The sequence below is a fragment of the Meriones unguiculatus genome, chromosome 8 (assembly GCF_030254825.1).
Source record: "Meriones unguiculatus strain TT.TT164.6M chromosome 8, Bangor_MerUng_6.1, whole genome shotgun sequence".
NCBI classification, from domain to species: Eukaryota; Metazoa; Chordata; class Mammalia; order Rodentia; family Muridae; genus Meriones; species Meriones unguiculatus.
The window spans coordinates 78,870,164-80,023,232 of NC_083356.1; the positions used below are offsets into that span (position 1 = coordinate 78,870,164).

A 1,153,069-nucleotide genomic window follows, 5' to 3' on the forward strand; every position below is an offset into this window, starting at 1 on the left:
AATTTTAACTTTTTGCTGGGCAGTGATGACACACGTCTTTAATCCCAGCACTTGGGAGGCAGAGGCAGGTAGATCTCTTGAGTTTGAGGCTAGCCTGATCTACAGAGCAAGTGCCAGCACAGCCAGGGCTATACAGAGAAACCCTGTCTCAATAAACCAAAAAATATATAATAATAATAATAATAATAATAATAATAATAATAATAATAATAACTTGTCTGTAAAAGTTTCCCAATCACTTCTTCCTCATGATGTTTTTTTAATTATTAAGTTATTTATTTTCTTTACATCCCAATTGCAACTTCTTCTTCCTCATCTCTTTCCAGTCCCTCCCTCTCACCTCTCTCCCCCTCCATTCATCTCACCTTCCCTTCTCCTCAGAAATGGAGAACCCTCCCATGAATATCAACCAGCCTTGGGATATTAAGTTGCAGTAAGACTAGGAGCATCTTCTTCTATTGAGGCGAGACAAAGCAGCCCAGTTAGGGGAAACGGACCCAAAGTCAGGCAATGTGGTCAGAGGCAGGACCTGCTCCCACTTCGGGAGTCCCACATGAAGACCCAGATGCACAACTGTTACATATATGCAGAGGGCCAAGGTTCATCCCATGCATGTTCTCTGGTTGGCCCTATGGGCTCAGCATAGTAGATTATGTAGGTTTACTTTTGGTGTCATCAACCCCTCTGACATAGAAAAGCTTTGCTTTATTTAGTTCTTCACATTAAAAGTTTTAAATAAACATTCAACAAACCAGTAAACTTCATTCTTGTGACTTCTGCCAATATAAAACATTTCTGGAGCTGGAGAAATGGGGTTAAGAGCACATGTTGCTGTAGCAGAGGACCCAGGTTGAGTTTCAGCATGCACACACCATCTGCAAATCCAGTTCCGGGGAATCTGACACTCTCTTCTGGCCTCCGCAGGCACCAGCCACACCCATAAAGACACCAATACATGCAGGCAAAACACTAACACCCATGAAATAAATAAGTTTTTTTTTTTAAAAAAAAAAAACTCTACGGTATTTCTAACTCCTAAGAAAATGGAAAAATACCATCCTGCCAAAAGCAATCTACAGATTCAATGCAGTTCCCATCAAAGTACCAACACAATTCTTTACAGACCTTGAAAGAAAAATTCTCAACTTTATATGGAAAAACAAAAAAACCCAGAATTTCCAAAACGATTCTGTACAACAAAAGATCCTCTGGAGGTATCTCCATCCCTGATCTCAAGCTGTACTACAGAGCAATAGTAATAAAAACAGCATGGTATTGGCATACAAACAGAATGGTGTATCAATGGAACCAAATAGAAGACCTAGAAATAAACCCACACACCTATGGATACTTGATTTTTGACAAAGAAGCCAAAACCATTCAATGGAAAAAAGATAGCATTTTCAACAAATGGTGCTGGTCCATCTGGATGTCTACATGCAGAAAAATGCAAATAGATCCATATTTATAACCCTGCACAGAACTAAAGTCCAAGTGGATCAAAGACCTCAACATAAAACCAGACACACTAAATCTGTTGGAAGAAAAAGTGGGGAAGAGCCTAGAACTCATTGGCACAGGAGACAACTTCCTGAACAGAACACCAACAGCCCAGGCTCTAAGAGCAACAATCAATAAATGGGACCTCATGAAACTGAAAAGCTTCTGTAAAGCAAAGGACACGGGAAAAGACCTTCACCAACCCTATATCTGACAGAAGGCTAATAGCCAGAATATATAAAGAACTAAAGAAGTTAATAAGCAACAAATCAAGTAATCCAATTAAAAATGGGATACAGAGCTAAACAAAGAATTCTCAATAGAGGAATATTAAATGGCAGAGAAACCCTTAAAGAAATGGTCAGCGTCCTTAGTTATCAGGGAAATGCAAATCAAAACGACCCTGAGATTTCACCTTACACCCATCACCATGGCTAAGATCAAAAACTCAAGTGACGAAAGAAGTGGGAAACAGTAAAATCTGGAGAGGACAGGAGCTCCCCCAGGAGAGCAACAGAACCAAAAAATCTGAGCACAGGGGTTCTTTCCTGAGACTGATACTCCAACCAAGGACCTTGCATGGAGATAACCTAAGACCCCTGCACAGATGTAGGCCATGGCAGTTCAGTGTCCAGGTGGGTTCCATAGTAATGGGAACAGGGACTGTCTCTGACATGAACTGATTGGCCTGCTCTTTAATTACCTCCCCCTGAGGGGGGAGCAGCCTTACACAGAAGAAGACAATGCAGCCACTTCTGATGAGACCTAATAGACTAGGATCAGAAGGAAGGAAAAGAAGACCACCCCTATCAGTGGACTTGGGGAGGGGCATGCATGCAGAAGGGGGAGGAAGAAAGAGATTGGGAGGGGAGGAGGGAGGGAACCACAGGGGAGATACAAAGTGAATAAAGTGTAATTAATAAAGAATTTTAAAAAACTCAAGTGACAACCCATGCTGGAGAGGTTATGGAGAAAGGGGAACCCTCCTCTTTTTTTTTTCCCATCAACAAGGACATTTGGTTGAGCAAATGTTGTATACTTGAACATCCTCTGGATGTATGCCTAGGAGTGGTATAGCTGGATCTTGAGGAAACACTATTCCTAAATGTCTGAGAAAGCACCAGAATGATTTCCAAACTGGTTGTACAAGTTCACATTCCCATCAGCAATGAAGGAGGGCTCCCCTTTCTCCACATCCTCTCCAGCATGTATTATCACTTGAGTTTTTGATCTTAGCCATTCTGATAGGTGTGGTGAAATCTCAGGGTCGTTTTGATTTGCATTTCCCTCATGACTAAGGACGTTGAGCATTTCTTTAAGAGTTTCTCTGCCATTCAATATTCCTCTATTGAGAATTCTCTGTTTAGCTCTGTATCCCATTTTTAATTGGATTACTTGGTTTGCTGCTTTTCAGCTTCTTTAATTCTTTATATATACTGGATATTAGCCCTCTGTCAGATAGAGGGTTGGTGAAGATTCTTTCCCAATCTGTAGGCAGTCGTTTTGTTCTGACAACAGTGTCCTTTGCTTTACAAAAGCTTTTCAGTTTCATGAGGTCCCATTTATTGATTGTTGCTCATAGAGCCTGTGCTGTTGGTGTTCTGTTCAGGAAGTTGTCTCCTGTGCCAATGAATTCAAGACTCTTCCCCACTTTTTCTTCCAACAGATTTAGTGTGTCTGGTTTTATGTCTTTGATCCACTTGGACTTTAGTTTTGTGCAGGGTGGTAAGGGTGGATCTATTTGCATTTTTCTATCATGTCCCTCTTTCAACAAGAGTTATTACTCTTTTCTAAAGAGTTATTTATTGGCGTGTTAGTGCGTGTGTGTGTGCGTGTGTGTGTGTGTGTGTATATGTGTGTGTGTGTGTGTGTGTGTGTGTGTGTGTGTAAGTTTATGTGCACTGTGTGCCCACTAAGACCAGAAAAACGCACTGGATCCCTGGAACTGGAGTTTCAGGTGTTGTGAGTTGCCCTGTGAGTGCTAGGAACTGAACACAGGACCTCTGCAAATGCAGTAAGCCCTCCTAAGCCCAGAGCTGTCTCCAGGCCCCCGCTCCCTTTTCATGGCACATATAGAATGCAGACGACAGTGAACTGTCACCCACTCACAGCTACATATGTATACCCCTCAAGTCTTTCTTCTGATGCTGTTTCTCCCTCTAACAGTTCCCCCCTTAGATCTCACCCACATTAAATTTCTAATCTGCATCAAGTGGCCTCTCACCTCAGCCTGCTGGGTCAGTCACCTGGACATAATCAGCTTCTCCACTGAGGACATCTTTTCACCTACTCCTACGCCTCCTAGGATTTTAAAAGAAGAAGAATACACCAGTTGTGTTTGCACACACTTGTACTCCGAGTACCCAAGGGGTGAAGGCAGAAAAAGGGAATGTGAGTTCCAGGCTAGTGAGATATGTAACAGGACCTGACTTAAATAAATAAACAAACAGAATACAAGCCAGAACAAGGGAAGGAAGCAGGCACACCTTAGAGTTAATTCTCAAACTCTCCCATTCGCTGTGAAGAGTTTGACAGCAGCTTTGGGCAGGTACCTTGAGTGCTCAGTTACCTTCAAGTAGTCGCATCTTCTTTCCTCCCGATCTTCCTGGCTGCTCTGTGGTGTTCTGTTGCCGCTCCAGTCTGCCTCACCTATAGTGATGCATGAACCTAACAGGAATAGAGGGTCCCCTCTCGTTTTGTTCTTCCCATGACTTTTTCCTTTTGAGGGAAAAACCAAAGCCTCAGCCAAGTTCTCAGGTCTTGTTTCCACACTCCCTTTTCTAAGGTGTCTTCAAATATCACCTTCTCAGTGAGGCCTTTCTTCTGCTTAGTGAAAATAAGTAATTTTTCCAGAAACACTTAATAAAGAAATGTAAGATAACCACTGAAGGCCACGGGAATGGCCGTGATCTCCGCTGAGGCCTGAATCCATGTTGATGTTATTGAAGTGAGTGGTCTGCCCTGCCACCTGAGGTGATGGTGCTGCCCCTAGTCCAGGCTGTCTCTGAGGACCTCGTCTGATGGATCCATGGTCTTACTACAGCCCAGGGCAGTGTTTGTGGTCTGTGCTGTTGCCAAAGATCATGTGGAAACCATGGGACTAGGAAGAGAAGAGGGAGGGGCCTATGACCAAGATGTAAATTGAATTAAAGAAAGAAAATACATGGAAAAAACAAACAAACAAACAAAAACACTAAATTAAATGTATTAGTTCTCCAACTAAAACACACATACTAGCTGTTTGAATTTTAAAAACTAGTGTGGGGAGATGAGAAATGACTCAGTGGTTAGGAGTACTGTTCTTGCAGAGAACTTAAGTGCAGTTTCCATCACCCTTTTGGGTGGCTCACAACTTGCTGTAACTCCAGCTTCCTGGGAATTCTGTATCTCTGGCTTCCATGGTCACCTGCACTCACATGTACACCTCTGTCCACAGATGAACACACACGCACATAATTAAAGATACAACAAAATCTTTATTAAAAAAAAGATTTAGTTGCTTGTTGTAGGTAAGAAATACATCTCACTAGCAAAGACATAGACTGAGAGTATAAGAATGGAAGTCAGTATACCAAGCAATGAAAGTCTAAAACAAACATGAGTAGGTATTTACTAGTCTGATAAAGCAGACCAAGCCAAAATTAGTCAGCAGAGATCAAGAATGTTACTATATATTAATAAGTGAATAATCTATCAAATAGATATAACAATTATAAACATATGTGTGCCAAATGTTGGCACACTCAACCTCATAAAACAAACACTTGGATATAAAGGGACAGATAAATTAGGTAACAAGAGCAGTGGGTTATTTAAATATCCAACTCTCGTAAGTAGACAGATTATCTAGACAAAACTTAACAATAAACTTTAGAATTAAACTAGATCAAATATCTCAGCAAGCATCTAGAGACTATTCCAGCCAACAGTTTTGGAATCCATAAGTCTTCTCAGTAGCTCAATGAACTTTTACTAAAGTAAATCACATTTTAGGCCATAAAGTAAGTCTGGGCAATACAAAGAATCAGAATAACTATTGGTATCTTTTATAATAACTACAGAATAAAATAGAGATCAACAACACAGGAAACCACAGAAATTATAAAAAAAAAATACATAGACATTGAACAATACTCTTTTATTTTGAGACAGAGTGTCTATCCTAGAATAGCCTTGAACTTCATATATAGCTGTGTGACCTCCCATTTTCAATCTTCCTTCCTCCTCTACAAACTAGCTATAATCTTTGCTCTTAGAACTTCAAGAAAGGTTCATCATCTCTAAATTTTTAAAAGCCAAACTATTTCACAAAATACTTTACAAAACATAAAGGGAAGGAACACTACCAAACTCATTCCTTAGGATCAATATAACTCTGCTGCAAAAAGCAAGACATTTAAAAAGCTATTATTGGCCAATTTAACTGATATAAATGCAAATATTCATAGAAAAACATTTGCAAACTTAATTCAATTAGACATAAAAAGGATCATACGTCAGGATCAAGTTGGTTTCATTGTAGAAACCAGTTTCCCACTGTAGAAACAGTTCAGCATATGCAAATCAATAAATAGAATAAAGCACATAAATAAATTCCTGGACAGAAATCACATGATCGTTTTAATAGATACAAAAAAGACTTTTAACAGCATTCAACGTTCCTGTATGAGGAAAGGCCTAACAATGAAAGAAATACACTTCAGCATAATAAAGGTATATATGACAAGATTAATAGCTGATGTTGTATTAAATGGGAAAATCTCAAATCATTCCATCAAAATCAGGGAGAGTATTCTGTCCACTCTGGTCTATGTAATGTTTGAATTTTTAGAAATCAATAAATAGATAAAAAGAAATAAAATTATTTTCAAATATGAAAAGAAAGGTCAAATTATTACCATATATTGGTATCATTAAGGGCTGCTAATGACTTCATACCAAAAAGAAAATGTTTAGATATGATAAAAATTTTTATTAAAATAGCAGAATACAAAACTCAGCATATAAAACTGGTAGCTTTTTTATATATAAATAATAAACTTTCTGAGAAAGAATTCAGTTTTAAAGATATATTCCTAAGAGCTTCAAAACAACTAATTAGATATCCTGAAACATACCTAACAAAAGCAGGAAGAGACCATAGCAAGAACCTCAGAGCTCTGGAGGAAGAGATTAGATAAGACACTAGTAAGAATATGAAAAGATCTCCCCTTCACACGGATTAGCAGAATCAACACTGTGAAATGGCCACCTTACCAACAAATCTCCAAAATTCCAGTGACATTCTTTGTGGAACTGGGAGGAAAATCTTAAAACTCATCCAGAGAGAGACACATAAAACACCCTGATAGCAAGAGAGAGAGGCAGGAAGCATCACAGTAGCTGATTTTAAATTATATTTTGGAGTCAGAGTTAGAAAAACAGCATGGTATTGTCACAAAAATATATACATAGACCAATGAAATAGAACAAAGAACCAAGAAATAAACCCACACATGCAAAGCCATCTGACTTTTAACCAAGGTGTCAAAAAAACCTTCACAATGAAGGAAGAAATGGTCTTCTCACAACAGCTGAAAAACAGATACCTACATCATGATATGAATGGAACTAGAAACCTACCTCTCACCCCGCAAAACTCAATTCAAAATTGATCAGAGACCTTGTCATAAATCTTGAAGTCTAAAACTGCTAGAGAAAAAGACAGTGAAAACACTTCAAAATGCAAGAATAGGCAAGCACTTTCTGAAAACACCCCCGATGACCCATGAAATAATAGGAAGAGTCAACAAATGAGGTTGCATGATATTAAAAACTTCTGCCTGGCAAAGGAACCAGTCAGCACAGTGAAAATAACCTACACGATGGAAGAAAAATCTTATCCAACTATACATCTGACCTATACACGTATATCTAGAACCTAGAAAGAAATCCACAAATTCTGCTTTGAAAAATAATCCAGTCAATAAGTAAACAGATAAACAGATAAACGGAATAGATAGTTCTCAGAAAGAAGTGCTAATGTGCAGGTTCAATATGCTTAACCATCAGAAAAAATGGAAAATAAAACTGCCTTAAGATAGTGTCACACTTTAGGCAGAATGGGACACATAGAAAGATCCTGCCTCCAAGGAGACTCTACAGAGGGAAGGAATAACTGTGCTTCAGAGGCAAAAAGCCTTCCTGCAGGTGACATTGGAACCTGCTCTGCAACAAAAATACTGAGTGTAACAGAATGTGGTGGGCATCACAAACATGAGGAACAGTGTAATTTATTAGAACTACAAAAACTGAGCTTGTGTAGAAGCTTAAGCTTTTTAAAGGATAATAACAACTATTAATAACACATTAAATGAATGTATATTGGGTGGATACGTAAAAGTGAGCTAAAGGGACCCAATCAAAGCCTGGGGACCCACTCAACCAAACTTTGACAATATCCCCAGGAGTAAAATAAAGAGTGAGTCATCCCTAGGAGTCCCTAGCCACCGGCTGTCACAGAGTCCCCAAAGGGCATGGAGACACGGGTCTCCAAGGACTCTGGGACCGTGGTGTGGAACAGAGAAAGCAGGAAGAAGACAAAAACAGTCCATTTCCTTGGGGCCAGGAAGATTTTAAGCCCCCCTGTCTTCTGTGGACTTAACCCTGTCACCTTCCTCTGTCACTGTCACCTCAAAGGCTGGGCTGAAGCTTCTCTACTACAAAACTCTCGGAACGTCTCTGCTTCTTGGTATGTTCTTAACCCATAGCCATGTATGGTATGTGAGACAAGATGTCTAATACGTAATATATATGTGTAAAACATAAACATAACATAAAATAATACTAAATGTGTGTATGCTGGGGAGGAATAAGCTAAAGCTTCAAACGACAGGACAAGCTACATATTGAGAAATGCCAGCCTGTCTTCACCAGACAAATGTATTTGTCAGTACCCTGGGGCCCTAGGTAAAGGAGTTTCACAGAAAGAAAGAAACTCACAGGAAAGAATTAAAAGATCCCTCCAGGAAATAGGAATCCTGAGGTGTCACTGTGAACTACAGCCCCTTATCTCCTGGGGAACTACTGTGCCCAAGCCAGCAGCAGCGGCAGCAGCAGCATCTGGGGCTTTGCTGAAAATGCAGAATCTCAGGTTGCAGGTCTTCTGAGGTAGACACTGCATTCCATGAGACCTCCAATTGTTTCTCCCACATGTTCATAGCTGAGAAGAGCTACCAGGGAGGTCCAAGTCAGCTCCGTCTCAGAATCAGTACCTTTTTTTTTTTCAGTTACAGACTTCTGAGCCTCACTCTAAAAAAATTGTTGAGAATCTTTTTTTTAAAAATTTTTATTAATTACAGTTTATTCACTTCACTTTGTATCCCACCTGTAGCCCCCTCCCTCATCTGCTCCCAATTCCACCTTCCCTCTCCTCATCTCCTCCCATGCCCCTCCCCAAGTCCACTGATAGGGAAGGTCCTCCTCCCCTTCCATCTGACCCTAGCTTATCAGGTCTCATCAGGACTGGCTGCAATCAGGTCCTCTATGACCTGGTAAAGCTGCTCTCCCCTCAGGGGGAGGTGATCAAAAAGCCAGCCACGGAGTTCATGTCAGAGACAGTCCCTGTTCCCATTACTAGGGAATTCACTTGGAGACTGAGCTGCCATGGGCTACATCTGTGCAAGGGTTTTAGGTTATCTCCATGCATGGTCCATGGTTGGAATATCAGTCTCAGAAAAGACCCCTGGGCCCAGATATTTTGGTTCTGTTGTTCCCCTTGTGGAGCTCCTGTCCCCTCCAGGTCTTTTTGTCTCCCCCTTCTTTCATAAGATTCCTTGCACTCTGCCCAGAGTTTGGCTATGAGTCTCAGCATCTGCTTTGGTATCCTGCTGGGTAGAGTCTTTCAGAGGCCCTCTGTGGAAGGTTCCTGTCCTGTTCCCTGTTTTCTCCATCTTCTGATGTCCATCACGTTTTGCCTTTCTGAATGAGGAAAGAGCATCTTACCCAGGGTCCTCCTTCTTGTTTATCTTCTTTAGGTGTACAGATTTTAGTATGATTATCCTGTATTATATATCTAATATCCACCTATAGGTGAGTATATGCCATGTGTGTCTTTCTGCTTCTGGGATACCTCACTCACTACGATCTTTTCTAGTTCCCACCATTTGCCTGCAAATTTCATGATTTCCTTGTTTGTAATTGCTGTGTAGTATTCCATTGTGTAGATGTACCAGAATTTCTGTATCCATTCCTCAGTTGAGGGACATTTGGGAGAATCTTTGAGCACTGTCTGCAGCAAAATGCTTTTCATAAAGTTTCACCATAAATCTTAATGACACCAGGTTAGAACCATTAACCTAGACCAAAATACTCAATCTGAATATGAGAGACTAAAGAAAGGCACCTAGAGACAGCATTAAGGGATAGACAATGAGATCATAGTTCATATCCCAACTCTGTCCTCCTTGTAGGTATGAGTCTTCCTCCTTTCCCTTCTTTCGAATGCAATGTTCTTACCTTTCAGGTAAGATTGTTCTAAACAGAGGAAGGAAACGGCTTGAGGCAGTGGCAGCAGAGATGAGAAAAGCCAGATGAGAATTCCTGCCGTGCCACCCACAGCCACCACAAATAAAGGAAACCCTTAAGGAATATTAGGAGAAAGGAAAGCTAGAAGCCAAGAGACATTGATCCAGACGGCCAGGCCGTTCTCAGTGAGTGCTGCAGGAGGTAGAGAGGCAGATGCATCGAGTCAGGACCTCTCTTCAGCTGAAGTACACCCCGCGTGAGCCTTCCTCGGTGTGTTCTTCCTCTCCCGGGAGAATGAACTATATTTTGCTAAATGTGGGTGATAGCCATTCTGGTCTGCCTGAAACTGAGAAGTTACACGGGGAGAGGCGTTCCGGGGTGAAGGTGGGGAATACCAAAGCAACTGTGAAGTTCTGTCCCTACTTTTCCCACCTTACAGATGGAGAAATGGAGAGATATCCGAAGCAGATTCTCCCCTCAGTCTGTAAAGGTGAGTGATATCTGCTTTTCATGTGGAAAGACCTAAATTCACAAGGGGTTGGCCATCAGCAGCGAGCGGACTTCACTCGTGGACATGCTGCGTCTGGGTGGGGCTGGAGCCACACAGCCATTTTGCTAAATATAATGTCCACGGTTTCTTCCATTTTCCTGCAAATGACAGAAAGTTGTTTTTTGTTTTTTGTTTTCTTCATGGCTGAATAAAATATATCAGTTAGATTTTGTTTTCATTATTTATTCATCTGTTGGGCCTCTGGGCTGTTTCTACATCTTAGCGATTCTGAAAACCAGCAATGAACACGGATGTGCAAGCACAGCAGGTGTGGATCTGTGTCTAGAGGGCAGAAGCTGGGGTTTCCCGGTTCTTGTGTATTTACCCTTCACTGTGCAGAGACACACGGGTAGGTACAGGGAACGTGGCAGTTTAAGGGCAGACACAAAGGAGCAATAGCTCACCTGTGGGCTGGCACTCAGAGAGCATACGGTGGCGAAAGAGCTGAGTTCTGCCGTGACCCACAGACACCAGCCTTTCAGAGCATGCACCCTGGGCTGACTGGAGCTCAGGTAGGGCCTGCCAATCTTTCGGCTACAGCTGCCTCTCACGTGATCATCTCTGGACCCTCCTCCTCCACCTCACCTCATCTCCTGCCTCACAAGCATTTCTGCGATAGGCTGTGGAGTCTTTTGAGTGTCCAAGAGTGGTACCGTTGGGTATCGTAGCAGTCTTGCTTTCGTTTTTTGAGAAGCCTCCACCTTGCTTTCCATAATGACTGTAGTTCGCAACCCCTACCAATAATGGATAACGGTTTCTCTCTGCCTACATCTTGCCAACATTCACTGTCCTTCATTTTGTTGGTAGTGGCCATTCAGACTAGAATGAGATAAAAATCTCAAAGTCATTTTACTCTGCATTTCTTTGATGGCTAAATATACTGAACATGTTAACTGTTTCATGTCTCTTTGTATACCTTATTTTGAGATCTGTCTGTTCAGATCACTGGCCCATTTACTGATGGGCAGTTTTTTTCCTCATGTTTAATTTTGCAGTTCTTTATATGTTCTAGATATTAACCCTTGTCTGGAGCTGGTCCCATTCTGCAGGCTGTCTATCCGTGCTGTTGAATTATTTTCTGGTGGAGAAGCTTTTCAGTTTCATGAGACTTCATTTGTCAATTCTTAGGGCTGTTTCCTGTGCTATTGTAGTTAGATTCAGAAATTTGTTGGCCATTCCTAGGTCTTAAAATGGTTTCCTTACGTGTGCCTTTAGTAGTCACAGTATTTCCGGTTTTAGAGGAAGGTCTTTGATCCACCTTAGATTAATTTTTTTTGCAAGAGAGATTGAGATCTAATTCCATTCTTATGAGGATGGATCTAGTTCTGTCAGCACCATTTGTTGATAAGACTCTTTTTCCAGTGCACAGTTTCATACATTTGTCAGAATTTAAGTGTCCAGCTGCATGGGTATCCCTGCATCTCCTATTATGTTCCATTGTTGACTGACTTTCTAATGCATAGACCATAACATTACATTCCATCCCTTAATATACACAGTTATTTATCCATTAATTTTTTAGCAGGGGCTTTAAAGATGGCTCAGCCATTAAGAACAAGCACAGCTTTCCAGAGGCCTGGAATTTAATTCCAGACAGGTTCAATTCCCAGCACCCACATCAGGTGGATTACAGCCACTTTTAACCTCTTTTCCAGAGAATCTGTGCCTCTTGCCTCTTTGACAGCCCACACACATGTGGAAGCCCAAACATGGATTCACATGTATACACATATTACAAATAAAATAATTCTAAAAGTTACTTTAATTTTAAAATCCTTTTAGGCCACATGTAGTAGTGCCCACCTTTAACCTCAGCACTCAGGAGGCAGTGACAGGCGGATCTCTGTGAGACAGAGGTCATTCTGGCTACATAGCAGGTTCTGGGGCAGCCAGGGCTCCATAGAGAGATCCAGATGGATGGATGGATGGATGGATGGATGGATGGATGGATGGATGGACAGATAGATAGACAGACAGATAGATCAAAAGGGTGAGATATTCTGGTGATGCATGCTGCATCAGGCACAGGTGAGACAGCTGCTTTGTTTCCTTGGGGTGGATCGTTTAGGGCCTCATACTGGAGATACACAAAGAAGTGAGTCCTAGATAAGGAGATAAATGAAAAACACAGGAGTGTGAAGCAACATTGCCTGGGGAGAACTTTGCTATTTTTGATTGCTTTAGAGTTGTTTCATCCTGTATTGAGCCAATGCGTCTGCTTCTGTTCACCGAACCTTCACTGAAAGCCCGTTATGAAAGCCTAGCGAGATGCCTCATATGCATTATCTTACTCCGTCCTTGCCACTCTCCCCTCTATACAGAGAATCAAAAAAAGGTCAACACTCATCCCCGTCCCTTCCACACCTGGTTGTCTTCCCAAGACACCTCCCAGCTCACATCCAATGAAAAGAAGTTCTCCCAACAACCCTCCAGGGCCATTCCAGGGAGACCTCTGCCCTTGTGCAGATGAAACTGCAGGGACTTCTCAGTCACAGGAACGGGGTATGACAGTTATGCAGCTTGTCAAAGGTTGCACGAGCACATCCAGTTAAAACTGGCCCCCAGAACACAGTACTCTGTTCTGTGGTGGGCATAGCCTTTCTCTCATCCCCCCCCCTTTCTTTCCCTCTTCTCAGGCCCCACCCGACAGGATGAGTTCAGAGAACTTCACCTGGTCCAGAGTTGTGCCTGCTGAATTCATCCTCCTGGGCATCACAGATCGTTGGGACCTACGTGTGACCCTCTTCCTGGTATTCCTGCCCATCTACCTCGTCAGCCTGCTGGGAAATGTGGGCATGGTGCTCCTCATCCGTGTGGACACCAGGCTCCACACGCCCATGTACTTCTTCCTGGCCAACCTTTCCCTGCTGGATGCCTTCTATTCCTCTGCCATTGGCCCCAAGATGCTAGTTGACCTCCTAATGTCCCGTGCCACCATCCCTTATGTAGCCTGTGCCCTCCAGATGTTTGTCTTTGCAGGGTTGGCTGATGCCGAGTGTTGCCTGCTAGCAGTCATGGCGTATGATCGCTACGTGGCCATCGGGAGCCCTCTCCTCTATACCACGGTTATGTCACCCCGTCTCCGCCTGGCCTTACTAGGGGTATCAAGCCTGGGTGGAGTGGTGAGTGCCTTTGTACATACAACCTTCACCTTCAGCCTGAGTTTCTGTGGCTCGCTGGAGGTCAACAGCTTCTTCTGCGATATTCCTCCCCTGCTGGCCATCTCCTGCAACGACACCAGTCTCAACGAACTCCTCCTTTTCGCCGTCTGTGGCTTCATCCAGACATCCACAGTGTTGGCTATTGCCGTGTCCTACGGCTTCATCGCTGGGGCCGTGATCCGCATGCAGTCAGCTGACGGCCGGCGCCGGGCAGCTTCCACTTGCGGCTCTCACCTCACAGCGGTGGCCATACTGTATGGGACCCTCATTTTCATGTACCTGCGTCCCAGCTCCAGCTACGCCCTGGATACTGACAAGATGGCATCTGTGTTCTACACTCTCGTCATTCCAGCTCTCAACCCGCTCATCTACAGCCTTAGAAACAAGGAAGTGAAGGAAGCCTTCCGGCGCACCTGGCGCCGATTCTGCTTCCCGGGGCGGGGCACCAGGGACTGGCCACAGGAAGCCGGTTAAAGAGGGAGAGACTCTTTCCGTCACTGTGGGTAAAGGCAGGTGCTCCTCTGACTTGGATGTTCTCCTGTCATTATTGAAGGGACTATGAAAGGGGAGGGAAATTTGAACGCACAGAGGGAGGCAGAAACCTGGGGTATTCTAGAGCAAGACCCAGAGAAAGCACCAAACCCAGGTAATGTTGCCGTCGAGCTGCCTTGGGTTCCTTGATGTTCAAAACACCTAAGTTGCTAGATGCCGCCTGGTGAGACGTCAGAGGTTCGGTTCCACCCGTGCATGTAAGATGCTGATCCCTAGAGTCCCTAGAGTCCCTCTATTCCTGTCCCGTTAGATTTTTTTCACTGCCAGTGAGTATGATCTTTGCTCCTTAGAACTTCAGGAAGACATCTTCAGAAGCGGTTCATGCCAGAATGGGAATGAATATGGTGAAACAAATACCCGCCCTGGCAGGCTGTGTCTCTTCAGCTATCTTGGGAGGTTGAAGAGATTGTTGGGGGGGCCATAGGCAGACAAGACATACTTTATTCAGCAGCACACAGGCGGCCACAAGCAGGCACACATTGAAGCACACAGGCCAGCACTGGGCCTGCAGACACACACACACACAAGCTGGCAAAGCCTAGAGCAGAGGGTAAGAGCTCGCAGCCCCTGATCTCAAGGCCACATTTATACAGAAGTCCACACTAGTGGCCTTCTGCCAGGTGTAGTTACATAACACATTGCATCACTACTTACTTTGAGGGTTCTCAGACTTGTGGTGTCAGCTATTTTGTGCTGACTCATAGCCCCCTGAATGTCCAGTGTCGGCCATATTTTAGCTGACTCATCAGATACGCACATGAGCAACATACCTAAACATAAGCTGTCCCTGTGGCCTTCTGTTTCTACACTGAGATACACATGAAAACATTTTAGGTGTCCGATTGACATTTAAGTCACTTTAAACTTTTGAGTTACGGATGGTGGTTAAGTTTTTCTTTAAGATTAACAGTAGGACTTGGTTTGTTGGGTAAGTTTAGCTAAATTTTGTTAAGGGTTACAAACATCCTCAGATTAACATACGGAGGCACAGGATTGCCATCATGAGTGGTTTGTGGTATGATATACTACCCAAAGACAACGTTGGGGTCAGGAAAAGAAATACTATAACTCTGACCACTTAGGCAATGGTCACAACCATGCTCCAAGTCCTGAGGCTTCAGATGGACCTTTGAAGTAGAGTTCTGTGTGTTTATCCACACAGAGTTCACAGTTTTTATGGATTTCCTTGGGTTTCTTGACTCAGCTGCATCTACCTAGGAAGCCCTTCCTTGCATGGTCAGGATGGAAATGAATGTAGAAGCTGCAGACAGGTGGAAGGCAGCCAATGCTAAGTGGCCAATTCTGCCTGACCCCCTTTCCAGTTCCTTGAGTGAGTATGGCTGATGGAGGACAGCGTGGTAAGGTGTGGGATTCAGTGTTCCATTATGAGTCCCAACAGACTTCCCTTGGAATCACTTCTGCAGGCTTTAACCAGGGGCTGGGCTGACCTTTCACACTCCCCTTCAGGAAGAAACCAGCCATTCCTCTAGCACTTAGATTGAAGAAACAGTAAAAGCTTCAGCTACAAGGTTGTCTATATCTATATATATATATATCTATAGAATATAAATATAGCCACATATATCCCCATCTATCTCTTCATATATACCTATGGCATCCTTGGCGGTCACAGGCTAATGGAGAAAAGAATGCAGCTAAGACATTTACTCAAATCTTAGAGAACATCATGGGTATCCTAACATCTTATCTTAGTACTGTTTGCTCAGAATTATTTCTGCCTTAAACTCTAAAGGGCTGTATTCTAAGATTATACTCAGTCTTGGGCAGGATGTTTCATTGCCATATTTCCTCCTGAGCTAGAATCTTTTTTGGGAGGGGTGTTGAACCCAGGAAAGCATACACACTAAGCAAGCAGCTGAGCTAGATTCTCAGCCCTCTTTGTTTTTTTATTTGAAGATGTAGTCTGGTGGCCTTGAACTTATTCTATAGCCCAAGCAGGCCCTGAATCTGTGATCCTCTTGCCTGAACCTCCCAAATAGCTAGAATCACAGACCTATCTGCTACTTAGACCTATCTAAATTGACATGTTGAGAGTGTACACACAATATCCCAAAGGGGTTTGTCCAGAAAAGGTCAGGGTAAGGCCTTCTAACACCCGAGTACTTCCCAGCTCCCCTATGAAGACTCATCTTGATTAGAAAAAGCTTCCAAAGGTAGATAATGCTATCCATCCTCACAGTCCTAAAGGATGGACATGGGTCCTTCACATGATTAGCAGTGGTAGAAAAGCCAGATACATAATTTTGTAGGTCCTAAAAATCAACTAGAAGGAACGTGAAGCCATAGTTATTATGTTGAGCCTATCTTATGGACAAGAAAACAAATTATTGCAAAGAGGGAAAGACAGAAGGACAGTAACAGAACCCAACCTGGAGGATAAAGAAGAAACAGACATACTCCTGTGCAAAAAATGAGACACCTCCACTCCCCTCACCTTACTATCTAATCTAAGTCAGATGAGTTATTTCCTTCCTAAATGCCTTTTGACATCATTTAGGAAGGAGTGTTAGGATAACCACAGATTTGGAATAGCAGTGACCAACGGAATTCTTAGGGGATGCTCATGGCACAAAGTCAGTCAGTTCCAGCAACATGGGAGAGAACTGAGTCCAAAGAGTTGCTGCTGGGAGTGGGAGCCGATGAGGCAGAGAAGGGAACTGAGCTCAGGGAGCCAATGACTTCTCGTGTAGGTTAACTGTCTTCCTGTCAAAGCAGTGAAGACAAACATGAAGAGTAAGGATCTGGGAAAGACAAGGGAACTCTGTGGTTGGATATTAAGCAAGGGGCTTCCATCTTTGATCAACAGGGAGTAGGGAATCGGTGGAAGTTTTTAAAATGAAAATGTTTCCTTTACGGTTGCTCTGACACTGTCATGAAAAGTCATTCCCACCCAAAATGCTGCATGTAGGCATAATTCCTTCATATGGCAAACACACATGCCCTCAACATACATCAGATTCCGTACTGAAAACATTCATGCACAAAGAAACATTCTTGTGTGTGTATCTGTCATACATATACACATATGCAATTGTACACATACGTACATACACACAAACATATAGAGAGCCACATGTTTCTGTAGCTGCCTGAGGCGGCACAGTCCTTACACACACTCCTGCAGCCTAGAAACACTCAGCCATGGTGCACCTGGCAGGAGGGCTGAACCCAAAAGCTCCCTGTTAAATCCCTGGACTCTGGTTGTTTGGCTTGTATTCCACAGGCCAGCCTGACTTTTTTTTTTTTTTTTCCTTTACAAGTCAGGAACTAAGGAAGAGCACCAACCCCATGCACAAGGCTCCTTCCTGAATGTGTTCTGAATCAAGGACAGCACCAATCACCCCAACCCTCATCAAACTGGGCCCTAAAGAGAAAAGGTAATTAGTCCCAGAGAAAAGCAGCCTCTTGCTCTAGGGATATAGGCCTGGGGAAGGGGGATTTGCCTTCAAATAAAAGTTAAGGTGCTCCTAAGGTCCCAAGCTCAAAGTGTGGTCAGTCACTCCCTCTGTAGAGCCTCCCATGGCAAGTTCTATGTGACCCCTGCTGCCATTCCCTCCTGTGATTCCAGGAGGACAGAGGGTACACTCGGGGGACAGGGAGTTTCAGTTCCTGCTACTCTGTCTTCCTTCGCGTGGCTGCATGTCCTTTGCATGAGCCCAAGGGTGTCCATTGCTTACAAAGCTGTGGTTATTCATCAGCAAGACCACACTGTGGCATCATTAGGAGCAAAAGGCAGTGCAGTGACACATCTCTGCTGTGCTCTACTCTATGTGATATACTGTGAATGGAGTGTGTGCAAGAAGAGGCAAAACTGTGGGAGCCATGGGTGTGATCGAAGAAGGGATTGGTTACTCTTGTGTGTGCAGGAACAGGCCCACATAGAGGGCTCGTGAGGAACAGGCAGCCAATGAAACATGAATATACATCATGGCTCGTAGTCACTGTGCATGATCTTGTGTGCCACTGTGAGCAGAAACGTGTGAGGGACTGGCGCTATCGAAAATTCAGATTCTCAATGCTGCTATGTGATTGCCTGTGACCACGCGTTTGTGTGCACCATTATGGACATGGGAGCTTGTATCTCTGCTTGTCTGCTAAGTGGGATGTGAGTGCACACCCTGGATCCATATTTCATGCCTGTGTACTCGTAGAAACCAGGCAGAAACTATGCATAGCTGCAGGACTGCATGTAAGCACATGTGGGCTTGCAATCACCTACAAATGCTTCTGTATACAAGTTGATATATCTGAATGTTAACCAGGGCCAACTTGAACCCCAGCAAGAGCTGGTCCAGTTTCCAAAGCTATTTTACAAGCAAGCTTCACCTTCATCCTACCCAGTCACCTTCATCCGTTTGCCTTCTTGGAAGGTAAGGTTGAGAATTCAAGAAGAGCTCTAGAGGGAGCCAAAGCCAGAGGATTCTTTTTAACTAATGTGGGAGAAGAGGAAGACGATCAGTAGAGCAGGTTTGCTGATTTGACACAAGCTGGGGTTATCTGGAAAGAGAAATCGTTAGTTGAGAAAATGCCTCTCTTACGTTAGCCCGTGGGCAAGCCTGTGGGGTGTTTTCTTGATTAATCATTGATGTGGGAGGGCCCAGCCCACTGTAGGTAGTGCAGTCCCTGGCCAAGTAGACGTGAGTGGTAGAAGAAAGCTGGCTGAGCAAACCATGGAGAGCAAGCAGCCATAACTGCTTGCTTCCTGCCTCCTGGTCCCTGGGTTGAGTTCCTGTCCTGACCTCCCTTCCTGGTGAACTGCAACTGTAAACTAACATAAACCACTTCCTCCCCAAGTTGCTTTCAGTCGTGGGGTTTATTGCAGCAATAGAAACCTAATTAGGATGGGCACTTCATTGGATTTTCTTTCTTACTTTGTTTTTTTTCTTTTTAGAGACTAAGAAGAAAAAAAATGTTAGAAGTCACTCATTCTTTTGCAGAGTAGTCTCAGCTTCACCTTCATACCCTATGACTTAGCTCCTCTCCTTTTAAGACCTCACAGAACTGAGCAGATTTCCTAACATGAGACTTAGACATGGAAAAAAGAATCACTGAATCATGTTGCCTCTATTCTTAGCATTAAGTCTCTGGAACCAGTGAGTCTGAGGCCAGCCTAGTCTACAAAGCAAGTCAAGGACAGCCAAGGCTGCACATACAAACCATGTCTCAAAAACAAAACAAAACAAACCAAACAAACAAACAAAAAAGCAGTTGGGACAATATCACTCAGAAATTGTTGTGAGAAGTATCTAATATAGTTCATATGAAGTTCTCACCCTCTGGCCGGACAAATAGTCTCAGTGCATTTACGCACACTCACTGATTCAGGCTAATGACTCATTGGACTGAAGTTCAGCTAAGTATTGTGGTGCTCTCATCTAGGGAGCTACATGTCTGCCCAGGGTCAGATGGCACTGCCTTTGGGACATCTCTTCCTTCTTCTCCCCTTGCTTCTCCTACTGGCCCTTCACCTCGACCGGAAGCTGAAGTTAAGAGGATGCCCGTTGTACTCATCAAATAACATTCTACTTTCGCCCATCATTGAAAGTGTGGGCGCTCAGGGTTTGCTTGCTCTTGTTTTATAGAACAGATTCTCTGATGTTAACTCACGCATCTTACCAAGCACCCCATTCATGCAGCCGCTGAACTGTGTATTCCTCACTCCTCTGCTGCCACCACGTGGCTATACCAGTCATCACCAGCATTTCCATGTGACTTGGCAAGATTTGAGGTGTTTTTTTTTTCTTTAAAATTTTTAAACATGTGTACAACAGGGGCTGGAGAGATGGCTCAGTGGTTAAGAGCACTATTTGCTCTTCCTAAGGACCTGAGTTCAATTCCCATTACCCACATAGCAGTTCACAACTGTCTGTATCTCCAGGCCTGACACTCTCAAACCAATGCACATAAATTAAATAAAATAATAATAATAATAAAAACATGTGTACAATGTATCTTTAACATAGCCATCCCAAACCCCTCCTCCAACTCCTCTCATTTTTTTGAGAACTTCACTCATCTGTACTGCATCTACAGCGTGTCCACCTCTCGTACCCTCCAACTCCCTGTCATCCTGTTCCCCGACCCCCGCTCCCAAGTTCATGACCTCTCCTTAGTGTTATTATTACACACTGACACAGATATAGCATGTGTGTACACAGGTATATACAACCTTGGAGTGCATTTAGCATTTCTTATATGTACCTGTGTCCAGGGCTGACCGTATCTGGTTAGACAACCTATACAGGATCTTGTCCCTGGAGAAAACTGATTCTCCATCTCTCCCCAGCCATTGGCCAACTGGAGCTCTTTATCCAGGGGTGGGACCTTGTGGAATTTCCCCATCCATGTTGGTGTTGTCATTAAGCAGCTCCTGCTCACAATATTCTTGAGATTTCACAGGTATGGTTTCTCTGTCACGTCTAGGACACCGCTGGCCTGATACTCCAGCTCTTACATTCTTCCTGCTTTTTCTTCCGATCCTTAAATGTACAGTTTTATTGAGGATGTATATGTTGGCATTGGGCACCCAGTAGTCATATTTTCTCTGCATTTGACAAATTGTGAATCTCTGTAATAGTCTCTATCTACTGAAACAAACAAACAAACAAAGCAGCTTCTTTGATGAAGAGTGGGAACTACATTTGTCTGTGGTTATAAGGATAATTATTTAGAATATCATTAGAAATTATGTTAATTTAGGAAAACAGAAAAAAATTAGGTTCTCTTTTAGGGTCTATGACCTCTCCATGACAGCTGTCTAGGTTTCCAGTGACAGTATGAATTCCTTCCCAGTGAGCTGGCCTGAAGAATACCAGGCAGCTGTTGTTTAGCCCCGAGAAAAAAGTGCCACCATTTAGCTATTGGAGGTATCTTGCTGACTGGTCACTGTTGTGGTTTCGTAGGCTTTACATCTGGGTAAAAATGAATAGTGTATGTGTCTCTCTCTCTTGGCAGCTTCCAGTATGGTGAAAGCCAGTCCTTAGGGAAGAGGCTTCAAGATCAGTTTAATTCTTCAAACTCCTGTATCTAAAGTGTGCAGTGTCTTCAGCAATAGGGTTTTACCTTCAAGTTCTGGAAGGCAACCAAAGGGCAAGGGCAAAAGCCTATGTTGTTTTCAGAGTCTCTTATGAATCCAAATCCAGGGGAAATTTCCCATGCCCATGGCTCTTCAGGGAAGCACCATCACCTTGTGAGATGTGAGAATGTGTGTTTGTTCATCTCTGTGTCTATGCATATGAAGGTCAGATGACAAACTACAGGAGTTGATTCTCTGCTTCCACATGGGTTCCAGGGATGAAATGCAGGTCCTCAGGCATGTAGTGTAAAGTGCCATACTGAGCCATTTCAGAAACCCTGTTCTTGTTTTTGTTTTAAGGCAGTCTTACTCTGTAGCCTATGCTGTCCTTCAACTCAAGGCCATGCTTGTACTTTAGTCATGGGATTACTAAATTACTGGGATGTCATAGGCCCCACTACTGTTGCTTTGCTAAATAATTGTGCTGCCAAACTATTTGTTTATACGAATAGGTTGCTGCTTTCAGCCTTCATCAGAGAAGCTCCTGTCTACTGTAAACAATTCTTAATGCACTCATAACGAGTCAGAATGCTGAAGATAAATGACTGCTGAAATGTTTACCCTAAATAGGACATCCATATTAACCCCTTCAAGGCTCAAGAAACATTGCAGGGGAAAAAAAATATGTTAGAAGATGGAAAGGAGTGCTGGGAAGTGTCATCTTCTGGACACGATTGGGCCCATGAAATCACAGTAGCTGACTACCAGAACAAAACTGAGCCCATCAACAACCCATACTAGGGAAGGGAGGGGCTGGTGAGGTCCTACCCATCTCTCTGGAGATATACACAGTTAACACTTTCTAGGTGAAGGAGATTAGCCACTAAGTTGCCGTGCTCAAGTAAATAGCCCACTCCATGGTCATGTAAGCAATTATAAGCAGAGCCCACACACACAAAGAATGTGAAAGGAGGTTCACTGCAAAGAAGTTCAGTGGGTGAAAAGAATAAGACAAGATAATGGGAGAGTATGGTCAAAATATATTGTATTTACATACTATATATATGAAATTATGGTAGAATAATTAGATCATAGATGGAAGAGGAGCTCATGTGGCCCCACTCCACCCTAAGGACCTATTGGCAGTTAATGGTTGCTGAGAGAAAGGGAGACATTTTCTTCAGTAGTGTAGCTGCTGGTAAGATGCCCAGGATCCAGTCAATAACCCCTTACTTACATCCATGTAAGCAACCCCAACTAAACTCAGTGGACCATCAAAACCCAAAAGAACAGCAAATTAAAACAGGAACTATTTGGGAAGAGGAAAGAGATCAGCAGGAAAGGGAGGAAGACAAGAAAGGGTAGTCTGGGTGAACATAATCAAAATGCATTACATTTGTATATGAAATTATCAAAATTATTTTCTGCCAATTTTCTCAGTGTCTCTTCTAGACATCTGAACTATGAGTGATCCAAGACACAGCTGAAATCACAAAGATGTTATGTGTTTTAGCAAAATGCTGGGAATTTAAATAGCTAATATACAGTGGCTGGGTCAACATGGCATGGTTTATTTAAATGGTGAATTATAAAGCCACTGACTTATTCAGAAGTTTTACATTATACCAAAGTGTTTTAGTACGTACTATTGCATAAGGTAGAACACAGAATTCAGTAACTATCAATTGTATTAAAATTTTTTTTAAAAAATGGAAATAAACTAGAACATTAACATCAGTTATCTCTGCTCATAATGATTTTCTTTACTTCTACAATGAGCTCCTTAGTCAGAAAATGACACACTGCTCTTGTTGATTAAATCCAAGTTTCAAGACTCCTTTTCAGTTAGTTTCTGAGCAACCGAAGATTTCAAGTGTGAATACTAAAGCTAATATTTACTTCCAGGTTACATTTCATTTCCCCTGATAGCAGGACATACAATTTAAGGAACAATCAAAAGAGAACAGAAAAAACAAAAAAACAAAAAAACAAAAAAACAAAAAAAACCTTCAATGACAAATTTTATAAATACACACAAATACATAAATCTAGAAAAAGTTATAAAAATGGTAACAGGAATTATTAGTAGTAAAATTTTATGGCTTTTAAATATCTTTTTAGCTTAATTTTATCATATGTTCTCTGATGAACATGTTTCATAATAAAAGGTGTTATCATAAAAAAAAGTTTGCCATCTTTCTAAAAACCAGCCACCAAGAAAATTACAGTATCTCTACCAATGGAATATCAACAGCTTTTAAAATGTTACAGAAGAGTAATAATATGAAAAAATTCTGATCAGACTGTAGCTCAGTGTGATCCCAATGTCATTTAAAAACAAAAGCCTACAAATACACAAAAACACCTAAATATGAAATATGCCAAAACATAGTGTTTAGGTGGTAGAATTATATTTTTTAAACCATCTGTGCATCTGTTTTTTGGCCAATTTTCCTCTACTAAGTAAAATTTTTGCATAATATGCAAAAAAAAAAGCTTTTAAAAAAAAATCTAGGTTAAACAAGACGTTACCTTGTTAAATAAGAGAGGAATAGACACTGATGAACAGGAGTACAGGAAGGTCCTCCTGAGGCTTTCAAGCTCTATACCAGTGTCAGTCAAAGAGATGCTTTCCGCCCAGCCGTCTACAAAATCCATTCTTTCCTGTTCATACTTCATCACGGTGGACTGAACCACTGACTCCCGCAGCAGGCCACTGATAACGACAGCACCAGGCATCTGGAACCTTTCGCTTTGTTTAGTTTTGACAGTGCTGGGCATCAGATATCTTGGGGCCATGTACATGCTAGCTAAGCACTCACCCCTGAGCTACATTCTCAACCTTGTATGGATCCTCTTAAGTCAGACCCTGGTGGGGAAGCATCCAGAGAAAACAAGTACAGCCATGAGTCTGATTGCAAGTAAACATGATTTGCAATCAAGTGATTATGGAAATGCACTATTTATGTTGCACAGAACATACATTCACTAGGGAATTCTACTCTCAGACCTGGTAGAACTCTGAGGTCATCAGAAGATAATTTTTAAGACATTGCCTTCAAGAGTGGCATGTCAATATTGACTAGAAACAATATCAGAAATGTCATGCTGGAGAAGTAAACAGCTCAAGAGCCTGGCTTCCTGTTTATATAATTTGAAGTCACTTTACTGCTAGCCACAAAATGAGTCAGCATTCTGATTTAATCTAAGAATTTCTTGACTTTCCACATACTAAATGAGACTACAAAGAACAGCTGTAAAGCCAGAATACACAGGAAGGACAGAAATAAATACAGACATGTGTCCTCCAGCCCAAACAATGAGATAGCTATGGAACTAGATTATCAGTTCAATCTATTTCCAGATCGCTGTCTTCACTGTGACAGGTGGCAGAGTTTCGCACAGATGTCAGCACCAAGACTTCCTTTTCTGGGAGTAATCCAAATTCCTGTAGGAAAGCTTCAAGGTCTACAGCAAAGAAATCTTCCCCCAGCTGGTCAGTGACACGAACAAAATTGCCAATCAATTCACCCGCCTTGTAGATGAGCAGAGCAGGAAGGGCATTCCGGGTAAAATGACTGCTGGCCCCAATAACTGAGCTCCTCACTCGGCAGAATTTGACAGCTGGGTACTCTGTGGCAAGGCAGATCATGCAGCCATTCATGGCTTCGGTCCCAGGGACTCCATCTTCATAAATATGAACCATGATAAGGGTGCTTTTCTGTTCTTTATCGACCATGTCTAAAAACCCTTCTCCGCTGGAGATCTCAAAAACTTGCTTGAATTGGGGCCCTTTATGAAACTGCTGCCGCATCTCTTCCATCCTCTGCTTCCGATACTGCTGCAGAAACTCTTCATCATCCAAGTTCTTGTCCACTGTACTCAGCTCCTTCAGAGTCATCTGCAGGAAGATCAGCAGAACAAAGACAGACAATGGACATGGTTGATCAATGTGGCTATGCCCCTGTACTTAAGAATGCATGATGCTCCACGCTAGTGTCTTACGCGCATTACATCTCTCTCTCTCAGAAGTGTCTATGTATAGAGGTGTTCTGTACATGCATCACATGCGTGCTGGTGCCTGTGGAGGCCACAAGAGGCCACTGGAGCTCTGGGATCTGAGGCTAGAGAGTTTGTCAGCCACCACGTGGCCTCTGGAAACCAACCCTTGGTCCTCTGAAAAACAAGATTTTACTTTATTTGCACAAATTCACACAAGTCTAAAGTGCAAGACTAGGATTCAAACTGGATCTTTAAAGAGATTTGTTTATTTATTATTTATACAGTATTCTGCCTGCATGTAGGCCTGCACACCAGAAGACTGGACTTTGTAAGATCTATTTTCATCATTTTAAATTATGTGTACATACGTGTCTGAGTGAGGGCATGTGCATGTAAGTGCAGGTGCCTGCATAGTTCAGAAGAGGGTGCCACTTCCTAGGAGCTGGCTTAACACACAGCTGGAAGTCACCATGCAAGAACAGTACCTATCCTTATCCACTGAGCCATCTCTCTAGCCCCTTAAACTAGACTTCAGAAACTCCAGTTTTTAGCTACAATACCATATTGCCTCTCATTCCAAAAAGGCAGCTTCACATAGTATCACTTCTCTGATGAACAGTCTTTCTGTCAGTCTTGACAAAGTATTACCTTAGTCACTCTTATCCTTTTCTGAAAAGACATCACTTCCAAAGGAACACACCTCATTGCTGCTTTGAACGTACATCCACACGACACAAACTCTGAAACTCTTTTAAGATTTACTCATTTTATGTGTGTTTTGTCTTCACATATTTATGTGCACCATAAATATATAAAGGTGCGAGGCACCTTTGGAGGTCAGAAGACCTGGATCTCCTGAAACTGGAGTTCTGGATGGTTGTGAACCACCATGTGGGTGCTAGGAATCAAACCCAGGTCCTCTGCAAGGACAACATGTGCTCCTAACCACTGAGCCAGCTCTCCAGCCCCAGTTTTTTGTTTTTTTTTTTTTTTTTCAGTTTTGAAACAGTTTTAGAACAGGCTGGCCTGGTACTCACTATATACACCAGGCTGGCTTCACACTAACAACCCTCCTGTCAGCCTCCCATGCAGGTGAATCACAGGCATGACTGCCAGACCCAGCATCTTTGTTAGTCACTGACTGTAGTTGTCTGGCTTCAGCAGCAGCAGCTGTGAGCCTCTCATAACCTGCTTTTCTCTCTAGGTAATTTTGACAAATAATAACCGGCCACGGTGGCTCACATCTTTAATCCCAGCAGTCAGGAGGTAGAGGCAGACAGTTCTCTATGATCTACAGCCTGGTCTACACAGTGAGTTCTAGGCCAGCGCAGTGAGACTCTGTCTCAAAAGAAAAAAATAATAATAATTTATAAATATTTCCTCAGGTTTCTAAGCATTTTTTACAAATTGATATACATATGACATACTAACCTTCCCCCCAGCCTCATTTCTGCCAGGCAAGCAGTTCTGGTCTACAGGACAGGGGCAGAATCTCTCAAATCTGACCTCTGTGGTCACATTTTGGTTTCTCTGTTTAATGGCTGTGAGCAGCAGACACACTGTGCTGCAGTAAGCTTCCTGACAGACACCTTCCTCCTCTTGGCCTGGTATAGCAAGAGCTCTCTGCCTAATCTTGCATAGACTAGAGGTGGTAATCAGGAACCACACTAGCCCTGGGACACTGGGATGGTGTGGTGTCATATCTAACCAGCACCCTTCCGAATTCTGTCTTCTTCCCATCACTCTAACGTAAGAGTCTCTTGCTTGGCTAAAACTGACAGGGCCTCCTTGCTGACACAGCCTTTGTCTAGGTTTGATGCCCTGAAATCATTTCCTGCCAAAAGTGATCAACTTTTGGCTTAATACTCTATCTGTACACTCATGTTGGCTGATATGCTTAAATGTCTATTTGCTATTACCATGTGTGTGCATGCTCTATAGCGCTATAGAGCATGCACGTGGAGGTCAGAGGACAGCTCTCTGTGGAGCTGGTTCTCTCCTCATACCTTTACATGGGTTCTGGGGATCGAATTCAGGTTACCAGGCTGGCAGAGCAAGCACCTTTCCCCACTGAGCCATTTCACTGGCCCCAGTACCTGGAGTTTTTAGCCTCAGGCCACAGCTAACTGATCTTAGGCACTCCTGGACACTTCTTCCTTGGTCAGAAAAAACAGACCTTTAATGAGGAGTTGTCAGGGACCTGGACTCAATTACCTCTCAGAGTGTCTGTCCTACTTACTGCCTCCATGAAATAAATAGTCATGAATACGATTAAGAAACGAAAATATACGCCACACTTTCAAGTGAGTATTTGAGCTGCACAACCCAGGGGAAGTTAATGACCTCATTTAGCCAACGAAAACACAGACTCAGGAAGAGATTTTTGTCGTAACCATGTATAGCTGAGCTGAGACTAAATTCAGATGCACCTGAGTTGTGACAGGGCTCCTGATTTGCCCTGCACTTCTGTGCTTCCTGAATCACCATGCCCACTTCTGGCAGCCAGGGAAGTCTTGAAGAAGCCATTACCTTCCCACTGATTTTCTCCTGGAGGTCTTTCTGTCTCTGTTGCTCCTCTTCATCGTCCAGATGGGACCTGCAGGTCACAGACAGCTTTTTGATCAGCCGCTCCATCTCCCGGCACTGTTCCTCCCTCTGCTCTGTCTCCAACTGCTTGAAGCGGCGCCAGTCATTGATCACACCTTTTGGACCTGAGTAGTGCAAGCATGACCAAAAACAGACAAGGGGCTTTGGACCAGCTGGTATCTGCAAATAGGAATTTACGTCTGCATGAAGCTTGCTCTATCTATGACACAGTTAGCAGGAGCCTCTATGTACCCTTACACAAGACAGAATGTTCTGTATACAATGAGGTCTATCACAGAATAATTTCAAGAATTAAATGGCTAACCTCATGGCCAACATGGTACAAATTATGATCCATCTACTCAAAGGTAAACAAAGAAACACTTAGGAAGAGCAAGGGAATTCCAGAGAGAGAATTCTTGGTAGCCCACAGCTACAATGTAAGCACTCCACAGCCAGGAAGACCACATGTTCACAGTCAGCCTGAGCCATAAGGTCCTTACTCCAAAATCCAAGGGCTAGGAATACAGTTCAGGTGCAGAGTACCAACTAAGCATTCACAAGGCCCTGGATTTGATCCCCAGCATAAAAGGCAAGAGGGGCAGGATCAGACAGTTCTATATTTCTTGACATAAAAGATACTCTAAAATTATTAGGAAAAAGAAGAGGAAAAAAAAAAAAACAGTGACAAACTAGGCATAGTGGTGCATGACTGGAGTATGTCAGGAATCCCTACTGGAGAAGCTGAGGACGGAGGATCATTTGGGATCAGGAGTTCAGAGCCAGCCTTGAACAACGTAAACATAGGAAGACACTATCTCTAAAAAGAAAACAAAAATGACCATTTCTTATTCAATAATATGTCAAAAATTTTAAAGTTGTTAACACAGTAAGAGGAAAAGTGTAAGGAAAAATACTGCACTGCTGGCTGAACTACAAGCACCGCCTCAAAATCTGACAATATTATCATGAAGTGGGCTGGGCTGTAGCTCAGTGGTGGAGCACTAGCATAGCATGAGCAAAGTCCTCCGTTAAACTCCCAGAAAAAGAAAGTTACAAACTTAAAACGATACACAACAGTACAAGAGCCACTGAGATGACTCAGCAGGTGAAGACCCTGCAGTCCAAGCCTGGAGATCTTGGTTAATTTCTGGAATTTAACTGTAAAGGTAAGAGGACCAACTCCAAAAAGTTCTCTTATCTCCATACTGGTATCTTGAAATATGTGACCACACATATACACACAATAACAATAGATTTTCACTTAAAAACTAATAGTGTGAATATGCCATTTCTAGGAATTAATCCCACCTGTATACTCACATATGATTTATGGATTGTCAAAACCCAGTCCAGCTTGTTCCCTGCCGTGCTGATATGCATACAGATTTGCATTGCAGAGAAAGCAAGCACAATGAATGACTACACTGGTTATCTCTGGAAGTAACGTGGCACTGGAGTTGGAGAAAGAAGAGCAGGACTTCTAGCTGATACACACTTTAAAGGCCACCTTGAGTCAGTTTCCAGAGCTCAGGGCCTTCCAGTACCTGTATTGATTGAAATGCCTTCACCTGCCAGCTCAGCCTCCGCAGGCATGGAACTGCTGGCTGGGGCTCCCCTGTCTCTGTCTTTGTCTTCATGGTCACTGTCCTCATCCTCGCTGGTGCTGTAGTAGTACTGTAGTTTCTCCCCCAGCAACTTATCATCCAAGGTTGTCATGGTGTCTGGAAGAGGGCAATGTAGCAGATTTTTTTGTTTTATTTTGTTATGTTTTGCTGGCTTGAGAAAGACAGACATGAATCTGAACCATACAAGGTGCCCTTGGGCTGACTTCTGACAAGTTACAGGAATCAAAAATGTTTTTAACAAACCTCAACCATGGATCTATGCCATAGTTTACAAGGCTTGTTACAGAAGGCAAAACCAAGGCTTAGATAAGGGATGTTCCTTTGCCAAGCTCTAAAAACAAACGCTGTAGCTGTAACAGAACCACAGATGTCTGACTGCAGGAGCCTGAAAGCGTCTTTACTAATTGTGTGCACTGGCTAAGAGGAAATCTACTGGCTGGTGGTTTTTATTCATACACTCTTAGTTTTAAGCCAGCGATCTACCAAAGTGGGGTAAAGTCCTCTGAGGTCGGAGGGACTTCAAAAGGGACCACCAAGGGTATACTGTTGAAACTAAGTCATTCAGTCCTCTGCTTAAGAGCCTAGATTCCTGGTCTCAAGCTGGATCAACTCTGACCAGCTAAAGCAGGTCTCCAGAACAAAACTTAATAACCCCATGTTTAAAGAACACCTAGGACCCAGCTATTTTGGCGAAAGGTACAGTTCAGCTCTTTAGAAGTTTAAGGATCCAGCAGGAATGACTAGGGAAAAAAGCCCTTCCTCCAGGCACACCAACACCACGCCACTTTCAGGAGATACTTAACACGTGGCATTTACACCATTACAGTGTTCCTCTCTCCCACACAGCAGAACCCCAACAGCAATCAAGAGGAAAGTGCCAGCACCAGGGAAGGGAAGATAACTTTACAAAGATCCTTGTCAGGGATGTGGCAGAGGGACACAGCGCGGTCCGAGAGAATCAGAGATGTGCAATCGGTGAAGACGGGGCCAGAGGAGGAGTGTACTGAGGAGGCTGGGTTGCTGAGACAGGAAGCCAGCACTCCAGCAGACAGAGGTGGCATGGACAGAGCAGAAGGTAAACCTTAGGTGTGTGCGGTGGGGAGCAGGATAGTAAACTTGAAGAAGGCGAGACCAAGGAGGGGCACAGAGGAGAAGAAGCAGTGAGATGGGCAGGGAAAGGCTGGCAACAGAGGCCGGACGGAGGACTGCAGGGCGGGAAGGTGTGTTCAAAGGAAGCAGGGCACTGAAGAGGGCAGGGCTGAGGAGACGGAGCAGAGAAGGGCGGGACTGAGCTTCCAGGAATACGGAGCTTTTAGGAGACGGGAGGGCAGGGAGCAGACGCGGGGCAAGCCGAGCCTTCAGGGACAGACTGAGAAGGCGGAGCCAGAGGGAGGGCGGAGCTGAGGAGGCGGAGCACACGGTGGAGTACGGGGCTGGAGAGGGGCGCGGTAAGGAGGGCGGTACCGATGCGGGCACAGAGCCCCAGGGGATTTGGGGGGAGCACCAGAGAAGCGGGAATGCAGGCACCTAGAGGCGAGGTGATCCGCCCAAGGCGCGCAAGCCCCTGCCTCCGCCCCACCCACGTCTAGGCCCGCCGCTCCCTCCCGCCGACGCCTGTGCAGTTAGTTACCTCGCCTCGCTCAGCCAGTTCCTTGTGGGCTAGCTAGCAGCTCCAGTCACCGACAAAGAGTGCTCGCTTAGAGAAAGTGCCCGAAGGTCTTGAGCGAGAGAGAAAAGCCACGGAAAGTGGATTATGCGGACCAATCAGGCGGCCTTCCGGCGTCATGGCGGACGCGTGCTGCCCAATCACAAGAACCGGCGTCCGAGGAGGCGCTACCGGTCCCATCATAGGACAAAATACCTCGACATCAGGTGTTTCGCCATCTGAACTGTGCACTTCTGGTTTTAAATAATACGAAAATTTTATTAACTTCCCTTCCAAATTTCGAAAGGAGTTACAAATGCATTGTCTCGGTTCTTCATCAGGTTTATTAAAACGAAAAAACTGACTCGAAAACATTAACTTCTTCAAGAATAAGTAATTCAAAGAACAGAAGTTAAAACTTAAAAAAATACAAATCCAGGCCAGGCTTGACAACCAAAACTTGTATGACAACCTGAATTGGATTACTGGATAGGAAAAAGGTATGGACAACTGAAAAACTGAATAGCTTATCAACTAATACTAGTTAATTAGCTGGCTCAATAGTTCACACAGTCTACTGCAGCTATAATTGGTGATAACCTTTGAAAATTCTAGAGAAAGAGGTAAAGGAAACTACCGTAATTTTGCAAAGTTTTGTTAAACCTCAAGAAGATTTCAGCTGGGTGGCGCACGCCTGTAATCCCAGCACTCAGGGAGGCAGAGGCAGACTGATCTCTGTGAGTTTGAGTTTGAGGCCAGCCTGGTCTACAAAACAAAACAAGTCTAGGACAGCCAAGGCTACACAGAGAATCCCTGTCTCGAAAAAGCAATTACATACATACATACATACATACATACATACATACCTAAGATGATTTCAAACTGCTTAGTTTTAGAGTCCAACACACAACTGTGAAATTGCTCGTTAAAAACTGTGTGCAAATGAAATCATATAAAAGATGCTCAATTTATATAAAATAGTTTAAAATAGGGTTCTTAATTTGAAGAAAGAGGTTTTTGATTTAAGCTTCTAAGATCACCCATATGTTACTGCGAATTTGTCTCCACGCATATTCGAAACTATTCAGACTATCAGAGACAGCACCCTCTAGTCATCGGTTCCGGGCCCCGCCACACCCCACTCACCATCACACACACCTTTAAAACCATGCATTTTAAGCTGGCTGTGGTGGCGCACGCCTGCAATCCTAGCACTCAGGGAGGCAGAGACAGGCTGATCTCTGGTCTACAAAGTGAGTCCAGGACAGCCAAGGCTACACAAAGAAATCCTGTCTTGAAAACCCAGGATAAATACCTTGCTGGATAAATACCTTACCTTATTCAGCTCTACTGCACAGTAATTTTGTTTATGATCCTCTTTAAATGGCACAGCCGGCACTCAGAAAGGGTATCTCTGCAAAAGAGATCCCTATAAATATTTTTAATGAATATTTGAGGGTCTGTGAGATGGCCCAGCCAGCAAAGGTGACTGGGGACCTGAATTCAATCGCTGGGACATGGTGGAAGGGAAGAAGTGACGCTGAAAGATGTGCTCTGACTGCTACATAGGGGCGTGCCCCACCCCCATGTAAATAAGTAAGTTAAAAATGTTTTACATATATGTTTAGGAAATGCTCTGGCTTTACTTTTACTTTGATTCAGTTCTCCCTAGTAAGGCAATCTTAAAGTTCACTTCAGTGCCACCCAACAATCCTCCATTTCCTTGGGCAATTCCTTCTCTCACTTTACGAGAAACAGTATATTTTCTCTCAAATTTCAATATTTCAAATTTCAATTTTCCTCTCCCCTCACTCTAATAACCTTGACTCTTTTTTTCACCTGAAAAAATAAAAACAACCAGAAGATACCTGCATTTGATTCAACACTCAAAAGGCATCCAACATTCTCCTATATCCACTCACTACATGAGTCACTGGTACAAAGGTTCCCCTTTCCATGAGCTAATGACACCGTTCCTCTTTCTCCCCTGCTTTACCAGGCTTCCTTTCTACAACATATTAAAATACTTTCTCATCCTTTTTATTAATATTTGTTTGGATGTGCATTGATGTTTGTCTGCAAGTGTGTCTGTGTGAGGGTGCCAGATCCCCTGGAACTGGAGGTACAGTTGTGAGCTGCCATGTGAGTGCTGGGAACTGAATTTGTGTCCTCTGGAAAAGCATCGAGTACAATCCCTCCAGCCCCAACTTTCTCATTCTTAAAAGATATAAGACAGTGGGGGCTGGAGAGATGGCTCAGTGGTTAAGAGCAATGGCCATTCTTCCAGAAGTCCCGAGTTCAATTCCCAGCAACCACAATGATCTGTAATGGAATCTGATTCCTTCTTCTGGTGTTTGTGAAATCAATGCACTCATATACACAAAATAAATAAGTAAAATTTAAATATATATGACACTGTGTTTTTACCTTTCTGATTATTAAAAGTCTAAAATTGAGGAATAGCTATCAATTTTACAAAAATGTATATCTTTTAGCCTAATCATTCCACTTACTGAGGTTCATCCTATAGATAGGGTTGCAGGTAAATATTGTTACATTTAATGATGGAGTTATTATTTTATTAATAAGTAATTAATAAGAAGTGTGGAGACCCATATCTGCAGAAGTTCCAGCACTCAAGATGTTGAAACAGAAGAGTCACTGATACCCAAGACCAAGTAGGGCAAAAGAGACCCTACCTCAAAATTATAAAATAAATAGATCCATATATATCAGCCCAATTTCTAAATAAAAAACATGCAAACAACATTTATTATACACATACACATAAAGACAAAGCTAGAAACCAGTGGCAAATATATAAGAAGTAAAAGTTATCTTTGCAGAGCAAATGAGAATCAGAAATAGAAGGAACACTTTTTTACAGTTTTTATATGTAATTTTTAATCATCTAATAAGCATTAGCTATTGTCTTTCTCAGAAGCCAGTGAAGTCATGTGAGGAATCAAGTTCAAATTCTGAATCAACTATAAGCTCCTAAACCAGCAGTTCTCAACCTTCCTAATGCTGTGACTCTTTAATACAGTTATGCTGTGGTGTTCCCCAACCATAAAATTATTTCATTACTACTACTACTACTAATAATAATAATAACAATAATAATAATGTCTTCGTTATTGTTCTATTGCTGAAGAGACACCATGACCAAGGCAACTCTTACAAAAAGAAGCATTTAATTGGAGACTAGCTTACAGTTTGGAGCAGTGGTCATCAACTATAGGTCACAACCCCTTTGGGGATCAAATGATCCTTTCATAGGGGTTGCATATCAGATACTCACATTAAAATTCATCCCTCTCCATCCCTCTGACCAGATCTGTTTTCTTACTCTTCTTATGAAACCCCAAAAGTTCTAGATATCCCTTCTTCCATTTCTTATTTGTCACACACACACAAAGTTAAGGCTTATTCCCACTAGTCCACTGAAGCTATGCTCATCACAAGAACCACAGATTTCACTAGGCAACCTTTGACAAGTCATCACTTTTCCTCTTGTAGATCCTTCTCTGGTTTTCTTTTTGTTGTTGTTGTAGAAATTTATTTCATTTTTATTTAAATGATTTGCCTACATTTACGTAAGTGTACATGTGTTCAGTGCTTGTGGAGGCCAGAACACTGTCATATCCCCTGGAACTGGAATTATATTACAATTGAAAGCTGTTATGTGAGCACTGGTAACCAAATCCAGGTTCTCTTAAGAGCAGCCAGTGCTCTTAACCACTAAGCCATTTCTGTAGCCTCGTTCTCTGGTTTTCTAAACACCACTTTCTCCCATTTTCACCACGTCCACTGAGTTTCTTGGTGACCTGTTTCTTTGCCTCTAAATATGCTGTGCCCCAGGATGAACACACACACGAACACACACACACACACAAACACACACAGTTTTTTAACCATTTATGAAGAAGAGAGCCTAAAACTAAGAATGGAGGCACTGGACAGGTAGCACAGAGATTTTAAGAGCACATACTTAAAAGAACCTGAATTATATTCCCAGGACCATGTCACTAAACTTACAGCTGCCTGTAATTCCAGCTCCACGGGATCTGATGCCCTCTTCTGGGCCCATAGGCACTGCATCCAACACTCACAAACCCACACTTAGGCATACACTTACACACATAGTTAAAATTAGAATGAAAAACTAAGGCGAGAGCCATGCTTTTATCATCCAGCCTTGTAATCTACTACTATTTGCCTGGGTTGCTTGAGCAATGAGGTTGGGAAAGTGAGCCAATAAGTCCAGGCCACAATCAGTGGATGGAGACTACTTAGGTAAAAAATTTTTAGATGATTGTGAGGTTAGGTAACAAAGCCAGAGAGGTTGGTTGTCATAATTATTTGAAAAGGGCAACTTAAAAGCATGAGGGAATTTATATGAAAGAAAGCAGTTAACACAAAAGACAAAACCCAGAAGGGAAACAGAAAATAAATGTAAATGTAATAGTATTATGTATGCACATGTCTGAATATGGATTCGTGCGTGTTAGTGTAGTGCTGATGGTGCCCCATCTCTGGGAGCTAGAGTTAGAAGCAGTTGTGAGCTGTCTAATATGAATGCTGGAAACCAAATCTGGGTCCGCTACAAGCTCAGTATGCCATCTCTCCAGGCTCTCTCCTTATACATTTTTATTAGTTTCTGTTACTGTGATCAAAATACCTACTAGAAGTAATTTAGGGAGAGGAACTGTTTTGGTTCAGTTTCAGAAGGTCCTGGACATCACATCAGGGCACACCTGGCCATCTGATGTCCAAGGAAATAGAAAAGTCAGTACTTGAATGAGTCTCTTTGTATTTTGTATTCCAGCACTTTGTGTTCCATCTGGGCCTCCTTAGCCCATGGGATGGTGGCACTCTGTTCAGAGCATGTCTTTCGTTTCAGTTAATTCTCTCTGGAGAAAGCCTCCCAGTTCGACCAAGAGATGTGCTTCAGTTTCCTGAGTGCTTGTAGGTTCATTCAAACTGACAAAGAAGATTTACCATGACTTCGTTGAAAAGATGTTGCTTACACCTCCTTTTATTTTTTCTTATTTCTTTCAGATGATTTTAGATTTACAAGTTTTTAAAATAGGACCCCTTCTATCAGGTATGGCTTCAGTTACCTGCCTTCCCCATGGCTGGACACTTTAGAATTTCACCTGCTTGCTCTAATTGGGTGATGGCAGTGACAGATCAGGAGGGCTGAATGGACCGTTGGACCTAAGTTTCCAAAGTCCCAGGATCGGGCTAGAGGTTGGGCCAGGCTCAGAAATGCAAGGTTGCTCCCCTTGCCACCCTATTCCCACTGCTACCCCATGCGATGTGAATTCTATGGAAGGATGACATACTGTGGACCTCAGGTTGTAGTGAGCCTAGTGCCGCATGCCCACTGGAGACCTCCAGCCTGAGGGCTGGGCAGTAGCTGGAGTAGAGAGGACCTGGGGCTCATCCTGGATGGTCTCATTAGAAAGATGTTAACTGAGAAGACCATCTGCTGCTTGGAAGACTGTAGCTTAGCTTCAAGAACATGTGTAAGCTGCAATCTCTGCTAAAGTGGGTGGAAGAAGTGGAGATGAACTTTTTGGAAAGGAGCTGATGAGATGGCTCAGGATTTAGGAGCACTATAATGTTCTTCCGAAAGACCGGGGTTCAGTTCCCTGGTGCAGGCCCACAAGAGCAAGCAAACGAGAACCTTGCTGCCAATTTCTTCTGCCAGCTGTGTACTTCACCTTTGGCCTTGAGAATGGTCTTCTGCTGGCTAACAACTACTTTGGGCCTGAACAAACCAGCAGTATTTTACTTAATAGGCTGAGTATAGGTTCTCCAATGAGGTCTGAAACCCAGCCTTGAAAAGTAGCCTTTCTCCAGGCAGTGGTGTTGCATGCCTTTAATCACAGCACTTGGGAGGCAGAGGCAGGTCCGTCTCTGAGTTTGAGGCCAGCCTGGTCTACAGAGTTCCAGGTCCGTCTCTGAGTTTGAGGCCAGCCTGGTCTACAGAGTTCTGCGACAGCCAGAGCTACACAGAGAAAAACGAAGGAAAGGAAGGGGAAGAAGGGGAAGGGGAAGGGGAAGGGGAAGAAGGGGAAGGGGAAGAAGGGGAAGGGGAAGGGGAAGAAGGGGAAGGGGAAGGGGAAGAAGGGGAAGGGGAAGTGAGGGAGAAGGGAGGGGAAGGGAGGGAGGAGGGAGGGGAAGGAAGGGAGGGAGCTGGAAAAAATCCAGCTGCCAAAACACAGACAAAAACCTGTCTCTGGGATTCATGTTGTTGCATAAATCTTGCCTCAAGTGTGGACTTGATCTAGGGCCTTGCTTCTAGAGGACTAAAATATCACAAAAGTAGTGCAATGCCACTTCCAAGACAAGGGTTTAAGACCAACTTTTCAGCTCTTCCTTTTCTCGCCACTTAGATGAGCCAATCTCATCCAATTTCCTACCGAGGCACATCTGGCAAAGAACTGACAAACTGGGCTCCAAAGAAGAGGCAGCAACGAGGCCTTCATTCCAAAGTCCATAAGGACAGAGATCCTGCCAACCATCATAGGCACAAACCTGGAAGCTTATCTCCCACACTGGAGCAGTGAGATGGTGGCAACTAACTTCTAGACTGCAGTTCTGAAAAGACTCAGAGGACCCATTTAAGTCACATTCACCCTGACCTAGAGAATCTGTGAGATAGTAAATGCTGTTGTGTTACACTGCTATTTGGGGGATAATTTCTGTGATTAAAAAAAAAAAAAAAAACTAATGCAGGGAAATGCTAATTTTCTTTATCCTCATGTATACATTTTTAAAAACTCAGTTTTCTAAAATTTTATTTTTTGTGTGTATAGGTGTTCTGCTTGCATGTTTATCTTTGCACTGTGAGTGTCTGATGCCTGTGGCAGCCAGAAGACTACCAGACTCCCTGGGACTGGAGTTAAGATTGTTGTGAGCTGTTATGTGGGGGGTGGAAATTGAACCCAGGTCCTCCAGAGAGCAGCCTGTGCTCTACCTACTGAACCACCTTAGCAGCCCTGGCAAACTAAAATTTTAAGGAATTCATCTAAGTTGAGCTTCATAGTATAAATGATCCTTTTCAGAGGTAGACAAACAATACAAGCTTATTTGCTCAATATTTCTGAAATAAAACTATATCCACACAAAAGTACGTATATAAATGTTTGTAGCAGCTTTATTTGTAATAGTAAAAAAAAAAAAATCGAAACAACTCAAATGCCTTTTAATGGATGATGGGTAAACAAACCATGGTACATTTATACCATAGTATACTACTCAGCAATATAAAGGAACACGCTATCAATACATGCAACAACTTGGAGAGAGTTCAAGGTACTTGTGCTGAATTGGGGGGAAAAAGCCAATTTCAAAAGGTTACATATGGTATAATTTCATTTATATAACATTGTCACCAAGAAAAAATTACAAAGATGAAGAACAGGGTTCAGAGAGTATGGGAAGAAAAACAATGTGAATCTAAAGGGCTAAAAGAATGAATGAGAGGAAACAGATGTTATCATAGCAATGGCCTTTCTGCAAACTTACACTTGAAAAAACTGCGTTAAGAACCATCTATATACCACACCGCGTGGGTGGGCATACACAGGTGAACAGATGTGAAACTAAAGTGTAAATAAGATCTATGGATTGCACATGATGTCAGTTTTTCTGGTTCTGATACTGTACTAGTTATGCAAGATAGTATCATGGGACAAACTATGTTAAGGGTAAATGGTAATGTCTGTACTTTCTGTAACTTCCTATGAATCTATAACTATTTCAAAATACAGATAAAAAAAATACTCCATTCTCTTAGATATCTATCTTAAACTTCACCTTTTATTACTGTCCATCTGACAATCACTGAGGTTGGATTCTGAGAAAAGACCTGAAGAAAGACCTGGTCATATGGGTATCCAAGCTATTCTGCATTTTGCTGTTTTGGTTTTCTTGTTTCTTGTTTTCTGTGTAATTCTGGCTGTCCTGTCTGTAGACCAGGCTGGCCTCAAACTCAGAGGTCCACCTGCCTCTGCTTCCCAAGTGCTGGGATTAAAGGTGTGCGCCACCCCCCACCCCTGAGCCAAGTATGAAATTATTTCAACAGGTATTAACCATAAAACTCTCTGAAATTTCATTTCTTTCATGAATGCTCCCTTTTCTTGCTGGATGTAAAGGTGTACACCTATGATCTCAACACTCAGTAGGATTCTAAGTTTGAGGCCAAGCTGGGCTACAGAAGACTCTACTCCTGAAATAACTCCTATCCTCTGCCTAGTTCACCTCTGCATGTCTTTTCTTCCTTCTTATTCTCTGAAGTCACTCTGTGGCTTATTCAAGACTGCATGTAACAATTATGTCTATTCTCGCAAAACAGGGTTTGTGATCTTTAAATTTCAATCCCCTAATACTGTGGAGATGTCTAATGCACTTTTTTTTTTTTTTTTTTTTTTTTTTGCACAGCCAATCTGGTCAGTTAGTTGTTCTCCTCCATCCCTAATCTTCAAGCTCATTTCTTCCTTCACCCCTGCTTGGTCAGAGAGTTAACACTTCTTACCTACAGTGATGACCTGGTCTATCTCCAGTTACATCTTTTATATCACTGCCGAAGTATCCTTTCTAAAATCTCAAAGCATTCAGCTTACGTAACTTCCAAGATTCTCTTATAGTCTCCTTAGTATGTTATTCAATGTTCATCTATCTCTTCCAGAAATGTAAATTTGGGCATATTCTCAAAAGTATCTGAATCCCTTTTCTTCTCTGAAAATAATGAGAATGATGATCTACATTATAACACTTAAACACTATCTGGAGCATATTAAGTGCTCTGAGAATTGGCTGTTTATATTAGTACTCAGTGAAGATGGTGAAGTCCCATTTCTATTTCTTTTTGTTTGTTTTTTGAGACAAGGTTTCTCTATGTAGTCTTAGCTGTCCTGGACTAGCCTTGTGGACCAGGGTGGCCTTAAACTCAGAGCAATCAACCTGCCTCTGCCCTCCTGAGTGCTGGGAAGAAAGGTATGTGCAGCCACAAAGCCCCATTTCTTAATCACACTTTCCATTTAGGTGAAAATGAATCCAACTACCATCACCATTATCTGTTTGAGAGACAGAAAAACAGAACTCTATTACCTTCTGGTTATGAGATCTTGGAAAATTATATAACATCTTAAATATACAACAATTAAAATACAAAATAAGTGCAAAGGTAAAGTAGGTCAGGAAGATAATCTGCTACTAGTTTAAAAAGTTATGCAGGATTTAAAAGCCTAGCCAGATGTTGTCTCAAGGGAAGCACCTCATCTTTGCTCAACACAACTACAATCCATCCCTTTGTGTGTAGCTCCCTGAGCTATTCAATCTGTTTTTGTTTTTTTTTTATTTTTATTTTTTTCCATTTCTACACTATGAGACTCTAGGGAAGTGGCTTATATACAGTCTTAAAGACCAGCACAGACAGGGACTTATGACATTTTCAGCTGGGTGAATACATAAAGGTACCATGGGGTCAATAAAAATGGTGCTGAGATTTAGGCCATCTTTTAGAGTTTCTTCTGAAGCCTACAAAACAACTTTCGTAACTATGACTTTGTCCTATTTATGCATCTGTCCTATCTATCCCATCTGTAAGTTCAATATTTTCTATTTTATACTACCTCCCATTTAGAAAGTGAATGAAATGTCAGACACAACTAAGAAATATTTCAACCTCTTTAAGGTGATCAATTGAGTCCCTACTTAGGGAGTGTCCTTCCAGCTTTATTAAGATATATCAGGAAAATCAAGACAACTAAAACATATCATAAACTTAACATTGACACTAAGCAAACAACTTTTAAGGTGGACAAATAATTTTATTTTGTGCATGCAAATACATGTCAAGTACTGCAAACTTTTTCCATCAATTTTCTCTCAAACACTGAAAATCATGATGCTCTATTTTGTGAACAGCCAAAGCTAATATCTCTTCACTTCAGTGCTACAGCAAAAACACACAGAATTCACTCTTTGCTATTCACTATCATCACAGCCCTCATTGTTCCATCTCTGCCCCCCATATACAGGCCTTACAAATCCTAGCCTCCCCCCTTAATCTATTCCTATAGCACAAAGGGAAACATTACAATTTGGAAATTCAAATTGAAATAAATGGAATAGAATTTATATTCCCATATATATTCCCCATTTCATTGTACAGAATTATTTTATAGTTTTAAATAGAAGCTGAGTATATGCCTTAAAAATGAGCATTAAATCCATCTTAGAGATGGTGCCTGCTTTTTACATGATGGGTGTACACCATCTTTAATTTCATTTACATTTCAATCGAACAATAGATTTGCAAAGAAAATGTCTAATACAGACGTAAAAATATTCACACTAAGCTTCACAATCGGTTGTACAATTGACAAACAGGCCTCTTTTCCCAAACTTTCCAGCTAAGCAAATTTATAAAATGTAATCAATGCAACAAGAAAAAACATTTCTCTTTCACTTCCAGGGAAAAGAATATGCAATAAACAGTATAAATGCAGACGGCAGTTGCTGCAAGCTAACCACGATACTCCCAAGTGGCTGTACAGTGGGTATGTGCAGTACAAATAAAAGCCACATGTGTTGTATCACAACTACAGTATAATTGTTTGCCCAGCTAAGAGAATGCATGCACTTCCATGCCTTGGGTTATAAAGTGAGGCCTAATTCTTGACAGGTTGATGGAATATGTGCAAATGACCTTGGCTTTTGGCAGTACTAAGTGCAGCCAGTGTCTGGTTTCCACTGGTTTGGGGGATATTTATTAAATTTTTATGTAAGAGAAAAAAAATAATTGCCAGTTTCAGACTTGGGGGCATAATTCCCCTAGAATTAAAAATAAGTCTCCACTCAAATGTGGGGTGTTCTGATCTGTGGTTTGACTCCTTGTACTCCCTTGCCAGCAAAGGGATACAAAGAAACAGCTAGTGTAAAGGAGTTACTAGCAAACTTAATCTGTAGAAAAGGGGATGCTCCTTGAGCATGCTCATCTGTGTTCTGCTTGCAGAAGGGCCCTTCTGTAGAAGGGGTTACCGTAGGTGATCCCATCAGTACTCTTGATTATAAAATCATGAGAACAGTTCTAAGACACTAAGACATAGCTGCAATGCAACTTTTCTCTTTAATGATTAGTTACCAATATTGGTGACAGTCTGCTCAGAAAACGACTCAAAGAAGCAAGGGAAGAAATACTCAGATTCACAACTGAGATCACACACTGAATCTGATTGTTACAAGTTCTATACCTGGCTAAAAAAGACAACATGGGCTTTACCACATCTAATTTTCAGAAATAGGGTAGACAGTTTTTAGACAAATTTTTCAAATGGTTAAATGATCCCACTCAAAAGTCCTAATAAATTACTGCATTCTGTAATCTTCTGTACATAAAATCAGAATGTGCTTTGTAACTTAGCCTCAATTTGAAATCTGGGTCAAAGTGATTAGGATCCATACAAATGGGAAATTTTAGTTTTTGCATGAGGTTTCATTTAATTCTCTTACTATAAGAGTAAGTAGCTATGAAAGCAGAGAATCAGTGTCACTGGCCTAAAGAAGCAGAGAATAAGTGTCACTGGCCTAAAGAGCTACCTTTTCTTGAAAAATTACAATGTACAACTGTCTCCACATACACTGACTCGGTGCATGGCACTGAAGTAAGTCATGGTAGCAAAGGCAAGAGACTCTGATTTGTGTAGGTACCAACTTGAAGGAATAAACACAGAACTCTTAGAATTCGTAAAATGCAATGAGCCCACACAAGACTAATGATGTTATAATTCACAGCATCTGAATGCCACTCAGAATAGAAACTGGACTCAGAAAACTGGCAGGAAAAAAAAAAAAGGAAACCCACACCATTTTCCCGCTTTTCAGACTTCCGACTGCCTTTTTCTCATTAGACCATAGGCGACACAAGCAGTTTAGATACCAACATTCCAGATTTTCTCTTCTATTGTGTTGTAGCCTCTGATCCCAAATGTGTTCATCATAACGTCATTTTGATAAAAGGTCAAAGTAATGTTTGCCCCTAATTTAAAAAAAGCCACATTCCAAGTCTGTTTGTACTATTTTCCTCTATGATATCAATAGGTACCATTTTGAAGAAAGGTCAGATGAACTGTTCTTTCTTCTAAAGTGGCAGAGATCCAATAGCCTTATTTCAAATTAAACTCACCAAAACAGACAGGAGGTTGTCACCACACAAAAGATGCAATATAGAATCTTGTCAACACAGAAACAATTCCTCTGTTGTTAGTGAGAAAGAGTAAACATTTGAGAATAGGAAGTTACTGTTTTATGGGATCATCTGCTGCAAGACAAGCATTGTTTAGCTATAAATGTTTGAGACACACCAATAAGGTGGGCAGGTGTACACATACACTGATGAAATGTGGTTTACTGAACAAGTAGGCAAACACCTAAGCATCCCAACCCCTCCAGCAGAGCACAGCCACGTTCAAAATTTCAATTTTAAAATTAAAAAGATAAGGTTAAATACACAAGATCAATTTATGTAGTATATAATCACCCTCAGAAAGTGCTGAAGATGTTCGTGTAGTTCTGTTGCACGGAGGGTTCTTTCCCTGAGGGCACATAAGGAGCTCTCAACTGTTAATAGGTCTCTATTTTGTAACAAAATAGCAATTTTAAAATCTTAAAAAAAAATACATTACCTTCAACATGGAAGATCTCACTATTAAATATCCATGAAATAGACAGACTGTTTTACATAACCTTTTTGGAATTACAAACAGAAAAAAGAAGTACATTGGAAGCATTTCAAATGTAATAAGCTCATATTTATAGAAAGGTTCTGATATAAATTATAACAATCATGTTCCTGTAATATCCTAGGCTAATTTATAATGTCAGAAATAAGTTAATGTAACATGGTTTAAAACTCTTGTTCCTCTTCATTTCAGGCTACAGAGTGAAATAAATAAAATGTCTTTGTAGGGATGGGGAGCACTGGCCATGGCAAAAAGGTACAGTACTAACCAAAGGAAACTAAGTCAAGGCTACTGTGCTGTTATGCTACAAACAAACATCTTCATACACTTAAGTATTAAATAAATGTGTAAGATCTTCCATACTGACACCAGAATATCAAAACTACCCCTTTGTTTCTCAGGTATTATTTACAACGTATCAGTCACCTTATGAGCATGTTCATTAAGACAGGTATCAAACACCAGTATTTACTCATTCCAATCAAGAAATTTCAGGGAAATGTCAACCCTCCCACCCCTGGAAATGTGCACAAAACTTTTATCAAAATCTTCTCTGATACAATGCTGTGGTTTTGTAAAATAACTAAATAGCTCAGACGACCAATAACATGATCCTGTTTAAGCATCTTGCTAGCAGGAGAAGCCCTTACATACAGTACACCTGGTGAAAGATCAGCTTGGCTTAAAATATTCCAGTACAATTTTCAGAGTAAACAACTTCACAGAAGTTAATTAAAAAATAATAAAAGTCAAACTAATCTTAAAGAAACAGAGAAAGAACAAAAAGACAAACTATAAGATTACTACCAGGAAGGAATGCCAGCTTTTGTTTTCAAATGTTGACTGAAATTTAAGCTTCAAAAAATACCACCCACAGAATCTGGGGCATGGCTGGTTGAGCATACTGCATACTTTCAGACGCCCAGCGAACATTTCAGTCACATTATGGCAGGGCAAAAATTATTCATGTTCTTAAGAATGGGTAAATGTTAGCCAATGTTCTACTACTACATGGTTCAAAGTCTTATCAACCTAACAGTCAGAAAACAAAGAAAATTAAACCCAACATGAAGTAACAATAAACAACACCTAACTAAAATAATGTAATGAACACCCAAATTAATTACTTTAAATTAAAGACCCAGCAATACCACCTTGTTAGTCAGTGCAAACGCTACATACAGGGTTTTCTCAAGAAAGCTGAAAGCACCTGATTCTTTTGCCAAGTCATCAGATTCAATAATGTACAGGCTTAAATCTGCATTTTAAAAAATTGCCATTACATTAGTGCATAATTTATCAAAATTGTAAAAACGATTCTGCATAACTTAGGAGAATTTAATATCTAGTACATCAGCTGAAAGACTTAGGCACTTGGTTATATTTTTAATTAATTACTTCAACAAGTAGCCTGTGTATAAATATTAACAAAGCAGAAACTATTCTTGAAAATGGAAAATTAAAAAAATTAAATGCTACAGATAAAAGCACTGCACCACACTTCTACATATAATGCAGTAAAGAAAGCTATTATATAACCCTGTAAAACTCTATGGTAAGAACATCTAACTCCACTCTTCAAAAAGAAAAGAAAAAAAAAAGAAAAAGAAAAAGCACAAAAAGAAAAAGAAAAATCCATGCAAAGTCCAATGAAAAAGATAAATAAAGCAGCTGGAATGAGATGGAAATTTCTTTCAGTGAAACATAAAATAGAAATAAGTTAGTTAATTAACTCTACTTTCACTAGATGTATCATTGTAGGATCCTGCTAGTTTAATAACTGAGTTGTTAATTTACTGTAGAAGCCATTTAAAATAGGAAATGGCTCAGTTACTGCACCGGATTGCTACAAACTCATAAAAAGCTGCTTGAAGCTTAAGTTAAATGTTGTCCAAATTCCAATAATTTCTGGAAAGTGAACGTTACCCTAGTAAAGTAAATTTTCTTTTTTTTTTTCATAATGCTAATGCAAGAGGGCTTGAAGTATCAAAGAGTCCACAGGAAATGGATGCCCCCAGTAATATCTTTTTTTTTTTAAAAAAAATATACATTATATAATATATATTATATATATAAAAAGCTAGTGTAAATGCTTCCATGGTGTGGTCACAAATTTGAAAGATGAGCCTCCTTTCAGCTGTTAACCATCTTCCCATTTGCAATAGGTTTTAAAAAGTCGTTTTTATCTTCAGACATAACGTGAGTTTTCAGAATGAGGTTGCCAACACTGACAGATGTGGTGATAGGGAGGCAGCTTGCACTGCTAATAGACACTGGGAGTGGCTGGCTAAAGCAAGATGTTACCGGTAGAATTGTTTTTTGCTCCTCCCTGCGAGAAAATAAATGATATTGAAAGTAAATTAACTTTAAGTGCAAATATATATATATATATATATATGTTACCATACATGTTTTCTAAATGCTATTTCAAACTCTAAGCCCACAGAAAAAGCCTATCTTCTTTATGAAGATATGTATTAAATGAGGGATAGATGGCTAGGTGGGTAAGAGCACTAGCTGCTTTCCCAGAGGACCTGGATTCAATTCCCAGCACCACATAGCAGTTCACAATGGTCTGTAACTCCAATCCCAGGAGACACAAAGCTCTCTGGTCTCCACGGGCATAAGGCTCGCACATGGTGCACAGACATACACGCAGGTAAAACACCCATAAACATAAAAATTAAATAACTTTTTCAAGTATTAGAAGTCACTAAAAAGGTCATATTTTCCAAATTTATGATACATATACCGATTTGATGACATATAAATTATCAAGTTTAAGACCAGGACCAAACCTTTGGCAGAAATTATACAAAATGGCAATATAATAGCCAAGAAAACCGTATCATTATTTTTAAAACAAGAAACATTTAGCCTAGGTTTTCTTTTATGTGTATCACATGTGTTCAATGTCCTTGGAGGTCACAAGAGGGAATAGGATCCCCTGAAACAAAAGTTACAGATGATTGTGAGCCACCATGTGGGTGCTGGGAACTAAACCTGGGTCCTTGGCAAAAGCAACAAGTGATCTTAACTGCTAAGCCATCTCTCCAGGCCCTTAAGAGTTTATTTTTGAGATATGGTCTTTCTATGGACTCTGTGACAGCCTAAAATGAACAAGGAACAGATTCTATCCATGCCTCCCAAGTGTTAAAATTATAGTTATGTTAATGTAGGATTTAATTTTCCATCATGTGATCTACAAGTTTGGACATACTAAAGATATATAATCTGATGCTAGAGACAAGAGAACTTTCATCCCAACAAATAGTTAAGTTTTGGTTTTAAAATAAACTGCTTTACTAGTTCAATTTTCCAAAAATACAGACTGACCAAATCATTACTTTATTATATATGGTTTCTCCCTAATAGTAAAAAGGCAAATCTAACACTACATCTAGCTAAGTATTTACACCCTATGGCCCCTGATTATGAAGGTCTGTCTAACACTCACAGAATCACATGGTCTTCACCTAAACTCTGTCTCTTCTGCTTTACTGAGTCCTTTTGGTGCTGCTGGACTGCATGACCATTTTCCACTGCTGTTCCATTCAGCAACTGATCGTTTTGAGAACCGATACCAAGTTGTATGTCTAGGATTTCCTGAGAAAATAAAATGTTAATTCTTCAATATGACAGTATTTTATGCGTTTAAATTTGCAACAGAACAAAGCCATCTGATTATCTAATTGTGGCACCTACTTCAATTTGTTCACTTTGTCCATCAGGTTCATCAGTATCAAGTGCTGAAAGCTCTAACTCAATATCTCTATCAGGCTTCGTATCTACTGTGTCTTCTGTATAATCATTCTGTAATGAAAAATATTAAATTTATATCTGCAGAACCTCTTTTAAATTAAAATGGAACCCATAATGAAACAGCTAAAAATTTCTAGCTATATCAGTTCAGAAGTCCGAGATTATACATTTATTTCTATTCAAAGTTTTAAAACGTAATCAATAATTCATTAGAACAAAGCATTAAGAAACCATAAACTCCAACACACAACTGCAGAAAGCCAAGACACTGAGCATGAACCCAAGAGGTTCAGTTTCCTTACCTCTCCATTTCTCAGTTCGATTTCCTTGCTGAGAAGATTTAAAGTAAGGTGACGGCCTTCATCCAGGGAATTCCACTTCTGCTGCATGGCCAGAGCATTAGCCTCCCTCTGAAGAAGTAATGAGTTACTCTTGGCCTCCAAGAAGAGAGAGAAAAACATATGCTTAGCTTTCAATTTTTATTATACTTTTAAAAAATCAAAGATAAATAAACAGAGCTTACCTGCTGAAGCTCAATGCTCAAAAGGTCTCCAGTACTGGAATGCTTTCTATGACCAGATAAATCTGTAACAATGAATCTGTCCCTTTAAAAAAAAATTATGTTTACTGAAGTTAAAGTGAGATATAAATCAATTAAAGCATTAATAACTACATGTTTTATAACTATCAACAATGAATGTTGTTTTAGTTATTATTCCAAATATAAAATTTGCTTCAGATATTTTTAACACAGCTCAAACTAGCAAGGCTTATTCCATAGACAACTGATAGTGATTTCAGTATTTTAAGATGCATGTAAGTTTGAGAGTAAAGCAGCTTAAGGAAATGAGAGCAGAGTTACCTTTCAATATAGTGTGCTGATGATGTGGCTTCACTGCCATATGAACTCCACCTTGAATCGACAGCATTGACATAAGGGACATAATCTGTAGGGAACACAAAGAAACAATCAGAGAAAAAGAAAATAAGACAGACATGGTGGTACACATCTGTAACCCCAGCACTAAGGAGGCTGAGGCAGGAAGACTGCCACAAGTTTGAGGCCAGCTGGGATATAGAATGAAACCCCATCTTAAAAAAATAAAAAGACAAAAGAAATTTTTGTTTTTGTTTTTTGAGACAGAATTTCTCTGTGTAGCCATGGCTGTCTTGGACTCACTTTGTAGACCAGGCTGGCCTTGTACTCACAGAGATCTGCCTGCCTCTGCCTCCCCAAGTGCTAAGATTACAGGCATGCACCTTTGCCTGTTGAAATTTTAAAAATCAGTACATATATAAAAATATATATTTGGAAAACGGCTGCACATTTTCCCCACTAGCCAAAGGTTCTGTCTAAGCCACTGCATTCTCAGTTTAGTATGTGGAATTCTCATGTTATTGCAGTTATTAAATGGAACGCCTTCCATCTCACAGGAGTAAGGCAGGAGTAAGAAGAACGTGACAAAAACATTCTTTGGTATTAATAAAATGGATTACCTGATACACTGATGGGCTTAGTTGCACTTCCTTGGGAAGCAGTGGCCTGGACTGGATCTGTTGTATGGTAACCTGTTCGAGAGGATCGGGAAATTGCACCCCACTTTGAGATAATGGGTCCATCACTAAAGGGAATAATAGGGTCTTCTTCTTTTGTCCTTCTCTGAGTTTCAAATAAATGCACTCTTCTCTTCACATCCCCACTGTCCAGGTCCTGAATAAACCAAAAAATACTAGTGAAAAAGCTGCTGGTGATTACTGTAGCTAACATAAAGTATGTTCTAAAAGGACACATGATTAGAATTAGGCATTTCTGTCAATTGCATACTAACTTTAGATCTCAATGGTATATAACAACTATATTAAACTACCAAACTATGATAAATAACTGAAATGTTACATAATATTTACTTTGTTTAAAAAAAATTTCCCTACTACTTATAGGTAAGTTATAGAACCAGAATATAAAAGGCTAAAAGCATTCACTCTAAAATTTAAGACATCAACATTATCTTTCATACCTCCAAAGCCCCCCTTTCCCCAATCAAGCAAAATCATACCATTAGCACAGCATTTGAATTAGCAATTACGTCTTTGGGCTCTGAATCAATGGCATTAATACAAGAGCCTATGGTGCCACAAGACCAGGGAGAATAATGGGAAAGATGGTCTTCCTCAAATTTTGTGCCACTCACACTCTCAGAGAACTGTTTTAAAAAAGGAAAGAAGGAAAAATTAGTATGAAACCTAACTTTACAAGCTTGTAACTAACATGGAGTAATTATTATACAAGTAAAGTATCATATAGTTAATAATTAAACTCTTTCCCATAAGTAATGTAATAGCTGGGCATGCTGGCTCTCTTCTATAATAACCATCATTTGGTAGTCTAAGAACTGCATGGAGCTCAAGGTCAACTGGGCAATATACTGAGTTCCACTCCAGCCTGGCTGTGTGGAGCAAAACTCCTTGCAAAAAGAATGAAACAAATAAATAACAGATTGGCTCTAAGCAAATTCATTTATAGAAAACAGCATACTTTCCCCCTTTTTCTTATCAGTTATTTATTCTACACCTTCTTTCACTTTTCCCTTGTAAGTGATCTTTAATTTTTTTTAAATGCTTAAATTTCATTTTAGTTATTTAGTGTGTATGCACACATGTGTGTGATGTGTGGGTAGAAGCCACAAGATAACCTGTGGGAGCTGCTTCTCTTCCTCTACCACGTGGGTCCCAGGAATCAAGCTAAAGGTATCAGGCTCTGCAGCAAGCACCCCTACTTCCTAAGCTGCCTTACTGTCCTGTAAGTGCTCTTATAAAATTCCTGACCAATACTATAAAAATCAATTAACAATGACACATCATCATAGTATGTCATGTTTTAAAAAGAATGAGGAAAAATTAACTTAAGACAGCACAATTCATGTCTTAAAGCAGTCTGTAAATCTCAAGAAAAAAATGTAGCATATAAAGAAATATAATTAATAAATCATACAGTATTAAATAACAAATGGAATTCAAAGGCAGCTCTGAAGAAAGAAAAAAAAACAGATATGAAAGGAAATACAAGGTAATTAGTAATATTACCAAGACACTAAAGTTTTAAGGACCATTAAATTTAGTTTATTTATTATAGAGATAGGAAAACCAAGGAACAAAAAAATCAAATATTTTGTCCTCAGTAATGCTATTTGTCAATGGCAGACCTTATTTCTTAAAGTATATTCTATAAAATAATAAAAATATATCACCCTATAAAAATGGTATCTCTCAATCATTGTCACACAAAATGGTATGTCTCACTCATTCTTTTGAGGCAGTCTCAGTTTAGTAAGGTGAATATGAATAGGTTAAAAATGCAATGTTTTATAACATACTCATGAACAGAAATATGTATCTAATATGGGTGTTCTAGCTTACATCTGCACATCTTACATTACTATAAATCTGAGATTATCCTGAACTACTTAGCAAAACACTGTCTAAACAAACAAGATTAGGGGATGTAGAAATGGCTCAGCAGTTGAGTGTGCATGCTGTTATTCTAGAGTACTTGAGCTTGGTTCTAGCATGCACATTGCACAGCTGACAACCTCCTCTAACTCCAGTTCCAGGGAATCCAATACCCTCTTCTGGCCTCTTGTGGGCACATGTATACATGGTATATACTCACGTAAACACAAAGATACACATTGATATAAAAGTAAAAGTAAATCATAAAAACAAACAGAAAACCAAACAGAACAAAACAAAACCCATCAAATTAAATTAAAAATAAATGTGTATGTATGTATAGCTAAAACTATGCCAAAACAATCCAGTGGCAAAAAGTACAAAGGAAACAAATTTGACCAAGCTGATAATTAGGGAAGTGATATAATTATATGCAACTTATTATGAGTCTTTAAATTTTGTATGTCTGACGCTTTTCATAATAAGAAAGATTTTAAAAACTGTTTTGTTTTTTGTACCAGAAACACTAAGGGCCAGGAATAAATCAGAGAGAGTATGTGTGTTAAAATATTTTTCTCCAGACAGGTCACCGTGGCATACACCTTTAATCCCGGCACTTGGGAGGCAAAGGTGGATCTCTATGAGTTCTAGACCAGCCTGGTCTACAAAGAGAGTTCCAGGACAGCCAGGGCTACACCGAAAAACCCTGTCTCAAAAACAAAACAAAACCAACCCAAAAACAAAAATCATTTTTCCCCCATAAATATATTGTATTTAGAGAATAAAATATATACACACACAAAACATACAATAAAAGAGGAAGAACAGAAATCATCTTGTCATAGACTTGTTTTGTATTAACAAACAATAATTAACAAGAATATTAATAGCAGAAATAATGCTGCAGGCATTTCTACACTTTTTGAGAAACAGAAAAAAATTATTAGGATTCAAATTCCAGGTATTTATAAGCTGAAAAATCCTGGGCAAATTACAACCGCCTTGGGTATTAACCTATAAAATAGGGACAATACTTGCCCTCTACAGTTTCTGTGAGAATAAAATAAAAATACCATTTTAAAAAAGTAGCTGCTAGATATATGGTAGGTATCTTATTTTGAAGTATGCACCAACTGGATGTTAGGGTGAAGCTCAGTGGTAGAGGATGTGAAAGGCTCTGGGTTTAGACCTAGCCCAAAACCAAACAGCCAAGAAACATAACAATGAAAATATAAAGTTTTAAGTCTACTGCTGCAAAGCTTTAGTAATCCTGTAAAGGATTCTTGTCTTGAGACTCTCCTAACACCTAGCCATAGTTTACACACGAACTGTTTACTGAACTAAATTCAACTCCATACAAAACCATTACAAACTATCCAAAATAGTTAGCATTAGTGAAAGTCAGCTGTTTGACCACTCATGATCAATAAGTGGTTAGAACCTTTCTTACATCGGTTCGGAAGTCTACACTGAACAGAGGAGAAGGTGGTGTTGGTGACTGTGCTGCCACAGGAAGAGTTGAAGAGACAGGTGCTTTCTGGGTATGGTACTGTGCCCACTGATCTGGCTTTCTTCTTAACTGTTCCTCACAACTAGTCTTCAAATGACCACAAGGTTCCTAAAAGGGATAAAAGAAAGATATCTTGTTCACCTGTACGGTGACAAATAAATTTAACATTATTATTCTATGAGAATAATGTAAAAAGTTTAATCTTGTACACACACACACACATATAAACAGAGAGAGAGAGAGAGAGAGAGAGAGAGAGAGAGAGAAAGAGCAGAGACACTGCCTTAGCATCTAGTGTTTTCTCCATATACTCAAAGAAAAAGGTTAACATACTCAGCTAAAGTGAAAGTTTTGGTTTCTTTAAAAACTCAGTTATGTAAATATATTTTTGTTGTAATCCCAAATGTGGGATGTAGGAATGTCTTTAGTTTATCCACAGCTGGTAACAGCCTAGTGAGAGGGCGCATGATACTTGTCAGCTGAAAACTGCCTCCTAGTGTGTGTGTGTGTGTGTGAGGGGGGAGCACAGTTTCTGCCAGTTGGAAAACATCCTTATTCAGACTCTGATAGGGTATAAATAGGAGAGAGAGACAGAGACAGAGAATGCTGTCCAAATGCTCCTAGAGAAAAACAGTCCAGAGAATGCTTTGAGGAGGCTGCTGCTGCTTGGTTCTGCTGCTGCTGTTTGGCAGAACTGCTGGAATCCTGAGTGGAATCATCCCAAGGAACTAAGTCTAAAGAGGTGTATATCCCCTGTCCCTATTAACCATCTTTCTCCTACCTAGGGTCAGGGGATTGAAGGGAGATAGAGGTGTTTAAGAACCCCCAATAAAGTAGGTTTAAAAAAAAAAAATCAAAACCTACACTCAGCTGATATCAAATAAAATGTGAGCACTCACTTTTCTAGTTTAGAAGTCTGTATACATGTGAAGCTACTGAAAAGAGGCCTTGCTTATCCTTGTATCTTCAGGCTTGTTTTTAAACTTTTGCATCAGTTCCTAATTGAACATAACAATGTTTGAACATTGCTATGTGTACCAAATCTAGTTCCCAGAGCTTTTGTGGGTTTTGTTTTTTGTTTTCTTAATCTCATCAAACAGTCTTAAAAGTAGGCACTACTTTTATTTCACTCAAATAGATGAAAGAAAAGAACAAAAAACAAAAAGAACAACAAAAATATGAGCCATACAAAGGTCAAGTAACTTCTCCAAATCACACAGTTAATAAGAAGCTGTCTGGTTTGACTCAAGACACAAAGATCTCAACTAACACATGATAGCAACATTTCTATTTTCAACATCACTTACCCTTGGTAAAGGCACAGTTGTCCTTGGCTCATTTGGTGGCTGACAAGCCACTGAATAATATCCATCTAATGAGTTATATCTTTCCCGTAAAGATGTCTGATAGACAGACGAGTGCATAACATCCATTGGAGGTAAAGAATTGCTTCTAATAATGTCATCTCGTTGGTACATAGCTGGGCGCCAGATACGCCTGCTGTCATACACAGGAGCATACATTCCAGAGGGTACTGGGGGAACTGGTCCATACTGCTGCGGAGGAGGAGGTTGGTAAGGAGAAGAATTCATTCGATCTCGAGGGGAAAATGTACTGTAATGATCAGCATATGGCATGGAGGCAGGTGGGAGGGAGGACTCTGGAACATTACTGGACCTCACAAATCGAGGAACACAGGGAGTCACACCAGCTGGTACCGTTGGAGGTGGTGGGTAGTATCCTTGAAAATTGGAAAGAGAAATATTCAATATAACATCTTAGTAAAAACCAACATTTTATAATGGTTTTAAATCCAAAGCAGCCATGAATGTAAGCAAAATATAATTAGCACTGATCTTTACAAACTGTATTATTGTCAAGACACCATTATATTAATATCAACATTCAACACTGTTAAAACTATTCTTTAAAATCAAACTACAGAGCTGCTGGTAGATGGCAGACTAATTTCTATTTAGTGAATCTTTTGCATGTTTCTAAATAAGTAATTAGTTGTATCACTGACTCTAACGAAGCACTTTGGGTTCAGAGTTGAAAGATCTCTTTCAGAATTTATTTTATTCATTTTCATTTCAAATCGTACAAAACAAAACATAACCCCAAAAAAACAGGTGGCACTCTCCCTTAATCCCATAATTGCAAGGCAGATCTTTTAAGTTTTTTAGGACATCCTGATTTATGAATTTCAAACCAGCCAGGTCTAGCTATATATGTATTTTAAGACCCTGTCTCAAAATAGGTAAATAAAAAAAATATAAGAGCAAGGTTATAGAGATGGCTCAGTGGTTAAGAGCACTTGTTGGCCAGGCATGGTGGTACATGCTTGAAATCCCAGCACTTTAGGAAGGCAGAGTCAGGTGGATCTCTGTGAGTTCGAGGCCACCCTGGTCTTTCTTTAAAGTGAATCCAAGACTGCCAAAGCTATACAGAGAAATCCTGCCTCAAAACACCTACCCACCCCGACACACACACCACTTTCCGGCACACACAGAGCAGCTCACAGCCATTGATAGCCCCAGTTCCAAGAACACTGCAAACATGTGTTACACACACGCACATATGAATACTCACATACATAAGAATAAAAATATTTTTAAACAATGCACAAAACCATGAAATATCATTTCATCAAGGTAATTTATGGAATTTATATTTGATTCTTACAAATGACAACTATTAGCATCTAAGTAAAAGAATGAAAGAGATGTATCTCTAACCACTTATAAAAATTAATTCAGTATGGATTAAAGATCTCTATGTATGAGCTGGAACTATAAACCTACTAGAAGAAAACATGAGAAATGCTTCGAAGTATTAGGAACAAGAGAGTTTTTTGGAAGAAACAAAAGCACAAACACAAAGGCAAATCAGGTACACAGAACTATATCAAATCAAAAAACTCATTAGAAAAAACTCATTAGACTGTAGAGACAGTCAACAGAATGAAACAAAATATTTACAAGCTACATGTGATAAATGCAATTAAAAACAAATCAACTTGATAAATATAAGTACTAGAACTAAATAAACATTTGTCAAAAGAAAACATTCATATGGCCAACTAGTATAATGAAAATATTTAACATTAGTAATATTTTAGAATACACAAATAAAAAAAATTACCTCATTCCATGGCTGTTATTAAAAAAAAAAAAAAAAAAGGGCCAGCCAACAATATGGCTCAGTTGGTAAAAAGCACCCATCATGTGGACTTAAGTTCACCCCAAGTTCAATACCAAAACCCACATGAGGGAAACAAGAGAACTGGCACAGAAATTAGCCCAACACAAACACACACAAAAATCCAAAGATATTAAGCACTGACCAGGTTGTATAGCAATACAAATTCCTACACACCACGGATGACAATATAAAAATCCTATGCACATAGGTATATGAATGGTACAAATGTTAATGAAAATATACCAGTACTAAAATAATAGCCTTTACTGTTTTGTTTTGAGACATGTAGTAAAGCTGGCCTTGAACTCACTATGTAGGCTTTGACTTCTTGATCCTCCCTGCCACAATCTACCAAGTGGGAGAATTACAAACTAAAAGAAAAGATCTCTTAGGGTAGGAAGAAACTTACGGTTCACAGAGTGAAATTAATTTATTAATGTAAATAGTCTAGATGTTCATTTATTTACTCACTCATTTGCTTCTTTGTTCTTAAAATTGACTAAAATTACTTACCTGTTTGTGGGTATTGTGGGACTTCAAAAGGTATCTGAGTCCTTGGATCTTGAAAATACTGAATGCTTTCAGAATGCTGAGGATATACTGGAACTCTAGTTAGAAATGGGCTTGATTTGGGAGGCACGGAATTCAGCTCTGTTCCAAAATTAGAGGGCCCAGAAGAGGTAGCTGCTGCATTACTTACAGGAGTCTTGGGTGGAGAACCAATTTTACTAGAAAGAATATAATAAAGAGCAAAAGACAACTCACTATGATCACTAAGTCTTCCTTGGAATTTTTTTTTTTCATAAAAGTGTAAGGTAAAACTATCAATAGAAAACATATCAGGTATTTCAACAGGGGAAAATATCTGGCAAAAAAATGTAATGCTTCCTCACACTATAATGTCCAAGATCATGTATTAAAGGATTTCATATTCTGGTGAGGTTGACAAGATATAAAAATGAACTCCAGTCACTAAACTGACTTTTCAGCTGATTCTGACTCATTCTTTGAAGATTTTTCTGTTGTAAAAATCAAAAGCCAACAACAAAAGAACAACAATCTCACTCAGCGAGTTTAAAAAGTAAATAACACAGTCTATAAGTAAGTCTATAAGAAGTCTCTGAGGTGAAAATAGTAAAAAACAATTTGATTAGCTAAAATCTAATCCAAGAAAAGCCCACTTTTGTCTATTCTGTTATCTCTATTTTGTCTGGCACCTAGAAAACAGTTCCTGGCTTGGAGTAGGCACTAAGTGAACATTTGTTGAATAAATAAAATATATCCTGGCACCAAGTGATTACTTAATAAATACCTACTGAGCGAATGTAATGCCAATTAATTTTTATTGTTTTAATATAAAAGGATTTTCTTGGTTGAATAAGAGAATCTTATTAGGACATTCTTGCTCCCTTTCAAAGGCTTTAAAAACTCTTCAGAGCTTTTTCCCCCCCCTCTTTTTCGAGACAAGGGTTCTCTGGGTAGCCTTGGCTGTCCTGGACTCAATGGCCTCACAGAGACCCGCCTGCATCTGCCTCCCCAAGTGCTGGGATTAAAGGTGTGTGCCACCACCCCCAACTTAACTCTTGAGAGCTTTAAAGATAAGCATTAAGTTAGGGACTTAGAAAAGTCCTTGTAAGACTAGAGTATAAAATAGTAAAGGAATATGGGCTGCCTTTGAATATAGCACAAGAGATTTGTCTAGAGGAAGTTTACTTCTGTGGTAGACTGTATCAAAACTAAAGAAGGGCGGATAACTAGGTAGTTGTGCACTAATGTCTTGGCTTAGAGTTTAAAAATATTCTTTTAATAAACACTAACAACAAGAAAAATAATTTTTTCCTTATAAAAAACAAACTTGTAGCCAAGCATGGTGGCACTCATCTGTGATCCCAGCACTTGGGAGGCAGTAGTAGTCAGATCTCTGTGAGTCTGAGGCCAGCCTGGTCTACAAAGAGAGACCAGGGCAGCCAGGGCTAAATATAGAGAAACCCTGCCTTGAAAACAACAACAAAACAAAACAACAAACATTTATGGCGCTCTTACTGAGTACCTAATGCACTAGGCTAAATGTTTTACACATAGTATCAAGTGCTTTCTATGCCACAATGTTATGCACTATAAAACAAAACAAACAAACAAACAAACAAAAACCTGAGGTTAGCACTTTGAAATGGAAGATTCTTAAGACTTACAGAAAATAGGTATTAAAATTAGTGACAAAGTAAATTAACTCACTGGCTCATGACATCATCGTGCGAGCCTTCCTACACACTTGGTTAAGGGCAAAACAAATCTTCTGTCTTACCCTCAACAAGGAACCAGATACCTCTGGTTTTATTACCCCACATGACTTCTGATTCCAGTCCCTTTTCCCAGGCAATTCCCCTCACATCTCCATGGTTTTGTCTGCTTCATCTATCCATAAGGATCTCCCTGCTACTATTATCTACACGTTGGGAGATAACAACAGGTATCACAACTTCATCTCTAAAAGCCTCTCAAGCTCTTCTCCCAAAAGACTCAAGTACAGATATTCCCTTGTTCCAATACCATAAAACCAGTCAAAACATATCATTTGGCATCTATCTACTTCTAGATCTGATGCCACAATTGCACTAGAAAACTGTCAAAGGCAGAGACTATCTGGCTCATTTTCATTAAGGACATCAGTTGGTCTCATGTACTAGGTGATCCATATTAACATGAATAAGCAGTTTTTCTCTATCTTTCAGTTTTAAATTGTTTTGTTACCTTTCCTCATGTGTGCATGCAAATGTCTAAGTCAGAACAACCTGTAGACATTCCTTACAACACTTACAACATTCCTTACAACAGGTTGTTAGGCCTGGCAGCAAGAGACTATTTCCCTGACAATCCATCTTGCCAGCCCTTACAAACACTTTTCTTTTTATACCTAATCACTTATGTGTGTTTATGTGTATTTACTGGCATGCACATGCCAAAGAGTACATATGAAGAACAAGAGGATAACTTCTGGGAGTCCATTCTCTCCTTCCCCCATATGGTTTCAGGGAACTAAACTTAGGTCATCAGGCTAGGTGGCAAGAGCCTTTATCAAAGCATTGAATCATTTCACCAGCCCTGTCCATTGCCTAAGTTATAGAGCAAGTGCCTAAAATATAAAAAGACCTGGGCTTTATTCCCAGACCAAAGGAAAAAAAGAAAGTTAAAAACTCGAACTATAACTCATGGTTTAAGGTACGTATCATCAACTTCTGATAAATTCCTAAGATTTTCCATCTACCATCAGAAAACCTGTACTCATTTCCTTCCTCTTTCACTCCCTATTTCTACTCCATCCTTAGCTCCCACCAGTGACTATTGGACTTCTATCTCTACAAATTTGCCAATTTTGGACATTTTTGTTATATTGAACTGCAAATTGCATTTTGTAACTAGCTTCTTTCATTAAGCACAAATTTTTCTCTCTTGGAAGTGGATACTGAAACTGGAGCCTTGTGGGAGTTGGCAAGCATGCCACTACTGACCTATATATCCATGGCCTATTTTTAACATTCTCTTTCCATTTTTTTTTTTTGGAGGGGTGGTGGTGGTGGCAAGTTCTTAATAATTTGTCCATGCTGGCCTTAAATTTCCTCTGTATCCAAGGCTAGCATTAATCTTGGGATCCTAATAATTCAACCTACCAAGTGCCTGAGACTATGCAAACATGCACCACCAGGCCTGGTATAGTATATATCCAGGGTTAATCAACATGTGACACTTAAAGGTACTTTGGCGATTTTTACGGCTGAATAACAAAACCCACTGTATAGATATGATAGTTTTATAATGTTACTTTGCCAAAACCTTCAGAATTCTATTTTCTAAACATATAGCAAAAAGTTTTTATAGACTCATAAGGTTTTCATAGCCTGATAACAGCCAGTATATATCAGTCAGTAACATAAACCTTCAGATATATAAATGAGTTGTCTGGTATGAGGGACAAACTGAGGGCATTGCACATGCTTGTCCACTGAGATAATCTCCACCACAAACATTCAGTTTTCAGTTTTCTAAGGCTAGCCCTAATACTTTATAAATCTACCAACAAACTTAAACCACACTGTTCCCCCCCAAACGTGCTATACTACACTAGAAATGTGAAATACTCCTATCTTTTTAGCTAATGTGCTTTATTTGTATAAATGTTATATCCACATCCTATAGCATTATGAGTCCTTTAAAGGCTGAGATATCTAGTTTTCAGATATTTCTAACAATGCCAGTGACAAAGCATGGAATGGGTACACAGTAACATTTGTGAAGTAGTCAATATTTTTAATGTATCTTTTCCCAAATACATCTAGTGAAGATCATTTTAAAAAATTTCTATTACATGCTGAACTACACAAGTTGAAAAGATTATCTTTAACTTTTAATTATCTTTATGACATTAAGTCATTAGAAGTTTACTATGTGCCAAGCATGATGCTTTTTCTCCAGTAGGCATATACTAGTACTGACAAACTTCAAGGACAATGAAATCTGAAAATGCTTTTAACTTCAATTTCTAAACCTCAAAATGTAAGACTGGAGTAACTTCCAATTATCTGAAAGTTTCAGCACTTTTTATGAGGTTAAAAAAATTAATTTAAAAAATTCATTTGGAGCTCCACAAGGAGAACAACAGAACCAAAAAATCTAGACACAGGGATGTCTTCTGAGATACCAAGGACCATTCATGGAGATAACCTAGAACCCCTGGCACAAATGGAGCTCATGGTAGTTCACTGTCCAAGTGGGTTCCCTAGTAATGGGAACAGGGGCTGTCTCTGGCATGAACTGATTGGTCTGCTCTTTGATCACCTCCCCCTCAGGGGGGTGCAGCCTTACCAGGCCACTGAGGAAGACAATGCACCAAAACTGCAGAGACCTGATAGGCTAGGGTCAGATGGAATGGGAAGACGACCTCCCCTATCAGTGGACTGGGGGAGGGGCATGGGAGGGAGGTTGGGACTGGGAGGGGGAAAAGGAGGGAGTTACAGGTAGGATACAAAGTGAATAAACTGTAATTAATAAAAAATAAAAATTCATTTGTCAAATGAAGTCTAATGTTGTCAGTCAACAACAACAACAACGGTGGTAAAAATGAGGCAGAGTGGCTGCTAATGGGCAGGCACTGTTCAAAAAAAGTACAGCACTAACTCAAATTTCACCATCAGGAAATGAAGTACTTGACCACTGAGCTACACACCTAGCCCATGAAGAAGATATTGTAATTTTGTGAGTATTTCAAGGTAGACAGATAAAATAACTGGTTTGGCATACAATTAACAGTAGGAAAAAGCAAGGCACAATTTGAGCCCAAGGATCTTGGCTCCCAAGAGTTTACCCTTAATTATACACCATTACAAAGAATGCAGTAGAATCTGACTGAAACAGTTAGCTATATATTCAAGCTTCTCACCTGTTTAGGTTTCTACTTAGCTCCTTTTGATCTTCTCTATGAACTTAATACTGGAACTCAAGAAAATAAAATATGGAAACCCCAATTCTGGCCCAATATAATATAGTTGAAAAAAAACAAAACTCACGAGTTGAAGCAACTTTTCAAGTTTGCAGAGCTATTTAGTCACATAGTGAGGATTAGAACTCAAATTTCTTTGTATTTAGTATTTTCCTCTATTACATGAATAACTGCATAAAAATTTCAATTTACTATTGTACCCTAGGATGAAAAAAAGAGGTTACTTCTAACAGGGAAAAAGAATGCTATTATCCTCACTCAATACCTACTTTTCGGACACAGACTCTGCAGAGGACCCAGCAGCGTTCTGGCCATTAGTGCCAACCTTCCCAACTTTCTTCACAGTCTCCAGAGTCCTTACTCCACTGTCAGCACTTCGTGGGATTAGCTGGGAAACACTGCTTTCTGCATTTGAAATTCCATTTGTGCTTGGAACAATTTTCCCAGTTGTTTCAGTACTTCCTATGACAGAAATGACATTTCCGGCTGTGGTTGTGACAGTGCTGTTTACACCAACTTTATTCAGAAGAGGAAACGTTCTTACAGTCGCACTCATCTTTTTGTTCCTTAATCGGTACCTGTTAAAATAATTAACATGTTTGTACTGCTTTCGATTTTAATCTGAAAACACAGAAAGAAAAATGTTTAAAAAAGAAAACAGCTCTGAAAATTCTTCAACTAAGTATCAGATACTCAATGTCACATATGCATGTAACATACATGCAAATACAGGCACATAACTGATATAGCAAGCAAGGTATGCATGCACTCAAAGCTTTCTGAAAGAGTGGGGTTTGAAAATCTATTTTTATGTGGTACCCAAAGCACCAAATTCTGAAAGTAACACAGAACTAACAGGAAAGAATACAAGAGTTAAAATCATTCTCTGCTGTGATTAAATTATACAAGCAGAGCATAATTTTAAAGAAACACTAAAAAACTCAAAACCTCCTTTTTAAACTTTATATCAAAACACAGATCTTTTAAACTCTTCCTAAATGAGTTTAAGTCTAAAGAAATATTTCTATCACAGATATTTCTGATATTACATTTATTTATGAAGTCTGGATAGAACAGTGATATAAGTCTTGGTCCTGTTCTCTCAATATTTCTAAGTGGTCAACACAACAAAAAACACTTGGGGTTACTATGCTTAAATTACTCAATTACTGTTACACTCCAACATGATGATCATGATGAATAATGCTTGTGTAATAGTTTCTGCTTTAGCTCTTAAGCATCTTATAGATGCTTATAACAAATGTTTATAACAAATCTATCATTCAGTCCTTTCACTGTCTCTGTCTCTTATATATAACACTGGAAGAAAATTTCAATAAAAGATGAGTACCCACAGATAAGACTGGATAGTGGAGGAATAAAATAAAATAGCAAAACCAAAAATCAACAACCCTTAGAGTGACTAGATCACACACCACATAGGCACAGGGGTTGGAAACCCAGTGAATACTTCCTAAAGGAGAAGGAAGAGCATGAGCAGATTTATACTTTAGAAAGGCAAACTGTTACCACCAAAGGGGAAGGAATCCCATTTTCTTCAATGTGTTCTCTGAAATGTCTTCATTCTACTCTTCAAAGTTCTTAAGGAAAATGGCTAGTTAATTCAAATACATATCCTTTTTTCTCTCTCTATAAAATTAAATGAGCGTGCTGTGCTCGTGTCCCAGCTAGACTGTTAGTCAGCAAACCTGAGCCATAATCCTATTGCCTCCGACACCCATTAAAGCTGGCGTACAGGCAGCTGTGAGGGATACCTAGCTTGTTACACTAGTGCTGGGATCTAAACAATGGTCCTCATAATTGTGGAACAAGCATTTTTAAACAGTAGTCCATTCTTCCAGCCCTGTAAGTCCATATTCTTAAGTTTGGTCAATGAACAAAATTTTCTTTGGGAAAAGTAAAACATAAGAAATTGCGTCAAATGAGTGAAGAGAGGGTATATGCACAGGGCTCCTGGTCACCAAAGCCATGGATTTAGAATCTAACCCTCACATCTGAAATGACCAATTCTTTTCAAATCATGAGCACCTTCAAGTACTGCCTCACTCATGTCACAACCCACTACCAATCACTAATACCTCCCCTGTATCTTTGACTCCTTAGTCATAGAGTATACAAGGAATGGTCCACAATTACACAACTTATCTGACAAAATCTAGTACTTACTCTGTACTTGTTCACAAACTAGCTAAACGTTACTGTTTTGGGTGGGGCGAGACAATCATGTGGTAAAGACCAAAATTTGAATATTTATATAAAATCACCAAGCAATTCATTGATGTATGTCTTTCCTAACTTTACTTTCTTATCTTTAACATTCCTTTTTCCTCCTCAGCTCCTCCAAACCTGACAATACTGCTTCCTTGTTAATAGAGAAAACACAAAGAACTCTCTATCACCAGTTCCATTAATTTCCTGCACCTGTAACACCACAGTCTTTGTAAGACAAAGAAGCAGAATTCCAGTTCCTAAGGTTAATTTATATTCCAGGGCTCAGTCTTATCTGCCTTCTCATGGACTTCACTCCTGTAATTATTTTTATTTCTTCCTTGTGCTGTTACTTTAGGCAGGGGTCTGTTTAAATGTCAGATGCTCTGATAACTGCTCCTGGAATACCCTACTAAAATGTCTGTCTAGGGCTGGAGAGATGGCTCAGCGGTTAAGAGCACTGGCTGCTCTTCCAGAGGTCCTGAGTTCAATACGCAGCAACCACATGGTGTTTCACAACCATCTGCAATGGAATCTGATTTTCTCTTCTGGTGTGCATGAAAACAGAGTGTTTATATACATAAATTAAATAAATAAATCTTTAAAAAAATGTCTATCTATCGCTGGGAAGTGGGGGCGTATGCCTTTAATCCCAGCACTAGGGAGGCAGAGTAAGTGGATCTCTATGAGTCTGAGACCAGCCTGGTCTACAGACTGAGTTCCAGATGGCCAGAGGCACACAGAGAAACCTTGTCTCAAATACAGTAACAAGTCTATCTACTTGATATGTTTTCTATTTATTTGCTGCATGTCAGTCTCTAACCATATCCAGGACAGGGATTTTTGTCTTTCCTACATACCACTCTAAATATGAGTGCCTGTGCATACCAGATATTTCAAGATACCTTTGCTACCCTGAATGAGTACTCAGCTTCTTTTTTGTTTGTTTGGTTTTTTTGAGACAGGGCTTCTCTGTGTAGCCCTAGCTCTCCTGAAACTTGCACTGTAGACCAGGCTGTCCTTGAACACATAGAGATCTGCCTCCCTCTGCCTCCCTGAGTGCTGGGATTAAACGCATGCACCATTGCCTGGCAAGCTTCAAATTTTGTATGGCCAAGACACTACAAAGTTCTCTGCCCTAATACCTGCTCCATTTAAGAAAAAGATAAATTCAGTTATGTAGGGTAAACAACTTGGGAGTCACTGTTGATTACTTTTTTTAAAAAAATAGTGGCTTCTGTTTTAAAAACAATTATTTTTTTTCTTTGTGTGTCTCTGTGCCTTTTGTCTATACATATGCGTACAGATGCTTGCAAAAGTCAAAAGATGGTGTTGAATCCCCTAAAGCTGGAGTTATAGGTGGTTGTGACTTCAGTGCTGAACTCAAGTCCTTTGGAAGTGTGGTGGATTTTGTTGTTGTTGCTGCTGTTGTTGTTTTTTTGGGTTTTTTGAGACAGAGTTTCTCTGTGTAGTCCTGGCTGTCCTGGACTCACTTTATAGACCAGGCTGGCCTCCAACTTTGCCTGCCTTTGTCACCTAGAGTGCTGGGATTACAGACTATATCTATGCCGCCACACCCAGCTATATCAAGCGTTCTTAACTGCTGAGCCTTGTTTGTTTAAGACAGGGTTTCTCTGTGAAGTCCAGGCTGTTCTAGAACTCACTCTGTACACTAGGCTGGCCTCAAACTCAAACAGATCTACCTGCCTCTGCCTCCCAAATTCTGGGATGAAAGTTGTGAGCCACCACTGCCTGGCTCAAGGTTGGAATCTTCATCTTCAATAAAAGTTTTAAGAGGTGAGACACCCTAAATGATTTGTTCAAGATATCCAATATGGTAGGAACATTTTCTCAAATGAGGTTTTCTCTTTTCAAATGACTCTAGTTTGTATCAAATTGACAAAAACCTAATGTCATTACCATGAGAATGGGCTCCTGAAAAAGGGGAGAGTTCAGTTTCACTTTCTCTTTTCTTCTCTTTCACACATTTTTTTTTTGCCCTTCTACCTAGGGTAATGCTATAAGGCGGCTCTCACCAGATATGGCCCTTCATTCTTAAACTTCCCAATCTATAGAACACCCAACCAAATATATTTTATATATTAAAAAATATCCACTGCAATCAATTATGTTTATATAACTGAATTATAACTTTTACTTAAATGGAGCAGGCATTAAGGCAGAGAACTTTGTAGTTCTATTAGCCATAAAAATTTGTGTGCATTTTTTCTTTACTTTTTCTTCTTGTACATCTTCTCTTCTATCTGAGTTTAAGCATGCTCAGGTGTCAACTTGCTTCTCTAGCCTTCTCTGACTTGCCTGGGCAGATGTCTGTCAGCATATAGCCAAGGCACCTGTCTTACTTTTTCTGTTTGCTGTGGGTAGTTTATAATATAGAAAATGCCTTTGGTTCAATGTTCTACAGACTGGGAAGTCTAAGAACGAAGGGCCACATGTGATGACAGCCTTCTGACAGCATTACAGTAGATAGAAGGGTGATGGTTAGTATTAATTGTCAACCTTACATAACCTAGAATCACCAAGGAGACAAGATCCAGACACAAACAGTGATACATTTTCTAGATAAACTTGGGTGAAAAGACAAACCCAACTGTTGGTAGCATCATCACATAGTCTAGGGTCTAGGACTGAATAAAAGGAGAAAATGAAATTCACTGCTGACTGTACCCTGCCACTATGACCCCCCATCATGATGAACTGCACCCTCAAAATGTGAGCCAAAATACTCTCTTCTTCTCAAAACTGTATTTATAGCATTTCATTATAGCACCTAGAAAAAACAGAAAATGAAGATGACTGGTATGATAAGCCTGATTATGTGTTTTGAAACCAGTTTGTAGGAAGAATATAGAAAAGCTTGTACTCTTGGGCTAGGAAAGTCCTAGAAATTGTAAACAGAGATTAACAGGCTATTTTGGTAGAAATTTAGAAGATCACAATACTATGATAAATTTCAACAATGAAGGCTCAGCTTACAAGTTTCAAAGGGGAATAAGGACTCTACTGATAATTAGGCTAGAGGCCCTGTATATCATATTCTGGCAAGAATCCAGCTATATTCTGAACCTGCCAGTATCACAGAATTCAATGAGCCATTAAGGCCAGGCAATGAACAGCAGGGATGAATTTCCTGCAGAGAAGTCCTGCAGGGCCATTATATGAAGCCAAGTAAATGTAATCAAAGTTGAGATGCAGACTCCAGGATTTTGGAGTTGCCAGTATGACGGGATATCCATTGCTGGGTGTCTAACTTTGTTTGGTTAGCCAGATTGGTAATTGAGCTGCAGGTACTGCGGAGCTGGCCCAAGACACAGGCTATGTGCACTGGAGCTAGACAGATAGGACTACACAAATTCTTGGGAGTCCTGGGGGCTTCTGTATAAACCCCAAATGCACACTATATAGCTCTAGGTTTTGAAGTTTAACTTGCTTTGGTTTTTACTTTTCTTTGTAGTACCCCAGTTCCCTTTTTGGAGTAGGAATGCTTACTCTGTGCTTCTTTAGGTTGAAACTATGTGACACATTTTTTGATTGTGTAAGACTCACAGTTAAGAAATTGCCTAAGGCGCTGAAGAGGTGGCTCTGCAGCAAAGAGCACTTTGTAACAAAGAGTACTTGCTGCTCTTGAAGAGGGCATGAGTTTAGTTCCCTGTACCCACCCGGTGGCCTAGCTACTTTAAACTCCAGTTCCTGGGAATCCAACTTCTCCACAGACACTGCACAAATATGGTGCACATACATACACACAAGTAAAACATTCATATACAAAAAGTAAATACATTTAAAAATTTTAATCAGTGAGACTTTGCAATTTTGAACAGTTGTTGGAGCTGCTGAAGACTTATGGGGCCTTTTGAAGTTGCACTGAATATACTTTGCAGTATGAAACAGCCATGAGCCTCTAAAAACAACAAGTAGTTTAAGGCCTAAAAATGATCTGTTTCATCACCAAACTGATAAAGGTGGGGCTCCTGATGGTTAACACTGATTGTAAGCTTGACAGAATCCAGACTCATTTCTAAATGTCTATGAAGGATTTTATTGATTAGACTAACTGGGTGGGAAAAGCCACCATAACAGCAGGTGGCATATAACATGGGACGGAGTCCCAGACAGAACAGCTCTGCTTCCTGACTGTGGGTGCAATGTGACCAACTGCCTTTGCTCCGTGACTGCTCCATGATGGTGAGTTGTACCTCTGAATTGTAAGGCTTCTATCCTCCAGCTGCATTTGTCAGATAAACGTATTACATAAACAAGAAAGGTAATTAAGACAAATAGTACTTAGTACTTTATTGGCACATTATCTAAAAGATGAAAGGAAGGTTTGAACCAAATTCTGTAATATAGTGAGGCATCAACTAACAATTTTAAACAGAAGATGGAAATGGTTAGACAGGTACCTTAGAAAGTAATTTCAGTAGAAATGGAAAAGCTCAGTTAAAGTGTAAATAGACAATGAAGAGGTAAAACAGATAAACTGAGTTAAGGTGTAGTTGAAAAGTAAAAATGGTATCTGGCACAAAGTATAACCAATTAATTGGGTATTATAATTATTATCATCTTTATGACTGTTACATAAGATCAGAGGACAAACTAGTATGAAGAGAAGAGGTATAACTAATTCATATATGTATTTTTATATATGGGTTCTACGTTCTTTCTTAGGACACTTGCAGACTTTCTATATGCTTTAAATGGGGGAGGGTGATCAGAAAAAGAAACACGTTCCTAGTCACACAGCTTTTCTTATGGTGCAGCTACCGCTAAGGAGGTCATAACATGCTGGCCACAGATGAAAGGAAAGAACAATAAATTACACACACACGCACACACACACACACACACACACACACACACACACACGTATAAATGTATAAAGCTAACACTATGTAAGACAGACAATAAACATATTAGGAACAGGTAACTACAATACATGAATCAAACCTGCTTATCTTTCTAAGTAAAGTTTACAGCTATGCTCACTTTACACATTGTCTATGGCTACGTGTAATTTATAAAAGAAACTGTTTAGCCTACAAAGCCAAAAATATTTTCTATATGGACTTCGCAGAAAAACAGAGCTTTCACAACATTGTAATAAATAAATGCGACTAAGGTTCTGGCTCAGATGAAGTAGTAAAGGGATCCTACTGAAATACATGAATGAGGAACAGGGCAAGGAAAAGCCCCAAAGGCAAGTCTAGAAGGAGCAGCACGTGGATGATCCGAGGGTTAAAGGTGCACAGCGCACTCCAAAAACCAATAGGAAATCATGGTGGCTTGAAGGTAAGAGTGCAAATCAGAGCCAGGTGGTGGTGGAGCACACCTTTAATCCCAGCACTTGAGAGACAGAGGCAGATGGATCTCTGAGTTAATAGAGGCCAGCATTATCTATGAAGTGAGTTCCAGGACAGCCAGGGCTATACAGAAAGACCCTAAAAAAACACAGAAAAAAAAAGTGATCAAAACTTGTTATGACAGCTCAAGACAAAGGAAGCTGGAATGGCAGAACTTGGTGAATGATTACGAAGGAAAAAGGTGAAGGGAAGAGCGCTGACAAAGATTTCCAAAATATGCCCTGCATAACTAGTTTAATAGGCAGAAAAGAATGGCGCAAAGACAAGGTGACATCAAGGTAGGGAATTAGCTTACCAAGTGTGAAAGAGCTACAAACAAATTACAGATATACACTAAGAGCCAGTAAAATGCCAGTTACTTAACAGAAAGCCTGAGATCATTCTTGGGTGAGTTTTGATGAAAATCATATATTTACTTTCACATCCCTAAACAAAGGTCATACACCCAGGACAAATGGCTGAAATAAAACTTAACATATCAAAGCAGACCTGGCCTCCAGGTTCTCCTGGCATTCTTCAGTTTCTGTTAAAGGGTATGGCTGGTATATCCATCACCCAGTTATCTTTCCCTAGATAATCCAACCATTTTGTCTACCCTGTACTTTCCTGGCCTCTGGGTCTCTTGGTTTCCTGGCTCTCCCCTCTCCCCTCCCCTCACATGGCCAGGCTCAGGGTCTTGTTCACTCTGGAGTCTTCCAAATGTTTCTGTCTCTGGCTACTGCACTCCCTTTTATCTACAATAAACCTTCTCCTTCACCATACCTAGGAGCAGTCATGTCCTTCTTTTTTCTTTCTTCTTTTTTTATTCAGTAACTTCTAGAAAAATGTTAAAAAGAGGAAAAGCCAGAAAAAGAAAAATTATCTACATTAACATTTTGCCTGAGATTTTGCTGATATGTTCAACTGAACCTGAGCAAATAAAACAGAGGCAAACAGTAGTACTTTCATTCTACAAAGGTAAAAGAAGGGTTTGGAAAGATAAATCAGTGGTTAAGAGCACAGAGGTCCTGAGTTCAATTCCCAGCAACCACATGGTAGCTCACAACCATCTACAATGAGATCTAGTACCCTCTTCTGACATGCAGGCAGAACACTGTATACATAATAAATAAATCTTCAAAAAAGTAAGTAAAAAAGGTGAAAGAAAAAGCGATTTCAGCTATTAGTTTCTAAATGACCCTTTTATTCAAACATGACCTTTTAATATTAATCTTATACCTAGTTAAATCTCATGGGTTCAAAATAGCTAATATGCGATTCATATTACTTATAGCTTTGAAACATCACAGAAGTTAATACTGAATATACCACTCCCTGAATAACACTGTATGAAAGACATTTCTTCAGACTTACTTTTCAAGTTCTTCCTGAGAATGGGCAAATGTACAATTTGTTCCTCGTGGACAACCCCCTTGTTGTCGCAAATCTCGGCACATGCTAGTTTTGTACTTGCTGTTTGGCTGAGGCTACACAAACAAAACATCCAGCAAATGGAAAAGATGTCAGTTGTTATTTACTCTTCTAATTTCAGAACTTAATGAGTATACCACCATTAAGTCTTTTTCACATCAGACAAGTAATTCTCATGCTGAAACAAGTTCCACCCATTATTTCCTATAAGAGTAGTAGTAAATAGGCCTGAGTGAGCCTTCAAGCCTTCTTTCTGAAGGTTATCTGAACTTGATTCACATTTATATCTTTATTTATTTTTCAGACAATGTAATTTTCAAGGGAAATACTTAATTTATTGCTATCTTAAATTGGGATAACAAAATGAAACAATTTTTAAAAGCATGTAAAATGGCAAGATATTATTTTTACCCATTTAAAACCTTCCCAAGCTGGGTACAGTGGCACACTCCTGTAATCCCAGTACTTGGGAGGCAGAGGCAGGCAGAACTCTTGAGTTCAAGGCCAGAATGGTCTACAAAGTGAGGTCCAAGACAGCCAGTGCTATGTAGAGAAGCCATGTCTAGAAAAAGGGGGGGAAAAAAGAAGAAGAAGAAGAAGAAGAAGAAAAAGAAAGAAAGAAAGAAAAAAAAAAGAAAGAAAGAAAGAAAGAGTAAAACATTGTACACACAGGAAATGGCCCAAAACAACTCAACAAATGAAAAGTCATTTGAATAAGGGATTATATTTTAAACCCCCCCTTTCTTTTCCCTCTTTTTATTTTACAGAGACAGGGTTTCTCTGTGTAGCTGTTCTTGACTCGCTTTGTAGACCAGGCTGTCCTGGGACCCAGAGAACCACCTGCCTCTGCCTCCCTGAGTGCTGGAATTACAGGCATGTGGCACAGTGCCTGGATTACCTTCCCTTTCTAAATTACACTAAAAATATTAAGGAATTTCAAATTTTATATATATTACAAAACAAATTCATTTGAGAAATAGCAAAGGACAAAAAAAACTTTCAGCTACAAAAAGAACTGGACAAAATGTTTGGAAAAAACTAATGAACTATACTTAGTAAAAAACATAATGTAACTCAGTGAATTTATGTCCAAAATACCCTCTAACCTCATTATACAATGAAATGTGAACCAAATACAGTAAGAAGTGAGTTTCTCCCAGAAGCACAGAGTAGAAATGTGCAAGAAGGGCGTGTGTGTCCCTCGGCGTCCGGGGTGGAAGCCCTGAGTCCAATGCCTGCGCAGCTGCACATGCACTTGCACACGGACATCCCCTCTGCACACGCACCTCAAGAGGACAGGGTGACAGAAGGAGTCCAATAGCCAATCAAATTGTTAGTATTCACGGTGAAGCTGTGGTAGACACAGCAGTAATCAGAAGTGTAATAAATAAACTTACCTGGGGTGTCTCGTGGCTTTTTCTACTATAATTTTGTATGAAGTCCACAAGACCATGAACCACTGTTTTAACAGCTACCATTGCATTTTCCAGCTGCTCCCAAGTTGGTGAAACAGCATCTAAATTAAAAGCCAAAGGGATGGGGTGGAAGTGAAGGAGACAATGTATCAACAGTCATTTCCTTTTTCTTTTTACTTCAAAGTTCCATAAAGTTTAAGCACTGACACATTTTCCCACATACCTGGGTTAGGGTCTATGTTTGCAAGAAGCTCTAAATGAGGCCTCAGTCTATTTAAATTAGCTGGATCACCTGTTCGTTGCAAAACAATTGTCAATTCCTGGACACTCTTTGCAAATGATTCTGGAGACTGTAGCTAACAAACAGAAAAAAAGAATGATTTTTACTATATACCTATATTCAAGTATTTTCCAATAGATCACCTTACTTAAAAGTTTTCAAGCGTCTTCAGATTTCATAATAGGACAATCAATGATGAATTAAGTTTTCACCTCAGAATCTGCCCTATGAAATTCATCATTAGACACTTAGAAAACATTTATCAGTTCTCTAGGGTCAGAATGCAGATGAAAGTTTTCAACTTTACAATGCTTCAAAAGCATTTTACATTTAATTGCTCCCAGGTGAGTGATATGAAGTACAGTATTCACATCATGAGACAACAGCACTGAGCTACAGCTCTCAGAGAGCTACATAAGCATGACTGTAAAAGCCAATATCCACAAAGCCCAGAGTGTACAATGCTGCTAAGTTACCATGTTCACTAGGTCAGATACATGAATTTTCAGCTCAGAAGAGCATAATAGGTAATAAACAGACAAGAGTCTCTGCTACAGTATTCTGTGAAACAGAAGGGGTATAAAATCAATCAGTGCCTCTAATCTTACAAACCTTATCAATGATAGACTGCATGTGTGATTTATGAGCCAAGTCCCCATAGAGCAGAGAAGACCACTGCTCAGGTGAAATACGAAGTCCTGCTTCCATGGCAATATGAACAATTTGGGCATCATGTTCTCTGCGTAGTGCCTCATAACTCCGAAATTCCTCCTTTAGCTGCATCAGGGAAGAGTCTTCATCCCTTTTAGTAACCTTAAAAAAAAAAATATCACTAGAATTGGTCTGCTCTTCCTCTGATCTAATTCATTTATTCTGGGTGTAGGGATGGGGTGACACCTCACCCCACCTCCTCACAAAGTAGAAATGTCAACATTAATCCTTTTTGGAATAAACCAGAAACTACACAACTGCGTACTCAGTCATTTTCTTCAATGAGTTCATCAGCATTTGGCAGAGAAGAAGACAGAAACGAAAAAAAAATTATAGTAAGGATACTGTATAGGATCTATGGCAACATAAACAAAAAGCAATTAAATATGACAAGTAAACAGAGGAAAATTTTCAGTAATGTTTTCACTTGACTAAAGATTATGTGAGCTGAATCTTGAAATACATCCTATTTCTTTAGGAAAAGGGAAAAAAATAAAATTTTAAAAGTGGTAATGCTAGGCATCCTTTTGATCCGAGTAATTGGGGGGCAGAGGCAGGCGAATCTCTGTGCATTCAAGGCTAACCTGGTCTAGAGTGAGTTTCAGGACAGCAACACACACAAAAAAACCCTATTTTCAAAGAAGCAAAAAGAAAAGAAAAAATGCTGTGGAGAAAGGGGGGGTGGCTGGAGAGATGGCTTAGAGGTTAAGAGCATTGTCTGTTCTTCCAAGGTCCTGAGTTCAATTCCCAGCAACCACATGGTGGCTCACAACCATCTATAATGAGATCTGGTATGCTCTTCTGGTGTATAGGCATACATGCAGGCAGAATGCTGTATACATAATAAATTAATTTAAAAAAAAAAACAGGAAAAGAAAACATGAATGGGCAGAGAACACAGAGTTAAAAGTTCTAATATAGGTAAGAGAAGAGTCACAGATGGCTTTACATACTATAGTAAATTGGACATTAAAGCCTGAAGGGAATGAAAAATGACTGAGAATTTTTACAAAACACTATGATCAGTTACAGGTCTTAAAGAAACATCATTTTCCTTGCTTGGAAAGGGCTTTTTTAGTGAAAACAAAAAACAAAAAAAAGAGTCTCACATTCTTGTTTGAGGGGGTGCACAGGCTGAGTACATGACATCTTTCTAAGAGGATTGGGGTAGATTAGTAGGAACATTATTTCCTGCGATTCTTTGAGAAATGAGATACAATAGTTTCAGAAAGTAGAAACTTGTTTCTAAGGTTTGAGGTTGTCTTTGTACCTAAAAGAGTGCTATACACAGCGACCGCATTTTCCCCTCTTTTTTTAATTCTCATAAAATCTTCGTGTGTGCGTGTGTGTGTGTGTGTATGTGTGTGTGTGTAGGTCAGAGGACAATCTTGGGAGTGAGTCCTCCTCTTCCATCTTGTTTGTATTGACCACAAGCTTCTGGGAATCTCCTTTCACCTTCTATCCATCTCACTGTATGAACTCTGAGACCTAAGACTCAAAGGACATAAAACCACAACAAATTCTGAGACTCAGACTGGACAAATCATGCATCCATTCAAAACTTAAAATTTCTTGCTGAGCACAACGATGCATGCCTAAAATACCAGCACTCAAGAAGCTGACACAGAACCTGCGTGGTGGTGCACACCTGTAATCACAGTATTCAAGGAGGCAGAGGCAGGAGGATTGATGTGAGTTCAAGGACAGCTTGGTCTACAAATTGAGTCCAAGACAATCAAGACTGCACAGAAAAACCCTGCCTCAAAAAACAAAACAAAACAAAACAAAAAAACCAAACAACAAACAGAAAAGAAGGAGCTGAAACAGAAGGATCATGAGCACAAAGTTTGGCTTGCACTAACAAGACTCTGTCACACACACATACAACTTTGTTTTTCTCATTGGTAAACACAAAACAAAACAAAAGCAAGACAAAAACAAAAAAACCTTTCCAGATTACCTCAGCAGTCATATATTGGGAGGGTCTCACTCTGTAGCCTAGCCTAGTCTCAAAATCCCCTTGCCCCTTGCTGCAATCCCCTTGCCTGAACCTTCTCAGGTGCTAGTATTACAGGGTGTGGACACTATACCCTGCTTTAGTAACATTTTTAAATTTCTGCTGTTGGTGCATCAGACAGTGGTAATAGACAACCAAAAACATAAACTTGAGGAAATCAGTCATCACTTCAGAATTAATAGACCATATATACTCTGGAAATCTGTAAATAGGTAAGAGTTTGAGACACTCAAAATTTTGATTTACTTTTTTATTTATGTGTATGAGTATTCACCTTCATGTGTGTGTGTCTGTGTATGTGTGTAAACCACGGGTGTGCTTTGTGTCCATGGAGGTCAGAAGAGGGTGTCAGATTCCCTGGAACCATGTAAATGGTGAGAACCAAACCCAGATCTTCAAGAGCAGCAAGTATTCTTAAGCACTGAGCCATTTATCGCTCCAGCCCCAATCAATACAATAAGGATTTAATAATGAATGGGGTATGGGTGTAACTTAAACGTTTATATTCTTCAATAACCTACTTATAAAAGAACATCAGAGAAATAAAAGGGAGAATTATTAACCTAAATTAGACTAAAGACCTAAAAAAGAAAAAGAAAACTAAAGGAAAAAAACTAAAGATCTAGATGATTCTAGCACACACCTTAGCACCATACATAGTGCATACATGTATGGTGCACCATAGTGTGTACATGCCGTATGAACAGCAAAAGCACATAAGCAGCTGAAGAAAGACTTAGGTAACAGAGCCGGATCCAATTAAAGCACTAGTAGATACTGAAATCATCTGTCAAGGGCTAAAGTTGTAGCTCAGTTGGTGGAGTGCTTGCCTAGCATGCATGAAGCTAGGCGTGAACCCCAGCACCACATAAAACTAGACACTGCAGTGTTGCACACCCATGATCTAGTAGCTGGAAGATAAAAGGAAGAGGATCAGAAGTTTAAAGTCATCCTTAACTACCTACAAGTTCAAGGTCAGCCTAGGATACAGGAGAATCTGTCTTTCAAAAACAACCACCACCACCACCACCACCACCACCACCACCACCACCACCACCACCACACACACACACACACACACACACACACACACACGCCCCAAAACTTATTTATGAAGCTCTGAAAGACATACTCTCAAATCAGACTGAGAATTTCCTGGTCCCAGAGCCCAGGAATATATACACAAATTACTCCAATGCTGTACTTTCAGTTGGGAACCACTACACTAACCATGAGAATCATTACTTCCTGTTCTGATTCCATGCTCTGTATCTGGACTTTGTTACTCTGTGGGTTCTTCTTTTTTCCAACCTTTATCCCCCAGTTTTAGCCCCTAACACTAGACTGTAGAGAAACAAGGACAGATTAGAAAGAGGAATTAGGAAAATTCCTGAATCTGCTTTGTTTCTTTTTATTTCTTCTTTGACCACGGTTACTAACAAACTAGAACCAATTCCCCTAAATGAACAACAACTACCCACACCACCTATCAGGACTCTAGCATTTATATACTCTCTGAAATGTTCCCAGAATTCCAAATATCACACAATCACAGAAACTATATGCAGTTGGAAAAACCATGTCTCTGTTAGAGTGCAAGGCAAATCATCATCAGCTGCTGTGGATAGTCCAAAGCAGCCCATATCCCCACACCTGGAATTAAAATGAAAGCACAGTCTTAGAATTTTTGTTTTTAAAGAAGCCAAAATTCCAGAATTCTCACTCCAGTGTTCAGTAAGGAAAGAATCTCTGTAGAAAAATATCTACCAATATATGAATATTATTTATTTGGTGTGTATGTATGTGGGCAAGTACATGTCATGCATGCACGTGAAGGTGAGAGGACAAGTGGCAGGAACAGCCTTCTCCTTCCACCATATGGGGTCCAGAAATCAAATCTGTCATCAGGCTCAGGAGCCAGCATCTTTATCCACAGAGTCATCTCATATGATATGAATTACAATTCTTAGTAGAAATTATTTAAACTGGTAATCTGTTGTATGTGACTATGATTATAATAATCTTAATCTTGAGGAAAGATCATACACAAAAAAACCCCACGAAAATTTGGTTGCTGAGCTGGCAAAGGCAATTAAAAGACACTCAAAGTAATCACTGGACTGTGATTACTAAAATTAAGTATCTCTTAAGTGAGACCTGGCATTTAAGTTTGTGTATCTTCAGCATTTCAAATTACATGGCAGTAAGGACAAAATGAGAAAAATGAAATATATCCTAAACTAGTGTGGTGCAAATGCCAGGCAACATTGGGAACAATCATAGACCAAACAGCAGATTGATACCTATTTAAAAAAAAAAAAAAAAAAAAAAAGAGTTGGCTATTTCAGTGAAACTCATCGGGAAAGCTTAGTCAGTTACATGTGAGTGATAAATGAGCTTTGTAACTTGGCTCCTTAGCTGAAAACATGATGTTTGAGGAAGCAGAATGTCACTTAAGTTGTTATCTCCTTTACAGACAGAAACCATTTGAACATAATCACTCACCTGTTCTCTAAACTAGAGTACTTCCAAGAAAACCTTTTTTAATCTTAGAGCCTTAAAATGAGCAAAGAAAAGTTAAGATGTGTGATTTACTTTCACCAAAGCAATGAGGTCTGTTTATAAACCTGTTTATAAGCCAGGTGCTAGCTAACAAGCAACAGTCGGGTAACAGAAAATAAGGACTCAGGTAGCTTTTCTCATCTTTCATTGGCCTAAAATAAAATTCCATTTTAAAATAGTATTCACATTCCATCAAACAAAATAGCAACACAGCATGGCAATCTTCTCAACTTGAATTTCTTGTGGACTATTTTCACATTAAACACTTTAATCACTACACAAAAGATAAAGAAAACAATGGATTGCAAAGATTTCCTACTCTTGTGAAGTCTACAATATGATTTGGGACTCCTTATTAAAGCAATTGATACAAGAAAGTGAGGTGTCTTTAGTATTTATACAAGTTCCTCTAAGAGTCTAAAGTTAGGATTTTATAAATGTTCAATTCAGTATTTCTGAAATCAACAGGTAGAAACAAGCACTTGGTGACAAAGATGAATTAATGCAAAAGGAAAAGTAAAAACAATTACTCTGAACTATGGAAGTGTTCTGTATTTCTGGGGTTACTAGACTGGTAACATGGATTCTCAGAAGACTCTGTCTCGGGTACAAACCTGCAGTCTTCATACAGCTTTATAGCACTTACCTTAAAACAAGAAGCTCGGTACAGTAGCTGTACAACATGACCAATACTTGTTTTTGATGCCTGAGGAAATCTTGGTTCCAGTCTTTGCACAACAAAAAGTACCAGAACTTTCCTTGAGAGGGCAGAACCATCTTCTAATGCCAGCAATACCAACTTCAAGGCTTCTTCTTGCATAGCTAGAAACAGTAAAGAACAAATATTATACCGAAGATGTCTGACAAAAATCTATTTGGGTATCAACTTATGGAGGTACAATCTATACCTAATTAACATGGAAAGAGTAATTCACAACATACAAAAACAATTCGTTTTTAAATCTATCAAGGGCTGGCAAAACAACTCATAAGGTAGAAGAGTTTGCTGATCAAAGCTAGCAACCTAAATTCAATCTCTAGAGCCCAGGTAAAGGTAGAAGACAACTACAAAATTGACCTCTGATCTCCACACGTCATGTTAAATAGATCTAACACATACACATAAAATGTTAAATCTATCTGGTTTTGTTTTTTCAAGACACTGTTTCTCTGTGCAGCCCTGGCTGCCTTGAAACTCACTCTGTAGATCAGGTTAGCCTCAATTTCAGAGATCTGCCTGCCTCTGCATCCCAAGTGCTGGGAGTAAAAGCATACACCACCATGGTTAGCTCACAATATTGAAAAATTTTTAAATATTTAGACTTAAGTGTATGAAAGTTTTTCCTACATGTGTATGCATGTTCCATATATGTGCCTGGTGCCCATGGAAGTTATAAAAAGATATAGCACCCCTAGAACTGGAGTTTAATGATAGTAAGCCACTATTTGGGTAGTGGAAACTGAACCTGGGTTCTCTGCAAGAGCAAAAAGTGATCTTAGCCACTGAGTCACCTCTACAGCCCCATAAATAGAAAATTTTAAAGTTACCAAACAAAAGAAGACACTTTGTACTAAATAACCAATCAAAACACAGGTGTGAACAGACCTTTATGTTTTTATTATTTTTTACTTGTGGATGCCTGAGTATGAGTCTATGCATCTAAGCGCAGATACCTTCTAAAGCCAGAGAAGTCTGATTACTTAGAGACTGGATTACAAGTGAGTCACCTGATGCAGATGCTACGAATCAAACTCTATAATGCAATAACTGCAGTTAACCACTGAGTCATCTTTCTGACCCAGTGAACAAAACCTTAGGCATAGAACAGTCAATTAGATATTGATTTTAATAGAAAAGTAATTCATAAAACAAAGAGCTACTTTTGCAATGATAATTCTTTAGGACATACACATTTGGCATATGTACAAAACAGATCCTGTGCCTGTCAGAAACTATTTTGTCCACAATTTTAAATAATTTTGCCTTTGGATAGAATACCTAAAGAAGGCATTAACTTTACTTATGCTGTTCTGTAGACCAGGCTGGCCTCAAACTCAAAAATCCACTTGACTCTGCTTCCCAAGTGGTGGTACTAAAGGCATGCATCACCACTGCATGGCTACTTAGGTTGTTCTATAACTAGAGAAATACAGAATATTCTGGGTCAAATCACAAGGGAACATCAGGCAAACCTAAAACAACAAATAGTCTATAAAATAAATATTCTGTATTCTTCAAAAATATCAACACCAAGAAAGACTGATAATGGTTCAAGATAAAAGAATACTGATGGCTGGGCATGGTAGCACAGGGCTGTAATACTTAGAAGGCGAAGGTAAGAAAAGAAGCCCTTGAGTTCCAGGTTAGCCTGAGCTTCTACAGTGAAACTCTAAATATAAATAAACAAGTAACAGTAAAAAGAGACACAAGCTGGGTGGTACACCCTTAGAAAACAATGTCATAAAATACATTTTGGGAAGAATGGACACTATTAAATATATATTACAGACTGTAGTATTACACTGTCACCAATTTTTTAACTTAATGACTACAGTCTTATCACAAAGCAGTAATACTGCTTTTAGTAAACATGCTAAAGTTCTGAATAAAGACAGGGAAATACAATATGCAACCTAGTCTAAAACACATCACAAAAGAAAAAATAATTACCAAATGTGGAAAAATATAAAAACTGATATATATGGCTAAGGAATATACAAGTAATTCTCTATACTATTTTTGTTATGTTTTCAGTGAATTTAAAGTTATTTCAAACTAAAAAGTTAAAAATACATTGTAATCTATCAAAACAATGGAACTTTAAAACTGCAAAATCAAGAATATAGATTCAAAATCAAATCCCCCTTTTCAAAGTGAGGCTATTATGACTCAAATTAGAGATAATATCATAGCACCATCATTAGTTAAGAACAAAACTGGAGTTAACTGAGGACATTACAAAATTTTGTTTATTTATTTATTTATTTATTTATTTATTACGTATACAATAGTCTGTCTGCACGTATACCTCATGCCAGAAGAGGGTATCAGATCTAGATGGTTATTAGCCACCATGTGGTTGCTGGGAACTGAACTCAGGACCTCTGGAAGAGCAGCCAGTAGAAGCACTCTTAACCTCTGAGCCATCAGCCCAGTATCCAAGTGGGTTCCCTAGTAAGGGGAACAGGGACTGTCTCTGACATGAACTCAGTGGCTGGCTCTTTGACTACACCCATCCCCGGGAGGTGCAGCCTTACCAGGCCACAGAGGAAGACAATGCAGCCAGTCCTGATGAGAACCCATGAGCTAGAGTCAGATGGAAGGAGAGGAGGACCTCCCCTACTAGTGGACTTGGACAGAGGCACGGGAGTAGATGAAGGGGGGCGGGTTGGAGAGAATGAGGGAGGGGGCTACAGCTGGGATGCAAAATGAATAAACTGTGATTAATATAAAAAATAAAATTTTAATTAAAAAAATTGGAGATAGAATTTTAATAAAATTAACCTCTTCAAGAAACAGGTCTGGGAGCTGAGTGTGGTAGCCTATGCCTTTAATCCTAGCATTTTAGGAGGCAAAAGGAGGTAGATCTCTGAGTTTGAAGGCAGCTTGATCTATAAATCAAGTTCCAGGGCAGCCAAGTCTACAAAGAGAAACCCTGTCTCACAAAAAACAAAAAGAACAAACAGGCCTGGGAACAGAACTTAGGCTGTACAGTTCTTTTTTGCCTAGTATATACAAGACCCTTGATTCCATCCCAGCACAGTAAACAAAAAGCTGGTTTGCAATATCCAGTGGCATTTAGTATATTTTCAAGGTTGAACAATCATTAAATGTTCAAAGACATTTCACTGCTCCAAAGGAAAACTCGTAGACATTAAGAAACAATTTCTAGTAATCTTTTCTCCTTGGCAATCACTCATTTCGTCCAAGTACCACAGTATTTTTAAACATTATCTACAAGCAGCATTTATCACTCTATGGGTATATCAAATTTTGTGTTACTTCATTCTTTATATGGTCAGTACTTTATGAAAACATATTTTGATTATGCCTTTATTAGTTGATTGATAAAATTTATACTATAATAGTCTATATTCAAGACATATCAATCAAGATATATGTTCAAGATATCCCTATCAAGATAATGTAAGGAATGATTCCAGATAAAAGAACACTAACGAGAAGACAACTGTGGTAGCATACACCTTTGATACCATCACAAAAAGAGGCAGAGGCAGGCAGATTGCTGTTGAGTTTGAGGCCAGCCTAATCTACAAATTGAGCTCAGGACAGCCAAGGTTACAGAGAGAAACCTTATCTCGAAAATAAAAAAGGCGATTAATTAATTAATAACAATAAAAATAAAGCACACAAAAGACAAAGCATGGTGGCACATTTATGAAATTAACTGAGGGCCTTTGAGGCAGGGTTTTCATCCCAGGCTGGCCTCCAACTCACCTTTCTACTTGATCCTCCCAAGTGCTAAGATTACAGGCATGCATGGTCATGACTTGCTTGTGCTCAACTTTTAATTATAAATATTACTACTATAAACATTTGTGTCCAAGTATCAGTTTGAGTATCTGATCTCTATTATTTTATTAAAGGCCCAGTAAACTCCTGGGTCATATTTAACTTTAGAGGAATTGCCAAAATTATACCTCAGAAAGACAAAAACCTGATTCAAAAGTGCATCAAAAACTTAACATTCAAATAAGAGACGGGTAGAGAACAAGCCTATATAGCAGAGGTTCTCAACCTTCCTAATGCCATAACCCTTTAATACAGTTCCTCACGTTGTGGAGACCCCCAACCTTAAAAGTTATTTCATTGAGACTTCATAACTGCAATTTTGCTACTGTTATGAACTGTAATATAAATATGTAATATGCAAGATTTCTGATATTTGATCCCAAGGGAGTCACAATCCATATAGGTTGAGAACCACTGCTACATATGATACTGAAATTTTTTAGTTAGTACAGAAATATAAATCAAAACCTGCAAGAGGATACAGAGTGGAGCTTTGTTTTAATTATTTTTGTTTTGTTTATTTTTTCTGTTTTTTTGAGACAGGGTTTCCCTATGTAGCCCTGGCAATCCTGCAACTCATCTGTCAATCAAGCTGGCCTCAAACTCAGAGATCCACCTGACTCTGCCTCCCGAGTGCTAGGATTAAAATCATATACCATCACATCTAGCACCTGACATAAGTCCCCAATAACATAATATTTTACCCTTAAATACTTCAGTATGTATTTCTAACAGGTGTTGCTCTTTAAATTTTTAACATATGATCATTATCACATCTAACAAAAGTAATATATTTCCTTAATCAATATCTAGTCCACATTTTATTTTTCCAATTGTCTCAAGAACATTTACTTATAACTGGTTCAAGTTTTCAAAGATATTAAAAAGCACTTAATTCTTTTGCCACATTTCAGTCTGGCTGTGCCAATGTCTCTCATTAAAAATGTTTCCTAATACTCTTGTCTCAAAAAACTAAACACAAAACAAAAAGTGTCCTCAGAGCTGAAGTTATGGCTCAGTGGTTAACAGAACTTGCTACTTTTCTAGAGGTCTTGAGTTTAGTTGTGAGCACCCTAGTCAGTCCCAACCACCCATAACTCCAGTTCCAGGGTATCTGACACCCTCTTCTGGCCTTCTTGGGTACCTGCATACATGTGATACATACTCACACAGACAAATAAACTTAAATAAAAATAAATCTTTAAAGAAAAAATGTTTTCCAGCTGGATGTAATTCCAGCTCAGGCAGAAGGACTACAGAGTTGGAGGCTAGACTATACTATTCACAAAGTAGTCTAGGCCGGCTTTGGCTACACACGAAACTATTTAAAATAAAACAAACAAAAACCCAAAACCTTTCAAGTAAAATTTGTTTCCTATACACATTCTACCCAAATTACAGATCTAAATCAAAAGATAACGAACTTGCAATAATCAAAGTACGTCATAACTTGGTATAAAGATTGTTTGAAACAGGACATACATAGTATTGATCATAAAGGAATTTCATGCTGGTTTAATACTTTTTATGTTTTCCAAATATTAACAATCAATCAGAAGTTTATTGTTTATATCACATGCCTTCCCCCAATAGTTTACCTTCCTTGACATACTACCTGTGCAGTTATAGGACCCTTCTTAAATTAGTTTTCTAATTTGCAAACTGCAGATGAGCCCTCTATCTCACTGATGCCTGAGAATTAAAAGAGAAAAAAATTTCCAAAGTACCGACTATAAGAATAGACTATGACTTACACTTATCCTATGTCAGGATACATAGGATTTTTACTTAGCCCTAAAAACTTGCATCCTCCAGGCCTGATGACCAATAAAAACACTAAGATGGCGATTTATTTTACCTGGCCCTAGAAACTGGCATCCTCGAGCCCTGACAGCAGCCCACAGGTTGGCAGACAGCTGCTGAGGGTTTTGGTGCTGCAGTATCAGTTCTGTCACAGTTCTTTCTCCTAGTGAACGGGCCGCTCTCATGGCTCTGACACGACCTTCTTCCTCCACCAGTTGACAGTTTACAAGTGTAACTAGTTTCCTTTGCATTGGACGGCTCAGGGCACTCTGGTTCAAGCTAGCTACGCCTTTAACAAACAGAGACAAAAAGACACTCAACATTTTTCAATTTAAAAAAGATAATTTTCATCATCTGTATTTAATTATGAAATAATAGTTCTTTGTAAGTCCCTTGTCTGATAATTTTATTTTTTTAACTGAATATTCTGTCCCTGTTTGTTACCATTCTCTAAAAATAAAGAGCCTAATTTTTAAATACTTCACATTTCATTTAGGTGTCTTGTTCTATAGGCTGGATCTGTCCAAAAAGCATATTGGGATTTACTTTACTCTCCATCTTTAATAAAGGAATTGGAGGTAAATTTACAGACAAATGAATACAAATTTTAACCTTAAAAAGTAACAATTACTAGTGGTTATTTTAAAAAATGAAATTGTACAGAAGAAATGTGTAACACTACTTAATTGTAGTTCTTATATTCTTTTCCTGTGAACCTATTACTCAGGGCCCTGCATAATACATTTTCCCCCTCTGCTTAATCATTTCTACCAACAAAATAGTAAGAACAAGTATGCCACTGTTTGACCCACCTGAAAAACATAAACAGAATGTTTTTAAGTGATCCTTCTTCCTTGTTGTCTTATTTCTTTACTCCCTTGTATAGTAAAGAAGGGATCTTGTGATGATCTGCCTCTCTCTCAGTGTTCTCTATTTTCGAGACAGTCTCATTATATAGCCCACACTGCCCTCAAACTTCTGATTCTCCTGCCTTTTGCCTGGCTATCTTGTACATTTTCTATATAAACTATTTCCAACCTCTTGCTTTACAATCTGGAAAACCTATTCCAATTAAGGTTTTGCCACAATACCTCTTATACCAAACTGTCCATCAAGACAGTTATATCTTTGATAAATCTATACTTAATCTTCAACCTTTATTCTGACTTTCCAATAACTTTTAATATGAGTGACTTTACTCTTTAAAGCACTTTATTTTACTTTCCAGAACACTTTCTTAGTTTTCTTCCATCTAGTATCCTTTGACACCAGTTTTTAAGCCTCTACCCTGATCTACCTGCTTAAAGAGACTTTCTTAGATGATCTCATCCAGTCTCATTGCTCTAAAAATTATTTATGTCATAATAATCTCCAAAGTTTACAGACCATGAACCTCATGCTTAATTTAAAACTCATATATGCCTGGCCACTCAGTAATATCTAAGTCAGCGGTTCTCAACCTGTGGGTCAAAACTCCTTGGGGGGGGGGTGTCAAATGACCCTTTCACAGTGGTGACATATCAGAGATCCTATGTTTACCAGCAAAATAGTAAGTTAAATGTTAAATTTAACCAGTTAAATGTTTACATTATGATTCATAATGGTAGCACAATTACAGTTATGAAGTAGCAACTTTGTAATTGGGGGTCTTCACAACTACAAAGGAACGGAATTAAAGGGTCGCAGCATTAGGAAGATTGAGAACCACTGCTCTAAGTGCATCTTAAGATATCTCAAAATTCCTATAACCAAAACAGAACTTGAGCTTCTCACACAAACCAGCCCATAAGCTGCAGCAACCTTCTTTGCAGGTGGTCAAGCAAAACACTTTAGAAGTTACACTGGCCTCTTCTACTCTGCCTCTCAAGGCAAATTGAGTTAATATTTTGAGGGAAATAGTCTTGTCTTAGCTTCAAAATGTATCGAAACTTGATAACAAGCTCCACTTTTACTAACCTTGCCTCAATTGCCTGTTTGTTTTTACTTTTGTCCCTCTATATAGTCTCAAGAACAATCAAAACGATCCTTTTAACATTAGTCAAATTATGTAACCACTTTGTTTCAAACTACTCCCCAACTTTACTCAGAGCAAAAGCTCAAGTCTTAAATGGTCTGAGTCGGTCTATCTCCCTGCTTTATCTATATATATTTCATATTTTTCTTGTGACCCTCTCCTCACTCACATTACTCTAAGCACATTGTCTTCTTGCCACAGGGACAATACGCTGGATGGCTATTCCCTCTGCCTAAAGAACACTTTTCCAGGATCTACATGGGTACCTAGCTCACCTCTTTTATCTCAATTCAATTTCAAGTCACATTCTAAAGCAGGACTTCATTAGACATTCTTAAAATCTACAGATCTTTAAGTCTTTATCCTTTCCCATTTTTTAATCCTTGTGTATTTTTATATCAATTATCATTTACATTATGTAGCCTAACTCATCACACTGTTTCTTATAGGTTTTTTTTTTGTTGTTGTTGTTGTTACTGAAATACAAGTACTACATATAGGTGACAGTTGTATTTTCCAAAGTATCTCAAGCATTCTAAGTCCATGTTTTATTAACAGGCATAAAATAAATATTTGATTCATTCAGTAACTATTACATTTATAAGGAATAGCTAGCTAATCACTAGAAAAGTGGTGATAAACTAAAATTCTGCTTTTGTCAAAGCAATTAAAATAACTTATTATATGTGTATACCCATCCAATAGACAGTGGACTTTATGACAGGTAGTGACTCTAGCCACTGTTAAAGAGCTCAACACTAACACTTGACCAAGTATTACATACTAATAAAATGCTTAGGAACTTACCTTTGCCTCCACTTAGTGGTTTTAAGTAGAGTGCCAAATCTTCAACACATTTTTTTGCCACTTCATAGTGTTTATTCTCACCTAGATTACTTAACTTTATTGATTGATGATCTGGTACCTAAAAAAAAAAAAAAAAAAAAAGGTTTCATTCATTCAGCTCATGTAAGATCTCTCCTTATATATCTGCTAACAATCTTAGTGAATATAGAGATACTACATCAAAGCCATTTAAGTGAACTTAAAATGAAACTGAAAAGTTAGCAGTATTTTATAAATGTTACTCTTTTAGAGTGCATAACAGTGCCATGATTATGAAAGATGTTAACATGACGTGGCTGGAGACATGGATTAGAGGTAAGAGCATGCGTTGCTTTTCCAGAGGATCCAAGTTAATTCTCATCATCCACATTGGGCAGCTTACCATTACCTGTAAATCTAGCTCCAAAGGCTCCAACACCTTGGCCTCTGCAGGTACCTCACTCACATGCACATATATACACACATACACAACACAGAAATTTTTTTTAAATTTTTTTGAGACAGGGTTTCTCCTTGGCCTTGGCTGTTCTGGACTTGCTTTGTACCCTAGGCTGGCCTCAAACTCACAGCAATCTGCCTGACTCTGCCTCCTTAAGCGCTGGGATTAAAGCCATGAAAAAATTTTAAAAGATACTAATATGAGGGAAGTTCTACAGGTGTCCTTGGTACTACTTTACTTCAACTTCTAAGTATAAAAGTATTTCAAAACAAAATTAAGAAAGAGAGTCAGGGATTCTGTCTGCATCCCATACCATTTACTACTGCTTCAACATGACTTACCTATTAAATTTAAAATTTATAATCTATACCCCCTTGGATAGAGATGTAACCAGAGTTGTAACTCACTGAAGAGAATTCCCAACTAGCACATGTGAAGACCTCCATTTAATTCCTAGCACCAGAAGAAGAAAAAATAGTGTAGGTAAACTTAGGGTTCTGTACACCTATGTCTGACCTTGAGAAAAATTAAGTTTATATCAAATTCCGTATCTACAAAATGAATATGACTATACATGTTTCAAAATGTTATTATGAAAGTTCAATTCAGTCCAACATACACTGACATTTATAGAGTATTTCTCATGTGTCCATACTATCAATAATTCAAAGAGAAAAATGTCTTGCCTCAAAGAGTTTAAATTCTATAGACATTAAGAGACAGTCAATAAATAAACAAATATATAAACAAATACTAGGTTAGAAGGTGATCAATGAAAATATAGCACATTCATAAATGGAATGAGAAACAGGGAGAGGACTGGAGAGATGGCTCGGTGATTAAGAGCCACTGTTCATCTTCTAGATGAGGCAGGTTCAATTCTATCACCCATCTTGGGTAACTCAGTAATTGGACTGTGCACATCCCTACAATACATGAATAGACACACTCACACAGCTAAAGGTAGACACACATACACGAATAGACACACTCACACAGTTAAAGGTAGACACACACGAATAGACACACTCACACAGTTAAGAAAAAAAGTAAATTAAAAAAAAAGAAAGAACTGGAGAAGAGTTGCAGTTTACTGGTATAGTCAGGATGAACTTCCTGGAGAACTGCAACATTTGTAAATACTTGAAAGTAGAGAGTAAGAACTCATTGTAGGCAAAAACATTTTCAAAATCCCCATGCATTAATATACACAGCATATCTGAGAACTGGTTAGGAGACCAATATAAATAGAGACAGTAACAAGATGAGAATGAAAAGATGTATGATAAAATACACAGATCCATAGGTTATTTTAAGTACTAAAGTAACATATATTTAGAAGGAACACTAAGACTACTAGAGCTATAGGAGACAGAAAGTAGCTAGTATTGGATTTTAAAGTGCAACTGTTGGCAAGAGACAGCATAATTTATGATACATTAGGAAAAGTATGCTACCAAATAAACCATGACAGTATTGATTACGGAATCACTGTCTTGATTTTAAAACAGTGAAAATAGATTTTGAGCATTAAAAGAACTTTACCTATCAAGACATGAATGTAGTAAATTATTAAATTTTGTAAATAAACCGGGAAATTTTCTTATAAAACTGTAAACTCTGTGCTTTAGTTAGTTTTGGGTTTGCATATTCTTGTGGGTGTTTCTTGTCTCACTTGAGACAGGGTTTCCCTGTGTAGGCTAGAACGGAACCGAACTATATCTTGATGCCTGGAACACTGAGTTTATAGGCATGTGCCACTAAACTAGACCACTGCTTTCTTCTTTCTTCCTTTAACATATACTATGCTCTTTGTGAAATTCCACCTTCTCCTCTTCTGTAAGTAGGGGTAATGGGTACCTAAAGAGCTAAAGTAAGAATTAGAAATGGCATTCAGAGTATTTATTTTCATATGTAACATAGAACAGACCCTCATCAAATAAAAGTTGTTTATCAAATCTAGATTCTTTTTACAATTCAGTGAAATTATATGAAATAATCATTGTACAACATATAGAGGCATAAAATGTTATGCAAAATTTCTTATTGATAATTTATTTTCTCATTTACAACCAAAGTCATAAATAACACCAACAAATTCTCCACCCGAGAGCTTTAGTTGGTTTGTTTTTACCTAAATTTCTGATTTTCTTTTCATATGACTTAAAAAAGAAATGCTGATATATTCAAGTACACACTGTTTCTCAACCAAAGCACTTATATACATAAATTCAAGCCTTGGTATGGAGAAAGCAAAGAAATATATAATTGCAACGGGATTCATTATTATGCTTAAGAATTTATAGCATTAAGAAAAATCTTTTAGCCAGCAAGGTTGTACACACCTGTGATTTGTAATCCCAGCCCTTGGAGAGGCAGAGGCAGGTGGATCTCTGTGAATTCCAGGCCAGCCTGGTCTACAAAGTGAGTTTAGGACACCTAGGTCTACACAGAAAAACCCTGTCTCAAAAAAAACAAAAACCAGAAAAAAAAAAAACTTTTTAGAGCACCTCACAAAAAGTAAACAAACTGATACCTTGTAGGTTTCAATTACAAGTCAACATACTCAGTACCAGCTAGTGAACTAATTTTGACAACTGATATATTAAATCAGTAAAACTACTGAACACTTACCTGGGCTCCAACTAACTGAAGAAGTGCAAAGTTGACAGGGAGCACATCAATGTCTGTGTTTATGGCAGTCTGGTCAAAAGGACACGCTTTTCGGTGAAGTTTATTTAAGCAGGTCTTGCAAACTGTGTGTGAACAACCTAAACTGATGGGTTTGTGCACATTCTCATCAAATTCATTATAGCAGATTGGACAGGACAGAAATTCTGTCCATTGCGCTGCCTGCACAGGCATTGTGGAAGCTGATGCTCGGGTTAGCAGTCTAGCAGATCATTATTTTGCTGTGTAGTGTTTTGTAAGCTGCAAATGGACAAAAGGAAGAATTAACGATATATTTATTAGTCATTCAGTTAACTGTTAAAATCACCACCATCACTCCAGAATCAAAACCTTTCTAAATACAGGCTTCAGGTGTCTCCATAAAAATAAACAACAAAACTATATGTTGCAATTTTTAAAACATCTTTTACTTTTTAGATTTTTTAAGACAAGGTTTTTCTGTGTAGCCCTGGCTGTCCTGGAACTCACTCTGCAGACCAGGATGGCCTCGAACTTAGAGATCCACCTGTTTCCCAAGTGCTGGGATTAAAGGCATGTGCCACCTTCGCATAGTATAATCTAAATTGCACTAATTTAGATTTACTACAATCTAAATTATACTACTTAACTTTAAAATCTTCAATATTTTCCAGTTTAAAACTTAGGTAAGTCTGACAGTTAAAAACAAATCTAGGTATTTAGGATAATTAAACAGCCAGTAAGTACTTTATTTCATACAAATGTTTATCAACCAAATACATTAGACATACAGAATATTAGATGCTTAAAAGAGTAGTCAGCATCAGGAGAGAAACATGTAACAGCAAGCACTCCTCAGCACCCCAAGAGACAAGCAAAAACTCTAGTGACCCTTACTGTGCTTTAACCTTTAAAAAAAAAAAAATTCAGCTTGGAGGTGGTGGTAAATGCCTTTAATGCCAGCACTCAGGAGGCAGAGGCAGGCAGATCTCTGTGAATTTAAGGCCAACTTGGTCTACAGAGCAAGTTCCAGGACAGCCAGGGCTAGAGGGAGAAACCTTGTCTTAAAACACACACACACACACACACACACACACACACACACACAAAGTAAAAAATGTTTAAAAATTGTAAAAGTTTTTTGTTGTAGTTTTGCTTTTTGGAGACAGGGTTTCTCTGTATATCCTTGGCTGTCCTAAAACTTTTTTTGTAGACTAGGTTGGCCTCAAACTCATAGAGGGCCTCCCAAGTGCAGTGATTAAAAGTATGTGTCACCACCACCTAGTTGTAAAAAGAATTTTAAAAATTACTTGGTAAACATGAGTTACAGGTCTTACTATATAAAAACACATTCACACAATGTACAAATTTTTACTAAGCAGCTCTAATGCAGAAAAAAAATTACACATTAATATCAATATATTTACTTCTGAGCAACTAAAATTTGTCAAGTTATAAATTATTTTTACAGTTATCCTCAAACTGTTTAGAGCCACTACTCTAAACCAGCTGGTCTGCTTCCAACTGTACAGGTCCACAATAAACAGGTGAGCAAATCCTTCCTGAAACTAACATACTTGATGTTCTCTTTTCTGGCTGCAGAATGATAAATCCAAGCAAAAGAAGAATTTCATTTTGAATCTATGACTGGAACTCTATTTTTCTAGAAATTTGTGTAGAAACACTAACTCTGCTAAGTTAGGGTATCATAAGCTGCTTGGCAGCAGCAAACAAGAACTGACAGCTTTTTCCTTAGTTCTCCAAGACCATTGGGACAGTGCTCCAGATACACCAGATAGCTCTATAATATATGTATATATATGTATGCACATATATATAAACAGATCAGAGCTTTTAATACTGCTGACAAATTTAATTCATATTAGAAATCAGATAAATGACTCGAAAATGTAAATAGCTCTAAATCAAACGTTGACAGTATCTGTCAAATTCTTCCCCTCCTGTATGCCAGACTCTTGACAGGAAACTTATGAACTAAACTTTCCTTAGATATGATTTGATTCCTAAAAATGTTTTTCTTCAGCACTATATTCAACAAATTCTATGTTACTCAAAAAGAAATTAACATTTTACCCAAAACATAGAAACTTGCATAGCGTATTAAAATATTTCATTAGTGACATCACTGGAATTTCAACTCTCTATTTAAAAGGTACTTTTTAAGCTTATCTACAAAATACTTTTACAACTACCCAAAAATGATACATTATCTTGCTCCTCTAAAGGTCCTGAGTTCAATTCCCAGCAACCACATAGTGGCTCACAACTATCTATCTGATGTCTTCTTCTGTCATGCATGCATACATGCAAATAAACAAATACTTTGAAAAAAATTATATAAATGAACAATGGAAAGCTCATCATGTTAATTTATAAAACTTTTAGGCTTACAGTGATCTATTTTAACAACGACTTACTTGGTTCAGTGGATATCGTAGCTGCTGCTAACACTTATAGTGACTAATGACGTACCTCTCCCTAAATATACTTCCCAAACATTTCAGTTGTGATAAAAAATTAAGAAGCTCAAAAGCCTAGGTGCCTACAGAGCTTAAGAAAACATTCTCATTTTGTATTAATTTTAGTAACTACTTTTTAAAACTGAAAAAGCCTAAGATAAAGCAAAGGAGGAAAAGGCTAATTTAGAGGCAGAACCTTAAAACAGTCTTAGATCACCAAGCTATAAGTTCCTTGCTATGAGCCCAAACTCAGGATATATAAAGACTAACAGACTTGTCTTATAGATGCAAATTAGAAACTTCCTTACCAAAATAAATGGCATATACCAGCTACACAGTTTCATTTTCTGTTACTAACATTACACAGCCAGTTCAGGACCATGATATTTACTTTTAAAAAGTCAGAATAGAGTGTATGTCTTTTTCACTGCTTTATGTGTAACACATAATAGTATAGCACAGTATTTTTATAATTCTGTTTACAAAATATACACTTAGATGTCGGTTCTGTTACTTAAACAATCATTATTTACATTTGGGAAAAGCTACTGAAATGGACTAGACCAGTACTTCTCCATATAAAACGTATCAATATAATTAGCTTTGTTCAAGGATGTGGCTCAGTGGTAAAACACTTGCCTAATGTTTGTGAAGCTTTAAATTCAATCCCCGGTACTGCAAAACAAAACAAAACAAAACACTGCTTTAGATTTAAAATCATACTGAAAGCATCAGAAACAATGTTAAGACTTAACCTAAAAAACATGCAAACAAAAGCTCAGGAAAATTACTGCAACCTCTACAGCTCAGTACTCAAGTATAACAGAGTTTGGAGGAAAAAAAGATGCTGTACCACAATGTTAAAAACTGTTATTTAGTTTTAAGCTGTAAGATCAAGTTTTACTCTTCAAATTAGGGGGTTGAACCCAGTATTTAAAATAAGACAGAACTTTCAATGCATTCTAATAGGGAAATAACTTCCAATTGTAAGTAACAAAGGTTCTACTTCTTTAGTGATGGCTAAACTTGAAAAACTTTGAGACAGAACTTACTGTTTTGCTTCTATAAAACCATATCTATCTATCTATCTATCTATCTATCTATCTTTTTTCTTTCTTTCTTTTTTGTTTTTCAAGACAGGGTTTCTCTGTGTATACCGGTGGCTGTCCTGGAACTCACTCTGTACCCAGGCTGCCTATCTCTGTCTACCAATGCTGTGATTAAAGGCATGTGGCACCCAGCTAACCTTATCTTTCTTATTACTACAGTTCTTAGCACTCAAAGAACTTTGACTCTAAAAAGATATCATTGGGAAAGTTTTGGGTTCCACATCTATTTATTTATTTATTGTGTCACTACTTGGCAGTTAATTCCTATAAATACTCAAGAAGTTCAGGGCAAAAGGATGGCTGAGAAGTTAAAGGCTAGCCTAGGCTACAGAGTGAGTTCCAGGTCAGGCTAGGTTAGACTGAGACCCTAAATAAAAAAACTGCTAAGCTATCATGGCACATGCCTTTAATCCCAGCACCCAGGAGGCAGAGGCTGGTGGAGCTCTGTAAGTTCGAGGCCAGCCTGGTCTACAGTGTGAGTTCCATAACAGCCAGGGCTACACAAAGAAATCTTGTCTGGGGTCGGGGATGGGACATGGACGGAAACCGGACTACACATACCAAAAACACAACAATTTCTGGCTGTCAAATTTTTAAAAAAGGAAAAAGAACATAGATGGATGAATTTTAGTGGTATTTTTATACAACATAAGTAAAATATCATTGTAACAAGTTATCATGTAAAAACTTAAAATATTAAAATGTTATAGAGTTTCCCATTAAGTCTTTGGGGCCTGGTGGCAAAGACAGCACTCGGGAGGCAGAAGCATGTGGATCTCTTTGGGTTCCAGGGAAGCTGGGTCTACAAAAGGAGTCCAGGACACCCAAGGCTACACACAGAAACCTGTCTCCAAAAACCAAAACAAGAAAACAATAACAACAAAAACACAAATAACCCATTTCAAATTACACTAGCCCCATTTCAAGTCCTTCACTGTCACATGTGGCTATCAGGTAGTACAGGTAAATCTAGACTACAAATGATAGTAACACTCAAAATCTGATTTTTATTAGAAATTTTGAGGTAAGTCACACATTTAAGGTTTTAATGGAATTAGAACACTCGATCACAAAGATGTAGTTAACAAGATTCATGAGACTGAATACAATTCATTTTTAATTTCCAATTAGCTTTATTTTATTTTTTTACCAGACTTCCGTTTTCCATCACTAGGAAGTGAAACTTCAACCCAGTTGAACCAAAAATAAGCAAGTACTTATGTCAACTTTATTAGAGCCAGGAATGGTGAGGGACACCGTTAGCCCCGGCATTCATGAGGTGGAGGCAAGCAATCTCTGTGAGTTTAAGGCCAGCCTGGTCTACAAAGTGAGTTCCAGGACAGTCATGGCTATGTAGAGAACTTTGTCTCAAAAAACAAAACAAACAATCAAAAACACTTTTTTATGAATTTATAGCATTCTTACCCACCATACACTATGAAGAAGTCCTACTTTTAAATATAAAATCCTGAGTGTAGGAAAAAATGCCTTTGCCTACTGGAAAGCAGTAAATTACAAACACAGAAACTGAATTAATGAAAACATGAATAAGAATATTAAGTCTTCTTGCATGTCAGACTAACAAAACGACAGATCAGAGTTAATTCAAATGATCAACTAATAAACTAGACTACAATTAGATTCTCAAATAATAAAAAGCTGTTTTCACTATGATACCTGCCTTTTCTAAACAAGACTAGAAAATGTATTTAAGGTTTTATCCTTCTAGCAATTTTCCAAACTCTGAAATTCTGGAAAACATGAATCACCAAAAGTGGCAATACTGGAAAATAGCCTTTAATAGGATGTGATAGAGTCGATTTTTTCAAGAGCTGTGTTAGCAAACAACTTAAGACACAAATGTTGAGGTCAAAACAGTGATGCAGTTTTTTAACCAGATGAAAGGTGGAACTAAGAATCTAAAAGCTATTCTTAATGATTTCAAGTCTTTGGCTGTGTATACACTTAATCATAAAAGACTGAACCTACCAACTAAAACACGTGTTTCTTTCCTACTTGGTCAAATAATATCACTTATTCGCTCCTCAGATTAACCAAAAGTTTTTACTAGAACTTTAAATGTGATTAATAAAGATAATGGCAGTAAGATACTTAAACACTTCATTTGGGATATAAAGTCACTCTAATCATAGTGGGTCAAGGTGAGAAATTTCTAAGGGTCCTAGGTAAGACAGCGGAATTAAAAATAACTGAGGAAGAGCTTAAGCAAAAAATATAAACAGGCTGAGAATCACTGAATTAGATTACTTTGTGTTCTTGATTTCTTGAGACTATTTTGGTGTGAAAGATGTGTCTGGCAGTATCTTAAAACTCCAGTGCTTTCAAGGATGGAAATGACAGCTACCCTTATCTCCTTCCTTCTTGAAAGCTAAGGACAGAGAAAAGTACAGCTGTTTCTCTTGGAAACAAAGATGCTTTCTACCATTCTCCTAAGATGGTGGAAGAGTCTCCTCAAGAGGCTCCCCCAAGGAAAATAAGACGAAAGAGGGAAAGAAAGCTATAGCACAATTCCCTGGCTGTGCTTCATGCCATTGCTCCTAGTCACATCCCTTGCGTACCCTCTCTGGTCCAGCCATCTCCCTCCAGAGAGGTTAAGACCTCCGTGGGCATTGTTTGGCCAGAGTCCCCTATTTACACCACTCAGATCGCCTCCACCATCCCAGCGCTGGGGTCTCGGTAAGCCCCGGAACTGAAAAGGAAACCCTAAAGACAGGACCTGATCTGGGGGACCTCTTCGAAAGCCCCTATTCCTAACTGGGGTAAGCAAAGAAGGAAGCCGGCCTCTGCTCAGGTGGGCTCCTCAGTGGTCAGAGGCGTCCCTTCAGCCGGTGTCGGAGGAAGGTGGCCATTTGAGCGTTTCGCTTCGCATCAAAAAGCCCTACCGGAGCGAGGGGCCTCCTCGGGGCCCGGGTTCCGCCGAGTGTCAGGTGCGGCCCGCGGCTCCCAACCCTCGGGGCACCGGCGGCCACCGTGCACAGGCCGCCGGGCAGAGACAGCTCCCCGCCCCACCTCTGGGGACCGGGCAGCGGGGCCAGGGCCCCAGCCGCATCGTGCCCGCCCCCGCCCTACCTGAGGGGCCCGGGCGGGGTCGCTAAGGGCCGCTCCCGGGGGCCCCGCGACGGCGCGGCTCGGCGACGGAGGCGCCTCGTCTCGCCGGGGCAGAGCTCGGCGGCGGTTTCAGGGCCTCAAACTCCATCGGGAGCTACAGGGACAGCCCCGTTGGCGGCGGCAAAGGCCGCGACGGGGCCTCCTCCTCCTCCCTCCCTCCGCCTCCTCCTCCTTCTCCTCCTCCTCCTCACCACGGAGGCGGACCTGGAGGGATCCCGACTTAGCTCTCGCGAGAAGATACTGTTCGCTTCACGCGAGATTACGCAAGCCCGGGAGTGGGGGTGGAAGGGAAGCGTAGTGGCCCCCGCCACCCAAACTGCGCATCAGTTTCCCTCTGGAGAGAGCCACCCTAGTCACATGACAAGGGAGCCCCAGAGTACTGTGGGAGATGCTGTGAGGACTAGGCAAGCCTAAAGGATTTACGGGAAACTCCCTGCCTAGAGCCAGGCGGCTTGCGGTAGGTATGGAGCCAGCATTAAACTTAGACGGTGAAAAACTTATCGTCCATTGAACAGAACTTCATATATCCATGTTGCATCCTACTTTACTCTATCGTAATGAGATACTGACCAGAATAGCGAATAATTCTGCACTTTATAAAAACCAGGACCAAAGTGAAAACGTTTGGCAACCCTCCCCTACCTCATCTAAAATCCCAAAGACTTCAAAGGGGAAGGATCAAAATTTTACAAGTTTCGGAACTGTGTAACCCAGTATTTGTTAGAGGACTTACGGCAAACTGTAAGGTAGGCATTATCCTTTTATGCTCTTATAAACGAAAAACTGGGAATAAGGACGAGAGAAGCAACAATTATGAACTACTATATAGCAGGCTGTATAACTGGTATTTTAGTTTTACTTAAAATTGTCAAAGTAATCCTAAAAGGCTGATACTTTGTATCCTTTGTTAGTGACACACAACTGAAAGAAAAACGAGATGTTCAACAACAAAAACCCATAATAGTAGTTTAGAATATGGAAAAATAACTTCTGTGAGGCTTTAAAATATCTGAGTTTTAACTAGATGTGATGGTGCATGCCTGTGAGCACAGCAACTAAAAGGTTGAGGCAGAATCAGACTAGGTAGCACTGCAAAAATTCACCCTATTCCCCAATATTTGTGTACACACAGACACACACACACACACACACGCCACAGCAGCTAACAACTGCAGCTCCAAGGGGGACTCAAAGCTTCTGGAAAGCATGATAAGAAAAGATCAAGGTTTTTTGTTTTGTGAAAGATCCACTGCCGCCCCCCCCCCCCCCAGTAGTGTGTGTGCATGTGTGTAACCCTGGCTGTACTGGAACTAGCTCTGTAGGACAAGCTGGCCTCGAACTCAAGAGTTCCTACCGCCTCTCCTGGGCTTAAAAGCTTGCACAACTGCCTGGCAGCTCCACCGGTCTTACATTCCTATTTTCACTCAATTATGCTAACCAAAAAAGAAAATTTCCCAACAATTAGGTGCACAGTACTGGTTGGTTGGTTTATTTATCAAGGCAGGATTTCTTGTATAGTTCCAGGATGCCCTGGAACTCCCTCTGCAGAGAGATCCAACTGCCCCTGGCGTGCTGGGACTAAAGGTGTGCGCCATCACCACTTAGCACATTTCTATATTTTCAAATGGACAGTGATGAGTAATTTTATATGTTTCCTAACCTACTGTGTATCTAAGTATATGTTTGTGAATTTTCCATTCAATATACTTTTCCATTTCACAGAGGAAAGATTCCCCAAATGTGGAAAGCCACATTAAAAGAAACAATCCCATCTGCTTTTCCCTATCATTTTTTATTGCTGGCATTTTTCCAAACTGATTTCAAAATCTTACATACACTCTTTGTCTACCTCAACTAAAATACAATCCCTAAGATGGCTGGTGTTCTTTGTTTACCTAACTTTTAGTATCTATATAAGAAAAACCCTCTAGGTAGTTTTAAAATGATTAAACAGCCAGGGGAAACTGGACGGATGTCGGGTGGTTAATGTAGCCAACTACTCTTACACAGCAACTGAGTATGGTTTCCAGCTCACAACTGTAACTGCTTTCCTGTAACTGCAGCTCCAAAAGGGGTCCACAGCTTCTGGCAAGCACATGCCCACCCACATAATTAAACAAGCAAACAAAACAAAACAAAACAAAAACCAACCAAACAAAAAACCCCCACATACCAGAAATCCCAGCACTTGGGGAAGCATAGGCAGGTGGATCTCTGAGTTCGAGGCCAGCATGGTCTACAACATATAGGACAGCCAAGGCTGTCAAATGTACAAATATCCCTCTACATACATTCATAATTTTAAAAATACCTTCTTAGGAAACAGAAATTGAATCCTTTTAAATTCATAGAAATACGCAGCCCAGAGTTCTCCATCCCCACTTCCAGTTTATTGTTTTATACAAACATAATTACATCCAATGAAAAGAGGAAAGGATTTTCTCTATAATAAAGTAACAACTACCTTCTCAAGACCTTTTACATATATAAATGCATTAAATAGAGGCACAACCTAAACATACTGCTTTTCTGTCATAAACAGCTAAAAATGTTTAAAAAGGAATAAATGCTACTTTCCTTTGTCATCCCTGCATATTTTAACAGATTCCACTTTGCTGCATTTCTCAGACACGTCATGCAAACAGATAATCGCCCAGGAATGTGTTTTGTTTGTTTACTTTTAGTTTTTCTAAAACAAAGTCTCTGGTAGCTGAGGCTGGCCTCAAACTTAGCTATGTAAAGAAGGCTGGCACTGAATTCATTCTCTTGCCTCTCTCTCAAGTGCTGGAAAACAGATAGGCATGTGCACTTCGCAGATCTCCAGGGAATGTTTTGAAGTTAATCTGTGCATGTAACAGAAATAGTGTAAATGACAAATCACTTTATAAAACACCCTCTCACAAGCAAAACTTTCAAAGTGCTCACAATTTTCTTTTTTACAACAATCTTACAAGGCACACATCAAACTTAAACACCTTCAAAACAACCAATATAGTAAGATACCACCCTCTTAAAAAAAAAATCTGTTGTTCACTGTAGGTTACCCTCCTCACCCATCCCTAGCCCTCCCCTCCAAAATTCAGCTTAGGAAGCAAAAATAAGAGAAGCACTTCAGTCACAAGTAATCTGTTTCTCAGAAGGAAATGTGCTCACACTGTAACTGGCCATTCTTAAGTCACACGGGAAAGGAGATTAGCCACTGAAGCAGTGGAACAAAGCCTTTACCTTAGAAAAGTTCTGTTTTTAACAGAGTACTCAAATAGTAATGTTTCCAAAGACATAAATGTCTCCTTTGTTCACATGTGGAATATAAATTTGTAGAAATTTAGACCTAGAACTAATTCTACAAATTATGAAGGTCAAAGCTATTTAATATAAAATTAAGAAAAGTCGAAAGACAGGTTACCTGCTCAATGTCATTAAATGGTGACTTGGGTTATGAAGTCAACTGTGAGACTTAGATTCATTAAAGTCACTCCCAGAGTTAAAATTCCGTGTAGAGCATTATTCTCACAAAAGGATCACAAAAATTGTATTTAACAACTACATGATTTTCACAAAACTCTTATATAGTACAAAGTATATTACATGTTAAAATACAGAGAGTGCCAGCAGAATATAGTATACAGTAGAAACTCTACATAGAGCTATGTTATGAAGAGAAATAGGACAGCTTGAAATTGAATACTTCCTATGGTCAGGGAAGGTGATTTGTCCTGCAATAAATTTTGCTCTTCATTATAGAGGCAAAAAAAAATTTTTTTAATTCAGAGGTATTCATACAAATGAGATATTATAACTAATTCTAGTAGCTTTCAAAACTTAAACTATGCACCTGGTTACTCTTCGAAAAGATATAGATAATTCAAAACAGAAAAAAGGAGTCAGGTGTAATCCCAGTGCTCAAGAAGTGAGGCAAACTTGAAGGCAGCCTGGACTACACAAATCGAAAGTAAAATAAGAGATAAAATATTTATTAAAAAGTAATGATTTGCTAATATACACAGAAATGAAGTTCAATTAAATAATGTTGGGTTAAAAAAAATCAAAAGGAAACATACTGTAAAATTCCAGTTTTATATCACCACAGATTGTAGCAAATTATAGTCATGAAGAACTCAGTAGAATTTAAAGCTAGAATGGGTGACTACAAAGGAGAAACATTAGGGAATTTGGGAAGGAAATGGAACTGTTTGTGTCCCAACTATAGAAAATCATGTGTTAAATTCACTGAATTATGAATTGACCCAGAGAAGGGTCAATTTTAGTGCATGTTAACCAAAATAAAAGAAGAAACCCTAAGTAAACTGTAGAACAAATGTCTTTGATGAAACTGGACTATTCCCAATCTATGCCAAGAAAATACTTGCATTGGCCACAGAGTTCTTAATCCAGCTGTGTTATGTGTAACCAGGAAAAGGGTCTAATTACATATTCTCTTGGACATTTCATTTAAATGAAATTCTAAGGACATTCTGCTGGTCCCATGTGAATCTGAATTGTGTTCCTTTAGTTTAAGACAATACCTAGGTGTTCTGGTTATAATTCAAGGACACTGGTTAAACATTAAAAAGAAAATCTTTTTAAAAGTCCCATCTGCTTTCAAAATTAATAATGACTGGCAACATTATGCTTTCAAATCTATTTTGTCATTCTAACCAACTGAAGTTACTACATAGTTAGAGTCAACATTAAATCACTTATCTAAACACTACAAATCAGAATCTGCAATTACTGCTGAACACAGGACTAATACATAATGACTGAGATAACGTAGAATCTCATAAAGATTTTGAAGCCACTCACAACTTTGGAACTATTAGAGATTTATAATGAGTAACATATAAGAAGAAAAGAAAAATTAACACTAAAGATTGGGGGAGGCACACAACAAATGCTGCATCTTGAGTGCCTAACAAAGTGATTCCGTTTATTTCACAAGTTTCCGATTTGATTACAGCAGATTCTGCCTTTTGAGGTCAGGCCTAGACAGTTTTTCACCACCACTCCTGCCGTGCACAGAGGTTAGGTGTTTTTTGAGAGCAGATTTGTGTTTGAAATCCATATCACAACAATGGCATTTATATGGCCGGTCACCGCTGTGTATGTTCAAGTGGTCCTGAAGTGTGCTCTTAGCGGTAAAGGTCTTCAGGCACACGGTACACTGAAAGGGCCGTATGCCCATGTGTCCTCGGATGTGCCGGTTGAGGTTTTTCTTCTGTGTAAATGTTTTCCCGCACTGCAAGCACAAGAACAGTTTGTGCATCTTAAGGTGGCGCAGATAGTTTTCTACGTGAAGAAAGCCCCTCGGACACCTGGGGCACTGGTGCCTCAAGGAAAAATTCTCATCCAGGTTCTGAATCTCACTTACTGTCCCATGACTTCCATCGGTATTCTCAGAAAATAAGCCTTGATTTTGACTTCCAGGGACTTCTGCCACTCTGCTCTCAACGGTAGAATTGATCAGTGAGTGCTGTGTTTCAGGGAAGTACATGCCTGCTTTGGATGAGGTGCAGGGCTGTGAAAACTGCCCATTGTCTACACTGTCTGTACTGATCGATTCTACATGGAGGATACAAATTTCATTCTCTTTAAAGCCACTGTCTACTGTAGAGAGCTCTGGTGATGTCATTCCCGTTTGCTCTGATGTCAACCTCTCCACAGCAGACTGCAGACTGCTTTCCTCTTCTTTAACGTGGAAATCTAGGTTTACAGGGCTATCTTCTGAAATTTCAATTATCTCACAGTCTTTGTCAGAATTTTCGTCTTCATTCTTTACATCTGTATCTGAAGACTGACACAAGTCAGTGTGTTGGTTATTTTTCATAGAAAGATCAATTTCCAGATACTTCGACAAAGCTTCTGTGCATTTTTCTACAATGTGAACCATCTGAAGGTAACTGGCAGCAGTCAGGTATTTCAAAAGCTCTTTTCTTTTCACTTCAAGTGCTCCAGTATAGCAGGACAGCAACAACTTCCTGCCAACTTCTGCACTCTGCAGAATGGTGATTCTGATGTGTTTTGACTGTGTGAGTAAAAACTGATCTCTCATGAAAGTGGAGCAAGCAGCCAAAATCACTTTGTGCCCCTGGAATTCAGTATCGTTAATAAAAATCGATACATCACAGAATAAATTCTGCTGTCTTAAGAGATTCATTTTCTGTAGGACCACATCTCCTTGTTGTTCAAACTGGAAATGTAGAACATCAGACTCAGCAGCCATGGTCACAATCTATGCAAAACAGAGCACAAGCGTTGGGATAGAATAAGCAATGCTTTTCCATGTTATTATCGTATTATTACCTGACTTTCCAATGTGTATTGGGAAAAATGAAGACCCAAACTCTACTTTGGGTGCTAGGTGTGAATCTGTTCCCAAATCACCATCTGTAAATCTAGAAAATCATAATGCATTCCTGTAACATCTCATGGCATGTAATTTTTTAAGTAACAGTAATGGGTACAGTGACATCAAAAAGTATACTTAACACCTTAAATTAGAAAATGTACCCTTTAAATTGGCTATTAGCCACCACTACCAAAAGTCCCCAGTCCTGACAGCCTTGGCCATTGCTCAAGCAACAGGTCCTGGTCATCAACAGGTCTTCCGAGAAGACACTCTTTAAATACCATCCTGAATTCCCACCAGAATTAACATTATGATTAAAAATGAGGAGGAAAGAAAAAAGAGAAATGCTCTTATGCTTTAAGTCCACCATCTCCCCCACTTCTTAGACAGCCTTTCAAAGGCTTTCAGGATTTCAGCCAAACTCACCTTTTACAGATTGATCTTGGTCCATCTTTCATACACCCAGCTCCTTACACTGTACTGACAAAACCAAGCGAACACCCCATTTGCCTATCTATTGCATTCGCTTCCAGCTCCATTTCCCAACTCGTGCTTTAGCTTCATTGAGCACAAACCAATGATTAACGTGACTCCTCCTCTCCCCGTGCATCTTTTCCTCCTTATTGTGTTCACCCAGTGGGCACAGGAGCGCACACCGCAGGAAGAGCTGACATGAATCCTAGATCGCCTGCCTGACAACTCCCTCCTGCGAGGCACACGGTTCCCACGCCGAGCCTTCCACTTCGACCGGCCAGGCGGGCGCGCGCCAGGGTGGAGCTGAGGCCGCACCGGGCTGCACTCCCGCGCAGCATAGTCTTTCTGCCTCACCCCCGGCATGCCTGCTTCACTTTCACTTACCGACTAGCAAAACTGGCTTTAAGGCTTCCGCGGCAACCGCAGCACAGGCCGGAAAGTGGACTTCGCCTGGAAGAAAACGCTTCCGGAGTCAACCAGCTTTATTCTTTGCGGAGATTGTCTGGACGCCCCGGAAGGACATCCTGTGACGCTCTTTCTTCCTCACTTTTCCCGCTCCTGGAATACAGAGAAATGTCTGAATACCGGCAGCCGAGCCTTTTCTGGCCGTTCCCGCCGTGAAGCTGTTTTCAGCGAGTGAAGAGCGCTCACGGCCGGAAACGCCGATGAACTGAAGGGCGGGGCCGAAGGAAAGGCCATTGCGCTTCTGAATTGGAGCAGGGCCTCTTAAAGACCTGGACCCAATCTCTGGACCGCAGCTCCACCACTGTCTGCCCTCCCCTTCATTCCTTGTCGTTTCTTTTCCATTGACATCCTTCTCACTCTCCTTTAGACAGCCCGTCACTATGACAAGACCACTATGCGCCCTGCTCCGAGAGGATTTTTCTCTCTGGGTGATGGGAATTAAAAACAGGACCTTGTGAATGCAAATCACTGTTCTCTCTCCTACTTGCCCTTTAAAACCGGTTTATACTGGATACACATTATCTCTAACCTGCTCCTCAAAAAGTTTGGACCCAGTTGGAAATGATTCATTTTTAAAACTGCATTTACATAACCACATGGAAAAGCATGCCACATCAAGGAAAGGAGATTATGTAGGACAATATTTACCGTTCTTTACATTCGCAGAGCCTAGCATTCAGAAAGTTCCTAATCGCGGAGTGAAGGGATGGGGGACCTTTTGTGTTTTATTTCTCACAGGGTTTCTCTTGTGTAGCCTTGGCTGCCCTGGACTCACTTTGTAGACCAGGCTGGCCTCGAACTCACAGAGATCCTCGAGTGTGGGGACTAAAGGTGTGCACCACAGTGCCGGCTTGTGTGTGGTGTGTGTATGGCCCTGTTACCAGAAACAAGGCCCGGGCCTCCAAAATGCTAGGCAAGCACCCTTCCACTGATTCACACACACCAACCTGAAACTGGGGTTCTTTATTCTCAGCAGATTCATAAAGAAATATCTGGTTCTACTAATAACTAATTTCTGGTCAACCCATGTTTTCTTCAAAAGGCAAACTCAAATTTTCCCCCTATCGCCGAGAATCTAGCCCAGGTGTTTGCATGCTGGGTAAACACTACTAACTGAGCTGCATTTTCAGCCCTCACCATCCTTATGACAAGTTTTAAAGAATTTAAATTCAAATAACTGAGAAAGGAGGGAGGGAAGGAAGAGAGTAGGAAAATAAGTCAAGGACACCAGTTTAATTGTCAAATTTTATTAAGGAAACTTCCCCATTTTAAGTAAAGAGGTAGTTGAAAGTATGTCTAACATACAACAGATTTAGAACAGCCATTCATGAGCTGAAATAAAATGTTCTAAGTTGTTTGTTTAGGACAGTATTTCAGAAATGGTGTCACTAGTCACCATTCACTTACACATTTTCTAAACTAATGCAAAACCACACCTGATTTACCTCAGAGCCACTTCAGTTTGGAGCTTGTTTTAATATTAAATAATAAATAAATAACTAAATAAAAAAACTACAGTAAAAAGAGTCCTCTTCCTTTCAAAGTTTTCCTAGAATCCATACAACACAAATACTGAGCCTGGCATGGTGGCACACACCTTTAATCCCAGCACTCGGGAGGCTGAGGCAGCAAAGGGTACACAGTAAGATCCCGCCTCAAAACAAAAACCAAAACCTAATGATGAGTTCACCCCCCCCAATATAATCACTAGTGTTAAAAGCCTTCTTCCACTATAAAATATAAATCCCTTCAATAACTTGACCTCTTTGCTATAAAATCTGAGAAACATGTAAGCAAAGAACCCAAGTCCCAACAAAATTAAATGTCTCACAGAATTAAGACTTCTTCAGCCAAGAAAAGGAAGGGACCACAAACTAGGTAAGTGGTTTGCACTTGAAAACAGAACAAAATATTTTAATAACAGAAAATCCTAAGAAAGCTGACTTTGTCAGTGGTTCTCAACCTTCCTAATGCTGTGACCCTTTAATACAGTTTCTCATGATGTGGTGACCCCAACCATAAAATTACTTCCATTGCTACTTCATAACTGCAATTTTGCTACTGTTATAAATCATAATGTAAATATCTGTGTTTTCCTATGGTCTTGGGCAACTCCAGTGAAAACCGCAGCCCTAAAAGGGGTCATGACCCACAGGTTGAGAACTACTGCTTTAAACAATTAACCAAAACAAAGCAATTTTATTCTTAGGAAGTAAATCTGAGACCTCTTCTCACTAAAATTACTTGACACTGTAAGCCCTGTAAGGGCAGAGAAGATATCAATCCTACTTTCCTAACCTCATACTATAACACAGCACCTGGAAATACCAGTTGCTTACTAACGCTCCTTGAGGATGAGGGAGTAGCTCAGTGGTAGAGTACGTGTGTACCATGCATGAGGCCTTAGGTTCAAATTCCCCCGCATTAAAAAAAAGAAAAGAAAAGGCTTCTTAGGGAGTGAAATAAATCAAGAAATAGCCTCTAGCCAGAGAAACCAGTACTATTTGAACCCATGTTGGTTTTAGTTTTCAAACTACTAACAGGAACTGGACAAGAATATGAGCAAGTGGAGCCCCACCATCTTGAAAATTTCCTATGAAAAAAATGATGTTCAGAGAAAATATTGAAAACACTGGATGAGCAGAGTGCCATTGTTGCATAGAATCAGTGCTCTTTGGACGAATCATGCAAAATTCAGAATGCTAGGAAGCATTGTTAGACCATACACTGAGAGATGTTGACCATAAGTGCCTGCCAGTCTAATTAGCCAACTGTTCTCATATTTAAATAGTTAGCATTAGAGAAATTATTCCTCAAATCGAGCCATGTGTAAATATAGCAAATTATAAGAAATTAAGACTTCTTGGCATCTATATAGAAATTAAGTTTAATTTTTGGATTATCTATCCATGTACTAGCATAGCTTGAAAACAGAAACAACAGTCTAGTGGAAATAAAGTTTCTTAGACAAAATCAGTTTCATATTTGGTTCCTTCTCACATTATTCTAACTTGTCTTTCCCTTCGTAGCCAGGCCAATCACTCACTTAGAAATGATGCAATTTTCATCTAGCTAAAAAAAGCCAATCACCAGGCCAGGGCTGTACCTCAGCGGCACAGTGCTTGCCCAGCACATGTGAAGCGCTGGATTTGGCTTCCAGCACTACAGTAAAATAACTGTATTTAATCAGTCTTTTGAAATAGGGCCTCACTCTGTAGCCCAGACAGGCCTCTAAGTTAGAGCATCCCTCCTACAACTTAATCAATTCTGAGATTACAGGCACAAGTCACTAAAATACATTTTGAAAAGTAATTATCACAAGTCCTTTTGTGACATTTTGTTGGCAAATTCTTGGCTGTCTACGAAAGCCAAGACAGATGTACAATAGTGAAACAAAACTGGAAACTTTCTGGTAATGTATTACTATTGACCATTTTTTAAAGCCAAGGTATAGTGGTAGAGATGTATGGGGACAGTCATTCATATTTAATCAGGTATATTTTGGCCAATGGTGGCCAGGCTACCAGAGGCCTTCTGTGGTAGGCTCCTGTCCTTATCCGTTTTCTCCCTCTTCTGATGTCCATCCTCTTTGCCTTTTCTGAATGAGGATTGAGCATCTTACCCAGGGTCCTCCTTCTTGCTTAGCTTCTTTAGGTGTACAGATTTTAGTATGTTTATCCTGTATTATTTGTCTAATATCCACTTATAAGTGAGTATACACCATGTGTGTCTTTCTGCTTCTGGGATACCTCACTCAGGTTGATCTTTTCTAGTTCCCACCATTTGCCTGAAAATTTCATGATTTCCTTGTTTGTAATTGCTGTGTAGTATTCCATTGTGTAAATTTACCATAACTTCTAGATCCATTCCTCAGTTGAGGGACATCTGGGTTGTATCCAGGTTCTGTCTATTATGAATAAAGCTGCTACTGACGAGACCTGATAGGCTAAGGTCAGATGGAAGGGGAGGAAGACCTCCCCTATCAGTAAACTGGGAGAGGAGCAAAGGAGAAGAGGAAGGGAATCTGGGATTGGGACAAGAGAGGAGGCTCCAGCTAGGATACAAAGTGAATAAATTGTAATAAATAAAAAATTAAATTTAAAAAATGAGATAGTATAAGCAACCTTTCGAGAGTTTCAAGTTCTCTAAGCAATTCCATTACCTCACTGTAACCCTTGGGTCAGAAACAGACTCAAAATTGTGTCTGAAATTTACTTAAGAATAAAGACTTTTCCCCCCATCCTTTAAAGTCAACTATCAATGGGAGCAAAGTGGACAGTGTATTGTGTACCTCTAAGACCATCAAAATGCAAAAATTCTGGTTGTTCTTCTGTATCTCACTAATTTTTTTTTCATCTGTTTCCAAGATGAAGGTACATGTGAAAAGGAAAACCTGGAGACAATGTATACCGGACAAAAGTTATGGCCAAATGTACCTTTAAGCATAAACGGTTACAAAGTATAACTCCAACATAGTCCATTATTCTTTAGCTCACTTAAGTATGCTTAAAGAACTTCCAATTACAAAAGTATCAGCAGAGTACATACATAAGCAGCTGGCCTCTTCTTGGGACAGAATATTTAGGAAGCTATCCATGTACCCCTGTTGTTCTATTATATTTCTATCATTTACTGATTATCTTCCTCATGATGGTCCCTATTTGTCTGTAGATGTTGCTGAAAGGATTGTATTCTGGGTTATAAGGAAAATTTGATGGGCTGTGTTAGTGTTTGAAGTACAAACCAACATACTTCTTCGTAGCAGCTCCAAAAAAAAGTACAAATGACAGGAAGCAGATTCACTCATCAGCCTTGGATGAATCACAGTAGACAAACAGAGGCTCTATCACATATTTAGGTCAACAGCAGTATCACCTCATATCCCATCCTCATTTTTTCCCCAAAGGAAAAATATTTACTTTCCTAAGCACAGCATCTATTAGTAGGAAGGAGGTAAGGTTATTTGTTGGTACCTTCAGTATGTGCTTTGTAAAAAGATTAAAATAGTGTCAGTCTAAGACATACATCGACACTAGGTAGACAAATGGAATTACTCCTTAGGAAAGGAAAACAGACATCACAGGATAAATAACTCAAAAAAGAACCAGGAAAGGACCAAAGGAATGCAAAGCCACTGCAGGTGGGAGTTGCCTGGTCTGTTAGAGCTTCCACTCACCCACTACCACCTGCTTGGAGGCTTGGGAGAAGAAACTATCAAATCACTCGGAAAAAGACTCAGCAACCATTGCCACACTCACATCAACTCTGGCTGTGAGCACTAGGCCCTATTCAATTTACACATGTACTATCACTCCTTAAGCTGAGGACAGCTTGGGTCAGTTTACCTGCATCCAGGACCTGTGTTGCATCAGGTTGTGGCTGACAACCTTTAGAGTCTGTGACTGTTGTACATGCAAAAGAATCAAAATCCACTGTGAGGTCTTGTACATTCCTTTCATTGGCATTATCAAAGCTGTTTTTGCCATGCAGCTGTTTAAGGTGTTTCCTCAAAACTGGCTTATGTGCAAAAACCATGTCACAATAGTTACATTTATGGGGCTTATCTCCACTGTGAAGGTTAAGATGGTCCTGTAAGGAACACTTCTGAGAAAAGGTTTTCCCACAGATTTTACACTGGAAAGGTTTAATTCCGGCATGTACACGCATGTGTCGATGAAGATTGCCTTTCTGAGTGAAAGTCTTGCCGCAGAGTAGACACATAAAGAGTTTGTGCATTTTTAAATGGTTGGCGTAGTTCTCCAGGTGACGGAACACCCTGGTACACTTTGGGCACTGGTGATGCCACTGTAAGCCTTTGTCTACACCTCGAATATTAGGCCCAAAGACATCTTTTGAGGTCATGATGATGTCATCATTGCCTGTGTAAGAGAGGGCGTAATTGTGGAGATGACTCTGGTCTAGTTCATTTACTCTGTTTTCCACAGTTGAGTTTATCAGGGAGTGCTGGGGCTCTGATGAATGTAAAGCAGTGGGCTCAGAAGACATGTACTGGTTCTGATCTTTTTTACTTCTAACCTCTGATACATCCCCAATAGATTCTACCTTAACAATCTGAATGTCACTGTCCTCCATATCCATACTGTCTTCAGATGGGTGAATACAAGGTAAGTCCTGTTTTGGAGAGCCTCTGGCATCTCCCTGCTGTTCTTTCGACTGGGGAGAAGCACTCTGTGGTTCACATCCCTCTTTACTATCCATTGCTTGTTTTGGCTTTATAAACTTCCACAGCGCCTGTGTGCACCGTTCTACAATGTGGCTCATCTGAAGAAAGCTCGCAGCAGTCAGGTAATTTACCAGTTCCATCTCAGGGAATTCCAGCACACCACTATAACAGGACAAGAGCAATTGTCTCCCCACGTCAGAACTCTGTAATATGGAGATTTTCACCTCTCGGGAATCATTCAGTAAAAACTGGTCTCTTAAGAAGGGGGAACCTGCAGCAAAAACAATTTTATGCCCCTGCACCTCAACATCATCTATGAGAACTGTAACATCACAGAATTTATTCTCTTCTCTTAATTTGTTCATTTTTTGTAACATTGAATCTCCATAATTTTCAAACTTGAAGTGAAGGAGATCTGATCTTTCAGACATTTTGGCAGACCTAAAGAACAGAAATGTAAAAAAGGCGGAATTTAAGAAAATTTAAACAATTTAGAGACCTGAGTTTACCTTTCAAAGCCACGTGTTGTCATGCCTGTTTTGTATGTATCCAAAAAGCTATAATAGCTTTCAAAGGGCGTTAGAAGTTATTCCTTACCATTCTTAGGTGTCAACTAATACTCAAAGAGTAGTCACATAGAAGTGTAAGTAACTGGACATTCATTCAACTTTTTAAGACATTTAACACAAGAACAATGCTCGAGTTAGTACAAGAAGTTTATTTTTCACTTCTCAAATAAGAATTCTAGTCAAATGAAAACATAACTCAAGTAACAATAGAGACATTATTTTCCTTTTCATGAAAGGTGTACCTGCTTTTTACCAAAACAAAATGTCCTTTTCTTTGACTTACTATTATTATTGTTATTGTTGTTTGCTTTGCTTTGGTTCTATTTTACATGTATGGCTGTTTTGTCTACATGTATATCTGTGGGCCATATGTGCCCTTGATTCTCACAGAGGCCAGAAGAGGGTGTCAGATCCCCTAGAACTGGAGTTATAAATGGCGTGAGTTGCCATGTGGATGCCAGGAATCGAACTAGAGTCCTCTAGAAAAACAGCAAGTGCTCTTAAACATTAAGCTCTCTCTCCAGCCCTTTGTTTCCATCTTTTTCAAGAGTCTACAGGGATACTGCCTGCTGAGACTCCTCTCCACTTTTTGTTTTAACTGGTATGAATTTAACCATATGACTATTTCTGTAATAAAAGTCACAGATTTAAAGAGTTTTTGGTTATTGACAAAAGCACAATTCTTCTTTATCCTATGTACTATGGATAAATCTAAACTCTTCTGTAAGGAACATTGTTTTATATATGGAGAATAAAACACTATCAGATGAATGACTCCATGGGGGTATGAGTGGGAACAGTATTACTAGATTGTTCTTTCCTTCTTATCCCTATGTGTCCATCATTTTCATCATGTGGACTACTAGAACTGATTCCTAAATATTCTCCTTAGCATACAGCTCCTCTCAAACTCAATACATAGGGCACATTTAAAAAATGCAAGGTAGCCTTTTGGTTATAAGTCAATTAACTAAAACTAATAAAAGTAAATAATGGTATAAGTTATTTATGGAATCAGTTAATACAGAGAAGGTTTTTCTGCATAGGGTTGAGAACATATATAGCTCAGTAGGAGATAATTTGCCTTGCCATATGTGAAGCCCCGGGTTCAATCCATAACACTGTTAAGAAAATAACACTGCTTAAAAAAAAAGAAAAGAAAGAAAGAAAAAAGAAAAGAAAATGAAAATCTTAATTCTGCACATTGTTATGTTTATATGGCAAAATTTTTTTTTGAGAAAGTCCTGATGTTCTGATCGCATTCTTTCCAGGTTTTCTCATAACTTAGGTTCTCATGTGTTTTTCTAAACAGGAAGAATAAATTAGCCACACCAAACCCATAATTCTAGTCTACTAACCACTAAAGATAACTGGTATTCTCTTTATATAAACCAGTCTTCCATCAGATTAATAGGCATGTCAGTTCTGTCTTTGAGAAATAGTTTTATAGCCTCAGTGTAAGAAAGCTAGCTTAATTTTTTTGTACTCAAACGTCACTTATTTCATAGTCAAGTGAGACTATCACCTTTCTCTAGCCAATCTATGTTTATTCATCCATCCATCCATCAGAACCAGGTCTCTTTATGTTTATTTAGACTCGGTCTCTCTATGTAGCCCCAGCTGTCCTAGAACTCACTCTGTAGACCAGGCTGGTCTAGAACTCACAGAGATCCCCCTGCCTCTGCTTCCTTAAGGCTGGAATTAAAGGTGTACACCTCTATGCCTGGTATCACATCTAGATTCCGAAGTCCAAAATTCATAATCTCCATTTTTCACAGAGTATCAGCTCCGGATGACAGAACCACGTGTTATTCTTGTTCCTCAGTGCTGGCACATAATGTAGCTACTTGCTCTAAGCTTGTCACACATTACACTACTCTAGAACAATGCATTCCGGCCAGTCTACCTCTCTACTTCCTAAGAGGCCCCTGTTGGACACTTAGAGCAAAAGAGTTGTCTCCAGGGCCCACAGCACAGCACTTATGCATAACACTCAAACTGCTTCATTAAATACTTCCTTCTACCCAAACTACAAATTCCTGGGCATTAGATGGCAACATACGCATCCTATTCTCTTCTGTTCAAACTGGTGCAGGCTGTTACCACCTAACACCACACTAAACACAAGGGAAGGCTCAGTGTGCAGTAGTTGAACCTACAGAATTAGGCTCACAATTAAAACAAAAAATCCTGTTAAGTAGAACAGATTAATATCTATGGAGGCATTATATGTCTGAGGCTACAAGGGAACAGGAAGGAATGAAAATTAAGTAAGAAACAAGCAAAAAAATAGTAAAGGTATTTCAGAGAACTTGAAAACTGATGAGAAGAAAATGAACGAAACAAAGACATAAAGGCTAAGCTGGGCATAAAGGCATAAACCTATGCACACAGCACCCAGAGGCTGAGGGAGACAGAATGAAGCTCCAGGCCAGCCTGAGCTACAGAGTGAGATCCTACCTCAAAAATAATTTTAAATCTCATAGTTCAGCTGAATGTCACAGAAAGAAGAAAGACTTAGGAGAGTGTGGCACATGCATATTAATAAGCACAAAACAAAATGTTTTCTCCTATGTGGCATTCTGAATATGGGGATCACAATAAAGATTAGGAATTGGATTGAGAGAGTAGGAATGCAGAAAAGCAATCATGGCAGAGAAATCAGTGATTTTCAAACAAGGGAAATCTAGAAAACATCAGGAATATTATCAGTATTTTGAAGCAGCCAAACTATATTATCACTGGCTAGTTTTAGTGGCACTAGCTTAAAAATATTCATTCTGTAACTAGAACAGTGAATGTTTCAACTTAACCAGAAGGTATAAAAATGACCATTATTTCAAGTGGCATTTTTTTAAAAAGGGTGTTGAGCTGATCTTGAATACTCTAAAGCTGACCAGTATTTTCCTAGTTATAGTCAAAAATGACCATTTTTCCAGCTGGAGTAGGGCAGCATCCAGAATGTTTGAAGACACACATGTTGGGGGAAACGTGTCCTCTGTTTCTCTACAGATGAGCTGGAGTTCAGTCTCACATCTGACTCATGAGTTCTCAAGAGACTTAGCAACAGGAATGGCCAAACAGGGATCTCAAGAAAAAGCATGCTTTGATGTTTCTGCTGCTGTTAAGGAAAGTTACTTGTTTACTTTAGGAAGTTTTTCCTAATATCCATTAGGCCAATTATCCCTTTAATAGTTTATCCCCGGTCACACATGTTAGCCAGTAGTCATTTCCTGTCATTTGTCTCCTTTGCAAAGAAGTCATTAGTTATTTGCGCACATGGATGAACTGTTTATTACAGTTTTTGTAGCTCATTTAAAAAAATGACATCACAGTGACTCCTTGATATCACGGTGAAATTATTAATGGCCGATAACAGAGATGATTTTCAGTATCATTCATTCTCTGTTGAGGACCCTGAGAACTCTTTAGATCATGTAGGACCAAATTTGAAATACTTTCCTTTAAAAAAAAAAAGGAAAAAATTCTTTTATATAATTAACTGCTCAGTAGTAGAGTATGTACCAGCATGTGTAGAATCCTAGGGTAATCCCAGTATCATGTGTATATGCACAAATAGGTAATATAAAAGTAAATGTATGCAATACACATCCAAACAAGTAATATAAACATACATTAATCATCTAACTAGATTAATTCCTTTTACAAAAATGATACCCAATGTCTTCTGAATTCCTGTCATATTCCAAATACACTGCTAAATGCTTTACCTAAATTAATTCATTTAGTCCTGAAAACCTCTACTCTTAGGTTATTATTGTCCACGCTTTACCTTAGGAAAATGGAGCTGAGGACATAAACAATATGCTGAGACAGAAAACACTGTTAGCCAGGCAGTAGACGTGCATGCCATTAATCCCAGCACTCAGGAGGCAGAGGCAGGTGGATTGCTTTGAGTTGGAGGGCAGCCTGGTATACAAAGTGAGTCCAGGACAGCCAGGGCTGTGACACAGAAAAACCCTGTCTGGAAAAAACAAAGGCGGGGGGGTAGGGGACAGAGAGATGGCTCAGTGGTTAAGAACACCATCTGCTCTTCCAGAGGTCATGAGTTCAATTCCCACCAACCACATGGTGACTCACAACCATCTATAATGAGATCTGATGCCCTCTTCTGGTGTGCAGGTGTACCTGCAGATAGAGCACTCATATACATAAAGTAAAATAAATCTTAAAAAAAAAATAAGAAAACGCTAATTGTTAGAGCTCAAACTTGTGCCCAAGCTATGAAACAATATAGAAAATCTTTGGAGCATTACATTATGATGTGTAGACTTTTGTACATTTTAGTTATACTTCAGTAAAAGAGTTATATCCACAAGCAAAAAGTACAAATTAAAACCAAATTTTTGTCAAGTACAGGGGACTATTAATGACAAGCTGCTTCTGTCCTAACACTATTAGTCCTTTATTCTTGACTTTATCTCATGTCTTTATCCTACTTTATTCATCTCAGGGGTGCTGTTTTTTAAAGACTCGTTTTATTTTTATTAATATGTCTGTATGTCTATATGTATGTGCATGTGCATGCAAGTGCCAATGGAGACCAAAAGGATGCCCTGGAGCTGAAGTTATAGGTGACTGTAAACCACAAAATGTAGGTGCTGGCAACTAAACGCCAGGACTCAGTAAAAGGAGCAAGTATTCTTCACCACTGAGCTGTCCCCTCAGCTTTACTCTTAGTTTAATTTTTTAAAACTATTATTTTACTAGTCTGTTTTTGATGCTTCACTAAATTGTGCAAAGGTAAATGTAGACTTAAGAGCTCTGGTTTTGGTTTCTTATTATGCTTTTTCAAGATTTAATTTCACAAAGCCTGTCTGTTTTCTCAATGTCATTCCTTCCCTATGGGAAGAATTCCTAAGTCTCTATCCTCATTACTAAATTTAATCAAATTTAATCTCAACCTAATATACTTCAAAATACCTGTGCTAGGAATTTAATATTTTAATATTTAAAAATGATGATGCCTATACTCTTGCATTACCCGAGATTTTGTAATTTGAAGATAAAGATATAAAGGGAAAGGCTTAGTGAACAGCCTTTTACAAGGCTGTCGTTTTAACAGAGCGAGACAGGGATTGTGACTACACAGAGAAATTTTAAAATAATTCAAAACAATCCCCAAGCCAATGATCTTGCTCATCAAGATAGAGAACAAGAGATAACCAAAATAAGTCTAAAATATTTGGCCTAATGCCTGGATATCTTCGAGTGCCATTACATAATCTAGAGAATACTAGAGGGTATGATCACAAAGCTGGTCATTAAAATGTGTCAAGAGAGCCCTTGTGGCTCCAGAGTAGCTGGTTGATAATACATCTGAAGCTTTAGAAGAAACCTCATTGAAAATGTTAAGTAAATTGAAAATGAAAACATTAGAGTAGAAGAAGTGCACGCAAGTTGGCATACAATAGAAGAGGACCTTAGGACAAAAGGAAAAGAACATACATACAATACAACATAAACTCATCACTTACCTCTTCTCAACCTTGCTATCCTTGCAGGTCTCTTTGTTTTAGTCTAGAAGCCTATCTTGATTAAATGTTCCCACTCCTTGACTCCTATCTAGTCACAACATAATTGTGAGCTGCCATGTGGGTGCTGGGAATTGAACCTGAGTCCTCTGGAGGAGCAGCCAGGGCTCTTAACCACTGAGCCGTGTCTCCAGCCCCTAGTCACAACATACTACAGTGAGTAAAGCATGGACTCTGGGATCGTAGCCCTAAGGTTAACACTCTACGCAGCCACTTACTCAGAGTTAAGACCATGGGTGAATTACTTATCCAATGTGTTTCAGCTTTTTTGTCAACCAATAATAATTGGGTTGCTAAGGGAAACTAAATAAGTTCAATATTATAGAAGATTCAGTTATTTCATATTATGAGTGACTGCCCGCATGCATGTATGTGTATCACTTGCAAGGCTACTGTCTGTGGAGGTCAGAAGGTATCAGGTTCCCTGAAATCAGAGTTATGATGGTTGTGAGGCACTATGTGGGTGCTGAGAACTGAACCCACATTTTCTGCAAGAGCTATAACCACTAAGCCATCTCTCCAGCCCATTAGTTCATTTTCAAAAGTTTAGAATGGTGCTTGTTATATGCTCTTTAAACGTGTTATGTAAATAAACAAATAAAGCCTTCACATTTTTTTCCCATTTACCATCAAACCAATTGAGGCCTCTGGTATTTTATATTACCTCATCTACTAAGCTTGCTTTTTCCAGCTTGTTAATACAGAAGATGCTTCTTTCTCCTTCCCCAGCAGCTGGGAATGACTCAATGGACTCTTCAAAATCTCTCCTTCTGCTATACGGTCACCTTGGAAGCTTCGACCCTGTATCTGAGACTTTCTTTTCTGCCTCTTCTTGCAGGCTCCAATCTGCTTTCCTGCTTCATTAATGTAGCCATCATCCTTCGAATCACCTTCCTTTCAGTGCTCTCTTCTTGATGCCAACTATTTTCATGGCACTGCCCACATGCCAAATTCAAATGTTTTACCTGTAGCCACAATGCTGAGGCTGATCTCCACATTTGTGTTCCCAACTCTTAAGCTGGACAGCTACATGTGGCTTTAGACAAGAATTCAGCACCAAAACTGAATTTGTAATTCTCACTAGCCTTGTGGTTTTATTCCTGATTATGGCATCACTATTCAAATGTCAACTGCCTAAATTCTAAGACTTAGGTTTTTTTGTTCTCTCCTTCGGTGTATAAGTATCTATGACACATTAGCACTTGCCTCCTTTCTAGTAACGATATCATAACGCTTTGAGATTTTATTGCAGCTCACCAAAATTATCTCTCTCTCTTTTTTTTTTTCAAAATAATCTTCAAGATAAGTACTTAGAATTTAGCCCAGATTCAACTGTTTCTATTCTCTTGGCTTCACAAAGTTTAAACAAAATTACTTTCTGCAGTACAAAACTGACCGTATCAGTTTCCTGCTCAAAGAGCTTCAAAAAGATAACCCGTGTTGAGTCTGCTACTTCTCGGTAGCGGCACAACTTTTCCTTTTACCTAAGAGGTACTTCCACACTTTGTTCTGACCGAGTAGGACTCAGAGGCCACGCTCTTCCTACAGGCTTCCGGGCAACCGTCCCTAGAGCAGATGATGAAAGCAACCAACTGCAAACCCCCACCCTCACAGGAGCCATCAATTTATCCATATACCGCTTCCAAACTTGACCACGAACACTGGATATTTGACGAACCTCCAGTGCTTGGCACAGCACCGGTAATACAAAAGGTGCAGTAGCCGGCAGCTGGGCAGGGGTAAAACCCTTCAAAACCTGACACTTACAGTAGTCTCGCGGTTGGCACTGAAGGCCTTGGCCTTGGCTAGCTCCCGCCGTTCAGTGTTCTGCCGGCCTCAACTCCAGCACTTTTTACAAAATGCCAGGGTCTTGCGTCCTGGCCAGCCACAGGGCCCTAGGTAGAGGGTCCCAGGAGGCGGTCCTTGGGGCATCCTGAGATTCCCTACTGCAGATTCGGGAAGGGGAAGAGGGTAAGATGCAGCATGGGCCGGTCCAATGGCTCACGTCCCCGGGGGCCTAGACCAGCTCTTCGACCCCCATCCCAGGGCAGGCTGTGGCCGATCCAGGTCCCCACGGGGGCTCCATTTTCAGGGACCCCGTACCCCAGTCCGGCTCTCCGGTTGCCTCCGAACTTACAGACCCGGGGGCAAGGCCACCATCTAGATCTGGCAATGCTAGGAGCTCCGGCCCCTCGGGGCTCCGGGAAGGGGGAGGGGCAGGCAACCCGAGCCAAAGGGGGACCCAACGGAACCGGAAGGGCAGCCCTGGCTGGACAAAGACAACTTCCAGGTCCCATGGTCATCTCCGCCAATCGGAATGCTCGGAGGACGACGGGCCCCCGAGAGGGACTTTCCGCGTTGTGGGCGGGGCGTGGGCCGAGGCCGGGAAGTCGGGCCGGCAGGGACGGCTCGGTGTGGTGCGCTCCGCGGCTGCCGCTCTTCGGTGGGAGGCGGGCCCCCGCGCTGTTCTCCGCGGCCGCGGTCACGCAGGGCTCCGGCCGGCCGCTACCTGCATGAGCCTGAACAGCCTGGCTGCGAGCAAGCCGTGGTAAGTCCCTCCCGCCCAGGGATGTGGACTCGCTGCGTGGGAGCCCGAAACGCAGAAAGCTGTTGGTCCCCCACCCCTGTGGATGTTGGTGTTTCCGAGGGATTCTTTCTTCTGTGTTTCCCCGAGCAGTCTCTTGCCTTCTGTAGCTTCGGGTACCCTGGCCGTTCACAAACTGTCCTGAGCCCGAATGCCTTTCTGGAGCACCAGAGCCAGCCACTCAGACGAAATTTCCTGTTGTCCAGTGTTTAGCGTGCTTTTTTGGATGAAGTTCATGCCCAGTCCCAACTATAGTTCTTGGTTGGCGAACGAATCATCCAGGTCCTCTTCCCGAAGAAAAAACCTGGATATCTTTCGGAATCCCCTTCGCTTTGCCAGTCCACTTCTTTATTGCGTTCTCTCCGTTTATTTCATTTACCCTTTGGGGGCGTTATTATTACGAAACATCCAAATAATCACCATTTTAATCATTTACCAAGCTTTAAGCTAAGTGCCTTTGTATTCCTGCTTTAACTCCCTATATTCTTTTGTGGATATACATTTTCCCCAACATCTGTTGAAAAGGTGGACCTTTTGCCCATTGAGGGGACTTGTTGAAAAATCAATTCCCTTTTTAAGAGTTTTTTTGCTGGGCTGTCTGCATTACGGTGATATATGTTTATCCATGTGTTAGTACCATACTGCTTTAATTACCGTGACTTTGCAGGCAGCTTTGCATTTATCAGGTGTGAATATTCCATCTTTATTCAAGACTGTTTTGGCTTTTCAAGATATTTTTCACTTCCATTTGAATTTGGTACCGGGAATTGAACCTCGGGCTTTCTTCGCGCTACGTTAATACTTTACTACCGAGCTACGTTCTGCAGCCCTACTTTCGTATTTATTTGAGGATTGACTTTTACCATTTCTTGGAAAAAGGCTTTTGGAAAGGGGGTTTTTATGGAATCTTTTGGTTGTTTTGGATTTCATTAAAATTTTTATGTTTTCCTGACCATAAACACAAGATGCCTCTTTCCTTAGGTCTGTATTAATTGCTTTCAGAAATGCTTTTTTTTTTTTTTTTAAGATTTATTCTTTCATTATGTATACCATGCTCTGCTTGCACAAACACCTGCACACCAGAAGAGGGCACTAGATCTCATCATAGATGGTTGTGAGCCACCGTGTGGGAATTGAATTGCTAGGAATTGAACTCAGGACGTTTGGAAGAACAGCCCAGTGCTCTTAGCCTCTGAGCCATCTCTGTTTTCTTTATTCTTGGTTCATTCACACATTTTTATCAAGGTTTGCTTCCTTAATTTTCTTTTCATACTACTTATTGCTGGTGCCTAAAAATTATTTTTTAAGAACACTGATTTTTCATGTGTTTGTATAACCGTTGCAGTTGATATATTAGTTCAGGTAGCCCTAGTGTGGCCTCATTTGGTTTTCTATAGGTCGACGTAGTCAATGAGCAAAAGTTACTTACTTCTTTATCAACAGGGTGCTTTTCCTTGCCTTGTTTACCAGTTCTGGCAATTAGTCCATTGTTGAACAGGGGTAGTAACTGTAAAGTGAAAGTGGACATCCTTGTTTTACTCCTGATTTTAAGAGGACATTTTTTTCTGCCTTAGGTTATTGAGTGTATGTTTCGCCAGTTTCTCACTTTCTGAGGCATGCTGTCATGAACAAATGCTGTCTCTGCATCAGTTGAGCTGCTCCTATGCCCCACTTGTATCCGTGTCTTCTTTTGATTGATTTTGTTGAACCACCTTCTATCCAGGAGTAGGCTCAATCCTATTTGGTCATGCTGAAATTATTTCAATATGCTTTTGGACTTAGTATGCTTATATTTTGTTGATTATTATTTTTATATCTAGTCTTCAGTGATATTTATCTCTATTTTGATTTACCTAGAATGCATTTGTCCGGTGTTGGTGTCAGCAATTGCTGGATGCACAGAATGTGTTAGGAAGCATTCATTCCTCAAATTTTCGCAAACATTTCAGGGAAAAAAAGTACTATTACTTCTTTCTTTACACATTTAGTAGACTTCACTGATTAGATTGTATGATGTGGGAACTTCCTGGCTGGGAAATTTTGATTGCTAAGTCAATAGCTGTACTTTATTGATTTTCCTGTTGAGCCAGTTTAGGTGAGTTGTGTGTTTCAAGGAACATGCCTGTTTCTTTTTTGCTAATTTTTTGATATATAATTATAATACTCTCATTTAAAAAAAAACCTCTATAATGTTGATAGTAATTTATCCCTAGTCTCATTTATCATACTTATTTGTATGTTATCTCTTTTCTTCATTAGTCTGACTAAAGGTTTGTTCGTTTTTGTTGGTCTTTTTTCAGAATTTTTGTTGATTTCTCTCTTGCTCTTTTCAACCTTTTAAAAATTTCTTGTTTAACTTTTCTTTGTTTTTTAAATTTTTGTGTTAGCTATGCTTCTGTGTTTTGTTTGTTTTGTTTTGAGACAGGGTCTCTTACTATAGCCTGGCTGGCCTCAGATTCACAGAGATTTAAGGCCAATCACCACAATGCCTACTTTACTTTGCGGCATATATAATATAATATAATATAAGTTATATAATAATATATAGTATCTATATTTTATAGATCCTTGAAGTGGAAGGATTAGGTTTTTTTGTTTTGTTTTGTTTTTTCATGACAGGGTTTTGTAGCCTTGGCTGTCCTGGACTTGATTTGTAGACCAGGCTGGCCTTGAACTCACAGAGATCCACCTGCCTCTGCCTCTGCTTCCCCTAATTCCTAGTGCTGGGACTAAAGGTATGTGCCACTACACCTGGCTAAGGTTTACGTTACTGATCTGAGTGCTTTGTTATTGTTGGTTCATTTCTTTCATTGTGTTTTTGTATTTTGAAAAGGAGTCTAGTCCAGATTAGCCTGATCTCACTATTTAGCCAAAGCTTTGTCTTGAATTTGTAATCCTCCAGCTTCTACTTTTGAAGTACTGGGATTACAAATATGTACCATCTACTTCACCACACCCACCTTTGATGTCTTGACTTAAAACTAAATTTCCTGATGACTGTCATAACTATAGCTCATAAATTTTAGTATGTATATCATATTTGTTTATTTCTAAGTATTTTATAATGCCTTTTGGCTTTCTTCTCTCACCAGATGGTTTTGTTTCTACATGTTTGTGAAGTTTTCAGTTTTCCTCTTTTTGTTCTAACTTCATCCTATTGAGAGAAGAGCCTTTATGTGGACTTAAATATATTGAGTCTTGTTTTGTGGTCTAAAATGTTGTCTCCTATTGACTCTCATATGTGCTTGCGAAGAATATGTATGTATTCTGTGGTTACTGTATGGGATAGTCCATACATGTATGTTAAATATAGTTATTTTTGTGATGTCCAATTCTCCACTTTGCTCTTCTTCCATATGGCTATTCTACCCACTGCTGAAAATATAATACTGTAATTGTTTGCTCTTAATTCTTCCTTCTTTCTTTCTTTTCCTTCCTTATTTATGTATTTATTTATTTTTGTTTAACGTGCGTTGGTGTGAGGGTATTAGTCCCCTTGGAACTGGAATTACAAATAGTTGCGAGCTGCTTTGTGGGTGCTGGGAATCAAACCCAGGTTCTTTGGAAGAGCAGACAATGCTCTTAACCACTGAGCCACCTCTCCAGCCCTTGCTTGTAATTCTTATTTTGGAAAGACTTATCTTGACTCATGGTTTCAGAGTTTTCAGTGCATCATGGCCACAAGGATGTGACAAAGCAGAGCAGCTAAGTAAAATGAATGCTTGATGTTTCTTCTTTTATCTCTTTCTCTCTTTTCCCCAGTATTGGGGATTGAACCCGGGGCCTTGTGCATGCCCCCTCTTTTTTTTTTTTTTTTTTTTTTTTGATCACTGGGGTGTAAGCACAGGCTACCTACCATTGTTTGACTCTCCATTTTTAACAGAACTTTTGGGAGTTTTAAGGGAATAGCATCTGTATTGTTTCCCTTTTACTCTATTTGGAACCTAAGATCAGGACATTCAAAAGCAACTGTATGGAGCAAAGTAGACAGCTACTGTGCATAAGCAGAGAGGATACAGGCGCACAGAAGATCCAGGAAAAAGTCTTACCTTAAGTTTATCCTGAAATCCAGCACAGAGAGAACTAAAATGTCAACCAGTCATCTAAAGATTAAAACTAGGCTGGAGAGGTGGCTCAGTGGTTAAGAGCACTGGCTCCTCTTCCAAAGGACTCAGGTTCAGTTGCCAGCAAAGAAGCTCCCAGCCATCTGTAGCTCAAGTTCCAGAATGTCTGACACCTTCTAGCCTATTAGGCTAACTAGGCACGAACAAGGTACATAGACAAACAATGCTGGTGAAAATAGCTATATACATTAAAACTAAAACCTCAGCAAGTAAGGGGAACGAGGGAGATTTTTATTTTTTTATAATCACTACATATGATTCAAATGTCTTAATTTTCAGTAACTTCGAAAGTCACAAAGCAGGGCTGGAGAAATCGCCCAGTTGTTAATTTAAGAGCACTTGCTGCTCTTGGAGAGGGCCCAGGGTCATGTCTCAGCACCTACATGGCAACTTATACAACTGTCTATAACTCTATGTGCTGGTTTCATGTCAACTTGACACAAGCTGGAGAGACTGGAGAGGAGGGAGCCTCAGTTGAGAAAATGCCTCCATAAGACTTGGGCTGTAGGCAAGCTTGTAGGGCATTTTCTTAATGAATGATTGCTATGAGAGGACCTGGCTCATTGTGGTGGGGGCCACTCTTGGGCTGGTAGCCTTGGGTTCTATAAGAAAGCAGGCCAAGCAAGCCATGGAAAACAAACCAGTAAGCAGTACCCCTCCATGGTCTCTGCCTCCAGGTTCCTGCCCTGTTGGGTTCCTGAGCTGACTTCCTTCGGTGATGGACAGTGAGGTGGAAGCATAAGGCAAATGAAGCCTTTGCTCCCCCATTGCTTTGGCCATGGTGTTCATTAGAGCAATAGTAACCCTAACTAGGACACTCCAGTTCCAGGGATCTGAGACCCTCTTCTTCCCTCTGCAGACACCACAGACACACATGCTGCACTCAACATTCATGCAGGCAAAACAAAAATACATAAAATAAAAGTAAGTAAATCTTTTCTTAGAAATATAAAAAAGTCATGAGGCATATAAAGAAACAGGAAAGTGTGACCCATTCAAAAGAAAAAAACTAAGTCCACAAATTCTCCCTAAGGAATCTCAGATATCTGATTTAATATTTAACTAAAAATATTATGGGGTGTTGTTGATCAAACTCAAAGACCCATGCATTTTAGCCACATCTGACAAAATCTTTGAAGCAACTATTTTGTGATTATTCAAAAAGTTGGAATCATGAATGAAGTCAAGAAAACAGTATATGTACAAAATGAGATTATCATGAGTGAGAAAGAAAGTATGAAAAGGAGCCAAAATAAAAATCTGGCTTTGAAAAGTACAACAATGGAAGTAAAATATTGGTTGATGGTGTTGGGTAGATGGCACACTCATTTGGTCAAGTGTTTACTGTTTGAGCAGAAGGACCCAAGTTCAATCCCAAGACCCCACACAAATAAGCCAGCCTTGGAGTGAATACCTGTAGTCCCAGTGCTGAGGAGGTAGAATCTGCTGGTCTGCTGAGTGCCAGTTTGATGGCCAACCTGTATCCTCAGGAAACTCCAGGCCAAAGAGACTCTGTCTCAAAAAAAAAAAAAAAAAAAAAAAAAAGGCAAGCTGTACATACATGTACTCTAGTACACACATGTACACTCCACACACACACAAATGATTGGAGGACTCTGAGACCGACTTGAGCAAGCCACAGAAAGTAATCAGGAAGCAGGAAAGTTTGGATGGGTGTATTTTAAATATCATAGTTCCTGCTTCCTCACAGTTAACTTTTTTGACCTTCTGCAGCCTCCAGACTCTTGCCTCCTGCTTTGCCTGAGTTTTCTCTTTCAAAAAACCCAAATATGATATTGTTACTGTCCTTTCAAATAATCAGCAGGACCTTTATGTTTCTATAGACTGAATTGCATTTTCCTTGTTTTAGCATTCCGAGATCTTACTATTCTGGCTCTTGCCTACCAAAGTTCTTTATAACAGCCCCAAATTCTCCTCATACACTCTACTCATACAATCTAAGGTTTCAAAGCCACCCACTGGTGAAAAAAAAAAAAAAGCATATTTAAAACCCCTAATTGGTTTTCTGTGAAGGATATAAGCTATTAAACGACATTAGTAGGCACTAAAATAGACTATATAAAGTCTATTTTTAGAAAAAGACTAGTTACATGATGAGACCTTGTCTCAAAACAGCAACAAAAAAACTGAAGGGACTGAGGATTTAGTTGAGGTGTAGAGAGCTTGCCTAGCAGACAAAAGCACCCTCTGTTTGATCCCTCACATGTAACACTGGGTATGTTGGTGGATGCCTGTAATCCAAAGCACTGGGAGGTAAAGTTAAAGGGACCCGAGGTCCACGGTCGCCTTCTGCTATATTGACAGGGGCTAGCTGGGAATGCACGAGACACAGAGAGCCTATACACAAGCTACTAATTTAATGCCGGCCTCCCATGCTGTGCCAAGTCAATACTGTATGCTAAACAATTTCCAAGGCACCTAATATCAGGGAATAAGAAGTGTAACACAACATCCTAATGCGATATGCATTAGTCCAGAATGTTTGACTCAAATCCATTGAACCTGCTGATTCAGCTTCTAGTTTGCAAAAATGTAGGGTGTAGAAGACAAACCCAATGACTTTTTGCAGACTTCTTGAAGCAAACATTCACATCCAGGAATTTTGTACTTTGGTTTTTAGTACAATCTGCAAAGAGCCATTCATCTTCAAATTGCACATTTTAAAAACACTCAAAGGGCATAACTAGATGCAACTAAAGATCTAATTTTAGAAGTAATAATAAATAAGGTAGGTATTGTTAATTGAAAAAAGATTATTAGACCGTATGTTATTCTAGTATTTGGGAGATGAAGGCAGGAGGATCAGGAATTTGAAGACAGCTTGGGTTACATGAGAGCCTGTGTCAAAAAAGACATCGGATTACTAAACTTGTCAACTGAAATGTTAACATTGGCAGTGAAAATGTGACATTCCTAATTTGTTTTAACTTGTTTTCTATTTTTTCTCCAAACATTCTACTGATTATGTAATAAAGTTTTATTTAAGAAAACTTAATTTACACATGTTTTTTGACTAATGAATCAAGAAACATATGAAAGTTGATCACCAAACTAGCAAACATTTTGTTAGGAGTGAATGAGGTTATACTCTCTTATATTATTTACATATATTAAAAATAGGTGTGTATAAGGAAAAAGGAAACATCACTCTTGTCTAACAGGAGTGGTAAGTGTTTTGTAAAGGATAAGACACAAAGGGAAACTGTAGCAGCAAAGCTGCAAAGCTTTTTTTTTTTTTTTAATTGCTTTTCTGGTACACGTTGTAAATGTGACTCACTAGGAAAAGAATGTACGTCATTCGAATGAAGAGTAAGTGGCTTTAGAGGTATGCTACTAAGGCTTGTGTAGTAGCAGAGCCTGGCCTAGTGGCAAAGACCTGCAATCCCAGCTACTCACGGGGGTCAAGACAGGAGAATGAACGGTTCAAATTTGGCTTGACTGCTCTACAAAGTGAGTTTAAGGCAGCTGAGAATAATTTAGTGAGACCCTATCTCAAAATGAATAATAAGCAAGTCTGGGATATAGCTGCGTGGTAAGTGCATGAGGTCCTAGATTCAGTCCTTAGTAACAAGAACTTTTAAAAACTTGCACAACACCCGTTTTCTTCTCAGCTACAGTGTGTGTGTGTGTATTCATTCCGGACAGGAACTTTAAACTTTGCTTTATTGCTGTTGCTTTGTATTAAACTTGTAACGCCTTTTCAAATAAAATTCTCATCTTCGAGTCACAGACTGAAACAATCTCATTCATTAGTTTCGTCAGTACCGGAAACCGGGTACCTGTAGGGAGTGTGATTTGTAGATCGGATTCTGTCCCGTAATCTGCACAAGTTTGGGGTGAAGCTGAACTGAGAGACATGTTTTTATTTTCTCTCACAATTCCCGGCTCTGTGCGCCTCAGTAATGTTGGGGGAGTTTAGTCGGCGTTACGAGCTGCCGTGCGAACTGGACTTGCTCCAGAAAAGTAGAGACATAGTTGCCTCCGCGCCCTCCGGCCCTAGTTGGGCCGCTGTCGCAGAGGGGCCGAGGCTGAGCCCTGTGCGCAAGCGCACATCCTCCGGCAGGCTCCCGGCCGGGGTGGGGCTGCGGGAAGGAAGCTCCGCCTCGCGGGAGGACGCGCGGCCTATGAGGTGGGGCGGGAGGCGGGCCGGAGGGCGGAAGGAGCCGCTTCACGTGAGCAGGGGGCGGGGAGGCGGGGGTAGGGCGGCGGGGAGGCCCAGGCGGCGGAGCCTCCCGGACGGCGCTCGGCGGCAGCAGGTCGGGTACGGTCGCCGTTCCCCTCCTCGCCCTGGTCTCCCCACCCCCGGGGGCGGGGTATCCTCTCGCCACCCCGGCTGGACTCCAGCTGCCTTCTCTTCCCGCCGGGTGGGGTCAGGCCGGGGGTGGCTGGGGGCTCTCTCGACGGGCCGAGTTCTGAGGGGAGCAAAGATTGGGTGTGGGGGAGCGGCCACAGAGGGGCAGGTGGCGCATGCGCGGGCCCTAACTCCCCCCCCCTCCCTGCCCCCAGGAGCCCCTGCCCAAACCGGTTCCCCCTGTCTGGGTGGGTGTCTCTCTTCAAGCCCTGCAACTGCTGCCTTGTGCTAGGTCTTTCCCTCCCAGCAAAGCCGGTTTCTCTTCACTTTTGTGTTTTTGTCTCGGTCTTGTGGAGATCTGCCGATGTCCGCTGCCTCAGTTTCTCCCGTTGTCCACTAGGCCGTTGTGTGTGTGACTGAGGTTGGCTTGGGCCTCGGGTTGGCTTCCTTGGCTGATCCTAATTTGAAAGACTTACTCTCAGTGTCGCTTCGCTTTCTCTTACGGGTGTTTTCTGCCTGGTTCTCTTAACCTGCAATTAAAGTGTCTGTCTTTGGCATCGCACCTTTCTGTCTACATGAAACCCCTGCCTGCTCCTGCCTTGTATCTTTATTTTCAGCACCATTCAGGGTTATGTGAGTCCGCCCAAAGGCTTTCCCCAGCCTTCAGTGGGGTGCGCTGTCCATTCCCTGGTAGTAGTCAGGTCCACAGTCTCCTAAAACCCAGATTTGTAGTCTGCACCTGCTCTTGCAAGCATATCTGTGGTGCCCTCAGGATCCACTTATCCTGGAAGCAAATGTCCTACACAGACTGTTAAAACTGGCCATGCTCGCCGGGCTCCTTTTAAAACTGTGCTTGTATTTAAGATTTGGGGTCGGGTTTCAGTGTATTTGATATTTTCATTTAGATCAACACCTGTACTTACAGTCTTGTGAATAGAAAGTGATGTAAGAATGTGGTCTTCCAGCTGCTTTGTTTGTTTAGGCAGAGAAACAATGGAAGGTAGTGAAACTGTCAAACTGAAAAGTCTTTCGGAAAAAAGCTTGGTGCCAAGGAAGTGCAAATATAACTTTTTTAATGTAAGTGAAGGACCTGTTGTCTTAATCTGTATCTACATATAGTACTATAGATTATATTGTATATTGAAGGTTTAACCAACCTTGCTTAGGGAATGAAAGTGAACACAGAATGGAATTATTTATGATCTTCCTTTAAAGGTCAGAATTTGAATTAAAATTTGAATGCATGGTTGATTTGTATGTATGTAAATTTTAGTTCACACGTCATGCTTTGGCTGACGTAGGATCATAAGTTCAACGCCAGCCTGGGCTATATAGCAAGACCCTGTCTCAAAGAACAACAAACAGAAACTAAAATTTACATGTTTAATATAAACATATAGATCAGTTTCATGAATAAAGTTGTCATATTGCTATGTTGTGGTATATTTTTCCAGTTTCTTCAACTGTGTTGTGTGTGTGTGTGTGTGTGTGTGTCTGTATCTATGTCTATGTCTACATGGCATAGAGATATGCCATGTAATTCTGTGATCTACCACCAAGGCACATTGCACTGCCAACCTTGCTTTGCTTTTTAAACTCAGTTTACAGTTAACTTAGTGGTCTTAATAAGCTATGTCTTTGGGAACTTAATTTATCAAGTATGTGAATTTTACAAGTAATTAGCAACATAGCACGACTCAACATAGGATTTTTCCCTTTTCTTCTGTGTACTGAAATGTATGGTACACATTAGCCACATAACAGGCATGATTTTCCAAAATAACTGAAGTTTCAGTCATTTTCTTTTATTTAGTAAATATCCAGCTAGATAAATCCTACTATGAAAATTAATTTCATAGTAATTGTTTTAACAAGTCACTTTCAAGGATTTAGTTTGTTTGAATCATAGCCAATGTTGAGTTTCTTCATGAAAACACTGTTGTCCTAATGCTCTGACATAGGCTGCCTATAATTATCTTTGCAACTTCCAAGGTTGTCAGATATCATTAGACTTCTTTAGCAAGTGAATAAATAAATAAACATTCAATATTTTCTTAGAACTAGAACTCTTATGTACTTTCAGGTCCTTGTTTAACCATGTATCTAAATCATTTTGGTATCTTATATGTATTTTTAAAACCAGTTTTTTTATAGTAAGATCCTAAGAAAAGAAGGTCCAAAGATAAGGAATATCCTGCCTTACCTACAGTTGCTTAGGAATATTTTCTTGTTTTTGTTTCTTCACAACTGGTTACTTGGCCATTCTTCTCCACTTTCATCCTTTCCTGGTATTGTTAGTGTTTAAAAGACATGTAAGCAAACAATATTGGATGGGTATTTACACTTAAGACTGCAGCTATTGTTATTGTCTCTTAACAGTCTTGTTTCTCTTCATGTGCCAAAATTGACCAAATTTGTGCAAGTAATGAACATGTGTTTTTATAGAGTTTGGCCTGGAAGTTTCCCATCTCTTTCTAAGTTGACCATAATACTCTGAATATTGTACTCTGAGTTTTGTAAGGCCTGTGTAACCCACCCTTTCTTTTAGTCACTAAAAAGTAAAATAAAACCCTAATTCTGCCTTTAAATTCATGATTGATGCTAAATAGTATTATCTTGGCAGAAAAATATGAAAATATATTTTAATTGTTTGGCTATATTGCAAAACTTAGAGGTTTGAACTTCCCCAAGAACCCAATGCATAATTGTTAAGAGTTTCTGGTTAAGACCATATCAGCTCAGCATCTACATCATAAGCCAGTATATAGGTTCTAGGAATCTTTGTGGCAGTAATTTTTTTTCTCTATAGCTCTACAGCAAAATATTTTTGAGGTTAGGTTAGCCTGGGCTAGTCATCCTACTGTTGCCTGCTGGAAGTATGGAAACACAGTTCATTGGTAGCTTGTGTTGGACTTTTTATGGTCTATTAACTGAGTTTCTGTGAGAAATTTAATGTACTGTTACTCAAAGTTTAACAGTCACTTGGTTTTGAACTTTCTCTTCCCATTTTTCATTGTCCATTTCAGTAATTATACCCATACTGTACAGTCTTGATCTGTTTCTTCTAAGGGTGCATCTTGTACCACTTAAAAGAAGTGTTATGCAGACTGAGAATGGGGTTTTGTTGTTGCTATTGTTTTGAGAGAATGGGGTTCTGTTGTTGCTATTGTTTTTAGACATGGTCTCCCTTTGTAGCCCTGGCTGTCCTGGAACCCAGCTATCCACCTGCCTCTACCTCCCAAAGTGCTGAGATTTAAGAGTGTGAGCCACTCTGCCCTACTCAACTCTGAGAATGTTTGAAGTATAGTAAGTAGAGTGAATTAAATGTACAGTGTTGATGAAAATAGCCAATGATTTTAATATTTTGAAATGAGCTCTGTGCCTGTAAAGGTATCCTGGTGAGTAAACTGTTTCTGGCAATAGGAAGTTCGGACATGTGATGCAAATCTTTTGCTATGACAGGATCTTCTGTGTCTAGACTTCTCATTACTTGCAAAAGCAACATTTTACTGTAGTGAGTTACCTGTTGCATCCTCTGTGTATTCAGGTAAAAGCTGTTATCTGTCTAACCTCAAAAAGGTAATGCTTAACCAGTCTTCTGTTTGCAATATTCTGATTTTGGCTTTAAGAAATGGTCTTTTTCAGATAGATTTAAAACATGTATGGAACTTAAATATTTGTAAATTTTGTATCTTCTTGCATAAATGCTGATAGAGTGTGAGATACTAATGAACCGCCTCCCCTGAACTTGGTACACTTCCTTAATGTTCCTCTATCCCTTGTCAGTATTGACCAGGCCTCTAGCAAACATTTTTTGTCTGCTCTCAACATTTTCCTCTGAAAAAAACAAGTTACAAAAAAGAGAAAATACTACTGCATTTCTCTTCGGTTTTAGTTTTTTACTGAATATTTGTTTGCTTGACATTAAGTTTATGAAGAGTGAAAAGGGGTGAATAATCACACTTTCCAGATCTCAAGTATAGTAGGTGGATATTCTAAATGGAACAGATTCATTTTTCCAAACTATGTATGAGGAGGGTTTATGGTCACTAATTTCTTAAAAAGATGAAAAAAATCTTTGAAAGACCTTACAATACTTTATAGCATTCATTTTTTTAATTATGTAATGCTAATGTAAGTTATGTGTCCAAGATCTGCTCAGAAAAGAAAAAAAAATTAAAAAGTATGCTATCAGGGTTTGGAAGAATAAAATGAATGACCTTGACAATAAGCAGTAGTAATTCATTGATAGTAAGCTAATTTTCCTATTGTTTCTGGTAGTTTCTATTGTGAAATGGCTTTTAGATAGCTATTTAAATATTTTGTTTTAGAGATACTGCTTTGAAGTGGCATGAAGCCAGCATAAAGAGTTTTATAGGGAAGAAAAATAGTTCACCGAAGTAGCCATAGGAACATAAGACCATTTTCAGCCTTTTATGTTTTCGGTATCAGCATTTTACATTCAGTTAATCAACACTGGTAAAAGAATTGTTTCATGACGCTTCTCTTCTTACTCCTGTTTGTATCAACCTATCCTGGAAGGAGTATTAACTTTGTGACCAGAAAGACATGGACACCCCAAGGTCTTAGACTCAATTTACTATTTGATTGGAGATAAAGCTACTCAATAAATTTAAGGTTTGGTTTCTTCATTGATTAAAATGAACCTACTTACTAGCTCATGGGTTATTGCACTTGATGTTTTTCTCCTTTCTTAGAAAAGTAATAAAATAGTAGGAGCCAATTTCCTCATTATACATAACTGAGTATGTAAAATTTAAATTTTTTAAACCTATTACTACATTATTACCTTTAGGTAAATAAAAAGCTTGATTACCCATGAGAAAATGAAAAATAACTGAAAACATTTACTTTCTGTAGACATTTTACTATACTCATTTTGTAAGGGCTTTGCTTGAATCCCTGCCTGGTCCCTACAGAGGCTGGAAGAGGGTGTCACAGCCCGTGAAACAGGAGTTACAGGGAATGTGAGTGTTCATGTGATGCTGGGATCCGAAACCAAGTCCTCTGTAAGAACAAGTGCTCTTAGCTGCTGAGCCTTTTCTCCAGCCCCTCATTTATTAATTTTCAGGGTTTTAACCTGGGTGATATGGATAAACATGTATTTATACGAATATATATGTATATATGTGACTTGTGATTGAGCCTTTAAACAAAATCCTTTTTTAAAAAAAAAAAGTGATCCATGCCTTCTACAACACTGATCAGCCTTGACGTTATCCTGCATAAATGAAGCCATATTGAAAATGACAGATATTCTGTAATCTTGTTGCTTAAAAGGTATCCAAGAGTACAACAGTCCTGGTGACAGAAGGTAGAATGATGGCTTCAAAAGACAGGAGATGGGAGAAATCCTAGATGGTGGTGGTGTGGAAGCTTAGTGCCACAGAACCTAACACTTAACCATGTCTAAAGGGGTGAAGTTTTGTCCCAACTGCTTGACTGTGAGGTAGAAAGATTGCAACTTGTGGAACGTTTGAAAGAAAGCTTTCTCATAATTTGTTGAAGAGTGACTTACATAAGCTAGCTTTTCTAAATTTTTTTGTTGTTGTTTTGGTTTTTTTTTTTTTTTTTTTTTTGCTTTTCTGATTTTTAATTTCAAGTATAACCACAATAATTTTCTTTTGTTGTTTTGGCTTTAAAAGTTAAGCTGCAATTAATCAGAAGGCTTACTTTCACATGATTCCATTACCTCACTAATACAATTCAAATCAGCAGCCCAAGTTAAGAGTAAGATTTAAAAACAAAGCCATGTCTATTGTTTAGAAATTACTGGTGGAAAATAATCTATATTTTTAAAGACATGGTGGGATTCATTGAATTTATAAATCTGTCCCATCCTCTTCAGGGTGTAGGCTATGAGAAATTCATGTGAAAACTAGTGCAGGGAAAAAAAGTTTAAAATTGACAGAAGAGAAGCTCTGAAACTAATCTGTATTCCCATATTCTCCTTTAATTTTAGCAGTGAGGATCAAACACAGAGCTTCACACATGTGAAGCTTGTGCTCTGCCACTGAGCCCCACCATAGAGCCTTATTTTTTTCTTTGGTGGCGGGGGAAGGATCGCACATGTACCTGTGGAAGCTGGAGGTGGACGCTGGGGGTTGTCCTCAGTTGCTTTCTGCATTCATTTTTTGAGGTAGGTTCTTTTGCTGAATCTGAAGCTCATCAGTTTAGTTACCTGGTCAGTGAGCTTTAGTGTTCTTCCTGACCTACACCCTAGTGCTGGATTTATGGGCACATGCTACATTGCCTGGCTTCTTTTCTTTAAAGTGGGTCCTAAGGATCTGAACTCAGGTCCTCTTGACTGTCATGGCAATAGTGACTTTTGCTGCTGATCCAACTCCTCCGTACTCAATTTACTTTAAAAGATGCTAACCCTGTGGAAATTGGCCTGCTGTTGCATCTTTGAGTCTTGTTCTGTTACTTCCTGTTCTTGTTCCTTAACTGAAAGTAATATTAACCAGAGCTGAATTTTAGGACACAACTGAGCAGCACAGAGGACAGGATGGAATAAGCAAAGAATGGAGCTAGGGATACCAAGGAGTGAGACACAGCTCAGAAAAGAGCAGAAGCACCTTGATGCTTGGGTTAACAGTTTCATAATTTCTCTGTGAAGTAAAGCAAGTTACCCAGCCTTTCTTAGCTTGGGTTGTCATACAAATTTAATACTCTTCTGGCAAGGTTAATGTGGCACACTGGCAATAATGTGTTCAAATCTTCCACATTGGCCCTAAAACTGACACTCAGCAATTAATACATATTTCTTTTTAGATATGATTTTTAAAGCATCCTCCTCCTTAAGATTCCAAAACACTATATTCATTTGCTTACTGAGAAACACAGTTTACTTAGTGAGCAGTGCAAAATGGTGGGGAGTAGAAAGCAAGTGATGAGTGTATTTGGTCCAAAGGAATTGCTTGGTAGGTTTTGAGACTCAGTGTTGTTTAGTTTTCTTGGCCATGACACTTGGAGTTTGGATGGAGTTAGAGATGTTCAAGGGTAATAGCTGGTGTAATTGTCATATTTCATTAATCCCTCAGCCTGGAGGCTGAGACAAGAGAACTAAGATTTTAAGGCCAGGTAGTGCTGGCTATAAAATGAGATTTTTTTTTTTTCCTCAAAAGAATGTGCTGTTATTAGATTTGGGTTCTTATTAGTTTTCTTAACTATGTTTCCAAGTACTAGCATATAGTGTAGCACATTGGTCACTTGTCTTTCTATTACTGTACGTTACCATTACATTCATGCTATTGCATGAATTGTCCCCCGTGTCTTTGCAGGGCAGGGGAGTAGTTCAAAGACCCTACCAATGCTAAAATGGTGTATTTGCATATAATCTGGACACCCTTGCATATCTCACATACTTTAACTCATCTCTTAGAATACGTGATACTGTGTAACTTTTTGTTTGTTGTGCTATACTGTTTAGGTTCTCTGAGGGAAAGTACATGTTGCGTGTAGATGTAATTTATATATATAAACACACACATATTTTGATACTCAGTTGATTGCATAGGTAAGGAATTAGGAACACATGTGTGTGGAGACCTGTATATGCTGTATATCAACCATTCAACTTTACTGAGCACTTACAGTAAGCAAGCATATGAAGAAAATATTAATAAAACATAGAATCCTTGACCACAAATAGTTCTCAGTATACTAAGTTGTGACCATGTATTTCCAGTTTATAGCATGGTGGTTTATAGTTAATATTTACTTATTACATAATATATACCATAATTATTCTGATAAACTTAAAAGCAAAAAAAAAGTTAGAAAGCCTAGCATTAGTGAACATTTCAGAAGGAGGATGGAAGTACTGCTTAACTATGTCACTAATTTTATTGGAGGGGAAAAAACTTGCTGAGGGAATAGAAGCACATTTCTCACTTAGGAATCACCATATACAAAGGCTTAAAAGCCTAAAAGTGAACTATTTGGAGGATTATGTGGTATGATTTGATAAGATTAAAAATGATAGCTGGGCTCAAGATTTTGAAGACTTAAGTGATTCAAAGAATTAGGGTTTCATTTGATATTCTTTCCATTTAAAATTTCTTTGTAATTTTTAAAATCATTTTTATGTATATGGATGTTTGGCCTGCATGTATGCTTGTGTAGGTGACGTTTAAAAAACTATTTTAATGGGGTTCTTATATCTCTTCCTTCTCCACCCAGAACACTTCCAACACCCCATCACCAGATAGGAGAGAAAGGTTAGTGGGGAGTGGGGTCATAGTTCTCTTTAGCTACTTCCTGCTGGTTGGGGTTGTTGGGTTCTTTGGGGCAAGTCCAATCTTTGTTTCAGGATATCTCCAACTTCTCTTCAAACTACAACAGGAGCAACAGTGGGGAATAGCAACAGCTGCTTTCTTTCTTGGAGCACCCCTCTTTCTCCTGGCTCTGACATTTATTCCGTCTCCAGAGTCCTCAGAATTAAACTCTCTGAAGCTAGCAAAGATCACGCCCTTCTCAGCAGCAAATAGCCTGCTGCTATGGACATTCTAAAGCAGTGCCATATCCAACACGTGGGATTAAAACAAAAATATGTTTATGAACATAACCGAGTTTTTTTTTTAAGACACCAAAAGTTCCACTACATACATATGTGCTACATACATGCCATAGAAGCCAGAAGAGGGTATCAGATCCTCTAAAACTACAGTTATAAACAGTTGTGAGTCATCAGATTAGTACTGGGAATTGATACTGGGGTCCCCTGAAAGAACAGTTAATATTCTTAACCACTGAGCTGTCTCTCCAGCCCCCTTTTAATTATAATCTATTTTTCATTAGAGAATTTAAGTATCATCTTAAACTCCAGGGTGTCTTTTTGCATCACAATTAAACATGTCAAAGGAGAAGCCATTATTTTATTTTGTGTGTATTGGTGTTTTGTTTCCATGCAAGATGGGTGCCTGCAGAAGCCAGAAGAGGGCATCAGATTCCTTAGAACTGGAGTTGAAGATGGTTGTGAGCCACCCAGTGGGTGATAGGAACCAAATCCAGTTCCTCTGGAATAGCAGTCAGTGCTCTTAACTACTGAGCCATTTCTCCAGCCTCCAACCAACTCTGATTGATTGATTCATCTGCTTATTTTATGCATGCATGAGAAGGCCAGAGGACTTGTTTGTAGGGTCTGTTCTCTGATTCTACCTTGTAGGTTCCTGAAATTAAACCCAAGTCCTTAGTGTTGGCAGTAAGTACCTTAAACGCTGACCCATCTCGCCAGTCCTCATTCTGTTTTCATTCAGTCATTAACAGAGACCTTGAGGAAGGTGGATAAGAATTGGCTATAGAATCATGTATAATATTTAGAAATTCTGTAAGGAATTAGTAGAATTTACAGCAACAGTTTTCAACCTGTGACCCCTTTAGAGGTTGGACAACCCTTTCACAGAGGACACCTAAGACCGTCAGAAAACGCAGGTATTTATATTACAATTCATAACAATAGCAAGATTACAGTTATGAAGTAGCAACATATTTTATGGCTGGTCGTTACCACCGCATGAGGAACTATATTAAAGGGTCACAGCATTAGCAGGGTTGAGAACCATTGCCGAAGAGAGTGACTTTGAAGAAGGATAGATGGAGGAGGATATAGTTACTGCTAAAATTCATTAGAACTCCAAGGAATAGTAAGAAAATAATAAAGTTTTGTTTCTCTTGGATCTGTGGTTAATTAGAATAGAGAAAAATAGGAGGAATATCTTGTTTGAGACATGGAGGTTGAATGACTTGGTTTGAAATGATATAGGGCATTATAGTAGAGGCCTGCCAGGTAATAACCCCTGTCAGATATACCAAGCAGTATACGGCAGTACAATTGTTTGTTTACCAGTCCATTTTCTTTGTATCTACCTGGCAAATTTAAATGCTATGTCTTGTTTCTTCCTGTAGGCACATGGCACAAATCAGATACTTGATATTGAATAGAAAAAAACTAGGCAGGCTACAGAGATGGCTCAGGGGTTAAGAGCAGGGGCTGCTCTTCCAGATGAGTTTAGTTCCCAGCAACCACATCTAAAATGAAATCTGGTGCCCTCTTCTGTCATGCAGGTGTACAGGCAAACACCACACATTGTATACATAATAAATAAATAAATCTAAAAAAAAAAAGACAAGAAAAACTATAACAGAAATGTGTATGTGAAACTCGGAGAAAAGATAGTGCTAGGATAGTATTAGTGTAGAAAGGTATAGCCTTGTTAGCTGATGAAATAGCCAAGGGAAAGAGGGAGAGGGTGGACTGTCCAGTACAGGCAGAAAGAAAGCAATATAAATGGGTGAATAATAGGCAGGTAGGAAGCAAAGCTGAAGTAATAGTCAGAACAAGTAAATATTTATTTCCTTTGGGCTTTGAAATTTTGCATTATGGATAGGTTTTTTTGTTTGGTTGGTTGGCTTTTTGGCTTGGTTTGATTTTGTGTATTTGGTTTTTGGTTTTTCCAGACAAGGTTTCTCTATGTAGCCCTGGATGTCCTGGAACTCACTCTGTAGAACAGGCTGGTCTTGAGCACAGAAATCTGCCTGCCTCTGTTTCCTGAGTGCTGGGATTAAAGGCATCCACCACCACCACTTAGAGCATTATGGATACTCTTGTTTTATGATTTTTTTAAAAGATTTATTGTTAGTGTATGTGTATGGTTGTTTTGTTTATATGTATGTCTGTGTACCTTGTGAGTGCCTGAGGCCCTGGAGGCCAAAAGAGGGCATCAGATACCCTGGAACTGAAGTTATAGATGATTGTTGGCTACCATATGAGTGTTGGAAGCTGAACCTGGGACCTCTGCAGGAGGAGAAAATGCCCTTAACCTCTGAGCCATCTCTCCTGCCCCTTGGGATAGTTTTTGTTTGTTTGTGTAGCCCTGGCTATCCTGGAACTTGCTTTGTAGTCCAGGCTGGCCTTGCCTCTGCCTCCCAAGTGCAGGGTTTAAAGGTATGCACCAGAATTCCTGACATCTGTGCATAGTTTTTTTGTTTTGTTTTGTTTGTTTGTTTGTTTTAAGTGGGAATTTAATGAGAGTTAGCACAAGGGAAAAAAGTTAGGGAGTGTTGCCTTTTAATTTTTGTTGTTGCGTGTTTGGGGAGGTGGAATCTTGATATGTTATCCATGTTGGTTCATACCCTGCACTTAGGCTGTCCTCTGCCTAGGCCTCCTGAGTAACTGGGATTTTTGCATGTGCCATCATGCCTAGCTAAGAAGTCAGGGTTTTGTTTGATTTTTATGACAGGGTCTTACTGTGTAGCACTGGCTGTACACTTACTGTGTAGCACTGGCTCATTATGTAGACCAGGCTGGCTTCAAAGTTACAGAGATCCACTTGCATCTGCCTCCCGAGTGCAGGGATTAAAGGTATGTACCTCCATCCCTGGCTACAAATATGTTCACTGTTAATGGATTATATTAAATTTAGTAACTAGAAACAATACAAATATTTAATAGTACTACTTTCCATTTCAGTACACATTAATGGGTTCTATAAGAGATTGAGAATGCATATGCATCTTCATTCAGCATGAATCAGATACATTTAAAATAATTTTGTTTGTGAGTGGAGGGAAGACATGGGGTGGTTATGCACACATGTTGCATGCACAGGCATGCATGCATGCATGCTACAATGCATGTTGAAGTCAGAGGACAACTCCTGGGAGTTGATTGGTTTCTTCCACTGTTTGGGTTCTGAGAATAGAACTCAGGAATTCAGGTAACTAGGCTTAATGTCAAATGCCTTTACCCATTGAACCATTTCACTTGCCCTGTGGTGCTGCTTTTTTTTTTTTTTTTTTTTTTCGGTGATCTTTGCAGAAGCTCATACTTAAATATAAAATTGTCACTTAATATCACATAGCACTGTATTTAGGCAAAAAGTTTATGAAGAGTTTTGATGTTGTTCCCCTCCCAATTTTTTTTTCTTTTTTTTTGTAAGACAAAAGACTCAACATGTAGCCCAGGCTGTCCTTGAATTTGCCAGTGTTCCTATTTCAACCTCTGAGTGCTAGAACTAGATAGATAAATCTACCTGTCTGCCTGCTTTCCTTCCTTTCTTCCATCCTTTCCTTCCTTCCTTCTATTTTTTTTTAAACTTTTGTAAGACAGAGTCCTACATTCCCCACCAAATTTGAACTTTTAATAATCCTGCTTTAGTCTTCTAAGTGCTGGGAATACTGGCATGTACCATCATACCTGGCCTGGTGGAGACTATTTCAGTCAAAAACCTCTGGTGGCCTTTTTTCTGTTAGTAAGATAAAATTAATGAAAAGTTAGATGATATTAAAAAAAAACAAAATTTGGACTTTGAAATATGTAGAAGTGTGCATAAGTGTTAGAAATTACCTTTCACCTCAGGTGACTTTATCTTGTATTTATTATCTTTTTAGCTTTTTGGTTTTGTTTTGAAACAGTCTCACAATGTAGCCTTAGCTGGCTGGCCTTGAGCTCACTAATGTAGACCAGATTGGCTTTGAACTCATAGAGATCCAACTGCTTATGCCTTCCCAGTACTGGGATTAAAGGAATGCACCACCATACCTGGCCTGATTTCATTAAATGTAAAAACGGAAACATCCAGAGTTCTTTTTACCAACATGGGGCTCTGGGTAACATGTTTGAATTTCATCACTCTTGTGAAAGAAAGAGACAGTCTTTTTGTATCTACCAAACACCAAGGTGTTCGTGTGTATATTACATAAAGATGGGAGGCCTGGGCCTGTGGTTCTGTTCATAATGTGCTTGTGTGGCATGTGTGCAGACCAGGATTTGATCCCCAACACTTCATAAGCTAGGTGTGCTAACACCACCTGTAATCCTAAGAGGTCACAGTTATTCTCAGCTACAAAGTGAGTTAGAGGCCATCCTGAGCAACATAGGACTCTCTTACTGTCCTCACCCCCAAAGTGCTGACATTCTTTCCTCTGTAAGTAGGATACATTTTACTCTGTTCTATAAAAACAGAATTTTTCTCTTCAAAGTATTCCTTTATATTTGCTTTATTTAGATTAAGATATATTACAACGTGTAATTAGGAAATTATGTATTTTGCTCTTGTAATATGTTTCCTAAATTGAATTCAGTTAGCTAATATCTAAGTGTTTTTTTTATTTTAAAAAGCCTTACTATTTGAGTGCATATAACATTCTGTATGTATTAAGTATTTTGAGTGTATATATCCACATAAAGCCCATAGTAAGTTTATAGTAGCTCTATGAAAACAAGTATTGTATCATTTTCTGTTACAGAAACTGTATAACTGGCCTGAACAATTAAGTAATAGTATAACCAGTGTACTAGCACATAGTATAACTGGTGTGGGATAAGGTTTTTCTATTTGTTTTGGTGCTAGGGGATCAGATTCTGCACCTCTCACCTGCTATGAATGTGATGTTCCTCTAAGCCAAAACCCTAACCCTAGGTTTAGTATCCTAATTTGGTTTGTTTCCTAACTTCAAATTGCATGCTTCACTGTCACAAATAAGAACAGTATTCAGAAGGTCATAGGTTTTAGGCAAGCCTGGATTATATAACAAGACCTATCTCCATCCTTCCTACATATCCCCAAATAAAATTTAAATGGCCTTCTCTTCTCACCAGGCATCCTTGTCTTTTCCATCTTTATCTGATGTTGCTCCTGCTTCTTTAATAAACATTTGAACATTTGCTATCAGACATTGCCTGAGGATCTAAAGATAACAGCCATTAACAAAACAGAAAAAGGAATTTGAATTTTTAGTTTATGTGATATTTAAAAGCAAAAGAATAAAATTTATTAAGTGGTGGAGATGTGCCATGGAGACTTGTAGAAATAGATGAAGACAAATCAACTCTTTTCACAGGGAAGTTGGTACTTTAGTTTCTATGGAGATTGGCATTAGATACTGAAGGGTGGAGAATCTAGAGTAAGTGGCTTGTGGTAACTGATAAAAATAGAATTTTAAAACAAAGCAACATTAGTCCTTAGTGTCTTGAGACAAAGGCTGTAAGTCTCTAAGAGTATTATGAGAGGTATATTTCAATTTCTGTGCTGCTTATTCATGATGGAAGCTGGGGAGGGCTCTTGATCCTATCCATGGAGATTCCTTCCTATAGAGAAGGACTTTTACTGTGTAGTGTTTTGTAGTGTTTCCTGCTTAGTGACTCATTTTCAGTTAAAAAAAAAAAAAAAGGTGGGAGAGGTGGGGGCTGCCATGGTGGCCCACACATGCACTTAGTCCCTGCACTTGGGAGGCAAAGGCAAGTCGATTTCTATAAGTTTGAGGCCAGCATGGTCTACAGAGTGAGTCCAGGACAGCTAGGGCTCTGTTACACAGAGAAACCCTTTCTCAAAGAAGAAGAAGAAGAAGAAGAAAAAAAAAAAAATCGAACAACAACACAGTACATTATAAAGTGTATTTTCCTATCACCTCCTCAAAGAAAACAGGTGAGACCCTGAGCCTCCTAAGTCTTTCTGATCCCAGAGTATTACTAAAAGTTGTTAGACTCTGGAGTCATATTTTGGACAGTTTTCCCAGGCCTTCTGCAGTTGTTGGCTTATTAACTTCAGTTCAGAATAGGTTGATTCAGCATGAGAAATTAACTTAAAATACAAGCTTTAAAAGAGACTTCTCAGCACTGAGACGTTAGACATTCAACAGGCATGTTTGTCTTAATAGAATTCTACTTTGGGACTCACAGATAACAGTACAATTTTTGTCTTGATTTCTGTCAGTTACAGTACTCTGACCAAGTCACATCATCTCACTCGATAATTTTGTTATCTGTAAAAGAGCACTGTGAAGATTAAATTAGGACACATTCACCATAACATTAAAAAGCAACATACTGTTATTTTAAAAGAAAAAGAAATCTTGGCTGCAATGGGAACATCCTTTGACTCAAGTAAAAATGGACAAGTGGACTAAGAAGTTTCCTGAAAGTAGAATGGATAGACCAAACTGGAGCTGATCATGTACAGAAGACAGGAAACCACTGTAGGGTGCTGTTACTAAGTCTAATCCTGAAAGAGCTCAAGTCTGTCCTCAGCAAAGGTCTAAGTTAATGCTTACCTCAATGTGTCTCTTATTTTGGTACCCTAAGTCAGCATGTATTAGCCTGTTTAAATTTGCCTCTCTGCTATTTTACTAACATTATTATTTATTTTACGAACATTACCTTTAGCAAATGTTTAATGTGTATTCATTCAGTGGATGAAGGAAAATCTTTTGGCTTTTCAGAAAACCATTTTTAGTCTTTTTTTTTTTTAAGACAGTTTTTCTGTTGTAGCCCTGGCTGTCCTAGAACTTGTACTGTAGACCAGGCTGGTCTCCAACTCAGAGATCTGCCTGCCTCTGCCTCTCCTGAGTGCTGGGTATTTTTCAATCTTGTACTATATATTCACTGAATTTTTAAATTTTATTTTATGTTTATGAGAATTTTGCCTGCATGTATTATATATGTGCACCACATATGCCACCCATAGGGGCCAAAAGACACTGGGTTCCCTGGAACTGGAATTACAGGTGGTTATGAGCCATGACGTGCATGCTAGGAAAAGAACCTGGGTCCTCTGCAGGAACTGAAAGTACTGCTGAGCCATGTTCCTACCGGTTTGATCATTTTTTAAAAATAACTTACTTTTTATTTTATGTGCGTTGGTGTTTTGCCTTCATGTCTGTGTGAGGGTGTCAGATCTTGAAGTTATAGACAATTGTGAACTGCCGTGTAGGTGCTGGGAATTGAACCCAGGTGCTTTGGAAGAGCATCAGTGCTGTTAACCACTGAGCCATTGCTGCAGCCCCTATTTTACCATTTTTTGAAACAGGAATTTACTGTGTACCCAAGGCTGCCTCCAAACATGCAGCAGTCCTCCTTCCTCTAGCGAGCACACTGTACCCTTCCTTACTGTGTGTCTATAGTTGGTCTTGTAAAATATATTTTATTTGTTCGTTTTCTTGACACAGTCTACCAGTGTAGCTCTGGCTGGCCTAAAACTCAGCTACTTAGACCAGGCTGTCCTGGAACACACAGAGATCTGTTTGCTTGCACCTCTAGTGTGTTGGTTAAATGCATGAGTTCATAATATTTTTTGTTTCTCCATGGACCTCACTTTGTAGATCAGGCTAGCCTTAAACTCACAGATATCATCCTGTTTCTGCCTCTTGGGAGTGCTGGGATTAAAGGCATTCACCACCACCCAGTTCTGACTCCATAACTTTTAAGCAAGATACAAATAAGTAAAAGGGGCTGTAGAGATGGCTCAGGGATTAAGAGCACTGTCTGCTCTTCCAGAAGTCCTGAGTTCAATTCCCAGCAATCACACGGGGGTTCACAACCATCCAGAATGAGGTCTGGTGCCCTCTTCTGGTGTGCAGGTGTTCGTGCAGGAAGGGCACTGTAGAGAATCTTAGAAGAGAAAATTATATTTGGCATATGATGTGTGCTCAGTATATGTTCAGTTTAAAATTCAAAGCACAGGCTCTGGAGAGATGGCTCAGAGGTTAAGAGCACTGGCTCTTCCAAAGGACCTGAGTTCAACTCCCAGCAACCCCATGGTGGCTCACAACCATCTATGATAAGATCTGGTGCCCTCTTCTGGCGTGCAGGTGTTTGTGCAGGCAGAGCACGGTATACATAATGAATAAAAGCACAGGGCCTGGAGCGATGTCTCAGCGGTCAAAAGCGCTTGCTGCTCTTGCAGAGGCTCTTGGTTCAGTTCCCAGTGCCCACATGGGGACTGAACCATCATTAACTGCAGTTGCAGGGGATCTGGCGCTCTCTTCTGGCCTCGTTAGGTATTGCACGCGTGTACATACATACATTCAGGGAAAACACTCACACACACAGGTAAAATGATCTTTTAACAATTCCAAAGTATAAGTCAACACTTGAGTTGGAGAGATTAAACACTTACCTTTATTGATGTGATAAAAATAGAGCTGTAGCTGTTTTGTTTTGTTTTTTTTTATAATATTGATTTGAGTTATCAGAAATTTAAGGTGTGGGAAGATTCAGTCTTTAATGGAAGATTTTTCCCAGCTGTAGAATTTCTGCTTCCCCTGCCTTGAATTTATCTCTGTTGTTTATTAATGTGAAATTTTGTTTTCTATAACCATCCTAATATTTTAAATTTTAGTATTGATGACGCTAGGAAAATATAGTTATTACACTTTCACAATAACCAAGTGTTTAAACTTCATTTATACTTAAAGTAAGGTTGAGTTTCTCTTTGCTTTTGGAAGCCAGGACCTAGTTGCAATATGTGCAAAGGCAGCCCTGTACGTAGGTGGGTTATTGTGAAGGGAGTGTTTTGTTTATTTGGAGTCTGAAACATCTTGACCTACATAGCACAGAATGCCCTTATCATAATGAAAGCCTAAATTACAAGTAACAAGTATCCTGGGAAAATACTTTACAAGCTTAAAAAAATACCAATATCTATTGATATAAGAATATATATTAATATTCTTATATCAATATACTTTAAAGGATACTGAATAACTAAATATCTGACAGACATTTTATATGAATCTTTATGGTTTTTGTTTTTCAGGCACTTAGAAAATATTTAAGCATTCATGAGTTGAGCGTCATTCCTGAGTTATGGATGACAAGGCTTCTGTTGGAAAAATCAGTGTCTCCTCAGACTCCGTGTCTACTCTTAATAGTGAAGACTTTGTCTTGGTGTCCAGGCAAGGCGATGAGACGCCATCCACAAACAACGGAAGTGACGACGAGAAGACAGGACTCAAGGTGAAGCCTGGCAGCACAGGCGTGCCGTGTTAGACCATGGGTACCACTTGGGGTTAATTAAAAAAAAAGGAGTGGAAGAGAACACAGAATTGACAGACACTTTTCAGTGGTGTTGAGGAGTTTTATGTATGCTTAATGAGTTATTTTTTTAAGGATTTTTATCTTGATTAGCTTTTAATTTTTGTTTTGTTTTGTTTTTTGAAACAGGGTTTCTCTGTGTAGACCTTGCTGTCCAGGACTCCCTTTGTAGACGAGACTAGATTCAAACTCACATAGATCCACCTGCCTCTGCCTCCTGAGTGCTGGGATTAAAGGCATGTGTTACTATGCCCAACCTTCTTTAAAATTAAAAATTTTTAAAACCCCTGTCAAAACTTACATTATAAACGTTTTTAACTTTAGGATTGTTTTTCAGAGGATTGTTTTTCAGAGCATTCGGAGACAGAGGCAGGTATAGCTCTGAGTTCGAGACCAGCCTCATCTACAAAGCGAGTTCCAAGACATCCAGGGCTATTGCACAGAGAAACCCTGCTTCAAAAAGACATAAATAGATAGGTAGGTAGATAGGAAAAAAAATTATATTGGACGTGAGCCCTAAATGAAATGAACTTTCCAAACAGACATGAAGAGGGTGGAGGCTCCAGCAGAGCACAGTGGAGCAGTGTGATCTGAGGGCCAGTAGGGCCACTGCATGCCTGCTTCTGTTGGAGCTTAGTAGCAAACTTGAACTCTGTTCTAAACGTGAGGAGAATTTTTGAAAGTTTTGAATGGGAACATGATCTAATTTACATTTTAAAAAGCTAACTTGCCGAGAGCAATTTCCAGCATAACAGCATGACCTACTCCCAGAAACACTGGTGACAATTATTACAACAAAAATATAAAATAGCATTTAAAGTCTGGAGATCTTTGAAAAGCAAATGAAAAGTCTTAATCATGAAACTATGGTAAGAATCTCATACTTAAGCATCTCCATCTTGTTCTTTCACTCTTACCTGATTGAAACAATACATTATCTGCTCTACAAACTGCCATAATCAACAAGGTGGCTTGGAAGGAACAGGGAATGTTATCAAAAAATGTGATCAAAACATACCATATGAAAAGAATAAGATAAAAAGAACGAAAATGGGGTTGGGGAAGGCCTTTGTTTCCTTCCTAGAGTCTAGAGCAGTGACTCACATTTTTGTTTGTAGGGAACTTCCAAGTGATAAAACAGCTCTCAGTGTTTTCATTGTCAACAAGTGTAAACAATAAGTTCTAAAGTGGGGTCATCAGTATCCTGAGTCAGTACAACATTTTGTCTGTAGTGTCTGGTTTCCAACAACAACAATAAAAAAGTTAGACATACAAAATATTATCCATACACAGAGAAGAAAAAAAGTGGGCAACAAAATTCTAGTCAGTGACCATTGAATTTAACACAGCATTTCCAGGACAGCCAGAGCTACAGACAAACCTTGTCTTTGGAAAACAACAACAAAAATAAAACAAAGTAGTCTTTTTTGCCAAGTCCAGCATATTATATACAATATCCTGCTTACAGAACAGATATTTGCAGGACAGTGACATCTATATACAGTATCAGTAAAGATGGTTGGAGAGATGGACTAGCAGTTAAGAGCACTGGCTGCTCTTCTAGAGGTTCCAGGTTAGATTCCCAGCACTCACATGGTGGCTCACATCTGTCTGAAGCTTTAATTCCAGGGATTCTGCCAACCTCTTTGGCCTCTATGGACACCAGACAGGCAATCAGGTAAAACCAGTCATAAGGAGATAGATTATTTTTAAAATGCTAGCTGAAAATTCCAGAACTAAAATGTACAATGAGCATAAAGGTTTGGTGACTTTTAGTCTTCAGAATTTCCGCTAGTGTAGCTCTCTCATTTAACTTTTTCTGAAATTAGTTATTTTAGTATTAGTTTAAGTCTTAGTATTTCTTTTTTTAATAATTCATTTAATATTATTATATGTGCATTAGTATGAAAGTGAGATATCCCTTGAAATTGTTGTTACAGACACTTGTGAGCTGCCATGTGGATGCTGGGAATTGAACTCGGGTCCTTTGGAAGAGCAGACAGTGCTCTTAACCACTGAGCCATCACTCCCGTCCCTATTGTTAGTATTTTTCTTGAGTAAACAGTAACAATACTTTGTCTTATTACCTGTATGGTTTTTTAACAATGAGCAGTCTTACTTGATTTTTTTAATTCTTCGCTTCCTTTCATGAGCAACTAATGATACACTATTATAGTCCAGGGTATAACTTAGTACAAAACAAAACAAGCATCATTGGAACACAGTGCTGTTATTTCTCAGGGCTGACTGATTTACTATGTTGTAGATTTATTCACATGTCTCAGCACTTTAAAGACCAGTTAATATAAAAAAGTCTTGCCCAGAATAAAGGAGACTTACTTATAGGAGGAGTCATAAACTATATGTGAAATTTTACTGTAGTACATATTTCTTTTACCTTTCGGGAGCAAACACATTTCCTTAAGACAAGCTATTAAACAGAAAATGTTAATATTGTTATGTTACCTATTTCCTGAATATTAGTTTTGGATTCATTGTGTACTTTTTTATGGAAAACTGAAGGCAGAGAACAGCTATAGCCTTTATTTGTTGCAGATCGCCCATTTAAGAGAAATCAGAAGATATCCTTATAATAAAAGAGATGGTGATACTTTGCTTTAGAACATGGACCCACTTTAATCAGTGCTGGCCTCATTTTGCTGATTCCATGTATTTGTGACCCTTAGATTGTAGGGAATGGAAGTGAGCAGCAGCTGCAGAAAGAGCTAGCAGATGTGCTGATGGATCCTCCCATGGACGACCAGCCAGGGGAAAGGTCACAACTGGATGGTGAAGGAGATGGGCCTCTTTCTAATCAGCTCTCAGCTTCGTCCACCATTAACCCTGTGTCTCTAGTAGGGCTGCAGAAACCAGAGATGAGCCTGCCAGTGAAACCTGGACAAGGAGGTTAGGATTACTACATTGTTGTATAACTAAAGCTTATTGTTTTTAATACTTGAGTGTCTTCTCTCCTGGACTAGATTCAAGAACAACATGAAAACCATTATAAGTCCTCTAAAAGCTCCCAAATTCTAGATTTGAGAAGTTGTCAGATACGTTCGCCATTCTGATTTTCCTTCAACTGTATTTTTGTTAACACTAAAGAATGAAAAATAGTAGTTAAAGGATGCTGAGAAAGAAGTCTGTCTTCAGGTGGCTTAACAAGTTTTCCAGGAAATCAGAAACAACCAAAGTCTTCCAGGAAGGAAGAAATTTGTTTACAGTGTTAGAAAATAGATGTGTGTGCAGGCCCGTGTAACCTGTCAGAGACAAAGTTAGAAATGGGAGAGAAGCACAGGGAAGACAGGCCAGAGCACTTAGGAGAGCTTATCTCCAAGAGCAACTTATTAGAGTCTGGGTGTTAAAAGAGGTAGTGGAGGAGCTAGCTAGGGACAGGAAGCATTGTAGCCGTAACCAGGAGACATCAGTGTTTTCAGAGTAGTTGGATACTAAATGTATATTTGGCTTGAATGTAAATTATAAAATCAAAACAAATTAGGAGAATCATGAGTTAGATCTGAATCTCAGATCACATTTTGGGTTTAACATCAATCCATAAAAATCTTGGTATTATAGTTATAGTGTAAGTTGCCTAGGTCCCGTGGACTCCTCTCCCACCCTCCCCCTTCCCCCCCCCCGAATATGGTGTACTGTTGTAATTAGTACTTAATTTTTTAACCTAAATGTGTCTTTTAGATGTTTATTTGCTGTTCATGTCAACACTATTTAAAAGAAGTAGAAGCATATACTTATTTTTGTTTCTTTCAGATTCTGAAGTATCAAGTCCTTTCACACCAGTGGCTGATGAGGATAGTGTGGTTTTCAGCAAACTGACTTACTTAGGCTGTGCCTCGGTAAATGCCCCCCGGAGCGAAGTGGAAGCCTTGAGGATGATGTCCATCTTGAGAAGTCAGTGTCAGAATTCTCTGGATGTGACCCTCTCAGTGCCGAATGTATCTGAAGGAACTGTGAGGTAAGACTGGCCTGTGAAGTGCTGTTGCACAAGGAAGTACTAGTAGGTGATATATGCCATGCTCACATCTTCTTGAAATGCAGCCCTCATGAAAAGCAGATGCTCATTTGTACATGCTGCACATCCCAATCATGGATGGGATATTAGAGATTTAAATGCCTTGGGGATAGTTGAAACATAATGACCATGTATGATTTCTCCTTTTATTTAAAATGAGAAATGAAATCAGAGAAGTCCTAGAGATGGGTGTTGCTTATACTATTTCAAAGAAATAAAGATAACCAAGTCAGAGGATTATTATCAACCACTTAAATACAGAATTGCTAAATAATTACAGAAAATGTGCTTATTTCAGAAAAAAATAACATGAATTAAAGACTAATTTTTTCTTTCCTGTTGATAAACAGTTAAAATCTTGGCTCATCAATACTCTTTATACAGACTGAGGAAATAGCTGTGCTATCACAGGGATATGAATTCAGAGCATTGCAGTTCTTGCTTATAATCCCAGTGCTGCAGAAGCAGAGACAGGTGGATCCCTAGGGCTCACTGACCATCCATCCTAGCCTGTTTGGGAAGTTCCAAGCCAGTGATTCAGTCAGTGTCAGTGTATATCTCTGACTCTCTCTGTCTCTGTCTCTCTCTTTCTCTCAAACACATGCACACACACACACAATCTCTCACTTGTTCACTCGCACTTAGGCTTGTGTGCACGTACATGGTATAGATGTCTCCTTAGCAACAGCACTGAGGTCTTATCTCCATATTTAATCACTTACGCAAAACTAAATGCTATGTATATATATGTGCTCACTTCTCTGTTGCTGTAATAGAACCCTATTATTAAAAAGACGAACTATTCATTTTGGCAAGTGGTTTCCGAAGTTTCAGTCTAAGGCCAGGGTCTCTAGGCCTGGTGAGGCAGTATATCACAGCAGAAGGCCTTAGTAGAGGACAGCTTCTTAACTCATGGGAGCCATTAAATAGAGAAAAACCAAAAGATGGAAAAGAAGGTATGGGCATGACCCAGTGACCTATTTCCTCTAGCTATGTCTTGCTGTCTAAAGGGTCTACACCTCCTAAAGTAGCACCAACAGCTTTCAATGCATTAGAAGATAGTTTATACTAAAGTCGTACAGTAATTATGGCTGTGTGTCTGTGTGTTTATAAATCTATATATACATGCATACATAATTATATCAGTCAATGTTTACTGACAGTGGAATTACATGTGATGTATACTATAATTCCTTCATTTAATTTTATATTGTGAACCTTTTACTGTATCAGTAGATATGCCTATGATGGTATATAAGCATATTAGTAACCATTTCTAATGTTAGACATTTTAAAAGGTTTTTCTTTTAATGAGAAAAATGTTAATAATAGTATTGGTTATTATATAGGTGTTTGAGTGCTTTATAAGTAATTTACTTGATCTTTATTTCCTTAGGATACATTCTAGATTACTAGATTAAAAGCTTCCCTATTACTGCTTTTGTTGGGTTTAGAAATAACTGATCCAGTTTATACTTTGATCATGGGTTTTGTGTCTTTTCAGCATCCTTAGAAAGTTGTTGGATTTTCATAGTAGTGGTGTAGAAGCTAATTATAAAAGTAGGAAGTTACGTAGTTAACCTGAACATGTAATTTGTCTTTGGTTTTAGAATCTCAAATTCTGATTTCAATTCTAGTTACTTTTAATGTACATTTTAAAGAGAATTCTTATTCTAATAACTGAAATTATACTTTGTTCTAATAGATTTTCCTTCTGTAAGGAAATGAGAAAACATATCTGTCACGTCCCACATTTTCAGAGCTTTTGTGAAAGTGTCTTTAACCTGGGTTAGAGTGCCTTTGGGGTTCTACTTTGAACAGGGTTCCCTGGACATTTCCCCATGGATGACTTTGCCCTGCAGTATGGAAATTACATAGTTTTTTTGTGGCCTTTCATAATTATGTCTTTAGTGCCCTGAACAGAGTCTAGAATATTGTAGCTGTCACATAAATACTTGTGGCGTGAATAGATTTGATTGGTTTCCATTTAATTTTTACTGCTTGGCATTCTTTGGAATTTTATGTGTTGGTTTTTAAACATTAGTTTTTGTGCTTAGTCGTGCACTGTAATTTTTTTTACTTTTACAAACAACATTCTTTTAAGAAAATCAGATGTGAAGGTCTCAGTCTGTTTTAGTAGTCTTATAATTTATGTGCTGATCTTGTGTTTATTTAGTTGCAGGTTATAAGAATTATATTTGCTGCTGGGCAGTGGTGGCACACGCCTTTAAGCCATGCACTTGGGAGGCAGAGGCAGGTGGATCTCTGAGTTCGAGGCCAGCCTGGTCTACAGAGTGAGTTCCAGGACAGCCAGGGCTATACAGAGAAACCTTGTCTCAAAATAACTAAAACAAAAAGAATCATATTTGTTGATATTAATACCTCTCCCAAACATAAAATTGTCTAGATTTGGTACCATGGAATTATGTGATCAGTACCTTCAACATTCATGAGTGACTTATATATCACAATTCCACATTAACATGGCTAGCATACTAAAAGTGACTTACATGATTTTCTGGGCAAGATCTCTTGAATCTTAATATAAATGCAGTACAAGTTGCTCATAACTAATCTCCTTTTTTTTCTCTGAACAGACTTTTAGATCCTCAAACCAATACGGAAATAGCAAACTACCCTATCTACAAAATCCTCTTCTGTGTCAGAGGGCATGATGGAACTCCTGAGAGTGACTGTTTTGCATTCACTGAAAGTCACTATAATGCAGAGCTCTTCAGGATACATGTCTTTCGCTGTGAAATACAAGAAGCTGTAAGTCATTAGGAGAGAACTGCGAATGAGATTTTGCCGCTGTCTTGTTGCTGCAAGTGCCACAGGGAGACAGCTCAGTGACTAAAATGATTGTTATACAAGCATGGGACTTGAATCTTGTCCCCAGCGCCCACATAGAAAAGCTAGGCATGGTAGTGCGTTTCAATACCCAGGCATAGGTGGATTCAGGAGCTTGATGGCAGCCATTCTAGCCTAACCAGAGAGTCTCAGGTTCAGTGAGAAACCCTATCCCCCAAAATAGAGACTAATAGGTAAAGACACCCAACTGCAACCTCTGACCTCCATGTGTACACACTGCACACACACCAGTGAACACACTTGTGCATGTGAACATACTCGGCAGTTGCACGTGCAGCTGTAAGAGGCCTGTTGGTGATCTGTTGGTTGGATTAGATCCACATTCTTATCCTAACAGTGACACATTTGCAAGCTGTTCTGGTCTGAGTAGATCCTAATCTTGTTAGAGCCTTGCTTGTTATTAAAAGTGTATTTACACAGAGTCTAGCATTCCAAAAGTGTTTTTGTTAATCATGTAATTTTTTTAACTATTTATTTAATTTTTAAATCCCTCTTTGATGATTTTGTTTTAGAAACTTAACAAATAGTTAAGTAACTGAAAAAATCCATAAGGGAAAGAGAAGTGATTACCTTCTCCCAAGTAAATAAACATTTAACCTTAATAAAGTACTTTCTTTTTATTTTCTGTATTTCTTATGATTGCATGTTTGTGCACATGATGCAGGGGTTGCAGGAGGAATTGAGGTGACAGTTTTGACAGTGGTCCTTTCCTTCCACCCTTATGGAGAGTCAGGGATCCTGCTCCAGTCACCAGGCTTTCAGGAAAAGTGCCTTCACCTGCTGCATCATCTAATTCACCCCAAAAGGACTTTGTAGGAAGCGCATACCTCCTCAGTGGCAACCTGATGAGTTTCTACCACTGCCCAGCTCAAGATACAGAGTACAGCCAGAATTCAGGAATGATCCCTTTCAGACCCTTTTCCCCACCCCACCTATGAAAAAACATTCCGAGCTGTATCCCCAAAAGTTGGTTTTTCTTGTTTCATGTAAGGGAAATTATGCAGCAAATGCTTTCATGAGTCACTGGCGGTAGAGTGTTTTCTGTCTTAATGATAACAGCCAGTTTCCTGCCATGTCTGCTTATAGGTAAGCCGGATACTTTACAGTTTTGCCACCGCCTTCCGCCGCTCTGCCAAGCAGACCCCACTCTCAGCCACAGCTGCACCGCATACTCCTGACAGTGACATCTTTACTTTCTCTGTGTCTTTAGAAATAAAAGAAGATGATGGTAAAGGTTATTTTAGGTAGAGTATCTTGCATTATTTAATTTGTTGAATTTATTTAGTACACTTTTATTGTGGTACAGAGGACACTAGGTCAGAATAGATACCTTTCATACTTGAAATGATTACTTTTGTGGGGTAAGTCGATAACAGTGATAAAGGGAGAAAAGATATTATTTTTTTCTTTTCTCTCTCTGGTTTTTTTTTTTTTTTTTTTTTTTTTTTTCTTATCAATATAGGGTTTCTGTTGTAGCCCTTGCTGTCCTGCAACTTGCTCTGTAGACCAGGCTGGCCTTGAACTCAAAGAGATACATCTGCCTTTGCCTCCATATGCAGGAGTTAAAGGCTTCCATACACTAGAGTCTCTACAACTGCTCAGCCACAGTGTCATTGTTTAAAGCATTAAAACATAATTATGTAGTATCAGTTACTATATTATTTTAGTCAGAATGGCTGGCTGACAGTTGATAAAAATTATGGCCAACATTAAATAGACTACATTTATAGCTGTATTTGTGTCTTAGTATTGCTATTGCTGTGGTGACCAAAGCAACCTGAGGAGGAAACAATTTATTCCACTTACCCTTCCACATCACAGTTTATCATTGTAAGGAAGTCAGAACAGGAACTGAAGCAGGGCAGGAACCTGGAGGCAGGAGCTGATGCAGAGGCCATGGAGAAGTGCTGCTTACTGGCTTGCTCCACGTGCTTACTCAGCCTGCTTTCTTAAACAACCCAGAACCAGCAGTCCAACGATGCCATCACCCGCAGTGGACTGTAGCCTCTCCCATAAATCAGTAATTAAGAAAATGGCCTACAGACTTGCTTACAGCTACATTTTTATTAAGGCATTTTCTTAATTGAGTTTCCCTTATCATGTAACTTTAGCTTGTATCAAGTTGACATAAAATTATTCAGCACAGTTTGTCTTGCTTTTTGTGTTGTTTCGTTAATTTGGTTGACTGCTTTTTAAAGATCTTATAGTTTCTGACATCCAGTTTTACCATTAAAGTTTATGTAAGCATACTATGGGAGAAGTATAGGCTTTGTTACAAGTTTAGCCTTGTATATATAGTTAAAAATAACTAAGTTTGGTGTTCATCTCATTATTTTGTTTCTTTCATTTATTCTTTGAGATAAGATATCATTGTATAGCCCAGGGTGGCCTAGAACTCAGTGTCAGCTAGACATGGTGATCCTTTACCATTCTGGGAGGCAGAAACAGGCAGATCTCTGAGTTCAAGGCCAGCTTGACAGCCTGGTCTACTGATCGAGTTTCAGGGCAGCCATGACTAATCAGAGAAAGCCTGTATTGAAAAACTAAAGGAAAAAAAAAAGAAAGACTGGATCACGAAATGCAGCTGAGGCCTCAAATTCACAGTTGCCCTCCAGTTTCAGCCTCCAGGGACCAGATTATAGGTGTAAGCCACCATGCCTGGCTAATTTAATTTTTAAAGAAAATATTTCCTTGAGTAGTAGCAAGGACCCTAAAATAAAAATCAAATTTGTGTTTAATTGTTGCAACTTTTAACAGTGTGGCCATTTTAAAGATCCTTTACCTCTCCAGTTTATAGTTTAGTTATTCTTAAAATGCAGTGGATAGATGCAAATCCTTTGTGTCTAAAGTTAAGTTATGATTGCAAAGCGACTCTTTTTTTTCCAAGTCATATATCATAAAATGATGGTCATAATAATTACATGTACAAATCCCTTCATAAAACAGGTAAAATAAAATTATGAGAAAATATAAATTATCTCTAATTATCACTTTTCAGTGAAAAGCACAATAGCTGACTGACTGGTTTTGTGTGAAACTGCTCTCTCTTTGGCCTTGTCATGCCATCTGAGTGGCCAGTTTCATTACGAGAAAAAAAGAAGTAAATCTTACATTGTTATAATTATAAAGCAGCATATAAAAAACTTTAAAAACTTAAAAACTTTAAAACTTTAGAAACTTTAAAAACGGTTGGTTGGTTGGTTGGTTGGTTGCCTGGCTAGGTACTTGCTTGCTTGATTTGCTCTCATTTAACCTTCGAAGCAACTCAACCAGATAAAATTGTGCCTCAGACTCCTACTGTTAAGTCTTGATCATTTCTTTTTTAAGTTAAACTATGAGGAGTAAATGTAAAGTTACTCTTTTAGGTAACATAGATATAGGACAAGGAATATGAATTGGCCCCGAATGTTCAATAAAGTGACTTCCCACTGATAATACTTTCCATTCTGCTCTTATTAGTACAATAATCTTGTTGGTGTATTTTTTAAAAACTCTTATTTACACTTTTAATATCTCTTTTGCCCTACTCCACCCCAGTCTCTTCCAACACCCCAACACCAGGTAGGAGAGAGGAAGGATTAGTGGAAGTGGGGACGCAGTTCTCCTAGCTGCTTCCTGCTGCTTAGGGTTGTTGTGTTCCTTGTTGGAAGTCCAATCCTCATTTCAGGAGATCTCCAACTTCTTGTCTCACAACAGCACACAGAAGCTACAGTGGGAAGCAGCAGCAGCCTTGTTCTTTCTCGGAGTTCTCCAACATTCTCTGGGCTCTGGCATATATTCTCTTTCTAGAGTTTTCAGATTTAAACTATCTGGCAAAGAGCTCCTCTCAGAGCCCACATGAGGCAAATAGTCTGCTGCTGTGGACCATCTGAATCAGTCCCACATTAAAACAAAAGCATGTTTATATCCACAACACAATCCTCTTAGGTCCATGGCATCAGAGATGACTTTATACTGAGTTGAATTGTTCTGTGGCACCAAAGATTGAATCCAGGGCATTTTCAGCAAGCACTGTGCTGCTGAGCTGCATCTCACTCAGCCTGGTTAGTGTTCCAAATAGCTGAGAGAGGTTATGTTTACTTGTACTTAGTTAGCCTTCGCGCATAAGAGACTAAGGCACATAAGGACACTTGAAAATTGAGACCTGTCTACCAGAAATTGGAGCACAGATTTTTTCTTTGAACGTGTTTGTCATTTCTAAATGCCTTTGCAAGAATTCTTTGCTTTATAATGAAAGTCTTACAGAATATTAGATTGGCAAGTAACACAAATGTACATGTACTTCAAGGTATTATCTAAGTAATGAATGTTACCAGTTTTCACCTACTCATGTATTTATCTACCAATAGTTCCACTGCCATTAAGTTAGTATGTTAAAGCAGTAAGACTTGCTATGCAAAGCTAGTCACCTGTGGCACTGTTACCTTTGAGAGTAGTGCAGCTAGAGCTAGAGAGTACGTGGGAGATTAGGTACAGTGGCTTTTTAAGAATATTTTAATCTTTCTTAAATCTTATTAGCTACTCATTTTAATAATAACATTAGTATTAATACCATATGGGTTATCAGTACCTAAGAACAGTAACTGGTCATGGCTAGGCAATAAATAAATTGGTTATATTTTTTTATCCTGTTATTCGTATTCAATTCTGTCTTCTTTTTTGCTATTACTTGTAAACCAGAGGAAAGAATCAGAAATGTAAGCTTTTTAAAAATAATTGTTATCATCATGTCTGACAAGAAAACTGTTTGCAACATTAATGAAATGTGTTGGCCTTACAGTGCTGTTCCCAAAGACAAGGACAGGCAATGCTTTAAACTTCGCCAAGGAATCGATAAGAAGATTGTCATCTGTGTGCAGCAAACAGCTAATAAAGAACTTGCCATTGAAAGGTAAACATTTCTTTTTATATTTAGTTTAAATATGACTTTTGGTTTCTATCTCACTGTATAAAAAATTTACTTGCAAACTATTTTGACCTCTTGATAATTGTGCTTATTGTAGAGAGTGTTTGATTACTCTGAAATCACTCTCATAAATCTTCAGTTAATACTGCTAGTCTCCAGTATGTGATAATACAAGACAAAGTTTGCTTAGCCCAGGTACAGATGATGATTGTGACCTACTGATTTATTTCAATGCCATGTTCCTACCCATAAGCAAACAGTTTTTAAGTGACATAACTTAAAATGTACCAGCATGTTATAAGTTATCACAAGTTTATGTTAGTTTTTTTGTTTTTTTGTTTGTTTTTTTGTGCAGGTGCTTTGGTCTTCTCCTTAGCCCAGGAAAAGATGTCCGCAATAGTGATATGCACTTGTTGGATTTGGTGAGAGTTTTTGCTGTTGTTGTGGGTTCTTTTGGTTGTGGTTGGTTCTTATTAGAAGGTTATAACTATTTCTGTTTTGTTAGTGTATTGTTTACTTTATCACATGGGATTCAAAACATGTTTGTGTAAGTGTCTATGTACACTACAAAGCAGTGCATAAAGATAAGGGAATTTTCTTATTTCTGACATGGATTTGAAGTCGAACTTTGAATGAGTGGCTCAGCTTTGGTGTCTTGACCTGTGTAATGGTTAGAATAACTGTTGTTTACTCAGCAGGTAAGATTGCACGAGAATCAAACTGTTGTGTCCTTTATTTACAAGTAGGAGTAATTGTACATGGTAGCATATGCTTCTAATTCCAGCCCTTGGGAGTCTGAGGTAGTCACACAGTAAGACCTTATCTTAAAAAAAAAAAAAAAAAAAAAAAATTAAAAACAAACAAACAAAAGTTAATGCAAGAAGTTGGAGTTATCCATATTATTACTAGAATATGAAAATCGTTATGTGCAAACTAGAAATTATATGCTGATCATTCTGTTGACAGAATTTTAACATAGCATTTTGAGAGGTAAATTTCACCAGTTTTTTCTGTTTGATGTGATTTATATACATTGACCTTACACATAATTTTAGGAACGTTTATACAAATAATTGATGTAGCTTTAATCTTACTGTAAGTATTCACATGCATCCCTGCTTTTAAACAAATCACTGAGAGTTGAACAGCTTTACTCAAGGCCTTCTTTGTTTTACAACACTGTTCAGTAGAAGGCTGTTTTATTGTCTTTTGAATTTGGTCATACAATGAAAAGCAAGATGCCAGAGAAAAGCTGCCTGCACTGTGGATTGTGCATGTAGTAGCATATGATGCCTTTGATACTGTGGAGTCAATAAATCTAACTGAATATAGTGGCTGTGCTTATTTGGCTATTGACATTGTACATCTCAGGAGGAAGAAATGGAAAGAATTGAGTCCTAAACACTATAAATTATTAAATCTTAGAGTCATCATTGATAGCATAGGAATCCAAAAACGAGACATGAATCATTTCTTCCACTAATCAAATTTTGTACTTCAGCTGCTAATATGAAAATTAGGTTTATTTATTTCAGATCATCAAGATAAAAATGAATATAAGGTTTTAGAGGGCCATTCAGATTTCATTAATGGTTTGCTGTTTCATCCCAGAGAAGGCCAAGCAATTGCAAGTGTGAGTAATTACTATACGTGCAGTGGTGAACTTGGAAGGAAGGCAGACAGCTCACTTACTCGTTTCCTCTGGAGTGCGTGTGCTGGCACCCTGAGGGCGATTTTAAGTTGATGGTTGTGGAGGCAGCCGTCTGGCTTAATGCCTTTGGTGCATTTGTCCCTTGAATCAAAACAGGTACCATTAATGTCAGCACACTCTTGCTTCATAAACACCTTCAAAGTTGAAGCTATTACAGGAAGTGGTTGGTTTGTTTGGGATATAACTTGGTTAGTTAGCATTTTTCATATGGGCCCAGCCTGCTTAGTCATTAGTCAGGTGGTTTGCAATTACTAAAACTAGTTTGCAACCACTGGCAAATCAGTTTCAAATCACTCCATCCTTGTTGGTTGAGACATTGGGATTTCCCTCTTTCCTATCATAGATCTCTCCAACAGTGTAGAATGTGGAAGAGACCACAAGCAGTTCAATATAGTTTGAGGTGTAAAATTTTTCCTGTACTTCATTTTCTTGTATGCTTTTTTTTTGGAAACTTCTGTGTTGTAAATCCAATATACTATAAATTCTTCTTAAAAATCACTACAATCCTTATTAATAAGGATTATATATTTTGAACTCCTCTATTTTTTAAAAGCCTCAAGATAAGGATTAGCTCACTTTGGCATTAAGGTTTATCCTTACTCTTTTCTTTAGGAGTCTATGGGCAAAAGTTCAGATGGAAAGTCATATGTTATTACTGGAAGCTGGAATCCAAAATCTCCACATTTTCAAGTTGTGAATGAAGAAACTCCTAAAGGTAGTAAAGAGGTTTTTTGGGTTTTTGTTTGTTTGTTTGTTTGTTTGTTTTTTTAAGATTTATTTATTATGTTACATGTATGGGTGTTTTAGCTACACGTACGTCTGTGTAACACATTCATGCCTGATGTTAACAGAGGCTAGAAGAGAGTGTTAAGTCTCTTGAAACTGGAGTTACAGATAATTGAGCTACAGTGTGGGTGCTGGGAATTAAACTTGATTCCCCCAAAAGAGTAGCAAGTCCTGTTAACCACTGAGCACCACTCCAGCCCCCAGATGATACTGGTTTTTTTTTTTTGAGTTTTTGGTTTTTCAGACATGGACTCTGTGTAGTTTTGGATGGCCTGTAACTTACCATGTAGACCAGGCTTACCTCGAACTCACAGAGATCCTCTTGCCTTCCCTCTCAGTGCTGAGAATAATGATGTTCACCACCATACCTGGCCTGGTGATCAAGATTTTTTTTTTATGTACACATTCTATTATTAGGAAATCTTCTTGTTTGTTTGTTGTTGTTTGAGACAGGGTTTGTCTGTGTAGACTTACTTTGTAGACCAGGCTGGCCTTGAACTCACAGATCTCCACCTGCCTCTTCCTCCCCAAGTGCTGGGATTACAGGAGTGCCACCACACCCAGCTTATTAGGAAATCTTAATGAAATAAATAATTTGAATAATCCTTGAATTTCTTACATTTTATTCTTGAATTTTCTTAAATTTTTAAATTTAACCTAAAAAAATGGTATCATTTTTGTTATTTTCCTTTTTTTCTCTTTCCCTTTTTTTCATTATATTTATGTATTTGTGTGTGTGGATATATGTGCTGGGAAGGAGAGTGTTAGCCAGGGTACAAGTGGAGTTCAATGGAAATTGGTCCTCTTCTTCCACCATCAATAATTTGGGGATTGAACATAGATCATCGGGATTGGTGGCAAGCACCTTTTCCTCCTGAGCCATAATTGCTTGGCTTCTCTTATTTCTTTTAAGTAGACTTCTAAAATTTGGTTTTGTAGAGATAATCCCTGCATATATAGTTTTAAAAAAATCAAACATTATATATAGAGAGAAAAGACAGTCTTCCACTGTCCGTTCCCACAGAGAGACTCAAAGCTATTTCTTAGGCTGCTTCAAAGATAGTTTCTGTAGGAATATTTTCTGAAGTCGACCTACTGAGTAATGCATAAACAAGTTTTCTCATCCGGGCATGGTGGCGCACACATTTAATCCTAGCACTTGGGAGGCAGAAGCAGGTGGATCTCTGGGGGTTGATGCCAGCCTGGGCTACAGAGCGAGTTCCAGGATAGCTAGGCTTCCACAGAGAAACCCTGTTTTAAAACAAACAAACAAAAACACCTCAAAACAAAACAGGCTATCTTAAATACTTAAAAGCAATTACTTAAGTGATTAAATGGGCAAATATATTTCCGTCTTTTCTTTCTCATTTCTATTCCTCTCTAGATAAAGTGTTGTTCATGACAACAGCTGTGGATTTGGTGATAACAGAAGTACAGGAGCCTGTTCGATTTCTCCTGGAGACAAAAGTCCGAGTTTGCTCACCTAATGAAAGGCTGTTCTGGCCCTTCAGCAAACGAAGCACTACTGAAAGCTTCTTTCTGAAACTGAAGCAGGTACTTCGTCTCCAGGGCGTAAAGGGAACACAAGAAAGGAGGGTGGCACCTGAGGCTGGTTGGTCATTGATTGTTAGACCTTTCAAGCGGTCATATACCTTTTAAGTATATTAAGAAAACTCATTTATTAACTCTTGCTCACATTGTAATTCAATACTCTTCACCATTTCTGAAGCTCCAGGGTTCCTGTGTCCTCATTTGGACCTCATCCTGAAGAATATTTAGCATTCTTCAAATCGTGGAGCTGATGAAAGTGTGTTTCTCCTAAATCTTTATTTCACCTCATTCAATATGGTGTTTCTCTGAATGTAAGGTTCTTTTTACCTTCCGCAGCTCACTACTATATCTGTTGAAGAAGAGTTGTTTGTTTGTTTGTTTGTTTGTTTTTATACTTCTGGAATGTCTAGCTAGTTTTTTAGTGTGTTTTTTCTTTTGTTTTAATGGTTTTTGTTTTCTCTTGAGATTTTGTTGCTCTTTTTTGAACAGATTTTCTTTGACAGCTTGAGTGTTATATTATTATAGATCCTTCAGAAATTACTGAATGATCTTTAAAGGAATGATGAATAATATCTTCCTTTTTATTTGTGTTGTGATTTCAGATGAGTTATTTATGACGGTTTAGATTGTATTGTGTTCTCTTGAAAAAGATCATTTTCCTTCTTGCTTTTTTTAGATAGCAGTTAACTTTGACAGGAGTCAATTGCTCTACATTTTCTGTAATGGCAGAGGTGAAATATGGTGTACTCTTTAGCCTTTCTTGGCTCTCAATTTTCCCACCACATACTAGTTCTTATTTTTTGTCTCTTCATGGCTGCTGCTGCCATTGCTGTTGCCTCTTTGTTCTCTTCCCTTCCTTCATCACCCTTCTTCTCTTCCTTGTTTTTCTTCCTTCATCCTCCTTTATTCTTCTTGTTGAGCAAATATTTTACCACTGATGTACACTGTGTAGTCAAATTTCTTGAAACAAGTCAGGGTCCCTTTTGACTTAAATCGCTAATCTGAGTTCTTATCTCCCTTTACCGTTCTGCAGCATTTGACATAGATGATCTCTTCTTTCTCCTTAAATACCTATTCCTTATTTTATTTTTAGGACATCTCAGACTTACCCCACCCACAGATGCCTTTAGTGTTGCAGTTTATGCCATTATCTAATAGTTTTGTAGGCCAAGAATTTTACTCTTTTTATTCTTTCTGCCTCCCTATCCATTGTTTGAGCAGATCCTAAATAGGACCTAAACACGACCTTTCAAGACCTGTCTTGTCTGATGTTGTAGTAAATGAAAAAATTGTTGGGCTATATAATCTTTATTATTATTATTATTATTATTATTATTATTATTATTATCATCCCTAAGATTATCCAACCTTTATGGTTCAGTAAGGACATAGCATCCACTATTAAAAAAAAGAACTTACATAGTAACCTCAAATCCTGGACTGTTTTTGCACTTGGCTTTGAATCCTGGACTGTTTTTGCAGTTGGCTTTAATAGCAGGAGTTCCCACTCTGATTTGTTATGCAAATTAAGTTGATCAGGACCAATCTGCTTGTTTTGTTTCCTATGTGCTGGGATTAAAGGCATGTGCCATCACCGTTTTGTTTAAAATATTTTATTTTAAATCCATATCATTCTAACGCAAAGCCTTTAAATAAGCAAAGAAACAAGAAATTTTAAAGTTTTGGTCTCTAACAAGCAAAGCCCAGTTAATCATATTTTGAAACTTAGTTGTTGCAAAAGTGTATCAGACGACCCTTCTCAGAAAGAGCTTGCATCTTGTAGCCAGAGAGCTTTGAATTTCAGCCATTATCAATCTAGTTTGTATAAGGAAGAGTACCCTTTCTATAGTCCAAAACTGTCATCTTTATGTGGTATATATCATATAACATATTTATTCTTATGTTTCTTAGCCATTTTATAATCTCTGCTAAGGCAATATTCACTGATTTATCATAAGGACTTAGAATATCCTACTTAGATAACAGTAATTATTTTTATTCCTTTCAAGAAGAATTGAGATTATGTACTTTCAGCTTTGACTTTCTATTATACAAAATTCAAATTAAAATATTATGTGTGGATTTGCTTCAGTGTATGTTGCCCTATCAATATAAATTTTGAATCCATTGTATCCAGATTAGTTCTAATGACTCAGTTTAGGCAAAAACAAGCAGAGTTGGAATAAGGGTTTCTTTTCTCAGGAGACAGAGTCACCCTACATCTCCACAGGAGCAAGGGATTAACATAAGATCAGCATCATCAGTTTAACTGATGACCAGCTTTGTTACTTTGAGCACCTTTTTTCAACTGTCTCTCAGTTTACTGAATTCTCCATTGGCAACAATCAAATCTCCCTCATTCCGTTACTGTGACATTAATGAGAAGTTCTGTAAAGTTTAGATTGGAAATTCTCTATACATTTTAGTTGAGAAATACTGTGGAGCCTCTTGAGATGTGACAAAACCAGAAAACTCTTTAAGTTGTAAAATGAGAACATTGTTTTAACACTTAATTATTTACCCATTTAGAAAGCCTTATGCAGTCAAGGTCAGGCTCAAAGCCAGAATTTCTTCTACCTCAGTTTCCTGAGCGTTAAGAATTACAGGCTGTGCCACACCCAGCAGCAGCTGTTGTTTTGATGAGAGAACAGCACTGAGGGGGAAGAACACTGCAGAAATCAAACAGTTTGGGAACATTACTCCATGTTTAGGGAGAAAAGGAAAATACTTGTTTTTCTTTTCTTTTTTTGTTTTTTGAGACAGTGTTTCTCCGTGTAACAGAGCCCTGACTGTTCTGGACTCACTTTGTAGACAAGATTGGCCTAGAACTCAGAGATCCTCCTGCCTCTGCCTCCCAAGTGCTGGGGTTAGAAGCATGTGCTACCATACTTGTCAGAATAATACTGTGACTCTAGTTTCTGAGACTGTCTTGGCCTCCAGTTTCCAAATACTGACACAGAGACTATTATTATTCATTATAGTTGAGGCCTTAGCTTGGGCTACTTCACAGCTAGTGTGGCTAAATTAATTAACCCAATATTCTAGTCCACATCTTGCCTTTGGCCCATTAGCTCTCTCAGTCCCGAGACATGTTCTTTTGACCTCCCTGTTGTGCTAGTGAATCTCTAGTGCCTGATTCTTCCCACAGTTCCCATCTCTGCCCAGAAGTCCTGCCTTTTCTCTCCTGACTCACTGTCGTCTCTTTACTATACCAATCAGGAGGTGATGGTGGTCCATGTTTACAAAATACTGAAGCAGGTGATGCTTCATAAAAATAACAGTACCAAAGTCTGACAGTATACAGCTCTCTGCTGGTACAGAAATCAACATGTGAATGTTACAAAGACAACCTTTACATTATACACAAAAGATTACTCCGACATCTCCCCCTTTTAGTCCAATAAAAGGCTCTTTCTATAAAATCAATAAACTATATACAATAAAAAACAATTACGAGAACTATCAGGTAAGAATTACATTCAAAATGTCCAGTCCATATATATTTGGCAACCTTGGAGAAAGCACTTTACTATCTATACTGTTTAGTTCAGTTATGTACATAAATCATTTTTTATCATAATTTACATTACCAATGTAAAAATATCTTTTTAGACTTTAAAACATTTCTTAAATCCTAAACAACTTAAGCTTATATGTGAGACTACAACTATCTAGTCTTTAATCCCATCAGAGACCTGAGAAGGATAAATATTACCTGAGTAAACAAGAAGGTCATAACGAGCAGCTTCTAAAACTGTAAAAATGACAGAGACTGATAGCTGCCTGGACAGTCACCTAAGATTCCTCTGTAACATTTGGGCATCCATCTTTGGCCTGTAGGCCCAGAATATCTGACAGACTTTCTGTGAAGCAGGAATTATTTAGAACTGTCCTATCTTTTCCCTACAAAGTTGGTCAGTCGACTTTCCAGTGTCCTGCTTGTCCAGTTTGGACAAGCTGCTGCCAAGTCTTAGTAAGGGCTGTTTTTCCCCCAGTGGTAGCTTTGCCACACTTGAAGCAGGCTCCATGTGGAGGTTTTTTGTGCCCATCATCTTCTTTGAAGGATAATGGTGGCACTGCCAGGAGTTGACACATATCTGTCAGAAAAGCCTTTTTGTTTGTTGGTTGGTGGTTTGGCTTTTTGAGAAAGGCTTTCTCTGTGTAGCCTTGGCTATTCTGGAATAGCTTTGTAGACCAAGCTGGCTTTAAATTCACAGAGATCACCTGCCTCTGCCTCCCCAGGTGCTAGATTACAGGTGTGTGCCATCGCCCCCAGCTAGAAAAGCCTTTTGTTAATAATATATCTTAAATGTCATATTCTGCAGGTCTCTGAAGGGTTTGAAAACTGTCTATCTATCTAAAATAAATCTAAATAGGTAAACGTTGCTTGTTCTAGCTATTTACTATCTGCTTAAATTTAAAAAACATCTACAGGAGGCTAAATTAAGCTTACTTCTGTAATTAACTAAATTAGTACCTAACAAGACTACAAGTTTTATTATAGGTGACTAACTTGCAGTCCTTAATTATCCTTAAGTTTGTAGTAGCTTTCAAACGACTAGAGCTTTATGTTAAATTTTTAAATGAGTTTCATAGATAAAATACCTTAAACAAGAGTTACACATATATGCAGTGCATTATAGCAAATATAACCTTAAATTTTTATCACTATAAAAAATCCATACCAGTGTTTTATTTGAGAATTATAGTTGCTTTCTAGTCTAAAAGTAGATTAAGTAATCAACTTCTTTTCTGTCTTTTCATCCCTATATCTTCCCCTTTTGTTTATTCACCCTCCTCCCTTCTTTCCCCCCTAACACTAGAGAGGAGAGAAGGAAAGCTAGAGGAGAGAAAGAAAAAAGTGATCCCTGACTCAAATCTCCTTACCTTTGTTTTGTTCTTGACCATGACCATTAACTCCTTGTAGCCAACCCTCCCAAATGACAACAAGCATCCATCATATACCAACCGATCAAAAACCACCCACCCCACCTCTTGGGAATGGGTTTGTTGTGTTCTTAAAATTGCTTCCAGCAGTCTGGGGTCAATGGCATCTTTTGGGGACCCTAAGAAAATTGGGATATATAGTTTTAGGAGAGCTAGCTGTATCATTTGCTGTCCAGACTCTGTGATAGGAAAGTATATGGCTTAATTGAAGTCCCAGCTAAAGCAGTTTGTGAGGCTGAACCATCTGAGCTAGCCACTTTGGAGTTTTGCTAGAGTCAGAATTTTGAGGCAATAGCTACTGACGCAGTGTGTGAGTGAGGCTGGATTACCTGGGCTAGTTTTCTTGTCTTCAATGATGTCTGGTTCTTTTGTTCTGAAGACACATTTTTAATGGTAATATACATTTCTGCATTCACGTATGGAATGTGTGGCATGCGCAAATCAGCTAAAGATGATTCTCTGCTCTCTGTTTAACCTCTCTGTTTAAGTTATAGTTTGATGAAAGACATCAAACTATATAACCAAACTGTAATATAAATTTCCATCCATGCCATGTGAAAGGATGGCATGTAATATTAAGTCATGAGGACTCCGAGCCAACAAGATTTATGGGCTACACAGAGACATTCATGTCTCAGCCAGCCTCAGAGCTGTTCCCATGTTGAGGGATCAGCACATATGCCACTTATTTTATTGTTTTTCTGGGTCTCTTCCTTCATGTCTATAGCCATGATTTTCAGGAGGTTCCCCCTGGTCAGATCTGATATTTATTTACTTTGAAGGAATTCACAGCTTTTCATTTCCTGTTGAAACAAAGATATACCTCTCCCCAACATAGTACATTTCCTGATTTCCATTCTGAAGTTAACCATAACATGAAATTAATAAAGCAACAATTTTCTTCAACCCAGCTGGCTCCCAAATAATTGACACAGAGAGACTATGATTTATTTTATTAGATTAAATGCACAATAACTGGTCATTATTTTTCTATTCTAATCTAACCTAGGACCTCCCAGCCAAAATCCCCTTAATACCTGTATCTATGGTTATCTGTGTTTTTTTTCCCTCTCTCCTCCTTGTGGCTGAATCCCTCTCATCTATTTGTCTCCTTCCCTTGCTGGAATCGGAAGTCCCATCCTATTCTATTGCCCAGTTACTGGCTGGCTAGCTTTTTATTGACAAGACAGAGACTCAATGGTAAGCAGGGTTTACACAAACTTAAGACAGGAAATTCTTAGAGTAAGCATTCCAGTGCCATGTCCGGATTGAAACCAAATAGTAGGATAGAGAAATCAGCATTTGAGTAATACAGGGGTAAACATTGCACCACATATAATAACATGCCAACAGTTAACACATCCTTATAATATATGGGCTATTTTAATTCAGCAGCCCTTTCTAAAATCCAGTGTTTGTCAGCAGCTGTGCTGCCTGCCTTGTTGACATTTAAAAAAATTTAAGGCCAATAAAGCATTATTTATCTTTCTCAAATCCCTTATCCCCCTTCTATTTTATGATTGTGTCCTTCAAAGAATAGCTAGATCCTTTTACAATTGCTTGATCTGTAGGATTGTAATATATATCAGTTATGTTGTAATATTTAAAGAATTACTGTATGTTACTGGATACATATGCCAGACCATTATCAGTTTTAATTTGTAAAGATATTCCTAATACAGGCATACCTTCTATTAAATGTGTGATTATATAACCAGCCTTTTCATAACTCAAGGCAGAGACCCATTGGAATACTGAATGGGTGTCAGTTGTTTGATGTACATACTTTAATTTTTCAGACTCTGCAAGTTGAAACACATCCGTCTGGCAAATTTTATTTCTTTGCTTACATTTAGGGTCACTTCCAGCAGGCATGGAGCTTAGTTACACACAGAACATGTAGGACAAATGTATGATTTCCTTGGCTTGTCTCCAAGTAACAGAAAATTGTTTTCTGTAAACTTCTATTTACATGATGTCTTTTATGAAATTTTGAAGTCTTTAATACATTTCTTATTAATGGGCTTATGTCTTCCTAATACCCATGGTCCTGGCAAACCTGTATGAGACTGGATTACTTATTATGGTTGTGTAAATAAAAAGGTTAATTCTGAATCATCTGGAGTAAATTCAGCAGTTTCTATGTGCAAACGACTCTCTGCATCTTGAGAGTCAGTAATTCTATGAAGAGATTCTGTAAAATCTAATAGAGCCATGACAATAACATGTAAATCTGCACTGAAGCATATGGAGTTTGGATTATTTTACTTATTTTTTCTGACGTGTAGCCTGCTATCCTGATTTATTGGCATCTGTGTAAAAGCTTAAAAAATTGTTGTTCTCACTATGCGAAGAAAACTCCAATTAGTTTTTTATGTATATAAACTGAAGTCACTGCCTTTGTAGTTATTAATTTCTTATTAATTTGTTGTTGATCTCTCCTAAAACAACCACTGCAAACTGTTCGCCAGTCCTCACTTATTACCCATAATGTGATTTCAGCATTAGTGCGCGGCATTTCAATCTCTACTGTGTCTGTCCCTGCTAATTGAGGAAGTCTTTTTCTCCTTTTCACGATCAAATCAGAAACCTTTTTTATGTAGGTTTTAAATTTTTTACTGTTTATGTGCTAAAAATAGTCCTTCAAAGATATCTTCTCTCTGCATAAGAATTCCAATGAGAGAATGAGGGCAAGGTAAAATAACTTAAATGCTATCCAGCTTTAGATACAGTTTTGGGCCTTAGCCATTTAATATCTCCCAACAGTTTTAGAAAATCAAGAGTTTGTAATTGGTCTCTTCTGATCTGTACCTTCTGTGGCTGGATATTCTACAGACCTATCTTATATTTTAGGTAATTAATAGAGCCTTTTTCTTTGTTATTTTTTCTGGAGTAATTTATGATCTCCAACAAGGCAAAATTCTCTTTACCTTATCAAATATTTTTCTAAGGTATCTGCATCAGAATCAGCCAGCAAGATATCATCCATATAATGATAACTTATAGATTGAAGAATTTGTTTACAAGTCATTTCTAATGGCTGATGCACAAAATATTGGCACAAGGTGGAACTGCTAACATTTCTTGTGGCAAGACTTTCTACTGCTATCTCTTAGTTGGCACAGTTAAATGTGAGTTATTGAGAAAATGTAATCTTTTAAAGCAATCATTATAACAGGCCATGCCTCAGCTAACAAAAAAGTCAAAGGGAGTCCAGGTGGTAAGGAACTCACAGGCTAAATTACTTTATGGATTGCTCTCAGATCTGTCATCATCTTCCATTTTCCGGATTGCTTTTTAAGGACAAATATAGGAGAATCGTAAGGGCTGGTTGACTCTTCTATATGTTGAGCTTTCACCTGCTTTTGGATCAGCTGTTCTTGTGCCTGCAACTTTTCTTTATTTAAGGGCTGTTGCTCTACCCAAACAGGCTTATCAGTTAACCATTTTAGTGGTGGAACAATTGGTACTCTATTAGCGATGGCCCTCCTTATAAATTTGGAGAGCTAACCTCTTCTCTGTCCTGCTTATGGACAGCTTTGACAGTTTGTTTTGTTTTGGTTTTGCTTCTGCTTTTTTGAGACAGGGTTTTTCTGTATAGCTATAGCTGTCCTGGACTCACTTTGTAGACAAGGCTGGCCTCAAACTCATAGCAATGCACCTGCCTCTGCCTCCCCTAGTACTGGGATTAAAAGCTTGCGCCACCATGCCTAGCTAGCTTGGACAGTCTTTAACTGTCATTGATGACATTTTTCACTATCTTTTTCAGGAATATCTCCTCTTTTACAGCTTGTCTCTGAACTGGATTCAAGCTAATCTGTGCTTGCCTGTGTTGCAATAGATCCCTTCCCTATAAATTCATGCCTGTATCTGCCACATACGGCTTCAATTTTTCTACCTGACCTTCTGGTCTTAATCATTTAGTCTATTTTATACTTTGTTTTACCTGAGACAATGTCCTAATTTCTAGGAGCTATGTAAATGTCTTTTGAAGTGGCCAAGCCGAATTCCAGGAGTCTTGTGAAATTATTGTTACATCTGCTCTTCAATTAGGCCTTCAATCTCAGTTCCATCTCATGCTAATTTTAATCTTTGTCTCTTATCATTTATAACAGTATGCCAAAATACCTGTTTTCTGGTATCTTTAGAATCTGCTGTTCTTTCTGTAGGAGCTGCTCTATCTCTTATTAAATAGTTTATTTAAGTTTAGAGCAGCACTGTTTGCTCTACCAGGCTTTAATTTTTCTATTTGCTTTCTAGAATATTTTTTTCTCAGCTGGTAGGGAACAAATGTCTCATGTTGTTTTTTGCCTGGCCCTAAGCAAGGCTCCTTATCCAGTTTTCCTACAGTAAGGAATTGCCTCAAATATCTCTGGATGGCCTACATTCATAAGCCCTTCCACATCTACATAGCCCAGGAAACTTTCTCCTTGAATTATCATTAGAGAAAAATTAATGCTTTGGAACTGTTTCTCTACAGTCTTTAGGAAATGACCTGATCTTTCACAGACATAACAGTGGACATTTTGAGTTCTTATAGCTTTTATATTTGTCTATCCAAACATAATTGAATTGTGAGCATTAGGTTTAATACCCAAAGTAGTTTTAATCCATTCATAAATAGGTGTGGATCTAGCCCTTAAAGGTCTAATAGCCTTTTGCATTCAGCATTAGCATTCTCAGAAAGCTAAAGGTTCAATTATAATTTCTCTAGCATTTGGGTCTGATACTACTTTATTTGGAGCTGTAGTTCATCTTTGTAAAATATCAGTGAAAGATTAATTTGAACCTTGGCCTATATCTGTAATTGATTCAGGTCATCCTTGTTGTTCAACCTTGTCTTAAGCATTTAAAGCCATTGTAGGACATTGTTCTACAATGCCATCATCAAACTTAATCTGTACTCTCTTAATTCGAAATATGGACCTTCACCTAGTAACAGATTCTTTGACAATATCAATGCCTCTAGTTCAGTTTCATTGCTCCATAATTGAAGACTCATTTTTTTCCAGCATGTTAGCTGTTGTAGTTGAGGGCCAGGTTCTAAGGAAACTGTCATCAAATCTTTTGCAATTATACAATTTTGTGTGGCCCAATTATTAAGTATTTGTCTTACAGGTTGTTACTGCTTTTTAAATCTCTTTAAATCTAGTGCCTCTATGGGCTACCATCCAAATTCTTGATAACTTTGTGGATTTATTTCCTCTGGGTCTCATTTTCTTATTATTGTATCTGGAAAAATCTGTAGGTTTTCTAATGGACTTGGACGGCCATTTCCAGTGTTATCACAAGATGTATGCTTTCGATTAGATTCATCTGAAGAGGATTTTGATTTAAAGGACTGTTTAATTTTTTTGTTCTATTGCTTATAACTTAGCATGGATTTTTTTTCTCTCTGTCTCCTTTTCTAAGTCTGCTTTAATCTAATATTTTTTAAGGAGAGCATATAAAAGTGTAATCATTACTGAAAATATAATTATTTCTATGCTGATAATAGAAACAAAATTATACAGGGTCCAAGTGCCCTTTGTCATTACATTCTCCACTTTTTAAACACAGGAAGTATTTTTCTTTTAGTCTCTCTAACTCTCTTCTTCCTTTGGAGACTTCACTTTTTTATTTTCAACTGAGTAGTCTTTTTCTATGACTGTGTCTATATCCAGTTTCTTTTCTTTCGTCATCACATACATTAACGAATCAGAGGGTTTTTTCAGTCTGGAATGGCTTTCTCCTGCCTGCAATTGCTGTTGTGCTTTTCAAGCTGCTGTGGACTGGCTGTCAGCTGAATTCTGCTTCAGCTGCTTTACTCATAGAGAAGGGGCAGTTCCACACGTTGGTGCTTGCTGCTGCTGACTGTAGTGCTTCTGTGCATTGGGTCCGTGAGCTCATGGGCTCTTCCACCCAACTCTGGCTGCAGCCACCGTCTGCTCGCCCTTGTAGCAGTAGGCCTTCCTTGGCTGGTGTTCTTTCCCACTCTCTGTCACCACCTGTTCTGGGACCATATGCCCAGCCATGCTGGGCTGTGTCCATGCCTGTTACCTTTGCCCACTGTGGGCCCACAGCAGCCTTCCTGCCTGAGCAGCAAGGTTCAGAAGGGTCAGTCACCACTACCCACCACCTCTTTCCCCTCTCACCTCCCCCTCCCCAAACACACAGTGCACATGCATGTAGCTTCTTGCCTGTGCAGTAGTCTAGACCTGTCAGAGAGACTGCAGTCTCTCCTTCCTGCTCGCTGACGTGCTCGGTTGGTAGGAAACTACATCTAACTCCTGTATCTAGAAATTTTTCTCATCTTTTTCAGGCTGTATGCTTGAATTACCTGCCTCTATGTTAGATGCCAAATATCACCATACTGACTATGACCCTCCAACTCCTGAATAATGACAGAGACTTTTCTATAGCTTAGTCCTTAGCTTAGGTTACCTCGAAGCTATCTTGACTAAACTAATTAACCTGCTATTCTAGTCTACCTCTTACCATGTAGCCTGTTAGCTCTCACTCAGTCATGGCACCTTGTTGTTTCATCCACCTTCGTGTTGCACTGACAAATCTCCATCTCCTGCTACCAATTCTTCCTTCAGTTCCTGTCTCCACCTGGAAGTCCCACCTTTCTTCTCCTGCCTCAGCTATTGGTTATCAACCCTTTATTATACCAATCAGAAGGTTATGGAGGTGTATGTTTACAAAATACTGAGGCAGGTGATACTTTATCAAAACAACAGTACCAAAGTCTGGACAGTATCAGCTCTACAAAGACAACCTTTACATAGTGCTCAAAAAGATTATCCCAAACTTCCAGAGCAGTGTTTCAGTGCTAAAGTGGTGTCTGCACTCCAGAGGACCTGGGTTCAATTCCTACTATTCACATGGTGGCTTACAGCCATCTGGAACTTCAGTTCCAGGGGATCCAACATCCTCTCCTGGCCTCTCAGTCCCTTCATATGCATTGTATACAGACATCAGTGCAGACAAAATACTGATAACCATACCCATGCTCATACACATAAAATGAAAACAAATCTTTTGAAAGTGTCTAGAGCAAGAGGCAATGAATAAAAACTAAATTGTATAATGTTTTTAGTACAGACTTATAAGTTTGTTTAAAAGTTTCTGGTTTGTTAGTCTTGTGTTAGTGGACATAAAAGAGCTCCCCTGTTACTACATTTCTTGGGAGTATCCAGTTATATTTGTCTTAAGGTCTACATGGCCTACTGGGATGAAAAGATGGCTCAGTGGTTAAGAATACTTGTTCTTGCAGAGGACCTGGGTTTATCCCTTAATGCCCATATATTAGCTCCAACCATACAATAATACATAACTCTGGTTCTGGGGGATCCAGCACCCCTTTCTGGCTTCTGTGGTCATCAGGCACACATATGTGGTACACATACATACATGTAGGCAAAAGAATAAAATATACAAATAAATAAAAATTTTTAGACCGTGTGGGTTTGCAGGAATATTATATTTCTGGTTGAGTGTAGTACTCGAGGGATTTTTTTTTAATTCCATGAAGAGATTAAAATATATACTGTATATTTTCTAGTACTTTTAGTTTAATTTTTTAAAGTTAGTCCGTAAAGGATGAATTGTTAGGATAAACTAGCTACAATGATACCTATGAGGTAGTTTACTGGATTGTTCTACACTCCTCTGTTAAGGTTTTAAGCTAAACAGAAGCTGAATTTCTACCATTTTCTTTGTGAAAAAGCTGTATTTACATTTGAAAGCTGAGAGGTGGGCAGAAACTTCTAATAATTTCAATTTTACCCTTTTTGGATAAGCCTCTCTGATTTTTGTGGGGGAGGTTTTGGGGCAGAATAGGGAGTGGGAAAATATAGGTAGTGTGTGAAGAATTGGGACATTTTTTTTTGCTTTATAATCCTTATACCACATTGTTAATTTTATGTAAAGTATGAGAAGTATTTAAACACATTTTTATAGTTTTAGATAGTTGAAAAGTCTTAATCTCACTCCTTTTAATTTAATAGCCTGCATTTATTCCAGTTACTTTATTGGCCAGTATCTGATACGTATAACTTTCATAGCAATCCAGTGAGTACATGTACTGTTCTCATGGATGAGGAAATTGATATCTAGGGATAGATGCAAATAATACATTTTGCAGAATGGTTGGGAACACAATATTGTTTTAGACTTTTGAGTGGCAGCCAGGATTCTTCTTTAGAGACATGCTAGTTTTATTTTTCTAATGAAAAGATTTTTTTTTAAATTTACTTAAACAGTTAATTTTTAGCTCTTTTGATTTCTGATCAGACTGAAAATAGAACTACTAAAATGCTTTTTAAAATACATGTATAGTCTTTCTTTGGGTTTTTTGTTTTGCTTTTGCTTTTGCTTTTTGTGAGTTTTTTACACCATAAATAATGAGAAAACAGTTATAGAGATGTCGTTGGGGTTTTTGTTTTTTCTTTCACTAAAATTATCTGGTGACTCAGTAATTCCTTCTTAGGTTGGAAACTTTCCCGTCTGGGTTTGTTTTATTAAGATGAAATCATATTAGAAAAGAAACTTAAAATTAGCAAGGAAAGAAGGGCTACATTCTTTGAACTAAATGTTTAGCATTTACTAAAAAGGATCTAAATACTAAATATTTCAATAGTGGCATAAATGCAAAACCAACCAGGTATTTTTAGCACTATAAAAGTGGGGGGTCAAATACTGATACACACATGCTCATCACATACAAAAGAATAAATGTAATTTTTAAAAAGACAGAGGAGGTGAAGAGGTAGATCAGAGGTTAGAAGCACTGGCTACTTTGACAGAACATACCGGGTTGAGTTCCCAACCTTCATGTGATGATTCACCAATATCTGGAACTCCATTCCAGAGGATTCCAGAGGATCCTCTTCTGACCTTTGCAGGTACTATGCACACATAGAGGTAAAAGTCTCCTGCACTTAAGATAAAATTTTAAAAAGTGCGAAGGATAAAGAAATATCAAATTATAAAATTTGGGGGCTTCAGTGGGTGAAAGGGCTTGCTACACAAGCCTGAAGACCTGTATTTGTTTCCCGACTGTCAGATAAAAAGCTGAATATGGTCATGTACATATAAGCCCACAGCTCCTACAGCCAGAGCGGAGAGAGACAGGAGAATAGTCCAGAAGCTATAGGGCCAGCTAGTAGTGTGGTACAAACAACCAGATACTAGAAGAAAACTGACTGTTCAAAGTTATCCTCTGGCTTCCACATGGATGCCATGGTTCACGCACCTCTGCACTTACACATAAGAATAATAATAAACCATAGGAAATTTAATCTATATAATTGTTATTTTGCAAATGAAGTCAGTATCCGCTGAAAAACTTAAATGATGTCACCAAAGTCACAGAGATAAGTCATTAATAAAACTATAACTGATAACCTGGGCTTCTTGGTCCCATATGTTCTGTGTGTGTTATGCATGCATTTACAGAAAACTAGTATACATCTGCCAAATTTGGGAACTATGGAAATGGCTTAGTGGCTAAGACTGCCTGCTGAACAATCACAGAGATCTCAGTTTGAATTCCCAGTGCCCACATAAAAATGTGGTCATGGCTCCACGTGCCTCTAACCCCATTTTTGAGGGGTCAAGGCTGAAATGGTCAAGATTCAGGTTCAGTGAGAGATCCTATTTAAAGGAAATAAGGTGGAGAGTGATAGAGCAGAAAAACTAAAGTCCTTTTCTTATGTCTCTGTCTCTTTTTCTCTCACCCTCTCTTACCACACACATTCACCACAGACATGACATATGTACCATACACATACACCACAGACACACATACACACACACAGGTACACATGCACCACAGACATGACACACATACATCACACACACTATAAAAATACTACCCCAACATTTTAAAGAATCTGTTTTTAAAATGTTCATTTTCTGTGTGTGAGTGTTTGCCCGTATAAAATGTCTCTATACCGTTTATGTGACTGGTGCCAGAGGAGGCCAGAAGAAGACATCTGATCTTCTGGAACTGAAGTTACAGATAGTTAAAAGCCACCATGTGGGTGCTGAAGAACAAAGCCATGTCCTCTGGATGAGCAGCCAGCCAATGCTCTCACGCCTGAGCCATCTCTCCAGCCCCCAAGTTTCAGAATGTTTCAATATACTAGAGAGTGCTTTCACTGCTAACTTAGGAAGTGCATGATCCCAGGTTTTTTTTCTACAGCTCTTAGTGGGAGTGTGATCACTTAAGGTGGGGTTCACTTTCTCTTTTCTTTCTCTTGTATTTAGCAAGTAGTTCTTGGTATAATAGTTTTGGCAGCTTCCAGATACAGTGGGTTTTTCTTTTTTCTTTATCCTCCTCCTCCCTCTTTTTTTCTTTTCCTTTTGTATGTATAGGTAATTTGCCTACATCTGTGTACCATGTGTATACCTTGGACCCACAGGAGACAGAAAGAGGTCTTCAGATCACCTGCGTGTCCATCTGCTGGCAGACAGTTAGGAAACATCATGTGTGTGCTAGGAACCAAACCTGAGGCCTGTGGAAAAGCAGCCAGTGCTCATCATCACTGAGCCATCTCTCCAGCCCCAGGGACATTGATTTTATGACTAAAGGAGGGTGGCCTGTGGCTTGTGTGCTGACAAAGGGGAAGATCTGTGTCCTAGGCAGTTTGGAGTGAGATGGCCTTAAATTATGCTACCCAGATCAACATATAATTTAAAGCTTGTCAATTGCTTACTTCTGTGGTTTTCCATTTCATATTTTAGACTTTACTGGATGACAAGCAGCTGAAAAGGATATACTGGAAAGTATAAACACAGATAAGAGGATTCAACTGTGTCCATGCTTTAGCATTCATTGATTATACATGCCCCAATTCATTGAGTTTATTTACATATTTACTATAGTAACTTAGCGTTACAAAGCTTTCTCTTTTTTGCATTATGAATATTGTTTTAATTAAAGGACCAGTGATATACTTAATAATTTTCATCTTCAAAATTCAAAATAGCAGTTTTACAAGATTAAAACTATCCAGTGAAATTTAAGATTTGTGTGGCACTTTTTTTTTGTCCTTTAAATATGTTTCATTAACATAAATTTGGTACTTGGAATAATTTTGGTTGTGTGACAGATTTGAACACAGAGCTTTGACCTAGACAAGTGCCCAAGTCTGAATTATACTCTAGCCCAGAAGAATTTTTTCATTGTGGTCCTGTTATCATTTGACATATACTTAGGCTTATTTGTTTCTATTTATTTTCAGTTTGGGGGCTTAGGTAATTTGTGTTCTTCTCAGTTTATTATTATTATTATTATTTAATATATAAAATGTTTATATGGAACATGCTGTTTAACAACAGGCATAATAATACAAAACACATTATCAAAGCAGTGTCTCCATTTGTATCTCCTGACCCCATTCCACATATAACAATTACTTATTAGTTTCTAATTTTCTTTTTTGAAGATAATAAAATATTTTATATGTATTTTAACATGTTTTAAAAATATAAATTAGTATGTTGTAGATATTTTTCTGTACCTTGCTATAACCTGAAAATACTCTACATCCATAGGAGTTCTTCAGTCTTCCTTATTGCCTTGTGCTATTGTGCAGTTCAGACAAATCATGTTTTTTTTTTTTTTTAATTAGTTCCCTACTGATGGGTGTATTGATTTTTTCCAGTTATTTGCTATTCTAAATAATGTAGCAATCTAAAATCCTGTACACTTGTTTTGATTATTTGAAAGTGCATGCTAGGGGCTAGAGAGACGGGTCATCAGTTCAGAGTGCTTATTCCTTAAGCTTTGCCTGTCACTTCAGCTGCTGAAAATCGGGCACTCTTTTGGCCTGCAAGTGTACCTGCACATTAGTGCACATGCGCTCATCAATTAAAAAATGATTTTTTTTTTTTAAGAAAGAGAAAGTGCCTCTTAAAATGTTTCCTTTTAGTGGAATCACTGATACATATGAGATTTTGTTACATTTGCCACATTTGACATTGTCAGGATAAAGATAAGCTGAGTCTGAAGTCGGAGGACCTATTTTTCTAAAATCTTGTCAGGAGAATGTTGCCATACTTAAGGTTCTGTTCTGTGGACAGTTTTATCTTTTGATAAATAATGGCAAACATTTTTTTCATGCCTAATGGTAACTCTCCCTTTTTGTATATTTCCTAGTAACATCATTTAATTTTATTTTTTTCTTTTAGATTGTGTGTGTGTGTGTGTGTGTGTGTGTGTGTGTGTGTGTGTGTGTGTTGATAGGGTCTCAAACCAGAGTGAACTCTGAGCTCCTCTGCCTCCAAAGTGCTGGGATTATAGGTTCTTAATGTTATTCATTAGGTTAACCCCTTTGGATACAGTGTTTTCCCTAGTTTTTTACTCATCTTTTCTCTTTAGTTTTAGTGATTCTCTTTGAGTTTGCTACAGTTTCTTTTTATGTACTTGAATTTGTCAAGTTCTCCTTTTAAGCTTCTGAACTTGGCATCAAAGTAAAAATTATTTTCGCATTTTTCTATTACTGTCGTGTTTCTAAATCTCAGATTCATTGATGTGGTGTTCCTCTGTATAGTAAAATGTAGATCTGACTTTACCTCCCAAGGGCTATGCAGTTTTCCAGGTGAAATTCATTAACCATCATAAAGTTCAATCGTTTGTGATGCCCCTTTATCCAGCTTTCGAGTGTGTGTGCATTTTGTAGAGATTTTAACTTCCTGGCCCATCGATAATGGGTTGATGTCAAAGACTTTATGTCTCTCTGTCTGGTGGGGCCACATTCTTTCAGCAGATATTCCTGTGTTTATGGGCTTTCCTAAATACTCTTGCTTATTTTTAAGATAAACATCAAAATCTACTAGTTTACTCTAGTTTAGTTGCTATTGCTTTTATTAAGGAGATGTCATCTTAACCCAGAAATAGGGCTTCATTGGTTCATCTCTGTTCTTCCTTTGATTACAGTTTAAAAATTTACATATGTAAATTATCTAATATTTGTAGAAGATATATATTGCAACATGTAAATTTCAAAGCTTTTCACTATAGAAAATTCGAACAGATAGGTTTTTAAAATAGTTTAATGAAGCCACGTGTGGTGGAACACCTCTGTAATCCAGCACTTGGGAGGCAGAGGTATGTGGATCGCTGTGAGTTCGAGGCCAGCCTGGACTACAAAGCTAGTCCAGGACAGCCAAGGCTACACAGAGAAACCCTGTCTCAAAAAAACAAAACAAAACAAAAAAACAAAAAAGTAGAGTCATGTGAATTCCATGTGCTTGAACAGTGAATATTTTTACATGTGGAGTTACTAACTTACGAGCTTGGTCCCATTCTCAACTCTATATAAGTGATAAGGTGTATTGTTGTTGCTGTGATCAAGGAAGACTTTCTAAGTGAATGACGTTGGTTACGTTATCCTTGTAGTCTTGGAGAAATGCTTACTTTTTTCATACTTTTTCGCCTGAAGAGCTTTGAGGTGTTTCAGATAGCAGCAACTAGGTGATGTTTCAAAGCACAGTATAGGCCAGGCACAAGTGGTACACACCTTTCATCCCAGCACTCAGAAGGCAGCACCGAGTGGATGGATCCCTGTTGACTCTGAGGCGAGCCAGGGGTGCTGCACATTTAGTTCTTGTTTTGTTTTAAAGCAATTTAACAAACTTACACCAAAAGATTTAAATACTATTTTCCTATCAGTATGATTCTCAAAACCATACTGTTTATAATTTAGGGATGAATATATATCAAGGATTTTAATTTACTTCATTAATGAATCAACGAGAAATATGATAAAACTATTTAAGAACTTGGGCCTAGTCAGGTACAGTGGGGCACACCTGTGATCCCATCCAGGGAGGTAGAGTTAGTCAGGTTTCTGAGTTCCAGGCCAGCCTGGTCTACAAAGTGAGACCTGGACAGACAAAGCTACACAGGAAAATCCTGTCTTGGAGGAATATAAAAAACAAAAACAAAACAAAACAAAAAAACCAACTTGGGCCTTTTTGAGAGGGGGAGGGGAGAAGAAAAGAAACAGAGACTAAAATCACTGTTGGACAGTCTTAGCACGCGCCTTTAATTCAGTAATTCAGAGGCAGACGCAGAGATAGGTAGAGGTAGATCTCTGAGTTCAAGGACAGCCTCATCTACAGAGTAAGTTCCAGGACAGCCAGAACCCTGTCCAGAAAAAAAAAGAATAATAAGGTTACTCTTCTATGGGTAACCCTTGGGTTGTCTTTTCTATTGGACAGAAGTTATTTGTGTATCTCCTAGACATAAACCTGCAGGCTACTATGTAGCCACATAGAGACAGAGTCCTATATTAATAATAAGCAGCTAAGTTAGAGACAAATATATTTGTCTGGAAAACAGTAATCCTAGAAGGAGTTGCTAAACTAATTAGAGCACCTTTAGTCGGTCTGGCTTGGCAAGGTTTTGTTGTGCTTAACTGTGCTTATGTTTGACCTCTACCAGCAGAGGTGCTTAATGCAACAGGGCCTCCTGGCCTTCAGGCTAAGGCTCCTATATTAAATTGTGCTTCAGAATGATATGAAAGGACACATTGCCAGCATTTTGGCCTTACTTCCAAGATCGGGATAATTTTTGTTTGTTTTGTTTTGTTTTGTTTTTAAGATTTATTTATTTACTATATATACAATGTTCTGTCTGCATGTACACCTGCAGGCCAGAAGAGGGCACCAGATCACATTATAGATGGTTGTGAGCCACCATGTGGTTGTTGGGAACTGAAATCAGGATCTCTGGAAGAGCAGCTGGTGCTCTTAACCTCTGAGCCATCTCTCCAGCCTCAGAGTAATGTTTTTAATGAAAAGCCAAGTGGTGATTGGGATGGTAAAGTCTAACTCTTGAAATTCCTGTACATTATGGACATCCTTGTCCTCCACCATCCATATAGCATTCTGTGTATCTTTCTGTGTTTCATCATCCTTTCTTGTACCTCTTGGAGCCTCCCTCTCCCCTGTGCTCCACAGGGGAGCACAGTTAATCTTTCAAGTTAACCTCCAACTGGCAATAACAGGAATGTTAAGGTGCTTAAAACATGTATTATATTGACAAAATTGTATATGTTTGTCTTACTTTTTTATTTAGGCCCATGTAGATTGTTTATAATGCTTGCCTAAAAGTAAAAACCAGAGTGTAGGTTTATTTTGTTTGTCAAAAATTTTGAGTTTTTGTTTGTTTGTTTGGTTTGGTTTGGTTTGATTTGGTTTTCTGAGAGGGTTATTCTTTGTAGCCTTGGCTGTCCTGAACTTACTTTTTAAACCAGGCTGGCCTCAAACTCATAGAAATACACCTGCTTTTCCCTTCCCGAGTGCTGGGATTACAGGTGTGCTCTGTCACGCCCAGCTAATTACTGAGATTTTACTGATGTCTTTCCTGCTGTTCATCCCTACCCACCACTGTCTTTTCTGGCCCTGCTTTGGAGTTAAGATCTCCTGTATACTGTTTGAGCTAAGCAAAAGAAGTAAAGGATTTTCTTAGTGTTAAACTTTTAGGATGTGTGAATTGTTTTGATATGTAGTTTTAAGTAGGAAACCTGCAAAGGCACCTTAAATTTATTGGAAAGACACAGGACAGTTAGCATTCACACTGGCTAAATTTGGTGATTAAATATTTGATAATTTATTTTAATGACAGATAAAACTTTAAAACTGGAGTCTTAGTTAAAATGTTCAGTTTTCTTAACAGTTCTTTTTAATTTATTTACCTTTATTTTATGTGCATTAGTGTTTTGCCTACATGTATGTCTATGTGATAGTATCAGATTTTGGAATTTCAAACAGTTGTGAGCTGCCATATGGTGCTGGGACTTAAACCCTGGTCCCTTGGAAGAGCAATCAGTACCCTCAAATGATGAGCACTCTCTCTCTCTCTCTCTCTCTGAGACAGGGTTTCTATGTAGCCCTGGCTGGCGTTAAACTCACAGAGATCCAACCTGCTTCTGATTCTCACATGCTGTAATTAATGGTGTGTGCCATCATGCCAGCTGCAAGAGGTTTAAGTCTTTTTTTTTTTTAAGATTTATTTATATTATGTATATGAGTGCTCTATCTGCATGTATGCCTGTGTAGCAGAAGAGGGTAACAGATCCCAGTATAGATGGTTGTGAGCCGCCATGTGGTTACTGGCAGTTGAATTCCTCTGGGAGAGTAGGCAGTGTTCTTAATCATCAAGCCATCTCTAGCCTGAGGTTTAAGTGTTAACATAAACTTTTCTACTTGATAAAGGTTACATTTTGTGTACATTTATTCTTGCATCCAATACAAAATCAAAAGTGAAAATTAAAACGAAGTTTGCTACATAATACATTCTCTTTTTTGTCATCAAGATAAAGCAGAAGGAGAGAAAGAATAATTCTGACACTTTATATGAGGTTGTGTGTTTGGAAAGTGAGTCAGAGAGAGAGAGGAGGAAAACTACAGCCAGTCCTTCAGTCCGCCTGCCACAGTCTGGATCCCAGAGCTCCATGATCCCCTCTCCTCCAGAAGATGATGAAGAAGAAGGTAAGTTTAGAAAGGTTGGTTTGAGTATAGGGATGGAGGGATGTGGTGTTGGAACTCTTAATTTTCATTATTTAAATTTTAAGTTATTCATTTTGTCCTTTTAAATATTTTTTCTCTTATAACTTAATGTTATTCTGTGGAACATTAGAAAGTCATGTCATCAAAGATCAGAAAAAAATATTCATGATAATTCCCTCACTCAGGGAGTGATTATTAATGACTTCATATGCTTCATTCCCGTGTCTTTGGTGTTTTTAACAATCATACTGATGATTAACTCTGCATATTTTATTATCATTATGTAAATACAAATACCTGTATCCAGTTACATGTCATAATTCATTATTTTAAAATTTAGTATACAGAATATTAGGTGTCATTATAGTATTTTCAAACATGTAAGGTAAAAGTGGGGAAAGTGGGCTAGGGAGATACGCCTACATACCAGAAGAGGGCACCAGATCCCATTATAGATGATTATTAGCCACCATGTGGTTGCTGGGAATTGAACTCATGACCTCGAGAAGGCTAGCCAGTGCTCTTAACCTCTGAGCCATCTCTCCAGCCCCTCACTACTACTTCTGTATTAGACTCTTAGGTGACTAAGTTTGTTGTTTACTATTTTAAATAAACTTAAATATCTTTGTCTATAAAGCTACTTACTTTGGAAGAGGAGAAAGAACATTCCACGTATTGAGTTCCATATTTTATAGATAAGTGACTCCTATCACTGATATAATAAAGACCTATATTAAAAGCCTATATCGAAAGTAAAGGAGAATTAAATAGGTTATAAAAGCATATCTGTGACAGGATTATTCCCATTTGTACTTAAATACTAAGAACATATGGCTTTATGTTCCCAATAAATGTTTACATTTGCCTTTTGTATTTTTATGTGGTTCTTTTTCATAAGCCTAACTTTTACTTATTACAGATAATGATGAACCTCTCTTGAGTGGATTTGGTGATGTATCCAAAGAATGTGCAGAAAAAATTCTTGAAACATGGGGAGAACTGCTGTCAAAATGGTGAGTTGTAGATTCACACTGCTGCTCACCTGTGACTCTCATGTCTTACCTAATTCTCATCCTAGAACCAACAAGAAAGATCTGCAAATAAGATCTCACTCTATGATCTATTAGACATTTATAAGGATAATAGCAGAATGAATCAGTCTGAGACCATCAGAAGCCTAATAAAATCTTAGTGATAGGAAAAATGTCCAGACATGGAATCCATAAACACACAGAGAGAAAGGGGGTGGAGAGGGAGAGAACGAGTGAATGAATGAATGAGTTGGTCCTTACATTGGAGAAGACAGGAATGGTTGCCTAGTTAATTATAACCAAAAGAACTGTATTGCCACTGCCACTATCACTCTGATGCCAGACCGAAGGAGTATAACTCTACAATGGCTTGCACAAAAGAGACTACCCCACAAATCTACTTGTAGCTACAAAATCTATTTGCAAAAGTGTGCCCTCTACTAGAGGAAACATAATGATTACAGGCCTGGTTCTATAGCACTCTGAAATTAGATGCTATCAGAAGTCCATTGAACTTTACATTTTAGATATCCCTTACAGCCACTAGTGCAAGAAATTCCTTTAAGTTTCAAAACAGATACGTCCTTACAAAATGTAGCTTTTGGTGCTGCATAGGAGGCAGGTGAGGCCTGGCTTGCTTGCCTTTGTGATGATTCCAACCTGCATGTTACCCAGGCCAAATATTTAACAGTTGTAACAGTGGCCCATTAGCAGGCCACACATGTGGTGAACTGCCTTAAGAATCTACGATGATAGGGCACAGTTCATCTTCATAGTTGGTTTTCATCTATTCCAATTATTAGTAATTCTCAATGTTATCTAATTTTCCCAATAGAGTTTAAAGATATCTAAATGCACTGGCAAGTAGAAAAATAGGGGACAGAAATCAGTTACTGGCAGATTTTCCATTGCCATTTGTGTGGGAAAATTTTAATAGAAAGTTGAGGCAAAAGAGCATTAATGTAATGTCAGAGTGCTTCAGTAAACAAAACACAGCTCACTTTTTACAACAATTCTAAATAAATCTGTTAAATTGGTATGAAGAAAGAAATATAGGTGTGTCTGTGTCTGTCTGTCTGTCTTCTTAGGTTAGGTATTTTCCTTTTCTGTGACACATACGATACCTGGAATGGCAAAGTAGGATATCCCAAGCATGATATGTGTGCCTTGCTGTCTCCATTATTTTTACTACTAACGTGTGTATATTCCCCGTTTAGTCTTAGGGTGGGAATATATCTCTAATGAATCACTTGTCCAGCATGTTTGTTGCCCTCAGTTTAATCCTCAAAACTGCAAATAAAACATGGCTGATTCCTACAAACTAGGCATGGTGGAGCATGTCTATTATCTCAGCATTGGGATGTGAAAGATTAAGACTTCAAGTTCAGCCTGGGCTATATAGCACAATTGTGTCTCAAAAACAAGAATTTGAAAAAAAAAACAAAAAACAAGAATTTGGCTGAGCATCATGATTCATGCCTTAAACACCAGCACTGAGGAGGCAGATGTAGAGGATCTCTATGAGCTTGAGGCCAACCTGGTCTACATAATAAATTCTAGGCCAGCCAGGGCTACACAGTGAGACCTTGTCTAAAAACAAAGAGTTTGACAGCAGTATTAGGAAGCACTATTCTTTACCTTGTTTATAAAAAGTATATTACCTTAGCTTGTTGATTAGTATAACTAGAGATAATCTGGTGAGACATATATGTAGTATCTTTTCCTTGATAGGATGTCTTGGAGGAAAAATCTAAATTTGAAAGTGATCTGATCTTGTCTCCATTGCTGATGTTCTGGTTAAGATTGTCATAGAGTTTCCTATGGGCCTCATATACTAAGGTTTTTTTTTTCTCCCTCTTATAAGTTTTGACTATTAAGCTTTCATTGTATTTTTAGTAAAGCTGTGTCTCAGCAGATGTCAGTACCCCTAAGGGCTAGCACTACACATTGGCATCATCTGCTGTGACATTCTCACAGTGTTTTACATTTCGGACAAAACACTGTCTTCATTGGGAAATGTCAAATATGTACAAAAGGAAATGGCAAACCAAAGCATGGGTTGTCTATAGACATGTAACTATGTAACTATAGTTCATGAACTGTGAAAAGCCCTCAGGAATGTCTCTTCTTAAATTTTGATGTTTCTTTACTATCAGGAGACAGGATTGCAGATACTTCTTCAATTTCATTTTCAGCTCAGTGGGTTTGGAAAGCATGGACTGTTGCTGCAGGGATTTTGTATGTATGAAGTGTTTCTAAACCAACCTTGTAATTCAGTGTTAACAGGACTTCATGATAGCGTAGTTAACACCATCTCCACACTGTTACCAGTCCAGAGCTCATTTTCTGTCCCGGGGCTTACTCTGTAGACTAGGCTGACCTCTAGTGCACTGAGGTCCACCTGCCTCTGCCTGGGACTTAAGTCAGTGTGCTACCACCCAGTGAGACTTCAGTTTACTTCTATGAATCCAGCACACATTTTGTATAATGCTTTAGTTTGTTTTGTTGTCAAACTTTGTCACTCATCATCAACTGTGTCCTCCCATTCTCTTAAATATTTTAACTGAATTCCCATCTGTTTCTGCTGTGATAAGATTGTTTCAACTGCTTTTGCTTGTTTGAGTTATGTTTTCAGATCTATCTAGTTTGTTTCTTCCATCTTAACATTTCTGTCCATCCTGTTTGTTCTAGAATGGTAATCATTGAGCTGGTGTGGTGGAGTACACTTCTAACCCCAGCACTCAGGGAGACAGAGGCAGGTGGATCTCTCTGAGTTCAAGGCCAGCCTGGTATACAAAATGAGTCCAGGACAACCAGAGCTACACAGAGAAACCCTGTTTTAAAAAAACCAAAGTAAAAAGAATAGTAAGCATTGAAATACCATGGAACTTAGAAGTTTGTAAAACTACTAGTAGCCCTATTGATTAAAATTTATGGATGTTAGGGTTGTAGTGATGGTAGTTTAAACATTTATCATATTACTAGCACAGCCCCAAATTGTACGCTCTCTCAACTATAATAATATTACAGACTTTTGCATTTTCACACACAGGTTAGATATTCTAATAAGTAATCGGCAAACCCAGAAATTCTTGACATAGCCAGTCTGATCCTGAAGCTAATTTATTTAGTGAAAGTAGATTTTAATAACTATATTTGTGTGTCATTCTCCAGGTTCATTTGAATATGACTCTTGGAAGATAGGAGCACTGATGCCCTTAGTATAAAATAGTATGCTGGTTATATGTAGGGTTAATATTGTCAATGGCTAAAGTCATTCTGAAAGAAATTTTACCAGTATAAGTTAGGGTTAGCAAGTTTTCTTTGATGGGCCAAAGAGTAAATATTCAGTATAAGTTAGGGTTAGCAAGTTTTCTTTGACGGGCCAAAGAGTAAATATTTAAGACTTTTGTGGGCCAATGATAGTCTATCACAACCATTCATCCCTACCATTAAAAATCAAAACAATCATAAACAATAGCTTGAAATGTACACATAATTGTGCCAGTGGTAGTTTATTTACTCGAGGCCGTAATGTTTCAAACCTTTAAATAGCAGAAGGATTAATATTGTTTCTTGTTGATAACTCTCCATATGTATACACATGCAAGGAAAAATTTATATGAAATTGCCCTTATCTCTCAAATCAGGGTACAAAATTATAGAACAATTAAGAACAATTAACAAGCAACTTTTTAATACACTGTGCATAATTCTCATAGAATTTGGGTGATGTGAAAAGTATCAGACGTTTTGCGTCAGTGACTTGTGCTCCAGTCTGATAGTCACAGGAGCATTTCTGTGTTTAGATCTTGCCTTAGTGACTCATTAATGGTGGCTCTCCAGTCACAGAGCAGCTGTGATATAATAGATGGAACACTCATCGGTCTGAAGTCTCAGGACTGCCCACCTTTAGTGAACAGACCAGCCACTTTGACCTCTCTGCATCTGTAAACTAGAAACAACTTCTGCCTTTATGATAGGGTCAGTTTAAGACACAAAGCACTGAGATCATGCCAGTGTTTGAAGACAGGCTTTATTTTGCTCATCTCATATATGAAGCCCAAAATTTTGTAACTTGCATTATTGTTGCACTAAGAATGTTCTTAGCAGCCTGGTGTGGTTGTGCGTGCCTTTAATCCCAGCACTCGGGGAGGAAGGGGAATCATTGCAAGTTCGAGGCCAGTCTGGTCTATAAAAAGTGAGTCCAGGACAGCCAAGGCTACACAGAGAAACCCTGTCCTGAAAATGTTCTTAGCAACCACAGATATTTAAGCTGTTTCTTGAAGGAAGAGACATAATATCTGTTGAAAACGTACTAAAATATTTTAACTGAGAATATATAAATATTCATTTCATAGGTGCAGTTAGAGGGCTAAGCCTTTGTTTTTTGTGCCCATTCTTTTCAAAGATTCATTTTTTTCGTGTGTGTGTGTTTTTGCCATTTGTGTACAGGGCAGAGGTGAGCAGAAGAACTGGAATCACAGATATTTGTGAACCAGCTACAAGAGCAGCAAAGCATTTCTCTAGCATCTACTTGTAGTTTTGCTCTAAGTTGTACATAAACCACATCCAAGTGTCCTTGTAGTTTCTAGTTACTGGTTGGTTGGTTGGTAGGTTGGTTGGTTGGTTGGTTGGTTGGTTGGTTGGTTGGTTGGTTTTCTGAGACAGGGTTTCTCTGTGTAACCCTGGATGTCCTGGATGTCGTTCTTTTAGACCAGGCTGGCCTTGAGCTCAGTCATTCATGTGCCTCTGCCTCCTGAGTGATGGGACTAAAGGCATGTGCTACCACCTTTCTCTTCCAATTCTACTTTTTAGATAATGATTTAAAGTGGTTTGCAAGTACCATGTTAATGCTTAATCTTTCATTATTATGATTATTACCTTTTCAATGTCTTTGTAAACCATTTTATTTTCATTAAAGAATCTTTCAGAGCAGCTTCCTTTGCTAAAGTAATGAATTACGGCTTTATTTTTAGGCATCTCAACTTGAGTGTGAGACCGAAGCAGTTGCCATCCTTAGTGAGAAGTGGTGTCCCAGAAGCTCTTCGTGGAGAAGTCTGGCAGTTGCTCGCCGGCTGCCACAACAATGATCACTTAGTAGAAAAGTACCGAATTCTCATCACAAAGGTCAGAGAGTTTATAAGGCTCAGAGTGAATGGTGGAATGTTTTTTAATTTATCTTAAATAAGTATAGCCCAAAGATGTTTTCTCTCTTGGCACAAAGACGAATGTACAAACTTTCCTTTCTCAGTTGAGTTTTTCTCTGTGGTAAGAAGTGTCCTTTAATGCACTGTGAATCTCAGTCCTTCCTGTCTGGATTAGTGTTTTAAGCCAGATCATTTGTGTTTACAAATGTTTCATTTTTTTGGTGTTGGGTTTTTGTTTGTTTGCTTTTCGGTTTTTGAGCCCTGGCTTTCCTGGAACTTGCTCAAACTTATAGATTAACCTGCTTCTTCTGCCTTGCAAATGCTAGGTTTATGGGTGTTCACCACCACACCTGACTGTTTGTTTGTTTGTTTGTTTGTTTGTTTGTTTGTTTGGCTTTTTAAGTGGTCTTGTATAGAGCTCACAGTGAAGGCAAAACTGGTCTTGAACTTGTGGCAGTTCTACCTAAGGTCCAAAGTGCTGGCCTTATAAGCATGAGCCACAACACCCAACTATAGTTCTGTAGCCTTAGTTAATATGCTATAGTTCATTTCTCTAAAGCGAAACCGTCATTTTTATTTACAGTATCACTATCTCTGTCCCTATCTCTCTGTCTCCTTCAGTCTCTCTCCCTCGCTCATCACTACTCTCTCTGCCTCTCCTTCTCTTGTTCTTTCTCCCTCTTTGCTCAAGTTAAGGCATTCTTCAAAGTTTTACAAACAAAGCAAGAAAAAAAATAGTTCATATTACAGCATACAAATGTAAAGTATTTTCCTACAAAGTTAGGCAGCATTTGTGCCTTTTGTACCCATATTACTGGGTTTGGCTTTAGTTTTCTTAAAATTGTGGAAGTTTATGTACTAGAAAGCAGCTTCTCTAATAGGTGATAGGTAAATTTGAAACCTGGGTTATGAAGATACAGATTCCCTCACAGCATTTGAAATTATTTAAATTTTTGTTTACATTTTATTTATTTTGTGTGAGTATGTGAGTGTGTGTTTGGGTACCGTAGTACCCTAGTACATGTATGGGTGAGGATCAGAGAAAAACTGTTAAGAATCCATTCTCTTTATCTTTACCTGGGGCCCAGGGATCAGACTTAGTCTCTTTAACTACTCTGCCCAAACCTGAGAATTTTTGATATAACAAAAGGTAGAGTCTTTGTATAGAAAATATATAAATTTTATTACAAGTGTATATTACATTTTTAAAATAATCTTCTAGGAAAAGAACATACAGAAAGGACCTACGATCTTCAAAAGAAAATGAATTTCGTACATGAAGAGTTGTAGGCTTCAGAAGCCAAAGTCAAGGACCTTTTGGCGTGTGCCTGACAAAACACAGTGGGCGTCATAAAGGAGTGGTTTATTTTCCCAGGAGAACCTCAGAGTGTCTTTTTATCAGGTGTACAGCTTCTGAGACAGGTTCCAGAAAAGAGTTTACTTGTCTTACCCCCTTCATGGTTTAGGAGACACTGCAGAACAGTAGGGTGGAAAGGATCTAGGAGCCAGAGGGAAGGAGTGGAGGACTGTCTTCCAGGCACAGTGTGGCCATTACACTCTTGAATTCTCAGCAGCTGAGAACACCTGCCCAAGACTTGCAAGTAATCGTGCCATTGAGTATTCATTCCATCATGTAGGGAAGAGGTCTGGCTGGGTCTTACCCCTCCTTGTAGATATAGCAGTTAAATACCACAGTGTCATAGACACATTTTCTTCAGTGGGGTAGCCATTGGTAAGTGGCCTAGCTCCTGAAAATAAGCCTTTACTTGTGCTGCTGAAAGTAATCCTAACTAAACTTGTTGCAGTTACAAACTCATAGCCAGACCCTATAAGTTCTATGCCAGTATTTTATCTCTTAATTGCTTGTACAGTGGGAGTGGTGGAGGCCCAGCCACATCTTACAAGTCTAGGAATAGAATGCACCAATGACAGTGTCATCACTGAGCAGATTGTTTCCTTCTGAAATAAAAATATCTCTCTGGAATTTAATAGGCAAGGACTGAAATCACAAGAATGTAGCTCTGGGCACCCAGCAGTGAAAGGCTGTCTGTTTAGCAGGAAGCACATGGAGTTAGCAGGCCTCAGCACTGGCTCAGAGCTCTCACTCTTCCATTTATAAACTCACATGAGGTTTCTGCACCTTGGACCAGTCACTGGGATGTCAGATGAGGGTGGTTTCTATACTACTGGATTATATGCACAGATTTAACCATCAGTGATAGAAAAGATTTTTTTGAAAATTTGCTTCAATATCAGAATAGGTCTCTTTAAATTACTTGTGAAAATAAAATTTTAAAAAATCTGCATACCTTTGTGAAAACATTTCTACTCCATAGAGTGTCTGTCAAATCTGTCTAAGAAGGTTTCCTGAATTCCAACAATGTGACTATATTGGCTTGACCATTTTGAAATTGTTAGTATTTAGGATTTTGTTTTTACCCACAGAAGTTTAATATCATTTAGCCTGATACAGATTGACTATCCCTATCTAAAAGCTTGGGGTAGAACTGTTTCAGATGTGGGGTTTTCTGTTTGTTTGTGGTGGTGGTGGTTATGGTTTTTGGTTTGGTTTATGTAGACTATCAGTTAAACCCTTATGATACGAGAACTGGAGTGCTCTGACACCTTAGGTTAGGACAGCAAGTCTTTCAGTGCTTGGTTTTAGGTCCTGGACTTTAAGAACAGGAATGCATACCCTGTATTATGGGTGCACCAGCAGTTACTCCAGCCTTATTTGAAAGCTCTTTTAGCCTAAAACCAGAATTTCTATTGTATTTGGCTTGTATTGTTTATTTAGTTTTGGGTGTTTTTTTTTTTTTTAAGGATATCTCTCTTCAAGTCCTGAGAAAACTCAGCAGTTAACTATACACAAAGCAAGTAGGGGCTCAGTCTTAGAAAGTGACATATTAATGATCTTGTGTAGCAAGGAAAAAATTGAATCATTTTATTATGATTATTTTATAGTATTTTGTTTTTCCAGTGTTGGCTTTGTACATACAAAGCAGTGCTAAACTATTTAACTGTTTCCAATCCCAACTGAAGCCATACATTTAGGTTTAAAGCAGTATTACAGGCCATGATAGTGCAGAGACAGGCCAGTTCTATGAGTTTGAGTACAGCCTGCCCTATAAAGTGAGACCCTGCCTCAAGGGAAGCAAATAAGTGAAATCAAGAAATAAAAACAGTATGTAATATGATTGCGTATACCTGACAAAAGGCAGGTTGTCTTCCTTCAAATCCTAGCTCCACTGTTTTCTAGTTGTTGTTGGGCATTTAATAACCCTAGGCATAAAATGTGATGATAATAGAATCTTTCTTATATGATTGTTAGTATTAAAAGGGATAGTAAGTGAAAACACTTAGTAAAGTTCTCAGTCACATTAAATGTTAGCAACCGCCTAGTTACTGTTATTTATTATTTATCATTTTAGTTTTAGAATATTATTTTGGGTCTAGTGAAACCTGGCAAAAGATAATTGTGGCTTGGATTGGGGTGATAGCAAAGGAGTTTCTCTTATTTGCTGGGGACACTTTCTGTGACCTTCAATGGGTGCTTAAAGCATTAGATAGTTCCAGACCTGTAACTAGTTTATCCATTCCATACTTTTATTTTTAAAGATTTATTTATTATATACAATGTTCTGCCTACATGTATGCCTGCACATCAGAAGAGGGCACCAGATCACAATATAGATGGTTGTGGGCCACCATGTGGTTGATGGGAATCAAAATCAGGACCTTTGGAAGATCATCTAGTGCTCTTAATCTCCAGCCCCCATTCCATACTTTCAATAAAGAATAACTTACAAAGTATGCAAAGTAAGACAGTAAAGATAATAAGTAATAATAAAAATAATAGATAATTAAATAATATAATAATAAAATAACAGTCTGTTGTTATTTGAATGTGGGCTGCCTCAAATTAGGATTTTTCCAGTCAGTGTTTTCAGACTATAACTGAGCTTAGATAATGGAATATAAAACTGCAGATTGGGACTACTGTTCTGTGTAAGAGATGCTCAGAGGTAGACCCCTTAGCATACCGTGTGCTGGTGAATTAGTGTAGAAAGGGACTGGGAGAGGTAGGATCAGGAATCAGGCTACCTCAGATAATCTGAGTGACAGTGACTTAAATACAAAAAGCTCTGAGCCAGGAGGCTGACCCTCCTGTGAGGCTGTTCTCTGCTGAGGCCTGTCACATCCTGCTGAGCATGTTTCTCAGGTCTTCACTTTCCTGAAGTAAACAGCATCCACACTTCACTGAACTGTGATTGCAGGCATCCTTTTGCCCATAGTAATAAAGCATGTATAAAATAAGCAAAAATTAAAAAAAAAAAAGTAAAAATACAAGTTGGATCACATAGTACTCTGTTCAAATATGTAGATCTCCTGGGATTATTATAGATGCCAGCGTTTATTTTCTTCTACTCTGCTGGGGGTGTGGGGCTTTATTTAGGCAAAGTTATCCCATTCCCACAGCACCCAGTTATGACAATATAATATGTGATGATAATAGAATCTTTCTTATATGATTGTTAGTATTAAAAGGGATAGTAAGTGAAAACACTTAGTAAAGTTCTCAGTCACATTAAATGTTAGCAACCGCCTAGTTACTGTTATTTATTATTTATCATTTTAGTTTTAGAATATTATTTTGGGTCTAGTGAAACCTGGCAAAAGATAATTGTGGCTTGGATTGGGGTGATAGCAAAGGATAGCAAAGGTTGGAAAGCACCATTTATGACAATATCCAAGAAAAATACTGTATGATTTCAATTTGCATTGTTTTAGATAAGTAGAAACAAGACTGAATTGTAACGTGTAAAGACTTGTACCTAAATATTGGTGTGCTGCTTCAGGCTTGTCACTCCCATGGAGCACCTAATTAGACTGAGGGAGAGGCAAAAGAGAGAGCAACACGGCACCTTTTTTTTTTTTTAAATATTGGCCAATAAATGATCAAAGAAAATTAAGACTGAATTTTGTCGTTCAGCTCTAATTTCTTGTGCAGCTGAATTAGAATTCCTCGGTTGCCATGTACCGTTAACATGCTTCCTTTCTTTCACACTATTCTTTGTTCTTGGAGAAATGGTATACAAAAATAGGACTTTCCCCCTCACCCCTCTTGTAGTATGCTTCAGCCCAACTCCTAACTCCTCCCTCTTTTCCCATCCCCCGCTCCTCCTTTCTTTTCCTGACTCCCACCTCCCCACCTCCTATGGTTACTGCCCATTTTTCTTGCTGGCAGTCTGAATTCTGCTCATTTACCTAAGAGGAGGATTCCAAACTGACGAGGAAACACTGCACTGCGGGCACACAAGTCAGTGCCCACTGTGCCGTCGGCAAACTCGGAGCTCCTCTCTGGCGATGAATTCTAATGAGTTGCCCAAGATGCTAGAGCGTGTGCGAGCACGTGTTTTCCTTCCCTGCCCTTTTTCTCCCTTTTCCCAAGCCCCTTCTCCCTGCTTCTCCTCCTACTCCTTTATCCCCTCCCTCTGTGCCTTAGTTCTGCAGTAGGGCAAGCTGAAGCACATCCCTGCATTGCAAGGCTTTCTGTTAAGGATGGATTGTGGCTTTTGTTTGGATTTCAGCATGCAGAATTACAGGTAACACTCTGGAATTGAGCTAAGCAGAGAAATTATATTAAGGTGTTTGCAAAGGTAAAATAGTACATTGGATTTAATGGAGAAAATTGATCTTAGTTAATTTTTATCAATGGTAATGTAACCAAATGTTTTCAGGACTAACATAAGAAAAGGCTTGCTCTTACTGCAGATTAAATAAAAGAAAATGAGGGTAAATGGATCTGTAATTTCTTTGTTTTTATGTTGGTCTTGGAAACATGGTATAGCTGCTCCTCTGGAGTAAGGGCCCTTTTTGGAGGGTGCTGCTGAGGGTGAAGTGGGAGGGGTGGTAGCAGTCAGAGACAGCTAGGTTCTTTGACTAGGATGTGGAATGCAAAATGTAAAATGCTTTCTCCTTTTCTTCTATCAGCTGTTCAGAGGAGACTCATTACAACTCCTGCTGAAGCTTCTAATCTTCCTCCCTCTGCCCCTCCCCCACCCTCACTTGGCCTGAAGACACTATCCCCACTTTGCCTTACTCCCTTTGGTGCTATGTGCATGGTGAACCTGGCAGTATGGCCGCGTCTGGGACTGTCCAGACAACTGCTTTTGGTTCTCCCTATTCCAGGAAGAATTTAAAGGGAAATTACACAGCAGGCAATGTACGACAGCAGCAGCACCAGGAACCTGGTGACTAGGGCTTCCTGGCGTTGTCACACACATACAGAGCTGACTGCGGTGACAGTGGCTGCTCCTGGGAACTGTGACAGCAGCCAGGTGGCAGCATGAACTGAGAGCCAGTTCCTGAGCACGAGATGAACTCCACCTTGGATGGTAATCAGAGCAGCCATACTTTCTGTCTCCTGGCACTGGGCTACTTGGAAACTGTCAGGTTCTGTCTTTTGGAAGTGCTGATTATTGTCTTTCTAACTGTATTGATTATTTCTGGCAACATCATTGTGATTTTTGTGTTTCACTGTGCACCTCTGTTGAACCATCATACTACAAGTTATTTTATCCAGACAATGGCATATGCTGACCTCTTGGTTGGGGTAAGCTGTCTGGTCCCTTCCTTATCGCTCCTTCACTACCCCCTTCCGATGGAGGAGGCCATGACTTGCCGAGTATTTGGTTTTGTAGTGTCAGTTCTGAAGAGCGTCTCTATGACTTCTCTGGCCTGTATCAGCATTGATAGATATATTGCCATCACTAAGCCTTTAACCTATAATACCCTGGTTACTCCCTGGAGACTACGCCTTTGTATTTTTCTGATTTGGCTATATTCAACCCTGGTTTTCCTGCCCTCCTTCTTCCACTGGGGCAAACCTGGATATCATGGAGATGTATTCCAGTGGTGTGCAGAGTCCTGGCACACCAACCCCTACTTCACATTGTTCATCGTGATGATGCTGTATGCCCCAGCTGCCCTCATTGTCTGCTTCACGTATTTCAACATCTTCCGCATCTGCCAGCAGCATACAAAAGAAATCAGCGAAAGGCAAGCCCGATTCAGCAGCCAGAATGGGGAGACTGGGGAAGCTCAGAGCTGTCCAGATAAGCGCTATGCCATGGTCCTATTCAGAATCACAAGTGTGTTTTATGTCCTCTGGTTGCCGTACATCATCTACTTCTTGCTGGAGAGCTCCACAGGCTGCAGCAGCCGCCTTGCATCCTTCCTGACTACCTGGCTTGCTATTAGTAACAGTTTCTGCAACTGTATCATTTACAGTCTCTCCAACAGCGTTTTTCAACGAGGACTAAAGGGCCTCTCTGGGTCTATGTGTACTTCTTGTGCAAGTCACACCACAGCCAAGGACCCTTACACAGTTAGAAGCAAAGGAGCCCCTAATGGATGTCATATCTGAGGGGCTTCATAGATTCAGTCGCTCTGTTTGCAAGGAGAAAGGGTGGCTTTGCTTCTGCTTTTCCCTTCCGTCTTTGTGCTCCCAGGTCACTAGAGGTCTAGGACAGAATAATTTGATTCTGAGCAGCTGCAGACTATCCAGATACCTTCTAAGTTTGCAGAAGTTGTTTTCTAAACGAGATTTAAAATTAGAAGAATCAGAATCATGAAAAAAAAAAATCACTGGATCCAGTTTTTGAAATGTCATGGAAGTGACTACAGTTCTCAGATTCAAAAGGAATAAAGCTACAGCTGACACCTCTCCCAGCTGCTGTGGCTGAACCTGGGTGTGAAAAGTGTCAGCACTTAAAAAAAAATCACCATTTTCTTGTCCCTTTCTGGATATCTTTTAACAGGGAATATTAAAATATACTGATGAACTAACGAGGATTTTCTTTATCTGTGCCAAAATATAACTGTTTTAGCAAGTTTTAGCTCATTTAGATAGTAAGATGTTTTGTTTTCTCATTTCTTGAGAGGAATCTCCATAGGATAAATAATGTGAACACTGAACATTACTTTTGAGAGTGTTGAAATGAACCATGAAACAACTGTGCAATGAAGTCAAACAGTTGTGAAAACGGCTGCTTTTACTTCGTGCTTCTGTGCATTGTGAACATGTGCAGAGAACTGACATTACCGTGCTTTTCCTATGCCCCTGTGTTTGTGAACACTGAGAATATTTACACTGAATTAGATTTTTTATAACAATGTGTTTAATCTAAATAAATAATAGATAGCTGTCCATTTGTAAAGTGAAAAAATATATATATAAACATAACTTTTAGTGTTTTCTCTTCTTACCCAAAATCTTCAATAAGAACTGAGTCCTAGAAGTGTCCGCTGACACACTCAGTCTAGGGCCTTCTAGACAGCATCAGCCAGCATCACAGTCACCAGTTCATTGCGGAAAACATTCTTTGGGGTCCTATTAAGGATTCACCTTTGAAGGGAAGGAAGGATTTAGTTGAGCCCAGTCTCCTTCTTGCTATCTTCTTTTTGGAAAAAAAAAAAAAATCCTTTGTCATATAGTTCTCATTTCATCCTCCTGTTTTACTTTTGTTTTTCTAAAGCACTAGCAAATGTATAGAATTGTATTGCTTCTAATTAGAATATTGTGTGATATATAGCATTAACCTTTGTTTTAAAAGTGACTGTCTTGAAAGCAAGAGAGTTGTTTGTCTAAAAGAAAAGAGGGCTGTTGGCATCTCACATCAGAATCTCCTCTACTTTGTGCCAGTTTTCATCTTTTTTTTTTTTAACTTTGTGCTACTTTTCATTAAGTGTCAGGGAAATTAATTGGTCTTTGCCTTTGGCTAGAGATTGTAGTATGGAGGCAACAGTGATATTCAGTGAAATGGACAATGGAGGAAGCCAAGGGGATGCTGGCAAAAATGGATTTCCAAATCCAAGAAGGACACAGATGTTTATAAAACAGGCAGATATGTTTTCCATCCTGATGTTAGAAGACTGTTCCCCTTTGAAAAAGAAGATATCATATCTCTTTCCTTACACACACACACACACACACACACACACACACACCATTCTGGTATTGCATTCTTAGAAACAAGGCAAGTAAATTTTACTTTTATATCCATAGCTGAACTTATTTGTTCTATTTTGCTTTTAAAGCCAATGTCTCACTCTGTAGCCCTGGCTGTCCTAGAACTCAATATCAAGACTGGACTGGCCTTGAACTCAGAGATCCACCTGTGTCTGCTGGGATTAAAGATCCACTATGCCCAGCTCCTAGCCAATTCTGATTTTATGTTTTAGACATTTATTTCATTTTAACCTCAAATGTCCCCTGCTTTAAACTTTTTAAGTGACTGAGAATCATATACTTCAGATTCCAAGTTCAAGAGGCAGGCCAATCTCTGAGTTCAAGGTCAGCTGCTCTACACAGTGAATTCCAGAGCACCCAGAGCTGTATAGTGAGATCCTGTCTCAAAAAACAAAACCAGATTCTGAATTCTCCCCCAAGTCTTGTTTGTTCTTTATATGTAGTATTAACAAGTTTGACTCTGCTGTTTTGGAATTTAGAACTCATGCTGAAAATGCAGGGTTAGAAATAGCTTTGTTGGGTTTCTGTTTCAAGAAGAAAATGCTTTCTCCTGGATTCTGAAAAAGTTAGTAGTGTACATTTCTCCTTGCATTGCACAGCTGAAAGGTTAGCTGTGGCTGTTTGGATGTGTTTCCCTTCGTTGAATTATACTCTTGTAGCCCAGGCTGGCCTCCCCTAGTTCCTTCTTCCTCCTCCCAAGTGCTAGAATTACAGCTGTGCCACCACACCAGCTTCTTTTTCACACATGCTAGGAATTTTAATCTTTTCATATCAGCATTGTGCTTATGGATTTTTAGTTCAGCAAACATGGGAATCTTAGAGACAGTCTTTATAAAAATGCATTAAGGCAGTAGTAAGAGAACAGACTTTACTCTTAAAAGTTGTTAAGCCTTTTTTTTTTTTTTCTGGGGTTTTTATAACAGTGGGAAAGAAAATTGTTCTGGTAATGCCTAACCAAGCTGATATGTTAATAAATTCAAACATAGCTTTTAAAATAAGATCTTTGTTAAGCAATAGCTTGGTTTTGCTAGTACTAAGTTTTGGTTTTATTTAAGGCAATTTTTCAAAGTAAAATCTATATTGCTATTTGAGGCACAGACTGAACACACTGAGTAGTTGCAGTAATTGTAAAGGAAAATGGGTAGACCCTTTACCTTTATTACCCTTGGTAATAGCAGATATCTTCACAGTTCATCTTGTCTTCATTGTGTTGCATAAACTTTTAAGGCTTACGATATCAATTCTGTTGCTCTTTGATTTATTGCATGCACTGCCCTTTCATTTTTAATGTGCTGGGTAAGAAGAGATGAGGGGCATAGTTACAGACTTCAGGGGCGGGAGAATTCTCTGCATGATAGACTTGAGAAGTTGGTGTTTAATCTTTTTATTCTGGCACATTTAATGCAACATTTGATGACATTTTGTTTAAATACCAATCTGACTAGTTCAGAGTGAGGAAAAAAAAATATGTATTTTTAGACTCAGATACCTCAGATGGCTCATTTTAACTCTGGTGTGTCCCTAGTATCAGAATGCACATAAGCTTTTAGAGGTGGTATGAAGTTACTTCGTGTAAAGTTTAAAGTAAGGTAAACTAGTGGCTTAACTTGTAAGTGAACTGTGCTTTTATGCAGTGATTTCTGTGATATGTTTGTGCGTCTTAGACGTGAGGAAGTCATCCATCGCATGTGAGCCAGTGCCTGCCTCACAGAGACTGAACAGGCCAAGAGGGTACTAGGACTGTTCACAGGCCTGCTGCTTCTTACTTAAAAGCCTATTTTGGACAGATTTTCTTGTAGCATTATTGCTGGATGAGTTCTTTTTGAGCCTTTTATAAAGTGGCTTTTTCTTTGTACTTAAATAGTTTATTTAATATTTTTAGATTTGGAGAAGCTTGAACTTCCATGCTGTGAATGAACTGTCCATCTCCTTGAGTGTGAAATGGCAGACTTACGTGCTCAGATGGTGAAATGATTTGAGGAGGATTTCCTCGGCTTTTCAAAGGTTCATTTGAAAAATGTACACAGTTACTTTGTAGGAAATGTCTTAATTTCATTGACCATGTGCTTCTGTATTTAAAAGATTTGTGAAGTAAGTTATTGGCAAACTAGAGTTTTGTTATGATCAGTTTGAGAGACATGTAAAGATGGGAGAATTGTAGCATTGTGAGATTTTTAAGCCCATAAGTCATGGTATATTGTGGTTTTGCATAATTTTCCTATTTCAGGTTGAAGAAAAACCAAATGTAAATATATTAAACTGCACATATTGTTAATACATATTGTTGTTATTATAGATTCTAGAAATGAAGTAGCTATATTATAAGATTAGAAATGAGTCGCTGGCATTTCTTTAAAATTTGGGTGATAAAAGAACATCTAACATAATAACAGTGAACTTAACTGAGAATGTGAAATCCTGATTAGCTAGTTAGTAAAGTAGGGAGAGAAAAGATACTAGAGGTCCTTTCATGTTTTGTGGGGTTCAGTAGGACTGAATCAGATAACAGATGTAGACATATCTTGAAAACCATGAAGTGTTTAATGAATAAAAATGATCACTCTTGTTTTGTATCTGTCATTGCTTCACATGTAAGCTATGTGTTACGGTGTGCTTCCATACATTTCAATCATGGATGTAAAAGTAACTTTTTTTTTTTTTTTTTTGCCAGATTTAATTGTCATCTTGGAGGCTTACTGCCTCTGCTTGTTAACCTAAGGCCTAGTCCTGGAAGCTTCTAGCCTCCATATAAATCTAATGTAGGCCTAGAATGTTTTCAGCCTCTGAGACTTACTGCTGAATAAGCTCACCTTTTTACGTCTTTCTGAACTCTGGCTGGTTGGTTCAACTCAGTTGTTCTGGCTCAAACTCCCCTCCAAGCTAATTGATTCAAGCTGGCTTCTCTCTGCTTCTGACTGAATTGCTCTGCTTGGCCTCAAACTAACTCTAGCAATCTGTTCTAATCTTCTGGCACCTTCTAATTCTCTGGCTCATTCTGTCTTCACCTGTGTATAGTTTGTTCTCTCTTCAAACTGTCTCTACAAAACTCTCAGTAAAACTGCCTCTGAATTCCATTGAACTGAAATGCTACAAACTCAACTCCATTGCACTGCCCCTCAACTTCTACTCAACCTAACTGACTGAACAGCACAGACTAGAACTCAGAGATCTGCATGCCTTTGTCTCCTGAGTGCTGGGAGTAAGGGCATGTACCACAACGCCTGAACTTAAGCTTTTCTTTACCTGAAACTTTTTCTATACCTGGCTGGTCTTGAACTCAGAGATCTGCTTGGCTCTGTCTCCAAAGGCGTGTCTGTATTCCAGCCAGATCACACAGACCTAGAAAGTCTTTGGATGTGATCTCTTGCCAGAGCAGCCATGTTCTGCATTAAAATTCCTCTACACGTGGAGAGGGGCTCAATGCTAGGTCACTGCTCTGTGCTATTTAGCAGTCCCAGACCTGAGACGACGTGACTATTTGTTTACTTCGTTTTATTGTCTGAAAACTTAGTGAGGATAAGGGGCAGTACCCCGGCTAGCTGCATCCCAAGTCTAACGCAGAACTGTTGTAGAGCGGGAGTAGTAAACAACAGAATGATTAAATGACTTTTATTAGTCACTTGCCTTTCTCCCTTTTGTCCTTCTGTGACTGACAGTAGGAGTGTTTTAAATGCAATCACAAGCCGTGTAAACAACGTTCCATATGATCTGGGCTACTCTAGGCTCCTTAGAAATGATATTACTATTTTCTCTCTCTTTTTTTTTTTTTTAATGAGAAGACTGCCCTATGCCTGCCATTGTTACCAAACTGCAGTTTCCCATAGCATAGATGAGATGCACATAGACTGAACACACCTTGGCTCTAGATCCAAACAAGAGAAGCTGTCTCTTTGTTAGTTTTCTAGCTCTGTCTTTTCCTGGCATTGATGGTTGTGTTTCGGAAGGGGGCATTTCCAATTAAGTGTCATCTCTGTTTTATAGAACATTCTAGCTTGAGATGTTTCATATGGAAAGTTCTATAATCAGGTTTTCAATGAGCCACATAGAGGGTAAACTTGAGGGAGGAATTTACAAAGATATCCTTCCAAGACACACACTAGGTCTTTTATTTGTGGTAACTTCACATGGTGGCAGTCTTTTTCTGGGAGTATATCATTATCCACAGGTGGTTGTGTGGTGGGGTTGGAAGCGCATAACACCATTATGTGATGTGAGGGATCAACTGTGGTTGCAAAGCTTTGCCATCCAGACACAGGAAGAATTGAAATCATCTTTGCGGCCAGTGCTGACCTGCCTACGTTTTATTGAGCACCTATTGCTTTCCTCTAAGTCCTCTTGTCGCTTGTCTTTTTATCAGATCCTTTGCAAGTATTACTGGTCCTAGAAACTAGTCTTTTAAGGTGATTTTATGTCACTGATTTACATTTTATCATATTACAGCTTTCTGTTTTGTGGGGATCCAGAGAGCAGCAGGTTTCATTTAGTTTGTTTTTGGGGCAGCTTGTTTTAGTCTTGACGTAGTGCCTACTTGGAAAATTACTTGGGTAATTTATAGTATTATTTAGGCACTGGTGTCAAAATAGCAGACAGATATGACGTCAGGTCATGTGTAACAAAGAAAAGAGAGGCAGTAAAGTATTAGAAATATTTGTTCTTATTCTGACATTTCAATGGGAACTGAGCCTAACTGCCCCCATGTGTTAGGATAAGAACTCAGACATCTGCTTCTGGTTTCTTGCCCTCTGCTAGTACTCTGTGTCACTTTTGCAAAGAGTTGGAATTTAGTTTGAATGTGCCATCACCTGGACATGTAAGTGCCTAAATCTAGGTAAGGAGTATAAACAGCAATGTACATGTAAGTCTTAGGCTATTAGGTTTTAGGATCTGCCCATCTGCCCAACACTTAAGGTTATATGAGTGATTATTTTTAACCTTACTTAGAACAACTTAGGAAGCAGAAACTTAAATGCACATAGCTTCTAAGTAGAGGATCTCGATCATAACCCAGGCCTTTCTGACAGCATTGCCCAGGTGGCTACCTCATTTACTTCCCAGAGGAACCTTTCAGCTATTTATTTTTTAATTTCCTTCTTTTATTGGTCAGGATTGTTTAGGCTTAGGCAGGTTAGGAACTTTTAGAGTGTAAGTGAGAGCGCTTTGCCCAGTAAGCCATCTTTCTTGTCCTCTATATACTTTTTGAGAATAGATTGCCCTGTGTTGCCTGGACTGCCCTTGAATTCCTGCCTCAGTCTCCTGAGTAACCAGGACTGTAGGCATGCACCCTGTGCCTGGCTGCTTCTCTTTTAAGATTTCAACAACCACGGAAGCTTCTTAGAAAGCAGTCAGAGCCCTAAACAAGCAAAGATGTGGGTTTCCTAAGGAACTGCCAAAACTGAACTCCCATCTGATACAACCTGAAAAGAATTTGTATTCATTATTGGAGAACACGATGCTATTAAAAAAAAAAAGCTGAAGCAGAACAAGAAAGGGATCTGAAATTCAAGTGTAAAAGACATTTTTAAACATCAGACAAGCTAGAAAATAAAGCTTAAGCAGGGGCAGATAGTAAAATAAAAGACAGAGATAGGGGGATGGTAGGTGAAGAAGAAAACAGGCTCAGTTAAGGATAACTGGACAACAAGGAGTCAGGCCCAGTGCAGATGTAAGAGAAGATATGGCGCCTTCTCTTTAGAACGTTTCAGAACACCAGGGATGAAGAAAAGTCCTGAAAGCTTGCTATGAGGAAGAAGTCCATAATTTTATGTCGTGGTATATTTGAATATATTCACCAGCTTTATATACTTTCTTAGAGAGCTGCTGAACAATATATTTCCTCAGAATGAGCAAGGAGAAATAAGCAAGATCTAGGAAACTGTGTCTCCAGGGGAGTAGAATTCCCACAGAAGGAGAAAACCTAGGGTAAGAGGGCTATTAAGGTGAATTAGACAATTGGTTAAAAATAAGTAGGGAAAAGCCATATCAGTAGGAGGTCTGTTTTTGTTGTTTTAAACAACAAAATGGCCTTTCAAGTGGGAAAGGCTTTATTTATTTTATTTTATTTTTGTTTGACTTTTATGTAAATTTGGTGTTTGGGTTACATGTATGTCTGTGTGAGGGTGTTGGATCCTGTGGAACTAGAATTACAGACAGTTGTGAGCTGCCATATAGGTGCTGGGAATTGAACTCGGGTCTTCTCAAAGAGCAGCCAATGCTCACTGAGCCATCTCTCCAGCCCCAGGAGGTCTATTCTTAAGGAGTGGGTGTTGGAGTTGGTTTGTCTGGTATGGGGATACAAGGAAGCCTCAGACATGCTAAAGAGAGTTATATATTGTCACTAATCTGTACATTATCACTGAGCTATATATATCATCACAAAACTATACATTATCACAGTTATACATACCTGGCACTATGACCCTTTCAGACTTTTAAAGAAATTATACACTGATATATGCATAGTATAGTTAGATACAACGAAAACCAGGGAAAAGAAAAATAGAACAGTTGATGAGAAGAAAAAATAGAAAGTCAAAGAAGAAATGAATCATATATGTACTCTGACTCATTATAAATTATATTGACTTAGCCAAAAAATGGTAGCAGAAGTGTTGAAAATTAAGGGGAAAGAATTGTGAGTAGACAGGGCTGCAGGACCTTCTCCCATACCATAGAAATGTAAAGGTAAGGTCAATAACAGAATAGTGGAGGAAACATTCCATTCAGAATTAAGAAAAAGCTGTGAAAGTGTTGGTTCTTAAGGAGCAGGATCTAACTCAAGCCCTCCCTTTAAAAAAGAAAATGTTTGTTTGTTTTTTATTGAGTGTGTGTAGTTATACTTTTTAAAAACTTTTATTTATCTTTCTTTTATCTTTTTCACCCTACTCCACCCCAATCCCTTCCAACACCCCAACACCAAATAGAGAGAAAGAGTTAGTGGGAGAGGGGGCACAGTTCTCTTAGCTGCTTCCTGCTGGTCAGGGTCATCGGGTTCCTTAGAGCCAGTCCAATCCTCATTTCAGGAGACCTCTAGCTTCTTGTCTCACAACAGCAACCAGGAGCAGCAAGGAGGAAGCAGCAGCATTGTTCTTTCTATGAGCTCCACACTCTCTAGGCTCTGGCATTTATTCTCTCTCCAGAGTCCTCAGATTTAAACTATCTGCAGTTGGCAAAGAGCTTCTCTCTGAGCCCTCATGAAGCAAATAGTCTGCTGCTGTGGAGCATCAGAATCAGCCCCATATCCCACACTTGGAACCAAAACAAAAACATGTTTATATCCACAACATGTTTGTGTGCACGTGTGCATGCACATATATTTGTATATGTGTACACACAGATGCCATAGCACAAGTATAGAGGTCAGAGGAGAACTTGGAATAATTGGTTCTTTCCACCGTTTGTGCCCCAGGGATCCATTTCAGGTTGTCTGGGTTGGCAACAAGCATGTTTACCAGAGCAAGGAGATAGCATGGAGTTATAACAGTCCATGAAATAATATAGCTGCTTCACAGCTGCATAGCTCTGTGGCACTCTGAAATCTATGACATTGTTTCCAAAAGAAGAGAACTTTTGAAATAAAATTGAATATTAAAAAGAAACATTTTAGTACTTGTAATTTAATGGATTAGGTTATATAAAAATATAACGAGTATAATACTTAGACTCAAGTTTTATATTATGTACTATGCACTGTATATTAATTGTGTTTTTATTTATTTTGTGTGTGTTTGTAGGGTGTGGCAGGAATGTAGAGGTCAGAGAACACCCTGGAGGAGTCAGTTTTCCTTTTATACTATGTGGGACCCAAGAATTGAACTGGCATCAGGCTTGGTAGCAAGTTTTTGCTGAGCCATCTCACAGCACCCAAGCTTTTTAATTATTTTGTTGGTGTTGATGGCCGGTTGATTGAGACGGGGTCTCACTTTATAACTCTTTATCTCCTAGCTTACCTGACACTCACTGCATAGACCATGAAAACCTGGAACTCATAAAGGTCCACCTGCCTCTGACTTCTGAGTACTGACTGGAGTTAAAGGTCTGCATCACCATACCAGGCCAAGGATGTTATTTTATTTTTTATGTACATTGGTGTTTTGTCTGCATATATAAGGGAGCCCGGTCCTCTGGAACAAGAGTTGTAGGTAGTTTTGAGCTGCCATGTGGGTGCTGGAATTGAACCCAGGTCCTTTAGAAGAACAGGCAGTGCTCTTAACCACTGAGCCATCTCTCCAGTCCCAAGGATGTTATTCTTAACATGTGGTGCTCTGTAAAAGTTTTAAGCACACACATCTAACAGTGTTAGCTAAGCTGTTAACGTTACTAGGAGAGTACCTATTTGATGTGCAGTTTAATTGGTGATAGAAATAAAATTGAAATAAATGTTTAGAGGTACCAGAAACATTTTGTAGAATATGACTTTGTACATAAAATTTAGTGCCTTCTAATTTAACTCGTAACTTGCCACCCAAATGCTCACCACCACTTTTTTATTTAGAATGATTCTCTGCCTGTTCACTTTTATTAGTAACAAAAGTTTTTAGCATGTCTGCTCTGAGGGCTCCCCAGATGTATTGCTATGCAGGAAAATCAACATAGCCAAGCAGGAAAAGGTTGACCATGCTGTTATCATTTATGTCTTATCTATGCATGATTTGGGGCAGTTTGGCCAAACATTGGCCAGTTTTCCTGTGGGAAACGTGAGCCCTAAAAGGAAATGGACATTGCTAAAGGGCTACATGTCACATGGGACTTAGATTTATTTTTAGAAAGGCATTATAATGCCATATTTGGTTTGAAACAATATGACAGTGCTCCATTCTATTAAATATAGAGCTGTCTTTTCTGAACTCGGCCACTTTCCTATTACATTGCCTACCGTAGGTAGAACCAGAGTGTCAGAATAATCCTTATGCCCATCCAGTTGATGCAGTTTTAACTATTCGTAAGGGTTAGAAGTGCTTGTTGCACAGATTTTCTAGAACAGGCTTGCTGAGTTTAGTTTTTATAGTTAAGACTCTGGTCACATAACAAGCTTGTGTTTTGATTTCCATGTTTGGGGTGAGTTGTTTGTTTTATTGGATGTTGGGGATGGGAGTGAAGAGGAAGAGGCATTTGAAGTTACTCTAACTATTGTGTCACCAAATGAGACAGTGATAATAGAAAACCTGAGATGGAGCTCTACCTTAAAGACTGGTTTAAAACAAAATAAATCTAACCAATACAAAGTTCTTTCTGAGCTCCGCAATGTTTTAGTATGATTCATAGTCTAAAAGGAAAAAAATCTTATTTAAGTGTCAGTGTTTCTAATTTCTTTATAAATTAAATTAATTTGATTACAGTAAAGTATGATATTAGAGCATAAAATAAATTTCTGAATTGCTTACTGTCTGAATACTGACCTGCCTCTCCCCAGACCAGGCATAAGTCCTGAACAGGAAAACATGCCAAATACATAAATACACATTTTGACTTCTCTGCCAAGATTGTTAATATGCCAACAACATTAGCCTCAAATTTGGTGGGAAGGGTTACCACTGATGTGCAAGGTGTTATGCCCCCCACTTTCTTCCACATAGTGTTTCATTACTTGTTATAAACCCAAGCAAAGAGGCTAGTGTGGGGGATCAGACACCAAGGGGAGGGGTTGGTTAGCAACAGAGCCCACATAGAGTCCCAGGAGTCAGACTCCAGAGACCAGAAACAAAGGTGCAGATCTAACTTTATTGTCCAGTGTAACAGCCTGTAAATGACTAAAAGGCCAATCAGACCATCCCATGCTAGCCTCAAGCACCAGTAACAGTCAATGTGGGAGATGTGGGGGACAAGGTTACCTTAGACTTTGTAAAAAAGGGGAATGCAGTCACTGCCCTAGCCTTGGATCCATTTTGGGACTTCACTGTGTGCTTGAGTCCCTAGTGTGCTTGAGTCCACTGTGTGCACTGGATCAGGACCTTTCGAGGAGTGGTAGGAGTTGCTGATGTTTCATTCGCCATTCCTGTGGGCCTCCAAAGGGCTTACCTCAACATTCCCCACAGGCTAGGCTTATAATCAGATGTTGGCTCTACATACCGCAGGGTCTAGCTTAGTTAAGAGGTCTGCCCAGGGTTGTGAAAACTAAATGAGGATAAGTGATGCATATACAGAAACAGAACTGCTTAGTGCAGAGTTTTAAGTCTTGTCTGTTGCACTGTTGTCTAAGTAAAATAACTCCAGAAGCCAACCAACCAATTTTAGTGCCTCTAGTTACCTATATGTTCTGTGTTCATGGAAATGTATTTCCATGCTGCTCCGTGTTTTATGTAATGGAACTTTGGAAGGGAAACTTTAAAAGTTTAACTACTGAGTGCCTTTATACAAAGGAAGTTGTATAGAACAACTTCCTGTCTCTCTTTGGTTTAAAGTTTAAATTCTGCTGTTAACTTTAAATTGGTAGCAGTTTTATTGTCATTATGGGTTCCTCCCAGCCCCCTCTGAGAGCAGTTCTCCTCAATATATGTGAAAAGCAATCTACCAACAGATTTGATTTCTGCTAAAATCCAACAAGTTTGATTTCTACCAAAATCCCTAATCTTGCATTGGCATGGAAGATAGTACCTTAGGACGGAAATCCCATGGTTTCTAGTTGAAAGGCATGTAAGGATTGCATAGCAGTAGTGCCAGCCATGAAGGGACCACTAAAACAGTAAGCTTGTGCTTGCAGCTGCATAACCTGTGTGCTGAGTTCTTGAAAGCTCAAGTCAACCATGCAGGTGTGTGTTTTTGTTTTTTAGTTTTTTACTGTTATTAAATAAGCCCATTATCTGCATTTATTTTTAGGATTCTTGTTTTGACAACAAAAAGGATTATAGATACTGGCTCACTTTCCATGCAATGGAAAACGCTTACAATTCTTAGAAGAAAGTTTCAACAAGGACACTCAGTAGGGTGGTAGTTAGTGTCCCTCCCCACCAAAAAGCTCATTATTTTATAATTTTTAAAAAGTGATTTGGTAGCCAGGCATGGTGTTGCATGCCTTTAATCACAGCACTCATGGATGCAAGAGGCAGGCGGTTTGCTCTGAGTTCGAGGCCAGCCTGGTCTACAAAGTGAGTCCAGGATAGCCAAGGCTACACAGATAAACCTTGTCTTGAAAAAAAATTTTTTTTTAATTTATTTATTTAATGTGCATAGGTGTTTTGTCTACATGTATGTCTGTATGAAGGTGTTAGATACCCTGGGACTGGAGTTATAGACAGTTATGTTGGGGCTTGGAATTGAACCTAGGTCCTGGAAGAGCAGCCAGTGTACTTAACTGCTGAACCATCTCTCCCAACCCCTATTTTATCCTTTTTAGTGTGTTTTCATCAAATAAAAATTTTGTGCATATTTTGCAGTTTTAAAATAAATAAAAATACATCTGCCTATAGTCAGGCAGAACTAAGAACAAAATCCAAAATGTTTAAAATAATACTGTTTTTTTCGGGGGAGGGGGCTTTCTGAGAAAGGGTTTCTCCGTAGCCCCGGCTACAGAGATAGAAGGCAAGTAGCATAGGGCTACACAGAGAACCCCTGTGTTCAAAACAAAACAAAACAAAACAAAAAGCATTATACTTGCTGTGCTGGTAGTTTGGGTTTGTTTTTTTTCAACTTGACCCACTAGAGTTATTTGGGAAGAGGAAACCGCGATGGAGAATGTGCCTCCATGTAAATCTAGGTAAATCTGTAGGGGTAGTTTTTCATTGATGATTGGTGTAGGAGGGCCCAGCCCACTGCAGGCAGTGCCACCCCTTGGGCTGTTGGTCCTTGGTCCTCGATACTATAAGAGAGCAGGTTAAGTAGGAGCAAGCCAGTCAGCAGTATTCCATGGGCCCTGCTTCAGCTCCTGCGTCCAGGCTCCTGTCCTGTCTTCCCCTCAGTGGTGGCCTGTGGCTGGGATGTGTAACCCTTCTCTCCAGATTGCTGTTGGTCATGGTGTTCATCCAGCAGTGGGAGAGCACATGTTGCTAGGAGAAGGCCTAAGGGGTTCTCCTACTTTTCATAAATCCTGATAACTTTTCTTGAAGTAAGTACTTTATTTGATTACTATACATAGCTTGTTTTTATTTTACTAGGATTCTTGTGATACATCTCTTAACATCTGTATAGTATTCAGATGTTAACAGACAAAGCTGTTAAAAGTATTAGTTTTTCTTTATGATTTTTTTAACTATCAAATTTAAAAAGCTATTAGATATGATATATAAAATTGAAATACAATTTTAAGATATTTCAGATTTTTTTTATATTGCCCAAATACCACAACTTTTTTATTTTTCCTTGTTACTGTGTTCTCGCAGTCAATCTTCCTACCATTATTTTCAGTGATAGGGACTGCACCAGGGCTCGCTCATGCTCTACTGCTAAGCTGTAGCCCCAGCTGGCCAGCCCTTACCTGTAAACTCACAACAAAACTACAAATGACAAGATTCACAGAGTGATGCTGTCTGTCTTCAGTACCACCTAAATTTAATTTTGTTTTTTCCTCTCTTTGGGCTTTTATCCAACCAGTTTAAAGGACATATATATCCTCTCTATATGAATATATATATATATATATGTATTTTTTTTTCCAGACAGCGTTTCTCTGTGTAGTCTTGGCTGTCCTGGACTCACTTTGTAGACCAGGCTGTCCTCGAACTAACAGAGATCCAACTGCCTCTGCCTCCCCGAGTGCTGGGATTGCAGACGTGCACTGTTGCACCCAGAGTATAGCACACAACCTGGAAGCCTAGGTTTTATATTGCCCAAATACCACAACTTTTTTTATTATTCCTTGTTATTGTGTTCTCGCAGTCAATCTTCAGGAACTGCTTTCAGAGCTGGGTGTGATTGTCTGTAATCCTAGCACTCCTGTGGTGAGGTGGGAGGAAGGTAAAGACAGGAGGACCAGCACACAGCTCTCAGTGCATTTGGGCTAAAGTTCACAGTGGTGACAGAAATGAATGATGCTGCCTCAACAATGTACAAAGCAAGAAGGATATGCAAGAAGATTTTATTCATGAAAATACACTTTAAAGCTAGGACATGTGCTAGGTATGATGACACACACCTGTAGTCTCAGCACACAGAAGACTGAGGACAGCCTGACTATATTGTGAGACCCTATTTCATGGATAAATATTAATGTATTTGAGTGGGGTGCTTTTGTTTTATTAAGTGTTATATACAGTCTTGTGGCATTTATAGCATTTGGAGTTATTCTTGAGAACTTTTCATTTGGGCAACAAACTAGTACTCGTTATTTTTCATGGCAGCTTTCCACTGCATTTTCTTTGTTTGGGTACTTTCTTTTTTTTCCTGCCATTCTTAGCTTTCTATTTTCCAACTTGAGTTTACAAAGAGTATGTATCCAAAGGACTTCCTCTAGTTCCCAGTACCTCTTTATCTTGAGAAGTTACCCGGTCGCCCAGTTCTCACAGTGAGTTATAAAAACAGACAGCTAGAGAGATTACAAAGTGTGGCACCACTGTGAGTTGAACTAATGCACAGTTTTGATCTGGGAACAAGGAGATACCATGTGCTATAATTCCCTTAAATTTTAATCTACAAACTGTTTTTAAGAACTTAACTGCCACTCCCAGCCCCACACATGAAGCATCATGGTTGGAGCTAAGGAAGAAGACACCATAAATTAGCAACACCTGGCATCTAGATTTTGGTTGATAATGACATCTGCTAATGAAAGGAACAAGGATCTATGTGGTGATTTTAGGGGATACTGATCAGGCATTTTGTATAATGTACTTCAAGAAGTTGTCTACTGTTTTTCTCATGAAGTTATGAAATTAAAAGAGGAAGAAATAAGGTCAAAGCCATTTTTCTAACATGAAGAGTGCCTGCTAGCAGAATGCTTACCACCGTTACTACTGATCTCACCTGTGTGAGACCACAGTTCTGGGTTTCTCTGCTACATGATTACTCTTCACCCCCACTCATCTGTGCTGTACTTCAGTCCTCCAGAGGAAGACTGCCCATGCTTGAGTAGTGGAGGATAGCACACTCCTTCCTTGCCGACATAATGTGCACATAAGCTAGTTAAAATTCGCCTGCCTGAGTGATTTATCTCTTTACCTCATTTGTTTACTCTATTATTTCTTTTTATGTGTACCAACTCATGGGTATTCCTCTCATACTCAAGGCTATAACTCAACATTATTGTGTCCCTTTATTGCTTAAACTACTCTGCTTAAGTCATTGGGAACATTTTTCATTGGCTGTCAGTATACTTCTGACATACTTCCATCAATATAGGCATTCTGTTGATCATAGCATTATTGATATTGGTTGGTTGACATGGTATGTGGTAGTAATAAAAGAAGTTTGTTTGTTTGTTTGTTTGTTTTTGTCTTTTCTGGCAATACAAAATACTTCAGGGTTGTCTTCTGTGTTGTGTGCCTCAGTCTTAGAGTCACTCATTTCTCCACGTAGTGCTTTTTTTTTTTTTTTTAATTAGCCAGTGGTAAATATGTAGATGCTGCGAATGCTGTGTAATTTACCAAAGTGGTTGCATGGTGGCATAGACTAGCCACTGTTTGTAAGGCATCCAGGTGTTTCATTCCCTCCCCAATGCTTGGTATTTTAATTTTAGCCAGCCTAATGTGTCATTGTGTATGTGTGTAGTTTCTGAGCTACTTATGCTGTCTTATTTAGTTGCTTAAAATGCAAGTATCAAAATACAACTATTTACAGTTATTTCATTCAAACTGTTACTACATTTGAACATACAGAAGCATAGAGATTTCTTGAGAATTGACTTTTGTAAACTGCAGCAGGTGTTTTTAACATTCACTACTGTGTGAAGATCCAGGTATTCAAAAGAACATAAAAGTTACAGCAGTCTCTGACAGTGTTTCTGGGGGCTGAACATGTATAAACTTGAGTTGACAGCAGCAGGTAGGTCCATTTAAAATCATTATCCAGAACTTCTCTCAAGTCACAGTATCAAGGACAAGGATTTGTGTTTAGAACTTTGTAAGATTTAATATCTTTTTCTGATAAGAACTTATTAAACTCGTCATTATTAGAATTTCTTGAGGTGGGTTGTGGGTTTTGAGGGTTGGCCTGTGGCAAATCAAATAGATGTTTGAAGTTTTTCAGCATATCTTGTAAGACCAATATTTTAAACCAGTGGTTCCCATGGGAGTCCAGTTATCATTTTTCAAGTTTCAGAAGTTCATCATGAGTTCTTATTGTCTGGTCCCATGGTCAATGAAAGGGGGCAGATGAGTGGAATCTGCTGGGGGAGGTTAGAACCAGCAGAGTTCTGGTATGCCTCATGGATAACTGCTAGCTTCATTGGCATCTGTTTACTTTTCTCTGTCAGAAGAAATGGGAGGTTTCTTATAGAGTGTTTGAACCCTGAGAATTTGGTGGTCGTATTCTTCATTCTTGTGCCATTTGTCCCTAGAAAACTCTGGTTAAAAGGCATACCTTTTCTGTTTGAGAATGGGCCCATGAGCTTTGTTCCAGAGAGTTAGATTAAGCATTACTTTCTCTACTCGGTTTTTCTATCCAAAGTATGTTCAAAGTAGAAAGGTCACTAGCCTCACTTGTTTGCAATCCATAGGAAGTGTAGCATGAGGTGCAATGAAATGGCACTTTTATTCCATTCTGTCTACCCACATTACCCTTACTTAAGTGACTAGTCCCTGAAAGGAGTACATGCAGAATATGTACTTATGCAGAATATGACCTCATAGCACTTAAAAGTACGTAAATAATGGGACCCTTTTCTACAAATCCAAATAGATATTTATCTTATTAATGCTCCTGGTCCCCTCTTCCTCTGTGTCCACAGGAATCTCCCCAAGACAGTGCTATCACCAGAGATATTAACCGCACATTTCCAGCTCATGACTACTTCAAGGACACAGGAGGAGATGGACAAGATTCCTTATATAAAATATGCAAGGTATTCATATTAAAATGTAAAAGCATTGGTTCTGAATGATGGTTCTGTTTCTTCAAAATTATATAAAAGACTACAAAATGTAATTTGGGGGCTTGTTTCTTTGAGGAGTTTTGTTTTGAGGTCTTTTGTTTCTTTTTGAAATAAGGTCGTTTGTCTAGACTGTCTTCAATCTCACTGTGTGTTCAGGGGCTGCCCTTAAATTCATGTTTTTCTTACCTCCAGTTCCCAAATCCTGGATTACAGATGCATTCTATCATGCTGTCTACAAAGTATGATTTCTATTTGATGTTCAGAATTGGAAAAGAAAGATAGGCAGCAAAAGAGAGAATCTGAAAGCCAAAGATAACACAATTTTAGACTCACCAAAACTCAGGAAGTAATGAGGCTGGAGAGCTGACTCAGTATAACAGCATGCACTGCTCTTCTGGAGGACCTGAGTTCAGTTCCTAGCACTCACACCTAGTGCCTCACAACTTCAGGAACTCTAGCTCCAGGGAATCCAGTGTGTATGGACTCTGCGAGCACCCACATTCATGTAGCTCATGCTGTTACACTGAAAGTAGCTCTCAGCCAGTTAGCTTTTTAAGATATAATAAGGAAATAAATAGAAAACAGGACATAAGAGAATGTAAGAGACAGAGGCTAAGATGAAAACCCTCACAGTAGGATCTTCTGGTGAGCGAAGCCATTGTATTACAGACCCATAACCACAGGCCCTGCCCGGGGCTGTCCCTGTCAACAGCCAGTCATGGATAGGGCAAGGACCCGTGGGACTCTACTTTTCCCCACTCAACTGTTGACTACTACTGAAAGATTCTCGGAAGAGTCCTCTTCAGTTGTGTACCCACTAGTGAGCCCCCATTGGTGAGTCCAATGGAGAGTTGGAAATCCCTGGTCATACAGAATCCTAAGTTAAGTTCAAGTCAGTGGGTCAGAAAACCAAAAAGATAAATGTGGGAAAGAGATATGTCACAATGCTGTTAACAGGTGTAGAGAGAGGTAAGAGGGGTGGGGTGAAAGTAATTAGAGTGTATTATATATGTTCATGAGACTGTCAGAAAACATATTTGATAAAAATTATGTTTAAAAACCATAAGGAGACATAGAAAAATTAAAGCCAGTGTAACTAAATGTGAAGCTTAGGAAGACAAAGACCATGAGCTTTCCTTATCTCAGTTTTTCCCCAATCCTTTATAGTACATATTTAGACTTCAAACTTGGTTTGTAAAACACCTGGGGAGCCATGGAATGTCTATATACATTGTTAGTGTTGAAGTAGACTCTCTGAATATGGCCCAACAGTAGGAAGTGACAATGACCATTAAGGAGGGTTTGTAGCATTGTGGTGTAATAAGTAAGTGGTGGTAAATACTCATTTCTGTCAAAAGACCTGTATCTGAGCACTGTAAAAGGAATAGCCTATTCAGCTGTAATCCATTTTAAAATAGATTTATTCTCATCTTAAAGATACAGAGTATAAACCTCGTACATCAGAGCTATAGTGCTAAAAGAGGTTGGGACTAGAACTCTTCAGTCTTGTCCTAACTTCAACTGATCTTTGATCTTTTCCTTCTCAGAATTAGGTAGTTTTTTATATCCAGGCAGGCCACAGGATGTGTTCTTAAAGAACCTCTGCTCATGATTGAAAAGAGAGAGCTATCAGCTAGATTTAAGACAGTCTTTCTGGTGACACAGTATATGAGTTGACCTGTTAAAGACAGATTTCAGAGAAGTTGTTCTTGAGTTTACAGTTTTAATTTCTCTAAGACACTCAAAGCTGTGATTCTGTTGTAATTTTCTTAGGTCCTTTAACGACTTCTTGATTGTGTTTTCCACCTGTTGCCTCCATCATTCCTTACCATGTTACAGAGTTCTCAGAAAGTGTCCCTGTGTTCACTGTCTCTGCCTCACACTCCTGTGTCTAGTTCCCATCTCTTGATCTCCCTGACCCTTTGACTCAGCCCTCTTGGTTATCCTCCTACCTTTCAGCCTCATCAGTAACTCCATTTTCTCTTCCTGCCTGCCCTACCACAGAGACTGTCCTCAGGTACTCAGATGGCAATTCTCCAGCTCTACATAGTCCCCTTGAGGTCCCCTCACTCTCAATACTAGACTGATGCACACAAATCTACATTAACTTGAGGTCCAAATTCCTAGGTGCCAGTTAGCCTCTGTCAGAATCATAGAACAAAGTTGGTCTTTCCAGTTCATTTAAGAAACATGTTTATTCCACATCATACTATATTGGCTGGCTCTTTGACCTCCCCACCCTCCAAGGGAGGAGCAGTCCTCTTAGGCCACAGAGGAGGACTTTACAGCCAGTCCTGAAGATACCTGATAAAACAGGGTCAGATGAAAGGGGAGGAGGTCCTCCCCTATCAGTGGACTTGGAAAGGGGCAGGGAGGAGATGAGGGAGAGAGGGTGGGATTGGGAGGGAATGAGGGAGTGGGATACAGCTGGGATACAGAGTTAAGAAAATGTAACTAATAAGGAAAAAAGAAAGAGAGAGAGAGAAAGAAAGGAAAGAAAGAAAGAAAGAAAGAAAGAAAGAAAGAAAGAAAGAAAGAAAGAAAGAAAGAAAGATAAATGTTTATTGACAGGCAGTGGTGGCACACACTTTAATTCCAGTGCTCGGGAGGCACAGAGGCAGGTGGATCTCCATGGGTTTGAGGCCAGCCTGGTCTGCAAAGTGAGTTCCAGGACAGCCAGGGCTGCACAGAGAACCCTATCTCAAAACCAAAAAAAAAAAAAAAAGTTTGATTATTATGATGAACTTCTGTGTATTCACTTCATATCAGCCTCTTTCTACATTGCTTCCTCTGTCCTTTAATATTTCAAAATAAAACTGAGAAATTTTTCTTTTTAATTTGGAAATCTTTATCCAAAATTGGATTATTGTCCTTCTCATCCAGTAATAGCTTTATATCCAGACTTCCCTAAATGCCTTTAACCAGCTGGCAAGGTCAGGACCAATCAGGACCATCCTCTCAGTTGCTGTATCTTTTGATTGAAGTCATCCTTTCCACGATTTCATGTTCCCAGGTTGTTTGATATGATTGATGACCCTCTGCTCACTCGCTCATTGCTGGCAATCATAAAAACTGCTTTGAATTTCTAGCCCAGCCTCTGGGGTCTAGCCTCCTTTCATGCTACCCCAAAATTTGCTTCTTGTCTACCACAGAATTAGCTCATTTGTGCAGCTTCCACAGAAATCTTGAGTACTGCAGTCATAACACAGTAGAATGCAATAAAAACCCCTTCATTCATTGGTGATGTTTTGTAATCTACCCCTGACTCCTGACTCAGTGTTGCTGCCTCACATGAGCTCTCGCTTTTACGGCGTGATTGACTAATCGGAATTCCCTCACTGAGTGAAGTTCTCAAGGACAGTAGCATCTTTGGCACACTGCTGAGCCCCTAACTATCAGTGAACCCATGAAATGACTTCTCCCTTTCTTTATTATAGACCCTTAAGCTTTATGCTCCAATTGTTTTTAAAAGAACACCATGTATCCTCAATACCTGTGTGCATTCATTTTTGTCCCTCATCAGCCTGAATAGCATGCTCCCTTCTGTTCTCTATATGGAGATTCCATGTGTATATTTCATCCTTCTACATAAAGTTGCTTAAGCTGTGCTAAACCCTTTGCCTGAGAAGGCTGAGTGAGGATAGTGAGAAGTCAACACTATGATATTAGTAGTGTGTATAAATATTGTGCATACAATTCAACAAAAGTGAGAAACAGGCCTCTGACTCTGTAACTGATAAACTATTGATAATACCTACAAAGACATTACCAAATGCTTTCCAGAGAACTGTGCTAGTTGTTATTAGCCATGACCGTTTTCAGCACTTAGCAATATTGTCCCTAACATTAATTTTTATTAACTTAAGGGATAGGAAGTAATATGCCTCCTGATATTATAAACAGATGCTTTCTAAAGCCCTCTTTTTGTATCTTGTCTTTGGAAAAAGTATACATGCTTTTCATCTTGTAGTCCTCTCATCAGACAAGCTGTGATAAGCCAGTATAATAAAATTACAGTGAATCCTATCCTAGTTCATAAAGATAGGATTGTATCTGTTTGTAAAGTTATGTTGTCTCTAAGCTAATGATAAAGCTTGCTTATTATTAACCTATCATCTGATAAACACTGGTGTCTCATTTGCCTAAAAAACAAATTCTAACACACCTAATTTTCAATTCCTTTCTTAGGACATAGGAACTTCGGGACACAGAAGTGGGAAAATAAAGGAAGTCTCATCAGAAATAAGTTTGTCATACAGGAGATAGAAATCATAGGATCATACATGGCAGTGGCTCTCAGCCTTCCTAATACTGCAACCCTTTAGTACAGATCCTCATGTTGTAGCGACCTCCCAACCATAAAATTATTTTGTTGCTACTTCATAACTGTAATCTTGCTACTGTTGTGAATCATAATACAGAAAGTATCCAGAGGAAGCCACAGATTATTTTAGAGCCATCACTCTTACCAGAAAGTCTCATTGTCTTCACCAAAAGTCTTTTTATCCAGATACGTGATTGAGTAACACGAATAGCCCAGCATCCCATCCCGAAGAATTTTAGAGTTCTAGAGAAGATGAACATTTAAAATGTGGCCTACTACAAATGCTATAATAGCTATGTATGTTTGCCAAGTACCAAAGAGTTACAAAGAGAGGGGGTTAGTTCTAATTGAAGTGGGGTGCTTTAGGACCTTTAGAACCCAATTTAATGCTCAACTTATTTCTGATAGATTTTCTGCTTGGCCACAAGAGTAGTATGTTGACAGCACCTTTTACTGTGAATATGACACTGGGATTGGAGAGCTGTATTAGCATCATTCTTTGGGTACAGAGTGTTTCAGTGAGCCTTGGGTAGCACCATTCATCTTGGCTCCTGTCATCAAGGTCTGAGAGGAGAGGCAGAGCCCGTGAATATGTCACTTTCATTTAAGTACTGTTTTTGTCTCCCTGTGCAGGCATATTCTGTGTATGATGAAGAGATTGGTTACTGCCAGGGCCAGTCTTTCCTTGCAGCTGTGCTTCTCCTCCACGTGAGTAGCTGGATCTGTGTCACCACTACAAGCACCTGCTGGTCTTATGCACAGATTATGGTTGTGCTTGGCCAGATTCTTAGACAGACTCTTTAACTTGTATACTTACAAGCTTTTAACTTAATTTAATGGCACTATGAAAAGAAGCTTGATGAGGATAAATGGCAGTGTTGAAAACTAGTACAAGGTTAGATTTCCTTTTTATTTTTCAGAAGAGTAGATAGACTTCAGTATTGGTTGGCCCTTAGGGACTTTTTTTGTCTGTGAAGTAGCCACTGTCATTAATAGCTGTTGGGAAATGTATATGCTGGGAAGAGAGCAAGGCTTTTATTTAATGTTACTGTATTCGTGCATACATTTAATAAAGACCTTTACTCCCCAACTTTATTTTTTTTAAATACATAGTCAGCTGAACAGCTATATTTAATAGTCTACATTTGACCTCAGTTATTGATTTATCACTTTGTCTTCATTTTTTCATTTCCACAAAAACAACTTAGTATCTTTTAAAAGAACATTGCAAACATTTGAGCCTATCTTGAAGAACAGGGTGTTCTGCATTCTAACTGTAATGTGATCACACCCCACACTGATGTGTCGGTACAAGCCACACTCAGTGCTCCTCCCAGCGGATGTGCACTTTGTTGTGCTCCATGCCGGATGAGTGTTTTACTAGTGAGCTGTGTCTCCTGCCTGTATGTGATTCCTTTATGGCTGCTCTGACCATGATCCAGTAACAAATCAGACACTCTATTTGCTTGTCTTCTGACCTTACACTTTTGATCTAAACCACCCTACTGTCTTTGTTGCAAGCCATTGACATTGTTTTTAATTTAAGCACTTTGTCTCAAAAAATGTCACAGTCTTAATTTGATTAAGTGAGCAAAGCTACTGGCGCCACCATCTGTAAGCAGACGGCTACACAAGCATGCCTTTAGGGATTTTAATGGCTCCATACACATAAAATGCAATGAGCAGAAGGAAAGCACTGGCAGTATTTTTTAAGGCTTCAAGTTACCTTAAATGGGTATATTGGTTATTTGACTGGAACTACTATAAACAAATAAATAAATGAAGCCCACAGCAAGAGATATAATGAGATATAAAGTCTGGCTGAAACAACAAATCATAAAGAAAACCAGAACTTGACCTGTCTGTTAATGATATAATGTTAGCATATTTCAGTCTCCCCAGAACTAGCCTTGCTCTTCTCTAACTCTGCTGTACTGGACAGATACCACCAAGCTGAGTTTACAGTAGAAAACAGAGTGTTTTTTTCTCACCTGTAAAGCCATCTTTACAAAAAGCTTAAAATCCTCCAAGAGATTCCTGCCCTCTCAGAGCAAACACGTAAGCTTTATTTTGGCTCTGTCTCTTTCTTCTCTACCCACCTCCCAATCCTGTTACACTATGTCTCCTTTAATTCCACACATTTGAAATTCTTCAGTTTCTATTACCTCTTTGAATGCAGTGCTTTCGTGCCTTTAAATATTTCCATAGCAATGTTACAAGGAAAAATGACACTGAGAAGTACACGGTTTTCAGGGTCTACTGCACTGTAATGGTTTGTCTGCCAAGAGGAGCCTAAACAAGGTGTCCGCTACAGTCTTGCAGTCTGCTTTGAATAGACATCTCTCCATGTTCTTTATTCTGCAAAGCCATGGAAGTAGACATTTGCAGACAGAAATGCAGGAGGGCTTTGAGTGGCACCACTGCCACCACTACTGTTGTACTTTGAGTAATGACATTGACCTGAGAATGTAGAAGGCCTCTTCTAGAATTAGCTGCTGTTTTGTTTTGTGTTTTTGAGACAAGCTGCTTTTTAAGATCTTTTGTTAATGTATGTGTATTTGTGAATGCCTGCTTGAGCTTATATACTTGACGTGCATGTAGGTGCTTACAGAACCTGGAAGAGTACACTGGATGCCCAGAAACTAGAGTTACAGATGTTTATGAGCCACCGTTTGGGTGGTAGGAACCAAACCCAGGTCCTCTGCAAGAGTAGTAAGTGTTCTTAACCACTGAAGCCATCTTCCAGTCCCACAGCTGTTTGTTTTTTTGTTTTGTTTTGTTTTAACAATGATAGGAAAGGAAAAAATTTGGTAGAATGATATAGCAGCAACAGAAGGAAAAATGACTGAACAAAGGCCTTGTGATTTCAGAAAGCTCAAATATAGTATATGTACCAGCAAGTTTGTACCCACCTCTAATCCTGTTCTCCCAGAGGGGCAGTTCCTTTTGTTTTGTTTTGTTTTGTTGTTTTTTTGAAGTCAGGGTTTCTCTGTCTTAGTCCTGGCTGTCCTGGAACTCGCTCTGTACACCAGGCTGGACTCAAACTCACAGAGATCTGCCTGCCTCTGCTTCCTGAGTGCTGGGATTAAAGGCATGGGGCTACCACCTCCTCGTTGAGGGACCTGTTCTTGACTGTATGGGTGGTACAAGCTTCGCTGTCCTGTGTACTCATCAGTCCTTCTGTAGGTTCATAATTCATTACACTCTTGCTGTTGGGAGAGGCAGTGGGAAGCAAACAGTAGGCCCCATTAAACATTCCTTGCCTAAGTGATTAATGCTAGTAAATAAAACTGAGAACTGGGTTTCTGTGCATCACTCCATTTTGTGATAAGACAATGGAGGGACAAGCTAAAAATACTAAAATAGTTGTTTTGTCTCCCACCCTCCATCTGTTATAGATGCCCGAAGAACAGGCATTCAGTGTTCTAGTTAAGATCATGTTTGACTATGGTCTCAGGGAACTTTTCAAGCAAAATTTTGAAGATCTACATTGCAAGTTCTACCAGTTGGAGCGCCTCATGCAGGTAAAGGGAACTCAGACTGGGTTGGATGAATAGGTGCAAACTAATGGCAGGTAGGCGGGAAACAGTGGCATTTATTCCTGTTGTTTCTCACTATGTGATGAGGATGCAGAGATCACAATGCTGGGAATGTGCTGTCATTAAGTCAGTCTTAGAAACAATCTAAAGATCAAATTCCTTAGTCAGACCTTTCCTGTATCACATTCAGGGAGGAAATGTTCAGCAAGGCTACAAGGGTGTCTGTTTATAGGCGTCCCCACCAAAGTGAAACTTTTTCCCAAAACATTTCACAACTTGGAAATAAAAACTGGCTTTCCAAATACTTGCCACTGTTCTAGGGAATTCCTCTTTCTTTAATTAGTTTGTTATCTGGAAAAGAACTGGTAAGTATTATAATGTTTTTCTAAATATCTAGAAAAACACATGTATATGACTTTTTTGGCTACTGCTGGCATATTTATGAGTCTCCTGAGAATTAATAGGTTAACTGCATATGTGCCCGGAACTAATGAGTTTGCTGTTTCAGGAATACATTCCTGACCTGTACAACCACTTCCTGGACATCAGCCTTGAAGCACACATGTATGCCTCCCAGTGGTTCCTTACACTTTTCACTGCAAAATTCCCTCTCTACATGGTCTTCCATATCATTGACCTGCTCTTATGTGAGGTATGTATCATAGGTCACAGTACTTAGACTTGTGTGGGCAGTGTACTTCACTATAAGCTCTGTCAAAATCTCGTCCTCTGTTCTGTTTTGGTATTGCCTAATCTGAGCTGAGATGGTTCTGCCTGAGGCCACTGTTCTGCTCACCCTGTCCCAGAGGTTCTCTGCTAAGAAAAGACATATTAGATATTTAGGCTAGTTAGTATTCGGTTTGGCTCTATCACACTCAATAAGTGAAATAGAGGTTTCTTTCTTGTGTAAAGACAGAGGTTGACAGAGTCTTATCCTTAGAACTAAGCTGTAGCTCTTATAGCTGTGTTTGTGTTGGGAAGCTGGTACTTCTTTTTGAGAGGGAGTTTGTTTAGGATTTCCTGGATGCAGAGAGTACAGGCATGTGACTCTGCTCTTAGCTCTGCTGGAGTGTGTATCACAGCTCCTAGGTCTTGCTGGTGGTCTCACCCAGAATTTCCATGGGTGGGCTGAATTACAAGACCAACCTGCTAAAAGGCATTGTCTTGAGGCTGGGAAGGAATTTGCTAAAAGTAGAGCATTGTCACTAAAAAGAAACAAGGCAGTGTGGAAAATGCCCTTAGCCATGACATAGTTTGAGATTTGAGAAGTGTGTATGTGGAAAGAAAGAAAGAAAGAGAGAGAACCAACTAATTATAAAATAATGTGCTTATGACAGAAACATTGGAAAATTTGATTAGAAATTATTGAATACTTTAATCTCTACAGTTTAATAAAATTTTGGTGTATACTCTTTCACCTTCTTTGCTCTTATATGTATGTACGTCATTTCTAAATGGAATATTACACTTTTCCACTGTAATATTATAATAACATATTATGGTTCTTTTTATATCTTGAAACAAACCTTTAATCCTTGGGAGGCAGGGGCAAGTGGATCTGTGAGTTCAAGGTCTACAGAGAGAGTTCCAGGACAGCCAGGACTACACAGAAAAACCCTGTCTCAAAAAAAAAAAAAAAAAGGAGAGAAAAATATTAGTTATAAGAACGACGAAGTCCCAGACACTGTTTGAGTTTAGTTTGAAGACAGTTGTTAGCATCTTCCCTCACCTGTTTTTTACCCACAATTCCCATGTTGGTGAGACAAGGAAGGCAGATTAGAGACCTCACACCAGATTCAGTTCTGGGGTACGTGGGATTGCCATCTTGATAACTCACTATTTTGTGAGTATAATATTTGGGTTTAAGATCATGGACTATTTGGGGAAAGTATTCATTCTTTTTGAGTGTGAGGATAGGGCTGGAATCTTCTCTGAGGAAAACTGGAGCTTGAGTCTTCTTTAAGTACGTTTCCAGGATAGCCCTAAAGCTAACAGAACAGCAAGGATACAGATACTTAATACTGTCTTATCTCTTTTCTTTCAGGGAATCAGTGTAATTTTTAATGTCGCCCTTGGATTACTAAAGGTAAGTGTTTGTTGTCCTGCCTTGTTCCATTGTGTCTTTAGTTTTCATTTCATGCTAGGTGGTCAATGTGCTCTGCTGTTTTCATTGATGGAATGTGTGACAGTTACTCTGCAAAACCTAAGAAATATTTTAAAGGTTGCTGGGATTGTAAAATGTTTGTTGTGTAGCTTCATAATAAACTTTTTTTTTCATACATGTGGTTCGTTTTTCTTACTTTATTCAAGACTTCCAAGGATGACTTGCTGTTAACAGACTTTGAGGGTGCCTTGAAGTTCTTCAGGGTTCAGCTTCCTAAAAGGTACCGCTCAGAAGAAAACGCAAAGAGGCTCATGGAACTAGCCTGCAACACGAAGGTAAAGCAACGTTTGTAGTAACTTATTCTTCAGTTTTCAGTTAATATCTTAGATTTTCTGATAAAATCATTTATGTTTGTAATATATAATTGATAGTTCACATTGAGTCCTCTTTATTTTAAATGTTTGCTGCCAGAGTGTTGGAGAAACTGTTAAGGGCTTTCTATTTATTGGTGGGAGTGGCATTGCTGCTATTTTTATTTTGACTGAACTATCCCAAGGTGAGAACCTATAGTAGCCAAATTCATGTTCATTTATATAGCTCATATACACAGCTTGAAAATAATTACAGTACATTGTAGCTGTATAAGTATACTTGTGTTTTGGCTGTGATGTCACATGGAGTCAGGTGTAGTGTTATCAGTAATTGAAAACAATTCAGATTTACTGAGCTTATATATATCTATAGTCTCAGCATTTAGGAGGCTGAGACAGGAGATTCATTAGTTTGAGGCCTGCCTGGACTACATAGTGAGCTACAAGCAAACCTCATCCACATAGCAAGACTAACTCATAAAACCAAAATAAACAAAAACAAAGTAGTGTCACTTCTGAAAGCATGAAGGATCGCCCATTTCAGATAAGACTCGCACCCCATAGTCAGGGGTGCTGTGCTGCGTACCTTGCGCCTTTCTGTTTTCAGAACAGCTTCATATACACTTGGTTTCTGTATCTGTGGGTTCAGCCAATTGTGAATTGAAGATATTTGGAGAAAAATACATGTGTGCAAAAAAACACATTTTTTTCATTGTCATTGTTCCCTAAATAGTACAGCGATTAATCTGCAGCATTTTAGTTATTATTAGTAGCATAGAAATCACATACTACTCTCTACATGTTGCTGCCACTTTGATTCCTTTTGTTTACAGCCTGTATCTTCACACTCCACACCGTGTCCTTAAAGTGTCCCCTGACTCTGACCACTTTAATACCACTTCCTCTCTACAGTGGCCTCTATCTGTCTTTTCCCATTCCTTATTTCTTTGCTTAAAACTCTTATCTTACCACATGACTCAATTCCTGCTGAGGCTCCCCAGATCCCACAGTTCATGTACAAGGCCTCGGTGGACTCTGATTCTATTTCCTGCTCCTTTTTACTTACTTTCTGCCTCAGACCCCTGGCTCCCTTGTGTTTGGAGACATACATGGAGCATGTTCACCCCTCCATACTGTGCACCGGCTAGTCTGTGTCCTTCTAACTCTTGTGCTAGCTGTGTGCAAGGGTCCTTCACTGCAGTGTCTTCACTTCAGACATCAGACATGTCTGCTCCAGTCACAGCATCTACCAGCTTCCTCAGCACTTCTGACCTCACTGAAGTGGACAGTACAGAAGAGACTAGTTCTTGCTGAGTCCTTAACGTGAAGAATAGTGTCTGACATAGAAATACTGTTTGGCTGGCTGACTGGTTAAATATGCTGTGTTGAGTTTCCATTTATTCTTTTACAAAGATTTGAACATGTCTTAAAAAGAGTTCCCAAGCTGGGCTCGGGGCACATGTCTGTAATCCCAGCACTCGGGAGGCAAAGGCAGGTGGAGCAATGTGAGTTCAAGGCCAGCTTGGTCTACAAAGTGAGTCCAGGACAGCCTAGGCTATGCAGAGAAACCCTGCCCCAGAAAAGAAAAGAAAAAAAAGAGGTCTAAGTACCATCAGTTGAAAACAGATTGATGCTTTATTTTCATAGTTCAAATAAGAGCTGTTCACAGAAGATACGTAGAGAAAATTAAAGCTCATGGGGCCTATCCTTCCAATGAAGTATCCAAATATACCTTTGGTATATTTGCATACAATGTCTGTTTCGTTTTGGACATGAAATTCCTTTCAGACCTAGAGAACTTTGTGTGTTTGGGGTATATTTTGGGTGGTTACCATATTTGTACTTACTCTAGGTGAGGCTGATTTTTCTTGAAATTCATTCAGCACAGGAAGCCTACACTTCACCGGGCTATAGGACATAAGACTTTTCTGCTAAAAAGACAAAGAAAAGCATGCACCAGGGGTATTTCAGTCTTGCTGCTGTACTAAACACCAACACGCCCGAAGGAAAACAGACAGAGTGCTTAAGTTGTTGGCATAGTGGAACTGTGTGGTGCAGATTTCATCATTGGAATGCCTCATGAGCCCTGTGTCCTGTCCTCTGCATGTGGGAGGAGGCCTGAAGGCAGTACAGAAAATTAGACATAATCATCTGTGGGTTTGGAGTCCTCTTTAGATTTGAAAAGGAGTTTTTTGATAAGGGACTGGTGAGATATGGAAACTAGCTTGCAAACTTTTTGGTGTAGAATTTTAAATGTTTGGCTGTGCCATTCATTGGTACATTATTCTGTTATTTTTAAAATTTAAATTGTGGTTTGTTTACTAGGCTGTGCCTCCTGATTAATGTGAGACTTGAGAACACTTTGCTTCACGTGGCTAGAAACAAATACTTGTGTGTCACTGTGTTTCAGTACTGTAATAATGCTGTGGTTTTTTGGTATCTGTATAGCTAATTCTTACAAATATCTTATTCTTCACAGTTCAGTGTCAGGTAGGGAGGGCACAGCAGGCATGGATCTGAGGTTCATGGAAGTCACACGACTTATTCAAGTGGTATTGGTGGGAGGGGCAGGAAGCTCTGACCCTGTACTCCTGGTACTCTGTGTCTTATGCTTCCTGTTCTTCCTGCAAAAGTGCACTAAGGACTTAGTTTAATGTGACAGTATCTAAAATGGCCACAAGATGGGTGTGTTGCTTTAAAAGCACCAGATTCTCTGGGCCCCAAGAGCCCTAATTTTCTCTGTATTTTGGTTCCTGGGGCCTGTTATGTCTTATCTTTTTTTTTTTTTTTTTTTTTTTTTGGTCCTTGGATGAGCTAACTATGGGACTGAAGTGTTTTGTCTCTTGAGGAGTTAAGAGTCCATGTTCTAAATGTAAAGCTCAGCGTGTATCAAGGCTCACCATCTAGTTTACCAGTCCATTCAGTTTGTTTACTGCTATGCAGCATCTTAATAATACATAAGGATAACCCCATTGTGCATTTCCTAGGAGCTCCATGACACTTTCATACTCGTAAGTGTACCATGCACAATTGTTAAGAGTAAGGAAACTGGATTAAAAAAAAAAGTTTCCTGGCCTTTTAATTTTTGATTCAAGAAATGTGTAAAGATTGGGCATCTTCTCAGAATCTCAGAACTTGGTAGGCTAGAGGCAGGAGGACCCCTAGTTCCTGGCCAGCCTTGGCTAAGCTGCATAGATATTGTATGTTGTCAAGAGAGAGGAGTCAGGTCCAATAAGTGTGAGGTGTAAATTTAGATGAAGAGGCATGTCATGAAGTGGGTCAGTTAGTCCCTGAGGTGAAGCCTGAGTTCTCTGCTCCTTCATAACAGTCCTGCTAAGGCAAAGTGGAGCCTCTGAGCCATGCCTCCTTGAAGCTGACATTTCAAACATGAAAAGAACGTGCAGGACTAAAGGCTACCTGTGAGAAAACAGTGATGATGATCAGCATCTCCATACCACTGAAGTCTTAACCATTTGCTGTTGGGGAGACAGAAAACCCTGTGGCATTCACAATTTACTCAGAAGCTGAAAGCAACACTAGTTTAAGCTTCATTCTCCATCCTGTTCATCTGTGTGGTTACCAAGTAATGGAATTTTAAGTGTTGTGTGGTAGTGCCTGCAAAGCCCTTTGGGGTTTGTTTTTGTTTTTTGTTGTTTTTGTTTTTTATGTGCTTACAGATTCAAAACACAATGCTTCATAGAGTGAAGTGCATCCTCTTGGTGGCCTGTGGGGTCTGTTTGGAGATGTCTAGATCATAGACCAAGGATGTCACTAGGTGAGGGATTTGAGATTGGAACTCAGGAGATCTGGGTTTTAAAAAGTGTTTCTGCTTTGCTGTAAATGAGGGACTGACCTCTGTCAGAGTAGAAACTCTGTGAACATTGTACCCAAAGTCACACTAAAGCTAGTTAAGACCACAGTGTTTTTGTTCACTAATTCATATATTTTAGAACTGGATTCTTGTGAGGAAGCATGTGAGCCTCTTTTCTCTGTAGTGAGCCCTACAACTCTGCTAGCTAGTGCCTGGGCAGGGGCAGGCTTGCCTCCTTCTTTAACAAGATAGGTTCCCTTGACTGTCCATTCTTGGAGCCTTGGATACGAAGTTTTTCTTGTACTGCAGAGAAACATTCAGGTCCCATACAAATGCCTGATTCTGCATCATGATCTTTAAAGGACTCTTGAGTATGAACTATTTGAACAAATAGAAAGTTAAGAACTTTAAAATAATGTTTAATTACATCAGATATTTTAGAGTGCCAGCCTTAAGGCCTCTGTCTCCTGTGTAATGCAGGATAAATAAGAAAGACAGCAGTGCTGTAGACAGAAAGATAATGAGGCCTTAAGCAGCTGCTGCTCACGCACTCTTATGGCCTGATCAGGTCTCCTTCAACTGAGGTGTTTAAGAACACTCCTGATGTTAGTTCAGGAGTGAACAATTACTGATGTTCTGAGTGATGAAGAACTATGTTCAGTAGCGAGCATGCTACAGACATGGCAGGGAACAAGAGTCACCCAGACTTTTCTTGTGTTGCCAGTGAATGCTAGTTATTTATATGTGTCGCAGTTGATAGTAAAAGGAGGTGATAACCTTTGACCTATCTATCTCAGAAATTGTTTTGAGGCATAAATTAGTAGGTTTAGAGGCATCTCACCATCTGGGGAGCCCTGTAAGCCTTGGTAACTGAAAAGCACAGCTGTGTCCCAAGCATTCTTGAGCTGGAAGGTGGACCAGTGTCCAGTTTCTTGAGTTGGTTTCATCAGTCTTACTCTGCATCAGGATCCCTCCTTCAGCAGACCTCTTGTTTGTTCCCCTCAACCCACCCAATCACCCAGAAACTAGGCTTCCACCTGCCCATGCCTGCAAAACTTTCTGGATATATGTGTGTACAACAAAGTAAAGACATAAATGTAAACAATTAAAAAAAAAAAAAGTTGGCATGCGCTAGGTCTCCACTGTCTTCCCTAAGGTGAAAATTCTTACCTGAGGACCACAGACAGTCTCAGCGGCCCCAGGACCCTTTGGAAGGATTTGCAGTTTCCCTAAGGAGACGAGTCAGGGTTCTGCCCATAAGCCTGTGCTCAGGAAACTCTCAGTAATGCTACACCTCAGAGTCACTGTGCTATGGCAGCAGGCACAAACTTTGCTTCACTTAACTTACTACCCACAGTTAGTCCAGCTATTTGGTTTCTGTTTGTTTTTTTTTAAAAGAAACTTTAAACCAAGCAATGGTTCTATTTCAACTTCCATCTTGTTGAAAGGTAACAGTATTTCTATGTGTGAGGCTGTGATTTTTATAGGAGTCAGCTAACAGGGCCTTCTGAGCTCAGGAGCAGAATGTGTAACTGATACTTCCTCCTGAATTTAACTACAAGAAAAAGTGAGTCTGGGTGTTTGAATGGAGACTGTGTCTCTGTTGGTTAATTCATGCTTACTGTGAGACAGAAATTTTATAATGAATAGTGCTCTGTCTTAGCAGAATTTGGATATTGGTATCTAGATATTCCTTGTGTCAGTAATCTAAGAACATGGTCCATAGCAGACTTTGAAGGGAGACCTGATTGATCCTGTCCAATAATTGATTAGGCACTCCAGCTACAATGGCAAACAGGACACAAAGCTGTAAGGAGGCAGCACCTAAATGACTATGGACTTGGGTAGGTTCCATGAAGAACTTGAGTTGGTACATTAAGGCTATATAGAAGAATTGTCCTGACATGTTTGCACTGCCACCACAACCACTGGTCTTGATACTAGTGCCTCTAACATCTCAGTTAGTGGGGATCCAGCTCTCTTTCCCGGGATCTGAGCTGCAGGGCAACATAAACTAGCTAGTTCTAGTATGCAGACACCCAAGCTTCTAAAATTGGCATCGGGGAGAGCTGGAAGAGAGCATTTGTGTTATTGATGGAGGCAGTCAGGGTGAGATGAGAGTTTGTGGGAGAAACAACAACTGAGGCTGCAAGGTGGGAAAGACTGAGTTGGTAGACAGATTGGAAGTTTGGACCTACAAAACTGAGGAGAGGCTTTTTGTGCATCTAGTTCTGAGAAGGGACACCTTGGTGACAGGCTGAAAACAAGGGTGGACCATCATTTAGAGAAGAAACAACCCAAAATAATTCTGACTATAGTTTTTTTTAATTATAAAAATAATAAAGCTAAATCACATCTATGTAGAAAATATTGAAGAGCAAAAGGTGGTAAGCATATGAGGCAGGCCCAGCACTCACCAGGCACTCAACTGGACACCAAGGGTACCAGTCAGGCAGTTCCAACCAAAGATAATAAATAAAATTGTTTTGAAATTAGTCTTTCAAAATGTATGGTTGTGATGAAAGTGTTCATTCTTTTTTAGCCTTACATGAAAGTGAAACTTTGAAATATCCTGAAGGCCCGTTGAGAGTGTAGATGGTGTCTACTCTTTTTTAGAAGGCGATCAAGGGAGCCTTATCTTTGCTGCCCTCACCTCTCTTTCGCCCAGACTGCAAAGAACACTGGGTAGGAGAATGTGCTGCCCACAAGCCTCAATTATTTTCTATTCTACCACTATCTGATAGAATTGGTTTATAAATGTACTGACCACACAGATGTTTTATGTAGGTGTAATATTTTTTTTATGTGTGTTTGTTTTGTTTTTAGTGAATCACTTAGGAGCACAGTAAAAGTTTCCCCCCAAATTGGGGAACACAGAGATCTTTGGTAAAGATATCCCTTTCCAACTTGTGTTCTCATGTGTTTAATGGGCATCTTTGTGGAGACCGTAGCCAGAGCTAAATGTTGTGCCCTGGCCACTGGCTTTAGGATAGCAATACCAGACTCCAGAAGCATAGCTCCAGTTGAGGCGCATCTGCTCCAGAGCCATTGAGAGAGGATCCACAGGGTGCTCGAGCTGGATCAAAGGGTGACCAGAAAGAATGCAGTCACTAGCATGTTGCAGACGTGCGCCCAGCCCACCTCTTCTGCTTAGGTTTCTTTGTCTGTAGTTATCTGGACCTGTAGGCCAGACATTGATTGGAAATGGGTAATTTAATTCTGGTAATTGAATCTTGAGAACAAATAAGCACAAGGTTTATAGTCATTTTCTAAACTGAACATGCCTGTTTTATCATAGCTCATATTTAAAAAACAAAAACAAACAAACAAAAAAACAGAACACAGAGAATGAGTTAGCTGTTTAAAAGGAATAAAACAAAGGAGAGTTGCACCCTGAATGAAAGTTCACGCTTAACCGTGGTTAGGATTGCCTCAAGAGAAGTACACAGGGCACTCCTGATAGGCTTGGGAAGAAAGCCAGAAGGGAGAGAATGAAAAGATTCCCTAGAAGAAAGAGAAATGGTTGGTCATGGTGGAGCATGAGAATTTAGGGGACAAGTAGGATCTCTGATGGAGTGGGAAGGAAGCACGGTGTCTCAAGGAACATCCTTTGTCTAGATAGAGCAGTGAAGGAGGGGCTTTGAGCAGTTGGGGTAGAAGGTTCAGCCTATGGCTCACAGGAAGAAGAGGCTTGAGGAAGAACAGATTTGTTTCTGAGGGCAAAGAGAACTGTGCCTGTTGGAGACAGGACACAAGGAGCTAGGAGAGTGAAAGAGGCTTCAGGAGTTTTAGAAATGTGACAAGCTTGGGTTTTGAATGGGATTTAGTGGCCAGGCCTTTAGGTCCAGATTTTATAATTATCACTTCTCCTCTTTCCCATCCCCCCCTTCTTCCTTCTCTCTCTTCTTTCTTCTCCTTTTTCTTTCTTCCTCTTTTTCCTCCTCCTCTTCTTCCTCTTCTTCTTTCTCCTCCTTTTTATGTTTGTTTGGTTTTTGTTTTTTTTTTTTTAATTTGGTTGATTGTTTTTTGTTTGTTTTCTGAGACAGGGTTTTCCTGGCTGTTCTGGCCTCAGATCCATCTGGCTTTTCCTCCTAAGTGCTGAAACCAAAGGTTTACACACCACCACCACCCGGCACTAATCCCTTCTTGATGACTGTAGTCGTAGAGCAGAGCCTCTTGATCCCTCAGATGAGTGTGCCTGGGGGTAGGGTGGCGCTTAGATGTTTAACAACACTGCTGCTCTGTGCTACAGAAAATGGTGGCTTATTATTATTACTAGAGCCCTGAAGCCATCTGTAAGGTGTTCCAGAGAATACTGTCAGTAAAACTTTGGGAACCAAATATCCCTTACAGAGTCTTAGGCCTATATTTGTTTATGAAGATTTCCATCCCAAAGACGTAAACGCCATGTCCACATTAATCGGGTCTGCCCAGGTCAGCGGCAGTAAGCGCCACCATCATCAGGTTCTTCATCTGTGCTGTGACTTCCTCGGCAGATTAGCCAGAAGAAGCTAAAGAAGTTTGAAAAAGAGTATCATACCATGAGGGAGCAGCAGGCCCAGCAGGAAGACCCCATCGAGCGATTTGAGGTTTGTTTTACAGCCTTTTATTTCATAGACTTGTGCCTGTAGCTGTCTTTATTGAATTTTTTTAAAAATCAGTTCCACTGTTTCAAGACTGGTTTTCAGATTGAGTTTACAAATGAGAAAGTAAGAGCTGTTTTTCTCCCATCCAACTGCCCAGGTTGGATGCTCTTTCCTTAGGCAGTCAGAGATAGCAGCTTGACAAAGGACATTTCAGTCAGTTACGTACTTGTTTGTGGAGATAGAAAATCAGAAATTGTTTAGAAACACCATCAGACCAGCCATGTCTCTTTATTTCACAGGACTTGAAGACTCATTTTGAAGCTAAGCTCTTGAGGAACTGTCATTACCGTTCCATTTGTTTTTATGTCCATAACCAACTTCTTTCCCTCCTACAGCGGGAGAACAGGCGGCTCCAAGAAGCTAACATGAGATTGGAACAGGAAAACGATGACTTGGCTCATGAGCTGGTCACCAGCAAGATCGCGTTGCGGAAGGACCTGGATAATGTAAGTGTGATAGCTGAGAAGAGAAGGGACACCAGGGACACTTGATCCCTCCCTTAAATTTAGTGTTGACTGCCATAGTTTCTGTCAGCCATTTCCATAGGAGCCAGCTCGCTTGTCAGCCATCCTTTAAAGGGGCCTCCACTGTGCTAGTGCGCTGCCCTCTTCTCTGCGTTCTCTTATTGTGCTCATGTAACCTGCCTACTTCCCCGACGTTGAGAGGTTGGCGGGGGTTCGGAGAGGAGGGGTTATTTTTACTGTTCCTCTGCTCTGGTTAGCAGCAGTTGTTAGCACGCCCTCATCCATAGGAAGAGGTGCAGAGGTCCCTTCCTCTGCCTGCGGTGAGCCTGTGAGCACCGCTGCTCAAGGGGCTCCCATTCAGTGCTGAGCGACCCGGCTGCTGGCACATGTTCTGTTTGTTTTTCTCTTCCCTTAGAGGAAGTAGTCTCACTCATGGCTTAGGACTGGATAACTTATTCTGTGGCAAGATAGGGAATGTTTAAGGTTTTGAGGGCCTGTGGTCTCTGTTGCTGCTACTTGATTCTTCCATTGGCACAAAAGTAGTTCATAGATAAATGAATGAATGGCTGCTTCCTAATAATTTATTCATAAAAATTAGTGTCAAGTTGTATATGACGGCTGAACTACAGTTTTGCAAGCCCCTGGACTTAACCTCCCAGGGTCCTGAGATGACTTCTTGTTGATTTGCCAAAATTCTAGCTATTATACTCAGGCTTTCCAAGGGCTTGCTGGCTTCTTAGATTGGTGTGTACGTTACATCCCTAGGAAGAGTATAAAGTTCAGAAAGTCTTTGTCATCCACTGAAGTATACAAATAGTATTTATATAGTATATTTTCTTGAAAACACGTTTGTTTGTTTGTTTCTCAGAGCCTTAAAACATTAAAACTATGGCAGTATCTGCCCTTTTCATTTTCTCAGAAATTAAAATTTTCAGATAGGCCTGGTCTGTAATCACCTAGTCTGCTTTCCTAAGCGCCTTGGACACTGAAATCTTGATCCAAAGAATAATGACTGTGGCACAGGTAGAGTTGGGATTGCATAATTTGGCATGCTGTAGCAAAAAGAAAAAAAAAAAAGCCTACAAAGAACGAAAGGATCACACTTCCACGTGCTCATCAGACGTGACCAAGAAGTCTCCTTTCTCCAGCTGTAGCGAGAACAGCAAGGCCATTAGCTCTCCATGACCAACACTTGGGCTCTCACGGTCTTTCTGCCATAGGCCTGCTTGTTTGTCAGGGATAAGCCTCCTCCCTCTGTAGAAACCTGCACACTTTGTTCGCATTGCTCAGGCATTTCTGCCTGCAGAGTGGAGAGAGCTGGTGTAAATGGAGCAGGGAATGTTTGAACAAGGCTACAGAGTTCATCTCACACTTCCCACCAGCTGTGGATGGCACAGAAAGGAAGTGATCAGAAAGAAAGAGTCCTAAATGTACAGAAGTAGCAGGTTGGCCAGAGCCTGAGGTGAATGTTCAGCTTGAGCTATTACCTTTTCTAATCTGTGAGACCCTGTGGTAGAAGTCATCAGTGGTTTGAGATACACTGTAGACTTACATTCTTGTTTTGTTTTCCGTTTATTTTTCATGACAGGGTTTCCCAGCTGTCCTGGAACTCACAGAGATCCACCTGCCTCTGCCTCCCAAGAGCTGGGATTAAAGGCGTGTGCCACCACTTAGACTTACATTCTTAAAGCCTGTCCCTGAGAGCAGCTGTAAACCTTCTTTTTAGATTGGCTCATCCTGACACTAGTCAGAAAACTAGGCTACATTCCTGAGACCTGAAGTAGAAACACTGCAACCCGTAATGGTCTCTCCTGTTTACTCATGTCCTGTGACACCAGGCAGTTTACAGGCACTTCATAGACCTGTTCGTCTCTCATGCTTACCTCTGCCCTGTAAGGAGGAAATGAGTTTTGTTATTGTTTGTTTCTTTTGAGACAGGAAGGATCTTACTATGGAACTCTCCTGTAGACTTAGACTGGGCTGGCTAGAACTCACACACACCTCTACACCAGGCTGAGACTTTTGTTTTTAACAGTTATGAGGTGTAGAGGGATGAAGATATCCAGAAAACTAGAGAGCTTCAGACCTCACTGGAATGCCTGAAATCTGTGATACCAAACAGTCTCCATTATAGATACAGAATTAGCCAAGGGAGCTATGATTAGATGTCTAAACTACATTGCAAGCACAAGTTAAGGAAGGTTAGTGGGTCTGATCTGTCAGAGCTAGCAATCTCTTTAGCATTGTTAGGTGCTAGGCACTGTTTTAGGTACTCTGTAACACCATTTTTGTAAACCTTCAGAACAGCCTGGTATACAGGCCTGTGATCCCCTTTCATTGGTCACGAAATGGAAGCAAAGCAAGTTGACGATCTTACACAGGTTGCCCAGCTAGTCACAGAGCACAACCCTTCCTAGTGGAACCCAGGCAGCCTGAATCCAGTGCTTACACTCTAAGCAGACTGACTACAGAAGCTCCTGCCAGCACCCAGGGTTCTGAGCAGACACCCTTTCAAGCTCATCTTCTCTGATGAGCTCCAAACCCTGATTGAATGTGATATGAAGAAGGTGGAGTGCTCTCACATTCTTTTGACTTCAGAGGCTCAGTTTTTAAAAGAAGTTTATTCCTTTTGATTCTTTCCTCACATCTGAACCCTTTCTATTGATTCTGTTGTCATCTGCCTCTTTGTAGTATTGTTTACACAGCTGTGGAGAATTTTCCAGTCATTTAACTCTTTGATGACCCCAGAAAAGCTTCTCCTCTGTGCAGTGAGGTGATAACTCTGAGTGAACATTTGGACTGTGAGGAAGAAGGTCCCTGACATGGGGCTGACAGGACTGTGACTCAGTCCCTGTAGCACGGTTGCTCCTCTGCCTTGAGACAGTTTGTCACTAGAGTAAAAATCAACACAGTGAGTCCCAGGTTACTAGACTTCTGCAACACATCAGCTCCTTTCCCCAAGGATCAGCCAACTCTGCATGGGTTGGTGTGACTGAGATTCTAGCTGCTCCAGCCTTATGACGGGATCACACTGTCTTGATTATAGGACCTTTATAATTCTTAACATGAGCTCAGTTAAGTCAGCTGGCTTTATTCTTTTTAGAACTCACTTAATAGAGACTTTTACCGAAATACAAAGGGTTCTAGAAATAGATGCCTTCTGGAATTTTAAGTGAGGTTTCTTGGAATCTGTCAGTTTGTGGAGACTTGACATATGAGCAACAACTGAGCCCCCGCCCGTGGTGCGCCACCTTTGTATTAGCGTGCCTTCAGCCCCTGCCAGCACTGCCTTGTGGTTTGCCGCACACAGCCATGCCCCTGCCTGTTACAGTGGTGTGTTCTTAACTTCCAGTTGTTGATTGCTAATCTTTGCAGAGTGGTTTTGTGCCATACTTTGTAGCCTTTGACTTTGCCAAAATTTGCGATTAGTATAGTCAGGGTTTTTTGGTTGGTTGGTTGGTTGGTTGGTTGGTTGGTTGGTTGGTTTCGGTTTTACTTTGTTTTTTTCTTTCCACATACACACACTATTATATTTCTGAACGAAGACTGTAACTTTGGGTTCTTCTGCCTTTTCCACTGCCTTCCACACTTGCTAAGGTCTTCAGAGCAGCCCAGGGTAGAGAGCAGGTAGGATGGCATCATTGTTAGTTCTTGGGGCCATTTTGAGGAGTGGAGAAACTTTTACTGTGTTCTCTGCTGAGTTTTATCATAACCACATACTTTCCTTGCATCTGTTATAATGGCTAAGTGTGCTTTCTTAGTTTTGTTAATTTGTTACATTACAGTGTAAACTAGTTGTGTTACTATAATAAATCCCAGTAGGGTTTTACACTTGTTTTAGGGTATTGTTTTATAATAGTGAGGCTTGAACTTGAGGCTTCACACATGCCAGGCTGACATTCCACTCCTGAGCTGCAGCTGAGCCTTCTTTTCCTTATTTTGAGATAGAGGCCTTACTAAATTGCTCAGACAGACCTTGAACTTGTCATCTGGTGAACTTAGTCCCGAAGCTTACAACTCACTTTCCAGGAAATTGTGAGTTGACTTCCTAGATAATGGAGTGATACAAATTAGAAAATGTCTCTAACTCGCATGACCACTTTTAGAATTGGTTAAATTTGTTTTTAATCTCAATGTGTAGCCCTGGCTGACTTAGTACTTGCTAAATAGCCAGTGCTAACCTGGAGTTCAGGGTGGTTCCCATGTTTGTTCCCCCAAATGCTGGGATTAGAGGGGTGCACCACCTGGCTGGTCTTTGTTTTTAGCACCTTGTCCTTAATGACCAAGTGTGGGGATCTGAAGCTGAGGTTCTCTGCTGTTTATACATCTGTAGCAATGCCCCCTCTGTACTCCTGATACTGGGTTATGTCCACCCCCACCCCACCCCATTTCTGCCCCCTAAGTAGATGTTTATCAGTAAGGTTCATCTTTTGAAAAGCCAGCTTTTGTTTTCCTCATTTTTCTGTAGTGTTTGTTTTGTTGGTATTCGTTTTAAGTTATTTCTATTTGGGAAGATTTAATTTATACATTTTATATCATCTTAAAGGTTTTAAAATTTTTACTGCAAACCTTTTTAAAAATCATTTGAAATTCTGAAATTCTGGGTAAGCACTGTTTCTATAAGAATAGATAGCCCTGTTATTTACATATTTTACTCACAACTTTATGGAGTTGGTTTCACATAGTGGGAGCATCTGCATGTATTTCCATTGTGCTTGCTTCCTTGTGAAAAGACCCGAGTAGTACTCGTTGTGTGTGTGCTGCATGGCATGCATATTTTCTGCCCTCTCAACACAGCTTTTGTTTGTTATATCCAGGTAGGAACTAGTTTTCTGTCCTGTTTGCTTTTTTTCTCTTTTGCTGCATTCTTGGGTGTTTGCTTGGTCTTTGGTCACCTTAGACTTGCCCTGACTTCCTTCTCTCCCCCACAGCTTCTGCCACCTGAATCACCCAGAACCCTAGCCTTTTCAGACATTCTGTTTGCCTCTCTTATGGAAGCCCCAATGATAGAATGTGTATGGTTTCCTTTTTCTTCCCAGGGATCAGTTGTTTCCTAGATATTGTCCAGAATTCTGATTACAGTGGAAGAGTAAATGCTTTGTTTTCACCCTTCATGATTGGAAGTAGAAGCCTGTATTTATGTATCTTATCCCTAGATGTTTTCATCTGAGTCGCTTGTGTCAGTAGACTGACTGGAGCCCACTATGGCTGAGACACTCCTGTAGGCTCTGTGCACCTTTCTTTGACACAGTGCTGAACCAGCCAGAGTACAGCTGGAGCAGGTTCTGTGGCCACCTGGCTTGTGAGAGGTCAGGAGAGACTACCTCACCTAGATCCTGTGGAAGCCAAGTCTCCAGCTGGACTAGCTTTCCCCCAGCTGACCCACGCTTGGTATCAGTCTCTTATGAGCCACATAATTGGGTGCAGGTCATAGCTATGCTCTACCAGCTGTCTACCAGCTGCGTTCTCTTACTGTTTCCTTGTGGCCTGCTGTCTTCATTTTGCTTGTGACTGCCTCTTGGATTTGCAATGACAGAGTAAGTAGTAAGCTATCCAACTAGTCCTACATGTAAGGGCAGCATTCACCTCTCTTTTGTGCCTGCACAGTCTGCAAGTACTCAGCAGTTTGCTCATGGCTGAGTTTGCTCATGTTATGCCTGTCTCAGGTTTGCTTGTAAAGGCCCAAGAATGGAATAGACAGCTCCAGCCCAGCTACAGTAACTTGTCTAAGTGCTTAACGTCAGAGGAGACAGGCAAAGTTGTCTAGGAAGGGACCTAGCTTCCTTGATTCTTGTCCAGCGTGATAGTACTCTTCAGTTATCTGTAAAGGAATATGTGTCGTTAACCACAGGGATTTTCCCCTAAGATTCAGATCTCTATTCACCAGACATTTGTGTGTGCTAGAAAAAAAGACTAGGGTGATATGGCCGCTCAAAATTACACAAAGTCCATACCAGAGGAAAGCAGCCCTCTCTGCTTAATAACTTTAGAGAGAACACATGCAGGACTAGTTGGATGCCCGGAAGACTAGCCAACCATTTGGAAGAGAAAACTGTTTATTAAAATTCACAGCTACCATTCTGTTGTTCACACTAGTGTAGGTATTGCACTGTGAATGCATGTTTGGCTGGAGAACCTGGAGCTTAGAAAGGTTCTCTGTAACTTTTCAGGTGGCATGAGTCAGTAGCGCAGCCCCTGACCACTGCCTTGCACCACCACACACTGCTAGCAGCCTAGCTGTGCCCTTGGTACTGCCATTCCACTGTGTGGGCTGACTCGCAGTGTTGCAGACGTTTCACGCTCTGAGCTCACAGTGAGGGCTTAGTGATGGCATCTCCTTGATGTTGCAGGCTGAAGAAAAGGCAGATGCACTGAATAAGGAGTTGCTGATGACCAAGCAGAAGCTGATTGATGCAGAAGACGAAAAGAGGCGGTTAGAGGAGGAGTCTGCACAGGTGAGGGGATCCTTGCTCCATCCCATACACCCGAATTTTGCTAATAGAGGTACTCTCTTGGCACCAGGGAACCTGGAGGCAGGGGCTTCAGTTACTTTTCAGTTTTAAGTTCCTCCTTAAAATGTAACGGTTCTGAAAAACTAAAGCATGAGTTAGTACATCATTAAGGTGGGAGAAGCTCCTGTGTATCATTGTGGAACACAACGAAAGCATGCTAGCATGTGCAGGAGAAGGCTCATCTCAAAATGTCCAGTCCTTGTCCTCTGATGCCTCTTTCATAGACTATACTATGAGAGCAAGTGGGTGACATGGGACCCAGTACAAGCTCCCAACCCTCTCCTCGGTACTTGCACATGACCTTCACAACTACTCATCTCAGGCAGGCCTAGCCGGGATGAGCCTGACCACACACTGCCTGTAACACTGCCATCTTTTCCTGGGCTCTTGTCTGTTTGGCCTGCACTGTCCTCACATAGTGGCTGGATGGAACAGCTTCAGTAGAAGCCCCATTGGAACTGAGCACTGGCATTTTGGGAAATGTTAAAGCTAGTACAGAGGATTAGTATTTCATTGGGAGGAGGAAGGAGGTCGCTGTGAGGGGTACCAAGTCCAGCCAGGGTAAGGGGAGGCACTTTTTGGAAAGCTTGTCACTATGGAGTTAACAACCGGGCTTCCTTTTTTTTTTTTTTTAAATGTGTACAGTTAAAGGAAATGTGCCGCCGGGAACTTGACAAAGCAGAATCAGAGATCAAAAAAAACAGCTCTATCATTGGTGACTATAAGCAGGTGAGTTCCTGCACAAGGGCCTACCTGGGCACATGGTGGGTAGAGTATGCACTCTAGCCTCAGTGCTGAAGCACACTGGCTTTCAATCCCTGTTCTGACCTTCGTCTCACTTGTAAACTATGTTGTAAGGAGGCACGCTTGCAGAGTGCCCAGCATACGGGTGGTACACAAAAGCCCGCATTTCAAGAGCATTTCAGCCGTCAGGAGACGGGAGTATCTCTGAATGTTGGCAATCCCCTTAGTCCAAGTCTGGTAGAATTTCTGCCAACACAGAACCAGATTGAACTCCCTTCTTCTGTAACTGGGATCTCACAGTGGCCTATACAAAACGTCGCAGATTGGTCCCCATCTACGCTACTGCAACCTCACCTATGCAGTCACAGCATATTCCAGCTTTCCAGCTGCTGTCCAACAGAATTTATTCAAAGTCCAACTTACACAAATGACATTAAACCAAGTCTGTGGTTTTATGTTTTAGATTTGTTCTCAACTAAGTGAAAGACTGGAAAAGCAGCAGACAGCCAATAAAGTGGAAATTGAGAAAATCCGGGTAAGATTTCTTGACTAAAAAGATTTCATAACCCTCCATCTAGTTAGTTGGTGGCATGGCCTATCCTTGACATAGTAGGTCCAAGTGAGCAGGGCTGAGCAATCCAGATAAAGTGCCTGCCACGGGCTCAGCTTGGTGCTCGACAGCTTATGCCTGTTTCTCTGGAAGGACCTGAGAATGAGACCAAATGTGCTGTGGCTTTAGAGCTCACACTTGGGTGCCTGGATTTTGAGCATCAGTGGGAAAGCCACAGTGTCACTTGAGGTTATGCAGACTCCCCACTGCACTCACGCCTTCTGCTGTAGAGTGTTTTTAATGTTTAGAGATTGGGGTCTTCTATAACTCAGGACTTTCTTTAAACTCTGTAAAGCACTTCTCCAACCTTACAGAGGCCGCTGGCATACTGACAGGATCCCTACTAACCTGCTTGCAGAGTGGTGCCAAGTTTGCACAAAGCAGTGACATCTGGCTAAAGATCTCACCAGCAGCAGACTCCATCATGACCAGAAGCACCTGTATTTTAAATATGCCCTCTGTGCTTCTAAACCTTGCCACAAATTTGAGAAATAAGAGGAAAAACCTTATAATCCAATGACTCAAAAGCAGATAAATTCTTTTTTCCTCTCTTGGATATTGAACTCAGGCCTTTCTCCACACACTAAAGTAGGTTCTCTCTGGCTGTTGACCCCCTCACACCACAGTTAACACTGTGTTTGTATACTCTTCAAGCCTTTCCTGATCCTAGATTAATATATAAAATTGCATTCATCCCAAGTTAGGCTTTCTTTTAACATTTACATTTCTAAATTTGGGATATGGATTTGTGTGATATAATTATCAGAATTTTCTTCCCAGTAGCATCCTGTTTTGGTGAAACTTTTGAAGATTTATTTTTTTATTATGTGTATGGAGTAAGTAATTCTAGAGCTCGAGTTACAAGCAGTTATGAGCAACTGATGTAGTGTTAGGAATCAAAGTCAGGTCCTCTGGAAGAGCATCACATACTCTTAGCTGCTGAGGCATTTCTTCAGCATCTATATCCAGTTTTGTATGCCAGTTCTTTATGTCAGCATTAGTATTTACCCATTTTCCCATCTTGGGAAATGTTTCAAGTTTTTAGAACCTGCAAGCTCCCCTGAACAAGCACAAAGCAACATAACTCATTGCTCCCAACTGGACATTTTCTCTCTATGCCAATTAGTGACAGTCCTTGCATATGATCCTTTGAGTGCATGCAGCTTTGTCTTCTTAGCCTAGAATTCCTCATGGTGTACAGCGGATCAAGAGGGTTTGTTGTTGTTTGTTTGTTTTTAATTGCTTTTGGTACAGAACACCAACCAGGTAGTCTTCAAAGTAGGTTGCCTGACACTTTTCCAAGATAACCAAACTTTTCTAGTACTCATAAGAGACACTGAGGCACATGCAGTATCTGACAGTATGCCATCTTCTGTTTTCTTTACTTCGGTGTTCACTTCAGCAAAAGGTAGATGACTGTGACCGCTGTCGAGACTTCTTCAACAAAGAAGGGCGAGTGAAGGCTGCCAGCTCAGCCAAAGGGGTTTCAGATGAGGACACAGATGAAGAAAAAGAGACACTCAAGAACCAACTGCGGGAGATGGAGCTAGAACTGGCACAAACCAAACTGCAGCTGGTAGAAGCCGAGTGCAAGATCCAGGTAACAGCTGTGCCATGAGTGCATACAAACTCCACAGCAATCAGATTCCTGGGCTGGACTAGGAACCCCAGAAATGACTTGTAGATTGGGATGTCACGTCCCTCACCATCATTTAAACTTTGACCATAGCCCTCCTGGGTAGAGTGCAATCCTTATTACTTACCAGAGTAAGTTTAACCATTTCAACTGACCTGAGGATCTAGACTTTATCATACTAATAATTACCAACAGAACTTAAGTGTTTTTAGTGGGACATTGGGCAAGTATTTAAAAACTACTAATCTCTCTGCACCTCACACTCCTTGTGTCCATATAGAAATAAGACTCAGAGCCCAGCAGTGGTGGTGCACACCTGTAATCCCAGCACTCCAGAGGCAGAGGCAGGTGGATCTTTTTGAGTTTTGAGGCCAGCCTGGTCTACAAAACGAGTCTCAAAAAGAGAGACAGAGAGAGATATGGGGAGTCCTAATCTTTGTCAGGCCCTATCAAGTACTAAAAATATTACATATACATAAGGATGATGGCTTAACAAATGAAACACCCATCACCTAACTGTGACCTTGGGCATATTACCTAATGGATATGAGCCTCCAGCCATCCTTATCACTGGGGCACCATGAGTGGTAGGAAGCTGGTTCAGGTCTAAAACTGCAGATCAGCTTTCCCATGCCACAAGCTGTTACTGGACACATCCTCTTTTGTCAGGTTCTGCCCTGGATACTGGGAGAGGGTTTGTGGCACTGCCCAGGACAACTTAGGCAACCCAAAAATCTAAGCTGTGGTCAGAGAATGGACAGAGAGTAGCTGCAGAAGATCAAGAGCAATGAGCATTTTGGACTGAAGGAGCAGCTCAGTACACAACCAAAGGGAGGAGAGGCCTGCCTGGTGAGGAATCTCAGGAAAAAGATGAAAACAGGTCCAGCCTGTAAAGCATCTCAAAGGCCACACTAAGTGCATTGGACTTACAGGAGTTTTAACTAGATGATGACAGTTGCAGGCGACAGTGATTTAGGAGGCTGTAATTTCAGACCAGGGGAGCTCCCAAATTCGGCACTGCAAACCTATCTTAGAGGAGCATACAGAGCTCTTGGCTTGGCTCTGCAAAGGCTGTGACTGGAGTTAGCATGATCCTCATGCTCACTGTTGTCTCTACAGGATTTGGAACACCACTTGGGCCTTGCCCTCAGTGAGGTGCAGGCAGCCAAGAAGACCTGGTTTAACCGCACACTGAGCTCCATAAAGACAGCAACTGGGGTTCAAGGGAAAGAGACATGCTGAGAAGAGCTGCTGCCTCCAGACACCTCCAGAAAATACACCACCTTTTGTTGCCTTCTTTGGCCAGATGTGTGACTCTGTGACATGTTCCAGGACCAGAATGTACCTAGGTCAGAGCTGTATCGCGTGTTGGTAGGTCAGTGGACCAGGGCTCCTGCAGCAGGCTGCCAACCCCAAATGATGCTGGACATGCACCAGAGTCCTGCCTCCGAGTGCCATCCGGGCCTCTTTTCAGTGTAAGAACACTTCACCCAGCCAGAGTTGGGTCATCTTCCAATGTGTTGATTTTCTTTTTATTTTCTAAACCCTTTATTAAAAAGAAATATATGTATATATAAACATATGTGTGTATTCACACATACACACACTCTGTCTCCTCTCTCTCTCTCTCTCTCTCTCTCTCTCTCTCTCTCTCTCTCTCTCTCTCTCTCTCTCCTTGGGTCGGGGAAAGTAATTCTTATCTGTCAGTGCCAGCAGAAGCTCCCAGAAAGATGAGACGCACTTTGAGTAGAAGAAGGGTCTTGTGGTCACGGCTCAAGTCACCTAATTTTGTTAACCAATACAGCGCACTGATTTTAATTTGGCATTATTCACATTTCTAAGCAATTCTATGCAACTCTCATAGTCCTGTCTTTTTTTTTTTTTTTAAGCATTAGCTGCCAAAACTACTTCAAAAGGCTAGAGTGGGCCACATGACTGTGAGACTGAATCAATCATGACATGGACAGCTCTTTGTTTAATGTGTCATGTGTACATATATATGTGTATATATGTGTGTGTATGTATATAAATCTTTCCCAGTACCCTGCACTACAGCGTTTAAATCCCAGACAACCTGCTAATTCTGTACACTGCCATCCGTGGCTGTGGGGCACTTCCTTTCATTTGAGGTTTGCTAGGCTCTGTCCTTCCTGCCATTGTAGGAGCTGGCAAGCGCTCCTTCACCCCTCACATTTGCACAGCAGGTTGTACAAGTGAGAAAAACTGAATACATGAGAGTCTGCACACTGAGAGGTCCCACCTTCTTGACTGAGTCCCTGTCAGGCTCTCAGAGTGGCCAGGTGCGTATCTCACTGGTCAAGATGGGCTGCGGATTCTTACTTTAAAGCTATGAAATAGCAGTTTTAGCACCTTTTTTTTTTTTTTTAATTAAAAACAAAACCTTTTGGCTTAATTTATATGCTGACAAATGGTCTCACAAGTGGCTCATCCTCTCTGCTCTGTGGAGGTGGCTTGGGTTTGTATATAATAACGAGTCGTTTTCCCTTTTTTGGCTCTACTAATAATGCTTGATGAGGTCATCTACGGTGGGGAGATAACAAGTGGCCAACCCTTCCCCCAGACCACTCCTACCACTTCCTGTGTCTGTCTTGTTCAGTTATCCAAACAGCTGTAAAGCCCATCTAAAACTAGGTGTGTGGACATTGTGCTAGGGTAGTTTGTGCGTCAACTTTATGAACTGAAATATAAACCAGTAAAATTGTATTACTATTTCTTTTGTTTGTTTTAACAGCATATTCATTAAATATTTTGGTACAAACAGCATTGCTTCGTACAAAAGCAGTTTCATGATTGTGGGTCCCTTTCCCATCCATCTCCCAGCAGCAGTTGGGACCAGCACATGCACATCGGAAAGAGCTGAGATGTGCCAAGCACATGGGGGAAGAATATATCATTAGGCACAGGCTGTGTTGTGCAAGAGATGAGTGTGTGTAGCCTTCCCTGAGAAGTGTGGTGCAGTGGCTGACAGGCGAGATGCTCCAGTGCTTAAAATCTAAGGTTTTCACAAGATAGGATTAGGCTTGGAAAGACATCATCTCACCACTCGGAGATGAGAGATGGGTGGCAGTACCCGAGGGGAAGCAACTGAAGAGCACCTTTTGCTCAGGGAGACTTGCTTAGCCACAGAGAAAGCAGTGTATAGCTGAGGTTCCTTTCTCTCCCTGCTAGGATCCACATTTGCAGACTGACTAGCTCCATGCTTTTCTAGGCCCAAGAGTCCCATGTTTGGGAGTGTTATCTTGACAGAAATCTCCAACCTGGAGCTATACACCAGCATTCGAGAAAGGAGCCCACACACCAGTCAGCCTTAGCATGTGGGCTGAAACAGAGTCAAACAAGGATCCTGAATTGGGGAGATACTTTACAGGTGTATGGGACACGCTGCTTTAGGTACAGGGTTTTTGCAAGGGAGACAAAGTATATGAGGGATACAACTCTGCAGTGACAGGATTTGCTGGGCAGAAGCAAGAGGACAATATAGGAAAGAGGGGGGAAAAGGTGGTCAGGGAGAGGCCCATTTCAAAGCCTTGAAAGGTGTGGGGAAGGACCTGCTGAAGAGTTTAAAGATAGTTTGTATTTGGGGAGTTTTCTGCTGATCCTTTGAAGGTCAAGAAATTGGAAAAAAAAAAAAGGGGGGGGTGAACAGAGGTAACAGGATATAAAAAGGAGAAAGGGAGTCCGCGAAACTTCATTCCACAGAAACACTAGACAGAGAAATTTAGTTTTCAGTGTTTGGGCCATAGATGGTCTTGGACAGGAGGGCTGGAGATGTATAGAGTGCATATTTGCTAATGAGTGGGTCACCTGTAGCACAAAGATGCTCAATTTCAACTGCTGACAGCTTTGGCAGCTGCTGCTGTGCTAGTGTCCTGTGTGGCTGTCTCTACCTACTGGATGCCAAAAGCACACATCCCAAAATATCTTTAGTTATTGCTTAACATTGCCTGGAAGGCACAGCCCCCGTTAGTGGATAAGCACTGCTTTCACTTGTAGCTTGATTGGGGAGGGGTGCACAGGCACATACATGCAGGGAACGTGGGGCGTGAGCAGGCAGCGGACAAAGATCGAAGAAGAGCCTCTTTGGGAAGAGTGGGTTGGGTGTCACAGGTGAAGGCTGGCTAGTGAGGTATGGAAACAGTTCGTTCAACTGTTGGTAAGGCAGGTCCAGAAAAGGGATGTTGCAGGGGCAGTGTGGCAGGGGCAGCAGGAGGCAGGGAGTTAAGAGCTGGAAGTCCTAGCCTGCTCTCTGTTCAAATAAGAAAGAAACAGCCTTCAGGCTGAAGACAATTAAGTCCAGAACACCACAGTTGCCTAGGTCTGAATGGCCCAAAATTAACAAACACCAGAGCCTTTGTGAAGAGGCAGTGAGCTAAGTGACACAGGTGGTTTGGGAGAGTCAGTCAGAGTACCAGATGCTAAAACACTGATTTTTTTTTTTTCCCCTCCTCAGATTCTCTGAGACAGGGACATGATCTAAAGCAGAGAGGATTAAAACCATACAAAATGACTGGGATGATGGCTCAAAGAATTAAAGGGCACAAGCACTAGGCTCTCCACCCTCTTACAGATGAAGAAATTAGGGTTCACAGAAGGGCCTAGAACAAGGCTACACAGCAGCTGTGTTGCCCTGCAGTTCTAATTCCCAGTGGGTAGGGAATTGGGGGGTGTGGGCTACCCCACATCCTGCCTGTTACGCAGGTGATCTCTTTACCATATGAAGATTATGTGGAAATTTGGGGGCATGACATGGCCCTGACTTCACACCTTATCCAACCTTTCTCTTTGTGGCTGCCCACCTCATAGGGGTTGTTGAGCTACTCACTACAGTAGGTTGTTAACGCCTGTCAAACAGTTCTCATGCTCTGCTCCCTCCCCTTCACTAGTTCCCCAATAAACTTTGCTGTAGTCTAGAGGCAAGACTGTTCCCTCAGGCCCTGAGAATACAGTTGCAGTAGAGACAGGCTGGCTCTTGAGTCCCCAACAGCAAGTCTGCAAGTCCAAGCTGATGGTGTGCAGAGAAGACACCGAGTTATAAGGCGCTTCTCTTAAGACCCAGTGCCACTGTCTACTTACCCAGCGGGCCAGGTGTCACACTGTTCTTCAACAGATTCCTCAGAGCTGCTGGAAGGAAGGCTTTCATCACCTTTGGAATCAAACTGCTTCCTGCTGCTCTGTAGACGTGCTATTCCTGTTTCTGGTAAAGCCCAAGTCTTGCTAACACATGGGACAGTTGTAAGGGTTAGAAATGCAGGGTGTAAAATGGTTTAGATTGAGCACTCATGCAACATGATTCAGAGCCAGCTGCAAGCTTCAGAAAACTACACAGGCCCTGGGCCCACATCCCAAATCACTACACCAGGATGCAAGCAGGCACACACACATGCACTCCCTTCTGTGAAATGAGAAACCTGTAATGACCTGAGTTTGTCTCACAGACCAGGAAAGGGAGTGAGGCTTATACTTGATTCTATTTTATTGATATGTCTGTGTATTTGGGTACATATGTATGTGCAGGTGCCCACAGAGGCCAGAAGGCACTGGATCCACTAGGTGGGTAGGTGGGTGGGTGGGTGGGTGGGTGCTGGAAGCTGAACCTAGGCCTTCCTAGGTTCCTGAGCCGTCTCTGCAGCTGACAATGTAACTTTTCTTTTTAGCAGAATGAGTTCTGCACAGAATAGTCCAGCCCATTCCTAATTTACACATAGCGTTTATTTTTATTCATTCAAATGGAAAAGAAATGCAACATGTCAAGGCATTACAAACTTCAGCAGCCAGACAAGGGGGCCAGTCTATGGCAGAGTCCAACATAGTCAACACACAGGAGCCGCAGTGTGGGTGTGCTGCTCGCAGGGCTCGGAGCAGAGCAGGGTCCCTTTGGATGAAGGCCAGGCATCTGTGGGCGAGGCACTGATGATAGTCCACACATGCAGGCTGCTGCTTCAAGCACGCTGACACTTGGGAAGTCCAGAGTCTGCATGTCACCACAGGCCCAGAGGTATGGGACAGTCCATGGTGCCGTGGTTTCCAATACTTAACATAGTATACACATCATGAGGTTATTGCCAAAGACTTTGCACTGCAAATTATACTATTTACATTGTACTTCAGAAAACAGCAAATACAAAGGGGTTTTTAAACAGACTCCTAAACACTAACTTGACCCACATCAGACCCGAGTGTGCTAAAGCCTGGAGAAAAATGCCACCTGTAACTCTGCAATAGACAGGTTTCCTCCTCCTGGACCAACAAAATGTTTGCCTGAGCCTTGGTGTGCTTCTTGAAGCCAGCAGTACTCCTAATTCCGGGGATGCAAAGCGAGGGCTCTTGGAGAGGATGAGGATGTTGGCAGTTTCTACAACTGAGCATCCTTTCCAGAAAACATTCAGGGTCAGTAAGCCCCGCCACACCCCCACAATGCGGCCTGCCAACCAAAATGCTGTCATGTTAAGTGAGGAAAATGACATTCCGCATCCTACACTTGGATGTCTTGTGGGGCGTGAGAGCTAACGGGTGGCACCAGGCTAGCTTGAACTTCAACGATGAATGTTAGAAAAGGGACTGCATGCATCTGGAAGCAGCAACACTTCTGTCCTTACTTAGTTCATGTCACAGTTTTTTTGTACTTGTGGAATGTGGGCTTACCTGGCTCCCATCCAAATCCTTCTTCACAGATGGGTACACCATCGCTATCTTGAGGGTCAGCTGGGACGTGACTGTGTCCAGGGGGCAGGTTTCCTGTGTCCTGTTACTGATTCACTAAACCAGAATGCGTATGCCCACAAGAACCAAGTTCCTTGGCCAGAGCGAGAAGGTATGCTCAACCAGGAAGGGTAGACTGTACCAGCCACTCAGAGAAAGGCAAGGAGCCAGAAACTGGAAATGAAACTTTCTAAGTTACAGGAAGAAACTTTAACTACCAGAGCTAAGGGACAGTATTTGTTTGTTTGTTTATTTTATTTTGAACATAGACATCTGTTACCTAACTTAGGAAATAAGCAGATGGCATTAAGCCTATAACTGAAGGCTATGACATAGTCACAGGCATGGCTCTATCATTGACTAACCTCGACAAATGACAAGAACTACCCTATTGTGGTTAGAGCACAACACAGGACTTGGCTGCCACCTATATGAATATTCTTGAGGCAGGTAGTAGTGGCACACACACTTTAATACCAGCACTCGGGAGGCAGAAGTAGGCATGAGTTCGAGGCCAGCTTGGTCTACAGAGTGAGTTCCAGGACAACTAGGACTACGCAGAGAAACTCTTAAAAAGCATCAGCTATCGCCAGATTGCACACTCTTTATATCTTTATATCTAAGACAGAGCCAGTCTCTACTTACTCCATCCTTCCCCTCCACAAACCCAGAAACTTCTCTAGAAAAATGTGAGAAATGCCCCTTCTACTATCAGCACCAGAGCTATCCCACATCACTAAGACATGACCAGGCAGCAAAATCCACGGCAGCAATCCCTATAGATTAGTGGTTCTCAATCTGTGGGTCACAACCCCTCTGGCAAACCTATCTAAAAATATTTACATTATGATTCCTAACAGTAGCAAAATTACACTTATGAACTAACAACAAAAATAATTCTATGGTCAGCACAACATGAGGAGCTGTATTAAAGGGCCACAGCATTGGGAAGGTTGAGAACCAATGGAGCAGAGGGACCTAAACAAGACTGAAGAAGATAGCTAGCATGTCTCCCAGGCATACCACCTTGAAGAATCTCTGCAGATCACAAAACCTCACCAAGAGCAAGCAGCTGTTGCTGGAACTTAATAGATGAAAGCTGCTTTTAATTGGCTAAAAACTGCCCCGAGGCTTAAGTACCTGGAAGAGAGAAGAATGATTCCAAGAAGTACCCTCCAGGCCCAGGATGCACCTGTTCATAGAAGGCTGCAAGGCTTGGCTTGAAGTGAGTCTGTGCTCCATACAGCTTCCTTACCCTATGATTTAGTTCTGAAGGGGTGGGGTGAGGGGGGTAGATAGAGACTTCTGTTTACCATTTTACACTCAACACACCAAGACCCCAAGCCAAAATTGGCCTGGACACAAAAAAGGCCAAGGAAGAGCAGTGAAACTGTCATGTGCTACTACTCTTTCATCACTGATAATGACAAGCAAGAAAACTCTCTAGCGGCGCTTCTCACCCTAATCCCAAGAGTACCTCACCCCTTAGAGTCTAGTTCACACTAAACCGAAAGGTACAACTTGTGGTTATAAGCATGGTCTAGCATAATCAGAGTGGCATTACTGAATGGAATACATCTATGGCCATTTTACCCTCCTAAACTTGTCTGTCGACTGTCCACCACCTAGAGAATACCCTGTGCCCTCAGCCTATCACTCAACCTGTCCTAATCTAGCCCAAGTATATCTGAGCAACAAAAAGCTGTGGCTAGACAACTGGCCCCATCTACCATCTGGGCCCAGTCTCTTCTTGGAGCAACCACGCCATCCTCCAGGTCTAACCCTATAACTGCTGCCTCCCTTGGGCTCTCCTCACTCAAAAGTCTTCACTCCTCTGGGAGATGACCATAGACCTTCCTGAACCCTGCTGTTTCACTCTCTGGCCAGCAGTTATGTACCTGTCACTTCCTGCTGACAGGATCTATACCTTCCTTACCCCCAGTAAATATACAGGACAGCTTAGGAAGCTGCCACAGGATAGATCTCTACCAGCTAAGGCCAGGGCTGGCTTCTGCCTGGTATCTACTTAGATACTTACTGTGACTGGACACAGCCACACTCACCAGTGCCTACACCATCTGTTTGCGTGCTGCAGTGGCAGAGTTGAGAGTGTGGCAGCAACTGTGTGCCCACAATGCTCACTGCATCCATCCAGCTCCTTACCATTCTCGAATGTGGTAAGCAGATTCTGGAAGGATGCTGGAAAGGAAAGGTTGTTGGCACAGAGTAGGAGGAGGGCTCCTAACAGATCTTCCCCGTTAGGAAGATGTCACAGATGGGAAGGTGACATTTATGTGGCCCTAGAGTTGTCACTGCTCAAAGACTGATAGGCTTGGTATCACAGATTACTTTAATACTTCCAAATAACTTGGAAGTATTATACTGACTTGAGGCCTCCAAATAACAGCTACCTCCAGTTTAGTCCAGAGCAAAGCTACACAAATTCAATGGTGTAGAAACCCATCCTGATTTGCTCACTGGTTGAGTATCCGCCTCCTATGTCTAAGGCCCTTAGTTTTTAAACACACACACACACACACACATACACACACACACGAGCACTGAAAGAAATATAACACCTTGCGGTTCCCACACGGCTTCCACGACACGCAGGAGACGTGGCTAGAGAAGCCCAGAGCAAATCCTTCAATAACCACATAGCTTTTCCCTCCTTAAAGACCAGTGTAAAGAAAATATACCTTCCCACTGGCAAAAGACTATACACATGCCGAATCCAAAAAAGCACTAGCCCTCACACAGGATAAATTTTAAAAAAAGAAAAAAAAAATTTCTAAATGAAAGCAAAAGACAGACCCCAGTATAAGGGAATATCCAGTGCCTATCACGACTGTGATGGGCAGGTCCAGCCTTGTAAATAACAAAATGGCAAAGAGGCCAACTGGCTGGCTTCAAACTTGTCTGCCCGATGCCAACAAAGGTGCTTCTTTCCACAGCCCCATCTGCACCCCTGCTCCACTCCTGGCTCTAAACTTATCAGTACCTTCCTGATGAGAGGCAGCATCACTCACTCCCAATAGTGGTCTATCAGATCTGCTTACGCAGAGCAAACTGAGGCCCTGTTCACTGCAACCAATAAGCCAGGACCCTGGGCAGAAACTTAACTGCTCCCCCATTTTGGACCCAGCTCTAGCAACTCCCTCCAATCCTTATCTAGGCATGGCAACAACCTCTTCCTTATCAGCCATGATGACAAGTTCTTGGCTGTCCAGACATCCTTCCATAATTTTTTTACACTATTGAAGCACGGTAATCACAAAAGGCATAGAACCCAGGGCTCTTCACAAAGTGGCTCTGGAAAATACCTCCCCCACCTACTCTCTGACCCTGGTAACTATTCCAGGACCCACACCAAGGCATTTCACAAAGCGTGGCGGATCGCACCTTTCTCTGCCCTCGGGTGTCTCTGCCTAGGCCCCCTCCAGATTCCCCCACTGTTCTGTGCTGTCCCAACCAAAGGCCTGGGTCACTTGGGCTAGGGCTACTGCAACTGTGATTCAGCTCTATGCCCTTCTTATGCTATTAGTCAACTCACAGGCCTGGCTCCTCTCCCAGCGGCCTACAAAACTGAAAATGGGCATGCTAGACGTGAGCCCTAACACCAGGAATAGCATCCCTATGAAGGGATAGAACAGAGCTGCTGGCAGTGATAACTCCACTAAAGAAGACAGCTCTGATTCTACTCACACCTCCTGACATGTACCTCCCTTACCTGCACCTCATATCTAACCAGTGGTCTTCTGTCCTTCCTCAGTTCTCCTAAACTGGAAACCTTGCCATGTGACACTACCCCCAACACTGGACCCAGCCAAAGTAGAGGATTACAAGGTAACATACAGAGGTTTTTCTCAGTACGTTCATGTGCTCAAGAGAGACCAGCTATTCCCTGCAACATCACCCAGTCCTGTCACAGGGAGTGAAAACAGACATCCCACGGCACAACTTCTTTTACTCTACTATCGGGGGTGGTGTTTCTCATGGGATCTCACTGCATAGCTCAGGCTGTCCATGAACTCATAGTCCTCCTCATGCACCACCAAAAGCAGCTACATAGCTTCAACATATGCCATCACCACACCATAGTCCTCATTCTTACCTTGTCATCTTCCAAAGCACACCGCCTGGCCCATGTGGTACCTTCATGTCAAACTGCCCACCTGGTTTGTTCATCGTTGTCTTTACCCTTGTGGAACCACATACAATAAATAAAATCCTTTAAAATAACTGAGAAGAGTATCCATGTTTGCCTAAGGCCAGCCCTTCACTAGCCTTGACATCCTGGTCCTTTGGTCTTGTTTCTGGGTGACTTCAGCCTTCCTCAACTGACATCCTCCATACATACTTCCCAGAGGAGGACATCCCTAATTTTTCTTTTTTGGCCTCAAACTCAAAGATCTGCCTGCCTCTGCCTCCCTGAGTGCTGGGATTACAGGCGTGCACCTCACCCTGCCCCTAATTTTTCTTAAAGTAGCCTCAAATGCATATGAGAGGTTTTACAAAGCAGAGACTGCTCTAGAAAGTGCCTCTGAGAGGATGAGCCTTTTGGTTAATTAAGCACATGCCAAATAACACACCCTCTCGGAAAAAAAAAAAAATCACATTTCCAAAAGCCTAGGATCTCTCCAAGCAGCATCCACTAAATCTGTACTTCATTATATAGAGTTTTGCTAACAGCACAAGACTAATGATATTCCAACGCACAGCTAGCAAAAACCAGGCTTCCTGGCTCAGAGATAATTATCAATCCATTTCCACAGGAACCAGGGAGAACATGAGCTAGGACAGGAAAGGGAAGAGGAGAGCTGGATTATTTCTGTTTGTTCCATTTTGTAAGGCACACACAGTAGTCCCAAAGACTAGAAGAAAGGTAAGTAGAATGTACCAGCAACAGAGGAAGGACACTGTGTCAAGTGGTGATGGGACGTGGCAGCGTGCACAGTAGCAGCTGAGCAGAGCACGGTCCAGACCATGCAGGCTCTGCTGCTAAGCACTATGTAACCATGTCACTTTACCTACGTCCTTTCTAATGAGAGCAAACTTCCAGGTCCTTCAGTTGCAGGATTCAAAACCAACCCCTAGGAGAGTATCTCTTAACCCTCAGAGCAGCACAGAAATCTGAATTCCTCTGTGTGGCTCAACACTCACTAATTAGAAGCCACAATGTTTTGCCACAAACAAGCAGGCTGGTTTGTAAAGACCTCTGGGGTTTTGGTTCTGTGTAGAACAACCATCCCTGCATCGCTCCTTCTCTAGGAGTCGGAGCTCGAAATGGACTACAAAATGGGAGAGGGTTCAGCAGTGCTCTGTTTCCCATTAAAACCGGGGGGGTGGGGGAGGCTCTCATTCCTTCACGCACTTTGATGCTCTGGAACTTGGTCAGAATAAGACTCTTCCTTCCAGTTCCCCAAAGGAGGACAGCATGCTTCCCAGAAAAAGGTGTCAGTTGTCAAAGATGAAAGGAGCTTGGGCAAGGTAGGATTCTGTATTCCATCGCCACATCTTCTTGCCCCTAAGCAATTGGTGATTAAGTTGGGAAGTGGCCTACAAGCAGCGAGGTGAGAAGCAGATATATCCAGAGATCCTACAACCCTCAAACCAGGTTCACTGAACTCTGGGCCCAAGATGGAGGGAAGACTCACATTCCAAAATGGCAAATGCTTAGCACTCAGCATGGGTCCAGAAAGGTGATATGTCGCCTCATTACACCTGACCAGGTATACTGCTCTACACCAAACCCCTTCCTCTACCCCATAAGCAAAACCCTCATCAAACCCCATCACCTTTCTCAGAAAGACAATGTGTTCACAAAAATGAAGAGCTAATGAAAATAGATATCCCAGCCTCTTGCTATTTCATCCAAACAGAACAAGCTTTTGACACAAAAGCTTCCTGTTTATACAGTCCACTGTGTTCTTTCTCTTCATCCCCTTTTGTTAGCTATCCTTTTATCATCAGTCATTCCCCTACCCCACAAAAAGGAAATATCCCTGTTTTTTTTTTTTTTCAGAGTATTCTGTCTGCCCAGAAATACGCTTAAGACAGGAAGCCTAGAATTCAGCTCAGCATTCATCTCTGCTTTATAATTTGCAGTGTGCTAAGCAGAAAGAAGCTTTGGCACCAAACATAGATGGTATTATTTCCTGTCTCTAGCACTTAACCCTGAACATCAGATTTATGTCTAGATCAGAAATAACAAGAGGGCTGCCTTAGAATTAAGAATGTCCCGGTACCATACATGCCCTCATACCAATTCTAACATTGTTCCTTCCTCATTCCCATTCTGGCTTCTTAAATCTGCTACTCACAACCCAAAATAGCTCTTCCTGACCCCAAAATCATTCCTGTCAAAAAAAATTTTTTTGGTATTTTATATAGTTGTTACATGAACATTGTAGGTGACAACATGTTATGATGTCAAAATGTTGGCCAAGCCTAAGTCTGACACACAAAGGCTGCCATTAACTGAAACTAGGAATAATTAGTTGTTCAAAGGGAACTGAGAAGAAGAATCTCCAAGAAAGAAAAGGGACAGCAATGTCCAAACTGCAACTGTGCAGACTCCGTGCAGCAGCAAGAGATGACTGTGCACCCACTCCTCTCCAGCCAGGACGTGTTAACTCACACACCCAACCACTGCCCAGGCATTGGAATGGTGGCAATCTTCACACTACCCCCTTGCAAGGCAATACAGCCACTTGCACAAATGGTAAAGTTCTAGGAAGAAAGGTCATGATCCTCCTCTGATAACTGGTAACTGGTCAGGGTTGTTTTGGTTGGCTGTTTGGTTTGGTTTTTTTGTTTTTTATGGAAGGGGATGTTTGTTGGTGTGTGTGTGTGTGTGTGTGTGTGTGTGTGTGTGTATTAAGAGCCTTTCTTCACTGTACACACTGGTGCACACCAGTAATCCCAGGACTCAGGGAGGTAGAGGCAGGCAGATCTCTGTGAGTTTGAGGCCAGCCTGGTCTACAAAGAGAGTCCAGGACAGACAAGGCTACACAGAGAAATCCTGTCTCGAAAACCTAAAAACAAAAACCAAAAAAGAAAAAGAGCCTTTTTTCAATGCTGGCCAAATGAGATGAAAAACCTACCAACAGTTTCAGTTCAGAGAACTTTTACTAGGTAACACAAGTTTAACTAGCCTCCTTTAAAGGTAATTCTTGTCCACACAGTTTTTTCTAAAAGTACAGCATTTCAGAATTCAATCTGTGTTTCCACTTAACTCACCTCCTACCAGCCGGAACTCAACCTGTCCTCCCTCTGAAGCTCAGATCTTTGCGGGTGTGAGCTAGCACGTGCATTGTGGACTCTAGCCCTTTATTCAGCAACTTGACCATCAACCCACTTGTCCTTATCTCAAACAGAAATTTCCAGTTGTGTCCAAATCAGTAATCAAAAGGATAGAGATACAAAAAGACTAATAATGCCCTAAGAGTTATCAGACAGAAAGGAGGCCTCATGTGGTGACTAGCGCAGATGTTTTCCACTGACCAGCCACGCATGAACCAAGAATCAAGCACCACAGGAGAGTCTGAGTCAACAGCATTCTAACTATGCTTCCTAGGACCCCTCCTTTCCTTCTGAGGTTTATAATAACTTGTTCTCTACCACCAAACACCATAGTTTTAAAGACTATCTTCTGGCCATTGTAGGTTTTTTTTTTTTTTTTTTATTACTGAAGTGTGAATAGGAAACTTGAATCAGCAGGTAGATGGATGGACTAAGTTCAGCCCTTGTGAAATTCTAAGCACCCATAAATCCTAAACAAGTATTTACAAACTCTGGGCTACAAGCCGGCTGGTGATCGAACTGCTGCAGCAGAAATGAGCAAATCTGGCCCACTGAGTCTGGCCTCTGCCTAGGAGCTGCCCAAGCCTATGAATAAGCACAAAGAGTAAGTGAACTCTACCCTGAGCAGGCCATGCAGCTGCTGTTTAAGCCAGCAGAGCCCCACCTCCCTGGTGTCCTTCGTTCCCCCTCAAACAGAACAGCAGACTCAGCATTCACAGAGCACTTCCTATGTAGCAGGTACCATGAAAAGCTTTGAATATATGAACTCATCAGATTTCCAAGCTCCTCAGGAACAGGCTGGAGTAAGAGAAATGCTTTGGCCCAGATTCTCATAGTTTCTATTCTGTATCTCTAGCTGTGCTGTAAAGCTTATATAACCCAAATTTGCATTATGGTTCTATTTTTAAATACTTCCAAGGATCAGTTAACGGAAGCTGTTAGCTCCTAACTGAAACGATGGTATGTGGGAAAGAATATCTATTTGTACAACTAATCCAACATGAATTCCTTACTTAAAACAGTCTTTCTGTAAGATACTATTAGGAAAAGTGGAACTCACTCTTAAGCAGACTGCACTGTGCTCTGTAAATTAGGCGCTACAGAAAACACACACCAGTATTGAAGCTCCTCTTGACTGGAGGTGCTTGGGTCTGCTGTTGTCACTGATACCCCAAACATCTCCCTCCTTCAGCCTCCTAGTCATGCTAAGGAACCCATGGTCACTGGCTGCATGGTATCAGATGTTGCAGAGAACAAGCCTAAATGCCATGGCATCTTTCCAGTTCCGGGTGACTTGAGGAGGTACTGGCATTAAGAGGAGACATGAAAGGCAGACCATTCACAGAGCGAACTGCTTTCAGATATCACTCTGCTCACAATGCCTCTGGTTTACAGGCTTCAGACAGCTTGGGGAAAAAAAAAAACAAAACATCTCTAGCTCATTTTAACTTAGTACTGACTATTCTCCTCTGCTCCTATCATTTGTGAAAAATAAGAATCAGAAAAATTACAGCAAGTGACTTCTTGTAACTCTAACACTCACCTGCCATTTAAAGAATGTAGTCAGTGCTTATATTTCCCACTGTATTCTTTGCAGGACTATAGCAAGTGCTGCCAAGCAGGGCTGCAGTGGGCTGACGCCCCATTTTCTGACCATACACTTGGACAGAGGATGAGTAGCATAACCAGAGCAGATCTTAGGCCCCCAAGAGTGCCAGAGAAATATGCTACTTGAGGATATCCTCAAGTAACACCAATTTGTGGTGTTGAAAAGCCTACAATATCCAATATTTTATAATTAAACTACTAAATAAATTAATAACTTTTGCCACTGTTAATACACTATCTCCGAAAGTAGGGTATTTATTTACAACAAGGCCAATTCTGTCAGCAAGGAAACTTTCATACTTAAGATGTTTCCATTGGTCGGAGCCTCTGTTCCCTGGTTCCAGAAAAAGACCTGCATCAGCAGGCACAGGACTGAGCTGCACTGCACCTACTCTGCTTTGTACAGCCTTTAGCAGAAGCCAAACTCATGAACTGCAGGTTCCGTCTGGGAACAAAGTTCCAGCAGCCTCAATGCTAGAGATAAACAGAAACTGCTACAGAAAGAAATGTAAAACATAAAAATTTATTTACACACAAACATACAGCTAAGCATCTAACATAATGAGGTGTATTTGTGGGATATACTAACTTAAGCAAATCCTTATTAAAGCATTTGATCTAACCCTCATGTCCTTTACATGAACCCTGTTCATGACTGAATACAGTGAGAAATGATATTCTAGGTACCTAACTTGATAAAGACAGACAGATTCCTTAAGTCGATTTGGTTTCCACAGACTCAGTATTCACCTTTCTGAGTCTTGCTCAAGTTGATTTAGCAAATAATTAGCTTAACTCAGCCAATTACACATATTCCCCATAGTTCACTCTTTTGTCTTTTGTGTTTCTCTATTGCTTTTTGTTTTTAATGGCTTCTTGCTGTTGCTGTATTAGGGCATGCAACACAGGTCAGAGAAGGTTCTCTTCTTGAGAGATTGGCACTTGTACCCTCAGCCTGTGCAGCAAATGCACACATGAATCCTACAGCACTGTCACCAGCATTACTGCTTCTGATATCCCAGCTTCTTGGCCAAGACAGTGCCCTGTCACTTTAACTCTCCTTAGATAGTACTGCTACAGCTGAATTATTACATTAAAACAGGTGCTGCTGTATGTATAACTTACATATACACTATATCCTAAGTTTCTCCCCACAAAATACACTTGACTCAGTAAATGTGAAATGGTTCTCTTGAATAAAAAGCATTTACAAGAGTATTAAAACAAATGCTGAAAATTACTATTTTACATTCAGACCATAAAAATTTTAAATTATGCAGTGACATAAGACCTAAGAGATCAAATACATCATATGATTGTCATATATGCAGGTTGTGTTAATTGGTTATTTTTTCTTTAATCAGAAAATAAAAGAGCTTACCTTTGTATACTGAGATCACAGCTTACAGTCACTATATCTCAGCCTATTTTATACAAGTGATATGGCTACGGAGGTCCGAGGAGAACGAGAATAAAGTGAGATAAACGTGCTGAAAACTGCTTAAAAGTATTAACCTGAAATACACAGAGGGTCCAACACCAGTTTTAAAAATACATTAACGAGGTATTCCCAGCTCTTCAATTAATTACGGTGACTGATTCATGATTTTCAAACATTCACCCAATTTTTCAAAAAAGAAAAAAAAAAAGAGGCTAATCCAAGCAAAACCTATCAGGAATTCATTCCCACTGGTAACAATTTGAGAGATCACAAACAATTTCAGAAGCTACTTAAAACCCAACCCCTGACTTCACCATACTATGCACCGAACCTCATTAGCATGAGGTAAGTTGGAAATCTATGGAGCCATTAAGGGGCACAAGAGATGGGGCACTCCTGCAGCCTTAAGGGATACAGGTTGCCAGCCACAACCCTGGTGAATTCAGCACTGGCCCCCACCAAAAGATATGGCTTAAGGAAGACACCTGTCTCAGATAAATTATAATACTGCTAGCTGACACAGTCAGAAATGTAAGTGCTGGAGTTATGTGCTAAAAACGATTAAAAAAGTATCAGAGGGTAGCACAGCTCACACACAGTCTAAGGTCTACGCTGATCTGTGAACTCCCTGGCAACAGCTACACTGAAGGGCTTACATCTAGGTATTGCTACATTTCCAAAAAGGAGAGCTTTAAAACAGACATCGTGGTTTTGGACAAAGTATTGCTCTTCTTTAAAATTCTCAGTCATTGTTTTCAAAAAGGGTTAAAGTGGTGGATCTGAAAGCTGGAAAGCCTCAGGGGTCACATTGCTGTTAAGACCAAGATATAGAAAATTGCCATTCAAGCCAGACAACCTGATGGTTCTAGAAGTCAGAGAAGAAATCTTGAGGGCCCAAGTGAATAATAAATGGTGCGACGCTCAGAGGCTGGCAATAGGGGCTGTCAATGAAAAAACCACCTACAGTGGAGAAAAGAGCAGAGAAGCAGAGCTTTCCGTTAATCTCACACAACTGGCCGAAGCTAAGAGCTTCATTTATATTTCTCTGCTCTTTCAGCTGTAAGTGGAATTTTCATTACAAAATGAAGGGTGGGAAGGGAAAAAGGTGGGAGGACACTTAATTCATTACAGAATTTAAAGACTTCAACTTGCATGGTTACCACTTCTAACACAGGGTGGACAGCTCCATTGTTTTAAGTAAAGCAGAGAAATGTCAAAGTTTGCAGCAACTGGGCAGGTTTACAACATGGTTAGTAACTTCCAACAAACAACAAAAGTAAGAAGAAAGGGGGAAGACTTGGTAGGAACCATTTGAAATGACGGCCATCATGTTGGAGAACAGCACAGCTCCTCCTCGATCAGAGAGGGGTTGAGTTATGAAGCAGAGTCAGAGACTGCAAAAGTATTTTCTAAAGAAAATTCTCCAGGGAGATTCCAGCCTGGAGTCCAAATTTGATGATCAATTTCAAATAACAAAACAACTGCAACTGCCAATTAATAGTATTTCCAAAAACAGAGAACCCTTGTAAATATTTGATTAATAAAAACTGGACACTGCAGCCATGCTTTTTCTTCTCAGTGATGGCTCTGTTTCATCCATAGGTCAGCAAAACAAATCAATGAACATGAAAATTCCCAGCTGAAAGGGGACCTGCTCAGTTATGTCTTGCCACTAACACACATGATGAGAATGACAAGTTAAAGCTATTTCCAGCAAGTGACAAGGTTTTATTAAAGTATCACCCACCAACAGTCGAAAACAAAGGTCTGGGAAGAAACAAATGACTGCGTAATACACATCTGAGCAGCGCTGCGGCACTTGTGCCTCCATGCCCATCTCATCTTCACTTCCAAAGGAGCCTGGCACATAAGTTTAGTAAAGATCACTTTCAAGTGATGGGCACTGCTTGGTTTTAAAAAGGAAATTCAACATAAAAGTAGTTATTTTTTAATAGTGACATAAATTTCTGCAGAAGACTCCACTGTTGCCTGAGTCGGGGTGAGTACCTTAATGAAACCATTACCTTCTAGTAACATCATTTAGCTTTCCAAACAAGGTGAGAATGCAAGTGAAGACTTGGGTCTGCACCCTTCACAGAACAGCACAATGTTACCAACTCCCAGTTTCCACCAGTGTATACAGGTGTCTTAAAAGTAAATGCTGACCCATGGCTGAAACCTGTCACTTTTCACAGCAGCACTCAACGAGAACTGGGACAATCGGAGAGCGAGTTTTTATGGGGATCCTGTTGCTGCTTTAGATTCTGATATGATTGAAGAGGAAAGGAGAACCTTTAAGGAATTCCAGAAAAACTGCTAATCCTCTATCTTCATGAAAAAAGTCAAGGAGTGAACACAGAGTCTTACAGAGTGAAGAAGGCCACAAGAACAAAAGAGGGTGATTGATTAATTTATTTTTCTTTAACTTGGAAATTCGTAAACTAAAATAATTTACAATCTTCCTTCCCCATCTTTGGGTGGTGCCATCATTTTAATAAGCAATGCTGGGATAACAGAATGTAAGTAACCTTGTCATGGGGACGCCCTTGTACAACTGGAGTACAAAGAGCTTACAAAGTAGACTGAGTCAAACTGACAATCATCTTTGCTTTGTTTTAGCAGCTTGCTTACAAATGAATGGGTTTCTAGGGCTAAGTTATTATTAGTTTTCGATTCCTTGAAATTTGATACCAAAACATATCAAAAATAATAAGCTAAAACAATATTCAAACCCATATTTTATTGGCTTTAATTACACAATCCATTATTTACAAAGTTAAGGTTTAAATGAAAAGTTTCTACTGTGTTTAAAAAAAAAAAATTAACTACAGCCCAAATTAAAGTGCCCTGGGGCAAGCACATATCAATCAGCTACGAATCAGTGACTGCATCAGGAACCAGGCAGTACTCTGTGTTACAACAAAGCAGTTTATTTGTGATCAGTGTTGAGACTCTATACATCCTTCACAAATTTAACTTTACATAATCTGATACTCTCTTAAAACGTCAACTTTGAGCTGCTAGATTTACTTCCCTACAACAAAGGGGCTGGTATAAATTATTTCCAGGAATGAGGTACCATTTCACAGAACTGGTTTCTTTTTGTTTGTTTTCAAGTTTTAGAGAACTGATTTTGCATTTGTTAAAATCAAAAAGTAGGAAAGATGTTCTTTACAAATAATTTTGATCAAGTATGTGTTCAAAGAAAGCAGGATAAAAAGGCTTTTTTCTCTAGCATTCTGCATTGTACTGCATTGTTCAATAGGAATGAGCTTCCATCATTTGCTAAAAGAATGAGTAGTGGGGAACAGGATATGTTGGGAATTTCATAACGGGTAACAGAACCATTCTCTTGGGCAAACCTACAGAGAAAAGAAACGGAGAGGACTCTAATAAAAATTTCAGGTTAAAAATTTCTTACAATTATCATTAACCATTTCCAGATTAGTCAGTCCACTTCATAACATTTTGGAAGGGGCCCACAAATCTCTCACAAATCGATTGCTCTCCCGTATTGATATATAATGTTTTCTGCTCAGAAGTAAAAAGCCCCATATCATAGAATGATACTCAGAATGACATCTGAGTAAACAGGCATGAATTCAAATGATCAAAAGCAATGCTAGTGATTTAACATTTTTGTCCTACAGTGATTCTGGAAATGCATATGGCACATGACATATTAAAGGAAAAATATGTCAAGATATAAGGCTTTCTGTGCAGGCCTCAACTCCCAGAACAACAGCTCCAACCAGAGCCACTACCAGGTGTTTGTCTTCTCAGTGGTTGCCACTGATTTTGGCATGGCAAATCTGGAAAGATTAATTGTTTTCTTAATTTGTAATTAATACGTTCTTGTGGCCTCACAAACTCCTGCATACTAAGGAGGATTTGAAATCTGGCTCTGTCCTTATGCTGATGTTTACCCTAGGAGAAATCACAAAGCAGCAACAGCAGGTATTCAAGAGCACCAGATGATCAGAGGGAGATAACCCCACATGCAACAGCTTTACAAAGGCCAAAAGACATATTTACCTTACAGCCAAAAATAAAGCACTGTTTTAGTAGATTTGCATCACAGTAACATTTAAAAACCAAATCTTTTATGTGAAAAATGGGGCATCAAATTACACCAGCTTTGGAAGTCAGTTATATGGCACATGAAAGAGAGGAGCCTTCTGAGGCTCAGAGGCCACAGGGTGAAAGAATGTTAAGGACCAGAAAAGAAAAATTAAAAAGACTGAGGAAAAACATGGATGTAACTGAAAAGTCTAAAATCAAAACTTTTTAAAGAAAAACTCTCTAGCAACGCTCTGATAGAATTCATCTTGTTATTATATGACTGACACACAGACTCAGATATAGCAAATTAAGTCATGAGTACTGTGTCTAGGTTAACCAACTGGCCCCAATCTGGCAGGATGAGGTGTTCAGGACATTGAGAAGCTAGAGAAAGGGCAAACACCAATGGTCAAACAAAAAAGAGCCAGTCTGAATTCAGAAGGAAACATAGGTCCATATATTTGGACTAGTCCTGAACCCCCATAGCCGGGATTAACTCTAGCTCAGAATATGGGAAAGCCTGGGCCACATGAGTGTGCCAGAGAACACAACCAGGCAAAGTCTAGGCTCTGTATTGTGCCCAAACAAAACTTCCCGCACACGTTTGACCCTTGACAAGCTATTCAGAATCTACACTTCAATACAGCAATGTCTTAAGGACCTATAATTGTCATCAAAACAAAAATGGTAAAGCTGATATGTGAAGAGAAAAGGCACAATGTGAAGGGCTGAGCCCATGTGGAGGATTCATGCCACAGACAGCGATGCATGGAGGACCTTTACCTTCTGTGTGCATGCACACCTCATTTGGGGCATGTGGAGACACAGACTCACTCTCCTCTCTCTCTCTCTCTCTCTCTCTCTCTCTCTCTCAATCTCTCTCTCTCCCCACCTCTCACTAGCAAGCATCCTATAAATGGTGGTTGATTCCGTAACATATAGCACCTGAGTTACGAAAGATGTCTAAGAGCATATCACTGACTCCAAACCTACTGCCTCCATTGCCACATAAACCTCATTCAAAAGTTATCCAAAGGGCCATTAGGGTTCATTCATGTATCTGCTGGTATTTTTTATTTTGAAAAGACGCAATATGCCTAGGATTTTCTAGCATCAGCTACCGACTTTCTGCAAAAGGAACAGGTAACATTGGCAACAAACCCATCATCTTTGTAGGACCAATGACATCTATCTATTCCCAAAGCAAAATGTATAGCAAACACTAATGGGTACAAATTTGAAGTGATGACTTCCTTTTCTTAATTCAGATCACCCACATTCATAAAGTTCCATACAGAAATGAACAATGTGGCCTCATAACTGGCAGGCAGCCGGGCTAGAAAATAGGTGTGGCCCTTCAGTAGCCTTTGAATGGAGTATAGGCTGGCTGTAAGAAGAATTACTTCAAATATTTAATTCCAATATGGTCAGAAACAGGCAATAAGAACAAGCAGTTCTCCAGTCAGGCAAAGCAGAGAGAAGAGCAACTTCAACCAAACCAAGAACCACAAGGTTGTGGCATTTTCAGAGGGAATTTAAGTTGGGCCACTAGAATGCTTAGATCTGAGATCCTCCAACTTGTTTACTGAAACCCTGGTTACAAACTATGTTTTGGGTTGCCATAAAAAAATTTGCTAAGAAGAAGAATCAGTAGGAAGGCATACATACCATATGCAGGAGCAGCTGTGCTGTAACCATATGGTGTTCCGTAACCTGGCAGGAAGAAGACGACAGCAATTAATCCAGGCCCAGTTTTCAAACACCACCTGCAGCACCCCAGACTCTGGAAAGCCAAGAGCACTCTACAGGGTAATCCCAGTTCTGCTTAGTTGCAGAAGCCTCACACTATGGCCGACAAGAGATCTCCTTAACTTACATCTTTCTCCTCCCCTCTTGTTCTGTTTATTTGCACTTTCTGCTCCCCTTTCCTCCCTTCTTCCTTCCCTCCCTCTTTCTTCTCTTTCCCACTACCTCCACCCGTAATTCTACACTGTACTCTAACTTATACTTGTCTCTATGGCCCACTAAAGTAGAAGAGATCAAATCATATCTTTGTATCACCTAAACCTAGCAGAATAAACAGCATTTGCTAACCAAATACTTAGAACCACAGCAATTACCAATTTCACAAAGATGGAACACACAACTTTCCATGGGTTCTTTTAGAAAATAGTGACAGAGCATGCTGCAGCCTCAAATTCCTTGAAGTACATGTATGGGTCAGGTCATGAGCCCAATGATAAGATCCATGACTTAAAGGGATCTGAGTGCCTAGCCCCAGGATACAGAGTCTCCCCAGACAAGTTAGTAACCTGATATACTAGTGTCTCTTGCCAATTAAAAAAAAAAAAAAAATAAGTAACAGCTACTAAGAACATAAATGTTTCTGAGCGATATTAATCCTGGCACTAACTACTAACACATCCTTAAACAAAGGAGCACCTAATTTGACCTATTCCTATATTTTATTTTAAAGATTTATTATTTATTATATGTATAAGAGTGCTCCATCTGCATGCACACTTGCATACCAAAAGAGGGCATCATGTCTCAGTATAGATGATTGTGAGCCACCATGTGGCTGACAGAGCAGACAGTGTCTTAACCACTGGGCCATCTCTCCAGCCACATATATTCCCATCTTTTAAATGGGAAAACTCAAGCTTCTTATAGCATTGTTGTAAGCACCATATTAACAAAAACTGCAATTTCTCATCTTTCTGGGAAAAAAAAAAACTTAAAAGTATAAATATGAAATGGTTTGGCCAAGACCCAGAGGACCTGCTCTTGACTTGGTGGTGCACACTAGTAACCCAGCACCACAGATGCTGATGCACATGGGTTCAAGTTTGAGACCAGCCTAAGCCGCACAAAGTAAGGTTCCAGGGCATCCTCAACTATGAATCAAGATCCTGTCTCAAAATAATACATAGAAGGGGCACGGTGGAGATGAGGGAGGGAGGGAGGGACGGGGAGGGAATGAGGGATCGGGACACAGCTGGGATACAGAGTTAATAAAATGTAACTGATAAAAAAAAATAAAAAAAATAATACATAGAAATAAAGCAAACTGGGCATAGAAACAAAGCAAGGTGGTATACACTTTTAATCTCAGAGTTGGGAGGCAGAGGCAGGGGATCTCTGTAATTCAAGGCCAGCCAGGACTATGGTGAAACCCTATATGGAGGTATACCGCATGCACCTTATATCAATCCCTACTGAAATTTACATTTTTCGCTTTCTATCACAACTATTTGTTCTCTAAGGATGCATGCTTACTCTGCTCAGAATGACTCATCATGATTAGCATCAAGTATCAACTCTCCGGGACCCACTAGGCCACAAGCTAGATCTTAATCACCTTTGCTCAGTTTATATAAAGCACTCTAGGATATGCCAGAAAGATGACCCCTCTTCACTTTGTGGTCTAATATAGACTCTATTAAACTGGGGACAGTATACTCAATCACAGTACGCACTAAACTGTAGATTTCAATAGTACACAATACAGCTAAGAGAAACAAAGAAAAGCTAAGTAGCACAGGCCAAAACAAAAATTAATGATTTTTAAGTCTGTATCTTCTTTCATATTTCATAAATGTATTCCAGGGAATGAGAGCTATTTCCTTAAGCTACAATGTCAAAGGTTTTATTAAAACCTATTAGTTACCAGTTACTACTAGTTACTACCAGTTAAGTTGGCCATTAGGATTCTAATCCTGAGCTTTAACTAGCAAGGTATCTCTGAGTTAAACTTAGATTCTCTGAGCCTGTGTTACATCCAGCAGCTAAGTGGGCAGGGGTAGGTAAAGTACATGTAAAAACACCTATTGCAACCCCCCGGTGAACATAAGATACTCCACAAATGATAGAAATTCATTCAAGATGAGATTAACCTAAAACTAATCCTTTCTTGCAGTTTTGTTTTAGTCTGGTTTTTTCAGCTTCAGAAGACAGGCCTTGTAGAGCGGTCACAGTAACAGCGTACGACAAACAAAAGAGGCGCAACACGCAGGGCACAGACATCATCCCTCTCCATCACCACTGTACTAAACACGGCGGCAGAACCTTCAAGCAGAAAGCAAGGACTAGACCTGACAATGACAGATGCTATGAGCCCCAAAGGAACACACCACCAAAAAACAGACTCATCTCAGTAAGTACCCATTACTGAATAAGCCTAAAGCTATTAATTTTTAATAAAGAAAGAGATACACAGAAATGTACCTTAATGTTGGACATAAACTGAACTGATGTACATGTCTATTTCCTTTAACATATAGTTTAGCATTCATCGCATGCAAAGGCACAATTACCCCCCTCACCTGGTTCATCTGGCTAATAACCTTGCCAGGGCCCTATGAAACTTCCTTCTTCAGTCTAAGTATGTCACGTATGAACTATGTTGCTTCCTATAATTTGTTCACATCTTGTCACCCATCTATATTCTCCCCTCATTTCCCAGTTTCCATCTACTGTCTGCTATATGGGCAACACATCTACAATAGCCTTCCAGCTTGTGCCATGATGCTCACATCTGTCGTTATCTACTCTTTACACTATAGAAGGAGTAATATTTATAAGTAACATCTAATTTTTCCCTTCTCACCTTCAAACCCTTGATGGCTTCCCACTATACTTAAAGATTCGAAGACAAAATCCAAGCCATAAATCAGAATGTAAGTCATCCCATGTGGGAAATAAAGAAGCCAAAACTATATAAAGTACTCTTTTCTGAGAGAGTTAAGGCTCCCTGCCTTTTGGGAAAATCTCCAATAACTACCGCCCTGAGAAGAGCCTCATCTCACTAACCAGCGAGCCTACAATAGTAGTGTGTCTGTACACACGGAATTTGTTCCTCATCCCAGTCTTCTCAGTTAACACGTCCTAACTCTCCACATTGCATTCCAGTGCCACTGCTTCAGGGAAGCCTTCATGGACCTGCCAACTACATCAGGTTACAGACTAGATCTGTTACAGCCTCATGACATGATATCCATCTCCTCACCTTCCACACTGTAAACAGAACAAGAGGAAAATCTATGGTATGTTTCAAAGCAAGAAAACTCTTCATTAGACATTTCATCCAGAGATGTAACCAGAATGAACTCGGAATTCCAAAGAGACATTGTTCATAAAACTTCCTAAATATGCATATTGAAACAACTCTAAGGAGCTTTAGAATTAAGACTTGAGTAAAACCAAATCTTCATATAAACTTCATTTTAGTCAACAAATACAAATGATTTTGTCAAGTGAAATTTTTCACTGCTCCACCACTACAAAAAACGTCACTTTAACAAGGCAGCTCAGCCTGACCAAGTGGAACACACCTTTAATCCTAGTACTCAGGAGGAAGAAGTAGGTAGATCTCTTGAGTTGGAGGCCAGCCTAGTCTACAGAACGAGTTCCAGCACAGCCAGGGCTACACAGGGGGGGAAAAAAAAAGAAAGAAAGGAAAAGAAAAGAAAAACAAGCCGGCTGGACATTCATGGCTAAAACAACATATGGATTTAAACAGAAGGCAGAGAAGGGGGCAGCTTTCTGGATCTTCCTAAGCCATGTGGTAAAACAAAAGGCCAACAACGTCAAGAATGCTAGTATCTGTATCGAAGTCATTACTATGCTGCTTACTTCACCCAGACCTGGCTACCTTACCTGAAAATTAACTTGTACCCAACAAAACACTAAGGATTAAGAACAAGTAAAATAACTTACATGGAAATATTTGGCTCTGGATAAATAAGCTGTATTGACCCGAAATTCCCTAATAAACACACACACACACACACACACACACACACACACTTTTCTCTTTTTTGTATTGCATATCTTTTCTTTGGCTGTTCTCAAATACTGAATTTCACAAATGCTAATTAATCCAGGATTCACCTCTATTAAGCTCCACAGCAATTCTGGTAAACCAAGAATGATTGTGATATCTTCCACAGACTACACCCTGCTATGCTGCCCAAGCACCATAACTTATGCATTCCTTATAACTTATAGATTCCTGTCAAAGTATGTTCCTCCATAGGCTAGCCTTTCTTCTCCCTGCAGAAAGGCTATGATTACTCTGCCGAGCCCTGCTGAAGTTGAGTATGTTCCTCTCACACAGGGACAGTATATCCAAAGACTTTCACATAAAACTTTAGACAATGAGGAAAAGGTGTTCTTGAGGCCTGGAATCAAAGAGGCTATTTGACCTTTAGCAAGTGACACTAACCTGGAGCTATATAGCCGGGAGCTGCTGTAGTCCCCACGAAGGCTCCCCTTGTCAGAGCTCCTCTTCCTCTGCCCCGAACTGCCTGGACTGCTGCAGATACTGCCGTATTCACAACACCCTTTGCCTGTAATAACATCAATAATAATTTCATCATAGAGAGAAAGAACTCTCAGCCTCTCACCTCCTTATGGCACTTTAGCTGAGACAGTATGCCATCTATGGTTAAACTCTTCAATCGATCATCTGCAAAAAAAGAAATGACACTTACCTTAAAGAACTTTTCTGAAGAATGTGCTGAACACATGAAATTATTTGAGTAACTATGTTTCACTGGTGGATTACCCGGGATATAGTTAACATTTGATACACAAATATGAGTGGTCAAATTACACACAAAGTCATTTTAGGTCTGACTAAAGTAATTATAGGCACCTGAAAACACTGTTATAAAAATTTCCACCCAGAAGCAGAAAATACTCCAGCAATAAACTACCTAGAATGACCTCTGAACTTGAATGTGGTTTAAGGAAAGAAAAATAAACAAAAACAAAAGAACAGACTAAGACAGGAAGACCAAAGATGCAGGTGCCAGTCCCTAATCTATGACTTTATGTGGTCCTGGGATTTCTTTGAACCTGTTTCTTCTGCCCTATGAATACATGTGCTTATGTCTGTGAGTATTAATCATTAAGTAAAACGGTACTTGGAACCCCAACTTGCTTCAAATGCCAGGCAACACTGATGACATCACATCATCGCTCTCAGTCAATCTCCACTATTAATTATAAAATAAGGATAAGACCTACTTTGCTTCTCTTATAGTAGAAGCAGCAATGGGTAAACAGACACCAACATGCTCTTTCCCCACATGAAACATTTCAGAAAATCAAGTTCTGTCTAGTTTCAAATACTACATATACTTTTTCAGTACAAAAATGCAATAAAAACTCAAGCTTAGGAGAAAGGGGGGAACACAAAGTATCACCTAGAGACTACTAGGATCCCCCAAAGGCAAAGCACACAGCAGGTGACACCAAGCTTTAAGCACGCCATCTGGTAAGCTCCTCTCACATGCAAGAACCACACCTCAGCTCGGACCAGCCATAAGAAACTTCCAAGGTAAAATGGATGTACACACAGCCACTTCTCTTTTTGCTGAAATTAGCCAAGCCATACATAAAACATTGCTTCTTGGCTACTAAGCACATGAATTTTATGGCTTCTAGTATGGCAATTCTCCAAAAATGAGTTTAAAAAAAATTTTTTTTTAAACACACAGTCTAGCTCAACATAATCATATTTGACTGCAGGGTCAGATCTAGTTTATGTTACCACCAACAAACTTCATTATCTAATAAATAAATACTTTAAAGATTAATTTATTTTATTTTGAAAGAACAGCATGTGTGCATGTGTGTTTGTGTGCACACTACATATACACTACTGGTGCCTGTGGAGGTCAAAAAACAGCATCAGGTTCCCTGGAACTGGAACCACCAAGAAGGTGCAGGGAACCAAATACAAGTTGTCTTCAAGAACAAGTGCTTTTAACTACTGAGCAGTCACTGCTCCAGCCTCTCAATACAGGCTTTATAAATACTAAAATATGGGATGCCTCACATGGGAAAAACAAAACAAGCTGATAATGATATTTCTACTTAATCCAGAACTGAAAAAATCTTATTTTGTATATGTAGACCTCTATAATTAAATACTATTCAATCATAAATTCTACTTATTTTTGTTAGTTTTCTCTGCTTCCATGCTGAATCCTTAAATATGAGTAGTGTTAATTATAACTGATGAAAGAAATTTAAGTGAATACAAATGTCCAAATGTCGAGGTGGATGAAACATGCAACAAAATGTCTATGGCCTTTTGCGACAGAACCCCTGGTTTAAAATGGGATTCTGTCCTTGCTCTCTGCTTCCTGATGTGGCTACACTGAGCCAGCCTGCCACCATGCCTTCCCCACCCTAATGAGACAGACCCCTGATGAGTCAGTGTCACATGGAAAGCCCTCCACTGCCATCTGGAAAGTTTATGGAGAAGTTACCACACTTGAATAAAAAAGGCACCAGCAGCAGTTACCCTCTGGCCCCTGGATTAATCAGTTGCTAACTAGATGATCTCACCTTAAACAACCATGAATTAAAATCACTGCTGTTTTTACTTTGTGCCTGTTTACGGATTCATGAGGCCCTAAGTTTGTTAAGCCCCCACCAACAGAGTCATTGCTGGACAATTGCAGAGCACCCTCTCCCTCTCTAAGACAATGCCTGGAAAACTTAGGCAGCCAATCTCACTGTACGACAGTTTCAAATTAGATCCCAAACCAAGGAAAATACATTTTCTACTGCCTAATAGGAATTACCTACTCTTCCATTTTCAAAGCAGGAGACTTCTAAAAATAGTTACAATCAAGGAAATTAATGTGTATTCTAACATAAGAACATATAGCTTTGCAGAGTACAGAGGGAAGCTGTGGGGTCGGGGGATGGCTGCAATGACAGAAGAACAAGTCCAACTGTTTCTTTGACTCAAAAACTAAACTTTTCCCCTATTATTTAGGGAACCCTGTAAATAATAAACCCAGTAAATACAGGGTTCCATTTAATAAGTGTATAACACTGGGGAGCTGGAGAGATGACTCAGAGGTTAAGAGCATTGGCTACTCCTCCAGAGGTCCTGAATTCAATTCCCAGCAACCACATGGTGGCTCACAACCATCCATAATGAGATCTGGTGCCCTCTTCTGGCATGCAGGTGTACATAATAAATAAATCTTTTTTTTTTTTTAATGTGTAACACTGGTATCACTGTAGTTTACATAGTTCAACCAGAAAAGCTTTCTTTAAAAAAAAAAAAAAAAAAAAAAGCCTATCCTGTATTATACAAGGTGGCTGTGGGGTTATGGGAACCATGCTAACCCTGCTTGTGTTGCAACTGGGTTGGATGGATGGCAGCAGACTAGGAGGAACTCTACCTACTGAGAAATCCATTTGCCATGTGGCAGCAATCTCACTTTAACTACAATTATTGTTAAGGCCAGGGGGTTAAAAAGAAACTAGTGATTGTCCCACTTCTGGAAGGCTAGAGTAGAGGACCATCTATAATCTCAGAAAAAGAAACAGAAACACAGTTCGGTTAATCTGTCTTCCACAACCTCTACACTTTCTCATCAGCCAAAAATAGTTACAGAGGAAATAAATAATGACTGACATCTACGAAAAATAGAATAGAGCTGAGCATGGTGGTGTGTACCCAGAATCCCAATACTTGGAGGCCGAGGCAATAGAATCCTAAGTTAAAGATAGGCCTGTTAAGTTAAATCCTGGCATGTTCTATGGAAAGAGAATTTGTCTCAAAAATCCAACCTACCAGTCAACCAACCAACCCAGCTACCTTCCCAAAGCAAAGCTAAATGAAAAAAAAAAAAAGTAGAAGAAATATTTAACAGTGAGGAACTGAAGGAACATGTTGTTCTCTCTGTTTATGTTAAATTTCAGAGCACAGGAACAGAGATGGCAATGGGTTGGGAGAAAAACAAAGTACACTGACAAACATGTATAAAAATGTCACAATGAAACCCATTACCTTATATATCAACTGAAAACATGGGAGGGGGAGGGAAATGGCTCAGCAGTTAAAGAGTGCTTACTGCTCTGAGTTTGGTTACCTGTATCTACTTCTGGTGGCTACCAACTGCCTATATCACCTGCAACTCTCCCTTCAGAGGATCCCACACCTTCATCTGGGCTCTGTAGCATGTGGCATGCATTCAGAGAGACGCAAATAAATATGTAGCCCTGTTTGGTTTATAATTTGATACACAGACTAGGCTGACCTGAAATTCACAGGGATCTATCTGCCTGCCTTACTTCCCAAGTGCTGGGTTTAAAAAAATTAAAATTAAAACAGCGAATAAGCAGGAAATTTGAGAGTATTACAAAGGTTGCTTAACTCATACCTGAGGAATGATCTTCTTTTTTTTGTTATTTGCTGCATTGGGTCCAGAAAAGAGCTTCTCCAGGGCAGCTAGTGCAGCACTTGCCTTGGCCACTTTCTTGTTTGGGCCTGCACCTCTGAATTTCTGTCCATCTACCTCTACCTGAGATTAAAGAAAGCATGTATGTTATCTCAGACAACTCCCTCCGTGTGCTTTTAATTCCAAGACATCACAGGGCTGGAGAGACAGCTTAACTGTAAGAGCACTTGATGCTCTTGCAAAGGACCAACATTCAACTCTCAGCACTCACACTGTGGCTCACAACCATCTGTAATTCCAGTTTCAGAGGATCCAACAGGCAAACCAATGATATACATACACATACACACATGCAGGCAAAACAGAAAATAAACAAATCTAAAAAAAAAATAAAAAATAAAGGTTTTTTTTAAAAAAATACATGAAGAAAATACTGAATAGTGTTCTTACAATAATAAAAGCTAATGGAAGTCTAGAATGCTTTTTACTGTCTGATGTCTGTGAGAAAAGAAAAAAAAAAAGGTGGGCATATATCTAGGTACACACCTCCATTACAAAGCGCTTGTCATGGCTTCCACCAGTCTCTGAGATGAGTTCATACTTGAGACCTCTTCTTTTTTCATTGAGCTCCATCACAGGATTTTTGCCACTTGCTGTGAGGATAGGACCCTGAGTTCTTACCTGAAAGGAACAGAGAAGAAAGACTGAATTAAGACTTCAAAACACTGAATTTCCTTTTGATATAAATATGCTAAAAGGTAAGCTCATGAATTCATTTAAAACATTAATTAATTTAAAACTTTAAAACATTTAAGGGCTAAAATGAATCTCCTGGTGGCAAAACATTATCAAAGGTGGGGAAACTCTGTAAGCAGTAATACTGTAGTCAACTCAACAACCTGCTTTTGAAGCAGGACTGCTGCATTCAAAACTCCAGGGTCTGAGCTATACTGTTCGTGTTCTAACACTGCCAGTAACTAACAAAGCAGAGACTGGAATTTGCTTGATGACTTGAAGGCTCACCATTTTTTAACTTTAGATATGCAGTCCCTCTAAACTAAAGACCTACTATAAAAACAATAGACTACAGACTATGGATTGTAATTTTAGAAATAACAATAAAGGCAGTTATTCCCTGGTCTCATCACTGTAAAACTGTGTTACAGAGCAGATGCCTGCTGTAGAAACACAAGAAAAGGGATTACCTTCTGTTTTGAGCTGCTGAGATGAAATCTCACTTTGTAGAGAGCCTTTTTCTCTGTATGTCTGCTATGTGTATGTGCTTCCTTAATACCCAATAAATACCTTTCTTCAAATACATAAAATGTGAGTTCTCGCTATTATTTCAAAGCCAATTCTTTAGAGAGAACACAATTAACAGAAGCTCCTCTTGACATACTGTACATACTCAGTACTTAGACTCATCCTATTCTATTTTCTGGGGCGACTAATTAACAGTCCAGGAATGACTATTATGAAATACACAGTGGGCATGCTATACCCTCCTGTGGGATTCACACATTAAATAGTGAACTTATGCACATCCTCATGTACCTCAGTTTAGCAAACACCTCAAAAAAAAAAAAAAAAAAAAGAAAAGTTTATTCCAGTAGATCTTTTAGGTTTTTATCCTTTGGTTATTACTGAGAGTTTTGACACATTATAATTATGACATTCTAGAAGTAATTTCCATGGCCAGTACGCTATTAAATTAAGGTGTATCTACTTTTCACATAGGTGTGGTGACATTCTTTTTAGTTCATTAAAGAAGATCAAGATGTAAAGCTACATGTAAATGCCTTCATGAATATACTCAGAAATAAATCTGGGCACAATAAAGGTCAAAGAGCCAAATGTTGTGGTAATGCTCCTGTAATCCCAGCATTTAGAAGGTAGAAGCAGGAGAGTTACAAGTTCAATGTCAACCTCAGCTATACAGGGTGTTGGAGGAAGCCAGCCCCAGACTACTAGAAGTCCAGTCTCAAAAATACACAAAACAAAAAAGCAAATAGAGAACTCCAGCTGTGGCAGAGTGATGAAGTGTTTGCCTACTGTGCAAAAGATCTAGCACCACTCAAAGAAATAAAGCAGAGTATTAGTAATACATGCCTCTATGAGACATAGCTCTAAGGTTTTCCACAGTACTCATACTACTTTATTCTAAGGAAGAAAAGGACTCAAGTATACCTCTAAGGTACTGGAGGTCTCAGTTGTAGAATTTCCAGTATTATTGCTTGAGTTTGAAGACACTGTTTCATTTTTGCTTTCATTATCTGATTTTTCATCGGAACTCATACATTCAATATCTGCATCAAAACCTGTTGGGTATCCCATTGCCTGTAAAACCTGTACAAATTCCATTAAAACACATTTTTACTGTTACCAAAGATGAAAAAGAACAGCTGAAATTCTGATCAGAAACTTTTAAAATCTGTAACACTTAGTTTCCTGAAACACCTGTGAAGAACAAGAATGGTGCTACATATGTAAGTGCTTGGTCCAGTCCAGTCCACGATCCAGGAGAGCACTGCATGAAAACAGGAACAAGTCCTCAGAGTACCTAGCTTAAAGACTTCAGAAATTCAAGCCTAAAGCTGTTGTTAGTTCATTTAATTCGAAGGTGAACAGTAAAGAGAACATACAGCACAGTCAAACTCAAACAAGGAAAAATGAGGAGAATCAAATAGCACCTAAAAAAAAAAAGTAAACTAGAAAGAAGACTTAAAAGTTTAATCCTATCACTCTCCTCTGGTCTTCAATTTCTCTATCTGCAAAAGAGGAAGACTGGATCAGCAGACTTCTAAATTCTATGACACAACCATGAAGAAAAATTGGCCAAGGGATGGAACTAAGAGTTTTTTGCTATTGCTTTGTCCTGTTGTATTTGGTTGCCTTTGTGTTTTACCTTTAAATCAGTTTGCCCGAAGAACCACAATTTCCAGCTGTGTTCCACTCTATACATCTCTCTCAAGGTTTCATAGTCTTATAGTTCTAGGGTTTCTCGGTTTTCTGAAACAAAGCTTTTACAATGCCTATATGTATTTGTATGCAAATATGTATGTGCACAAACATGTAAATCAATCTTTTACCCCTCCCCTTCCAGATTATACTGCTTTTCCAATAAACAAGAGAATGAATTCACTAGTATCTTTTAAAATAGGTTAATACCAGTTTGTGAGTTACTGATTAAAGCATTTTTGCTTTCTTTCAAGGCCGTGCCAGGCTATTACACACTCATCACTAAGCTATTCTCTCAGACTTTAATTAAAACACTATGTCCACGGATTTAGCAGTAGAGTCTAAAAGATGAGCTTTCGGTTGCTGGAGTATGTAAGCCATGTGCTATTTCTCCATTACACCAACCGTACTCAACAGGTGATTCCAAAAGCTGTTCCAGTGGCCAAATTAAAAAAAAAAAAAAAAAAAAAAAAAAAACACCAAAACAGTCTTTGGGGAGCTGGAGAGATGGCTCAGTGGTTAAGTGCACTGTCTGCTCTTCCAGAGGTCCTGAGTTCTATTCCCAGCAACTACATGGTGGCTCACAACCATCTATGATGGAATCTGATGGTCTCTTCTGTCATGCAGGCATGCAAATAGAGTGTTCATATGTATAAATAAATAAATCTTCTTTTAAAAAAAAGCCAAAAAACATAAAAAAAGCAGTCTTTGCAGAAAATGGCACCTGTAGAAAATAGTTTACTAATGTAGATAAAACAGTAATACTCCAAACAAAAGAGGGGGCTTTTAAAAGTTGAACTCTGTTCAAAGCAAATTTGAAATTAACTCATCCAATTCACATATGGGGAACCTGGCATTCTTGTCATTAAATAAATTCCTTGAGTTTATTTGGCAAAAAACCAAGAACCTCTTTTAATATCTTAAGTTCTGAAAGTACTCAGATAGCACTTTACACTATGTACACTAATAATTGATTAACATTTGGTTATTCACATCATTATCTCATAGAGAAAATACCTGCTCCTTTGAGTCCTGTAAATAATGCTCTCCCTGAGAAACCTCACCTGGACAAGAGCCCTGGGTACAAAACTAACATTAATAATGCCTTATTGCAGGTCAAAAGGTAAGTATCACCATTAACAGGGCTTGTTTCCTCCAGTAAAAAGGCAAATAGAGAGATGTTGTATCAGAACTAGGGCACTGGACTAGGATTATCAGGCCCTAAGTTCAAATCTCAGAATTACAGCATGGGAGAGAATGCTTTCCAGCTTAACATAGACGATATAAAACTGCAATGCTAATTATTTAGTACAACTTCTTTGCTTTCCTCACTTGTCTTCAGTCATTTACTTATTAAGACAGCAACACAATTCAGCACACTTACAAATAGTTCTTAAAAGTGATATATTATCTCATGAAAGATATAGTATCCACTTTCCTGTGTGTGTGTGTGAGAGAGAGAGAGAGAGAGAGAGAGAGAGAGAGAGAGAGAGAGAGACAGGGTTTCTCTGTGAGAGAGAGAGAGAGAGAGAGAGAGAGAGAGAGAGAGAGAGAGAGAGTGACAGGGTTTCTCTGTGTAGCCCTGGCTGGCCTAGAACTCAGAGACATCTGTCTGCCTCTTCCTCTTGAGTGTTGGGATTAAAGGCATGCGCAACCACTGCCTGGCTCACTATCCACTTTCAATACAAATAGATACCTAACACTATTTTTAAATAACAGATAAGGGCAGGAAAGAGCGTCAACCATTAAGAGCACTGGCTGAACTTGATGAGGTCCTGGGTTAGGTTCCTAACACCCAAGTAGTGGCTCACAACTACCTATAATTGGGTCCAGGAGACCCAGCACTCTCTTCTGACCACTGCAGGCACCAGTACACACATACACACACAGGCAAAACATATAAAAATACATAAACCTTTAAAATAACTAATAAAAGGTAGAGGCATCACTCAGAAGTAGAGCTCTTACCTGCATACATGAAGTTCTTGATTCAATCTAGAGGGAGGGTTGACAGATAAGGGACAGAACTAACAAGAAATTTTGAGTCATTTTCTATCACATACCTCAGAGTACTAGCATGGGCTACAGAAGTCAGCAGTGAAGAGTTCTCAGCTCTCTATAATTGGTAAAACTTTTCTTGACCAAACTCTAGCTAGGATTCTCTAGAACATTTCTTAAATTAGGCTCCATCCTTGGTCCTTATTCCCAATAGCCCATTGAAGCAGGAATCCTGTTATATTTAAGTTGGTTCTGTTCCTAGTAAATCATTCACAGCATCTGACAAAATCCTCTCACCTCACATATGACGTCCAATTACCCTGGCCTGCCTTCAGAAAGAATCCTGCTACTTAGGGGCTAAACAGATGGTACAGGAGTTAAGTTTCTTGCTGCACAACAGTGAAGACCTGGGTTTGGATCCTAGCACCATGTAACATGCACAGCATCCTGCACATACCTGTAATCTCAGCTCCATGTGGGGCAGAGACAAGAGGATGGGTGGGACTTGCTGGCTTCCAGCATAGCCCAGAATATGCAAACCCCAGATTCAGGGATAGACCCTGCCTCAAAAGAATAAAGCAGAAAGTGATAAGAGAGCATCCAAAGCACTCTTGTGGTCTCCACATACACATGTGTATATACTCGTACAGTCACAAAGACACACACACACACACACACACACACACACACACACACACAGCCCTTTTAAAAGGAAATCCTTCTACTTTTGTTTAACCAGAAATCCTGCTTTAATCCTCATGTTTCCACTTAGTAATCTCCCACCCCCACCCATTCATCCCCCTCTGATCTATAAATGTGGAATGAAAATTAAGTTCAGTTATATCCTGAGGTATTTTCCTCACTACAACCTCACTGTAATACTTCCAGTATAAAATCTATTTTTACCTACTTAACAACTGTAATATTCTACTTTCTCCAACAGAACCAAACTTTTTTTGAAATCAATGTCAACACAAAAATAAGTAAAATCAGTTTATTAAAATAAGCATAAGTATCTAGAAAACAAACCTATTAAACACATCAACTGAGCTTAAAATTCTCAAGAAAATTAACAGAAACACTATACCAAGAAACCTGCAAATTTTACCACAAGTTGCTATAAGGCTACTATCATAGGGTAAAAAGAAGATACTGGTATCCAATTTTGTGAAGATCTACCCAAGAAGAAATGTCCACTTAACCCATAAAACCAACATAACTGTGACTCTCAGAATCAACTGACTAGTCTTATGTCATAGCTGATTTCACAAGCTTTTTGTTTTACTTGTTGCAGAATACAGTTTTAAATTTGTGGTTCATTCTCGAAAGGTTATACAGTACAGCTCATCTGCACTAGTGAGTTTTGTTTTGGTTTTGTCATCTTGACACTAGTTTATGTCATCTGGGAAGAGGGAACCTCAATCAAGACAATGCTTCTCTAAGATTAACCTCTCAGTGTATGCTTCAATTCTTCCCTCCAGATTTCTGCTCTCCCTTCTCTTCACGATGGACTCTATGTAAGGAGTAAGGTGAAATAAACCTTTTTCTGCTCACACTGATTTTAGTCATGGTCTTTATCACAGCAATAAAACAACTAGAACAGTTTCCAAACTCTAATTTTTAGTCTGAAACCCTTGGGTTCTAGTCACAGTCTCATTTTAAACTCATACCCTCATCACACTTAACAACCAAACTTATTTTAAAACGGCAGAATATTTTTCACATTGTTAATATTTTTCCAGTTTTTTTCTGATCTAATATTTATACACTTTCCATGTATGTGCTGTGTCGCCATCTTATCTACATTAAACTCCATAGTGGTTACCTTACCATCTAGCATCTACTTTAATAGTATTTCAGCAAATGTAATGTTCACAAAAACAGACTATTTTACACCATATACTCTTCTTTGTTTGTTTTTGTTTTTTTCAAGACAGAGTTTCTCCGTGTAGCCTTGGCTGTCCTGGACTTGTAGACCAGGCTGACCTCAAACTCACAGAGATCCATCTGCCTCTGCCTCTGCCTCCCCCAGTGCTGGGATTACAGGTGTGTGCCCCTGCACCGGCAACATCATATACTCTTATGAGAGAATTTAAATAAGTTATCAGTTTTCAATGCACATGCATGATCTGTAACATTTCGGGTTTTATCTACAATAAATCAAATGTATTTATTGAGAGATTTCATTATTTAGGCTTTGTCTACATGCATCATTGCTCCAAAATCTTTAATACTATTCCCTACAAAAATATTCTCAAGAACACAGCATCAACATGAGCAATGTATCATATATAAATATTATCTTTTCCTCACATATATGCTATTACAGACTTATTTTTCTTTATTTTATAAATTACATGCAATTAACATATATTACGTCACAAAACAAATGTGATACACAGGTGAGAAGTTTCTACGTTATTTTCCTTAAAGACACAGGTAAGTACTTTATCAGAACAAAACAAAGAAAGTCAGTAAAAGAATACTGTACCTTCACCGCCACGTGAAGCTTTGCTGTTTTCTTGGATGGTCCTGAGGCTTCATATGTTGTGCCATCCACATCTACAGACATTGTGAAGACTGGGGCATGAACTGGGCCAGACTGTGACAAAAGCTTATACTGAAGCCCAGGCCTGATCTGATTTAATCTCATTAGTGCATTCATAAGGTCTATTGCTTTACTATCCAGAACTATGAAAGAAAGAGAAATTAGATTGAAAATTAGCTTAGAAAGCCATTCTACTTCAAACTATACATCTGTAGCTCCTATTAATCACTAAAAATTCCCCCTGTGATTGTATAGAAAGATGGATCAGAAGGTGAGAACACTCGTTACTGTTGCAGAAGACCTAGGTTCAGTCCCCAGCACCCACATGGAGGCTCACCACATCTCTAACTCTACGTACCTAATACCCTCTTCTGATCTGCAAGCAAAACATTCATAGGTATAAAATAAATCTAAAGAAATGTTTTTAAATTTCTCACATGTTTAAAAACATTGATAGTTTTTGAAATACAAATTCGAGCCCCATGAGTAGTCTTTAAATTTCTTATGCTAATATGATGGAAAAAAATGTCACATTAATATCTATTTGTCAATACTGATGTCTTAAGCAATGTAACTTAGAAACTCAAAATTCTTCATTTACCAATTTTGTCAACTAAGGTCTATTCTTAAAATTCTAAGTCAATGAAACTCTTCCTTTCTTATTTTTCTGAAGCTATAAACTTTCTTTAGTTCCCCCAATAAGAATAAAGGATTTACATACTTTTCCTTAAGTTTCGTTTCATCTTCTTATTGGGATCTTTATCATCCCCTAATCCATCTTCAAATGGCCTCTTTAGAGCTGAAGACCCAGCACCTACAAACAATTACAGATCTTCACTGTCAATTAAAACAATAATCCTATTTAATATGACTGGAAAAATCTCAAAAAAAGATCAGTTAAAATACCATCTAGAATGTACAATGTTCTTTTGAAACCATTTATTATCATTTTTATAAATACCTATTCTGTATTTATTCAGGTATGCTCATTGTCTATGTGCATGCTATGATCTGGTTCTTCTGTCCTCCTAAAGTTCATATGCTGAATCTTAATTCCCTATGCAATGAGAGAAAGGTTTTGTGAAAGGCAAAATCTTAATGAGCATTAGTGAGCTTGTAAAATATGCCTGAAAGAGATGGAGACATAGCAGGTGCCATCTGTAAGAAATGCACTATTACCAAATGCTGGGCAGTGATGGCGCAAACCTTTAATCTCAGTACTAGGGAGGCAGAGACAGGAAGGTCTGTGTAGCTTTGAGGTCAGCCTGTTTTACATAATGAATTCCAGGGCAGCCAGAGCTAAATAGTGAGACCTTGTCTCAAAAAAAAAAGGGGGGGTGGGGGGGGGGAGAAGGACCACTAACAGACATCCCAAACATCAACTCTGCTGGAGCTTTGAGCTTAGACTTCCAGCTTGCATAACTGAGTAATAACCCTTTATCATTTATGAGTTACCCAGCCTAAGATACTTTAGTACAGAGACTAAACAGTCTAGAATGGCACATACTCACATATGTTATGAACATGAACAAGAAGTCTGTCATCTATGTATCAAATGATTAAAAGCAGTTACATATAGAAAAATTCATCTATCTTTTTAAGTATTTCTAAATTGCTTGTCAATATATTAAAACTTATGCTTTTATAAATCTGATCATCAAATTGTAAGTCTTCTGCCTCTTTAAGTCTTCTGCAGAATTTTATTTACAGTTTTCTATGAGGCTTTTCTCCCATTATCAACTTCCTACTTAATCAGAAGAACACTGAATATTATTGCCTATTTGCATATATATTTTTTATGTATCCTTAACTTCACTTCAAAGGTGCAGTTTCTACTTGGCTTCTATTTTATAACGTATCTTAACATGAGACTTAAGAACAACATAATGGAAAGAAACCTAAACTAATACTAATACAAATGTTGGATAAAGCAACCAATTAGCAATGTTCCCAGGCATAAGGAGGAGCTTTGTTGCTCAAGTTTCAAAAGAGAAAGAGAGGAAAGGACATCAGCTTGTTCAAGAACATTAATGAATTATATCTTAATATCAATTAATAGAACTTAAATATCAATTAATAGGACCTCTTCTAAGAAAAGTTATACTCAAGATATTCATGCCACAAGATTTCCAGATACTTCTAAGAAAAATATGCAACAACAGTGAAATTCTGTATTTTCTCACTATCAAGACTTAGTGTCCCTTTGCATAATCACGAAGTCCAGTGATCGCTCATGTCAGCACTTTCCAGTCAGCTCAATCTTGATGTTCTCCACCAAAAAAAAGCAGCATCTGCTTAGTGTTACTGTCTCATTTGCAAACAGCTCTAAGTAAGTCTTCTAGAGCTTTAAAAAGGAACTATGTTTATTCAATCTTTCTCTTACTCATTACCTTATATTAAAAGCAGCTCCTTAACTGACCAGAAATTATAAGCTGGCTAAATAAATGGGCTTATACATGCCAAATACATAGATAGAGTTCTGTGGCTTCACCTTATCAGCCCTGCCATGGGGGGGGGAGGAGCTCAAATACCTGGTGCTGATCAGTTAACCAAGGAAAAACACAGACTTACATTTATAAAAAGCAATCATTTTAACCTTCATGGTCTAGAAATGAGATAATTTCTGAGGCAAAATATTTTTTCATAAAATTTAGGTGTTCACCACATAGGTCTGGTACCATCCTTATTCTTTACATGTAATAACTTAGTCTTCACAAGCACTCATAGCCAGGACCTCTTGTCATTCCCATTATAGACTCATTCAGTAACATATTTTCAGCACTTACCATATAAGGCAATTTTAAGTATTTAACATATAACAGGGACAAATATACTCCTGTCCTCAAAGAGCTTAGGCACAGTGGTGGAGAGTAATTACAACATGACATCTAACAGTGACGCAGGCACTCACAGGAGAGTTCTCAGCAACTAGGCCCCCTGGTTCTGGTTGTGCGCACACACCGCCTTTTAACGGTGTGCTTGGCAGCCTACTTTCTTCACCTGCACTACTACGCGCACACACCCATCTTGAGAGAGTGCACTTAAAAATCTCGGACTGTCCTCAATGCTCAAACTGCACTGAGCAACATGTACTCTCATCTCTGAACAATAGTTTAAATTTCTTCACCCCTAGTAGCAATCAAATTTACACGAGTTCTACTCAAGTGTATTCCCAACATGTGCAAATGTGAACAGAAGAGCAGAATTAGTCTGAAGTGGTTTGGGTGCCAATTACGGTAAAATTGCATCACCTAGCAAACTTTTAGAGAGAATCACCCCATTATCATCTTATGTGGGTGCGCATATGATTAAAATCAGACGCATTATGGGAAGGAATACAGTAGGAAAAAATGTCTGACCTAATCTAGCAATCAAAATACAGTACCACCCAAACTATGCCCATTTATACCCAAACTCTTTTTTCTTAAAACAACATAAAAAGCCCCAAACAAATGGAGTCCCTAAGTATGCTTACTCATGTCAATTTTGACAATGTATTCCTCTAATCTGTACTACTTTGCTCCAAATTAAGTTATCTTGCTTCTTTTGATAGTCTGTGTGAACCCTTACCTTCAATGTATAAGAGATGAAGAACCTCTAAACATTTGGCCCAGATTGTGACCACTTATCAAAGTACTGTGTATAATAAGGATTTATAAAAATGGTTCTCAGGGGCTGAAAAGATGGCTCAGTGGTTAAGAGCAATGTCTGCTCCTCTGCAGGTCCTGAGTTCAATTCCCAGCAACCACATGGCGGCTCACAACCATCTACAAAATGATGTTGTGCCTTCTTCTGGCATGCAGGTGTACATGCAGATGGAACACTCATAAAATAAATAGATCTTTAAAAATCAAAAGATTAAAAATTTTAAAAAAAGCAGTTCTCAGTAATCAATAACAGAACTCAAGATCTACTCAACAAATTTTGGCCAAATATAAAAGATAGAAAATGTCCAGTGGCTGCGAAAAAGAACAGACACAGAGGATAAGAGTTTAGATTTTAGGAACTGAAGCAATGGCTTAGCAATTAAGAACATTGGCTGTTCCTCCACAGGACCTGGGTTCAATTCCCAGTACCTACATGGGTGGTTCCAGGGGTTCTGACACCCTTTTTGAACAACCACAGTCACCAGGAACAAACATGGCGCACAGTCACACATGCAGACAAAACACTCATGCACATAAAATAAAAATTAAGATTTTTTTTTTTTTAAGTTTAGATCTTAACTATCTTAGGTCTGAGCTGTTACTAAGCCAGACATTCATTTGATCATGTGGACTGGAGGGCTAGTAACAAGTACAAATTTAGGGTCATTTTTGGTAAAAAGAAGGCATTTCAAGACAGAAGACTGAATGAAGAAAGTGTAAATAAAGACAAAGGCTATGGATTGAATGCTGGGATATTTTTAATATTTAGAATTCAGAAATTCAAATAAGAACAAAGATAAATAAGATGGCAACGGAGCTCGAAGAACCAAGAGAAAGTAATCATAAGATACTCAAAAAGCAGCATTTCACGTCACAAAAGTGTCCAGCAACAGCAAATGTTGAGAGTTGAGAGCAACAGGAACTGTCATACTTTGCTGGAAGAAGGGTATACTGGACAAATTTCTAGGTCATTTGCAGCCTGTAATATTTCCAAGACAGAGCTGGGTGTGGTGGGACGTGCCTTTAATCCCAGCACTCAGGGAGGCAGACGAAAATAGATCTCTGTGAGTTCAAGGCCACCCTGGTCTACAAAGTGAGTCCAAGACAATCATGGCTACACAGAGAAGCCCTGTCTTGAAAAAAAATTTTCCCCCAAGAAACACACCTCAGGAGGATTGCATGAAAGTACTAGTAGCAATTCTACGGGTAGCTGAAAAATACTAAATAACCTAAAATTCCTTCAAAAGTCAGAGAAATAAATTATGACATATTCATAATGGATGCTATAGTGCTATAAGATGACAAACTAGTGCAACACCTAGAATTAATCTTAAATAATATTGGACAAAAAGATTGAGCTGGTACAACTTAATTTCTAGAAATTAAATTATTAAAGAAAGCACATCCAGGTGGAAAAGCTAGAAAATATAGGAAAACACTGTCCAAAAATCAGGATTGGTAGTTCACGATGGAAAGAACATAACAGGGTGGGACACATGGATGGTACCTGAGATACAGACAATATTCTGTTTCTCAACCATGGCAGTGATTATGTAAACAAATTTTAAAAATAATTCTTTTCAGTTGCTCTTCCAAAAGACCTGAGTTCAATTCTTGGCATCCATATAGCAAGCAACTCAACTATCACTCCAGATCCAAAGGAGCTGATACCTTCCTTCTTGGCCTCAGCAGGCACCTGGCACACATGTGCTACATAGACATAAATGTAGGCAAAACAGACATATACATAAAATTTAAGAAGTGCTCACCTGTGTCAAAGCTCCAGCAGGATCAGGGCTCAAAGCAAACCACTGAAGATGGTAAGGGAAAGGTAACAGGCAAATAATTGAGCAGCAATGAGGAAGAAATCCATCATGATAGAACAAGCTCAAATCACAGAAAAGTTAGAAAAAGACAAAAAAAAAAAAAAAAAAAAAGAGGCAAAACATAAAACATTCTACACAAGCAAAAAGACAGATCATCAAATAAGATGCTGGAACGATTGAAGACATGAAGACAGAATGATGAGAATATGTCCAAGTTACCTGCAGATATATTACTCTAAAAAGAGAGAAGCATGCAAGATCACCCAGTGAGAAGAAGCTATAAAATGAGAAGTGTTAAAGAGTTTCTGAGGAATATGAGACAACTCAGCCAACACAAACAGTCCCCATAAGAAAAATGCCAGGGATGGAGAGATAGCTCAGAGGTTAAGAACACTTGCTGCTCTTCCAAAGGTCCTGAGTTCAATCCCCAGTAGCCGCATGGTGGCTCAGAACCATTTATAGTAAGATATGGTGTATAAATAATAAATAACTCTTTAAAAAGAAAAGAAAAATGCTGGCTACAGCTAGGATACAAAGTGAATAAGCTCTAATTAATAAAAAAATTAAATTTAAAAAACAAAAAAGAAAGAAAAACGCCACCAGCTTAAAGAGAGAAGGGCAGTCAAGATGGCTATCTATGTGTTTTATCTGAAACCATGTTCAGCAATGTGCTGTGGATAGAAAATGGATTCGAACTACATAAAATATCGACAGAAGATCCAATAAGAAGAATCAAGAACCAGAAGCTGTATGTATTGCAGGGAATGATGATAATAAGCCAGAGAACACAGAGTGAAGACAGAAGAGAGACCATGAAGAGAATTCAGGGACTATCACTGCTAAACAGGAGTCCACATAGTCTCTAGAGCAAAGGGCTAAGGCGTATTAAAGATAAAGTGTATGTTAGTGAACTGGAATTTGAGAGAAAAACATTGTAAAAGTGAAAAGTAAAAAATTTTAAATTACATAAACAGAATCCTCTCCTCAAATCATGTACCCACCTCAGGCAAATGATCTCCAAATCCAGAATCTGAACCAAATTCCAGAGAAGAACTCCTAGAGCTAATATCCATTGACCTTCCTGACTGACAGCTACTCACCTGCTGCTGGCCTTCAGGATAGCATGCAGCTCAACACAGGGCCCTCGGTGAGTGCCCCAGAGCCATTTCCTGCCCACCTATCCACTAACTCACTTGGAATGAGTCACCCTAATACTGAAATCCAAGAATTATTCAATGTATCCAGAAGCTAACAAGCTGGAGTAACAGTGAACAAAGATCCAAACACCCATGCAACAAACAGCACAAACAACCATCACAAGAACAGCCAACACAGTCTGCATCCTCCAGAAATTAACACCCCATCATTATATTCCTGTGAAAAATAACTTAACTGATACATAAAAAAACGAACTTCAAAATGGCATTATATGTTCAAGCTCAAAGATGATTTGAATAGATACATGTCTGAATAAAAACTGAAGAAAAAACAGTTCAATGAGAACAAATCAATAAGAAAATACAGTTTAATGTACTCTCTCTGAAAAAAACCCAAACAAATAAAACTTCAAATGGAAAATTCAGGAAGTAAAACAAAAAAATCAGAGGAAAGGCTCACCAACAGACTGGATCATATGGAAGAGAAAATACCATGTCTGAACAATGAGGTAGAAGAAATGAATTATTCAGCTTTAAATAAAATGTTAAATCTAAAATCCCAAAGAACAAAATATCCAATAAATCTGAGACACTATGAAAAGACCAAATCTATGGATACAAAGTATGAAAGAAGGACAAGAAACCCAGGCCAAAGGCATAAAAGTTGTTTTTCAAAAAAAAAAAAAAAGAAAGAAAGAAAGAAAATTTCCCAAACCTACGGAAAGAGATGCTATCATGGTACAAGAAGCACAAAAAAAAAAAAAAAAAAAAAAATCAGGACTTGGGGATCCTGCGACCTGCGAGGCATGCACAAGCACAACACATGGACTGCCCTATACTAGATAATGAGAAAAAAGTATACAGAACAAAGAAAAGATATTAAAACCAAGTCACAGATAAAAGCAGGCCCATCAGAATAACAATGAAAGTACGACATGGTCCGATGTTCTACATGTTCTGAATGACCACAGATTATCAGCCCAAACTACTATACCCAGGAAAATGATAAGTCATAACTAAAAGAAAAAACAAAATCCTTCATGATTAAAACAAATTTGAGGAATTCATGTCTACTAAGCCAAGTCAACAGTGTATACTAGAAGAAATTTGGTCTGAAGAGAAGATTAAACATACCCAAGAGACAGGATGAACAAATAATCCCAAAACAGTAAACCATAAGAAGCCTTAAAAAAAAAAATCAATACCACCACAAAAAATAATAAAAATTGAAAAACACTGCTTAATAGTAACTCTTAAAAAATAGCAACAGTCTCAATTCCACAAAAAAAACAGACTAACAAAGGGATCAGAAAACAGGATGAGTCTTTTTGTTGCCTACAAGAAACACACCACCTTATTAAAGACAGGTAAAAGGACAGAAAAAATATATTCTAAGCAAATAGAAGTAAGAAATAAACAGGCTATTCTAATATTTAGAAAAAATAGATTTCAAACCAAAACTAGACAGAACAGATGGGAAAAGGCAATCCATACTCATTAAAGGAAAAATTCACCAACAGGATATTACAATCCTAAACATTTACACAACAAAGGGGCACCCAATTTCATAACAGAAAATATCTAAAACTCACAGACTGACTCTAACAGTGTAAGTGTACAACTTCAATACCCCACTCTCACCAATAGGTTAGCCAAACACAAACTAAATAAACTCTAAGTTAAATGACATTATAAATCAAAAGGACCTAACAGAACATTCTATGCAAACACTAAAGAACTTCCTTCTCAGCAGCCCATGGAACTTTTTCCAAAACTGACCATATATTAAGACACAATGTTACTCTCCTTGTGGAGTTCCTCCCCTCCAGATCTTACTGTTTCCCACTTCTTTCATAAGGTTCCCTACACTCTGCCCAAAGGTTGGCCAAAAGCCTCAGCATCGCTTTGATTGTCTGCAGGGCAGAGCCTTTCAGAGGTCCCCTGTGTCAGGCTGCTGGCTTGTTCCCTGTTTTCTCCTTCTTCTGATATCCATTCTCTTTGCCTTTCTGGATAAGGAATGAGCATTTTAGCAAGAGTCCTCCCTCTTGATTAGTTTCTTTAGGTGTACAGATTTTATTAGGTTTATCCTATATTATATATCTATATGAGTGAGTATATACCCTGTGTGTTTTTCTGCTTCTGGGATAGCTCACTCAGGATGATCTTTTCCAGATCCCACCATTTACTGCAAATTTCATGATTCCCTTGTTTTTCATTGCTGAGTAATATTCCATTGAGTAGATGTACCACAATTTCTGTATCCATTCTTCAGTTGAGGGCATCTGGGTTGTTTCCAGCTTCTGACTATTACACATAAAGCTGCTACAGACACGGTTGAGCAAATGTCCTTATTGTGTACTTGAGCCTCTTTTGGTTATATGGCTAGGAGTGGTATGGCTGGATCTTGAGGAAGCGCTATTCCTAGTTGTCTGAGAAAGTGCCAGATTGATTTCCAAAGCAGTTGTACAAGTTCACATTCCCACCAGCAGTGGAGGAGGGTTCCCCTTTCTCCACAATCTCTCCAGCATGTGTTGTCACTTGAGTTTTTGATCTTAGCCATTCTGATGGGTGTAAAGGTGAAATCTTAGGGTCGTTTTGATTTGTATTTCCCTTATGACTAAGGACGTTGAACATTTCTTTAAGTGTTTCTCTGCCATTCGATATTCCTCTATTAAGAATTCTCTGTTTAGCTCTGTACTCTTTTTTTAATTGGATTACTTGATTTGTCGCTGTTTAACTTCTTGAGTTCTTTATATATACTGGAAATTAGTCCTCTGTCAGATATAGGGTTGGTGAAGATCCTTTCCCAATCTGTAGGCCGTCATTTTGTTCTGATGACAGTGTCCTTTGTTTTATAGAAGCTTTTCAGTTTCATGAGGTCCCATTTATTGATTGTTGCTCTTAGAGCCTGTGCTGTTGGTGTTCTGAGCACAGGGGTCTTTCCTGAGACTGATACTCCAACCAAGGACCATGCATGGAGATAACCTAAGACCCATGCACAGATGTAGCCCATGGCAGTTCAGGGTCCAAGTGGGTTCCATAGTAATAGGAACAAGGACTGTCTCTGACATGAACTGATTGGCCTGCTTTTTAATTAGCTCCCCCTAAGGGGGGAGCAGCATTACCAGGCCACAGCAGAAGACAATGCAGCCACTCCTGATGAGACCTAACTGACTAGGATCAGAAGGAAGGAAAAGAAGACCTCCCCTATCAGTGGACTTGGGGAGGGGCATGCATTCAGAGGGAGGAGGGAGGAGGGAGGGAACCATAGGGGGGATACAAAGTGAATAGTGTAATTAATAAAGAATTTAAAAAACAGACACAATGTAAATCTCAACAAATACAGGAAAACTGAATATTCTGCATCCTATCTGGTCTCAAATGCATACAGCTGAATTTCAACGACAATAAAAATGGCTGAAAGTAGACAAACTCGTGGAAACAAGAAAACACAGTACCAAATAAAAAGTGGGTTAAGAGAGAAATCAAGAAGAAAATGTGTAGCTGTGCCTTTAATCCCAGCAATTGGGAAGCAGGGGCAAGCACATCTTTGTGAATTTGAGGCCAGCATAATCTACAGAGCAAGGTCCAGAACAGCCAGGACTACATAGAGAAACTCTGTATGGGGGAGGGGGGAGGTACGAATAGAAAAAGAAAGTGGAGAGGGAGGGAGGGAAGGGGGGAATTTAAGCCAAGCAATAGTGGTGTACACCTGTAATCCTAGCATTCAGGAGGCAGAGGCAGGTGTATCTCTTTCTGAGTTTGAAGCCAGCTTGGTCTACAGAGAGAGCTGCAGGAAAGACAGGGCTATACAGAGAAACCCTGTGTGTGTAGGGTGGGGTGGAGAGTTGATTTACTGAACTAAAATAAAAACACAACATATCAACATACCAAAATATATGTGACAGAATGAGGACAATCCAAAGAACAAAGTTCATAGCACTAAGTGCCTGTCATCAAGAAAACATAAGATATTTCATATTAATAACTAAATGATACACTTAAGCTTAAGAAAAACATGAACAAATACCCAGAGAGAAAACAAAAAATAATCAATATATGGTTGAAATTAATGAAACAGTTAAGAAAACAACACAGAATCAATGATAGAAAGAGACTTTTTTTGGGGGGTGGGGCACAACAAAATTGGCAAACTTTCAGCCAAATTAGCCAGAAAAAAGAAAAAATCCAAATTTAGAGATAAGGGATAGACAGACAGCTCTGAGGTTAAGGACACTAGTTGCTTTTGCTAAGGACCTGGATTCATTTCCCAGCACCCACATGGTGGTTTATCCATAATTCCAAATTCAGAGGATCCAGTGCTTCTGTTAACACCAGGCAAGCAAATAAAGCACAGACACACATGCAAAATTTCAACACAAAAATAAACACTAGTGCACATAAAATAATTTTAATTGTATTTAGAAATGAAAAGGGAGACATTACAAGACACTGAGCAAATTCAGAGAATCCTAAGGTACTATACCAATACCTCTCAAATCATTTAACAAATTAAAAACTGAAAGAACATTTATAAATTCTTTTTACAAAGTCAGTATTTACAAAATCAGATAAAGACCAAACAAAAGAAAAAAATGATAAGCTATTATCTCTGATTAACACAGATGTAAAACTTCTCACCATAGTATTTGCAAGCCGCATATAGGCATGTATCAAAAAAGTCATCACATCAACAATGATTAAGTCAGCTTGATCCCAGAGATATAGGTATAGTTCAACATATGTAAATCAATAAACATAATCCACCATATAAACAGACTAAAAGGACAGAAACCACATGATCAACTCATTAGAGGTAGAAAAAGCGTTTACCAATATCTAACATCCCTTTCATGATGGAAGTCCTGAAGAAACTAGAGTTATGAGAAACATGTCTCAACATAAAAATAAGGAAATTTATGACAAATCCATAGACAACACATCATTCTAAACAAAGCAAAACTTATTTCCACTAAACTCAGAAACAACACAACTATCTCCCCTGTAATTCAATATATTGCTCATAATCTTAGCTTAGGACAGTAAGACAGCTAAAGGAGATCATGAAGATACAAATAAAGGAAGAAGTCAAAAAAAAAAGTAGTATTTACTGTTTAGTATGATTTTATATGTAAAATACCCTAAAGATGCCACCAGAAAATTTCTATAGCTCATAAATACATTCTGCAAACCGGCAGGATACAAAATCAACACACATAAATCAGTAGGCCTTCCTATATAAAAACACATGCCAAGAAAGAAATAAAGAAAACAATAGCACCATAGCGTGTGCACACACATATACATACACACACAAACACACACTCACAGGATCTCGGAATAAGTCTTAAGTATGAAAGTAAAAGACATATAATAATGACCTTGAAAAAAATCACATATGATGTTAGAAAATGGAAAACTTCCCATGCTCATGGATTGACAAGTTAATATTGTAATAATGACTATTCTACCAAATGCAATTTTCATATTTAATATAATCCCAAACAAAATTCCAACATAATATAGAAAAAATGAAAAAATAATCTTAAACTTCATATGGAAACACAAAAGCCTAGGATAGTTAAAACACAGACCAAACAAATAAACTGCTGGAGGTGTCACCTTTCCTGATTTTAAGTTACAGAAACAAAAAGTGGTTCAGCAGTGTCAGGTTGTGGTGGCGCACACCTTTAACCCCAGCACTCAGCAGGCAGAGGCAGGTGGATCTCTGAATATAAGGCCAGCCTGGTCTACAGAGTGAGTACCAGGACAGCCAGAGCTATACAAAGAAACCCTGTCTTGAAAAACAAAAACAAACAACAAAAAAAGTGACTCAGAAGTTATAAGCACTGGCTGCACTTCCAGAGAACCTGGGTTTGACTCCTAGTACCGACATGATGGCTTCTAGAGGACCTCCCTTCTGGCTTCTACAGGCACCAGGGCAAATACGTGATGCACAGACATACATGCAGGTAAAATACCCACACATATTTAAAAAAAAAAAAATTAAACTAGCATGTTACTAGTAAAAATAAAAAAAAATTTTAAATGAATAAAAATAAAAATAAACACGCTGAATAGAACTGAAAACCTATGACTTTTGACGACAAAGAGATCAAAAATACACACTGGAGAGAAGGCAGCTTTTTTAATGATGCTAGGAAAACTGGACAACTGCATGAAGAACAATGAAATTAGATTGGTATTTTTCAATCTGTACAAAGCTCAACTCCAAATAGATCAAAGACTTCAATTCAACATAAGACCTGATATTAAGAATCTGATAGATCCTAGTAGAGGGAGAGGAACACCAATCTACCCATAAAAACTTCCAACTCAAGATTCACTCTTGCTTTCAGTATGAGTTATGTGTGATAAAATATGCCGATTGTACAGTTAAAAAAAAGAGTCACCCTTCCTACAATATGTGTAGGGATAAAGATAGAGCAAATATAGCAGAGACTGGGAGAAGGTACAACCAATGCCTGGCCCAACCCAAGACCCACCCCATCGGAGAGAACCAACCCCTGTCACTATTAACGATACTCTGCTATGCTTACAGGCTGAGTTGTACTCTGAGAGGCTCCACCCAGCAGCACCTCAAAACAGATGCTGAGACTCATAACCAAACATTGGGCAAGGTGTAGGGAGCCTTGTGAAAAAGTGGGGGGAGGGAGAAAAGGACCTGGAAGTGACAGGCACTTCATAAGAAAACCAACAGTAAAAACTAACCAGGGCCAAGAGGAGTTTGCTGAGACTGAAACACCAACCAAAGACCTTGCATGGGACTGGTCCTAGGCCCCCTGCAAAGATGTAACTGATGGGTAGCTCAGGCCTCATGTGGGTTTCCCTAGTAAGGGGAATGGGGACTCTCTCTGACATGGACTTTTTGCCAGCTTTTCAACTACTTCGCCCTGGATGGACTGCCTTGCTAGGCCACTGGGGAAAAGGTCATGATCAGCCCTAATATGACTTGATGAGCTGGGATGAATGGTAGGTAAGGGGGCTCCCCATTTCTGAGGAATAGGGAAGGGGAAGGGAGGAGGTGGAACTGGGAGATGAGGAAGAATGAGGCTATGACTGGGGTGTAAATTGACTAAATAAATAAATAATTTGTTTTTGAAAAGAATCTGATAGAGCATAAACGAAGGAATGTTTGAACATACACACAGAAGAAAGAACTTTCTAATCCGGACCTAGATGGTATACACATTAAGACCAATAACTGACAAATAGGACATAAACTAAAACACTTGTACAAGCAAAGGACAAAGGACACCATCATTTGACGAAGAGACAACCCACAGTATGGGGAAAGAATCTTTACCAACTATACATCTGATAGAGTGTTGCCATCTAGAACATACAAAGAACTGAAGAAACTAAACAGCAGGAAAATATGTAACCCAAATGTAAAATGCGGTATGGAACTAAACAAAGAGTTCTCAAAAGATCACACAAGTAGCTGAGAAACCCTTTTTTAAAAATGTTTAACACCCTTGCCCATCGAGGAAATGTAAATTAAAACTACCCTGAGATTTAATTTTATTCCAGTGAAAATGTCCAAGATCAAAATACAAACGACCAGCAGACGCTGGAAATGTATTTAAAAAAAAAAGAAGAAGAAGAAAGAAAAAAAAACCCCACTCATTCACTCTTTGTAGAAGTGTAACTGATGCAGTCACTATGAAAATCATGTGGAGTTTCCTCTAAAAGATGAAAGTAGATCTATCCAAAGGACTCACTATCTTACTACAGAGATGTTTACTCATCCATGTTCATTGTTGTACTACTTCTAACAGCCAGAAATTAGAAACAGCCTAGATGGATAGTAACTAATGAATGGATACTGAAAATCTGATATATTTTCAAAACAGAATATTATTCAACTGTTAAGAAAATGGCACTGGCATATAAATGGATGGAACTAGAAACAGTCATCCTGAGAAAGATAACCCAGACCAAGAATGACAAACTTGTGTTCTCTTATATGTGAATGTTTGCTTTTAAGCTTTATATGTATTTCATTTGGAATACCAAAGAGGTTAGTAAGGTAACAAGAAAGGGGCCATTAGGGAGGAGGAGATCTTTCAATGAAAGAGAAATAGAATACAGTGTTATATAGGACAAAAGGAAAAACAGGAGACAGGAAGAATTAAATGAGATGGAGACGGAAGGGCAGGGTATGGGAAGGGATAACTCACACTAAAGGTGATACTCCTGTAAAAGCTTTCTAAAATATAGAAACACATAAAAATAGTTTAAATTGAGTTAAACTATAACGGGGAACAATATCCCAATTAGACAGCATACACGATTGAATACAGCCGCCAGTATCAGAAATGAGTTACTTCTTTTGGCTTGTTAGTTAATGGTGGTCTCACAGACCCTCTAAATACATTACAGGTTATTGCCAGTGCTATTGGTTACCCTCCAGAACTTGAGGGTACGACACTACTGCTGAAGACACACATACTTGTGTCATAGATCATGGAGAAATTAGCTGGTACTCAACTGGAAGCTTCCTCACTACTGGACAGCTTTCACAGTGCTGAGGGTGCTATGCATATGACCAGAGGCAAAAAGTAATCATCAAAATCATCCAGATGCAAGCTATAATAACAACTGGCCTGGCAAACAAGTCCCATGCACAAACATAATATGAGAGTAGACAACCACTTTTTTAAATTCAATGGAGTTTTTTTCCAAACAGATCTTTCACTTGCTTGGTTAGAGTCACACCAAGGTACTTTATGTTATTAGTGGCTATTGTGAAGGGTGGTGTTTCCCTAATTTCTTTCTTGGTCCTTTTGTCTTTGGTATACAGGAGGGCTTCTGATATTTTTGAGTTAATTTTGTATCCAGCCACTTTACTAAAGGTGTTTATCAGCTGAAGGAGTTCTCTGGTTGAATTTTTGGAGTCATTCATGTATACTATCATATCATCTGAAAATAGTGACACTTTGACCTCTTCCTTTTTGATTTGTATTTCCTTGATTTCCTTTAGTTGTCTTACTGCTCTAGCTGGGACTTCAAGCACTAGGTTGAAGAGATATGGAGAGAGTGGGCAGCCTTGACTTGTCCCTGAGTTCAGTGGGAATGATTTAAGTTTCTCTCCATTGAGCTTAATGTTGGCTTATAGGACTGCTGTATATTGTCTTTACTATGGTTAGGTATGTGCCTTATATCCCTGATCTCTCCAAGATTTTAAACATGAATGGCTGTTGGGTTTTGTCAAATTCTTTTTCGGCATCTAAGGAGATAATCATGTGTTTTTTTTTTCTCCTTCAGTTTGTTTATACGATGGATTACATTGATGGATTTCCGTATATTGAACCACCCCTGCATGCCTGGGATAAAGCCTACTTGGTCATGGTAGATGATATCTTTTATGTGTTCTTGGATTCAGTTTGCAAGTATTTTATTGAGTATTTCTGCATCAATGCTCATAAGAAAGATACGTCTGAAGTCCCTGAGATTTTACCTTACACCCATCAGAATGGCTAAGATCAAAAACTCAAGTGACAATACATGCTGGAGAGGATGTGGAGAAAGGGGAACCCTCCTCCATTGCTGGTGGGAATGTAAACTTGTACAACTGCTTTGGAAATCAATCTCTCTGCTTTCTCAGACAATTAGGAATAACGTTTCCTCAATATCTAGCTATACCACTCTTAGGCATATATCCAAAAGATACTCAAGTACACAACAAGGACATTTGCTCAACCATGTTCATAGCAGCTTTATTTGTAATAGCCAGAACCTGGAAACAACCCAGATGTCCCTCAATGGAGGAATGAATACAGAAATTGTGGTACATTTACACAATGGAATACTACTCAGCTATTAAAAATAAGGAAATCATGAAATTTGCAGGCAAATGGTGGGATCTAGAAGAGGTCATCCTGAGTGAGGTATCCCAGAAGCAGAAAGACACACACAATATATACTTACTTATAACTGGATAGTAGACATATAATATAGGATAAACATACTAAAATCTTTACACCTAAAGAAACTAAGCAAGAAGGAGGACCCAGGGTAAGATAATCAATCCTCACTCAGAAACACAAACAGGATGGACACTGGAAGAAGGAGAAAATAGGAAACAGGACAGGAGCCTATCACAGAGGGCCTCTAAAAGACTCTACCCAGCAGGGTATCAAAGCAGATGCTGAGACTCATAACTAAACTTTAGGCAGAGTGCAGGGAAGGGGGAGATAGTAAGACCTAGAGACAACAGGAGTTCCATAAGGAGAGCAACAGAACCAAAAAATCTGAGCACAGGGGTCTTTCCTGAGACTGACACTCCAACCAAGGACCATGCATGGAGATAACCTAGAACCTCTGCCCAGATATAGCCCATGGCAGCTCAGTATCCAAGTGGGTTCTCTAGTAAGGGGAATAGGAACTGTCTCGGACATGAACTCAGTGGCTGGCTCTTTGACCACCTCACCCTGATGGGGGAGCAGCCTTACCAGGCCACAGAGGAAGACAGTGCAACCAGTCCTGATGAGACCTGATAGGCTAGGGTCAGATGGAAGGGGAGGAGGACCTCTCATATAAGTCGACTGGGAGAAGGGCATGGGAGAAGAGGGAGGATGGAATTGGGAGGGAGGGGGCTACAGCTGGGATACAAAGTGAATTAACTGTAATTAATATTAAAAATAAAATTTAATAAAAAAATTTAAATTATTAAAAAATAAATAAAAATAAAAATTCAATGGAAGGCCCACTCTTTACAAAATGGAACCTGTGACTAGACATGCCACAAGCCCTACCAGAAAACCTACTACTATTATTCTGCTAAACGGACAGAGTACTAAAACAACTTCTAATGACTTACAGTTATACCCATAGATCAGTGCACTGCTCAAATCTTACCACAGATGCTTTTTCTTGCAATACACAAAGCAAGAAACAGAGACATGCAACTGGTCAACAGACATAGACTTTCAGCCCTAAAATGTCTATTAACAGAACCCTCCCTCAAGGTTCAGAGATTTGTGTAGAAAACAGGGTGGAAAGATTACAGCTGAAAGTAGTGGGTGGCTTCAAAGACAATCTCCTAGCTACAATAGGAAAATGACATGTGGAATCACAGGGATTGTGACAAATGGGTAAGACCTACACAAACAGGATCAAGCCACACAAAATCCCAGTATGAAGGAGAAGAGGGATACATGAAGTCCCACCCCTATCGGCAACTGATTGCTGCTGGACAAGGAAAAGTCAGTTTTCTTTAATGGTGCCACACCTGGTATATAAACCACACTCCTGTACAAGCCCCATATGCCCAGAAGTGGTTGCCCAATACAGACTGGACTTGATGGAGACAGGAAGAGGGGAAGACAGGAGGAAAGAGGGGAAAAAGGGAAGGAGACAAGAAGGAAGGGGTAGAGAGAGAAAAAACATGTGAGAAAGAAACCATCAGGTTGGGTAGGTAGGGAAGAGAGGGAAGATCTAAATCTGGAGTGGAATGGATAGGATCAAACTACATTCTATAAAATTCCCAAAGAAGTCACAAAAACACTATTTAAAAAATACTGCATGCGAAGGAAAAAGGGAATTATAGGAACAAACTTAAATATAAATGTCAGGAAGCCTGGTGATAAAAGCATCAAACTGTGAGGGAGATCATCTTTCAACCAAAGCACAAAATGGTTAACTAGTAATATAGCTAGGAACTGACAGCTAAGATACAAACTGCTTCTCTGGTTCTGTTTTATGCTGTGTGTTGACAAACATGCAGATCTCAAATTCTGATTAAACTCTTCACATTTAAAAATGTTTTTAAATCCTAAGTAACATAACAATATACATAGTTTTACTACCTACTGGAAGGAGAATACTACTACTATGAATTAAGTGACTAGAATAAAAACTTGTTATTAATCATAAATAACATTTAAGTATTTTTAAGATTTATTTATTTCTTAATATGATACAGTCAGAATTCTGACTGCATGTATGCCTGTGGGCCAGAAGAGGGCAGCAGATCTCATTATTGATAGTTATGAGCTGTCATGTGGTTGCTGGGAATTAAACTCAGGACCTCTGGAAGACCAGCCAGTGCTCTTAACCTCTAGGCTATCTCTCCAGCCCATTATTTAAACTTTTCATTCACTCATTCAGTGTATGGAGAATGTTCAGTGTCACACAGACATGTCTTTTCTAGTGCTATCACCAACAGAGAAAAAAATCAAGTGCTCTCCTCCTACAGACTGTACTGAGCACTTTCCTCAAGAACTTAGAATACCAAGCAGTGATTCTCACACTTCATAAGCTCAGGACTACTCTGTGTGCTTAAGGAGTTGCTGAGGACCAGCACTGAGTATTACCTGTCCATATGTAGTTTAATAGAAACTGAAACAGAGGTATTAAAAACAGAAAACCAAAGAGCATTCCAGTATCCAAGGGATATCACAGGATCATCTGGGAAGCTGTCTTTTCATATAAGGCATTAAAAAACACCCTTTCCCTCAAAAGTGTTATTATTTTTACATTAACAGCTTTGTATTTTGTTGTTTGTTTTTGAAGACAAGGTCTTGCTATATAGCACAGCTGGCTTCAAACTCTTAAAGCACTTGCCTAAAGGCCTTGCAAATACTGGGATTACAGTTTTGTGCTACTACAGCTAGCTAAGCAACAATTTTGCTCTTGTGGACTCAGACATACTATAATATGTTGTCTAAATACATATACTGAGTATCTGTACTATCTTTGTAACATCGAAATTATTATAATAACATCAGTTGTAGGAGGTAGGCTATATCTTGCATAAGAAAGATCTAATACCAAATAATCACTTTTCTTATGACTGATAGGAAGAGAGAAAAATCTGAAATGTTTTCTGGGGTACAGTGAGGGCACACAGAGTAAATAAATTCATTTGAGTATGTGTTCTCTTCCAGGCCCTAAGTCAGACATTTTAACCTGACAACAGCCTTTAAAAAAGTACATCAAGAATGGCAGTATCTCTACTGACAGAAAGAAATTGTTGTTAAGGCCTCAAACTAGTACATAATAGACCTGTAATTAGAATCCCACTACTGAAATTGGCCATTTTTCTACTGATACCCTAATCAGAGTAGGTGAGTTTAAGAGTATCCTCCAAGATTAAAACATTCCATCCTGCCGGGAAGGTCCTTAAGCAGGGAGGTGAACAACAACAAAGTATTAGCTTCAAGTACTCCCTGAAGCTGACCATACTAGATTCACTGGGTTCCTTCCCTGCCAGGGTAAGCAGAACCCAGCTATAAAGAAGACTCTCAGACAAGAAGAACTGCCTGGAGATTTAGAAAAACTGAAGCGCCTAGACCAACCTGTTGAGCTGCCTGCAGGCTGTGCAGTGTGCTCCAAGTTTCTCAGCTTTTTATGAGCTGCCACCTGTGCTGGGGTGGGCCTTGGTGATACAGATGCCTGTGAGTCATTTCTGATCCTATAAGTAAATAGCCGTTCGCCCACATTAACATAAGTAACCCCAATAAACTCATGGTTCACAAAGCTGGATGTCGGTGGTATCTGTACTTTGGTCTGCCATAGGCTCCCTATCTGGGGTAAGAAGTGGAGTTCATTTCATCTACCCGGGAAGTTTTGTCACACAACAATGAGTGCAGCCACACAATGAGTGCAAATGAAAGTTGGTCATGAATTTTCTAATACATTTTTCTCATCCCATGTATTTTTGTTCCTTTCTTCTTTCTTCCCTTCTTTCCTTTCTGTCTTCCTACAAATCACCTGCAAGCTTTAGGAAGTTTACCATATTGCCCAATTACAAAGACAATGTCCCTTCTTAGTATATGGTTTATCTCCTCTCCTTAGACCAGAAGCCTAAAGTATGGTCTTTAAGTCTATGTAGTAACAAAATCTAGCAACACAGGAATGAGCTGATCACTATAACAAATGAGACAGCCAGCTAACGCCACTGATATGTGGACAGAAGCCAACTAAGAAAAGCAGTGACCTGGATGAAGTCAAGTTTAAGGTTAAGTTCCCTAAAGAAGGTACACACCACCACTACCAATTCTAATTAAAAAACAAAAACATAACTTTCATACTCACCTTCTTTATCAGTAACTGACCAGGAATACTTCTGAAAAGGCTTACTAGATGGAAGAGGGTCCATCTCCAGCACTTTATAAATCTGGCCAAAGGCTGATAGTCTAAGTGCATGCTAAGGAATAAAACATTATGTTTAATAAAATCTTATTAACCACTGTAGCTTCTATGACATTTAACTCAACATTAATTACGTATTGATATTATACTGGTATAATTCCCTAACTTAAGGATACAAGAAAAGTAGCCACACAGAACAATTCAGAAAATGAAAGTTATGATATCTTTCTAAACAATCAGTGATATACTGGTCTCATACCTGTGCACTATGAGTGATGTCTTCTTTTTGCTGAGTAGTCATATAGCTCAAAGCATCTGTTGGGTCTCGCTCACAAGGATCATGAAGACCAGGACCCCCTTTGGCAAACGCAAGGAAAAATAAAAATTTAGAACTAAATTTAGAAAATAGTGAAGTAACAAAAGAGAGAAGGGGAAAAAAACTGAAGAATTAAGTTAAAAGTCTGCTCAATTAAGTAAATACTAAGGATATTCTGTCATTTGCAGCGTTAGCTTAACTATCCTTATTTTATATGAAAGTCACCTAAATAAAAAACTGAGTCTTACTCCAAGAATTTACAACAGCAAGATGAATCATCCCTAAACTTTAAATGATTTTATATTTAATTTTTCTAAATTAAATACTAGAATGCAATCAAGATGAATTTTATTACTTTTAAAATAAGCATTTACATTTCCCAATCCAGACTTCTAAGTGAAGCAAATTCATAGCAGACAGTTTCTATTAGTACCCTTTATGTTAGTACATACAAAACACAAATTAGAATTATTGGAAAAGCTTTACAGCACTCTTCCACACACAAGCATTCTAACTGCTGAAATTCCAAAGAACACAACTCCTACACATCATTTTCCTCTGCAGAGGACAAACATTTAGCATAAGTTTAGATAAATTAACTAAAATGAGATTTTTCTTATTCTTCTGCCTTGAGAGTTTGAAACCCTTACCAGGAAGTAGTATTCCAGATGCCAAACACTCCATTACTCGTCTCAAGGCCTCCCCAGCGCCCAAAGGTCTATTACAAGTACCTATAGACTTTTCACATATAAGCTCTAGTGGCTAGAAGATATTAAATTACAAATTAGTACATGCACCAAGTGTTAAAAGGATTCCAGTTAAATGTGAGCTGACATTTCTATCTAAAAGGGAAGCCAAAAAAGTATAGACAATTTAGCATTTAAGAACCATTTAACTCTTCTCCCATGATTATCTACTCCAACCATTTTTTTAAATCAAGCATTTTAGATATTTTTCTGAAAACATGAGACAAAAATGTTATGATTTTTAATTACCCTGAAAAAATTTTTTAAAAACTAAAGAAACTAGTCATGTAATTAATTTATGATTAACAAGCTTTCACATGTATAATAGCTAATAAATAACCAAGGTACAAACCAGTCTAAGTTCTACTTAAGTTAGGAAGCACTAAACTATCAAAAAAACAAAAAAAAAAGGTCATTCAAATACCTGCTTCAAGAGCAATAATTAAACAAAAAAACCACATCTCTTCATTAAACTGAAAACTTGTGATGCTGTACAAATATTTAGTCTTTCATTATTTTATAAATGAGCCTTTATAATTTTAAATTATTTTTATAAATTTTAAAATTGTAGACCTGACTAGATCAAATATAATATTTCCAAATTAAGTCAATGTTACAATATATGTTAAATCCAGTTAGTAATTAATAATCAGGCAAACACTGCACTTAACCTAACTGCAGACATACTTTAAACTATATATTGTAACATTGCACTTAACCTAACACGTTGAATTTGTGTCTACATTTCATAAGAAATTCAAAAGACACCAGTCTATCAGATAATCTCCACAGAAATAGAATGACATGCTAAAGGAAATGGACCAGCCAAGAAGGCTATCATTGGCAGCAAGTAATCATGAATGATCAATGATCACTACAGAGTTCAAAGAACAGCATTTCTAAAAGGTATAAAACCTTTAGGTAAAAAAAATAATAATAATAATAAAAATAATACAAAGAGATACAGACAGACAGATACATATAGAGATAGATAGACAGACAGACAGACAGACAGATAGACTTAAAATCTTGATATACATATACCAGGTCTAAAACACAAAAGACAAGACATGACAAGTTATATTCATAAAAGATTTCATAAAACTGCATAAATTTCTAGGTCAAAACAAGACAACATATGCCTTAACTAACTCAGAAGATAGTCATTCCATAGTAACATTTCTAGTATTTCCTCTGCTATAGCTTCAAGATGTTTTTTAATCACACTTAAGTACTTACCCATCCTTTCAACGGTGCCCATGTAGGAACTCTGTTGCACAAATCACGCAGAATGCGGAGGACAATTACACATGATTTTAATCCATTTGCCCTTGCCTAAAACAAACAAAATGATTCCAATATCCCTATAGAAATCCATTCCTCACTTGAAATACACTGATCATGTATTTCATGGTTTTTAAAGTGAATATCAATTAGCAAATAATTTACTGGTTTTCAAGCAAACCAAAAAATCAAGTTATGGTTCAGAAAGGCAGGTTTTCAACAAATAGAAAATTCCTTTTATAAACTCATAGTAACCAAATTCTAGAAACTATATTAACATTTAGCTTTATGTTTATATTTTATAAGCCACCATCTACTATTCAAAATAGTAAGCCAAAAAGAATTACTTGTTAACAAAATATCATGGAAAGACAGCTCAGTGGATAAAGTGCTTCCTAGGAAAGCATGGAAGCTCGAGTTCAACCCTCGGAACCTGTGTTTTAAAAGCCAGGTGTGGTGGCACACACTTATAATCTCAGTGTTGGGAAAGCAGAAACAGAAGGGTCCCTGGGGCTTGCTGGCTAGTCAGCCTAGCCTACTTGGTGTTCCCAGTGCCGTGAGAGACCCTATCTCAAAAAGAAAAGCAAGGTGAGCAGCTTCTGAAAAATGACATTGAAGTTGAGCTCTGGTTGGTACGCACACAGCACAGTGCACACACTACAGTGAAAGCTATTCTAGGCACTTTATCTAAAGGAACTAAGTATCCCCATTTATATAGCACACGGAAAACACTACGTGTCAGGTGTTCCAAACATAATCTACATATGGCTATACAGAAACAGTAAGGAAATAACAAAGCGCCAACCTGAAACCATTTGGCATGTCGAAGAGAAGCCAAGGCATTCAGGCATTTCTGCCTGTCCAATAAGTCCGGAGGGTCTTTCATCATTACATTTTCTAATAATAAAATGGGATAAAGGAAAACAGATAGAGTTTGAAAAGGTATTAAGAAATAATCACTAGCAACCAAAAGAAAGCAGCATTTGAGTGAACTTTTAAGACTCCCAAAAATTTCATAATTTGGTTTTGTTGCTTCTTTTTAAAATTAAGTATACATTATTTACATAGTCATCAGAGTTTGAGCAAAAATGCAAGGAAGAGTAAAAGAATTCATTCAGTAAAGGAATCAGTGACTACTGCTTCTGATTATCAATCTGTAATCTTACTAATGAACACGTAAACCATCATAGAAAACAAAATAAATACACAGCATTGCATACTTTGACAAACTATAAAGAAAGACATCCGGGAACAATAGCAATAAAAACATTTTTTTATTAGAAGAAATTTTGACAACTCATCAGGGTCTAAAACAGCTCTTATGTAATAGTAAGGTTAGAAATGCTGAATATACGCTTAGTGTGTATTTGATTCTAAACAAACCCAGTCACTAAACCACCACCGCTAAGAGCTCAAAAGCTACCTTGAGGTTCATTCAGTTTTTCTTTTTGGACCCAAAAATTTAAAACTACAAATATAAAATAGAAATATTTTTCTTATTTATTGATCTCCTTTTTTTTTTTCCTTAAGGCAACTCAGACTGCTACCTAATCATGGTATTTTGATTTACCTTACTATCTCACAATCGGTTAAGATGGTCAAAAGCAGCAAAATTTAAACATGATTAACAATAAAACCCACATATTTGAGATGCCACATGATACTAAGTCCAAGTATTACCAAATTCATTTGTGCTAAGCTATGCAGAATGGGTTTTTAATTTTTAAATCTTAATACATATTTGATAGTTCCACAATAGGATTCCCTCAAAAGGATTGTCTAACATCTAAATCAGATGTATCACTCTCTCTTAAGAATGCTTTTAAGCCAAGAGGTTAGAGCACAATGTTAATCCCTGCACTTGGGAGGTAGAGACAGGCAGATCTCTGTGAGTTCAAAGCCAGCCTGATCTACAGAGTTCCAGGTCAGCCAGAGAAACCTTGCCTTCCCCCACAAAAAAAAAAGAAAGAAAGAAAGAAAGAAAAACGAAAGAAAAGGAGAAAAAAAAGTCCCACCAACACTTGCAGTCAGTATTCTCTCGAGAGTAGATAGGGAATACACTGCATAGTTCAAGCAATGTACTTTTAAATGGCACACAAGAACATTGATATTTTTTTTGTTTCCTTTGTTATCAGTGAGTCTATAGTGGCAAATCTAGTGTTGAGTCTACTAGCTAAAACGTTACTAACCCTGAAGGCTTAACGTTCAACTAGAGCCACTGACAAAAGAAGGACTGTGGGCTCCCTGCTCTGCCGCAGCACTAAAGGATGAAGTGTCACACACTTATTCTCTGCCAAGTGAGCGCCACAGCAGATGTCAGCACTGTTTTCCATTAACCCCGCCAACAAAAATCACAGTGCTGGGGCTCATTTCATTACTCATTTCTACTCATAAGATCAGAAGCCTCATAAAGAATTATCAATGTGGACTTGTTTTGAAACCCAAACAAATATGGTGCTCACAGGTGCTCCAGCTCCTGGACTTACTTGTTTTTACAGACAAACATACAACTGAGTCATTTTAATGTTTTGTCATCCAATTGTTTTAGTCAATACAAGCATCTGTGTAAAGCTTTTATAAAAGATAAACATTTCTAAATGAGTTATTAGAATCTCCTAAAAGGTAGAACCAACAAAGGCTGCCTGGCTCTTCTCCTCCCATGTCCCTCCCCAAGTCCACTGATAGGGGAGGTCCTCCTCCCCTTCCATCTGACCCTAGCCTATCAGGCCTTATCAGGACTATCTGCATTGGCCAGGGGTCTTTTCTGAGACTGAAACTCCAACCAAGGCCCATGCATAGAGATAAACTAGAATCCCTGCACAGATGTAGTCCATGGCAGCTCAGTCTCCAAATGGGTGCCCTAGTAAGGGTAACAGGTAACAGGGACTGTCTCTGACATGAAGTGACTGGCCTGCTCTTTGATCACCTCACACACACCCTGGGGGGAGGGGGTTGTCACACCTTACCAGAAATATAATGCAACCACTCCAGATGAGACCTGATAGGTTAGGGTCAGGTGGAAGGGGAGGAGGACCTCCCCCATCAGTAGACTGGGGAAGGGGCATGGGAGAAGAGGGAGGGAGGATAGGACTGGGAAGGGACGAGAAAGGGGGCTACAGCTGGGATACAAAGTGAATAAATTGTAATAAATTAAAAAATTTAGAATTTTAAAAATCAAGACATCAGCTTGCTACAGACAGCCAACATTTGGAAACAAGATTCTACTAAAAAGAGATGAAAAGAAAGATTCCCTTTACATCAACATCAAAATGGCCATGTATGTTCATGCTCTGACAGTCAAAAGATTTACCAAAATGGTTTACTATTCATGAGGCTGGAAACAGTTATGTGTAACAAACACATTTTTTTTTAAATCTTGCAAGATTTTCTTTTTACATTGATATACAAGCATATGGAACCACCTTGCTACTTATCAGGCCAGCTTGTCAATTCCCTTTATATGGCTAATAATATATTTTTACACATTTTCACTGATTAGGAAAAACACTCCATTAATGTGGCAATCACAAAACTTGCTAGGAAAACAATGCCACTCTTGATATAACCTCAAGTTTAATAGTTTAGTACCTTAACACAGGTGTGTGGGGGTCTGCATCTGTGTTTTTCAACTTTCTTTTAAAAAAAAGTCATAATTAATTAAAAACAGCAGAAAGTCAGAGGAAGGTGGATGGATATCTGTGCATCCAGACTAGCCTGGTCTACATAGTGAATCCCAAGCCAGGGGTACATAGGAAGACCCTGTCTCAAAAATAAATAAAAATAAAATTATTATCTATTTCACTTCCTTTGTAGGAAACATAAGAAATAGCAAAAGGCTGGAGAGATGGCTCAGAGGTTAAGAGCACTATCTGCTCTTCCAGAGGTCCCAAGTTCAATTCTCAGCAACCACATGGTGGCTCACAACCATATACTGGGATCTGATGCCCTCTCCTGGCATGGAGGTGTACATGCAGATAGAGCACTCATATATATATATATATATATATATATATATATATATATATAAAATAAATCTTAAAAAAAAAGAAGAAAAATAGCACAGAAAGATGGGCAAGTACTGGCAAAAATGTCAAATACAAAGAAAAATAGCTTTTAAAAATGTTTTTGTAATCTACCATCAGGGCAAGAAGGTACACGCAGCATTCTTCACAATGGGAACACTGGAAAAAGGACTACTATGCCTAACCTTGCTCACTTGGTTAGAGGTTATATCAGTGGTCAATAAACACGACTCTGCAGCTGACAGTCAATTTTTCACAGTGCCTTACATACGAGCTATCTGCCCCTGTTAACAGAACACCAGCCTATAAAGGAAGAACAAGGAGAAAGCCAGGCATGACTGTGCCTGTGTATGTCTAGAACCCGGCTCTTCAAAAGTAAAAGCATCTGAGCTGGGAATTGTAGCAGGTTCCATGATAATCTGGATAAAGCTGAGTTCTTGGTTCATCCTGACAGAATTTTTTTAGTATGTCTGAGGATATCCTGAAATCTCTTTTCTCTCAATTCCTTGAAGCTTTCTGGAAGGACATTATGCCTGAGCTACTGTTCATGAAAAACACAGTAATAAAAATAAACATGTAGCAATAAGATGAAGCACTGTCCTCTTCATTTGTCTAATTAGGGCACAAACACTACCTTAGTGACAGTCAAGCACTGGGAGGAAAATGACCAAAGGACTGCTCTGCACACCTGGGGAAAGCAGGAAAGTGCAGCCTGCAGCACAATTACGGTCTGCAGCAGTCTACTGTCCTGACCCTTAGCAGGACACATCGCTGAACCTCTGCCAAGAAGTGTGGCATCAACTGGTGCAAAGGAACTCTAGGATAGCTTCTTTATCAAGCTCTGAATCTACCTCAATACTAAGGACAAAAGTTGATTTTAGTATAAGCCAGAAAAGACTTTATTTTCACCATCTGCTTGGTTTAAAACTGCATTGTAAACATAACTTTACATACAATTTATCACCTCCCCATAGCAAATACATTTCTAGTTTAAAGTTACAAGCACCAGAGTTGAGGCTGTGTAATAATGGTCAGAAAGGAAAAATCAGCTCAAGTGTCCATACAGCAACCTAGGCAGGAACGAGAAAGAGGATTCTATACTGGACTCTGTCAGGTTAGTTGAGCAAACTATGATACAGTCCTGCTTATAACAGTGGCCTCCTATGGCCTCTGTGAGATTTATAAATATATATATGAGAAAATGCTTATACATAAAATACCAAAACTTGTAATATTTCTAAAGCCATGTAAGATGTTGCCCATTGTTAACTTTTTTTATACACTAGATTGTATTTTCTCTGCTGACTGAAAATTTACTGTATATGGCATCATTCGGTGCTTAGGATAAAGGACAGGATAGGAGGAAAAAAATACCTGCCTTCCAAGGAGCACAAGCTACACAGTAAGCCGGCTCTTACTAGTACAAAGCTCACTGTATACTCACTCATGATACTCAATTTCAAGCATGAAATGTCCCCAAGTAAATGGAAATGGTAGGGCAGGTCTTTAATCCCAGCACTCCAGAGGCTTAGGCAAAAGGATCTCTGTGAGTTCAAGGCTATCCTGGTGTATCAAGCTGTTGTAGTGAGTTCCAGGCCAGCCAGAGCTACAAAGTAAATCTTTGCCTCAAAAAAACAAAATAAAGAGCTTACTTAGCTGGGGGTTCAGCTGTCTGACTCTGGTGTGCCCACATTACTGTCACTTTTGAGACTGTTTGAATAGGTAAAAGTATTTAGTAGCTGAGTGGTTTCTACACTTTACTACTTTGATCTTAGTTGTATACCTCACTGTATAGAAATTCTCTCACAGAAACCTGTAAACAACTCACTGTTTCTGTATTAACTAAACTCTGAAAGCCTGCTCAGTGTCACACAATACTAACAGAGTGAACAAACAGATATTATGCAGCAAGATCTCTGCTTTTTCTCCTACACCTTTCTTTTTCCCTTTTAAGGAAATACATAGTACTAGGGAAATAGTCATTTCACAAGGTCTTCAAGTAAAGAATTAGAGTATGTTAATACTGATAGCAAAGGAGATTTGTGACATTATTTTTTTAAAGTATATTCATTATATACACTTGACAACTTAGAACATAAATGGTGATTTGAAGTAAATGGTTATATATACTTCTACACAGACAATAGTAAAGATAAATTTAATGCACTATGTAGACCCAGTTCTCTGGCTCTGCCTGTTCTCAACCTAACTTCCCTCTCATTTAGATTTTGCTGAAATCATTTAGCAAGTTAAGAGAGGGAAGAAAACAGTTGATTTGTTTCTATACTGTAAACTATGTATTTGAGAGTGGTAAAAACAAATCAAAGTACTATTACAAACTGTCTCAGGGTGGAGGACAGGTGCTACAAGACATTGTTTAGCTTTAAGAAAGAAAATGAAAAGAAGCAGCAGCTATTTTTCATTGCCAGGTATCCCTGAAAGCTAAATGTGCCTGTGTTTCATCCCATATAAATGAAAAGAATTATGTCAAAGGAAACGAGTGTCTAGGTGAACAAACACTGCATAATCCAGATTGCATATGTTTAATTATGCTGGATGCTCCAAACTGCCCAGAAATATACACAAAAAGGTGTCTATGATAAAGACCAGATTAGAAAAAAAAATGAATAAACTGTAAAATATTAAGTTGGTCACCAGGGCTGGGATATTAAGGGCATATTTTCTGCCATCAAAAAGAGAAGTAATATGTGTTAACTGATTCCTTAGCCTTACCTGATCTCAACAAGCTGATGAAAGCCAGCAAACAGAGGCCTTTAGAATCTTAGTAACTTAAAACACCTTAAACAAAGATTGAGACTATATTACTTGATACAAATTCCTTTCTATGATTAATATTGCTCCAGAAAGGCATAATAAACTAAGAGCCTGTTTTCAGCTTCTCTGAACCAAAACCTAGGTTTTAAAAGCAACAGGTTAAGCCCGAGAGACTCAACACTGAAAGCTATGACACAATCCCATAAGAGTACACAAAACCCTCAAGAGGAAAAAAAAAAAAAAAACTTTATATTTTCTTAATACCTTCAAAGAGGTAAACAAAGGAGCAGATACAAACAACTCTCAATATAAAAATAATGTTCAATAGCACCTATACTTACAACTCTACATAGAAACGTTGGTTTTCTACTGCAGGGACAAGAACACAGCTCACCAAAATTAATGCTTATCTCGATACAACAGCTATCAGAAATCTTAGATTTACTGTTAAAAAAATTAAGTCATTTAAAAGACCAGTTCTTCTAGGTGCTACAGACATGCCAATATAAAGGGTAAAGTACAAGCATTAAACCCAATTATACACTGGATGTACTATAATTTAAAAGACTCAAAAAATGTAACTGGTTTCTAATGATAATATTATTTCTGATTTTAGTTGACCATGAGCTGGACCTCCCTCCCACCCCCAAAAAAAAAAAACTTTTAAAAAAGATGACCATCTATTTTAATTCCAGGATTCTATGAGTCATGCCTAGGAGCCAAAACTCAAAAGTCTACACACAACTAGGTATTCCGTTTCCTGTCACTGTCAACATTTAAAATAAACTACAGAGCTGACCTATACGCCTTTCCCTTTAGTGGTACTTATGGTACACAATGAGAGTTGCTGAAATCTGAAAGATGAAAAATAGCAAGTATCCTACTGGCCCATATATACAATAGTGTTTCTAAAACTGATGTGACAGGGTGGCCAGTTGGTCAAATGCAACATAAGAGGAATATCATATGGCATGTTTCTTTGAACGGGACTGAGTATTAAAAAGTTAACTCAAGATAAAGACATAATGAAGCTCAGCACGCACCCATCAACTTCTCAAAACTCATAGTTAAGTAACTTCTCATTCTACATTTATGAGGATGGCAATGTCACACAGCGATTCTTTGTAACACATATCCTATTCAAACTGTTAACAGGGTCAAAAGCTTCTCAAAAATTTAATGAAGACAGGGGTGTTGGTCCAGGCCTTTAATCTCAGTACTGAAGAGGCAAAGGTAGACAGCTCTCTCTGAGTTCGAGGCCATCCAACTCTACATAGTGACTTTCGGGTCAACCAGGGCTATGTAGCGAGACCTGTCTCCAAAATTTAAAAAGTGTGTGTGCGTGCGTGAATATATATATTTTTTTCTCAATATATTATATATATTTTTTCTCAATATATATTTTTCTCAAAATATATCAAAATATATTTTTCTGAATATATTTTTATCAATAATTTTTAATCTTCAGAGTATGATTATATATATTCAGATTATTTTTCCTTATTCTATAAACCAAATCTACACACAAATAACAACTAAAATTTATAAGGATATACTAGAAGTCAAGGATATATTAGAAGTCAAATATAACATGCAAGTGAGCAATTTCAAAATCTGCAAAAGAATTTTAAAATAATTCTGGTTTATATCTGAAACCTGAAATCTGACCAGTAAGCCAGTATAACAGGTTAGCTGAAATCAATGAGTTGATGTTATACTAGAAAAAGGAAAGCAGATCGCCAAAATGGTAGAGAAATTAAGGCACATTTAAAGCACACATGATAAACATAAGTCTCTGAAAGTGCAAAATACATACGTAGAAACAAAACTTTAAAATATTAGGTGGCTTACACAAGCAAGTGAAGTCTGTGACCTCCTAAATCCCAAGGCATAGTTAAAAACAGTACTGAAAAGAGCTGTTACATGAACAAAAAGAAACATATGTATGTGTATATATATACACACATGTACCTCCATCCTTCTTCTCCAATTCGTCCCTAATTAGAGGGGAAGTAAGTATCACCTTCAAAGTCAGTGTTGGTTCTTTCGTGTTCCGAATTATAATGGATGCTTCATTTATACATTGTTCCACTTGGTATTTCTCTTCTGTCAGTTTCTAAAAGTCACCAAGATTTCAAAAACACTCAAATCAGATTAAAATCTCTAAAAGGGAACACATGCTAAGTTAGTAGATATTATTAACTATTAGTAAAAGCAAATAATCCACAACTGTAACTAGCTCATTACTTTGTGGATAACTTCTCTTTCAACTTATGCAAACCTATTCTTCATCCCTCATAAAGAGACCATAATGTCAACCATGCAGACAATTATGAAATAATATTTAAAACCATTTTTCTTCCATGTAAAATGTCAATAGCAGTGTTAAAGAGTAAATAAATACCCTTGAAATTATTACAGTAAAATAGATAGCTAGAAATGCTCTCCAAAACAACAGTGCTGTTGAAGAACAATCTAAAGAACTAATTGCCAGGACATATGAATAAAGACTACACAAATTTCTAAAGTAAAACAAGAAAGTATGAGCGAAAAAGATGTCTACTGATAGCCACTTGAAAGAATGATTATAAACAGTAGCCTTGCATAATTAAAATAGATCTCAGAAATCATTCCACTGAGACTTATCATTATAAGATAAGCCAACTGGCATCCACATGGAAATCTACATTGCTTCTTTTAACATACAATAAGATAACCATATAATCCTGGGGCTTTCATAAAATAATCAAAATCATATACTGAATATTATTAGACATTAAATGCATAATTAAATAAATCATACAAGGCATTTCTTTTCTCTCTCTCTTTTATTTTTATTTTTTTTCCTTTTGGCTTTTTGAGACATGGTTTCTATGTGTAGAACTGGCTGTCCTGAAACTTTGTAGACCAGGCTGGCCTCAAACTAGATCCACCAGCCTTTGCCTACTAAGCACTGGAATTAAAGGTGTGAGCCACCACACCCAGCACAGGCATTTCTTAATGATCAGCTTAATATATATTAAATGATATAAAATAAAAGACTTAGTTATTTATAAAAGAAACACCATTGTTTTATTATTAAGGTACTTCAAAAAATGCAAGAAAAAGAAAACTCATTACCCTAATGTTGAACAGAAGTAAAAAAGGAAAAGATCACACCATGAATGGAAGAACCAGAAGCAAAATAAACAACCACAAAACCTGTTTACAATCATTTTGCCAATGAGAAAAAAAATTCATTAAAGTTATCTATTAGAGGGTTGAAGAGATGAGTTGGTTATAGAGAGTTGACCATACAAGCACGAGGACTCGGGTTTGATCCCAGCACACACGGAACAACAGAGCCAAAAGCTGGCTCGGTGGTTAACAGCACTTGCTGCCCTTGCAGAGGACAGGGTTCAGCACCCAGCACCCACACGGTGACTCACAATCATCTGTAACTCTAGCTCCAGAGGACTTGATACCTCTCTTCTGGCTACTCAGGCATCACACACACAGTGCATACAACATAAAATAAAAATATATTTTTTAAAGTAATAGGCATGGTGGTATATGCCTAGAATCCCTGAACTAGGGAGATGGGCACAGATAGATGCCTAGGGCTTAATGGCCAGCTGGCGTACCTATTCTAATTAGGGAGCCCCAGGTCACACCAAGAGATTCTATCTCAAAAAGGAAAAAAAGAAAAAAAAATGGATGAATAGTTCTTGAGAAGAGAAACACAACAAATACTCCCCTGATTTCCACATTAAGTACACATATGCAGTCAAGCACACACAGGAACACACATACCACACACAGCCCACACAACCAATCTACTGGACCTGGCAGAAACACACATGCACGCACACATACACAATTGATCAAATCTATTGCACCTGGAGAGATGGCTCAGTTGTTAAAGCACCAGCTGCTCTTCCAGAGGACCTGGGTTTTAGTGTGAAGGTCACACTAAAATTATTTCCTGAAATATTATAATAGTAATGCATGTGTGCTTAGAAAGAGGGAAATGTGTATACATGTATATAACTTAATCTTAACCCAGGCGGACAATTAAGATTACAACTTTCCAGTGAAATATACCGCTACCCAAATACAGAAAATTCACTGTTGGAAAGCTATAATGACTATTTTAAATTGAAATACATGTCTCATAATATCCACTATTGCCCCTAAGTGTTTGAGTCTCTTCTACCTCTTTTAACCCTTAAAAGACTTCAGAATGTTTTATATCTTTTTTAGTCTTCTGTAGCCTTGAAAGACCAAAGTTCCTTAATGTCTGCAAATGTATACTCTCTTTTGGGATTTTTCCTTGAAGACTTGCCAGATCAACAGTGACATTTAAAAGCCATGGTGCCTAGAAATAAAATCTCACTTGAGAAAGAAACTATTTTCAAGTTCAACAAGTGAAACCTGCACAGAGAAAGCACTAGTGTTTAGAAAGAAACTTATCAAATCTGGTGGATGGTATCGTCAATGCTACAGAAATGAGACAGATCTCTGAGTTCAATGCCAGCCTGGTCTACAGAGCAGGTTCCAGGACAACCATGGCTACAGAGAGAAACCCTGTCTAAGAAAGAAGGAAGGAAGGAAGAAAGGAAAAATGGAAAGAAGGAAGAAAGGAAGGAAGATCATATAGAGAAAATGACCAGGTAATAAAAAAAAAAAAGTTACAAATTCACATAACTAGGAGGAAAAGGCTCCTTTTAGACAACAGAATATTATTCAAGGACTAAGTTATATCATTTGTAAAAACATGGATGGAACCAGAGAACATCATGTGGGGCAAAATAAGCCAGGTTGACAAAGATAAACAGTATGAGCATTCTCCATTTTTTAAGGTCTTATCTATTTTTATTTAGTATGTATGGCTGTCTTGCCTGTTGGTAGGTAAGTCCACCACATGTGTGCAGTACCCACAAAAGCCATAAGAGGCTTCATATCTCCTGGAACTGGAGTTAGAGATAGTAGTGAGACACCTTGTGAGCGCTGAAAACTGAACCCAGATCCTCGGCAAAGCAAGGAGTCAGCTCTCCTGGAGTACACCTTTATGTTTTCTTCATGAGAATCTGAACCTTAAACAGGGGAGAGCATAAAGGCAAGGCAGCTCAGTGGCTACAGATGCTTGCTGCCAAGCCTCAGAACCTACACAGCAGAGAACTGACTCTTGCAAGTTGTCTTCTGAGTTCCACAGGAAGTAAAGAAATAGCTGGAGGAGAGGTTGTTTTTTTTTGTTTTAAGACTTGAAAGCAAAGGGAGGAATATTAGGAAAGGAACCAGTAGAAAAAGGAAAATACAAAAGAAAGAAGCAAATGGGTGAATAGGATCAAAACACATGGTCTATATGTATCAGAATGACCCAATAAAATCTAATATTGTATACAATGAATATATACTGATTTTTGTATTTTTAATATAATTTTTAAAACTTGTAAATAAAAAACACACCTATGTTAAAATTAAAAACACTTATTTAAGGTATCTGCCTCATTTATAAAAATATATATTTAAAAAAACAAAAGAGGGCTAGAGATGGATGGCTTAGTGGTTAGGAACAATAGCTACTCTTCCATAAGACCCCAGGTCAGTTCCCAGTCCCACATGGCAGTTCACAAGTGGATCCAATGCCTTCTTCTGACCTCCTATACACACTGGCAAAACACTCAGACACACACACACACACACATATATATATATTAATTTTAAATACATCTTTTTTCAAGAATTAAGGAAAAAGCAAGCATGAACAGACATGAGCATTCACCAACTCAAAAAGTTTAGACTTGTGGGCTAACATCTATTTCTATGGCACAGATATAAAGACAGCCTAAAATATAATTACCAAGAAGCTACAATCAATTGATTATAAGTAGCACATAACTGAAATGAAAAACCATCTCAGCTTCCTAATCAGTGTTACACACATCTCCAGGATAGCTAGCAAGGTCAGTCTTAGGGTGACCAGGGCCTAAGCGCATGCATGCCAGCATTAAGCTTTCTAAACCCAACCCAATGTGAAAATAATTTGGAAAACAAATAGTGACTTTCCATAAACTTAACAGATGGCTGACTTAAACAATTTCTTGAGACCTACAAGAAGGTTTATTAGTTAAAATGTTTGGCATGCTAGCTTGACAGGCTAAGTTCAGTCACCAGAATCCACATACAGGTAAAAGAAGAGAACTGATCTCACAAAGTTGTCCTCTGGCCTCACATATGCAAACACATATGCACAAACACACCAGTTAATAAACTTAAAACTTTACCAAATCTTCTATTTTTAAAAGCATCATGAAATTATCTACTTTTGATCTTTCAACTTTTTTGATTCTCAACTTTTTGTTTTATTTCAACTCTTCTAAGAGTTTTATAATTCTCAGAGACATACAAAGTCTAGGAGTGAAGAGATACAGTCTCAGCAAGACATGCCTGAAAGGTTTAAGACCAAAAAATTAATGGCCTCACTTTGGTAAATATATCCTGAATATAAGTCACCAGAAATGTAGATTCCTCTACCAAATCATGCTGGTATTCTTTTTTTATACCTATCCCTGACTTACCAATTCTTGTTAATAGTCACCAAGGTCACTGTTTCTTAACTCTTTACAAATTTTCAAAGGCACTGGGCACAGTGGTGCACGCCTGTAATCCCAGCACTCTGGGAGGCAGAGACAGGTGTATCTCTGTGAGATCAAGGCCAGCCTGGTCTACAAATCAAGTACAGAAGACTCAGAGCTACACAGAAAAACCCTGTCTTAAAAAAAAAAAAAAAAAAAAAAAAAAAATCTCAAATGCAGTTAAAACAGTACTTACCTGAATCTGAATGGGAAGATTATCTTTGACTATATTTAGCAGGGTTTCTGTGGGTTTGTCTTTGCACATTAAAACCAGCTCTAGGTCCATATCATCTTTAATCAGCAAGCCTTTTGCAACCAAGCCAATCCTCATTACCCCACACAATGTTCGGCCACCTTGATCCCTACCAAAAAAAAAGCCTGTTATTACTTCTATAACATATTTTCCAAGCTACAATTGTCCCTTGGCTTCCTGAATACCTACATAAATGGATAAACTATTATGTACATCCAGACATCCAAAAATCTACAATTTAAAACTCAGATGTAAGGCTCACACATTTTAAGTTACTTTTTCCTAATGACTAAGGATCGTATCTCACACTATAGGTATTTTAATTCATTATAACAACTATATTACTTAAGAATCCCAAGAATATTGAACCCTTTTTAACTGTTCTTTTTAAATTTCTGTATTTTTTAAAATTTTATTTATTACAATTTATTCACTTTGTATCCCAGTTGTAGCCCCCTCCCTCACCCCTTCCCAATCCCGCTCTCCCTCCCTCTTCTCCTCCCATGTCCCTCCCCAAGTCCACTGATAGGGGAGGTCCTCCTCCCCTTCCATCTGACCCTAGCCTATCAGGTCTCATCAGGACTGGCTGCACTGGCCAAGGGTCTTTTCTGAAACTGATACTCCAACCAAAGACCATTCATGGAGATAACCTAGAACCCCTACACTGATGTAGCCCATGGTAGCTCAGTGTCCAAGCGGGTTCCCTAGCAAAGGGAACAAGGGCTGTTCTCTGACATGAACTCTGCTGGCTGGCTCTTTGATCACCTCCCCCTGAGGCAGGGCAGCCTTATCAGGTCACAGAAGAAATTTCTGTAATTTTTATGAGAAAAAAATTAAAATTGAGGGAAATGGCTCAGTGGGTAAAGTAATTGCTAGGCAAGTATAGTGACCTAAAATCTAATCCTCACAAAAAAAAAGCTAAGTGCAGCAGCCCATGCCGGTAATACCAATAGTAGAGAAGCAGATATGGAAACATTCTCTGGTGATTGCTGGCCAGCCAGTCTAGCCAAATAGTGAATGAGTGAGTAAGTGACAGAGACAAAGACAGAAACAAGAGACAGAGACCGAGAGACCGAGAGACCAAGAGATAGACACAGAGAGAGAAAGAGACAGAAAGAGCATGAGCACCCCAACATCAACGTCGGGCCCCAACATCTGAGTACCCATGCACAGAAAACACACTATAACAGTATCCCCACCGTCATCCCAACACATATTCTAAATAAACTTATTTTTTAAAAAGTAACATGTCAACACCTGGATTTAAACTCAGGATAGTTGACACTCAGGTTCTTTATGTTCTACAGTTGCTTCTCAAGGAAACAGTTATAATTAGAGATGTCAAAAAAGGTACCTGAAGGTTTGGTTTGGCTAGATGGGGAGGGAGTTTAGAAGCAAAGAATCGTCAGATAGTTTGAAGTCAGGGAAGTTAAGAATGCAATGAAAAAGATAACATATGGTAGTGCAAACTAGGAGGAGTTATTAGCTACTCAGAGCCTGAGCCACCCTGAAGAGTCAATAAACATCAAGTCTATAAAGAGAGTGCAAGTGGAGAAGGAGGTAAGTGAGCGAAGTGTGCAGGTAACTGCTGGAATCCATCAGTCACCAAACATTCTTTCTTACTCTGTTGTCTTATCCTCTCTGGCTCCCTAATGTGTACAGTCTCTTCTCCATAATCATTCTCAAGTCTTGCCTTCAAACTACTCTGCTCAAGTTCTCAAATAGACTATTTCAATAATGCCTTCCTACCAGCCTTCCCTCTACCACCTTTAATCTACTACATGGAGAACCTCCCAAAACCAGTATTTTGGATGACACCCCATAGAGAGGACAGTCAGTCTAGCATGAGCAAAAGTACCTCATTTCACTAATATTTTCACTATTTGGAGAGACTATTTGGAGGAGCCTACATGTGTCTATAGAACACACCTCTAAACCTGAAAGACACACTGGCCCCTGCTTTACACAGAGTAAAAACAGCTCTACTTTTTATTCCTTGAGTTAGACAATGTAGGAAGCATTAGAAGATGCAAAAGCTACAAACTTCCATGAAATACATACTCAGAAGAGTAGGAGCATGTGTGCAAATGTGTAAAACCTCAATTTTTCAAAAAATTGAAAAAGCAACATAAATACTACAATTTAAATCTAGAAACCATTAATGACTTAACTTGTACAAGAACTATAATATATACAGAGAATCCCAAGTATGTAGGTCGCTCAGGAGCACAACCACTAGAAAATATAATTAGCATGTGTACCAAATTAAACAATTAAGAGTTTAAACAACCAAATTTGAGGGAAAGGGATTACTTACAAGAACTTCCACACTGAGACACAATCCAGTGTGCAGTTATATGTAACAGTCTATTGCTATGCTCTTCAGCACGAAGCTCACTGCTTATCTTGGAAGTGAAGGAAAAGGCTGCACTATCTTTTAGTACAGACCATTCATTCATTCATCAATCCTCTCCTACTCTTCCTTATCTACTTGTCACAGTGATGTAGAAAACTGAAAGCTGGAGGGAAAATCTGGAGCTTCTATTTTCCACTTGCATAAGTCATAGCTAACACAATGTTTTTAAACCTATAAATATGGTACAACAAATCAAATAAACTTCGTTTTTCAAAGTAGGTTTAGAGTTACTATAATCGTAGTTAACAGTGTTCAGATGAGTAGCGCCAAACTGGCATGACATAAAATCTCATAATCTAGTTACAGGCAGCACTGTGGTTTCATCTTATGGATCACTAGTATTGCTACCTTCCAAAACTTCTCTTGTAACTGTTAAAAGCCCTGGCTTCCTTCTATTAGTCCTTCCTTCTACAAGTCACAAAACGGTACACTGACAATATGCAACATAGATGCTGATATGTCCTATGAAGTAACAAGTTAAATAAGTTAACGCTACTAGTATATTTTTCTATGCTCTTGTATAACATGATTTCAAAATGTCTAACAGAAGCAGTATTTTTTGTTTTGTTTTGAGATAGGGTCTCTCTATGTAGTCTTGGCTGTCCTGAAGCTTACTATGTAGCTATGTAGACGAGGCTGCCCTCAAACTCAAAGATCTGCCTGCCTCTGGCTCCTGCTAGAACTATAGGCATGTATGTGCTACCATTCCCAGCTAGAAACAGTATTTTTATGACTTCCTTGAAATAAAATAAGTTATTTATTTTAGAATTTAAGAGACTGAACGAACACAGCAAATGACATATCATAATTCTCAAAACTATCATCTTTTTCTGATTCTACTCATTATTCCTCATTACTTTCCTATTAGAATTTAACTCTGGAAAAAAAAATGGCATGAAACATTAACTTTCGTGGTTACGTTCCGTATGATAAAATTAAAAGAACAGCAAGCACATCACCAACTCAATCCAGAGGATCCACAAGCTCTTCTGGGCAAAGCTTAACAAAAGCTACTCAACACTCACTTTGAATAGTTTTCTACAGCCTCATCTTTCTTTGCTTCTGTCTCCCCCTCAGTTTTTGTGCCTTTATTTGTTTCGTCCAGCCAATCTGAGACATGTTTAAGAGCACATTCAACAGTAGACACCATATTTTGAACAGCTTCAAGTTCCTCCGGAGATGGATATATTGTTGAATGTTTCACCATAACATGGCGATCATCATTGGCAAAAGATCTAATAGATCTCTGTGAGAAGGGAGAGAAAAAAAAAATAACTTAAAAGGAATATCACCTCATAAAGATAACATGAGTATATTTTAAGTCAACAAAGCACCAAGTGACAACCACTATAAAGCAGTTAATGTTCAAACAATAAAAATACGCTCCTGAATGGGAAGTAAAGTCCTATTTTATTAAACCTCACACCCCCAAATAAGAAGCATGTCACATGGTAGGGTTCACATTCAGTCACACTGCACCACTTTCTTTCAGCTAAACCTGTAGCTTTCTGATTAACCCCTCCAAAAAAATCATCATCCATACTACATGACACTGTAGCTTCAAGTCTCTAGAAATGAACTCCCACCTCCCAAAGTGCTAGAAATTCTCACACCTTTAATTAAGACCATATAATAAGAGAATACAAGATACAAATTTATAATGTAAACTATGAAAAACACTAAAATAACGTTTAGTATTTGACATCCAAATCTTTGGTGCAGACCTTTTATCAAGAAGCATTCCAAATTTTATAATAGGGAAAATACATATTCCAAAGCATCAACTTTCCAAGCTAATTAACACATGCATTGCATTCACGATCAAAATTACTGAAAAAAAATCTACTCAAGTGCCAGATAAACATAGTTAAGTATTAAATTAGACCAGAAGAATGAAACAGAAAAATAATCAAATGTTAAAACTCAAAAGCAGCAATAAATGATTCCTATTTTATTAAAACAAAAATGTTTATATCAAACATCTAAGCTAAAAATAAACTACAGAAGAAAGTTTTTATGTATTATATATGATATTAAGATGACTATAAAAACAATTACAGCAAAACTATACTCTGCTAAGAGCAGATAATTCACAAGAAAGGCAACACAAGTCACAATGTATTTTTTTTCTATATTTCACAAAAAAAAGGTAAAAAAATAATAGGGAAAACCCCAACTTAACTTTTTTTTTTGCCACCATTCTGATCTAAGATATAACAAATGTTATTTTCCACAAAAGCAAACTATTTTCAGACCTTGTCAAAATATTTTTAAAAACAAGTTAACATTTAAAAAAAAACTATCATACTTGCTTTAAACAATGTGTTTCAATATACACTGATAATTTTCATTTTGTGCTTTTTCTCCTAACTTATGCCTTTTAAATCCTCTTACTTGGAAAAAAAAAATTTATACAATATCCTCTTAGACCAAAATATGGGGGGGAGGGGAAACCTTACCTAGGCACCAGGCTGGTTAGATGGCTCAGCTGGTGAAAGATACTTACAACCAAGTCTGACAACCTGAGTTTGATTCAGAAAAAGACACCCAACTTCTCTAAGTTGTCCTCTGACCTTTATACATATGCCATGAAATAAACGCATGCACATGCACACATTCATAAACACACACACTAAATACACAAAAATATAATTAAAAAATTCAAGGACCAAAACAGAGATAATTACCTCCTCTAATATCATGAATTCAAAGTCTAACCTCTCACAGAAACCAAGCCTTCCTAGACATTCACTTTAAGACTCCTTAGTATAATCAACAAATAAGTCTATTATTTTAAAAGTATATAAGAAGTACCTTTCCAGTCAAACATTCATGTTGTAGAAATTCCTCCACCATTCATGTCACCAGATAAAAGCCCCATAGAAATTATTTAATTTTCATTAGAATGAAATTTGAACTTCATGAAAAAATCTGAATAGAAATTATTTAATGTTAAGTCTAAGATTACTAAGCTATATTGGTTTGTTAATATAAAACAGAGTTTTCACTTAAGTCTTAGTATAAAATATTATTAACAAGCATCCCTTCTTTTTGTCACTAGTATGGAGCTCTAACACATGGCTTTTTTTTTTCTTTTTTAAGATTTGTTTCTTATTTTATGTGGATGGGTGCTTTGTCACACAGCATGTATGCCACATCACATGCATGCAGTACCAAAGAAAGCCAGAAGAGGGCATTGGATCCTCTGGAACTGGAGTTAGAAAGGATTGTGAGCCACCACATGTTCCTAGCTAGCTCCCTCTGATCTTTTCTTCAACAGCAGAGCAACCACATTTATCTGAGAGACTGAAACCAAGACAAGTGTTCACTATCTACCCTCACTGTTAAGATACATTATATAATCTTTTATTACTAAGAGAATGAAAGAAATAGCAGTCATCACCTACCATGGTTTCCTATGGTATTTTAGCTTCTTCTTCCGGTCTTTTTCTCTCTTTCTTGTCGTCTTCACTGGACACTGTTTTATGTGACAGTACCTCCTCATATGCCTGAATCCCCTGACTGCTCAATGCCAAATATAAGGAAAGATGTTTGAAAATTGTTCTCTGGAATACACCTGAAAGAAGAAAAAAAAAAGAAAAGAAAAACAGCTTATCAACTTGTCTACAATTTAGTTTCAAATCCAAATGTGGAACCCATAAACATGATCCATGTTGATTTGGGGGGGGGGAATTTTACAGAGAAAAATTACCTTACCTCTTCTATTATTTATTTATTTATTTTTGGTGTTTGTGTCTCTGTGTGTGCCATTTGTGTGTGCGTGTGCGTGTGTGTGTGTCTGAAGACAAAAGACAACATTGGATTCCTTGGAGCTGGAGTTACAAGTACTAGGAACTGAACACAGGTCCTCTGGAAGAGCACTGTTCTTAACCACCAAGTCATTCTTGGGGCCTTTTATTTATTTATTTTTAAGTGATTACATTAGCCTAAACAAAATTTAGCTTTGGTCCAAAAATGGACAGAAAAGGACAGAAAAGCAACTCTCCTGGTAGTTACAGTTTAGCAACTAGATCCCTAGCCCTCCTTGACATAAAATGATATTTTCAAAGGCAGAGTCACCCAAAAGAAACCACCTAAAAAGGCAATACTGCTACTGATGATAACAACACTTCAACTACCCATCAGATTTACAATTAAAAATTGGTACTTTTTAATTGTACATGAAAACTGATGCCAAAATATCTTAATATTAACAATACTGTTGATTTACCATGATTCTTTTCCAATTAATACTGTCATTCAACTAGCAGTACATATTGGCGTTATGCTTATCATTTGTTTTTAGAATTAAAATTCAGAATGCTTTTCTGACTCTGTCACCTTAACTTTAAAAAAAAAAAATTTCCAGCACCCCCTTAACCTGTATATTAATCATGTCCCAGACTGGAAAAGTCACTAGATTTTTACCTTCTTATTTCATTACCGCTAAGTATCCATTCTCCGTTTCCCCTGAATTTCCTGCCAGAATCCTATAATCATTCCACTACCCATTTTAGATCATGAAATTTTATTTTACTACAGGTTAAAATTTAAAAAAAAAAAAAAAAAGGACATTGTGAAGGTGGGTGAAATACGCCCCAAATACAGAAACCCTCTCAGTACTACTGTCAGCAACAGGTTTAGTATTATAGAGTTGCTCTCTTAAAGAAATTCTTTTTTGGACTTTTGGACTGAATTAATATTTACATGAAAACAGACCTAGAACTGAAATCAAATGACCTACATGCACAACTATTCCTATAACTAGTTTACAAAATCTCCCTGAAATAAAAGAAATTCTGAAAGACACACACATATACACACTGACAGTTTCAAATAAAGTATGACTATTGACATATGTCTATATGACAAAGAGAAGACAAGTACTTCTAAAACATAATTTCTTACAAAGATATCTTTAAAATGTTTTTTCACTAAAACTGTAACATTCATGTAAAATCCATGCAGTCTTCAACCTCCAATTATCAATACTACTTTATTCTAAGGGAGTCAACCATTCAACGCATAGCTGTGAATCCAGTAGCTAACAGATTGCTTTGTGTTCAGTAAAAACTGAAAGTCTACAGGCTGTATGGGTGGCTCGGCCAATAAAGGATAGGCCCACAACCAAAAAGATATCAAGGACTGAAAGTCCATAAACTTTACTCTGTAAAAGGGTGAAGCCATTAAACCAACAAAATAAGGAAATAAAACTGAAAGCAAACAAAGCAAGAACAACACTACAATGAAACTTATGATGTTTCAAAGGAATCCTGACCATTGACTTGACAGTTGATTTATTTACACAAAGAGAAACTCCTCTGCACAAACAAGAACCTCTGAGAACTTCACAGTATGACAACGTAACACAGTAACCCATAATAAAAGCAGTGTTTACAAAATCGCATTGGGAGAACACCACAAAATGAACTTACAAATCTCACTCAACTTCTGTTTACAAATGAAATAGAATAAAAACTTCAGGTCACACCACTAACCAGATAAAAGGCATCATCTTACAGGCATGAACAACATGCGTTACATGCAGTCACATACATGCCCATTTTTTTAATCTTGCGGGGCACAGCAAACGGGAAACACTTAGGAGGTTTAGTGATCAACACTCTAGCAGCACAGTGACTTCTACATATTTTTAAGGAATTGTTTCCAGGAAGCACCCCTTTTAACAAAATCCAAAGATGTTGGGAGTCTGTGTGATAAAGTGGTGCAGGGTGTAATGACCTATACAAAGCCTTCATACACTTTCATAGTCTCTAGATAATTTATAATACTTAATATAGTGGCAATCCTAAATAAATCATTATTACACTGCACTGTTTAGGGAATAATGACAAGGAAAATGTCTGTACATGTTAACTGTAGTTTTCTTTAACCTCAAAGACTCTGATCTATCTTACTAGCTTAAGAATGTATAAGAAGCACAGAATTTAGGAGTAAAGTCAGAAATACAATTTTAGGCACCCTTCGGGATTATATATCCAAGTAGGCAAGCTGTATATGGAGACAGATTTGAGAAGTCAAGTCTAAATACGGCAGTTTTCCGTGAAATCAGATGGCTTCACAAAAGTAGATATACTAATGAGTGGGAGAGAAAAGGAGACAAGATAAGATTATGAGTGGGGGGACAGCATGACATGAGAACTATAAAGGAAAATGGAAACCGTGTTGTTCAGAAAAGCCAAGCATAGAAAACATAGAAGGCTCAAGATCTAAAAGCAAGACAATACATGCAACAGGTAAATGGAAATCCTTAGGTACATAAGTGTGGTTTCCCTATACAGTTTACCCTGGGGTCAAGGACTTTGAATCTCCTGCCTCAGTATCCTAAGAGCTAAGAACAAGTATGCACCATCACATGGTTTAAATCCTAAATTTTAGTCTTTATTTTCAATTAAAGATGTCTACTAATTCAAAGATAAGTCTCTGGGAGCCCCATATACTACTGAATGCAGTAGTTTTGCCAAAAACAGAAATTCAGTCTTCTATACTACTCTATCCCAACACTTCGGTCTATGCTTGGGGAAAACTATTTTGAAAACCTCTTCAAAACTTCAATGACTTTTCATTACCTAAGCAACTGGCATCTACTCACAGCAAGAATGGAATCAAACCAAAGACTTTTATGATGAAATGGTAACACAATTCTCTCCCTCCCACTTCTTATGCTACTGTAGTTTCAAGGCCATACAGGAATGACTGTTACCTAAACAAGAGTTCAATAAATAATTCCCTGGGTTATAACCACCACTCCATCCACGTAGAGAGCAATCACCCCTAGTGCCTTCAATGAACTTCTGACCCTTCCTCCATCAGTACAAATAAGTCAGATAAATTCTCTGAAACATCTTCTTCCTGCGCCACAATAATATTTAGTGATCCACTGATACATACTGAGCTCTATTCTTGTCATCAATCTTAGAATTTTAAAACCACAAAGATAACCCTTCTAAAAGTCTGGCCTGTTACTTTATACTCCTATCCTCTACAGATCTCATTTTCTTTCCTATTTTAGATAACTACTCTCCATCAGGACAGGACTTTAACATGGCTACCATTTTTTCATAGTTCTTCCTCCCTTTTTTTTCAATTTATTTAATTTTATGTGCATTAGTGTAAAGGTGTCAGATCCCTTGGAATTGGCATTACCGACAGTTGTGAACTGCCATGTGGGTGCTGGGAATTGAACCCCAGTCCTTTGGAAGAACAGACAGTGCTATTAACCACTGAGCCATCTCTCCAGACCCTCTTCCTCCCTCTTCATAACCTCACTTCTATCCTTATATAATTAAATTTTTAAAATCGATCATTTGAAATTCATATCAGTAATTCCTTTCCTCACCTGACAAAATAGTAGACCTTGTTAAATCTAACCCTCTTAGCTTTTTTTCTCCTTTCATGTTCCTCAAAAATCCCCACCATTCAACTTGTAACCATGGTACTTCTGAAAACAGGTCTGGTCATGGTCCCCATGAACTTACATCACGTTCAGTGCTGTAAATGGTTTAATCTCTTAGTTGACATTTCAGCAAAAGGTAACACATGGACTGTTCCTTACTTGTCCCACTTTACTCCCCTTGGCTCCTTCCAACCAAGACATCAGTCACTCTATTCTGCCCCAACTTTATAAATTACTCCACTGTCTTCTTATCTCTTAAACTTCCAAATCAGTTGTTCTCAACTTTCCTAATACTGTGACCCCTTCAATACAGTTCCACGTTTGGTAAACCCCAACCATAAAATTATTTTGCTGCTACTTCATAAGAATAATTTTGCTACAGATACGAACTGCAATGTAAAGATGTGATATTCAAAATATCTGATATGCCACCCCCAAAAGGGTCATGATGCACAGGCTGAGAACTACTGCTCTAAGACTGTCTCAGAACTCAGCAACTACACTCCTGTAAAAGCCATCTGTGCACTAAAGATTCCTAAATTTCTATCAATTTAAATTCCAGACACCAAGTCAAGTAAACACTTTACTGTCTCAATCAACTCTACAGAGGCCACTCTTCCAATCCCAATTCTCTCCTCCTCCTTCCCGCTTTTCCTTTTTCTTCCCACTTCTAAATGACAACTACTCAACAACTCCATCCCTCTAACTTCTCAGGCCAAACCCAGAGGAGTCATCCTCTCTTCCTTCCACATCACACATCTGATCCATCAAGCAAATCCTTTCATCTTCACCTTCTGGCTGTCTAAAATGTGATCAAGCCCATCTTCCACCACCAAAATCCCTCATCTAAACTATACTACTGGTTCCAATCTTGTCCCCACATAGTACTTGTTCTCATCACAGAGTTGCTTCTTTTAAAATCTCAAACTAGGCTATGGCATGCCTTTACTTAAAACTTTCTAATAGCTGCTTGTTAATAATAATTAAGTCCAGTAGTTTGACTCCCATTTTTGCCTCCTTTGCTACTATCCTCACTCACTGTGTATAATCCACACTAGAATCTCTGCTTAAGGTTCCCACCCTGGTACCTTTAGCAGTTAAAGCTTCATAACCACGTAACTTCTTCAAAACCACATATCCTTCATAACCATGTAATTCTGTGCCCTCCCCCATTTCAGGAATGACTTCAAATGTCACATTATCATAAACCAAATCCTTATCAGTCTGCAGACAACAGAATCACCCTTCAACATATACCTGCTATATTAGTCTCAAACAGATGTATAATTGGCACATGAAAGCTTTAATATTTACTTGTTTTCTACTAATGAAACAGTTCCTGGCACAAAGGAAAAATTAGAATTTCTCAAAAGTATTTTCTTATATAGCACTTCACTTAATACCTACAATAGTCCTGAGAAGTAGTGTGGAAAAAAAAATGGCATAAATTTATTTTCTAATATGAAAGCACAGATACACAAACATGTTCAATGGCTTTTCTACAACCACAATGTGGTACTGGCAGAGCCATCCCATCCTGCCAGTGTCTCCAGAATCCTTCTGGGTTCACATCTAATGTTTTCAGGAGCATATGAACGAGCAAGTGTCAATTTAATTTTGCATGATAATCTGTGAAAGCTCAACTTGGTATCTTTTCCTTTAAACTATGCTCAAGCATAAAACAGCAACTAAACTGGATAGGCCACAGCAGCTATTTATTTTCCTATCACTGAAAGGTTGTGATATAGGTCATCAGACTATCTTTAGAATTTACAGATCCTGTAAAAATTCTGACCAAAAGAAAGGAGGGGCCAGCAAACAGTTTAGTGCTACAATATTTGAAGATGAAATTAATACAAACATTTCTCTTAGGCAGGTTTGCAAAAATGACCTGAGAACCTGCAATTTAGCTTTCAACACCCAAAAGATTAAAAACCTGCAATTTAAAAAAATATATAAGTTTTGTTTCCATCTTTACCAAATAAGTATTTTTAACATTAAAAAAGGCTTAGGTTACACAAAAGTGCTGAAAATTAAAATATATATATTAGACCCTTCAATAAAACAACTTTAACTTCCAGCTCTTGGCAGCACTCACTTCCCTTTCCAGCACCAATCACCAGGTTAAAAGCTGTGTATCTGGGTCAGAAAAGAGGGATGACCTTTTCAGGACAGCTCAGTATCTCCAACTCATGTGTTGGTATTACAACTCAGCCCTTCAACAAGCTCCTTTTAAAATGAATTATGACATAAATCACAAGATTAGCACTACCGATAATCTGGGAAAAGCCACAAGAGAAAAAAACAAAAACAGAAACCAAAAAAAAAATTAAGTACTAGATTTAAGTATAAACAACAACAAAAAAAATTAAATACTAAAGTGTTGATAGATTATAAGCAAAAAGGGGGCAGGCTATATGATGTAATTAATGTAAAAGCAACAGATTTATAGTCAGATTTCATTCTAGCAAGAGTAGAGAAATGAGCTAGTAAATTCTGAACAAAATCAACTTCTTTGAGTGAGTCGCAATTCCTTAATTCATAAAACACAGAGTGAGAAGGCAAGATAGCTCAGCAGATAAAGGTATTTGCAGACAGCCTGAAAAGCTGAATCCATCTCTGGAACCCAAATGGTGGAAGGAGAGCAACAACTCCTAAAAACTATCTTCTGACCTCCACAGACATGAGCTAACACACACCCACATATACAAGAAATAAATGTGATTTGTTTTTAAGTCAAGCTACACTCAGATTATTTTTTAGGTAGTTTGTTTAAACTCAACCCTATGAGAAATGACAACTCTCCAAATATATAATATGAAAGAGTTAACTTATTCCTTAAAAGTATATTATTTTACAACACAATTATAAACATTGTACAACAAAAAACTAAGAAATAGACAATAGAGGAAACCTAAACATATTTCAGAACCTAAACATTTTAGAATTATTTCTAGAAAGCAAAAAATTAAATTGTGTTTGCCTGGGATGGGTGTCCATACCTTTTAAACATGCTTACTACAGTATTTTACATATGAAATTTTATTAATATCTGAGATTTTCATTGAAATTTTTATTTAAAATAAATGAGTGATCAGTGAAGTAAATATTCAAGACATGCTGGCCTTAAATTGGTAGGTTCTAAAATTGGATAATGGAGGGGTTCCTTAAACTTGTGGTTCTCCAAGTTCACACATGCATGAACATTCCATCCAAAAGTTTTCAGCAGGGAGTACAGCTCAGTTAAACAGCTTGCCCATGACACTCAAAGAATTCCTGGCACCATAGAGGGAAAGAGAGAGCGAAAGACCCATGGGAAAAAAAAAGAAGGAAAAAGGAGACAAAGAAGGAAAAGGGGAAGGGGATAGGAAGGAAAGAAGGAGATAAAAATTCTTGTGTTCAGAACTGAGGTGAGTTTTCTTAGAACTGAAAAGGCAGGTGGCACCTATTAAAAGGATGCAGGATCAAGGACACAGATCATGATAATGGTGACATAACAAGTTTATTTTGTGTCTTATCTTCCTCTCTTCTTAAAAACAATGAAGAAGGCTCACTGAACATATATTCTATATTAAATAGTGCAGTTTCTGAAAGTACGTCTAAATCTTATGTGCCATTCAGAAGCTTTCTGAATTTATATGAAGAGACCCTAACTGATAAAGGAATTGCAAAGGAGGCAACATATAATGATCACAACCCATGAAAAACGTCAGCTGTAAATTAAGGAACTAATGAAAATGTTTACATGTAGACACAGAACTTGGACTTTAAAACAAAATAAGCCTCTTAAGAATATTTCAGCACATATCACAGTTGCCAGAGTGTGAATGAATGGTAAGGATGATAACTAATCTTTACCCAGTGCTTCCTGTCTCTGAGCAGATGCTCTACACTAAGCTCTATCACCAGCCCCAGTTGCTTGTTCCTACAGGTTTTGCCAGTATATAGGACCCTAATTTTTAACATAAAGAACACCAAGTATCAGTTAACACTGAAAAAAAATATATACCAGGCAGTGGTGGCACACACCTTTACTCCTGAACTTGGGAGGAAGAGGCAGGAGGATCTGAGTTTGAAACCAGCCTGGTCTACAGAGCAAGTTCCAGGACAGCCAAGGGCACACAGAGAAAAATCCTGTCTTGAAAAAAAAAAGAAAAGAAAAAAAAAAAAATCTCACCAATCAACTTTCAAGTCATCTCTAGTAAATTAAGGCTTTTCATACACCTTATTTTCTCTAAGTCTAATATATGTTTTAAGACAATCCATCGTGTGTGTAACTACATAAGATCAAGTGAAAACTGAGAAAGCATCAGAAATGAAACCACTGTATTTCAAAAAAAACTATTCTTTGCCCATCTATTAGAAACATAAAACACACACACACACAACTGGAAAGAAAAAAAACAACTGGAAATTCTTTTAAGTTGCCAACTGAAACAAGATTAAAACACTAAGACCACAAAAGACCTAAAGCAATGGTTCTCAACCTGTGGGTCACACCTTTGGAGTCAAAAGACCTTTTCACAGGGGTGGCATATCAGATATCCTGCATATCAGACACTTACATTACAATTCATTATAGTAGCAAAAATATAGTTATGATGTAGCAACAAAAAAATAATTTTATGGTTGGATTCACCACAACAGAACTAACTGCATTAAGGGGTCATAACACTGGGCAGGTGGAAAAACATTGACCTAAAGTATAATCTAAGAAACAACATCAAGTCTTAATTCTCTGGACTTAACATATACACCACTGAACAGCATATCTCTAATGAAAGCATTCTAATCAATGCAAATCTACATGACTCAATACACAGTTGCCAAGTAAAAGTTAAAGCACAATTCAAATAACAATTAGCAACTTGTTAGGTTATCTCTCTAAAGACATGATTTAATGCTTGGCTCCAAACAGTAAAATAAATATGTAAGTGGTACCCATTCTTAAATTATTTTTCACTGTCCTTTACTGACATCACCTAAAGACACTGAATATTGCAAATCTATAACAGCTTTTCTGACACATGTTTGCATTAAACTTCATAAAGATTAATGAATCTATTGCCAGGCAGTGATGGTGTAACATCTTTAATCCCAATACTCAGGAGACAGAGGCAGGTGCCTCTCTGAGTGCCCAGACAGCCAAAGTTATACAGAGGAAACTTATTAAAAAAAAAAAAAAAAAAAAAAAAAAAGGCAACGCTGGGTCTAGTGGCACAGGCCTATAATTATAATCCCAGCCCTCAGGAGGTAGAAGCAGGAGGTTCTCTGTGAATTCAAGGCCTACCTGGTCTACAAAGCAAGTCTAGGATAGCCAGGACTACATTAAAAAAAAAAAAAAAAAAAAGCCTGTCGAGAAAAACAAAACAAAAGCCATTATTGGTCATGATCCACAAAACACATTCCTAAAAGCCATAATCACAAATACCATAATCCAAATGCTGAAATCACCAAAATCTGATGTTTAAAATCCTAGAAATCATAATCCCAAAATACCAAATGCTGAAATCCAGAAAGCCAACTTCTCAAAAGCCTTAATTCTCATATTTAACAGGGCTTTTAAAGCACGGACCAGCAAAATGGTTTCTCAGATAAAAGTGCTTATCACTGAGCCTGCTAACTGGAGTAAATTTAATTCCCAAAATCCACATGGTGGATGGAGAAACTGCCACAATTTGTCCACTGACCTCTATATCCATACACATCACACACAATTTTACAATATTGGTGGAAATAAGCACAAAAAAAGTATGACTTTTATCTATGGTATTATTGAATTCATTTAGAGACTGATGAGATGATCCAGGGCGTAAGTTCTATCTCTGGGATCCCTGAGGTGGAAAGAGAGGACTGAATCTTACAAGTCGTCCTCTCACTTCCATACATGGGTTATGCCACACATGCCATACAATGAATAAAATGTTAAGTATACTTACAAAATACAGGTCAGAAAGAGTACAGCAGTGAAGTAAACCAGCGTTTCTATTATGTTAATTTGGAAGAAACTAATAAATTAGAGATTATTTCCTCTAGCCACAACTGACTCTGAAATTTGCAGTAACACTATCATTTCTTTGGGTGGTCATATCTGAATTCCCAACCTTATGTAGCAAAGCCAAAATCCACATGGTGATTAATAGCAGCCCAGAGTAACACTCAAAACGCTGAGGAGATAGAAGGAAGAAAAGTTCATTCCTAGCCTGGACTGTACAGCAAAGCATGATTGCAGAAAGTAAATAAACATCAAGCTGGTGAGATGGCTCAGCAAGAAGTGCCCCAACTCAGCAAACAATTTGAAGGTAAGACCATAAAACTTCCTAGAGACTTAATATAGCATGTGAGAAGAAGAATGATACTTTAACCCCATAGGACCCAATAGGGCTGAAGAACTAATGGATAGCATTGCTTTCATCAGATGTGATGAGACCTATGAGTAGAGCATATTTTTAAGGAAATCTAAATTGGAAAGGTCACACATTGCTTATGGGACTATAAAATTATGCACGTTTCGGAAAAGGAGACATACTTGCAAGCATGTTCCATATCCTAGTGTGAATATATAACTTAAAACAAATGTATCCGCTAGCTATGTCAGCTAGAACATTAACTTCTACATCAGGCTAAAAGCACTTTTTTAAGATGGTAGTTGAAGACATACAAGTCTAGATGATGTCCTCAATAAGCTCTAGAGGTTTTCAAATTAAAAAAATAAAGTGAGAAAGAACAAAGGAAAAATAATTGATAAGGACTTGCCAATATAATTAGAAGTAGAAAGAAAACAGAAGGTAGACAACACAGCATCCTGAAAGCAAGAAGTACTTAAGGAAGTATGAGAGTATTCAAATGCCAACTGTTGCTTTTACATCAAACTAAAAGAAGACATGCTGGTCATTTTCAGTTGAAAAGCAGAAAAGGCCTGATACAAACTACCTTGAAAACATGACAGAGAAAATCTGAAGTAGTCATGCATTGCCGATGAGACTATAAAATCACACAATCATTTTTTGGAAAACAAGTTAAAATTCTTCAAAACATCAAATATAACTTATGTGACTGAGCAATTCTACTGCTAAGTATTTACCCATAAACATTTCTAAAATACACTTTAAAAAACTGCTGGGAGCTAGGCACAGTAGCACATGCCTTAATTCTTGCACTCAGGGAGGCAGAGCCAGGCAGCTCTCTTTGAGTTCAAGGCCAACCTGGTCTACAAAGTGAGTACAAAGAGAAATCCCGTCTCAATAAACAAAAAAAAGGGAAGGAGGGAAGGAGGGAAGGAGGGAAGGAAGGAAGGAAGGAAGGAAGGAAGGAAGGAAGGAAAGAGAAAGAAAGAAAGAAAGAAAGAAAGAAAGAAAGAAAGAAAGAAAGAAAGAAAGAAAGAAAGAAAGAAAGAAAGAAAGAAAGAGAGAGAGAAAGAGAGAGAGAGAGAGAGAGAGAGAAAGAAAGAAAGAAAGAAAGAAAGAAAGAAAGAAAGAAAGAAAGAAAGAAAGAAAGAAATCTGGGTGGTGGTGGTAGTACACACCTTAATCCCAGCACTGAGAAGGCAGAGGCAGGTGGATTTGAGTTCAAGGCCAGTATAGTCTACAGAGCAAGTTCCCGGTCAGCCAGGGCTACACAGAGAAACCTGGCTCAAAAATAATAATAATAATAATAATAATAATAATAATAATATTACAAACAAATAAAATTAAACACAAGTATTTTTCATAAATAGCCAAAATATGGAAACAAGTCTAATGTCATCAACTAATGAACAGAAAATTAAAATGTGGTATATCCATATAATGACATATTACCTGGTCATAAAAAATAACAAAGAGTTAATAACATGCTGTAGTATGAATGAGTCATGACAACGACTAAGGTTTGAACGTCAAATGTCTTTCACAAGATCACAGTTTGAACACTTGGTCCCCAGCTGATGGCTCTGCTTGAGAAGGTTCTTGAACCTTTAGGAAATAGCCTTGCTAGATGAGTTGCTGTAGGCAGGCCTAGTCTCACTTCCTGTTCACTCGATTCCTGAGTATGGATGCAATGAGTGAGACCTACCAGTTTCCTGCTACCTTGCCTTCTGCTCCATCTTCCCTACTATGATGGACTATTAGCAACATGGAACTATAAATCCATTGCAAAACTAATCCATCCCCCTTTCATATAACAGAAACATAATTAGGCAAAGAAACAAGATTAAAAAGACAATAAATTATATGATCCCACTAACATAAAATGTCCACAACAGGTAAATCCTATAGATGTGGCAAGCAGATCTGTGATTTCCAGGGACTAAAGAGGAAACAGACAAACTGCTCAGGGCAGTTAAGGGGTAACAAAAATGTTCTAAAATCAGTGGTAATGGATGTACAGAGTGGAATATACTAAAGCACAGAATCATACCCTTGAATTTTATGTTATATGGTGCCTTAGAGTTCTATAGCTGTGAAGAGAGAGCATGACCATGGCAACTGTTATAAAAGAATGCATTTAATGGGTCTTGCTTACAGTCTTGAAGGTTCAGTCCATTATCCTCAGGGGGAAAAGCATGGAGGCATGCAGGCAGACAGGGTAGGTTGAGAGTTCTACATGGGATCCTTAAGTAGCAGGTAAAAAAGAGAGAGAGACCCTGGGCCTGGCTTGAGTATTTAAAACCCCCAAAGGCCACCCATAGTGACATTTGCTCCAACAAGCCCACACCTACTCCAAAAAGACCACACCTCCTAATCCTTGTCACTTTTGGTCAATCCCTAATGATCAAAGATTCAAATATATTGAGCCTATGAGGGCCATTCTTATTCAAACCACCACAGATGGATTATGTTTCAGTTAAAAAAAAAAAAAAAAGGAAGAGAAATGGGAAGAGCTGAAAAACAGTTGGCATAAACAAATTCAAGAAGTTTTATTACAAAGAGTGAGAAAACAAAGAGCTGGGTATGATGGCTCAGTCCTTTAATCCCAGCACTTGTGAGGCAGAAGTAGTCAAACCTCTTGGGGTTCAAGGCCAGCCTGACCTACATATACATAGCAAGTTCCAGGCTAGCCAAGGCTACACAGGAAGACCCTGTCTTAAAGAAAGAAAAGAAAGGAGGAAGGGAGGGAGGAAGGGAGAGAGGGAGAGAAAGAAAATGGTAGTTTAAAAGTAATTTAAAAGTAAGTTTTAAAGTGAGGTGAAATTTTAATGCGAGAAAAATTTTATGTGGAGAAACTGGAGAAAACAAAACATGGTGGTAAAAGAAAAATTGATGAAGGGGACTCCTACACCACACTTGAGTGGTTGGAAAGGGGATAACATACAGTACTTAAGAGCTTGATTTAATAAAAGCTCAGATAGTTTTGTGGTTAAAGAAGAATGAGGGCAAAAGCGGCAAAGGTGCATAGTGCTTCATTGTCTTTGGTGGAGAGCGAGGTTATCAGCTGAATGGAAGTGAAGGTGTTATTCATTTAAAAAGAAAGGAAAATATCCTCCCTAGGGTCCTCCGTGTTGTTTAGCTTCTTTAGGTCTATAGATTTTAGTATGTTTATCCAGGGCAAACAGTATAGACATCAGAAGTGGGAAAAGACAGGAAACAGGACAGGAGCCTACCACAGAGGGCCTCTGAAACACTCTACCCAGCAGGGTATCGAAACAGATGCTGAGTCTCATAGCCAAACTTTGGGCAGAGTGCAGGGAATCTTATGGAAGAAAGGGGAGATAAAGAGATCTGGAGGGAACAGGAGCTCCACAATGAGACCACTAGAGCCAAAAAAATCTGGGCCATGGGGGCCTGCAAACACCGATACTCCAACCAAGGACCATGTATAGAGCAGCCCCTCCTCGGATGTAGCCAATGGGCAGCTCAGTCTCAATGTGTCTCCGTCTCAGTAAGGGAAGCAGGGGCTATTTCAGACAAGAACTCAGTGGCCGACTCTTTGATCACCTCCCCCTAGGGGGCTGGGGGTGGGGGTGGGGAGCTTGGTCAGGCCACAGAGGAAGACAATGCAGCCAGTCCTGATTGAGACCTGATAGGCTAGGGTCAGAGAGCAGGGGAGGACCTTCCCTATCAGTGAACTAGGGGAGGGGCACAGGGTGGCATAGAGGGAGGGTTGGACTGGGAGATGAGGGAGGGGGCTACAGCTGAGATACAAAGTGAATAAATTGTAATAAATAATAAATACAATAAAAAAAAACAAGTCCCTTGTGGTAGTGCATAGCTTTTCCCCATAGAGAAGAGGGAGGCAAAATGACCTTAAGCTATAGAAGGAGAAAAGAGAAATCATGTAGCCCAACAACCAATCAACTAAAAGTGATAAAGTGGACTAAGCACTAGTGACCTGGCAGCACTAAAGGCCCAGAATTTTTTAATCTCAACTTGAAAATATGGTCAGTCAGTACAGCTGTCTATGTGTGTACACAGACACTGTTTCCAGCTATGTTCAGATGCACCGAGTAGAGGTGCAGAGCAGAAAAATCATAAAGGTGCTAGGAACCAAATATGAGTTCCTCTACAAGAGCAACAAATGCTATTAACTGCTGAGCCACCAGCCCTCTCCTAAATTTCTTTTCTTTTTTCTTTTCTTTTCTTTTTTGATTTTTCCAGACAGTGTTTCTCTGTATAGCCCTGGGTATCCTGGAACTAGCTCTGCAGACCAGGCTGGCCTCAAACTCAGAGATCCTCCTACCTTTGCCTCCTGAGTGGTAAAATTAAAAGCATACACCACCATTGCTTGGCTTTCCTAAATGTCATATTTTGGCTGATATTTGAATTCAGAGTCAGAAGACCAGGAAGAATCATCTTAAGTTTCTATCCACTCCCAACATCAAATCAAATACTAAGTACTGAAGATTTAATGACCAGAGTTCTCCTTTCTTATACATGACCTTTTCCCCGAATCCAATGCTCTCAAAAGATGTAATAACTCTATCTTATTTGCCTCTTTTTACTTTTTGTTGACCAGACTGGCCTAGAGATTCACCTGCCTTTGCCTCCTCAGTTCTGGGACTGAAATTATATACCACAACACCTACTTCAAAATGATCCTTTCTTAAAGAAACAAATCTGTCACCTTCCTCAGGTAGGGTTTCCCATGAACTAGCTCTATCAAAGCCATCCTGCCAAATGTATCCTGCAAGTAAGTGTACAGGCTTGCTTACAGTTAAGTTACTTGAACTTAATTCTCCATCTCTCTTCTGTTATACTTCTATGGGACACATAGCTCCTTCAAACTCGGGCATTTGTTTTTGTTCTTTCAAAAACTCAGTTCAGCTACCCATTTCTCCAGGAAGTTATTTACCCCTACTCCAACCTAAATAGTAATTCATCTTCTTCCCATCTATGCTATTTCTATATCCTGTTTTTATCTAGAAAATTATCACACTTATAGTTAGAAACGGTTTTCAATGTCTACTGAGCTTACAACAGCTCACATACAAAAACACCTATGGTATCTTCTACCCTTCCTCAACACAAAGACACCTTAGCCACAAAAGCAAGCTTCCACCAGGAGATACAGGACTGAACCAAATGAGTCTACCTCCCAGACATATGGACATTAAAATAGAAAACTGTTATGTCTGTATGGCTGAGAAATGTTAAGACAAAAATAAAGGCTATGAGAACAGTCACACATTTTTACTGAAAAGAAGGTCCTCAAAAAGAATGAAATCATCATGGATGGGCAGAGTAAAATGGTTTTAAGAAAACACAATCTTACATGCCTTCTGACTGTTGCTTCTAGTCCTATCTAAGTCTCTTCAAATTCCAGCCTTTGGAGTCTTTAAGTAAGACTTCTTATTTCTATTATTTGCAGCTCAAAGTTCCAAATAGTACTGTACAAAACTTATGTCTCTTTCCTACTACCACTATGAAGGCAGACAGTATCTTATTCATATCTCCTTCTGCAGAACTAGCAGACCCTTAAAAACTTCAGGTGCTAACATATGCCTTTAATCCCAGCAGCATTCAGAAAGGCAGAGAAAGGCTGATCTCAACCAGTTCAAGGCTACCCTGGTCTATAGGGCAAGTTCCAGGACAGCCCAGGCTATACACACACACACACACACACACACACACACACACACACACACCTGTCTCCAAAAAAATTGCTTAATTAATGACCACCATTCATGGAATAATAAGAACTGTGCATTTTCCATATAAATTTTAACAAAAATGTATAAATAAGTACTGTTCTTTAATTAAAAGAATGATTAAATGAGGGGCTGGAGAGAAAGCTCAATGGATAAGAGCACTTGTTGCTCTTGCAGAGGACCCAGGTTCAGTTCCTGGGACTCACATGGTCATTTACAGCCACAGGTAACTCCAGTTTCAGGGGATATATCACATTCACCAGGCACACATGTGATGTAGAGACATACATGCTGACAAAACACTCGTAGACATAAGTTTAAAATAGAAAACAAGAATAGTGAAATGTTATGTGCAATAAAATTAATTATTGTTGTTTTGGTGTTCAAGATAGGGTTTCTCTGCGTAGCCCTGGCTGTCCTTAAACTAGCTCTGTACACCAAGGTGGCCACAAACTCACAGAGTTCCACCTGCCTCTGCCTCCTGAGTACTACGATTAAAGGCAAGCACCACCACTGCCCAAAATTATTTTATATCAATCAAAAAAGACCAGCTAATAGAAAATGTGAGATGAATAAAAAAAAAAATTGGCACTAAAATTGATGCACTGATTGCAGAATATTTAATTATTTCAGCTTTTGAATGTTTAAGATTTTCATAATATCTGGGAGAATTGTAACAGTGATACATTGCATTGACTTATATAAAAGTTTATATACATATAAGCACTCTGGTTAATAAACTGTATATTTTGCAGTCAGTCTTGCAATGGAAATTCAAAAGAAATTCAACTAGTAAAGTGGCTTCTTTTCTTTGGGCAATAGGCTTTCAAAGTGCTGAGTCCATTTTCCTCATTTAGTTACTTCTATTAAAGTGAAACCATGAGGCATGGTTTAACCCTAGCATACAGGTGGTAGAGGTAAATCAATCTCTACATGGTCAAATCAGTTTAAGGCCAGCTTGAGCTACATAGTCAGTTCCAGGCTACATATGTCAAATAAACAAGCAAACAAAAACAACAGGAAAGTACAAGTAAAATATAAAACTAAATATTTCCAAGTTCATGCTTCCTTTAAAACTAGTTTTTCAAAGAACAATCCAATCAATCTTCTATTATAGCCATTCATTACAACATTCATTACATTATAGCCTTCTATTACAACCAAAAAAAACCTTGAAGCTTTATGTTATTAACTTTCTTCACAAGGCAAAACAGACAAAACCACACACTTCTTAAACTGGTCAAAAAGTTTAAAACAAGAAATTTCTCAAAAATAAAAACAAATGGTGAAGAATCAACTCTCATAGGTTTTCCTCTGAAGGAAACACAACACACAAGAAAGAGAAGAGAGGAGAAGAGAGGAGAAGAGAGGAGAAGAGAGGAGAAGAGAGGAGAAGAGAAGAGAAGAGAAGAGAAGAGAAGAGAAGAGAAGAGAAGAGAAGAGAAGAGAAGAGAAGGAAGGAAAGAAAGAAGATAGACAGAGATTCAGACAGATGATAGATAAGTGCTAATTTATAAATTATTTAAAGTATTCCCCGAATAAATTCTACATTGACATTATTATCTAGAAATCAGACACAAGTTCACTAAAGTTAGACTTACAATACTACAAGTTTCAGAATGAGACTTTAAGTATTACTGAAAATTTCCCTGGCAAAACTGGGAGACTGTTCACCTATTAAGAGCACTCACCAGCTACAGGCCAGAAGTGCAGTCAGAGGCAGAAGAATCTCTGTAAGTTCAAGGCCAGCCTACTCTACATAGCAAGTTCCAGAGAGGCCCTGTCTCAAATTAAGAGGGTAGGGAAGAAAGGAGAGGAAAAGGAGGGATGGGGGGGGGAAGAAAGGAACAAAAGAACAGCACTGTCTGCTCTTCTATGACTTGGATTCAATTCCCAGCATCCACATGGTGGTTCATCTGATGTTCATCTGTAACTCCAGTTCCAGGGGACTTGATTCCCTTTTGGCCTCCTTGGGCACCAGGCATCCAAGTGATGCACAGAAACACACACAGCACAAACACACACAAAACTGTATTATTATTTTTTTTTAATTTAAACAAGTCTAGTTAATGGTAGCAGGCACCTCTGACCCCAGCACTGGGGAAGCAGAGGAAGGCATTTCTGAGTTCTAGGCCAGCAATGACTACATAAAGAGACCTTGTCTAAAAATTAATTAATTAACTAATTAATTAATTTCTACAGCAGTGACAGTCATTTATGCTTTTCTGCCTCTAAACAAACAGCATGACACATAACTGTTTTCTTAGTATGAAGCCATCTATTGTGTTTTTCCTGGGTTACATTTAGTCTCACAGATCAATTAAGTATTTTGACTAATTGTACTTAATTGCAAACTCAGGCACAATAGAATACATTTTACATTTTGTAATAGTTTTATGTCTTGAGAATGTGGCTTATGACTGAGAAGGGCAATGTACATTTCTTTCTGCTACACCATTCTTTTAACAAGAATAAAGTAATATTACCTACTAGTAATGAACTAGTAACCATGCACAATTTTAAAAGAAAATCATTGAAATGTGATTTATTATTAAATATCTGAATTATTAAATTTTAATAAAGTATCCAATGCCCTCTTCTGGCCTTTTCAAGCACTCATATGTTGAATGCACATACATGCAGGTAAAACACTCATACACATAAAAATAAATATTTTCCAGAACAACAATAAAAAAGAAAGCATCAAGGAACTCTAAGGTCATAGAGCTAATAAATGACTGCCTTCATTCAAACCAGATCTTCTGACCAGAAGCCCATTTTGTTTCAAGATTTTGCAACATGGTATTCTTCTGCTCAGATTTGCTCTTCTCCTCTACCCAAATCCTGCTTACTCTTCAAGCCTTCCTCTTTACACAGGTCAATGAAAGTAAGGTCTATGTCTTATAATCTGTCTACCCAAAAATTCAGCACTATGCTAGACCCCTAGTTATACATTACAACACTATCTTGATGCGTTTGTTTTGTACTTTTTTTTTTTTTTTTAGATTTATTAATGTATAGGAGTGTTTTACCTGCATGCATGGATGTGAAACACATGCATGCCTGTGGTCTGTGACCAGAAGATGGTGTCAGATTCTCCAGAATCAAAGTTATGGATGGTTCTAACAACCCACATTCTCTGTAAGAGCGGCAAATGAGCTGTGTCTCCCTCCAGCCTGTTTTTAGTTTTTGAAATAAGGTCTCACCAGGTAAGAGAGGCTCTTCTTAAACTCACTACACACAGCCCAAGCTCATCTCAAACTAGCTCTGAGAGTTCAATTCCTATCTCAATTTTGCAAGTGCTGGGATTACAAGTAATGTAACCACTATATCCAGTCCTATGTGATGCTTTCTAGGTAAAATCATCATATTGTTAAATATTAAAATCCCAATGGGAGCCTGGTACAGTGGCACATGCCTGCAATCTTAGCACTCGGGAGGCAGAGGCAGGCAGATCTCTGCAAGTTCAAAGCCAGCCTGGTCTATGAAGTGAGTACGGGACAGCCAAGGCTACACAGAGAAACCCTGTCTCAAAAAACAAAAAAAAAAAAAAATGGAGAGGAAAAAAAAAATCCTAACTGAAGGCTGGGAAGCTAGGTCAGTCAGTAAAAGTACCTGACATACAAGCTTAAGGACCCAAGTTCAACTCCCCAGCACTCATATAAAAATCAAGGGTGATGGCACACTTCTATAAGCCCTCACCTTGGAGGATGAGAGGCAAGAAGATATCTGAAGCTCACTGGCAGCCAGTTCAGCTAGAACAATAAGTTCCAGATTCAGTGAGAAATTGTCTCTGAAAATGAGGAAAACAATGAAGACACCTGACCTCCACATGTATAAGTACATACACATATATACATACACACACACACGAACGCACGAACGCACGCACGCACACACACGCACACACGCACATACACCCCCTTCATACTATTTTCAAACCATCACAAAATCTAAGGAACCCTCCATTTTCTTTAATATTATCAAGTCAATGAATTGGGGGAGGAGCAGACTTTATGAAGGATGTGACTTTATGAAGATTTCAAAGCAAGTATCATTAAGCTCATTTTCTAACAAATGACATTCTACCATTTCACTCTCATTTGTTCTTCTCCTGGCTAGCATTATCATCAATGTTGATCACAAAATTCCCTTCCATTTCCAGAAGGCACATAATTTTTTCCTACATCCTTATCTTTCCATAATTTTTGTCACAAGCACAGTAACTATCTTAATTACTTGACTGCTGATGTGATAAAATATTGTGAAAAAATCAACTTACAGAAGAAAGGGTTTTATTTGGGTTACAGCTCCAAAAGGGATACAGTGCATCACAACCAAGAAGACATGGTAGCAGGAGTGGGAAGTCAGCCTATGCCATCAGAAGCTGAGAAAGAGCAGGAAATGTCAACAGGCTTTATAAAACCTCAAGACCTACCTCAAGTGACCTATTTCCTTCAGTAAAGTTTAACTTTCTAGAGGTTCCATAATTTCCCAAACTGCATTTCTAGCTAGGTACCAAGTATCCAAACACATGAGCCTATTGAGGCCATTTCACATTCAAACCACAACAGTGACATCACTAATTCATAAAATTTACTTGGCTCTGCTGACCTACCTCCACTGGAATGTAAGAGGATCATGTCTATCTTCCTAACCACTATATAACAGTGTCCCTCCCATGACAGAATCTTAAGGATACAAAGTGAATAAATGTATGAAATAAGCAAACAATTGTTTCTATTTCCATTATTAATGGTCCTTATTGGGAGCTTTTAAAAGTTTAATGTTTTATTAACTATACATATCTCAACACTATTTTAGCAATTTTAGTACTATCTATGGATCTTTATGGGTTTCTCTGTACAGCCTTGGCTGCCCTGGACTCACTTTGTAGACCAAGCTGGCCTTGAACTCACAGAGATCCATTTGTCTCTTCATCCTAGAGTGCTAGGATTACAGGTGTGTGCCACCACTGCCCAACTGCTAACATGTTTTAACAAATATAGCTAAATTTATGGATGGATGGATGATGGATAGATGGACGGACGGACAGACTATTGCACAATACCTTCAGTAGCTAAAACAGTTTTGAAAAGAACAAATTTCCACCCCATTTAAGCATTTATTATGTAGATCTAGTAATGAATATTACACAGTATTTAAAGTGACAAACATAGCAAACCCAGACAACAGACACACAAAGCATGCTGAAGCAATTTCTTGCAAAACTATAAAAGCAATTCAGTGGCTGAAGGATAGCTTTTTTCACAAATGAAGCTGAAGAAACTAGACATCTGCAAAACCAAAAAGAAACTTTAATCTATACTCCAGTTTATAAAAAAAAATTTTCAAAATGCATCACAGACTTAAAAGTAAAATTATTGTAACTCTCTTTCAGGAAGAAAATATTTCTAGAAAAAAAAAAAAAAACAGTCTTAACAGCTTGTAGAGTTCATAAACTTACCTCAAAAGCAAGACCAAGACAGGGAACCCTGCTTGATCAGACTTTCACAAAAACCCTCCATCAGGCCTGTGGCCTGTGTTTGAGATAAAGAGACAAACTACAAGCTAAGAGAAAATTCCAAACCACAAATCTAATAAAGGATTTCTGACTAGAATATATATATATATTTTTTTAATTCTCAAAATGAAACAGTAAAAGAAACAGGCAATCCAACTAGAAAATGAACAAAACTGTTCTTAAAAGACTACCAATTTTTCTGTTAAAATATTAGTGGGAAATAAGGGTCAAAACACTGGATCATTTTACATAGTGGTGGTAAATATATTTTTAATACAACAAGCCGAGCAAGATGGCGCACATTTTTAAGCTTAGGAGGCAAAAATAGGTGATGCCTGAGTTGGAAGCCAACTTAGGCTACAAAGAGAAACCCTGTCTCAAAAAAAAATAAAAAAAATAAAAAAGAATTGTATATATGTAACAAACCAGTTGGCCTTACAGAACCAGCAATTCTCTCATACGATTCAACACCTGCACTTTAAACATTTACTCCAGAGAAACAAAAAAATCATGACTATACTTTAAAGGCATGTTCAAACAACAACTTTATTAATAATAGCCAAATTGGAAACAGCCCAAATGTTCACCAACAGGTGACTGATGAAACAAATTATGATACATCCACCTATGTAGAAAACCATTTAACTACTGATACATTAAACAATGTGGATGAATCTTAAGGAAATTACATCAAGTTAAAAAAAAAAAAAAAAGACAACTCTACAAGCCAACATACTAAAGCAGTGGTTCTCAACCATCCTAATCTCTATAATTCGGTTCCTCATGTTGTGACCCCCAACCGTAAAATTATTCCGTTGCTACTTCATAACTATAATCTTGCTGTTATAAACCATAATGTAAACATCTGATATTCAGGATATCTAACATGTGACCTCCGTGAAAGGGTCATTCAGCTGGATGTGATGGTGTACACCTATAATCCCAGCACTCCAGGAGGCAAAGGCAGGTAATTCTCTGGGAAAAGAGAGATCCTTGACCTTAACAACAGTTTCTAAGGTTCTAACTACTACTATTTTGCTAAAATTTTAATCACAAAAATCAATTCACAAATGAATGGAAACTACCATAACAAAAACCATAAAGACTCAAAGAAACCTCCATGGCTTGCCAAAATCTTTCAAGCAAAAAAGATATTAGAGCCCATTTAGTATTACTCTAAAATCAAAAGGACTTATTCTCACAAATTTAACACACAAACTATTACAATAAAGTACACAATGAAGCATTTCAAATGCAGTGCTCTCTTCCATCTGCAAGGGGAAAAAGCAACAGTTAACAGCAGCATAACAAAAACAGAGCTGGGGTTAGTAGTGGGAGCAGCGGCACACCTCTTTAATCCCAGCACTTTTAGGGCAGAGGCAGGTATCTTCTCAGTTTGAGGCCAGCCTGGTCTACAGAGCTAATAATAGTTCCAGGACAGCCAAGGCTACACCAAAAAAATAAAAATAAAATAAAATAAATGCAGAACACTGAACAAACCCAAACAAACCACATACCACAACTAATTCAACACATCCAGGGGGCAGTGGTTAAGTACTGAAATTTCATGGATTCTACAAAGTGGCAGGCACATCTTCTCGACCTTAACTGTGCCTTAAGTGTCTTTGATTTTTTAGAGTTGTTAGGAATGGGGGGGGGAGGGTCCTAATCATGCTACATAAATTATTGACTTAAAAGAGATTGTCAGCCCCAGGAAATTTTATTTAAATAAATGCTATAACATAATATCTGACAGTTATGTGTTGCTTAAAATATAAAAGTAATAAGGTCATTTTTAAATATGTGTACTCTTTTTACAAGTTCAGAACAACCACAAATTATGGTGCTACACACCACCAGTTTTTCTAAAGAAAATTGTAGCTTATAAAATACTGGCTGACTGCCAGTACAAATGAGTTTTTTCCTCAAGCTTTGTAAGCCACAATAGTCTTTCAAACGTGACTATCATCATATTATTCAATCAAGAGTCAATGTTACTAGATGGCAAAAGCTAGGTCAATGCTGTACAAGCCTAGAAACTCCTTATGAATACACCATACTGTTACTTTTGAAAAATTTTTAACATTACTATTTTACCACAATTTCATTAAGCAATTAGGTAATTAAGTACCTCAGTAACTTTTTTTGATATTAGTGTTAGGAGCCAATGAGATGGCTCAGTGTATGCACACAAAGCTAAGTTCGATCACTAAGCCCAACATAGTGGAAAGAGAGAACCAGTACCAAAAGTTATCCTCTCACTTCCATATACAAGTAGAGATGGATGGATGGATGGATGGATGGATGGATGGATGGATGGATGGATGGATCGGAAAAAAATCCACTTTGGGATTAAAGTATCAATGGTATTTTTGCCTTCATCCAACATCTCCCTACATATAGCTAGCTATTCCTCAAAAACTACAAAAATTCCATTGCAATCCAAAACTATTTCCTTCAATTTACTGCCTAAGTGAAAAAGTAAAAGATGAAAAACAGAGCAGAAAAAAATTAATTCCCAGTTCTACTTCTGTTGTTCTTCATCTAAAGTACCTTTGGACAACTAACCATTCCACATTTCAGTGTGGACATTTATTAAACAGAAATACTTTTTGTCACTTCACGGTGAGGTTGATGCCTTAGAGATACAAAATACATGAAGTGGGTAGCACAGTACCTAAACACAGTAACAACATCCCACAGGGGCCATGCAAGTTGATTATCTTGAACAGAAAAATTAGAATATCTGAAATTTTCAGAAACCTATATATCTTATTTATCTTCTGTAAACAGTATATCTGAGATAACACTCAGCTGGAGGAGGAGGAGACCAAGCTGGCCTCAGACTCGCAGAGCTTTGTCCTCTGCATCACAGGTGCTGAGTTTAAAGGTATGTGTCACTACACTTGTCTTATTTCTATTCTTTATAGAGGTTTTTTTTTCTTTTTCAAAAACTTAACTAAGCGTGTATCATTGTTGTCTTATATATGGGAGAGCAAGATAAAGATCACATGGATCATATATCTTATATATATTAAAATATATAGTCTCATAGTAGGATTAAATATGCAGATTTTTTTGTGGAAATACATACACATAATAAATATATCCATGCAAACATTTTCCATTGTAGAAATAAATGTTCTAATGCTTTGTAAGGTACTTTCTGTATACCTTGTGCTTACATGTTTCCTTAATTGTGAAAAGGATTAAAAAATGTTGTAAAGTGTCTATGTTGTGTGACAGAATTTCCTGGGGCAAGACAACATACCCATCTACTCACTCTGATAGGGAGCTGAAAACAGACCTATGCAGACACCCACCAAAGCTCAGCTTGGTGAACCACTGAGTTTTATTGGCTGAGGGGTTACTTACAGGAGCAGAAATAACTCACAGACAGTTGCATCATCAAAGTCCATCCCAATACGGTGTCAGCTCACAAAAGCTTTGCACACTGCACACTCTGCAGATACTTAACAGGTTGGAGAGTGCCCTTTTCAAGTAACTTTGGTCTAAACCTTTTCTAAGCAGCTCAGCTGTTTTTCCTTTTTCAGGTAGCAGGTCTGGTCTCAAGAGTATTTGCAGCGCAGCTTCTCTGAGACTCTTCTTTGCAGCCCAACTTCCTTGTTTGAGAGGAACTCTCAAACTCTTATTGCTTAATCTGGCAGAAAGAAGCCTAGCGACTTTGGTCAGTTTCAGGGACTTCCTGAGGTTATTTTGAATTGTTTACTTTCCCTGTTAAAAGAGCTTCCCTGAAGGATTTAATCTTGGAGGAAAGGGTTATAAAATAACCTAGTGGCCGGGAGAATTGGCTCAGCAGTTAAGAGCCCTGGCTGCTCTTCCAGAGGTCCTGAGTTCAATTCCCACCAACCACATGGTGGCTTACAACCATCTATACTGGAATCTGATGCCTTCTTCAGGCATGTAGGTATACATTCAGTAGAGCTCTCATATACATTAAAAAAAAAAATCTTTAAAAAAATAAAATAAACAGCCTGAAAGAAAACTCAGATAGAGGCTGTTACAGTTTTTTTCCAGCTGAGTATTATCTCAGATATACTGTTTACACAAGATATAGAGGTTTCTTAATATTTCAGATAATAAGATCACTGACTGTTCTTGCAGAGGACCTAATACATGGTGGCTCACAATTGCCTATAACTCCAGTTCCCAGGGATCTCAGGCTCTCTTGTGGCCTCTGTGGACTTCTGCATGTACATGATAGACATAAAATGCCTGAAGCTACATTGCCACCCTTCAGGCTTTAAAAAAAGTCATTTATTTGCAATAAGTCAAGAAGTTCTAAAGATGAGGCTATTCATGGACCAGTCTGACATGGAGACCATGCAGAGCCTGGCTCAGCATTGAGTCTTCCATGGAACACAAGAAGGTAGTGACCCATGCCCTGTACATCCCCAGCTGCAAGGTGGCTCCCTTCCATGGGGTGTTCCTGAAGGAGCTCTATAAGGTGCTTGATAGTGCCTCTGGCCTCCTGAAGCTCTGCCTATGGTACAGCCCCCAAGAAGCTGGCTCATAATTTTTTTTAAATAGATCTTAAAAGCTTACAATCTGTCAAATACCAGAACAGTATTAAAATATCTAAAATCATCTGAAAAACGACCCTTTCCCAGTAATACATCTGTATAAGGTAAATTTTTCATCTTCACATACTTCAACATACTAAATGAAGAAGTTGATCTTCTATTAAGCTACACCAAATTAAAATTAAAGCAAGTTACTTTTCTCATTCAATTTTCTTCTTTCTTGGAAAATAATTGTTTTTCATTAATGTATCACCTGCGCTAACATACACTGTTAATGGCATTTTTAAGATTAGTAAAACAGAGAGGCTGGAAAGAGTGTCTGCTACTACTATGAGGAACTAAATTTGGATCCCAGCACCCACATCAGGATGCTCACAATTGTTTATAACACCAGTTCTAGAGAATCCAACAGCCTCCACAGACATATATATGCATACATAAACTCCTAAGGGCACACAAACTTTTAATTGTTCATTTAATAAAATAAATATAATTTCTAGATACCAATAAATAAAAGCACATATAAACAAATGATCTTTAAGATCCTCAAAATTTTAAGACTATAAAAAGAGACTTTCTGCACTCCCGCTGAACCATCAAGCAGGCACAACCTGACATGCAGAATGATGCTGGCAAGTTCACGGACCTGTATGTGCCGAAGAAATGTTCCACAAGCAACTGCATCATTGGTGCCACAGACCACACATCCATCCAGTTGAATGTGGCCAAGGCTGACAAGGTCACAGGAAGTTTTAATGGGCAGCATAAAACCTATGCTATCTGCAAGGCCATTTGCAGGATGGGCAAGTAAGGTGACTCTATTCTCTGGCTGGCTAAAGCTGATGGAATTGTCTCAAAGAACTTTTAATCAGAAGAGATCAGGAATATCTGTCATAAATACAAGTGAGAAAGTATAAGTATAAAAAGATCCTAAATTGATTTTAGAAAAGAAAAAAAAAAAAAAAACAGGTACATGAGAGGCAGTCAGATCTCTTTGAGTTCTAGGCCAGCTTGGTCTACATTGCAAGTTCCAGGTCAGTTACATAATAAGAATGTCTCAAAAAAAAGCTTGAGAACTGCCTATCTGGCCAGGTGTGGTGGTCCATGCCTATAATCCCAACCCTTGGGGAAGCAGAGGCAGGCAGATCTCTTGAGTTTGAGGCCAGCCTGGTCTACAAAGCAAGTTTAAGACAGGCAAGGACACAGAGGAACCTTGTCTCGAGGAAAAAAAAAAAAAAAAGAACTGCTGATCTAAATTAAATGCCCCCATACCAGGTTCTACATCCATTTTGCATATGAAATAGTCACAGCTGGTGTCAAAAATTTGTGTGTGTGTATAGGTGTGTTTAAAATGTATAAAACATTAATCTATTTTATGAATTTATAAATATAAATACATTTAAATATAAATATGTTTATAAAAATATATTTTATACATTTATAAATGTATTTAAAATATACAAAATATATTTATATATTTTATGTATTTTGCATAAAATACCTATTTATATAAAATTTAATATACATAGTCAAAAATATATATATCTATATATGTCAGCCGGTGGCACATGCCTTTAATCCCAGCACTTACGGAGGCAGAGGCCGGTAGATCTCTGTGAGTTTGAGGCCAGCCTGGTCTACAGACTGAGTTCCAGGACAGCAAAGGCTACACAGAGACACTCTGTCTTGGAGGAAGAAAGAAATACGTCAACACATACAATTTGGAAGCAGGCAATAAAGATTTTCAACCCATTTTGCAATGAGTAGTGTCCTACTCCAACCAACCAACAACTCAGCCCTTAGTGAAAGGCTTTGGGCAAAAAAACATTCTCATTGATTCCTATTTATTTCATAAAGAAATGATTTGGTTTTTTTGTTTTTTTTTTTTTTTACTTAGCCATATGACCTGTTCTAAGTAATCAAGAAAAACAGTACAAAAGACCAGACAGCATTTTCAACTCTGAGCAAATGCCTGCCTGGCACTTACATGATTCCACAAAGCAGCAGAGCAGGAAACAGATTTACTTGACAAAGGCCAGTTGTTAATAAACAATGGAATCTGGACTTAAAATCAAGTCTGTGTGGCTCCAAAGTCCAGGGCTCTCTCTACTTTATCAGTTACCTTCATAGTAGTGAACTTGTAGAGATCAGACCTTCACCTAGTCTCTAAGTCCTTGAGTAAGCCACAACTTCTCTAAGACCACTTTCTCATCAAAAGAGGGTTAATCCAGTTGCTCTCCAAAGTCCCACACTAATATTCTTACATTACGATTCATCAAAACCTCAACCTCACAGTTATAAAATAAAAAGGTCTTTGGTATGTTTTTCTGAACTAAATAAAAGAAATTATATAAGTAATAATAAAGTAATTAATAAAATAGGGTAGCATATAGCTTTCCATGTTTTATCATTAATAATCATCATTCATTCCAGATACCCAAACTTTCCCTCTTTTACATAAGATTGAGTATCTTTGGTGCTGGAACAATGGGTCAGCAGTTAAGAGCCTGGCTGTTATTTCAGAGAAGCAGGGTTCAATTACCAACATCCATATGGCAACTAACTATTAACTCTAGTTCCAGGGGACTCGACATCCTCTTCAGGCCTCCACACGCAGCAGGCACATACATGGTACACATATATACATGCAGGCAAAACATAAAACAAATTACTTCAAGAAAAGGAGTGGGGGAGCTGACAGCAGACATCTCTAAGGTAGTAGGCACTGTTAGCATGATACAGTTACCACCTAACTAAAGGATTTGTTATAAGGGGCAAATGCCTCATCAGCTTGTTTAACACCACTTATCCTAGGAAGTAAATGTACAATTATCAATGTAGACAGGGAGACATTTACCAAGCATTTCTGAGAAAATGAGGGTAAGCTGCAGCAAACTGTAAAATTGCCAAATGACACTTCAACACTCACCAAAAAACAAACAAAAACACAGGGGGTAGTGGGAGAAGAAGGGGGAGAGAGGGAGGGGAGAGGGAAAGAGGATGCATAAGTGAAAAGAATTTTACTAGATTATACAATGTTGTCTAAGCTACCAAAATTTAAGGCTTCTGGCTTTAACTGCTGCAATCTTAACACTATTATGTGCCAGATACTGAGAGGAGATCTTCTTTAAAAAATCATCTTTAATCCTACTCTACAGAGTTGTGAGATACAATACTCACTTTTAAAGATGAAAGCTGGAGGAAATTTTTTAAAAATAAAAAAGGGGGTGAGGATTGGTGGCACACACCTTTAACCCCTGAACTCAGGAGGCTGAGACAGACAGAATGCTGAGTTTGATGCCACCCTGATCTACAGATTGAGTTCTAGGACAGCCAGGGGTACAGAGAAACCCCATCTTGGGGGAGAAAAAAAATAAAAGATGAAAAGCTAGGCATAGCAACTAACATATGTAATCTGAGAACTACAGCAGACGAGGCATTATCACAATAGGGGATTAACACACATCTAAGACCGACCTCAATCAACCCTGTCTCAAAAATCCAATGTAGGATTTTGCATGGTGGCTCACACTTTTAATCCCAACACTCAGGACGCAGAGGCAGGTGGATCTCTCTGAGTTCAAGGCTAGCATGACCTACATAGCAATCTATACACTAACCAGAGATACAAAGTGAGACACTGTATAAAAAAAAATACCACTTAAATAAGCAAATACAAAAAGAATGTCACACAGCCACTGTCAAAAGAAATTAAAAAATCTGACCAAAGCCTGTCTTACTCTACATTTTTCCTGGTTCCAAAAAATGTGAGACTTCTTCCTACATCAAATTGGAAAAGTAGTGTGTAATGTTTGAGCCAAGTTATAAGGACATTTAAATTTTTTTAAATAAAAGGTTTAAAAGCATGAAATCCATTTATGGAGCTATCTACTGTTTGAATATTAGCAAAAGACACAAGGTCACAGTCAAAAATCTATACTACTTTGGATAACTATCAATACACTTAAACACATGACATTTGCCCGGCTGCTGCTGCTGTAGCTATTATTATTATGCCAGCAAAACCCTTTTTAGAAAACTTCAATCAGAGTTAAAGAGGTAGCTCTGTGGTTAAGAGCACTTGTTGCTCTTGCAGGAGATCCCAATTCAATTTCACACACATGATGGTTCTCTTAACCATCTAACCTCCAATCCAGGAAATCCAACTCCCTCTAATCTCTGAAGGCACCAGGCATACATATGGTGCACATAGAAACAAATCTGCAGGCAAATACTCATAAAATAAAATCTTAAGGAAAAGAAAGCCTTCTATCCAAGGCTTTTATATCCTTTTTCACCCCAAACTCTGCACACTGAAGCATATTACATGGATGCCTATTTCTGAGGGGAAAGGTGGTTTTTTTTTTTTTTTTTTTACTGGGTGACTTACCAAGAGTTTCAGGAAAAAACAAAAACAGGTAAAAATAAACCTACAAAAAGTTCTTTCAAAGGGTGAAGAAATGGTTCAATGGTTAAGAGCATTTGCTGCTCTTGCAAAGGACCAAAGTTCAGCTCCTAGAACCCACCTTGGAACCCCTCATAACTCTCCAGTTCTAGGAGATCCAACACCCTCACCTAGCTGCCAAGGCTACAAGTGTACAAACATAAATCTTTTTTAAGTTCTTGCCAGACACAGTGGTGCACAACTTGAATCTCAGTATTCAGGAGGTAAAAATCTCTTAAGTTCAAAGCCAATTTGGTCTACAAAAGTGAGTCTGTCAAAACAGAGAGAAAGAAAAGTTCTTTCAAATTTTAAAAATAAAAGAATTCTTAAACGCACACAAAACAAGGCTAGAAATGTTAAAAATTTCTTCAAAACACAGCTAGGCATGGTGGCCCATACCTGTAATCCCAGCACTCAGAGTGACAGAGGCAAGTGGATTGATGTGAGTTCTAGGCCTGCCTCATCTACAAAGCGAGTCCAGGAGTGCCAAGGCTACAAAAAGCCAGTACACGTGACTGCAGGTGGCTGTGAAGGCAAGAAGACAGCACTAGATCCCCTGGAGCTAGAGTTTCAAGCTGGAACGAAAAGTAGCAAGCACTCTTAACTCCCTCCAGCCCAAGGACTGTTTTTAAAAAATAACTGTTCCTGTTCTTCAAAGGAAATAACTACAACTCTTTGAGGGCCGAGGAAAGCTCATTTGGTAAAGCATCCACCTTTCAAATAGAAGGATTTGAGTTCCATCCCCAGAACTCACAGGGAAAATGCCAGTCATGCTGGTACTTGTCATCTGAGCACTATGGAGAAAGAACTCAGTAGATCCCTAAGGTTAACTGGCCAGCCAGTCCTGTCTAATTAGTGAGTTCCAGGACAATAAGAAACCATCCCAGAGGAAATGGATAGATCTCCTGAGGATGCTATCTGCGGCTGTCTGTCCTCTAGCCTACCACATGTTTAAAATAGGATCTCACTATGTAGCCCTGGCTGGCCTAAACATGCTATGCAGACCAAGCTGACCTTGAACTCACAGAGAGCCCATGTTCTGAGATTACAAGCATATGCCATCACATCCAGCTTTTTCTTTTCTTTTTCTTTTAATTCTAATGGTTTAAATCACTTATTTTTTTTTAACCTCAAAATGATAGAAATGTTTTCAAACTACATAACATCAAGTTTACCTGGCTTTGTGAATGTACTAAATATATGTTAATTTTAAATGACTTCTCAGGAAAAATATAGTTGCTATTCAATATTATTGCTGCTAGAGATGATATCATTAAAGATCTGGTTCAAGGGGCTGGAGTGATGGCTCAGAGGTTAAGAACACTCACTGTTCTTCCAAAGGTCCTGAGTTCAATTCCCAGCAACCACATGGTGGCTCATAACCATCTATAGTAAGATCTGGTGTGCAGGCAGAATGTTGTATAAATAATAAATAAATCTTTAAAAAAAAAAAAAGATCTGGTTCAAATTTCTTTCTAAATTTGTTTTGTTTTGAACCAAAAGAAATAAATTTATTAAAGAAAAGTGAGTAAGAACTACTGAAAGTAGGAAAGGATTCAAGGGAAGAATACTCCTGGGTACTCTTCCATATTTCTAAGCTAGAGAAGCTTGGGGGAGATAAGCCTGGGGCATGCTTAAAGTTAAAAAATCCATTGCTTACGTCAGCCACACCTACAATCCTAACACTTGGAAGAGAGGCCTCAGGAGGATCATAAATTAGAGGCCAGCCTGGGCTACGATAAGTGAAACCCTGGGGAAGATTAGGAAAAAGGGGGGGGGGGGGGGGGCGGGAGGGAAGAACACTTAGGACAAATCTACATGTTGCCCCTACTCTGACACTAGCTTGGTATGTGACTTTGTAATAGTATCTTAACCTCTCTGGAACAAAGAGGGCTTTAAAAGTTTTCACAAAGAAAAAGGCTTAGGAGAGAAATGAATCATGCAGTAAGCTCAAGGTCACCCTTCTAAAGTAAGTGTTCAGCTAATAAGCTCAATGATGCCTTCTTCCTACTATTTAAAAATGCATTAACTAAAAGGCATCATTAAGTAGCCTGTATATAAAAAGTGTATATATTAACCGACATTGTTTTGCAAAAAAAAAAAATCCCTTGTTCTTATAAACATTTAATGATACAAAGCTCAAAAGAAGTCAAAAGCTCAGTAGCTTTTCAGTGAGCTTATTCTGTTCTTTTAAGAACATTTAAAATAAGGATCTTATTCTGTTCTTAAATGAGCCTAGAACAGAAGCTAAATCCTCTGATATCTTCTGGTATATTTTAAGTATAGGTTATTCTAGAAATGTTTTGGCAACTAACAACCTAACTATCATTAATTAGGTCAGATAGCCTAACCTCTCCCAGCGTGATTTTATGTCCTAAGGGATTTTAAAAGGGAAACAACTCAGTACATGAAGGCACCACCACCAAGCCTGAAGACCTGAGTTCCATCCCAGAGACCCACATGGTAAGTAGAAGCAAAGAATAAATATACTCCTGTGTCCTCTGGCCTCCACATGTGCACCATGGCTAAGGATACACATACACATGCACAAATACATAAATGAATAGGAGTAATTTTTATTTTTCTAGTCTAAATGGAATATAACCTATCCTATCATTCAAACCTTTTAATTCAAATAACCAGCACCTTTATCTTGACAAAGTAGTCAAGAACTCTTATCACCTGACTTCTAAGACATAAAACAGACAACACTGAGATATCTTTAGCCAGTGAAGCTGCAGTAAAGAAGTTCAAGAGTTGTATCCAGCCACTGAAAACATATGAACTGTTTTTACAGTTTGGAGCAACAAACTGAGCCACGGACCACTCAGGTTATTTAGCAGAAGTCTTCAAAATCAAATATCTAGATTTATAGCCTATCAATACATTTAGAAAAGATTGAGCAAAAGTTAGGAATTTAGTCTGAGAAAAATTAAGTTTGAATTGTTAACTAAGCAGGTAAGTATGAGAAGTGGTGACACAAGTCTTTAGTCCCAACACTTGAGAAGCCGAGGTAGGTGGGTCTCTGTCCATTTGAGGCCAACCTGGTGTACATAACAAGTTCCAGGACAGATCTCTGAGTTTGAGGCTAGACCCTGTCTCAAGAAACAAAACCACCACCAGGTGGTGATGGCAATCATCCTTAATCCCAGCACTTAGGAGACAGAGAAAGACAGATCTCTGTGAATGTGGAACAATTTGGTCTACATAGTGAGTTCCAGGACACCAGCTACATAGTGAAACCCTGTCTTGAATCAATAAAATAGAAACATGTTCCATAACATAATGGGGGGGTAGATTTTTACTTTGTGTCACTATTTTTCCTGCATGTATAGATGTTCTGTGTGTGTGCCTAGTGTCCTCAGAATTCACAAAAGGGCTCACTGGATTAGCCTGGAACTAGAGTTACAGATGTTTGTGAAATATCATGTGGGTGCTGGGAACCAACCCGAGATCCTGTCTCTGAAGAACAGCAATTGCTCTTAAACAATGAGCTTTCTCTCCCATCCCAACCATGATCTTCTTTAATCTCCATTCAAGCTGTAAACAAGAGGATGTATTCCAATTTCAGTCATGAAATCTATAACAAAATAGCAGATTTTGTATTAATTCAACGTTTATCAAAAAGCTAGTGGATAAAACACTCTTTTACAGTCCTCGGTATTAGTACATGCCGTATTTATCTACTCAAAAAAACTAGAAATGCACACCGAGGGCCTACACTGTTTATTCTTCCTAGCTGCTACTTACATAAAAATTACACCATCTTTCTCTCTAGTTCACTAGCTTTGCTAACTGAAAATTAGTTACCCAGAGTTATTTAATTCAAGAGCTACCCAATATCTAAAGCTTCAAAAGGTTAAACCTCAAAAGAATAAGTTGCCCAAAAGCTAGTAAGTCAGTACAATGATTGATGAGCTTCAAAATCCTTCCAACTACAGACACATTTTCAAATGAACTTCCTCTAAGAGGGAAAGGTAGCTTGTGTATAATGACAGCTTCTCCGGCAGCTGAGGTAAGAGAATCCAGCTTCAAGGCCAGCCTAGTCTGTAAGCAGCAAGACCCTGTCTCAGACACAAATCAAAAACTAGATGTGGTAGTTCATTCCTATGCTGGCACTCAGGAGCCTGTGGCATGATCAATTCAAGGCCACCTTGAATTGTCAAGGCTACACAGTGAATTCCAGGTCAGCTGGTGTTGTGGAATGAGACCTTGTCTCACCAAAAAAAAAAAAAAGGCCAAGGAGAGTACAGGCCCTTGCCTCCAGATGACCTGAAAGCTCCAGCCCTTTGCATGGTAGAGGGAGAAAAAGACTCCAAGTAGTCCTCTGGCTACATCCCGCTGTGTACTGTGGGACAAGTACACACCATGAGCACACACACACAAAATGTAATAACCTTTTTTAAAATGACCTCCTCCATTTTAACTTTCAGGAACAAACCACTTACTGTAAGGTTACAGCCTAACTATCTTAAAATAGATGTTTTTCAGTGATGCTAACTAAACATAACCAAAGTCACAGACTATAGTTAGTTTTTTTGTTTGTTTCTTTTTGGGGGGATGAGCTTTTCTATTTTTTTTTTTTTCCTGGATTCTCAACAGAGTTTCTGTGTGCAGCCCTGGCTGTCTTGGAACTCACTCTGTAGACCAGGTTGGCGTCAAACTCAGAGATTCCCCTGCCTCTGCCTCCAAAGGGATAAGCCACCATAGATCACCTCCACAGGCTATATATAGTTTGTTTCAAAAAGTTTAATTTTATGTGTACTGGTGTAAGGATGTCAGATCCCTTGAAACTAGAGTTACAGTTGTGAGGTGCTATGTGGATGCTGGGAATTGAACCTGGGTCCTACTGGAAGAGCAGACAGTGCTCTTAACCACTGAGCACTCTCTCCAGCCCTCCACAGGATATAGTTTTAGGTCTGGCACAAAGCATGCCTTAGAGCCTAACATATGCTTTCTTAACTAGTAAATCAGACTTAGTATTGGCATCCTAAAACAAGCAGAGCAACGCGGGGGCAAGGGGGGAGGACACAACAGTCTCCTTTAGGACAGTAAGTAGTTAGCATGTCAACAGTACTGGATTGGTTAAATTCATAAAAGGCTTATTTGCCCAACAAGACATTGCAATGAGCAAAGCCTAGCACCTGAAAAACACAAACAAGAAATTCTACAGGTGTATGACAAACTATATCTTATCCATGACCCAAAGAGCCTCAGAACTTACACAACTTACTGCAGAATTCTCATTTTTCATATGGAAATGTAGTCACACAACACAATGCTGTGATATGATCAACTGTACCTTTTCAAGACACGCTAAAGTGAACTAGAGAAAGCAGGTATTTTATATAGTGCTTGTTACGGTAAAAGTTAAAGAGAACTTGAATACCAAGTAACTAAAATTCAGAACTTCTTCCTTCTTACAGCTGCACACATGTAAAGAAAATCTTCCGTACAGCAGGTTATTGTGCTTCCTAAATACAACGTGCCTAAAGGTTTGTAGAGCAATTATTCAAATTAGAAATCAAAGTAACCAGTCAGATCATTGGGTCAAGTCACTATTCAATGTAAAAACTCAAAAGGCTAAAAGATTAAAAGATTAACAGGCTTTGGGCATAAACCATTTGTTCTATCATTGTTCTATCTCATTAATTTGTGACATATAAATTTAATTTATACCTCTAAATAAAGTTTCCTACAATTAAGAGTATAAAGCTACTACTCATAGATAACTGTCAAAAAGTCTTTCAAGGGCCAAATATGGTGGTGCATGCCTTTAATCCCAGCACTCAGGAGGCAGAGGCAGGCAGATATCTGATGCCAACCTGGTCTGCAAAGGGAGTCCAGCATAGCCAGGGCTGTTATACACAGAAACCTGGTCGCAAAAATAAAATTTTAAAAATGTTTTTCAATAGCTAAACAAATTTTAAAAAGCCAATCTTTCAAAAAAAATAAAATAAAAACATAAGAATAAGAAACAAGTCCCAAACATGTCACATGAGACAGTAAACCACTGAACAACTGAACAGATCAGCTGTTGGTAGTAAGACTATCAAAGACAGGTGTTACCACTATCAAAGCAAATTAACATCTAATAAAGCAATTTGCTACTTCTATGTTCGCAGTGGCAGTACTGAGCAGCATTTGGAAGCGCTTTATAATCGATAAACCAAGGACATTGAAAAGGCTTTAAATTTTTACAAATTGCTCTCCTTCAAGCAGACATACACTGTCAATGAAGCTAAAGAGATGTCTCAACAGGTAAGATCACATACTCCTGCAGAGGACCCAACATCAGTTGCCAGCCCCCACTCTGTCACACTGTCAAACTCCAGTTCCAGTGGATCCAATGCTCTCCTCTGGCCTCTGCACAACCTACACTTAGACAGATGCACACACAGACACACACACACCCAGAGAGACACACACATACACATTATTATTTAGAAATAATAAAGACAAAAAAAAAATTTTTAAGATAAAGCTCTGAAGCTGGCCGTGCTGGTGCATACATTTGATCCCAGAACTGAAGAGGCATAGGCAGGTGGATCTCTTGAGTTTCAGGCCAGCCCAGTCTACAAAGCAAGTTCCTGGCCATCCAGGGCTGCACAGAGAAACCCTTTCTCAAAAAAGAAAAACCTCAATAAATCAAAATAAGGAAGCTTTATAGCGTGTACAAAGCAACAGCTCTTATTTTCTGTTCTAAAATAGTTTTCTGCAAAATACATATGGAACAATATATGTATTATTCCTCATTTAAGTATTTCATTAATAGAGCTAGGAAAATGCTGCTTCTAAAAATCATGTTTAGAAATAATCTTGGGCTTAGGCTAAAACTCAGTGTCTGCACAAGATTCTGCTACAACATAATTCAAGTATACAGTATATTCATGTGCTGAGGTAATGGAGGAAAGGTAAGTACACAATAAAGAAACAATGACAAAAGTGAATTAAAAGACATGCACAAATTCTCACCTCCAAGACCTCCAAGCACCTCAACAACAAACTTATCTAATGGCCTTGTTTTTTGAGAACAGGGTAACTATCCTGGAATTCACAATGTAAATCAAGTTAGTCTAACACACAGAGATCTATCTGCCAAGTGCTGGGATTAAAGGAGTGTGCCACCAAACCTGGCTAATGGCAAAATCTTAGATACTAATTAATATTTGACCAATCTAAAAACCACAGGGGTAAAAGAAATAATGGAGCCAGTCGGTGGTAGCACATGCTTTTAATCCCAGCACTTGGTTCCAGGACATCCAGCACTACACAGAGAAACGCTGTCTCATAAAAGAAATAAAAAAGGAAGGAAAGAAGGAAAGGAAAGGAAAAGGAAAAGGAAAAGGAAAAGGAAAAGGAAAAGGAAAAGGAAAGGAAAGGGAAAAGGAAAAGAAAAGGGAAAGGTAAGCAGAAAGGAAAAGTAAGAACCTATCTCTGTATTAACAAAAGTCTGGTCTTCCAAAAACTTAAACTTAGGACACATGCCTGATATACCCCAGCACTCAAGAGGCAAAGGCAGATGGATCTCTGTGAGATGGAGGCCAGCTAGGTCAACGTATTAGGTTCCAGGAAAGGCAGGACTAAAGACTGAGTCTTTAAAAAAAAAAAAAAAAAAAAAGACAAACTTGTTTTCTATAAACACCTCAATACTCTTGGGAGGTAGATAAGGAGTCAGGTTTCTGGAAGAGAAACAAGTACAAAGGGATTAAGTGTCTTGTCCAGCAAGCCATCAGTGAACATAAAACCAGAATTCAATTAGGCTGCAAAGTCTAAATAACCTACCTTTCTTTAAAGTACCTACAAATTATTACAAAATGTAGAATTTCATCCAACAATATGTTTCATCAAAATTTTAGTTCAGGGGTTGGGGATTTAGCTCAGTGGTAGAGCGCTTGCCTAGCAAGCGTAAGGCCCTGGGTTCGGTCCTCAGCTCTGGAAAAAAAAAAAAAGACAAAATAACAAAAAGACCAAAAAAAAAAACAAGGTAACTAAAAATTTTAGTTCAGAATTGAGTATTTTGAGCAAGGAAATGTTGTTTATCAAAAAAAAAAAAAAAAGTAAAATGAACAGGAGGGATTTCAAAACTTACTCATAAGGTGTCAGGTATGCTGGATCATATCTGTAACCCAGAAGGCAGAAGGGTGTTTCTTGTGTGTGAGGCCAGCCTGGGTGACACAGAGATTTCTAGGCCATCCTGGGCTACAAACACAATGAGTCACTATCTCTAAAAAAGGAGAGGAAACTAAAGAAAGAAGCAGTGACCATATTACAATTTTCAAAGGTTACTCTAGTCATCTCCTATCCTACTGTTCACATTCCCTTCCTAGGAGCAATGGAAGGGCAGATATACTCACCATACCTATATTCTGTACAGATCAAATCTCAACAAACTCCCAAGAGTTTCCATCAAAGACATACTAAAATACATTTCCCTCCAAAAACAAAATTTTGTAACAATGCTTTCTGAACATTACTCCCTGTGTTAAAAAAAAAAAATCATTAACTTAGCTGGCCATAGAGGTGCACCCCTGTAATCCCAGCACTCCGGGAGGCAGTAGCAGGTGGATCTCTGAGTTCGAGACCAGCCAGGTCTACAAAGTGAGTCCAAGACAACCAAGGCTACACAGAGAAACCCTGTCTTGAAATAAATAAATAAATAGACTCATTAACTTAGCTCAGTGTGGTAGCACATGCGTTTAACCCAGTACTTGGTAGGCAGAGGCAGGTGGATCTCTGTGAGTTCAAGGCCAGCCTGGTCTACAAATCCAAGTCCAGGACAGAAAGGGATATAACCCTGTCTCTCGGAAAACCAAAAATTAATACATATAGATAGATGGATAGATGGATGGATGGATGGATAATGGTTAAAAAATTTAAAAATCATTGACTTTTTATTTTTAAATATTTACAGTTAGACTTAAACAACTTAAAAGTTGGTGTTTTGTTCCTCCTTTGTTATGTTTAGACAAGATTCTCACTCCCATCAAACTTATTATTTGAAAGTACAATGCCTACATGAATTTCCCAACTGAAAAAAGGGATCAACCCAGAAAGTATCCAAAGCAGACCTTTTCTTTGAGAGCACATTAGTACATATTACATACTATATGAAGTTCAGAGTCGCAATTCAAGATAAAATTTACTTTTTAGTAAAATCTGACAAGACAAATTTCAACTGTCAAAAGAGAATTCACTTTCCAGGATTCTAGGGAAAACAGCTTACTATAAAAGAATCTCAAGGCAGTTTATTTAAATCCTCCAAATCTCTCTCTCCCCCTCTCCTCCTCTCTTTCTCACACACACATACACACAAAGAAAAAAAAAATTCTACACAAGCTACAGAACACTAAAGAAAATAAGACACCAAAATGTCTGTGCTCAAACTCCTAAAGTGTCTGTCAAGCTGATGGCCTTACATCCACCCAATCCAGAGGTAGCTTTCCTCATTTCAAGCTAACATCACATACACCATCAAAGCAAACCAAAACACCAAAGAATCTAAAAGCCTCCAGCTAGTTTATTGGAATTACTGGGGGGGAGGGGGGCTGCCAATCCAGTGTCAGTTATTAACATTTTAAAGGTTAAAATCCTAAAATCCAAAGACTCCATTTTTGCCACTTTTAGAAGCTTACATTATTTTGTCCTGTAGCATAGGACTCAGATATTACGTCATCCACTGCCTGAATACTGTCCCATTACCCAGGAAGCTTCGGGGTACCTGAGACTCTGCACACCAACCTATCTCTTCTGCTCTCTCAGAGCTCTTGATATTACTGGCCTCTGGGATCCGCTCTCTTCCAGCTTCATAAAGACACCTGCTATGCACCTACTGCAATTCCATTTCCTTTACCTTTTGAGTACATTCCTTATGATGCCGTAGAGCCGTCTACTTATCAGCCAACAAAGCTAAGTGAATACACATCACACACCTCCCAACTCGACAGCAGGAGAGCATTTAGCTCTCCAGCACTCCTTCCCATCCACTTGTTGTGGAACTAAGTCGGGTTTTATCATCTCTTTGATCCTAGAAGAATGAACTTTAAGATACAGTACACAACTGAATGTCCTCTATTTTCTGGTAAAATCAGTCTAGTACCCACACTCTTTGTCCACTGCCCCAAATTTCTAGTTCCTCTAATAATCCTCTCTAGTTTTTTGGGGTTTTTTCCTCCCATTAGACTCCTGTACTCTACCCTTTGTTCTCTCTCAGTGACCTGATAATTTTGGACCCTTTAATGTCTTAAAACCGTAAATACTCCAATCTTTCTTCACACTTCCACACCTTGAATCTTCCAAACTCTTAGGCAACCTACTTCTGAACCCTGTCCAGTTATTTCCTGCTTTAAACATGAGCATCCGACTTCCCTCACCATACCAACCCCATACAACTGTCCCTCTCTAGTCACATGCATCCACACATCCTTATGTCCTTTCCTTCAGAATAGCTGCTATACATTCTTCTACATTCTCTATAAAATACCCTTTCTTCCCTGTTTCTTCTTACTGTCCCCTGCCTACTCCCTTCACTTCTTCCGCTATCTGCATGGGACTCCAGATCTGTCCCAAATTTCTTCCCTCCCAACCTATCCCACCTTCTACTGATTTCCCTTTAAACACACCCTTCTTCCATCTCCCTCCTCCTTCCCAACTTCTCTCCATACCTCCTGACTTGGGAATATTTCCTTCCATATTTCCCTACACCTCACCTACCACTCCCACAAACATTTTCCCTCTCCCTCCCTTCTGCCCACCATCTCACTCTCCATCCTGCCAAACAGCCCTTCCCTTTCCAGGGTGCTCCCAAACCTCAAGGTTTCCTCTTCTGTTGTTGCCCACTAGTATTTCTCACACAAACACCATTTCACTCACTTCTGCTGCCCTTTTGCTGCTATACACATCTCCTGCATCGACACCTCCCTCCACCCAATCACCTAACCCCTTGTCCCCATTTCTCTCCGAAACCCCTCAAACTCTGTTCCTGTGTCAATCACTCCTCCTCCCATCCTCATCTCCCCTGAATACAGGGCAAACACCAGCCTTTCTCCTCTAGCCTGTCAACCTCTTCCTGTCTCCCTCCATACCTCCGGGCCAGACACCTATCAGGGGACTCCTGCCGTCCTGGGCACACACAGACAACTCCTGCCTGAACACCCTCAATTTCACCCGCCACCATTTGAGAGCACCCCATCTCCAGACACTCCTTCCCTCCCTCTTTCGGGGCTCAGCCTGCCCGCCACACTCCCAGCTACAGACCCCTCCTCCGCCATTTCCCTTCAGTCGTCCGGTGGCCTTCCCACTGCCTGCCCCATTCCCTGCCCCTCACACGCAGCGCTAACCGGGGCATCTGCTCCTTCCATTTCTGCCTAGAGGTGCCCATCTTCTCTCCCCCTCACTTGGCCCTGCCCGCCCCAAAGCTCCCTACACACCCGTCCAAACCCCCCAAACGGAACGTCCTCCCCTCTCGAACCCGACCTAGGCCCCCATGGGTTCCCCCAGGCCTGCCCTTGAGGCCCCGGTCACCGTGGGGCCGGGTCCCTCAACTCTCCCTTCTCCCCAATCTGCCCACACCCTGTGCCCGCCCCCCGAGCATTCTCCCCGGCTCCTGCCCGCAACGTCCTCCAGCACCTGCCCCGAGCCCGAAGCCCTCCCACCTCCCCGGAGCTCGCGCCCCGCACGCTGCCCACGCCCTCGGGAGGCTCAGGGCCGGGACCCGGGACCACGACCCCGACCCCGACCCCGAAAGCAAGCAAGGCGGCCCGCGGTCCTGGAGCGGACCAGCCAGGCACCGCGGCAGCGTCCAACAATGCCCGAGCCGCGGGGCCGGGATCGCGCCGCGCTCCTCGCCTCGGCAGCCGCCGCCGCTGCTAAGGACGCACAACAAACAATGCGGGGCCCGAGCAGGCTCCGCCAACCGCCTCAACCGCCGCCTCAACCGCCGCCCGCCCGGGACGGCCCGCCGCGCAGGCGCCGGCCCCGCCGCAGCCTACCCGCGCCGCCGCGCTCCGCCCGCGTCCGCTCCCCGCTCCCGCTCCGCCGCCGCCGCCACCTCGTCCGCCCGCGTCTCCGGCTCCTCAGCACAGCGGCGGCGGCTGCGGCGGCTGCTGCCCTGGTGGCGCTCGCGGATCCGAGCTCGGCTTCGGCGGAGACCGCGGCGGCGGCGGCGGACACGTGACGCCGCCGAGCACGCCCATTGGCCGAGCCGGGGGGCGGGGCCGCGCGGCTGCTGGGGAACGGAAAGCCCGCCCCCTCGCCCTCCGCGCGCCCCCTGCACGCGCGCTCTGCCGCACCTGAGAGCTCCGGCCAGCGCCCGCCGCTGCCGCGCCGCGTAGCCGCCTGCGTCAACTGCGCACCTGGGAGCGCGCAGGGCTCTCAGGCCTGCGGCCGTCGCCTGCACCTGCGAGGCCGCTTACGTAAACTGCGTCCCGCCCACCTCGCGGCGCCTAGTCCGGGCCGCGACCGCACCTGAGCCCCGCTGCGCCCGCGGCGTAAGCGCTGCCGAGCCGAGGCCGGCCGCTGGAAAGAGCTGGAGGCGCGGAAACTTCGTACCTGCGGGTTCTGAGAGCGGCTCCCGGCTGCCGCGGGAGCCGTCCTCCCCAGTCTCCGAGCCCTGGTGCGAGCTTCTTCCCCAACCCCAGCCTCTACGCTAACGGAGTAAGCGCCGCAGTGCCTCCCGGGTGGAGGAGGGGCAGGCAGTACCCTAGCTGAGTAAGAGACTCGGATCCCTCCCGTGCTCCCCTCCCACTTGCCGGTTGTATGACCTTGGCCAAGTTACAGGACCGCCCGAGCCTCAGTTTTCACTTCACAAAAACTAAAACAGTAATTCGGATTTAAGAGCCGTTGAGCAGGTGGCATAAAAACAATAGATGTGAATTTTCCTGGCACTTAACAAGCACTGAACAGAAATCAAAATCTCCTCTTCTTACCCCACCCTTAATTGCCAAAGAAATCCGACGGTTGAGGCAGACTGGCTAAATAACTGCCCGCTTTGTTCCGGCAGTGGCACTGGGAAAGAAATAAAGGTTCACGTTTTCTTTTACAGCTATTGGCGGGCGTCTTCTTGGTGCCTAGCATTCTGCCAGGCAGTTCAGCCCCTACTGTGTATTTGCTGAATGCCCTGCACCATGCAGGGAGGCTAGAATGCACTGGAGTATGTACCAAGGTCCTTAGCCTAAAGCAAATTCCTAGCAATGAGCCTGACCACTTAATTTGAGAAGACAGTGGAGGAGAGACCTCCCGCACCAGTTCCCTTGGCAATCCCCTTCTCATCCTGCTATAGCACTAGACTCAAATATTAACCGCTCTGGATTGGGAAGGACACTCAATGATACTCGCCCAGCATGGACAGGGTCCAGGGCGGCATCCGCAGCACCACCAAAAAATACAACCTCTATGCTTAATTCACAGAATAATATGTTAATACTTACGGTTCAAAAGCTTTAACAGCATACACACTTCCCTTTGCCCCTCCTTCGGGCCCACTTGGCTCTTAGGTAACAACAAAACTGTCCTTTCCAAAGTATGCCTAGGTCTGTAACACTTCTGTACTTCCTCAAGTCCGTGTTAGGCCCCAGATCACTAGTCTGATTGGCACCTTCTTCTAGCCTTCTGGAAATCTGGTTGTTCTATCAGCTGAAAAGATGCTCTGTCTGGAGCTCCTTGGCTGCCCTCAGACACACGTCTAGACTCTCCCTGCTTGCACATCACCGGGGTCAACAATGCATTGTTAGGTCACTGAGCTGTAATTTAGCTCAGTCTCTTCCCTGGACTGTAAGCACCTTGAGGAAAGGTTCATCCCTCTACCTAAGTTAGGAAAAACCGCACGGGCAGGGGATGAGATCATTAAAGCTGGGTTTTGCAGTGTGAAAGGAAGTCTGCCAAGGGAGACGAGATGCTGCAGTGTAGCGTCCAGGCTCGCTGCGCTCTGGCTGTATGACCTTGGCAGATCCAGGTCTTAGTGCCCTCATCTGTCAAGCCACACATAATTTTGCATACCTCAGAGTGCTACTACAAAGAGTCAGTGAGACTACATTTAAGGTATTTGGCCCTTAGAAATCCAACACTTAAAAATTGTATTACTTTTTAAAATGTATTTTTTAGATAGAAAAAGTACATGGCATTAAGGACTCAATATTATCTCCTATTTTATTTTTATTGGGATTATAACTAAACACTCATGACAAGAATGGGCAAATGAAGGTAGCTTAGATGGCTCAGCAGGTAAAGGTGTCTGCTGCCCAGCCTGACAAATCTGTGTTAAAAATCCCAAAACCTTGGGCTGGAGAGAGATAGCTCAGCAGTTAAGAGCACTGACATTTCTTCCAGAGGACCCTGGTTCATTTCTCAGCACCCACATGGCAGCTCACAACTGTTTGTAACTCCTGTTTCAGGGGATCTGACACCTTCACTAGATATACATGCAGCCAAACACCAATATACATAAAATAAAAATAAATATATTTTTAAACAAAATTCCATAACCCGGGTGTGGTGGTACACACTTATAATCCCAGCACTCAGGAAGACAGAGGCAGGTGGAACTCTCTGAGTTTGATGCCAGCCTGGTCTACAAAGCAAGTCCAGGACAGCCAAGGCTACACAGAGAAACCCTGTCTCAATAATAATAATAATAATAATAATAAATCCCAGAATTCACATGGTGTAAGGAAAGAATCCCACAGGCTATCTTCTAACTACTTCTACAGGAGTGCGTGCTAACATTCATATATGCATAGCAAAATTTTTTTAAATGTTTATAGGAAAACATTGAAAAACAAACATGATACAAAGTAAGGAGAGCATAAAAGTTCACATGTAAGTGGCCATCATATTCTCTGTCCCTGACTTCACTCCATCTACGACTACTTACAGAGAAAATTCTGCCATGTCTCCCATTACATGCCCAGAGAAAGATGAAAGTTGTAGCCAGATATGGTGATGTGAAACTAACACTTGAATAGCCAACAAGAAAGGATCAGAACGTCAAAGCTAGACTCTGCTGCATGGAGAGTGTTGTCGGCCAGCCTGAGCTATGTGAAACTCTGTCTTAGGGCTGAGGCATGCCTCAGCTAGAGAGTGCCTGCCTAGCTGCTTGCCTGGCGTGCATAAAGTCCTGGGTTCTGGCCCCAGAACTGCATGAATCAAGCCTGTAATTCTAGCAAATGACAGGTGGAGGCAGGAAGGTCAGGACTTCAACGTCATCCTCAGGTATCTAGCAAGATCAAGGGACTGAAGCCAGCTACATGAGAGCTGAGTTCTTGGTAATGTTGTTTGTTCTTACTCTGTTGCTCTCATTCTTGCTTCATTGGTTTGGTTTTATGTTTTGAGTTTGTGGTTTAGTTGATGGTTTGTTTTGTTTTTCAAGACAGGGTTTCTCTGTGTAGCCCTGGCAGTCCTGGAACTCACCCTGTAGACCAGGCTGGCCTGGAACTCAAGAGATTCACCTGCCTCTGCCTCCCAGGTTTTATGTTTTTTGAGGAAAGAAGGAAAAAGAAAGTTACAAACAACTAATGTATCTATAATAATAAGGTTAGAATTGCATAGAAAAAACATCAGAAAGCATTAAACACCAATCACTACTGGGTTTGCCTAGAAAATAAAACTGAATGTGAGAGCAGAGGACTCTATTTCCACATTGCCTTAAAAATTTTAACTCTTTACATATATATATATTTTTTTAAATCATGTGTATGTATATAAGACTCATGTGCACATGAGTGGATTTGCCCATAGAGACCAGAAGTGTTAGAACCCTTGGAGATGGAGTTATAAGTAGCTGTGATCCACCTGCTATAGTTACTAGAAACCAAACTCAGGTCCTCTGCAAGAGCAGCACCTGCTCTTAACCACTGATCTTTAGCCCCTGCTTTAAACTTTTGTCTGCTTTAAACTTAAAGATACAAACAGCTGGGCAGTGGTAGCACACACATTTAATCCCAGCATCTGGGAGGTAGATCTACAGAGCAAGCTCCAGGACAGCCAGGGGTACACAGAAAAACCCTGTCATGAAAAAGAAGAAGAAGAAGAAGAAGAAGAAGAAGAAGAAGAAGAAGAAGAAGAAGAAGAAGAAGAAGAAGAAGAAGAAGAAAGGAAGATTATTGTACTCTGTTTGCATTAATGTTTTTCATTTAATATACAGCTTTTTTGTTGTTATTTAATATGGGGTTTCACTATGTAACTCTAGCTGGCCTGAACTTGCAGAGATCTTCCTTTCTTTTTGTCTCCAAGTACTGGGATGAGGGGCATGTACACCTGGATGAATACATCCTCTGTTAGAGTACTTTTCTTTAAAAAAATATATATTTTTAATGATTTATGTATTTTTATTTTATGTGCATTGGTGTTTTGCCTGTGTGTATGTCTGTGTAAGGGTGTCAGATCCCCTAGAACTGGAGTTACATACAGATAGGTGTGAGCTGCCATGTGGGTGCTGGAAATTGAACCCGGGTCGTCTGGAAGACCTAAGTGCTGTGTACTCTTCTTTTTAGTTTTCTGCATAATATTGTATCTTAAGCCTCAGTCAGTTAAACTACACTCCCTATAGCAGGTATCAAGTCCTTTCCAGTATTCCCCTTATTATGAACAGAGGGAAGATAATGGATCTTGTAACATTCTAATAATTAAACTACTTCAAAATCACACCTAGGCCCAAAGACCACATTGCCTGTTTCAGCCATACTTAGCACAAATACTAATTGAGATCCTATATGTGAAAGTCTCTAGAGGAGGAGGAGGAGAAAAAGAAGAAAGGAAAAAAAGAAAACAGTTCTGCTGCCCCCATCCTCATTAGGCTGAAAAGAGACACAAACAAATGTATTTTTACATTTTTTGAAAGGAGGTATGGATGGGCTCCAGCCTAACTTCCAATACAGCATTCTTGGTCCAAAAGACATTGAAAGATGACACTGTGGCCAAGGGGAAAACAACAACAACAACAAAAAAAAATTACCTTCCAAAGTTGTCCATATAATAGATATGGCTATTTAAATTTAACGTATTTAAAAGTAAATAAAATGTGGGGCTCAATGCATAGAATGCTTGCATACAGAAAGCCCTGGGATCCCCAGCACTGGATAAAAACAAGCAGCATAGCCTATGCCTGTAATTCTAGAACTTGGGAGGTGGAGAAGGAATGATCAAGAGTTCAAGGTTATCCTTGGGTATATAGCAAGTTCCAGACCAGGCTGGGCCACTTGAGACCTGTCAAAACCAAATAAACAAACAAACAAAACAAAACAAAACAAAAAAACCTGGGAGTAGGAATAAAATTTAAAATGGAAAAGCAGGAGTCACATTTAAAGTTCTCCACAAGCAGGTCAGCACTGACCCAAGGGCTGGAACACTACAGAACAATAACAGTAACAGCCATACCTCACTTGTGTCTACCACCTTCCGAAACCCTTGTCCTGGCATGCTAACATAGGTCTAGCCATCTCTGTTCTTCCTCCCCACTGCTTCTGTCTTCCTTCTCTCCCTTTACAAAATGAGGTACTGAATAACAGCCAAGTCTTTCTCTGGCGCCTGGATGCCCCCTTTCCCTACTCTCTTAAGGGACATCACTGCAAAGCTTGTCCATCTTTGATGTGGCCAGTCCCTCTCTACTGGATTCTTTCCATTATTAAACAGTCACTTCCATTGTTTTTTGTTGCTTTTTTTTTTTTTTTCTTTAATGAAACAAGATCTCCAGGTCATTCATGTGCCTGCTACAGCTTGAGAAGCCCTGGCCCAAATGCAGCAGGGACAGATACTGATCAAATGGGGCCTCCAATGCCGAGGTAGAATTGCTGCTGCTGACAAGATGCTCCAAAATGGTAACTAACCCTTGGTACAGTCCCAACAAAACCAGGCACAATCTTTATTCACTTTGCATAGCATCTGCCTCCCTGGCATAGTAAATCATGCTGGAATGGACTTTGTTCATTTGAAAACTGGAGTGACTTGTTACCCTTACATGATTGCATATTAAACTTTCCCCTACACAATATTCAAAAGTCATGCAGTGTTATGCATCAAGCATCTTTGGCTTCCTCCCACGTCAATAGTAGTCACTGTGACTACCCAGCTTCAGGACAATGTCTAAAAGCTACCACCAGGAATCCAGAGCTCCCGGCTGTCGCTCAGTGGCTACCTGGGACCTATCTGGATGTTTGTTATGCTTCTGTCAATTGTCCCTAACTGCTGAATCTTTCCCCTAAACCCAAACCTGTCAGTTTCCTAATATAGGTCATGCTAACCACTGATGTTGAATAAGCTATAGACTATTCTGCCCTATGTGGGCAGAATTATTGTTCTCTTTTCTTATTCACTTAGAGAGGTGTCCTGAATTATCCATATAACAAATATCTGTGGGACTAATGTCTTACCTTACTAAAACTTACCTTCTGGGGGAGGGGTGTGTGCAAGATAGGATTTTCTTCGTAGCCCTCGCTGTCCTGGAACTCACTCTGTAGACCAGGCTGGCCTCAAACTCCAAATTTTGCATCCTAAATCCTGGGATTAAAGGTATACGCTACCACACCCAGCTGAATTCCCTTTTTTTGGGTAACAATCTCAAACTGCTTTCAAGAAAGAAGAATCTACAAAAATAAAGCAGGGACTTGAGGTCAGGAAGCCTCTAGCTCTTCCAGCAATTATTCTAGTATTCTGAATGTGTCCGTGAGCCAGGCATACGGTGCATGCTTATAATCCCAGAACTTGGGAGGGTGAGGCAGGAAGAGTACCACAAATTCAAAGGGAGGCTGAGCTACATACTGAGTTCAAGGTGAGCCTGAGCTAAATCCCCAGACCCTTTGTAAAAGCTCTAGAAATCAGTTTTCAGTACTTATGTTGGAGATAAGTAGTTATCTAGACTCTAGATGCTAGAGTGACCGTCTAGTGTTGGAGAGTGTCTCTCACCTAATTGTGATTCTGCACCTCCTTCCCTTCATGTTTTCTTTTCTCTTCTTTTTCTTCTTTAAACAGTTTCATTGTGCAGCCCTGGCTGGCCTAGAACTGCCTATGTAAACCAGAATGGGCTCAGACTCATAGAGCTCCATCTTTCTCTGCCTCCAAAGTGGTGGGACAAGAAGTGTGTGCCTCCCCCTTCCAGTGTTGTCTAGTTATCTTTGTTTATAACACTTTGCACTTATTAGAAAGGAGCCAGCGAAGCTGCTAACCCTTGTAGGACAGCACACTGCAATCTTCTGGACTAAAATGCAAAGGATTTTAGGATGGTTTTTGAGAGCCAGGTGAAAGGTGGTGCACGCCTTTAAACTCAAGGAGGCAGAGGCAGGTGGATCTTTGAGTTCGAGGGCAGCCTGGTGGTCTACATAGTGAATTCCAGGACAGCCAGGGCTACACTGAGAAACCCTCTCTAAAACAACAACAACAACAACAAAAAATGGTTTCTTAGGAATGGTGGATTGCTGGGCCCATTTCCTGAGTGTTTCCCTGAATCTTACCTCAGTCCCTTTGTCACTGTGCCACAGTGTCCTCCTTTCAGCAAGGACGTCTATAAAAAAGTGGGGGTGGGGCAGGGAAAGGATGTAGTATAGAATCACATAGAAGCTTCTAGAGAGTCTCTCACTGGAGGAACCACTGTAAGATGGCAGGATGTGTAAAAATTCCTGCTAGTAGCAGGTCATGGTGGCTCATGCCTGTGATCCCAACACTCTGTGAATTAGAGGCCAGCCTGGTAAAAAGGCAAGTCCAGGACAGTCAAAAGTTATACAAAGAAATAAAAAAAAAAATTTAAACCTTGCTAGTTTTTACTGTATGTTAGAGTATTGCCAAAAAGACTTTGGTTTGTGTGTGTGTTAATTAAAAGCAGCCTATTAATTGTTTGTTTGCTTGCATTAAGGGAGGTTGTTTTTTTTTTTTTTTTACTATTAATTACACTTTATTCATTTTGTATTCCCCCATAAGCCCCTCCCTCCTCCCCTCCTGATACCACCCTTTCTCCTACTTCCTCATGCATGCCCCTCCCCAAGTCCACTGATAGGAGAGGTCCTCTTCTCCTTCCTTCTGATCTTAGTCTATCAGATCACCTCAGGAATGGCTGCATTGTCATCTTCTGTGGCCTGGTAAGGCTGCTCCCCCCTCAGGGGGAGGTGATCAAAGAGCAGGCCAATCAGATTATGTCAGAGGCAGTCCTTCTTCCCTTTACTATGTAACCCACTTGGACACTGAACTATCATGTGGTTTTTCTTTCTTTTGTGAGAAAAAAACATAGTGTAGAGAAAAAGAACTGGAAATAAAGCTTCTTTTAATGAAACTTATAAGGTAGCTTTGTCTTTGAGATTACATAAATGAATCATGCAAATATTTAAATCATTAACTCTTATAAATTTTGAATAATCCCTAAACCAAACACAGGCCCAAACACGAACATAACATTATATGAGATTCATAACATGTTCACAAAGAAGTCTCTACATGTCATTCTACACAAAACTGGACCAGGCACCTTAGGAGCAATGGTTCATTCCACCAACATTAGCAGGAAATACATCAGCTGAGCCTGAATCTTGGGACATATGATCATATCAAAAATCAAGGATGTGCTCAAAAGCTGAACAAGGCCACTCTCAAAGACATAAGGAATCAGTTTTAAGGAAGCTTTCACCTGGCAAAGACCAGACAATGAGGTCATGATGAAGAATAATTATAACACGTAATAAAAAGACTTTGGATGTAGATGAAGCCAGGAATTCATGAAGTTGCCAGTTTTTAAACGGGCAACAAAGATACAAAACTCTTCACTGGACTGGATGTTTCTGAGGTTCCAACTTGTTCTGTAAAAAGTTCTCATTGAAATTATGGTAAGCATTTAACGGGATGGGAGTGAGTAGCTCAATGCTAGAGTCCTTACCTAGCGAGCAGGGAGAGCTGGGTTTCATCCACACACTGCAAAAATAGGTTCAGGGGATGGGGGCGGGGGAGGTTGGACAACCTCGGACAGACTGGACAGGATGAGGGATGGAGGACTTAAGTGTTTATGGGAGAAGAATCCTAACAATAACAATGGCTTTTTACTCAAAGCCCTGTAGTTTACAGAGTGCTTTCCTGTACTGCATCCTGCCACTGCAGACCTTCTCAGATTCTCCAAGCAGTTACAGCATCCTCTTGAGGCCAGTGAGGGCAGAGAGGCTGGGCTTCCATGCTGAGTGCCAGTAAATGGGAAAGTTAACAAAAGCTGGAGAGGTTTGCTTTGCTTTGTTTGTTTATTTGTTTACTGTGCATCTGAGCACACATATGAAGGTCAGAGGACACCTTTTTGGGGAGTCACTTCCCTCCTTCAACCATGTGGGTCCTGAGACTCAAACTCAGGTCATCAGGCTTGCCAGTGAGCAGCACCTTTACCTACTGAGCCATTTTGCCAGTTTTACCTTAAAGTTTTGTTTTGTTTTTGTTTCAAAGAAAAGAAAGTAAATGGAGTATTGTCTATCCATTAAAAAAAACAACATTTTTGAACCAGGTGGTGGTGGCAAATGCCTTTAATCCCAGCACATGGGAGGCAGAGGCAGGTGAATCTCTGTGAATTTGAGGCCATCTTGGTCTACAGAGTGAGTGCCAGGACAACCAGGGCTACACAGAGAAACCCTGTCTCAAAACCAAACCAACCCAACAACAAACCCTACATTTTGAGGGGCTGGAAAATGACTCGGCGGTTAAGAGCACTTGCTGCTCATGTCATGCTTATCTGGATTCAGGTCTCAGATCCCACATGACAGCTTACAACTATAACCCCAGTTCCAGGGAATTTAATGCTTTCTTCTGGCCTTTGTACATTCATGTGTACATACCAAACTCTTACAGAGAAATAAAAACAAAATAAATCTTGGAGAGAGAGCGCCATGTTTCAAGGGAATACAGCTGACATTGCATGACTTTCACCTGATCCTCCCTGCTGTCTGGGCCTTCTCACAGCAATAAATTCTGAACAGTATAAAAACAAACAAACAAACAAACAAAACCTAAGACTGACCCAACATCTCTTTTATGCTCACTTGGCACACGTAGTCACCAGCTGTGCCAGATTCAAAGGGATGGATGATGAACTCAAATGGGGGAGCTGCAATGATACCCAGGAGTCAGTTACCAGGCAGGAAGGAGACAAGGCCCCCAGACAGGCATAGCACTTGAGAGATGCTTTCTCCATGACTTATTGCACTTTCCCCGAGAATTAGGGATGCTAGGCAAGTCCTGAACCACTGAGCTGCATACCGAGCACTTAGTGTGTCTCTCAAATCCCTCCCTTTCCATCTCCTCACCACTCTCCTGGCCCACCCCCAAGAGAACATGCCCTCAGTTCCCCTCATCTTCCCTCATCTTGACATTGGCTAATTGTTGTGCTCTCCCTTGGAGTTTTTCAGAAGCCCAGAGAGGCAAGATCAAACGGGCAACTTAGAAAGGTGAAGCTGCTCAGTGACTCACTGAAACATTTGAGCGACCGCATTGCCAGGCCCTCTGGTCCTGACACCCCTGGTCACTGTGCTCGTTTGCAAAGCTCACTTCTTCAAAACAGGTCACAGAAATTGCCCTTGCTGAGTTCCAAAGAGTTTGAGTTTCTTTAAAAATAGCTCATTCTTCAAGTGCAAAAAATAACATCTGAGACATTTGTTTAAGTGTGAAACACACCTTTGTCATGACTCAGTACATGCTGAACGGAAGTTTATTAAACTTTCCAAAGGGAATTTTTTTTTTTTCTCTTGAACTAAGGAAGCATGAGAGATGACAGCTTGGGGAAAGGAAAGGAGGGAGCTGAAAGAAGAAATGAGACAGGTGGAGCCAAGAGCAAAGCAGCCAGGAATCTTCTCATCTCTGAGGTGTTCCTATGCTCTGCCTTCCACCTTGGATGACCTTCCTCCTCCAGCAAGCAAGTTGTGAGCTGGTTCTCCCTGAAGCCTCATTCCAATGTCACCTCTGTGCAGCCTTCTCTGACCCTACAGGCAGTTACCTGTACTCTCTCTCTTCCCAAAACACTTTGCACACACACATTTGTGATGAGCACATTGTACTGAAGTTATCAGCCTACCGGTTTGTCTCCCCCAGCAGTCCAGGGCACTGAGTGAATCATCTGTGAGCCCCTCTGCCTGGCACAGAGCAGGTGCTGGGGGAACATGTGGTAGGAGCTGAGTCCCCATGTTTTCATCTCAAGTTCGGCCTCAATTTCCATTACAGACAACGGGAGCTCTGTTCCCACTGCTACCTAATTCCAGCTGCTCTCCTGTCCCCTGAGTCCAGGCCCACAATTCCTGCAGCTCTCCCTTCTCATCCTGTATCACTGTCACTGGTGGTTTTCTCTTTCTTTTTATTTTCTCTTTACTTATTTTTGTTTTGAGGGTGGTATTTAAGATCAAACCTAGGCAAGCACTGTACCAGTAAACTGTATCTGTAATCCATTATTTTCTCTTTCTAGTAAACTATTTCTATCAAAGTACAAATACTCTTTTTTCCTTCCTTCCTTCCTTCCTTCCTTCCTTCCTTCCTTCCTTCCTTCCTCCCTCCCTCCCTCCCTCCCTCCCTCCTATCCCTCCTTCCATTTTTTGAGACAGGGTCTCCTGTATCCTAAACTGAACTCCCTGTCTCCTGCGCTGGGATTATAGGAGTATGCTGTCATGCTCAGGGTATGCAGAGCTATGGATTAAACGCAGAGTTCGTCATACCTGCTAGACACCAGCTGAGCTACATATATCCCATCCCAAATCATTCTCTGCTTTCTAGGCACAAATACTCACACACACTCATTTCTCTGCAGTTATCCTATTCTCTCAACTCAATCTGTTCTGCTCCATTTAATGCTCCCTTCAGCATTTACCAGTGACTTCCATTCACATTGCCATTTCAAAATGGTCAGTTCTGTCTTTGCCTCAGTTTACCTGCTCCCCAGCAGTATTCAACACCATCTATATCATGTGTTTACTTCTGGAAACTTCCTTGCAGGACTCAATGCACCAACCTCCTCCCCAAACTTTCCATTTTTCAAGGCCTTAGCCTGGGCCACACCTCCCATTCCTACCTCTTCATATTGGAGTAACCCAAGGAGTAGGCTTTGGGGATTTTCTTCCCATATAAAACCCCCTTATGGAGTCATCTATTCTGTCAATGACTTGATATAACTGTTGATTAAACTCAAATTTCCTTTTTAAATTTTTTTTTCCTGAAACAGGATTTCTTTGTGTAACCTTGGTTGTCCTGGAACTCACTCTGTAGACCGGGGTTCAAACTCAGAGAGACCCACCTGTTCTGCTTCCCAAGTGGTGGGATTAAAGGCATGTGCCATCACCGCCATCAGCTCAAAATTTTTCATTAAAAAGTTTGTTTCATGTCTGAGTGCTTTGCCTGCACGTATATCTGCAGACCCTGTAACACAGTGCCTACGGTGGCCAGTAAGGAGTGAAGTAGCCTCTGAACTGGTTACAGATGATTGTGGGTTGTCACATGGATGCTGGGAACCCTGGTCCTCTGCTAGAGTAACAAATGCTCTTAATCCATCACTCAACTTTTCCTTTTCAATTGTATTTTATCGTTTTTAATTGTGTGTGTGTGTGTGTGTGTGTGTGTGTGTGTGTATGAGTGCAGGCCAGAAGCATCTGATCCTCCTGGGGCTGGAGTAACATGTGGTTTTGAACTCCTTAATGTGGGTGCTGGGGATCAAACTTGGGTCCTCCATAAGAGCAATATTCGCTCTTTATTGCTGAACCAGTTCTCCAGCCCAACACTCAAATTTCTATCCACACACCCAGACTAACTCCTAGTCCATGACCGGCTACTTCCATCGTTGGAGCACTGACAGGTATCTCACATTTACTAAGCCAAATTTGGGTACAATCCTACTTACCTACCCCTCCCTGTCACCACCTGAATCTCAGTAAACACCGTGCTTCTTCCAAATGCAAAGCCTTCACCTCACCTGGGCCTCTTTTCCATCTCCGTACACCACTCACAGCAATTCAGGAAGTTCTGTTCCCTCTGCCCTCAGATACACCCAGAACCTGACCTTTGTTCACCACTTCCCCAGCTACAAACACTCTCCGAGCAGCAACCTTGTGATCCGTCTTCCTGCTTTCCATCTTTATCAGCACAGCATCTAGAATGAACCATAGAAACACAGACCCATGTCAGACCTGCACGCAACCTGACAATAGCTTCCCTCTGTACACCTGAAATAAAATCCAGACTCATCATTGTGGCTTGCAAAGCCTGCACGCTCTGACCCCCACCCCTCCCACCTCATCACCTTCCACTTTCTCCCTCCTCTGTACCATGGCCACACGTGACTCCTTGCTGTCTCTCACGCAGATGATGATGCATACTCCTGCCTCCGGGTCTTTGAATGTCTTCTTTCTGCCTAACCCCCTCAATTCATTCAGACTTCTGCCCTGATTTTATTTATTCAAAGCCCTCCTTTGAATACAACGCCGCCCCTGAAACAAGCCTATCTGATTCCTTATTCTGCTTCCTGTTTCGTCATAAGCACGTATGAGTTGAGCTTTCTGTGATGTATTGATTTGCTCTTTCCTGCATGCTTCCACAAACCCCCACATCTCTTAGCTCCACCAGAGTCCTACTCTATCACTGTCAATCACAGTTTTCTCCCCAGTGCCTAGAAGAGTGTCTGCCACGCAGGACTATCAATAGCCACCTGTTGGGTGAATGGCCTGACTGATTGGCTGAGTGCACACAACAGAATGAGATACAAGTGGCTAGCTTATGACTTCCAGGTGTAGGCCTTAAGAGACCTTGCGGACTGTTAGCCCTACTCCTATGGAACACTTTCCTGAAACTGTGGGGCTAAATGATAGACCATTTGGAGAGAAATAGAGAACACACTATTCCAGACCCAAGCCAACCTGCCAGAGCTAGTTGAGGGAGCATAGGAAAGCCTGCAGAACTGCCCAGCCAACACACAGAACCCCCAGACACAATAAAGCATTGCTTTAAACCCCTAGATTTGAGGGCTGTTTTGTTACACAGCAAAAACAACTCATACAATTTGGCCCTCACCCAAGGTTCTGCTCCTCCAATTTTGCCAATTCCAGCTCAGCTCCAAAGATCACCACGACAGTCATTCAAGCGTGAATTCTCACTGGAGCAAGTATTTCATTCAAAGCCTTCAGAAGTTCCCGTTTTCTAAGATGAGGTCATGTTTCTCTCTTGTGGCTTACCATGTCTTCCACGGCCCAATCTCTGCAGACCTCTTTCGCCTCGCCTCTGCATGCATTTGGCCCCCTCTGTAGGTTAGGCCCCTCCCTGCTAAGAGACACAGTTCTCAAACTCTGAAGCTGAATCACCCCGGGAGTTTCAAAAAAATTCCATCGCCCAGCCTCCTCCCCCAAAGACTTAGATTTAATTGGCTTGAAATGGGACCCAGGCAACAGCATTTGTAAAAAGCTCCCAAGTGGATGCTAATGTGTAGCCGAGGTTGGGAACTATTCAGCTAGAGATCCAAAAGTGTATTTCAGAATTGCTGACCTTGCCGTCAAGGAAATTCTAAAGCTTCAAGGAAATATCAAATTATCTTCTGTGCCCTCTTAGCATTAAGTAAGCAATATTGTGTTCTAAGTTTTGGGAAATTGGTAATAGACTGTAGGAGAATGTTTCTTAACTATTTGAAACAGTAAATTATCAATATTTTATATCCTCAATTTTAAGACTCATCCTTCTCATATCCTTGATGTTTCTAGAGCAGGCTTTATCTTATCACAAATGTGCACTTCTAATGTCTCTTACTTCCACAAAAAAAATGGTAGTGAAAGTGTAGGCTAGGCAAGCCTTATCTCCGGCAGTGATCGCAACCAGGAAAGCATCTATGAGATGCAGCTTTTTTTTTTTCTGTGTGCAAAGTGCTATGGCCTCTCTGATCCCCATCGATCAGCCCCTTAGTCTGCAAGGCTGAGTTTTTAAACCTCATCTTCTATATAACTGCTACAACTTACTGAGTGTTTACCACTGCCCTAGGGACTTTGCAAATATCTCACTTAAGTCCCACAACAACTCAAAATGTGCCCGGGTTTTATGCACAGGGAAGCTGAAGTCTGGAGATGTTGAGTAAGTGGCCCACAGCCGCCCAGCTAGGAGGCCTGGGAGGATGACGCCATGCTTGTTTGTCCAAATAAAGTGCAGAGCCCTTAACAGGGCATCTGATGCCTTTTTCAGACTTTCCAAACCTGTAAGGCAAAGGTCATACAAACCTGAAGCTGCAAGGTATAAAAAGCTGGGAATTGGTAGCTGGGTCTCCATACTCTTTTTCGTGAGCACAGCATCTCTGATCCACCCCTCCCCGCAAAAGCACCTTCTATGAGGGTATTTGCAGCAGCGTGGGCTGATTTTGCTGCTAACTACTCCTGGCCTTGCTTCTGGGTTCTCCTTTGGGTAACATCACTCATTCCTCTACATTTGCGGCCTTAACAAGATTTCCCCCCATCCACCCCTGTGAAAGAGTTGTCCAAAGGCCCTAACCAGGCCCTTCACACCCCTTAGGATTTGAAGCTTGGTTTGTTGGCTTGTTTGTTTTTTTGAGACAGAATCTTGTGCAGCCATGACTAACTTCAAACTCAGCATACAAAGATGACCTTAACTCCTGATTCTTCTGCCTCTGTGTCCCAAGTGCTGGGATTACAGGGATGTGTCATCATGCCCGATTTGTGAGGTGTTAGGGATGTAATCCACAGCTGCCAGCAGGCTAGGCAGGTGTCTTCCAGCTGAGCTACATCCCCACCCACCCTTTGGTTTGTTTCTTTTCTAGTTAGGGTCTTTGGAGAAAGGATCTCACTCTCACAGCTATCCCAGGCTGATAAGAAACTCCATGGAACTCAAGCTGTTTTCAAACTATTGGCAATCTTCCTGCCTCAGCCTCCCAAGTGCTGGGTGTACAGATATGAGCCATAATGCCTAGATTACAATCTTTCTTTCTTCTTTTTTTTTTTTTAAACACAGTATTTCTCTGTGTAGCCCTGGCTACCCTGGAACTCACTCTGTAGATCAGACTGGCCCTACCCGCCCACCTGCCCACTCTGGCCTCAAACTCAGAGATCCACCTGCCTCTGCCTCCCAAACGCTGGGATCAAAAGGTGTGAGCCACCACCAGCCAGCTCTATCTTACATTCGTTATGTACATATTTTTAATTAATTAATTGCTTCTGGGTATATGTGTTTGTGTGTGTACATGTTCACAGGTGCACACATATTTCTCTGGGTATGAGCACATGTGTGTTTGAGTACATCTGTGCTCTCACTAAACCTGGAACTCACTGACTCAGCTAACTTTGCCACAGGGATCCTCCTGTCTCTGCCTACCCAACACTGGGATTAAAAGCATGTGTCAGCATGCCCAGCTTTTTACCTGAGGGACGGTAAACTCAAGTTGTCATGCTTGCCGAGCAAACACTTCACTGACTGAGCAATCTCCACAGCCCCTCCCTTTCCTTATTGTGGTAAACTATATATAAAGTATTTTTATCATTTCAATTATTTACATACCTGTGATTCTGAGGCATTAAATAACTCATAGAGTCATATGATAACCACTCGTATCTATAGCTTGTCAGTGTTCCATCACCATAATGAAATACCCGAGATAATCCAGAGAAAAAGTTTGTTGTCTCACAGTTTTGGAGTCCTGACTTGCGATCTGCCAGCCCCACTGTTTCCAGATGGAAGTAAGGCAGTGCATCAGGGCAGAGTATTTGACTAACATCATGAGCCAGGGAACTAAGAGAAAGGAATCGCGGCCAGAGTCCCACAGTCCCCATTCACTGGCATTTTCTCATTGACCTAAGGACCTCCCACAAGGCCCCTCCTCCTAAAGCTCTGCAGCATCTTCCAATAGCACCCCATACACCTACCCTATGCCTTTTCTGTCCATCTGTTTTTCTGAGACAGGTTCTCACTGTGTAGCTCTAACTGTCCTATAGACCAGGCTGGCCTTGAACTCACAGATATCTGCCTGCCTCTGCCTCCTGAGTGCTGGGATTAAAGGTGTATGCCACCACCACCCAGCTGTATAAATGTCTTTAGCCTGTGGTCATGCAAGGGACAGTTACCCAAACCACAGCAACACCTAAAATAAAAAACAAAAACAAACAAACAAAAAAACCCCACAAAAAACAAAAAACAACAACAACAAAGAAGTCTTCAATATTAATTCTGTGCCAATTTACAGCAAGTCCTTATTCTTCCCTCTCTCCTGCCCTTGGTAACCCCCATTTTCTGTCTCTGTGAAGTTGCCTGCTCTTCATCAAGTGGAGTCATATATTTCATTTACACCTGCTGTATTTCCCCTTAGCGTAACATTCTTTGGGCTCATTTGTGCTGGGCCGTGTATCAAGATGTCAGTCCACATTCCGTGGCATGCGTCGACCACGTGTCGTTTCTCCATTAATCTGTGAACAGATATTTGGGTCTTTTCTGCCTTTCAGCTCTTGCAAATAATACTGCTCTGAACAATGATTCAAGCCCCTGATCCTAATTCTGCTGGAGTCCCTGGGTCACTGGGTAGTTCTGCGTAATTTCTTGAGTGTCCTCGCCATTTTATATTTTCATCAGCATCGTGTGAGGGCTCTGCAGTCATCATCGCTGCTGTTTGTCATTTAAAATCCTTAAATTACACTTTCATCTATTTTGTGTGTACATGTGTAGGGGAGGCCTGCCGTAGCACACGTGTGGAAGTCAGAGGGAAACTTTTGGGAGCCAGTTCTTTCCTTCCTCCACATAGGTCCCAGGCATTGAAATCAAGTTCATCAGGCTTGGCGTGGAACAACTCCTCCCACTCAGCCTCCTCTCGGCCTTATTTTCCATTTATTAAATTTTATTAAAAATTTATTTATTTCATTTTATGAGCGTATGAGTGTTTTGCCTGCAAGTATATATATGTGTACTACCTGCGTGCATGCCTGATGCCTGTGGAGGTCGGAAGAAAGCATTACATCCCTTAGAACTGGAGTCACGGATGGTTGCAGGCCATCGTATGGGTTCTGGGAACTAAACCTGAGTCCTCTGCAAACTCAACAAACGCACAAAACCCATGAGCTATCTCTCCAGCCCCTACTTTCCATACTGACATGCTTAGGATATATGCAACATTGTCCCCCTGTGGTTTTCATACTACTTCATTCCTTTTAGGACTGGATAACACTCTATTGTATGAATAGTCTACATTTCGGTCATTCATTCATCAGCTGGGGGAGGCTGAGACTGCTCCTGCCTTGGGGGCTGTTGTGACTAATACTGCAGAGATTTCGATTCAGGTTTTCATGTGGCCAGCCAGTGCTTGTGTGCTTTCAGTTCTCCTGGAGGTATACCTATGTGTGCAACTGCTACTCTTACCCTCATCTTGTAGATAAGGAAATGAGGCCCTGAGAAGTAGCTCTCTTAAAGGTGCACAGCTAAGAAGTATGGCTAGGCTATATGACTAGTCTGACCTCCTTAGGGAACCAACAATAGTTATCACTGACCTCCATGAGTACAGAATTTCTTGTTCTAAAAACAGTCATTATGCCTAGTGACGTATCTCAGTTGGTAGAGTACTTGCCTAGCATGCACAAAGCCCTGGATTTGATCAACCAAGCATGGCAACACACACCTGATCTGAGCACTTGAGAGGTAGAAACAGTAGGATCAAGGTCTTCCTCAGCTACACAGTGGGTTCAAGGCCAGCCAAGGGTACATGAGCCCCTATCTCAAAAATAAAAAAAAAACCACAACAACAACAAACAAACAAATAAACAAAAGCAAACATATAAGAAAATAATTACTAGAAGTGTGTGATTTATCAGCAATTTTGGTACCTGATAAATTAATATCACACTCAACCATCAACACAACACACTCATCATGATCAACCCATTATTAATAACTACCATTCTTCTGATAGTTTACGTACTCTAAGCTTTTAAGACTGAAAGGCTAAGCTGGAAATTTTGTTCAGCAATTAAGAGACCTTACTGATCTTCCAGAAGACCCATTTTTGATTCCCAGTACCCACATCAGACAGCCCACAAAGCATTATAACTCTAGTTACAGGTGATCTGATGCCTCTGACCTTTGTGGGGGCTGGCACTCACCTGTACTTTACCCCCTACACTGATGTAATGTGAACTTTTTATAACACTTTTAAAAAGCCCAAACAAGCTGGGTGTGGTGGTAATCCCCAGCACTTGGGGAGGCAGAGGGAGGCAGATCTCTGTAAGTTTGAAGCCAGCTTGGTCTACAAACCAAGTTCCAGGAAAACTAAGGCTACACAGAGAAACTCTATTTCAAAAAAAAACCAAAATAATGATAAACAAACAAACAAACAAATAAATAAAATGAAAACATGACCTAGAAGGCCACACAAGACCTAGAAGGCCCGGTGAAAGCTTTGGACTTAGTGCCCAGGTTTGTGTTTGGCTCAATTACTTTCTTGTTTTGTTTTGTTTGTTTGTTTGTTTGTTTTGAGACAGGGTTTCTTTGTGTAGCCTTGGCTGGCCTGGACTCATGTTGTAAATCAGGCTGGCCTTGAACTCACAGTGATCCACCTGTCTCTGGGATCAAAGGTGGTCACCACTGCACCTGGCTTGGGTTGATTTCTAAGTCAATCAATGAGACCCTCTCTGAGCCTCAGCTCACATGTAAAATAGGAACAATGTTAGGAAACATCTTACAGAATGATCGTGAGATAGCGTTGGTTAGATGTGTAAGAGCTCAATAAACATCAGTGTAAATGAACTGGTGAAAACATCGTGACACAGTTTACAGATTAGGAAACTGAGGCCTAGTGTTGATGCGATATAGCTGTGCTTCTGCGTGCAAAGTCAGCTCAGATGAGGCTTTTCCATCCATTCCACATGAGGACTCCTTAGACCCCTGGGGCTTTTCAGGCTTGTGAACCCCAAGCATCCTCTTTTGGAGACCCCGCTGATCCCACCTTACACTCTCTCTCCTCACATGTCAGACTGTTTGCAGTTGACTGAAGTGGTAACTCCTCCATGCATGGCACCTGAGCATGCTCCAGTAGTGCCTGTGATGGAGTGTGTCAGAGCACAGGTTTGGCATTTGCAGTTCAGTCATCGATGCCTCGCTGAGGCAAGTGGCTTTATCCTCTGATCTTTAATTTCTTCAAACGTCAACCTGCTGTGCTTTGTAGGATTCCCGAAGACTTGAGAGTTCGTGTAAGATATCTGCTGTGGCCGCCTCATATGCCAAACCTGCTTAGTGAAAGCTCTATCTTTCTGTGGTCCTGTTAGCCTTGTAAACTGGCAAGAAGAGGCCAAGGCTTCCACAAGACAAAGCTCAGAGGTGGAGTCTAATGGGCTGGGGAGCAGCTTGGCAGCTGGAGTGAGAGCAGAGAGGACTCGGGGGGTGACAGAGATCAAGGCTAAATTATGTAGATTATTCCTTTGTTCCTTGTAGTTTGCACTTGCCTTGGTGCCTCCTGGGGCAGGAAGGGAGGCAAACTCACTCCATAAGCCCTCTAATGCACAAATGCATACATATGCATTTGGGTACCACTTTAGATGTGCCCAGCTATAACACAAGCACAAACACACACACCACCATGGGCATATATGCTTGTTACCGTGTGTGTGTGTGTGTGTGTGTGTGTCTGTATACTTTAAACACCAACTCGGCTTCACGCACAGGCAGTCATGCAGAAGATCATATGCACATGAACAAATGTAAGCATACAACAATACAGGTTCTGCAAGCACATATGCATGCACGTGTGTGTTCGCAACCACAAACCCACATGAATGTGTACACAAATGCTTGTCCACATGTACACGCACACCCTTTTCGAATCCTCAGCCTTAAATAGAAGCATAAGCCGAAACATATGTGCCTCTCTGTCGTTAGGCGACAGGAGGTTTCAGAAAGACAGCCTTGCAAGAGAATGCAGAGAAATTGGCAGGGGTTCCAAGCACTGCAGGAAAGATTAAGGGATAGATGGCATCCTGCGGAGGGTGGGGGGGGGAACCAGGAGATAAGATGCCGGTCTCTTAGGGAGGAGAGACAACCCTGAAGCCATCAATCATCCACCCAAATCCACACTCGTGGAAGTCACCAGCGCCTCTCTATTACGCCTAGTCAGCACCGAAAAAGCTACAGTTTAAACAGTGAACATCTCTCGCAGGCAGGGCCTCAACCTTCTACTTTAGCCTTCAACAATAAAGCAGATTGTTATTTCATTATTATTACTCTTCAGTCTAGTTAAACGCAAGAGTCCTTACCCTCTCCAAAATGATGGGACCCTCAGAATCCGGCTTGACCTTCAACTTCTGAGTCAGTCCCTGGACTCAGAGCACCGGGTGAGCATTTGCAGATTCCCTAGGACTGTCTCCCTTTTCTTTGACAGACTCTGTTGTTCTTGGCTGTCTCTGACATAGTGGTTCTTGTACTCATCCGCAGGCCGCATCCCTCTCCTCACTCACCCACTTGTGAAGCATTTAGCATACTATTCTTTATGCTAAAGAAAGTTAAAAAACGGTATAGATGGTACAGATGGACAGAGGTCAAGTTCAAAACTGACCTTGTTGGGAAAGCACTTTGTCCTTTGGCTTTGTCGAAGTATAATTAATGCCTGACAAACTACACATGTACAGAATGGAGCAAAAGTGGGCCAGAGTGGGGGTGGGGTGCAGAGAGGAAAGGCTGTTTCAGGGTGAAGACACCCTCCAGCTCAGATCCTGGAATAAGACAAAGCAGCTTCCAAAGGAGGACCTCTTTTATTTTCGTTTTTAGATTTACTTATTTTATTTCTTGTGCATAAATGTTTTGCCTGCATGCATGTGTGTGTGACAAACATGTGCCTGTTGTATTCCCTGGAACTGGGATGGCAGAAAGTTGTGAACTACCACATGTGTGCTGGGAATCGAACCCAGGTTATTTGCAAGAACAAGTTCTCTTAACCACTAGGCCATCCCTCCTGCCCCAAAAATGAGGAAGTTGTCATGGCAAAAAAGCAACGTTGGGGAGTTGGAGCTAGAATGGTAAGTTTATGGCCAGCTTGCCCTGGGCCCAAGCCTAGAGGACTGGCTCAAGCCAGTCTTGGAGGTCTGGGCCTCTCCCAGCCTCCTTTCCTGCTGGTCTCCGGATGCAGGCTAGGGAGCCATTCCCCATAGACCAAGAAAGCAGAAGTCTTTTTCTCGTAGAGGTCTTCTCACAGCCCATTTTCACTACAGCACTGTCTCCACGCTCAGAGGCTCTAGCTAGCCTGCTTACTGACTGAGGTTTTCCATGTCCACCCCACCCTGTGCCTTGGACAGGATTTCACTGCGTAGCCCTGACCATCCTGGAACTCACTCTGTAGACAAGGCTGGCCTGGAACCCTGAGATCTATCTGCCTCTGCCTGGGATCACAGGAATGTGCCACCACACCCTGCTACAGTATCTTTTAAACAATTCTTTGCTGTTATTTCCTTCCCTTTTAGAACGATTTTTTTTTTCAGTTTATGTTTTATGGGTGTTTTGCCTGCCTGCACCACTTGTGTGCCTGGCGCCCACATAGGCCAAAAGAGGACTCCAGATCTGTGAAACTGGAGTTAAAGTGGAGTTACAGACAGCTGTGAACCGCCATATGGGTGCTAAGAATCCTCTGCAAGAGCAGCGAGTGCTCTCTTAGCTGCTGAGCCATCTCTTTAGTCTCCTGTTTTTTGTTTTCTGTTTTTCTGTCTAGGCAGGGTCCCACTTCGTAGCCCTGAGTGGAAACTTCACCACGCAGCAGCCCTGACTGGTTAACTCACCACGATATAGACTAGGCCTGTCTCAAACTTGCACTGGGTCATCCTGCCTCTGCCTCACTAGTGCTGGTCCTACAGGCATTGGCCAACAGGCCTGCCTTAAACAATTTTTTACTTCTGTATTTAAGAGGGGGAAAAGTGCTGTGACAGACATTCCCCATCATACACCTGTGCACAATTCCTTAATTTCCTTAAGATATCTGAAGAATAGAAACACAGATCTTTAAATCAACTTTATTGATAAATTGCATATTTTAAAGGGTTTTGACGTCTAGCCAAAGAGCTCTTCAGAAAGACCAAACAGTCAACCTCAAATGTGCAGTCTACAGTGTTTCTCAAGCCACATTGCTGCCAGGACATACTGTTCACTAGATTTTCCTCTTCTAACGTTGATAGGCTAAAATAGAGCATCACAGCACTGCTTTAATTTGCATCTGAATAATTAACAAGCTTGCGAGTTTGCATGTTTATTAGTCACTTGGATCATTTCTACTTTCATAGATTTTTTTTTTTGTCCTTTCAACAAACTTTTTCAAAAAAGTATTTCTTTTACAAAGTCTATCATTACACTCTTACTGCAGACAGTTCAGATCACACTATAAAGGACATAAATCCAGCCTGATAGCCACAGGGGAACGTGGTGTATTTCTCTTCAGATAGGGAAGGTAGAAACGGGTTACAGAGAACGTTGGAAATAGAGATTGCACATATAGAAAGCCAAACTGAGCTCATGCCAGGTGCCCCTCATAGAGCACCTGTAAATCATAGAACAGCAGACACGTGGACATGCTTACTTGTTCATTTGTTTCTTTTCTTTTTTTAGTGGCATGTAGCTCAGGCTGATCGTGAACTCAATACTTAGCCAAGGATGACCTCTAACCCCTCACCCTCCACCTCCCAAGTGCCGGGGTTGCAGGTGTGTGAGACCATACCCAGCTTAGCCTCAGGGTGTAGAGCACTTGCTCCGTATGTATGCAGACCTCTTTTGGATTCTCGGAACCCGAAAGCAAAAAATAAATGAACAAATAGCAGAAATCTTCCTGTTATTAGGCATTCCTATATGAGCATGCTTTTAATATGTGCACAGATGTACGTACATAAGCATATGCTTACATTATTTTATTTTATTTTATGCGTATGCTTTGCTTGGATGTGTGTATGTGAACCACGTATATGCCTAGTGCAGATGGAGTTCAGAAGTTGGTGTCAGATCCCCTGGAACTGGAGGTACAGATGATTTGAGCCACTGTGTGGGTGCTGGGAACCAAACCTGGGTCCTCTGGAAAAGCAGCAAGTGCTCTTAACCACTGAGTCATCTCTCCAGCCACTGTAAAGACATCCTTAATAATCTGGACATGTGGTTTCCTTCTATTCTTGCTCTCATTAGTAGCAGAGCATAAGCATCCTTATCATCATTTTTTATTATTATCCCAGAAATAAATTCCTAGACTGGTACCTAGAGCAAGAACCTGATAAACATTTGAGGTTGCAGAACCAGGTTGAAGGGATGCTGGCATGTTCAGTTAATCAATTTGTGCTCTGACACAAAAGCTGTCACCGAAGATGTACAAATTAGAACACAAAATTTCTCATCAGAATGTCTCCCAGGAACAGCTGGGTCACAGCACTTGGCTAGCTGCTGAGGTGTTTAAGGAAGCCCCAGTTAATTAACAAGAGAAAGATTCCTCGGTGGTTTGCTCCACAGTGGAGGACAACAGGAAGTGTGCTGGAGAAGACAGATCCACACTTCCCTGCAAGTTCCCTTTAGAAGCTTGATGGTTAAGAGGCAGAGGGTGGCCAGCTGCTTCTGACCCAGGCTCAGCCGCAGAAAGGGCAGCCAGAATCCCAGCCCACCACATGCTCCAGGGCCAAGAACACATTGGTCTCTGCTCTTTGTTGAGCATCTGGCACTTGAGTCCAAACAGACAGCATCTCAAGCGTGCAAGGGAAAGGGCGTGAGGATGGGTTGTTGTCACACCACTCAAGGAAAAGAATAACCAGACAATGCCTTAGCCAGCAAGAGAATCCAAGCAGACCTTACAAAGAATAAGTGGCGCTGCTAATTCTGAGATTAAAATAAAATCCTACATGAATTTCTGTTTTTCAAAACAACACAGGATGTGAAGATGGCTTCACAAGTGTGAGGGCCTGAGTTAGATGGGAGCCCGGACCAACACCCAAGGTTATTCTTTGTCTTCTATGTATGAACTTTAGACCCATGTGCCAATACTCTCACATATGAACACACATATACATGTACACCAGCAACGAACTGTTACAGGTTGGAGCTGGAGAGACTGCTCATTAAGAACTTTTGTTGTGTAATCATGAGGACCAAAGTTTGGATCCCAACATCCCTGTAAGAAGCCTAGTAACTTGTACAGGCCTATAACCTCTGCTCTCAGAGGTGAAATCAGGACGCTCATTGGGGCTTGCAGGCCTCCAGCCTAGCTGAGAAAACAAGAGATCAGGGATAGACAATGCCTCAAAGAAGTAAGTGGAGAGGGACAGAGGCACGCACACACGCATGCGCGCACACCCACACAAGTAAATAAATCTTTTAAAATCACATGAGTGAATGTATACATACATGCGTACCCATATACATCCATGTGGTTGCACACATAGCCTTTGCGAACACATGTAAGAGGAGCTCTAGCTGAAAAAAACATCTGACCTCTGAGGGGAGAGCTGTGGGGGAGGTGAAGAAGTGATTTCACTTTTTACCGTCAGACCTGTGGGCTTTCTCAATTTTTATAAATATATACCAATTTTATACTTAAGGGGAAAATAAGGCCCTTTGTTTAGCTGGCTCCCCAACTACCTTTGCTTCACAAAGCTTCCTGACTGTAAACTGTGTTTTCTGCCCAAGCACATCACATCCATTATGTGGCTTGATTGCCACAATAGACCTGTGAAAAAAAGCCCCTTGTTATCATGTCCATCTCACTGGTCTGATTCCTGAATTCTGGTCTTTGTTACATTCACAAAGGAAAAAACCCTAACCAATGTTAATAAAAATGCTAGAAAATAGGCAACTCATGTTTTGCTACTAACAGCATAAATCTGTACAAGCCTTCTGGGGAGCAATTTGACAATATGTATCAAAATTCTTTAGACTCTGCATAGTCCTTATTCTAGTGATTCTTTTGCTAGAAATGTATCCCAAGGACATAATTAGGATGTGCACAGAGTTTCAGCAGCTAGGATAATCATTTGGAAGATGCTCATGATACTGAAAAAAATTAGAAACCACTTAAATACCCAAGAATAGAAAATTACTTAAATAAATTATGTTCCATTCATATGAGAGTTACTATAAAGTCATTAAATGATGGCGAAGAAGCTCATTTAATGAGGACGAGCACAGTTCATGATACATTTGAAAAAGTAGGTCACACGCAGTTTGTATTACAGGAGTCCATTTTTGCTTTAAAAAAAAAAAGTGTCAGTAACAGCATGCACAGAAAACAGGTGAATCAAGTGCTCAGGGTGTGATCACTGTTTATCCCTGGGACTGAGGCTGGGAGAGGTCCTTTCACCTCCCCCTTTTCTTAATTGTGTTTTCAGCATCCAATCCCACCTTCCCCACTGCTAAATTTTTTTGCAATAAAAAGATGTCTGTTAGAATAAGAAACAAATTAGGTATTTCAATATACTTAGCATGCCCTGGGATTGTTTTTTTCTAATAACTCCAGAGAGAGAGAGAGAGAGAGAGAGAGAGAGAACACTCCTTAGTGTGTGCACCCCACCATGCTTGTGTGGAGGTCTCCTCTACCCTTACCTGGGTTATGAGGCTCAAACTTAGTCTTAGTCTCTAGATCTATGAATCAAGTCTTCAGCCATGGAGCCATCTTGCCAACCCTCCCCTCACCCCATATTAATTTTTGTTTTGTTTTTCTGGACTGAGTTTCTCTGTGTAGCCCTGGCTGTCCTGGACCTCTGTAAACCAGGCTGGCCTTGAACTCACAGAGATCCACCTGCCTCTGCCTCCTGAGTACTGGGATTAAAGGCTTACATTACCAGCAGCAGCATAATTTTTAAAGATTCAGTTCTTCCCCTTAAAGCAAGTTTTGTGGTCCAGTCTTTGTGCTTCCCTCCCTCCTTCTCTCCATCCTGCCCTCTGAGACTGAGCCTCTCTCTACAGTCTACTCTGGCCATTCTGTGAAACCAGCCCCGCCAAGAAGCCTGCCAGGGTGTGTGCTGGCTTCTGGCTCCCTGACTTAGAGCTCACACTGAGCTTGCTCCCCGTAGTCACGAGACTCTTGTTTCCAAAATCTGTTCATCTCCCAGGAAAGCTTACGGCATCTCCAAAGTGTCTGCTTGGTCTTGGACCTTTAAATAGATTTGGCTGCTTACACAGCAGGTATTTGGGTGCATGAAACCCCAGCAGCTCTCAGAGGCCCCTCCCAATGGCCTTCACTCAAAGCTCTCCTCCTTCGTGACCTCACTCAGTTCATACTTGGCTCCCTATTCCCTCGGTTTTATCCCAAAGCCTTCTACCACCCTGTGGCTTGCCGTGCCCCAACCACTTGGGAGTGTACCTTTTGCTCATATCAATGCTCTGGGTCACAGCCAAGGCCACCTTCTTTTAGGCCCAGCATTAATCAGTCATTCGAGGGCCAAGGCTGATGAAAACTATGGCTATTGTGTACTAGCTAGACACATAGCATCAACATGCAATCTTTTTTAGTCTTCAAAAGCAATTACAACCACTGCTACCTTCTTTGCATCCTTCTGTGCCAGCCCCAACTGCACTCCACTCTGCATGGACCTCAGAGAGGTAATGCTAGCTGTCCAAGGTGGCAGAGCCAGTAGAGAGGCAGGAGTCTCCTATCACACCAGTCCTTGAGTGACTGCCAACCTCACGGTCCCTTTGCTTCTCTCACAGCTACGTACAGTAATGAGAGATGAGAAGAGTCACCTCCATCAAGATTAAATGGTTCAAGGTCATTTCACCTGAATGCAGAAATGTCTGGAATTTTAGCCCTGGTCATGTGTGGTTCAGGCAAGGAAGGAGGTAAATAGGAAGGAGGGGAGTGAGGAATGAGCCCCTCCAGGAAGGCAGACCTGCATGAGAAGTAAGGCTAGGAAGGCTCTTTCAGGGTCCCCTCTGCACAAGAGTTTCTAGATAATACCTGCCCCTGTCCCTTTGGCCTAAGGCTCAAGGACCATACTAGGCTGTTTCAGCTGAGATAGGTAGAGAGGAGGAGCGGTCATTATTTACCTGCTCATCCTGTGCTGCTGTGGACAGAAGGAACAGTACCCCTCAAGCTTCAGAGATGCAATAAAAACTCCACCTGCCAGGGGTGGAGGAGATAGCTCAGTGGTTAAGAGCATTTACTGCTCTTGCAGAGGATCTGGGTTCAGTTCCCAGCACTCACATCCAGGGGCTATTAACCGCCTATAATGCCAGCTCCAGGAAATATGACACTGTATGGCCTCCCCAGACACTTACACACATGCAGAATGCAGAATGTCATACAGCTTTACACATATACACATAAAGCCAATAAGTAAAATATTAAAAAAAAAAAAAAAAAAGCCAGCTGGTGGTGGCACATGTCTTTAATCTCAGCACTGGAGAGGAGGCAGAAGCAGCTGGATGCCGGAGGATCTCTGTGAGTTCAAGTCCAGCCTGGTCTACAGAGGGAGTTCCAGGACAGCCAGGACTACACATAGGGAGCCCTGTCTCAAAAAAACAAAACAAAACAAAACAAAACCCAACAACAAAAACTCCACCTGCCTAAGGCAGCAAGGTGGCCCTAGGCCTGGAGTTCTTGGCTGGTGTTCTGGAACTGTTTCTAACCTGCCCTCCTGGTGCTGTCACGACTCCTGTGGGTGCTGTGGAGTAATGGAGTGTGGGAAACTGGAGAACAAGAGTCAAGAAAGTCTGGGGCTGAGGGTCTAGACACCAGTCTGGCTGTTCCTCCAGAAGTTAAACATAGTAGCCCGGTACAATTCACAGTAGACACCCAAGAGGAGAGAAAACATCTGTGCACATGAACACTGACAGCTCTGTTCACAACAGCCAGAAAGTGGAAATAACCTAAATGTCCATCAACCGTCAGAGAGACAAACTGTTAGGTTTCAGCCTGGGACAAACCTGAGACAGAAGGCTAAGGTACCTATTTAATGTATCAAAGGGGACATGGCTGCCAGGTTCTCCCAGTATATACCCTCAGTCCCTGGTTATTACAGGGGATCCATGGCTGGCATACCCTCCCTTCACCCTCAACTCTCTTCCCTGTATAATCCAACCATTTTGGTTACCCACAGCCCTCTTTGTACCTTTGGGTCTCCTGGTTGCTGCTCTTGGTTCTCTTTTCTCCCATCTCCTGCCCCAGCTTCTCACAAGGCCCAGATCAAGCTGGTCATGTCCACTTGTCTTTCAGAGGTGTTTGCCTCTGGCTATGCTCTCCCAGATGTCTACAATAAACTTTTTCCTCCACCATACTGAGGAGCTGTCATGTTCCTTTCTTTTTTATTATTATTCACAAACAACATGTGGCATGTCTTCACAATAAAATATCACTCAGCCATTTTTATGGAAGGACTAACCTGCAGGACAAAAAGGATGAAACTTCAAAATGCTACTCCGAGAAAACCAGACAAATGATGCCACGGTCACCTTCCATTATCTGAAATTTCCAGGGGAACCAAAGAGACTTCGAGGTTGGAACAGTGACCTCTGGTAAATACAAGGTGTCTTTCTGGGGACCGAAAATATTTTGGGGCCCGAAGAGATGGCTCAGCAGGTAAAGGCACTTGCTGACAAGCCAGATGGTCTATGTTTGATCTCTGGAACCCACAAAGTAGAAGAAATGGCTATCAAAAGTTAACCTCCTAGTGCTGGCCATGCTGCATGCCTTTGATCCCAGCACTCGGGAGGCAGAGGCAGGCAGATCTCTGTGAGTTCGAGGCCAGCCTGGTCTACAAAGAAAGTTCCAGGATAGCCAGGGCAACACAGAGAAATCCTGTCTTGAAAAACAAGACAAGACAAGACAAAACAAAACAAAACAAAACAAAACAAAACAGTCATCCCTCCTCCTCTGGCACATCCTGATGTGTACACATACATACAGAAAGACAGAGAGCTTTGTTAATGGTGATTATGGGTTTAAAACCTTACTAACATGCTAAAACACTGAGTTGTACACTTCAAGGGAGAATTTGATGGCATTAAGTTGTGTTTTGCTCCCAGTGCTCAGGAAGGCAGAGGCAGGCGGATCGTTGTGAGTTCAAGGCCAGCCTGGTCCTCATTCCAGGATAGCCAAGGCTATACAGAGAAACCCTGTGTGTGTGAGAGTTGTATTTTGCTTTTTCCTGCTGGGACCAAGCCCCCCAGGGCCTCCCCAATACAAACGAAGTGCTCTCCCATTGAGCTACACCTGACTTCAAAACCAAGTATATAGCTGAGAATGAATACATAGCTTGAACACCCAATCTGCCTGTCCCCATCTCTGGAGTGCTGAGAGTACAGGCATATACCACCACCTTTTTTATTTGCTGCTGGGGATCAACTCAGGGCCCCAAGCAATGTAGGCAAGCCCCCTCCCAGTCTGGGAACGTCTTTAAACTGATAGAAGCTGGTGCATCCTTGGTGCTCACTCCTCGGGGTTCTGTGTATGTCTCATCTTGTCTTCAGTCTCATTAAATCCCCACAACAGCCCTCTAAGAAAAGAACCCTTATTGCCTGCACTTCGTAGATGGAGAAACTGAGGCTGAGGGTTTTGATGATTTGCCCAGGTTGCACAGCTCAGCCAGACCTTGAACAACCATTTTTTCTTGTTCTCTCCCCCATCAGAGCTGGGGGAAGGGTCTCCCCACAGCAGCTGCCTTCTGTCCTGTCTCCCTGACTTTCAGCTTTTGCTGACGGGTTGTAGCCTTATGCTGTCTTCGTCCTCTTGTCTGGCTTGCAGAGACATTGACTTTTCACAAAAGCACAGCATCCTCAGTGAAATCTTCTTCACGCTGCCAGATACTGCTTCACACCCGCCCTGAGGTTGCCCAGACTAGAGGCAAGAACTGCCTCAAATCGAGACAAAATGCATTTGTGGTTTTGAAGGAAAGTCGTTAGAGACAAGACTGTTGTCTAAGGCCAAGGTTGCTTCAGTTCTATTTACTTAAAGTAGAAAGAAGACAGTCCTTGCTCCAGGGGAGGGTTCTGAGCCAGCTTGCCGGAAGGAGGGGCGGGGTTGTTGTTTTGTTTTGTTTTGTGTCTGAGAGTACCCACTGCTAACCACAGGACAGAGCAGGTGAGAGACAGAGGGAGGAACAGCCAGCTTCTGGAAGGCAGAAGGTAGGAGGAGTGAGAATAGGTTTGGAGACCAAGCTGGAAGCAGAGTTTGAAAGCAAAGGTGGGAAGGCAGGCGGGGCTTGTGAGAAAGAGCCTCCAGAGCCTGGGGGTGGCCTAGGGGAGCCCAGAAGCTGACACAAGACTAAGCTGGGCTCACAGCACAGCCCTGGCTGGACCAAGACTCCTCCCATAGCCTCTGTCTGGACCTCCTGACTCCAGCCTCTCTCCTCCTCATTTTCCTCCCCTTTTAAATCAAGCTTCTACCCCTCCAATTCCTCAAAACACTTCCATGGCTTCCGAGGGGGAGGGAGGGAATAGAGAGACATTCAGGAGAGGCATTCCAGACTTCTTTAGGGTCAAAATGCTGAATGCTAGGCTGGATTTTTTTTTTTTTCAATACAGGGGTATTGAACCTAGCATCTTACACACCTTAAGCAAGCGACTTACCGCTGAGGTGCGTTCTCAGACCAGACAACAACCTTCCCTAAATGAACTCTACCTTCCCCTTTTTAAATGTTCTTTTCACAGATATGTGTTGACACTTCCTCAAATAGTACATTCTTTTTTTAAAAAAAAATTGTATCTATTTTTAATTGAGACACAGTTTTTTTTTCTTTCCTTCTTTGAGACAGGGTTTCTCTGTGTAGCCCTTGGCTGCCCTGGAACTCACTCTGTCGGCCAGGCTGGCCTCGAACTCACAGAGATCTGCCTGTCTGAATGCTGGGAATAAAGGTATGAGGCACTAAACCTGGCCAACTCAGACATCATTTCTCTGTGTTGGGAGCCTTCAGAATCCTCGCTACTCATGGTAACCTTGAACTAGCCCATCATTCTCACTGTGGGCCACCGTCACCCCATGAATGTCCCACGTGCTTCTCTCTGCTTGTGTTTTGCCCACATGCGGAGCCCAGACTGGGTTGTAGCTCGGCTTGTAGGAGCTCGCCTTGCAAGGGTGCACACCCAGTGTGTGAGGGGTGGCATCTCCAGCTCATCAGAACCCTGAGCAAGAAGCCAGATGCTCTACAAGCTGGGCCCTCAGCGACTGCCAGAACTACCCATCAAGGAGCCACCAGTGAGCACACACCAGGCGTATCCACGAGGGGCGCCATTCCGCTGGGGATCACTGGGAAACAGCACTGTTTGGTATTTGTCTCCAGCTCCTCCCCTTCCCTTGGCTGAAGAGAATTCTTGGGTGACTCTGCCCTGGCCCCAGGTCAGCCTGTGGTAGGAGTCACAGGCACTCACTCCATCTTCAGGACAAGCAGGGTAGGGTCAGCAAGGCTGCAGCAGGGGCCTTGGATGTGCACCCTACTCTCCCAGCCTCTCTTTCCCAGGCTTCTTCACCAGCAGTGGACTCCCACACATCCTGTGTGGCCCAGGGAACAGTCTCCTCCGCTAGGCTTCTTCAGACCAGGGAGCTGCCCCCTCTCAGCCTCCCTTGTGCACAGGAGCTCCCAGCTCCGCTGTCCCCTTGTGTGATGATGGACGTGCTCTTGTGTGTCTGTTCCATGGCCTTTGGGGTCCCTCTCTGGGGCACTGTGTCTCCAGCACCAGCAGATGTGTGCACCAGGAGTGGCTGCCCAGTGAACAACTGAATGAATCAGCAAGGGCAATATCAAATATTTACTGGCTACTGTGTGCCAGACTCTGCTGCGTCTTCACACGTGACAGCTCCTCCTGCCTCAGTTTCTTATTTTGTTGCAGTTGTTTGGTTGGTTGATTTGCTTTGGTTTTTTTTGTTGTTGTTGTTTTGTTTGTTTTTTTTTTAGACTGGATCTTGCTCCATCGTCCAGGCTAGCCTCAAACTATCCTTCCTGCCTTGGCCTCTTGAGTGCTGGGATTATAGGTGTGTGACACGATGGCTTCTTTAATCTGTACAGCAAAGCAAGCGCTTTGAGCATTGCTAAAATATGAAAGAAAAAGCTGGGATTATCACATGTCCATAATTCCAGTATCTGCGGGGGGGGGGGGGGGGGGGAGGGAGAGGCATGGGGATTTGTTCAAGGTTGTGTTTGCTTACACAGCGAGTTGGAAGCCAGCCTGTATTACAAGAGATGGCGGCTCAAAACAGCAATAACAAAGCACTTTTTGAAAACGATAAATGACGTGTGCCTTTGAGGCCAGAAGAGGATGTCAAACCCTATGGAGGTGGAGTTACGGCACCCACGGAGGGTGCTGGGACCTGAACCTGGGTGTGCTGTAAGATCAGCAAACACTTGAAACTGCTGAGCCATCTTTCCAGCCTCTGACCTTGTTTATTGGCTTCTCACTGGCCTGGAGCTCATCAACTAGAGCAGGCTGGCCAGGGAAGTTCCAGGGATCTTCTGCCTCTGCCTCCACAACACTGGGATTACAGGCCTGTGCCAATATGCCTAGCTTAATAAAATGATGTGTATATGTATGTGTTAGCGTGTTTGTGCATTAGTGTGTGTTACTGTGTGTTAGTATGTATGTTAGTGTGTGTCTATGTGTGTTTGTGTGTGGTATGTACGTTAGTGTGTGTATGTGTGTGTTTGTGTCTATTTGTGTGTTAGTTTGTTAGTGTGTGTCGTGTTTGTTAGTATGTGTATATGTGTTTGTGTATGTTACTGTGTATTAGTGTGTGTATGTGTGTGTGTGTGTTATATGTGTGGTTGAACCTCCAGGTTACATATGGAGGCCACAGAATGACTTTGCAGAGTTGGTTCTCTCCTTCCTCCTGTATATAGGTCGCAGGTTGGGAAGCCAGTGCCTTCATCTGTTGAGTGACCTCGCCAGCCCATCCCTAGACTTTTCTGTGTATTCTAGAAATGTAACTCAGGCCCATGCTTGAGCTGCAAGCATTTAACTGGCTGAGGCATTGTCCCCCTCCTCGTCCCTGACCCCATCTAGCTTCTCATGTTTCTTTCACACAATCCCACTGTTCCTCACCTTGGCCCAACTCCAGCAGCACAGGGTGTTGCAGGGTGGATAGTCTACAGAAATCACGGAGCTGACCTCAAGTTCAGTGTAGCTGTGAGGGACCTGGCTGACATACCAATTCTACTCCCTTTTTGTTCTCAGTCTAGTCAGGATGGGCCAGTCAGACCTTGCTGTCCTCATGGGAAGGGGCAACCAAAAGTGACCATACCCCAGACAAGCCCCATTTCATTCTTGTCACAGCTTATGTATAAAAGATCATTACAGGGGCTGGAGAGATGACTCACTGGTTAAGAGCACTGGCTGCTCTTCCAGAGGTCCTGAGTTCAATTCCCAGCAACCACATGGTGGCTTACAGCCATCTATAATGTGATCTGATTCCCTCTCCTGGAATGTAGGTATATATGCAAACAGAGCACTCATATACACAAAATAAATAAATTAACTTTAAAAAGATCATTATACCCTCTTAGAGATGACGAAACTAAGGTCCAGATGGGTTACGAAACTCAGCCAAAAGCACACAACAAGTCGGTGGTGAGATAAGGTGAAGGGTTTAGGTTTGGCTCCCCAGCCCCCAAAGCATTAAAGTGCAGCAGGCAGATAGGAGAGGGCAATGGAGTAAATCATAGGATTTACCAAGTTTGATTCACCAGCTGTGCTATTCACCTACAACCTGCTCACCCGAGGGCACTTCCCGTTCACCCATCCCCCAAACAGAACAAGTCCAGGCTGAAGACTCCACGTCAGACAGTTCACCCCTGATTTGCCAGCCAGAGTCACCATCAAGGAACAGGAACACCCTTTGCTTCTATGGCTATTGTGAACAGACTAGGTACTTGGAGCTCTGTCAACACCTCCCTGTGGCTCAAGTCACAGCAGAGATGCGTGGCGACAGCTCAGTGGACAGGCAAGAATTTTGTCAGCCTCTGCCGTCCTGACAATGCCATAAAATTTTAATTGGCCTCGGAGGAAAGTCACCCTAAACCCACCCCTCAGGACAGACAAACATTCTGCAGGAAGCCCAGGGAGGCTTGAGTGACTCTGCTTTCCTAAACAACGGAAGAGTGGACTTCAGCTGCCGGAGGAGACTCCCAGACAGAGCTGGGGCCTCCTTATTCCACCAGGAGGGTTTGCCGGAACAGATTCTCCACCGTACAGCTGGGTGGGATGCTCACAGCAAGTGCACAAGGTTGTCGAGAAATTAAAGACCTGCGGCCACCACTCTTTTGCCTTTGCTGAGTTTTTCAAACAGTCTTGCTCCTGTGGTATCTCTGCTTGGTCCTGCTGTGGTAAAAGGGTGGCAAGCATCGCACCTAAAATAACAGCTCTAAGAAGGTGTAATTCACAGACCATGCCGTTCACCCATCTAAAGGGCATGGTTTGTCGGATTTCAGTGTATTCTCAGAGTTGTTCTGATTCAGAACATTTTCAAAAATAAACTCTGTATCCATGAACAGTTTGCTCCCAATTCCTTCTCTCTCCCAGCCTCTGGCAACCACGGATCTATTTTCTGTCTTCCTGGATTTACCTATTTGGGACACTCTATACGAAAAGAATCATATAATGTGTGATTTTATGAAACTTCGTACTCTGAAGTCCTAACTCTAGAACCTCAGAACATGATCTTCTTTGAAAATAAGGTCCTAAGCCTGGCATGGTGGTGCACACCTTTAATCTCATCACTCTGGAGGCAGAGGCAGGCTGATCTCTGTGAGTGTGAGGGCAGCTTGGTCTATAAAGTGAGTTCCAAGACAGGCAGGGCTACCCAGAGAAACCCTGTCTCAATCAATCAATCAATCAATCAATCAATGGTTCTAGAAGATATGAGAGTTTAAGATGAGGTCACTAGAGTAAGCCTTATATAATCAATGGCTGATATTTGTTCCCAAAGAGGAAAACTAGATACAGAGACAGACAAGGGGAATATTGTATGAAGATGAGGCCAAAGAGCACCAGAGGTTGACAGCAACCGATAGAAGTCTCACAGCCTCAGAAGGAAACAGTCTGGCCTGCAGCTTCATCTTTGATTCATAGCTTCTGAAAGTGTAGGACAACCCACTATTAGCACAACAGCGTAAGCCACCCGGCTTGTGGCACTGAGACACTGATTGACGTGTTGTTTCGTGTCTGGCTTCTTTCACTGAGCATCATGTTCTCAAAGTTTATCCAGGCTGGAGCATGAATCAGTACTCTCCTTTTTGTGGCTGAATAGTATCCCACTATGTGGCTATACCACATCCATTTAGCCACTTATCAGTTAGCCAACTTTCAAGTGGTTTCCAGTTTGAGGGCTTTTGTTTGTTTGTTTGTTTGTTTGTTTGTTTTCCGAGACAGAGTCTCTTGTGTAGCCTTGGCTGTAATGGACTGGAAGACCAGGTTGGCCTTGAACTTACAGGATTAAAGGCGTGCACCACCATGCCTCACTCAGTTTGGGAGTTCTTATGAAATAAATGCTTCCAAGCATGTACATGTAAAAGCTTTTGTAGGGACATGTTTGCTGAGCTCCAAGACTTGACTAAAATTACCAGCTAGAACTTGAAAGGACTGTCCCTCTCACCTAGATGTTTGACTTTAAATTCACAGACCATTTAAGTAACACACACTCACAGGCGCAAGTGCGAGCACACACACAAACACAAGCTCACGGACATTCATTCACAAACACAGTGGTGGTGTCATTTGTCATTTGTCATTTGTCATTTGTCAACTTGATGGGAATTCAGAAGTCGCCATGGAAGCACACCTGTGAGGTAGAGTCTAGATTAGGTTGACTGAGGTGTGGGTGGCACCGCCCCATGGGCTGGGGTTAAAAAAATAAATAAATGAAAAAAAGAAAGAAAGAAGGAGAGCGAACACTGAGCACCAGGGTTCATCTTTCTCCCTGCTGCGAAGGTTGCCATGTGACCAGCCAGCTGCCTCAAGTTCTTGCTGCCGTGCCCTTCCTGTCATGATGGACTGTGGGCATTTTCTCAGAGAAACGAGGAATGAGAAAAGTAATTGATACGCACACATCTGAGCCCATTGCACTTCCAGAATGTGGTGGTTCAAAGGAGAATCAAACAGGTCCTACGACACTGAGGGAGATGAAATCTCCAAAGAATACAACAAGTCAGGACATTGATTTGAATATTATTGAGAGCTAACAAACAAACAAACAAACAAAAAACATTTAAAGGGGTACAAATGGGTCAGCCTTGGCCTTACGAGTGTGCCCACAGCCTCTATCGATTGCCACAGGATTTCTGGGAGGCATGGCTTTACTGGAAGGAGAGCATACAAGTTAAAGATGTACACGTGAGGAGAAGCACATTTGACAGAGCTCGGCTGCTGCAAGGCTCTGGCTGCCTGGTTCCTCTGGAGGGACTGGAAGCTTACATAAGCAAAACTGCTTAGATCAGGGCGAGCACAGGAAGATTCGATTTCACCGTGTCTGCGAGTGAGCAGGATCAGAAGCTATTCTGAGCAGCCACAGAGGAAAAGTGCCAGAAATCATAAATAAAGCAGTCAAACCCGTCCAGCGGCCGGATCAAATGTGACATTCCCAAAGAATGTGTGAACAGGGCATCTTTGAAGCAGCTGATTTTTCAAAAAAGAAGAATCGGGTGTGTGGGGGGGGGGGGACGGGGAGGCAGAAAACACCTTAGTGGCAGGCTGCTGTGGAAACCATAAGCGTGAAAGCTTGACCCCAGACAATGCATTCAGGATGAGGCAAGAAGACCGGAAAGGTGTGGGTCTGAGCCACCCATTGAACATATATTGATTCTGGACACTGCCTGTGCCTATCATTTGTACGTGCTGTTCTTTGGCCCCTCGCCTTCATTTTGTTCATCTTCCTGTTCCTTCCGTTCTTACTGCTCCCTGGATGTGCTGTGCTCACTGCCACTCTCCTGGCCGTGGTGCCAACTTCTGGAGGGCAGAAGTCTGCCCTAACTCATTCACCTCATTTCCAGAGGAAGGGGATGGCTCCACCATTCCTGGTCACCCCCTTGCTTCTCTTTCAATCTCTTTCCATTCCATCGTCCAGAGACTACTTAAAAGTTTTTGCCTGGGGGACCTAGGAGAGGACTGTTCAGACTCCCTGTTCTTGGCTCCTGAACAACACAGAGGAGGCGCTTCCAATGCCCTCTTGTTCAAGACATTTTACTCTGCTCCAGGGGACTCCTCTCTGGGAGCTGCTCACCCCTAAAAGCAGCAGAACTCACTCTACAGAGCTATGTTCAGCTCTCACCTGCCATCAAGCTGGCTGGCTGGCTGGCTTTCCCTACCTCTCCTGCCACCAAGATGAAAGGATTCAAGCTTCAGTCCCCAGTAGGTCAGCTCTGTCCCCAAGCGTGACTAATGTGCTAAAGTGTGGACAGTGCTCAACCTACCTGCTGGCATATAGTGAGGAGTCAAAGACGAGCAGTGTTTTTTTTTTTTTTTTTTCTTTCTTTTAAGAAATTCTCATGTAGTCTGGAAAGGCCTTGACTGCAGCTGAAGATGTTGTTGCTTTTCCTGATCCCAACTCCTCAGTAGTGAGATTAGAAGTATGCACCTCCATGCCTGGTTTAATCGTGTGTGTGTGTGTATTTACATTATATGTATATAATAATACACACACATAGACATGTACAAATATACATTCACATATAGTGATAGGTAAATGGAAGGATAGATGGTTAGTTGATGATGGGTTGATGGAGGGGAGATGATGGATGGTAGATGGTCATCGATGGGTGATGGACTGATGATGGAGCTGCCAGGAACTTGAAGCAGCTGGCCACACCACACTCGTAATCGGGAGTCAGAGACCGGTGAATGCTCGTGCTCGGCTCACTTCACATCTTTGGGAAGTCCAGCAACCTTTTCTTCACGTTAAGCAAGCACTCTACCAATGGACCCACATCCCCAGACTCACTTCGCCCATGCTTCCCGTGAGACTTCTTCATGTCTCTTGGCTTCTGCCCTTGCAGAAATGGCCTCTGTTCTCTCCGAGGAGCATTCTCAAACCCTGAGAGAAGATGGGTCAGCCCAGTTGGGGTCTGGCTCTGCAGAGGCGCTGTACTTGTGGGCGGCTGTCTTTACCTCAGAGAGTACCTTAATTCAGTGCTCAAGAAGTGGGTCAGATGGGCCAGACAGGCAGTTTCTGTCTCATGGGGGCTGTGGGCGTGGCAGCTCTTGGAATAATCCATCATCTTCCAATATAGATGGAGAAGGAACAAACGAGGCTGTGGAGGCGGATTTGCCTTGAAAAGCACAGAGGGCTGCCTTGGCACAGACTATCATTAATTGCTGATGGCATTAACAAGACCATTCTTGTGTCAACTAGTGGAAATTGTGCTTTCCTGGAACCCGTGGGCCAAAGGGGGTAGTCACGGTATTAGATCCCAAGTCCACGCTGGGTAGGTCATCAGGACACCCAGCCTCTCCCTGCTTTCTCCCAGGGGTGGGTGGAGCGTGCTTCTTCGGGATTCCTCTGAACCCCCTACACAGACATACACAGACACACACACACACACACACACACACACACAGCTCAGATGAGACCTCTCTTAGGTTCCCAAGGGTTTCCAGGCACTTTCACATTAGGATTACTTTCACTGGGGACACAAGGTGCCAAAGGGCAGGGAAGCAACTTGTTCTCCTTTCAGCACTTCCAGCAAGCCCAGTTCACACATTCCAGGCCCATGGATCAGAGCCTCTTTCTCTGTCCTGGTTCAAATCAACTGGTCCAGCATGAGTCACAAGCCACACCAGGAAAATGCTCCCAGTGCCACACTGCACCAATATGGCTGCCAGGAGCCCATCCCTGAGTGGGTAGTGGTTGAGATAGATCATGGAGAGCCTCACAGACACCCCCAGTGATATCCTTGACACCCAAGAAAGTGAGGCAAATCATGAGCTGGGGAGAGAAGGGGGCCTGCATGACTAGCTTTCCTTATCCCTGTTACTTCTCGTGGGACCCCAGAGATGGCCACAAAGCTTCCATGGATTGGGACAGACCATAGAGATGGCCTTTCTCACAGTGATTCCAGGAACTGGGACACTGAGAACTCAAATGGTACTATGAAGGGTTGTGCACCGGGCTTAGTCAGAATTGACCCCTGCTGATTCGGAAGGTATTAAAAAAGGTTCAGGGGAGGTGGCTCAACAGTGAAGCCCTTGCCATGCAAACATGATGACCTGAGTTTGGATCCCCAGAGCTCACATAAAAGCCTGGCACATATTGAAAGTCTATCTCTGGCCTCTGTAGACACAAACATTGGCAAGTGTGTGCACAAACACAAACACACACACACACACACACACACACACACACACACGCCTGCACAATTTAACAAGACAACCATCCCTCAGAGTTTTGGCATAGGTGATGGTGCCCCGGGGCAGGGGGTGATCCTTTCTGTGAGTGTCTGACTGAGCTTCATCAGGGCTGGTTTGGTTGTAAAACAGAAATTCACTGAGTGGCACAGGTTACCATGCATGTATTTTAACCTCTCTGATACTCACATACTCACTCTCCATTGTCTAAAGACAGTGTCCATTATTTCTAAAGCCATTCTTCACCTCTTAATTTTAGTGGTTTATGCCTGAGCCCAGTCCTCAAAGCCAGGGATAAGTATTAATAACAATAGTAGCGTAAACACGGTTGAGCCTGGGTTCTTTTTCTTTTTCTTTTTTATGCATGTGTGGGCATTCATATGCATGTTTGTGTGTGTGCACACAAACCAGAGGTCAACCTGGGTGTCATCTTCAGTAATGCATTTGCCTCCTTTTATACAGGGTCTCTCATTGGCCTGGAGTTCACCAAGCCTGGTTGACTAGCAAGCTCCAGGGAGCCTTCTGCCTCCACTTCAGGTGTCTTCGTCTGTCACCCTGACCTTCATTTTCTGAGGCAGAGTCTCTCCCTGAACTGAGCTTGCCATTTTGGCTAGTCTAGGTAGCCAGCTTGCCCCAGCAACCCCTGCTTCTGCCTCCCGTGTGCTGTGGCTACAGGTGCCTCCTCAGTTTTTGTTTTTAAGTTCAAGGACAAATTTATTGGGGTTTTGAGGGCAGGCAAGCTATAAATCTTGGCAGCTGCCTGGAGAAAGGGAGATGAAGAGGAAGAAAGAAAGCCACGCCTTTTGCAATGGAGATTGGCAAGAGGCCACATGGCAGAAAGGGAAGGAGGCTGACAGAGAAAACATGCTTAGGGGTGCTGAGTCACAGCTCTGAGTTTAGGTAGCACTTAATTCCAGGCTCTTCATCCCAGTGCAAATGACTGTATCAGGGACATAGGGTCAGGAACAGACAGAGAGAGAGCTCATTGAGGAAAGTGAGTACTCCCAAGGGTAGGAGTGAACTAGTGAGCAGAGGAAAGAGCTCCTCAAAGCCCCATCCAACTTTTATGTGACTGACAAAGATCAGAACTGCTGTCCTAATTGTTAGTACTTATATAAAAATGAGGCCATTTAACAACAGGTATTATATGAAAGATATTATTGGATGGAGGTGGAGAGAGAGGAAAGGAGAGAGAGACATGGGAGGGAAGGAAAGAAAGTGAGGCAGAGAGAGTGCAAGAGAGGAGAGGGCATAGAGAGAGCATGGTGGGAGTGGCAGACCAGTTATTTCTGAAGCACCTGGTCCAGGTGAAGTCACGTGATGCAGGTACTGACACAGAACGTTGTTGTCAGGACCCTAAAGGCCCCTAAGGGCAGGCCAGTTGAATTGTCTGCACAACATAACATTCCTCCCTTTTCATTTAAGTAAAAAATGAGGAGCTAGGGAGGTGTGGCAAGGCAAGAATGAGGACTTTGGACTGCTTCTCATGCAAGGCAAGGCAAGGCAAGTAGGTTCATTGGAGGCAGCTCTTGATCACCATGAAAAGTGTGTGTGTGTGAAAGAGAGAGAGAAATAAGAACACCAAAATGTCCGGATTACAGGACGAGGAGGAGGGGAAGCCGTGCCCTGGAAAGTTTAGGGTAGAGGGTGGGGTTTGCCAGCCATCCCCAGCAGGGACTGAGGAATGCTAGGAGAACCTGGAGCTGTTTGGAACTTTTGGGAGAGTGAGCGGAGATGAGACATGAACTTAGGAACCTCCATTTATCTGATCACTGGCAGTAATTAAAAAGGTTTTATTTTGGATCTGTTATCTAAGAGAAATTGGGGCCAAGTTTGGTTGCAGAGGCGTGTAAGCTTGGAAGCCCTTAAAGCAGGTGCTAGGTATAGAAACTTGAAAAATTCCAGAAGCATCCCAGAGGAGAATCTGGAGGCACAGGAGAATGGACTGTTCCCATTGGGCAGGTAGGAGTCAGTGACCTGTCAGGGCGTCCCAAGAGCAAGGTTTGACTCAGTAGATTGGTACAATCTGTTCCAACAGCTCGTCCGTGCTGGTCAGAGACCAACAACACAGTTGCCTTTAGCAGACACGGTTACCTCGCACTGGATTTCGTAGAATGAGATGGGGAGGGAGAGAAACTGTGCTGGTGGAGGGTATCTCACCCAAATGGAAAAAGGTCCTAGATGAAGGGTTGGATGCAGGTTGGCGAGAGTGGTAGGAAGCATTTGCTGGAGGAAAGACTCACCAATCAGCCAGTGTTAGGTATAGGAATGTAGTGATCTGGTAGCCAGGAAAGGAGAGTCCTAAAACTACGGAAAGGGGGAGGAATCCCAACCTCTGAGCTAGGCAATAGGTGGGGAACTTAAGCTGTTGCTTGGCAGTACTTATCTGGATTCCATTTGACCTGAGAGGTGGATTCAGGTAGATTTTCTGAAGTTTACAAGAATCACTTTAAAGTTTCATGAAGGAGATACACTTTAGACATGTCAGCATCACCATTGTAATCTGCAGTGAAATATTCACTGTAGAAAAAGGCAATAGACAAACGCCTTCGTGTTAACAGCATAAACATTCTTTAAGGTGAGCTCTGGAAAGGCAGAGGCCTTCTGTGAAGCAGAAGGGGCAAAGGCTCACTTGATCTTGACCTTTAGTATGATTATACATCATGGAAGAGAGGCTTCTCTCTATCCAGAAGGCTGGATGTATATAAGTCTAGCATAATGAAAAATAACTTTTAAGTCTGTACTTAAAAGAGAAACCAAAGGAGATTTAAAACCTTGAGCTTGGATCCATGATAGTGAATCATATAGTGGGATGTTTCTATCAGAGTTAGATTAATAAATCAGAGCTCTAGTGATAAATGCCAAAGCTCTGGACAGTTAATACAATAGTAGCATAGCAACGGGAAGAAATATGAAGCATTTTCACTTATTGAGGATACCTTAAATCACCTTAGGCCATCCAACCTTCATAACTTGCATTTATCAACCTTAAAACACCTTTTTAGACCCACAAACAATTTTTTTAAAAGCTTCATAACTTAAACTTTTGTATCCTTAGGCCTTGTATCCAATTATTTACCATGAGAAAAGACTGCTATGAACATTCATTGTCCTTTAGCTAAAGGAATGGTAAAAGGTTACATCTGAGACCTGTTTTTGAATCTGATAACAAAGTAGACTGTGTCCTAGACCTGACAGTAGCAGCTCTAGGAGTGAGGATTAACACCTGCTCTCCTGCATATGAAAAGGACTGAGAAGGCATCTGAAGCTTCCCATGACAGATGTTGGCAATATGACAGTGAGACCCAAGTGTGGAGTTAAAACAGACCTGCAATGTTACCCTGGGCTTGGTGAGGCTGGTAGAGGTTGCTGAATCTAGGAACCATCTGCCAGGTCAAGGAGCTCCAAGGCAGGAAGTGTCTGTCACTTGTGCTGGTTGAGCCTCCATGGCTGGGCACAGAGGACAAGCCTGAATGGGAGCATTTTGACTTCCAGAGGCCAGGCTGCCAGCAGAGAGGTTGAGGCAGCTGCGGGACCAACATCCTTTTTGGCGCATTTGAAACAGACAGATAGCTGAATTAGGCTAGACCCTTGCAGGATGGGGCATCCCAGACCTCTTGTTTCCTATGCAGGAATGCTAACAGCCTCAGAGCTGCAGCCAAGGTCTGGAGTATAGTTTTATGTCATAGCTGAGCCTATCAGGAAGGCTCTTCTTGGATTTTAAAAATCGTTTTTACCAACTCTTCTATGGGCATTCAGGGATCATCCTCAGCTGTTTAGTTAAGATAGCTGTAAGACCATATTTGCATCTGTAGGACTATATTTTTGGACATTTTAAAGAACTTGATCATCTACAAGATGACTGACTATTAACTTGTATTTGTTAATTATCAATTAAAGACTGGGACTTTAGGTTCTATCTCTGTTAAGTTGGAGCCTTAAAAAACATAAACAAAGTCCATTAAAGTGAAAGCATAACAGTTTCCTGTATAATTTAGTTTATAAAAAAGCTCGTAGCTTATAAAAATCTAAGTCTATACTATAGGTTAATAATATTACTATATTTAAAAAAAACAAGATCAAGAATATTTTAACTTTTTTGAGAGTGAAGATGTAGCATAATGACCAAGCTTTAATGTTCTAAACAAATGAATGCCTCTACAATTAATATATCATATAGTTTAAGGGTATCTAGGCAAAAAAAAAAATTATGTAGTAACCCTCTGAGTAACAAGTTTTAGAATCAGTAATACAGTAGGACAGTATGAGATAGTTTTAAAATTATATTTGAGTCTGCTATACCAAATCCACTGACCAGAAAGCCTAATGGCAAACCCGTATCATAGGCAGCTTGTGGGGTGGGAGAAACAGCAGTCATTCATTCATTTAGGAACTGGCAAAGATACAGGCAGTTAGACATACATTTTAAATTCGCTTGTTAATCTCAATAGACCTTTCTAACCTTGAAATTTCAGTATCATATAACAATATTTTTGAACCAGGGTTCAATCATATATACACATGTTGTAAAAACATAACTTTGAATTTATATAAAAATGAATACCAATTTGAAATGAGGCTTGTTTTTTTTTTAGTCTAAAAAGAGATAAAACAAACAGAGTTAACTAAAATAAACAGGTGTTAGAAATACATACTTATACATATATATATATATAGTCTGAAAGAGAGTTTAAAGTTAGACTTTAAACATATCCAATGGTAGATTATAACTCTTTAGATAAGTTTACAGTGTAATCTTAAGGTTTTTTGTTTTTTGAAAAAGCAGAAAAAGAAATGAGAGAGGGAGGGCTGGCTCACTTGTGACCCCGGCAGACCCACCGCAGAACAGGGGGAAGGGTAGAAGTGAGGGGATGGGAGGAGGGTGGGTGGCCACGTGGAAAGAGTAGAGTTCAGGATCAGATTTGAGAAACAGACCTCAGGGGTGGCTGAAGTAGGCATCATGGTTTGTTGGTTTTGACCGGCTGGCAGAGGTGGGAAGCAGCACCTCAGTCTCTATGCCAGTTCCAGGGCAGCATGCATGGCAAAGCACTAGTGGCGGTGGGGGGAAGTAAGCCAGCGTCCCAGCACTCCACCCTGTCCCCGGGCACAGAGCACGTGGCAGTGGCAGTGTCTGCGCGGCCATGGGCAGAGGGACAGGTGTGTGTGGTAGTAGCAGCAGCAGCAGCAGGTGTGAGTGATTGTGAAAAGCAGAGCAGATGAGAGAAAGTGAAGGTTCCTAGCCAGACACTACCAGCAGAGCCTTTCCCGGCCAATGCACCAATGTTAGTATATAAAAATGATGCCACTCAAACAACAGACATTATATGAAAGATAGTTATTGAATGAAGGTAGAGAGAGAGAGGGAGGGAGAGAGAGACATGGGAGGGAAGTGCCAAGAAAGAAAGCGAGGCAGAGAGAGTACAAGAGATGAGAGAGAGCAGGTGGAAGTGGAAGGCTGGTTATATCTGAAGCACCTGGCCCAGGTGATATCATAGGACACAGGTACTGACATAAGACATTGTCAGGCCCCTAAAGGCCCCTAAAGGCAGGCCACTTGAATTGCCTGCACAACATAACACTAATGACTTCAACTATGGCTTTATCAGATGGGCAATATTTCTAACCCATGCTTGGCAGTTTTATGTGTGTTCTAGGGATATAACTCAGGACCTCATGATTTTTCAGGAAGGCAGGAGAAAGGCATTAAGACAGGATTCCTTTGTGTAACAGTGTTCCTGTCCTGGAACTTGCTCTATATACAAGGTTGGCCTTGACTTCGCAGAGCTCTGCCTGCATCTGACACCTGAGTGGTGGGACTAAAGGAGTGTGCCATCATGCCTAACTGGTCCTCCTGATTTCAAGGGAAGCACTTTATCAACTGACCCATTCCCCCAGCCCCTGAGCTCAATTTCAGTTCATTATTATGAAATCCTTACAACCAAGTCCATTATATTCATCTTTTTTAAAAAAAAGTCATAATGGAATAAATAAATAAATAAATATTAAAAAAAGTCATTGTGGAACTGAGCACTTGGGAGGCAGAAGCAGGTGGATCTCTGGGTTTGCAACCAGCCTAGTATATAGAGTTCCAAGGCTACACAGAGAAACCCAGTTTTGAAAAACAAAATAAATAAAAATTTTTGTGTGGGAGGGGGAGCCATGCATGCTAAAATACACATGCAGTTGTCCAAGGATAGCCTTGGGTGTCAGGCTTTAAATTCCACTGTGCTTGAGACAATGTCTATGGTGGTTTGATCAAGAATGGGCCCATGGCTTCTATGTTTGGATGTTTTGTCACCAGGGAATAGAACAGTTTGAAGGATTAGAAAGATTAGGAGATGTTGTTGGCCTTGTTGGAGGAAGCATGTCACTGGGTATGGGCTTTCAGGTTTCAAAAGCTCATGCCAGGCCTGGGCTCTCTCTCTTTCTCTCTCTCTACTTACAGATCAGGCTGTAGCTCTCAGGTGCTTCTCCAGCACCATGTCTGCCTGCATGCTGCCATGCTCCCAGACAGAGTGACAATGGGCTGAGCCTCTGAAACTGTAAGCCAGACCCCAATTAGATGCTTTGTTTTGAAAGGGTTGCCATTGTCATGGTATCTCTTCACAGCAAAAGAAGAATGACTAAGATTTTGCTGCTTGTCACTGTGTGTGCCAGGCTATCTGGCTCATGACCTCCAAGGATTGTCCTATCTCTGTCTCACATCTCACCATAGGAGCACTTGGGTTACAGACGTGTTCCGCCATGTTGAATGCCACATGCTTTTGGGTATCCAAAGGAGGTCCTCATGCTTGTTTGGCAACTGCTGTATCCTCTAAGCCATCCCTCTAGCCCCACTGTCTTTATTTCTGTTCTCCTACTTGCAGAGGAAATGGAGGTTCAGAGAGCTTAGATAACTCTCCTGTGATCACACAGCTGATAATACGTAGGGTCAGGCTCACAGAGCCAGTACATCTGGGCGAAGCCCTGGAGAGTTTTTCTTCTCAAGACAGAGAGGTAAAAAAAAAAAAAAAAAAAAAGAAGGGAAGCAGTAGAAGGAGGCTGGAGAACTATCATGCCTGTGAGATAAAGGGGCTTGTGAAAGCTCCCCAGGGGTGGGGGTGTCAAAGGAACCTTTTAAAACAGGATAGTCCAAGGCACCTTTGAAGTTGTGTGAATTTATCTCTTAAAAGAAGTACCCCTATGACTTGTCCAAGTCTCCCTCTGCTGCCTCATACACAAATACCTTTCACAGTGGGTTTGGAAGCAGACAGGAGAGGGCGTTGGCTGAGTCCCAGGTCTCAGTTAGAGCTGGGGAAGAATGAAACGAATGAAACATCAGGCCCAGGTCAGCGCCAGCTCAGACTCTAAATGAATTTAACAGCTTAGATGCAAAGGGGAGGAGGGGTGTGAAAACGAAAACCATTCCAGAACTCTCCAAAATACTGAGGCTAGTATTGTCCTTCCATAGCAGGCAAAATGTAGATTTGAGCATGTGTATTTGAACTGATAAGGAAAGGAAAGCCCAGCAGATAAATGTAAGGAGGGTAAATAAACTGAGGTTCAGAGACGCCTTCCAAAAAAAAACAAAATGCAGCCACTTTTGATGAGAACTGATAGACCAAGATCAGAAAGGAGAGAAGAACCTCCCCTATCAGTGGACTTGGGGAGTGGCATGCATGCAGAAAGGGGAGGGAGGGTGGGACCGGGAGGGGAGGGGCTTATGGGGGGATACAAAATGAATAAAGTGTAATTAATAAAAAATTTCAAAAAAAAAACAGAAAATAACCCAAAACTAGAGCCACTGGTTACCTGTCTGGGTCCCCGCAACTCCAACTGGGTCTGGGATTTGAGGACTGAGGCTGTGGGTTGGCTTATTGACACTTGTAAGGAAGAGGTGAGGGAGGAAGGGCTTAGAATCGATGGGCCCAGAACATAAAGCTTTGGGTCACAACTGTGTGTGGGGACGGTCAGGTGGACTCTGGGGTCTGGATGTGGCTCTGATCATGGAGTGTCTTTGCTGCTCTAGGTGGAAAGGGTCCCAGGGCCTGTCTGGCTTCCTCTGCAGACAGGCCTCCGTGCCTCTAAGAGCAGAGGGCAGGGAGCCAGGGAGGACTTGGCAAGAGCCAGGGAAGAAGGAAGGCGAGCAGCCTAGTAAACTGATGAGGAAAAGAGCTGGAGCGGGAGGGCAGCCCAGGCCTTCAGGCCTGCAGGATGGCGCAGCAGCCAAGGCCAGGAGGAGGGGTAGAAAAGGAAACAGGGAGGTAAACTTGATTGGCTGCCCACCTGGGCGGTCTCACTGCCACTTAGGTTCCCCAGTGGTCACAGCCTGGTCCAGAGGAGGCCAGGAGCAAGCCTGGGTCTGGTGCCTGTGGGGCTCCTCCCCCACTTCCTACTTTTCTTTCTTTCCTTGGGCTGGCTTCTCCAAGGCTCCAAGTTCCTGAGACCTCTCTTCCCTGTATTCTGTGTCTGCAATCCTCTTACCACTTCCCTGACTTCATTCCTGCCCAGGGTTCTCTCTGCAGAGTCCCAGACCTGGATTCCTTTGCCTCCAGTGGATCGCTCATGTCCAGAGGACTCCCAAACTGAACTCCTCTCTGCAACCCCCACCCCATGGCATGGGGAGCAGTTTCAGAAGAGTTCCCTTCTCCACACTGACTCCTCCAGGAGAGGGTGGGCTTCAGGGCCCACAGCTTGCAAACACGCTCCCCAGAAAACCTCAGGCACTTGACCGTGAACTGCTGTGGTTATGAGACCCTACTCTCTTCACAACCACATACACTCAGCTCTGCTCTCCCTCCTTACTGTGCTGGCAGGTGGTGGTCAGTCCTGGGCACAGGCTTGCACACTGCCCCCTCTGCTAGAACAGCAATGCTTCCGGCTCGCTTACAGCCACCGCCTCTTAGAGTTAAGTTTGCTCTTGGAAGGAAAGGCCCCCTCCACATACCTCACATAACATCCAGAGGGCCTGGCGTGGAGCTGGGCCCCAGACCAACCAACAACACCGTGACTCATGCTGCCCATGGGATTTATATCCTGTAGCTGTGGTTCTCTAGACCTTGTAGGCTGGAGCACACAGCAAAGCAGTGCCTGGTCAATCCCATACCACTTCATGCAGCAGCCTTTTTCCATCTTTCCTCTAGCAGCCACCTCCCTGCATCCTGACAGCTTCTGGAGTGGCTCCCTACATAACTCAGCCTTATTCTTCTTCTAATAGGCACCTGGGAGTAGGCTCTGTCATCGTTCCTGCTAGCCAGGCACCCGGAACCTCCGGTGAGGTGATACCTTTGTCCACTTTAAAACTTTCAGACACTTGTAAAAAGGTAATTGTTTTGCTGGGGAATGGTATCACATGCCCTTAGTCCCAGCACTCTGGAGGGAGAGGCAGGCGGATTTCTGAGTCTGAGGTCAGCCTGAGGTCTGGTCTACAGAGTAGGTTCCAGGACAGCCAGAGCTACACAGAGAAACCCTGTCTTGAAAAACCAAAAAAAAAAAAAAAAAGAAAAAAAAAACTTAAAAAATAACAAAACAAATAAAAGCAATCATTTTGCTTAAGGTTTGGTGTTTTTGTATTTGTTTTTTGTTTGTTTGTTTTGTTGAGACAGTTTTTGTTTTTGTTTTTTATTTTTTTGTGTAGCCTTGGCTGTCCTGGACTTGCCTTATAGACCAGGCTGGCCTTGAACTCACAGAGATCCTCCTGCTTCTGCCTCCCTAAGTGCTGGAATTACAGGCAAGGTTTGGTGTTTTAAATTTTATGTGTGACACCACAAACATACTGACACACACATGCACACATACAGACACACACATGTACACACACACACACACACACACACACATGTCTCCTGCTCAGGAGGAGAAGGACCCCTCCTTCCCTTCTACTCCTGTTCGGAAAGTTCTGGTTTCCAGGCTTCATTAGGTTCAGCTCAAGCCCTGGAGGAAGTGGGTGGAAGGAATTGTCCGCAGGTCCTGACCAGTTTGATTCTCAGCCCTTCCTCAGAACTCCAGGTTTCCTCTCCAGGTCAGCAGCACCTGCCTTCCAGTTAACCCTCAGCTGGCCCCTCAGGAACTCCCTTCAGCTCCAAGAGAGGGAGCCTGCAAGCCTGAAGCTTTCAGTCTCTTCTGCCCTCCAAAGCTCCTACTCCTAACCTCACCTTGCCCCCTAGGAGCCAGGACCCAAGGGGCTCTCAGCACTGCCTCTCCACGACCCCACTCACATGGCTGCCCACATCTGAGCAGACATCTCACCAAAGAATGGATGACATATTAGCCTCTTCCTCTTGAGGTCACCTCACAGACTACCAAGAGCTCAGGAGCACCCCTGGGCCCCTTTTCTCTATTTCTTAGTTTGAGAGAAGAGGCCCACTTGAGCCCTGCCTCCTTTGCAGAGCCTGGGAGTAGAGAAGGTATCTCAGAGAGCGAATTTCCTCTGCAGAATCTTCCAGGTGTTTGGCTGTACTGCTCAAGGCCGCCGACCCGGTTTGAGGGCTCCTCCCTTGGGAGGTGGTCTCTGTGTGGTGGGTACCCAGGCTGCAGGGCCCTATCAGGATATCCAATTCATGATACCTTCTTAGCTGAAGTCTTCACTCCAGAACCCAGATGAGACACCCAGAAACTGGGCTGGGGTTGTAGCCCAACTGGTAGGGTGCCTCTCTCGAGTTCACAAGATCTGGGTTTGATCCCCAGCAACTCATAAACTGGGCGTGTTGGTGCACATCTGCAATCCCAGCACCCAGGAGGGGGAGACAGCAGGATCAGGGGTTCAAAGTCAGCCTGGGTTACATGAGATCCTGTCTGAAGACAAAAACAAGGGGCTGAAGAGGTGGCGCAGCAGTTAAGAGCTCTGACTATTCTTCCAGAGGACCTGGGTTCAATTCCCAGCACTCACATGGCAGTTCACAACAGTCTATTAACTCCAAGAGCTGATACCCTCACACAGATATACATGCAGGCTAAACACCAATGCACATAAAATTTAAATATATATATTTGAAAAATAAGAAAACAAATTAAAAAAAGAAAAACCCTTCAACATCCTCCAGTGGCTCCCTAATTACCTAGAGAAAAGCATAAAGACCATTTCTCTCAAGTCTCAGGCTTCTAAAAGCTGGGAAGGTTGATAAAGCTTGAGAACCTGACTTTGATCTGGGAGTGGTGACGTGTTTGTAGTCCCAGCACTAGGGAGGCAGAAGGATCCCTGGGGCTTGCTCTCGCTCTTTCTCTCTCTCTCACACACACACTTTTTGAAAAATTCTAGGCTTCTTACCACCTGGGAAGGTTAGTCTCCCTTGAGTCTATATCCTAGTCTCTACTGAGAGATTCATACTTGTCAGTCCTAGATCTCAGAGGGTTAATACTGAGGGGTGTGAATCAGGATTAAGCGGAAAGAAGAGGATTGTGATCAATTAGTAATGTCTGTTATGGACACAGGAATGGCGAAGCTGCAAGGCTTTTGCTTCCCTGTTCTAGTTATACCAAATTCTCCCAGGACACCCCTACTCCTCATAGTTCAGGATTGGGACAGTGGAAACCATAATCTCGGCTGTTAGCAAAGCAAACTCTACAGTCTTCCCTAAACTTCCTGTCAGATTGTCACAATTCCACCTGCCATGGAGTTGTCAAGATGCTGCACACTTTTCCATCCTTCTGCTGAATTTGAATGACCACGACTCTGTTTGCCTGGCCTTGCGCTGTGCTGCCGGCAGAATTAACAGTTCATAATTACTAGCAGCACCATTTCATGTTCAGACACGGCCTGGCTTGCTCTGTGAGCCATAAACTAATCACCTATAAACCCAGTACAGACAACAGTGAAAGTCTTGTATCATTCTTAAATGTCTTCTCGGTGCCCAGTCCTGTATCTGGACCTTCAGGGATTGCTGGAGTGGAATGGATTCAGACTGTTGGGAGAAGAGAAAGCAGAAAGGAGGGGAGTGGGTAGGGTTTCTGGAGTTGACTGGCATTAGAATGTGGGTCCCTGTGTGATCGGAGAAATGGTAACCAGAGCACCGCAGAGACCCAGCTTTCAGTGGCCAGGTCTGCAGGGGAGGAGCACGACAGAGACAACCACAGGGGAGAATATGAACTCCTCAGCAAGAAGGCCCAGACCCTGCCTGCCCACCTGCTGGCTTTGGAAACTAAGATCTAAAAATACAACAAAAACGGGAAATGGGCATCAAGGGGCCAGGCAAGGCCCAGACTCAGCGGTTTCCATCCCTACCAGATCTCCTTCCAGGCTCAAAATGAGCCTTCCTCAGGACCTCCTTTTCCAGAAGAGTATGACCCTTCAGAAGGTCTTCTCTGTCACCCTCTCCATCATTCATCCTAGACAGACAGACATCCCTGCTATATTCCCTCTACTCTCTGCTCCACAGCCCGGCCCTTAGGTGACCATCTCTCTAATGTCCATCCAACTCCATCCTATGACTCAAAACCAAAAGTTGACAGTAGGGACTTGAGGTCCCATCATTTACACAGGATGTGTCACCTTGGACACTGTTTCCTGCCTCTCATTGCCTCATCTGTAAAACCTTCCCCTGGCTGATGGAGGTGCCACCAGCAGCCCCCTCGCTGGGTGTTAGAGTGAGGAGGCACGTGGAGGTTAGAACTGTCCTCTGACTCACCATCTCTGTTATCTGTGTTCGGCTAGGATTTACTCAAGAGCAGAAATCTGCCTTCTCATCTCACCTTGAGAAATCTCACAGAGTGTCGGAACACAACAGTGAGCAACTATTGCACAGAGACACCTCATTCTCAATCACCTGCTTCCAATAAAGACCGGAGGCCGTGCTATTGGCTATACCATTGGGTTTGTTCCCAAGGGACTACTGACCTCTCTGGGCAGTGACTCTCCTGCCCGTGGTCTCGTGGCCCCCAGGTTCCCATGGTGTCTCTTTGTTTCTAGTGACAAGAAAAGCCTGCGTGTGTTGGAAAGACACAGAAACTTGCTTCAGGTGACTCCAGTAGCCTGTCCTGTCCTTGGGATTCAGTCCCCTGGCCCAGGAAGGCTTGAGGGATTCAAGAACCAGATCTGAACTGATTTCTGAGTGTGGGTGTGGGCTTGGACCCCAGGTACGTGTGCTCATGGCTGTCCAGGAAGCGTTCTGTGGTGCTGGCTATCCAGCCTGCCCAGACCTCTGAGGAGAGGACACCGGAGCCACGTTTTAGTTAAACCGTCTGTGCTCTCCATGCAGTCCCTGGGAGCCTGAATAATTGACAGTGTGGTCGGCAGCTGACCACTGAGTTCCAAGGGTGGTGTGAATCAATCTGGTCAACATTTACTGCCTAGTCCCAGGAGGCCCAGGGGTCAGAGGTGAGAAGTAGTGCTCCCTCCTAGGTCCTAGTCACACACAGACACCTGAGGGTCAGTGGAGTGGCTCAGTCCTGCCCTGCTCGGGAAAATCTGTAATTTGAAAAAGGATCTCATGCAGTCAAAGCTGGCCTCTGATTCACTATGCAGCTAATAAATGATAGGGTTTCTCTGTGTAGCCTTGGCTATCTTGGAACTTTTGATCCTCCTGCCTCAAGGAGGCAAGTGCCACAAGGTTTAGGCAGTGCTAGGGTTTACCGACTGAGCCCAGCCCCTCCTTGTGCCTGTGAGGAAGCTGGACTCAGTTTCTTGCACTATGCCAGCATTATAAGGGTGTTCGCAGTGGGTTGTAGGAAGACATGAAGTCTGACTGGAGGGTGTCTCTAGGACTGAGGTGTCCACCGGGGGCTCTGAGAAAGTTCAGCAGTGATAGAGAGTGGAAATTAGGGGATCCCCTTTAACAGTAAGTGGTCCCTGAAGGCACAGGAAAGGATTGGGGTTGCCTAGGGTGGACAATGATTAAGGAAAGGATCAGGAACAGGCACTGGGAGGCCACCAGAGTCTAAGAGATGGATACAAGGAGAGGACACCCCAAGGAGAAAGACGAAGCTGCCTATAGAAACAGCATTGGCCAAAGCTGGAACAGGAAAGGGGACATGGAGGTCAGGCTGGATCACTGCTGAAAAAATTTAACAAGTGAGCTCATGGGGGCCCCATACAAGTGTTTTAAGGATGGCTGTCGGTCCAGTGGGGGAACCTGATTTCCTTCCTGCGAGGCATCTTGAGACAGGGATGTGATGGGTGTGGATATCAGGCTCCCACATATGGACTTCCACAGTGACACCCTGCACAAGGCTCTGGCCCTGATCAGGAGGACCCCGGTGTTGCTGGTACCGTTGGCAGGTAAGCCTCTTTTAGCCTAGCTTCTGCTCGCTTCTCCAGTCTCAGCCACCAGCTGCCTCTGGCTTCTCGCTTTGGATGCTGCCTTCCGCCCTGGGCAGCGGCTGACCCCTCCACAGAGAGCAATCATCTGTGCCTGTGAGGTTTCTTTTGGGTTGCCCATACCTATGCATTCACTTCGTCACAGCTGCCAGCTACACTTTGTGCCCATCTCTGTGCCATCTCTGGGGGACTTGGGCAGGAGAGAGACAGACAGAGGAGGCCGTGAATAAACATGTTGCCCGGGGACAGGGCCACAGCTGGACCACGAAGCCAGGCCCTTGGATTGGCTTCTTCTGCCTTGTGGGAGGGACCCAAGCCTGCCTCAGTCCAGAGTGTTCACTGGAGACAACACCTGCTCTATCTGGCTTAGGGAGCTATCCCTTAATTAGCTGGAGGAAGAGCCTGGAATAGCAGGGCTGCTCCTGTGGGACCGCCCCCTAGAAGGAGCTGCCAGGAGCTGGTGTCTAGAGGAAGGAAGAGACAGTTGTGTTTATGGGTTAGGTTTATACTCAAACCAACAGGGGCCTTGGAAATGGAGAAATGCGTACTGTCCCAGCCTGAGGGCCACATTCCAGGGTGATACTTATTTTTCAGGCAAACTTGACCTATGGATATCAGTGAAGCCTATGGAGCCTTTCTCAGAATCATGCTTTTTGTTTGTTTGTTTTTTGTAAGACAGGGTTTCTCTGTGTAGCCTTGGCTATCTTGGAACTCTCTTAGTAGACCAGGCTGGCATCAAACTCACAGAGATCTGCCTTTCTCTGACTCCCTAGTGCTGGGATTAAAGGTGCGCCCCACCATGCCTGGCCTAGAGTTGTGCTTTTTAAATGCACAGAATGAGAGACATGGGATGGCAGAGAACAGCAGTTACATCGATTCCGTCCATGGTCCTCTTGACCTTGAATGTTGGAAGAATAGAAAAAGACAGGATGGATATTTGCTCAAAATCCCTCCTGCAGGGACCTTGTAATTAGAGCAAAAGGCATAAGACCCACCTGGGTTCAAGCTGTTAGAAAAGGGGTTCCTTATGAGAACCACTTGAGACCTGCAGAGTGGCACGGTCCAAGGCTAGACCTCAGGGGCTCACTCCCTGGGAGGGCTGGCCCCAGGGTTCCTGGAGGTGCTGTTTGGAAGAGGATCAGTTGGTCCCTGACAGGGAAACTGTAGACACAGGCTTGATGGGAACCCAAAGTACTAAGCCTGCCAAGGTGCCAATGGGAGGCCAATGCCTGCCAGCTGGCCCCTAAGGCCCGTGCTGGTACCTACACATCACAGTTCACTGCTGTAGCAGTCTTTAAATGTCTGATGGGCCCTAGGCCTTGGTGTCACTAAAGAGTCAAGCCCTGAGAGGGTGTGCAGATGCTAGTCAACGGGACGGTAAAATTTTATAATAGCTGGTGTGTGTGTGTGTGTGTATACACATGTACAGAAATGAACTCAGCCATTTATCTCTTCCATGTCCTTCTGCTCGGACCTTAGGCCTACAGCTGCATTTACTGACATGGACTTCCAGTGAAACATGGGATGAGGGCTCATTCTAACCTCCAACATTGGTTCCCTGGGTTTGCCACAGCCATGGCACACCCATGCCATAGTGTGGGTCCCTAACCTATGTGTGTCAACTTTGCCCTGCCACCTTGAGACCCAGCTGAGGGCCCACACAGCTGTGTTCTCCTCCTGGGATCACAGCCAGATTCACGTTGGGTATGGCTGGCAGATGGAACACGGACAATGGCGACCCGGGTCCCTTCTAGGTTCATCACCCCTACCACCTACTACTACCAGCGCACAGGACAGTCTTCCAAATCATTCTCTGACCTGGACAGTTCTGTGGCTCTGGGAGGTACGTCCCCAGAAAGAGGGAATCTGCCTCCAGGAAACAGGCGGGGTCAGCCCACGAGGGGACGCCAGCGAGCGGCAGTGTCTGCTCATGATTACTTCGAGGTGCCCCCAGAAGCAGCTTTCTTACAGACACTGGGGTGACCATAGCTCCTCAGGAAATGGCCGCTCTACAGTGCATCTGGACAAAACTCTATCCAACCCCTCTTTCCTTAGCTAGGGAAGAGGCTAGATGGGGCTGTCCAGACCCCGTCACACCTGAGAGAACAAAAGATAAAATGGTATGCACAAACATGTTTGCGCTCTCGCCTGGAGGCTGTGTCGACGGAGACAGGCCTTCCTGGATGCCTTTTCTCACCAACATCCAAACAAGGATGGTGGTCGGATCCTTGCTTTTTTTTGATCATCATTGGTAGAACAAACACACACACTGCACACCAATAAAAATGCACTGGCCAAGTCCACTGGGGGCGGGGGGAAATGTTTGTTTCTGTTGTTTCTTTTCGGCTTCCTGGATAACCAGAAGTGGGGCCGTTGAGCCCTGGGAAGCCACTGCCCAGCGCTCGCTCCTACCCTGGCACAACAGAGTCTGGGGAGATGGCATTTGCAGCCCTTTGGAATCAAAGGCAGTCCTGTTGATAGCTCTCAGCTCAGCTGAGGCTGGTAGGTGGGGGAGCCCATGGGGAAGGAGGAAAAGCAGGGAAATCATGGAAGACGTTTCTTCCTAGCCTTCAAGGACAGTTTTCCTTCTCACGCTGGAGACGGAGTTGGCCTCAGGGAAGCTACAGGGATGGGCTGAGGCTCGTCTGTCAGTCATGGCATTGGGGTTACAGAGGTGTGTTTGGTACTGTTCTGAAGGCTTTGCAGTTGTGGATGCCTTCACACCTCACAAGAACCTTGGGGAGGTTTCCGTTCTACAGAGAAGGTCAAAACGTGTTCAGTGTGACAGGCCACGAGCAGCCGGTGCTCTCCATCAGCGGCTTTGGTTCCACATGCGCCTCTCCAGGCCAAGAGGAGTGTAGCTCCCCCTCCCCCAGTTATTTTTAGCACCATTAATTATTTTTGTTGGCGCAGGAAACAATGAGCTTCCTTATGACATTTTCGTATGTTACATCCCTGCGCTTTGCTCACAGTCACTGCTGTAACCGCCACGCGGCACACTGGCTGGCCTCCCACCGAGAACTCTCGTCCAGTCCCAAAAAGCAGGAGCTCAAGGTTGGAAAACACCCTCCTTAATCAGGGCAGACCTTTGACTTCTGCTGCTGCCTTGCTGTGTGGTGCCGGGAGATTCATCTCCCCTCTCTGAGCCTTTGAGACTTGGGGAGAAGAGTTTGGGGTAGCAGTAAGGAGACAAAGCCTAGCACAAAGGAAGAGCCTGACGAATGCCGGCAACTATTCAACTCGGTCTTGTTCTGCCCCGTCTCACTCCTCGACAGAGGCCCTTTGCAGGGAACCAGGGAGAGTTCTTCACTGATACTCCCCAGCTTCGGCCTCAGCCAGGCCTTACCCGGGCCTTCAGCTCCTCTAATTACTTATTTAAAGACTATTGATTCCTCGGGCTGCTGCTGGGAGGCCTGGCGGAATCGCATGTCTCGTAAATAGCCAGAGAGCCGTGGCCTAGCGACTGGAGCTGTGGCCTGACATAACCAGGCAGGGGGTTATTTTCGCCCGGGATGCTTGTGAAATATTCATGTGCCAATTTAAATACCGACGATGTCAGAGCTGGAAAGGGCCAGTGAATCACATCAGCAAAGCCTGCCCTTGGCCATGAGGTGCAGCTGAGACCACGAGGTTTGGAGGGTGGGGGTTGGGGAGGGGAGTGCCCATACAGGGTGGGCACAGATTCAACATGATACAGACTCACACAAAATTGTGCAACCTGGAGAGGGTCCCTAAGAGACTTTCTGGCCCTCTTAAGGAAGACAGGAACTGGGAGGCTGAAGTGAGGTGGGTATCACACAGCACACAATAGGCCTGCAAAGCTAAACTGCCTGAGAACCAGCATGCTTCACCCTCTAGATGAAGAGTTTCAGCCTCTAGAGATTCCGTAGGCCTATAAAGTTATGTGGAGTGACAGGTGAGCCAAGTGATGTCTGGCAAATGTTAAGCGTGTTTTTACTAGCATGTGGGATTTTTGTTTGTTTTGGTTTTGATTTTTGATTTTTTTTTTGTTCATTTGTTTTGTTTTGAGCATGGTCTCTTGTAGCTCAAGCTCTTTTCAAAATCACTACGTAGCCAAAGATGACCTTGAACTTTTGCTCTTCCTGCCTCGATCTCCCAGAAGCTGGGATTGTGAACCTGTGCCACCATTCGCCATGGTCAGTTTATGCAGTGCTGGGGACTGAACCCAGGGCTTCATGCATGCTCCCCAAGCACTCTGCCATTCCTAGCTTCCTGGCATGTGCTAACCTCTACTGAGCGCAAACTGCTTAGACTTGCAATAACACCCAAGAAAGGTATCGTTATGTGAGACCAGGGATGTGCTGGAAGATGACAATTGGGTGTGGGGCCTTCTCTTTTTTCACATTTGCTATGACCTTGGAGTAAACTCCTGCTGGGCTGAATCCAATCCACCAGTATGATGTCAGTGAGGCAGAGCTGACAAGAGGTGTACAAAACAGTGGATGTCTGTCTTACAGATGTGGAAACTGAGGATAATTGGCCTAACCAAGTATTCAGGGAACTCCCCAAGCTTCCCTCTAAATTGCCTCCTTCTCCCCCAGGGAATGGTCTTCCCATCAGGCACTTTGCACAAACCGGTGTAGGACCATGCTTATCCCCTCCCCTCCCCTCCAACTTGTTCCAGAAGGTCAACAGAACCACACCTACCCTAAGGCGGGCCCTGAGCTGGGCAATTCCACAGCATTTTCTTACTGATTGCTCCCAGACTACCTGGGAGGTGGGAACTCAAATTGTCAATTGAGCAGCAGGTAGAAGAATTTCAGAGAGCTCATGGAACTGGGATTAAACCTAGATCTGTGTGGCTGTGGAGTCTAAGCAGGTCCCTCTCCACCGAATGGCCAGGCTCTAAGCTGCCCATAGACAGCTCGGTCCGTGGAGACCCATGGACCTACACTTCCATCCACTTAAAACCCAGAGCCTTCTCTGCCTCACTGGTGGCTATTTAATCACCTAGGATACCTCACAAAATAAATCCACAGACCCCACACCAGACCACTTCATTCAGAATCTCTGGGGACAGGGCGACATCCTGGTGGCTCTGGTGTTCACAGCTTTCCACAGGTCTCTGGGGTGCAGCCGACTCGTGTTCTAATAATTCTTGGTAGCAGTTGCTAACTTGCTAGATGTCAGACCAAGGTCAAAGGGTGGATCCCTAAGTGATAACCTCCACGTGACCCGGACAAAGGCTGTGCTCTGCAGGGCTTTTTCCTAGGACCTGAGATAGTCACATACTTTATGATCTGGGTGCTGGATGCATGTGTCCCCAGAGGGCCCTGGTGTTGGAAACTGAGGCACAGTTGAGGTGGTGTGGGCTTTGAGAGGTAAGGCCTCATCACTGGAAGTCCCACCATCAGAAGATATTAGTTTGGGAGAGATGGTTGTTCCAAGATAGTTGTAGGAGGCTACAAAGAGCTTACCAGCGCTAGCTGCTCTTCCAAGGACCCTGTTTGATTCCCAGAACGTGTACAGTAACTCACAACTCCAGGGCATCCAATGATGCCCTCTTCTGGCCTCTGTGGGCACTAGGACATATATGTAGACAAAACACTCATACACATACACACACACACAAAATTTAAAAATGGACAAACTAAAAAACAGAACACAAGGTCATTATGGAAGCCAGAGTCAGCCCTGTTCTGCTCTGGATGTCCATCCTGGTTGAGGTATGATTTCTCAACCGCCTGCCATGACTGATACAGCCAAGAGGGCCCTCACCAGAGCTTAGCCATACCCTTGTCAAACCCTCGTAGGCTGCCAGACAAATATGCCTGTTTTCTTTACAAAGTCAGGACGTCCCAGAACCAAGGCCACAGACAGAAGAGGGCAGTGGCCAGTCACATGGTGAAACCCATCATCGCCTCAGCAGCCTCTTTCCTTCATTTGTTCATCTACTCCCATTTTTGGTTTGAGCAAAAATGGCCCCCATAGGCCCATATATTTAAATGCTTAGTTACTGGGAAGAGGAACTCTTCGAAAGGATTAGAAGGATTAGGAGGTGTGGGCTGGTTGGAGGAACTGTGTCACTTGGGGTTGCTTTGAGATTTCAAATGCCCATGCCAGAGCTAGGCTTTCTCTCTGCCTGTGGATCAGGATGTAGAACTCTCGGTTACCACTCACCTGTCCATGTGCCACCACACTCCCCACCATGATGATAATGGACTAAACCTCTGAAACTGTAAGCCAGCCCCCAATTAAGTGCCCCCTTTTATTTCTGTAAGAGATGCCTTGGTCATAGTCTCTTCACAGCAATAGGATAGCGACGAAGGCATCCCCTGTGTGTCTGAGAGCACTAGGTGTTGCGGATGCAACCACCAGCACAAACACAGAGCATCCCAGGGTATAGACTAGAGCCTGTGATGGCAGAACAAGAAGGTGACTCAGAGGATGAGCAGACACACCGGTGCCAGGACACTGACAGTGCCTCTTCAACCCATTGTGTGGCTGCAGCATGTGAAACCCACGGCCAAGGGCATGGCCCTCCTGAGTGGCTGTGGGGAGTACAAAGAGGACCCCAAAGACACATGGAATGCAGGGACTAGGAAGGTCTACGGCAAGAGGGGGTGGGGATACAAAAACTCTCCAGCTGTGGGATTCTGAGAGGTCCATAGCATTTTATGTAGTTCTTAGAGGTTGGGGCAGCACACTGGGGGAAGTGCCCAGAATTATGGAATTCAGCTTCGAGATCTGAATGACAGCGTATTAAGCGTTCTGCTGTGCTGTGTGTTGATCCTGTCCTTGTTACATTTACTTCTTTATTGTGTGCATGTGAGCCTTCCAAGTAAAGACAGAGGACAACTCTCCAAAGCTGATTATCTCCTTGCACAATGTTGATCCTTGGGGTTAATCTGAGGTCATCAGGCTTGACAGTAGGGCCTTCTAAATGACCCAGCTGACTCCCAGGATCCCCTCTCTATATGCTTGCACATTTGGGGGCTTCCACCTTTTTCTCTCCTTTTTTGGGGATGCTGGTGATTGAACCTATGACTTTGTGCATGCCAGACAAATGCTCTACCATTGAGCTGTACTCGTAGCCCTCTTGCAATCATTTTGTGAGTAGGTCATTATTACGCCCATTTACAGCAGAGGAAATAGATACTCAGAGAGGTAATGTGACTCGCCTGAAGAAACACATATGTCACAAAAGTAAGAATAGAAACTGACTCTACTTTTTCTTTAAAATTTTTTTATTGATTCTTTGTGAATTTCACACCATGCACCCCAATCTTACTCATTTCACCATTCCCTCCATATCTGCCCTCCACTTTTGCAACTTTCTCTCCAAAAGTAAACAAGCAAGCAAGAAAACAAACAAACAAACAAAACTTGCACTGTGGAATCTGCACTGTGTCCCACAGTAGACCCTTTTGTCTACACATCTTGCAAATGTTCATTGCAACGAGTCATTGGTCTGGTATGAAGCCTCGGGCTTCTGCTACACTATCTATACTGGATATCTCCAGGACTCCTCTCAGACAGCCTGTTGTTGCCCTGTGTCATGGAGAGTCTGCAGATCTGTAGGACAGGCCTCTTCACACACTCCAGCAGTTCACAGATGGGGTAGATGTTGAGGTGAGTTAACTCAGAGTACTGGGTCTGGGCCTGGGTGAGAGCTGGGTTGGTCAGCCTGACAACTCTCCCACACTCACGCCATTGGGGCCAGCTCTCCCAAACACACGCTGCCAGGGCCAGCTCTACGGTGCTGCTCAGGTGAGGTACAGGGGGAAAGAGGTGAAGATGGATGCCTCTCCTGAGGGCTGCAGCCAGTGAGGAGCAGGGACATCTCTGCACAGCCATCAGATATCAACATGACCCCAGGCAGCTGCCTAGACCAGGGCCTTTGGTGGTGACAGATCCCTGCTGCTGCAGGGCCATGAACCCAGACATGGCCCTTGGCCGCAGCACCTGGCCAGGACCTCATCATGGCTTCAGGCGGCATCACAGGCCACTGCTAGGCAGTTCCTCTTCTCTTCATTGTGCTCACATCTTTCTGCTTCTCTTTCTCTTTCATCTCTCCATCACTTACAGGCTCATCTTAGTGGCGTGTGGGGTCTCTGGGTGGCTGGGGTTGTCCCAAGAGAGCTGTGCCACCGGATGGGCTGAACAGTGCCAGATGGGGATCATGAGTCTTCTTGATTCGAAAAGTCATTAATTCTTAGCTGGTATTGGTGGTGTTTGCCTGTAATCCTAGCACAGGCGGAGGTAGGTGGAGTTTGAGGCCAGCCCGGTCTACAGGGTGAGTTCCAGGACAGCCAGGGCTACACACACACACACACACACACACACACACACACACACACACACACACACATACACGAAGAAAAAAGAAAGGAAGGAAGGAAGAAAGAAAGAGAGAGAGAAAGAAAAGAGAAAAGCCATTCTTATTTAGGACCCCGCAGAGCCTGTTTATCACCTGTCTGAAGGCGTCAGGCCTGGGGTTAGAAGAAAAGACAGGACTGTGCACCAGGCCATCTAGCCCACAGGCACAAGGTATTATCAACCCCTTGATACCACTGAGGGACTCAGCAATTCAGAGAAGTCAAGGCTCTTGGCCTGGGTCATGGATGAGAAGGTGGCAGAGCTGAGATTAGACCCAGGAGCCTTCCCACCCCAGATGCTCTCTCTGCTCTCACCGTGCTTCAGAGGAAGATGCCCAAAATATGACCTTTAACTGCCCTTGGCTTTCATGCATGGGATCTCCGGGGCAGCTCCACCCAACAGCCCAGATGCTCATAACTTCCTCAGCCCAGGAGGAAAAACTTTAAGTGGAGTCAAGTTCACTGCCATTATTTAGACAGCAGAGGGAAAACATGAGGTGAAGGGAATGGTTGGTTTCAGCTGGCCTTACACAAGCTTGGCTGAGTCAGCGTGCTGACCTCCCTGGCCTCAGCGTGGTATCAGCAGCCTCCCGCAGGTGAGCTGGAAGTGACAGCAATGTTGTAGGGAATGTGGCTTTTTTGTTGTTTTGTTGTGTTTTTTTGAGACAGGGTCTCTCTATGTAGCCCTGACTGTCCTGGAACTCACTTGGTAGATCAGGCTGGCCTCAAACTCAGAACTCTGCTTGTTTCTGCCTCCTAAATTCTGGGATTAAGGGTTTTAAAGGTGTGTGCTATCACCTCCCAGAGAACGTGCCTGGTTTTTTGCTCTGGGGTCATCTTCTCTTCATAACCCACCTTGCTTTATTGCCCATTTCTTGTTGTTTGTTTTGTTTCTGTTGCATGTGTGTGTTTAAGTTAATTTACCTATGTTATGTGCACATGTGTATATGTGTATAGGGGTATACATATAGAGGTCAGAGGACAACTTGCAAAAGTCAGTTTTCCTCCCCTTCTGCTGTCTGGCTTCCAGACGTTGAACTTAGGTCATCGGGCCTGACAGCAAGCACCTTTACCTGCCGAGCCATCCCACAGCTTTCCCTCCCTCCCCACTTTAAAAAAACAAAAAACACAGGGTCTGCTGTATCCCAGGCTGGCCTTAAACTCACTCTGTAGCCCAGGATGACCTTGGATCTCTGGTCTTCTGCTTTTGCCTTCTCAGTGCTACGTTTCCCGGCATGCCCCACAAAGCCTGGTTTGTGCAGTGCTGCGCATGGATCCCAGGGCCCTGCTAGGCAACCACTCTACCAACAAAGCTTCAGTCCCCTGTCTGTGCTTGGAAAGGCCACTTGTCTGACTTGTACAGCACTCAACAGTTTAGAAAACACTTACAAGGAACTCTGCGGTCCTAAAGTGATTTATGATTCTCAAGTGCTTTGGGGATTATAAAAAGCTAATCCGAGAGAGCCTCCCCTCTGTGACATTGACAAAAGGCTTTGTAAGAACAACAGAGTTGGTAGTTTAGGAAGCCCCGAGCAGCCTAACATGCTTCCCTCTCTCAAAAGGGGCCTCCCCAAGCCCCGGACCCCTGCTTCCATGGGCATGCTGGTTCATCATGCTGGCTCCACAATCCGGTGAGGTAATTTTGAGCCCGATTTACGAACAAGGACATTAAGTCCCGGTTGGGTGAAGCATCTCGGGGCTGGTTAGTGGACCTTGGGCTTGAGGCACTGACCTTTGATAAGCTCTCTACCCATTTTGTAGTTAAGGGAAACGGAGGGTCAGGACAATGGCTCCTTCTGTCCTGCTCCCCGAGAGACCTCACCCTGCCCTTCCTTTTCTCTCTGCTGATGTGGGTGGTGGGGGGCGGGGAGCAAGAGGATCTGAGCTTGGGTACACATCTTGCACTGCTGCCTATGCCAAGACCATATGTGGCAGCAGCTTTGTCTCTACCCTGTGCCGGAGACCTCCTGTGTCACACACAGGTGGGACACAGTAGACTGGGATGGGAGAATTGTTGATGACTGGATTCCATCTTCTGAGGACAGTCCTCTAGAAGAAGCCAAAAGCTTCACAAAGTCTGTCCCTTCGGGGTGCTATAAAGATGGGGAAACTGAGGCACAGGAAGGGGAGGGACGCTCAGTCAGGCAAGGAACCAGGTAGACAGGGACTAGAATTTGTCTCCACAATCTTCTCATGATCCCACCAAGTCTTGGACTACCCATTCATTCCATCAACCTGCCGATCAGGGAAGGGAGTCAATCAGTCAGTTGGCAGACATTGCCGGTGTGTCCATGTCCGCCCTGGAGACGACAATGGTGTGAATGATCAGGGTGCTGCCTCTCAGGGACTTTACAGTTTAGGCCTGTGCTGTTCAGTATGGTAGCCACTGGCTGAATGTGTCTACTTAACAGGTGACTGGCCTTTCAGACTTTGTATGAAAAAGAAACTAAGCGATGATAAGTTTGTTGTTTTTTTTTTTTTACCCTGAGAGCATAGAATATGTACATTTGCTATTGTTATTTCTGTATGATATTGGGGTGGGCAGAAGAGGTGGCCGAGCAGCTAAGAGTGCATACTGCTCTTAATGAGGACCCCAGTTTGCTTCCCAGCACCCACGGACAGCAGCCCACACCCGGAACTCTAGCTCCAGGCTTATCTGAGACCCTCTTCTGTCCTCCACAGGCACCTGCACATGTGTGCACATGTGCGCTTGCACACACAAACACATACACATACAATCACACAATTTTAAAAACTTTTTTTAAAAAAAGGAACGTATTTGGAATACATTGGGTTAAACAAAAACATCAAAATTAGCATTATCTGCTTCCTGTTTTCTCTTCTAGAAAGTCAGTTACATGGATTGGCTCCGTCAGATAAAGTGGATCTGAATTCGGATCCCCAGAACTCACAGGGAAGCAAAGTCGGGAGTGGTGGAAGGTCCTTGTGATTCCACAGTGGATGAGGAGAGGGTTCCTGGGGCTCACTGGTCACCCTGCCCAGCCTAAGCTGAGAGTCCTCGGTCAGTGAGAGACCTTGCTTCCAAAAATGAGTGAAAACAAGGTGAGGGGCTGGAGCACTAGCTGCTTTTCCAGGGGACCAGGTTTAGTTCCCAGCACCCTCCCTGTCTTAAAAAACACAGCCATTAATAATAATTACTATTATTATTGGTAGTAGTATAAATAAAAACTTAAAAGGTGAACATGTCTGGAGCATGATACCTAAGGCTGTCTGTCCTCTTGCCTCCCACTTGCATGCACAACACAAGCGTCCCCCCCCCCCCCGCCCACAAACACACATGTTTACATGTGCTCACACACACAAAGTTAGACTGGCTGTTGCAGATCACTCACACAGTTATTGCATGTCAGTACTGGACCCTGGGGAAAGCTTGAATGTAGACAAACTCCAGCTGCCTTGCATGGCCCCAGAGGGCCCTTCCCCCTCTTTCTTCTTCCTCCATTTTCTTTTTTTCCTTTTTTTGTTTGTCTTTTTGAGACACAGTTTCTCTGTGTAATAGAGTCCTGGCTGTCCTGAACTTACTTTGTAGACCAGGCTGGCCTCGAACTCACTCACAGAGATCTGCACCACCGTGCCCAGTGCCTCCTCCATTTTTTTTTCTTCTCTTTCCAGAGCCCCAAGGCCCATCACTTCCAGAATTGTCCCTAAGGTCACTCACCTGAGCTCCTCCCCAAACCCTGCCCATTCATCAGGAGAGGCACCAACTGGTGAGTCCTGAGCCTCCAAGCACTTGCCTGCGGACAGCCCACCACGGTCTCGGTTCTGCCCTTTCGCAGCTGTGACCCAGCACTCACAATGGCCCAGACAAGTACCACTGTGCCCCAGAGCTTGCCAGGAAAGCACCTGAAAGCAGGTTAAGGGAGGGTCTGGCCAATGGATGATGCTAGAGAGTCTTCCAGAGGACGTGAGTCTTGAGCTGAGCCCTCCCCTCCCCTGGGGGTGGGGTGGCTAAGAAGAAGCAGCCACAGGAGACAGCACACCCATGAGTGCACTCAGCCTGTAGAGATCCCATGAGACCGTAGCTCAGATATGTGGGCTAGCCATGAGAGGTGGCCTCCAGGGGTGGGCAGAAGCCAGAAGAAAGGAGCTTGAAGGCCAGGCAAAGAAATATGTTCCTCATACGGAAGGCATTAGGGAGCCATAGTGGGTTGAAGAATGCCTGGAGCCTCAAGCTTTCTGGTATTGAACAGCGACTGGGAAGGGCAGGGCTTGGTGCTGGCTCTCTCTGCTCCCACAGCTGGCCCATGGAGGGCCTTGGCCTCTCTCTATGGCTCCTCTGTTCCCTGGCTGTGTGACCTTTACCAGATGACCTACTTCTCTGATCTTACCCTTCCTTATCTGTACCACTGGCCTAACAAGAGTGATTGGTTGAGAGTGTGTGGAAAATGTGGCCCTTGGCACACAGTAGGTCTGGCTGTGGTCATCCTGGTCCCGCTGCTTCCCGAGAGCCCCCTCACCTGTCAGAGAGGCCCCAGGCAGCAGGCAGCCAGACGGAGGAGCGTGCTTCCGCACTGCGGAGTATTTATAGCTGTCAGCCGTTGTTGTTTTTCGGTTGCATATATATTTTTACATTCTCCACTGTCACACATGGCTCCTCGCCGTGGTTGAGAAGCGGCGGGGGTGGAGGGTGGGGCGAATGGAGCAGCCAGTGTAGGAGGTGAGGACAGATGGCCCAGGACAGTGCCCAGTGACCTGAGAATCGGCCTGGGTTAGTTCTCTCCCCGCTCAGAGACCATCAGTGGCTCCCCAGTGTCCTGCCCAGGGTTCAGACTCCTCCACGGTGGCTTCAGGCTCACACCAGCCTCCTCACCGCGGTGGCTTCAGGCTCACACCAGCCTCCTCACCACCACCACCGTGGCCGGCATTTCTTTCCACAGTTGTTCTCCTTCCTCTCCACAACGGAAGTCGCTTTCTTTTCTGGGCATTCAGGATGCAGAGGGAAAGCCAGCTGGACTTGCTCTACAAGGCTGTGTGACCCTGGGTAGGTCCCTTGTCTTTTCTGAACCATGAGACACCCCAATTCCAACCATGTGACTATGGCAGAGATTATGTCTGGATTTCCTTCCCAATTCCCACTCTGCTTGCACCCGGGGACCATTTCCTCAGAGAGCCTCCATGCTCAGTTCTCAATCACCGGTCACCGCCCTCCCTTGGAGGGCAATGGGACAGCATTAGGCTTGTGTGAGGACAGCTGTTCCCTCAATACCAAGCCTTGTGTGCTCAACTGTGTCCCTCAGGGACACGGGCATTGTCCCCATGTCTACAGCAGTGAAACCGGTCCAGGAGGGGACTTGGCTTCTTTCAGATGTACTCAGAGCCATGACTTCAGAGTGAGGCCATTGGTCTCATCTCTGTACACACGCCCCTTCTCAGTTGAAGGCCCAGTGTCTTCTAAGCAGGGTCTCCTCACGGCCTGTTCTCAAGGCTCTGAGCTCCCCCATGACAACTCCATCCAGGCCAGCCCCTGTTATCTGAGGCCCAGGGTCGTTCCCCTTCCTTCCTAGAGTCAGGCCCCCAGAGCTGCCTGCACAACCCTGGTCCTGACTGACTGCAGTGGGTGGGGCTGGTCAGCCAGGGCACTGTTGCTAGGCAACAGACTGGCAAAGACTCTGAAAGTCTCCTTGATGGGGGAGATGAGGGGGCTTTACCTTGGGGACCCGAGATGGAAGGCGATAGCTGGGAAGGGCCCTCTCAGCTCTTCTTGCCTCCCTCCATCCCCTCCCCTGCCCCACTCCTCCGGCAGGATCCATTATCTGTTAGTCCACTGCTGTCCTCATCTGTGTGTGCCCCTGGCTGGCTGCATCTCAGGTTCCCAATCCTGGCACAGTGCACGCAGCACCTGGTCTTTGCTCTCGCGGTGCTGACTTGTTTGACGTGCTTCCTTGGTATTTGTTCTGTGGGGACAGAGCCCATGAGCGCTTGGGCTGCCAGGAGGGTCAAATAAAACCTCAAGGAGCCAGCTCAGATCCCATCTCCATCCACGTCTGACCGAGTCACAGGCCTGACAAGAGAGTGACCAAGGGTGGGATGAGGAACCAAACACCATGACTTCCTGTTCTGATCCTCCACCTAATGCTGCAGTAGAATTTGTGTCTAGCCTCGGTTTTACAGTCTGTATAATGGGGTTGAGTGACTCACCAATGACTCTCCTGGATGGGACCCTGTGTGGCTCCGTCTGAGCCCAGGGATTGTTGTCTAGACTAGGCATCCATTGTTGTGAGCAGTGTAGGGTGGGAACTGCCCCCCTCCCCGTGCACCCACCCAGCCTCTCCCCCCCCTTTTTTTTTCTCTTCTGCTCTTCCTTCCTGGTCTGCCTGCTGTTCCCTCCTCCAGCCGTCTGCTCCTGCTGTCGCTCCTCCGGAAATAACTTCATTCCTTATTTCTCCTGGAGTCTTCAGGCACCATCTGGCTGGCTCCCAAAGAAGGCTCTCCAGGGGCAGAGCCTTTAAAGACCGCGCCCCCACCCCCACCCCTGAACCCCAACTCCCTACAAAGGCCACAGGAGCTGTCGGCAACTTCAGCAAGCCAGCTGGCTCAGCAGAGCCAAACGCGCGGGCCGTCTCTGTAGTGTTTCTGCTCGTAGCGCCTTGGGGCCCAGAGAGCACCCCCAGGAGAGACAGTCTTTGTTATGCTGAAGACATCCGGCGGCTTCTCCAGGCACTTAGCACACCGTGCGTTCATTTTGTGGGCAAGTTTGTTTAATGACTGGCTCCCTTGATTGCCCCAACCCAGTTCTGCCTCCACAATCCCGAAGCCATGGGTGGGCAGGTAGATGGGGGGATGGGGCACCTGGGGGAGGTGGTGTTCGCTCTTCCGGTGGTTATGGACAGATGCAGGAGCAAGAGTTCTGAACAGGTAGGATCCTCTTTCTGGGCCTCAGTTTCCTCACTCGTGGGGTGCTTACAGTAGTCAAGCTGGGTGACAGCCCGGTGACCTCGCCTAGGCAACCCTGGAGAAGTGGTGTCCTGCCTGAGGCCGGGTCGGCCACACCTGCAGACTGAGGGGTCACCGGCCAGGCTTCTTAGATTCTCCTGCTGCCCCTTCCCCTCCAGTGCACCCGCCTGCTCAGGAGCATGCCTAGTGGAGACCCGCCACAGCCTGGGCCTTAGTGCTGTGAGGAAAGCTGATTGGCTAGTGCCGAGGTGAAAGGTGAATTATCCCTCACGCTTCCTCACCTGAAGGTGTCCAGAACCCCAGGGCTTCTCCCGAGGGGTGTCAGGTGCCCACACCAGCACCTAGGACAGAAACTGACCGCAGCTGCGACGAATCTCCAAACGGTCCTTACCTCACACTTGGGTGGTTCTCCCAGCGAAGCAGCCCACTGAGGTATTTCTGGAAAAGTCATCTGAGTGCCCTGAGGTTCTGAGGCTGACTTCCTGGTTTGTCTGCTCCAGTTCTGACTCAGCCAGACTCCGCCTTCTCCCTCCCTCTCACCACCTCTGCTCTGCCTCCAGAGGCCTCAGCATCCCACAGGAGATCTGGGCTCTATGCGAACAGGATCAGGGCTCAGTCCATCTGGGATGGGAATCAGGCTCTGACTTGGACCACGAGAGGATAAGGGATCAAGCCCTGCTTTGAACCAGGGCTGGGATGTAGATCTGGGCTCAGTCTACCTTCCAGGAGAGTCAGACTCCACTTTGAACCAGGATTAGGGATCAGTCTGAGATCAGGGTTAGGGCCTAGTTTGGGTCAAGGCATGGTTACAGTGTAGGTCTTGTGGTCTATGCCCTCAGAAGAGGGCCTGAAAGGAAGGGGGAAAGTAGGCAGGAAATACTGGCACATACTACCTGGTCCTGGTTGCTGTGCCTTGCAGGTGAGAGAGCCTGGGAATTGTTGGTCCGTATTGGTTGGGCACTGGCCACCAGCTGTCCCCAGCAAAGTCCCAACCCCATGACGCAGCACTGGCCACCATTTCCAGCAACTTCTTCCTAGACATAGGTTCAGTTCTACTGTGTTCCCTCCCAGAGCTCTGCCTCACGCTTGAGACACTGGGCATCCTGAGGGCAGAACCCCAGTCCCCAGTGTGTAACATGGGGCCTGGCCAGACAGCACAAGCTTCAGGTCTCAGGGAGAAGAAGAGAGGCTGGTGTGGGCCGGCCACTCAGCTTCCCTCAGAAGCCCAGAGAGGGCAGGCCTCGCTCCTGGATTCACACAGCTGTAGGCAGACCCAGATGGAAACCCCTGCCCGGCTCCATCCGGAGTCCTGCAAAACTCAGCAGCAGGCAAGGAGCTTATTAGAAAGCAAAGGCCTGAGGGGAGGAAAACCCCTCCTTCCTCCCAGTTCCCAGAGCAGGAGCAGGGTACAGGCACAGGGCCCTGGCACCCACCAACTTTAGCCTCTCCGGCCAGCCCACCAGGCATGCTGCCCAGGAGAGGGAGCGGTACATTGCAGTCCGGCAACCCTTCTCGGGTAATGAGGCCCAGCCTGTGGTTTGCAGGCCTTACAATGTGAATAATTCATTTGCAACCAAGTCTGGGAATTAGAAACCCATCCTAGATGATTTATTTAACAGGGGGCCACTGCTAGGGAGAGGGAGGAGGGCTTTGAACTATAAAAGGGAAGCACAAGTCTCCTAGCTGGATTTAAAGACACAGAAGGGCCTGGCTTCCAACCCCAGCGCCAACACCCTCCAGCTGTGTGGCCTTGAGTACGGGATGGGACTCCGTGCCTCGGTTTCTGTGGCTGTCAAATGGAGAGCACCTGCATTATGGCTGGGTCGAGGGAATAAAGGAACACTTAGATATATCAACGGGGCTTGACTTAGCCAAGCAGTCAAGTACCTTGTGGCCTGCCTCACACTAAGAGGTTACTCACACTGTCCCAAATTAGGGAACTGAGGCTCAGACAAGGATCCAGCGCTCCGTGCCTAATGGGCCTCTGATGAACATTAGGACCACCTGAGGCAGGTAAAGGGAAGTGAACAGGTTGGAGCCCTCAGCCTAAATGGCAATGAACTCCAGCTGTCTTCGCATCTGCCCAACTCCCCACCCTCCAAACACGCACAACAATGGGCTTCACTCTGGAGCCCCGGCAGGCAGGCTGGGATAGCCTGCAGTTGAGCGGCAATGCCTCTGAGCTGCCAGGCTCTGCTTGCTAAGAAGTGGCCCTGGGGCTTTCCATGGGGCATGTGGCCTTGGCCTTTGTACAGGGGCCCTCTGTTCGCTGCTGGGAACTCCCAGGCTCTTGGGAAGGTGAGGCTGAGGTTCAACCTCGTCACCCTGTCACCGGGAGGGCTCCGGTGGGACCCAGGCGGTGCAGCTGTGTTCTGACAGGGCACACAGGGCTCTGTGAGCTGCTGTGGACATGTACACAGGTGCCTGTTTGTTTGAGGTTGCAGGTGTGTGCTTGAGGGTTCATGAATGTATGGTGAGTGGGGAGGATATTATGCCTGTGGGTGTGTGAGGGCCGGGTCTGTGCTGTGTCATGTGTCGTGAGGAGGTCACTGGATCTCCTGGTGTGTGGTAAGAGTTGTAAGAGTTGCAGGGCATACTCTGAAAGGGTTAACTAAGAGTGTATGAACATCTCGGTGTGAGGTGAGATTAGAGATTTGTGCATGTTTTGGCATGTGTGTGTGTGTGTGTGAGAATATGATTAGGTTCGTATGTATTTAGGCACTCAGGGGTCCGTGTGTGGCTGGCCAGGTGAGCCTGTGTCTGTGTGATAAGCCTGTGTGCTTTGTGGGATCTTGAATTACACTTGTCGAGGTATTTGTATGCCTGAGTTTGGAGAGAATTTTCTGGGTGTGTCTGTGTGTGGTGCGGTGCGGGAGGGGAGGATGAGTACGGGATGGTGTGTTTGTGTGATGGCATGTGGTTGTGGTGTGTCATGTGTACAAGAGAAGCCATTTAGGGAGCCATGAATTGTGTAGAGGTCCTAGCAAACGTGACAGTCCAGCCCCTTCTGGTTCAGAGTGCTACAGGATGGCGTGTGGGTCCTGGGCCGGTCTAAGCCGCCACGGTTTTCCTGAGACCCAGGAACTGTGCTGCTTGGGTGGATCCGCTCTGCTGTGGGCAGCTGAGGGCACAGGCCTGTGGGCCTGCTCGGCAGCTCCATCCAGGTTAGAGAAAAACCAGCTGGAATTATTTTCGGCTTGCATTTGTGCTTCAGTCAGATTGAATAGGAAAGGGTTTCCTATTTCAGCGTCTCCATTTGTTACTTGTTTTTTGTTTCCATAAAAAATTGAAAAGATTGCTCCGTTTAGATGCAAGCAGAGATGTCAATCACTTTCCCAAAAGATTTCCCCCCTGCCGCTCACTTCCCTCTGCTTAGCCGGTGTCTCCTCTGACTGTCACCTCCACAGCAGTCTTAACAGAGGGTTTGTTGGCTTCAGGATCCTGAAAGGTTTCTGTCTCCCTTTTCCTCTCTCCCTTCCTTCCTTCCTCCCTCCGCCCCCTCACAACTACCTGCGGGCACCAGCCTAGGTCCTCTTCCTGGACCTCTGAGGACTCCTTTGCTTGAGGCCACCTCAGGCCGGTCCTCTGTTCTCCTGCCTCATGTTTATCCCTCAGGTTACCTGCTCCTCATCCACCTGTCCGACAGGATGCGCTGCATTCTAGCAATTCCCCGTCCATCACCTGCCCCTACAGGCCTGAGTGAGGAGGGCTGGGAAAGCCGGTTCTCTTGCGGGTGGCCGGCACAAAGGGCCATGTCACACACAAGGAGTGAGGATGGCCGTTGAGCCGCAGTCACGAGGTTCAGAATCACCTCCTCAGACTTTAGCTGGAGGAGCCAGCGTGTACTGCAGCCGGAAGCTGGGTTACCGATAAAGCTGAGCCTGAATCGTGTACTGACGCTGGATCCGAGACACTTAGCCAGGACTCCAGACCTGAGGTCCTTCCACCCGACTGAGCTGGGGTAGACTCTCACTTCTCCAAATACTTTGCTCAGTCTCAAACGGCCACCACTCCCAGACCAGGAACACTGAGAGGTGGGGACAGGAAATACGGAGTGGCTCGTGCGGAAACGCCCACCTATGCTTTTTTGGAACTGTTAGGGAGGGTCCGTTCCTCCTGTCCAACCGAGATGGGACTCTGCAGTCCCTCTCTCTCCCAACAGGGGCAGGGGGGCCGCTTGGATCTGACTCTAAGGCGACCTTGGCGAGTCACTCCGCGGCAAGCCGGGTAGAGAAGGACAAGCTGTAAACCTGCCTGCAACCCTCGACCTCTGCCTCCCTCGTCCCCACCTCAGGCCGGCTCTGGAAGGCACCTTGGGGAGGAGAGCAGCCTGGGCTGTCTTGGAGCGCCCTCTCGTGGCTGAACGGGAACCTGCAGGTTGTCCTTCATCTTGCTCGAGGCGCTAGACCTCGCCCGCCCGCCCCCAACCCCCACCGTTTACCTAGCTAAGGTCTTGGTTTTGTTCTTGCCTTCTTCATCTTCCCAGCACCCCCAGGCACCCAATGTCTTAACGTAGGCGGGTTTTTTTTTTGGTTCTACCCTGCAGCATATCTTCCACAATGTTTCCGCAAGGAATTGGCCTCGTTATTTCTATCTTTTTTTATCCTCTACCCTGGCTTCCACAGTGCCTCTAGGACCAAATTTAACTTTTTTTGGTACCTTCAGGCTCTGTACCAACAGTCCCTCTCTATCCCATTCTCACCTTACTCTGCTCTCAGGCAACGCTAGTGGCCGCATTGACGTTTGCCTAGCCAGGTGACCCCAGAACCCAGGTAGAGAACCAGCTACTCCGTCATGGGAGGTGGGTGGCCACTCCCAGAAGCCGCCCTCACCCTTATCTCTGTCATATTCCCTGTATGAGGGGGTGGGGAGGGAGGAGGGAGAGCTGTGAGATAGGGTCCAATGGCACAGGTCAGCTTGGCTTTGGTTTATCATGGGCTTAGGAACTTGGCTTGTCCTGAGAGGAACAAGGGGCTAACAGGCCCTAGACACCATTTCCAGTTGGAAAAAACCTTCATGCAGCTGACTGGCATAGAACCTATTCCTGGAACCTTGTGCTATCTGGGAATTTTTGGAGTCTTCTTTGTTTTATAGCTGAGGATGATCTTGAAATTCTAATCCTCCCATGTCCACCTCAGGAGTGCTGGCATCACAGGTGTGTACCAACACACCTTGCTGCTGTGCTGGGAGTGGAAGCCAGGGCTTTGGGCATGCTGGGTAAGCCCTCTTCCAAGTGAGCTACAAACATGGCTACAAACATGGCCCTTGGCTGGGTCATTTTGGTGATCCTGAGACCGCGGTGCCTCTGGCGGTTAGTGTGGCTTGGATTCTGGGTGATGTGTTTGCAGGTCGGCGAACACCTCACAGGCCCAGCCCACAGATCACCTGACTTGAGAATTTCCCATGGATCAGTCATAGGAAGTGCTTTTCAAAAATTATTTTATGTGTATGTGTGCTTTTGCTTACGTCTATGTCTGTGAACCACGAGAGTGTGCCCGATGCCTGCAGAGGCCAGAGGAGACCGCTGCATCCTCTAGGTCCTCTAGATCTGGATTTCTGAACCATTAATTGTGAGCTGCCAGGTGCATGCTGGGAATTGATTCCAAATCCTCTGGAAGAGCACCCAGTGCTCTTAACCGCCGAGACACCTCTTCTGCCCTGGAGTGCTGTGCCCAGAGCCTCAAGTGGGTTGCACAGGAATAGGGAATATTCCATAGCTGTTACCACACGTAGAAAGTGCTAGAAATACAACCTCCATGCAAATGGAAGGAAGATGGCTCCCTGTCCCTTTCGGAAGCATACTGAATTGCTGTTCTTTGAGGAAATTATATTCCCACCACAGGAGCACATAGGCATTTGAACTGTGATTGGACACACTCCTTATCTCTTGGCCTTGAAAGCTGGCTGTCACATCCCAGGATTCTATGGATAGAAGCAAACTTTTTTTTTTCTATGATGTTCCCCATGTAGCCAATAAATATATTTCCAATTTGAAATACATATGGCTTAAAATTACCTCTCTGGCCTTTTTTTTTAAAATTTATTTATTTATTACGTATACAATATCTGCATATATGCCTTCACATCAGAAGAGGGCGCCAGATCTCATTATAGATGGTTGTGAGCCACCATGTGGTTGCTGGGAATTGAACTCAGGACCTCTGGGAGAACAGCCAGTGCTCTTAACCCCTGAGCCATCTCTCCAGCTCCCCTCTCATTTTTAATTTAGCACTTGTTTAACTGTTTTAAACACCTTAGTCCTTAACACAGTTAATCAGTAAGACAATTCTACCTAGTGACAGTTATTATTCCTTAAAAACAAACAAAAAAACCCAACAACCTGGAAGTTAATGGGGCTCAGAGACGCTGGGACTTTCCCAAGGTCACAGAGCTGCAAAGTGGGTAGCTGGGGACTTGAACTGGTATGTATGCGCTCGCCGTTGGCCTGATGTGTCAGCCGCTGGCAGCCAGCTCTTGCTCTCTGGCCTCCTAAGACAAGCATGCTCTGGCCACTGCCGACCACTAGGTGTCGCATGGTAGCTTCGGAATCGGTGCCGGGCGTGGGCTGGTCACAGGTGCCATCCCACTGCTGATCAGCACCCGAGTTTTGACCTGCTCCGTCTCCGACCCAGGCTGGCTCACCCCTACTTCGATAGCCTGGTGGTCCCCCGTTACCGGGAGGTCACTACTGGGAGGTCACCACATCGATGCCGGAGTTCGTGGGGACACCCGATCACCATAGCCTGTCTGATGCCTGACTCCTCTTCACAGCCCACCCCCACCCCCGGGCTCCTGCTATTTAACATCCTTTGGTGAGGCTCAGATCCCTGGAGCAAAGCACAGCTGCCCTGAAAAGTCTCACGAGGCTGGAGCTGTCACCCCCATTTCACAGATGACAGAATACATTCAGAGAGAGTAACCTCGGATCATTGGGGAGGGGTTAGGTGGGGATGTGCTCCCCCGAGAGTGGAGCATGGCTTCCTCAGGGCTAGCGGTAGGAGAACTGGGGTGGACGTCCCAGGATGCCGCCAACCCTGGAGAGAAGGCCCCGGGTGGGGACTGGGCTGGTCAGGGCTCCAGTCCGAGCTCTGGGGACGCAGGGGCGCCGGCAGTGACTGCTGGCTGCTGATACCCTGTGATGCTCACTGTCCCTTCTGTTTTCCCAAGCACATGGCATGGCCCCAACCACAGCAGAGTTCAGGGCCTTCAGGGCAGAATCCACCCTCACTGACTTGGGCCGGGGGCTCATTTCAAGAAGGTACCTTTAAAAGGAGACGCCCTCCACCCCCCACCCCCCCATGGAAGAAGAGTCCTGTTCTGTGGGGCAGTTCTGTGTGTGTGTGCGCGCGTGCAACATGTGACTATAAGGTTAGACAAAGAGAAGGACTTTTCAGGAAGGGCGCTGGGAGCCGCAGCACTATTTTCGTTAGAGCAGCTACTCGGGCAGAAAGGTCCGCCTTGAACTGCAGGGACATTTCTAGAGTTGCAGACATCAGAGACAAAGATCAAGGGCGAATGGGGAGAGGGAAAAGGCTCCGTTTGGCTGGTGAAGGTGTGGGAAGGGAAGGGTAGAAGGGAGCCAGGGGCCACGTGGTCCAGGGCCCAATGCCTACTTAGTTTTTTGTTTTTTTTTTTTTAATTGAGAGCCACAGGGACAGGAGCTGTGTGGTACGGTGGGACCCAGGGAGCAGCAGGGACAGGAACCCTGGTCAGAGGAGGGGGAGGAACCTTGTTATCTGGTATGGATGGAGCAGGTTAGGTTAGGACCAGGCTGGGAGGCTGGGCGGGAGGATTGAGGCCTGAAGCTTGGGGTGGGTGAGCCTTTGGGGAAAGCGGGAGAAGGCCCGGGAGTCCTGAGAGGCCCCAGGGACTGGACCGCCTGGGAAGGGGCCTTGTGTGCTGAGACCCAGGGTCAGCCTCAGGACCTTGCCAGGAGCTGAGGCCTCCAAAGGGGCTGGTGTCCTAGAGGAGACGGCGGGTCAGACCCTCCGCGAGGATCCTGCCCGGGGAGGAGCAGTGGGAGGCGGGGCGGAGGGGGAGGGCTGGAGGAGGGGCCGGGCCTCTGTCCACCGCGTCAGTGCTGGTTGGAGGGCAGAAGGGGCGCGGAGCCCGCCGAGCGGAGGGTTCTCACAGGCAGGCAGCCATGGCGCTGGTGGGGCCTGTGCTCTGGGGCTCCAGACGAGAGGTCTACCTCCTGTTGCTGCTGCTACTGCTGCTGCTGGCGCCCTGGGTCCCGGCTGGTGAGTGTGGCTGAGCTTGGGGTCAGCTCATCCCGGGCAGACACTGAAGGCCTGGCCTGAGAAAGTGATAGCCAAGCTCCGGCCCCAAAACGTGTGGGGATTCTGAGGCTGGGGCGTTCTGGGAGTTTCATGCTGAGGAGTCTATGCAAGTGGGACCAGGAGGATGAGGGCTGGTTTGATTTGTGGAAGCCCGTCTGGGGTCCTGGTGTGGTGTGGTTGGTGTGGTGCGGGGCGGTGTGTTTAGGGAAAAGTTGAGAATCTTGGTGTGAGGTGTCCCTTGGCTTAGTGAGAGCTTGCCGGGCCAGGTGGAAGTGAGTGAGCTGAAGAAGTTTCAGAAAGCCCAGGCAAGCACCAAAGAGTCTGCTGGAGTCATGTGTTGAGCTGAAGTAGCCAGGCAGGTGGAAGTTCGGTCTGGGGGGACTGAGTTTAGAGAGTTCTGTCCTCCCTGAACTGGCTGCAAGTTGTCTAGCATGTTCAGCGGGCCTTCCCTGGCAACAGGAAGGTCTGTGTGTGTTCTTGCCCTCATCCTTACCTTCTACGGCTCCTCTGCCTGCATGTGAGGGGCAACCATTAAGAGCTGTGCCTGGTCTTTGGGATGGCTAGGGATTTGGGATCATGTGTGTGTGTGTGTGTCGCCTGCACAGCCTGTCTCCAGCATTCGGCAACTAGGCTGGAAGGGCTCCCTGAAGCCAGCCCAGGCAACCAATGCGCTTTTGCCTTTGTCCAAGTGCATTCAGCATTGAGCCTGGAATTCCTACTTGGGAGGGGGGGTCTGGAGGACGCTTTGGTTTGGTCACTATGGTTACGAGGGCGGCCAGGAGGGTTGGGTTCCCCAGAAGCCGGTGAACCCTACCAGCAGCATCTCTCTGCCCGTGCACAAAGCCTTTATTGCCTCTTCCTCTGGGGCAGGAGGGAGGATGAGCACCCTGGGCACAGCGAGGACCCTGTTTTTGTAGGAAGGAAACCAAAGGAAGGTCTGGGAGGGAAGGTACCCGAGGCAAATGAGGATGGAGAAACCAGGCATGAGGTTCTGGGCTCTGCACTTTGGCTCTTTCCCACCTGTAGTTCCCAGATGCCCGTGACCACGGCACAGATGTGTGGCGTGGACTAGGACACACACTATATCAGAACAGGTGCCCACAGGCACATGCCTGGTCTCCCCCGTGAACTCACTGGTAAACCTGCTGGTGAATTGAGTGTGTGTGGCCAGGGAGATAGCACATGCCTGCAGATAGCAGTTGTGCACACACCAGCAAGTGTGCATTGACACGCGTGCATTCACACTCAGGGTTGTTCGCGCACAGGGACTGTGGGCAGACGTCATATCAGAGGTGCAGAAGGGCGTACCGTGCCATGCATATTCCCCCGGAACCCCAACAGGCTCCCAGGAGCCATCTGCCTCAGGACTTCTGTGTGCAGAGCCCGTCTCTGGGGATCCCTGAAGCTGGACGGGGGGCACGACAAACAACAGAGCGCAGAGCCGACCCAGGGAATGGAGGCTCCAGGGGCTTTGTGACTTGAAAGCTAATTTCCATCCCAGAGAGGATGAAAGTTCTGGAGGCTCCGGACCACACCCGACATTCGCTCCCTCCAGGCCCTGAGCCGGGCCCCCTCCATCCAAGCCACTCCACAGCGAAGGATTGCTGGTTGCTATGGAGAGGTAGAGGCATCTTGGAGTACAATGGGACACGTTGGGTTGTTCCCACCCCCCAGCCCTTCCCCGAACACCCAGGGAGCACAGTGCACAAAGAGGCAGCCAGGCTTCCCCAAACCTGGCTCCTCCTCCAACTTGGGGGGGGGGGCTGTAGGAGAGAGGCAGGGATGCCGCTTCTAATCAACGTGGGGTCTGCTGCTCCAGCAAAGGGTTGCTCATGCGTGATCACGCCAGCCACTGTTAGGAGGAGAGGGTTCAGCCCTCCCAGCAGCCAGTGAAACTGTTTGCAGGACAGGTAAGCAAGACTCAGAGAGGGTCGGCAACTTGTCTAGGGTCCCAAGAGCAATGTGTGGCAGGGCCAGGACCACAGCAAGGAGATGGTACTCCGGGGGGAGGGGAGGCGTCGGTTACAGGTCTTCTTTTTCCTCTGTTAAGTGTGGCCATTGTTCATCATCTCAAGGATCGTTTCCAGATCGGATGCACTAATGCTGTGAGTCTGTGATGTAGAAGACAGTCAGGCACCCCCCCCCAACGTCAAGGAAATTGTATTGTTGTCTATTATTATCACTATCATTATTATTAGTGTGTGTATGTGTGGGCACGCGTGTGCCAATTCAAGTGTGGAGGTCAGAGGACCACTGTGGAGCCCGTTCTCTCTCCTTCCACCTTCACATGGGTTCTGAGGGTCAAACTCAGGTCATCAGAACTCCGTAGTAGTCCTCAAGGAAATTTCAGACGGGGAGCACATTAACAGTTACTAGGGAGACTGTCCGCGGTGCAAGTGGCAGGTCTGACCCATCCCTGCTCGTCTTCCCCTCACTTAGTGCAGGGCACTGACTGCGTCTGAACCACCGTGCGTGCCCACCACTGCTGTTAGTAAAGCCTTTTGGCTTCGGGGCGAACATCTCTCAAAGTGTGTCCACGCTTCTCTGCCTTCTGGGGTGTCTTTGCCTTTTCCTGATGAGTTGGAGAGGGTGTTGAATGTCAGTGACCCTTTACCCCCTGGGGCCCTGTGCTGGCCAGTTTTATGTCAACTTGACACAAGCTGGAGTCATCAGAGAGGAGGGAGTCTCCAGAAGGTCCGGCTGTAGGCAAGCCTGTAGGGCTTTTTCTTAATTAGTGATTGGTAGGGGAGGGCCCAGCCCGTGTTGGGGACACACCTGGGTGGTCCTGGGTTCTATAAGAAAGCAGGCTGAGCAAGCCATGGGAAGCCAGCCAGTAAGCAGCACCCTCCATGGCCTCTGCATCAGCTCCTGCCTCCAGGTTCCTGCCCTGTTTAAACTTCTGTCCTGACTTTTTCCAGTGATGAGCAAAGTCACGTGGAAACGTGAGCCACAATATCAACCCTTTCCTCCCTGGTTTGCTTTTGACCGTGGTGCTACATCGCAGCAATAGCAGCCCAGACTTAGACAGACAGAGGAGGTGGGTGAACTCAGGTAGAGTAGGAGCTCCTAAGCCAGGCCGAGGTCTGTCACAGCGGCATGCCAGTTGCCACGCTGCTCCCGGTGCTGCGCGCCCAGGCTACCTAGTCTCTTATTTTGCGCCAGTGCTGGGGATGCAACCTGAGACTTTCCCGTAATCTCGGCAAGTGCTGTACCGAGGAGCCACAGAAGATGCCTGGCCCTGGTGCGCGGCGCTCACCAGGTGACTGCCGCCAGGCACACCGTCCGTTTCCCGCCCGCTCTCCTCAGGGTGGGGCAGGGCGCAGGTCGGAGGAAGGGCCAGCATCCTGTGTCTGTGTTTGTTAATCTCTCCTCTGCCAGGTCAGCCCAGGCAGTCTGAGAGGTCAGGAGGGATTTGTAAAGATAAGCAGTGGCCCCTTGTTGCCCTGGCGACAGGCTCCGCCCCTCTGGCTAGGCCCTAGGAGAGCCCCTCCTCTCCCCTGCCCAATCCGCCTCCCTGGCTTGCCGAGAGCAGGTCGGGCCACCCTGGAGTGCGGTGGGACTGGAAGTGAAGAGTCTCTGGGTTGTAAAAAGGCAGATAAAACTGCTGATACGACAGGTATCTATTGAATGAAGGTCCTGGCTATGCAGGCTCCGGTTCTCTCGCACCCTTCTGCCTCGCTCCTCTAGAGATGGCCTTTCTAAGGGTGGGCTGGGCTCCGCCTCCCAGAGAAACAGCCTTCTGCCCAGCTCCGGGAGGACCCATAAAGCAGCAAAGCCTCCTTCCCTGTGGCCACTGAAATAGAGGGCTCCGAGCTGAGGGCCGAGCTCCAGGTTGGGGTGAGGGATTCTTTGGGCCACAGGGATATTGAGAATCTGTGCTCTGACGGGATTACAGTAGGAGCTGTTGCCCGGTCAGGCGCTTTGTAAGAGAAGTTAGAATCACTCTCTGGGGCCTTTCGGGCCAAGGGTCCCTGACCATCACGGCCAACGGGGCTCTCAAGGGGGCTTACTGGGACATCAAGGATTCCTACACATCATTTTGGGACTCCTCACGACACTGGATCTGTCTGATGCTTCAAACCATGCTTTTTCCTGAAGGTCCTCCAACCACTTCCCACTGCAACCCCCTAACCATCTTCCCATCTTCCATCAAATAGTTTTCTTACCCCCCACCCCGGGCATATCCTGGGTGTGTTCTGAGCTTCCCAGTCTGTCCAGTCACGGGCACACAAGCAGAAGGCCCACCCACTGCCCGTAAGCCCTCAGAGTGGCTCAGGCCTGGCAGATTGCTGGGGCAACCGTGAGCAGAGGGGCCCCTTGGCCAGAAAGTATCCCAGACTCTAAAACCTGACCCTTTGTGGCACCTTTGTGGCTCTGGTGGGTGCCAGGCCCCAGTGCGGAAAGAAGAACCCTGGACACTGGAGATGGGACTGCACAGCCACATCTCCCCGGGTCCACTGACCCCAGGGCTTGCTGTCCTCCATCTTGTTTGGGCTGCTGAGGGGCATGGGGATCTGGCCAGCAGAAGCCCTGCCCCATGGAATGTGGATGACGCCTGAGAGGCTGCCAACCTTATCGGGGGGGGGGGGTTCTTCATGGAGTGGGGGAGGGGAAGGTGCAGGGCCTGATGCTGCTCACTGCTCAGGTCTGGTTAGTGTCTGCATGACAACTTGTGGTAGGGGGAGGGTAGGTCCTGGAACTCCAGGTGAGGGGTGGAGGGGCTCCCCTCCCTCACAGTTTTATCTGGCACCTGAGGCTTTGAATCCTTCTGCCATCTGAAAGGAGAAGGGCGTCCAGTAGACGCATCTCATACAAGGTTTCACAGCTCATGGCTCTCCGAGCTGGGGTCTGGACTCAGGCCTCTCAGTGACGAGGCTTTCAGGCTGGGATGAAGGGAAGGTATGAGGCTCTCTGAAGTTGCCTGCTAAATCAGCACGGGGTGCTCCAAGTACAGACCCTGGGCAGGCATAGAGTGAGTGGGCCAAAGTCACCGTGCCTGCTTTGTTTCAGGTACCTATGCCAGGTTTTTGCTTGCAGAGGATGAAATGAGTGCTGGGGAGCCTCTGGAGGTCCCCAGGCAAGCGGGCAGGAAGGAGGGACCAGGATGGGTAGGGGTGAGAAGGCTGAGCCAGGCCCTGCCTTTGAAGTCGTCCATTCTTTCTCAGGGGCTGAGGTCGGACATCTCAGGTTTCAGACAGGGATGGAGTTACCAGACCCCCAGCGGGGGATTAAGGAGGATAGAAGCTGTCCCCTCCTCTGCCTCCTCCACCCCTCTTGAGGCTGCTGTGGGACACAGGCCTACCCGACTGGAAAGGCCTGGCGAGCTCCTCCCGAGAGCAGTGGCAACAACCTGTCGTCGCCATCTATTCCCTGTGACTTGCTCTGTGGTGCCAGCAAGTTTTCACTTTCTTTAGCCTCTAGCTCTTGTCTGTAAAGAGAACCTAGGACAGCCCAAGAAGCCTCTTAGGGGTGCTGCTGCAGGGGGGCGACCAGAAAGCCGTTTGGGTAGTACCTGTTTGCAATACAGTCACTCATTCTGTCCACTCCCTCTGCTCTATAGATATCACTAAAACCTTCCTCAGGGCCTCGGGCTGTAGCTCAGCCCACAGAATGGGCTGCCTTCCACCAAGGAGGCCTTGGGTTCGATTCCCCAACATTCCATAAACCTGGACTGGTAGTGTACACCTCTAGTCCCAGCACTTGGGAGGTGGGGGCAGGAAGAGCACAAGTTTAAGGTCATCCTTGGATATATAGCAAGTTCCAGGCCAGTTTGGAACAGTCCTTCTCAAAGTAAGCACAAAACAAGTAAATAAAGCCACCTCAGTTCCAGCTGTAGATATCAGCTGTTTGTGACCAGCGTGTTGCTCCCTTGGTGTGCACGCGGGCCCTTGAACATGGACAGACCCGTGTTGCTTAGGTTTGTGGCTAATGGTGGGGGGAAGGGTGTTATCATGCAGACCACGCCCACATTGCCAAATTGGTCTCTCCTCTCTTACAGGACTGGTTCCTTCGGAGGCCCCAAGCGTCTGTGCCTCAGACCCGTGTGCCCCCGGGACTGAGTGCCAGGCTGCAGAAGGTGGCGGCTATTCCTGTGAGCCCTTAGAGCTCGGAGGCTGTGCCACTCAACCGTGCCACCACGGCGCCCTGTGTGTGCCCCAGGGCCCAGATCCTAACGGCTTCCGCTGCTACTGTGTGCCTGGCTTCCAGGGTCCCCACTGTGAGCTGGACATCGACGAGTGTGCGTCCCGGCCATGCCACCACGGGGCCACCTGCCGAAACCTGGCAGATCGCTTCGAGTGCCACTGCCCCCTGGGCTATGCAGGTAATGGTACCAGCCACCTTGGAGGGGCTGGGCCATGGAGCCCATCAGCTATTCATAGTGTGAGCGTGCCCATTAGGCTTTGGCTGAGGTCCGGAGTTGTCGCAGGCTGGCTGGCAGCTTTGGTGCCCACCCTTGGACTGGCTGCACAACTGACGTTTCTTGGGTTAACTTGGCAGATGGCATCAGTGCGTGTACGTTTGGGTGTTAGTGTGGGGCCTGGCACGTATCCGTATCAGATACTTGACAAATATTGCTTTTGTTTCTGCCATAAAACTGAGTTTGGTCCCAGCTGGAGGCAGGGAATGACTCAGGCGTCCCTTGCAGAGTACACCTGCCTGGTTTGGCTTTCATGAGGATGCTCAGATGGTATCTGTAGCATTTCCTCAGTCTAGACCCTGTGTGGTTCATCTGATGGTTCCTGGTATGGCTCAGGGTCCTCTAGGCATCCTGAATTCTGGCACAGTGACCCGCTGGGATCCTTTCCTGTTTGTGACGGGGATGTGTCCCTAGCCATCCTTGATGCCTAGAGTGGAATCACGTAGACCCAGGTGCTTGGAACCATGACCGGCATGGACACACGTGGCTCTCTCTTCTGTGGGACATCTCACCCCAGCCCCTTCCTGCTCCCACAGCTGCTTTCCAGAGCTGCCTAATGTCAAGAGGGAGGGGACAGCTGGGGACAGGTCTTCAAAGGATGTTTAATTTATCAAAGTCTAGAGTCGGCAGTAAAGCCACTGGAGGCTCCATCATCCCTGAATTTAGACACCATGCCTAAACTCGGGGGCAGTTTGAAGTCCCCCCCTGGGCAAATGGACTGGAGGCCGTGTTCCAGGAAGGACATAGAGGGCTGAGGTGGTACCCAACTCAGAGTGAGCTAAGATACTGGGTCCCTGCATCTTTCCCCTCTCAGTGTCCGAATATTTGTGGCGGTGAGAGTGTGGGTCCCAGCTCTCTGCATATGGATGGTGGCTCTAAGGGCCTGCCCCTGAGCACCTGCTCATATCCTATCTAAGCATGCTTCTGTGAGAATCCTGGGTGTCTGTCAGCAGGTATGTGAGCCCTGTCTGAGCCGGACTCTGGCGAATGTGATGTGAGCAGGCAGCTTTGCGTGACTCATCTCTCTCCTGCTCGGGCGGGGGAGCTGGGATTCCAGTCAGCTTGGGCCTGGCTCTCCCTGGCACAGAGGGTGGGAGTGGGGCTGGAGGGTCATGGGAAGGAGGAGTCCCGATGGGCTGGGAAGTAGGGAGGCCTCCAGCTGGAGTCAGCTGGCCCCGGAGCCCTCATGACAAAACCTTCCTAGGTAGCGGGGGAAAGGCCTCGGAGATCTACACTGACAGAAAGAGTCTATCAATTCCCACACCTGGAGACCCTTCCTCCATCTCCCTTTGGCTCCCTTGTTCTCCTCTCCTATCCCAGGGAAGGCTAATGTGTACTCAGGGTTTCCCCAGGGGCACGGGAAATCCTAGGTGGAACCAGAGGCTTCCATTTTGAAAGTCAAGACAGGCTGGGAATTGGTGACCAGTGTGTCCTGTCCTGCCCCTCTTTTGTGCCTTTCCTCACATCCTTCTCAAAGCCAGCAGCAACTGTTCTGAACGGCACGGCCGAGCTGCTGTGGTTAATTACTTAACAAGAAGCACCTAAAGAAAGGAACGGTGTGCTTCAGATCTTGTGGAGATGCTATCATAGCATGGACAGCATGGCCGGAGCAGCGTGAGCCTTCTGGTCTCACTGTATCCCCGGGCTCTGGCGCTCTGCTTGCTTTCTCCAGGTTTTTTTTTTCGAACCTCTCCCCCCCATTTTTTTAAAAATTATTTTATTTTCTTATTAAATCCAGGATCCAGATTTAATAATCCAGGATTATTAAATCTCGGGAGGGTGCTCCCCAGATTTAGGGTGGAGCTTCCTACTTCAGTTGAACCCTCCTGTAAACTCCCTTACAGATACAGTCAGAGGTGTGTCTCCCAGAGGATTTCAAATCTGGCCAAGGTGACCACAAAGATGGACAATTATTATCCTTACTAACAACCTAATGGTTTTTTTAAAAATTAATTTTAATTTTATTTTTCTGTATGTGTATGTCATGTGTATGCGGGGACTGGAGTGAGGGAATGCAGGAACGCTCTCTGAGCACCCTCTTGAAAGCCCGACCAGGCAGGTCTGCTCTGCCAGGGCAGGTGTGAGCTGCTTAGTGTGGGCGCTGGGAAGGGAACGCCGGTCCTCTGGAAGGGCAGGAAGCACTCTCCCGCGGCCCAGCTCCAGGCTCAAAGCCTGACCACTCTTGGTGAGCAGGCGTCCAGTTGGGCTCCAGTACCTGATGCTCTCGTGCCTCTCACCTCCTCCACTCTCCCCAGGTTCTGTCTTTTCTCCATCTGTCCTCCAGGGTATTTTCCCTCTGCCTCAAGAGGGGTGCCACCAACTGTCACCTTTAGCCCTATCTCAAAAATCTGTTTCTGAAGAAACCCCCCCCCCCATCTCCAGCTCCCCAGAATAGACTCCTAGAGCCAGACTCTCACAGGATCCAGATGTCTCTCTCTCTTGTTGAGGTCATCACTACTAAACAGCAGTCTTTTTCGGGACTACCCCCACTGTGAGGCCTGCCTCACACCCGCCTCCCTGAATCTGCGAGCAGCATCTCCTTTGAATGCGCGAGCCACAGGCTTTTGGGTAACTGGAGCAGATTGGGGCTGCTGGTTGGGCCCTTATCGTCCCTCTAGATGTAGTCCCGTGTCTCCTGACCCTGTCCAGGCGTGACCTGCGAGGCTGAGGTGGACGAGTGTTTGTCAGAGCCATGCCTGCACGGAGGCTCGTGCCTGGACGGTGTGGGCTCCTACCGCTGCGTGTGCGCGCCAGGGTACGCCGGTGCCAGCTGCCAGCTGGACGTGGACGAGTGCCAGAGCCAGCCTTGCGCTCACGGTGGTGTGTGTCACGACCTGGTCAACGGGTGAGCCCTCAGCGGGGTGCCCTGGCTGCGGGGAGGTGGGCTGCTGGAAGGGCAGGCGCTCAGCCTCCGCCCCGCCCACGCCAGGTTCCGGTGCGACTGCTCGGACACGGGTTACGAAGGCGCGCGCTGCGAGCAGGAGGTGCTGGAGTGCGCCTCCGCGCCCTGCGCGCACAACGCGTCCTGCCTCGACGGCCTCCGGAGCTTCCGCTGCCTCTGCTGGCCGGGTGCGTGCGCGCTTGCGCTTCCGTCTCTGTCTCTGTCACACTCTCTCTGTGTGTGTGTTTGTGTGTTGGGGGAGGAGGGGCAGAGCCGCAGGCTGATGTGGTGGGGCAGGTGTGAAGCCCAGCGCAGCATGAGGACAGTCTGGGCCCTTTGAGACCTGCACGTGCAACCAACTTGAGTGAGTCACGGTTTCCCGATTTGCAACCAGGGTTGAAAATAGTGCAGCGAGAAGTGGTGACGTGCTTGGCACACGTGTAAGAGGCGTGTCTGAGTGTTAGTATATAGTATTCTTACCAATCAGTATGTGGCCTTTACTAGTCCCTACTGTCCCTCTGTTAGCATCCGCGTCCTGGGCTTATGCCCCCATCCGGCCCTGGGTTGGCTTGGGTCATGGAGGGGAGCTGACTGGACGCCTGTGTTTCCTGATGTCCCCACGTGCGCCCCAGGCTTCAGCGGAGAGCTTTGCGAAGTGGATGAGGATGAGTGTGCCTCGGATCCCTGTCAGAATGGGGGGCGGTGCTTGCAGCGCTCCGACCCAACCTTGTATGGAGGTGCCCAGGCTGCCTTCCCAGGAGCCTTTAGCTTCAGCCACGCCGCTGGCTTCCTTTGCAGCTGCCCTCTGGGCTTTGCCGGTGAGTTACCAGCTGGAGAAACCCTCAGCCAGAGTCCAGGACCCCAAGGATGGACCCAGCCTGGCCAGTACCCTGCCTGAGTCCATGTCCCTCCCCTTTCTCTCTGGGTCTCAGTCTCCCTCGGTGTAAAATGGACCCCTTTGGTTTTGGTCCGGCTGTGAGGGTGCAGGCAGCAGCCACAGCTGGGTCTTTTATTTTAATTTTTTAACAGGGGATGACTGCAGCGTGGATGTGGACGAGTGTGCCTCAGGGCCGTGCCTTAACGGTGGCAGCTGCCAGGACCTGCCCAATGGTTTTCAGTGTGACTGCCGGGATGGATACACAGGTGCCCAGCTGGGGTGGGTCTGGCATGGAGGTGATAGGGTCCCTTCCGGCCGAATGTAGAAGTGAGGCCAGAGTTGGGGTGTGTGGGCACAGGTGACAGCTGGGTGGGGTGCGCTGAGCTGGAACCCCAGCTTTGTAAGTGGAAGGGCAAGGGCTGGTCAGTTTGAGTACAGTCAGGAGGGAAGCATGGAGAGGGTGGTACCAAGGCTGCCAAGTGATCCTCCCTTGGCGAATATTGGCTGGTGACGTCAGTCCTGTAGATACTGTCTGTGGAGCCAGGACCAGCTTGGGGGACAAGGTGCCGATCCAAGAGAGGGATCTGGACCGGGTCAGAACTGGAGTTCATGTATGGGTGTCTGGTGGCTGGGGCTGCAGGCTTTCTGGGAGAACCAGCATAATGATGACAGGAAGTTGGGAGCTGATCAAATCCAAGGGGGGCCGAGCCTCAGCCAAGGCACAAGAGGTGGAACTGGGCCCAAGTGCATGCCCTCATGGGGACATGCTTTGGCTCTGGGGGGCTGTGCCTGCCTTGCGTGGCGGGAGTGAGCATGAAAGTTCTCTCTGCAGAAACACCTGGGAACTTCACACAGGCTTCCCCTCCCTAGTGCCTCTACCCCCACTGGAATTCGGGTAGCACTCCCCCACACGCCGGCATTCCTGCCTAGCACACAGCATGAGCCCTTCTCCCTGCAGGTTTCTGGAGGCAAGTTCCTTTGCTGGGGAAGGCGGTGAGATATATTCCCTCCCTCCTATCTTGGCTGCTCAGAGATACTCGGGCTCAATGCTCCCCATGTTGGTGGCCCCATGCCCTATCCACTCTAACTACTGCTTGAGGGCTCCCTCCCACACCCTCTCCCAAGGGCCCACCCCTCTATAGTCTCACAAGGATGGATTTACCATCCCCATCTCAAAGAGCCTGGAGAGGGGGATCATATACTGTCTCTATGGGAACCTAGCTCTTTCCAGTTAAACAGTTAGCGGGTGACAGGGAAGGAGGCCTCTGAGTTCAGAGTCCCGGGGGAGAGATCCTGGCTGTGAGGCTGGGCAGAGAGCCCAGCCTCCCTTGAGGCACCAGAAGGCTCTGGTCAGGGAGGTCAGCCTGGCATTCCTGAAGTGGCTCAGAAGGAGGCAGGCGGGCTGGCCTGGGAGCTCTGCCCCTGAGCTTTGGCACATCTGTAGGTGCAATGGGGCTGTGGGTACTGGGCCCCTTTCTCTGCAGCCTGTGGCTCCTAGCAGGTAGGAGGACTGGGGCCTCCCGAAGGAAGAGTTTACAGCAGGTGCCTGGAGATTCTGGGAGGAGGTTGTGTGCTGACCGATCCCCACTGACTCCTCTGGGGCTGGGTCTCCAGGGCTGAGGTGTTGGGGTGAGGACAGCCTCGGCTTGTGCTGTGGAGACTCTGGCTGGACTGGGATTGCCGTGGAGGGGGAAAAGCGTGGCACCTTCCTGGGCAGTGTGTGGACACTCGGGCCGACCTTAGGGCAGAGGGACTGAAGAGGTGCTCAAGAGGACTGAAGAGGACTGAGCCTCCGGTGCTCAATGGCTGTCCACGTCTATAAAGGCTACATCAAGCCCTTTTCGTGGGTACCAAGGGCAGGTTTGGGCTCCAGAGGGATATCGCAGCTGAGGAAACATACTTTTCATGCAGGATTCTGGGGCGCTCTGAGTGATGGTGTGGTGGAGTAGCTTGGGTTAGGTGCCAGGGAAAGCATGGCCCCTCTGCGGGCCATGCAGGGTGAGGAGGAGTTTGAAAATGGTAAGGGAAGTTGAGGCAGGACTTCCCAGGAAACAGCAATAGCAAGTTCAAGGCTTTCAGGGGGCAAGGTTGAGGCTTGAAAGCCTGCTAGAGCCTAGCCTATGATAGTCTTGAATACCATGGTGAGTGGCTGGGTCGTATTCAGCAAAAGAGTATAGCCAGGTGACGCCTTGGGGAAAGACCTCTGGTTACTCTGGAGATGGGTGGGGAGGAGCTTGGGAAGGCAGCTGACCTGGAGGCTGGCAAGGCAAGGGCATGGCATGGGAAAAGAGGTGGAGCCAGGGAGTGCTGGGGGAGTCAAACCCACAGGGCAGGGAAACTTATCAGACATGGCCAGCGAAGGGAACCCCGGCGGGGGGTGGGGGGGGAACGACCTGGCATGTAGGTGCCGAGGTCAGCATCACCAAGAGGCTCTGGTTGGAGACCATGGCTCTGCTAGGGTGTCCTGATCCTTGGCTGGTCTCTCCGCCTTAGGTCTGACATGCCAGGAAGATACAGATGAATGCCAGTCGGAACCATGCCTGCATGGTGGGACCTGCAGCGACACTGTAGCGGGCTACACCTGCCAGTGCCCGGAGGCCTGGGGTGGACATGACTGTTCTGTGCAGCTCACAGGATGCCAGGGCCATGCCTGCCCACTGGATGCCACCTGCACCCCCACCTTCAAGTCTGGGCTCCACAGTTATTCCTGCCGCTGCCCGCCTGGGACCCACGGGCCTCTCTGTGGTCAGAATACCACCTTCTCGATTGTGTCCGGGAGCTCTGTGTGGGGATTGGTGCCAGCTGGTGCCGCCCTGGCTGTGGCACTGGGGTTTCGGACCACGCTGCCTTCTGGGGCCCTGGCCACCCTCAAGGACACGCAGGAAAGCCTGGAGCTGTTCCTGGCGGGGGCCACGCTCCAAGCCACGCTCCGGAGACACGGTACTGCTGTGGTTGTCCTTCCACTGCCTGGCCTGGCCTTAAATGATGGCCGCTGGCACCAGGTGGAGGTGGCGCTCCGCCTCAGGACCCTGGAGCTGCGGCTCTGGCATGCCGAATGCCCTGGCCAGCTCTGTGTGGCCTCTGGTCCTGTGGCGACAGGTCCCACGGCCTCGGTGGTCTCTGGACCTCCGGGACCCTACTCCATCCATCTGGGTGGCTGGACCTTTGCAGGCTGCTTCCAGGATGTGCGTGTGGACGGGCGCCTTCTGCTGCCTGAGGAGCTCAACGGAAATGTACTCCTGGGTTGCGAGCACAGGGAACCATGCCAACCTCTGCCCTGCGCCCATGGAGGGGCCTGCGTGGATCTGTGGACTCACTTCCGTTGCGACTGCCCGAGACCTTACCATGGGCCCACGTGTACTGATGGTGAGGGGTCAGCAGGTGGGGGAGGTCGCATTAATGCCGGGCCCCTACGCCTGCTGGCTTCACCCCAGAACCGTCTCTCTCTACAGAGGTTCCCGCAGCCACCTTTGGCTTGGGTGGCACCATGAGCTCAATCTCCTTCCTGCTCCACCAGCTAGGCCCAAACCTCACTGTGTCCTTTTTCCTCCGCACCCGTGAACCTGCTGGCCTGCTGCTTCAGTTTGCCAATGATTCAGTTGCTAGCCTGACTGTGTCCCTGAGCGAGGGCCAGATCCAGACTGAGGTGATGGGTCGGCCTGCTGTGCTCCTCCCCGGGCGCCGGGATGATGGGCTCCGCCACTTGGTCATGCTCAGCTTTGGGCCTGACCAGCTGCAGGCCCTGGGCCAGCGGCTGTATGTGGGTGGGAGGCTCCCCCCGAATGACACCCAGCCCTGGGGTGGGCCCTTCCGAGGCTGTCTCCAGGACCTGCAACTCAACGGCCTCCGCCTCCCCTTCTTCTCTTCGCCGACGGAGAACTCAAGTTGGCCCGGTGAGCTGGATGCCGCTCAGTCCTCCAACCTCACCCGGGGCTGTGTCTCTGAGGACATGTGCAATGTGAGTGCCCGGGAGAGGCTCTTCACTACTGTCTGTGCTGCCCGGGGTAGACTGAGGCTCAGGATGGCCACGGGAGCTGCTCACATTCCTGTCACTAGAATGGCAAAGCAGGAGCGTACCATGTCCTCCCCGTCCAGTTCTTTCCTCCCCGCGGTCCCATGATCTTAGTAGCAGCCACAGGCGGTAGCCTTACCTAGACAAAGGCCTGTACCTCAGCCTTTCTTTACCTGCCGCTTGTGGGAAATTGGCGTGGGGGATCGTGAGCAGCACCTAGAATGGCCAATCTAGCGCCGACTCGGCTGGCCTCTTTCCTGGGTGGGCCCCTCAGACAAGCGGCGTCCCCCCTCTGCGCCTAGCACCTCATCTGTGAGGTAGGGGTGATAGCAAGCTTCCCTGACTTTGGGATGGGGTAGATGGTCTTGGGAGGGGGTGCTGCTTTCATGCCGGGTGTCCTGACCCCTCCACAGCCCAATCCCTGTTCCAATGGTGGGACTTGCCGCGTCACCTGGAATGACTTCCGCTGCAGCTGCCCTGACAACTTCACAGGGCCCACCTGTGCCCGGCAGTGGTGGTGCCCCCGGCAGCCTTGCCCTCCGCCTGCCACCTGTGAGGAGGTTCCAGATGGCTTTGTGTGTGAGTTTGTGGCCCGGGTGCTGGATACCAAAGCTGGTCAGATCCCTTCGGGTTTATGGGATGTTGGGCTGTGGAGCAGGGATGCCAGCAGCTCCGATATGGTGGGCCCTTGCACTCTGAGGGACAGAGACTCTTGGGGGAGGTGGGCATATACTTGGGCTTCCAAGGCCTTTTCAAGGAAGCCACAGGAGAAGACCGCAGGAAGGGGGTGACATGTGTGAGGCTTTGCCATTCCTAGGGACATCCGGAACACAAGAGGAGGAAAATACTGCAGGCCACAGGTTGAGAAGTTGGTAGGGGATTTGGAGCCCAGTCCAGGCAGGCCAGAGACCAAGGGGTCTCACATTGCTCAGGCTAGCCCTGAACTCAGTCTGCAGCAAAGGGTGATCTTGATTTGAATTTGTGATCCTCCTGCCTCAACTCCCCCAGTTAAGGGACTACAGCTGTGGGCCCCACATCCAATTTGTGGGGTGCCAGGGATGGAACCCAGGGCCTCCTACACGCTAGGCATTCTACCAACCGAGCTACATTGCCAGCTGAGGGCTGTAAAGGGGAGAAGGGCGTGCCTGGACCTGCAGCTGTGTGTGGTGAAGAGCGAGCCTCCTGCAGGGAGGAGAGGCGCAGGCTGGATTTACGAGCAGTTAATATCGTTAACATGTGTGGGTCCTTTAAGGTAGCAGGTATTGTGGTCTCCTTAGGATTGTCCTGGAACTGATTCCCTCCAGGTGGAGAATGCATAAGGGGTGGAAGAGGGAGCTGCAGTGTCTGAGATCAGGTGACAGGTGGGTGCCTGCCCTGGCCAGCAGCTGTGGACCGTGGACCCTGCTACCTGGACGCCTGGGTATGGGGTGGTGTAGAAGGCTGGAGGTTCACCTCCCAGCGGCCCTAACTCTCTCTCTCTGCAGGTGTGGCCGAGACCACATTCCACGAGGGTCCTCCTGCTGTGTTCAGTGGCCGCAATGTGTCCTCAGCACGCACACTCGGCGACCTCAGCCTGGCCTTCCGAACGCGAGACCCTGAGGCTGGGCTGTTGCGCGCCACGGGCCCCGGCTCCGGCATCTTCCTGGCGGTGCGCAATGGCTCACTGGCAGTGGAGGTGGCGGGCTCGGTGCTGCCCGCGCCGGGGCCACACGTGGCCGACGGAGTTTGGCATCGCGTGCGCCTGGCCCGGGAGTTCCCACAGGCCACCGCCTCGCCCTGGCTGCTCTGGCTGGACGGCGAGGTGACACCCGTGGCTTTGCAAGGCATGGGCGGCGATCTGGGCTTTCTGCAGGGCCGGGACGCTGCGCGCTTGCTGCTGGCCGAGAACTTCACGGGCTGCCTGGGCCGCGTGGCGCTGGGTGGCCTCCCGTTACCCTTGGCGCCGCCGCGCACAGGCGAGATGCCCGGGGCGCGCGAGCACTTCGTGGCCTGGCCCGGGGCTCCGGCCCTGCACCTCGGCTGCCGTGGAGCGCCTGTGTGCGCGCCCTCGCCCTGCCTGCACGGCGGCGCCTGCCACGATCTCTTCGATCTCTTCTCCTGCTCCTGCGGCCCTGCCTGGGAAGGACCCCGCTGCGAGGTCCGCGCTGACCCGTGTCGCTCGGCGCCTTGTGTCCAGGGTCAATGCCTCGTGCGCCCCGATGGCCATTTCGAGTGCCGCTGCCCTCCTGGCTTCTCGGGACCGCGCTGCAGGTGCGGGTGACAGGGGACCCAAATACAGGTTAAAATGCTAAATTTGAGTTTCAGAACAGTGTGGTTTGGGGAGGGCATGGTTTTGGAGCTTTGCAGCAAGCTGCCCTTAGTGACATTGCTTCCCTGTGCTGATATCACCAGGGCCAGAGTCTTTGCAACTCCTCTGTTTCCTTCTGAGTCCAGAGCTGTCTAGCTCCGGTCTTGCTCTCCTCTCTCCTCAAGTTTAGGAATTGTTTCGCCCTGTGCTGGCCTGCCCTTTCATTTCAGCTCTTGTGGGGACAGGCAGAGCGACAACCCTGTATTTCTTTGCATCGTGGGGAGGGGTGTGGAAAAGATGGGCCTGCATTCCCCAGGTGGAGGCGCGCCAGCTCCTAGCACCTCATCTGGCCTTGCATTTCTCTGCAGCTTGCGTATCCTGCCTCAGGGATGTACCCTCAACTCTACCTGCAAGGATGGCACCCCTTGCGAGGCTGGCCCCTTAGGCACCAACTGCAGTTGCCAGGAAGGCCTTGTTGGCCTGAGGTGGGTCTGGGGACCAGGGCCTGGGACATTGACTGGGAGCTTGCTTGTCCTTGGTATTTCCAGCCTTCGCAAGGGAAATGGGGTCCTCCTTGTCTTGTTCCTCATTGGCATTTGTGCCAGATGACTCACCAGTGTTACTTGGCAATTCTGGGACTTCCAAGACCATCATCTGTTAGGCAGATGCCAGCTGGGCAGTAGTTGTCTCTCCAGTTGTCCATCTTTTCTTTTCTTTTTTTCCTCCCTCCCTTCCTTTCTTTTTGTTTTGTTGTTTGTTTTTCCAGACAGGGTTTCATTATGTAGCTGGCTGTCCTGGAACTCACTCTTGTAGACCAGGCTGGCATCAAACTCAGAGATTCACCTGCCTCTGCCTCCCGAGTGCTGGGATTAAAGGTGTGCACCACCACTGCTGGACCCACCCAGTTTCTTAAAGCCCTTTGGTCCCCAGTGGACATGGCCAAAAAATGCAACTTCTGAACCTCCAGGAGGTGCAGTTGGCATTCCTGCCCTACCATGAACCCTGACCCTCCTGCCTCCATTCTCACTGGAGTAGGAGCCCTTCTCAGTCACGGGCACTGGGCCCAAGGGGACTGAAAAGGTGATGGAAATCACCTTCAGCTCTGGTCCCCTGGCAGGGCTGAGCCAAGCAGGAACAGTGGCTGATAAGCTTTGGTGGGTGGTGGCGGGGAGTATCTAGGGGGATGGGAGGCGGCGGTGGGTGGAAGAAGTTAGCTTCCTCAGCCTCTGTCTTTTCCAGATGTCCGAATCTTGACCTGCCCTGTGGAGCCAGCCCGTGCTTGAATGGGGGCACCTGCCGGGCCACCGGTGGCATATTTGAATGTGTGTGCAGTGCAGGATTCTCCGGCCAGTTCTGCGAAGTGGTGGTGAGTGGTACCGTGGGGTGGGCTGCCGGACCTGTTTAGACCTTAGCAAGAGCACAGTGGGTAGGGAGGGTGTGGCCCTTGTGGTCTTGACACTGCACGGACTCTGCTGAGGGTGGGGAGAGGACACTCAGGCCTCTCCCAGGACCTCGTGTAGGGGGTATTTGCACCTCAGGGAGAGCTTGGGGAGCATCAGGCATCAGGAGCTTCCTGCTGGTATCCAGGGTAGTGGCAGTGGGGACCGGATGGGATCTTCCAAGTGTGCTCTGGGACCAGCCTCTGAGCCCACAGGAACACGCAGCCTGTAGTCGTGTCCTTGGGTTCCAGAGCCTAGTTTCTGAAATAAATCAGGCTTGGGCACTGCAGGTATCCTTGGCCCCAAGGAGGCTTGACTGACAAGGTATGGGCCTGTGGGGACTAGCACTGAGCCTTGGAGAGGCTCTGAGGCCGACAGTGGGTACTGACATGAGTCTTTTGAAAGGGCAGTCTGGGAGGCTCCCAGCAGGCTGGCTATTAGCCAGGAGTCCCTTCTGCTTCTGGGGAGGGGTTCCTTTCAAGGTGAACTGCATAGGCTTTGCCTCCCCACCTTCCCACCAGACTCCACTACACACACTGGGGGAAGGAAATGGCTTTACAGCTCCAGCTGAAGTGCTGGAGAGGCGGAAGCTGTGAACTTTATAGCTTTGGGGCCCCTTCTTGAGGGCTGAAGGCTCAGAATGGGGCAGCAAGTGACAGACAAGATGTAGGGGGAAGATGGATGAAAGAAAGAGCCTGGTCTCAGGGCTGCTCTGGCCCTGATTCTGGGACTTGGGGGAGCACCATGGGGCTCTGTGGCTGGGAAAGGGAAATGCTGCCCTCACTCCCAAACCAGGCTGTCAGAGAACCCCTTGCAAGCAGGCAGGCCATAGGGAATTCTGTCTGTCCTTGCCATTAGTGTGGGCTCAGTTCATTCCGGCCCTGCTTTTTGCTCCTGCTTTACTTCAGCTGATTGTTGTTGAATTCTGTGCCCCCTCCCACGCACGGCTGGAATGTCCACCTACCTTCCAAGCCAGGGCTCTGCAGCACTCCCCTGCACTGGCTTAGACAAATGGCTTCCTGGCTTCCACATCCCAGGGGCTGCCTCTTTCACTAACTCTGGGACTCCTACTTCTCTGAGTCTTCTCGTCGTCCATCTCTTGCAGAAAAGCCTGCCTCTACCCCTGCCATTCCCACTGCTGGAGGTAGCCGTGCCTGCTGCCTGTGCCTGCCTCCTCCTCCTCCTCCTGGGCCTCCTCTCAGGGATCCTGGCTGCCAGAAAGCGCCGCCAGTCCGAGGGCACTTACAGCCCAAGTCAGCAGGAGGTGGCTGGGGCCCGTCTGGAGATGGACAGTGTCCTCAAGGTACCACCAGAGGAGAGACTTATCTAGGCTTGCCTGGCTGCTGGTGCCATGCCCTGAAGGTCACTGCAGGACTCGTACCTGGAGCTTGAAGGAGACTGTTTCCAGAGCTGGGACATCCACTGGATGCGCCCCCATGGTTGGCAGCCCTTGCCCCTGTCCGTCACGGACTCAGGAAATGGGGAACAACTCAGGGAAGCAGAAGGGGCTGAGAGTATGAACTCCTGACCTGCTGGGCTATACAGGAGGTTACATGTGGGTGCCCATGGTATGAGAGGTGCGTGTGTGTGTGTGTGTGTGTGTGTATATCTGTCTGTCAGAGGGAGAGGAGGGAAGAGAAAGGAGAGGAGAGGAGAGGGGAGGAGAAGAGAGGGAGAGGGAGCATGTGCTGGTCTGCAGACTGTAGTGTGCTGTGACAGAGCTTGTGGGCATGCCCTGTGTATCTACATGACTGTAGTAAGGGCTTCATGTCTGGGGACAACCTGGATGCCTTTGAGACAGGGGCAGCCCAAGGCTGCATGCTCGGCAGCATTGGAAAGGACAGAGCTTGCCCTAGCACCTAGACTTTGATCTTGACATCTTGTTAAACTTCTAAGGACAGCCCTTGTCCTGGAGAAGCTGGAAAATGGGGATAGAGTCTTGGCTTCCAGACCAAAAGCCCTTGAGGGCAGATCTGATTGACAGTGCCATGGCCTTGTCTGCAGGGCAGGCCTGCAGGAACCAAGGAGCAGCTGCCCTGAACTGCCCTGCCTGCTGTGGGCACTTGCAGGAGTGGAACAATCTCTCTGCCTACCTCACAGGGGTATTCTGAGGATCCGACAGACAACTCCAGAGCTGTTAAAACTCCAGTCTGATGGAAAGAACTGGCTGCCCTTTCAGGTTTTGTGAAGTGTCTTGCCTGTCTAGAGTTGAAAGGGCTTTTAGGACCCTGGCAAGGAAACCACAGGTGCACAAGAATGGAGGTGTCACTCTCTGTCCCTGTCCCTTGCAAACTCTCCACCTTGTGGTTCTCTAGCTCAGGCTGCCCATTTTGCTTGTAGTTCCATTGCCAAGGAAGGCCTCGGTTGTGGCCAAACAACAGTGCCCAGCAGATGGCACCGGGTAGTTTCTGCACTGGCGCTCAGGCTGCAGAAGCTGATTACATCCTGTGGATACTCAGTGCCTGACTTCTGCTCTCCCCTCCCCCACGGCCCTTTGACTTGGAGATGTGTTCTTATCCTTGTTCGGTGGGTCAGTGCCTCCTTCCTGGAGTTCCCATGTGTAAATGCCAGATGACTTTACACAAGGAAACTGGATGTTTCAAGGTTTCAGTCACTCCTGAAGGCACAGCCTTAGGGGCACCAGGTGCTCAGTAGGAGCTTTGTTATGCTAAGCTAAGTGCTTGGTTCTTACTCTGTAGTGGATCCCATGCCCAGCTGTGTCCTTTGGGAGAGGGGAGAGGAACCAGGTTCCTGGGTGAACTGTTGCAGTTGCCAGCTCCTAAGATGTTTCCCGTGGAATGCCAATATAGTGAAACATTCCAGCTCCACTTCAGTGTCACCAGCGTGGCCTCCTTGTGGTACTCACTTGGAGGCAGGTGCTGTTCTTGCTGAGATCTGGGGAAGGGGTGGAACTTGTTCCTTCCTGTAATCCTGCCCATCTACCCACATGCAGTTCCATTCCTGGGAGGGAAGGCACAAGTGGCTCCGAACCCCAAGTGGTCACAGGCTGGAGTACAGTTGCCTCTGCTTCCGCAGAACGGCTGGTGAAGACGGCTAAGTGCCTGCTCAGGTTTCCCGTCCCCTGGAGCACCTTCAAGGACTCAGGACCACAGCCCTCTCCCCAGTTGTACTGACCACACACAGAGTTCATGGTTGGGTTTGCAAACTGTGCTCAGTGAGTGGACAGATTACAGTGAACACGTACACTGGCCCCAGTGGACCGTAGGTGTGTGCCACCTCCCAGGCTGCCTGACCCCTTGTCACCCCACTGGCTTATTGGGCTGGGACACGGCCTCATCTCGGGTGGGCCTGGAATTTGCTGGGATGGAGGAAGTGGAACCAAGACCTGTCCTGCAGTGCCAGAATGCCAGGAGGGTTTCCCTGACCCAGGAGAGACTGACTCTGCCTCCTCGTAGCTGAAGACATCCCAAGGCAGAGCCCTGGGGAGGGATGCATCTCTGGCCTGGCCTCAGAGAGCCCTGCGCAGCCTCTCAGATACAGAGACGGTTCCCTAGAGTGACAGGGCCTCCAGTGACCCCACCCCCGTGTATCCTGGGGTACCTTGAAACCCCGGGGGTAGGCTGTCTGAAGGTTCACACATAGGAAATGAGAATCAGGTCAAATGTGCACAATTTCCTGCATGTCTCTGATGGATGTTTTCTTAAATGGTTAGGCTGTGTTTTACCTTGGTTTATTGAAAGGAATCAATTTTCAAGATTTGTCAAATCAATAAGGTAAAAAGAAAAAGAAGATCAAAGAAACAATAACAACATTTCATCATAACTTTGGTGACTTGGCCTCAGGACTCTCTGCGCTGGCGGGAAGCTGGAGGTGGGGGCGAGCTGGCTTCCAAGTCCCCACTGCCCCAGGCTGAGAGTATCACTCCAAGCAGAATCTGGGTTGGGGGCATAGGGCCCCACCTGGTCCTGACCCAGGAGCCCAAACAGCTGTGCCTCCCCCTTTGTCTGTGGCAGGAAGCTTGTCTTTTGAGTTGGAATCTGGGTCACCGCTGCCCAATTCTGCCCATAAAGCTCCAAGTGGCAAGAGCCAGAGCTGGAGCTTTGATTGACACGAAAGCCCATAGTTATGAGGGTAGCAGAGAGCTGAGGGCATCTCCTAACACTCAGATTTGGGGGTTCTCTTAGAAATCAAAGTTGCTGGTGTTCCCAACCCCTGAAAGGGCTAGCTGGAGCTGGGTTTGCCGGCCATTAGATCCCCAGACTCCTGTTCCCCAGGAACAACTCAAGTTTGGTGGTTAGGCAAAGACAGGAAAGAGTATATTGCTAGAGAGGTTTGACGATGACCACCAGGGAGAAATGCTGGCCCATGGGCGGTCCTCATTTTATCCCAAAAACCTGTGTCCCCCCACCCCAAGATGTGCTCACACTGGGTGTTACTGACGTGTGCCCTGTGGGGCAGGGCCCGGTAGAGGAGGAGAGCTGGGCTTAGGGAGCAGCCCTGAGCTTCTTGACTCCTCTTGGGCTACAGGAGGGAAGGTGTTAGGACATGGTTGGCCCAGTTGACATAGTGCAGAACCCACACAGGGTGCTGAGGAGGGTGGCAGGCAGCTCTTCTGGGACAGTACCGTTCCCAGGGCCAGGCCTCAGAGATGGGCTGTGGAGGAGAGGGGGCAGAGAGTCCCTTTGCCCCAGTGGAATCTGGTCAGAAACGGGACAGAGGGGAGGCACGGCATTCAACAGTGGCACAGGCTGCTCACTCGAAGGTCTCCCACTGCCTGCGGAGTTGCTCCACAGAGGCCGGGGCTGGGGCTGGGCTCACGTCTTGCTTGGTTTTTCGTAGCAAATCCTCAAAAGGGTCTCTGGCCTGTGCAGGAGCAGAGGGCTGCAGGGCTGGCTCTAGACCCTGGGGGGGTCTGGGAGGCAGCAGTGGGGGTTCACTAGGCCTCTGGACCAACCCCTGCTTGGCCTCAGCAGCCCTGGCACTTGAGCGGGCCAGAGGCAACGTTCGGATCCTGGAGGGGGGTACAGCTGGGGGGCCAAGTGGCTGCAGGGGACTAGTGTGGGCACCCATGGGAATCTGGCCAAAGAGGTTGGGCATGGAGAGAGCAGTGAGGTGTGGCTGAGACCTGTGAGGGCCATAGAAGCCAGAACCAGACAACAGGATACTAGGTGCATATGCGGGCCCCAGGGATGCTGGAGGGGTTCCAAAATGCCTGGCTGGTGCGGAGCCCAGGGACAGGGTAGGAGGTGCTGCTGGCATAGGTGGGACAAAGGGATTGAGGGGCGGCTGTGCAAAAGGGGTGGGTGTCACTGTTGGGGGGAAGCTGAGCTGGGGGGTGAATGAGGTGGCCACATTGGGGGTGGCAGGATGTGGCGGGATGGTGCTGCCTGACCAGGCTGTGTTAAGTGGGTCCAGGAGGGCAAGCAGGGCATCACTGCCTGAGCCTGCAGCTCCTGGGGCTGGGCTGAGTGGCTGCAGAAGTTCTGTGGTGCCTTGGGGTGCACTGGGGAGCAGCCCTGACAAGAGCGCGGGGCTCAGGGCAGCTCGTCTTTCTCGGTCCATCTGGAGTGGCTCTGAAGAGAAGTCACCAGGCAGGCCACCAGCAGCCTGGAGCTTGGCTGGCCGGGCAGTGGGTGGTGGAGGCACGATGCCCAGCTCAGGGGTCTTTCTGCCTTGTGGCCGGGGAATGGTGATGCTGCCCAGAGCTGAGATGGGAGCCTCCTCCTTGACGCTGGGGCTCAGGATGCCCTCCTGGTTCTGGGGTCTGTGAGGCAGGGCTGGGGAAATACCAAGCAGAGCTGAGGGCTTCTCAGGGGAGGTGGTGGAGGGCTTGCTGGGGATGGCCATGTCGTCCTGACCCAGACTCCAGAGCTTAGTGTATGGATGAGGAAGCTTCAGAGCTGCAGCCATGCCAAGGCCCCTTTCACTTCTACACAGGTCCAGCCTCTGTGGGGGAGGAAGGAAGGAGTGGTGACCACAGGCTGGCCCAGGCAACAGTAGAAAGTACATGCCTGTTCCCAACCATTCCTCGTGATAGGCACATGGCTCCTGAGACAGGGAGGAGACACAGGTTCCCAGGACTCCTGCAGAGATGTAGGCCTATCTGGACTCAGAGCCCTACTGTGTCCCACAAAGGGAATCCAGAAGAATCTGTCTTTTTACAAAAACCTATGATTGCCAAGAAGTTTCAGGAAAATGTCCCATCTGTGGGCCACCTAACAATGGCTTGGGTCTTTCTGCTGTTCAGACTATGGTATCTTTGGTCACTCACAAAGAGGGCAAGCGGCTCCAGGCCTGGATGAAGACACGTGAACCAGAAAAGGGAGACTGTGTTTGAGTCCTGACTCTGCCTGACACTTGTAGGCCATTTGACCTGTCTCTGGACTAGAATTGCTTTATTCCCAGCAGGTGGGATAATCTGTGACTCCCAGAGGGGGAAGGTGACTGATAGTCACATTGGGAGAACCAATCCAGAACCCAGGAGTTTGATCCGAGGAGCCCTGGGGGATCTGGACAAGCCTCGAAGCAGCCCACCCTCTGAGATAAGAACGGAGGCAGGCAGACACCCCCTGCTGTGCTAGCAGATAGCTCTGGGCGATGGCTGGCAGCTTGGTGGTGCTGCTGGCAATGGGGTGGGGTGTGAGTATTGACTTAAGATGGGTGGGGAGTGTGTCGGAAATGGTATGGATGACTTGCAGGACCTATCTCATGAGCAGGAAACACCCCATACATACCTGGTAGTCAAAGCTCCCTGGCTGTTCCTGCAAGTCTTTGGGGGCCCGGAGATCCTCCAAGCTCTTGGCTTGGCCCAGTGGCTGCAGTGGTGCCTCCATGTCTAGGCTGCTGAAGACATCTTCTAGAAGGTCAATGCTGGCAGCTCTGTCCGGTGGAGCAGGGATAGGTCCCCAGGGCTCACGAACTAGCTGTCCTGGACTCTCCGTCTCATCACCTTCTGCGCTGTCAGATTCTTTCAATGTCCGGTATGGCTGTGGCCTGGGAGGAAACAAAGCCAGCTGAATTTTCCTCTAGGGCATCTGTGGGAGCAGCAAGTGGCCCTAGCCCCATTTTTTTTTTTTTTCCTGGTTTCTCCTGTGGCTAGATTGCGTTCTTCTGTGTGCTTGGCGCCCTGGGCAGAACACTGTGGCTCTCATCTGCTCTGAAGAGACCTCGAAGTGGCCTAGAGCCCAGGGTCTTTGTATGCAACACATACAAATGAGGCAGGAGTGGAGGGGACATTGCATTCGGGCACATGTATTCCTTTGTCCCTCCTGCTCCCTGTATAGTGAGCAACCTCAGCTTCAGAGTCAGGTCCAGAATATGCCTAACCACAAGCATCTCTAAGGAGACTTCTAGGCCTCAACTTGTAGGACTTCTGTTTGAGCCCAGGTTGTATCCCTTGTTGGGAGGACCTGGGCAGGTCAGTTGATCTTTGTGAGTCTCAGCTGCTGGAGTGGTAGTGTGGCTCTGTGAACAAGTACAGAGGCTATGCAAAGCTGGCAACAACCACCTACGCATGCATGGCTGTCACCTGCGTTCTACACACATCACAACCTTCAGGTGAGCTGGGTGTAAATAACAGCTGGTTCCTTTGGCTGAGCCTCAGGGCAACACTGAGCTGTGGGGAGGGCGCCTGCCCTGCCTGAGGTGAAGGCTGGCTAGTGCGATGCCTCCTGTGTAGGGTCAGGCCGGCTGTGCACAGGGTGCTGGTGAAGTAGGTGGAGGACTCCACCTGCTGGTCACAAGCATGCTGACACCAAAGGCTCACTGAAAGAGGACATGAAGCTCACAAGGCTCAAGAAACTCATTCTGTGCTTCACATCATCCAGAAAGGGGTGGAAATGGAGGCCAAGTTTGAGACTCTCCAAAGTCCTTGCCTCACTGACCAAGGAACTCAAGAACGTTTAGTCTAATCTGAGCACAAAGGAAGGGATAAGGAAGAGTCCTACTTCCTAAACGCAAGGGAGCAGTCGTTTTTAACCCTTAGTGTTGTGAATTAAGGTGGAACAGCTCCTTTATAAACACACAGCAAGCCCTGAACTGGCTCTGGGTACAGGCTAAAGAAGAGAATTTTATCCGTTGCTTAAAGAAGGAAGCATCAGGGGCCCCTGTGTCCAGCATGTGAGGTTCCATTCCCAGCACCATTTAAGGGTGTGTTTGTGTATGTGTGTGTCAATCATTTAATTCAGAGAACCTAATAGGGTAAGGCCTTGGACAGAGTCAGTGGGAGCCCCCTAAGCAGGTTGCTTTTTCTGCAGGGTGATTTGAGGTTGCCTCTCAGATGGGCATGTGTTGTTTCAAGAGCTCTTTGTTCTAACTAGTAATAGCTACATCAGTAGGCACATTAAACCTGAGACAGCAGAGACAGTACCACTGGGGAAAGCCTGATTCTTCCAACTTTTTAAAAGAAAAAGATCAAAGAGAGAATGAAAGTAGTGGAAAGGTGCGTGTGAAGCCCAGGGACGAGGGACTGCATGGACTACACACTGCTATTGCTGCAGTAAGCTGGCAGCAGGCAAGGGACAGGCGCAGGGCAGCCTTGGACTCAGACAGCCCAGGATGACGCCCCAGGGAGAAGGTCTGGTGCTGGTGCTGGTCAGAGAGGAGGGTGGGGCTGAGGGGTGGGCTGGTGGAGGGAGACAATAGTCCCAGACTGTGAACTGGCCAGCAGCTAGCACTCTGGCAGGTTGTGGTCACACCCCAGAGGCTCCTGGGTAGAATACTGGTATGTAAGGTGAGCCTTCTTTTCCTTTAAAAAGAATTGCTGTTTGTAATTTGTATGCAGTTTAGGATACAAAATAAAATAATTAAGATGAAATTAATTTTAAGAAAGCCAGATAGACCATAACATGTAAATAAGACAGATCTTGTATATAGCTCAGACTAGCTTGGAACTTGCCCAGGCTAGTTTGAAACAGTCCTTCTATCTCAGCCTCCTAAGTGCTGAGACTACAGGTGTGCATCACCATACATGACTGATATGCTGGTGTTAACACATTTCATGTAACTAAAGTTGGCTTTTTACTTAACAGCCAACTTTACTTCCTTCTCCAAGGCTTTCTAAGATGCACTGAAAAAAGGAGGATCAGTAGTCAGGCTTACTGTTCCATTAATCAAGTCATTTCCCCTTGTAAGGAATGGAGACCAGCGCTTCAGCCTCATCTGTCACCTGTCACAGCCGTGTGGGGCTGGTATAGCAGGAGCCTGAGAAAGCCTGTAGACATGCCATCCACCCTGTAAATAGGCATCCGGGAACTTCTCTCCCCATGGCAGCAAGCAGCTCCAGTCCCCCATGCTCCCCCCTGAACCCTAGGAGTCACCAGGTTGAGCCCAAGGAGCTGGAAAGAGGAAGAGAGACCATTCAAAGGGAGCAGAGAAGAAAAGGCTTTCAGTGAAGCCAGTGCTGGGGGCCTCTTCCCGTCGGCATTCCTCATCAGAGGAGTCTTCAGAGAGGAAGACAGCATAGTGTCGCAAGGGCTTTACCAGGCTGGACAAGAGAGAAAAGAAGAGGCAGTTAGGGTACCATGAGAGCACCATGAGAGGGCGAGGAGAAGGCCCCAGGGCACCCACTGGGGTAAGGAGGCTGACTCCAAGCAGAGAGGAAGCTGGGTTTGCCATGTGTGTCAAGGGCCTTGAACTCTCACCCAGCAGTGTCTGGCCTGGTTAATTTAGGCTAACCCTAAATTAACAATGAACCCTCACTGCTCTGTTTAAAGTACTAAAATACTTCCAGCAAGTGGAACCAGGCACTGCTGGCCGAATGCTGTCTTCCCATTACATATAATGCTAATGAACAGAATTTAAAAGCACGGCACAGTTGCTGTTTTTATGATTGGCTTCCCCACCCCGTAGGCACTATCTCTACAGATTCCATCGGCTGTGAGTTCAAAATGTGGCTGTGGTGGCACATGCCCTTAATCCTAGCACTGGGAGGCAGAGGTGGATGGATCTCTGTGGGTTTGAGGCCAGCCTGGTCTACAGAGTGAGCTCCAGAACAACCACGGCTACACAGAGAAACCCTGTCTTGAAAAACAAAGAAAATGTTTGGAAAAACTGCATCTGTACTGAGCATGTGCAGTCTGTTCTCCCATCATCATGTTATTCCCCAAACACAGCTCCACAGCATCTACACTGCATGCACACTGGATTAGTTATAAAAAGTAACCGCACACACAGGAGGGTGTGTACGGGCTCTTTACAAACATCATACCATTTCACGAAACAGGTATATACACATCCTGAATTTTGGCATCTGGACCTGGTTCCCTGAGGATACTGTGTCCCCTAATTTACTTGTAGGAAACTGCACAGGAGAAAGACTGGAAAAGCAAGTGCTTAAATTCCAGTAATGGCTGGGGGGAATAGTGGGTGACCTCACCTTTTGCTTCTTCTTCTTCTTCTTCTTCTTCTTTTTTTTTTTTTTTCTACAGCATGCATATCTCTACCTCAATAATCAGTCAGGAAAAAGTTAAGCAAAAAATGAGCAACGTGGAAGCAACCCCCGAGAAGACCCTTTTCTGATTAGCTGCCCTCTCTGGAGTCTCCCTTGGATGCTTCTTCAGAGAGTCTTTTTTATCTGTGATGTGGAAATTAAATATTCATTGTTATAAAAAATATATCTCCCTTGTCAGCCACCTGTGCACTCTAGCGCCATAAACAAAAACACACCCAACCCAGAGTCCACACCTGGCTCCTATCAATTATATACTGACCAGCGGTGCCCACGAGAGGCTGTGGGCCCAGGAGAAGAGAGCTCAAACTGTGGCAGGTTCAAATCCTAGCCCCACCATGGATGCTGTTGCAGCTAACACCTCTGCCCCTGTCAGTGGCTGGGCTCACTGTGAGTAGCCCTGAGAGAGAACAGTGAAGTTTTGGGGAGAGAGTCAGGAGACGCTAGGTATCAGGGCCATTTGCCTTCAGAAGCAGCCTTCCTGTACTTTCCACTCTGGCAGTCCTTTCAGGCTGATTTAGGGAAGGGCAACACATTTGAAACAAGTACACACAGGCCTGTACAGGAGGCTGAGGAGGGCCCTGTCATGGCAGTGCTGTGACCACATTCCGAGCGCTATCCTCTTATTACTTGAAGTAGCTCCCAGAACCATTCAAAGCTGCAGCACTTCCGGCTGTATAGCCTCATTTTCTTTCCTGTCCCTGCAGGCTCGCCATGAGCTTTCTCCTCAGACTTCAGTGGAGGTTGTGGCTAGCCCAGGGTCGGGTCATGCATCAGGAAGGGGCAGATACAGGGCTGTGCTAACTTCCATTCCCAGACCACCTGATACCTAGCATGAGACACCTTAGCTCTTCCACAACTGGAGAAAGACTGCTGTGGAAGGATGCTGATGGCAGGAGGCTCTGCATGAAGAAACGTGTTTCTTCTGGCCTAGCATGAAACTAGGTCCCTGCTGCCTTCATAGCCTATGAGGCTGAGTAGAAGGGACAAGCTAATCCATTGCAGAAGGGGTAAAGAGAAATATTCAGATGCAGAAGTAAACTGATCTCTCTCTTTTGCCTCTGCTCTCAAGCATGGGACAGTTTCTAGCTGGTGTGGGGCAGAAATCCCAGCATTTTCACTCCACTCTGGGCAGCTTGAGGTACATACTGGGTATGGGTGGATTGTAGGCCAAGCCTTGAGGCCCCTTCCCACCCATCCATGGCACTTAAGCTGGAGAGTCATCTCTGAGCAGGCATCCTTTGCCACTCAGATTTTGTGCCTGTCTATCCCAAAACTGTTTTTCCATCTTGAAGACCTGACCCAGATGTCAACCCCTAGGAAGGACCTGAAGTTCCCATCTATACTTGGCTGTGGGTCTTGGTACCTCATGGACTCCAGTTAATCTGCAATTCTGTTCCTGATTGAGCTCAAGGCCAGGGGCCTGGCCATTGCTGCTTTTCTTCCTCCTGGGGCCCACGTTTAGTAGGATGAAGGTTTGTGGTTGATAGACTGAGGGCTGGCATGCTGGGGATCCTTCCTCCTCTAAGAGCACCTAACACATTACACAGATCTCTTCATTACTTTAGGGCTCTGATAATGTGACCCCTGAGATACTTACATACAAAGTGTACAGGATTAAGAGCAGAAGCCTCAAGATAGGGTTCAGGTTAACACCACAGGCACTGGGGTGGCCAGTGCTGTGATCCCTACTGCTGGAGTAACCTGTTATTACCTGGGGTGCCTCTGAGAACAGCAACCTAACATGCAGCCGTCTAGCCATCTCCCCCTTTGTCTGAGCACCTACCTACCTACCCAGAGTGCATTTCCTGACTGTGCTTAAGCAGATCTAGAGCTAGGGATCTGCTAGGGGACTACTGATGAAGGAGAGAAAAGTGAGCAGATAACCAAGACAGAAAGCAAGCCAGGGGCTCTAGCTCAGGCTCTCCTAAGAATCACAGCGCTGACCACAGATACACACGAGAGAATGTCCTTACCTGGGTCACATAGAGCCAAGTGCTTGGTGAGCCTCAAATTCACTGCGAATGCCTCTTCGACACCTACAGAAAGCACGAGCCCCTTCCCTGGCACAGATCATTCCTGTCACATTCCCAGAGAGCAGAGAGAGAGCCTTTATGCTAGGAGGACTTTGGTGTCATTAAAGTGCTGCAGGGCGGGTCAGCTTTAACACCTGGGTCCTCCCCCGGTGTCCCCGTGCTGTGACTGCAGGAAGCAGGAGAGGGAGCGCTACTTCTCAGTCTACACCTAGCTTCTTCCAGCTGGCTCTGACGGCAGGCCAGGCTCAGGTGTTCATAGCACATCACTGCTTCTTGAGTGACAGGCACTGGCGGGAAATGTGCCATGTGATTTGGTCAATCAGAGCTTTGTCATGTCCAGGACACAAGGATGGTGATGACTCAGAAAACAACTCACATGCTGTCCACACAATTTCTCACTAATTTTTCATAACAGAGAAAGCAAAGCTCAGAGAAGGGGTGTTCCTAGCCTGGGGTCACACAGCAGCTGAAGATGGGGCTGGAGTGGAATCTAGATTTGCCTGTCTCTAAACACCACAGGGTCCTGCCACCTGTTCCCTGGAGCTGAAACAATGAAATGAGAGGTAGGGGGTTTCCACTTCCCCTTTTAATGAAAGATGAGGTTTCAAAATAAACTTATTTAAATTCAGCTGCTCATGTTCTCCCATGAAAGATACAGTCAGATATTTGTCAGGGATAAAGGATGAACCATCGAAAATGTCCAGGTTTAAATTTTTTATTAGCTTAAGGCAGAATATAAAAAACTGTACCTCTTCCCTCATTAACCCAATTCAGCTACTACCCTGCAGTCTGCCCCCCACCATTTGCCTGCATTTTATTACACACAAAGGGGCTGTCTGGGAAAAGGCAGGCCTCGCTGAACTTGGCTACCCAGCAAGGGCTGTGATGTCACGGCGTGAGAGAAAGGCTCTGTCCATCACAGCTTGGACCTATCATCTCCCTGCTGCCCCTGCCTTGTCCACCCTGCAGTGGGGTTCCCATGTGGATGACTCCTGAGCCCTTTCTAATGTTTGGTTTAACGTGTCGCTGGTTAGCGCGCGTGTGTGACAGTGGTGACAGGCGAGGCTGTTCCTTTTTAAATACCATGTCAGAGACACGGCATCAGGAAGCCGGGATGTGCTCTGCGCTCTCTGCTGCTTCAGGATCGCACTGGCTTATTTTTTAATGAGGAAGATCTACATCGAGAGTTTTTTAATGTGTCACATCGCATGGACAAATCAGCTGCACATCACGCTGGCCCGAAATGAAGTGCTGACAAATGTAGATGTTTCAAATTTAATTGACATTTAAATGCACTTGAGATAAAGATGGGAGGAAATCATCCAGGCCTTGGTCTCCTGAGGTAATGAGGGGACACCATGATCATTTTAGAAGAATCATTTCACGCTGGCACAAAGGGTCTTCACTTTGTAAATGGCCTGGCTACTTTGTGTTTCTTGATGACACAGTCCTGGTTGGGTAACTTGTATAGACAGGCAATGGAGAAGGCCAGCCTGCCCATTTTCAACTTCTTTTTCCTTTCTTTCCGGACACCTTGGCAAAGTCGCTTTACCTCCTTGGACCTTGAGTTCTCTGCAAATGGGGATGCTGTGCTTTCCTGAAGGCCTGAGCAGGAAAGTGAAATCCTCACCAAGGGCTTTGCACGGTGCCTACTAAGTACTGAGCCCTCAGCTGATGTCCCCACGCTGCTTTACACAGTGATGTTGGACATCTCTCTCCTGGTCAGGGATGAAGAGGTGGTTGTTATCATCCATACGAGTGGTCCTCCACTGGATGTATCTCAGGAGATGGGTATCACCCAGCCAGCCTTACCTAGAATTCCCACAGCTCTTCTAACCACATGATATAGGACCATCCCCCCAACCACAGACTTGGTAGTGGCTGAAAAGCAGAAAGGGCTCTGAAGCAAGGTTGGGTACCTCTGGGAGCCGGAGGCAGCCAGAGTAAGAGCTGCTGCGTTGAGGGAGGAGCTAAAGGCTGACACAGGAACTATGTACACAGGGATGTTTGTACTCAGTTACATGAATATCTGCTGAAGAGCGAGGGTCATTGCCATCACCAGTCACCATCAGAACAAGGGCTATTCTGCTGTCAGTGATAATTCCTATTGTCATCGGCAAGAATCCAGATCCTTCCATTTCCTTGGAAACTGGCTTTGCCAAGAGACAGCAGGGGTCAGGGGTACCCTTGGCTCAAAGACTCTCAGATGAGGCTCCCTAGAAAATGACATGGACTCTGCACTTTCATCCTGAGCAGAACAAATGTGGCTTGATGGCCAGGGGTACCTCTGAGAGCATCAAGGGTGGGTTGTTCAGGAGAGAGCAGACCTGGGGGTGGGAGCCTTGGATAGTGTAAGGATAGATGGCTTGGGTAGGCTGAGGTGACGTGTGGCCAGGTGGTAGGGCTATCATCAGGAGCAGGAAGACGGCTAGTCCTGGTCTCTCTCTTGGGCTTATTATTTATTTTCTACTCTCCACTAATGCACCCACTGAGGCATTCCTCAGCCTTTGTGGCCATCCCTTCTGTCAACAGAATTCTCTAATGCCCATATGGTAAGCCCAGACTTGTGGTTCAAGCATGGCCAGAGAAGGTCCTTACTAAGTTAGCAGGGAACATGCACAGGAATAAGACATTGCCACCCTCTGGGCTCTGTGCTTCGGGCTAAGGTGAGGATAGGGAGAGTCTGGAGATACCAACATTGTGTGAACTCAGCCCTTCACCCTCAGAACAACCCTGAGGGCCATGGAAGCTGTGGCAGGAGAGGGACCTCTCACGACATTCCTAGGTGTGTGACTCAGCCTCAGGGTAAGTTGTTCCACTTGCTAGAGGCCTGGCTCCTTTGTGTTTGAGAGGGGCTCATGCTGTCCTGGCTGGGCTCAGGGAGGTTAGGTGTGACCCATGATGGGGCTGGGAACACAATAAGCTATTGTGGCATGGAAAGTATAAGAGGCAGGGGTCTCAGCTAAGTGTTAAAGCCTTTAAGAGGTAATGGAAAGGGTGACTCCTTGGAGCTTTCCAGAGGGAATCAGTTTCTGTGGTGATAGTGCTTGGGAACTGTCCTTCTGTGTGTGGGGAGGATGCTGCGGATGTGTGGGTGCAGCTTTCTTTGACTGCTGAGGGACCTTTGTGCTCAGTCGCGTGAATAGCCAGTGAAAGGGCTATGGTGTCTCCAGTCATATGAGCCATTGCCGGTGTGGTAGAGACACCCCCAGCTTGGACACTCTTGGATGGGGGTTACTGTTGGTTCTTCCTTTTCCAGTTCTGGCTCCAGTGCCTCATATGGCTTCAGGATTCTCTTTGTCTCTACCACCCAGAATCCACTGGGGAGGTGCTGAGTCAGGTCAGGGGCCTCTCACTCTGCTAATTGGGCCTGTGACCTTCTGTGAGGGTGTTTGGATTTCTGGTTGCTCAGGCAGTAGGTATTGGCAGCCTGCCAGGGGGTTAGCCCCCCTGGGGCCCAGGCCCAGCTGGCATCCTGGAGACTTGACTTGCTCCTGAGCTGGTGGCAGCTCCTAGCTCTTGCAGGGTCAGGGCAGGCAAGGTGCAAGCAGCTTCAGTCATAGTTCATGCACACCTGGCATACAGTGAGTGCTTGTTAGGTGTTTGTGCTTGTTTATTGGCATTTTCCTGATCTCCAGGGTTGGTGGACTGTGAGCAGGCATCTTCCTTCACCATTTCCTATGTTCCTCCATTCAGGAAATACCTTTGAGTAGAAATCTGAATAAGCACTGGTTTGTGAATCAAAGCCAGAGTGGAAGAATATACAACTATTGCCCTGGAGAAGCTCGGGGCACAGGCACGTGTGTGTGTGTGTGTGTGTGTGTGTGTGTGTGTGTGCGCATTCGAGAGCGAATGTATATGTGCAATCACATGCACACTTCTACAAACAGTGTGTATGATATATCCAGAGGAATTTTAGCAGTATAGGTTCACACTGGGGACGGGGGTATGGGGAGGAAAGTCTGTGGTCCTTGGTGAACATTTGGTATGGGAAAACTGAGACTGGCAGTTTGCTGAAGGGGTGAGGAGGGAGGGGAGGTCCGTGGCTCCTCTGGATACTCTCAGGTGGAGGAGAAGCCTTGGTACCTCAGAGGTGGTGGGCAGAGCCCTCAGCAGTGTGGGCTCCACTCGGTGCAGACTGTCTGTCCAGCCAGCACACCTGCGACCTTCCTCATCCAGAGAATTTCCAGCTGCTGCTGGCTGCCCAGAACCCCAGCGGTACAGTTCTGGCAGAATGAATGAGGCCGTGCAGTTCCTGTTCACTGAGTTCTACAGCACTGACGGGTACTGGCATAGTCATCAAGAGGTAGAACTGAAGCCCAGCTCTGCCACTAACCAGCTGCGTGGCCAAGGGCAGGGTTAATTCTTGAACTTTTAGCCACTGCTGTAAAACAGAGCTCAGTTCTCTCACCTCCCAATTTCTCATGAGGATGCAATGAAATGTCCTGTGTAAGGTGCCTAGCACACAGTTCTGTGAATGGTAGTATCAGGTCCCCGTCTTGTAGTGTTATAAAATGAGAGAAAGCTCAGCAAGGAGGGGTATTACCCCAACATTTTTCTTATGAATGAAACCTTGGGAACAAAAGCTAAAGGTATAGTATGGGGGTAGGGTTAAGAAGAAACATATACACCCCTGGAGTCACAAATGTCAGAGGTTATCAAGACACAGTGATAAGTCCATACAGTTGGATGCCACAGACTGGGGAGTTCTAAAAATATGACTAGGCAAAGCCTGGAAGGAAATCTACAGATACTCATGGACTGCTGAATCAAAGTTGTGGGATTCAAAGTGCACTTGTCTCCTTCCTGACCTCTAGGCTGTCTCTAAGGCGACTGTATGATTATGATAAACAAAACTGCTTAAAAAGATCAGATTTCCTGTAGATCTGCTGGGAGAGGTTCCCTGGAGGCTGTACCTGGGCTCGTCTTTTGTTTAAGGGAACTTCAATACTAGGTTGTGGCCAGCAGAACCTGCATCTGCATGAGAATGCCATGCAGTCTAGAGAGCTTGGAGGGCAGGTGATCAGAACAGGGCACTTCAGGTCCACTGCCATTTGCAAGTCCCTAACCTCAGGACCCATCAGGTGGACTGATGTACCATGAAGAGGAGCCAGGGGCCATACCCAGATGATGCCCCTCTGTATTCTCAATCACTCGGTGAGGGCCACTTCCCTGATCCCTCTGTAGCCTTCTATTAGGGAACCCGAGACTGACACCTCGACAGCACTGTGGTCATTGAGCTCTTGCCTCAGTCTCAGTGTGGAGTCATGTGGAGGTGGTGATACTCATCACAGTGTTCTTAGAGTGGGCCATGGAGCGATGGCTGAGAAGCAAGCTGCATGGGGATTCCCCAACACCTGGCAAGCTGGGTGGAAATACCTTGGGGCTTGACAACCAGGCGTGCTCTGGCTGTGAACCGAGGCCACCTCTAACAAGGGGAGGTGTGACCGTGTGACCTCTTTGCACTCATGGTAGAGGCTGAGTTGCTGCTGAAGCATAAGCAGGTTCTGAATAGAAAGGCTGGATGGTGGAAAAGCTAGGGCCAGTCTTCTGCCATAAGACTCACCAGTCTCATGGACCTGAGACTTTAGTGATCTTGGCCTGAGCCTCAGCTTCTTCATCAAGAACCTGATACCAGCTACCTGACACTAGCCCACAGGAAATGTGCTCAGGCGCTTGTGGTGACTGTTCTGTGACAGTAAAACTGAGGGGCCTCACTTCCCAATTTCAGGCTCCAGAGAACCTGGGAAGAGGGCTGGTAAGCTGGGCAAGCTGTCTTGGGACACAGAGCTGTGTCTTTGGGTAAGGCCAGACCGCAAAGGGGCCACATAGGTCCTACGCTAAGGAGGGCAACACGGTGCAATGGCAAGGGCTAGGAAGCAGAACTTAGCTGGCACTGCTACTTTCAACTGCGGCTGGTCCCCCCCAGCCCCGGCCAGGGGAAAGTGCTAGCAGAGGGACTAGAGGATAGAGTGTCCTGCTGCCTAGCATCTTCTGTTTTGAATAACAAAGGGAGGAGCTAATGCTTCTTAGAAAAAAAATAATGCGAGGGATTAATGCTTATTAGAATAATGATAATAGGAGGGGCTAATGCTTCTTGGAGGGAAAGAGCAGTTACTTTTATTGTGCTTTCATTTTGTTGAGTGTGTACATGTGAGGTCTGTGTACGTGCAGGTGTGCGTGCATGTGTGGAGGCCAGAGGCTGACATCAGCTGTCTTCCCTTATTGCTGTCTACCTTATTGGTCTCAGATGGCCTCTCACTGAACCCACCGCTCACTGGTTAGCTAGACTGGCCAAGGCTGTGCTCTATTACACTCTCTTTTGTGAGGGTGCTGGGGATCCAAACTCAGGACCTTATGCTGACTGAGCCATCTCCCCAACCCTTAGCCTCATCTTATTCAGCGAGTGACAATTAAAAAACAGACCCGCCTTCCCCCAAAATCTTTTAAAGTGTTTATCCAAATGCTACGAAATGGCCTTAAGGGACAAGGAAACTTTGATTCAGAAAGAAAATTTCCCATTGGGCAAATGTAAGTCAACAGATGAATCACCATGGGAACTCCCTCTGAAGGCTGATCAGTGTGTGCCTAGCAGGTTTTCAAAGATGTTCACTGAATGAATGGACATGTGAATGTACATAGACAGCAATGGACAAAACACGTCAGCAGGAGAGGAAGAGACGGACTTTAGGGGAGTAGCAGCTAGCACCGCTGGATCTTGGGGGCGCTCCGCCTTGCTGAGTAGAGGTAACTGCTGAATGTGCTGCTGGAAGTGAGGGCAGGAAGCTAAGAATCACCTCTTCAGCTGCAGCCCACACCCTCCAAGAGCCCAGTGGACTTTGCTGTCCCTGGCAGAGATGAAGATCTAGGACTCAAGAAAAGTCAGAGTGGATGAAAAGGCCAGGTCCTGAATCCATGTGTGCCAGCGGGAACCGCCCTCCACAAACAGTACTGGAAGATGACTTCTGCCTCCTGGGCCCTCTTCTGAACTCTCCCAACACAAAGCTGACAGATTGGTGGCGCTGTTTTCCTTTCCTTCCAGAACAATATTTGAGGAGTCTGTTTTATTAAAATATTTTCCGCTGGATGCTTCCTGTGTTTCAAGAAGTTGGTCTTGCCAGCTGGAGCTGGTGACAGTTGAGAGAAACACATCCAAGTGCTGTTGTGACATGGCATTTGGAAGTGGAGGAGCATGGGGGAGTTGTAGGGGGATGGCAGCATGGAAGAGATGCAGGAAAACACCTGGGTGGCACCAGAAATGTCATTGGCATGATGAGAGCACAGCCTCCCTCTTCCTCATTAAGGAAATGTGAAAAGGAACCCTAGCGATGACGTCTTAGAGCATCCCTTGCTACCTCCTGGCCAGCCCGAGCTGCGACGAGGTGTGCTCGTGAATCTGTCTTTTAATTCCTGCCACTGTTGTTTGCCAGTCCTCTGAACCAGCCCCCACACCCTCTCTTGTCCAGTTCATCTCAACCTGACGCTTTCAGGAAAGAAATCTAAGACAGGCACATTACACAAAAATACTGAAGTGATTCCGACATGGCTAAGGCAATTACCAGGAAGAGCTACCTTCTTGACACAACTAGCTCTTTGCACACACTAAAGCATCACCCCCTGTCACTGGATTTGGAACAGAAGCAGCATAAGTAAGTGTGCTTGGCGAGTCCAATCTCTAATCAGGACTGCAAGGTGGGGAATGTGTTTCCATAGGATGTGAACTGCTGCTGGTCCTGTGTGTGTGTGTGTGTGTGTGTATGCAAGGACAGCCAGAGTTTATGACTCAAAATCTACAGGTCCATGGCCTCTAACCTAGGACACTGTAAAGGATCAGCTACGAAGAGGTAGCTAATTCCATTCTGTTCAAGAGAAATCTTTAGGACAAGAGGAACCCCAGCGCCATGCAGCATTCTCACCACAAGGGGGCAGTCATAATCCACAGCAAAGAAGGCATCCCTCAGCATTCTGACAATGCCTGCAGAGCCCAAGTTAAACCTGCCCCAACTGCAGGCATCCCCTCTTCAAAATCTCACATATCCAAGCATCTCCAGAAACACACACACTCTCTCCCACTCTGATGTTCTCTGGGTAAAGACTATTCAGGAAGGCTGATTCTAAAAACAGAGGATCATGGGAGAACTGAAGTGCACCTGGTAGCATGCCACGGCCTGACATTTTGGAGACTTTTTCTTCTATTTTGGCATCAGTTCTTTGTAAAGAAGGGCACTCCTTCCTTCCACACAAGAGAAGAATTTTTTTTTCTCAGCCCTCAAAGAACCCTAGGCTAAGATGGATTGGTGATATAGAAGGTATCATTCTAAAGATATCCCAGGAAGCTGTTGAGTAGCTGCCCAGTTGTCTAGGCAGAGCCCAGGGCTATGCACACTGGCACAAGGAAAGCTAGTGCTACTTTCTCCAAATGGCTCTGGAGTTGGAGCTGTCTGCAGCTTTTGACCCTGCAGGCTCAGTCACCCAATCTATTTAACAGCTACTTGGGTTGTGATCAAAGCTGGTTCTAGGTTGGGTCCTGGAGTAACCTGAGGAGCTTCAGGGCACAGGGGACATTGAAGAAAAGTCCTAATAGCACATAAACTCAAGCCATGGGAATTTTGAACACCAGCAGGGTGTTCTTGCTAAACAAGCAGCCTCTTTGGCAAGGCAGCTTATTCTTCAGTGTAAGAGGCCCGGGACCTTTGGAATGTGACTGAGTGCGTTGGCCTCACCACTCAAAGCATAGCCCAGGTTCCCTGTTGTGGTGCTTCTTGCTGATGTGACAGTAGAGGCTGACTGTGACACCAATGACCAAGCCCTGCTCCCTGTCTGGCCTCCTCGTTTAACTCCTGCTCAGGATTTCAAGGGAGCCTCCAAGAGGAAGGCTGAAGTTGCATGCTTGAAGGCAACAAAGATCTGGCTCATTGGGTTCTTAGGGAGAGCTATGAGACGGGCCAACTGTACTCACTGCTCAGGGCTTGAAACAGATGTCCTCCGGCCTTCCACAGTGATGTTGCTCTTGGGTCTCTTGACGACATGAGGACGAGGTGGTCGTACCTAAGGATGAACATGGGGAAGTCCCCAAGAAGGAATGAGTTGGAAAGGCCCCACAGGTTCTTTGTGAACATTTGGGAAGGCAGCCCCAGAAGGCTTGGTTAGAGGTTCTCCAGGTCTGGGCCACCAGGGTCCTGCTTATCATGGAAACACCACTATTTACCATATAGCATATGGATATGAAATCTGGAATTTAAGCCAGAAAGGCTCTCCTTATCTGCAGACCCACTGGCCTCTCAGAGGGCTGAGTGAGGTATGAACTGCATGGGAGGCAAAACCACAAAGTCCTTATCCCTGGAATTCAGAAACCAGTGTGTGGATCAAAGAGTTTCCACTTACACTTGTTTTATGGGTACACACGCTCAATGTACTCTTTCACATCGAATTACAGGATACTTGTTTTCTTCTCTGAATGGAAGAGGAAGCAACTGACAGCTCCACAGAGTGCCTAGCCAAGCCAAACTGCTTCTCAGGGCACCCCATGTGCCGTCTCCCAGTAGGGCTCAACTGGATGCTGCACAAAGCACAGCTTAGGAGTGGCAGTGGGCACGTGAGGGCAGCAGAGAGCTTCCTATTTTCACTGCTGACACTGGGTAGATGGGTTATTCTGAGCTGCCACCTCTAAAAACCAAGATGGAGCCTCAGAGGATAGGTTGGCCCCTTCCCTGCCCCATCAAAGTCTATGATGGATGAATTTCTCAGTACTCTTAGGTTGAGTCTCATTTGGTCCAATCAGTATCGTGTGGCTTTATGTGTGGTACCATCACCGCTGACCACTTCCAATGCCAAGGAGGTTTGGGAAGAGAGCTGAGAATGTCCCTCTGTGGCTCTTTGCAGGGGGCATGCATTACCTGTAACTGCAATGACACACTGGCTGAGTGCTGCTGACAAGATGGGAAGGACAGTGACACACTCCATTACCTACTGCCCTTTTCCACAACAACCCCGCCTCCGGCAGCTGGTGGGTGACACAGCACAATGGCTTAGGAGCAATATTACAGAAGGTGGCTGCATACAAGACCAGTCTTGATAGAGTCTCATGGAGCCCTCAGGTCTGTGCACGTCTGACCGAACCAAAGATTTTCCTGTGGAGCGGCCAGTCTGAACTCAGCCTCACTTGGCAAACCAGAAACACGGTAAAGGCCAAGAACATTCCATAAAACATGCCGTCTTCTTCCACGGGGCTATTGTTAAGATTCAACCACAGGGTGAGGGTAACATACTGGTGTGGACATGGCACACGTGTGGGCTCCAGAAAAGCTTGCCTGCTTCTTTGTGATTGAGATGCCCCCTTTTATCAACAGCAAAAGGAAGGGAGGGAGTGCCTATAAGAAGATAGATTGCAGATAGTCTTAATCCTTTCAGGCATCCTGTGAGGAGCCTGGTACATAGTGGAGCCTCAGCAAGATGTGTAGACAGGCCAATGTTACTGTCTGGAATCTAACAGCAGTAAGTACTGTTATCAGAATGGTGCCTGCCACCTAACAGATATTTGGTCGACATTTGCTGAATAAATATGGCTATATATGTCCCTTTTCTCTTATGGAGGTGGTTTCCCCATCAAGGACCCTTGGATCCCTGAGACTCTGACTGCAAAGGAGGATAATGCAGCTGGGTGGAACAGCTCTTCTGCCCTTGGCAGGATCCTGGGGACTACGCTCAGGAAGGTCAGACATTATGGCCTGTCAGCTTGTCCCGCACAGGGCTGCTCCTTGCTACAATGCAGACAGGTTAAGAATGTGAACTTGCTACTGAAGTGGGGGGGGGGGATTAAGTTTGTGGCAACTTCAACTGAACTTGCAACGTGGTGAAACATGAGGAAAAAGAACAACAGAGCTAATTAGACGAGCTGAGCTGTCAGAGTGCTGCTGAATGGCTCAGCGCCAACAAACAAAAGGAATGGGTTGGCAATCAGCAGGATCGATGGAGGAGACTGCTTCATTAGGGATGATAAAACAGACAGAGGAGGGAGAGGCGCGAGGGGTGAGGGAGGGCGGGAAAGACACAACGGACCAGAGACAGTCACCCCTGTGGTTACAGACCCACCCAGAGACACACATGCCTCACTGTTGTAGGATTATCATTACAGACAAACACCCAAATGCACCAGGGCTGGGAGACTGTACTGTATATACAGTCTCACAAACAGACATCCACAAAGGCATGCACAAGAGGTGATGGTGACACACACACACACCCACACCCACACACCATGCAGTGGCAGACTACAATCAGGCCTAGAATCACACAGGCATTTGGTTTAATCAAAGCTGACTCACAAAACAATAAAGACAAACCCTGGTGTATTTCAGTAGTACCATCCTTCTTTTGGGAGGCTTAGGAAGGGTGAGGGCTGGGTGGAGGGGAAAATCCACTCTCATACACAACAGGGGCTGGCCCACCATTGCTAGGATCTCAGCAGCACCAGGGGAGAGAATGCTAAACAGGGCTTTCCAGCTCTGTTCGGGGGACTGGAGGGGAAAGTTGGGAAGCCAGCCAATTCCCCACTGGATTCAAAACCTGAGAAATCTAAGTCGGCAGGGTTAAGTGTGTATTGAATACAAAAGCACTGAGTACATTTGATTTTAATAGTGAGCAAGAAATAATAAATAGAGGGCTTATAAAGAGTGTCACATGTGGATCCACAGCAGCCTGCTTCTCCCTGGTGGCTCCAGCCACTGCCCTTCATCCAGGTGACACCAGTATGATTTTCTTTTGCTCTTTCCTTCTCCTTAGTAAGAAGACTCCTCAGATGCTCTGGTCACAGCTGAGCTCCAGCCACAGGTGCTGGGCTATACAATCCCTGTTTTCAAGGCCAACTGCCTACCACCCCAAAACCTTGCCACCCAGGCCAGCAGCTGTTATACTTAGCCATGGTTGACAGTGACCTGACAAACACTGGCATGGAGTCATGTCAGGCTGTCCTCTCTGTGGTCTTAGGAGTTCTATGTCCCAGGTCTCCCTAGTTTCTTTCCACCCAGTGTGGACTGGTGTCTACTGGACACACTGGCATGAATGCATCCAGAATAAATAATCCCCATGGCCTGGGTCGTAGACAACACATCTAGCCTCCAAGTCTGTCTCTCAGTGGCTCTGCTTGCAGAGGAGGGGGAGCCCCGAGAAGATGGCTAGTCCCTGAAAAGGGCAGAGGTAGCTGCTATCCAGTCTTCTTCTGGGACAACATTTGCTTTCTCAAGTTCTCAGATGTCTGGGTACCCTACAGACTACCCAAGTTCCCACACTGGTAAGACTAAAGTCCACTAGAGCTGTCTCTAGTACTTGAGTTTTACTCAGAGAACCACCATGCCTTGAATCACATTAGTCCCCTGGTTGTCCTGGAGCCGAGGCCTCAAGGCTGTTCCTGAGCACCTATTAGCTACCTATGGCTGCCAAGAGCTTTCTGTTGAGAACTCAAGAGATAGGTCTGATCTCAGAGGCCAGCTTGGTCACTTACTATCTCTGTGGTCTTGGCTACAAATTAGGGAAATGACATTTGCCTTCTGTGGGCCGGAGCAAAGGTAGACAAAACAATATGGTGTGCTTAGCTTAATCCTAGGCACATTCAGGGGTGCTTATACTTCCCAACTCTTATCCCTGCCATGACATAATGCTGCCCAGAGACCTCCCAGGAAGTTCATCTGGCCAGACTCAGTCAATTTTTTCCAACTAAAGTCTCTGTCCTGTATGCTGAACACATCTCATTTCCACAGAGACAGAGGCGTCAGGAACTGGGAACACCAGAAGGACCTACAGTTCTCCCGTGTTACAGTTTGGTCATCCTTGCTAAGGGATAAGCTACCCAGTGTATTTTCTGAAATGGGGGAACCACAATGCTTAGTACATAGAGCTACTATGAATGAGGGTCTGTTATAAAAAGAGGGTGGGTCAGAGAGCTTTAGTCCTTGCCCCAAATCATACAGCCTCAGCACTTATGGCCAGTTCTGATGAATCCCCAAATCCACATTGCTAAGGTTTGCACTGAGCTATTTGCTATATTCTATGAGATTTGACCCAGAAGTACTTCCTGTCTTCCGAAGTGAGTCTTTTGCTGCTTATGCCTGTCTTCTGTTGACAGGGGGCATAAAATTCCAGCTCCCTGGCAGGTGCGCCAGTTGGGGTTTTTGAATCACATTCTCATAGGGGCACTGAATGGGTCTATCACCTCATGGGTCTGGAATGTCAGATTCCAAACCTACCAATGGAGCCATTTAAATTACCTTCTCTACCCCAAATCTTTAACTCTGGTACTCAGTGGGCAAGAGGAAGAGACAGAACATCTGTTGTCTACCCAGGCAGTAGCTACCCAATGGATGGTGGGTATGTACACCCACCATCAAATAGACACCTGGTTTAGCCTCGTCCCTGCACAGTATGGTCTTTGTGCCTTCAGAAGAGGGATCCAGAGGAATGTACTGGGAAGGGCCAGTACGCTCGTTTTTGAGGTGCTCTGACTATAGCTGACTCCTGTGCCTGGGCATGGCTACCTCAGACAATAGACTGGGGAACCTTCCCTTGGGAAGTGGTCTCCATCAAACTATCCTAGTGGGTTTCTCACTCTGAGACATTTATGTCCCAGCAAGGTCAAGGTCATGGGAGAAGAAGCTCACAGACGCTAAGCACTGATGCTACAAGTCAAACCAAGGGCCCTGCTTGTGCTAGGCAAGCACTCTGTCACTGGGCCACAATTCCAGCCAAGGCATTTCTCTTTAAAACACATGGGCTTTTCCCCACGTCCTACGCTGTTCACAGATGTTGGTTAGTACTCCGTACTTTGTTCTGTTTTCCAACCCTCCCTTAGCACGTTTTGTGGGCATGCATCTCTCCTTGTGATGCCTAGCAGGGGACAGTGCCTGTCTCCATTTAACGGGCACTATGTTTTCTGCTCTTGGGAAGATACAGCAAACGTATTTCCCAACCAAGACCTGGGGGGAATAAGACCCCTGCTGTCAAACTGTGGCTTCCTCTGTGAGGAAGAGGCATTTGCAGTGAGCCATTAAAGCTCAGTGGCTAGAAATACAACTCTCCCTGGGAGATTCGCTTAAATGAAGCGAAGCTTCACACAGCAGCCTGGCTACCCACAGCTACAGCCTGCAAGTCACTGAGCTGATTCAGAAAAAGGAGAGAGAAGCCCAGAAAATGCAAGTTCCAGCTCATGCCACACAGCAAGGGAAGCTGAAAAACCCATTTCCCAGTTTCCTTATGCCAGGCAGGAGAGTCCACACTCTCCAGGTTTAGTGAGGCCAGGGGACAGGGACAGGCAGTGTTAGATGGGGAGAGTACACCACCGGCTACTCACGGGCCTTGAGCGCTGGATCTTGGGAGGCGGCGGCCGAGTGGGATGGAGTCTTTGTAGCTGCATTAAAGTGGAAACTTAAAACATCAGTTCACATTGAGATGGCTCCATGCATTTCTACACATGGCCTGGGAAAAAGCCTGGAGTCAATGGGGTCCATTCTGCTCCCTCCCTCACACAGTCCTTGTCCTCCCTGTTAGCTTTCAGTTCTGACCTCCTCTCCGCTCTAGATCATCACAATCTTTTCTCAGCAGGATCCCTTGCTCTGATCTTCATTTTCTACTCATGTAAGGGGGACTCTGTAAACTGCAGCATGATATCACACCACTACACCACAACACTACACCACATCACACCACACACCACACCACACACCATATCACATCACCACACACCATATCATATCACCGCACACCACACATCACACACACCGTGTCACACCCACTTTCGAAACCATCAGTGGCTGCTCCTGTCCTCAGCTGGCATGTATAGACTTTGTTAGTAGCACCATGTAGCTCCTTCCCAAAGTTCACTCAAGCCCAGCCTGAGAAGACCCTCAAGTGGTACTGGGCTGATAAGCCTCACTTCCTGTCTTCCCCTAAAGGAGTCAGTGACCTTCCCATTTTGATTGTCCTGTCCTGAAAGGCCCCGCCCAGGTCAGGTGAAGCCTCCAGTCCTGGAGGTCGAAGAGCCTCTGCTGACAGGTGGCTAATGGTTCTGTAGGAGGCTGACTGGGATATGGGCAGGGAGGAGCCTTCTCTGTGGAACAAATACAATTTGAGGAACATGCTTGGCTTCTGCAGTCAGGATGTGGATCAACAGAGAGCTTATGTCTTAGCTTTCCTCATGAAACTTTATCTCTAAAGCCAGACTTCATCCTTTTAACAGCCTGATGACGTCTTGAACACAAGTAGGAAAAGGAGCAGGCAGAGCAAGGGACAGGAAAAATCTGTATAAGTTCAAGGCTGCAGACTCCCAGCCAGCCCTGAAGGCTTCTAGTTGGTTCCCACCCATTCAGTCTCTTAATTCACAAAGATACACCACCATTTGATAAGACTACTCCAGCAATAGCCAGTGTAGAAGCCAATGTCCATGTGTGGTGGGTTCAAATTAAGATGTACTGAAAGTGTGAAATACACACTAGATTTCAGGGACTTAGAAAAGAATGTAAAACATCTCATTACTAATTTTTATGCTGATTTCATGTTGAAATGGTAATATTTTTGGAACTTTGGGTGAAATGTGTTATTAAAATCAACCCCACCTGTTCCTTTTACTCTTCACATGCCTTACTCAGAATTCCCTGTGTGATTCAAATGTGTGGCTTGCATTACACTGTTTTCTCAGCCAGTGCTGACTTGGGTCTCACTTGGTATGGTCTCTGCACCTGACCCCTAGAAGGTTGGGCCTATGTCACAGGCATCCCTGAAGCCTGAGGGCCTGAGGGTTTTGGTAGGGCAGCATTTAGAGAGCAGGTGGCTTAGCTGGATGAGGGCTAAGCTGCCTGGTGTCCCTTATGTAGTTGGCTGCTAGCTGGAAGTTGGGGATGTTGCCTAGAGAGATGGGCATGGCTGTCATGTTTCTTTCTCTTCATGGCTTACAGGAAGTATGCAGGGCAGAAGGGCACAGAGCTCCTAGGTCACCTCTAAGGAAGAAGCCGATGGAGAGGATGCACAGGCTCTCTCAGGCCAGGTGTCCCGTCCCAACCTTGCCACCTCCCCTGCTTCTTTCATGCTTGGAGTTCTACTGCTGCAAACCATCTAGTTTGTCCTACTGTGCCTACTGCGAGTCACCTCTAACCTGCGTTATTTCTATCCCTGCTGGTGGTAGAGTGCTTGGCAGATGGCCTCTGGGGTTAGGTGGCTTTAGATAGAGTCCTGGCTGTCCACTTACTCTCCAGGTTACTCTGGGCCATGGCAACCATTTAAGTTTCCCTGTGCCCATATTAGCAGCATGGGCAACCACATCTCTAGCCTAGAAGGCTGTTAGGAAGGGCTAGTGAGATCTTGCATATCCCTGCTTGTAGGTACCAGCACCTGCCACCATTAGCAGGTTTTTCCCTCCTCCAGCCTCTCCGTCTCCCAACCCATCTTCTTCCCCTAACATAAAAAATAAATACATGCCCAATCATGACACTTGCCATCTGAAGTCATATCGGTGCGAGGTGGCTATCTCTCAAGGTGTCTCCTGAGAAACTGGCCCTGGGAGATGCATTGCTTAAAGGGGAGCTGGAGTTCTCTAGCCACACGAGTCTGGGAAATGCTGTGTGCTGTCTGGTCCCTTCTGGAGACTCACCATGTTTGTTAGCACAAGCCAGGGCTGCTGTGTCTTACAAGCACTCAACACCACCAAACAGCCCAAACCTATGAACTTCTTTTAAAAGTTGCATCCTAAAAATTTTTTAAGTGTTTTTCAAGATAGGGTTTCTTTGTGTAGCTTTGGTTGTCCTGCACCTAACTGTACACCAGGCTCTCCTGGAACTCACAGAGATTGCCTGCCTCTGCCTCCCAAGTGTTGGGATTACAGGCGTGCACCACCATCGCCTGGCTCATCCTAAATTCTTTAGAACAGCCTTTCTTTCACTGTAACACTTTCTGATATCTCTTTTAAGTGCCGCCTGCAGCACATTCCTCCATGTACCCTTTGGTAGTCATAAGACTTCCTAGGCCCTTGATGAGTGATTTTGGCTTAAAGTTCCTGCCACATGTAGAAACCCAAGGGATGTTAATTTTGTTTTTGAGACAGGGTCCCATGTATCCCAGGCTGGCCTTAAATTTGCTCTATACTTGAGGATGAGCTTGACCATCTCTGATCCTCCACCTCCTGCCTCCAGGCTGCGGTGATTACAGGTGTGTCTCCACACCTGGTTTTCTGCGGTGCTGAGGACTGAGCCCAGGGTTTCAGCACTCTACTGAGACCTACCTCCAGTGAAGAGGATATTAGTTTTGCAGATTCCTATAAATACCCGATTTTTTTCTGTGACTGTCAGGAGCCTGTGTTGGTTCTTTTACAACTGAATATATAAAGGGGCAGGACAGCAGCTCAGTGGACACACCCAGCCCAGAAGCTTAAAGGTCTGAGTGGGATTTTAAAGATGCCGAGAATGGATAATATGATACAGCTGTTTTGACATGACCAGATAGGTAAAAACAAAGCCCAACCTAAGCAATCAAGAACAGGATGTCTTGCTGGCCCTCTGAAGTCAGAGGTTTTCCCTACAGGCTGTCGTCATTGAGGACAAAACTCTGGGGGGCTACACATGAGAGGCAGTTGTATACACTAATCTAAAGCACACAGCTGTGGGGACACAGGCCAGTGCCACCTTCCCAGAGTGGCTTCCAGGAGAAGGAAATGCTCTCAGGGGTATGCATTAAAGTCCCCTGGGGCTAAGAGAGAAGGAAGGGGGTGGTAGCACCAATTATCAGGGCGCTCTACCACGAAGTGTGTGGGACCCTGGGGAGCTGTGTGGAAGCAAGCAGGAACCTGCAAGATTGACAGAGGACTGAATGTACAGTGGTGAGCAGTCTTTCTTAGGCTTCTGATGCTAGAACATTCAATTTGTGGGGTTCCCTCCTGATCTTCCCACAGAGGCCAGGCTCCATCTAGGCTAGCTTGGCGACTTTGGTGAAACCTGGGCCTCAGTGTCCTCATCTGAGTATAACCAAGCTGGGCTATGGTGGCTGCAGTTTCCCAAATGTCCCAGGACAGGTGGCCTGGGGGCAAAGATGGGCATGTGGGAGAGCTGAGAACAGGCTGTATAGGGTAAATGCAACTGTTCATTTACCCTATACAGCCTGTTCTCAGCTGGAGAACAGGTGGGAGTAGGGGATGAAGAAAATCAGGAAAAGACAAATGTAGTGAAACACATTGCTTTCCAGAAGGTAGCCTCAATGGGAAGCCAATCTTTGGATTGAGGGACCATGACTCCACAGCACCATGAGTTGGGGCTTGAGGAGACTACAGAGCTGGGCAGGATTAGTGACAGTCATTACCATGAACTGGGAGCTTCCTGAACACCCTGCTCCACTGGCTGTGGCTTCCTGTCAGGAGCTGAGGGTAGAGCCACAGTGGGGCTTGCTCACAAGGGACAGAAGTGAGAGGCAGAGACCCACTAAGTGCACCCACTGGAACATGGTGCTGAAGCAGTGTGGGCTCAGGCCTCTTAATTTCAAGTTCACATTCTCATGGTCCACAACAGGAGGCCAGAAAGGCTGTAACATGGAGCAGAACAGGACCAGGTGGGACAGAGTAATCACATCATATGTGAGCCTTAGGACCCTGATGATGGGCACGCAGTTACACAGCCTCTGGCAGCCACTGGCTAAAAGTTTCATTAATGGTGCACTTGGCATCTCTTGAGCTGGGCTGTGGCATGAAGGGTGGGGGCTGGAGGTCAGCACAGCACATCCACCTTCTAGAAGGCTGTACACTGTAAGGGTTCTTCCCCAGGATGGTGATGGAACAGCTATGCAGGGCTAAGGCCTGGGGACTCATGGAAGAACAAGACAGTATATTCCCACTAGCAGTGGAGTGAGATCTGACTAGACCCATAAGAAATAGGAGGAGGAGGAGGAGGAAGAGGAGGACGAGGAAGAGGAGGAGGAGGAGGAGGAGGAGGTGGAGGAGGAGGAGAAGGAAGAGGAGGAGGAGGAGGAGGAAGAGGAGGAGGACGAGGAGGAGGAGGAGGAGGAGGAGGAGGAGGAGGAGGAGGAGGAGGAGGAGGAGGAGGAGGATTCTTCACAGCTTCTGTTTCTGGGCAGGTTCAGAATTGGCTCTCTGCATGGGTATATGTTAGGTATCAGCTGACCCCTCTGGAGCTACTAACAACTCCTTTGTCAGACCTATTGTGGACACTGGAAAAGCACAATTAGAACAATGGGAAGCTCAGAGTGGGGCCCTGAGGATGAGACAGGGCCACCTAATTGCACAGTCCTGTCATACTCTTAGGTCTTTCTGGAAAAATACTGGGAACACAAGGACCTTGGTTTTCCAAGGTGTATGCTGTCAGTCAGGCAGGCTCTGCCAAAGAACATTAGACTTTAGACATAATCAAGAATTTCTACCTTGGGGCTGGAGAGATGGCTCAGTGGTTAAGGGCACTGGCTGCTCTTACAGAGGACCCAGGTTCATTTCCCAGCACCCACAAGGCAGCTTACAAATGTCTGTAACTCTAGTTCCAAGTGACCTAGCACCCTTACACAAATGCACATAAAGTAAAATTAATAGATTATTAATTTTTTCCTATATTGTTTCTGCCTTTTGAGATCCCTAGTTCCTGGTGAAGCAAGTTAGAAGTTTATTTCCAGTACAGAGACAGAAAACAGAGATCCAAAGAGGTTATGTTACTGGTATGAGGTGATACAGCTGCAAGAACTAAGACAAGAATTCTTAGTTCACTGGACTGCTCTGTTCTTGTCTGAGTTTCCCAAGTCATCTGGAATCCCCTTGTCCCGTGTGTGCCTTAAGAGAAAACACTGACAAGAAGGAGACAAATGTCTTTCCCTTTGTTTCCGAAGAAGGCAGGTGATTCATCCATCTGATACAGTATAGCCCATACTGTATCAGATGCAGGATCCATGTGTGACTGGGATTAGAGTAGAGGAGGTCAGTCACAAGGCAGGAGGAAAGCAGGGATGCCATGGTCAGCACAGGTGCAGAGGAAGCACTCTGGGTGCGTGGTAGAGGGGAGCCACAGTACTCCAGGAAGAACAGTGAGGCTGAATATGTAGGTGGGGCAGGCTTAGACTTGGAGGGACTGGGGAGAGTCAGAGACAAAAGGGCCTTGACAGTTGGGCTAAGAAGGGTAGGTTTTCTTCCAACTTAGTGGAGAGATGCAGCCAGGAACACAAGAAACCTTAGTGTTCTTAGAGCATAAAATGGACAGGAAGCCAAATAGATAACTGCTCCTCTTCAGGCATGGAGGTCTGCCCAACTTGCAGCTCTGGGACCACCGGAAGTAATAAACACAAGAAGGGGGAGGCCTGAAAATGTGATTGGCACAGGGGTTCCAGAGAAGAGCAGGACTCTGTGGCCTTTGCCATTCTGGGCCTGGCCCTGGGTATTTATTTCTCTGTCAGCTGTGTAGACCAGGTAGGTATGCTCATTGGATATGAAATCCACATTTACATGGACAGCATCTGATTTGCAGTTAATTTGTTGATGCAGCAAAACACATTGTTTCTAAAAGGTCAGGGGGGAAGTGGCATTGGAATATCAACTTAATTACCTGGGCGGCACGGATGAGCAGACGCCCTGCACAGATGAATGGGCATCTTGCATATGGTTGTGGAATGGAAAATGTTCATCTGCTAGGCACGGACTTGGGGAGTTGGGAGGGGAGACAGCTTAGTATATATGAGAAAGGAGGGGGCACCTGGATGTCTGGGGAGCAGTCTGTATGTGTCATGTGCATTGCCTGTTCATCTGACACATTTGCTACCTCAGAGAGTCCTCCACATGGAGTAAGAGCTGCTGTCTTGGGTTACAGAGGTGAGGGGAGTTAAGGCCTCACCCAGAGACATACAGAGAAGCGGGAGTTAGGCCAGCACAAGAGGGTCACCATCTTAAGACAATTACTGGCTACTGGTGGAGGGGGAGTTCTAAGATGTCTTCTTTGGGATAGGAGACTGTTTAGGAATGAACATGAAATCCCTCTATTCTTAATGGATCACCATCCTAGGACTAACCCTTTAATGTCCTTATGAGGTAAAAATCACTGTGGGGAAAAAAAATGGGTCATAAAAGGATATGAAATGCTAGTTAGGAAGAGGGTAGGTTAGTCACTGAGGTCAAAGAGAATGGATGCTTGATGAAACTCCAGGGCTGTGCATGCTAAGCTTGGGGTGTGCAAGAGAGAGGGAGAAGCAGCAGCTTTCCTGGGAGGATAGTAGGGGAGGAAGCTCCGCTCCTCTGGAGCCAGAAAAGGTGGGCATGACTAATAGGACAGTTGCCTACAAGAACTGGTCTCCAAGGCTGGTACCAAGGGTGACCTCAACCATTTCTGTGCTACTTATGATCTTCATTGTTCCTTCCCTCCAGACCTTATCTGGCTGCATGGAAGGGGCTGAGGGGAAGCTGGATGGGGCTTGGGTTTCTCAGTTTGTCCTGGGAATGTGCTGGGAACCGAGCAGGCGTGAAAGAATTCACAATTACACTCTGTTGCTATTTAACGAGGGAAGAGTTCACCTGGTTAATTTTCCTGGCTAGTATTCACATCAATACTCTGACCTGTGTGTGAAGCAGACCCTGTTGGGAGGGGAAGACAAAGCTTTCTATGGCTTTACAAAGGGCCTCTGGGCCAGGAGCAAGGCTCTCCTACTCTTTGGGACTGGAAATCTGCTATTATGCAAGGTATGGAAATAAAAGAGGGCTTCTTTTGATATGCCTCCAAAAGGGAGTGTATTGAAGTGATATTTTTGTGGAGTGTTTCCTTTGAAATGCCCAACCAGCTCTCCGAGGCATGGCTCTCTTCTGTCCCCCCAACTCCTGTCATTATTTCCAGTTCTCTTTGCCCAGCCATGACTGAGTTGATCCTGCTTGCTGGGGAGGATCAAATGCTTGTCTCTGCTTCAGAGTTTCAGCCAGGACAGCTGGAGCATCCCCGGGCCCTGGTGATGTGTTCTGGGCCTGTGTGGCTCAGCAGGGCATGAGAAAAAAGTGGGGGATCCTTGGTCCCAAAGCATTTGCAAAGGTAACAAGCTCTTGTCTGGTGGATATTATTGAAAAAAAAAAAAAAAGCTGAACAGGAGAGACCCTGACCTCATGGCTGAGGATGGAGTGGCCATCTGCTTGCTAATAGTCCACCCACACAACATGGTAGGAAAGGGGCTCTTCCTGCAGAAGTGAGGTAGGGAGTGGGAGGCACTACACCCCAGAGTGCTCTTGAGGGGCTAGGGACACCCAGAACCTGCCAGTGGTGCTGACCAGCTTGGGATGAAGGCTTTGCCAGGGTCCCACTCTACAGGCAGGGAAACAGAAGTCTTTCACCTTCCCTCATAGTATACAGGAAGACAGACACCTGGTATGCGAGTCAGCCTTGGGCTGTTTGTTGCCTAGAGGGTGGTTTTCATATGCCCACAGCTTGCTGTCCTGAGGTGTCACCTGTGTGGGGGCTGAGGGCATCCAGGACTGAAGACGGTTCTGAAGGATGACTGCAGCACTTGCAGAGGGGTCTGGGCAAGTGGTCTGCAGAAGAGGCTGGCCTCAGGATCCAGGCTCACTGCCATACCCTGCCTTCTACGCGTGCGTGCTGTGCTGAAAGCCTCTCAGGCCTCCCTGAATAGCCGCACACTCTTTCCAATGTTGACAGGAGTAGTATTTTGTAGTGGTGCTGGTTAATTTGTAGTGGCATTTGTGGTTTGAAGCCTTGTCAAGATTCCTGATTACTTCCCGTGCAAGGAGCTCCGCTGATGGGGAAGTTCACATGCTGAACAAAAGCAGCCAGGCAGCTGGGAGGGAAGGCTGCGTGGTGGCTGGGTGACCCAGCCAGCTTGGGGGACAGCGGCAGGGGAGGGAGGAGGACCAGACGTGGGCCAGCGGGAGGGGAGTCCTTTGTTTTTAGTTGGTGCAGGTGCAGGGCCTGAATAGGTGGCATCCCATTGGCTGTTGGAGGTCGGGTACCAGATGCGCCTGGTGGCTGGGCAGGGGCAGGGGGCTCTGCTGACTGTACCATTCTTTGCCCAAACAGAAGCAGGAGGCAGGTGCCTTGTTGCTCCCTCCACTTGATGGCCATCTGGGATCCCATCAATGGTGGGCTCCTGGGCAACATTGTCTAGGAGTCTCACTGGTGATGAGGTGAGAGGAAAGACCTCCAGATGTTCTTTGATATCAACAGGAGGTGCTGGCTCTTGGTACATGCTGTGGTCTAGGTCTGTGCTAGGAGCTCAGCAGATAACAGGTCTCAAGAATGCTACAGGGAAATTGATATTGCCTTATAAGGCAGAAACAGTGAGGCAACGTGGCTCAGTGACTCTTGTAGATCAAGCCTTACAGCTAACAGGTGGTACAGACATAATTCAAGCCCAGGTATGCCCATGAGCACACACACTTTTCACGATACCCAACATAAACAGAGCAGTAGAAGGCAGACGGTGACATATGCTCTGTGAGCCCAGGGCACTGCTTCCCCTCCCCTCCCAATGATGCTGTTCCCTGACATCCTGGAGCTCTCTATTCTGTGAAGTCTGTTCAATCCCTCGGGAAGGACTGCCTGAAAAGCTGCTTGCATTCCGCTAGGCCTGTGCCCTGCTTGGTGAGAATTTGCTCAGTACATTAAGAGCCAGGACCAGCTCAGCAAAAGCAAGACTCATTTATCATCTCTGGAATGGTGTCCACTCCAAGCAGTACAGCAGTAGGAAACGAAAAGAAAAGCTTCCACCTAATTTTGCAGTGGTATAGATAGGAAAACTCCATAACCTCTCACTTCCCAGCCCAAGAGAACTGGTCACATCCCTGTGCTCAGCAAGCTATTAAGGCCCAGGCCTTGCCTCCAGGGCCTCACCTCTTAGCCCATTACAATTAGCTTTCTTTTGCCATCACTCAGCTCTAGCTCTCATAGCTTCTGTTCTTTTCATCACACATTGGTCCTCTACCAACCCTCACACACCCACCTGACACATTCTTGCTACCCCTTCAAGCTGCTTTCCCTTCCCTGAGTGCTCTCCATTCCTCACTCTAAAAAGTGGGAATTCTTTCCTCCTTTTTTCCCTAAGAGGGGCAGTCTTTGGTGAGGGGGATGTACATAGAGACTTCTGGGTCCTGGTACAGGCCTGGCATATGGTAAGAACATAATAATACCCACAATACCCTGAGTGAGTAGCTAGCAGCAGGCCCTTCCAGGCCTTTAACCAAGTATCCACCAGTTATCTATATCACTCAGATTACTTTGTCCTCAGCACAGCACTAGTAACATTCCTGGCTTGCTTCTGATAAGGAATCTCTCTCTCTCTCTCTCTCTCTCTCTCTCTCTCTCTCTCTCTCTCTCTCTCTCTCTCTCTCTCTCAATAGGGTTTCTCTGTGTAGTCCTGGCTGTCCTGGAACTTGCTTTGTAGACAAGGCTGGCTATACAGAGATCTGCCTGCCTCTGCTTCCCAAGTACTGGGATTAAGGGTGTGTGCCACCATCATCTGGCCTAGAACTACTCTCAACCAGGAGACATACTAACCTGCCACACTGAGCCCTAGGGCTATTCCCCAAAGCAAGAGCCTTTTTCTTTTTCTTTTCTTTCTTCTTCTTCTTTTTAATTTTTTTTTTTTTTTAGTGGAATGCAGGTATTGAAGCATTAGGAAGCTTAGATATGAAATATCCCAAAATTTCCCCAGTGTATCTGTTAAAGAAAGACAGTTGGGTTTGCTAGATAGGGAGTGGATCTTTTTTTTTTTCCCCCTTCCCTCCATCTCTAGGAACAAATGGATGGAGAACCTGGTTTAAAATTCCTGGACCCTGGAATACATTCCTATCTGTGCCAGAGTCTACCATCCAGAGCCTCAGCAGAGTTTAAAATCCCAGCTAATAGGTTAACAACTGTTTTTCTTCAGCTTCAAATGAAGAATATCAGAAGGCTGGGGGAATATGCAGCTTTCCAATTTGTACGGACTGCACACAGCTCCCTGCAATGTGTGTTTGACAGGACTGACATTTTGTACCGCTGTGAGATGGGAAAACGTGTGACATTTTTATTCATGGTGGCGTACGCCCTTGTAATGATCAGCTCTGGTCGGTGTGCTTACCGCAGCAGCCCCGAGCCCTCGGAGAACAAACAGGAGCCCAAGGTGCCAGCAGTTCCACTGCCTTATTAAACACCGCCAGGATCCTAACGAAGACCAACTGCTGGAAAATCTCACTGTCAAATCCTCAAGGACACTGTCAGCGCACAGTTAACTGCATATATTTTTCATTTAAAATACTGAAATCCAGCATTGTGCCATTGCAACCAAGGGGAGGGGTGCCCACTCCAGCCATTCTGTCAGCTACTTCTCCTGAGTTCCAGATGTTGGAACCAGATACCCAGTGGGATTCAGAGCTCAGAGAGGGGTGGCAGAGATGGACACAGACTCTGTGAAAACCTACCCAAGCTTTCATGGTGAGGGGCTGAAAATTACAGAGTTTTGGGAGGAGTAGACTTAGAAAGTCTACTCACTAGCTCTGTTTGCAAGCCAAAGTGAATCTGCATAATTAGAAAATTCTTTTGGCCCAGCCAGCCATCTTCCTGGAGGTGCAACCCATTACATCCTGCAACTTGGTGCTAATCAGCCTTCTGCTCAGCAGCAGACCTCAAGACATCTGCAACAACACACGGCCACAGTAGGTGTCATACTTTGGCAGAAAGGCTGTGTGTCAGGGTACCCACCTGTGATCTCACCAGTTGCCTCAAACCAAAAGCCTCAAGGTCACCAGGCAGAGGACCCTCCCTCCCTTTCAGTGGTCATTTCTAATGCTGATGCATAATGATGGATGGAAACCAGTCACCTGGCAGCTCCTTGCAGCCCCCACACTGTTAAACTAGGTGATTTGGTTATGAAAACATTAATGTATTGGTGCATTTATTTTGTAAATATGCATTATTTATACAGTGCCTCTATTTCCATATCCCAGCCCTGATGCACCAAGACACAGTGCTATTTATATATGGGATCCTTGGCGTAAAAGGCCTAACGAGCTGCCCTGTGTGGTTCCTATGGGTTTGCAAAAATGGCCAGTCGAACATGGCCAGCTTGAAACCCATGTTCTCTATCTAGGATGGTACAGGCTTAAATTTTTAAAGGCACGCCTATATAGTTGTTTTAGCATAACATCCTGGGGCAGTGAAGAGCTGGCCATCTTGGGAGAGACCACAACAGCCCAGCGCTTGGGATGGAAGGAGGAAGCTATGGGGAGTTGGATGAAGAGGCACACAACTAGGAGAACAAATAGGGCTGCAAGGACAGGAAAGCTGCACCCATTTCCTTGAAGGAGGCAGTGGACAGCTCCACTGGCCTGTGCCTTGGGCTGCAGAGAAGGTACAGGTACACTCACTGACTGTACAGCCCAGTGGATATGCCCTCTCTCATAGGCCGTGCTGCAAGCCTCAGCTGAGCACGCTGACGAGAAATGCAGCCAGTGTCTAGCTTTGTGTTATTCCACCTCAGACTCCAACAGCTGTATGTTCCAACAGACTTCATGCCTGCTGTGCACTGGCCTGTGAGCCTCTTACACAGTTTCCCTTCATCTTCGTTCATGTCATCAGCATCCTCAGCTAAGCTCTACAAGTTCTCACTTGAAATATTAGTGATGTTTTAGTGGTCTTTCTAAATTACCTCTTCCATTCCAGTTGTTCAGGTCATAGTTGCTAGTGCCTTGAAGACAACCTGTTCCTGGCTCCAAGTCATTCAAGGGGTATAATTTAAACTCCCCCAAGGCTTGACTACTGCCCAGCTCTTACCTCCTTGGCCTCTGGTGCCCATGTTGGCTCCTACTTCCCTGATGTCTCATTCTCTTGTCTGGAATGCTCACCATCACCCATTCAATATATGATGAGTATTATGGAGAGTCTCTCCAGATCCAGTTGGAATGTTCCCTCTTCTAAGATGCCTGCTCTGCTCTTCATTCCCTGAACCTGTGCCCACTATGACCAGCACACTTGTTTCCATTAGCATTTCCTCTTTGTGGTGTTTGAGGACAGCCTCTCCCAGCCACTGGGCCGTGGAGGCAGGCAACATCTTATTCTCTATGACCCATGGGCTTTGGTCCCTGCCACACCTCAAGTATGCCTGATGAGTGAAGGAGTAAATTCATGAGGTCCTAAAAGAATTAATGTTGTGTTGGCAGAAAGACCAAGATCTCAGACTGTCTGCTCCTAAGATGGGAGTGATGTGTGCAGGAGGCTGGCATGCAGCCATGGATATAGGAAACTGCTGGTATCTCCCAGCTTTGCCAGGTTGGGAAGAGGGCCTAAGAACACCTGAATTTCTGCTGAACACACTGCCAGGCACCAGGGGGGCATTAAGAAAATGGCTGTGTTAAAGCAACTAGTGCTGGGACAGAGCACAGTTCCTTGCACAGGCTGAAGGCAGGTGTCTTATGCAGGAAAGGGAGAAATGCAGCAAAGCAACCTTGACCGAGAGAGTCAACCAAATGCCTGGAGAAGCAGGTAGTGTTGGTGAAGAGGGCTTGCTAAGAGGTGAGGACAATTCAGGCTCTGGCTTGGATGGGTATGCTTAGTTTGAACTCTAGCCTTGCCACTTACTATACAATCTTGATCAGGTTGCTTGACCTCTCTAGGAAAACACTTGTATCCACTGTGTAGGGCTGTTGGGAAGATTAAGTGACATGACATGAGGCTTGGAGAGGGGCCTGCTCTAGCACAGCAGGTCCACACTATCATGAGAGGTTCCTCAGTGCATTTGACCCTTCTTATACTACATTTCTCTTGGTTGTTCCTATGACTCCCTTCTCAAGGGCACGGACAGGTTAATAATTCCCCTGGTCTATAAGCAGTGCCCAGATCAGGGCAGGATCACACATCTGGCAGGATGTGTGATAGGTAGCTCCTGGCACATACTGGCACACATGTGCACACACTGGCACACACAGTGGCCACTAGGCAGAACTTCCTGTCTAGCCAAGGATACCAAGTTGACCTTTCTTCTCTACTGGTATAAGCTTCCCACCTCTGGCCTTGAGGATTCTAATCTGATGCCTCCTCTGGTCTCACTTGTCCTTCTGGTTTCAATATCTCCCTGGCAGGAGCTGGACTTGGAATAGCTCTGACACAGACCTTTAAAGAATGCTGTTTTTAGGCCCTGGTCAGTGTCTTGGCAAAGACACCCTACTGTCACCTGCTGAGCAGGGCTAGGCTTCAGGACAATGCTCAACACAAGATTTGGGGCATATGACACTGGGCACCATGGAACATCTCCTCTCACTCTTGTCATTTTCTCTACTGAATAGATAGGGCTCGCTCAAGGCACAAGGTGGGCAGGCCTGCAGCTCCTTGTTCTCACTCACCTTCAAGTCACCCCCACATTTTCATGGGGAGCTTGTCTGTGCCAGGGATAAGCATGAAGGCAATACTATTCCTTATTGAGTTACTAGCAGGAAACAGCCGACAAGGACAGAGCTGGCCCAGAGTGGTTTGGGAGAAGCCAGGAAAGGCTTGGTGGAGTAGCGAAGCTTGGGTAGGGCTCTGGGATTCTGTGGGATACAGCAGAAGAGGAAAGGTATTCTTGGTGGTGGAGATGGTAGGATTCATATTGGGGTTCTCCTTATACCCAGCCTGGAGTTTTGACTTGGAGCAGATGCTCATAAAGAGCTGGTAAATAAACAAATACTAGATGTTTAGGGATAGAGAGATGGAAGGACTCAGGCCAATATAGAGGGAGCCTGACAGAGTCTTACAGAGTAAGCAGGAAGTGGCAGAAGTGAAGTATGGCTGGGCTTTGAAGACTGGTGTGCTAGTCTGCTTATACAGGGGAATCCAGAGTGGGGCTGAGAATCACATTCTGGAAGGCTCATGTCAGTACTTGCCAATGTTCTCTAATGTCCCCTGGGGTGTAGAGGGGTGGTGGGTTGACACCTTGGTTAACTAGGGAGGGGCAGGTTAGAAGTCCAATGACAGAGTAAGTCACTCTAGCAGCTGGAGCTTTTGAAACAGAAACAAGGTAGAAACAGACATTAGGAAAGAGTTAGGGACTAGGAGTGTTTACTGCTCTTGCTGAGAGAGGACCCAGGTTTGATTCTTAGCACCCACAAGGCAGCTCACAACAGCCTGCAACTCAAGTTTTGAGGGGTTCAACCCCCAGTTCTGACCTCTGTAAGCTTCTGTGTGTACATTGTGCACATGTACACTCTGGCACACATACATACACATGCAATTAGAAGAGAAGAAAGTGACACTAGGACATGGCAGAACAAAAGTGCTGCTAGAAACTGCAGGCACATCAGCCCTAGGGGGCTCCACCAGATGATGTCAGAGGTCAGCACTGTGGAACGGGAGGACAAAACACAGTTCCCAGGCACCAGGCCCACTCAGGCCTTCTTCCTGCTTAGAAAAAAGAGTTTCAACCTGTCAGGATGCTCAGATTCTATTCCTTGGTAGTTTTAGTTGGACCTTTCTGGAGGTCACACCTTGGGCTAAAACAACAGTTTAAAAGGGAAGTGTTCACCAGTGCGTAAGCACTGGACGAAGCCAAGTGCTGAGTCCCTAAGACAGAGATGAATAGTCTAGGGCTTCATGTGATGCCAACCTCCCATCCTAGTATGGCTTAAACAGCAGTGAAGTATAGTTTCTCAGGCTTAGAGTCTTCCCCATGGATCTAAGACACAGCTGTTAGAAGCTGTTTCCATTGGCTTTAGGTTAAAGAATCTGGTCTAAAGTGAGAGGGTTACTGAACAGTGTACCCAGGTTGTAGGACATGCTCAAGTTGACTCTGAGGAAATGATGGTTCCCCTCTATGGGGTCACCAAGACCAAGACCCAAACAGTTGGGGTTTAAATGCAAAGGGCAGACAAGACCTTGGGGAGCCTCTTAGCTTGATGACTTTGAATCAGCAGCTATTAGATTGGGGGTTCTGTGAAGTAAGGTATATGGTGACTGCAACAGCTGCTTTCACAGATTGGCACAGAAGAGCCATCAGTTTCTGTATCCATAACCTGATTCTTGGCTTTTCCCCACTCTGGGCTATGACTGCTGCTGACCCTGCCACTCTCCATCCCAAGAAGCATGCTTACTCCTTTCACCTGGGATATCAAGTTCTAATCCCCCTGGCTGGGACATACTGGCATGCCTGCATGCCTGTCCTCTTCCCTCCATGCCCCTCTTCACACCCCCCCTCTTTTTTGGTGTTCTATTGTTGTTTTGTTTCATTTTTTCGAGACAGAATTTCTCTGTGTAGCCCTGGCTGTTCTGGAACTAGCTCTGTAGGATGGCCTCAAACTCAGGGATCCATTACTCCTGCCTTCTGAGAACTGGGATTAAAGGTGTGTGACACTACAGCTTCCCCTGTCTCCCCCCCCCCCCCTTTAAAAATCTTGGATTCTACTTGATGTCTGCCTTTGACTCTGCATGCTCTTGTAATCATAGGTATCTCTGGGTATGAACTTTTCTCTGGAACAGGACAAGAGGTGAGGACAATTTTCTGTTGGGTCTTCTGCACACTGTTATTTTGATTTAGTCTTCCTTCTCTTGAGAACAGCCTTCCAGCTCTTTTACAGGAATTACTCCTTCTTCATCTCTGAGGTGTGTACATTCACGGAGTTTATCCATAACAGGCAGGAGATCCGCAGCCATGGTGACTGGCTAGGAGATGGGCTCAGAATCCAAGCTGGTTTAGTCAGTCATGATCACACCTTATATGGAAGCTACTTCTTTTTGCTACAAGGGCATGTTCTGCAGTGGTAAGTCATCTGACCATTGTATAAGGGTGTCTCTTGAGAGCAGTATTTGAAAAACTGGGGAAAGGCCTGGAAAAACTCGATTTGATACCAGAATTGAACCATAATCACAGCTGATATAAGCCAACAATTTTTAAAATTTTGTATCTCTTGTTTGTACCCCAAACAATATAAATTCCTAATTTATGTCCTTCCTTGGCATTCAGTTGACTTGGTATCTGACCTGGCCAATACCAACTAATTCCTACACATGCCCACACAGCTCTGTAGTCATTTCCTTCACACACACCAGGAAAGTACCCAGCATGCTTTTGTGATAAGTGGTGGTTTTGGCTTATAGTGTCTCTATCCAGTGAAGGATAAAAGTACACTTGTCTTGACACCAACTGAGGCACAGAAATGTTAAGGAGGGCCTGAAGTCTCAAAGGTAACTAGAAACAAAGCTTTACTGTTCTCCAGCGACCCTGGGCCACCAGCCCAATTTCTGCACTGGATTAACGTTATGCACTCATCAAGAAATCACCATGGTCTCAGCAGAGCTGGGGAAGAGCCAAGCTTTAGGCCATAACCTGGTCGGAAATGAGCTCTGACTTCTGCCTCTGAGCTGCACACCATTGGACAAGTCCTCATAATCTCCATGCCTGTCCTGTTCTCGGTGAGAGGGATAAGCTTTGAGACCTGTCCCCAACAAGATGGCCTGGTGGACCACATGGCTTAGTCTACTGCAATGGCAAGAAGTTGCTGCAGCAGCTGGAGCTAGAACAGAGAGCTCAGGTCTTAGCACAGCACCTGGTAGGTAGTGAGAAACTCAGTGCTACCCTTCTGCCTCAGCTGCTCTTAAAACCAGTCAGATGCCCAGTATGCAAGATGGGTTCAACCTGGTGCCTGGCCCTCAGGTCCCAAGAGGAGGGTGGTGTCAGGGGAGATGGACCGTCACAGTGACATTCTGCATCTGTTCTTCACTTGGGCTGATTAGAACTGTTGCAGTTTGACAGTCACTGTTCTGAGGTAGAGATCTGATGACTGCTTTGACACTATACCAGGAGCCCTGCCCACACTGCTGAGTCCTGTAGTACTGTTAGCTCCCTCAAATGAGAGAAATGCTTACGGAGGCCACGCTGCCTGCTGCAACAGAAAGCTAATGACTTTCCATCTCAGCCTCTGAGTTTCCATCATGTGAGCTCTCTATCATGACTGACTCATTGGGGAGATAGTGTGTAGTGCATGTGCATGCACGTGTGTAGGTATGTACACCTACCTGCCTATGCATATGTGGAGTTCAGAGGGTGATGTCTGGTATCTTCCTCAACTAATCCCCACCTTGTTTTTTTGAGACAAGGTCTCTCAATGAGCCCAGAGTTTGAAGTTTTGGCTAGATTGGCTGGCCAGCAAGTCCATAGGATCCACCTGAATGGGCCCACCCATTCCTGATATGTCTCACTAGCTTTGTACAAGGGAATTGGGGATCAAATTTACATTATCACATTTGCATGGCAAGCACTTTAGCAACTGAGCTACCTCTCCAACTCCCATATATGTAGTTTTTGTGACTGAGTCTTCCTATGTAGCCTAGACTGGCTTCAGACTTGTGGCAATCTTTTTGTCTCAGCCTCCCAAGTGCTGGAATTGCATGCCTAATGGTTGCAATTTATATTCTATATAGCTCAGAGATGAGTGCCTCTTTCTCTGATAGTTCTCCCCTCCCTCTCTCAAATAGGTCCATGTGACCTTAGGGTGCAGAGGAAGGGTGTCTCAGTCCTTTGGCTTGTCCTCCAATTCCACCGTGGAACATTTATGATTATAAGTATTGCAACTGAAACAAAACCAAATAACTTGTGGGACACATAGGTAGGAAGAAGTCAAACAATAGTCAATTAATTACAATCCAATTTAAACACCTATAGTAATAATAAAGCTTCTGTGTGTTTACAGACTGCTAGCTCCATGCCAGGTCCTGTTGAAGACTGTGGACTTTCAAGAGGTTCATTTTCTCATGGGGGAAGATTACAAGACTGTGTGAGAGACTGGTGTGTGCAGAGTCCTGGGGGAAGAATACAGAGCAGAGCAGCCATGTCTTCCTATAGGAGCCAGTAGGCTTACAAGAGACCTGCTCTGGGTTTGAACACAGAGGTGAAGGACCTTCTGGGCCAGGTCAAGGGGGAAGATGGAATCATTAGGGGGGGACTAGGAGCATGGTAGTAAAATAGCTGTCTGCAAGGCCGTGTGGGTACTGCAGTAGGAGTGTCAATCAGGAGGCATGGTACACTTGAGTGGTCATTTATCAAGGCTGTAAGAGAGGTGATGGAAGAGGAGGGGACTGAGCAGTGTTCAGGGTTGGTGTGTGTGTTCTGAGGCGGAAGATGAGGATGAGGAAGGAGTATGGCAGGGAGTGTATGTTTAAACTGGGGGTCTCTGAGGTGTCGGGAGAACACAGACACCTCTGGAGGTATGGGTGAGGAATGGCTGAACAGTAGGGAATTAAGTATGACTTCCAAGGTCAATGGCAGAAGGAACTTCTCAGGAAACTCAGAGCCAAGGGTGTTGAGGGCATTTGTTGGCTGGGTAGCATTTTTAGCTCAGCATGAGACTGGTAGCAAAGGATAGGCTCATGCTTGTGGCCATATTTCCAGAGCTGGTCTTAGGATGGTGCTCAAACCTCTGCCACAGCTCACTAGTTAGCTGCCATGGTACTTGATTGGGATTCTGGTTTAAACAGCTTTATTGTTATTTTTTTTAAGGGTGAGGCACAGTGGTCCATGTCTTTAATCCCAGGCAGAGGTAGGAGAATCTCACTGAGTTCATGGCCAGCCTGGTCTATGTAGCAAGCAAGTTCCAGAATATCCAGGAGTACATATACAGACTTTGCCTCAAAAACAAAATATATGGGCATTTTGCTTGTATGTATGTCTACGTACCATGTGTATGCTTGGTGCCCACAGAGGCCAGAAATAGGTATTTGATCCTCTGGAACTGGAGGTACAGATGGTTGTGAGCCTCCATGTGGGTGCTGGGAATTGAACTCAGGTCCTTTGGGAGAGTAGTCACTGCTTTAACCATTGAGCCATCACTCTAGACTCTAAACAGGTTTTTTTTTTTTTTTCTTTAACTTTACATTGAAGAAGTTCATAATCCTTTTCAAATGGAAGGAGTAGAGAGGTACATTTCAAGATGTATTTTTTGGAATCTGTACACTGGAAGTCAAGCAATTACTCATTTTGCAGATCAATGAACTGTGAAAAACATGAAGCAAGTCTGGAAGGTCTGAGAACTGGTCCTCCCACTTCTTTCTCAATGAGCCTTGGCAGCACCCTGGGCTAGCAGCAAGCATCTCTGGATCCCAGCATTTGTCCAGTTCTCTAGCAGGGAGGGTTGTATACAGCTAAGAGAAACAGAGGTGTTGCTGCTAGTTTAAGAGTAGACATAAGTGAATCATTCTAGAACAGCCGAACTGGTTTCCTTGCCAGCTGATGGTTATGACTCATTTTAGTGAGTACAGATATTCAAAGTACCCAGTGGCTTGTGCATCTGACTCTAGATGCAGGAAAGTTTCTTTAGGAGGTGTCCCCTCTACTGCTTCCTGCCAAGGGAGAGGGGCCATAGCATGGTGTTGTTCCCTGTACATGCTCCCATTTTGCTGGAGAGGACCCTGCTTCCTCACTCCTTCTAAAGCCAGGGACAGGAAGGAATTCCCATTCCCCATTCTAGAAGAGTAAAACCAGGGATATGAATACCTAGCCTGTCTTCCCTGTCTTCTCACTCTGCCTGGAGAAAAGAGCTTCTCTGGGGATCTGAGAAGGGACTGCACATGTCCTGTCTTCTCTTCCAAGTCCATAGATCCTCCTTGTTAGGTGCTTTTGGGCAGCTCTACTACTGTCTACTGATTCCATGAGGAGTAACTCAATCCTTAAAAACTCTGAAGCAATGTTTTAGCAACCATTTGGCCTTAGGATTTATGCAATATTCTCCTTTTACTCTTTATTTCTTTTGAGTTAGCATTCTAAGTAGCCCAGGCTGGACTTGAACTCCTGATCTTGCTTCTATCTCCCTTCGAGTGCTAAGATTACAGGGGTACAACATCTTGCCTAGCTTTAGTCTTTATTTAAAAGATTTGCATTTTAGGGGCTGAGAAGATGGTTCAATGAGTAAAGATGCTTGCTGCCATCATGACAACTTGTTTGATCTTCAAGACTCACATGGGGGAAGGCGAGAACTGATTTCTCCAAGTTGTCCTCTGATCTCTCTCTCTCTCTCTCTCTCTCTCTCTCTCTCTCTCTCTCTCTCTCTCTCACACACACACACACACACACACCCTCCCTCTTTTTTTTCTCTCTCTTTCCATCATTATGTCCTATGAGAGACTGGATTCTTACTTATACATGGTATGTGAATGAAGAAGTGATTATGCAAATAGAGGCTTGGAGGAGAACAGCAAATAAGAAACTATCTTTTCTCCCTGACAGTGGTCACTCTCAGCACTGAGTCCCCCCTTTTCAGCTACACCCACCACAGTTGAGGAGTCTGCAAAGAGCCTTTTGCTCTCACCTTATAGGATCTGTCCACTGGGGCTGTCCTACCTATGCACCAACACTAGTGCTGTAATTTAGAAGGGTTAATGTTGCTATCTCAACAGTCCTGGTTTTCACAGGTCAGATAAGTGAACTTTTTGTTTTATTTTGTTTTACCTTATTATTTACTTTTGAGACAGAATATCATATGTATTCCTGACTGGCTTCAAACTTGTGTTGTTCCTTTCTTAGCTTCCCAAGGCCCACGATTATAAACATGTATTACCAAGCCCAGCTCTAGCTAGGTAAGCAGACTTGAAGAAACCCATAGGAATGTAAGCCCAGGGTGAGAATGTTCAGGAGGTTTAGCAGGTACAATCTGACTAGGGTTAGAGTCAGGCTGCCTGGAGTGTCCATATCGGAAATGTGGGTCTGGGCAGGTCCTTTTAGGTGTTTCAGCTCTTGATCCATAAAACAAGGCCGACGGTCCCTTCCTTCATATGAGATATTGTGAGGTCTGCTCCTCCACCCCCAAGAAGAGAATTTACATACTAGGGCTATATGTGTAGCCCTATAGGTGAAGATTTAACCTTTGTTAAAGATTAAAAAAAAAAAACAAAAACAAAACTGGACTAGTATGTTAAATCTGTGATTTTTGAGATACCATGAGATGAGGCTACAGTTTGGATGCATATCAGGTTCAAAATATTTAGAGAACAATGTCAAGTAAGGAAAACATAGAACATAGAAAACATTTAAAAACTGTTAGAAAGAACCCTTAAAACTCAGGCTGGCCATAAGGAACTGTACTCTTGTAAGCAATGGCCCATCAAAGGAGGCCCCAGGGAAGGACTGAAGGGTAATCCACCAAGGAGCAAAGCTGCAAAGAAGAAAAAAAAAAAAAAAGGGAGTGTGTGTACCTGTGGTTTCTCTGGCCCCACCCCCACCCTAGCTAATCTGTCACCTAATAAGAAGGGGCCAGCACAAGTGAGCTAGCTGGCAGTTCACTTACAGCAAACTGATTAAGAATGTTCAACCAACAGCAGACTATAGACCTTTCCAGGGAAAATAAATAGAGTGTAGACTGTATGCAAATGTGTTTGTCACTTTGACAGCACGTCTCAATTAAGGCATCTTGTGGCTGTGGGTAGGCTCTGTGGCTGCAGCTGGAAGAGAGAGCCCGCTGCATGGCTGATACCAGGGGCTTGACCTTAATCCGCATGCATGCATTAAAAAAAAATTCCTGCCTTCCTGTATACTTGCATAATGCTGGCAGCCACGTGAGGGAAGTGACAAACGGGGGTGGGGGGAAGCCACTTTCATCCTCTCCAGTTTGCAGACCTGTGAAGGCACAGACAGCTCTTATTTCAACAGAGTTTGGGGTGGCTTTTTAATTGTTTATCCCCCGCCCGCATGAGCAAGCACACTCTTATTCTGCATTTAGCTGGGAATGACATTAAAGCATCTCTCTATTTCTTGCTGAAATGGAAAGAAGGTCTCTATTTCAAATAGGGCTTCCTTTTTTGTGTGTTTTGAAAATGGAATGTTTAACACCATGAAATCCCTCTCCCCCGCCTCTTCTTTCTCTGTAATGGGCTCCCAACTCCAGCGAGGGTTCCTTTCATGGGCAGGTTCGAATGTGCAGGAATGAGGACAAAAGAAAGCAAGAAGCTGACTCTGGAATGCCACAATGGTGACAACCAGGGCTGTGTGTTTCAGCAAACGTGGCCAGGAACTGGGGTGAGGATTGCTCCACCAGGGCCTGAGCCCGGAGGAGGCAGATCTTCAGGGTGCAAACACCAGTGTGCTTTGAAGATAATGGGTTAGTCAGCAATTCTGCTTTACAGAACTCGCCAGTTTCTATGATATCCCTTTAAGTATAAAATTGGAAAAAAGGCAGATTTCTCCAACTGATGAGGTGTGGACATATTACTTGAAAAGACTGATTAGAAAAGAGTGATTTTCATGTTGCAGCCAGCTCATGCCTTACAACAACCCACAGTGGCTGTTTTGCTAGTTCCTTTTATTCCTTTTATATTTTTATTTATTTTTCTTGTATATGTGTTTGCTTACGTATGTGAGGAATGTGCATGCCAAGATCCAAATGTGGAAGTCAGAGGACAAATTGGGAGAGTTGGTTTTCTCCTTCTACCATCCAGTGGCTGGGGACTGAACTCAAATTGTCAGGCTTGGCCACAGGTATCTTTACCTGCTGAGCCATCTTCAGGGCTTGGTTCTCTTTGTTTTTAAGGAGTTCATTGCCTGGTACATAACGGCACTCGATGAATATCTTTCAAAATAAGAAATGTTTTAAACTCAGGATTCTAGATCCTTTCTGAGGTGAAATATCAATCCTACTTACAGTAAATAAAAATCATACAGACTAGCTTTATCATACTTCATCTAGAGAATGGCTAAAGAGTCAGGTGATTTAAGCTCAGTCATACACCAGAGCTTGCTGAGCAAGCATTAGGTCCTTTCACTAGAAAAACAAACAACAACAAGAAGAAACCTTGCAAACTCTTTTTACAACCTAACAGAGCCATGTTTCAGGTATGAAATCAAATCAAAACTACCAAACTAAACCACACACACTATACAAAACATGTTTATATTTGATAATTAAAGCAGTTGATTGAAAAGAGGTGGGGAAGAGTACATAATTATTTTAATTGAAAATATAATCACAGGTAGGAAATAGATACAGATTTCAATTTCTTTAAAGTGTACTATGTATTACTTAAAAGGAAAGAAATAAAATCAAACAAATAGACAATTTTTTAAGCACTCAGGTCCTTGCAAGCAGTTGGGGAAAGAGCTGGATCTTTAGAATCACAGCAAAGATGCTAACTCCAAGAAGTGCAACTCCCAATATTGATTTTCAGGAAGTACATTAATGAAGAACTCCTAATTGACGTTTTAAAAAAGCCTTTGCATGTTGCCTTCTATTTGAAGGTGCAAAGAAGGGACTGGGATGCCTAAGTGTTCTAATGAGATGCTTAGCTAACAGACACCTAAAATGTAGTGACAAGGTCTAGAGAAGAAAATATACTTTAATGATTCCATTTAACAGTGGAGCTACTGACGACCATTGCCATGTTGTCCCTCCCCAGATTTTTGAAAATATGTTTATGTCTAACTCATAACAGCATGAAGAACATGGAGTTTCTTTGCTGAAGGAGAGCTGGGTGCAAACTCACAGGTGCTCACAGTCCAACTTCTGATACAAACAAAATCAAAAGAACCAAAAGGCCCTGTGAAAGGGCATAGCTCATACCTGCCCAAAGTGGACTGTGATTGGCCTCCTGTCTTCTCGAAGTTTGGGGTCCTTGGCCTCTGTCAGTGGAGATGGCATGGTTTTTGGCAGTGGCTCTTCTGCAGAGGAAGCACAGCCATTCTCGGTGATGTCCTGCAGGGAAAAGGAAGGTCTGGGGTTGGCACTGGGGTCCTGACCATTTGCCCTCTCACCTCATCCCCACAAGCCTGCTAAGAACTCCCTCCAGCCTATTCTAAGCCTGACCCCTGGGAGAGGTGCAGAAAACAGAAGCCAACTTGGCCTTCTGACACTGATGCATCAAAGAAGCTAAAATCATCCACATGCAACTGTAAACATAATAATTTACAGCGGTGAAAAAATGATTTCATTCTATATTCTTCTATGGCTACTTTCATTTTCACATGTTCACTTTGTCTGTATGCAGACATTTAAAATTACTTGTAATCACAGCTCATGCATAATTTTATATCCTGTTTTTCTCCAATATAAGCATTACCATGGTGCTACATAGTTATTATAATAATAATTTTAATGGATGCATAATATTTTCATTGAACAGACACCAAATGATTTAATAATTCATCCCATCACTATTGGGTGCTTGTTTTTTTTTTTTTTTAATTTTTCCTTTCAAAATGCTAGCAATAAATGTCACATTTTTCTTTCCTTTTGTATTACTGCTTTTGTGGAAATCCCCAGGAACGAAAACATGAGGTCAAACATAAACACTTTTTAAGGCTTTTTATTCATTTTACCAAATTGCTTTCCAATTTACACCAACTACCCACAGTGGGTGTGTTATCAGTTTCACAGTACTTGTTAGCCTTATCATTTTAAAAATGTATTGCTAATTTAATAGGTGAAAAATTAGACCTCATTGTTGTTTTAATTTGCATTACTTTGATTATTTTCCAGTGTGGCCTTTTTTTCTGTCTGCTTACTGATCACAGTCCTGGCCCTCTCCTCTTCAAATTGTGGTTTTGGAAGGGCCTAAGGGACTCCCTGACCTGTACAGTATCTACAGGACCAAAAAAAAATATTTTTAAACCTAAACATTTACATTTTATTTGTATGTCTGGTGAATGAAGTTAAGAAAACTCCCCATGTGCAAAGGGTAGGTCATGGCTTCTTTGGCTGTGGTTGCCAGCTGAGCACTGGCATGGGCTATCAAAACATGGATGTGTTCCCCTTCTGCCATAAGCATTAGATGTTTTATTGAGGTCAAGTAAGTTACTCAGGACAAGTCAGAGAACAAATAACATTTAAGTAATCATTTTTTTTTTTTCACCACAAAAATCTCACAGCCTGAATTAAATAACATAAGATCCAATTCTTTCCATTGTAAAAACAATTGTACATTTTGGTCAACAGGATATTCCTCAAATTCTGCAGTTAAGAGACTTCTGATCATTAGCCACTTTCTCAACAGAACATGAGACAGAGGGAAAGTGGTTACGCAGAAAGTAATTATGTATTAAGGAGGAGGCAAAGTTAAGATCTCTGAGCCTCAGTTTCCCTAACTGTACCTGGGAACATGGGAGCTAGGGAGGAAAGAAGATAGGTAATGTAACATAAGTGCCTAGTTCATCATTCACTACCTAATAAACTATTGGAACGAAACAGATAGCTTTCACACATGCATGCATATATGTGTGTGAGTGTATGTGTGCGAGTGTATGCAGTATCATACATCTAACTGCCTACTTCCTGGCTTCCTTTCCTAAAAATCAGCTGCTGTGCAAGCCAGCCCAGAAGAGTCTCTGCTTGGTCAATGATACAGGAAGGTGATGACCTTTTGGCCTTACAAACAGGGCTTGGGTCATGTGGCCCACATTGGATTGGCCAGTCTCAGCTAAGCTAAGGCTCAGTGATAAAAGGGGCTGCTGACAGCCAATTAGAAATGGATTGTTTGGAAAGAGGCTGCCCTAAGGTGCCTGGGTCAAATGGAACAAAGCAGGGGAGGGGCTCCTTCTGTGTCAGAGAGCAACAAAAGGGCAAAAGGGCCGTTTCGGGTGTGTGTGGGTGCATCTAGAGGATTAACACGGGGCGACCATAACAAATTCAGTTTTGGTCCAGGAAAATAAGCCCACCCCCCACTACTGTGTGTGCCTGTGTGTGTGTATGTTTGGCTAAAAAAAAAATGGTGCTATAAGGTGACATGGTAGACAAACATATTAACTAGGTAACAAATAATTTTTAAGAAAGAAAACATGGTTTTTGGGGAAAGTATCTTAGTTTAAGCTTTAAGTAAAAACTGGTGTCTTCGAGCTTTATCTGGTCCATCAACTAGCTGCCTGATCTTTCAGATTAATTTACTCTCTGCAATGGTTTTTTTGTTTTTACAATAGGGAGAGTCCCAGTTGTTTGGCAAAGGTCTGTGGGGGATGGCTTAAATAAGATAAGGTATCAGGAGGCTTTGAGAGGGTCTAGAATTATGCCAACTGAACAGCAGATCTGCCACTTTTCCCTGGACACAATGCTTCCCTGTGTGGGAGCACCTAACCTTGGTGGTTACTTTTCCAGACTCCTGCTTTCCATCCTCAAACTTAGTTCTCATGATGATCATGAAATAGTATTATCTTTTCTTTATAGATGAGACAATAGGATTCAAGACCACAGAGCTACAAAGTGAAGGAGCCTAAAATAAACACTCAAGACATGTAAGTCTTATCAACTTCTAACAAAAACCCAAGTGACAACCCAGATGCCCCTCATTTGAGGAATGGATACAGAAATTGTGGTACATTTACACAATGGAATACTACTTAGCAATTAAAAACAAGGAAGTCATGAAATTTGCAGGCAAATGGTGGGAACTAGAAAAGATCATCCTGAGTGAGGTATCCCAGAAGCAGAAAGACACAGATGGTATATACTCACTTATAAGTGGATATTAGATATATAATATAGGAGAAGTATACTAAAATCTGTACACCTTAAGAAGCTAAGCAAGAAGGACTCTGGCTAAGATGATCAATCCTCACTCAGAAGGGCCAAAGGGATAGACACTGGAAGAGGGAGAAATGGAACAGGACAGGAGCCTACCACAGAGGGCCTCTGAAAGACTTTACCCAGCAGGGTATTAAAGCAGATGCTGAGACTCATAACCAAACTCTGGGCAGAGTGCAGGAAATCTTATTAAAGAAGGAAGAGATAGAAAGACCTGGAGGGGATAGGAGCTCCACAAGGAGAGCAACAACCTAAATATCTGGGCACAGGGATCTTTTCTGAGACTGATACTCCAACCAAGGACCATTCATGGAGATAACCTAGAACCCCTGCACAGATGTAGCCCATGACAGCTCAGTATCCAAGTGGGTTCCCTTGAAAAGGCAACAGTGACTCTCTGACATGAACTCTTTGGCCAGCTTTTTGATCATCTCCCCCTGAGGCGGGGGTGGGTGGGTGGGTGGAAGCAGCCTTACCAGGCCACAGAGGAAGACTATGCAACCAGTCCTGATGAGACCTGATAGGCTAGGGTCAGATGAAAGTGGATCAGGGGAGGAGAAGGGATGGGGTGGGATTGGGAGGGAACGAGGGAGGGGGCTATGGCTGGGATATAAAGTGAATAAATTGTAAAAAAAAAAAAAAAGGCCCAAGTAGAGATATCATGACCTGAGGGGGTACATGCTATACCGTGCCATCAGAAATGACTTCTTTCTTTTTAGAAGCTTTTCTTGCTAAACTGGTCACAGGCTGCTATGCTCTATGCTATTTACTGTGAAGTTCTCCAGACTGTGAGTTCCTTGGGATCTGGGTTTTCTTGAGTCTCGCACAGCTCTCCCATAAATCTCTGTTAGGCTGAACTAAACATTTGGAAGGTAAATGTGCCTGGATATCTAAGAGCCACCTTTTGTTTAGTTAGCACATCTAGAGACCCCATCGTTTCTGTACTTTCTTGTGGCTCCCCCACTGAGTATTTAGCTTCTTCACTATTTCCTCCATTTGGGGAAGGACAACTGCTTTCTTCTAGGATGTCATAGGGAGTAGAGGAGGAGCAGCTCAGGTCAAGAGAGCAATGAGAACAGTGAATATTTTCTTTTCTACCTACCAGAAGACATATTGCATGAGTAGGAGCCAAAAGAGCAAGTCTGTATTCTTTGAATGAAGACACTGTAGACTAAGAACTAACTGACCCATTAGCTAAGGGATTGAGATATGGTACCCTGACACCCTCTTGGTAGGAAGGCAAACTGAAAGTTTACATAAAAATACTACAACATGTGAATGTCCTGTGGCCCACTAATTCCAATTCCAGAAATGTTTTCAAATGAAGGAACCTAGAAGTGACATAAGTGTTCAACAATAAAACTGATTGAGGTGTGTGTGTGTGTGTGCATGTGTGTATGTGTAGCATCTATGTATATATATGTGTGTGTATTTATGTTGTATGCATGTATATATGCAATCCAATAAAATGTATGAGCTATTTAAAACAAGGACACATGGAAGAAATGTGCAAATTCTTCCCAGGAGCCATAAGGTTAAGAGCAAGGAGAGTATCACCAAGCCTCAACCTTAGGCAGGGCAAAGGGGGCAGAAGAGAATTCTGTTCTGCCACCTTCCCAGAGCACTTCCTGGATTACACTTTTAGAAGGCTGGGACATGTTCAGGGCATTCCATATAAAAATGCAGATGAAAAGGGACATTATTTTTCTTCTTTGATTTGCTAAATTTCCCAATAAGCATGCAATTTGTTGGCTTACAGGAAAAAACAAAACAAAACAAAACACCTTGACCTTCTATATGTCATTTTTAAAAAACAAAACAAGGGCCTGCAAGGATGGGTGGGCCAACTCCTTCCTGAAGGGTCACATAGGAGGAAGACAGAGCTACAACTTAAGAGGTCACCAGAGGGTAGTAAATTCTTCCCACGAGCCATAAGGCTAAGATCAAGGAGAGCACCACCAAGCCCCAACCCTAGGCAGAGCAAAGTGGACAGAGGAGAACTCTATTCCTGTCACCTTCCCAGAGCACTTCCTTGGATAAAAAAATCCAGACAGGTAACCTCTACCACTGTGGAGAAGACGGGCATAGCATATGATCTTCCTTCTTGGATGAGGATCTGTGATAGGCAGGGGCATGAAGCCAGGGCCTGGTGAGCCTGGGGAACAGAGTGGGATATCATGGCCTTTGGAGAAGCTGGGAACAGGCTTTCTGAGGCAGAGAAGCAGGGCCAGGCCAGGCATTTACAACTGGAGTTTGGCCCAGCACTCACAGAATGGCTAAAGTACCCCTCTCTGTGCTGGGCAGGCTGAGGTTGGCAAGAACAGGGTGGTTTCAACAACAACAACAAAAAAATACAGCTGTATTAGAGCCATGTTGTGGAAAGATTCCTCTTGTGGCTGTGTGAGCAACCTAAAGGGAGGCAGTCCCATGGCATTTGGGCAGACTGTTCTAGGTATGAGGCCAAAAAAATGGAGAGGATGTGCTCTCATTTATGGAGTTGCAACTAAGTACTACTGTTAAAACACTTTGCTTCTGGGTCCTTAGTTTATGGATGAGGAAAATAGACAGGGCTGGTAACTCCACCAGGGCCACAAAGCTAATATCCTACACAACCAGACTAAATCTTCTGGTTGGCCTCAGAAGCCACATCCCCATGAGAGGGCACTGAAGGCGTGTGTGCCAAGGCCAGCGCCTTCTGATTTCCTCTGAGAAAACCTATTTCCACTTTGAGATTTATGTTGTACCTGTCTTTTCCCAGCCTACTCCCCACAACAGCAAATGTAAATTAAAATATGAATATTGATATCAGACTAGTAGCCAAAATTGGAGTCTCAGTGATTGAGGCTGCAGCATATTTTAAGGTGTCTATAGACAGGGAGCTGACAGTTGTGTGATACAGTGTGAAAATGTCTGTTCTGTAAGAGTCTACCTGCTTTTCCTGCCCCCCACATGCTTGCTCAGGCCCTTCACTGTGATTGCAAGTGTTTGGCTAGAAAGTCAAGCCAACTGTGAATTTGCTCCTTTCAATCACAGACACTAATCAAGCTCAACTTGTCTTTTAAAGAACAGTGATTTAGAAACTTTCCAAATGGCTACAAAATGAGCCCATTTGGTTAAACCATTTTGATATTAAAGAAAAAAAATCAGGGATTCTTTAAGGGCACACAGATCTTTGATTTGCTAAATTTCCCAATAAACATGCAATCTGTTGGTAAATGGGAAAAAATGACCTTCAAAATGTCATTTTTAAAAAGCAAAACAAAGTTGCAGGGAAGGGTGGGGCAACTCCTTTCTGAAGGGTCACACAGGAGGAAGACAAGAGCTACAACTCAGGAGGCCACCATGGGGTGTCAAGTTCTTAGTGCTCCCTACAGGTGAAGAGGAAGCAAGTGCAGCCACTGAATTTAAAGTGCTGTTTTCCAGACAGCCTGAACCAGGGAAGCAGAATGCAATTTGTTGATGCTCTTCTGCAGGTCAGGCCTGGTGAGGGCATACTCCCAGCAAAGTGCCACTTTCTCCCTTCGAAAGCCATGGCTGGGATCTCTGTCATTTCTCCTTCTTCCTAACTCTGAGCAAGTTGAACTTCAAAGGAGGCCAGGCTATAGCAGAACTTGGCCACTTTGTTCCATTTATCCAGAGAAATATGTTTTCCATCTTTCTTTTTTTGTTCCGGGGCTGAAGCAGAGCAGACATGGAATAAAGCCACACTGTGAGATCTACGAACAATCACTTGCCAATGGTCACAGATACCCTGAAAGCTATTTCAGAGGCTTTGAAAAATATATAGCACAGATGAACAAGGGATGGAAAAGGAACCCTGTTCAGTCATATTAGAGATGGACCCTCCACACACCATGGTGACCTCTCCACAGGTCAGCCCCACATTCTCTATTTGTAATTCAAACCCAAGGCAAAAGCAAAAAGGGCAAGTTTGGGTTCTTGATTATGTGTGCGATGCCACCATTGCTATGCGGAGTTAGAGGAGGCCAGGTGGCCCCCCAGTACATTGGAAAATTGAGTCTTTGCTGGCAACTGCCTCAATTTCATAGCAGAAACAAAACTTGAAATGTCTGTTTTAGGTGAATCTGGGGAGCCATAGAGACAGGTTCCATGTTGCACGGAAGGGCAGATGGAAGGGGGAAGAAAAAAGCCAAAGAAATATATTCCACTACAGTGAGGTAGGTCAGGGGAAGCCAAATCCTAAGTTAGCTCGAGAAAGAGAGCTGGAGAGCACCAGAGACTAGGGGTCTGTATGTACTGAACGGTGGTGGGGTTTCAATTACAAAACAGTTCCTCCAAGAACAACTGCAAAATATCAAGCCTGTGGAAATCTGTAGGAGCCAAGGGGGGAAAAGTGAAAATTGAAAAGGGTGCACTAATAGATCTGTCAACAGTCCAATGGTGACAAGTCATATTTCTATAAAATGCCTTCACCATTTGTGTCACCTGAGATGCACTGACACTCTCTATAGAACATTATCTCCTGAAGCTATTCTTGAAAAGACTGGCGTGGGTGGGGGAGAGAGTAGGGGAGGAAAAGAAATCAGCTTTAGATTCTATGAAGGAAAGGAAAGGTGGAGTGTGTCAAGGAACACGATCTAGATTGTGTAAATGAACCTTTGGATAAATGTGTGAAAAAAGCTGAGTTTCCCTGACTGCTGTAGAAAGACGGCATAGTGGGAAGGAACTCTTTGAAGGGCAGTCTCCAGCTTCGTGGTCAGAAGCAAGGAGCCCCTGCTTCTTTATCTGGTGCCTGAGGAAGGACCTTGCCTTTGCTTATTTCAGGCGATATACTAACCAACCATAGCCTACAATCTAGACCCGGGGGGGGGGGATAAAGCCACCTCCTAGGCACATCCAATTCATTCCTATGTGACTGGGACAGGAGATGAAAAGGTATGATTAGTGACTTAAATAACACCCATGTGAAGAGTCCCACCTGCCAGTGTCTGCCGGAGTGCACATACTACCACGGGGGCTGCGTGGATTTGTGTTACAGGGTTATATCACAGGATGAGAACCTCAGCTGTTAAGAATTTACTGTCAGTTAAAGCCAGGAATTTAAATGCTTAGTCAGAGCAAATCATTTTCCAATTAAAAGAAAGGAATCAATTTCTTCGACCCATTTTAAGTTAATGAGGAATTTTCTGACTTCATAAAGTTGAAACTGATTTCAATTAAAAACAAAAACAAACTGCCAAGATAGTGGTACATTTAGAAGTGTGGGGAAAAATGACCCTAGACATCTTCTGCAAAAGAAAATACAAGTCTGGGGAAAGCAGTGGGCGGTACAGTGTGGAAGCATTCTGACAGTGGAGGTCAACAGATCTGAAATCTAATCCTGTTTCTGCTAGGCTCATGCACTGTGGCCTTGGGCAAATTACTTCACCTGTGAACCAACCAGTCTCTTCACTCAAAGCTTTGTTCTACGGATTTGGGGTGACAGTTCCTAGTCTGCCCATCTTTAACAAAGAGCGGCAATCACAATATCAGAGATCGTGTTGCAATAGTATCACCCCCACCCTAAGCTTTGCTCACCTTGCTGTACTCCCCAGGAACTCAGGCTGAGGAAGTCTTAGCCACAGTGACTACATACATGTTTTCTGATGGATCACAGGGACAATCAGCCTCTGTTTGCCTGCATGTACCTTAGACACAGGATAGGCTACTCTTGCTCTGTGCAGTGGGGGGTGGGATAGGAGACCCACAGCATTCCCTTCCTGCTCATTCTTTGTGTGTGTTTTGCGTAGGGACCATGTGTATACTGGAAACAGGGTGGTCATTTTTTTGGAAATGCTTTTGTGTTTAAGTTAAGACCAGACCTGGGCAGAGGGTGTCTGCAGGAATACAGTGATACTGGGGTGGTGGGGAATATGTATGAGTGAGCCAATTTTGCTGGACACCTGCACACCCTAGGCCTGGTGGGGTGGGGTGGGAGACAGTGGTAATGCTGAACTCACTAGCCTTTGTGGGTTTAAGACCACAAGGAGTCTTAATGTTATTTGAAGACGATTTTTTTTTTCGTCTGTGAATATTTATAACAGTGTGAAACTCCCGGACAGCTGGTAATGCATTTTGAAGTGTGCTAACAACATTGTATCAAACAGCCCTCTATTGATCACATCCTACTTTTTTTGTGGCCACGCATTTCATACACGGTGCTTATACATTTTGAATAAGAACTTCAAGTACCTTTTGCTTCAAGCGATTTTTCACCTCTTTTATTCCCATTTTTGCATGATCTTTTGCCTGCATGAAAAATTAATTTAAGTTAAGATTCCCTTTCTATTTCCAGCCGGGTCTATGCTTGATTTCAGTCCACCACGAATCACCTTCTCTGATTACTAGAAAAATGAAGGAAAAAAGGGATCATCAAGTTGAAAATATAATAGCTGTGAAAACAAATACAAAGGTAAAAGGTTAAAAAAAAAATCCCTCAAAGGGGCCGCAGGGATTTTACTTTCTGCATTTTGATGGCACAGACTTTTTTTCTTCTTTCCCTTCCCAAGCTTTTCCTCTGCTCTCTATAATTATTTACCTCAGCAGCCTGGTGACAGCTACCAGTAAAAGATGAGCAGCTTTACTGGCCACAAGACTCAGAACCCAACCATGCTTCACCAGGGCCTCATGGTCAATCTCTTTTCCAGGTTGGAGGGTTGAAACAACACAGCAATTGCCAGGTTTTACTAGTGCCATTTCCTAAATTTCAGTTTAGAAAACACCCTGGCTTCTGTTTTCTGTCAGTTTTGACCTGTGCATCTCTGCTGGTAGCCACTCATCAGTATAGAAACTAGAGTTTAGGCACAGAAAGTACTAACACAATTAAAAATGAAAATAAAACAAAACTACCCCATGTGTATGGCTCAGAGTCAACTGAGCAAGCAGAAAAAAAAGCACAAGAACAAATACTTGAGGCTTTTGAGAGATGGAATACCAGGAACTGATGGATCTCCTGTTTTCACTCTGTTGTAGGCATGGGTCTCACAATGAACTTCCTATAGGACAGTGGTAAGAGAGAGGATGAAGAATTTGGGACAGAACTGAGGAAGGACTCCCCACTGTGCACATAGTCACGGCTATATAACAGAGGCCTCCAATCCTCTGGTCTCCGCACTCAATGTATGTGCCCATACATATAACCTGCCACAGGGAGGTTGGAAGTGAGGAGATGGTCTCCCCACCATGCACACAGTCCTGGTTATAAAACAGCAATGCCAAGCATTCTCAGAACATTGAGACTCCTAAGAAACAGCATGGCCACCCTTTGGTCACTTCTGCAATTGAGGCATTGATACACTTGAGAGTCATGTTGTATTAGGCATAGTGACACACATCTTTAATCCCAGCACTTGGGAGACAGAGATGGGAGGGGGGGGGATTTCTTTAAGTTTAAGACCAGCCTGGTCTACATAGTGAGTTCCAGGGTGGCCAGAGCTACATAGTGAGACCTTGCCTCAAAAAAGCAAACAAAACAAAAAACAAAAACCAAACCAAACCAAAAAACCTCCCCCAAACTAAAAATCAAATAAGCCAGAAACAAATAAACAAAATTCAGGTTGCATGAAGAATCCATCCATGGTTTCCATACTGCGACCAGTACTTACAAATTTGTAGACAGTCTTCATGGCTGGGTTAGCTTTTGTTTTTACAGTATTCAGAATCGCTCCACTTCCTTTCTGTAATAAAAATGTCAATCAGCAACGTGGGCTGGAGGGAGAGTGGGCCAGCACCAACAAAGAGTGTTTCTTTTTAATCAAGCCAGACAACATTTCCAGAGTATGTGACGTGAGAAGAGAAGCAGGCCCAGGTGGTTACTGGGGTCAGTTAGGGCTATGGCACACTCACTTTGGGGTGTGTGTGTGTGTGTGTGTGTGTGTGTGAGAGAGAGAGAGAGAGAGAGAGAGAGAGAGAGAGAGAGAGAGAGAATGTGTGCATGCACATGCAGGAACTGGGGAAGAGGCACGTGATAACTAGTTAAGGAGAGACAGTAAGCTCAACATACTGCTCAGTACCTGCCCCTATCTAGGCTATCTGAGGCAAAGGTTTCCTTATGGTCACCAGGAGCTCTTTAAAGAATTTCTAGTTACCATAGATAGTTTCCATCATATTTCATAACTGTGAACTGCCTAGTTGACTCCACGCCAGTAAAGAAAACAGGATCCTGATCAACCAGGACCCTCTGGCAATATGGTTTGTCACTTCTGTGGGGAGCATGGGAGGAAGATATGAAGGAAGGCTTTCTACTGCTTAGGCAGCTAAGTGAGTGGAAGTGCACAGGCCATTTTAATCATACCCTGGTAGCAAGCTGTAAGGCTATAAGGGCCCTGAGTCAAGGGGGAGTCTCTTTTTAGACCACCAGGCTTTGTGCACATGAGTAAGAGGCAGAGCAGGATAAATGAGCACATGGATGGTGACAGCTGCACTGCTTACATACAGGGCGTTTGGAGATCAGAAGACTGGGTGGGCCTCAGAGCAGAAAGCATTTGACCTAAACCATGGAGGATGAGTGCCGGCTGAAGCGGGACATAGTAGTACAGCAATGTTCTTGGAGTAGGGAATATAAAGGAGTTGAGAGCTATGAGTGTGCTCTGGAGGGACAGGGGTTCTTGACCCATGGTGGAAATGAGGCTGGGAGGCCAGATGGGGTGGCTTGCACAGAGCCTGGAAAGCCAGGCCCAAGGGATCATGGTTCTGGAGAACTTTTAATCAAATGTGTCATGTAAGAGATGACACCAAGTATTGATTTTTACTTTCAGCACAACTTTTGGTAACTGCTTGCCTTAAAGATTTTGAGTTTTAATGAAAAACATCACAATTTGACCTAGAAAACATTCTATGTTATAGGACAATAGGAAAATTTCACCCACTCATCTATTCCATGCTGCCTTCCAAAATTACTCAGAACACTGTTTAAAGGGTCCTTTGGAGTACTGAAACTCCCTTTATCAATCAATCAACAGGTCCTTATTGCTTGCTTCTAATGTGCCAAGTGCTGTGTTTGGCCATCCAAGAACAAAGGCAGTCTTTCACGGGGGAGCTGCTTACTCTGGCCAACTGCAGCCACTTCCATGGGACCTGCCTTGGCAGCAACTGTGGTTGGCCCGGAGCAGAAGAGAACACTTATCACATTATTCTGGAGCTGCCTGTTTACGTGCCTGCCTCCATAACAAGATGGGAAGTTTGCCCCGGGCAGGACCTGCCCCCTCTAGGTTCCCAGGGGCCAGCTGTCTGTGGTACACAGTAGGCCTTGAGTATATACTCATCAGAAAGTCATAGAAAGTCGAGCAAAATCGGAACTCCTTATCGGCCACAGGAGCCCGGAGCACCTGGCTCCCAATTCACAGCCATTGTTCACAGTAGCAGCAAGGGAGTAAAGAAAAGTCTCCCAGATTTGTGTTTTCCATTTTCCCAGGAGCCCCCGCTATGAAAAACACTGCAGTATAGCAAGGGAGACAAATCTTTGGCTTCCCTGTGATCATGAAGTTGTCATGATCCTGGCCATCAAAGAAAATGTTCTAGAACAATACTTCACTCTATCAGCCTTGGCTGGCCTGAAGAGGAGGGAGCCTCTCCTGCCTCATTTCCCCCATTAAGGGAGACTGTCTCCTTCTAGGCTTTTCCATAGGGTGGTGGCCTGGCATTAAGACAAAAGCATCTTCAGCTGAGAGAAAGGCATGTCCTGTGCCTTGAGGCAGCTTTGTAGGTGGCCATGGAGCAGAGGCTGCCAGGAGGCTACAGAGGAAACCAGGTGTCTCTGAACAGGGCACACTTACCCGGACTGTGGACAGCCACTGATGGTACAGTTTATCACTACCTAGGGAAAGAGAAGAAAGAGATGTTGTCATTTAAAGATGTCATTAAATTGCCTTCATGTGGACTGGAAAGCTCACAATCTAGAGGAAGGCCAGATGTCCTCTGTGTCCCACTCTGAACATGTGGCAGTGATTTAGGGAGTTTTGTATCAGTGCCTACTATGCAAACTTCCGACCTCTCCCTCCGTGATTCCATAGGCACAGCCCGAAATCCTGACCAAGGAGCTACCTTGGGTTCCTGAGCAAACAATGTCCAGTCTTAAGATATAAAAATGTGTTTCCCTCCTCTTGCCACCATTTCCTGCCATCTGTGTTAGAGTGAACTGAACAGGCAGCTAAAATGTCATATCTTTTGGAAGCTTTGTTCTCTTCTTTCCATTAATTTTTTATAGGGGAGAGGAGTGAGAAAGCGTGTCATATAGTTCTTGTTGGCCTCCAGCTCTCTATGTTATCCAAGATGACCTTGAACTTCTGATTCTCCTGGTGCAATGCAAGTTTATGTGGCACTGGGGCTTGAGCCTAGGACATTTTTCATGCTAGAGAAGCACTCTTCTCAGCTCCAGCTTTCTTCTCCCCTTGGAACACTCTCTAGCTCAGGTCACTTCTATATTCTTTGAAGCTCCAGAGTTGAATGACCCAGTATAGGAACCCTGTAGACACACAAACTACCTTTATACATTTGTCTGGTGACAGATGTTAGGAGTGATCCCTGTTCATTGCATCCTGAGGGTCAAGGAGGTCTCAGCAGCAGACTTTATTCATACAGAGCCCATCTCCCAGAATTCCTCTCCCATGGTCAGAACTTGACTCAGAGCCTGCTCATTCATCAAGCTCTTGAAATGGAGAGTGAGAGTTAACAGAGCTCTATGTCAATTACATTCAACTCAGTCCTTCTCCTCTTGCACTGGCTTAATTTGTGTTTGTCTCAGTCATACATCTCTTTCCCTGAGGACCAAAGCTAGTGCTCAACACTGTTTACTCCGCTTTGAGTGCACTGTTCAGAGAATGCTTGTCAACAGTCTGTCCTGGCTGTCCAGAGACTCTGCACTGGCTTTAACAACTGTGGTGTGGGCTGCTTGGGCCTGAAACATCAACAGGTAGATGTGAAGCTGCTTCTGTAACCTTGTGTACTGCTCCAAAAGTCATCACCACAGCCCAGACTAGACAGGCTCAGTAGTAAAAGGGTATCATTCTTCTGCTCCAAAGACTGAAACAATGTGTACTATTAATCTCTGCCATCAAAGACTAAACCAATGGCCAGATTGGGACTCAGGAGGTGCTCATTACGGACACTGCCCCGTGCTTTAGGTGCTTCCCCTGCAAAATGAGAGGATGATCCCTGAGACCACCAGTCAATGATACTCACATTTTACTCATTTCTTTCTTTGAGTAAGGTTCTCACTGTATTACCCACGATGGTCCCAACTCCTGGGCTCAAGCGATCCCTTGCCTCAGGTTCCTTACGGCTGTGTCTGGCTTGATGATGTGCATACTGCACAGAATCACGTGTTGAACACTGATCCTACAGCAAGGACTGTTTTGGTATTGCGCAACCCTTCCTAATGACTCACTTCCTCACTACAGCTGTCCTGCCAGGTAGTCATCAGTGCACAAGTGGGAAAGCATCATCTGGAAAAGGGAAATGATTTGGCCCAGGTACCACAGCTAGCAATGAGGCAGGGACCCTGTAGGGGAGTTCAGCTCCCCTACTTCACAATCATGTTGGTCATGACACTCTGCCAGACTCTGAGACAAGATATTTCACATGGGCAAACTACATGTATCCTCTCATAAAATAAGGGATTCCCTAAGTCTTCCAAGGCCAAGATTGAAGCTGGTCTCCCTGCTACCTCTCCTGAAGAGGAAAAAAATAGCCCTTTGGCACCAGGAGGGCCGTAGGCAGCTTTTTACCAGCATACTCGCCCATGTTGATCTCCTCCTCAAAGACATCGCTGAAACCTTCACCGGAATTGAGAAGGTCTAGTCGGCCATCAATAAACTGGAAAGAGAAAAACCAAATACACCACAGCTTGTCTATAGACAAGGAAGCCATCCAACTAGACACTGTGTTTATGCCCCAAACCAGCCAAGCTTTTCAAGATGGGAAAAGACTTGAAAACCCCGAGTCTCTTGAAAATGCTGGTCATGTGTTTCGAACTCAGAAAACTGCAAGCCAGTTTTATAACAATGCCCCCTCCCCTCCCTTTCCCTTATTTTTAGTGCCTAAAGTGGGAACAGTTGCAGAAATGCCCACTAGGGACCTGGCAAAAGCCCTGGGGGAGGCTGGACACCTGTTTGAAGAGCTGCAACTGAGTTGCATTCTGTAGGAACTGCCTCATGGCTCCAGAGCGGTAGTGGGACACGAAGGCTTCTTCACTGAAGGTGATGGGCTCTTCCTGGGAAATGGAGAAGGAACATGATGGTCAGAGGCAGGAAACCTCCCTTCTGCTGGTTTCCACATCTGCCTAGTCTTTTACTCTTTACTACAGAAGCTGTAATCATCATCAATCATTGTAGCTTATGGCAAGGAAGCTGTTTCAGGGAGAAAGAATCATGCCAGGTCAGAGAGGGTAGCTGGCAGGGCTGACAGCCAAGATCAGCTGTGTGGCCCCATTCATGCCCTTCCCTATCACCAACAATCACAACCTATAGTAAGTTAGTGCTGTGCCTGCCAGTGTGATGATTTCCAAACTTTTCCTTCCTTATTTAGGGGTGGAGCCCTGATGTCAGTCAGCACCTCATGTTGAAGGGACCCTACTAAGGCAAAGCTGAATCTTTCAGAGCTGGGGCAGGGGGTGGCACCCTGCTTTCCCTGTTGGTGGCCTTTTCTCGGGTACCAACTGCAGACAATAGTTTTAAACTCCTTTATAAAATGACTGTTCTTGAGGCAGGGTCTTGCTATGCAGTTCAGGCGGGGGTTAACTTGTGAGCCTCCTATTTCAGTTTCCTAAATGTTAGGATTACAGGTGTGTACCACCATGCCTAGCTCAAACTAGCTTGACTGACAACAAATTATAATTTACAAAATATTGGCTGATCAAAAATATAATCTACCACCTGCAGAAGTTTGTGTTGAAGCTGTTTGATGAGTAAGATTTTGTCCTTAAAGTATATTTTGAATCAAGAAAGTGATGCCCCAAGTTTTAAAACAAAGAAACAAGCAAGCAACCAAGCCCTATGCAGTGAACGCCTTGTTCTTTCTTTGACTCATTTGCAGTACTTGTCTATGCAGACATGCTTTTACTTTTGGTTTGCATTCTTGCTTCTGAAAGATCTGACTTTTACATCTTGAGCGGTGTTAAGGGCACCCCCGCCTTTCACAAACTTGGTGGCAAACACAAAGATGATTGAAGCTCCGCTTTTATCCCGTTTTAATGAGTTATGTGTTAAATTTACTGTCTGGCTCCTATAAGTTCCAGGAACTTCAGCTTCAATTTAGTCAGTATTAACTCAGCACCTGGGCAGCCTCACTGCTCAGGTTGCAAGGATGGCCCATAAATATGAAAAAGGCGGAAATTCATTTTTATATAGTTCAACCCTCTCTAATTTTACAAAGGATCTGAGGTACTTTATGCAAGCACCTAAGACAACAATTAAGAAAAATGACAAACGACAGCCTACAGATTGGGAAAAGATCTTCACCAACCCTATACCTGACAGAGGGCTAATATCCAGTATATATAAAGAACTAAAGAAGCTAAACAGCAACAAATCAAGTAATCCAATTAAAAAAAATGGGATACAGAGCTAAACAGAATTCTCTGCAGAGGAATATCGAATGGCAGAGAAACACTTAAAAGAAATTCTCAACCTCATTAGCCATCAGGGAAATGCAAATCAAAACGATCCTAAGATTTCACCTTACACCCATCAGAATGGCTAAGATCAAAAACTCAAGAGACAACACATGCTGGAGAGGTTGTGGAGAAAGGAGAACCCTCCTCCACTGCTGGTGGGAATGTAAACTTGTACAACCACTCTGGAAAGCAATCTGGCACTTTCTCAGACAACTAGGAATAGCGCTTCCTCAAGATCCAGCTATACCACTCCTAGGCATATATCCAAAAGATTCTCAAGTACACAATATGGACATTTGCTCAACCATATTTGTAGCAGCCTTATTTGTAATAGCCAGAAGCTGGAAACAGCTCAGATGCCCCTCAGTGGAGGAATGGATGCACAAATTGTGGTATATCTACACAATGGAATATTACTCAGCAATAAAAAACAAGGAAATCATGAAAGTTGCAGGTAAATGGTGGGATCTGGAAAAGATCATCCTGAGTGAGGTATCCCAGAAGCAGAAAGATGCACATGGTATATACTCACTCATACAGACATACAGACATAGGATAAACCTACTAAAATCTGTACACCTAAAGAAACTAATCAAGAGAGAGGACTCTTGCTAAAATGCTCAATTCCTATCCAGAAAGGCAAAGAGGCTGGACATCAGAAGAAGGAGAAAAGAGGGAACAAGTCAGGAGCATGACACAGAGGACCTGTGAAAAGTTCTGCCCTGCAGACTATCAATGTAGATACTGAGACTTATGGGCAACCTTTGGGCAGAGTGCAGGGAATCTTAGGAAACAAGTGGGAAACAGTAAGATCTGGAGAGGACAGGAACTCCACAAGGAGAGCAACAGAACCAAAAAATCTGAGCACAGGGGTCTTTCCTGAGACTGCTATTCCAACCAAGGACTATGCATGGAGATAACCTAAGACCCCTGCACAGATGTAGCCCATGGCAGTTCAGTATCCAAGTGGGTTCCATTGTATTAGGAACAGGGACTGTCTCTGACATGAACTGATTGGCCTGCTCTTTAGTTACCTCCTCCTGAGGGGGAAGCAGCATTACCAGGCCACAGAAGAAGACAATGCAGCCATACCTGATGAGACCTAATTGACTAGGATCAGAAGGAAAGAAAAGAAGTCCTCCCCTATCAGTGGACTTGGGGAGGGGCATGCATGCAGAGGGTGGAGGAAGGGAGGGATTGGGATGGGAGGGAAACACCGGGGGGGGGGGGGATACAAAGTGAGTAAAGTGTAATTAATAAAGAAAAATAAAATCAAAAAAATTAAAAAAAAAAAAGAAAAATGACTACTAAGAAATACACACATCACGAAATGATTTAGAAACAGCTCCTGGATGAGCTGCTTCTCAGCTTCTCAACTTAAGTTACAGAATTATTCTGGAGCTTCCTGGTTGCTGAGGCAAGGGAGAAACTGCAGACTGTGCTGCGTGTGAGAGGAGTAAGCTACTATTTCCTGAGGAAGGAGCTGCAGCTGCTCAGTTTCTCTGGCAAGGATTGCTTCTTTTCTGCCAAACCAAGTCCAGGTAGGTCCCACCCTCAGCAAATCTTTCTCTTCACTGTGGGTGCCACAGCAGAGCAATATTCCCTTTAGGCGATTTCACACACACTGGTGACTTCTGACACATATCACCAGCCCAGAACCTAACTAGACCTCTAAAGTTGTCTTGATCCACATCAGGCACCTAAAACTCACTGTCTGCACTCTCAGTTATGGACCCATTAGCTCCATTCAAATCAATGCCTCCCTTTCTTGGTTGTCAGAGCCTCACTGATCCACAGTTGACTGGTCAGACTTCCAATGCCCTTCTCATCCAGCCTGGGAGATTTCTCACACCTTCACTCACTGCTCACTATCCATGACTTTGGCCCAGGCCCAGGCTGCTATGTGGGGGTTCATCTTCATGCTCTGTCCTATCTCATTGATTCTGGTCCATATCCGTTCTGGCCAAAGTTCAAACATGTCACCATCCTATTCAAATTTTGGCTCCCCAGGTTCTGCTTTCATGTGATAACTGGATTTTTGTTCCTTCTACTATGTTCCCTGTGAGCAGACACACTTGTTTGCACAATTTTGTACACCTCACAATGTGCGTGACATGCACAAGTCTCTTGTGTGAAAGAGGATAGAGAAACCATAGCCAGGCAAGTAGCCCTTTCAGACAGTCCCTCGGTCTTTTTGTGTCTATTCTTCCACACCTGTTGTTGCAAAGGCATCTTCTGGTCACATGCAACATTGTCCATCATATTTATCCTTGCTTTCTCTTTTCAAAGGTTCTTTTCTTTTGCCATGGACATAGGCCTGGATGTGGCAGTCACTCATCCTTGTTTGGTGCTACCAGACATTACCTTTGTGCTAGAATGGTCTCTTCCAGTGTTCTCTCTGATAAGGAACCTGGAAGGACAAGTCTCTGTTGAACACATTTCCACATTCCCTGAGGACAGTGTAGAGCCTGGGCCCTGGTTAGAAGTGCAGGGATGTGAGTTAAACAACCACAGAATGAGCTCAGCTCTGGTTCCTGCCACAGGACCTGTGGCCTTGGTGTGACACAGACTCTGCTTGGCCTGATTGTAAAGAAGTCTGAGGGCACCATGCAGGGTGGGCGGTACTTATGTTCAGGGTAGAGGGTGTTAGAGCTGCTCAGATTAGATGTCTGCTTGTACCTGGAGCTCCACACAGTGTCAACAGGAACATATTTGCTTAGAGTGATGAACTCAAGAAAGTTTGCAACTGGATTTGTGTGTGAGGCTAGCCTGAGGCAGGGTTTAGCTGCAGGAGAGCAGAGACTCTCACCTTCCAGGAGACATAAATATTTTGGGTTTCTTATCCATTCATTGAAGGTGACATCCACCTGGATCACATATCTATGCCATAAAAACTGACAAAAGGACATGGGTATGAATGAGAAACCTACAGGGAAATGTGACAAGAGCTTTTTCTGAAAAGATCTCAAGACACAGTACTTCTAGGCATGAAAGCAAATACTGCTAAAAGGCAATGGCACAGTCACCCAGAGCCGAGCATGGAGGACTCAATCCCTGGAGTGATTCTCCTTCCAAGATACTGATAATGGTCACATTTCACAAGTGGGCTCCTGTAGATGTCCCATAAGTATGTCTCAGAACAGACATCACAAAGGGTCTCTTCATCAAACCTTCTGGATGCAGAATGCCAGTCCTTTAGATATAAGCCCCTCTGATAAGCAGGACTCAGTGAAGTCTCCTGCCATAGGACCAGGGTAAGCACACGGACCTCATCCCCTCTGCTTCGCACAGCCATGTCCAACAGCTACCCCCGCTCCACTCTTCAATAGACTACAGAACAGTGTCTTGTTAATTCTCTCCTTTACGAAAATTGCAAGCATTGCTGGTTTAGTTCTCTTATTTGATTGATTAAACCTTTTGTCTTCTTAGGTGACACTCTAGGCGCTAGGGCAACCTGCTGATGGCAACGTTAATTCCAGGGAGTCAGGCCGTGAGCATTTGCGCTTAGATGGCATTAGTAGAGAGTTTTCCATCTATGACCCCAAGGACAGTAAAACACAGCTGCTCAACCCCATCAAGGACTCTTACAAAAAGACAAGTTTTCCCTCTTGGATTATCTTCTTGACATATGGAATCAATCGAAAACTCCATCACTAATGAGTAGAATCTTTGTTAGCAGGTGAAGCCTGTGACTCCAAAGGTTTGAGTCTTGTAGAAATAATGGCTTCATCCACATAGCATCATTCAGTGCCGGTGTGAAAATGCAACCCCCACCAGGTTCTTCAAACAACTTTCTTTGTCCCGCTGATGCCTCTGTTCCTTAACAAATTTAATTGTTATCAAAATCCTACTTTTACTATATGATTATAAGACAAAAAGAGGACTCTCCTCTTTATAAACTGTTTAAATTTTTTAAACCAATTATTTTCAGAAGATTTATCTATACATTCAAATATTAAAAAAAACAGCTCTTATAAACCAGGTTCTGTGTAAGATGAATAAAAAAATATAAACACAGGTCCTAAAAATACCGGGTACAGGGCAGGAAGTAGATTGAAGGTACAAACCATATAAGAATGGGAGAATATTTTGTTCCACAGAAATAGCTTAAAAAAACATTTATTTGTGTATGTGTGCAGGAGGATTGAGTATATGCAATAGTGTTCATGGGTTAGTGGACAATCTGTAGGAGCTGCTTCTCTCCTTTCACTATGCGGGTCCTTGGTGGCAAGTACCTTTACCTGCTTGGCCATCTTGCTGGCACCTCTTTACCTTACTTTCTGAGACATTGTCTTTCATCAAACCTGTAGCTTGCTATTTCAGCCAGACTGGCTAGCCAGCCGAGATCTGAGATCCTGCTGTTATCTGCCTTTCAGTCCTGAGATTACAGGGGTGTGGTGTGACTGGGCCCTACATTTATGAGGGTGCTAGGGACCCATACTCAGGTCCTCACTCTTGTGCAGCAGATGCATTGCCTGTTGAGCCAAAATGTGGTGTTTCTATATATGACAAATACCTCAGATTCCTATATAGAGAGGGATAGAACACTGGCTTCCAGGGGCCAGGGACAGTTGAGGAGCTGTTTAAGGGGTTCAGGGGTTCAGATTTAGAAGATGACGAAGTCTGGAAGATGGATATGGTTGCACACCACTGTGGATGCACTGAAGGGCATGACACTGCATAGGTCAAATGGTTAAGATGGGAAATTTTATTGAAAAAAATTTCCTACTTACAATTTAAAAAACCAACAGAACATGGCAGGGTAGACGGCGACTGTTTATTTGATATTGGCTTGAAGTTTTCCATAATAGAAAGGCAGCTGTTTCAAAGGAATCTGTGTGCAGGAGGAGTGAGTGTGTGCACAATAGTGTATACAGGTCAAGTTCAGGAAACAGACAATCACAGCGTGGAGGGGCTGCACCTTCTGGAGGGTACACCAGAGGACTGGGATTGCTTCTGCTAACAACCCCTTTGCAAAACCTTGAAACTTTGGATTTAGTTAGCAACACAACATGGTAACGAGTGACCATGTCCCGGAGTCAAAAGGCCTGTCCTTGAATCCCGACTCAACTGTCAGCCATGTACCGTCTGGCAGCTCAGCCTGTCTTCCATCATTGGTAATAACAGCGCCATGCAGCCTCACAGTGTCATTGTGAGGTTCACAGCAGATGATTCTGTGATGGTTCCACAAGAGATTTCTCACAAATAATAGTCCTCCTTGAGGGCACATAGTGGTCTTGCCATGGCTGGTAGTGTGACAGGTGCAAAATGAACACTCTTGAAAATAAACTGCTGCTAAAATCTAACCTTTCTACCTACCTTCCTCCCTCTTTTTCTCTCTTCTCTCCCCCTCTCGTTTCTTCTTTCAAAATCTGTCATGGTGTTTGTTCGTGTAATATTTACTGACATTCCAAGTAAAGAAGAAAATCAGTGTTTAGTTATTACCATTACTTTTGCTGTTCAATTTCACATCATATGATATTGATTTCAAAAATTATAACTTGGGAAGCCAGGTGTGGTGGTGCACACCTGTAATACCACCACTCAGGGAGGTATAGGTAGGCTCTGCCTCTGTGAATTCTCTGTGAGTTCTCGGCAAGCCTGGTCTACAAAGTGAGTCCAGGGCAGCCAAGGCTAAATAGAGAAACCCTCTCTTGTAAAAAAAAAAAAAAAAAATTACTAACTTGGATAGGCGTTATACTTCATAGCTGGTACATGCACCTGTGTTTTTAAAGATTTTATTTTTAATTACGTGTATGTGCACAAGACTGTGGGTGCCAGGAACTGAACTCTGGTCGTTTGGAAGAACATTATATGTTCTTAAACACTGGGCACTCTCTCCAGCTCTCCAGCTCCTATGCTCTCATCAGTCAATGGAAATGTTGCACTAGATTAACTCCATTGTTTTAATTTTACTTCTTGATACAGGTATAGTCTATACATTTTCGGTCTTAGTGATCAGAAAGGAAGGAGGGGCATGATTGCTCTGTCTCTTTCTTTCCTTTTATGTCATTTTCAGAGTAAGCAGTTGATTAAGGACAAGAAATAAGAACACAGCACATGACAGCTTTTGCATCAGCCCTTATGTCGCTCACATCACCGAGAAACCAGTCTCCTGCTGTGCTTGAAGCAAGTTCTGGTTCTAATCAGAGTGTGGCCACAAGCTGACAGTACCACTTACTCCATTGTAGATCGTATCATGTTGATCGAGTCTTGCTGATCTCACTTATTGTGCTATGCAGGCATGGTGATATTAGGGAACTTCTATGGCCAGGCTTAGCTCCTTTGCTGCTCTCCATCCCCACTGTCCCACAGAAATTCACAGAAAGCACAAGTTCACAGGGAAAGTCTTAAGAATTATAATATGGCAGATTATCAAAGTGAGCACAGGCCTTGTGTGACCGCATAAAGCACAGGCTAACAAGACCAGCCTGGGGATCATTCCTGTCTCCCCACCCCACCCCATCTCTTCTATGTTAAGCACTCAGTATGTGGTTCTGCAGCTGACTACCTGCCTCTCTGACTCGGGATCTTAGCTAGGTTTTGGGATTTCTGGATTCCTGAGCACAACACTCAACGTTCTTAGGCTTTCCACAACTGCCTTTCCCTTGTCAGTGGCATCTAATCTACCTTCCCTACACTTATATATCCTACTTCAGGGCCTCTAGGCTTCCATCTTGTCACTTTCCTCGGAAAACCCTGTTAGGTGGCTCAGGTGAAGAGGGCTCTAATTCTTCCATTGTCTCCACAAACACGAGCCATGGGCAGACGTGCTTTCCCAGACTACTGCAAGCTTCTAGACGGCAGGCTCTGCTCATTTGCTCCAGAGAGGCAGACAGGAAAGTGGTACACACAGCTGCTTCCTGATCCAGCTGTGTTCTTGCTGCTCCATGTCTCATAACTAGCCTTCGTCTTTAGCACAGGTATAACTACTTACTTCATGGGGTTGCTAGAGACCAGGTTGGGATGAACAGAATGTTGTAGGTCAATCAGCCTCAACATTGACAACCACCCAGGGTGCTTATAACTTCCCAATCCCACAACTTTACAAACTAACTCCAGTGTAGAGTCTGAGAAACACTGGCAGAAAGTGGCCAGCCTAGACCCGTCTGAAGAAAGCCAGAATATCTGGCCCCATTCATCATTAGCAGTCCCCATCTTGGTTGAATTTCACTGAAATACTTCCAAATTCACTGCCAGAGCTTCAGGAGCCTTCCTAGGGTAGAAGGACTGGTCTGATGACCAGTCCTCACAGGCCAACGGGGCAGCTGCCAAGGGACCAACATGGCTTCCACTGTGGTATGGAACATAGAGCTCCCAAATCCAAATACTGGAATACAGGGACAAAAGAAGGGTGGGAGGGGCAGTTGGATTCCTTTGCCATAACATTGGCAGCATGAGCTTGGAGAGAAGGGAGCCTGTCAGTCGAAGATTCACTGTGTGCCAGCCAGCATGTCTCACCCTTGCCAAGGCCTTCACATCATTCCCATCTCATGAGGGGATACCCACATGGATAAGCCTTTAGCCTAAAGTCTCAGAGATCTCCAGTCTAATGACTCCCAAGTCCAAATGCAAGCATAGCACACTGGGGTTATGAGGTGGATGTATCGAGGAAGATCACTGCACAGCCAATCAGATGACCCTGACAGGGCTGGGCCAACCCACCCTTGGAATTATAGGAGCAAAAGAGCTTTCTGTAGCAATCGTGGAGTAGCGGAGGCACTCCGGGGTTCACTCCCTGTAATAAGCCCTAAACAAAGAATCGATGTCTCCTTGTGAAGCCACCATGCCAATCGGATGATTTTAAGTTAGGGCAAATGTGGGTGCCCACCCAGAGCTCCTCAGATGATTTGTGGGCCAGAGATGGCCGGGGCTGCTGGTATTTGCCCATTCTGGCCACAGCTCCAGTATTGACAGAGGCCCCCTGCACACACTTGCTAGATTATAGTAAAGGCATTCGAATCACAGGCGCGACAGCCCACGCCTCAGCTCATCTGTGCCAGGAGCCCCTTCCTGCAGCATTAACGGAGACAAACAGGGAGAAGTCAGGAAATTCTGATTAGCACAGGAACGCAGATGAGCAGGGAAGCCTGTGGAAGCGAAGGAGACACAATGAAGTTGGTCTTCGTGCATACTAGCTCAAGATTTTCCTCCCTTAAGACATGCAGATGGGAACGGCCCTTGGAGGAAAGCAGGTGCGGTGATTAAAACCAACTACCACTTGCTGAGCACTCCGAGAGTGTTTGCTGTTTTTACATGCATTATCCTGTTTATTCTCTGTGGCAACCTGTAAGGAAGGTTTTATGATCACTTCCATTTTACAGACAAGGAAATCAAGGCTCTGCCAGGTGAGATTACCTGCTTGAGGTCACTGAGTTGAGCAGGGGCCTGGCCAGTGTTTGGAGGCAAAATCTACCTGGTTCTGGCCTCATATAACATGATATTATTTATCTTGTATTAAGAGACATAATCACAGGATTATATTGGTCACCTAGCTGCCAGCTCAAGCTGCTCTAGAGGCAATCCAAAGAGGTGGAATATAGGACAGTAATGCTGTATAGGCTGTGCCTCCACTGTGCCTGATGGAGCTGTTCACCTCTTGAAGCCTCTGACTTCTCACTAATACAATACAAAACCAATCTCCACTTGCTGCTCTGAACGGGGGGGGGGGGGGTGTCACTAAGGTCCACAGAGCAGTTGTAGCTCATCACTGCAGCACAGTGACAGCTCTCTCCTAGGGTGGAAATCCAATGGGACACACAGAAATCTCAGGATCAAGCAGCTGGTGGCTGGGACACCTAGGCTGTGTCAGAGTCAACTCAGGGCCACTGGGAGCCAGATCTGGGATAACACAGTGATCTTTTCATCTTAACACTTCCTTACACAGGATAGAGATGAAGGTCTGTGTCCTGGCAGTGGGAAAAACGCACTCTAAGAAAGCCTCCCGGAGAGCAGGTAAGTATGAGGGCCTCATGGGTCCCTGGGAGAGATGATCAATAGAGTGGCTCGTGCTGGCTGTGGCTATGCAAATCTGCAGCTCAATTATGCAAAGACAAAGAGACATGGTGAATAAGCCCCACCTCCTGAGTCATACAAGGAACAGCACTACTCCCTCAGTGACATGGCCCTTGGAGGGGCTGTTACAGTAGTGTCCACATACTGAATTATAGGGCTTGTCTGTTAACCCCTTGGCTGCTCTGTTCATTGTCACTCCTCTTGTGGACATCCTTTGTCTAGTGCTGCATCTCCAGTATCTGGCACTGGCCTGGTGCCCAGGGAGCAGGAAGCTTCTAGGTGTGCACAAACAATAGTAGTGTGATGTGTAAAGAGCATGGGATCAACACCTGACTGGCCTTGCTTCCTTTCCTTGCCCTAGGCCTCAGGATCTTCCTCCATAAAGTTGGACGGCTGGAAAATCTTCTAAGAAGTTTCAAGCACTGACACAGAAGGGCTGGCTCCACAGAGAAATAGACCTCCACATCAGTACTCCATGCAGAACTTAGGAATGGAAGAAACTGGAGAAAGAAGGCAGGGCCCCCCACCCCCACCCATGAGGTCTGGAATTCAGGGCCGGCTCCTAAGTCCTCTGAGATGGTTTCTCATGGTGAGATGGGAGACCTGGCTTCACAGCTGTGTGGGAAATCACAGGTGATTCATGTGCAGTGCTTAGCTGAGGGTACAACTCCTAAATTCTGGTGTTTCTCTGCTTGTTGTACACATTGATTCTACTGCATGCAGCCCTGATGTCATGCATGTGATATGCAGAGTCTATACCCAGCATATAACAGGTTCTGGAAGCAAGACTAAACAAGAGCCAGGGGAAAGGAGACTTTCACAAAAGCTGCCTGGAGTGTAGCCCTGCTTGGTGCCCCATGGTGGTTCTTGGTTGAAGACTGCTTTCTTGTGACAGTCCTATGGAGACAGGCTCTGCATCCCTCTGGCCCAGGTCTATAGATTAGGAGGAACCACAGGCCTAGATTTCTCCCATGGCACTGAAAACCCTCAGAACACTCATTAGCCCAGATGGGGCTTTCTTCTGGGTTTCTGGAGAATCCAAGTGACTGCCCATAATCTTTCAAACAAAGGTGGCCTTTTCTATGTACTATGGTCACTACCTAGTTCAGAGTCCAGTGTCTCTGTGTGCTGAGTTTGGATGACCTGGGGCCTCAGTCTCAAAGGGCTCAGCACAGCCCAGAAATCCAGGAAGAGAGAAGCAAGAGAGCCTCTCCAAGCCTGTTTCCTCAGGTGTACAAGTGAGAGATCCTTTATTTCTTATCTGAGGTCTTAAATGACGTTTGTTCCCTACACGAACATGCAATGTCCTTCATTGCTCTTTTAGATGTCTTTTGAGGTTGAGCAACACACTGAGGTGTCAACTCCAGCACCCTCCCTTCAACAAATACCTATGATCAAGGTAATCCTGTCTGGAAGGGTAAACAGAGGCCACACAGGGAGGAGGCGATGTGAAAGCAAAGCACCAGTGAGGGGCAGGGGCAGGCTAAGTGGAGTAGGATGAAAGGGTGTGAACAGAGAGTGTGCTGGGCAGGAAGCAGATCGAAGCTGGTGTCTGTGGTATGCAAGCACATTATGCATGGGTGAGTGAGAGAGATGCTACTTTGCTCCTCCCTCATTGGGTACGTTCTCTTGAGAGTTAGTGATTCAAGAAGTGGTGGATGCTGGCACCCCAGAAGACACAAAAATTCACTTCTCACCACATTCTGACTACTCTTTCTCAAGCATTTCCCACACGGCAATGAAAGAGTCCTGGGCAGAATCTGAAGGAACTTCTTGAAGGGGCTTTGTTTACTTAGAGCCTCATCCCACAACAGGCGCTGTGCCACTCCTGTTTCTTGGCTCCTAGTGGCAGAAGTAGAGAGAAGCCTAATGGCCAGCTCTCATTCCCCAGATAGCTCATGCTCTAGTAACCAGAGCAAACTGAGGTTCCATTGACCTCCCCACCCTATTCTTTTATGTGCCATATCTTCTGCTGGAAAATTCTTCATGCCTTGTAAGGCCTAACTCAAAGATCCAGCTGACTATGGACACTTGCCATGGTCTTTGCTGAACTTCCTGTGGGTCCTGAGCACTCAAGCTCTCCATTGCAAAGAACATTTGTGGCTAGCCATAGTCTTGCCTAGGGACCTATCAGTTCCTAACCCAGAGGTGTCTCCTTCAAGGGCGGGGGTATCTGAAGCGTCACTAGCTCTTCGCACAATGCCAGTATAACAGGGATGCTTGAAGAAATAGAGTGCACAGCCAGCCAGAGGATGTGAGGAAGGCTAGGAAAGGACAGAGGCAGAGAAAAGAGAAGGCGATATATGCTGGGAGGGGTGGGAAGCGGAGGAGGCAGGGAACCCCGGCTAATTAGACCACATGTGCAGAGAAGCATCTGGCTCCAAGTACAGCAGTTTCCAGCGCTCCTGGAGTTGTCGTGGAGACGACCACATGACCCGCCCGGAGCTGAGGCTCTGGGGCAGCAATCCAGATGCACTCCTAACATATTCTGACAGAGAGCAGATGGGCAGCTATTTGCTGGGCCAAAAAATGCCAGCTCTGCTCCCCTCTAGACCTCACATGCCCTCGCTGATCATTTTCATTGTGTAAAGTTACTTTTTAAAATATTACTTTATTTTTTCTATTGCATGTATGTATGTATGTATGTATGGATGTATATATGTGTATAATCAATGGGTGTTTTTTCCTGCATAGATGTCTACACCCATGAAGTAAGTCCCAAAGAGGATGTCAGATCCTCTGGAACTGGAGTTATAGACAGTAGTGAGCTGCTGTGTAGGTGCTGGAAATTGAATCAGAGTCCTCTGGAAGAGCCAGTGCTCCTAATTGCTGAGCCATCTTTCCAGCCCCAGTGTAAAGTCACTCTTAAATGCCCCCATCTACCAGTTTTCTCACAGATCAGTGTGGGTACCACTACTTGTGTGCCTGCCTCCTACCTCAACTTCCAGCCTGGACCCATGGCACAGGGGCTCTTGAAGATAGGCTCGCTGTTGCAAGACTGCCCCAACCCCTCAATGCAAAGGATATAAACTCCTCACTGTGTGGTCTTACCTAACAGAGTAGGCTGGCAATCATTTGCAGTGGGGACTTGAGCTTCCAGTTGCTGCACTCCTATTCTACCTGCACTGGCCTTAGACATGCTGCTGGCCACTCGAAATTCAGTTTAATGCTCTCTCATGTGAGTTTTGTAACATCCATCATCAGAGACTTATTTTAAATGCAATAATAATGAAAGAACCTTGAAAATTATAAATTCCTGAATAAATGTTAAGTTATTCCTATAATGGTAATTTTGACTTGGATAAAAAAAATTAAAAACTGTTGTTGGAATATAACTTCAAGCTTTCCATGTATATATATTAGAGAAAAGGTCTCACTATATATTCCTGGCTGACCAGTTCAGACTAGGCTGGTCAGGGACACACAGACCTCTGCTTGCCTCTTTTTTTTTTTTTTCTTCCTGAGACAGGGTTTCTCTGTGTAGTTCTAGCTGTCCTGAAACTCTCTCTGTAGACTAGGCTGTCCTGGAACTGAGATCCATCTGCCTCTGCCTCCTGAGTGTGGGAATTAAAGGCGCGTGCCACTATACTTTAGTAGTTTTCTTTAAAGGTTGATTGTATGTATGGTGTGCTTGTGTTCGTGTGGAGGTCAGAAGCCACTTATGGAGTTGGTTCTCTCCTGCTATTGCTGACCATCAAACTCAGGTCATCAGGCTTGGTAGCAAGTGCTTTACCTGTTGAGCCATCACAATAGTATAAACCTAAAACATTTCAAGCACAACCCTTACATCAGCTGAGAAGATAAATAATAAGATCTTAGGGTATGTATAAAAGTAGACATTAGTGGTGGTGTGCATGACAAATGTCTCTCAAAGTTTCTGATGAGGTGGGAAAATGTTTTCTGTTGGAGAATTAGGTCGAGGCTTTAATTTTGTTTCTGGTTGCTTATAAGCCAGGCAATTTAATACTCTAGATCCTGCTTAGCCGCCTTCATGAGGAGAGCAGTCACACTTACTTCCTGTGAGCATATTCCTGTTGTAAGTTGCCCAGCACCCGGGAGGCATTTGATACACATTAGTTTCACTCCATCCTTCCTGTTGATTTGATGGGATCAAACACAACTAAGGCTGGGTAGGACAGTGGAAAGCACAGTCTCAGCTAGATGCATCTCAGTTTTCAGTTTCTCACTGCCTGCAAAACTAGGCAGTGAGAGGAGCTGGCTTGTCATGTTGCTGTTGTATAGTTTAAAGGAAGCAATCAACATGGAGGATTTAGCATCTAATCATAACTGTCCTTACAACTGTCCTTTTCATTACTGGAGAAATCCTACGTGGTCTAAGAAAAGCCATGCCTTTTCTGTGGATGTGATCTGGGCACTGATGCCACATCGACTAAAGGAAAATGTGTTTTGCTTTTGCTGTCTAGGAAGCAAAGGGAAGGAAGGATGCCACTAGTGAAGTGTGAGGGTAGGCTGTCCGAGGTCCCAGCTGTCTGTCTGAATGGTGTGCAGCATGGCCCATCCAGGTGTACCGGCTTATTTATGAAGCACTGTGGGGCTCCTGCTGCCACATACTCAACTGCCAACCGCAGGTGTGAGGAAGGCCTGGCTGAAAATACTGCGAACATGGGTTTAATGTCTCTCAGCAGAGACTAATGATTGTTTTAAGTAAATATTAATTATGAGTTACCCAGACAGTGCCAGAGTAGCCACACACTTCTATGTCTACACATGTAGGTGAAGCAGTCGTTCAGGGAAATGGCTTCTCATACCACTCCTCTGGGAAGTTCAAGGGCTTGTAGGCTCTGATTATGTGCGGGTTCCTGGTTAAATCAACTGGCGGTGTCTTGATAAGCAGCAAGCAAGAATTTCCTTTTGTGACAGATGACCTCCCCTGGACCATATAGCTGGTTCAATTCTACTGAACCAAATATTTTTTATGAACAGTGTCACAGTTCTGTGGAAAATCCAGATTTGGTTTAAGGCTTGGCATGCTGGCAGGCTGATCTTGGGCAAGTGTGGCCCCAAGAACCCACTCATATGAGCTGCTGATCTGCATTGATGTTCTAGGACTCTGTGCCCCTGTGGCCCCTCACGTCTGTACCCTTCTGTGGGTGAGAAGCTAACACTCACCGACCACTTTGAAAAGGATTTTGCATCTGGTGGCTCAGGCACACTTACCCAGGAAAGTTTTATTCATTCACTCTTAGATCATGGCTTGACCTCCACAGAGCTGCTCACGTGATTCTGAGGTACCAAATTCTGGACAGGAAGTAGGGTGGTAGCAGTGGTGATATGTGTTGGTGAGGGTAGTGGGTATTCTTGTGTTTTCTGTGCTAGCGGCTTCCTGGGCATTTACTTTGTACTCAACCCCATGAGGTAGACATAATCACTGTCTCACTTTACAGTTGGGAAGCTGAGCCACAGAGGTGGGAGGCATACAGGCATATGTTGATTCCTATTCCATGTGACTCAGCATAAAAGCAGGGTCAGAGTCTTTTATAGCCTGGGCTCTAGAGCCAGGAGATGTAGAAAGAATCAGTGCTACCCAAGGCCAAGGCCTGTGTTGGATAGCCCCAGGTTCTACTTTCTCAGACCCTGCCTTTGAACTCCTGGCTCTTGTCACCATGCATCAAGTCCCTTCAGTGATGGTTCTGAGAGGAAGGAACACTGCATCTGACCTTTGGGACCTGGGATGGACCAAACCCAGAGAACCAAACTAGACCACATGCAGCAGAAACTGTTATGGTCACATTACTGAGCTTTCAAAAGGGCTTTAGTGATGGTCAGGGGATAAGCATTTAGGGGATTTGTGAAAGTCTGTGCCTGGGGACATACAGTGGCTGGACTTATAGCCATCTCCCCTGCTGAGGCTAGCCCATGGAATAAAGACCAGCTTAGATGCTGGGAAAGGAAAGGGCAGCTCCTGTCACCATGTGGCTAGTAGTGCCTCACCTTTGGAAATGCTGAATCACTACAACCATCGTTTATTCCTACTAATAATGATGACAATGATAATAGTGATAGCTTAACTGAGAGCCTACTATTCAGATTCCAACAGTATTTATTCCAGTTACCAGCACATATTCTGAATGCTTTGCGGGGAAGGATCCTAATGTCTCCTTACTCTGAAATGCATAAAGATACAGTGCATTCATACATGCATAATATAAGTTTGCTTTTCTTCAGTGCTGACAGTTAAGCCCAGGGCTTCTTACATACTAGGTGAAGGATCTATCACCAAGCCCCAATTCCAGCAGAGCTCGTGACAAAGCATGTGTATAGAAATGTGAATGGGTAATCTACACGGCAGGTATGTAGGTTTTCACCATAACATTCTTGTCTGTGTATTACAGAAAAGACTTATGCTTGTGTGTGTTTTCTAATTTCATTATGAAATTCTTGGGTAAAACCCCCGCAGAGTGCCAGAATTCTAGCAGAAGACTCATGATAGTAGGATAGGTATTCCTACTATCCAGGAGGCCATGCATGGCATTCTGCTAATCTAGTTATTTGTTAATTAAGTGTGGTGTGGTATTAAAATTGAGTTAGTTATAGGGTTAGTAAGATGGTTAAGGCACTTGCTGTCAGGTCTGATGATATGAATGTGATCCCTGGGATCTACATGGTGGAAAGAGAAAACTGACTCCTACAAGCTGACCTCTGCTTCACCTATGTGAGAGGTGTGCCCCCCCAAAAACACATGTAATTTTTAAAAGTGAGTTACGGATTTTTTTTCTCTCCTTGTGGAGCTCCTGTCCTCTTTCTATCTCTCCTATCTTTCAAAAGATCCTTGCACTCTGCCCAAAGTTTGGCCATGAGTCTCAACCTCTGCTTTGATACATTGCTGGATAGAGTCTTTCAGATGCCCTCTGTGGTAGGCTCCTGTCCTGTTCCCTGTTTTCTCCCTCTTCTGATGTCTATCTTGTTTGCCTTTCTGAATGAGGATTGATCATCTTATCCAGGGTCCTCTTTCTTGATTAGCTTCTTTAGGTATACAGATTTTAGTATGATTATCCTATATTATATGTCTAATATCCACTTATAAGTGAGTATATACCATGTAAAAATCTGGGCACAGGGATCTTTTCTGAGACTGATACTCCAACCAAGGACCATTCATGGAGATAACCTAGAACCCTTGCACAGATGTAGCCCATGGCAGCTCAGTGTCCAAGTGGGTTCCCTAGTAATGGGAACAGGGACTATTTCTGACATGAACTCAGTGGCCTGCTCTTTGATCACCTCCCCCTGAAGAAGGAGCAGCCTTACCAGGCCAGAGAGGAAGACAATGCAGCCACTCCTGATAAGGCCTGATAGACTAGGATCAGATGGAAGGGGAAGAGGAACTCCCTTATCATTGGACTGGGGGAGGGGCATGGGTAGAGATGAGAGAGGGCAGGTGGGATTGGGAGGGTCGAGGGAGAGGGCTACAGTTGGGATACAAAGTGAATAAACTGTAAATAAATAAATAAATAAATAAATAAATAAATAGTAAAAAAAAAAGTTGAGTTACAAACTATTTGTTGTATATCTACTATGAGTCACTGTGTAAGAGGCATTGTGTAAGAGCTGCAATGGTCATAACAAAGCCAGTCTAGGTCTCTTTCTCCTAAAATGTGGGCAACCACACGAGTAAACAAACAGTGTTTGTGACAGGCATGACAAGGCACCTGGAGATCTGGAAATAAAACTCTGAAAGCTCAAGCGACTTTGCCCAAACAAGCAGGTGGGGGTGGGTTCCTAATCATGCAAGTCTGAATCTTTTCTCTGTCACCTACCACCCTTCAAAAGGTCACCAACATAAGTGGCCCTCATTTGTTCTTGATGAGAGGAGCAGCTAGGCAAACTGACACAGGAGATCACTTGCCAATCGCATCCTAGTCATTCTTCTCAATCCTGCTCACTGTCAGATGCAACCCTGAACACTGCAAAAAGCAGTGGCTATGAGTTCAGCTCTTCTGACGACGCTTACATCTTTTAAGGTGGTTGCTTCATTGACTGCACACAGCTCTGGAAGGACACTGGAATTCCTCAAGCTTACAGCCCACTTGGCCAGAAAGCTGGGAGCCCAGGAGGTGGGAGTTAAGGGTGAGTCCCTTGCCTTCCCCTCCCTCTGGCTTTGGTTAGTTTGGAAGGAAGAAAAGAGAAGGTGCCCAAAGAAAGTATGTGGATGCCAGTGTTTGGTCTGGATGGTTCCATGAACTTCCTTTAGAAGCTGCCACGTGGTAACTGGTAGGTTACTATGGCAAAGACCATCCCAACAAAGCCTGAAAAGAGCTTTATTTAAAAGTGATGAAGACTGATAACAGCTACATTCATTTTACTGGTGATATTGCCTGATTTCCAGATAGAGTCTCTGTAGTCTCTAAGTAGGAGCTTGTTCTTTGGGGCTTGAGAACACTAATCAGGTTTGCTTTAGGAGAGATACAAGGCAACAAGTAATCCTGCACATGCCAAGGATCTTATCTTGAGGCTTTCCTGATCCTTTCTGGCTCCCAGGCTCTTCCTCTTCTGTCCCAACAACCATAACTGCCTCCTTTCTGGCGTGCTACTTCTGGGCTCAATCCACTTGCTCCTGCTGCTTCCCCACCCTAGAGGTACTTTGAACATCACTTCAGCTTAAGTGCTACCCTGCCTTTGTGACAAGTGCTAAGGCTGTTTTTAGGGCATGCCCACCTCCAAGTCCCTCCAGCCACAACTCTTGCAAACTAGTAGTCTCCATTCCTGCCAGCTGCTCTCAGCTTCCTTTAAGTTGTACCCTACACTGTGTCTTAGTCCCTTCAGCTCAGGCCATTCCCTTTGTCTGGAAAGCTCATCCTCTTTTCCAAATTAGGCTAACTACTCCTCACTCTACAGGTAAAGGTTAGCACCATGACCTCCACACAACTGTCCTTTCTCCCTCAGCAGCACACTTCTGAGTCTTCCTTTGAACTCCCGAGGGCCCCAAGCGTACCAGCGTGACACCACATATCAGGTACTGTCTATTCCTGTTTTCACTAAAGAACATGGGCTCTTTAGACACAGGGGTAAACTGTCTCACTGGGTCCTGTGTTCCCTTACTCAGCACATGACTTGGGATGCAGAATAGGACTGAACACAGGTTGTATTAAATGAACTTTCAATTTTTTTTATGGGACTGAGTCTCATGAAATGAAGTGGCTTTTGGTATAGCGAAAGAATACCAACAGAGTTTACAAGAGATTCACATGGTCCCTGAATTCTTCCTGTAGCAGACGGTGCCCCAGCAAGGCTGCAATTATAGACATGAGCACACACACATGCACACATCATTTAAAAAAATTTCACAGAATGCATCTAATGTGGATTTTTTTTTCTTATTGGAAACCTGTTTACAATCTTGTCCACTGTCAGTCTTAAATGTCACTCTCCAGAAAGATGGCTGCTGCCAGGAGGAATTTATTTTCAAATTGAATCACAGCATGCTCATGCAGGGAAGCGCCTCTTTTGAATCTCCAAATTGGAGGGAATTCAGGGAAGTAGAGAAAGTGAGGTGATTAGAATCTGCAGAGGCTGATTTGGGAGGAAAAATTATAAGGCTAAAATATGTGCGGGTGAGCTAAACAGCAGCTATTAGTGGTGGAGATGGAGGGGGTGGGGTGACAACCATCTACCTCCTAGAAACCTGCCAGAGTGATGAGCAAGGCTGGGAACAAGAAATAGGGCCCAGAGAGCAAAGTAGTGGGGAAAGCTGAGGCCACAGGGAACACATGGACACTTTTTTGCTTTCCTCCCTGGGCAGCGGAGCTGGTTGCTATGGCCCTCTCCACATTCTGCCCCAAAGCCATCATTAGATCTGCCCTAAACGGATTCTGTGACACTAGGAAATCCAAACAGAGAAGAATGGGCCAGGTTTCTTTCATTGGCCACACCACCACTAGGTGGTAAGTCACTCAACAGAGGTTTGCAATAAGTACTCATGATTAGAGAAACCTCCTTGCAGGTGGAGCTCTTATCAGAGTGAACTCTGCTTTTTTACAGTGGCTTAGGAATAGATCATCAGCTTTCAGGACACATTGAACTCAGTACAGGCATCATTTTCATGTATCTAATTTTTGAGACAGGGTCTCACTTGTAGCTCAGGCTGGCCTGTACCTCACTATGTAGCTCCAGTCTAGCCTTGAACTCTTTGCAATTCTCCTGCCTCAGCCTTCCAAGTGCTGGGATTATGGGCGTGAACCACAATACTTGGCTCATTATCTTTATTATCATTTTTTAAACACAACATTCTAGACAATGTCCAGTCTGGGCTCCTCATCTCTTATCCCCTTGGCCTGGCAAGCATGTACTCATACTCCATGGCCCAGCCTTAGGGAAGCCAGTCACTGCACATCTACAAGGCAGGGAAAGTTCAGTCTTTCCCATTACTTTAGTAGGTAGATGCATGGAGCCTATCTGAACTGGCATTGGTCTAGTGGAGGCTAATCTATCTTACAGGCAGACATAGAGTGACTGCCTGTGACTTTCTGGGAGCGCTTGCATGTAGCAGAGTGCTAAGGACAGGTCTGGGGACTGCAAAGACCTCCTGGGAAAAATGACATGTATCCAAAAGTGGTGAGCAGCTGAGTGGGTACGCGCCTTCTCCTTACTAGGTGCTGCACTCTGTACTAGAACGGTGTAGTGGACAGAAGTCTTGACTCTCCACATGAGGGTCTCCCCATTCCACCCCATCTGGCTTTCTACCTCTCACCTTACAGTGCACACTTCCCTGTACTAGCGTTCACGGTATGTGACTGACAGGGCAGGCGCTATCTCATCACTGAACCTCTGCTCATGTTGAGTCTACATGGGTGGTCATGGTTCATTTGCCTAACTGTGAATGCTACCCTTTCTCTATGTCACAGCATCTTGCACTAGCCTTGCTATAGGTTCTCACAGGAGACCAGAGCAAGAGGTGGTAGAGACCCCAGACTGTCTTACTTTTTTTTTTACCTCTTCCTCAGCCTCAGTACCTGGGGTAAGCGATATTCCTCGCCCACCTCTGTGCTCTTCCATCTCTTTTGAAATATAGAGCTGAGCCTACTGCAGTGGTACATGCCTCTAATTCCAGCACTCTGGGAAACAGAGGCAGGAGGGTCTCTGTGAGTTTGAGTCCCCAGCCTGGTCTACAAAGTGAGTCCAGGACAGCCAAGGCTGTCTCAAGAAACAAAACAGAAAGAAAGAAAAGAATGAAATTCAAAGCTGGTCATTCCTACAGAAAAGTTGCATTTTGAAGCCTACATAAGACACAAGTCAGTGTGAGGTAAAGGTGGCTGCTATAATGATCTGTAGTTTCTTGCCTAGGAGTGGAAATTCCTTTGGGCAGGAACCGGTCCCTTGCTTCTCAGGCTCTCCACTGTGAGGATATCACTCTGCAGGCTTCAGATGAGCAAACATCAACTGTTGGGGAAACTGCCCCTCAGAATTAAGCTATTCTGGTGCTGAAAGAGTTAAGCTGTGCTCAGGATTGTAAGCAAGCTCCATTTCTGCTCAGCACTATCACTGGGTGTGAGTCACAAGGCTTAGCAGGTGTGGGCAATAATTAAAGGCTTCAGCAATCTACCTGGGCAAGGTATTTTTGCCTCTTATTCCAAAGAGGAAACTCTCTCTATGGAGAGCAGAGGAGCTCATTAATGAGACTAATTAGGTGGAAAGGGGGTAGAGGCTGGCATCAGCTGCAGCTCGGAGGAGCGAATCATTAAGCTCTGTAATCTCCTCTGTGGAGCAGAGGCAGACCAGGCTCAGGATGTGTAGGGGCTCCCGCACCTAAGAACCAAGCACATGCTTGAGAGGGCTGAAGGGCCTCACCCAGCCCTGCCATGTTCCGCTGGGAGACCCTGGTTCCTCCACACTGTCTAGCACACGTGAGTCCCCCCTCCCCCCACGCTCAGGATCAGCTAAGCTGGTTTACTCCAGTTCACCCAGAAGGCTCTTGTTAGTGCTCCCCACCTCTGAGGAGCATGTGCTGGTTTACAGCAAGGCTCTATGAACATAAGAAACTGGTCAAAAAATCTTCTTAGCCTCTGCATGTGAAAGATAAGCTTGAATGCCCGGCCTTCCAAGTTTTTCTAGCCACCACCTCTGTTAAGCCAGTCCAGTGGCTGATTTTATTCATGACTTTTCCTCCTTGGTTTGGGGACAAGATGCTGACTCCCCTTACCATCATGTCAGTGATGCACACCCCAGGCATCACCAGTTTGCTGGTTGTGCTGGATTCACAAGGGACTAATGGGTGGGTAGGAATGGTTGGAATGGGCAGATTTGGGCACTGCCACTTTTTCCTGTTTGACTTTGGCCAAGTCACCCTTGAACCTCTAAAGTCCTCACTTGTCAGAGGAATAGAAGGTGATGGAGTGTGCAAGACAGAACCATCTAAAGAAGGGGCTTGCTGTCAGCTACGTAGTTCAACCTGTATAGGAGGCTGAGCACCAGGGACATGGGCAAGCAATTCCAAAGTCCCCCCCCACAGGGCTTGGGTGAATCAAAGGGCAGTGTCTTTGAGTAAGGCCTGTGAGACACTAAGCTCTGCTGGCACCACGGGGGGCACCTGAATAGTTTATACAGCATGCCACCCTGGCTTTAGGCTCTGCCACTTCCCCTGCCTGGGAGGCAAGAAAGGAAGCAGTGGGCTAGTAGCCTGCTCTGGAGATTACTCAAAGCACTTTTTCACCTGAACCTGCAGCCACAGCCCCATAGGGACTCCTCAGCAAGTCGGTGCCAACAAACCTCCATGTGTACAGCCAGTCAGCCCTGAGTACCAGTTTGTGGGAGTCATCCTCTTGAGGCTCTAGCACTGCAATGAGCTACTGGTGAAGCCTTCCAACTCCTCACTCCACTAACTCCGTTAGTATCTATCCTCTCTGGACCCTCTACCTTCTGGGTACTTCTGACCACCACCGCTCCCAACTTGTGCCCATTTCAATCCACTGTGGATTCTAACTGTGATTTCAGTGTGAATTGTTCAGTGGCTCATGTGTTTGAACAGCTGGTTTCTAGCTGGTGTGGCTGTTTTCGAAGGCTATGGACATTTAGAGGTGGAGCCTTTTTGGAGGAAGTGGGTTCTGGGGTCTACGCTTTGCTTTCTGATTCTGCAGTGTGACCAGACTCCTCACACTCTTGCAGCCATTACTTCCCCACTATGATGGACACTATCCCTTCAGATTAGAGCCAAAGTAAATCCTCTTGTCAGTTGCTTCAGGTACTCGGGCACGGAAAAGAAGAAGCTAATACAGTAATGAAACTCACTTTTCCCACTGGGTGGGTGCTGTCAGACTCCACCTAGGCACAAAGGTAGGTGGTGTTTGATCTTCTGATCATAGGAATTAACCCAGTGTTACTCATGTTTGGCTACACAGGTCCAGCATTTCTTGTGCAAACTGATGCACAACAGACAGGCCGTAGAGACTGACTCTAAGACAAAGGACCACAAAGATCCTTCTACCCTGACTGCATAGCAAGACAACATTTAAAAACAAAACAAGAGGGTAGAGAAAAGCAAAGTCAAACAATGGCCAAGCAGTGAGGAGCTAGACAGCATTGTTGGAGCTCTCAGATCCAGCCATGTAGGAAGCAGGAGATAGCTTGGACTTCTCAGGGAGAGGCAGAGGACAACTCCCAACTTTTTTTTTTTCCTTGTCAGTTTCAGTGGGGCTTCTACCATTTATAATCAAGAAAGGGAGGGTGCCAAGGCTCAACTAAGACTGAGGCCTCTCCAGCCAAACTTGTCTATTTCTACCCAGCATTATGGCTGCTACTACCCTAATGTGAAGTATTTCTCTTTCTTGTGCTTTTCTGCTCGAAGCCAAGGCCACAGTTCTTGGCTGGTTTCTCACTGACCCACAGGCATCCACAGGGCAGGGCCCAAGGCTGCTCTCTAACCTCTAAATATATACAGCTGGCTTTCATGGACAGAAATGATCTTTGAACACTTTGTAGCTTGTTTTTCAAAGGTTACTTGGGGTGTTCCTAACATTTTTTTTCCTTAGGTCTAAACAGGACCATTAAAATATAATCAATACCTTTTTCTCAAGGTATCAGACAGGTCTGATGCTCTTTGGGTGGATGACACCTAAATGAACATCAGTACAAAGTCCCAATTTATTTCTAATATCAGAGATCAGACCTCTACTCTTGCCTGATGCATCTAAAACAAAAAGGGGGAACTGTAGAGAGCTGCATAATGCCGCACCTTAAAGATGGAGCTGGTTTCCGCCTTCCACCTTCCCGATGGTGAGTGCTCTTTGTCACAAACAACTCCATATTTGGCTAAGGCTGAGGATCTGGTTTGCTTCCGTGTATGCGGACCTATCTGCATTGCCCACGTGGCACGCTGGGGTTGGCTACCCAGAGGCTATTTAAGCTGTGGGCTGGCTTTCCCCAGGGTCAGATGATTGTTCAAGGTTCCTGAATAAACTGCATTGAAAAAAAAAAAAAAAGAATAAACTTAAAAAAAATATAATCAATAGTTTAAACTTAAAGTAATTCAAGAAAAGGGGTAGTGGATCAAAAGACCTGCTCCTTAAGATTATGTAGGCACCAAGACCATTGGAGAGAGCTTGATCACTGATACTCCTGGCCTTATGCTTCATACATACATTACTACCCTGCTTTGTAGTATAAAAAAAAGCTTGCGGCTCAGAGAGGATCAAAGAAGCTACTTTCAGCCATATAGTTTGACAAATGCCTCTCTATCTTCCACGACTCAGTGCAAATGTCTTCATGGTACATGCCTGTCTTCCAGAACCACCAACCCATCAACAGCCAATGTCACCTTGCAGGCTAGAGGGTAAAATGCAGCCAGTATAGGGGATCTCAAGGCAGGTGCTAACACTAACACTCCGTGGTTTTGTGTTCCACGGCTTCAGTTTCCTGTGGAAAACTATGGTCTGATAATACTACATGGAAGATTCCAGGAATAAACAATTCATGAGTTTTAGATTGTGTGTTCTGAGTTGCATGAGAAAACCGTGTGCTCATCCCATTCTATCTTATCCATGATGTGAATCAGCTTTGTCTAGTGTATCCATACTGTATAGGCTGCCTGCACATTAGTCACTTAGTAGCTTTTTCTTGAACTTCTGTCATGGTGTGGCTGAGCTTGTGGTTAGATAACTAACATGTATCACTTTACCTCACCACGCAGACATGTCACCTCACATCACAAGAAGGGTGAGAGGTCACAACCAGTTGTTTTTCAGGAGGCATGATCATCCACAGCCTTTATTATAGCCTTAGCTATATCTGTTCTACATTATTACTAGTTCTTGTTTATTTCTTCTATGTCTAATTTACAGATTAAGCTTTGTCATAGGTACATATGTATAGGAAGAAAACAGTCTTTACATGGGATTCATGCAACCATGTATGGACTAAGGGTGCTGGACTAGAGGGAGAATACTGAATTTCTCATTCATTCCAGATCCCACCTGCTGGCAGAGAGACTGGCTCAGGGCAGAGCTGTGGATGCACACTCATGATTCACACTGCTTCTACAGCGAACCTGACTATGCTTCCCCTCCCACTGCCTCCGTGACTGCCGGCACCTCTGAGCCTCATGCTCTCCCCAGAGGGGGCCACATTGGGTAGCAGCAGTGGTTACAAGACCAGAGGGAGCCTGGACAATGGTAATAAATATGTAAAATCCAGAATTCATTATCTCTAGCTAATTCTAAATGCAACGGACACATTGTCCTCTGAGACAGAGTCCGGCAGAGTCTGGTTTGCAGCAGACAATTTAGGAAATGGGCCCAAACTGTTCAGTCCAACTTACAAAACCACCCTCCTCTTGGTGACAAGATACCCACAAAGCTCAGAGCTCTCTATCTGTTCTGCAACCAAGGGGCCACCACTAGCCCGCCTCTGTGGTAAATCTGCAAGGTACAATCCTGAGTTCCCTGAAACGTCCCCAAATGGCACTAGATGAGACCTTCTAGACACAAATCTGAAACCCAGCAGAGGAGAGGCTATGGTTCTCTTAAAGACACAGTTAACGGGACCTATTGCTATACAGTAAAATGTCCTTAGGGAATGAGGAATATGCTCCAGAAGCCAGAGCTGAAGTGCGCATCCTTCATGCTTGAAAACAGACCCCTTCATGTGGCACCTGCCTTCATCTATCATCCCCAAAGAAAGAGAGGGCCTGCAGAGCCACCTGGAAGAACTGGCTAATGCTTACAATTCGGCTAGGCAGGAGGTCTGTAGAGGCGCCCCTCTAACCCCCATGCTCGAAACAGCTCCTATGGTGAAAGCTTCAAAGGTAGACAAGTGAAAAGAGATTTCCCCTCTGCCCTGTGCCTGTGGAGAGAGTGTCTTTCTGTTCCCTATCTTACACATGCTCATATGTGTGCACCCACACAGCCCCCTGCAGGAGAGACCCAAGGGCTGGAAAGAAGGGACTGTGTTGAGACCACAGATGAAGGTCACACACTCGATTTGATGTTAGAGGTCTGGATCTGTCACTCAAAGTTACTAGGATTAAAGGAGATGGAGGGCAGAAAGAGGTATAGTATGAAGACCCTTAACATAGCAGGGGCACACACAGGACACGTGCCCTGCTGTGAATGCTAGCTATCATCAGATGATATGGGTAGGTTCTCCACCAACCTCAGAAATAGGGAAATGACTCCAAAGGTACAGGCTCCCGATTCTTTACCTCAGCTCCCTAGTTTCTTCTTTCCTCTTGACCCTACCCTCCAAACATAGTTCTTTTCCATGTGGTACTGAAGGGTCTAGCTAAATCTTGTTCTTGTTATTACAAAGGGGAAAGTTGATTATTATCAGTCACTAACACTTCAAGAAAAATTAGTTTGTAATCTAAAAGCAGTGCAGAACAGTAGTCACACCAAATTTTGTGTTTCTTTTTGTATTCTCTCCCACCTTTTCCTTTTTGAGGTAGCACCTTATGATATACTGCAGTTTGTCTTCAAATAACTTGAGCTCTTTTTCTTCTTTTTAGATTTATTTACTTTGTATATGTGTGTGTGTCATCTGCATGTATTTTGTGCACCATGAACATGCACAGTGCCTTCTGAGGCCAAAAATGGGCATCAGACTTGAAATACAGACAATTGTAAGATGCTGAGAACTGGACCCCTCCCTTGGAAGTGATGCAAGTTTTCTCAACGACTGAACCATCTTCCTAGTCCTGGATTTGAACTCTTGTTCCTTCTGGGATTACAGATATATGCCACCACACGGCACTTTGCTTTTCTTTCTTTTGAGTGGTGCTGGAGACTAAACCAGGGCCTCATGATTATATACTAAACCACTGTGCTACACAATCCTCAGCCCTTGTCTTCCTTTTCCTAGTAAGTGGTCAGGCAGGCTTAAGGTAGAGCTCAGGCTGAGAAGAGGTCTACCCCAAACACAGCCAAGAATGGAAACAGACTCCTTGCGGACTGAACGGTACCATAGCTGACGGGTGGAGAGAAAGCTGCAGTCAGCATGGTGGTGAAGGGATTTCTATGCAGCTGAACTTTCTACCTGTTTCCATCTCAGCCACCATCATGAACAACGACTTGAGTGAGAAAGAAAGAGAGAGAGAGAGAGAGAGAGAGAGAGAGAGAGAGAGAGAGAGAAAAGTGCTGGTCAAATTTGTAATGGAGTTCAGTAGCAGGAAGGTTAAAAAATTCTCAGGAGATTGGAATAACTGGCTGAAACTAACAAGTTGATATGTATTTGAAACAAATAGAAATTCCTATACTTTGATTTAAAAAAACAAAACAAAACAATTTCAGAAGTTCCTAGTGAAGGCTACCCTGTACTTTATCTGCTGGTATAGGGGCAGAATTTCCTGTTCAATGCATGCTCAACAATGGTCATTGTTTGATATGCTTCAAGAAGAGTAGGGTACAGTGATCACTGTGTTAATGGGGACAAAAAGCCTTAGGAATGTTCAAGTACAGGAAAGTCTAATAGAAATGTGCAAATATCCAGGTGGTGGTGGCGCACACCTTTAATCCCAGCACTTGGGAGGCAGAGGCAGGAGATCTTTGTCCGGGGTCAGCACGGTCTACAAAGTGAGTTCCAGGACAGCCAAGGCTGTTAAACAGAGAAACCCTGTCTTGAAAAAACCAAGCAAAAACAAATAAACAAAAATGTAAATATAGAGGCTGAAGAGATGGCTCTGTGCTCTTGCACAGGACCTGGGTTTGGTTCCCAGTACACACACAGCAATTTACAACTGTCTATATAATGCCAGACCCAGGGAACCTGACACCCTCTTTTGGCTCTACATGTACCTGTACTCACAGAGTGCACGTATAGTCAAACATGCAAATGTATATACACATATTAAACCTTGGAACACTAGTGTACATTTCACCCTAGAGGCCATCCCCATCTGGACTAGCCACTTTTTAAGAGCTCTGTAGCCACATATAAACAGAGCTACGGTATGTGGCCTAGAAGACTAGAACGGGAACTGGAGTAAATCTAACAAGCTCGCTCTGGAGATCACTTGCCGAACATGTGGTATCTGAAGGAAGGACAGGGATCAACCAAGTTCTGATGGTGACAACTGCACTCCTCTTACACTTCTGGGACAATCATAGCAGATAACACTGGTGCCGTGGAGCTTTAGAGCATTACACAAGGACTACAGGATGAAAGCTGAGCTCTTTTAGAGTTAGTTTTTCTGATATCCAAGATAGTGTACAAGCAGAAGCCAGAGGATAAATATGCTGACAAGAAATGGATGCCTTCTGAGGTTCCTGTTAACTACAGATTAATTAATAGAAGGGGCTCAAGGCTTTCAGATATTAAGTGTAACCATTAAGTAAAAAATGTCGTGTCTAGCCAGGAAACCAGAACATACTTATTTGAAGACACCTCCTAGGTATTCTTGGACTGGAGGTACCTGTGGAGTTCCCCTGTCAGATGTCATCTGGGCACTATACTTTGTAGCTCATGCCTTAGAGGGTCTTACACGTGAATGGGCTGAATAAATGGTGTTAACTTGCTGCCTCAGTTATGACTGGAAAGGTCCTCTGGCCTCTATCCATTTGAAGCCTTGTGTGTGGACTCCTCTTGTGTCTCATGGTGAAATATTTAAAATTGCCATGTGACTCTACAGCCACAAGGCTTGGTCCAATAAGGCTCCAGGGAAACCCAAACCTCTCCAACACCCTCTGTGACTGTCTCCTCCTTTGTTCAATGTGCCATAGCTGGCTCAACATCAACAGGTCTCCCATCCTCCCTCCAACCTGTTCCCATACAACTCAGGGTTTGGGTGAGGTCACCATTGAGTCAGTTGGCTGGGTTACTGATCCCAGGGGCTGGCTTTTGCTACCTGGAGAAGAGGATCACATAAAACAGGACTGTTTTGGAATAAGACATGATGGTGCTCCCACTTGGGCAGGCCCTTTAGACAGCCTCTTTTTTCCCTTCATAGTATCCAGATTTGGCAGGCATACCTAAAACTTGGTTATGCTTGTCACAGTGGGGCTGTAGGCTTCATGGAAGAGCCTGGCACACAGTTAGGAGAACAGGGGCTCACTGGGTAGAAAGAGTCACAAAAGACAGGGGACAGTCCCACCTGGGCTACTCAGAACAGAGAATGAGGAGGGGTAATTTTGACAGTCTGGTAAGCTAATTAAAAAGGGTATTCTAGAGAAAAAGAGAACATGTTGATCAGTTCAGGGTGCTCCTGTGCCAAAGGACTTGGGGGTGATGGGAAGAGAATGTGTAGGAAAGGGAGAGAAGGGCATTCAGCTATTGGATGATGCCAGGTGGAAAACTGAGACCCTGTCCCATAGGCACTGGAGACACAGGTGACTTTTAGTGTAAGACCTGTCAGGAGTAATTGTGCATTTTTTAAATATGTAATTTTTTTGTTCTGCCTTCATTTTAGTAAAATGAAGCATTGTGGAGCTGGCAAATCATCTCTGCATCCCAAAGACTGTGCGACATGTGATAATGACTGTGAAGCACAGCTAAGCCTGTTAGCAAGAATGACCAGGGAGCAAGAGCAGGATTGATGCATTACCTTCTGCCATGGGCTCTTTGTTTGAGGATCATTAGGAGAGGAGCCATTAGAACTGTGCTAGCCAGGTGGCGGGAGGGAACAGGTTGGGGAGAGCTGTGGTACCTATGGAGAGATTAGTAAATGGAATTCAGAGAAGAAAGCAGGACTCTGTGCTTACACTATGAGACTCCTGGGGAATAATGGTGACACCAGTGGCTACTGCTTCAGAAATGATGGATGCAGCCACAGACTTGCCAAAGTTCGGTTGACAGCTGCAGGTAAGCACAGAGCCTGGGCAGGATGTGGAGAAACTCACATTGTCTGACATAAAGTCTGGGGAAAAGTGGGACAGTTTTTATCATCCCCATGCCCCAACTGTGGGCGATGGGGGAGAGAGGGTAGGAACTCCATTTCCTTGGCACATATCCCCCACTATTTTGCTTAGTCTCTCCTCCCAGTAAACATTCAGACTTCTGAGAGGTTAGTGGTGCCAACATGGATATCTAGAGAGTGGCATCATAACACCAGGCATTCCTCACTTGATAATTCTCAAAGGTATTTGATTCCTTTGTCCTAAAAGTGCTCATAAAATGCCCATTGCAGGCAGTCCAGGCCTTACATTGTTTGGCTCAAGTCTGGTACTTCTCAAGCAGATGTGCAGCTTGAAGAAATTTAGCCTGGGCCATGGGTCTGATTTGGGAGTCAGAGTTGGATACTTTACTCACTGGTTCCCTAAGAATGGCTTCAGAATCCCTGGAGGCTAAGAAGGCATGTGAAGGGGACAGACGGGAAAGTGAGGCAAGGCACAAGTGGGCCTGACTTGTCTTCCCATCATTGTTTTAGCGGCTTCCAGCCCTTCCTCCTGACAGCAGTGTGAGAGAGCAGCAGACTTTCTGTGGGGAAGGCAGATGATATGTCTCTGGACTCTGTAACATGCTGCTGGGGATTCTGGGGACCTCCTCCCAGGCACTCAGTCCTAGAAAAGACAGATGTGGGTAGGCAGCCAGAGAGGCTGAATACGGCGGGGCACACTGCTCTACATGGGCCAGGGCCTCTGAGGGACTCTTCAATGACAGTTACTTGCTTCAGTACAAGTAATCTACATGATCTTGTATTGTTGAAAGAGGCTACAAAGAAGTCTGGAAGCTTTCTCTCTTTACTCTCCAGCCCCCAGCTTTCTGCTTTCTTAGGGTAACTAGTTTTTCACACTGGTTATCCAAAGGAACAGTGAGAAACAGCAGGCTCTGGAGTTGATCTAAGCAGAGTTTAATTATTGGTTTAGCCCCTCATAGCAGCTCAGCGTCCTGTGCATATATATATATATATATGTATATATATATATATATATATATCAGCAGTCTTTATCAGTGGTTCTCAACCTTCCCAATGCTATGACCCTTTAATACAGCCCTTACATGTTGTGGTAATGCCCAACCATAAAATCATTTCATTGGTACTTTATAACTGTACTTTTGCTACTGTTATGAATATCTGATATGCAGTATATGTAAATACCTGATATGCAGGATATCTGTATACAACCCACAGGTTGAGAACCGATGCCTTAGATCAAATTGGACCTAACTATCAAGTTGGCAGTGTGTGTGTGTATGTGTGTGTTTGGTAGGGGTGGTTGGTGTGTCTTTCAGTTGCACAGATAAGAAAATTGTGGTCATATTACCATGGGAGACTGACATAGTTCCAAGAGGGCATGTCTAAGGCTGGAGTGTACTCCTGATAGCTAATTCCAAAGCCTCTAGGGGGCTTTGGCCAAACATAGTTCAACTTAATGGAGCATATCATCATGGTGCAGCTAAGAATGGCCTCAGCCAGCTCAGTAAGCTAGAGGTACCAATTGAGGACAGAGCCCAGCAGTCCATTTCTAGTACCTGTACCACTGCCCTCTGCCAGGAGCCCTGCTCTGTCTTTGTAGGCATTCAGGGAACTTGTCTCATAGCACCAGTTCTGATAAGCCTCACCCTTCCCTGCTTTGTGTTTCTCTTGCCTGTCTATTAATCCTATTATTATCTCAATCCCCTTTATAAAAAAATTCATTCATTCACATAATTAATTAATTAATTTATTTCCTGTTTCTCTAACAGGGTTTGAGGATCTTGGGACAAAGGCTTGTGTATCTTACTTTTTTGTTGTTGTTTTGTTTTTAAATCTTCAGGAATGAACAGCACTGTTCATACACTGGGCATCAAAGGAATGCATGGTCTTAGAAAGGTCAGGGGTTGGGAGAGCAAGAAATAGTTCCAGGAGAGTTAGTTTCCCCAAAGCATGTCTTCCCTCCTTGCTCAGACATTCAAATGGTCCACATGGTTGTCTCAGCACCAACGACAAAGGCACCCTTTTCTCTTCAAATATAATACTATGGCAAGGGATAGAGTTCAGTAGGTCCAGTGCTTGCCCAGCATGCCTGAAGCCCCAGGTTTGATCCTCAGCACCACATAAACCAGGCATGGTGATGCATGCTTGTAATCCCAGTGTGTGTGTGTGTGTGTGTGTGTGTGTGTGTGTGTGTGTGTGTAGGAAGGAAGATCAGAAGTTCAAGCCCATACTCACAGGAGTTTAAATCAGACTGGATATATGAGACCCTGTCCTATCAAATCAAATCAAATCAAATCCATGGGTGTTCCAAGTCACCACTTTCTTCTATTACGGGAGGAAGTGGGAGCAAAAGGGAGCAGGAAAATTACCAGGTCTATATAGTGTGAAAGCACAAAGGCCCACAGATAAATAGTTGGACAATGGGAGGACTCTGGCATCTTTAAAGATGGTCAGAAGCCCTGCTGTTAGACTCTGGCCCACCTCGTTCTTCCAACTTCTCATACTGAGCTTTCTTCATGACCTGTGACACGTATGGAAAGTAACTATCTGAGGATCTTAAAGTGCTATTTTTCTATTGTTTTAATGGCCCCAATAAGGGCACCATTGTTCCTTAGCGGTATATACACGCTTCATTCTAGTAATTAGCTGTCAGAGAGGACCCGACAGCAGCCTAATGTTGTCCTCTCCAATCATATTAATGAAATGCAATCCACTCAGATGTCCTGAATGCATATCTGTAATTGCATTAAGCAGAGAGACTGGGGACATCAGGATCAAACTTCAGTCTCTGAGCAGAGCGTTACGATCAAGCACATTAATCCATTACTTCTTCAGAATCTGACAGCCAATTAATATACCAGGCCTTCATACACTAGGCAAAGGATTGATGTCCCTGTCATGATTTTGTTTAAAAAAAAAAAAAAAACCATTAAAATGACTGTTTGTGCTCAGGGATGTCAAAGTAAATGCTGGGTGTAATGTTTCTAATCAAAATCAATTGTTCAAAGGTGGAAAGGTAAGAAGAAAACTTAGGGGAGCATTGTCATCACTTCCAAAAAAGGAGATTTAAAGTCTGAAAAGTCACACTGCTTTTCCTGGTATTTTAACAACAACAAAAAATAGCTAAAATTAGGTACTAGTCAGCATTCAAATAACTCAGCCATATTGAATGATTTCTGAACAGGACATGCTGGGTGTGTATTCTTTTTTTTTCCCTTTAACATAAACAGGCCTTGATTTTTAAGGCTTTCACTGGTATTTACAATAAAGCTAGACATATCCTGAGCAGAAGTCCCATGCTGAGTTCTGTCCTAACCTCACAGAGCATGCTTTGTTAATTACCAAGCTGTCTTCTGTAAATGAGAACTTCTGCAGGACTAGGGAAGGCAAGATGAGAATGCCTTCAGATCTGAGGAGCTGCACAAGTGCCCTATGAATCAGAGCCACTTGGAATAGTACTCAGGTTAGTGGTGCATTCTGGATGGAAATCCAGTTTAATTAGATTCTGCTATTAGGAAGCTGTCATCCTTGTGCTGAATCACATAGAGGGAAAGCTGCCTGAGCCCACTCCCTGTCCAGAGCCCTGTTTATGTGCAGCTCATGCTTGCCGAGATCACACTGTTTTGGTTGTCTGGGGCTGAGCACCTGAACACTGCATGTTTGGATTTCCCATGACTGGGGCCTGGCATATTTCTGTGCTACCTCCTGACACTTAGGGGCCATACAGCCAGCACTGCTGCTCATCTTTGTGAATGGGTCTCTCCAAAGAGTTGAGCAGTAACATTCATCATGAGGTATGATGCCCTGCCTAGAGAACTGGGTTTGGCATGTCTTCTGTAGGCTTTCTGCATTCCTTTGTGACAGCTTTTATCTTGCAGTCTAGGAGGATCTGACTTTCTATACTGATGTGTGGAGCTCATATTCACCTACTACAGTACCTGGCACTTGGTAGCAACTCTAGAAGGCTTCCTGAATCCAACAAGGTGGATACTGAAGTCCTTTGCTGTGAACTATTAAGAAGCAGTTCCTACGAGCAATGCCTGAGAGGGAATATATGGAGTCTATCTTCTGTGGTTAGCTGAAAAAATATTGCCTAATTTTAGTTATATTTTCATAGTCTCACCTCCCTTTCACCTCAAAACAACAAAGACTCGTATAGGGAGGTCCCACAGCTGTCTTGGGACTCAACAAGGGAAGTGCTTGCCTGGAAAGCCCAATGCTATGAGTTCAGTCCCTCGAGGCCATGGTAGAACAGAAGAACTGACTTCTAAAAGTTGTCTTTTGACCCACACACTCACATCATACACACATCAAGTTGCAGTTGTCACCCAGATGCTATGCCAGTAGACAGAAAGGGTGTGATTACTACACAAGATGTCTGAAGAGGACACTCGAGCAGGTGTTCAGGTGTAGGATTCCTGTTGGATGCTCTTGATAGAATTTCCATGTTGATAACCAAGAGATGCCATAATTTATAGAGGCTTGTGTGAATATCTGCTACAGAATTCAGACTACAAAGAGGAGCTGCTGGGCAAGGATGAAGGGAAACTTGAGTCCTTAATATGTTCCGCTGAAATATGCTAGCTTCGTGCACATCTTCTCTGTAACCATCTTTGTGAGGTAGCAATTTTGATCTTTACTTTATTGAGAAGCATGAAGAGGCAAAATAATTGTGCACTGATAAAGTTTAAGTTACCGACTACAAAAAAAAAAAAAGTTACTGACTACTCAGGAATGGAGCTGAGACTTGAATCCAGATCTCCTGGATCCTGTATCTCATCCTGTTTGTCCACACACGATGTTCCTACTACAGGGAAACCATTTTTCTCTGTAGAGTGTTTTAACTCCCACCAAAGAAAGGCATGATTCATTGTTATCTGAGAGCCTGGAGCACAAGGGGTCAAGAAGTAGAATGGTGTGAGCAGGAAGGTGTCATAGGAGGAGCCAGGGCTCTGGGGGCTACCAGATCAGGGTTCAGCTCCTGGTTTGGTCATTTGCTAGATGCATGGACTTTGGCAAATTACTTAATACTTCTCATCCTTGCCTACTCACCTGAATCACTGGGCAAAACTACATACTATGAAGAGGATGATCTCAGATGCTTAAACCTGGCGTCTGCCAGGCCATGACTGCTCCCTTCTTCCCAGCTCTTTCTGAGCACCACCACTTTCTAGATATTAACTCAATAAACACTCACAGCAACTCCAAGAGACATATTGCTATTCTCACCTGCAGGGTTTTATAGCTGAGGAGACATAACACAAAGAAATGGAAGACTTACCACAGCCACTCAGGGCTGCCATTCAGACCCTGCTGTTTGCTGTTTGTTCCAAAGCCCTTGTGCTCCACTACTACTTTCTCCTTCTCAGGGTTGACAACAGTGACAGTCACAGATAGGGATGTGCTAATTCCTCCTTTAGGACTCACCACTCACTCTTCAGGGAAGTACTGCTAAGCAGCATTTAAACACCGATGTTTGTTTTTTGTTCTTGAGAAAGGGTCTTATTATGATGCCCAGGCTGGTCTTGAACTCTTGAGCTTACAGGATCCTTTGGCCTCAGCTTTTTGAGTGTTGGGATTATGATACCCAGTTCATGTTAATTACCTTGACTAGATCCCTCTTTATTCTGTCAGTGCCTAGCACACAACAAGATGCTTAAAGCGTCTGCTTCGTGGCCATGACTGCTCCCTTCTTCCCAGCTCTTCCTAAGCACCAGACAATAGGCTCATCACTTTCTAGATATTAACTCAGTTAACACTCACAGCAACCCCAAGAGACACATTATCCAACTGCAATTACCCAGTGAACTGATGGCTGAGACAGTTAATGTTCATTCCAGCCACTCAGCCATATGAAGGGTGTGCCATCCAAAGCTTACTCATTTTTTCCTCACAGGGTTCATCATTTTTTTCTTCTTTTTAAAATTAATTTTTATTTTTTCTTCACAATTTATTCATTATATATCCCAATTGAAGCCCCCTCCCTCAACTCCCCCAGTCCCACCCTTCTTCCTTCTTCCCCTCATCCCTTTCTCTAGTCCACTGAAAGGGGGAGTTCTCTACTATTGTCATCTGCCTATAACTTGTTAAGTCTCATCAGGACTACCTGGATCATCTTCCTCTGTGGCCTGGCAAGGCTGCATCATCAGGGGCGAGTGATCAGAGAGCAGGCAACTGAGTTCATGACAGAGGCAGCTCCTGTTCCCCTGACTCACAAATCCACATGGAGACTGAGCTGCCAATCGGCCACATCTGAGCAAGGGGTCTAAGTCCTCGCCATGCATGATCCTCTGTTGGCACATCAGTCTCTGCAGGACCCCCTGCGCTCAGATCTTTTAGTTTTGTTGGTCTCCTTGTGGGGCTCCTGTCCCCTCCATGTGGGGCTCCTGTCCCCTCCATGTCCCTCTAATCCCATCCCTCTCTTCCTTCATAAGACTTCCTGCACTCTGCCCAAAGTTTGGCCATTGAGTCTCAGCATTTGCTTTGATCCCCTGTTGGGTGAATCCTTTCAGAGGAGCCTCTATAGTACACTCCCATCCTGTTTCTTCTCTTCCACAGCTTCTGGTGTCTATCCTGTTAGCCATTCTGAATGAGATTTAACCATCCTCCCTAGGGTCCTCCTTAGTGTTTAGCTTCTTTAGGTCTGTAGATGGCTGTCCTATATTATATGGCCGATATCCACTTGTTAGTGAGTGTATACCATGCTTGTCTTTCTGTTTCTGGGTTACCTCATTCTGGGTTACTCACTCTTCTAGTTCTATCCAATTGCCTGCAAATTTCATGATTTCCTTGTTTTTAATAGCTGAGTAGTATTCCATTGTGTACATGTACCACAATTTCTGTATCCATTCCTCCACTGAGGGACATCTAGGTTGTTTCCAGATTCTGGCTATTACAAATAAAGCTGCTATGAACATAGTTGAGCAAATGTCCATATTGAATGGTGGGGTATATGCCTAGGGGTGGTATAGCTGGATCTTGAAGTAGTGCTATTCCCACTCTTCTAAGAAAGCGCCAGATTGATTTCCAAAGTGGTTGTACAAGTTTGCACTCCCACAATCAGTGGGGGAAGGTTCCCCTTTCTCTACATCCTCTCCAGCATGTGTTGTCACTTGAGTTTTTGATCTTACCCATTCTGATAGGCGTTAAGATGGAATTTCAGAGTTGTTTTGATTTGTATTTCCCTGATGACTATGGATGTTGAGCATTTCTTTAAGTGGTTCTCAGCTATTAGACATGCCTCTGTTGAGAATTCTCTGCTTAGCTCTGTACCCCGTTTTTTAATCAGATTATTTGGTTTGTTAATGTATAATCTCTTGAGCTCTTTATATATTTTGGAAATTAGTCTTCGATGAGATGTAGGTTTGGTGAAGATCTTTTCCCAGTCTGTAGGCTGTTGTTTTGTTCTGCTGACAGTGTCCTTTGCTTTATTGAAGCTTTTCAGTTTCACGAGGTCCCATTTATTAATTATAGATCTTAGAGCCTGAGCTGTTGGTCTTCTAATCAGGAAATTGTCTCCCGTGCCAATGAGTTTGAGGCTCTTCCCCACTTTTTCTTCCAACAGATTTAGTGTGTCTGGTTTTATGTTGAGATCTTTGATCCACTGAAAATAGGGAAACAACACCTTTCACGATAGCCGCAAAAAAACCCATAAAGTATATTGGTGTAACTCTAATCAACCAAGTCAAACACTTGTATGAAAAAAAAAAAAAAAACTTCAAGTCTCTGAAGAAAGAAATAGAAGAAGATATCAGAAGATAGAAAGATCTCCCATGCTCATGGCTTGGTGGAATTAACATAGTAAAAATGGCCATCTTATCAAAACAATCTACAGATTCAATGCAATTCCCATCAAATTATCAACACAATTCTTTACAGACCTTGGAAGAAAAATTCTCAACTTCATATGGAATAACAAAAAGCCCAGAATAGCTAAAACATTCTTTTACAATAAAAGATCTACTGGAGGTATCTCCACCTCTGATCTCAAGCTGTATTACAGGGCAACAGTAATAAAAACTGCATGGTACTGGCATAGAAACAGACTGGAGGATCAATGGAATCAAATTGAAGACCCAGAAAGAAACCCACATATCTATGGGTGCCTGATTTTTGATAGCGATGCCAAAACCCTTTCCCTCTTTTAAAACTGAAATGTTTTGCTGGTTCCCACCACAAACCAGCTCCAAGGCTTATGACTCACAGGTGTGTCCCACAGCCACTGCCAATCCCTAGTCTACTGTCTATGGCTGTAATCTTGTCTTTGTGTGACTGGCAATTTCACGTGGTAAAAGGCTTCCAAGTTCACCCACACTGCCATAAACTCCTTCCTAAAGCTGTAGAATGTTGTGCTATACACATATACTACATTTTGTTTATCACTCAGCAGCTCTGGGATACCTGGGTTACGTCCAAATTTCACTGCCTTGAGAGATGCTGCTATGAAAGTACAAATCCCTCTTCAAGACCTGACTATAAGTTCTAATGGGCATGTGCCCAAAAGCAGGATTACTGAACAACATATGTGATTCTATCAATGTTTTTGAGGAATTATCAAACTCTTTTTTTAATAACAACTGTATACCATCTTATATTCCTACCAATAGTGAATGAAAATTTCAATTCTGGGGGCTGGAGAGATGACTCAGCTACTGTGTATACTGTTCTTACAGAGGACTTGAGCTCAGTTTCCAGCATCCAATATCAGATGTCTCACAAACTGCCTGTAAATCCAGATAGATGCCTCTGGCCTCCAAGAACACATGCACATGGTCTTGTGCATGTGTGCGCATGCACCCCCCCCCCAATTAAAGATAAACTCAACTCCTCTCTATTCCCAATAACATTCCTTCCTGAGGTTTTATTTGTAATTATCTGAATGAGTTCTGTGGCTAAAGCTGTGATTTGTACTTAATGAACAATAAAGCTGGGCTGGTTTTCATGTACTTATTTTCTTGGGAGAGATTCAAGTCTTTTTCCATTGTGGAATTGGGACAGTTTTTGTTGTTGACTTTTAGGAGTTCTTTATATACTCTGGATATTAATCCCTTATTAGATTTATGATTTCTAAATATTTTCCTGTCATTTACACTTCCTTTTTATACTGTTGATAATGTCTTTTAATGCTTGTATGACATGATGTCAAATTTGTTTTGTTTTTGTTGTTTAGGTATATTCAAGAAGTCCTTGACAAGTCCATCACCATGAAGCTCTTGTCCTGTGCTTTCTTCTAAATGTCTTATAATTTTAAGTATTACAATTAGGTCCTTTGATCTGTTTTAAGCGTCTAACAGTCCACACGAAAATAGAAAAGAGGTCTGAGCACTAGGGACAAATTTCCTTGGGTTTCTTAGGGGGACATTGAGCTTCTGTTTACTCACTGATCACCTCCTTTGGCTGCTACAGAGAGTGTATTCTCAGACTCCCAGGGCTTATAAATTGGGGTGAAGACCATGGGTTTAAAGCCTGCTTATTAGCATAGGACCACGGGACAGTCAACCACCCTCTCTCTGGCTCTATGTCATTACTTATTAAAATAGGGCAATAGCAATACCTCTCTAGGAATTGCTTTAGGTCAGGAACATGTATTAAAGAACCTAGCACAGTCTTTGGTCCACAGGAGACATTTAATAAATGCTTTCAAAGGGCCATGAAATCTATTCTTTAGTATCTATTTTCATCTTCTACCTCCAAACTCCTGTTTTGGTCACTATGTAGTCTGTTTGGTTTCTATGTGAAATGTTCCTTATAAGCTCACGTTTGAATACCTGGTTCCCAGCTGGTGGTTATTTTTCCATGGTTTGTGCATCTTTCTGGACATGGTGGCTTAGCTGGCAGAGATAGGACTATAAGGTGGTATTTATGGTTTCTAACCCAGTCCCAGTCAGGCCTTCACTCTCTGCTAACATGATATAACTAGCTGCCTCATGTTTCTACTGTCATGGACGTAAGCTGCTCTTACCACCATGCTTTCCTTATCACAATGAACTGTATCCTTCCAAATTATGGGCCAAATATACTCTCTTTCCCCTATGATACTTCTGTGAGGTATTCTGTCAGTAGTAAGAAGTCATGGTGGATTTATGACTTCTGGAAAGGCTGCTGGCAGGTGAATTTTACTACCAACACCTGGTCTGTCTTGATCTTGTAGGACCCATGGAAAGCCCTTTTAACAACAGCATAGAGACAAAGATTCTCTTCAGAGTAGGCTCCCATGGAATAGATCTTGGACAACTCCAAGTGTAATTAGATGTCTGCCTTTCTGATACTGGTCACACTGCTCCTGCTATTTCCACCTAGCTCCTAGGTTCCCACAGACCAGGAAGATAGTTCTAAACTGCTTATTGGAATTCTCTTCTCATCTCTAACAGGTCATCTGCTTCAGAAGGATTCATGGTCTCAAGTTTGAGACACAAGTTCAATAGTCACACTTCACATAACAATAGGATATGTGCTGAGAAACACATTGTATGTGATTCTATTATGTGGAACATCATGAGCAATCTAGCCCATACTATGGAGGTATAAATAAAAAATATCTTTCATAGGCTGTATTTGACCCCAGGTTACTGATGTTTGGGGATGCTGTGGAGTCCCCAAACATAATAGGGGGAGCCTTGTTGAAGGAAGAACAGCAATGAGGGCAGGCTTTGAGAGTTTACACCCTTGTCCCACTTCTAGTTTGCTTTCTGTTTTTAGTTTGGGACAAAAAAACGTGATCTCCCAGCTTCCTGCTACAGCCACTTATGGCCATGCCTTGTCCATCATTATGAGCTCTCCCTCTGTAAACATATGCCAAAATGAACTTCTTTCCTAGCTTGTTTTTGTTTGTGGTGTTTTAATCACAGCAACAAGACAAAACAAACAAACAAAAACTAATGCAAAGGTCATAGCCTACGTACTTACACTATGTGGTATATGTGTCATTGTATAGAACAACACTAATTTAAATGAAACACACAAAAAATTATACAATCAAGAGAGAGACTAGGAGATGGTGAAATGGCTTATTGGTAAAGGCACTTGCTGCACAAGCCTGGTAGCCTGGGATCACTCTCTGGAACCCACGTAAAGGTGGAAAGAGAACAATAAAGTTGTTTTCTGACCTCTACACACACATACTATGCCATGTGCCCCTCCCACCATGCATATGCACAATAATATTCTTTAATGGGATGAGGTAAAAGTGAGATGCAGGAGGCTGCTGCCAGTGTACCACAGCAGAATGCTTTATAGTGAATTTTTTCAATAGTAAAAGGAACACAATCTAAAATAATGATGAAAATGCTGGCCAATAACAGTCACTCGTTATTGAGTATTGTAGGCAATACTTGACTGGATATAGTGTATTTTTATATGACTGGCAGTGGAGATTTGTTCACACCAGTGTCACAACATGATAGCAATGTGTTGCATGATGACATTACAATGGCAACAACAGCATGAGGGGCAGGATGTTTTTAAAACTCTATTATAATCTTCAGGAACCATCAGCATGTATGCAGTCTGTGACTGACTGAAATGCTGTAATACAGTACTGCCTGTACTCTAATTGTTGTACATGCAGAGCCTATATTATATAATATATATTTTCAAGGAGAACTGAGTCAAATGATTGCCCAGAGTCCCTTGACCCTTCTTATTCATTGGTGCTTGTGGGATGGCATATCTTGACTCTAGTAATGTTCACAGACTTTCCTTCCCAGGCTCATCCTTCGATTTGCATCTCTTGTATCTCTTGGAGCCTACTTCTGTGACAACAGTGTGGGACTCATTGTTCTGACTTACTCTGCTACATTCTTAATTCTTGTCTGTCTCTGATAGACATAAGATCCCTTTCACCACCTGTTAAAATTGTACTCACACTTCAAGGCCCACCCAACAAAATAACCTTTGTTGTGCCCTTGTTCCACCTACCCCTTTCCCCTCAGTGCACTGTATGGATCTCTTTCAGGCTAGCATCTTTACTTGCTTTACAAATCCACTGAGGGGAAGCTTCTGGAAGGCAGACTATGAGTAACTTGTCTCTCTTCACCTCTTGCAAGGCCTGCAGAGAATGGGCACTCAAGGATGCAAAATAAATGCTCAGAAGGAGCAACTAGAAAGAAACAGAAGACTTTTTTTTTTTTAAAGATATGTTTAAAATGTCTCTGGCTTTACAGACTTAAAGACCTTTTGTTTCTCAGAACATAAATCCTAAGCAGCTGACTGTAAATTCTTTGTGGATTTAAGAACATCATGTACTTTCTGCTCTACTGAATACAGAATCTGAGAGAGGCAGGGCTGGTATTCTCTGAGAGGCCTGCTGACCTTAGTCTGGCATGTTCAAGATGATGAGAGGAGGGCCTCACCTGGGGCCAGTACGTCTATGTCCAGACCAGCCTTTTGTCCCTTCAACCCAGTGGACCACCCAGGCAATTTTTCAGAGGCTTACAGGTGACCCATCAAAAATCCAGTTGTCTCTCTTGCCTTGCTGAGCTGGAGAAAACTTCTCACCATGCTACCAGAGGTTCTGCTTCTCCACTTGCCATGAGGAACCACTGCATGTACATTGAAAAAGCTACAAGAAAGCAGCAACAGTATAACACCAGACCCCCGCCCCAGCCTGCCTTGCAAAACAGCCTGGCAAAAGCAGTTTACTCTTCACATGAAATGAGGAAGTCTTCAGACAGCTACATATTTCTTCAAGATAACTGAAGAAACTGTGATAATTGGCATCAATATCCAACTTATGTTACCTAACATATTTTAGCAGCTACAACTCTCTGCGTGATACATTCTATATGGACAGCTCTATAGTGATTGGTAAATTACAATATGGATGAGTACAAATGCTTCTAGGAAACGGCCTTTATGAAAATATGTGGTGTTTTACACAGAACTTACACAGGTTGTTGGGACTGAGCTGTACACAGATCTATCTTGGAGAAGATAATGCTTGCCTTACGTGACATGGGCTGACTTTGTCTTCACACAGTAACTTTTGAGCGGGCAGTCACAAGCCCCTTGGACAACTTGAGACACAGAGACAATGCAGCTTAAAAAGAGTTAACACATCCCTACGACAAGTCCTAAACAAACTGAATCTTATTTAATTAGATATTGTGTTTGGGTGTGTGGCAGGGGGGTGGGGTGGGGGTGAGGGAAAAAACAAAATTCTTTCATTAACTGAACCAAACTCCCTTAAAGGCAACAATATGTTCCTCCCTGTCAGGACGGAACGGAATGAAGTCTGTATTTTAATTGGGGTCAGATGAGGAGCCATTTGGCTTCAGATGCTTTGTTTATCAGCCCTGAGCTTCATGGCTGAACCGGAACGTGAAATATCCCATTGCACAACAGTTCCACTTAAAAGCCCACTTTCTCACATGTTAAATGCTGTAAATGTAGCCCAAACTAGCTTTGAATTTAGAAATGGAATATTTAAAGACTCCCCATATGATGCTTCGGGATGGGATGGCTTTGGGTCACAGATATGGTTAACTATCTGGCAGTGAGACCTCCATAGACAAAGGCCTTATGGGAGAGCAGGTAGGAATGCCGTCTGTGGGCTGGTGCTCAGAGCACAGAAGAATGTCCCCACACACCTGAGCTGAAAACTTCCAGGAATGACAAGTTCTACTCATTCTTCTGTGAGGAGCAAAGAATGTCCTATGTTAGAATTCCCACCCTATCACTTGCAAGTTATGTGAGCATAGGCAAGTCACTGGGCCTTTCCCTGCTTTGCACACTAACTTCATCCACACAAAGAGAAAAACAATGTTATTTATTCACTCGATGAGGCTGCTGCAAAGATTAAATGATATAAGGTGCTTTGAGCAGTTCCTGGCACAGAGTAAGCACAATTTTTAAGTTGCTGTTATGATAATTTATTCATATTCCCTCATTTATGCTAAAAATTTACTAAAATGGGGAAATTAAGTTCCTTTTAAAAATGAAGAAATTGTCTCAGAAGGGTAAGTTAGTTATCCAGGGTCACACAGCCAGAAACTCATATGGGTGGGATCTGAACCCAGATTTATTTCAAGTCTTTCCTCTAAAAGATATTCTTTCAGGGCAAATAGAATAAATATAAACTCAAACTTCAGAACCTGAAGACACTTCAAAACTTCTGCTTCTGTGTGCTTTTTAAAAACGAAACTCAAATCACGCCCGCATGCACGCCCGCCCGCATGCACACGCACTCAGCATGCTAGGTTAGTACTCTCTCCTTGAGCCTCATCTCCAGCAGGAATTACAAAGGTTACTTTCATATGGTAACCAGGCTTACGGGAAGAAGTGGCCTGGCCAGTGCTTTTGGTCATAAGGCTCTGAACTTCTTTCTAAGAAGAAATTCCAAAAATTCCAAATAGCCCTTACAGCCTACAGAAAGACGGCCCATGATCTGTGTAGCAAGGGGCTCTGATGTAAAAGGCTGCATCTTTACTACTACCGCAGAAACAACAACTACAACTCAATATATAAACTGCTTTACTGTGTGTTTACATGTGAAGTTCTAGGCTGAGAACCATTTGACTTCATTATGTGGGATTTTGACTTCTTCCTCTCAAATAAATTCAAGCAGAAAATATTAATATAGATAAGTTATTTTTTTTTACTTTAAAGTAACTAGTTCGGGGGAGAGAAATTTTCATCTCTACCCTCAAACTTTACTTATTCCGTTCCCCCTAAAAAAATTCACCCTGAAAACATCTTTTTATCTTTCAAGTTCTAGCATCAAAATCCATCTACAGTCTCAGGACTTTTTTTCAAACACACTGGCAACAGGTTAATGAAGACATTATGTGACAGCTCCAGAATACTACAGGCAAGGGGACAAGGGACTAATCAACAAAACACGGCCACGGCTACACAAGACAAGACCAGAGCCATATCCTCAAAGCCATGGTTCCAAAAGGTAAATGGGGAGGGTGGCAGCAGTTCCTAATTTTCATTGATGATGGTGGGACTGTACTTTCCACACCTGACTAGAGAAACGCAAATGCCAGGATGTTTTTGAAATCAGTGTTCTCATACACTTATAGAAAATACGACCATTGTAAATTAAATGAATTATTCATGGTCCATAAATTCCAAGCTGACATCCATGAGTTTCTTTCTCTCCATTTCCCTGTCTCCTGAGAAATGCTCTGTTCTGGAAACTACCAGAATTGAGCTGTTGCTCTAAGTTCACAGCAGGTACTTTGATTGGATGGTAATTTCTTTTCTTTACAGTTTTTATGTAATTGTGTCATGATCTATTGACAAATTAAAAACAAAATGACAAGTAGACATCTACATGTATGTAATTTGTAATTGTGCAACTCCATTGAGGGAGGAAAAAAAACAAACTCTTCTTTTAAAAGTTATTGATTCTCAAAGCAAAGATAGTATGAACAACTGGATAATTATCAAAGAAGCATCAAAGGTAACCAAGAAGGGAGTAGGTGAAGTGTGAAATGTTAATTGTATCTAAAAAATTAGAAAAGAAAGAGAAAAAGATTGATATACTAATCTTCCAATTATCATCATGTTATTTCTAACACATTTTCCAAACTTAAAAAAAAATCACAAAGAAGCCAATCCAGAGTAGAGAGCCACCAGCCATGTCTTTCAAACAGCTCACATCTGTATACACTGTTTATTCAAACACAGAATACAATTTAAACTTATGAAATGTATACCTATGTCACAGCATATTATCACTGTCCCTAAAGCAGTAAAGGACCAGAGGAGGAGGCAGTTTGTGCTTGATTGGCAGGGACATGGGTTCTGAGCAAAGATGCTCTTTGGAGGGTCCTTTTTTAGACACCTAACATGCAGCATGCATGGCCAGAGATCTGAAAGCTCAGGATGTCCAGCTGTCGCTGAATATACATGGGCTCTGGCTCCTACTGCCAAGCAGAAAGGCAAACCAGAGAGGACCTAACTCTATCGAGGAGGACCACCTACAGGAAATACCTGGGTGGGGGTGACAGGACATGGGTTGGACAACACATCTGTGTAGGTAGCATATGAGGTGCAAGGTCACACAGGTCTATCTTCTAAACTAGATTCCTCACATGTAAAGTGGGAACAGAATCTTGAAAAAGGTAATTGGGAGGAGGGTTTGGACATGAAGCAGTATCTTCTGCTATGTCACTTCTGTGCTTTTCCCTCTCATGATTCAGATTCCTAGCCCTCTCTGGTGGCACTCAAAGGGTGCTCTTCTTGCTCTTGGGTGAAAGGTACAAATATCTGCCAAGGTTCTCATCAAGCTACAAGGGCCCTTTGGCCTTGCAAATGTAGTTGCGGCTGCCCCAGCTGTAGACTGCCAGCTCCCTGGGATGACTCCTATATCTCAGGGCAGCTCAGATAATTTTTCACATCCCACTCGTCTCCTGGGCCAGCATATTTTCTCCTTCGAAGACTCAGTTTTAGAGCCTGGAATTATTTCCATACTTCTCTGACAGCCCTAGAAACCTGCACTGGTCCAGGTACCTCACTTTCCTGCCATGTTGCCATTGTTCTGGAAGACACCCACTTTATTTTCCCTTTGCTTTGCTCATTCTCTGAGAGCTCCTCATAGTCAAGAGATAACAGCCTATCAATTCTGTGCTGCCAGTATTGGTGCTGACTGGTGGCCAGGCCAGCAGGGCAGAGCTTACTGATCACAACTGTGTACACATGGTACAGACAGAATCTCAATCAACAGAATGAAATATGGGATAGTCACAGTATGAGGTCAAATGGACAGAGGACTGAGGTCTACCAGCCAGAGAATAGAGGGGGAAAAGCTGTTTTGAGTACTGTTCCTGTAATTAGGAAGATGCCATTCTCGTGAGCAAGAGCCATATAGGATGGGCATAGCAAGGACTGTCATTTGTGTTTAAAAGTGAGACAGTGGAGGTTCAGGGAAAGAAAGCTGTGTGACAGAACACAGCAAAAGTGGGCCAGGGAGAGGAAACTCCAGCCTTGAACTCCATACCCAGAGCCTTCCCACCAGATGATGCCACTCTGAACAAATAGAAAAAGCGTAGCTTCATTGCTGCCAAGGTCAGAGTGAGAGGGTGGGGAGCGGATAATGAGATTTCCACTAAGATGAGATTCCTCAGAGTGGGCATTTTTAGAGGTGGGACATGTTATGTCAAAGGAGTAAGTTCCCTGGCACTAGGGTCTTACAGGATGTTGGCAAGCTCCAGGGAGGTGCCACAAGGGAGACTCAAAAACATCCTTGTGGGCTTGAGAACCTCAAATCGAAATGCTGTTTAGGACATGGCTGTCTCAGAATAGGCTCCTTCCTCTGGCTGTGGAAACCTTACTTATCCTGCCAGGCTCCATTCAACATCTTCCATTCCATCATAAAGCCTTCTCAGAGGCCATCTAATCATGGACCTCTCCACTATGACCCAATCACCATTTGTAGGGGGCTATTTAGTTAAGAGCCCAGGTAGCTAAGGCAGTGACATTGGGTTCATCTTTTGACCTTGGAAGGGGTCTGGAAGGGGAAACTATCTCACTATGCCAAGGTTGAGTACCTCCAACCCAGGCTAAAAAGGGTGAAGTGCTCTGCATTGATGACTGAGGAAGGATGAAGCCAGCTATCAGTGAACAACTCTCACAGCAGAACAGTCACCCTCAGGTCATGCCTGGTTCTAGTGCTGTCCTGAGTTCTTAAGAGCCTGAACACTGGAAAAGTCACCTCAAGTGCCCAACTCTTGGTTTCTTCTATTGAAAAACGTTGCTAATATTAATATTTGTGTGTGTCCAGTTACAGTTTGCTGTGAGTGCTACACTTGGCTTTGTGACCACCGGGGCACCAAGCCCATATCAGCTTGTAGCAGCGTGAGGCTGGAATGGGGGATGTCAGAACAAAGGACTGTAGCCTAGCCTGGTAGGGGGTGGGGGTTGAGGACTGGGGTCCACTGTCTCCTGGCTCTCCAAACAAAGCCCAGGAGTTATCAAGGCCTGGTGACTTGAGGTCTCTACTTTGCTTGTATGTGGAAGCAGTGTGCGGTCAATCACGCAGGAAACCAGAATCAGAGAGAAAAGCGACAAAGGGAGAGAGGGAGAAGAATATAGCAGATCCAGTAGGTCAAAGTGTTCCTGGAAAATAAAAGCTCCAAACAAGAAGCAGCAGAATGGCAAAAAGGCAAACAGACGATCAAAAGCAAGAGAACAAAATGCAGGCCAGGAAGTCAGTGCCAGAGAATTGATTAGTCAAACATATGAATCTCTCACGCTGAAGCAGAAATATCACAGCCCGGCGCCTCAGTGTGGAGCCCTCTCCTCATAATGGGAGACATGAAGAGGCCAGGGAATAAAGCAACTTTCATTTTTCCTCCATGAACACAGAGGGCCAGGCCCCATGAGGACCTCGCCTTGTGCTGGCTTCGAGGGGAAGCGTGGCCCCTAGCCACGGGGGTGGGGTGCGAGTGAATGGGCTGGCACTTGGCTCACTTCACTTGAAAGCTCAGAGGCTGCCACATACACCGATCTCAGGCAAGAACAGCATCCTGGGACTAGGATTCAAATGAGGAAAGGTGAGTGTCCTTCTCAGCATCGTGGGGACTCAAGTTCCTTGTCTTTTTTTTCAATGCTCCTTCCTTGCTACATGGCAACTGGCTAGTCCGGCAGTCAGCAGTGTGGGAGTATCACAGATCTCTCTCAATAGAGCAGGAACACGATGCTTTGCAGAAATGCCTAACAGCACTGTGTGGGGTGGCCCTGAAAGCTGTATACATGCTTGTTGGCAAGGGCCAGAGCTAGGACTTCTGAAACAGCAGGGAAGGCACGCTGGCTTATTTTGAAACACACCTGGTCTCCTGGACATGAAACATGAGTTTCCTAACTAATTTCTATGTGTTACAGTGAGCTGTAGAAATGTGGATCATCCTAAGTCATTAGGACTGAAATGCCACCTAAGACCCACTTGTCTCAGTGTCTGTGTGGAAGATGAGCTCTTTTGCTGACCTCACTCCCAGCCATCTCTCCCCTCTCCACAGGGAGATGGGCTTGGGCTGTGGAGTCAAGGATTCAACTTGGAAATTCAAACCCACCAACAACCCACCATGGTAAAAGGTACACTTCTATGTTCCCTGTACACTGTCTGTGTTACTAGGAAATTCAGGTAGAAAACACATTACTAAAGATGGCCACCAATGAGCATGTGAGGTAAGAGAGACTGGAGGTAACAAGAGTCTCAACAGACTCTGAAGTTGTGCTGGCGTTTTCTCAGGCAAGATTTCTCCCCCTCTCCTTGGTTGCTAAGGAGGCCAATAAGGGCTCACGGGCAGAGGGCAGCAGAGGTGGAGAGCTTCTGAATTTTATCTATCTCATTTCTGTTTTTACTGTTGTAGAAAACAGAACTCCAAAAGGTAAGGCAACTTGTTTCCAGTTCTTTGGAAGCAGTGCTTTGATTGGTGCTTGTTCTAGCTGGTACCAAAGTCAACATAAAGAGCACTCCCCTGGGCCCAGGTAGAAAAAGCTAGCTGGCTGCCTCACACACAGGATGCCCATGCCAGTGCATCTGGTTCACCTTGACTGGAAGGCAGAGCATAGTGGCAAAGCCTTGATTATACTGCTTACTATGGGGCCTGCTTAACATACATCTTAAGCGAGAACACAAAACCTTTCATCTTCAGTGCAGTGCTGCCCAACATCTTCCTCCAGAGGTGTTGGTTACCAGGTTAGTTCTAGAAAAACCTTTAAAAACAGAATTCTTATCTTCAGCCCTATAGTTACTGGGAAAGTTAAGCTATGTAAGCTGAGGGTTTGGTCTCTCTTTCTTTCTCTCCCCCCCCACCCCGTGTGTGTATGTATATGTGAGAGATCATGACAGCTTATGTTGGGGGCCTGTGGTGGGCTACATGTGTGGTACTTGATGACTCCTGAACACTGAAGGTCTGGCATCTGCAATCCCAATAATCGGTAAGCACAGCACACATGGCTCATAGAACTGGCTTGTGAATAGCACTTCTCAGGAAAAGGAACCCTAGCTCTTTAAGAAAGATCTGCCTCCAGAACTTGGCCTGGAAGTACACACAACAGCCCTAAGGCATCTAGGCTGCTGAGACAGTTATAATCAGCAGTTCCATCATCAACCTTGTAGTACACCACAGCTGGCTTGGATTCTTCAAAAATGCCAATGTCAAGAAAGGCTATGATAAAATAAAACAGGAGAGAAGAGGATTGGCTCCACCCTAAAGAAAACTAGGAAGATAACATAAGCTAATGTAACGTGTGATCCTTTCTAAGTTTATTTTCCTATCTCTTTCTACCTATTTACTATCTATCTATCTATCTATCTATCTATCTATCTATCTATCTATCTATCTATCTTGTGAGACAGGGTTTTACTATGTATGTCTGGCTGTCCTGGAACTCACTATGATGGCCTCAAAGTCACAAAAATATACCTACTTCTGTCTTCTAAGTGCTGGAATTAAGGATGTGTACCACCATGCCAAGCTTGAGCTCATATATATGTATATATAAAATAAATAAACATTAATATATTAATATATATTAAAAAAAGTTAGTTATGAAAGATACTTTGGAGTCCTCTTGAAGAACTGAATGTAGACTGTGCATTATTTACTTACATCAGACAATAGTTTATCAACAAAATATTTTTTGAGAGTGAAAATAGCCTTATGATTGTAGCAGAAAGTGTGCCCTGATTCTTAGGAGACTGGAATGCCTAGGAGTAAAAGTGTCATGATTCTTGCAAGATGCAGTCAACTGGTTAAATAAACAAACAAAAGAAAGAAAACAAAAGGAGTAGAATCTACACATTTAGGAAGACAATGCAAAACATTAGTTATCAAGGACTGCAAATGAAGAATAAATAGGTATTCAATGTCCATTGTTTTCAACTTTCCCGTAACTTTGAATTTTAAACAAATAAAGAAAAACATAAACATTAAAATTTTATTTTAAAGAGTTGTCTACTCATAACATATGAATAAAATAAAATATTTGGAATTGTCTTAATATCTGGAACGTTTGTATTTGAGGAAAAATGTCTGACTCTAAAAACAGTTTATTTGCTATAAATACTTGTAACAAAAAGGTGGGAAGTATATGAAAAACTTGGGTAAATAAGAATTTAAGGGGCTGGAGAGATGGTTAAGCAGTTAAGAGCACTGGCTGCTCCTCTGGAAGACACAGGTTCAATTCCCAGAACCCACATGGCAGCTCACAACTGTCATGTAACTCTATTTCTAGATGATCTGACACCCTCACACAGACATACATGTAGGGAAAACAACAATGAACATTAAAACAAATTTAAAACAGTAGGAAACAAAACAAGGAAATCAAGAGGTCAGTGAGTCAATGGACACAGGGCAATATTCATAGTAGAAAAACAGATACTTGCTTAACAGTATGAGAAAAAGTTGAATAAAAATAAAATTATATAAGGAGATTTAAAACAAAATTCTTTTGTTTTGCATATGTACATATGAGTAAGGAAACTACAACAAGGAAAATTTAAGTTTATATCAGGAAGGGAACAGGTAACCAAATTAAATAAAGAAATCATATAAAGTCACCACTGGTGACTGATTATGGATGTCTTAGGCATAAGAAAAACATGCACGATAATGATTCCATGAAAGAACAATAATGTATTGATCAGATAAATTTAATTACATAAGAAGGTATAAAATGATTTGGAAGAAAATATGCTAAACCTAATGCAGATTGCCTGGGGGTGGGGTTGGCCACTGAGTTATCTTTTTCCCTCTTTATGCTTTTCTGTCTTTCACAAATGTTTTACAATGAAAATATATTACTTTTATCATCAGAATAAAATCAACAATACACATTGTTATTTTTAGATGCTGTCTCAACTTGGCCTTTTGCATTGGTATACATTCTTATGATTGCTCCTGTCATCATGACAAGAAGAAAAACTTCACAAGGGACTGGGTAGTCCTGAGTGGCATTACAGTTTCACCTACGTGGGATGGGTTTTAACTAGCACAAAGGACCCTGTAAGTAGGAACATTCAAAGGCAATTAGTTGGTAACAATATTATAAATAGAAAAGGAGCCAAATAAATGTTTCCTGGATATCATTAATTTAGTTGTAAAATAGATTCAGAGTTACTCTGATAACCCCACATAAAGAAGGCACTCATTATAAAGACAGCCATGTGTTAAACAGGAAAATGTAGACTCAGAGATGGCTCTGCTGTACATAACCAAGATATTCCCACAGAGACAACAGTTCTCAAAATATCACCCTCAAAAACAAAAGCTGCAGCTAGGAAAACAATTCCAGCACAATGCTAACAGAGTCGATTCTGCCTACTCATCCCCACATCCAGAATCCAGCTCCTCTCTGGATCTGGCTCTGTTCACAGCCCAGTGCAGTCCCCTTCTGAGAAAAGTGGCCATGATGATGCTTCACAGGAACAATGAGTGCCCAGGACCCATAGAGAATACAGAGAAGAGGCCATGGCAATGCCCTGTGGACCTTCTCTCCAAATAAGCCTGCTGACTTGCTTTCAAGAACAAAACATGCCTGCCTGCTGCCTTCACTCCTGTCTGTTTCCCTGGAGTGGAAGCTCCTGGGGGACTTGGGATCACCTTACCTAACACTCAAGCCTGTCTCTAAGAGAATCCTTGTTTTGCTCTTACACCCCCAGCCTCCCCTTCAAGGACAAATGCTCCAGTCTAACTTCCCAGGCCAGCTCCAGTGGTCTCATCTCTGAGACCATTGCCAGTGACTGCTTAGGGTGTGGTCATGTGACTCAAAGGCAGTCAGCGACATAGGAGACTGCCACCAGGAGAGCTGCTAGGAAGACAACAAGGTCATGTTGCCACTGGAAATAGTGAGACTGTGAAGCTTGTGGCATGGCCTCCTTGAGTCCTAGTAGTATGGCTGAAAGCGGATTGGAACACCAGGGGACAGAATGGGGCTCTTGATGCCACCAGCAAGGTGTTGACAATTAGTCAAGAACTGATTTGATGACCACCACTGGCTATGTCAAGACAGCTCACAGCACTGCAGCAGAAACCTCCACACATTACTCTGTCTCTGTCATTCAATAAAACCAGTCTGAATCAATGACTCCGAGTGGTTAATGTAGACTATTAAGAATTAAAATAATGACCTTGCTGCTAGTGTTCTCATTTTGATGAGAACAGGCCATAAATTTGTTCACCTTCTACCCTTTATTATTCAAACTGCATTAAAATAAAAAGCAGAAAATAAGAGAAAGAAAAAAAAATCAAATGTGATTTTCCTACTCTAGTGCAGGTCAAGCCTTCCCTTCCCCCTGGGACAGCCAACAGAGATAGAGGCCCTGCTGCCTACATGCCACTCTGGAAAATGTATTGTAGGCTCAAATTGATTTTACAAATATCCCTGGAATAAGAAGAAGACACTTACATTGGCTACCAGACTTCCTGGAATTGACAGGTAAGTTTTCAAATGCATATGGAATACTCACTTTCAAGTAAGCCCATGGAAAACAGCTGTGTGGTAAGATGGCTTTAGAATCTAACTTGGCTCTCACCCCTGGCTCTGATAACCATACTATAATCATCGTGGGCTGCAATGAAACACCTAGTTTAAAAAAGATCAACAGAGGGCCACATGGTTCTTTGGTGCTTAAATTTCCCTCCAAGAGGCTCCTTGGCTGGGTGTGGTGATACCCATTTAAGAAACTGAGGCAGGGGAATCACTGTTTGAGGTTAGCCTGGTACAAAAGTGAGGCCTTATCTCAAACAAAAACAAAAGAAATAAACAGAAACAAGGAATGTTCCTCTGTACCACCCAAACCTGGCCTCTTTCCTGGGAGACAGCGTGTCGATAGAAAGGGCACAGGCTTAGGATCCGTCAGGCTATTGGCTCAACTCAGCTTTACATGCACAGGCTACAAAGGTTCACACTACATATCTGTGTTTCAGTTTCCTCACTGCTCATGGTTCCTAACTATTGGCTCCCTTATCTTCCCCCCATGAACAATGTACTGGTGGACTAAGTGGCTCATGGGAAATATCCACTTCAGTGCCTGACATGCAGGAAGGCACCAAAGCTACCAGTGTCCCCTCCCCAAAGCCGGCTCTCCCCGGTCTTGTTGAAGTTAAAGCCAGAAGTTCTTACTGCACAATGCACAGGGCCCTCATGGCAGGAGGCTACAATAGTGGTACAGCTGGATTTAAAAAGATGATGAAATTATCCAACAATGACAAATACATATAATAAACCTATCCCATGAGTGTTTTATTTGGTTTCATGGCCCTGCTGAGCCCACATCCTGCTACCCCCTTAAACCCTGGGGGTCTGCATGGCTTCTCACACAGGGAAAATTGGTGGTGCCCCCTCTTCTACCCAGGCTTACTTCTTGTGCCCTCTGCCCAAGGATGGCAATGTCACAAGGGCAAGGGAGCTGCACAATGCCCAGAGATTTATGGAAATACACATGAGAAAGAAGGAGCACTGTGTGGAGTGTGTCGTGTGGGCAGGCCTGGTGCATGGGAGCAATTAGAGCCAGTTTGCAACAACTCAGTGCTGCTCTATTCAATTGCTTAAAGAATCGCCATGGCAACAGCAGCCACACATAGTAAAGTGGCAGCAAGATGGAGCAAACACTTGAAAAAGACTCTCTCGTTATCCCTCCTCCCTTCCCCAAAACGAATGAAAAGCCATTTTGCTTCTCTGAAATGGCCTTCCAATCAATGTCCACACTTCATACCAAAGTGGGTGACCAATGCCCATCTTCATTTTGTCTTCTTGATTTTATTTTTTTTAATTATTTTTTGTATTAATGATGATAACAACAGCCTGACTACCTTTTAATGAGCTCCTACTATGTCCCGGGCCCTGGGCTGGTGAAAATACCTTTTAATGATCATCAGCTGACATGTAGTGAGTGTGCACTGTGTCTGCACTGGGGACACTCAAAGTCCTGGACACTATCCCTGAAGTCTAGAGGAATGGAGCCACAGCAAAACTGCTTGAGGGGAGAGTTTTGGAGCTCAGCCTTAAATGAGCACCCCATGAGCCAACTATGTGCTAGGGACACAGATGTTTAGGAAGCTCTTTCCCTCAGAAAGTTCATTAGCGGAGGAGAACACTAAGGTAGGATGTCCATGTCACCCTGGTTCAGAAACCTGTAGTGTTTACTATGCTGTAGCTTCTGACAGATGGGCTGCAGTTTAGGTGTGTAGCTTGTTCCTGGAACAGGACAGTTGAAGCCAAAAGCTCCTTTGTAATCATAAAATTAGCCATGAAAAGGACCAGTGAAAACTCGAGTAGCTGTTGCTGAAGAGATCTGAGCAAAGGGCTCTGCTCCCTTCTTCCCCTTGACCAGGAAACTTGATCTCTAGGGAATGGCTGTAATGTATTCACTGGGAAGCAATGCAAGGTGTAAGACATGTGGTGGGGGACCACTCAGGTGAGCTTCATAGAACTGACATCAATGTGAATAGTGACTCATCTCTCAGGCTAGAGTTCTTCTGAGGTGGCCACAGTTGAGTCATGGGACTCCATGAGTGAGGAAACTCTAGCAGCTAGCTCTTCATGCTTGAGGAAGCAACAAGATAAAGGTGGTGACTAGAAGATGCAGTAAGGAAAAAAAAAAAAAAGAATGAGGGCTCCAGTGACATTATGAGGACAGAATCATGCAGACAAAAGGAGCTACCTTGGCACTGAGTGACTGGCCTCTTAACGACTGCCCTCTGGAACACTGCTCCTTCCTGACTCCTGCCTGAAAAAGGCTGCTCATGCTTGCCTTGTCATGGGGCTCTGAGATAGCTGCACGCAGTAGGCATTCACCGACTAGTGTTTGGATAAATGGACAAACCCCTCAAAAATATGCTTGAGTGACAAAGAAAGGAACCCAAATCTTTCAGTTTTTCCTCTGAGCTTGATGGTCTGGCTTGCTGTAGAGATAAAGCCAGTGTGCATTTAGAGATAAAGGTTGAAGGCCAAATGCCATTTTAGGTCCACAAAAAAATATAAACAAGCAATGGGACTAAGGTGTAAGGCAATATGCAGCAGAAAATAGAGGCTAGACATGCCCTGTCTTCAAATGTTTGGAGGTCACCAATCACATATTAATAACACACCACTTGCCAGATAAGACACATTAAGTGTAGTTTCCAATGGATGGACAGTCAGCCTTCTGATAGAGGAATGGACGACCCTTCTATCCTGCTTCTACAAGAAATACCTCAGACTGATGGAGGGCAGCCAGGATTGGCTGTGATGGTTGTCAGCAAGTGCCATGGAAACTGGGGAACACAACCTAACGTGTGCCTCTAACTTAGCTACCTTGTAAGAGAAAGGTGGTGATTTCAGCCTCAAGTTTCCCAGAGAGAACAGTCCTGTAATCAGAATTGGAAAAAAGATTGACAACCAACAGTACCACAAAGCTCCTATTGCTTGGCTTCTCATAGACATTAGTTTACAGAGAGGAAATGTTATTTCTTTGTCTCAGAGATAATAAACCCGATGCTCAAAAGGGATGTGTGTTTCTAGGCTACACTTTCCTGAACAGCAGAGCCAGGATCTGAGGCCAGGCAAGCCTTCCACACACCCACATGTATCTCTCAGAGTGGTGGTAAGGGTACCTAGGTGGTGGGGCAACCTTCAGAAAGAGCTGTGTGGTTGTGTAGTGCTCACTGCAAGGGAAAATTCACTTGTAGCATGGCAGAGGCCACCTCCCAGTGTCCTCTGGAGGGTATCTGTGGAAGCCATGCCACCATAAAATGCCTCAAGAGAACACACTATCAGAGCTGCAATCACTAATTTACATGAAAAAGTAACAGATACATATCAGTAGCCAAGGCATCTTCAGCAGGACTCCTCTCTATCTGGTCTTCAATTCTTACCAATTCAATGAACATTGACTACAGGAGCAACAGGGCAAAAGGGTTTAAGAACATGTGTCAAACATAGGCTAAAACAAGGCAGGCTGGACACCATATCCTTTTAATCGACAGGGAGAATCTAAGCATTAGGGCCAAAGAAGACTATAAGAATTCCAGGTTCATCCTGCTGGTGTTACTACCATTCTTTGACCCTTGTCCATCTCTGCCCCAACCGTTACCATTACCCAACACATGCATGCATTCTCTTCCCTACCTGGATATCACAGAGAAAACGGAAGCTATTGTATTAAAATTCCCTCCTGTGCCACTGTTTTACCTAGATGGCCCTCTCTGTTGGCCTCCTTCACCACTGACACTTTTTTAATCTTTAATTTGTGTGTTTGTGTCTGTCTGCATGCATGAGCACATGCATGTGGACATCTGTATGGTACTCGTGTGGAGGTCAGAGGACAACCTTGGGTTTGGTCCTCAGATACTTTTTACTTTTTTGCTTGAGACACAGTTTCTTACTGACTTGGAACCTTACCATGTAGTTTGGGCTAACTGGTTTATGAACTCCCAAGGGTCTCTCTCTCTGTCTCCCATTTCACCATTGCTGGAATTTTTTTGTGTGCCACACCTAGTGTTTTTTTTTTTTTTTAAGTAATTTATTATTTATTTTTATTTTATGCACACTGGTGTTCTGCCTCCATGTATGTTTGTGTGAGGGTGTCAGATGCCTTGGAATTGGAATTACAGACAGTTGTAAGTTGCCCTGTGATGATGGGAATTGAATTTATGTCCTTTGGAAGAACGGCCAGTGCTCTTAACTGCTGAGCTATTTCTCTAGGCCCTGTACCCAGTTTTTTATGTGGGTTCTGGAGATCTGAACTCCAGTCCTCATGGCTTTTAAGGCAGATTTACCGACTAAGCTATTTTTCCAGTCCCAATTGTTGCTTAAGTATTCTCACCCACAGGCTAAGGTGTTCTCCTGGTTTTCTTCTCACTTCTCTGGACATAGCTTGCTGGCTTTCTTGCTAATTCCTCTTTGCTAGTCCTCTGTGTACTTTTCCTTCTTGCTTTATACACTTTGTCTGGTTGATTAGCATCCAGATGTTAGACACTTCTTAAATCTAAGAATACACGCTCGAAGTTTTCAAAGTGAAAGCTCTTTATTTCTAACTGACAAGTCACACTCAACATGAGTAAAGTTGATGTCGTTTCCTTCAAAGTGGCTTTTCCTTCTTCACCTGTGTGGATGGAAAAGCCCCACCCAGTCATTGGGGTTGGCCTTGCTTTGTTTTTCTCACATGCTTCACTATTACCAGTCCTTGACCCTGTAGCTGACATGCTCGGACCTGGGATGGACAGCCACTGTGTGAGATGTCAGCTCCTCTTCTGTAATTCCAAGGCTGCTGCCATAGGTATTGAAAGAGAAGACCTGTGAAAACACCTGCCACTCTCCCAGGTGCATAATAGGCATGGGAAATGCTTCAGAATTGAGTGGAACTATCTAATTATTCAGAAAGAACATTCTAAAGAGCATAAGCACAGTGCTGGCTAACAGGACACATGGCTGCACTCCACCTGCAATGATGAAAGGGAGTGTAAGGCAGGAGTCACGAACTCAATATCAAAGCCATTCCCTGTCAAGAAGAGGATTCCGCCAAAGACGTTAAATTAGGGAACTAAGTTTCCAGTGTTATTCTCATTATGTTCCTAACAAGGGGCCAAGATGATGGAACCATTCTTTTCTTGGGCAGCCTCTTTAGTTCACTGTTCTTCAGGAAAACTAATATTGTTTATTTTCCTGAGGATGCATGGCAGAAGTAGATAAAAAAGAAATAGCTGCCCTACATTTATGGATGCAACAACAACAACAAAATTTCCTACAGCTTCCCAAGCAAGCAGAGCCCCCTAGAACTTACAAGTCATCTTCAACTACTTCCTGACTCTGCCTCTGTCACTCCACTCTCAAATTTTCTTCCTTGATGGATTCTGCCTCTTTGTTGTTATTGAGATAGGGTCTTGCTATGTGGTCCAGGCTGACCTGGACTCAAAGTCCTCCTTTCTCGGTGTTTGCAGTTATAGGCACCCACCATCTTATGGGTAAGGCCTGTCTTTCCAGCCTGTTTTCAGCCTAGTCTTTTTGCTTCACTTTCATCATGTCACCGATTCATCCCAGGGCTTGTGAACAGTTTTCTTCTTGTTGGCCTCTGTCTTAGACTCATCTCATTCCAGATATCTTCCATGACATTCTCAAGATAAGAATGTTCTCTGATTTAACTCCTAAAGTGGCTCCAAGCATGGGAGGGATTCTTGCTATTATCTTTCAGAAACACAGAATACTCACAGCCCAGTACAACACACTGGGCTTTAAAAAGGGACCTTTCGCTGCTCAGAAAACTCCTTTTTGAATCCCATTTCAACTGACCATTTCCTCCTCTGGGAAGCTGCCCTTGACCTGGTCACATAAAACAATCTTATCTTTCTCTGCTCCAGTCTTTTAGGCAGCACTTCCAGTGCAGTCCCTCTAACAGCACACTACAATTGTATGTATATTTGCTTTCCTTTTGAGCCCATGCATTTTGTTGTCAAATAACAGGTGATCAGTACTTCCAAATCAACATTGATATAGCAATGTATATGTTATTCTCATCTTTGGCTCTAATGGCCAAGCAAGGTAGTATAAGACAAAGTCCATATATACTATTTAGGATTTAAAAAACAAAACAAAACAAAACAAAACTATGAGGGACACCTTGCACAAGAGCAGTCTGTGAGCATGGACCCTTCTTCTCACTACAGTGCTAACTGAGAAATGGCACTCTGTGGGTGCTTAACAGATATTGAATAATAACAATGGACTTTTTATATTTATAGAATATCACTGTAAGCATCTCATCACTTCTCTCTTGCTGAAAAATTCTAAGTTTAACAACATCTGCTAGATAAAACTAAACCAAAATTCTGCTACTAGAGATAAGTGTCACACAAACAAAATTTTGTAAATAGTCTATTTCCAAAGAATAGGAAAGATGAAAATTTTGTACATAATGAAAACAAAAACAAAAAACCAAAAAAACACAAAAAACAAAACAAAACCAAACCAAAAACTGAAGTCTTCCTTCTTAGAAACAACAGAATGAAAATGGCTGAATATAGCTCCCGACACTTCTCAGGTCTCCTAGCACATGGCATATTCAGTCTAGGGCTGAAGTCACATTCATCCTCCCAATTACATCCACCTGCATGACAGGAGAGTGTTGTGGTCTGAAGCAAGTTCATTGTTCTAGGGTTTTAATTTTGGCGTTAGACTCATGAATTGACAAAAGACAAATCCAAGTCATGAATAAGCAGGCATGGACTCGAGTTCAGAGTATTCTTCTTACTAACTTGTAACTAGGGCCACCACACATCTGCCACGGCACACCCGTGCACTTGCGCCCACCTACGCCATGTAAATGTTTAAAAAGATAACAGTTGAAAACATGAACGACAAATTGTAAAATGCTTACTTGTCTATGTAGGAGTTTCTAGGATCAGAAGATCCACCACCACCTCTCTGACACACACACACACACACACACACACACACACACACACACACACACAATGCAGTAGACGAAGAGCTATAGTTAGTATTTGAGGAAAATAATGCCCAAGAATATTCCAGAATTTAAAAAGTTATAAGTAACTAGGACTTAAAAGGCATTAAATACCAAGTAAGATAAAAATGCTTTCATATATCATTGAAAACTGTAGCAATCAAGTAAGAAAGAAAATCTTATAGAAAAGTTAAGCTTTTATAAAATGACAAATGGGTGGATAACAAACTGTTCATTAATAAAAACATGAAAGAAAATAAGACCTTAAAGTGTAAAAGAAAACAATTGGTAATATATAATTTCATACCTAGATATACTATCTTCTATGCACAAGAATTTCAGACATAGGAAGACCAAAAGAGTTTGCAGATCTTCCAGAAAGAAATAGTAAGAAGTGCTCTTCTTTTTCTTCTTTGAGAAAACACCAACTGGCGGATTATGCCCATTAAGGAATCTGAAATTGTTGACTTTTTCCTGGGTGCATCCCTATAGGATGAGGTTCAAAACATCATGCCAGCGCAGAGGCAGACACGGGCTGGCCGGCAGCCCAGGTTCAAGGCTTTTGATGCTAATGGGGACTACAATGGTCACATTGGTCTTGGTGTTAAGTGCTCCACGGAGATAGCCACAGCCATTCGAGGGGCCATCATCTTGGCCAAGCTTTCTATCATCCCTGTGAGGAGAGGCTACTGGGGAAACAAGATTGGTAAGCCCCACACTGTTCCGTGCAAGGTGACAGGCCACTGTGGCTCTGTTTTGGTGTATCTCATCCCTGTTCCCAGAGGCACTACCATTGTCTCTGCTCCTGTGCTCAAGAAGCCACTCATGATGGCTGGTATTGATGACTGCTGTACATCAGCCAGGGGCTGCACTGCCACCCTGGGCAACTTTGCCAAGGCCACCTTTGATGCCATCTCCAAGATCTACAGCTATCTGATCCCTGACCTCTGGAAAGAGACTGTGTTCACCAAGTCTCCTTATCAGGAATTCACTGATCATCTTGTGAAAATCCATACCAGAGTGTCTGTTCAGGCTCCAGCTGTGGCTACCACATAAGGGTTTTTGTTTTGTTTTGTTTTTACTAGGAAAATAGAGTAAATTAAATCTGTTAAAAATAAAAAGAAACAGTAAAAAGTAATTTTACAAGAAAAGAAAAAAAACCCACAGGGAAATAATAGTGAGACAGAGGTTGATCAATTATAAAATAACCGATGAACTACTGTCACTATTTTTTTAAGTGAAATTATAGTAACAGTAAGGTTAGTACATAGGGTTATACAATGATTTTAATATGTTAAAGTCTTTGCATTAATCAATAAGACATTAAAAATAGTGAATATATATGATTTTCATACTTTTTTTTTTTAGTGTTCTGTGATATTCCAGTCTTAAAAAAAAATACACTTTCTAAAAAGTTTTTGTATTGGGTCAAAATGTGTCTTTCTCCCATTTTATAGATATAATGTACTGTAACATTTATAAACAGCTTGCATTTGAATTATTTCTCTTTCCTTTATTTTCCTTCCTCATTTGAATTCTGATTTTTAAGAAAACTTCTCTGATATAATTATGGATTTACAGAAAAGTTGCAAGAATAGAAGGAAAAATTATCCTTCACCTTTCACCCAGATTGCTATGCTCTGTGGCACAACACAAACCTTCATCATTGCCCTGTCAGAAATAGAATAGAACACTATAAAAACAGTAGCACATTTTTTTTTTTTTTTGGTCACATAACTGGGTAAGAAATATAAGCATTACAGGAATATGCCACTTTCCTCTGAAGACTTGGTTTGGCCTATGGAGCTGGTTAGCAGAAATGGTATAGCTTCTAAATTTGTCATGCAATGATGAAAGGGGGAAATAAAACTAACTCTGGGCTGGTGAGATAGCTCCGTGAGTAAAGGTGCTTGCCAGCAAGCTTGGCCAGCAGAGCTCAATCCCTGGTCCCACAGGGTGAAACTACAAGTTGTCCTCAGTCTTCTACATACATGCTGTGCACAGCCCTCAAATAAACAAATGTAAGCAAATAAAGCCTGAAGAGTAGGAGGCAGACATGATGGGTATATCTACCAACGCATGGTGAATGGCATTAACTGGCAAATATTCTGAGGCCATGTGTGTGTTTTCATGAATGAAATTCTGTATATTCTAATAAACCAAGTCAAATGAAATTCATGTAATATACAATTTATTCTCTGACACTGATTCTACTCGAACAATCTCATGTCATCAAGACAAGTGTTACAGTAAGTTGATGTATTTTCTAAAGTCAAGAATGTTCCCTTACATAACTGGAGTGCAAAGATCAAAAGCAGGAAATCATCATAAGATAAAAATCTTATCTCAGATCTGATTTGATTCAGAATTCACCAATTGTCCCCAAATGTCTTCTTACACCAAAGAAAATCCTGGCTCCCACATTCCATTCAGTCATCCTGCCTCTCCCGTGTGCTTTAATCTGGAATAGCTCTTAAGCTTTCCTTTGTGTGAGACATTAACCTTTTGAAGAGTACAGGCTGGCTATCTGGTAGAATATCCCTCACTTCAGGTCAAACCTTCTGCTTGTCCCTCAAGCTGTCACTGTTGCTAAAGTACCATTAATGACTGAAACCCTCCTGAATGTGATTCAAGAGTGGAAATAGGTCCTCTGTCTTTTATCATTGTACCCTTTGAAAAATCAAGTGAAATCTACATTGGGAAATCTAGAAAATGGAAGTTACCTAACTGCCCTGAAAAAGTTGCTACTTTTATGAGAATGAGAAACTACAAGGTATCAGAAAACTCATCCACCATAGAAAGAAATTGGCCTAACGTACCCCTCCACATCATAAGACCTATATACTCCCCAGCCATCTTTAGAGGTCTGGCCATATCTTCTAAGAACTTCAATGTATATTAATCAATAGAAAAAGGAGCTAGGAAGACTGCAGCCTAGGGCACAGCATGCATCAAAGATGTTGCGTCTTAGACGTAGATAAATAATGCAGAACATCAGCTTCCCACACTCAGAAAAAGCAATCGTGTGCACAAGCACAACTAGGATGCCTCATGGTGGAGACTCAGAGTTACAAGTTAATGTGTGAATGAACCATCACATTTGGCTTCCTTAGTCTCTGTGGCAATGCAGAATTGTTTCACCTGCAAAAAGGAAAAGCAACAACCTCTCCCTAGGGTGATGCTGCCAGGCCTCATGTGTACTCAACTCTACCCTGACCTGGAAAATATTTTTTATGGAACCAAGTCCCAGGTCCAAATTGTAATTCTTCCACACATTGTTGTTGGCTGTCAAGAGCCTAGCTCTGTGCCCAATACACCTCAGGGATGCAAGATAAGTTTCAGAAATATTTAAAAAACGCTTTTATTCATTGTAGTGATTTCTTTTCCTACCTAAATTTTATTCTGATTAACACAAAAATGGTGAAATGGGTTTGGTGGCTCACTGTAATCCTAGTATTCAAAGAAGCAAGGGCAGGGAGACTGCCAGGAGTTCAAAGACAGATTGGTTACTAAGTGAGCTCTAGGCTAGACTGAGATACATACAGTTCAAGACATTTCATAAAACAGGCATAAGTTAACAACCAACACCCTTTAACAAACAAAGAGCGAGAAAGACAATAAATGCACACCATACCAGGGCTGTGGAGCTTACAGGAACATTCCAGGAACATTTGGTATTCTGAGATTTAGAGCACCACAGAAAGAGGTGAAACGGCACTGGGTTTGGCTTCCTAAGGCTCCAGGGATGACCTGCTATCAGCTGCACTATCTGTGAGTTCAGCAAGATGGACCTCCTAGAGAGGAGGGGGTGCAGGCTTGTGATGACTTGTGTGTGTGTGTGCCTGTCTTATGGGGCATCCCAAGGAGTGAGGAGGACTCCCCCAATTATGGAGGTACCAGAATAGAGTATTTGATACTGCGCCACAGAGGTACTATCTCATTACCCTACAAATGTTCAAAGCTGAAGGGGGCAATCTGCTGGTCCTAAAGAGGCCAGCAATTCTTTCTTCTTTGAAAGATCCTTCTAGTAAGGGGCAGGGGCTAAGAGTAATCATTCAGAACAGTAAAGAATATTAACTTATAATCAAGCTAAGCCACCCCACCATGTCTACAACCACCTAAGGAATCCTAAAACTCAACATATTAAGGTCAACATTTTGGCATCCTTGTGAAGCCCGATGTGGCTGAAATTGGAGAGTAGTGGAAGCTGATCTAAGTTTTAAGCATAATATTACAAAAGACACAATATGAAAATTAATGTCTCAGCTATTTTGTAGTGTCATTCAGTTTGACCTAATTTATCATGGAAATTATATGTATTGATGAGAGACTATATGTAACGAAGTTATGTGGCATAACATAACTTATGTAGCATAGGATAGCATAACATAACATAACATAACATAACATGTGAACTTTGTATCTAAAAAAACAGACTTCCCATCTCCTTACAGTGTCTTGATGCTCCTCCTCCTGCATCCCACCAACTCCTTGTTTCTAGATTCTATTTTTATTCATGTATCTGTATATGCATTTTATATCTGTGTGGGGGCATGGATGCATGTGGAGGCCAGAAGAAGGCATCAGCTCTCCTAGATAGAGTTACAGGTGGTTGTGAACTGTCTGACATGGATGCTGGGAGCCAGACTCAGGTCCTCCACAGAGTAGCAAGAGCTCTTAACTGCTGAGCTATCCCTCCAAACCCATCCTACCAACTCTTTTAACAGTTTAGTTCCTTTTCCCTAAGACTCACTTGCACACGTTTTTTCATAAGTGTATGTGGCCTAAGATAATTTACACTCTGCTAACTGCTGAGCCTTAAAGTCACTATCATAGTGCATGCCAAGAAGCCATGCATGTTAGAGCTGCAACACAATGATTATCCCAGCCATCTACCACAACACACAAAGACACTACCATATAATGCATATTTGAATTATTCTCAATTTTTGAAGAATAAGAACATTTTCATACCTCTTATCCCACATGAGCAAGAATTTCAACTTTATAAGATAATGCCATACTATTTTCCAAAACTGTGGTTTAATTTACTTTTCTAGAATCAAGAGCCACTATCACTCCATATTCATCAATGTAAAGCACTGACTTCATAATCTCTGCTGATCTAATGTACACAAAATATAATGGTTTTCTAGACCACTGTACATCACTAAAAAGCTGGGCATATCTGACTTGACAAGCTGGGGTGAACGGGAAGGGGGGCTCCCCTTATCTGAGGAATAGGAGAAGGAGGAAGGAGGAAGGGTGGGACTGAGAGGCAAGGTGGGATGGGGCCACAAAAAGGATATAAATTGAAAAAAAAATTAAATTTAATAAAAAGCTGGGCATATATGCCTCAGTTTATGAATCATCCATGCTGCTTCTTCTGTGAAATGTCTATTCAAATCTCCCAATTTAAAAAACAATTCCAGTGGCAAGAAGATTAAGGGGCTGGTGTGGTCTTGTCCTAGTATCCCATGAGGCCTCTGGCTTCTCAGGAAATAGCATCAGGGCTTTTTTCCAGAAATGGAAGCCCTCCTGAGGGGAATCTACCAAGCAGCACACAGGCCAGAAAGAAGGGAGAAGCAGTTCTAGATCAAAGCAGGGAGACAACCTAGAAAACGGCAGAGGGCTGCTGCTGATCTTCAAAGCACTATCAGTATGGCCAGCGCTGAGATTCAGAAGGGCTTTCATGAACACCATTTCATTCTAACATCAGGAAACCCAACTTTACATAAGACAAACAATAAGAAAGCACCAAGGTCAAACCCCATGCAAAATTATTATGAGGAAAAAAAAAAAAAGAATAATATCCCTATGGACCATGAAAGCTTGCCTGAAAGAAATGACCATAAAAATGTATTAAAACTACATCTTGGTGCTAGAAAGATGATTCAGGTGTTTAGAACATGTACTGCTCTTCCACAGGTTCTCTGGTCTCTAAGCACACATGAACACAGCCCCACCCAAACACAATTTTAAAATAATAAAAATATGGGACTGGAGAGATGGCTCAGTGGTTAAGAGCACTGGCTGCTGTTTTAGAAGACCTGGGTTCAGCTCCCAGCACACACATGGCAGCTCACAACGGTCTGTAATTTCAGTTTCTAGACATCCAGAGCCCTTTTCTGGCCTCCATGGGTATTGCATGTATATGTATATGCAGGAAAAACATCCATACACACAAAACAAAAATAATAAAAAAAAGCCTATATACTATGTTAAAATGAGCTAAAGACACCAAGGCATGAAAGAACTACATAGATCTTAATCATACAAATTTAGAAATCTAAGAAGAAAAAAACTAAAAGATTTTGAAATTAGAGAAAATCCACTCATCAAAGAATGCCTTAAGGAAATTATTATTAATTTGAATAATATGAAATACTCAAAGGAAAAAAATAAAGATTTTAAAGAAACTAAGAAATATTGGAAACAGGCAAAGAAGATGAAAAACATGACTAGTTTTGTGTGTGTGTAGGAAACTTAATGCTAAAACCTATGATTTAAAAAATTCTTTTTAAAAAAGATTTTATATATATATATTTGTCTTCATGTATTCTGCATACCAAAAGAGAACATCAGATCTCATGGGACTACAGTTATAGACAGTTGTGAGCTGCCATGTGGGTGCTGAGAACTGAGCTTAGATCCTCTAGAAGAATATCCAGTGCTCTGAATCACTGAATAATCTTTACAGCCTAGAAAAATTTCTTGAAACAAACAAACAAACAAAAAAGATGTACAATAAGGTATGTTTTCAATTCTGAACAGCAGCACAGCAGGATTGGCACAGTGACCAGCAAGCAGAACTCGTGGCCATAAAACACAAGTGATTGTGTTTCTCAGGTGAGAGGATACCCCACAGTGGGGGATTCAATCAGCTTTAACTCACCCAGCTAAACCTTGGAAGGTATGTTTTCTACATAACTAAAACTTATTTCTAATATTCTGAGGGACTACGTAACATAAGTGATGCTACAGAATGACCCCTCCAGACAGTCTAGTCAATCTGCTAGACAAGAGAAGGTTAGGGGGAGAGAATGGAGAAAGAAACAACAAATGAACCCATGGGCATCTAGTAAGAAATAACACATACCTGACTAAAGAAAGAAAATCAAGATTACCTTAAGACTTTAACAGATTTACCAGACTTACACCCTTAGACAATACTCAAGGAAAGTATAAGCTTCTGCCAAGAAAAATGACTTCTATGTATAAAAGGTATAGAAAAATTATCAGTATTTAACTTCTGTGCTGATTGATTTTGATCAACTTGACATAAACCTAGACGTATCTGGAAAGAGGAAATCCTAATTGAGGAACTGTTTCTATCAAACTGTTCCATCAGTATGTCTGTGGGGTCCTGATTGTTGATTGATGTGGAAGGTTCCAACCTACTGTGAGTGGGGCCACCCTGGGCAGATGGTCCTGGGCCTAGACTGGGGAAGGCATGGTGAGCAAGCCAGTAAGCAGTTCTCCTCCATGGCTCCTGTTCTTGTTTGAGTCTCTGCCCTGACTTCTCTCAATTATCAACTCTGATTGGGACAAACAAACCTTGCTAAGGTGCTTTATGGCATTTAGTACAGCAATCATTTATTTTTTTTAGTCTGTGTGTATCACTTTGGTCACAGGACATGGAAAATTCAAGTTGATACTGAACAGGAAATTTCCCCGCTACTTTCATAATGCCAGAAGGTAGCTCATGTAGGATGGTAGGAGGAAATGTCATCAACATCTTACCCAGCTATGAACTACAATAAAGCCTGGCATGGAAAGATATGTCCATCGGTGCAATAGTGATACAAACATTATAGAGGCTACCATTCACTTTCTGAGTGGACTGAAGGCCGACTTCACAGGGTGAAAATAAATGCCAGGTTCTGGAAACCATCACTAAGATAAGTGAGAAGCAGCCAGGACAGTGTAGACTTAGACAGACTAGCCCCAGTCTCTTTCCCAGCACCTACCTCACCTGGGCATTTTGGCCAGTACCTTTCTCCGTTTGCTTTTTTGTACATCTTGCCATTTAACATGCTCACTTTCCTATTTCCTACCTGTGTCTTCCTAGAATGGGTAAGTTTTGAGGACTGGATAGAATTTAATTTATTTTGGGTGGTTGTGGGGGTCTTGGTATGTTATCTAGGCTAGCCTTGAATTTCTGGGCTCAAGGGATCTGCCCATCTCAGTCTCTGGAGTAAGCTTCAACTATAGATGCACATACTTAGCTCAGGGACTTTATTTTGCTCCCTATTGTACATCCAAACATCAAGAAGAGGGTGTGTAGAGGAAGGCCTTAGAAAACGTTTGCTTCCAGTTGTTTAAGTGATTTCAACTCTCCATGCTTCAAGTTTCACAACCAGCACATCAGGAATAACGCAGTGCACATTTACCCAAGAAAATAAAAACAAAGGAAACACAGCAGAAACCCATAAACATCAGGCACCTTCCTCTCAGGCTGTTTTGTTTGACACTTATCCATGAAGGGTAACACCGGTCACTTCTGTATAAAAGTTCGTTTCAGAGACAAGATGATAATGACCTTTTAAGCTGGCAACTGACTTGTTCAGGACAACCCCAAACCCTACATGCCATTGTTAATGCTGTAAAGATGAGAGTGAAAATGTAGCACAGTAGGAAGACAGGCGAAGAAAGTCTAAGGTAAGTGGCATATGAATAACACCAGTGAGCTGTGACTGATAGGAACAGGGCTGAGTGGAGACCTGCCAGGTCACATCACTAGCAGGGACCAGCAAACCAAACATAAAATAATCTCCAGCTAAAGGCTTTCCAAACTCCTGCCACGCCTCCATGGAATGTGACTGCTGGTGAATTGGGCATCGCTGGATAAAAGGCTTCTTGTGGCGGGCAGGGAAGAACACAGACAAGGAGTTTACTTCTGCCATTGCATTTGATTCTCAAAGCAATTTCATGAGGGTGGCATTCTTAGCCCCACTTAGCAAATGAAAATCCTGTGGTTCAGGGAGGAGGGTGCTCAAGGCTTTAAATGCTAGCTCTCCCAGGATCTCATTTTTATTTTTTTTAAAAAAAACTTGTTCCAAGTGAATTCAACAATACATATAGAGTACTTCTCCAACACTAGGGTTACCCAGGGTATGTTTCATAAGATTTTCCCACCTGACAGCCTCTAGGAGGAGACCACATCACAATACCAAACTGAACATCTACTCGCTGATCATTGCTAGGCAATAGATGTCAGCAAATTCATTGAAGTTAGAGGGTAGTCAATCAACATGCACAATTTTCTGACATTCCTGTTTATTGCTGGATAAGCCCCATGAAGTTTTAGATATCTTCCTCTTACTTCATAATGAGGTAGGGACAAGCCAAACACAGATCATTGAGCCCCCATTAAGGTATTTTTTTCTCTTTCTTGATTTATAATTGAGAAAACAGGGTTCAAGAAGGCATGGTAACTTGTCTGGAGCCACATAGCTAGAATAGGTAGAGGACAGGTTTGCATCAAGTCCACTGAAAACTCAAGGGACTTTATTACGTTATTCACCATGTACTAATTGCTAAGGAAGAGTGGTCCATAAATAGCCAACTATCTGGTTGAGACTTGTCCCAACACTCCTGCTCTGCTCTGCACAGATGGGCCCAACCCCTGCACATGAAATTCTTTGGTTCTAGATCACCTGGCTGCTCACTTGGTTTGGCCCAAATGAAGCATCAATGAGACATGGAGGGGGAAGCTCAGGAAGGGGAAGCTTGCAGGCTGTCACTCCAGGCTTGCTACCAGTGTGGATAGGCTGCTCAGCAATGGCTTGTCCTGTGTAACTCAAGCACCTGTGGTACAGCCCCCTCTGGCACTCACATCCCTATGCCAGGTCTCTCCTTGCCTCTGCAGGTGCTATAGACTGAGCCTGCTTTTAGGGGCTCCATCCCAATTGCATGCTTCAATCTAGTCAGCTGGTCCTCAGTCTTGGGAGCACCACCACAGCCATTGCTGGTCTCTAGGTCTCAGCTCCTCTGTAATGTTTTAGCCATTTCCTTGTATTATTACCTCTTTTTGGTCCTGGGAAGAACCTGACATGCAGGTTAAGTTGCTGGAGTTAGGGAACAAATGGAAGCCTATGGCCCTAAGCTATGAAAGCCCAGTGATGGCTGGGAACTGGGTCTCAATACCACCTGTTGGCTCAAGCTCCGTCTGATTTGACAACACATGCTTTGGAAAAATGATGAGCTTGTCTTTTTCTGCACTTCACAGTCAGGACTAGGGTAAGAAGAACACAGCTGGTATCCTAATTCTACAGTCCACATCAACCACAGTGGTTTTTCCCAAACCGCTGTGAGGAGTAAGAGCAAGGTAGGATATAAATAGAGGTCTGGTGAGGGAAAGGCTTCTGAAAAGCACGAGGCTAAGCAGAATTAACCTTTTGTTGTTCTTTTCTAAGCAGCGGGGCTTTAGTAAGATGCATGTAAATACACAAAACACTTGAAGTAGATGACATGAACATTTCAATGTCTATGGGATTAAAAACCTACCAACCCCCAACTCTTCAAGGAACACTGTGCTGGAAGTGCCAGATCATGGGACTAAACCCTTTCATGGCCATTCTCAGAGGCTGGGAGCTAGCCACCCATCTTCATCCTCAGCCAAATTCCTTCTTGTCTATGTCATGCTCCTCTGAGGCCCCTCGCCTCTGCATGTAATGCTTACTTCCTGATCCCAGGGATTCCATCCAGATGCCAGCTTCCTGGGAATGCTTCCCTTCTGCCCCTGCCCCTAGCTGCCATGAAGATCCCTGACATCTCCCACAATACTCCATTCCTGGAGTTTCCTCCTCTGACTGCAGCTTTCTGTTCATTTCCTGCCTCCTCCTCAGTGTCCTTAAGAAAAGTGACTGAGTCTGATCTGTCACAGCATGCCAGTTAGTGTGTAGGACAGGGTGGGTAGTTGGTCAAGGCCATCGGAGGATCACACATTTCCAGATTTTCAAATGCTAGTAGCAATTTTTACTCTGAAGGTTTGATGATAACTGCCTTAAAATTAACAACTTAAAATAAAAATGATTGTTATGGGAATCTTTGTTAAATCCACTCTTTAATGAATGCAGTTACTTTTATTATGGTAAGAATAATTGATTTTAAAAAATCCTAAAATTAGCTGGACACAGCCATGAAGAAATGTGGGCCAATGCTGCCGTGAGAAAGCTCACCACCACTAGGTGTCAGCCCAGGAAAAGAGGAGGAGGGCTGCATTCAAACTCATGTTTTACTTGTTCATCCAATTATCACTATAAATACCAAATATTTAAACAACAAAATATTAGGCAATTAAAATTATTTATTAAGGGAATGTTTTTAAAAAGATATATAAAATTTTGACATTTCCCCTTTGCAGAATAGTTTATAAATGGTGTTATTTTAACCTGTATTTGTCAAGAAACATTTGCACAGATTAGAGGAACTGACTCCTAAGAGGAAAATCAGCTCAGTTTCCTTCTGAAAGGCCCCCAAACTGTATGTTACACCGACCATATGGTCATCCCCACTGTGGAGTGTGTGCAGGGCAAAGAGTGTGGCCCCTAGAGTTAGGCAGATGGAGGGGCTGGATCCTGGTTCTGCCATTCTGAAACAGTGACAGCACCTTTCGCAGTCTCAGCTTCTTGTCAATAAAATGGGGCTATCCCACTCTCCCTGTGTGGGGACTGAAAAGCAACAAGGGCACTGTGCTATGTAAAAAAGCCCCCAACGGGATAAGTGCTCTAGTCCTTTAGGTCTTAATGATCTATTTAACAAAACTGCTTCTCAGGTCCCAAACAACAAGTGACAGTATAAGAGCTACAATCATTTCATTTGTTCAAAGGAGAGCTGTTGAGGACATCCTAGATGCCAAGCAGGCTCTGTGCCAGGGATACATGTGCAAACATGACACTCCACAGCTTCCCGACCAGGTCTCTAGCTCCTCTTGGGAGGTGGTGACAGACTGTAGTGTCATCAGCTACTGCAGAATGTATCCCACAACCTGCCCATGGAAAGCCAGTGTGCTCGGAAGCCCAACAGCAGGGAGGGGAAGGCAATCTACCATTTTCTCCTCTACTCATCCTAAGGACCCCAGCACCACGGCTCTGGGAACTCTATACAGGCTTCTACTGTGTACTGGGTTAGGAAAGAGGTGAGTCTTGTCCTGCACTTGAGATGCTCACAGCCTGGCTATACATGCAGTTACAGGGGGCTCCAAACTGTCAGGTGTCATCACTGTAAATGAATCAGAAAGATTTCTTCTACAGGGTCTCACTGAAAAGGCAAAGGGTTATGTAATAAAACTGTTTGATTTTGATACAGTAAGTGTAACCACTTAAGCTTGCTTCTGCTTCCAACAAAGCTACAGCATTACTACTGTCACAGCCAGTCCTGTGACAAGCTCTCTTTCTGCACATATAACCTGAAGAGAATATACACTGTGCACAATGACTTTACACATGGTCCTTTCCAGAGTGTAAATGGCTCTGGTCAGCCACCAGATAGCTTCCTGGCCAGGCCTTTGTTCAATGTTGACATGTTTGCTCTGTGTGTCAGCTTATGTGTGGATGCTGTAGGTGACACCTGTTTGGTTATTGTTTTTGTTTGTTTGTTTTTGAGACAGGATTTCTCTGCATAGCCTTGGCTGTCCTGGAATTCTGTCTGTAGTACAGGCTGGCCTTGAACTCAGAAATCTGACTGCTTCTGCCTCCCGAGTGCTGGGATTAAAGGCATGCACTACCACCTGTCTACATGTTTGTTTTTAAACTAAGTGGCTACACTAAAACATGACCACCACTCTAAGCATTGAAAGCAGGCATCAGCTGTTCACACAATCACTGGCTGAACATGTATGTGAGGGACACCAGGCCTGAAAACTCATTCTAAAGAAGCAACACAAGACAGGAGACAGGATTACCAAATGAAACCGCGTCAAGGCCCAGTGTTCTGCTATGATAACCTGTACCATGCTGGTTATATTTCACTTTGTTGCATCTTCTCACACTTGGGGCCTGACTTTTTTCAACTGGGCAGTCTACTTCTAGAGCAATGGCTCTCACTGCATCAGGCACTTATTGTGTGAATCTGAGCTACAAAGCTCCCCTCCTGAGCTGTACCAGTATCTATGCTGTGGATGATTTGGTGCCAGTGCTGAACCACAGTCACTTTTCTCAATGGCAAATCTCTCTCGTACAAAGTAGAAAAAAAGTTTCAATTATATTTTCTCTAATATATTTTAAAAACTGACTCTAATGAATGCTCTCATGTTGAACCACACCTGCCTGTAAGTGCTGGGAGCAACCACACAGATGAACAAACAGCAAATGCTTATTAAAGAAAATCATTAATTGTGGGATTTCGTTCAATTCTGGCATGTAGCATTTGAGAGAAAGAACGCATTTCCTCTGCTGGCTCAAAAGTGAAGATGGACTAGCTGTAAGCTTTGTGCTCTGAATGGCTACAGGTGCCCTGCAGCACACACATAAACGTCTCTGTTCTAGGATGCACTAGCCCCATTCTCTCTTCTTTGCACTTTACCTGTCATCCACGAAAGGCCAACTTATAGCCAGTATCTTTATCAGCACGCACTGTGTGGGTGTTTTATATACATAGCATTATTTTTCTCAATAATCACAAAAAGTAGGAGCTATTTTCATTTACAGGTGAGAATTGCGAGACTCCAGAGGCAGTCTTTGACAGAGGAGGGCACCAGATCTCACTATAGATGGTTGTATAAGAGCCAGCAGGCAGTTGCTAGGAATTGAACTCAGGACCTATAGAAGGGCAGACAGTGCTCTTAACCTCTGAGCCATCTCTCCAACCCAGAGATGGACTTTGAAATGCAAGCACTACTACATGAGATAGTCAAAGCCAGATATCCACAGCCATGCTTTCCCCTCAAGCTGTGACCTTCTCAACTCTCTAGAGTTACAGAGCTGCTGTGGTGGCTCTGAGGGTGCAGTGCTCTGTGTGTAAATAAAAGTATTTTGGTGAAGAAAACAATTTGGCAGTTCCATAGGGCTGCGGTATGGCTCAGTGGAAAAGCATGAAGTCCATCTTAGCCTCACAAAGCAAATAAAATGTTAAAATGCTGAATTGCCACATGGCACAGCAGCTCCCCCCGGAGCTCTAGGGCTTGTGCACATGCGATAGAACTAGTCACAAGAGCCAAGAAGTGAGAGAACTTACTCTTATGAAGTCCAGATTTGTAGGAAACGTTTGTGAAAGGTCAACAGATGAAGGGAAAACACACTGTGGTTTGTCCATGTACAGACTATTCCTCAGCTTGAAAAGGGATGACATTTTGATATCTATTGCAACTTGGATAAACTTGGAATTTATGTCACATGAAATAAGCCAGACATAAAAGGACAAACATGGTACTATTATACTTCTAAAAAACATTAATGGAAAATTCATAGACAGTAGATTAGAAATTACCAAGTGCTGCAGGAGATAGAGATGAGAAGTTATTGGGTAACGAACACTCAGGGTCACTTGAGAGTGATGGGAAATTGTAAAAACACAGTGGTGATGGCTGTGTAGCCCTGTGAATGCAGCAGCACCTGAGCTGTGCAACTGGCAATGGTTAGAACAACAAATATTGTGTTTTCCATAATTGAAAATAATACGTGTAAAGATAGACTTCGGGTCCATTCCAGGCTCCCCCCATTCATAAGCTTCGTGGAGAGTCGCAAGGGCCATGCACAGTCAGATTCCAGTCTCCTGGTTTCCTTGTTTCTCATCTGCGCGGAGAGTAGTGACTTAAGGCTCCTCGAGCCCTTTTTGGTCAAGATAGAAACATGGGCGGTTAATCACTGCCCTATTAGTGCTCTAGAAATCCTCTGTATACCACAGCCCACAGTGGCCCCTTGGCATGTCTCACTCTGAGCCTCTCTTATATGAGTTAAGTGGCCAGGAGAAACTGGCCTTTTCCCACACTAGGACAAGGAGGCCCCACAGTCAGGCTCCTGCACATACCTAAATTTCTTCTACCCAGAAGGCTTATAAGTAAGAGCATTCCAAAGCTTTATTCACAGTTTTTATTCACAGAGATGTTGGTGGAGTATTACCCAAAGTATTGAAAGGTGAGAACAACCTAACAGCCCAGCAGGAGAGTGTGGCCATGGCAATAATGGCTGTGGCCTACTCAGTGATATGCAGTGTAAAATATGTCCCCATTCAATGTGGGACAAACAGATTTTAATCTTTAATCTATTGAACTCTGAATACCCTTTGCATCATGGGAAGTGAGTAAATGCAATGCATTCATAAAGCCCATGAACACACACACACACACACACACACACACACACATTTGGTGGAGTTGTGGTGATGCCTTAATTTTTCTATTTAAGAATAATTTTCTATTTCCCATCACTTTAAACACAGGTTTCTTTCTGCAAACTCAAGAGATCAACAAGTTTACTCATGCAGAATTCTGATATGTGTGGTGCAGTTCCGACCTGCTGCAACACAGCCTGGTGCATTCATGCTTGAAAGCCAAACTATCAAATCTGCCTTTATCTTAACTTCTGTGCCTTTGAGGAGTTTTAGGTGGATAAATATGACTCTGCAGAATCATGTAGGAAAGCAAGAGCTGAAAGGTGAATCTCACGAGTGTCCCTTCTCTGAATCTAGAATAGGCTGAAGTGAATGGGTGCTGTGTGTTCATATAGCTTGTTTATAGCACACACCCCACAACTATGGGCAGGATCTGGGCTCCTGTCATCTTGAGGAAAGCAGGCCAGTGGGTTGGCCCTGAGAGGGCCACACTAGCTAACTCAATAAAGAATTCCTGTAATCTTCCACCAAACCGTGTTTTCACAGCTACCACACAGAACAGGCCACTTCTCCAGGTGCCAATGTGGCCAGGTCCTACTCTTTGGTAGACATTTCCAGGACCCACAGTAGCCAGGTACAGGAAATGTGTCCTCACATGCACTGCCCCAAGGCAACTACATATAGAGGAGTTAAGAGATTGCACACAAGGAACAAATGAAAGCCTAGACTCTATCTTCAAGACTGGCTAGTGTGCTTCAACAGGGGTGGATCAGTCTTGCTCAGATTTCCTGATGATATTATTTTAAACAAAGGAGCAAGGTAGAATATTATTTTTAAAAAGCATGCCTTTTCCTTAGGAGGGAGAAAGGGGACTATTCAAGGCAAACTCAAGAATCACACTACTATCCACACCCTGTGAAAGTTGCACTCTTCTACCAAGCAGATAATGGACCTTTGGCCTAGCAATTAAAATCATTTGTCTTTTATCCCCTTCTTGCCAAAAAGAACCCCAGCCCTAACTAGTTAATCCCCAACACACACACTGCTGCTCCCAGAGTTGCCTGGCAACTACCAGGAGGCGTGTCAGAGAGCAAGAAAGGCCTAAATAAATGAGCTGGAGCCTGTGCTGTGCTTGACATGGATAAAGAGGTTCTCTGAAAGGGGCTTCCTGGCTGCTTGTGGTTTTGCCATTTAAGTGCGAAGAACAAGTTTGCTTGGATAACACTGTTAAATACCTTGGGCTTTGCCACTGATGTTTTCCAGGTAACTGAAAAGTGGGTCACATGTCCCTGTGATTTGCAGACACCTCCCCTCATCCAGGGAGAAGCTTACCTCCAGAGTGGACAGAATAGGGAGCAATGCATGCACAAGGAACACAGACCTGGGGCCCATCCCTGCCTCCCACACTTCCTAGTCCTTTCATTTCTTATACCTATCTTCTATCCATTGGTCCAAAATATACTAGCTAGCACCTACACTGTGCCATGGCCTGTGCTTGGCACAGGAAAGTAAAAGAATTATTAGGATTGAACATGTGAGAACTAGAGAAAGACAGGCAGGGAGTACAGTGGGAGGAACCTTGTCTTGCAGTCACCTCCTGGCTCTCCTACGTTCTGGGAAGTCATTGCCAAGTAGAGCCTCTGCCCCATCTTCAGAACGGACAAGACAAAGGTCAGGTAAATGGAGAAGATGGTGGCTGGGAAGCCACTGAGGAGGGATGGGCACAGTTATTCTCTCACCTCACTTTCCGACTAGGGGAAGTCCCTTTGAAAAAACTCATCTAGCCCTGAAAAGACCCACCTAGCCCAGGCTAGACATAGAATGGAGCAGCCTCAGCAGAGGGCCTTTCCTTTCCCTTTGGATATGGATAAAGCAAAGCTCAAAGGCACTCTGAATGTTTCCAGCAGGAAACAAAACAAAACAAAACAAAACAAAAAACAAATAAATAAAAAAAACCCAAAACCAAAAACCAAAACCAAAGCACAAAGGCTCAAGTGAGCTCTACGCCATAGGCAGAAGCCTTTCAGGCCAGGACTGGTCCCTCTACACAGGCAGGCAGGGATCAACTGGCCCTGCAGGAACTGCATCCCAAATACTATTGGCTAGAAAGGAACCCTAGTGAGGAAGAGCAGACATGCTAGGTAGGTGTTCCAGGGCTGGTAGGCAGGATATGGGCTGGGCTTATCCAAACTTCACTACAATCCTGTAAGGGGCAGGCTCCACATAGAAAGAAACTGAGGCTTAGAGGTATAAAGGAGCCCCAAGTCACAACTATCTTAGGAGCAGAGCAGAAAGCAGCACTCATGTTTTTCAGAGCAATGCAAGGGTGGTTATTCTGAGGTCACCAGTTTCCTACTACAACACAACACTGGTCTGGGTTGGAAGTCACCACACCCACTTGGACAGCAAGACACCACAAGTAGTAATGGCAAGTGTAGCAGAGGGGTGGGCAGGGATTCCCAGGCTGCTCAGGAACCTCCTCTCTGCAGGCTTTCTCTGCTCTCAGCCTCCTGTTCCTCTTTTCAGCCTCTTGGGTTCTGCTCTGCACATGGCCACCTATTTCCTCCTCCCCTCAGCACTAACGCTTGAAATGTTCTTGGATTCTTTGACCCAGTAAATCCATGCTAGAGAAAGTGCTTAAGAAAAATCATTCCGGACACTGTGGGCCACACTCCTGGGCCAGGTGCTGTGGAAATGAGTAGAGTGGAGTGATGGGAGAGGAAGAGAAGCTGAGCAGTTTATGTGCTATGAAGAGAGGTGGAGTTTGAGACTCGAAGGCAGTTGCCATTCTTACTCCTTGGGAAATGGTGAATCACACTCTCCAACAGTAGAGCCAGTAACAATGCAAGTGCCAGTGGCCTGTGCCTTCTTCCTTTGAGAATATGACCACTGTGTGAGTCACTGTGACTCCCAGAGCTGCCTGTTAGCCCAGGAAGAAGAGCAGTACCTGCAGAGTGGAGACCCACACTTGCCTCGCCATGTTCTCCGTGTTTACTTCTCATCATTGGCCTATCTCTCTAGTTGGTTGTGGTGGTGGTTCAGCCATGAGACTGGACAACTCTGCGTTGAGTTACAGTTTTTCTGTGCTGTGTTTAACTTTGACCAGGGTTTTATTTCCTTTCGAGTCTTAGGGTTGAACAAATATTTAACCATCTATCTTTCAAAAGGTATTCATTTACCTTTCAGTGATACCATATCACTGCTGACATGGTATGTATGGGTGCCACTATGATGAGCAAGTATGTTGTGGAGAGATGGGAAAGAAAGACAAGTAGAACGGTTTGTGCAGTATGAAGAGAGGCAGAACTGGAGACACGAGGGTGGTGAGGAACAGCCTTATGTGAGTAACCTGCACTGCCACCTGAGGCCATAACGAAGTCCTGGCCTATGCTGATGCTGAGGGCCATGTCTAGGTCTGTGGTCCTTTAGCAGCAGGGGTTTGCTATGTCAATGTCTGCAGACCACATTACCACCAAAGGCCATGTTAATGTTGAGGGCTGAGTAGAGCTGGCCCTGACTGTTCACCTGGGCAGTGTGGGAGAACTGGCCCCACCCCTCACTGGCTACAGCACTAGGGAGAGTGAGCCCCACACCTATCCTGGAAAGCACAGCAGAGCTGGCCCTGGTGGGGTGGTGGTGCAGGTGAGTTAGCCCCAAGGGCATGAGAGCAAGGGAGCCAGTCTAGGAGAGCTGGCCCTGCCCCTCACCTGGGCAAAGTAGAAGAGCTGACCCTGGTGGTATGGGTGCAGGAGAGATGGAAGGCAGACCAACTCAGCTACCACCCATGCCCAGACACAGTACACCGGGTAGATGTGTACCCCAGCATCTACCCGATCTATGAACTGCTGGAGCTTATGATGAAGCCAGCCTTGCAGAGCCAAAGTTGCAGGATCTCTATGACACAGGGCAAAACCCGGATATCTGAGAGGAGGATCTGAGGATCCAGTATTGAAAGTATAGCAGAAACCAGAGGCCTTGAATCAGTCCAATGACTCATCGTAATGAACATTTGCAAGCAAAGAAGTGTGGCCGGCAAAAGGATATACTGTATGGCACACTGTAGCTTCATGGCAAGATTTTTTGTTTTGTTTTGCTTTCTTCACAGAGGGGGCATTGCAAGGGCAGATATGGAAGAATGGGGAGAAGAGTGAGATTGGGGTATATGATATGAAATTCACAAAGATTCAATAAAGTTTTAAAATATTCTAATAGAAAAAACTAAAAAAAAAAAAAAAAAAAAAAGGAAAAAATTATTCAAACCACACATGAAGACTTAGAAAAAGGTGTTCCCGTAAGTGTGGCTTAAAGGTGGGGAATGCCAACAACAGTCAGTAAAGACAGCTTAAGGATACTGAGTGGGCCCTGGACCTGGTTTCAGATCGTAGGGACTAGAGAGCAATCTGTCAGTGGGCTTATATATTTGTCTTTTGGGAGCCTCCCTGGTAACTATGGTCCACAGCCAGGCTGTTATCAATGACATTTGATAAAGAGATTTTATATGATGTGAAAAGTGCTTACTTATATTAAAAAGCCAAAACAGATTATTAAGTGGGATGCTAGATTGTTTTGTCAAGGATAGCTCAACTGCCTGAAAGAAAACTAAACAAAACAAAAATAAAACCCCAAACAAAATGATCCAAAAGCAAATCAAAGACAAGATAGGGCAGAAGCTGACACACCACTTTAACTCATCTTCTTCAAAATTGGGTTTAGAAAAATTTGTCTATCTATTTATTTATTTTTCTTCACAATTTATATATTCCAACTATATATCATTATATATCCCAATTGAAGTCCCTCCTTCAACTCCCCCAGTCTCACACTCCCTCCCTTTTCCCCTCTATCTTCTTCTCCTAGTCTACTAGGAGGGGAGGTCTCCCCTATTCCAGGCTGCTTCTTATTTCTACTTCTGCTTCTTTAAACATTTTAACCAAGAGCAGATGCTGTTTATTTTATTTTCTACTGTCAGTACAATGGCTAGAACTCAGGGCCTTGTATATACCATGCAGGCTCTCTGCCACTGAGCTACATCCCCAGTCTAACTGGTACAATCTCTCTCTCTCTCTCTCTCTCTCTCTCCCTCTCTCTCTCTCTCTTTCTCTCATTATGAGTATGTGTGAATGCGTCTATGTGCTTGAATTCTGTTGCTCACAGAGACCAGAAGAAGGTATCACCTCTTCTGGTGCTAGAATTACAGGCGGTTATGTGAATAATGTGGGTACTGGGAACTGAACTCAGGTCTTCTGCAGGGACAGTATACACTCATAACTGTTGAGTCATTTTCTCAGCCTTAATTGGTGTGATTTTATGAGCAGACAAACAACTGAAAGATGTACAATTCTGGGGAAGCATTCCTATGCCACAGCACCATCTGCCCCACACCCCAGATCATCACCATTCTCCCAGCCTTATAGCCACTTTCCATGCTCACGTGTGCTTTGATGCCATTTTAAACAATCTTGCATGAGAAATTGTGCTATCCCATTTTTTTTTTTTTTTTTTTTTTTTTAAGATGAGGAGAAGCTGGTGGAATTAAATTTATGGCTTAAAAACCACTTAAGTAACACAGTGACCGCTGTTGGTGCAATTCTTAATTGGGAAACTTCAGGCTTTGTGGTTTCCCCCTCTGTTACAGACAAAAGGTACCCCTGCACAGATGAATGAGAGTGACAGTGAAACAGTTCTATGTCTCATCGATTCCAAGATGAAAACTTCCCCCCACTGAAATATGGATGTGTCTTATAACTGATGTCCAGATCTCTTCTATGTAATACCTACAGCAAAGGTTTATCTACAACAAAGATGTCTTTGAGGACCAAATAACAACTTAGATTCAAGGAAATGTGCTGTATCTATACCCAAACCTGTTACTGATTCCAGATAATTCTTTAATGGCGATAGAGCATGGATCACATGAGGTTACAGAGATACATAAGCCATCTCATGAGTACTTACTGTGAACATTAGTGCCAATTCATTTCCACTACAAATCCCACTAGTATGAATACCATGGCATCAGGCTTTCTCCTTTCTTACCAAAGGCACTACCATCCTTTCAGTCCCCCAATCTTGGGAACCACTTTGGTATTATATGCCATTTGTCAGCTGTTATTACATCTATTATTAGGTCAAGTAATTTTTCACACTGTCTTAACTCTGAACCCTGTCATGAGCTGTATCACATCTCCACAATAGAACCTTATGTTCTTTCAAAGTAAAGTACTCACTCCTAGATCAGCATCCAAATCTCTGCTGAATCTAGCTCAGCTCCATCTCCATATCCAGACAACAAACCTTGGCATGCTCAACAGCTCATATTTGTGGAACGGTAAGGTGCTTCTGTTCTGTTCTTTCAAGCCTTACTCATCAGGTCTCACCTTTCCTAAGACACACTTCAGGGCTCTTTGATGCCAACAGCAAGCAGAAGGAAGAAGCAAGGAGGTGTATCCATTTTTGCAAGTGAAGAAAGTCAAGTTTAAGCACACAGGGTGACTTGCTCAAGTTTTATCCAGCTAAGCACAGAGCCAGTTTTAAACCCCCAGGTCTCTGCTCTTTAACCCAGAGCCTGTCAGAATTAGTTGCAACCAGCAACTCCTCTTCTGGAGGTTCAGGTGTCGAGCTCAGGTCTAGTAATATACACCTGCAGCCAATAAACTCTGGATTCTAGACATGCATGTGACAGCTTTAAGACAAGTACCAGGGTGGAAATGTGTCCAGCTTTCTGGGTCCCCCAAGCCTAGGGAAGGACTGGGACAGCTCTCCCATTTTCCTTTTAGAGAGGGGTGAGGACAATACTTTCCTTGAATTATATCGACTCTTGAAACCTTACTGGTTTGTCTGGGCCCAAGGTCATGTTAGAGTTGGAGCCAGCTCCTCTCTAGACTAGCAGGACATGGGAATCTAATTTAAACTGATAGACGTTAGAGGACCCAGAAAGGACGAAACTAGAGAAAGACTGTTGACTTAGATCAGTATGACCACAGTTCGTCTCTCACACGCAGTCTGCCTGGGTTACACATACATTATGTTCACCCAGTAGGCAAAGGTAGGCTGGGTAGAGGGACATCCATGGGAAGTTTCAAATGGAAACAGCATGAAATGGTGGAACCACCTTTGGTTTCAGGAAACACTTGACCTCTTTGTACCCATTCAACAACATCAGCTCACAGGACAGGCAAGGGAAGTGAATGGTTAATCAGGAGTAGGCAGGTAGAAAGGCTAGGCACGCAGGTAACAATATTGTTCAGCCTTCACTGTGTTACAGTTATTTAAAACATGACTATATATAGGGAACCACTGAAAAGTGAATCCCTTGGATAAGGGGTTGAAAGACAAGGGACAGTGAGGCATAGGGCAAAATCATGAGCCCACATGCACACACACACACACACACACACACACACACACACACACAACCTCCTCTAGGTGAGCCAAGGATTTCTCATATCTAGAGGTGGCCTCCTGATCCCTTACCAAACATGGATACTGTCACACGCAAAGAGGCTACTTACTGGTTCAATCTTTAGAGCATTCCGGTAGCTGCCAAAGAAAGCAGCCTGTGCCTTGAGGAAGGCTCTAGCTACCCCATCACCGGTGGTTGTGGAGACCTTCTTCAACCTGTTCTTCAGGGAGGAGATCTGGTGACACAAAAAAGAAGACAGTGTGAGAGCAGGTCATAGAGGGGCAGATGGCTGAACCTGGCACCCAGAAAGCCTTAGACAATTCCAGGAGGGGGTCAGTTTGATGGGGAAAAAGGTGTCCTCAGCATTAAGAACTGCTGTGGTATATTTCACACGTGCACTTCGGTGATGTAAGTTTAAGGTTGTACAACAATAAAAATCATCTAATTCTAAAATATTTTCACCACCTCCAGAAGAAACCTCATGTTCCCATCCTAGTCTTAGACAACCATTCACGTGCCCCACCCAGCCTGCACAAGTCATGTACATGGAACCACAGGACCAGTAGGTAGTCTCACATGATCAGAGTCTCTCATGGATCACAATGCTCAGTTTACTATATTGTAATACATTTGAAGTCTTCATTCCTTTCTGTGGTTGAACAATGTTCTATTGCATACCACACCTTATTTATCAGTTTCTGCTTTGGGAATGATGAATACTGGTGACTATTATGAGGTTTCATGGCATAGAGAAAGCAAAGGTTTGGAAGCAAGAGCCTGAATGGCAAAAATTGCTTGTGTAGTGAAGATCAGCTGAAAGGACCTATAACTGATTACAGGGGACACTTCTGTGAAGTTGTTAGAGGGGGTGAGTCATTTATCTGGATTACATCAAGGTCAGAAGAGACAGGAATAAGCATTCAGGACTCAGCCATTCTACCCCTATAAAGTGAGGGGGGACAGAATACATTGTTTGTCTGAAAGCAATTGAATATCTGTCATATCGTATGTGTGTGTAGTGTGTGTGTGCTGTGTGCAACCATGCAGTCCTCTGCTGTGCTTCCCTTTCTAGGACCATAGACTCAAAGGCCACAGTACTGTAGGGGCCCTGAGGAGTAATTCATACCCCTTGGTCCCCAGGCAGGTTCTGCCATGGATTTTCAACTTGAGCCATAAGTATGAAAAAATATGCTTTACTAAGATATTAAATATATATATATATATTTAATATATTACCTATTCCCAACCCCCCAAATAAAAACTCTGTCCCTCTTGAGGACTAGGGTGACATTTCCATCCTTTGAAATGGTGCCTGCCACTGTCGCTCTTCTTCTGGCTCCTCAAAGGCCTTGGGCCACCTGTGCTGCGGATTATTCCTCACTTAACCTTCCCTGGCCTTTCCTTTTCATTCAGGAGGTGTTTAATTACCTTGGATTCACAAGCTGCACTTCAGGTGAGCCTCTCCTAATGGCCTCATTACCATCTTACACAAAGAAGGAGTCGCTGATGGTAACTGAGCAAACAGAAGAGAGCTCCTTCCTGTCTGCCCCTGCTGGCTGAAGCTAGCCAAGTGGTCCCAGGCTCCTGACACCCCGTGAGCACCTAGGCCAAGACTTCTGAAGACCTCGCTCATCCCGCACCATGGAGAAGCCTTTGTCTTGACCCGCCAGCACTTCAAACTTTGAAACTGCAAGTCTATGTGTATCTAATGGCTCAGAATTGCATTCTGTCTCTTAAATAAAGGCAAAGGAAGAAAATGGAAGGCTTAAATAACCTGCCATCATACATCTAAAGCTGAACTTGCCCTGAGTGTTCCTGGGGTGCTGGTCATATCACTACATAGGGTTTTGTCAGGGGGTAATTTGGGGTGGTAGAAGAGTTAGTGACGATGGCTTCCTCCTTTAATCAGTTGTCACAGGAGGAAGACAAAAAAAAAAAAAAAAAAAAAAAAGAGGGAAGAGGGTACCAGACTGCATGCAACAGTTCCTCTCTATAGCAGCCCTCTTCCTCTTCGATTCACCTTGGTTAGGCACTGTGGCACCATCAAGGCAACTCCTGGGCCATAGGCCAGACTATATACCTCCCCATCCTTGCTCACAGATACTCTGATCTCATCAGCACCATCCCCAACGTGCCCTCATGACCTTTCAGTGCACATGACCTTGCTCTGTGAGGTGCATCTCAATCCATTATCTAGGTGGGCTGTCTGCTTTTACCTTCTTTTCAGTGCCATCTATCCATCACTATACTAGTAATCTTGTAAATAATCAAAACACACCCACTTTAATCCTGGGCCAAATCCTCTGGCATCTGGGCCCTCCCCATTACCACCTTTGGGAATAGCTGGGCTGCTTAGACCAGGCTGGGAAGAACAGTGTATATAGCATGAATCATTTAATAACTCATGTAAATATATATGTGTGCAACAAAAAGCCTGAAGTGTCAAGCACCAACTGCTGACTATGTAAGGGTGCTTTCACTCTGTTTTATAAAATGGATTGTTTTGATTATCTTTATAAAAACACATGTTATTTTCATAACAAAGAAGTAGAGTGAGATATTTTTCTTTAATGGTGAAATTAGCCACTGCCTTGGGGTAAGGGAAAGAGGGAATGCAGATGTTCCTCCATCTGTAAAGCCTCTTTGACCACTAGGCTAGGCCTGTGGACCATGAAGATAGTTCTACCATGAGCTGCAGTCTATCATCTCTCTTGCTAGCCTCAGAGCCTCCTGTGCATCACTCCCTACAGAATGAAAGAAAAAGGGAGTAAGCACAGAGGCATAGCATAGAAACTGGCTGAGGGGGGGCACTGCCAACTGGCCTTCTACCTATTGCCACTGACCGCTGTCTCTGTGTTCCCTTCTATGCTTTCAGTATGTAGATGCTTGTTTACCTGGCTGCTGAGCTAAATCTCACTCAGTCCTGTTCCCCCACCACACCCTCTGCTCCTACGCAGGTCCTTTCCTGCTGAGATAAGCAGCTAACTTTGAAGAATGCGGTCCTAGCTCAACATTCTTTTAAGCAAAGCTGCCTTTCCCAAGCTTACTCAGGCTTAGTGGTCAAGAGACAAGGATGGTATCACCCACCATGGGCTGGGCCTTCTCCCAACTGGATCTCATGGAGGAAGTTCCTCAACTGAGACTCCTTCCTCTTTGATGACTCTAACTTGTGTCAAGTTGACACACAAAACCAGCCAGTACATATATATTGTAAGGATTTGAGTACAATGACTATGAACTCTAAATGGATGCAGTAGGCTACCTGGATTTGTTTTGTTATCAGTCCAAATGTTATCTTCCAACAGGACTACTGCAACTGTCTTTGAGCTGGTGTTTTTTTCTCTATTTTCTCCCAGGGTGTATCATGACACTCTCCCTCTGTAATTTTCAGGGCTCCCTATGGCTAATACAGTAAGCTGTCTACAGCTTTTAGCAAAGCCTCATTTCCAGCTCTGCCTTCTACTTGATTTAATGCCTCAAATCCCATTACTAATATTCATAATTGAAAACTATAACAAAATCCTCAATACTTTTTTAGAGTCTTATAAACTTCTGTGAGGCCCCTTATCAAACCCTATACAACATGCTCAGGGCTCACAAGCCTCTTCTTTGTTGATAATCAATGCTGAAGATATGCTGGGATGGAGTTACAACATGAATGAATGAGGAGGCAGAGCTCCTGGGGCCTTTTAATCCAATTCTTGGCAACCAGTAGAAATGAGCTCACTACTGGTTAAAAGGGGGGTTGTTCCACACCTTATATCATTTAACTTTTCTTTTCTTTTCTTTTTTTTTGGAAAGTGTCTCTCTGTGTATCCCTGGCTTTCCTGGCGCTAAGCATGTAGACCAGGCAGGCCTTGAACTCACAGAGATCTGCCCCTGCTCCCCAACACCCCCATCCCAATGCCGGGATTAAAGGCATGTGCTATCACACCCAACTTCCTTTAGCTCTTTATGTAACAGCAGATTATGTATCTTTATCTATGAAGGAGGAAGATAACCCTTGCAACACATACTAGCACTCAACAACATGTATATCTCCTTACTTGGTTACAAGTTGTGTCTTGGGGGCAGGAGAGTTATAATGGCAAACTATGAAATGTCATATCCAAGATACCCTTAACCACATTTTGCCACCAGTACTCACACCTTAAGGTGTTTCAGCCATTTTGATATTGCTCTGAGGACACAGTCCTAGCAAGGCTTGGACATGTGTCATTCAGGTGAGGTTCCTCCACGTCCATGGTTACTCCCTGAGATCTAATCCCCCTGCCTTCTCTCCCACCCCAGGACTTTTGCATAGGTTATTTCTTATTTGGAATGTTCTTACCTATCACTACTCTCTTAACTTACAATTTGGAAAATTTAAAATGAGTTTTATTCAATGATGGGAATGATCTGTCTCTTGCCCAATGTTATTCAAAAGCAGATTGCTCAGAGCACTTGAAATGTGGCTGGTATGACTGAGAAACTGGAGACGGTATTTTACTTTATTCAATTTGAATGTAAATGGCCACATGTGGACAGCAGATACCATATTGGATGACACAGGGGACTGTGCAAATGCTACATCCTCAGTCTGTTACCTCAGACTGGACCAAGGTTCTTCTGTTACATATCACCATACCTTCTTTCCACCACCACACAACAATGAATAATGATTAATTAGACAACAGCCAATTCAGGTCTATATTTTCTAATAGATTGGCCAGTTTAGGAAGGTAGGGCCAAGCCTACCTAAAGGATAGGCACAGCACCTGGTTAAAAGGGACATTTCCCCCCTCCCCCAACAAGCAAATTGATTGCTTTCTTTTCTTGAATAAATTAGACATTAGGCTTTGTTCCAAAATCCTTGGGGCATGGCTGGGTCTAAAGGGCACAGTGACTTGTTTTCTCATCTGCAGAGATGGAAACAACACTAGCTCAATCTGTCCTCTTCCCACTAGCAGAAAAAAAAAAAAAAAAAAAAAAGCCCTAGTTAGTCTACTTATTTATTGGTGAGTGCATTTACTTATTGAAGTCAGAGATCAATGCTGGGTGCCTTTCTTTATCATTCTGTACCCCCTATATACTTGACGGTGACTTCATTGATCATTTTCTATCTTATTCCTTGAAGCAAGGGTCTGGAAAGTCTTGTTAGCTAGCTTGCTTCAGGGATGCCATCTCTATCTACTACCTGCATCCTGAGATTACACTTGGGCCACCAAGCTCTCCTGGATTTTATGTGGGTCCTGGGGTACAAACTCTAGTCCTTATATTTGGGAAACATGTGCTTTAATCTGCTAAACCATCTGCCCAACCCACCTACCTTATCTGAGACAGTGTCTCACTGAACCTGACTGGCTAGACTGGATGGCTAAACCTTGGAGATGCTCCTGTCTTTGCCTCCCCAGCTCTGGAATTCCTGGCATGCCGTTGTTTCTGGCTTCTTTTAAGTTCCTAACTCAAAGATCTTCAGGGCAGACACTTTACCCACTCAGCCATCTATCCCTCAGCCTCCTGGTTAATCTCCTTATGCCTTTGTTAGTTCTGTCTCAAATTTGAAGCAGAAATTCTTAGTATGTGTGGGTAATCTCTTTTCAGCGATAACTTCTGAAAGAACTACATACTCATTAAGAGAAAGAATCAGGAACACCCTGCTAGTTAGTAAATGACACTGCAAATGTTTCCATGCTCAGTATTGGATGAAGAGTTCAGAAAAACTGGGTAAGGTAGGTACCATTATCCTTATTACACAGATGAAGAAACTGAGACTCAGACCCCATCTCATAGACGATCATGATCATAGATTCATAGTGTTGGGCAGAAACCAGAGTCAAGACTGGGTCTGCTGTACCGCACAGCCTGTGCTAGCCCGTTAATTTTCACTGACGCCAGGGTTTCTTAGAGCAGCAAACTGCACTTGTCCATGACACTGGCTTACTTTCTCCCAACCTAATATATCTCCATTACTGCTTCCTCTCATTCCCTGCTTTTCCATTTATTTCTTGAGAACATGATTAGACCTTGACCTTAGTTGGGTTTAATTGCTTCTTCTGCATCCCATTTTCCCCACAAGGATCTTGGTTCTCTGTGGGGGAGTGTAGGGCTATGCTAGTTATGCAGAGCTCAGCGATGGTGTAGGTGATGACCCTGGGGATCCAGATCTCTATCCCCCCACCGTCTTTCCTGACAACTCATGGGCTACATGTAAGTCAGAAAGTTAGAAGCAGTGTTCTAATTCTAACCAGCCTTTTGTCAGACAGAAGGATCAATTTTCATTATGTGAAAGCTTACTCTACTATGCCATAATGTTTCTGCTAAACATCCTATGAAAAACCCTCAAATCCTTAAAATGCTATTCTTGTAAAAAGTATAATTTAAAAACAAAACCAAAAGAGTCTTACTTTTACTAGCTACCAAAAATGCTTAGGAAGGGTCCATTATACAGTTATGTGCTCCAGCCCCTTGCCACACAGTGAATTTGAGGACCTGGACATCCAAGAGAGACACATATAGCAGCTGATATGCTTACACTTTCTCACCCTCCTGTAAAATCTGCCTGCTCCTGTCCTTCCTTTCTTAGTCCAGAGCAAGTAAAATTGTCTTTTTTTTCTATTAAATAATTCAGCTTTAACAAAACACACACACACACACACACACACACACACACACACACACACACACACACCAGCTAGAAAATACTATCCAACTGTAGACTAGGGGATCCAAACTCAAAGTGTCATATATTTATATTAGTAGGTGACCATTTAATAAAAAGATTATTTCTAACCAAATATGTGCAAGCACATGAATGTATGCTTTTGGGGGGAGTATTTTCAAAGCAGGCTCCTCCTAAAACTCCTGGCAGTCCAGGATTAAAGGTCAGATTTAAACCATCACCATGCTTCACAATGCAATCTGTGCAATGCTGCGTAATGAAATGGTTCAGTAAAGGTGCTCATGAAAATTCTTTTAATTAGGTCTAAGGCTTTTCAGTTGTCAACATGAATAAACCAAGAAGCATTCTCTTGCAAACAGAACACACAAAATAAAAATGTAAGATACCTTTGAAAAAGCAGAGGTGCTTTCAAAAGAAAAGCTAGACACTTAAAAAAAAAACAACACATAACCTCTACCACGTTTTAAAACTACTAACACCATATTCAACAACAAACAGACTAAGAAATAAAAGTAAGGGACACTCAGATTTCTCATGATCCAGGACACTACTGCAGAGCCCAAATGAAAAGTGTTTAGGGAAAGACTTAAGTTAATCATGACTAAAAATATTTATCAAAAGTCTGATGACTTTCTTCAGAAGCAAAATCTGTCTTAGCAGTTTACTGTATTGACTTCTATACATAAGCATTTCTCTGGCAGATGAGTGAATGTGCCACAACTAAGTGATACCCACTAAAAACATACCTCAACTCACTCCTGCCCTCATGATCTGAGGCCCAAGGATGTGCATATCATTGCATCCCTAAACATGTTTTTAGTGCTGTGTTGAGTTGGCAAACCAAACTACAAACATCTGGGAGTTTCTGTCATCAGCTCAGAGTGGATTCTAGGACTAAAAATGTACAAATTAGCACTATGAAAACATGGTAGCTTTGAGAAACCAGGGTGCACTTGCACTGAGCTCTGAGAAAAAAAAAAAAAAAAAAGCAAAATTAATTTCAATTGCTACTGGGAATTCTGATTTAGATGGACATTGATGTTCAGAAATGTTATTTGCCTCGAGACTTGATATAGAATGGACAGTGGAAATGAACAATGTCAGCATGCAAAACAACAACAACAACTAAAGAAAACCATGAGTCAATGCCTTCAAGTCAGGTGTGGGTGCACTATCTTAGTTGCAAAACTTGGGAGGCTGAGGCAAATAGAATAATTTTAATTCAGAAGTTAGCAAGCAACTTGGGTAATACAGAAAGTTTAAGGCCAGCTTGCAATACATAGCAAGACTATGCCTCCAAACAAACCAAACCAACCAAAAATCAGTATTTCAAATGGTCGACCAATGAATGTTTATTTAGTAATTCTGTGTGAGTCTATTGATTTATCCTGTTGCTTAGACAGACCTGAGTTCAAATTCTGCCATGGCTACTAGCCCAGATGCCTATACTTAACCTCTTTCCTTTTTTTTTTTTTTTTTTAAATAACAAAGTAATACAGTACTTTTATTTTTTTGATAGAATTGTTACACAGATCAAATGTCAAGACTTTCAAAGCTCCTTGCCCAGTGCCTGGTACACAGAAGGTGCCTTCTAGATAGTGGCTTTCTTCTATATTAGCCCAATTCCATAGTATAAAAAAAGTAATGGGTTCACAATAAACATTTTTTAGGGCATCAACTACTGGAATGTCACTCATTATGCTGGGCCTAGTGGATTTATTTAGTGACCCAAACAGGGTGTATATTTTAGAGTTAATGAAGTGCTTGGTGTTTACCAAGATAAAAAGGGAATATGTCTCAGGAAGAAGACTGGGCTGTAGGCATATAGATTTCCATGCTTAGCAAGGCAGCCAGGCCCCGGATCCATGGTAGATCACATGGGCATATCCACACAGAGTGAGATATCTCCCAAGGGGATCCGGGCATCTCCACCTCCTCAGGGGAGGAAAAAAAAATACAGGAAGCAGGGTGGGGGGTGGGAAGTGTGTATAATAGATGTGTTTCACAGTGTCCCTGCTGTGATGAACAACTTGATCCACTTACAGTTCCAAACACATGATGCATAAAAGAGCTGACAGAAATTCAATTCTTGCAAAGAAAAGCATCTGCTCTCTAGTGGGAACAGCCAAATATTAAGCAGTTTTAAGGCAGGGCAAAGACCTGGAGGAGCACACTTCATTATCTAGATAGCGTGAGTAGGGAAACGCAGAGGATTACAAACCAAGCAGAGGAACCAGCATTCCAAGCATTAATTACCCGGAGTAAAATGATTCAAGTTAAATCTTTGTTACAACAAATATTAAACCCAGCTGTGTTTATGTAGCAGTTGTGAAAAAGAAAGAAAAAAAAAGAAAGAAATCCATGTACAATATCTGTGAGCTCTGCCAGTTAATTGAATTCGCTGGCAGCACTTCCTTCACGGCAAGCCAAACATCCTCAAAGATAAAATGTAGCTTTAAACAGACCTGGGGAAAACGGAATCAAGAAATTTCAACCAATAAAACACAACTCTTTACTGGTATAAAAGCGAAGTAAAATTCAGTAATGAAAGGAAGGAAGTCTCTTAAACATTTACTGCGTTCCAAAGCTCAGAGTTGTGGTTTACTGCTGAGGGCTCTTCTGATGTCCCACAGTGCCCCTGCCCCAGCATCTTTAATGAAGCCCCATAAAGTCCTCAATTGTTGACAAATCATATACACATACTCTGGTCAAGGCTCACTGGATCATGATGCTTCTTTGCTTCCTGCATGGAATACACAAATGGAGTGGACACTGGTGGTAGGCAGCCCATTGCAGAATGAAGACACTTCCTTAAAAGCAGGAAAGGACAAAGGACTGCACACTGGACACTGGTGACACCAATCATGCAAACTGTCCCCCAAACTCAAGTCATATATTAGTAGATGTGGGACAGAGGGAATCTTTGGCCAGACTTTGGGAATATGAGAAACAGTGAAAATCAGGATACCCTTAGTCTGGGATACATCATAGCATGCAACTTGACATGTCCCTAGCTTTTTAGTTCATTTCCCACTGCCCCAACGTGAAGTCAAATTTGTGCTCTTCACCAAACCACCTGGTCCTTCCTCTACTTCTGAGCCTCGCCTTTTGTCCTTCCCACATGTCTTCTTCAGGCTGTATTGCAGTGTGGCACCCTTCCCAAGCTCATTATGCTCACAGTGCTAGCACTTGGCCCTACTTTCTACTTAACCTCACCTTCTGCTGGCAGGATGGTGATTGCTTATTTGTTTTTAGGTACCTGTATCCCCAACACACTGAGTATACACCCAAAAACCTTTGGTTGAACAAATAAAGGATGAAAATTGTCCATTCCTAAACTGGCTGCAGCTCTACCCACTAGATGCTTTGACTAGAAATGTCTGGGACTCCCATGGACAGAGGCAAAGCTGCTGGTATAAAATGAAGGGGGGGGGGGTGGTATGGGGGTTCACAATAGATGAGGTACTCTAAAGAGCTCTACATGGCACTTTTACTCCACACATAGAAAAATGAGACACTGTCATAAGACTGTGAATCAGGGAGTGGTACTTCTGTGCTAGAGTATGTTATCATTGTCAACATGAGAGTGGGATGCATCCAGAGAAGTAGGGACAAAACAAGCCATACAACTATCCAGTCCTCTACCAACCAGCCTGTGGCTTCATGGAGAAGAGTGGTGTCTTAGTCATAAAACTTGGACCCACTAAATGACCACCAAATCAGTACATGGTCCAGTAGATAGTACTAGTACTTGCAGACACAGCTAAGAGATCAGATCTAGGAGTCCCTTCTGCAATATAACATCCACAGAACAAAGGAGCTCTTAGCACATCTCCAGGGGCTGGAGGAGTCTTGGCTTCTGGAGAAACATAGCATTAAGAGACTCCAGCCAGAGCTGGAGATGAACATGAAACCTAGTTTTTTAGTTCATGTCCCACTACCCCAACTTGAAGTCAAATTTGTTCTCATGATCAAACCACCTACTCTGGTCCTTCCTCTACTTCTAGGCTTCACTTTTCGTTCTTCCCACATGTCTCTTCGAGCTGTAGTGTAGTGTGGTGCCCTTCCCAAGCTCATTATGTTCAGAGTGCCAGCACTATAAGGATGGAATACTCTTGCTGTATTTCTCCTCCCAAGTTCACAGCCAGGGAAGAGGTCAACACTGTCAAGTTTCATAGACAGTAGCAGAATGGAAGGCACTAACAATGCCAGCCTCCCCCTCCCTTTTTATATAAGGACAGAAAAGCTAACAGAGACAAGATTATCAACTCATAAGTAGATGATCCCAGCAGCTATAAAATTCAAGAGCCATCCTGCTCTAAAGTTACCCTTTGCCCAGTTTCACAAGAAATCAGGGGGCTCCAAAGCTCAATACTTGGTCTAAACTAATTTCTAAGGCCTCTTCTCTTTAACTTTATTAAGTCAAAACTCATGGTAAGAGAATGTATGCATTTGAGAAGGATAGTCTGTTGAGTTTTGACAGTATGCACCTTACCAAAACCAGGAGACAGGCTGCTTTGGTGTTTCTATCCAGGCTGCCTCCTCTAGGCCTGCTCTCTCCACAATGTTCATGAATGAAGTTGTACCTATCTTCTTGACTCTGTTTTTTTTTTTTCTCACTCTGTGTAAGACGTTTAAGAGTCTCACATTGCTTTGTGAATCCTGAGTGTGTTAGTTTGTGACGTAGTAATAAAAGCTACAAGTTTATCAATATAAACCCACATTCAGGCTGTTGTAGTTACTGTGCTCCGTGTAAAGCCTATTGGATGCTTGCTTTTCGTTCTTTTAGAGGGACACCTAGGAGCAGAGTTGCCTGGTATTGTGGCAGACTTGTATTAACTTCCTAGAAAACCATCAACTGTTTTTCCTAAGTGGCCATGCCATTTCCTATCCCCATGAGCTGTGATAACAGCTCCAGGCAAGTTGTTCCACATCTTAGATAATACTTCTGGTGCCAGGCCTGGAGAGATGGCTCAGTGGTTAGAGCACTGGCTACACCTGAAGAGGACCTGTGTTTGGTTCTTGGTATCTACATGGTGGCTCACACTTGTGTGTAACTCCAGTTCTAGGGGTTTCAACACCCTCTTCCAGCCTTTGAAGACATTGAATGCATGTGGTACATAGACATCCATGCAGATAAAATACCCATACAAATAAAATAAATAAAAAAACCTAAAAACTAATTTAAAAATCTTTTGGTGTCAGTTCTTAACACATTTAAAAATTAGCCTTTCTGGTGCGTGGTTACAACTCATCACTTTCAGTGAATAGTTGTACAATTTGTGGGTATATGGATGCATGTTTGAGCATAAGACAACAGTCAACCTAGGGTGTTGTTCCTCAGAAGTTTACCTTTTTGCTGTTGTTGCTGCATGTGTGTTTGTGCACGCATGCATGTGTGTGCTCAATGAGTCAGTCTTACTAAGTACTGGTTATTCTGAAATGTACAGAGATTCACCTGCACCACCACATCTGGACCACCTTGTTTTCTGAGACAGGATTTCTCTGAGACCCAAGGCTTGCTGATCAGGCTATGCTGACTGGGCAGTGAGTCTCAGAGACCCTCTCTTTCCACCTCTTGGCTTTTAAAGTGGGTTTAGTGGTTGGACTCAGGTTCTCATGCTCATGTGGCAAGTACTTTACCAACTGAGCTAGCTCCCCAGATCCTATTTCTACACAGCTCTTATGGAAGCAAAAACATCATCATGACAATCAAGACACAGAACAACTCCATTCCCTTCATATTCCTTTGGGCAACAAAGTCCTGAAAATCCACACCTGATGCCTACCTATAGCTGTGCCTGTATTAGAGTGTCTTACTAGTAGATCCTTTCAGTAACCCAAAAATACTGGTGATAACTATTTTCCTGGGTAAATCACTAGTTTCTTTTTATTGCTGAGTAGTATTCCATTTTATGAGTATCATTCCTTAGTTATATGCTTGTCTGAAGGCCATATAGATCTTTTATTAAAATTGGGGCAATTGTGAATAAAGCTGCTGAAATATTCACTCATCTGAAGGTATATAAGCTTTCATTTTCTTCAGTAGATACTTAGTAGTGTTTTGTAATATAGTAAACATGTGAGATGTAGGGTTATAAAAGTTTTTATTTTACCATACCAACAGCTACATAGTGGTCTGTCATTGGGGTATTAATTTGTATTCTCCATCTAAGGATGCTACATATCTTTTCGTGTGCTTATTGGGTAAGTGAACATCTTTGTGAAATTTTCGCTAAGTCTTTTGTACACATTAATTATTGGGAGCTCATATTACTGAACCTTAATGCTTCTTTACATATTTTGGACAGTGCCTCATTTTTCTTTAAAATTTTAAATTATATCTATTTTGTCTGTGTGCTGTAGCAGAGGGGTCACACACGTGTCACACTGTATGTGGAGGCTAGATGACAGCTTGCAGGGATCAGTTTCTCCTTCTACCACGTGAGTCTCTGGGCAAACCCAGATTTCAGGCTTGGCAGCAACTGCTTTGATCAACAGATCAAACTCTTCTGCCCCAAACAAATCCTTTTTTCTTTAAAGACATAACTACTGAGAATATTGTTTATGCCTGTAGTTTGTCTTTATATTGTTAAGTGCTAGTGTTTGTTGGAGGTAAGCCTTTACCACCCCAAGGTCTGCTTCACAACTTTTTCTTTGATGATGCATACATTTTGCGACCTAGCTAAGAAACCTTTGCCTACCTTACATTCATGAAAATTATCTCATGTTTTCTTTTACTTGTTTTGTAGTTTCAGCTTCTATGTTTTGATACTTAATCTGTTTTGAGTTAATATTTGCATGAGGTAAAAGTCAAAGTTCTTTATCCAGTTGTTTTAGCACATTCATTTTGGGGACAAAAAAACCAATACCAGATTAAGCCTCTCTGTGAAGGTTTACTGTTGAATTCTTCCTTTGAGTCTATGAGCCGGGTGCTCATCTACATGGTCTTTGTTGTAAGTCTTACAGGAAGCTAATAAAAGTCTCAGGGCTTTAGCTTTCTTTTTTGACATTGTCTTCACTATTCTAGTTCTTTAGTATACTCACATATATACATTTTAGAACCAGCTTGTCAAGTTTTCCCCAAGAAAGCCATCTGGAATTTGGGCTGGGATTATATTGAATCTATAGATCAATTTAAGTAAATTAACATCTTAAAAATATTGAGTAAAAAATATTGAGTCTTCCAATCCAAAACATGGAATATCTCTCCATTTATTTAGGTCTCTCAAAATTTTTTCTCAAATGTTTTATAGCTTGCAGCATACAAATTTTACACTTTTTTTTGTTAAATGCATTTTGTGTGTTGTATGCTATTTTAAATGGCACTTTAAAAATCTCATTTTCAATTGCTCATTTCAAGTATATAGGAATATATTTGAATCTTGTACTGTGACATTTTCCTGTATCCTTGCTAAAACCATTTTTGAGGCTCCTTAGGATTTTCCATATACAGGATCATGTTGTCTGAGTGATGACAAATTTTACTATTACTTCTTTGTGTGTATGAGCAGGACAATGTTTGGTATCCAATATCTTCTTCACTCTGGATTTTATTTCTTTTAGGCCAGGGCTTCTTACTGAATCTGGGGCTTATTCAACTAGGCTAGCCAGCCAATGAGTGCCAGGAATCTGCCTGTCCCAGCCCTCCCCTCGGCCCTGGGGTTAAAGGAAGACGCACTCCATGGCACCTGGGCTTTTTTTTTTCTAAACATGGGTGCTGGGATCAAACTCGGGTCCTCATGATTAAGCAACAGGTACTTTGCCAAATGATTCCCCCAGCCCTACTTTTCTAATCCTTAGAGATTTTACCTATCTATCTATCTATCTATCTATCTATCTATCTATCTATCTATCTATCTATCTATCTATCTATCTATTAACCTTGTCCTAGTTAGCTGGTCTGGGATTCCAGTTTAGTGCTGACTGGGAAAAGGAGACACCCTCTTTGGGTTCTGGAAAACACTCTAGTTTTCCCACCAGGTGTGTGGTAGTAAGTCCTTCCTAGATAGTTCTCTTACCATGAGGATTCCTACCTGCTAAGAGGAATGGGAACTAAATGGGTACTGAATTTTTCCTTAAAATACACATGCTTTTTGTAGTTCTCTTGATCTAGTGTTCTAGATTGGGCAGGTCTCTAAAACTGATTTCCAATCTGTATTGACTTGCTCACTGTTTTTTATCATGTTCTTATCTTATTGGATCCAGCTTGTCAATAATTTTGTTTAAAATTTCACATCTTTATTTATAAGGCACATCAGTCTCCAGCTCCATTTTATACTTTTTTTTTTTTTTTTCATCTCAGGGTAATGCTGACTTCATGAAAATCGGGGGTTGTTCTTTATACCTCAATATTCTGAAAAACTATGTACGATTATATTTGCCTTCAAAAGTTTCTATCACAAATGAAACTTGTTTTTAAACAGAATAATGATATTTATATTTTTTCTTCTTGAGTCACTTACTAAATTTATGTGTTTGAAGGAATTTGTGCATTTCCTCTAAATTGTGAAAATTATAGGCATTAAAGATAACCTTTTGTTTTTAAAAAATAAGCATTTCCTTTGGAATCTTGCAGATTACAGAAAGTTATGAAGAAAGTGCATGAAGAAAGAATACCCACATCTGTGTCAGCTTTCCCTCCTGATGTTTCTTATATTGTCATTGGAAGTTCATCCAAAGTAGGAGTCTAGTGTTGGTGCATTGCTCTCAGCCCCACTGTGATTCCTTCCTTACTCCTATGACTGTACCTTCCATCCTTTCCTTCCTTGCTCCCTTCTTCCCACCGTCTTTCAGTTTTTTTGAGACAGGGGTTTCCCTGTGTATCTTCAGCTGATACTGTTCCTTTCTATCTCAGGACCCCACACTGCACTTCACTGTCATGCTTCTGTCCCCTCTGCTGCATAACTGTTTCTCACTTTGTTTTTTATGACACTGACACACACTGATCAGCTGTGTTGTAGAATGTACTAAAATTTGAGTATGTGTAATTTTTTTTTCATAATTAGAATACATTTTGGAAAGAGTAGCAGGTTTGAAGAATCTTTTCCATCACATTACATTGAGTCACATGACAGCCACATAATACCACTGTGATGTTAAACTAAATCCCAAGCCTGGATGTTTATCCATGAAACTTATTGTAGTTGTCTTTGCAAACCCTACTTTTTTTTTTATTAATTTTTATGTTTGTATATAGCACAATGGGTTTCATGATGGCATTTTCGTATACAGTTCTTATAATTTCTATCCATGGCCCTCCCATCTACATTTTTGGTTAGCCTAGCCTTTAACACTGAGCCATCTCTTCAGCCTGGCCCTCCCCATTTACATGACCCCTCTTGCTGGGTCCCTTCCTCCCCTCAATAGCCTTCCCTTTGCTTTCCTGTCCATTCATCTTATTACCCTGTAGGCAAACTATATTTTTTAGAAGCAAAATCACTTCAGTTAGTGTGAATGCTTTCCTAGAAAGAAGAACATATGCCTTGCCTTTCCTCTGTATGGAAGACTGGTCTCTTCTCACCATCTCTCTCTGTCTCTCTGTCTCTCTCTCTCTCTCTCTTCTTTCCTTTTTTTCAAGACAGGGTTTCTCTGTTTTAGCCTTGGCTATTCTGGAACTCATTCTGTAGACCAGGTTGGCCTCAAACTCATAGAGATCTGCCTGCCTCTGTCTCCCAAGTGCTGGGATTAAAGGTGTGAGTCACCACCACACGGCCCCAAATCTCTTTTGATTAGTGACTACATGGTATATTGTTTCCATTCTTTTACTTAAACATTTTTTATTTTATTTATGTGGTTTGTCCATACGACTGTATGTACACATGTGTGTATGGGTACCCACGGAGGCCAAAAGAGGGTACTAGATCCCTTAAGAACTGGAGTTACAGGCGTTTGTGAGTCACTTGATGTGGGTGATAATGCTGTGATCCAAACTCTGGTTTTCATGATTGAGTAGTAAGTTCTCTTAATTTCTAAGCCATCTCTCCAGCCCCCAGTTTTTCACTCTTTAATCTTAATCGTTATATTTAAAGATGAATTCAGGGAGCTGGGGGAATGACTCAAAAAGCAAGCATGATTACTCAAGTTTGGATTTCCAGAATCTAAGTAAAAGTTGTATGTGGCAACAGACATCTGTAACCACAGTACTGAGAGAGTACAGAGACAGGTGAATCTCTGAAGCTTACTGGCCAGCTAGTTTAGCAGCATCAGTGAGCTTCAGGTTCAGTGACAGTCCCATCTCAAAAATAAAATAAAATAAAATAAAATAAAATAAAATAAAATAAAATAATAAAATAAAATAATAAAATAAAACAAAACAAAATAAATAAAATAAAATAATAAAATAAAAGGTGGGGGTTGGAGAGATGGGTCAGCACTGGCTGTTCTTCCAGAGGACCTGGATTTGATTCCTAGTACCCATATATCATCTCACAACTGTCCATAACTCCATTTCCAAGTGATGTGATACCATCTTCTGGCCTCTTTGGGAACTACAGCACATGGTATATAGACACACATGCAGGCAAACACATTAAAAGAAGTCTTTTAACCATTGAGTTAAGAGACTTTTAACACTGAGCTTTAACTTTCATTGTATGCATATACAACAAGCACATGTACAAACAAATACACATAATATATTTTATAGGTAGTATATAATCAGAAGTAACTAACTGCTTAAAGAGAGTATTTAGATGTGTGGTGTGGCTCTAATCTGGAGTATGATTCCTAGGCTCATGTTTAGAGGACTTGCCCACACACATGATTCCAGGGCCTACATATGTTGTTTTGCTTTTCCAGTCATGATGAACTATAACCCTCTGAAACCATGAACCAGAATAAATTTTAACTCCATTAAGGTCAGGAATTTTGTCACAAGGGACAAGAAAAGTAATTCCTAAAAGGCATTTTTTAATGCTGTTTTAATGGCAAGATAAACCCACCACACTCCTAATGTTTCTGTTTGTCTGTGTGTGCTTTTTTGTTTATCTGTTTTTTTTGAGACAGGGTTTCTGAAGGGACTCTAGCCATCCTGAGCATGGCAAACATGGCTCTTGCAGGCCTTACCCTTCTTCCCAGTTCTTCTGCCTTGCTAAAAAAAAACATTAGAATACGTTCCTAAAGCTAGCCCCCAAGGTCTATTCCCTCATTTGGTCACTTCCTCCTCCTGAGGCTAACTACCAAGGTCCAGCTATCTCCACAATCATAAGCCTCCTTTGGCTGCTCTAATACGTCCAATTAAAATCAAACAGCTCACCCTAACACAGGGGTTTCCCTTTTACCTTTATAAACTGCCATTTGCCTATGGGCTACATCTGTCTCCTCTTTATCCAGAGGCAGTCATTTGTCCCTCTGGGACAAATATCCCTTTCCTCTCTCCCTTATTTCCTCCCCCCTCTCCCTCTCCCTCTATCTCCTGTCTTTGTCTCTTATTCCTTGATCTCTGTCCCTTTGGGGCAAATGAATCATCTTTGTGCTGAAAACTTGGTCTTGGGGTGTCTTGTGCTGAAACTGGTCTCCTCAGGTTCTTTGTGTAGCCCTGGCTGTCTTGGAACTCAATCTGCAGATCAGGCTGCCCTCAAACTCACAGAGATCTACTTGCCTTTGCCTCCCAAGTACTGGGATTAAAAGGCATGCTCCACCACCACCACCAAACTGTGTGTGCTTTTTTTTTTTTTTTTTTTTTTTAATTCTTCCTGAAAAATACTCTGAACACTTAGCATTGAGGGCCTAGTTGTATGAAACTGTCTTTTTTTTTTCCTTTTCTGGTAGTTTCAGAGTCAACAATATACATCTTTAACTTGATGCTGCCCACTTTCCAACAATGTCACAGCAGTTTCTATAGAACATAAAAACCAATGAAGCACGCTCCCATGCTCTACTTCGTGAACCTGCTGTCATGAACTTCTGTTTATGCAACAACATAAAATATATTGCTATATTTTAACTTGTGTACTTAGTTATTTTTTTTATAAAAATGAAAATGAGAACATACCCATCTTACATTGACCCATACATTGACTGTTTCTGGCTGTCTTCACTCCTTGGTCATATATGCTTCTTTATCTTAGTGCCCACCCTCCAAGAACTTCCTTTGATAACAAGTATTTCTCTGTTTTTGGTTTTGTTTTTTTTTTTTTTTTTTTTTTGTAATCTGAAAAAAAAAGTTTAAAAATGTCTGCTTTCATCTTTGAAAGCATATTTTTAGTAGATAGAGAGTATGTAGATTGAAAACTTGTCTTTTACTGGGTGGAGGAGGCAGTGCCTCCCAATACTCAGGAGGAAGAGGCAGGTGGATCTCATGAGTTTGAGGCCAACCCAGACTATAGAGCAAGTTCCAGGACAGCCAGGACTAAACAGAGAAACCCTGTCTTGAAAAACAAAACAAGACAAAGAAAAGAAAAAGAAAACGTTTATGTCATGACTTTAAAAAAATTATCCCACTATGTTCATGGCTCACATAGTTCCTGACATGAAGAAGCCTGCTGGAACTACTACTTCCTCTTAGAAACTTTAGACCTGTTTCTTTATTACTGCCTCTGAGAAATCATCACAATTTGCCACTGTGTGGATTTTGGTTAGTCCAGTGTGCTTGTATCAGGCTCTCTGTCATAGTTACACTTCTATTGCTGTCATCAAACACCATGACCAAAGGCAACCTATAAATGACAAAGTTTAATTGGCCTCATGGTTCCAGAGAGTTAGAGTGCACTGGGGAGGAGTGAAGGCGTGGTGGCAGGAGGCTGGACAAGCAGCTCAGAGCTCACATCTTGATCCACAAGCAGGTGGCAGAGGGAGCTAACATGAAATGAATCGAGTCTCTTGAAACCTGCGCCAGACAACTTAACTTTCTCCGGGAAGGCCACAAGTAACCCCCTCAAACAGCCACCCACTGGGGACCATGTGTTCAAATGCTGAGACGTATGAGGGACATTTCATATAAACCACCACATTCACTGAGCTTCTCAGAGCTCTCAGTTTTTCACTTTCATCAAGACTTGTGAAAGCTGACTATAAACTCTTTAAAAGTTATTTCTGTCTTCCCTACTTTCCTCATTTTCTGGGACCCCAGCTGCATGTATGGCAGTCCTGTTGAGACTGCTAATGTTTCACCTTTGTTTTTCTTGTTATCAGGCATCATAAGATGAACGTTTCCACCTTTGCCATAATAACCCTAAGCACCCTCCTGGCATTTCTCTTTCATGATAGGAACCTGAGGCCAAGATGGAAAATAATTTACTCAAGTTACTTTCTATCCTCACTGACACTTCATTTCACTAAAAAGGTACTTTGCAATCTGCCATCTTCAGTAAGTCCTACATTGTAAGGAGATTTTTTTGGTACTGTCACTGAACAGTGCCTACCACTCGATGTATCTCCCCGCCTCTCCAAGCCCCAGAACCACAGCACAAGCACTCAGGAATCAAAACTCACACGTTACCTACCACATCATTTGGAAGGCTCTGGAGGTCATCAAAAGGAGTTTCCAGGGTGTTGGTGTCCACGTTCAAGATCACAACATCATCTAGGGCCATGTTTCTGACCTTCTGCAAGTAAAGAAAGTCCAGAATCACTGCCACAGCCCCAGGTATATATGGCTCACCTTTGTTGCTCATGCAATGATCACAAAAACTCTCCAACCTGAATGATCACCATCCCCCGGCCCCCAACTTTCAACCTTCAGCAGTGAAGGCTATTTCACAGATGCTAGGTAACATGTCCTGGGTCAAACAGCTAAGAAAATGACACTCTGTTGTCATTTTCTTTATATATGTAATAATGTCACAGACATTGTCTGGCATTCCGACTCTATCTTGTAGGACACATCATGGCACCTAAATAGACAAATTTTGAGGCTCCTCTTAGGCGGAGAATGGTCTATGCTGGTCGGAGCCTCTTACAAGTTGATTAAAAAAAAAAGTCAAGAAACAGAATCCTAGAATATTCCATGTAATGGCTAGAGTCTCTAAGTCTTGCTATAAAATCTTCCAGGAGCCAGGGAGTAGTCCCCAAACCTATATGGATCACCTTGTAAGCATGTACTAAGTATTTTCCATTGATGGAGAGCCAAAGAGGTCTAACAAGTTTCTTGACCAATGCATTTCCTCTCCCTTCTGAAACCCCACCATTCTGTTAACTGCAGCCTTACTTGCAGGCTGGGTGCAAATGAGAAGGTGTTGATAATGACACAGCTACTTGGGTGCTCTGCAGAACTGTGTCTTAACCAGCACAGGCCCTATTTGCAGGGGAGTACACTGAGAATCAGAGAGGACTTCCGGACTTAGCAGCCTTGCTGCATTCCACCAGCAGGTTAAATCCTTGGGTGTACCACAAACCACAATCATTTCTCCCACTAAGGCCACACACATTTCAGAGCTCACAATTGTCTGCTCCACTGGTTTTCTTTTCCACCAGAAGCTAGAAGGTGTGGTGTTACCACCCATTTCAGAGATAAGCAATGGAGGCTCCATGAAGTGATGAAGCTTGCTCAAGGTGGCACATCTACCTGAATGGCTGCATCTGTGTAAGTGGAATAGATGTCCCCCTCACTTCCTACCAGTCCCTCTAGGCCCGTGGTTCTCAACTTTCCTAATGCTGCAATCCTCTAATACAGCCTTTCATGTTGTGGTGACCCCTAATCATATGATTATTTTCACTGCTACTTCATAAACATAATTTTGTTGCTGTTATAAATAATAATGTAAGTATTTTTTGGAGATAGAAGTTTGCCGGGGGGGGTCATGACCCACAGGTTGAGAATCATTCCTTTAGGCTGTCATGAAGATCAGAGGTCATATATGCCCTGTGCTAGGCACTCAGTAGGTCTTAATCCATGGCAGCTATTACTACTACTTTTTAATATAGGCTCTCAGAAGAGCTGCAGTTGGAATGGCCTGTTGGTGGTAACAGCTTGGCTCTCACTTCAAAGGCTAATGATTGCCATCAGAGGCAGAATAGGAGTGGTGATGAGGGATGCCAGGCTGGGGGAACTGAGCTGAGGATCACTGTCCTCTAGCATCTCTTGCCTTGCCTCATCTGACCCTCCCAATACCTCCAAACAGAAGGGGCAGGAGGCAATGGCCACTGGAGAGTGGTCCTAGGGTTGAAAGGCCCTGTGAGTGGGTGTTGAGTATGGATCAGAATCGGGCCTTGTTTCTGTGTTCCCAGAGCTGCCCCAGCAACACAGACGAACCCTTGTGGACTCTCTGAGGCTGGGCTGGAACAGGCTTTTGATTTCCTTCCACTCCTGGCTGGAGGACTTGCCGATTAAGCTGTGTGGAGTGTTTACTTTTTCAACAATGGCAGCAGGCTGAAGAAGAGGAAAAACCCTGGCCTCCTTTCTTGACTTAGCAGGCCAGGGTCCCCTTAGTAACCAAATTGTCCCCAACACTGGGCTCTAGGCAGGAGCTGGGTTGGCAGTTTCCTCTCATGGGACAATGTTGCCCTGCCGGTGGTAAGGCCTCTCCTAAAGGGGCTGGCATGGGCTCAAGGGGCTTCTTGAAGCTCAGAGTTCCCAAGGAAAGAATGACAGGCAGCTTGGCTGGAGGGTGCTCTCTCCTGTAAGGCTGTGAATGGGAGTCTAGTGGAGAAGGATGGCTCCTGAGTGCTAGTTAACTTTTCTTCAACATCATGTTGGAGATAGCCTAGTCTCCAGGTCAAAGATGGAGGCTCAGAGACTAAGCAAATTTCCCAGTGCCACACTGCTGGGGAAGGCAGCAGACCTTTCTATGGAAGAGTCCGACCCTAACACCTCTCTGAGGAGACTCTCAGGACTCACGCTGAGCACCTGTGCGGAGCAGGCAGGCATAGCTGACTCTCTTCAGACCTGCTTTCCCCTGTGCAAAACCACATTTGCCTTTTGTAACATAAAATTACATATGCCTATTATGCAGAAAGAAGCTTACTGCTTGGAGCCGTCATTCTAAATTATTCCTTTTGTGTTCCCGCTTTCCTATCACTGCTCTAAATCCTTTGCAGTGCTCCCCTCCCCATTCTTCTCATTGATTACAGCATAAGCAATGCTGCACTTCATGAAAAGCTAAGTGACAGTTACTAATTGTTCCAGAGTGTTCTGTTGGAGGCAAACTTAACCAAGGCCACTTGGCTGAACGTTACCTGCAGTGTTTAACACATTAATATATATGACATGGCCATGAAGTCTGAAGGCTGGGAGCTCTATGCTTCAGGACAGATTCCTAGAAGTGAATTTTAGTTCTTACTCCTTAAGAAGTATCCCTGGTGAATTCAACTTGGAGAGATATCTTTTCTTCCAATTATTTTAAAGCCATTTTATCCACAGCTTGTGTTTCCTACTCTAAGTGAAGAAAAATCAGCAAAGACACGAGCAGATGTCAAAATAGTCCTCCAAAAATCCTACCCAATTAGAACACTTACGAGTACCGCAGCACACCGAGACAGCTCTCCGGTAGCTTGTCCCACCAACACATTCACTCTCTTTTTAGTTACAGCATATGCCACGGCTCCTGCCAGCTGCAAACCCTTCCCCCATCAGACTCCATAGGCTTCTCCTCAGAATGGAAAGAAGGGGAAAAAAAACCAACAACAAAAAATCCCCCCAAATAACACTGACATACATACTGGCTTTCCAAATGACATGTCTTACACACAAACAGCAGTAGATAATCTCATCAATATTATTCATTAAAATGTTAAAATGCCTTTCCTGTGTACTTTTGTCAAAGTCTTAGCTTGACCCCTGTCTGGGTCAGGCAAGGGGTAACTTACAGCACATGAGGTGATTAGAAGTGGCTGAGAGGACACCAATTGTCTAAGAGTCACCTCTAACTCGTCCACAGCACGTGGGTAGCCTTAAGCACTGCACTGGACATCACAAATCCTCTAGGCTCCCAGTTGAGAAAAGAGAAGGGATGATACTAGCCCTATCCTCACTGTTTTATGGCTAGTTTTTATGTCAACTTGACACAAGCTAGAGTCATTAGAGAGAAGGGAACCTTTTAAGAAATGCCTTCATGCTGGGTGGTGATGGTAGATGGTGGTAGAATACACCTTTAATCCCAGCACTCAGGAGGCAGAGACAAGCAGGTCTTTGTGAGTTTGATGCCAGTCCAGTCTACCAAGCTAGTTCTAAGACAACTAAGGCTATATAGAGAAACACTGTCTCAAAAAAAACATAAGCAACAAACAAACAAACAAAAACAAACAAACAAAAATGCCTTTCCTAAGATCAGGCTGCAGGCTAGGTTGTAGAGCATTTTCTTGTCTAGTGACTGATGGGAGAGGATCCAGTTCATTATGGATGCTATCATCCCTGGGCAGGTGGTCCTGGGTGCTATAAGAAAGCAGCCTGAGTAAGCCATGGGGAGCAAGCCAGAAAACAGCACCCCTCTATGGCCTCTGCATCAGCTCCTGACTCCAGGTTCTTGCTATACTTGAGTTGCTGTCCCAACTTCTTAAAAATGAACTATGATCTGGAAGTGTAAGCCGAATAAACCTTTTGTTCCCCGTGGTGTTTTGCTGCAGCAACAGAAACCCTGACTAAGACACTCATTGTGGTACTTAGAGATGCTGATGTATGGTAAAGAGTTTCTGCATAATTTCCAGAACTTGGTGGCTCTCGGCTCAGGCACCTTAATAGCCTGCATAGCGTAGTTATTGGGACCTGGATGTCCCACAATAAGAGCAACATGTTGATCTAGGTTTATTTATGCAGTACTATCTATCTCACTGATCCTTTGCCCTGTCTCTTGGTTTCCTACTTGAGTTCCTACCCCAATATTTGGCCAACAGCGGACAATTCTTAAATGAGTAAATGAATAAATGAATGAAGGTGGGGGATGGGAGAGAGGAGTAACAGAACCCACAGGTGAGTAGCACACACCCTACATCTAGTCTGAGTTCTACTTAACCACACCAGCCATACCAACGTGGGCAAGTTAATCTTTCCTCGCCTGTTTCCTTTCTTCTGGGTTCACATGAAGACACTATCCTATCAGCTTGCTATGAGTACTAAATGGGCTAACATTTTAAAAGTATTTAAATAGTGCCTGACACACAGAAAGTGTAAGGTAAGTGTTGAAGTTAAAAACTGATGCTCTTTCATGGGTAATAGGAATGTGCCAAATCTTCATTATGGTGGTGGCTTAAAAACTGTCAAAATTCACTGAACCATACACTTTAAATGGATGGTTTGTTGTGCATAAATTATACTTCAGTGTAGTTGATAAACCCATCAGGATGATGTCTAGAAGACAGAATAAACTCACACTAGACTTAGAAAGGACAAGGGGCACTTCCCAGGGCCACCCTGAAGACCTTTGACTGCTATGCCCTTTATGGCAACACGGGAACTTTAAAAAATGTTGGTACCTTGTGTCCTCTTAGGGTATGTCTAAATACCCAATGTCCAGGAAGGGGATCTGGCAGTTAGTGAAAAGGCAGGACTTACAGTAAGGCCATATAAAATTAAGAGGAAATGATGGCTCTAAACAGAACAGAGGGATGTAAATACGAGGAGCAAGCAGTGGTGGCATGGGAAACCAACTGACTGAAAGTTGAGGAGCAGGGCCCAGCTCTCATCACCTTAGTCTCCTCTAACTGACTGCAATGGAGGGAAGTGTGCCTGCACCAGGATGAAGGTATTAGGGGTCACTGTGGTGAATCTTTTCTGTTATCCTTATAACAGCCCCATCTCTGGGGCAGGGCCATACCTCATTGGTCTGCAGTGTCCAGCACAGAGTACGACACAGGAATATATTTCTTAGCTGGGGAAAGAGCAGACCAGCTGTGACTGGCTACACTCTACTGGGAGTCCAGCCTTGTAGCAGATGTCAATGAAAACCCACATGGACCATGCAAACCCACTGTAAGCAAACTGGAGTCTGCTCCAGGAAGTGCGATGGGAATAACAATGATGATGACAATGATAACAACCGTGTAAAATTACCATGATTAATTAGCACAGGATGAATTCACAGTGGACAGGGACAGCAGGCATTAAGTCAGGAATAAAGATGGCAGGTCTTGGAATCAGACCAGTTAATCTAAGCCTTGTCTCAGGACTGTGACTTCTAGGAAGTTCTCGTGAACTGCAGTTTTCTCATCTACAAAATGGGGATGAAGCTGCCCAGCCTGTGTGGTGTAACTAGTGTATATTTGTGTATAGAGTTCAGCACAAGGTCTGAATGTACAAAGGGCCAGCACATTAACTACTTTAGAAAGTTTCTGTCCTTGTGATTTGACAAGTATGCTAATAAAAGGGCTACAGTTTTGAGGAGAAAGAGTTAAACTTATTTTCTGAGGAAGGCAAAGACTACTAAGGCTCTACTGTCATGATTTTATGCTGTAAAAATTAAGACTCCCACTAGTTTATTGTTGTTTTTCTGATGCTGGCTCACGCTGAGGCCACATTGCCAGTGTCTGAGTTACAACTCAGCCTCCATGCTGTGGGCAAGTCACTTAGACCCTTATCTGCGGAACCGGCTGCTCAGTGAAGAGGTGATACCTACACCCAGGACAGTGGTTACCAGTAGACTGGTGAAGACTGGGTAGAGCTGCCATGGAAAGGGCTGCTGGTGTTGTAATGCTTTCTCTCTATCTGTGTGGTGAGAACACAGTGTGTCGCCATCATAGACTCAGATCACCATATACTTAGGACAGGTACACTTTACCCTTCAAATATCATACATTAGCAAAAAGTGGTAACATGGTCCCACCAGCTTGCTTTGGGAATGAACTGAATATATATGTATGATACATAGGATATATAATTTGCACTAGGTATTAAGCTGTTCTTGCTATAAAAATAAAACAATAAATCTGTTAATAATTCCATAGGTAGTGCACATTAATGTCAGAAAATACCTATAGAATACAACTGCTTCTTTATATTGTCCTGCTCCCCTTTAGAGAGGAAGCAGAGATTGACTGGGACTCCACCGAAACACTTTCATGTTCCCAAGGTAGTCTGGCAAGAGACAGCAGTAAGATGGAGGAGGAACAACAGGAACAAGAGAGGCTGACCTGGATCTTAAGAGCCCAGGACAAGCTTTTTAAAACCAGTTGCATCTTATTATGTTTTTAATCTACACTATAGGTCCACAGACACGTTACATAAGATTGTAAGAGTATTTTAAGAAGAACAAACAAATCCGTATTTTGTGCCTAGGACAGGAGCCAAAGTAATTTTGAATCATCTACTCTACACAGGGGGCTCCCTATGGCAGCAGCAAACTGAGGGTGAGGGTGTGTGTGCAGGATGAAACTTGATTTTTCATTTTTATCTTTTTTACTATCATTGTTGTATGTGTGCCATGGAGCAATGTATGGGGGTTGACCTTGGAGAGTCAGTTCTTTCCTTCTGCCACATGGGCTCTAGGGACTGAACTCAGAACCTCAGGCTTGCACAGCAAGGGCTTTTACCCACCAAGCCATCTTTCAGGTCTCTGACATACTGGATTTTTTGTTTGTTAAGACAGGGTTTCTCTGTGTAGCCTTGGTTGTCCTGAAGTTCACTCTGTAGACCAGGCTAGCCTCAAACTCAGAGGTCTGTCTACCTCTGCCTCCATAGTACTACAATTAAAGGCATGCGCCACTACTGCCCAGCAACACTGTTCTGATAGGACTCAATATCCTCATCACCATGGCCACTATGCTCTGGTTCAAATAAAGACTAGGCTCACTCAGTTCATCCCTCTGGGAAAGGGTAACTGACTTGTCTCCTGACTCAGCTAAGATGCCTTCTCAAGTAAGACTTCTCAAAAGTAGGTTGCATTTTTTTTTTTTTAAATTTCAAACGTAGAAGATATAGTTAAAATTAAGCCCCAAATGATATCTCAATAGTTTGTTATAAGAAATTTATACTATATGACTACTCCTGGGCTTTATGTAGTCACTTCTCTTGTTAACTGTATGTCTGGGGTTACAGAACTTGAAGGTCACAGAAAATCTTCAGGGGCAGGCAAGTGCCAGAAGCTGTTATGTACTCTGCACCTGTCACCTCTGACTGATGTCCACAGTGGCACAACAATGGCCACTAGTTGTGTCCTTGTGTGGCCCAAGCCTTAGTGTATATCATCTTAACCTCAGATACCCTTATATGACAAAGAGGAATGCTGAGGGTCAGAGAGTACAGATACATGGCTCAGAAGGATGGCGCTCAGCTTTGGACACAGCTGAGCTACAATATCTCTGCTTCCCATTACTTTGACACAACTGTTTTTTCTGACAACTATGATAGACCTCCAGAGGGTTTTCTCTGGAATATCAGACCCATTTGATGGATGAGAAAACCAAGGCTAAGGAGATGAAGTAATGTGCCCATGTTGTTAGACACCAATGTGTATCAGGGAAAGAACATTCATGTGGGTTGCAGTATTCTTTGTACTACCCAGCACATATAAAATGTAGCCAAATGCATGCGCATACATATGAGCACATAACAAAGAACAGCTTGGGAAGCCGGTGGCCTCCTAGGAGGAAAACAGAGAGGAAAGAGGCAAGTATAGATGGGAAGAGGAGAGGCAAATGGAATCCTAAGCTCTTTATTCTTCCTGAAATCTTGGGTAAAGACAGAGGAAAAGTGACAATTTCCTTTCCTTTCTTGCCCCAGAGGTCACCAAGCTGCCAAGTTAGTTGATAAACGTGGTGGCTTTGCTTTGGAGCCAGGAGTCACTGATGGACTCCTTCCTGCCCCACAAAATTAAAATCTAAGCCTACAGTTCAGAGAGCCTTAAGAAGCCACTGGAATTTCCCAGCTTGCTTTAAACAGAAACAGAAACTTGGCAGGGAAGGGAAGTGGGGCAAACACTCCCAGGTTAGGCCAAATCTACTTCACAAGGTAGTAAGCACTGATGTTTATTAAAACAGCTAGAGATCCTCATCCCAGACCAGCAGAGGGCCTGCTCTCCTCTTAAGTGGTGCCTCTTCTGAGTGGCCACTCACATGGGCTTGTCATTCACAGGAGCTGTTGGGCTATAAGGACACAGGGACAATTATACCATGATCTCTGAACTCTAGGGATTGCCAGCCTCCTTGTGATGTGTCCTAGGGAAACCCTGACACGGAGGAGACCTTGCCCCAGTAGAATATCCACAAGTACCTGAAGCATGTCTGTCTGGGTGGTTGGAAAGCCCCAGGGTTGGTATCCCAGTCTTTTACCTGCTAGCCAGGCAACTCTATGCAAGGCACAACATTGGTTTCCCTCTCTGTGGGCTGGGTATCATAGTTGGTAAGACTTGGGGAGTCACTGCCAAGTCCACAGGTTCTCACCAGAGACCCTCAGTGTTGATAGGCTTTCCTCTGAAAGCTGAGTTCTGTAATTTCTCCTGAAGCCACAGTCTTCAAGTCCATCCCAATACAGCCTCTATTCAACTGGAGTGGAGGGTGAGACCATCACACCCTTGATTCCCACACTCCTGGAGACTCAGTGTTTCCATGTATAAAAGAGTCAAGGAATTTACATTTTTTTTTTCTATTAGTAGGACCGAGAGAGAGTACTTGGTGAAACAACCTGATTCCTTCCAGGTACTGCTGCTGCTGCTTCCTTCTCCTCCTCCCATTTATTTAGTTATTACATATACAATGTTCTGCCTGCATATGTGCTTGCATGCCAGAAGAGGGCACCAGATCTCATCATAGATGGTTATGAGCCACTATGTGTTTGCTGAGAATTGAACTTGGGACCTCTGGAAGAATAGCCAGCAGTAGCACTCTTAACCTCTGAGCCACCTCTTTAGCCCTTCCTTCCAGCTTTGATACTCCTGCTTTTCTAGGAACTCTTCCTGACCCCAGTTGCTATAACAAGGAGTGGTCTGCAAATCTTGAGTCAAGTGCAAGGGACAACAGGCTCAGGGATGCTTCTCATGGATTCATGTGTTTGGTTACTAGCCCCTTAAAATTATGGTTTTAACATACTCCTTTCCATACAGTCCTGTCACCTAGAACATGGCTTAGAGCTTTATAATGTACTCTAATTTAAAAATCTCTGAGTATCCTTGTAGGATCCTATATCATCAATAATAAACTGAGGCTCTAAAAGAAGAATGACTGAGCTTGGGACTGTCCCACATACAGCCCAGAGCCCTTTATTATGAAACGACACAGCTGGTGCTGAGCACATACTGAGGACAGTAGCTGGGTCACACATTTCTCTTGTGGCCACCACAGACAGTTTGCTAAATAGTTAAATGGACCCTAAAGTAAGATCAGTACAAGATCTTTGCTTTCGCATGTTAATACATTTCATACAGTGCAGTAACTTGGCGCAAATCCTTGTCTTTCACTGTGTGACTTTGGATAAGCTACATAACTTCTCTGTGCCCAAACTTTATCACCTGGAAAACAAGGCTACCAATACTAGAGCAGATTTGTTAGGAAAATTAAACAGTGAGTTTGTAATGTATCTGCTACTTCATAACAGTATCCATTCAGTGTGGAACAATGAGGCATGGATTCAGAAGCTTCACCAGGAGTGTAAGAGGATATGGATTCCCTAACCCCAAAATGGTTTGGGGCCTCCCTACCATAAAACAAGGCTTCAGCCCTACACAACTGCCACTGGCCATCATTCATTCATCCATCACTAAGCCCAGCAAACCCCAACTCCCATCTCCACCTGCCTTTTATTTGAAATGTCAATTTTTAAAGAGTGGAGAGGTTGGAGACCCAATTTAACAAGCACACTGAAACATTGTTTATTGCCCCCATAAACATGGCTTAGTGAGAATTACGGACTTAATCAGAAGGAACTGATCTCCCATGAAAAGGAGCACTTGGAATTTCAGGAACAGCACCTTCATCATGACAATCTCTTAACTTTGCAAACAAATTATAGGTGGCCTTAAGTATGTGCGTGGTTAAGGGGTGGCCAGTGTTGTGATCTGTCTTGTGCAGGAGCATCTGAGCCCTAACGGTCCACAGTACTTTGAAGATATAGGAAAAATAGCTGAAATCATAATCATATTCAGGAGACATGGCTCAAAAAACAAAAAACAAAAACCAAAAAACCAACCAACCAAACAACAACAACAAAAAACCAAAAAAACAACAAAAACAATGAAGCTCTGATGGGTGAGAAGGAGGACTTTGCTAGATGTTAAGGGCTGCCTAGAGAGGATCTGGCACCATGACAAGGCTTTGTAATAAGAGCTGGGCTGACTGAGCCCACCTCACCTCCTGAGTGCTTGAGGAAGCATGTGGCAAGAAGGTTTAGGGATCTGCTTTCTGGAGGAGAGGTAATCTGTAAATCCAAAAAGATGCTGCATGGCTTTTGTTTTCCCATTAAAACAACCATTTCCAAAGGATGAGATCCTGGGAACCCTAACTTCCCAATATGCAGATTCATTAGTGCTGCTCTGATCATTCTAGGGAAGGTTTTCATAAGACACCCACCTTGTATAGAATGTATCAGCCTGGCTACCGGAGGCAGGAAAGGCAGCAGATATAAAATTTTATTATTTCAATGCCCCAGTAGCAGCCAGGAGGACTTAATGAAATTGCCAAGATTTACAATCTGAAACAGCTATTGCACAGACAGATATGGTTAAGGGAGCTGTGCCCTCTGACCTTTCAACCCTTTGATCCTTTCACGGCAGGTGGCCCGAAGCCCCTCCTGGGCATCTCCCTCTCTTCCGACAGTGTTGATCCTTGACGTGCAATAAGCCTGACCCTAAACAGGTGACTCATGTGCTGATCGACAGCAGCTGCTGCTAATGGAACACTCACTCCGAGGTGGGAGAAGAGGAACGGGTAGGCAGGGTCCAGTGGTGATGAAGTGATGCCCCATGGTCACTGCTCAGCAATGGAGGATGATTGTCACTTCCAGAAACTGTCCTTAAAAGTGAAACTCTGCCCTCCTGCACTTCATATTACTGAGTTGGGAGTGGGGTGGGGCAGCAAAACCACAACAATCTACCTTTTAAAACTCAATCATAAATCTAAAAAAAGGAAGGGGAAAAAAAACCCAACCCTCAAGTCCTAAATGTATCTTTTAGAACTCCCCCCAAAACCATGTGCAGCAAATTTATACCAACGAAAATCAAAACAATTTTTGGAAACCTAAAATTGACTGTTTTCAGTTCCATGAAATTTCATTTAAAAAACCCCATATGCCAAAATGTCCAAATTCTCTTATTTTTAAAAATTGGGATGACTTCCAAAAATCATAGCATCTCTCTCTCTCCTCTTCTAGAGCTAGGGATGGGTAGTACAAATATGTACTTACCAAGATTCATAATTTAGCCCATTTGGTCAGTGCAAAATATTTGCAGGCACACACTGAAAAGGACTCTTCCCAGCATTGGCTGCTGGACACTGGGGTTTGGCATGGGATGGAGAAGTGTCTACACACCCCAGCCTGGCCCTTCTAGTTTTCTTGCAGGTACTGGTTTATGGAGCAAAGCATTTTAGCAGAACACACTCTGGGGGTGTTGGTGGCTTCCAATAATACTTAATGGCACCACTGACCACATTTAAGGCCTCAAATCCATGCCCAGTTTTCACGCAAACACAGGGTGATGCCCCCAAGTTTTCCCTGCCAAGGCCTATGCTTAGTTAATGTACAGCCAAAGAGAATACCTTTCACAGCCTAAATCTTTCTGTTCAGCTTTAATCTTGAGCTCAACTGGGAACCAAACAATAGGGAAAAAGAGGGTTACTACCCCAGGTTTACTCACCTTGCTTGTTTGTTTGGTACAAACAGTAGTTCATGGAGAAAGTGGTTAGCAAGAAGTAGATGAGATATAGTTAGTCATCATAGCTGGGCCACTTTGTACAAACCATTAAAAATACTCAATAATAATATTTTGTCATTGAGTGAGAGCTTGGTCATGTGCCTGAAACTTAATGGTTAGCCTTAGGGTAGGTGCCTGCATCTAGCTGATGGGGATCTGAAGGTAAATAACGCCATCAGTTACAGATACAAATGTTGGAGCTGGGATACAAATCTGGCTCAACTACTGCACCAAAAGCCACAGTCCATCCACATTATTTTCAACAAAAGCAAAACAAAAACCAAACAACGCACAGTAATTTGTGCAGAAACTGCCAGATTTCAGCTTGCTTACACATTGCCCTGGCCCATTTAAATGCCTTCCAAATCAATTATTTTAGGTCATTAAGAGGAAGTTTAATTTGGTTGACAAACACCCCTACTGTGGTGACCTCACATATCAACAGTAAATGCCTGATGGTCACAAATTCGTACCATGAGCTGCTGAGCATGGTGTTAAACAGACCCACATGTGCCCAGATCCCAAGTGGGATTTGCCTAGGCCAAGGGAGTCTCTCTTCAATCATCACTGCCATCGGAACACTCCCATCAGGCTACACCCAGGCACTCCCAAGGAGTTTATGAAAAGAAGTCCCCAGGCCCACGAAGTTGGCCTCAGTTAAAAGTGACTCTAAGTGAATGTCAATTTAGGAAAGTTAATCAGTGTAAAACAATGAGGATGAAAAAGAGGGTAGAGACTGTCTTGGGTAGATGAGTTCCTTAATTCTTTAAAGAAAGCATTTCTATACCACAGCCACAGAAGTCACTTTCACTTGCTTTGCAGGTATCATATGATGGATGGGGAAATCAATGTGGGTATGGGTGTGCACACGTTTCCTCACTTGCTCCTCATTAAAAATTTCTGTGAAGTGAGGAACCTACTCATACAAGGGATGAATGTGAGCCTTAAAGGGCCATCTTAATACAGCCAGAGGCCCTTTTAAGGCAGTGACCAGGAAGCTGAAGCATTTTGCACATTAGTAGATCCAGGCTTCACCTATTATTTGTTTCCAAGAGGCATCTCCAAAGAGGCCAGGATTAAAAGCATTTTGCACATAGGGGACAGACTGTGAAATGACTCATACCTTTCCCCTGTTAATCCGATTCCTATTTTAAACAAGAACCTGGTTAGAAGGAATCTTGTCCTAGAAGAAACTTGAACTCAGGCCTGTAGGGCTTGTTACACTTTTCTCCAGGGCTTCTGCAGCCCACTCTTTAGTTTCATTTGATGAGAATTTGATTCTTTTAAGCATCTTTTGGTAAGGGTTTACTAACTCAGAGTTTCCTCTGAAGTTCAGTTTTAACATTGTTAAACAGGCCTTACATATAATGGCAGGCTAAGAGACAAAAGGACAAAAAATGGAAAACAAAAGCATTATTCACAGTATCACATGATTGCTCAGTTTCTCTAGTGTGACTGATACTCAGCCACCTTGAATTAGATTGAGAATGGTGGGACTGTGGAAGACCCTTACCCTTTGTCAGATGTACTTGCTCCCTTTGATTACATAAAATACGATGAAGGCTTTAAGCTGTTTTCTATGAACTGATCTCAACATAGGCTAAGTGGTATATTAAAGGCAGATGCCACTGTGAAGACGAGAGAGCTCCTAGGGGGAAACCAACCCACAGAACCAGACCTCTTTTGAGGCCTTGAGTGAACAAAACGTGCTTGTGTTCTGAATTCCTTATTCGATGGTGGTGCTGATGGCCTGTTAAGGAAAGTTGAGCAGTGCTAAACTACTGTCCAATTACTTCTTTCTTTACAAAAATCAAACACTCTCTAGGGTTTCAATCATCTAACCTTTGACCCTTACAGTTTATACTATCCAACTAGGTTTTTTTTTTTTTTTAAAGGAATACCTGATGGAATGCTTAGAACAAACTTGTCACACTCAGTAAACTAGTTAACTCTCACAAGTATTTGAGATGCAACTGCATTGCATTGCTATAGATGAGACAAGGAAACTGGAGAGACAAGGAAGTGGGTTCCATCATTCTGGAAATAGAGCTTGTCTAAGGAGGTTGCTACACTCCCATGACGAATCCTGTGATTTCCTCTCCCAGGATACTCAGAGTGAAGCACTAAGATAGGAAAAGTTGACCTAAGCAATGAAGCAAGGCCAGGCCTAACCCACAAAGTCTTGTGGGACATGGCCCAGAGGGGCAGCTGTGGGCAGACAGACTAATTTTTTGCAGAGAATCATTTTACTTACAGCTTTGGCTCCTCCTTCTGCAAGGTGGCTACTTGTATGCAGAAAGGCTGAGCCATGTGCTCAAGGGAAAGGAAATACAGTCCCCAGGGTGTGATTACTCACACCCCAGTGTATAATAACTCACACCCCACTGTATGATAACTCAAAGACTTGGGATGTTCTAGCCTCTGCCAACCCTCTCTCTCCTGCTCATGTTTTTCCCATGAACCTGTGTCTGCATCCATCAAATGAGATCGTCTCATGCAAGCTTTGCTTTTTTTAATGCCCCAACAATCATCCCCCAATAGAATTTTTCTATGATTGTGAGGACACACAAAAGCCACCATTTGTACAATGCAAACAGGATTATGGCTCAGAGTTTTATAAACTATGCTATTCCTCTGTCTACATGCAGAATCCCATGAAGTAGCAGAATGCTGCAATGGCTAACAAGAGACATTCAGCTTTACTCGGTACTGAACAGTTTAAAAATAAGTAAATATATCTATATCTCTTCATATACACACGAACAAAGGATTAAAGACTTGCTATCCCATAAGAAACATGAAAAGAAAAAACTAGCTAAAAAACCTCCAACTTAAACAACACACATCCAAGCTTTGGGTAATGTAAAATCACCCAAAACATCTACTATTTTCCTTCTCTATAAGAGAATCCTATTATTTTGTATCAAAGCCCAAGAATGAACCAAGACCTCCACTGCAGACACAGATAATGTGGCCTCTGTATTCCAGAGATAAAGACAGTTTGATTCTGCCCTCAGAATGATGTCTTGATGAATCTGCAGAACCAGGTTCCAAGGGGCCATTCGCCAAGCCTTCCTAGAGAAAACACCAATAGAAAGAGAGGAGGTTCCTGGGATTCTAGCTGTCTGCCCTGAGTAGCCATCATATGCCTTTTGTGGTAAGGAAAGCTGGCAAGGTGGGTACAGCTTGGTCCTGGACCTCATGTTCCCATTCCCATGAGCTGGGACTATCATGGAGGGTTGAGTTCATCATCAAATTTATAACTTCAGATCAGGGTGGTGAATGGATATCTGATACATAAAAACAGAGAGGAAATGAGATACAGTGAACCATGTCTTTGATTCCAGAATGTGAGAAGCTGAGGCAAGAGGATTGTTTCAAAACAGCAAAACAAAATAAAAGGCAAAACATCAACACTAGCAGCCAGAGAGTAGAGGACATCGATTGACAGTGGAGTTTAATCCTCCAAGCAAGGCATCACTACGAACACCTCAGCTGTGGCCTGGCAGCAAAAGAAAACATTTAGATGCATGAATTGGGGATGAGAACACATCTGAATTTTATACAGAGGGTTTGGGTGTGTAATTTTCCTAAGAATTACCTCGATCTTTACAAATATCAAAAATATCAATTTACTTTATTAACAGTGTGAAGCAGTTTCCAAGCATTTTATGTGGAAGGACTGGTTCTAATGGCTTACAAGGAGGAAGCCTGACCATGTCCCTCCTCTATTTACACCCTTCAATGGCTCTCTGTTGCCCTATAAAGTTCAGGCTCTTTAATGCAGCTTACAAGGCCCTTGATGGCTGGCCTCCCACTTCATGCTCCTGCTGACATGGAACTCCTCATGGTCCTGTGAAGCCCTGGTCTCACTTCCAGGCTCTACAGATACAGTTGATTCCAGTCTTCCCAGCTTTCCTGGGCCTGGTCTATTGGTTGGGCTTCAGCTTCTGCATTTCTTCATCTGAGAAGTGTGGCCTTCAGCCCTCCAGGCTAGGGCTACCAAGATGATGTCAGCCCAAATTCACCATTAACCTCTACCTATCTGCATCTGTTCCAGAAAAACTTCCAAGAAGGAAGTCACTATGAGATACAGACCTGGGGCATAAAAGCCTCACAGCACCTTACTGTGGAAAGGGCCATGCATCATGTCCCCGCCATAGGCCAGACCATTGGACGTGCTGACCATCTACAGGACTCTACTTTATCTCCTAGATAAAGAAAGTAAGACACAGAAACAGAGTATCATGATGGCCACATTCACTGGGAGCTCAAGAAATCTAGCACTTACATGGCATAATATAGTGCCACAACCTTCCAAGTAAACAACAAAATCAAACACAACAGTCAAACACAGGATGTGGCCAGGCAGGGGTCTGGAAGGACACTGATTGACTCTTACGAAGTGTTATTCACAACCCTGCGACAGCGCAAACCAGGGGACTCTGGGCAGGTACAAGCCAATTTTCTAAGACCGTTTCTCTGGGGAACCTAAAAATTCACATACTATGACTTCAAAGCTACCACCTTAGCAATATAAATGACTTAAAGGGCACAGAACAAAGAGAAGCAGCCGTGGCTGCTGATTCCATGGAGCTTTTTATATGCCGGGCACCAGACTGTCTCTGCAGAACCTTCCAATGATTCCATACAGGGGAACTCGGTCCTTATCTTGAGTTTGCAGGTGAGAAAACAAGAAGCTTATGAGTTGACCTCCTTGCCCAGGATCACCTGAGCAGGAAGTATGAAAGCCAGATTCTAGGAGCCACATTCTAAACATCCTGCCTCTGCATACAGCATGGTCTCAATTACAAGCTAGTCTGTGCCGTTCTTCAGAAACAAGTCACTGTTATCACCTTTCTCTCCACCTTCCTGACCATTCTACCAATAGGCGTGGCATAAACACCTTCTAGCTGAACCTCTTCCCCATGCCACTCTAAGGTTTGCACAGAGCACTGTTCTGAAGCATCCGAGGAAGCTCTTCATTTACGAATAGGAGAGACACCATCTACAAGACATGACCTGGCACCTGCTACCAGATATGGCACAGAAGGGGGACTGAATAAATGTGTCTTGAACTAAATTGAGATCAGTTGAATGAAAGGAAATAGTCAGTGTGTAATTTGGCCATGTTTTGGGATTTCCTAGCTGCCAACTAACATGATCATTCTCTCCAAGAAGCAGTTAGACCTATGCCAATACCCTCGGCTATTCTGCTCATTTGCCACTAGCCTCCGATTGCTTAAATGAGAGAAAGGCTATCGGGAAGCAGAAGGAGGGAGAGGAAAGAAGAACAGCTATAAACTTGTCCCTTTGGAAGAGAAGTAGATTCTTATAGTGACAAGGTTACCATTTAGCAAACAGCAATGGCATCTTGCTCAGACTTGAAGACGAGAAGTAGGTCTTTCCTCAAAATAACCTTCCTTTCAATGAGAATACTAGGTTATAAATTATGTTTCTTTTTGTGCACAAATTTGAGTGTCATAAAAATGGTTAAAAAGTCTTCCTATGGTAGCTTTTTCTAAACTTTTATGAACATCTGCCACATTCATTTGAAGTTTAAAAAATCCTGGCACATATGCAAAGGCATAATAAGGTGCCTATAGCTTTCAAGAAAAAATAACAAGCCAGTCAAAAATAAGCCTTTTGCTGAGTTGCCAGTAAGAAAACTAGTGTAGCGAGGAGCTGGGCCTCCCCAGCTTCTTTTATACAGAGCTTCTTGCCTGTGGGGCCACACTCCACCCTAGACATTAAGGACCTACAGAAAAATCTTGGGACACAGCTGCAGCACTGAAGGCCATGTCAGAGCAACATAAGTCCAACAAGCAAGCACAATAGGGCCCTGAGTACAGGGCTCTTTCTCAGGAGACTCAGAGAAAGAATTTCAACATTTGGTGGTGGGGGTAGGCGGCAATGCCCACAGGAAACATTTTTGTTGTTGTTTAAAAAACTACCCAGAGGCTGGAACAACTTACATTTTTGTTTTTCTTTGGTATTGACCCAATGCAAGAGTTCAGCACAGCACGGTTCTGCTTCCTGAACCATCTCACCTAAAGCCCTTTGAAGGCTGGGCAGAACAGACTTGCACCTATTCATCTAGGTGCTTCAAAATTTAACACACTCTGCATTGTACGCTTTACTACACAAAAGCACTTGTTTTGTATTACTTAAAGTGAAATATGGTTTCAAAAAAATGTTAAACCCCTCTTTTGAGTGTGTGCATGCATGTGCACACGCGTAGGAGGGCCTATGCCCATGTGTGGAAGCCTGGGAAAGATGCCACGTGTCTGCTCTATCATTCTCCACCTCACTCCTCTGAGATAGGGTCTCTCACAAAGATACAAAGATAGGCTGGAGACCAGCAAGCCCCCATGATCTTCGGATCTCTGTACCCAGTGGAGCTGGGGTTATAGGTGGCCTGGCTTTTTATGAGTGATGATGACGCGGGGTGACCTGCAAACAGTGATGCCTGTTTGAAAGGCTTAACTAACTTCACCCTTCTCAAAAAGCTGTGAGTCAGACAACATCACCTGCTTGGCACCCTGGTCAAGAAATTAAGGCTACCACAGAAGACGATGCTACCTTTGCTTGCATGGGATTCATGCTCCATAGAACATACTGTAGGACTTGGAAACAAACAGCTATTGTTTAGAGTAGAGTACAGTAGAGTAAGAGATTCCACAAGTGAAAGATGAACATGATAGAGCACTTTCTGGAATTGCCAGAAAAGGGCAGGACTTCTATGGGGATGTACCGGATCTATTGGGTCCCAGTACTGGCTCATGTGTTCTTACAATGATGGGGCAGAAAGCTCAACAGCAGTGGAAAAGCCATGGGGAACTTGGGGCAATGCAGAATATGAATGGAATGTGTACCTGGTGACCACACCTGGCAACCCATACCATAAGGGAGCTAAGAACTAAACCTTATTTTCATTTTTGTACCTCCAGGACTGAGCACAATTCTTGGAACACACAAGGCCCACATTTTGCTATCAAATTAGTGAATAGGGCTTTGTAAGAATCCAAGAAAGCTAAGGAAAAGAGCCAAGGAAGGCAGTGGGAAAGGAACAAGATTGGAGACGCTTTATATAGAGACTTGTGAGTATTTATCGAGAATGCTTGTGCCCAAACATTGGGGCATCTGCAGGCAATACCTTTCAAAGAGCTGGGAACACCAGAAGGGGATATGGAGAAGAAAAGCAAGCCCACACACCTTGAAAAATGCTAAAGTGCTCAGAATGTCTGTCTGCAAATAATAAATTGATGGGGAAAGACTGAGATAGCAAAGGTTAGTGGGTCCCTGAAATCAGTGGGGACCTGAAATCCAGAGAGAGAGAGAGAGAGAGAGAGAGAGAGAGAGAGAGAGAGAGAGAGGAGAGGCAGAGTAGAGCAGTGTTATCACCTTAGACTTGTGTCACTGGCTTTGACACCCCTCAAACACAATGGCTGGAGGGCACATGGAGAAGAAAAGCAAGCCAAGACCATATACTTTGGGGAATGCTGAAGGTACTGGTACACAAGACAGGTCTGGAAAAGCCTATGATGGAGCAGACTGGAAGGCAGGAGGAGAAGCATGAGGGAACTGTGGACACTGATAGACTCAATTGTCTTTAGTGTTTTAAACTAAAGCAGTTGGCATGAAAGGTCCATTAGAAAGGATTTACTTTTAATTTCTGTAAGCTTTGAATAGGCCCCCACACTTAACAAAGGTAAAACACACAAGCAATCTCTTTAGTCTGATCTAAATACATCATCTAAGATAGTCCATAAACTGTGTACTGTATGTGCTTAGGGCTGGGTGATGACAGGGAGGGACTGTTAACAGAATGTAGGAGCCACATGGCCGTCCTGTCAAATTAGAAATTTGAGCAGATTTCTGTGGTCTATTTTGATCAAGATTCTCAATGTCAAACAAACAGGTTTTTCGATAACCAGCTCGTTTCATTTTCGTAAGCACAATAGCAGAGTGTGCAACAGTTAGCGGAGAAGCAGGTGGTCCTCGTCGACGTGAAATGAAAGGAACAGAAGAGAAGTAGCACTTCCTTTAAGACATTCTAAGCACCATGGCAGGCATGGCTGGGGACTTCCTCCCAGAGCCCACACTGTGCCACATGAACAAGCTGACCAGCCCCACCCTGCTCTGGGAAGTGCAAATGCCTGTCCTTTCCGAGAAAGAAAATCCTGGAGGTCAAGTCTACAAACCAAGGGCATGAACAAAAGCATAGAAAGTCCATTGAAAGCATTGCTGCCTGATTGGTACAGCCACACAGAAAGCAATCTGGCAGCAGTCTCATAGCTTTGACCAAGCATTTCTGCTTTAGGGATTCTGCACTAGGGATATAATGCAGGAAAAAAAATGCAGATAAAGCCTTATACATAAAGATGTTTGCTGAAGTGCTATTTATAATAGGGAAAAAAATCATCTGGCAACCTAAGTGCTCAATGGCAGAAAAGTGGTTAAGTTGTAGAAATGACAGGGAACAAATGGAAAACTGCTGTTACTGAGGGTAGATAAAAAAAGACAAGGATTCTCACATCATAATGCTAAAGACAATATTATAGGAAATACGTATTATATAAAGACAATATTATATGAAATAAGTATCTACAGGATAAAGACTAGATGGAAAATAGTAAAATGCTAACAGTAGTTCATTCTGGAATAATGGCAATGTGGGTAATTTTAATTTTCTTCTTAACTTCTACAGACCATTTATATCACATTTCCTACCATGAAAATGTAACACAGTGATTCAGAATAACTGTCATTATGAAAAACAAACAAACCCTTTCCCTTCCCTTATCCCAGCCCAAATGGTACCCTTCTCCTACCTCCCTACCCTCCCTCATTCACCCAGGAAAAATCCAACATCTCCAACCAAAGCAGAGAAGCCCAGAATGCAGGAGACAGTTGAAAGGTTGATGAATGGGTTAGTGTATCGAGGACAGGGGGTTGCATATGAGCAGTTGCTTTAGCTGCTCCTGTGTGCAGAGCTGCACATCCTGAGATCCCATTTTTCTGCTACACAAAGCAAACCCAAAGCCCACATCAAGGATCAGGGAGGAAAGGAGCCTACTTACCTCCATTAAACTTAAATGGATTCCTATGAGGTAGGGCATGGGAGCACTGTGAAGAGAAACAGAGACACACAGCTGCTTTAATGTCTGTTGCTTCCGACAGAAAATTACAGATGGTTCACTATTTAGAGAAAAGCTGTTTTAATAAACGTATGCACAGTTACATTTCCTTTCACAACAAAAATCTTAATGTGACATTTTGTTTCCAAGCCTAGAAACGTCAAAGAATTTAAAAATGCAGGCAGCACTTGGAATGGCGTGGCTAGCAGGAAGAGCATCAACCTTGGTGTCAGCTATCAACCCCAAACAGCAGCCAGGCAGCTTCCTAGCCTCAGTCACATTATCTTTATAATGGGATTCTTGGCGCAACCTCAACTACTGTTACAAGATGGAGATAAACACACACAGTACAGAGGTCTTATTACTTATGGGAACTATGGTCTCAACAATTATAATGGAAAAAAGTGAAGGTTACATAGAGAGCACAATAAAGACATATAGCCTAATGTTTGGAGAGGGTCCAGCAAGCTTCTGCATGCTACGGCACACATGGGTGACTGTACAACAGAGCCTCTACTGTCTGCTTCCTTTGCAGAGCAGAAGCAAGTTCAGAGTTTCTAAAAATCTGGGTGTTCTGTAGTTCTCATTCATTCATTCATTCATTCATTTTAGAGGTTTCTTTTTATTTATTTCTTTTTAACTTTTATTCTTCCCTCATATATTACATCCTGATGGCAGTTTCCCTTCCCTCCCAGCTTTCCCTCTACTACTTTCTCCCCCAGAACAACTACTGTTTCCCTTCAAAGTAGAAAGAAAAAAAAGGAAGGAAAGAAGGAAGGAAGGAAGAACGAACAGGCCTCCTAGGTATATCCACTGAACAAGGCCTAGCAAGATACAATTACAATAGGACTGGGTACAAACCCTCATATCATGGCTGGATGGGGCAACCCAGTAGGATAAGAAGGGTCCCAAGAACAGGAAAAAGAGTCAGAAATTCACCCCCCCCCCCCCACTCCCATTGTTGGTACTTCTACAAGAACACCAAGCTACACAACCATAAGGTTTATGTAGAGGACCTAGCTCATGTCCACACAGGGTCTGTATTTGTTACTTGAGTTTCTGTGAGGTCCTATGAGCCTTGCTTAGTTGATTCAGTGACTGGTGTTTTGTCATGGTATCTTTAACTCCTCTGGCTCCTATAATCCTTCTTCCCCATCTTCTGCAGGGTTCCCCTGGCTCCACCTAGTGTTTGACTCTGAGTCCCTGCATCTGCTCTCATGGTTTTCTAGATGATGCCCCACTGATGACAACTGAGGTAAGCATTGATCTATAGGTACAGTAGAATTATCATTAGGAATCGCCTCATTGACTTTTTTTTTTTTTTTTTGCCAGTCATGTTTACTTCTATACTGGGTCTCTGGCCTGTCCTGCCTCTGGTTCCTGGCCATCCAGATAGTGTCATGCTTGGGATCCCTCTCCTGGAGTGGGTTGGCCAGTCCCACTAAGTTCTGTACCGCCTTTGCCCCAGCACATTTTGCACATAGGACAGATTGTAGATTGAAGGTTTTGTGGCTAGGTTGATGTCCCAGTCCTACTGCTAGGAGCCTTGCCAGGTTACAGAAGATGGCCAGTTCTGGCTCTATATCCTCTATTACAAGGAAACTTCACTAGGGTTTCTCTCATAGATTCCAGGAAGTTCCCACTGCACTTATATACTCATTTATGATGTTTCTCTCTGGTGATAAACATGATACAGATTATGTGAAGTCACTCTTTCCAACCTCCATAATAATGCCCATTCTACAAAGGAGAAAATAGACTAAAAGAGGCTAAAACACGTATCTCATGCCACAAAGCCAAGCAAGCAGTAAGCCCAGACTGGCTGTGAATTGATCCCCAGGTTGAGGAACATATCTTATCTTCCTTGGGAGTAGAGGAAAAAGGGCAGGAAGCACAGAAATGATGGGAAACTTTTCTGGCTTTCTTTCCAAAGCCATACATCCTACAATACCAGCAGGGGGTAGTTTTCAATGAAATTAGAGCTAAGACAATTGGCTTGAACTGGGCTGTGCAGGTACTTTTTCTCAGGGGCAGGTGTGAGAGTCACAGTGGAGAGACAAGGATACCCTTTTGCATGCAGACTTGGGAAACAGTGAGGCAGGAGGTGACTGCAAACCAGGAGTTCATGCTGTATCTAGAAATCGGTGGAGAGGCAACTAAGGTTCTTAAGACATTAGACGTAAACTTAAAAAATGTTCAAACATTTAAAAAAAGAAGAAAAGTTTGCAATTCCCTCATTACAACTCAACAAATAAAATTCTTCAAGCATATATCCTTTGATATCTTTCAGAATACAAAATGTCCTCATTACTACAGATCTCAGCAATCATATATGTCAGGATCCTGGAAGACAGACTTGAATATTAGCCACACAGCCTGAGAACTATTCTTCTCTAAGACTTTGTATTTGATAATAGCCAAAGAAGGAACTGTACAAACAAACTGCAGTGGAAAGAAACAGAGCTGTCTTTTCTTCCAGCATCTTCTTCCATCCTTTTTTTCCCCCTTCAAGGTATCTGCGGGGCACATGCAGCTTCTTTTTGCTTCAAGAGGCAAAGAAATGCCCTGTGATATTTTTGCCCTGAAACTGTAAACCATTAGCTTAGCTGCCAGCCACACAGATGCTCCAACTTCCCAGTGTGCCTGGCTTTGCTGCCTGAGCTTTCTCCAGTGTACACCAAAATGAATGTGTTTCTAATTAAGTAGCTTCAGAAACACGACAGCTTCAATGTCAAAAATACAAAGTCTGAACCCCGGCAGGAAGTCTTAAGACTGCAAATGTCTCATCTAGTGGAGCCTTGCCTAATGTAATGAAAGGAAGCAGGAAGAGCACAAAATTCCAGGAAAAAAAAAAAAAAAAAAGGCCAGTCATTAATGTGTCCAGAGTGTGGCCTGACACAGGGAGAGAAGCACAAGCTCACAATATTGAACTAAATCTTACCGCCTTCCCACCTCTCACATGTAAGCACATAACTGACCAACCAGTGACCATGTGTTTCAAATAGAATTTCAGAACCAAAATCCCAACAAGTGAGTTAACAAAAAGAAAGAATCAAACAACTGTGAGAAAAAGGTAAAAATAACCCCAACAGCCAAAGCCCCTGGTTTAACCACAGCCTGTTCTCTAAAGAGGAAATATTCCCTAGAAACTGCAACGTGTAGTTTTTAACACCATGTAACTTTAGTCTACATGATAGCCTGACAGGGAGCAGGGAGCCTTATGAAAGTGATTTAGAGATGCCAGAAGGGACACTGTAGGTCTTACTCTTCGGACACAGTTGGGATGAGTAGTTACAGACTCTTCTAGAAAAGCAGCTTTGCAGCCAAGCATTGTTAGGCCTGCACGGTCTGTATTTAGACAACATTTAAAGCATGAGCATTCTGAATCTGAACAGCTCTGTGCTTGCACGAAAGCAAATCTGGACAAATACCTTCGTCTATTTTTCGTCTATTGTTATCATTTGCTTCCAACACCTCAAATGCTTCCCAGAATCTACATTTTTTTTTTTTTTTGCTTTGCAAATATGTAATTACAAATTCTAGGTGGGGGTGGGAGAGGAAAGAAAAAGGAAGCCGCCTCCTTAACATCCCAACGTGGCAAGTACACAATTGGGTAATTCTAGGTATGCTCTGAACATAATTTTTATTCTCTATACACCTCAATTATTGTATCTACTTATACATTTTCTTAGAGACCTTTTTCCTTGCCTTTATATGAGGCAACTTCGGGGGGAGGGGGGGTGGAGAACCCACCTACCCATGATTACACTGTGTGATATAACTACTCTTATCTTTGGCTTATCCTTTTCTAACATTAACCTAACCAAATGGTTGAAATTAACCATATGTATCTTACTGTTTTCTCATTTTCTACACTGACCTTTCCAATATTGCTCTACAACCACTGTGATGGTTATTTAAAAAGCTGCATAATATTCCACTTAGCAGGGTGGACCATAATTTATTGAATCCAATTCCTGGAATTAGACAATAAGTTGCTCCTAATTTTTCATTAATATAAGAAACACTGTAATGAAAACAGTGTAGTACATGAATTCCAAGACAGAGATTACTAATCAAAGGGTTGGACTAATTTTCATTTTACCTTTTGTTGTGTCCTAGCCAGGTGTTTCCAGTGCCTGTCCAGTGGAGCTTTTCGGGATTACATCAAGGACTGGAGACAAAAAATGAGGTAGCCATCACTGGTACACACTCAGTGACTCTGAAGTCCAAAGGGGTTCTCTCTAGACCCATGGCTGCTGGCATCCCTGGACTGCCTCCTCCCATCTCTCAAAGACAATGGTTTTTTTCTCCTTCCTTCCTTCCTTCCTTCCTTCCTTCCTTCCTTCCTTCCTTCCTTCCTTCCTTCCTTCCTTCCTTCCTTCCTTCCTTCCTTCCTTCCTGTTGTTTGTGATAGTCTTACTGTATACCTCAGGCTGGCCTCAAACTCATGGGAATCCTTTTGTCTATCTCCCAAGTACTGGGATCACAGACACAGGCTGTCATGCCCAGCTCAGACAATGGCTTCTTGTTCATCCTAGGAACTGATGGTCACCTGGAAGGCCACCAGTGACAGGATATTCCATGAGCATTACAAGATGCTAACTCCTACTTCCTGTACACACCCACACTGAGGGCATACACTCTCGGTACCTGTACACTATACACTATTTAGAAGAATTGCATGTCACTTTCTTCCAGAGGCCCTTCCTCATTAATATAAAGACAAAAATCAATGATTCATAGTTTTCTGACCACTTAGAATGGCACATTTAAATGTTCCTTTCTCACTCCTAGGCATACATTGAAAGGAAAATATAGCAAGAAAATTTGGTGACCTACTCCTACAAATGTCACATTGAGAGGCCTACTTATCTGAATGATTTTTCTTTATCTGAGTCATCAGTGTCCATGTTTTCCCTGGGTTTTGTTTTTGTTATTACAAAACAAAACCAAAGACCACCCACTAAGAATATCTTCCTAGCTTGTTTGTTGCTCTTTTAGAAAACATGGATACAATTTCCCTGCCTCACTAAAAGCAACTATATCCAGCTTATATGCAACATTCACAGGACTTTAGATTACAAGACATATCTCACTGTCATTTTGAAGACAATTTAAACAGCAACTGAGAGACAACACACACACACACACACACACACACACACACACACACACACAAAACACCACCCATAATTAAATTAAAGTAATGGTAATATTAGCAGTTATGACCAAGTTTGCGCATAGGCAGGCCATGGCAATTGTGTCACAACTGCTGTGTGGCTGACAGTGATTGTGGGATGCCATTGTTCATCTGTGAATAGCAGAATAGGGTACGTCTACACTGGCCCTTTGTTCTCTGGGAATTACTGTACTACCTGACTTTCTCAGTTATATTCTGGGAGAGTGCAGCCTACTCTACTCTTTCTTCTTTCTTTCCTTCGTTGCTAGTGTCAAGGCAATGACAATATAATGACCTTTACCTGACAGGTATCTTTATTTTGAATCCTAAGGGGGAAAGGAACTGATATTATTGAGTGACTATAACCCAGCCACTTTCATGCATTGCATACACAATTCTCAAGGCAACTCTGCAAGACAGTGCTATTATTCTCATTCTTGGTGAGGAAACACACTCTGAAAGGTGAATAACTTGCCAAGGTCACACAGCTAGGAAGAAGATGCGCTTGTGATGTCATGCAGCACCTTCTTCATACTGAGGCCCAAAAGGAAGATATGGGTACCTCAGAGGATTCTCCAACAGGCCTCCCCCCAGTATGGGCTCCAGCCTGGGACAGACAGCACAGTTCATCTAGGTACATCCTTCCTCCTAGAACAGGCATGCATACAGACTGAAGACTTATTAATGGTCCTGCTATCCCATTCAGTATTACTGCACTTTCACAATTTGTTTAATTCCTTTCCCCCAGACAAAAAGCGCCCTCTTAATTATGTTCCCCTGAGATGAGCTGCTACTAATTGGAAAGGAGGCGGGTGAAATAAAGGAACACTGGCTGCTCAAACATGTAACACATAGCTCCCCAGACAAAGGGGAAGGGATGGCTGCGGAGGAAAGCCTGTCCTAGGTAAGCAAGTCTGCCTACGCAGCAGGGACACAGCCTGGGTAGCCCAGGGATTTGGGAGGCCCACTGTTCTTGCTCAACCTCCATAAAACCATGCAGTTGTGTCACCTTTTTCATGTGGCACATCACCTTTGCTGTCAAGAGGTGCGCCACCTCTATACCCAATGTCTTTCTAAGGCAAAGAGGAGCCCATAAGACTGCCTTCAGTTTGCTACTTTTTAAAAAGCAAGGAAAGACCTGAAAGGGGCCTCATTTTCTTAAACTTTCTTGTTTAAACTCTTTCTTGTTTAGAAAAGAAATAAATATATAAACACAGCTTACCTTACAGTTTTAAATTCTGCTCTAAATAAAGAGGCCTGGCTTTGTTAGAAAGGTTAAGGGATAAAAGAATGGAGAACGGACCAGAACAAAGACTATAGCACTTCTTGTTGAAGAACACAAATCACTAACACTCTGGTCTTCTGAAAGTGACAGAGTGATTGATGGTTCTTCAAGCTAGCTTCTTGGCCAGGGTAGAAAAAGAGCAGCCACCATTAGCTGAGTGTGTGCCATAAGTCAGTGTGAGGCTGAGGCCTGGCAGTATCTCTTACAGTCCAGTCCTCATGAAAACTAGGGTTGAGGAAGTAGGCTCATCTCAGGAAGCTGAGGTTATGTAGGTAGATAACCGCATGTAGGCAGAGATTGGAAACCACATGACCTAAACATAGGTTCATCATTCTAAGAGACAAATATTTGTATTACTAAGGGAGAGAAGCAGGCAGAGTAATAACAGCTCCTCCTGCCTGCTCCCTGACATTAGCCTAAGGTGGTATCATGCCCCTCACTCTCCATGTGTCTGTGCACCTTTCTCCAAGGCCCTTCCATCATAGGAGCCCTCTAGTCCCAAATGGCCTCTGAGATCTCAGGCATATGTTATTCCGCTCTTGCCTAAAGCCCCATAAAGCCCAGACTGCCACTTCTCAGATCACCCTAGCTAGTGCTCTCATACCTTCCCTATAAGAGGCTAGGGCCTGGCTCCCCACTGGGGACAGATAATATGCAAGTCTGCATGTTCCTCTTGATGTCAGCAACAGGAAAACAGGACTCTGTTTCTTTGAGTGTACAATGGTGCCATGTGGAGAAAAGGGAGAACAAAGACAGCTGCAAAGCTCTGCACCGAGTACATGCCGGACATGAAGGGCTGTGTGGGAAACTGATACTGTTTTATAGATTTAAAACGCATTCTCAGAAATTCACTCACAGTCACTCTAGTAACAGTGATGACACCCCAACCTTTATTTTCCATGGTCCTTTATACTACATAAGAATGACTCAGCCCTACTACATTTAGCAACTAGGTTATCTTACTAACTAGAGATGACTGTTATGCTCTCCTTCGTATCTGTGACTGTGTGTGTATGCATGTTCAGGTGTGTAGGTGCACATAGATATATATGTGTATATGTAGGCTTTAGGATGCTGTTGGGTGTCTTCCTTAATTGATCTCTGTTAACGAATAAGGCAGGATCTTAATGGAATCCAGAGCTGGCCTACTGGACTAATTTAATCTACCAGCCTGATCTAGCAGTTCTCTAGTCTTTGCTTTCTCGGGACTGGAATTATAGGTGGTCTTCCATACTTGTTGGGTATTTAAGTGGGTTTGAGGATTTGGACTCTAGTCTTCATGCTTGCATGGCAAGTATTGTACATGGTAAAGTATTTCCTGAACCCTGATACTCTCTCCTTTTGGTCTGAACAGTTATCTAACACAATTTATATGGATATGTTCAATATAGTCTCCAAAGTAAGAAAAGAAATAGCCAAGGGAGCAACAGAAGCCATAGTGATGTTAGTGATTGGATTTCATGCTGTGACACGTGCTGATGGCCACAAACAGAGCTAGAGCCCTTTGGCTGCCAACCGAAAGAGGTAAACAGGGTCAGAAGGTGATATGCGGATTCCACAAAGAAAAATAAACTATAGTCAGTCCTCATATCCACAGGTCCTAAATCCAAAAATTTAACCAGTTGTGGGTCAAAAACATACTAAAAACAAAATTCTAGAAAGTTCAAAAAAGAAAAACTTGAATTTTCTGCAAGCCTCTGGAAAACCATTCTTTTTGTGCCTCAACTGTGTGGTATTTCTCATATACCCATCAGTCTCACTAAGTGAACCTTAGCATGTGTTGTGCATGACATTCGGTTGGGGAAAGGAGCAGGAACAGAGATCCATCTGGCCCCAGTCTATTTGTATCCTAGACCCAGCAGTGTATTAAATAAGCACATTACTATCTGTATACATATTCTTGCAAGGACAGTTGAGGTACAGTTTGGTATTTGACATGAGAACCAAAGAAGCATTTCATCTTAACAGCAATTGTGAAAGGCTGGTCTCCATAAATTACACGGAACTGTGAATCAGAGAGGTTAAGTAGCTTAGCAAAAGTCACAGCTGGAGAGAGGCATAGAACACAGCTTCAAATGTTGAAATGGTGCAAAGGCCATGATTTAAGAAAGATTTCTGAGGGTAGAAAGTATTAATCTTTCTTTCTGGTTCCCAACCTAGTTCTCCCTGACTTGTGATCAGGGGTGGGGAGTCGGGGAGGGAAGAGGAGCTCATCAACAATTCTAGACTGGAAAAAAAAGGGGCAGATGGGACCTATTTCTATGTGCAGAAGGAGGTGAATGGCCTCTGAAACCTGACAGTGGAGGCGGGCTCAGTGTGAGCCAAGCTCAGTGCTGCAAATGGTTGTGAGGCACACATATTTCACCAGTAGATCAATGAAAATGGTGGGAGGGAGGCCAATGTTCCTCTTCAGCTCCCTGGTGTGGCCCACAGGGCATGTGGAAATGCTTTTTGAGAGTACCATGTCAGTGGGCCCAACTAAAAGACTGTTCATCACAAAGATAAGTCCCAGATGAAAACCTTAGTGGTCAACAGCAAAGCCTGAAGAACTTTGCCCTTTTGTGTCTCCTCAGTCTACTGGAAGGAGATGGACCCAAAAAGCATCAGGAAGGCTCCATGGCTAAGAGCACAGCAGCAGCAGAAGTTAATCATGTAGGGGAAGGGCAAGAGACAGAGCTCTTTGCAGCCACAGAGAGTTCAATAAGAACCAGGGCAGCCACCAGCAGCCCATGAACCCATGGTAGAAATGCAGGAATGAACAAGGCACAAATTAAATAAGAGAAAGGGGTTTATGAAGAAGTAAATGAGTACTAAAAAACACAAATGCAAGTGGTAAGCATCAGATTTTTCTAGTTCTAAGACATCCCTCATGCCAGGATGCTTAGCAGCCAATGACTTGTTTAGCCCAGCTTCTCAGATCAAATGTTTATGGGAGATATTTACAATCACAGAAATCACTTAGAATCTAGAGCTTTTTTTTAGTGCTTCTCCTATTGTCCCTGCTGTTAATCACTGTGGGAACAGAGGTGTGTATCCCCAAAGCTCTGTTAAAAAAATGCACTGATGCACTACAGAAGCATCCCTTGTCCCCTTGTTCTGTGGCCTCTAATTCCTGCCTTCCTCTTGTTCCCAGTGATAGCCCAAATGATTTGCTATAGAGACTGCAACACTGTGCCTCATCAGTTCCATGGAGAAGAAGGAAGAATCACACCAGAACATGTCATGAAAACTGGAAAACCAGACCAAGCATGAATAGGTAAGTAGAAGTCAGATCTAGCTGTTCCATGACACTGGAACAGTAGGAAGGGGTTAGAAAAATGGGACTGGCAGTGCACATCCAGAGGTTCAATAAGGGAGCAGACCATCACTCGGGTGGTTAGGGGAACACCTCAAGTATGGGTGGGTAAGCCAACAAACACCCTGGCAGGTGCATTCCTGTGTTCTCTAAGTCTGCTATGACTTGAAGAGGAATTTACACACAAGCTCATATTGAGGCTTGAATCCTCAATTTGGCAGTGTTTGGGGGTGGGGCCCGCTGATGATGAGAGAAGAACTCTAGTGAATAAATTAATACCAGGTCTCATGAAACTAGACTGGTGACCTTAAGAGTAGGCTACTAGAAGGTAAGGTTCCCTCTCCTGCTACTTTTACTATGTGACTACTTTGCTGGACCCATGCCCTTGTCCCTCTGTTTTTCCATTTTATATCTTTGACAGAAGTCAAATAGATGCTAATGCAATGGAAGTTAATCTTCCAGAACTGTGAGGCAAAACAAAACAAAGTAAATCAAAACAGAAACCCTCCCCTCTTTATAAATAACCCAGTGTTGGCTGTTTTGGTATAGCAAGAGGAAAGGACCAAGAAAGACACCCTGAGAGCCTAGCAACATCAGGAAGTAATGCTACTGGGACTGATGACAGCAGACTTGCTGTACCCCAGGTACCTGTATCTGCAGGCAATTCTACAGGAGTCATGCTAAAGGTCTGCTGCAGACTGCTCGTCTTTGTATATCACTTTTCTTTGCTGTATAGCCTTTCCAAAGGTTGAAAAATTATGACAAGAATATACCACCTTTCTAATAGCAATAAAAATGTATTAACATCGACTGCATTTGGAATTAGTGGTTTCAGTTATATTACATACATTAGAACTACATAGAGTTGAATATATACACTTTAGTGATACAGTAGAAACATGCTTTCTTTTTTCTGTAATTTATTACTATAAAAAAGATTTTAGCCAGGCAGTGGTGGCACATGCTTTTAATCCCAGCACTCAAGAGGCAGGTGAATCTCCGTGAGTTCTAAGCCAGCCCATGTCTACAGAGTGAGTCCAGAACAGCCAGGGATCTGTTACACAGAGAAACCCTGTCTTGGAAAACGATAAAAAATTCCTTTTGTACTTCTTATTTATGTATATTTATGTATGCCTGTGTATCCAGAAGCCTGTGGAGGCTAGAAGAGGTAGTCAGATCCCCATGGAAATAGATTTACATGTGGTTGTAAGTATGTAGATACTGGGATCCAAACCTGGGTTCTCAGAAAGAAAAGTGCGTGCTCTCAAATGCTGAGGAATCTCTTTAGTACCAACTGCATATTTTCAAAAGGGTACATTTTGTGATATGCAAGTTCTACTTTGACAGAAAAAAAACCAAACTGAATGGGTTATTGAAAAGTCAGTTTTCCTATAGAGTACAGTGGGTACTAACTATTGAGATCCAAAGAATGAATCTGAAGCAAAGAAAAAAGGGCCCAGTCTCTTCCCTTTGTTTTCCACCTAGAGGGCAGTTCACTCAGAAATATGCAAACGCATCCTCTGAGGGCCACTGGCACTTTGTGTTTTGGTGCCAATGAAGGAAGTGGAGGTGTATGTTAGTAGAGGGCTGTAACCATTAGCATCTAACTTCTTTTGCCCACTTGGTATCAGATTCTTTGTGTAGAGCAGGAAGATATATTTAACTATATTCCAGGCAATGACTTTGGAGGTGAAGAAAATGCGGCTCAAGAGAGCTACATGCCCATGCAAGCATATATTCAGTTATCACTATAATTTAGACCCAAGACTTTGATTTACAACCTTGACTTCTTTCCCACTCAGGCTTTCTATTCAAATATCAGCATCAAATTCAGTCAATTTCCCTTTATTCACTAACATACTTTTGTGTGTGTGTGTGTGTGTGTCAGTGCGCACTAACTGACCATCAGTCCACTACAGACTTGACATCCGTGAAATTCTGAAATTCTGGTCTTTTTCTTCTTTGTGGACTCTTTCACAGTTGAAGCCTGCTTGAGGAATGGACTTGCCCCCTAAGTCCCTCCTTATTTCTTAACAAAACCAACCACTAATCCCTATTTCTCCTCTCTTGCTGAGATGTCCAACTTCTTTTATGAAGTAAGTGTTTTTCTAGACCCCAAACTATCTATGAGCTCTTACCTTCCTATGCCAAGTACTCAGTAAGTACCTTAATGCAACGAGGAAACACATAGCTTTTGTGATCATGCTAAAATGCTTTAATACAATCTATATATACCTGAGAACACAGAAGACAATTTGACATACCTGTCCATTTACTCTACTTCCATCCTAGGTAGGTGTTATGAATTTCAACTGGATTTTGTTAGAGAGGTTTCTCTCCCCCACCCCTTGGACACAATACAACACACACACACACACACACACACACACACACCAGTATAGACCATTAGAATAATTTTGACAGAATCTATTGTTTAGGGAGGAGAACACTGTATTAGTAGAAATGACTATTCCCTCTGAGCAAAAGAGAAAATCTGAGGGGCCTGGTCTCCGGAGAAAAGAGGAAAGCTAGGGTCAAAGCCAGGCCCTGCCCCCACTACTAGACCACGCTTTCATTCCATTTTTGTCTCTGGTGACAAGACTATGAACTATTCCACTTAGTTTAGTGCTGATTTATCCTGTGAAATTTCATGGCATCAATGATGATGACTAGAAGAGATCCAGCCATGATTTTCTGGATGTTACTTCACTGTATCCAGGCTGATGGCCTGTTACCCACATGGACCTTACATCTTTCGATCAGATGTACTGAACAACTTTTGATTTTTGCTAAATTTCCTCAATGGAATTGGAGAGTCACAGGTGGGATTGATTCAGAACCCCATACACAGCCCAGATAGAGAGCTTAGCACTAGTCAGCATCTCTCAAAGAATCTGTGCATCTCTGCCCTGGGGCAAAGAATGGCTCCTATAATACCAGGAAATTGTCTGACCCATGCACACTCATTTGAGGTTTTAGTTCATTATAAGCTTAGAAAGCATTAGCAACTTGGCCTTTGACCCAGCTGTCTTTTGGAGTGGGAAGATGAACTTGTTTTCCTCTGCTTTGAAAATATTTTATTACCAAAGTATGTAAACAAGTACTTAGAATATGCCAAACACACAAATTCAGCTTTAGGCTGGTTTATGGCACCTATTTTGGGCTATTTCTGAAGGAGGAAGGGAGGGCAAGTTAAGCCCACTGGCAATCCCACATGGCTTTTACTGTGGGGCCCAGTAGTACTCAAGTACTCTAAAAACACTGCTGAATGAACATATAATTATACAATGACAAGATAACATAAGATGTCAATAAGACTAGATGAACTTTTTCACAAACCTTGGTGATAGCTGCAACTTATTCTCTGACACTTGGATACTAGTAAGAAAAGCTGTGGTATCAGAGGGCCTTGGATTTCAAACGAAAGCCCCATTATTTCTAGTATGAGTGACAGTAGTTCATTCTGAATCTCTCTGAGCTTCAATTTCCTCCCATACATGAGGGGGCTAAAAATTCACAGCTCAATTTCGAAAACTTACAATAATGTTTTAAAAGGGCTCACCACACACATATTCTCCATAACTGGTGAGTGCTATTATGAAAGGCAGTACTGACTCTCATCAGAAAGTTAAATCTTTTGTCCCCAATGGAAGGCTTTTCAGGATGGGCAAAACTCAGAGAGGCTATCAGCTAAGGTATGCAACATTCTCATTCTCACTTTTAGAGTCAAAGGAATGGCACAGATCTAAGGGAACCAGCAGCACATGCTTTTAAATATTCATAAGGGCTGGAAATGTCTTACTCCTTCCGCTTTCTCTGCCATCTGCTTTTGTTTCTTTTCTTTTCATTCTTATGCCACAGCTGCAAATGAAAACAATCATACAATAACTGAAGTTAAATACAAAAGTCAAAATAAAAACAATCTCATGGGTAAAAGAGAAAACGAGTTATAAAGTTTGACTCTTGAGCTCATGAGGCAGCAGAAGCAAGAGAAACATTTCATGTCAGCTAGTCCTTCTGTAAACCAAAACTCATGTCCTGTGTTTGTAGTGATGGTGAGAAGAGCAATCACCATACCTGAGAAGAGCAACCAGTAATATCTGATAAATGTACCTGTGACTCACATAGCTGCTCCTCAAATCGGTAAATTGTACCCATTTCCCAGAAAAAGACTGTGCGTCAGAGGTTAAATAAGAGGTTTGCATCCAGATCCATGTAAGCTCAAATCCTAAGCGTTCTCCACTCCACTATCCTCTGTCAAAATGGGGAAGACACATAGAAAAAATTAATTTGGGAAATATTTAAGGGAAGCCATTTGTACTAAACTGATTTATTCAGATAATTAAAATTTGTGATTATAGCTCTAATTAAAGTTAACTCAGATAATTGGTTGTTGTATTTGTGAATGTGCAATTAGAGTCTTCCACATAATTGCAGGGTGCTTAGCATCATCCTTTCATTTATTAACTGCATGTAAAAACTGCAGCTTTGCTCTTCTAGATTCTGTTCAACCAAAGACTGTCTACAGCTTCTGGAGTCCCAGGAGTCCAAGGAGCACGACCTGTGATGCGCACAGTAGGGGATAGGTTCAGCCCCATTTAACATGTCTTTGTGCAGAGGTCAATGAATACCTCATCTTCAAGCACCATGTGAGAGGCTCGTGTGGCCAGCACTGTTGTCCTGAAAACTCCTAGCAGCATGTACCTGAAGAAAAACTGGCAGCAGTGGTCCTCATGTGTTAATTACACTTGTGAAGTCTATTATGCATAGAAAGGGCACCTGCTGGCAGTGAAAATGACTAGAATCCGCCCTTCCTGTGCAGTGAGCAAATTGAGAGTTCATTTCTACAGGAGATAATAGTTTTCAGATTCCACTTGTGTATCCCCTGCAAGGGGATGCACTTAACATTTAAATCATCCACAGAGGAACAAACCTCCCTCACATTTACATGTTGTGGGCTCCCAGCCCATTGCTTAAAATGCTAGTTATCCCTGCTGGCTCCGGACACCAAGGATTCAACTCAACCTGGTGACTTTCAAGTCAAGGATCTCAATATAATAAAGTAATTAACAGTAACTCAATTTTCATGACATTTTTACTTTCTGCCCAGACCAGTTACAACAGACTAAAGTGATCAAGTTAAGCCTTGACTGGAGGGTCTGCCTTTTTCTTTTGTGGTTTTTCATTTCATCACACTTATACTTTATGGTTATAAGCAAATGCCAACCCTCAATGGTCTGAAATCATCCTTTGGTAAGATGTCACAAAGTTCTTTGTGAAAATGAAAGACTAGGAGAAAGAGACCTAGATATCTAGAATATATAGAAAGATATTCTAGAAACAAAAGGACAGAGAGGAAAGGCAGTATATGGAGGGCAAGAGGAAGCTGTGGTAAAGACAGAGAATATGAGAAGCAGGAAGGAGAAGGGAGAAGTGGAAGGGGCTTTTAAATGGCTGTATGGTGTCAAGTCACCCTGTTGGGCGGCTGACAGTGTGTTTCAGGTTAAAACATACTTCTACACAAGTAGATGTTTGGAAATAATTTGAGAAGGCACTTTTTAGGTAAGGGCAAGAGATTTTTAGAAACAAATTCACATTCTCTAAGCTGTACAGCCAGGCAGTGATGGTCTTGAGACAAGGACTTGGTGTTGTCCTCTTAGCTCAGCCCTGTTTGTGCTATTCCATGAGTCCTCTGAGGGAGGGAGGTCACTTCTGCACAGATGAGAAACACCACCAGTGTTTTGCTCAGAGTGAGTGGGAGGAGCTACAGTGTGATTTCAAGAGCCACAGAAAGTGGAAGGGACAAGGGTGGAAAGGAACTGAGGATGTCAAAACAAATGGATGACACAGACTTGTAGATAAGCAAATAGCAGTTACAGAGCAGTAAGAGAGGTTCCTAGATGCTGTGCTAGGAACCAAAGGACATGGAGAATCTGGTACCATGACACATCTGTAGGGACTAGAGCCCAATGGCTTTCACCTTCAGAAGGAGTAATAGCTGATGAAGATAGCATGGCACTCCATGATTTCCTATGTGATACGAGACACAGAACTTGCATAAAAGTGGAGTGTCGAGGGAGCACTGGGGTCTGAAAATAACTCCTGAGGAAAGCAGGGATGCTAAATAAGGTAAATCTATTTCAAGGGCTTTGTATCTTGATCCTTCTGTTTGAAACATACAATCTCTCCTATCTGTTCCACAAAAATGAAATCCAGACCAGGAGTATCAGGAAGCCATCTTTAATGAAGAACAATTTCCAAAATACAGCAAAGTGTAAAAACACGTCAAACACAATGTGTGCTCAGTTCCTGATGACTGGCTCAGCAGTTAAGAGCACTGGCTGCTCTTGCAAAGGACCTCAGCTTAGTACCCATGTGGTGGCTCACAATCATCTGCAATTTTAGTCCCAGGGGATCCCACACCCTTTTCTGGCCTCTGTGGGCACTAATATATATTTAGCCAAACACTCATACACATAAGAAATAAATATTAAAAAAAAAAAAAAGTAGGGGCAGGTGATAGTTCACGTCTTAAATCCCAGCACTCAAGAGGTAGAGGCAGGCAGATCTCTGAATCTGAGGCCAGCCTGTTCTATAGAGCAAGTTTCAGGGCAGCCAGGGCTACACAGAGAAACCCTGTTTTGACAACCTCAACACCCACCACTGTCAAAAAGGGAAACAATCTAGTTTTTTATAATTCATACATCTAACAGGGAACTGGCAGAAAGTAAGACTAAGAAAAAACCACAAGGATCAGAAAGATTGCAATATGAAGAAATGGGCCAGTTCACTTGGCACTGTACTAACTGGAATGTATTTCCTGACCCTGAGCTATGTCTTTGTGGCTTCCTGGAAAGAGACTTGAACCTAAAACATCCAAAGCAGGGTTACTAGGATACCTTCAGACTTCTAGGACAAAAGGTGGCTACCTAACTGTACATTTTCAGAGAGGACTGAAAAAAAAAAGCAAATATTAGGGTTGACTAGCCTCCGCCATTCTGAGTCAATGGCCGATCTCATGAAGAATCTGATCACAAGTAAGGGATGGAGTCCCCCAAATGGAGCCTTTCTCCTGAAGTTCCAATTTCTGGCAGACACCCAGGGTCTTTTTGATGTACACACTACACTCCCTTATCAGCATCTACTGACATGGGCTGTTCTTTGACAATGTCTCTTAATATATTACACTAGAGAAAAAGTATTCAAAAGAAAAACAGATACAAGTCAGCCAAACAGATATAATTTCCAGCACATTCCCAAAGGCAGTGAGGGTGCTTCAGCGGGTATTGAGACTCCCATGAACCATCCATCCGTATATGGTGTGTTTTATCTTAAAAATTTAACTATGTCTGAACAACTTCATCTTGCAGATGAAGAAGGAGCATCTCCGGCCATTGTGTCTGACACCAAGAGTTCTTTCCTTTCCTCCACTAATACATGCTTAACAGTGAATGCCTCAAAAGGCTTCAGAGAGTCAGCATCTGGGTGTGGTGACACACTGGTAATCAGTGTCAGCATTCAGGGAGCTAAGGGAAAAAGACTGCTGCAAGTTTGACGCTGGTGTAGGACACACAATAAAATCACATCTCAAAAAAAAAAAAAAAGGAAAAAGAAAAAAGGTAAAATAAAACAAACAAACAAATAAAAAGAGGGAGGAGGAGGCCAGGAAGAAGGAAAAAGAGGGGGAAAAAATCAGAAGGCCCAAACCACAGTAAAAACCAAGTCTGGTGGGGCATGCCAGGACATGGCTAAAACTTGGGTACCTTGTGGATTCCAGTGGGTCCTGTCACCAGTTTCCAATGTGTCTTGGTAGGAAAAAGTGTACAATTTGTTGGTGCTTTGTCTTCTCTACAGTGAGAAGTGGTAAAAGTATTAGCTATTCTCTCAACCTTTTCAGAATGCCGTCACATAAAGCAACTTGCTGTCAGGTGCTCCAAACCCTGTGCTATTAGGACTATATTTAATTTAGTGTCATCTACAGCAATTACAAGTCCAAGCCTTTACATTCTTGGGTCATTCCTGGGAGAGGAAGTGAAGGGCAGGTGATCAGCAGCCTTACCAGCAGTAGTCCAGCAGGTGCGGGGGCAGCACAGGGATGTACACGTGCTGCCAGTACATGGGGTAGAGCATGGCAGCAGAGCCGTGGATGCAGGCAGTCAACTGCAACAGAGAGGAGCAGAGGGTCAGGTCTCATGGCAAAGTTGAGGGAGGGTGCCGCCAAAGTTAAGGACTCAAAGTCACAGTAGAAATAACTTCCTATCAGACATGGCCACCCTAGCGCAATACAATAGACTTTCTTTTCAAAATACACATTTTGTGTCCTGTCTCCTGATTATAAAGCTAATGTGAGGCTGGGGGTACAGCTCAGTAGTAGCGCTTGCCTAGTATGTCTGAGGTTTAGGTCTGAGGTTCAGTCCTTCAGGACTACACCAAAAAACAAAACAAAACAAAACAAACAAAAAACCAAATGAAGAAACAAAAGGCTTTAAAGCTTATGTACATTTAGAGTAGAAAACTGAGAAAATGAAGAATGTGATTTAAAAAACTGGCACTTTCTGAAGATTATTTAACATTTTAGGATATTGTACATGTAAGCATGTATAGTTTCTTTTCTAGTTAAACTAAAATAACTGTAAATATGATGTTTTTTTCTCCTTTTATGTTGACATTATTTGATATCATTTTCCTACATCCTTAAGTAATCTTAGGAAACACAACCTTTCATTATCTTCAGTGTATTCCTTGTATCTATTTTGCTGCTTTCCATCACGAAGCTACACAACTATATTTGTATAAGTGATTTCTAGTTGTAGATTCCAGAGCTAACTAAGGCTTCTGGATATGTTACAGAACTCATCAGGCAGAGTAAGGTAACTAAGTGCATGTGTGAATAACTAAAGAAGGACAGAGACTCCTCCTTGCTGGCTTCACCAGAACTAAGCGATGCAGTCAAGTTTAAACTTACTTTCATCTTACTTTTATTTTCACCCTCTGATTAGCATGGAGGGTGAATATTTTTTGTCATGTTTCCTGACTCTATTTCTTATATAAATGGTCTGTTCATTTCTTTGCTGACTTTGAAAAGGAGTGCTAGACTCCTTTAAACTGATTTATAAGCAAGTGCTGAGGACTTGTAAAGGACATCATCTGATACAATGCTTTTGATAAGTTAGTTTTCATTTTCCTCAAGTCTCTGAGAAAAGAGGTTTGAATGACTATGGGGACAAGGTTTTCCTTAGTGATGAGCCCCACTCCTTGTCCAAGGAAAGACCTCCAAAACGTCTGCAAGTGTTTAACTCCTAAATCCATCTGCAATGAATGTGGGCTTTAGACTTGAGGTAAGAATTTACTTCTTCCACATAGTTGATCAATTGCTCCAGCATGGTTTGTCAGCTTATGCTTTTCCACTTCTTTCAAAACCTGTTTCTAATTCCTTCTCTTTATTCTTAAGAGCTAGAGAAACCCAACAAGCAGTATCTGATAAAATTGAAATCTATAGGCAAAGGTAATGAAAAGCAATACAATCTCTGTAAAATTCAATATGGCAAAGGGGACAGGATGCAACCGTGCGTACCCAGCTACTAAGTGACAATAGCCAACAACGCATATTTCTGCCTTTTTCCTGATTTTTTTTCCTTTCTTTTTTTGGCTTCTAGGAAACCTGTCACCACAAGGCCTTTGCTTTGTTTTGGAAACTGGTAATTGGCCTTTGCTGACAGAAGGACATTTATGTGGTGAAAAGAGGGATGTGCCGGACCCAGTTAAAAGAATCCCAGAGGTTAGTATAATACAACCAGCTTTAAACTGGCTATATTACTGATGCTTCACAGTTGTAAAAGCTGTGTACTAAATCTAGGGTTATGCTATGCCCCTCACCCATTCTTCTCTCCAGACCTCATTATTTAAATCAGGTACATGTAGGGAGTAGATTCAGGGAGTGTGGAGAACTCTTTGTAGGCACTGAGGTCCAATCACCCATTCCAGTCTATTCTGTAGGTTCTCTGATGGAGGTACCTGCCATATAGATACACATTGTCATGGCTAGTCATTCTAGGGTTTAGAAGAATGAACACAGTTGGTGGTGTGAAATAAAGAATGAATCACTTTTACTCTGATGCTACCAGCAAGTCAGACTACAACGGCCTTGAGCACCACTTTTGCTTATCTTCAATCAGCTGCCAGGGCATTCTTGCTCATGTTCAGGCCCAATCACATCACTTCCTGCTCACAAGTCTTTAGGACACTGCTGGAATGGAATGCCTGTGCCAGCCACAGATAAACCCACAAGCTTTTAAGGTGCTCCATCATTTCATTAGAGATTTTCTAAGGCCAAGTCTCGACAATATGGGTAAGACACATTCAGTCATTTGATTAAGAAAACAAACAAACCAAGCAGGGAGCTGTTTGGCTCTTTTCCAAAATATGACGCCCATTTTGTACACTGTTAGAACAGTGGCTAAGCTAACTGCAATGCAGTCTCTGTATATCTACACTGACCCAGAAATGATGTACAGGGTTCTACATGGTATCACCAGCCACATATAGGAGTCTGAAGGACTATACTCATTCCCTAGAGAATAAAATATTAATGTAATAAAATATACAATAAGGAGTATAGTCAACAAAGGGGTATGTGAATATTTAATTGAAGTGTAAGCTGAGGAAATGATTCTATCAAATATCTCACTTGGTGGGAGAATAGAAAGATCGTATGTGTAAAATTTGCCCAAAGTCATTAGTCACAATGAATATTCATCAGAAGCCAATTATCAATCCCATTTAATGACACCCCAAAAGATTTTGCCCTGAAGCAGCTGAATAGTCTAAGGCTCCAGACAAAACTAGACAAATTATACAGCCAACAGCTAGTCTAGCCAGGACACAGGCTGTAAAGTAAACCGCTGGTGGGTGGTGGCGGCACTTTGGCAAATTCTGTCCTCAATAAAAGGTGCACAAGGTCAGCTATATCGTAGAGCTTTATACAAGGCTCCAATAGTTTCCTGTGAGGCTGGGAAAAGGAGAAACAACAACATGGGTAGGACACGAACGGGGAATGCCCAATGATATAGGTGAAGGAAATCAAGAGATGCCATTCCTACTCTTTTTTGTTCTCAGTTTAAGGTATTTCTCAGAGATAGCAGATAGAATAATGGTTAAATCATAAGATTCTAATGTTTCATCTGATTCCATAATATAGGATTAAAAATAAGACCTCATTCTAAAAGAAAAATCCCTGTAATACATGCAGCAAGCACTATATTAGGGAGGAGGCCCATGGGAAGCCTTGTTTTAGAGGTATGCTCATGTGGGTACCCAGACACACTGTCTACCGTACTTCAGACAGGGAAACAGTCTCAGAGGTGAAATAACTTGCCCAAGGCCACATCATGACAAAATGACAGAACTGGGACTCTAATACAGGTCCTGTCAGATGATAATGGCCCCTATTTCCACAACACATAAATTAAATTAGAAAGCATTTTTGTGCCTACCTGGTGCCATCACTGTATGGAGGATTCCAAAATGCATGAATATTGTCCCTATGAGCACTGCCTAATTATGTAAACACTCATGTACCTCAATGCTAAGTGACCAAATATCTAGGACAGAGTACCAGTAACAGGAAGTAACCATTCTTCTTCTTTTATTTAATGAGAAAAAGAACAGACAAACTTTATTAAATGCCTAAGGCATGGGAGTATTAGACTAGAAAAATAATCATTTGAAAACCACACATCTGATCACTTCCTGGGGATTAGTCAATTAGCTAAGGTGTCATAGTGACTTTAATCCTCAGGGAATTCTAGGCAAGAAAGTAATGACTACTAGTTGTAGAAAGGTTTACATGCTGGCCTGGACATAACAATCAGAAAGTCTTGTTTTCTGCCAGGTTTCTTCTCATGTACTTAAAAGGAAGTTATCCACTGTCTTTTTCAACTGAGCAAACTATTACCATTCCTGGGTCTTAATTTCTTCTACATGCAAAGTTAGAGGCTGACCTGCAAGATCCCTGTGCCCTTGCAGCTTTGACTCTAGACGAACACCATCCTTTGACATGAAGGATGCCCTTCTTCTATTTCTCTTTACCTTCTGCAGCTGTACTGGCCAAGCAGAAATCAGCCCAGGTCTATTTTCAAAGTCTGTTTCTTACCTTTGCTCCCGCAATGATCCCATCCCCCCAAACTCCTAAACTACTAAGTGTCGCCTTTTCCTCTGCTGGAGAGCACAGCCTTTCTCTATGCCTACTCCATCTCCCCTCAACATGCGGAAGAGCTCAGAGGACAATGACGGGAGGAGACCCGGGGCATGGCTCCAGCTGCAGTTCCACAAGGACAGGGACTATATTCAAAGTGCTTCCTTATTTCCTGCGTTGCCTGACACCAGGCAGGTGCTGGGTCAAGTGTTTGAGGAACATGAGACTGCCCCAGCTTAACGTCAAGAGTAATGGTAGGCAAGGTCACCCAGCATTCCGGCAAACTGCAGTCACTTAATAGATCACCACCGGAAACTGCACATTTTTGAGAAAGTATTGTGACTCCAGGATCTAAAGGCTGGCATGGGGGATCGGATGGTTGCAGTCATTCTTCACATCCTTGAGCTGAGAATGTTAAACAATCAGACTGACACCTGCTTCACAGGGTTACAGACATCTGGATTTCCCCTCTGTGTTTAAACAAAAACAAACTGATGAAATAAAGAACAGAGAAGAGCTGTAGATTTGTAACTTTAAAGTCCATGAATTTCAACAAGAATCATCTATGGCTTAGAGAATGTTATGTCTTGGGGAACTTATTAGCATTCTCAGCTTGAGAACTAGTTCTTTACTTATAATCTTAGTGACTATCAGGAAATAAGTGATGCTGTGACTCATACTGTGCTGTGATTTTTGCTTTTAATTATAAATTATTTTCAAGTGGGGAAATCCACTGTAGAATCAGCAAAAAGTTTTCAGGTACTCTGTGAGTAAAACTCATTGTAAAGAAAAACTCTTAAATTATAAGTGGTTTGACTATGTTCCAACTATACTGACTATATTAGGGGTAAAGCTGGCTTTTAAAGTCAATCAGCTTTCCACTGGTTTAGACAGAAGCCTAAGCCTAATGTGTGAAGAGAAGAGCAAAGAATGTCCCTCTTAGAAGATAACACACAGTGCTCCTCTTAAGAGGATAAGGGGAGTACCCTTTCTTCAAGTAGTTTCTCTTGTAGTTGGTGGAACTCAGCTTAGCTCTCCTCCTCTATTATCTTTAGGGGAAGAAAAACCAAAGCCAAACAAATTCCAATGTAGTCATGTAGAGTCAGGTCTCTAAGAACTCCATGATCCAGTTGAGAAGCAGCTTCCTCAGGTATCTCACTCAATTCCTTCTCTTTCCATTTTCTTTTTACAGCTACCTCCTAGCTAGAGTAATTAGAGCAAGTTATTAATCAGAGTAAAACGCTTTCCTGCCAAGATTTGACACTTCAAAACATCAAAGCAAATAAAACTGCCAGAGAAAAGTGTTAGCTACCTAAGATGAGGCAAAAGCTACAGCAAGGTAAGCTACATCGGGAAGAAGCCACCACAAGAGAGGAAAGCACTTCTTTTCATCTTTAAGGTGAAAAGAAAAAGGGAAGGTTGCATGATTAATAAAAAGCCATGTAAAGACAGACAGCAACTGTGTGGCTGCACCTCTATTCTATGCCTGTGATAGCCATTGCTGAACAAGAAGATGGCCTCAGGATCCTTCTAACGTGCATTTGTCATCAGTGGATCAAAGCTGGCACTCAGAGAGAAATCAGTCGGCCACCTCATTAAGTCTGAGTAGATTTGTATCTACTTTCAAATCTCCTAATATTATAGTTTATGTTTAACTAATGGATTTATATCATTAGTTTTAATGAAGAATGATGCTTCCTTCCCACCCCCAAAGAAACCTAGTAAGCCAGGGGTGGTGGTACATACCTTCAGTCCAAGGACTCAGGAGGCAGAGCTTTTTTAATTTTATTTTATTTATTGTTTGAGGCCAGACTGGTCCACAGAATGAGTGCCAGGACAGCCAAAGCTATATAGAGAGACTGTCTTGAAAAACAAATAAACAAACAAATGAAACTTGACATAACTAAATTGGGAGTCATGAACAGTACCAATGGGGAAAGAAAGGAGGAAGGAACTGGGTGGTGAGTTCCTAACCTTGCATGAGTAGATGAAAAGCCTCCCTTATGGAGCAAATCCTAAATCCAACCATAGGAAGAGAGAGCAAACTCAGAAAGACTAAAGCCCAGACCAGCCATTGGCATGATCGTCTTTACATGGGATTAATGTCTCCATTCTGCAGGTAAGGAAGTTTGCCTATAGTCACACAGCTCAGGACTGACCTAGGATATGAACCCTTGGAAGCCAGGCTCCTGAGTCTGTGCTCTCTGCTCTCATGAAGCTGCCTCTGTGCTCTGATCTGTATTAATCGGACAATTACTGAGCATCCACTATGTGTACACTCCATGCCCTCAAGCAAGTTAAAATAGACAGAGAAAGATCAAAATGCAAACAATCAACTTCAACACAAAAGCATTATGAAAGAGGTGCTATAATAGAAGTTTAAGTATGTCAGCCTACACAGAAGGAATCTCTGATTCTGCCTGGGGCGAGCATCAGGCAGCAGAGACTGATGCCTCAGAGCTTTTAGAGCTGGGTGAATGAAGACTGAGAGGCTGCTTGTGTTCCTTCCTTCGGGAGGCCAGGTGAACACTGAGCCATGTGAGCACAGCAGCTCGTTGGGCCAAGCTCTGTTGAATGAGCTTGTAGACAGTGACTGAGTGACTAGTGAGACACGAGTGGAAATGCAAAACCTACACGTTGCTATGATTATTCTTGTGGTTTGAGGAGTTTACCATCACCACCATCAGTTATACACACAGAGTCTGCAAAACTCTCCAGGATCTCGACCACCTTCTTTGCTTCTGAAAGTCAGGTCAGGGGGTCACTGCATACAAAGATGGCATTCAGTGTCAAGTGGCATTCATGGAATGAGCAGTGCGTGGCCAGTGCTGGGTTATGGTTTTACCTCATCTGTGATCATGAACCCTTTACCACTGTTAGAGAAACAGCAGAGAGATGTCAGAGGTCAATTTGATCATGGTCACGTGGCTAGAAAATGGCTCATGGGAGAGAGGGCATGGCAGAGACAGGCAGAATCAGAACAGAATGACCCTGACTCAAAATCTAATTTTCTGTACTTCAACAGGACTGTCTGAGGCATCTAGCTAGGAGATTCAATACAGCCATCAAGCTAGCAGAAAAGCAACCCTGTGAATTTCTCTTTTGTTTATACAAATCTATGAGTGCATGGCCTAATCTCATAGCACACCAAAGTGACCATACTTGCCATCATCAAAACCATCAGAGAAAATTATAAATCCTAACACAGTACATACTGCTTCCCTGTTGCTTTCCTAATGAATGTCTTTGCAATGTCTGCCAAAGTGGTCCCCATTTACAGATTTTCAAACATATTAAGAGGGGAGTGATTTATTTTTATTTATTACAGTTTATTCACTTTATATCCCCCCTGTATGTAGCTCCCTCCCTCTTCCCCTCCCAATCCCACCCTTCTTCCCCTTCTCCACCCATATCCCTCCCAAGTCCATTGACAGGGGAGTTCCTCCTCTCCTTCCTTCTGATCTTAGTCTATCAGGTCTCATCAGGAGTGGCTGCATTGTCTTCCCCTGTGGCCTGGTAAAGCTGCTCCTCCCCCCCCTCAGGGGGAGGTGATCAAAGAGCAGGCCAATCAGTTCATGTCAGAGACAGTCCCTGTTCCCATGTACTATGGAACCCACTTGGACACTGAGCTGCCACGGGCTACATCTGTGCAGGGGTTCTAGGTTATCTCCATGAATGGTCCTTGGTTGGAGTTTCAGTCTCAGAAAAAACCCATGAGCCCAGATTTTTTGGTTCCGTTGCTCTCCTTGTGGAGCTCCTGTCCTCTCCAGGTCTTACTATCTCCCCCTTCTTTCATAAGATTCCCTGCACTCTGCCCAAAGTTTGACTGTAAGTCTCAGCATCTGTTCTGATACCCTGCAGGGTAGAGCCTTTCAGAGGCCCTCTGTGGTAGGCTCCTGTCCTGTTCCCTGTTTTCTCCCTCTTCTGATGTCCATCCTCTTTGCCTTTCTGAATGGGGATTGAGCATCTTAACCAGAGTCCTCCTTCTTGATTAGTTTCTTTAGGTGTATAGATTTTAGTATGTTTATCCTATATTATATATCTAATATCCACTTATGAGTGAGTATATACCCTGTGTGTCTTTCTCCTTCTGGGATACCTCACTCAGGATGATCTTTTCTAGTTTTCACCATTTGCCTGCAAATTTCATGATTTCCTTGTTTTTTTATTGCTGAGTAGTATTCCATTGTGTAGATATACCACAATTTCTGTATCCATTCCTCAGTTTGAGGGACATCTGGGTTGTTTCCAGTTTCTGGCTATTACAAATAAAGCTGCTATAAACATGGTTAAGCAAATATCCTTGTTGTATACTTGAGTATCTTTTGGAGATATGCCCAGGAGTGCTATAGCTGGATCTTGAGGAAGCTATTCCTAATTGTCAGGGAAAGCGCCAGATTGATTTCCAGAGTGGTTGTACAAGTTTACATTCCCACCAGCAATGGAGGAGGTTCCCCTTTCTCCACATCCTCTCCAGCATGTGTTGTCACTTGAGTTTTTGAGCTTAGCCATTCTGATGGGTGTAAGGTGAAATCTCAGGGTCGTTTTGATTTGCATTTCCCTGATGACTAAGGACGTTGAGCATTTCTTTAAGTGTTTCTCTGCCATTCAATAGAGGGAAGTGATTTTCATATTGCCCATTTACATTTCTAGGGTAAAGGTGTGATTTATGAGTCATAAATAATCCGTTACTGCTAAAACCCAAAGAACACCTAGAGCCGGGAGACATTTCAGTGGGTAAAAAGACTGTTTCATAAGCATGAGTACTTGAATTTAAATTCCTAGAACACATAAAAAAAGGTGGGTGTGGCAGTACATGCTTGTAACCCCGAGTTGAGGGCTGGAGACAGGAGGATCCTGGAAACTCACTGGCCAGCCAACCTAGTGCAAATAACTAGCTTCAGGCTGAATGATAAACTGCCTCTAAACAAACAAACAACAACAATAGTAATAATGCAGAGAAATGACAGAGGAAAGACATCCCAATGTTAGTCTCTAGTCTCCATATATATCTTACAGGTGAGGACAACACACACACACACACACACACACACACACACACACACGCACACACCAACAACAACAATATCCAAATTTATTGTGCAAATTGCTCCTATTGTTCAAATAATAAAATTTTAGGCATGTTTTAATGAAATGACTAAAAAGAACTATCATGCCTCTGGATCTATTATCACCCATGAGCCCTGAGTCACATGGTGGGTTGCCCTGGCCTTCACAGTGTTATGAGAAGCTGGATAGATTATGCTTTCTGATGCCCTTCTCTAGACCGGCCAAGGCCACAACCAAAACTCTTGAAAAAGTTCAAAGTACTAGCCTGTCTTCTAAACAAAATATACAGTCTTCGTTATACAGTTCTATGTGGAGATGAACCAGGGCTACACAACCAACAACACCAACAAATTAATATTGCTTCTGCCAGGGAAGAAGAGTGTGCTCCATCGTACCAAATGTGGCTGCTTACCAATCAACAGGGAAAAGACAAATCCTGGGCTCTATACTAGACCTTTTGAACCAGTGTTTGGAGATGCTGTCTATGAACCTACATTTTAGCACGTTTTCTGGGTGTTTCTAAGAGCATTTGGGAATTGCTAACAATCTGAACTCTCTGTCTAGTCCAAAGCAGGTGTTTGGTGTTTGTTCAAACTACAGAAGAAGCAGAGGAGGATGAAAATCAGTGAAGTTGTATCAAAGATCACCGATTCTACTGCTAACACACCGTATTATATTACACTCTCCTCAACATCAGAAGGTTCATTTTGCTCCAGTTACAGTTCAAGGTGAACAGGAGAAAACCAACTTAAACGTAATTAAATGAATACAGTTCAAAAAGCAGTTAATTATATTTATGTTAAAGAAAACCCACATAAATAAAACATAGCAATCTTTTCTCCTATTTCCTATCAGTGGAGGTTTCTTTCATTTATTTTTAACAGTTTTTCATATTCTCTAAGCCACAATAAAATTTTGTGTAATGGAGATTAGAGAGGCTAAGCCACTTTCGAGTTTGGCTGCCGAGTCTGTATTTCATGCCACTTCATTACATTTTGTTAAGGATTTCCCTCTTCACCAAAAGGATTAGTTTGCTTCTCACTTCTTTGAATACTCTTCTTAGGTTGTCAGTGTGACTAGGTTAATCTCAACCCCACCCCCCTCTCTCAACATATAAAAGATGAACAAACAAAATGTTCCATTTATTTCATTTTTTAAATAGAACACTAAATTTAGTCTTAGACTTCACTGTTTGGGAAGTTTCCAGTTACAAGGTCTTGGCTTCCCTTGAGCACAGTTTGAAACAAAATAATGTAGTTTGTTCCTACGGCTGGAACATGCAGAGTGGAGTGTGCAGGCAAAGAGGCCCTGGCTCTCGTCCAATGTTTCAAACCTTCTTAAACTGCCACTCTCTTCTTTGCTTCAAGGGCTACAGATAAGCAAACAGGATTAGTTTGTTCTAGTGCAGAAGAACCAGGGAAGCTCTGAACATGCTGGTAAGATGCCCAGCCAGTGCTTGGGCTGACACGGCCATGGTAAGGAGGAGTTACTCCAAAAAGAAGTGAAAATTAACACAAATCTGAAAATCTGCCTCAGCTACAAACTGTCCTTTCTCAGGTCACCAGAGCAGATGGTGTGCTCAGACAATGGATTGCTGTCTGTGTGAGTGAGTGTGATGGGACAGGCAAGGTTGGGAAAGGATCCAGGACTTCTCTTGAACACTGAAACATCTACAAAGGCCAGGCTGGGGGTGCTGGCGAGAAGACACAATTATCACCTACCATTTGTCCAGGGCACTAATACAGAGGCTCTACCCGAGTCCTACAGTCTCAGGGAAAATGTGTGTTTCTCTAGCTTGGAAGAAACTGAGAAATGGTTTTATGTTAGTTGTTTTTTTTTTTTTCAATTTTTTTCTAAGCGACATATCATCAGAAAAATATTAGTCTTCATAGTTACAGGATCCATACAAATAATTATGCATAATGGTTTTGGGAGCAAAACCATTATTTAATTGAGCTTCCTTATTAAGTATTTGTTTAAACCCATCCTTTGGAGAGGCTAAATAAAATCCTTAGTAAAGTAGACATGCCTTTTTATCAATTTAACCAAAAAGTCTGGGGTTTTGAAAGTTCTTGTACCACTCCTAATTTATAAAGGGGACAGTTAGGGCCAAGAGAGAGAAAGGTGGAAGGGCAGCCCATGACTCCTGAAGCCACTGTGCTGGCTCAGGGTCCTGCCAGGGCTTTGATCAGGATAGCTGGGGAGACTGGGCTGAGGTGGAGTCTAACAATGCACTGACAGTGGTAAAGGAAGGAACCTTGGCAGAGAGAGGGAGGTGTGTATCACTGGTGCCCAGAGTGGCGCTGGGCACATGAAAGGATTGTTACTCATGAAACCTGAAGCGAAAAGCTTACTGTGTGCATGTGAAGGCAACACTAGGCATTCAGACCTACGGTTGGTGGAATCATGCCAAGAACGTTTCTGGATGTACAAGTGTCATGAGAAACTCATGACAAGTGGAGAGTTACCAAGAAGGCAGTATGAGGTAGCCAGAGGAGCCTGGAACCAAAAGAAGTGGGTTTTAATTTTATCTCTTCAGCTCATCTTGGACAGAACATTTTTGGTTGCTAATATTTTTATGTGCAAAAGGAGAATAAAACAACGTTGCTCCTGGGGTTGTCACAAAAACTAAAGAGAATATGATAATCATAGATGGAATAGACATACACACATGCAAATATGCCTGTGCATATATGAGCATGAATAAGAATTATGTTACATAGCACCTAACAGACACAGTACATGGCTCAGAAAGGTTAACTTGAAGAAGTGGTAGTAAACCAAGGACCTGCCTTGTTTAGTACTGAGTGTGGGTCTACGTAAAGGTGATTTAGACATTCATTTAGCAGATGCCATCTGTGACCTCTAGTAGTCCTGGAGCTACACAAAACCTCGAATTACTATGTAGTCTGGCCTTATTCTTCATCCAAATCAGCACTACCAGCTCAGCCAGTCACCCTATCCACCAGCTCTTATCATTTTGGCTTTTTGTAAGAGTTTTCTAATTTTCTTAGTGGGGTGGATGTGCCTAACATCTTTTCTCTGGTTCTAGTGGTGGCTCCTATACAAAAGAGTGCCCAAGCAATATAACCTGGTGGCAACGGTAAGAATTTTTAAAAGGCTGAGATTCCCCTGTATGCATAGTCCCTGGCTGTTTCTTCCTTTCTAGAAGATTCCTTCTACACAATGTCATGATCTGTTTTGTGACTCTCTCTCTTCCTTTCTCTCTGACTAGTACATTGACCCCAAGCAAGTCTTTTTTCCCACTTTCTAAAATGAACAGGCTGCTATATAAAGTACTTGTAGTGATCATAGTATTATAAGGTATTGTTTCTAAAATGTTTCTATCTTTGATATACTAGCTATCCGCAGTATTTCCAAAAAGCAATGAGTTTAACTTGGACATGAAAATACAGAAGAAAAATGGGGTCTTTGTGTTCCAAGAAATCAGAGAACAAGATTTAGCTAAGTCTTCCCTATTTATCATTTATAAAGGAAAACAATCAATAAACATTAACTGAGCAAAGAGAACAAAAACTTACATTTGTCTTATATAGAATATCACAACGTTATTGACCAGGAGACCCTGGGATACATATTATCTGACAGCGAACTAAGCAGCATTAGGTTTGTCTCCAGACACACAGTCTGTTTTACAGAAGTTGTTCTCTGGAGTGCTTGGTAGCCTTTATCTTTCAGATCCTCAATAGCTCTGAGGAGCACTCAGCTACATCTTATCAGGCAAACTAGAGAACATGTGGTTTGTTGAGGTACTATAGCCACATCAGGATCTTCTATCAGGGTCCTCAGGACACCTCAGGCTGAAACAGCCTTCACATCTGCCTCATCTATAGAATAAGTAAAAGCTGTGCTGGATGAAGTCAGAGGCAATAAGGAGAAGACCTCCAAATCCTGAATCTGGAGAGGACCAAAGGCTTGAACCCAACTTTTGTCTGCTCAGCTCCTTCAACCAAGTGCCTCTGGCTGGGAGCAGAACCCCATCTCCCTCAAAGAGGGTTGTTTCATCACCAATCACAGAGCCCAGTCAACTCTCTGTAAGCAAACAAAATCCCACAACCCTCCCCACAAAAAAACTAAAAATAATGCATACTTGAAACCTTAGCAACAGCCCACTTCGTGATTCTCCTTACCCTTAACTCAATCACACAACAAAGAATTAATCTTCTTGTTTAAATAATCACTTCTGACCTCTCATTAAAGTATTTATTGATGTATTATGAACATACACATACTGCATGGCAGACCATGTTCTAAGATGTTGCAAGTATTAACTTATTTTCATTTTACTAACATGAGGTCATCAGTGGCTCAATCAAAGCTGCATCAGTAAAATGACCAGGAGTGAGTGAAAGCAGAGGGACTAGACAGGAAACAGATTATTTTTGAGGAACTTTATTCTAAAGGGGAGAATCTGAAAGGGATAAAGGGAAGAACAGAAATGGGATAAATGGGATGAAGTGGATGTGATCACAGAAAGTTGTTCCTTGTAAACATTTATTTATGTTTGTATGCATGCGTGAATGTGGAGGTCAAAGGGCAAATTGCAGTAGTAGGTTCTTTCCTTCCACTACCACAATGTGGGTCTCAGAAACTGAACTCAGATTATCAGCCTTGACAGCAAATTCTTTACCTTCAGAGTCACCTCCCTGGCCCATGCTTTGTTGATAAGGCTTGGGAGTCTCTGTATAATGTTGGTGTGTACTTTGGAAAGCTCCAGCAGAAGAGGAGAAACAAAGACTGGGTAGACCTTGCTTCTGGCTAAGCTCTTGCTTCTCTACAGGAGCACTTCCTCTACGTGGCCTAGAGGCAGAATGAGGTAGTGAGAAGCACTTTCTCAACAAGGCGTTTCTCCAGTCAGGTCATGATCCCTTCCCCACTCCTTTCCACTCTCTCATTTGCTTTCTACACCCACACTTCTGGGTTGCTACTGGGCTTTATATAAAGAGTATGCTGTGAATAGGGTCTCTTTTACTCAAGGAAAGCAGAAGTTTTTGTTTGATGTTGACTATTGAAATGCAATGTGAGACAAAGTCATCTGGACACACAGAGTGACTGGTTATACTTCACTCACAAGGGTGTGCACAGTACAGACTGCAGACTTCAGGTGTTGACAGGTGTGGTGAGGCAGCCGCACCCTCTTCTGGCTTCTACTAGATAGATATAGAATTCTGGGTTAAGAGTTGGTGACATTGCTTCACTATCTTCTCATTTCCAGAGTTGTAAAGTCTTAACCACCATTGATTCTTAACTTTTGGTACAGGAACTATTTTGTCTCTGCCCCTTGGGCTTGGCATCTTTTTTTTTTTAATTGTTTCTTTTATATTTTAAATATTCTCATATTTTTAAATTTTTTTTTTATTTCTTTATAACTTATTCATTTTATATCCTGATTGTAGCCCTCTATCTTCTTTTTTTGTCAAAACTTTTTGAAATAGATCTACATATAATCAATCTTCTGGAATGTACTTTCATAATAAGATTATTAACTATACTTAAGTGAAATATTAAAATATAAATAAAAAATTGTGTTAAACATACAGCAAAAGTTCTTATTAACACAATATATGAAGAACTCACTCTAATTTATGAGAAAAACCTCAGTCTGGGCATGGTGGCCCACACTTGAATCCCAGGCTGAAGTAGGAATGCCAGCATGAGTTTGAGAGCAACGTGGGCTACTTAGTGAGTTCAAGACTAGTCTGGATTATAAAGCAAAAACCCTTTCACAAACAGCAAAAATAGGATTCGAGAGACAGCTTAGTGGGTAAAGCACTGGCATGAAAGTGGGAAGACTGGAGTTCAAATTTCCTGATCTCACATAAAAAAGCTGGGTGGAAGCCAGGCAGTGGTGACACACTCCTTTAATCCCAGTACTTGGGAGGCAGAGGCAGGTGGATCTCTGTGAGTTCAAGGGCAGCCAAGGCTGCACAGAGAAAACCTGTCTTGAAACACCAAAAAAATTGGGTGGGGTGGCAGCTTGCCAGTCATCTCAGAAGGCAGGAAGATGAGACAGGGAATCCCTGGCTAAACAAGACGGTGGAAACATCGAGTGCCAGGTTCAACAAGAGACTGGCCCCATATATAAGGTAAAGAAAGCCACCTGGCATCATCAACCTTGGGTCTCTACATGCACACAAATGCATTGGCATTTGCAGACATTCACTTCCAAACACACACACACACACACACACACACACACACACACACCCTCAATTTCTTTAAAATTCACAAAACAACAAACCATCAAAACCCCTCAAAGGTAAATGGGAAAAGACATTAACAAAATCCACATAGAAAATAGTTATCTCTAAACAAAGATATCAAAGTTAAAACTTAATATTTCATTTTATACCTATTTTTTATCACAAGGTTAAAATGAAGCACAAGCACACAGACAGCACACACAAAGACACAGACAATCCTAGCAAAGTCTGCAGTGAAAGTGTTTCACTTGTATACAGATGACAACATTCACTGTGCACAGGCCCAGCCTTCTGGGGAAACAATCTGGCAGCCCCTGATTCTTGGTGCTTATCAAAGAATTTGACCAGAGGTCCCACTGCTTAGAATATTTATTATTTACATAGTACCCATATACATGTGGGCTGTTCCAATCAAAGGGAACTAGCTCAAAGATGTTTGCTATAGTATCACCTACTAGAGGATTTATCTATGAACAACCTAAATGACTACCAAGAAAAGAAAACTTTAGTAAATCACGGCTACATCTCTACAATGGAATACAGTGCCAACATTTTAAAGAAATGACAAAAAATAAGCTTATGTGGAGATAGGCAGAAAACTATTTATAATTGATCATGAGACTGTAAGAATAAATGAAATGGGCTTTGACACTGTAAAGGGACATGAATAATTAATGACGATGATGTATTACCATATGAGGGGAATGTGGCTGATTCATTTTCCTAAAATTTTCTTTAATCTTGCCGATACATCTTTCAATTAAAATTAGATGACTGCAAAGCCGTCTCGGGACGGTCTACTCACGGTGCTGAGCTTGCTGCAGATGATGAGGATCCGGCGCTCGTACAGCATGCTGGCGTACAGATGCAACATGTTGTTCACATCCACAGCCACAAAATATTCTGTCAGATTTCTCTAGGAGAAAGAAGAAAGCAAGGCTTGTGGCTTAGTTTGTTTGTTCTTATTACGAATAGTATCTCATAAAATCAGGAGAAAGAGCAAATAATCAGAAGGCATGTGCGCCTCTTCCCCTGCCCAACTCTTTCTACCTGGGAAATCATGAAATGCAAAGTTCAAAGAGGCCTTGGAGATGAGCAGCCTGAGCAACTGTATCTTTGTGTGGTGATTATGGGTTACAACTCAAGGTCGTACACAGCAATGTGTTTGCTTTCCATGTTGCTCCAAAGGATGAGAGGCACAGGAATTCTACAATCTCAAAACGAGGAGACTAAGGCTGAAGGAGATTCTCCAAGATCAAATGGTCTAATAAGCCATGAAGACAGGACTCTCCTCTGATCTTTGGACCCTAGGCTGTAGAGCTTTTCCAACGCACTACGTGTGCCATGCATCCTAGCAAAAGAAAGTGTCTAAGCTTCAGGAACAGGGCCTGTTTCTACCCAGTAGATCCTAGTACAAAGGCAGGGCTTTGCCTGCCCCACCCTTACTGTTGGTATCCATAGCATACACTCTCCAACTGGCTCTGCTAGAATTAAAGCAGTTTCAAAGACTTACACCTCCCAAGCATTTCACTCAAAAGGGTGACAATATAGATAAACAGTAGCAAGTTGTGGCACTAGAATATTTTAGCCAGCTTTTGTTTTCCCCCTGTAACCTGGATTTCATTCCTTTAATTAGCATTATGGATTAGAACTCTTCAGATTTAAGCAGGGAAATAGAGAACATTTCATTTCTTCAACCCTTTCTATATCCACCTGACGTTAATAATACACACAAATATGCTAATTTCTTCAATGTTAAAGGGTTTCAGTGCTGCACAATATAATTCTCGGGAAACGAAAGGAGGGAAAGAATGCTATTGCTACAAGTGGCAGTTTATCATGATTAAAGATCCACAACCTATAATTTAAGCAAAGCAGTAGATTTTATATGCAAAATAGCATAATGTGCTTTTCAACAATATTATAGTTGAGGATAATAATGAGCACTTATCTCATGATTTATTACTATTCGACCAGAGAAGTAGGCTAACCACCAAACTTCACAAATAAAGAACAAGAGGATTGATAGCCCTGTACACTGACTAGTCCTCTATACTGTCCCTCCTTGATATTGCTCACTCCCTATCCACTAGGATGAGGCTTTACACAGGTCAACTTGTTTAACCTAAAAGCCATTCCTTGTACTTGGTGTAACTTACTCTATTTAAAGTTGCAAAACAGAGGCACAGGAAAGTAATGTAAAATGACAAGGGTACATGATATGTGAACAACAGAAAATGCAATCTAGGGTTTAAATATATAATACCTTAAGGGATAAGTTAAAATATCATATGCAAAATAATATTGAGTATGTGGGGAAAAAGGAAATATATGTGCAAAAAAGGGGTAATCCCCCCTACTCCCAGAAATTGTTGCCTATTTATAGAGAAATCCTTACATGCCAGACAATGTGTGATTTACCTATGTTCTTTTTATTCCTTCTAATAACCTTTAGGTAGGCATTACTATGTCTCCATGGGGAAACTAAAGCTTAGAATGCCTTAGTTGTTTTTAAAGATCACCCGGTTAGAAAGGGCAGAGCCAAGAGTAGGTCTCTTAAATCTAAAACTTATCTGTTAACCACTATACCAGCTTGCCTCCTAACAAACTCCATGAAAAAAATAAAATGAGCACGAAAGGCGGATGAAGCTGGGCAAGAAGCATTTCTCTGCCTAGTGGACTGAGGAGCACTGAGTTAATGATGTCAGGGTGGGGTTTGTTCCCGAGCCAGTGACACGGCAGAGCAGTTTTCACAAACAAAAACACAAGACCCTCAGCTGAGCATTTCAGAGAGAGCTTAAATGCTGATGAATTATGTGAATTTTTCTTTTAGAAGAGGATAGAAGTAACAAGAAAATAGAAATGAGGAGCTTAAAGAAGGCCAGAAAGCCCATTAGCACTTTTGACAGATCCAAAGATAACTCTGAAGCCACCAAAACGTGGCCTCAAGAGTCTGCCAAGAAGCTTCACGCTGAGGAGAAATATGTTACACAGCTTGCCGTCCAAATAGGGAGACACAGCGTCAGAGACAAATCCTGTGCCTTATTTTGGTGGGAGGAAAAAAAATCACAAGGATACTTTTGTTGGATAGGGAAGGGTGTGTTTCTGAAATAAAAAAACACCACTCAAATGAGGCAGGACCCAATTCCCAGTCAAGATCAGAGGGACTCAGGTGCTTGGTCCAAAACTCTACACAGGTATGTTAAAAATATGTAACATTTAGCCAAATTCTTTCTAAACTGTCATGTACTTTTTTTGGTATTTCTCATTCCATCTGTGCTGATCACCAAGATATTTGTGTCTAAACAGAAGCTGTCTCTCTTATCTGCTTCCTCCCCTGCCTCTTTCCTTCTGGGATGCCACCCGCCAGAGTGGGAGGGAGTGCCAACGGCCACAACCCAGGAACTTCTTGGACTGGTGAGCACTTGCGGGCCAGAGCGGGCCTTGGCTTACTCTTAGCTCCTGCCAAGCTTGGGCTCAGAGAAAGCCCCTTGGAGACAGGGATCTCCCTTTTGCTGTTAAGTGCCCAAAAGCTTTAGGCCCACAGTAAACCTCAACTTCTCAGTCTTGCCCTGCCATTTCCCACCCACCAGGCCTTTACTTCTTCCCAGAATACTCTTCTTTGCTCTAAACATGTCCATTTATTTGACAAGGTCAGCCCTTGTGACACCTCCTGGAAGTTCCTGGACTCCTCTGCCAATGCTCCTTTGTGTTTCCATGGCAATTTGTCCCTATCTTATAGTAACTCAGATTTAAGTACATTTTTTTCTGTACTAGGCTGAGTACCTTTGTGCAAATTACAAATCCCAACATCTAGCAATTTGTTGAAAGAATAAATCCATATGTGGAGGAAAAAAGTGGTTGAAGACTACCTGTCCCTTGGCTCTGGTATGAGTGGGGCACAGGAGAGTGGTCTAGCAGAGATGGTGTAGTATATCAGGAAGAAAAAGGCACCAGACTGAAAATCAGGCTGTGAGCCAGATGAGGTGATCAATTAACTACTCAGTGCTGATGAAAGGCTCACAGGAAAGAAGAAAGGATCACAATTGTGTGTCAAAAAGATCTCCTTGAGGTTGCAGAGATGGCTCAGAAGTTAAGAGCACTGGCTACTCTTCCACAGGACCTGGGTTCAATTCCCAGCATCCACATGGTAGCTCACAACTTTCTGTAACTCCAGTTCAAAAGGATCTGAAATCTCTTCTGGCCTCTGTGGACACCATGCACAAGCATGGTACACAGACACATACATGCAGGCAAAACAGCTCCACACTAAAGCAAAAAAAAAAACAAAAAACAAAAAAAACCAAAAAAAAAACCAAACTCTCCAAAGCCTATGGCAGATGGAAAGAAAAAGAGGCAAATGGGAGTTACTGCCACATTCCAGGGGTGCGGGGGGGGGGGGGGGGGAAGAATCCAAATGTGTAAACAAGTCAGAAGAAAGCTTTAGTATACACATGAAAAACACTCGTAAGCCCAGGACTTGACAAAATTAGACTTGGAAAGGGGAGGAAGAATGGCTCACTGGCTCTATGGCCTCCACGGCTCTAAGGTTCTATGCACCACACCTTCTGTTTGTCCAAACATTTCAGTGTCTATTTGTTTAATAGTGTGTCAACCCTCCTTCTAAATAACTACCATTCCTGTCGATCCCAGTATTTCTGCTTCCTGTTCCTCAGCTTAGAATCTTGGACCATTGCAACCCCATCACAGCCAAGCCCAAGCACCTGCCCCATCATCCTCTGCCAGTTCCTACCACATAATTCACCTGCTAGGAAAGGAGAACCTTACCTGGAGGGCTGTTTCCTGGGCTCTGGGCTCTGGGCTCAGTTTATTTAGTGCCAATGTGTCTCTAGGCTTAAGGAGATGCCTTTCCTTGCTTGGACTTTATTATACACTGTCCACCTCACCAATTCTCTGTAGGGCTGGACAGCTGGGATATGAAGGTATCCAATTCCCAGTCTGGCCAGAACTCAGATCCCAGGGGTACACCAGGCAGTGCAGCATGGAAGATGAATTTCAGAGAAGGTATGTGCTGCAGTAAGTCCTTGAACTCTTAGCTTCTATTTCTCATTTATATAAAAAGAATTTGGTGAAGGTCTCAATTCAGAGAAAAAGGAGAGCAACAACACCTGGCAATCGTCATGCTCCTGAGGTGCACCTCCTAATAGATGTTCCTTCCTTGCTGCCTGTTGGCTCAAGCACCAGCTTAAGTGTCTGGGGACTTCACACTCACTGTGATCCATGCCTGAGGTTATGAAGCAGGTGGAGGTTGGGGGTGGGGTTGGAACGGGTTGAGCCCAGGAGGGGATATCGTGTGGCTTAGAGAGAAAGCGTCTTAGGTTCAATACCATAGGGAAATGAGATAATCCTCAAACCAAAGAACCGACTCTAAGCTGGGTACTCCTTGGAGCCTTCTAAGCAGATGCTAGTCTGCCTCAGTCTGTCATCTGATTAGTCTCTGAGACTCACCACTGTACATGAATAAAGACTCACTGTGCCCACTCTAGATGCAGATTCCTAGGCCAGAGGCGTGGTTCTAAAAACAGGTCTCAGTCCTAAAATAACTCTTGCTCAAATAATTTACAACATGATTTTTTTTATTTGAAGAGAGAGAGGGTCTTGCTACATTGTCCAAACTGGTCCCCAGATCTTGAGCTTCCGGCATCCTGACTGAGTAGCTGAGAGGCTAGGCATGCTGTGTCACTTGGCCTAACTTTTATAATATAAAAACAGTTTAAGCCCTTAAGTGGTTAAAAAAAAGTGATTTAAGTTACCTTAGTGGCACCAGATTCTTAAAAAGGAATTATAAATTTGGGGTTCTAAAATAATCTGCTGAAGAAAAAAAATGCACAAACTCATTTGAGCAGTCAAACGAGAGAAGCATATCACAGGAAAGAAAGCAGAGTTACCCGAAGTCAGCTTTATCCCTCTGTACAAGGGAAAGACCATTAGAGTAAACAATTATCTGACAACTTGGAGGGGCAATCTCAGTGCTTGATAATAGGTCCTCTTCTGCCATCTTAACTTTGTTTATTTGTGAAAGTCATGATGACTTACTTCATAAATCTTTTCTATACCACGGTGCATCTTTTGACAAAGTGGAGTCTGGGCAACGTCGCACATAACAATCCTGCTAAACACTTCCCTCGCATCATTAACTACTTGGTATGACACTGACCAGATAATTAAGACAGGTTTGTTTAATATTTCAAATTAAGGCCTATATGATTGCCCATTAATCAAAAGTAAACTTCAAAACCTGGGTGCAAAACAAAATATCCCCTATGCAGCCAGTTTACAATGTAATTATTAATGCACATCTGCCCATGATCTGTGACTTTTTCTTAAATGCAGGTCACCTGTTTAAAATTTATAAAGATTTATGCTCATTTAATTACTGACTGCATAAAATTTACTCCTACATGTGTTGATAGACACAGGAAACCCTGATGAGCAGTTACATAGTAAACGTTTTTTTTTTTTTTTTTTTTCAGGAAAAAGCAAGAAAATATTTTAATAAAGAAATTGGAGAAATAATGAGAATTAACTTCAACAAGGAGTTGAATTTGGAAAGAATTAATGTTCCATGTTTGCTTTTCATTAACAACTTGTAGACAAATTGGCCCAAAAACCAGTTGTAAGGAGCTGTTCTTTTCCCTCTCTCAGGATCGGGTGCTTGCTTCATTAGTTTATTCATTCATTCATCCAACCGGCCAGCCAGTCAGTCATTAATAGCATACAGTCTATCATCTACAAGTTCCAGGTACTAATCCCCATCCTTAAAGGACATGTGGCACTAACCAGCTATCCACGCAAGCAATCATATTGCTTTCACTAACGAGTTCTTTGGGAAGCACAGGTGATACTGGTGCCTGGACCTAGAAGCCATCTCCACATTGGGATTAGACTCACCCAGGTATGAATTCTGGGTTTTCACTCAGTGACTGCAGAAGTGAACTTACAACTCTGAGTTTCCCTTCTCTGTCAAAGGGGCTAGCAGCCATATCATTGGCTATGGTAAGAGCTTAGGAAGTAACCAATGGTCTCTGACCTGAGCCACAATGGGCATTAAACAAGTACTAGCTCTTTTTCTCTTCTTACATTAACCCTTCTCTGATGTTAGAAAAATAGAACATTGTTAGGTTCTATGTCTCAAAAGCCACGTGCCCCTCAGTTGCTTACTTTCTTAAATTTAGATGGTCCTTTAGTGAATACAATCATGTGTCTGTAGAGCCCTCTTCTATGAAAAGCACTGGACTCCTACACTCTAGTCACCACACCAGTGATGACGGGGCCACAAAGAGCCTTCTGTGGCTCTATAAAAGACATCTCCCATGAGAGGGATGGCATTAATTTGCACAACCAAGAAGGTCAGCTAACATCCAGAAAAGACAAGCCACGGGAAATCATGCTCCTCAGTTCGAAGTCATACTGAGACCTCAAGGAGATGAATCTAGAATCCCCAGAAAACTAGAACAAGGATAAATAGAAAGTTATGATGGCACTGAGTACTGTTCTTGGAACTTAACATTTAAGGCCTTTGTTTTTCATGTTTCCCTTTACTAGATAAGAATGCTGAGATTCTAAGAAGACAAGAAGCCCAAGAGCCCAGGGTGATGGGGCCCTGTGTCTGGCTGTCTCTGAAACCCATGTTCTGTCCATGACAGCACACTGTATCACATTAACAACCCCGTGGTTATTGCCTGTTTCAATTTGCAATGCAGCCATTTAGTCATTTCAAATTAATCCCTGAAAAATCACCAAGAGATTAAAATGCAAATTTCAACATGGCTAGAGTGCTATAGTGATTCTGTGTCAAACTCACACAAATTGGTCTCACAAAAGTTCAGTCTCCTTAGAGAAAAAGCTTCCTTGCTTTGTTTTGTATTTCAGATATAAAATATCATTTCTTTTTTTTTCCCCTCATGAATATCACAAGTCAACCCTAGGGGGCCAAATGTTTGGACCAGGGGTTGCTACAGCCCCACAGACCTGCAGACTAAGGCAGCAAGCAAAACCTATGAGCTCTGGGCTATGTGCATGTGAAATGGGACTTATGTCTTCCTCTCATAGAGTAGCTGGTAGGGATTAAAATGGAATGGTGTGCGTTAGGAACTAGGCAGATTGGTACTACTATTCTGCTTAAAAACAAATAAGACCAGCCTTCTACTGGTTTGCAAAGGAGGACGTAGGGGACAATGGATCAGACACAGGGAATTGGTGTATTAGTGGCAAAAGCAGCAAAGAAAATCTAAATTTCAAAAATGGTGGGGACAGAGAAGGTGACATAGACATAATGCAGCCAGGAGCTGAAGGTGTGTTACAGAAAAGACCATTCAAACAAACATCTCTAACCTCAGCAGTTATGGGGCTGGGAATTGGGGAATTATAAAAATCTCCAGTTACTTTAAAAACAAAGTTCTTAAGGAATTCTTGGCCCTTAAAATAAAAAGATAAGCCAGACCTAATTAACTTTTTTTTTATCATGTTATTATTTAGCAGAGAAGACAATCCACCTAGGTGTTTCCTCAAAGAGAAACCCTAAGCTTTTCTTTTCTCTCCTGATACCACTCTTCCAGGAAAAGTCAAGTAAAAGCATTTTAAAAGTTACGAATAGTGAAGAATAGAAGAGAGATGCCAATCTTTTAAATTATAAAATGATACTAATAAACTGGTTTGTCATTAAGTGCACAATTGGGCAATGCCTGAGACATTTATGGCTGTCATTACATGGTAGGGCAAGGAGGAGCTTGATACCATCATATAGTGAGCAACACCGAAGGATGCTAAAAAACAAAAAACAAACAAACAAAAAAAATAACAATACTCAAGACAGACACAGGCAACAGAAGACTACCTGGTGCAAGGTGGCTTTAGAGTTGGTGGAGGATAAAGGGAAGGTTGGACTAAGGCTGAGGTGATGGTGGACATGGCAAAAGCAGCAAGCCCAGTTTACACACAGAGCCCAAGAAGCTCAGGAAGTAGAGATGCTCAGCCTCCAAAGGTTAGGAAAGGGCACAAATACAAATGGAAATAATTCACCCCCACATTTCTTCTCCCCAGCCCTCAGCTCCTCAGCTGTCTTCCTGAAACTGTCCTGAGGGAGTAAGTGTTTTCTGGTTAGAAACTCTGAAACAGAAGGGCCAGGGGATACCAGGTAAAAAGGATGGCAAAATTCACTAACTAGAGAAGCGGACTAACCCAAGGTAGCCATAGCACGGGTTGTCACCTCATAACACACTTAGCTCCCTTAGCACTGGTAATAAAATACCCACTCCCCAGGCAGAAGAAAACTGACTACTCACAAGGAAAAGGTTCTGATGATATAGAAGAGTCCCCACCTCTGAATTCAGTCACAGCAATTCTAGGGTTCCTCCTGGGATCAAGCTCTGCTGATGAGCACAGAACTCTGGATCAGATGCTCAGTGCCTCACTCTTAAATGTGACAAGGCACATCTTAGCCATAGCTCTACAAGAAAGTCACAAGACAAACAAGAGCTAGGACTAGAATGAATAAAAGATGCAGGAGCTGGCGTGGCAATGTAGCTGTGTAGTACCAGCTACTCAGGAGACTGAGCTGGGAGGGTTGGGAACAGGGAGGGTTGTTAAGCAGGAGGCTTCTGAGCTAGGAATGTAGGGACTGGGAAGGCTTGTGAGCTGGGTTTGTTGTGGGTGTCCACTGACAAGCCTAACAATACAGGAGAGAGAAGAGAAGAATGAATTAGAATTATTTTTTAAACATAAGAATTACAGTTCTCACAGATGAGGTAAAAAATAATTAACAACAAGATGGCCAGAGTAGAAATTTTGAAAGGATGTAAAAATTGTGGAATAAACTTGAGGTCAGTACAAAAAAGAAATGTGGAAAACAGGAGAGGAAATGAACATAAGGTGGTTTAAATCCTACCTGCCACAAAAAAAGAAAAAAAGAAGATTAAAACAAAAACAAAACAATAATGTGAAAATACTTGTAAGCTATAAGGATGTGACTTTCCAAAGTGAATAAGATGATCAATGCCCAGGACAATGGGTGAAAATGAACCCACTAAGGTATATTATTGTTCAATTTCAAGATATTAGAAGCCAAAAGATGTAAAAATAATGACAGGAATCAAATTGGTCAAACCTCCTAAACTACAAGAGCAAAAAGAAACCAGTGAACATGCCTTTACATTTCCGAAAGAAGAGTGACTTGCAAACTAGAATCCCACACTCACACTATCCAATCTGCAAGTTCAAAACTGTTCCCCTCCAGCAACATAGTCTCTTAGGACACTGCTGGAGAATGCTTCCTGAACAGGATGAAATGAAGCCAAAGAAAGAGGAAGACGTTAAGCCCAAGATCTCATCTACAACAAGTTGTACTAGAAAGGAATCATAATCTAACTACTGCAGGCATTCATTCAAGTGTAAATATTAACTGCTGGTTTAATATGTCTTTTCCCCCTAAAGACAGAGGAAGAATGAAAGAGGAGAAATATATGGATGAGAGACAGTGTTTTGTGTGTATGTGGGTTTCTGGGAAAGGGCATCAAGATTCTTATTTCACTTAACAAAATCAATAGTTGATATATGAAGTAAAAAAAATCTTGACATGTAGCAACAGGGAGATGTTAAAAGTATGATGGGAAACTGGGCACAACGGCACACACCTGTGATCCCAGCACTCCAGGAGGCAGAGGTGCAGAGTGCACATATCTCTGTAAGTTCGAACGCAGCCTGGTCTACAAAGTAAGTATAGGACAGCCAAGGCTACACAGAAAAACCAACCAACCAACCAACCAACCAACCAACCAACCAACCAACCAACCAATCAACCAACCAACCCAAAATTATGATGGGAGCTGGAGAGATGGGTCATCTTCCAATGGACCCAAGTTTTAGTTCCTAGCAGCAATATGGTGGCTCACAACTGCCTGTAACTCCATTTACTGGGGCTGATATGTCCTCTTCTAGCCTCCTTGGGTCCCCACAATTATGTGGGATATACTCACACAGTAAAACAAAACGACACATAAATAAATAAATAAAAATCTTTCAATCAATGATGATACAACTGCTAAAACCTAGGGAATAGCTGCTTCTGTGGAATAAGTATGGAGTACTTGGAGATTACAGGCCTTTGTTAATTACTATGCAGGGCCATATGATTTCTAAACTATTTATATTATTAAACAAAAAATATTAAGGCTGGTATTATGGTAGTACAATACTTGCCTAGAAAATGTGAAGCTCTGTGTTTGGGTGCTGGCACCACAGATGCACAGAAATCATTAAACAAAACAGAGTAGACAGATCTAAACAACTTTTAGGAAAATTTAAATCACAAGTACAACAATGATGGAGAGTATCATTTTTATATTTAAAAAAAATGCCAATCAATCTGGCACTTTCTCAGAAAATTAGGAATAATGCTACCTCAAGATCCAGCTATACCACTCCCAGGCATATATCCAAAAATGCTCATGTATACAACAAGGACATTTGCTCAACCATGCTCATAGCAGCTTTATTCGTAATAGCTAGAATCTAGAAACAACTTGGATGTCCCACAACTGAGGAATGGATACAGAAATTGTGGTACATTTACACAATGGAATACTACACAGCAATTAAAAACAAGGAGAAATCATGAAATTTGCAGGCAAATTATGGGAACTAGAAAAGATCATCCTGAGTGAGGTATCCCAGAAGCAGAAAGACACACAGGGTATATACTGACTTATAAGTGGATATTAAACATATAATACAGGATAAACATACTAAAATTTGTACTCCTAAAGAAGTTAAGCAAGGAGGAGGACCCTGGGTAAGATGCTCAATCCTCATTCAGAAAGCAAACAGGATAGACATTGGAAGAGGGAGAAAACAGGGAACAGGACAGGAGCCTACCACAGAGGGCCTCTGAAAGGCTCTACCCAGCAGGGTATCGAAGCAGATGCTGAGACTCATAGCCAAACTTTAGGCAGAGTGCAGGGAATCTTATGAAAGAAGGAGGAGATAGTAAGACCTAGAGAGGACAGGAGCTCCACAAGGAGAGCAACAGAACCAAAAAAATTTGGGCCCAGGGGTCTATTTTGACATTGATAGGACCAAGCATGGAGATAACTTAGAACCCCTGCATCGATGTAGCCCATGGTATCTCAGTGTCCAAGTGGGTTCCCTACTAAGGGTAAAAGGGACTGTCTCTGACATCACCTCCCCCTAAGGGGGGAGCAGCCTTGCCAGGCCACAGAAGAAGACAATGCAGCCAGTTCTGATGAGACCTGATAGGCTAGGGTCAGATGGAAGGGGAGGAGGTCGTCCCCCATCAGTGGACTGGGGGAGAGCCATGGGAGGAGATGAGGGAGAGAGGGTGGGATTGGGAGGGGATGAGAGAGGGGCTATAGCTGGGATAGAAAGTACACAAATTATAATAAAAATTTTAAAAATATAGAAAAAGAAAAAAAAATGCCTACTATATACATAGGGTCTCAGCCATAGTCATCCTATATAGTTACACAGAAAGTTCTGGGCAAAGCCATCAAACTTGAAGGAGCACAGTTTCAAGGTAGGGGAAGAGATGGTGATAGCTGGGACCTGCATTCATTTTCAATATGCACTTCTGTGCCGATTTCTGTGATGGACTTTGAATGGGAGAGAAAAATGTTCATAATATACCATTAGGCAAAGAAACAACTTTATGGAGTTATACATTTAGTATGATCTCCATTGCATGTTGTTAAACAGTAGCTTCTAAATTTAGGGCTTAAAAAAAATAAATCAAAGGAATCTTTTTGTCTCAAGTATTACCCAACTCTCAATTTAAGCAGTGATAAATTAACCAGATCTAAAAACACAGAGCAGGCCCCACCACATCTATCTCCCTAGGGCTCCATGAGCACCGTCAGCGTTCTGGGCAGTACTGTCTGAAGGCTACAAAGAAAGGAAGACAAAGCTTGAGAAGCATTTCCTCTGAGATGAGCCAATCTGAGCACTCTTCTTTTATATTTTATGCACAGACACACACACCTTTTATATAAACCAGAATGTTAAACATTCAAAAAAAAGCAAATGAAACTGATGGATTTATAGAGACAAGAGTGGAGATGGCAATGGGTTAATCATCCCAAGTTATTCTCTATCCATATTACATTTATCTTAACTTCAGCTACACTTATTCAGAAATTTTTTTATTTCACACTTCAAAACTTTATTAGAGATGTTTATTTATCTTTTGAAGTTTTTAATTTTTATAATACTTTTTGATTAAAATATAATGACATAACTTTCTTTCTTCCCTTTCATCCCTCCAGCTTCTCCCAATTCCTCTTTTTATGTTCTTAAAAGTCTTGGTTTGCAATTTTATGGTAACAGTAAATTAAGTTATTTTTCTAGGTTTTGTTGTTGTTGTTAGTCTTTTTCTAATCTCTTGAGCTGATTTTCTACAGTGCTTTATAAAAACTTAGATCCTTGCACACATTAAGCAAGTGCTATGCACTGTGCACGATGTACCTGGCCCTTTAATTTCTCGAATTCAAACTCAACTTCGTTGTTCTTAGAAAAGCATTCAAGGCTATGAAATTTCCTCTTTGGGATGATTTTGGCCACATCTCTTTAAATGGAAAGAAATTTTGGCACTGGCTACAGTAGAGATAAACTTAAAGGCATGTTAGGTAAAATAAGCCAGACACAAAAAAGACAAACAATATATAATTCCACTGACATTTGGCGCTTGAAAGTGGGCAACATTATAGTCAGAGAGTAGAATGATGTTTTCCATGCACTGAGGGTTGTTGCTTGCTAGGTCCAGAGCTACAATTCTGAAAGATGAAAAAATTCTGAAGACCAATAGGATACGAATGCACTCAAAACTACTGAACTGTATCTCCCGAAGAGAATAAGAGTTGACTTCATGCTAGTTATATTGTATCAAGCACCTCTCTGGTGGCTGCTTTAGGCTTTATTCTACATTGTACGATTTATAATCACAATAAAATATTTTACAGATGTGCCCTAAGGTAGACAGGTTACTCTGCTAGTTCAGAGAGCAAACATAAACCTATGGATCTGTCATTTTAGCTTGCTTCTTCTCAGCCCTTAGAAGGTGCAGATGGATGTTCTACTTCATTTACTATGTGCTTTCTGAGAAGTAAACAGAAGTGTGGTTCTACATATGCACACCCGCCCTAATAAACTTTTACATGGGAACTTCTTTGCTAAGAACATTTTATCTTATGATACTAGAAAGCAGAATCTAAGTCTCCATTGTGAGGAAATACCTGAGTTCCTTCAAATGGAGATTTCTGGTAGACAACAATGATCCTTATCATTGCTGCTAAGATGCTCTTCTAATAGGTGGTTTTAAACTATGAAAAAGTGTCCTAAAAAGATCAGAATAAATTAATATCAACAGTCAATCAGTGATTACTTTTGAGAAATATAAAGAATACCCCTCCTTGTGTCTGTACTTTGCAGATATTTTCAATTTGTTTTTGCTATTATAACCCATTGTTCTTTTTATATTTGTTTTGGCAGTCTATTATAATTATACTCGAAAACATAGCCTTTTTGTTTTAAAAGATAAGCAGCAAACAAATAAATGTAATGCTCCTTTTCCAAGTACTCACATTCTCAGGTATGCTAGGAAGCTCTCTGGTATCAGGCACAGTGAAGTAAGAATGCTGGAAAAGAAAAAAAAAAAACACAAGCTGCATATTTTTTTATCTAACTAGCACTTTGTTCCAAATTTAGGTAACTGTTCTTTAATCAGACGAGGAAGCCTTGTTTCTGTTGTAAGAAATATCCATATTAGAGCTGCTTAAGCTAATGCTAGATCAAGCTAGGAGCACTAACTCATGAGCATGAGAATGAACGCCTTTGGGGAAGATGAATGAAAATTTCAAACAAGCTTTAAATCTAAATTTCCATGTGAAATTTGTGAATTTCTGAACATAAAAAAGTGGGCAGTTCTGTAATTTATTGTTCAATAAGGCAGTGGACTCTAAGAAACTAAACAATACAATAAACATTACAAACACTAAGTGACAGGATGTCCCAACCAACCCTGTCATTCCATTTCAGCATATGAGGTCACATCAGTCTACACTGTAGTAAAATAATCTGCTCATATGAAGCTCAAGACAGTTCCAGCCAAAGGCCACTCACTCCATCTGAAAGGGCTACATACAGTTGTTGTCAATGCACAATAAGCTCCCAACTTGCATTGTGATTGTCATGGTGTCTAGGTGAAGTTGAACACTTGACTTCAAAGACTTGCAATGAGGCATCTCCATGTTTGTAACAAGCCCATATCTCCAAGTTAAATGAAAACTGGCTGAACTAATGCCACCTCCTCGGCTGCTTTTAAAGGCTCAGAATATAATGGTAAGTGGCACTGGAAAGAGCCTCATGCTGGCCAATTAAAGATGGATTGTGAAAGGCCAGGAAAGGTCATGTGCAGAAAGGTTCAGCTCAGCCATGGCCTAAACTAAAATCTGGACCTTGCCCCCAACCCCTTACTCCTGGGTAATGGGAGAATAAGTAAGTTTCTAGAAAACTGAGTTATATAGGTGTTGTAAAATAAAATGTCCTGGAGAGAAGCTCTACCTATGATGGCAACAATGAGCTGGTAGTATGACACTCAAAAGATATTTATTGAACACCTGCTTATGGAAAACTTCGTATTAAAAACTTTATAAGCATCACTTCTAATTCCAATAATTAAATTTGAAGATAGATATTATTTGCATATTACAAATAGACAAATTAATGTTCAGAGAGGCAAATAGTCCAAGATCATTCAGTGAGTATGCAGAGTAACTAGGCCATGTAACTAACCATACCCAGGCACTTTCCACTGTATCAGACTCTTTACGCCTGTGCATTTATGCACACAAACTTGAGTAAGCATTTCATACATGAGGCATTTAGCCCACAAAAATTGATACTTTACCTTACTTACTACTTTTATTTTGACACAGGGTTTCACTATGTAGCTCCAGCCAGACTAGAACTTGCTATACAGACCAGACTGGGTTTGGGCCTTGCATTGATCCTCCCTACTTCTGCTTCCAGAATGTTGGGATGACAGGCATGCACCACCACACCCAGATTAACAAATCGATTCTATCATACAATTGTTATCATTCAAATTGCTAGTTTGCATTTTTACTTTTCTCAGTTTCCTAGATCAGATACACAGGAACATTGTCTTATAGAAGGTGGTTAAAGACACAAGACCCAGGCTTGGCATTTCACCAGTATTTTAGGATTTCTATTCCAAATGAGACACTAGCTCTTCAAAATAGAAATACATTTTGGGAAGAAGAACATCTAGTGAAGGGGGTGGGGAGGATCTGCCTTTACAGATGCAATGGATTGTGAAGAGTGAGCCAGCATAACTCCAAACCAACCAGTCCCCAGGCTGTCCTTTGAGATTCTGTCTTGCTCCATCGCCCATGAAATGCTGGGGACCAGAGGAGGTCAGAAACATTCCTAGAATCCATTGGAATGAAACAGCTGCACACCCAGTAATTCCTTCTGCCCCCAAGAAGGCTTGTCCTTGAGGCCTGACAGCATGCTGCCTATGCAGACATTTAGGGAAGGAGTGGCCCTTCCTCCCAGGCAGCTGGTGACCTAGCCTAGCTGCTCTACAGCTACCTGTCGGATGTCATTACAGGCTGAAGCAGTGAGATCAAGCTGTTTAGGAAAAAAGACTGAGACAAAGGCAGGTTGCTCTGCTTCAGTGATGGCTGGATCTAAAGCTCACTTGCTCATCTTTTCTGGCAGTCCCTACCTCCCTATGAGCAAATCTTCTATAAGTAAATTCCTTTCCTCCTTCCTGCTTCCCACCTCACTCTCTGCCTCTGTCCTTTCCTCCTATTAGCTTGGAATCACAAAATCTAGCACATCATTTCTAAATCGCATGACTTTACATGTATACCCTTTCCTCTCTAAACCTTTTCTCTATGACATGAGCATGTTAATGCCTACATTGGGAACAATTTTGAACATCAGAGGTGTATATTAGTATAAATTACAAATGTAAAATAGATTTGTTATTGTTATTATTACTGACAATACTGTAGCTTTTGTTACCATTCTTGTAAGACCCATTGGCTTCCTTTATGAAGTCAGATACCTTCCTTATCCCCGAAACCAGCATTGTTTCTGCTTCTTGAGAAGCTGGAAGAGAAAACTCTAACCTGCCAGGCCTGTGGGATAGGAAGACAGGTCTGCATGATAATGGCTGCCTGGCCAAAGGGTATCTACCATAAAATTCTGATAAAGGCAAAGACAGTTTCCATCTAAGAGATAAAGAATTTAGTAAATGAATTATGGAAAAGATCCTACACACCTCTTCTGATGTCTTATGTGATGGATAAGAAAGCTGAGCCCACATAGTTAAAGGTCTTGATTTAAGTCACTTCAATCACTAGTAAAACAGACAACTGGAACAGAGATTTCCCATCAGGTGGCTCAGAGGAATTTCTAACTTGGCGCACTGCACAATGTACAGGATGTACCTCAAAGCACTTGAAGAAATAATGAGTGCTGTAAGCCAGAACTAGATGAGTACTCTCACTGTCTTCAAGGAATAGAGACTGGGAACCAGCTTACTCCGACAGGATGGAAATAAGTCTCCAGGAGCATGCAAGGGGACTTGGAGTTAAAGAGAAAGGTTAATTCAGCCTTCGGGGTCAGGGGAGAATTTCTCAGAAATAGTATCAGAATGGTTCTGAAGGGCACATGAGTTAAAAGGCAAACAGAGAGTGGTAGTGTTGAAGACTGAGGGTCTAGAATGCACTTTGACTGTGACAAAAGGTGATACAGGTGGCCAAAGACAAGGAATAAAAAGGCTGACAGGTCCAGCCACCCTATTCCTTGAATCTGTGACTTAGAACATGAGTGGTCATTTGAAAAGCATCTATTCTTCAGAATCCCAGAAAGAGGGAGAGCCAACACCCCAGCCTGCCTTGAACCTGGGGCTCAAACTAAGAGTGTGGCTCTGACTTCCTCTGAAGGTCCATACAGACTTGCTTGCGTGGGGTAGCCACCATCTTGACCCACTTACCACGCTGAGGTGAACAGCCTCTCCGGGGTCAGGGATGGGAAGTCTGTGCAGAGTTTCAAGAAGTTCATTCCACTGACTTTCCTGAAAGAAAGAAAAGGCCCAAGTGACAAAAGCTAGGACCTGTGTTAAGGTCTAGATCCACAGAGAGACAGGTGGAAGAGGCTGGCCCCAAGATAGAAATAGGTTTGATATTCAAGTAGGGTTGGATAAAAGACACTGTTTATGGCTTAAACACAAGAGCCAAACTGATCCTCCCACATCAAGTTTGACATTTTCTATTCAGTGAGACACCTACCATGACCACCTTTTATGGATCACATACCATAAGCTCTCGGCAAATCTATCCCTTCAACTCCATAGCAACAACTTCTAAATGCACACAATTTGAGCTTCCAGGACGGGGGTGGTTGGGAGAAATAACAATGACACTGTGGATCTTGTCTTCATCATCATTACCCTCAATTAATTTATTGAGTGTTCACTGGGTACATGTAGCAGCCTCCAATTATGGAAAGTTAGAAATGAAGCAAGTTCACCACCATGTGATGCAGGACAGCAGCCGTGCATTTTAATTAGGGAAACTGAGCAGCTGAACAACATACAAAGCAGCACAAATTATTCGACTCAAAACAGATTCGCCTTTAAGATGCTCAAAACAACAGCGCTCACAAACGATCCAAAAGCCACTTCTTCCCCGTGGAATTCTGTGTGCTAATAAAAGGCTAAGTATACATAGGCAGCCATGTCTTAAGTACTGGATCCTTCTAGCCATCCACTTAGGAAGTGTGAGAGTGACTGTCTGAATTGTGAAGTACTAGTCTCACATTGGACAGTAGGCTGCACAGCCCAGGGAGGGAGGCAGGGTTGCTATGTCTAAGTCCATAGCACTATCTGCCTCTGGCAGGGAGCCTGAGATGAATCTGGCTTACACGTTTGCTTCAGCCTGTGCTCTGACAATCAAGTTTCTTAGAGGGCACAGGTGCTTGAACATGTGTGCATGAGGTTAGTTTTGCTCTCAAGCAGTCTAACACTTACATACATATAGAAAGACATACAGAAAGACTTACAGAATAATTTTAAAAACAAAGGCCCTTTCATTTCCTCGACTATTTGAGAATGAGTTATTCACATTATAACTCATCATCTACATACACGAACACACACACACACATACATGCACACTTATGCTTCCTCTGAACAACCATGTTTAATCACCACAACCTAGAAAGTATGTCTCAGCACAGTATGCCATCTAATTCTGTCCAGTTGTGCCAGCTGTGCTGCGCATGTCCTCATGGCAACCAAATCAGTTTAGAAGCATGAGTGGCCTTCAGCAGGGCTAACTCTTGAGTTCTGTTGGGAAAACTCTCATCTTTCCTAGGTCTGCAGGACCTTGACCATTTTGTAAAATGAGTCTCAGCTGTCAGATGTTTCCTCATGAATCTCAACTTGTCCTTTATTGACAACGTTTTCTTGACACTTGACTATTTCATCTCAGATCTCTGCTGGGCAACCCCTACCACTGGCATTTAAAAAGCATTTTGCAGTATGACATTTTATGTAAGTATTCCATCCCTCAAGCCTTGAATCTAGCTGTTTATTTATCTTGCTACAAGCGCATAGCTTTCATTGTTGTCAGTATTTGCCTTGATGCTCCACACCAAGATCACTGGAACCTCTTGGCCCTTTACCTTGCTTTTGTGTCTTAAGGACATGCTCCCATCGTGTTTTGAAAACTTTCTTAATTTGGGACATGAAAGACATTTTTAGCATCATTGTACATATTTCCTACCCCAGTCCTGGAAGTAGTCCTTTCTTCACATAGCCAGTGCCCCTTTCTTGGTGAGTATTGACAAGCCAGGTCTGCGAGTCGTGTGTATACTTGCTGCCCCTTGGAATTGCTGACACCAGGCCTTCAGTGGTCAGAGCCATCAAGTACCACACACACAGGCTACCACAGGCCTTCATATCTCAAATTACTTTTGTCTTAATATACTTAAAGTCTTAGTTTCACAGGAATGTTTCCAAGTCTAGGCCAACAAAGGAGTCACTCCTGTTCTTTCTCTTTGCATGCTGTGACTGACTACAATGCACAAAGGTAAAACCCTCACTTCTAACTTGGGGCTAGGCCTTTACTGTCCAACCCTCAAATGCATGCCTTCCTATCTCATGCTCTGGCACCAAGCACTGAGCCACCACTGTTGGTTCCTTTCAGTTCAGATCTCTGCACATCCTACCGAGTTACCACATCTCATGTCACGCCTACCTTTACTCTACCACATACATGCTCTCATCTCCTTTGCTCCAACACCCCAAGAAGTCTGCTGCCCAGTTCAGAATCTCTGTCTTTCCTTCCATGCAGATTCCCTTTCTGCTGTATCCAGGGTCTGACAACACAGTGGCCAGGATCCACACAGAAATCCTCACGCTCCATCTTAGGCTATACCACCTGGTGACCCTCATGGTATACATACATTGCCTCAAATAGAAGCTTACCTCATCCAATAATCACATAACTTCTGGATGGGAGAAGGCAGTTTTTAGGGAACAAATATTCTGGTTTTGTTTGGGCCTTGGTTTCCATGGATATATGATACATGTATATTTCCTTGTGTGTGCATGGTACGTGAAAGCCACTGGGTGTCTTTCTAGATTGCTTTCCACTTTACTTTGTAAGACAAGGTCTCTCAGTGAATTCAAAGCTCATTTATTCAGCTAGGAGTTATGCCGAATGAGCTCCAGGGATCTGCCTATCCCTCTGCCTGACTGCTAGGCTTAGATGCAAAAGCTGATGTGCCTGTCTTCCATGTGGGTGCTAGAGATCCAAGATCCGAGGTAAAGTCCTAAAGCTTGTTGACCAGGTACATAATCAACTGAAATCTCCCTTCCTTTCATCCTGTTCTAATCTGGTAATTAACACTTTTTTTGAATACGCCAGTTGTCAACAGAGTCCCTGCTCTGTGTTACCATAATTCCTTTGGCCAGAACAAACTTTGTAGGCATCAGGAAAAATACACTCCATAAGCCATATGACTGATCTCAGCTTCCCATGCAGCATAAGGCAGGGGCCTCTCCATCCCAGAGAACAAAAGCACTGATCTCCCAAAGTTTCCATTTTTCCTTTCCTTTTTTTTTTTTTTTGAGACAAGGGCTCATGTATCCCAGAGTGGTTTCAAACTCACTTAACTGGCAAGTAAGCTGCTAGCTGTCTGAATCCCCATTTGTAGTTAAGGATGGTTTTGAATTTGAACCTCGAATGCTAGGATTATAGGTGTGCACAGTTTTAGATATATTTTTAAAAGAGTAGTAGGTTGTACTGTTGGTTTAAAAACTAAATGGAGTATAAATGTGCAGTAAAAACATGAGTCTGTCTCCAGTTCAGAGACGCGTTACATGCTTTTATTTATTAAAGACACCTTTCAAACTGAGTGGAGACCTGAATGTCTGACCAAAGCTAAATGTGCATCAGAAATCAATGAACAGATCCCAAGGCAGCCTGCTACCTCATTCATCAAAGATGCCAGTTCATCCACGATAGAATTTTTGACCTGATGCTTCCTTTCACACTGAGTGTGGTAAGCAAGAAAGAAGCCATTTCTATGAACCATTCCTGCCATCTGCTGTGACCTCTGGAATACATCTAGTAGTGAGTATAATCACTCAAAGAAAAGATTTATCCACTGTATACTCACTTTCCAATATCCCACCCCCACCCCTTGCAAAATGGCATTTGCCAAAGCATGTTTCAGGGAACCCAATAAATCAGGATTCTGTTTGTCATGGACTAAAAAACATTTGGGGAAAAATGGGAAAGAAAAGCACTGAGTAACAAAAGCTCCCCTACTGTGGGCCTTTTCAGAGCCTACATTATATGAAATATATGGAGAAAAAAGAAATATAGATTTGGGCCCTTTAAGGACAATAACACTGGACTATTATTTGTTGTTGTTTTTCTGTTTTGTTTTTTAAGACAAGGTTTCTCTGTTTTAGCTCTGGGTGCCCTGGAATTCCCTCTAGACCAGCCTGGCCTCGAACTCAGAGAGATCAGCCTGCCTCTGTCTCCCGAGTGCTGGGATTAAAGACCTGGCAGGACTATAATTTTTAATAAAATATTTTCAGAATCAGGATTTTACAGAAAAATCAAAAGGAAAAATACTTATGGCACTGAATAATTATACTATATCACTTTAACTTAAAATGTTGCCCTTTACAAAGAGAAAAAACACAAGAAGTTAGATACGCAGTCAATTATTCAACTAATAATAGTGAAAATTTTAACTTAGCAAATAAATGACAATTTCAACAAATGTTATCAGTGACAGTGTGGGACTTACTGTGTTGCAAACATGCACTTCACGAAAATAGTGCAATTCTTTTAGAAAGTGGTTTGACAAATGTTTTATAAATGTTTATGTCTAACCCAAGCTTACAACTGCTTATCTAGGATTCTCTTCTTAGAGAAATAATAAAAACTAAAGAAAATGTTTTATATTCAAAGATCTGAGTGGCTGGCTTTCCTCTTTCCATATGCACCCCCTTCTGTGTGTTTGTCTGTGAATGGGGGGGGTAATATATGTGTGTGTACGTGTGCAAGCATTCCTTACTCACAGGGGTCAAGAGACATTGGGCGTCCTGCTCTAACATTATCTTTTTCCCTTGAAATAGGGTCTGCCACCGAATCTGGACCTATGCTGGTAGTCACCATGCCCCAGTAACCCTCTTGCCTCTACCTCCCACATTGCTAGGGTCACAGGTACACACACAGCTGTGTCTGACCCTCACATTTCTGCTAGAGTTTTATTAAACTCAGCTTCTCAGGCTTGCACAGCAAGCACCTTTCTACCGAGTCACCTCCCCCAGACCTTTGTACTTCTTATAATAATGAGAACAAAAATCTCAAATAATTAAAAGTCCCCATAAGAAGAAACTGTTGCAGTGAGCAAAGGTATAGGATGTAATGTTAGCCATAAAAAAGTATATATACTTGAACAATATTTTCAGTAGTGTGGGAGAAATGATTCTGTGCCAATACCTCCCAAATACAAGGTACAGACAACCTCTGTCACCCACAGTTGAGAGCATAGGTTAAAACACCGTTTCTTCCGAAAGTGTTAAGGCTCAGCAGAATTGTTAAAGAAATTTCAGACCCTTACAAAAATTAGTATAAAAATAACACAGAGCATTATTAAAATGGGGATTGAGATGGCTAGTAAGTCATCTGCCAGTTAAGTGATTTGTAACATGGCATGGACAATTCAGCTTTTGCCTTTGAGAAATTATACTGAATAGGTTGTGAATTTTCAGGGTTGTTGGGATAATGTTATATTGACACTGTGATCAGGAGCAGTGTAGTTATTTCCTTACCTCAGAAGAAAACAAAGGAAACATGGAAGAAACAACTAAAAAATTTAGCAATGTTTATTTTACGGACAAGGTAAGGCATACTAGGTAAGAGGTGATTTTCTTTTTCCTTCCACTATTTTCCAAAATTCTCAGCCTTTCTATGATAGGCATGCATTACTTTTTTCCATAAATGTTTTAGTAAAATAAATATAAGGGACATGTTACTTTCATAATTATAAAAATTAAAGTTTACTTGTTAAAAAGAATTATTTTTTTAAAAAGGCAAATACCTGTCGTTTTGTCGTGTAATCTGCCAAGATGTTAAGGAGCTTATAAAATACCTCGAACCAGGGGAGGTAGCTGAGGAAGACAAAGAAAAACAATAATTATTAGTATTCAGGTAAAAAACTCGAATGAGGACTTAAACCAAAAACATTTCAGATTTTCTCTAGATCCTAAAGATTCTAGCTATGACTGCTAAAATCCAATCTGGTTAAACGTTAATTATTTCTGGGCTTTTAAAAACATGCCTGTGTGAGGCAGAACACTAATTGTCTATTATGAATTATTCCTGTGCTTCCAAACTAAACCAGGTTCATAGAGAAGAAATTCAAACTAGAGCCTTTAATCAGGCACCATGTTTTACTAGCTAGGTCCCTCCCACCATCCTCACAGTCTCTAGAAAAACATCTATTCTACTCCTATGGTTGGACACACAGGGTGCACAGCATACCCATGGTTGACCTCTGCAAAGTGTTCCACATGCTCTGCACAACAACAACCAATCATGTTAGCATATAGGACCTTCTGCCTCTACTGGTTGCAGCAGGGATGGATAATGGAATGGAATAGAATCTGTTTCCTTGGTCATCTATCAGGTCCTGACCATTGCCCTCCTCAACTCACAGGATGGTCTGCTCACTCTTGAAATTGACCCTCTGTGTGACTGTCAGAATGACCTATCAAAAATGCACTCCTAAATGGGTCTGGCCAGAGAGGGAGAAGCTGCACAAGCAGCCAACGAGATATAGCCAGAGGTTTCTTCCCCTAGTCCTTCCTCTAGACACTCAACAATTCCGATGACCGAAAATACAAAGTGAAGAAGGTTGGTCTGGGGGCTAAGGGATAGCAGGTGTGTGTAGCAGACCTGGAGACTCTGCTTCAGCAGCAAGGACCTAGGCACGGGTCTGCAAGGGTACGTGTAGGACCCAGACACAGAACATCCAAAAGCCTAAGAAGGAATCCTAAAGAAGGCTTGGTACAAGACCCAGTGCCAGGAGGCCACCTGGGCAACCAAGTAAAGAGCCAAGTCAGGAAAGAAAAAGGAAAGGACTGAGGTCAGGTCAGGATATCACCCAGCCCCTGGTCCTCCTTGGGAGCCCTCCCCTTCCACAGGCCCAAGAGATAACCCACTAGAGTCTTCTGTAGTCTTGTTAGCTTTGTCCATCATGCCCTGCCTCTGCCTTCTCAATCCCCACACCAAGTGCCCAAAGTGGGGAAGGACAAGGGATTGCGGGAAGCTTGAGCCTCCCATTGAGAAATATGATTTCTAGCACCCTCTTTTGTTCTTTCCCCACTCTGATACCTTTATTAAGAAATGAATAAGATAAAATTACTTTCCCCCCAACCCCCCAAAAAAACCCATCCAACTCTACACAGCACATTCCATTACTGCCGTGGCATCCTATTGCTATAGGACCCAGCAGTCAATGTTTCGCAGGAAGGCTTCTGTGGCTTTCTCTTCTCAGGATCCTGACCAACTCTTTGACTCTTCTCTAGAGACATTACACTGGATATACCAGAGATAACCAAGCTTGCCCAAGCCAGCACACTTTGGCCCTTTTCTCCCTCTGCTCTTCATGGACTAGTCTAGTTGATTTCTGCTCATTGTTCTAATAGCCTCACACCTTCTTGCCCCTACTTTTGTGCCCCAATTACTTTTATGATAGTCATGCATATACTGCGTATTACAATATCCCCTCCCAAAGTAAGACACTCAACAGCATGGTTGAATTCTCAACAGAATATACAAATACAGAGGGAGCATACCTCCCTTCACTGCCTCCTCAGCACCAAGACCAAGAATGGGGTTTGGCCATACATTTTGAGTTCAGAATTTATTGGGAAGCACACACATACTCACATTCTGTCTGTCTGTCTGTCTGTCTGTCTGTCTGTCTCTCTCTCTCTCTCTCTCACACACACACACACACACACACACACTTAGATGGCAACTAGCAGACAACACGGGATATTAGTGCCATGGAAGATTGGGTTGGAAGTATCCCCACTCCCAAGAAGCACATACTGCCTCCCCCCAACTTTAAAGGCTTTGTTTTCTTAGGAACAGTCCCCAAACTACTGAGAACAGGCAGGAGAGAAGCTTGCTGCGCTGGTCTGCTCACATTTGCAAATGGTGTCCATTACTGACAGATAGGGCTGGACCCAAGGCAGGGCCCAGATGTGACATCCTGCCCAGAAGAGGAGACCAGCACCCTGTATAGATTACTGCTGGATCATTGAGGGTAATAAATGAAGTGAGAGGTAATAGAGAGGACAGATAAAGTGCACAAGCTCCTATCTGTGACGTCTGTGTGAAGCCAGAACATGCTACTGTAAAATTTAAGTAGCTTATCAAATTATACTGATAAGCAACTTAACTTTTCACTTCTATGACAGTATTATCACTTACGTTAATATGTTTCCATCATCTCTGGCAGCCACATATGGACTCTTCCAGAGCAAATGGCTGCTGCCACTCTCTACAGCACTAGCTCTGATGGAGCAATGTAAACATTCAAAAGGGATTAGGCATGAGATAACATGCTCTCTTTCTCTTTTGCTAAATAAACCTCCATGAGCTAAAAGCCATTAAGTAGAACAAGGAATCCCCCTCCCAAGAAAACCACACAGATTAGAGGACTCTTAGTAAACACACCCAGGCAAGGGCACAAGTAATTCTTTTCCCGAAAGGAATATCATTAGGTAAACCAACAATCGAAGTCAGGAAAGAGGAAAGGGCAAGCTGGGTAAAAACAGGCCACAAGCAGAGAAAAGCGAAGCTCAACAACTTTTACCAAAGTGTACATGAGGCAGTACAGTGGGGCAGCCTCCTTCTCCCAGACTGTGGGACTAAAAAAGTATGTACTAAAGTAGTTTGAGATCACTAGTCAACTCACAGATAGAGCCTGACATGCATCCTGCAGCCTCAGTAGCTGCACCTTGTGAGGACCGCCTGTCCCACAGAGGCAACCTGCTTCACTTCACCAGCCTCTGCCTCACTGAACCAATTCCTTTGGTTATGATAGGCAGAATCATTTGCCACAGACTGCTCAGTAGTTACCCAGGAAGCCAGGCACAACTGTTCCTCACATGTGCTGATTGTTCCCCTGTGTGCTGACAGATGAATGTCTAGTGATGGCAGTGCTAGAATTTTGAAATCAAACTGCAGCTGTCTTCTTCAAAGTGTCCCAGCCTCCCCACCTAGGAGGCCATGATTCACAGCTGAGTTCTATCTGCTGGCACTTCCTATCCTGCTTCATTAGTACTGGCACCTGGGCTCACTACAAGGTGGCTGCAGGTGAAGATACAGCCCTCACTCCATCCTATGTGTGTCTGTCAGCAGTGAGAAAATGGTACTTCCTAGTCCACACAGGAAACAAGCACTCTATCAGATAACTCCTCCCTGGTCACCTCTTTGGTCCCAAACACTTAGGTCAAGGTATTCTTACATCTCCTGCAACACAGCACAGTGTGGTGGGTTCAACCCAAGTACTAGGACTAAAATGACAAACAACAAAAAGGCCATAGTCCTGGTCCAGGAAAAACAACAACAACAAAAAAAACACATAAGAAAGGATGTCTAGGTAGGAGAAGCCATCCATCCTTCCCAAGCATTGTTACTTCATGCCTATAGCGTGAAAGAGTATCCTAATGGATCATTATCATGACCCTACCAGCATAGTGGGAAAGGTTGCAGGGAGATACCTACACTGGCCAGCATGGACCCAAGCTCCTCTCACAGTTCAAGTAGGTTGGCCTTCAGAGCTGTCTGTCAACGGGGAAGTGCTGTTTTGTGGGAATCCACAGAAAATCTTAAAGTTAGAAGAGTTAAGGTAGTGTCACAGACACCTCTCCACGTGGCCTGGTGGGCACTATGGGCCCCTGGAGGCAATGCAGCCCTACGTTCCAGATACTTTAACAATGGCCCACTTGACAATCATCCTTAAATGGCCCTATGGTATAGCAGCAACAGTCTGTGTGGACACAAAGCAGCTAGCCTGAGTGTCAGCACAGTCTGGATGAAAATTTCCATTTAACAATTGGAAAAGTCGGCTTGAATTGCTGCTCAGTCCAGAACGGAACCCAGGAACTGAGTCCAAATGAGGTCAGACTCTGTCTTCTAATCTCCCTTCACTAAATGGATGGTTAGGATAGTCATCTTACCCAGGGGTGTGTGTGTGTGAGAGACAGAATTACAGGTCTGTATTTGGCTAACCATCTGAGATAGAGAGTGGAAGAGCAGCAGAACCCCGCAGCTCAAGAGGAAGAAAAGGTGATGACAGCAACAGAAATGGTGTGGAAAGCCAATGAGAATAAAAAGATCATCTGGGAGGCAGCCTTGTGTGGCAATGATGAGAGGAGGGCATCAATGCAGGGCAGCCAGAAAATATGCAGGCAAATGAAATAAGATGTCTGTGGTAGGAGAAGGTGGCAGTTTCCTCTAAAGTATGTGGGTCAACATACAGTGAGGTAATGCAGCCATGTAGGAAGGAAGGGGTAGCAGGAACCTCGTGACATATAAGGAAAGTGATCAAGTAACTAAACATGCAGCAGAAAACAAGGGTTTTGATACCAGACAAAAGAATTAGAAATAAATGGTTAGGGAAGAAATAAGAGTGAATCCCGGCTGGATACAGCTGTGAAATCACAGCATACAGAGAGATAAGGCACAGAAATATAAATGCAAATATGCACATTCAGATCTCTCTCTCTCTCTCTCTCTTACACACACAGAGAGAGAGAGAGAGAGAGAGGAGAGAGAGAGAGAGAGAGAGAGAGAGAGAGAGAGAGAGAGAGAGAAGATTGAGTGACACAGAAGGCCCTTGAGAAGAAATGTTTTAATTAAAATGGGCATTCTAAGTGCCTAGATGTTGGCTTATAAATAAGCATTCTCTACTAAGAAGGAGGGTTCTCTAAAGAAATGTCTGCTTCCAAGATAAGAGCTAAGAAATGCTTTATGCCATATTAAGCAAGGCAGTGTTAAACATATGGTCAGGACGTTATCAATAGGACACAAAAGTTGGTGAGGACATTCCACTGACAAGATCTGTGACAATCTGAACATCAAAGCTCATGCTAACAGAGTCTAGGCAGATAAACATGACAAACAGAACGTTTGCTGACTGATGAGGCTACTTGCATAGCCTGAAAGTAAATCTTCACAATCAAGTTTTAAGTCACAGGGGAAACAGAAAGGAAAACCCTGAGGTTACAACCTTTATCAATTAACAGGAAAGAACAAAATAGTGTGTCATCAGACAGAATGCCACAGAAAGAAGCATGATTTTAGCGCACACTTGGCATGGAAGCAGAGCCTCATCTCAAGGAAGCATCAGATAAATCACACAGGAGGCCATCCTATAATACAAGAGCCTTGCTGTTCTGTTCATAGAGGTGAAAGAAAAACCAGAAACAAACATATACATAAATATACATGGTTCTACATATATATATAGACATATGTTTATATATAATTGCATATACAATACACATGTATAAATATATATAATCATATATATAACAGCATAAATACATATACCATATTTACACTGGCGTAGCAAGAGAAAGCCTACTTTTAGAGATGGAGGATCGTTTTACTCTTTATCGTGGGTTCAAGTGTCTTGCATGGTACTCTGCACACAATAAATTGTAGTACATGTGTGGGAACAACGACAGCAAAAAAGGTAGAAGAAACACTAAGGAACTGGGCCAGACTAAAGCACAGAAACTACTAATAAATGCAATGTTAATTCTAAACTTCATTTCTTAAAATGTGAATAGGAACTATCCAAAGATTTCATTAACTTTTTCATTTCTATGACTGGCATGTAGTTAAGTTAAAAAAATGGTTTTTAAAATGCAGACTAAAATGTTTGCTTTTATGAATTATTATTTTAGCAATATGTCTCAAACAAGAGAGGAAAAAGTTGCCCTTTGTGTTGAGCTTCTGATTGTTTTGTGTAAATTTGCTGGTATTTAAGACGATACATACAAAAGTGTGTCTTCCTCCATCAAAAGCAAACATCTCATCTGGAATGTACACTGTGATGCTATGAGTTTAAAAGCAGAAGAAAAGCTTAAAGCATGGCCAGAGAATGGGTCATACAACACTGAGAAAGTGGTGGCAGCTGTGCAAGCAGCTCTCCATCTCTAAGAGGCTGAGCTTCAGCGAGATTCTGAATGAGCTGGGACACAGTTAGGTGGGAAAGCTGGAAGCAATGGGCACAAAGAACAGCACAAACAGAAAAATACCTCCCACAAATAAGGACTGGAGCAAGGGCAATGATGAAAGTTAGAGGGCATGCAGGGCTGGACTCTGAAGGACTGAACTAATGGGCTTCATGGTTACTCAGCAACTGAGATGGGGAGGCACCAAAGGGACAAGGAAAGAGAAGAGAAAGAGCCTACTTCTCTCTCAGTAAACTCAGCTCTATCGGAACCAGTGGCTGACTTGCTTTCCTGAGAGGAAATCTTGGCTAATATAATCCAGTCATCCTTAAAACTTGAAAAAGATCAATAAAATACCCTGGGCTCTAGTTTAGAAGAGAGTAATAAAAGGGATTTACTGTAAAATTTTAGCAAGTAAATACTTGGGGCATATTATATGGGAAGATAAAATGAAGTAACAACTCCCTGGCAGGACACCGGATATCTGGCTATGACAACTTGGAACAGTCTCTCAAAGACTTGGGGACCTCATCAATAAAAAGAAGCAACCAGGGCTGGAGAGATGGTCCAGTGGTTAAGAACACTGGCTGCTCTTCCAGAGGACCTAAGTACAGTTCTCAGCATCCAGGTCAGGTGACTACCAACCACCTGTGATTCTAGCTCCAAGGGATGCAACACCCCCTCCTGGACCTTGTGGGACCTGCATTCACATGCCTATACACAGACACACCTACACATAATTTAAAAATAATAAAAATAAATTAATTTTACAGATGCAACCAGCTGCATCGCTTTTGTTTGTTTGTTGTGTTTTATTTTTGAGAGAGAGGGTTTCTCTGTGTAGCCCTAGCTATTCTGGAAACTCTCTCTGTACACCGGACTGGCCTCAAACTTTGAGATCTGCTTGCCTCTGCCTCCCACATGCTAGGATTAAAGACATGCCTGGCCATCACAAAGTTTCTTAAGCTTTTGCACTGACAGTTAATTTTTGCCTGAGAAATTTTTATGCGGCCTAGGTATAACAGTATGTAAAATAGGTATACAAACCAAACATTTAACAAGAATAAATCATAAAGAAATTCCTCTTAAACTATTCTTTAGTAAACATGTAATTTTACTGTTTACTAAATATAAAATCAAATTTCCATACTAATCAGATGGTTTGCTTGCTTACTTTCACATAAAAAATTAAATCCTGACTAAATATTTGATGCCACAGATACATCATCATTAATGTTTTTCAGAGTTTATCGTTAATTTTGTTTGTTTGTTTGTTTGCTTGTTTGAGTCAGGGTCTCACTATGTTGTGATCAATAATTTCACTTTAAATCGTCAATGTGGAGAATGCTGTTTCACACAAATATTCAGTGCAAAATGGCAGCAGCTCAAACAATTCTGCAAACTCAAATATTCTAACCCTATACAATCTGATGGTATGCTAATTTGATACTTACTGATGGTAGGAAAATATTAAAACTATTTGCTTTCCATAACTAAGCCAATGTTTTGATAAGAGCAAAAAAGTTTGTGTAGACAGTGAAAACCCTGCAGTTCACAACATAATCGTTCCGAATCTGAGCTGAGGTGTTTCCTGCAGTGTTGCTGACTGTGCAGGATGACAGATGAGCAGTGCAGTACAGAAAAGGCTGGCCAGAAATACCAAGATTCATTTCATATTCAGTTCTGAATTACTTTTTGCTTTTTGGGTGATCAAAAGTCTTTACTGTTGACAACTGTATGCATGTGTGCATGTAAGACCTCAACATTCACCTACAGTTTAAGGACCAGTACCTAACTTATAGACCTGACACACAATGAGAGGTGGCCAGTCCAGTGCTTAAACCCTACTCCTAGGCCTCCCTGCTTACTGTTCTTGCTGATCGTGGCTGTGCAAAGTTTTCTTTGGAGCCCTGGTATCGGAGTCAGGAGCTCCTCACGCATACAACGGAAGACTTCAATATGTCAAGCAGAGTGAGTCAGAAAGTAGAACCACAGCAAGAGGAATATATTCGCCAACAAGGTATGGCTGCCTCAATAGAAGTTGTCACTCTATTCTTACTGTGGGACCTGGCATCTACTCCTGATCTTCTGCTACTGTCTGTCAGTGTCCCAGTCTCATAACATCAGCTGTCCATGGAGTAAATCATACCCCACACTTGGGTGCAGATTTCACAGAGACACTTTAGAGAGCTGGACACCTGCTCAGCACTGACAAACGAAGACCTGGCAGCACCAGCCCAGATAACAAACAATCAAGAGAAATATGATAAAAACAAGCATGGTGACACAACAGTAACATCAAAAGAAAATGATTTCAATATCAAAGGACAAGAGAGGCCTTTGGGAAACTAAAGTTCTCAAATACTTTAAGGGGAAAAAAAAAAGACTTCTTTTCTGGTTATGCTATATAAGTCAAACATGAAGTGTTATCAAGTCAGAGAAACCACAACCCCTTCCCTCAGAAACCCATCTGACTTATGAATTATTCTGTCTAAGAATTAATGCATTGTTAAAATTAAAAACTAGATTTTGTGGAAGTTAATTTATTTTAAACTCTTAGATTCACTCTTCCTAGCTAAGATTCTAAACTTTCTCCCATTTTTACTATGCACTTTGTGGCGTCTGTTTAAATGGACACATTTTAATCCAAGAATGAAGATGGCTTGCGCTCCCCCACATGAAGAATCCCCAGAGTTGACTCTACATACTTGTGTTTCATTTCTCTATTAATATTAACCTGCTAAATACTGACTGTTCAACTGTGTGTGTGCTTGACCATGCCAAATACTCTATAAGCTACAGCTTCCTGTGACAGACAGCAATCATTGCTATAGTCACTACAAAGGCCAGGACCAGTGGCACCGTAGGATAATACTCAGCATTTTCTTGTTAGGAGATGGGGACCCCAACATAGCAGGCAACATTTTGGTTAGGAAAATAACCCAGGATTAAGAACCAAATATGCCAACATCCTGTTGAAATCTGACAAATAAGTAGAACATTGGCACAAATGCTTACAGTGGACCGAAGGAATAGCTACTTTTTACTCCTTCCCTAGATACCAACACAAGTCAGTCCATCAATTACTACTCTTCTCATTGTTTTCATTGAAAATCTAATTTTCTAAGTGCAGATGAGCCCTTAAAATTATCCCGTAGCAGGAAGTCTATCTGTATTTTTTTTCCTGCTCTCTTCTCAAAATGTACTGAAGAGAAAAGTTCTGACGTGACTCCTCTCATCCACTTCTACACCTTTCATCCTTTCCCTTTTTTCTGAACTACTGGTAGGTGGAGAAGGACACACCTAGGCCTTGGCTGAACACACTTTCTTCCCCATTATACCCAGTACAAAAGTACTCTCATCTTTAGGCACAACAAAAACCGATCATGGGTGCTGGCCTGAGTTCTCTAACTCAAGCCTTAATACAGAGCTGTGCACACTTTTCTCTCGCAGATAAGAGCACAGCTCCGTTCTGAGCTAAATGATTGAGCTTCCTTCTTGAAGAGCTCTGTGCAGTTAGAAATAGCAGTGAAGTCTCTCAGCCCTGCATCACATGTTACAGGACATGCTTCCTAGTATGTGCCTGGTGCTCTGCCATCTCCACATCTGAAAAGCTTACAATGTGAACAATTCATGCCAGCAGAGAATGCAGCAGCACTGGGTCAGTACAGTGTTAGAGGGTCACAAGAGAGCAGAGCAAAGATGTCAAAAGTCTTCCCAGAAAAGTGACACCACCAACTGCACAGCAGGACACTCAACAGCTGTGGCCCAAGCATGCTTTTTCTTCCCCATCTGTGAAATGGGGTTGTGACACCTACCCTTGAATAGCTGTTTGGAAGTTACTATATGGCTGAGTAGAATGTTGAAACACATCTCCAGCTGTGCCTGGAGCAGCACTAACTTCCTTCACCCTGCTATTGCTGCTCTTACTACTAATGAGACCAAAAGTCAAAGTAAGAGAAAAACATGACCCCCTTTGAGAGATCAAAGCCAGTCCTGCCCAACCTGATCCTTCTGCTTTGCTCACAGCTGCTAATCTTGAATTGTAAATTTATTACAGTATCCAGTTAAGCTCAAGAATCTCTGATTTATGCCCATAATTAACATCCCATTGTGATAGCTATTATATGTACATGGGAAAATGTACTGTATGTGCTGAATGAGTGCAAATATTAATTTTTATTGAGGTGAGCACACAAACAAATACACACACACACATACAGAGAGAGAGAGAGAGTGAGTGAGAGAGAGAGAGAGACCTCCTGTGAAACACTGTGCTTATAGAGACCTGCGGGAACACTTGGATTTAATTTTGGAAACAAAGCTTCTTTCTCTCTTGATGGGTGCTCAGTAATTGCTGCTTTTAGAGGGAGTGTCTGCTGTCTTCTTTTCTGTGGTAGTATGACTGTGATTGAGGGAGATTGCTCTGGAGGAAAGCATGGGGCACTCTGCTGTTATCACTGGTGAAATGCTGCTATTGGGAGACCTTAGCAATAATATCACCTGCACTGACAGTGAGCTATAATTCTCAGTATTTTCCACTGAGCCCAGAGAGGGTGAGCACATAGTCCTTTCATCATGTTCCCAGGAGTTTATGGGGCGGCCCACTCCTGTACTCACACACCTGCAAGTTTCCCCATTCAGATCATCTGACTTTATAGCTGGAATTACAACTATAATATAATATAATGGTTCAGTGAGGTTCTAAGCCAGGCCCACCTTACCAAAGGTTTCATAGCCTAAGAGAGAGACATAGGCTGTCTTTTCTATTAAAACAAAACAAACAAACAAACAAAAAACAGAAAAAAGACAAAGGCAAGAAATGGTTCCAAAAGAAGTCCTGTCCTACTTTTAGTAGTAAACAATAAAAGTAATTATCTCATGGAGATACTACTTGACATGACTTTAGAACAAGTGGAAGCTAATAGAGAAGGAGGCACTTATCAGTGTTAGGCGCCTTGATATAGTACTTGCTATAGCAGCTGTTTGAGGACTGTCCCATTTTACAGATGATAAACTGAGTCTAAGAAACAGAATGACATCCCTATGATGGCGTGGCTACTACAGCACAAAACTAGTCCCGTCTGCATTCTCAGTTCTGCTTTCATGAACCTGAGATGAGACATGAAATTCTTACCTTGTGGTTCACACTGTAACATCCTGATACAATCAAAGCTTGTCTCCAAAACTATAAAGTACCCCGAGCAATCTAGCTTTGGCAGCCTCCCAACAACATAGTGTGTTTCCTTATTTTGCCAGCTCCAGGGATACTAGTCATGTGTCCACTCTTCCTTGCTATAGGAATTAGCGTGCATGTTATTATGGTATTGGAAACACAAATATAAACAGCTCAATTTAAAATGCTTCAATTAAATAAACTAGGAGGGGAGCATTTCAAGTTTCCAGTGCCTTATGCTGTGACCTAAATGTGCACTTTAAAGAACTTACTAGAAAGACCATAGCCTATGTCACAGGTTCTTAGGCTATGTCATCTTTTTAAATTTAAAGCATGAAGCTCTATATGAATGCTTGTGGTGACCATTAAGGAAACATAGATTAAACAAGGCACCCAGTTTCCATAAACACTCATTTAGTTCATCTGCACCCACATCTCTGCTTGAATGCTTTCTCATTCCATCAAAAATCTCTCTATAAAAGTGTCTGGCTGTCTTTTAAAGCCATTTATGTTCAATGCTTCAGTGCTGTTCCTTGGCAACTTTTTCCATATGCTTAACTTCTTTCAGGGAAACAGTTCTGTCTGAATTCACAGAACAGCGCACCAATCAACATAAGCAGGCAGGCAGGTAACCGGAGGAAAGAGAGGCAGGCATGAGGCGAGAAAAGGCGGAATGAAGGTAGCTGGTCCAATAAAACCAGTGTTTTAGAAGGCAAAGAGTTTGGGGACAAAAAGAAAATGAACCTAGCACCTACCCCCCAAGCAATCAGAGGGCTCTGAACTTGGATTTATAACTCAAACACTCTGGACCATATGCAATTTGAGACCCACAACTGGTAGCGCTACTGGGGATTTATGACTTATGACTTGTTCATATTTAATTTGTAACCAAACACTTCCCCTTCCTTTTAGCTACCTTAGAACTCTTGATTAACTCTTGTTTTCACAGGTCAGAGGTTAAATAAAGGAAGGGAAGCACTCTGGGGTGAGAATGCCCAGAGCGCCACATCCAAGAGTGACCCTGTGCAAGGATCATTAAAGTAAGTGATAAGGCCACAGATTGCTCCAGACAGCTCATGTTCAAAGGCCCCTTTGGGTGCAAGGCAGACTGGAGCAAGGAAAGTTGGCAATAAAGACAGACAGGAAGCTGGTCTGCTCTCAGTTACTTCTGGTGACTGCATGGCTCTTTCACTAACAGTTCTCCTAAGTGGTTCTGCAAGTAAAGCTGAACCTTGTGAGAAAAGGTAAAGGAAGAACCAGTGCAATCCAGGTAACCTTTCTCTTGCTTCCCTTAGTCACAATTTGTCTTACCCGCTAGACAGTGCTACTCAGAAGAAGACCTCTGCCTTTGCCCAATTCTGCAGCAGTCCGGCACTGGGCAGAGTAAAGCAGAATTCTCCACAGTAACCCTGAAGAGTGTCCAACTACGACTACAAGATCTGCCTCGCTCCAAGCACATTTGCTGCTGTGCTGCTCCTGATATACCAAAGAGATAAAAATATCATAAAGACTTCTGTTTATTCAGGGATTTACCATTGGACAGAAGATCACCTAGAATTTATTGATTCTTAGTGATTTCAAGTAGATGCCAGAAAATGCAATCATATGGCCTCAAAGATCAGGGTAAAACACAGGTCTGCATGAGTTGCATTCCAGCTGGTACTCATTCTCCAAGGGAACAGTGTGGTTGTGTTCTCTACACAGCTTACACACAGTACACTTACTCCATTAGTGTTTCTAGGCTATTGCCAAAATAGAGCAATCACTGTCTGGCAGCAGTCTTTCACCTAACATAATTCAGGTTCCTGGGCAGAGAGCTGAATGATCACTAAGTTTCTGAATGTGACACTATGGTAAAGTTAGAAATGTCTGGAGAGAGCAAAAAGTGCAAGACTTGGAGGAAACCACACATCCTGAACCATAACCAACAATAGCCAACAAGGTGAAGCTGAGCTTTTCTCTATTGTAACCCTCAGCAGAAAAGACAAATAAAGACCCGAACAAGCAGAGGAACTGGGAATCCAGCACACAGTGATCAGAAGTGCAACACAGGACTGCCAATATTCACTCTGTGCTGTGACCATGGCAAACTCTACTATTCAGCCAGTCCTGGGTTTTCAAATAACCCTTGTGCTTAGATATTGTTTTTTATTAGAAGCCAGGAGATGTTTGCAATATTACAAAAGCCTAAAATTGGCATTATAATCCCCCTCGAAATAGGACTATGATTACAAACTTTAAAAAGAAACACTAAAAACCCAACTTTGGAAAAGGATAACCAGTCAGCAAAATTCTTGGCAGAAACCAGTTCCTCTAATATAATTTCTTAAAGTCCTACAGTAAGAAAAAGCGAGAAAGCTGCCTTTTATTAAGTAACTACTAAAATACACACCAAGACCAGAAAATGAGTATCTTTTAATCTTATTTTTAACTGCATTAAATCTTTTGACTTAATTTTTGGTAGTATGATATATAAATAGTAGTTATTTCTTATAATTGCAAAATATTCACATACTTAAACATGTGCTAAGAGAATATTTAAATAAACTGTATTCAGTCCAGGCAATAGAAAATTATGTTTTGGCTTGTTTTTTAGTCATGTGAGAAAATACCTATGAAATAAAATAGAAGAACAAAAAGCAGGTCATGCTCACTGTCCCATACACAGGCATACACACTCTTAGAAAAACAACAACAACAACAAAATATTACTAGTGTTTATTTCAAGGTTATGAACTATAGAAAACCTTTCTTTTACATTCTTTCCTAGATCTCCTATGGTTTATGTCTTCATTACGTGGTGTTTTTAAAAGATAAAAAGGAAAGCCTTTTCTGTACTGTGCTGCTCACAATTGGAAGCATCCTATGTATACAATAAGAATGGTTACAACAAGCTATAAGAGTTCTATATTAGGCTGGGAGATGGCTTAGAGATTAAGAACACTGGCTATTCTTGCAAAGGTCCTGAGTTTAATTCCCAGGAAGCTGCAAATTTCATGATTTCCTTGTTTTTAATTGCTGAGGGCTATTCCATTGTATAAATGTACCACAATTTCTGTATTCATTCCTCAGTTGAGGGACATCTGGGTTGTTTCCAGATTCTGGCTATTATGAATAAAGCTGCTACGAACATGGGTGAGCAAATATACTTGTTGTATACTTGAGCATATTTTGGATATATGCCCAGGAGTGCTATAGCTGGATCTTGAGGAAGCGCTATCCTAATTGTCTGGGTAGGAACTAGAAAAGATCATCCTGAGTGAGGTATCCCAGAAGCAGAAAGACACACAGGGTATATATTCACTCATAAGTGGATATTATATATATAATATAGGATAAACATACTAAAATCTGTACATCTAAAGAAGCTAAGCAAGGAGAAGGATCCTGGATAAGACAATCAATCCTCCCTCAGAAAGGCAAAACGAGATGGACATTGGAAGAGGGAGAAGAAGGGAAAAGGACAGGAGTCTACCACAGAGGGCCTCTGTATCAAAGCAGATGCTGAGAATCACAGCCGAACTTTGGGCAGAGTGCAGGGAATCTTATGAAAGAAGGGGGAGATAGTAAGACCTGGAGAGGACAGGAACTCCACAAGGAGAACAACAGAACCAAAAAATCTAGGCCCAGGGGTCTTTTCTGAGACTGATACTCCAACCAAGGACCATTCATGGAGATAACCTAGAATCCCTGCACAGATATAGCCCATGGCAGCTCAGTGTCCAAGTGGGTTTCATAGTAATGGGAACAGGGACTGTCTCTGACATGAACTGATTGGCCTGCTCTTTGATCACCTTCCCCTGAGGGGGGAGCAGCCTTATCAGGCCACAGAAGAAGACAATGCAGCCACTACTGATGAGACCTGATAGGCTAGGATCAGAAGGAAGGAGAGGAGGACCTCCCCTATCATTGGACTGTGGGAAGGGCATGGGAGGAGATGAGGGAGGGGGGCATAACTGAGATACAAAGTGAATAAACAGTAATTAATAAAAAAATTTTAAATGAAAAAAAAAAAAAAAAGAACCCCCAGGAACCACGCGATGGCTTACAACCATCTCTAATGAGATCTGGTGCCCTCTTTTGGCCTGCAACACATGCAGGTGGGATACTATAGACATGATAAATAAGTAAGACTTTTAAAAAGATTTCTATACCTAGGAGTGGTATAGCTGGGTCTTGAGGAAGCACTATTCCTAATTGTCTTAGAAAGCGCCAGATTGCTTTCCAGAGTGGTTGTACCAGTTTACATTCCCACCAGCAGTGGAGGAGGGTTCCCCTTTCTCCACAACCTCTCCAGCATGCGTTGTCGCTTGAGTTTTTCATCTTGGCCATTCTGATGGGTGTAAGGTGATATCTCAGGGTCGTTTTGATTTGCATTTCCCTGATGGCTAATGAGGATGAGCATTTCTTTAAGTGTTTTTCTGCCATTCGATATTCCTCTGTTGAGAATTCTCTGTTTAGCTCTGTTCCCCATTTTTTAATTGGATTACTTGGTTTGCTGCTTTTAGGTATATACCCAAAGTTCGTTCAAGTACACAAAAGGGATACTTGCTCAACCATGTTTATAGCAGCCTTATTTGTAATAGCCAGAACCTGGAAACAACCCAGATGTCCATCAACGGAGGAATGGGTACAGAAATTGTGGTATTTTTACACAATGGAATACTACTCAGCAATCAAAAAGGAGGAAATCATGAAATTTGCAGGCAAATGGTGGGATCTAGAAAAGATCATTCTGAGTGAAATATCCCAGAAGGAGAAAGACAAACATGGGATATACTCACTTATATAGACCTATAAGATATGATAAACATAATGAAATCTATACACCTAAAAAAGATAATCAATTGAGCAGACATGGGGCAAGATGATCAATCCTCGTTTAGAAAGACAGATGGGATGTGCATTGAACGTATGACAGGAGTCTACTGAGCGCATCTGAAAGACTCTAACTAGCAGTGTTTTCAAAGCAAAGACTCATGACCAAACCTTTGGCAGAGTACAGGGAATCATAAGAAAGAAGGGGAGTTAGTCTGATGGGGAAAGGATAGGAGCTCCACAAGGACCAAATATATCTGGGCACAGGGTCTTTTCTGAGACTGACATTAAACCAAGGACCATGTATGGATATAACGTAGAACCTCCACTCAGATGTAGCCTGTGGTAGCTCAGTAACCAATTGGTTTCCCAAAGTGAGGGGAACAAGGACTACTTCTAACAGGAACTCAATGACTGGCTCTTTGGCCTCCCCACCCCCGAAGGGAAGAGCAGTCCTGTTAGGCCACAGAGGAGGGCTTTGCAGCCAGTCCTGAAGATACCTGATAAAACAGGATCAGATGAATGGGGAGGAGGTCCCCCCCTATCAGTGGACTTGGAAAGGGGCAGGATGGAGATGAGGGAGGGACTGGGAGGGAATGAGGGATCGGGACACGGCTGGGATACAGAGTTAATAAAATGTAACTGATAAAAAAAATAAGAAATAAAAATAAAAAGATTTCTATATCTTGAAAAGTATTTAGCACCCAAAATATTTATAATATTTAGATACAAAAGCAGGCTCAATATTATGCACAAATTTTTTTTTCCATATTCTCCTAGTGTCCCATAACAAATACACATCACTTTTTGGCTAGTAGTGAAGTTCACTGGTAGACTCCTGGGTTCAATATCTAATACTAAAAACAATTTTTATTCATTACTATATTATTTTTTTTTTGACAGGATTTCTCTGTGTAGCCTTGGCTGTCCTGGACTCACTTTTAGACCATGCTGGCCTTGAATTCACAGTGATCCATCTGTCTCTGCCTCCCTGAGTGCTGGGATTAAAGGTGTACACTACCATGCCCAGCTTACTATATTAATTTTTTAAAAAAGCCTCCTTGAAACAAACTCCATCAGACTTGTTCTTGTTGGAGTAAGGGAAGCAGGCTATAGGGAGTAAAGTGAAAACCTGTATTCCCACTTCATTAAGTATCTTCACTTCTGTGATGATGGAGTTCCCAGATAAGCCCCCAATGAAATGGCAACAAAGGCTCTAATTGCTCATGCCCAAGCCTACTGCTCTTTCCTTGCACAACTCCTATCAATTGTGGGTCTAGGGAAGAAGTGGTTATCTAAGCTTCTCAGTGGCTTTCCCTTAGGTTGACTAAGTTGTCTGCAGTAAACCCTGATACGCCGAGAGAGAGAGAGAGAGAGAGAGAGAGAGAGAGAGAGAGAGAGAGAGAATGAGAGAGAGAGAGAAACAAAAACAAAAGGCGGGGAGGGGGTGTTAAGAATCATGTTTGTCCTGTTTTATTTGGACACTGAATCTGCAAGGCTGGACCATTTGTACTAGTGTTTAATAAGCATCCATGGAGGTCAGCCTAGAGCTGGACAGTCAGGAAAAATAAGGAAAGCAATACAGAATTGTCTGGCCTGGTCCAGGAACTTTCCGCCTCCAAGGAGACAAGCAAAGCATGGGAATTAGAACAGCAATGCAACATTACACTGTGACCCAGGTGCCACCAAGAGCTATTTGGACCCCAAGGAAGGGAATCTCAACTAAACTGAGAGGTCAGGGAAGCCATATCAGGAAGAAGCTGGATGAATGAGATGTCAAACTCTCATCTAGAGGGAACAAAATATGACAAAGCCTCAAAAGCTGCAAATGGCTCACTTGGAACACACACGGAACTGGGGGAATGGGGAAGATGCTACTTTTCATGATAGTTTTGGAGAGTGAGGACAGGGATGGAAGAAGGATCTTGGGTTAGGGCAGCCTACTTATAAAGGAGCCTTCCAGGCTGGACTTTAAACTGCAAGCAGAAGAGAGATCAGATAAAGCACCAAGTAGATGTCTGGAACCAGACAGAATGGAAAGTTTAAGACTGGCACAGCAGTGGAAATCCTGGGTGCTTAGGGCAGAAATCCAGGGGCTCTGGTTCTTTTCATCACCAAGTACAATTTTAAATGGATTTTACTCCAGGAGGCGAGACCTGAAAACTGAGTACATATCAGAAAAGAGTATAGGCTGGAACCTGCTAGTCAGAAAGTTTCCTGCCTCCCTCAGCAGCAGCAGATGCTGTATTGGACACATCGGGAGATTAGGAATGTGGAGCCAGATAGCCTAGAACAATTAAGTACTGTCTACCTAACAAGGTGGAGGTTTGGAACAAATTACGCAAAATACCGAAAAAGCGCCTGTCACAGTTTACGGAATATACCAAGCACTGAAAAAAAGGTAGCTTCTGCTTTATTAGGTTAGAGATGCTTAAGTACTCTCTCAGGATAAAGAATGGTATCCAGCCATATTTGCAATTGCTTTTAAAATGCCTGTAAAATCCTCACTGCTGCAAGTAAATAGATATTCTTTATGATTTAACAGAACAGTGGGCTGAGCCAATGGGGATTTTTAAATTAATATTTACTCACTTAACTCAAGATACAGATTTTATTTTAAAGAGAAAATAAAAGCAAAGGAAAAAATTTTAAATGTGACCACACATACATTACCAGAATTAAAGAATGAATGAATGACTCTCTTGCAAGCTAACACTACAAATGCTTCCTTATTCTTTCCTAATGGAAGAAATACCATCTATTGTACTTAACTAATTAGCTAAGACCTAACCCTGAGGATTTAGTGTGCTGTGGTGATATGAAAGACAGCAGCAGCAAAACAAGATCAAAGAGCTACCATTAAAAACATGCGTATATATACTTGAGCATCTTTTGGATATATGCCTAGGAGTGGTATAGCTGGATCTTGAGGAAGTGCTATTCCTAATTGTCGGAGAAAGCGCCAGATTGATTTCCAAAGTGGTTGTACAAGTTTACAATCCCACCAGCAGTAAAGGAGGTTCCCCTTTCTCCACATCCTCTCCAGCATGTGCTGTCACTTGAGATTTTGATCTTAGCCATTCTAATAGGTGTGGTGAAATCTCAGGGTCATTTTGATTTGCATTTCCCTCATGACTAAGGACGTTGAACATTTCAATATTTCTCTATTGAGAATTCTCTTTCTAGCTCTGTACCCCATTTCTTAATTGGATAACTTAATTTGTTACTGTTTAACTTCTTGAGTTCTTTATATATTCTGGTTATTAGCCCTCTGTCAGATATAGAGTTGGTGAAGATCCTTTCCCAATCTGTAGGCATTCGTTTTGTTCTGATGACAGTGTCCTTTGCTTTACAGAAGCTTTTCAGTTTCATGAGGTCCTACTTATTGATTGTTGCTCTTAGAGCCTGTGCTTTTGGTGTTCTGTTCAGGAAGTTGTCTCCTGTACCAATGAGTTCAAGGCTTTCCCCCACTTTTTCTTCTAACAGGTTTAGTGTGTCTGCTTTTATATTGAAGTCTTTGATCCACTTGGACTTTAGTTTTATGCAGGGTGATAAGTATGGATCTATTTGCATTTTTCTACATGTAGACATCCAGTTAGACCAGCACCATTTGTTGAAGATGCTATCTTTTTTTCCATTGAATGGTTTTGGCATCCTTGTCAAAAATCAGGTGACCTAAGTGTGTGGATTTATGTCAGGGTCTTCTATTCGATTCCATTGATCCACCAGTCTGTTTCTATGCCAGTACCATGCAGTTTTTAGTACTGTTGCTCTATAGTACAGCTTCAGATCAGGGATCAAGATACCTTCAGAAGATCTTTTATTGTAGAGGATTGTTTTAGCAATTCTGGGTTTCTTGTTATTCCAAATGAAGTTAAAAATTTTTCTTTCAAGGTCTGTAAAGAATTGTGTTGGTAATTTGATGGGAATTGCATTGAATCTGTAGATTGTTTTTGGTAAGATGGCCATTTTTACTATGTTAATCCTGTCAAGCCATGAGCATGGGAGATAGTTTCATCTTCTGATATCTTCTAATTCTTTCTTCAGAGACTGGAAACTTTTTTCATACAAGTCTTTGACTTGCTTGGTTACGGTCACACCAAGGTACTTTATATCCTTTGTGGCTATTGTTAAGGACATTTGCTCAACCATGTTTGTAGCAGCTTAATTTGTAATAGCCAGAAACTGGAAACAACCCAGATGTCCCTCAAACTGAGGAATGGATACAGAAATTGTGGTACATCTACACAATGGAATATTACTCAGCAATAAAAAAAAAAACAAGGAAATCACAAAATTTGCAGGCAAATAATGGGAACTAGAAAAGATCATCCTGAGTGAGCTGTCCCAGAAGCAGAAAGACACACAGGGTATATACTCACTCATAAGTGGATATTAGATATATAATATAGTATAAACACACTAAAATCTGTACACCTAAAGAAACTAATCAAGAAGGAGGACTCTGGCTAAGATGCTCAATCCCCATTCAGAAAGGCAAAGAGGATGGACATCACAAGAGGGAGAAAACAGGGAACAGGACAGGAGCCTACTACAGAGGGCCTCTAAAAGGCTCTACCCTGCAGGGTATCAGAGCAGATGCTAAGACTTACAGTCAAACTTTGGGCAGAGTGCAGGGAATCTTATGAAAGAAGGGCAAGATAGTAAGACCTGGAGAGGACAGGAGCTCCACAAGGAGAACAACAGAACCAAAAAATCTGGGCTCAGGGGTCTTTTCTGAGACTGATACTCCAACCAAGGACCATGCATGGAGATAACCTAAAACCCCTGCACAGATGCAGCCCATGGCATTTCAGTATCCAAGTGGGTTCCATAGAAATGCGGACAGGGACTGTCTCTGACATGAACTGATTGGCCTGCTCTTTGATCACCTCCCCCTAAGGGGGGAGCAGCCTTACCAGACCACAGAGGAAGATAATGCAGCCACTCCTGATGAGACCTGATAGACTAGGATCAGAAGGAAGGAGAGGAGGACTTCCCCTTTCAGTGGACTTGGGAAGGGGCATGGGTGGAGAAGGGGGAGGGAGGGTAGTACTGGGAGGGGAGGAGGGGAGGAGCTACAGGGGGGATACAAAGTAAACAAACTGTAATTAATAAAAAACGAAAAATAAAACATGCATATAGATGTTAGCCCCTTTACCTTTCAGCAATGCTCCCGCTTAACTCTTTTATGGCTCTCAAGAAGAAGAGCTCCAGTTAACTGAAACACCAGCTTTACCAGAAGGCTCATTCAAGGGAGGAAAGGTACGTGGCTATCTCAGCCCCATCAGGCATGGTTTCTCCCTCACCTGCCTATAAGATGGCTGTTCTCAGCAGTAGCTGAGGCTTGAGGTTAGGGACGACTTGTATCATCACACTAGTAAGATGACAGTGAGGTACTGAAGCAAGGGCCCAATTTCTAAAGCTCATCATTCTTCTGGTTATTTAAAAACTACTTGTGACAGACATATGATGAAGCATACTCACTCTGTGTCTCTATGTATCCTTAAATGCGTTAGCTGCATATGGCTGCATAAGAACCACCTTCAATCAAAATATATACTTCCAGGACCCCAGAATGTTCTCTTGTGCCCTACCCACACTACAGTCAGATCATCTGTTCTCCACCTGTTTTCCCCACCATTGCTACCTTTAAAAAAAAAAAAACAAAACTACCTTTTTTTTAACATAAAGGAAAATCGAGTCATCTAACAAAAGCACTTTTGTGCAGCAGTCACAAGACAACAAGTACTGAGACTTCTACAGGCTGCTCTCAGTAGGCTTGACTGAGCCGTGCCAGTCAACCCTCACCTACTCTTGTTATTGCACCCATTTGATTGTTGCCTGGTTCTTTAATTTTACCTTTTTCAGAATGCCAGGGAAGTAAGGAAATACAGTACATAACCTATAATCTTTTTTCTAGCATGATATAAAGACACAGTTTTTATTTTGTTTTATTTTATTGTTTTGTTTTTATTTTGTTATTTACTTTACCAATGACCGGACAAGTTTTAACAGTAGTCTAGTCCCATGGACACTGCCATGCCTCACATTCATGGTGCAGGTGGCTGTTCATTCACATGAGAGGATATTAAAAGAACGTCTTCAGTCCCCTAATACAATAGAACAGTAGGTCATCATCATCTATGCTACCATTAACACACATGTGAAATAAGCTACCTCTGTCCAAACTGGGCATACGAACTCTGTGTCATGCTTTCTTTCAACCTAGAGGTCTGGCCAGTTTGGGTGGTCTGTCTATGTTTTGTTTCTTGAGCAGAAAAGTCAGAACCCAAGTTTTAATCACCTGACTCAGTCAGGTTAAAGATGTGTGAGAGTAATCAGTTACTCTAAACCGTTTGATTCTCATTCTGTAGAAGAAATGTGAGCATAGAGAATGTAGGGAACTTTCACTCACAGAATCTGAAGGACATACAAACAAGCCCACAAATAGCTGCCCAGCTCTCTAACACTACTCTTTCTCCTTCCTAGTCCCTAGTCCCAGTCTGTTTCCCACCAAACAAGGGGGGAGAGGAGAAAGGTTCTCTTGCGTGGGAGAAAGAACTTAAGGGTCTCAAATGACTAGAACTGTTCTGAAGCTCAAAATTACCTCTGTATTGAATCTGCAAAGTCTTATACTAAAGAGGATATGAAATGATGTCTGCTTATCTCTGTCTTCTGCACAATTTGATAACTTCTCTGACATCTGCATAGATTTCTACAGCTCATTTGGTCATCAAAATCATATTGGTGGTGAGATCCTTTGGGGCTCTGAAGCAAATCGATGAATCAGACACAGTTTCCAGTCTCAAGGAGCTCATTGTCTAGTGGGGAATCAGCAAGCGTCAAGTCCGCAAGCATCCTGACTGAGCGAATTCTATGAAGGAAGCACCCAAGAAGTCGCTCATTAGTGTGACTGATTCCATATACGTGGGAGGCTCTCAATCCTACCAACAGAGGTTGTTAATAATTACAGAAATAAGGGACTGGAGAGATGGCTCAGTGCTTAAGGGCACTGGCTACGCTTCCCAGGTTCAGTTCTGAGCACCCACATCGTGGCATACAACCATCTGTAACTCTAAATCTGTGGATCTGATGCCTTCTTTTTCTGGCCTCTGTGGGCACTGCAAACATGTGCTATACAAATATGCATGCAGACAAAACATCTATACATATAAAATAAAAATAAATCCAAAAGTTCTAAAATTTGAAATGGTTACATAGGAAATCCTTATTTCATTTTTATTTATTTTTTAAATTAGGGGTGAGTGGGCAGTACTGGGGACTGAACTCTGGACTTTTAAAATGCTAGGCATTCTACTATTCAACCACATTTCCAGCCCCTACACACATACACCCACACACACCCCCCCCACACAGTGTATATGTATATTTAACAAAAGGACAGCAGAAGATCATTTACTTTATAGATTGACAGCTGAATAAAGACCTCTAGAACCCAAAATACAATAGTGGTCTTCACAAAAGGCTATCTGATTGTTACAAACAATTTTCTTCTACTTTTTTCTGTTATTTTTTTTTAGGGCACTTTTGTCTGGGTCCAGAATATAAAATCACAAAATAAGTGGCAAGTCTTACAACTGTGAACTTCAATCAGCTCATTACAGACCAAAGAGACATATTTGAATGCACATTGCTACATTCATTTACCTATTCTGCCGAGCCATTCAATTACACGATTGCAGATTTTGTATAAAAAAAAAATACAGTATGTTTCTTTCAAAAGCTGGTATTTGGAGGAAAGTGATTAGAACAGCATGCTATGATACGCTAATATGGTGGTTTCATTTAACGGACAATGGCAGTTTCTGAAATGTTCCCTGTACTTTAAATTATTGCACTTAGAATCCATGACTACAACATAACTCAACTTTTTCTTTACTGCTGTACAATATACTCTGCTGTCACTGTGAATGCAAACAAAAAGCATTACCACAAGAGTTTTATTAGTGTTTGTAATCTTTAAAAAAGCCATTTTTAAAGGTGAGGCATGGGTACAGTAGGCTGTTCAGATGGCATAAATACTGAGAAGAATAAAACACTATAATCAATGGGCAAAAACAGGGTGGGAGAGAAAGGGCTGAATGAAACAAGAGGAAAGTCTTAAGCCAAAATTTAAGGTCTTCTCAGAGGGACAGGACACAAAAGCGCAGGAGTTAATTCTAAGCAGAAGCAGCTGTTGCACTGGAATTAGGAAGCATTCCTAATGAATCAGCAGTTCTTATAATACACGTACCACACTTTGAAATGTGAGGACTCTGAGATGAGAATTTCTTTTGATATATTTTTTACAGAGATTCATTAGACTGAGAAGGGGCAAGGATTGAGAATGTTCCTCTCTAAATTATTCTGGCTATCTTCTCTGTGTCAGTCGTTTAAGGTTAGGTAGGCTGGGTACTAAAAAAACAAAGAAGAAAAACCATGAAGGGAAAGAAGCTTCTCTCTACCAGCACCTCTGTGAATCACCCCAAGGAGACTTCATAAAGTGCCATGTAAATGCCACCTCTTCCTAAACACCAACACATTCTGTCAGCTCCAGCCGTTCCATCTGAAGAAATTAAGAGCTATACAGGGTCCTTCCTTTGCACTGAGACCTCCAAATTATAACCCAATGAAGATCCACTTGTGGAGTCCATGTTGTTCCCCAGATTTCCAGTTTTCCATTAAAATATTACACATACATGCAGTTATTTTATATCCCCTAGATTTCATATTCTTTTTCCCTTGCACAACGTCTAAAAGAGGTTCTCTGCAAAAATCCGTGTGTCTGACAAACATGAAAAGTTCATCTAAAGATACATGTTCCTATATTATGTAGCTTACCAGGCTCTCTTCAATTTTATCAGTTATCCTCCTCCTTTTCTCCTTCTACCCTTCCTCACCTTTTGTCCCTCTCCTTCTGTTACAGGTTTTCAGGATTCCTGGTGACTCAGTACTGAAAGTCTGAGTACAAGAAGCTAGGGAGTGAGAGATATGGCAACACCAACAGTAACTAAGTCTTAAACTTGAAAAGGAAAAGGAAAGGGTATGGCCCATAGAAACACTGCTTCTCATGAACTCTGAGGGCTTCTTAAACACTCTACTCCCAAGCAGAGTAAAAGGATGCAAAGGAGAAGCAAAAAGAGCTGAGGACCAAGACAAACGAACTCTGTCATTTACCATGCCAGATAGAAGGGGCAGAAATGAACAGCTTCACAGAATCTTGGGCCACTTGTGGGTGCAGTCACCCTTCTCCTACAGAACCAGAGGGATCAGTTTTGTTTCAAATTCTTAGCAGTTAGAAGTTACAGAAAGTTTGTCTGAGCTGAGGTGAAATATTAGAGATATCTGTGATCACAAGTTGTCCACACCCTCACAGTACTGCCTCCCATGTGATTTACAAATAACTGGTGTGATTATGCTCCTTGGCAGGACCTCTTCCTTGGCAAGAAAGCCCTTACCTGGTATCCTTTCATGAAGAAGATAGGAAAGGTTACCTAAATCCATCTTAAAATTGTGACTTACTATCTTGGGGATCAAGAGCCAAACACTTTTTCCTTTGCTCTATACTATGAATTTAACCACAGAGTAGGCACCACATCCTGTAGCTGGCTCAATCGCAGGTCTGTGCTCCTGCAGAAAGGCATCCACATTCCTGCTTATCTGCTATCCTTCATGGACCTTATGGTCAATTTCATTTTCTGTGCATAGTTTTACTCTGTATGTTTGCTGGACAACACACTCACTTTGAAACATTCACTTGATAAGTAAGGATTAAATGTATGAAGAACAGGCAGCAGGAACAAGCAGCTCAAACACATGAAATGCAAACAATGGCTGCTACATCAAGAGATCTTCCTCAGAGCTGCCACTGATAGCAAAACTTAGAGTACTTTTCTTTTTAAGTTAGTGATAGGATAGGTTTCACAAACATCAATGAAAGACAATTATAAAACCAAGCTCCACAGATATGAACTTGACAAGTTACTTTAACCCATGTTTTCTATAAGATGGAATTATCTACTCAAAAGAGTTGTCATAATGTACAGTTCTTGCCATAAATTCAGCACAGCTTCCAGGCTAAAACAGACAGTAGCTGCAGTCACCATTACTAGTGACTCCAAGAGCAGACAGTCCCTAGGCAAAACGAGGACCTGTCCTAAGGGAAAAAATCAGAATATACAGGAAAGTTACCAAATAAAGGTAGATGGCTTTAAAAATATGTACATATGTATATTATATATTACTACCAAATGATTGAAAGGAAACACACCATAATTTCTACTTTTGGAAAGGGAGAGTCAAAGTAATTAGTTCTACTTAATATGTGAGTGTGAATGTTAATTCCAGCACTCAGGAAGGTAAGACAGAAGATACTGAGTTTAAGGCTAGTCTTGGCTTCTCAAAAGACAATAAACAAAATTAATGATTTTCTTCTTATAGTATCAACAGTTACATTTATTCAGTCAGTTTTATTTATTTGCCTTGGATTCCAACTGCTGGATTAATGTTTTTTAGGAGTCTATGAATGCTAATCAAAATGGAGAGTTGTAGAGTCCAGTCCCAGTGAAGATATCTACAAAATAATTCCCACACTGAAGGGAACATTGCAAAAGAGGGGGTAGAAAGACTGTAAGAGCAAAAGAATCAGGAAGTTTGCTGAGACTGTGTCTCCTAGTAACCTCAGAAGCTACACCCATAAAGTTTCACCAACATGACTGCCTAAACATGAGCTGAGCACAGACAACAACAATAGACATGCCTAAGTGATGGGGGAAAGACCACCAGGTCTCATCTATACACAAAGAACTATAGGCAACCAAGGATTGCTGAAAGTGGGACAGTCTTCCCCAGGGAAGAACACATCAATTGGTTATCGAATGCCAAATGGTCAGCCTTGAAAACATACACACAAGTAACATACAGATGGAGCAGGTTATATTTGGGAATATGTATACATAGATGCACGTAACAACAATTAATAGAGAAAGAGGCCAGGAATTGAAAGAGAACAAGCCCAGGTTAGTAGCCAACTTTGTGGAGCTGGTTCTTTCCCTTCAGTTCTATGTAGACTCCAGGGACTGAACTCAGGTTGCCAGGCTTGTGAGGAAAGCACCTTGACCCACTAAGCCTTCTCACTTTAGGGATCTTTATTTAAAATAAATTTTTGTGGTCATGGTTCTTTATTCTCTTTCACTGCTAGATAAAGCCATCCTTGTGTTGATACAGTAAGTTGATTAGGTAATGAGTGTTCTAAAGATTATTTATACTATAATTCAGGTTGGTCTTCAACTGCAACTCTCTGGCCTCAGCCTCCTGAGTGTTTCATTTACTCATTTTACAAATTCTTTTATCATCATAACCTAGCCATGCTGACAGGTAATACAGAGAGCTACATATCTAACAACAGTGAGTCTTTGGCTCCAAAGGTGTGTTTTGTCTCTTCATTTATTTAGTTCTTCTTTGAACACAACTCATCAAAGCATTGTTTGTGGAATATTGTTGATAACCCAATGTATATATAATACAAAAATGATTGGTTATTTAATTGGTAATTGGTTAAGTGGTTATTTGGTTAATTGATACTTAACATTCCCACATTCTCAAACATCATCTTTATTTAAAATTTTTATTATTTTTATTTTTCTGTGTGTTCACTTGTGTGCAAGCTTGCACACATGACCCATGTATGGGATCAGCTTGTGGAGTTCAGTTCTCTCCTTCTACCATGTAAGAATCCTGAGGAATGAATTCCAATTGTCAAGCTCTGGAACAAGTACCCACTGAGGAATACTCACTGAGCTGTCTTGCCAGCCCAACATGTATCATTTTATGCTTTAAAATCCTTCAAACTCCTTTTTTTCAGTTATTTTGGAATATATCATCAATTATAGGCTGAGTTACCAAGCTGTACTACAGAACACTAGAACAACCCCTGTTCCCATCTGTGTTTTGGCATCCTTTATATAGCCTTCCTCACACCTCTCTAGCCTCCCCTTCTAGGCACTAGTGACCCCTATAACACATATCCTTCTAGGATACTGTTTCTTTTTCCTTCCATGACTGACAGCATGTGTTATTTGTCTACCTGTCCTGACCAATTTCACTTAACCTGATTATTTCACAGTGTCATACATGTTACGAGACAAGATTTCCTTCTTTCTCATGGTTGAATAATATTCATATATATATGTGTGTGTGTGTGTGTGTTTTTCTATAGACATATGCATATATCTATGTATATTCAAAGATGAGATACTTTTGAAAACTCTTCCAATATTATAATTGAATCCTAGACTCTTTATGTTCACATAAAATTTTTTAATTTTTAAAAATTATTTACATATGTGCCCATGTGAGTGTGTGTACACGGAAATGTACACAGGAGTGTGCTCTGAGGCCAGAATAAGGCATAAGATTTCTTGGAGCTAGAGTTACAGGTGCTTATGAGCCTGCAGATGTGGGCACTGGGATCTACATTCTAATTCTCACATTAGAGCAGCAAGCACCCTTAACCACTGAGCCAACTCTCTAGTCTCATAAACTTGAAAACTTGCTAGTGCGGTGAAAATTAAATAGCCCAGAAGCCAAAAAATTCAAATAGAAAAAAGAAACCCCCACTCCTCAAAATAACAAGCAACATGAAAAAGAGTAGAAAAGTCTAACCTATCCTAATCAGACTTGTAAATTAACAAAAAAAAAAAAACAGAAGGGAAACAAGTCAGACTACAAAGAATTAACACTTAGGAAATTCTAGAATAGCTGGACCAGAAATCTCAAGCAAGATTAAAAAAGAAAAAAAAAAATCCACATTAGAGACAAAGCACTGAGGAAAGGACAAAAACTCAAATTAAAAACATCAAGAGAAAATAAGTGAAACAATTTAAAAGCAACAATTAGACATCTGTGGCAAGTAAACAAACAAATCAAACACAGGAAGGACTTTCCTTGACTAATGAAGAACACCTCTGACCTGTCTTATCAGAGACAGATTAAAGTACTTGCTTTAAAGGAGCAACATAGGGAAGTTCAGCATCTTCTTTTAAAACATTTTAAATATTACATTTATTTAGCTAGCCATGACAGTGCATCTCTTTAATCTCAGCACTTAGAAGGCAGAGGCACCTGGATTTCCGTGAGTTGCAGGGCAGTCTGGTCTACAAGAATACACAGAAAGACCCTGTCTTAAAAAAAAAATAAAGCAATATACATATATATTATATATAACATTTATTTGTGTATGTGAAAGTCTGTGCGTGTATGAGAGTGTGCTCACACACACATTCTTGTAGGGCTGGAGAATAATCTGCAGGAGTTGTTTCTTTCCTTCTACCATGTGATCCTAAAAATGGAAGTCAGATAGGCAGGTTTGGAGGCAATGGCTTTCAATGAGCTGTCTCTCAGGTCTCAAGGAAATTCACTATCTTTACTTCTTTTTAACATCACAGTGGTGACACCAAAGCAGAAATAGCTCAGACAAGAAAGTAAAAGTATAACATGAGAGAGTTAAGAATTAAAAGCCAGTTTCAAGTTATAAAGGTTTCTATACAAAAATCCAAAAGATACAAAAATTACTAAAATTTATTAGGGACGTTGGCAAAGATTGGAATTTTAAAAATCAATTGGCCAGGGCACTGTGACACATGCCTGTAATCCTAGCACTCTTTTTCATGTTGCTTGTTATTTTGAGGAGTGGGGGTTCCTTTTTTCTATTTGAATTTTTTGGCTTCTGGGCTATTTAATTTTCACCGCACTAGCAAGTTTTCAAGTTTATGAGACTAGAGAGTTGGCTCAGAGGCAGAGGGAGGCGGATCTCTGTGAGTTCAAGTCCAGCCTTGTCTACAAAGTGAGTACAGGTCAGCCAAGGCTACACAGAGAAACCCTGTCTCAAAAGAAAAAAGAAAAATCAATTGCATTTTTATGCAAAGGAGGACTAGAACAGGTAATTAAGAAATACATTTACAGAATCTATAAGGAAGGGCTCTTAGGGGAAAAATGAGTCAAAGATGTGGACGATCATTTTAAATGCCATCAAAATAAACCTTTAAAAAAATTGACACCATATTCAACATAGAGCTGTTGATTCGCCTCAGTGAAGTCCAATAAAATGTCAACCTGGGAGTTTATGAAAGTCAACAGAAGTTAAATTTGCATAGGAAGGCAGAAAACCAAGAATATTAAAATATTATGTGAAGCTGGGCATGGTGGTACACACCTTTAATCATAGCCCTTGGGAGGCAGAGGCAGGTAGATCCCTGAGTTCAAGGTAGCCTGGTCTACAGTGAGTTCCAGGGGTACACAGAGAAACCCTGTCTTGAAAAAAACAAAAAACAAAACAAACAAACAAACAAAAAAAACCACAACAAAACTGAAAAAGCTTTGTGGAAAGCTACAAGGATTATAGTTAATTAACACAACAATATATTGACACAGGGATAAACACATTATCTCATACAGAAAAGAAATAAAACCCAAGCACACAGGAAAACTTGCTATATGACAGGGTTGGCACAAAAACAAAATAGCAAACAAAGCCAAAGGGAAAAATGAATGCTAAAGATGTGTTACAGCTGAACCCAATACCTTAATGGGAACAAAAATAAATACAAATGGATTCCAACTGTGCACTATCCAGAACAAAAAATTCCAGGTGGATTAAAATTTTAAATACAAAAGACAGAAATTTAAAACCTTTGTCACAATAGTGCACAAAGATATTACAAAAGATACATGACACCTTGTCTCTCTCATGAAAGGAGACAAAATTCTCAAGCACACCATTAATATATATAAAAAAAGAAGACATTATTAAACAGGCTGTGAACATTAAGAATAAAGGAGAAAGCCATATTCACAGTAACAGATGTACCAACATCTAGAACCTCCTTAGAATTTTAAAACCCTCTTGGCAAACTAGGATAGGAGAGAACTACTTCAATATAAAGGGTATCTCTGGAAAACAATCTATAGTTTATATTATTACACTTATATTATGATGCTGTTTCCTCTGCAACTGGGAACAAGAAAAAAAAATATTGGCTCCCCACATTTCTGTTCAGCATTCAACATAGCACTTGAGGGCCTATCCAGAGCAACAGGAAAGAAATAGAAATGAGAGGCATAAAATTCAAAAGGAAAAAAAATCACCACACAGGAGGCATTACTGTTTATTCTTCCCAGAGAATTTAGGAAGCAGAACTCACAACTGACATCAGCAAGGTCAAGGATACAGGGTCAACACCCAAACATTAACTGTGTATACCATAGCAAGTAATTACAAACACAGAAATATAAAGGAAAGTTTCTATTTACGTAGTTAAAAAATAAAATAAAATACCTAGAAATAAGTGTAACAGAAGACATGCAACCAGCAAGTGAAGAAAGGCTGAGGAGGAGAGAAAGTAAAGGAACCATAAATGAGGAGAAGCACCATGTTTATGGGTTAAAAGGTTCAGTATTGTTATGATATTCTCTATAAATTGAGATGTGGGGTCAGATTTTTATTACAGAAATAAATTAAGCTCAATATAAAATACCTCCTCAAATAAGAAAAATATAAAGTACATATTTTTAAAAATCTTGAAAACAACCATAGTTGGAGGACATATATGACCAACAATCATTTCTCACTCTAAAGCCACAATAACTAAGATACCAAGGTATAAGGACTAACAAATACACATACAGCACAGGATACACCTATAGTACACATTCACTACAAAGGAGCCAAAGCAATCCAATGAGGAAAAGTATTTATAAGACTAGGTAATTACATAGGAAACAGTGAACACACTACCGATACCATGTGCAAATGTTAGTTTTAGATAGCTCTTTGACCTATATGTAAATATTAAAATCCTAAAGTTTGCTGAATATAGAAGAAGAAAATGTTTTAAGACATGGAAAAAGTTTTCTTACAAAAAAAATCGTAACAGAATAATATTGATAGACTTCATCAACCTAAAAAATTCTGCTCATCAAAAGTCACTATTAAGAAAATGAATGGGGCTGGAGGGTGGTTATGAGTATTCGCTGTTATTACAGAGGACATAGTTTTTTAGTTCCAGCACTCACATGGCAACTCAAAACTGCCCTTAACTCCAGTTTCAGAGGAACCAATGTCCTCTTCTGGCCTCCTGAGTCTTCAGGCATACACATGGTGCACATACATACAAGCAAACACTCATCCATATAAAAATAGAAAAAAAAATAAAACAAATTATAAAAAACAAAAAGGAAAAAAAATGAGCAGGTAATTCCTGTTCTGGAAGAAAGTATTTCCAAACTATAAGGACCTAGAATTCAAACACTAAAAATAATCAAAGATTGGACCAGATCCTTCATGTGCCAATAAATACATTTTAAAAATGCTCACTAGTCATCAGAGAAATGTACATTAAAACCATAATGAGACACAATGAATGGCTAAGATAAAAAGCTGACAATACAAAAGGTGGGCATATAGAGCAAGTGGAACTCTCAAACACTGCTGATGGGAATGTTAAATAGTACACTTTCAGAAAATGTCTGGAAATTTCCTATACAACTAAACACACAATCAAAGTACCTTATACACATGGCATGGAAATACTGAAGTGATTTCAAAATTTGGAACAATATAAACTATTTTTAAAATGACAAAAAAGAGCCATCCTGTGATATAGCAATTTACTTTGGTTTACCTGAGAATAAGCGAGCATGACCACAGACAGCCTTGCATCAGAAAGTTCACAGAAGCTTTCTTTGCTCCATAATCATTAGTAACTGGAAGGTCCACAAGACAATAAACAGCAATGTAACTATGTAATGGACTAACAACATTCAGCAATAAAAAAGAAGGAACTGTTAACCCAACAGCATGGGAACGTCTCAAAACAAATGCTGTCTGAAAAGAAGCCTTGCACAAGAATACATATGATTTCATTTATAAGCAGGGACAGTGAAGATGCAAGACAGTGAAGACTGAGAGAAAATCCTGGGGTGGGGGTGCTTAGATAATGATTTGGATCACAAAGGCATCTGTGTTTAGCAAGACACAGAAATTACAGAATTAAGATTTTGTACTTTGAGCCAGCCAGATCAACTGCCCCACCCCACTGAGGGTGCGCAGCAGAAGCCAGCCAGGCTGACCTGACAGATTCCCGAGCCTGGCCACCCATCTTGCTCCACTCTCAGGGCAGACAACACTGTGATGAACGAATGTGTGATGGACAGGTGGGGAAGATGGACAAGCAGAGCTGTGCATACACTGAGGAGAAAGGGCTGAAGTCTATGGTGGAACATGTGGTAGCCCTGTGCATTCGGTGGCGTGGTGTCCAGCACCTGGAGCATATGCAGACTCAGCCCCCAAACATGCCACCTGGCTTCAGGATTGCCATGGCTCTGGGTAACAACAGAGGATTGGACCTCCTTTGAAGAACCACTGGGGTTCATAGGAACAGACACCTTTTTTGGTGTCTGTAGTCCATGCTGCTGCCCCAGGCTATGATGTAGCCCAAGATCTATGTGGCCGTACACTATCTTTACTACTGTCTAAGCCATGATGATGTCCTTTGCTGCCACCAGGGGACAGTGGCCTGCAGCACCATCTGAGGACATGCTGATGCCCAAGGTCTGGGATGGCTCCAAGGGCCTTGTCTGGGTCTGTGGCCCTACTGCAGCCAGAGGCCACGTTTGTGGTCCATGCTGTCACCAGAAACCACGTTTCCACTAACTAAAAAGAGCTATTTTGCAGTGATATCAATGACTGAAGATGCACTGCTGAGAAAGAGGGACATGGAATGCTCTACTCTTCCTCCTACACACACACACACATACACACACACACACACACACACACACACACACACACACGTAACAGCCTAAACAGGAAGCCATCAAAGATAATTCTTAAAAAGCGTGATAAGGGCATTGTGGTACAAGCCTTTTTGTTGTTGTTGTTGTTTGTTTTTCGAAATGGGGGTTTCCCTGTGTAACAGAGCCTTGGCTGTCCTGGACTCATTTATGGAGATCAGGCTGGCCTGGAACTGGCTCTGATTCCTGGGTGTTGAGATTAAAGGCTTGTACCACCATTCTGGGGTGGCAAAAGCCTTTAATCCCAGCACTTGGAAGGCAGAAGCAGGCATATCTCTGTGAGTCTGAGGACAGCCTAGTCTATAAAAGGAGTCCAGGAAGGCCAGGGCTCTGTTACACCAGGAAACCTTCATCTTGAAAAAACCAAAAAGATAACACAAATTGAACCTGTTTCTGACTTGTTGTTTTATTTTTGTTATTTGTATGTATGTATGTATGTATGTATGTATGTGTTTTCTTTTGTTGGAAGAAGAGGTTACAAGGGGAAGGCAGACATGCAAGAACTGGGAAGTGAGTGAAATCAGGGTGTATGATGTGAAATTCCCAAAGAATCAGTAAAAATATTAGGTTGGAAAAAAAGCTTTTGTACTTCATTAAAAGTTAAGTTTTTTTGTTTTTTGTTTTTTGTTTTCTTTTTCTAGGAAGTAGGGGGAAGACTGATTAGCAAAATATTCAACTGTTGGTCTAGGAGTAGCTCAGCAATCAGGAAAGTGCTTGCTCAAATACAAGCACGTCCAAGTGCATGAAAGTCCACAGTTTAATTTTTTCATTTGTTAGAGCGGGGATTAATAAATTAAATTTTAGTTAGTATATAAATGAAAATAAAAAGGAAATATTCTGCTTGTATTACTCACTGTTAGTGTGATAAAAATCTGTGACTAAAAGCAACTTAAGGAAGAGGTTTGTTTTGTTTTGTTTGCTTGTTTGTTTTTACTTAAAGTTTCAGAGGACTAGACAGCTGTCCACAATGGAGTGGAAGGCATGCAGCAGGACTGGGAAACTGAGAGGTCATATCTCAACTACACAAAGGAAGAAGACCAGGCTAAATATCATCAACACCCACCCCTAATAATGTACTTCCTTCAGCAAGGTTATACCCTAAAGGTTTCATAATATTCCCCAATAGTGGTACCAACTACAAACCAAGTCTCCAAATACATGAGCTTTTGGAGGGACAAATACCAAAACCACAATGCTGATGTCTGTAACATGTTTTGAAATGCATAAAAAGATACATGGATAGGAATACAGGCCTGTGGTAGAGCAAGTACAGTAAATTCCTGGTGGTTAGCAACACAAGTGTTTATTACTGAAGGGGTTAGCACAAAGTGGAAAATAGTAATAGAGACATCAAATTTCCTAAGTAAATGGAAGCATATAATATGTAAGTAACAACACAGGGAAAAATGGCACAAACAAAACAAAACAAAAACAAAAACAAAAAAACAGACAAGGGAGATCAGGGATGATTCTAAGTAGAGGGGTCTGAAAGGCTTTCCTAAGCAGGTAACATTTGAGCATGGCCAGAATGAAGGAGAGTGTCATATAGCCAGTTACCTGGAAAAGCATCCAAGCAGGTGGAGCACAAATACCAGTATAACCAGTTGACAGTGAATAAAATGGACATGAAATAAGGAGAGGTCAACAAGGTCATATCACAAAGGTCCTTATACTGCAGAGACTTCTTCAAAGTGAAGCCAAGAAAGGATTTGGGGCCAAGGAACTGACACTTTTAAACAAATAGATGCTATTTTAAATACAGGTAGATAAAGAGGCTAGCATGTAGCTCCATTTAGTTGCATGCTTGCCTAGCATGCACCAAGCTCTGGGGTCAACATCCAGCACACAATGCTTGTTAATTCCAGCACTAGGGAGGTGAAGACAGAAGGAACAAAAGTTAAAGGTCAATCCTCAACTACATAGTAGTTTGTGACCTGAGACAAGCAAAAGCTTCTCTGCTCAGGGAGCACTGCAGAAGTGGGATGCAGGAATGTGAGAGTCAGAAATAGGGAGAAAGACTGCTACATGTTACCTTCAAGGTACAACACAGCCAATGACTGCAGTCATGAATTCATAGCAGCTGTAGTAGCACTAGACCTGCACAAGACTGGGCTTGAACAGTGAGACACAGATAGAGGAGGGGCTAGTGGAATCCTAACCCAGCTTGCTGAATGACTGGCTATTGGTGTATTCAGTGAAAGAGAGAGTCACTGTCTTTAGTTGTGTACTGACCAGTGACTCAACCAGGCTCCAATGCAGAGTTCAAAATCAGGGTCACAAAACAAAATAAAAGATGTGAACATGGGACAGAGACTTGCAGGGGGGAAGGGAAACTGACAAGAGTGGGAGTGTAATAAGAGACATTGGGAAGATAGTAATGAGAATGCACTGTGTACATGTTTGAAAACTTTAAAGGACAAAGTAAAAGTAATAAATAATTTTTAAGAATACAGTTAGATAAGAAAGAGGAAGAACTAAGCCTCAATGTCTTAAGTATTCCTTCATATGTAGTCAGTTAACTACTCACCTACAGAGCTGGAGTGACACTGGCTTATGTAACCTTCTTGGGAGAATGGAGAAAGGTCTTTCAAATCCATTTCTGTGCTACCAATGAAGAACACCAAGCACAACATGAATCTCTAACTCCAGTGCTGGGGAAGTTATGTACGTGAAGACGAGTATATCCCTGAAACCTGAAGGCTTAAGGAACCTAGCTGAATTGACTGGCACTGGGTTCCCTGAAAGAACCTATCTCAAAAAGAAGGAATAGACCAATTAAGGAAAATACATGATATCAACCCTTCGGCTCCACATTTATGTGCATATATGTGCAAGCATGTGAACATACCTACACAACACACATATCTCACACTCATACAGTCCTCTTACGGGTGGAGGACTAGCAATAAGGAGTGTTCAAGGGGATTTGTATTGTATCAACATTTGTTTAATTAAGTACGTATCCTACATTTACGAAGAAACCGTTGATGTGCTTACATAGTATTTCTAAAATCTAAATTCTCATGTAGAAAAAAAAATGTGGGTAATTTTCTTGATTTTTGATATGCCATGTTTGATATGCCTAAACACATTCATGACTTAGAAAATAAATTTTAAATAACCACATGCAAAATGTGAGCATATGAAAAAACAGAGTCGATTCCTTTAGTTGCATACAGATGGTAGGGTTATATAGGAATTTCTTCTTCTGTTTCTTTACAGCACCTTTTCAATTGTGCAAGAGGAACTGGGTGAGTAATGGGCACATACTGATTATATAATTGAGAACAAGAAATTTAAATTAGAGGAAAGTAAAGTTTCTGAAACCTTCAGCTGTCTTCTTCTTTAAAACTCTCAGAGCCCAAGACTTGTACTGTGCTTTTAAATGGATTCTGAATTTTAACTGAATAACTGGATTCTTAATAACTGACCATCTTTTTTTTTCTTTTTGTTTTTTCATGATGCAGTTTGCTTTCAGGTATTTCACAGAAAATAAATGACCCTGGAATAAATATATAACTTTAAATTAACTTGCAGTGCCAGGATAACTAGCCCAGTCTCAAGTCTTGTTGGCTGTTAGTAGGGCTACCTACTGTTCCGTGGAATTGACCTTGAGCCATCTGGTCAACACAGAAAGAGCTGCCACTCCACAGCCCAGCAGGACTGAAGTGTCAAACTGTTCTGTGTCTAAGAGGGTCAATGTCAGCCTTTCTGCAGCCCTTCAAGGGCTTAACTGAGCACACAGGTCTCCTGCCAGCTCAGTGGCTCTTCTACATGAAGCCACCTCAGCTTGCAGGACTTCTCTTTCCAACTTTCTTCCTGCCCTGTCGCTAGACACCAGTGTCCCAGTCTCCAGAGAGAAGGTATGTGTTTCGTTCTCAAGCCCTTTGGGTGTGAGCCTCATAATGATCAAGGTCTAACTCTCACCTGGGATCCACTTTTTGCCACAAATTCCTAGCCTCAATTTCCTTGAATCTCTGTGTGTGGCTGGCACTGATTCTGCTTTGCTACATTCTGAACTTGACCTCAGAGAGCTCAAGGCAGAGAGGGTTCTTATTCTTCACACCTTCCCATGTCCACTTCCCCATGTCCTTGTCAAGTTTTTATAAATAGCCACCTTGGTCTATAATCAAAAAGTTCTAAATCTTATGCATAGCCTGCTTCTCAACAACAACCTAGTCATAAACCTCAAACTGTGCAGGGTCAATTCTGGAAAACCTAAGTCTGTGACTTGAAGTCCTGTCTCCTAAAAGCTGAGTACACTAATGAAAATTGGGAAGTGTATGATAAACTGACACTAGAATTTCTAAGAAATGTGGAAAAACAGTACTTTCCTTTAGAGCAAATGATCCAAAAATGTGCTAGAACAACAGGGGTGGGAGTATTAAAAAGGCAAAATTTACACTTTTTTCCAGTGATTACTATGTGCCAGACATTTGCCTATACTAGTCACAAATTTATTAAGAGTTGTCACTACAGATAAAGAATCTGACATTTAGCAAAGTTTAGTAACTTTCAGCTTTCAGCAACTGTTTGGTGGGTCTAGTATTAAAATATGAGCTTTCTGATTTGTAAGTTAATTCTCTTTTCATCCTACCACATAACATCAAATCTCAGCACAACAGAGGCTGCCAAGGCACTCCCAACATCTTCACTCAACTATGCTAGTGATAGGCAGGCTGTCACTTGTTGTTTCTCTTATTTTATTCACATGTACAAGTATTTGCCAGCATGTATGTCTATGTACCATGTGCGTGCCTAGTACCCACAGAGGCCAGAAGAAGATGTCAGATTCCCTGGAACTGAAGTTATTGACAATTGTGAGCCACTGTGTGGGTGCTGGGAACCAAACCCAGGTCTCCAACAAGAGCAGCAAGCACTCTTAACTACTGAGCCTTATCTCCAGCTCCAAATTAAAAAAGCATGTATCCCAATACACAAAAGAAAAGATAGTAACAGTGTATTATGGTGCAAGAGCTTTTTTGTTTGTCTGTCCCATTCTGTCGTTTTATACCATCAGCCAAACTTCTAACAAGCCACTACATAGTACAAATTTTAAGGGCTTTTGTTCACTTTTAGGAAACAATAAATTGGGAAATCACTATCAGAATCTGAATGCCAAAATCTGAAGGCTGAGTTCAACAAAACTATCTCTAGGGAATCCTTTCTAGTCACTTTCCAGCCAAGAAACAATAACCCAAGTGCAGCTGCACTGTTGAGTCAACTAATGAAGGCTCATTGAAAAAACTTCAGCATCATACTAACTTGGTTTGTTTTTAGCAAATTCTAGTCATTTGTATGTAGTGGTAAAGGCAACTTGTACCATATAAAAATCAAACTAAAGTTTCTTAGAAGTAGCCATCTCGAAGAATGAATTTGAGAATGTCTACACAAAAAGAATCAACAAATATACATTAATATTCACAGGTCAAATTACTAGACAACTTTATAACATAATTTTATATTCTTTCAAAATATCACAATACATCACAAATATATATATATATCATTCTGTCAATAAAAGTTAAACACACACACATTTTTACATATAAATTCAGCAATGCCTTCCAACTCCGCTACTACTAAAAAATACTATGTGCTGCAAAGCAGAAATACCGCATGCACACTGAATGGGGACAATGATCAATACCAAGCCTTTTGTGTATGTCAACAACCTCCCTGTTTACTGCATCTCTTCCACCCCATCCTTTAGTCTTCACTTGATCCCTACTACCAAGTCTGCTTTGCCTCTGAAACCACTGCTTAAGATCCTCCAATTCTGAGCCAAATGTATGGCTCATCTTGAAACTCCTGCTCCATCTGTCCTTAGGCCTCGTTTCACTCCTGCTTTATCCAGCTTGGTTCTACGGCTCACATCAAGACTCCAAAGGCCCAGTTTATGCATGAATATGGCTGACTGTAGAAAGCTCTATCTTCTCGGTGTCTGCCTTTAGGCAGCTGACCATAGATGGGGAAATTCCACACAGATACATCTCTGATTTACACACCTATATGCTACCATTAAGTTTCAATGGCAACTGGCCCTTTTTCACTACTCTCCCTGGCTATTTTAAATCTTCTCCCTGTCTATTCAAACTTCTGATCTCCATATACTTTCTTCCTGACTTGGTATCTTAACATTTACGTATGAAGAAAATGGAAACCATCAGACAGAAACAACCTCAACTTTCCAACCATATATTCACTCAGTGGTAAATACCATCAGACCAGAGCACTGGGCCTGGCCATCCACATCCTTATTCTAGCTCCATTCATTTGTAAACTAAGTCATAGGCTAGAGATAATTGTTCCAGCTTCACAGACTTATGGTGAGGTTTAAAAAGTTAAGTGTATTTGGAGCATTTAGAGTGGCTCGTGAAGCCTGGCAAGATGGGTCAGCAGATGAAGGAGCTTACTGCTAAGCTAGCAATTTGAGTTCTACCCATGGATTCCACATGATGGAAGGTAAGAAGCAACTCCTTCAAGTTGCCTTCTAGCTTCCACATGTGCAATGTTGCACACCCATGCCACCCCCTTGCACACACATACCAAATAAATATTTTTAAAGTGTTAAAACCAAGAATGGAGACTGACACAAGGGAAGAAAACCATAACTATTAACCAGTACTGTGGCCATAACATCTGCATGCACCAAACACCAGAGATGAATGTACACAGACCTGTATCTCCCCTGACTTTTGGGTAACAGAGGAAATGTTAAATCCTTTCCTAAAATGCAACAAAACAAAATTAAATGCAGCCTACTGTAAGAAAAGTCAGATAACTAACTTAGTAGCCCAAAGTCCAAAGATACTGAAATTCAGAGTTGAGATTATTCATCAATTCTACTCTGTAACTATACTACTCTGCCTTCAAAATTTCTAACATTTCTAGCTAAATATCTCAGATCCTGTTACAACTTGAAGCTCAGGTCTGACCAGTGGGAAATCCCCTCAAAGCAAAAATAGGCACCCCATCCTGGAAATTATGGCAGAAGTACTGCTTTCTGAAGGTGGCAAAAAAGGCTCCCATGCCAAGAAGATGCCAATGGGGATACTCTGAAGGGACATATGCAAAGAGTTAACAAGGGGTAAGGCGCCGCCTGGATGGTAAGAAAAAGTTAGAGCTGCTACCAGCAGGACATCTCTTGGAAATGACAAAGTCTGTTTAATGAAAAAAAGAGAACATATTAAAACTATTTGACATGTGGGCCAGAATCAAATAGTACAGCATGAAAGTGCACAGGATCACCTGAGGACTTGAAGCAGAGTCCCTTTAAGTGGGGAGTTAGCATTCCAGCAGCTGTCAAGGAATCCCGATCCTTCAAATGTTATGAAGAGGGAATATGAAAGAACTCTAAGGAGTCGATGTGGCTGTGTCAGATGAGAGATTGTACTCTGTTCAGAACACCTGGAATCACTTAAGAGGCATCTGCTATCATCTGGGAATCAGAGATTAGAGCCCAGGACCACTGGTTCAGGTCAGCTCAGAACAACATTTCCATTTCTCCATGGTGACTCTGAGAGGAGAGAGTGCAGACTATAGGCTTTCCATCAGTTCCTGACATAAACCCCTCAGTAGGGCATTTAAAGATATTTTGGAATGAAGAGAGAAAGTAAGATTTTTTTTTTCTTTAAATTAGACTACGCAAAATACACTACCCCACTAGTCATTACATGTTGTATTTAATTCTAACACTGGAGAGAGTGATTACGGATAATGTTATTATCAGTGGGATAGTTGCATTCAAACAGGTAAAGAGCTCATGCCAGGTCACACAGTTCATGGAAGGCAGAGCTCAGCAGCTGTGGCTCTACACCTGCCAGCCTTTCCCACTGTGCCTTTTTATTTGTACACAGATGTTAAACCCACACCAGAGGCTTAAAAAACAGCCATCCAGAAATTTAGTAAGACTTAAATATTAATTTCAGTACCTTGCCTGGCAGGTGCCCTAAAAGTGATCAATTTAAGGAGAGGCAACATGGTGGCATTTCAGAATAAAGGACATTTAGCCAGCTGGTGGCAAGCAGTACCTTAACATTCTACAGGAAACTCTCTAAGTTGTTGTGGTAGGCTGGGACAAGCATCCTCCTGCACTGCAGCTGGTCTTAATCACAGACACCAGTTTGAGCAGCAGGGGACTCTGAGAAGGTATGCAGATGGCCACTCTTGCTACCATCAGCCTATGGGCGGGGGGGGGGGGGGCGGGGGGGGCTACTACTCTCAGCATTGGCTCTACTACAAGAGAACCAAAGTGCTCTGGCATGAGAAAAGTGGCAGTTTCACACACTTTCCCACTCTGGAGGTGACTGTAGCTATCCAAAAGGGGGTGGTGGAAGGACAGTAAATTGCATGTAGACTTCATGGCACCCCCACAAAAAGGTCCTACAGTTTGGTTGCCAGAAGTAAACATTTGTCCAAAAAAGATTTCACAGACTTTCCAAAATTATTTTTTCATTAAATTAAAAAATAAGTTTTCCCTGCAAATTTCACGATTTCCTTGTTTTTTATTGCTGAGTAATATTCTATTGTGTAGATGTACCACAATTTCTGCATCCACTCTTCAGTTGAGGGACATCTGGGCTGTTTCCAGCTTCTGGCTATTACAAATAAGTGTGCCACAAACATGGTTGAGCAAATGTCCTTATTGTGTACTTGAGACTCTTTTGGGCATATGCCTAGGAGTGGTACAGCTGGATCTTGAGGAAGCGCTATTCCTAGTTTTCTGAGAAAGCACCAGATTGCAGGTAAATGGTGGGATCTGGAAAAGATCAACCTGAGTGAGCTATCCCAGAAGCAGAAAGATGTACACGGTATATACTCACTCATATAGACACATAATATAGGATAAACCTACTAAAATCTGTACACCTAAAGAAACTAATCAAGAGGGAGGACTCCTGCTAAAATGCTCAATCCCTATCCAGAAAGGCAAAGAGGATGGACATCAGAAGAAGGAGAAAAGAGGGAACAAGTCAGAAGCCTGACACAGAGGACCTCTGAAAGGCTCTGCCCTGCAGACTATCAATGCAGATGCTGAGACTTATGGGCAACCTTTGGGCAGAGTGCAGGGAATCTTATGAAAGAAGGGCGAGATAGTAAGATCTGGAGAGGACAGGAACTCCATAAGGAGAGCAACAGAACCAAAAAATCTGAGCACAGGGGTCTTTCCTGAGACTGATACTCCAACCAAGGACTATGCATGGAGATAACCTAAGACCCTGCACAGATGTAGCCCATGGCAGTTCAGTATCCAAGTGGGTTCCATTGTAATACGAACAGGGACTGTCTCTGACATGAACTGATTGGCCTGCTCTTTAATTACCGCCCCCCTGAGGGAGAAGCAGCATTACCAGGCCACAGAAGACAATGCAGCCACTCCTGATGAGACCTAATTCACTAGGATCAGAAGGAAGGAAAAGAAGACCTCCCCTATCAGTGGACTTGGGGAGGAGCATGCATGCAGAGGGTAGAGGAAGGGAGGGATTGGGACAGGAGGAGGGAGGGAACCACAGGGGGGATACAAAGTGAATAAAGTGTAATTAATAAAGAAAAAATAAATTAAAAAAAGGAAAAAAATAAGTTTTCCTCAAAACTTATATTTTCTCGATTAGCAAAGGAAATAAGAATACAGAAGTTTCTGCAAGAAGTGCCTCTATGGCTTCAACACGGTGGGCTAGCAGCATATCATATTGGTTGGAAGTTCTAAAGCTTACACATAAAAGGTGCCTTCATCAGAAAGATAGAAAGCCCAACTCCTTCCTTCAATTAATTACTTGTTCCTCCTCCATTCATTCATTCATTCATTCACTCATTCACCCACATCAGTACCTGAACAGAGCAGGTCATACATAAGCACATGCTTGATTATCAGTAGACATTTTAAAATGACTTAAAAGTACTTTCTTCCAAGTTTGTTTTAAATAAACCTAGGCCAGGTGGTGATGGTGCATGTCTTTAATTCCAGCACTTGGGAGGCAGAGGCAATCAGATCTCTAAAAGTCTGAGGCCAGCCTGGTCTACAGTGTGAGTTCCAGGACAGCCAGGGCTACATAGAGAAACCCTTTCTCAAAACACAAAATAAAACAACAACAAAAATGAAACCTAACTGAAAGTGTCTAGTATATCTACACTTACTCAGACCAACAATGCTAAGAGCAGGGTACTCAGAAAATGAGTGCTCTACCTGGATCTGAAAGCTGTGGGACCTGTGTTGCTCTAGACCGTGCTGGGTCCAAGCCTGGTATGTGATCCTGGCTAGTTCCCAGAGCTCACAGAAAAAAAAGTACATCTTCGGCTGTCCTTTTTCTGAAAACCAGACAAACAATCCTGGAGAGTGGTAGGAAAGCATAACATAAGGGCAAGGAAAATTACTTCTCCTGCAATCATTGTTTTTCAGTTAGCATCTTCACAGATCTCTACTTCTGGGTCAAATTAGAGCTGATCAAGTAGAGAGTGGGCTCATGCACAACACTTACCTTCAAAGAGGAAGGAACAGTCATGATGCCCATTTGCTTTTAAAGGTTCCCAGATAGCAACAATATTAAGCTCTCATCTTGGGCATTAGCAGAAAGGGTGTTCAAAGCCTTAAAAGGGAGGGAGAGTGAGGGAGCCTGCTGCTGCCTTGAAAGCTGGAGCCTGCTACAACCACAGTCCATCAGTTTCATGCCTGTGGTTTCCTTTCATTCTTAGTCAATTTAAATTACTAATAATCAGGAAACCTACATGACAAGACATCCATTAAAGACAACTACTAATAAAACCAAAACTAAGTATCAAATCGGATCATGGTACGGCTTGCTCCTGAGTTATCATTTAAGCTTGCATACAGTGAAATCTAATACAGTGGAGGCACTGCTCCAAGGAACAAGACTAATTGCCTCTTAGAGTTCTCCCAGGGAAGTTTTGTTAACAAACAGAAACCACTTAAGATCCTAGATGCATACATGCTTGGTGGAACAAAGAGAGATAAATGTTTATTTAACCTCAATAAACCACAAGGCCAGTCACCTTACAATACTCACGGCAAACTGTCAGTATTGAGGTATAATCTGGTTTGCAAGTCTGGTGCAAATTAACTTTGCCTTACTGTGTGAGCATGACTAATTTTTCTTTGCCAGATGCAATTACTATCCAAATTATTCTAAGCCTAAATATTAGTCTCAGGATCACTCAGAAAACTCAGCAGTGCTGCACAATACCATATATAAAGTTTCATGGAGAGTCACCAGACCTGTAAATGAGTGGCTGTGTGCTCTCAGGTCTTGTCAGATACTTTTGGGAAAGTAATGTCGCCCTTATTTGTTTTGTTTTGAAAGGCTCTCAATATGAAGCCCAGGCAGCCTTGAACAGTAGTCCTCTTGTCTCAGTTTCCTGTAATGGGATTGTGGTATGAGCAACCACATCCAGGTAAAAAGATTCTCTGGGCCTTCCTGGCAAACTGAAGGACAAAGGAGGGATGAGATATTAAACATGACTGTAAAATCAGGAGAGTAGAGGGCTTCCTTCCTGATGGCCACTGTAGTAGAGCTGGTACTGGTCTGTTGAATGAATAAGGTTTACACCACAGGCCAGGTGTTGACTAGGGGATGCAAACGTTAAATAGGGACACATTTCATTTCTAAAACTGCTAAGAAGAACCTAAGGCTTTCAAAAAGAAAGCCACTGCCCAAAATCACAGCTTCTGGGTGGGATGGAGATTCAATCCTACATTTGTCTAGCAAAATCAAACTTCCAATTTTCTTCCACTAAGAAAAATATAAGTATTTCTGTGAGGGCGAATGATATCACTTACACTACATGCATTCAAAATCTTAGCCCATCCCATAGAAAGAGGACATGGCCCTATTACATGTCTAGGCCCTATTTTAATCTGTGAAAAAAAATTTACATTGTTTATACTTGTGAAATTGTGAATAGCCTCATGGGTGAAGGGGCCACTGCAGAAGCCCTTTACAGCTTCTCAGAGATTGCTTGGGGGGAACTCCAGTTCCCCTCTTGCTTTTGTCAGAATACATGGCTCAGTCCTCCCTATCACCTTACCCCCATCATTTAAATGTTGGAAGTGTGCTGTTGAAATTGCCCCTGTTCCTCCAGCATGTATGGTCCAAATTTTTGCTGAGCAGCTACAGAGGCAGTTTTGGAAACAACTCTTAACAGCTCTTCCATCTGGTTTTCACAGCAGCCCTTCCTCCAGAGCCCACAGAAGTCACAATCAGCTCCTGTTTCTCTGGGATGCTAGCTGTCTTTTCATGTTGCTGGGTGTACGTTACGTCTGTCCATCAGCAGAACGTAGAATGGTCTCCATCCTGACAGATACATTTCATAAATGCCTTAAAATCACACACACTAATGTTAAGGAAAAAAGGAAATTCTTCTGGTTTTGGACTCTTGGCTATTTGCTCTTTGCAGCTGAGGTGTCAAGGGAATGAGATTTCCCAGGTAGATGTACTAATGTAAAATGCATTAGTGTTAAGGTGGGGGCTCCCAATCCACCCAGGGCCAAAGGGTTAATATAAAATGACAGAATTTAATGACTGCTATTATGGTTGCCAAGCAACACAGAGAAGGTGTGCCATAAAGGCCTAATTAATGAATGAGGTAGCAAGAGTTTCTGTTAAGTTGGTAAGCAGTTCACAGTTCACCATTGGTTGGCTCTGCCCAGATGGTAATGTTCTTAAGCTTTCTTAGCTCCACTGAACAGAACAAAATAAATGTGATGATAGTTGCAGTACTGGCTGAAGTCCTGACATCCTTTCCATACTCGTGGCAGAGACTACAGCCTCCTGCAGAGTCACACAGGAAAAGGCATGCTTGCATTTTGTTCCTCTGATGAGCCAGACCTACCAGACCATGACAGTGGATCCTTTCTGTGACCCCTTCTGCTGTGGTAACACTGAGACTAGTCATAATTTGGGACCAAATCAGATTGCCCATGGAACTAAAAGCTTTGTTGGAGATGGGAAGGGTGGGGAAGAGGTTAGAAAAAAAAGAAAAGAAAGTTCTTTCAACAGCAAGCCCAGGTGACAAGTGATATGGACTCGGGGCCAATTGTTAAGCCATCCAAATTCACTGAACACCCCTCTAGTGCTTTACATCATCATCCTGAGCTTTCCTAGCTTAGGGTGTACAGTCTGTTTTGGACTCAAATCTGTCCTCAATCCTGTCATGACCATGGTGACACTGGTGGATGCTGATCAGCAAGATACCCACTGTCAGGCTATATGCAGGTATCAAAAGCATAGAGCCCTTCCTTAAACAACTATTATCTTAAATTCACTTTTAAAAAGGTGGGGAGATGAGGATCAGTTCAAATATTAAGCGAGGGAGCCAGCCCTTGAATCCCATCTATGTAGCTTGCTTTCCTATTCATTCTGCCACATGGCCTCAGTAACAGATACAGCTTATAATTAAAGGTGTGCCCTAATTTAATTTCCATGCTGAAAATGGACAATTACTCAGCCTATCAAGTCAAACCTCAAAGTTTCTTTAAAGAGTACATCTATTACATTCAAACATAGCTCCATATTATCATGTATTCCAACAGGAAGGTGTAATACACTGAAAATAGAGGAAAAACAGGTTTTATTTTTTTCTTCATCCCAATCACCAGCTAAGCCTTGAAGAAAACAAGAGGGAGACAGGGGCAAAGAGACAGAAGAGGCAGCTGTCTCTGCCTGAAATCCAAGGGAAAGGGCTCTTACTCTTCAATGGAGGAGGGGCTATGCCTGCTGAGGGGGCAAAGGGGAGCCCCAAATGAACAAAGGTAAAGAGAAGAGTAAGAAAGATTGGTCTGAGACCAGCTAAAGTGTTCTCATTAATGGCCTGCAACTTCAAATATAATCAAAGTAGAGGCCTCAGCTCTCTCTAGCAAAGGATCAGAAGAATCGCTCTCTGATCCTTTCATTAACGGAAACTCATTCTTTTCACAAGGCCCAGCAACTCGTACAGACAAACACTCACTTTTCTGACTACGAGGCTATTTATAATACATTCAAATGCTTTTCAGAAGAACCTTGGGAAGTCAACTTCATCACTGTCAACGTTTTCTCCTATGTTGAGCCATGATTATTTACAGATGACTCTTGCTTATCTATGAAGATGTTTGAAACCCAGGATCAGCCTCCTGCTGCCACCCAGGATTCAAGTAGGCTCCCTCAGTCTGCTGTTTGAGAGCTCATACTTGGGGAACACTAACAAAGCAGTACTACTTTAGGCAAAATGCAATTACAAGCAGCAGCAGCTATGCTTTCCTAAAAGAAACAGCACTCATTCCCCCATCAAATACTTTATGAGCATTTAAAAGGCAAAATGTTAAGGATTCAAGTACAAAACCCAGGATTTCCTCGGGGTGATACTCCTTCCAAATGCACAGATTCAGCTTCAAATGGCAAGCTTGATGGCCAGCTCTCACTCTCCACACTAACATGCCCCCTCCTCTCACTTTGATCTCACACCTTCTTACCTCAACACTGTCACCAAAGTGGTTTTCTCACACACAAATCTGACTACAACACTCTCCAACTGGTGATTTTCCAGACAGCTCTTCACTGACTTCTGTTTCAAGCTGCAAGTCCATCCCTATAGCATGTGAGGTTCTCAATCCCTGGGGCTCTCAACCTCACTTCTGTTATTCCCCAAAGCTCAAGGGTATTCAGGTACATGAATGACTCGACACAGTAGAAACCCTGGGCTACAAACCCTGGGCTACCCTGGTTATGGGCCTCTATCCAACCTACCTAAAGTGATTGTCCTTATCACCATCCTAGTTCCAATTTGCCAGCCATGTTTGGAAATCCTCTTAGTAGCCCTTGAGGTCTCACTTCCCACTGCTACTAAGTGAGACACACTGCCTTCTTGCAGGGTTCCAAGCTTTTACAAGCTTTCAAGTTATAACAGTGGTTTGAGCATAGATCTAATAACCTATATCTTATCTCTGTATCTCCACTATTAACTGTATTGCAAGGCTCAAGGTAGAATGCAGGCAACGCTTACTGACCCCTTGATTTGCCATGCCTGGACTATACCTAACATCAAACTTACTCTAGCATGATCTTTGCTTCTAGTCAGAATTCTAAGAAAATTCCAAGTTTTCCTTAGCTTGTTATTCTTGAAGGCATTGGACTGGTCTAGTCTTTGTATTCTTAGCACTTGGTGCCCATTCCCATGTTTTAGAGTCAATTGGGTTCTTCTAATTAACCTGCATTTCTCATCCTAACCCTCAGACACACTATAAAACAAACCTCATTCATCAAGAAGCACCAAAAGAGGGAGGATCCATGAGTGCACACCTGTGGAATATCTAATCAACCTCTAAAGCAGCACACCTAAATTTCCTAATGAGCCTGCAGTAGGAATTTCACTCCTTAATGGCACTGAAAAGCAAACAGTATGTGTGTTCAATGATGCTGGCTCCAGGCCAAGTCTGACTTCAAGTCTGGTACAAAGAGTCAACCACCAGGCATGATTAGGGAAGAGGAGTAGGGAGGAAGAGAGCAGACAGGCGGCGCACAAAACAGTAAAACAAAAACAAAACAAAACAAAAAAACCAAAACCAAAATCATCCACTGAGCTCTCTTCAGAAGAGAGGCTAGACTTATTCAAAAGAAAAGTGACACTGCAGACAGGAGGTGGCAGCATGGACTTGAGGTCTGAGTACCAGAGTGCCCAACAGGTTGCTTAGCCTTTGCTTCAGTGCTGTGCTGCAGAATCTGGATCATATCCTCTTGGAGAGCAGGCAATCCTCTACAAAGAGAGGAATGACTCACTCCTTAGTCTAAAGGATAGTCTAATAATGAAAAGCCTAAGGAGAGCAACAATTCCCCTCAAAACCAACAAGCAGCAGATAAACACAAACTATCCCCAAGGGTTTTGACAGCACATACAAAACTGTCAAAACCCAAACCTGAAATTCAGATTTTGACTAGTATTTTCAATGAGCTTTAATGACTTAGAAGCGTAAAATTAGTTTTATAGACTACCATTTTAAGACAGCTGAAAAAAGCTAGGAATGAATGCATCTTTCAGAAATTCTGAGCAAAGAGAAAAACAAAAGCAACTCTTCCTCATTTTTGAAGTAACAACTTCAACCCACTCTAACTTTACCGTCAAACATACCTGCCATTGAAGTACCACTCAGTACGAGACACCAATTACGCCACAAACCTAATTGTCAAGGCTTCAGCTAGAACTGAAAATTTAGAAGTTGAGTATGAAATACTCATGACCCTCATTATATTCTTGTTCAAAAATCTTCACTATCAGTAGTGCAATTGTGAGTTAAATGCTAACATTCAGTGATAGTCTGAGACAGAATTTACAAAGCCTTTTAAAATTCTTGAAAGCTGAAAATCCCAGGTCTCTGATGTGACAATGCTTTGCAAACTGACCTGGGAAAAAAGTCCGCTTTTCTCCAGCATGCAAAGGCAGCTGCCTAGACCACAAGCTCTACAATGTGCTTTGGAAGTGGTTCAGCATTGCCCTCCTCATAACTCAAACCCTGGTTTGTGTCTGTCTTTATAGGTCATTGTTGGCCAGATGGAAAATATTAAGGGGAAGATATTGCAACTGAAACAGCAGGCTGTAGTAGTGCGCAGTCGCAAGGCCCCAGTTAAGCACAAGCAGATCTGCAGGTGGGCTGTACCATGCCACAAACCAGCTCTGGTGCATCCTATGCTCAGCAGCAGGAGGGCCCTGGCCAGCAGAGAGCCACCACTGTGCCAAACAGACTGTGCGGGTCTTACTGCTCGGATGCTTCCAGAGAAAGAAGATGAATCGATGGGTTCCTTTGTAAACAACTTGTGCTTTTAGGCTGCGGCCAACTTCAAAGGGGGAATAACTTAATCCAGCCACAAATTATGCCATGTACATCTTCAGGCTGATTTCATCTTGAAAATTATGCAGTCACCTAAAAACTAAATTCTTACAGGTAAATGACAAATGGCAAAGGAAAGTTAAGCATGGCAGTTAGCAAGTAGGTAATACTATATAACCAAATGTACCTGCTATTTCCTGTTTAAATTAATTTTCAGCAAAATCTGATTTCTTATAGTTTTGGTTGTGAGCCTAGCCTTTAACGCCTCTTCCAGCCCAAAATCTGATTTTTTAGGAGTGAATGCAGACTTCAATATCAAAGTTTATACTTTGCTGTGCTCTTCCTTAGTGGGTCCGCCTCTGTATATGAAGCCTAGCTGAAGTGTGGACCCATCCATCCATTTTTTTTAAAAAAAAAGTTCAAGTTATTATTAATGACTAGACTTCACCAGTGGCTTAGTCTACAACAGGTATTCTTCACAGGACTTTAAACGCATTCTAATTTTCAGGAAAAGCCATTTTTACTATGAAATGCTCTCATTTTTAAATGATATAGGGTACCTACTATCACCAGAAATTTACTACAGAGCAGGACAGTTCAGTAGTAACTCATCTAAAATTAAATCTAATTCTGAAAAAAAGCATGCAGATTCTATGGTGCCTATTTCTGTCATGTGAACATACTTTAGCCATTGTGAACATGACCATTTCCAAATGCACTAGACAATGAAGTCCTTTGGGATATTCACAGCCTAACCCTCAAGCAGCCAACACAGAACATGAAAGATGACAGCAGAAGGAAGAGCCTCTGGCTTTGGCAGTTACCCCAGGTACAAGCACTCAGGATAGACAGTAGTAAATTTGTGCCCAACTGCCACAGAAACAGAATATTGTACTTAGGTATTTCATGATTAAAATATATATATAAAAAGTGAAGAAATTTTAAGATTTCCTTATTTTATGTATGAATGTTTTGCCTACACATATTGTGTATGTATGCACTCTGTGAATACAGTATCTGCTGTATGACTGTGTGTGCGTGTGTGTGCATGTGTGTATATGTGTATGTGTATGTGTGCTCATGCATGTGCACCTGAGCTTATACACATTCTCTGCAAATAGTATCTGTAGAAACCAGAAGAGACCATCAGATCCCCTGGAACTGGAGCCTCTGTTGTTTGTAAGTCACCATATGGATGCTGGGAACTGAACCCAGGTCCTCTGTAAGAGAAACAAGTGTTCTTAAGTAATGAGCCATATCTCTAGGCCTCTCAATATAGATTATCCAGAGACCATAGCAAGAGTCCTTTGGAAACACTTAGCGTCTGTAAAATTTTATAATAACACTTAAAATAATTTTGGGGAAACAATTCCAAGAAATTTTTACAGATCTGAAAAATGTATCTTATCACCCCCCAAAAATGTTCCATGAGCTAATAAAGTTGGAAAAAGTCTTAGAGAACAAAGTAAAAAGGTCCAGGGATCAACCACAGAGGATCTGTATTCGAGTCCCACCAACAGAACTGCCCCAAACCTCTTCAGATCACTGAACTCTGAATTGTCATCTGTCACTTACACAGTTGTCACAAGAACTGAGTAGGATGGTGAATGCTAAAAGTATCAGGCATGCTGTGCTCCAAGTGAGTGAGGTACACAGCAATAAAATACAGATGGGCTGGTGCAAAACCACTGGAGGGAATCTAATGAGGGTAACAGCTGCTCTGATTTTTCCTAAAACTTCTTGGATAGTTGATTGTCTAAGGGTAAAACAGAAAACAATGACTTTCCCTGCATGTTTACGAAGCAACTTCATTTCTGTAAGTTAATTTTAATTCATATTTCAAGCTGAATTTTTATAAGAGAAACCAAATGATATTCCCATATGCAAAGAAAAACAGAAGCAGTTCCGATGGCCCTGACAGGAGTGAAAAGAAGGAAGGATGGGGACTCTTACACCCCACCCTCCTACCAGAGAAGAGCACTTCACATCTGCCCAGCTGGATCCTTTGAAGCTGTTTGCTTTTGACATCATAATTACAAGATGGTGCAAGGGCCATGAGATCACAAACAGATGATGACTCAAAGGAGAACAAACATCAAGAAACAATCTCTTTCTTGCCAAAGACCTTCCAAATGATTAAGAGGAAAATATCATCAGGAAAAAAAAATTTGCAAAGGTAGAGGAAAAAAAAAAAACAATGAAAACTCAGTATTTAGGTTTTCAGTTTTATGTTTACATTGGCAAAACAAAGAAAATACAAATAACTGGGAAAGAAACCTTGCTATAAATCTAATAAAACAGGTGTACACCAAAAACCCCAAAACACCAATGAAAGAAATCAAAGAACACATGGACATATATATACTGTGTTCACAGATGAAGAAGAACTAAAAAACTGGCAAAACTTCAATTTTCTCAAGTTGATTTATCCCAAAATCAATTGAGACACCACCAGGAGAGATTTTAAAAATAAAGAATTAGAAAGGAAAAATATTTATAAAAGAACTAAAGTACTAAAGTAGTTGACAGTTGGGAGGGGAGGAGGAGGAGGAGGAGGAGGAGGAGTAAGAAAAAAGAAAAGAAAAGAAAAGAAAAGAAAAGAAAAGAAAGAAAAGAAAAGAAAAGAAAAGAAAAGAAAAGAAAAGAAAAAAAACTGCTGGAAAACTCATGCATTCTGATTTCAAGACTTGTTACCAGCCATGATAATCAGTCTGGAAGTCATAGACGCAGAGGACCATGGACTACAAAGGTCTTGAAACAGACTTCTGCAGAGTCAGTGCCTCCAAAAGTGCAAACATTATTTAACAGAGACAAATCTTTTCAAGAAATGTTGCTGCGCATTCGTGTGTGTATGTGTGTGTGTGTGTGTGTGTCTCCATCTATGTATGTGGGAGAGCAGACTAACTCTGCTTATATTTTATCCACCTTTAAAAAAGAAACAAAGAGTATACATGGAATTTTATGAAGGGGGAGATAGAAAGACCTGGAAGGGAAAGGAGCTCCAAAAGGAGACCAACAGAGCCAAAAGACCTGAGCCCTGGGGCCCCTGAAGAGAATGATACCCCAGCCAAGGACAATGCAAGGAAAGAACCTAAAACCCTGGCTCAAATGTAGCCCATAGACTCAGTCTCCAAGTGGGTTCCCTAGTAAAGGGAGCAGGGACTTTCTCTGGCATAAACTCAGTGGTGGCTCTCTGATCACTTCCCCCTGGGGTATGTAGCCTTGCCAGGCCACAAAGGAAGACAATGCAACCAGTCCTGATGAGACCTGATAGGCTAGGGTCAAACAGAAGACCTCCCCTATCAGTGGACTGGGGGAGGGGCATTGGGAGAGAAGAGGGAGGGGAGGTGGGATGGGAAGGAGATGAGGAACCGGGATACAAATTAAATAAATTGTAATAAATGATGATGATAAAAAATAAAAACTAACAAACAAGCAAACACCTTAGATCCATTCGTGGTGGCATACATGTTGCTGCACAATTTTAATTCTAGTGAAGAGGCAAACAGATCTTTGTGAGTTTGAGGCCAGCCTTATCTACATACATAGTGAGCTCTGGACAGGCAGAGCTAAATAATAGAAGAGACCCTGTCTCAAAAAACATATAATCAGAGGCAGTCCCTGTTCCTATTACAATGGAACCCCACCTGGATACTGAACTGCCATGGGCTACATCTGTGCAGGGGTCTTAGGTTATCTCCATGCATAGTCCTTGGTTGGAGTATCAGTCTCAGGAAAGACCCCTGTGCTCAGATTTTTTGGTTCTGTTGCTCTCCTTATGCTCTCCTGTCCTCTCCAGATCTTACTGTTTCCCACTTGTTTCCTAAGATTCCCTGCACTCTGCCCAAAGGTTGCCCATAAGTCTCAGTATCTGCATTGATAGTCTGCTGGGCAGAGCCTTTCAGAGGTCCTCTGTGTCAGGCTTCTGACTTGTTCCCTCTTTTCTCCTTCTTCTGATGTCCATCCTCTTTGCCTTTCTGGATAGGAATTGAGCATTTTAGCAAGAGTCCTCCCTCTTGATTAGGCCTGCTCTTTAATTACCTCCCCCTGAGGGGGAAGCAACATTACCAGGCCACAGAAGAAGACAATGCAGCCACTGCTGATGAGACCTAATTCACTAGGATCAGAAGGAAGGAAAAGAAGACCTCCCCTATCAGTGGACTTGGGGAGGGGCATGCATGCAGAGGGTGGAAGAAGGGAGGGATTGGGACGGGAGGAGGGAGGGAACCACAGGGAGGATACAAAGTGAATAAAGTGTAATTAATAAAGAATAAAAAAATTGGTAAAAAAAAACAACGAACAATCAAAAACACATTAGAATGGAGGTATGGTTTACAGGTTAAGCACAAAATGACAAAAATTTTAGAAAATAAAAAGGAGAGATCTTGGGCTGGAGAGATGGCTCAGTGGTTAAGAGCACTGTCTGCTCTTCCAAAGGGCATGAGTTCAATTCCCAGCAACCACATGGTGCCTCACAACCATCTATAATGTGAACAGATTCCCTCTTCTGGCAGGTGTAAATGCAGATAGAACACTCATATACATAAAATAAATAAATCTTAAAAAATTATATAAAAAATAAAATAAAAAAAGGAGAGATCTTTGTGATCTAGGGTTAGGCAAATAATCATAGATAAGATATTAAAACAATGCATTAAGATTGAGAGTCACTGATATGGTTCAGCTGGTAATAGTGCTTGATGACTTGAGTTTGATTTGTGGAATATAGTGAAGAAGGTGAGAACAAACCAACTGAAAGCTTTCCTATGGCCTCTATAAACAAAACCATAGCATGAGATTTAGAAGAGTTTATTTTGGCTTATGATTCCAGAGTGCTAAGAATTCATCATGGTTGAGACACATGACAGCAAGTGGCAGACATGGGGCAGGAGTAGGAAGCAGAGGGTTCAGATCTTCTACAGCAAGTGTAAAGCAGAGAGAGAGCAAAGTAGAAATGGTATGAGGCTGCTAAACTCCCAACCCCCACCCCCAATAACTTACTTTTTCTAGCAAGGTAGCATCTCCCTATAACTTCTCCAAATAATGCCATCAAATGAACACCAAGTGTTCAAATGCCTGAGCCTAGAAAGGACATTTTCTCGTTCAAATCATCACATTCCACTCCCTAGTCACACTGGCTCCTGGTCGTATCATAATGCAAAATGCATTTAGTTCAGCTCTTAAAGTCTCCATAATCTTCAACAGTCTCAACACTGAAAAGTCCAAAGTCTCTTCTTGAGCCTCAAGGCGATTTCTTAATCGTAGACCCGATAAAGTCAAAAAGCAAATTATATGCTTTCAACATATAATGGCACACAACATATAGATAGTACCATTCCAAAAAGAGGTCAGTAAGGAAATACTGAACTACACTAAAACCAAAACCCAGAGGATAAATTCCAAATCCTAGAGGTCGATGTGCAGTGTCAAAGGGTTTAGATGGCTCCATCTTTCCACCTTTGCTGCCTATGACATTCTTCTCTCTCAGGCTGGTTCCACTCCCTGTGTGCAGCTCTCTCCATAGCAGATATCACACATCTCTGGCATCTCCAATATCTTGGGGTTTCCACTGCAACCCAGGCTTTCCTTTTACAGCTTTACAACATGGCCTCTCAAGTCTTCCTGCATGGGCTTCCCCAGCCATACTCTACCTGATCTCAGTGACTTTCTAAAATGAAGAAGGAAAAAATCCATGACCCCTTTACTGTTGCCAGCACCATGTGGATGATGCTGCAAAGTTTAGCTGCCACTTGGGATAGACACTGGCTCCTTTTGACACTAGCAGCATTTTAATTTTTAAATTCAGTTGACTTCTAGCAGCAGAAAACTCCTTAGGCTCTTTCACAAGTCAGATTAGCTTAGCTGGGTGGAGTCCTACCCTCTTTTTTTTTTTTTGTTGTTGTTGTTGTTGTTGTTGTTCCAATACAGAGCAGGCATTGCCTTAATAGCACTGACCTCCCCAACCAATACCTACAGCCTCTCTTCCAGCACTTTATTCACTGTAGCATTAAGCTTCCTACACACCTTTTTCCCCCCTACAAACTGTATAGTTCTTTCTGTCCTACCTGCTCTTTTTCACTGTGGGCCCTCATAGGTGTTATCAGTAACAACCATGCTGCGCATTCAACACTATGTTTTGAAATCTTCTCCCCCAGAGAAATTAGCCCATTTTTAACTTAGCCCCAAAACAGTTCTTAGGACAAGGGCAAAAAGCAGCCAGATTCTTTTCTAAAACATCACAGGAATGGCCTATAGCCCAATCACTGATACTGTTCCCCTCTACAGCCTACTGAGTTTGGTCTCTGCATTCATTGCTTTCAGCACTATCTTCCAGGCTCCTGCTAGGATGGCTTCACTCAACTGCTTTTCTAGTTCCAAGTTCCAAAGTGTTCCGCATCCCTCCTACAAACATGCTTAGGGTCCTCACAACAACAGCCCACTTTCTGGTACCAATTTCTCCCATATACAAACATACACACAAAATTACAAAATAAATATTTTTGAAAGATTTGTATGTGAATCCATCAAAAATAAGACCTTTTGCTCTATGAAAATCCACTGCTCTCAATGAATGAAGACCATCCAAAATCCAGAAAATATTATTTTTAAATTATACCTCTGACAAAATATTTCTATCATAAATAAAGAACTCTTAAAATTCAACAATAAGGAGACAAGGCAAGTTTTAAATTAGGAGAAAAAAATCAACAAGAAACAGCAACAAAGCGCGCACACACACACATGCACACACACACACACACACAAACTTTGACCAGCCACTTTGCCAAAGATATACAGAGGGCAAATAAGCACAGATAAGTAAGTCCCAAATCACAGCGCATCAGAGAACTACAAATTATCTCAGCATTTGGTGAGATGTGGAGAATAAGTGACATAATCAAACAGAGATGACATAAAATTCTGGTGAAGATTCAGGATAGCTGGGACTCACACTGATGGTGCAAATCTAAGCCCAAAAAAACACAACCACTGGAAAACAACAAGGCAGCCTCCCACACAGCTGAACACATCCTTAGCCCACAGTCCCATATCACACTCGTAGGAATTTACTCAAACAAAACAAAAGCATGTTCACGTGAAAATCTGCTCCCAAATGTTTAAAATGGCTTTATTCAACATCACAGAAACCATAAGCAACTCTGATATCCTTCGGTGGTCAATGCGCACATTGTGGGTTATAATGCTATATCCAAACCACTACTTAACACAAAACTTAATCACTTGTACAAATACCAACATAGATAAGCCTCACTTGTACTTTGCTATGTGCAACAAGCTGATTCCACAAAGGAAGGACATATAATTCAATTGTAATGATATTTCAGAAAAAACAAAACTATACGATATATGGCATCAATGGTTGTCATCAACAGTTCAGAGCAGAAGGGTCGACTACAAAGAGCAACATATGAGCATAGGGGAGGCATCATTGAGACTCTATGAACTTATCAAAACTGTAAGTGGACATTAGAAAGAGTAAGTTTACAGTGTGATTAAAAACTGGGCTCTGGAAGGAAAATAACCTCCACTATAGGACAGTTTCACTGTCTCTTAACTCTCTGTCCTTGGTTTCATTGTCTGTATAATGGGCACAGCAGAGCATCTACAGAATGTGTGGGAAGGACTGGACAAATACTAAGCTTTAATAATTATGAATTGTCATTAATTTTTACAATTATTTTAGCAAGTTTAGAACTATAGGATGTTGCATTCAATCAGAGTTCAGAATCATTTAAATGCTATAATATGATGTTCTGAAACCAACAGTAGTCAACTAAACAGAGGGAATCCCCCTGTGTAAAGTACAGCCGGGGGAGGGTTGGGATGCAGTAGTCAAACACTAGCCCAGCATTCATGAGGACCTGGACTCAGTCAACAAGCACTATAAAAATAATGTATATAAACACAAGAAAGGAAGGAAAGAAAAACAGGCATGAATGGCAATATGGGCCTGTTAGAAGGCTGAGGCAGTAGGATTGCAAGTGTGAGGCCAACCTACACTGTATGACAAGACCCTGCCTCATTAAATCAACCAGTCAATCAACAAACATTGATCATGTATATAATCATCTAGATTTCCTTATCAAGGGTCAACATTAAAGTTGATTGAAACTTGTGTGCCTGTCTTCAGATCCTGTGCCAGGTAAAGGTGGAAAAAGATGTTCATATGTCACTCCCCAGAGTCTACAGTTTCAGACTCAACACCTGCCAGCATCCAGATGAAAAAGTATATACAAGGAAAAAGAAAATAGATTCCAGAGTCAGAGCTAGCTGCAAGTACTGACAAATAATTAATACCTATTCTGTGATCTATTGCTAATTGTTTTGCCTGGTTGTATGAGACAGGTTCTCCCTATGTAGTTAATGATGGTCTAGAAGTTGTGACTATTCTGCCTCTGATTCCTAAGTGCTAGATTTACAGTTGTTGGCCTCCATGACCATCCTTTCCTTTCTATAAAATAAAGCTAAGTATCCTTGGAAGAGCTGTTGCAAGGTGGGGATGTGCACAAATGCACAGAGCACTCCTCTAAACATCAAGGGCTTCCACCCTGCAAAGTTCTACCTGATACTAACCCATTTCAAAAGAGCCTTGAGAACAAAGCTTGGAAAAAGTATTACTTTTATTGTATTAGTCTTACTAGATTTCAATACCTGTGTTGGGATAGATTACTGCAAAGCAACACCATGTTATTATTTGTTCCTCAGAACAATTCCTTGTGGGATACGATACTGTCCTTACTTTTCAAAGATTGGAAACAAAAGTTCCGGAAAGTGAGGATGTGCTCATGCAGTAGTAGCTAGATAAATAAGAGATGGGACTTGACCCCTCACAAGGAACAAATGTAATTCACTTAAATAAAGTCTTGGTGACCTTTCCAATTTTAACTAGCTAACAAAAATCAACATATCTCCTTTCCTACTACAACCATTTATAATATATCTTTTAAACAATTCTTCCAGGGACCACATTTTATTTTAAAAGTTTTTATTATCAACCAAGCGTTCTAAATCACCAGAAGACCCATATCTTTAAAAAACTAAAATCATGGTAGCAAGCTACTTAGACTGAAATTTCTCTACCAACAGCAGTTCATTTAATGATGCAAAAGGCACCATGAATCTAAAGAGCCTTTGTGGAGTGGTTGAGAGCTAAGCCACAAGTGGAAGAGTCAGAATTCACAGAGGGAGGGAAACTCAGTGTACACCTAAAGTCATTCTGAGATCCAAGGGACAGCCATGAGGAAAGAAAAGATAATAGTATTGAGCCAGTACTGTTATCTATGTTGAAAAATGAAGGATTTGTGTTTAATATCCCATCTAAAAGTCACAAAAAAATGCCAATAATCAAATGCAACTTAAACTGATGGTATGGTTGTACATTAGGAAGACAGCACAAAACCTACCATATTCCCCTGATCATTCATTATAAGCATACTCACAAGAATAAAAAAGAATTCAAATTCAAGAAATATGAATTAAAGCAATAAAGGTCTAATAAGCTCACTGGACCTTCATAAAATGGCTTTGATTTGAAGTTTTTACAAGTCTCAGAAGATCTGAGTAACCAGCCAGTCCCAACTCCCTCATGTGTACTCTTATGGTTGATCAAGTCAGGCACCATCTGTAGTGTCATGTGGTTGAATAGCAGAGCACACAGGACTTAAGACAAAGTCTTCAAATCCCCAATCTTTCCTGCATAACACGTTGGTGCCAATGGCCCCTGCCTTAACTGATGCCAGGAAATCAGTAATCTTAAAGTCAGTTACAGGGTATCAACTCAACTTATTCAATACTTTTAGACAAAAATTTTATTAAGTTTCATTTGGTTAGCTAGTGGATTACAGTAAAAAATCCTGCCTGAGTGACAATTAGTTTTGTGCTAGGTGAGAATTATTTTTAACATCTAATATAGAAAACATTTTCAGATATATTTTTTAATTTGACCTTGAGTTGAACTTGGTCCTTAGAGTAACTAGCTAAGTAAGTCAGTAGTCCAAATTACTACTTATTTATTTACTTATTTACTTATTTTTGAGTATTTTACTTAGTTTATTTTACCTAGTTTCTCTCTGTAGCCCTGGTTGTTCTGGACTTTCTTTTGTAGATCACGCTGACCTCCAACTCAGAGATCTGACTGTCTCTGCCTCCCCAAGTGCTGGGATTAAAGGGGTGCACCTCTATGCCAAGCTAGTTCAAAATATTTTTCTATAAAATAATCCCAGTTGAGTTTAGGGGTTGGTGAGCATGTCATAAGAAAATCAAAGATTTTCATGTGCATCCCTTAATCTTTAGAACAGTATTATATAGCAACAGAAGGCCTGGCTCACAAGCTCTAACCACAGAAGAACATTTCAAAATCCATTTTTCCCAGAGGATTTTGCAGCCATCAGCAGCACTTCAAAAGAGGCAGTAGTAGATGAGCATAAATCACAAGCAATGCTCACTTTATGAAACATTTTGAATACAATATTCTTATATAAACAGCAATCAATTCCCACACCTCAGAGGTGAGTAGAGACCACTATGTGGGAAATGCTATTCAAGTCACTTGTATTCTGAGCCATCGATACCAACAAATACAAATTGCCTTCTGAGAAATTTACATTAAGAAAATCCTGTCAGAGACCATATTAAAAAAAAAGCCTACCAGTTCAACACTCTTAGCTGAGGAAACTTCCCAGAAGAAACTGAAATAAGAAAAACAATATCCAGAATACAAAACTCTGAGCACAGTAACAGCTATCAGGGGACTCATAACCAGCACTTGTTAAGAGGATTTCAAGATTAATAGCCAAAATGAAGTTAAATTTAAGATGCATTAAATTAATATACATTTGTTTGGTACATATTCAACACAGCAAAACCAGTCAGTGAACATAACTTAAAACCCTAAATTGTTTGTGGATTCCCCTTTTACAAAGTAAAAAACTGAAGATAAATAATCACCACAGTCTGCACATTGTTGACATCTGGGCCAGATTACATCAAACACCACCTTCCTGCTCAACATAGCACAAGAGAATTAACAAAAATATAAAAAAAAAAAAAAAAAAAAAAAAGAAATGCCCAATTTAAACCTGTCCCTAGAGCCATAAAGAATGAAAAACTGCTACATCAACAGTTTCTGGGTAAATGTGGGTACGCCTGTGTGTGTGTGTGTGTGTGTGTGTGTGTGTGTGTGTGTGTGTGTGTGTGTGTACATGCGCATGCTTGTAGTGATGTTTTTGTTTTGTTGTTTTTCATTTCTGAGTCTAAGCATTTTCTACACATTTATGCATTTTTCTCTTACCCAGTTCACCATTCAGTGGCTGTGCAATGCTCCAAAAGCTTTCACTCAGTGTACTAATGGAATAAGCCTTATATCTTTTAAGTGCCAAAAGAATTGGCTACTGGTAAGAAGCCATTTGAAGAACACCAGCAACCTTTGTCAAGGCTGTTGTTTTATAGTCAAATGCCATTCAGAGGAACTTGAACAGAACCTTTTCTACTATCAAAGAGAGTAATTCACTGGGTTGCCTGGGATTTGGTTGGCAGACCATCTCAATATTTATCTGGGGACAACTTTCACCTTTGGCTAGAAAATACTGACACAGAGCTTGAAACTGACCAAAGTAAGAAAAGTAAATAGTACTGCAAGACTTATTCTAGACTCTCGGAGGCTCTTACTGAGAGGATGAAGCCCACAACGCTTTTCTATAGCAGGCTCATCTGTGCCTTGGTAAACACACATGTTCTAAACAGCCAGCTGAGCTTTTAGCTAGAACTTAATATTCAGTCTTCACCAGGATCCAGAAGAGCTTTTAAGAACAAAGTCTGAAAGACAAAATCCGACTGCCCTCTGATGTCGACACTACTTTTCCTCAACAGTTAGGAAAAAGAGTTCTGTGGTATTTTCAAATAATTATTGGTTTCAAATAACTACCTTGTCAATAAATTAAGCAAGATGGGAGAGAGTGAGAGGAGCAAGTAACAAATAAGGGCCCAGCTTTCATCCTTTTATTCCGAGTTTTCTTATTAAAAATAAATGTTAAAGCATTTATCTTTCCTAACTTCTACAATTAACTTCTGAATAAAGAAAATTTTTAGATGTAAATAAAACTAAGAGAGAAAGCAGATTTGAAAGCACCTGGGAGTGACAGACTGAGAAAGAAATCTCAGGCCAGCTTTGATAGGACCTGTAGCTGAAAGGTTTTTCAGGTTTTTTTGGTTCCACTCTTCTGAGATGACGAACTTACACTATCTTTTAATGAAAGGCTTGTGTCTGCCTTTGATGTATGAAAGACACTCCCAGCTGGAGGAGAGCATAGAAAAGATCTCAAATATTTGCTTCAGCTGCAGAGAGCTATTAATGAAAGTTTACAAAATGAAGTAGCATTAGGAGGGAAATTTTTTAAAAAAGATGACATGCCCTCACCTTGAGAAATCTTAGTGGAGAATGCTTCAATGATATAAAATCTGACAAGTAATCTTCCTTCTTGTACACACCAGAGTTTTTCACCCTCTTCCACCTAATCCAGAACATTTTCTTAATCCTCTGTTACAACAGACAGAAGGGCTTCAGAGAATTTGCTACACAAAACACCAAAGGTGGAACTCAAATACCAAATGCAGAGGCCATAAAACCCAAGAGAAGCAATCAACAGCTCTCCCATGTGAGAATTTTACTATAAATTCTTATGAAAACAAGAACTATGTATGTGTAAGAACATGAGCACTTACAGTGAAATCTGGGCAAAAGGGTACCTAAACATGAGTTCTGAGACTTCTGCAATAATCTCTGCCTGCTAATGTTCTGAGCATGCTCATCTCATTGTCAGAACAGAAAGAAACGAAAACAAAAACAAAAACAAGCTTTCTTAATCACCTACCCATTTAAGAATTTTTACCGGTAATCTAATTTGCCCTCAGCACAATACACAGGAATAACAAAACAAGGATTCAACAACCTCACCCGGTTGCTTCCCATCCCTCTCAAGTAGCCTACAAAATAACTGTTTTCCCTGAATTACCAGAAAGAGTTGTAGAGGAAGCAAATTGCATCAGACCTTTTCTTATGATTCCTTTTGATAGAAGAACAAGAGAAAAGCATTTGAAGAAAATAGTAAATTCGTTACTTGAAAAAATATTGCTAAACCCTAAATTAGGCTTTCATATAAAATGATTACATATATGTGAATGAATTTACAAAATAGGTCTCATTATCTTTATTTTACAAATGTGGGAAATGGAGATCAAACAAGTCAAGTGATAAGATGTGCTAGATGGCTAATAAATTTAATACACCCATAATATTTGTATTTAGGAGTTACAGTATGATAATTTGGTATGTAAGACAGAATGCGAATCTAGTTTTGGCTAAAAATAAAAGCTCTGTCCTTAGAATGTCAGGTAATTAAACACAATAGTGTCATCTACTGTCTATGGAAAACTTAAGTACCTTAAGGTATAGAGGGAAGGAAGCTGCACACATACATGCATATGTGCAGCATCTATCTGTGCATGTGTGTATGGGCAGGTAAATAATATACCTGAAAATAAGTTATCTCAGCAAATTTTCCTAATTAGGTACTTACAAAGTACCTAACTTGGGGGGGCATGTACCTTTCCTGCCTCTTCCTACTGCAAGTAAATTCTTATGCCCTCCTAGAAAATCCTATCATTTTTTTTTCTCCCTACGAAGTTTCTATATTCCTAGGATGTGACATTCCTGTTTTCTCATCACACATGCCTGGCTGAAATCATGCCAAACCTCAGCAGTTTTTTGAAGTGATAAGTCTGTTGGATGATTTGTTAAAAATAATAACAATTTCAACACCATAACTGTAAATAAATATTCTACCCCAACAACCAAACTTTTACACACTGATAAGGAGAAGAGCTATCTCAAGATAACAACAGATAGCCAAGACAGCCTCCTTGTGCACCATCAGCATCTCAACAGTATTCAAATCAACTGCCAGCTGAAGACAAGCTCCCTCTTTCAGCCCAGTCTGCCCATATTAAAGTTTCACCTAATGGGTTTCAGACGATACAGTCTTCTGAATCACAGAAGTGTGTTTGTTTCTTGTCTCATATGCATGTAAGGCATATTCTTGTCCCTTTGACAGAAGCAGATGAAATTGTGTAACCTACTTAGCAACTTAGTTTCCTCAGTAAGGGGAGAAAATGGAAAAATATCTGGTTGCCCTTTTAGCTTGATGCAAGCTCAACTTTGTCACATAGAGCTGCACAGTGAGTGGCATCTGGGGACTGACCCCAAAATGATTATCTCCTTTCAGTTCACACTGCGTACTGAAGCAGCCCAACACCAGAGGATTTGCTCAAGCATTTCTGAGGGAGAATGACAAGATGAGATCATCTCACGAGAAAAGAAAAAAAAGCCTGCTTCCCCTTTCCTCCTTCTTTCTTGTCTTCAATAAGAAAGTATCACAAGATAACTCTAATGTGTCTGTCCCAGCCAGAACACTTGGAAGACACGTTCAATTAGGGCCAGAGCATTGCTTCTGGAGCGAAGGGGTATCACCCTGCCCTGGAGTTCAGTCTCCTCTGCACACACATAAACACAAGTGCACAGCGCCCCAATGCTGTTGTCCCCTCAGCCTTCTAGCACTGCCAGTTGGCAAAGCCAAGCCAGGAAGTTGTCAATTCCAATTGCGTTTAGGCCATGTAGTCTTATTAAAGAAGGCTTGCTGGTTAAGGGGCATCCTCTGTTTCCAAAGCATGGGAAAAAAAAAAAAAAAAGGCTGTGCTTAGATTGGAGCTGGCAACTTCCACTGACTAGAGTTTTCAAGGGGCTGTGAATGAGTTTAACAAAGGAGGTCTGTGGCTAGTTTCTGGCTGAAGTCCACGTCAACAGTTTTTAAGGTCACAGGCCACACTAACTAACATTTATTCCCAGCAGACCCTGTTCTAAACACAAGCTGTAAGTAGTACAAATTTGGAATTTTTCTGTAATCCCTTGAGATATTCCTGATCCTTCCACATGTTTCTGCTCAATTAAAAACAATTCTCACTTCTCACCACAAGAGAGGCCATACTTGTAATCTCAGACCATCCTTAGGGTGGATGAACAAAAACCTGGCAAATCAAAGGGTTTGAGTGGGGCAGGGAAGGAATTCAGCTGGATCACACTGAACAGTGCAGACAGCTCCCCAGGGGCTCGGTTTGTGAAAACATAAAGCAGGTTATTGACAGAGATCCTGAGGCCATAAAAAAAGCAGGTTTGAGGCACGTATTGGGAACAGGCTCCTCGTCATTTTACACAAACAAGACATAAACTTCTAAGAAAATTAAAAGGTCAGTTAGGTGGGTAGAGAATGATTGCGATGTGTAGGGCAGATGTGAACACCCCACTGTGACTAGTGCAATGATTTCACAATTCAGATGCATTTTGAACATCTCTGAAATCAAATGCTAGAGAGATCAATATGAGATTTTACTGCAAGTTGAGGGCAACGCCCCTACTACCACCCCTGGCAAAAATATGCTTTTCATTATCAGCACATTTTAAAATGACAGAAGCTTTAAATCTTGCAAGAACACATGAGATTAAGCACCAAAGATGTACTGTGTACGGTATATGACATGTGTCCATAAATAAAACTTACCATCCTCCACACCATCATGGGAAATAAAAAACTGAGGCTTGAGAAGGGATGTAACTTGCTTCTAGTCTTAGTGCTAGCAATGTGGAAAATAAAAAGCCAAGTCTAATCCCCAAGCTCAAGTCTCTTCTACAGACTTATGGGGAAACAGTACCACTTATAATTGTGCTGCTTTCCTCCCCTGACATTCTGTACTTAGAATGGTAACATGAATTGAAAATACCATTTTTTTTTCTTTTCTTTTCATTTCTTTTTTAGATTTTCGGAACAAAATTTCTCTGTGTAGCACTGGCTATCCTGGAACTCACTCTGTAGACCAAGCTGGCCTCAAACTCAGAGATCCTCCTGTCTCTGCCTCCCTAGGGCTGGGATTAAAGACATGTACTACCATCATTCAGTGAAAATAAAATTTTTCTAAATTAAAAAATTTGTAAACTATGGTAAAATGGGTGTTTCTATTGAGATGGAAGAATGAAAACTTCTGAGGTAATTTCTTAAAGACACCCAGAGAAAAATTTTAAATGCTCGAGAAATTACCTAACTATGCCCACTCTCAATACTTTATTTAATTATTTTTATTTTATGTGTGTGAGTGCTCTGGCTGCATATACATAAGTGCTCCGTGCACATGCAGTACCTGTAGAGACCAGAAGGTGTACGATCCCCTGGAACTGGAGTTACAGATGTTGGTGAGCGTCCACATTTGGAGGTGAATATATATATGCAGGTGTCCATGCATTTGAGTGCACATGCATGTAGAGACCCATTTAAATTTCCACTAAATGCAATCTACATGTTATATTTCACAACTATCAATTAGTACTATCTTCCATTTGTCATTGAAAGAACCGAAATAAAGAATAAGTGGTAGATAAGCAAAAGCATCTTTGCCGCAAATCTTCTTTTCTTCCTTACTACTATGAGCCGAGCTCCCCATCTTGTGCATGCTGAGGAAGCACTGTACCAGGAAGCTCCATCTCTGTCTACAAGTCCTACTGGAAGATTCTTAAGTATTGTTGTGTGGATGTTCTTTACAGCACAGTGAGAAAAGGACAAATCTCGGAGAGTCCCTGAGAGTTAAACTTTCTTCAAAAAAAAAAGTAGACTATATAATCTTTTGGAATATTAAAGAATACATGAAAAAGAAAAAAAATAACAAAGCAAGCATGTCTAGTGGGCACCTTCATTCACCGTCAGCTTTTTGAGCATTTTCACATAGTTACAAAAAAAGCAAAGTACAAATTGAAATCTCCTTTCATCACTGGTGTTCAAGATCACCAAATACACAAAAGTCATAGACATTCCCAGATAAGTACAGGACACTACCGCAGCAAATCCATTATCTAAAGTCAGACTGGACTTGTTTTCATTGGTGGGGGTAGTTTAGTGTTTTGTTTTGTTTTGTTTTGTTTAAACCTCTAAAGATTTCTAGCTTTTCTGGAAGAAAAAGAATTTTTAAGTAATAGCAATAGAAGAAAACCAGGCGCTGTAGGTCTTAGTAAACAAACTACAGGATGCTGAGTTTCACCCAACTTCTGTTTCTACACTTTAAAATGTTTTTTCTCTTAAAAAAAAAATCAAGAATCTTAAAACCAACCATTTTTGCTGCATTTTGAGCTTTAAATACACCTAATGAACTGGTTTGAATACCAGACCTAAAGAACAATAGGGCAAGCAACCCCACATACAAGGCTCCACCCACTTTATTTCAAAGGCATCTGAAACAGAATGGTTTAGAAACCACAAATGATGCCTCCCTGGATTAATTTTGTAATAAGTATTGCTTGATATTATAAATAAGAAGTTAGTCATCACTAAGTGGTAGTCTAACACTTAGGACTGAACTAAAGGACAGCACCCCTCACATTGCCTGAGATTGTTGATACTTCCAAGTCCTATGAAAAGAAAAAAAAAGTTTAAACCCTATTTAATTTCCACCAAGGACTTCAGTATAGGCTTTCTTTTTCTCTGCAATATTGTAAAGTCCCTTGAGTTGGACATAAGGTCTTAAAGCGCTGTCTTTCCTAATAGAGTGTGCACCGGAGCACAGTTAGACTGGTCCCATGCTACACGTTCACTGCCCTGTGCGGCACTGCTCACGCTAATACAGAGTGCTTTGATGACACAAGCAGACAGCAAAATACAGGAAAGTCGGTAAAGTGGTTATTTCCCACTTGATTCATCTAAAACTTTTTGTAGTTTTACATCCACTGTTTCCAAAAGCTACTAACTATTCCTCATGGTCAAGATTAAGTTAAAAAAAAAATAGTTGAGTAGGTTTTCCCTATAAGCAAAATACCAAATTATTCATCTAAATTATGACTATGCTTTCAAAAATAATATACATCGCAGCAAAAACAATGTATTTTCAGATCATTATGAATTTCTTCCCTTATAAAACAATAATACCAGATTAAATTCTGTAGCCTAAAACATTCCCAAGAAATATATTCAGCAGTTCCTTGCTGCCCTATAGGCTTTGGCAGCACCAAGGAAGCACAATAAGAACAAGGAAGCAGCAGTTTCTCATTTCTCTGCAGTCTGCTCCATCTAAGAAATGAACACTTTTGCTAGCAAAAGACTTCAAGTTCCAATCCCTGCACTGCTCTGGTTTCTGGTCACCAGAGGGACAGCTGGAGCAGGAGGAGGAGATGGCCTAAGGCTGACTGCCAGTGCCAGCTACTGCTGCCACAGTAGAAGACATATCTGTCTTCTGTGCACACAGACTCCTGCTTCAATAGCAGGCCACTGGAGAAGAGGCTGCTTTTTATTTACTTTCCTTTCTTCTTTTCAAAGGTGATTTTCTTTAAACTGTACGGCCTGTTATTGCCAGTATGTTGTGACTCCGTGGAGGATTATGTTCTAAGTGTTAAGGCATCTATATGGGGAAAAAATGTAGACCATCTTCAACCACTTCATTGTTTTATTAATTAAAATAAGGAAGTCATAATGTCGAACAAAGTGATGATCTGATGAGACACCCACCACCATGCATTATTTCAAAATCTTGAGGGCCGAGAAATGGCCCTTGACTATGAACCAGAGCAACTGCAGGCAATCCCAGAGAATACACACTGATAAGAACCATGTCCCAAGCCTCACACCAGTGAAATTATAATCTTGCCATGCCAACAGGGCCTCCTTTCTTTTAAATGATCATCCAGAAAAGAACAACAGCATGGTGAGCATCTTACTTTTAAAGAAAGGAATAACAGAAGAAATCACACAGTTGGAGAAAGAAACAGAAACACTAAAAGGCAGAAGAAAAGCCCTCTTTTGAATAGACTGAAACATCCAAGTTTCTAAGATATTCTTTAAGGCAGTGGGCAGAAAAGCTGCTCTCTCCCAGCTTTGATGCCCAAACTGCCCTAAAATGTCAGGGTATGCATTTTTGTTTAGTAGGGTACCCTCGGGCGAGACAACCATAAATAGCTTAAAACAGGAGATTCCATCTGCTTCTGGATATTTCAGCAACACCTGCTTTCAAGGTAAAAGTCTAGGAGCTGTCCTCACAGCTTTCCTCCACAACTCCCTTCCCTAGCCCCAAACGCTTATTCTAAACTGAAGCATCTCTCAGACAACCCAAAGAATGTCTGCCATTGTACTGCCTGAGGAAATGGTCCTCTTCACCTTTCTTCTTGACTGAAACCTGTCATTTAACGAACCCTGAAACAGCTAGAAGATGGAAGCCAAAGCTCAAAGCCAGATTCCTTGTTGCTTCTAAAGTTACTCTCTATGAAAACTGAGCTTTCCTGAGTTTATGATTGAGAGAGAACAAAAGAGAGAGAGAGAAAGAGAGAATGGAAGCCATGGTTGTTCCTGCCATTCAGTCAGGAAGGATTCTAAAGGAAGAAGATTCCACCAAACACTACTTAGGTTCATAAGTTCACATGCCCAACAGCACAGAAAGGACAATCAGTTTCTTGGGGACTTACAGCAGTAGTGAGAAGTCCAGCGGAAATCAAGGTGACATGCAGCATCATACTCAGAACTACCTTGGCCAAACAGCAACAGTTCTAACGCTCACTTCAACCCTCAATCTGATGGTACTCCATAGGACTAAGTCTAAAATCTGGGATTTGAAATAGGCCTTAAATCTTACTCATATCCCACCAGCATTTCCACAGTCATTCCAATTATGAACTGATGAGTTTTGTTCTTTTATCTAGACACACTCATTTTTTCAGGGCCTTACATGCCACTTCTCACTGGGTTAAGGTGGTTTTCTCCTATCTACTGCCAGGCAACAGTCACTCACTGTGTTTAACCAAGTCTCATCATCAATACTTAGAAATGAGCACTGTCTAATTTGTGATCCAAAAGCACTTTACGTAACACACATAATACATAACACATAAATACACACACAGACACACAGACACACACAGACACTCTCACATACGCACACACACACATACACAAAACAATACCACATTTTATACATAATGCCTTCCCTTAGTTAGAAAGCAGAAATGAAATGGGAGACAAATCTCATAGTCATTAGAGTGAACTTAGAGGCATACTCTAAGTAAGTATCGAATACTTTGGTAAGTAACAAATACTTATTGCTTTCATTTTGTAATATGAAGTTCAGCTTATCAAAATGTTGGGTGAATATGAGGGCTTCAAATGGAAACTTGCAGACAGACCTCTGTGTCTAATAAAGGAGTTTGACATAAATAAAGAGCAAAAGGCCAAATGTTATGGATGGCTCCTGCCAGATAAGAGTAAATCTTCAGATATTTCACTAAATAAATATTTATAGAGTTAAGCTAAAACTATTTGAGATGACACCATGATAAAAGGATTATTTCTGTGACAGAAGAGATGGCTCCAACTAAGAGCACTTGCTGCTCTTTAAAAAGATTAGGAATTCAGTTCTCAGAACCCATTGGCTGGCTCAAAACCACTTGCATCTCCAACTCCAGTAAATCTGACATCCTATTATGGCATCTGTAAGGTCCTTTTATGAAGGCTAAAGAAATGTAAGGATTGAGTCAGGCATTGGTGGCACATGCCTTTAATCCCAGCACTCAGGAAGGCAATGGCAAGCAGATCTCTTGAGTACAAGGCTAGCCTGTTCTATAAAATGAGTTCCAGGCAGCCAGCAACACAGAGAAACCCTGTCTTGAAAAACTGAGAAAGAGAGATGACAGAGACAGAGACAGAGAGAAATATGTAATGATTGTATGACATCTCTCTTCTCAGTTCCAAACAATTGCTTGACTCAGAACACTTTATTCTTTCTGTAGATCCCAAAGCAGAAGAAATAACACATTTCATTATCGTTCTAGCCTTAATAAGGGATGTGCACTTGGGAAACTGTAGATCATGACTAAAAGTAGTTCCAGGTCATTCTGTTTAATAACTTTAAAAGATTTCTGAGATCAATATGTGTAACATAGCATGCCCAAATAGCACAATCTAAAGGTGTCACCTTTTGTGACCTCATAATGAAGAACAACAGACTTATTTGTAACTGTTCTCAAAGTTGGTAGGCGGTGGTGGTACACACCTTTAATCCTAGCACTTGGAAGGCTGAAGCAGTCAAATCTCTGAGTTCAAGGCCATCCTGGTCTACTGAGTGAGTTCCATGGCTACACAGAGAAACCCTTTCTTGAAAATAAAACAAAGACCCCAAACCAGCCATACAAATAAATAAAACAAACTAAGAAATTTAGTATTAGCTAACATCCAGCAACTTTTTAAATACTTATATCAAGAGAAGGAAAAGTCTTTTTGTGCCAAAAACTAGTCAATCGGGGGCTGGAGAGATGGCTCGGAGGTTAGGAGTACTGACTGTTCTTCCAAAGGTCCTGAGTTCAATTCCCAGCAACCACATGGTGGCTTACAACCATCTGTAATGAGATCTGGTGCAGTTGTATATGCAGACAAAAGAATATATACAATGAACAAATAAATATTAAAAAAAAAACTAGTCAATCATGGAAGGACATAATAAATTTGATAGTACAGTGACATGAGTATTAATAAGACTTCTTCATACTTCAGTACATTATACTTCTTTCAAAGTCAACTGAATAGGATATATAATAAGAGTCTATCTCACAAATCAAATAACAAAAATCCTCAGCCTTCCTGGGTAGATTCTAATAAGGAAAACAGATAATAATAAGCATTCAGTTAAAAGCTGGCAAATAAATGGATATACCACCAATTTTTTTTCAAGGTTATAAGCTAGAAAAAAAAATTGCTGCCAGTTTCATTCCAAATAACAACAACATGAGAAGCTGCTCATTTAATGTATTACTTGAGATTCTCTAGAGAAAGAAAACTTATAGAATGAATATACATATAGAAAGGGGATTTATGAGAATGGCTTATAGGTTGTGGTCCAGCTAATCTAACAATGGTTGTCTACCAATAGAAGGTCCAAGAATCCAGTAGTTATTCAGTCCCTAAGGCTGGATGTCTCAGGTGGTTTTCAGTACACACTGGTACCCTGAAGAAGTTGGCTCTAAAGCCAGTGAATGAACAGACTTTGCTAGGAAAGGGAAGAGCAAGCAGGCAAAGAAAGAGAACTTTGTGTGTGTGTGTGTGTGTGTGTGTGTGTGTGTGTGTGTGCCCTTTATATAGGATGCCAAAAAAAGGTGTGTCCCAGATTAAAAGGTGGATCTTCCTGCCTCAAAAGATCTGGATTTGCTTTTTTATCAACTTCCCCCTCCCACCACACACACCTGGTGGGGCAGCCTCACCAGGCCTCTGAGGAAGAGGACAAGCTCATTCCTGATGTGACTTGATGATCTGGAGTGGGAGGAAGGGAGGGTGGAACCAGAAGGAGAGGAAGGAGGGGGTTAAGATTGGGATGTAAAGTGAATCAATAAATTAATCTACTAATTAAAAGAAAAAGAAGTGGGACCCCCACTTCAAATGATTTAATTAAGAAAAAAGAAAATCCTTCACAGTTGTGCCCAGCCATGTGGGTTTTCGTTAACTCCAGGTGTAGTAAGTTAAGTTGACCACCAAGAATAGCCATCACAAGTCTACCTCTTGTCAACTTTACACAATCATATCTCCTTATGTCAGGTTTAATTTCCAACCAAAAACAATAATCAGGTCATAATTACTCCTAACATGATATAACTATCCCACATAAAATCACAAACTCATTATATATTTAAGAAGATAATAATTATGCCTAGCATGATGGAATTATCTTTTCTATAACTGCAAATGCATTATAAATTTAGAATAGGTGACAATGTCCTTTGAGAGACATTCTTTTAGTTTCTCAAAGTTAAATATGATAAACACTGATATTCTCTTAATTGATGTTACATTATATAATAAAGAAATTGAACAAAAGCACAAATACCTGTACAAAAACATCTTAACAAAATAAAACAGAAACACTCATATCAATTGTAATCCTCTTTCTGCAACTATCAAGTGGCATTAGCTAGTATTTATCATTACCTTCTTCCTCTATTATCCATTCTGTGTTTCCTCCACCCTCAAGTAAGCACCTTAGGGAGTCTTGGCTCTTTTCCTGAAGGAGTGACTCATAACTGCATTCCTGAAGGGTATGTGTCCATCGTCATCCTGCTTAGATTAGGTTGTTGTAGTTAATCACAGGACATGGTAGCACCCCAAGGACTCCTAAAGGATCTCCTGCACTCCAGACATAATCTTTCTTACCTTCATTGTGGAGAAGCAATACAATTTCCCCTTGGCAATCTGGATCATTCAACCCTCCTAACACTGTTATTCCTTTCTTAGCCTGTTGGCTTACGGGTATCAGAAGCCCAAAGTGACCAAGGGGAAGCCTGAGCTTTCAGTTCGTTAGACTTTTTGTTGTGTCTCTTGGCTGGAGCACTTTGCTCCTCCAGAACCAAAACTTCTAAGTCACAGCAACAAGAAGCAAAAATCTTCCTAGTGGGTACTAAAGGTGACAAGGGAACTATTACCTTTCCTACCCTCTGATTCCTGAACCAGTGGATTATGGCTACAAGAGAAACAATGCCATATGCTACATTGCTGATTCAAGGACTTCTGGAGAACCCTGCCCAAGCCTGTTAGGCTGCTGCCACCTAACTGGTAATGTAATTATGTCTTTAAAAGGCCATTCCATCTTTTTTCAGGCCACCTGCTTCAGGATGTTGGGGGAACATGTTTACGACCAGTGGATTCCATGATTATGGGCCCAATGTCCCACTTCTCTGACTGTGAAGTTCCTTAGTCAGAAGCAATACTGCATGGAATATCATGACAGTGGATAAGACATTCTGCAAGTCCACAGATGGTGGTTTTGGCAGAAACATTCCATGCAGGAAAAGTAAATCCATAACCAGAACAAATATATTCTCCAGTAAGGACAACATGTTGTCCTTTCCAGGGATGATATGATCCAATGCATTCAACCTGCTACTAGGTCTCTAGCTGGTCACCCCAGGGAATGGTGCCGTATCTGAGGATTAGTGTTGGTCTCTGTAGTTGGCAGATCTGGCACTCAGCAGCATCTGTAGCTAGGTCAGCTTTGGTGAATAGCAGTTCATATTGTCAAGCCCATACATAACCTCTGTCTCTGCCACCATAGCCATTTTATTCATGAACCCACTGGGCAATGACAGGAATGGCTGGGGAATAAGGCTTACTGTCTTAGAATGGGTCATCCTATTTACTCGATTACTGAACTCAGCTGATGCTTTTGATGAGGATTTACATGGGGCACAAATATCTTCACATCCTTTCAACATTTGGAGAGATCTATGCACATAACTCCTCCACAGATACCTTTCTCAACAATTTTCCAGTCATGCTTTTTCCAAGTCCTTGACTATCCAGCCAATCCATTAGCTACAGTCCATGAATCAATTAACAATCACACACCTGGCCATTTCTCCTTCCATACAAAATGTATGAACATGTGTACTGCTTAAAGTTTTGCCACTGTGAAGATTTCCCTTTGCTAGTATCTTTCAAGTTTGTCCCTGAATGGATTACAATGATGAAGCTGTCCACGTCTGGGTGGTACCTGCAGAAGGTATATAACCACCAGTAAACCAGGCCCTAGTCTTCTCTTCCTCAGTCAACTGAAGCTACAGGTACATGTTTGGAAGCAGAAACCATTGTAATGAGAGTTTTAGAAACCATATACATTTGGACAACTTCTCTGTGTAACTTGCGCGTGCTTTCAGGACCTGCTCCAGCCCAATCACATATATATCACATCCATTTGATGATGGATTGCTGCTATGCAGGTACTACTTTTTGACTTGGTAGGTCAGATAACACCCAGCCATGTAGGCAGCTTAGATCACATGGTAACTACATGGCCCATCTTCAAACATTCAGTTTCCACTAAGGCCCAACAGCAGGCCAAGAGCTATGTCTCAAAAGAAGAACAGTTGTCTGCAGATGATACTAGAGCCTTGCTTCAAAATCCCAAGGTCTTTTCTGTAATTCACCTATAGGGGCCTGCCAAAGGCTCCAAACATCAGCCCTATCTGCTACTGACACCTCAAGTACCATCAGGTCTGCTAGAGCATATGGTCCAAGTGGTAGAGCAGCCTGGATCTGTTGAAGAGCCTTTTCCTGTTCCAGGCCCCACACAAAGCTAGCAGTTTTCCAAGTCACTTAGTATATGGGCCAGAGTAGCACACCCAAGTGAGGAATGTGCTGCCTTCAGAATCCAAATAGACTCACTAAATGTTGTGCTTCTTTCTTGCTGGTTGAGGGGCCAGGTGCAATGACTTATCCTTCACTTTAGAAGGAATATTCTGCATGCCCCACACCACTGAACTCCTAAAAAAAAAAAAAATATCAGAGGTAGAAGGCTCTTGAATTTTGGTTGGACTTATTCCCCATCCTCTGATCCACATGTGTGTTACCAATAAGTCCAAAGTGGTTGCTACCTCCTGCTCACTTGATCCCATCAGCATAATGCCATCAACATAGTACACCAATGTGATATTTTGTGGAAAAGACTGATGATCAAGAGCCCTTTTAACTAAGTTATGACACAGGGCTGGAAAGATAATATATCCTTGAGATAAAACTGTAAAGGTATACTCCGGCCTTGCCAACTAAAAGCAAATTGCTTCCGGTGGTGCTAATGGACAGGTACTGAGAAAAGGCATTTGCCAGACCTATAGCTGCATATCATGTACCAGGAGATGTGCTAATCTGCTCAAGTAAGGACACCACATCTGTCTGGCATAGTAGGTATAATCAGAGTCACCACTTGACTGAGTTTTCAATAGTCAACTGTCATTCTCATGGTCCATCTATCTTCTGAACTGGCCAGAAAGGAGAGTTAAAGGGAGATGTGGTAGGAACCACCCTGCATCTTTCAAGTCCTTGATGGCAGCACCAATTTCTGCAGTTCCTCCAGGGATGTGATAATGTTTTTGATTCACTATTTTCTTTGGCAGAAGCGATGCTAAAGGCTACCATTTGGCCTTTCCAACCATAACTGCCCACATTCCACAGGTCAGGGAACCAATATGAGAATTCTGCCAACTTCTAAGTATATCTATACCAATTATTCATTCTGGAACTGTGGAAATAAGCACAGGACGAGTTCAGGGATCTACTAGACGTACTGTGAATCAGACTATCGCCCAAACTCCATTAAGAACCTGACCTCCATAACTGGAGGGCCACAATATTTCTTGGGATTTTCCAGAATCAGCATCAATTCAGAACAGTATCCAACAAACCCTGGAAAGTCTGTTTGTTTCTTTTCCCCTAGTGAACAGTAACCTTTGTAAAGGCTGTAAGTCCATGTAGGTAAGGACTGTAGAAAGGCTAACAGTAAAACTTTTAGGTATTTTACCAAGGACATTCCTCAGGGGCTTTGGGTCTGCACACTGGCTCAAGTCTGGAAACTGGTTCCTGGGCTGACTCCCTTTTGATATGATCCAGTAGAGGCTTTCCTTCATATATATGAGAATTTTTCTACTTATATAGATCAAACAAAACTGTAATAGGCTTCTTAATCTATTTCATGCCTGAAAACACCATGATTGATGATAAGCCAGTACCAAATGTCCACATAAGTCATTCGACCATTACAGGTCAGGCCATTGAGAACATTGCTTTGTCCATGCTGCCCATTGCAGTAACTATAATCACCACACCTTTGGCAATTCAGTGCTGCCACCTGGCCTGATAGTTTGGGTCTCAGTTAAACCCACTGCACTTAATTCATCCAATAGAGCAACAGCATCTCTAACCTTCAGGTGTGGCACAATGAAAAGGATGACAAAACTCTTCAATGTGCTGGTGCCCCCCTCACCGTTTTGCATCTAGTAACATTAGTGAAGGAATAGTGTCCCTCCCATTGTGGAGGATTAGGTTTTATACAGTGTACCTACTCTATCACTGCAATTTCTCTGAGCCTTAAAATACCTCATCAACACTAAGTCAAGGGATAACAGGCATCTCCAACTCCTTTTCAGTAGGACATCTTTTAACAAATGTTTCAGGCAACCATTCAAACATACAGAGAGAGAAACAGAGAGAGAGAGAGACTCCAATTTGAAAAGAAATAACTGATTCCCATTCTGAGGAATAAACTTTCCCTTTGTTTGTTTTGTTGTTGTTTTGATACAAGGTCTTACTATGTAGCCTTGGCTAGGCTGGTGCTAGGCTTCAAACTCACAGATCCATCTGCCTCTGGTGGGGGTCAAGGCGTGCACTACCACAATCATGCCAGAATAATCCTTTTGACCAAACTCTAGAACCAGGACTAAGCTCTCATTCCTCCAAAAGCAGGAGGAAAACATGCAGTATCTCGGCCAAAACTGAAATATACTAACCAGAAATGGTAGAAAAAAATGTTCTCAAAATAAAAATATAAAATAAAAATAAATAAATAAAAAGAGTTGTACCTGGTCCGAAGTAAATAACCATCACCATCCAAGTCTAGCTCCTGGGTAGGTAGTGTGCAGCATTGGCTACTCAAGAACAGTTAGATATACATAGTCCCTGCTCCAAAGCAGCCAGCCCCTCTCCTCCTGAGGACTCTGTGCAGCAAGCCTCTGGTATCCAAACCAGAAATACTAAGCTTGGCACTGAGGGGAGTTGCCCTCACTAGCTAGGAAGAAAAATGCTAAGATCTGTGCAGAGAAATGCAGAGCGGTGGTCCAGGCTGACAGGAGAAAAGGAACCTTATCAATTGGGCCCTTGCATCCTATTGTGGTATGTAGCTTTGGAGAGTGAGTTATGTTGTGAGGGCCTTTACTCAGTGAGAAGAGGAACAAAGTACAGAGACTATTAGAGCAGAGAACCTCCCCTTCTGAGGTGGTTGGCCTGGCCTTTTACCCTTGGCTGGGCCCAAACATGGGGGCCCGGGTTTTGTCATGGGCACCTCCTTCCTGCCCGCACTGGCTGCTCCACAGCAGAGAGAGACAGGAGGCAGGCCCTGCAACACCTACTTAAGAGAGGCAGATGGAGAGGAGAGAGTGCGTGGGATGCCTTTACCTCCCCCTCAGGAGGCGCCCAGCAGGAGCCCACAGAGCCAGCAGCTCCAAAATCGGATTTCCACACATCCTCCCACCCCAGAATGCCTTATCCCTCTGGCAGGAGGAAACAGAACATTAAGCAAGTATGGCTCTGGTGTGCAAGGGGATTTCAGAAGGTATGAAGATGTCTTCCCACACTTCTGCACTTTTCTGGAACTTCTACAAAGGTAGCCAGGTTGAGAAGTTATTCAGACACTGATCCAAAGAAGGCAAAGATGCTACTTCAAGGAGCACACAATCAGCGTCTGCAGGCTGTCCTGAGCTAGACACATACTTTATTAATAATCTTACATATACAAAATGTCCACAGGGAAGCCTAACAGACTAATTTTTGACAGCTCCAGATAACAGAAGGGACTGAAGCCCTGTTCACTCTCCAGTTTCCTCATACCACTCAAGAGCAATGGGCCCTTCCCACCCAAGAAATGTGATGGAAATAAATAAATGCAATTATCTGCAGGACCTTCAAGTGCAAGAGCAACACCACAAAGTCCTTCTCCCCAAGTACAGTGACTTGTGGGGAACAGATAGCACACCAAAACAACAGCTGGAAAACTTAATTACAGAAGGACTATACAAAGCTGACAACTGTTTCAAAGAACCAGCCAATGACTGAAGCCCTTCTCCCTTACCTTAAGATACAGAAGCAGCTCTTGGCTCCTGAAGATAAGCGGCAGAACCCGAATCTCTGTTTGCTGTCAATGTCAGTGAGCACAAACGTGAAGTTCTGGCCAACTTGGCTAACTGTGAGACTGCAGACAAAACAGAACAAAGGGAGAAATGAATGTGTGCTAGTTTCCAGATAAAGTATCTAATCACCACAAGTCATTGAACTTGTTACATTTCCTTTGTGGAACTTTATAAATGAGCTAAAAAGTTACACACTTCAAGGGAACAGGCAAGAAAGTGGAGGGAAATGAAGGGAGAGGAGGAGGGAAGAAGCAAGAACAGAAGGGGGTGAGGGAAAAAGAGAGGGAAGACAGAAGGAGGGAGAAGAAAATAAGGAAAGGAGCCTGTTTTAACAATCATCAGAAGTCAAAAATCATTAACACTCTCCAGTGTCCCTGATTGAATTCAGGCCCCAGTTAGCTAGGTCAATCAGCCATCAATGCTGAAAGAAGCACTCTAACCACCTCAAAGAGGAAGAAAGCTGGCTCAAGCACTGCCAAAGGTACAGTAGCTGAGTGGCCAACAGCTGTTTTTTAAGGGTTGCTGTGACTCCAATGGCCACAGCACCAGCTCACTGCCACCCAGAAGCATTAAACTTCTACTATGCACCAGCTATGGTTAAATAGCTAATGTAATATTTCATTTATTCTCATGATAATCTTGAAATTTCATCATGGTCTCATTTTACAGAAAAGGACCCTCAAGACTAGTTAGGGAACTGACTCAGGTTCAGTGAGTATTAGGAAGAGCCATCATAAACACCAGAAGAAAAAGGGGCAGGGTTATGCCTTTTTCTCCTGGATTCCTGAATTGTTGATACTTTCTGAACTTTGAGGAACATATTTATTATCTTAGAGCACAGGAATTCCAAAATGTTAAGTTTGCTCAAGGGGCTAAAAAATTAATGTTTCAAGCCATTCAGAAGCCAAAAATTCTTTTATCAGTACAAAATAAGCCAACTACACATGAAAGCAATATAGAGCAGAAAATATTTAATAAATAATTTAAAAGAGTATTAAAACCAGAATAATCTAAAACTCTTTTAAGTTACAAAATGCTTCAAAATGCACAATTTTTAATCAGTTTACCAGTTATCCTATATCTCACTCTTTTAAAAAAAAGTAAACATTCGTTCCAAATTCTAATACATAAGTTTACACTGATACAATATTTTTTGAATTTGACAGTGAATTAAACCAAGAAATTCAGCAGCTTGTACATATCTATATTTCACAAAGTACTCAAACTGATAAGACTCTGACTGTGTTAAAATATTCAAATTGCCAGTAGAAATGAAAAACCATTTCTTAACAGGCCTTTGCCAAAGGCAGAACTATATTGTCTTTGGGTAGGCAACAAACTAAAATTTCAAATATAGAATAGACTTTCTTAAGGTCCCCTATACAAGTCACAAAAGAAAAGTAAAATTGAGGAGATTTTCAGGTATCCCAGAACAAAGGTCAAGGGCCTTGCCTAGTTATATTTAAGGAAACAATTCTATCCCTCGGAGAGTGCTTCAAGTAGAGGAAAATGGCTCTGAAAGACAAGAAAATGTTCCACTCTCTTTACTTAACTAGGGAGGTGAACAAAAACAAGGTGGCAATTTCAAAGCCATGTGGTAATAAAACAGGTGTAAGTAATGCTATCCCCCACCTTACAGCTAGGGGAAGGAACACATTTCCATAAAAGTTATAGAGCTGTCAAGGGGACACGAAATGCTGCCTTCTTATGGCTGTTATGTTTTATCTATAAAGCTTGGATACAGTGTTACTATGGTGATTTAATACTATGTTTTAAAGGAGGATTATATGATTAATTTTAACAAGGTTGAGAAGTGAAGATGTGTGAGAAACAGGATTCTAGCTCACATAATTAAAGTGATCTGGGAAGAAAGTGGGCCTCAGTGGGGGAGGGGAAGCCTGTTTTTATTAAAATACCTAACGCAACAGGTTTAGATAAGTCCAAGATACAAATAAGGTCACATTTTTGAGAAATGTTACTGTGTGATCCTACCAAATGTGATTCATTATTTTGGAGTTTGATTTTATTCCTAGAATATGCAAAATGAAAACTCCTAGAAAAGAAGGCTATTGATAGGACTATGTGAAAAACAAAACAAAACAGGTCTCTAGGAAAAAGACCCAGTATGAAAATGACTTGACCTGCAACTTGGCTGCCATTAATTTCCTACTCTTTACATTGCCATTAAAAATGATTTAAAAGCTGGCTGTGGTTGTGCACGCCTTTAATCCCAGCACTCAGGAAGGCAAAGGCAGGCAGATCTCTGTGAGTTCCAGGCCAGCCTGGTCTACAAAGTGAGTCCATGACAGCCAAGGCTACAACAGAGAAACTCTGTCTTGAAAAAAAGCAAAAGAAAACAAAAAACTAAAACAAAACAAAAAACAAACCCAAAAAAACAATTAAAAAAAAAAAAGTATGCATAACTGACTATAAGCTCAAAGAAAGCCTCATTGTTGATTGGCTTGGTGCAAAGCCCAGCTCAGTCATCACTACTTGGGCCTTAACTTGGCAAGTTTCTTAAAACCAGCTTTTAGCACCTCAAGTTCTTTCCATGGAATAATTATGAGAAGCTACAACTCAGCCCCAAGTATGCTTTGGAAATCAGGGGGATAAATATATATTTTAAAGGCCAGTCCTGAGTAGGAATAATTAATAAAAGGTACTGCTACTAATTGATTGAAGATAAAATTCACAGGAAGGTCATGATTTACAGAGTCTCCCTGACCAATTCAGCTTTCTAACACCTGAGCTGTCATTTGGTGAACCAAGTGATTCAAGTTTGCATTAAAGTGAATGATTCTTTTGGGGATGTTGCAATTTAGAAGGAGACATTTATTATTCTCAATTGAGTCACCTTTTTAATTCCTAGAAGGGATGAAGTACAGGTCATCAAAATCACAAACGTAGTCGACTCATTTTTTTTTCCTCCCCTTGGACAACATCCAACGAACTGTCTGCCAGGGGCAGTCAAACAGAGGTTAACTTGAGGGTTCTAAATTTCCAAGGAATGTATCACTTGCTCCACTAGCTGAGGAAGTCTATGGAAATATTCACTATTTTTCATGAAAAGAAAAAAAAAGGACTAGGGGGTCTGCTTTCTCAAAAGCTGCAGTTCGTTTCCTTTTAATATCAGCATCTGTAATTTCTACAAGAATCAGCAATTTCACAATGATTAAAGCAAAAGGAACCATAGGAACCATGTGATCCAATTTTCTTGTTTTATGGGTGGGAAAACTGAGGCTTAGGGTTTTGTTTTGGTTTTCAAAGTAATTAGGACTAGGGCAAAAATCCAAGCCAAGTTGTGGTTCAATGTCCTTTTCCATCCTGCCATGCTACTCTAAACACAAGGCCAGCCCTCCCCTAGAAGTCTTACCTCAGGTTAAGGAACTAAATTATGACAAGAATGCAGAGTTGTCTTGGCAAATGGATTGTGCTTCTCATTAAGCTCCAGAAAGCACATTTGGGCACCTTCAGAAATAAGCCCAGCTGGCCAGGCCCAGGAACACCCTTAGATACTCTTCCCACACTTAGATGAATGTACAAAACAAGAGAACATATCAAGAATGAAGCTTAGATTGTAACCTGAATGCTACCCTCTAAATGCTAATCAGCTGTTCAAGGTTCTTTCCCGCTAATTTGTTTAATAGGGTGTTTAATATTTTGTTTGAAGTCACTTACAGATTCAGTGCATGAATAGCACAGAGTATGTGGATACGAAGTTTGAGTCTGGTCTTTCAGTAAGAAATGAGACTTTACATGTCAGACTCACTTTGAACTTACCCAATTTTGCACACTGGACTAGGTGCAAACTACACAGGGTGATGTGCTGAAACCACAAGCAGAACAACACAGAGACCTTGTACCTCACATGGCTGACTACCTAACTGCACAGCAGCATCACATTGAGTTGCTATAAAAAGTGAGCACCAGGCCATGAGAATGCCTCATGAACAAGTCATGTTAAGATATTAGCTCTTTTGGGTGGGTGTGGGATGGGGGAGATGTTTGGAGTAATGAAAGGCCCCTGAATAGTTCTACTCAAAAGGAAAGCATTCATCTCAAAACATCTAAAGGAAATTCAAATACAGAGTTGAACACACTAGTTAAGAAAGCCATGGAAATGTTTGAGTTGGAGGCATACATTCAGAAGATATCTGAACAAAGGTGGTACTGAACACTACAGAAATGGTGAGGTCACCTTAGGAAAAGAACTCAGAGAGGCAGAAGAGTGTCTAGGACTCATTCACAGAAACACCAATTGAGACAATAGATAGAAAAAGGACCACCAAAGGAAAAAAAAAAAAAGAGAGAGAGACAACCACCAGGCAGAACAAACAGGAGGGAAGGTCACCTGCCCTGATGCATCAAGATGAGAAGGGAAAATAATGATCACTGTGAATGATAAGGAGGCCTTAGGTAGCCTTGGTTAGAACAGTTGTAGCTGAAACACAAAAGCAAGAGAGGCTGAAGAATACTGAGGAATGAGTTGACAGTCATAGATAACTCTTTCAAGCAATAAAGAACCAGACAGTAACTGGGTGGGGAGAGTTTGGGATGGAGAAATAACAAAAGTTGTTTCTAAGCCACTGAGAATGACATAGGAGAGAAAAGACAAAATAGTGAGAGCTGTACTTTGTATAAAAAAAAATAAGTTACTGTACCTCTCTGATCTCTTCTGTAAAATCAATCATCATACTGCAAAGTGGTTTTAAAGATTATAAATCAAGAATATAAAGTAACTAGTACATAGTAGGCACAAAACAAAAATGACCATGGTTGTTATATATAAAACATGTATGTATGTTGTATACAAAATTCATGATCCAAACTAAAACACTGTCACCTCTGCTTACTGTAGCTTACTAATAATCACCTGAAGAACTGTCTACTGACAACTTACCCTGTCCTTGAGAGTTCATTAACTGCTAGGCAGGAGACAAGCTTTATCAAATTCTACCTCCCATCCTGACTTTCTGTGAACTACAAAGCTTTCCTACATATGTATGTACACCTTGGCATTTGCCTGAGCCTCAAGCTTATCATCCCTGCATAGAGAACCAAGTATGGAGAATGACAGTCTTCCAAGAGTTCTGGGCAGGAACAATCTGTTGCTGACTGTTAAAAAAAAAAAAAAAAAAGAGTATAGCCCTTCTACTCAAGAAAACCACCAGACATTTCTAAGGAAAAACAAACAAACAAAAGAAAAAAAAACAAACAAACAAAGATCAGCCCCGATCTTGTCTATATAAGCCTGACAAAATAAACTGTCAATAACCACAGAATTTAAATATATTAAAACTAGAGGAGAGAACTTCCCAGTTCCCAGGAGAGAAGTCATACACTCCCTCTCGGACACAGCAAGTCAAGGAGAGTACCCAAAGGGTACCTACATCTCTCAACAGGCCACCCCACACCCTGTCACTCAGGCCAATTACCATGCTACTCACTAATGCTGTAGAAATGACTATGAGACACAGCAGAACCAATCATTTACACTAAGCTAAAGGGCTAAAGTCTAGCAGAACAAATATATGGAGCAGAAACAGAAGTATGGGAAGGTCTATACTGATGCACTAACCAAGAGACAACTCTATATCTGTGTAGAAGTCATTTTCTTCAGTTATCTAAATTTTGTACTTTTCTACCGTAACTATACATTATTTCAAAAGAAATTACTTTATGCTGTGTTAGCTAATGACAGAGTATGGTAAAGCAAAAAAAAAAAAAAAAAAAAAAAAATGTAGAACATTTTGCAGCAAAATGAAGGCTTTGTAAAACAGTTCCCTCCACACACTAAGTAAATACCTTATTCCACACCTTGAGCACATTACTGAACCTACCTAGGCCTTTGTTGCCCATATGCAGAATACCAAGCGTAATAATACTGCAAATAGCTTGTGTGTCAGCATAAGAAAAAAAACACTGTACAGTGCTCACCAGATACCAGATACAAGCTAACATACCAAGTAGCATCTGAGCCCCTCTTGTGGCTGCATCTAAAACCATGAAACCGTGTCACTTCGTTTTGTATACCTGGTGAGTCTAGAATGGGGCATGTCTCCCATTTACTCTGAGAAAGTGCTTTTATCACTAACAATGAACCCTTCCTGAGACAATGCAGAAACTCAGTGCTTACTTTACTCCTGCCACCAAGGGCTTCAAGACAGTAGTGGGTAGAAAGAACTCTGGAAGGGAATGAGTTCCTTCCCCAGCATTGTGACTGTGGTTATGATGATAGATAAGACCTTTCTCTTCTGTGGATCTTGACTTCTCTTCTGTAAAATGGAATGTCTGCAGCAAATGCTGCACTCTCAGACCCGGTAGGCACATTTTCAGAGCCTTCTGTGGCCAGAGCCCAATCTCTCACAGTACACGGCAGCCTCCCTCCCCAGCAGGCTCCATCTGCTCTGGCTGAACATCTCCAGGCTCACTCAGGGTTTCCCCTCTGCTTTGCTCTGTGGTGCATATGGAGTGTTAGGCTCACTCTTCTACTTACCTACTTCTTGCTGGTCTGGCAGACTCAACACAAGTCTCACCCACCATAACAAGTTCTCTCTGAACATGTTAGTCTTCTGTTACCTAGACATTCTTTCAAACAGTGTTTAAAATGTCTTTACAGAACATCTTGAACTATACTGGGAAACACACAGAGGACAGAGTTTCATATCTGAGACCATTTCTATATTCTGCATATACCTGAATAAGCTCCTACTTTCACACCACTGCTGAAAGAGTAAGGGAGGAAGTAACCAGTCATGGTAGCACTTTGACTAAAATTAACTAGGCACTCAAAATTAATTTTCCTTCCTTTCCCCCCTCCCTCGGTTTCTCTACTTTGATAATTAGTCTTTCTCTACAAGGTGATCTAGTGGGAGATGAAACCTAGGACAGGCTATAAGCCTAGCAGCTCGTAATTCCTCCACAGTCAAGACAGTCTCAAATAAAGGACACTTACTTGCTCTTTTCTCTTGCAGCTGGATGATAAAATGAGATAATACATGAGAAAGACTCTTTGCAGAGCTACTAGCATTATTATTTTTGATAAGTCCTAGTTTCAGAAAGAACAACCTTAAAACAGCACAAGAGATGGCAAAACGTCAGTGCTGATGGGTGACTTGATGACCACTGTGAAGGTCCCACTCTTGATACAGACTAGAATGTCAGAAAGTTGCATGACTATTCCATAAGGAAGAAAACCATAGAACCTGAAATCAGAAAACACTTTCATCTAGGACACTGCTCATCTCATCTCCCAGTCTTGTCTATTTGCTAAGTCAAATAGTTCCAAAGATGTGGGTAAACTTGCGGACCTCAAAATCTGGGTTTATCTATTTGACAGTGTTAACAACTAATTTAAAAAAGAATTCTGACATTAAGATCTCTATATTTCTCACAAATGACTCTAGTTATGATAATCTTTTCTATACTGAGTTATGTCTACCTAAGAGGTACAAAAAAAGAAAAACTATGGTCTCCCAAATAAAGTGAGATCTTTGTTTTGCTTTTTGGGGGCTCCAGTAGAAGTTACCTTAGGGAATATAATACTATGTGAAGATGAACAATTACACACTGAATGTCAAAATATATGCCTAATAATGTTGCAAAATAAAAAATAAAAACACCAGTGGTATGAGTGATTTGCACATATGTGTTTTTTACAAGAAAATATTTTTCCAGTAGCAATAAAGATGTATCCAATGTTACATGTGACAAAATAGGAAGAGAGAGAGACAGTGTGTGTGTGTGTGTGTGTGTGTGTGTGTGTGTGTGTGTGTGTGTTTCAGAATTATCCCTGAAGGAGTTCTACTTTACTTTTAGGACAGAATTATGCAGATGGGCAGGCAAGCAAGGTGGTGCGTGCAGTGTAAATGAGAGGTATGTGTTTGTGTGTACACATGTGAGTGCATACTACATACGGTGAGGCATGTCTTCTAATATTAGTTTACAAAGTCAATTAAATAATACTTATTTGAAACAGATCACCATTCTAGCAAGTAGTCTTATCAAAATGTCTTACAAATTTTGCTAAACATCTAGCTACATTTAGCTTTATTAATTTGTATAACTGTGTCTTTTCAGTTCCTTAGGTGACTAGAGATTTTATACACTGCTGATTCATACATATAAATATAAAATTTTTATTAAACATCTATCAACAATACCCTATACTTCTTGCTATTTTTTAGAAGCAATAAGATAGGGAGGAGAGAAGAGACACTCATTATACACACAGGCCTTCTTAAAATTAAGGCTATTCTGTTTTGAGCACTGACCTACTATTGAGATATCCTGGTACCAGGTTTTAGGATCTCTGAATCTAAGCACTACAATGGCAGACTGGCTTAAGCACAAAGCGTGAGAACAGGGAGAACACTGATGCTAAGCGGCTGGCAGCATTCCAGAGCTGCGTTTAGTATGGAAACTCCTTTGGCTACCAAGTCTCATCGGACACCACTCTTAGGCTTATGTCAAATGAACCAGGATACTGCTATTACAATATATAGAAAAGAATCAGTAGCACACTATCCACATACATGCTAAACCACCTATATCCTTTAGATCATGCCTTATTTGTGGATGCTAAAAATACATGATAGAACCTCCTGAAGAAGGTTTATACTTTACCCAGCTTTCTTGGAATATGTTTTAAAATTCATTAATCATAATTTGCTTATTTTCTACAAACTCTCTAACACTAAAAGTGGAATTTGAAAAACAAAACAAACAAAAAACAGAATGCACATAGAGTCTCAGTTCCATTTCCCAAGAAAACCAAAAAGAGACAAGGAAGTAGACAAATGAATAATCACAAAAATAACACTTCACTAGCACAAAGACCACACAAACAGTTCATGAAAATAAAATAAAGATCAGCACCTCATCATTTGACTAACAGTAATAAATTACAATTAAAGAAAGTTAAATGAAGTTTTTGAAAAATTGCTGTCATAGTGCAGGGGATTAGTTAACAACAAAACAAAATGAGCCTCATAGCATTTCAGTTATCCTAGAGTTCTTATAGTTTTACCTTTCCCTTGAATCACTTCTCGTGATATGAATACTAAAGACTGTTTAGAAGCTTGTGTATGCTTTAGTATTCATGCCTATAGAAAATGCTGATTCCCCAGAGACACTACCTTCAGTCACTTAACCCCAATGTAAAACACCATCTAGCAACTTATCTTCTAAGCAGTAAAGTGCTTCTAAACAAGACAGCTCCTTATCTATTTAAATTTTGAGTTGAAACCAAGGAAAAACAAACCATAAGGCCAGGCGGTTGTATATCATTAGTTTAAGCCAAATATAATAATACTTAAATATAAATTCAACAGTATTGAATTAAATACCAACCATTCTTAATCATGGTTTAAGTCTGGTAACCAAAATCAAAAAGTTAATGCCACACAAAATACATCTCACAAACTATGGAACACATAGCTCTAAGCTTTAAACTTTTTGATAGTGTCAATAAAATTCCCAAAAAAGGAGAATACTGCAACTCTCCTTGGAGCAGAGGTGCTTTAAATCATGGTTAAACAGACAGAATGTTAAGAATGGCATGGCTTTTATTTTCTATAGCAGGTTTATTGCTACTTTTTTTTTTTTTTTTTTTTTTTTTTACTAATAAAGTTTGAAAATCTGACACTACCTGTCCACATAGAAGGGAAAACAAAACTTGGTCAAAGTCTGTAGAACTTCCTGTGGAGAAAAAGAGAGATAATTTATACATCTAATGGGACCAATAAATCTAACATTAATCACAGAACACCATCTAGCAACTTTACCCTAAAGAAGGAAGAGACAGATGAAGAAATATGTGCTTTATCAATTACACAGGAGAAGTACGAGGCAGTCAATCATGAGAAATAATAAATGTGATCAAACTTCATTAAAAATGAAAAATTAATCAAGAACCACACATGGGCAAGCAGCAGGAGCCACGCAGGGAAGCTCCGAAGGGAGGGAGGTGCTTGGGTTGCTGAGTGTTAACACCCCTCCAGGGACCATCTCCAGCCTGACCATATGGATCAGAGTGAATAACACTGAGCCACATGGGTTTGGCCTGGCAGGGCCGCTGTTGCTGGCACTGTTTTTGCTTGTTACCTAGGAACAGAGGGGGCCAGGATTAGACAACGCTTCCCACCATCAATAGGCCAAATTACAGCAGAATAAAAAGCCAACTTGAAGATAACTGTTCCTGAACATTCTTAACTTCATTTTTAGAGTTTAAAACTTTATTTAGCTGTTTTATCAAGAGGTTGCCATTTTTGGCATACAGTAATTTTGGAAAACTATGACCACTGTTTTTAGTTAAACATCATTACCATAATTAGACATACTTACCTGCTTGAAACTTATGAAAATCTGAAGCAAACTATCAATATGAATAAATGTTTTTACAAATCCTGAGGTACATCAAAGCATGCAGTTTTGTTAGGAGAAAGGTACAAAAAGTAGCAACATCTCAAAAGTTTACTTATAAAAGACAGTGTTCTTATAGTAAGACAAGAGCATTGGAACATGTAACACAACATAGTGGGGGAAACTTTTCCTAATAGACACATTTTACATATACATATGCACATAAATGCACACAGCTAATCATAATTAACTACTACTTCCTTCATAGAATTAACTATAGCTTGACTTAATTTTTCCACAGGCTTGGGCGGCCCACAGTTGGTGCTTATTGTAAGGTCACTGACCAGTGTTATAAATTTTAAAAAGTATTCCTTTCATGAATTTGATTTTCTTTTTAACTATTTAAAATCCCAACCTCAAGACAAAATGAAGAACACATTTTTTGTTGTTCACTGGGAAACTGGTTCGAATTAAAACAAACCTGCCTGTTGCAAATACCAATCCAAGTGATAAATTAAAGATCAGTTTACAAATGTAGCACTTTTTTAACCAATAATAATGAATTATCAATGCTAACTGAATTGATGCTTCTCGCTTCATTTATTTTTAAAACCAGTTCTATCATTCAAGAAATAAACCACATCAATCTAATAATCCATTCAGTGAAGCAGAAAGCACATTGACTTGCTCTGCCAGAGTGTGTTCTGCCAACACAATTCAATTGAGCATATCCTAGTTTTAATATCATTTTGGATTGGGTATATGTAGCACAGCACTGTTAAGGCATGCCATAAAACAGTATGGACTGAAAAAGTAGGTAAGAATATCAGCATGTTTTGAGAGGTATTTACCTATCAGTTGGACATTCTATGTGGCATCAGTAAGTCTACCTACTGTGGTTTTAAACCAGTAGTATGTAACTAAAATAAAGCATCATACAAAGAGACTATATAAAACACTCATTTTAATGTAACTGTAAAATATATATTTACATACAAAACTCCATGACACCATGACAACACCAAAAACATCTCTTAACTTATTATACATTTTTAAAAAGTCAGTATCATGTGCTCACTCATTGGCAACATCAGCAGCTCAAAGACAGTTATCTTGTCCTTTTCAGAAGTTTCAGGTACAGAAAGCACTTCTCTATCTATGCTGGAGTTGTGCTGGCAAAAGAGCTCAAAAGATTTTTTTGAAAGAAAGGACCCCCATAGCTACGAAAAAGCATTGTGCTCTAAAGCAGAGTCAAAGGAATCAAATGTGCCGAACTTATTACTCACTATAATATAGAAACTACTTACCACTTTCTAATGTCAAGAGTAATGACCAACCATGGACTTGTCAGTCAAATAACATTAGAATATGAAAATAACCAATATAGGCTGAGTATAACTCACCCTCCCCAAACTTTCCTTTCTACCCAACAAAGTAGTAGGGTAGGGGAGATGAGGGAATAGGGGATATAGAAATAGGGGATGCAGGCATGTGTTTGCATATTACCGTATGTTTCTTCATGTTTGTGGTGCCACAAGAGTTTGATATTTCAATTTAAACCAAACAAGATGATGGTGTGCTGTCAGAGGGGGAAAATGAGCATCTATCTGGTAAACAGGCATAATCACATGATCTCAGTCAGAACTAAAATACCTACTTGTGAGTTTGGGGATGGGGGGACAAGGGAAGAAACAAGCAATGTTCTTTGTAAATAAAAATTGCCAAAATAAACCAATTTTCTGCATACTGATGTTTTCATCATATATAAATATTCAATTTCCTTATCCTCTTTGTCCAAAGAAAAACACAATTATTCAAATATGGAAAGATCACTCTCTAAGGGAAGGGGAGTAAAACCCTGATTTGAATATTTTTTGAGCCTTCTAGTTATTGCAGAGTATCCCAGAATCTTTCAACACTAATTTTACAGGGGAACCAATCATTGACCAAGGGGTTTTCTCTTGAGAACTATGTCTGGCTAGGGAACTTGGTTTATAGATGTCAGTTTCACTGTTCTTTCCCCCACCCAAGCTCTTTCAGCCAGCCAGCCTCAGCTCAGCCTGCACTCCTGTAGCATAAAGGGGATCTCAGAAATGCAGGGCAGCTGATGAAATGTAAACGACCTCATTGCAAAGGTGGGGGTGGGGAGGACTGTGTTCCAGTTTTCCAGATCAATTCCCAAGTTTATATTTTCACAAATCTTTTTATGTACAGTTTGATTTTTTAGCATTTTAATGAGAAAAAAATGGAAAGGAAAAAAAGTGAATCTATAGTAGCCAGTCACCATAGTTAAAGTGCAGGGCATGAACTAGATCCCAGGAGGGAACCAGTCCACCATGTCACCAATGGCTTTAGGACATTTGCCACCTGGTTCCATGTCCCCAGGTTCCAACTCTTTTCATAATCAAAACACTGCTGACATTATAAACCCCAGATGGGTTTTCTAAAATCCCTCCCAATCAATATATCCAACACATAACTTATTGGAGACAACACTGAGCTCATTGATTAAGGTGAGTTTGGTAGCAAAGTTTTCAAAATAAATGAGACAAGAATACAGTACCCAACCCCTTTGTGTCACCAGACAATTTATGAAACAGCCAATTTCCAAAATGTTTTTCTTTCTAACAGAATGTATGATATTTCATATGGGAAGAAACAGGAGGGGGGCAGTCACAAAACCCTTTCAGTTTTGCATATATTAAATAGCCAGCTGTATGGGAGCAGGAAAGTAATATCCACAAAACTGTCCACCAGGAGACCAAGCCAACACAGCCAAGGCAGGATGAAACAAACAAAGTCAGAAATGAACTAGGGCTAATATTGGTCTACTCTGAGTTTATCTTACCTAATAAGATGTCTCACCTCTGGTCAGAAAGCCCATCAAGGGAATTTTCACACTGTAGAGAAAGAGGGTATGTTCCAACACTGACGCATTCTCTTAAAAACTAAGCCAAGTTTTATATTTTCAATAACCATTATAGAATCAGTAAAACTCTGAAGACTAAATTCAGTGAACTTATCTGGAATCATGAGAAGGTTTGACCATGTCACTCTAAATCTGGGCTATAAAGAAGGGTTGGGTGCAGGCAATCCTGTAACAGACATCCTTCCTAAGTCAAGTGGTTCATTTTCAATTATTCAGTGAAACTTATAAACAAAAGTAACTTTTATTTGGCAAGGACAAAAACAGCAGTCAGACACATCCCACAAATAAGTGCCCCCTGAAGGATGAAAGTGGCAGCTGATATTCGAGTGTCTCCTAAAAGTACAGAATGCTGGGAGATGGGGCACACCTTCTATAAGTGAAGGCTGGAGGAAAAGGTGTGCAAGAAAACATCTAAGAAATACTGTGAATAAATGGGTGTATTTTAAAATATGTAAAACTACCATTAGCCTTTTAAGTGCATTCTAAAAGCTGACAGATCAGCTAATAATTTACTTTGGGGGAGAGGGGTTATGAAGAGGCAGGCAGCCAGTGGAAGAAGGGGGATGGGGGATGAACGAAAGGAGGGCAACCAGTGGGAAAACATTTCCTGGGTTGTTGTTGTTGTTTTTTATAATATCTAATTTGTTTATTTCAAAACTGTAGGTATGTGAGGAAAAGAGAAGCTCAAATTCCTAACATACTGTGTTTAAATTGTTTGGGTTTTTGTTTTGTTTTGTAGCATGAGGGAAAGCTGACCCTCCAACTCCTGCAAGTGAGAGCAGTGCCACTGATGGGAAAGAAAAGCCTTTGATTGATAATCTTAAAACTTGAGCTAAAAGTTACAGAACACATACAATCTAATCCAAACATACAAAAAGCTAACAAAATTTGTCCTTTAAGCCATTTCAAGTTAAAGGCAGAGACTCCAAGGAAAAGCTGACAAAAGTTTCTAATGTTTATGATTAAGAATGGTAAAGCAGAGTCTCCTGGAAGCTTAATTAGCATCAAGTTCAAGGATGTTAATCTGAAGTTTTCTAAATGTGAAATCAGTAAATAAAATTTTATTTTTCCAATATAAGCATCAAATTAAATTCAAGATCCATATCATGGTTAAAAAAAAATTTTCCCCTCTCTCTCTCCCTCCCAGTAAGACAAAGAGGCTTTGAAAAAGGGTTTTACAGAATGGCCTTTCAACAATGAACATTTCTGCTCAAATGCACTGTCTGCCAATTTTCTCTTTTAAGAATATTCAATATTTACTCCCAGCTTATTTTTTATAATTTTAATTTTTAGTTATGCATATAATTATAGACTTTGAATTATACCTAACATTTAGAATTAACGTGGTAATTCAAAGGTAACATTATAATCAAGTAAATTCATCATACTCTGTAAGGGTATCATATCAATTTCTTCCATATAATCTTTTTAAGTCATGCTGGGACCAAACTCAGGGCTTTGGGCATTCCAGGTAAGCACTCTACCACAGAATGATCTTCCCAACATTCCCAGCATATATTAACTTTTTATTTACATTATCAAAGACTTTCAAATACAATAAATGAAAGTTCCAATAACCAAAGACCTACTTTTACACAGCAATATCTATGACTTCTCAAGTCCAAAATAAAAATTCAGAATTTGGTTTCAAATTTTAACAAATTTAGTTTATCCTTTTTTGTGTGTTCTTTCTTTTCACAAAATAATTCCCTACAGACAAATTGTTCTTTTGTCTCAACTGATTAACTTTAAACTTCATAGCAAAGGGTTAAAAAACTAGAGAGGCCATCTTAAATGACAATACAATTCTCAAGTTTGGTTTCAAATAATTCACAAGTTAACAAATTATTTGGTTACCATTTCATACAATTAATATTTGGTGACATCCAGTAGTACAGTTCCTTAGACTTCATATTACTCCTCTAAATTGTTTTTAGTTTGATCATTTCCTTAATCATTTATATACCCGTTATCTGAGGGAGGGGAGGGGAGGGGAGGGGAGGGGAGGGGAGGGGAGGGGAGGGGAGGGGAGGGGAGGGGAGGGGAGGGGAGGGGAGGGGAGGGGAGGGGAGGGGAGGGGAGGGGAGGGGAGGGAAGGGAAGGGAAGGGAAGGGAAGGGAAGGGAAGGGAAGGGATGGAAAAAAAGAAGAAAAGGAAAAAAGAGCACTGATAAAAAATACTATTTTGTAAGCATATTAAAAGCTGTCAGCTTTTAAATATTTTAAATGCACACAAAAATGTGCACAGATGGGCATCTTTTCTGCTCACATTAGTCTAGGAAAAAAAAATCTTTCATTATCAAGCTCAAAGTCCTTGAATTTTTTAAACTTAATTGTGCCTCTATTTCTTAGAATTCACACCCCAAGGCCAAAGCTTTCCTGCCACCAGTCCTTCAAATCTGACTTGGACATTACACGGGAGGAGGCTCCAAGCCTCCCTGAGGTCTCACTCCTTTTACAACACACGAAAAAGCAGTCGATAATGGGCCCATGCTGAATTCACTGCTCCCCACGTCTCCTCTTGGGACACAAGCCTAGCAGATGTGATAAAAACTGTGTCAGAGAAGTGGCTCTAGTTTGTGCCTTAATGACAACTTAAACCTCTAAACCAACACAACCAAAAGATGAACAGAGCTGGCTGTTACCTCTCTCTGCTGCCAATCTTCCAATATCTTGAAACTAAATTAGCGCCTCTCCCCACAACTTCCCCTGCCACCCCTCAAAATCCATTCTAATTTTAAAAGATAAATGAGTTCAGAAAACACACTGGTGGCATAAGTGTCTGGGTGTTGTGTGTGTGTGGATTCCTATAATTAAGCGCTGACACATATTTCATAGAATTTGTATTTTTCTCAAGGTATGATTGAGCATTCAGATGTCATAAAAGACTACCTACTAAACTCCCTCTGATCACTACCCCAGAAACCATATTCACATATACTGCTGGGAGACTTACAGGCTCCAAAAAATACCTAAAGGTCTAAAGACTATTTTTAAACATGTTCAAACATAGGAGAGGTGATATTCTGAGTTAATGAAACATTCTAATTATTAAAATTTATACAGGACAATTTCTTAAACCATAGGTGGTTATACTTTTAACTTGTAAGAACTCTTTGTCTTATCTAATGATATGGTACCATAAAAATTGATTTAAATATGTACCTCTGATAACATTTTCTAAATTCTATAATTCAGCCTTCAGATGATGGGTCTTTTTACCCAGTATCTTGAAAGCCTATTCAGCCACAATTGCATACCCACTTAATCAGCAATCATTGTTCTGGGATGCGGGACTTTGTTGTCAAGACAAGCACCAAAACCTTTAAAAAAATTTTTTTTTTTTTTCAGAACTGGCATAAGAAAAAAGTGATCTTTGTCAGACAAGGACAAATTTATGCAAATCTTTTATAAACATTCACAAACATTTATTTAGCTTTTGAAATGTTGGCCTCATTTGAGAGCATGAAAATGAGGGGGGAAGTAGGAAAACGCAAAGGACAGCTTAGAAGCTGGCACGCTACATAAATATTCAGAAGGAAGATTATAGGATTCATGTTAGGCTGTCTTAGGCTTCTCCAAAGTCCACATAGAATAGCAAAGAACAAAACTAACGAGAAGTGCAGCAGATGTTAGACAATGCATCGGCCTCTTTTCCTCTCTCACTTGGCTATACTTGGACGCTTTTATATTTCCTTTCAATATGGTTAGGTCATTCAAGGATTCTCCTATAGACTCTGTATTGTGGCTACAGATCTATAAGCTGGGGGTCTGTCAGCTTTCCAAAAGTTTCCAATGAAAAGGCATTATGCAAATTCTACCTCTCTTACCCTCTTTCAGGGGGAAAAAGCCTCCAGTATGCAGTCATCAGAGTATTGGAAGCCCCAGCCTTCATTTCTGTATGGCTGTGTTTGCCTCAGGGCCACGCTGCTTGTTTTGACAGTGGATCCCCCTAGATAGTTGGGATTAGTCGAGCTTGTTTAGATAAACTTGAAATCAAGGCCTTCTCTAGGTAGACAGCTAGATGTAGCTACCGAGTTTCCAGCTGCCTCCTCCTTTCATCCCCAAACAACTGCAGATTCACAGTAGCTATCACAGCCACAGGCTATGTCACATACATAAGTACAAAATTAAAGGCTGCTAAGAGAAGCCTTTGTAAGTCTTAGTGCTAAAATAAGGAATCTGTACTGCTTGGTTTATACAAATCATTCTAACACTACCAGTATGGAACTGAACCTATCCGTTAACAAGGCACGTAAATCAAGGCTCCTAGATTCTTCTGATGCATGGAATCATGGTTTAGTAATTTACCTAACCTCCACTTACTAGCTCTTCCATGAGGGTAATAGCTAAAAATGTTGAAAAGAAAACAGCAGCCTTTATTTATCCACTGCTAGGGAATGTTAGATACCATCAACAAACACTGCAATCAGAAAATGGAAGTCAAACTGTAAATTAGACCTGCTTTGGAAAAAGTATTATTTAGGAATTGATTAGACAGAGTTCCACTGCACTGTCATCTCTATTTCACAACTAATATTTCTCACAACTTACACTGAAAGGAGGACAGAAGGAGTCAGGATTGAGAGACTTACAGTCAGAATAGACTAATGGCATCCTGTTACAGAGACAGAAGACAGGTGATATGAAACACTAGCATAACCAGAAAATTACACAAGAGGTTTCCTAAAATCTAACATTCAACATTTTAATCTTTTAAATAAAACAAAGGAAAATAATTCAACCTCATATATATATATATATATATATATATGTTTTCTTTTACTCTAGTTTCAACATAGAGGAACTAACAATTACCTGTAGCTGTCTGAGACAAACCAAGCACAGCAACTGGACTAGCATAGGCTTGAACATTTTCTAGGACTCTTCTGTGATATCACACTGTTTGTAAGTCCTTTCCTTCTCTATGTACTGTCAAGTCACACAAGGCTTTCAGTCAACTGTTTCACTTATCACCGTGTGTTCTCTGGAGTCAGCAGCTCAAGTCTCTATTTCAAAGAGAAGCCCTAAAGTATTGAAGCTATTCTGGAGCTACACTGTCATGTGCTTCATTTCTTTGACAACTTAGGACATAAAAAGATGTTTAAGAACACATTCCTTTTTTCTCTAAAGAGCCTGCAGTAAATATTTCAGGCCTTGGGAGTCAGTTATATTTTCTTTCACAGTCTACTTTTGAAGTCCCTAAAAGGGGTCAAAAGGTAATAATAATCATAATTTGAAAGCCACAAAATAAAATAAAATAAAATAAAATAAAATAAAATAAAATAAAAGCAACAACAACATATCCCCACAGTCAGGCATGGTAGCACATACTTATAATCCTAGTACTCAGGAGGCTGAGGTAGAAGGATCATGAACTTAACAAAACCTGAGCTACACAGTGAGACACTCTCTCAAAACAACACACACACAAACACAAAGAGACATACATAGTCAGACACACATACACACACACAAACCTACTAGAAATACTAGTCGCAGTTTTCTAGTCAGAATCTGACCAGCTGACTACTGTGAGTAAACCTGAGCAAAATGCCAGTCACACAGCTTCAAAGAGGAGGAGGAGGAAGAAAGAAATCACTAATATTACACAGCAGTATCCTAAACTCTAGAAAATCCTAGGAAAGCAGTTCTCACTCTGTGGGTCATGACCCCTTTGGGGATCAAATGACCCTTTCACAGGGTTCACATATCAGATATCCTGCATCTCAGATATTCATATTACAATTCATAACAGTAGCAAAATTATGAAATAGCAATTAAATAATTTTATTGTGGGGATCACCACAACATAAAGAACTGTATTAAAGGATCATAGCATTAGGAAGGTTGAGAGCCACTTTCCTAGGAGTTAAAAGGGTAAGCTAACTGTACTAGTTCTGTGGTAAACTGGCACTCACATGTGATTGTTGCTAAATGGCCAAATGTCTACTACATGTAATTTTAACAGAAAACTTCTTAAAATATACAGCAAGATTGTAAGAGTCTGTTCCAAAACCCAGCATTCACAACTGTCTTGTGGCTTCAACTTATCACAGAAGCATTTCTTCCTTTCGTTGACAATCCCCAGGTGAAGTCTATGAGTTTTCTAAGGAGAAAACAATTCCATGGTCTCTAAATTTGTCACCATCTTTCCATATGAGATTCATTTTGTTTGTAATTATTTCTGAAAGCAGCATTAGAGGACGGGAAGGTTTTCCTGATGTTCCACTCAGTACTCACTCCCATTCTGTTACTCGTCCAACATTCTGTTAGATAAAGAAAGTGGATGGCCTTCTTCCTGGCCCCCTCTCTAAACCCTTTCCATTAACTCTGTTTCTCAGGACTTTCCCTTCCTTCCCTTTCTGCAGCCTCTTCTACCTATACTTGTCTACTATACTTACTAGGTAAATGAGTCAACTGAGTCCTCTGTTTTGGGCGGCCTCCCCAGTTCTAGGTCCCTATTGCAAAGCCTAATCACCATTCTGCCCTACACTTCACACATACTTCCAGTTCAACATGTCAAAGATCCAGGCTAGCCATTATGTTCTTATACAGCTCAGACTCCATCAGACCCCCACTCCATCAGAACAAGAAAGGCTCTTAGAATACCACTGATCCTTTCTGGGGGCAGATGATCCATTTGTTTGACTAAAACTCAAACATTCACCATAGCTTTTGGATTTCAAAATAACTTGAAAAGAAACGTCTTTGGGTCCCTAAAACCTTTCCAAGTGTTTGGAAACATGGCAGTTCCTAAAATCAAGTCTACTTTAAGACTGTCTTAGAAAAAGAGAGCAATGTTTCCCTAAGTGTGTCATTTAAGCATGCTACTAAGCAGGCACTTCAGTAGCAAACAATGTGCTAGAAGCCAGGGATGAGACAGACACCAGTTAGGTGTGGCCCTTTTTCACATGGAATGAAATCTAGCTGGAGAGACAGAGGCTAATGAAATAAATGCATTGATGGTTCATTCAAACTTCACAGGAACTATGAGAGAAAAGAAAGCTCTAGACAAAATAGCAGAGACTTGAATTTAGACATAAGGGTCATAAATGGCTTCTCAGAAAGTGACAGTGTGAGGAAGGCTTAAGGGTTCCCTATGCAGTGACCTCTGCCAACCCATCCATTTTTACTCACCATCCCCTCTCTTCTCACCAAGCAAGAAGCTTCCTTTAAGCTCCTGTCCTGGTGTTTCTTGCTTAGTAGCCTTTGCTCCCGCTGCTGCTTTTGCCACTTTTTCTATCCATTTCCCAGTCTTGCCTGGTGAATTTCTGCTTACTCCTTAAGCCTCATGCTCATGCACTGTAACTCAATGGAGAGTGTGGAGCACCTGCACATGACTCTCCAGCTCAACTCCATTCTCAGCCCATCTAGGTTCTAGGCACTGATACTCTTCTTCATGAGTTCTTCCTAGCTCCTGAGTTCCTGTAAGAATCCGTGAAACTAGATGGCAAGCCAAAGACTTGCATTTACCAGAAAATCAAGCTTTAAAAATTAAAATTTATTCATGGCATCAAAATAACGAAAGAAATGGAGAAGACTACTCAAGCCAGTATAAATGTATTAGTGAGATACATTTAAGAATATGGATTATATACATAATTTCAAAGACTAAATTTCTTTGTGACTAAATTAATAAATATCATGTGACTATGAATCCTGCCCATCTAGACTTTGGCTTTTTTTATTCCACATGTCAGTGGTCATCCATTTTCTTGAGGGGATTTTTAAGTGGCAATTAAAAAGAAACTGAGAGTCAGGTCTTATACCAAAAGTTCTACCTATGTTCAGTAAAATCTCATGCAGATGTTATCCTCTTGTAGATGAATTTGAGCTTGAACATGAATAAAATTAGCTTCACATGAACTGGTGGAGGAACAGAAGAGACTGTGCATCTCATGCTTTGATTAGTTTCAAGCACATAGCTACAGCTTTCAGGAGCAGCTACTATGCTCAGTGAAGCTAAAGCCTGTCACCTATCCTACATTCCAGCTGCAGCTGTGGGATGAAGATTTGTGCTGACAGGTCTCAGGGAGGAGCAACCTTACTCCCCCATTATACCTTTGTAATTACTGTGTTCACTTTCATGCTCAGAAGTCCCATGTAAGATGTTGTAGTGCACCAGAGCTTGAAAGAGTTGAGAGACAGACAGACAGAAAGAGAGATCACAGCTTGTCTGGAAGACAAAAAAAAAAAAAAAAAAAGGCCTATTTCACCTAGCTTACTTGAGAAACTGAAGAAGAGTGTTGGAAGACTTAGTTCTCAATCACCTGACTCCAGACTCATCATATGCTTTATTTCCTTTGTGTTACAAATGGAGATAATTATGCTTTTTCATTTGTCCTATGTTGTTCAAATTCTGAACTCACAGAGCACAATGTGAACACTGTTAAGTTTTTTAATATTATATATAAAAATCTTGCATCTTAGCACCCATGCACTACCACGTCCAAGACCAAGTCCAAGAGCCATGAACATAAAACAGGCAAACATCCCAGCTTCCTACCTGGAGGAAGACAATACACAGGCAAGTGTTAAGTGTCTTGGATTTTTGGCTAAAACTATGGACAAAGCAGGGGCTAGAAAAAATGTCTTAAGAATTAAGAGCATTGGCTGCTCTTCCAGAGGACCCCTGTCCAATTCCCAGAACCCACACAGTAGCTCACAACCTCTGTAACTCCAGTTTCAGGAAGCCCAACACGTTTTTACGGCCTCTGTGGACACCAGGCATATAATACACAGATATAAACATGGGTAAAATATCCATGCACATAAGATAATTTTTTAATAAAAGAAATATGGTCATGGTAAAAAAAAGTACTCTCTGGTATAACTAGACATACAAAAGAGGTGACTTGTAAACCACAACCTTTTTTAAAGTCAGTATTTACCAGGTAAGTGGGTTGTGTAAGAAGATTTTATGGATAAAAACAATGTGAAACATTACATCATACATTTTTCAAGGTTGATAGGTAATAAATAATCCTTGATAAATATAATTTTCTTCAAAGACAACCCTATGTACCAAATACACACAAAAAAGAAATAATGTCAATAATTTTATAAATTTCTTTTCATTTCTACTCATCAACCCCTGCTCCATGCTCACAGTCTGGACTTCCTACTATGTCACATTTAAAATCTGAAACTGACTAAAGTTAGTTAGAAATTATAATGGTCAGAGGAATCTTTACCACACTACATATAACCCTTTCAAAATGAAAGGACCCTAATAATACAAAGCCCATACACAACCAAAAAGGCTCATTTACAAGGATGGTGGGACCTATTAATAAATTTCTGAGGCTTTCGACACCAGACTCTTGACATACAGATTTTATAACTGTAATAAAAATTTTAAACTACTTGAAACCCCTTCGTCACCATTTTAAAAGCTTTTACATTTTTTAGTACATCTTAGAACATAAATATGCAAGAATGGTTTCCCTCTCTTTCTTTCCTTGGCGAATCACTTGTGATCATCTTTATGACTCCAAAGTTCATTCTGAACAAGAAGGAATGTCCCAGACTCTTACAGAGAAGGATCAGGAAATCTCAAGTCAAAGATTGTCTATCATTGTCAGCCTTAACAACTGACAAAGTGCCACACAACACTAGCTTGCCACCTTAAGTCTACTTCTAATAACCGGAGAGTTTACAATTACTGGTTACAGTTAGATGCTAGGTTATTTTCTGGTTTTGTTTCCACTCCATGCACTTTGATTCATGTACTCCTGACCCAGATCCTCTAAGGTCTTTCCTGTGACCATTTTTTTTTTTTTGTTTTTTGTTTACAAGAGAGGAAGTAAAATTTCAAAATGTAAATGGCAGCACTGAGATTTAAACCCAAGCAGTCTGCATCCAAAGTGCATGCTCTTAATCACCACTGTCATGCTTCTGCACTCACATATATCATATTATTCACCAAGCCCCTCATCAGTCTAACACTGGCTATAGCCATTTCTATGTCTAGAAATTTAGACTGACAAAACAGACAGACACATAGACAATAGAATAAAAGGAGTAAATGTTCCAAGCTGAGGCCTGACATAACAGTTCAATCAGGGCAAGTTTCTCTGGCAAGGTGACAAAAACTAAGCAGAAGTGCTCTGGTGTGGGAGTGAGAGAACAACATTCCAACCATAAAAACAATTTGGACAGAAACACTAAGAAAAAGAGAAAAGAATGCTGGAAAATGATCAAAATACACACCTGTTACTAGTAGAGATAGTAAAGGGAGACAAGCACTGAAGCTGAAGCAAGGTCAGATGGTGACCAGACTTCAAGCTTAGAAATTTAGACACCTCCTGAAGGTATCAGCAACCATCACCATGAGGTCTAATACAGAAATGGGGCATGGAAGCACACGCTTGTAATCCCAGGATTCAATGGTAATGGATCATAACTTCAAGGCCAGACTGGGCTACACTGTGAGATGGTAAGTCAAAACAAACAAAATAGGAAGAAGATAAAAATGAAGATTTTACCTACAGAGGAGTAGTGTGATCTGACTTATGTTTCAGAATACTATCTCTAGCCATCTTATAAACCAGTGATTCTCAACCTTCCTAATGCTGCAATCCTTTAATATAGTTCCTCATGCTGTGGTAATCCCTAGCCATAAAATTAGTTTGATTGCTACTATTATGAATTCTAATGTTAGTATCTCTGTTTTTCAATGATTTAGGTGATATCCATGAAAGGATCCTTCAACCCCAAAGGGCCATAACCCACAAGCTGAGAACTGCTGCTATAGAAGATAGTGACTTTGGGGTCACTGGGTTGCTGGCCATTCAAAAGTATACACATGAAGAAAAGCTGAGCATGTAAATGCAAAAGGAAATAGAGAGCTTGGAAAGACCAGATAGTGATTTAGGGATGAAAATAAACAAGATCCAGGTGCCCACACAAAAAACAACAGGAACCAATCATACGCAAATAAAAACAAGACAGACTACAACTCTTAAAAGTAGGGCTAGCGAATTGTTGCAGCCAGTTAAAGACATTGCCGTCAAGCCTGCCAACCTGTGCTCTGTCCACAGAACCCACAAGGTGGAAGGACAGAACTGACTCCAACAAGTCATCTTCTAGCCTTTTCACATAGGCACACACACACAAAACTAATAAATATGTATAATTTAGTTTTTTTAATTTAAAATTCATCAAAAATCAGACCCAGTTCTCTGATAATCTTACTAATTTGCTAAAAATAATAATAATAATAACAATGTCAACTACCTAATAATTCCCTTAGACACTTAATTTTTTTAAAGGTTTAGTTTATGTTATTTTATTATTTTATGTGTATGGATGTTTTGCCTGCATCTATGTCTCTACACCACATGGGTGCCAGAGAGGACACTGGCTCCCCTCAAACTACAGTTACAAAGAGCTGGGGATTGAACCTGGGTCCTCTGGAAGAGCAGCCAGTACTGTTAAGTAATGATAGCATTACTGTTAAGTACTATATAATGATAATGTTATCATTACTGTTGAGTAATGATAGCAATCATTACTATCCAGCCCCCACATTTACATTTTAATGGGTTTCTTTTTTGGGGGGAGGGAATAAAAACAAAACAACGCTTTTAAATGACAATGTAAGGAAGGATTACATAGTGGCATGGCTATAATCCCAGCATGAGGCAGAGGACCACAACTTCCAAGAGAACCTGTGCTACAAGGTAAAACTCTGTCTCAATAAGCAAACAAAAATAAATTAACAAGTCATATACAGAGCAGTAGATGCTTGATCTGTACCCATCTTCAATCCAATGAATTTCTTAGAGAGCTGAAATACACTATACAGTCACACTCGGTGCAATCATGGGCACTGATACTCTGCTCCAAGAAAACTGTGCAGCAAGGTACTTTTGCAGCTATTGGGCTTACAATCCTCCCTGGCCGAAGGGACTGAGGGCTTATATTTATGCATACAAAAATTACAATTCCGCCTACAATGCCAGAATGCCATGATACTGTCTGTCTGTCTGTCTATCTGCCTACTTACTTACCTACCTACCTATCTGGAGATATAGATGATATAGAGATATAGATGTATACAGAGAGATATAGATGATACAGATGTAGATAGAGATATATAAAAAGGGACTGGGGGCATTTCGTTAAAAGCTCCATAAATCAACAGCCAATCTTAGAAAGCACATATGTAATGTGGATCTAAAGATGATGTTTCTTTAGGAAAATTTCTAAGATTTTCTACTTGAGCTTCTCTGTACCACTCTTCAAAAAAAAAAATGTATGTATATGGGTATTTTATCTGCATGCACATTTACTATAAGAAGGAATTGGATTTCATGGGACTACAATTATAGACAGTTGTGACCTGCCATGTAAGCACTGGGAATTGAACTCAGGACTTCTGAAAGAATAGCCGGTCCTCTTACCATGAGCCATCTCTGCAGCCTCTCTGAACCACCCTTGATGACTCTGCTATCATCTGTGGCAGAGCTGTGACTATCTTTCTCAATATTCCCAACATCAGGTGTTGTGGCGAGGCCACCATTCCATGAGTATCAATGTATCCTGGCCATAAGTTACTTCTACAGCACACTACTGATCAGAGCAATAGTTTACTGCTCTTTTCTTCCTCCCTTCCTGACAGAGTGTCTGGCCCATGTTTTACAAACTTAGCAATCTCTGTCTGCACAAATCAAACCTAGTCTGCAAGACCAGTTTTTACCATCAAAAACAGCAATGAGGAGGAAAAGACAGAAGGAATAATTCTTTATTACTACATGAATGTTAGGACTGGAATGTTGAATTGTTTTAAAGTGCAATCTATTTCATCAACACGTAAGCAAATCCTATGAATGAAATGCAAATGAGTCCACAGATTCTAATCTGTGGTGTCTAGTGCTTAGCATAAAGTGCTTGCCATGCCCAGCTTTGTGGAAGGCAGACAGGTGGCTTGCTTGAGCTCACAAGAGTAAGTACCATCAATGAGATCCTATGTCAAAGGCAGACAAATAAAGACTTTTCAAAAGTAAAAAGGAAGCCTTAGAGGACAGGGGATGGGAGAGTAAAAGAGGACAAGGGGTCCCAAGGGTGGAGAGAGGATCAACAAGAATTAATTTTGCTTTAAAATGTCATAATTAAAAGTAATACTGTATGTTGATTTAAAAAAAAAGTCAAGTTTCCAAGATCGCATGGGACTCACAATTCAAAGTGAACCAAATTTCAATCAGCTGCATCAGTGGGCTATAGCTTAACAGCATCCAGGATGGAGGAGAAAAGAAAAGGCAAGAAAGCTCTGAAGTTTCCAGAGGAACAGGGTACAGCCAAGTCCAATTCCAATTCTTCTGTATGTGAGTCACAAAGCCCAGCTCTCAGATCCAACCTGAACCTCTACTTAAGACTCCAACAAATGAGGTGCCCTCTTCTTTCTGCTTGCCTGCCTGATAAGAACAGGAAGAAATCAAATAGTGTCCCTTGTTTTGCATTTTGTATAAGAATTATACATTGTGTTATATAAAGTAAAACAATAAGGCTACCTTTTTGGTAAAAACTTTAGGAAGTGTGGATTGCATAAACAATTTTCTTATTAAACAGGCTTTTTTTTTTCAATCAATCAATATACAATAATTTCTTCAAGAGAATGTTTAGTTTCTACCAAAATTTGAAACAAAGTAACATATGTTGGACCTCATCAAAAGAATGAAGCAATCATCAATAGGCAAATAGAAAGCAAGATCATTTAAATACTATCTCTACTATCTCTCTGATCAGTCTTCGAATCAATTTATCAAGGTTATCCATGGATAATTAGAAGCTTAGGAAATGTTTTCTTTAGAGCATATCTGAAACACAAACATGAAAATCCATATTTAAGCAGTTACATGCTACTTAAAGATGCCAATTTCCATCACAATTAGCACAAATTATACAACATACTTGTGTTCATTTTTAATATCAAAGTCTATTTTTAAAATTCACTTGTCTATAGTGAAATTATGAAATCACATAGGTCAAGTGAAACCACAAAAGAAAGAGCACTATTTTATTTTTCCCAATGCACCATGTTTCTACATTGCTTACATACTGTTGTACAAGAAACCCTCTTAGTTTCTATATAAAGATTTCCATAAAGTTTTTATAGTTTTCTATAAATGAATAAAAATCGCTGGTTTTATTATACCCTATGTTTCAATGCCAGTGGAAAGAAAAATTACCTGTGTCTTATAGCAATCTGTGTATACGGGAGTGGGTAGTTGTGCACAGATCCCTTTTTCCAGAGCACTATGACACTATTTTTATCAAAATATACATGAGCACTTGGTGAAAAAAACTTCTGGTATCCTCAACTCTAATTACCAATGTCAGAACAAATTGGCTATAAAAAGTGCAAAATTTTGAGAACAAATTAATAATTGTATATGTTTTGTGATAAGAAATAATCACATTATGACCAATATGCTTAAAAGTCATTTGTAAACCTGTTTTGCTTGATATAACACAATGCTATTTATGCAAGTATCTGATAGGTTACTATACCTTTATTTCATACTATCTTTTATACATCATAACTACTACCAACTTTTAATCTGAAAAACATGTATTGTTTTGAAGCCAATAATGGGCTTTTGATGAGAGTGGCAAGCATTTACAAACATGTAAATTTAACTATTGTTTTTCCCTAATTCAACTAGTATTCATTAAAATGCTACTAACACAATAAAGTTTTACCAATTATTTCCGTAATTATGAATGAACAGAGTAAACAAAATGACATAAGTAAAAAATGCACCTGGCTGACTACTGAACTATGGTTTTATTCATGATTCAAAGATATTCTTGGTTTTTCTTACTTCCAGCATCTGACTAACATGTTATCTTTGAGAACTGAGAGGACTCCCATTACTCTTGTCCTCCTTTCCTATAACAGGAATTTTCTACTGCTTAATGTTAGAGGCTAAATAGACTTTCCTCATAACCCAAAGTAATTAAAATTCCATCCTCAATTTCATAATCTTAAAAAATGCCTATTTTATTATATAATTATGAAAGGTTTTTTTCGTATCATACATAAGCTGTTGGAAGATTTTTTTCAAAAGTATAAGATCCTTTTCAAGTCAGAACCGTACCACTGTTGGTGTTTTAGTATTTAAACTAGATAAGCTTTAAACAAATGCAGATGAGTAAGTAACATGAACTCTGAAGAGCCCTTGCTTTTCCTATTTTCATTGTTTGTTTTGCTCTCTTAAAAAATATAGGCACTGTACCTCTTCCAGGAATTAACAAAGCCTCTATTTTCAGGATAAAAATAGCAGGCTCACTAGATTTTTAGTGAAATATTGAGTGTTACAGTGATTTAATGGCTTTAAACCATAGATGTCATTGTGGTCTGACTGTGTCACAGACAACTTAAGAAAGGGAAAAATGGGGCACAGAGAAATCACTTTGTCAGTAATTACAATCAAGAGCCCTAAAATGTGGCTCAGGCTGCTCATTACTTCTTCTTTCTGTATCAAGACCCTTATTTACATTTCAGATTACATTTTTTATGAAACAGTAAGATCTATCAGAGCTGAGAGGACCGAAATAATGAGGGGAAAACATTTTAATAAAACGTGTTGGGTCTGCATTACTTCCGTGACAGAAAGAAAGGCTTCCTCTGTAGTGATGGATCATTTATTCTGCTTCTAAACGAGAAGCAAAAAGATGAAACTGATGAACTTTTACTGCCCATTTGTCTTTAGCAGACAATTAAGACAGAGAAGATCAAAATGGATTATCATACCATGCAGACAACTGGCCCAACAGTAATACATCTCTGAGACCACAGATTTGTAACTCTCTTTTATCCCTCCCCTTTCTTCTTACTTCTTTTTCCACTCTAAAGGCAGTGCTAGCTTTGTGGCTCAAGGAGAGCCAAAAGGCTGGTCATCATTATTCAGTCACAGATGTCAATCTAACCTCCCTTTTTTCTCAGTTTCTAAAGCAGTGAGGCACAATAATTTGTGACAGATTCTTTTACTGTAAGGTACAAAGAACACACAGAATAAAACATCTAGCATCAGCCAGTGTCTCTGATCAAGTGTGCGGGAACATGGGAAATATACTATATGTAAAAACAAGCTATGGTAGTTTAGGTGAATGAGGAGTGAAAACTGGAGGGAAAGAATATGGGCAGGAGAGAATCATAGTGCTCACATATATACACAGTAATGAGTGCTATATTGGATGGTGAATTATCTTAAATATTCCTTGAGGACCACATCATAAATGTTTTAATATCTGAAATGCTGTACTTAAAGTTTACACATAATAGAAATATTTGTAAGAATCTTTTATAATGGTATATGGGAAGGACAGATAATTCAAACAGTATACAGGAGAAACAGATAATTTGGTTTATTCAAACAAATAATAATGTGGGAAAGGCCTATTATATTAGAAAATAAATTATTTTAAAAGGCAAATAAAAAAATAAGCATTCTTCATTTTCTTTCATAGTAGATATGATTCCTCAAGTACATTTTTGGGAAGCTGGAAACAATATCTTCAAAACTGAAGTAGATCCTTCATGTTTCATTTCCTGAGTTGTTTGGGGTTAAGAAGAAAAATTATATAGCTTAAGTTTGAGAAGATGCTTTTGGGGGGGACGGGGTTTGAGACAGGGTTTGGTTTCTCTGTGTAGCCATGAGTGTCCTGGAACTCGTTCTACACACCAGGCAGGCCTCAAACTCACAGAGATTCGCCTGCCACTGCCTCCCGAGTGCTGGGATTAAAGATGTGTGCCACCAATGCTAAATAAGACTGTGCTGTGCACATTTTGTAGGTTTACCTTGAACCCATAAGTCTGGTTTGCAAATTTCAACATTGTGTCACTCATCCAAACAAAGAAACCAGATACCTCTATCCTGTAAGCACCTTTAAAAATATCTACAACTATGACTTCACAAACACCTACTATAATTTTAATCATCCCAACTTTGATACAGGAAATGTGTGTAAGGCCATCTATTGACAAAGGTAAAGGACTAAATTTTCTACACAGTTTACATCACACTAGTCAACTGGACTCCACATGCAATGACACTGTAAATAACAGTCTAGATTTCTTTGTAGATATTCATATTCATGTATAATACATAAATACATACCTGCCTCAAATGCATAAATACACATTATGTACTCAGGAGAAATGAACATAGATGCTAAAACTCCAGTTTGTTCCAGTAGTGTCTTCTGAGTATTAAAATACTGGAGTGGTTTATAGTTTCTTTATGCTTAAGTTTTAGTTTTGCTTTACCTCTAATTTCTGGAGTTTTGTTACAAATTTCTTACCTACACAAACTTTAGAAAAAAATCATGTCATTCAACTTCTTTCAGAGATTGTAAGGAACTCTGTTTAAAGGACTAGGTCCAGATGGTAAGCATGCTTTTCTAAGTTTTCTCCTACAGAATGGTCCCTACAGAATGATAATGCAGGGATCATGAAGGTTATTTACCTACTTAAAGGATTTAAGAACAATAATTTCCTTAAGAGCTATGACCACCAGTAATAGTTTTTCACCTTAAAGAAAGATGATCAGGAATGTTATTAAAGTCCTATAATCCTTAGCTTATATCACATAAAGGACAACCTCATAGCAACTTAAAACATTGCTATACTATATCTCTGCTAGTAGAAGATGAAGGAAAGGTGAGATAAGATTTTAATTTATTTTTAAGTTTTATTTTAATCTTGAGATCAGACACAAAGCAAACCAGACCAGATCTCCTGGGTTCTTATATCTTAAATCCTTATTATAAAACATGCCATTGCATTGGTTAACTTATATTCCTAGTCACACTGTCACCCTTGTTTACAAAAAGACTATTAGACACCTTGTTCTTTCTATGACAGGCCATAATACAAAGATACTGCCAATGCCCTAACATGCTTTTTTTCCATCATACTTCCCCTTACTCAAGGGCTTGTAACAGAAAACCTTGAATGAATGCATCAGGAACATGCTTTGTGCACAATATTTCTTGTGTGAAAGGTCTGATAAAGTTGTCAAAGATAAAGTATGATAGCATTGTTGTTAATGATTCTTTTTTAATATTTAAAAAGCGTGTCAACTTGGAAATTTGAACTAAATGCAATGAGCCAAATAAAGCTACAAAAGTGCCTTCAGTATTCCTTGGTAGAAAATGGAGCACCAATGTATGTAATGGAATCAGCTATAAAAAGTAGAGTGACCTAAGAGATTCAGCACTGTTGTGCAAGTGCAGCCATTGTTTGCAAAGTGCTGTAACTTTGAGAGGTGATGGAATCCCCTGGGCAACGTCAGCACTCCCTCCCATGGTCAAAGACACTTTCTCCCTACAAGTACCTTCTTATTCCAGGATGACAAGAGACAGTGACACCTACACTGCAAATCATTATAAACCTCCCTCCCTTTTTGGTCAGACTGCTTGACTACTTAAATATTTTAAAAAAAACAAAAACTTCAGTTCACAGGCAGCTCCGAAAGAATTTCCTTCTGACCCACAGGCAGCAACACACCTAAGGTGGTATCACTTGCTTAGTTGCTGTGCAAAGGCCACCAGAGAAAACACCCCAAATCTAGCATTAATATTTTCAATCCCACTTCGCTGTGCTTTACTTTTTGTCTTTGGTTCCTAATTACTGCTTCTATTCCTCTCAAAAACTTCATTTATCTCTTTCAGTTAAAAAGAACAGTAATAATATGTTGAACAACTCTGAAATAAATTTTGTCATGTAAAAAATTAATTACGCATTCCAAACCTGGTCACTGTAGTCCTCCGGGAATTGCCTCTGCACCTCAGGATCTGTAAATAATTGACAGATAATATTAATTGGCTTTGGATTAGTGAGCAAGCAGAGGATCACACATTAATATTTGATCAGAAGATGATAGCAGCCCTGGCAGGGGATCCAAGGGGGGCAGCTGAGGCTGCTATGTTGATGAGCACAAGGAAGGCCTCAGCAAGGCACTCCCATTGCCCTCCTCCAGAAATACAAAAAAGAAAAATTTTAAAGGCCTGATGCTACTGTTAACTTTAGACTATTACCTAATGTGAATATCTTGCCAGCTGCAAATTGCCCTCAATATATTTTTTTCAAAGAAAATGAATCTTAAACCTACTTGACTTTTCTTTTCTAATCAGCAGCCTCTTTTTCATCATTACAGATGTTGGCCTGATAAACCCTAAGTGTTAGACAGACTAGGGAGAAAAGGACAGCAAGGGAAGAATTCCTTCAAGGAGCAAATGTAAAAGTCAGCACTTTAAAAAATATGTTCTTCCCTGAGTGCGTATGAAAACAAAACCACAACTAGAGAAAGTTTCCTTCAAAACAAAGCCAGGACTTTTGATCTGTTAATATAAAATTAAATATTATAAGAAATTATTCTTACCTTGACATAATTTGGCTTGTGTAGAAACTATAAAAACACAAAGATGAAAATACCTCTTCTGACTACCTCTGTAGTATGGAGTTACAAAAGAGGTCACTTTATTTTTAAGTCATAACCATAAGACAATGCTAAGTCTGCTAAGTCAATACAGACATGTACCAAGTAAGAGCTATTAGCACTCCAACTATAACCCATTAGGAAAGCATGCAATTTTTTTAATAAGAAAAAGATTAGGCTCCTCAGAGATTCTTTTCAATAAGAAAAAGATTAGGCTCCTCAGAGATATGCTGCAAGGGGTAAGGGGTCAGGATACGATGTATTTGGGAAATCATGCATCAACGCAAAAAAAAAAAATGTTTGGTGATCTCCCATCTAACAGAAATCTCACAGTACACGCTGCTTGTTTTTAATTTGTGTCTTTAAAAGCTACACTAAAACACCAACTGACTTCCCTGTGAACATGAATCTTTGCAAAGGTTCAAATCTTCCAAATCACAATTAATTCCTCAATGAGGAAAGACCAAAAATAGATGAGTGAGCTAAAGTTACTACCTTTATAAAGTTTTGAAATACCTGTTTAAAATCATGAAAGTCTAAGAGTAGCCCAAAGAACAGAAATATTCACAAATATTAAAAGTATTGTTCCCCGTGTAAATGGTACATAATGCAGACCATTTTTGCCTCTTTGGGTGTTTTTTGTTTAGCTTTGCAACAAATGGCTACTATTATGGAAGACCACAACTGTTCAAAATACAGAGTTTGGATCCCAGTCCCAATGGAGACTTCCAAATATAAGGTTCTGCTCTTGCAGAAGAGCAGGCTGAAAGATTTTAATAACCAGAGAATCAGGGAGTTTGCTGTGCAAATGTGTCTCTAGTAACTTCAGAAGCTACACCCACAAAGTCTTACCAACATGACTGCCTAAACATGAGCTGAACACTGACAATAGCAGTAGACGCGCCAAAGTACATTAGGGAAAGATTACAAGGCCTTATCCCTATACAAAGAATTACATATAACTAAAGAATGCTGGGAGTGGGAGAAATAGTCTTCCACAGGGAAGAGCACATTGGTTATCCAATGCTAAATGGTGAGTCCTAAAAACATACATATAAGCAACATTATGCAGACTGCACAAGCTATATTTAGGAATATATGTATACACATGTACACATATGCATATAATAATTAATGGAAAAAGAGGTCACAAATTTGAAAGAAAGCAAAGAAGGGCATGTGGGAGAGTTTGGAGGAAGAATAGGGAATGAGGAAAATAATGTAATTAAACTATAATCTCAAAAATAAAAGAAATAATAAAAATGAAAAAAGACAAGTGGAAATCACCTTCTCTCTTTACCTTCACCTTTAACTACTGAGACTAATGAGTGTGTCTAGGCTATGACCTAAAGAGTTCTAGAGGAATACTCCCTGCAGCACCCATCCTGAGCTAGAGAGAAAAAGTGTTGCCTATCTTTCACCTGCCCATCTGACCTACACAGGAGTCTGCTCTCCTGAGACAGGAGGCCAGAGGGTACTAGCTAACAGGCAGGTAGAGTCTTAAGTTAAATATCCCTTATCCAAAATGCTTACAATCAGAGTGTTAAAGATTTGTGAGGTTCTCATATTTTTGGAATATTTGTATGGACTTCATGGGTTGAACATTCTTAACCCAAATGGCCAACATCTGATGTTGAAGCATTTCAGTTCTATACATGTTCAAACTGTATAGAGCCTAACAAAGAGAAGTTAGCAGCCAGATATGACAGTCCAGTGACTGTCATGCCTGAAACAAACAAAACTACCTGACATTTTAGTCTAGAAACTAACCTAAAAGTCCCAGCTCTACGTCACTGAGGCACAATGAATCACATGGTGTAGAAAGCCAGAGTCACCCACAACTTGCTCCTTTTCTCCCAAGTGCCATGTGGTTAACATAACTCTTCAATCAGAAAAATTCATACATATGCCTTCATATTAGATCCTAACTACCATGTCTTCTTTCTTGCAGTAGTTTATGCTTCTTGGGAATCACAAAATACCAGCAAAATAAAAAGCGTAGACTTTATTTTTCCACTACCATCTTGTGAAAGAATAAACACTAGAAATCAAAATTTGTAGTATACTCTTCAAACTTTCTTGTTTAAATGAAAGACAAAGTTCCTAAATCTCTTTTTAAACCCTCTAGTAATAAGAAACAATATTAATAAGAAACCTATTACTTTAAAATGATATTTTAAATAATTGTTTCATATATAACAGAATTAAGAAAAAATAGATGGAAAAGGATCAACCCAGTTTAACACACTGAAAGTAAAGATGCCTATGGCAGCCAATAAGGCCATCCCAAGCACATTACAGCAAATACTGCTTCAACAGTTGGCAGCAAAAATGCCAAAGGCCATCCCTAAAGTCAGAGTCCCAGATTTTAACAGACCAATGTTTCAGTACAATACACTCACTATTGTTTACTACAATTCAAGCATGAGACTTTTGTTTGGTTTTCTTTAAGGCCCCAGAGGTTTACAAAAAGCAAACTTCATGGTTTTTTAACATTCTCTAAGACAATACTTTTTTTTAAGCCAATGCTTTTTAAGACAAAGTCCAACCTATAAAGTTCCATTCAATTAATTCAAAGATCCAGTCTGATGGTTAATAAAACTATGAAAGCCATTTTGTAAAACTCGAGACAGAGACTGCAAACAATTTATTTTTCTTAAAGCACCTATTTTGAATAAGAGGCTGCAATATTTTTTCACATTAAGTTGATCAGGATCCCATAATGTCACCAAAATACTGACATTGGAAACATGTGAGTTACAAAGGTCCAAAGACAATCTGCTTTTCTCAAGCAACACAACACCCTGCATTACTAACACTTACAGCATGGCACATACAAAACATAGCACCCTGCAGTTAAGCAAACCGCCTTTAAATTTTCTGTCTGGCAGCAATCCACTTGCGTGTCTGTATGTTTTTACAAGTACTCTATGTATTTCATTGCGTCAGCTGCATTTCTTTGAGTTTTAAATGGTCTGGGAACATTTTATGAAATGTTCTATATATTTATATGGAAAATAATGTACACTGGAAAACAGCATCAGTCTGATATTTATAAATCCATTTTTTTTATCCACCATCTAGCACTGTAACTTCTAATGTTCCAAAACACCCTCTCATTCAGAAGCACACCACCAAATGCAGTGTCACCATCAGCTAGCTTTCCACGTGAAAATCTGCAGATCAGGAGTGCTACCGTGAAAGAGTGCTGAGGTGGATGGCCATAAGAACAGTAGTAAGTTCATGTTGGCCTTTTTCCCTGAGAACTGAGAAATTAAAAACATAACAACATACACTTTCCCTTAACCTCCTGGCTTGGCAACTTTCTTCTTATTCAAACTTAAAAATAAATTATATCACGCCCCAGGTAAACACTTTTCTTTTGTTGCTGTTGTTCTAAGACAGGGTTCCTGGATGTCTCAGAACTCACAATGTAGACCAGGCTGGCCTCTAAATCACAGCAATCTTCCTGAGTGCCTGGATTAAAGGCATACACAACCACACCCAGCAGGAAAATACTTTTCAATAGAAAAAAAAATTAATTATGTATTTAAAATACTTTGTCAACAATATGGAACGTCTGATAAGAGTCCACACACCTTTTAACCAAAAATGCCTTAATTAAAAAAAAAAAAAAAAAAAAAGGCTTCTGACAAGGTTCCATGTCACATCAGCATGAAGGACACTGCCTTCTCCTAGAAGCATGGCTACTACAAGTCTGTCCTCACAATAATACCATTTCTCCTAAAGGCCACAGGACAAAATGTCACAGTGCAGGCCTCTCAGCAGTACAATTTCAATCCAGCAGAGAACATGGCTATACTGAAAACAGAAACCTCCAGAAAAGACTGACTTTCTTCAGTCTCAACAACCCATGTTTTCTAGTCTCCAACTATACATACTTTTAAATATTTAATAAGATACACCAGATTGCCACAGGATGTTTAATTAATAGAATAAGAATTTGGGCAAGACTCATTGGAAAGGTGCTATAAATTATTTTATACAGCTCCAAAACCCTTGCATTTGCCTTAGGCTTAAAGTTCCTAGAAAACCCAGCAGAGAGAGTTTTTACAACAAAAATACAAAATATATCATAAAAATGCCATGGTTGTGTATGAGGTCTCATTTGCACATTGGTAACTAGTATGCAAACATACACTCTCACACACAAATCATTCCAAATTATTTCTGGTTCTCTCTTCCTCACCCATGACTAACTACATTTGAAGAGGAAGGCATGGCATATTTTCTAATCAATTATTGAAAAATATGCTGATTTCATTTTGTATGAAATGTGCAACAACTATATACTAACTAAATGTCACTGACTTCCATAACTGGGGCTCTCAGAGGACTCTAAAAGAGAATGCCCACATGGCAGTTCATTGGGAGCCTATGTTGCTTTCACTTTTAACATACCAGAGGCAGAAAAACTTAGATGTAATGCCTATTGAACTTACCCAATCTTTGTCTCCAGGATGTTTCAGGCAAATAAAAGACAAAATACTGACCACCTTTGATTCTTATAAAAGTCTGCCCCTTGAAAGTCAAGGCTTTAAACAACAACTATCAGCCATATAATCTCATTGCTCAATTTCATGGAGTTTAAGACACTATCTTCCTCTCCTACAACCATAAATGTTAATCCAAGCTGTAATCAGATTTAATTTTCCAGATGAGAAGATGGGAATATCCTGCAAACAGGATAATCATACACTCCACCATTCTTTCACTAATTGTGTTTTCCAATTTTATACACCAAAACTGTAGGCTGAAAAAATACTCCAAGAATTTGTATTGAGGGCCACCTCAATCTTTCTCTAAGTATGTTTTAAAGTAAACTTAATTTTCGAAGATTCTTTGTACAATACAAAGCCAAAGTTTCCTGAGAGTATGATTACAAAGTAGACTGAGCCAAATAAAAAGCTTCAAAGATGGATATTCTCATTAAACATATTAAAGCTACAAAAAATCACTATGCTTACTTTATAACCATAAAATACTCAAATTATTGGTTAATCATTTTAAGTGAACATAATTATTCTAGCAATGCACTCATTTCTATCATAGTAAAATTTTACCTATTTAAAAAGTCACATTTTAAAAGGAATGTTTTAAATATTTTACAGTTTAAAAATCACTTTTCCTTTCCTTGACAATGAAAGAGGAAAGTTTGTCTTATTTTTATGTTTTTTATAGAATTATTAAACCTAAAATGGAAATTTGAACCTAAAATCTCAGAATATAAATAACCCACTAATTAGAAAAATAGTATTTCTAATTTCTTTAAGTGAACCTTTATTTGGCTTATGTGTACCAATGGATTTTATCACTAAAAAATGAAAAGAAAAGAAAAGAAAAGAAGAGAAGAGAAGAGAAGAGAAGAGAAGAGAAGAGAAGAGAAGAGAAGAGAAGAGAAGAGAAGAGAAAAGAAAATCTGCATGAATTCACTTTTTGCTCTGAAACATGAAAACTGAAGACATAAAAACATTGAGCCGATTTTAAACCATGACTCAGTTCTAGCATTTCCTCCCAACACTGAAATTTCCAATTAAATTACGTACTATTTCGTAGCAGTCAGCTTGATAACATAGACACAACATAGTTCACTGACATCTATAATAAATAGACAAATAGTGTTTCTCAATGAAGGACAGAAAACCCACCTTGGTGTGATAAGCAATAGAGCACTCACATACTGGATTCCTCCTCAGACTAACATATTCTGCTCTTCCGACATCCCCTACACCAACATGGTTATTAATGCATCAACAGCAGACACTGACCTATTGTTTTCATCTGTTGGAGTTATGAATGTAGTACAGTTACCAATTAAGTGAATCAACAAGTCCTAAATGCATCAGCTGCTCTGCAAATAATGAGTCCTTTGACATCATCAAGCAAGATCCAGAATTCATCTTGCCTTCTGGAGAACGCTGAAATATTTTAACTGCAAAATACCATTACTTACTGATATCTAAAAACTCATAACTACCTTCACTTACAAAAGGAATATAAGTCTCATCCTTAAACAAATTTACACCACATATACGCAAAGGGATGTTCTCACTTAAAGTTACCATTTCCCATATTATATCCTAGTTTTCAACCCAGGCATTTAAATTTAAATAGTTATAGTTTCCTTTTACCTAGTTCAGAGTTTGAAACTAATTTCTAAGATCTATCAAATTGATCAATAACACATACAGATTTTAAATGTCATAATCTCGGTTTCATGAAAGTTTTATGTGAGTCACAATTTATCCTAGCTTGGTATTATTTTCCACAGTACTGGGAATAGAATCTAGGGCCTCATGCAAAGCAGTGCTCTACCACTAAGCTACAGCCTCAGTCCTATCCTGTCTTTTTGAACAAGTAACCTAAATGTCACATTTTTTATGTCTATTTTAGACTTAAATTACAGCTGTGACTTTTATATTCCAAAGGTGGCATTACTGCATATGGTTTATGGGGGAAAAGAGACAACTTATTTACTCAAAACTACTGCTAAAGTACCAGCTATGTGTCAGCAGTACTGTGACAGGCATGTTTTACAAAATTTCTGTTTTTTCACTTTTATAACAAAGTGATCCTCAGGGACTATCATGTCAGTTTTATTATAAAGAAAGCAATAGGTTTGCCTAGGGTGGTTTTGTTTGTTTGTTTGTTTGTTTGTTTGACTAACTTGACCAACATTTAAAAGCCAGTATACATTTGTGGTACAAATACTACATGTCTAGCCCAGGTGATGCACAAGCCCCTTTCCCCCCCACCCCCCAGGCATTTAAATTTAACAGAGAATAAGCAGAAAACATAGTACTTAACAAGCGGCTATCCTGGAACTGAACAAGTGCTAAAGCAGGAATCAGCCTGCTTTAGGGGTGTGGCGCCTCATCCAAAACAAAAGAGCAAAGGCTCCCTGGAAGAGGGGCAAAGAAGTGGCAAGTCTTGGTCTATAACAGTCAAGCACATGATGCCACACCCTCATTCGGAATAGAACACAGAACAAAGCCAAAATACTTCATGGAATCAGGTCCCATGTTTTACTTAACTTGTTTCCCACAAAAATCTTTCCTGTTACAAATACCAACAAATAGAATAGAAAAGAATAAGCTAATTAAATGCCCTGTCTCTTCAAGTGGATAAAAGGGCCAATTTCAAAACATCCAATTGAAGAAAAAGCCTTTGACTGTCATGGGCTTCCTAAGATCCTGTTGGCATGTGGTAAAAACAGAATAAATATTAATTGCTAGGATATTGTTAACCCCAAAGGAGAAATAAGCAAGCACTATAAATGAGATGACTATAGACGTATAGGTGTACCTCAAATTGGAAATACGGGTGTTCCTGAAGTAAACTTTTATAAACCCAATTAAAATGTTCCCATTGCCTTCTATTACTTACCTAGACTGTTATAACTCTCTTAGAAACTGGTCTCTCTATGTTTAGTGGTTGCAGATCTTCAAGCTACCATTTATTTGCCTCCTGGCATCTGTTTGCTAATGATCTGTAAACATCATACTCTAGGGACTATCTTGATTTTCAGAAACCCTGAAGTGAATCGTTGTAAACTGAAGGCTCTTTCTGTTCATTTCTTTGCTTTTTGAGAAACAGAATACCACTCAAAATATCTACAGAACAATTATAACACCACTACCTATCACTTACTGGGCACCTAGGCATACCAAGCATCGCTGCAGGCAGTTTAACCTTGTTTAATCAAAACTACCTTGTAAGGTTAAAAAGAAACTGTATCTCTATTTTATATACACAAACTTTGAAGCTCACTGGGAGCAATTCCAGTTAAGTAACAGAGGCAGAATTCAGCCAGGGACCATCAGATACCGAAGAATCTAGTACTGGCTTTCTACTTTGGCTTTATTTATTTACATCCTCCTGTTGATCTGTCTTCTCCTCATTATTGTGACTCAACAATAAGAATACATCTGGACAAATAACTACAACATGTTGTCATGAAACAGGCCTTAGCAGATTATGAATGAGAGCTTTCCAATTCCTCTACTTCAACTCCTTTGCCAAGTTCAGGATATAAAGAAAATGATTCCAAAGTAATTAGCATTCAGTTCTAAGGAATATAATATTTAAGAAATGATTTTTTTCAAAACTTAGAATTTTAAAGGTTAGAGATTATTATATCAATTTAAAAACTTTTTGTAGATAGATGGATGGATGGATGGATAGATAGATGGATAGACAGACAGATTAAAAAAAAAAGGAAAAAAAAAGGTTTCCTGCTCAAGAAACTATTTCCAAGGACCTCTAAATAAGAGTGAGAACCTGAGAAACTGAACCAAACTAATGCACACAAGGTAAATAAAAGGTGTCATCCTTGAGTGCAGAGCTGTCACTAAGATTTTCTTGGGCACACTGACTCTCCTGCAATCCAAGCACTCAGGGGACTAGGAAAGGAAGGATGAGAGTTTAAGGCCAGTTTGGCTACACAGAGAGCTCCAGGCCAACCAAGTTAGTTAGTGAGATCATCTCAAAAAGCCAAAGTGGGACAAATTTCTTCATGGTGGGATTCTCTGTCCTTGGGAAAACTGTTGCCTGCCCCTAGCTGTACCATCAGAGAAGTGGTAGTACCTACATCCAGAGCATAGGTTTTTAAACTAAACTATATGTAACATAAAATTTACAGTTTCAAAGATTGTCGGTATATACTACCCTGGCATTGAATGCACTCACTGCTGCTTGAACAATTACCATTTCTTTCCAGAATGTTTCACCTTTTCCAACTGAAGCTCTGAACCCATTAACTACCACCTCTTTTTCTTTTTTGTTTGTTTGTTTGTTTGTTTTTCAAGACAAGGTTTCTCTATGTAGCCCTGGCTGTCTGGAACTCGATTTGTAGACCAGATTTGCCTGCAGAAATCCTCCTGCCTCTGCCTCTCAAGTGCTGGGATTAAAGGAATGTACAACCACCACTTCTTTATTCTTTCTTCCCATTTAACTTCATGCCTCTATTAATTAATGTGACTACTCTAGGGATACTATGTAAGAGGAATCATGGAGTATTTGTTCTTTTGTAACTGGTTTGTTTAATGTGGTCTAATGACTTCAAAGTCTTGTTACAACATAGGTAATGATTGTTTTCCTTTCAAAAAAAGAACACTACTCAAGAAACTATTTCCAAGGACCTCTAAATAAGAGTGAGAAGGCACATACATTGTCTGCCTCTTATCCCATCAATCAATGGACTCTTGGTTATTTGCCTTTTGTTTGTTGTATATAACACAGCTATAAATATGGATGCACAAACATCTGTCCAGTCCCGCTTTCAATGCTACTGGGTATATGGTCACTAGAATTATTGCATAATAGAATTTTATCTTAAAATTTTAACCAGCCACAATGGCCCAGGCCTTCTTTAATCTCAGTACTAAGTAGACAGAGGCATGTATATCAGCCTGGTCTACATAGCAAATTTCAGGCCAATAGAGCTACATAGTGAGACCCTGTCTCAAAACAAGCAAACAACAACAAAATTTTGAAGACCTATACCCCTTTTCACATGCTTCAAGACCTTTCTGCTACTATCTGGAGCAGAATGGTTCAGCAGTTATAAGCACTGGCTTCACTTCCAGAGGACCTGGGTTTGATTTCCGGTACCCACATGGCAACTGATAACTATCTGTAACTCCAGTCCTAGGGAATCTGTCTTCTGGCTTCTGCGAATCAGGTATGCAAGGACATACATGCAAACAAAACACTGATACACATAAAATAAATGGCAACTTTTTTTAAATTGTCACCAACAATCTAGAATTCTAAGACAAGTCATTATGAGCAACCCACTCAGCTTCTGTTTCTTAACTCTCAATCTCTACATCTAAGCAGCTAAATCAATTTCCTTTCCTAGAAAACATCTTTCTTCTCTTCCTCACCCTACAAATCAGTCTTTCAAGCTATGTGCTATCTACCACAAAGTATAGATGAGTGCTTATATGATTCATCATTTCATCACAATGACACCTTTTTAAAAATTTAAACACATAGAACTGTGTTCACAATCAAAAGTGCAATGGATTTTAATAAGGCTGCTAAAGGTCAAGCATGAGTTTATGTGAGCATGCAGCATGTTCACATACACAGTTTATATAAGCATATAGCATGCTCAGATACACTGTTCCTAACCCTTTCAAGGCCCAGCATCCTCAACTCCCTAGCCTCTTCTCCAGAGATGCCCTTCCCATTCTCACTGCTATCCAATTCTGGCTACACTCTGGGAGAAACCTCTATGAAAATTTCTCCTCTCCTCCCATTGTCCTAGTGGTAAAGCATATGTCCTCTTGTTGGCACTCTCAGCTATTCTTCCTTCTTACTCTCCAAAACTCAAGCCTTTGCCCTCAGCTCACCAGACTATACCTCACACTACTATTCTGTTGTCATATACTAATCCCAAGGTCACTCCTACTTCCCAGAACCTGAGAAACTCACTCTGACACTATTCCCACCACAGCCATTGGTTTACTATCCACAACAGTCCTTCCAAATCCCTGGACTTTTCATTCTTTGGCTTCTTCTCCCCACAATCTTGTCTTCTACCCAACCTCACCTACCTACTCTGGTATGCTGAACATGAAATATCCCACATAGGCTCATGTGTTAAATGTTCTTTTTGTTCATGGCTACTGATGCTTTTGTAAGGAAGTTCTGGAAAACTCACAGGGCAGGCCTATCTACAGGAACTAGGTCAATGTAGGTGTGCCTCTGAAGCTTACAGCTGTTTCCTGGATCCTGCCCTCTTTTCTCTGGTCTTCCTGTCCATCATTAGGTGAACAACTTCTATTATATGTTCCCACCTCCATAACACACATTTTCTGAACCAAATGAGTCAAAACAAACCCTTTGTTCTATTGTGTTTTTTTTTTCATGTTTTATATCACAGCAACTAGAAAGGAACTAATAGTCACATCCATGTTCATACTTTAAAGTTAACCATTGCTGTACTAAACTCCCCTCAAGCATCCTGTTGCAAATGCCTCAGTCCCTAGCCATGCCCTACCATCTTCTCTTTCTGATTCCCATGGGTGTACTCACAATCTTCCCACTGCCTTCATCACTCTCACATGAGCGTGCACTCTCAATCTTTTCACTGCTTTCATCTGCTCAGGTCCACACTGTCTTCCTACATCAACTTACATTCCATTATTACAACCATCCCTTAATGTATATCCTCTATTCTCTGGGCCTCTCACTTTGTTTTCCTTACTTGGCCAAATGATAAACTTTGTTAAATGCAGCTTCTCAGCTGTCTCTTTGTGGCTGACTGTGGCAAGGGCAAATGTGCAACTGCAATGACAATTTCACTTTACATTTATGAGTAAGCTTCACAACAACTTAGTTATCTATGCAAGTTCAAGGGGGTATATCTCTGAACATCACTTAAATATGACAAGTAAGCTAGTGATAGAAAAGACTATACTGGGTTGATTTTTATCACATGTGGGGAGCAGTGGATGTGAAAAGAGATGATTCATCTTTATCCAACAAAAAAGTACAGTGGAATCAAATAGATACCAGATCATCTGACAAGTAAAAGAAACTACACAAAATCCAGGCAGCTGGGTATCACCAGCTTTCCTTTGAACCTATCAAATACCATGTTTCATGAGGACACAAAACAGAACTTTGCCTAGTCCTCAAAATTCACCACCCCACACAACAGCTTCCCATGTTTTTCCAAAGCTTAGGTTAGGAAGGACTACCTAAGCTGCAGTAGTAAGGGAAGAAATGTCTCATAGATATCACTGTAGCCATTATTGAATTAGACTCAGGGAAGTATACCTGTACAAGCCAACAAAATTTATTTCACAATTCATGATAAAAATGCCGTGTAACTATTCTACAGATCCTTTTTACATCATGTTACATTTACCATGAAAATTTACATAACTAGTATCAAGCAGTTAAATTCCAATTCTTTGTTCTCATAAAAAAGAAACAGCACAGCATTTTAAATTAATGATATGCTTCTGAATACAACCGTGTCAGGCATTCTTAAGGAGGTTCATAACAGGGACATTGATAATTTACCAAATAAACTTACTGCGATCATTTCTATTATAAAAATTCACAGGAACTATTAATAAAAGCAAACGTTAATTTACTATTTTTACCCCTTCCCACTCCAGCTATTTACTGGAACCTAACTCATAGAGAGTATCATTTTTAACAGTATTCTTTGAAAATGGTATAGGACAACTACTGTATAATTATCTCCCAGGCTGCAAGTTTTCAGCGTTTTACATACTTTATAGTGTATTTTACTTACACACTAAAGAATGTAAACTCAATGGTCAAGTAAACAAAAAAAGTATTCTTCAGTTTCAAAACTTCATTAAGCATAATAAATTCAATTAGACACAGTATGAGGCTTCCTTCAAAGCCAAACAACAATAACACAAGTATTGTATTGTTCAAATATTTTCATTGTTATACAGCTTGTCACGTTTCACTCTTAATAGGAACTGACTCAAAGAGATCTTGAAACAAAAGTATCCTAACCAAGCAGCGTTCCCAAAGTGTCATGCTAAAAAAACACCACTCCCCAATTCACACAATTCAAACAATCAAACCACAGCCAATCACTTCTTTATTATTAGAACAATGCACACTATTTTTCTGTGTCCAAGTGATGCTACCTTTAAAAAAAAAAAAAAAAAAAAAAAAGGAAAGCTAAAGATGCAATACCTGGCATAACATTAGTAGCAATAACATACTTTAAAAACTGATCAATTACATATTATCCAGTGAATGATAGTTTTGTGAATCTAACAATGATGCAACTTTACTGAAGGCAAACACATTAAAATTCTTTAAAGGAATTCCTAATGCTAACAGCCTTCACTTAAAATTAAAACTAAAAACAATTTAACCTATAAAGACCAACTACTACCTTAAAAAAAAAAAGATTTTTGGCTAGGCAGGAAATTAATAATCAAAGTGAAGATACAAATCAAACAGTACCTTAATAACAAAAACACAAGCAGCTATACTGTTTGAAAGATTCCTTCAAGACATTATTTGATCCCCTGCAATGTCAAAGCAACTGTTTTAAACAATCTAAGCATTGACAGTGATGTACCTTCCATCTTTAAATCAGCAGGAACCACTGACCACCATGAGCAGGATTCCTAACTAGATAATCAGCAAATGTGCAAACTCCAATACCACCCCTTCAAACACATTTGACGACATAACTGTCTCAATAAATTCACGTGACTATAAACAACTATAGCACACTACACAGACCCACTTCGGAGATGATCAAAAAGTCAGTCACGGCAAACAGGCTTTGTTCTACAGACTAGGAAAAACTTCTAACACACCGCCCTCTCCCCTGCCTCCAAAATAGGAGGGACAGGGACAATTTTTACTTATTAAATCACACTCACAAACAGAGCTGACTCTGCCTTATTATATAAAATCCTTAAACTGGGAGGAGTCTACAACATAACTATAGATTAGCATTTCAGGGCAACATAGTAATCTGTACATATACTAAAACCAAAACAGCTATAATTCAAGAACAGGAATGTTTGGACCATCTGTTCAACGAAAAAAAAAGAAGAGAAAAGCAACTAACCTAGGACCTCTGTGGCACTGGGCCCCAGAGGGATGTAATATCATTCCTTTCCATCTTCACAGACTCCCTTACACTGGCAACAACTATCCTTAACTTAGAGCTGAAGAGACCTGGCTTAGAAGCTAATCGTTTTCTTCTTAGCTCCCCAGCTGTTAAGGAACAAAGCTAAAACTAAATTCCAAGTTTGTATGGTTCCAAAGTCCAAACTTCATCTGCACCAAGCTTCCTTCACCCCACCCAACAGAGGCTTTAAAGACTAGCCTATGAAGTTAAATGCCATGGAGATATAATTTTATAAATTTGTATGATATCTTTCTAAAACTAAGAATTTTTGAAAATATTTAAGTTCATAAAAAATATCAGAAAAACAACCTGAAGCAGAAAAAATTATCTGGCCTCCAACATTACCCTTAGTGTCACTCTACACAGCCCTGGATGTCCTGAAACTCACTATATAGCCCAGGCTGGCCTTAAACGCACAGAGATCTACCTGTCTCTGCCTCAAAGTGCTGGGAATAAAGGTGTGCGCTATCATACCTGGCTCATTTCAACAGACTCTTAGATGCAGCCAATATCATATAACTTTGAGTTTACAAAAGCACTTTTGTAATTTTTAAAGTGTGCTTTGGAATTCACGAAGTCCTCACAAAACCCAGTAGAAAGGAGAAGGAAACAGGGTGGATACACAAGATAGAAAAAGCATTCTAAACTCACACTGTAGTACCACCAGCTCTACTATTTCACCTTCTTGGGACAAAATTATAGTTTTGAAGGCTTTTCTCTTTTTGTTGTTGTTGTTGTTACTAGGGTCTTATTCATGCTCCTTGGCAAGCGCGCTACCACTAAGCTATACCTTGGCCCTGGCCCTTAGCATGAGACAACCTATAGAAAGCTAACTAATCTTACCTGGGGTTCTCTCTCAAAGCTAAAAGGAGAAGGCCAATTCTTCGTATATTGCAGACTCCAGCAAGAGAAGAGTGCTGTACCCAGGATTGACCAACCTCTCTTTATACTCCAACTTACTATGATCATCCCAAAGATAACAGCACTGATGTCTTAAAGACGAGATGTTCTCCAACACCACAAAACAAGTTTCAGGAACAAGATTTATGTTCAGTCTTTGTCCCTTGTGATTGGGAGTTGCTATCACCTTTCTTTTCATTGCTTTGCTATAAAAGATTATTAAACTCTATGCCCAAAACAACAGAAAATCTAAGATTGCAGTGGGATTTCTGCACCAAAATTACAAATATTAGACAATCTGGCCTGGCCTGGCCATGCATATAGTGTGAGGTTTGAGAAAAAAGATCCCCTGACCAGAAGAGTTATAATTTAGGGCTAATTATCCACATCCATAGTATAACTGAAACATAAGGAAGCAAGATTTTTACATTGTGTGTGTGTGTGTGTGTGTGTGTGTGTGTGTGTGTTTGTGTGTGTATGTGTGTGATGCCACAGCTTAAGAGGTCAAAGGACAACTTGCATGAGTTGGTTCTTGCCTTCCACCATGTAGGACCTGGGAATCAAACTCATAACATTAGGCATCTTTACTAGTTAAACCATCTCACCAACACCACATTTTTATTATAGTACAATTGACTACTGCTTTCTCGATTTAATTAGTTTAATGAGTCAATGTACTTATTTTAATGTTAAACTATTTTCAGAGTCTCCTCTGTGAATATTCCTGAACACTTTAGAATGCTGACTTGTTTTTCTTTTTCCTTTATAAGAAATATAATGAGTACAGCCTCCTAGAACATAATTCAGCTTATATACTAAAGGTCCTAAGAATGTGCCGACCCCTTTGACCAGGTAATTCAATTTCTAGAAATATGCTATAAAGAAATGCTAATAAATGTGCATAATGATGGCCATTATAATAGTGTTTATAATAGCAAAAATATTTACCCAACCTATCTGTCTTAGAACAAATTGACAAAATAATGATGCATCTACATAAGAAACTATAATACAGCCATTAAAAATCCTATCACAGAACAGATGTTCTCAAATTGTGGTCCCCAAGCCAGCAGAATTGGCATTGCCCAAAAATATCTATGAACAATATAAGTTATTAAGCTCACGGCAGAGTTGCCTAAACTCTGGGCCTAGGGTCCAACAGGGTGTACTTTAACAAGTTCATCAAATAACTGTTATGCACATTACAGTTTTAGAGTATTGCAGAAAGATATTTAACAGCCATCTACTGAAACTATTTCTCCATTCTAAAAAATTGTTAAAACTCTTGGTGTATAATCCTCCATCTCTTTTTTAAAAAATTACTCTCTATATAAACATATGCAGACATGTGCTGACACTGACACTGACACATACATATACCTTCACTTTCTTAATTAACTCTTACCATCACAACAGAGCACAAAAGAAATGTTTGGAGGAATTTCTCACAAACTCAGTTTCTTGCTAGTTATAATCCAAAATTCAGAAACTGAATACTGTGGATTCAGGTAACACAGTGGCCACGCTCCTTAACCTCAAAAGACAACGAGATTCAGACAAGAAGTGCTTGATATGCAATTGGGCTACATACACTTATGATAATATATTCATTATTATCAAAATCTGGGGCTAGCATTAGAAACTAACTATTTTCATTTTTGTGTAAGTTTGGCAAGTAATTGTCTAATACATACTTACTTTAAATTGAAACTTAAAAGATTTCAAACAATAAATTTCTATCAAGCATCAGAATGAAAATGATCATTAAAAAAAAGTTATTTTCTTAATTGGGTAGGTGGGCCAGCAAGATGATTTGGTAGGTAAAAATGTTTGCCTCACTTTCAGTGCAAATCTGACAACCTGAGTTTGACCTTCAGAACTCACCTTAGGAAAAGTATGGAAGTTGACCTCTGTTCACTACACACGCACCATAGCTTATAACCCTTCCCCCCAAAAATAAAATAACTTAACAGTTGAATGTAAAAGTGAGAAACAAGATGCACAGCAGCACACAGGGGCTCCAGGGCATCAGAACTATTCTGTGTTAGCTATTGCAGTGTAGTATCTCCAAAGATGTCACCAGCTAAGTCTCATCACATGCCCCTCCTCCCATCAGACTCAGGAGTTTAGGCCGCTTCTTCTCCAATAAGGCTGACCTCCCGACTGACTCTGAACAATGGGATGCAGAAGAAATACTGGGTCCCTTCTGGGCCTAAGCCACTAGTAACTAACAGCTTCTGCTTCTATCCTTTTAGAATCTTGCTGCCACAGACTTCTGAATGAAGAGCGAGCACATAGTCTATTAGAGACCCAGCAAGATGATACTGTTATAGCCACCTAGGTGAAGTTAAGAGACACCCAAGTGAAACTATATTGGACATGGCAGCTTTTGCTGAATAACTGACCCCACCCAATACCGCATGGGACAAAACTGTCAAAGGAAGCAAAAAGCAAAAACAAAAAAATACAAATAGGAAAAATAGTAAACAATTATGTGAATTCACCAAAGATCTTATTGTTGTTGTTATTGTTTTCCATGCTTTGCAGTGATAATCTTTTGTAGGATTAAAGTTTTTAATTTATAAATCAATTGGGTGATGCAATGTTATTTTATATTCAAAGCATATATTATGTGAGGCAGTGGTGGCACATGCATTCATTCCCAGAACTCAGGAGGCAGAGGCAGGTGGATCTCTGAGTTAGAGGCCAGCATGATCTATATAGTGAGTTCTAAGACAGCCAAAGCTACACAGAGAAACCTTGTCTTAAAAAACAAAAAATTATATATATGTGTGTGTGTGTGTGCAATCTTCTCTTGTGAAATTAAAATAATTGGGGCAACAATGATGTCTTTATAGTTTATCTATGTTATTTTCAATACAAAAGATCTTTTTGTCTTATATTTTGTCCTACTGCTTTCATATTGAGTTATAATAGTCTCGTACAATGATGAAGCACAAGAAGAAAGGGCATTTCAGAATGCTCTGGAGAGCAGGCAACACAGGTACTGTGTACAAAGACATACATGATAACAAACAAAACCATTACAGCAGGCAACTCTTCAGCAATAAGACTGTAACAACTTATCATATTCTTCTATGAATGTTATTCCAGTTAATTTTCTATACTTCTTTTTTCAATTAACTTGGTAATGGATAGCTTATCTAAAAACATGTTTCATTTAAAATTCTTCAGGAAAAGTATTTTCTTACACATAAACAGACTGAAATATAAATAAAATAAGATTATTAGAAGTATCACAATGTTGAGAAATTTTTGTATAACATTCTTTAAATTAAATTTAAATCCAATTTTTCCAATATAAATGCCATACTTATAAAAAATTCATAACAAATAACAAGAAATCATCATTTGTTTCTTATTCTAATAATCCAGCATTTATTATTGATCAGTCTGCAATGTCTGATAGTACTCAGTAATAAGACATGAAAATTAGACTCTGTGATTTGACCATACTTTTCTCTATGATAGATTACAGAAGAACTGTATTATTTGCCACTAATGCCTATGGAAGAGAGTAGCTATAAGAAAAGAACTACTTAAGCTTTCATGAGATTTCATGAGATTCCCCCATCAAGTCTAAAAGTTCCACACAAACTACTTAGCAGGATTGTTCTCCGGTACCTTTTATAATTCATTGTTGTCTCCAGCTTTGAGAGGGACAGAACTCAGCTCCTCACCCAACAATACACAGAGGGCAAGCACACAAAGTACAGTCCCAGTGGACACAATAACGCAGCAGCAACCACAACCAGCTCTAGCCCTTCCCTGGCTTCCATTATCATAATTTATGCATCCTTAGAGACTGTCTTATAAAACAATGATTATTACTGAGAAAGTCAACAGCATCAAAGGTTTTGAATTGACCACTGGCTTTGAAGAAGAAAATCTTAGTTACATAAATGTTTATCAAACTGATACAAAACATTCACTAAAAAACAAAATTAGTTACAAAGCTAACATAAGGGTAAATATTATTGTCTTAATCTTTAAATGCTTTGGCTCCCTTTTGTCTGGGTGTGGCTTTTGAGAACCTTATATCTGTATAGCATCTGATTTTATCAAACTAGTAATACTAAAGACCATAAAATCTATGAAAAGTGATAAAATTTATTACAAGCAGTAATTTTAACTATTAGAGAGTTTCATTATGATAGTCCCAATAATGTTAACATCATCATCACATACTTTATACAAGACAGATGTCCCCACACTAAATTTAACAATACTGCAGATATGTTTTCAAGGTGGAAGAAAGAAAAGCACTGCGGTACACAATACACAAAAGTGAAAATTACTTGAGTTAGACTGTGTCTGTAAAAGAGGGTGAAGCAGTTACCTCAAAAGATTTTATACATGGAATTAATGACAAAGAAAGATACTTGAACAAGAGCAAATTCACATTTCTTTGGAAACAAATGCTAACTCAGTTAGCTACAATAAGTTAAACAGTGTCACCCAAAAGTTGAACTATCCCATGCTATATATAAGCCATGAGAGTGGCTTTCAAGTTGAATTTTATGCTATTATCCACATTAAGAAATATGTTAAAATTCACCCAGACATAGTAAATTGTCAACTACTGGGCTACAATCAACAGTTTTATATGTACAAGGTGAGGGGGAGGAAAAGAAAGAAAGAAAGAAAGAAAGAAAGAAAGAAAGAAAGAAAGAAAGAAAGAAATCAGGAAACTCATGCCATAAACCCACTGTAAGATTCCATCTATGCTCCAATGTCATTCTCACACTAACCTCACAAAGCAAGTAATATTTATTCATCTATTCCTGCTTTCAATAAATATTTACCAAGTACTTACTGTGTGTCAAGTTCTGCGCTAAATTTCAGAATAGCTCAGCCATAAACAGAATCCACAGAATGAAGACATTAACTGGGAAGAAAAAGAGAGAGGAGAGAGAGAGAGAGAGAGAGAGAGAGAGAGAGAGAAAGGGAGGAAGGAAGGAAGGAAGGAAGGGAGGGAGGGAGGGAGGGAGGGAGGGAGGGAGGGAGGGGAGAAAGAAGAAAGAAAAAGAGAGAAAGAAAGAAAGAAAGAAAGAAAGAAAGAAAGAAAGAAAGAAAGAAAGAAAGAAAGAAAGAAAGAAAGAAAGAAAGAAAGAAAGAAAGAGAAAGAAGAGGAAAGGCATGACATGGAATGAAATGGCATGGCATGGAATAACATGGCATGGAATGACATGCATGGCATGGCATGCCTTAGGAAAGGTTGCAGTCTCTGAAGGCTGGAATCTTCCTGAAGGAGTTGTCATAGGTTCGTAGACCTCAAGGATATAAAGAAATGGAATGAGCAAAAGATGACGAAAAATGATCTGTGCAGAGAGAACAGCAATGACTAAAATAGTGGCAGCCTTGTGGGAGAAAACTTTTATTGGATGAAGTTTTTTAAAGATCAATATGTCTCCCACTACACACAGGGGAGCTAGTAATGGAAAATAAGGCTGGCAAAATAAAGATACTGGCCTTCATTCAGTTGCAGACAGGAGCCAATGAGATATTTTACACAGGAATAGAAGGCAGAGTACAGGATCTGTAGAAAACTAACTCACATTGAGCAAGCAGGAACATAGAGTTTATAAGATGCCCTTAGTAGTATGAGTGAGAAACAGTCACTACAACTAATGGCATTGGAGCTGAAAAGTACCAGCCTGAGGACAGGACAGCAGGGGATGTGATGATGGTGAAGATGGTGATGATGATGATGATGTAGCTCCCAGAGTTTGGTACAAGAAACTAAAGATTGGTCTATAGCTGAGATCTTAAATGTCACTCAAAGGCCCATGATGTAAGTCTTGGTCTGCAGGCTGGCACTACTGGCAAGTGGTAGAACTTTTAAGATGTGGAGTAAGGTGGAGTACTCAGGTCATATAGGGCATTCTTCATAAGAGCCTGAACCCTTCCTCTTTCTCTCTTCTGCAGACTGTTCTACCATGCACCACAATATGCCACCTTGTCACAGTCTACCCAATTACAGACTGCAATCTCCAAAACTGTAAGCAAAAGGTCATATATTTTGTTATGCTGATGAATACAAACAGACTAGGGAAAGAGTGAAGCTTCGTTGAGTTTGAGGTGTTTATGAGGAGGTTCAGCAAGGAGATTAAGAAGTCAGTGGTGCCAAACATCTAATAAATGGCAAATAATGAACTGCAACCCGACCATACCTACATGATACCAAAATTAAAATTCCTTCCCAACACCCAGTGCAGCACTGGGATCGCCACAGAGGAAAAGGGAATCCCATACAACAAAGGCTCACACTTACTGAATATCCACACCTGCTGAGCTCTTATAAGAATTCTGCTGAAGAGACTGGGGCCAGGAGGGGTGAGATGAATTACAGAGGCTGACAAAGTACTTACTATATATCAAGTACTGTACTAGCACTCCGAACAGCTCAAGAGTAAAAAACAGAGTCCACAGAAGGAAGATATTAAGTGGTAGAACAAGTACCAGAATTTAAACTCAGTCTTCTCAGGTTTAGAACTTATGCCCTCAACCTTGAAAGCATCGTGTCTGAGTGGGAAGGTCAGTATCTGAACTATCAGATGCTGGCCACCAGCTTCTGAAGGCAGAGTGGTGCTCCAGACATCTTTGACAAAGGCTCTAGCACAACGCCTCAGGAGTTGTTTAATGACTACACTGTAGTGTATTTCATTACTCTCAAGTCAGTCTTCAGATCTGTAAATTACCAAGATACACAGTATTTCTTTTACAATGTATTTAAAGTTTAAAATATACTGGCGGCTTCAAAGCTGACAAGACTGAAAGTGAAGGCAGCATATCAAAACGCTCTTCCATGAGCTTCTACCTCAGCTGATATTGTCAGTCACTAATGCACCTCAAGAAGGGTTTTCACTGTGTGGCTAAACTATTAACAAGAACACAAAGGGGCAGGCAAGACAGCTCAGCAGATAGAGGAGCTGCCCATGGGCCTGACTAGCTGAGCTCAATCCTGGGACCCCACCAGGTGGCGGAAGAGCCTCAGTTAGTGATAGTTACCCACTGACCTCCATGCACACCATGACACAGGCACAAACACACACCAAATAAATAAATACAAGCAAGTATCAGCATATAAAGATCCAAAAGTTTAGACCCTTTGGAATGAAATTCAGTCAAAAGCAAAAGCATTACTAGCTTGTCTTTTATAAATTTTTCTTAAAGCCAGAAAGAATAAAGGCAGTAGGAAGGCAATCTCAGGTATACATTATAAGGAAGAATAACAAAGGAATCTAGGCTCTATTTGCCAAATGCATACTTTAACTTTTTTTATTTGCACTTGTTATTTGTTTTGAGACAGGATCTCACTATGTAGCCCTGGATAGCCTGGGACTGTTTAAATAGTCCAGGCTAGTCTCCTACCTCTGCCTACCGAGAGGCAGAGATCTGCCTACTTCTGCTTCCTGACTGCTGGGATTAGAGGTTTACATCATCACACTCTGCCTCAACATTTTTTTTTAATGTACAGTATTTTATTTAAATTAAACATAGATTTTAGAAAAATCTTTTTAAATTATTTGTTTTTATTAATTACAGTTTATTCACTTTGTATCCCCCCCTATACCTCCTTCCCTCCTCCCCTCCCAATCCTACCCTCCCTCTTCCCCACCAGTGTCCCTCTCCCAGTCCACTGATAAGGAGGTACTCCTCCCCTTCCCTCTTGCCTCAACATTTTTAAGTGTACAAGAAGCAAGTGACCATATTTCATTGAATCTAAAATACCAGTGACAGTAACAAAATGGAAGCTGGAGGTGGCTCTGTGGTGAGGTACTTGTTGCAAACATGTGAGGACCTGAGTTCCATCACCAGAACCCAAAGAACAATGATTTCTTACTGAGTAAAATTAACTAGTCTTTACTGATAAAATTTAGAAAAGGGGTTATATCCACTCTAATATAAATATAAAAATAAAAGAATTCCTAAAATTTCTTCACATTCCAAATGTCTAGGTTTTCCACACATTCCATGTTCTGCCACTGACAGCACTAGTGATACATTTGTTTTATTTTTAAAAGCAACAACAGAAGAGATTAAAAAAAAAAAAAAAAAGCCCTTCACTATTGCCTCTAAGACTTTGTGCTAAGGTGCAGATGCCCTTCTATTACAAAAGCTAAGCCGGCTAGAGATTGTCAGAAGTCCTCAGTTGCTGTCCCAAACTCACCTTCACTTATCAATGATAGGAAAATGTCAGTGAACGCAGTTGCCCGATCATACCAGAAAGACAGACAGCCAAGTTTTTCCACACTGAGGGAATGACTTCACAACGTTGAACTTCCTGGCTCACAGCAATTTTAAGACTTATCTACCCTAAGATGCATACATCCATTTCCAACCAACTATAGGAGAAACACGATAAATTTTATCTAATTCTCAATCACTGTATACTTACTACAAGTAATGTCTTGACTAGGAAGAAAAAAAAGGTGGGCAACTGAAATTTTGTGCCCAAATTTTTCCTCCTTTCTGAAGTGAACTAACATTGGCATAAGCTTTCAGTGTCCTCTAGGATGACAGTGGCTAAAAAAACATGAATGCAAATGGCCCATACCAACTCTCAGGCAAAGCTTTACAAACCAAACATAAGTCTACCAGATCTCTTTTTCTCCTACAATGAGAAAGGCAATTCCCATATTAGGACTGCTTTAGCACAAGTGAGGGCTGAGGCTGACCCTGAGCACAGATAAAACCAAAACATAGTAGGAAGAAGGAATAAACTTGTTTTTCTTGACTACTGAGATTTCTACAGTAGATCCTTGGGTTAGTGTTTTCCCTTTTGTTTCATTTTTAAGGCAGCATAACATAGAGAAAGTTACCTAACACAGAAAAAGACAATCTAGAGATTGTAAAATCATATTTCCACATGTCTGGCTTAGAAAGGTTCTTCCAAATCTCTCTACATGTTCTCCCCCTGACTCTGGGCTATTGTGTAGCAATCCCTCCTTTCCTTTAGTTTCCTCCCCAGCTATATTCACACCATTCTTCACCCACAGCCTCACACTACTTAAAGCTTCGCAACACTCTCCTGTGCATTTACACCTCTCACCTTTTGTCCCACATATATGGTTCAAAGAACCATCTCCCCTGGGCTCCCATCTGGTTACTCCTCTCCTCCACTCCACCCCATCTTCCATGTCCCCAGAATCCTGCAACTTTAACACAACAATTTCACTACTATCAACTATGAGGCTCAAACACCAACTATAATGTCTTTGCTGGAAACACATCAGAAGATACTTCAAGAATTCAAGGGCTTGGGCTAGGAGGTAGTACAGTGACAGAGAGCTTGTTTGTCACCCAAGTACCCCTGGGTTCAAACCCCAGCACCTCCACCAACAAAGGAAGAGGAAAGGAGGGAGGGAAGAAAGAGGAAGGGAAGGAGATTAATTTGACTGATTGGTTGATCCATTGAGTTCAAAGGCTGGGGCTACAGCTCAGTAGCAAGGAGCTTGCCTTGTACAAGCTTGCATGTATAAGGCCTTAGGTTTGATCCTTAGTATCACAAAAATTAAAATTTAAAAACTCTTCTCTCAAACTCTTGATATTCCAAAGCAGTGCACCAACAGCCTGCAAAGTAGAAAGGATCACTATAGAAATGATTTCATGACTAAAAGCTGGAAGACAACTTCATAATTCTAGTACAACTATGGTCATCATATAGCACGGATTAAAGATTATTCATAAATTGTAGGCACATCAAGATCTCCAAACTCTTGGTCTAGCAAGATGGTGCAGCAGATAAAGGTGCTTTTACCAACTGACAACCTGAATTTGATCTCCAAGATCCACATATCAACATGGTAGAAGAAAAGAAACCTAGCTCTTTTATCCCTACATACATGCCTATTCTCGAGACAGGGTTTCTCTGTATTGCCCTGATTGTCCTGGACTCGCTTTGTAAACCAGGCTAGCCTCGAACTCACATTGATCCACCTGCCTCTGCCTCCCAAGTGCTGGGATTACAGGTGTGTGCCACCACAACCGGCTCCACATTGTGGTTTTTTATTCAATTGAAAATGGTTTTTGTCATATAAAAAGAAACCCAAATTCCTATATAATGTATGGGAAATACTAGAAAAAAACTGAGGCCTAGCACACAGGAGACTAAGGCAAGCGAGTTGGCGTTTGAGCTGCACAGTGAGTGCCAATACAGGTAGGTGTCCCTAAGACACTACCTCAAAAGGTGAAGTTACAGAGATACTTCCATTAAAAAGAGCACAACATGACTGATCAAATTACTAGACGAGAATTCAAACACACTTATTCATAAATACAAACTGCAGGTTTCCAAAAGTCTGTATTACATAGACATACCCACTTGATGACCTTTTTGGACTCTATTATGCTTATATTCACTGTGTATCTACCATACAATGAAAAGATACCTGTTATCTCAAAGTCCAAACTCTGAAAGAAAGGCTGAGAAGAGGGTCACTTGGTGCCTAAGAAAATAGATTTTTCTAGGGACCTTTGGGCAATTCTATTAACCTTTTAGGCATTAGTTTCATCACAAGGAATTGGGAAATATTATCTTTCTCACAGAATGAGTGTTAAGTCTAGCTAGATTTCCATTCCCAGTGAAGATGAACCAGGATTTATATTAAACTGTTGAAAAATAACATAGAATTTTTTAAGTGTAAAATTCTATAAAGCCAGAAAAAAAAATCTATTAAAAAAAATTGATCCTAGAATTTGATGACATGTTTTTTCCCAAGGATGAAAGGTGCTCCAAAAGAAGTATGATGACCAGGTTTCAAATCACAAGGTGAAAAGGACAAAACTGTAATATTTTCTAGGATCCAAAAGAGAGGAGGTCCCAATGATCACTCAAAGTTTCAGATTGGAACCCCAAATAACTAAACTCCATTAGAGATATGAGATGGAAACACAAACCTCAGAGACAGCCTGTTCAAAACTCCCTAAAAAAGGAGGGAAGGAGAAAGAGAGGGAGGGGGAAGGAAGAAGAGGAAGAAATAGAGGGATGGAGAATAGAATAGGGAGATAAAGGGGCAATGAAAAGCAGAGATAGAGGTAAAGATGGGAGGCAGATGGAGGGAGGAGATAAAAGTGGGAGATGGAGGTAAAGATGGAAAGGGAGATTATTAGTATAATAAACAGCCTAAAAACCAAATCAAATCCTCTCTGAAAGGGATATTCACCACTTTAAAATATAATTATATTTATGAATATACAATAATTGGCATGAAATATAAAGATAACCTAACAAGCAAGGAGAAACCAAAATGGCTAAAAACTAAAGGCTCTCATAGACACTAAAGACAGACCCAGGAGTTCAAATTAGTGGCATCGGACACAACCCTAAAATAGCTTTTCTTAACACTAGAGGAGGGAGGGAGGGTGTGTATGTGCATGCAAACATGTGGGGAGGATTGGGTTTGTGGGCAGGTGGGGGGGGTGTATAAATTAGGACTCAGGAAAAAAAAAAAAGATACCCTAAGAAGCTATGTTCCTCTTTGACCCATCTTCCTTTCTCTCTTGTTCTCCTTTCTTCCTCCTGAACCGGGACAAAACTAAATTTCTCTTCCTTAGTTCCAGTGTAAGACTTTAATCCTAGCACTTGGGAGGCAGAGAAAGTCAGATCTGTACGAGTTCTAGGCCAGCCTGGCCTACAGAGTGAGTTGTAGGACAGTCAGGACTACACACATACACACATACACACACACACACACACACACACACACACACACACACCTGTCTTGAAAACAATGGTGGGGGGGAGGGGGAGTAGTTAGTTCCCCAAAGCAAACACCAAGCCTAAAGCTATCCACTGGACTGTTCCTCACCTTTCTGTCTTAGAGCTGCTACAATAAACAAACAAATAATCAGCCTACTTTGTCTGACAGCAGATCACGTAAGTCTCACTTCAAAAGATCTTGCTTACACCTGGAAGGAAAAAATGGCAACCCTGGGAGGTCAAGGGCCTGAAGTAAATAAATGCACCTTGTTGGGTGTGTTGGTCACTTTCTCATTCGTGGGACAAAATGACAAAAAATAACTTCAGAAGGAAGGGTTTATTTTGCCTGATGGTTTCTGGAAGTACAGCCTACCACAGCAGAAATGCATGGCTTCCCTGGGGAAGAGCAACTCTCCCTCCCAGCTTTCCTCAGTTGCGTATAGTTCTTTGTATAAGTTCTTTGTATAAGTTGAGGCCTTGTGGGCTTTTTTCCCTTTCCACTTAGGCATATCTACTGATGTCATCTTTGTTTATCTCATGCTTGAGCTATCATGTTGCTGAGATGTTTATGGCTGTAGCTTCTGAGGTTATTAGGTGACACAGCCTCACAGCAAATTCTTTGATTCTTTGGTAATTACAATCTTTCTTCTTCCTCTAGCACAATGTTCCTGAGCCTTAGGTGTGGGAGTGTTTTATAGACATGTAAATGAGAACTGGGCTCCACAACTCTGCACTTTGATTGGCTGTGCTTTTCTGTAGTGGTCTCCATCTGTTGCAAAGAGTTAATCTGTAGTTATAAGGACAAATGTTTATAGACTGTTGTTAAAGATTATGCTGGGTTACTTAGTGGCTGAAGATTCTCCTCCAATAACCATGAGTTATTGGTACTGACTAGTTACTAGTTAGCTAGTTTTTCTAGTACCAGGCATGATCCTCATTTTATTCAATGTGTTTTAAGTCCAATTAGAGAGCTGTTGGTTGCCACCGTAGGTATATATGCAACTACTGCACCCTTAGGGTTATCATGTCATGCTGGTCATTGTTATGGTTAATAAACACTGTAGGTATGTCGTTGCTTCTCTCTTAAGGAACTTTGCACGGTGCCTCTCTGGATATTGTGAAAGCATGTCCTCAGAAAGTGGGCATTGGGCCGGTTCCCAGCTCCAGGGTCTGTGGACCCCATTCTGAAGTATATGGTGTCTTCAATGGGCACTTATATAGTCAACCTCTGGGGGGCAATCAAAGGCAACAGCAATAGGCTATATATTTTGGGAGTCTCATGGACAATTCTGGCAAACAACTCAAAAAACAAATTCTCAAAGTGGACACAGATTTATGCGGATCATAGGGTTATTTTTTTTTTTTTTAAGTAAATAGTATGATTCCTTGTGGCTTTTTCAGACATCTGTATTGTTATCTTACCCTCTTCTTTTCTTCTTTTGCATTTACCTTCCTCCCTTTCCCTTACAGTCCTTGTTTTTACCATTTCCACCAGAGGATCACTTGTATACTGCTATCCCCTTTTACCTTCCTTCCACCTTCTTCTGTATTTACTCCCCAAAGTGACATCCCCCACCCCTCACCTGACCCTATTTTAAAAGAATGTCGGGTAAGCTTCCAAATTAAAAGAAATTGTAAAAGATATCCTAACATCCAAATGAGAACAACTGCACTACACGTGTAAGGGGCCATTTAAATGAGAAAGTGACTGCTACAAAGGACAGTAGTTATGTTTAAAGGTGCAAGTTGAAACTGGGACGGACCATACAGAATAATGTTCAATAACAACAAAAAATGTAGTGGCTCTACAGTAAGTCCCAGGTCCCAGTAAGAAACCACAAGTGGGCACCTCCTAAGAAATGGCACTCAAGGTTGCCCTTTAGTCTTGTCATGGACATGTACACACCCGGAAGAGAGGAAGAAATGTAAGGAAATGAAGTTGTTAGGTTTTAAAAAAAAGAGAAGGAGGAGGAAATTCTGACACAATATGGATGAACACTATGCTAGAGGAAACAAGCCAGGCACAAAAACTAAAATACCACATGGCCTCACTTATAGATATTTTTTTAAGTTGAACTTAGGCTGGAGTGGAGCACTTGTATTCATCGTGTAAGGCCCTGGGTTCAAACTCAGATTAAAAAAAAAAAAGTCAGCCAGGCCTGGTGGTACATGCCTTTAATCACAGCACTCAAGGAGGCAGAAGCAGGCAACTTGCTGTGAGTTGGAGGCCAGCCTGGTCTACGAAGCGAGTATAGGACAGGCAAAGCTATATAGAGAAGCCCTCTCTCAAAAAAAAAACAAAAAAAGTTGAACTTATAAATACAGTTGAAATGGCAGTTACCAGAGAGGGAAGACATTATTGGGCAATGAATTTCAGAGAGACAAAAGGAATTTAAGTTTTGATATACATGGCATAGTGTCATAGTAATCAACAACTACATTTACAGATACCAACTTCATTAGTGACCACAAAATGCAATTAAAAACAAAATGAAAACCATGTACAATTACCAAGAAGACAAAAAAATGAAAAGACTTTTGTTTGTTTCATACCTCTAGGAATCAGACCTAAGGCCTCATGCCTGCTCTACCGCCTGGGTGGGTGCACCAAGTCCTGAGAAGACTTTTAATAGAGTACTAGTGAGGACATGGAGCAAGAGGCATTCATACACAGCACACGGGAACGCAAACTGGTCCAACCACAGTGGAAAACAGCTTGGCAATCTATGCTCAAGTTAAATATACAAGTACACTAGGACTCTATAATTTCACTCATATGAACATACATACCTCAAAGACATACGCCCCAGAAATACTCATAAAAAACTCTCTTTAGATCAACTGTGGTACAGTCTCATGGTGGCACATACTGAAGATGAATAAGCCACAGGTACACTCACAGATGATCTCAAAAATACAATGTTGAACAACAGAAAAAAAGTTAAAGATACTCATGACTAAATTTACAAAACTATTTAATTCCTGTTTCTATTCCGAAACAGGCAAAAATATTAGATGCTACTGAGGTCAAGATAACACACCCTTTCCTCATCTCTCCCAAAGGTGTATTCTTCTCCTGATAAAGCCAAAGACCATGTTTCAGTGAGGCCCTCTATTCATCTAGCACCTACTGCCACAGGCAGGCCATATAATGTCCTCCATCTCCTAGCTCCCCTGCCATGTATCCTGCCCTCATTCTGTATGATGATCTGATGACCATTACAGAGGATCACTGCCCTTCTTAAAGCAGCTGGGTTCAATGTTGAACCTTTTAGGCCTGGTTTGTTTGCAAAGTCAACACTAGGAGCCTCATCGGCAATGCAGGAACTGGTAGAATTTGCCCTAGAAAACAACTTGACCACTCCATGCTGTTGCAGCAGCTGAGGTAAAGAAAGCAGAAACAAAACAAAATCTGAGGAGTCTGATGATGATGTGGTCCTTTAGACTAGAAACCTTTTTGGAAATATGTTCAGTACAAAGCTGGACTCTGAAAACCAAGTCTGGTTGTTTTTAGGGAGAACTGAGAGGCTACTGAAAAGGAAGAAATAAGGTCTGTAAGATGCTTAGCAGTATTGTATTCCTTGGCTTGGATGTGAATCCACTAAAGTTTTAAGTTTGTGATATCATTAGGTTAAGTGCTATCTTCATCTGCCTGCCTCTTTGTTTGTTTCTGTGCCTTATTTTATAGGCAATTTACATGTTTTAAAATTTCATAAACAAAAAATTACTAGTATATATATATATATATATATATGTATATGTATATATATACTTAAAAAAAAACAACAAAAGGCTGGGTATAGTGGTGTATAACTTTAATCTCAGCAGACGGGAAGCAGAGGCAGGCCTCTCTGCGTTCAAGGCCAGCCAGGTCTACAAACCATGTTCCAGAACAGATAGAGCTATATAGTGAAACCCTGTCTCCAAAATTAAAAAAAGAAATAAAAAGAAATAAAAAGAAGAATGTTATATGTTTTAGTACACCAGTTCCTTTGGAGTAGGGCTGGTGGTAAAATTTCCTTTAATAATCAAAAAATGAACCTGGTAATTCCTAATCACCAAGATATATTCTGAGTTTAAAAAGTATAATGAAGCTGAGTGCAGTGGCACATGCCTCTAATCCCAGCAGTTGGGAGTCAGAGTCAGATATCTCTATGAGTTCCAGGGAGCTAGAGTTACATAATGAGACTCTGTCCTAAAACAAATACATTTAAAAAAATAAAAACCTCATAGTGAAGAAAGACAGAAAGACACAGAAAATTCTAAGGAAATGGGAAGGAAAGAAGTCCCTCACTCAAGTCCAGTTGAAGTTTCTCACCAGCTATCTCAAGAATTCAAGCACAACCACCATTTGCTTGAAGATTGCCCACACAGAGATAATAATACTCCTTTTACAGAGAGATGTTTCAAATAAGAAGTATTAAAACAGCAATGGACCATACTGAAGGCCTAAGTATGCAACTATTTTCCTTTCCCAACTACACACATGCAATTTTCTAGGCCTCTTACAAGAAACACCATTTACAGCAAGAAATGTCTTAAACCCCATTGTGCAGCCTTTGTGACCCTTGTTTTCTCTTATTAGATTGAAATTCTATGCAAAGCACCTCCAGAAACATCCTATAGCCCCATTTATTGAAAAAGGAAAAACCAGGGGTGAGGGATTCCTCAGTAACCTTTTGAGGTGTAACTTCATATGGCTAAAGCCAAGACGATTTGCCCTTGGGAAGCCCCACACCATGCTTGAGTGTGTCTTACTGCCTCTGAAAACTTCTCTTTCTATTAACCTTTGTGTTTAAACTACACATGACAATTTTCACTCTGTTAAAGTTCATTTGTGTGTGTGTGTGCGTGTGTGTTAGTACTGGCACTTCTGTGCCATAGTAAACATGTGGTAGTCAAAGACATACTTCAGGGGTCAGTTATCTCCTTCCACTGTGGGTTTTGGGAACTGAACTCAGGTCAGTGGGCTTATATAACAAGAATTTAACCTGCTGAGTTATTTCAACAGTCCCTAAAATCTCATCTTAATAGACTCCAGCTCTAACTCATACTGACTGTTCCTGCAATCCCTTTCTGTGGCAAACTCAAGAATCCTGGCTGCACCAGAGTAGAACTCTCTGAAAAGAATCCTCAGGTTGCTTCAGTACTCTGCAAATCATGCCCCACTACCTATGACAATTATAGGTGGCTTTCAGAAAGGTGTTAGTCAATTTCACTTGCAGTGAATATTCTGAGATTGTCTCCCTGTTATTTAACTAGAGGAAAAAACAAAACATAAATTAAAAAAAAAAAAAATTAGAGCCCATGAGTTGTCTCAAAGGGTAAATGCACCTGCCACCAAGACTGGGATCCACATGGTAGAGAGAATGGATTCTCACACCTTGTCCCCTGCTCTCCACATGTTGGTGGCACACACATGCTCATGCACAAACATACAATTTACCCTTCAGTCTTAAAAAAGATCATTTGCTTTAATAACTCATATCCATCGTTCTAAAACCAATACTCAAGTCACATACAATTGTGTTTGATCACCACTGTTAAAGAATTAGTACTTAATTTTGTTTTTGTTTTTTATTTTGTTTTTTGTTTTTCAAGACTGGGTTCCTCTGTGTAGCCTCGGCTGTCCTGTACTCGATTTGTAGACCAGGCTGGCTTCCAACTCACAGTGATTCGGCTACCTCTGCCTTCCTGAGTGCTGGGATTACAGGCGTGCTACCAAGCCTGGCTAAGTACTTGAGTTTTATACCCTTGATACAAATTTAAATATAAAAAGTTCTTTTGCAAAGAAAGAAAAAAAAAAACAGAATAAAGACATTACCTACTCCAAAATTTATCAAGCATCAAAAGAAACCAGTGCATTTAACACATGCAGATCCCCACAGAGTAACAGCGCACTTGTCATTTGCTAAGTTTCAGCCTGCATTGTGCACTTATGTTTTTAAATTTTCTCTTTATCCACACAAATCATTAGATAGAACTACTTTCCTCATTTCATAGATATGAAAATTAAAACAATCAAAGTTTAGGGGGATTTGCACAATTCACACATTAAGTAGGAGATGGACCATTCAGTCCATAGGTTGGATCTTTCGGTTCCATGCAAAATACCCATTTTCTATTTCACAGCATTTCTTTAATCTCTACATTCTGAGCCTAAATGCTATAAATTGCAAGGAATATGCATACTTGTACATACAGCCACACATATGGAGGTTTTAAAGACCCAAAATTGCATGAGCCCACAAGCCCCCTGGGCAGCACTGCACCCAAAGGAGTTTAGCCTTTCTTGCTTGGGTTTACATGGTAAAACAAAACAGACTCCTCAGTGATAGAGCAGCAAGCCAAAGCACTGCATATAGCAAGTCTACAAAGCATTAACTGGATTAATTAGCCAGGGATTTGAGAAGCAGCTTGGAGCTAGGAAACCAAAACACTAAATTGTTTAAATACTTTGGCAAAAGATCAAGGTCTCTAGGCAGCACTGGGTCTCCTTCCTTCCTTGTCCATCCATGTTTTAGCACACTTAACCTTTAAGTCTGATGTACTTTTTCATGAGATATGAATGACATTGTCAAAATACCAAAAAAAAAAAAGAGGGGGGGATTAAAAAAAAATACAAATACTGCAAGCTGTTACCAATTCTGCCAACATGTGAGAGCCCAGGCAACATTAATTACAAATCAACTGCTTAGGATATAAACAGCTCTTATCACTGGCTCACTCTCCCTCTAGAATAACTGCTTTACAGGAGGAAAAAAAAAGCGCAAATGTCCCTGCTATTATACTCTGTGAACTAATCAGGACAAAGAAATAAAATAAGACAGGAGAAAACGCAGCAAACAGAAAATGTGAAAAAGGAATCCTAGCTAGATGAATGCCTGGAATGCTCCAAGAACAGAGCTGTCCTTTAGAAATAACGAAAAGGAAGTGTCAGAGTAGGGACACTTGCTGAATGGATTTCTGGTTTCCAGGAAGTAAGAATTTTTACAATGCAGCTGATTTTCCACATATACATGTGGCAACAAAATGATAAAAGAAAGCTCTGCTTCCACAAGCATAGTAGTGGGAGAAGGGGATCTGCTCCACCTTGAAGGCAGCTTTATAAGGCAAAGCACCCTCACCACCCCCCAGTACACACAAATTCAAGCACAAACTCAAAAATAAAAAGAGAAAGGAGAAACCTGACAAGCTATGGTAAACTGCAAATTAGGACAGCCATTTTTAAAGAAACAACACAAATGTTCTTCAGAAAAATAAAGTAGCTACCATATGATCTAGTAATCCCACTTTGGGTATGGGCAAAGGAATCTTCAAAAGATGTTTGCAGCCAGACAAGGTAGTGCACACTTAATAATCCCAGTGTTCGAGCGGCTGAGGCAGGAGGGTCTTCACAAGTCTTGAGACCATCAGGTCAAAGAGAGGGTGGAGGGAGGGTAGCCTGCATTTCCATGTTCACTTCAGGTATTCACAACAGCCAAGATGCTGAAACAACTGAAGTGCCCACTGAGGGATAAATGGTTCTTTTAAAATGGCCTTTATATACAAGAGATTAAGGGGAAATGTCCGCTGAAGAAAATAGAATCTTTGCCTGAGTAGAGTTCTAATATTCTAGTTGGAGCCAGTCAATCAAATCACCTGGCCAAAGGATCATCCCAGGAAAGTAGACTCATCTTAAGTCACACTAATGAGAAAGAGATTTTTTTTTTCCTTTGGTGAAGTACTGTACTTTCTTTCCCAAAATTCCCACCCCACCAGCACAGTCCTTAGCAGTCACTATGAGGGTCTGCCCACCTTTTGAACCCTGAGTCAGAAAGGCACAACTTTCTTTTGGATGCTGGCCAAAACCTAAGTATACTCTAAAGCTCCCCTCCCTGACATGTAACCACTTGTTTTCCATGTATCTGACCTCTACATTGGCTTAAATGACCCAGCTTTTTTTTTTTTTCCATCTCTCATTCATTCCCCTCCTGTCAACTGCAGAGGACCAGAGCTTGCCTGCCCTGCATGTTTTTCTTTTAAAATCTAATAAATTATTCCTTGAGCTTCTATCTGTTTGTATCCATTCTTAAATTATTTTATTAATGAGACTAAGAACCTCAAGAGGGTACTCCAATTTCCCTTGTATCTTATATATAATGAAATACTACTAAGTCTTTTCTTAAAAGGGTGGGAGGGTGGCTTGAATGAAAAGGACCCCACAGACTCAATAGGAGTGGCATTATAGGAGGTGTGGCCTTGTTGGAGTAGGTGTGGTCTTGTTGGAGGAGGCATGTTAATAGGGGCAGGCTTTGAGGTTTCAGAAGCTCAAGCAAGGGCTAGAGTCAGTCTCTCTCTCTCTCTCTCTCTCTCTCTCTCTCTCTCTCTCTCTATCTCTATCTTTTTCTCCCTGCTGCTTGCCAATCCTGATTGTAGAACTCTCAGCTCCTTCTCCAGTACCATATCTGCACGCATGCTGCCATGCTTCCAGCCATGATAATAATGAACTAACTACACCTCTGAAACTGTAAACCAACCCCAATACGTGTTTTCCCTTATAAGAATTGCTGTAGTCATCGTGTCTCTTCACAGCAATAGAAACCCTAAGACAATGAGTAAACCTTGAGGTCACTATACTATGCAAAATAAGCCAGGTATTGTGGGACAAATCTCACTTGTGTTGCATCTAAAAAATTTTAAAATGCCACACGAGTAGAGAGTAGAATGATAGTTCCCAGAAATTAGAGAGGCAAGGACCAAGAAAAAGGAGAAAGTTTCAGTGGGATAGAAAGAATAAATAAGAAGGATCTACTTCACAGAATGACTACAGATAATAACAGCATATTTCAAAACATGACACAAGCTCTGGCCAAAAAGAATGAATTATTTTAATATTATTTAATATTATATTAATATAAATTATATTAATATAAATAATAATATTATTTAAAGTGATGGATGTCAGTCTCCCTGGTCCAATCATTCCACAATACATACGCCTACTGAAATACCACATGGTATTTCTACCTACCTAACTACCTAATCTCAATTAAAAACTACATTTTAAAAGAAAGTTCAATTTTATTCTTGACCCTGCCCACAAACTGCTTATTGCTCTCATTCCTTTTCTTGGATATCTTTGAGTTTTCATCTTAATTTAAGTAAAAGATGGGAGGCGGATCTAATAATCTTTCTATACAAAAAAAAAACAAAAACTCTCAAAATGACCCTCCATGACACTTCATTCATTCCAATGACAGGGGGTAGGGAGTAGATGAGGAGTAGGGCAGTAAAACAGAGTTTCATCGAAACATATTCTGTGTTTAGATGTCTCTGAGCTTCTATGAATGTAGAGTATAAACATGGCAACACATCAAGAGTGTTGACACATGCCTGTAATCTCAGCACTAAGGAGACTGAGGAGGGTTATCATCACAAGTTGGAACCCACCTTGGGCTAGAGTACTGGTTCTCAACCTATGGTTCACAACCCCATTGAAGATCAAACAATCCTTTCAAGGGTAGCATATCAGATATCCTGCATATCAGATATTTAAGTTACTATTCATAGAAATAGGAAAATTACAGTTATGGAGTAGCAACAAAAATAATTTTATGGTTGGGGATCACCATAACATGAGGTATTAGAGGGTCACAGCATTAAGAAGGTTGAGAACAATTGGGCTAGAGAGTTACAGACTAGCCTAGGTCACAAATGAGACACCCCTGTGGTAAGAGAGGTCTTCTGAACTTTCACCAGTTAAACAGAAAGTACTTCACTGAATACTTAGGGTTAAAAATGCTGTGTGAAGTTGCCAGTGGGCTGCCTGCTACTCAGTAGCTGTTCAGTAGTTACTGTTATTTCTCATTAGATTTTGATACAAGTATGTTAAATTTCAAAGATAACACTATTTTCTTTCCTGAACCAGAAATTTAATGAAAATTACTTAACACTACAGGAGTACTACATGTCCATCTTTGTCCAACGTCCTATGTTCGTAGCACTCACGCCTCAGCTGCGCAATTCCACAAAACACCTATGACACATAAGCAAGACTAAAATTTAAGCAGGTTAACAGTATAATGAGATTCATATAAAATTCCTAAGTATAGGTGTTCCATTTACTGGATTTCGCAACATATACAGAAAAAAAAATCATGTAAGTTTATTTTTTTTTTCAAAAAAAATTATAAAAAGGAAAAGTATGGTTAAAAACAAAAGGCCACTAAACTGCCATGGGCTACATCTATGCAGAGGTTCTAGGTTATCCCATGCCTGGTACTTGGTTGGAATATGAGTCTCTGGGAAGACCCCTGTGTTCAAATTTTCTGGTTCTGTTGCTCTCCTTGTGGGGTTCCTGTACTCTCCAGATCTTACTATTTCCCACTTCTCACATAAGATTCCATGCACTCTGCCCAATAGTTGGCCATAAGTCTCAGCATCTGCTTTGATAGTCTGCAGGACAGAGGCTTTCAGAGGCCCTCTGTGGCAGGTTTCTAGGTTGTTCCCTCTTTTCTCCTTCTTCTGATGTCCATCCTCTTTGCATTTCGGGATGGGGATTGAGCATTTTAGTCAGGGTCTTCTCCCTTAATTAGTTTCTTTAGATGTACAGATTTTAGTAGGTTTATCTTATGTTATATGTCTATATGAGTGAGTATATATCGTGTGTGTCTTTTTGCTTTTTCGACAGCTCACTCAGCATGATCCTTTCCAGGTCCCACCATTTACCTGCAAATTTCATGATTTCCTTATTTTTCATTGCAGAGTAATACTCCATTGTGTAGATATACCACAATTTCTGTATCCTTTCTTCAGTTGAGGGGCATCTGGGCTGTTTCCAGCTTCTGGCTATTACAAATAAAGCTGCTACAAACTTGGTTGAGCAGTTTAGTGTACAAGTGGGTTACAAAGTCATGGGAAGAGGGACTACCTCTGACATAATCTGATTGGCCTGCTCTTTGATCACCTCCCCCTGAGGGGGGAGCAGACTTACCAGGCCACAGAAAATGACAATGTAGCCACTCCTGATGTGATCTGATAGACTTAAGATCAGAAGGAAGGAGGAGGACCTCCCTTATCAGCGGACTTGGGGAGGGGCATGTGTGAAGAAGGGAGAGTAGGGCTGGGAGGGGAGGAAGGAAGGGCTTATGGGGGGATACAAAGTGAATAAAGTATAATTAATAAAATTAAATTAAATTAAAAAAAAACAAAAAAACAAAAGGCCTAGTAGCTTCCAAAAAAATAGGAGGAGAAAGATAATATAATACATATTAAAATACCACAAGAAAAATAATTAAGAAGTCAGAGGCATAATACATTATAATTTAAGCCTAAGTTTTTAATATTTTATATTACAGGATTTTCTAAATGGCTTAATATCATACTATTCAAGACTAAGGCAACTATAAAATTCCATGCATATAACAAAGTTCTTAAGCAGATATAGCCTTTTAAAGTAATTTTTTGTTGTTTTTTGTTTTTCAAGACAAGGTAGCCCTGGCTGTCCTGAACTCACTTTTTGTAGACCAGGCTGACCTCAAACTCACAGATATCTGTGTGTCTCTACCTCATTGAGTACTAGGATTACAGGTATGCACCACCACACCCAGATTTAACATAATATTTATACTATTTTACAAATAGAGTGGGGCCAGGTGTGGTGGTGCCTGCCTTTAATCCCAGCACTTGGGGAGGCAGAAGTGGGTGAATCTCTGTGAGTTCAAAGGCAGCCCAGTCTACAAAGCAAGTCCAGAACAGCCAAGGCTAAACAGAGAAATTCTGTCTCAAAAAAAAGAATAGGAAGAGTTAACTCGTGTTACAAAATTGACCACATTAAAAAAAAAAAAAAAAAAGCTCCCTTTATTTAACTACAGTGGCTATTTTGCCATAATATTTCAGAATATTTATTACATAAAGCAGGCTGCTACAATAATATTTCTGTAATGTGCCTACATATTTATTAAAGCACTTAGAACACTTCATAACATTAACTTTCTTATACAATTAAATTCTCAAAATAATAAAATAGGCAGGTGAAGGTAATTCCATATTATTGATGAGAAAACTGAACATAAGAAAGGCACATGTTGTGGGGTTTAGAGTTAAAGTCTTAGTCCTAACCAGCTTGGTTAGGCCAGTTTCCATATTTTATGAGACTTACCTAAGGGATCTAACAGTCACCTACATTCACAGACTACAGGATCTCACTGCTCAACAGAAACACACTCCAATACCCTCTTTGTTCCCACAAAAGACTAAACATCTTTCCAGGAAAACAAAAAAGGTCAACTTAAAATAGTCTTACTATAAGGCCAGAAAGCTGGCTAAGCAACTTGTTGCTCTTCAGAAGACCCACTTTTGGTTTTCAGCACCCACTGGCAGCTCACAAATCATCCATAACTCCAGTTCCAGGGAGTCATGGAACAATAACCTCTTCCAGCCTTCCAGGAACCAGGTAGATACACATGATTCAAATACATGCAATGAAATACTCATAAAAGAAAAACAAACAAAATCTTTTTAAAATATGTAAATAAAAACATTATATATAAATGGTTTTCTAAAAATTGAAAAAAACCACTTTAACTTTAAAATTATCATTCTAATTACATAAAGAAAGCTACAAGCAGACTCTACTGATATCTCTTCTATTACAAGGCTCATAGTCAGGACCTCTCTTTTTAGGAAAGACCACCTAAAGAAGGTAAAACTTAAGAAAGCTGAAAACCTGCTTAAATGCAATGGCCAGGAAGACGCTTGGTCTGCTTTGACTTCAAATAGCATGATGGCATGTAAGCAAAACTCACAAACCAATTCAACTAAATTCTTCTGACAGGTTTCCTCTCTGCAATCTGCATTACAAAAACAGAATTTGTGGTAATACTATACTCTATTTACTTCCTCAAGCCAAGCCTCTAGGGTGGGCAACATCAATAATCTCACTTTAAAATAAGAATGATTATAATAAGCAAGAACTAACTCAGATGGCCTCTCACATCACTAATATCAGCACCTGAACTACAAACACGTACTTTTCACCAAAGCAACTGCAACAAAATCTTGTTCCAACGTAGAAGCTGAACATTCTAGAAATAACACTGAGCCATTATCTTTGGAGATATAGGTATGTCCTCTTGAAGGCATGATATAAAACCTAGAATCAAAACACCCATTACTTACTACCTGTATTGATTGCCTTAGGGCAACTTATTAACAATGTCTCATTTTGTACTACTTACATCATCTCTAATGGACCTAGAAAGAATATCTACAACCAAGTCCATGTACTCATGTGTACTTATGTGTATATATGTATACTATCTATCTATAGGGAGAAGGTCAACAAATGTTAACTTGGACACTTATGCTCTCTCATCTACCCCTTGAACACAGTTCCATTTCAATGTGAGGCTCTGCTGGATAAGGCTGAAGTGGGTCATCTCTGGATAGCCAATCATTTGCACTTGGTCTATGATTATAGACTCCCTTTTCTCAGAGGGGTTTTAAAAGTCTCCCCTGATCTGGGTGACTCCAGGTCTTGTAAGAAGGTCACATTACCCTCAGGGCAGATTACAGGCCAGATTCTTCCCCTGATAAGGAAACTGTTCTAGCAAGCGTCTATCACATCCTGCTAGAAATGTTAGTCCAGCAGTAACCTTCAACTGTACTTGAGATCCTGCTCACCCCCATAGGATAATATTTTTCTTCTTGTGATAGGACTATTTAAGTATAACTGACTCCCTGACCCCAAACACATTCACCCTCGAAATCCCTCCTTCTGCCCAGGGTTTATATTGCCCTTGATTTCACATGAATAAAGGTTCCAGCTTTCTCAATTCAAGACCATCTGAGATTCTTCATTTATCCTCCACTGGGTTGTGTCTCACCAGGCCTGCCCTCTGGTCCCACTGGACCTGGGCCTCACCAGGCCTGTGTCTTGGTGAAAGCCAACCAGGCATGGGCCTGGCCCACCCCTCTGCCACACTCATCACAGCAGCTTGACCAAGAGCTGGAACACTTTGGTATCACCATAAACTTTGGACTGCCCAAACTTCCATTGCTACAGGTGACCTCATGCTAAAAGAGCTAAACTGTAACACTGTGGAAAACCTTTTCCACACCCAGGCTTAGCACATTCCAGCCTCACCCTAAAGCACTCCAGCTGCCCCACAGAGAAATAGAACCCCCGTTCTCCATCTGGAAGCTCCAGGATCCCAGCCAAGATTCAGACCCCTGCTGAACGGAAAATGACATTTCAATATAATATTCCTTTTTTTTTATTCATAGAAGAGACTAAGACCCTCATTGGGGGTAGGAGGATCTGCCTAAAACTGCAGATAGTACTGAAATATATATATGTATACACACATATATACACATACACACCATGTGGGCTGGAGCAATGGTTCAGTAATTATGAACACTTATTACTCAGAGAGGACTTAAGTGGTTCCTAGTTCCCACAACCCTCTGTAAATATGGCTCTAGGAGATCCAGTACCCTTTCCTGGCTTACACACACACCTGCACATATAGTATTCACACATAAATAAATAGATGGATGGACAGATGGATAAATTGATCAATCAATCGATCAATCTATTGATCAATCAATAGATAATAAATAACAAATACATAAATAAATGAACAAATAAATCCTTTTTAAATTTAACTTACATATTAGACACAGTAACAGATTAATAACTACTATAACAGTTGAACAGGCATATCCACATACTATACAAAATCTCTTTCTCTTGAAAGTGGCAAACACTACTATTTGAGGCTGCAGGTAACTGTAGATAACAGACACCACAGAAAATAAAAACACAAAGACAAGAAAAAAGATAATATGACACATACTGGCAGAGCACCTGCAGGCTCCACCAGTACTTTACAGGTCATTAAAGATAGAGATGTTGACAACAGCCATATCAAGAGTCATTACACATAATGGATCAAACCCAAAAATTACAGGTCCTAAAGCCACATAAAATATTTCTGTCAACTATTTAGTATGCTACCTAGAAAGAAAATTTATTCCAAAATAAAATTGTGCCAACTTCCCTTACTGGCATCACCTAAACCTTCCCACTGGTTCCTCAGTTTGCAAATATTAAAGGCTATTGATAAAGATTTTCATATGAGCAGTCCTTAACACATTAAGTAAAAATTGTCTTTTTTTTATGTTTATTCTTATGCCCCCAGCACCTGAGTGAAAACAAAGGGCATTGGAAATACACACAGAAAGTGCCTACTGGTGGTAGGAAGTCACACTTGAAAGATCACATAGACACACCTTTGAACTAACACAAGGTAAGTAAGTACTCAGCAGAGAAAGCCAGCAGAGGAGAACAGAAATCAAAGGGTCCCTCTGGCTGTTAATACTCCAGGTGCAGTCTGCCTTCATGAAGCCCACTGCATTCTGCTCCCTGTCCTCTACTGTACAAAGGACCCCTCTACTTGCAACCCTGCCCTTAAGCTAGTTTTATTGAAACTGCACTCCTTGCATTCAAGGCAGCTTAACTAGGATATTAGACCACTGCCCAGCACTCAGAAGGAATTCTGCTTGGCACATTAAAAGCCAAAGAAAAATTGGACTACAGCCCACCTTATAAAACACCACCTAGTGTTAGGTGGACACTGCCATAATTATAGTTTCCTCACTCAAGATGTCAAATTTCCCTTACTCTGCTTATCAACTACTTGCTAAGGACATAAACAGTGCCTGACACAATGTGACATTTTATTCTGATTCGTCATCTAGTAATGGAGCATTCAAAGTGTATGATGAAAGTGCAGCTCTACAGTTCATACTGCTCTTCTAAATCAAACAGTGTAGATGCCTGGTTCCACCTTACAGCATATTCCCTTGTTCTTGTGCAAATACAAGCCATCTATCAACATATTAGCATTTCAATCATCCTTGCTTTTTCCATAACTGGAAGAAGGTATCTTCATTTATTCCTATTGAGCATCTACTGTCTATGAATTATTTCTGAAGCTAAGCAGTAAAATTGAATTTAAATCTGAGTAAGTGAGAAACCAGAACTATTTTCGAAAATAAATGTAAGGCTACAGTTATAGCTACATACTCTCAAATATTATAAATAAGTTTTTCAAAGGTTAATCTACTTAAAGATTAAAAGAATTTCTTCAGAATTATGTTGTTTGGAAATGAAAAATAACTCCATTTTGTCTCTATTTCATTTTTAAGAAACCAGGATCAATTTATAATCCTGAAATAAATACATCAACCATTCTTTAAAAAAAAAAAAATATTAAGTCTCCTTTAAGCATCCCTTTAAGGTGCTGACCATAAATGGTGTAATTTGCCCTGGACATCATTAAAATGTAAAGTTAATGAGGATTCAGCTGAAAACAGAAGGAATGTAACCTATTTTCAGGCAAATGTTCTAACACAGCAATCAGAGGGAAAAGCTCTTTGATGTCTCTTTGTCTCTTCTCATTAAATTTTTTTTGTCTTAAAAAAAAAAAAGAACCAAGCTAAAAAGAAAAAAAAAAAAAAAAGGCAGCAAAGTTTAAACATGATAATTATAACAGAACTCCATGAGGTCGTCAGAATGTTTTTACAGGAAAGACAAGAAGACATATACACACACATGCACATAACATGCACACCCACATTTATGCATGCACACGCACGCACGCACGCACGCACACACACACACACACACACACACACACACACACGGATATAATACCTACCTGGTAGATCTGTTATGAATGAAGTGTTCAGCATGATCACTGATGCATAAAAGGTCCACAATATTCTCATATTCTCTCATTTTCTGTCCCTCTAATTCCCAGAGGCCTAGCAAAGTGCTGGTGCAAAAGCCATACTTAGAGAGTAGCCATTATTATTACCACATAGGATGCATTCTCTTTCCTGCTGCCAAATTTACTGTATTAACCCTAACTTTCCTTCCAAGATTTATGCAACACACACGGCACCTCCTGCCACCGGGCAGGTGAGGCTTATCCAAATACCCAATATTGGGTAAACAGTCCCAAATGACATTTTATCATGTGAACTGCCTACACAGGTATAAATATTATATCTTCTCTAGTTTTATCACCTCGTTTTACAATTATACTACTAAAGAACAAAATAGCATACAGAATGTTAAGTGGCATTCTGGTGCTTGGAATTTCCTCCCAAGGCTCCATTCAGAATAACAAATGGAGGAGCTATTTCATCTCTGCTCTATCTTAAAGAAAGTCATCACCTTTACTTGAAAATACACAAGGAATTCTGCAACCGATTTTGTGCTAAGTAAAATCTTTACCCAAATGTGATAATTCCCAAGAAGGTATTCTGGCACTTTCCAGAAAGACCTTGCCCTAGGTAGTTACTCTTACACCAGCTCCACAATTCCAGTACACAATGTCTAACACAAGATAGTCCTTAAATAACACAAATATTTGGCATTTCTTTTCACCCAAACAAACCAACAAACCTGTCAATTCAATAAACTAATCAGTTTAAATGTTAAGAGATAGAAATAACAAATGTTTCTCTGGCAATTTTCACCTTAAAGACATTTCCACATAAATTATCTCATTTTTCCTGGTTCAGTTATTCCATAAATATGCATTAACTCTTCCTACAGCACTACTTTCAGCACAGTTAAGAACACAGTGAGAGGCCCCTTTCTTCATGGTGCTTAAGATCTAGTAGAAATACCCACACTAACTGATGACTACACAAATGAATTCATTACAAGCCAGTCAGTTCTATAACAGCAAACAGTAAGGCAATTTTACTTTGGAGAGCTAGAAAGGTTTCCTTAAGGATGTGATATCCAAGATGAGATCTAAGAAAATGAAAGAACTGATTTAAAAAACAAAAGTAGCAAAAGTGTCAGTAGGAAAATACTTGATGTGGGAAGGGATGTCTAATTTGAAAGACATTAGAATAAATCAGTCAAAATTTTCTGTAAAGCTGACTGTGAAGGGGAACAGGATGCAGATCACCAGGATAAAGACAGTAGATTTCAGTTAACAGAATGGTGGGGGTTTTGTTTTTTAATGTGATGTGTACTGGAAGGGGGCCAGATCTTGGATTAATGGATGAAGACTTTTGATTTCAGATGCCTTTGAGGCATCACAGTATCTACAAAACTAAGAGGATAGGTGTGTACCCCACTTATTTAGCATGTGATTCCTAAAAAACAATTTGAATTGTGTCCCATGCTCCTGATTAGGGACAAGGAAATGAACAAAATCCTAAGCAACCCTTTTAAAAAGCACACTAAATGTCAGAAATGTAGGAGTTCATTAAAAATCAAAGGAAAAGCCAGGTACAATGGCACATGCCTGTAATCCCAGCAAGTGGGGAGACAGAAGCAGGCAGATCTCTTTAAGTTTGAGGCCAGCCTGCTCTACAAAGTGAGTCCAGGACTGCCAAGGCTACACAGAGAAACCCTGTCCCAAAAAAAAAAAAAAAAAATCAAAGAAAACACATACAGTCTGCTTGGACAATCAGGCAAGGCCATATAAAAAATTTATCTTGACAACAAACAGCAATTCCTGAAATAGAGTAAGAGAAGAAGCAATTTAAACACAGCAACAGCATCTAGAAATGACAGTCAGTTAACAGTGGCTGCAAGTGCAAACTGTGACAGATATGTCAAAGAAACCATTAAAGTCAAATTAATATAATTAGATTATAAATTAATAAGCTATTTCAACAAATTAAACAAAATGAACAAACTACCAAAATTGACTGAAGAAGAAATAGAAATGTAAACTGATGTAGAAAAACAACAACAAAAAAATGTATTACTAACATGAAAATGTTAAACAGTACACAGCAAAACAGTCACTGGAGAATTTCACCACATATTTGAAGAATTCATCATAAACTCTTTCAAAACTCAGAATATAAAAGAATAGCTTCCCAACTCATCAGTGAGGCAGTATAACACTGACACTAACTTCGAGCTACAGATAAGAAACCTACCTCCATCTTCTAAGCAGGAGTCACTGACCTTCACCAATCCATGGCCTTAACATGTTTTTAGAATACCTACCATCCTCCCTTACTATCCCTAGTCAAATGGAGACCACATGTAGGGTTTTTTGAGATTTTTTTTTTAATTTCCTTATTGCCCCATTGTCTCTCTTCTGTAAACCTACTTTGCAATTACTCATGAGTTTACTCCTTTAAAGGGACCAAGGTGTGGATTTGGGACTGTTTTCTTTAACCCAACTTAGAAGGCAGTCGTTGGCCAACTCTGTCCACCCCAATAAAATCAAGATCCCTTCATATTTGATTCAAATTGTGGCAGTGGTCTTATTTTCTCCTGGTGAGATTAACAAAAGATTAACAAGAACTGCAATTAACCCTCAGCAACATAGCAGAAAACAAAATCTAGCAATTCGTAAGAAAAATAATATCCTATGACAAGTAACCTTCATCTTAAGAAAGCAAGGTTGGATTAAAATACAAAAATAGATTAATAAACCACATCAAGAGGATGAACAAAATCACAGGATTTTTTCAATAGGTACCAAAGAGGCATTTCACAAAGTCTGCATCGCTTTATGCTACAAATCAACTAGTAAACTAGGAATAGAAAGGAGCTTCAACAAACTGATGAACAGTACTACAATAAGTGTTCCCCAATAAACAGTGGCCAGTTACAACTAATAAACTAATTCAGCAAGGCTGTAGGATAAAAAGTAAATGTACAATCAAGCACATGGCTACACACCAGAAAATAAGACAAAAAGAAAACATTTAAATTCCAACTAAAATAGCATCAACAGGGATAGCATAAATTTAATAAACTCCATTGTAAAGCTTCTTCTCTAATAACAAACACAATAGAAAATAATAATAATAAAGGCTACCTAAGCCAGTTGAAAGATATCTTATGATCACAGCTCAAAGAATGAACATGACTAAGACGCAATACTTCTGAAACAGATCCACACATTGTCTTATCCCTATGGCAGTCCAGCTGAACTTTTGTAGAAACTGATGTCAAAATTTATATGAAAATAGCCCAACAATCTTGAAAAGAATATAATAAGAATTCACACAAATCAATTTTCTAATTTACTACAAAGACACAGTAATCAAGACAATGTAGTACCAGTAAAAAGACAAACAGAATTGAGTCCAGAAAATTGATGATTCTCATTATAATTGACAATCGGTTGGTTTCTGTCATTGTCATTGTTTTTGTTTTTAACGAAAAGAAAAAAAAGCAAAATAACTCAATGGATAAAGAACAGTCTTTCCAACAGATGGTACTATGACAATTGTATATCCACATGCAAAAGAATGGTGTTAAGCTCCTTCTTAAGGGTAGAGAGGAAGGATCTGAAGCAGGAAGTCTCACACTGTAGCCTAGGCTAGTACAGAACTCATTATGTACCCCAGGCTGTCCTCAACTTGTGGAGATTCTCCCTCAGCCCCAAACCCTATGAGTACAGGCACAGTCCTTAACATAGCTTAGTCCTTAACACAGCTTCCTTCACAGCATATATGAAAATCAACTCAAAATGACCCAAATATAAGCAACCACCATTCTAAGAATCTTTGGAAAAAGCACAGGATTGAGTCTTCCACACTTTATCCAAAATAGATATTGGTCTCTCAGATACAAAACACAAATAGAAAAATAAATAAATTGCTTTATTTTGATGTGCACTGATGTTTTGCCTACAGATATATCTGTGTGAAGGTGTCAGACCCTCAGGAACTGGAGTTACAGACAGTTGTGAGCTGCCATGTGGGTGCTGAGAATTGAACCTGGGTTTTCTGGAAGAATCATCTCTCCAGCCCCTGCAAAAGAAATCTTAAATAAAATACACTTCACTGGAATTAAAACACTTTGTGTTTCAGCTAACACTATTAAGAAAAAGCTAACTAGCCAAGCAAAGATGGCACAAACCTTTAGTCCCCCCACTCAAGAAGCAGAAACAGGCAGACCTCAAGTTTAAGGCCAGTCAGGTCTAAAAAGCAAGTTCTAGAAGAGCCAAAGCTACACAAAGAAACCAAGCCTGCCTTAAAAAAATGAACAGATCTTTAAAAAATAAAAATAAAAGCTATGGTACTTGAATAAGAATGGCCCCCACTGGCTTATATATTTGAATGCTTAGTTATCAATGGTTGACACTATTTGAGAAGGATTAGAAATTGTGGCCTTGTTAAAGAAAGTGTATAATTGGGAGTGGGCTTTGAAATTTCAAAAGCCCACAACAAACTCAGTCTCTTCCTGCTACCTGCAGATCAAGATGTAGAACTTTCTGATACTTCTTCAGTACCATGTCTACCTATGTACCTCCATGCTCCCTTCCATGATGATAATGGACTAAGCTTCTGAAACTATAAACAAGCCCCCCAAAATACTTTCTTTGACAAGAGTTGCCTTGATCATGGTGTCTCTTCACAGCACTAGAACAATAACTAAGATACAACCCAAAAGTGTTCACTGAGCAGAGTTAAACTGCCTTTAAAAAAAAAAAAAAATCCAAAAGACCAATTATTCTTTTTTTTTTTTAATTAAAAAAAAAAACAATAGGGGACTGAAGAGATGGCTCAGCAGTTAAGAGCACTAGCTGATCTACCAAGAGATCCAGGTTCAATTCCCAGCATGCACATGGCAGCTCACAACTGTCTGTAACTCCTGTTTCAGGGGATCTGACACCCTAGCACAAACATACATGGAGTCAAATCACCAATGTGCATAAAATAAAAATAAATAAATTATTAAAAAAAACACATGGTGATGATTTAATTCCAAGACTGTTGTGCAAAAGAGCAAAAAGAATGAAGAAAATGTTTTATTTTAAACAATACTTCTGCAGGAAAACAGAAACAAAGCAAAGCCAAACAGCCTTAAAAGAAAAACATTCAAATTATGAACTTTATCTAACTCACTTTACCCAATTCTCAGATTTTAGGAAACAAATCATTTTATGAAATCTTTATAGAGATTTTATTTTAACGGTATAAATGTTTAATCCTTGGGTTAACTTAACTAGTCTTTCACTGCTGTGACATAATCCTGGGCATAAACCATAAAAGCGGGATTACTTGTTTTTGTAACCCAGCATGGCTGGCTTGTTGCTGTGTCTGAACAGAGTAGAGCATCATGGTATTGGAGCTCTGTGGAAGAGGAGCTGCTCACTTTGTGGTCACTGGGAAGCAGAGATGATATGTCAGAAAACAGAAAAACAGCGCAAATCTCTCCTGGACACAACCCCAATGATCTATTTCCTCTAAGAAATCCCACCCCACCTCCTATCATTTCCAGCATTTACCAAAAATAAAGCCAAATGATTAATACATCAATGGATTTTACCAGAGTCCTCATGATTGGATTCATCAGCTGGTAAGCACATCTTCAACACATGAACTTGGAGGAACAGCACTGTGGAGCCTTTTCCACAACATCTAAGCTATAACAATCTTCCCTAACCTCCAAAGGTCTTAGTCATCTCATAATGCAAATTGCCTTTAGTTTGCTTACAAATTTCCCCAAATTTTAAGTTAAATACTATTCAATAGTTCAAGGCCGAAGTCTCTTGTGAGGACTAATGTAAATTCTTAGCTATAAGTCACTAGAAAAAATTAATAAACAACTTTTACATCCCAAATACAATGCTACAGAGTAAACAATCACAAGGGAAACAATCTAAAAGGGAAGAAAGGGAGACTAGGAAGGGGAAAAAGATCAGTGCAATGTAAGAGTATGAAGAGGGGGCTGGAGAGATGGGTCAGTGGTTAAGAGCACTGTCTGCTCTTCCAAAAGCCTTGAGTTCAATTCCAAGCAACCACATGGTGGTTCATAACCATCTATAATGAGATCTGGTGCATACATGCACAAAGAGCACTGTATAAATAATAAACAAGTAAGTCTTAAAAAAAAAAAAAGAGTATGAAGATTAGGACAAACATTAAATCCTATGCTCCGTGCCATTTGAGGCACTAGGTAGTAGAAGGTAAGATACAAAAGGCTTAGGCAACCCTCCTCTAGAAGTACTATGCCTGCAACCCACATGGCCTCTTTCTTGGGCTGGCTTCTCTCACTATTCACAGCTTTCCTCAAGAAGATGTCCTTACATCCCATCTCTGACTTCATGGAGACCGTCACTGAATCTTTGGCTTCATGCATTGCCCACAGGGAATTCTAACTGCTATCCACTAGCTGATCTCTTAGGTTTCTTTTAAATCTAAATGAAACTTTCACAACCTTTATCTCTTGCATTACACATGGCTGCAAACCTAGCTTCACACAGGTAACACAAAGTCTGGCACAGTGGCTATCCTTGGTCCATGGCTGCAGCAGCTGCTAACTGAAATGAGTCCCTGGAAAACAACTTCCTCAGCACCTCAGAAAAGGTAGAAGCCTCCTAGCAGTGTTCTTAAGGGAAAAGTCTAAGGACATTTACAGCTGTATATTCTTGAAGACCCAACAGCCAGAGCCTTTCTAACTCCTAAAATTGCCTCAAGGCATATTTCCTCCTGTCCCAGTACACTGCAACAGCCTTCTCAAGTGGCTTTAATCCCTCTTAACAACCATACTCTCCTTGTCTACAACTTTAAATGTGCTTCTTTTCCAGCTAAACTGCAAGGTTTTCAAATCTTTATGCTCCTCACTCTCAGTATATTGGCTAAAAGTAGCCAGTAATGCACATACAACAGCCTACACGGAAGACTGCCTTGAAACTTCTTTGGAAATAAACAAACAGCAGACGATTACTTTGCCAAAACGTAAGCAGAGGCCTATAGCCCAATTACCAAGAGTCCTTTCTGGCCACCATCCAAAGCTTCATGAGTACAACCTACTCCTAGTTTCTATGACCTTTCTGATCTTCAGAACTCCCACAAAATTTGCCTGCTAAACTCCACTTAACAACATTCTAGGCCTTCTCTAGGCTGACTCTCCCAATTTTTCAGAATTCTAACCACATACTTACAAAAGCTCTGAACCATAGGTTCAGGTAGTCATAATAACAATGTTTCACTTCTCCAGGACCAATTTTCTGTGATAGTCTTCTGTCACTATGACAAAATTCCTAATATAAACAATTCACAACTTAAAATGTAGAAACATTTATTTTGGCTCATGTTTCATTTCAAAGGTTCCAGTTTATGGTTTGGTGGGTAGCTCCTTGGCTATGGGCCTGTCATAGGGAGAACAGCATGGTGTTGAAGACAGCCACAGGAAGACAAAAGGAGGCTGGGGACAGGTACAACTTTTCAGGGAATGGCTCAGTGACATGCTTCTACTCAAAATCAGCCTACTCTCAAGTTTCCACTACTTCCCAATACGTACTAAATCACCAAATGGTTGGTTCCATTGTTGAGCCATCATGATCCAGTCACTACTCAATGACTATCTTCCAGTTTGGCACCAAGGTTTCATTCAATACATGAGTTTTTGGGGTGACCATTCATATCCAAATTATGCTCATTTCAGATCATGACAGGGTAGCAATACAGACAACACCTCTATAAAATGTCAACTTCTCAAAAAAAAGGTTTTTACTGAGATATAACATTCCTCAGATTAAAAAGCATACCTTTTAATAATTATTATAACATATCTAAATGAGCTGCTTACTAGATACTTTAATGGAAAACAGGTAAGTATACATAATCAGTTTTAGAAAGTGGGTCATGTTGTTTAGGAAGAGAAACCTTAAGAGAAGCAAACACTACAACAATAACTAATGCAGCAAAACAGCTTACAAATCAATATTTGAGTTATTATGCTGTCTAGACTTGAGCCTGATCATTCTAAGCTGAGAAATCAACATATCCTGTTACTCTAAACAGGTGACAAAGTAGTGAACTTTCACCTCAGCTCTCAGCCAACTCTTCCACTGACTGTTGATGTTCATCTATAACCTCTTCAAAGAGCTACTGCACATGATTAGATCAGAGGTTTAATATTTTACCTAAGATCTTAAAATAGAAAATAAAATTCAAAATGCTCAGAATCCAAACAACAAGCAAGCCACTGATTTAATGAATAGAAGCAACTGGTTAACTGTCTGATCACTCTCTCTCCTCCTTGGTCTCTTGGTGTCTTTAATGTAGGTAGTTATATGGTCCTGGGAATTGCTACCGCCCAGTGGTAATAAACACAGCAGATGGAAAATGGAAGGTAATGAACTGTCATGGTTAATCTTGGTTGTCAACATGACTAGATCTGGAATCAAATAAGAGACAAGTCTCTGGGCACATCTGTAAGGTATTTTCTTAATTAGGTTAATTGAAGTGGGAAGACTCATCTTAAATGTGGGTGCCACCTTACAACATCAGACCAGACATAAGGTCTGAGAGAAAAGCTTTTTGCCTGCTTGTCTTCACATCTTGTTTCCAAGTTCATCTACTATGCTGCTGCCTCTGCGACTTCTACTTACTGACAGCTCCACTGACATAATCTCCAGGAATCTTCCAGGTCCACAGTGCCAGCTCAAACATTGAGCTCAGACTGAGCAGCTGCTGGATTCTCAGCCTTTCCTGACTGAAAGCAGCCATTGCTGGACTATCCAGACCATACCATGCAAACCAATCTAAAAAATCCCCTATTAAAAGATATTCATTCTATCATTCCTGTTCCTCTGAGATCTCCGAGTAATACATGAACAAATACTTAATATAACCTAAATCTTTTTTTTTTTTTAACCTGGCTAGGAAAAACAAAGATAAGCCCTGAAGACAGTCAAAAGCCACTTGTAACCACAGAGTGACAAGTAAATTTCCCCTTAAAATGGCAGTTATAACCTACAGTTCTCTGTAAATGAGACTGTCAAAGGTTTTACAAACAATTGATAGTAATATCACATTACTTATGGGGGACATAGAAAACTCCATTGACTGAGAATTCTCTAAAATACAAATATCTTTAAATGTTTCTTTTTAAATTAGATTTATTAACTTGAAATGGGGACATGCTATGGCACAGGCGCAGAAGTCATAGAACAGCTTTCAGGAGTTGCTTCTCTTCACTTTTCCTTCCACCATATGGGTCCCAGAGATCAAACTCAGGTCATCAGACTTTATCCACTGAGCCATCTCACCAACCAAAATGTCTCCTTATTTAGCTTGCTACCTATTTGATAAGGTAGCCTGATAGAAGACCTCAAACAGCAAGATTCTAAGACAAAGGGTATCTAACAAAGAGTTTCATTTCAAAATGGCAGTTACAGAAGACGAGGTTAAGCAGAAAAAGATGAGAGGTCTAGTCGGAAGAAAACAGGGAACAAGACAGGAGCCTACCACAGAAGACCTCTGAAAGACTCTACCCAACAAGGTATTAAAGCAGATGCTGAGACTCATAGCCAAACTTTGGGCAGAGTGCAAGGAATCTTATGAAAGAAGGGGGAGATAGAAAGACCTGGAAGGGTCTGGAGCTCCACAAGAAGAACAACAGAACCAAAAAATCTGGGCCCAGCGGTCTTTTCTGAGACCGAAACTCCAACCAAGGACCATTCATGGAGATAACCTAGAACCCCTGCACAGAGGTAGTCTGTAGTAGCTCAGTCTCTAAATGAGATCCCTAGTAAGGGGAACAGGGGCTGTCTCTAACATGAACTCAGTGGCTGACTCTTTGATCACCTCCCCCTGAGGCGGTGGTCGCCTTATCAGGTCACAGAGGAAGACTATGAAAGACAGTCCTGATGAGACCTGATAGGCTAGGGTCAGATGGAAGGGGAGAAGGTCCTCCCCTATCAGTGGACTGAGGAAGGAGCATGGGAGGAGATGAGGGAGGGAGGGTGGAATTGGGAGACAAGGGTGGGGCTACAGCTGGGCTACAAAGTGAATAAATTGTAATAAAAAAATTATATTAAAAAAAGAAAGAAATGATTAAAAAAAAAGATGAGAGGCCTAGAAAAGGTGGTATCTTATCTGCATTTCAGTGGATAACAAACATCAAGCAGGAAAATAATGGGAAAGAGAAAATTCAAGAGATGAAGAGCCTGAAGTGACTGAACTAGAGCCTGAGGCCAACAACAGGAGACAGGAGAGGTCAGCAAGATCACAATGTGCCTTGAGCTCCATACTAACAAGCATTATGCCATATTACCAGGGTTAAGCGGAGGGATAGCATAATCATATCTATTTCAAACACACACGGCAAGCATGGTAGAAGATGGACCTGGACAAAGGAAGCTAATTAAGTGCCAGTTATTAAAGGAAGAATGAAGAAGGCCAGAACTAAAGTAAAAGCAATGAAGTTATGCAATAAAAGGAAAACAACCCAAGAAATTAATTTCTCCTCCTCTTCCTAACAGACAGTGGTTCAGAGTAGAGTACAGACAATGTTCACATAAGAAGAGCCAACATGGAGAAGAATCCAAGCAGTGTGATGGTTCCTGTGCTCAAGCAGCAATCTAAATTTGAGTGTTCCATAGCTTGAAAATGACAAAGTGTCTACTCGGGAGAATGATCCAGTATGGAGAATCAAAGTCCAACCAAAAAGTGGTGATCAAAAGAAACAGCTAGTAGACACGGTGTTTCAAAGCAATCTGAGTAAAGTATGCACATTAAAGCTAACCCAGTGTAAAATGTCACAGCATCTGAACAGTGCAGGGACAGTTTGCATATAGGGAACACCTGAATGTCAGATCTCAAGGAAGAGTGGCAGGGATCAATCTGGGAAATGTAGACGTCCAAATGCACATCATCTGCTCCCTACCTCTGACAACCAAGAGGACCTAGGAAAGGCCACACCCCAGTAGCAAACAGCACCCTTGTTTCCAGATTTGGGGCCTAAGCTTCATTCTCCACTGTAAGGAATTAAAGCTTCTGGAAGAAAAGAAAGGTTTGGGGGCTAAGGAAAAGATAAGCAAAAAGCAATTGTGCCAAAAAGCAAAAACGTACACTCAAAGAATGACAAGGACAGATAAAAAGAGCACAATTTCCTAAACTAGCAGTTCTCAACCTATGGGTCATGACCCGTTTGATGGTGAAAACCCCTTTCCTAGGGTTTGAATATCAGATATCCTGTATATCTGATATTGGTATTATGGTTCATAACGGGAGCAAAATTATAGTTATGAAGTAGCAACAAAAATAATTTTATGCCTAGGGGTCACCACAACATGAGGAACTATATTAAAGGGCCACAGCATTAGGAAGGTTGAGAACTGCTGCCCTAAACACTGGCTCCTGTTGACCAAAACTGGAACAGGCGAGCACTGCAATTTATTCAAACAATAACTTGAAAAACTCAACAAGTGACCTGGATTGAAAGAGAAACATTGAAACTAAAGCCACATAAATAAAATTTAATGAGAAACACTGTGTGTGGGGGTGTGGGTGGGGGTGTGGGTGAGGGTGTGGGGGGGCGGGGGGGTTTGTATGTGTGTGTGTGCTTTACATTTGATTTGAGGTACCAGTAGAGCATGCAGAAACAGCTGCTGACAGAGCCAAGGGCCCAACTCTAACACTTGGAAGCCTGGGAGTCTAGCAATTATCAGCCTATAGCTAAGAGAAACCCACAGGTAAACAAGCTTTCACCATAAACAATCTAGTGGCTTACGAAAGGGAAAAGGTATCAGAAATGACCCACAAGTAAAACAGAAGGGTGGGAACAATGCTAACAGGCAGTAAGTACACACAACAGAGCACAGCAACAACAGAACACCAAGCAACCTTCCATGACTCATAGAGCATGTGGCCCTGAAGGGACAGCACACATTAAGCAGAATCTAGACATTACATCTGAACAGTTCTCTACCTCATGGTATTTTCCTTTGCTACCAATGACTAACAGACAAGCCTGGCAATTTCTTTATGAAATAAAAGGGGCATTCTTTATCTTCTTTCACAGAAAGTATATATACCATAAAAGAAACAGTTCTAGTGTTCTCCCAGTTACAAAAATATACTGGTACCTCTAAGTGTTTTTTCTTTACTTATAGTACCTGGATCAAGTAAATAAAATACTCTAAATAATAGTAGTATTTGCATGGAGTGTATAGTAGCTTGAAAACAGTTTTATCTGCTTTGTATTATTTCACTCAGTCCTCATACTATCTAATGAGTTAAGCAGGGAAGAGACCTAAATTCAAAGATTAGCAAATAGGTTCAGACAAGATAGATTACTAACCAAAATTTCATACCTAATAAGCACAAGAACTGAATAGAACTCCAGTTTTCTTACTCTATAGTCCACTTACTCATTTATTCATCTGCTGTGATGGTTAGAATAAGTATGACCCCCAGAGACTCCTGTGTTTGAATGCTTGGCCCATAGGGAGTGACATTATTAGAAGGTGTGGCCTTGTTGGAGTAGGTGTAGTCTTGCTGGAGGAAGTGTATCACCATGTAGTCAAGCTTTGAGGTCTTATGTATGCTCAAGTTATGCCCAATGTAGACACAGTCCCTTTCTGCTGCTTGCAGATCATGATGTGGGATTCTCAACTCCTCCAGCACCATGTCTGCCTGCATGCTACTATGCTTCCTGCTGTGACGATAATGGACTGAACCTCTGAAACTGTAAGCCAGCCAATTAAATATTTTCCTTTATAAGAGCTGCCTCAGTCATGGTTTTGCTTCACAGCAATAGAAACCCTAAGATCTCCACTAACTCAGATATTTATTAAGTGCTTCTCAGAAAACACTACCCAACATCTAGCAATGTTGCTGTGAAGATTAAATAATAGAACACATGAAGCCCATGCAAACACTAACAAGTCTAAAACCATCAACACTTAAAGATATTAGCTTCTCTTACATCTTCTAAATGCAATGTGTAAGTAGAATTCATACACAAAATTTGGTTAGAATGTGTTAGAAAATGCATATTTTGGTGAAGTAGAGATAGCTGAGATAAAATCAGACATATTAGGGAATAGTTCATGGAACACCTTGTGACAGGCTGGACATTAGCCTGGGTGACATAAGGATCACAGAAAGGCATAAGGAGAGGAAACGTGTTTTCAGCTGTGTAGTTTGAAGACTGAATATCATTAAGCATAGATCTGAAGATGCAGCAAGCCACACTGGAAGCTATGGGACCTAGTAAGGAAAGAGAGGATGAACACAGGAGTGAAATGAAGCCACGTCACTCATATTTATGTTACTTGGGCCGCTTTATGTAGTCTCTCTCTGATATCTAACAGAACTGAGGCAATCTTATAAGCACCTTATACGGAACAAGTGTTAACCAACACCAATGCTCTAAGACAGTAGTTCTCAACCTGTCGGTCATGACCCTTTTGGGGGTTAAACTTTTTCATGGGGACTATATAACCAATATCCTGCATATCAAATATTTACATTACAATTCATAATAGTAGCAAAATTATGGTTATGAAGTAGAACAAAATCTTGTGGCTGGGGTCACCACAACATAAGGAACTGTATTAAGAATCGCAGCATTAGGAAGTTTGAGAACCACTGTTCTTAGGACAACTGAAGAATTCAGTCTCATCCCTGGACCTTTGGTTCTACAAGGGAATAAATAACATATTGTAATTACTATTCTTATTCACCTATGAGGAGCCTACTTTGAAGTCATTAGTTCATTGTTTCTCTTAATCTGCATAATTCTAAGCAATTAAAGTTTTTACTGGTTACAAAATTCTCCACAGTGTAATGGAACCTCTGACTTCAGATGCTTTATGCTTTAATCAAAAACTAACACTCATTAACAAGATTACCTGTTGTGATTAAATAGATACAAAATGTTTACAAAATTTATAAATGGGTAAAACAGTGTAAGAGTAAAACTTACCACTTTTTACAAACCTTATTTCCTAGCCTGTATAGGAGATGGAGCAATCTCTCCTTTGCCACAGCTTCTGGTCTCCCCACTTCACTGCCTGATAAACATTAATACTCCACTTTCTGCTGCTCAGCCTCAATGATGTCTGCCCGTAGAGTTAAAGTGCAGTGTTCGAGCGCATGCCTGCATCCTCTGCCTCACAGCTACACACTACACTGAGTCTCAAAATGCACCAGGCTGTGACAGCTGTAAGCAATGAAATCTCAAGATGGCCCTTCTGTGGAAAACATATTCATTACATTTACAAGAAGCTCTTACATCTTTGGTAAACGCTGCAATTAATTTATGGAAGCATGAAGAGTCTACAAAGAACACCAGTGATACTACTAGAAAAGGAGAGAGAGTTTCATCTGGCCCAAAACTACAAAGTTCATGTCTAATTTGATATAAGAGTCAGACCACAAACTGACAATCTTGGGAGGGAGATCCAAATGGAAGTCCAGTTCTAAGCTTTTCACCCCACTTTCAGGCTAAAATCACATGCAAGTCCCTGACTGAGGCCTATATAGTCTATTCTGCCACCTTCATTTCTTTAAGAAAACTTCTCCCTCAAATGTTCAAGTTTTGATTTGGCAGTTAATTTCAGGCTGCAGTTAAAAGGCACTAGCTGTCAGTCAGATCTCTTCCCCAGCCCCCTCCTGAGAAGAAAAACTGACAGATCACAGGAGCTTTCTTTTGTAAACCAATTCTGGAACTTTCATGCTTCTTATTTGTTAGGTTAAAGGTTAAATTGCTGACCTGTGCCCTCCTGCTTAGCGGCCTTCCCCTTTTTCTGTAAAGCTTTATTTTGGGGCTGTATTTACATGGATTAGTCCCTTTTCACGCTAAGAAGGAATCTGTTCACAGCCAAAGCCTTAGTTCTGGTTGTACAAAAAGCAGCCACAATTATTCACCACCAGACAATGACCATATTGTGGATTTACAAAAAACCCACCCCAGCCAGGGAAAGATCTGTTCTTGCTGAACAAAACAATAGAAGAAAAATCTTATCAAGCATTCAAGAGAAAGCAAACAAAGCAAGCCCACTGTGAACTTGATGAAGATGTCAAGCTCTTTTAAAACATATATATATAAAACCCAACAAAGAGGGGTTTTCTTGCAAAATCTTGGGAGTGAGACTTTTTCTACTCTGAGTTTCCCTTTCTGGTTAAACACAGTCAGGAGCAGCAGACATTGACAGCCAAGACCAATAAATGCTGCCATTTCTAAGCACACTTACAAACACTTTTTTAAATGCACAATGCAGGGAGGCTTTCTTCTCCAAATATGCCCCGTGCAAATGCCAGGCTAAGCATTTTCAACTAAGAACTATGCTACACAGGCCCTTTCACCAAAGCAAAATTTTTGTCTCAATCCCTAAGAAACACTGGCTACTCCCCCAGCTCTAACTTAAAAATACTTAAATTTTATTTTATTTTTTAAAGAACTCTGACAGGCTAGACACGGTAATATAGGGCCCTAGTTCTAACACTAGGAAAGATCAAGCAAGAAGACTATAAGTTCCAGGTCAGTATGAACTACACAGAAAGATCCTGTTTCAAAAATACTTACATACATATTGGATTTAGTGAAACTACAGCTTCAGCAAGTATGATATCAAGTATCATCCATACCATGTCTCTTTGAATGGGTTTGAATGGCAGTCCCTCACCACAGAAGAAAACTTTCACCAGAAACACTTTATATCTGGAAGTGAGGCTCTCACAGGTGCTGCCGAAGTCCAGTCCTGGGTCCTAACCATAGCAGTCTAGCAAAACTTGACAGCGGTACAAAGACTTTTCTCCCATCATCAGGTCTTTAGGTAAGTTCCTTCTATACTCTTTAGATTAACATGGCCTAAATACTCCATCAGTAGAAATATCCCTCACATAAAATAAAGGAAAAAAAAAGAAGCAAGCATTAAGTGCAGCCTAATAATTATTATGATATAACTTTTTAAAGTATTTCTACTTTGTTATGTTTTGGTTTACTTTAATTTTATTTTTATGTATGTGGAGGTTTTACCTGCATGAATGTCTGTGCACCACTTACATGCTTGATGCCTGAGAAGACCAGAAGGGGGTGTAGAACCCCCAAGACTAAAGACATATTGTAGTATGTCTGTAACTCTTTTGAGTTACAGACTCCATGTGGGTGCTGGGAATTGAACCCAGGTCTTCTGCAAGAGCAGCCAGGCTGATCCATCTCTCCAGCCCCCAAATATTGTTACTTTAATTTACTTTCATAATACTTTTTTGCCTTGCTTTGTCTCACTTAGGCAGACAAAATGGCTCACTGGGTAAAAAGATACTTGTCATCAAACCTGACAATTAGGGGAGTTCCACACCTGCCCTCCAAAACAACAGGGAGGAAGGAGAGAACTGACTCCTATAAGATGTCCTCTGACCTCCACACTCACATGACAGCATGCATGCAAGCACACACAAATGTATATGCAAATAAATCAATGTTTTTTAAGGGCTTACATTAATGTCTGCTGCTATAGATTTGGACTGGAGAAAACACTGTCATGTGTAATATTACCTTTGTATTGCATGGCTCCTTCAAGCCTTATTTCTATTCAGTTAACATCCTCTTCACCTGCCTACTTCCCTCCCTCAAGACAACAACAACAAAAAATTGGCCCAAAAAAGCCCACAAAGTTAAGAATTATTGATCTGTCTCATTTTAAAGCACAGAACTTGATAAGGAATAACAGGGAACCACTTTCGGAGACTAAAACTCAGCAAGCCATCAAATAATGATAAGAAGATTTCATGATAAACATTAACGTCAAATATTTCTTCATTTGAACAGTACACAAAATAACAGCTACTTAACACAGGAATACTCAAGCTTAGAAATGGGACTTGGTGTAGGTGATGGTCCTATACCTCTTTTTCAAACTTCCTGCAATATTTTGTCTTTTTGTAGCTTTCTTAATTGAGTAGCAAGTACTGTTAAAACACACAACTCCGGCCAGTGTCCCTGCTGAGAAGACAGCAGGCAATTAAGTATTTTCATGCATAGCCAAGGTACAGGGCCCCAGAAGTTTACTTACTTCCGAATTAGAAAATTTATGGCACTACAAGGACACAAACACAAAGTAGGAAGTACTTAAACTCCTTACCAACTTCTAGGACAAGATTAGGGCACAAGCTACACTGAGAGGTGATTCAAATGGAAATGCTCGGCTGCCTCTCTAACAATGATAAACTCCCTCACAGTTAATGGTTTCTCCCTGAGAGATTCATCTTGCTTTTCAACCTAGAGGTATATTTTGGAAAAAAGGAAGAAACACATGGTGGGGCTTAGAGCAAAACCTTTTAAATTCTTTGCCATAAAAGCTGCAGAGTAAACTACATTTCCTTTACTAATCCTTCAGACACTTGTTAAGCTCCAGTGTGCTGACAACTTTGCCAGTGCAATCACAACTTAAAAAAAAAACAAAACTTTGGTTGTACTAAATTGTATTACAATCTTCCTTGAACACAGTGAGAATTTACACTACCTTCACAAACTGTTGAAAGAAGCACTCCCTGGGGAGAAATAACTTTTGGCACCTTGTATAGCAAACTAAAGTTACAAACCCAGGCTAAAATATCCCTTTCACCACACAGTCTCTCTGTCTCTGTCTCTGTCTCTGTCTCTGTTTGTCTCTGTCTGTCTGTCTGTCTGTCTCTCTCTCTCTCTCTCCACTAACTTTGAATTCAAACTCTGGAAAACTTTTTAATTAAGTATATGGAGGGTTTTTTTTTTTTAAGTACTTTTTCCATGCCTTTGGAAATATATGAACAAAAAAACTCTTGAAACCCAAGAATTTCAAATCTGTATAATCCTCTAAGCTGTGAAAAATGATACAGCTGTACTTCCGCATCAAGAGACTGAAGATGAAGAACAATGATTTCATTTGCCAAGGGAGGAATGAAAACTAACTGAACACTGTGTCTGTCTTACTCAGTGCCTTACTGAATCTTCAGGCAGCCCTACACGAGAACATTATCAAACTTATCTTTGCAAAGAGAAAAATTCAAAAAAAGGAAAGGGAGAAAGCATATCTTCCCAGTGGACTCTGACTAGCTGTAGAGCTTTAATTCAGATACAAATCACTACAACCACTGCTTTGCTACAGGATAAGTTAGGGAAACAGCTTTTAGTGACACAAATTCCCATGATGCCAGACCACCAGGCTGTTTCCCAGAGTAGTAGAAACAGTTCTAATGTAAGAAGCACAGGCTTCTGTGGAGGGCTGGGTAAATGCCTCATTGTCCTCTGGAAAGTCTGATGGACGTGTATTAAACAGAAGGAAAAGGCATTCCTCTCCTAGTAGGACAAATGTAAGCTTGCCTGCCTTTAAACTTTTTATCCTGAGCACATCTGCTCATAGAAAAGGCAGAATAATGTCTTCTAGAAAAATTGGTAAAGAAAAACCCAAAGATAACCTCCCTCCCTAGATCTAGCCATTAAAAAAGAGAATACAACAAATGAAGTAGCCATTCAGCCTACAGGAAATGAAATATTTACCAACAATAATACTACCAACGCTCACAGAATTATCCAAGCTCTCCCTGTTCAGCTAACATGAACAAGCTTACCCACTGAACCAACAAATGGGTCCTAAGTACCTACTAAGTGCCAATCACTGCTCTAGATGTTGGGGATATACTGGTGACACAAATAAAGCAATCTGCCCTAAGGAGCTGACATTCCCAGACTGTGCCTGAATGTATATTCCTTTAATCAAAACCTTATTGAAAGTCATATCTGATTAATAAAAACAAATACATATTTCTTCACAGCTCTGCAAATGTTTACCTCCCTGTTCAGGTCTCTATTGCTGTGATAAAACACTATAACCATAACAACATGGAAAGAAAGAAGTTTATTTCACTTGCACTTTCACATCACAGTCTGTCATTGAAGGAAGTTGGGGTGAAACTAAAAGCAGGAACCCAGAAGCAGGAACTGAAGCATGGAGAAATGCTGCTTACTGGCTTGTTAAGCCTGATTTCTTAAAGACACAGGATCACCTGTCTGGGGGTAGAAGTGCCCATAGTGAGCTGTCCACACTAACCATCAATCAAGAAAATGCCTTATAGACTAGCCTACAGGCCAATTCTATAGAGACATTTTTCTCAGGATCCCCTCTTCACTGGATGCCAGAACATCCTGCTAGGACTCATCTGGAACAGTATCCACACAATGTTACTAATTATAATAAATATTGCCAAATGGATAAATTGTGGGGTTTTATGTTTCTGAGTACATATTCACATGAGTGCTTACATGTAGACATGCATTTGTATGCAACTCATGGTCTTCCTCAGGTACTATTCATCTTGTTTTTAAAACAGGGTCTCTCATTGGGCTAGAACTCATTGATTTGGCTATGGCCAGCCAGTGAGTACCAGAACCTGTCTCCACCTCCCATCACTGGGATTACAAGTACTTATCACCATTCCCAGCCTCTCTTATTTGAGTTCTAGGGATTAAACCCAAGTCCTCATGCAACAGAGCTATCTCCCCAGCTCCTGTGATTGATTTTAAAGAGGTCTCAAAAGAAGGAAACATGTAGCAGAGGTCAGTCTTATATGGCTTACATTGGATCTAGGAGTTAAACAGACTCCCTGTTAGGCAGAGATAGGAAGAGGGGCTGTGGCTAGCTGTATAATAAAGGTGGCAAATTTCCAAAAAAAGCCAGCTTCATACTCACCCTCCTGACTTCAGATAAAAGTTGACAACTTAAAACAAAAGCTTTGTTGGCTTTTATCTCCCACTGGCAGGCCCCTACTGACCAGAAAGTTCAAGGATCAGGACATGACACAAAACAGCTGCAGGCCAATCAGCAACCTATCTGTCTTGAGACTAACCAACCCTACATTAGGGAAGGAGGACACTTCAGAGGCTTTGAAATTTCTTGAGAAGAGACTGGAGCCCTCCGCTTACAGTGTTTCCCCTCTGCTGTGTCTTTTGTTCTGTGTGACAGCTTCATGTGTGTGTTTCCTTAAACTCAATGAATTCTTCATCTGCTGATTTCTGTCTTCTGCTGTTTTGAGATTTCTCTGCTGCTACCTGTTGCACCTGAAATTTTTCCTGTCTTTTAATTCTTTAATTGGCAGAAAAACGAACCTACTCAAGACCCTCTAGTCGGCATCATTTCTCTGAGCACAGTTTCTGCAGCAGATTCGGAGAAGCCCAAATAAACCCGACTCACCCTCATCTCCATTCAGGAAGGAAAAACTGGGACAGCTTGTTCCAGAGTCTACCCCAGAAATAAGGATCATTTTACAAGCCTAAAATGGTCTCATTGGGGCTGTTAAAAGCAAGAAAGAAGCCTGCTGAAACCGCCCTAAAGTCCTATCCCTGGAACTCCTTAGCCATCCCAAATCCCAGCTTCTAAGGGTGTGGAAGTGGAGACTACCACAGGACCAGGTTATGCTTTCTTAGTTCAGGCCTGTAACTAAACCAACACACTCTGCCATAATGAGAGGTGTTCAGCCATATGTTTGTGGGAGATTTCTCATAATTGCTCCTCAGAACAAACACTATGAGATACTGTAATCATGTCCATTTTATTGTCTGGTGAACTAAAGCAGTGAGCAGTTCTCAACCTTCCTAATGCTACAACCCTTTAATACAGCTCTTATGAAGAGCTGTATAGTGAGCCCCAACCATAAAATTATTCTGGTTGTTAGTTCTTAACTGTAATTTTACTAGTATTATGAATTGTAATGCAAATATCTGATATGCAGGATATCTGAGATGTGACCCCTGTGAAAATGTCATTCAATGTCCCCACAGGGTCATGGCCCACAGGTTGAGAACTACTGAACCAGAGAGAACTTAAGTCATTTGCTCAAAATCAAATAGAACATACTCTAAAGCAAATACTAGATTGAACCCAGCCAATCTCCCCTAGAAACAAGATTCTCATTCAGATTTCACCAATAATATTCTTGTGGGTTTTGGAAGAGAGGATAAACTAAATGACTTACTTTGCTTATTTTCAACTTCATTGGGAACTATAAGAAAAAGTTTTTCTTCACTTTGGCCTATATAGAAAATCTTTCCAAATATTCATGTCCTTTTTTTTTCTTTCTTAAGTACACCCAAATAAACTAATGGAAATTTCCTTTGATGTTCAAGAAGCTAATTCTATCAATCTGAGTATCAGTGATCATTACTTCTGAGAAATACAACTGGGCTAAACATATAACAGCTAAGGACCACATTCCAGAAATGGACCATTTTAATAAGTCTCTGATACCAGTTTATTTTCTTGGCATCTAGGTCTTCCATTGTATATAGTATGAATAAGAACATTGGTGATAAAGGCTTGACCACACGGTTCTTATTAAAGTTTAATGTAACACACAAATGGAAGGAAAAATATACAGGTTGATAATTATAAATTATTATGCACAGAACTCAGAATTAGTCCTCTGGAAGAAAAAAAAAACTTAGGCAGTTTTCTCTCTCCATTTATACCTTTCACACAATAATTACTATTCTAATATTTGGACTCTTTCAAAAAGAAATTTTATCAAAAGAAAGGTTTAATCTCTTCATCAGAACTGCTGAAGTTTGGTTGGTTATTTTTTAAGTGCAGAGGTTGCTTGTTTGTTTGTTTTTACTTGCTTTTTAAACTATACATTGCAGGACTGGAGAGATGGCTCAGCGGTTAAGAGCACTGGTTGCTCTGCCAGAGGTTCTGAGTTCAATTCCCCAGCAACCACATATTATCTCTTATTTAAAAAAAAAAAAAAAAAAAAAAGAGGCTTACTCAACACTAACTGGAGAAAAGCAGGCAGAAGACAGCCAGAGGCCTGACAACGAGATAGAGAAATGGGAGAGAAAGAGAAGTGGAACAGTTTGTGAACTATGAAGAGAGGCAGAACTTGAAGAGAGGCAGAACTATGAAATGCAAGTGCTGGTGAGGAACAGCCTGACTTGAGTAGCCTATGTTGCCTCCTGATGGAGATATCCAGGCCCCTGTTGCCACCAAGGGTCAAGTATGGTCCATGGTCCTACCTTAGAAGGGGTTTGTGTTGAGGCCCACACTGCCTCCTGGGGCCATGTTGATGTCTGAAGGCTAAGCTGAGCTGGCCTGGTCGCTCACTTGTGCAACATGGAAGAGCTGCCCCATCCCTTTCCAATTATGACACTAAGGTAATCTGGCCACATCCCTCACCTGGGCAGTTCTGGAGAGCTGCAGTTCTGGCAGGCTGACCAACTAAGGTAGCATTCTGACCCAGATCCAGGGCTTTAAGTTGGCCCACCCCAATATCTACTCCATCAGTGAAGGAGCTGGTCCTACGTAACCAAAGCTACAGGATATCCATGACACAGGGCCACAAGAGGATATCTGAAAGGTGTCCCAATGAGGATACAGTATTGATAGTGTAGCATAAGCCAGAGGCCTTAAACCAGACCAATGACGCATTGCAATGAACATTTGCCAAGTAAAGCATTGGAACACATGGACACACCATACTGCAGCTTCCACAGCAAGATGGGTTTTGTTGTTGTTTTGTTTGGGGGGGGGAGATTTCAAGGGTGGCAGATATGGAGGGACTGGGAGATGAGTGGGATTGAGGTGCATGATGTGAAATTAACAAGAATCAATAAAAAGTTCAAAAAATATGTTAAGTAGAGAAATATAAGTTCCATTAAAACAATGACAATCTAGTATTCAGTTTTAAACAATTTTCACAGTGTCAAACAATTGATGAATGGCAGAAGAAATCTGAAATCAAGTCTTGTGATTTCAAAACCTACAGTTGCCATTACATTGTTTTTAGTACAAATTATCCCCAAAGTTTTTTTAATACCACTGTTATAATAAAGACAGTATTTAATTTGCATCTATTATCTCTTCAAATAAGGCTCATAATAATAAAAATTTCTATTAAGTAAGAACATATTAAAGGGGGGAAAAGACGTATATCTGGGGAGCAATTTATTAAAGCCTCTTGCTGGGCAAAGTAGGTTCATGGTGATCTCCTCAGTAAAGCTTGTTGCTTCTAAGCAAAGCCTTGAGCAGACTGTCTTTAACATAAAGAAGAAATGCAAAATACATTGTGAAATAGTACCAGAAGTTCAAAGGCAAGACTATCACTTCCTAAAGGTTTCTGTTTTCCAAAGCCTTCTATGCATCTAAAACATAGGGTCTGGGTCCGTTCTATAGATCTAGCATAGCTATTACTATACAGTCAAATACTAGGCTGAATCTAAAGGAACGGTGTATAGGACAGGTAATAGATTTCAATAACAACTGATTTTGGTCACGCAGACTCCTAAGAAACCAGCCTTACGCTGTTATTCAAGCAACTTGAAGAACAACCTTGTTTCTTTTTCTACAAGATCGTACTACTGCAGTCTTCCACATGCTGGAATACTGAGACAACTCTGCTGAATGTCCACATTTCTAAATCCTTACCTTAATTATTTGGTTTGAAAAATCTTTCCAAACTAAATTAAACAAACACCTTCATGCTTTTTGAGAAGCTCATTTTGGGTGCACATTTTCTTCATCGCTGCAACAGACATCTTTTTAGCTGCCTAACATCCATCCTCCCTTTACCATACTTTCTCCTATGGAAATCCATGGTATCCACATGGCACTGAATGGCCACACACCCATGTGTTCATAGAGGCATCTGCATGCTTACATTCATACTAATCACCTTCTTACCCAAATGTGGTGGCACATACTTTTAGGTGGACGAGGCAGGCAGACCTCTATGACTTTGAGGCCAGCCTGGTCTATATAGCAAAGTCCTATAAAGAGAGATCCTGTCCAAAAAAACAAATTCTCTGAATGTGGTTCAAAGGTGGGTACATGATCCAGAAAGGACCTGCTACAAATCACAGACCTAACTCTCAACATAGTAAGTTGGTAAAGTCTCAGTTTTCTTTGCAATGTTGCCTATAGAAAAACATGGATAGCTTTTTGATTTGTTTGTTTGTTTTTTGTTTTTTGTTTTTTTCCAGACAGGGTTTCTCAGTGTAACAGCCCTGGCTGTCCTGGAACTCACTTTGTAGACCAGGCTGGCCTGGAACTCACAGAGATCCACCTGTCTCTGCCTCCCAAGTGCTGGGAATAAAGGCATAAATCAACATTCCTGGCTATGAGTACTTTTTGTTATAGTAGTTGGATTTTTTGTTTTTGTTTGTTTGTTTGTTTGTTTAAAGACAAAGTTTCTCTGTATAGCCTTGGCTGTCTTAAACTCCCTTTGTAGAACAGGCAGGCCTTGATCTGCCTGCCTCTAGCTCCCTGAGTGCTGGAATTACAGGTGTGCACTACCATGCCCAGCTTGTTCAGTTTTTAAAAGTAAATTTACACAATATTTTTTTCCCCTTAAGGTTGCTGTCTAACAACTGGGTAGTTAAACAACTCAGATACATGTTACACTGAAATGATGATTCAAAACATCAAAAGATACTCTTTTACCATGTGGGTGATTAATATAGTGGTATATAAGTTGGGATTTCTTTATAGTTAACTTTATCATTGTGTAGGGACTCAAAAAAGATAACAAAGAGCATGAGGAAGAGGGAGGCAAATCTCTGAAAATACAAGTAGAAGGCCTAGATCTGGGGAAATCTGAAGCCATTTTAACCTCTGGATTTATCAGTGTGGAACACTAATAAACTCCTTTTTATACTCAAGACAGAATTAATCTGAGTTCTGACACTTCTAATAAAAAAGAATCCTGAACAAAACAATAACAAAGTTATCAGCATGAGCAATAACTGTGGCAAGAAAACTAATACAAAGAAATCCTTAGGCTATGCCAGAGCACTTAGGGCATAAGCTAAGGGCATTTCTATGAATAAGAGGCTTGAGTTTAAAATGCAACAATTCAGAAATCCACTTAAGCTACTTTTACTTGCTTGCTACTCTCCAGCAAGGTCCCACTGATAACAGTTGCTGAATAGTGGAGCTCTACTGGTAAGCACTCTTGCCTTAAACACAAATAATTTTAAATAACTGTTAGAATAACAGTTCACATTTATAAAAAAAAACTCTCCATGTCCTGTGAAATGTGCACTCCCAACAACCCCCCTCAGCTGCATGAAGTACTATTTGTATCCCTTTTTATAGTTAAGAGAACACAGGCTTGGAAATTTGCTCTTCAAACAAACAAACAAACAAACAAAAAACCTCAAAAACACGTATAAAAATCTATTAATTTTTTTTTTCAACAACTCCTTGCTTGCCTGGATTTTAACATTTAACAGATCAATGAATCCCTGAACCATCTAAAAGTCCAAAGACCTGATACTGTGAATCACAAATATAGCAAGAAAGGCCACTGTTATGAATAAAGGAAGTATTATGAGATGCTCTTGGACATAATTTATATCTAGATGGCTCCTAAAATGCATACTTTAGTAACAAGAAAAAAGTCTGAAATCTGCTTCCCAAGAAGTAAGCATTAATTAAGAAAAAGAAAATATATGTCTCATTTTCTGTTTCTTCCTGAGAACAGCAGTTCAAATTCTCTCAATATGACCAATTTGAAGTAGCACCAATACAATAAAAGCACCAGTTCCAAGCACAGATATACAATTAATGTAAAATTCAAAATGTGATCTTGGTAGAGAAAAGCAAACTGAGGGAGGCACAAAATGTTCTGCTTCTTAAGCTGTGGCAGGTACATGTGTTTTCATTTATTCTCTGAAACACATACATATATACATGCATATAATATAGTATTTTGATCTCAGCATTTACAAATATAAAGAATATATTCAAACTAGAACTCAAGCTCCAGGCTCCATCATTTGGACAGGTCACTTCCCAGTGCTGAGCTTCTCTCATTCTCTACCTGAGGACCAACAATCTGCTAACAACTGAAATACATGCATGGATCAAGCAAGAAGTAACTTCTGCCCTCGTGAAGCCCAATTTTGATCCTATATAATTGAGAGAATGCTTATTTCATTGCATGTTGAGCAACCAATTTATTATTACAAGCTACTGGACTCAACTTTAGCTTATAGAAATAAGCATTACTGTAGTCATCTTAAAACAGAAAAGGGACAAGGCACACTGAAATGCTCAAAGCTCCCCCTGACTTGGAAGGTGAAATCTTATCTCTGAACAAAAGCAGACAACTGAGAGAGGTTCTAAATCTGTACCTCAAACAGGACTTGGTGGGTTTTGTTTACTGCATCGCTTGTTTTGCTGCTGAGAGATGTGCAAGGCCTGTAGACCAGAAGTTGACTTTGGATGTTATTTTTCGTAACCTGTTCACCTTTTTTTTTTTTTTTTGGAGATACTATCTCTCATTAGGATAGATTAGACTAGGCTGGCTGGTGAGCAGGCCCTCGGGTTCCACCTGCCGTCCACCTCCTCAGCACTGGGCACACCTCCACACTGTTTGTTTCTGTTTTGTGAGTGCTAGAAATGGAACTCATGTTGCCATGCTTGAGCAGCAAGCACTTTACGAGTTGAGCCACCTCCCCAGCCCCAAATAAGACCTTTTCTAACTACCATGTCAAGTGTACTTACTTGGAAAAAAGTAGAATGATATTTTAAGTAATCAATCTTTTGAGTAAATAGTAATTTGATCTAACTATGAGACTAAGAATCAAAGTCCATACCATAATACTCTACAAAGTAGATTTATTTTCACTGGAAAACTAAAGAGAAGAGAAAGAAAAAGTGGGTAGGGTTAACTGGTGTCATATAGTAGGAAATAGTAAGATTTCTCTGTCCATTGTAAGTACAGCTTTCTCTCTGCTGATTCTCCACAAGCCAGGTTTCTCTCCCCAACAATAACATCATCTGATTTCCCTAACCACTGCATGCACATGTGCTGTTAGGCAGTAACTGTAAAGAAGTTGCCCTAAGGATGAAGTTAAACACATGGTCTACAAGTGGGAGGTTGCCCAGACTGTACAAATTCATCTCAATTTCCTCAAACCTAGATCAGTTTAGACAATTTCTTAAGATAAAAAAAAAAATAGAGAGAGAGCAAGGTTAGAGAGATGGCTCACTTGGTAAAGTGCCTACTCAAGCATAAAGGGCTGAGTTTGGATCTCCCACACACACATAAAAGCTGAGTGCAGAAGTGTGTACCAATAATCCCAGCACTGTGGAGACAGAGCACACTGGCCCACCAGCCTAGTCAATTTGATAAGCTTCAGGTTTGGTAGGAGACCTCATCTTAAAAGATAAGTTAGAGAGCAATCAACAATGACACTGACCTCTGGCCTACACACACACACACACACAGAGAGAGAAAGAGAGAGAGAGAGAGAGAGAGAGAGAGAGAGAGATCTGTATTATCTGTATTAAGGAAAATGAATGACTGACATAGAGAATGACAGTAATTTTAGATGATCTCCCTCAGGAATATTTTAATCTAAAATAAAACTTGATTCTTAAAAGAGCTCCCGCAAGCTAGGTATTATGGGTATGTTTATACTACCAGGACTACGAGATCGACACAAATTCAAGTCCAGCATAATCCTCATAGTGAGTTCCAGGGTAAAGCTACATAGCAAAACTCCATCTCAGAAAAAAACAAAACAAAAGCATACCAACAAAAAAGGTTTCTATGCACACATTGTGTCCACACCAGACAGCACATACACAGTTCATACACCATAGAGTATAGTTTAAATCAGCTTTCTTTCCTTCTGTTTTTTGTTTTTGTTGGTTTGTTTTTTTTTTGGTTTGTGTGTACATGTTTGCTTGTTTGTTTGCTTGCTTATTTGTTTGTTTGTTTGAGACAGGGTTTCTCTGTGTAGCCCTGACTGTCCTGGAACTCTCATTGTAGACCAGGCTGGCCTTGAACTCAGAGTTCCTCCTGCCTCTGCCTCCTGAATGCTGGGATCCAGACCCTTGTAGGTTTTCATTTTTCTTTTTCTTTGTAATTTTATTTTATTTTATTAATTATACTTTATTCACTTTGTATCCCCCCATAAGCCCCTCTCTCCTCCCCTCCCGGTCCCACTCTCACTCCCTCTTTTTTTTTTTTTAATCTTCATTAATTTTAATTATGTAGAGATGTATGGGTCAGATCCCCTAAAGGTGGAGCTACAGATAGTTGTGAACAACCTGGTATGATTTCTACACACCAAAGCTGAGTCATCTAGAAAGCTACTGATCTTAAACACTTGAGCTAGAGGAAATCTCAACTGAAAACAATGCCTCTTACTGTGGTTCAGAGAGGCTAATGGGCTCTCTGAACCACAGTAAGATGCTATCCTCTGGCCTTAAATTAACCCTTACCTGTATTCAAAATTCAATGACAAAAAAGTTGGGGGGATTACACACTTCTAATTGCATGAATAAATCTGCAAAGTGGCTTTCTTTTGAAGTGGAGAAAGGTTCTTGAATACCAGTACAGTAAAGAGAAATGGCCTGGCTTTGTTCCCTTTCCCCACTGCCTAAGAGTCTATTTTCAGTGTTAACCTATCTCCTTGGTGGCTTTGTTTTCTATGTGAAAGTGGTATTGTTCATTGTTCAATCTTCAAGTAAAAAAGAAAAATTATGAAAAAGTACAAGTTACCCAGAACTCTCTACCTTGTGCAACAGTTGTCAGCCCTTTGGTGACTACCCTTCTAAATATTTCTCTATACCCATGTTCCTAGATAGAAACGTGTATAGACAAGAGTGATCAAATATAAGTGTCCTATATGCTGTATTTTTTCACCAAAATGTGTTGTGGCCTTCTTTGTCAATAAAAATATACATATATGTCAGCATCTAAAAAGAAAAAAAAACAAAACAAAACAAAACAATGCCTCCATAACACTGGCCAGTAGGCAAGTCTATAGTGCATTTTTTTTTTTTTGCATTTTCTTAATTAGTGACTGATGTAGAAGGGCCCAGCCCATTGTGAGTGGTGCCACCCGTGGGCAGGTAATCCTAGGTTGTATAAGGAGGCAGGCTGAGCAAGCCATTAAGTAAGCAGCCCTCACCATGGGCCCCTACATCAGCTCCTACCTCCAGGTTTCAGCCCTGTTTGAGCTCTTACTCTGACAACCCTCAGTGATGGTGTGTGATGTGGAACTGTAAGCTAAAATAAATCTTTTTGCCCCCAAGTTGCTTTGGTCATGGTATTTTATCACAGCAACAGAAACCCTAAGATCCATTGCTCCAGCCTCTCAACTTTTAAACTTTAATAATGCAGAGGATCTGTCATCAGCACAGATTCAGATGAAGCTCCTAGACCATAATCATAATGCAATGAAAACTGAAATTCTAAATCACAGTTCTGACTCTTAAAACATTAAGTTGGCAAAGTTCCAGAGTTCTTCACAATATTGCTCAGACAAAAATGTGGACAGTTATTTAAGAGAATCTTTTAGCAAAGAATTTTTTCTTAGGGTTGCTGCCTCACACCTGGGTAACTGAACAAGTCAGCTTCCAAAGCATTGTGACTAACACTGCTTTCACAAAATCCCAACAGCTTCTCAACTTTGCTACCATTGTCTTTTTTAAACCTGGCCATTTGGGCTAATGCATTACAAATGCTGAGGTGGGGGATGGGGGGGTGGGGGGGTGCACACAGAAGGAAGCTGATCTGCTGGGCAGCCCTAGAAAACCTGATGCTGCCACTCTCGAAACGCTAAGCCTGCAGCAGGCTCAGAAAGGCCAACTGTAATGAGACACTTGTGTTGGAAATGCATTCCAGAGTTTCTGCATGCCCAGCGCCATCTGATCATGAGATAGGCTGATTATTTCTTGCAAGAGAACCTGAATTCAGTATTGGGTGCTTCTGCAGTGTGGGATGCCTATCTTGGGAGCCTTATGGAAGGGTGAGCTCTCCAGCAAACTGGCCAATTAGAAAGCATTAAAAATACAGAAACAAAATATACCAAAAATCTACTCAAAACTAGCCAGTTTTCTAGATTTTGTTGTTGTTGTTCAGAGTTTTTGCTTGTTAGTGTTTTCTTTTGGATTTGTTTGTATTGTTGTTGTTTTGAGACAGGATCTCAATCCAGGCTGGTGTCACTATATAGCCAAGGAATGACCCTGAACTCCCCATACCCCTGCATAATGCATGCTGATAATTCCAAGAGCAGGAACTACCATTATCATGACTGGATTTCAGTTTCTGTTTAAAAGGTCAAAATCTGGTGCCTAAATGACAAGCTTTCTACACAAAGATGTACACAAAAATGCTATCATTTACAAAAGAACCCTAAAAGCACCCAAAGATTCAATTTTAAGTAAACAACACGGTGCAATAACTCATAACAACTAAAGTGGTTTCACAAATCTATATTAATAATTTTTAAGAAAGCCTTAATTGAAGGAAACAAGGAAAATACATATAGCACAAGCTTAGAAAAAGGCTTATGCATTTTATCTACACACACAAACAAGATTACAAAGAAATAAGTATACCAAAATATTAATGACAATTATGATTAAATTCTATCCTTTTTACAACTCTTCAAAATTTGAAAACTCTTATACATGCTCAAAGCTAATCCTCTAAATGAGGTTGCTAAAATTTAAAAAATGAATAGCCAAAACACACAGACCAGGATAATCTGCCAGTAAATATTAAATGCCTTGAGAAACTTTTTACTATATACATTTTTTATTTACAACAAAAATTTATCACAATGGAAGCAAAAAAAAATGTAAGAATGGAACTCTCAGAGACATTTATAGAAGAAAATGTACACTAAACCTTTCAATTAAAGATCCATAAAGTGGTCTCAATGCTTTTTAGCCCACCTTCTCACAGCAGGGATTTAATCCCTCCAGGGGGGTGCAAACAAACTTCAAAGAGAAGATTAGGCCCAGACACTAGCACTGTGCAATGTAAGGTTTATATCTAAGTTTGCCCGGAAACACAGAGATGAAGATCTGAGGAACAAAGGTAGATTCTTTGCAATCATCTGAAACAGCCAAATTAATGCCTAAAATAATAACAGAAAAAAAGAAAAACATACCAAGTACAACAAGAAGGTTTGAGATACAAAGGTATCTGAAATCAATATTCACCTACAGTTCAGTCACTAGGAACAGCAAAAGGAAACCTGACAAATTACCACAGAACACATGTCCATTTCCAACTCAAGTTCTGTACAGCCTTAAGAAAGTATCCCTTCAGTGTTAAGGTTCTTGATATAGTTCCTATACAATACTGACAAATCACATGCCTCTTCTCAGAGCACAGCACATGTAACAGTCAGTTAAAGGTATTCACTGATGTAAACACATCAAGATTAATCGATAATCTTTTAAAAAGATAAGATCTTTTTATCTTTAAAAATACAGATATTTCTCTGTATTTTTCTTTCTTTATAATATTACTGATTTTTAAGGAGCATGTGAAATGCCTCAATACTTTATAAATAGTTTTAAGCAGTGGTAAAGTGCAGCTTAGAAACTCAGCTTTGTTTGTCTTGTTAACTTGTACAAATCATGGATGAGAAATCAATTTAGAATTTAAAATTTCCAGATATTAACTAGTTTAAAAAAGAAACTAAAGTCTTTGGTAAAGATTTAAATGTAAAAGGCAAAATCACAAATCTTTTAAAAGAAATATCTGTATGAGTAAGGCAGGAAAATATTGATTTTATACTATATTAAGACCAAGAAGTTTGGATCAAAGAGTTCACAGAGTAAAAGACAAATCATAAAATGAAAGACATTTGCAACATATATAACCAGGTAATACCCATAATGCATACTTTATGAGCCAACAATGAAAAGTTATTTAAAAATGAGCAAGATGCTGGCCAGCCATCTAGCCAAAAATACAAAAGCAAAAACAAACAAACAAAAAACCCACATACTCCAGGGTCAATGAAAGACCCAACAGGACATCCAATGTCCCCTCCTCTGTGGCTCCCTCACACAGGTGAATGTATGGGCACAAACAGCCATGCATTCACATGCATAAACACACTCAAATAAAAACATTTTAAATGTGCAAAAGACATAGAATATATGTATGTATGTATATGTGTGTGTGTGTGTGTATATATATATATATATTCCATCAGATTGCTGAAAATGGTATCTAACCTATGCCAAGTACTAATAAAGTTGTAGAGCAGTAGAATCACCAAATATAGCAGGTGAGAAAAAAGAACAGCACAACCCATTTTCAAAAAGTTTAGTGTGACAGAGGAATCAATGGAATATATGTCTACACCCACCAGGATGCATGTGTAAGAAAAAAATCACAGCAGCACTTGCAATAACCAAAACTTGCATGGGGCTTCAACACCACAACTTTACTATCAGCAACAAAATGGACAGGGCTGGGTGTAAGAGCACAGTGGAGGAATGCTTGCCTTCCATGTTCAAGGCCCTAGATTTGATCCCCAGCAGCAATAACAAAGTTGGAGTACAAGTCTATGAACATCACAATGACGAAAATAAATAACTGCATTGAGATGCAACATGAAAGGCCCTTCATAACTGAGCAAAAACTACATAAAGAATTTTTTGTATTCTTTTCTAGTTCTACAAAATTGAGAAGCAGGCACAGCTAAATTTTTTTTTCAGGGACTCATACACATGTAATAAAACTATGAACATAAACAAAGAAATGGCTCTCATAAAAGCATAGTAGTTACCTCTAAAGAAATGAAGTGAGGGGCTCTGGGCTTTCTCTAACATTTAAAGACCTAGCAACTAACAACTAAAGTGGTATCAAAACAAAAGGAGACCTACAGTCCTATACCTAAATATTTCAGTCCTTAAGTCAGATAGCTGGGTGTGGTAGTGCATCTCTGTAATCCTAATACAGAAGAATTATGAGTTCAAGATCATCCTCAGCTACACTGTGAATTCGAGGCCAGCCTAGGATACATAAAACCCATTTTTAAAAAAGGGAAAAAAGTTATAAAATCAAGCTACAACTATTAGATATATTTTTACCTCCTACAATGATAAGCATACCTTTAGAACTAACTGAAAAGTCACACACAGTGTGTATTTTTTCACTGCTTAGAGTTTGATGCAGAAAAGTAGTGGTAGAAGGGATATTGGCTATTGGCTAACTACCCACTGCCCCTTCCACATCCCACAATGCAAGGAACCTTTCACACAAACATGAAGTTACCCAGCCCCAAGTTCAGCTATACCTACCTCTTAACTGTCTGATACCTCACTCTCTATTTAGGAACACCCTAAAGACCTTGGGGTGAATACACTGGCAGCACAGTTCACCTTCAGGAGAACATGGCCTACAGAACAAACTCATACAGGCTCTGAAAACAAGCTCTAGGCCATCAGGGTAAAGAATCCTAAGATGCTGGATTCTCCCAAAACAGCCTAAGGGTGAAAAAGTTCAAGCGTTGTGCTTTATATGTCCAGCAACTTTGTGACCCACATAAAGAGGCATTGAAAAAGGAAGTCCAATGTGGAACTCCTAAGCATAGGATGGGGATGGAGATCTTTGTTGCCAAGACTAGTTTTGGCATAAATACATGCAACATTCTTAACCTGAATAACAGTCATGTCGTCATTTGTGTTATATTACCTGTTAATCCCTGCTTGTAAGTTTTATGTATTTTTATACAAATAATAGGATAGCTATAATACGCTTTCTGATAAGATACATTGAGGGCAGAAATCACAAACACACAACTTGGGTGTAATCATGAAGGTATAATCAAACAAATGTAAATACAGGAATGAAACAAAAGACCTGCATTTTGACAGGTGCCATTAGAAAAGAAGAATAAAGCTACGAAACCATTCCAGAATGAAAGAACTAAGCAGACATAAAAACTACTGGGTTCCTGAGCTGCCATGGTGCAGCTGTGCAGGGGTTCTAGGTTATCTCCATGCATGGTCCTTGGTTGGAGTATCAGTCTCAGAAAAGACCCCTGGGCCCAGATTTTTTGGTTCTGTTGCTCTCCTTGTAGAGCTCCTGTCCCCTCCAGGTATTTCATCTCCCCCTTCTTATATAAGATTCCCTGCACTCTGCCCAAAGTTTGGCTATGAGTCTCAGTATCTGCTTTGATACCTTGTTGGGTAGAGTCTTTCAGAGGCCCTCTGTGGGTAGGCTCCCATCTTGTTCCTTGTTTTCACCCTCTTCCAATATCTATCCCATTTGCCTTTCTGAATGGGGATTGAGCATCTTACCCAGGGTCCTCCTTCTTGCTTAGCTTCTTTAGCTGTACAGATTTTAGTATGATTATCCTATATTATATGTATAATATCCACTTATAAGTCAGTATATACCATGTGTGTCTTTCAGCTTCTGGGATACCTCACTCACGATGATCTTTTCTAGTTCCCACCATTTGCCTGCAAATTTCATGATTTCTTTGTTTTTAATTGCTGAGTAGTATTCCATTGTGTAAACATACCACAATTTCTGTATCCATTCCTCAACTGAGGGACATCTGGGTTGTTTCCAGATTCTGGCTATTACGAATAAAGCTGCTATGAACTTGGTTGAGCAAATGTCCTTGTTATGTACTTGGGCATATTTTGGATATATGCCTAGGAGTGGTATAGCTGGATCATGAGATAGCACTATTCCTAATTGTCTGAGAAAGTGCCAGATTGATTTCCAAAGTGGTTGTACAAGTTTACATTCCCACCAGCAATGGGAACAGGGGGTGTCTCTGACATGAACTCAGTGGCTGGCTCTTTGGTCACTTCCCCCTGAAGTGAAGGGGGGAAGCCTTACCAGGCCACAGAGGAAGACTATGAAAGACAGTCCTGATGAGATCTGATAGGCTAGGGTCAGATGGAAGGGGAGGAGGACCTCCCCTATCAGTGGACTGGGGAAGGGGCATGAGAGGAGAAGAGGGAGGGAGGGCAGGTTTAGGAGGGGATGAGGAGGCTACAGCTGGGATACAAAGTGAATAAATTGTAATAAATAAAAAAAAATTTTTTTAAACTATTGGGTTCCATGAACCTGCATTAGATTCTGGAACAAAAGGGGAAATGTCATAAAGAACATTCTTGAGACAATTTATTCAACTTAAATATGACAATTGCTGTTACATCGGCGCTAAATTTTCTTATTTCAACAACTGGGCTAGGATTATAAAAAGAAAATGTTCTTATTCTTATAATATCCACCCTTGAAATGTTTAGGGGTAAAGGGCCACATCTGCAAAAAAGATTGCATATATAGTGACAAAGTAAATAAAACACAATGGTAATAATGGGCTCTAAAAGAGGGCACATGCAGCAAACTGTTCTTGTAACTTCAAAATATTTTCAAAATAATGGGTTCACCTCCCACGTGCCAGGATTATAAGCATATACCACCATGAGCAACTATATAATCTTTTTTAATAACATTTTGCTATGTGGTCTATAGGTCTCCTTTGTAACTTTGCTAGGCTCTGTACCCCAGACAGCTATAACAGCAGACAGGATAAAGGCTTTGCTGCTTATTCTTCCATCTCACTTTGTAGTTTTCATTTTTTGTTCATCTTTCAAAAAACTGGAGAAAATTTCAGAACACTAAGGGGGAAATTAAGTAACTACAGAAATAATAAATGTTCATCCTTTAATTTATCTGTAAGATCACAGCTGTCATCAAATGGGTACTGAAAAAGGTCTACCCACGCTGAGAAGTGGCTGCATGCACATCTGATTACTTGTTCCTAAGTCCAGTAATCTCCCTGCACAGTAAGAAATATGGCTTAAATGAACCTTAACTTTCTATTTCCAAAACAACCATAAATCTGTAATCTACTTCACATCGGGGCGGGGGAATTCCTTCATTTTAACAAATACTATGATGTTATGCAAAGCCCTACAGGTAACATGGAGAGATGCATGCAACACAAGTGCTGCCCTCAAGAAGGCAACTTACTAATGTGAAGTGGAATTGAAACAAGAATCCTAGCTATCCCACACAGTAGCTTCATGGCCTCAGTAAGCTACTTTACTTACCAAGAAAAATTCTAATTTCTCATAGGTATTATGAAGGATGCCATTCAACTGTCTTTAAGGGTTACATTGTAAGTATTGATAAGATGCTCAGCTGACAGTATACGTGTAACAGAATAAAGGGCATTTAATCAAATCACTATGTATATAATTATAATAATCTAATGAAAATTAGGCAATAGGAAACAGTACCAAAGGCATAAATATGGGCATAAATTACTACTTTGAATTTCTAATTCAAGTAAATTTACTCTCTCTAAACACTAAATAATATACTCAAATGTTTGGTTGTTGAGGATCAAGAGCCCCTAACATTTGGCAAAAGCACCAAGAATAAAGGGCACATAGTTATTTTTCTCACTAAACAAAAAAGATTTTAGGTCAAGAAGAGACATACACAAGCTGGTTGGTGGTGCCATACACCTTTAATCCCAGCTTTTGGAGGCAGAGGCAGGCAGGTCTCTGAGTTTGAGGCTAGCCTAGTCTACAGAATAAGGTCCAGAATAGCCAAGGCTAAAGAGAGAAACGCTGTCCTGAAAAAGCGCAAATAAGAAAAGAAGTGGTGTATACAGTTGTATAAGGTATCCTAACCTCATCTGAGACCCCTTTGTTCAGGGCACTTATGAAATCAGACTAAACACTTGGTTGGGGGCAGTTTCCTCTAACTAGTCTGCAATCTTTTATCTTCTATTTACCTTTTACCTTTTACTTAGTTTTGCTAAATTCAGTCTATTTCAAGCAGTTTAGTGATGAAAAACTCCCCTTCTATTAATTTGAGTCCTACAGTCTAATTCCAAGCCTTGCTCATTAGCAACACCTAATAAGTTGGTTTTCAGGCATCCGTGACAGAAGCAAACCAATACCCAAGAATAAAAATAAATAAAACCATACTTTAACCCTACTAAGGCAGTGGATCCCAATCAAAGTATTCACTATGCCTTTATTCTCCTCTCCCTACGATGATTTGAGTATGAAAAACAAGGAAAGGTACTTAAAAGAACTTAAAGACATTACATTATTCATCTGTTTTCTCCTGTATACAGACATTACATTCAATGGACAAACATATCATTATTAGATGGAGCCAGTACCTGAAAGAGTGCCACCAGTCCTAGGATAGGCCACTTCCACATACACTTCAAATGTAGTCTCTGGGTTTTGCCTACAAAGGAAACAAATCATGATTACTAACATAGATTGAGGCAGCATTACACAAAACACATGGGACACAGTCTAAAGTAGATCTCAATTGAACAGCTGTGAAAGTTTGGGCAGGCTACTTAATTTCTGACCACAACCTTCACAGAGTACAAGATAAAAACAGCTATCCCCATAACTGTGCAAGTTTAAGAAAATATATAGAAGTGATCTGGACACAGTATATGGACATAGTAAGTTAACCATGACTAATGACTTGACATGTGTCATATCTGACTTCCAAAGCTCCATCTCCAAAGCTGTAGGTAGGATTTTTGAGGAAATTCAGCTCAAAGCACCAACAGTATTAAGTAGCACACTCTGCTACATTACCAGATAAAACACACAAATGACAAAAATGACTTGTTACTTACAGCTTTTGAATACCAAACAGAGAAGCAATCACCTCACTAGAATACTGTAAACATGAGAAGCTAAATTTAAGACAGCATTTGCCTACACTGGCAATACCATAAGTATGAATGCTTACTATCATATTCCTTTACCTTCTTCCTTTACCTTTTTAATACCATGAGCATTCATAATAAATTCATGAAAGATCACAGCACTAATAGATTGTTTATAGTTGTTACTTCTTAGTTATGAAAATATGTGGTTATATTATCTTTTCTGCTATAATGAAAAGGTAACTACTTCTAGATTGGATAAGAAATCATTTAGCAAGCTGCGCACAGTGATGCATACCTTTAATCCCAGCATCTAGGAGACAGAGGCAGGTGGATCTCTGTGAGTTTAAGGCCAGCCTGATCTACAGAGAGGCCCTGTGTCAGATAGTTAGATGGATAGATAGACAGATAGACAGACAGACAAATAATAAATAATTAGCAGATGGTGATATTATATTTTCAAATACCTAATTAAATTATAATTTAAACCTGACAACAAAGCTCAGATAAGGGCCTTCTGAGTTATTTAAAAATATCTAAGGGCCTAAATTTCAACCAAAAAAATAATAATTTGAATGTTCCCAGGAAAGCCTATATTTCCAAATGTCATTTATCTCATCTGATCCTTACTGTGGCACTGTCAAGTGTGGGGGTGTCACTCTCACTACACAAGTGAGAGACCTGAGGAAAGACAGTCTAAAGAAGTTGCCCTCCTCCCTTACCTGACTGGAAACACAGGAATTCTCATCCTCTAATTCCATGTTTAATTGACTAGATGATGATCTTTGGTCCCTTATACTTTCACATCTTCAGCCCACTGCATTTTGCCATTGTAAATGGCAACAACTTTTTTCTTAGTAACACATAAAATAACTACCCATCGTATAAATAGTATCATCTTAAGAGTCAGGAAAATAAGGTAATGCTTGCTCTATTTCCATAGCAGTAGAAAGAAAAATGTTTTATACTTTGTGAAAGATCAGTTTTTTGCTGTAGAAAAACTCAAGTTTTAGCTTTAAATAAGTGCCTTGAGTGGAAAGAGTTGACTATAAAATTCAGGTATTTAAATATACTTTGTTAAATATAGTTACTGAAAAATAAGACACTAAATCAGAGCATCTCAAAAAAAAAAAAAAGTACACTTAAGTCTTAAGGGCTTAAAAACCTTCCATTCTTTTTCCCACCAAGAGGATAGAATATGACCCTCAAAGTTGGCACCAAAATCTGTGTGAAATATCACATGGAAACATTTCTTCCAGTCAGAAACCTCAAGGTAAAGCATTTGGCAAAGGCAGCACTTTTCTTTCACAAATAATACATGGTATAATATGAAAACCATTAGGAAGATTTCCTCCAAAAACCTAAAAACACCTTTCTTTCACAAATGGCTGGATTTCACCTCAGAATTTGTTTCTGTGGATTAAAACAGGTTTCAAACTGTGTTCTACCCCATTTCCCTTTCTGAATGAGGATTAAACATCTTACCCCGGGTGCTCCTTCTTTTTAGCTTCTTTAGCTGTACAGATTTTAGTATGATTATCCTATATTATATGTCCACATATAAGTGAGTACATACCATGTGTGTCATTCTGCTTCTGGGATACCTCACTCAGGAAGATCTTTTCTAGTTCCCACATTTGCCTGCAAATTTCATGATTTCTTTTCTTTTTTTTTTTTTTTTTTTGTTTATTGCTGAGTAGTATTCCACTGTGTAAATGTGCCACATTTTTTTTTATTCATTCTTCAATTGAGGGACATCTAGGTCAAGGAACAAGACAGGAGCCTACCATAGAGGGCTTCTGAAAGACTTTATCCAGCAGGGTATTAAAGCAGACTCATAACCAAGCTTTGGAAAGACTACAGGGAATCTTATGAAAGAAGGGGGAGATAGAAAGACCTGGAGGGGACAGGAGCTCCACAAGGAGAACAACAGAACCAAAAACTCTGGGCCCCGGGGTCTTTTCTGAGACTGATAGTCCAACCAAGAACCATTCATAAAGATAACCTAGAACCCCTGCACAGATGTAGCCCATGGCAACTCAGTCTCCAAATGGGCTCCCTAGTAAGGGGAACAGGGGCTCAGTGGCTGGCTCTTTAATCACCTCCCCCTGAGGGGGGTCAGCCTTGCCAGGCCACAGAGGAAAACAATGCAGATAGTCCTGATGAGACCTAATAGGTTAGGGTCAGACGGAAGGGGAAGAGGACCTCCCTTATTAGTGGACTGAGAGAGGAGTATGGGAGGAGAAGAGGGAGGGAGGGAGGGATTGGGAGGGAAAGAGGGAGGGGGCAACAGCTGGGATACAAAGTGAATAAATTGTAATAAATGAAAAAATTTTTAAAACATTGAAAATTTAAAAAATAAAATGTGTTCTACACATAGCTGGAAGTAGTGGTACACCCCTTTAATCAGGCAGATCTCTGTAAGTTCAAGGCAAGCTTGGTTTACACAGTGAGTTCCAGGACAGCCAGGGCTACATAAAGAGATCCAGTCTTAAAAATAAAGTAAAATGTGTGCTACATAGTCCTAGGTCCTTATGCTCTTCAGAGCTCCCCCACATTTGTTTATTTTACTTAATTTCTACTTATTCAACTTGTTTTTAGATGTTCTTAAAATTAAAATGATGAGCATGAACATGTGAAAGTATTCAAATTCTGAATGTTATAAAGCCATCTCTTAGCCTGTGTTGCAGCACATTTGTACAGGCCTGCTCTAAGGAAAGGTTATCTTAACTGGCTAGTCTCATTGCTTCTGGTCCTCCTTTCTTCCTGGAAACACACTTCAGGCAGGCACCATAAAAACCACCACGTCATTCTAACACCTTGTCATTGTCACCAGAGACCTCCGCATGGCTTCTAGGCATTAAAATGTGCACTTCTCAATGCTTGCCTTATCCTCACAGCAGTTTTTGTGACAGTTGATCAATTGCCCTGCTTCTTCAAACACATTCTTCCTTTCCCTCCTGGAGACTGCTCTGATGGTTCTCTGCCTTTCTTACTGGTGATTCTTTGCTATACTCACACGTAAAAACTCCTGGTCTTGAAGCTGGTCAGGACTCTGCTGTCTACAGTCGTTACCTAGATGATGTCATTTAGTCTCGTGGCTTTAATTACTGAGCAAATGCTGGCAAGCCCCTAAATCCTATCTTCAACCTAACTTCTTTCCTAATTCCAGATTTCTTTTTTTTTAATTCCAGATTTCTTAAGCCTACTCAACACTTAAACTTAGGCATCTCAAACACATTTTAATTTAACATATGGTTTTATTTCCCTAACTTGTAACTCCTGAACTCTATAACTTATTCAAACCAACAAAACTTACTGTCTCTGACTTCTTTATATGTCACTACCAATCAGTCAGCAAGTTCTGTTGATTCCACTATCAGAATGTATCCACGAGTTGGGAACTTAACATTTAACTCAGTGGTACCATGTCTCAGTGTTCTGCTCCAGCATACAAACATACCAAAAATTAAATAAATAAAAATCCAGAATAGTATAGCTTCATGGTACAGTTAATACATCCCTCTCCTGACAGTCTCCCTGCTTCCATTCTTTCCTCCACGTGATTATACCATGCAGGAGTCCATTCATTCTAAATTTCAGACTGTGGCAGCCCTCCATACAAAACTTTTCCAAAGCATCCCACATATTCAAAGTCAAACTTCAAGTTCTAGTGCCAGAAGGGTGCAGAACAATACAGATGTGTCTAATGCCACTGAACTGAGCACTTCAAAATAGTTAAAACTAAAAATTTTGTTTTATGTGTCTTGCCATAATTTTAAGAGTAAAAATGAGGAAAAAAAAGGGGGGGTAGAGCCCAGGAGCTTATATGATCTGGTCTCTTTCTACCTATCCAACTTTACTTCAGATCTCTCTCTCTCTCTCTCTCTCTCTGTCTCTCTGTCTCTCTCTCTCTCTCTCTCTCTCTCTCTCTCTCTCTCTGTCTCTCTGTCTCTCTCTCTCCTGGTACACTAGACCCAGGCACTCTCCTGGTACACTGACCTTTTTTCTGCCACTTAGACACATGAGCTCAACCTTGTGTTGGGACCCTTCACAGAGATTTTCACATAGTAGTTCATTCTGTCACTCAAAATCTTGCTCACACTTGGCCCCAGAAAGACCAACTCTATCACACTCTTCTAGTTTCTCCACATTATACCAGTCTCAACACTGGTTATGGTTATCTTTCCTCTTCTACACATAAGCTGTTGAAGAATAGGGATTTTTGTCTCTCCTATCAAGTAGTGTTTCCCCCATACCTAACCAAGTAAACATTAGTAAAGAACAAAGGAAGTGGAGACTAGTCTTCCTGGAGTCTAAAAGAGCACAATAAAAGACAGGCATAATCATCCAGTTCCACATGTTTTAACCTGTAGTATGGACTACAGTGAACTAGAAGACTAATTAAAAGATAGATTTCTTTCCCTCCAGAGTCTTTGAGGTAAAATCCTAGAGTCTTCCTAACAACTAGCCAGCTCACATTGGTTCTACTTGACTTGTGACCACATTTTGGAACCACTGATCTAATTAAATGGAATTCTCTCAAATAAGTTAGTGTATACAATAAGTTAGTGTATATGACATATAAATAACAAGTGTATATAAAATGAACAGAGTACATCTCAATACCTTTCCATGGTATTTTTGTAATGAAAGATATATTTCAAAGAACAAAAAGGTCATCTGTGGAAACAACTATCCCTGCCTCTATGTGTCTCTCACTCTCTACCTCACTCTAATGAGGGTTAATTAATAAGACTAAGATTCTTAGCTCAGACAGTGGCAGAGTTCTATTGCATGGAGCCAAAGATCATAAGTCAGTCAGTGTATCTCTCTCTCTCTCTCTCTCTCTCTCTCTCTCTCTCTCTCTCTCTCCCTCTTCCCCCCCCTCTCAAAAGCAGAAGCTGACTAAAATGTTAAGAACAAACTGGTCTATAATTATAAGCTCTAGTCATGCTTACCCATGATGGTTTACATGTTGCCTTATGGAAGAAGTGGTGACTAATGTTGTGACAAGTTATATAACATAACAAATATACATAAGTTATTTTAAGGGCCAGTGAAGCCAATGCAGATGGAGGCATTTTTATTCCTCTGCAAATCAAAAGTAAATTAGAAAGTGCCTCCTCTAGATGCAAATGGCCAAGCAATCCTTTCTTAATTTTCTCATTAAGCCTGTAAACAATAAAGGCCATAGCAACTCACACAGGATCTCTGAGAGCACCTTGAGACCGCTTATTCCTCCAACACTCTTCAAGACACTCAGTATTTTTAACTACTTGGCTAAAGAAGCTGAAAATCCTATTTCTGTCCTATTAACACTCACTGCTAATTTAGAACACGTAATGATGCTGAGAATACCATGTTCAGAGCCAATTTTCCAATATGGACCCAAGTTTTCCCAGAGCCCTTTGTGATACATCTTAGCATATTACCATGGAAATGTCCTGGTTCTGCCATGATGCCCCATTATTAATTGCCTTTTACTTATACATGCCCTCATCTGGAACTCTTGCCTACCTGCCAAGCATATTCTTTGCCACTCACTAGCATATCCTACGGTCTTGCACCATACACCCTAGCCATAAAGAACCCGGATAAGTCTCCAATCAAACCATATTCCAATTCTAGTAATAGTATCATTACTGTACATCTACCATCATTTACTAATTATTTCTTGGACTCTGTGATCCTAGACAGTGTTTTTGCAGGACCTCATTTAATTTTCAACAACCCCTGTAGGTTACATTAGCCCTGAATTGGAGATGAGAACCACTGAGTCCCACAAATGGCACACAGGGTAAAGACAAGGCAAGAAAGCAGCAGATGAGTGAGGAACTGACTGACACAAAAGGTACCAGGCACTTTCCTGTCCTAGTCACTCAGCTGCTCTTCCCTTCAACAAGGACCAATCTTTTCAGCCTTTAAAGAAGTTTCATATACTAAGCCTCAGCTCAAGCTCCCTGTGCTGGCTGGTTTTATGTCAACTTGACACAAGTTAAAAGTCACTGGAGGGGGCTGGAGAGATGGCTCAGAGGTTAAGAGCACTGGCTCTTCTTCCAGAGGTCCTAAGTTCAATTCCCAGCAACCATAAGGTGGCTCATGACTATCTAAAATGAGATATGGTGTCTTCTTCTGGTGTGCAGGTGTACATGCAGACAGAATATTGTATACATAATAGATAAATAAAATCTTTAAAAAAAAAAAAAAGTCACTGGAGTTGGTGGGAGCCTCAGCTGAGAAAATGCCTCCATAAGATCCGGCTATAGGCAAGCCTGTAGGTTATTTTCTTAACTAGTGATTGATAGGGCGTTGCCCAGCCCATAGTGGGTGAGGCCATCCTGTGTTGCTGGTCCTGAGTTCTATAAGAAAGCAGACTGAGTAAGCCATAAGGAACAAGCCAGTAAATAGTAGGTCCCTCTATGGCCTCTGCATCAGCTCCTGACTCCAGGTTCCTGCTCTATCCTGTCCTGACTTCCTTCAGTGATAAACAGTGATATGGAAGTGTAAGTCAAATAAACCCTTTCTTCCCCAAGTTGCTTTGATCATGGTGCTTCATCATAGCAATAGAAATCCTAAGTAGGACTCTCCTCCTTATGCCTTGAAGTTTTCTGCCAAGTTTAAGTGGCCCTCCTCTGTGCTGTGCCACTCTCCAGATGCTTATTGAATTCAACCTAGGCACAACTATGGTTACCTGGAGACTTTTAAAAATCCTGATGCCCATGCTAGACTTTTAGACCCATGGTTCTCAACCTTCCTAATGCTGTGACTCTAATACAATTTCTCATGTTGTTGTAATCCCCAACCATAAAATTGTTTTCATTGCTACTTTATAACTGTAATTTTGCTATTACAATGTAAACATCTGATATATGTGACCGCTATGACCAATGGGGGTGGGCCATTCGACACCACCCCCAAGGGGATCATAACCCACAGGCTGAGAACTGCCTTAGACCACTAAAATCCCCAAGCATCTGCATTCTTTTTAATTCTTCAGTTTATTCCAAAGTGCATCCAAGGCTCGGATACACTGTGGTGTCTCAAGTAAGCATCTGTCCTTTCCAACAGACTAGCAGCTCCTTGAGGACATCAGCTGTGTCTTCTCACAGTCCTGGTCTGACACCTGCCACAATAAATATTTCCTGAAAGAGTTTTGTTCCAACCTGACAAGTAGTTTCCAGCTTTTCTCTGGCAAGAGGTAATTTACAGAACTCACTTTCACCTATTACTCTTTAAAGATGTTTTCCTTTCGAGTCAAAGGTATCAATAAGTCACACCTGCTGACAACAGCCTCAGCTTTTACACACAGGAAAGTAACAGACACAAACAGCTAAAATGTGCTTGAAAGAAATCTGCTTCTGGAAGAATGAGAACTGAGAATAAGTCAAGAGAACATTTCTATTCACTACCTCTCCAGAGAACACAATTCTCAGTGATTCACAGAAACAGCCTTGCTCAGTGCTCAGGGCCATGGTCTCAGAATGATTAAACACAATCAACTTGAAGTCACAAGACAGACAAAAGCTTTGACAATATTTAGCAGCAGCAGGATAGCTTACTGTTTGTTTCCCTACTACCCGCTAACTAAAGCATCATACTATTGATCACTCTGCTGGAGCATCAGCTTTCAAATAAGATCTGCTTTTCTTCAATTAGAACATATTAAGAGATAAAGAGGGAAAAAATGTGACACTAACTACTTACAAAATGAGTCTGGGCTACAAAGAGTAACCATGCCACAAGTATTGAGCCCTTGTCTTTTTAAGTGTAGAACCCTAAAACAAAGTGTTCAGAGCCCTCATGTCACTGCCTTAACAACTCCAAGCCAACTTTGACACAGTGCTTCTTACAAACAGAGACATGAAGGGCTAAGGTATGAAATTCATACCAAGTGGCACTATCTGAACATCGATAACATGGTCAACAGAATCGGTACACACCTCAGAGCTTGCTAGCAAACATCACCTAATAAACACTGATCCTGTTAAGCTAAACAAACAAACAAAAAGGTAGTGTTAATATTCCTAACAAGTCTCCATTTGTTTCAGTAGATTCTGAAATTAAAGATGTTTTTCCAGGCTGAAAATGCTGTATAAAAGGGTGCTTTCTACCCCATAACAAGTTAACACCTTTCTAGGAGAATGCAGTCATTGTTGAGACTTGTTAAAAGTGATTAACTTAGTTGTGCAATTATACAAACAAGCCATTTCAAGACTTTACACTTCACTTTTCATTCCTAATAATATTCTCAGGATCACATTAATAAAGATACGCAGGAGGGCTGGAGAGGATGGCTCAGTGGTTATGAGCATTGTCTGCTCTTCCAGAGGTTCTGAGTTCAATTCCCAGCATCCGCACAGTGGCTCATAACCATCTATAATAGGATCTGATGCTCTCTTCTGTAAATCAGGTATACATGTGAATAGAGTGCTCATATGTATAAATAAATAAATATTTTTTTAAAAAAGATATGCAGATACTGCTATGAAAAGAATTACAAAGCGTCGACTTCATATATCACTAGGAAAGAATCTTACACCACTCTGTGCTATCAGGTCACTAGAGGAATCCAGCTGCATTCCAAACAGAAACAGGCTGGGCATCCCTCAGCAATGTGCAGAGCTCCACACTATGTTTACAAATTCTCACAGGCCAACCTTCCATGGAAAATCTAGGCATATCAACAGTAGTATCAGCATAAGCAAAGATAGTATTTCATTATCAACACATACAATTACCCTTTAAAAATGTAAAAACTGGGGCCAGTGAGATAGCTTAGCAGATAAAAACGCTGCACAAGCCTGGAGACATGTGTTCAATGCATAGAACACAGGTGAAGATAGAAAGGGACAACACACTCCATAAAGTTGTCCTCTGACCACATCTGTGCCATGACATGTATATATACATGTATTCACCCGCACATAATGTTTTTTTATTTCCCCTTCCCTAACGTGTCCTCTTTTTAACAATTTAATCCTAAAGCTATGAATTAGGCAGAACAAAACAGATGCCCATGCTAGTGACCCAGTGTGGGGAGTACATGAGCAAGTGAGGAAAGGGTGACCCAACAATGGATGTCAGGACAGGAGCAGGCAGAACACACTGAGGGGTACCTCTGCATGAGATATATAATGTAAGTGGATAAGGAAGGTCTGAGAAACAGCTTGGCTTGGTGGAGCTGGAGCAACCAGGCCTGAGGAGTCAAATATGGACAGAATGAGGAATCATCAAACAAGAGCAGCCCAGCATAAGGTGTCAGAGGCAAAGACAATGGAGAGCATTCCAAGCGTTCAGACAACCCTGATTGGATATGAAAGCTCAAACAAGCATGGGCTCAACAGGTGTGGGCATGAAGACTTGCCCATGATACTTGGCAATCAGGTTCAAACTAGACCAGTGGTAGGAATGGAGACTAGAGAAACACCAAGAATGAGAGCTGTGATCCTGAAACAGCAAGGTGAAATGGGAGAACATCCACAGGGATTGCAAAGGAAGAGCTCTGATTTGTGTCTATGGCAAGAATGATGACATGGGGATACTTCACTTCTCATTGCTGAAGTTAACAGCAAACCATCATGGCTCACATGGATCTGGGCTTGCATTTAGAGAAATGAATGTCAGCTCAAGGTTTTACATATATTCAATATATATATAACTGTGTGTGTGTGTGTGTGTGTGTGTATGGAGAGAGAAAGAGAGAGAGAGAGAGAGAGAGAGAGAGAGAGAGAGAGAGACTGTTAGAAAAAGGAATGTAAATGACTTTTAATGCACTTGTATTTCTTAGCTCTGTCTACTGAGACAGCCTGGGAGGATCAATACCCCAAAAGAATGTGCACATCGTGTACTAAAACACTGGCTTCTTAAAATTTAAAAGGAACCAGGACTCTTCAGAGAAATAGCTGACTGCAGAACCAGAGAGAAAAGGTACAAGAAGAACTTGGAATATCTTACTGTACCAGAAAGTAGTGTTCAAAGAATGGCAAGGATATATCAAAAAGGACAGAAGCAGCAGTCAGGCTCGGGGCAAACTGAATATAAGAACCCATAGTGATATCTTTAATAACAGAGTTCAACCTACTAAATACAACAGAAAACCATATTGATATAAATGAATGAGTTGAAAGTTTAATAAAAACTCAGGTATTGACACTGTTTCAAAATACCACCCCACAAACACTAAATACAAAGAAAATAGTAACTTTTCAAGGTATAACTTGGTCAAAAACAACTTGAATGAAATCATCAAAGTGACAGGCACTAGTAATGAGATAAAGCACTCCGATGCAATGAGAGGGACAGAGCCAGGCTTTTGGGTTGGTCCTGGTAGAGACAGCCTAATAAAACAACCGATTCAAGCAGAAAGTCCTTTAGAAAAACATCTGGTCTGTAATCTTAAAGTGTTACAGTCCTGAAAACCAAGACAAGAACCAAGGTCTCTTCCCAGCTGAAGGAAAAAAAGGAGCCCTGACAGCTAAAGGCAACGTTTTAAGTTTGAACTGAAGCCTTGAGCTATCAAGGATGTTATTGGGACAATTACTGAAATTTGAGTAGGGTCTAAGGATAAGGTGTAGTATTGATTTTGATGTGGCACTGTTGTTACATAAGACAATGATCTTGCTTAAAGGACAAGCGCCTTGAAGTGGTTAGAGCTGGTGGGGCATCACTTTGGTACATCACTCTAAACTGATGACTTTCTCTGTTAAAAAAAATAAAATAAAATAAAACTTCTATATGTTATATTGACAACTTTCTATATCTCAGGGGTTTTTTTTGTTTTTTTTTTTTCATTCAAAAATCTGTATCTCAGTTTTAAAAAAATTTAACAGGGGGATGCAGAGATGACTTAAGATGGTTAAGAGCACTGGCTGCTCTTCCAGAGAACCTGGTTCAATTCCCAGCACCCACAGAGCAGCTCACACTGTAATTCCAGTTCCAGGAAATATGACACAGACATACATGCATGCAAAACACCAATGCACATAAAATAAAAAATAAATAAATTATAAAAAATTTAACAGAAACCTTCAGTAATACTAAGTTCCCTGATGTGCTAAAAGGACTTTCTCATGGTGCTAATGAGTGGCTTGATTACTAAGCATCACAAAGTTTGGTTTCAAAATTCCAGGTAGATTCCTCATTTGCAATGCAATTAGAGCCAGTTATTTTACCATTCAGTCTCCTCCTGGTCCAGAGGCAATATCTGCTCTGCTCATAGAAGTCTTTCACGGAAAACAACCAAGAAAAATAAGAAAGTAGCCAGGTGAGTTGGCACACACCTTTAATCCTAGCACTTGGGAGGCAGAGACAGGTGGATCTCTATGAGTTCTATGAGTTCAAGGCCAGCCTGGTCTACATAGTTTGTTCCAAGACTGCCAGAGCTGTGTAGAAACAAAGGAAGGAAGGAAGGAAGGAACAAAGGAAGGAAGGAGGGAAGGAGGAAGGGTAGAAGGAAGGAAGGAAGGAAGGAAGGAAGGAAGGAAGGAAGGAAGGAAGGGAGATGAAGGAATGCAGGCTGGAATGAAGGAAAGGAAGGAAAGAAAATTGGTAGGTAGGTTGGTGCTTTGTATACATTAGCATAAAAGTTATTATTTATTTATAAAAAATAGATCTGTTGGTCCAGCAAGATAGTTCAGTGGGTAAAGGCATTTAAGTGTAGGCCTGACAACTGAACCTACATTTTTAAAATTCAGTTCCTCAGAACCTTTATTTTAAAAAGCCAAATGCCATTGTGTACATCTGTAATCCTAACTCCTATTTTGACATGGGAGGCAAAGACAGATTTGCCAAGATGCTCATGTGACAGCTAATAATGTATAGGAAAACAAGACAAAGCCTGCCTCAAAACAAAATGGCAGGAAAGAAGTCACTCCCTAGAGTCGTCCTCTGACTTCACAAGGTTCTTTCCCTTCCCCACTCCCCATCTCTCTCTAATAAAAATAAAAATAAATAAATCTCTTCACCTTAGCAATGATAGATCTTGTAAGTAAATCTACCCATTATTGTATATTTCAAAGACTCAAACTTATGCTTTCAAATACTATTACTAAATGAAATCCAGAGAATGAAGAATAATCCAACCAGAAACATCAGTCTAGGGAATGAGCATTTTTAAGAACAAGGGACAGACTGTGGCACTAGAGAACAAAATCACATTTTACCAAAACTAAAGTTTAAGTCACTCCTTTACAAAGTAAAAAATACTGAGCAAAGGCAATGTAAGAAAATCAATCGTCTCTGGATACTCAGCCTCCAGCCCCACATCAAGAACAATATATTAGCACAACACTACAGCACAAACTTGGGAGCCATGGGCTTCTGAAGCTGATTGTCAAAGCCTGCCAGTTACTAGGACCTATCATTTTCTCTGTTGTACAGTAAGGGAAACTGAGGTTAAGGATTATGCAGAACTCCAACTAGTGGGAGGCCACATGCAAGTAGAAAGAGCACATGAAAATGGAGATGAGAAAGCCAAACTCATTCTGTTTCCTGAGAGGCCCAAAGAGCCTAGGGACTGTGGGGATGTCAAATGATTGTACAGCTTCAACTCCTGAATGTTGCATTATCAATGCTCCATGGCCCGTTCTAGATACCTACTCAAGTGTCTGCTGCCTCCAAAAAAATACTAACAAAAGAGATAATCTTAATTTTCAATAAAATCTTCAGCTATGGTAGGTCTGCTTACTCATCTAAGTAACTCATAAAATACTCATTTTTTACTTGGAATATTTCTACTTTTCATGTCACTTCCTGCTCTAGCTTTACTCCTGTATAATATTTAGCCACAGTTATTCAATATTGGTATAAGAAAGGCAATCTTAATCCAACTCCAGAGACCTTCAAGCTCAACTAGAAAACAAAAGACAAATTTGCCAAGAAACAGTTCAGAGCAGAGTTACAGTAAAAGCCAAGAGTTTGCACTGTAAAACAGCAAGTGGCACAGATGAGGGTGCAGGCTGGGATGACGGAAACTGCCTTGGCCCTGGGCGGGCGGGCAAGTCTAAATGTGAAGAGGTGCTAACTGTCTAGAGCATGGTCTTAGTGACTTCCCTCTATAGGGCCCGGTGCCCTCAGCTCTAAACAGAGCTCTCCATCATTCTAAGCCTCTTACCTACGTGCATTAAGTAACATTTGAAGCAGTAATATGAAGATTCATGATTTAGGTCAATTTAAATGCTAAGTTCCCAAGTTCCTAATGGCTAAAAAGTTCTGCCAAACAGAACTACTTTTGTTATTTTCACATGTCTAAATGGTTTTTGTTGTGGTGGTGGTGATGTGGTTCTTCTTCTTCTTTTTTTTTTTTTTTTTTTTTTTTTTTTTTTTTGCTTGTCTTTTTGTTTTTTGTTTTGTTTTAAGATAGGCTCTCGTGTGGCCTACGCTCACCTCGAACTCACTATATAGCTAAGACCTGGAACTTCAGATCTTTTTTTTCCCTATCTCCCAAGTGCTAGGATTACAAACACACCCAGTTTATCTGGTGCTGATTAAACCCAAGCCTTCACACATTGTGGTGATAGTCCATTAGGTTTATATATTTAAATGCTTAGTCACCAAGGAATAGAAGGAACTCTTAGAATTAGAAGGATTGGGAAGTGTAGCCTTGTTGGAAGGAAGTGTGTCACTGAGGATGGCCTTTGAGGTTTCAAAAGCCCATACCAGGACACCAAAAAAATTAAGCCCTTTTAATGAGCATGAGCAATGTTCATGTAACTCACAGAAACTGAAGCAGCATGCACAGACCTGCAAGAATCTGTAACTCTGCATATAGATTATGGCTTCCAGTTTAGTTCTTTCAATAGATTCCTGGGTGTGTGGAAAATGTGGGTCTCTAATTCTTGTGTCTTTTCTTGGACTCTTTTCCTTCTGTTGGTTTGACTTGTCCAACTTCAATGTAATAGTTTTTATCTTATTTTATTTTGATATATTTTATTATGCTATATGTTATTATCTCTTAGAAGCCTGTTCTTATCTAATAAAAAACAGAAAGGGATCCAGATGGGAGAGGAGGGAGGTAGGGAGGAACTGGGAGGAGTAAAGGGAGAGGAAATCGTAATCAGGATATATTATGAGAAAAAAAAATATTTTAAATTTTAAAAAAAGGAAGGAAGCCTATGCCAGGCCCAGTTTCCTCTCCCTCTGCTTGCAGATCAGGATATAACTCTCAGCTACTTTTCTAGCACCACACCTGCCTTCCCCTATGCTCCCTGCCATAATGATAATGGACTACACCGGTGAAACTAAGCAAGCACCCAATTAAATACTTTCTTTTTTAAGAGTTGCCTTGATCATGATGTTGCTTCAAAGCAACAGAACAGTGACTAACAAACACCTGCTATGTAAGTATACTACCAACTATGATTTCCTCAGAAAATATAATTAAATCTTATCTATAATATAAGGTCTATGTCATATAAATATATTATTTTTAATATTAAATATTTATTTAAATTCAGAAATATTCCATAGGTTCAAATCCAAAAGGTACTAAGAGCATAATGAACAGAAAGCAAAGCAAACATACAAGAAAAGTGTGTTTATTACAAATTATACAGGTGGAAAACTAGGGTATGAGTCAGTTAGGGTAGCTGCCTGAAGTCAGGCTCTTAGGAGTGAGACCACTGGGATTAGAATCCAGGCCACTGAGCTCCAAACTCCAGGCTCCTAATTAACATGCCACAGTCTAGGATGTCACTGCATAATTTAAAAACCAAAGGCAAAAGCATAAATTCCCAATGTATTCAGAAATCTAAAAACAAGAAAAGATAATAACCAAAGCATAGCATACAAGACTATTTGTAGTTCATCTTCAGAGAGACCCTTTAACCTCATCTACCCACCCCTGAACGTAGTCTTTTTGAGGTTCCCATCAGGTCTAACCCACTCACATGCCGTGTACCTGCATGATTACCACCTATTAAGCTATTTCAGAAGGGCTAGCTCAATGTTACAATCTACTGTACTATTTCACTTGAAGACCTCACTGTATTTTGAAGATATTTTTATTATATATGAGTGTTTTCCTGTCTGTATACAGATGCAACATGACTGCATTGCTCAGCCACAGAGACAAGATAAAGACATCAGATTGCCTGGAACTGGATTTACAGATAGTTGTAAGCTACCATGTAGGTGCCTGGAACCAAATCCAGGCCTCTGCAAGAACAGCAAATGCTCTTAACCACTGAGCTATCTCTCTAGCCCAAATGTATTACACTTAAGCTTATATACTCATCCTCAATTTGCCTACATGGCAATAGTATGAGTTAGAGTCTGTAGCATTTTATGACTGTCTTTGTTGGTCTGCGGATTTGCCCTAATGAATAAACTGTTTGCTGAGCAAACATGAGAACCTGAGTTCAGTTCCTCAGCAGACACATAAAAACCAAGCAGAGTGGCATACATTTGTAACCCCTCCCCAATACAGGGTAGACAGATGGGTCCTGGGGGATTGCTGACCAGCCAGCCTGAAACCAATGAGAAACCATATCTCTTACTTGTTTTCTCCTACGTCCAATGCACATCCCATTTGTCTTTCTAAGTGAGGATTGATCATCTAACCCTGGGTCCTCTCCCGTTTATCTTCTTTAGGTGTATAGATTTCATTATGTTTATCATATCTTAGAGGTCTATATAAGTGAGTGTATACCATGTGTGTCTTTTTCCTTCTGGGATACCTCACTCAGAATGATCTTTTCAAGATCCCACCATTTGCCTGCAAATTTCATGATTTCCTCGTTTTTGATTACTGAGTAGTATTCCATTGTGTAAAAATACCACAATTTCTGTACCCATTCCTCCATTGAGGGACATCCGGGTTGTTTCCAGGTTCTGACTATTACAAATAAAGCTGCTACAAACATGGTTGAGCAAATGTCCTTGTTGTGTACTTGAGCAAACTTTGGGTATATGCCTAGGAGTGGAATAGCTGGGTCTTGAGCAAGCACTATTCCTAATTGTCTAAGAAAGCGCCAGATTGACTTTCAAAGTGGTTGTACCAGTTTACATTCCCACAAGCAATGGAGGAGGGTTCCCCTTTCTCCACAACCTCTCCAGCATGTGTTGTCATTTGAGTTTTTGATTTTAGGCATTTTGATGAGTGTAAGGTGAAATCGCAGGGTCATTTTGATTTGCATCTCCCTGATGGCTAAGGATGTTGAGCATCTCTTTAACAAGTGTTTCTCTGCCATTCTATATTCGTCTACAGAGAATTCTCTGTTTAGCTCCGTACCCCATTTTTCAACTGGATTACTTGATTTATTGGTTTTTAACTTCTTTAGTTCTTTATATATTTTGGATATCAGGAGCCTACCACAGAGGGCCTCTGAAAGACTCTACCTAGCCATGTATCAAAGCAGATACTAAGACTCATAACCAAACCTTCGGCAGAGTGCAGGGAATCATATGAAAGAAGGGGGAGTTAGTATGACGTGGAGAGGATAGGAGCTCCACGAGGACCAAATATATCTGGGCACAGGGGTCTTTTCTGAGACTGACACTCCACCAAGGACTATGTATGGATATAACCTAGAACCTCTGCTCAGATGAGGCCCGTGGTAGCTCAGCAACCAATTAGTTTCCCATAGTAAGGGGAACAGGGATTATTTCTGACAGGAATTCAATGGCAGGCTCTTTGACCTCCCCACCCCCCAAGGGAGAAGCAGTCCTGCTAGGCCACAGAGGAGGACTTTGCAGCCAATCCTGAAGATACCTGATAAAACAGGGTCAGATGAAAGGGGAGGAGGTCCTCCCCAATCAGTGGACTTGGAAAGGGGCAGGGAGCAGATGAGGGAGGAAGGGTGGGATTGGGAGAGAATGAGGGAGTGGGATACAGCTGGGATACAGAGTTAATAAAATGTAACTAATAATAAATAAATAGGAAAAAAATTTAAAAAAAAGAAACAATATATCAAAGATAAGGCAAAGAGGTATAGAAAAGAATTAGCAACATCAACCACTGACCTCCGACCTTGCACATATACTTCAAGCTCACCCTCACACACTTGTATACATACACATGCATACTTGCAGGTACACTGTCCTGTAGAAATAAAATGTCAAAAGCAGCTTGACTCTGGAGAAGTAGCACAAACTCAAACACAAAACTTCGTTCATAGTGGATGTTTTTGATCAGTTTTCCTGCCTCAAATATCATCTATCTCTTAACAGTATCTTATTCAAGATGCACCTAGACCACTGTTTGGCAAATTGAAGACACTTAAAAGAGATGTGCTGAATGAGTAGGCAAGCAAATAACAAATGCCTCCTTCTCCCTGGAGGCTTCTCTTGACTCCCTTACAAAACCCAGTTGCTCTCTCCACATCCTTACAAGCTCATTTCAAAGCTGTATGAAATGGCTTCCCAGGTGGTATGCTATGCTACCTACTTACACGAACATATGTAATATTACCCACTAGACTGGCAACCTTGCTTCGCTTTATCCCTGTATTCCCAGGCCCCTAACAAAAGGACTGGCTTTTAACAAGCACTCAGTTTGTTAACTGAATGAAATTCCCTGAGGAGAGCGATGAGTAAGCAACCCCTGATTCACATTAAAAACTTCTTTTTCCTGGAGAAATAAACAATATTCAGAGCTGCGATACACTCAACCATGCGCTCTATAAATATTTCTAAATTTCAACTATCATCTGAAGCATCTAAATTTAACTCATTCAACACATACTTATGAGTAATCTAAATACCTACAGATAATGGCTCTTAAGGAGCTTACAGCCCAGTCAAGGAGACAAAACATAGTAAAATATGAAGGTAAACAGGCAACTGTGAGTGCTGTCATAAAGATATACACAACTAGGTGTGAAGTAATTGGTAAAACCAAATGCTGTGGGTTTGCAAACTGAAGACATCATTCCAGCTGAAGCACATGGTCCAGGTTATCTATGGACAGTCCACACTGAAAGAATGAGGTCCTTTATGGTCTGCAACAAAATGAGGAAAATGAACAGTACAGAGTGTTTTCTACATGAAATATTTAACGCAATTATAAAACCCCTGCTAGGCTAGAGAGATGGCTCAGAGGTTAAGAGCACTAGCTGTTCTTCCAAAGGTCCTGAGTTCAATTCCCAGCAACCACATGGTAGCTCACAACCATCTATAAAATGAGACCTCATATCCTCTTCTGGCATACAGGCATACATGCAGGCAGAATAATGTAAAAATAATAATAAATAATTAAATCTAAAAAAAAAAACACCCTGCTTAATCTGACATCTTCCTCCTGCCCTTGTAGTATATATAAAAAAAAAAAGTATAATTTCAAAAATTTTGGTGACAGGAAATAATTGTTTTTACATGGCTATTTTTCAAGTTTTTACTGATACAAAGTTTCCAAACACTAAACAGAAGCATCCCAAAGAGGTGGGACGTGAAGTAAACATTTCAAGATCTGGCTTGGTAATGTAGATTACAAGCAGGAAAAAGAGGTTGGACAGAACTGTGGAAGCCCATGAAAATATGGGTGCCCATGAAGACGTGAGTGCCTATGAAAACATGGGTGCCCCAGGTGTAGGTGCCCATGAAGATGCAGGTACCCATGAAGATGTAGGTGCCCATGAAGATGTGGATACCCATGGAAATATGGGTACCCATGAAGATGTGGGTGCCCATAAAGAAGCTAATAAACAAGACCTAAATCAACTTGACTGAAGTTGGAAATCTATAGCTGCAAATTCTACTCTAGCAATCTGCCAGCATTAAGTACCCTCTGACTCCATAGGAAACAACCATAATAATAGATTTCCCCCATCTCCTCAGGTATTTTGAGGATCTTGCAAGAAATGAGAAAGATTCAGAAGAAAAAAGAGTAGAATGAAGTTAGCAGGATAAGAAAAACATAAAAACTAGTCTGCTCCCAAAAGATATTTGTTTTAATTAGGTTTCTATTGGTATGATAAACACCAAGGTCAAAAGCAAATTGGAGAGAAAAGGGTATGTTTCATCTTACAGCTTGAAGGAAGTCAAAGCAAGAACTCAAGGCAGGATTCTAGAGGTAGAAACTGAAGCAGAGACCATAGAGGAATACTGCCTGCTGGCTTGCCCTCCACAACTCATTCAGTTTGCTTTTACAACCCAGAACCACCTGCCCAGGGATGGCAGTACTCAATAGGCTAGGCCCACCAACATCAATCATTAATCATAAAAATGACCCACGAACTTGCCTGCAGGCCAAGTTGATCCAGATACTTTCTCAGTTGAGGTTTCTTCTTCCCAGATGATGCTAGCTTTTGCCAATTTGACAAAAAAAAAAAAAAAAAAAAAAAAAAAAAACTGCCTAGCAGAGGTTATTATTCAATCCAATGCAAGTTTCATTCTCCAGCTCAGATGAGGCTTCAGAAATAGCAGCAAATCTAAGGTTCAGGCTTAGATAACCTTAGGTGGTAAAGGTTAATTTTCACTGACAGTTTGACTGGATTTAGAATTGCCCACGACAGTAGTTATCAACCTTCCTAATGCTGCAACCCTTTAATACAGTTCCTCATGTTGAGTGACCCCCAACCATAAAATTATTTTCGTTGCTACTTCATAACTGTAATCTTGCTACTGTTATAAAATATAATGTAAATATCTGTGTTTTCTGATGGTCTTAGGCGACCCCCGTAAAACACTGTTCAACCCCAAAGGGGTTCTGACCCAGAGTTTGAGAACCGCTGACCTAAGAGATGAGAGAATTAACTGAGGAGAAAGATCTGCCCTGCATGTGGACAGTACTATCTATTGGGCTAAAGACCCAGATGAGGTTAAAAGAGAAAAGAAGAAAGCCAGCAGAGCACCTGCTTCCCACCTCTCCCTGCTTCTTGGTCCTCCATGAGGTAAACAGTCTCCTCTCACATGTTCAGCTGCCATGACCTGGACTATTCTATCATGCATTCCTCACCAAGTCAGACTGAGGGCCTTTGAAACGACAAGCCAAAACAATCTTTCTTTCTTCAGTCACTCTGTCAGGTACTATGTCACAGCAGTGCAAAACTAATTAATCCTGGTGGAAATTGTAACTAAGAATTCCTTCCTGCCATTTAAACAGGGACTATAAAAAGTAATTAGAAAGAAGCCCATGTGCATGTATCTCAAAAATGAAATAAAAACCACTAGTGTCAAAATGTGACATCCTTTGCAACCTCACAAGGTTGCTACTAAATGGTCAAAAGCAAACAGAAATTCCCCAACCAAAAAATAAATTTGAAGTGGTACCCAACTAAAAGTGGCCACAGGACATTACAAAAGAAAGTTTAAAAACCATCAAAGAATTCACTTCAACCCATGCTCAAATAAAATTTCCTATGGGAAGTTCTAAGAAATGTGAGACTATGGGGAAAAAAAAATCAGAAAAATCTTTTCAAGTCACAAAGTCATAGGAGATGGCAAGATGGCTCAGCAGAGATGGATACTTGCTGCCAAGCCTTACAACCTGAGTTTGATCCTAGAGCCCCACATGGTAGAAAGAGAACCAACTTTCTGAGGTTGTCCTATGACCTCCGAACACATGCCATGGCTCACGTGTTTAGCATAGATACATACAAACATACACACTATATATGCATATATATAAATGTAATGATAATAATAAAGAAAACATCATTAATAAGAGACTCAAAAATAAAATAAAAGATAACAGACTCAAACCTTCTAAGACTTCAGGTACTGGAGTTATTGAATATGGAAAATAAGATGTTTAATTAGCTTAAAGAAATAAAAGACTGAAATGAGCAAAGAGCAATATACTATGACATAACCAAACAAAACTAAAAAAACCAAACCTACACATTCCTCAAAACAAGAATGACTCAAATAAAAAAAAATGAAAAACAAAACTAAAAGAATAATTCAACAAATGGCTATAGATACAACCAGAGAGAATTAGTGAATATGAAAAAATTATATAAAATTGGGTTCAAAATGAGAAAGCATGAAAATAAAAGTTACAAAAGGACAGAGTATGGCAGTGGAAGCCTATAAGCCTAGCACTCCAGAAGCTGAGGCAGGCAGATTTGGAGGCCAGTTTGAACAACTTAGTGAAAGCCTATCTGAAGGAAGGGGGGGGGAGGAATAAAGGGTACGTGTAACCTAAGATTTATCACTGTTCTCAAGGGGAGAAAAGCATGGTGCACAACCAACAACTGCTTTTAATGTCCTATCTGCCTTTCCAGGACTCCACCTTCTTAGAGGTTCTTGGTTGGAAAATAGATGAGTATTTTCCAAAACAACACATTCACACCCTGGACAATCCAACATTGCAAGATTTTTTTTTAAAGAAGAAATTTATATGCTGGTGTTCAAGGTAAATGTCATAGGCACACTCCACCCTGTCCCCATGACTAGAAAATGCATCTGTGAAACCAGGGCAGAATTCATAGAGCAGTCAAAAAAGGAACCTAGAAAGTAAACAGTAGAAGGGTAGAAGACTTCAAATCAAAGTACCACGAAAGTGGTGCTGAGTTGGCCACTTTTTCTCCATTTTCCCACAAGATAGAACTAAGTCAGCCTCAACACTAATGTGAGACCAGCCAACTCCAATGCAAGGAGGGGAGAGAAACAGACAATCAAAGGACCCTTCTCTCCAAGAAGAGGAAATCCATCTTTTCTTCTCTTCTCATACTAGACTCAGACTATAAATGCAGACATGAGGATACACGAGGGAACAGCAGAACGGGAGGGGAGGAGCCCAACACTATCTGCCATGACCCAAACTGAGAGCTGGGAGTTCAACTCCAGATCTCACCTCTGAACCATATTAGAAGCATATTAGAGTTCAGCGTCCTCTACATATTCACTAATGAGATTGCCAGTCTTTTTTCATTGCAGTCATCGTATCAGGAGTATACAAACTTTATCATTGTACTTTTAATTGACATTTTCCTAATGAATAATGATACTAAGCAGTTTTTCATGTGCTTACTTGCCATCATATGCTTATCTTCCTTGATTATATGTCTATTTAGATCTTGGATTGTTTGTCTTCGTAAGTCACAGCCTATACAATATACGTTTTATATAAAGGCAGAAGTAGAAGTTGGAAGAGCTAGTAAAATATGTGAGATTTTTTAGAAATCTATAGGTTCTTTTCATTTTCTTAATGGCATATTTTGAAAAGCAAATTATTTTATTTTTAATAAAGCCCAAATTATTATTTTATAGTTTACTTTTTGTGTTTACTTAAATGTGAGGCTGAAGAGATAGCCCAGTGGTTAAGAATATTTGCTGACCTTGCAAGAAGACTGAGTTCATTTCCCAGCACCTATATTGGGCAGCTCACAACCACCTCCAGCTCTAGGGTATCTGATGCACCTCAGTGGACACACATACACAAGTAAAAATGAAAAATCTTTAAAAAAATTTAGCAGTGGTTGAGAATAGGATAGAGAGATGAAAATGTAACAGGGAGGAGTATCAAAGACAATGTTTTCTGCATTGATTTAGTAAATAAATGGGCACCATCATCAAAACTCTCTCCTTAAAGGACATCCACAACCTACCTTGAAATGAAGTTACCCCTGTCAGCTTCCTATTTCCACTGAGCACACACACTACTTAATTCTGTCTCTTCCCCTGGATTCAATCCTTGAATCCAGTCTTGAAATAATTCTCACCACTTCCTATCTTTCACCCACGCAAATAAGCTCTAACTATTTACCTTTTCTGCCTGGTAACAGTGGCAGTCAATGTATTAACAGCTTTACTATGTGGCAGGCCATAAGCTATTTTCTAACTGTATATAGTAAATCCTTCCCTAGAGTGTCATTAGTTCACACTCAACAAATCCATCCCTCTAGATCTCAAGACCAGTTCTTCCTTATCACTTATCAGTTCCTATGAATGGTTCTTTAACACTCTTGTCAGGTGAACTTTTCCTGGAAAGAGATAAAGAAATGCTGGTCCCCTCCCCCATCTCTGAGACAGGGTATCAATGAAAGACCATGTACAAGTCCAAGACCACCAAAGTCCACATTGGGGAACCAATAAATTTACTGGGCTTTCTTACAGAGTGTGAGTGACTAAAAAACAGCAGTACCAATAAAAGTCTCAAGCCAGCATGAATGATGACTACTCCTTAGATGCATAAAGTCTTTACTTCAGTTAATCTTACACCCTCTGTATAGGCTGGTATATCACAAGACTACAAGACCATGTGCAGATAGAGTAGAACTATATAAAGCTGGCAGAGACATCTCAGGTGAGGATCTGATGACCTGCCTAACCCTCTCCAATGAGACAAGGTCAATAGGCCCAAACTCAAGATGCGCTCTTGATTAGTCACAGCTACTCCTGATGAAGATGGTAACAGTGGCAGTTGTGCTCAGAGAACAGTGTTCAACAACTCCCCAATGAGAAGGTGTGGTTTGTCTTCATTTACTCCAGCTTCTTGTCTCTTTCCCGCAGTCAATTTATTTAATAATTCTCCATAAACTTTCCAGAAATGCTGGAGGTTTTAGAGGTAGATTAAGGGCCAAAATGGCCTTTTCCAAATTTTCATTTTAAAATACAGTAATATAGTTTAAATTTTTCTTACTATAAGTTGTTCTTAACCTGTCCTCATCTGTTAATCTCTATTCTGAAATACAATATAAAATAGCATCTGATTTAGGGAGAAAAATGTAGTTTGAAGTATAAAATATAAATATTTCATAGCATTCCACAGAATACCATGACACTAAGGTATTTCACCAGCTGAGCATGCTTAAGCACCACTGAACAAATAATTGCAACTTACATTCTGCTAAATTGTTCTTTCCTATGCATCGTGAAACTTTTCCTATGAGGAAGTCAGACCAAGGTGGAAGGTCAGTCCAATTTGACTGAGAAAATTCTAAGTAGGCCATCAGGACACTATAAATTTCTTCCTCCTTAATTCCAGGCCCTAACTACCTTCTATCCAGTAATGCCAACCAGCAGACAGGTAGACAGAAGCAACTTGCAGTGATGAGTGGACGAGTGGCTGATTTTGTATTCTGATCACAGCAATCAAGAAAACCTGAACTGCTCTTTCCAGTTAAGACTAGCATGTTCTAGATCACCATTCTCTGCAGATCCCCAGTATTTACTGAACAAATATAGCATAACACAAGCCAAAATATAAATAAGATATTTATAAGCCCATAAAGAATTGCTAAAGCCAAATAATTTAAGGATTATTAGTCATATGGAACTATCACAAACACAAATAGAGAGAGTTAAAATTGTATACAGATTTCTAATTTAATGTTCTTAAAAATAAAACCCAGGGTTAGATATGAGGGCACACACCTTTAATTCTAGCACTTGGGAAGCAGAGGCTGGATCTCTTTGAGTCTGAGGCTAGCCTAGTCTACAAAGCAAGTTCCAGGCCAACCTGAACTATATAGTGAGACCCTGTCTCAAATAAATAAAACCCAAAGCTAGTGAGATGACTCAGCATGTAAATGCATTTTATGACCAAGCCTAATGACTTGAGTTTGATCTCCAGAACCCATATAGTGAAAAAAGACCATTCTCTGACCACTATACATATACCATGGCAAGTGAGCACTCATGTACTTGCAAACACACACAAAACCACACAAAAATATTTTAAAAAGTAAACATCAGCTGGGCATGAAGGTATACTTCTTTAATCCCAGTACTTTGGAGGCAGAGGCAGGCAGATCTTTAAGTTTAAAGCCAACCTAGTCTACAGAGTTAGTTCCAGGACAGCCAAGACTAACTACACATGGAAACCCTGTCTTGAAAAATTAAAAAAAGGGGCTGGAGAGATGGCTCAACCATTAAGAGCACTGACTGCTCTTCAAGAGGACCTGGGTTCAATTCCCAGCACCCACATGGCAGGCAGCTCGCATCTGTCTGTAATTCCAAGATCTGACACCGTCACACAGATATACATACAGGCAAAATATCAATGCACATAAAAATGAAAACAAATAATTAAAAAAAAAAACTATGTGTACTAGGATGTGCAATATCCCCAACATACCAACAAGCTTCATTTGCAAACTAAAGTGTCCTGAAGTCCCTTTGGTTCCCTACCTGAAAATTGATCCCAAACTGCTATCTTTAGTTTCCGTCTTAGTTTAGGTTTCTATTGCTGTGATCAAACACCATAACCAAAAGCAACTTGGGGAGGAAAAGGTTTATTTGGCTTATACTTCCATACCACAGTTCATCATCATCAAAGGTACAAACTCAAACAGGGCAGGAAACTGTCAAGGAAGAGTGCTGCTTGCTCCATGTGGCTTTACACCAGCCCAGGGGTGGCATCACCAACAATGGGCTGGACTCATGACTAATTAAGAAAATGCCCTACAGGCCTGCCTATAGCCCATCTTAAAGAAGGCTCCCTTTCAGATGACTCTAGCTTATGTCCAATTCATATAAAACTAAGCAGCACAATTCCATCCTGCTCATGAGCTTCAGATCCAACTTTTAACTCTAAAAGTTCCCCATGGATAGTAGTAACATGACACTTAACATAACCCAAATCAGCCTCATCATTTACTCCAGGAAATCCCAATTGCATTATTCCCTTCCTCCCCTAAAAGTCTAGCTTACAGAGGGTAGACCAGTAATCCTGGATAATAATAATTTTCAGTGCCTTATGAAGTACTGAATCAATGTCAGGAGGCACACACCTCCTGACATTCTCATTTTTGTGTGTGTACAGTGCTGGGTACCTTGCATGTACTCTATATCCCTAAAGGTAAAGTTAAGGAGAAATTCTGTCAACCTAAACATCCATGCCCATATAAATTACTAATCAAGGTTGAGAAAGAAGACATTTGTTACCTGTGCTCAAGAACTCGATTGATTTAAGGACCCCAACAAGCCTATCGTTGTGGTGCCTTCTACAACTTGAACTTGTGTTCCAGCAGACAAATTAAAGCAAAAATGATAGCCCAGGGACCAGGAGATAATGGAATCAACTCCATAAAGTTGTAACAGAGGCCTTGAAGGGTTACAATACAGCTGACTGAAACAGGAAAACACAGGAGGGGACCCTAGACTAAGGCAAGGGAAAGAACCTCCAAAAACCACAAGCACCATTTCTTTCCTCTTTTTTCTTTTCATTCTCTCTCTCTCTCTCTCTCTCTCTCTCTCTCTCTCTGGCAGGGGTCTTTCTATTATGTAGCTCTGGCTGTCCTGTCATCATGTAGAGCAGGCTGGCCTCAAACTCACAGAGATCCACCTGCTTCTGACTCTGCTGTGCTAGGATCAAAGGTGTACTCCACTCTGCCCAGGCTCACACAAGCACGATTTCAAGTTTGGGGGTGAAAAAGGATATGATAAAAGCAAATAATGTAAGAAGAAAGAAAGAAGAAAGAAGAAGGAAGAAAGAAGAAAGAAGAAAGAAGAAAGAAGAAAGAAGAAGAAGAAGCAGCAGAAGAAGCAGAAGCAGCAGCAGCTAGACTAAGAAATCCAGAAAGAGGGAACAGAAGAGAAAGAACACTATTCTAAGAAACAAGATCCCCCAAGTTGATGTCAGACTTTATTGTCTTGCACAAATAATGCAAAACTGTTTAAATATAAATATGAAGCTAATCATAAAGGTAGGATTAGCATAATGTTAGTTCACTAGTCCCTAGTATTAACATTCTTCTGCAAATAGGAAAGAAAATTATTCTAATACCCTATATGCCCCTAGTAAGATTAAATTCTCATATTTAAATATTCACAACAAACATTCTACTTCTAGAGTTAAGACAAAGATGCAGCATTAAAAACTTGACTCTGGTCATAACATCAAAATTTAAAGGATCAGAGGGTTACAGTGGCCTTTAATCCCAACACTCGGGAGGCAGAGGCAGGTGAATCTCTGAGTTCAAGGCCAGCCTGGTCTATAGAGTGAGAGCCAGAACAGCCAAGGCTACACATAAAAGCCCTATATCTTGAAAAAGAAACAAACAAAAAACAACAACAAAAAATAAATAAACAAAAGATCATGGCACATGCCTATAAATTCAGCACTCATGAGGCAGAGGCAGGAAGATCAGAAATGGAAGGCTAGGCTGGGCTACATATGTGAAATCCTGTCTCAAAACACCAAAATAAATATACATTTTTAAAAATCAAGTATCACTCTAAGTAAAAGTCTAGCTTACAGAGGGTAGACCAGTAATCCTGGATAATAATTTTCAGTGCCTTATGAAGTACTGAATCAATCACATTGCTAAAAGCAAGTGAAACAATAAAGAAGTTTTAAGTATAATTTACCAATACTATAATTAACATAATATAGAAAACAGTGGACAAAGGCTGGGGATGATAGGGTTCTTGAAGGCTCTCAGTTCAACCCTTAGGACTAAAAAGGAAGAAGCAAAGAAAAAGAAAAGAATGAAGTTAGAAAGAAAGGAAAGAAAGAGAGATAGAGAGGGGAGGGGGGAAGAAAGAAAGAAAGAGAGAGAGAGAGAGAGAGAAAGAAAGAAAGAAAGAAAGAAAGAAAGAAAGAAAGACAAAACACAAAGAGAAAGCACTCAATTTTCATTTTTTCATTTTAGGGAATCAGTAGTTACTGTCTAAGATCAATTAACACAAAGATTTATCTAGGATTATGGGTGAATCAAAAGAACTAAAAATAGGACCAGTGAACAGAGTTTGTCTCCAAATAGGACTGGAAAAGAGCAAGGTAGGAGGGCTGTTCTTCATGAGCTTATAAAAGACTTGATATGTTACTATGTACTTAAAACTTTGATTTAAAATATTTTGAGACAGTCTCATACTGTCCTAGCTAGCCTCCAACTCCCTATGTAGCAGAGAATGACCTTGAACTTCTGATCTTCCTGCCTTAATCTACTGAGTAGTAGGATTACAGATACACATCACAGCACCTGTTTTATGCCATGCTGAGGATCAAACTCAGGGCGCTTCCTGCATAAGTAAGCACTCTACTGAGTTATATCCCCAGCCTAATCAAAATGATTTTTAAAGTCTGACTAACAAACCGTCTGTTGACAAAGCTATAAGGTTAACAGCACTCTCCTGTGGCAGTGTGAGCTGACACAAATCATATGGAAAAGAATATCTAGCAAAATTATAGATAGACTTTATTTTTTCCAGTGTGCGGATCAAACCAAACATTGGGCATGCTACCTGAATTTCACCAATGAGCTACAATACCCCCAGCCCTAAACTTACCATTTTACTTACTATTCCAACTCAATATACACACACACACACACACACACACACACACACACATATATATACTTACATAGTTTAAGTTACAAATGTTGCAGAATTAAATATTCTTGTATAATATATATGTATGTAAGTATATATGTGTATATACATAAGTACATATAGTCTACATGTATATACACATACATAGTACACAAGAATATACATAGTATATAAGTATACTATACATATACTTATATAGTATATATGTATATATACATATAGTACACAAGAGTATTTAACTCTGCAACATTCAAACATTATATGTATATTGTAAGTATATATACATATATAGCATATATACATATATATAGTATACAAGAGTATTTAATTCCGCAACATTTATAACTTAAATACCCACCTTATGAGAGAGGCTGAATAAACCATTGTCCATCTACTCAATAAACTATTATGCTATCTATACAGAAGGTTTCTAAACACTGCTAAGAGCCATTTCTTTATAGGATGATAAAAAGTCAAAAGGAGAAAAGTGGGCCAAAAATGCTACTACTTTGAAGGCCTAGCATGAAGACACATGAATATACTACATATTTGCCTTTCTTGTTCACCTTTGGTGGAATGACAAATAAAGTCTAAAATCAAACTGGCTGTCTATGAAGAAGAGAAAGAAGGGGGACAGAGCAGAAATGCAGAATTTTCATGAATATACCTGTTCTGTAGATTTCTCTTTGAGGCTATATTAGACGTGATGATAAAACAAATTAAATTTTCTTTTAAAACAATTCCAGCAGTTCCTTATAGAGCTAGAGTGTGTAGCTCTGTTAGGTCTGCCCACCTTTCTAACTCAGAAAAGCTCAACTTTCCGTTTTTCTTTTTTTTTCTTTTTCTTTCCAGCACTGGCCACAGCTTCTTTCTTACTCTTTTTCTCTGAAGCTACCTTCTAACTTCCACCAGGAGTTGCTTACAAAGGGCATGGTTTTCTCTCTTCTTTTTCTCTGTCTTCCCCTTTGGGCAAGTGCTGAGACTTACAGCTTGCCTGTCCTAGGGCTGTTCTTTTAAAGTCTAATAAAATTATCCTTGAGCGTAAAAAAATTAAAAAAGCAATTCCCCAAAAGAGTGTTTAAAGCCAAGTATGTTTCATGTTGGTGATACAACCACTGATTTTAAAACAGTAATTTGAGTACACATTCTTTATAATGCACCCATGAACCAAAACAAACAAACAAAAACCTACCAAATTAAATAGTAATATAATGGGCCTTCAAGATGACTTGGTGGGTAAAAGTACTTGCTGAGAACCTATTATGTATAAAAAAACTAAACACAGTGGCTGCATTTGTAATCCTAGCCCCAGTATTCATAGAGTAAAGCAGGAGGCAGCAACAGCATTGGCTGAAGCTCACCTATGCAGTGCAGTGGCAGAAAGAACTATAGAGAGACTGCTCAAAAACAAGGTGGACGGAGAGAACCAAGTCCGTGAGTTTTTCTCTGACCTCCATATATGCATCATAGTACAAGAGTACCCTCACTTTCTCTCCCTCTCTCCACCCATAGGGAGGGGGAAAATAAGAATAAATCTGTAATAGTCTAGAGAAATAATAGCTCAGTGACTAAGAGCACTTAACAGGCCTCGTAGAACCCAAGTTTAGTTCCCAATACCCATATCGGACAATTTACAACCACCTATAATGCCAGTGCCAAGGAAGATGGCTCAGCATGTAAAGGTATACACTTTGTAAACCTGGGGACCTGAGTTCAATACCTGGTACCCACATAAAGGTAGAAGTTGAGCTCAGACTCTACAAAGTTGTTCCCTGACTTCCGTATGCACATTGTGTCACAAAAGCTCATGTACATACATCATATGTGCAAACAATAATAAAAAGTATTAAAATAATAAATATGTTCAGCAGTCCTACTGCTGGAGGCAATGCTGGTGTTGCTACTGAGTATCATGGGCATTAGGGAAAAAGCCAACAAGCTGTTAGAAATTAAGTCTCTGTGCACAGAGTAGGTGACCTAGATGTAAGAGTGATGAAGGTAAATAAAACTGTTGTACCAGGAATTGGGAAAGACTGGAATGAACATAGCAAACAATGTTGATAGCAAATAATAGTGATGGTAAGGCAGGCCTCACTATGTAGCTCAGACTAGCCAGGAACTCACAATCCTTTTGTCTCAGCCTCTTGAGCTGGTGGGCTTTTTAAACAGTGTGCAGCACCATGCCGAGAAATAGAAATATGATTCATCTTTTAAATTCTCTCTCTCTCTCTCTCTCTCTCTCTCTCTTTCTCTCTCTCTCGTTTTGACCTTTGGAAAAGCCTAGAAACAACAACAACAAAATAGCAAATCTTCCCACACTGAAAAACAAAACTCCTAAAACCCTGACAAGATTACTAAGGCCCTTTCCCACCATAAGCAGGCAGGACTCCCAAGAGAAAGGGTAGAATACAGGTCTGGAGCAAGAAACACTAAAAATGATACTAGAACATCTTATGGCAAAAAAAAAAAAAAAAGACAAATTCAACATCAGCAAGGACAATAACTGTGATAAGCTGGGTGGCAAGGGCGAATAAGATTACAAAAATGCATCTAAAGTGACACACACCCCCCAAAAAAAAAATTGCTTTCAGAAAATTCAAGGAAGCTGTATGAAAACTCATAAAGGAAGACAAGCATCTATCCTGTCTTTCTGGTGTGAACTGTACCTGGGGCATTCAAAGGTTAATATGGTAAAAGTTTTCTTTATAGAAACACTCCAACTAACAAAAGGCATGTCAGAAACAAGAGTATGGCATCTGACCACCCTAGCCAGTGAAACCAGGGCAGCCATGAACCCAAGTTGTGCCACCTGGTAGAGCAGCTGTTACCACTTAAGTATTCTTGCCACGAACTTGAATCTCATCAAATCACTAATTCTCGTTATCAAGTTATAGGAAATATAAAAGATAGAACATATTATAAATAAACCAAGAGGATTCGATGGAAATTACACAAAACCAATAGTTCATTTTTCTGTAAGAAATAAATTGTGATATAACCTAGAACCCCTGCTCAGATGTAGCCCATGGCAGCTCAGTATCCAGGTGGGTACCCTAGTAAGGGGAACAGGGACTGTTTCTGACATGAACTCAGTGGCTGGCTCTTTGACCTCCCCCCCACCCCCCGCCAAGGGAGGAGCAGCCCTGGTAGGCCACAGAGGAGTACTGTGAAGATACTCTAAAGATACCTGATAAGCCAGGGCCAGATGAAAGGGGAGGAGGTCCTCCCCTATCGGTGGACTTGGAAAGGGGAAAGGAGGAGATGAGGGAGGGAGGGTGGGATTGGGAGGGAAAGAGGGAGCAGGTTACAGCTGGGATACAAAGTAAATAAACTGTAATTAATATTTAAAAAATGTATTAAAAAAAAAGAAGAAAGAAAGAAATTGCAAAACCAGGAATGTGAATGTGGTACTTTAATCCCAGCACTTGGAAACAGAGGCAGGCAGATCTCTGTAAGCTCATGGCTAGCCTGGTCTACATGGTAAGTTCCAAGACAATCAGGACCATGTAGAGAAAGCCTATCTCAAAAAAAAAAAAAAGAAAACAGAAAGAAAAAGAAATTGAAAAACAAAATTTATAAAGTATCAACCAGATACAGTGTATGACATTAGTGTATTGAAACAAATCTGTTTTTTTTAAGTGAGGGGAGGGGCAAGATGGCACAGTAAATAAAGGTGCTTGCCACCTGAACAAGCCTGAGCATTGAGTCCCATCCCTAGAACCCGCATATGCAAGGAGAGAACCAACTCCACAGAGCTGTCCTCTGACCACACACACACACACACACACCCCATATCATCCATGGTGCACCAACACATCATACACACACTAATAATAATTAAACATTAGCCAAAAAAAATCATGAAATTCTGATTAGATATTTAATGATAATAAAGAACTCTTGTAGACTTTTTCAGGTGTGGCATTATTCAGGGACAGGGAAATATTTAAGAAAGAAATGTGTCATTTAAAATTTGATTTGGAATAATCCAGGACACTGGGAGGTGGGAAGGAAGTTAAAAACTATTACCTATTAATGAAACTAAAGCTACAAATAATGGGTTGAACTTGAGTGATGAGAGTAATTTTTATAGTAATTTTTATATTTATTGTCCAATATAAAATCATTTTAAAAATATAACGCTAAGCACTATGGAAAATGACTGAACAATGATACCAGCTAAAACAAAGTATAAATTATTGATGTCTTTTAGAAAATAGAATAAAAATGTCCAGTATTTATGAAAATATAAAATGTTCTTAAGTGTTGCAATTCTGATTATTTACATGCTCATCTAATCTTCCCAGCCAGCAAGAGAAAGAATTATTTTCAGATATCAGGAGCTCAGGCCTTCAAATAAATTTAGCATAACATATCATATATCTTAACTGCCTGCTACTGGAAGGAAATTTTTTAAAAAATACATTATTATAAAAAGAAACATATCTGCTTTCTTTCAACCTTTTTAAACTTCAGGTTTTCAATGTCAGCATGCTTTATCCTCAACAAGCAATACTTGTAAAATCTGTCTAGATAATCACACCTCTGTTGAGGAACCAGAGAGACCTCTTTTGATCCTTACAACCCTTTACATGATATATTCACTTTCTTTTACAAATTACACAGCTCATACTCATACACGCACACACAAACGGGGAAAGGGTACTCAGAATTTAGCACTGAAAGACTATATAAGTTTTAAGCCAGTTATGTCATATGGACATATGGACTTGATGCTTCAGCACTATATCCCCCATTCCAGCTTCTCTCACACCCTGAAGTACAAGCTCAGCTTGGACCAAACAGCATCTTTTCTAGATTGGCTTCCTTCCTTCCGTTTATTCACAAGGCATAAGCAATATCAATGCAACATCCCTAAAACCTTTCCTGTGGCTAACAAAGTGTTGCTTTCTGTTGCTTTCTTTCTCTTTCTAAATATGCCATGGACATATTTCCTTCTTGCAGCTGGAACCAGCTCACTTTGTCTGCCAGAGCTCATGCCTTCACTGTGGCGCTCTTAAAGATTTCTTCCCTTCCCCAGGTGGTAATGGTGAGTGCCTTTAATCCCAGCACCGGGGAGGCAGAGGCAGGTAGATATCTGAATTCAAGGCCAGCTTGTTTTACAGAATGAGTACAGCCAGGGTTACACAGAGTAAGATAAAGAAAGAAAAAAAAAAATTCCTTCCTTTCTCACTGCAGACCAAAATACCCTCTCCCAATTGTAATTTTTCATTTGTCTTCAAAAATGCAAACACATCCTGCACCGATCCTCATCTTAGGAACACCCCATTTAAAATATAACTTAGCTAAATTTGCTAGACCTTCACTCATCTCTGGAGTCATAACTTCCTATAATGTCTACCTAAGATCTCTCTGAAATTCATCTGAAAGTTCTTTCCACTGCCAAAACCTCATATCAGGCCTTCATCTCCTGCAGCATAAATATTTCACAGTTCTACAATCCATCAGCCTTCCTTTTCCCCCACACATTCCTGTCAGTAAAAACTAAGCAATACACTTTATACATGTCCACTTATAAACTCTAGTGGTTCATTGCTACACTAATAAATCAGAAAATACAAAAGTCCTGAAGGTTGTCTTTTAAATAAATCTTAAGGTCTCATATAGTTTCCTCACATTCCAATGGATCACCTTGCACAGTCCAGGGATGCCACTACTTGGTCACTGCTCTCTAACCTGCTGCTAGTAACCTACCTAAAAGCCCCCAGTAAGATCCCATTTCAGTTCTCACTGAATTCTTCAATGGCACAGCCTATTTTTTGCCAAGTCCACATCCTGTAATCTGTGTCCAGATTATATATAATCATGTCTTTCCTGTATTTCAGCTACACTTTTTGTCTTCCTCTGGTTTTTGCAAAGTCTTCTCTGTCTGGAAAGCCATTGCTTAAGACAGCTGCTGATGTATATTTAACAGTACATTCTAATGGTGTATAACCAACAGACAAGTTCTTAGAATGTCACCTTTATTTTCAACAGGAACAAATACATTCTGAACATAATTTTTTCCTGCTTTTATTTAAAACATGCTTTAAAAAGTCTGGTTTCGGGCTGGAGAGATGGCTCAGAGCACTGATTGCTCTTCCAGAGGTCCTGAGTTCAATTCCCAGCAACCACATAGTTGGCTCACAACCATCTAAGACCTGGTGCCCTCTTCTGTCATGCAGATGTACATGCAAATAGAGCACTCATACGTAAAAGAAATAAATCTTAAAAAAAAAAAGGTCTGGTTTTAGGCAGTGGGGGTGCACCCCTTTAATCCCAGCACTCAGAAAACAGGCAGGTGGATCTCTGAGTTCCAGGTCTATGAAATGAGTTCCAGGGACAGCCATAACTACAAAAAGAAACCCTGTCTCAAAAAATTAATAATAAATAAATAAATAAATAAATAAATAAATAAAAGAAGTTTTGAGAATCCCAAAACCTGGAAGGCCCAGCTTAAGCATTCTCTCGTACTCTAAACTCACCTAAATCCCTTTTTACAGCATCAGTTCCTATAATCTTTCCCAGGGTTCTCTTGCTTTGCCCTCTGCTTAAAACAAAGTCTTGCCCAAATCTGACTTGACTATTTCTTCTTCATCCTTTAATTCTGAGTTCAAATAACATCTCTACAGTGAGGTCAACCCCCACTACTCTATCCAAAATAGGACAGCCACTTGGTAGGTAGCATCCTCTCTCAGCATCTCGATTGCCTTACAACACTTCCTCATTATCTATCAGGTCCACCAGCCTGGTGGTACCACAAAAATAAGAACCATCAATCTGCTGGGTGTGGTGGCTCATGCCTTTACTCTTAGCACTCCAGAGGCAGTAGCAGGTAGATTTCCATGAGTTCCAGACCAGCCAGGGCTACATAGAGAAAACTTGTTTCAAAACAAACAGGCAAACAAACAAACAAAAAACACCTCTATCATCCCCATTCTAATTCCTGACATCTAACACAATTACTCACATTTAAGTAATATTCTCATTTCCCTAATAGGCCTGACTTCATACATACCACTCCCTTGGTTGACATTCCAGTCACTGCAGTCACCATCACCACCTTGACTGCTTTAGGGCACTTATTCATCTATCAACTAAAACATTCCCTCTCTAAAGCCTTCTTCTCTTGATACTCCCTCACCCCCCAGGGTAGCCAGTCTCACCTTCACTCCACCACCTAGTCATTAGTTGCAGACCAGCCACCATAGCAATTATACCAAATTATACCTAGGGTCTGAGGGAGATGGTTGGGGGCAGGGTGCTTTTATTCTGTACTGTATCTACTACTTTAGAAAGCCTCAGCACAAAAGAACATCTTTTTCTTTTTGTACCCCTAGTACTTGTCATATTGTTAGGCACAGTACTACTACAATTGATAACAGCTAATATCTATTAAATGTTTAATATGTGCCCGACACTTCTTGGTTCTGTAGTAAGAGGGTAAATGAATTAATAGATTCCTCCAATACCAACCTCAAGGTCAGTCCAACCGGGACAGCAGAACAAGCATATGGGTTAATGCAGATCACCACAAAGCCAAAACTGTTGGCCTATCCTGTTTCTATGCCTTCAAATCTTAAGTAGGCTTTTCTCAGAGTCCATTAATGTCAGGTCTCTTCAAACTCACTTAAAATACTTCCTCCCATTACTTACAGCCCACTTCCTGGACCTGGTGCCTGGAAGCAATTTCTAGGATGTCACCACAAGCAATATTAAACTGCCTCACGGTTTCCTGCTGTGCATCTGCATTATCAGTTAAATTGCCTCATATTAACCACATTCCAATCCACAGGGATCACTCAAACACTAAATAAGATTTAAACATACCTGTCCAAGAATATCACTTACCCCTGCTCCTTTTATGACTCTAGAAAATATCTGCTTGGGCTGAAGGTTTAGGTTTCCAGTGAACTACCTAAATACTGGCGACCTCTTTCTTTGTCACTTAGATGTTTGGTTTGATGCAAGACAGTGTGCCATTACTTAAAATGAACACAGACTAAATGAACTCTTGTTAGTAAAAAGTAATGTTCTACCCAGATCAAGACAATTTGCCTTACACTTAACTACATACAAAGAACTTTTAAGACTTCCAATAGCAAATTACTTTTTAAATTCTACATACATTTCAATCTGAGAACTTAATGTCTTAGGATCTTAATTCAGATCCTATTAAACACAGCCAATAAATTATTCCTAGACAACCACATGCCAGTTCAAGTTTGATACAGGGAACTGAAAAACAAATGACAGTCCTTGCTCTCAAAAAGTCTGTGTCCCACTTACTGTAAGCCAACTGAGGAACAAGACTTGGCACTGTCATCCTAATGAACAAGTGTTACAGAAACAAGAGACACCTGACTTAGGATGGGGATGCAGACAGCTGGTAGGGAACTGGCATCTGATCTTAGGCCTATGGACTCCCTCTCTCATGTGAAAACAGTGGTTAATAAATAGCACCAGTGGACAGTTGCGAGGGTTTCATGACATGATTCACATTAAACAATACCATGGTGCCGGACAGAGACTGCTCCAGTAGCCTCGGCTTGCCAAGCCTGAACAAGGAGCAAATCACCTACTGGATCTAGTAACGCACATGCTTTTATCACTCAGCATACTGCAGACACCAGCTTCACAATTATACACTGCATTGTTTTTTAATCAACTTTTATTTTTTAGTATTGTGACAGTGTTAAGTCAGTCTTAACCCTTAGTCATTAAAACTTTGTTTTCTGTTACCTTAAACATGCCTTTCTTTGACATTTCTAGCATAAAATATATCAGATATTCTTAATCATTTGACAAGAAGGTGTAAAACAATCACCAAGTTCCTAATATGGGCCTGACAATCACACTGACCCTGTGTTTACTGCTCAATAATGGTCCTGCAGTCTCCTGCTACCCTAGCAAAATCCAGATTTACAGATATACTGTTTCACAGCATAAGAAAGTGCTGGAATTTGAACCCAGATCTGATCCACATTGTCCTCTAAACACAGACTGCTTAGAAGGGCCTAGAGAGTGCTCAGTCTGCCCCACCCACCTATGTACCTACTGACTCAGTGGGGCCTGCACACTTAGCTTCTACTTCAGCTAAGTGAACACCATAAACATCTTTTCTGCCTGACAGAACAGCCAGCAGCAACCAAAGCCATTTCTCCAATGGCAAGGGTGGTACCTAAGTTGATTATTCCCTTGCCTACTGTCTATCCATATGCCTAACTATGGACAGAAATTACATAATTAACACTCAATATAAATCACAACTAATTTTCATAACTTCCATTTTCATATTCTCTTTCAGTATCACCACAGGCTAACATAATTTCCAGGACTTTTTTTTTTTTAGTCACTGAACAGTCTAGTTTGAAGATCAATAAGGCTAATTCATACTAATTTCACACTTAACACAATTTCATGCCTTGGTAAATTCCCTTGCTCAATCGCCCAGATATTATAGTGACGCATTCCACCAAACATACTTAAGAAACATATTTGTCAACCTGCTATTGACAAGAGCAAGAGTAGATGACAGCTAGTCCCCTGAACTTCTGCTGGTTCTATTCTATTATTCGAATACTTGATGCCTCCAGTCCACAAGTCTCTGAACTTCTCTGTAACAAGAAAAGTGAGCATCTGTGTCCTCCCTCTGCAACTCTGAGGTGACTTATGGAAAGTGCTTCTGTGTGCTATTGAAATCCAAGTTTACAACTCTCACTTGGAAGCTGGAACTTAGCTTAGAGTGACTTTTTAATCCCAATAGTTCACAAACTAAATCATCTACCTCCCCAGATTCTCAGAGTCTTGTTTAGCTATGTTCTAACCCCCTCCTCCTTTTTCCATTAAATAAATAAATAAATAAATGTCATCTTATGCCTCCACATTCATAAGCAAACTTTTTCATAGCAAACTTTTCTAATTTCATTTCAGCGGGTGTCACAGGGTTTCTGCAAAACATACAAGGCACCTTTTGTAAAGGAGAACCCTAACTGCTGAACAGCTAGCTGGGCAGGGGTCACACTGCATGTGCCTCACCTAGACATGAGATGCAGCGTTTGAATAATTATTAGAGTTTTGCCCTTGAGGCCCTTCCTCTTTCTAACTTCCCCAGTACAATTCTCAAAATGCTGAAATAAACACATTCCACGGAATTTCCTATAAGAGGGTTTATGGTGTCTTGTGAATGCTGTTTTCCAGAGAAGCCTATGCTGTCAACTTTGTTTTTAAAGGTCCTTAAGCAATTCTATTAGTCATAGAGAAAAAGTGAACATTTGCTAATGATTAGAGAGAGATAAAGCATCTGAGTTCTAGGACGGAGGAAGGGAGTGGCCAGAAGAGGTCTTGGCTGAGAGGGGAGATAGACGGAGTCTAAAGCAACACACCCAAATTTGGCCACATAAAAGTTGCACTTTACAAAGTCAACTGGTAATGTTTCAATGGGTTCTGAACTTAAAAGTATAAACACTTTCACCAGAAAACAAAGCCTCATCCTGAGACTCCAAGTGAATGAAGAGGGAATTTGCCAGATTGGATTACAAAACCTTTTCAAAATCAGGTGCTCAGTTACAACCCAAAGGTATCTTCCTTCGTAGCCTTTGGCCCTTGTTTGTGTGGAGACTCAGATAAGAAGAAGAAACCGCAAAGGCAAAGGCCCTTCCTCAGCAGGCCATCCAGCCCTTAAATCCACCAGGGGCCCCTCCCCCTAAGAACCTCACACCACTTCAGTAATGGCTACAGGCCTCAAGCAGACAGGCAGCAACCTCTCAGGACCTGCCAACTCTCGGGGTCGCCCCAAACACACCCAATATGAGCACTTGCTTTCGGGGGACCTCCCACCTCCCAGCAGCTGTATGACAGTTTTCTGGGGCTCTCAACACATCCCGCCGAGAGAGCCACCTCGTCACGTCAGCAGTTCCCGCCCTCAGGTGAGGAGGGGACATCTGATCATCCGCGCCCCTCCACCCCGCACGCACCCCGTCCCCGAGCCTCCCCGCATCGCCATGGCAACCGTCCCCCTCCCCGCTTGACGCCTCCACGCGGGGCGCCCCTCAGGTCCAGGCAACAAGTCCCCCAAGCGCGGCCCGGGGCCTGCAGCTCTAGCCCGGCCTCGCCTCCCCCGCGCCCGGCCCGGCTCCGCCCGGCTGCACTCACTTGATCCTGGAGCCCATGGTCCCGGGGCCTCCTCATGGACCCGCGGGCCCCGCTCGGCGCTGCGCTGCCCGCCCGCCCGCGGCCGACCGGCCTCCCTCCGGCGCTCTCCCCGCCCCTTCCTCCCTTCCCTCAGGCTGGGGCCCGCCCGCTCGAGGCTCGCTCCCTCGCCGCCGCCGCTGCCGTCGCCTCCCGGGATTAAAGTACTCGCTCTAGCCGGGCGAACGCCATGTTCGCCGGCGCGCGTACCCGGCGCGCGCCGCCCCCTCCGTCTCTCACACAGCCGCCCCCACCCGCCCGCGCCGCCAGCCGCGGGGGCTTCTGGGAAGTGTAGTCGGTTCCCGTGAAGCGGTCCCCGGGGGTCGGGAAGCGCACATCCGGACACTGGTCTACCTGAAAGGCCTGAGGCTTCTCTGGGAAGAAAACTAGGGACCTCTGTCCCACTGCTCTCTGACAGAATCTTCCCAAAACGCCCTGAAGAAACTTCCATCGTTACCAGTGAAGAAGTCTTCATCCATTCTCCTGGAGTCCTCTTGCCTGGCTAAAATTTGTAGTTTCTGAATTGTTGGGAGACATTTGTCCTCCCCTCACGAATGCTTTAACGCAGGACTCTACAGTGACTCCGCTTTCACTGAGCCAAGTTTCAGACTCTTGTCTCCCAAATTTAAAGAATGAAGTTCACGGACCATGGAGGTTTAGCTTTAAAGAGTTTTTAAACATCCGTAAGTGAGGGATTGGAAAACAGAAAAACAAACTTAACAACCAACAACAAAAACCAGAGTCCGCGCATCCCAGGAAATGGGGTACTATAGAGCTGCACACCAGGGGCTGGGGATGAGCCCCAGGTGTCCCCTCCCCGTTTTAATGTCATGTCCTCACCTATAATTTGCAGACAAGGGTAAGAGATAACAAACAGCCCAAACCTTCTTCTGGTATTCCAGGCCTCCAGCAAGAACATTCTAGGAAGTGCTACTCTGTGAGGTTCCTCCTCTACCTGGCATGTTTCTAACATCTGCTCTCTTCATTCTCACCTAGCAGCATTGGCATAGATTCAGTGAAGCCCCCTCAGACCCGTACCTTCCCTGTCAATTCCATACAAATCTTCTTTGTCACACTATCCACTTCATGCCCTTGTTTCCTCTTAACCTTTCCTGTTAAGACTCTTGACTCATACCCACAGGAAAGCCACCTGGAAAGGTTATAGGACCTGCATTGATTAATATTGTCTAGAACCATGTTTTGAGAATTGCTTCCCTGGGGAAACAGTATCTACCCTCTCCTATAGGGTACACACTAACAAACCCAATGTTTAAGTCCCTCCAAGTTCCACCTGGGGAACCAATGATTTTATTGGACTTACTTATAGAGCATGAGTGAGGGTTGCCTACAGGAGTGTGGGTGACTCCAAAGTAGCTGCACTAGAAAGTGTCCATCCCATGACCCCACTGTGATGTAGCACACCCTTAATCCCAGCTCTTGGGAGGCAGAGGCAGACAGATCTCTGAGTTCGAAGCCAGCCTGGTCTACAAAGATAGTTCCAGGACAGCCAGAGTTACACAGGAAACCCTGTCTTGAAGAAGAAGAAAAAAGTATCTACCCTAGCATGAATGACAGCTTTCCTGTAGACATGCATACAGTTTTCTTTAGTTAACCTCCTACAATCTGTGTATTCCAGCACCTCCCCAGACCCAGAGGAATGTGCAATGAGGGCAGAGTCCATACAAATGGCTGGAAGGAGCAGACAGAACCCTGAGAGACTGTTAACAACCAACAGCCCTGCTCTTGATCTTCCGCAACAGGCACAACTGATTTGAAGATGGTGGCTGTTCTACAATCAATAGCCTAGGTGAGAAAACTCTGGAACTATCTATGAGGGAGTTTCTAGGTTAATTCAGGAGGGTGGCCCTATTCTGTGGACTGGCTTAAAGAACAAGGAAGCTACAATGCAATATTCATCTTTCTCTGTATTTCCTGACTGGATTCCTTGTGACTAGCTGCCTCATTTCCTGCTGCCATGCCTTCTCCACCATGTTAATTGTACTGTACCTTCAAAACTGTGAGCCAAATTAAACCCTTAGTTGCTTTGGTTTTTTGTTTTGGTTTGGTTTTTGTTTTGTTTTGTGTGTTTATTTATTTATTTACTTACTTACTTACTTACTTACGTATTTATTTGAAATGGGAGCTCACTATAAAGCCCTGGGTGGCTCAGAACTCACAGACTCACAGAGATATCCCTGCCTCTGCTTCCTGAGTGCTGCTGGCCTTAAAAAAAAAAAAAAAAAAAAAAAAAAAGCACGCACCGCCACACCTGGTCTTAATTGCTGTCAGGTATTTCATCACAAGAAAACCAACTACTACCGGACCTGTAGGGTGGCTTAACAAGGGTCCCTGCTTCCTTTATTGGTCATTATGAGGGCTCCAGTATTGAAACCTCCTCTAATCACAACAGTCCCTGGCAGATGTTAACAAAAAGGGAAATATTTGAGAGCCAGGATCATCAACCTGTTACCTGTCCCTGCTGGGACCCCAAGCAACTCACTTTCATGAACTCCAGTTTCCTGTCGTCTAGGCCTGGAGGGACCACAAAGGAAGCAATAACAACAGACCCATTTAGTGACAGTGTGAGTGCATGCCCGCCATGAATTAGGCACAGTATTCCCTGGGCCTGGTTCATGCCAATCCTTGTGATGCTCCTGGGAATTTGTCCTCCCATTTTGCAAAGAAGAAACTGAGGCATATTCCCCAGATGATACAACTAACAACTAGTGAGGCCAAGGTCCACATCAGTGCTGAGTAATTCCAGACACAAGACAGACCTAGTCATGCTTTTGGACACAAGTCAAAAACCACTACAAGTCCATGGGGGCCCTTTTGGTAGTGGGCCTTTTCTTTTTCTTCCTTGCCTCCTTCAATTTTCTTTTCTGAAATGCTGTTCATCCCTTCTATCATTTTAGCTTTTATAAGTCCAGAAAGTCTCCCAACTCTATACTCATGTTGTAGTCACATGACATAGTAACATCCTAGGCTCCCAGCCAGGTGGGGAGCAGAAAACACAATGAACAGTAGAAAACCTTTTTTCTTTGGGAGTTACCTCCTGGATAAAAATAAGATCTCCCTTTTGTCTATGCCTTGAGGTTGTTGAAGGCAAGGGGTGAACCTTTTTGAATTAAAAAAAAAAGAAAGAAAGAAAGAAAGAAAGAAATGTCCAAATGTGATTTCGAATTCAAAGTCTTTGCACCCAGACACCAACACAGACTTATAAACACCCCCAGGAGCAATGTTCTGCTAGACAGGCAGGGGCTCCGTGTGTTTACTCACCTTGTTTTCTATGAAACCTCTCCAAGGAGCAGTTGTTATCAAGATCTTCTCTGGAATGAGCAGTCAGTTCAAAAGCTCTGGGCAGGAGACTATAAATAAAACAAAGTTATTTGGTGGAGGGCAAAAGCTGGCTGCTTTTCAAAGCAGGTTGTAGCCATCCTGGCCACAAAAATGTCTGAATGCCTACTGGGTGGTTGTGTGTGTGTGTGTGTATATGTGTTATATGTTGAAAGGGGAGGCAAGGGGTGGAGTTTATGTATCTGCCCAGGTGGCCTCTAGACAACAGGGTGGTCTGGGCAAAGAACAGAGTGGGAGTTAGGAGTCTGGCCTGTAATGGCTGGTTGCAGCACTGTGAATTTAAGCAAATGATTGGGCAATCATCTGTTTCCACTTCCTCCTCTGTAAAATGGGTAGAGAGGGTGAAGAGGAGGACCTCAAATCATACGACAGACAGTGACGTAGGAGCTAACAGTGCAGGACCTGGAACCAGGCTACCTAGGTTCAAATCTCACTTCTACCTCTTACAACATATGTGAACTTGTACAAGTTTTAGCTACTCTCTAAATATCTCAGTTCTTTGTAAAATTAGAGTGATGACAATATCCTATAGTGAACATGAGAATGAAATTAGTGACAAGTATATAGTGACTAGCATTAAGTAAGCACTCAAAAATTATTGGCAACTACTATGTAAAAGAAAAAAAAACCTCCAAGCACAGCTTAATATGTATCTTCATTTGTTGGATTGATTGTTCACATTGCTGGGAAATACACTCAGGGCCTTGTGCTTATGAGCATTCTATTCCCAAGTAATACCTTTGGCCTGACATTTGTTCTTAATAGTAATAAGCATAATAAAGGTTGGGAGGATAGTTCAGTTAGTAAAGTGCTTCCTTTGCAAGCATAAGGACTAGAGTCTGATTCCCAGAATCCATGTGTTAAAAAAAAAAAAAAAAAAAAGTCAGGCATAGTGTTGTGCCTGTAATCCCAGTGCTGAGGAGGCAGAGATAGGCGGTCCCCTAGAGCTAGATAAGTTTTAGGCCATTAGAGATCTTGTCTCAAGGAAAAGGTGGGTGGTGCCTGAGAAATGACATCTAAGGTTGCTCTCTGACCTATACACACACACAAACATATGTGTGCCCCTGCATACACACAAATATGAACACATGCTCACACACAGAAAAACATAATAGTTCTCTATTTGGGTTCAGGAGCCCAAAATTCCTAACCCAATTAAACTGTAAAGGATAAAAATCAGAAATAACAGTAACTGAAATGAAAATAGAAATTCATTTCTCTTTCATGTAAGGAGTGGAAGTGAATATTACAGAGTTAAGTTGATAATTCCATATCATCAGAGCTCTAGACATCCATCTTGCTGCTCCTTTCTTATTTATAAATACATCTTCCACTTCATCATCTAGGCTGCCTACTTGCACTTGAACTATCTATCAATCTGCAACCCAAAAGGAAGAAAACATCCACCCCAAACTCTGACCTGTAAACATACACCATTCACAAGTACTCACACCACTTAGCCCAGAATTTGGTCATGAAACCTAATTTTACTGGAAAATATTGTCTTTATTCTAAACAGTCATGTGTACAGCAGAAGGCAGGAGTAGCATTTCCAAGAAACAAGGAGAGGACAGATATTGCAAGATGGCCAATGTTGGCCGTGCTTTTGTGACCTTGAACAAGACATTTCATTTCTCCGGGTCTGTTTCCTCACACTCAGAGCAAAAGAATCAGGCCAGGGTCTCTTCCTAAAGTGATTTTCATTTCTAAAATTCTATTATCCAGTGGCTCATTGTTTTCTATGGTTTGTTTATCTGTTGTTATTTAAATAAAATGAGAGTTCTCTGCCAAGTACATGGCATAATCAATCGTTAGAATTAAAATCTTCCAGTGAAAAGATGATTGGAAACTTCCTTCCAGACTGTTGTTGAAATAGGCTCCCTAAGTGAATGGAACAGATAAAAAGCCTACAGCAGGGTGTGGTTCCTCCTGCATTGACGATCTGATTCACCAGAGTGTCCAAGCTTACTTCAAACACTATTGCCAATTGGTTTTTCTACTTAGGACTTAGGTAGCTGTGTTAGTTAGCAGAGGGTCTCCAAGCAGCTACCATGTACCCTAATTATACAACACTAAATGGTAGAATAAATGGTCTGTGAGTCAGGACTCTGTGGTCTGTTGTTTCTGGTACATTAATTTTTTTTAATCTGATGTAGTTAATGCATCATCAAATACATCACTTTAAAGTGGGCATGGTAACTAACACCTGTAATTCCAGCACTGAAGCTGAAGCCAGTCTGAGGCCAGCCTGGGCTACAGATTGAGATTTGTCTCAAAAAAGAAAAAAAAAATTACTTGAAAACCACAGAGGTGGTTTTTAGTTTAACGCCATCACCACTACCTGATTCTGGAACACATTCCCCACCCCCCAAAGAAATCCACCTCGGCTAGTAGTCACTCCCCTCCCAACCTGTTAGCCAAGAGTCCGCACCCTGTCTCTATGAACTGGTCTATTGCAGATACATTCCAGAGGGAGAACCATGATGTACAGTCTTGCACTTTGTGCAAGGCTTTCAAGGTCCGTCTGTGTCATTGCATGGGTGAGTAATTCTTCTTTGCTGCCAAATAATGTCTTTTGGCTGGCTGTGCCACATTTTGTTGATCCACATACTGTAGATGGACATTTGGGTTGTTTTCTCTTTTTTGAATATTATGGGTAATTAATGCTGCTGTGAACATTTGTGTACACAGTTTTGTGTGGACATATGTTTTCAATTCTCTAGGGTGTTGTGGTTATATTCTGCAAAAAGAATCCATGGCTCATTAATAGGGGTGCTGCTCCCCTTCCCCCAAAAGGAGCTTGTAATGTGCAGAATCATAACGAGTTAAATGGGTTTCTTAATTTTAGAATAGCTCTGCCTTTTGTGTAATATTTTGGGAAATATGCTGTGACTTTCCTAAAAGGAGAAGGTTATTCCAAAGTAAGTCAGGGAACAAGCTCAGAAGTCGAGCAAACTCAGGTGTGAGTTGAGTGAACCTGGAAGAAGTTGCTTAAATTCCCTGAACCTTAACTGCTTCTTTATCAAGGGGGCATGGTTCCCACCTTGTAAATATTAAATAGTAAAAAACATGTGCTTCTTGCTGTATATTTAGTATTTAGCCAAGAGGAATGTTAGTCTACTAAATTTTCCAATTGACAAAGAACCACATTAGGTTTGTTGATATCTAAATCTCAACATTTAGTGCCAATCTCAGAATGCATGCAGTGGCCAACAAATACTTATTGAGTGTGTAAATGAATGACCTCAAATCCCTCATTTTCAGGCAGTTATCCTAAAACAACAAGTCATAGAACAAGAATTGAAAATTGCTTTCTTAAAATTGGGCTTAGTGCTTCCATGGAAGCCTGACCAAAGTTTGATCCCCAGCGCCCATGGGGGAATGAGAGAACTGAGTCCCAAAAGTTGTGCTCTGACTTCTACATACATGCATGAAGAACACATGTAGAACACATGCATGCACAGGCACACACATACACATACACCACACACACAAAATCAAAACAATCAAGGGTGTGGGATATAGTTCAGTTGACAGAGTGTTTTCCTAGTAAGTAAGAGGCCCTAGGTTTGATCCCCAGCACTACATATAATAGGGTGTGGTAGTACATACTTGCTCGTCTATGATGCATGAGAATTTAAAATTTAATTTCAAAACAATTAAATTTGGGCTTAGTATATTGGATTGCTGCATTGGAGGGGCTGGCAAGATGGATCCGAGGATAAATGTACCTACTGCCAAGCCTAAAAACCTGAGTTCAATCCCTGGATCCCCACATGTTAAAAGAAGCATGATTGAGAGATCGGGAACTGGGTCTCTTCCGGCCCCAACACAAGTGGGAGCACCTGGAGCTTGCGCTCTGAACGAGACTCCAAAATGGCAGGCAAGCTGGATTTGCGGGAAATGCCAGCTTTCACGCAGAAGAAAACCAAGACACAGGAGAACAGCCTGTCTATCAAAGAGACCATTGAACAGAAGAGGAGCGAAATTTCCTAAAAGCCTAGGAGGATTTTCCCCAACCCACCCTGTCATCTCCAAGACTCCCTCGTAATGTGGAAAAGAGCTACCTGCAAGGTGGACACGGGCCACAAGCTGCACTGTGAACCCATGTACTCCGCGCCAATGCCACAGGCCCACAGGTCTCTGAAGCGGGACCCACCCACATACATACACACACACACACACACTAAGCAGACTGCCAAATCTCACCTGTTTGCCCTGAGATATTATAGAAAATTATTTGTATGATTGATGAAAATAAAACACACCTCGTGACAAGGAGAAAGGAAGGAAGGAAGGAAGGAAGGAAGGAAGGAAGGAAGGAAGGAAGGAAGGAAGGAAGGAAGGAAGGAAGGACTGATTCCTTCAAATTGTTCCCTGACTTCTACACATGCCCCATTGCAAGCACGACCCCCCCCCCACAATTTAGTACATTTGTTTATTTCTTACTTTTATGCTTAATTGTGGTAAAATATAGACACCATAAAACTGATTGACTTAATCACTTTTAAGTGTGCCGTTCACTAGTAGTTGCCACTTTTGCACTACTGCAAACACCAGTACCCTCCATCTCCATGCCTTTTTCCACCTCCCAAAACTGAAACTCTGCATCCACTAAAAAAAAAAAAACAATAATTCTATCTCCACTCACTTGTTTTCTTTCCTGAAGCCCCAGGGGACACTTTTATACTCTGTACCTTTATGAACCAGTCTTTTCTTCTCTAAGATCAAGTAAGTGACTGGTGTGTTTCATTTAGCACGGTGTCTCCAAGGTTAATTTATCCTGAAGTATGTGTCAGCATGTCCTTTCTTAAAGCTGAATAGAATTTCACTGTGTGTGTATATCACATTGTGTTTATTCATGAGTCTGTCAATGGACCTTGCCTTCAGTTGTTTTGGTTATATGCCCAGAAGAGAAATGCCTGGATCATATGATAATTCTATTTTTAACGTTTTGAGGCGCTACCATACTGTTTCCCCAAACAGTTGAACCACTTAGCAGGATACTCAACCCTCAGTGCACCAAAGTTTGAATGTCTTCACATCCTCTTAGTGTCATTTCTATTTTGCATGTGTGAGTTTCCTAGATGGTATGAATTGGGTACCTCATTGTAGTTTTGATTTACACTTCTCTAACTACTAGTAACATTGAGGATCTTTTATGTATTTATTGACTGTTTGCATATATATCTTCTTCGGAGAAATAAATGACAATGCAAGTCCTTTGCTCACTTGTAAATAAGTTTGGTCTGGGGTTGTATTTATTCTTTTCTTTTTTCTGCAACAGAAAAAGACTGGCCTCAGACTCACATCGATCTACCTACCTCATGATTTGCCAGCCTTCACCTCCTAAGTGCTAGGGTCACAGGCACGTGCAACCAGACCTGGTTACTATATTGCTGGGGTCAAACCCAGGGCTTCCAGCATGCTACTATGCCTCAAATGACAACCAGCTAAGCTACTGTTTTGTTTTTTTGTTTGAGCTGTAAGAGATTGTCCTATATTCTGAATATGAACCTCTTATGAGATATATGGCTTGCAAGCATTTTCTCTCATTCATGGGTTGACTTTTTAATAGGGTCCTTTATAAAATGTCGGGGATTGGTCTGATGGAAAGGCTCAGATGAAGAATAGAGGCAAGTATTTATAAGGTAGCCCAGATAAGAAAGATTAAAACAGATGGCATTGGATGGGGGCTGGGAGGTGGATGGTGAGGTTATTGAGACAGTGTAGGTAAATTATCTGCCCAGCTCAAGGTAAATAAGGCAATTATAAAACCTAACAGGTGTCTGTGTCTTATTAATTATGATAGCAGGTAAAATAATAGCACTGTAATAATTATAGGGCAAATAATAATAAACATTATTTAGCCCAATAATTTAGACATCAATTTATTTACAACAACAATAAAACAAACACAATAGAGCAGTTTTATTTTTAAAAATTTGATATAGTCCAATTTACTTTTTTCTTTTCTTATCTGTGCCTTTGTAGTCATATGCAATAAATTACTGCCAAATCTAGTGTCATAGAGTTTCTCCCCTGTTTTCTTCTGAGAATTGTGTTGTTTTAGGCCTTACATTTAGGTCTTTTATCATCATGAGTAAATGTTTTGTATCAAGTGAAAGGTGGTTGTTGGGTGGGGGGGAAGTAGGAGGGAGAGGCACGCATGCCACAGCATATTTGTGGAGAACAGAAAATGCTTGTAATAGCCAGTTCTCTCCTTCTACCATGTGAGTCCCAGGAATTCAACTCAGGTCACCAGGTTTGGCAGTAAGCACCTGTATCCACTGAGTCACATTGCCAGCCCAGCGTGAAGTTATCATTTATTTATTTACGTACCTATTTATATGTAGGCATGGTCTCACTATCTAGCTCTCACTCTCCTGGAACTCACTATACAGACCAGGCTGGCCTCAAACTAACAAAGATCCGCCTGTCTCTGCTTTTCCATGCAGGGATTAAAGGTGTGCACCATCATATCCAGTGGGCTTTTGATCTCAGGGAAGTCAGTCAAAGCACAGAGTAGCACCATCTTCACCTTTAAAACAAGGCTACAGCTCTCCTTTGTTATTGAGCAGTTGGAAAGACATAAGCCATTCAGCATTTATAAGGTAGTACAGTTGATCATAACCAGTCAGAGCTAGAAAGCAAATGACACCCTGGTTAGGACTTCTGGCCACATACAAAGAAAGACTGGAGAAACTCCACTTGTGGTTTAAAAGAATGCAGAGATCTTGTGGCAGCTAGTACTGTTAATCTCAGCACTCTAAAGACAGAGGCAGGCAGATCTGAGTTGAACGCCAGCCTGATCCATACAGTGAGTTCCAGGCCAGAGCCACACCCACACACCCACACACACACACATACACACATAAACCACACACAAAAAAACTTGGCCTAGTGGTAGGATCATCAATTAGTGAACATATAGCTCATTGGTAGAGTCTATGCTTATCACATATAAAGCTTTGACTGAGTTCAGTCCCCAGTATATATATATGTGTGTGTGTGTGTGTGTGTGTGTGTGTGTGTGTGTGTGTGATATAAGTATGTATATATATATTGACATATGTATGTATATATAGATATACATATATAGAGAATAAATAACACATGTAATTTCCTGGCAGTGTCTTTAACTGCCTATCCATGGATTTAAACTGATTCTATTAGAGAAACTAAGAGGAAGGGGTTTGGAGCCAGACTTCCTGGCTCTGAATAGAATCTTGAAAAACTGTTAAACATTCTCTAACTCAGTTTCCTCATTTGTAAAGTGGGGGTAACAGTACCTTCCTCGCTGGGTCCCTGTGGAAATTAAGTATGTTACTACATGTGGAGTACATAGATTAGCCTTGTATCTTGTGATGGCTCAGTGGCAGTGGCTGTTTGTTCTCTTTTTAACAATCAATTAACGAATAAAAGCCGAGTCTAACAAAAGACAGAGAGAACTGGTTAACTGTCAACATCCATCCACTCATTTGCCAAATCCCTCCTATATGCCAGGGCCTAGGCTGAGGAACTTTCTTGTTCCATTCAGAGGCCTCTTCTTCCGGCCCTGTCAGTCAGCAAACATTCCCATGGCTTTACTGTGTGCATGATGCCTTATGCTTGGGGAGTGGATATTACACAGAGTTTATGGATTAGACATACTAAAGGATCTGGCCTGGTGTGGCCCTTTACTTGCCTTGCCTATCCCTGATGGCTCATATTGAGCACCTTGTAAGAGGACCTCTGAGTTCTTGGGCTTGTTCCTACCTTGCTCCTGAGCTCTGCGGTTTCCTACTCTGACATTCTTTCTTCCTCACTGTGCTCCCTGCAGCCATAGGGTCGGATATGTATAGCCTTCCCAGACAGACTTGACACTTCTCACCTGCTTTGGTTATTGATTGTACTTGTCAGGTGTTCTTGGAACCCCCGGACATAACGCTGTTTCCATTTCTACCTTATGAACCCAATAATTCAAGCAAGACACTTCCATCTTGTAACTGATCATCTTCCAGCTTGTAAATGGTGCATCTTGGGTTTTCTATTCACCTGAGTGGTTCAATGACTGGAGGATCTGCCTTTAAGCTTTTAAAATCAACATCAAATGCAGCAAAAAGTCAGTGGTCTTTTTGAGTCATCAATACACTATTGGCCCCAGGTATTCCTACTGTCTCTACCATTACAGAACCAAATTGACACACATTGCTTCTTTGTGTATGTGTGCTTGTATGTATATGCATGTGCTCTTGTGTATATATGTGAACGACAGAAATGGATGTCAATTGTCTTTCTCAATTGTTCTCCACCTTGTTTTTTGAGACAAGTCTTCTCATACACATGGAGTTCACCAAGACTAGACTGGATGGCCCACAACTCAGCTAGACTGGATGGCCCACAAACCTAGGTATCCCCTCGTTTCTATCTTCCCAGTGCTGGAATTATAGGTATACAGTGCCATACCCAACTTTTTACATGAGTGCTAGGAATCAAACTCAGGTCTTCAGGCTTACACTGCAAGCATTTTACTGACAGAAACTTCTTCAAGCTGCTTATCTTTTGTTGTGGTTTGTTTTTGGTTTGTTTTTATTTTTTTCAAGACAGGATTTCTCTGTGTACCCCTGGCTATCCTAGAACTCACTTTATAAACTAGGCTGGCCTCAAACCCATAGAGTTTGTCTGTCTCTGCCTCCTAAGTGCTGGGATTGAAGGCATGTGCCACCACTGCCTGGCTAAAAGCCGTTTCTTAAAAGTGATGTCATTCAGAAACGTGATGGATTTGGGGTTTGCGTTCTCCAAACTATTTCTCATACCCCTTAAAAAAGGTGTGAAGATTTGGACCTGTTGATTTGCATGACTTGTCAGAGCTTCTGGGTCTAATGGATAGTAATCTGTCTTTACAAATCACTTCTAGTTGCCTACAGGAGACTTAGTTTCAGTTTTTACAATGTTCTTGAGAAGTTGGTACCATATACACATTATCACACACTTGCAGGGAGGGATGTAATCTGCCCACTACATCTCACATGCAGCCAAAAGTGATAAGAACTGGGCCTTGTGCTGACTGTTTTATTCCGAAGCTGCCTCTTCCAAAGTAATTTATACCCAGGTTTCAAACTCTCTCTCTCTCCCCACCCTCGCTCCCTCTCTCCCAACCTCTCTCCCTCTTCAGCTAAAAATAACCTGAACAGCATCCTCATTAGCTAATACGCATAAATTATTTTTTGCTTTTTTAACATAATTGGTTCATTCAAAGGAAAGGCTTCCACCTACTTGAAAGGAGCCAAGCTGCTCAGTGAAGATCTGAATTCAGCAACGTTGCTGCCTGTGGATGCCCCTCTGTTGGGCTTATGTCACTAGCTGGGTGGCAGTGTAGCAGAGTGGAAAACAAGCTCCCTTCCTTCATCCACACCTGCCACGTTGGAGCTGGGGGACTTGGGGCAAGTCTCTTCCTGTTTCCCAAGCATCAATCTTTTTAGCTGTTAACAAGAAACATTTACCCTGTAGGGTTTCTCTGAAGACAAATGAGATTATCCTTGAGGCCTCCCAGGGCATATGTGGCCCCTGGAAAACTGGGAGATAGCCAGGGCATGGTGGAGCACACCCACAATCCCAGTACTTGGGAGACCAAGGTTGAAGGATCAAGGAGTTCAAGGTCATCCCAGGCTACCTAGTAAAATTCCATCTCAAAAAAAAAAAAAAAAAAGTTATATTGCTTACATGTAGAAAAGGTAGGATGATCTAGTGGTTGAATACCAAAAGCTCGGAACCAGAAAGATTGTAATTCAAACCGCAGCATGTATCGTGCTTAGGTTCTGTGACGCATCTCTGAGCCTGTGTTTTCTTTTACTAAAGAAGACAGAACCCCTGTAAAAGGCTCACTAATGAATAGTGGCCACATTTGTAGCAAGCATCTCCACCCAGTATCAGAGTAATTGAGTTCTACTTCTAAGGCAAAATGCACTCAGATGCTAGAGAGGGGAAAAGCACATGCACTCTGGGTAGCTCAGACCAAGCTGTCTGCCCCAACTTCCGGTTATGTGACTGATGACAGTTTAATGGACTCGTCATCCTTGAATGCTAAGGAGGAAATAACCCATGGCATTATAACATATGAATATGATGTATTTTTCCCTTTTCTCCTTGAGCAAGGTAGACAGAGAGAGCAAAAAACATATGTGGACTTCAGCTTACAATTGAGACCTCCCTTTTCCTGACCCTGTCTGCATGGCAACAATCTTGGCCATGGCAGTTACCCAAGTCAGTCGTGTTTGTACAATGTCGCCTTATCTTTGTTTGTATGTGTGTTATTATCCTGGATGATAGCAGCTTCCTGTGTATATTGCATAGTCAGCTTATTATGAGATGACCCGTGAATACCCCTAAATTACTGGTTTTCCAAGGATAAGCATGAATGCTTGCACATGAGAATATATGCACATGAACACACACAGAGACACACATGACAGAGTTGTCACACACAATTTCTAGAAAGCTGCATCATCCTGACTGGTTAGGCAAGGATTCCTTCTGTGGGGGAAGTCCAAACATTCCTCAAAATCCTCATCTAGAAAAAAGAAGTTATGAGCAACCACCACCAAGACCTCCATTATGTGGAGAGAGGCTTGAAGGCAGATATGAGGGCCAAAAATTCTAAAATATTGGTGCAACCTTGGTCTTAAAGAATAAGGCTGATATGGGTTCAAATCTACCATGCTGACTTTGAGCAAGCCTCTTTCTCATCTTCAAGCCTCAGTTCCCCCAGCTGTCACACATGCCTTGCACAGTGCTGTGAAGACTGATGATAAATGAAGTGAAGGCTGGGCAGGGCATGAGGCACAGAGCCCAGGCTGAGGGTGATCCTGGGCAAAAGGTGGCTCTTATTCCCAGAAAAGAAGTGCCAGATCAGACAGGAGGTGTACACAATCCCAGCTCACACACAGTACAGGAATGTCCCTTCCCGCCACCCGGAGCCTGCAGAATAGGAAGCAGCGTGCAGAAATGTGTGGCTCTCCATCTGGTTAATGTTCGCCTGTGTTTCCTGCTGGAGAGCATCACTTTTTTCACCTCACCTGGTTTGTTTACCCAAACAAGCTGCTCATTAACAACACGAATTGCATTTTCTGCAATTCTGTTGACAGCACAAATGTCTGCAGTCAGCTTGGGAGTTTGGTGGGAAGTGCCACAAGATCCTAGCTAGCAGAGCCTCTCAGGAAGAAAGTCAAGCCCTCCTGGGGTCTGGGGGAGGAGGGCAGCTGAGCACAAGACAGCTGGCTGGCAAGTATAAGCCAAGGGCTCCAGCCTGAGTAGAGGCAGGGCTCTCCCTCCTGGGAGAGAGGCGATGCTTTCTAGACAGGGGCTAAGGGGATAGCCCAGTGGGTAAAGTGCTGGCCAAGTAGGCATGAGGACCTAAATTTGTCCCCCAGAATCCACCAGGCCCGGAATCTCTCAGTTATAATCCACTAATAATCCCAATACTCCTACAACAAGGTGGGAAGTTCAGACAGGAGAATCCCTGGGAGCTCTCAAGACAGCTGGCCTGGGGTATGCAGTGGCAAAATAGAGACCCTGTTTCAAACAAGGTAGAAAGCAAGGACAGACACTCAAGTTTCTTTTCTGAATCTGCACAAGTGCTCACTCTCACACACAGACACATACACATGGAGAAAATTTGAAAAATAAAACTTAACAACAACAACAACAAAAAAAAGGCACAACAAGCTGGGTGTGGTGGCACACACCTTTAATCTCAGCACTCATGGAGCCAGGCGGATCGATGTGAGCATAGAACTCCAGACAGAAGTACAGAATGGGCATGGCCAGGGCTCAAGTGATAGTCCCTGAGGACCTCTCCCCTGAGTCCAGCAAAGCCCTGGGAATTCAGCATTCCTAGCAATAAAAATAGGTGAGAAAATAATTGTCTTTTTAAGAGATTTGTTTTCTTTTTAGTTGTGTGTGTGAGAGCGAGAGAGTGCACACATGCACACACATGTGGAGGTATGTTCATGTGTAGGAGGGTACCCACAGAATCTAAAAGAAGGTGTAAGATTCCCTAGAGCTAAAGTTACACACAGTTGTGAGCCACCCAGCATGGGTGCTGAGAACTGAACTCAGTTCCTCTGAAAGAGTAGCAAGCTCTTAACTGCTGAGCCAGCTCTCTAGCCCCGTTGTCTGTCTTCATTAGTTGGCCCTGAGAACAAACCTCTGCTGCTTGTCTCAGGTGTTCAGGAAGAGAGGCAAGGTTTTTAAAACTACACCTAAGTTAAATTGAATTTGTTTTGTTTTCCATCACTGTTGTCAGAAGGCTTCCACTACTGCCCATTTCTCTTGAGGGTTTTCTGATGGCCTAACAATTGAAGCTGAGGGATCCGGGAGTAAAAAAGAGATACAGCCCTACTCTCATGGAATTTATAGTCTGGGGGAAGGTACTATTAATGAATAGGATAGGGGCTGAGGCGGTTACTTGGTGAGTAAACACACTTGCTATGCTAGCATGAGGACCTGAGGATCTGAGTTCAAATTCTTAGTACCTATGTTAAAAATCTGGGCATGGCTGTATGTGCATGTGTGCATGTGACCCCAGTGTTAGAAGGCAGAGACCGGCAGATTCTTGAGAGCTTAATGGCCAGCCAACCTGGATGCAATGGATAGGGAGCTCAGGTTCAGTGAAAGACCCCATCTTAAACAAAGAGCAATAGAGGAAGACACCCAGCAGAGACTGGTGGATCTCTGAGTCCAAAGCCAGCCTGATCTGCATAGCAAGGTCCAGAGCAGCCAGGGCTACAGAATAGAGAGACCCTGTCTCAAAAAACAAATTGTTTGTATTACAGGAAACACTTCAGCTTCCTTTGGAAGTTGAGACCCAAAGAAATAGAGGAGGAGCCAGGGATGTGGCTTAGTAGGTAAAAGTGCTTGCTATGCAAGTGTAAGGACCTGAGTTCAGATCTGCAGAACCCATTCAAAGCCAGATCCAATAGTGCTTTGGAAGGAGAAACAGGAGAATTCCCAAAAGCTTTCAGGCCAGTTAGACTGACAAATGCATTGGCAAAACAGGAAGCAATCCAGTCTCCAACAGGTGAGGAACAACTCTCAAATTTGTCTTCTAACCTATCTCCATGTGTATGCCAAGGCATGTCATGCATTCCTGCACACACACACACACACACACACACACACACACATAAAGGAGCACACAAAGACTAAAACATAAGCAAAACAGGGACATGTTGGTGGGTTATTTTGGGTTTGAGTATTTGTTTCTTAGTAAAGTTTAAGGTGAGAAACTCACGTAGCTGAAGAGTGGCAGGACACCAGGGCGTATGTGTTGGTTCAGGATTTCATTAAGACACCGGAGGAAATCTTCTGCCCATGGCCAGCTTTCATGGAAGCCCAGAAGTACAGAGCATCTGCTTTGTTTCTTGAGAAAAGCCAACTGCCAACTGTAGTGCCTGGCAAATAGATAGTCTCTCTCTCTCTCTCTCTCTCTCTCTCTCTCTCTCCCTCTCTCTCTCTCTCTCTCACACACACACACACACATACATACACACACACAAAAAAAAAAAACCACATACATCATGTATATATATTAAAGAAACAACAGAAATGAGAATGGAAATCTTATCCAGGGCTAAGCAAAGGCCCATGCTCAGTGCCCGTGTTAACAATAAACCCAACAAAGAGTACATAGCATTCTGCTTACAAGGAGAACAAAATCCAGCATACTTCCCTAACCCTTGTCCCTCCTCATCTTTTTCAGGTAATGACTCAGTCAACACCTTGATGTTTCCATGGACCACTGGAAGTGAGTGGGTTTTGAGCCTGATTTATAGAAGAAAACTGGGACTTAAAAAGGGAAGAGAGGCTCATCTAGCCATGTGGGTCAGAGATCTTGAAACCAACCAAGCCTGCTTGGTTCTATATGCTCAGCCCCAACTCCCAAGTCAGACAAGATTCCAGAGCAGAAGGAACAACACCCCTGGCTCCTTCTTCCTAGCTCCTACCTGTTCATGTGTCCCCTACACTATGCTCACAGCTGGCTGATCCATCCCACACACATCTTGGGAAACTCAGGACATGTGGGAGAATATATCCAGTGTAGACTGTGATCCCTAGAGTTGGAGGTGAAGGTAAAAGTCCCTCAATGCTAGGATTACTTTGCAGAATGAATGGGATCCAATCTGGGTGATGCTGGACACATAGAGGCACTTAAAAACTCATTCTTTCAACTCCTTTCTTCCAACTCATTCTCTCTAGGCAATGAGACTTCACAGCTTGTAAGAATCCATCTGATTCCTGTGGGCAACAATTTCCATCCATAAACTAAGGTATGATGAGCCTTGAGGGCTGAAACATTGCCTTCTGCTCCAGCATCCTCTAGGCATTGTGGGGTGCTATGCATATCTCTAGCTCCATACAAATGATCATTAATAGCAGTAATAAACCACCAAGCTTTCATTTACTGCCAAGTATGACACATTCTGACATGTCTCCATAGGAAGGCAAGCCTGAGGCTGCACAGACATAGGAACTCATTTTCCCAATGGGCATTTACTTCGGAAGAACTAATTTAGCCTTATTTCCAGGAGGCTATATTACCTATAAATATAGGAGTGCCAGTTGGCTGGGATATATTCCAGCCTTAAGCAGGATCCTGTATTCAAAAGAAAAAGGCCCTCACCCCCCAAAATGCTAGGCTGAAACCTGCAAGTGGGAAACAGGTCCACAGATGGGGAAAACAAAGCAGGAAAAAATAATAGTCCTAAGACCATGGGTTTAGCCAGAGTGCATGTTAAATGTGTTCAAGGTCTTGGATTTGAAGCCTATTTTAGTCCTTTGTGTTGTTATCATAACACTCTGGACAAAAGCAAGTTAGGGGAGGAGAGGACTTAATTGGCTTATACTTTCAGGTCATAGTTCAACACTGAAAAAAAAAGTCAGGGAAAGAATGTGAAGAAAAAACTATCAGGGAACAGTGCTTCCTGGCTCATTAGAAGTCTTGTACTTTGCTTACCTTCTCATATAGCCCAGGACCATCTGCCTAAAGGTGGCACTGCCCATCAATTACAATCCCCCACGGACATGCCCACAGGCCAATCTGATTTAGACAATTCCTCAATCATGGTTTTCCTCTCAGATGATTCTAGGTTGCTTCTAGGTTTTGTGAAGTTGACAAAGCTAACTAGCACAAGACCCAAAACCGAAGCAACACAAAGCAAGAACATACCTAACTACCTAGCTTGAGACAATTTGAGAAATACTCAAAAGCAGGAGGCAATGGCTACCACTTGCAACAACCTAAACCAAGGCCAGACATTCTCCAGACTACTGCTGAACATCACTCTGTAGCCTTTTTCAGATGCAATATGGTGTGGATGTTGAACCACATTTCACAAGCTTGTGATCTTTGGTGCAATCATTTTTTTCTCAGAGATTCTGCCTGACATTAACAAACAATGATGATAACAAAATAAATCCACAAAGGAGTACTAGGGATGTGGTTCAGTTCATAGAGTCATTGCCTAGCATGCACAAAACACTAGGTACACTCTCGAGCACTGGATAAAACAAGGGTCATGAGGGTCATGGATAGAGACCCGCAACCCTTACACCCAGGAGGCTAATGAAGGAATATCATAAACTCAAGGTCACCCTTGTCTATACCGCCAAAGCCAGCCTGGGTTACATAAGACCCCATGCAGAAAGATAGTGATTGTAGCCTAGTGATATGTCTCAATGTCATTCCACTCAAGGCATGACATTGTCCTGAAATAGACGAGACCTCAGGATGTCCAGAGATATCCAGACCCTGTTCTTTCTAAGGAAGTTAATGTGTCAGGATAGCAGAGGCCTGAGAATTATAGAGAACTACATTTTAAATTTGTGTTTATCTGTTTAGTGCCTTGTTCATGTTAGGCATGTAGTAAACCACTGAGCCACCTTCCCAGCCTCTACCTACATATGTTATTCTTGCTTTCTCTTGTTCACTTGCTCATTCATTATATAAAGATTTGTTTAAAAGCTCCTGTGTATAAGCATAGAATTACTATATGACCTGGTAATTTTGTACATAGAGCTGTATCCCCCAAATAATTGAAGACAATAATCTAAACAATCACTTATACATAGATGGTTATGTGCCACCATGTGGTTGTTGGGAATTGAACTCAGGACCTATGGAAGAGCAGCTAGTGCTCTTCACTTATACATAAATGTTCTTATCAGCATTACTCATAGTATCCAAAAGATGGAAACAGTCCCATTAGCAGGTGGACATATATATGGAACATTAACCTGCTATAAAAAAGAACTAAGTACAGATATGTGCTATATTACAGGAGAACCTCATATGTATTATGCTTAGAGAAATAAGCCAGACACCATGGTCATATATCGATTATATGATTCTATTTGCATGAAATGTCTAGAGTGGGGTAATCCAGAAAGAAAGAGAGAAAGTACCAGGGATTAGGACAGGAGAGAATGGGGCAGGGACAAAATTAGGGGGACAATTGTTTCATGAGCACAAGATCTCACTTAGGGAGATAGAAATGCTTTGGAACTAAGAAGTGATGGCTATACCTCAGGGCCAGTGTAGTTAGTTTCATTAAATACTTTAAAATGGTTCATCTGGGGTCAGGTAAATTTTATTTCAGTTGTGAATCTTAACTTCCCATGGGTTAGTAGAGTCTTAAAAATGACACAAAATCTCTGCCTCTTCAGCCTCGGGCAAGCTATTGGTAAGTGAGTAAACATTAGTCAAAACAGGACAGAATCATTTCAGCTTGTGATCCAGCTAAGTCAGAGTAAAGAACTAGTCAAAATAGGCAGGAAAGGAATAATTTGGGTCACGTGTTCAGGGGAGGGCTTGCTGAGGAAATTGCATTTAACAAGCAGAAGGAAGAAGTGATAAGGTGTTGGAGGGGAGGGGACATTCCAGGCATTGAGAAGAGCAGACATTAAGTTTCAGGAGCAAGCATGAGCCAATGTGGCTGTGATGGAAGCATGAGCTTGGTGTGCTTAGCTAATGGGGCTGTGATGGAAGCATGAGCCTGGTGTGCCCTAGACAACATGGCTGTGATGGAAGCAGATGGAATGAGGAAGGAACTAGAAGAAGGGGAGTCCTAAGGCTTCCCAGAATGCTTTCTCTGAGCTGAGTCTACCTTTGTGAAAATGGGACCAGAAACCTGCCTTATGGAGCCAGTGAGTAAACACGCTTGCTGTGTAAGCCTGGAGACCTGAGTTCAGCCCTGCACTCTAGTAGAGGGAAAGAACTGACTGACTGCCACAGTTGTTCTTTGACTTCCATCACGGCGTCTAGACAGAGACACAGAGAGACTGACAGACAGATAACTTATTAAACTGTCTTACCTTAAAATGTATGTGTGTGTGTGTTCTACAGAGACACATCTGTCTTCTTATGAAGCAAGATCGGGAATAACATCACATTTGGTTGTGACTAGGGAAGGCAAGGCTGAACCTCAGCTAACAGCTTTCATACCCCTGGTCCCAGAACTCCAATTTACATGGTTATCTTGGGACTGTAGGAAGGGCAGTGGCTGAGATCCTGAAAAAGATGTTAGGGCACCAGCATGTTAGAAAGTCCCAAGTTAAATAGTTTGATTTCTTTCAGCTTTTCACAGAGAAAAAGCAGCAAAGGTGAGATGTTTATTTTCAAAGCAAGCAACATATTTCTTATGACAATATCTCCACTTAATGGCCCTGTCATGTCTAATAACTTAGGAGATAAAATACATTCCTTTGATCTGAGCTAGACAAGAAGAATGACAGCTGGCAGTCTGCACAAGAAGTTAGTGCCTTGTCTAATTGTGTTGACTTCTCATTATTGGAAAGTCTCACAACCAGTAGATGATATTTTCTTTTAATTTTTCAAATTGTTAACCATTTCCTGGCTCCCAGCCCCAGTACTCACTTGGGGCTCTTTTCCTCATCTGAATCAATAAATCACCTGGGCCAAATCTTAATTAATGTTTGTAATTTTTTTTCCACCATTCAGCAGAGGTCACAGAGCCTTTGTATGTGAGGCTTGACCTAAAAGATGGAAACGAGGGTTGGGGAGGTAGCTCAAACAAAGACCTAAGTTCAGACCTCAGAACCTACATTTTAAAAGCTAGGCACGGTGACAGTTACTCTAGCACTGGAGTGGCAGAAACCGATGGCCAGCCAGTGTAAGCTACTAGAGGGCTCCAGGCCAGTGAGAAACTCACTGTCTCAAAAGATAAGGTAGACAGGGACCAGCAAGCTGGCTGGGCCAGGGAGTCAAGGTGTTTGCTGCCAAGCATAATGACCTAAGTTCAATCCATAGGACTCACAGGTTGGAAGCAGAGAACCAGCTCTTGAAAGTTGTCCTCTAACCTCCATAGGTACTTGGGCACATGTGCCATGTCCCATACACATACAAAAATAGAGATAGAGAGAAAGAGAGAGAGAGAGAGAGAGATGTGGTAAGAAGAAAGTGGATGCCTCTTGCAGAATGATGCCTGAGATTGACTTCCATAGGTATGAACACATGTGTGAGCACATTCACATTTAAACACACATGCACAAAAACAACTTTTAAGCAATTAACTTAAAAAGTAGAAAGTAAAATAAAAATGAATCCATCTTGGAACCTGCTGAAGATTCTGTTTGGTAAGAAGAATGAATACCTAACCAGATGCACTATTCTGATGACACTGAATCTTAGGGTCTTGGGGAAGTTACTTCCTTTCTCTGGGACTCAATTTCCCCTAAAGAAAAGCAGTTTCCACACACAGCAGTGGCTAGAAAACTAGAGGTACCATCAGAATGACCTGGAAATCTTGGTGAAATTCAGGCTGGTGGGCCAAACAATTTGTTTCTGCAGGTCTGGGATGAGGACACACATTTCTGCAGAGGTGCCTGGGGATGCTGATGCCATGGGCAGTCCCTGTTGAGAACCAAGCTCATATGCTGATGGGAAGGATGATTTGAGATAAGCTTCATAGAAAGCCCCAGGCAGCACCAGGCTAGGCTTTGTTCAGTAAGTAGTCAACATAAACCATAGATATGGTAGGCACTGTGCCAGGGAAGAGAAGCCTTCCTGCTGGATGCAGCTCAACAACAGAGTTCAAAGAGAGAAGATGCTGTGGCTCTTCTGGAACTAGCCTGACATTTCCTCTGCTGAGGATGTCTCTTCAGCTTTTTCCTCTTGAGGCAATTGTTTGCTCTCTGTGTGTGTGTGTGTGTGTGTGTCTTGTGATGTGTATGCATGTGTGTGTCTGAGTGTGTTATTTGTAGGGGTCCTTAAGTCAGAAGTGGTGCTGAAAGAGTGAGGAGGCAGGGAAACTTTCTTACATTAGCTGTGAGACACTTGACATGCATTATAGTTGGCTATAAAATTGAGCTAAATTCCAGATGAATTGATTGTCACACATTCATTCTCGTTCTCTCTGTCTCTCTCTGTGTATGTGTGTGTTTCTTGTTTGTGTATTTGACTCACTTAATTCTTGTTCTAACTCCCTGAATCTTGATGTCTTTCATCTTCATCTAGCTCTTTGTAACAGATAGTCACCATCCATCCTCTTTATTCCCATTTTATAGATGAGCTTAGTGAGCTGTCCAGTGCCAGATGATCGGCAGGTGGCAGGTGGCCGCTCAAACCTAGGCATCCCACCCCAGGTTCTGGCCGCTAGCCACCGTGCTGATATGCCTTCTGTGCTGGTGGGTTGCAAGTTGCACACCAGAAACCTTTCTATGGAGAACAGTGTGGTGGCTCCTCTCTTGGGTCAACAAGTGCCCTAGAATCCTATGTGTTGGGCAGATCTAAATGGGATGATTCTCTGCAAGTTCCTTAAAGGAGTGGCTTCCCTTGTTCACATACTTGACAGATGGTCACTAGCTCCTGCCCTATCTGCATCCTGAGGCAGCATCAGGGACAACCTCTCAACTGGACATGTGCCTGGCTGGCTGATTCACCCAGATTATTTCTTTACTTGTGACTAAAATCAAGACCACCTCCACTTCTTCTTTGGGTGAGGTTTGGGGGATGCACTTTGGAGGCATGACTGTGACCTCCAGTGTCTTTCCTCAGGAGCCATCCACTTTGTTTTACATTTTTACTTATTTCGTGTTCATTCATGTGTGTGTGTGTCCATGCTGCTGCTGTGTGTGTGAGCGCGTGTTGAAGTCAGAAGACAACTTGTGGGAATTCATTCTTTCCTTTCTGAATGGGTGTTGATCGCAGTTCATTAGGCTGCTTAGCAGGGGCTTTAAAAAACAAACAAACAAACAAACAAACAAACAAAAAACAAAAAAACAAAACACTACTGAGCTATCTCACTGCTTTTTTCCGTGAGATATCCCTCCCCCCTTTTTCAGTCAGGGTCTTTCACTGGGCTAGACCTCACAAAGAAGCTAAGTTTCCTGGCCAGCAATTCCATTTGTCTCCCAGAATTCCATTTGTCTCTGCTTCCTCGGTTCTGGTATTACAAATGAATGCCACCACACCAAGAAGTATTTTTTAATGTTTTCAATTTTATTTACTGGGGATGAGGCACATGGGAGCCATGACAGGGGGCAATTGTGGGAGTCAGTTCTCTTGTTCCACCCTACATGGTCCCTGGGATAAACTCCTAGGTCATCCTACAGAACTACTCACTGGGCTCCATACCCCACTGGCTTTTTGGTTTTTGCTTATTTGGTTTGTGTGTGTGTTTGGTTTTGGTGTTTTGTTTTGTTGTTGTTGTTGTTTGTTTGTTTTTTTGAGAGGGTTTTTCTGTGTAGCCTTGGCTTTGTAGACTAATCTAGCCTTGAACTCACAGAGATCCACCTGCCTCTGTAACACCATGCTGCAGGGGTTTTTTTGTTGTTGTTGTTTTTTTGGGGTTTTTTTGTTTTTGTTTTTGTTAAAGTGTGGGTTCTACAGTTCTGGGTGAGAACTCAGACCTTTAGTATTTTACCAATGGAGCTATTTCTCTAGCCCTGCTTATTGTTTATGGTTTTTGTTTTGCTTTGCTTTTAACTAATTTAAAATTTAAATGTAATTTAATTGAAATAAAATTGCATCACTTTACTCCCTCAAGCCCCTCTCCCATACACTCCTTCCACACCTCCTTCCTCCACTCTCAAGTTGATAGCCTCTTTTTCTTTGATTATTATTGCTACACACACACACACACACACACACACACGTCTTTGTGTGTGTGCACAAATATATAAACACAGCCTCCCGGATCATGTCTGAGATGACCCCTGCCCACTGCCAGGTGGCACAGTCAGGGCAGAAGACATTCAGAGGCCACTAAGATAAGCAAGTATGTGGTGAAGAGATGGAAGAGAAAGAGAAGCAGAGTGGTGTGTGCACGATGAAGAGTGGTGGAACCGGAGAGAGAAACAGCCTGATGCGAGTAGGCAGTGAGGTCCCAGCTGGTGCTGCCTTGGAAGGCCATATATATAGGTCCAGGGCCCCGCAGGAACAGAGATCTGTGTCAATATGTTACTTACCAAAGGCCATACAGTCCTCCCTTGTCTGGGCAGCTGCCTGCAGCCATGTTGGTCAGGGAGCTGTGCAGAGCTGGCCCCATCACTCATTGGGGTAGTGCAAGAGAGTTGGCCTTGGTGGTGTGGGTGTAGGAGAGCTGGTCTGGATGGCATGAGCATGAGCATGAGTTTTGGTTGGCTGACCAGCTCAGCTACCACCCAGGCCCAGATTCAGGGCTTTGAGTTGGCCCACCCCAACATCTACCCCATCTATGAACTGCTAGAGCATGTGAAGGGGCTGGTCTTGTAGGTCCAAAGCTACAGGATCTCCATGACACAGGGTCTACATTTGTTGTAAAGAGAGGCTCCTTTGATGTGGGGCGGAAGCTACAGGAAAGGTGGCTAAAGAACCCGTTTGTTGTTTTTGTTTTGTTGTTGATGATGATAAGGTCTTGCTATGCAGGCCTTGAATTTGAGACAGTCCTCTACCCTCACCATCTCAAATGCTATGACAGGTGTGTGCCACCCTGCCTGATCTCCTTCTTGCTCTTGTTTCTCTCTCTCTGAAGCTTGGACAGTAAAATGACAGGCACACTGAATAAGGCATGCTGAGTATTAATAAGGTCAACTCTTCAATGGCTGGTTTGGTTGCGATGGCTCTGCTGTGTGCTCAGGGCAGAGGGAGCTGCCAGAAACCCCTGTTAAGTGGATTCCGGTCCTGTCTCGGTGCCCTGTGCTGCTGACCCTCAACCTGGCTTAGGACACTGGGTCTGGCCTGACTTTCTGAGAAGTCCTTCTGCCAGTGCCTAAGCCTGAGCTTAGCTTGCTTCGTCCCACATGCTACACCAGGTGTGCTCTCCTCTCAGAACAGATTACCTAGGCTTGGCTGAGGTGGGAGAAGATCATGCTGAGTTTGTATTCTAAAGCTGCAAAGCCAGTTCTCTCCCATGAGCCTCTTGCTCTCTGTGTGCTGCTCTTTCTTGGAACATTGAATTTCTTGCCGATCATTTCTTTACAAAAGGTAAAGTCTTGGGCTTGGAGTCAGACAGATTTGGGGTTGAATTCTAACCCTGTGTGACTTAATCACTTGAGCTTCAGTTTCTTCAATAGTAAATGGAAATAAAAGCAGATCAGCAGGGAGGGTGTGGCTCAGCAGCAGGCTTGGCTTGGTATACCAAGGAGGAGGTGGCTCTGGGTTCACCACCACTACAAAAAGAGAACAGAGAAAATCAGAAGTGATCAAGGAGAAGTGATGACCAGATGCAGTGTTGCAACACAGACTGAGCCATGGGACAAAAAAAAAAAAAAAAAAAAAAAAAGAGGATGTTAGTGGGAAAACAGATGAAATACAAAAAAGTGTAATTTAGATATAGTGTCATACCAATCTTAATTTCTTTTGGTAAATGTGCTTTGGTTACAATGCCAGGTGCATTACCTTAGAGAAAGCTGGGAGGAGTCAGATAGGATCTCTTTGTGTTACCTGCAACCTAAATATCCAAAGTAAATGATTAGGGGTGTGTGTGTGTGTGTGTGTGTGTGTGTTCTAGTTCTTCTATCAATCTCTGAGCTCAGTATATAGACCTAGTTAATTTCTTTTAAATGTGTTATTATGTTCATCATAATGATGACCTTATTTATTCTATACAACAACCCTAAGAGATAGCTCAGTTGTCAGTCTTAGTTAGCAGGCTTAGAAGGTGACACAATAAACAGCAGGGTCCAAATCCAACCCCAGCTGCAATCTATCTCTAATACCCACGCTCACACACTCTCTGCCTCCCACTGTTAGGGCCATCATTAGCACTAGAGTAGGGAAGAAAGGAAAGAAGTATATTAAATAGAGAATTTAGACCCAGAAAATCTTGGGCTCAAGATTTTCTGCTGTCTACCCTGGGAAGTTCTTAAACCCATAAGCCTCGGGTCTACCGAGATGGCAAAGGTATAATGCATAGGAGAGGCTCAGTTAATGCTAGTTCTTCCAGCAGTGTTGTTTCTCACTGTATTTGACAGCTGCCCAGCTGCAGGAACTCAGCTCAGAGGTAACAACCCTGACCTTACCCTTTTTTTCCATTACCCAGGTGAGTCACATATCTCTCAGCATCAGATTGTCTGGCTATAAACTTAAGATACAAGCCCCTGCTTCATAGGCTGGGTGGGGAAAGCGCTTGCTATGCAAATATAAAGAGCAGTGTTTGACCCTCAGAATCCATGTTAAAAAGCTGATCTAGGTAGTTTGCAATTGTAATCCCGGTGCTGGGGAAGCCAGCCCAGCCTAATTTCCAAGCAAGATACCCTGTCTCAGAGACAAGGAGTATAGCACCTGAAGAATTATATCTGAGGTTGACATCTATCCACATATATGTACATACACAGCATGCTAACCTGTGTACATGTGAACATGTACACTCATGAACATATACATACAATACAATCTTTGCTTTAGGAGATTTCTGAGGGCATTAGGGGACATAGCTAAACAACAACAAAACCCTCACCAACTGGTATGTGCTAAGTGTTCAATAAAGGTCAGATACCATTTAACAAATGTTTCTGGGTACTCTAGAAGCACAGTGGGCTGCACCCCTTAGCCTCTTAGTAGTTGGAGAGGTTGTATGACATATCTCTGTCATAGATACATAATGGATACAAACAATACTAGCCAGTCTCAGTGCATGATAAAGAGGAAAAAAAAAAAAGACATGAGGTTGAAAGGGGAATGTGGGCGAGGTTCAGGCTCTGGAAGAAATTGATATGGGACGGGGGTGTAGGTGGATGTGATCAAGGTACACTATATACATGTCTGGAGTTCCCAAAAGAAAAGGATAAATAAACAAAACCTTTAAAGTGGCATGGGTCATGTTCAGGCAGAAGTCCCCACTGCCACTGTAGGACCCTGCAGACTCCTTTTGCCCACTGGACACAATGACCAGAAACAAGACCACAGTGACTGCTTCATCAGTCAGAATCCCTTTTTGACACAATGAACACAATATGAGAGTGAGAACTCTTTGTGCTAACTGCTAAAGTTATAGGTTGCTTGTATTGTAGTAAAACCTTGCTTACCCTGTACGGTAGTTGAACTTAACAATGAAAGATTTTACCTCCTACAATTCTAAAACGAAGCTTTAAAAGCAACCGAGCTGTCATCCTAACAAGCCTGCAGCTTACTTGTACTTCGTAAGTGCAGGCAATGAGATTGAGTACATGTATCTAAAGTCACACACCGGAAGCAACTGAGTCCAGATTTGAACCCGGTCTGTTTATTTACAGCACGGCTCCCAGCCACAAGCTGCACCATCTAAGAGGGCGTCAAACTGCCAGGGTTGGGGTTTGGGGAGATTCCTGGGAAGGGAGCTGAGCTCGAGGGAAGTGGTGACAAGACCGAGCTTACTTTGTTCTCCGTCCATTTCTGCCTCTCACATCTTGCTTTGCTTTCTCATAATCTTACTATCTGAAACCTCACACCAACCGTGTAAGTGATGTGAATGTTTTCAGAAAACATGTGCTGGGCATATGATCTTGGCTCAAGCTCTAGCACTTTGTAAGATCTGATTTTTTTTTTTCCAACCAGACAGACACTTCTCTGCCCTGCAGCTCTGTTGAATGTTGTGTCTTCTCTGTGAGTTTGTTTTAGAGTCTTATCTGATTTCTACATCTTATTTTTTTTCCTGTGGCCCCAAATAATGCTATTTAGTGTTATAAATTTTATTTGAAGTGGGATAGTGAAACCAACCTTCTCTACTAACCCCAAAGTCAGGCATAAGTGAAAAGTCTTTTGCTAATGCTGTAACATTCTGGGCACAGATTAGCAAATTTTTAGTATTTTAATTACATGTTCAACATCAATCATTTATTGAACATTACTATTACAGGGCTGGGTCTGGAGATCATAGGGAGGAATATTCTATTGTATATGCTTTCAAGAAAGCAGTATGCTGTCATGGAGAAGGCCATGTGATGGTGTTCAGAGAATCTGGGTTCCATTCTGTATCTTGGCACTTGTTTTCACTCTGAAGATCTTTTTCTTTCCATTGTGAAATGGTCATGGTATCAATATTTGCCTCAAATTACCACTGCGATGAGGTGATGCCTGGAAAGTGCAGTGCCTGATGGTGGTAAATCTCATATATGGCCATTTTGGTTAAGCTGTGTTCCAGGCATAGTAGGAGACCTATAAATGTTTTGTTAAAAGAAAGATATAAAGATGTATGGGAAAAGGAGGAATATATATAGCCAGGCTGACCTTGACAGGAGTGAAAGATGAGGCTGTTGAGTTTACCCCCATCCCCTTTAAACATAGACGGTCCCTGAGGGTCTGGAACTCTTGAAGCCATCAAGGTATTCTGGTCCTGTCTAGCCAGGCACAGTGGTTTACACCTGTAATCCCAGCACTCAGGGAGGCAGAGGCAGGTGTTCAAGGCCATCCTAGTCTACAAAGCAAGTCCAGGATAGCCAGGACTACATAGAGAAACCCTATTTCAAGAAGAAGAAGAAGAAGAAGAAGAAGAAGAAGAAGAAGAAGAAGAAGAAGAAGAAGAAGAAGGAGAAAGCATGCTTCTAGCTAACAGTCCTCACATGGACAAGTAACCATTAACATCAGCACATAGTGAGAAGCTAGCATGCACAATGGCTATATAATGCAGAACATGAGAACAAACAACCCCACAGGGTGCCGACTTTCTCTGTATGCTCCAGTTGGAATTTGCTTAGGTTCTGATTATAGAAAACAAGTTCCCAGGCTGGGGCTATAGCTCTGTACTACATCTAGTGATTATTATGTGCAAGTCCCTGAGTCCCAACAACAAAATATAAAAATAAAGACAGGCCCAGATGTGATGAAACACATCTTTAATCCCAGCACTTGGGAGGAAGAGGCAAGCAGATCTCCATGAGTTCAAGGCCAGTCTTGTCTACATAGTGATTTCCAGGACAGCGAGGGTTATATAGAAAGACCCTGTCTCAAAAAATAAAATAAAAACAGGGGTTGGAGATGTAGCTGTCTTATCATGCATACACAGGCCCTGGGTTCTATCCTCACTGCTCCATAAATGGCTTAGTGTCACACACCTATAATCTCAGCACTGTAAAAGTGGGGGTTCAAGGTCATCTTTGGCTAGATATCACATTCAGGGCCAGTCTGGATGAAAGTAGACCCTGTCTCAAATAAAATAAAATAAAATAGAATAAAATAAAATAAAATAAAATAATAAAACAATCCTCAGTCTGGGTAAATGTCTCAGGATAAAGTGCTTGTCACACAGGCATGAGGACCAAGAGCTTCAGATCCCTGTCCCCCATGAAAAAGCCAAGCAGGTGCAGCTGCTGTCTGTAACCCCAATTCTTAGAAAAGGCAGGGGATCCCTGGGACAATCTGGCTAGCTTCCACTAGCTGAATTGGTAAACTCTGTTCCATCAAGAGACTCTGCCTCAGTACATAAAGTGGAGAACAATCGAGCTTCCTCCATTAATTGTCAAGTGTCAGTTGCAGGTCTCCATATGTTTGCATGCACACACACGTACATGCACACGCACACACACACACACACACACACACACACACACATGCATGTGTTTAAAAAGAAGAATACAACAATAACAAAATAAAACAAAATAAATGCTCAAAACCCACTTTCTATTCAGAGGTGAGACCATATGTGGGTTGCTGGGATGAAGTCAGGCAGATCCAGGTTTGGGGTTATTATTATTAATATTACTACTATTATTATTATTATTATTTTGGTAGGATGGACACTCTTGCCACAGCATGCACGTAGAGGTCAGAGTACAATTTCGTAGTGTTGATTCTGTCCTCCATCCATACATGGCATCTGGAGATTGAATTCAAGTCACAAGGCTTGTTCTACAAGTGAGTCTACCCACTGAGCCATCTCACCAGTCCCCAAATCCAGGTTTGAATCTTGGCATATCACTTTCCCTCTGAGTAAGTATGACCACATCACCACTGTCGACTTAGATTCCTTACTTCCCAAATGGGAATGGCTTCTTAGTGATTTACCGTTATCCTCAGCTGACAAATTGGGAATTAAGGTCCAAAGCTGGTGAAGGGCTGAGCTCATGTCCAGTTTCCACTTTAAATGCCCCTGAATCTGGGAAGACACGGGGAAGGGAGTAGCCCAATTTTTAAAACCAATTTAAATGATTAGGTTTGACAGCAAAAAGCTCAGTACCGGAAATACATTTCACCATGCCACTGCTGAGTCTGTTTAATGTATTTTGAACCAGCTTAGCTCATCTATTTAGGAAATCCATCACAGGTTTAAAATTTAAAACGAGCAGCAGCGAGTCATGGGGCCCTGCGTCACTGGAGGAAGTCTCAGGTAAGCTTTGCTTTTCATGAGGGTAGGACGGAGGCCACCCTCACCTCTGAACTCACCCAGGTCCTGGGATAGAAGGCACCAAGGCACTAAAGGCTTGAAGAAAGCTATGTCTGAAGCCATTTATTTTCATAACAAGAACTTTTCATCTTCAAAGCCCTTTACAAGCCATAATTAATCTTCACAACACCTAAGCGAGCTGGGTCCACAGCAGTACCTAGGTTTTATAGGCCAGGGTAGCCCAGGGGAGGCTTTTGGATGGTGAATGACCTCCGGACACCTGGCTCAAAGGGGACAATTAAGCTGCCCCACCTCAGCCTGGCAGGCAGGTCCCGTATTTCCCAACCCCAAGCCAGGCCTTCCTGATTAATCTCCAGAAAGTGTTTCCTGATGCCAAAGCAAGGCCCGGAAGGAGGAGAAAACCAGGAGATAGATGCAGACAGATTGCAAATCCTGGTGTCGTCACCATTTAAATATGGTTGACTTTACTGATATTATACGTTGTTAACTTTATTTAAATAACAATAACCAAGAACAGCTCTTATTTCCACATGCACACTGAGCATTCCCAAGGCTCTTTTCTACACCATATCTCAGGTGATCTTTATGACAGTCACTTTGGTCCAGGCATATTTATTGAACACCTATTTTGTGCCACATTGAAGATAAAGCAGAGGTGAAGGCAGATGGGAGCCTGCCTTCAGGGCATGATGTTTAGTTGTGATGACAGAAATGTCATTTTCCCTGTTGTACCCCCTTTTTGAGATGAGGTTTCATGAAACCCAGACTAGTCTCAAACTTAACTATGTATCCAGAAATGACCTCAACCTCATCCTCCCACTGCTATCTCCTGAGAGCCTGTGCCTCGGAACTACTTGCTTTCCTCCTCCTCCTCCTCCTCCTCCTCCTCCTCCTCCTCCTCCTCCTCCTCCTCCTCCCTCTCCTCCTCCTCCTCCTCTTCTGTCTAATGGACGGTGGATCAGAGGCTTAAGGCCACACAGTGAACCCACAGTTCATTTGACTGTGCAGCTTGTGCCCCGCCAAGTACAAAGGTGCTCATTGCATCATTGCTACAACGACAAAGAGCTTGGAGCAAACCAGAGTACCCTCAGGGAAGGCAACAACCAACGTCAGAATTACTGGAAAAAAAAATATCTCACCAGTCAAAAGGAGTGGTGTATTTTTACTTACGTCAAATAAAATAAAATAAAATAAAATAAAATATGAAGAACATGAGATTGTGTCCACAAATTTATCAAATTACTGAAAGCAACGCTACATGCTGTATTTACATGTATGTGAATAAAGGCGTAGAAGAGTGATTGAAAGGCCACACATTAGGTACACAGAGCCAATAATTTGGAGACAAGGCCAGGCTTATGAATTAAATCCTGACCAAGACTTTGGAGGCTATCTGGGGACACCAGGTGCCATAAACCAAGGGCCTGGCTAATAGATTCGCTGTATGGATGCGCCTTCCCAAAACCAACACCAGCAAGCGTACACCGGCTGTTCTTTTACAGCGGGCTGTGTTTGCTGCGTTCAATCTCAGTGTTGAAATTGCCTTTCGAACTTGAACCAGCCAAAAAAAAATTCTAAATGAAAAACAGGAATAAAAAGAGCAAAGTCTGAAACCAACTTGAAAAGTGAACAGTGTGTTTGGGCTGCACGTGGGTGCCGAGAGCGGGTGGCAGCCTTCATGGAGCAGGGACCAAGAGCAGCTGAGCCGCGAGCCCTTCCCGGCCAGGCCTGGCTGCTGGGCCAGCTCCGCCGCCATGGCCCAGAAGTTGTGGGGCAGCAATGGAAATCGTGGTTGGAGGTTGCCCACAGAAGCCTGTTTACCGACTCCTCAAAGCCACACTTGCCTGCTTCCTCGTTGGTTTCCTGCCACGACACGATCGATTCTTACAGATACATTTCTCTAGAAGTTGAGTGGTGCCAGGCAAACCGTGCCAAAGCAATCTCATTTCCATGTGTGGTCTGGATGGATTGGGGAAGGCTGCAGGCAGAACTGCTCTGATTTCAGCAACACTCTTGGAAGAGTGGCGTCTCTCCCACCTGCGCCTCCTGGGAGTGGTCGTCTGACCTGGTCGTTCCCCTGCTGGGACCCAGGACTCCGCCTTGCCTGAGAGACAGACAGAACTCGTGTGTGCAGTGCCACAGGGGATCTGGTGTTTGCCGGACTCCCAGTCTTGGGTGCTGTCGTCCCTTCCGGCTGTTCTGCTGAACACTTGCTTCTCTCTAGTGTAACTCTCCTCTCAGTCCTGCTTGAGCCAACAGGAATGCTCTGCCTTGTCTTGTCCCCACAGATAGAACACACCACGTTGGAGAATCAAACTGAACTGTGGCCAGCTCATCTTCCCTTTCTCCTGTCCCATCGAACTAGAAGGAGTCAACACCCGCATGTGAGTTCTTCGTTTGTTTGGTGGGTTGGTTTTTTCAAGAATAAAACCACAGGTTTCCTCTGTGTAGCCTTGGCTGTCCTGGACTCAATTTGTAGACCAGGCTAGCCTCGAACTCACAGAGATCCGCCTTCCTCTGCCTCCCCCAACCCCCAGTACTGGGATTACAGGTATGCACCACTGTGCCTGGCCCCATGTGCATTCTTATGTGTACCATGCTTGAGACAGGAATTTCAGACAGGATGTTTCTTAAAATTCAAAATGTTCAGTTCATAAAAGATAGAGAAGATCAAATAGAATATTGTGTATGCGTGTGTTATTTTCTTTTTCTTTTCTTTCTTTCTTTCTTTCTTTCTTTCTTTCTTTTTTTTTTTTTTTTTTTTTGAGACAAGGTCTCCCTGTGTAGCTCAGGTTGACTCAAAGTTCAAAAACACTACCACCCCAGCGATTTCTCCACAATCTCCTCAGAAAATAGGTTATCTTCTATGTTTTGTGTATCTTTTGGAAAGAGATATCATTATTATTAATTATCACTATTTTATATTCATGAGTACATGTGAATGGCCAGGGGAGCATTCACTTGTGTGTGCCTATGTGGAGGTCAGAGTATCGACGACAGATGTTTCCTTTTTTGCTTTCCACCTTACTTTTTAAAACAAGGTCCTTCCTTAAACCTGAAGCTTGAAAAGTAGCTGAACTAGCTAGTTATCAAAACGAGTTTCCCAGCACTAGGCCTACAAGCAAGTACCCCCAGGCCTAACAGTTATATGGGTGCTGGCATCCAAACTCAGGTCCTCATGCTAGCAAATCAAGCCTGTTGCCCTAGGCCGTTCCCCCAGCCCTTATTTTGATATAGCGTGCTTATAAGTTGACCGGGTTGGCCTTGGACTCACTCTATAGCTCAGCTTTCGATTCCCTGGCCTTTGCTTCTCGGAAAGGCCTGTACCACGAGGTCTGGCTTTAACTGAACTTTTCATTGCAGTGTGCAAAGTGTGCAATCCACAAAGAATAAGAACATCAGCTCTTCCTAGAGTGAACCCCTTCCCTTCCCTGCTTTGCTTTCCTTCTCTCATATACTAGCTGAGCTCAGGGAAGCAAAGGGATGGCAGAGAAGGTCCAGCCTGAGACAGGAGGCTGCTGGCCTAATAACAGAGACCACAGCAAAGCACCTCCAACCCAGCCTGGCATGCGCAGTGATGGCAGTGGCAGAGCACCATGTGAGCATATAATTCTCTCTCGTCCTCTCTCTCCCTGTGTGTGTATGTGTGCATGTGTGTCTCTCTCTCTGTGTATGTGTGTATGTGTCTGTCTCTGTGTCTCTCTCTTTCACACACACACACACACACACACACACACACCCAGAGAGAGAGAGAGAGAGAGAAAGAGAGAGAGAGAGAGAGAGCTCAATCACGAATACCCTTTGAGCCCTCAGCCCCTAAGAATCCTCCCAGGCTGAGCCTTTCTCCCGGATGGGTGTGGAGACCATCTGTGGTGCCAAGAACAGGCAGGAACCTGGCGGATGTGGTGAGGCAGGCTGGTAACCATTTGTTTTTACCTGGTCCTCATGCTCGTGAGACATTACAGCATCTCCACGCTTAACCCCCTGCTGCCAGCTGTGCAGTCTGAAACAGAGAGACAGAGGAGAGCACAGAGAATACTTCTATGATTCCTTCTAATCTCTCACCCCGCCCCCCAGCCGCCACTGGCCAGCCATGACTTGCCCTGTGCAAGACCTGCCTGAGTTCAGAGAGGCAGAGGTGAGGCAGGCAAGGTCCGGCCTGAGACAGAAGGTTGCCAGTATAATAAGGGAGACACACATCGAGGCACTGCCAATCCACCCTGGCACATACAGTGACGGGACAGAGCACTTTGGCTCAGGCAAGCTTGAACTGGGAGATATTTCCAGAACTGAGTTGTGAGGTCAGCAAGAAGGTCAGCGAGGCCTAGATGAGCAAGAATAAAGACAGGAGGCTACTACATACAAAAGGTGGAAAGACCTAGACGCTTATGAGGGCCTATCATGTCCAGGAAGCTGTGTTCAATATGCTGTAACTGTGGCTGTGTGTGTGTGCTATGTGTATGTGGTGTGTGGCCATGTGTGCATATATGGTGTGATATGTGTATATATTTGGTATGTGTGTGAGGTGTATGTGTGTGTGGTATGTGTGTGTTTGTATGGGATGTGTATGTGGGATGTGTGTGTGGCCACGTGAGTGTACGTGGTGTGGATGCATATGGTGTGTGTAGGTGTGTACATGGTGTGTGTGTGTTTGTGTGAGAGAGAGAGTGTATGTGTGTGTGTGGTGTGGAGTTTGGAGTAGGAATAGGAAATGAGGCTAGAGAGGAAGGCAAGAGCCAGGTCACACCAGGAAGTCGAATGTGACACTAAACACCAAGGCCTTGTTCTGCAGATGAGGCGTTACTGAGGACCCTCACCAGCCTCCTCCTTGTGTGAGCATTCAGTTGTGTTTTCAAATGATCCCTACAGCTCTGTGCTAAAAAAGTAGCAGGCAGGAGGAGGTGGCAGGGAATCCAAAGGGGGTACCTGCCTCTCTCTCTGAGGACCATGAGGGCCAGCCAGTTGCCTGAGTCATAACCTCCTTTCTCCATATAGACCTTCAGAGCTCTGGCCCTGGGTGTAGTCTTAGCCAGGTGTCTGGCCCTGACTTGACCCTCCAGAGTTAGGGTAAGGAGGAGGGACACAACCCACCCCTCTGGCAGCTGGGGTCCTGAAGTAGAGCCATATCACCCACCTGGTACCCTTGTGTCTAGGCCTGTTGGCCCTTCTGCTCAGTTTTTGAGCTGGCCTAGTTAGGAAGGCCTCGCATCTGCTTCTCACTCATGGCAGGCTCCAGGCTCCCTCCTGCAGCGTTGTTTTCTGGGTGTGTAAGTATAGCGTGTTACTGCACCTCTGGGCTGCTTTCCTCACGTGTAACACGAAGTTCTGGTATTTATCCTGGGGACCTGGGAGGTTTCCCCCAAGATAATGTTAGGGTTTGGCTGAGAGTCAGACATCTGTGGGCACTGTCATCCTTGTATTCTCTAGTGGCCCTGGGCAGGCATCCTCCCTCCTTATGTGATTGTGGGCAAGTTAGCCTCAGTGGGACTGAGTCTTCCCACTGTGCTGCAGGAAGGGTGAGCTATTGCAGGTAAAGGACTTCCCACAGTGCTTGTAGGCACACAGCAAGCTCACAGTAACACTCTGTGTGTATGCACCAACCCGCTTCAGCACCTTGTTGTTTGAGTTTCCCTGGAGAAGTCCAGTTTTGGAACTCACCACTGAGGCCAGGACCCATGGGTAATATCCTGAGAACAGTCTAGGTTCAAGCCTCCCCCAGCTTCCATAGAACACAATTTAAATAACACCACTAACCACTGTTTTTGGCCCACTTGTGACAGACAAGATCTTGAGCTGTAGAGGACGGCTGAACTCCTGCTGTGGAATTAACTGACCACTTTACTTCCTGCCTTCATGGCTGGCCAGACTTCATTTCAGACGGCAGCCCCATCCACCCTACCCTCAACATCCACCGTAACTCCCCTACCTCCCCACCCCTGCTGGACTCAAGCTGATATTTATCACACTGCTTTGAGCCCCAGAACCCTGCCTTGGTTGTCCCAAACCCTTACTTTGTCACTATCTTGGCCCTGAGGATCCAGCATTCCTTGAGCCAAGACTCAGTGTCTTGGAAAGAGTCTGAGGGTCAAGGGCAGCTGTGTCCTATAATACTTCTCTCTCTGCACCTTAAGGCCAGGACCTGGCCCTGCTTTCACTTTCTGTCCTGTCCTTCAAACTGCAGTCAGGAGCAACATCTCAACTTGTAAACTGGTGCGTAGCTTGAGCCAACCTCGCTGACTTTTCCCTTAGCTCAGGCATTAGATGTGAAGCGTGCCTGCTGGCATTTCACAATCAATCCTACCAAGTCTATTTGAGGAGTGAGATGTGGATTGTGTTCAGTGAATTATTCAGCTGAGCTTCACACCTGAAGATGCTGAAAGAAACTCTGGGTGGGAGCGGGCCGTTCATCTACTCAGTCAACAACCCTTGATACCGGCTCGGTGACGAATGGGGGTGGGGGTGCTGCCAGGAGGGGGGCGCTGCCGTGGGAAGCTCGAAAAAAATCACTGCTGCTTATCGGCAAGCAGACGTGTTACTGGATTTTCCTAGGTAGATGGTATAAGCAAACTTCACGTCTCTGAGAGAAGAGCCAAGAGCAAAATTATTTCTCCTCTTCCAACAATTCCATATGATGCTTCCAGGTCTGGCAAAAGCATTCCCTCTGTTTAGAACCACCGAGTAGTTGCTTTCCAAAAGAATTCTAAAGTAGCAAACAGCCCTGTGGGGAAAAAGTACTGTGTCCTTCCTGAAGGCAAAGAGATGAAGCCTCCGACCTACCCAAGTCAACAGGGCAGGGCACTGAACTTCACAGTGTACCATGCTGCCATTTGCAAGGCCCTCTGTCCCCTATTTATTGTGATTGGTTTTTTCTTGTGAAATTCTAGCCCTAGTGGAGATTGTCTTTAAGAAGAAAAACCTAACTGAGTGTTGTGGCACACACACTTAGTCCCAGCACTGGGAGGTAGGGGATGGGGAGCAGGGGAGAGCAAAGAGAGAAGCAGTCAGAGCTTTGAATTTGAGATTAGCCTGGTCTACAAAGTGAGTTTCAGGACAGCAAGGACTACTCAGAGAAACCTTGTCTTGAAAAATCAAGAAAAAGGAGGAGGAGAAAGAGGAGAATAAGGTAGAAGAAGAGGGAGAAAGAGGAAGAGGAGAAAGGATGAGAGAGAGGAGGAAGAGGATGGCCTCAACTGGGTGTGATGGCCCAGACATGTAACCCCAGCAAAAGAATCAGAAATGCAACATCCTCTTTGGTTACATGGTAGGTTCAAGGCTATCCTTGGCCACATAGTAAGTTCAAGGCTATCCTTGGCTACCTACCAAGTTCAAGGCTGTCCTGAGCTATATGAAAGGGAAGGAAGGAAGAAAAGAGATATGAGGAAAGAGAGAAAGGGAAGAAGACAGGCCCCACACTGACTAGTCTTTTAGTTATTGCCATTTCCATACAGGATCAGTAGGTAGAAACCTGGCAACCTGAGCCTGATGCTCTGAACCCGAGCAAAGATGGCTGGAGAGGACCAGCTCCACCCACTTGTCCACTGACCTCCACATGCACAGCATGCCGGGCACTCCCAGAATTCACATTATGTGTGTATACATACAATGGGAACAGCAATAGCAATCTATGGGGCTGAGGTGCTGGAAACCTCGCTTGGTTCCCTTGCTACATAGCACCAGAAGAAATAAATCAGCATATTTCCCCCATTACCTTTAGTTCCTTCTCTTTACCAAGGTAATACATGCCTATTTTTAACCACTCTAACGCTACTGGAATGTTTAAAAAATAAAAGTCACAGGTATTGCCCTCCCCCAAAATAACAGCTGCTCACAATATGAGACATATTCTCCCAGTCTTTTGCTATGAAAATATTAATAATGCACACAAAAATCATAATGCTTGTTAGTATTCAAGCACAGATCACGCCTTTCTTTAAAAAAAAAAAAAAAAAAAAAAACCTTAATGCTATATTGAGGATGTCTATCACATCATGCTTACATAACCTGTTCCTTTTATCTTGAGGAAAATTTTTATTATTTACACACACGTATTGGGATGAGTGTGCACGCTTGTATATAGAGGCTAGAGGTTGACATGGGGTGCTCTCAGTCACCCTCTACTTTATTTTTTGAGACAGGGTTTCCCTCACCAATGTAACTAGCCTGGCTGGCCCAAGGCCCGAGGGGTCCTCTGTTGCCTCCCCAGCACTGGGGTGTTATAGGTGCACTTCACGACACCTGGCTTTTTACCTGAGTGCTGGGGAGCCAACCTCGGGCCCTCTTGATTGTGAAGCAGGTTCTTTACCAACTGAGCCATCTCCAAAAGTCCCTGAGGCTTCTGTGCTGTCGTTTAGCTTTTGATTTTTTTTTTTTTTGTTGTTGTTGTTGTTGTTTTGGTTTTTGAGACAGGGTTCCTCTATGTAGCCTTGGCTGTCCTAGAACTATTTTTGTAGATCAGGCTGGCCTCGAACTCACAGAGATCTGCCTGCCCCTGCCTCCCCAGTGCTGGGATCACAGATGAGTGCCACCATGCCCAGTGGCTTTTGCTTTTTGAGGTCTACGGCTTCTGTGCTAGGCAAATCCTCTATCCTGAGCTGCATCCCCAGCCTTGCTTTGTTGTTTTCAGTAGTACATACTAACCAATCATATGGATATAAGTGGTTCTTACCATTCCTCTTTGAGTGAATAGTTGGGATACTGCCTAATTTTCCCTGGCAACAAACACCATTAGAAGGATTTTTTTTTTCTCAAGATTCATTTATTTTTATTTAATGTTGATGGGTGTTTTGCATGCATGTGTGTTTGTGTGCCACATGCTGCAGTGACTCTGTTGAGGCCAGGAGAGGGGTCTGATCCTCTGGAAGCTGAGTTAGCTGACATAAGGGTGCTGGGAACCAACCAGAGTCCTCTACAAGTGCTCTCAATCACTGAGACATCTCTCCAGCACTCCACTAGAAAGACATTTGGCCTTTGCCTCCTTCACCCAAATACTTCATTTAAAATACATAATATAATTCAACTAAGGAGTTCCATAAATGGCTATTCAAGACCTTTTGCCCCTGCTGACTCTGCAGTTTCTAGAGGGACACAAGGGGTCACAGCTGTGTACTCAGGAGACCATCTCAGAGCCTCATTCAGGACCTGGAACTCACTGAATTTCAACAGATTGTTTTCCACAAGTAACTAAAGGAAGCAACTGCTGATGGATCTATGCACGCTCGTGCTCCTGGCTACAGAGCACATTCTTAAAAGGAAAAATGCCACGTCAAAGGATATGTGTGTTGGGTTTTGTTTTCTTTTGTTCTTTTGCTTTCAACTTGCTTTTTGAAAACAGTGGGCCAGCATGAGGGAATGGGGGAAGCTGATCTCACACTGCAAGAAGGACATTTTGGAGAACAGGAGGGTTCAGGGACTTAGTCCATCTAGTCCCATACTGGGCGCTGAGGAACCAGGGATGACTCTTCTGCACCTTGCCCTTGTAAAGCTCTCACCTACTCCCTGGAGAAAAAGAGGAGCCACACATGCTCTGCCCCAGCTTAGGAGGACAGCCCCTCCCCAGTCCAGGCGTAGCTGTCCACTCCCTGCTGTACACCACCTTGCCTCTGGCCCCTTGGCCTCCTAGCTGCCTGTCAGCCAGCACTTAAAAGAAAGCCTTTGAAGTCTGTGTCTGCCCCACCAGCCTCAATGTGGACACCCCTGCCCTCTCCTCAAAGGCAGCCCAGGAGCAACACCCATCCTGATTCTCAATGCTGGAGAGAAGGCCTCACCCATACAGGGCTGGAAGCTCTGGCCCTGAGCCAGGTTTGGTGTGAGGAGGAGCTGGGGAAGCTGAGGGTTGAACCCAGAGGTCCTCTTTGCTCCCATACTACGCACCACCTGGCCATCCGCCTGGATGGATTCATGGAGTTTCAGTGTAGACATATAACACACTGCAACTCGAAAGGGCACATGGGCACATGCATATATACATAGACCAGGGGCATCTAATTAAAAGTGATTTAGCCAGCCTCCCTAGATGCTGAAAAATGGGCAGAGGCTGGGACCATTTTGGCACAGAGTTGTGATCCCAGCTACTTGGGAAGCTAAGGCAGGAAGATCAAAATTTCAAGGCCGGTCTGGAATAAAAAGTTCAAGGCTAGCCTGGGCAACAAAGTAAAAAAAAAAAAAAAAAAAAAAAAAAAAGATCTGTGTGGGAGGGGGGGGGTCACTGAGATTATTGGAGAGAGATAGCTTAGTGGTTAAGACACAGTCTGCTCTCCCAGAGGACCTGAGTTCAGTTCCCAGCACCCATGTCAGGTGCTCATAACCTCCTGTAACTTCAGTTCGGGGGAAATCCAAACCACTGGCCTCTGTATACATACACAAACCTACACACACACACACACACACACACACACACACACAAATATGCACATAATTTTAAAAGATATTTAGAAAGAGGGTTGAGGGTATAAGTCATGGTAGAGCACTTGCCTAGCATGTGTGAAGACCCTGGTTAGTTCCCATCCAAAAGGAGAGAAAAATGACTGCATCAGAGTTCATCAATTGTATAAGGCAAAATGAATATTGTATATACAAGATGAATGGGACAGTGGCCATGGTTCCCCAAAATGCAAAGCCCTCAAGCAACTGAGTTGCAGGTGTATGGTGAGACACTCCATCATACAGGGGTTACAGGACCACCTTAAGGGTTCTGGACTTTGTCACGATGTCAATGAGCAGTTGCTTAGCAGAGGTCTGTGGGTAGAGAGGAGAGGTGTTGGCTGTAGGAAGTACCAGGCCACCAGTTGCCAGACAGATGACTTTGACAAATGATGTGACCTGAGCCTTGGTCTCTTCACCTATGACGTGGGGCTTGCGATAGTGTGCACCTCATCTTCTGCCAAAAGGGAGACACTCCAGGAGAAAGAAGCCCCTCGTAAGCAGGCTGCACAGAAGCTTCGGGTGACTGACGTGATGGTTACAAGCTAAACGTGACAGCACAGGGGACAAGAGTGATGCCAAGCATAGGTACAGTGCTGGGAGAGACTGTTACATTGCTCCTCAAAACTGGGCCCTGTGTGTCCCCAGTTCCTCCAGAAGCCCTCACCTCCCTGTGAGCTGGAGGATAGATAATCCAGGTGACAGAAAGGATGGCTCCCCAAGCATCTCAGCCATAAACCTTGGACAAGGGATGAGCACATTTGATGTGCAGCTACAAAGGTCTGGCTGCCGCTGCCTGGGACAGCCATGTCTTCACAGGTGATGATGACACACCCAGCCATTTCCAAGGATATCGTTAATGAAAGGTTCGTGGAGTATCCAGGTGTTTCCTGCAAGGTCTCAAAGGCCGGTTTTGGAGCCTGGTAGAACTTAAATTGGCCACACGCAAGTCAGGGAGGAGGTCTCCTAAGCAGGAATGTTTGATCTGGGGTCCGAGGCCTGAAAAGCGGATAGGCAACCAAGGTGGTGGTGAGGCTCAGGCGCAGAGGCTGGGTGAGGAAGATCCCGTGGCTGGCAGAGCTGGGGGCAGAGGCGATGATTCTGAAGGGAAAACAGGGGTCGGTTTGTGATGGGCTCTCCCAGAGAGAGTCACCATAAAGATCTGTAATGACTCAGTGATCATTCCCCCAGGTCTGGATAGTGGATTTCTATAGTTGGTACCTTGTGCATGCCGTCACAGCATGCAAGAGCTCAGGTCTAAGAAGAGTGTATGTTATGAATTGCAGTGTTATTACTATAATGTTCACGCTTGGAAACATACTAATTACAGAAAGCAAAGATTTCTGATCTCTTCCTACCATAATTTTGCAATATTAAAAGTATCAATTTAACATATCTTTAGTTTGTATTGCAATAGACGGGTTACATTAGGCACATGCCTTTAGCCCTAATACTCAGGAGGCAAAGATAGAGCTCAGTGCCACTTGGTCTGCATTTTGAGTCCCAGATCAGCCTGGACTACATCGTGAGACCCCGTCTAAATTGCTGTTTGAAGGCTGGAGAGATGCCTCAGCCATTAAGAACACTGTTGCTTGTGCAAATGACCTGGGTTTGGTTCCCAGAACCCAACATGTTGGTCCATAATCATATGTAATGCTCGTTCCTTAGGGCCTAAAACCCTTTTCTGACCTCCGAAGGCACCAGGCATGGCTGTGGTACACATACGTCCATGCAGGCAAAACACTCGTACACATAAACAAAAACTTTTTAAAGTAAAAAAAGATTGTTCTTTTAGGGATGGGGAGAGAACTCAGTGGGTAAGAGCACTTGCTCTGCAAACATAAGGACCCGAGTTCAAATCCTCATCATGTATGTAAAAAAACAGGCTGGGCATTTATTCCTGTAACCTGAGCACTGGGGAATGGAGATAGGCAGACCCCAAGAGCTCACTGGCCAGACAGCCTAACCAATTGGTGATCGCTAGGCTCAAGTGGATGATCTTGTCCCAAAAAAATAAAACTGGAGAAATGACTCATGGCATTGGCTGCTCTTCCTGAAGACCCAGGTTTTTGTTCCCAGCACCCACATGGAAGCTCAGAGTTCTAGATGATCTGATGCCCTCTCCTGGCCCTTGTGGGTGCCAGCCATGCGTGAGGTACGCCAACATGTATGTAAGCAAAACACCCAGACACATAAAATTATTTATTAATTGTAGTAAGGTGGGGAGTAATTGAGGAACATACCAGCATCAGCCTGTGGCCTCTTTATACATACAACGCACACACGCACAGAGTCATTCCGTGAAATTTGACTTGGGATGAGAACAGACTTTCCAGTGATTTCCAGAATTATCTGGATTATCTGAATTATCTTTAAGTGACTGTAAAGATACGTCTGTCACATTGTGCTACGTGCTTATGTGGAGCCGAGTTCACGGCATCAACAATTATAAAACGAAAACATCAATCAACTCTGAAAAATGTTGAAAATGCTTTGCATCCTGAGGTACCAAATATTTGGCTAAGAATCGATTCTTTAGGTAAAAAGAATAGTGCATGTTCATAGATGCAATTTTGCTTTCCTTTTTTAATAAACGATAAGCTTACGTAAATACCAAAGAACTTTTAAAATCAGTGTTGAGGGCTTACTGTCAGCTGATGTTTGACTTGTGCACCTTGTATGTATCTGTATACCCAGGTGAGAGCCAGAGAGTCAGTTCAGTGGGTAAAGTGCTTGCCACCTGGCCCGACAACCTGAGTTTGATTAGCAAGACCCGTGAGGCGGAAGGAGAGCACTGACGTACACTTGCATGCACATACACCCATGAAACAAATAAAGTAGATAAGTAAATGTGAAATGTTTTTAATTAAATCTTTCTCCTCAGGTGCCAAGAGAGTAGAAAACATCTCGGAAGCCCTTCTTTAGAGTACTGCCATTTCCAATGACCAACTCTTGTCTGGAGCTAACCCTGGGGGCCCAGCCCAAGGACATCTTTCCACTTCTGCTGCTGAGCCCTCACAGATTGCTCCCAGCAGGCTGGTATCTTTGGTATAAGCATAGCTTTGAGAACAGACATGCTGGGCTTGAGGCCTGATTTTGGCAGCTGCCAGCTTACAAATTTAAGAAAGGCAGAGCCTCGGCTTTTTTACCTATGAAAGGGAACAGTTGCCAACCCGGAGTAGAAAAACTGAGTGGATGCACAAAATCCCTGAGCTCTTTGCCTGGCTCAGTGCAAATGTCACCAAGCTCACTTGTCGCGCTCAGGGTCAGAAGCTGGCCATGCACAGAGACTGAGAGAAGCAGAGACTCAATGCCCAAGGGCAAGGTCACACAGGGCACTTCTGAACAGGGTTCTCAGCGGCCTTGCTGATAACACTGAAGATTCCAGGTTGGCCAGCCAAACTCTTACCCTCCCTGCAGTCTATCTTCACTTAAATATCCTATTCTTGGGGGCTGTTGAGATGGGTCAGAGGGTGAACGCCCTTGCCTTCAAGTCTGAAGACCCGAGCTCAAGCCCAGGAACCCACAGGGTGAAAGAAGAGAACCACTCTCCCAAGTTTTCTTCTTACCGCTACACGGCACACACACACACACACACACACACACACACACCTGCACACCATAAATGAACTAAACGAAAACGTTATTCTTTCTAACAGATGGAGACCATTACAGAAAACCACAACCGATTGAAACACAGAGTTGTGAAGCCCAGTCCCAACCGATAGATCGTCTTCACAACTTCCGCACTTAAGGCTCAAGGGCCATTGTGGGAGAGGAGGTGGAAAGATTGTAAAAGCCAGAAAAGCAGGGACTTTGCTGGGAGGTTGTGTCAGAAGCTACCCCATAGAGTCTCACCAACACGGCTACCTAGAGGTCACCTGAACAAGTATGATATCAGCAAACATACTAATGTGGAAAGGGGAAAGCTCGTGAGGCCACAACTCTAGACAAAGAACTGCAGGCAACTAAGGGACTCCGAGAGCCAGAGAAATAGCCTTCCACAAAGAAAAGAACACTAACTGGTTATCAAGTGCTAAATGGTCAGTCCTGAAAACAGGAAGACAAGCAATACACACAGAATGAGCAGGTTGTATTTATGTATTTAGAAGAAAGTGTGTGTGTGTGTGTGTGTGTGTGTAACGACAATTACGGAAAAAGAGGCTATGAATTTGAAAGAGATCAGGGAAGGGTACGTGTGAGAGTTTGAAGGAAGGAAAGAAAGGGAAAATTGATGTAATTATAATCTCAAAAAATATTTTAAAAATTCCTACCCTCTGAGTTTCACATGGGGAATTAAGCATGCAGTTTTTAAAATGATTCTTGCTTGCTTGGTTGATATGTGTGTGTGTTCACAAGTGTATGTGCAGGCACATGCACCTGTGTGTATGCATGGAGACAGAAGAGAGCACTGAGTATTCTCTTCTGTTACCCTCTGATTATTCCCTGAACCTGGAGCTTATGTTTTTCTCTATTAGGCTGGAAGCTGGCAACCCCAGGAGGCAAATATCTGTGGGACACCACGCACTGGGCTTTGGGAACTAGTGGCCACTGCCCATGATAACCCTGCACACACACCCTTTCTGCCCCAAGAAACATCCACCTTGTGGAATCTGTGAATAAGAATTCATAGGAAAAAGAATCATTACAGATATAATTAAATTAAGACTTTGATACAGGATCATCCTGATTAGACAAGTAAACCATAAATCTAATAACCAGCGTCCTTTTCAGGGATGGACAATGTGAATGGCGTGTGAGGAAGGAGCAGAAACAGAGGTTATCCCGCTTCAAGCTATGCCTGAAACCTCCTCCTGAGGGAGGAGTTCTTTTTAAAGAACCCTCTCTTGGGGGTAGTTGCCTAGCTCACAAAGCCCTGGGTTCAGTTTTCAGCATCCCATATGCTGGGGATGGTAGCATATGCCTGTAATCTCAGAGCTCAGGAGATAGAGCCAGGAGAGATTAAAAGTTCAATGTCATCACCTGAAGCGTAGCAAGTCAGAGGCCAGCTGTCACAATTAAATATACTCATCTCTCCTGAACACTCAGGAGGACGAGACAGGAGGATCTCAGGTTCCAGATCGTCTTGAGCAAGAACCAAGGCCTGGGAGTGTAGCTCAGTGTGGTAGATCTTTTAACTCCAATACCTTCACCGCACTGGGGAAGGAAGACAGGGTGGGAGAAATAATTCTCCTTTGGGAATGGAGCTGTAGCAGAACCCTGGGCTTGAGCCCTAGTTGTGTGGGGTGTTTGTGGGGGAGGAGCACTTGAACACACCCCAAACAGAAAAAAATTCATATCCATTATGGTGATAAGCAATGATAGTCCCCAGCTCTGCCTGCCCTTTGTCAGAAGCCCTTTTTGGAGATGGGCTCAAAGTTTGTTCCTTTAGGTCCCTTTGCCTAGCTGTGGCTGCCAGAGCCATGTTACTAAAACACACCACTGCGTCACATTCTTGTCTGAAGCCTGGACTGCTGTTCCAAGTGACAGAAAACCTAACCCAAACTGGCTTGAACAAAAAGGAATTTATTGGCTCGTGAAACCAAAAGGGCCAGGGGCTAGAGCTGCCTTCATCTTGGCTGGATCTGGGGCTCAAACGATGTCACTGGGGCTCCGTTTGCCTCGTTGCGCTGCCTTCTGCTGCGCTGGCTTTGGTCTCAGAATCCCCATGGTCCTGAGATGGTGACAGCAGCCCCAAAGCCTGAATCCTGTCAGATTAGAGACCCGCAGAAAGGATTAAAGACCTCTCTCGGGTCCTCAAGCCAAAACCCCTAGATCAGCCCCCATTGGGTGGAATTTACTGTCCCTCCTCCAATCACTGTAGCCATGGAAGTGGGATGCCCTGATTGGCTTAGGACTGGGTCGCATGTTCCCTCCCATATCACGGGGTTCTTACCTCTACCAAAAGCACGTGGACTGACAGGGAGGAAGGGAGGAAAGGAGTGAGGCTTGATACATTTAAGTATAACAAATGCATTGGAAGCAATAATAATAATAATAACAACGTTTAAAAACGATCAGCCATGTCTCCCCCGATGTCTAATGTTTTCCTGTGGCCCCTGCCAAAGGGATCAAGAAACAAGCCCTTGAATGGACTAAGTCTGACTTCTTCGAGAATTTACTCAACAGGCGTATTCATCTCCAGTCTGGGCCTCAAAACACCTTAAAGTTCCTCCATTATGACCCTTAAGTTTTTGGATTGAACTGACTGTTAAGGAACAATCTTTTTTTGCTGACTCATACACCTCATCAAAGCATGAAGTCACTTAACTTTGTTCAGCTAACATGTAAATTCTATTTCAAGTTGAGATGAAAACCATTCTGAGCCTTTGCAAACATGAACTCTTTTAAGCTAGACAATGTGACATATGCCTCTATTCATGAGAATGAGGAAGAACTGTGAGTATGAGGCCGGACTAAGCTACACGACAAGGCCTTATACATGGATGGATAGAGTAGATAGACAGATAGATAGATAGATAGATAGATAGATAGATGATATGGTAAACATATGCAGTCAATTCTATTATGTTTAATTAATTAATTTATGTACATTGGTGTTGTGCCTGCATGTATGTGTGAGGGTGTCAGATCTTGGGGTTACAGACAGTTTTGAGCTGCCTCGTGGATGCTGGGAATTAAGCCGGGGTCCTCTGGAAGAGCAGTTGATGCTCTTAACCACTGAGCTATCTCTACATCTCCCTCGGTTCTATTATTAAATGTGACTTAAAGATGAGGAGACTGGGGCACAGAGAGACAATACAGCTAATTCGCCGGCGTATTATTTCTCATGAAAAGATCAAGGATAAGCACAAGGTAGACATTTAAAAAACAAAAAACAAAAATATATCTTAGGATTTGAGATTCGGCTTAATGGTAGAATGTTTCCTACCATGTACAAGGCCCTAGGTTTGATCCCAGCAGCTCAAAAACCAAAAACTAAAACTAAAATTCATGTTTTTGAGGTTGTCTCTCCTGTCCCTTTCTAGATTTAGACTTTCTCACTTCCCAAGGTAGCTCATCTTCTGGAGCTTCTGAAACTGAGCAGAGGGTGTGACCAAGGCAACATGGGAGGACACCATGCCAGCTGGCCTCTCTCTGGCTCTGCAGCTAGATCCGCAGGCCCTGAGGAAGGGGCCTCAATATGGACCTGTCAGTGTGAGGGCCATATGAACCTGAGAGGCACTTGCCTCTTCCACTCAGGAATCCTTATCATCCCCCATGTTTCCCATTCCCCACAGTCACGTGTCTGCCTGGATTCCTGGGGAGTCTGGGATTCTGAGACTTCCTGAACACTATCTCCATTTCCCTCTGTTTGTGTGGAGCCATCTGCTTCTCTCCTCCTCGCTTCCACTCCCCAGGGTAGAGCGGAGGGGCTACCTCAATTTCCCTTCCTTCTTCGTGGCTCCTTTCTATCTTCACTTCTTCGCTCTTTCTGCTAGGCTCTTTCTGCCTGCCCTTCTAGACTGCATCCCCTGGGGTGTGTCTCCCTGTTTGTGTCCTCAGCATAGCTGTTGTCTGTCTGTCCTCCAGCCCAATTTGCTCCATTCTTGGTTACCTGACGTGTCCAGGGATGAGCCTGGGATTTCTTGCTGGCAGTTTTAGAGTCTCTCTACCCATGACATCCACCCTGCTACCCACCAGTTCCCATCGCTCCTTAGAGCCCCTCTACCCAGCCCGGGGAGCAAGACCTTCTTCCTCAGGGTCCCATGGGCAGGGTGTCTGTCTGCTGCCCCAAGGACCAGGTCTCTGTGGCTTCTCTTAATGAACCAGCCTTCAGTGACACATTCATTATTCCTGTTCAGTCGCTTCGAGTCAAAACTGATTAGTTACACTTACAGTCGCAAAGATGTAATGATTTTATTGTTTATCTTCAATTTATTTTGATTAACATCTCCGTTCTTTTCGTTGCAAGTGCAATTAGGTGCAATCTAACAGCGACTACTTTAATTTTGTTGAAATTAAGATGAATAAGTGACGGCTTATGGTGCTTTGTTTAACAAATAAATCATAGTTAAGAGGAGTATATTAGTAATAAATGAAAAAAAAAAGACAGCTTAATTAAAATGCAGGGAGCCAGCCTCTTGATGTACATCCAAAAACCAAATCTGGATTCCAAAATTCAGAAGGCGCTGAGGGTTAGAAAGACCTTTGCTGCCTCTAGATATGGGGATCAGAGGACGACAGACTGATAGGTTTTTGAAGCTGCAGCTGAATGAAAAGTATGCAGAATGTCGTGGTCCTCCTAAGAAGGTCCCACTTTGTCACCAGTGGAACCTAAGAAGAAGCAGACATGAGCCAGGGAAGAGAGACCAGGGGCGGTCCAAGCCCTGATTCTCTTCTGGAGACCACTGCAAGCGGGAGACAGGCCCCCGCCCCCATCTGTGTGTGGGGGAGGGCCGGGTCGCCCAGCCTGGGGAGTCCCTCGCCTAGCCCAGACCCTAGGGCAGGTGAGCTCTCCTCCCCGCTGGGCTGAGAGGGACTTCCCCATCTCTTGATTTGGAAACAAAGTGCAGAAAGTCAGCCCTGGAAAGTTTCCCCGTGTGAAGTTTAAAAGCGCCTGTGCCGGAGAGGCCGGCTTTGAAGCAGCTCGCGGGCCCCTCGGCAGGCTCCTGCGAGTCAGAGGGCCGGCCTTGCCTCAGATCCGCCGTGCCTGCCTCCGCAGGGCTGGGAAATGGGAATTGTTTTTAAGTTGAAAAATTACTCGCTAAAGGAGCTAACTCCTTTACCACCGCCCTTTTGTTCTCAGCTGTCTCCTTCTCCACTCTGCCTTCTCTTTCTCTTTGCTTCTTCCTTTGAGTGAAAAGGAACCAGCGGGCCTGGGTTCAAACCCTAGAACAGGCCTGATGACTCTGGGCCAGGGGGGTTCACCTTTCTGGACCCTAGCAGTTTATCAGAAAAGGGAAGGTAACCATGCCCAAGAGGCAGGGATACTTGTGAAGGCTGGCAGAGGTTACTGGGCACAGAAGAAGGGCTCCCAAACTCTCTAAAGACCCTTCTGCCTGCTGCCCGCTACACAAGTCTCCTCCACGCGGCTCACTGGGGTCCTGTTTGCTTTTCGGCCCTCTGCACGGAGGCTCTATTTCCTTTCCAGCCTCTCAGCGGGTGCCATTGAGTGTTCTGCTGCGAGGCTGCGGGCTACCACTGCACTGCGGCTCTAACAGGTAAGCCAGTTCTGGGCAGGCCTACCCTCAGAGGACTTCCGGTCCGAGGCACTCCGTGAGACCCCTCATCGACGTCCAGAGTGTTCCGGAGTGTTTGTTTTGTGAGGGCAGGAGCAACGCCCAAACGCACAGCCCGGCACCCAGCAGAGGATCCCTGAGCCCCAGTTGTTCCGTAGAGCTGCTTGAGGACAGCTCCTGGGTGCCTGACTTGTTGGCACAAGAGCCAACCCTGGATATGTGTTCTCAGGAAGGTCGCTTAGGCAAAGAAAAAGACGTCACGTGGAGGTGGACAGTACTTGAGATGGGCTGCTGGAAGACAAGGGATGGTAGCCTTCAAGAAAGACTGGCAGCAAGACTAGCATGTCTTGCTCCGCCTGGCTCCTTCCAGTTCCGAAACTGAAAACAGGACTGAAGTGGTTGGAGATTAATATGAGCAATTCCCAACCACCGAGGTTCAGTCCTACATAAGATCCGTAGGACCCCCCGCCCCCCAGCAGCCTGGACCACCTCTCCACCCTCATTCTCCTCCCACACACTCCATCCTCATCGGCCTTCTGGCCAGGGCATTCCTGCCTCCGTGCATTCCACAGCTTTCACCCTTCTAGCAGACTTCATCCTCTTGTCTCCCCATCAGGTGTCAGCTTTGATGACCACACCCTTGATAAAGTCCTTCCTGGTCCTGCCCCACTTCCGGATCAGTTTCCCAGGATGCTTGATCCCACCGCGCTCACTCTGCCGTCATGATTTGTATCTCTGCCCTCCAGCTTGCCTCCCCAGCTGGGAGCCAGTGCACAGAGGCAAAAATCATGCCTGTTTTTTGAGTTGCCATTCCTCCCATAGAACCTGAATAAAAAGTTAGGGCGTAATGGAAACCTTCCATAGACAGGCACATTAGACAAACGACGAGTAATCTAACTCACGACCCTAAAAAGACAAGTGATAGTTGTTTCTGTCTCCTAGGAGAGGAAGCGAGCCTGGCATGGGGTCTCCTGCCCTAGCAAGCGCTCTTGAACTCACGTCTATTTGATTCTGAAGACTCCATCTAGGAAGCACCTCTTGGTGCTTAAAAGCCAATCATGGGCCTGGCAAGGAAGAACCAGCAGGTGACACAGCCTGGGCTATCAGACCCAGCACTGGGCCGTGCCCAACCAGAATCTGGATCAGGCGTTAAGAAACCCACAGTCACGATTCAGAAGAGGCTTTGGAGACCCCAGAAGAAATCACCCTTGACACTCCCTGCTAAATTGGTCTCAGGGTGCCCCGGTCGCCAAGCAGCTGCCACAGTGGCTGCTGCATTTGCTAATGTGTGTGAGGTTCAGACGGGGGATCCAGAGCCACGGGCGCATCCCGCTTCCTTACCCTGCTTCACCCCCCCCCCCCTTTATTTATTAGCTTGTATTAAAGATAATGAAACTGCAAGGGGGGGGCTACTTGTCCGAGGTCCCAGGGCAGGGAAACAACTCGAGTTGGATTCTGGGGACCTCTGCTCCAAAACAAAAAAGGGGGGGGGACAGGAAAGGACAGCCCATCTTTCCGAGCAGAGGGAGAAAGGGGTAGCTAAGTGATTCGGTGGGGGGGGGGGGGTGTCGCAGAAATGAGAGGGAGGGAGAAAATGGTGAGACTGAGCGAGGAGCGAGGGGTAAGAAGAGAGGCACGGCGTGGAAGAGCTGGGGACACAAGGAAGGGATCCGGGGAGGACAGGAGAGGAAGAGACCCAGAGACTCCGGGGACGGAGGGAGACGGAGGGAGGCGGGCCGAACAAACGGGGCTCAGGGCAGGCGAAGCCAGTGACGGGGCGGGAGCGGGGGGGGGGGGGCGGCGAGGAGCCCAGCGGGCGCGGGACGGCAGCGGGCGGGGCGCCCAGGCCAAGACGCGGCGGCGCGGTCGCCTCCTCCCGGCTCTGCCGCCGGCCCGGCCGCCCCCGCCCGCGCCCGCAGCCTAATGACCGCGGCCAGCCGGAGCCCACCGGAGGCGGCCGTCAGCTGGCAGCGCGGGGACCGCGCGCCGCGGCCAGGGTGGCAACTCCCGGGGCTCCGAGGGCCCTGATTGATTTGTCAGCCCAGGCGAGCCAGCAGCCACTCCGATCGCTGCGCCGCCCGGCCTCCCGGGCCGGCCCCTCAGGCTGGAGCGCCCCGCCGGCCCCAGGAGGGAGCCCCCGGTCCCCCGGCCCGCGCCCCGGCGCCCCTCCCCGGCCCCCCGCGGGCATCGCCAGGCCCCGGGGCTGCCCTCCGCTCCGTCTCCCCCTCTGGGCACCGTGCCAGCCCCGCCGGCGTTCACCCTGCTGCTGCCCCCCAGTCCCGCACCGCCGCCCCCCGCGCCCCGGCCCTGGCCCGGGGCCGCCCGCAGAGCCGGCCACACCCGCTGTCGAGGGCTCGCTAAGGTAAGAGGAGCCGGGACCGGGAGGGCTGAGCGCAGGGCGCGAGCCTGGGCCACCTCGGGCACCCGCAGGTCGGTACGGAAGCTCCTGCTGCCACCCAGCCCGGAACCCGCAAGGGCCCGCGGGGACACAGAGCGATTGTGGACTGAGACCCTGGAGGGAACTGGGTGATAGTTACCGGTCTTCCAGTCCTGCGAGTGGAGGGTCTGGCTTTGGGGAACGGAGCTCTAGGGTCCATCTCTTTTAAGGAATTCTCTTCCTCTCTCACTATCCTCTCTCGGTCTCCCAAGTCACCATTTCCTGATGTCTCTTTAGAGGAATCACCCCGTTTCGTCTCCTTTTCCTAAGCAAGAAGCGGGTCTCTGTTTCTCTTCCCAAACCTATATTTTTCTCTCTCTCTCTCCTAAGTTAGAAGGGTTTGCTCCCTCTCTCTCTGACTCCTCAGTTCAGAAAGGATTCCTCTCTACCCACAATTCACAACCGTCCCCATCCATAGCACCCTCCCGCGATGCTGAAGGCTAGACGCGCTTTTCTGTCGCCCCTGTACCCCCACTTAATTGGATGTGCAATTCGAGTCCTTAACTCGGGGCAGGGGACCTGGTGTTTTTCCGATGTGGAGGCAACACAGAGAGACATTTCAGTCAAAGCAGGGTACCAGCAGTCCATCTCTGCCAGAACGAAGACAGCTGCCCAGCCTCGGTCAGGTGCATGAGTGTTTGTTTCCAAGGGGCAAGAAGGAAAGACCTTACCCTCAAACAAAGAATTAAGGCCAACGGAGACTGTTCTAGCATCTTCCATGGGAGAAGACTCTCAAGCTCTGGACAGGGGGGGCCACATCTAGCTCCCCCCTCCTGCACCCCCTTAACTTTAAAGTAGTTTAATGAACACACAGAGAGAAACCATTTGTTTTTCACTGCGTGGTGAGCAGTCTACAAAGAGAAATAGGAAAGGAGGGAGAAAGCCTTAACTCTGATCCCCACAATTAGTTCCCTGGGACGAGGGGGGGGGGGGCAACCCGGGAGCCTCAGTTCTTCAGACACAAAAGCATTTAGATCGCTTTAGACCGGTTAATCCTGAGTCTGGCTCGGGTCTCTTTTGTTTCCCAACTCCATTGTGGGTTTTGTGCAGTTTCTCTCTGTTCGAGTGATTGACTAGCCAATGGATGGTAATTATCCAAATGTCCCCTCTGTCCTTTGACTGACTTCTCTGTATTATGGGCAACTGTCATGCATTCTGTCATTCCATATCATATTACACGTATTATCATATGAGGTCCCCCTCCTTTAAGGAGGGGGCCTTGGCCCAGATGCTGCTGCCTTTAGAGGGAAGGCCCCCGAATAATTTGTGCTGGGCACAATTTGCCATACAGAACGGGGGACTCCGGAGATGGGAGGTTCTGCAGGTAATTTTTTTTTTCCTGGCTGGGGGTAGGGGTAGTATCTAGGGTTAAGGTTCTAAGGGCCTGCGCGGGGAACTTGGAGCAGGTTTGCCAGATGTATTCTTTGGGGTCAGATCCTAGAGTGATTTGAATGGGCTTAGAGGTTCCCATTATGGAGAAACTTAGAATCCGTGTTTTTGAGCCCTGAATATGGGAAAATTCTGCACAACTGGTTCCTTTTGGGGTAACTAGATCACAATGGCACATGCTCAGGGATCCTAAATGTACTTTGTACCTGTGCCCTTTACAGGATAAGCCCTTGGACCCTCGCCCCAGTTTGCTGCCAAGCAGATTGGGGATGGAGGAAGCAGCTGTATATATTTCAAACCACCACATGCTGATGCTAAAGCTTTGAGAAGAGACCAGCTTTTCTTGCAATGCTTTTTTGCACAGTAAACTTAGTGCCCCTTGGTGCAATTGTGTGTGCCATCACTTAAGAGGAAGGCAGGATTTATAACAAGGAGGCTTTGCAGACAGAGACTCTGGGGTCCCCTGAATCTGTGGGAGGGACTACGCCTTTCTTCTGCTAAAATGTGAAAAAAGTGTTTTATTATTGCAATGGATATGAAGTGCCGCCCAGATGTACAGCCTCGCAGTTAATTACCTTGTTCTTCATCAAATATATGAGCAATAAATTCTCCAGGAAGGAGGTGTGCCTCTGTGCAGGCGTGTGTGTGTGTGTGTGTGTGTGTGTGTGTGTGTGTGTAAATGGATGGATAGCTGAATGCAAGAGAGAGAGCAACTCACACTCTTTTAAAGACCACAGACAGACTATTTGGTAGGAAGCTTGATATACAGCTGAAAGACGCTTTGAATTTTTCAATGATCAAATATACATGATCAAGCTGTGCATGTTAGGGTGTGAGGTGTGCTGACGGTCAATGGCTATTGATCAGGCTGTTAAGTATTTCTGCTCAGTTTTAGAAATATAGATAGATCCCAGATGAATTAAAGACTTGGATAGCTAAGAAACTAGCATTCAGTTTCTTTGGCAAATGGAAATGGCTAGTCCACTGAAAACATCCCTATCGTTCCTTAACACCCATGTGAAGAAAGAAAGAAAGAAAGAAAGAAAGAAAGGCCTTAGAAAATGGGAATTTCATTGGCAGACATGTTCAAGAATGAAGTAAAAAATAATTCCAAATATCTTGTTTAGACAATTACTTTCTTTGACCAGCTTTGTTCATAGGCTCAGAGTTTACATCTGTCTGTCCATCCATGTGTCTGTACACACACACACACACACACACACACACACACACAATTTTGCAACTCGTTTTGACCCATGCTGATTCACTGCTGAGGAGATGGGGAGGAACTAATTTCTGGGGATAGGGTCTCAGACCCTCTACCCCTACTGCTTAGGAACCCAGCTCACTGGCCACATGGCTTTTCCCAATTAACTAATTTCTCATTAATCTAAAGATCTATTTAGAAAAGTATGGAGGGGGTGGAGGATAGAGATTTAAAGATAATCTCTAATTGGTGTGGAAAAATTTAGTCCATGACACCTAGAACCCTCCTTTTTTCTTCTTTACTCCTCTCCTCCTCTCTGACTCCCTTTCCTATGTCTTTCTCTCATTTTGCCTTCCAGAAATTGAAAAGTGGACTTGAGAGGAAGGACTTGCATTGTGCCAAACACTCAGGGAGAGGAGAAGGGAGTGAAAATGAACTTTAAATGTTTTATTATGTTATATGTAAATCTTATTTATAACCATCCAATTAGCTATTTTGTAAGAGAATCATATTCAGGAAAATCAGCTCTCACCCAGATTGTACAACTTAAGCACACAGACAGGATTGATAGCTGAAATTTGTTTTCATACCTTAAAAAGACAGAGTGTAGATTTTTAGGTTTTTTTTTTTCTATCTGCAAAACATTCTTTTTCAGCTATATAGTCCTCACCAGAAGAGCTCAGATATCCCTATTGACAAATCCCCCCTTGAGATGGAAACAAAATTGCTCTCTCTCTCTCTCTCTCTCTCAAAAAAAAAAGTTGATCCACCCTGAAATGGATGAATCAGCTCTGATTGGGTGGACATGCCCTTTCACCTCATTGTGTCTGACCTATCACTTAATTAATCTCTCCCAGATGCAGAGCTGTTGACAATGCCAACGATAAGCAGTATTTGGAACAAAGCAGGAAGCTTTTAAAAGAACAAGCCACAGTGAAGTTTGAGGCCCTTAAAGATGTGTAAATCATCAGCTTTGGAAAGTCGAGTTTGTTAGAACATAGCTGAATGTCAGAAAATGGTCCCATGTTTGCTAGGAGCTTCCTGTGCCTTTCTTTAGCCACTGATGTCTCTGCAGATTCATTTTCTCTCTCCCTTCTCTGCTTCTCCCTCTCCCTCTCTCTGCATTCAGACTAGCCTTGACTGGTTTGCTGAAAACTGGCCTTTGCTTCTTAGCCTTGTCTTGGGCTCTTCAGCTCCTTTTTATGCCATTAGGGCTATCAAGGTGGTCAGCTTCAGAAGCTTTGAGTGACAAAATATTGACCGTGTTGGCTGGTACCTATGAATGTTTGTGCTCAGGGCACCTTGGTGACACGCAGAGGACAGTGCATTAATTAAACAACTTGCTAATTGCTGCTTAAATTACTATATAAAGAAAACGAAACAGGTTTATATAAGGTGACAATTTGAGGAATTCATATTTTTTGCTAAAAAGATTTTCATAAACAGGTCCTAGGAACTGCTTTTACTCATCATCAACTATTCAACTGAGCTTCAGTTAATGGTAATATATGGTCTGGGACCCTTAGCTGGCCTGACTGACGGAAGAGCTTTGTTGCGACTGGTGCAGGTGGCACTGTTTAATAAGCATGGGAAGAGTGGGTAATGTGCTGCTAGCAAGGAGAGTAAATGCAAAATAGATCACTCTAATTATGGCTGCCCCCAGAAACGGATGTAAGCTGAACCGGTCAACTGAGTGGGAAGTTTCAAATACCCAATTGCCCACTGCCTCCTCCTCCTCTTCTTCTCCTCCTTCTCCTTCTTCCCATTTTCTTATTCACCTTTGAGGGCTGACACAGTGGTTTGAGAGTCAATTTGGATGATCTCATCTGACTTTAAACAAGCACAAATTAAAAACCTCAGTCTGCCAGACCTATCAATGTCTGCCTTAACTGTCTAGGACCCTTTCATCAGAAGGTCAACTTCGGTGCTAGGACATCTGAACAGCTCTTCCTACCAGAGATTCCCTCAAGCTCATTGAAAACTAGTTTTCATATTTCTGAAATTAGCAAAGTGTCAGAGATCTTGTTTTTGTTTTGTTTTGTTTGAATCTCTTTATGCTTGAAAAAGTGAGTCTATAGGAAATCAAAATGTGAATACTTAAGCAAACAGAATTTCCCATATACCTGCAAGGGTTCTAATGATTTCCATCCATGCAAAGATAATCAATGGGACATTAGTTGTTTTAATTAATGGAAGAATAAAAAATTGTTGGGGGAGGGGGTGCCTAGGGGCTGGGCTTCAGCTGAAGCATCTGTGGGAAATGACTCATTTCTCACCTAAAGAGACAATGGCAACTTCCCTGGACAGCAATAAAGATTTGCTAATCAGACCCGGAGAAAGTTGGGTAGGGATGCTAGGAGCTCTGGATGAGACAGTAGTCAGGTTGGCTATTTTCTCTCCTATTGGAAGGTTGGGAAAGTGCCGGGACCCTCACTAAGAGGAAGTTTCTGGAATCCCAAAGAAGGTGCGAGTTGCCTTGCTGCCTGCTGGTATCTGTGATGGTAAATACATCTCTTCGCTGCAGCTTCCCTCTGCTAGGACGACAGAAAGGGTGGGGCCAAATGTGTGCGCTAGGTGTGAGCTGACTTGTACAGCAGCATTGTGTCAGTAAGTGGATACAGTCTTGTGGCCTTTGATGGGGGTTCCAGGGAGACACCAAACCCAGAATTTTGAAGTAAAACATCTTTCTCTTCTATGGAAATAGTAACCAAACTCACCTTCAGGCTGGTGAGCCATAACCAGGGACCCAACCTATTAATACTGGTGAATGTGAAGCTCATAAAAGATTTATTAGAGAAACTTGTGCTCAAGATGGAGCTTAGGGTGTCTTGTATTCTGCGAGGGATGGTGGAGATGCCTTTGAATAAAGACTGGTGGGAAAAATTTTCCAGTATCAAGGGCATGGAATTAGGAGAGATGGCAGTCCCCTGGTGGTCTGTCTACTTTCTTCCCCATCACCACCACCTCTACTTCCTCCTAGAGAATCTTTGATTCTCACTTAAGCAACTGCGGTTCCCTGTGTGAGAAAATTTATTGCTCTCTTCAATCTAAAAGGCTGAAAGCAGGGGTTAGCAAAATGTCCCTTTTAGGGCTGCGTGTTATTCTGGACTAAATTAAAAAGAACCAACCCTCTAGGTACAAGATGTAGTTGTAGCACGTGAAATGCAGGGCCTCTTGTTGCAATGTTCACTTTCCTTTTTATCTCAGGGCAGTGTATACCTTTCTGTGGAAATTAGCTGGAGGGAGGAGGAGAATGTGATTAGCTATTGTGTATTTGGTTGCAATTGTTGTTTAAGAATAATTTGATCTGACAGATTTATATTGTTGGCAATGTGATTTGAGGAGGGCCCAGATATAAACTTTCCACACCCTAATCAATAATGGTAAATCGTTTTTGCTGAAGGTGAACAATCTCTGACCTTAGAATTCGTATTTCTTTTACCAATTCCCTGTAATAAAATTGAACATTTTGTCACCACTTTGAGAAACACTGCCAAACACCTTAAAACACATGTCACATGCCAGCAGCCCCTCATTTTCCTCCTCCGGGAGTTTCTACATCTGGAACCATAATCACAGATAAAAACCTTGACAAAATTGCATCTGAGCACATTCCTCTCCACAGCCCTTACTTTCTCATAACATTTAATACAATATTAATACCCGCTACCGAAAGGCAGGAGGGAGGAAAGGGCTGCCAACCTTCACATTTCCCGATGCATCATGTTCAAACCTGAAATTCACACTTCGTGTTTCATTTTAAGTTCAGTGCATTTAACAGGGCCCTAGAGAGAGAGAGAGAGCAAGCCCTGGTTAGTTCCCCAACCTTCTCAGCTGACGCCCAGGGAGGCGCTTTTTTCTTTTTCTTTTTCTTTTTTTTTCTCCCCCGGAATTGTTCAGATTGCTGCAGGGTGAAGAGGAGGAGAAATTGGGCTCCTTTCTGCTTGCCATGGCCCAAGCCACTTCTCTGTTCTGGTGTCACAGACATGGGGCCCCTCTTAGAAATAACACAGGTCCCACTGGTTTATGTTGTCAGTGCTGGTGATCAGCAGATCTCTGTACGGTATGACCAAAACAATGAACAGATCTCAGAGTAAACGAGTCGCGCCTGAGCACATTTGCTGCTGCAGACAACCTCTCTCATCAATATACAGCAACCCCCCCTTCCTGAACAAGGCCTGAAGGCGGGGGGGGGGGGGCGGGGGGAGGAGAGAAACAGTCCTCATTGTAGATGCAGGGCTCTCTACCATCTCAGTGACCCTCACCCCACCTTTTCCTGGTGCTGCCTCCTCCCCACATTCCTTTGCCTGGTAGGAGGAAATCATCTTTTCATTTCTCTGCTCTATAAGAAAGAAACAGAGGTTAGAAAGAAGGCAAAAGTGCAGAAAGTGCTCCCCCATAGGGTCTCCTGGGGACACACGGGGTAATCTGGAGACTGATTTTCAGATGCTGGCGGCTTTGTTTAGTTGATGCTCTCAAAACAGATCAGGCCTCCCTCCACTTAAAATGTAAGCACCCAGGTTTCTGAAACGGGTACCCAGCATCAGTAATAGTAACGGGGGGGGTGAGGGGGAGAGAGAGAGAGAGAGAGAGAGAGAGAGAGAGAGAATACATTTCTCTGAGCAAGGCTCACTTTAGTAAGCAAAGAGTGTAATTTGAAGCAAGCCCGGAGAAGTTATGCTTTACACGGGGGACAGGGGCAAAATGGCCAGCCACTGGCCCTGGGACTGCAAACCAACAGCCTTAATTTAAGAAAGCAGTCCTTTCTGCTGCGAGGCCGGCGAGAAGTGTCAGCACAGCCTCTTTCTCCCCCTCACGGTTGTTATTACAGAGCTTCCAGGAACCCTAAACCCCAGCTCTATCCTCAGCTTGAGGCAATCCTTTAGTAGTACCAAGCCGAGAGCCCCAGGCAGAAGAGTCTGGGGCCAAAAGGTAGGGCGGTTCCCCTGCGCAGAGCCCTTCCAGGATGGCTTCCCAGTCCGAGGTTTGTTCTGTCTGCCTTTCCCTCCGGGGAGACTCCAAAGGCTGCCGAAATCTGGGCGCCCGCTTGCTCGCTTGTCAAAAAGCAAACTGTCTTCACATACTCCAAGAGTAACATCCCTGCTTAGGAAGAGGAAGGAAAGAGGCAAAATAAATAAAACCAGTTAATGTTGTAGTTAACTTGCAAATCAAGTAAATCTGTTGGTGCCGTATTTGAGAAATAAACCACGAGAGCGTCACAGCAAACACACACTTCTGAACGTCTTCATTTTGATTTAATGGTATATCAGCGTCAACTCTCGCTTCCTCTGCTGGTACACTCGGCCTGATGCCGCGGGAGGAGGGTGCCCATGTTTATCACCGAGCGAGATGACTAATTACACCTTGTCAATCACCGGCTATGAAGACATAAAACCAGCACGCACAATGAAATAGTTGCCTGCAGCGTCAATTAGTTGGCGATTCCGAGGGTATTTGCGTGGCCCTGCTTTGGCCGCCTCTAATAACGGGACGGAGCGCCGGGAACCGCGCGCAGATCAATCACCCTGGTTCCGCGGCGCCCCGCGCCCTCCTCCCCCTCTCCCCTCCTCCGGCCTCACTTTCTCCCCTGCGCAGGGCGCTTCTTCCTCCGCGGCCCCAGTCTGGTGGCGCCGCCAGCCCCGGGAGCCCCGGGAACTTTGCGCTCGGCCTCTCCGCAGCCGACAGCCGGGAGCCCCGCAGCCTTCGGGGAGCGCCGGGGCTGGTGGCCCTTTTGTTGGAGGAGGCGTGGAGGAGTGCTTTTGTTCTGAGTTAGTCACGGTGGCCGGCTGGAGGCTGCTACCTCATTATGCGCTGGGTCTGCTAGTCTGCGGGGAAGCAGATGGTGGAGAGGTAGGCAGCGGCGACTGCGGCCAGACCTGACTCCGGTTCACCTGTCACCTTCCGCAGACGCAGGGAGCGGGAGGCTGGGAACGCCTTACCCCTGGCCGGGGAAGGGGGTGGAGGGGCCGCCCTTCCGGGCATTCCAGTTACCTGTCCTAGCCTGACCCCCCCCCCCCCCCCGCCTCCCGCCCGCCTTTCCCACTGCTGAGGCTCCTCGCACTGTGTAAATGTCATTCACGTGTCAGGATCTGTGTTTACAGCCTGTTCCTCGCCTTGCTTAGTCTCCCAGGACAGGGCAAAGCGATTGCGCGACGGCCCCCAGTGATTAGCAAAGTTAGCGGCCTCTGAACCCAGGGCCCGGGTGCCCAGATGCCGCGCTGCAGCGGGGAATGCGCTTGAGCCTCTAATAGACGCTATTGCGTCCCAGCCAAAAAACGGGATAAATAGAGAAGCCGGGATCCCAACGGCCAGAGAGTTCAGGCCAAGGAATGACAGGACTGCTGGTCAGAGAGCTGGGGACCCAACGGTGTCCATCTCTTTATGGGTACAGTTTCCTGTCCCTTGGGTAGCTCCTAACAACCACCCCAGCTCCTAAGGCAGCCCCTTGAGTCTAGCCGGCACCAAAAACTCACACTCAAGGTTGGCTACAAAAGTTTCCTGCACCTTGAGCGACTTCCACATCACCCCTGGTGACTCCCAGATTCAAGTTTCATTTCCTACTTTCTTTGAAAGAAAAAAAAAAGTGTCCCAGATACCCCAGTATAAAGTGCTTGCGTATGCCTAGAGCTGACCGTGGGCCAGCACTATCTGGACGAACATGTCCATCCCTGTCTCTTGACTGATGGCCTTTCCCTGGTGTTGCAAACATGTGTATCACTTGAAGAGTCTTTGCAAATACTCCTGAGAGGAGCTCACAGAAGATTAAACAAGGCTCGCCCAGGCACACAAGTGTTGGTGCTGGGTATCCAGATGTCCCATTGGGTAGGGGTGCACTTGTCCATCAGTACAAGAGTGCTGGCTATAGTTTGGCCTACAAAGACAAAATTCATGATGTGTTTTTGCCAGAAGAGACAAACATGAGCACTTTCATGCATGGACAGGAAGGAGCTTAGGTGCAACACACATTTATGTGCAAAAGTTTTGTACAGTATGTGGAAAGTGTGACTTGGTGATACCTCCACTGTGTGCCCTGTAGAGGTCCTGGCTTCCCTTTGGTTGTGCCGGGCAAGCAGACTGGCATTTCAGACTCGTTTCTACCGCCCTATCACGTGAAATGAAAACAACTTGCAAAATGAACTCAGAGAAGGAGTTTGAGTAACTGACTTGCCTTTTTCTTTTTTTAAACCCCAAATCACTTATTTTTCTACTTCCCAAATTTCTGTTCTACCAGACACCTGGCCATTGCCCTGGGTTCAGCCGAGACAGTCGGGGCTGGCAGTTGGGATTTGCTGGGCAGGCCATGTTTTTGTTAGTTCTAGCGCAACCAGGTGGCTGGGTGGATCCAGATACGGGGGAGGGGGATGAGGGGAGTGTGTGTGTGTGTGTGTGTGTGTGTGTGCCAGTGGGATGGAGTGTCCCAAAGGAAGAGAATGGGCCTGTGGTCTTTAAGAACTGCCAAGTGTTTCCGGGAGTGAGGAGGTTTTGAACAGGAAAGGAAAAAGAGGGAGCGATTAAGAAATTCGCTGAGTGCCTACTATGTTCCAGTAATTTTCTATTCTTTTTCTTTCATCACACCCAAACGCCTAAAAGCAGGGGACCTTCTTGTTTCCCATCAAGAAAGTCAGACAGTGTAAAGGTTGAGTCACTCTCTCGGGAGAGCTATGGACTCCTTGCTTCTTTTTTCTGAGAGCTATGGACTCCTTGCTTCTTTTTTCTGAGAGCTATGGACTCCTTGCTTCTTTTTTCTGAGTTCCTGAAGGCGTGTTTCCAGGCTGGAGAGGCTGGGGGGAAATCGAGGAGCAACACGCCTGGCAGCACAATTCCTAGCTCGCTTGGGGCGAGGACCTGCTGGCCAGACCCGTGGGAGTCATTGCTCCCGTGGCTCTTGCGCCTAGTCCCCGGAGGCCTGCGCGGCGCTCGCGGCCAGCAGAGCAGCGCCCCAAACCAAAGCCGAGCTGGGCGGGAAGCAGCCGAGGGCTCTCCACGCTGCACTCCCGGCCCGTCTTTGCCCATCCACGCCCCAGGTTCCAGAGGCCAAAGGGGAGCATGGAGACCTCAGGCATCCTTCGGCTGCGCTTTCTTAGGATAGAGTCGGCAGGAAAGGTTTAATTTTCCTTCCCGAGAAACACAGGAAACTGTTCACAGCTCAGAAACTCCAAACCCCGCGCTCTCCCTTCTCCCTCCCTCCCGCCTCCTCCTCCAGCCTCGCCCACCGGCTCCCACCGCCTCCTCTCCCCGTTCTTCTTCTCCCCTAGCCTCTCCCCTCCCTCTGGGTCTCCCGCCTTCCCGGAGCACGCGCTGCCAAGGCCCGGGGCGCCGGGCGGCCAATGGCACGGCGGCAGGACGTGATGTCAGGCGCGGCTGTAGAAAAGGCGCGGAGGCTCGCGCTGGCGCGGACTGCGGGGCCGGGGCTGAGCTCGGCGCGCGCTCGGGTGGCTGCGCGCGGCTGGGCCCGCGGCCGGCGGCTCCTCCTCCTCCCACAGCGCTCCGCCTCCTTTCTCTCCTCCGCCACCTCCTCCCCGGCCGCCTCCTCCTCTTCCTCCTCCTCCTCTCCTCAATTCTCTCGGTGGCTCGGCTCGGCTCGCAGGCTTCGTGGAGACCCCTACTCCAGTCCTCCTCTGGCTGGGAACACACCCCGGGGGGAAGAGGCGTCCGGGCATCCGGGCCGCCGCGGGCACCTCGCCGTTCCCGGGCGAACCCTGACGGCAGCCACCGCCGCCCGGGGCAGAGTTTGCGCCCCTGATTTGCGCCCCGGGCGCCAGAGCCCAGCGAGCGATGCCCGCGGCGTGAAAGCGCCCGCAGCGGGCGCCGACCTCTGCCCCGCTCTCCCGCCCCCACCGCAACCCCTGCCCTTGTGACCCTGGCTTCGGCGCCGCCGCCCGGGCGCCCCGCGATGTAGCTGCCCCGACGCCTCGGCGGGAGGCGTCCTGGCCCTCGGGCGCCCGGGGCCCGGAGTCCGGCCTGGGGGCGCAGCCGAGCTCGGGCGGGGCCGGGGCCGCGGTGGCGATGCGCTGGGCCGGGTAAGGCCGGGAGCGCCGGGCAGCTGAGGCGGGGGGCGAGCCCTTCCCCGGGGCGGCCGCGTCCCCGGGCCCGCCGCGATGCTGTTCCACAGTCTGTCGGGCCCCGAGGTGCACGGGGTCATCGACGAGATGGACCGCAGGGCCAAGAGCGAGGCTCCGGCCATCAGCTCCGCCATCGACCGCGGCGACACGGAGACGGTAGGCGCGCGGCTACGGAGTTGGGCTGAGCGCCGGGACCCGGGCGGGCCGGACAGCGCCACTGCCTCCCGAACTTTGGGGAGAGTCTTGAGAGGCGCACTAGACTAAGGCTGGGCAGGGGGCGAGAGCCGGGCTCCAGGCGCAGGGGGGCCGGGCTTTCGGGGCAGAGCCTGGGGTGAGGATTGAAAGCCAGCTCCGGCCGGCGAGGGTGGAGGAGAGCGTTGCTCGGGATGGAAGCTCCCCTCTCCCCTCGCCTGGCGCTCCGGTCCGTCGTCCTGACTTCCCACCGCTCGGCTGCGGCGCCGGCGCCTCTGGGAAGGGGAGAACCGGTGGGAGCTGTGGCTCGGGCTGGGTTGAGTGGCTTTCTGGCTCCTGGCAGTCGGGCTCTCTCCCTCGCTCGGTTTCAGGGCTCTGGGACTTCTGGGCCAGCACTTTTCGTTGATCGTAACCCGTGCTCCTAACTGGCCAGATTTGGCCAGGCACTGGTTCGGAGTTCAGGCTCCGGCCTGGTTTCCCAGGAAGAAGACTCCATTAGGTTTTCTGTACCTGGCTCCGCCGTCCCGGCCCCAAATAGCCTCCCCCGGGGCCAGACTAGCAGACGCTGCCTAAGCAGCAGAGTGACCTTTAGAGACCAAGGAGGTGGGAAGCCTGGCCCAAGCGGCTCCCTTCTCGAGCGGGAGCCACAGCTCGGTGACCTGCCGGTTTCCCCTGGGCTCCTCTGTCTGGATAAACCACCGCTCCTCAGTTTGCTTAGGGGAGAAATTCGGATTGGGCCTGTCTTGCACCCTCTTGGAAGGTCGCTCTATATCCCACTTAACCTTCTCCCAAGACCCAACCGGGGACCCAGCTGGTGTGGCAGGGGAGCCAGGAGTTTCTGGACCTGCCCTGGGCTGAACCTTTGGTCTAAGGATCAAGAGACTACTGAGGCTTGGGGCCAGGAAGCCTGCTGCCTCGCTGAAGAGGAGTGTGTGTGTGTGTGTGTGTGTGTGTGTGTGTGTGTAGAGCGAGACTTTGAATACTCGCCTTACTTTAGCCCTTAGCTCTTTCCTGCGGCCCAGTGCTTTTAATAAACAGTTTGAGGAATTCCCTTGGTGAGTTTGGGGGAAGAGCCCCCCTCTGTCCTAGGGCAAGAGCGGGAGGGCAGAAATTAGAGAGACCCAAGGCCCAGAACAACTTAGAACTGAAAACTGGGGCTGAGGCTTGGCTCGCTGGTTGCCTGGAGCTGAGCTGGGCAGCTCGGGCCTGTTAGGTGGAGAAAAATGGGCTACCCTGCCCGACCGTCCTCCGGGCTTATTTCGAGACTAGCCAGGACCAGGGAAGGCGCTCGGGGCCGGTTCTCTTGCTGGGAGCAGAGCTGTAGGCTGTCCCTTACAGCGTCCCCTCTTCCTCCTTTCCTAGACCATGCCTTCCATCAGCAGTGACCGGGCCGCGCTGTGTGCTGGCTGTGGGGGCAAGATCTCCGACCGCTACTACCTGCTGGCGGTGGACAAACAGTGGCACATGCGCTGCCTCAAGTGCTGCGAGTGCAAGCTCAACCTGGAGTCGGAGCTCACCTGCTTCAGCAAGGATGGCAGCATCTACTGCAAGGAAGATTACTACAGGTAGATCCAGACCCCCTGCCGGCCCCGGGGCTCGCACCCTCCCTCTCCGCCGCTTCCACTCCCAGTGGGGTTTCCCTACCCAAGACCCTTCTCCAAGCCAGCACCCGCCGAAATCTGGTGACAGTTTTCTAAACCAGCAACCCGGGGCACCCTTGGAAAAGGATCATGGAAACGAAGAGCCAGAAAAGCTGAATTCACCCTCCTCTCTGAGTTTAGGGCACTGAAAAACTCAGCTTGGGTGGGTGGGGGCTGGGGGAGGTCTCCGTGCTACTTTCCCTTTTGAAGTTTCTTTACTCAAGCAGAAGGGATAGGAACAGACACCCCGAAAGCCCGGCAGCTTGGCTGATCTGAAACCTCGTTGAAGGGAGAGCTAGGGTAGCCCAGAAGTTCTGGTTCTTTGGGGGTGGGGTGGGGGGTGGCAATAAAAGTTGGCCAAGGCTGAAGAGTAAGAGCGGAAGGTCCTCTTTCTCTCCCCCAGCTTTAGAGTTAGGGTCTGTTTACGGATTCTCTCTGTATGTCTCTGTCTCTATTTCTCTCTTTCCCCATCTCTGTTTCTTCCAAATTACAGCGGTGTGTAGGATTCCCAGGTGCTGGTCTGGAGGGCAGGGGCGGAGGTTGAGGAAGGGGTAAGTGAGGGAGTTTCTCCCCGTTCGAAGTAAAGTCTTTCCTAAGACTTGCTCAGATTCTGACCAAAGCAGAGACTCCTGTGGGTGTGAAAACGCTTAAGGGAAACTGTTTCAGAGAGGGCCAGGCCCGGGTTAAAATCCAGCTCCCTGCGTACTAATCCTCTCAGCGCAGTCCAGGCTGCCCCTCTCCAGGAGGGGATCCCCACCCCCACCCCCAGCACCCGGAGGAGAAGTACAGGGATCCGGGGGGGATACCCAACTATTTGTCCCCACAGCCCCTCCCTCCATGGTCCCCGCAGGCGGTTCTCCGTGCAGCGCTGCGCCCGCTGCCACCTGGGCATCTCGGCCTCGGAGATGGTGATGCGCGCTCGGGACTTAGTTTACCACCTCAACTGCTTTACGTGCACCACGTGCAACAAGATGCTCACGACCGGCGACCACTTCGGCATGAAGGACAGCCTGGTCTACTGCCGCTTGCACTTCGAGGCGCTGCTGCAGGGCGAGTACCCGGCACACTTCAACCACGCCGACGTGGCGGCGGCGGCCGCGGCGGCCGCGGCGGCGAAGAGCGCGGGGCTGGGCTCGGCTGGGGCTAACCCGCTGGGCCTTCCCTACTACAACGGCGTGGGCACCGTGCAGAAGGGGAGGCCGAGGAAGCGCAAGAGTCCGGGGCCGGGGGCAGACCTGGCTGCCTACAACGCCGGTGAGTGCCAGAGCGCCCGCAGCCCCGGCCCGGCTGGGGGGCGAGGTTCCGCGCGCTTGGTGCTCAGTGGGCACCCGGGGCCCTGGCTTCCCGGGCCCTGCGCGCCAGGGTGCCGGCGAGGAGGGACCCGAGCCTTCCGGCTGCCAGTCGGCGTTCCTTCGGCCGAAGCGTTAGGGAGAACGTCTTAGGTCACGGGTGAGCCGGGGCAGGACCCTGTCCGTGAGAAACCGTGGTTTGGACACCGCCTTGGTCCGCCTCGCCTGCTTTGCAGTGCGGAAAGTGCGGGGAGGGGGTGGGGGGGAGAAAGCGAGGCGGCGCCGACACCAAACAGGCTCCGAGTGGCAGGGAGACCAACAGCTCTGGGCGGCGAGGGTCCCAGGAGAAAAAAAGGCTGGCAGGGGCCGAGAGCACCGTTGGGCTTGGCTTGCAGCCCGGCTGTACATAATGTCCCCAGGGCGCCAGGCCTGGAGCTGTTGCTAGCAAGGGCTGTGGGTCCGTCTGTCCAGCCGGGTCCTCGGGCACCAGGCGCCGCCAGGTCTCCGAGATTTTCCTTCCCCTCCTAGCAAGCAGCTCTCTCCAAAGAGACTCGTGCAGGCCGGTCCTCGCAGAGGACTGTGGTGGTCACGATTCGCGGTTGTGTGTGTGTTTTTTGTTTGTTTGTTTGTTTGTTTGTTTTTTAAGTTTGGGCCTTTCCAGAGAGGCTCTGCGGTGCTCCAGTACCATCCTGGCTCTGGACAGGTTCTGCGGCCCAGCCACATCTGCCGAGGTCTGCAGGGCCGAAGGCTTAGCACTCTTAAGTTTATAACAACAAATCTGACGCTGAGATTTTTTTTTCTTCTTTCTGCTTTCCTCTCTAGTCTAAATCACAAGATGTGTGTGTGTGTGTGTGTGTGTGTGTGTGTGTGTGTGTACAAAACCAAAACAAACCCAGGACTGTAGATCTGCTGTGGTGGTGACGGAAGAAGTCAGGGTCGTTAGGATTTTAAACAGCCTGAACTGCTGGGGGGGGGGGGGGGAAGGGCAAGTGGAGTAGGTCCTTTTTCCGCTCCAACGAAATTGCTGGATAGAGGATCCCAGGACGATTAGGGAGGGGGGAAATGCAAGCCCCGGTCGTGTGAGTGGTAAAAGCGGTGGCTGGTTCGGCGATTTAAAAATTGTCCAAAGTGCTACTTAAAGAGACCATTCTTCAGCGCTCACATTCTCATCACTCACCAGCCTCAAAAGCAAGAGTAGATCCGGCCCAGCCAGGCCCGTTTCTCCCCAAACCCAGTGGCCTCTATTTATCAGGTGGGTCAGCTTTGCCGCAGAAAGACGGGGAAGGGTCTGCTCCGGGAGTACCTGGGGTGCGGGGAGCCTGGTGTTTTCTTGGACACACCAGATTGGCACGCGGTTTGTGATCGTGGAAAAAAAAAAAGAGAGAGAGAGAATGAGGTTTCAAGATTTATTTTTTTCCTTTTTGTTGCTCAGCCTTGTCCTTCCCAAGAGGCAGCGGGAAGCTGTGGCTGGTGGCCGCGTTCCGGGGGAGAGGCCCCTCTGCCACCTTGGTTTTCTCTTCGCCTCCCCCCTCTTTTATTTCCGTCCTTTTTGTTATTTTCCCCCCTGCCCTCCTCCGTGTTCCTCAGCTTGTCTGCTCCTCCTGCGCGCGGGTCTGGGCCTTGGCCGGCCTGGACTCTGAGTCCTGGGAGGGACGGCGGCGCCCAGGCCCACAGGCGCTGGCTGGCTGCGCGGCTCGCTGCTTCGGGGCTCCCGGGACTAAGTTTGGAAGAAAGGGTGACTCTTTTTGTTCGCCTGGCGCGGCCGGGCTTCCCTAGATCTGCCTCCTGCCTTCTCCCTGGTCTCCCGGCACGGGCAGGAGAGAAAGGGCTGCGGTGTGGGCCGCGGGGCAGCTGGGGTCGGACCGCGGGCCCCGGGGGGCGAGGCTGCGGGCTGAGCGCGTCCAGGCAAGCGCGCGTGGCCGGAGAGCTCGGCTTCCGCTCGCGGGGACAGCGGGTCGCTCGGTGAGCGGCCGGCGCCCGGGGGCCAGCCCCACGGACGCCCTGGAGACCCGCGCTCCGGGGGCCTGCCCCGCGGAGGGAGGTGGAGCCGGACGCCGGCGGGGAAGGGGCGCAGCGGGGTCCCCCAGGCCTCGGGTCGTGGGGTCGGAAAGTTCCTCCGGGGTGGGGGCCGCGGCCGCCCTCCTCCCGGGGACCCTCTGGTCCAGGCGCGCGCCCCCACCCCCTTGCCCGGAGGCAGGACCCAAATCCCACCCCCCACCCCCACCCCAAGCCGGCCCGAGGCTCCCGGTCGGTGGTGGGAGCCCGCGAGGGGCCTCGGACGAGCACTTTGAGCGCCACAGCCACGGAAGTCGTGAGCAGATCCGCTGGCCGGGCTCGGCCTCCCCCAGCCCCAGCTTTGTGTGTGTGTGTGTGTGTGTGTGTGTGTGTGTGTGTGTGTGCCTGGCGGCGTAATTACTGATTTGATTCCAATCCATTATTTAGACAATTGAACCTACAGTCTCGTCTTTAGTAAAATGAGGCGAAGTCAGATTTGATTACAGGTTCAGTCCCAGCGACAAGAGCTCGAAAACCCGATGGGTTAATAACAGATCACGAGTAAATTATTCATGATTTTACGAGCTCTTTAGCTCCATTGAATCGGCCTAATTGAGAGGAAAAAAAAGGGGGGGGGGGAGAAAGCCCTGGTCCTCCCCCTCCTCTCAGCCCCTCGCTCCTCCCCGGACCCGATCTTGGGGAATCCCTACACGGCCCCAGGCTTTAGGGGCGCGAGGGGTGGGGGGCTGAGCATCGGGGCCTCCTCCGCCGTCCGGTCTCCTCCGGCTCCAACCCCGGCCATCACCGCCGGCGGCTGGGGCCTCGGCCGGGCCACCTAGGGCTCCTAGGCTCTTCCCCGCTGGTTCGACTTCCCAGCCAATAGCCGTTTGGAAAAGTCTTCTCCATAGGGTCCTGGTCTCCTTGAGCCCCGGGATTAGTTCGATCACGCGGACTCCCCACCACATATCCCCCTTATTTCTGAGACTTTTCATTCAGGGCGCTCTCTCTCTCTCTCTCTCTCTCTCTCTCTCTCTCTCTCTCTCGTTCTCCTGGTTGCCACAGCTTTCTTCCTCTAGTTCCCTACTCCTCTCCCTTGGCTCTGTCCATCTTCCCGCCCCCTCCCCCATCCATTCTCTAGCTTTCTACCTCTGTCATCTCGGCCACCCCTCCCCACCACCTTCCCCCATAGTAGGCCGCTCTCAGGGCACCTCCCTTGGGCCTACAGGGCGCCAGGGTCCCCACGGAGCTCATTAACAGCAGTGAGGCCCAGGTGGGGGCTGGGCAGAGGGATGAGCCTAGAGATTCCCCATGGGGGAGGCCTGCCCCAACCCGGTAAAACTGGGGGCTGGGAGAAACAGGAGGGTCCATTCCCGGTGCGGGTGTAGAGCTGCTGGCTAGCGGGAGTCGTATTCTTATCCCCTTTAAATTCTTCGCTCTGGATGTTCCGGGTGGAAACAGTGGTGGGAGGAGGAGGGGGAGTGGATGCTTGGGTACATGCGAACACACACCCCGACATAGGGTCGCTCCTGATTTACAGCTTCAAGCTGCGAAGTAGGGCCCATTGAGGCAGTGGTATTTGGGCAAGAGGGGGTGGCGCAGAGAGGGCTTCCTAGGTTGTGCTGTCGGTAGAGCCACTTAGTTCTGAATTTGGGGCACATTTTTGCAAGTATCCTGATCAGCACATAAATCTTCGATAAAATTTGAGTTTCCTTTGGGCCCATGCAATCTTTGGGACTCATGACGGTTTAAAAAAAAATCCGTTGTTTATCAGAAATTCAAATCTACCTGGGCACTATTTACATTTATTTGCTAATTTTGGCACCTCTGTCGTAGGCATCAACTATGTTGAAAGCTGCCTTCCCAGTTCTGTGAAGATGGGGTGACTTGGGATGAAATGAGGGGTTATTGAGGGATCCTGAATGTCCTCATCAGCTGAGCAGTCACTGATATCCAAAGTTCCTAACCCCTCCCCAACCAGGAACCCTCCCCAGGCCCCAGTAAAGCCAGGCTCCCTAAAGAGCCAGGCTTTATCTCTCCTCCCCTGGAGGTGTCACGGCAGGAAAAGGGGAGGGGGCTCAAGCGTTGGCTCTGGGCTCAGCCTTTGCCAGTGTGTGAGAGTGGCTTCCTTTCCTTGGCTTTAGTTTCTTCACCTCTAAAATGGGAACAGTAGTGATGGGACAGTGACACATATAAAGCCAGAGCCTAAGGTAGGCATCTAATACGCGTCGCTACCTTTCTCCAACTTCTCTCCCTCCCAGTCTACCCACTGCTCCGCCCCTGAGACCGGCCAATCAACCCATAACTTCCCAGAACCTCCTTTGCTTCTTCTGCAAACGTGGGGAGCCCTTTCACAGGACAGTGCCGAAGATTAAACTACAAAGTGCAATTCCCAGTCTTAGGCCCGGTGGTGGGGGCCCTGGAGCCCACTCGGTCCTTGGGGGGAGAGGGGACCCGAGGAGGGAGAGTTGATGAAAGTGGAATGAAATAGAAGCTGTCAGTCAGTAACTTCTGGGTGCCAGCGGAGTGCTATTCAGTGCCAAGGGGAGATGGAGACTGTGGGGGGGGGGGGAGGTGTTCCTTGGTTAGTACTTGGGAAACAAAAGAGTGCAGGCCCCGGGTTGCCGCCCACACCCCTGTCAGAGCCTGGCCTGTGGCCTTCCCCTTGTGTCCCAGCATCTGTAAAAGGACCAGCTTTACCTGCCCAGCCGCTGTGTGCTTGTGCAGAAAGCCTTTCAAGGCCTGGCAAGTTGGCTTAGTGGGTCCAGGGACTTGCTGCCAAGTTTGCAGACCTGAGTTCAATCCCCAGAACCTCTTCACACACACGAAGTAAATACATGTAAAAGAGTAAAGAGAGACCCTTTTAGGGCAGCCCCTGGAATTCAGAGAGCCAGCATCAAGTCTTCTTCGAGGCTGCTCTTCCCGTTATTCTTGCAACACAATGGCTTCTGGGTGTTCTGTTTTTCCAAGAACTGGGGTTGAAGCCACTATTTCCTAGGCACGTCACGTTTTTCGGAGAGCTTCATCTTCTCCATATCTAAAATAGGGACATTATCCCCGTTTCAGCACTGCGTGTGCACACGACCCGGTTTCCAGACTAGATGTGTTAGTCAGTGGGCGGGGAGGGTGTGGACTCAGCAGCGACTAGGCAGAGTCAGGAAATTCACCCGCTGCTTCTGCGTCCCTTTCCCAGCGCTGAGCTGTAACGAGAACGACGCGGAACACCTGGACCGTGACCAGCCCTATCCCAGCAGCCAAAAGACGAAGCGCATGCGCACCTCCTTCAAGCACCACCAGCTTCGGACAATGAAGTCTTACTTTGCCATTAACCACAATCCCGATGCCAAGGACTTGAAGCAGCTCGCGCAAAAGACCGGCCTCACCAAGAGAGTCCTCCAGGTCAGCTGGGCCGGGTGGGGGCATCTACAGCTGCCAGGGCCCGAGGCAAAACTTCGCTGGCACCAGGACTTCAGAAGAACCTTCCGCCTGAGTGCCTTTTGCCTTTTACCTTTGTGGTTTGTCTTAAAACGCCAACCTTTTTGCCTGCCATCATATATTCCCCATTTTTGCCCTCATTTTTTTTCTCTTGTGTGTGGTCCTCTGTCTCCATACTTGACTTTTTTTTTCCTGGTGGCAAACCGTTCTTAATTACCATCTATCACTCAAGTGACTCTCCAACTTTGTCATGTTTTAAGAATTTCAAGTATTTAAGATGAATCCAGGGCCCTCCTGCTTTGTCCCTACCCAAGGGACGTTCAGTGCCTCAAGTTGTCCCTCTCTGTCCTTTTGCCTCCATGTCCTTTTCTTTATTGGATTCTCCTCTGGCAGCTCTGGTTTATCTCATGGGTTGTTGTTTGTTTGTTTTATGTTGTCTGTCACCCAGACTTTCCAGGAAACAAGGTTTGGTGATGGTGTGGTGTGCCTGCAGACCTGCTGGGTATGATGGTCTGCCTAAGGGCATCCACCTTTTAGTGTGAGGAGAGGTGGCTGAGTGCTTGTGGGACCGAATGGAATCAGGCTTACGGATGAGGGTCCTTCCTTGATAGATAGACAGGATCTGGAACTTTCATGGGATTTCCTTGCCTCCAAAGAGGTTGCTGCGGACTCTGGTCTGGGGCCCAAACTTGTGGTACCGTGCCAGGACAACAAATTTCAAATTTTCTGCTATTTTTCATACTTGTTCCCAGTGCTAGACAAGCCTCTTAAGCCTCCTGAGCCTCAGTTTACTCTCAGTGAAAAGTACATAAGAGTCACCCATGCATGCCACCTGTGGACGTGCTACTGAGGTGATGGAGGTGACAGCTGAACTAACTGATGCTTTATGCTCAGTGGATGCTAGTTAAAAATAACATTAAGTTAGCTTGGTATGTGATTAACTCGTACCAGCAGTCCTGGCTGTTAGACCTCAGTTTCCCTATCATACAAGGCAGAACGCCACCCCCAGACGTTTAACCAAAACCTGAAGCAGAAATCTGAGAGACTATGTAACCTGACTGTGGCATCACGGTGAGTCGAGGACAGGTCCTGAAAGCTATTGACACTGAAGAAATTAGAAATCAGAAGGGTCAGAGACTGCCAGAAAGCAAAAGGAAACTTAATGGGGTGTCCATGGTGGTGGGCTGTAACTGTGACTTAGATCTTAGAGATCTACAGACTATTATGGCGCTTACCAAATGGGCACCTGGGAAGTCTCAGGGCATCCCTTCAGCAGTGGCTTCCCCAGACTTGTAGCACAGGAGGTGAGGGAGGTCCAGAGACTGCTCCTCTCTGACCCGGCCCCTCACTGTTTGGTCTGTGCTAGGGTAGTGTTTGGTTCTCCGGACTCTGGGGTGCGCTGCTGCGATTGGGGTTCAAGTTCCTCTGCTCATTTCCTTCAGACTTTGCGTTCTTGGGGCTAGGTCTGGGACCCTCCTTGGACACCTCCTGCTGTCCTCTCTCCCTTTAGTTCAGGGTCAGCCTGGACTGAGGATTTAAGACTTTTCTTTGGTCAGTAGCTTTGCTCTTATTCCTTTGTGGGATGCTGGGAAGTGGGGGAAATCTGGAGTTCAGAAAAACCCAGGCTCAGAACTACCCCCTGGCTTATTTTACCTGCTGTGTGTCATTTGTAAAAAGGTCACTAGTTAGGGCACATCTCTCTCCCAGATGTCTAGATTAAACCATCAAAGTTCAGTCTAAATACAGAAGAGTCCCACCCTGCTTCTTTGGGGGCAGAAGGTAGGATTCCCTGGCTTAGGAACACATAGGATTTCCAACTCAGCTGTGCTTTATCCTCTCATCTGGCTGAATATCTCTTGGTACCAGACTAGTGCACTTAGACAGATGAACTGGTCCTGGCCCCGGAGAAATTCATCTGTTGGATAGAGAAAGACAACTACACAGCAGTCAGTTTCCCCTTGGTATAACTGGTTGGGATAGTGGGGGGGATGGACCAGGCTTTCCATGTCAAGCATTAGGGTTCCTCTCCCCATATCGTAGATGCGCACATGAAGGCCCAAATGATTTCTGTCTGCCCAAAGCCACACTTTGCTGGTAACGGTCCAACCAGTGGGCAGAGTGCTCTCCACTCTGAGCCAACCCAGGCTGTATTTCTTAGAGGATGAGCATTACTGGGGGCCTGTAGCTTAGGGTAAGGTCTTTTTTCCTTCCAGACCTCTATCCCCTGCACAAATCCTTTCTATTCTTTAAAAAGAGCCTAACTGGTCATGACTGCAAAGCATCTTTCTAGGCATGTATTTACCTCATCTTAATCTTTTCCTGCCTGTTTTACAGTTGAGAAGAGTTTTTTTCTTTTTTTTGAGACAGGGTTTCTCTGGGTAGCCCTGGCTGTCCTGGAGCTTGCTCTGTAAACCAGGCTGGTCTAGAACTCTCAGAGATCCACCTGCCTCTGACTCCTGGAATTAAAGGTGTGGGCCACCAATACCAGCAGTAGAGAAGGTTTTAAGACTTGGTAAGATGAAGTGACTTGCTGTGGGTTGCCCAGGCACAGGCAGGCTGGGACTTGTGCCCTGAATGCCCATGGCATATCTTGGGGACCTGGGCTGGTGATGGTGGCTTTGGGAGGTGATGGACTGTTTCGGATCCTCCCTGAGTTACCTACCCTGGGGTTTGGTGCTTCAGCCCCTCCTCTCTGACTCTTGTATCCTACCTGTAAAGGAGAATAACTTAAATGTGGGGGAAGTCTTCCAGCTCAGTGCCTCCTCGCACACAGTGGGTATCTGTTGAGCAGTTTCTCAAAAGGACAGGCTAACCCATGCCTGTCAGCCCAGCACTTGGGAAGCTAAGGCAGGAAGATCTCAAGTTCAAGGCCAGACCAAGATATATAGTAATAACCTGGACTGGGGAAGGATTTTAGTGCCTAATTAGCATCTACACAGCCCTGGGTAGATCCCCAGCACCACAGACAAACAAAGCCATGTTACCGAATAAGATCAGATAAAAAGACTTTAGAATCAGTTTAGCAATGAGTCCACACCAGCTTCATGGTGCTAGATCCTTCAGCATTCACTATAGCGTTCTTTCCCCACGGTCACGGTTCACCTCAACCCTTCAGAAGGTTTGCATGACAAAGGGGATTGAAGTTGAGTTGTGATCTCAGAAGTGGGCAGTGCAGGATGTGTGTGAAGGAGAGTAGTGGTCCTAGGCTCTGTTGAACGTATACTGTGTGAGCCCCACCAACATTAGGTAGGCGGCATCCCCGTCAGAATCTGGAGGACCCTGCAATGAGGTCCTAGTTCCACTCTCCTACCCCCGCTCTGAATGGATCCTATGTGTTGTAACTACTCCCAGACTCAGTGGCCTCGGTAAATTGGAGAATCTTGCCTTAGGAGGTAGGGCCGTGGCATAGTTGGTGGAGTGCTTACACAGCATACGGGAAGCCCCAGGTGTGATTCCCCGGCATTGTACAAACTGCATGTGCTAGAGCACGTCTATAACTCTAGCACTCAGTAGATAGGACAGGAGGATCAGTTCAAGTGAGTTCAAATCCAGCCTTGACTTCATGAGACCCTGTCTCAGATAATGATAAAACAATAATGATAACACTAGTACTTCTCTTCCTGGATATTGCAAGGAGGAAGTGAAATGACACAATCGGCAAAGTTTACAATGGAGGCTCCATGCACGTACATGTTAATGTCACAAAGCAACATTCGATCTGCACTTGTCTTTTGTAGGGATTTCAATATTTTACATTTTTTTTTTTTGTCTTTTCCTTTTGTAGTTGTGGAAACAGGTTTGGCTAGCCTTATGGTTCGCGGTTAGTTATGAAGCCTGGCGTTAAGCCCATGGTGGTCTTGAGTCCAGGGATCTTTCAAGTACCAAGTGCCACAGGGATTGTGACTTGGACCCAGCTGCAGAAGACAGACAGGAGGGTTCTGGAAATAGGTAGCAATGCTTTCATCACATCAAAAATTCCATTTGTCACCACCAGCACAGTTGGCAGCCACAACAGTCGCGTTCCAGTATTGAGGAAGGTGACCAGGAGGAATCACAGTGGCCCCCTCGACAGAGCTTTGTTGTGACATGCCTTGGCAGCGTGTGTGGACTTCCTAAGCACACCTATGTCTCGTGTCCTTGGAGGATATGCAGATGCCCGGGGCTTCCTGAGAGATGGCTAGCTGATTGATCTTGAGTAGGTGAAGTCTCTAGGGATCCCTGGTGTGACTTTGGAAGGACATTTTAAGTGCCGATGGCTCAAAACCCATTTTCCCATCACTAGTTTTGTTCTCATTAGCCCAGGAGAGAATTCAGAGGGTGCAGCTAGAACGTGCAGTGGGAATCTCAGCTGCTACAGGAAGTAGGGAAGGTTTTACCCTGAAGGGAAGGTGAGTGACTTCACCTCCTGGAGCCTCAGGTTCCCACTTACAAGATGGTCATCGTACTCCCTGTCACTTAGACAACTTCAGGACAGACGTAGACACACTGAGAGGGAGCCTCACAGATGACTTGACTTGAGTCTGAGCCAGGACCTTACACACGCTAGGCAAAGCGCTCTACCACTGAGCTGTGAAGGCGAGGAAACATGAGCCCAGAGAGGTGGAGAACCTCCCCAACACCTCGCAGCAATTCTGCAACAGAACCAGAGCTTCAACTAGGAGCTTTTGAATTCTATTCAGTGCTCATTATTTTCAATTCTTTGAAGAAACCTTTTTTTTTAATAAAAGATTTATTTTTATGTGTATCGATGTTTTACCTGCATGTGTGTCTGTGCGAGGGTGTCAGATCCCGTGGAATTGGAGGTACAGTTGTGAGCTGCCATGTGGATGCTGGGAAATTGAACTCAGGTCCTCTGGAAGAGCAGCCAGTGCTCCTAATTGCTGAGCCATCCTTCCAGGCCCTGGGGAAACTGTAAAAGATGGCAAAATAACAGGACCACCATTTAGACCCAAAAGACAAATAGGGAAGAAATGCCACTGTGAAGACACAGGCCCAGTAATTCATACTTTTTGATAAGTGGTCAAGGGCAAAGATGGGCCTTAAAGGGATCCACATGTCCGTTCTCCCTCTTTCTGTCTCGGGCACTAACATTCAAGCCTACCTCACAGGAATATTACATGCACCATGTGCTAACATGGACCAAATGCTTAGCATTTTGCTCATACAGTGCCTGGCTTCACTATGGAGTTAGATCAACTACCATTAATGTCTTCTTCATGAATTATAACACCAGAGGCTGAATTTGAGTTGTTGTTATTTGTTTCCAAAGCAGGTTTTTGTTGTTGTTTTTTTTTTGTTTTGTTTTGTTTTGTTTTTTAAGACACCATCTAGTTCGAGTTGGCCTTGAACATGATATATAGCCTAGGGTGACCTTGAAGTCCTGATTCTCCTCCCTCTGCCTATGGGCATATAACAAACACCCCATCAGGTTTATGCTGTGCTGGGACTCAAACCCAAGATTATGCATGCTAGTCAAGTACTCTATAGACTGAGCTAGAGCCCCAGATTTTTGGAGCGGGGAGTCCTTTCTCATTCTGTAGCTCACGCTGGCTCGGCACTCACTCTGTAGGCCTCAGACTGGCCTCAAACTCATAGCAATCCTCTTTCCTCAGTTTCTTGAGTACTAGGAGGCTGTAATTTTTCATCCCTTCTCTTTCACTGTAAGACATTTTCCCCAGGGCTTGGTCGGGCTGCTGTGCCATGCTTCCACAGCCTATCTGGTTGACACCAGACAAAAACGTTGATGTGCTAAGAAATGTCACAGTTGGCATCTTTGGGTATGAGGCGTCACCTTTTGGATGGCTTCTTTAGAGTCCCAGGAGATTTGTTAGGGGTTCCAGTAGGTCTCTTGTTGTCATCCAGGCTGGCCTGGAACTCATGATCCTGCAATATCCTTGCTTTTGCCTCACAAGTGCTGGGGTTACAGACATGTGGCATCATGCCTGTCTCCAATCCCAGCCTTCTTGAAGAAAGCAATCCAGGGAAAGAGCTTAGGGAGCAGAAACCAGATCCTCAGACAGTTGAAGCCTAGACAAGGGCCACACCGTGGTAGTACCATGGCATTGTATCGTCACTCTGCTGGGACTTACCAGGACCCATTCTGTGCCTGGCTGAGGCACTCACTCTTGCAAGGCCTGGTATTAGTTGTGTCCTGATGATTCTAGGACTGAACTTGTTATTGATACCCCAAAAGTATAACTCCAGAGCTGCTGTGGAGAGCAGAGCTTGAGGCAGCTGGCTACCCAGGGCTCTGGCTTTGGGAGGTTGGGTAGTTGGAACCAATCACTTATGTTCTACTCACAGCTGCCCTGGAACCCCAGCCCCTCGGAACCCCAAGAAGCCACAGAGATGAGCTGTGCTTCAACCCTCTTTTTGTACAAGTAGGAACCAGGCAGGCTCAGAGGAAAGGGACTAGCCAAAGCTCACTTGGCTGGTCAATGGCAGAGCCAGGCCTGGAAGATCAATGCTCGTTCTATTGCCCAAGTCGCTTCATTCGTCCGTTCATCTCCTCATTCACTCATGTACTTGCTGACCTACTCAGGGTCATATGGTAGGGAGAGTGTGGGTGTTTTTATGGCAAACAGTCCTGCTTCCGATCACCTTAGCCTCTGTGTGATTATGGGTAAGTAACTCTTAAATCTATAAAATGGGGCTAATAATAGAAACCACGTTCGTTGCCTGGCTCGTCACAGGCCTTAACCAGGGCCGGTACAGGGTGGCAAGGTTCCTGACACAACATAGCTCACATGTTAGTGTCACCGCTTCTCCTCTGAGCTCCAGCAGCAGCACTGTGCATATCACTAACACTTGATCTTCTCTATCATATCCCTAGTGTTGGACAGGGTTCCCTGCCCCCAGCCCTCTTTGGGGAAGGGACTTTTTGAAACACCTAGGATTGAATCTTGTTGAAACCTCACACAGAGGGACTACACCGAGTAGCCAGGCTTGGAGTTGACTTTAGGTTTCCACGGAGCAGATTCTTAGTGTCTGGGATCCCTTAAAGCCGAGAAGGCAGCTGTGAGGATGGTGTCATTGTTTGTGCACGAGCTGTTGGGGCAACCAACGCCTGGGAAATGGCTAACAGGCTGCAGCTAAGAGCTTCCAGCCTTCCCAAGGTCCTGGGGCCCCCGGAGGAGCAGTGAACCCACTCCCAGGACCCAAAGGGCTCCTCCATTCCAGCTCCCACCCACATACATGGGCCAGGACGGTGGCTTGGAAGCAGAACCGAGGCTCTGGCCTTTCTCATTGCTTGACCTTCACGAGAGTGAGGAAATCCTGTCTCCATCCATTCTCCAGATACCGCCTAGGCCAGGTGAACACACTCTCCTGCTGCAGACTTGACAGCCAGCGGGGAAGGTCCTGGCCAGTCTAGGTGGGCATTTCTGAGGGTGGTCTTTGAAGCTTCACATTCATCTTCTAGCCCCGCAAAGGACTGATAAGCTTCCTTTAGGCAGAGAGCCGGAAAAATGTGCTTTTTCCTTGAGGGGATCAGTGTTCTGGGGAGCCAGCTTGTTCTCCCCTTCATGGGGGAACATCTCTCTCCTTCCTGCCAGACCAAGCTGCTAATTGAGCCCAAATTGTGTCAGGACATCTGAAGTGGGGCCTGATGCCACAGGCTTCTTGCAGCTGGGGTGGTCCTAAGGGGAGGTTGAAGTCAGGAGCTGGCCCATTCCACCCCTGCCAGAGACACTGGGAAGACAGGCAGATGCATACACATCTGGAAACACGCAGCTGGACAGCCTGGAGTCTTCAAAATCCCTACAGTCCTTTGTTTTATGGGGAAGCGTCTGGCCGGGGGGCTCTTTCACTCAGAAGGAAGTGAAGGGGCCCTGCCTTTGGACTTTTTTCCTTGGGAGGGATAAGTAACCACTCCCCAGTAGTGGCCTGGATTTCCTGTGAACCCTCTTAAGCATTGCACGGGGCCCCTGGGTACCTCAGGGTCTCTGCTGTGGAGAGAGGGCTTGGGGGGAACGTGGGTGAGTTTTGTGTGCATTTTCAGCGATATGTACAGGTGTGTGCAAATGTTCATGTGCGTACTGTAGCTATGAGTGTGATGTACCCCAGAAAAAGTGAAAGTAAGCCTTCAGACTACTGTCCCTCTGGTATTCTCTGCTCTCTAGTGCTCCTCCAGCTGAGAGCAAAAGTGGGCTCCTTGCCACTGCCTTCTTAGTCATTCATTCATTCATTCATTCATTCAATCATTCATTTGTTACTGATTCATTCCATATTCTTTATGGCATTCTAGTATATACATACATTGACCAAGAAACATTTAAAAAAGAAAAAAGTATTCATAAAAATGTGTGGCGCATACGTCCACCCCCAATCTTTGGGTTGTATGTGGCTCAAATTTGGGTCTGGGTTTTGCTTTCAGTGGCAGATGGGACAAGAGCCACATATTGAAACGGTTTTAGTGGCTACGTGAAAAAGCACAAGGAAACTGATAAAATGAATTTTAGTATTTGTTTAATCCAGCATGCCCACTCAGTATGAAATGGATAACATTACACCCTCCTTCCTTTCCCGCTAAATCTTGAAATCTCACACATGCTGTCCTTTCTACACTGGCCACATTTGGCTAGTGGTTTTTCAAGGCCTCAGCCTCAGTACAACAGCAAGGGGCTAAGCCGAAGTGTCCTGGCAGGAAGAGCGACCCAGCCAATAGCCACCAGAGGACACAGCATTTTATTTTATTTTTTGCGAAGAGGAGATGCGGGCATAGACTTTCTAGGCAGACCTCCCGCTGGGCCGCAGTTGGGTTGCTGAGTAGAGCAGCCCTGAGCCGCTGTTTTCCCCGGTCCCTTCCCCTAACCAGTCCTCCCTGTCGTCCCCCACAGGTCTGGTTTCAGAATGCCCGGGCCAAGTTCAGGCGCAACCTTTTACGGCAGGAAAACACGGGCGTGGACAAGACCTCGGACGCCACGCTGCAGACAGGGACGCCGTCGGGGCCCGCCTCGGAGCTGTCCAACGCCTCGCTCAGCCCCTCCAGCACTCCCACAACCCTCACAGACTTGACTAGCCCCACCCTGCCGACTGTGACGTCAGTCTTAACTTCTGTGCCTGGCAACATGGAGGGCCACGAGCCCCACAGCCCTTCACAAACGACTCTTACCAACCTTTTCTAATGACTCGCCACCCCCTTTCTCCCCAAGCGCCCCACGATTTCTTTAAAAAAGAAATTATCTTTAGTTGAATTCCAAGTGTATTTTAAAAATAGAGGTTTGAGCAACTAACTAACCACGTTTTAGGATCTCGCCTGGAAACAGAGGGAAAAAAAAAAAAGAATTGTGCGTCGGGCTAACGCAGCGGTGTGTGCTAAGGAATTACTTGGGAGATATATTGCAACACAACATTTGTGTCCCTGTACAGTTTTGTGGACTGAGCGAGGAAAACAACAAATAATTTAAGTTGGCTGAGAGCTTCCGTATTTTCAAAGACTGCCACGTGCCTTAGGAATACTGTTTTATCTTCGTACTTTGGATGAATTGTTCGTTTTTTTCCCTCTCCCTCTTTTTCTCTCTGTATATTTATGACCAGAGCAAAATGTAAAAAAGGAAAAAAAAAAAAAACCAACAAAAAAAGTTTGTTACTTTGAATAGTCCTAAAAAGAAAAAGGAAAAAAAAAAATCAACCCCCCTCCAACGGTCGCTTTCTTGTTTTAGAATTTTAAGGTGGAAGTCTGTTCGGATATCAGAATTTGTAAAACCTAACCAGTAATAAAATCACTTATCGAAAAGACTTGGTACTGGTACTGTTTAGTGAGGACAGAGCATTTTCTGAACTTGAGACCTCCAGGGTGTTCACCTCCCTTTTCTCTGTGTCCGGGTTGTGCCTATTTGATGGCAATTCAAAGACATTCGGGTCTCACACTTAAAGAATTGACAGCAGAGTCAAGTTTTCACGCTAACAGTGGTGTGTGTGTGTGTGTGTGTGTGTGTGTGTATGGGGCTCTGTTAACTGCCTTTTGTTCATCCGTGCACACATTCATTTGTTCATCCTCCTGTCTGATGTTCTATAGGTGGGGGTCAGAGGCCCTCACACCGGTCTTTTCTGCCCCTGGCAGGGCTGAGGATGCACTCGGTACTGTGAGAGGCCTCTTGAAAATGTGCCCCTTCTTCTGGGAGGAGTCTGCTGCCATTCAAGAGCAACCTAAGCCTCTTTTCCTAATATCTATCACTGTCTCTCTGTCTTTGTCTCTGTCTCTGTGTCTCTCTCTCACATACAGAGAGAGAGAGAGAGAGAGAGAGAGAGAGAGGGAGAGAGGAGAGCTTTGTTTTTCTAAGTTCCTCCTAAGAGATAGGACTGGAGAGATGGCTCATTAGTTACTTACAGAGGACCTGAGGTCAGTTCCCAGCACCCACATCAGACAACTTACAAACACCTGTGACTCCAGCTCCAGTGAATCCAATGCTTCTGGCCTCCCTGGGAACCTTCACTCGTGAACATTTACACACACACACACACACACACACACACACACATGCACACACACACACACCACATTTCCATATTTTAAAAACTAGTAAAGGGAATGGAGAGATGTGTCAGTGGTTTGCAAAGGACCTGAATTTGACTCCCAGCACCCACATGGTGGCTCACAAACCATCTGTAGCTCCAGTTCCAGAGGAGCTGATGCTCTCTTCTGACCTGGTCTACCACCAGGCACATTACAAGGTTCAGACGCAGACACATGCAAAACACAAACTAAATCCAATAAAAAATAAAAATAATACCATTATGAAATTTCCTCAAGAGGAAAAAGGCAAATGAATTTAGTTTTCCTACTAAAGGATTAGGGAATCTTAAAAATCCAGAGAAGAGACACCTAAAAGGATGTGATTTTGGAGCAAGATTAACCAAACCCGAATCTAGACCACTGAGCCAATGTAAACTGAAGGAAGCCATCCTGCCTGTCTGGCTCTCAGTTTCCTCTGCTGTAAGATACAGAGTGTGACTTCCAGATGGCAGTCTGAGTGTGGGTGTGGCCTAGGCGAGTTCTCCCTATCTTTTATTGAATGCCAGGTGACAGGAGAGGAGGTAGACACTGCCGGTGACTTCAGAATTCCTGCAGGTGGGGTAGATGAGTTGCTTCCAGGGTTAATTCCTCTCTGACTCTCTAGATGCCAGCAGTCACCCCTGACATGTCCCCAGTAGCCCACTGATTGGAAAACCCCAAGGACCACTGTGGCTGGGGAAAACTGAGCAGGTCTGGGGTCTCTCTCTTTCCACCTTCGGCCATCATATTGCAGAAGCAGCAGAGGGAGGAGGGAATGAGACAGGCTTGGGCTGAGTGCTAGAAGCCTAAGCTGAACTATTGGGAAATATTTTTAAAAATCAAAGTCACAGATATCATCATTGTTACCCTCATTTACTAGCCAGCAAATAAGAACCCAGTAAAGTTTGGGGAAGCTTTGAGAAATATAACATGCACATACCTGAACAAAGCATGTTGATTAATGTTTTCCATGTGAACACACCCACATTGATGCCACCCAAGTCAAACCATGGGACACTGTCACACCCCAAGTCTCTATTCCATGACCACCGTTCCCACTTCTCACACTTGAGATTCGGTTTGTTTTTTCTTAATTTTTAAAAATATCTACTTACCTGTAGTATGTGTAATGGCATTTTGCCTATGCACTGTGTGCATGCCTGATGCCCACAGAGGTCAGAAGATCCTGGGACTAGAGTTACAGATGGTCGTGAGCCACCTGTGGGTGCTGGGAACTGAATCCCAGCCCTCTGGAAGAACAGCCAGTGCTCTTAGCCACTGAGTGTCATCTCTCCAGCCCCTTGAGATTAGTTTTATTTGCTTTTTTTTTTTTTAAGATTTATTTTTTTTTAATTTTTATTTTATGTACACTGGTGTGAGGGTGTCAGGCCTGGAGTTACAGACAGTTGTGACCTGTCAGGTGGGTGCTGGGGTTTGAACTTGGGTCCTTAGGAAAAGCAAACAGTGCTCTTAACCACTGAGCCATCTCTCCAGCCCCAGATTTATTTATTTAATGTATGTGAGTGTTCTATCTGCATGTGCACCTGCTTGCCAGAAGAGGGCATCAGATCACATTATAGATGGTTGTGAGCCACCATGTGGTTCCTGAGAATTGAACTCAGGGCTGTTAGAAGGGTAGTCAGTGCTCTTAACCTCTGAGCCATCTCTCCAGCCCAGTTTTATTTGCTTTTGATCAACTAAGGAGACTCAGCAAGATTTAGGCACTTGCTTGGGATCCCACAGCCAGTTCAAGCTTCAGGCTTAAGCCATCATGCATTCATGGTTACACAGGGAAGCAAGAGCAGGGAGCAGCAATGGGCATCACATTTTCTACCTGTGCATTCTCTGCTAGGACCCCATGAGGATGGCAGCAGAGGGCCTGGCCCATGGATGGCCACACATACACAATGGCTCCAATCATCCCCAGGAACACATACCCAGGCACATTGTCAGGGGCTCCTAGACAGAGGCACTACTAAGACGTTTCTACCCAGACAGCACCTCAACAAAGACTCAGACCAAATGCTTGGAGACAGACATAAACAGGCCCAGACGCTCCCATGTAGACTCAGCCAGACACCAGACCACCCCACACGGGGGACTTGCACCCAGCCCCAGACGTGCACACACGTGAATGTGAGCAGTACCCAGACACCCCCGCATAGCCCTGCTGTGCCCCTTGCTCAGGCCCGGGCAGAGCCGAGCCTGATAACTATCTCGTCTGTCAGCACTGCCACCCAGATGGAGAGGGCCTGGGAATGGTGCCCCAGGGTCCCCCCGCCCTGCTACAGGAGCTGGGTTAGAAAACAGGTCCGCTCCTGGACTGGAGATGGGGACCCTGGAATCAGGTGTGGGAGGAGTTTCTCTCTCAAGATCTGGAATGGGGGGAGGAGGGACCAGCAAGGATCCTAGGACAGAAAGACAATGACAGAGATACATAGGGGTGGAGACAGAGGAGCAGGGCAGAAGTGGAAAAGAGACACACATGAGCAGAAGGCACAGAAAAGACAGCACACCAAAGAGATAGAGTTGGGGTGACAGAGAGAGACACAGGGAAAGACAGGGAGACAAAGAGACTGGGACAGAGCAGGGCAGAGTTGGGAAGGTGATCCTGGCACAGGTTGGGAGGCTGAATGAGGCGAGGCTATTCTGAGGAATGAAACAGGAAACACACGAGCCCCCTAAAGGCGGTTGAAGAGATACTCAGAGAATAAGGAAGTGGGACCTAGGTCAGAGCAAGGAAGAGGCAGGAAAAGCAGGCAGCGCCCAGGCTGTTGTTTGACAAGAGAGGAGGAGCTGCTGGCAACATGGCCCATTGTGTCTGCTGACCACACATTTTGTGAATATGGGGTCTCCCTTGTCCTGAGATCCACACAGAGACTCAGCACTGACAGTCTGCAGGAGCAAAAGTCTCCATCATGAACCTACCCCTGTCCACAGGGTAGGGGGTCCTGGGTAAATGGAAGAGCCCTTCTGTAATCTTCTTACCATAGGGGGCCATGAGTCAGGCACTTAGCTACTCTGGCCCTTAGTACCTGTATTCCAGCTGTAGTTGGAATATTTCTAAAGAAATTCTCTGTGAGGGAATATGAACCCTCTTTGTCCACGGTTGACTAAGTCCAAGAGAGGCCATGGTAGAGACGGGAGTCTAGCAGATGAAAGCTCAGGGTGGACAGCAGATGGTGATGGGGAAGGCCCTGGGCAATGAATGGGCTGCTCACTCGTGGACTTTACCTCTCCGAGGCCTGTTAGGAAGCTTCAGTGACTATTGGGCTAGGAGGAGAGTGGGGCAGGGAGAACACTGGAAGCTAAGACCAGGGGAGGAGTTGTCCAGCGTCATAGCCTACCCTTCTGGGCTAAAATCTTGGGTTCTGTCAATAGGCCCTGCCCACTCCCAATTTCTTGCTGGAGTCCCTAATGCGGGCTGCAGGTATAACTGGGCATCTCCAGGCTCCCTCATCAGCTGAGGGCCCCTGTGCTACCAGGACTCTAGAGGCAAACATGCCTTCAAACCTTCCCTTCCATCTCTCTGTATGCCTTCATTCTCCCCTCAGCCCCTCAGTGGACCGAAACACCGAAATAATTTGACTTACAGTGAGTATCTCCTTTGGGCTTCTGGGCTCCCTGGGAGACAAATGAAGCAACAGCCAGTTGCTGACCTGCTTGAAGGAAGCTGCCATTTCCTTTCACAGACCAGCTCAGCAGCATCACACAGCATGGGGTCCATTGGATATTCACAGCTCAGATGAATCCATCCCCCACCATACCAGCTACCACGGCTAGGGCACGTGGGCAGTTCAAACCTTTTCTGGCATCTTGCAGAAGCAGAGGAAGTACTGGAGAAGAAGGGGATGGGTTTCCAAGAAAGTGGAGAGCTGTAAGAGGATGCCTTCTCAGGATGAGTGGAGGACACTTTGAGTCACAAGACCAGACAGCATACTGCAAGATGCTTAAGGTGGCCAGGGCTGGAGGAGGGTGCAGAGGCGCCTGCATGGACATGGCTGCACAGGAGAGTTCCAGCCGTACTGCTCCAAACAACGGCTCTTACAGCTTTCCCAAATAGCCAGAGTAGGGATGCAGCTCAATTGGTGGAGTGCTGGCCTTACCAAGCCCTGGGTTCGATCCTCAGATTCCTCAGATGTGGGTGCATGCCTCGAAGTCCAGAATTCACAAGGAAGAGCCAAGGGGATCTGGAGCTAAAGGGCATCCCCCAAAGTGAGTTCAAAGCCAGCCATGCAAGCAAACAAGCAAGCAAGCAACAACTAAGTGGCTGTCTCTCCATCACTTCCTGTGAAGAAGCCTGGCCAGGGGTATCTCACAGACCCTGACCAGGGAGAATGTTAGCATCTGCAAGGCTCAAAGGGCCCCCAAAGCATCTCCTGAACATTGTCTATGCTGATGGCCATGCATAACCATGAGAGCACAGGCAGAGACCAGACAAAGAAAACACCCACCGACAAATTTGATAAAAGAGTGGGAAATGACTCTGCAAATGGGAGAAAGGAGCAGCAGTATGCGCAAAGGCCCTGAGATCCAGGGAGTCCAAGGCACTGTGTGACTGGAGCTTTCAGATCAAGGACCCGGATGGGGGGAGGTAAGGCAGAAAACATGGCAGCACACTTGGGTGGTTATTTCAAGAGAGCCAAGAAGGCGTGAATACTGAGTCAGGGCAGGAGGGGTGAGGGGGATAGTCGAAAGGGGGTTCAAAGTCAGCCGAGTCATTGCTACGCTGAAACTCCATGACAGGAAAAAAGGGGAGGAATAGGTTTATTTGACTTACACTTCCACATCATAAGTTATCAGTGAAGGAAGGCAGGGCAGGAACTCAAGCAGGCCTGGAACCTGGAGGCAGGAGCTGATGCAGAGGCCATGGAAGGGTGCTGCTCACTGGCTTGCTCCTCTCATGGCTTGCTCAGCCTGCTTTCTCACAGAACTCAGGACCACCAGCCCAGGGTTGACACCACCCAAAAAATAGGTTGGGCCCTCCCACATCAGTCACTAATTAAGAAAGTGCTCTATAGGTCTGCCTACAGCCCCGTCTTATGGAAGCATTTTCTCAAATGAGTCCCCCTCCTCTCTGATCAGAACACTTCGTGTCAAATTGACATAAAACTAGCCAGCACAGCAGAGGCAGGAGGGGATTCTCTAGCTTCGAGAGGGCATGCAGGACAAAGGGAGTAGGATCATGCCTGGGCTGATGGGTTCATATGACCCTCCACCCAGTGGGAGAAGGCATTAGGAAGGTCAGGCAGAAGGGAACAGGGCCCACAGGTTTGGGACTTGAGGTTTCAATGTCTTTAAGGCATCAAGTATAGGTCCATTCCATCCTAATCCTTTCCCACTTCCCCTGCGGGGGCGGTGGCTCCCAGGCAGGTGTGGGAGGCATGGAAGGCACCTGGCATACTATGTCTTCTGAATCTCCTAGTCCTCCTGGGCCAGGTGGTCACGAGCTGGCATTTGTGGCTCCGTGACAGTCCGTCCTGCCCAGATCTCTGATGCAGGACTTGGGGCCTGCACCAGTCTCCGGGCTTGAAGCCAGCCAGGTGCGCCAGACTCCTGCACACTGGGTGGGCCCTGCCCTGGGGTCCTGCTCCTCATCTCCCCTTCCATGCCGAAGCCCCAACACACCCCACAACACTTGCCTGCTTAGCATACCTATCTGCCTGACTCAAAACCTAGGGCCTACTTGACTGCATCTTCTCCGCGTCAGACCAACCAGCGTCCACCAGCTTGGTGTGGCCAGCACAGTGCAGCCAGTAGCATCGAATTAAGTAAGGTGACAAGGTGAGGACAAGGCTGCAGGCTTAATTCCAACCCTCCTTCCAGCTGCTGAAAGGTTCAAAACTCCTCATTTTGCACCCGGCACAACGCCTGGCACCACAGGTCCTTAACAAACATATCCTGAAGAGCTGGGGCATTCAGGGTCGGAGCACAGTCCTTACGGCTTTGGAGTCAGACACTACTGCAGATTTTGGGCAAATCACCCACCTCTCCGAGCTTCTGGAATCTGTAATAGGTTCGTGTGGAACCCAGGTAATAATAACCTGCTTCATAGTTTGTGGCAATATAACTCCTGCAGCCACAGCCGTTAGTGGAGAGCCAGGAGCCTGGACAGGTTCTCGCCTTGGAGCAGAGGCTGTTTTGTTTGCCATCTGTCAGCTAATACGCCTTTATGTGTCTTTGCTCCACGGAGAGAGGCGTGGGACGCGGCCCCACAGGAGGATGGCCTTCGTGGTTGTCAGACAGAGCCCGGTGGGGGTGGGCTTTGGGGTGGTTCCGGCAGAGAGGGTGGCTGCAGTCCTGGAGCTGTCCCAGGAGGCAAGGCCCTGAGGACTGGGAGGAGGCGGAAGCCGGAGCCGAGGTGGGATCCGGCCGAGTGAGAAGCGCAGACATCCTGCGGGGGCGCCCGCTAGGGGACTGACTAGCTCCCGAGGGAGCGAGACAGGAGCCGCGGGCTTTGGAGGTGGGACCTGGGGTCCTACCCGGGAGCGTCGCAGCCGGGTGGAGAGCGCCCCCTTGCGGTGCACCTCGACATTGCCCCGAGTCGTCTGCGCATCCTCTCCGGAGGTCTCAGGGTGAAATTCTCCAGAGACTCCAGAGAGACAGGAGATCCTGGCCGCGCTGAGGATGCTGTTGTCAGCCAAGCTAGAGTGACCATTGTTAAGTGCTTGGGTGTACCAACTCCTGCAATAGGCAACGTGGAGAGCTGGGAGAGGACCGCAGCTCAGGGACTCTGGACTGACACACAGATTCCCACAGGCCTGCCGTTCTTTCAGACCTCTTCCTCAAGCCTCTGGGCAGAGCTCTTCTGGGCCCGTGTGAGGGGCACTCCAAGAATGGGAGGGGTGAAGAGCTGCAAGCTACCATCCCTGGCCTTCCTGCTGAGTGGTGTGTGTGTGTGTGTGTGTGTGTGTGTGTGTGTGTGTGTCTTGCTTAGTGTGCAGGGCTACTTGCATTGCCTGTCTCTGTGTGTCAGGAATGTGCGTCCACATCTAGGAGTGTGTGTGTGTACACATACATACACGTATACATATGTGTGCACGCACGTGTGCACTTGAGCTTGTGTTACAAAGCACCTGACTGAAAGTGAGAGTGTATTTGCATGTCTTTAGGGGCAGCTCGTCCCTTAGTCTGTGCTTATCGTCTGTCGAGTCTGTGTTGATCCAGGCTGAGTACCCAGGTATCTGTGGGCCATGCGGCACTCTCCGTTCACAGCACACAGGGTGAGGGTGGAGGCCAAGAAGGGGTGAGATCCCCTATCACTTTCCACCCAACAATGGGCCAGCTCATGCCCTGCCTACCTCTTCCTCCAGCAACCTCTTCATCCTGCCCCCCCCTCCCCCGTGTCCAGCACACCGGGTTTCCTTTGAGAGTTGAGAAATCAAGGTTTGTAGGGTCTAGTGTAAGGATCTGTAGACAGAAATCACCTGGCAGGGTTCTGCTCAGCCTCCAGGCCTCAGCCTGAATTCTTTCCTCTCCCAGGAGGGCCCTGGGCACCCTCTACCCGGCCCGGAGAAGGGGTGGGGACAGGTTTCAGGGCTGGGCTCTGTGGAGAGCAGTACACAAAAGGCCCAGTGTCTGCCCTGCCTCCCCCTCCTGGCCCTGCTCCTCTCAGGGAGGTGAGGGGGTGTCCAGCATCAGGCTGGGGCAGAGAGGTGTGTGACATTCCTGCTCGCCGGGGGACCAGCCTGGGTACTGGACCCACTCGCCCACAGCAGCCCTCAGACGACTGTTACGGGTGGGTCGGGGAGACAGAGCTCCGCCCGAACCCGGGGCTCCGGCGCCAGCTCTTTGCTGGCCCTCACCCAGGCTCAGGGTGCTTCAGCTTGTCCTGTTCCGAGGAGGGACGGATGAGTAATTGCGATCACGGTGATACCAACAGAGTGTGCTAATAGGAACATGTTCGCGGCTACTGTTTTCTGGGCCCGACCGTGAACCCTTGCTGGGCTCTTCCTGCAGGCTCTGGGAGGGTAGCAGGCCCAACGTCAGGGTCTCAGACAGACAGACAGACAGCTTCCCAGCTGTGTGACGCTGGGCACGTTGCTTAACGTTGTTTTGCCTCAGTCCTCTCAGCTCTAAAACAGCAATTTATTATATAAAAAAAAAATTAAAATTCCAGCTGGGTGAGGTGGTTCATGGTTCTAATCCTACCACTTGGGAGGCACAGGCGGGCAGTTTACTCTGAGGTCAGAGTGGCCCATGTTGGGAATTCCAGACCAGCCAGGGTTACATAGTAAAACCCTGTCTCAAACAAACAAACAAACAAACAGACAGACAGACAAACAGAGGCTGGAGAGATGGCTCAATGGTTAAGAGCAGAGTCCGCCACTCTTCCAGAGGACCCAGGGTTCCGTTCCCAGCACCCACACAGAGGCTAACAACTGTCTGTAACTCCAGGTCCACAGGCTCCAAAGCCCTTTCCTGGCCTCTCTTAGGCGATGCACACATGTGCTGCACAGACGCACAAGCAGGCAAAAACACCCACGCACACCACTCTTAAAAATCTTTAAAATGTATTTGAAGAAAACAAAATTAAAGACAAAAAACACTGAATAACACTAGCTCCTATTTTGGGATGTCCTGGGTGCCTTGTGACCTCCTGGATGGTAGGTTTTGTTATCCTTGCCTGACCATGAGGAACCTGAAGCTGAACAGTTTGGAACAGTCTACAACAAGGGAGTGTCCAGCCTGAGCGTCCATCCCAACCTGACACGAAGCTTGGTCCCAAATGGTTCCTGCTTTTGCAATTGACCGGGCTAGCCGGTAAGGACAACCCTCTGAGCCCAGAACCGGCCTCCTCATGAATCACTGGTTTGACTCTGTCCAGATCCTAGAGAGGGGAATTTAACGTTACCCACACGCTCGCCCACATTTCCTGGATTGCGCCCCCTAGAGGATAGTATCAGGGAAAAAAAACCGATTCACTTCTGGGTCCACACCAGAGTGAACCAATGGGAACTTGTCCGTGAATTACCCTGGACACCCGAGCCAGGGCAGAGGAGTTGGGGGTCGGGAGAAGCCACCTGAAAAGCAAATGTCTGTGTTGGAATGGAAGCGGCAGGTGTGCCGACCCCCCCTCCCCCAACACACACACACACACACACAATTGGTATCTATAGGGACACGTGCTGTACACAGCTGGGTGTGATTTGAGAGCTTTGTAATCATCTCTTTTAATCCTCAGAATGTCCCGTGTAATGCTCAAAACTTGTTTGGTACAAGCAACAGTCACCCTGGTTTTCCAGATAAAGAACTTTGGGTCGGAGCCCACGAGGTTACGAAGCTGGGCCGGAACCCTGGTCATCCACGGAACGGTGGCCTGGCCCAGCTCTCCTTGGCTTCTAGAACCAGGAAAGGAGGCTCCAGGTGTGGCTGTGACGGCCCCCCAGTTTCCTCTTGGCCTCCCTCCGGGTTCCCACAGCTCGCACCCCTCACCCCTCCCCCGCCCCAAGCAGGGCTGGGCTTGCAGCGGGATGACTGGGTCAGGCACCCGGGTCCAGAGTAAACTATCTGGTGACACCTGCAGGGTGGCCTGGGCTCGGAGAAAGCCGGAGAGCCGCCCTAGCAACCTGCGCGCGGACCCCACTCCTGGAGGGCGCATCCCGGTGGGATGCCGTGGCCTGCTCGGTCTCCCGGGGCTTCCTCGCAGCAAGCCAGGAGCCGCCCTGCCACTGGGCCAGCGCGTTGTTTTTCCATCCACAGGAGGCTTACGTAAACTCCCCGCCGCCTCCCAGAGCTGCCAGCGCGGGGGAGGCGCCCTATCTGATCGGGGCGCAGCCAGCGCTGGGGTACCCTGCGTGCCCGGGCACAGGCCACTAGCGCTCAGGGGGGGAGAGTTCCCTTCCCCCACACCCACCCAGGGGACCTCACCTTCACCTTGCGGTTCCAGTGCTCTGTCCTTCAGGGAAAACCATTTCACCTACTCTGAGAAGAGAGCGTGTCCTAGGGAGAGGTCCAGATGGCCAGCTCATCTGCCCTGCGCCCCTCCTCAGAGAACAGCGTATTGGCGGGGTGTGGCCCAGCACCTGAGGGTGAAGACTTGAGCGGCAACGAAGAAGAAACCCACAAACAGAGCAAGAACCAAACCGCTTTTTGTTTAGAAAAACTTTTCAAAATCATTGAAAAGTTATCGACCCACAAACCCTCACATGCCCTTCCTAGAGTCCCCAGTTTTTAAACTTTCGCCCCTTTCCAATTCCGTCTCCAAGGTATCCTCACAGTGAGGGCATGTGGCTCTTCCCATTTTATAGATGGCAACGCTGAAGCTGAGGGCCCTGAAGTAACTTCTCCAAGAGACCCAGGGGAGCTGCAATTCAGACTCATATCTCAGCGGAAAACGGTTTACTTTGTGTTTTCATAATTTTTAGAATTACATTGTGTGTGTGTGTGTGTGTGTGTGTGTGTGTGTGTTCATTCGAGTGCATATGCAGGTCAGAGGACAACCTTCTTTTCTCACCTCTGTAACGTGGGGCTCAGGGTTTGGTGGCAAGCCCCTTTATCCTCAACAGCACCCCCCAGCTTTCTTTGTAATGTGCTGTTTAAAGCCACATTCCCCTGTTTTCCCCCACGGCTACCCTCTACCGTGCGGATACACAGAATTTCTCTCATCAGCTGCTTACCAAGATGCACATCTTTCCGCAGACATCCCCTGCCTGTGAAAGCGCATCCCAAAGACCTTTCACGCAAGGGCACACAACTCTGGGCTTCGCCTTGGAGATTCTTCCATACTGGAGATTCAAGTCTCCTCCCTTCTTTTAAACCAGTGTACATTATCCCGCTGGACAGACACTTGAACACTGATTCCACTAGCTCCCTGTGGGTGAGGAATCAGGCTGCTTCCAGCCTAAGGTTAGCATAAGCACAGCTGTGGAAAACACCTGCGGTAGACACTGACACTCGACACTGAGCTGCACATGTGTTAGGATATTTGCATGGGATTCCTAGAGATGAAAACTGTGGGTTAAAGGGTATGCGGATTTTTAATTTACCCAGATATTGCCAAATCACTCCTCAGGGAGGTTGCCCCAGCGTTCCCTCCCACTTACAATGAATGGAAATGCCTGTTTCCCACACCCGTGCCAACACAGCATGTTATCAAACTTTCTGATCTTTGTCAATCTGTTAGATAGAAAATGGTATCTCAGAGCTGCTATCTCATCTCTCCCGCTACAAGGGAGGTTGACCGTGTTTTCATCTGACTAAGAATCATTTACGTTTCCTTTCCTGGGAACTGTTTGTCTATCTCCTCTGCCTATCTTCTTAATTAGGTTGTTCCTCCCCCCCCTTCCTAATACATAGGAGTTCTTAAAATAACAGAGAGAGCAGCCCTTTGTCAATAACATACGATTCGCCTGTAATGCATGTGCCTTTTGACTTTGTTTATATCATTTTTCTCTTGTGGAAATAAAAACAATTCTATGTGGCTAAATGTAGCCATCTTTTCATTTGTAGATTCAGAGTTTTGTTTGAAATTCATTCTTAAAAGGACATTAGAAAGAAAAACAAAACCCGGCAAAGCAAAAAGCTGTCAGATGCCTAATCCCAGCACTCAGGAGGCAGAGGCAGGTTGGTCTCTGTGAGTTCTAGGCCAGGTTGGTCTACAGAGTGAGTTCCAGGGCAACCTGGGCTACACAGAGAAACCTTGACTCAGGAAGAGAGAGAGCTTTGAAAGTATATTCTCACCATCTTTATCCCAGAGTTTGTTTTGTGTACAGTGTGAGGCTGGGATCTGCCTTCTCTGTGGGTGACTGTATGGTTGTCTCCAACCATACTTTTTTTTTTTTTTTCCTTTTTAGTGGTGCAAACAAGTGGGCACATACTCACACATGAAAGCCAGAGGTCGGGGGTTCGTCATCTTGCCTCCACACTTCCCAAGCTGAGGTTCCAGGTGGTAACACCTCACTTGTTCTTGAACTTTGTATTTGTGGAATTGCACGGTTGTTATAACCTGCTTAAATTCCATAGTCCCTCTATTGAGACCTACTTTATTTATTAGCATAACTATGGCTCCGCTGTTAACACCTGCTGTAGCGGTTAGCATATCAGAAGCCATTTTTGCCTCCAAGTCTCCATTTTGATTATGTCTGTATGGTTTCATTTCTCAAACTTTGTATACTTTGTTACCTGGACACTCTATGAAGGCCCCCAACTGCAGAAACAATCAAATGCAAGTTCAGTTAGAAACGCCTTGTCTGACTAGCCAAAATGTTGCTTCCTACACCTGGATACTTGTTTGCATTTTTGCTACCTGGTTTTTACCTAGATGTGGTTTATTTCCTACACCTGTTAAATGGTTACTTTTTTCTTTTATATATATATATATAAAGAAAACCTGCTTTAGGAGTCATGGTGTGACTCCTGAGTCCAGATTACAGCCCTGAGCAGTCAGATTCTGTTTAGCATTCAGTTAACCACCGTTGACTTGAATCTGGTGCCTGAGTGGTTAGAGAGTGGCTGTTCCTGAACCTGTAACGCAGTGAGTAATAATGTGATTCCGTACATGGTTGGGCTTGCTGGGGTGGGTGGGTCATTTCCCTTTCGTTGCTGTATAGTTCTTCAGCATAGAAGTATACCACAGTTCATTTATCTAGTCTTTTTCCCATGGGTGTTTAAGTTGTGTCTAGGTTGGGACCTGTCTTAGTTACTTTTCATTGTTGTGAAGAGACACCATGATCGAGGTAATTTATAAAAGAAAGCATTTAGAGGGTGGCTTGCTTACAGTTTTAGAGGGTTAATGCATGATCATGACAGAGAGCATGGTGGCAGGCAGGCAGGCATGGTGCTGGAGCAGCAGCGAAGAGCTTATAATCCTGATACACAGGCAGCAGTTACAGAGAGTGAGACCACGGCCTGACATGGGCTTTTAAAAACCTCAAAGCCCACCCCTAGTGACACACCTCCTTCAACAAGGCTACGCCTCCCAACCCTTCCTAAACAGTCCGTCAAACAGGAAACAAAATTCAAATATAGGAACCTATTGGTGGGGGGGGAGCACTGTCATTCAAACCACAGAACCACTTTGAAGAAGGCTTCATGTACATCACGTCTTATGGTGATTTTGTGCATTCATGCCTTGGGCCTGTTCAACTTTGAATTGCTGGGTCATAGGCCATTTATATCTTTAGAAGAGCAGGTACAACAAGCGACTAACTCTGCACATGGCAGCACACGAGCCCTGAAGAGCCTCCTCAGAGGCACTGCTGGTCCCCTTCCCATGTAGGTCGGAAGCCCTCGTTCTGTCTTCTGCCCTCCCTCTCTCCTTTTAACCTACCACCCACTGCGGACTCGGCCCTGTGTGCACAGGTGACTAGAGTGTAAGGGAGTGACTCACCACATGAGCATCAGCTTTCCACCTGCCCAGGGACTGTTTCCCAACCAGCAGCAGGAAGCTGTCTGAGCAGTTTGGAAAGCATGCTCAGCGTGGTATGTCTTAAAGACCCTAGAATCCCCTGAACGTTAGGTCATGGGAACAGAAGGCAGCTGCCCCGTGGTGTGTTCAAATGAACAGTCAACAAACCACGGCTTGCTGGACAGGGGCCACTCGTCTTGCAGTGACAACAACAGGGAAATGATGGTTTGGGCTTGTTTGTACATAGTGTGCTTTGTCTTGTATTGAGATAAAGTCTCTCATATCTTTAGATGGCCTTGAACTCACAGTATAGGCCAGGATGACTTTGAACGCCTGAACCTCAAGATTATACCATGCCCAGTTTGAATGTAAAGAGGCACAGCATCAGCGGAGCACTCACGTGGCACCAGGCACACGACTTGTTTCCTGAGACTCTTGTGCTAATGCAGGGTAGAGTGGCTATTATGTAACTTCCTCAGCTGGTACACGGCACATGCGTGATTTGAACCCAGACAGATCTGTCAGATGCCCAGCCCAAAATTCTGCATATCTAGCTCCCATTGCATTTTTCCCTGAGACTCTGTGATTCGCCACATTCCAAGTTCCTCCTGGTAAAAGGAGCGAGGGAGAGAGGGATTCCTTCTTCTGGATGTGGGGCTAGGAGATCAACACAGAAGGTCCATGGCATGCCTGTTTATTAGCAGTGACTCATCAGAAAATGTCACCCTACTAAAATAAGCTGAGATGTGAAAACTGTCAGAGCTCAATAACTGACTGACCAAAGAAGTGTGGCCATACTGTGGAGAAACCGTAAATATGAGTGGTGAACACACGCATACACACACTCCCGTATACACACATACACACACACAGACATAGAAACACATACATGCAAACATATACCACACACAAACACACACACTCACTGAATAAGGGTACAGGGCTGGGGACTTAGCTCAGTTGGTTGCTCCGTGCATAGAATCCTGAGTCAATCATTAACAACGAATAAAACCAGGCATGGTGGCACACCTGAAATCACAGAACTTGGGAGGCGAGGCAGGAGGATCACAAGTTCAAGGCCATTCTCAGCCACATAAGTAAGGACATAGACCTCTTCTTGGAAAAGGAAGTCCATGCCCTTCATTTCCCCACATTTATTCATAAAAGCAGTACAATTTCAGATCCAATGAAGTTGTTCATTAAATCTACTAACCTGATTCTAAAGTTCTAAAAAGGTAAAAACGTGAGTTGGCTAGGAGCAATCCGAGATAGGACGAGGGATTTGACATGGCGAGTAGCCTGCCTTGTTTTCAGAGCCTGGTTGATGAACCCCACCTTGCTGGGGGTGTACATATGGACAAATGAACCACGGGAAGGGAGAGCCAGGCTGCCCATGCGAGATGATACAGCTTTACGGATCTTCAGGACAACCAGGCACAGTGAAGTACTTGGAAGACTGGGGTAGAGGATCATGCCTGACTCCAAGAGTTTAAGAGTAGCCTGGAAACAAGCGTTTCCTGCTTCAAAAGAAATCCTTCTGCTGGGAGATGAACTATTGAAAAATAAAGTTTGGAAAAGTAAATTTCCCCACAGGAACCAAATTAGTCCCCGTATTACACCATGCACCAGGTGATGGATGACAAGAACCAACTCTACATGGTGTCCTCTGACCTCTGCCATGTGTCTAGGGTGGCCTAGAGATCACAGAGACCCACCTTGCGTCTGCCCTCTGGGTATTGGAATCATAGGCATGCCCCACCACACTTAACGAGTTTTTGTTTGTTTGTTTGTTTGTTTGTTTGTTTCTTAGTTTTATTGAGACAGGGTCTCATGTAGCCCAATTGACCTTTAACTCACTAGGTAGCTGATGTTGGCCTTGAACTTCTAATCCTCCTGCCTCCACCTTTCAAGTATTGGGATCACAGGTGTGTGCCACCAAAACAAACTCGGTGTCTTGCATGTGTGTGTTTGTGTGTTTGTGTGTGTGTGTGTGAGGAGGAGGTACACATGTGCCATGACTAACATGTGGAGATCAAAGGGCACCTTGCAGAGCTGGTTCTCCTCTTCCACCTTACGTGGGTTCTGGGGCTTTAACTCAAGTTACCAGACTTGTGCAGCCAGCCATTTTACCCACTGAGCTGTCTCGTCGGCTGACGCCTGGCTCTTAATTTTAAGTTTAAAAGTGTTGTATGCTGGGTGGCTAAGTGTGCTTGTTCTGAAAGCATGAGGACCCGAGTTCAAATCCTCAGTGCCAACGGAAAAGCCAGGCATGGCTGCATAAACCTTTAACTCCAGCGTCAGAGGGTGGAGGAAGGCACATCCCGAGAGCTCAGTGGCTAGCCTAGCTGAAACGGCAAGCTTTTGGTTAGTGAGAGACTGGTGGCAAGGCAGTAAGAATAAAAGTGGAAGATATTTGACAACATACTCTGGCCTCCGAGGGGTGCACAAGACAGTGAGCGCCCACACATTCATGTGCGCGCCCCCCTTCCCCACACCGAGTGCTTGAACTGCTCCCTTCGCTCCCCACCCCGTATGCCGAGATTCTAGCCAGAGGTGTCTACAGATGTGGCTGTGTTTGGAAATAGTGTTCTTTCAGTAAGAGGCCACCAGGAAAGGAGCTGGTCAGTATGACTGCTCTTTTTATAAAAAGTGGGCTGTCTGGACACAGAACCCAACAGAGGAGACGGCCACATAGCACCAAAAGCAGAGATGGCCAAGGAACACGACTCTGATGGCTTCTGGATAGTAGAGGAGGCCAGGAAGGATTCGGCCTTGAGTCTCAGAGGGACCCTTACCCTGTTCACCACTGCCCTTGGCGGCAGACCTCTAACCTCCTGAGCTGTGGAAGAACTCATGGCTATAGTTGAAGCCATTCAGTTGGGAAATCTTTGTTAGCACTTTAGGAAAAAAAATACTTGTTGAAAGATGCTAAGTATAAAATCACATTATTTATCCCCAAATTAAAAACACACAGAGAAAAATATGTACATTGTTCCTCGATTAGAAAAACACGTAGACTAGCTAGATGTTGTGGCACGTGCCTTTCACCAGGGGTCAGACGGAAGCAGATCGCTCTGAGTTCAAGGTCAGCCTGGTCTCCATAGAGAATTCTAGGCCAACCAGGGCTGCATAGCGAGACCTGTCTCCAAAACAACAGCAAAAACAAAGGAAAAGTAGAGCAGGAGGACTCCGCCTGATTATGTCTACCTCCCTACAGAGAAGGGGAGATGAATCTGGAGGAGGGTATAAGACAGACATCAGTCTGAAATCTTTACTCTTTATGAAAAAAAAAAAAAAGTCTAAGCAAAAATCACAAATCAGTAACCCTTGTTTTCAGACAGGGTTAAGTATATGTATGTGCTTAGGTATATGTTTAGTGCACATGTGTGTACATGTATGTGCGGTACACATGTGTGTACATGTGTGATGTACATGCCTGCAAAGGCCAGAGGCCAACCTCAGCACTGTTCCTCAGAAACTACCCACTTTCTTTTTTCTTTTTGCAACTCAAGTTCATGCATTCCCAGAGGTCAGCGCAGAACAGCCACAGTGGCCGCAAGTAGGTCCGAGGACTAGGCGCTCTTGGGGAGATTGACCCATCTGTAGTGAGCATTTTGGTTTCTTTAAAAGCTTGGCTATGTTGGAAATGTGTTTTTGTTTTAATCCTGGGTGTGGGATATGGGACTGCTTCAGATGGACCACAGCAGCTAACTATGATTTGTCTGTGCCCTGAGAGGCGTGATTTTGCTAGCTGAAAATAGTTAACATTTGGAATTCTGGGGCTCTGGAGAGGGTATAAATGCAAGAGCCCTGAGAGGACCTTTGGTGGCTCCTGCTGGTCCTGCTGCCCCTGCTGCTCCTGCTGCTGCTTTGGCTGTTTGCTGGAATGCTGATTGCTGGTTAGAGATATCCTGACTATGAAGATTGGACTTGTCCTAAAGAACCAGATGCCCCTAGTCAGCAGAAAGTAGTCTAAAAGAGATCTAGCCCCCCCCCATCCTTCTTTCTCTCCTACCTAGTGTTGGGGGGTTGGAAAGGACAGGGGTGGAGAAGGGTGGTAAAAGAACCCAATAAAATAGATAAAACTCTGGATACACCCATCCCTGGAGTGGCCCAGTGCTCAAGGTCTCTCTGGTTTAGATGTCCTACCTTAGCCTCTGGGTAGGAGTATCCCTGGAGATGTTCACTGGGAAGTGGGAGTGAAGACCCTCAAACCTGTCTGCTATTAGGCTGTCCCTTCGGTCACCGTCTCCCCAGGCTTGGAGGGGCTGCCAAAATGCCCTGGGATCCAGGGTCCTGCGCCTAATGCAAACCTTGACATTTTAAACAAAAAAGACAATAAAGGTAATAACTACCCTCACACAGTACTTCCTCCTCTTGAGGACTATGTTATAACTGCTTTACATACTTACCTAGCGCTCCTATGGAAGGGGCACTATTGCTTTCTCACTGGGACAGGGGATGTGACATACAGAACAGAATAGTTACATCATGTATCCCAAAACACAGAGCTAAATGGCAGAACGAGAATTGTGGCCCCAGGTGAGCTTTTCCTGTCTTTCTGAAGGTGGATGCTACCAACTCCCAGGTGATGAGACTGAGCCTTAGAACAGACAAGGCCCCCCTGTCAGGGCACAGCATAAGCTCTGGTAACTCCGGCCTGGACCCCATCCCACTTCCCCAGCCCTAGGTCGTTGCTGGCCTACAGAAAAGTTGCAGAGCTGGATCTTGGTGCACCATTGCCCCTAGAGAGGGTGAGATGTGTGCTGGGTCTGTGTGAGCAGCCTTAAGGAGCTGAGGAGAGGAGCCTGGGATCACCAGTGAGTTTCTGTGCTGAGCTGAGTCCCCGTGGCCATGTTCAGCCTCCTCCCCAGAATATAGCTCTCTGTGGCAATGCCCAGGAATTATTTAGAATTAACTGCAAAGAGCTGTGGAGATGGAGCCCTGCCCGAGACCAGGGAGGCTTCTGAACACCACCTCACACACACTCACCCCACACAGACTCACAATCACACAATCACCACACAGCCCACCATCCACATTGGCCATTGTAGGCCAACAGAGCCTATCAGCTGCCCAACAGGTTCCAGGCACCTGCCTAAGGAATCAGGAGTGGTAAGAAAGGGCACAGGGAAAGGAGCCAGGCACTGGCATTGCACGCCTGTAATCCCAGTGCTGGCAGAGGCAAGCAGATCTCTGAATTCAGGGCTGGCTTTGTCTTTAAAAACAAGCAAGCAAGCAAGCAAACAAACAACAACAAAGACCAGATTCACAGGGGCCCAGAATACGTATTCTAATGTTGAGCCAGTGTGTGTGTATAGGCCAAAGCCACCGCTGTGGGAGAAAGGGGTTTGGCTGGGGTCTGGCTCTGTGTGTGTGGCATCCTTCCTCCTTTGAGCTGCATGCAACCATGTTGTTGCAACAATTGGAATTTGGAATCCTGAGAAGTTATCCTTCCCTCCCACCCCGAATCTCTCCCGAACCCAAGCAAACAGATTTATTTTTAGCAATCCGTTCTTATTGCATATTTTCCAAAGCACTCAATTTAGTTTTTCTCAACACATTCCCTTTGTTATACAGAGTCCATTTCTTTGTGTTTTATCTAGCTAAATGATGAATTACAACAATACCTACAACACAGCCAGCGCTGTTTGGGTACCGCTTTCCCTGACTCTGGTAGCGTAGCTCAGTCAGTAGGAAGAAAGGTTGGGCTGAGTTGGGAAGGCTCTCGGAGCTTGAACCACAGTATTTCTGGGCAGGGTCAGAGTGTCTGGGCCTGAGACTGGAGAACAGCTTTGGGTCCAGCAGGTCAATAGTGGTATCTTCTGCTAGACCTGGATTACAAGGCTGTTGAGGCCATCAGAAATCTTAGGGGGCTGAGAAAATGGCTCAGTAGTTAAGAACACTGACTGCTCTTCCGTAAGACTCCGTTTCAATTCCCAGCACCCACACAGCAGCTCACCACAGTCTGTAAATCCAGTTCCAGGGGATGTGACTCTCGCACAGATGCAGGCCAAACACAAATGCACGTGAAATAGGAATACATAAATAAAATTTTAGAAACTATAGAAAGCGAAAAAAGGAAAGAAATCACTTAGGTCTTTGTCCAACACATGAGGTCCCTTAGGGAACGCTGCCTCGTACCCCAAGCCCTTTGAGCACACCGTGTAGTTGTTTGTGTGGTTGTTTTCACAATGTCGGAGATTGAACTTCTTCGACCTTTAACCATGCCAAATAAGAGCTCTACCATGAGGCTACACCCAAATCCTCTATGTATACTGTCACAGCTCTAGCCTACAAGGGCTGATCCCTGCGCTGTAGGGGACACACTTCCCTCCTCTGTGCCCTTGGGCCCCAGTGACTGGTTGGTATGATGTTTAGCTAAGCCAGGACTCTTGATTACTAGGTAGCATGTGTCACATATCTGCAGGAGTGGGGAGGTTCTAACCAGGGTCAGGTGGCCTTCTGGAGACCATGGAAGGAGCTCCTGGTTCCTGAATTGGCCTGAAAGCTGGGTCTCATACCCTCCACTGGGTGCAGGCAGTAGCCGGTTAAGTCAGCCTCACACCCATGGCTATACAAGTGCTCCTAATTGCAGGCAAGTAGGCCCATTCATCTAAACACACCAGTGTTCATCCCTGAGGTGAATTCCCTTCCTGTAACCTTCATGCTCTTTTCCTCATCACTAAAGTAAGGCAGTCTTTTGTTGTTTGTTTTTCAAGACAGGGTTGTTTTTTTTTTTTTTTTTTTTCTGTAGCTCTGGCTATCTTGGAATTCACTCTATACACCAGGCTGGACTTGAACTCAGAGATCCACCTGCCTCTACCTCTTGAGTGCTGGGATTAAAGGTGTGCACCACCACTACCCAGCTAGGTAAGGTACTCTTGATAGGCACATGAAAAGATTTGTTGTCTAGTCATTAATACAAACAAAACTGCAATGAGCTCTGACTTCAGAGCAGAGTGTTGAGGCAGGAACCTCAGGCGATGCTGAAGACTGCAGACGGGTGCAAACCGCCTTGAGAAGCAGTTTCTCCAAAAGCTCAGCACAGGGCTGGGAGGTTGATTCTGACTCAGCAAGGAAATACACTTGCCCTACAAGCCTGATCGGTGACCTGAGTTCAAATCCTGGAGCCTGAACTAGAAGGAGAGAACTGACTCCTAAGAATTGCCTTCTGACAAGAATGTGCATGTGCTCACCCACGCCTTATCAGACATACATTATTCTCTCTCTCTTTCTCTCTCTCTCTTACACACACACATTGCTATTACTACTACTGGCAACAACAATAATAATGATAGACAATTTCTTTTAGAAAAGTTTAACAAAAAACTACCATATGCCACTCCTTGGCATCTTTATCCAAGAGGAAAAAACAAACATTTTTTTACACAAAGATTCCTATGATGATGGTCAGAATAGCATTGTTCATTATACCTAAACCTGGAAATGTCCATCGCCATGAATGGATAGGCAAAATATGATGGCATATAATGTTTCATCCACACCATGAAATGTTAGTTAGCCATGAAGAGGACCCACAATTCTCATTGATGGATAACCCAAAATAGTGTCATGCTAAATAAAATGATTAAAATGTGATGGCTGATATAATATTGCATTTGTAATAACATTTCCAGAAAAGACAGAGATACTGACTGAGACAGAAAGCATATTAGTGGTTACCTGGGGCTGAAGAAGGGGGGAAAAAGGATATGTCTGAGATTTTTGTTTTGTTTTGTTTTTTCAAGATAGGGTTTCTTGGTGTAGCCTTGGATATCCTGGACTTGATTTGTAGACCAGGCTGGCCTCAAACTCACAGAAATCCAGCTGCCTCTGCCCTCTGAGTGCTGGGATTAAAGGTTTGACTGGTCTGAAAAAATCTTAAGGATGTTGAAGTATTCTAAAACTGAGGTTGGTGATGTGGTGCTACTTTGAAAAATTACGAAAATACATTAACTTCTATACTCAAGCTGTCTGAACTTTACAATGTGTAAATTATGCGTTAGTGGGGCTTTTTTTTTTTTTTTTAGAAAAATAAAATATACACAGATAATAAAAGTAGCTGTCTCATACAGCTGTACTCACCTCACCGTACACTGAATGCAGGCAGTTGGAGCTGCATCAAGGCAGTTATGCTAGATCCTGCTTGCTGGGTGAGACACACTGAGATGTTAGGGGACCAGCCCAGGGCTGCGGGGTGGTGGCAAGAGACCCGGGTCTACCTGCTGCCTCGGTAGTGCCACTTACGGGCAGAGGGGCTCCGACAAGCAAGTTGACGCATGGCAGCCTCTGCATCTGCTCCATCCAGTGGGGATGACAGAGGCTCAGGGAGTGGCCGTGAGGATTCACACTCACTCAGCTCGGAGGCCCGTGATTGTCCCCTCTGACCTCAAGGTGACACAAGTGTCCTCTGATCTCTGTGATGGTGGTGGTGAGCAGCCTGGGACTTGCTATGTAGATCAGGCCAGCCTCAAACTCAGAGTCCCGCCTGCCTCTGCCTCCCTAGTGCTGGGATTAAAGTGTACCCCTCCATATCCAGTTGCCCAACCTCCATTTTTGAGGATCAGTCACAGTACCTGGGCTCAGAGCTGACCTTACTCCTAGTCTTTAGAGAGGATTGTGGTCTCCTCCGTATCGTCATTGTCTCTGTAACAGGGCCACATCCTCTGCCCCCTGATCGGTCTTTTCAGGGGAGCCACAGAGCACCCCTTCCCACATTGGGGCTCATTTTGGCCAGCAGTAATTTTTCCATGAAGAAAGCAGAGTTGCAAAGGCATTTGTGTGTTTTACCCTGGGTCATTGGCCATCCATCGTTACAATATCCCTGCCTATTAAAATGAGTCGTGTGGAGCAGACTTGAACTTGACCTAAAACCTGAGCCAAATCCAACGGGTCTCAGGAAACTAGAAGAGCCCAGCCCAGCCACAGTGTGCTGAGTACAAGTTAATGGTTGTTACCTGTCGTCAGACTTGAGGGTTGTTTGCTATATGGTTTACTGAGGTAATCACTAACACACAGCCCAAACACTCCTTTTGTTCTACAACATTCCTTTCTCTCACTTTGGTGGCAACAGTGCCTGGGATGGAGTCTTGGCTTTGAGGAGTGCCATCAAAGATCTGCAGGCTGAGGGTAGATAGCATGTACTGCCAGCTCCCAACTCCCTCTCCCAGAAAGGATCCAACCAGGTAAGGAAAGGACTTCCTGTATCTCTTTACCTATGGTTCTGTAGGTAAGCTCAGCCTCAGGTGAAGGGTAAGAAGCTGTGGATGATTGGAAGGATCAAGCCTGAGAAGGAATGAGTGGCTAAACATGGCAGCCTCCTTGTTCCTCAGTCTAGCTTCTCTGGGGCATGCTCCAAGCAGCGCCATCATAGACTACAAGTGGAGTCCTGTCTTAGTTGCCCTCATCAGCTTCCTTCCTCATTCCCCTTGACCTGTCTGCTCTCTGTCCCTTTTGATCATCTCCCAAATGAGTCAATCGCTCAGTCACCAAATTATTTTGTTTGGGTAGTTATGTAACAACCTGTTGTTCTAACAGAGAGGTACAGCGTTTTCTCCAGGGATGCGAAACGAGTTCCCCCCACCCACCTCCACATAAGACATGGAAGCCAGCCTGACTTCAGATTACAAAGTACAGATGGAGTCGTTATTATAGGGCACCTGCAGCTGTCATCCTTTCAGGAGTCTAACTGAGAACTGGTGTCACAGACACTCTCGGCTTCCCCAGAGAATGCTGGGAAGAGGGCACATTCCACACTCGGGCATCAGCCTACCTCCGAGCCCAGCTTTGCTTCTACCAGCCGTATTTGGGGGAAAGATGTTGCCCTTCTCTGAGCCCTGTGTGGTCAGTCAGGCTGTATGCCAGCATCACCCAGCTGCGGGGAGGACAGGGCAGAGAGGAAAGCAGAAATTCTCGGAGAGCTGTCGAGGATACCAACCCTGGTGGAATGACAAATGGGGGCATGGGTGACCCATGCGAAGTCACTTTGCCTCCCTGAGCCTTGGTTTTCCTGCCTGGAAAGTATAGACAATAATCTCCACTAGGTAGATCTCACATGTTTGGTCTTTGGATCTCTTTTTGCTCTTAAAATGGTTACCAATCAGTGTTCATTAGTATTGCTTAATATATTATTAGCTAAGTGATATTTACTATAAAACTTGAAAGCTAAAACTTGAAGTGTTTACTGACTTATTAAGAAGGGACAAAGAACCGATTAGCTGTTCACATAGAAACAAAATCTTAGTCTGGAAAGAGAGCTCAGTAAGTAATGTGCTCACTATGCAAGCCTGACCTGTCCTTGTAACCCGGGTACAGGGAAAGGGGACACCTGCCTCCATGCAGTTGCCTTCTGATCTTCACACGTGTGCTGTGTCAATGGTTGAGAAGATTGGCTGCTCTTGCAGAGGACCCAGGTTCGGTTCCAAGCACCCACATGGCAGCTCCCAACCATCTGTGACCTCAGGTCCAGGGTCCGATGCTCTCTTCTCACTTCTGAGGGCTCCGGCACACACATATATACACACAGTTATGCATACATAAACATGAACTTAATTACATAAATAGTTTTAAAGCTCAACACGATCTTTATGAAAAAAAATTTTTTTTTCAAAAGAAAATTTTAATGAGAAACATGGCTTTTGTTGCATTTCTGAAGCTCAAGGAGGTTTCTTGCTGGGGGAAAACTGGATTCTCCTGTCGGTTTGGTGTGTAGTCTGGTGTGATAAACTGCTGATTGGACTCTGCGTAAAACATCTGGCCTTGTGCAGCTGGAAGAAGAGGGTGTTTTCATAGTTTTAAACAAGATAATTGTATTATTCCTCGATCCTACATCACAACCTGACAAGCAGGGGCCTTTTAAAGAGTGAAGTTAAATTGCAGCTCCAGACCAAACCAACCAAACTTTTTGGTGCTAGGAATTAAACCCAGGACCTCAAACATGGTAGACAAACCTGCTGCTGCTGAAAAACACAATGTCCCCAGCTTGCTTGTGTGTGTGTATGTTTGTGTTGGAGACGGCCTTTGCTTTGGCTCCTGTAGCAGAAGGGCTCAGCGTACACATCCTCTTGCTTCACCCAGCATGCTAAGAAAAGTGCACAGTGAACTGGTAAAGGTACTACAGCCAAGGCTGATGGCCTGAGTTTAATTCTGGAACCCACAGGTGTGCGCTTTCAGCATCTGACAGCGAGCAGGCCGTAGGCGGAGAGCTTAGTTGGTCCACAGAGTCAAGAGAGGCTTACAAGGATAATGGGACCGAAGCCTGTGACTCCAAAGAAGCTGGCCTTCTTTATCAGGACCCAAACTCAGAACCACAGCAGGGATGTTCCTCCGTTTGGCTTCTCTGAAACGAGCAGCTGCCAGTGAGTCAACATGCAGGGCCTGCGTCCAGTAAACATTTCAGAACTGTTTTCTGTCACCTTGAACTTGGCATTGGGGGCAGACACTATTCTAACCCTTTCTGAGCTTGCTGGTGAATGAGACCAGGTGCTTTAACTTCCCGTGGCAAAGGGAGGGACCAGGGAACATCCAGAGCAAGCAGCTTTCTCCCACTCGGCCCTTCTACCAAGATGTTTGTCTGGTAGAAATTCCCTCTGAACCAAAATGTTCCCCCATCCCTGCCCCACCCCCGGGGGAGGAGGGAGGCTAGTCAGATTCAAGAAGCTGTAAAAGAGCTGAAATGTATAAGACGCACAAGGCCCCGCCCTGAGGCTGTAGACACTTTGAGTCCCTGGCTGCTGCTGCCACTGCCGTGGTCCAACCTCACAGAACAATGGAGCTGGCTGAGCCAACTGTAACTGAGCCAAGATAAAAGCCTTCCTCTCTCAAGTTATTTCCCGGGGTGTTTTGTTACAGGGATGTGACAAGTTAGCCCGGTTCACCTGAGCCACACTCAGACACCTCCACCAGCCCACGATGCAAAGTCACCTGACACGCAGCCCATTTTAGAAGGACGCTCTCTGTCTCATCAGCCTTGTTGGATACTGCACTGAATCCGACAGCAGCATGATGACAATGGGTGGACTCTCCTGCCATGTGGGGGTCAGCCACCCAAAGGAGCCACCTGCGTCAGTTGCCATTCTCACCGCGGAGACAAAATACGGGACAAAACAACTTTGCGGAAGATGGGTTTATTTTGGCTCACAGCTTGAGGGTACACAGTCCTTCGTGGCAGGGAAGGCATGAGGTGGCTGGTCACGCTGCGACTCCAGTAGAAAACAGGGAGAGTTGAAGGCAGATGCTCAGCTCCGCCTTTGCTTTCCTTTTATTCAGCCCAGGACTCTGCTCCAAAGAACGGTGCCATCCACATGGGTCTTCCTTCTTTGGTCAAACCCTCTGAAAACTCCCTTGCAGACACATGCAGAAGTGTGTTTCCTAAGCGATTGCAGATTTAGTCAGTTGGCATGAAGGTGAAGCATCACATCGTCTGCATTTGCTTAGCACCTACTGTATGCAAGACAGGGGAGGTTTACATATTCAAGATGGTGGACCAGCTCTCAGGCCTGCTTTGTGGTGATCTTCTGCATGGCTTTGGGACAATCTTTTCTTCTTTTTCGGTCTAAGTTCCTCCATTGGTAGCAGGTTCTGTTAACCTTAAAGGTCTTGGTTATCACACCCTGCCTATGCGTTCTGTCAACGATCCACTCTCTGGTCCCGGGAAAGCCGTCGCTCTCTCTAGACTCCATTTTGCTCACCTGTAGAATGGGAGGTAGGGATGGCTTTCACCCCCGACCTACCGAGCATGTGCATTGCTCCCCAAACTCCCTGCCCAGCCCAGGTTCCACGTCCCCCAGCTCGCTTAGCTTCTTCCACGAGGCTCATCAGGATGCAACATACTTTAAATAGCATCTGCATGACTGGCTGTTTTTTTTTTTCTTCTTCTTCCCAGAGAAGCTTTCTACAAAGTGCGCCAAGTGGCAGCTGTCAGGGCCGAGGTGGCATTTCCCTCAGTGATGCTGACAGCAGCTGTCCCGGCGCAGGCTGAATGGAATGGAAATGACATCATGTTTATTCAGGAAAGACGTTCCCAGGCCCAGATCAGTGTCAGCAAGATGCTGGGATGCAAGGAGCGAACATTCGCCCGAGACCGTCAGTCAGCGGCTCCTCTCCTGTTGCACACACAACGCCTCGTGCCACACACCTCACACACACCGGCGTGAGCCATGCACGGTCCACCCTCTTACAGTCAATACTTGGAGACTCACACATACACAGAATCCCTCACATGCACCACGAGCCACACACACACACACACACAATACACACCACGCCTTTGCACATTCAACACTCCACGCACACCACACTCCTCACACATGAAAACATGTCAGCACAAACCACATACCCCGTGCATACACGCCACTCCCAGCCACACAGCACCCCACACATCTCCCCACGCTCAACACCCTCAGGCCTCCACAGCTACTGCCTGCCCCCATACCTCAAATATAGGCTCTCTCTCATGTGTGTACAGCGTGAGCCACGGATCTGACACGGTACACCCCGCACAAACACACAATGTGAACTGTCACCTCACACTACTCCACATCGGAAAGACACATACCACACCCTCTACGCTCATGTCCATCTCCATGTGTATCATACCCCTGGTACACGCCAGAACAGGCCTCATACCTCACACGTGTGTCCCTGACACACACTCTACATGCTTTACACGTAGACATGTGCCAAAACGAGCCACATACTTCACATAACCCCCCAAACACACACACACACACACACACACAGATCACCACTGGCCATGTGATAGCATGCCACAGGCTCACAGATACAGAGGCGCCCAGGTGACACACACAGATTACTGAGACTGCTCACGTCCTGCATTTAGAAACATATCACAACCACATGGGGGGGGGGTGGTTCTGCACAGGATGGAGAGAAGTTTCCAGCCCTGAAAGTCTCAGTTCTCCCTGCCCCCCCCCACTCCTTCTCTCTGGACCTCTTTATTTTCCGAGATGCCTATTGAACTACTCTGTCAGTACTGACTTCTGGGAGGGTTGAACTCCAGGAGGGTTCCTGTTCCAGGAGGAGCTTGAGCTGACTCTATCAGTCTTGCTGCCATGGTTCACCTGAGCCGAGCCCCTCAGCTCCCACATCACACAAGCCAGAAGCCCTAGATGCCCAGTGGCTCCCATGGGCTGGCCAGGTGAGGCTTCCGCTGTGCAGCGAGGCCTGTGGACCTGCGTGAAGCTGGTGGTGAGGTCTGGCCCAGAAGGAACACGGTCCTCAGGCCTCCCCAGCACAGGCTGGGCTCCAGCACGGAACACTGTGGGGCGAAGAATGTCTGCCTAGTCCACCAAGGCCCTGACCGGGGGTCCCAGCATCCTAAAAATCAGCATGTCTCTCCTGAGCTTACATAATAATAATAATAATAATAATAATAATAATAATAATCGTGGCTGCCGTTTGTGGACTGCCACTGTGTGCCAGGCACCTTCCTTGCTTGTGTCACTGAAACTCCCCAGGGACTCTGTGAGGTACAGTCAGTCTCCCTCCCACGTGACTCAAGGTCAAGTCAGAGGTGGCAGCACTCTAGGCTCCACTATTCCATTCTCCTGGATCAATACATATTCCAAGATGGCCCCACCTCTGGCCAGGGTGTGTGTGTGTGTGTGTGTGTGTGTGTGTGTGTGTATGTGTATGTGTGTGTGTGTGTCTGCGAGAGGTGACAGAAGGGGAGGGGGTGGTCCAGCGCTTCCTGGTGTGAGTCCTGACCCTCCTTCCCCTCCCTTCTTTTGCCAGCAGTTGAGAATAGTACAGACGCACAGGACCTAGAATCAGGCAGACCTGTGCTGGAGTTCTGGCAATGCTGGGCTTCCTCAGGTAAATGACTGAATATCTCTGAGCTTCCGTTTTCTCAGCTAAAAACTGGAGCTACACAGGAGACCAGTGTATTGCACAGGCTTGTTGTGAAGGTTTTCTAATGTACTGTAAGCACACGACGATGAGGGGTGCACTAAAGAAGCAAGACTGGCAAAACTAGGCCAAAGGGGTTCATTATGCTAGCTATTTTTGGGAGGTTGGGGTGGGCGGGAGTGGGTGGAGTGTGGGGGCTTCTCTAGAGAGGCTTGTGTCCTTCCCGGCCTGGAGTTGTCCCACGGTCTCCTTTAAGACAAACATAGCTCTGAAGCAGGGGCAGCTGGTAGGAGAACTCACAGCTGGTTCCTAGCTCCGCTCGCTCGCTTCCTTAGGCCACTGCCCTCTCTGAAGTCACTCTTGTCACCAGGCGGGTCTTCCCATCACACAGTACCGCAGTGAAGGCATTTAGTTTCATTTCCTAGTTCTTATTTCTGTCAAATTTGTCTCTTTCTTTTGAAAAAAAAACAAAAAAACAATAAAACAAAAACAACCCTTTTTGAGACATTATCCACATATTGGCTCTTGTGAGTTTTTTGTTGTTATTGGTCTTTGTTTGTTTTTTGTTTGATTTTGTTTGACACAGGAGCTCATGTATCCCAGGCTAGCCTAAAACTGACTTTGTAGATGAGGTTTACGCTGGTCTCAAATTCCTGATCCTCATGTCTCAGCATCTCCAGCCTTTCACCACACCCGGCTTGTGAGTCTTCATGAAAATATATTTATTCAAAGTACTTACCTGATCTTTAACTGAACTTTTGACTTCCTGTATTTGCGTAAAGCATTTTTAAAAATCCATTTTGGAAACATACTCTCTATGAGATACAAGATTACAAATACTTTCTTCCCTTTCCTTTCCTTAAAGTATTACATTCTAGTTGCTGTTTGGAATGACTATTTAAGTATTCATGTTACGGGGAAAGGTGTGATAATTCAACAAAGGCTGTGTCTTCCTCAAATCAGGGTCTTGAGTGTGTCTGTCTCCAGCATGACTGTGTGTGTGAAAGCATCAGGACTTCTTGCTCCTACTTCCTTGTAACGTGGGTAACAGGTTACGGTGAACTATGACTGCCCCACCGCCCCACAGATGCTGGAATTCAAGCCTTCTGTCTGGCTTTGTGATCCATTGTCTGACCTCTCTCTACCTCCCCCGCCTTCTCCGCCCCAGGAGTCCCTACCTCAGGCGAAGTGACTGTGCTTGCTGCCTCCACACTTGAGGGAGAACGTGCCCTGTTTGTCTTTCCGTGTCTGACCTATTTCATGTGACTTAACGTGGAATAAGTTCTGCATGTTCTGCACGTTCGCCGCAAGTGACCGAACACCATTCTCTTGTTATAGCTGATGATATCCATTGTATATACACGTTTTCTGTGTTCATCCATCCACCGATGGCATCGAAACTGATTCAGGATCTTGGCCATTGAGAACAGAGCAATAGTGAACACAGGTGTGCTGGCCTCTCTTCGACATGATGGCTTCAGTAATCAGCTGGATGGCCGGATCACATGGTAGTTCTATTTTTAGGTCTTTGAAGCACTTTTGTAGATTGCCCATAGTGTCTGTACTAATGCCTACCCTCATCGTATAAACTGTCCTCCACTTTGTCCCCTTCCCTTTCCCCCTCCGGCCCCACAGAATTACTTTTTTTTTCTTTTGAGACAAGGTCTCATGTAGCCTTGGTTAGCCCTGGCTTGTGCGGAACTTGCTATGTAGACCAGGCTGGCCTCAAACTCATAGAGCTCCGCCTGCCTCTGCCTCCTGAGTGTTGGTACTGAAAGCATGTGCCACCACACCCAGGCAGCATTTTTAAATAATGGCTGCTCTAACAGGGATAGTACCTTATTGTGGTTTGAACTTGCATTTCTGCGATGGCAAACAAGTCTTTGTAAACTCATTGACCATCTTTGTTCCCTCTTCAGAGAGGGCCTCTTCAGAGCACTGTGCCTCCTGAGTCTGGATTTCACCGTACTCTTTGCCCTGCTTAGTACTTGAAATTTCCCTGGGAGACTCCATGTCCTGACTGCATGGCCTTGGGCAAGAAATGCAGCCTCCCTGAGCTTCATTCAGGTCTTTCTTGTGGGAAGGAGGGGCAATGGGTGCCCACCTCGCTTCATCAAAATGAGAAATGGCTACAGCAAGCAAAGACAAGGTCATCATTTAAACATACAATCCAACAAGATTGCAGTCAGGACCTTCCTTAAATCTATTTGAAACTGTTGGGGCTGGGAAATGGTTTAGTTGGCAGAGAGCTTGCCATGCAAACACAGGATCTGGTGTGGAACCCCAGCACCCATGGAAAAAAGCCAGGTTTGTACGGGCATATCTGTAATCCCAGCGCTGAGGAAGAGGGGACAGGAGGGTTCCTGGAACTTACTGGCCATCGTTTAAGTGCAAAGAAGAGAGTGTTTTGTTGTGGTTGTTGGGTTTTTGTTTTATTTATTTTTTGAGACAGCAGTGTAGCCCCAGCTGTCCTGGAACTCACTCTGTAGACCACACTAGCTTCACACTCACGGAGATCTGTCTGCCTCTGCTTCTCCCCTCCCCCAGTGCTGGGATTAAAGGTGTGCACTAGCACACCCAGCTGAGAGTATTTTTAAAGATTCAGCAACTCACAGAACTTGGATTCCCCGTGTCCTGTAGTGGTTGGATTCTGCAATGTCCCCCACAGGCTCTGGTTTTGAATGCCCGTTGGGAAGGTTGTGGACCTTTAGCGGGTAGGGTCTACACAGCAGAAAGAGGTCCATAGCGGTGGGCCTATACCTTGAAGGTCATTTCCAGCCTCCTCTTTGCCTTCTGTCTCCTGACATAAAGAGCCCCTGCTGGTCTGATGTCCCAGCCATCATGACTGGTGTGGCTCTGCCGTGCCTGCCACACCACAATGAATCAACACTCTGAAACTGTGAGCCTCAGCTGCGACTGCCAGGGGTTTTGTTCAGAATGAAGTATCAGTAAGTGAAATACACACACACACACACACACACACACACACACACACCTTAGGATGGCAAATTAAGATTCATGCTAGCAAAAATAAGTCAACTAAGAAAGAGCAAAATTGGCTTGGAATGTCAGATCCAATCCAAGACTGTAGTGACCATAAACCCCAGGATGACAGACAGTGAGAACTGGTCAGTGATTCTCTGAAGAGAGAGGAAGGGGGAGGGAGGTAAATTCTGAGGATCTGGCAGTATGCTTGACTAGGGGAGAAATAAGACATTTAAAAACTTTGAAAATATAATAAAGTGTGCATTCAAGATAGATGGCTCATCTTGATTCTAAAGGTGAATCTAATCGTTGGGACCCACAAATCGAATGGAAAGAACTTACTCTTGCAAGTTGTCCTCTGGCCTCCTTGCCTGTATTGCAACACACACACACACACACACACACACACACATACACACGATAAATAAAAAATATATAAAAAGAAGGAAATAAAGTATAAAAGGTAAAAACAAACAAAAACCAAATATATAAAAAACATTATGGTTTAAACACAGAGAAACTATACTAAATGAACTCTCTGTCATATCAAGCACACGTGTAAAGGTCAGAGGGCAACTTTCAAGAGTCAGTGGAGCCTTGGAGACCTGAACTCAGACTCTCAGCAAGCAACTTTTCCTGCTGAGCCATCCTACCAGCTCCCATGGTGGTTCAAAAAGTAATTGCTAAGCTTTAAACACACACACACACACACACACACACACACAAAGAGAGAGAGAGAGGGAGAGCAAACTAAATGGAGTTAAGTTTCCATCTTTCAGACCATAGAGTTAATGTTGTATAAGGATAAAAATCCAAGAAATAAGAAGAAAAGAAATTTGAACAGAGATGTGGCATTACCCACTAGAAATGGACAAACTAAAACAAGAACAAACAAAACACCGTATCTTTTCTCCATTAGTCCCCAAGCTGGATGGCATGGGTGAGGAAGGATAGAATGCCTAAAATGCTGCCGACTTTTATCCTAACCCTCTTGACACACACACACACACACACACACACACACACACACCCCACCATTGAAAATGGATTATTTAGGTAGGGTGATAGCTCTAGCCAGACAGAAGTCAGGAGGCTGAGGTAGGAGAATTGTCATGAGTTCAAATTCAGAGTTACACAGTGATCTTTGGTCAAACTAGGCTACATTCAGACTCTATCTTTAAAAGAGCCAAAGATGGAATTTGAAGATGAACGCCACAATTGCAATGGAAAGCTCATGAGGCCGTCATGATCCCTGGCTGCAGGTGCTGTCCACATGGCCAACCCCGTCTTCTCTCTCTGATTTGGGCAGGTCCCTTCTCTCAGCCTCAGTATTATCTCCTGTAAAAGGGGGGCTCCAGGGCCTGTCCCCTGACCCTTGCCCCAACTTCTTTCTCTCTGTCTTAGGCACATATGTGGAATCTGAGGTCTAAGGCTGGTGTAAACAATTCAGTCAGAAAAGACAAATTCCTAAGAAATGTTCCACACAGGAGAGACAGCAGCAAGGGGGTGCTTTGCCTCAGTGTGGCTCTGTCTTCTGTGTGAGTGTGAGTGAGTGTGTGAGTGTGTGGGCGGGTGCCTGTGAGCTTGGTGTGTGTGCACATGGGTGCTTGTAAGCGCACGTGTGTTCATGTATGTGTTTGTGTGTGTGTGCGAGCATGGATGCCCGTGAGCGTGTGTTTGTGTGTATCCCAGCCTGGTGGACCCTCTTTCAGAGCTGGGGAGGGCATGTCAGCTGGAGGCTGCCGAGCTGCAAGCATCTCACTGAAAGTGGAGGGCAAGAGGGCGACTGCTTAATGACTAGATGTTAAATGTTCCAAACAATTTATACATTTAGAATCCTAAGTTTTCAAAACTCAGCCCGCCGCGCTGTTCTGCAGATCTTGTTTATAACACATTCTGCTAAAATTATCCTGGTGCCTCCTGCGCTGCCTGTGGCGCAGATGCTGCGGAACCTGAAGCTGTCTGGATTCCAGAGACTTCTGCCCAAGCTATTTGCGTTCGCCATAAATGAAACGTGAAACCGAGGAACCGCGGCTCGGAGGATTTTTATAAATATATGCTTAATCTTCGCAGCGGGCACTGGGGTTCAAGTTTTATTTATGTGTGTTTTTGCCTCCTCGGGTCCCAAGGGACCTGTTTTCCCTCGTGTCTGCAAGGGCTTCTCTCTGTTGAAGGAGGAGGAGCCAGGGAAGAGCCCCGGCTTGATTCCTAAGGACTCCATCCCTGTCCGGGAAGATGGTTTGGGCTCTGCTGCTTATGTCTAAGGATTCTTAACCCGACCTCAAGCCTCATCCTGCCTCATCTGAACAGTGGGAGCAGTCCTCATTCACACTGGGGATTATGCCAACTGCTCAGTAAAGTTGCCTTGCTCATTCAGCAGACATTTGCTGGGCCTAGATTGTTTTCAAGGCCTGCTGCACGTTAGTTTGGGGGTGAAGTAATTTCAGCAACCCAGAGAGCCAGAGTCAGCACTGCAGGCGCTGTCCACCCAGGACCCAGGCCTAGGGAGATTTTGAGATCCGAGGCTTCGATGTGAAATGGAGTCTGAGAACCGCTGACCCAGATAGTCGGCTCTCAGGCTTTTATGCGCAGAGCAGTCCCCTGGGTTTTGTTGAAGAATATCACACGGAGTTGGGAGAGCAGGGCTGCTAAGCACCGCGTCTCTAACAGGCCCTGGGGTGCTACTGCTGCTGCTGCTGGTGTGCGGACTGCACCAGAGCCCGGCATCTGGGCACTGGGAGTGTTCCTGGGGGCACCATGTCACACCAGTTGGTGGCAGCTGCTGCCTATGCGGCTCTTATCCGAGGCACAGACAATTAAGCAGATGGTGACGATGATGAATACTATGCAAGAAACACAGGGACCTATGGGAGCTCACAGAGGTGGGGACAGGGCTTGGAGACCAAAGGACCAGATTTGGGGGGTTTAAGACAGCCTCCTGGCACCGGAGCAGCTTTAGACAGAGGAAAGGGGGGAGGTGCTGGAGAGAGTGACAGAGGGAAAAGCATGTGCAAAGGCCCAGAGGCAGTAGAGCGGAGAGATCAGAGTGCCTGGCGGTTCCAGGTGAACAGAAACCTGAGCAAAGTGGAGGCAGGAAGTGGATGGGGGAGGTAGGGGTACATTCAGCGAGTGGGGGGACGCGACTGACTTTGCCCCATCGGACCAGAGCATCACCCATTTCTTATTCCTCTCCTCTCCAAGCCACTGTCAGCAAAGCACAACTGTACTGTAAGATTAAACTGCCAATGAACAGAAGAGGGTGGTCAGTGCCTTTGCTGGGTGTTGCTCTCAAAGCCAGCTGCTGCCCGGAAGCACGGAGACAACCCTGCCACCGTCCTCGTCCTCTGAAAGCTCTTGACCTATGTGTGTTTGGGGAGAAGGGGAACAGACACACAGATCCGTGGAACTGCAGGCCTGTGTGGGTCCGGGTAGGTTCTGAAAGACCAGAATAAGGTGATTATGAGCAGAATAGGAATAAATCGGGCACAGAGAGGTATGCTCACAGATTGGAGGTCTGGGAGGGTTTCTGCCAGGGGGGAGTTTAAAGGGTGACCTGACTTCAACCTGTCAGAGAGGGGAGGAAAGGACATCCCAGAGGGAGTGACATGCCAGGAGAATGGTGGTTAAGCCGTCAAGGCTGCATGAAGGGGTCTGGAGCTGGCTCTGCCCTTGACATCACTGATCCCCCAGTACCTGGCACAAAGCTGCCGCTAAAGTGTTTGTCGAGTGAATGCAGAAGGTATGTTGACATGTCCTCCCCAGTTCGTGTATCGAAGCCCTTATGCCCTTTATGACCCTATATGGAGAATGGACCTTTAGAAAAAAATGAGTCATAGGGTAGAAGAAAAGGACTCATGCTCTCTCCTCTTTTTTGTTTTTTTGAGATAGCCTTTTTCAGTGTAGCCCTGGCTGCCTTGGAACTAGCTTTATAGAGCAGGCTGGCCTTAAACTCACAGAGATCCACCTGCCTCCGCCACCTGAGTCCTGGGATTAAAGGTGTACACCACCGCTACCCCTACTCTCCTCTTTGCTTTTCGTCATGGTGAGAGGGTACATAAAAACAGCCAGAAGGCATCTGTCTACACTCCAGGAAGAAAGCCCTTCCCCAGGACTCAGTTGACTAATACCTTGACCGTGGGTGTCCCAGCCTCCGGAATGGAGGATGTGAAGTTCCAAAGGCTGAGCCAGCCAGCATGTGGCCTTGCGTTATGGCAGCACAAGCAGACTTGTACAGGCATGGTGTGGAAGAAACAGGTTCTGGCTGCACAGGTGGCCTTCCAGGCTCTCCCGGGCTTACTTCAGGTGGCATCACAAGCTATTAGGACATTTTTGTTCAGTTGGCAAGAATAGCTGACTCCACGCACTGCTACCAGCTTGGCCTGCTTCTGGGATGTCTGTGCCTTTCTACCCTCTGGATATTAAAGGGTTAATGTTCTGACTACTAAGGGCAGACCCACTCACTGACTGTCAGTTTGACACGATTCAACAGTTAGATCCTGGCAACTTCACTCCTGACCTCTAGTAACACGAGCCTCTTGGGAAATAGTCCATGTGAGGGTATCAAAGGCTGGCTGGTTGATGATGGTGGTGAGATGTGGGTGCTCCAGTGATGGAGTAAGGCCTTACCCCCACTCCCAAACTAGCCCAGTAGATGTTCTGTGTCCCATATCCTACACTTGCCTCCACATTTCCAGTCTGCCACACCTGTCTCTCTGTTACCTGGCTTTTTCTTCCCCTGGAGCAGCATGACCAGCCTGACTAAGGAGCAAGCTGGTAAGCAGCACTCCTCCATGGTCTCTGCTTCATTTCCTGCCTCCAGGTTCCTGCTTAAGTTCCTGCCCTTAATTCCCTTCATGATAGACTGTAACCTATAAGATGGAATAAAAACTCTGTTGTTGGTTACAGTGCTAGGAGCATGGCTAGGACTGGCTCGCTCTCCGTGGCTTGCTCAGCTTGCTTACTTACCACAACCCAGGACCACCTGCGTAAGTGTCGCATCGCCCACAGTGGGCTGGGCTCTGTATCAATTGTTAATCAGTAAAATGCCCAGCAGACATGTCCATAGTCCATGCGATGGAGGCAATCCCTTAACTGGGGAATAAAGTCACCTCTTTCCGGGTGACTTTAGTTTGCATCAAGTTGGCAAAAATTAACCAGCACAGCCTCTGGCCAGCCCAGCTTCCAATAGTCTCTGGACCAATCAATGGTGGGGCCTGTTGACTGATGTTCACAATGTTACCCTGTGAATGGAATTCAGAACGTGTGCATGTCACGTGTCAGAATTGTTTCTAGAGAGGGAAAAAATGTCTCCAGAGAGAAAACATGAGCCCCAGAAATGAGAGATGTAGGTAACAAAATAGTGTCAGCTGTGCTTAACCAAGGAGCGTGGGCTTCCCAGCCCTGCAGAGCCACGGAAGGCTCTGGACGCAAAGCGTGGTGAGATTTCGGAAAGGTGGTTCCCATGGTGATGCAGAGAATAGAGGAAGACAAGGGGAGCCACTGCAGTGCCGGACAGGAGGTATGGGGACCAATGCTAAAGGAGGCAGGCCGCAGAGGTGGGACATGAGGATGTTTATTACCCAGGCGTCCTCATTGTGGACAGTGATGGGCAGGGACCCTGAGAAGACCCACACCTGGACCTTCTCTCTCCCTTTTCCCAGGTGCCTGAAGTGGGGAGGAGCTGAAATGCACTCACATGCACGCTGTCACAGTGGGCATTGTGTGACCCAGTTTTGAGATCTGACCAAGCGGTCTTGTTGTTTCGCTAAGATCTTCTGATAGGCTGAGCCACCATCCACTTCAGAGTTTGGCAAGCTGCTCTGGGCTTGTGCGTGCGACTTTGTCTGAGCACCAGACCTATCCTTTGATGGATCATTTTGCCCCTGAAGCCTAAAATGTCTACTATGTGGTCCTTCCTCAACCACGGGTCTTCCCTCCCCTCTCATTGCTGTTGTGCCCCAGGCACAGAGCCAGAGGTTGTGCGTCGCTTCTTCCGCAGGGTAGAACACAGGCAGACTCTGCACTTTTAATCCGAAAGTGAGTCCTGGTCAGCCACGGCCCAGCAGGCAGTTTCAGCATCATTACTGGATTGTGTCCCAGGAGGCCTGGTAAGTCCTTGCCAGACAGCTTTCTGTGCATCTCCTACACCATGATACCCACTGCTCCACAGTGCCTGGACCCCGTTGCTTGCACTCCTGTGGAGAGTGGATGTCAGAGTATCTACAGAAAGCTAAGGCTTGTTAGTAAGCACCGGCGTGGAAGGGATAGCAGGCTCTCTCCAGCAGATCCGGACAATACAGGTGTGAGGGCAAGGGAGGAGGAGAGGACAGGGGGATATCGGTACCCACACTCTAGGCTGCTGCCAAGTTTCAGCCACCTCGGAAGGAGTAGCATCATTAGGAAGGACTGTGGAGAGCACGAGAAGGTGGGAGCGTGGTTTGGAGGCTGGAAGGCTGGGGTGAAGCCGATACTGAGGAAGATGTTTGGAATGAATGCAAGAGGCTTTTGGGTGTGTCTGGGGAAGGAGACAACCCAGATCCCCACTGTTCAGCGAAAGGAGAAAGCCGAGCGAGGACAGAGCGTCTGTGCTCTTCCCGTGTGTTCACAGAAAAGTGCATTCATCAGAAGGAAGAAGGGCGGCTTTGCAGCATGGCTGCTGTGTGTCTGCAGCAAGCCAGACATTAGGCATTCTCTTTGTATCTCAGGGCTCATTACCAGAGTAGGGCAAACGTGCGGTGACACGCACAAACAGGAAGTGGACAGTTCGGTGGCTCTGTAGAAGCAGAGCAGGCACACACGTGCATGCATACACAGGCATATGCACACAGGTACACACAGACATAAACACGTGTCTATATCATGTGCATACATGTCCATATATATCTACATGCATATGCACATGGATGCATGACATATACACACATGCATGTGTAGGCACGTACGCAATACACATGCATATATAGATCCACATATATGCACACAGCTGCATGTACATACATGCATACACATAGACACAAGCACATGAGCACACATGGATAAAGATAATACGTGAACATACCATACATCTATTTGCATGCAAGCATACAACACATAAGTCTACTGCATAGGCCTGTGGGTGAATACACATGTACACATGAGCATGCAGAGATGCACACATGTACACACACATATACACACACAGGCAGTATATATCCATGTATGAAGATCCACAGAAGCACACACGCACAACTCTATCTTGCTAAAAGCTCGAGAAATCCCTCCTGCTGGCCGTGCAGAGAGGCCCCGCAGAGGATGCTAGCTGGGCAAGAGGCTATGGTGGTCCTCAGCCCCCCGCCTGCAGTGTTGGGGCCACCAGTCCCCATAACTCCAAAGCCCTGCATTCTGCCAATGACCGGACAGAGCTTGGCAGGGATTTCGCCCAGTAGAGCCTCTGGATGAAAATGAAGCCTGGTGGGCACCCTGACTCAGCTTCCCAAGACCTCATACAGGGGGCTTGGGACCCTCGGGAGCTGTGCAATCATAAGTGGGGATTGTTTTAGGCCGTTGAGCTTGTGGGTCACTTGGTAACCATTACAGTTGGGGCCTATGAGAGCAAGGCGTGTGCTATCCAGGCTGTGTGAGCAGTCGGGAGAGATGTGTATTTGGAAGGCTGAGTCTTCAAGCGTGTGTGGGGCATGAGTGTTTGGGTTCATAGATACCCACAAAAGCGTGCGTTGATGCGTCCAAGGTGGTTGCATGTGTGCCTGTGAGTGAGCAAGCATGTACCACACATGCGTGTGCAGCGTTGCCCCTCCTCTTTTATTACTTCCTCCCCGGGTTTGATGTTGTGGGTGAATAAAATTTAAAGAGCTCTAAATTTTTTAAAAAGAGCCCTAAAGGGAGCAGAGCGCGGCGTGTGAGTCATTACACCAACACCTGTGAACTGTTGATTTTAATTGGGCCACAGCTGTCAGGTTGTGGAGTGGGAGGGACTGGTCCCTTGGCTGGTCTGACTTCAACACCCCTCTCTCCCGTCAGTCCTTTGTGTAGGTAGGAGGCAGGAGCCTTGGGAAGTCTCCCCGTGGGAAGGGGCTGTGTGCCCTGGGGAGGGGAGCTGGCTGGGGTCCAGCTTTGGGTGGCAGTTTTCCTCCTCCTCCTTCCCTTGGGGTAGCCAGGGATCACCCAGCTGGGACCCACTGCCCCCCACTTATGGGGGAGCATAGAGCATGACTGCTTCTAGTCGAAAACTCACCTGAGTGGGAAAAACAGCCAAAGGCTACAGCACCTAGGACAGGTAGCACATGCCCCCCTCTAAGCGCCGGCCACGCACAGCCCGGGTGACTCCTCACAGCAACCCTCCCAGACGGCGCATATTAGCTCCAGCCTACAGGTGAGGAAACTGAGGCCCAGGAGGGTCAACAACTTTCCAAGGCGGCACAGCACTGAAGAGCCATAGATGTTCCGGTCTGCACACACAGATATGACAACCTCTACAGACGCTCGCCCTCGGAAGGGTTCACACAACACTTATAAAACAATTGTCAGCCGCTCTCACCACCCTGCTCACAGCCACCACTAGACACTCATAATGTTGGTCCACACACACAGGCATGCACACTCGCACACAAACACACACGCTCACACAGCCCTTGCCAATGTGTGTTCTCCACCCACCTCCGTGCACACTCGGGACCCGTTCTGCCTCAGACAGGCACCCACACATGCTCCACACTCCCACTAACCACAAGGGTGGTGACGGGCGCCTGCCTGCAAGCTGTCTCAGCCACAGAACACTTCCAGGACCCAGCCGCTTTCCTCTCCTCAAGCAGGAAACACCCTCCTCGCAGATCCCTACCCCTCCGAGGCAGCTCAGGTCCGCTTCCCTGGCCTGTTCCCCTGGGGCGGGGCTGCTTGTGTTTCCTGCAGCCCCACGGTGGACGGCATGCACAGGCCCCTGGAGGGTCGGATAGGATTTGGTCATCCTCACACCTGCTGGTCCACAGGGGCTGGAGGGAAACGCTGAGCCCGGTCCTCTGTCCCTGCCCATCCAGTCTGCTACGTCCACACCCGGGAGATGTGTGAGCTTCGGGGCATGGTGCGTGCCCTGACATGCCTACCCTTTCTCTCTCACTCAACAGAGCACGTAGAGGAACCCCGGGGCCCGATCATAGGCTCATCCCGAACCATCTGAGCTGATCACCCTTGCCTGAGCGCTCCAGGGCCTTCTCCCTTCTTAGGTTGCCTGGTCCTTCATATCAAGCATCATATATTCATTCCCATCTTGATGGCAGTAAGATCTACCCTCCATCCTGCCTGTGCCCTCTGCCCCTTGAGGTATCTCTGGAGTTTGACTCTATTCATTTTACATGGGGATCATAACCTGTCTTTCCTTGTCACATTGCCTGGCTCCCTCTCCTCTGCCCACGGCTGCGGGGCACAGCACAGTCCTCTGGCACTGCCATCCCCTTACCCCATTCTCCATCAGTCAGCTCACTGAGGGCTGTTGAGTGAACCAGGCTACCTGAGCTCTCTGTGGTCACTTCTCTTGGCTGCAGCCAGCACACCTGTGGACTCTGCTTCTGGGGCCCCTTCCTGTTGGTACAGTGGACCACGGTGTCTCTCCTTGTGGGCAGGACCACTTGACTTCTCATCTGAAGTCCCTCTCAGCACTGGGCCCCAAGCAAACCCACAAAGATCTGTCCCCTCACAGGGGCTCTACCCCACCGGAGGCAAGCTGCCCCTGGCTCTTGCTGCCCTTCACCTGAGCAGCGAGAATCCTGTCTCATTGCATCAGCACACACTGCCTGCTATAGGCACAAACAATCACAATAGAGTTAACACAGGCTGATCCAAGTCACTGGATCTCCCCATATGAACCCGGGAGTGTCATTGCACCCCTACTTGCAAGGGGAGCAAGAAAGTCTATTCAGTCAGTGACACATCCACTCCATAAGGAAAATACATGTTGATAATTAGAGCTTCTCTACTGATGACCCATCCGCTTGACATCTAGAGACACTGGTGGGAGAGGAGACATAAAATCAGTCACAGAGGGCTAGCACAACAGGAGGGGACAACCAATGCCAAGGACACATGAAGCAGAGGAATGAGGGCTTCCTGGAGGAGGAATTAAGACAGCAAGGACTCACGTCATCCCACAGGGCATGGGCCAGTGAAACACAGTCCATGTCTCAGCTGCTTTGAGCTCTGGAAACCTAGCTTCCCACTCCCTTAAAATGGAGTGAACCTTGAGGTTGTCTCCCTACCCCACCCCCCCATGACTCCCGTTACTCTCCCTACCTCCACTCATAGCCCCTTTCCAGTGACTTCCCTGATTGACAAGTTTAGGAAGAACAAATGGCTTGGGTTCTGCTCTTCCCAGAGCCCCTGAGCAAGCAGCCCACAGCCTCGGGCAACAGAAATTTCCAGATCCTTTGCACCAACAGGACTGACTGGAGCGGACCCCACAGTTTATCACTTGCCAAGGGAGTGTGTGTATCTTATTCCACTGTTCGTCCCACAGGCCCATTCGGCTCTCACACAAAGCTGTACCCCAGCCTGTATCCCAAGGCCAAAGTCCTCAACCATTTCCTCCTCCCTTCCTTCCGCTAGACCCAAGGATGATTCTCCTGCTTTGGCCTCTGAGTGCCGGCTTTGCGGGTGTGACCCGCCACACAGGGCTCCATTGCAGTTACTTCCCAAGTCAATCTGGACTCAGATGGGAGTCCTAGCCACCTGGCCACTTCCCGAGCAACAGGTGCCCCGGGTCCCTGCTCTGGCACTCTCTGTCCCTTGTCTGTGCTCTGATCAGGTGTCAAGCTCAGAGAGAACCTGCCCCCCCTCACATCTCCACTACAGTATTTTATCTTATTCATTTTATTTATGGGACGGAGCTCTCTGTACGGTTCCTCTCCTCCTAGCTTCTCACATTCTCTATGGACAACAAGTCTATTTTTATTTTATTTCATGGAATTTGTCTTTTGAAATAATTAACCACCTTGCAGTAATTTTTCTTTACCCAGGAATGCAAAAGAAAAAAAATATCACACAACACACTGGACTGTTTTCTAACATTCACCTCAAATTGTACGGTTGCTGTACTGTGATAAATATGTAGATGAGGAAGTTGGGGTAATGGGTCCCTGGAGCCATGCATCCTGGTGTATGCAGAGGAGTGTGGCTGTGCCATGCTGAGGCAGGAAGGGCTTAGCCAAGCTCTCCAAGGGGTGAAAGGCAAAAACTGGTCGTGGCTCCCCCTTCTGCCAACCCAAGACCCAAAACACAGCTGCTTCTTCTGGGTCGCTGTCCCCACCTCTGGTGAACGCTGTCTTAGGTTTCATCTTCCTTTTATCCTCCCAGAGTCAGACCCAGCGCACAAACAGGCACAAAGGGGTCCAGGAGTGGTAACTTTTCTAGGATGTGGGCTCTCAACTGCCAGACAGCTGGAAAGTTTTCAGGGCAAGAGGACGATTTCCTGACCCACCTCTCCTCCCCACCCTGAGGTGACGCAAGCACACCTCTGTCTACTCTTTCCTCTTTTGTTCAGCTGATGACCTCACCTTCTTATTTCACCCAGCACTGGCAGCCCAGCCTCTGCCGACCTCTGTGATGTAAATGTCCCCAGCAGCCGCAGGCTTTAAGCTGCTCACGGTTTGATAAGTAACTCACACAAGTCTGGAAAGTTCACCTGGCTGCTCTTTCCAGCCAGCTCCTTTCCCCCACCCCTGCTCTGAAACCTGCCTGCCTGAGCTGGCTCCTCTGCCGTCCTGGCCAGAGCATTTGCCCTGCTCCTCCAGTGGTCTGGTGTCCACCTGGGAAGTCCAGAACCTCCCTTCATGATGGTTAGCATGACTCCTTCCTCAGCTATCCTTTCCCCGCTCCGTTCCCTCTGTCAGCATTCAGATCCGCTGCCCTGACCTCTGGGGGAAATCGCCTTCCCATAAGCCCTCATCTCTGCATTCTCAGAAGGGCTAGAAGCCCCCTCACTCCTGCTTATCCTTCAGCTTATCCCATTTGTACCTCTGTCCCCATCACTCTGAGGTCAAGTTCTGGTCAAATTCATCGAGGTTGTCTGGAAACTGGCTTCTGGGTCCTTGACCTCTGCCCTCTGGAAGGGGCTGGAAAGCTGTGAAGAGACTGTTCAGCCACCACTGACATGGTCCCTGCCTACCTCATCTGCTGACACTGTCTTCATTCTGCTGGCTGACTGACTGACTGTCCACCCCTTGTCCTCCCCACAATTCCTCCAGCATGGGCAGCTCCATGAAAATGGCAGTTTCTTGTTTGGGGAACTGATATATTCCCAGTGCCCGGCCATGTTTGGCATACAGTACATGTAATGTGAATATCTGTCAGCTGAGTGAGTGAGTGAGTGAGTGAGTGAGATGCTAAAATTCAAATCGAGATCTGCTAGCTTCTTGTGTTTTTCCTGCTCTGTTCTCTTGTACCAGACACCACAGAGAAATATTCCTAAAAGTCTGTGGTCTTGTTATAATAGCCTTTTACTGAAGGGACACACCTGCAACCAGAAATGTTTTTTTTTTTTTGCTTATTTTTTATGATAAAATATGAAGAAAATCTATAATCTTCAGCATGAAAGGTCCAGTTCTCACCTTCCAACACTGACCTGCATAGGCTTGCCCTTCTGCCCTGACCAGGGGTACCCGCATAGAAGCTGGAAACTTGCAACTCTCTAGCAGGCCAGGCTCTATCCTGTTTCTGCCTCAGTCTGCCGGGACCACTGTTTAATCAGGGCTACTGCTGCAATGAAACATTATGACCAAAGCAAGGAAAGTGTTTCCTGGGCCTACACTTCCACATCCCTGAAGGAAGACAGGGACAGGAACTCAAACAGAGCAGGAGCCTGGAGGCAGGAGCTGAGGCAGAGGCCATGGAGGAGTGCTGCTTACTGGCTTGTTCCCAATGGCTTGCTTAGGCTGCTTTCCAATAGAAGCCAGGTCCATCAGCCCAGGGATGTTCTCACAATAGACTGGGCCCTTCCTCGTCAATCAGTTATTAAGAAAATGCTGTGGGCTTGCCTACAGCCCAGTCTTATACAGGCATTTTCTCAGTTGAGGCTCCCTCCTCTCCGATGATCCCAAGTGTCAAGTTGACATGGAACTAGCCAGCAAAAGTACCATCACAAAGATGCTTAAACAAGAGACTTGTCTCCCCACTGTCCTGAAGAGTGGTCCTCCAAGATCAAGCTGTGAGCCTGACAGTTCCCTTGGGGAAACTGTCTTTTGGCTCACAGATGGTCATTTGCTGCCTGTCTTCACACTATTTACCCTCTGCATATGCTTGTATTCAGATCTTTTCTTGTAAGGACACTGGTGTGGTTGGCATCACCAAAATGATCATATTTTAACTCATTATGTTTTAGGGGCACTATCTCCAAATACGGCCACATTCTAGGGTAACGTGGATAGGGCTCTACATACGGAACTCTGGAAGACAGTTTAGTCTACAACACACAGCCTGGCTACCTCCGCTCCACACAAACACCCCCTTTCTTGACACCCTAAGCACTACATCTACCACCATTTCCTTGCGCTGCCCTCTACCTCACAAACCAAGCTGGTCAGGATAACTGTACTTTGACTCTACCTCCCTTCCTTAGACTACAAGATCAAGGCTGCTGACAAAGCCTCAGTGTCTCCCAGCACCAAGCCTAGCGGGTGGGTGCACTGAGGACAGATGGGCAGAAGAACTGAGAAGCAGGAAAGAAACAACTTGTTAGGCAGCCTCCTGGCCTGGCCCTTGCTCTCTCTAAAACAATATTCCACAGCACTTGAGATGACAAACCATGACATCTTTCCTACTTCCACAGCCAAGGGTGACCCTTGCTTTCAGCTTTTGAGAAACTAAGACTATAGAGATTTCCCTGATTCTTTTCTTGTGTTCATTTGTTGTTCTGGGGGCTCAAACCCAGCACAAGTATGTAAGTGTTGTACATACATTGAGATAAACCTCAACTATGACCTTTGGATGTAATTGTTTCTGCTTTTTCTAGCACAATTGGTGAGATTTGCTTGTAGTCATTTCACTTCCATGACCATTTCTTTCACGAAAGGCTATAAGTGCACCTGTTCTCTTATAGGAATCATATGAGCCAATAGGGCTTTGGGAAAACTCTCTCTCTCTGGACTTTGCGGAGTATGTAGAAGGTCCTAGGCTCCAGTCCACTCTGTTTTGATAAGGGGATGTTTATGATGTCATGGTGTTATTATTGAATTGTAAATAGCAACCTTGTAGTTATTTCCCCTGGGCACAGTATATATTGCTGTTAAATAATAGAACTTTCCTAGTTTGGATTAATGGGAGTGTGTTTGTGAGTTAGTGATAAGTCTGAATTATGAGACGTTGCAAAAAAAAGTTGTATTGCTTTCAAATTAATGGAAATTAATGACTAACCCTGCACTGTCAAAATGTGGCTGCTCAAGAGGCAGCTTCAATGGAAAGATACGAGTCATTGGTAATGAAGCACTCACTGAGCAGGTGGACTCAACTGAGTACTCATAAAATGTACTAGAAAACTTTCCTAAAGAGCTCATCAGCTGCCTGCTCGTAATACCCTGCCTAATTCAGATGAGAAACTCCAAGGAAGCATGACTGTGTCACAAAGCATGGTTATGGCCAGGTGGGAGACACTTCACAGAGTGTCAGGTGCCAGAAATCAGCAATTTGTGAGTTTCTGGAGCCCCTCCAAGCCTGCTGTTAGCTCCATGGGTGTCATCATGTCCAGCAGCTTCACACAGATGCATGACCCCCCCACACACATGCATTCACACATGTCCTTAACCACACTATTGTATGTAGACGTTCACAAAGTCATAATCATGTGACACACATTGTCCCATCTTGTGCATACGAATAATCTTACACACACACACACACACACACACACACACACACACACCATAGTCAGGGCATCTGTATATTCCACCAAGGATCGCAACTCAAGAGATAAACTGCCTAGACAGTGGGCCTTGGCTTCTGCAGGATACGTTGCATATATCTCTTCCCAAGAAATGAGAGTGCATCAGACGGATTCCCCATGAGCCAGTGCAGGCTACTGCCAGAGAGGGGATAGTAGGTCTGGGTATAATACTCTATGCTCCCACTATTTGGAAAGGAAGCAGGGCAACACAAGGGAAGGATGGCAGAAATAGGACAGCTCTGACTGACAGGTGAAGAGCATGTGCATCTAAGATCTCTGAGTAGCTTCTGTTTTCCTCTCTGTGACCTTCTCATAAGGAGGTTGGATTTATCATCACCATTTTACAGGTGAGGAAATGAGGTTAGAGAGATTGGGTGTCTTGCAGAAGGGGCCATGGCTACTGAGGACCAACTTGGGATTCCAGTGAGATCTGCCTTCATCTCAATTAACTGTCTTCCTCACTTACAAGTCAGAAGAGGTAGATTTGAAAAACACAAGAATTGACAAGTATGGGGTTGGGGGTGAGTGTTACACTGAAAAAAGATAGAATTGGGAGGAAATGGGTTTTTTGGGCAGTGAAACAGCCACAGGAATGGGAGGGAAGCCTGGCCCTCCAGGAGAACCCCAACATTGAGGAGGACGGAGGTGACTTAATAGGAATTCATGTCTCCCTAGAGAGACTCAGATGTCCAAAATAATGACAATGATGATGATTATTATTATGATGACAATGATGTTGCTACATTATAAAGCATTTTGAGATATTGCTATACTTATCAAGAACAACTTCACTTTGGTTCTTACCTCTTACCATTAAATTTGTATAGGTGGAAAAGTGTTAACCTCTATGAATAAGAAAACTCAGATTTAAATTCTCTCTCTCTCTCTCTCTCTCTCTCTCTCTCTCTCTCTCTCTCTCTCTGTGTGTGTGTGTGTGTGTGTGTCACACAAGTGAAGGTGGCCTGGAGGACAGAAGAGAGCATCAGATCCCAATGAATCTAGAGTTATAGGTGGTTATGAACTACCTGCCATGGATGCTGAGAACCAAACTCAGGCACTGAGCCAATTGCTCCAGCCCTAGGTAAGAGAACTCAGACTCTGAGAAGCTGCCAAACCTCTCAGAGTTGGTGGGTGATGTGCAGGATTCGAAGCCAAGACTGATGCTCTCTTCCTGTAACCCGTGTGCATGAATTTTTGCTGGAAGGCATGCCAGGACTCACCATGGCTTTAATTTCATCCCTTCCCAGATATATGAGTAGAAACTGGGGTCTTGATATCTCTGGTCATTCTTCTTACACATGAATATAAGGGGAAAAACTGGAAGAATAGAGAAAAGGGAGACAATAGTTTTTGAAGTGCTGTTGAAAATATCTGGGTTTCTAGGTACTACCTTGAGACTGAAGGAATAAGAGAGTACACTTTATCTGTTGGTGGTTAGTAGGTGCCATTGTAGTTTCTCCTTTCCTTTAATTGTAAGTCTATGTGCCACGCTGAAGCTCTTGAACCAATACAAATGAGACTTGGTGGAAGTAGGGGTGGTGGTACAGAAAAAGAGCAACGTGTCCACATAGCACAGGGATCACAGTTTCCACCCTCCACTGTACTTTAGGCCTGATGATAAATGCTTAGGGAAAGTGCTCGAAATGCTGTGAGCTCTTACCCATCAATCTGAGAATGTCACCAAGTCACCAAGGTTCTGAACTTAGAAGATGAGAGAGCGGATTTTTCTTTTTTTTTTTTAAGACAGGTTTTCATGTCACTCTGGTTGGCCTCTAATTTGCTAGGTAGTTGAGGATGGCTTTGAACTTTAGACTCCTGTCTCATGCATCTGCTTTATATGGTGCTAGGTACTGAACCCAGGATTTATTTTAAGTGTGCTGAGCAAGCAGGCTAACTGAAAGGAATCTGAATCAGAACCACGGACAGCAGCCAGGCCGCCGCGGTTGGGGAGCTGTCCTGGGTGCTAGGACTAGGAGCTGTCACATTCCTACTCAGATCAAATACGCCTGCTGCACGTTGGTGCCAGCACTGTGCATCATCTCGCTCCATACACCTGACAGGTCTATGTTATAAGTATAGGCCTCCGTCCTTTTTGTTTTTCGAGACGGGGTTTCTCTGTGTTGCCCTGTCTGGCCTGGACTCACTCTGTAGACCAGCCTAGCCTTGAACTCACAGAGATTGGACTGCCTCAGCCTCTCAAACACTGGGAACAAAGGTGTGCACCCCCCCCCCAGCTAATTCTTTACATTTTATGGATTCAAAGATAGGTGGCAGAGAACATCGAGTCCAGGCTCCCACGGATTGAGATAGAATGTGGATCTACAATTATCTGGGTGGTGATTTGGCCCTTCTTCCATGCTTCCTCCACAAGAACCTCCCCTCCTCCTCTCTCAATAGGTGGGAAGACCTCTCCAAGACTGTCACATCACAGGAAATGCCTGGCCATATTGAGCGAGGAACTGGCTTGTGGGCACGGTCCCAGGGCAGGGGCGTTGGTTGGGAAAGTATAATATTCAGGCTGTCTGGATAGGTAGGTGGACAGAAAGGGCCCATCCGGCAGCTCTGGCTCCATCCAGAACTACCCCAGAGGCTTCAGCAGGCTCAGCTCCTCCCCAGAGGGCTTCCCAAGGGACATCCCATGCCACCTGCTCCCTGAGCTCCACAGCCAAGGACACCACCTGCTTCAGGCAAGATGAGGCCGAAGAGTAAGCCCAGACCTGACTTATAAACTCACTGAAGTCTAGATTCATTCCCAGAGGAAAAATAGACTCCTAAAAACAAACAAACAAATAAAAAAACATTAAAAAAATCTCATGTAGCACAGGCTGCCCCTGACCTCACTATGTAGCCCGGGATGATCCTCCTGCCTCCACCCTCCAGATGTTGGGATTACTGATGTGCACCTCTACACCTGATTAATGCAGTGCTGGGGGAAAGGGTGGAACCCCAGGCTTAGTGCAAGCTAGACAAGCTCTCCACCAACTGAGCTAAATCCAGCCCTACTCATCCATTTTAAAAAATCTTGACTCAGATCCAGGTCTGGTGCTTGAGCGTTTCCACTCTCTCACTTAATCTTCATCACAACCCTGTCGGGAACTCCCTAGAGGTAGCTGTATCATCTCGTTCCTAATTGGCGCTCATGGAGGGGGACTTATTCCAGATTGCAGAGCTGAGAACAGGGCCAAAACCCGTCAGTGTCATTTCTAACTGTGCTGGTTAGTTTCTTGTCAACCTGACCCCAAGTTTGGGTCACCTGGACCCAAAAGGGGGAACCCCAATTGAGAAAATGCCTCCATTAGATTAGCCTGTGAGCAAGCCTGTAGGCCATTTTCTTGATTGATGATCAATGTTAAAGGGCCCAGCTCACTGCAGGTGGTGGATAGGTGGGCTCTATAAGAAAGCAGGCTGGCTTTGCTGTCTGCCATGGACAAGGAGTCGGATGACGACATGGGATTTGGCTTGTTTGGTTAATTTCCTGCTCCCCTGCAAAAAGAAAAAAAGAAAAAGCAAGCAGGCTGAGAAAGCCATTAAGTAGCATTCTCCCCTAGCCCTTCTTTAGTCTCTGCCTGGAATTCCTGCCCTGATTTCCCTTCATCACGAACTGCAATCAGTCGTGCAAAAGCCCATGGCGCTTAGCCCTCCTCCACCCTGAAGTTGCTTCTGGCTGTGGCGTTTCAGCACAGCAACAGAAAGCAAATCAGGATGAACCCTTCCATCACTGCCTCATGCTCAGGCCTCTGCAAAGGACCAATGATTCAAAGACCTGAAGCAGGAGCTGAGCAGAGGGCCTGTGACACATCCTCTCTGTGCCCTGGGGTGGGGAGGGGGTCACCCCAGCTGCAGCCAGAAAGCACAGGGTAGGTTCAAATAAATGGCACCTTCTGGATTCTCAGGCAGAAGTATCTGTCCACGTGAGTATGGGGCCTCTGGATTCTCAGGGTCCTAAGCTCACCCTTCTTCCCAAGAAGACCTCATCTTGTATGGCACAAGTACTCGATAGTAAGGGCTTTGGTCGCTCTGTGATCTTTTGTGTTCAATTGAAAGTCCCCAAAATGGGACTTCGTTGTCTTCACTCTTGGAGCTCTGCACTGTTGCCCTCTGCCTAAAGTCCCCTGCCACCTGAACTGCCTGGCTGGGACCTGCTTGCCCTTCCACCAAGGAGCCTAAGGCACTGTCAGCTCACTGGCCAGGTAGGTAATCCCGCTCCATGTTTGCACTGGGCAGCAGGTGTCTTGGGGGGAGGGGTACTTGATAGATGGAGACTGGAGCTGGCCCTGATTTGTCTTCCTCAGTCACACCTGTAGTTAGGGAGGAGCTTGGAGGCTGCGGCTGGGGAGCGCCACAACGGCCGCCACCTGGAGGTTTTCTTCACTCATCTCTCCTGGGAGGGGCCCAGGTGTGGGGCTTTGAGATACTGGCCCCAGGGGCGGCTCTGCTTACTCGGTGGGGGGGAGTAGGAGGCATCTGCCTGTCCCTGGAGGAGCGGAGCCACCAGCTGGCAGGGTTTAGCACGTCGCTGTCCAACCCCCAGGTTCTCATCTGACAACTGGGCTAGTCTGCCTCAGGTGGGGATAATACTGAACTCCATACACACTCACGTCTGTAAGTTCAGCGTGCCCAGCTGCGCACAGCTGACACGGTGCGCCCGCTTATGCGGTTAGGTGTCGTATGTCTGCATCTCTGTGTAGAAGCTACCATCTGAACATGCATCTGCGTGCAGATGTGTGCCTGTATGATGGATACAGCTGTGTATTAGTGATGAATCTACTACGTTTGCAGTTTGAACCTGCACTTGCACCTGGAAATTAAGTCCCAGCTCAGAGCTGGGAAAGCTCTGAGACCTGGGGCAGGGTGTATAGGCTGGTGTGTTTACGTATAGACATGTATGCATCCATGATTTTAATTCAGCATTTAATAAATCGTGCGCGTACGTGTCTGTGTGTGCATGTGCCCGCATCTTGTGTATGTGGAGATCAGCGGACAACTCTGTGGAGCCTGTCCTCTCCTTCTACTTTTATGTGACTTCCATAGATTTGAACTCATGTCACTGGGCTTGAGAGGCAAGCCCCTTCACCTGCTGAGCTATCTTGCTAGCTTCTAACTGTACTAGTTTTATTGTTGTGGTGGTGGGGTTTTTGTTTTGTTCTAGAGACTGGGTTTCTCTGAAGCATGGCTGTCCTGGGCTCACTTTGTAGACCAGGCTGGCCTCAAACTCACAGTGATCCTCCTGCCTCTGTCTCCTGAGTGCTGGAATTAAAAGCACACTGAACTACCTCCTGGCTGTATTAGTATTTTTAAAACTTATTCTTTTTTTTTTTTTTCCAAGATAGGGTTTCTCTGTGTAGCCTAGCTGTCCTGGACTCACTTTGTAGACCAAGCTGGCCTCAAACTCATAGTGATCCTCCTGCCTCTGTCCCCCAAGTGCTGGGATTACAAGCGTGTACCACCGAGCATAGCTTAAAACTTATTCTTAAACTTCCATAACACCTTGGCAGTCAGTGTGGATAAGGCTTTCGTTCACTTCAAACCCATGGTGTTTGAAATTATTTGTAACTCAAAACTTTGATCTAAAAAAAAAATTCTGAAATGCGCACACACACACACACACACACACACACACACACACACACACACAGTGATCCCTCCATGCCCAGGTAACACAGATGTTGCAAACACATACATTCATTGGAACGTAAACTCCCATGTTTGACCATCATGGTCCATCCGTGTATCCAGCTTAGGAGCTGACAACACGAGGACAGAAGTCGGTTATTCTTGACTGAATGACTCCACCTTGCATGGGTGTGGATATCTGTGTGAGCCAGAGGGACTCTTAGGAGCCTACGACAGCAGAGGGGGCAAGCCCTGACTCCTGCTCAGACTCCGGAGGACACAGGCACAATCGTTTGTTTGTTTGCTTGTTTTGTTGTGTGCACGCATCTTACAGCAGACAACACGGCCCTGGAAGCAGCTGGTGGGTGCTCAGGCCCCTAATTCCATCTGGCTCTGCAGCTGTGGGAGGCTTGCCCTGCGCTGTACCTCCTTCCTGGCCTCACCCAACCCAGCGCTGCAGTTAGACAACACTCAGCACTCTCTCTGCTTGAGAGTGATGGGTCCTGAACAGGTCACTCCAGTGGATGTGACACAGCCCAAGACTTGGGGGTGGGGGGACTGGGGGATGCCTGGAAAGGAGAGGAAATCTACTCTGTAGGTTCAGGGAAGGTGGAGACAGAGCCTGCTCTGCTACGCCGGAGAGACGGAGAATGAAATTGAGAGTACATGCTTGGCAAATTGATGGCTGACGGTTTTGTTTGGTGACTTTTAAAGAAGCAGAGCTGTATTTGTCATCAGTGTTCACAGCAGCCTCATTCACAGCCTCCATGATGCAGAAACCATCCAGATGTCCCGTACACACAAATGGACACACAGCGTGGCCTAGAACACATTGTCGAATAATATTTAGCCTTGGAAAAGAGTGACGGCACATCGCTCCTGTGTATGACCCTTGAAAGCATTGTGTAAAATGAAAGAGGTTGGTCCCTGAAAGGGTCGGTAGAATATGGTCTCATTCAGGTAGAACAACAACAACAAAAAACCCAAACTAGAATGAGCGCTTCATAGACATAAAAATCGACCCAGGAGGAGAGTGGAGAGGCAGTGTGTAACAGGGGAGTGTCGTGCAAGCGCTAGCAAATCAAGGCACAGGCACTCATCACCAACATTCTTCACGCCTCCTGCCAACCTGGAGCCTTGCCTCCACCAACCTCTTTCAGTCCCACCCTCACCCCTGATGTCACACAAGCTGAGTATCTCTTATCTCACATACTTAGGACCAAAGGCATTTTGGAATTTTTCAGGAGCTCGAAGCAATTCTAGGGGATGTTTTTTGGGGAAACCTGTGAGGTGTCCCATGAAATCGGGTGTGAAAATTTCCCCTGATTTAGAAGCACTGCAGACTTCAGATTGTGTTTTGGATTAGGGTCTCAAATCCTAAGGGCCTTAAGGGGAAGTGGGTGGAGGAGAGGGGAGGGTCCTCAGAGGTGGACCTGGGGCCGTGCCTGGCTGTTTCACTTGGTGCAATGCCCTGGAGACCTGTCTGCTCCACGCATGTGTGTAGTTCTCTGTAGTTCTCGCCGTGTGGAGACAGCACCAGGTACCTGCCCACCGTGGCGGCGTGTAAGTCCTTTACAGTTTGGACAGTTATGAAGACAGCAAACGTACAGACAGATGTTTCCTCCGTCTCTGGTTAAACACCTTTGAGTGTGACGGCTGGCTCGTATGGAGGGGGCTAGCCAAGGCCACAGAAAACCGCTCTACTGATCTCAGGTGGGTGGCCTCGTATTTAATTGGTTTTTTTTCTTTTGTACTCTAGCAGCTCACTTTTATTGTATTTTACACAGACACGGCCCATGATGAGTTAGAGGGAAGGAAAACACCTGGTCTTACCTCACGGTCTCAGAAGAGTCCCCAGCAAAGCAGCGGGGAAAGGTTCCCAGCAGAGAGCTGCCATGCAGAGGCCCATGGCAACCTGGAGGCAGCATTGGAATGGTGCTCTGGTGAGCCAGGGGAGGCAGGGAGTGGGGCCAGGGGTCGGTGGTGCCTCATGCTGGAAGGGCGCTCAAGACTGTCTGAAAGGGGTTTGGGGAGCCACTGGAGGTTCTTAAGCAGGAGAAAAACTGATTTGATTCACATTGCGGAAAGGCTCTTCCAGGCAGGAGGATCCGGCTTCTGGGTGACAGGCCCTGGCAAAGACCAGACCAGAGAAGAGGAGGCCTGACCAGGGGCCTGGCAAGTGTTTAGGAAGGAAAGAGGCAAAGAAGCTGGGATGTCCCAGTGGGCAGGGAGTAAAGCCGTGAGTGGAGAGCGGGAGCCCCAGCTGCCAAGCCTTGAAGGCCCCCATGCCCCTTCGGAAAGTGGGTGGGAAATGGGGGGGAGGGGTTTGCAGAAATGGAAGCCAAAAGGAGACCTCCCAGCTCTGCGGCTGGGGGCTTGCCTGAAGGAGAGCCTCCCCCTCCCTACCCTCCACTCCGGTGCCCCGCCCAATCTGGATCTGATTCAGCTGTCACTCAAGCAGTTGGGGCCCCCAAAGGGCGGGTGATGGTGATTTGTGCTGGTCCTGTCCGCCCATTGTCCCCCTGGGATTTGGTCTTTGGTGAGAGTAACAAAGAGCTCAGCTCGGGAGCCAGGCTCGGAGCTGGTTGTGGGGGAGGGGAAGGAGAGGAGAAGGGGAAGGAAGGCGCTCAGGCTGGGCCAGGCAGCTCTGCATGATGCTTAAGGACCAGCTTATTGCTTCAGGCCCTGCTTGGAAGTGTGTCTGTGTAGAGGGATTGTGTGCACATGGCTCTGCACTATGCCCTCCGGTGTCACAGGGTAGGAGTGAGCTGGGTAGTCTGTGGGGCAGCACTAGCATGATTCTGCACCCCACAGGCAGTGGCAGTGCCCGGCAGAGCTGCGCCTCTCCAGGCTCCCCCTGAGGAGCAAGCACATCTGTCAGCCCGCACCCCCAGCTTCATCACAGGCTTCTGGCTCCCTCAGCCCGCCTTCTCCCTGGTCACCGGGCCCTGATGGAGTTTTTCTCACCTTGTTTGGGTGTGGGCTCCTGCTGAGCCTGACTGAGCCAGGCTTCAGTGTGTGTGTGTGTGCGCGTGTGTGTGTGTGTGTGTGTGTGTGTGTGCGTGTGTGTGCGTGCTCACTCACTCGAGTGTGTGTGCACAGGGATCACTGCAGTTCTTCGATGGGCCTGTAGTCATCCTGAAATTTGTGAGCACACATGCATGTATTTGCACCCACATATGTGTGCAATTGCTTGGTGTGAGCGTCTTTACACGTGCACATGAGAACGCTCACGAAAGCGGCCCCGGGCGTGTGTCCACGTGGGTGAGTGGACCTGTGCACTTTTTGTGCGTCTGCAGGCGTTTTGGGTGGGGTGATTGCGTCTGCCATTTGAAGGAAGCAGCTGCTGCCCCTACAGCTCCTCCTCTGGTAGCCCTGGGCCAGCAAGTCTTTCCTTCCAGGTCCCCCTGGGCCTCTGCAGAAGCTCTGTGCTCTCTGAGGGGAATGGCTCCTAAGAGCTCAGCTTGTTTTGTTTGGAATATCGCAGTGTGTGCTGCAGGGAGTGAGGGCTTGCTCCCAGACTCTGTCTTTACCTTCTGGGGAGCTGCACACCACAATGCCAGGAGGGAGGGTGGGTGGTGAGCTGGGTTCGATGGGAGCTGTAGACCTTTAACTTCCTGCTGTCTCAGACAATATCCGGAAAGCGAGATTCACGGCCACTGAAAGAGACTTACATGAGAAAGACACCAAGCCCAGAAGAGATAAGGGAATAATCAACAATTCAACTATATAAAAACAATTAGATTCCAAGCAGTGAAAGGCGTCAAACCTAAAAGACAAACACGGTCATTGGAAATAATCATTTATACATTACACTATGGACTGAATTTATTATCTGTAATATATAAAGAGTTCCCACAAATAAGTAAATAAAATAGTAGCACCACCATCCCAGGCAGAGGAAGGTGAAACAGCAACTTAGTAGTGATCTAAGCTAGAAAATATGGTCAGCTGTTTCAAAAGGATGTTACAAATGGAACAAATGGATGAAGCTTCATCCCTCTAGTAACGTTAAAAGTGTAGAAAACTATATTTTGTTGGACAATTGTTAAAAACAACAAAACGTGCTCTTCAGCAATGGGGAGGGTGTGGAGTAAGCCGTCCTCATGCTGCTGTTGGTCAGAGTGTAAATTATATCACAAGAAACAGTACTTTGGCAGTTGCTGTCAAGAATTGCATTCTATTCTACACCCCAGCAATTTGACTTCTAAAAATCTGCCTTATGAGATTACTGGCACCGGATGCAGAGCATGGAAGCCTTCAGAAGCAGGCTGAACGTCATTCAGAGGGGACGCGATGGGCAGCATGTGGCCGATCCGGACCCTGGGGCAGGGCAGCCACACTGAACAAGGACACACCCCACGCAGCGCAACGTAGTTGCTCAGTACAAAGTGAACTCCATACACGTGGCATTTTTTGTAGACTTTTTGTCTCATTTTGCTTTGTTATGGGCTTCTTTTTTTTTTTTTCTTACTGGTCTTTTTGCTTTTTTATTTTGATTTCCATTTTTTGTGTTTTTGTAGTGTGTATATGTGTATCTGTATTTCTTTCTCTCTCTGCCTGTTTGTTTTTTAAAGAGAGTAGAAAGAAATGAATATAAAGTAGCATGAAAAGGGAGGTGGGGAGGATCAGGGAGAAATGGGGAGAGGAGGCAAAAACACGGTCAAAATATATTGTGTGGAAAAAAGTCAGTTAAAAACGTTTTGAAAGAAAAGAGGGAGGGAAGCTGTACTGCACTGTTACTAGGAGCCACCGCCACTTCCTTGCACAGGATGCAAAGGCCTGAGTTTGGCTCCCAGCACAGCAAAATAAACAAACGCAACGGAAACTGCCCATCAGATCATCCTGGCTGTGCTGCCAGCTAAGCTCTCTATGTAAAATCATTAATGTGCGTCTTTTTTCTTCATTTGGAATATCGTTTCTGAAATAGTGGGCTGGGCGATGTGGTCTACGAAATACAAGACGTGACAGGAGGGCCGGTGGTTCCCACCCTGGGAGCCACACAGGGGAGAGACCCACCCCCCAAACTCACCCTCTGACTTCCACGTCGGTGCGCCCCCACCTGCAGTAAATAAAGCAAGGCTTTGGGTCCCGGAACCCAGGTGCCTGTTCAGTGCCGTGGCCTGGTGTGGGTGCCCCTGAACCTGTGTCTGTGGGGGCACTGGGGAGAACCGTGGACACTGATGAGCTGTCACTAACTGGCGTGAGAACCTGCAGTGGGCTAACGGGTTGGACTCCGGTGAGATAAAAACCTCATGCTCTGCCCTCCAGACAGACTCTCACGTGGAGAGGCTCCGTGGCCAGGAGAATATGGAGCAAGTCATGGCACGTGATTCCAGGACAAAGTCTGGCTTCTGTCTGCCTGCTTCTCTCGGAGGCTGTGGACTCCAGAACACAGAACGAGCTAGCAACCTCTGTCTCCATTTCTAGGCCACCATATAAGTTAACATTTGTGACTCTATGAAATACACACACATATGTACACAGGCAAGAAATGTCTAGGTGCTGAGATGGCTCTTTGGGTAAAGGCGCTGACCACTGAGCCTGAAGGCCCGAGTTCAACCTGGTATTCACTTGGTAGAGAGAAGTAACACCTACAAAAGGTTTTTTAACCTCTGACAGCACATGCACTCACTCACACACACACACACACACACACACATATACACGCACACACACACACACGTGCACACACATGCACACACAAACTTTTTAATGTCTGGAAGTGTCCTGGATCATCAAAAAATGCTAATTACTCCTGGGGAGGTTTTCATACTCTATATTTTTTATTGATCAAAGTTTAAGTCATGGAAATGCATAGAAGCAGTGGGGGAGAGAGAAGGCACAGACCATGCATATCTGAGGATAATCTGAAAAGGCGTTCTGAGCTTGGCTCTCCCTACTTATAAAATGCAAGAGGGCAAAGTGTGTCCTCCGGCTGCGAACACTCGGCGGCCTGGTCAGCTTGAGCGGGTAGCACCTTCTGCCATGGACTGCAGAATGAGGAAGGCGGCTGAGCATGGGACTGCGGTAGAGCCTGTCTAGCATGCGAGCGTGGCTGTGTCTTTCATTCCCAGCAAAGCAAAGGAAAAACAAAGGCAGGATTACCAAAGGGAGAGTGTAACAGTCACATGTGGTTGGACCATTTAGATTAGCGCCAAATAACTGATCACATTTGTTTCAATTCTTTATAAGTTTTTTTTTTTAAAGATTTATTCATTTTTGTGTGTGAGTGTTTCGTCTGCATGTCTCTATGTGTGCGTTTGTGTGCCTGCTGCCTGTGGAGGTCAGAAGAGAGCATCAGATCCCCGGAACCTGGACTTAGGGATGGTGGTGAGCTGCCATGTGGGTGCTGGGAACTGAACCCAGGTCCTCTGAAATAACAGCAAGTGTTTGTAAACATGGAGCCATCTCTCCAGCCCTGCTTCGGTTCTTTCCCAAGGGAAACAAGTAACATGTGCATGTTATCTTGTTTACTGTTATTACTTTATAGTCTATATATTTGAGACGTATCCTGGACTTGGCCTTGAACTCACTATGTAGCCAAAGATGACTTTGAAAACGTTTTTCCTTTAGTTTAATTTTTGGCAATTGTATTCGTGTATACAATGTATTATGAATATGTTCACATCTTCCCAGCCAGTCCCCTCCCGTGCAAGTGTTGTATTTATTTATTTATTTGTGTGTGGGTGGGTGTGGCACAGCTGCTGTGTGACCCACAGAGGTGTGGGGCACAGACCACAGCTGCTGTGTGACCCTATCAGCGACATCACGCGCAGACATTTCACAGGCTCGCTCTGTCTGCCAGCTCTCACAGTCTTTCTGGCCCCCTCTGACAGTAAGCTTCTGATCCTCTTGCCTCTGTCTTCTGGAGTGCTGGCATTGCAGCCATGAGCCACTGTGCCATGTGGTGCTGGGGATCGAAGCAGGGGCTTCGTGCAAGCTAGGAAAGCACCCTACCAGCTGAGCTCTATCCCCAGCCACTGTTTTCCCTTTTAAAACTGGAGAGCTGAGCTGGCGCTCAATGGAAAGAGCTCCAATGCAAGATGTGCCCATCCCTACACACACACACACACACACACACACACACACACACACACAGGACTAGAAGGTATAGGAGGGAGATCAAGATGGAGGGACCTAAGTATACGTGCACTCAATGTATTGTGAACATATTCCTATCTTCACAATTATGCGAGGAGGAGGGGCGCTCCTCGTGGGCTCTGAGAGCTCTGAAGTTTTCCGTCCTCTTGTTTTTCAAGGCCACCTGAGCCCTCCCCCAGGGTCATCAGCATAGCCAAAGTCATACAGAATGTCACCCTGCACTTCCGGCGCTGTTGCCCCATGCCAACCCAGCATATGTAAAGTCCCCTGCCCGTGGCGATGTTCCCAGTCACCAAATATCACTGGCAACCACACAGCCACAGTCCCCACAACCTCACCTGTTCATACCCACATGCTGTCATACACACGGTCCTGTGACTTCTTCGGTGTCTTACCCACGCTCGCTCAGAAGCACTGAGTGCACTGTCCTCAGCTCAGTCACAGGACACCCCCCTCCAGGGTCACTTGCTGTCATCTATGTCCCAACAGCCCTTCCAGATGGCAATGATGCCTCCCCACAGAGTCCTGTCTGCAGGCTCACTGCCCATTGTGTCCCCCCCCAGGACGTGGCCTGCCACTGCCATTATTCAGGAGCTGGCACCACGTCATCAGGCTGAGGAGGCCATAGTGTACCCTCGGCTGGAAGAAGAGCAAGCATGAAGAAAAGGTTTTGTGTCTGTTCTGATGACAGTCAAGCGCCTGGGTGCTCCCTTCCCTGGGTGCTCACTCCCCTGGGGGCCCCCTCCCCTGGGTGCTCTACCCCCTGGGTGCCACCCACATAGGAACCAAGAAACAGCAATGCTTAGAGGTGTGTCAAACTCCTTCCAGACCTGGGGTGATTGTGAGGTTCCACAGGAGTAGCAAGGTACTCTAGAGAGCCCTAGCAGTCGCCAGGGAAGGCTAGCTCTCCGGGCAGCTGGCTCTGCCGTGCTGAGGGAGGAGCAAGCCTGAGGTGGGAGCATCAGACAAGGAATCCAGGACAATGAGCGCAATGGCAGGACCCTGGGTCTCAGCCCTGCATCCCAGAGAATGCCTGGCCCTCTGCCGTGAGAAGGCCTCAGGAACCCACCCAGAGGAGATGGGAACTACCACAGGCTCTTTCTATTACAGAGCTCACGAGATGCTTAACACTGAAATCACCCAGATCTGATTCGGAATTGAAGCTCTGCTTTTTACAGCCGTGAGCCTCAGTTTCCCTTCCTGTAGAAGGCAGACAGTAATCTTCACCTCTCGTGGTTGTTGTGAAGAGTATCAGGAGTTAAAATGATCGCACATAGTAGGTCCTCAGCCAGCTGACAAGCCTTGGATTGAGTGACCGCTTTCCTAGGAAAGGGTCCTGTCTTATTTAACACTGGGTCCCAAAGCCTAGCACACTGCCCAGAACACAGTAGGTGCTTAATATTTAGCCATGGGAAGTGTCCTCAACAGCCTCCAGCCTTCAAACCTTGCCTCATCGAGCTACTTTCTTCCCAAACTCTGTTTTCCCTGCAGGGGCCAATCCGCAAGTCAACAGAGGAGTTGGCTACCTTCCAGGGCTGGGAGCCCTGAGCTGTAATGGCAGATCCTGGTCACTAGGGGGCAAAGTCTCTTAAGGTTTCTGCCGAGGCTCAGGTCCTTCTTGCCACTCAGGGGCCACAAGGGACCAGAGAGGGTGCTTATGGCTAGGTCTGGTCTGTTTGTCCTTCTGGATAGAAGAATCTTAGTACTGCTCTCCTGAAACGCGATGAAAGAGAGCCTCACACTCTGTTTTACTTGGCTTCTCAGAATGTGGCTCTTCATCAGGTTTGGCCTGTCCTCATCCCCTGAAGTTTTTACCTATTCACCAGTGTTCTGGCTTTACCCACTATGGTGGCACATCCAAACGTCAAGATTTCCTGTTGCCCCAACCAGAGAAACCCAGGCTAGCAAAGCTAGAGCATCCGTCCGCTACCCATTTGATAGATGGGAGAGCTGAGGCCCGCAGAAGAGAACTCTGTTCTCAAGCACATTGAGAAGAAAGTGGGCCTGAGACCAAACCCAGTTCCTGTTTTCACGGAGCTGCTTCACGATATTTCCCGAGGGGAGAAAGACCTTGAAGTCTTCTTTGTGTTCTATTCCCCATCCTGGAGAAACTTCCTACCCTGCCTCCCTGCGTCCTCTGCCATCATTAGTTGAGGCTACATCTGTCTGCATTTACGGCTGCAGCAAAGAGAGGCCTGGCAGGGGTGGTCCCAGTCCACAGGGAACAGATCACAGTTTATGCTTGTCCCTAGGACTGTCTGGTTTCCAGGCCCACCTCCTTTGTCTGATACTAAGTCAAACTACACAAGATTGCCATTCCCATAGGCCAAAGAATTTCAAATATCCGCTATGCTTAAACTATTGCTACGGACACTCCCCCACCCTCATCTTAAAAGAAGGAACCATCCTTGAACTGCTTTAGTGGCAGTGAGGGGCAAAAGAATGGGGTTCTTCAGGTGCAAAATAGGAGGTTAAGTCTTGCTGGAGAGATTGGCCCACGAAGTTCCCCCGAGAACCTGCACAGCCAATGCTCAAGGACGTCATCCACAGATGTTGTGCAGCTTGGGTGGGAGGGATTCTGGGTGCATGGGGTAGAGATATGGCTGCTTCCATCATGTCATGGAGGCCCCTTGGAAGCAGAGCAAGTCCTCATGGTAGGGATGTAGAACGTCACAGCATGCGGTGGCCAGAATGGCACAGAGGCGGAGCTGAAAGCTGAGGAATGCCATAAGATGCTTTGGAATGTCACAGGGTACCGTGGGTTCTTGAAAACGTCAAAAGATGCCATGGAATGCTCTACTTGGTCAGCAAAGACGCTGGATGTAAGAGCCACCTTCCAAGGCCACCAGGCAATGCTGCAGAGGACTGCAGATGCTACTACACACTGGAAGGTCCTCCTGGTCCACAGTAGGCTGTTTACTGGAAAGTCACAGAATGCCCTGGGAAACTCAAGCCTGGGAAATACTTTGGAGATTACAGGGGTTCACTTGCCCTTTCTGCAAATGGGAAAACTGAGGCAGGGTGTGTGTGGGGGCACAGTCCCTGTCTGGTGGAATACGGTCATAGACAGAAACAGACTTGTCATTTGAGTCCCTGGCCTCCCAAAAGGCCTCCTTGGGTCAGGAGCTCTTAGGGACTAATGAACCCTGTGATGGAAACAGCGGTGCCCAGGGGGCACTGAGCAAGCCTCCCAGTTCTGGCTGGCACTGGCCCTCTGTCAGAATGGGAATTAACTCCACGTGTGGGCCTGGAGCATGAACTAATGAGTTATTTGTGTGGAAATCGACAGCATACCAGCTCTGCAGCCTGGAGAGCGTGGTCATGTTGGGGAAGCCCTTGAGGGTGTCCGTTAGGCCCTGAGCCATAGAAGGTGCCTCTGGCCTTCTGGGGCACACTCCTTCAACAGCCAAGAACTTAGAAGTGCCAGTTTTGTCTAGCGCTTTTGGTGGAGGTCCAGGGGCTTAGGAAAATGGTGTCAGGCACAAGAGATAGGGAAACTAGAGAGGGACCCTGGAAAGGGGAACCTCTGATGTCACTCTGAGCCTTTGTGCCAGGAGGTGAGCAGAGCTGGTAAGAGGGGGTGTGAACTTGCAGCGTGAGCCTGAGACACCCTCGGCTTTCTTGGAAAGTTTTGGGAAGGTTGTCATAAGGCCTTGAGGACACAAGATGGTAAAATGAAAGGGGCCTCAGGAGGTGACCTTACCTGGCCTTGACATCTGACACTGCTCAAGATAAGCCACTCACTGCTTCTCCTCTGTCTTTGCTCCTCACATCATTCTCTGTCTCTGTTTGTCTTCCCCTCGCCCCCACTGCTCCCTGGACCCTCCGGTCCTGTGGTGCCCCCTTTCCCCTCACAAATCCTGTGACTTGTGACCAGCACAGGTGCATGGAATCCTGCAGCTCCCTGTCCCGGGGGTAGGATGACAGGAGTATTACAAGGAGAATTTCAGAGCCCTGTCTACAGCACTGCTGGGGCAAAACCTCCTTTCTGGAGCTGATGGTTTAGGGACCTTTCCTGGCCCAGAGCCCAACATCAGCCCAAGGGGACAGAGAGTTGGCAGTGGCGTGGAGGTGCTTGCCAAGGCAGGTCCCTCTGGTGGGAGCCAGGATTGGCCATATCTGACCAAGGTCGCTGTCTCAGTGAAGGCTGAGATTTTGCCCCTAGGGAGCGGGGCTGGCAGTGGCTCAGGGCATTAGGCACACGATCTCTTCACAAAATCTTCCCTTCGCTCTGGGAATTTACTCTTACAGCTGTGAAAATAACAAGGTCTCAGCAGATCTTGGTGGCACAGCTGAGTTCAGGAAGGACCCAGAAAAAGTGTTGAGGACAGGGTAAGGCACTCGGGCAAGGACAATCCATGGTACTAAGGGACCTTGAGTCTACTCAGTGGCTGTGGAGGGCTACCCGGGGAAGGGAGCATTGGGCTAAGGCCCTAGCTCCTGTCTGCTTTAATGAAGCACTTCAGGCAGGCAGGCGTTGCTGGGAACTCCATGTCTGAGTGTGGACGTGTGTACTCGGGTGTATTTGTTTGGGTATTTATGTTCCTGTCTCCAGGATTGTGGTAAGAGCTGGGGATGAATATGATAATGACATGCAAATCACGAATAAGATAGTACTACAGAAAGAGCGAAAGGAAGGTCTGGTGTTGATAATGCCAGGTCCCTGCTAGACACACAGGGCCTGCGTTCACGTGTTTGTTTGTTTGTTTGTTTAGCTAGTTAGTTCCTCGCCCCACCCATCTTGAGCAATGCTGAATTAAGAAAGAAATAGATATATCAGTGTGACTGGGCTTCACAACTCTGCATTTTGATTGGTTGTGGTTTTCTGTGGTGGTCTCAGTCTGTTGCAAAGAAAATATTTCTTGATGAGGGGTGAGGACTATACTCGTCTGTGGGTACATTTATATTTACTGAATATAAATATTTAGACAATTTTTTAGAGTGTCATTATTAATTACAGTGGCTTAATACAATGGTGGAAATGGGTTCTCCAAGACCCATGACTTCGCTAGCCCTGGGCAGTTGGCTGGGTTTCTGGCACCAGGTGTGGTTTTCCTCTGGTTGAGTGGGTCTTAAGCCTAATCTGAGAGTGGCTGGGTATTGCCAAGGTATGTATGCCTGCCTCTACCATGCCCTTCGGGTTATTATACCAGTTACTGTTGTGCGTTAGAGGTGTCAGAGCTGGGTAGGACTGTTGGTTGCCTCCCTCCTTTGGAAGCTTGCAGAAGTGTTCTAGGACCGCAAGAACTAGTCCTGGGGAGGAAGCTTTCAGGCCAGCTCCAGCTCAGGGAACCCTACGTCTGAAGTGCAACAGAGACTTTCCTTCTACCTACAGGGGCAACCAAGGGCTACAGCAAGAGCCTATAATACTCTTCCCTCACACTAACCAGTTATCCATTACCAAATGGTCAGCCCTGAGAACATATGTACACAAGCGACATTATACAGACCAAGCAGGTCATGTTTATTTATTTAGGAAATACATATAGACACGTATACACACACGTACATACATATACATATATATACACACACATATATATAAAACAATTAATGAAAAAAGAGGCCATGAATTTAAAATAGACCAAAGAGGGGAATATGGGATAGTTTAGGAGAGAGAAAGGGGAAGGAGGAAATGATGTAATTCTATTATAACCTAAAAAAAAAAAAGAAAAAAATAATTTTTTTAAAAAGAAAGGGATAGACACGAGCTGAAAGAGAGAAGGAGGGCTAGAGTGGAGAGGCTGAGGTGATCTATAGGGTAGAGATCTGGGGAGTAAGAAGAAAGAATGAGCTGAGGGGGCACTGGGTATGGGCCAGAGCAGGCATGAGGGCCTGGGGATCAGGGAAGGGCTAAGAAGACGTGTCCTTCTGCATTCTAGCTTAGACCCCTTTCCATGGTCTTTAAAATTCAGGTTGGAATTCATTTGAAATCACTAATTGATGGTGCCCTTCACGTCTTTGAAGACTATTCTCTGCTCAAACCGAACCGTCTACCATCAGCCTGTAGCTCCAGCAGCTGTGTCCTGGGAAGGTGGCTTGCGTCTGGGTGTCTCAGAAGCTTGGAGAGGAGGAAGTCATTTGTGAGCTAGGCAGATACCCACAAGGGAGCCTCCCAGTGACAGGCACTCTGACCCTGGGCACCTGTTTTCTTGCTCTCCCCTAGAGGCACAGAATGACTAGGGAGGATGAAGGGCCATCAGGGCCATCCTTAGTTTGGACAGGACTCTATTTGCATATGATTTCTACCTCAAAGGTGATATTTATAGTCTAATAGGGAGAGATAGATGAAGTTCATGTGACACAGGGACAATAATAACAATGGCATCTGTGGTTTGTTTGTTTCACTAGATTTGGGGAAAGTCCAGGAGATCTGCCTGTTTATACAGTGCTGGGGTCACAGTTGCATGCTGGAATGCCCAGCTTTTACATGGGTGCTGGGAGGACTCATGGATCACTACAAACAAACAAACAAACACACGAGACACCTTGTTCTTTCCTTCCTTAGGTTTTATGTATTTATCTTAATTTTTTAAATTACATTTAGTGTGGCATGTGTGCATGTGCGTGTGCGTGTGTGTGCACGTGAGCTCATGGAGTCAAAATCAAGTCATCAGGCTTGACAAAAGGAACTTGTAGCTGGTCTTTGCCCCTTTGTGGGTTCCTCTTTTCCCCACTCTTTATCCTCCCCAGTTTCACCTCCAATCACTAGATGGGAAAGAAAGAAGAGTAGAGGGGAGAGAAAGATAGAGATCCCTAAATCTAATTTCTTTCCTTTTATTTCTTCTTTGAGCACAACTACTAACAAACTGCAGTTAGCCCCCCACCCCCACCCTAATGACCAACAAGCACTGATACCGACTTTTAGGGCCCTAGTTTTTGCATACCTTTTGAAGGAGTCCCAGAACTCCAAATGTCACACAGTCTCAAACTATCTGCAGCTGGCAGAACCACGCCTCTGCTAGAGCACAAGGCAAATCACAGCCAGCTGCTTCGGACAGTCCCGAAGCAGCCCCATAGCTCCACACTTGGGATTAAAACAAAAACACATTCTCATAATATTTCTATATATTTTTTAAAAAGAAACCCAAATTCCAGAACTGTCACTACAAGAACCCTCTCTCTGCTCCCCGTCCCACCTCCTGAGTGTTTTACAGGCAAACACCATTGCACCCTGGCTTTTGAACAGAAGTAACTTGGGACTCCCTGAGTGACAGTGGGCTCTTTATTAAGGCAGTAGGCTTCTTGGTCCACACCGATTGTTTATGCAGAAGGAGCTGCTGACTCATGACTTCTAGTTGGTGCGAGCTAACTAATGAGTCAGGATGGAGGAGGGCCATGCCGGAAAGTCTAAGCACAGGATTAGAGTTGGGACTTTGAGCCATATGATATGCGCCCTACCTCTGGGGACAGATGTGGGATTCAAGATTGTGTCAGACTACAAGGGCATTCCAGAAGCAGTGCCGTGTGATGAATCCCAAGCAAAACGTGGACACTGTGACTCAGATGAACTTCCCTGGCTGGCAGGACCAGGCTTATTGTCACCGGCTCACGTGGTAGGAGGACCACAGGTCCCTCCTGGAGAGGAATCCTGCGGGATCCTGCTGGCCTCTTTTTAGACATTTCTGGTTTGCATCTTCTTGCCGGTCATACATCCAGCTGAGTTCTCTGTGAGGGAGAAGTGGAAATCCCCCAACTTGTTACCAGCTGGTCAAAAGTAAGGACAGCCCGGGGAACCCCAGAGTTGCAGTTGCTGTCTGAAGGGAGGGCAGTCTTGTGTATGTGTGTGTGGGAGCTGTGTTCTTAAACCTATAATTTAAGGTAGTCAGAAATCACTGCAGGCAGGGCTTGGGGAAAGAAATAAAGGAGGGTTCAGGAGCCTGGGCAGGCTTAGAGGGTTAAAGTACCTGTTGCCAAACTTGATATCCTGAGTTTGATTCTGGAGACTCACATACTGGTAGGAGATATCTACCTCACAAATTTGTTCTTCGACCCCCATGTAAACATTGTAGCACCCCCTACACATAAATATATAAATGTAATGAAAATGTTTTAAAGTAACCCCATGCTGGTGCCAGGAGGAGCCACTGTCCTTTCTTCATGCTCTAGCTAGAGGAAGAAATGCAGAGAATGACAGGGTGGACCGTCAGAGCAGAGATAGAGCCTTCAAAACAGGGACACAGGCTGTTAGGGCTAGAGTTATGTTTTAAGTTTAAGTTACTGTGCTTACGAGAGCTATAAAACAAAAATGCCTCTGACCTAGAAGCCCAAGGACAGATAACTTCCTGGAATGCTGGGCTGTTGTTCAGGTAAAATAATAATCCGTGTGTTTTTCACTTTGGTAAATACGGTTGGTCATTCCAACTCACAGGATGCGCCTGTTCGCACGTAGGTGGGCCGGAAGTACAAGATGTATGCTTGCCTCCGATTGGATGAAGGTGGGAAGTACATAGCCTGGTGGGTTTTGACTTTATAAACCTCCGACTGATGTGAACTGGTGCCACGCTCTGGGAATCCCAGGTGCGGGACTCATCCTGTGAGGTGCCCATCAGCCCACCCCAATGTCCGTCATCCTGGCCCGTATTTAAGAAAGCTTGCTTCCAATTTGGCTCAAAAATTGTGGTGCTGATCTTATCCTTACCTGGTGGGATTACCAAGGCCACTCAAAGCAAGGCAAGTCAGGAAATGGGACCCTGAAATCCTTTCCTCCGTTCTCTGGCTTCTTACTGATAGGCTGAGCTGAACAGAAAGCAAGCAAATCCATCCTGGTCAGCTCCCTAGAGGCAGAGCCAAGCGCAGCATGGATACAAAGGGGCTAACTGTCAGCTCATTCGCCCTAAACAATATCGCCTGCCTGTTCCCTCCTTTCTCTTCTCTTTCTAGCAGAATGAAATCAAATGAGGGCCTGGAAGCCCTTTGGTCACAGTTTGGAGACCAGCCCTGGGAGAGACGGGGAAGCTGTGACAAGGAGGCACAATGCCTGAATGTCTTCAGGGAAGGCTTTGCTCCCTCCGTCTGCCACGAGTAGCTGTTTTCTAGGTTCCTGTTGCACAGCTTGTTCTATCCCCTCACTTGTACCTTTAGCCTGGGGCTTGTGCACGGAGCTCTCCGCCATCGTGCTGAGGAGAGGGCAAAGGGTATACTGTTCTCAAAGGTGATTGTATGAGGCCAGGTCCCTTAACCCATGTCTTTGTTTCTGACAGCTTAAGAAAACCGGCAGAAATATTCATACGAGTTTTTTCAAATATATGCCCTTGCTGTGATTCCATAAAAATAAAAAAATTAAAGCAACACAAAAAAACAACGAGAATAGAATGATTGAAAAATTATGTTTCACCCATTGCTGAGCTGTGCTGTGAGCCAGCAAAGACAATTTGTTGTTTGTTTGTTTTTGAGACAACCCTGGCTGGCCTAGAACTCACAGAGATCCTCCTGCCTCTCTCTGCCCGTCTAATTTTGGGAACACAGGGACCTACCATGATGCCTGACTTGAAAAGCTAATGATAAAAACGTGAAAATTTGAAATGTAGAACTACTGCAGGGACAGGAGGCTTTGATCCATTTCTTCACGTGCTGGCAGCCCTGTATATAAGATAAATTAGCAGGAGGAAAGGGCACTTTAAAAAATACCAGTGTCCCGAGACATGGGGGCCTCCAGAAAACTGGTTTTGTGATCAGGTGTGGGAAGGAATGGAGAGCCATGTAGAGGCGGACAAGGCGGAGCAACAGGATCTAATGTTTACAGACCGACTCAGGAACCCATCAAAGCCTCTGCTCACTCCTCCTTGGCCACGTTAGCATTTTTTTCCTCTTAGGACCAGGACCAGGACCAGGACCCCTCTGGAATGAGTACCTTCAAGGGAGAAAGGATAGTGCCTTTTCTAGATTTTAGGACTTTGGGTGGGGCAGGTATTCCAGTTTCCGTGGCCTGCCTCAGGGGAGGGGAATTCTGATTTCTGTGACTCGTTCTGAAGGAGAAAGAGAAGCAAAATACTGGAGGACCCAAGAAGGTCAGAGGGAATTTGCTTCAGAGACTTTTCAGAGTATTCTATTCTCTTCTATTTCTATTCTCTTCTATTTCTATTCTATTCTATTCTAATTCTATTCTATTCTATTTCTATTTCTATTCTATTTCTATTCTATTTCTATTTCTCTTCTCTTCTCTTCTCTTCTCTTCTCTTCTCTTCTCTTCTCTTCTCTTCTCTTCTCTTCTCTTCTCTTCTATATTTGGATTTTTGGGACAGGGTTTCTCCATGCTCTGGCTGTCCTAGAACTCACTCTGTAGACCAGGCTGGCCTTGAACTCAGAGATCCTCCTGCCTCTGCCCCCCAGGTGCTGGGATTAAAGGTGTGCACCACCACCACCTCACTTTCTCAGGCTCCTTTAATTCACTGTGCTCGGGTGCCATAGGGCCCGAGTTTGTGGTATCATGATTTTAAAAGCCACCATGGATTCGGGCAATGCCTTTCTCCTGAGGTTCTACTCTTCTTTGCCTCTCATTGTTTTTACTTTGACAACCTATCCTCTTTAAAATAAGAAAAAAATGTGCCTTTAAAGAGTATTCTACACACTGGGCCAGGAGGATGGCAGCATTAATGATGCACTTACCCCACAAGCGTGAAGCCTCTGAGTCTGGTCCCCAAAATAATGTTGAAAGAAAAATAAAAGAAATCCTTTGCCAGGCATGACAGTACATACCCCTGATCCCAGCATTCAGGAGGAAGAGGCAGGATCTCTGAGTTCTAAGCTAGCCTGGTCTTCATAGTGGGTTCCAGTCAGCCCGAGTTACAGCTGAAACTCCAGTTCAAGAAACAACGGAAAATCTCTGGGCTTAGTAGTGTGCGCCTGGAATCCCAGTGCCGGGTAAGGAGAGACAGGAGGTCTCCGAGGCTTTCTGGCCGGCCAGCCCAGCACACATATGCAGCCCCCCCCAACATGCACATGTGAACACACACAAACTCCCACATCTGGGCATACACATGCACACGTGCACCCCCACAATCCCACACTTGGACACACACATGCATTCAGAGAAAGCATTCAGAGAAAGCTGTGCTGATTAATCTGTTTTTGGTGTTTGGAGGGTTTCAAGATAGGGTTTCTCTGTGTAGCCTTGGCTGTCCTAGACTTGCTTTGTAGACCAGACTGGCCCCCGAAGTCACAGAGATCCACCTGCCTCTGCCTCCCCGGCTGCTGGGATTACAGGCGTGTACCATCGCACCCGGCTGTTGATTAATCTTGATTTTTAACTTTAAGGAGACGAATTTCTGAGGCCATCTAGGGAGGGAGTGTCTAAACCGGGTTGAAGTGGGAAGACCTGCCTTGAAAGTGGTGCCACCATTCGATGATCTGGGGTCCTGGGCTGAATAGAAGAAGAGGGTCTCACAAGCTTGAAGACTGAAGTTCTAGGCCAACCCTCCTACTCTACAAATATTGCTCAGGATAGCCAGGGCTATACAGAGAAACCCTGTCTCAAAAAAAAAAAAAAGTAATGTGCCAGTGTTCATCTATCTCTACTTCTTGATTACAGACTTGAGTTCCTGCCTTTACAACTTCCGAACTAAAATGGATTATAAGCCATCTTAGATAAACCACACTTAAGCCACACTTAAGATAAACTAAACTTTTCTGGCTTTTGTTTTAGTTTTAGTTTTTGGGTAGGGTCTCTCTATATATAGCTCTGGCTGGCTTGGAACTTGCTATGCAGACCAGGCTGGCCTCGAACCCCCAGAGATCCTCCTGCCTCTGTCTCCCAAGCGCTGGGATTAAAGGTGTGTGCTATCACTCTGGTGGCCCTTTCTTCTTTAAATTCTTTTTGTCAAGTATTTTGTGGCAACTGTAAGGAATGTTTCTCTGACAGTCCAAGATTGATTAATGTCTGCCATGGGCAGAAAATGAGTAAGTTTTGGATGTTTGCTGTACATTGCCAATTCTTAAATAGACCCCAGGGTACCTGCATTTGTAATAGACAAGCAGCCTGTTCCTTTGGGAATCCTAGTTATTTATTTTTCGGGTGGCATCTGGGATGTATGTTTTGGAACCTTGTTCATTCGTTGATTGTCTTCATCATCTTCTCCTGCATGAATGTTGGCCTCGATTCTGTTCAGTTCTCTGGCTTTCTGAGTCATAATCTACCAACCAAGATCTTGGACTTCTATCTTGGTTTGGTTCTCTCCTTGGTGAGGGGTCTCACATTGTGAAGAATGGCCTCGATTCATTCTAGTTTTCAAAACCCCCGTCAGCACCAGAAGCTGTACTCCTCTTGTGTCTCTGTTTCTGTGCACTTGAGACTTAGACCCTAGGAATGCTGATCCATCCATCAGAAACTAAGTGCCTAATGCCTGGAGACTCTGGCGTGGCCTGCTACCCCCTCCCCAGGTAATGTCTGCTCAGTCCCAACTGTCCTCCACCTCCTCTTTTCCTGATATCCCTCAATACTGACAACTTCTAACGTAGAAAGGTGTTACATGACTTTCCTCAGGAGACATCAAGAAATATTTATTCACCCCAAATGGGGTACCAATAGACCAAAGAAAGGATTTTATTAAAATCCAGCTAGAGAAAACAGTGAGTTTCTTGGGGTTACTCACAGGGCATTTGGTGAGCTGCAGGCAGACAACCCAGCCCCAGCACAGAAGATTGCTCACAGAAGCCGCATTGCTGGAGATGCAGCTTCAACCTTCTTTCTCCCATGCACTCTCAATCTCTAACACCATTGCAGCAGGGGCAGGGTTACATGCAGTTGTGGGGATGAGACAAGGAGTGAGTGGCTGAGATCTCAGGCCAGAGAATGTTAGTGGGCCCTGTCTTGTGAGGATCTCAAATGTGGTTACACGGCTCTTCTGATTTCAACGTGACAATGGCCACGTCATGCTCGGAAGACAGAGCTGGATTGCCCTCGGTTACATTGACAGCGTTCTGCAAACACCATCTCATCTGCCTCTTTCCTGGACTGCCTCATCATGACCTCTTGGATGTCAGCATCATTTCTGCTTCTCACTGAGCACCTGAACATGAGACTCTCCCCGTAACCATAGGAAACCCCCTCAGTCCTATTCACTGAGAGAGCCTGAGAGATATGAGAATCAAGGGCAGGGAAGGAGGGAGTGGAGCATGCTGACTTGGTCTTTGGATCTCCATCTCTGGACCCAGGTCCCCTTTGTCACCACAGGCAGGATGAGCTATGGTCAGAGTGGGAATCAGGTATAGGATGCCCTTCTGAGTTCAACCATTGGTTGCCTCCCCTCCTCTCCCCTCTCCTCCTCCCATGCTTTTATAAAAACCTATTTTACTGAGATTTCTTATGGCTCTATGCCCCTTTTCTACCCCAACCCCTTCCAACACCAGGTAGAGAGAAAGAAGGTGAGTGGGGAGAGGGGCATAGTTTTCTTTAGCTACTTCCTGATGTTTAGGGATGTAGTTCTTTGGGACAAGTCAAATCTTCATTGTCAGGTTATCTTCAGCGTCTCATCAAATGGGAACAATAGCAACCAGGAGCAGCAGTAGGGAGCAGCAGCCACCCTCTTCCTTTGAGGGGGTCCCCCTTCCCTCCCTGGGCTCTGACATTTCTTCCCTCTGAGTCCCCAGAATTAAAGTATCCACATTTGGCAAAGATCGTGCCCCTCCCTCACAGTCTACTGCTGTGGACAATATGAAGCAGCTCCATATCCCACACCTGGGATTAAAACAAAAACATGTTTACATAACATAACTGAGTTTTTAAAGAAGCCAAAACTCCCACTACACCCATCCCTTCTCTAGCTCTCTCTTCTCCCATCCTTCCCTCTGCCCTTTTCCTCCCAGTACTTTTGGGCTTCATATCTTTTCCTCTGCTTTTATTATCCGTCCTTTCTGTTCTCTTTTACTGCTCCTCTTTCCCCCCTTATGGATTCCTTTATTTTTGTTTTATGTACAGGTCTGTGCACCAGGAGCATTCCTGGTGCCTGCAGAGGTCAGAAGAGGACATCAGATCCTCTGGAACCATCGTTACAGTGGTTGTGAGCCACCATGTGGGTGCTGGGAACTGAACCCCACAAGGGCAGCGACTGCTTTTAACCCCTGAGCCATCTCTACAGCCCCTTGTTATTACTAATTTAGTTACTTTTTTCACCAATGAGTCTTCAGGTGCACATGGTTTGTGCATGCAAGGCTGCAGGATGGATTACTGGTAGAAAGACTGCTTGAAGAATATGAACATTTAAATACACATTGCCTGATTGTCATGCAAAAATACTTTTTAAATTTCACAAACCTGCCAATCAAATAGAAAAGAAAGTGTTCTTTTCATAGTCTGACCATCAATGGATTTTATTTTATTTTATTTTACTTTATTTTATATTTTCTTCAATATGGGAACAAAATAACACTGAGTATTTTATTTTGGTTGTTTTCAAGACAGGGTCTCACTCTGTAGCTCTGGCTTTCCTGGAACTCCCGTTGAATATTATTTTAATTCTAAGTTCTATGGTTATTGACATCTTTGGGGAGATCTTATTTTTGCCATTTGTTTCTTCCTTATTTAATATTTGCATTCCCCTCATTTCTCTGTGGCCTTGTTTTTTAACGTATTTATATGTGTTAATTATTAATATCTTGGTCTATATGTTATGGGATTTTTTTCCCCATTCTATTAGTTTTCACTTTATAATATAAAACTTTTATGTATTTCCCCATATCTGTCCATCATTTCCTTTTTTACATTTTTGTATTGTATTTCTTTATTTGTGTTTGGAGAGGAGATACATGCCTAGGTGCTTGTGTGGACTCAGAGAGCAGCTTAAAGGACTCGGCTCTCTCCTTCCACCTGGGAGTCACAGTCAGGTGGTCAGGTGTGGTAGCAAGAGCTCACAGAGGTCTCCCAGTCTCCGCCTCCTGCATGCTGGAATCAAAGGTGTGTGGAACTAGACCAGGCTGGCCTCAGGCTGAGAGTCTTCTGCCTCAGCCTCCTCAGTGCTGGGATTAAAGGCGTGACCACCACCACTGCCCGATTCAAGCACTGGTTTTTAAAGCAGCATTTCTTTGGCTAAATCCAAACCCAAACTGCAGATTTCCTTTACTATGGGCAGCAGCTAAGACTTCAGCGCCATTTTTCTAGTCCTGTGTAAGTTTCGTGAAACTTTTTAATGAATGTGAGGTCCAGGGGTTATCTAGAGATTGGGGCAAAGTTTATACTCAGGATGGGGGTGGGGGGGCTTCCACCTGTCTGTCTGTTCTCCTTGGAAGTTTTCTCCAAGTTCCACAATAGTGGAAACTGGTTTTTGGTTCTTGAGTAAGACTAGGTTTTCTTTGTTGTGTGTGTTCATGTGTCATGTATGGCTGTGCATGTGTGAGTGCAGGTGTGTGCACGTGGGTGTGGAGGCTAGAGGTTGGTGCCAGGTGTCTTCTGTTATTCTTCTTGAGGCACGGTCTCTCATGGACCCAACTGCCTGGCCAACGAGCTCTCAGATCTGCTTGTCTTCCCCTACCTTCCCCAGGATGAGGATTTCAGATGCCAGTAACCCCGCCTGGCTTTTTACGAAGATGCCAGGAATCTGGCTTTAGGCCCTCATGCTCTCTGCAGCTGGTACATTACTGATGGAGCCATATCCCCAACTCCAGGTCTGAATGTTCTGTCTCAATGTCTCAATTTCAGCAACTCCACGGAGTACTGACTAGGCTCTGCTTTCAAGCAGAGCTATGGAAGTGAAAAAAGTTACTCAGTTTCCCCCTGCCCCTTCTCTCTCCAACTTCAATTTCTTTCCAGTTTCTGCCTCCCTCTGGCTACTTCCCCGTGCTTTCAGAGTATTTATTATTTGCATTGATTGGTTCAACAGGAACGTCAAATGCTCAGCCATTGGTAGAAATGTACCCTATTTTGCCTGCTCGTTTATCCTCTTGCTTTACAAACAAAGGGAGTTTTGGTGTGCCCGATGAGTAATTGAGAGCTGAGCACTGAGCATGAAATACGTTTATAAACCTGGGGCTCTGAACCTGTCTGTCCTCTTCTCCAGAGAGAAGTCTTCTTCTGCTTCCAGTGGCAGGTAAGGGAGAGGCTGCCCCTGAGTCCCAATCAGGGGGATCAAGATGACTTGGCTTCACCTGTACAATTTTGTTGTGAGTTTTAAGCTATGAACCACATTTCCCCAACGAACACAGGCCTCGTCATGCCTTCTGTCTCCTAAGAGAATTTGGAGGTTGGTGTCAAAGGATTTGTTGTTTCAGTTAAGGGATTGAAACTGGGGGCCAGACTTGTTTGTCAAATGTCCTTATCTGAATTCTTAGCATTTCTTTCCCTTCTGATGTAACTGTGTCTTCTCACCTTTTATTCTGGGCCAATTTGGCTGGGAATTGATAAATGCTAAAGATCTTTGCAAAGGCCTGCTTGTACTTACAGCTGATCAATTTCTGTCTTTAGCTTTATTGCCTTCCGTTTATATATTTTTCTTTCCATCTACTTGATTTGCATTTAACTTGATCCTCTTTTTCTCTTTGTTAAGTTGGGAGCTTAGATCATTAAGATGCTATTTTTTCCTCTGTTTTGATGTAAGTATTTGATGCCACAGCTCCATATAACCATTGAGTTAGCTGTATGTTAGTTACATCTCTCATTGCTGTGGCAAAATCCCTGACAAGAACAAGAATTAAAAAAAAAAAAAACAAAAAAACAAGAATTTTTTTATTTAAAAAATTTTTTTATCATACAACATATTCTGATCACGCTTTTTTCCCTCCTCTAATTTTTACCAGATCTCCCCCCACTCAACTGCATGCCCTTTCTTTCTCTCTCTTTGGAATACAAGCAAAAAAATATTTCTCAAATATATCCCTCAAAAAAAGAAACACACAAAACAAACCCATAAAAACACAAAATCAGAAATCATAATATACAAGCAAAAGACCAATAAGACAAAAAAAATGCCCAAACAAAGCAATATTAGACAAAAAGTCTCTAAAAATATCGTTGAATTCATTTTGTGTTGGCATGAGGCCTGTCCTTGGGCATGACTAATATACGTCATTGAGACGCCAACTGAGAAAACTATTTTTTCCTTTGTAAGAGGGTATCGTCGAAGACACCTTCTTGGTTAGGGGTGGGGACCCTGTCCACTTCCCCTTCTCAATGCTAGAGCACTGTCTGACTTGAAGCTGTGCAGGCCCTGTGCATGCTACCACAGTCTCTGTGAATTCATCTGTGTGTCAGTCTGTTGTGTCTGGAAGATATTTCCTTGGAGTCATCTCTCCCCTCCGGCACTCACAATTACCATTCCATCTTCTCTTCCGCACAGTTCCCTGTGCTCCTAGGGAAGGAGTTTGATGAAGACATCCCATTTAAGGCCGGGTCCTTTCAAATCTTAAAGCACATTGTTCAATGGTGGGTCTCTGGGTTAGTTCCCATCTACTACAAAAGGAAGCTTCTTTGATGATGGCTGAGCACTACCCTATGAGTGTAAGAAAATGTCTTTAGGAGTCGTTTTATTGTTATGTTCCTTTAGCAAAACAACAGTATTTAATTTTCACTTAGAGCCATGAGCTCTCCAGTCTCAGGTCTTGGTCACCAGAGTGACGTTTTTCTTATAGAGCGGGCCTTGAATCCAATCAGAGAGTGATTAGTTACGCCTACAATATTTGTGCCACTATTGCACAAGCATGTCTTGCAGGCAGACTGCTGTTGCAAACTGTAGCATTTAGCTGGGGCATTGTCTTTCCCTGACAAGAAGCAGCTTAAGGGCTGATGAGATGGCTCTGTGGGTAAAGATGATAACCAAAGTTTGATCCCCTCAGATTCACATAGTGAAAGGAGAAAACAGACTTCTGCAGGTTGTCCTCTTCTGAGCTACTGCAAAGAGAGAGAGAGAGAGAGAGAGAGAGAGAAAGAGAGAGAGAGAGAGAGAGAGAGAGAGAGAGAGAGACTTAAAAACAAAACTCTACTTAAGCCAGGAAGTGTTTATTTAGGAGACTCAGTTCCGCCATGAGGAAGTCTCGTGGCAGAAGCTTGAGGTGTCTGCTCATGCTGCATCTCTAGTCAGGAAGCAGAGAGAGATGAATGCTAGTCTTCCAGTCTCTTTCTCTGTTTTGGTTAGTCTATGACCCCAGCCCTTGGTGCCACCTACAATTAAGGTGGGTTTTTCATCTCAGGTAAGCCAACCTGGATAATCCCTCACCCGTGTGCCTGGACATTTGTCTTCCAGGTGATCCTACATCCTGTCAAACTGACAGTCTATATCATCCATCACAAGCTGCCTCCAGTAAACGTTGGTATACTTTCTTTATTTTTGTTGTGTTTTATTTTATTTGGTCCTTTTTTGAGACAAGGTCTCGGTATGTAGCTGTGGCTGTCCTGAAACTCACTAAGAAGATCAGGCTGGCCTTGAACTTACAGAGATCTACCTACCTCTGCCACCCTAATGCTGGGATTAAAGGTGTGTGTCACTACATCTGCAATATTCTAATTTTTTAAAATATTGAGCTCCTCGGGGATTCTAGGGCAAACATCCAGAGCTGTTCTCACTCTGCTGACTGAACTACATATCACTAGCACTGCAATTTAAAAGACCTAAAAATTTCCCTGTGACTTCTTGGGTGACCAACATGTCCCTTATAAGTGCATGGGTTTTTCAATTATCTTTCCAATAGTCACCTTTTGTTTAAGTTTTTTTATTTCCTCCAAGCCTGCTAATGATCTTTCCTTTGATTCTATTGTAATCTAAGAAGATGCTTTGTATACTTAATTATTTTAAATTTAGTAAGTTTTTTTTTAAAGAATGTATATTAATCTGGTACCAGGAGGAATATCCTTTAAAAACCAATTAGAGGCCAGCTTGGTCTACATAGCCGAGGCTGCACAGTGATACTCCATCTTAAAAAAAAAGTAGGATGGTGATGGCCTTTAATCCCAGTACTACAGAGACAGAGGCAGGCAGATCTCTGTGAGTTTGAGGCCAGCCTGGTCTACAGAGTGAGTTCCAGGACAGTCGGGCCTACACAGAGAAACCTTGTTTTAAAAAACCAAAACCAACACCAAAACAAAACAACAAAAGATTTACAATTCAATCAGGATGAGGACAAGTTTGTTGATAGTGTTGTCTATAATCTTTCTGATTTATTTTTTTTGAAACAAGGTCTCATTACATAGCCCAGGCTGGCCTCACACTAGCTATATTGCCTATGCTGACCTTGAACCTGTGATCTTTTTTCCCCCTTTTTAGCTACTGGGACAGGTTCCTATGCCTGACTCATCTTCTCTCTCTCTCTCTCTCTCTCTGTCCCTCCCTTTCTTGTCTTCCTATTTTTATACTGAGAGAAAATGTTGAAATTTCCAAGTATAATTGTTGATCTGTCTACTTAATTCTTTAGAATTCTACCAAAATGTGCTCTGTGTAGTGTGCATTCTGTGTTCTTGGTGAGTTGACTTCCTTCTCCTTATGTGACATTGTTCTTACGGCAATATCTCTTGTTCTAGTCTATTTGAAAATGTGCAGGGTAGTTTTACATCAGCATGACACAAACTTGAGTCATTGGAGAGGAGGGAACTTTTTTTTTTTTTAAATGACTCCATATGACTGGGCTGTAGGCAAGCCTGTAGGGCATTTTCTTACTTACTTATTGAAGTGGGAGGGCACAGCCCATTGTGGGTGGTTCCATCCCTGGGTCCTAGGTTCTATAAGGAAGTAATCTGAGCAAGCCGTGAGGAGCAAGCCAGTAAACAGCATTCTCCACGGCCTCTCTTAGCTCCTACCCCCATGTTCCTGCCCTGACTTCTTAATGGTTAGACTATGATGTGTAAGGATAAGCCAAATAAACCCTTTCCTCCCCAGGATGCTTTGGTCATGATGCTTCATCACAGCAATAGTAACCCTGACTAAGACAGTAATTCAGCAACTGTAGTTTTCTTTCATTGGAATCTGTGCTGGATATCTTTCCCCATACTTTTCCTTGGCTTAAAGTGGGTTTCTTGCAGACAGAATGTAGTTGATCTTTCAGTCTTCTAAAATGTCATCTGACTCTCTTCTTTGTTATTTAGACTGTTACCTTAGTGAAAACATTGAAACAGTCTAATTAAAATACAGCATTCTGTTAACTAGTCTTTGTTTTCTCTCTCCTTGTTTCTTTTTTCTCTTTTTGTTCTTGATTAAATATTTTTATGGTCCATTGTTGTTGAGTTTCAGACTTGGGACAAGTGGCTGAGGTGCCTATTTACCTATCAAAGTAGACCTGGCTTCTAGGTTCTCCCAGCATCCTTCAGTCCCTACCTGTTATCAGGCATGGCTGGCATACCTTGCCCTTTGTCCTGAACTTCCCAGTCCAGGGCTGGTCTTCCTTCCCCCCAGAAGTTTTCCCCTATATAATCCAGACATTTTGTTCTCCCAACCCTCTCTCCCCCATCCCACCTCTCTCTGTGTAGAGTGCTTTTTCTCTCTCTGCTCCCTACTTTTCTGGATCCCTCTGTACAGTGACTTCACTGACTCCTTCCTGCGAGGTCAGTAAACTCCAATAAACCTGCCTTTATACTCAAATTTGGTTCGAATTGGAATACCCGTAACCATTTTGTCTTTGCTATTGGATTATTTGTACATTATATTCTAAAAATTATTTTTATTAAATTTTTATTTATTTTGTGTGTGTGCATGTGTGTATTAATCAGGGTTTTCTAGAGGAACAGAACTGATAAAATGAATATATATATATATATATATATATATATATATATATATATGGTTTATTAAGTGCTTTCCAGGCTGTGGTTCAGGTAACCCAACAGTGGCTGTCTACCAATAGATGTCCAAGAATCCTATAGTTGTTCAGTCCGTGAGGCTAGATGTTTCAGTTAGTCTTCAGTATACACTGGAATCCCAAAGATGTAGACTCTAATGCCAGTTGTGGCATGGACTTGACACTGAGAACAAGCAGGCAAAGAACAATAGCTTTCTTCCTCCATGTGCTTATACAGGCTGCCAACAGAAGTGTGGCCCAGATTAAAGGGGTATCTTCCTACCTTAAATGATTAAGGACCCTCCGCCTCTCTACACACAGAGATGTACCCAGCTACTTGGGTTTAGTAAATTCCAGGTGTTGTCAAGGTCAAGTTGACAACCAAGGGTAGCCATCACGGTGCGTATGTATGTGTGTGTATGTGCACACATGCCATGGCCAGAGGACAACTTGCAGAGATGGGTTCTCTCCTTCTGTCCTGAGGGTCTTCATGCTAGCAGCAGTGGTTTATACACTGCTTCATCTCACTGGCCCTCATACACCTTTTTTTCAAGACAGGGTCTTACTGTGTAGCCTTGGCTAACCTAGAACTCACTATGTAGACCAGGCTGGCCTCAGAGTCATAGAAATTCCCCTGCCCCTGTGCCTGGAGTAATATGTATTTTAAATTCTCTGGAGGTATGTGTGTATGCATGCTTTTGTAAGTACGAACGTGGGTGCATGCAGGCTACAGCACACAGGTGGAGGACAGCCTTGCATATTAGTTTGCCCTCCACCTTGTTTGAGAAGGGTCTCCTGGTTGTTTTTTTCCACTGCATAGGCCAGGCTAGCTGGCCTTTGAGCTTCTGTGAATTCTTCTGTTTCTACTTCCCATCTCAGCCTTGGATGCCAGGTTACAGGTACCCGCACTATACATTCGGCTTCTACGTCTGTTCTGGGAGATTTGATCTCAGGTCCTCACACTTGTGAGGCAAGCACTTTTACCCACTGAGCCACCTCCCTGGCACCTTAAGATTCTTTAGAAAAATGTTTTTTGATGTTTGCCCTGTCTTATATTGCATTTGTTTGATTGCTATCCATCTGTTTTCAAATAGCATTATTGTTTTAGTCTACGTGTGATGTCCCTCCAAGAGGCTCATGTGCTAGGGCTTGGTGTCTGTGAGGTAGAGATATTTGGGGAGGGTCTAGAAAGTTTAGGAGGCAGGACATCACTGGAGGAATCCATTAGATCGCTGACCATGCACTCGTGTCTCTGATGCTCTCTGACCAACTAATGGGACCAGTGACCATAGAGTAAACCCTCTGAAAGAAAGAGCCAAAATAAATAGTCCCACTCCCTCTTCAGGCTGTCCTCTCAGGCACCTTGAGAAAAGTAACAATTATGTTGCTTCGTGTACAGAACAAAGTTTACCCAGAAGCATGCTTCTCATTGCTCTTTTCCATTCTCTGTATTATTTTATCAAATATTTAGCTTTTACATGTATTATAAACCCACAATACATTGCATTTTAGCTTTACTTTAATCAATGCTATTTCCATTCTTATTTCTTCCTGTAGATCTAGGTTCTCTGTAATTTCTTCTACCTAAAAACTTGCACTGTGTCTTTAGTGTGAAATATGCAGGTAATATTTCCTGAATAAGAACATCATTATGTCTCCTGACTCTTTGAAAGGTATTCTCACTAGGTAGATCATTCTGGGTTGACAGGCGTTTCCCCTAATTCTTTGAAAGAGGTGACACTCAGAGCTCTGTCTTGTGTCATTTCTGCTGAGAAATCTGCAGTCCTCATCTTTGTACCTCTATACGTAGCATGGCTTTTATCTCTGGTTGCCTCTACGATTCAAGTTTTTCTTTTCATCTTTAATTGTAAGCAGTTTGAATATGACATTTATTTTACTTTAATTTATGTATTGTATGTACATGTGTGCCGTTGCTCACCCAAGGAGGATGGCGCGTGTCCTGCTCTTTTGCTGTCCACCTGACTTCTTTGAGACGGGTTTCTCTCACTGAAACTAGAGCTAGGCCAGCAGTCAGCGAGGCCCACTGGCCCTCTCATCTCAGCCCTTACACAATGCTGTAGCTTTACAGACATGTGTGGTCATGCCGGGATTTTTAGTGTGGGAACTGGAGATTCAAACCCAGATTCTCATATCTACACAGCAAGCTCTCTCACACAGTAAGCTGTCTCTCCAGCCTATCTCTCTCTCTCTCCCCCTCCCTTCCTTTTTTTTTTTTTTTTTTTTTTTTAATTTTCTTTGCTGCCATCTGAACTCCTTGGATCTATGATTTCTTTTTTGTTGTCTTTTATTAATTTGGAGGCAGTTCCCAGCCATTATCTCTTTATGACCCATTTTTCCTTCTCTTATGTTTCTGGGCTCTAATTCAGGGCTATCAGTCCATGTGGTACTGTCCCACAGCTGCAAGGGCTGGTCCTTTCACCCTTTCCCTGAAGCATTCAGGGAACTTACAGTGCTTTCACTCTGCTTCCACGCCTGAGTGATGTGGCGGTGTGCTCTACAGATCTTCCAAGCTCCACTCCACATGAGTATCTTCATTGTTCCAGACAAATTAGAAACACTGAGCAGTTTTCTTCATTGCACCCCATACATCCATCTGAGACCATTCTCCAGATCGAGGTATTGTTCTGTTTGAGAAGGTCTGACTCTGTGGCTCTGGCTGTCCTGGAACTCACTACACAGACCAAGCTTCTCTTCTGAGTGCTTGGATTAAAGGGGTGTTTGCACTACCAAGCCTAGCAAAGAAGGGTTCTTTAATCTGAAAGGCTGCTGACAATGAAAAATTTAAACTTTTACCTATGCCCACACTTTTTTTCAAGACAGAGTTTCTCTATATAGCCCTGGCTGTCCTGGAACTCGCTCTGTAGACTGGCCTGGCCTCAAACTCACAGAGATCCACCTGCCTCTGCCTCCTGAGTGCTGGGATTAAAGGGGTGCGCCCCCACACCTGGACCTGAAATGCTGTCACTTTGCTTTAGGTTTTGAAGGGTAGTTTTGTTGTGTGTGGCACTGTAGCTTGTCAGGCTTTTTTCTTCTTTTTTTTCGTAGTGAACTGTCTCATTGCACTGTCCTCTGGCTTCTGAGGTTTCCGTTGAAAAGTCCTCTTACTGTCCTTCTGAGGCCGTTCTACAGCCCGAGGTTTGGTGAAGTCTTGAGGTACTATTTTCAACAGTTTTGAAAAACAAAACAAACTCAGCCATTACCTTTGCACGTCCACCTGTGTGCTTGTGTGTGGAGGCCAGATAGTGCTGCCACGGACCCCCTTGATCACTCCCACCTTATTTTTTGAGACAAGTCTCAAGGCATCTGTGGCTCACAAGTACAGGTACACAGCTGCACCCAGCTCTTTGCACGGTACTTTAGGTCCACACTCAGACCCTTTCGCTTGCCTGGCAAGCACCTTACCGATGGAGCCATCTCTCTAGTCCCGTGATCTCTTTAGATATCGATCCTACACTATTTTCTCTCTTCCCTCTCTCTAGAAATATGATTAAACAGTTGCCCCTCTCTGAAGATTTTCTTCTGACCTTTCCCATCTCCTATTCTTTTAACTGTATGTAGACTGGCACTGGCCCGCTAAAGAGGCAGGGTTGTTGTTTTGGTTTTTGTAGCAGTAGGCGTTGAACCCAGGGACGGTACCCATGCTAGGCAAGTTTTCTACCACTGAGCCACACTCCTAGCCCCTAAAAAAAAAACATGTTTTTAAAGTTTCCTGACTTCTTTTTATCCTTTGTGATATTTTGTACATATTCTAATTTTCACATAATTACACTTAGAAATTTCAAATATTTGCTGAAGACTTTCATTTGGTCCGCTTTTATATGATTTTATCTAATAATACTCATTCATTATTTTGAGATTATCGTCTTGTTATTCCAGTGTCTTTCATCTGTGGGTTGTTTCAATCGCCCTCTTATGGATTATTAATCCAATTTAAGATACAATGTCACACATAGACAAAGATTTGCCCACAGCCATGTTGGGCAGATGGGATGGGAAGCTGACTGCTCCAGCATGTTCAGGGAGTGAGCTGGGTTAGGGCTGAGCCCCTGTAATGAACGGCAGCCTGTCTCTGCTTCGTGCCTGTTCTGTGGGTCTGGCCCTCATGGCCTCTAATGGAGAGAGTGGGACAACCTCTGTCTCCTCAGCACTGAATGACTGACAGATCCAACCCTCTCCTTTGAAATTTGAGCTTAGAGCTTTAACCTTGCTGTGGTTCAATGTTTGAAACAGTCCCCTTCCTCTAAGCACAGTGAAACCATGGATCTCACCCTCTTTCTTCAAGAAGTTTCTGGCTCAATCACTCAGTTACTTCTTGTATAACCCCAGATACATATATTTTTTAATCTTAATGCTACCGGGCGATGGTAGTGCGTGCCTTTAATCTCAGCACTCAGGAAGCAGAAGCACGTGGATTTCTGAGTTTGTGGCAAGCTTGGTCTACACAGCCAGTTCTAGGACAGCCAGGGCTACATAGAGAAAGCCTATCTCAAAACACAAATAGGGGGGAAAAAAAGGTCTTAATGTGGACTGCTAGCCTGTGCTCAGGTTCTCTGCAAGAGCAACAAACGCTTTTTACTGCCAAACCATTTCTCTAGCCCCATCTATCTTTCTTTTCAAGGGTCAGTGAGATTTTTCTAAGATTAAAAAAAAAAAAAAAAGCTTTTCATTGATTCTTTATGAATTTCACATCATCCATCCACCCCAATCCCATTCTTCAACTAGGCCCTTTTGGATCTGTGCTCTGTTTTACGACCTCTCCCCTCCCCCTGCAAAAGAAAATAAAAAACAAACAAAGCATAAAAACATCTCGTCAGGGAAACTGTAGTGTATCACAAGTGTGTCACATAGAATACTCTTTGACCACACATCTTTACCTGAAAATGTTCATTGTAATGAGACATTGGTCTGGTTCGAGGCCTCTGGCTTCTGCTGTACGATCAATATTGGAGTCGTTGGACTCCTCGCATGTACTTTCCCTTGTGGTTTTGGCTCTGCAGGACCAGCCCTTTCACAAGCTCCTGCTGTTCACAGATGGGGTAGTCATTGGGGTGGGCCAACTCAAAACCCTGGATCTGGATCTGGCTGGTAGCTGAGCTGGTCAGCCCACCAGCTCTCCCACAGCCTCACCCAGTGCTGCAGCTGGCAAAGGGCAAAGGCAGCTCTCCCATCTCGTGCCCCCAGGACACCAGAGCCAGCTCTACTTTGCTGCTCAGCTGAGGTACAGGGCCCACTCTCCAGAGTGCTGCAGCTGGTCAGAGGTGGAGCCAGCTCTCCTGAGTGAAGCAGACAGTGGAGGGGCAGGGCCAGCTCTCCTGAGTGAAGCAGACAGTGAGGAGCTGGATCAGCTTTGCACGGCTCCTGGATAGCAACATGGTCCCAGGTGGCAGCCTAGACCAGAGACATCTGCACGGACTTCAGTAGTGATATGAGCCACAGACACCGACACAGATCCCTGCTGTTGCATGGCCATGTGACCCAGACACAGACCTCAGCAGCAGCACAGGCTGTTGAAGGTGACAGCGCTGGTTACTCACAACAGGCTGTTCCTTGCCTCCCTAAGCCATCTCCCTTCATAAGGCTCAAACTGTTCTGCTTCTGTTTCTCTCCCACCTGTCCACCACATACTTTTGAAACTTAGTGACCTCTGCTGCAGGCAGGGCTCATGGCTGTCAGGCCTCTGGATGGCTCTGTCTGTGCTGGAGGCATGGAGGCAGGTGGACCTCTGAAAGTCCTCCCCCACCTGTCCTGCATGAAGTGGTGGCAAGGGGATCTCTGGGTCTCCAATTTGTTTTCAATAAAATGGAAGCCGTACTGTCTCCCCATTCTAGGACTTCACCTCACCAAGGGAAACAGCTGTATTTAATTGTGATTTGTGTGTCTGGGGAGGGGGGTTGTTGCTTTTTCTGTTTTGGTTTTTAGTTTTTCAAGACAGGGTTTCTCTGTGTAGCCCTGGTTGTCCTGGAACTCACTCTATAGGCCAGGCTGACCTTGAACTCACAGAGATCCACCTGCCTCTGCCACCTGAGTGCTGGGATTAAAGGTGTGTGTGACTGCCTGGAGTGATTTGTCGTTTTCAAAGTACCTCTTCAGCAAGGTGTAATGCACATCTATAATCCTGACCCGTGGGAGGCTGAGGCCCCAGGCACATAGCAAGAGCTTGTCTGAGAAAACACACACCTCCCACTTCCCCCCACCAAACCCTTTTTACCTAGATGTAGTTTGACTACGATGGTGTCCTTTTCTTTCAAGAATGGCGTTGGAAGAACCTGATGTTTGTATAAAATTGTGAAACCATCAGAATCAAAACACAAAGCAAAGCACTCTATCACCACAAGTAGATTCTGCCTTTGTAGTCAGCCCCCCACTCTTTCTCTGGGCCGGATAAACATTATTTTGTGTTTTTACTGTAGTTTTTCCTTTTCTAGAATTCCTATAAACAAAACCATATAAATACATTGTATTTTATGTTTGATTCCTTTCATTCAGCATAGTTTTAAGATTCAGACATGTTTTTGTGTCTATTATTCTATTACTTTTTTGGTGAGTAGTAATCTTAGTCATGGCCATATAGTAATTAATTTTTCCTTCATAAACTGGTGGGCATCTGGGTTGCTTTCAGTTAAGGGCTGTTCCAAATAAAACAACCATGGACATATGCATACCAACACTTGTGTGGACAGATGTTTTATTTCTCTTGGGCAAGTTCCTGGATTAGACCTGCTGTGTTATGGAAATACGTCTAGTTTAACCCGGTAAGATGACTTTACTGTCGTCTTTACAATTTTGCCTTCCCACCAGAGACCTACGAGAGTTCCAGTCACCAATACTTAATGTTGTCAGTCTTTCTAGCTTTACTGTCTCATGGCATGTCATAATTTTAAGCGTATTTATGAGATGACACTAAGGCTGGCCATCTTTTTAAGTAATTGTAACCATTTATACATCATCTCCTGTGAAGTTTCTTCTCAAATTTACTGATCACGTTTGTTGGTTTACTTGTCTTATTGTCCTTAGTATATCTTGGATACAACCCTCCTCACTTATGTTTTTAAATTCTTGGCTTATTTTAATTTAATGATAATATCGTCATGTCTGTATGTGTGCACATGCACGTGCCATGTGTAGTGTGGGGATCAGGGGACACTTTCCATCTTGTTAGTCATCCCTGAGCATACATTAGTTCTAGCTCATTGTGTTACCTGTTACGCAGAACTCCAGAACAAGGTCAGAGCATGATTTATTTCTCTACGCTCTGAGGGATTATGAAGGTGCTCTCTGGGTTTTGCTCTCACAGTCTGTGTGCAGTGGTCCCTCTCACTTCTTTACATGGGCATATATCCTCTAACCACACCTGGAAGAGGCACAGGGTTGCACACCTTGACATTTCTCCCAGCTTTCTCCTTGGCTGTATTCATCTTACTATTTAGCTAAGGTACTGAGTTTCTCATTTGAACACTTATTTTAAACTTCCAAGATCATGCCAGGCAGGAGTGGCTCACACCTTTAAGCCCAGCACTCAGGAGACAGAAGCAGAGGCAGAGGCAGAGGCAAGCAAATCTCTGAGTTCGAGGCCAGCCTGGTCTACAGAGTGAGTTTCAGAACAGACAGGGCTATATAGAGAAACCTTGTCTCAAAAAAATTAAATTAAATTAAATTTCAAGATCACTTAGGGTTTATTTCATAACAGCCCCTTCTCAGATTATGGGTGTACTTTCTTTTCCAGTCTCTCCAGATTAATAGTTATGCTACTGTAGAGTCCTCGGTTCATATTTGCTTTCCGTTTTTGTTGTTGTTTGTTTGTTTGCGGAGACAAGGTCCAGGCTGGTCTTAAACTCACTTTGGAGTGGAGAATGACCTTGATGCTCCTCCAACCACCTTCCATGCTCTGGTTAAAAAGAGTGCAGTGGCTGTTGTCCCTGCCCACAGTTTACCTGTGCTAAGGATGGATCCAGGGCTTCCCCAACATTATAGTTCTGTTTGTCCTCTTAACAGGTGTCTTAGTTACTGTTCTCTTGCTATGAAGAGACACCATTCTAAACTCCAACTGGCAGCAAAACATTCGAATAGATGAGTCCATGGGGCCATTCTTATTCAAACCACCACAGTGAGTCTTGGGTCTTCTGTCTGCTCTGAGTACCCCAATCTATCTATCTCTAAAGGATGCTTTTGACCATGAGGGCTTGTCTCTGGCAATCATGGTGAAGGAGTGCCACCGGTGCCGTGTGCAGGTGGTGATATGGTGATCTTGGTCTTGTTTCCTGGAGAGCTACTGGCTACCCCAGGGTCTGGCCCTGCCTTTCAGCTCTAGTATTTCCTTTCACTGGTTAGGCGATGAGCAAGCACAGCTTTTACTGGCTCATGCTCAGGATGGCTCCAGTCTCTTCAGCTAGGCTGGATGGCGCTTGGTCCTGGGAACTCCCAGAACCAGCCTCACTAAGCACAAGGCCTCTCTTCTCCTGACTGGACTGTACCTGCCCCCTGCCAAGGTTATCCGCTTCTATCTTTCAGAGATCCATGGAGTCTCTGACTTACTGTGAACTCTCTCGTTTCTTGCTTTTTTTTTTTAAACAACCATGAATATGAGCACACATTTTTTCTTTAAAAACTTGTTTAAATGCACATTTATTTATTTACTTGTGAGGGGGCTGCGTGTGCCATGATGAGTGTGTGGTGTTCATATCACAGGACAGCTTTTGGGAGTTGGTTCTCTCCTCCCACCGTGTTTGTCCCAGGGCTAGACTTCAAGTTACCAGTGTTGGCAGCAAGCACCTTTATCCACCGAGCCATCTTGCGGGCCCCACGTGTTTCTTTTTCTACAGCACTCAGAAATTCAGACAGAACTGTTTACCAGTCTTTGATCCAGTCTTCCAGCTGCCTCTCCTACCTCAGATGGAGCCTCGCTATGTTGCCCTTTAAACTCCTCCTGTTCCAGCCTCCCAAACGCTGGGACTATGGGTGTCCTCTGCCGTGCCATGTGCTTATCCTCTTTAGGTTCTGCCATTGCTAGATCTTCCTTGGATCTCTGACCTCAGTTCTCCATGTTCCCGGCTTTCTCTTTAGTTACAAGCATCTCTGTCCTGAGCATGGCTCTTGTCTCTCTGTGACTCCATCTCCACTCATGTCTATCTGTCCCTGGTTCTTGAAGCCCCTCTGTGCCCTCAACCCCTTGATCTCAGTGGCTGTTCCTATCAGTGCCAGGCTCTGGTTCCCAAGGCTGGCTGGCTCTGGATCAGTTTGTGGGTAGGGGAGCCCCAGATTGCTGCAACGTGGAACAAGCATTTCCAACACATGCTCTCGCTGGCAGCCTGCCACCACAGCCCACTGCCTGCCAACATCACACTTCAACTTAAAGAGGGAAAACTGCCAGACCAATGTTTTAGCTACAGCCCCGTGTCACGGCTGCATGGGGAATCTTGCAGCAGCCCCTGCCAGGAGCTAGAGCTGTGGGGAGGACTGGAGAAGGGGCTCGGGCTGCTGGATGGTGATGGGGATCCGAGCCCCCACCTTCCCTGGCCTCTCTGATTCTGGGCACCAGAAAATCTACTTGGAATCCTCTCTGGGTTCCAGCCTAACCTGAGTGCCTTGGGGCTTCCCTGGGATGAAGATCACTCCTTTCCAGCCCTCGGGCAGCAGTTTACCAGGGTCCTGCCTCCTGTCCTCTTTGTTTCCCTGTGTCCTGGGCCAGCCGAAGGGTGTCTTTTCTGTGGGTATCCCTGTGTGTTGTAGCCACAGGTGAGGCTCTAGAACCCAGTGAGATGATCAGTCTTATTGGTCAGAAGATAAAAATGTCAGAATCCTGTGTGGAAGCCCTCACCCTTGCCATTGAAGAACTTCTATGTAACCAACGACGGCCCTGAGCTCCTGATCCTTCTGCCGATACCTCCCAAGCACTGGGACGATGGGTGTGTGCTACCACACCGGGCCAAGTTCCACTTTTGCCTAGGATACATCCCTTCCTCAAGGTGTCATCCTTGCTATCGCAAACACACCTAACCCACCTAACAAAACAGACGTTCTAAAAATGGGGTGGTGGTGATGGAAGCCATGACTACCTGTGCAGAGCACCCTTCCCAGAAGCACCGGGCACCAGTGTTTCCACAGCGGCCACATCCATCGTATCATGGAGCTAGCTTTACCTCTGCCTCTGCACATTCTTTCTAAGCTCAATTCCTGTCTTCACAGGGGCACCTTCGGGTCAACTCCCACCCACACTCAATTTAGGTGTTCCTTCTGAGCAGTCTTTTCATCTGACCACAAATCACCTGGCGCTGTGGAGAAAGGCACCAGCTCATGACTCCCAGTGTCAGTCTTCCGGCATGGCAGGCAGGTGCCCACCCCAGACCAGGGGCTGTCTCTCTTTGGGGTTACAGAGACACCAACAACAGCAAAGGTAAGATGTGTCCGTGGGCGTGTCTGTGTGCATGCGTGTGTGTGTGTGTGTGTGTGTGTGTGTGCGCGCCTGTGTGCGCTGGCGCACACACCTGTCCCCCATGTGCAGAAGGGCTCTTGTTAGCTTGGCTAGAATCATCCACCCTGGAGTACTGAGACTACCTGCCTACCTAGTGGAGTAGCAGCCACAGTATAGGAGCATCTGCTGGTGGGAACATCATGAAGTTCCCAGCTCTGCCAATACCAATGTGCCCATCTGGCACCAGAGCCCAGGTGGTCCCTCGTGAGGCTTGGAAGACCCAGAAGGAGCAAGTATCATTGAGGACACATGGGTGGCAAGAGAGGTGGGGCCGGAAGGAGCCACCTGATCAAACTGCCAGGCCTGGGTAAGTGCCAGCTGCCAATACAAACAGATAAGCACTAATAATCACATTCTCTGAAGCCAGCTTGCCTGTCCCGTTTTCCTGAGGACATCACCTGCACAGCTGCTCCTAATCAAGGGCCATTTAATTCATTCCCAGATCATTGTCTGCACTAATTGTCTTAAACAAACCCAAGTTCATTGCACCTTATTCCCCGAGGGCTTGGAAGACTTCTAATTACCTGTAGGTGGTTCTCCTTGCAGCCTGGCTTCATTAAAGATCACAATATGTTCCTCTAATAGGTTTCCCATTAAAATCCAATGGGTTCCCATCAAAATGAGTTATGTCTCCGAAAAAAAAAAGAACCACTAAAATATATTTTAATTAAAGGGAATTAAATATTGCATATGTCTGTGTCAGCCAACAGGTTGTACCTGAAGCTGATGCCAGGAGAAAGGAGGAGGGAAGATAGAAAAAGACTCATAAGTGGGGTGAAGGACTTTGGAACGAGGGAGAACAGTGGCTTGGCCGTTCCTAGGAGGGGGACCTTTGGCAAACCTCCTTATCAATTTGAGCTTCAGTCTACCCATCTCCAAAATGCTGATCATAATCTCTAATTGTTATTTTTGTTAAGATGAGTTGACAGACGACAGTGGGAGGGTTCACACATACAAAGATGTCACTACTGCTATGTAATATTCCAAAGAAGTCCTGTACTAGCCAGCTCTACTGGGTTGCAATCGTCACCCCTCTCAAGAGTTTGCAATAACAGACCTTTATTTCTCACAAGGACTTGGCATTTAAGTCATGGCCCTATGGCCGAAGTCACAGCCTTCTCAGGAGCATGTTCTCCTGAAGGCCAAGAACAGAGTGCAAGAGGCCGAACAGTGCAAGAACAGGCTGAACCACGCAACTGTATCCGAAGCTCGTGCCAGACCCTCGGAGGCCATGTCACTCACGTTCTAACCCAAACTGTTACAATTCGGAGAACTACATTCTTGCCTCTGTGAGCAGGGCAAGGGTGGGGCTGGGTAGTTCTCTTACAGGGAAAGGAAAGAATAACTGTTGATAATAAAACCATACTCCACAATCTTATCACTGAGCATGATAACAGTGTTTTCCAAGCTGCTTGATGAATAGAACCAGGGGTGGAGGATGAAAATATAGACAGAGTTCCATTGCAGATCTCCTAAGTCAGGGTTCCTATGGAAGGTCCTTGTTTTTCAATGTTATCAGATCATAGGGGCCAGAGAGATGGCATCAAAAGTGTGAGGACTGAGTTCCAACCCCTAGGACCAACATATACAAGCTAGGCATGACTGTCAACACCTGTAAACCTAGTGCTATGGCACCAGAGATGGGAAGGTCCCTGGGGCTTGCTGGCTATCCGCTGAGCTTTAGGTCCAGTGAGAGACTGCCTCAAGGGAAGGTAATGAGTGATGATAGACTAGAGTACGCAATGTCTTCCTCTGGTCTCTGGGTGCAGGCATCCACACATCCACCACACCACACATGCATACCACTATACCGAGCACACAGCGCTATCAAACAGTACCTAAGACAGGCCTTTTTGCCAGGTGTGGTGCATGCCTTCAATCCCAGCACTCGGGGAGGCAGAGGCAGGTGGATTACTGTGAGTTCAAGGACAGCCTGGTCTACAAAGTGAGTCAGTCCAGTACAACCAGAGCTACACAGAGAAGCCCTGTCTTAAAAAACAAATAAACAAACAAACAAACAAATAAACGAACAGGGCTTTTAAACAACTGACATTTCAAACTGTTTCCACCAAGCGTCTTCACAGGATGGTTTCTGAATCTCTTGGAATCCAGACCCTTGTTTGTGAAATGAGAGCATGAACTAGAGTCACTATGTGCAGGTCTGGGCCAGGCAAGCCTTCACTAAACATTTTTTTTTTTTTTTGCTTGCTTGCTTGTTTGTTTGTTTACTTTTAAAATGGATTTTGTGTGTTAGTGTCTTGGGTTCAAGCAAACCTGATGAGAAGGGAAGGTTTCCCATCCACTCCATGGTCCTCCCACCCCCAGTCTCCCCCATTATCAGTGTCCTATCACAGCGGTGTGTTTGTTGATGTTGATGAGCCTACGTCAACATATCTTTATCACCCAAAGTCCACAGTTTAGCTTAGAGTTTGCTCTTGGCGGTTTTATGGCTCTAGGCAAGTGTAAAATGGCACGTGTCCACCATTATATTGTCACAATCAATAGCCTCATTTCTCTAAAATCTTTCTGTGCTCCACCTGTCCTTCCCTTGTGGCTCTTCTTATTTTAAAAACAACAACAATAACAGCGAAAATGTCCAGATCTGTGCATCGCAATAAATGCTAAACTCTAAGAAAAGTAGTTTTAGCATAAACAAGATGGCAACTGAGTGGGTAAAAGTTCTTGCCATGAAAGCCTGACGGCCTGAGTTTGATTTCCTAGGACCCATCCTGAGAGAAGAGACCTGACCCCAAAAGCTGTCCTCTGTCCTTCACTTACACATACTGTGGGACGTGAGTGCTTGTCCTCAGACACACATGTAAGAACAATAAAGGAAAAACGAGACGAAACTTTGATAATAGCATACATAATAAAATTTGTAACAGTCCACATGTAAGGATTGTAAGGGAAGAAGTGCTTAATGAGGGTCCAGACTCCTTACTCCTCCTTGGCTTTGGTTACATGTTAGACTCATGTTAGAGTTTTAAAAAATTCCCAGAGCCTTGGCTCGCCTCCTGGAGACTCTGACGGGGAAGAGCATGCTGGTCAGGCTTTCCAGATCTTCCCCCTGGCAAAGCTGGTTTGAAAAGCCACTGCCCTAGAACCTATCTGTCTACGTGCTGTCCTTGTAATTGAGGCTGGGCCTCTCTGGAGATGGGTCCACCCTGGATTGGAGCAATAAGAATTTGCCATTTCACAAGAGCCCCAGGTGATTCTGTACACGGTAAGACTGAGAAGGCCATTGCCGGGGCCACCCCTCCCCTGCCACACGGCACTGTGTCCTCCAACCTCTCAGCACAGAGCACATCTTCAGTCTCGGACAGCTTTGGCTCTCTTAGTGTCCACTATGACTTCCCACACTCTGTCTCCTGCTCCCCCCTCCACACCCCAGAGTCCTCTCTACTGACCTCTAAAAGCATGCGTGAAGACAGCATAGTGCTGGCTTCTCTCATCTCTGTCACCATCCACCCTTAGTCATCCTCACCTGATCCCTTAGATACCATCTCCTAAGAGCATCCACATGACTGCTGGGCTGCAAGAGGTGCTGGGAAAAGATTTGCCCGTTGTCAGAACTTCAGGGACAGGTGACCTGTGCAGCCTTGGGGTCACTATCTTGTAGTTGGCATTTTCCAAGTTTATTACCTCTGTTCGTTTGTCTGTGTGGGTGGGTGTGGGGGTGCACGGGGGTGCCGCAGTAAATGTATGGAGGTCAGAGGACACCTTTCAGGAGTCAGCCCTCTCCTTTCATCGTGTCAGTTCTGGGGCTTGAACTCAGGCTGCCAGGCCTGGCAGCAAACGTCTCTACCTGCTGAGGCTTGGACAAACACAGGGCTCAGCGTCCTCAGCTGCCACTGGTCTGCACTTGTTCTAATCTGCATAATTCACTCTGCAAGTGGTGTCTAGTCCTGATCTTTTCTCCCACGAGACTGCCTGAGAGGGGGAGGCCTCTAGTGAAGAAACTTGGAGTTCGTAGCGGCAAAACCTCTCCCATAATGCTCTGCCCAGCCCCAATTTATGTTTCTCTAGCTTTCTCCCTGTTAGCAAATAGCACTGTCATGTGCCTGATTTCTCACAAGCATCCTTGGTCATTGTTTGTTCCCTTCCACATCTTTCCTCAGAAAATATGTCTTGCTACTGTCTCCTTTCTCTCTGCCTCAAGTATAACTATTTGCAGCTGTTGCTTGGTTGTTTGTTTTGTGTGTGTGGTGTGCAGGTGTGCTCACCGGTGCATGGGAATGTGGGGGGCGGAGTTCAGTGTCAGGATGTCTTTCCTTTATCACTTCACCTTAGTTTATGAGGCATGGTCTCTCGCTGGATCTGGAGCGTGCTGCTTTTTATTTTTTTAATATTTTATTTGTTTATTTTTTATACACTATTTGACCTGCATATATGTCTGCATATATGTCTGCATGCCAGAAGAGGGCACCAGATCTCATCTTAGATGGTTATGAGCCACCATGTGGTTGCTGGGAATTGAACTCAGGACCTATGGAAGTATAGCCAATGTTCTTAACCTTTGAGCCATCTCTCCAGCTCCCTGGAGCGTGCTGCTTTAACTAGACTGGCTAGCCAGCGATTCTCTAGCATCTACCTTTCTCTCCTCCATCATTGGGATCAATGGGCACTGGGGGTCCAAACTCAGATCCTCACGCTTGTACAACAAGCCTTTACCCACTGGCCATCTCCTCAGTTTTCCTGCTTCAGCATTTTTATCTGGTCCCCTGCCTCATCCTGACTCCAGAGAGCTAGAATGATCCAGTGAGGGGAGATATCAGGGCCCAACATCCCTTAGTTTCAGAGTCTTGGATGGCTCCCAATCATCCAGGAGCCTCTGTTCTCTCTTGTTTCCTCCCTTGCCTAGCACTTCCACCCTCCACTAGATTGCTTGCCCTACAGTCCTTTTACCTCTTTGACCTTTGTACAAGCTGTTCCCCCTCCTCTCTTAGGTCACACCCCCTAGTCCGTCTATATAGCCCATCCCCATAAAGCTGACTCCCAAGCTCCCTGCAGCCTTTGGCCCCATTCAGCCAAGAAACTTGCTGCCCTTTGCAATTCCCTTGTCCTTCCCATAATGCATCAGGGTTACCCATCTCTCCCCTTCAAGCTGCCCCAGGCCACTACCAGCTCTGAGCTGTTGCTTCTGGGTGGGCCATGCTGGAGCTGACTCTCTTGCAGGATTTGCATTCAGTGACACATGCCCCTCCGAAATGAACGCAGGAGTCATGGCAGAGCACTTACACCGTGGGAACTGGCAGAAGCTGAAAAATGAGGGCTCTGGGTTGCGCTGAGAGAGCTGCTTTCGCAGTGCATGCTCTGTCTGCACGTCCAGTGCTCTCTCAAGCTCCTCAGGCCTTACCACCCACACAGCTGGACACAACTGAGCCAACGATTCTTCAGGACAAACCTACGTGGTTTTCTAGACCTAGGTCACATATCTCCTACCTTTCACACATTGGCATCTGTGCCCAGATGGTATCTGGAGGCGGGGACTTCCAGAGGTCATTGGGATTACATGAGGTCATGAGGATGGGACATGACCTTCTGACAAGGACAGCCTTGGAAGAAGAGGAAGAGAGCTGCCATGCTTGCCTTGTCTTGACTTGGGACATGTTAGCCTGCAGCAAAAAAAGACTCCCCGGATGCCAGTGCCATGCTCTTGGGATTCCAGGACCCCATAGCCATGCACTGGACAAGCCCATGTTCTTCATAAGTCATCCAGTCTTGGGTATTAAGTTACAGTAGAGGTAAACAGCTAAGGAGTAAGACTCTGGCCCTGGTGGGGGCCTGATTTCCCAGCAGAGGACACAGCCACAAGCCCCTGTGCCCACCTACCTCATAGGTGGTCTCGATGTGAACGCTCAGGCCCTGCCTCCCACCTGGGACACACTGCTGTGCTTTGATTCAGTCGTAGTCTTTGATTCAGGCTGAACATCTAGAATGGTTTTTCCTCATGCCTCAGTGATGCTGACAGGGCAGACTTGGTTGGCCTCCCTATCTCCATGTACTTGTTTCTGCCCTGTTCTCTGTTCCTGTGGGTCTCCAGCTAGGCTGTTCTGTGACCCTGAGAGCTCAATTTTTCTTGCTATTTTTCTCAATTTTTCTGAATTGGCTTCACTGGTTATTTATCCAACATTTTAATAGTTACTGTGGTAATTCTACTTAATTATATCAATACTTAACAAATAATTGCTACTGATTGGGTATTTTTATTGCTGTTTCAGACCATTCACAAAAGCACAGTATTACTCATGCATAGATGGAGGGAGCAGCTGTTCTAAAACCAGACCCCATTGTATTAGGATTCTACTGTCCTCATGAAGTCAAATACAGGCCCCAAATCCATCCTAGGAAAGGGGGTGGTTGCCTTTTGGCTTTGGTGATGTGTCCTGGTTTCTGAAGGGAAGAGGCAGAGAGATAGGAACTTGCAGGATGTGGACAAGCCTATCACCCCAAGAGGTTTGTGTGGGCCTCAGGAGCAGACAAAAGCAGCCTTTGGACCATGCTCTACTGACTGCCAAGTTTCAGGCATTTGTTTGTGCATTCATTCATTCATTCATTCATTCATTCATTCACAGAGACCCTTTGCTGGCTACAGGGATGTTGAGTGGCATGGAGGACAGTCAAGGCCCTGTCCTAATGGAGATTATGTTTAAAATTAGAGACAGCTAAAAATCAAGCCAAGAGCACAGGCAATTACAAACCTCATTAAGTCTCAGAAGGAGAAACAGGGTGTGGACGAAGAACAAAGGAGATCTATGTTAGACTGCAGGAGGATCAAAGATGTCCCTGAGTTGGACCTGGAAGATGAGAGGAAGTCAGTTTAGGGAAGGCAGAAGAGCTGTGCAAGCAGGCGCCACAGCGTGTGTAAGGAGCCTGAGGCAGTGGGAGGCAGCCAGTGGAACCGGACAATGGTCATCAGAGGTGAGGTGAATCTGAAAGGAGTGAGTCAGACCAGGAAAGGCCTTACGGGCCATGGCAAAGACGGGGATTTGCTTCCTAATGGCTCAGACACCACTGGCTTCCAACCTTCCGTGCTGTGGAAGTGAGGAATGGGCTGGCACAGGGTAGGAGACTCTTAAACCTTTGCTGAGGGAGTGAGTAAGGGAGGCCCCTCTGGAGGAGCAGAGGCTGAGGGTGGGAGGGCACCGAGGGCTCTGTGGCTGGGACTGGGAAAGAGTGAGGCGTGGCCCACTAATGGGGAAAGAGGAGCAATGACCAGAGTGAACCTATAGGACCATCCAACAGGCATCAGGAGACGTCAGTGAGTGGTGGTCCAGGCTGGAATCTACGAGGACTCTCAAATTTCTGGCAGGAATGTTCTGGCAAACCCCAAGCTCCTGAGCAGAGTTTAGAAGAAGGCTTTTATGGGTGTGAGTCACTCAGAACAATGAAAAACTATCTTAACACTTGCTGACTAGGCACCATCCCCTCCATCTTCAGGAGAGTCCACATGGCAGCTGTTCTGCATCCCACCAAAGACACTGAGGCAGATCCTCATCTACAGAGCAAGTGTCAGGCAGCCAGGGCTATGTAGTGAGACCTTGTCTTAAAATAAGTAAGTAGATTAATTAATTCATAAGGACTGGAGACATGGCTCAGGGGTTAAGAGCACAGGCTGCTCTCCCAGAGGTTCTGGGTTCAATTTCCAGCATCCACATGGCAGCTCACAACTGTCTGTAACTCCAGTTCCAGGGGATTTGGCATCCCCACACAGACATGCATGCAGGCAAAACACCATTGCACATAACAAAATACATAAATAGACATAAATAAATAAAATAATAAAAGTAAAATAACAACAGCAATAAACACTGAATAGGCAGAGGTCACCACCTGGTTCCTGGAAAGGGCACAGATGTCACTCAATAGCAGTCTGTGCCCTAGAAATCACATCCCTCGTCACGTCTCTTTGAAACCAGTCCTGAACCCTGGCTTTCCACCTGTATGGTGCCCCTGTAAATCACTTCGAGATGACCGCTCCCACCTAACACAATGTAGGTTCCATGCACAACATAGTTAGGTTGTGTGGTTTAGAAAATAATGGCCAGGAAGCAGTGGCATATGCCTTTAATCCCAGACACAGGTGGATCTCTGTGTGTCCAAGGCCAGCCTGGTCTACAGAGTAAGTTTCAAAACAGCCAGGGCTACTCAGAGAAGCCCAGTCTCAGAAACAAAACAAAATAATGGAGAGAAAGAAGTTGTGTGTGTTCTCTACAGATGTGGGATTTTCTTTTTCAGATATTCCATCCATGGGCTGGTGAACTTGCTGGTTCAGGGTCACTGGCCAGTAAAGACTAAAGACATTTGTCTCTCTCTATGCCTTCCTCCTTACTTTATTTCTTCTTTGCCTCTGTGCCTCTGTATCTCTTCCATTTCTCTTTTGATCAGGAACACACACCACCTGCCTGATTGTCTGTGCTTTCTCCTATCTTCCTGTCTCTCTCTCCCTCTCCTCCATGGTTGTCTGTGCCAGGGTCTCTCACCCTGTCCCATCCCCTTACAAGCCTGCTCAGCCTCTCTCTGACCTGGGAATCTCTCTGCTGTTCTGTTTGCACCTGGCCAAATAGAGACATCTCAGGCCAAACCCTATGTCTCATTTCAAATATGCAGCCAGGAAGGAGCCCAGAATCTTTGAATCCCAATGCCCGGGGCACAGGAGAGAAAAGCTGACTGGCACAGCCAGATCTAGGACCATTTTACAGTCTAACCAGCTGTTATTAGGAGCTCAGAGAGAGGGGAGACAGACATGGTACCCAACGATTTACACAGAGGAGTCAGGTCTTACAAAAGAGATGTTGAGAGCAATTCAGAAGCACAATAAGAGAACCACTACATCCAGCAGGACCCGCTCAGCCATGGGGTTTAGAATTCCAACTGTGGTTCCCCTGCCCTTTTGTCCATGGTCCTCTGAGCCTCAGGACAGTGTCTGAGACTGTGGACTTGGGAGTTGGGTGGGGATCTTCGGGAATCCCTGAGTTTAGGGCTCAGCTACTTTTTAGGCTTGTCCAGGTGAATTGAACAAGTCTCTTGATTTCTCTGAGTAGTCTTATCTTCTGCAAAACAAAATTCTGGTTTCTCATAACTGTGATATTTTAGGAACTAACTTTGCACACCCCAGCTGGCCTGAACTGGCACCTGCTGGGTGAGCCTTTCCTTCCCATCTCAGCACAGAAACAGTGTTGAAGGGTCTGGGCCTCCCAGGGAGAAAGTAGAACCAGAGGCCTCTGCATCTGCACACACACAGAAAGAGAGAGGGGGGGAGAGGGAGAGATGTGGTCCCTGCCAGTGACTCATCCTATCTGATTGTCAGGATTCATTCCTGGAAATTGAAAGTCACTCTTCTGCAGCTATTGCCAGAACCTTGTACCACGAGGCAGGATGCAGGTCTGTCCCTCGACCACAGAATCAAGAGAAAGACGCTGTTAACACTTGGGGGTTTCCAGGGAAAGTCTGGGCTGGAAGTCAGGGTTACCAGGCGAGATCCCAAAGGGGGAGAGGCCAAGGACCAGTCAAGTTTTAGAGGACAGACCTGTGGAGACAAGCTCTGGGTTCTGCCAACTGTCCTTTGGGAGCTGGGGCTCCTCAGTCAGGCGCCCTTCTAAATTTCTTTTTCCAGAACAACCACCGCAAAGGCTCAGGCAATGCACGTAGGGCCTACACACAGCCCAGAAAACAAGCAGACACGAGGGCAGAAATCAAGCCAGAGAGGGGCTCTTTATCATCTACAGAGTTCACACTAAAGAATCATGCAACCAAGGTCGAACACACACACACACACACGCACACAAACACACACATGCACACACAAACACTCACCAACACATGTGCATGCGCATGCACACATGCGTGTGAGGGAATGCTCTCATAAACGCCTCCGAGTTACCCTGCTAAAGGGCCCAGAAGCTGGGGTAATTGCCTGACATATGCAAATCCGTGGGTTTAATCCTTATCTCTGTGAGGGTGGAGTGGGGCTAATATGCTGTGATCTTAACAGTGCCTACACACGTCACATGCTCCGTAGTCACTGCATCTTGACCACGTGTTCGGCAACTGCCCTTCTGTTTCTCCATTTCACAGACAAGAAGACAGAAATATGGGGGTGCTGAGACACTATGCCCAAGATCCCACAGGTAGGAAATCACTACACATCGAGCTCCATGAGGGCTGTTGGTGGAGCCCAGTTTCACTCATCAAGGCATTCGGCAGACATGCTCAGTGGGTGACGGGAACCCTTGGTCTCTTTGTCCAGAGCACCTGACACTCAGGGGAAATGGATTCATTCATGAGCAAGGGATGGGAAGGACTCAAGAATGGGAAGCCTTTCTCTGCCACCACAAGTAACTGTGAAACCTAGCCTTGCGGTAGTTACCTCCTCTGTGAGATCCCCTCACACTAACACCTGCCCGCTTTAGTTCTTGCCTTCTGTTTATGGACTGCCATTACCACAATTCTCTAGCAAATGCCTTTCCTGCCGGCCAGCCCTTCTGCCCCAGGGCTCTTCCCACTGTCCCTTGCTTTGTTTCTCTCTGTGATTGGCTCAGCCCTCATTATCATATTTTACAAGCACTTCACTCTATATATCAAGGCAGATGACAAGTAGAGCCAACCATTACCGGCTCCATGGGGCTGACATTGGTTTACACCACTAAGTTCCCACACCTCGGTGTAAGAAAGTGGGAAGTGGGACCAGGTACAGCGGGAACCCACACCCCACACTCCAGCAACTCGCTGCCCCCACCCCACTAGTTCTGGTCTTTTAGCATGCTGGGTGTTTGTTTGTTTCTGAAACAGGGCTTTTCTGTGTAGCCCTGGCTGTTCTAGACTTGCTTTGTAGACCAGGCTGTCCTCAAACTCACAGAGATCCGCCTGCCTCTGCCTCTGCCTCTGCCTCTGCCTCTGCCTCTGCCTCTGCCTCTGCCTCTGCCTCTGCCTCCTTGAGTGCTGTGATTAAAACCCTGCACCACTACATCTGGCTTGCTCTGGTCTTTTAAAGTATAATTTAATAACGATGAGCTTTTTAAGTTTCTTGAGAAATCCATAAATTTTCTGAAAGATTAAAAAACAAACAAACAAACAAACAAAAAAAACAAAGCCAGGTTGTGCTGGCATACACCTTTAAATCCCAGCACTTGACCTCTGTGAGTTTGAGGCCAGCATGGTCTACAGAGTTAGTGACAGTAGAGCCAAAGCTACACAAAGAAATCCTATCACAAAACCCCAAAACAAACAAAAAACAAACATCAGGCGAACAAAAGCAGTGGTTAGTAACCCCGGGCAGACTGACAGCCAGCATATCTTCCAGCCCTGTTCTCCACGGTGGGAACCCTGAGGGAAAGTCCAGTTCTGACCTCCATCTGGCCTTTCTTAATTATTGATATTTCAGAGTTTTAACTTTAGGGCTGGGGAAATGGTTCAGCTGGGAAAGCACTTGTGACCCAAGCATGAGAGTGAGGATGTAAAAGCAAGCCAGGTGCAGTGGTGCGGTGTGTGCCCGTAATCCAGGTCTGCAAAGGCAGCGAGAGAAAGGATTCTTGGATCTCACAGCCGGCCAGCCTCGTCAAGTCGATGAGCTCCAGGTGCAGGGAGAGATCTTGCCTTAAAAAAAAGAAGATGGAAGCCAGGCAAGGTGTGCATGGCCATAATCCCAGCACTCTGTGAGTTTGAGGCCAGCCTGGTCTACAAAATGAGTCCAGGACAGCCAAGGCTACACAGAGAAACCCTGTCTCTAAACAAAACAAAACAAAAGGTGAAAAGTGACTGAGTAAGACACTCACCATTAATCTCTGGCCTTCGGATGCACAGACGTGGATTACCACCCATCACCACATACAAAATGAATAAACACCCCCACCCACACACACAGAGGAACGTGTGCAACCCTTATACTATACAGACACAGACACACAGACGACAGGTTTTGTTTGTTTTTAATGTGTGTGTGTGTGTGTGTGTGTGTGTGTGTGTGTGTAGTACACAGAGGGAGGTCTGAGGACAACTTCATGGAGTCAGTTCTCTCCTTCCACCTCTATAGGAGCAGGGATCAAACTCAAGTCACTAGGCTTGCATGGCAGGCACCATAATGAAGCTGCCTCAGAGGCCCGAAAGCATTTTAATCTCAAGCGCTTCGAGATGATTTTTAGAACAGCTTTAGGTTTACAGGAAAAGAGCCAAGAGGTGCACAGAATACGTAGGCACTCCCCCAGCCACCACCCCGCTACTTCCCACGCTGACTAATCTGTGACTACGCATTACGTTTGCTTCAGCTGATAGGTGCTATGGAAAACACCCTCATCCTCTCTCATCCCACCGTTTACAGGGGGTCCACCCATCAGGTTGCATGTTCTATGCGTAACAAAAACATATAATGACCAACGGATGCAAATGTAATACACTCATTATGAGTAGCTGCTGTTGGTGTGGAGCAAGTCATTACAGCATCATGCAAAACAGACTCACGGCCTAAAGTCTCCTGGGCTCCGCCTCCGACAGCTGCGCACTATTTTACTGTCACGGTAGTTTTGTCTCTTGCAGGATTTCATGAAGTCGGAACTACAGAATTAATTTGCGTTTGTGCTTTCTTCATGTCTTTTCACGGCCTAATTTCTATTACTATCATAATATACGTATATAACAATTATATATTATAGGATATATACGTGCACGATGTATAAAATGGACACAAGGAAATTTTCTGTTGTCTCTCACAATAACAAGCAGCTTAGGGGAGGAAAAGGTCTATTTGGCTTGCGGTTCCAGGTGTGGGTTTGTCACCGAGGGAAAGCTAAGGCAGGTGCTGAAATAACTAGTTATGTCACATCCACAAGCAAGAACATAGGCAAATGAATGCGTCTGTGCTGCTGGTTGCTCTCTGCTTAGTCGCTCATATAAAGTCCAGAGACCTTAACCTAGGAAATGGTGCTGCCCACAGTGGACGCGTCCTTCTGCCAGTCAAGACTACTCTCCGCAGACAAACCCACAAGCCAACCTGATCTAGATAATTCCTCAGCTGAAGCTGTCTTCTCGGATGATTCCAAGTTGTGGACCCGGAGTGCACAGACTCAGCTAAACTGGCCAGCCAGGAGGTCCTTGCAGTCCATCTGACCCTGCTACCCAGCACTGGGATTACATGTTCATGCCCCCATGCTGGCTTTTACGTGAGTGCTCTAGATCTAAACTCATAACCTGAATGCCCTACAGGCACTGAGCATCCAGACTGAGCCTTCTCCCTGTTACCCTGTTTAAGCAATTTTAAGTGCACAGCTCAACAACGTTAACTGCGTCCTCAATTGTGCATCCACTGGCACTCTTTGAATCTAAAGCTGGAGCTACATACATAGTAAACGTTAACTCGCCGTTCCTGTGGCTCATTTGCTTTTTACCGATGAGCAGCATTCCGCGGTTGAGCCACGGCGCGTTCATCCAGTGTCCTGTTGAGAGATACCTTGGTCGCTTTCAAAACTTTTTTTTTTGGCCAATTTGTCAGTTCTGTAGAAAGTCATTTCGAACATCTGTGCAGGCTTTTGCATGGACATGAATTTCTTAGTCACTGGAGAATATAAAGTTCTGTCTGACCTGATGCCACCAACGTTACAGAGTAGAGAGCCAGAGCCAGGCCCAGCACACCGTGGAGTTTGTGTGTACTTAATTGCCATGCCAACCGTGAGACCCAGGACTATTATCCCAAATTACAGATGAGCAGACTGAAGCTTGAGGAGACACACAGTTGTGTGGCCAAGGCCGCCTCTGTGAACTCCACACTGCCTTCTGACTTGGAGACGTAAGCCGGGGACAAACACTGTCTCTAGATCCCTTCCATCGTTTCAATGTGGGTGCCCTTTCCCTCCCAGTCGCAGCCTGTCCCTGGAATACCTCTCTAACTCTGGAGTGACAGCCCATGATTTGGGGCTAGGACAGGAGCTGTTGCAGCCGCGGTGGGCTCTGAACCCCTTCTTTACCTGGCACATGCCTGGGACTCGCTTGAAAACAGCTGGCTGCGGAGAAGCAAAGGCCTCAGGTGACAGGTTCCTCTCTCCTACAGGAGGACCCCGCCTTTCCTGGTGGCCCCTGTGACGGCGGAGTCCCTAGGTAGATGGGACCCTGGTGGAGGCCACTGCCTTGAGGCAGCAGCAGCAGCAGCTTCTGTGGTGATTCCCATGATGCTCTAGGCAGATGAAAGCAAAGGAGCCGAGGCTCTCGGGAGTTCTGTCACTCTGGGATCATGAGACAACACAACCAGAGCAGGGGCCCACCCCACCATCGGCTCAGCTCCCAGGCTCACTCCCAGGCCTTCCGATCCTCCCACCCCGGCCAGTTCCCTCCGTCCCCAAAGCCCCCTTAAGTACCAATAATGGAAGTGCTTACTAGGCCCCGCAACAATTCACCCTTATCTTTTATTTATAGCTGACAAAGCTCCGAGCAGGAAAAATATAATCACACTTTAAATAATGGAAGTTGTAGGTATTAGAGCTACCCGGGCAGTTACCGGAGCTGCCGGGATGCCTCCCCGCAGACCTGACGGGGGCACGCCGACTGCATTTTTAATTTTTAAAACATATTTCTTCCCAAATTATTCTGCGTTTCCGAGGAGCCACATTTATGGGGGTGATAAATTACTGTAATAAAGTGCCTCTCCTTCAGATATATAGGACAAAGCCTTGCCGTGCACAGCCCGGCTCAGGCGGCCCCGGGAGAGTGGCGGCAAGTCCCACGGCCTCGCTCCTCGCTTTAATTATTTGGCCAATGTGCCCTACATTTTTAATGCAGTCACAAGTTTTCTTTAAGCAAAGAATTCAAACGGGCCACCAATTTGTATTTGTAGTGGCGATGTGCACGAGGCATTATGAATGTGTGCGCCTGTGTGTGCCCCCTTGGGTAGAGATGGGCTGTGTGACTGAAAAGGCATCTGGTGTGTGTGTGTGTGCGCGCGCGTGCATATACACACTAGTAGACGCCCAGATATGTGCATCCATAAGTGTGACAGGCATGAACTTGTGTGCATACACATGCATTAGCACACACAGGTGTGTGCCGGGTCCACAGCACGTGTGTGGTTACATGGATGGCATGCTGGTACAGCAGTGTGTTCGGCACACCAGCCTGAGCTCACTTGCCTTCTTTCAGCCTCTGCCGTGTGTTCTGTCTCATGCCAACTCCTCCTCGCACCCTCTCCTCTGCACAATGAAGCCCGGAGTCCACCTCACAGGCTTGGAGAACAGATTTGCCTCTTATTAGCGACAGAACCTTGGGTGGGCCTCTTGGTGCCTCAGTTTCCCCATCTGTAGTATTCATACTGCAGTGGGTTCATACTAAAGGTGTTTATCTCACCGGCTCCCGGGGAGATTAACAGGTTTGGCACATGAAAAGCAGCTCACAGGCGGCGGTACAAGTATGGACCATTCCCCCTTCCCCTCCCCTTTCCCTTTCTCACTCCTTCTCAGCCCTGTCTTTCTAGGTGGGCCCTGTGTGAGACTGAGCATGCTCCGTGGTGACACAGAAAACCAGGCAAGCGAGTGGAAGAGTGAGGGCTAAGTTAGGAAGATTTCCTTTGAAGAGGATATAGCCCATCGCAGGGCTTTGGACCCAGGGATGGATCAGGGACCATGGGCCACACATAAACATGTTCCCTGTTGAGTGTAGAGACTCATGAACATATATGGATACCTGTGATGTTTTCAGACACATAACCCATATCTGCAGAGTCCTGGATGCTCTCCCTACCCTAAGGCTTTCATATGCTGGTCCCCCTGCCTTTAATTCCAGTCGATTTGGAAAATCCCTTCAAACCCCACCTGGTATGGCTCACTTCTGAATCCCTTCCTCCTTTTTAGAGACTTCCTGTGGGCCCCAAGTGTGACACTTCCTGGCAGTCAGCTGGTTACAGTAACTGTAGGTGTGGGTATCTCTGTCCCCACCAGCTCTGGGCTCCTCCCAGCAGCTCATCACGGAGGCAGTACCTCAGTTGTTCCATCTGGAATATGGGGTGATGACTATGTCTACCCTCCACGTTGCTGGGAGGAAATGATGGGTTGGTGTGTCTGCATGGCTTCCTGGAACAGAACCCAGGTCTTAGTGACCTTTGGCAGAGAAGGCACACTTAAGAATTACCTCACCCATGTCTGATCTCCAGTGTTTGTGCCCCAGCCCCAAGGCTTCTCTCCATCTTCTCCCTATTTGTGGCTCACCTGTCTCATGTCTGTCTCTCCAGCTGTCATCTTCTTTCCTCTCTCTATCTCTCCATCTCTCTGGGTCTCCATCTCTGTTGTCTCCATCAGTGCTCTCTCCCTAAGCATGGCTACGGAGACTGTTCAGGGTAGAAAGAAAGACACAGATGTTGACATTTGCCTAACCCAAACCTAAGCCCACCACTTACCCCACCTGAGAGTTAGGCCTGTGCTCTGCTCCCTGGGCCTCGGTTTACCCAGTGTCTCCTGATGTATTTGAGACAGATTTGGCATGGAAATCTGGAAAAGGCTCAAGCCTCAGAAATCTTCCATTGCACAGGCCCTTGCTAAACAGGTATATTTGTGTGTGTGTGTGTGTGTGTGTGTGTGTGTGTTTCAGTTGTGAACTTTGTAGATGACAACTTTGTCTTGTAATAGCAAAAAATTGGAGACTCATGCCAGGTGGCAGTGGCACACACCTTTAATCCTAGCACTTGGGAGGCAGAGGCAGGTGGACCTCTGAGTTTGAGGCCACCCAGGTCTACAGAGTGAGTTCTAGGACAGCCAAGACTACACAGCAAAACCCTGTCTCAAAAAAAAATAATTAAAAACATTGGAGAGTCTTATTCAGTATGCTTTAGCTGGGACACTCTGGAAACCAGGGCAGTGGCAGATTCCCCCTCCAACCCCAGGTTCTGCGAGTGTCCTGTCTCCTAGCATGGATAGGAACACAGGGTCTGGAAGGGTGGAGGAACTGAAAACAGATCATACAGTGGGTGTCAAGGCTGGACTTGAACCTAGGTCTCCCAGCTGCAAGGTCAGGCCTCCAGATTCGGCCAAGAACTGGGTACCAATGGCTGCCCTGGGGACAAAGCCAGCCTTTCACCCTTAAGGGCTTTGGACTGCAGCTTGAAGAATGACTCAGGCCTCTTGAGGACCCCAGGGGAAAGGGCACCTGTGGGTGGGGTTGTCCAGGGATTCAGCTAAAATAAGAAGTGGCTTCCTCTGAAACGCCTCTGTGGTCTGTAAAGGGGAAGGAAGTGGAGGCCGGAAACAGTAGTGGGTAGAGCAGTGAGAGGCAGAAACTGCAGCCTGCACCTCAGAGACCAAGCTGGGGCACAGCAGACCCTGCAAGGCTTCAGCTCGGGGCCTGGAGCCGGTGGATCTGAGAGCTTGGATTCAGCATTCTTGGCCCCGTTCCTTTCTTTGTCCTCCTGACACCCCCTTCAGATACAACACCAAGATGGCTTCTAGGAAGTCTTTCCTGGCCATTTGCTGCGCGCGCGCGCGCACACACACACACACACACACACAGAGAGAGAGAGAGAGAGAGAGAGAGAGAGAGAGAGAGAGAGAAGCAGAATTAGGCAACCACAGACAGTTATCATAGCTGTTAGTGCTGTGGCAGTTGGTGAATCTTGGCTGCCTCGTGTTTACAGGGAACCAGAGATGCACTACATGGATGATGTCATCGACTTTTTACAGAAACACAATACTGGGACTCAGTCCATTGTTTTGTTTTACAGGTGAGCAAGCCAAGGCTCGGAGACAATAGCTAACTCGTCTTTGTGGCTCCACAGTCATTCAGTCAGGGGCCAGCTCGAGAGTATAGCCCGTAGTATGGCTGAACAGCTAAGTTTTCTAGCCAGGCACAGTTCTCTTCAACTAGAGCGTGGACAGCACCCTCAGGGCTGGGCCGCATGTGTACAGCGAGAGGACTATGCTCCTGTTACTCACGAGGCGCCCCTAGGATAGCTGGTAGCTACAGAATGTTCTTAAAAAAGAGGAGAAGCCCAGTCAAAGTGAGGAAGCATTTCTTTGTAAGTATTTTTGGCAAATGTGTGAAGACGTCACTAACGTACTTTTTGCAGTGTTGTGTACTGAACTCAGGGCCTCGTGCATGTTAAGCAAACACTCTACAATTGAGTTATCCCCAGCCCCAATACTGATACTCTTTTTAAAATGTACTTTTATTTTTCATGATGTGTGTGTGGGTATATGTGTGCAGAGGTGTGTTCATGTGGGTGCAGTGGCCCATGGTGGCCAGAAGAGGGCACCGTTTCCCGTGGAGTTTGAGTTACAGCGGCTATAAACTGGGAACTGAACTCAAGTCCTCAGCAAGAGTGATAAATCGTGACTGCTGAGCCATCTCTCCAGCCCCTATCCTCACACTTGAACTTGGTTTTATTTTCTATTTCAAAAGCAGAACCACTTTTGAGCCAGCCATGTTGGTGCATTCTTATAACCCCAGTCCTTTGAAGGTTGACAGGATGAGGATGAGTTTGGAGAGCCAGCCTGGGCTACAGATTAAGATTCTAGTGTGTGTGGTGGGGAGAGCCTTTCAAAATTAAAGAGCTTCGGGTTCCCCAAGCCTGAGGTCTGACCTGGCAGCACACTGTGACTTATCTAAACCACACGGCCTGTCCCTGCCCCTCTCTCTCCAAGGCCCCTTCCCCTTTTCACATTCTCGTGATGCTGAGGTTTCCTTCTGATTCTTGCCCCCGTAGCCTGGCTTCACCCATTGTGGACTATGAGATCGTTGTAAACAAAACCAGGAGTGATTTGTTAATGAGGAAAGGAATGAAGGTAGGTGGGTCTCTTTAAACAACCACTGGGGAGTGTAAAAGATTCAATTCCAGCTCCAAACTCCAGCCCCAGATTCCTGTATCCCAAGGCTGCCTAGCTGCTGAGGGCCACCCACCACCATACCGACAAAGCTTGGCGTGGGCAGTGTCTCACTAGCAGCCCCAGAAGCCCCTCCTGCCATGCTTTGCAATAGAAGTGAGTTCCTGGGCTCTCAGGTCTAGGCCTTCTCCCCTCAGTGGGGCCTGAGCTGCTCCTTGAGGCCTTTGAAGCTACTGAGAACTCTGCAGTGACAGCAAGTCAAAGGCCTCCTCCAGAGGAGGAAGTGAAAGTACTGCTGGGTGAGTCATGAGGGTCGCCTGGGAGGGTTTGATGCCAGAAGTGGCTAGGTAGGAAGAAGCCAGAGGGACCTGAGGTCACCTCCTGATCCTCCATTAGACACTGGGCTCTTCAGTTGAGAAGTGAATGTGTGAGAGACGCCTTCTTGTTCATGATGTGATATTGAGAGGGCAGAAGTGGACATGGTCTGCAGGAGGGACAGACGGAGCCACGGGCAGGTCTCAGAGACCACATGACAGGGTACAGGGTCTGGTGCATGGTGGCTTCCTGGCAGTAAACAGCCAGTGCAGGCGAGGCCCGTCCAGGCAGTAGTCAGGATGTGCGCTGCAGAGGACGTGTGTGTTAGGCCAGCCCTGCCCCTCTCTGGCTGCAGTATCTCAGACATCCACACTACTTCCCAGACCTGTGCCCTCCGCTTCCTCTTCTGAGAACTAGAAGCCCATACTAGATGCAGAGTGTTTGTGGTTTCAGTGTGGCCTTCCTACTTGGAAGGAAAGGTGTCCTGGGACTGGGAAGCCCAGGAACCACACAGCTCTGAGAGGAAGGCTCCTCAAAGGAGGCATTGCAGCTCCCAGGGGAGGGTATCCCCAGCTGAGCTCCAGAGCCTCAGCCCCGCTCTGCTTCTTGCTTCTTGGCTTCTTCCAATGAGAGAGTCACACCAGGCAGCAAATCTCATAAAAAAGATTTATTGGAGGCTCCAGGAAGTGGAGGGACGAATCAGGGTTGGCTGCCCCTGTTCCCGGGAGAGGACAACAAGGAACTGAGCAGACACAGCCTTTATGTAGGATTTCTTAGGGTGGGGAGCGTTCTAGGCCCATCACATTGGTGGTTTTTGTGCTCAGGGGTTGGTGAGTTTTTGTGGGAAGGTCAGGGATTGGTGGGTTTTCCTGGTCAGGGGTTGGTGGCTTTTTGTTGAGATGGTTCACCTAAAATTAGCATAATCTGGGAAGGGTTCTATTGAGGGGCTGGAGATGACCTTTGTGACAGCTATTATGACAGTTAGAGAGGTAGGGGGGCATGCTGGCTGCTGGAGCTCCTCAGGTGGGGACCTGGCTGCTTTCCTGCCTTGAGGGTTTATGAAGTATACAAAAGGAGTCCTTCCCTGCTGTTTGAGTCAGCGTGAATAGCCAGCAGCTTGCCCCCATTACAGCGCATGTTCAAGCTTCATTCCCAGTGTCATGGCAGTGGGGCTTTGTGGAGGTCTTGGGAATCACAGGAGATTTAACGCTTTCCTTTGGAGACTGGCTATTACATAGCAGATTTAGCTTTCTCTGCTCCAGCCCTGGCTTCCTCATTACACGTTCTACAACCAGGTGATGTCATCACTTCGTTGTGACACAATTCAGAACCCTCTTCTCAGAATTTTACCCAGAGCCTCCCCTTCCCCCCCCCCAGACACACACAAACACAACATCTGACCACAAATTTGATCGTCTTTCTCCCAGGCTTGGGGCTTGAAGGTATTCCCACTTGTGTAAGCCTGTCCTTTGCTGTCTTCAGGGGTGGGCCTTGGAGAGTCTGTCTGGCTTCTTATTGCCCCAGAGTCTTCAGCTCCAGCAGAGAAAGGGAGCCTAGCCTGAGTTTGTTATACCATGGGGTTCTGAGGCGCTGGAGAGGGGGGTGTTCTGCCCACTGAACTCTTATCAGAAGTCAGCCATATTCAAAGTCCTGGGGTACCACCAAGCAGTTTATTGCTTTTCTAGAACATTCTTTGCTTCTGTGAAGTGCATCACGAGCAAGCGAGCAGGGTGCTGCCTATTTGCTGGCCTGCAGGTCTGTTCATCTCCTGCAAATTGATCTCCCGGGTTCCTTCATCAGCTAGTGTCTTAATGTGTTCAGCCAATGGGTAGGTGATTGGGGGTATGGGCAAGAGGAGGGGGAAAGTCCCAATACTGCCCGCCCCTTTGCTGAAAGGACAGGTGTCCTTTTCCCAGCACCAGCTGCTCTCTGGCTTCAGCTCCTACAGAACTATCCATCCATCTGCAGTCACAGCTCACCATGTGGCCGGCCCTGTCAACACTGTCAGACTGCCCCAAGCAGTCCCCAGCTCCTTTTACATCCAGCTCTGGACTGGAAGCAGTTTCTTTAATTGCTGGACTCTAAATTACCCCACCATTAGTTGTTGGCTTTTCAGCCCTTTTCTGCCTTATAACCAGTTCCCTGAACTAAATCCCTCTTTTTGAAGTAACTCAGAGTGGCTTCAGTTTTCCTGATCAGCTCTGATTTTTGCAGTGGGCATTGGGTGTTTTCCTTCTGCCGAGAATGCCCTCCCTCTTTTCCATCCCTAGTCTACTCTAGAGGGTCAGACACAAGACCCAAAGGCCATGCCATCTACAAAGTGAAAGCTCTAGGTCCTCAAAGCTTTTTATAACAAGCCTGCTCCCAGACAGTCCTGTCATACTGGCTCATTCTGGGATAAGGAAGGAGAGGGCCACACATTTCACTTCTTCAAGACCAAGAGCCAGTGAGGAGACAGGACAGCATGGAAAGGAGAGCATCATTCAGCCAGGCGCCCCCTCTTCCCTTTCCACATCTTCCCGGGACTCGGACAAAGTTCTGAGAACTAGCTCCTAAGGGAACGTAGATGGATTCTGTGCTCAACGGTGGCCCTAGAATCCTGTTCCCAAAGGAGCAGCTGGGACAAATCCTTTCAGAGCAGAGTGGCTGTCCTGCCTTGAAGCAGACATCCTGGAACTGGTCTCTCCACTCCTCTCTGTCTGTCCAGAGCCCAAGCAGAGGTCATTTTAGCTATGAGGTCAGGAACAACCTGAAAACTCATCCAGCCCAATGTTGTCTTTGTGTAACATGGGGCTAAATGGAGGCTCAGAGTCTTAGAGATGCTGCCAGGACTGGGGGAGGTGACACAGGATGAATTGAGACAGAGCCCAAGAACATGTGACCTACCTAGGCAGCTATGGGAACATGAATGTATTATATGTGCTCATACCTAGCAGAGAGGCCATGTGTGTTTACCAGCCAGCACAGAGACTGTAGGCTCAACACCGGGGCTTACATATATGCAAACATAGACATATATGTGCATCCCAGTTACTCACGTATACAGTGCCATGCTTGCATCTTACAGACCCATAATCATATACACGATCTCACATACTGTGCCCCATCACCAAGCTAATAACCGCAAGCACACAGAGAAATGCAACAGTTTACCAAGGTGGCAAGGACTCATGTCATACCCTGCAGGCCTTCATGTCATTCCCATGTGGGTGACCTTGACCACATACAACTCCCTTCCTGTGTCTCCCCCTAACTCACAAGTGGCCCTGTCTAAGCATCTCTGCAGCTCACACCATCACACAAACACACAGAGGGCTCCCCAAACTTGTCCTTTATTTTTTGAGTGCTAAGCTGGATTCCCAATCAAATTTACAATCCCTTTGCCTCAGCCTCCTGGGTGGTGACAAAGTGTTCTCCCCTTCACTGACTTCTTCACAGTACCTCACAGCCATGCATCATTTTGATGCCTTGTAGGTGGCTCCGTGGAACCATCTTGCCGCCCTTGGGACTAAGGGAACACCGTGATCCACCACACCCACCCCTATTGCCACCTCAGAAACCTGGTGGCTGAGCTCCCAGGGGAAGGGGAAGAGCTAGCAAGAGCTCAAGGTTCTGGGGCCAAAGTCCTGTTTGCAGGCCCTGTAGGAAGTTGCGCAATCTGTCCAAACCAGCCAGTGACTCTTTCATTGTCTCTGGCTTTCCTTTGGCTGCAGGCCCAGCTCCTTGCAGCCCAGTGACCTGTTTCTCTGGAAGAGAGGCAGGAGCTCCCCCAGGGTGGTGACTGAGACTCAGGCCTCAAAGGCCAGCCTCTCCTTCTCAGCCAAGAAGCTAAAGCTCAGGCTAGGCCAGGTTCCTGCCCATATCCTCTCATTAGTCCACTAGGACTTGATTTTCCTCCGAAACTCTTCACCAAAACACCTTGCAGGAGCCTAACCGTTGGAATGTTGCCAAGCAGAGCTACAAAGCGTGGAAGGGCGTAACACTGCGAGTCTGCCTGCCAATGGCCACCTTGGCTGGGGGATTCGAAAGATCAGATGAAAATGCCCCAAGCACATTGATGAGCTTACAAAAAATGATTCATCCGTGCCAGCTTCTCATAGTCTTTTTCATTTTGTAAAATCTTCAAGAAAATGCATGAGGGAGGTTGGCAAAGCATTTGAGGGCTGCAGGGAGTCAGGACTGGTCCAAGCCAGTTCTCCCAGGATCTTTATCCCATTCCCCTTCAGCAACAATGACAAAGATGGAGGTAGAGACAAACAGAACATTCCAGAAATTCCCAGAAATCTTCTAAAGCTGTGATAACTGTGCTACGCTTGGTGCCTTTCCCTCCCTCCCTGCTTTCCTCCCTCAGATCATCTAGATGGGATCAGGAGACAGTCTGAGGAAGGTTGTGGTTGCTTCTGTGCAGTAGAGATTCCAGTGACCTGGGATAGGCTTTCAGGGTCAGAGAGAGATGGGCCTGTTTGAGGGTGTACCATAGGGAAAGGACATCATGGATAAAGAGTCTGGATTACTCTTTGATACAGAAGATAAAGATGTGTAAAAGGAGAAACCAAGGCAGAACTCTTCTGGTATTAGCTTAGGCTTGAGGCTTTCAATGAGAACATGTGGTTTGGGAGTGGGTTCCTTAGGTGAGAATCCATCCTTTTAGAGCAGGAACTAATCCTGGTGCTGAGCCCAAGGGAGCGGCAGATCAAAGGATAGAAGCAAAGCATCCACAGGATATTTGCATAATGCTAAATTATCTCCACGTATGTACTTGCTGCTTAAAAAAGCAACTTGCGATTTGGCAACAAAGCACTGAACAAAGGCCCTAAGTCATCAGCACTGCCCAACGCTTAGGTGGTGAAGGAGTTGACATCAGGAGGCCGGAGAGGTGGTTCAGTGGGTGAGAGCACTTGCTGTGCAAATGGTGAGGACCTAAGTTTGGATCCCAGCACCTGCATAAAAAGCTGGGCATGGCAGTGTGCAGCCTGTGACCCCAGAGCTGTTTAGGGTAAAGACAGGAGGATTATGGGGGCTTACTGCTTGCTAGCCTAGCTTCAGGTTCAGTGGTAGACATTGATAGACAATGCCCCAGAGGAATAAGACAGAGAGTGAGAGAGGAGGTCATCTAATGTCCTCCTCTGGCCTCTGCACAGAAGTATGGGTAGCTGCACACCCGTGTGTGCCTGTGCATACACTCACACACATACACAAAGAAAGCAACACCAGGTCCTCCTACTCACCCACAGAACATGAGAAGAACAGGGGATCTCTTTGCACTGTGCTTGTGTCTCCTTCAATTGAAAATAGATGCAAATACTGTGAATTTCACACCCCAGGCAACAGTCGTACAATGTTGACTGAAGTTTCTGTACAGATATTTCAAGAAAATGAAGAGGCAAGGTGTTGGGGGACAACTGGGCTGGGCACCTAGAAATTAAGCAAATGAGACGAGGAAAATTATGTCTGAGAAAATCAGAGAGCTGTGCAAGAAAATAGCATGCAACCTGAATACCACCCATGCCTGAGTTGTCAACAAAGTTCATGTGGTCACAAAATGAACCCACCTATTCCTGGCCAGCCTGAATAATGTGACGAAACCCCTGCCTCAAATTAAAAGTAGAACAAAATTTTCTGTTCAATATCCACTTAACAGAAAAATATGAAATGAGCCTAATGGGATACAGATCTTAGGGGGTGGAGAGGAAGTGTCACCTTTCAGAGTCAGAAAACAGTGGGTTACATGGAAAGCTAAAATAGCTGTCTAAGCATGTTATTCCGAGGAACACAGGTGGGTACAAAATAATCTTGTTTTATGTTTTAAAAAATCGGCTTCCACAACCTCTTGTGGTGGTACCCACCTTCAATGCCAGCATGCCGTAGGTTGGGGCAGGAGGATGGCCATCCTGAGGATGACCTGAGAACACTGAGACTCTGTTTAGAAAACAAAACAAAGCAAAAACAAAAAAGAAGCTGGCGTGGGGACATAGCTCAATTGGTAATCTCAACACTTGGGAGATCAAGGCAGGAGGATCAGAAGTTCAAGGTCATTCTCAACTACATGTGATGTTTAAGCCCAACCTGGGTTACATGAGACCCTGTCTTGGGGGAAAAAAAAATGTACTTGCCTTTAGAGGTAGGAATCAAGGGCAAAGAGCAACAGGAGATGGCTGGTTTTTAAATCTCATAGAATAAAATGTATGGAAAAAAAACACTTTAATAAAGGTAAAAATCAAGCTATAAAAATATAATTACTTAGTCCCAATGGCTACATCTACAAAACAACTCCCCCACCTAAGGCTCAAGGAGCATTTCCAAAGAGGGGGCAGAAAGATCACAGGAGCCAGAGGATCAGGGAAGTCTGCTGTGTAAGCTTGTATCTCCCAATAATGTCAAAGGCTACACCCATAAAAACTCATTAGCATGACTGCCCAGACAGTGGCTGAGCAAGGACGACAGACATGACAAAGTAGATGTGGGAAAGTCCACATGTCCTCAGTCCTAATCAAAGAACTTGCCTGTAGGCAGGTCAGAACTGCTCAGAGTAAGAGGAACAGTCTTCCCAGAGAAGAGCATACAAGCTGGTTATCCAACACCAAGTAGCCAGCCCTGAAAACATACAGACTGAAGGGATTATATTAAGGGATCTATATGTATATACATATATGTATATAACACAACTAATTAAAATATGGAGTCCATGAATTTGAAAGAGAGAAAGAAGGGGTAGGTAGGAGGATTTCGAAGAGCGAAAAGTGTAATTGTATTGTAATCTCAAAAGGCGAAAGAGATCATTTTTAAAATATGTAATTAAAAGAAGTGTATTTTGAGTTCAGTGGTGAATCTAGGCAATGAGTTAAGTTGGTTGTGTAATAAAATCTATGAAAGAATGAAGACATTCAGCCAGTCCTGATGAGACCTAATAGACTAGGATCAGAGGGAAGCAGAGGAAGACCTCCCCTATCAGTGGACTTGGGGAGGGGCATGCGTAGAGAAGGGGGAGGAAGGGTAGAACTGGGAGGGGGGAGGGAGGTGTTCACGGGGGTATAGAAAGTGAATAAAGTGTAATTAACAAAAAAAATTATTAAAAAAAACAACAAATCAAGCAATAAAAAAAGAGTATTCCAAATGCTAAAATAAATGTCAATAAAATAGAAAAATTGATCTTTTTTTCTGGGATGGTCAGAGAATCCATTTAAAACATAAATTTCCCCTTTGATACCATGCAAAGCATAGCCAGAGACTTCTGTTTAGGAAGTTTTGGACAAGATGGACAGGCTTTCAAATACTCACAAGCTAGTAAATGGATCCATTAGAAGCATGTAGCATGTATTAAATCATGACTGACTCTTTAGCAAGCTTTCGGGAAATTGACCCATTTCTCACGTGGGGCAGGGTGAACTTTTGAAGAACTACTCTTTTGGCTTCTTTTTCATGTGTGTGTGGTGTGAGAGAGAGTATGTGTGCATGTGTGTGTTAGAGAGAGAGAATGCAGGCTCATGCATGTATGCCATATATGTGCGGAGGTCAGAGGACAGCCTCAGGTGTCAGAGCTCATGTCTACCTTGTTAGAGACAGCGTCCCTTGCTCTTCACCACAGTGTATACCAGGGGAGCTGGCACGTGAGCATCTAAGGGTTCTCCTGTCTCCACCTCCCATCTCACTATAGGGATGCTGGCAGTACAGACATCTACTATCACATCTAGCCTATGTGCATTCTGGGAGTCCAGCGTCAGGTCCTCACGAAACATTTTACCCCTTGAACCATCTCCCCAGCCTGAGGACAAACTTTAAATCAACATTTGGAGGTTTCGTTGAATCTAGCTTGGGACAACGAAAGCCTGTCTCCCCTAGATCAACCCCATCCCGCCCAAAGCCTCTTGGGGCAAGAGCCCTTGTCTTTCTTCCCTACATATTTGGTGGTGTGAGTTTATAATCCATTTTACCGATAAGAGAATGAAAGTGTACAGAACAGCTTTGCAGTCCACACCTAACCAACTGGACCTGTTGCCGGCTCTGTCCTTACTCGGTTCCTAGGATCTCCCACCTGCTGGCGCCAGACCTAATTACAGCCTTGCTGGCCCTCGGCTGATTGGCAGGTGAGTGTATCATCCCAGTTTGGGACTCTGGAAGCTCCTGCCGTGTATCATTATCTGTAATTATGTGAATTCCGGCTTCTGCGTGGGCCTGTGGAGCCAGAGCGTCTCCAGGCAGCCAAGAAGTGGGAAAGAAGCTTCTGGAGGATTCTGGTGACCTGGTACCCACACCTGGGGGAAAAGCTGAGCTCCAGATGGCTGGCAGGGGCTGAAGAGAGGCCACAGTGGGGCTTTGTGTCAAGGTTTCTCTGGGTTCTCTTCACCAGCTTCCTGCATGGGCAGGCGGTGGAATAGAAGGAAGGGATTACTTGAGGACAGCCTCCAGCCTCTTACCTGACACTCTGTCTGTCTGTCTGTCTGCCTGCCTGTCTCTGCCTCTCTGTCTCTGTCTCTCTCACATACAGAAACAGTGTTCTAGACTGTGAATCTGAAGCTTTGAGAAAGGAAGAATTTGCCTGGAGTTTTATCAGATCCAGTATATTCTCACTTCCAGGAAAGGGATAGAAGTCAGTGGTCCTGCCCTCCTGGCACAGATGGGTAATAGAAGGGCCCTCTGCATATATTCACTTAATAAATGGGTATCACTCGTAGCTCTAGGATTAGAAATAAAGTCACTTGCCTCAAGGGGTTTGCTCTCCAAATGGAAGTGAGATAATGACCACGCATGTGGTATGGAGAGCACCTGAGAGGATGACCTGGCTGGATGACCAAGCCGAGCCACTTACCCCACGCCCCAGGATCCAATGTGTAGACAGAGGACATAACCTACATATGACGTGAAGAAGGGGAGCCTACCTTCAGATGCCTCCCCTTGACAAAGCATTTACTTTGTCAAGCATAAACACAGACGCACATAGTGCTTGTCTTTAAATTTAAATATTTAAGACATAAAAGAAAGCATAGAAAGTTTTATGATAAATATTTATATACTTGCCATCGATTTTTTTAAAAAATTAACTTTTGGGGGTGGAAAGATGGCTTAGTAGGTAAAGGTACAAGAAGGCATAGCTCTCAACTAATTATTCACAATTACCTTGATACTGAAGCATGAAAAAGATATAAAAGAAAATTGTAGGCCTAGCTCGTGCCTTTAATTTCAGCACTCAGGAGGCAGAGACAGGTAGATCTCTGAGTTCTAGTCTATGAGTTCTGGGATAGCCAGGGCTACACAGAGAAACCTTGTCGTGGGGAAAAAAAATGTAGGCCTATGTCACTCATGCACACAAATACTGAACAAAAATATCAAAAATATCAAAAACCCAAAGCTAGCAACATAATGAAAGAATACATTGAGGCCAAATGGGCTCATCACAGGGATGAAAGCCCCAGCATCCGACATTCAATGTAAAGAGCAGGTGTGATGAGGAACATCCTTAACTCTCACACTCGGGAGGCAGAGGCAGGCAGATGTCTGCAAGTTTAAGGCCAGCCTGGTCTACATGCTGAGTTCCAGGTTAGCATTGACCTTGTCAAGCATACACACACACACACACACACACACACACACACACACACACACACGAGAGAGAGAGAGACAGAGAGACAGAGAGACAGAGAGAGGGAGGGAGGGGGAAATGGAGAAAGAGAGAGAGACAGAGGCTAAAAACAAAATAAAACAAAAATTAGGGGAAGAGCTGAGGGTCAGGGATCAATGCATCTTATCAGATCAACAGAATAAACAAGAGAAAACAAAAGGCCAATTTAATAGACACAGGAATAGCATTTAATAAAATTTGAAAACCACATGATTAATAAGAAAGAAAAAGACGTGAGGAGGGGCTGGAGGGTTAGCTCAGTACTGAAGAACACTGGCCGCTCTTCCAGGGGACTTGGGCTAAGTTCCCAGTGACCCACCATTGTGGCTATAACCATCTATAACTCAACTTCTAGGGGTTCCAACGCCCTTTTCTGGCCTCCTCAGGCACCAAGCATGCACAGGTGCACATATACACATACCACTTATGCATGTAAAATAAAAACGAATCTTTTTAGAAAGAAAGAAATGGTCAACAATCCAGGCATAAAGAGAGCTTCCACAGTCTGGTAAAGACAGCAACAACCCCAGTAGTGAAGGAAGGAACAATTTTTCCCTCAGGTTAGGAGCAGCATCAGGGTCTCGCTGCTGCCTCTTCTACTTGGCATTGTATGTCCTCATTAGGACAATAAAAGAAGTAAGGGAGAAACACCTGAGCATCAGGGGACTTGGAAAGTGGTAAGGAATAACCTTTATTTGTTGAGAGCATGATCATCTATGTAAAGAATTCTCAACAAGTTACTGAAAAGATAAAATACAGATGAGCAAGACCGTAGGACCAACACTCAAAAATCAATTACATTTGTGTGTTAAAAGCAACACAAGTAGAAATAAAATTTAAAATTCCTGCCATTTATAATAGCATTAAAAACATGAATTAAGGGGCAAACCTAGTGAAATAATATTTACGTGAAAACTAAAAATCATTTCCAAGGCAAATCTATTCATTTAGATTCTTCCTGGATTTGCCTTGAAAACGACCTACATGAGTGGAAAGATATACCATGCTCATGAAATCTCAGTGTTCTCACAATATTAGCAATTCTGAAGAGCTGTGTCAAATCTTCTTTAATTAATTTATAATTAGTACAATCCTACTCAAAAAACTGGCAAACTTTTTTGGTAAATATTGACAAGCTAATTCTTGGTTGCATATGGAAATGCAAAGGCTCTGGAATAGGTAACATAAACTGGTTGACAAGGGTGAATTTTCAAGACTCTCTGTGAGGCTTTTGTGAACAAGGCAGTGTGGCAATGGCATCAGATTTGACCCCTGCATACACCAAACACAATAAAGTTCAGAAAAAGGATAAGACACGTGTGGTCAGTCAATATTTGTAAATGATACAAACAAAAGACACAGAAATAATCCATACATAAACTATAATCTCAGACAGAAGGCCGATGGCATTAACCATAAAGACAAAACCTGGGACTTCAGGTATCTCAGTTGTTGGTGGGATGGCTGCCTAGTGTGGTGGCCTGAATAAGAATGGCCCCTATAAAGCTTACATATTGGAATGCTTAGTCACCAGGGCATGGCACTATTTGAAAGGATTAGAAGGATTGGGAGGTGTGGCCATGTTGGGTTGGGTGTGGCCTTGTTGGGGTAGGTGTGGCCTTGTTGGAAGTGTGCCATGGGGATGGGGTGGAGGAGGGGAGTTTTTAAGGCTTCCAAAGCCCATGCTAAGCCTAGAGTCTATCTTTCTCCACCTACAGATCAGGATGCACTTCTCAGCTACTATTCTATCACCTGCCTGCATGCCTCCATGCTCTCCACCATGTTTATAATTGACTGAGCCTCTGAAACTGTGAGCAAGTTCCCAGTTGAGTGCTTTCTTCTGTAAGAGTTGCCTTGATCATGGCGTCTCTTTACAGCAACAGAACAGTGACTAACACACCTAGTATGCATGAAGCCCTGTGTTCTATCCCCAGTGCTGGGGGTTGGTCTGGTGCTATGTATTCTAATGCTGATTACTGGCCCCCAAGATCTGGTTGCAGTCAGATGAGTGTATCAGGAACACTGGTCCTTGTTGTGTAAACCTTGCTCTACCTAATTTAAAGTTAATAGGTTAATAAAGTTACTGAAGCCGGTAACTGGGCAGAAGAGAAGCAAAGTTTAGGTTCCCAGGCGTGTAGTCTCAGAGGGACTAAGAGTCTGGGAGGAAAAGGAGGAGAAAGGAAGAGAGCATGTAGAAGCAGGAGAGGAATCCAAGAAGAAAGAAGTCACCATGGGGCAGTATGAACCATGTGTGTGTGGCCATGAGGGCTGGCCTGATGGAACAGAAGCAGCCCAGATAGGAACAATTAAGTCAAGTAACATGGGGTACGAGGTACGCAGCTGGGAAATAGAAAATAGCTTAGAGGGTTGATGCCTGCTCACTTACCGCACTTTAAAGCCTTTATAAATCCAAGAGGTCTCAGACTCCATGCTTTGGGAACTAGCAGGGGCAGAGAATCCCTTGAGAGTCAATATCCATTTCCACAACACCCCACCTAGCATTCTACAAACAAAATGTGGTCATGCACTGATGTAATCCCAGCACAGGGAAGTGGACACTGGAGGATCAGACGTTCAAGGTCATCCATGACTACACAGTGAGTTCAAGACCAGCCTGGAATACTTTGACCCCACTGGCAACAAAGACAAAGCTTTATAAAATGAGCTTTATCAAAATTAAAAACATCTACTTCTAGTGCTAAGAAAATAAAAGGACAAACCAAAGAATGGGAGAAAATGTCTGATAATAAATAGTGCTATTCCGAATTTTAAAATAACACAAAGTAAAAAGTTAAATCACTGCATAATAAAATGGGCAATGGATTTAATTTTGTGTGCGTGGGCGTTTTGTCTGTGTGCATGTCTGTATACCACATGTGCGCTTGGTACCCGGAGTGGCCAGAGAAAGGAGTCAGATCCCCTGGGATTGGAAGTACAGACGGTTGTAAGCCATCATGCAAGTAGTAGTACTCGAACCTGCTTCACCTAGAAGAGGAACCAGCATTTTTAGCCACTGAGCCATCTCTCCAGCTCCCAAGTGGGCAACAGCTTTTAAAGATATTTCTCCAAAAAGATGCAGGTAGGATCCTGACTATGAATCTATGGCTTTTGGAAGAGTAAAATAAATGCTTCACCCTTAAAATGCCTCCTGAGAACCACCAGGCCTACTCAGGAGGCTGATGCAGCAGACTTGCCTGGGCAATTTAGTGAGACCCTGTCTGAAAACGAAAAGAGGACTGGGGATGAAGCTTATCATGTTGGAGGCCCTGGGTTCAATCCCTAATAGATAGGAGGAAAGGCACCTCCTTGGGTACCCCGGATCATGGTAGGACTTCCACGTGGGGCTACAAGGGGGTACAATGTGGAGGCTGAAACTGTATAAAGGGAGACCCATCTCTACCACTAGTAGGGGCTGTCTAGAAACCCTGCAGTGAAACCACTACCTGCTTTTTGTGTTCCAGTAGTCAACATTTGCAAGCTGGGTGTGATAGCATACACCCGCAATCCCAGGGTCCCAGGACAGGAGGATGTCTGCCATTCTGAGGCCAGGTTGGCTTACACAATTACCAGACAGCAGGGGCAAAAGTTGAGATCATCAAATTATTATATGAAGCAACGTAATCCAAACTCAAAAAGACAAAAGGTATGTAACAGTATGGTCTGCTTTGTTTTCTCTCATGGGCAGACCCTAGATTTTAATTACATATATATATATATATATATATATATATATATATATATGTACAGATATATACGCATATGTATACATACATATGTATACATATATGTATGTATGTATTTATGTATGTATGTCATGAAACAGAAAGGAGAACATGAGAAGGGGGAAATATGTCTTAAGGAAGGGAAAGGGAAACAAAGTAATAAAATACATGCAACATGGAAGTGGTGGAACAGGGACCACAGGGGCTTGTGGGAAGGGTTGAGGGAAGGGAAGGGAGGGAATGAGAATGAGGCCAGGGATGGCAGATCAACAAAAACTAACTATTTATGGAAACACCACAATGAAACCCAATACTTAGTTTGCTAATTTGAAAAAGCAAACAACTTTTTTTTTTTTAATTAGGATATTTTGGGTTTGCAGCTCAGCCATATTCTGCCTAGCATGAGGTGAGTCCCTACAGAGGTGGGGGTATGGGCCACAGCTTCTCCAGTTAACCTATCCCAGCCCTGGGCCCCCTTCGCTCGCTTGGAGGAAAAACCTTCCAGAGAGGAGAGAAAAGAGACACGCTTCCCCAGTGGCGCTCAGCCCTGGAGAATATGTCAGCAGCTCGGGCTCAGGGAAGGACAGAGGGGTTTTCTCCAGATGAACTCTGATTTGGACTCTGATTTGGGCTCTGTTTATGAAGAGGGTGACAAATATCTAGGCTATTATCCTATCTTATTTTCCCAACAGTACCTTGATTGACAGGGCATCAGCCAAGTTAAGTGTGTGCTAACTTTATACCCAGACCTCCCGACACAGGCTTAGGGATGGCTCCACCTTGATGTCTTCTTGAGGGAAACTGAAGGGTGGCACCTCAGTCAATGAGGACATTTACAGAGACTAGTGCTTATGTGACCGCAGGGGAGGGACAATCCTGTCTTCTCCTTTTGGTTTATCTTGGAAAGACCCTCCCCTTTGCAGAACTATTTTCTAGTCTGTAATTTATGCCAAGGGCAACTGGAGGCCAGAGTCAGCTTGACAGCTTGAGAGGGGTTTGGGTCCAAGGCCAGTCCATCTTGTGGGTTTCCTACTAGGCTCCTACAGGTAAGTGACATAAATCTGTATTCATACAACCCTCTTCTGGCTTGGGGGGCTCCCCCAAGCTCATTCTGCCGCTTCCCAAGCACAGCTGCCCAGGGTTCGGCAATGCTGACAGGAAGCATTAGCTCTATACATTTCCATGTAAGTTCAGCTCTCACCAGATGTCTAGCCTTGGCCAACTGCCCCCTCCTCCACCAGGAAACTGCAGACGCTCATCAGAGGGAAGAGGAAAGGCTGATTGAGAACACTTGATGCTGGGGCCAGCAGGAAGTGTTGCTCACTGCAGACAGGGAGCTGAGAGGTTTCCCAGAATCCCCTCTCCTTCTAGAAGATCGGTGCGCAGAAGGCCAGCCCTGTGGCCTGAGGAGAGGCTATGGTGGGTCAGACCTTTAGAGCTCTGTCCAGAGAGAAAGGTCAGCCAAACCAGGCAATAGCAGCATGTGGCATTAAGCTGTAGCTGAGGAAGCCACCAAAACAGGGAAGAAAACCCCTGCCTGAGGCCAGGGAAGGCTTCACAGAAGGATGGACTATCTGTCAAATCACTGACCAATCAGCTGAAGGCAATCTGGAGAACCCTCGCTGTCTGCTAGATGAAGAGTGATAGTCTAGGGAAGTGCTTTTGAGACAGGTCCTGATGGAGGAATAAGGATTTGTCTCATGGCTGGGGAGAAGGGACACTCCGGGGAAGGATACCACATGCACTAAAGTCTGAGGACCAGAAAAAGCCTGGCGTGCTTGTACAGTGGTGGAACATGTATGCTCACAATCGACCTCCCTAACAAAAGACAGAGTAGCAGGAGGAAAGCAGAGGAAATGTACTTGATCATAGTTTGGCACAACACAGGAGTCTTCATACTGAAGTCTCCAGAGGTGGGCTGAGCCATTTGTGGGCTTAGCTTCAGTGGAACCCGCGCGCGCGCGCGCACACACACACACACACACACACACACACGCAAGAATGTGATGGGCAAAGCGGAGAAAAGCAGCTAGGTCATAGGTGTGTCTGAGCATTCCTATTCTCTTTGGTCCCTTAACTGTAGAATTTCTTCCTCCTAGGTGTGGGCCCGGATGCTTCCTAGACAGGCCAGGGAGAAAGCCTCCTGAGGGTCCCTTACCCAGATAGTCAGGGTGGGCTGGGGTGACAGTTTGAGTTTTAGGGCTGGCAGTGTGTGTGGCATCTTATTTCTCAGCCTATCTTTGGGGAAGAGGGGTTCTAGGTTCTTTGGTTTGTCTTGGGTGAGGAGGAAGGTGAGGGACAGGAAGCAGAAGGTCCCAAAGAAAGTTTGCTTGTGAGGCACTCCCTTTGGGATGTTGTTTTTCCGAGCCCTGGGCACGGTAAGTCTGGAGTACCAGATGTGTGGGGAAGAGTGGAAGGAAAAGGATACAGATGCCTGCCTTCGCCTCCCAAGCGCCGGGATTATAGGCACGTGCAAACTCTTCTGGCATGTTCAGCAGCGGTCTCAAGCCCAGGGCCTCATGTGTGCTAGGCAAGGACTCTATCACCTGAGCCTAGGAAGAGTCTTGAATGGCTTAGGGGGCACATCTCTGATGAGGCATTCCACACAGGATGTGATCCAGATGAACAAACACCTTCACGGAGGTTTCTGAGGTCTGGATGCCCCAGGTTTATGGCATCTGTTTGGTGACGGTGACTAGGGTCTGTCTGGGCCTAGCCTCCATTGTTTGGAGTGACTGGTGTGGGCCAGGGAGACACGTGCAACCAAGGGGTTTTACAGAGAATGCAAGGGAACTGATGAGGGTCCTGGGATGCGGGGTGGGTCTGACACCGCTTCGAGCCTGTGTCCCATCTTCCTAGTGGTACTTAAGCTTCCCATCTGCACAGGGAAACTCAGGATACTTAGCGACAGTTGCATCATGAACTCTGCTTGCTTTACATGCTGCGTGCCCTCGAGTCAGGCATAAGCTCTCTGGGCCCCACAGTCTCCTTGCAGAAGCAGGGAAGCTGCTGAGCTCTCCCTTGGAAAGGAGCCACACCTCTCCTCTTGCAGAGGTTCTGCCAACCACCCCGGCCAGCCGAGCACAGCAGGAAACCCAGCGCTTCTGTCTCAGGCACAGCCACATGCGGACCCCAACTCTGGGATATACTCTGTGCTTAACTTTGCGGAGATGCCAAACGCCGAGACTTCCTGTCCTCGTGGGCTGGTGAGATGGGTGCTGTGTGCGCTGGAGGAGAACACTCCAGAGATGAGATGTAGAAGTGGCAGCCTGGAGTCACACTTCCTCTGATGCACCTGTGAAATCTGAGGTCAGTGGCCATCATGGACTGTTCTCCCAGGGCCCCTTGAGCATTAAAGTGGCTCCATAAGCAATAAATAGCTATGAGCCTGGCTCTCCTGGGGAAGTGGAGATGAGGGACTCTGGCAATGTCCTTGACCAATGAGAGAGTGTTCTTGTTCTGGGACCTGCTCCGTCATTGTTCCAGGGTACTTAACCCAACCATCTCTTTCTTGCTGTTGTACTGGCCTATCCTGTCCTGCCTCCTAATCCTCTCCATGCAGAAATTCTTACCTCCTGAAGTACATTCAAGAAGGCCTCCAGCCTGCAATCTGGCTTTATTTTTTTTTTTTCTTCCTCTCCATTGGGGGCTGGGCTGTAGCTGGTTGAGGTTGAAGGCCTCTCCCAGACTGTGGCTCTGCAAGGCCCCTCAACACACTGTTGTAGACAGAGTCTGCATTCCTTCGCTCTTAACGCCTCCCCTGGGAGCAAGGGGGAAACCTGAGCCTTCCATCCACTGCTGACCAGAAGAGGTGGGCCTGGCTGGGTAGAGGGCCTCAGCTCCTGCCTTCCCTGAGAATGGAAACCCAAGGCCTCCCTTCCCTGTTCGGCTGCTGGGACTTTGAAGCCAGGAATCCAGGCACTGGCCTTTGCTAAATCCACTTAGGGAGATGAGGCTGCAAAAGAAAAGAAATTACCACCGTTCAGAAAGGTTCAGCAATTTTCCCACACCCACCTGGTGCAAAGGGCTTCCCACCCAGATCCCTTCACTCCCTTTTTAGGCTTCTAGGGTCAATCAGAGTTCTGAGTTTACTAGTCCAGGGTCATAGAGCCAGAAAGAGAAAGTAGTTCAAATCCAAGTTGGTCTCAGAATACCCCTCAACTCTTGAATTCCTGTGCCTCAGGCACAGCTGCAGCCATCCATTGCACGATGCTCGTCTCTCCTGCCTGGGTGTGAAATTCC

The 1,153,069-nt window shown here is 42.8% G+C and overlaps 11 protein-coding genes, 1 long non-coding RNA gene, 1 other non-coding gene and 2 pseudogenes across 45 annotated transcripts; 8 read left to right on the forward strand and 7 right to left on the reverse strand.

The window, feature by feature from the left end:
- Positions 1 to 13,192: 13,192 nt before the first annotated feature.
- Positions 13,193 to 14,190, forward strand: LOC110560847 (olfactory receptor 5C1). Its single transcript, XM_021656956.2, has one exon. The coding sequence runs from the start codon at positions 13,207 to 13,209 to the stop codon at positions 14,188 to 14,190; it is 984 nt and encodes a 327-aa protein (XP_021512631.1). The 5' UTR covers positions 13,193 to 13,206.
- Positions 14,191 to 22,854: 8,664 nt separating this feature from the next.
- Pdcl (phosducin like) lies at positions 22,855 to 31,309 on the reverse strand. Of its 2 annotated transcripts, none has more exons than XM_021656960.2 (4): positions 31,151 to 31,309; positions 29,464 to 29,616; positions 27,836 to 28,017; positions 22,855 to 25,205 (listed from the first exon to the last, which is right to left on the reverse strand). In XM_021656960.2, the coding sequence occupies exons 2-4, from the start codon at positions 29,609 to 29,611 to the stop codon at positions 24,654 to 24,656; spliced, it is 882 nt and encodes a 293-aa protein (XP_021512635.1). In that variant the 5' UTR covers positions 29,612 to 29,616; positions 31,151 to 31,309; the 3' UTR covers positions 22,855 to 24,653. The 2 variants fall into 2 exon arrangements, with proteins under 2 accessions (XP_021512635.1, XP_021512632.1); XM_021656957.2 differs by having other exon boundaries at positions 29,440 to 29,616; positions 31,151 to 31,308.
- On the forward strand, positions 30,360 to 38,296 carry LOC132655889 (uncharacterized). Its single transcript, XR_009593832.1, has 3 exons — positions 30,360 to 30,595; positions 36,227 to 36,272; positions 37,570 to 38,296. It is a non-coding gene; the product is annotated as an uncharacterized LOC132655889 (long non-coding RNA).
- Positions 38,297 to 40,989: 2,693 nt separating this feature from the next.
- Positions 40,990 to 96,518, reverse strand: Rc3h2 (ring finger and CCCH-type domains 2). 3 transcript variants are annotated; one of them, XM_021656947.2, is made up of 22 exons: positions 96,313 to 96,518; positions 92,753 to 92,788; positions 89,619 to 89,915; positions 86,507 to 86,624; positions 83,741 to 83,974; positions 77,995 to 78,170; positions 72,671 to 72,871; positions 72,002 to 72,134; positions 71,761 to 71,879; positions 70,307 to 70,419; positions 61,613 to 61,921; positions 56,363 to 56,577; positions 53,953 to 54,386; positions 52,586 to 52,753; positions 49,743 to 49,889; positions 49,183 to 49,396; positions 48,548 to 48,632; positions 48,209 to 48,290; positions 47,988 to 48,122; positions 47,629 to 47,736; positions 47,400 to 47,529; positions 40,990 to 46,252 (listed from the first exon to the last, which is right to left on the reverse strand). In XM_021656947.2, exons 3-22 carry the CDS (start codon positions 89,847 to 89,849, stop codon positions 46,224 to 46,226), a joined length of 3,381 nt encoding a protein of 1,126 aa, XP_021512622.2. In that variant the 5' UTR covers positions 89,850 to 89,915; positions 92,753 to 92,788; positions 96,313 to 96,518; the 3' UTR covers positions 40,990 to 46,223. The 3 variants fall into 3 exon arrangements, with proteins under 3 accessions (XP_021512622.2, XP_021512620.2, XP_021512621.2); XM_021656945.2 differs by having other exon boundaries at positions 47,381 to 47,529; positions 96,313 to 96,517; XM_021656946.2 differs by lacking the exon at positions 92,753 to 92,788 and having other exon boundaries at positions 47,381 to 47,529; positions 96,313 to 96,517.
- LOC132656154 (small nucleolar RNA SNORD90) lies at positions 72,211 to 72,321 on the reverse strand. Its single transcript, XR_009594081.1, has one exon. It is a non-coding gene; the product is annotated as a small nucleolar RNA SNORD90 (small nucleolar RNA).
- Positions 96,519 to 98,719: 2,201 nt separating the features above from the next.
- On the reverse strand, positions 98,720 to 117,847 carry Zbtb6 (zinc finger and BTB domain containing 6). 2 transcript variants are annotated; one of them, XM_021656950.2, is made up of 3 exons: positions 117,715 to 117,847; positions 103,559 to 103,732; positions 98,720 to 102,583 (listed from the first exon to the last, which is right to left on the reverse strand). In XM_021656950.2, exon 3 carries the CDS (start codon positions 102,572 to 102,574, stop codon positions 101,306 to 101,308), a length of 1,269 nt encoding a protein of 422 aa, XP_021512625.1. In that variant the 5' UTR covers positions 102,575 to 102,583; positions 103,559 to 103,732; positions 117,715 to 117,847; the 3' UTR covers positions 98,720 to 101,305. The 2 variants fall into 2 exon arrangements, with proteins under 2 accessions (XP_021512625.1, XP_021512626.1); XM_021656951.2 differs by lacking the exons at positions 103,559 to 103,732; positions 117,715 to 117,847 and adding an exon at positions 103,127 to 103,549.
- Positions 104,871 to 117,843, reverse strand: Zbtb26 (zinc finger and BTB domain containing 26). Its single transcript, XM_021656949.2, has 2 exons — positions 117,715 to 117,843; positions 104,871 to 110,264 (listed from the first exon to the last, which is right to left on the reverse strand). Exon 2 carries the CDS (start codon positions 110,252 to 110,254, stop codon positions 108,929 to 108,931), a length of 1,326 nt encoding a protein of 441 aa, XP_021512624.1. The 5' UTR covers positions 110,255 to 110,264; positions 117,715 to 117,843; the 3' UTR covers positions 104,871 to 108,928.
- Positions 117,848 to 118,321: 474 nt separating the features above from the next.
- On the forward strand, positions 118,322 to 244,826 carry Rabgap1 (RAB GTPase activating protein 1). 9 transcript variants are annotated; one of them, XM_060390060.1, is made up of 27 exons: positions 118,322 to 118,495; positions 132,951 to 133,127; positions 144,526 to 144,725; positions 147,491 to 147,710; positions 148,572 to 148,776; positions 151,431 to 151,605; positions 152,791 to 152,948; positions 156,485 to 156,595; positions 156,966 to 157,032; positions 158,934 to 159,036; positions 160,492 to 160,661; positions 181,919 to 182,093; positions 183,031 to 183,124; positions 188,122 to 188,272; positions 213,138 to 213,251; positions 218,239 to 218,313; positions 221,004 to 221,129; positions 221,653 to 221,796; positions 223,189 to 223,230; positions 223,455 to 223,583; positions 231,927 to 232,019; positions 232,412 to 232,522; positions 238,891 to 238,995; positions 239,698 to 239,781; positions 240,260 to 240,331; positions 241,809 to 242,006; positions 243,162 to 244,826. In XM_060390060.1, the coding sequence occupies exons 3-27, from the start codon at positions 144,576 to 144,578 to the stop codon at positions 243,282 to 243,284; spliced, it is 3,195 nt and encodes a 1,064-aa protein (XP_060246043.1). In that variant the 5' UTR covers positions 118,322 to 118,495; positions 132,951 to 133,127; positions 144,526 to 144,575; the 3' UTR covers positions 243,285 to 244,826. The 9 variants fall into 9 exon arrangements, with proteins under 9 accessions (XP_060246043.1, XP_060246045.1, XP_060246046.1 ...); XM_060390065.1 differs by lacking the exon at positions 118,322 to 118,495 and adding an exon at positions 126,896 to 126,932; XM_060390066.1 differs by lacking the exon at positions 118,322 to 118,495 and adding an exon at positions 126,915 to 126,932 and having other exon boundaries at positions 132,954 to 133,127.
- Positions 193,763 to 199,959, forward strand: Gpr21 (G protein-coupled receptor 21). The gene is made up of 2 exons (XM_021633359.2): positions 193,763 to 193,898; positions 194,287 to 199,959. Exon 2 carries the CDS (start codon positions 194,672 to 194,674, stop codon positions 195,719 to 195,721), a length of 1,050 nt encoding a protein of 349 aa, XP_021489034.1. The 5' UTR covers positions 193,763 to 193,898; positions 194,287 to 194,671; the 3' UTR covers positions 195,722 to 199,959.
- Positions 244,827 to 247,754: 2,928 nt separating the features above from the next.
- Strbp (spermatid perinuclear RNA binding protein) lies at positions 247,755 to 366,719 on the reverse strand. Of its 5 annotated transcripts, none has more exons than XR_002476304.2 (19): positions 366,060 to 366,257; positions 323,484 to 323,653; positions 321,102 to 321,322; positions 317,604 to 317,769; positions 312,762 to 312,906; positions 304,799 to 304,890; positions 303,949 to 304,044; positions 302,614 to 302,725; positions 301,907 to 302,004; positions 301,591 to 301,702; positions 281,618 to 281,710; positions 280,840 to 281,039; positions 275,580 to 275,738; positions 273,939 to 274,073; positions 273,375 to 273,515; positions 269,405 to 269,528; positions 264,847 to 264,891; positions 259,057 to 259,190; positions 247,755 to 252,963 (listed from the first exon to the last, which is right to left on the reverse strand). XR_002476304.2 is itself a non-coding variant. In XM_021633345.2 (18 exons), the coding sequence occupies exons 2-18, from the start codon at positions 323,484 to 323,486 to the stop codon at positions 259,186 to 259,188; spliced, it is 1,947 nt and encodes a 648-aa protein (XP_021489020.1). In that variant the 5' UTR covers positions 323,487 to 323,653; positions 366,060 to 366,257; the 3' UTR covers positions 247,755 to 259,185. The 5 variants fall into 5 exon arrangements, 3 of the variants coding, with proteins under 3 accessions (XP_021489020.1, XP_060246052.1, XP_021489018.1); XR_009593833.1 differs by having other exon boundaries at positions 247,755 to 257,473; XM_021633345.2 differs by having other exon boundaries at positions 247,755 to 259,190.
- On the forward strand, positions 350,242 to 350,493 carry LOC110546493 (small ribosomal subunit protein eS21-like; annotated as a pseudogene).
- Positions 366,720 to 443,858: 77,139 nt separating the features above from the next.
- Positions 443,859 to 465,503, forward strand: Crb2 (crumbs cell polarity complex component 2). The gene is made up of 13 exons (XM_021633342.2): positions 443,859 to 443,990; positions 450,028 to 450,351; positions 453,097 to 453,292; positions 453,377 to 453,516; positions 453,961 to 454,146; positions 454,358 to 454,471; positions 456,699 to 457,571; positions 457,658 to 458,163; positions 458,631 to 458,796; positions 459,702 to 460,467; positions 460,873 to 460,989; positions 461,744 to 461,870; positions 463,049 to 465,503. Exons 1-13 carry the CDS (start codon positions 443,894 to 443,896, stop codon positions 463,271 to 463,273), a joined length of 3,837 nt encoding a protein of 1,278 aa, XP_021489017.2. The 5' UTR covers positions 443,859 to 443,893; the 3' UTR covers positions 463,274 to 465,503.
- A 115-nt stretch (positions 465,504 to 465,618) lies between these two features.
- Positions 465,619 to 942,707, reverse strand: Dennd1a (DENN domain containing 1A). Of its 15 annotated transcripts, XM_021633346.2 has the most exons (24): positions 942,446 to 942,699; positions 902,618 to 902,688; positions 821,938 to 821,981; positions 799,534 to 799,583; positions 789,827 to 789,946; positions 710,261 to 710,330; positions 704,628 to 704,708; positions 701,182 to 701,235; positions 687,378 to 687,488; positions 671,145 to 671,245; positions 653,267 to 653,312; positions 631,920 to 632,021; positions 611,923 to 612,048; positions 527,928 to 528,032; positions 527,548 to 527,635; positions 525,598 to 525,638; positions 523,429 to 523,500; positions 522,017 to 522,073; positions 512,876 to 513,007; positions 488,729 to 488,785; positions 483,347 to 483,435; positions 471,260 to 471,388; positions 468,639 to 468,897; positions 465,619 to 467,850 (listed from the first exon to the last, which is right to left on the reverse strand). In XM_021633346.2, the coding sequence occupies exons 1-24, from the start codon at positions 942,460 to 942,462 to the stop codon at positions 466,657 to 466,659; spliced, it is 3,216 nt and encodes a 1,071-aa protein (XP_021489021.1). In that variant the 5' UTR covers positions 942,463 to 942,699; the 3' UTR covers positions 465,619 to 466,656. The 15 variants fall into 15 exon arrangements, with proteins under 15 accessions (XP_021489021.1, XP_060246054.1, XP_060246055.1 ...); XM_060390071.1 differs by lacking the exon at positions 488,729 to 488,785 and having other exon boundaries at positions 942,446 to 942,707; XM_060390072.1 differs by lacking the exon at positions 821,938 to 821,981.
- On the forward strand, positions 589,577 to 590,194 carry LOC110546496 (small ribosomal subunit protein uS5-like; annotated as a pseudogene).
- Positions 942,708 to 995,150: 52,443 nt separating the features above from the next.
- On the forward strand, positions 995,151 to 1,025,615 carry Lhx2 (LIM homeobox 2). 3 transcript variants are annotated; one of them, XM_021633373.2, is made up of 5 exons: positions 995,151 to 995,598; positions 1,008,886 to 1,009,088; positions 1,009,990 to 1,010,417; positions 1,015,638 to 1,015,843; positions 1,024,717 to 1,025,615. In XM_021633373.2, the coding sequence occupies exons 2-5, from the start codon at positions 1,008,889 to 1,008,891 to the stop codon at positions 1,025,002 to 1,025,004; spliced, it is 1,122 nt and encodes a 373-aa protein (XP_021489048.1). In that variant the 5' UTR covers positions 995,151 to 995,598; positions 1,008,886 to 1,008,888; the 3' UTR covers positions 1,025,005 to 1,025,615. The 3 variants fall into 3 exon arrangements, with proteins under 3 accessions (XP_021489048.1, XP_021489046.1, XP_021489047.1); XM_021633371.2 differs by lacking the exon at positions 995,151 to 995,598 and adding an exon at positions 1,007,354 to 1,007,487; XM_021633372.2 differs by lacking the exon at positions 995,151 to 995,598 and adding an exon at positions 1,007,354 to 1,007,487 and having other exon boundaries at positions 1,010,014 to 1,010,417.
- Positions 1,025,616 to 1,153,069: the final 127,454 nt, after the last annotated feature.

What these genes read in the sequence shown, in the direction of transcription:
- LOC110560847 (XM_021656956.2), top strand. Translation starts at nt 13,207, where the DNA reads ATGAGTTCAGAGAACTTCACCTGGTCCAGAGTTGTGCCTGCTGAATTC.
- Pdcl (XM_021656957.2), bottom strand. Translation starts at nt 29,611, where the DNA reads ATGACAACCTTGGATGATAAGTTGCTGGGGGAGAAACTACAGTACTAC. An exon ending in AGGCATTTCAATCAATACAG is followed by an intron (nt 28,018 to 29,439) that starts GTACTGGAAGGC and finishes TGCACTACTCAG; the next exon opens with GTCCAAAAGGTGTGATCAAT. An exon ending in AGGAGAAAATCAGTGGGAAG is followed by an intron (nt 25,206 to 27,835) that starts GTAATGGCTTCT and finishes ATCTTCCTGCAG; the next exon opens with ATGACTCTGAAGGAGCTGAG.
- Rc3h2 (XM_021656946.2), bottom strand. Translation starts at nt 89,849, where the DNA reads ATGCCTGTGCAGGCAGCGCAATGGACAGAATTTCTGTCCTGTCCAATC. An exon ending in AAAGCCACGAGACACCCCAG is followed by an intron (nt 70,420 to 71,760) that starts GTAAGTTTATTT and finishes TTGTTTGTGTAG; the next exon opens with CCTCAGCCAAACAGCAAGTA. An exon ending in GGTGAAGACCATGTGATTCT is followed by an intron (nt 46,253 to 47,380) that starts GTGAGTGTTAGA and finishes ATTTTCTCGCAG; the next exon opens with GGAGGAGCAAAAAACAATTC.
- Zbtb6 (XM_021656950.2), bottom strand. Translation starts at nt 102,574, where the DNA reads ATGGCTGCTGAGTCTGATGTTCTACATTTCCAGTTTGAACAACAAGGA.
- Zbtb26 (XM_021656949.2), bottom strand. Translation starts at nt 110,254, where the DNA reads ATGTCTGAAAGATCAGATCTCCTTCACTTCAAGTTTGAAAATTATGGA.
- Rabgap1 (XM_060390060.1), top strand. Translation starts at nt 144,576, where the DNA reads ATGGATGACAAGGCTTCTGTTGGAAAAATCAGTGTCTCCTCAGACTCC. An exon ending in AGAAGATGATGAAGAAGAAG is followed by an intron (nt 182,094 to 183,030) that starts GTAAGTTTAGAA and finishes TACTTATTACAG; the next exon opens with ATAATGATGAACCTCTCTTG. An exon ending in GGAGAACTGCTGTCAAAATG is followed by an intron (nt 183,125 to 188,121) that starts GTGAGTTGTAGA and finishes CTTTATTTTTAG; the next exon opens with GCATCTCAACTTGAGTGTGA.
- Gpr21 (XM_021633359.2), top strand. Translation starts at nt 194,672, where the DNA reads ATGAACTCCACCTTGGATGGTAATCAGAGCAGCCATACTTTCTGTCTC.
- Strbp (XM_060390069.1), bottom strand. An exon ending in AGCTTCACGTGGCGGTGAAG is followed by an intron (nt 275,739 to 280,839) that starts GTACAGTATTCT and finishes GAATTTGTACAG; the next exon opens with GTTTTACAGGCAATGGGATA. An exon ending in AAAAGAAGATCATTCCTCAG is followed by an intron (nt 269,529 to 273,374) that starts GTATGAGTTAAG and finishes ATGTTATTACAG; the next exon opens with GCAAAGGGTGTTGTGAATAC.
- Crb2 (XM_021633342.2), top strand. Translation starts at nt 443,894, where the DNA reads ATGGCGCTGGTGGGGCCTGTGCTCTGGGGCTCCAGACGAGAGGTCTAC. An exon ending in CTGCCCTCTGGGCTTTGCCG is followed by an intron (nt 454,147 to 454,357) that starts GTGAGTTACCAG and finishes ATTTTTTAACAG; the next exon opens with GGGATGACTGCAGCGTGGAT. An exon ending in TTCTCGGGACCGCGCTGCAG is followed by an intron (nt 460,468 to 460,872) that starts GTGCGGGTGACA and finishes ATTTCTCTGCAG; the next exon opens with CTTGCGTATCCTGCCTCAGG.
- Dennd1a (XM_021633346.2), bottom strand. An exon ending in CAACATGGGCGAGTATGCTG is followed by an intron (nt 525,639 to 527,547) that starts GTAAAAAGCTGC and finishes CTCTTTCCCTAG; the next exon opens with GTAGTGATAAACTGTACCAT. An exon ending in AAAATCGCTTGAAGCAAAAG is followed by an intron (nt 513,008 to 522,016) that starts GTACTTGAAGTT and finishes TTTTCCCTGCAG; the next exon opens with GACATCACCGAGAATGGCTG.
- Lhx2 (XM_021633371.2), top strand. Translation starts at nt 1,007,368, where the DNA reads ATGCTGTTCCACAGTCTGTCGGGCCCCGAGGTGCACGGGGTCATCGAC. An exon ending in ACCGCGGCGACACGGAGACG is followed by an intron (nt 1,007,488 to 1,008,885) that starts GTAGGCGCGCGG and finishes CTCCTTTCCTAG; the next exon opens with ACCATGCCTTCCATCAGCAG. An exon ending in CCTGGCTGCCTACAACGCCG is followed by an intron (nt 1,010,418 to 1,015,637) that starts GTGAGTGCCAGA and finishes TCCCTTTCCCAG; the next exon opens with CGCTGAGCTGTAACGAGAAC.